Here is a 996,239-nt window from a genome sequence, read left to right as displayed (position 1 = left end):
TCGTGACAGCACAGCAAGCACAGATATAAATGCTCAAATTGTGTCCGCTATCAACCCTGCTAAAATTAACCACCCAAAAAAATTTTAGTTTTGTGTTTGTTGTGTCATGAGGATCTCTTCATGAACTGCTGTCAATGATTTTATTGCTGCCCTCGGGTGAAGAGTCTCTGAGGAGAGTTGAGATAACACTCTTTGATGCACATTTTGTTTAACAAAAGAAAAAAAAATAAGGCTTTGTTTGCCGCTTGTAACAAAAGGCAAAAGAAGGACTTGATTGGAAGTATTGATTGTTTAGTCAATTACTTTCAATCTTAGCACAGCAAAGTGAGTACAATAGGCTTACACATCATCCATCTTTTCTCCTTTTAGTTTGAGATAATGCTGGATTTTTATTAAATCGGACTATATTTTACTTTTTTTGTGGATAATCATTTGTTTCATTATTGCGTGAGCATGGCCTGGTAATTAGCACAATCCTGGTGTTAGCAACAAACCAGCCATCACAATGCCTCCCTTCTCTACTGAGTCCTATTATGGACTACCGCAGAGGATGTCAATTGTGGAATCGAAAATCTGCCATCTTGAAGTCTATGTAGATCCAGATGGACAGTCGGGGAATGAAACCACTCTACCGATGTCTCAAAACCGTGAGCAGAATTGTGCAAACAGACAGCCACTTAGCTCAACAATAAGTACAGAAGTGGACTGTGGAAACATTTACTGATTCACCAGCAGTTCCCCTTGGAATTTACAGGCCAAAAATATGGGACAATTAAAAAAGGCAGACACAACAGCACCAGGAGATTACCAAGGAACCTTCCTGGTCTGCGCTACAGGCCACCTCAACACCAAGTGAGCGGCTATGGACAGTCGTTACAGCGAAGAGCAAGAAAAAAGAATGTGAGTCAGTGCAAAATATTGACGTCAGAGTTACAAATAGGTTTGAGCCACTTTTACAAGACCCTGGCCAAGAATGCTCGTCCTCCACCACCACTGAAAGGTATGAAATTAAATCATCCAAGAAAAAATTGAGACCCCAAACATTAATAGATGGTGATGGAGCAATCAAGGATGTGAAACACTTTTGCAGTGAGAAGAACACCAAAGTACTGTGTTTTACTTATGACATCGTGTCTGATATCTCTCAAAAAATCCTGGAGATCCCTGGTCAGCACCCAACTGTGAAGTCTGTCATTATAGACAAAGGGGCCCTGGATGTTCTCAAGCAGCAATCAGAGGTACTGAAGCGAGATTTCATTAATCTCCGAACAAAAGTGCAAGGTTTGGATGCTAAGATTTTCATAAGCGGACCGGTCCCACTTGTACGATTTGAAGATGAACATTTGTTGAGGCTCCATCAAGTGAATAAGAAGTCAAACGAAATGTGTACTGCACTTATCTGTGAGTTTCATTGAAAATTTCTGCATTTTTGGGGCGCATAGACATTTTTACAAAGCAGATGGTTTTTGTCTAATTAGATAAGGACTTAAATTGTTGGCTGCCAACATTTTTTTTTACTGTGTACGTCATTCACCGTCCCAAAAATAAAAAAGTTGACAAAAACAAGGACATAAGAATGCAGTTATTCCCAAACAATTAGAAGAACAAGGGACAAGACAGACTAATTTGGTCAATCCAAATAATCGGAGGAGCACATGACAAATGGAATGTCCCTGAACTATAAATCTCCCACACCTCTTCCTGCCCCATTGGACCTCAGAATTTCCTCTCTCTGTGACTAAAACAACCAAATAATCTGCAATAGATGTTGGCTTCCCCTCTCCTAGCCTGAATGCAATGTGAGAACTGACGGATACGGTGATGACAATTCATCGTTGGAGTCCAGCCCATAACATGCCAAGATCTTCCTCCCATTCCCCCTCTCCTGAAACCACCATCCACTAAGATGTGAAAGGCCCCTCCTTCACCCATAAAGACTTATCTGTAAATCCTACTGATATTTGCCGGATCTTTTCCAGAATAACTCAGACTCGTATGGAGATCAGGCATTTTTCATCCCTCTAATTACAAGAGACAGAAAGTTGGTCGAAGATATATTCTTTTCTTTTCAGCTTGTCCCGTTTGGGGTTGCCACAGTGTGTCATCTTTTTTATCTAAGCCTATTTCCTGCATCTTTCTCTCTAACACCCAATGCCAAACCATCGAGGTCTGCTCTCTCCAAACTTGTCTCCAAAACATCCAACTTTGGCTGTCCTTCTAATGAGCTCATTTCTAATCCTATCCAACCTGCCCACTCCTCGTGAGAACCTCAACATCTTCATCTCTACCACCTCCAGCTCTGCTTCCTGTTGTATCTTCAGTGCCACCGTCTCTAATCCGTAGATCATGGACAGCCTCACTACTGTTTTGTAAACTTTGCCCTTCATCCTAGCAGAGACTCTTCTGTCACATAACACACCAGACACCTTTTGCCAGCTGTTCCAACCTGCTTGGACCCATTTCTTCATTTCCTTACCACACTCACCATTGCTCTAGATTGTTGACCTCAAGTATTTGAAGTCATCCACACTCACAATCTCTTCTCCCTGGAGCCTCACTCTTCCCCCTCCACTCCTCTCATTCACACACATATATTCTGTTTTACTTTGGGTAATCTTTATTCCTCTCCTTTCCAGTGCATGCTTCCATCTTTCTCATTGATCCTCCACCTGCTCCCTGTTTTCAGTGCATATCACAGTATCCTCTGCAAATATCATGGTACAAGCAGATTTCAGTCTAACCTCATCTGTCAGCCTATCCATTACCACAGCGTTTGTTCCTCCGCCTGCTCCCTGCTTTCACTGCATATCACAATATCATCTGCGAACATCATGGTCCAAGGGGATTCCAGTGTAATCTCAGTCTATCAATTACTACCGCAAACAGGAAGAGGCTCAAAGCTGATCCCTGGTGTAGTCCTACCTTCACCTTAAATTTTCCTGTCACACCTACGGCACACCTCACTAATGTTCTCCTGGCGTCATACATGTCCTGTACTATTTGAACATGTTTCTCCGCCACACCAGACTTACACAGGCAGGACCACAGTTCCTCTCTTGGTACACTGTCATAAGCTTTCTCTAGATCCACAAAGACACAATATAGGTCCTTCTGGCCTTCTCTGTACTTTTTAACTAGCATCCTCAAAGCAAATAATGCAGCCTATAGTACTCTTTCTAGTAATAAAACCATGCTGTTGCTCGCAGATACTTATTTCTGTCCTGAGTCTAGCCTTCTCTATTCTTTCCCATATCTTCATTGTGTTGCTCACTAACTTTATTCTTCTACTGTTCTCACAGCTCTGTGAATTGCCTTTATTCTTAAAAATGAGAACCAACCCTTTTCCACCATTCTTCTGCCATCTTCTCTCCCGCCAGTATTCTATTGGATAAGTTGGTCAAAAACTCCACAGCCACCTCTCCAATTTGCTTTTATACTGCCACTGGTATGTCATCAGGACCAACTGTCTTTCCATTTTTCATCCTTTGAAGTGCCTTTCTAACTTCTAACTAATCATTACCACTTCCTGGTCATTCACACTTGCCACTTGTACTCTAGCTTTTCTCCCATTTTCTTCATTCATTAACTTATCAAAGTACTCTTTCCATCTACTTAGCACCCTACTGGCACCAGTCAACATATTTCCATCGCGATCCTTTATCACCTTTACTTCCTGCACATCCTTCCAATCTCTATCCCTCTGTCTGGCCAACCTATAGAGATCCTTTTCTCCTGCTTTCGTGTTCAACCTGGTGTACATGTCATCATATGCCACTTGTTTAGCCTTCGCCACCTCTACCTTTGCCCTATGTCACATCTCAATGTATTCCTTCCGCCTCTCTTCAGTCCTCTCTGTGTCCCACTTCTTCACTAACTTTCTTTCCACCACCAAGTCTCCTTCTCCCCTTTCCTACCAAAACCCACACCAAGTACTCTCCTGCCTGTCTCTCTGATCACCTTGGCTGTACTAGTCCAGTCTTCCGGGAGCTCCTCCTATCCATCGAGAGCCTGTCTCACTTCTTTCCGAAAGTGCACAACATTCTTCCTTTTTCAACTTCCACCACATGGTTCTCTGCTCTGCCTTTGTCTTCTTAGTCTTCCCTACCCACCACCAGAATCCTCCTACATACTACCATCCTATGCTGTCAAGCTACACTCTCCCCTACCACTGCCTTACAGTCAGTACCTTCCTTCATGTTACATTGTCTGCACAAAATGTAATCCACCTGCGTGCTTCTACCTCCACTTTTGTAGGTCACTCTATGTTCCTGCCTCTTCTGGAAAAAAGTTCACTACTGCCATTTACATTCTTTTTGCAATGTCCACCACCATCTGTCCCTCAAAGTTCCTTTCCTGGATGTCGTGCTTACCCATCACTTGTTCATCGCCCATGTTTCCTTCACCAACATGTAACAGGAAAAACCTCAACAGTACTCACACTCTGTTTCTTGTGGTTGATGAGTTCACAACCCCACCGAATCAGATACCTCCAGAACTCGTAACAGCTGAAAAATGCAATGAGTTTGCCTGTTTTTTTAGTATTAAAAAAAAACATCCATCAGGTCAAATTTCAGCAGAAGTCAGCAAAATGATAAAATGATTCTACATCTTAAGCCACCCAGGGAAAATTCTGTTACCTTGTCAGAATTTCATAGTTGACCAAAAAAAACTATATACAAAACTGTTCAGTAGCTGAAACCATCAACGAGGTGACTCAATACCATCTGACTTTTTGAAAACTTGTGAAGTCAGTCCTGCCTGATTTGCAGCAAATAATCAATTGCTCACTTCAGTCTAGTGAATTTCCTAAAGTGCTTAAAGTAGCTGCTGTTAAGCCTCTTCTAAAAATAGAGCGCTGGACAATTCCATGTTAGCAACCTATAGACCCATCTCATATCTCCCTTTCATCGCCAAGATTGTTGAGAAAGTTTTGTTCATCAACTCAGCAATTTCTTGTATTTAAATGTACTTTTTGACAAATGTCAATCAGGGTTCTGAACTCATCACAGTACAGAATCTGGTCTTATCAAAGCGCCAAATGATACAAGGTTGAATACTGACTCAGGAAAGGTGTGAATTTTGGTCTTGTTGTAAACCAGGGTAGGTCCTTAAGTAGTTTAGGTCCTACCTGGAGGAAAAGACCTACTTTGTCACCATTGGATGTACTCAATCTCAACAAATGGCAATAACTATGGGGTCCCTCAAGCTTAAGTTATTGGACCCCTCCTATTCAGCCTGTATATACTACCCCTGTATATACTACCCTTGGATCAAATTCTTCAAAACTTATTTTTTTTCACAAGACACAATTTTAACTTGATGATTTAATTTCAAGTGCAATGGGAATGCATGGTGATTTGTCCATTGCAGCGTGAAAATGACAAATATTTGAAAATTATAATTGTTTCTAAGCAGTTGATGCTATGATTGGCGATTGTTTTGTTTTTGTCAACCAACATTCAGTTGGCAAAAATAAACACAAAACAAACTACAATCACAATAGAAAACATAACTTCACCAAGGCCCAACAGTGCATTTTCATTTAATCAATAAGCCACTTATACCTGATAAATGTAGTCCCTCCTGCTGCAGCTCTACAGGTGACAATGTGTGTGGAAAGTTAAAAATGCTGTTGTTGATTGTGAACCAGTTCATGTTCTAATTAAACATTTGACAATCAGGGCACACCATAGCTTATAACACACATTGAAACATGCATTTTATACTACTGTACACATCCCAAAGCTTCAATTGTTGATCTCCACTCATGTTTTTTCTTGTGTTTGTTTTCACTGTGCTGATATGCTCTTGTAGGTTCTCGGCACGTGCAGCATCTTTCTAAAATCTAAATGTTAGGTTGATATGTGATTTCAACTGGCTATATGTGTTATGGGAATGTTTGTGAGTTATTAGGTTATATCAAGGCATTTTCTATACGTACGTAACTGATGCAGAACCATACATTTCCTACTTACAGCTAACAGAATAGTACAAGCACTACAGTGGTGATTTAAGACTAGTGGTGCTTCTTGGGGAGGGAAGGCAGTCCACCCCACCTACACCCCACGTCCCTACCTAACCACCCAGCACTGGGGTTGCCCCCCCTGTGGCCACGGCAGATTGACACACCTCCTGTCTATGAAAATTCACAACAACACACTGTCACACACACACCACTACTGCTTTAGACACTAGTCACCTCACTTGAGTTTTTCAATAAATGAACTGTCATTCAGCCAAATATTGTGGTCTGACTTGCAAACCAAAAAATTTGAGGTATGAATGCTACTCTTTAACCTGCATGAAGAATGACTAAGATTACTGAGCTTTACTGAGAAGTTTTGAACAGCTATAAGTATTGCCATATGTCTGTATTACACCGCCTTCACGTGGCCAAAGGTATCCCCACCAGAAGGAGCAACACACTGTCTAGTGAATTTAAGCAACAACAAAAAAAGTGGCAAAAAAATCAATTCCATTTTGTGAAGATGCTTGAGATGGCACTAGTGGGGTTGGTTGTCCATCTGTCTCTCCGAAAATTGATTGTATGCTGTTTTATGTTGATTGATTGTTCAAATTACATTACACGGGAAGCCACATTGGAATGCAGGAGAACTGAGAATAAGTGGAAGAAAGATTAATTATGGGAGTCCTTTGAAATAGTGAGACAGTTGGAGTGTTTATCAGAGAACAGTGAGAGCTGCTAAAATTGAGCATTTTTCTGATATGTTTGTGACTAACTGTAACAAGTGTTTAGTTGAGCACAATGAATCATGTTCTTAATGTGCCACAACCAAATTCCCTGGGGGCTTCATAAGTCGTGTGTGAGTTTTTTTTTTAACTTTCTCCTTAGGAAGGTTGGGCCATTGAGTCCCTAATAAGCCCTCCTTTGTATGACCCATCATTTTTAATTGCACCCTATGCTGTTTTAGAATATAAACTGTGTGTGTGTGTACTGTGGAGTGAATGAGGAATGTGCCCAATTGTCAAGTGTCTTTCAGTGCCTCGAAGAGCGCTGTACAGTATAAATGCTATGCATCATTATTATCATTATTATTAGAATACTAAGAGGCCTTGAAGTTCTGAGCACTGCACTATACACATGATTCTGAGTTGAAGCTATGGTTCACATTCCTTGAGAATGAACAAGTCCTGTGAGGGCATATCTCCACAAGAACAATTTATTAAAAATAGTTGTTTTCTCAATGTTTTCCATAACCTTTGTGTAGAGCCGACCTTAACATCATTTGCATACTGTGCCCAGCCGAGCGAGCAAGAACTGTTTGACCTCCCCGTCTTATCCAAAAGCCTTTTTCATAAGTGTACTCAGTATGAGCATTTAAGTGATGTGACAAACTTGTCTCTGCAAATATACACTAGCAGAAACCGCAACACGCAACTGCCATGTGTTGAGTTGGTGTGACTTTTAATGAGGCCGGCTTGAAGCAGACTAATCAGGCTTGCATGTGGGCGATAGCCAACTCATCGCAACGTGCTGTATTTTTGGGCCAGCTGGGTCTTTTCTCTAGAACCTCAGCCAACAGTGGCCTATGGTTTTCTTGAGGCCTTAAACAGACATCCCGGGATCCTTTTCCTTGTATCTTTGCCTCTATGGGACCATTTGTGTCCTACCTTGACTGGATGCACCCAGCATTCCAACATCTATTGAGCTGGAAAAAAGTTGCTTCAACTGAATTCACAGCATCTTTCTGAAATGAAATCAGCCAAGAATTTGTACTTACTGTACATGTACAAATGAAAATTCAGAGGGAAAAAAGGAAGTATGAAAGCTTACCAGTGGAAAATGAAAGAGCTGTGTTGAGTTTTTGAAGGGTTTTGCATTTAGTGTAGAAAACCAGTGTCACCTCACAGGCTGTGTGATGCACTTAAATAAAGAGGTGGTTATTTTTGGTCATGACTGCAAATTTGCATCAATCCAAACAATTCTGCAAAAACACTTAAGGGAGTCACAATGTTCCAGGTGTCAAACAGTTATATGAGCTCCACTCTAAAGCCTAATGCTCATTCATCCAGTATAATTCCCCCTGCTGCTTCAGTGCTGTTAATAATCAATTCCCATAAACCATCTGACTTGTGTGGTGATGCCACATGAAGTTGAAGCAAAGAACAGCGGCACAGAGAGCATTGAAAACTCAGGATGAGGACAGTTGTAAACTTTGTCCTCTCTTAAAGGTGATTTAGAATGCGTGAGTTGAATTCAGCATTTGCAAAGCACTGCTACCGACGCAAAGTGTCACAACTGTAATAGAACGAGAATGTGTCATCATCAGTGCCTAAGCAAGAAGGTTTCAGGAAATCAATGAGGTAAAGTTCTGCATTTTTTTTTCCCCGCTGGAAATATATATAGTGATTCACGCCCCTATTTGTATATTGATAAATTCTGACTCATTTGTTTGAGGTGCATGTAGAAAACATTTATTAAAAAAAAACTAATAGGTGTACTGTATGATATGTCATTGATGGTGTAGTGGTACACACACCTACCTTTGATGCAGGCAGCATGGGATCGATTCCCGCTCAGTGATGGTTTCGATATCTACCCTGTGACTGACTGGTGACCAGTTCAGGATGTAGTCCACCTTTCGCCAAAAGCTAACTAGCTCCAGCTTTCCTGAAACCCTTGTGTGGATAAGTGGCTTGGTTAATGACATGACATAATTTTGTACTGTATGTGTAATGTAAATGCTGAACATACATGATTCAAATGCGCCACTAGTTTAGCTATCTGTACTTTATTGGAGGGTGTGTGGCTGATAAATGCAAATCCTAAATACAAAACTAAATGCAAATCAATCAATTATTTTTTTATACCATTTGGCTGGGACCTAACCTAGTTGACTTTGAGTGAGAGGCAGGGTCAACACCAGTGTTTGCCAGCCAATCGCAGCCAATCAATAAATGCAAATGGAACATATGAAATCAGTATGGGTGCAATCTAGAGAGATACATAACATAAATGAAATTATACAACGTTTTTGTAAGACGTTTTGGTTATACTGATATATATAGTGATGTTGACTGTTACTTAAAGGTGCTGTAATTTGCCAAACCAATTATTTGGGAGATAATACTGTCTCTCTGGTGTTTCACCAAACACGTCAATTATGAATTAAAATCTTCAACGCATTGGTGAGTTGCATATGTTTTTGTGCCACAAGCCGTGACATCAGGTCATTCCAATTTCTCGAGCTAATCTACGTCACAAGCGAAGATCTCCACCTACCTCTTCCTTCCCAAGCCAGCACTCGGAACATAACAGACACAAGTGGTCTCACAAGAGGGTCTTTTGTATGGAGGAAAACAACCGGAGGAATAGGGGCAGTCTTTGTCACATATAGGCAAGGCAGATGCAAAACTGGGTCAAACAGAGGTATCTGTCATGTGTCTTGTCAGGACACTCATATGACAAACCCAATCTTTTTTTAAAATGAAATATACACTTTTGTACAAAGTCGATGTTATAGAGTTGCTCTATGGAAGTCTAAATGTCAATATATGAGACGTGTAACGCTTCATAGCATACCAGAGGTGAGCGACCAAAGGGCATTGTGTGGTGGGAATTGAAGGAAGAAATAGAGGTGAGATTTGTGAGCAGTCAGACAAAATTCTGGGACAGGAAATCTTTCCACAAGCTCAACACCAGAGATCAGGAATAATGTAGAAGTGACAAGAGCCAAGTTCTGACTGACTGCTGTTATAACTCCTTTTGACAGCATTGAGCACCCGAGTGTACTTGAGTTTACACTTATAGACTGGTTGCTGTCAGTCCTCATCCTGATGCACAGGCTGACCTGTAAGATATTATTATAGGGAAGGTGAGCTAGTTCCTCTCTACCTCAGAAGCTTGTCCAGGGGTGCCACCTGTCATGAATCAGCAGCAAAATGCAGGACTCCCAGGCAAATGCATAATGTTCAAAGTGGTTTTATTCCTAACTAAGGTCATACACAGTTTAAACAGTCCAAGAAGGCAGAGGCACAAAACCGCTAGGTTAGGCACGATCCAAGAAATGTGAAACAAGGTCCGATGACGATGAGGAAAAACAAGAAACATGACAAAACGTGGTCAACCTAAAAGGGCAGAGAGTTGCTATGACAAAGGATTGCTCTACACTAAATTACGCACAGTAGCGGAGTATGTAGTGAAGCATCCCCAACGAAATGGCCCCTGCCGATGACACATTTACCACTTAAGTACTTGGTACTGAGCAGATCAGGAGGTCGGCCAGGACGGCAAGCCCCAGGGTTCCCACGGGGCGACTCGTGTGGACGTCCTCGAGGAGGAACCCTAAGGCATAGCAGGAACCAGACGGGAGCAGGTGACGGCTCCGGATGAAGACCTCCCAGGACGTGGTTGCGAGCCAGCGGCTGCCGCGGGTCAGTCAACGCTGAGACATGAATGTGAGACGGCCGTGGAGTGGTCACCGCCGGGGCGTGGTCATCAGGCAGCTGGGAATCAGTCACCACCAAAACAAGAGTGGAAGGGCGCCGAGGATCGGTCACCATTGAGACGTGGCAATTGGGCAGCCGAGGATCGGTCGCCATCGAGGAATGGTCATAAGGCGGCCGTGGATGGGTCGCTGCCGGAAAAGAAACGTGAGGCAGCAGTGGATGGGTCCCCATCTATCCATCCATTTTCTCAACATCTTATCCTCACACCGTGACGGTAACGATCCAACAAGTCGCCATCTAATAAAGATTATCTTAAATCCATTTCATTTGTTGGTTTTTGGTCCCTGTGTTATGTACTATTGCATTGGAGCATTATCGTGTATGTCAGTATTTTCCTCTATAGGGTCATTTTAATTTGCCCATTTTGCTCTTCAAATTTGGCTCATATCAAATATAACAGTTGCAGCCAGACCTACGTGACAAGTGCACTCTGCTACGCAATCACTTATTTTGGTATTTCGTGACTTTAGGTCATGATAAGTTAGTAATTGGCTTCTCTGCCGTCTGTCTCCCATCTTATCTCCCCTCCCCGTCGTTCAACATAACAATACTTGTCAAATATAATCCAAACCCAGACCGCTGCCATGGAGGCAATGGTTAGGAATTTACACTGCGATTACAATGGTTGTGAGGCATCTTTCACATCCGAAATTGAAAAGGCGCTCTTGGCTATATCAAGCCAAAAAATTGTGGCCACTGAAATTTCCGTGCATCACTAGTTGTAGCTACACCGTTACAGCAATAAGGCCACGCCTCGTACTGATGTCCAGATTTTCTCATTTATTCTCCTCCATCAAAGAAGTCAGAAAATCAAGGAACACCATGAAAACTATGGGTAAAAAAAAGTTCAAATGAGGCTCATGCTAACGCATTGAATAATAAATTCATTTACATAAAATGTCCATTATGCCCAATGCATATTGGAAACAAAAAAGAAACAATAATAAGTAAAGGTATAACTAATGTGTGCACCTCCCGAACACACTGTAAATGTCTCTTTTTTTTCTTGTCTCTTCTTAACATCTTCCTGCTTCTTCCCACAGTTCCACACGGCTTTTAACTAAATGAGAGTCATGTGACCATCCACCTTCATGATAAAATGCCTTCACACAGTTTTTATGCAACCAAACATTTTGTGTAGCATATTTCAGAATTTATAACAAACAAAGAACTTGTCAGGTGCGTCGTTGCCAGGTCACCGCCCTGCGCATGGCTGACTGTGGCAGCAGTTGCTCACCAGTGCTTCAATAACTCTAATTATGCCATGTATTTAACCCTTCTGTATTGTATTGCTAGTGGCCAGTTTGTTATTTGAAACTGCATGAGTCTCCGTGAGTATACAAGCTTTTTGTAGTGTATTTGCTTCATGGTCACGGTCAGGGTTCCTGTGCCACCACAGCCGAGTCTAGTTAAGCCTTGTTTTTGCCTTGTACTGTAGCTATCCACCCTCATTTTCTTGCTTTTGGACCTTGCCTTTTGCCATTTGTTTTTTGTGCCTTTGCCTATTTTGGACTGCTTACCTTTGTGTGACCTCTGCCTGGAATAAAACTACCCGTGACATCATGTCACTGCCTAGGGGTCCTGCATTTGGGTCCAAACCCTTGTCCAATGTTTGTGACAAACTGGCCCAACATGGAACCAGGAGACTCAGACAAGATAAACGCTGAACTTCAAGTGCAGCGGAATAAAGAAGCTTCTGCCCTTTAAGCACAGCGGGTTGAAGAATAACCTGCCTTCCACCTCCATGTCATCAATCTGATGCGGTGGAGTTTCACGATGAATCATTTGTCCTTGCTAGTTGTGGTTCTCATGGGAAGGGTTGCGTTAGGGGCATCCGGCGTAAAAATTGTGCCAAACATATATATGCGTTCATCCTAGATGATACGCTGTGGCGACTCCAAAAGGGACAAGCCGAAATTAAAACAACAACAGTAGTCGTTCTCATGGAAAGGGCTCAGGAGGGAGGATTAATCGATCAACCGCCGCCAATTGATTTTGTTCCTGAGACGTCTGGCCCATGACATTCACTCTCTTTCCTGTTTCAGCGCCACAAGAACCTTGGTGGCCAACCTTCGCTCATGCACCCAAATAGCGGTGTAGGAATAATTGTGATCATAATTATCATACATTTGCTTCCAATAAAGAAATGCTTTGCTCTGCCCTAGATAACGTGGCAGCCTCTTAGCAGGAGATAGCAAGAACAAAAACATCTAATCATCAGAACTGTTAGAACTGCTGCCTGTGAAAGAAATGATGACCACACATGTATTCAGCAATCTTCCACACATGCACATGCACATGAACAAACATGTACACCTTGTTTCAAACTGTTTTGCTCGTCGTCTCCTATTTCTGACATCCATGGAAATAAGGGGCGTCTCAAAACTAAATAAATAGAGGAGAGGATAATCAGAGAGTGCAGTGGTGAATTGTACGAGACAGTTCCTCTCCTCTCTCCTCGCGAGACTTGAACTGGTGTCTTTGCTTCCTTTTTTGTCCTGTTTAATGAATGTCTGATTGGTGAACCTGACAAGCCGGGTTCAACCCATGGCCATCTCCTGCTCATACTTCAGTGATGCCCTTCTCTCTGGCAGCGGCGCACAACATATGTCCGCCACCTCTCGCTTCTGTTTTGGCTCCCTTCTGGAGCCAGGCTTGCAGGTGGAGCTCGAAGACGATCGGCTAGTAACTGGGCCTGCACCCATTGGGCTCACCCAGGCACACCCCGAAAGTCAAACATGAGTCCCCCTTCCGATGGGCTTACCAATTGAGGGAGGGGCCATCAGGGACAGGACGCAGTGTGAGCTGGGCGCTGGCCGAAGGCAGGGACCTTGCGTTCCGATCCCCGGCTACATAAGCTGGCTTTAGGGATGTAGAATATCACCTCTCTGGCAGAAAGGATGCCCAAGCTAGTGTGTGAGGTCAAAAAAATCTGACTAGATATCGTCAGGCTCATCTTCACAGATCGCTTGGCTTCTGGTATCAGTCCTCTTGAGAGGGGTTAGACTCTCTTCAACGTCTGCCGTTGCCCATGGTGCGAGGCGCTGAGCAGGTGTGGGTATACTTATTGACCCCCAGCTCAGGGCCTGTTCGTTGCCATTTACCCCGGTGGATGAGAGGGTAGCCTCCCTCGGCCTTCAGGTAGGGGGACTGTATGTTGGGATTCACCTGAGTGCACAAGAGTGTAGCATTACTTTACCTTCGGATAGGGGGATGGGTCTTGACACCTGTTTGTGTCTATGCGCCAAACAACAGTTAAGAGTACCCCCTCTTTTTGGAGTCCTTTGAGGGAATGCTGGAGATTCTGCTGGGGAACTTCAATGCCCACATGGGCAATGACAATGAGATCTGGAAGGGTGTGATTGGGAAGAACATTCCAAAAACATGCAACATTAGTTGGGCACTCTAAATTGCCCCTAGGTGTGATTGTGAGTCCGACTGTTTGTCTCTATGTGCCCTGCAATTGACTGGCAACCAGTTCAGGGTGTACCCTGCCTCCTGCCCCTCGACAGCTGGGATAGGCTCCAGCACTCCCGGGCCCCTTGTGAGGAAAAGTGGCTAAGAAAATGAATTGATAGATGGATATAAGAACAAAAACGCCTGCAGCACGAAGGGCGCTACCTTAATCAATAGCAAAAGGCCAGGTTCTTGACCATCCCTGAGGTCTATATGTGCACAGCCCTGCTTCTTCGTATCTGGAGGGGTTTTAGATGTAGGGTCAGGTGATGTAGATAGCAAAGGATCAGGATGCATGAGTATTATTATCTTTGAAAAAGTACAATGTTTGGTAAAGCTTTGTATTGAATCTTGCCAGTGTGTGTCATGCTCCTGGCATCCTCCCCAGGCTGGGTGTGGTCAGCCAATTAGTCGGCACACACCTGCACCCTGGTTTGGGCTGAGTACACCCGGTACTTATAGGACACGGGGGACAACTAGTCTGCCGCCAGATTGTTGTCCCGTTCCAGCACTCTCGTATCCCTGATCGACAACCTGTGTGTACCGACCTTCGCCTGTTCTCAGACTCACACCGTAAGCCTGACTCCCTCGATACTTCTGCCTGCTTCGAACGTTCTCCTGTATACCTGACCTGCCGTGTACCGACCCTCGCCTGTCCCCGGACCATCCAAGTAAGCCTGCCTCTTCTACTACTGCTGCTCTTACGGACTGACTTGCTGATCATAGACCTTGGACTGAATAAAGGCTTTTGTACTCTACCTGCTTGCCTCCGGAGTCGTGCATTTGGGTCCGCCCTCGAGCCTCGTCGTGACAGTGTGCAGGGGTATTTTAAGAGTTCTAGTTTAAATTAAATGATTATGTTCCACCTAAATTTTATTTTTTTATTGCTGCAAGAACAAAAGTGGCAGGCATGCCTGATTCTTTGTCCTGTTTAAAAACTGATTAGGAAACCAGATTTTCCATTATATCATGATGATCTCCACCCTCTGGAATTGTCCCCACACAACTTGGGCCAAGGGACATACTCGGTCTGTACACACAATGCCAGTTCAGATTACAGGAGCATTGGACAACATTGGATGGATGGTAAATTTAAAAAAAAAAATGCACAAAAAGATGCTCAGTGTCCTAGTTGGATGTGGTAAATGGTTTGAGGAATGCACATATTATTCGGTGCTCTCTTTACATAAATGAGTGGAAGAAGCCTGAGGAAAGTAAGCTGGGAATTGTTTGCTGTTGCATGTAAAAAATTATTCAAGAAGTGAAAGTTGCTTAGTGTTTGGTTAACAACCATTCAAAATGTAAATGAAGTTCAAGTTGCATACATACATTAAATACTATAGAGGAAAACTCATTTAAATTTCATTGTTAATAATGTAATGATGAGAAAGTGAATCATACTAGTGTGCTCTTTGCTGCATGACGAATGAACATCGACGCTGCAGTGGGCTGAGTTATGAATGATTAAATCTCCTATCATGTCTTACACTTGTCATTGGTTTTAACAATGCAATAAAAACTTTTGGATTATAGAACCTGATGGGTTCTCACTTTCCCCCTGCATTGCTAACATCGCCATTAAGTCTGGCAGACAGCTCCTAATGAGGAATTCTTTTTGGAATGTAATATTCATGTTTCACTCACTTTTCTTAAGCGGTCGACTGAGGCTCCTGGGTGGAAAAAAAAAACCCATCTACTATCCATGAACTCAACACATATGTATTTGCTTTCCCAGCCCTGAAAGGTAAGCAAGATAAATGTTTAAAAAAAATAAGTAGATTAAAACGAAGATGTTCTCTGCTTGGGTGTTATAAGTCACTTACAGTATGACAAGATGGGAATCTTAAAAACACATGTATTTAGAGCATCACAGTATTTGCAGGTCTTATGCTCTATTCAGATGTTTAATTATTAATTTTATTCTTTATTAATGGTAATGTGTTGTACTGAAGTTGCTCAAAAAACACAAACGCAACATTTCCTCAAAAATGATTCAAAGGATCTTCACCGTTCCAAATTCTCAAAGACCCTGGTTTCCTCTTCTTCTCCTATGAATTAAATGTTGAAGTAGAAAGCTGGCTCCAATATTCAATGGACCTTTCCGACCTGTCAATCACTCGTACAATAATAGCCAATCAAATAGCAGCATTGTCTTAACCCCTGGCTTGACACACACTTCTCACCATATTGTCCCAAAAGGAATGCTGGTTGTCAGTAGCATGCACTTTAAAAAATAATGTTACGAAGAAAATGTTCCTCAGATGCTATTGGGCAATGTGAAATTCTGATTAGTTATCCGGCTAGGTTACAAGGGGCCCGGTTGATTCATTTTCCAAAGCCTAAAACACAGGTGACAAAGTGTCTGCGGTGGATTAACGCTCACGGAAGAGCTCACGTACAACTACATGTGGACAATATCAACAAACACAAGGCTGTATGTTCGAAGGTAAGTGAGGGAGAAGTATCTTCTGAGTTCGATTGCATTTTTATCAGTTCTTTATACATTGCAGGAGAATAACTTTCACTTTGTAAGTGTATCACTGACCTGCTGAATGAAGTGTGAAATGTTTTATGCCGAAGAGTCGGGTTAGGGATATGTAAATGCGAGATGTCTATTTGCCTTTTAAGACAGAGCACTGGGTTCGATTATGAGCCAAGTCAAATGAATACACCCACTCACTTATAAAAACTACAATGATATTAGTCGTAATGTTTCCAAGTAAAAAGTACTCACCCCACTTTACATGCGCAGTACGATTCCACTATTTTATCCTGTTGGATTTCAATATAAAGTTTGTGAGACGTCAAAGTTTTTGCATCAATCGCCAACATTTCGCTGTAACTCAGACATTGCGTTCTGCTCCGTCCAAAATCTTAATTCCGTGTACATATCCTTGTGTGAAATAGTAGAGACCACTCTGTAGAACTCTCTTCGACAAGTCTGATGCATTTGGCAAAAAACATACCCCAATATTATCTGGAATATGCGATAGAGAATCGACTTCAAACATATTCTGTTCAATCACCATTTTGAAAGTTTGTGGGACATGGCTAAGGGGATGGAGCTTAAGATTGCCATCAGAAAAGTCCATTGATGAGTGTATACATCCGAGAAAAATTTGGTTCCCAATCAAAAATTCCTTTCTCTATGATGATGACTGTCTACATTGTGCTCTATACCATATTTAATACCCTTGGAAATGCATTGGTATCGTTCTTCTGGCCGATACTGTTCAACAGTTGGTTGCTTCTAATGGTGTGGAAGCCTTGCAGACTATGGTTTGTGTTGGGAAACGCCAGGAAACGCCTTCTACAACATTCATCCATCCATTTTCTGAGCCGCTTATCCTCACAAGGGAGTGTTGGAGCCTATCCCAGTTGTCATCGGGCAGGAGTTGGGGTAGACCTTGTAGAACTGGTTGCCAGCCAATAGCAGGGCACATGGAGACAGACAACAATCGCACTCAAAATAACACCGAGAAGCAATTTAGAGTGTCCAATTAATGCATGTTTTCAGGATGTGGGAGGAAACCGGAGTGCCCGGAGAAGACCCACGCAGGTATGGGGAGAACATACTAACTCCACATAGGTGGGGCTGGGATTTGAACCCCAGTCCTCAGAACTGTGAGGTCAACGCTGGACAGCTGCGCCACCATGCCCGTTCTAGAACACCTCCACTTGATTTACATATAATCAGAGGCACATTAAATGGTGGTGGCAGGTGAATTCAGACTCTAGTGTAAGATGAATTTGAATGTGATTTTGTTATTCCTAAAAAGACCCTCTTTTTGTCTTTTCAAATTATTTTGCAAGTTATAAGTCACAATAATGGTGCATTAAAGTATTGGCATAATGTTGGTTTCGTTTTTTTTAATATACCATAAAAACCTGGCCTTTGAACAGGGGTGTGGAGACTTTTTATATCCATTGACGTGAATGACACATAAGGAAAGATACTGTGTTCACTTTGAAGTGTACGGGCCGCTTGGCCACGTGTGTAACTCATTTGATGCTGGCAACCTTAAAAACCATGCATAAATACCTTCCAGCAAAAGCCAATTTACAGAAAGCTAGATCGAGAAAAAAAGAGAGGAAAATTAATTATTTGGGTTGACTCTTTGCTGATAATTTCTCTCCATATTAATTTGCTGCAGCTTCATCCCTGCCTGAAGTGGTATTAGCTAAGAGTAGTCACTCAAACTGTGTGATAGCACATATATGACTTGTTTATTGGGGTATTTATAGTTTCTTTTGCATTGAAAATAGGGTAACCAGGCTACCTTCATTGTAAAATTATATTTGAAGAAGTAACTTCTTTTTCTTCTTTTTCTTTCGGCTTGTCCTGTTAGGGGTCGCCACAGCGTGTCATCTTTTTCCATCTAAGCCTACCTCATGCATCTTCCTCACTAACACCCACAGTCTTCATGTCTTCCCTCACCACATCCATAAACCTTCTCTTTGGTCTTCCTCTCGCTCTTTTGCCTGGCAGCTCCATCCTCAGCACCCTTCTACCAATATACTCGCTCTCTGGCCTCTGAACATGTCCAAACCATCGAAGTCTGCTCTCTCTAACCTTATCTCCAAAACATCCAACTTTTTCTGTCACTCTAATGAGCTCATTTCTAATCCTATCCAACCTGTTCACAACCAAGGAAGTACCTCAGTATCTTCATTTTTGCTACCTCCACTTCTACTTCATGTTGTTTCTTCAGTCCCACCATCTCTAATCCATACATCATGGCCGGCCTCACCACTGTTTTATAAACTTTGCCCTTCATCCTAGTAGATATTCTTCTGTCGCATAGAACAACAGACACGTTCCGCCAACTGTTCCATTCCGCTTGTAGCCGTTTCTTCACTTCCTTACCACACTCACCATTGCTCTGAATTGTTGGCCCTAAGTATTTGAAGTCGTCTACCCTCAATATCTCTTCTCCCTGGAGCTTCACTCTTCTACCTCCGCCCCTCACATTCATGCACATATATTCTGTTTTACTTCGGCTAATCTCCATTCCTCTCCTTTAAAATGTGTGCCTCCATCTTTCTAATTGTTCCTCCACCTGCTCCCTGCTTTTACTGCAGATCACAATATCATCTGCGAACATCATGGTCCAAGGGGAGTCCATTCTAACCTTGTCTGTCAGCCTATTAATTGCTACAGCAAACAGGAAGGGGCTCAGCGCAGAACCCTGATGCAGTCCCACCTCCACCTTAAATTCTTCAGACACACCTACGGCACATCTCACCGCTGTTCTGCTGCCCTCATCTCAATGTATTCCTTACGCCTCTCCTCAGTCCTCTCCATGCCCCACTTCTTCTTCGCTAATCTCTTTCCTTGGATGACAGCACGTAAGGTACAGAAATCTATACTACCTGTGTGAAAATATAAAGGATATGGCAATGTAAAAGTATATCGGGATGGAAGGGATTCCAACCACAACAGCTCTCACTAATAATTGAAGGTTGAGTCGACATTTGATGTTTGGTCCTCGTTTTATACTGTATGTAGGTAATGTTGTTAGCGCGGTAGGCTAACTTGGGCTGAGCAGGACGTGTAGATACTCGTGTTTGATGTTTTCCTCCTCAGTAAATATTGGAAAACAGACGCTTTCATTGTTAGCGGTCCCAGCTAGGCTAACTTAGGCCGAGCTGCTTCGACGCGAATGATACGACTCCAATACGGGTACTAAGATTACACAGATGGTGACTTTAGTCCACTCAAGTCGTCACTAGGAGAATCCCATGTTGTTTATTGACAACATTTGGTCCAAATTCAGCAGGATTTATTGAATTTCGATTGGGCTGGTCAGAGCCTTCTGTTTAAGCTGCTACCAGTTTGAAGACCGGAAGCAACCTGAGGAATTAACTGCGAGCTTGAAATGTGCTCACTCTGTCAAGGTTTAAAAACCAGTATGTTAAATTAGACCCAAAAGAAGACTGAGACAGAGGAAGCAGGTGGTTGGGGCCTGTTATTAAAGGAAAAATTCCAAAGCGCGATGGTGGTCCGGAGGAGCAGGGCACGTGCTGGAAACAGAAGGATGAGCAGATGAGGGAGCTTGGCAGCATGGTAGACACAGGTTGCAGAGTAGGAGACAGAGGGATGCGCACCATGGGGCACAAATACTCTGGCACAGGAAGACTAGGACTGCCAGGGTTAAGTGCAGGCTGTAATTAGTGCAGATAGCAGGCATGTGTGCAGGTGAGGAGGTGATCTGGGCTGGAGAAGGAGGGAGAAAGAAGAACAGGGTGCTGCCCACACTCTGCAGAGGGGATTCAAGGCACTGACTAAAACACACCACCACCTTTTCTGGTTTTATTTATGTGTTTCTGTGTTGAAATTGGTAGATGGCAAACTCGATATGGCAAAGGTAATTTTTCAAGAAATCTTCGTCATATATATGTTCAAATAAATGACCTCATGAGGCAAAGTATGAACATATTAAAATAAAAATGAGTTTTTTCAAAAGGTCGCTGACTGGAGTAATACAAGTAAGAATATAGGAAAGGAAATGCTGAAACTTTGTTTTTTTTTGTAGTTTTGTTCTTCCTGGACACTTTAAACACAATTAAACATACAGACATGCTCAGCTATATTGGCACCCTCGTAGTGACTCAACATTTGATATTCTAGGTCAATTAAAGGAAAACAAATCTATTCTATGGGGGTGGCACGGTGGAGAACCTTGGCCTCACAGTTCTAAGGACCGAGGTTCAAATTCCAGCCGCACATGTGTGGAGTTTGCATGGTCTCCCCGTGTACGCGTGGGTTTCCGATTTCCTCCCACATACCCAGAACATGAAACATTTGGACACTAAATTGCCCCAAGATGTGATTGTGAGTGCCTCTGTTGTCTGTCTCCATGTGCCATGCGATTGGCTGGCAACCAGTTCAGGGTCTACACCCTCCTGCCCGTTGACAGATGGAATCAGCTCCAGCACTCCGGTGACCCTTTTGAGGATAAGGGGTGTAGAAAATGAATGGATGGATTTCTATTGGCTAAATGCCAATAGTGTGAGAGGATTTTTTTTTTTTGACAAATGTACATAATAGACAATACATCCATCCATTGATCCATCAATTTTCTTAGCCGCTTATCCTCACGAGGGTCGCGGAAGTGCTGGAGCCTCGCTGTCAACGGGCAGCAGACAGGGTACACCCTAAACTGGTCTCCAGCCAATTGCAGGGCACATAGAGACAAACAGCCACAGTCACAATCATAGACAATGCAGTCATGCTCAAAAATACTCAGGGGTGTCAATATTTTTCAGCACAACTGTATTTAAACAGACTTTTGATGTATTTGAACATACAAACCAAAAGAATATCACAAGAAGAAAATGAATGGAAAATACTGCACAAAACGTAGTGATTGTGATGCAGGCATTTGCTTCCCGCGACGGGGCATGGTGGCGTGGGATGCGATGTCCTGCATGAGTGTACTCAATGTCTTTGTGTTTTATTGATCACTCCATTCAACAGCTGAAAAGGGCACCGGCAACAGTGGCTGCCCTTTTCACACATGTGAAAGCATTACAGTAAGTATTCTGTAAAAACACATTAAAAAGATTGACTTTTCAGAACTGGGATATACTGCACCAACAATACCAAAGAATGAGCCACACTGCAGTGGGGGAAATAGTGTACTCAACACAGATTCAAGAAACACTGTCACAAAGTCCCCCCCCTCCCAAAAAAAAAAAAAAAAATAGAGAGAGAGTGAGGAAAATAGGTATTTGAATACCCTGCTATATTCCAAGTTCTCCCACTTATAAATCATGGAGGGGTCTGAAATTTTCATCGTCGGTGCATGTCCACTGTGAGAGATATAATCTAAAAAAAAAAATCCAGAAATCCCAATGTATTATGATCTTTTTAACGATTTATTTGTGTGATACAGCTGCAAATAGGTAGTTGAACATCTGAGAAAACCAATGTTAATATTTGGTACAGTAGCCTTTTTTGGCAATTACAGAGGTCAAACTCCAGGAGGTATTTTAGCCAACTGCTCCACACAGATCCTCTCTAGATCAGACAGGTTCCTGGGCTGTCGCTGAGAAACATGAAGTTTCAGCTCCCTCCAAATATTTATTTTGGGTTTAGGTCTGCAGACTGGCTAAGCCACGCCAGAACCTTGATATGGTTCTTATGGAGCCACTCCTTGGTTTTCCTGGCTGTGTGCCTCAGGCCATTGTCATGTTGAAAGACCCAGCCATAACCCATCTTCAATGCTCTGACTGAGGGAAAGAGATTGTTGCCCAAAATCTCACAATACATAAGTGCGGTCATCCTCTCCTTAATACAGTGCAGTCATCCTGTCCCATGTGCAGAAAAACACCCACAAAGCATGATGGTACAACCCCTATGCTTCACAGTAGGGATGGTGTTCTTGGAATGGAACTCATCCTTCGTCTTCCTCCAAGCAGAGTTAGTAGAATTATGACCAAAAAGTTCCATTTTGGTCTCATCTGACCACAAAACTTTCTCCTATGACTCCTCTGTATCATCCAAATGGTCATTGGAAAACTTAAGACGGGCCTTGACCTTGTGCTGGTTTAAGCAGGGAACCTTTCTTGCCATGCATGATTTCAAACCATGACGTCTTGGTGTATTACAAACAGTCACCTTGGAAACGATGTTCCCAGCTATTTTCACGTCATTGACCAAGTCCTGTCGTGTAGTCTTGGGCTGATTCCTCACCTTTCTAAGGATCATTGAGACCCCACGAGATGATAGCTTGCATGGGGCTCCACTCCGACTGAGATTGACCATCATGTTTAGCTTCTTCCATGTTCTAATGATTGCTACAACAGTGGACCTTTTTTCACCAAGCTGCTTGGCAATTTCTCCATAGCCCTTTCCAGCCGTGTGGAGTACAATTTTGTCTGTGGTGTCTTTGGATAGCTCTTTAGTCTTGGCCATGTTACAAGTTTGAGTCTTACTGATTGTAGGGGTGGGCAGGTGTCTTTATGCAGCTAATGACCTCACACAGGTGCATCTTATTCAGGATAACACACGGAGTGGAGGTGGACTTTTAAAGGCAGACTAACAGGTCTTTGAGGGTCAGAATTCTCGCTTATAGACAGATGTTCAAATACTTATTTGCAGCTATATGACACAAATAAATCAATAAAAAATCATATATTGTGATTTCTGGATTTTTCTTTTTAGATTATTTCTCTCAGAGTGGACATCTATCTACGATGAAATTTTCAAACCCCTCCATTATTTCTAAGTGGGAGAACTTGCAATATGGCAGGGTGTTCAAATACTTATTTTCTTCACTGTGTAATAGAGTGGAGGACAGTGTCATTTTCTTGGCATGTTTTTTTTTTTTTTTTTGCATTTATAAACAATAAGCTAATATGATTTGCTTAAAGGATTTAATTTTGTCTCATCTGTGCAAAGGACATTCTCTCTGAAGCATTGTATCTTGCTTAAATGCCTTTTGGGATCCTAGTTTTAGTCCTGTTAGTTTCATGTTATTCAAAGATAAGAATGTTCGTTCCTTAAAAGAAGTCTACCAACAATATCACCTATTCATGCACTCGGCTTATGGACAGCCAAGAAGGGGAGGTGCCTGGAAGAATTAGTTTTTTTTTTTTTCAAGAATAAATTGTATGTGCACCCACTAGTCTAAACATTGTATTCTGATTGATGTTGTGTTTGTGGGCTAACAATTAAACAGATTACAGTATTTAAACCATTTTCATCACAAGTTAAGAACGAATGCGTTATACTCATGTTTTACGATTCCGGAGATTTTCTGTCACCTCAGAAACTTAAAAGCAAAATACCGAAAAACTGAAACCTACTAGTAACCGAGTCATTGGTCACGCGCCTATGACAACACTAAGGGTGGGTGAAAAGTGTTGACGCATTCCGTTTGTTCCTGGTACAGTCGGAAAAAAAAAAGAACAAGGATGCCTTCACAGTGTACTTGCATATAATTGCACACTAAACATACCGTCACAACAAAGGAATTCTGAACCAAGAATAAGCTTTCGTACATAGGGAAGAATATTTTGGAGCTCTTTTTCAAAAGTTCAAAAGTGCTTGCATCACATTAGATTTTTAGAAAGCACTCTTGTTGAAGTCAGTTTTGCTGGAAGTGAATAATGACATATTTGAGCATTAATATATAATTCTTCCAATAAGATTATTTATTGCCAAAACAAACACAAAAAGTGGAAAAAGCCATAATTTGCTTATTTTCGAATAGTGTTATTCAATACCCCCCCAAACCCTCCCCCTCTCATCTGGCAATGAACAAACGAATGTGTTTGTAACAAATCTGGCTTTTTATTTTTAACAATTTATGTTGTACTGTATACAACTATACTGTATTTCAATAGTACAAATAAATGCACAACTTCGTTTAAACCTACCTGTTTTAATTTTGTTTGTATTGTCTATTCTTGACCCCCAGAGAAATAATTGGAGGGATATAAAAATGTCACTATACATTTTGTTATTGCATTGAAAATGTAATTTACTTTTTACCTTTTTACTTGAGTAAATTTCCAAGTTTGTACATTTTACTTATACTTAGATCAGGGAGTGGCTTCATTACTTGATTTGTTTGAAGATTTGTTTTTCGGTTCAACAATCAGTACTTTTACTTATTGTAAGTACCGTACTGAATTCCAGTACTTTTTATATCTTTGCAGTTATTATTGATTTAGGTTGCATTGTCTTTTAATTAAACAGTGACCTCTTGGTCAATTCATCTACATTAGCCAGCATTTTAGGGTATGAGATGGACAAAATAAGGAGAGAATTGTTATGGCTTTGAAATGTATAATTTCTTGTAATAAAAATTACATCATGGCTCTTTCTTATTCCAGGTTCAAGTTGAGTTGTCTTGTAAAATTTTGTCATGTCGAGTCTAAATGCATAAAATTCATACTCCAATCTGGCTCGAGTTGAAGTCATGTGATTGGAGTCAGTCAGGCTAACAGTCTTTCAGAAAGTAGTTGGTTATTTCTCCTCCATGTGTTTTCAGTCACAATTCTTCAAACCTCCAGCTAACTGAATCTAGTTCCTATGGCACAGCAGTTTTTCTCTCCATTCCTTCTAAGCTTGAAGAAGTTGTCTTGTATCAGAGGCTCTCCAATTACTCACAACACTTAGAGTATCTAAAGAATAGATGGTATCAAATGTGACTTTCTGATGCTTGAACCGGGTCGTATGATGTCAGTTTGAATAATCACGACAGCCCTGTTTGCCCGGTATGTAGTCAAGAATATTTTCTCCTTCCCCAAAATCCACCCCCCACCCATTCAGGTCTTCTTAAGTTTTCTCAGTCCATTTCCCTCTGAGCCCACCAGCATCCGAAGCAATCCCTCACATTTTTCTTGTTCTGTCAAGAATTACCTATAAATGAAACATGGACGCCGGGCAGTGCTGGAACACATTTGTTGCTGTGGCAGAATCAATTGAAACTGGATCCAGAGTCAGCATCAGTGCAAGTGGGGTCATACATACACAGTACTGGGCCTTCATATATCTTTGATATTAGTTATCTATCAACAACTATGTGATTAATAATTTGTTTTGTACCAAAACGCGCAAAACAGTCTTTTGTTGACATAGAAAGTGGGCACATGGGAATATATCGCATTGCATTCCATTTCATTTCCTCACCCTCTCGCTCTCATTCTTACATTTCTCTCGGTCTCTTTGTCGATGGGCAATGTGTATGTATAACATACACATGTCTGAGCTTTAGAAGAGGTATAGCGGGTGAATGTAAGATGAAAAATATGCTTCCTTTCCCACTACCTCCAACTTGGGTTACACCCAACTCCAGATTGTCAGGTTTAGTTACGTTCACCCCCAGTGATATTACGCCCGACTAGGTTTGTCATCTGTAACTGCAATTTATTTGACAAATTCTTGACAGAAATCCACAGCAATTATGGTCAGTCACATATTCCCATCCCGTTTTCCCTGCGTTCTTTCCACAGCGGCCTCAAAGAGGGCTGCCATGGCTCCTGGGGACGTAGTACAAACTATAAATGAACCATCACGATTGGCAGTGGAGGTTTGATGGATGTGTGTGTCGCCAATAAACGGAATACAGTTGACAAATGTACTATTGATTATCTGTTGCCAAACATGACGCCGCCTTTAAAATTTAAAATTTAAATTTAAAATTTAAAATACATACAGTGTATTTAAGCTATGAGTGGTTTATTGATTAAATTAAAGCAGACTGTTGGGCCTTGGGAGGGGAATATGTTCTATCTACAGAGTTCCATTTTGATAGCGGTGTTGTTATTGGTTGTTCTGGGTGCTTATTGCATTGAGTGGGGGAAAAAAAATCACATTAAAAAAATTACCCCGAAGCTCTGTGTATTTAATCACCCCATAATACTGAGCAATTTTGAAATCTCAAACAGATGTTCAAATCTGTTGATTGAGACACGGCATTAATTTAATATTATTTTTGAAAAGCTCCAAGGACGAGCTATACTCAATATAGGACTGCTCCAACTATAACAGGTCCATGAGCAGAAATTCTTTCAGGTAATCTGTTTCTACAGTAGTAGTTTATATTATTCATGTTCCTTTTTTCTTTTTCAGTCCTTTTTTTTTACAGTTTTGCCAGAGATTTTATAAGATGGCAATGTCCTCACTGAAAACAAAGTGCCTCCTTTGTTGTGTTTAAGATCCTACTGATTCTTCATATGCTCAATAGTACCGTACTACTTTATTACAACACTTAATATTCTTGAATGTTCTCGAAAAAATATTTTTTACATTTTAAGACTAAATGATCTGAGAGAATAAGAGCAATATTCTCCCCTACTTACAATCACATACAATAGATGCACCTGCCTGACAAGCTAGTCCAATGCAAACAAAGGCGCTGCCAAAGTTACATCAATCCATCCATCCATTTTCTTAGCCAATTATCCCCATGAGGCTCGCGGGAGTGCTGAACCTATCCCAGTTGTCATTGGGCAGGAGGTAGGGTACACTCCTTGAACTGGTTTCCGGCCAATTGCAGTGCACATGGAGACAGACAACATTCGCACTCACAAACATACCTAAGGCCAATTTAGAGTGTCCAATTAATGTTGCATGTTTTTTAGATGTAGGAGGAAACCGGAGTGCCCGGGGAAAACCCACACAGGCACAGGAAGAACATGCAAACTCCAGACAGGCGGGGCCAGGATTGAACCCAGGTTCTCAGAACTGTGAGGCCAATGCTTTACAGATGCTCCATCCTGCCACCGTCTGTAGGGTTGCACCAGAGGTGTTGCGTATTTTTGTTTTGTTGAATTTTATTTATTAAAAATGTATCACTTATTAAAGGGATTTTTAATGTAGTTGTCTTGGTTTAGTTTTCCTTCACAATAAGCCCATTTTTAATTCTTTTGTTTTTGTGTGCAACCTGAGGATGGTACAGAGTGGAAGACAAAAAAATAAAACCAAATCAACAATGATTTAAAGATGTTTGTGATTATGGATATCCACAGATTCCGCAGTGTTTATTTCTTTTATTGTTGTTGTTGTTGAATCACTCGAGGTGCCTGGGGATGTTGTTGAATTTATTTCCTGAGTACACTCTGTCCTATAGCTAGGATGTCACATTATTTCCAGAGCCTATACAGCAATCAACGTTCTCCCTACAATCCCAGGATGGAAGCATTAACTCAATCAGTGTAGTTTACCTCTCTATGTTCATGCAAACTAAATTGGAACCCTTTTGTGAGAGCTAATAGTGTGTATTTTATGTCATGACAAAATAAGTGAAGCAATGATTTATATATATATATATATATATATATATATATATATATATATATATATACACTCTATACATCATACGGCATTTTCCTTTTATACGCGCAATCTTTCATATTCAACAATATTACACACACAGACAAACACACACACCAAACATTATTTTACAAGTTGAGGTTAACAATGCAGGAAACCAATGCAAAGGCTTCTTGACAAGAAAATTGTGGGCTTGGAACATGTGCTGCTGCAGCAGTCTGTGTGGGTTGGAAGTGAGCAACAACAAAGACAAAAAATAAACAGAAGACTGTTACAACAATGCAACCTTAGAGAAAAGTCTGCATCAACTTTTTTTTACGTCTGCTGGGAAGTGAAATAGTCAGGGTGGCAATATAATGTGCATGAAATAATGGAAGTACACAAACATCAAGAGACAATTCAAAGCAGAATAGAATCTATAATTACAACATTTACAACCAATAGGATTAATCTTTCCGATTAAGTGCAAGGTGACTTGTATTAGGTGTGTTTATTGTTAACTTTATTGAAATATTCTATTCAGCAGCAAAATGTTTTCATCCTTCTTTGATGCCGAAACTTGATCTGCTTTTCATTATGCAAGGTTTTAAACCAAGACAAGTTGACAAATGGGTGCCGCAGTGGCAGATAATGATTTACCAAATATTATCATTTTTGTTGTTCTGACACAATATCATTCAATCAAATTACCCTTGGCAGATACTTCCTTATCACAGCAGTGTAAATCCGTATTTAAATGTTTCTTCTCATCTTGCCCAGTGTTTCAGCACAAGATAGTCAAGTAATAAGTGCGCTGCCCCCCCCCAAAAAAAAAATCTAACCCTCCTCAAATTAAAGATGGCAAAAAGTGAGTGTGTGGATTTTCTTGTCAGCATGTCAACATTGTCAGTAATGCCTCTGAGCAGAATCCAGTGGGTACAAGACTCATCTACTACTTTTCTGCTCCTTTACGTTGAATAGACATCATCACATGCACTTTTTGCCTCTCCATCGGCTGTTCAGCACAGTGACACACACTACACTGAGAGCTGGCTAAGGATGGAAACCACATTCCCCCAAGTGTAATGCCCGTTGGCATGGATGCTTGGAGATTGGTGATTGTCGCGGAACTGCATACGGTGGATTGAGGCAGCCTACTATTTCATGTGCCCAGGCAAAATCTCAACTTGCTGGCAGAAGACATGTCCCTAATTTACACTCCAGGGAATTTCAAATATTTCTGTCAGTCTACCCCAAATAGTCATCAAACTACTGAACGTCTTTGAAGTGCTGCCCATCAAAATTGAAAGGGTTTTTTTTTAAAAATGTTCCCTGGATTTGGAAAGCTCCTCACTTCGATACAGAAAATTATAACTTGATGAGTTTTTGTTTCCTCATTTAAAACAGTCACAATTATTCAAAACCCAAAACAACACATTCAAAACATTGCTTGGGTTGCTAATCCTCACAAGGGTCAAAGAAGTGGTGTAGCCTATCCCAGCTATCTTCAGACGATACACTCTGAACTGGTTGCTAGCTAATCGCAGGGCACATGGAGACAGTCAACAGGAACACTCACAATCACACCTAAGGGCAATTAATAGTCTCCAATTAATGTTGGATGTTTTGGGATTTGGGAGGAAACCGGAATGCCCGGTGAAAACCCACACAGGCATAGGGAGAATATACAAACTCCATATAGGTGGGGCCAGCATTTGAACCCTGACCCTCAGAACTGTGAAGCAGATGATCTAACCAGTCTCCCACCGTGCCGCCCATTTGTCAACTTGTCTTGGCAAAAAACCTTGAATAATGAAAAGCAGATCAAGTTTCGGCATGAAAGGATTAAATTTCTTCCCAACGAGGCCGCGAAATAATTCAATTTCACTTAAAGCCCAAATGAAACCAAAGGATGATTTTTAGTATGTTGTTAATAAAATTTTAAAAAAGGCATCCATTTTTTCACCAGACAACAGGATTTTGATGTATATGGCTTTTTGCAACTCCCGCCATGAAAATCCTCTCGAGGGATTTGTATTGGAGAAGAAGCAGGAAGTGACGTTATTTGCAGACACCCACTCAGGCGGGTTTGTGTGTTTATACCAGTTTTACCTGCGGGAAGGTGGCTCTTTGTTCCTTCGTGTTAGCCAAAATGCTGGCTCGTTGTATTGCTGGATATTGCTTGAACACTCGGATTCTCTCTTCACACGTTTCCAGAAGACCCGGTTCGTCGTGAAAAATGGATTGCACAGGTGCAAAGGATGAGAGCTTTGTGAGTTCTAAATGACAGGTGTGTATAGAGCTACTCGAAAAAATAATAGTTGGAGGGTGGGGGGCGTCGGCTTTCTTCATCCGTCAGTGTTGTTCATCGCCGCCGCTTAGGTGGATCAGGCTGGGAGGTGGCTTTGCCGCGCATGGGTCCTCCTGAGTACGCCACTTACTGACATACATACTGTCAGGGAGTCTGTTGTTAGAAGTGATCTGCAATCTAAATATGCCTCGAAACGATAAGGTGCTATTGCCCCGGTCACTTCACTCGATTGTCAGATGTTACCTTCGCCGAAAAGAGCTTCCGTGTCAGAAGAGGCGTCGGAAAAATCCGAAAATCTGTTGTTCCTCTCCCATGGTAGGTGCCGCTATGTGTTTTCAAAGGTAACTGTCCCAGTGTGATATCTTCAGATGATGTTGCAGGCAATATGGCTGCTACTGGGATGTCGAGTGAGACTTCACCAACTTTGCGTATTGATGACACGCTCTCTGCTATTTTTTTTTCCATATAGACATTGAAGTGAAAAATGTAATGTGTATTTTTCATGACAATAGCTATTTTCGAATGTTTACAGACATGTCACCTGGGATTTAATTTGAAAGAAAATTTTCAGTTATTAATAAAAAAAATAATGTTGTTCATTTGGCTCTATAAGCAAAATAACAGGCAGCGCAATATATGGTCTTGCAAGAATATCAGCTTTGTGTTCGATTCAGCAGGTCAACATTTTACTTTGTCAATTTGTGAGTAAATGAGATGACATCACCACCATGTCAGTATTCATATTATTTGTCAGATTTTTGTCTTGTGGATTGCTGTGATGTTTTTCTCTTTTTTTTCTAATGTACATTAAAACAGATGCTTTGAATAAAAGGTTGGAAAACACTGCAGTCGAAAGTCATTGTGCAAAAAATGTTCTCTACCTGTATTTGTTAATGAACTGACAGGCAATTGCCTATTCCAGCAGTTCAGGTTTCTGACAATGCAGTTGTGTCCAAATAAAAGCTGAGCTACAGTGCTATTTGTGTGTAAGTTTCATAAACCTCACACTGAACATGCAAGTCAGCAGGATTGAACCCAAGTGATGCTATGGAAGCAATATTTGATGTTTAGGGTGACATTTTCCCCTCTTGCTGAAGGTTATGAAAAGCAATTCTGCACAAATGAAACCGCAACACATCCAGAACTTAACCACTTCCGATTACTGCGTGGACTACAAAATAGTTTAATCAGGAAACTACCAGAGAGCTGTCACGCATAGAATATAAAAATAAAATATTTAGTTGCAGGCCAACAAAATAATAAGGGCAGTTGTTTTCGGTGAATATTGTCAAACACATCAAACAGGCCTTTAGGTGTGCCTTTTGTCTGTACAAATCCATCAATCTAATGTAGATTGTGATTCAATTTGTATGAAGGTGTAATCTTGCTCAAAATAATGACAGGTTTATCTGGAAATAACAACAGATGATCGAGATCGCCTTTGTAGATCGTGTCTGCAGTTTGACTGTGTGGCAGGGGGGGAGAGCTGCACCAACTCCATCGAAATAATGTGAGAATTGGCCGGGAGCACAGTGACATTATGACCAGAGATTTCTTTATGTACAAAGTTAATAGATACTATGCCACATAAAATCATGTCAAACCATTGAAAGAGGGCAATTACAGAGCAGTTGGAAATCCACTTGACGTGACTAAAAAACAGCTGTTGATTACAAAAAGGAGGAATCTTGAGTGACATCAGCCTGGAGGTAATGTACAGATTTTCAAAAGTCGAGGTAGAATCAGCACACACTGGTTGACTGATGGCATGTGACACGTTTGTATATGGAAGAACTTGAAAAGGCCGCGTTGTCCGGTGATCTCACAAACATAGATAAAAAGAGACAGGGTTGAGTACCAGTGGAGCAGTCTCTGGATTATGTTATCTCTTAAAGTGAAACATTTACTTTGTTTTTATCAAGGTCAGCAAGACAACTGTGGTGTGGGGGGAAAAAAAAACAACAGCAGTGAACAAACTCAAGACATACAGAATTCAAGTGTGTGACGGTGTGAAACATGGACACTTACGTTTGGCTATTTGAAATCTCAAAGTAGCATGTGTGACAAATCTTTCATGCACACATCAAACAGACCATCAACATTTTCACAGGTAAAATCTATTTCCTCTTTCATCACCCCAGTTTAAACAAACATTTATCATGTTCTTTCATAAATGCAGTGATACAACCACTTTCATACTAGAACTTGGTGCAGGTTATACTTATGTGCATGGTAAATTATACAGGATTTGTTCAACAGAAGAACTTAGTATGCCTTGTTTTTAGATTCATTATTGATTTTTATATGCTACAGAAATTGATTAGCCTCCATTCTCTTTGAAAACCACAAAATTGTGTAATCCAAATTGTGCCCCACAACAATGAACCCACAAAAGCAGTGTCTACTTGAATCTTTCAAAAAGTTCGCTCTATGATTTTCTTTCCAAAAATAGCATAACTGAGTCTCGGTCGCTCGCTCTAACATACACACACACACACAGAAATGATGATGCTGTCTATCTGCCTTTGCAGTGGGACCAGAGAGCTACCAACAGTGACTCACATTCTGTCAGAATGTGTTTAATCTACAGGCCTCCTGCATACACGCAAGAATCCACGAGTTACGCGCGTACAAGCGCAGGGCAACACGTCTCAGCCTGTGAGTCAATGTCATCTGTGAAACGTCTTCAAACCTTGAGGGCTTCGTGCACCCCCACTGCCGACAGACGGCGGTTGATGTTCCGATACCTGCAGCGAAGAAGGTCACGGTAAGTAGAGCGCAGGTCTCGGTTGAAGAAGGCATAGATGAAGGGGTTCATTAGGGAGTTGGCGTAACCTAACCAGAGAAGTGTGCGCTCCAGCCAGATGGGCACACAGCTGCACACTACCCCACATATAAAGGGCCTCGCGGTGGACAGAATAAAGAATGGTAGCCAACACACAGTGAAAACTCCCACAATAACCCCCAGTGTCGTGGCCGCTTTCTGTTCTCGTTTGAAAATGGAGATGTTCCTCCGTTCACGGTTCAGTAGTCGGGACAGGGCAGCGCACTCCTCTGCCACACCAGGAGGCTTTAGGCCCTGCATTCGTAGCGCCTCATTAGCCACCGTTTCGAGGCGCTCACGGCGGGAAAGGTCAGTGAAGCGGTGTTTGGCACCACTCTTGCGGGCTGCCCGGAATATTTTGTAATACATGAACAGCATTACCAGCATAGGGATGTAGAAGGCTACTGCTGTGGAATAGATGGTGTAGCCCAAGTCTTGGCTGATGAGGCACACGCCGGCTGTGTGGACGTTTTTGGCCCAGCCACAGAAGGGAGGCAAAGTGATGGATGCCGACACCAACCACACGCCCAAGATCATCTTTGCCATCAGCTGACCGTTCTGTCGTGCAGGGTAGGTTAGGGGCCGTGTGATCCCAAGATACCTGTCAGAGGGACACAAAAACAGCATTATAAAGTGACTCTGCTGAGAAAAAAGGACCTTATGAAGTACAATGACTTGTCCTTGAGGTTGTGCCTTAAATATTTTGTACCAATGTACACCGTGTTTTAAAGTCCACATTCGAGACTAGTACTTGAGTTAATAATATTGAGTGGAGATTACAAAATGAATGCAGTGGATTTCAAACACACCAGATTTTTTTTCACATTATACGTTATAAAAAAAAAGTTGAGAAATTTACAATATAAACACATATGAAAGCACCGTGTACTGCCAATCAGAAAAGAAGTAGAATAAGTTAAACATGTTTAAATCCTACACTTTTCATCATTTTATAAATTATCCATCATGTAGTGCAATACAAAAATACAGTATCACTATATAATTCCTCACCCGTACTGTTCCACAGTTATATGCCACAAAATGACCCCCCCCCTCAAAAAAAAAAAAATCCTGGATGTGATCATTTTAATGTTTGAGGTTTGTGTTGATCTATCAAATGGCAATTCCTTTCCCAATTCTGAACCAGATTTTGCAAATTTTTCTGTTATTTTGGATGGCTTGAATAACATTTTGGGAATTTGAATCATCATCACAAGACATTAGCATATTTATTATGTGACCTGTCAGCACATCACAGTAGACTTGGGTTTTGGGTACTACTGTGAACTGTTATCTTCAAAAATACATGAATAGGTGAAGTTCATTCTGTCTACTGTTTTAATTAATCATCCATCCATCCATTTTCTTCACCGCTTATCCTCACAAGGGTCACGGGGAGTGCTGGAACCTTTGCCAGCTGTCAACGGGCAGGAGGCGGGGTACACCCTGAACTGGATGGCAGCCAATCGCAGGGCACATTGAGACAAACAACTACCCTCACAATCACACCTAGGGGCAATTTAGATTGCCCAACTAATGTTGCATGTTTTCGGAATGGAGGAGGAAACCGGAGTGCCTGGAGGAAATCCATGCAGGCACGGGGAGAACATCCAAACTACACACAGGCAGGTCTGGGATTAAACCCGGGACCTCAGAACTGTGAGGGCAACACTTTACCAGCTGATTCACCGTGTCGCCTTTATTGAATCATTTATTTTTTAATTTTTTTTAGTTTCTGGTGTTGATCACATTGATGAAAGAGAAAACAAAATCAAATCAAAATCCTTTAATGCCATTACATGCCGTGCATACAATGAAATGATGAGTGCTTCTCCACAAAGTGCAAGGTGCAAGAAAATAGAATAAAAATCGAACAGCATCTTTGGTAAAAACAATAGATAAAACATCAAGGCCAGGCACAGTTATTGTTAAAATAAATAAATAAACAAATAAATTCAAAAAAGTGCCATTGCATAATATTCCATTTCAGTACTGTTATGTTCAGTGGTTTTGAGTTCAAGGAGTTGATGGCTCTGGGGAAAAAGCTGTCCTTGAATCTGGTTGTCTGTGTTTTGTGGGACCTGTACCACCTGCCAGAGGACAGCAGGTTAAACAGGTGATGACCAGGATGTGAAGAGTCCTGTATAATATTAGTAGCTCTGCTGTGATAGCGGGAGTTGGCATTGTCCTCTAGGGAGGGCAGAGAGCAGCCAGTGATCTTCTGGGCACTGTTGACCACTCTTCACAAAGCTATCCTGCCCGCTGCTGTGCATCCAGCATACTAGCATAAAATGGAATTGGAAAAGTAAAAGTACATCAGACAATCAGCAAAGGTTCATTGTGATTTGATGAAACGATAAGCAAATAAACAGTACAGTGAACACAAATATTATCACAGAAAAACATACCTACAAGTAGTAATTTTTAAAAATGTCTTTTCAGAAACAATCTTTTGTTCATTCAATTTAAATGCATTTGTGGCTGGACTTAACAATTTCTTGTGAAGAGAAAGTTATATATAATTCAGACATTCTTAGCAAGTGTGTATTTACTTGCAGCTGAAAATGATATTACTATCCTGTTCCCGAGCCATGTTGATTTCAATTAGTTCCCCTAATCTCACAGAACACACGCTATTCATCTAATGCATATTATGTCTCCCTTGAAGAGTACATAACCCGAACATAGATTGTTGAGCAAATCCAAGAAAAAAAAAAGATGGCAGATCCCAAAATGGGAACATTTTGTGCTGTAGGAATTTTTGGTGATTCATAATATATTCCCAGTAATGCAACCCTTCTCGCTGAATGCATTTTTTATTATTGAGGGCCAGGGTTATTTGTGGTGGTTTTATGGTGACTCACCATTGGCCTGTTAGATGACAGCACTCTTTAATTTTGCCTAAAATGCTGCAATCACTTTTGCATTGAGACATTTTCAAAATTACTGTATTGTTTTTGGCACATGTGTCACGGACGAGACTCGGGGGTGGACCCAAATGCACGACTCAGGTGAGAGGTAAGCAGTGCGGAATAAGCCTTTATTCGTTCCAATGTCGGTTACCAGGGAGTCAGTCCAAACAAGCAGCAAGATCAGTAACGGCAGGCTTACGGGGTAGGTCGGGAGACAGGCGTTGGTCGGTACACGTCAGGAGTACGGTAGTGCGGGAACGAGGCATGAGAGGCAACGATCTAGCAGAGTCTCTGTCGTCCCCCAGGTCCTATATGTACTGGGTCTTAATCAAAGGTCATGAGGCGCAGGTGTGCACCTTCAGATTAGCTGGCCACGCCCAGCCCTTGCTGGAATCCAGGAGCATGACAACATGGACTTTACAATGCTAAATGCGCTGCCAAATAATGTAGTGTAATCAAAAGATACTGTCTTGTTTTCTTTTTTTATATATATTTCATTAAGGGAAATGTTTTTCACTTGTGAGTGATCAGTGAGCATGAACTAAAGGAAAAATTGGAAAATGGGGGCTGTCCTATTCTATCAAGTCTTTACCCTCAAGTCACAAGTCCTGCACTTTTGAGTTTCGAGTCATTAAAAAAAATAAACTAAGTAACAATATATATATATACATATATATATATAAATGGTAGTGTATGCCTGTTTAAATGTATATTTATATAAATTACTTGATAAACAATTACATTGAACCATTATAAGAAAATTGGTGGGCTGATGAAAATTCTTGCACATTCAAAAACGATCAGTTGTATCCATCCATCCATCCATCCATCCAACCATCCATCCATTTTCTTAGCCACTTATCATCACGAGGGTCACGGGAGTGCTGGACCCAAACCCAGCTGTCATTGGGCAGGAGGCAGGGTACACCCTGACCTTGTTGCCAGCCAGTCACAAGGCACATGAAGATTGACAACAGCCATGATACGTATTTACATCTTTTGGAAAGGGGCCTGTCAAAGCGCTGCTCCTCCGCAATGAGAGGGGCCAGATGAGGTGACTGGGGCATCTGATCCAGATGCATCCTGGGCGCATCCCTGGTGAGGTGTTCTGGACACATCCCACTGGAAAGAGACCCCGGGTATAGTCCAGGACACACTGGAAAGACTATGTCTCTCAGCTGGCCTGGGAACTGTATTCCCCTATAGTTGCCACAGCTCTGTAAGTTGCCTTTGTTCTTATAAATGGGAACTAGCACAGCCGCTAGTATTCTGTTGCATAATTTTGTCAAAAACTGCGCAGCCACCTCTCACAATTGCTTCCATACCTCCACAGGTATGTCATCAGGACCAACTGCCTTTCCATTTTTTATTCTCATTAGTGCCTTTCTAAATTCCCCCTTACTAATCATTGCCACTTTCTGGTCATTCACACTTGCCTCTTCTACACTTCATTCTCTCTCAACTTCTCAAAGTTGATGAATGGAAGTCAAACACATTCTCATCTCTATCCTTAATCACCCTTACCTGCTGCACATCCTTCCCATCTCTATCCCCATGTCTAGCCAACTTGGGGAGATCTTTTTATCCTTCTTTTATGTCCAACCTTGTGTACACGTGGTCATATGGCTCTTGTTTAGCCGTCGCTACTTTTACCTTTGCCCTATGTCGACTCTCGATCTATTCCTTTCATCCCTCCTCTTTCTCTCACAGAAAAACTACCAGTTTAACCAAGTTTTGTCTCGTATATCACTACTCATCTAATGCAATATTAACATACTCACGTGATTGGAAGTCTGAGTATAACTGTGAATCAGTCATGCTAATCTCTGATATTCTTTGTTCAACAGCGTGGTGGGACAGATACCATTTGATTAAGATTTTTGTTTTCAGGACACAAGATTCCAGCAACATCACTGAGCCATTTTTCATAAATTCCCCTTCATTGTACGGGTTAGGGCACGGTGATGCAGCTGTAAAGCATTGGCCTCACAGTTCAGAGAACTGGGATTCAATCCCGGCACCGCCTATGTGGAGTTTGCATGTTTTCTCTGTGCCTGTAAGGGTTTTCTCCAGGCACTCCGGTTTCCTCCCACAGCCCAAAAACACTCTTGGTGTGATTGTGACTGCAACTGTTCTGTCTCCATGTGCCCTGCGATTGGCTGGCAGCCTATTCAGGGTGGACCCTGCCTCCTACCCAATGACAGCTGGGATAGGCTCCAGCACTCCCGTGACCCGTGTGAGGATAAGCGGCTCAGAAAATGGATGGATGGATGGATGGATGGATGGATGGATGAATGGATGGACGGATGGATGGGTTAGTAGCCCTTGCAATGTTCCAAGTCAGTTGACATGATGCAAGCATTAGTCTCTGAATGCTTCATTATTATTTTTTTAAAACTGCATCTGCTGAAGTCACTGATGGTGTTGGGTTACTCACACCTGCCTTTGGTGCGGGCAGTGTGGGGTCGATTCCCGCTCAGTGATGGTGTCGATATCTGCCCTGCGACTGACTCATGACCAGTCCAGGGTGTAGTCTGCCTTTCGCCTGAAGCCAGCTGGGATAGGCTCCAGGTTTCCTACAACCCTGGCGAGGATAAGTGGCTTGGATAATGACATGACATGACTGCACCAGCTTTTCTGTCATATTTGACTAACTTGTGACTGTGAAGTTCAGTGCCATTTGGAAATTCCAGGTCGATGTTACCGTGGAGTGAGCTGAAATGAAGATTTGAATCTGTGAAATGCGATACAGATGTCTGACACAAAAGGCAGAGTAGGTGGCCTTTGCGCTCGACAACAAAAAGTATGAACACTCCTGCTCTGGTAAAAACGTCCTGTGTTAATCTACATATTTTATTTAAGAGTGCATTTTTCCCTTCAATTTTGAGAGCAAAATTGACAAATTATTTTCTCTAAATCTCATGATCCGACTGGGAAAACTTTGCGTTATATTCATTCAATGTGCATGCCTGTTTTGGGAAAATACCCTTTCCTGCTGATCAGGAGACGCAGAGGAGTCTTCTCTGGGATAGAGGTTGTCCCCGTCAGGCTAAACTCCCTTCTCTCATTGCACGGTTGAGCTGAATGGCAGGAACATTAAAGCCACTTTTTCCTGGTTGCCGTCGCACTCTTTTTTTTCCTTTTCACCCTCATTCACCCATGGATGCACACACACACTGAGATTATGGTCACAATCCCCAAAAAATCGTAATAAACCAAAGCAAATCGTGCACACAAATACCATAATAAATGCAACCATAATGCGCTCACAACTACAATAATGAACTCTCAAAGAAACTGTGCACGCACACACTTTTAAAAAAATAGAACTACGATATGCTTCCGTGCCTTCATGAAAGCCGCATAAAAAGAGGCAAGGAGCTGCATGTGTCTTGAGAGCCGCTGGTTGGCCACCCCTGGTCCACAGCATAAAAAAGGAATTCACCTGACTGCTCCAATATTTCGAGAGGGGAAATGATTTACAGAATATTTTCTCACTGCAGAAGAACTATTTACATATAGTGATGTAACATCGGGTAACTGAGGGTTCGGTATCTTATTCAAGAATACTTTGACAAAGCCACGGGAAATCAAACCTTCAACATGCAAGGTAAGTCGATTGAGAGATAACCATTCTTCATTCTCAGCCAAGCTGCCCCCAGAGTGACACATGATAGCAGCAGATTTTTTTTTTTTTTTTCTTTAGTCTCACAAAGATTTGGGGTATATTCATACAGAAGTCTCTGGGATTCTCCTGTAACAAAACAATAGTGTGGCCAAACTAACGGAGAATTTCATTACTTCCACTGGACGACAAGCGAGGGCAGAGTGAAATAAATTATTTTCTGTGCCATAACACTGTAATCGGCCATAGCGTGTTACAGCCTCCTGTCTCTAGAGGTATCTCTCAAACCTTTTATGTCTGAGAGGGAATACTCAGTGAAATATTTACAGAGATGTGGTTGGTTTGGGTGGCAGTGTGGTAAATTTAGAACAGCTAAAAGGGGATCAGGGCAGTGAGAAAATCCACTTACACAAAACCTTTCTATTAATATTTTCACCTTTAGACTTGCAATGGCAATGGGGACACCTAAAATTTACTTTTGAAAATGGGAAGCGGCCAACATTTTCCGGAGGGATCTCCTGATTGGTTTTTTGATTGATGTCATTGACACTTCTTGTTTTAGATTAAAAATCCCTATTGATATTTGTTCCACATAAAACCATAATGTTTCATTACCCAGACTACATTCTCGTATAAGATTACCATTTAGTGTTCTACAATCTTTGCATACTTTTTTTACACTGTGTATTTGCAATAAACTGTCCTCGACAGTGACAACATATTGCATATAGCTATTCTGTTCATTCTCAAAATGAGTAAAGTTACTTTGTTTTGCTTCAGTGATACCTTTTCTCAGCTGAAAGGAGGAAGAGTCTGTATTTGAGTCTTTGTCCTATAAACTCTCCAATCAGCCTTTCCATCTATTTACATGTAAAATGCACTTCTACTTACAAAAAGACACATTACAGAACTACTTGCGGACTGGATTTATTTCATAAGTAGAGGTACCACTGGATAACAGAAATACTTTTTCAACAAAGACCAGTCAAAGGATGTATGTCTAACTTGTTCAAACCCCATTAGACATAGAAAAAGAATCTTGTGGTTCCAATTTCACGACCGACCCTAAAAATTCCTGCCGACCCGAATATTTTTACACCACGTAATAAATTTGTCAGGGAGGTGGTTCTCCATGGCCACACACGCATTCGTGTAGGCACAGAGTTAAGTTTTAAGATTTTTGACAGCAGCTGTGGCGGGCAGCAGCGTGGCCGTGTGCTACCTCCTCGTTGGTGCTTTTGCACCCTTATTATGTTGCGTATTTGAGCTTTGTTGTTCATGCCATTTGTTGCCAGATTGTTGTGTGTATATGTATGTGCATGTGTATGTGTATTGCGTCATCCCATGTCATAGCATGACTGAGCCATATCAAATCAAGTTACAGTTTCATGTTTTGCCATGTCTGATATTTACATTGTTTCATGTTTTTGGACCAAGCCTTCATGAATTCTGATCTCATGCACATGAGAGCCAGAATTAACGAGAAATAACAAGAAAATGACAACAACATGTGCTGGAGACGGAGTAAAAATATTTTGTTAAAAAAAAAAAAAAAAAAAGAAGAAATTACAGACCGACCCTAGTTCTTAAATGCTGGAAATCGGAACCACAACATTTTTTTTTACGCCTTATGGTTTCAGAGGGCTATAAAAGTAGCCATCCCTTCCTTAAAATCAAGCTTGCAGGCTAAGCAAAACACCTTTATCTAACAAACTGCTATCCAAGATTCAGTCACCATGGGTAGTTTTTTTGCTGGGATTAAAACTAGCAAAGACCATCAAACCTCTTTCTCAAGGACAGTTTTTGAAAGAATGCATGGAAGAGACAGCATGTATCTTTTGTCCTGAAAGCAACAACACATTTGAGATCGGTGTAGCATGCAGGACAGTGACTCGCCATGTTGAGCAAATTAATGAAGATTTAGCTAACAAGCTAAACAAAAAAAGCACTCATTTACATTGTATTACTGGGAACTGGATGAAAACAATGACAAAGGACAGTGCTCAGCGTTTAGTTTTTATCAGAGGGATTGATCACAATTTTCGAGATAATGGAGGAGTTTTTGGCCATGAAATCCCTGAAAGGAAAAATGCAAGGAGAGGATTTGTATGACAGAGTGTCGGGAGTAATCAAGAGGCACAAATTACCTGAGCGTACACTGAGCAAAAATACCAAAGATGAATTGCCAAATCAGTCACTGATGGTGTAGTGGTCCACTCATCTACCTTTGGTGTGAGCACTGTGGATTCAGCTCACACTCAGTGACTGTTTCAATGAGAGTGCGAATAGTTGTTCATGTCTATATGTGCCCTGTGACTGATTGGCCACCATATTCTGAATTAGAAATGATAGCATGTGTATGTACAAAATCACTTTGGCTATTTCACCTTCCTGGTTGTCATAATCCTTTTTCACCTCATCCACACTTTCCCATTTTGACATTTAAAAGTCACACGTCACAGTCTGGGGATCGGGAAAACAGGCCAGTGTCAGATGGCGGCACGTCTTGGGATGGGGTGTAAGAATTGAGATCGATTATGTATGGTGGGGCAAAGCAAGGAGGGAATTTTATTTTCCTGATGTAGTGACAAAGCCCAAAGTCCGAGTAGACATTAGTCCTCAACTGGCGAAACTGTTGCATTCCTGCTTCCTGAACCTCAACTACCCACTTTGCTTCGACAAAAGACAAGAAACCTGGTTTGTATCATCTGGACCTATAAATGGCTCATCAATGACTGGCACAGATGTGGGAGGGAAAGGAAGTGATTAACACTGCCTGTAGACACTGAAATCCCGCCACATCTGGAACAAACCTCAAGGAATATTCTAAATGTATACCTTGATGTCCGTGTCATTATTGTGTCAGTCTTTCAGGTCCCGTTTTGAGACTTTGAGAACTGTTCCTTGAGATTTGAGGGCAAAATAGAAAATAAGTGTTGAACAATTAGTTGATTTGTCAAGATTAATATTTGGACAACCATTCTACATCAAGAAAATTTACAGACTCTCTTTGGGGGTGTTTTTCTGCACATGGGACACAATGACTGCACTGTATTAAGGATGACCACAGCCATGTATTGTGAGATTTTGGAGAACAACCTCTTTCCCTCAGTCAGAGCATTGAAGATGGGTCGTGGCTTGGTATTTTAACATGACAATGACCTGAAGCACACTGCCAGGAAAACCTGTCTCCGCAAGAAGCATTACAAGGTTCTGGCATGGCCTAGCCAGTCTCCAGACCTAAACCCAAAAGAAAATGTTTTGGAGGGAGCTGAAACTCCGTGTTTCTCAGCGACAGCCCAGAAACCTGTCTGATCAAGAGAAGATTTGTGTGGAGGAGTGAACCAGAATCCCTCCTGCAGTGTGTGCAAACCCGGTGAACAGCTGCAGGAAACATTTGACCTCTCTAATTGCAAAGAAAGGCTACTGTACCAAATATTAACATTGGTTTTCTCAGGTTTTCAAATACTTATTTGCAGCTGTATCACACAAATAAATCGTTAAAAAATCATGCATTGTGATTTCTGGATTTTTCTTTTTTTATTGTCTCTCTCACAGTGGACATGCACCTACGATGAAAATTTCAGACCCCTCATTGATTTCTAAGTGGGAGAACTTGCAATATAACAGGGTGTTCAAATACTAATTTTCTTCACTATATATGCTTGATCTCCAGTATGAGTGAGACAACAAAATTGGTAACGCTTGAATTGATATATAATTTTTAAACCCATTTTATGGGCCAAAATTTCAGCCTGAATTCAAGGTGATGGGTGTGGTCTTGTCCACTTCCTGACCTTTAGAAAGGCCCCCAGGGTATTTATCCCGAAACTTCTGCCTTCTCTCGCTCTTGTCCTCTTGGCTCTTCAACCAGGCTAACATCTCTCCAACTACACGGTGGCTTTGGCCTGCTTCTTCCCTTCCCCTTTGTCCATTGCCACCACGTATCCGAGCGTCTGCCGGACCAAGAGGACGGGGCTTTCTAGTTGAAGAATGTGACTTTGATCATTTTCCCAACTTTGATCTGTTGTTGCAGCCTCAGTAAGCAACTAATGGCATTCTGTATCGGTCACACGACCTGTTGAGAGCAAGAGCAGAGCCCGTAACAAGTTAAGAGCGTTGGTAAATTGAAAGCTCCACTTTTCAACTTAGTTCTCTTTATCACAACGGATTGATAAAAAGTCCTTATCACTGCAGATGCTGCACCAATTTGCCTGTCTATCTCCTGCTCCATTCTTCCCTCATTTGTGCACAAGACCCCAAAATACTCTTCCACATCGCCGACCAGGAGATGGCACGCTACCCTTTTACAACTGAGGACCATGATCTTGGATTTGGAGGTACTGATTCTCATCCCAGCTGCTTCACACTTGCCTGAAAACTGCTCAAGTCAGCATTGGAGATCATGGCTTGATGAACCCAACAGATCCACTTCATGTACAAAAAGCAGAGATGCAAAACTGAGGCGACCAAACCGGATCCCCTCTGCGCCTCAGCTGCGCCAAAATTCTGTCCATAAAAGTTATGATCAAAATTTTTGAAAAAGGGAAGCCTTGTTAGAGTCCAACTCTCACTGGAAACGAGTCTGACTTAGGCACAAACAACAGTCAGGACCAGTCCCCACACCCGAAAGCAGAGGGAGGCTACATTCCCATCCACCAGTCTCAACCCTGGTGTAGAGCCACCAAGCCGCAGGGCAATAAGTATACCCACACCTGCTTGGCACCTCTCATCATGGGCAACTCCACAGTTGAACAGAGTCCAACCTCTCTGGACTGGTACCAGAGACCAAGCGGAGTGTGGAGGTGAGTCCGACTATATCTAGTTGAAACTTATCAATCTCATACAGCAGCTCTGCCTCCTTCCCTACCAGAGAGGTGACATTCCATCTCCCTAGACCCAGTTTCGTAGCCGAGGATTAGACCGCTAAGGTCCCTGCCTTCACCTTCTGCCCAACTCACATTGCACCCAACCTTTGTGGCCCCTCTCACAGGTGGTGAGCCCAAGGGACATGAGACCCATGTTACCTTTTCGGCATGGGTGCATGCCCATCCACCAGACACTCACCGTCGAGCCCCACCAGTGGCCTGCATCCAGGCAAGGGAAACCTAAAAACCATCTAATCATCATAGGGGTTTATGGAGCCATGCTTTGTCTGGTTTCTCACCTAGGATTTGTTTGCCATGGATGACCCTGCCAGGGACATGAACCCCAGACAACTTAGCTCTTAGGATCATTGGGACACACACTTAGGGGCAATTCAGAGTTTCCAATTGTAATTATTGCATGTTTTTGAGATGTGGGAGGAGAAAACCCACGCAGGCACGGGGAAAACATGCAAACTCCACACAAGGGGCGGGATTTGAACCCCGGTCCTCAGAACTGTGAGGCCAACGTTTTACAGCCACGCCACTGTGCCGCACCATCATCTCCATCCATCCATCCACCCATCCATCCATCAATCCATTCTCTACCGCTACTCCGGGTCAGGTCACGGGGGAAGTAGCTTCAGCAGGGATACCCAGACTTCCCTTTCCCAGGCCACATCTTCAGAGGGATCCCGAGGCGTTCCCAAGCCAGTTGAGAGATGTAGTCTCTCCAGCGTGCCCTGAGTCATCCTCGGGGTCTCTTTCCAGTAGGACATGCCCGGAACACCTCACCAGGGAGGCTTCCAGGAGGCATCCGAATCAGATGCCCCAGCCACCTAATTGGCTCCTCTTAACACAGAGGAATAGTGGATCAACACTGAGACACTCCCATATGACTTCGCTTCACTTCCTATCTCTAAGGGAGAGCCCGGACACCCTGCGGAGGAAACGCATTTCGGCCGCTTGTATCCGGGATCTTGTTCTTTCGGTCATGACCCACAGCTCATGCCGATAGGTTAGAGTAGAAACGTAGATCGACTGGTAAATTCTAAGGTCCTTAGAACTGTGAGGCCAGTCCCCGACAGTTGCCCCTCCATGCCACACTTAACTTTCCTCTTTTTTTCTTTTTCAAAAGCAAAGATGATGTGATTTTGTTCTGGATGTTGATATCAGGGTATTTGTGCAATTTAGATCTGCCTTGGCTGTATTGGATATAATGATACACGAATCGATAGAATAATTGTTGAATGTGTTTGAGGATCATGTGGAATTGATGTAGTCTCTTTCTTTTGTTGTATAAGGTTTGTTCATCATGAAATAAAGTTTGAGTTCACGGACTACTGTACTAAAAGGATTAATTTTCTTAAACAAATATTCATATATATTTGTCATAGATATGATAAGGACTATTTTCTGTCCCGTTTCAATGAATGACGCTATTTTGGAGTTTTGTTCATTACTATCAAACATATTTGCAAACTGTCCATTTCAAAACAGATTTTTTTTTTTTTAATCAAAGTTCCACCAAACATTAAGCAAGTCTTATTTCATTCTATGCCACTGATAGTGGAGTGGTACAAAGAGCTGACTTTTGTGCCGCTCATGTAGAACTGATCACCACTCTCTGGCCGTATATTTTAATGTCCTGCTACAGAAACTGGGACGTGTGGAAGATTAATCCGATTTCGATTGATTGAAGTGTAACTTGCAAAAGTAATTTGATTTCCCATTGAATAGTCTTGATGTGTTAATCCATGTTCAAAGGATTGATCAAGGTCAATATAAAGTGTGGGTATCTTCAGTATTTTGAAATCTGCTTTCAATCAATGCAATGTAATTGTTTTTTCAAGTGCACAGCAAACACTGTGTTGAGTGTGTTTGTCTTTTCATCTTTTTGTCACCAAGACACATGACATGTGGAAACTTACTTCTCTCCTTGTCATTATGTTATTAATATGCAGCACAAACAGATGCCCAAAATCAGCTAAAAAAAAAAAAAGGCCTTCTGCTCATCTGTGACAATAATGAGATGGCACACCTTTTAGGAAATTGAAGGATAAAGTAAAGATCAATAATAATCCCTGTCACACACATTATTTAACATTTTGTTGTTTGTTTTGGGTTGCACTTCAGAATTTCTGTCCCAGTGGACTCTGACTACATCATCTGACAAGGGTACTTCACTGAGGTCTTGATCCTTTTGTTTTAATAATGGCAGGCTGAGAAAGATTCTCTGAACTCTTCGAAACCTCACAATATTTTAAAAGCAGTCAGACAAACTGCAAGCGAGCATTTATCTGAACTGCTTTATCTGCAGTAAGAACAGCTGCTTTGTATTAGCTTATATTTATCGTATTACAAGAGGATTTAGATATGAAATTCCACAACACAACTGGCGATCTTCTACTCCTGCGACCAGTTACTTTGTATGCACTACTTCATCCATGTATGATTTGTTGAACACTGTATCACACATATAGTGTGTGATATGCCCATTTTGGGTCTTTAGCAATCTCAGTTGAATCAGAGTGCTTTATTGCATTTGAAACACAAAAGAAAGTATGTTTCCTGCATCACTCATGTCTACAAAAAGAAAATAAAAACAATTTAAAGCTTTATATTTACTTTCACTTTTGGGACTATGTATTCAACCAAATACTTCCTTTCTTATTGGACATTAAAGGTTCTGTATCTTGGCTATTCACAATTGAAGCCAGATGTTTATATACACTGTGCAAAAACATGTTTCATTTTTCGTCTCACTGTCTGAAATCAAATCAGACGAAACCGCTTCTGTTTCAGGTCAGTCAGGATCACCAGAATTATTTAGTTTAAATGCCACGATAATGAGAGAATTCTTTCTTATCAAGGCTGTGATGTTGCAGTTATTTTAAGTCATTATTTCATTGTAATTTTGCCTTCTTCTTCTTTTCCTCTCGGATTGTCCCGTTAGGGGTCGCCAGAGCATGTCATCTTTTCCATCTAAGCCTATCTCGTGCATCTTCCTCTTTAACACCCACAGTCCTCATGCCCTCCCTCACAACATCCATCAACCTTTTCTTTGGTCTTGCTCTCTCTCTTTTGCCTGGCAGCTCCATCCTCAGTACCCTTCTACCAATATACTCACTCTCTCGCCTCTGAACATGTCCAAACCATCGAAGTCTGCTCTGTCGAACCTTGTCTCCAAAACATCCAACTTTGGTTGTACCTCTAATGAGCTCATTTCTAATCCTATCCAAAGTGTTCACTCCAAGCGAGACCCTCCAAACCTTAATTTCTGGTACCTCGAGTTTTGCTTCCTCTTGTTTCTTCAGTCCCACCATCTCTAATCCATACATCATGGCCGGCCTCACCACTGTTTTATAAACTTTGCCCTTCATCCCAGCCAAGACTCTTCCATCACATAGAACAACAGACACCTACCGCCAATTGTTCCACCCCGCTTGGACTCATTACTTCACTTCTTTACCACACTCTCCATTGCTCTGTATTGTTGACCCCAAGTATTTGACGTTGTCCATCCTCGCTATCTCTTCTCCTTGGAGCTTCACTCTTCCTCCTCCGCCCCTCACATTCATGCACATATATTCTGTTTTACTTTGGCTAATCTTGATTCCTCTCCTTTCCAGTATGTGACTTCATCTTTCTAAATGTTCCTCCGCCTGCTCCCTGCTTTCACTGCAGATCACAATATTATCTGCGTCATCATAGTCCAAGGAGATTCCATTCTAACCTCTTCTGTAAGCCTATCCATTACTACCGCAAACAGGAAGGGGCTCAGCGCGGATCCCGGATGCAGTCCCACCTCCACCTTAAATTCTTCTGTCACACCTACGGCACATCTCACCGCTGTTCTGCTACCCTCATACATGTCCTGTACTATTTAACATATTTCTCTGCCCTACCAGACTTGCGCATGCAGTACCATAGTTCCTCTCTTGGTACTCTGTCGTAGGCTTTCTCTAGGTCAACAAAGACACAATGTAGCTCCTTCTGACCTTCTCTGTACTTTTCCACGAGCATCGTCAAGGCAAATAATGCATCTGTGGTGCTCTTTCTAGGCATGAAACCATACTGTTGCTCGCAGGTACTTACTTCTGTTCTGAGTCTAGCCTCTTCTACTCGTTCCCATAACTACATTGTGTGCCTCATCATTTTTATTCCTTTATAGTTTCCACAGCTCTGCAAATCGCCTTTGTTCTTAAAAATGGGGACTACCACAGTTTTCCTCCATTCTTCTGGCACCTTCTCTCCCGCTAGTATTCTATTGGATAAGTCGGTCAAAAACTCCACAGCCACCTCTCCAATGCCAATGCGGCTTGCACCACGGAGTCGGCGGCCACAGATGGAAACAGAGAGGGAGGGTAACCATGAACGATGTGGAACGGAGCCATACCTGTGGAAGTGAAAGGCAGAGAGTTGTGGGCATATTCCACACATCGGAGGTGCTGGCTCCAAGTGCTGTGATCATGCGATGCCAGACAGCGTAGCGTCTCCAGATCCTGATTTCTGTTTGGCCATTGGACTCCGGGTGATGGCCTGAAGTGAGGATTACTTTTGCCCCAATGAGGGTGCAGGACTCCTTCCAGAATCAAGACACGAATTGCGGTCCTGTGTCCGACACTACATCCACTGGCAGGCCCTTATAGCGGACGACTTTGTCTGGCAGTAGCCACCCAGTCTGCTTGGCGGATGGAATCTTAGGAGGTGGTACACAGTGGACCATCTTGGAAAACCGATCGATGACTGAGAGTACCACTGTGTTCCCCTGGGAGCAGGGTAGACCCGTAACGAAGTCTAGAGAAATGTGTGACCAAGGGCGAGATGGAATTGGTAGCGGCCATAGCTCACCCATCGGTCACAGGCCAGAGCTCTTATTGGCCATACAAATCGGGCTCCCTCACGTCCCTTCCCAGGTTTGGCCACCAAAACCGTTGTTCCACTACTGAGTGGGTCTTCACCATGCCGGGGTGACAGACGGTCTTGTTCGTGTGGGCCCAATCGATGACGTCTCCTCGTAGCGAGGGTACCACAAACAGAGGGCTGGAAGGACATTCGGCTGGGCCCAGAGAGTCCCTTAGAGCCTCCTTTACCCATGTCTCGATCTCCCAGGTGAACCCGGACACGAAGCAGGCCTCTGAAAGTATAGGAACACTCACAGACTCCGTTCGCTCCCCTTCATGAATCCAGGATAGTGCATCCGGTTTGCCATTCTTTGAGCCTGGACGAAAGGACAGAGTGAACCGGAAGCGAGTGAAAAAGAGGTCCCACCTGGCTTGGCGACCATTCAATCTCTTGGCGGTCCTCAGGTACTCCAAGTTCTTATGGTCCGTAAGGACCAGAAATCGCACTTGTGATCCCTCCAGCCAGTACCTCCATTCCTCCAGCCGTTTTGACCACTAATAATTCTCGATCACCCACATCATAATTCCGCTCTGCCGGAATCAGTCTCTTAGACAAGAAAGCGCAGGGGTGAAGTCTTCCATCCCTTGCACACCTCTGTAAGAGTACTGCTCCCATCCCCGAGTCCAATGCATCCACCTCCACCACAAACTACCTCTCTGGATCTGGCATGAGGAGGACTGGAGCTGTGGTGACTCTTGACCTAAGTCTATAAAGGCATCCTGGCAGGTCACATCCCACTCGAATGAATTGCGGGGTGAAGTGAGTGCGTGCAAGGGGGCAGCTATGGAACTGAAGTTCCTGATGAGCTTGTGGAAGAAGTTGGCGAATCCGATGAGTCTCTGCACCTCCCTGCGATTGGTGGGAGTGGGCCACTGGAGAACAGAGTCGACCTTGCTGGGATCCATGTGAATCTGTCCCTCTGCAAAGATGAATCCCAGGAATGTGATGGAAGGTCGGTGAAACTCTCACTTTTCTATCTTGACATATAGGTTATGTGCTAGTAGCTTCTGCAGCACCTCCCTTGACGTGCTCGATGTGGGAAGCTTCGTCCGGAGAAAAGATCAGAATGTCGTTGAAGTAGACAAACACATTCTTGTTCAATCTTCCACTCGTCAGCTTCTCTGATGCATACCAGATGGTACGCATTTCGTAAATCCAACTTGGTGAATATCCGGACCCCTTGTAGCAGCTTGAATGCGATGGCAATTAGGGGAAGAGGGCATCTGTTCTTGATGGTGATGTCATTAAGTCCCCGGTAATCAATACAGGGTTGTAACGAGGTGTCGTTCTTTTTGACGAAGAAGAATCCTGCTCCAGGCGGAGACGATGATGGTCAGATGAGTCCTGCCGCCAGCAACTCCTCCATGTACTCTTTCATGGCTTGGTGTTCCAGTTCTGTTAATGAAAAGAGCCTCCTTCGAGGCAACAACTCGATAGCACAATCGTACGGGCAGTGCGGCGGAAGGGATTTGGCCTTTGCCTCTGAAAATACTTCCTTAAGGTCCCGATAACAGGACGGCACTGCTGATAGTTCCGGCACGGATTTCAATTCCTGTAAATCGACTGGCGCAATCTGTAAATTCCTTTCTTTTAGAGCCCCGAGACACACGTTACTGCATTCATCGCCCCATGCCCTGATTTGACCGGTGGTCCAGTCAATGTGTGGGTTGTGTCTTTTAAGCCATGGGCTGCCCAAGATGACATCGCTGCTCCGTGACTTAAATACATGGAAACTTATCTTCTCGGTGTGAGCGTCCAGAAATGTCATCCTTAGAGATTGCGTACGGTGAGTTACTCAGCATAGGAATTTACCATTGGCCTTGAATGCATTGCGGAACCGTTGCGTCCGAAAGGTCACTGCGCTCAAGGCCTCGACTACCCATGGATTAATCAGGTTAGCGTCCGATCCCGAGTCGATAAAGGCCGTAGCCGAATAAGTACAACCCCCCCCCCCCCACATGCTCAAGGAGACTTGAAGCAGTGCTTGACTCAATCCCGCCGCGGTGTAATTAGCACTCCCCGGAGTCGTGATCTTGAGGGCAGAGTTCTTGGGCCTGACCGGACAGTGGGCTATTAAGTGGCCCAGGTTTCCACAGTAGAAGCATCGGCCGTCTCGTCGACGTCACAGTCGTTCCTCTGCCGGACCATCGAGCCCTTCAACCTGCATCGGCTCCGTCGCAGTTATGGGCGTCGGGAGAAGGGAAACCTGCTCTCCTTCTAGTAGCGTGTCCACTTGTTGCTGGATTGCTAGCCTCTGGTTGATCTTGAGAGATAGGGCGATGAGTGAATCCAGGGAGGTTGGTAGATCCACTGCAATGAGGTGACTGTGGATCTGCGGTGAAAGCCTTTGGAAAAAGGCGTCGAGAAGCACACCCTCATTTCATCGACTTTCAGCTGCTCTGATGTGAAACTCGACAGCATAATCTGCCACACAACGCTGCCCCTGTCGTAGCGTAATCAACGCCACTGCTGCTTCGCGTTCCGGCAAGGCATAGTGGAAAACTTGCATCATGGCACATACGAAGGAGGTCCTAGAGTGCCACGTTTCAGAGTTACGACTCCATTCTGCTGTTGCCCACGCCTCTGCTCTTCCTGTCATGTGGGATATGACGAAGGCAATTCTTGCACGGTCCGTCGGGAAGGCGAAGCCTGTAGCTCGAAGTGGAGGTCGCACTGGGCAAGGAAGGGTTTGATGTTCCCCGTGTCGCTGGAAAAGCATTCAGGCCGGGAGAGAGGTGTGGGCCCGGACCGCTGGAACGCCGTGACTGGTGGGGTAGTCGGAGCGACCTGAATTGAGGTAGGAACTGTGGCGGGTACTGTCGACGTGGCGTTAGTGGCGCTAGCCTGAGAAGCTAGCCAAGGCTCTAATCGGGCACAGATCTCGAGAAGTCTCTGGTTGGTCACCTGAAGAGCAGTCTCCTGCTCGGCCAGGCGTCTGCTCTGGATCTGTAGAGAGCGGTGGATGGCTTCTGAGTCGGCTGGGACCATGTCGTGGCCAGATCGTTCTGTCATAACCAGAATGCTAGGGCAGACCCAAATCCACGACTCTGTAGACAGGGAGGCACTTAAAGGAAGCTCTTTATTCATTCCCAGGTCGTAAGCCGGAGAGTCAGTCAGAGTGAGCACCAGTATCAAGAGCGTCAAGCTTACGGGGTTGGTCGGAGGACAGGCGGAGGTCGGTACACAGGGGTTCAGGATCAGGAACGAGGCAGTGTGGGAACGAAGCATGGATGGCAACGATCTTGCAAAGCCAGACCATCCGCTGGGTCCTATATATACTGGGGTTAATTATCCCTGGTCAGGCGCAGGTGTGCAGGGGACCTCCACCGCCAGGGCTGAGCCCGGCAGGACCATGACACTCTTTTCACCTCCAAGACATTCTTAGCCAGCTCTTCCTTTAAAATAACCCTACTCCATTTCGCTACCCATCTACTCCATGGTAAAATAATTTAAAACCTGCTCCCAAACTTCTAGCCTTACTTACCTTACCTTACCTTACCTTACCTTTCCACTTGCTCTCTTGGATGCACAATATATCATCCTTTCACTTAATCATCATGTCAACTAACTCCTGAGCTTTTCCTATCATACTCCCAACATTCAAAGTCCCTCCATACAGTTGTAGGGTCTGTGCATGCCACCTCTTCTGCTGACTAAGCCGCTTTCCTCCTCTTTTTTGTCTTCAACCTACATTATCTGAATATCTACCTACACCTTGCAGATTAACAGTGCCGGGGTGGGCGTAGTTAGCTCGGGCATTGTTTGATGGACGCTCATATATGTTTGGCACAGTTTTACGCCAGATGCCCTTCCTGCCGTAATCCTCTGCATTTATCCGGGCTTGGGACTAACCTACAGGTTGCACAGGAATTTTGCCCCCCTTCAGGCTGCAGATAGTCAAAACAAGCAATCAAATAAAGAATGTCAGCACGTAAATACACAATTCCCATACCACCTAATCTATGTTAAAGTTAAATGCAAATTAAAGCAATCGAATAAACACAGTCATGTATTATCCTGAATCAGATGCACCTGTGTGAGGTCGTTAGCTGCTAAAGACACCTGTCCACCCCATATAATCAGTAAGACTCAAACTTGTAACATGGCTAAGACCAAAGAGCTGTCCAAAAAATACCAGAGAGAAAATTGTACAACTCCACACGGCTGGAAAGGGCTATGGAGAAATTGCCAAGCAGCTTGGTGAAAAAAAGGTCCACTGTTGGGGCAATCATTAGAAAATGGAAGAAGCTAAACATGACGGTCAGTCTCAATTGGAGTGTAGCCCCATGCAAAATATCACCTTGTGGGGTTTCAATGATCCTGAGAAAAGGTGACGAATCAGCGCAGGACCACACAACAGGACTTGGTCAATGACCTGAAAAGAACTGGGACCACCGTTTCCAAGGTGTCTGTTGTTTTCAAATTCATGTCAAGACCACTTGGATGATACAGAGGAGTCATAGGAGAAAGTTTTGTGGTCAGATGAGGCCAAAATGGAACTTTTTGGTCATAATTCTACAAACTGTTCTTGGAGGAAAATTCATGATGAGTTCCATCCCAAGAACACCATCGTTACTGTGCAGCCTGTGCCTGGTAGCGTCATGCTCTGGGGGTGTTTTTCTGCACATGGGACAGGACGACTACAATGTATTAAGGAGAGGATGATCGTGGCCATGTATTGTGAGATTTTGGGGAAAACTTCTTTCCCTCAGTCAGAGCAATTAACATGGGTCGTGGCTGGGTCTTTCAACATGACAATGACCCGAAGCACACAGCCAGGAAAACCAAGGAGTGGCTCCGTAAGAAGCATATCAAGGTTCTGGCGTGGCCTAGCCAGTTTCCAGACCTAAATCCAAAAGAAAATCTTTGGAGGGAGGCGAAACACCGTATTTCTCAGCAATAGCCAAGAAACCTGTCTGATCTAGAGAAAATCTGTGATACTTGTTTGCCGCTGTATCACACAAATAAATGGTTAAAAAAAAAGCATGCATTGTGATTTCTGGATTGCTCTTTTTCGATTAGCTCTCTCTCACAGTGGACATGCACCTATGATCAAAATATCAGACCCCTTCATGATTTCTAAGTGGGAGAACTTGCAATATAGCAGGGTGTTCAAATACTTATTTTCTTCACTGTACATTCAGGACAGCAGCATGGTGGTGACTGGCTCGCGCATCTGTGTCACTGTTTTGAGGGCAGGAGTTCAAATCCTGGCCCCACCTGTCTGGAATTTTCCTTTGTTACCAAGCCTGTGTGGGTTTTCTTCGGTTTCTTTTGCAAATAATTTTTTTCAAGTGAATCAGTAAATAAGTGGAGAGGAACTCTTCATGTCCATACAATTTACTGTTGACCTTTCAAGAAAAATATCCAGCAAGGGATAGGAGAGGCATCTAGCCAGACATAACTATGTTTGTAATCTTTGTGTAGCCTACATGTCAAAACACATTTACTGCTCAGCAAAATCGCACTGAGGATTGGAGTATAACTTCCACTGAGTCTGCTTTGAAAGATATTGACAAATATAGCGCTTTAGGTTTTGTATTCTGCCTTTTATTTTTATGACCTTTTTTTAACCAAAAGAAAATAAAATGTAAAATAAAATGGAAAAAAAAAACATATATACCCAGGGTGATCAGTTAGCATGTCCGCTTCACATCTGTGATCCCGGATTAAAATCCCGATCCTGTGTGGAGTTTGCATGTTCTCCCCGATCCATCCATCCACATCCTAGATAATTAGTGCAACAATAGCTGGCTCATTATTGTGGTCATATTTCGTCATGGTGAATTGATACACCACCACATCCTTTTTTAAGACAGTGGAAGGATGGAGCAACCGCTGAGAGCGTTGGCTACACAGTTCTGAGGACCAGGAATCAAATCACGGCCTTGCCTGAGTTGAGTTTGCATGTTCTCCACATTCCTGGATGTTTTCTCCAGGCACTCCGGTTTCCTCCTACATCCCACAAACCTACATTAATTGGTGACTCTTAATTGTCCTTAGGTGTGATTGTGAGTGCCACTGTTGTCTGTCTCCATGTGCCGTGCGATTGGCTGGCAAGCAGTTACGGCTGTACTCTGCCTCCTGCCTGATGATAGCTGGGATAGGCTCCAGTGCTCCTGTGACCCTTGTGAGAATAAGCAGCTCTGAAAATAAATGGATGGTTGGATGGATGGATGGATGGATGGATGGATGGATGGATTTTTTTTAAGGCAACCAGAAAACACAAGACAACTTCAATGGCATTAAAATCTAATTGTAAATGTATTTTTATAAAATTATTATAATTATTTATTAATTTATTAAGTTCTATAAATATAGGCATTAATTTTCTTTGCCGCTCATCCTCATGAGGGTTGTGGGGAGTGCTGGAGCCTATCCCAGCTGTCAATGGGCAGGAGACGGGGTACACCCTGAACTACAGTAGTTAGACAAATAGCCACACTCACAATCACACTTAGGGGCAATTTAGAGTGTCCAATTAATGTTGCATGTTTTTGGAATATGGGAGGAAACTGGAGTGGAATGTCGGAGGAAACCCACGCAGGCACGGGTAGAACATGTAAACTCCACACAGGCGGGTCTGGGATTGAACCCAGGAATACTGGAATTTGCCAACTGCTTGTTGTCAAGCCACAAAGCTTCTGGGAGAATGTCCTAAGGGCAGATGCGTTAAAATAAACTTTGGAAAGGAACATCAGCTCAATGAACATCAGCTCAATGGTCACAGATGCAAAAATGAAGCATCCAAAGAAAGCAACACCATGCAAAAGTGAAACATGCAGGAAGGTTTGTTGTTGCAACTGGGACTGATTTGCCACATCTGGTAAAGCGGGACTTGAATCTGTGCAGAGGACAATTAAATCTTAAGACGATTGAGGTATTATAATGACAAATTTGTTCCACAGTGTCAGAAAGCTTCGTCTCAGTCACTGGTTATGGGTCCCCCTCATGCACACACACGCACACACATGCACGCACACACACACACACGCACGCACACACATGCACGCACGCACACACACACAGACATACACATGCACCACACCCACACCCCACACAGACACACTTACAACTAAAAACATCCAAAAATGGCAATATATTGGACAATTCTAAAGTGGCTTTCTATATGATCCTAAAAGCTATTGAACATCTGTGGAAGAATCTGAAACATGACGCGTGGAGCAAACACCCTTCAAAACAGACAACTGGCGCAGCACTCATGAATAGTGGGCTAAAATACCTGAGAGTCGCAGAACTCTCATTAAATGTTGCAAAAACTATTTCTTCCTTTCCTTTCGGCTTGTCCCGTTAGGGGTCGCCACACCGTGTCATCTTTTGCCATCTTAGCCTATCTCCTGCATCTTCCTCTCTAACCCCAACTGCCCTCATGTCTTCCCTCACCACATCCATAAACCTTCTCTTTGGTCTTCCTCTCGCTCTTTTGCCTGGGAGCTCCATCCTCAGCATCCTTCTACCAATATACTCACTCTCTCGCCTCTGAACATGTCCAAACCATCGAAGTCTGCTCTCTCGAATCTTGTCTCCAAAACATCCAACTTTGGCTTTTTGACTTTGGCTGTCCCTCTAATGAGCTCATTTCTAATCCTATCCAACCTGCTCCAAATTGCTTTCATACCTCTACCGGTATGTCATCAGGACCAACTGCCTTTCCATTTTTCATCCTTTGGAGTGACTTTCTGACTTCCCCCTTAGTAATCATTTCCACTTCCTGATCCTTCACTCTTGCCTCTTCAACTCTTCCTTCTCTCTCATTTTCTTCATTCATCAACTACTCAAAGTATTCTTTCCATCTATTTAGCACACTACTGGCACATCAACACATTTCCATCTCTATCCTTAATCACCCTTACCTGCTGCACATCCTTCCCATCTCTATCTCTCTGTCTGGCCAACCTGTAGAGATCCTTTTCTCCTTTCGTGTCCAACCGGGTGTACATGTCTTCATATCCCTCTTGTTTAGCCTTTGCCACCTCTACCTTTGCCCTACGTCGCATCTCGATGTACTCCTTTCGCCTCTCCTCAGTCCTCTCAGTATCCCACTTCTTCTTCGCTAATCTCTTTCCTTGTATGACTCCCTGTATGTCTCCTTCTCCCCTTTCCTACCAAAAGACACACCAAGTACTCTACTGCCTGTCTATCTGATCACCTTGGCTGTACTAGTCCAGTCTTCCGGGAGCTCCCCCGTCCACCGAGAGCCTGTCTCACCTCTTTCCGAAGGCCGCACAACATTCTTCCTTTCTCATCTTCCACCAATGGTTCTCTGCTCTACCTTTGTCTTCTTAATCTTCCTACCCACCACCAGAGTCATCCTACACACTACCATCCTATGCTGTCGAGCTACACTCTCCCCTACCACTACTTTACAGTCAGTAACCTCCTTCAGATTACATCGTCTGCACAAAATATAATCCACCTGCGTGGTTCTACCTCCGCTCTTGTAGGTCACTATATGTTCCTCCCTCTTCTGGAAATAAGTGTTCACTAAGGCCATCTCCATCCTCTTTGCAAAGTCCACCACCATCTGTCCCTCAAAGTTCCTTTCCTGGATGCTGTACTTACCCATCACTTCTGCATCGCCCCTGTTTCCTTTATCAATATGTCCATTACAATCTGCACCAATCATAACTCTCTTGCTGTCTGGGATGCTCAGAACTACTTCATCTAGTTCCTTCCAGAATTTCTCTTTCAACTCTAGGTCACATCCTACCTGTGGGGCATAGCCGCTAACCACATTTTACATAACACCCTCAATTTCAAATTTTAGTCTCATCACTCGAGCTGATACTCTTTTCACCCCCAAGACATTCTTATCCAGCTCTTCCTTTAAAATAACCCCTACTCCATTTCTCTTCCCATCTACTCCGTGGTAGAATAATTTAAACCCTGCTCCTAAACTTCTAGCCTTACTACCTTTCCACCTGCTCTCTTGGATGCACAAAATATCAACCTTTCTCCTAATCATCTCCATCATGTCAACCAACTCCTGAGCTTTTCCTGTCATCGTCCCAACATTTAAAGTCCCTACACTCAGTTGTAGGCTCTGTGCATTTGTCTTTTTCTTCTGACGGTGGATCCGGTTTCCTCCTCTTCTTTGTCTTCGACCCACAGTAGCTGAATTTCCACCGACGCCCTGCAGGTTACCAGTGCCGTGGGCGGGCGTTGTTAACCCGGGCCACGACCGATCCGGTATGGGATTCTTTAGATGAACGCTCATATTTGTTTGGCACAGTTTTTACGCCGGATGCCCTTCCTGACGCAACCCTCTTCATTTATCCGGGCTTGGGACCGGCCTACAGATTGCATTGGTTTGTGCCCCCATCGGGCTGCATTTTGCAAAAACTATTTGATTGCAGTAATAGTCTCAAAAGGATGTGGAACAATATATTAAGGGTACAGTCATTTTTTGTCCAGACCTATTTCATGAGGGGTTTTTTTTAAGAATTGTTGACACACAATTCAAAACTAATGTCTACTTTCATGAGTTAATTTTCAATATATATTTGTTATTCATTTGGTAAAATTCAAGTGGGTTTTTCTTTCATTCACAGGGGTAAAGAAAAATTTCCACCCATGGAGCTGTCATCAGTGAATAATAATAATAACTATTTACTCATAACAATCTCCATTATCTTGGAATTTAACCCAGTGACTAATTTACTCGACTCTCACCCTGAAAGATGGTGGGCACATGGATTCAAGACTTGGGCATGATTGCGCAAGAAACTCAAGTCAAATATGTAGTGATGTCATAGGGTCTATCTGATGGGAGTGTCTCAGCCCCTCCTCAATGATTTTTTGGATGGATCATCACTCCACCCACATTGAACTGTATGAATCAGGACAGATGAGGAGAGAGTGTAACAAGAGAGTGAAATCTACTGGAACCGTATTTTACAGAATAAAGCCAATTGTGACATATACATATTTAATAATTATATGGAACTCAAAATGTATCTGAAATATGAAATGGAAGTGCACTAAACTTGAAATGGTAAATGAACCTGTCCGAGATAATCTCAAGACTAATACAGAGGTACCTCTACTTGCGAATTTAATTCATTCTGGAAATCGTTTTGTAACGTGAATTTTTCATAAGTAGAAGCGCCTTTTACATGTAAACAGCCTAATCTAAATAGAAATATGCCAGAATAGTACAGGACATGTATGAGGGCAGCAGAACAGTGGTGAGGTGTGCTCTCAGTGTGACAGAAGAATTTAAGGCGGATGTGGGACTGCATCAGGGATCAGCTCTGAGCCCCTTCCTGTTTGCTGTGGTAATGGATTGGCTGACAGATGAGGTTAGACTGGAAACCCCTTGGACCATGATATTCGCAGATGATATTGTGATATGCGGTGAAAGCAGTGAGGAGGTGGAAGAACAATTAGAAAGATGGAGGCATGCACTGAAAAGGAGAGCAATGAAGATTAGATGAAGTAAAACTGAATATATGTGTGTGAATGAGAGGGGTGGAGGGCGAAGAGTGCGGGTCAAGCCGAAAGGAAAAGAAGAGCATCCTGAATTTTCCCTCATAACTAGAGAGAATATTTTTTGAAGCATTTCTTAACCTGAATTGTTCGCTATTAGAGATGTTTGGGAGTAGAGATACCATTGTGTATCTTTTTTTTTTTTATTGAGTAGTACTTTTGTATAACCATTATATTCATGTATTCATTATATTCAGCCACTTATCAATAAAAGCTCTAGACGGCCCTGACGCAACCAATAGAGGACATCATCCTGTGACCTTTCAGTCTCTCAGTACCTCTGTTACAACCTGCAGAGGACATTAGCACTCTAAGCTCAGTGACCACTTCCTGCTCAGAACATCCTGTTTTGAGACAGACGTATTGTTGGTCAATTGTTGTCTTGGTCTCATTATTTCAAAATGTACACACACACACTAACCTCCACACACAGCTTGGACTCCGATACCAGTCCTCTTAAGAGGCGTTTTGACTCTTTTTTACTCTGTAGTTGCCCACGCTGAGAGGTGCCTCCTTCTGCTTTTGGATGGGAGAAGAGGTCCATACTGCTGTTGTGCCTCTAACTGCTCCTAAAGTTTTTCGTTCAGTCCAGAGAAAGCCACGCTCCAACTGATATTTTATTTGGTATTTATTGTCACAGCAATAGGAAAATCTTATATCGCTGGACATGACCCACTAGTCATTGTGAAAACTAAAGAAAAGACAAATATACAGTTACATCAGTCTTCTTCTTTATTTCCTTTCGACTTGTCCTGTTAGGGGTCGCCACAGGGTGTCATCTCAGATGAACGCACATCAGTGAAACAAATATGAAATCAAGACATACAATCAAATAAATAATTATCGTGTGCACCAGGAGAGGTTAGTCTCGGATCAAAATCAGAATCTCCATATCTGATGCTATGGTCCTCAATTGGAAAGGGCAGAGATCCAAACCAAAGTGAAATATAGCAAGTATCTCTAGGTCTTGTTCACAAGTGAGAAAAGAATGGAGCAAGAGATTGACAGGTGGATTAATGCGGTGTCAGCAGTGATGTGGACTCTTTTGTTTTTTGTTGTTTTTTTGTGATGATGGGGGAGCCGAGCAGAATGCGAAAGTTCTCAATTTACTGGTTGATCTACGTTTCTACCCTCACCTATGGTCATCAGTTGGAGGTCATCACCAAAAGTAGAAGACTGTCGATAGAAGCAGCCGAAATTAGTTTCCTCTGCAGGGCTCTCTTTTATAGAGAGCGTGAGAAAGCTGAGTTATATGGAAGGGGCTCGGCGTTCATCCGCTGCACCCCTGCATGGAGAGGAGGCATATGAAGTGGCTCGGGCAACTGATTTGGTAGGATGTCTCCCAGATGCACCCCTCGTCACGTGCTACGGGTACATCCCACCAGAAGGAGGCCCTGGGGATGACGCAGGACAAGCTGGAGAGACTACGTCTCTCAACTTGTCTGGGAACGTCTCGGGATGCCGCTGGACAAAGTGGGTGGGGAGAGGGAAGTCAGGGCTTCCCTGCTGAAGCCGCTGCCCCCGCAACCATAAAACACATAAGTGGAGGAAGATGGATGGATGGGGTATTATTATTTTTCTGACAGAAAAGACCAATACGTAACTATTCAATTCTAGAATGCATTTAATCATCACTTCAACTGTCTAATTAGATTAGATGTGTCCAAAGAAGTCTGTATTTACAAAAAATAAATGGTTAGTTTTAAATGGTGAGATTTTCAGCACGATTTTATTATTCTTGTTACACTTGTATGTATTGTGTATTATAAGCACACAGATACGGGAAAACTATTAAAAGAGAAATATGCGGTCCTAAAATTAAATATCAAGTAGTTGATTACATAAAACTAGATACTATAATTTAGACTTTACTTTGCAGAACAAAATAATATTTAACACACTTTGGTTTTGCATCAGGTGCCATAAATCAGCATATTAAATATGGCGATGGAATCTATGTTATTGTCCAAGCCCTGTGTACTCACACAAAAAAATGACTGATGAGATCATTTTCATCGCAAGCACATATTCTGATGTTTATCTGTGCCTTTTATAGCAAGAAAAAAAAAAGACTCATACTCAGCTTGCAAAGCAAATTTTCATACGATCACATTTGTTCATTCTCTAGATACATTTCCACATACACCAGTTAGAAAGATGGACTGGCAAATAGCACATCATTACAGACAAGTAAACACAGCTGTGACAAGAGTCGAATACCATTGATGATGAAGATACAATGAAGTAAAGGCGTAAGCAGTCAACATAATTTATTAGCAGCTAAGATTGCAATAATGCATTGAACTCACTATGCACCGTTCCATATATAGTACAGTAAATGGTATTATTTTCAGGCAGTGGTCGGGGAAGGAAGGAAGCAACTTGCATACCTCAGCCCAATTTTTGAAATGTGTCCTCTATGGCCCATGGATTTTTTGTGATGGCAAATAGAGTCAATCTTTCCTGCCTTTCTGAGGTCAAATTTGTTAAGCGACGCTAAACCAAATTTGAGGTGTTAATCTGAATCATTGTTTTTCCGAGTAAGTAACAATGTATATGTGCAAATTCTCACTAGTGTCGTGTAAGTCAGAGCAAAGCCAGGTTATATAAAAGGGCATCAAACAACAGCCGCACTCACAATCAGGGTAATTTAGAGTCTCCAATTTTGCATGTTTTTGGGATGTGGGAGGAAACTGGAGAAAACCCATGCAGGCATGGGGAGAACATGCAAACTCCATACAGGCGGGGCTGGGAATTGAACCTCGGTCCTCAGAACTGTGAGACCAACACTCATTCATTCTAAAAATTATCCCTTTGAACTTCTTTTTTCTTTCTTGGAAGTGTTCAAACTTTGCCATGATGAGACGTGTTCGGTTTCTTGGACAGGGGCTTCTTATTGATGAATACAGTGAAAGGTAATCCTATCGACTGTATCTGGTTTTATCTTGATGTAACCCGGTTAAACCTTGGTACAGGTAAAATTTCAGTATAATGGAGTAGCAATTAGGTTATAGGTTTTCTTTACGCAATGTGGTGGAATATCTGTTAAACTGTGGGCTGACTGTATTTTCTTTTGGAGGGATTTGTATTCAAATGTGTTTGATTCATTTGTGAAAAAGAAATACTTTTGTTTGCCATTTTATTGTTGAAACCATTGTTTAAGGACAGGAAGTGACGTATTGAGGAGACACGGAAAAAGAGAGAAAAAAAGGTGAGATGGAGTGGAAGGGACGAGTGGTGGTTGGAGCACAACGAAAGGACAAAGAAAGTGAACGGTGGACATTTATAAAAAGTTGATCGACGTGTTTGACAAGGACTGTTGACAGTTCAACTGGGGTAGTGTGTCGTTTGAGTCGACTACTCAAATCACGCCGTAACGTGGTGGAGTTTGCCGCTACCACAGGGGCTAAATGCATGCATGGGACTTGACTTGGGCGCTAGCAACCAGCTAACGCTAGCCAGCCAAGCCTGTGTACTGGACCACGAAGGAGAGGACAAGGATGCTAGCGGCTAGCTGTTTGGACTTCAAGGAAGAAAAAGGGACGAGGACCGTGAGGACGCCAGACAGAGGAAAAACCACCTTCACCTTTCTTCACTCCTGCTTTGGGAAGCACGGGAGTGACATTGGGGTTTGAATTTTGTTTGCTTGGTGGCTATATTCATATTTGTTTGGGCCCTGAGCATGTGTGCATTGTGTACCTGTTAAATTGACTTTGTTTATTTGAGTGTTGCGTATACATGTTTGATTTTTCCATCCTTTATTTTGTTATTAAATGTTCACACTTTTTGTTACATAACTAGGTTTATTATTTGACTATCTGCAAGACAGTTAAAATAGTAGCTTGATTATTTAAATTAGGATAATATTAACTCATAAGGGGAAATATTTCAGAGACTTTTGATAGAGAATTAAATGCACAAGTAAAGATTAAAATTGTAATAGACATTTACAGTAATGAACATTGTGAGTTAATTTATTAGTTTCATACTTTGGAGTAAGAAAAGAACTCGGGTGGCTACCTCGTCGAAGTATTTTATACTAGAGAGGCGTTACATTGAGCATGGACATCATGACATTTTTAACCTGCGCCTCAGGGTCTTCCAATGTGTTTTCTGGAATGCTCGAGAAAATGAGATTGTCTTGCATGTCGTGCGTGATTCAATGTCCAGAGTAGTTTTTATCATGGTTTTATATTCCACTCTGAGAATTTTTAAGTCCAATCACTGACATCAGAATCAGAATCTAATTTATTGGCCAAGCATGTAACAAGACAGAAGGAATTTCTGTCCGGTAGTAGTCATTTTTGTTCATTGTCATCAGTCATCATTTTTGATCGGAGTGCAGTATTATCCAATCTTAGCTCCTTGACCTCTAAGTGGACTCCATCGACCATTTTGAGAAAATAACCACAAATATTTCTGAGCAACATAACCCAAAGTTATGATTTGCATCTTCATCTGATTTATCAGTTTTCCAACTTATTCCTGCCTAAATTCCCTTCACACACACACGCACACGCATACGCACACACACATACACACACCTACAGACAGTTATATTCCATTCCAGCCAAAAACACATTGCTAGGTCATAAGTAGCTCCTCTTGAAGTTTAATGACAGAATTGCCGGGATGCCTGGATCAGACTACAAGACAAATTTGGCCTTTCACCCTTACACCATGCCAGACTAGTGCCATAAAATTATCTCTCAGTAAGAGAGTGGTGACACTACACAATGTTTATTCTGATTCCACTAAATGTAAATGACGGATGTTTTAATTTTAAATTGCTTCCTACGTTTTAACAGTCATAGCAATAACACAGCAAAAGCTTTTATTTAGTAGGTTTGGACAAATTGACGTGAATCAGAAACGACTGTCCAAAGTATACAGCAGAAAGACAACCAGTGTACGCGGAGAAGTGCTCCTTGGTCAAAAATGGAGATTGAGTTACTCATTTTCCGATTCTTATGGTCCTTTAGCACCTGGTTTATGAGCGAACAAGGTTAGTATTGTATTTTCACCATGTAAATGTAGTCTTTTTTGGGTTTATGAGATTTATAATGTGCTCAAGGTTTTGCCTTTGAGTGCTCTTTCACCTACTTGAGGGCGATGCCCCACTTTTGTAAAAGTCATACGTAGTTTGGAAGGCTCAATGGTACTATAAGCAGTCACTGTGATTTGCCAGGCGCACCATCGCACTGGCAAATCTGCACAGTCGACCACGAAAAATCATACACGGTTTCCAAAAAAAGAAATGAACGTAGGAGAAGAAAAATCCCCACGGGAGCGCAATCACTCCATGTTACTCCTGAACAGGAAATGGTAATTCATAGAAAATTATGAATCCAATGTATTCCCTTCTGCAATGGAAGTCAAATGTGATGTCATACGAGAGGACCTCTATATCCAAATACATCATATAAACTTAAATTGAAGCAACAAATTTGGTGGTGACGGGTTCAGTCTTTTGACCAGACACGTTGATGATGCAGTAACATGGTTAATGTTACAGATTGTGCACAATAACAAATTACAGGGTACATACACTTGTTGGTCAGTGATGTCCTCCTAACTAGTGGTGGACAGATCATTCCAAATGTCAATACCAAAGGTTGATTGGTATCGGACAGATACTAGCATGAAAATATAGTACAGTTTCAGTTTTTTATGCACTGCTTAGGTTTAATCAAACAGGTGACACAAGACTGGCCATGTCTGTGTCGGCGCAGAGCAGGTACACTTTGATCCTCCTCCCACCTCTTGTGTTTTAATGTTGTCCCATCACGACGGAGCAGCTCAAAGCAAAGAAGCATGCAAGCTGCCAGCTCGGGTCCACCAGTCCATTAGCAATTCATCCTCATAATCTTCATTTCCGTTCGGCTTGTCCCATTAGGGGTCGCCCAGTGTGTTATCTTTTTCCAACTAAGCCGATCTCCTGCATCTTCCTCTCGAGCCCCAACTGCCCTCATGTCTTCCCTCACAACATCCATCAACCTTCTCTTTGATCTTCCTCTCACTCTTTTGCCTAGCAGCTCCATCCTCAGCACCCTTCTACCAATATACTCACTCTCTCGCCTCTGGACCCGACCAAACCATCGAAGTCTGCTCTCTCTCACTTTGTCTCTAAAACATCCAACTTTGACCGTCCTTCTCATGAGCTCATTTCTAATCCTATCCAACCTGGTCACTCCGAGCGAGAACCTCAACATCTTAATTTCTGCCTCCTCCAGTTCTGCTTCCTGTTGTCTCTTCAATGCCACCATCTCTAATCCATACATCATGGCTGGTCTCACCACTGTATTATAAACTTTGCCCTTCATCCTAGGAGAGAGACTTCTGTCACATAAAACACCAGACACATCCCGTTAGCTGTTCCAACCTGCATGGACCCGTTTCTTCACTTCCGTACCACACTCACCATTGCTTTGGATTGTTGACCCTAAATATTTGAAGTCATCTACCCTCACTGTCTCTTCTCCCTGGAGCCTCACTCTTCCTCCTGCGCCCCTCACGTTCATGCACATATGTTCTATTTTACTTCAGCTAATCATCATTCCTCTCCTTTAAAATGTGTGCCTCCATCTTTCTAATTGTTCCTCCACCTGCTCCCTGCTTTCACTGCAGATCACAATATCATCTGCGAACATCATAGTCCAAGGGGATTCCATTCTAACCTCATCTGTCAGCCTATCCATTACTACCGCAAACAGGAAAGGGCTCAGTGCGGATCCCTGATGCAGTCCCACCTCCACCTGAAATTCATCTGTCACACCTGCGGCAAACCTCACAACTGTTCTGCTGCCATCATACATGTTCTGGACTATTCTGGCATATTTCTCCGCCACACCAGACTTACACATGCATACGACAGTTCCTCTCTTGGTACTCTGTCACAGGCTTTCTCTAGGTCTACAAAGACACAATGTAGCTCCTTCTGACCTTCTTCGTGCTTTTCCACTAGTATCCTCAAGGCAAATAATGCATCTGTGGTACTATTTCTAGGCATGAAACCATACCGTTTCTCACAGATACTTACTTCTGTCCTGAGCCTAGCCTCCACTACTCTTTCCCATAAGTTCATTGTGTGGCTCATCAACTTTATTCCTTTATAGTTCCCACAGCTCTGAACATTGCCTTTGTTCTTAAAAATGGGAACTAGAACATTTTTCTTCCATTCTTCTGGCATATTCTCACCTGCTAGTATTCTGTAGAATAAGTTGGTCAAAAACTCCACAGCCATCTCTCCAAATTCCTTCCATACCTCCACAGGTATGTCATCAGGACCAACGGCCTTTCCATTTTTCATCCTTTGTAGTGCCTTTCTAACTTCCCCCTTAATAATCATTGTCACTTCCTGGTCCTTCACAGTTGCCTCTTCTACTCTTCCGTCTCTCTCATGTTCTTCATTCATCAACTTCTCAAAGTATTCTTTCCATCTATTTAGCACACTACTGGAACCAGTTAACACATTTCCATCTCTATCCTTAATCACCCTTACGTGCTGCACATCCTGCCCGTCTGTATCCCTCTGTCTGGCCATCTTTCGTGTCCAACCTGGTGTACATGTTGTCATTTGCCTCTTGTTTAGCCTTTGCCACCTTTACCTTTGCCCTACGTTGCATCTCAACGTATTCCTTTTGCCTCTACTCAGTCCTCTCTGTGTCCCACCTCTTCACTAATCTCTTTCCTTGGATGACTTCCCGTATTTTGGGGATCCACCACCAAGTTTCCTTCTCCCCTTTCTTACCAGGAGACACACAAAGTAATCTCCTGCCTGTCTCTCTGATCACCTTGGTTGTAGTTGTTCAGTCTTCTGGGAGGTCCTCCTGTCTGAGTCTGTCTCACCTCTTTCCAAAAAGCCGCACAACATTCTTCCTTTGTCAGATTCCACCACATGGTTCTCTGTTCTCAATTTTTTCTTAATCTTCCTACCACCACCAGAGTCATCCTACACACCACCATCCTATGCTGTCGAGCTACACTCTCCCCTACCACTTCCTCACAGTCAGTAACCTCTTGATATCGTCTGCACAAAATATAATCCACCTGCGTGCTTCTACCTCCGCTCTTGTAGTGAAAGGAGTGTTAATTAGTGATGCTTCCCATAACCGTTGAATACCTGAATGTATTGTATCTCACTTGTTTTATCTGGTTCAAAGACAAAATTGTATTGTATCTCATTTGTTTTATCTGGTTCAAAGACAACATTGTTGTGGGATATCTTGACTGTCATCTCACTTGTTTTTCTAGTCAAGACGTCTAGACCGTTTCACACTCACTTGTTATCTGGTTCAAAGACGACCATTGTTGTGGGATATCTTCATTGTTATGTTTCTCAGAGCCCGAAGGACACACTTAGGTGTAAATTGGCTACAATTGTTGCGGCGCCCGATGGGACGGGTAGGCCACCCGTCCTTTCTCTCGCACGCAACTGAAAAGTATAATAGAGAGATGCAGAGCACAAACAGGTAGAGTCTGCTGCGGGTTTTGTACGAACGCCCAGCTGGTTGACAAAGCGGACCTCTACCTGGGTGACGGCTCTCCACCTTCTCAGCATAGGTAAGAGGCTCATATGATTGATTTCACGCAATGTCAACCGTGTTATGAGAACTTGCATTTGGTCGAAATAAATATGCCAGTTATTGAGGCTAAATAGCATTTGGGAACGTTGGTCTTTTGTTGAGTGTCATCTTTGTCTCCTGAGCGCCGACCAGCACCGATCCTTTCAATAAAACATTTTTGGCGTTGTCGGCAGGATCGTGCAGGCTACGCGCAGGAGATAAAAACAGGATGCGTTGTTTTAGAAGGAAAACTAAGGGTGCGCAAGAGGCACCAGAGGAGGAGGTGGCGCCCGGGTGGGAAGGCATCACTTTCCGAGAGAGAGAAGCTGTCTTACAGGAGCATGGGGGACGCCCCGGACCGTGGACAGGAGTGAATCCCGCTGCCACGCCGCTGGCATTATGTGATATGTTGAAGCGGGTGGATGTGAATGCTCATGCTCCGCTGGGAGGCACGCAGCAGATGTTGTGGATGTGTGCGGAAGCTTGGAAAAATTGCGTGTTGGAGTTGGATAAGGTTAGAAGCGCAGAAAATCAAAAGGGGCAAGAGGTTATCCAGCTAGAGGTTATAGTGAAAGAATTAAAGGAGCATTTGGCAAAAATGCAGAGTATAGCGGAAAGAGCTGTAATGCATATCTCCCGAGTGGCACGAAGAGGGCGAAAGAAGAAACCTCGTAAAATAGAACAAGCGCAAATCTGTTCATTCACCACTGGGCTGTCAGCGCAGTGGAATCCGGAGGAGTGGAACGGGGATATCTGGGGGGATGATGATGATGATAATGATGTTGATGATGAATATGATAGAGGTGTAAGACCGGACCCGCCACCACAGACCGGGTTGTATCCCTCGTTAAAGGGGCTGCAGATACACCCTATCACGCGACGAAAAGAGCAGAGACGCGTGATACCGGATCAAATCCAGGATCTGATGGGGGCGGATGGTCGACCGATTCTGGATGAAAATGGCGAGCGAATGCGGGGGCTGGTCCCACAAGCACAGCCAGAGCCAGAATTGTTTATGACTAGAGAAGATTATACACAGGAAGAGACTACTCATATTGTAACAAAGTATCGTCAGAAACCGGGCGAACCGATCGATGTTTGGCTCATTCGGTTGCTAGAGGAAGGAGCTGATGCCGTTATTATGGATGCTGGGGATTATCAGCGGTTCGCAGCGCTTTCCACCGATAGCCAGCTAAACGCGGAATTCCGGGGAATGTGCAGAGTCATGGGCGGTGATGTAGCAGCCACACAGCTGATATTTCCATCATATCAAGATTGGCCAGAACTGAGAGGGCAATGGTCAACCATCAGGGATGCAGTGATGAGATTGACACGGTTGTGTATGAGGCACTCAATTTCGAGTGATGGCTCTGTGGAAATAAGAGATGGGGAGGTCCCGAAAATGATCCGGGATGCGATAATACGTGATGCTCCCCCACATTATAGAGCGGCGGTATTAACTATTTTGTTGGGAGCCACTGACCTGACATTCTCGATGGTGAAAAGTAGGTTGGCGGAGTTAGCAACGCTCGGAGACTGGTCTAACGTGAGAGCGCCGCGTGATCGTGAACCACGTGAAAAACCGAGGGAAAATCGGAACAGTTTCACGAAAAATGGAAAACCTGAGGGAAGCAGAAGTGATATGGGGAGGGCACTAATCAAAGCAGGGGTTCCAGCTGAGGAAATTGACGGGGTTCCTACGTCAGCACTTGCTGAAAAATGCAGACAGAAGGGACTGCAGGTTAGATGTTTCTCTGGAGGAGGCTTTCCTCAAATGACGATGGGCGGAGTTAACCAGTATGCTCAAAAAGTTGATAAAGCCCCCTCCCATTGACCCTCTTACCATTCCTCCTATTGCACCTCCCACAGCACCTCCCTTAGCACGGGAGGAGGAGGAGACTTCGTCAAGCGAGGAGGAGGAGGAAGTGAGGCAAGTAGCAGCAGTGCAGCGACGGAAAAAGGGGAAGAAAGGCAAAAATAAACAACACCATCATAGTGATGAATAGGATGATGGCCAAGCCCTGGTAGCTCGTCAACAACCGGCTCAGCGATGGTCTACTAGTGATATTAGACCTCATGTGAGGATGGAAATTTATTGGGATAAATCAGTTCAAACAGTAACAGCGTTAGTAGATACCGGGGCGGAGGCCTCAATAATTTATGGAAATCCAGAGAAAATGAAAGGACCCCTAGTACCATTAACAGGACTAGGAGGAAAAGTGGTTTATGGAAAACATGTAAACTTACCTTTGAAAATCGGAAATGTGCCTGTAAAAACATATATGGTGATTGTAACCCCTCTCCCAGAGTGGATAGTGGGCATGGACATATTAGCCGGAATGACACTTTATTTGACAGCTGGGAGATTTGAATTCGGTGTAAATCCACTGAAAGTTCATGCAGTATTGGTGGGTAAAGTAAAAATGCCACCTTTTCCGATACCACAAGCTACACAAGTAGTTAGTCAAAAGCAATACCGGATACCTGGAGGACAGGAAGAAATTTCGGCGACCATTAAAGAATATTTAGAAGCTGGTGTATTGAAAACGGTGACGACAAACTGGAACAATCCGTTGTGGCCAGTCAGGAAATCAGATAACTCTTGGAGGATGACAGTATACTACAGAGGATTGAATAAACACACACCTGCATTGACTTCCGCGGTGCCCGACGCAGTGACAATTATAGAACGAGTGCAACATCATCCCGGAACGTGGTATGGGATCATAGATTTGGCTGACGCATTTTTCACTATTCCCATTCCTGAGGATAGGATGAATCAATTTGCGTTTACCACCGGGTGGTAGCAGAGCACCTGGAAAAGCTAAAAGTTCCTAAAGAAATAATGATATCACATTATGTCGATGACATACTAGTGCAAGGAACGAGCGGGGAAGAGGTGAAGGAAGTTCTAGGACAGCTAATACAGCACATGAAAGGGTTCGGATGGGAAATTAACCCCGAAAGGTCCAAGGACCTTCGCAAACGGTGAAATTTCTAGGAATCATCTGGAACAAAGGGGAAAGGGAAGTGGCAGAAAAATCTAAGGCTAAAATTGCTAACTTTCCAGTTCCACACACCAAGGCAGATGCTAGGAAATACATCGGGTTGTTTGGATTTTGGAGGAATCATATTCCTCATTTGGGACAGATACTTCAACCTCTCTACAAATGCACTAAGAAAAAGGAGGACTTTAGTTGGGGAGAAGAACAACAGCGATCATTTGATATGGCGAAGGAAGCGATACAGCAAGCAGTGTCATTGTGAAAAATGAAATCGGGACCGGTAGAATTACAGGTGTCAGCGTTAAATGAGTACGCTAACTGGAGTTTGTGGCAAAAGCAAGATACGATTCGTAAACCCTTGGGATTCTGGTCGAGAAAGCTCCCAGAAGCAGGCCTAAGGTACACACCTTTTGAAAAGCAGCTATTAGCATGCTATTGGGCATTGGTTGAAACTGAGGCTCAAACGGCGGGCCACGAGGTGTTAATGAGAACACATATACCGATTTTGACATCGGTTAAAGGTAACCCGACGACACATAGAATAGGAACCGCACAGGAAGCTAGTATTATCAAATGGAAATGGTATGTGTCTGAGCGAATTAAAATAGGGGAAAAAGGAGTCTCTATGTTGCATGAAAAAGTTGCAGATGCTCCGGAGGATGGAGAGACACCGTTCGAGGTACATCCTCTCGAAGAGTCTCCAGTAAAGGCGGGAAAACGATGGGATAACCTAGATAAGGAGGGAAAAAGAGCGTGCTTGGTTCACTGATGGGTCGTGCCAATACATTGCTGGTAAACGGCGATGGAAGGTCGGGGCGTTCAACCCACAACTCGGACAATCCCTAGAAGAATTAGGAGAAGGAAAGAGTAGTCAATGGGCTGAATTGAAGGCAGTACATATGGTAATTATGCAAGGAGGGCCGCAAGGACTCTGCATATTTACAGACTCGTGGTCAGTAGCCCAGGGGCTTCTTACGTGGATGCCCACATGGCATGCCACGGGGTGGAAAATTCATTCAAAAGAAGTTTGGGGAAAAGAGTTGTGGGCGGACATTTGGGAAAAAGCTAAAACTATTCCCATCACTGTGGTGCATGTGGATGCACACACTAACAGAGGAGAATCAGAAGCTCTCTATAACAAAGCTGCAGATCAGCTAGTAAAAATCATGACAGAAGTAAGAGAGTCTAGCCCAGGATTAGCTAGATGGGCTCATGTTAAAGCAGGACATTGGGGAGTACAAGGAACTCTCCAGTGGGCTCGAGACCAGCACCGATCCTTTCAATAAAACATGTAGGTTACAATGTTCCTGCCTCTTCTGGAAAAATGTGTTCACTACAGCCATTTCCATCCTTTTTACAAAGTCCACCACCATCTATCCCTCAAAGTTCCATTTCTGGACGCCGTTCTTACCCATCACTTCTTCATCGCCCCTATTTCCTTTACATTCTGCCCCAATCACAACTCTCTCTCTGTCTAAGGATGCTCAGAACTACTTCATCTAGTTCCTTCCAGAATTTCTCTGTCATCTCTAGGTCACATCCTTGCTGTGGGGCATAGCTGCTAATCACACTATACATAACACCCTCAATTTCATTTTCAAATTTCAGCCTCATCACTCTATCTGATACTCTTTTAATCTTAGCCAGCTCTTCCTTTAAAATGACCCCTACTCCATTTCTCTTGCTATCTACTCCATGGTAAAATAATGTAAACCCTGCTCCTAAACTTCTAGCCTTACTACCTTTCCACCTGCTGTCTTGCATGCCGAATAATTCAACCTTTCTTCTAATGATCATAATCAACCAATTCCTGAGCTATTCCTGTCATAGTCCCTACACTCAGTCGTAGGCTCTGTGCATTCCTCTTTCTTCTGACGATGAATCCGGTTTCCTCCTCTTCTTTGTTTTCGACCCACGGTAGCTGAATTTCCACCGACGCCCTGCAGGTTAGCGGTGCGGAGGGCAGGCGTTGTTAACCCTGGCCACAACAGATCCGGTATGAGATTCTTTAGATGAACGCTCATATTTGTTTGGCAACAGTTTTAAGCCGGATTCTCTTCCTGACGCAACCCTCTGCATTTATCCAGGCTTAGGATCGGCCTACAGATTGCACTGGATTGTGCCCTAATAGGGCTGCATTAATTCGTTTTCAAAATAAACTCTCCATATCTTAGTTTAGCCAGCTCAAAAAGTAGATTATGTTAAGACCTTGATGCAATGCATTAATCCTATTGAAATTTTATTGAAATGTACTGAAATTAAGAATAATAATTCCAGAAATGACAAAGAATTTTCAGTCAGTGATGGTGAAGTGGTACGGTTGCCTGAGTCTAATGTGGGCAACGTGGATTCAGTTCCCAGTCAGTGACACTGTGAATGTAAATCTGAATGTTTGTCTGTGTCTATATGAGCCCTATGACTGACTGGCGACCAGTTCAAGGTGTCATTTGTGTTTTGCCTGAAGTTATTTGGGATAGGCTCCAGTATCCTGCAATGCTGAAAAGGAAAAGTGACGTTGAGCAAATGTGAATGGATGATTTGTTCCTGTTCTACTGTTTCTGAAAAAAAAGGAAAAGTTCTAATATTTTATCTTCACCAATAAGCGTTGTCATAACTATGTCCTTGGTTTCAATTATTTCCTAAAAAAAAAAATCTAATTAATTGATATTTAGCAATATGAACTGCATCTCGATTAATTATTGTATTGTACCAAAATATGCAATATCACAACACTACTCCTAAGCATCTCTTTATTACTGCTTGGCTTTGTGTTCTTTTCATTCTCTGCAGAAAGTTGGGACCTTCTGAGCATATTGTGACATCACACCTTGCCATGAACAGGACTGGATCACTGCCAGGAGGGGCGTGGCTTGGTCACCGCTCTGGGCGGTGCCACCTCTACTACTCGTCACAGCTGTTGTGGATTCGACATGTTAATTAACCATGTATTTATGTTGAAGTTTACGTCATGGGCATTCACCAGTTCATTGATTGCACTGTGTTACCCCATGTGGAAATTCCTGCAATAAAACCCATTGGTAATTATGCCGTTGTCTCAGAGTCATGAATTTATGTCTTCCCATCACCGTTGGCACGTGACAGAATGAACTGGCCAGACACGGACCCAGTGGACTCAAAGCGGAATCATGTTCCTGTCTTGGTGGTGACCCTTCCACGGCCACCTGACGACCGTGTCTCAGCGACGATCCGTCCACAGCCGCTTGACGAGCACGTCTTAGCGGCGACTCGTCTACGGCCGCCTGACAACCGTGTCTCGGCAACGACCCGTCCATGGCCGCCTGACGACCGCGTCTCAGCGATGATCCGTCCACAACCGCCTGACGACCGCGTCTGGGCAGCGACAACCCCTCCACAGCCACCTCGCGCTTCTGTTTCAGTGGCTACGGCAACCGGTTCCCGGCCTCTTCACATTCCGGTTTTGGCGGCTACAGCGAACGGTTCCCAGCCGCTTTGTGACCAGGCCTCGGTGCTGACCGGCTGGGGAGGGGGGGTTTGCCTTCTACCGGCTCCACTTCCACCCTCCCTTGGTCATGTTTTTTTTTTTTGTTTGTTTTGTTTTGGCGCGTCTGGGATCTGCACCTTAGGGAGGGGTTTCTGTCATGAGCGGGACTGGATCACTGCAAGGAGGGACGTGGCTTGGTCACCACTCTGGGCAGTGCCACTTCTAGCACTCGTCACAGCTGTTGCGCCTCCAGCATGTTAATTAAACATGTATTTATGTTGGAGTTTACATCACAGGCATTCGCCAGTTCATCGAATTGCACTTTGTTACCATGTGTGGAAACTCCTTCTGGAATAAGTTGTCTCAGAGTCATGCATTTGGGTCCTTCCACTGATGGCATGTGACACACTCTAAGAAATGTGGAAAGTGTTTAGTGGTGCAAGAATGTTTCAATATCTGACAATCTCGACATGGTCTCAGTTAGTATGGCGCTACAACTGTCCTGATTTTTGAAACTCCTTGCTTGTCATCATTATTATAGAATAGAGTATGGAATAATTAACCTGCTTACCAGCGGCTGACAGACTGCATGTTGGACATTATTTGAGACCAGTGGGTTTATTATACTGTGCATCTCATTGGCTACTAGGTGCTACATATTGATGGTGCTGCATATTTATGGTGGGTCGGGACCCAAATGTCAGGAACCCATTTTGAGTGGGTCATGGAAACCTAGTAAAGATTTATATTGGTCATATTCTTTTTTTCTTTATTTTTTTAATTGGTCATATACATATTCTGACTTTTAACAAGTCCGTACGTTGAACATACTAGATTAGTGACAGGAAATGTTATTCACTAGTTTACGCTAGAAAAAAAAAATCGACTTGGCCCTGCCTATCAGGCGGTTTTGGTAGTATGTATATACTGTAAATTTTTTATGTTTTAAACAACAAACAACAAAACGTTTTATTGTTATTAACTTTTATGAAAGTGGGTCGTGACTTTGTTACAATAAGAAAATGTGGGTGCTAGGGTGACAACAGTTGACAACAGATTTACTCAGAGATCCGTTATGAGGTGCTTGTGTCTTCCACAAGTGCAGTTGGCCAATAATGTAAGCAGTATAACTCAATGCTGTATTTCACTAGCAGAATATCAACTGTTGAATGGCAAAATTAAAATCATCATCTTTTCAATTCCCAAGTAAAGACAGCATGCTGGCACTTTAGGGCAGGGGTTGGGAAAATTTCAGGCTAAGAGAACCATAAATGCCAAATATTTTAAAATGGAAGTCCAAAAAGCCATACTATATATATACAAATGTATTTGTCCATTTTATTTAAGACCAGCATTTTTAGAGTACAATAAGTCTCTGAATTGTTTTAAATAATGTTGTTATGCTGTTGCTAACGTTGAAAAAATACTTACTTAATTTACTTAATACTACTTACTATGCATCCGACTTCTGGTCCTGCATGGTTTGGCTGATGGCTTTGTAGTCTGTTTCATACTTAGTTAGATTAAGCTTCATGCAAGCATTGAGACTTCAATCCGTTAGTCATGAATGTAGGTTGGTCTTAATTTTTTTTTTTCAAATTTGAGAAAGTCTTCCCACAAGCATATGTAGAGCCAGTACAGTAATGCTAACACACTGCAGTGTGTGGTATCTGAATATGAATGTCATATCTGAAGTGTGTTCCATGTTTTCACAATCAGCTGGTCTGCAGGTTTAATTTTTTTCATTTCTCCCCACTAATGTTGGCTCACCCACAATGTTTGCCCACAGACTCGTGTCTTTTACGTGTTTGATTATCTTGTCTTTATGGGAAAAAGTTGTCAAAAAGTTAATTGGTAACATCAAGCATGACTGTTTTGGAAAACTCCCCATCTGTGAAAGGCTTTCTGTTTCTCACAATTGCTAAAGCACCAACAAAACGATCTGAATTCCAGTCACCTTATTGGCTCCAAACACAGAGTTGCTGCTGACTAGCTTGGACTCTGGACAGTAGCTCTTGACATGCTTTCTTCCTGCTGTTCCCAGGTAGTACGGCATGTGTCGATGTGTGTGTTTCTTTCGGCTTGTCCCTTTCGGGGTCGCCAGAGCATGTCATTTCAGATGAACGCATTTATATATACGGCATGTGTCGATGTGGCACTTTATATTTGAGCATTCCATTGTTGTAATTTTGTCATTACATATTAAACACACAGCAGAACCTACTTTCTCTAAAACAGCGAATTCCTTTGTCCATTCTTGCTGAAAACAGCAGTCCTCCAGATCTTTTTTTCTTTTAGTCATCTTTCTCAAAAGTGTTTGCACAATTAGTTTCTCCCCGATCCGCGTTCGACTTTTCTGCGCCTGCGTACATCGACTGCCATATAAGACACCAAACTACAGCAACCCCGGTAGGACAAACTCCCCCCCCCCCCATTTGCATTGCCTACGTGACAGAAATGACATGTACAGTATGTCGTTATGATGGCTCTCCGAGCCATATACAACCATCAAAAGGGCCAGATATGGCTCACGACCCCGACCGCTGCTTTTGGGTAACTCTTTTTTAAACATCTCTTTATATTCATAATTCCTTATAATAGCCATCCACCCATCCATTTTCTGAGCCGCTTTTCCTCACAAGCGTTGTGAGAGTGCTGGAGCCTATCCCAGCTGTCAAAGGGCAGGAGACTGTGTACACCCCAAACTGGTTGCCAGCTAATCGCAGGGCACATAGAGACAAACAGCCACACTCACAATTACACCTCGGGGCAATTTAGATCCATATTAATATCCAATGAATGCATGTTTATGGGTTGTCGGAGGAAACCGGAGTGCCCAGAGAAAACTTACGCAGGCACGGTAGAACATGCAAACCCCACACAGGAGGTGTTGGGATTGAACCCAGGTCCTCAGAACTTTGAGGCCAACGCTTTCCAGCTGCGTCACTGTGCCCCTTTCTTGTAATATAGAAAATTCAAATATTAATGAAACCAATTTTAGCACACCGAGTAGCATTCGAATATTTGTGACATGTTAAAAGTAAACAACCAACAAAGAATCAATTTTGTATGATGGTATTGTTTTTCTCAAGATAAGAACAAGAAGTCAACAGAAAACCTATTATCTCTCTGATTTGTCAATGTTTATTGGAATCTTGTTTTATCAACTTATAATGGATCCCATCATTGTAATGCCAATGGATCTTGATTTATGCAATACTGAAATCACTCAGCACTTCACCCTCTATATTCATCCTGTCCCCGGAGATTGTTGAATAAATAGAGTGGAAAGTAGACAATAGCAAAATAAAACTAAGATCACTATCACCTGGCCGGTTATTTATAATCCATCATCCTCAATGGAAGTTCTATGAAAAGAGTGAACATTTTAAGCCTGCTGCTGGTCGTTGTGTATCTGTCTTCATATGTTTTCTTTGTTAGAAATAAAGGGTTTCATCAAACATACAAATCCACTGATTAGTAGTTTGTGATTTCATACTCCCCGGGAACACTTATGTAGCCCCGCGCGCCACTGTGTATAACTAAAGTTGTTGGAGGTGTCCACAAATGGTTTAACGCAGAGAAATTTTAGAGCAAGTATATTCTCTTCTTGTTCTTAATTTCAAGAAAATGTATCTTTTTACCTGTAATATTTAGTCAGTTGGTAAAAATACTGCAAGGTTTGTGTCAGAATACGCAGATTATTATTTTTTTTTTTTGCTCTATTAAGGAAATGCTTGAATGCCAACCCAAGGACATACATTATATTGCCAAAATTATTAATTCACCCAGCTTGACTCAGATATGAATTTAAGTGACACCCCATTCCTAATCCAGAGAATTTAATATGACATCGGTCGACCCTCTGCTGTTGCAATAGCTTCACCTCTTCTGAAAAGGTTTCCCACGAGGTTTAGGAGTGCGTTTGTGGGAATTCATGACCATTTTTCCACAAGCACGTTTGTGAGATTACACACTGATGCAGGACAAGAAGGCCTGGCTCCTATTCTCCACTCTAACTCATCAAAAATTGTTCTATAGGGTTGAGGTCAGGATTGTGTAGAACAGTACAGATCATCCACATTGAAGTCTCTCATCCATGTCTTTATGAAACTTGATTTGTGCACTGATGCACTTGTTGGAACAGGAAGAGGCCATTTCCAAGCTGTTCCCACAAAGATGGAAACGTCCAAAATATTATCCTCTGAGCTCCAGTGGGGGAAAAAATATTGAATGTTTCAGTATACTCGGAAATTGTGGGCTGTTAAACAATTTAGAGACTCCCCCTTCCTCTTACAACATGTCTGTGTACCAATGCAAGGTCCATAAAGCCATGGATGAAATTATTTGGGTATGGATGGACTACACTGTGTAATGCTCCTGGCATCCTGCCCAAGATGGGCGTGGCCAGCCAATTAGTGGGCACACACCTGCACCTTGTTTCGGCTGATTACGCCCGGTACTTATAGGACCCGGTGACGACTGGTCCTCCACCAGATCGTTGAAGTTCATCTCCCGTTCCAGCACCCTCGTATCTCTGATCATATTCCTGTGTGTACCGACCTCTGCCTGTTCTCCGACCGACCCCGTAAGCCTGACTCCTTTGACACTTCTGCCTTCCTTGATCGAGCTCACATGTACCGATTCCTGCCTCCCTGCTGATCTGCTCTCTACGCCTGAAGTTATTTTCAAAACAGGACCAGCAGGAAAGACCCGCAAGGTAGACTGACTGCTGGAGGACCAAGCCTGTCCGATCTGGGTAGGCTCCATAATGTCCTCCGCTTCCTTGTGATACGCTCCACCGGCAAGCTATGAATACGTCCCAACCACGACCCGTCCAGCACCGCATATTCTTTTGGACTCGGATTTTTCGAACTATGAGGAGGACCTTGATTTGTATGACCGACTGCCTGACTATGACTCAGATTATTTCGATTACGAATCTCTTCGCCCGATCTTCAATACCGGGTCAGTTCGCTTCACCTCCCCGCGTTTCCAGCACCGGAGCGTCTTCGCCCGGTGGGTCCAAGTACTCCAATCCGTTTGTGGGAACCCGCTTGGCCATCTACCCGGGACCTCTGCGTGGCGGCCAGAGGAGACGCCCAGGCCGGACGCTCCCTTGTGCCTCCCGCAGTGCGGCAACTAAGACACTGTCTTCGTTCTCCCACTCCTCGGCGGCAACGGTGAAACCGGCAGACCCGCAGCTGGTGCCGAAGCTTCCAGCCCAGAGGGAGGAGGAGCCGCCAAATTACAAGGTGTTCTACCGCGAAATGCGGGCGGAGATAGAGCGGCAGAGCGCCGAACTGGCGGCTCTCACGGCCCAGGTCCGGCAAGGATTAGAGAACCAGCCGAGCTACGCTGACGGACTCGTCACAGACTTTTGCTCACGCGGCAGTGGCAACTGATCCGCAACCAAGCCAAGCGCACATTGCAGTGGGAACGGATCTGCCACCTCGACACGCCCACGTTGCAGTTTCGACGGACTCGTCACTAACTTTTGCTCACGCTGCAGTCGCTACGGATCCGCTACCAAGCAAGGCTCATGTCGCTGTCGCAACGGCTCTGCTGCCGAGACAAGTCCATGTTGCAGTTTCGACGGACTCGTTAATGACTTATGCCCACGCGGCTGTTTCAACTGACTCGTTTCTGACTCATGCTGACGCGGGAGTTGGAACTGACCCGCTCCCGAGACACGCCCACGTGGCAGTTTCAATTGACCCTCTGCCTACTCTCGTTCACGTCACTGTGGGAATGGATCCGCCACCGTGCCATGCCCACGTTGCTATATCAACGAATGCACTGCAAGCTCATGTGGCAGTGGAGACCGACTGGATGCCGCCTCACGTTGCTGTCCAGGAGGTGGCGACGTCTCGACAGCCGCTTCTCGTCCGTGTCAGGGATTACCGGTGGCGACCGGTCCGCGGCCGCTCCACGCTCCTGCTTCGTCGGTGACCGGTCCGCGGTCACCCCCCGTTCCTGCTCCGATGGCGACTGGCACGCCCATACGTTCCCATCCACGAGGAGGTGGCGATGGCACCGCTGCCTTCTCACGTTCCCGTCCAGGAGGAGGTGGTTATGGTGCCGCCTCCTTCTTACGTTCCCATCCAGCAGGAGGTGGTGATGGCGCCGCCGCCTTCTCATGTTCCCGTCCAGGAGGAGATGGCGATGGCGCCGCCACCTTCTCACGTTCCCGTCCAGGAGGAGGTGGCAATGGCGCCGCCACCTTCTTACGTTCCTGTCCAGGAGCAGGTGATGATGGCGCTGCCGCCTTCTCATGTTCCCATCCAGGAGGAGGTGGCGATGGCGCCGCCGCCTTCTCACATTGCTGTCCAGGAGGAGGAGGTGGTGATGCCGCCGCCTCACATTGCTGTCCAGGAGGAGGAGGTGGTGATGCCGCCGCCTCGCATTCCTGTCCAGGAGTACCGGCGGCAACCGGTCCGCGCCCGTCCCACGCCCCTGTCTCGATGGCGACAGAAGCTGGGGAGTTCTGATGAGCCACCCGGGACCTGGAGAGACTTCGGGATGGCTGTGATGGTGGCGGTCATGGGTTTGGTCATTCTCTCCGTCATCCTCTTTGCTCCAGTTGGCTTCCAGCCGCTTCATGACCTGGCCTCATTGGTGACCAATCCACGGCTGCCTCCTGACCAAGCCTCGGTGGTGACCAATCCCTGGTCATCTCGCAACCATAGCTTCGGGAGGTCCTTGTCCGGAGCAGTTGCCTGCCTTGGTCTGGTTCCTGTTTCACCGTTTGGTTCCTCACCGAGGTCTTCCACCCGAATCGCCCCGTGGGGATCCTGGTGCTTGGCGTCCAGGTCGTCCTCCTCACCTGTCCACCCGGATGCCTCGCGTTTGGTGGCCTGGATGGCCACCAGACTGGGGTTGGGGGGGGGGCCTTCTCCGGACCCCCTTCCACCCGCCCCTGGATTTGTTAATTTTTGTGTTTCTTTCGTTTGGGCACGTCTGGGAGCCCGTGCCTTAGAGGGGGGGGGGGGACTCTCATGCTCATGGCATCCTGCCCAGCCTGGGCGTGGCCAGCCAATTCGTCGGCACACACCTGCACCTTGTTTCAGCTGATTATGCCCGATACTTATAGGACTCGGTGACGACTGGTCCTCCGCCAGATCATTGAAATTCATGTCCCGTTCCAGCACCCCCGTATCTCTGATCGTATTCCTGTGTGTACCGACCTCCGCCTGTTCTCTGACTGACCCCGTAAGACTGACTCCTTTGACAATTTTTGCCTTCCTGGATTGAGCTCACGTGTACCGACTCCTGCCTCCCTGCTGATCTGCTCTCTACGCCTGACGTCCTGATTACCGCTGCTATACCTGACTGCCTGCCCGATCCCCGACCTTGGATTAATAAACGTTTTTCCCGAATTACCTCTGCACTCCCGTGTCCTCCTGCATTTGGGTCCACCCTCCGTTCCGATGGGTCGTAACACGCTGGTCTACCCTCAGCCCCCCTGAAGATATTTGGGTTGATTTCAAGTGGACACTCAGCCAGGCCTCATCGTCCAATTCAGTGTGTTTCCTCACAATATAGTATAGTGCCGTGAAAAAGTTTGTTCTCTCCTGATTTTTTTTTTTTTTTACAACATGTAGTTTTGAAACGTCAATTCAATGTATTAAGGCACAAAAAAAGTCAAAACCTTTCTGACTCTCTGTGAAAAGGTAACACCCCCCCCCCTCCCCCACTGTCAAATCACAAAGTCACGTTGACTAACCACAAATTTGGGAAAGGTGAGTCTGGAAAAGGTTACAGACCCATTTCCAAGGCGTTGGGGATTGGGGCTCCAGTGGACCACTGTCAGAGATATTGTCCCCAAGTGGAGAAAATTGGGAAAAGTGGCAAACATTCACAGAGTTGAAAAAAATTCTGTGGAATGGTATATAGTTGAATTCTTTGTTCCATCAACAACAGCATTGTCCTGGTCCTGAGGCACCAAAGCAACCCCAGACCATCACACTGCCACTGCCAAGCTTCACTTTTGGCATGATGTCTTTTTTTTTTTTTTTTATCAAATGCTGTGCCATTTTTACGCAAGATGTAATGGGTTAGGGTTACCTTCCAAAAAGTTCAATTTTTGACACGTGAGTCCAGAAAAGGTTTCTTCAAAGTCTAAAAAATTACACATTGTGATTTCTGGAATATTCTTTTTAGATTATCACTCTCACAGTGGACATGCACCTACGATGAAAATTTCAGACCCCTCCATGATTTCTAGGTGTGAGATTTTGCAATATAGCAGGGGGTTGAAATACTTATTTTCTTCACTGTACTTATTGTGGCTTCTGAGGGCACACGGTCTGTCCAAAGAGCTGCTCAGACAGTTCCACACAGCGGTGATCCAATCAGTATTGTGTACCTCCAACACAGTCTGGTTTGGGGCTGCCACAAAAAATGACACACTCCGAGTGCAACGGACAATCAAAACCACTGAACGGACTGTTGGCACCACCCTTGAAGACTTGCACACCACTCGAACTAGGTCCATAGTGGGCAGGATCCTTTCGGACCCTCCACATCCTGGCCACCAGGTCTTCCAGCTTCTTCCGTTGGGTAACCAATACTGATCAGTGCAAGTCAAAACTAGCAAGCATTCAAAAAATTTTCATTAAATTCTTGAAAAAAAACCCTACTATTTTCTGCCTTGCTATGTTGTTGGGACACAACCTTACATCCTGCTGGTCCAAGCAGTATTAGTAATTGTAATATATACTGTAGATTATCGCACAATTCGTGACTTTAAACTGCTCCCTTTGCACAATTGTCATTGCACTTGTCTATAACGGGAACAGCAAATGCGTAAGGGCTGTATAAGCTTAACATAATGTGGAGCATTGACGCACTCTTAACTGCTCTCAATGAAGAAGAGTGCATCTTGCACATCTTTGACTCTTATCAGGAATACTTCTTATTAACTGAATAGCTCTTGTTCTTTGTTCTTGTTAGTTTGTTTGTTCTTTGTTCTGAATGTCTTACCAGGGCGGCACTGACTCCCAGAGACAAATTCCTTGTGTGTTGTTACATATTTGGTCATTAAAGCTGATTCTGAACCGGAGTAATTGGGATATCATTCTCCGCAGTATCAAAGGCTGCATTCACATCTAAAAGTACTAGGACAACACTGACTAGAGTCAGCAGTTGCAGTGCAATGTTTCAAAACTAGATTGGAACATCTCAATAATATTTTATCTATTAATAAAACCATAAACTTGGATAGACAGTTTTTCCCACGATTTTAGAAAAGAAAGGCAATTTGGAGATAGACCTAAAAATCTTTCAAAAAAGTGACATCAATCCCAGCGTTTTTTTGTTGTTGTTGTTGTTGTTGTTGTTGCAAAGGTTGCATAATGGCATGTTTAAAATTTATGGGAACTACTCCTGGAGACAGACAACTATTAATATGTGCAATATATGACTGCCGAAGAGAAGCGAAAACCTCCTTGAAAAGTCAGGAAGGGAAAATATCTGTTGTGTAACCTGAGGGCTTTAAATGATTAACAATTTCCTGCACAAAGAGCGGGGTCACAGGGTCAAAATGGTCTAAAACAATTAAACAAATGGGGAAAAATTCCCAGAAATTTAGTCTTCAACCTTCTTCAAACCCTTCCCACAAGAGTTGCTGTTATGGCTTCAAAGGGTAGACCAACATCATATTAAATCATATGGATTTAGGATGGGATATCAATTAAAATCGTATATACAAAATAGCGTACGTTTATCATCTCCAGCCATGTTCACACATACGTAGTTGGGTGAGAATGAATTGAAAACGGCAACATCAACCAGGAAGAATGGAATGCCTGAAAACATCACTATGCGATGGGTAAATGTAAATACCGTATTGTGCTGTACTACGGGTGTTTAACGTATGGTCCACTGGCCAGAACCGGCCTCTCAGGGGTTCTGAGCCACCCTGTGAGAATAGAACGCATTAACTGCAATTTTTCAATAAGAAGAACTTTTGATCCTAATTTTGTCCATTTGATGGTGCACTGAGTACCACTTAAATATTCTGAAATTGCCCATTACTCAGGATTTGATGCCTAATATTGATAATACTTTTTGACGCCTGATATTGATAAACAAAACAATGTCATGTTTCAAGAGCAAAGTAAGACTACATCATAAAAAAGGCTGTGCCACCTTTGCAGAGTGAAAAATCCGGAGAAATAGTTTAAGACTAACTTATCAAACAGTATCAGTAACCGCTTCAGCTCAAACGGCTCCTTTGCTGGGAGACCCTTTTATGTTGTTTTTTTTTCCCTGCGGTACATCACTGTCATTTATAACTGTTCCTCCCTACTTTCCTTGAAAAGTTGAGGTTGTCAAGATTTCCAGATGGATGTGGAAATTCATGTCAATTTAAAAGGATTTCTACTGTAGACCATAAAAACTTGTTTTAAATGGGTTAATACAGTATGTAAACCCACTGTGATCTGTAGTCTTCCGTGATCAATAAATGAAAACCCTGAGGAATAATGTTAACATTGAAAAAGATTGCACATATCATTTAAAACGGATCAGTAACAAGATAATCATTTATCCGTACATCCATCCATTGATTTTCTGAGCCGGATATCCTCACAACGGTTGCGAGAGTGCTGGAGCCAATCCCAGCTGTCATCGGGCAGGAGGCAGGATACAGCATGGACCAGTTGCCAGCCAATCAGAGGGCACAAAGAGACATACAACAGTCGTACTTGGAATCACACCTAAGGGCAATTTGGAGACTCCAATTTTGGGATCTGTGACGAAACTGGATTGCCCAGAGAAAACCCATGCAGCCACACGGAGAAGATACAAGCGCCACACAGGCTGGGCGAGATTTGAACCCAGATCCTCAAAACTGTAAGGCACTAACAAGTACCCAGTTCAATATTTAATAAATTTGAATATTTTCCATTTTTGAAGCAAAATACAATGGGAACATTAAATTTCATTTAATTATTTAGAGTTTATCAAGCAACAAATACACTTGAGATCACATTGAGGAAAATGCAGCCCCTGAACTAAAATTAGGTTAATACTTGATATGAATGAACTGAAACCAGCTATCGCATTGAAATTGTGCGAAATTACTTACTCATCAGTACAAAGAGCGAGATTTATTTTGGAGAAATGATCATGTTTTAAGAGTAACATGATTTCTTTTTTTACATCTATTTCAGTGGTGCAGGTCATACCATCAAATTAATTATAATAATCATGATATCATAATAATCAATCAATCAAGGTGGCACGGTGGTTCAGCTCGTGAAGTGTTGGCCTCACAGTTCTGAGGTCCAGGGTTCAATCCTGGACCCGCCTGTGTGGAGTTTACATGCTCTCCCTGTGCCTGCGTGGGTTTTCTCCAGGCACTCCGGTTTCCTCCCACGTCACAAAAACATTCAACATTAATTGGACACTCTAAATTGCCCCTAGGTGTGATTGTGAGTGCAGCTGTTTGTTTCGATCTGCCCTGCGATTGACTGGCAACGAGTTCAGGGTGTACCCCGCCTCCTGCCTGTTGACAGCTGGGATAGGCTCCAGCACTCCTCGTGAGCCTCGTAAGGATAAGCGGCAAAGAAAATGATGGGTAATAATCAGTCAAATTAAAACGGAAAAATTACATACAAAGAATGAATCATTTGTATTATTCATACATTATTAAACAAAATTCCATCTGATCATACACAGAGACAACAAAATTAACAGTTTTTGTTTGACAAATACAAAAAAGAAGTCCTTCATCGACCCATATATTTACCATATAGCCTATCCTCAGTAGGTGGCTGGACAAGTCTCAGTAACAAAAAAAGAAGAAAAAAGAAGAAAATAGTTACTTACATTCAACTGAATTCAACATTGTGTCTAACCATCTATTCATTTTCAGTATTTACTTGCAATCAAATATAACATATATGCATCTAACTATATCATTAAAGTTAAGACTGTATTTCCTTCTGAAATCTTAAAATTAACTGACGTTGATTAATTAAAGTTAAGAATGTTACAATATGTTTGACCTTTGAAACTATTTTACATGCACAATTTTTTCCAAGTACATGTGCAATTTGTCTTTGACTTGAGGTTATTTTGGAATTAAAGTCAAACAGGTAGTCTAGCAAGACAGAAACTGCTGCAGTTGGCAGTGCAACGAGCACTTATTAATCATTGACCAGCCAAATGCCATTTTTATTAACTGGCATCTGAAATATTTTCATTGACGTAACTTTCCAAGTTATTCCCACAAGTGCCCAGGCACAAATGAAATTTTATTTAGTTCCCTTTTTGAAGATGAAAACTGTTTTTACGCAGCATGAAATAGTCATAACTGTTTGTTGCATTAACGATGCTTGTGATGGGATTGGGATTCAGGAATTCAAAGTCAATATTATATCACCTAACAAGAACACACACTTTTAGCACATTTTTCAAACATGAATTGCCTTGCTTGAAAATATCCAATCCTTCACAAGGTTGAAGTTGGAAGAGAAAACTGCCCGAGAGCAGAGCTTGGGCATCACATCATATGACCTGAGGATGTGTCAGCGATTTTAGGTTATGTGTCTCGGTGTTCTGGCGGGTGGATATTCCTCAGGTGCACTCTCTGCATGGACAAACTTACTTGCTTCACAATTTAAAAAAAAAAAGATGATTACAGCTTCTTGTTAACGCTGCATATATGCACAAAAGACTGGAAGGTTAAATTTTAAATCAAATATAATTTGGAGATCCTCCCTTGTTTCAATTACCATGCTGAGTGTGACCAAGAGTCAATCTACTTTTACAGTTAAGCGATATTTTTCACTTACTATGGCTTTTCTGAGACATCCAAGAAACTACAGAAAAGCACCATCTCATCCCAATGTTTTGAATAAATCATTCATCTTTGACTTTTAAATTATTGAATGTCTAACAGTACTCACAGGGTAGGTTTAAAAAAAAAAGTAAAGCCAAAACAGATATAAACTTTCTAAGGAGGTGGGTCTGAATACATCTCAATCTTTCCTAAAGTGTATGCAAAGCGCACATGGACACATTATGTTTCTGCTGTGGCTGAAAGAGTACTTTAAATTGCACTGTTTGAATCTAAACTCAAGCAATTGTGGTGATGAATGACTGCTCCTGCAGATCTGTGGGCTTCACAACGATCGATCAGAGTTCATACTTAAATATAAATACCATCAAAGTGTATTTTGGAATCGTTTAGACTGTCAATAACGTGCTAATATAGATGAAGAAGTTTTGGAAAATACAGTGAAGAAAATAAGTATTTGAAGACCCTACTATATTGCAAGTTCTCCCAATTAGAAATCATGGAGGGGTCTGAAATTTTCATCGTAGCTGCATCTCAACTGTGAGGGAGATAATCCAAAGAGAAAAATCCAGAAATCACAATGTATGATTTTTTAACGATTTATTTGTGTGGTACAGCTGCAAATAAGTATTTGAACACCTGTCTATCAGAATTCTGACCCTCAAAGACCTGTTAGTCTGCCTTTAAAAATCCGCCTTCACTCCATGTATTATCCTGAATCAGATGTACCTGTGTGAGGTCGTTAGCTGCAAAAAGACACATGCCCATCACATAGAATCAGTAAGACTCAAACTTGTCACATGGCCAAGACCAAAGAGCTGTCCAAAGACACCAGAGACAAAATTGTACAACTCCACACGGCTGAAAAGGTCACCAGCAAAATTGCCAAGCATCTTGGTGAAAAATCTGCTGTTGGCGCAATCATTAGAAAATGGAAGACGCTAAACATGACGGTCACTCTCAATCGGAGTGGAGCCCCATGCAATATATCACCTCGCGGGTTTTCAGTGATCCTTAGAAAGGTGAGGAATCAGCCCAGGACTACACGACAGGACATGTTCAATGACCTAAGAAGAACTGGAACCACCATTTCCAAGGTGACTGGTGGTAATACACTAAGACGTCATGGTTTGAAATCATGCATGGTACAGAAGGTTCCCCTGCTTAAACCAGCACATGTCAAGGCCCGTCTTAAGTTTGCCATTGACCATGTGGATGATACAGAGGAGTCATGGGAGAAGGTTTTGTGGTCAGATGAGACCAAAATGGAACCTTTTGGTCATAATTCCACTCACCGTGACTGGAGGTAGACGAATGATGAGTTCCATCCCAAGAACACCATACTTACTGTGAAGCATGAGGGTGGTAGCATCATGCTTTGGGGGTGTTTTTCTGCACATGGCACAGGACAACTGTACTGCACTGTATTAAGGAGAGGATGACTGTGGCCATGTATTGTGAAATTTAGGGGAAGAACCTCTTTCCCTCAGTCTGAGCATTGAAGATGTGGTGTGGCTGGGTCTTTCAACATGACAATGATCCGAAGCTGGGTGGTCCCAGCTCTTTTCAAATCATTGACCAAGACCTGTCGCGTAATCCTGGGCTGATTCCTCACCTTTCTAAGGATCATTGAGACCCCACAGGGTGATATCTTGCATGGAGCTCCACTCCGATTAAGATTGATCGTTATGTTTAGCTTCTTCCATTTCATAATGATTGCTCCAACAGTGGACCTTTTTTCACCAAGCTGCTTGGCAATCTCGCCGGTGACCTTTTCAGCCATGTGGAGTTGTACAATTTTGTCTCTGGTGTCTTTGGACAGCACTTTGGTCTTGGCCAAGTGACAAGTTTGAGTCTTACTGATTGTATGTGATGGGCAGGTGTCTTTATGCAGCTAACGACCTCACACAGGTACATCTGATTCAAGATAATACATGGAGTGAAGGTGGATTTTGCCAGTCAATCACAAGGCCCATATAAACAAATACCATTCACACACACATTCACAGCTACAGACAATCTAGAGATTTCATTTAACGTACCATGCATGTTTTGGGGATGTGGGAGGAAACCGGAGTGCCCAGAGAAAACCCATGTAGGGACAGGGAGAACATGCAAGCTCCACACAGTCGGTGCCGGGATTTGAAACACAGTCCTCAGAACTGTACTGGAATCTATCCCATCTGACTTGGGGAGAAAAAGGTGCTCTGGACTGATGATCAGTAAATTACAGGGTCCACAACCAGTCACACTCCCATTTACCACTATGGACAATTGAAAGTCCTCAGTTAACCTGTGTGTATTTTTGTGTATCTATTACAACCCGTTGTAATAGAAATTCATGTTCGCAGATCACCATTTTGTTTAATAATGCTGTATATGAACTATACGTTACGGCCCAACGTATTTTTCTGATTTCGACCAGAATAGCTGACAAGTGTTTCTGTATGAACAACTGTGCATGCTGATACTTGTCTGTGCTTAACTGTCTAATTGTTTGTACGAGGGAGGTCCCGATACTATTTTTTCCCTTGAAATCCAATTGTCATGTTCCTGCCGGTCCAGCCCTGGCTGTGCGGTTCCCCGCACAGCTGCTCTGATCAGGAGGCACACTCCTGCGCCTCCTCGGCAGTGATTACCCCAGTGTATATATGGAACCCAGTGGACGGTCGGGCTTTCGCCAGATCGTCGCAACTCATGCCACGTTCCTGCACTTCCGTATCTCTGATCATAAACCTGTGTACCGACCTCCGCCTGTTCTCCGACCGACCCCGTAAGCTTGACTCCTTTGACACCCCTGCCTGCCCGCGGATCTGCTCTCTACGCCCGACGTCCTGACTACCGCTGCTGCACTTGACTGTCTACCTGATTCCCAACCTTGGAACGAATAAACACTTTTCCCAAAATGCCTCTGCATCTCCGGACTCCTGCATTTGGGTCCTCCTCCGTCTCGATGGGTCGTGACACCAATACTAAATTTGCAACCTTGAGTTTGGGTTGAGACCAATATTGGGCCACATTGCCACTATCTGTAAGGAAGATTCATTTGCTTTTTCTTGCGACCCGGTTAATTGGATATGTTCAGTTGAATTTAGGATATGTCTTTCTTGAAGCTGTGGCTCATTAAGGTAGAGGAGGAGGTCATCCAGTGATCATTTGAATGCTGGTCACGATTGTCAAGCACGTGTCGTTGGGCAAGACACTGAATCCCGATTTGCTGCCCAGTGGGGCTGGCTGCGCCTTGCATAGCAGCAGCCATCCATTGGTATAAGAATGTAGGGGTGAGTGGTTGAATGTGAGGCTTTGTAAAGCTTTTTGAGCACTGTGATGGTGTCGATAAAGCGCTATACAGTATAAGTGCAGTTCATCCATCGTTTACCATTTAGAAGACCTGCTTAGTGTTAATAAAGCCGCAATCTCGCAACATATGAGACTAAATAGTTTATAGCCGACTTTGGAAGTGTTATAATACTCATCTAGCCGTTAATTTTTAAAAACTCTCTTTTCTGAGTTGAGTGATCTTTCCTTTTTGACACAGCGCCATTCATTCATCACCTCATTATGTCACCTGATCAGAACTACAGTACCATAATAATGAGTGTAGACTATAGACAGTAACAGTTGCATATGTTGGAAAATTATACCCGCATGTCGATGCCTGCCATTTGAAAATATCCATTTGATCGTAATTAAGGAACTTAAAGTGGGACTGACATCCCTATAAACATTCTAAAATAGATATTGTAATGAAAAATACATATAATAGTATTCACTTCAATGTCTATATGAAAAAAAAAAGTGACCGCAGAGCCCGTCATCCATGCACAAAGTTGCGCAATTGAGTGTCCCTCGACATCCAAGTGGTCGCCATACTAGTCGCGTCCTCTGTCCTCGTCATTTCCGCCGTTGACGTGCAGTGCCTGCTGCTATGGAAGCCGAACAACAGAGATATTCTGATTTTTCCGACGCCCCTTCTGATACCGAAGCTCTTTTCGAAAAGGACAACACCACACAATCGAGTGAAGTTACCGGGGCAAGATGACACTATTGTTTCGAGCCCTCAGGGCAATATTACACTATTGTTTCGAGCCATATTCAGATGATATCCGATCACAGCCAAACCGCATCCCATCCCATCCACTCCCACGGCGGGGATGAGCCATCGCGGCTCATCCCAGCCGTCCGCTTTGGCTTATGACAGAGCCGAGCGGTGCTGCTTTAGGGGGTGGTCGCAGTCGAGCTGGGGCGCTTATGTGCGCACGCGACTGAGTAACGCATCCTCGGCTGGCTTCTTCAGAGCAGCCCCCGTCGCAAAGACCGACTTGCAGCCTTCGCAGAAGCTGTGACCACCGAACACGGCCCTCAGTTTTGGGCCTGTGGTGGCATATAAGGGGGAGGTGGAGCCGAGCTATGTTGGTTTTAGGGGTATGTTCAAAGTCGCCGCAGTCCGCGATGAACACTACCGAGACATTGTTGGCTGGGCGACGCGCACATCGACACATTTCATACGCGGATCTTTTGCTACGTTATGAGAGAGACTAATTACGTGGTCCGCCCCAAACTATTTTTTTTTTTTGGAGCTGTATACACACCTACCTGTTATTTGGAACCCACGAAGCTCTCGTCCTCTGCACCCATGCAATCCATTTTTCACAACGAACAGGGTCTCTTTCAAACTTATGAAGGGTAATTCCATTCTCCTGAGTGTTCAAGCAATGTCCAGCAATGCAATGAGCCAGCATTTTGGCTAACACGAAGGAACAACGAGCTACCTTCCCGGAGGTAAAACTAATAGAATCAAACAAATCCATGAGGGGGCGCCGCTGTCCTTCCTGCTTCTTCTCGAAAACAAATCCCTGAGAAGATTTTCATGGTGGGAGTTACAAAAAGCTGTATACGTCAAAATCAGATTTTGTGGTGAAAAAACACATGGGATTGGACATTGGATGTGGGTTTTTCATTAATAATGTACCAAAAAAATCATCCGTTTGACAACACTTGACCTTTAAAAGACTTGGCTGAACAAGCCGGCTGTTTTACAAACCCGTCTTTTATGCCGTGTTGTCGCTAACCTTACAAGGTTGTAAAAGTAACAAGCTCAATTCTTAACTGTAAGAAGAAGGAGAAAGTACAGATATTTGTGTTAAAATTTACTAAAAGTAAAAAGGTCACTCAAAAAAAAAATACTTAAGTAAAGTACAGATATCTGAAAAATTTCCTTAAGTACACCTTAATTCTTGACACCTCTATCAGGGTCATAGGGAAAAGGAGGCTCGCATTGCTGACTTTTGGGTGAAAGGATTTAATTGGTTCCTGTAACCCTTGTGCGGATGAGCGGCTCTGAAAATGGATGGATGGATAGATTCAGGCAGTTTAGTGCTAGCAGTACATTGTACCAACTGGTTAGATTGTTGGCTTCACAGTTTTGAGGACCGGGGTTTAAATCCCAGCCCCACCGGTGTGGAGTTTCCATGTTCTCACTGTGTCTGTGTGTATTTTTCCCAGGCACTGCAGTTTCCTCACACATCCCAAAAAAATGCACTAAATGGAGACTCTAAATTGCCCCTAGGTGTGATTGTGAGTGCGACTGTTCTCTGTCTCCATGTGCCTTGCGATTGGCTGGCAACTAATTCGTGGTGTACCCCGCCTCCTGCCCAATGATAGCTGGGATAAGCTCCAGAAATCACGCAACCCTTGTGAGGATAAGCAGATAAGAAAATGGATGGATGGAGTTTAGTGATTATAATGCGTTTGCCCCCTGGTGGTAACCTAACTGTTAGACCTTCAAGTGGATATGCAGCACCGCCTGCTTATAATTGTAGAACTCATCACTGACCAGGCTAATTCCATTGAGTTTCTTTCGGCTTGTCCTGTTAGGACGCAGATGAACGCTCATATTTGTTTGGCATAGTTTTTACGCCGGATGCCTTTCCTGACACAACCCCTCTTGGGGAGCAGAGGCTCCAGTGAAATACAAAGTCGTGACCTCTAGTTTACCAAACCAATGCTCTAACCACTGAGTTTCGGCGCCTCCAGGCTAATTCCATTCCAACAGCGAAAATTGGGATCACGTTGTGGATCAGTTGGTTCAGTGGGTCACCCAGTGTCCGAAGGGTCACCAGTTTGAATCTTGGCTCTGTCTGTCTGTATGTTGAAGTGTCCTTCGGCAACACACTGAAACCTAACTTACCCGCACTGGACCTGACATCGCCTTGCATGGCATCAGTTGGCCATTGGTGTATGAATGTGTGTGTGAATGGTTGAATGTGAAACTTTGAAGTGTGCTCTGGGGAGTGTTATGGTGTAGATCAGTGATTCCCAAACAGTGTGCCTGGGTACATTAGTGTGTCGTGAGCGCTTTTCAGGTGTGCCATAGGAAGTTATCCAATTTTATGTAATTGCTAAAAAAAACATTTATTCCAAGAAATAATTTTTGGTGACACTTACTTTTGTTGGTGTGCCGTGGGATTTTTCAAAAATAGGTGCCTTGGCTCTATAAAGGTTGGAAATCACTGGTGTAGATAAAGTGCTATATGAGTGTAGTCTATTTAACATTTAATTATGCGGCCCTATTGTAGCAGTTCATTAATTCCATACATGCAACACACTGATTTTCAAGATAAAAGTAAATAAAAAGAAATATCTGCAGTGTTATCCTAACTTAATATGTCAAAACTGTTTTGTGGCTCCCCTTATTTATTTATCTGTTTGTTTGTTTGTTTGTTTGTTTGTTTGTTTGTTTGTTTGTTGTTTGTTTGTTTGTTTGTTTGTTTGTTTGTGTTTGGGGGTCACTCACAGTGGGTAGAGCAAATTCCACCATTACCCGTCATGGTTAAGGTTGCCGAACCTCGACATTAGTGACTCCAAATGTGAAATACATTGCCTAATTAAATGAGCACCCATGTTCATAGTTTCCTGTTGTTTTATTATTCAATGTTGGTTATTCATTCTCTTATGTCGAAGGGTCTTAATAGTACAAAATACGGCAAATATGATGTAAAAAAATTTTCAACAATAACACTTTAGGGTTTTTTGTTATTTGATGGTTTGGGCCCCATTTCCATGATACAGACAATTTAATCTGTAATCCCTTCCCTATATCCACAGCACTATCAGAAAGTAGAGTTTCAATTAAATATGTATGGAGTTGGTGGCACGGTGGTTAAGCTGGTAAAGTGCCGGCCTCATAGTTCTGAGGACCCGGGTTTGATCCCAGCCCTGCCTGTGTTTGCATGATCTCCTGCGTGGGTTTTCTCCAGGTACTCTGGTTTCCTCCCACATCCCAAAAACAGGCAACATTAATTGGACACTCTAAATTGCCCCTAGGCATAGGCTGTTTGTCTCCATGTACAATGTGATTGGCTGGAAACCAGTCCAGGGTGTACCCTGCCTCCTGCCCTTTAACAGCTGGGATAGGCTTCAGCACTCCCCACGACCCTCGTGAGGATAAGCGGCAAAGAAGATGGATGGATGGATGATGGATGGATGGATGGATGGATGGATGGATGGATGGATGGATGATGGATGGATGGATGGATGGATGGATGGATGGATGGATGGATGGATGGATGGATGTGCGTGGGGGAGTCATTATTATAGGAGATACAATTTCTCACCCACATTGAGATCTCAAGTATTTTACACACAAATTTCTCATCACAAACAAAGTATAGTATGCTTTATACATGGACCCATAGTACCATGCAAACTTCCCCCACTGGACAATAACCACTTCTCAGCTTTGATTTACAGATACTCTGTCTAATCATCACTTTTAACAGTTTTTTCTTTTAGTCATGGCCTTCTGGCACATATGTTACAACATACTGTGTATTTGAAAAGTCTGCAATACCATCATGACGCATTCCAGCTCAATAAAATCCATCCATCCATTTTCTCAACCACTTATCCTCACAAGGGTCGCGGGAGTGCTGGAGCCTATCCCAGCTGTCAACGGGCAGGATGCAGGGTACACCCTGAACTGGTTGCCAGCCAATCACAGGGCACATAGAGACAAACAGCAGCACTCACAATCACACCTAGGGACAATAAAGAGTGTCCAATTAATGCATGTTTTGGGGTTCTGGGAGGAAATCGGAGTGCCCGGAGAAAACTCACACGGGGAGAACATGCAAACTCCACACAGGCGGGTCTGGCTACCTGTAGCCCCTTGGGGAAAAGACATTATTGTTTCATTATTTATGTGGTGCAGCTTCATTGCTAATAATCCATCCATTCATCATTTTCTATACTGCTTTTTCTCACTAAGGTCATGGGTATACCCACGACAGTTAATTGTAGGCAAGAGGCAGGGTACACCTTGAACTGGTCGCCACCCAATTCCAGGGCAAATAAAAAGAACCATTAACACCAATGAGCACTTTTGAGGCTTCATTTAACCTATCATGCATGTTTTTGAAATGTGGGAGGAAACCGGAGTATTCGTAGAAACCCCACACAGCCATGGGACGAACATGCAAATTCCACACAGGCAAGGCCAGATTCAAACCCAGAACTGTTATGTGAGGTGGATGTGCTAATCAATCGACCACCATCCCACCTTTGGTAATATATGTACTTACTTTAAGGTTACCTGGTGCCGATTGCAAAGGCTTGCAGTGTGCCCTTGCCCATTCACGAGGCAGCATATTCACAGATTTTGCTCTCAAGGTTGTCTTTCATAATGTACTGTATTTTCTTGACCACAATCTGCATTTAGAAGTCTTATATTCTTTTCAAAATTGAAGGGGACCTTGTAATATGGCACTCCTTACGTGCATGCTGACTTACAAAGTTTACTAAGTGTTCATCTGTGCTTTGTGGAATGAAGAAGACCTCATTCCTACATTTACAATGTTAGTATGCATGCATTTTAGCATGTATGCAAGTTACCATATGACATCACACATGACATAATAAGGGGCAATGGCAATGGCAACTTTCCATTTGAATGAAAAAGTTCTTGGCCCAGACTCTTCCAGCGTAGGCAAGTCATTACTCAAGATGTTGTACACACTCAAGGTGTCAAGTTGAAACTAAAATGATCACACCCCAGCAACCAGAATAGCATAACTAGCAAATACTAAAACAAATACAAATATAATTGAAGAAATGATTGACACAATACATGCACTTTTAACACTACTTATATCCGCATGTTTTGTGGCAATAAGGAGGTATTTAGTGCAGTAAAGCAGGCTGGGAGCATGCTGAGAGAATCTAAATAGAGTTTAAAGGGTATGTTTTGTCTCAATTATTTCTTCAGCTATTATTTTACCATGCAAAAGCGCGCACGCATTCGCGCAATGCTGAGGAAGCACAGTGTTAATGGAAGACTCTCCCCAAAATGTATATGTACAAGAAACCCTCCAATGTGAAGTAATATTATTATTACATATATTTTTGACATTAAAACAAACTAAAGAACATTTTTGAAATCTAAGCAAAATCTGGATATGTGCCAGCTTTCACAGCCAGACCCGGAAGAAATGTCCTTGACCCCTTGAAGTCGCCGGTGCTCAGCATTACAGACCCTTCGTTCTAGCTAAGACAAGATGCCGACGTGTTGTGCACCAAACTGAAACAAAAGTGAGAAAACACATCCAAATTTGTCCTTCTTTAACCTCCCGTGGGGTTAACCTGACAGGATAAAGCTGTGGCTGTCATAGTTGAGGCTCGTTCATCAGCTGGGGAAATTTGCACGCATCTAATCATTACTGGTTATTAGCCGCTTAGATAGAGCCTCTCGTGCCGGTACTGTATAAGCAACAACATACAGTACTTTAGGAAGCGGCACAGTGGCGCAGCTGTGAAGTGTTGGCCTCACAGTTATGAGGACAATCAAGTTCAATCTCAGACCTCGGTGTGTGGAGTTTGCATGTTCTTCCCGTGTCTGCATGTGTGTAACCTGCCTCCTGCCCGTTGACAACTGGGATAGGCTCCAGCACTCCCGTGGCTCTCGTGTGGCTAAGCAGCTAAGAAAATCGATGGATGGATATATACGTGTATTCACTTTAGGGAAGTCCCTTTTTTTTTTTGCATTTTATATTCCAGATATAAATAAATCATTAGATGGTCCTATGCCATACTCAGAAAATAAGGTCGCATTTTTGATAAACCTTCAACATAGCCCATATCATTCATATAGCTCACCTAGCATTCACATAGGATTCCAAGACCGTTAAAAATGTGTACTCACTGATTTTGCACAAGATGTACAAATGGTCCTTTCATGGATCATAAATAAATTATGTAAAACTATCTATTCTCTAGTATCTATGATGTGTAGACATGTTGATCGTGATCCAAGTTCATTCCGATATGCTCCAGTTTCTGTTTGGAAGTTTTCAAACTCACGACAACAATGGCATTCCGCCACAGTTGCCATTAGGTCACAAAGAGACCATGAACACCAGTCTTTCGAAACAAGCCTGTCTGCAAGATCTCCGAGGTCCATGTTATGCTCTTCTGTCAGCGTAACGCCCCTCTCCAATATGTCAAGCTGTATGTATTCTGGCTCAAACGTTCGAACATTGTACGCTGTTATTTTTGTTTTGTTTGCTCAATGGGGGAGTAGTAATAGCACGGAGCATTGACTCACTGTTACGCTTGCTTTATTGGCTCTTAGCACACAACACTTCCCGGCTACTATTTACGGCAATGCGCGCATGCCAAATCATTTTTTTTTTTGTCATCTCTGCTAATATTCCCGTGTTTTGCAATGCAAGATACCATCATGAAGTTTGATCTCGTTATGTACAAGAGACTGTGAATTAACGAGGACTGAGAAGAAAATGGCGGCAACATGTGCTGGGGACGGAATAAAAATATTTTGGAAAGAAAAAAAACTACCGACCGACCCTACTTCTGAAATGTAGGAAATCAAAACCACGAAATTTTTTGGGCCTTACTAGGTTCGCCAGGCAATGACTTATTCACAGAGGATAAGAAAGTTTTTAATTTTTTTCTGTGGTTTAATAAATTGAATTCTCATTTGAAAACTGCATTTTGTATTTTCATGGGTTGTCTCTGAGTGATATTAAAATTAGTTTGATGAGTTGAAACTGTTGTGTGTGTGATAGAAAAAGATGAAGTCAAGAATGGGGAGAATACTTTTTCACAGCAATGTACATTTCTAGAATCTTTACCAACCCACTCATTCATTATATTTCCATGCAAGATCAAATTGACCATTGCTATTCTATCATGGATTAATTGGAGACTCTAAATTGCCCCTGTGTGATTGTGAGTGCGACTGTTGTCTGTCTCCATGTGCCCTGTGATTGGCTGGCAACCAGTTCAGGGTGTACCCTGCCTCCTCCCCATTGACAGCTGGGATAGGCTCCAGCACTCCTGCGACACTTGTGAGGATAAGTGGCTCAGAAAATGGATGGATGGATGGATGGATGGATGGATGGATGGATGGATGGATGGATGGATGGATGGATGGATGGATGGATGGATGGATGGATGGATGGATGGATGGATGGATGGATGGATGGATGGATGGATTGACTATCATGCCTTAGAATTTCCCCTGTGAGCCCTTCTGTGATTCATGTGAAATCTATTCTGATTTGTTTCTTTGTGTTTACTGCTTAACAGAAACAGTCTAAGATCGTTCATGACTGGTGTGCTGTCGGTGGTTTAGAAGCTTGGATTTTTCCTGTTATATTGGGCCTATCTGCTCAATCGTGTGTGTGTATTCTTTTAATGAGTATGAACAATTCTTATCCCATGCAATCGTATTCATTACTATTGAGCCCGATCACATAATTCCGGCCAAGTATTCTAGAACGTATACTGGATAATTCTTCCCAAGTTAATAGTAACTATATGCTGTTTTGGAGTATTAAAGACAAGAAAAATCTATCCTGGCGGCAAGATGGTTGGCCTCACAGTTCTGAGGACCCGGGTTTGATCCCAGCCCCGCCTGTGTGGAGTTTGCATGTTCTCCCCATACCTGCGTGGGTTTTTTTCCGGGAACTCTGGTTTCCTCCCACATCCCAAAAACATGCAACATTAATTGGATACTAAATTGCCCCTAGGTGTGATTGTGAGTGCAGCTGGTTCTCTCCACGTGCCCTGCGATTGGCTGGAAACCAGTTGAGGGTGTACGCCGCCTCCTGCCCTTTAACAGCGGGATAGGCTCCAGCACTCCCCGCGACCCTTGTGAGGATAATTCTTATTGAAAATGGATGGATGGATGGATGGATGGATGGATGGATGGATGGATGGATGGATGGATGGATGGATGGATGGATGATGGATGGATGGATGGATGGATGGATGGATGGATGGATGGATGGATGGATGGATGGATGGATGGAAAATCTATCCCACAAGCTAAAGTCTCCATTATGTTCAGTGGTTCCATTACATGACGAGTGGAGCTCACACTCTGACTGAAGAATGACTTTCCACAAATCCTGAACAAATCACACACAGTTCTGTGACCTTCTCAGACACGCAAGTACTGTACTTTTGTTCACATTCACATATTTGTCTGACAGTGTTACTAGATTTGATTTTAAATTTGTATTGGATAATCTTATGGCAGAACTGAATAAATACTAATATCTTGACTTTTTCACAGAGGGGAGAGTAGAATCAATTGTCAAAAGCAAACCAAATATAATTATACAGTTTCCCAATTATTACTGCTGATAGCAACTCCGTCATGCTGCACTTTCAGCCATTTTAATTCAATTGTTTTGTCAGTTAAAAAAAAAAAAAACTACATTGATGTATGCAGTAAGTGGGAAAAAAATATATAATTTGATGGCACTACATCAATTCAACAAAGTCATATAAGGCAATTGCAACCCATACATAAATTGGAAATGCAGGTGGGACCGGTGCCCTTTATATAAATGTAGGACAGTGGAAAATGATGTCTCAAAATCCTGGCAGTTGGTTCTAAATGCCTGATTAAACACTCCCCATGTTCTCGTCGAGCAGATTAATTAAGTGTGCCACAAATAATTCACAATCTGCGCGCGCAATTGCTGCTCCGTTGACTGTAACCAATAATAAATATCAGCTGATCAGGACTTTTGCATGAAAAAGGATGGATTAGACCCGACGGTTCAGTATTTGATATGGCAGATGAATTTAGAGCGTTAGCTGTTCATTGATGTCATCTAGTAACTCTCGAAAATATATGACTCTAAAAGAAAGAGGCGCGCAAATTAGATTGAACGCTATCCTACCTGTCCACGCTGATCACACACAGGGTCATAATGGAGGCAGTGCAGCACATGACATCCATGCCGATGAATATGTTGCAAAAGACCTCGCCAAAAAGCCACTTGCCCCCAGTGAGGTCGGTCACTATTACAAACGGCATCACCACGATGGCCACGGAGAGGTCGGCAACGGCTAGAGAAACCAGGAGGTAGTTTGAGGGTTGTCTTAATTTCTTCACCACGCATACCGCAATGACGACCAGCGTGTTCCCCATTACGGTGACCGCTGTGATGACTGCCAGCAGCACTCCGATGATAATCTTCTCCGGGCGCCGGAATACCAACAGCTGCTCCCCGCACGACTCATTCCGCGTGGTTGTGGGACCCATGTTATCCAAGACGTTGTAAAGAAGCTGAAAAGTGCCATTGATCACTTCACAAAGCTCCTCTTTCTTGTTCAAAGGGAGCTCAGTGCCTGAAGTGTTGAACATCACGACAACGCGACCACTGAATTAAATAAAGGGACGACTCGCAAGCGCACTCCAAGGCGCATATTTGGATGGCTGTGACCTGCTTTCCAGTCCGACTCGGTGCTTTCACTTCCAGCCAGTTGCACTTTCACTCCATCAGGACCGGAGTCTTCCAAGCCTGGGCTACCGGTGTCTTCATTTCGGTGTCAACATGGTCCGTCTAGCGGAGTGCATGACCTTGCTCCGCGCCTCCACAGGGTCACCTCAAGGCCAAAGTAACACAATGCGAAAGAAAAAGTGAAGAGCTGCTTTCATGTGCATCACGTGACCTACGTCACTTCGCTACACAAAATCATGGTCACAAAGCGCCTTAAAGTGTTGCTCTCCCTGCGTCTAGACGTCTCTCTGCCTGCCTGCCAACTCGCCTTGCTCTCTCTCTCTCGCTCGCTCTCGCTCTCTCTCTCAATCACGGCTTGATTCATGTGATAACAAAAGAGCGCGTTCATAGGGAAGTGAAAAAAATGTGGCAGCGAGTAAAGATACCTTCACATGCATGCATTCCAGCACCTCCAACCCCCCAAGCCCGATGCGGCACGGTGGCTCAGCTGCTGGAAAACGTTGGTCTCACAGTTCTGAGGTCCGGAGTTCAATCCTGGACCCGCCTGTGTGGAGTTTGCATGTTCTCCCCATGCCTGCGTGGGTTTCCTCCACGCACTCCGGTTTCCTCCCATATCCCAAAAACATGCAACATTAATCGGAGACACTCAATTGCCCCTCGGTGTGATTGTGAGTGTGGCTGTCTGTCTCTATGTGCCCTGCAATTGGCTGGCAACCAGTTCAAGGTGTATCCCACTTCCTGCCCATTGACAGCTTGGATAGGCTCCAGCAGTCCCGCAACCCTTGTGAGGATAAGCGGTTAAGAAAACGGATGGATGGATGGATGGATGGATGGATGGATGGATGGATGGAGATATATATACAATGAAAAAAATAAATATTTGAACACCCTGCTATATTGCCAGTTCTCCTACTTCGAAATCATGGAGGGGTCTGAAATTTTCATCGTAGGTGCATGTCCAATGTGAGAGAGATAATCTAAAAAGAAAAATCCAGAAATCACAATGTATGATTTTTTTAATGATTTATTTGTGTGATACAGCCACAAATAAGTATTTGGAGACCTGAGAAACCCGATGTTAATATTTGGTACAAGGTCAAACGTTTCCTGTAGTTGTTCACCAGGTTTGCACATACTGCAGGAGGGATTTTGGCCCACTCCTCCACACAGATCTTCTCTAGCTCAGACAGGTTTCTGGGCTGCTGCTGAGAAGCACAGAGTTTCATAGTGGAATGATGACCAAAAAGTTCCATTTTGGTTTCATCTGACCACAAAACCTTCTCCCATGACTCCTCTGTATCATCCAAATGGTCATTGGCAAACTTAAGACAGGCCTTGACATGTGCTGGTTTAAGCAGGGGAACCTTCCGTGCCATGCATGATTTCAAACCATGACGTCTTAGTGTATTACCACCAGTCACCTTGGAAATGGTGGTTCCAGTTCTTCTTAGGTCATTGAACATGTCCTGTCGTGTAGTCCTGGGCTGATTCCTCACCTTTCTAAGGATCATTGACACCCCACAGGGTGATATCTTGCATGGAGCTCCACTCCGATTAAGATTGATCGTTATGTTTAGCTTCTTCCATTTCATAATGATTGCTCCAACAGTGGACCTTTTTTCACCAAGCTGCTTGGCAATCTCGCCGGTGACCTTTTCAGCCATGTGGAGTTGTACAATATTTTCTCGGGTATCTTTGGACAGCTCTTTAGTCTTGGTCATGTTAGAAGTTTGAGTCTTACTGATTGTATGGGGTGGACAGGTGTCTTTATGCAGCTAATGACCTCACATAGGTGCATCTGATTCAGGATATTACATGGAGTGGAGGTGGACTTTTAAAGGTGGACTAACAGGTCTTTGAGGGTCAGAATTCTAGCTGACAAACAGGTGTTCAAATAAACTTATTTGCAGCTGTACCACACAAATAAATCGTTAAAAAATCTTACATCGTGATTTCTGGATTTTTCTTTTTAGATTATCTCTCCTCACAATGGACATGCGCCTACGATGAAAGTTTCAGAACCCTCCATGTTTTCAAAGTGGGAGAACTTGCAATATAGCAGTGTGTTCAAATACTTATTTTCTTCACTGTAAGTCCGTGTGGTCAGTGTCAGTTTTTTCAAGAAACTTAATAAACTGACGATGGTAAAGTTCCCTTGCTCGGATAAAGTTAACATGTTTCACAACTGGTTTAAAGGAAAGCTCTGGTCATTTACTGAAAAATGAAAAGCCTTAATCTGATAGGTCATGTCATATGTACTGTACCTTGAAAATTTGAGGTTAATCCAACATCATTTCATGGTGTTTTGAGAAGATGTTTAACGGCAATTATGAATTTTCATGGGCTAAAAAGAAAAATCCAGAATTGCAGGGCATATGGAGACAGACAAACAGCCCCATTCACAATCACACTTGGGCAAATTTAGAGTGTCCATTAATGTTGCATATTTTTGGGATATGGGGAGGAAACCGGAGTGCCCAGAGAAAACCCACGCAGGCACAGAGAGAACATGCAAATTCCACACACAGGCGGGTCCGAGATTAAACCCTGGACCTCAGAACTGTGAGGCCAACACGTTACAGCTGTGTCACCATGCTGTGAAAGTAAATATATAATAATAAATTAGAAAATCATGTTCCACAAGGGTGTACTCCCTCTTGTAACTCCCATGTGGCTGTGTTCCGAAGTAACAGTTAACATTTAAAATCATGTTCAATGGAAGTCAATACGCACAATTTCTATATTTAAGTGAAAATAAACCCTAACATGCATAGAGCTTTACAGAAACACTCTTTTATGCACTTAAATGACTTAATGACTGAATGAAGAACGTGTTTGCTAACCAGACATATTGATAGTAGTGTGTGCATGTGTGTGGGGGGTAGGGGGTGAGACAGAGTAAGAGAGAGCGAGCTCTATGATCTATCTATGATCTTGTTCTTTCAATCACACACCCGCAGCTTCTGGTGATAGGTGAGCATAGGAAGATAGAGCAATAAAACGAGAGCTTCGCCTTTTGGCTCAGCTCCTTCTTTACCACGACAGACAGAAAGAGAGTCCACCTCACTGCAGATGCTCTTTCAGTCTGCCTGTCAATCTCCAGCTCCATTCTTCCCTAACTTGTGAACAAGAACCCAAGATACTTGAACTCCTCCACTTGCAGCAGGATCTCTTCCTCAACCCGGAGAGGGCCCTCCTCCCTATTCTTACTGAGGACCATGGCTTCAGATTTTGAGGTGCTGATTTGCATCCCAGTCGCTTCCCTGTCAGGTTGCTTTTCTCTGAATTAATTTTAGCAAGTCGTAAAAGTCCTTCTCAAACTTTCTCACGTATTCTGCATACCTCTTTCAATGCCACATGCTATTGTTCAGAATAAGATGACTGGGATTTCAGTTGCAGATATACTACTTTCAAAGTGTGTGGAGGATAGCATAAATACTAAGGCTTGGCTTTGACTAGCTTCTTTTTATCAAGAATAGGTTCAACTGTTTAGCATTAATGTTAATGAGTGCTCAATACAATTTGTACATTATGGCTTACATTTGTAATTTTGCATGGAACACAGGGTAAGTCGGAGCATGACGTGCCCGCTAAAATTAAATCTGCACAGGCATCCCAGATCTGTCTCCTCGTGCCAGGTATCATGCTCACTGTTTTTTTTTTATAAACTGTCTGCAGGAAGACTCTAGAATTGGCTACAAAGTCATTGGTTGTTCAAGAAAATATGTCAATCTTTATCGTTCAAGTTGCTAAAAAATTGGTCAGTAATTTTATAGTCATTTGTATGTTGTTTGAGGGGTTTGATTGGTGCCTTGTGGCGAAGTGTCTGCTATCAGAAGTGGTGTAATTATGAGTTTCAAATTGATATCATAACCTGAAAGTACTATGTTGGTTGAATATTGCTATCTTATTTTGCTTGTTTGATTTGCTTTGTAAAGTGTAATTATTGAGCTGATGTTACAGGTATATCACAATGAATTAAGTAGAAACGTCTATTTATTTCAGCACTCATGCATTACATTGTCTTTAAATGTTCTGATTTTCTACGTTCCACCACGTTCACTGTTTCCTGATTGTTATGTAGTGTTTTAATTTCTTGAGATAGTGAATTGTGGGTTTGCATACTCCATACAGGTGGGGCCGGGATTGAAACTGGGTCCACAGAACTGTAAGGCGGTTTCCAGCTGAGGCAACATGCCACCCTCTATAACAATCTTTCACTATTTCAATTTTAAGCTTTGGACATTATTCTAGTTTATTAAGATGTACCTCTACGTGTGCTTTTCTATATGTACTCTTTTGTCCTTCTCTCTCACAAAAAAAGAGAAGAACTAAATTCAAGGGGATAAAATGGACTAAAGAAGTGCTACTACTATACTATTCTATTACATTTGGACACTAGAGTTATGGAGTTATCATTAATATATTTTTTATGTACTTGCAACAAAGCCAAAGTATCATCCTTGCTTTGAAGAGTCTTGTTCACAGGACGAGCTCCTACACACAGATGCAACAGTATCTTCCTAGAATTGGCCAAGGACAACCCCATCATAACCAAAGAATGTGCCACCTCATCACCAAGAACTGTACCTTTGTTCATTTCATCTGCTCACCCCTCCATTTGACCTTGTGTGTTTTCTAATAAAAAGAGTACTTGAGAGGCTGGTTCAGAATGTGTTTGGAGACTGTAACTGGCCTATCTCTCACGTCCTCCTGATTAGAAGAAAGACGACTTGTTGTCCGTTATTTGTGCAATTATTCCAGCAAGTCAGGTGATAAATGTAACAGATACCTTGAGCTTTTTTTTTTTTCATTTGTGTAGTAGGGTTATTTTAGCAGTCCGGTACATATGCATGGGTTGTAACGTCAAAGTGGTTGGAGGAGCGAAGATTGCGAAGTAGTTGGTAGAAGGTCGTGTAGTGTGTGTATACAAAATTCCACTGTACTGTATGTTTGTATGGCTATGTGCTTTAATGAAAAGTGAGTAGTGACATATAAGTAACAGTGCCCTGTTTGTTCACAAAAAGCCTTTCGCACTTTAGCCTTATTAAAGTGAAAATAATTTAGCAAAAGACACAGTGTAGAAATCACCTAAGTTAGCATCATAACAGATAAGTGAAAAATTATCAAGTCAAAGGTAAGGATTTCCATGCTGAACTCTAATCTGTTCTGTCCTGAGCTTCGTCTGATTTTTCACAATATGCAGATGTCTTTCTGTTGTCACAGTATGTCTCAACTGAAAGTGCAAATAGTATGTGCTGTATGTATCCTTTTGAAAAAGAATGGACAAGTGTATGTGGCCATTTGGCTAGTTACAATGTTATTATTATCTAGGGAGAAGTAGTTGTGGCATGGCCTACCATCCTGCCTGTCATCTCTGTTCCTCACCCGAATACGCAGGCCACAACAGTCTCAGATGGGGACTCCTAAATATCTACTGTGCTCTCCGACGGGTGTGTTTGTAAACACTGTCCCATCAGATAAATACCATTTTTTTCCCAGGACCCCTGCTGTCATGAACATTTGATCAATTTACACTAAAGTTATTAATCGTCTGTATATGTCATGGAAGATGGGTCAGACTTCCAGACCGAGGCTAATTCACACTACACAAAGCAACAATTCTGCATGTCAAGGTCTTTTGCTGTGTTTCTTTCTGTTTCATAATTGAAAGGCTGCAAATAAGCAGAATATAGAGATACAATTGAAAAAAGAGGTATTATATGAGACGACGACACAATTTACAGGACTTTTGTTTGAAGTAATCTTATTGATTCTAAAAACAGCTGTTGGTCAATTATATTTTTTACCCCAGAGCTGAAAATTGTGGGATGCCAAACTGATTTTCAATGTACCACAAGCAGAGAGAATAAAGTTCTGTTGTATTAATATTGCATTGTTTTGCATTGTGTTTTATTGTATTGTATTGTTGTAAGTTTTGATTGAAGGCGACTTTCATTTGACCAATTGTTTATTCATCCTCTGTGGCTGAGTTATCATACTGACAGTCAATCTGTTTGTTGCAGGATCAGGATCAGGGTGATTTGACAATAAGTGAATGAAATAAACTTTAATGGTTTGAAATCTCTCTCATCTAAATATAGCTTATATATAGATTATAGATATAGATATATATAAATTTCAAAGTAAATGTCTTAAAGCATCCATCCATTTTCTCAGCCGCTTATACTCACAAGGGTCACTATCCCAGCTTCCAACGGGCACAACACCCTGAACTGGTTGCCAGCCAATCACAGGGCACATGGAGACAGACAATAGTCGCACTCACGATCACACCTAGGGGCAATTTTGAGTCTCCAATGAATGCATGTTTTGGGGATGTGTTGGGAACCCGGAGTGCCCAGAGAAAACCCACCGACACATGGGGAGAACATACAAATTCCGCACAAGCGGGACGTAAAATTGAACCTCAGAACTGGTCAACAATCTACAGCTCCACAACAGTGCCACCTTCTTATTTAATTTTATTTTTTAATTTAATTCTTAAGTATTGGTGTTGACTGATGTTGAGAATAGTATTGTCATTAGAACCTTCATTTAGAATAAAAATACTTTGTGTGTATGCGCGTGTGTGTGTGTTTCATTACATTTATCAAAGTTCTTAGATTTTTTGAATATACTGTACAACATTGTAGATCATGAAAATGTACTAAACGCGCCATGTTTGCTTTGTTTGTTTTTCAATTTGGATTGATGTTGTAGTTACTTCTAAATAACAGTAGATGGCAACATATCCTCGGTAATTTGTAAAATATGTTTTTAATACTTCAATAGATAGTGATACAATTATGTGCAACGACAGCAACAAAAACAACAATGTCAGGTAATTTCACAAAATTTTAGCACTGAAAGTAGTGTCAGTGTGATTGATGTTTGGATTTTGAAAGAACCATTAATAAAACAAGTGTGTGTGTGTGTGTGTGTGTGTGTGCGTGTGTGTGTGTGTGTGTGTGTGTGTGTGTGTGTGGTGTGTGTGTGTGTGTGTGGTGTGTGTGTGTGTGTGTGTGTGTGTGTGTGTGTGTAAAAATGGAATCGAAAATAAAACACTAAGCATAGACCTAATATTTTCAGGGACATTAAAAATGTTGGAGAAGAGTCCTGATGGGTTACATGATCGCTAAATTTACATCAATTATTTTGGAATGAGGGCTTCATTACCATTTGAAGCACCTTTTCGCATGAGTACCGCTTTGGGTGAGATCTGATTACGATAAATAACCTCGTTATTCATTTGCTAGGTTTTGGACGGAAGTAACTGCTAACAATTCTCATCGGGTAACTTTACAAAGGAGGTCTACTGTGAGTGGAGGAAAATTTGACCGGTAAGGAGCGCCAAACACTGTATAAAGTTTGAAGTGATTTGTATCGACAATAAACGACTAGCAAGTAGCGTCAACCAATGACATAAGCCGTCTGATTTTTTTTTTTTTTTTTTTGGGGGGGGGGATTACTTCAGGTAGGTAAAGTAGATCAGTCTGCTTGGCCTGGTGAACTGTGACGTTTGTTTCGACAACCTCCAAACGTTTGCTGCCTACTTAATGTAAGTTTATTTACCTCTTTATACATTTTCGGGACTGTTTTATTTTACCAATGGACACAGAATTTTGCTTAGTAGTTAGTTCGGAGCATCGGGTCACGGTTAATAGCAGCAGCCACCTGTCTTAACGTTTTCGTTTTAGCTAATGCTAATAATGTCATAGCCCAGCTGTGGTAATTATTTGACAACGAATTTGTCGAAGACTGCGTCTACGCGCTTAATAAAATCGAAACGTACGGAAGGAATTGGGGAATTCTTGTAGCTTTTTCTTTTGTTTTTACTGTAAATTGAGGGTTATAGAGGCTCAAAGGCTAAGACGAAATGAGGCGCCATTAACATTGGACGCACGTTCAAGGTTTGTTACTAACGCTAGAAAAAGCTGCTTTCATTTACTTACCATTTTTTCTGCCTAATTTGGGGCACGTGGAATTCACCCATCAATCTCGTTTTCTTGTTGTTTCGTGTAATGTAATCGATGTGCTTCTCAAATTATATATATTGTCAGGAAATCCCTTTTACCGCCTTGCTTTAACATTTTTAATTTAGATTATTTTTTGTGGTCTTCATCAGGGTTATAATAGTTTGGGAATATTCATAAAAGTTAGTTTTTATTTCGTTTTGGCTTTTCTGTTTAAAGTTCAGATAGTTGTATTAGTTTTTAAAGCACTTTAGTTGTTTTTTTTTTTTTTTTTCAAAAACGCTTATTTTCATTTTCGTTAAAAAAAATTTATAAACTTCCAGATGAACAACCATTCACATATGAAAAACAATCATGATTTTTGAGAACAGTTTTTTAAAGGCAAACAAACACCTATGGAGTTTTTTTTCTTTAATTATTGTATTTTCATTAAAAATGACAAGCTGCGTTTGGACAATTGTTTATCACAAAACTTGATTTGTAATAAAGTAGTTTTCATAACATGTAGTACCGTGTATATAAAATTCCAACTTACTATATTGATGGGAAGTTTTTGAAAATGATTTTAATGAAGAATGTTAGTTTACAGTATGAGTTTGTGGCAGTGTGAAGTTAGGTTGAAACTTTGTCATCAAACTTTTTAGCCAATTTGGCTATGTCGTCGAGCTCCATGATTATGGCCAAAATAATTGAAAAAAAAATTTCATCAATATTGTAATCATGATTATGAATCATGGTTATTCCTCATGGTAAGCCTGGATCAGACAACAGGATTTTAGCCCTGATGGCGCGATTAGGTATTGCAGCTGATTTCCTAGATCGGCCCGACACATTTTTAACTAAATTTCTTTTTGTGACATAATCCTCAACCACGGCACGGTGGATCATCTGGTAAAAGCGTTAGCTTCAGAGTTCTGAGGTCCCGGGTTCAATCCCGGACCCCCCTGTGTGGAGTTTGCATCTTCTCCCCGTGCCTGCGTAGGTTTCTTCTGGGCACTCCGGTTTCCTCCTACATCATCATCATTGGAAACTCTAAATTGCCCCTAGGTGTGATTGTGAGTGCGGCTGTTTTCTGTCTCCATGTGCCCTGCGATTGGCTGGCAACCATTTCAGGGTGTACCCCGCCTCCTGCCCGTTGACAGCTTTGATAAGCTCCAGCACTCCCCGCGACTCTCGTGAGGATAAGCGGTGAAGAAAATGGATGGATAATCCTCAACCAATGATTTGACCTACAGATGCTAAAATGAAAACAACACAAGTTTTTATTTATTTATTTTTTTTTTATTGATGGGATATCTTCCATGTCATGTAGCACCACCGCCAACTCTCCAACAGTACAGCTTGACGTCGACCACTAGGATTGTGACGGATGCATCGCCTCCCCTATTTGCTGTTGTCAACATAATTGGTTGCCGTTATCAGCATTTCTTAACGCGTACAAACCAATGTTTACCACAGCTTTAGTGTGATTCAACAAATTGGCAGAATGTTATTTACAACTGTTAGTATGAGCACTAGGTTGCTCGACTTGGGTTTTTTGCGTTCTTAGGAGCTGTATTGTTTTAAAAGTAGGTGAACGTACCTCAAGCAACCCTTGAATCACCGTCCTCTCTTAAGCACCAGGTAATACCGCATACAGCTTTTTCCTTATTTTGTTCTTTTTTTCCCCCCAACACAATGCACTGGTATGATGCACTTCTGTCGTCAACATGGTAATGAGTGTATCCACTCCCGTGTTCGCTGATTCCACCTCTCACACACTGATTTGACACGATAAAGCCGAGTAATCGTAAAAGACAGAATACGGTGGTATCGGAATAGATGTTGTGAAGTTTTGCCACGGTCTGCCTGAGATACGGCAAGATTTGATTGTAGTAATGTGACATACTGCAATTGCAAAAGACAAAAATTGTCCTGTATTATGATTCAGGCATGAGGGAAAAATAGATTTATTTTTATTGCACTACTTTTTAATAAACTATGGACCTGTTTAGTGTTCAAAATGAATGTTTAAATAAGCCGTAAAAATTCTTTTTAAAAAAGCTTGTTTCCGATTTCCTGACCAAACCTAAAAATTCCCACTGACCGTAACATTTTTACACCACGTAATAGTAATTTTACACAGCAAGCTAGCGCACCCCTCACGCCACTTTTGCTGCGAAAGCAGTTAAGTCCAGTGTTTGACAGTGGCGGGCGTGGGCGTGTGCCACTTCCTCGTGCACACTGTTGCACCTCGTTGCACCGTGATTACATTGGACATTTAAAGTGCCACTGTCATGAAATGCATGATTTTTAGTATGTTATGAATGAAAAAACGGCAGTCGACATGGACCCATGCATTTTTTCACCACAAAACATGTTTTTGACGTACACAGCTTTTTGTAACTTCTGCCATAAAAATCCTCTCAAAGGATTTGTTTTCGAGAAGGAGCAGGAAGTGATGTCAAAGACAGACCCGCCCTCAAGTGGACTCGTTTATTTCCATTAGTTTTACCTCCGGGAAGGTAGCTCGTTGTTCCTTCGTGTTAGCCTAAATCCTGGCTCATTGCATTGCTGGACATTGCTTGAACACTCAGGAGAATGGATTTACCCGTCATAAGTTTGCGTTGTGAAAAATGGATTGCATGGGTACAGAGGACGAGAGCTACGTGGGTTCTGAAAGACAGGCAGATGTGTGTAGAGCTACTAAAAAAAATAATAGTTTAGGGCGGACCACGTAATCGGTCTCTCATAACATAACAAAAGATCCGCGTACGAAATATGTCGATGTGCGTGTCGGACTGCTGCGCGGACGACGGTGAATCTGAAGAACCCAGCCAAGAATGCCTCACTCAGCCGCGTGCGCGCAGTAAAGCGGCCCGGCTCGACAGTGTTTTCATCGCGTACTGCGGCGGCTATGAACAACCCCCGAGGGTTCGCACGCGACCCTAAAAGTCCCAAAAAAAAAAAAATTTTCAAAGGTGCATTTAGGGGCTCCTAAAAGTCCTTAAAAATCCGCAAAAACCGTTCAAGCCCCTAAAAAGGCCTTAAATTAAAAAAAAATCAAAGGGAGGACCTCTACCGCCAAAATTCTTCTTAAAAAAATATATATATTATCTTTTATTTTTTAAAAAATAGCGATCCATCTGGCGTCCAAAACAGCCGGAAATTGTCAACGGAAGTCACCGTGTTGACAACTAGTCGCCATCTTGTCGATATTCCATTGTTTGTTTCCGTGAATAGGCACTTCACTTTGTCTTCGTTACGACGTAGCGTATTTCTTTCATCAATCCAACTTTTTTCATGGGGAAGTGCATTTTTCAATATGCTTGGGTTGAAAGTAAGGAGTTTGGGAGCTGGATACGTCGAGATCCAAAAGATCGGCACATGTTTTACTCCCATCTGTGCAAGCAGAGTTTCCAGCTTGAAAAGATGGGCATCAAAGCGCTGGAGTCGCACCGGAAAAACAGGAGACACGCTGATTTGGCGAAGACTCTCTCGTCTTCTGTTGGTATGAATCTGTTTCTAAAATCAACTTCAGGCAGTGGTACTGGCAGTGCATGCGCACCTACAGTTGTCCAGTCATCGACATCAACCAGCCAGAAGTCAGGCTTTATGAACGTAGTTCAATACACGAAGATGGACTCGTTAAAGGCAGAGCTCGTGTGGACTTTAAAAGTGATCTGCAGCCAATACAGTTACAAATCTTGTGAAAATAATTCAAAAATGTTTCCAGTCATGTTCCCAGACAGTGACATTGCTAAAAACTACCACTGTGGGGAAAGAAAGACTTCGTACCTGGCTACATTTGGCATCGCTGCCCACTTTTCATCTCTACGGCCTCAAAGCCAAAAAAGCCAGAAAAGAGACTGGCATATCTACGCTTATTGAGAAGGCTGACAGGCTGTGTGAGGAGGCAGAAGAAAAGAGGGATCTGAGGTTTATCACCGAGGCCAATGCACTTAGAGGCAGAGCAAAGGACAAGAGAGCCACTTTGGCACCTCTGCAGCAACAAATAGAGGAGGCACTGGGTAGGCTCAAGGAGCTCGACTCGTAGGGGTGCTGAGACAGACATCAGTAGAAGACATTTGTGTATATAGTTGCAATTGTAGTTAGAATCTGTTTTTCTGTAGACTGTTATGTGAAGACATTGACAATGGTTATATCAATGAGAACTACCACAAGGGGCGACAGGTGATCATTGTCACAGGTACTGAGGTACTGGAACATTTGATGAACCAAGAATGGTTGATGGCACCATTGGGTGAGTCTTTTTTTCATTACTCTTGATTTCCCACGATGGCCCTAAATTTTTCGTGTCAGCCCTTAAATATTTTTGGTCAGACTGAGTATGAACCCTGCCCCCTGAAGCAGCATGGCTCGGCTCCGTGATAAGCCACGTCGGCGCTGAAAATGAGCCACACTGGCCGGCTGCGATGAGCCGCGATGGCTCATCTCCACCACCGAAGTCGATCGGACGGGAGGCGGTTTGTCCATGATCCCATCTGAATATGGCTCGAAACAATAGTGCAATATTGTCCCGGTAACTTCACTCGGTTGTGTGGTGTTCTCCTTTTCGAAAAGAGCTTCCGTATCAGAAGGGGCGTGTTCGTCTCCCATAGTTATGGTCCACCACGTTTTTTCATTAGCGAATGTCCGGGTGACGTCATGGACAGAGGAAGCAGCCAATATGGTGACCACTTGGATTTCGTAGAATGAGACTTCTGCAACTTTGTGCATGGATGACGCGCGCTCACATGTATTTTTTCATATAGATATTGAAGTGAATATTGTTATGTATTTTTCATTACAATATCTATTTTAGAGTGTTTATAGGGATGACACTTGACCTTTAAGCCTTGTTTTTCATTTCACTTGTTGCGAGATATTTGTGTGTATATGCATGTGTTCACAAGCGTCAGCTAGCGTAAATTAAACATAGCGTTACTGAGCTATATGAAGTAGTACTAGTAGTAGTAGTAGTTATGTTTTCTTCTTCTTTTTTCTTCTTTCTTCTTTTGCTGTGTCCGATTTTTGACATTGCTTCATGTTTTTTGGACCAAGCCTTTTGCCTTGTGAGTTTTGTACCGTCACCCTGTTGGACTGCTTTCCCGTGTATGAGCTCTGCCTGGCAATAAAAATCCATGCTTGCATCTGCATCTGGGTCCTATTCAGACAATTGTTCACTTCGATGACGTTTGCCTTGCACATTTCCGCATGATTGTTCAAATCAGTGAAAGGCAAACACCCTTAGATTGGTACTTCACGAAACATTGAAAGTTAATGTTAATAATTTATTAAAGGGTATGGAATGTCTTCAATGCACCTTTTTGCTAATATTATACAGTTTTTTTAATGCAGAATTCGAATCTGAAATCAGTTATGAAGGAAACATTTTTATTTTTAAGACTATTGGCAAAGAAATTATCATACATTGCTGGATTCACCAAAAAAAGACTCAAACGAAGCGGAAAAACCCGAGAAGGAACGTGACGTCAGACCGGGTGACAACAATGGCGAGCATTGGAATACATTGTAAGAACAACTATGAATTTTCCGATATTTGGGGCAATGACCACTATTCTGAAGGGTCCCACGAAGACGGTGATGAATACAAGCTTTATAAAGGCGTTAAATAAAGGTTATCAATTTCAGCCAATTAGACAGCACACGCGTTCGAATGCTGACGAAATAGCTGGTCATGAAGAAGGTGCCCAGCACGCAGGGAGCAGGGTATGCCTCGTGTTGGAAACAAGACTGGTAAGCATTTGTGAAGTTCTTGTTTGGTTTAGTTGGTCATAAACTGATAAATAGTAAAGGCTTCAATATCCTGAATGCATATATGAAGTTTTCGGTCTTATTTGTTCATTGTACAGCGCGATGATCTGCCTGTCCAGATTTGCGAGCACAGAGCCGCGCGGACGCGCTCGTCAAATGTGAGTGACTAGTTGAACATATGTTTTCATCTAGATAAGATAACTTGAAATAGAAATTAGACATACACCATACACTTTAACTTTAGTGGAATTCAGTTGTGCTTTTTTGCTCCCCATGCACTCAACGCTAAAGTTAAATGATCATAATTTTTTATTATGCTTTACCAGTCACTCACATTTGAAAAATATACACATGTGGTCAGTCATGCTCACTGATGTAAATTTACAGGTGGGGTCCACCAGTCATGCCCGGTGATAAAGTTGCGGGTGTGATTAGGGATAGAATCTCAAGACCTTAACTAAAATGGAAAAAAAAATTCAAACTCAGAAATGATAATTTCCAATTTCAACTATTAGTAGAACATGATATAAAACAGTATTTAAAAATTTTCATCAGTAAAAATTCTGGATCTGACAAACTTTATCTGAAAAAAAGTTAGATGATCTGGCCTGTCAAGGAATAAACATGGTCTATACCTGTAATGTTTTGAAAATGCTAAATGGATTTATTACAAAGGAACGTGCAGTACAGAAGTCCGGGTCTTATTTAGGTATCTGCTGCACACGAGACGTGTGTCTTCTGGCAGGATAGCCAAAGAAGAAGACAAAATCTGCCCAGTAACACAAGGTTTTTATATGTATGGGTCCATGGTAGAAGTGGCTCTTGTGAGAGGGGCCATAGGGGTCGGGTATGATGTGAGCTGGGCGGTGGCAAAAGGCGGGAACCTTGGCGATCTGATCCCCGGCTACAGAAACTAGCTCTAGAGACATGGAATGTCACCTCTTCGGCAGGGAAGGAGCCCGACTTGGTGCGTGAGGTCTCGAAGTTCCGACTAGATATAGTCTGACTCGCCTCTACACACTGCTTGGGGTCTGGAACCACTCTTCTTGAGAGGGGTTGGACTCTGTTCCACCCTGGAGTTGCCCACAGTGAAAGGCGCCAAGCGGGTGTGGGTATATTCATTGCCCCCCAGGCCGGGGCCTGTATATTGGGGTTTACCCTGGTGGATGAGAGGGTAGCCTCCCTCTGCCTTCAGGTAGGGTTACTGGTCCTGGCTGTTGTTTGTGTCTATGCAACTAAACAGCAGTTCAGAGTACCCATGTGGGCAATGACAGTGAGACCTGGAAGGGCTTGATTGGAAAGAAACACCCACGCCCCCCAATCACAACCAGAATGCTGTTCTGTTTCTGGACTTCCGACCACATGTCTTGGACACTGGGGTGAAAAGAGGGGCGGACCTGTCAACTGATCACCAGCCGGCGGTGAGTTGGCGCCGATGATGGGGTAAGAGGCCAGTCCGACGTGGCAGGCCCAAACGTATTGTGAGGGTCTGTTGGGAACTGCTGGCAGTTTCCCCTGTCAGAAGGTATTTCACCTCTTACCTCCGAAAGAACTGTGCTCACGATCCAGGGGAGGCGGAAACCCCCGAACACTTTGGTGGAGATCAAGAGTGAGGGATGCTGTCAAGCCGAAGAAAGAGTCCTATCGGGCATTTTTGGCCTGTGGGAATCCCCGGGGCAGCTGATAGGTACTGGCTGGCCAAGCAGAATGCAGCTTCGGTGGCAAAAACCTGGGTGTGGGAGGAGGTCGAAAAGACTGCTTAAGAAATTCTGGTCCACCGTCTAGCGTCTCAGAAGGGAAAGCACTGCAGCGTCAACACTGTATAGTGGGGATGGGGCATTGCGGACCTCAACTTGAGATGTTGTGAATCGGTGGGGGGAATACTTCAAAGACCTCCTCAAATCCACCATTAGTCTGGGTTCTCTGAGAGAGGTCACCAAGGTCGTTAAAAAGCTCCTTAGTGGCATGGGCCCGGGGGTGGATGAGATTCACCTGGAGTTCCTAAAGGCTCTGGATGTTGTGGGCTGTCCTGGTTGACACGCCTCTGCAACATCGCGTAAACATCGGGGAGTACCTCTAGATTGGCAGACTGGGGTTGTGGTCCCCCTTCTCTGTTCTTTGCAGATGTGGTTCTGTTGGCTTCATCAAGCCCTAATCTCCAACTCTCACTGGAGCGGTTCACAGCTGAGTGTGAAGCGGCTATGATGAGAATCAGCACCTCCAAATCTGTGACCATGGTCCTCAGTCGGAAAAGGGTGATTTGCCCTCTCCAGGTTGGGGATGAGTTCTTGCTCCAAGTGGAAGAGTTCAAGTATTTTTGGGTCTTGTTCACAAGCGAGGGAAGTATGGAGCGGGAGATCGACAGACTGATCGGTGCAGCATCTGCAGTGATGCAGACTTTGTATCGGTCCGTTATGGTAAAGAGGGAGCTATGTCGAAAGGCAAAGCTCTCAGTTCACCAGTCGATCTACATTCCTACCCTCACCTATGGGCATGAGCTTTGGGTCATGACCGAAAGAACAAGATCCTGGATACAAGCGGCCGAAATGAGTTTCCTCCGCAGGGTGTCTGAGCTCTCTCTTAGAGAGAGGGTGAGAAACTCGGTCATCCGGGAGGGGCTCAGTGTCATGCCGCTGCTCCTCCACATTGAGAGGAGCCAAATGCAGGCATGAGCATTTCACGGAAACGATCGTTCCGTTACCGTGTCGTTACCCAGCCTGAGAAAACACGGAACCGAAAGTCCGTTTCCCAGATCTCAGGGCTTACTTTTAATAAAATTCGCCCATGTGTGGAATGTAAAACAAGTTCTCAATGAAATACAACAATCTGTATAAAACGAACCTACATGAACCCCTTTATTTTTAATGATTAAAACGCCCAGCTTTGTCAGTGTGGTTTACAACCAGCACCGGTTTCTGCTTCTGCGTTACGCATGCGCAAGGTCGAGTTATTCATATCCGGGTCACTCAAACGCTAGTCAAACATGTCGGTTGCTAAGCGTAAAAGTCAAAATGCTCATGCCTGCTAAAGCTTTATTCTGAAGTACATGTAAAAAACGGTTCCCATGAGCATTATCAATGGGAACCGAAAAATCGTTTCCCAGGACAAAAATCAATGGAACCGAAAGATGGGTTACCATACTTGCCGATATCCTCATGCCTGAACCAGAACGTTAATCCTGTTCTCAATTCTCAATCCCCAACCGTTTTCTCAACTCTCAATCCCCAACCCCTACCTGAGAGTCAAGGGATATTTAACCAAATTGAAAACAGTCACTACAAAATCGAGATACGAACTTAAACGTTGATTTTGTGAGCCATTTCACACTTTCACACTCTAAAACAATGTACAAACCCCGTACAACATTAATTTCTTAATGGGAATTTTTCATCTTTGCAGTTGACTCGTACTATTTTGAGGGGACAAAATGGATCCAAGCAGGCCACCTGACATCAGTAATATGCCTGACGTTCCCTGGTGGGGACGCAGTCGAGGACGTGATATAGGACTAGCCAGAGGTTTTTCCACTCCTGCTAATATCACAGAAGGACAAGTACCCGGGGTAACGATTTGCGAGCCTTTAGCTGGACGAGCTCGAGGTCTTGGTCGAGCAAGAGTGGGGCTGTTTTCCACGACAGGACCAAAGCTTGGTATGTCAAGAGGCACAGTCCTGGCTAGCAGGGAGATTCGGAAAGATATTACAGAAGAAGTCCTGACCACAAAAGAGGTAATTGGAGCTCAGCATGTTTTGTCTTACTGTTTTTGAAAGTTACACTTGACTATGTTTTGTAGGTTGAATCCCTTCCACGTGCTCAAGGGTCTGTATTTGTCTCAATGTTCAGACAAATGGGTTTGGAACCCTTGGTGGCCTCACGGGGAAGAGGAACATTACCAGTAGGTATGTACCGTAATTTCCGGCTTACAAGCCACAACTTTTTTCACACACTTTCTACCCTGCGGTTTATGCGGTGATGCAGCTAATTTGTGCATTTTTTCTAACGCCCGCAAGGAGGTGAGCGGAAAAGGTAAGAATGACACCGGTGGAATATATGTTCCGAGTAAGTGACTTTTACCGGCCCTGTTAGAGCTGTGCTAGCGTTAACGCTGAACTAGTGTGTTGCTGCTGATTTACTGGCGTGTCTGAGTGATATTTACCGGTAAGTTTTATTTTAACCAGCCCTGTTAGTGTTAGCATTAGCACAGCACTAGTGTTAACTTTCTGTGTACCGTCTTTTTTTGTAAATATCTTGTTTCAATGTGGGCACTGGGCTTTTACACAGCTGCAGCATATGTATGTACCAAATGATATTTCCTTTACAAATGTCCTCTGTGAGGCTTGTAACCAGGTGCACTCTCGAGGATTACGGTATATAACTGCATTTTACACTTGAAACTTTGACTCCCAGGATGTACATATCAGGAAGGAATGAGTTGCAGCCTTTTGTACTGACTCCAATTACAAAACTAGTTATCAGTTTGTTACGTATATGTAGCAATACTAGATGAGCATAGGAGTTAAGAGATAGCCCACCCCTGTCCCCCTTGGGGGGCGTTACTACGATGTGGCTGATGGAAAAAAATGAGTTCAACTCAGTCTTACATTATAAACTGCATATAAACTCCTATGCAAGTATGGAATTTTATTTTTGTATAAATTTCCTGTTCTAGAGAAATATGGAAAATTGTAACTTTTGTAGAGAAAAATATTAATGTTCCCAAGACTGTTAAAGAGCTTTATTTTTGAAAACCCCACCAAAAATATCCCAAAAACATCTGGATTGTTTGCTTTTTAGGCGCTCTAAAGTGAAAATAAATTTCTGTTCGTGAACGCTGTAATTTACCATGGTTTTGGTGAATACTCATTTTTTAATTTAATGAAACGCACCATTTGCTGTCAGATTATAGAAGCAAATATACCAACTTGGAAAAAAAATCTGGTAAGTCCGCTGAGGACATGATTGAGTCAATTTAAAACCATAAAGGCAAACAAAAAAAATGTTGTGGTTCAGATTTCATACATTTCCGAACTAGGGTTCGCGGGTAGATTTTTTTTTTTTTTTTTAACCCCCCACACTCAAAATATTTTTACTTGGTGCACATGGTGCTGTCATTTTTTTGTCACGTCTCGTTAATTCTGGCTCTCTCGTGCATGAGATCAAAATTCATGAAGGCTTGGTCCAAAAAACATGAAAACGTAACATGACTTGATTTGCCTCAGTAATGTTGACATGGGACGAGGCAGTTACGCAAGCTGACGCTATTTAACACATGCATATACACAACGATCTGGCAAAACGTGGCATTAAAAACAAGACCTCAATACAGAAAGTAAACAGCGCCCATGAGGAATTGGCACTTTGCCACACCACCGCCCGCTGCGGCTGCTGTCAAACACCTGACTTAACCCTGTGCTTCACAGCAGCGTGCAGGGCCATGGAGAACCATGCCCCTGACATATTTACGTGGTGTAAAAAATGTTAGGGTTGGCAGGAATTTTTAGGGTCGGTCGGGGTCAAAATCATAAGCTTTGTTTTTTTTTTTTTTCGTTTTTTTTTTTTTACGCCTAATGAAATATTTGTAATCATTTTCTTTATTGGGTGATTACAACACCTTTGATTACTGGAATACTGCTGAGTAATACAGGGTTCCTTCGGCACTTCGCGCTTCACATTTTGCGGCTTCAGTGGTTAGCAGGTTTAAATCCATCCTTTTCCCCTAAATAAATCAAAATAAATGTGAAAAAAATGCAGCCATATCGGCATATTGCGGAAAGACTTGTTGATACTAGGCGCGTGATTGGTTCACGGCACAGCATCGACCAATGATATCACGGGTGGCTTCATCCCGTGAGCAGTTTGGCTGCGCATAATTGAAGCCTCATCCAGCAACTTCATTTGTTCATGTCTTACCTTCCCGTCTCGCCAGTCTCCTCCACACTGTTTACTTTCGTATATGTACTGTATCTTAGTTTTGTGTTCGCAATAACTTTTTTTGTTCAAACAATAACTTTTTTTAGGCATAACTTTTTTTATTACGTAGTTACAATATCACCTAAGCATTGTGCCACTGCGAAAGCTTCCTCTGTGGATCCCAAGAGGAAGATGACGATCACCAAAAATGTGTATGTGATTAAAGAGGGTAGAAGTTATGGATCTGTGGCACGCCATTATGGTGTAAATAAATTTGCAGTGCAGAACATCAAGAAAGACGAAGCAAACATCCGCTAAACCTCTGCAATACCCTTTTAATAGGGATGCCATAGGTGCTCCGCGGTTAAATGCATGGATTGCATAATGTATTGCAGGTTTTTTCGACAATGCAACCCCTTTGCGCTTCTCACTTTCCATTTTTCAGTCCTTGCTACAGTACTGGGTAGGGCTTGTCATTATTACAATATTCAAATGTCTTCCAAATTGTCAGAGCTTCAAACCCTTAATTGTTGGGGTCTTGATCGCCTAATTGTCAGACACGAGCCTAGGGACTCAAACCGGGTAACTTAATGGCCTGAGCCTTACCAAAGGAATGTGGGGAGAGAACTTACCCATACCACTTAACAGAAACGCAAAATTGTTTCAAATACAGTACACGACATGAAATGTTCTGATTTTCAATTAATTAAAAATTTCTTTACCATAGTTTTTTTTCTTGTAGCATTGGCCTCAAAGATCAGAGGACTGGGGTTCAAATCCCAGTCCCGCCTGTGTGGAGTTTTCATGTTCTCCCTGTGCCTGTGTAGGTTTTCCTCACTCACTCTGGTTTCCTCTGACATCCCAAAAACCTCCATTAATCGGAGACTATAAATTGCCCATAAGCGTGACTGTGAATTTGACTGTTGTCTGTGATTAGCGTGCAACCAGTTCAGGGTGTAACCTGCCAACTGCCCAAAGTTAACTGTGATGGGCTCCAGCACTCCCGCGACCCTTGAGGGGATAAGTGGCTCAGAAAATAGAGGGATGAATGGATAATTCTTTGTTTGGAGCAATACAATGTCCATTTGCTTTCTGAGGTGATAGTTGATAACCCCGGCTGTGTGTGTGTGTGTGTGTGTGTGTGTGTGTGTGTGTGTGTGGTGTGTGTGTGTGTGTGTGTGTGTGTGTGTGTGTGTGTGTGTGTGTGTGTGTGTGTGCGCGCGCGCGCGCGCGTGTGTGTGTGTGCGCGCGCGTGTGTGTGTGTGTGTGCGTAGCCCAGACATATGCTATAGATATATAGCTTTATTCACAAAGAATTTGTGGTGGAAAATGCATTGCCCATTTCCTTGCAATTTTGTAGTTTACCATTACCTTTTTTCCAATTTTAATGGATTTCTGTTTTCAATATTTTTTTGCAGAAAGAGAAGTAGTTGGGGAGATGGAAGAGTTGAAGCAGCCAAGCGCAGCTGTAGGAATGGTATCCAGTTGTCCACAGCCCAGTGACCTCCCACTAAAAGTGATCGGCAGAGGGCGAAGGTACTGTATGAATAACGAGATGACGTAGCCCCGAATTTACATACAACGGATTAATAATCCACAGTGCATTCCTCTTCACATTTAATTAGGCTGCAGCCTTATGACATTTTAAAATATCTTTTTGTCATAATTTGTCAAAGATATTATTTAGACACCTGGGAACATTTTTTACATGATCAGAAAAAATAATCATCCCCTTTTTAACATATTGAAAATTCTTGAAAAGAACCATTTGTGAGTATTGGGTCGACAGTGTTCTGATAAAACAAAAATTCCTTTCCTGCCAGACGTGTCTCAGATGTGCACACATGACTAAAGGTTACTTTTACACAGTTTAGTTATTTCACGACCATAATGTGCATCATATTAAAAAGCGCAGTCTTGATTGTGGGGGCAATTTCAGTAATTAAGGCACACAGTTTTATTGGGCGCAGGCATGGTGGCGCTCACAAGACTTCTTTTCCTTTCGGCTTGTCCCGTTAGGGGTCGCCACAGCGTGTCATCTTTTGCCATCTTAGCCTATCTCCTGCATCTTCCTCTCTAACCCCAACTGCCCTCATGTCTTCCCTCACCACATCCATAAACCTTCTCTTTGGTCTTCCTCTCGCTCTTTTGCCTGGGAGCTCCATCCTCAGCATCCTTCTACCAATATACTCACTCTCTCGCCTCTGAACATGTCCAAACCATCGAAGTCTGCTCTCTCGAATCTTGTCTCCAAAACATCCAGCTTTGGGTGTCCCTCTAATGAGCTCATTTCTAATCCTATCCAACCTGGTCACTCCGAGCGAGAACCTCAACATCTTCATTTCTGCCACCTCCAGTTCAGCTTCCTGTTGTTTCTTCAGTGCCACCGTCTCTAATCCGTACATCATGGCCGGCCTCACCACTGTTTTGTAAACTTTGCCCTTCATCCTAGCAGAGACTCTTCTGTCACATAACACACCAGACACCTTTCGCCAGCTGTTCCAACCTGCTTGGACCCGTTTCTTCACTTCCTGACCACACTCTCCATTGCTCTGTATTGTTGACCCCAAGTATTTGAAGTCGTCCACCCTCGGTATCTCTTCTCCCTGTAGCCTCACTCTTCCCCCTCTACTTTTCTCATTCACGCACATATATTCTGTTTTACTTCTGCTAATCTTCATTCCTCTCCTTTCCAGTGCATGTCTCCATCTTTCCAATTGTTCCTCTGCATGCTCCCTGCTTTCACTGCATATGACAATATCATCTGCGAACATCATGGTCCAAGGGGATTCCAGTCTAACCTCATCTGTCAGCCTATCCATTACCACTGCAAACAGGAAGGGGCTCAGAGCTGACCCCTGATGCAGTCCCACCTCCACCTTAAATTCCTCTGTCACACCTAAGGCACACCTCACCATTGTTCTGCTGCCATCATACATGTCCTGTACTATTTTAACATACTTCTCTGCCACACCAGACTTACGCATGCAGTACCACAGTTCCTCTCTTGGTACTCTGTCATAGGCTTTCTCTAGATCCACAAAGACACAATGTAGCTCCTTCTGACCTTCTCTGTACTTTTCCACGAGCATCCTCAAGGCAAATAATGCATCTGTGGTACTCTTTCTAGGCATGAAACCATACTGTTGCTCGCAGATACTTATTTCTGTCCTGAGTCTAGCCTCCACCACTCTTTCCCATAACTTCATTGTGTGGTTCATCAACTTTATTCCTCTATAGTTCCCACAGCTCTGAACATCCCCTTTGTTCTTAAAAATGGGAACTAGAACACTTTTCCTCCATTCTTCAGGCATCTTTTCGCCCGCTAGTATTCTGTTGAATAAGTTGGTCAAAAACTCCACAGCCATCTCTCCAAATTGCTTCCATACCTCTACCGGTATGTCATCAGGACCAACTGCCTTCCCATTTTTCATCCTTTGTAATGCCTTTCTGACTTCCCCTTAGTAATCATTTCCACTTCCTGGTCCTTCACTCTTGCCTCTTCAACTCTTCCTTCTCTGTTATTTTCTTCATTCATCAACTTCTCAAAGTATTCTTTCCATCTATTTAGCACACTACCGGCACCAGTCAACACATTTCCATCTCTATCCTTAATCACCCTAACCTTCTGCACATCCTTCCCATCTCTATCCCTCTGTCTGGCCAACCTGTAGAGATCCTTTTCTCCTTCTTTCGTGTCCAACCTGGTGTACATGTCTTCATATGCCTCTTGTTTAGCCTTTGCCACCTCTACCTTTGCCCTACGTCGCATCTCGATGTACTCCTTTCGCCTCGCCTCAGTCCTCTCAGTATCCCACTTCTTCTTCGCTAATCTCTTTCCTTGTATGACTCCCTGTATTTTGGGGTTCCACCACCAAGTCTCCTTCTCCCCTTTCCTACCAGATGACACACCAAGTACTCTCCTGCCTGTCTCTCTGATCACCTTGGCTGTCGTCGTCCAGTCTTCCGGGAGCTTCGGTTGTCCATCGAGAGCCTGTCTCACCTCTTTCCGGAAGGCCGCACAACATTCTTCCTTTCTCAGCTTCCACCACATGGTTCTCTGCTCTACCTTTGTCTTCTTAATCTTCCTACCCACCACCAGAATCATCCTACATACTACCGTCCTATGCTGTCGAGCTACACTCTCCCCTACCACTACTTTACAGTCAGTAACCTCCTTCAGATTACATCGTCTGCACAAACTATAATCTACCTGCGTGGTTCTACCTCCGCTCTTGTAGGTCACTATATGCTCCTCCCTCTTCTGGAAATAAGTGTTCACTACAGCCATCTCCATCCTTTTTGCAAAGTCCACCACCATCTGCCCTTCAAAGTTCCTTTCCTGGATGCCGTACTTACCCATCACTTCTTCATCGCCCCTGTTTCCTTTACCAATATGTCCATTACAATCTGCACCAATCACAACTCTCTCGCTGTCTGGGATGCTCAGAACTACTTCATCTAGTTCCTTCCAGAATTTCTCTTGCAACTCTAAGTCACATCCTACCTGTGGTGCATAGCCGCTAACCACATTGTACATAACACCCTCAATTTCAAATTTTAGTCTCATCACTCGATCTGATACTCTTTTCACCTCCAAGACATTCTTAGCCAGCTCTTCCTTTAAAATAACCCCTACTCCATTTCTCTTCCCATCTACTCCGTGGTAGAATAATTTAAACCCTGCTCCCAAACTTCTAGCCTTACTACCTTTCCACCTGCTCTCTTGGATGCACAGAATATCAACCTTTCTCCTAATCATCATGTCAACCAACTCCTGAGCTTTTCCTGTCATAGTCCCAACATTCAAAGTCCCTACACTCAGTTGTAGGCTCTGTGCATTCCTCTTTTTCTTCTGACGCTGGATCCGGTTTCCTCCTCTTCTTTGTCTTCGACCCACAGTAGCTGAATTTCCACCGACGCCCTGCAGGTTAGCAGTGCCGGGGGCGGGCGTTGTTAACCCGGGCCACGACCGATCCGGTATGGGATTCTTTAGATGAACGCTCATATTTGTTTGGCACAGTTTTTACGCCGGATGCCCTTCCTGACGCAACCCTCTGCATTTATCCGGGCTTGGGACCGGCCTACAGATTGCACTGGTTTGTGCCCCCCATAGGGCTGCATTGCGCTCACAAGACAATGAGGCATAATTATACCTTTATTTTTGTAAGCAGAATAGCAAGCTAATATTTTTTTTTTTTTCCTACTACGACCGGTGCAAGCAAGTCACGCGCCATCCTCACCTACGCTGTCACACTAAACTAAAATCATTACACCACAGCAAACAGACCAGCACAACCAGCAGACAAAACAACTAAAAGGATGAGCGAAAAAATAATTGGCACAAAACATGCACTTCAGATGCTGTTTACCTACGTGATTGACGCCGCAAAGAATATACCGTAATTTATTGTGTATAATGCACAAAATTTTCTAAAAATATTTTCGAAGTCAGTAGAGCATTTAGGTATATATATATAAAGAAAATCACATTGTATAGTCGGATACAGGTACATAGGGTGCTTAAAAAAAGTATCCATTTATATTTCAATATGATAATCAATGTCTTATGCTGCACATTTATATGTATTATGGTAATGTGCTCTGCCAACCTGAGCTTCCTGACCTGCTTGCGGGAGTTTGCCATTTTATTATTGTTAGCGTAGCATATTTGTTGCTACTGCACCAAACATCAGAAATGGGTGCCCATGGGTTTGTTTTTACCTAAACTAAGACAAAAAATGTTGAGTAGAATTGCTAAATATGTAGCCCCTTTTTAAAGAAAAAGTGTCATCATTCCTGCCGAATAAGTGGGCAACCCAAAGCAGCGTGGCAGCTCAAAACGAGAGCTCAAACTACGTAGAAACAAGCGTAATTGGCACATGAAAAAAATGGGAAGGCGCGCACAATGAAAATGTTTGGGGTTTTTTTTGTGCCCCGATTACACTCGTTTCTTTGTAGTTTGAGCTCTCGTTTTCATAGCGACCTGATGCTATAGACAGTCATGAAAGTCCTCCGGATTTTCCCGGAATTCCGGATTTTTAAATTTTCAAGAAAATTGCTCCGGAAAATTGAGGAAAAATTGCCTAAAATTAATCCGTATATTAGTTGACAACATTAGGCGAACATGTATTTGAGTTCGTTGTTTTGCTTTCACAAGCGTAGCCATGTTGAGGCACTAACACTACAAACAATAACGCCCCTCCTCTCGCATTCTCCCAAGACGTCGCTTATTTTGTGCGGTCTTGACATTAATTTATGTGTTTAGTTCATAAACGTTAACTAAACAAGCCTGCTCCAAAACAACCGGTATTCACCTGGAAACATCAAATGCAAGTTAACCGTACTGAGCATGTACGAAAGCGCATGTTCATAACTGCTTCACGTCATGAGAGCGCATTTACGTCGAAAGTCATCAACATTATGAGCCATTTCAAAGGAAATTCAGTTACACCAGGGGTGCTCATCGCGTCGATCGCGAGGCAGTGTGACGGCCTAAAAAAGCACTTATCCACCTCGTCGCTTGAATCAGGTGTGGCCAATACATTGAGCGCATGGACATAAAGGCGCGTTCTAGCAAGCCGGCCTCCGATTTACGGCAGTCCTCACCTCACCTAGCACACACCCACGCTACTCACCGTACATATTTTTTCATTTAACAAATCTGGGAACATAATGTCAAAGAACTTCTGGGGAGGCTGATGCGGGGTTGGGGTAGCTGTAGGTGTTGGACCAGGTTCCAGCACGTTAGTGCTGTTTCTTGGTCTGAGCGCCCTCCTCCTTGGCTCTGACTCCCCCCTGGGTTTAAATGCACAACACACATTCATCCCCCTTTTTCTTTTAATGCACCATATACACCCATCTTTGGAGGGCAGTGAATTGTGAGTGGTGTGGTGTGGCTGTTAGGCAATATTGCCTGGCAGCCCTGCCTTCCTTAAATGCACCACTGGACCAATGGAGAGTCAGACCACAGCTTCCTGCTACTTATCCCTTCATACATCCACCTCAGACTCAAATCCAGGCTCACCACTGCAACAACCTGGCAAGAGACTGCCATCAGTAAATTTCACGAGCACTTCCAGAAACAAACTAGGAACCTTTTATACATCAAGACCTGAACAGATACACAGGCACTAAACTGGACTATATCAAGTTATGTATGGAAACTGTGTAAACAAAAGCATCGGGGTTTTTCTAAATCAGAAACAACGGGTGGCCACCCCATTCATTCCTCAGGGGCCGCAAAATTGGCAACAGGCCAGGTGAAATAGCTCTTTACAGCACGGGTCGAGCTGAACTGAAAAAGGGATCAAAAATGGCAAAAAGGAAGCCACCCACCATGCTTTGCGGCACAAAGGATGTAAATAGTGTTTAAAGGAGAACACTTTGTCCAAAGTAATAGAAATGGGAGCACACATTAAAAGTTAGTAGATGAGGGTTCAGTGTTTCTTTAAATGCCAGAGTTATCCACAGATTTCAGTGGCCAGACACGGTGACCCACGACAAACTTTGTTGTGAATTCCCACGTTGCCGAAAAAAAACAGAAATGACATATTTCATGTGTGTGTTAGCTTGTTCTGCTCACATGTGTAAATTTGCAATTATTCCTCACTGTCTCATGAGTGTCATCATTTGGTAGCTTTCATGTGCGGTGAAACGGGCTTGCATACATATACTAACTAATCTGCATGTGTTCGGGTGTGCTTCATTGGCAAAGTCACGCAACAACATATATTGATTTTGGACTATGTCCACATACAGTGCGCATTATAAGGCTATTTAGGAGAAAATTTAGGTACACATTATGGTTGTGATAATATGGTACGTTAGAGGGAGGCCAAAAAAAATGGCGAAATGCGGTGTGCAAGGGCATACAATACTTATTAAGGCTTCAGAAGTGCAGATGTGGAAATGTGTTCAGGGAAATACGCCTTACATGGCCACACCTCAGGGTTACTCCACTCTGGGTGCGCAAATGGCCCGAATGTGCGTGAATTACTGAATTAAATCGGTGGCAGAATGAACCAGGGTTCGTACGAGTCAGGGGATTTCTGAAATATCATGGAAAGAAACTTTGGCTTTTCCAGGTCTTGGAAAGTTTGGTATATAAAATATATTTGGCTTGGGTCAGGGAATGTCATGGAATTTTCAGTCAAAGTCACTTTCAATCACTAACGGGATTGCACTCTCAAATCCGCACAATCGAGCACGAAAAATCACGCGCCTAAAATTTGTTAAGAGTAGAAATACATAGACATTCTCAGCGCACATGAAAACCAATCCAGCAGTGAACCCAGAGTTGTGATTGGTACAGATTGAAATGGACATGTTGGTGAAGGAAACAGGGACGATGAATAAGTGATGGGTAAGCAACTTTGCGGCACAGATGGTGGTGGACTTTGCAAAAAAGGATGGAAATTTCAGTAGTGAACACTTTTTTTTTCCCAGGAGAGGCAGAAACATATAGTGACCTACAAGACTGGAGGTAGAAGCACGCAGGTGGATTATATTATGTGAAGGAGATGTAATCTGAAGGAGGTTACTGACTGCTAAGTAGTGGTAGGGGAGCGTGTAGCTCGACAACACAGGATGGTGGTGTGTAGGACAACTCTGTTGGTGGGTAGGAAAATTAAGACAAAGGTAAAGCAGAGAACTAGGTGGCGGAAGGTGAGAAAGGAAAGATGCTGTCTGGCCTTCTGGAAAGAGGTGAGCCAGGCTCTCAATGGACAGGAGCTGCTCCCGGAAGACTGGACTACTACAACCAAGGTGATCACAGATACAGGCAGGAAAGTACTTGGTGGGTCTTCTGGTAGGAAAGGGGAGAAGGAAACCTGGTGGTGGAACCTCAAAATACAGGAAGTAGTACAAGAAAAGAGATTAGCGAAGAAGAGGTGGGACACTGAGATGACTGAGGATTGGCGAAAGGAATACATTGAGATGCGACGTAGGGCAAAGGTAAAGATGGTGAAGGCAAGAGGCATATGATGACATGTACACCAGGTTGGACACGAAAGAAGGAGAAAAGGATCTCGACAGGTTGGCCAGACAGAGATGGGAAAGATGTGTAGCAGGTAAGGGTTATTAAGGATAGAGATGGAAATGTGTTGACTGGTGCCAGTAGTGTGCTGAATAGATGGAAAAAATACTTTATGATGAATGAAGAAAATGAGAGAGAAGGAAGAGTAGAAGAGGCAAGTGTGAAGGACCAGGAAGTTGCAATGATTAAGTGGGAAGTTAGAAAGGCACTAAAGAGGATGAAAAATGTAAAGGCAGTTGGTCTTGATGACATACCGGTGGAGGTTTTGAACCGATTTGGAGAGGTGAAAGTGTAGTTTTTGACCATCTTGTTCAACTGAATACTAGCGCACAAGAAGATGCCTGAAGAATAGAGGAAAAGTGTGGTAGTTCCCTTTTTTAAGAGCAAAGGGGACTTTCAGAGCTGTGGCAACTATAGAGGAATAAAGTTGATGAGCCACACAATGAAGTTATGGGAAAGAGTGGTGGAGGGTAGACTCAGGTCAGAAGTCAGTATCTGCGAGCAACAGTATGATTTAATCCCTAGAAAGAGTACCACAGATGCATTATTTGCCTTGACAATGGTAATTGAAAAGTACATAGAAGGTCAGAAGGAGCTACACTGTGTCGTTGTGGATCTGTAGAAAGCCCATGACAGAGTACCAGAAAGGAACTGTGGTACTGCATGCCGAAGTCTTGTGTGGCAGAGAAATATGTTACAATTGTACAGGACATGTATGAGGGCAGCAGAACAGTGGTGAGGTGTGCCGTTGGCGTAACAGAAGAATTTAAGGTGAAGGTGGGATTGCATCAGGGATTAGCTCTGAGCCCCTTACTGTTCACTGTGGTTATGGATAGGCTGAGAGATGAGGTTAGACTGGAATCCCTTTGGACCATGAGGTTCGCAGATGATATTGTGATATGCAGTGAAACCAGGGAGAAGGTAGAGAAACAATTAGAAAGATGGAGGTATGCACTGGAAAGGAAAGGAATGAAGATGAGCCAAAGTAAAACAGAATATACAGTGAAGAAAATAAGTATTTGAACACCCTGCTGTATTGCAATTTCTCCAATTTAGAAATCATGGAGGGGTCTGAAATCTTTGTCGTAGGTGCATGTCCACTGTGAGAGAGATAATCTAAAAAGAAAAGTCCAGAAATCACAATGTATGATTTTCTTTAAATTTATTTGTGTTACAGCTATTTGAACACCTGAGAAAACCAATGTTAACATTTGGTACAGTAGCTTTTGTTTGCAATTACATTAGGTCAAACATTTCCTGTTGTTGTTCACCAGGTTTGCACACTCTGCAGGAGGGATTTTGGCCCACTCCTCCACACAGATCTTTTCTGGATCAGACAGGTTTCCGGGCTTTCGCTGAGAAACACGGAGTTTCAGCTTCCTCCAAACAGAGTTTGTGGAATTATGACCAAAATGTTCCCTTTTGGTCTCATCTGACCACAAAACCTTCTCCCGTGACTCCTCTGTATCATCCAAGTGGTCATTGGGGAACTCAAGACGGGCCTTGACGTGTGCTGCTTTAAGCATGGAACCCTATGTGCCAAGCATGATTTCAAACCATGACGTCTTAGTGTATTACCAACAGTCACCTTGGAAACAGTGGTCCCAGCTCTTTTCAAGTCATTGACCAAGTCCTGTCGTGTAGTCCTGGGCTGATTTGTCACCCCACGAGGTGATATCTTGCGTTGGGCTCCACTCCGATTGAGATTGACCGTCATGTTTTGCCTCTTCCATTTTCTAATGATTGCTCCAAGCCAAGCCGCTTGTGAATTTACAATTTTGTCTCTGGTGTCTTTGGACAGCTCTTTGGTCTTGGCCATGTTATAAGTTTGAGTCATACTGATGTCTGATGACAGATGTCTTTCTGCAGCTAACGACCTCACACAGGTGCATCTGATTTAGGATAATACATGTAGTAGAGGTGGACTTTTAAAGGCGGACTAACAGGTCTTTGAGAGTCAGAATTCTAGCTGAATGAAAGGTGTTCAAATACTTATTTGCAGCTGTACCACACAGATCGTGAAAACATCATACATTGTGATTTCTGGATTTTTCTTTTTAGATTATCTCTCTCCCAGGAGACATGCACCTATGATGAAAATTTCAGATGCCTCCATGATTTATAAGTGGGAGAACTTGCAATATAGCAGGGTGTTCAAACACTTAATTTTTTCACTGTATGTGACAGAGTCTCTGCTAAGATGAAGGGAAAAGCTTATAAAACAGTGGTGAGGCTGGCGATGATGTACAGATTAGATACGGTGGCACTAAAGGGACAACAGCAAGCAGAGCTGGAGGTGGCAGAAATTAAGATGTTGAGGTTCTCACTCAGAGTGAGCAGGTTGGATAGGATTAAAATGAGCTAATTAGCAGGAAAGCCAAAGTTGGATGTTTTTAAGACAAGGAGAGTGCATACTTCGATGGTTTGGACATGTCCAGAGTCGAGACAATGAGTACATTGGTAGAAGTGTGCTGAGGGTGGAGCTGCCAGGCAAATGAGCGAGAGGGAGACCAAAGAAAAGGTTGATGTATGTTGTGAGGGAAAACATGAGGACAGTGGGTGTTAGAGAGGAAGATGCACGAGATAGGTTGAGATGGAAAAAGATGACACGCAGTGGCAACCCCTAATGGGGCAAGCCGAAAGGAAAAGAAGAAGACATAACACGTTCCCAACAAAAACCTAAAAAAATGAACTGTCAAATTCCACTTTGTACAAGAGGTAAAACATTCTCAGATAATCTTGGTCAGTTAAGTGAGTTTCACAAAACGCAACCCCATAGAAGTAAAACGAGAGCGCTTAACTCCACTTCTAAAAGATCACTTAACAGTCATAAATCAAATCTCATTTCAGGGAAGGTCGGAATGTAGACCAACTTACCTTGAAATGAACAACAGACGTGTGTTTGACACAAAACGTTATATGTACATCCATTACAAATCACTGTTGCACTGTTGATTTACAAACTACTTCCCAACTGTCAACTTCCCTGTCCTGAGAGCTCAGCTTCAAACTTCAAACTATCAGCTAATTACAACTTATCAGCTAATTACAACTAGCCCACTAATAATGTTGCCTGCATATCCAAATTCAAAATTTATTTCAGATGCCACTTCTCTGTAACCAATTAACATTGAGGTGCGTTGAACAATTGTTTAGCTAATTGTACAGTATTCTGTCACAGTGTTTCGCCAAGGAGCGATGACTTCGAGCAGCGCTTATTTTTTGGTCACCAACTCACCACTACACCCCATTTTTTTTCGTCAGTCAACTCACCCTGTAACGTGGTACCCTTGTCTGGGTTCATTTCTGAACAAATAGGTGCGTTAAAAGCAGGTTTAACTTCTAGCTTCAATAGCTAACTAAATAATAAAGTATTTGTGTGGACTCCAAGCCCACGTGTTGGTGTGGATTGTTGGTTTTTTTCCCCCCCACCTCTTTTTTTTAATTCCACAAGAGCTAAAAACATAGACTGGTTCATATGGTCTTGGAAAACCTAGAAAGTCAACTGAAAATTCCTTACAGGAAAAAAAAAGTGGAAGAAAAGCAATAGAAATATTGCATGTATTACGTTCAAGATGCTTAAAACAAAGTAGTGTAACATGCAATTAAAATTTAAACTGAGACTGAAGGGCAGCGTCACGCTATCAGTAGTGTGGGTGTTCATAACAGTAGTGCCTTTAATGGTATTCTCAACCAATCTCTGCTCAAAATGGATTCTCAAATACAATGTTTTAAAGTTCGTTTTAAATATTTAGTTTAAAGTTTAGTAATGAAAGATCTTTATCACAAATGTGAAATGACTGAAAAGGCATTGTAAAGTACTGCTAAAAAGTGTATGATCCCATAGGAATGTTTGCCGACACAAAAATAATAGCTGCTTGGAATTCAAAAAGCATCTGACATATTTGAAGCACAGAAGAAAATCAGTTAGGATAATTTAAGAAATTCACTTCTCTTGAGTTTTAGGACCAACCTTGAACAGTTTGTAATACAGTGCCGCTTTATGTTGGTAACGTTTTAGAGCCGGAAGCATCCCAAATTTCAGTTGAGGCGGCACACTCCCAATTCTATTTCCAGAAAAAAAAAACTGCTGGTCTCTGTATTGTTTTAGTATTTTATGTTCAGATTTTTTTTACCATGCAAGATAAAGTTTTGAAGTACAGTTAGAAGGATTTTTGTCTACCAATTTCCTATTCACAAATGATTTTTACCATTACCTTCTAAATATAATTTTTCCTGTTATTGCTATGAATTGTACTAATGGCTGGCATGGCCTGTGATTTGTTGCAGTTCTCTTGGCCAAGAAAATTTGACCAGTGTGACGGTGGGAGTTGGAATAACACCAAAGCCTGCCCTTGGAATGGGACGAGGAAGCTCTTTATGTCTTCCTTTTCCTCTTGAAAGTGTTCAGACTGGTTCTCTTACCTCTGACGTGACTGCATGCGATCACTCAAAGATCTCTGACACAGGTAAAAAGCTCAACATTTTTTGGGGGTCCTGGGGAAGGACAAAACCAATTATATTAAACACATTCATTCTTAGATGGGACAACAGAAATGTCTCCTTCAATTCATCAGTAATAAGGCATCACAAATCTTTTTCTATTTTGATTATCCACACTAGAGCTGTATGAGGTGTAGCCTATCTGAGCTGACTTTGAGTGAGAGGTGGAAAGCAAGACTGCGGTCTATGTGATATGTCTTAAAAGTAAAATTACGGAATAAGTTCCCACTCTGTAACGATGTGAATGGTTGTCCGTCTCTATATGTGCCCTTAAACTCAATGCCGTACAGTTCAGGGTGTAGTCCTCCTTTCACCCAGTCAACTGGGATAGGCTCCAGCACTCCGTGACCCTAACCAGGATAAACCGTGTTGAAAAATGGATGGTATAAATGGAATCATGTCATTGAAACAGCGTATATAGTGAAATTAAGGTTCAACACGAGCGAACATGAGACATGGAGATGACACCCCACAGTTTGGCGCGTTTAGGCCATGTTCCCACAGGAACAGAAGGCCAAGGAGATGGCACATTTGTTTTGACACTCCTATGTGAAGTCAATTGCCAGCAAGAACATTATCTGGTGACTCTAAATTGCCCTTGGTTGTGATTGTGTGTGTGACTATTGTTCATCTCTATATTCCCTGCGATTGGCTGGCAATCAGTTCAGGGTGTACCCCGCCTCCTGCCCGAAGATAGCTGGGATAGGCTCCAGCATCCCTGCGACCCTTGTGAGAATAAGCATTAGCGTAACATATTTGTTGCTACTGCACCAAACATCAGAAAAGGTTGCCAGGTTGTTTTAACTTAAACTAAGACAAAAAAACATCGACGACAAGGGCGAGTTATGCAGCCGCTATAAAAAGAAGTCATCACTGCTGCCGAAAAAGTGGGCAACCACAAAGCAGCGCGGCAGTTTCAAGGTCCACTGTCATGAAATGCATTATTTTTAGTATGTTATTAATGAAAAAACGGCAGCCGGTATGGACCCAGCCGTTTTTTCACCACAAAACACGGTTTTGACGTATATGGCTTTTTGTAACTCCTGCCACGAAAATCCTCTCGAGAGATTTGTTTTCGAGAAGAAGCAGAAAGTGACGTACAGGGCAGTAGCGCACTCAAGCGGTCTCGTCTGTTTATACTAATTTTACCTGCTGGAAAGTAGCTCGTTGTTCCTTCATGTTAACCAAAATACCGGCTTGTTGTATTGCTGGATATTGCTCGAACACTTGGGAGGATAGATTTACTCTTCATATGTTTACAAAAGGCCCGGTTCGTTGTGAAAAATGGATTGCACAGGTGCAAAGGACGAGAGCTTCGTGGGTTTCAAATGACAGGTAGGTGTGTATACAGCTACTAAAAAAACAAAAAAAAAATAGTTGGGTTGGGGGGTGTAATCCATAAATCAGGGGTGCTAAATGTGTCAATGTGCGCATCGAAAGGCTTCCGTGCAGCAGCCGCTGAAGGACTGCCTCCGCGGGCCTTGTGGATCATCACCGGCCTTGTCGACAAGGCCGAGCTGGCCCCCAGCCTTGTCACGGCCATGGAAGTTGATCAGACGGAGAGGCGGTTTGGCCGAGGCATTGTCGTCGCTCATGGGCGGCGTAGTTTTTATCACCGCTGCGTGGAGTTGGATCGGGTGGGGAAGGTGCCGTGATCAGTCGCGGGCAGCGTTGTTTTTATCACCGCCGCGTGGAAGTGGATCGGACGGGGAGGCGGTTTGGCCGCGGCGTTGTCTTTGCTCGCGGGCGGCATTGTTTTTATCACCACCGCGCGGAGGTGGATCGGGCCGGGAGATAGTTTGGGCGTGATCCGCATATTATCCAAATATGGCTTGAAACAATAGGTTAATATCGCCCTGGTAACTTCACTCGGTTGTGAGTTGTTCTGTTCTTCGAAAAGAGCTTCCATGTCAGAAGGGGCGTGTTCGTCTCCCACAGAAGGGGCCACAGCGTGTTTTCAATGGCAAATGTCCGGGGTAACATCACGGCCAGAAGATGCAGCCAATAGGCGATCACTTGGATGTCGTAGAATGACACTTCTGCAACTTTGCGCATGGATGACGCGCTCTACTCATATTTATTTTTACGTATAGACACCGAAGTGAATAATGTTATGTATTTTTCATTACAATATTATAATATTTTAAAATGTTTATAGGGATGACACTTGGGCTTTAAAGTGGCTGAATCGAATGTGAGATAGTGGAGGAAGATGAAGAAGTAAAATAATCTATCAAAAAGCATCTGGAAGAGTTTTAAGATGTGGGAGAGTTGCACAGTTTCCAGAGATGGAGGAAGAGCTGCCACAGATGGTAGCCACAGGGATTGCAAGAGGCTGCACTATTAGCACTGTGGAGCTTCCCCTCAAAGCGCTCATAATAATCAGCAATAAAGGGAAACAAGACTCTTTGGATTCACAAAATGTTTCCTCACAAAAGCCATGGATGGCACAGAAGATGACATGGTGTGGGAGGAAGATATTCATGATACAATGCAGGAGGCAACAGAACTGGACCAAGTTATCAATGATGAGTTCCCCAGCAATGTACCAAAGGTTGCTACTATGGATCTTTTTCAGATTGGAGATGAGTCAGATGCTTCTTTTGAAGGCTTGGCTAAGGATGTGTTATGTTTGGTTGGTTAAGATTTTTGAGTTGCCTTAGTTAGTAAAGCTTGAGTAAAATTTGGGTGTGTAATTTGTGTACAGTACTTTTTCAGCTAAAAATTGTGAATTTATGGAATGTCTATTATTGAGAAATGATATCTACAATTGTGATCTCTCACTAATAAAAAGGAGATGTAACAGTTTATAATGGAAATTCTGTTTAGGAATTGTGTCCATTGTTCAAGAGGTGCAAGATCCCTCGGCTATTGTACCAGGAAAGGAGTTGAAAATGGAGCCAAAATGGTAAGTTTACTCTTTTCCCCTGTAACCCTTAGGAGTATAAAACAGATGCGTGTTAGTTACCTTGTGGAATGACTATGATAAAGTGAAAACATGTACCGTATTTTCCCGACTATACGTCGCTTTGTAGTACAACTCACACCAGCCATAAAAAATGAGGAAAAAAAACCCCAAGTCGTTCTGGAGTATGTTGCATTTTGGGGGGAAATTTATTTGATAAAATCCAACACCAAGAACAGACATGTCATTTAAAATTTAAAAGACGAACAATTTAAAATAAAAATAGAATAGAGGCAACAACAGGCTGAACGGTATGCTTACGTTACATGGCACAACTGAGAACGTGCCTGGTATGTTAACATGACATGTTAAGAGTTATTCCAATAACTATAGCATAAATAACATACTAAGAAGTTTACCAAAACCATCCGTGTCACTCCAAATACCTGGTAACTAAAATCAAATGAAAGCTTCATCCTCGGTGTCACTTCTAAACAAAAACAAGTCCGCCAACTCCAGAGGTAGACGATGCGCCGCTTCTTCTTCTACGTCGCTTACATCAGACTCATCGTCAGTTGCAGTTACAACTAGCCTCGCAGATGATATTGTGATATGCAGTGAAAACGGCAAACTGGTGAAGGAACAATTAAAAAGATGGATGCGAAAAAGAGCAAATAAACTCCTAGCGCACAAACACAGATAAGCAATATGCATTAGCTAGGCAGAAGCACGATGGTGCTGGAGCCATCATGGCGGACAAGACAGGGGTGTCGTGAAGTCGAAAGGTCTTAGGTCGAGACTGTCTTAAACCGAGAAATCCCTACATTAAAGTGTTGGTCTTAAATAAATACGCAAATACATCTGTATGTAGTTTTCAAAATATTGTATGTCTCTTTTGAAATGACATTTTAAAATATCTGTCATTTACAGCTTTCTCCGTCGACAAGTTTCCTGACCCCTGTGTTATTTCTTTGTATTAATACAATTGATTATATTTTTAAAGGATTTAAATTGATAAATTCTCGACCACAAAGCAAATTTACAGAGGACAGATTTACCCATTTGGATCATAGGCATTCTTTTCCTTTCGGGTTATCCTGTTTGAGGTCTCCACAGCGTGTCATCGTTTTCCATCTAAGCCTATTTCCTGCATCTTCCTCTCTAACACCAATTCCCCTCATGTATTCCCTCACAACAGCCATTAACCTTTCTTTGGTCTTGCTCTCGCTCTTTTGCCTGGCAGCCCCATCCTCAGCACCCTTCTACCAATGTACTCACTGTCTCACATCTGGACATTTCCAAACAATCAAAGTCTGCTCTCTCAAACGTTGTCTCCAGTGTTGTACCAGTGTGACGTCTGATGACGTTGCAGCCTATGGCTACCACTTGAATGTCGAGTGAGACTTCCATAACTTTGCGCATGGATGACACGCTCTCCGCTCGTATTTATTTTTTCGTTTAGACATGGAAGTGAATAATGTTATGTATTTTTCATTACAATATCTATTTTAGAATGTTGATAGGCATGTCAGTGGGCCTTTAAAAATAAGTAGCCATGCTGTTGTATTGTCCAAAAAAAAAACCAAAAACCTTAAAACAATTATGCCATTTTTTTTCTTTATGTATAAAATGTTTTTGTTGTATGTATTGAATGGAAATCCTAATACAAACTTTTAAAATGGGAATTTCATATACAGTTTACATCTTTTTCTTTCGGCTTGTCCCGTTAGGTGTCGCCACAGCATGTCATCTTTTTCCATCTAAGCCTATCTCGTGCATCCTCCTCTCTAACACCCACTGTCCTCATGTCCTCCCTCACAACATCCATCAACCTTTTCTTTGGTCTTCCTCTCATTTGCCTGGCACCCCCATCCTCAGCACCCTTTACCAATATACTCACTGTCTCACATCTGAACATGTCCAAACAATCAGTCTGCTCTCTCGAACGTTGTCTCCAAAACACCCAACTTTGGCTGTCCCTCAAATTAACTTATTTCTAATTCTATCCAACCTACTCACTTCTAGCAAGAACCTTAACATCTTAATTTCTGCCACTTCCTGTTGTCTCTTCAGTGCCACCATCTCTAATCCGCACATCATGGCTGGCCTCACCACTGTTTTGTAAACTTTACACTTCCTCCTAGCAGAGACTCTTCTGTCACATAACACACCAGACACCTTCTGCCAGCTGTTCCAACCTGCTTAGACCCATTTCTTCACTTCCTTACCACACTCACCATTGCTCTGGATTGTTGACCCCAAGTATTTGGAGTCGTCCACCCTCGCTATCTCTTCTCCCTGGAGCCTCACTCTTCCCCCTCTGCCCCTGTCATTCACATACACATATTCTGTTTTACTTAAGATAATCTTCATTCCTCTCCTTGCCAGTGCATCCCTCCACATCTTTCTAATTGTTTATCCACCTCCTCCCTGCTTTCACTGCAAATCACAATCTCATCTGTGAACATCATGGTCCAAGGGGATTCCAGTCTCACCTTATCAGTCAGCTTATCCATTTCCGAAGCAAACAGGAAGGGGCTCAGAGCTAATCCCTGATGCATTCCCACCTCCACCTTAAATTCTTCTGTCACACCTACAGCACATCTCACCACTGTTCTGCTCCCCTCATACATGTCCTGTTCTATTCTAACATATTTCTCCGCTGCACCAGACCTACGCATGCAGTACCACAGTTCCTCTCTTGGTACTCTGTCACAGGCTTTCTCTTGATCGACAAAGACACAAAGTAGCTCCTTCTGACCTTTTCTGTACTTTTCCACTCGTATCCTCAAGGCAAATAATGCATCTGTGGTACTCTTTCAATGCATGAAACCATACTGTTGCTTGCAGATACTTATGTCCTAAGTCTAGCCTCCACTACGCTTTCCCATAAGTTCTTTGTGTGGGTAATCAACTTTATTCCTCTGTCGTTCCCACAGTTCTGCAAATCGCCTTTTTTCTTACAAATGGGAACTAGCACACTTTTTTTCCTCCATTCTTCAGCCATCTTCTCTTCTATTCTGTTGAATAAGTTGGTCAAAAACTCCACAGCCACCTTTCCAAATTGCTTCCATACTCCCACACGTTTGTCATCAGGACTTTCTATTTTCATCCTCTTTCGTGCCTTTATAACTTCCCCCTTACTAATCATATCCGCTCCCTCATCCTTCACACTTTCCGCTTCTACTCTTCCTTCTCTCCCATTTTCTTCATTCATCAACTTCTCAAAGTATTCTTTCCATCTGTTTAACACACTACTGGCACCAGTCAACACATTTCCATCTCGAGACTAACCAAGTACTCTCCTGCCTGTCTCTCTGATCACCTTGGCTGAAGTACTCCAGTCTTCCAGGAGCTCCTCCTGTGGATCGAGAGCCTGTCTCACTTTTTCCAAAAGGCCGCACATCTTTCTTCCTTTCTCAGCTTCCACCACATGGTTCGCTGCTCTACCTTTGTCTTAATCTTCCTACCCACCACCAGAGTCATCCTACACACTACCATCCTATGCTGTCGAGCTACACTTGCCCCTATCACTACCTTACAGTCGTTAACCTCCTTCAGATTACATCGTCTGCACAAAATATAATCCTTCCTCCGCTCTTGCAAGTCACCTTATGTTCCTGGCTATTCTGAAAAAAAGTGTTCTTGCAAAGTCCACCACCATCTGTCTCTCAAAGTTCCTTTCCTAGAAGTCATACTTACCCATCACTTCTTCATCAGCTCCCTGTTTCCTTCACCAAGATGTCCATTACAATCTGCACCAATCACAACACTCTGTCTGTCTGGGATGCTCAGAAATTCAACAAGTTCCTTCCAGAATTTCTATTTTAACTCTAGGTTACATCATACCTGTGGGGCATCACATTATACATAACACCCTTGCTCTTTCCCACGTGGCGCTGCATTTAGGCATACAAATCACTAATTGATATAATAAATGACTCATTAAACCCTAAAATAATTTAAAAAATGAGAACAAAACATTCAAAAGCCTCATCCTCGAGGGGGGGAATCGCTCCATGCAGTTTGAAGTTGGTCAGGACTTTCTTCAGCCTCTTTATCATGGTCAACAGGTTGTTTTTCTGCAACCCACGATCCACAAAGTTAAGACCTTCTATTTGAACAATCATCTTATTTCTCACAGTCACCACGTTTCGGTTCCTTATTAAAAGTTATTTAAAGCATCTTTCCGGATATTTACCATATCTTCATTTATGTAGCACACAGTGGATTCATTCACGCTGTAATAGTGCGCCACATAACCGTAACTTTCACAGTCTTTGATCACAACCAAAAGTTTTACTTTTTCATTGATCGTAAACATCTTCCTCTTGGGCGCTTCGGAGGAAGCTTTTCCATCAGCACAGAACTTCGGCAGCATTGTGAACACAAGGTTATCTCGCAGACAGTCAACATTGGTCTATGTCGTGCTGGGGACCACTCACAATGTGTTGCCTTGTATCAATGCGTCTTCCCGCAATACACCAATGTGGCTGTATTTTTCCAAGGTTTATAGTGTTTCTGTTGGGTGGGGGTCAAAACACTGAAGCCACAAAAAGTAAAGCACAAAGTAGCGAGGGATAGGGTCTACCAACATTCTAGAGCGTAGAGAGCAAATAGTGACACTTCGATGGCTAAGAAAAATAAATCTCAAGTTTTCAAAGTAATTTCATGTACTAAATCAAATTTTTAAAAAAATATCAAATCTCATCATAGAATATATGGCTTTTGAAAAAAATTTACTATATCCATTGATTCATCAATTTTCTTAGCTGCTTATCCTCATAAGGTTCACGAGAGTGCAGGACATATCTCAGCTGTTAATGGACAGGAGGCAGGGTACACGCTGAACTGGATGCCAACCAATGGCAGGGCACGTAGAGACAGACAACTGTTCCACTCACGATCACACCGAAGGGCAATTTATGGTGTCCAATTAATATTGCATGTTTTTGGGATGTGGGAAGAAAAGTGTGTCCAGAGAAAAAAAACTCACAGGAATGGGGAGAACATGCAAACCCAACACAGGCAGGGAACGGGATTGAACCACAGACCTCAGAATTGCGAGGCCAACGCTTTCCAGCTGCTCCACTGTGCTGCCAGAACTAAAATATCAATTCCAAATGTACTTAGAGAGGAGCTCACCTTACTTCAGTGTACTAAATCTAGATTTCATTCCTTTGCCTGGGGATGGTGGCTACTAACAAGAAAAAGACTATTTCCTTAACTTTGAAAATAAATGTCTGTCTATATTTTGTTAATGGTTCTTTTTGTTGATGATCATTATTCTATTTACAGTGAAGAAAATAAGTATTTGAACACCCTGCTATATTGCAAGTTCTCCCACTTAAAAATCATGGAGGGGTCTGAAATTATCATAGGTGCATGTTTACTGTGAGAGAGATAATCTAAAGAAAAATCCAGAAATCACTATGAATGATTTTTTCAAAAATTTATTTGTGTGCTACGGCTGGAAATAAGTAATTGAAAACCTGTCTATCAGCGGGAATTCTAACCCTCAAAGACCCGTTAGACCACCTCCACTCCATGTATTATCTTGAATCAGATGCACCTGTGTGAGGTCGTGAGCTGCATAACGACACCTGTCCACCCCATACAGTCAGTAAGACTCAAACTTGTAACATGGCCAAGACCAAAGAGCTGTCCAAAGACACCAGAGACAAAATCGTACAACTCCACACGGCTGGAAAGGGCTACAGAGAAATTCCCAAGTAGCTTGGTGAAAAAAGGTCCACTGTTGGGGCAATCATTAAAAAATGGAAGAAGCTAAACATGATGGTCAATCTCAATCGGAGTGGAGCCCCATGCAAGATACCACCTCGTGGTATCTCAATGATCAGCCCAGGACGATACGACAGGACTTGGTTAATGACCTGAAAACAGCTGGACCACCATGTCCAAGGTCACTGTTGCTAATACACTAAGACGTCATGGTTTGAAATCATGCATGGCACGGAAGGTTCCCCTGGTTTAACCAACATATGTCAAGGCCCGTCTTAAGTTTGCCAATGACCATTTGGATGATAGAGAGGAGACAGGGGAGAAAGCTTTGTGGTCAGATGAGACCAAAATGGAACATTTTGGTCATAATTCCACTCACTGTGTTTGGAGGAAGACAAATGATGAGTTCCATCCCAAGACCACCATCCCTACTGTGAAGCATTGGGGTGGTAGCATCATGGTTTGTTGGTGTTTTTCTGCACATGGGACAAGACGACTGCAATATATTAAGGAGAGGATGACGGCGGCCATGTATTTTGAGATTTTGGGGAACAACCTCTTTCCCTCAGTCAGAGCATTGAACATGGGTCGTGGCTGGGTCTTTCAACATGACGATCTGAAGCTTACAGCCAGGATAACCGAATGACTTTGTAAGAAGCATATCAAGGTTCTGCTGTGGGTTAGCCAGTCTCCAGACCTAAACCCAATAGAAAATCTTTGGAGAGAGCTGAAACTCCGTGTTTCTCAGCAACAGCCCAGAAAACCTGCCTGATCCAGAGAAGATCCGTGTGGAGGAGTGGGCCAAAATCCCTCCTGCAGTATGTGCAAACCTCGTGAGCAACTACAGGAAACATTTGACCTCTGTTGCTAACAAAGGCTACTGTGCCAAATATTAACATTGGTTTTCTCAGGTGTTCAATTACTTATTTGCAGCTGTATCACACTAATAAATCGTAAAAAAAAATCCTACATTGTGATTTCTGGACTTTTCTTTTTAGATCATCTCTCAGAGTGGACATGCACCTACGATGAAAATTTCAGACCCCTCCATGATTTCTAGGTGGGAGAACTTGCAATCCTGCAGGGTGTTCAAATACTTGTTTTCTTCACTGTACTTAGTTACGTCCCCTCCTCTAGGTGTGAACTTATCGTGGTGGAGGGGTTTGTGTGTCCCAATGGTCCTAGTAGCCAAGTTGTCTGTTGCTTCACGCACCTGGTAGAGTCACCCATGGCAAATAGGTTCTCGGTGAGGGACCATACAAAGTACGGCTCCATAAAACCCAGAAAAAAAGCAAAGAATTAACTGGTTTTTATTTCCACCTAAAATTTGCATTCATTTGAGCGGTGTAATATTTTTTTTCTTGAGGAAAATTTATTTTGCCTTACTGTCATTCAGTAATTCAGGAATTAGGGTTTTTCCTTTTTTGTTTTTTCGTTTTGTTTTGTCAATTTTGCAGTGCGCATTGTATTCAAGAGCCTATATAATACATAAATTACAATAACTTGGCACTCCCTGCCCCAGGTTTCCATCTGTTTGGGGTCCATGGTCAAAAGAATCATTGAAGACCCCTGACATAAACCATGAAATCAACTGCAAGCAAAAAGTCAGTTATCAGTAACTAAAAACAGTTCTTATATTCAGTTTGTTTTTTTGTTTTTCTGGCACACAAGCTGTCATATAGTTAAGCCACTCCAGCAATTATCCATGCTGTTTGCTCTATTTTAACAGGAAAAACCATTATCATCACCAAAATAGGTTTTGTGCTTGCTTTCATGCTTTCGTATAATAAAGCACATAACCAAAAAAACAATTAAATTGTGAGATTTTAAAATTTTCAAATATTTTTAATGAAGGTTATCGAAAATACTGTGATGGGCAGTCAAATAAACACCATTGCTGTTGAATCAAAATTATATTTTTGTGTATTTTTTTTCTTCATCAGTGAGCCACTCAACAAGGCTGGATCAAAAGGAACTCCAATAACTATTGGGTCCAATCATATTCCAATTCAATGCAAGAATAAAGCCATTTATCAGTACCATGTGACATTTACGTAAGTAACACTGATTCCTGACCTTTATTTTCTTCAGCAGACCAACAAAATCACCATAGTACATGTGGGCATTTGTTCATCATACAATTATGTCCTATGAGCATTTACGTTCATTCCTGGGTGACTGATCTTTATTCTTTGTTCACAGAATTCTGTCAAAGTACAAATACAGTAGGAGTAACAAACATCCTGATAATCCATCCATCCATTTTATACTGCTTATCTGAGGTTGGGTCACGGGGACAGTAGCTTTGGTAGGAATGCTCAGACTTCTCTTTGCCCAGCCACTTCATCCAGCTCTTCTAGGGAATCCCAAGGTTTTTCCCACAATAGACGAGAGATTGATTCTCTCCAGCGTGTCCTGGCCTGTCCCAGGGGTCTCCTTCCGGTGCGACGTGCCCGCAACACCTCACCGGGTAGGCGTCCGGGAGGGATCGACACTGAACCCCTCCCAGGTGACCGACCTCACGCAATCTCTTAGGGAGAGTCCGGACACCCTGCAGAGGAAAGTCATTTCGCCCACTTGTATCCGGTATCTTGTTCTTTCAGTCACGACCCACAGCTCATGCCCATAGGTGAGGTTAGGAACGTAGATCGACCAGTAAATTGAGAGCTTCACCTTTCGACTTAGCTCCCTCTTTACCACGATGGACCGATACAAAGTCTGCAGACGCTGCACCGATCCGTCTGTCGATCTCCCGCTCCATTCTTTCATCACTCGTGAACAAGACCCCAAGATTCTTGAACTCCTCCACTTGGGGCAGGATCTCATCCTAGACCTGGTGAGGGCATGCCACCCTTTTCAGACTGAGGATAATGGTCTCAGATTTCGAGGTGCTGATTCTCTGCCTAGCCATTTCAGCCTGCTGTGAACTATTCCAGTTAGAGTTGGAGACCAAGGCTTAATGAAGCCAATAGAACCACATTATCTGGAAAAACGCACAGAGGCAATATTGAGGCCACCAAACCAGACAACCCTCTGTGTCTGCTACACCTAGAAATTCTGTCCATAAAAGATGTGAATAATAACAGTGATAAAGGGAAGCATTGGCAGAGTCCAACACTCACTGAAAATGACTTTGACTTACAGCCAGCAATGCAGACCAAGTTATAACACTGGTCGTACAGGGACTGAAAAGCCTGTTTTACGAGGTTCACCACCCCATACTCCCGAATCATCCTCCCATGACTCCCTGAGGGACACGGTCGAATGCCTTCTCCACAAAACACGTACACTGGTTGGGGGAACTCCCATGTACTCCCAAGGACTTTAGACCTGGTCCACTGTTCCAGAACAAGGACAAAACTACACTGCTCCTCCTGAGTACAAGATTTGACTTCCCGATAGTCCCTCTTCTTGAGCACCCCTGAATAGATCTGACCAGGGAGGCTGAGTAGTGTGATCCCCCTGTAGTTGGAACACACCCTCCAGTTCCCCTTCCTAAACAGGTTGTCATGACCCATCAGAACAAAGGTAGAACCCAAATGCAGGATTCGCGAGATGCAAGGTAGTTCGGGGAAAAACGTTTATTGTTAGAAGGTCGGGGATCGGGCAGCCAGTCAGGTGCAGCAGCGGTAGTTGGGACGTCGGGCATAGAGGGCAGGTCAGCGGGCGGGCAGGCAGGAGTCGGTACACGGGAGAATGAGCGAAGCAGGCAGGAGTATCAAGGGAGTCAGGCTTACGGGGTCGGTCGGAAAACAGGTGAAGGTCGGTACACACGTGTTGACGATCAGAGATACTAGAGTGCTGGAACGGGAAATAAACCAACGATCTGGCCGAGAACCAGTCGCCATCGGGGTCCTATATATACACAGGGGATAATCAGCCCGCATGAGGCTCAAGTGTGTACCTTCCAATTAGCGCGGCCGCACGGGCACCCGCACAGCCCGGGCTGGAGCAGCAGAATTCATGACACAGGTGACCTCTACCCGAGTCTTCCAATCCAGAGGCACTGTCCCCAATGTCCATGCAATGTTGCAGAAGCATGTCAACCAGCAATGTGAGAAGGCGGCAGCACCATCGCTACCTCCTGGACGGGAACGTATGGGCGTGCCCATCGCCGTCGGAGCAGGAACGGGGGGCGACCGCGGACTGGTCGCCGACGAAGCAGGAGCGTGAAGCGGCCGTGGGCCGGTCGCCACCGGTACTCCTGGGCACGGATGAGAAGCGGCTGCGGAGACGTCGCCACCTCCTGGACCGCAACGTGAGGCGGCATCACCACCTCCTCCTGGACGTGAGCTTGCAGTGCTTTCGTTGATACAGCAACGTGGGCGTGGCGCGGTGGTGGATCAGTTTCCATGGCGACGTGAACAAGAGTAGGCATAGAGTCAGTCGAAACTGACACGTGGGCGTGTCTCGGGAGCAGGTCAGTTCCAACTGCTACATGAGCCTGAGTCAGAAACGAGTCCGTTGAAACTGCAACGTGGGCGTGTCGAGGTGGCTGTCACGACCCATCGGAACGAAGGTAGGACCCAAATGCAGGATTCGGGAGATGCAAGGTAGTTCTGGGAATAACGTTTATTATTAGAAGGTCGGGGCAGGCAGTCAGGTGCAGCAGCGGTATTTGGGACTTCGGGCATAGAGGGCAAGTCAGCGGGCAGGCAGGAGTCGGTACACGGGAGAACGAGCAAAGCAGGCAGGAGTATCAAGGGACTCAGGCTTACGGGGTCGGTCGGAGAACAGGCGAAGGTCGGTACACACGGGTTGACGATCAGGGATACTCGAGTGCTAGAACGGGACATAAACCTCAACGATCTGGCCGAGAACCAGTCGCCATCGGGGTCCTATATATACACAGAGGATAATCAGCCCGCATGAGGCTCAAGTGTGTACCTTCCAATTAGCGCGGCCGCACGGGCACCCGCACAGCCCGGGCTGGAGCAGCAGAATTCATGACACAGGTGACCTCTACCCGAGTCTTCCAATCCAGAGGCACTGTCCCCAATGTCCATGCAATGTTGCAGAAGCATGTCAACCAGGACAGCCCCACAAAATCCTGAGACATTAGGAGCTCTGGGAAAATCTCATCCACCCCAGGGGCTCTGCCACCAAGGAGCTTTTTAACCACTTTGGTGACCTCAACCCCAGAGTTAGGAGAGCCCGCCTCAGAGACCCCAGACTATACTTCCACATGGGAAGACGTGTTGGTGGAATTGATAAGGGATATTCTCCCCTCTGAATCACAACATCTTGAGTTGAGATCAGCAGCGTCCCATCCCCACTATACACAGTGTTGGTGGTGCACTGTTTACTGTTCCCAAGATGACTGATGGTGGACCAGATGTCTGGAAGTCTTTCACCCGAACCCACTAATGGGTTTGGAGATTGCTACTGCGACATACACCGACCACCTTACAGCTGCAGCGCCAGTTAGCTGCCTGAGCAATGGATGCACAGAACATGATCAACTCCGACTCAATGCCCCCCCCTCAGAGGTGGGAGTTGAAATCACTTCAGAGAGATTTATGACAGACATTCCCACAAAACCCTAACAATATATTTCGGCCTGCTAGGTCTGACTAGTATCTTTCACCACCATCGGAGCCAACTCACCACCAGGTGATCACTTGACAGCTCTGCCCCTTTCTTCACCCATGTGTCCAAGACATACAACCGGAAGTCTGATGACATCCACAAAGTCAATCATTGAACTATGCCCTAAGGTGTCATGGTGCCAAGTGCACATGTGGACATCCTTATGCTTGACAATCCATGATGAGCACAGGAATCCAATACCAGAACACCACTCGGGTTTCAATCGGTGCAGCCATTCCTCCCAATCTATCTCATCCAGGACTCAGTCATTGCCCATATGAGCTTTGAAGTCCCACAGCAGAAGAATGGAGTCCCCAGCTTGATATTGTCTTTACTTTTTTGGATAGTAAATCTGTTTAATATGTGGTATGTTTGTATTAAATATTTTGAATAAATATTTTCCTATATAACGGAATGACAAGACAAAATGTGTATGCATGTGTCAGAGAAAATATTTTAAAAATTTTTATGTGCACTGTTTTTTCAGACCAAATGTTGAATCCATGTCAATGCGTTTTGCAATGATGAAAGATCAATGCTCGACCACAGGAGAAGTTATGGCTTTTGATGGTTCAATACTCTACCTTCCTCTCCAACTTAAGGATGTAGGTATCACAAACAATTCAGGTGGACATGCACAGAAAGTAGCTCTGTATCAGTATCAATATCAATAAAGGTGTCTGTTGTTTTCATTGTTTAGGTCTTAGCTCAACATGCATCCAATTCATTGACAGTTGTGTAATTACATTATATTTACAGTGTACTTATTTTGTACTTTTTTCTTCCTGTGTTCAATACAGCGCTACAAATGCAACAGTTTAAAACAAGATTACTTATCACAAAATACTTTGCAATTGCTTGTTCTAAAAATGTGTCGCACTAATATTTCGAATTTGTGCTATATTTTCGAATGTTTAAAATGTCTTGTAGACAGGTTTTGTCCTGACTGTTGGACATGTAGGCACATTAACTGTGTCCGTCTGGAAAGGCTGCAAGAGCGCTTTTTTTTTTTATGTTGCATTTCGATCCATTCATTTTCTGACCCACTTATCCTCACGAGGGACATGGGAGTGCTGAAGAATATCCCAACTGTCTTCAGGCAGGAGGTAGGGTACACCTTGAACTAGTTGCAAGCCAATTGCAGGGCACATGGATACAGACAACAGTCAGACTCACAATCACATCTAGGGGCAATTTTGTCACAAACAAGGCTCGAGGGCGGACCCAAATGCACGACTCCAGAGGTAAGCAAGTAGTGTACAGAAAGCCTTTATTCGGTCCGTGGTCAATGATCAGCGAGTCAGTCAGGAAAAGCAGCAGTATCGAAGAGGCAGGCTTACTAGGATGGTCAGGGAACAGGCGAGGGTCGGTACACAGTAGGTCAGATATACGGGAGTCCGGGAACGAGTCATGGGAATCGACGATCTGGCGGAGGACTAGTTGTCCCCGGTGTCCTATAAGTACCGGGTGTAATCAGCCGAAAAGGGGTGCAGGTGTGTGCCGACTAATTGGCTGACCACGCCCAGCCTGAGAAGGATGCCAGGGGCATGACAAATTTAGACTCTCCATTTAATGGAGTGCCTGGAGAAAACCCACGCAGGTACGAGGACAACATGCAAATTCCACACAAGCGACGCTGGAATTTGAAGCCTGGTCCTCAGAACGGTGAGGCCAACACAGTCTGCCTGAAAAATACAGGTAGATCACCACATTGTTGAAAGAGACATTTATACAAGACGCGTGATTGGTTCCCAACGCGACATCGACCAAAGAGAGCACGAGTGGCTTCTCATCATCATAGCCTCACCCAGCAACTTCCCTTGATTTCCTTGTTTTGCCTTTTGCCTCGTCCACGCTGTTGGCCGTCTCGCAACGTATTGTATCTTAGTGTTGTGTTCATGATCGCTTTTCTTTTTTTTAAGCAAAACATTTTTTGATTATGTAGTTATAATAGCACCTAAACGTTTTGCCCCTGCGAAAGCTTCCGCTGCAGCGCCCAAGAAGTGGTAACTCCACGGGCACTTATATCCTTTTAGAGATCCACCGGAAGGAATGGGCTCCTATTTGGGAGAATTTTCATCTTTTTTTGGGATTCGGCGGGATGACTCAACCACTTTGTGCAGCAAATGGCACAGGCACTGTGGTACCAACTGGGATGTCTTCCAGAGCTCCGGACCAGGGTACTTTTCTCCTTGTTGGACCCCAAGGCCTGTTCAAAAAATGTAAAAAATGATACAGCCTCAGAAAAGTGCCTCTGTTTGGTGCTCCTCGTCGTTACTTGGAGGAAGACTTTCCTAAGGTCATTAATGAAGGATGGTGGGGAGCAAGTTTTTTACATGGATGAAACAGACCTTTTTTTGGAAGAGGATATGGCATACGTACTTCAAGAACTGTGTTTAGGATCATAATATGACAATGCTTTACTTAAAACTTGAACTTAAAGCCTCTACGAGCTTCTTCTCCACGTGTGTGTGTGTGTGTGTGTGTGTGTGTGTGTGTGTGTGTGTGTGTGTGTGTGTGTGTGTGTGTGTGTGTGTGTGTGTGTGTGAGAAAGTCAGGGATGAGAGTTTTTCAACTAAAATTTTCATTTTTGTGAAACATGTAAATCCGTTGAAAATTTAGGGGTTGGGGGGAGCTTGATGCGGGAAGAGGCTGTGATCAAGACTGGGCGCAAACATCTATCGGCAACGTTCGTCGTAAAATTAAGTCACAGCTGTGATAGTGGAAAGCGGCATTGCTATCTGTTTGCATTAAATTTGGTGTTTATAATAACATTCTGATTTCCGGCAGCATTTTTGCGGTATTTTGCAGGTATTTTCAACCTGATGTTAACATATCATAGAGAAGCATTCTGTTTACTACGGCATAGTTATAACTTATAGACATACGCACACATATACCATACCACAATTGGTGGTCCCAGCTCTTTTCAGGTAATTGACCAAGTCCTTTCATGTAGTCCTGGGTCAATTCCTCAACTTTCTAAGGCTCATTAAGACCCAACAAGGTAATATCTTGCATGGGGCTCCACCCCGATTGAGATTGATTAATGACTGCTCCAACAGTAGACCATTATTCCACCAAGCTGCTTGGCAATTTCTCCGTAGCCCTTTCCAGCCGTGTGGAGTTGTACAATTTTGTCTCTGGTGTCTTTGAACAGCTCTTTGGTCTTCGCCTTCGCAATCACCTATGGTGAAAATTTGAGTTCTTTCATGATTTCTAAGTTGGAGAACTTGCAACATAGCAGGGTGTTCAAATACTCATTTTCTTCACTGTATATTTAAACAAATTACTTCTGTACTTATTTCTGAAGTATAACTTGTAAGTGCAGTACCCTATTTGATATAAATTTCAGTCTACATTTTTATGTCTGAAGTTTGACAAAATTATTTTGGTTGTTTGGACTCATATTTTAAGTTTTCAAAATATTATGATTGCCTTGTATTTACACTGTTAGAAGTAACCAGAGGTAACCATTTAACAGTGTGTTTTCTAATTGATTTTGAGTGCAGCTGTTTGTCTCAATGTGCCCTGCAATTGGCTGGCAACCAGTTCAGGGTGTACCCACAGCCTCCTGCCTGTTGACAGCTGGGATAGCCTCCAGCACTCCCACGACCCTTGTGAGGATAAGCGGCTCAGAAAATGGATGGATGGATTTGTAAGCAGAAGAACCTTAAATTGCCCAACACTGCCTGTGTAGACTGGTCATTACTGACGATGTTGTACACATGGCGTCATGTCAAAACTAAAATGATCACCCCACAGCAAAGAGAATGGCATAACTAGCAAATTATTAAACAAAATAATGACTCACAAAATAATTGACAAAAAACATATACTTTAAATGCTGTTCACCTCCTCCTAGCATACTGTGCAGCACTCAGGACCTCCATAGTGTCGCAAAACATCCACTATGGAGTTAAAACACACAAGAAGCCCGTGTACTCAAGCAGCGAACTGGCAACCAATGACGTCACAAACTCGGCTTCAATGCCTGACAATTAACAATTAGGTGCAGATGAGGAGGCTGCTGCCACGAGCAGACATGCGCAAGGCAGTGGCTGGACCATGCCCCGACACCTGCTAATGGCATAGTCCGCCTTTTGCCCAAAGTTTGCTGGGACCGGCTCCAGCACTCCCACAACCCTTCTGAAGACAAACGGCTTGAAAAATGAAATGGAATGGAAACTACTGTGAATGATAGCCACATTAAACATGAAAAGCTCATTTCAAATAACTTTTTTCTCAATGATTCAATTTAAAACCTCGTTTAAATTATCTGAACATTAGATTCTGCTCTGCCTGAAATCTGTCAATCTTTCCTGGATACTTATCATCTTAATCTCCTTATTATGACATGATGCTCCCAGCTGGCATTTTCCCATGTTTTTCCATGCCAGCTGGATCGTTCTCTTTCTGGTTATATATGTCACGGGGTCTGCAGTCCTCCATCAATAACTTTCTTTCAAATTAGCAGATGCCTCCTGTGTGTCTCCTGTAAATTACAGGGCCTGTGCTGAGGTGAACATGGTTTCCTGCCGAGTGAAGTGAAGTTAATTAATTTAGGGTTCGGGTGTGAAACCACATCTTTGTCTCCGCTTTGATGTTCCCCGGGCTGGTAACCCACTGAGTGTCTGTGTACAAAACCAGTAGTCTGTGTCTCCGCTTTCATGCTCCTATATTGTAATTCACTTCGTGTCTGTGTGCAACGATGAATCTGCCGTCTGTGTGGTCGTCTCCTGAGATGGTTAAGAATTGAAGATACTGAGGTTCTTGCTTGGTTGTGAACAGGTTGGATAGGATTAGAAATGAGCTCACTAGGAGGACAGCCAAAGTTGGATCTTTTGGAGACAACATTAGAGAGCAGACTTCAATGGTTTGGACATGTTCAGAGGCGAGAGAGTGAGTATGTTGGTAAAAGGGTGCTGAGGATGGAGCTGCCAGGCAAAAGAGCTAGAGGAAGACGAAAGAAAAGTTTGATGGATGTTGTGAGGAAGGACATGAGGACAGTGGGTATTGGAGAGGAGGATGCACGACATAGGCTTAGATGTAAAAAGATGAAACGCTGTGGCAGCCCCTAATGGGACAAGCTGAAAGGGAAAAAAAAAGATCGTCACATCATAGCACACTTTTTTACTTTGCTTCAGTCCATCTCAGATGTGCACGGGCCCAGAGAAGCTGGCAGCCTTTCTGGATTTTCTTGATATATATTTTCCTTTTGCTTGGTCATGTTTACTTATGCATTCATAGATGTTCATACAAACAGTATGAACCATGTATTTCTGAAGTGTTGCTGAGTCCACATTGCAATATACTCAGTTACATTTGATGAGTGCGACACGCAAATCTGCACAGTCGAGCATGAAAAATCACGTGCGTAAAATTTGTTACGGGTAGAAATACATAGACATTCTCAGTGCAAGCACACGTTCTCCTGCTCGTTTTTCTGACTCTGCCCTCCTTCGGCTCTTAAAGTGGTACACTCATAATTACATACACCGTACACCCACACAGTCTGGGCTACGTAGAGCATGCTGCTTGTGTTCACTCTCGATAATAATGGTAAAAGTAAAGAAAAAAAAAGTGCTGTTGCTTTAATGAATGTCGGGGTATGTGAATAATAGAAGAAAATGTGGTGAAACTGGACAAGATTTTCTCTCTTTTGAGTGAGAAAGGTCTGATTTAAAGCCAAAGTAGAAACTGCAGGATGGGATGGTGTATAATGTTAAAATTTCACCTTGGCACAGCCTGATTGAGGATGAAAGCACAGACGAAACATTGCCCAAAAAGCTAATTCTGTATTTTAAATATAGGAGGCAACATAACATTAACCCTAAAACTGTTTGGGAGCATCATTCCGCTTTCAACATGCATTGCTAAAGATATTCTGCAAACAATAATTCAGTTTTACACCAATAAAAACAGATGGGGATATCATTGTGGGTTAAAAAAAAAATGAAACAAAGTTGGATGCGACATTTAAAATTTATAGTTCATAGTTGGCTTGGTTTGGTTAGCAATGTAATTTTTTGTTTGTTGACATTTTCATTGTACGTTTTCAAAAAAATAATTGTTCTTTAAAATGTTCTGATGGGAATGTAAATGCTGTAATCTGAATCTTTGAATGATGTATGTAACTTCAGTGGATGACACTGATCTGACCACAATGCATACATCTGTTGCTTACGGTGGTCAAAGAGGGTGCTCACGCACTTAGTGTGTTTGCTCAAACACGTAAAAAATTAATTATTGCATAAAGCCTTCGTAACTGAAAAGTACTCTTACCTTGCAACACAGCAGATAAGAAAAGAACTTACGAGCGTGGTTTACTGCCATGTTGTAGTGATAGGATAAGCAAACTCAAAGCTTTGTAAAAGTATGCTCATGTCACTGCTGATTACATGCAAAGCAACAGTACTTTTATACACTTTTATTTATAGTTTATATTTTTAATGACTATACATTTCACAGTCATTATGATGGACCTAACTATTGTTAAAGCTTTGGCACTTATTATTGAAGTGGCAACACACGATCATATAGCTGAAATATTGCTGTCTGCCACAACCAGTCAATCCAATATTAGTCATGGAATTTTGTATTGAGTAGCTGGAAAGTCATGGAAAATTCATGGAATTTTTGATTCGCTGTAAGTGTAAGAACCCTGACAAAAACCTAATTCTGTATTTTAAATATAGGAGGCAACATAACAACCTTAAAACTGTTTAGAGGATAATTTAGCTTTCAACATGTATTGCTAAAGATATTCTGCAAGCAATAATTCAGTTTTACACCCAAAAAAATCTGACAGGGATATCATTGTGGGTTAAAAAAAAAAAAAATTAAACAAAGCTCCAAGTGACCTTTCAAATTTATAGTTCAGAGTTGTTTGGTTTAGTAAAAGTTACTTACATTTGACGAGCGCGACCGCACTCACGTGCGTTCATGCTCTCTCATCTGCACAGTCGAGCACGTAAAATCAAAAAATTTGTTAAGAGTACTAAAAATAGATATTGAAAGATGTCGCTTATTTTGTGTAGTCTTTGTGTAGTCACATCAATTTATGTGTTTATTTCATAAACGTTAACTTAACAAGCCTGCTCCTAAACAATCAGTCTTCACCTGTGTCAGGTTCACCAATCAGACATTCATTAAACAGGACAAAAAAGGAAGGAAAGACACCAGCTCAAGTCTCGCAAGGAGAGAGGAGAGGAACTGTGTCGTACAATTCACCACTGCACTCTCTGATTATCCTCTCCTTGGCACCTCTATTTATTTAGTTTTGAGACGCCCCTTATTTACATGGATGTTACAAAAAGGAGACGACAAGCAAAACAGTTTGAAACAAGGTGTAAATGTTTGTTCGTGTGCATGTGTGGAAGATTGCTGAATACATGTGTGGTCATCATTTCTTTAACAGGCAGCAGTTCTAACAGTTCTGATGATTAGATGTTTTTGTCTTGCTATCTCCTGCTAGGAGGCTGCCACGTTATCTAGGGCAGAGCAAAGCATTTCTTTATTGGAAGCAAATGTATGATAATTATGATCACAATTATTCCTACATTTCCGTCCTGTTTATCCTACATTTGCTACCACGTTTTCTAGAGCAGAGCAAAGCATTCTTCATTGCAGGCATAGACAGTAACTGAATTGGAGCAGAGCAAAGCATTTCTTCATTGCAGGCAGAAACAGTAACTGAATTGGAGCAGAGCAAAGCATTTCTTCATTGCAGGCAGAGACAGTAACTGAATTGGAGCAGAGCAAAGCATTTCATTTCAGGCAGAAACAGTAACTAAATTGGAGAAGAGCAAAGCATTTCTTCATTGCAGGCAGAAACAGTAACTGAATTGGAGCAGAGCAAAGCATTTCTTCATTGCAGGCAGAAACAGTAACTTAATACTATTTACAATTATTTCTACATTATCCTCCTGTTTATCCTACATTTGCTCAAATCCTTAAATCATCTTATAGATCACCCTTTTGGCTTACAGTCGGAGGAAAATATAGCACTAATTACTTGTAATCTTCTGGATCAGAGAACAGGTCTGGAAGAGAAGTCATAACCCACCCATGCATGTGATGTAACTATAGTTTACATTGTTAGCTGCATTCTACATTAATAACAACCAGTTTTGTTTCCTATTTGTAAAAAAAAAAAAAAAGATAATCATAAAAATGAAAAAATGTTCCTCAGGCTTTTTCGGTTAAAATACTCCCTATATAGTATACGTACTCTTTTATATGGCATTCGGGTTTAAGGTAGCATTAAATTGGCAAATGGTGAGAAGAAAGTGTGGGTTTCCTTTAGCATAAGCCCATAGATAGTATCCCCAGCAATTAGACTCTGCCAAGGAATTGAAAAAATGCTGAACTGATTCACTGGGAGGCACACATAGAGTCCTCCTCTCATGCCTCGGTGACTCCCGCATAGTTGTTTACCAATGTTATTTGAAATGAGGTTGCACTTCTTTGTTATGTGTGGTAAGCATAGTTGACTGAGTATAATTATTGGTTCTGTTGTTATGTATTTTTGTCAGCTTTACAGGTGTCCAAAAGTAGCATATGAACAAAAATATCATTCCGGCTGTCAATGTTGCAGCCCAACATGCTATCATATTATTTAGCCATTTTGAAGTCATGTCGACCAAGTCACCCCTAAATGAGTCAAGTGTCTTTTAAATCTTCACCAGCCTTCAGGTATTTTCAGATACTATAAATCTGCACCCACCGTATGCTGGTCTTTGCTCACCTTTCGCCTTGGGTGACTCACCTGAGATGACCTTTTACAGTGTGTAAGGTGTATCCACGTGTTTCTTTCTGCTATTTTGTCCATGTCATTCAGCTCTTGCTCAGTCTATGCCAGTGTTCGGATAAAACTGCATGTACAGTAGATGTTAATTCATAAACAGACATAGGATGAATAAACAAATGGCAGTAATAAGGTTATTAAAGCACAGTAACTTGTTACATTTTTTGTTTTTTTTTTGGTGTAGTGCAGGGATGTCGAACTCATTTCTCTTGAGGGCCACGTTGTAGTTCGGGTTTCCCTCAGAGGGACATTTCGAGTGAAGGCAGCGTGGGATCGATTCCCGCTCAATGATGGTGTTGACATCTGCACTGCGACTGGCTGGCGACCAGTTCGGCGTGTAGTCTGCTGTTGCCCGAAGTTAGCTGGGATTGGCTTCAGCTCTCTCTCCGAATAAATGCAGAAGGGTTGCGTCAGGAAAGGCATACGGCGTAAAAAAAATCTAAAAGACAGTTACTGCCGCACCACCATGACAGTGGCACAAAAATTGCTTCACACATCAATGCTAATAAAATTCCCAATTTGTTTCTAGTCCTATCAAGTTGATGCATGTGAAATTTCCTCGTGACACGCCATTAGAAAACATTTTTTTTGTTTTTCAAGAGAAGTTAATGGATACACAGAATCTCCCAACTTTTTTTTTTTTTGCATTCATTATCAATTAATAACATTGGTATTATCTCTGCATCTGCGCAAACCACACAATCTTTTGGACACGTTTTTTTGTTTGTAGTCATCCAGTTTGTTTTGATTTTATTTTATTTTATCTTTTTTTTTTTTGGGTGGGACCTCGAGTGGTTCCCACAGATACCACTCAAACAGAAAAATGAAACTAACGTTAGCGTTTTCATCCAACACCCAACAGTAAAATTTAACTGTTTAGTTGCCATTATGACAGCAGTCTCACTCCCATGTGTAACCGGACTACAGCAACCTTGGCAGTGGGAATGAGAACAGCTATCTTACAAGTGGCCAATAAAAACAAATTAGTTTTGTTTGTGTTAACAATGGTTTCAAAAGCAAAAACTTTCCTACAATGAACAAATGAACTCAAGTACCCCTTTTTGCAATTTTTTAAGATGTTTGGGGTTGTTAATAACTCCTGAAAGGGACCCACTTGTGTTTTTTTTCCTTCATCATTCGTCTATCACTCATTGTGTGGAAAATATTGGTAATTTGTATGGTCTCCCAAACAGTGTTTTGAATGGAATGAGACCCTTACGTGCTTGTAATGTATGTATAGTTAGACTAAATCTATCATTGTGTCCAAATTGCCCCTTTTTTATTACGTGATTGTAAGTGCGGCTGTTTGTCTCCATGTGACCTGCAATTGGCTGACAACCAGGTCACGGTGTACCTTGCCTCCTGCCCATTGACAGCTGGGATAGGCTCCAGCCCTTCCCGCCACCCTTGTGAGGATAAGCGGCTAAGAAAATGGATGGAGGGATGAATGGATGTGTAGCTTGAGGAAACTGACCACGTTTTGGATGCACATTCCCTTGTGGATTATGTCCCACGCAGATCAAACAGCCCTACAAAAAAGTTTTTTGCATACAAGTTAAATCCATGGATCATGTAATGCCTTTGTATCAGGGCTACCATTCCCCCTGTTGAGACCTGAGACTTCCCATGGGTCAAGATTGCCGCCCACTTAAAAAATGTTTTTGGTGGAATTTTTTTGTATCTGTGCTGACATTACCATTTTGTAATGTAGTACCTTATTTTTTCCACATTTTTAGTTCTGCTGGTCAGCTTTGTTGTTGCATTTTGTTTAACACATCATCTCAAAGTATGTCTTTATTTGTTACATGGTCAGCTAATCCCATAAAGGTTTTGCTGCTTCTTTTGCTGTTTTATCTGTAAATCCATTTCCTAATGATTCTTTGTCTGTATTTGATGTGTGTACTGCACATTTACATATGGCTATTTCTTTTGGTAATTGAACTGCTATGAGCAAATTTTGTAGTACCTCTGCATATGACATATGTGTTCCCTGTAGTTGTCGCTATTCCTCCATTTTTCCAGTATTGTCTGTGTAGATTGTGATACCACCGTGAATACAGCAGCATCTGGTCTCAGATTGTTTAAGACTGTCCAATAATATATTGTCTGTACAGTTCAGTCATCCCAATCCAAATCTGGTTCTTTTTCTGTCCAATCAGGGACATTTCGTACTACCAAAACAAATTGTCCCAAACTCTCCCACTCCTGTTGTAATGACGTGTGTGGTGGTGTCCATTCCTTGTGTAGTGCATTTAGTTTGTCATTCAGTCTTGTTCCTGTCACCACGACTGATATACCATCTGAGTACAGATAATCATGATTTTGTCTGGTGTGGGCTGTTATAAGTTTGTCTTATACTACATTGTCACATGCAATGAGTCACTTCCTACGTCATTTTGTGGTTGTTCAATCACGTCTTGAGCTGTTTGCAGCAAGAAATCTCCTGTTCTTGTGGGAGGTTTGTTTGGAATATATAAGGTGTAATTATAGAGCGCTGGATTCCTATTTTGTAAGATATTTAACTGTCCTCCCAGTAATTCCTTTTTTTTCTTTTTACTTCTATTTTTCCTGTCAGAGAGGGAATTAAGCCCAGTCCTAGTTTCAGCAAGCCATCTCTTCCCAAAAAACATACGGGGCAAATTAAAACGTTGCATTTTGGGAGCATTAGTTTTGACATTTTTGACGGGGAGATGGCTGCTCTCTTCTTCATCTGTGGCCACAATTATTAAATGTTTCGCATAAAGCTCCATAAATTTCTCCTTCCTCTGTCAGAAAGGTGTCAACTTTCTTTTTCTTATTTTGTAGCACTCTTTCTGCGTGTAGTGCTTGGTAAACGAAATGTTACAGGCTGCCAGTCGGTTTGTCAACCCAATGTTTTTCAATCCATTGTTTTGTAGGATTATTTGAGTTTGCATGAAGAGCATTTTTTTTAATTGCCCTTGATACACACTCCCTGGAGTGTGATCTTCAGGAATGCCTCTTTTTGCTTTAAAACATGCAGTCATTCCAATTATATATTCTTCAAATGGTTCATTATTTTATTTTGCTCTTCCAATGACAGAACAATTTTTTTTTTTTCTAAATCTAGCAGAGGTGCCAATATTAACCCTCAAACTCCCTGCTGCTGTGAGAAAGTACTTTGCTGTCATCCAAATTTATTGTACTTCCACACCATTTAAGTGGTAAGATTTGCGTTCCCTGGACGAATTATGTTACATCAACTTTATGAGATGTGATACCTTTTATGGCCGTTTTCACATCATCTTCAGTCCAGCCTTTTTTTTTTTTGTTATTGTTGTTTTTTGTGTGTGTGTGTGTGTGTGTGTGTGTGTGGTGTGTGTGTGTGTGTGTGTGTGTGTGTGTGTGTGTGTGTGTGTGTGTGTGTGTGTGTGTGTGTTTCTCTTATTTTATCCTGCAGGTTAACTATATATATTTTTTGTGTGTATGTTGAGCTGGCCAGCAAAGTCATATTGTGTTATCCACAAATTTAGATGTTTTGTTTTAGTAGGACATTTGCTTCGACAAACATCTAGTCCTTTATTATTATTTTTTTTTTCTCAGATGTTGTGTTTCAACTATTTTGCTATTTATCAACTATTTTGCTATTTGTTTTTCCCCTGTTGGAGTCAGTGGTTCACCTAGGGTGACTATACTGACTTCCCCCTGAACAGGGTGACAATTACGTTCCGTTTGAGGTCATTCTCAAGCTTCTACCACAAGTGGCGGAGAATTCTTACCTCTGCATCCTCAAACAGTTGTCACTCAATTTCCTGTTCAAATGAGGTAGCGAGCCTCCACTCACACTTTTCCACATGCACACGTTTCACAGAGCTCACGTACAGGACACACCTTGCCCTTTTCTCAGTTTTATAGACTAATTAGTCTACTCGATAGTGACTAGTATTCTCGAGGTTTGGTTCTGCCGCAGTCACCCAGACGCGCATTCAGTCATTCCTAGTGAGTGTGGGAGTTTCCTACTCATCAGAGATGTCTTAACTTCCTTCGGCTTCTCGTCAACCCTCAGCCTCCAGACGCAAAGTCGAGGCCCAGTCCCAGAAAGGGTCTCAAATGCCGTGGCCACGGTCTTTGCCTGGACGTCGACTCGGCCCCTGGAAACCTCAGGTATCTTGAGATCCGGCTCGAAGGACCAAGTAAATGTCTGGTTCACCAATCAGACATTCATTAAACAGGGCGAAAAAGGAAGGAAAGACACCAGTTCAAGTCTCGCGAGGAGAGAGGAGAGGAACTGTCTCGTACAATTCACCACTGCACTCTCTGATTATCCTCTCCTCGGCACCTCTCTTTATTTAGTTTTGAGACGCCCCTTATTTACATGGATGTTACAAAAAGGAGACGACAAGCAAAACAGTTTGAAACAAGGTGTAAATGTTTGTTCGTGTGCATGTGTGGAAGATTGCTGAATACATGTGTGGTCATCATTTCTTTAACAGGCAGCAGTTCTAACAGTTCTGATGATTAGATGTTTTTGTTCTTGCTATCTCCTGCTAGGAGGCTGCCACGTTATCTAGGGCAGAGCAAAGCATTTCTTTATTGGAAGCAAATGTATGATAATTATGATCACAATTATTCCTGCCAGTTAACATACTGAGCATGTCTGGAAGTGATGGCACAAGCGCATGTTCAGAACTTACTGACTTAGTACTCCGAGCGCATTTACGTTAAAAGTCATCAACATAATGAGCCATGTCAAAGGAAATTCAGTTACACCAGGGGTGCTCAATGCGTCGATCGTGAGGTAGTTTTGGTTGATCGTGCGACGGCGTGCCCAAAAAACAAAAAAAAAAAAGACGTTCGACTATCATCCACCTCATAGCTTGATTCAGCTGTGGCCAATACATTGGGGGCACATACATAAAGACGCGTTCTGGCAAGCCAGCCTCCTGTTCACGGCAGTTGCAGCATAGCGCACGTGCACCCCCACCCTACCCGCAAACTATAATACGTATAAGATTGTGATTTACTTTGATTTGATCTTAGTTCTAACGGTCATTTTCCCGGTGGTACGCGTTATCTTGAAGTTGAAAACTTTTCCCCTCTACATGCTTTCGAAAGATATAGATCTACTGCTAGCTTTCATTAATGGATTGACAATATCAATATTGCCGTAAATAAATTAGATTATAACAATACATCATGATTGCCGACAGGAATGTTTGTTCCAATGTATCGCTAGCTTGTTGCCACTAACGCCACTTGTGTTGAATTAACTTTCAGTATTTTCAAAACATTGCAGGTATAGACCGTTCATGTTCATTCCTTGACATCCCAGTGTCACATCAAGAATTTTTTTTTAACTATCTGCGAGCATGACTGACCACACCCGTACATTTTTCAAATGTGAGTGACTGCACAATGATGCTGTTTTTTAATGGAGTGCTGCCTGACGCATCGATAGTCAGTCATTCAATGGTAGTTGTTGGCCTTGCTGCTAACTTGCAGGGATTTCGCTAGATTCTCATAATTTTTTGATATTATGCCCCATAGAAAAGATACCATAAAATTTTTGCAATTTTAATTTGCGAGAGTTTCTTAAATTTGATTTGCTCACAGAGGTCACAAAATGGAACCTTGAACCATCCTTTCATTTTAAACTGAATTTCTTAAACTTCATTTATTCACTGATTTCACACTGTGGAACCTTGAACCATCCTTGCTCGTAAACAACAGATCATTTTAAACTGAATTAAGACACTCATCTGTTTCCAATTAACCTGTTCACCTGAATGTTCCAAACTGGTGTTTTTTGAAAATCTTATAATTTTTGTAATTTTTTGTTTCCCCTGTCCCAACATTTGGGGAATGTGTTGGAATGATTTGCTTTTAAAAAAATATTTTGATTCTATAGCTTGTTTGAAGTGTATTGCATTGAATGTAGGATGAGAAGGATTTGCAAACCATTGTATTCTGTTAGGCAACACGGTGGAGCAGCTGGAAAGCGTTGGCCTCACAGTTCTGAGGACCCAAGTTGATTCCCAGCCCCTCCTGTGTGGAGGTTGCATGTTTTCCCGTGCCTGCGTGGGTTTTCTCCAGGCACTCCGGTTTCCTTCCACATCCCAAAAACATGCAACATTCATTGGACACTCTAAATTGCCACTAGGTATGATTATGAGTGCGGCTGTTTGTTGCGATGTTCCCTGCAATTGGCTTGCAGCCAGTTCAGGGTGTACTCCGCCTCCTGCCCATTGAGAGCCGGGATACGCTCCAGCACTCCCGTGACCCTTGTGAGATTAGAAATGAGAATGAAAATGAGCTAAGTAAATGGATGGATGTATTCTATTTACATTTTAGAGTCCCCGTAGCTCAGTGGTTGGAGCACTGGTTTGGTAAACCAGGGGTTGTGGGTTTGTATCCCACTGGGGCCTCCACTCCCTGAGAAGGGTTGCGTCAGGAAGGGCATCCAGCGTAAAAATTGTGCCAAACATATGTGCGTTCATCTGAGATGACACACTGTAGCAACCCCGAAAGGGACAAGGTGAAAGAAACTTATTCTATTTACATTTTGCACAAGTGGTTTTGTCACATGCTTAGCAACTCCTCATCCACCTTGAAGTGATAACGATGCATGTGTACCTTATTCACTGGATTCGTTACCAATACTGATCGGCATTGCAGAACGATAATCTTTTTTTGCACCAACAGATGCTTTTGGCAACTCTAAGCAGCTTAGTGCACCATTTGTGAGCACCCGGGAAAGGAGGGAGATAGGACAATTTTTTTGTTTACCAGCTCGGAACCGATTGATTTAGATGGCCTGTTTATCCTTAGTATCCCACTTGTAATTGGTGATCTTATCAGGATTGCATGTTTGCAGTCTTACATTATGCTTTTGAACAACTATAAATTATTCAGCCCTACTGCTTCTATTTTTAAGGGTTGATGTGAGGTCTGTAGCTTGTAGCTGCTGCTTTTTTGCTTTATCTGTTCAAGTTCAGTTATTGAGGATTCCTTAATGTTACTTTTCTCTACCCTCCTAAGTGTCAGATCCCCACAGTCTGGGGATTTTTTTAATATTGTTAAACTGTAACTTTGTGGCAATCTGTTGAAGTATTATTTGGTTTATGCACAGGAAGTGGTTCTCAAGAGTTTGAGAAGAACAGACAATGAAGAAATCAAAATCCAAATACAGATGACAAAGATACTTCCTCCCAACTCTGATCTGTGTATCCCACTCTACAATGTCGTGCTCAGGAGGTAAACCTTTTTTTTTTTTGTTTCCAAATACATTGTTTCATGTTTTTTTTCCTTATTTTTCAAGGGCCATGAAAATACTTGGATTTAAATTGGTACGAAGAAATCATTATGATCCTGAAAGTGCAGTAGTTCTTGGCAAACATAGGTAAGTAGTACATTGATCTGTTGCCACAGAGCAGTTTTGTTCAAAACTGATCAACAAATTGTTTGTTTTGTAGACTGCAGGTGTGGCCTGGTTATTCAACATGTATCAAAAATACAGATGGAGGTCTGTACCTGTGTGTTGATATGTCTCACAAAGTCTTGCGGAATGACTCTGTGCTGGATCTCATGTGAGTTAATGCAGAATCAATTAAATAAATCAACTTTACGATTAATTTTTATAATTTAGAAGGTAAATTAAAATGTTTGATGAAATGGAAAAAGGGACAACAATACCTGTGTTCTATCCACACAAGCAGGTCTGGGATTGAACCCGGGACCTCAGAACTGTGAGGTCAAAGATTTACCAGCTGAACCACCATGTTGCTTACCTGTGTTCTACATCTTAAAAAAAAAAAAAAATGGACATTCATACTGGAAATCATTTGTGATTTGATGACATTAAATATCAGAAGTTAACATGACTTGTGAACCACCATGCAGTATTATTGGAGAAAATTTTCTAACAATGGTTGCTTGAGACCATTAAAGTCCAATTCAATCTGAAATGTTTAGGGTTTTTTTTAGCTTACCTTTTTCATGAATGAATGTAAATCATTTGTCCATTTTCATCTTTGGGTTGGCGCTCGTAGCCTTTTGAAAGGGTAACCAAAAAAGCAAATGAAAATTGAACAGTTAGATCACAGCTTCGTCCCATCTTGGTCATCATTTGTGTATATTTTTGATATTTGATATTTGTTTGAATGGTCTGATAGGAAATAATGGTATTTTAAATGAATTCTCTGTTGTTAGCCTTTAAAACTAATTTTGATGCTCTTTTGTATTTTAAAAATGGCATGTTTCTGAATTCCCAAGTAAATAGAACAAAAAATAGGCATGAAAATTAACCCTAACGTTTGAAATGTTTCCTTCTGCCAGGAGCATCCTATATCAACAAAGCAAAGAAAATTTTAAAGATGAATGTACCAAAGAATTTGTTGGTGGGATCATTATCACCCGCTACAACAACCGGACTTACCGCATCGACGCCATTGAGTGGGACAAATCACCCAAAGACACCTTCACTTTGATGGATGGCACAAAAACCACTTTTGTGGACTACTACAGGTACGGCAACTGACTTTGAGTTGATCAGAAATGTGCAGGAAAATTGGCCTGAAAATAAGATTGAAATTGAATATACAGTGGAACCAAGTTTTAACTAACAACAATTTAAAGTATATCGAAAGTAATAGTCTGTTGCCGTAAGCAAATCATGTGTAAATTAGCTCTGTGTTAGTGTCCTGGGCTAGCTGGGCTCTTAAAAATAGGCAACACATATTCAAATTGCAGCTGGGGGAGGTAAGTTTGGATAAACTTTAAAACTTTTCAAATATTTTAAGCTTTTTATTTTCAGTGTTGGCTTCTATTGTGGAAAAGAGGCCACACAAAAAGCGCTAGAGTGCTGTATGGCTTGGGGGTGGGAATAGAACACTGGGTCCAGTTAAGTGATTCCATTATAATTGTACACTTCTAACTTGGCCTCTACAATATTGAAAATAAGTGTCATGCTTTTTTTTTTTTTAAACTGCAGGATTTATTGCAATATGAAATTATATAGGATCAGTGTTTGGGAAAGTTTACTTTCATCACTATTTCAAAGTTCAGTTCACCACTCCAGAAATCAATTCATAACTCAAAATTTTGACACACTGTTCCAAAAACTACTTGTTTTTCCGTTTTTTTTTTTTTTCAATACTATGTTACGGATCGACTGTTCCAAAATGAACTAGTTCAGTTTTTTTTCTTATCTTCTGTTGTGATTTCCTTCAAAATACTCAGATTCCATTTCTCTCATTGTTGCTACCCATTAAATCCATAGCAAACTGCAATTTTCACACTGTAATCTCAAAACCATGAAAAAATTTTGCATAAAGGGTGGTTAATTTTTCAAAAAGAAAAATGACAACAAAAACGACACTGTTGTCTAGGGTTCAGCAAACTTTTTGAGCCTGAGGGCTACTTTGTGAGCACCGATTGTATGAAGGGCTACGTGACCTGTTTGCAGCAAATTTCAGACTCAGTTCATTACACGTACATAAAATATTTTTGTTTTAATTTATTTTAGTAAATGACATTACAGGTATTTTAAAATTTAAATTCACGTAAGCAAGTCAGATTCATAATTTATAGCACAAATAATAGTAACAATTTGTGGCCTATGGTATTTTTAGAACATACCTTGCGGGCGTCTAAGATGGTCTTCATGGGCTATCATTCGCCCGGGGGCACCGCGTTGGTGACTCCTGCTGTAGTCCTTAATGTGTAAACAAAACGCGACACAGTATGATATGAACAATGGTGAAGTCATATGGAACTATTTACATTCCGAGTAGCTCTGTCTGAGTATATTAACAAAATATTTTATCTCATTTACTCATTCACCCACTTTAATCATACTGTTTTAACAAGGAATATACTGATCCAACTTGTTCACTTTGGATGTGCTACTTGAATTGCAGTTTTGAATTTTGGCTGATACCAATACTATACTATACTCCGCTTATCCTCATATGGGTTACCGGAGGGCTGGAGCCTATCCCAGCTGTCAATGGGTAGAAGGCGGAGTGCACCCTGAACTGGTTGCCAGTCAATTGCAGGGCACATTGACACTCACAATCACACCTAGGGGCAATTTAGAGTGTCCAATTAATGTTGCATGTTTTTGGGATGTGGGAGGAAACCCACGCAGACACGGAGAGAACATGCAAACTCCACACAGGCAGCTCCGGTATTGAACCCGGGACCTCACAACTGTAAGGCCAACGCTTTACCAGCTGAGCCACCATGCCGCCCCAATTGTGAGTAACAACATAACAATAAAAATATAAGCGAACGTGAGTCAACGTAAGCATAGTAAAAGAGCATTCAAAGCAAAACAAGAGAGCAAATATGAGAACTTTATGTACAATTAATCCATTTAATCCAACACCCTGTACAAGGACATAACCCCATCAACACAATTGCTAAACTTGACAGCTCGTACCATATTTTCGCACGCTTTTGAAATTTTTCAAACCAACCTTTGCTTTCCGAAAAGCCTCGTCCTCGGGGTGTTGACTCCCTCATTGTAGCTTGAGGTAAATCCTCACACATTTCACTTCCTTCCTGGCACTGTTGGTGAAGGGGCATTTTAGCCTCACTCAAATTAATGGATTGTTCCTGATTAACCCTATATTTTTGCTGGTAGCCCAATGAGGTTTGACTTGGGAAAAGTCTGTGATGCGGAAAAGAACATTGCACATGAAGTTTGAATCGTAATAAAAACGTAACGTATGGATGTTGTGAAAATTTGTGTTCTTTAACAAAGTTAAACAAATGATTTACCCAATTAATCGAGCACCAACAGATACGCAAAGGCTTACATTCTTGTACTTGCGCTGAAGGCTTCAATGTCAGAGAAATGTAAATATAAGATACACAGCTGCGCATATACAGACACACTAAATTGCAAAAAATTAAGAAGTGCAAGGACTCGAGGAAGCTATGAGGGAGCTACTAAAGTCACAGGTTAAGTTGCAAGACAAAGTAATTAACCAAGAGGGAAGAGCAAGACGGGAAAATATAAGAATTCATGGCGTAGCGGAGCGGTTGGAGAACAATTCTGGATGAACAATGATGTTCATGGAGAATCTTTTGAAAGAACACTTCTATTTGCCACACCCCGATGATCTGAGAACCAGACGCACCACCGAGACCTAACCTCGTGAAATTCTCAAGCAGCAAAGTTAGAGTAAATCTTGAAACAAGTGTGGCGAAAGAGAAGACTTTTACATCAAGGTACAAAGTAGTGTTCGTGGACCATGATTATGCACCGTAGATACTCAAGAAACGCCGACAGTACATGGAGGTGAAGAGGGTGCTTAAGGAGAACAATATGTGGTTCCAAACTCCTTTCCCAGCAAGAATGAGGGTGTTCTATAAGGGAGAAACATGCACGTACAACTCAGCAGAGGAGGCTACAAAAGACATGGTGAAGAGAGGTGTGTCCGTGGCAATATATCAACCTCTGCTAAGCTGTGTTGACAGAGTCAACAACTTGATGTGGAACAGACCTCGAATCCTGAGAGAAATGGACGCCACAAGCCGAGATGCCACAGGAAGGCTTTAAAAAGCAACTGGACACCTTCAGACGGACAGACCGGGAAATTTTATTTTATTGGGATAAAGAATTGTTCATGGTAAAGAGGCAAGGTGATGGTGATTGGGGGTAAAATGTAAAATAGGGAAAAAAATCACCATCACTATAAGATTTGGGTTACTTCTATGACATTATCAACACATTATATAGGACTGGGGAAGATCTGAGTAAATATAAGTTATGGACTCTTAAAGGAGGGCCCTCTACAGTCAGTGACATGTAGAGTCTTCCCCTCTGAGCTGATAAAACATCACAGCTCCTATAGGGTCATAATCATGACCACAAAACATGAAGTTCAAGCTGAAAAACTGGTGAAATCTTTTCAATTTACAATGTTCAGGTTCCATTTATGTTTTGTCTATTTCTTTTTTTTGGGGGAGGGGGGGTTGGGGTTTCCTCTTTTTTTTTTCCTTTTTTATTTACTCATGCTGTTACTGTGTTTGAGTGGAGGGGTAATAACTTTATAACTGATATTTGAATCGTGATGGAAGACCAGATCTCCTCAATAAGGATAGCTTCCTATAATGTAAAGGGTGTACTTAATTCAATAAAAAGGAGCAAAATATTGGGCAAAATGAAAAAGGATAGGATCCATGGACTACTATTGCAGGAGACCCATTTAACTGATACAGAGCACCTTAAAAATAATAGACAGGGCTTTAATCAGGTCTATTCATCGTCATTATACAAAACAGAACTTAGACGCGGGGTCGCTACACTTGTCTCAAAGGGTGATTTTTGAAAAGAAATCAGAAATTATAGATAAATAAGGAAGATATAATGTGGTTGTGGGGAGGTTGAAAAGAGCAGAAATTGCTTTTATAAATGTTTATGCTCCCCCAGGTGCAACATGGGAATTTTACAGACAAATCTTTGCTTTGTTGATTACAGAAGACCAAGGAATTGTGATTTGTGGTGGGGACTTTAATTTGAGATTGAATCCAAAATGGGCTCTATCAAGATTAAGTTGGACACAAAACAATACCATATCCAAAAAAGTGGAAAAAATTACAACAGAGAGAGGCATTTGCGATGTATGGAAGGAGTTAAACCCCACGGCCAGAGATTATACCTTTTATTCTCCACCACGTGAAATATACTCGACAATTTATTTCTTTAGGTGTAGTAAAATATTGTTCGTGTAAAGTCCTGTAAAATTGGGTTATTCAGGGTTTGTACGCGTCAGGGAATTTCTGGAATACAGTATCATGGGAAGAAACGTCTTTTCCAGGTCTTGGAAGAAAAAATATTTGTTTTCGGTCAGGGAATGTCATGGGATTTTCAGTCACTGTGACTTGACAGGCGCGATCGCACTCGTAAATCTGCACCGTCAAGCACGAAAAATCACACGCATAAAATTTATGAGTAAAAATACATAAACTTTCTCAGAGCACATGAAAACCAATCCAGCGCAGTGAACCACAGCCTGACTTTTTTTTTTTGTTTTCTCAACACGGAAGCACACTCCTGATAGTTTACCTGACTCTGCCCCCCTTCGGCTCTTAATTCGGCTCTACACTCATAATTAAAACACCGTTAAACATGCTTGTGTTTACGCTCGATAATAATGATAAAAGTAAAATAAAGAAGTGCTGTTGCCTTAATGAATGACGGGGTATGTGAATAATTGAAGAAAAATTGGTGTAACTAGATGAGATTTTCTCTTTTTTTTTTTTTTTTGAGTAAAAAAAAAATTCTGGTCTGAAGCCAAAGTAGAAAGTTGTCACGACCCATCAGTGCGGGGGAGGACCCAAGTGCAAGACTCTGGAGGCGCAGAGGCATTTCGGGAAAAGTGTTTATTCGTTCCAAGGTTGGGCAGACAGTCAATGGGAGCAGCAGTAACCAGGACATCACGGTACATGGGGGATCAGGAACAGGATAGCGAGAATGGAGGAACGAGACATTAAGCAACGATCTGGCAAATGCCAGTGACGAAACTCCAACTTAAATACATCTAATTAGAGTCCCAATGTTAAACAGCTGAGAGCAGTGACAGGTGTCACCGGCCAGGGCAGTGGCCACGCCCCTCTTGGCCGTGGTCCTGCCTGGCACCTGACAGAACCCCCCCCCCCCCCCATTCAAGGCGCAGATTGCAGACTTGCTTAAACAAAAAAAACCACACGGGAAAAAAAAACATGTCCAGGGTCGGGTGGAAGAGTGTCCGGGGGAGGGTATCCCCCCCAACCCCAGTCTGTCTGTCTGGCCGTCCAGGCCACCAAAAGCGAGGCGTCCAGCTGGGCAGGTTAGTAGGTCGACCAAGACGCCAGGCTCCAGGGTCTCCACGGGGTGATTCGGGCGGACGTCCTGGAGGAGGAACCCAACAGCGAAGCAGGAACCAGACGGAAGCATGCGACTGCCTCCCAGGACGTGGTTGTGAGGTGGCCATGGGTCGGTCGCCGCCAAGGCTAGGTCATGAGGCGGCCGGGGATCAGCCACTGCCGAGGCTAGGTCATGAGGCAGTTGGGAATCAGTTGCTGCTGAAGCTAGGTTGGGGGGCGGCCGAAGATCGGTCGCCGTCGTGGCATGGCCCTCAGACGGGAGGCCGAGGCGCCAGCCATCAAGATAGGGGCGTGAGGCGGCCGCGGGCCGGTCGCCGTCAAAGCAGGAGCGGGGGGGAGCCGCGGGCCGGTTGTAGTCTATACAAGAATGTGAGACTTCCGAATACCTGTCGCCACTGGTACCAGAACGAAGGGGACCGTGATATCGTTGCCGCCTCCTGGACAGAAACATGAGGCGGCCGACAAGCTTTCACCGCTGCCTGGACAGAAACGTGAGGCAGCCGATGAGCTTTGACTGCCGCCTGGACAGGAAAGTGAGACGGCCGACGAGTCATCAGCACCTGCTGGACAAGCGCAGGACACGGCCGCCTGCTGGACAGGAGCAGGAGCCCTTTAAGACTTAAGCCCTCTGCGATTTGTTTCTGAGTTTTGTCTTTTGGAAAAACACACATTGGAGGTGCTCTGGCAATTCCAGCGTTTTACTTCGACGCTCGCCCGGAAGTCTGTCGCCACCGCGACATGGGTGTAATGCAGCAGCGGATCTGTTGCCACAGCAATGTGAACTTTGCTCGGTAGCGGGTCAGTTGCCACAGCAGCATGAGTGTGGGTCAGTCGTTGCCGGTGAGGAGTAGATGGACGATGGCGGTGTCTTTGTCGCAGCGCAGCGGGAGGCAAAAGGGATGGATGTTGTGAGGGAGGACATGTGGACAGTGGGTGTTAGAAAAGAAGATGATGAAGAAGATGGAAAAAGATGACACACTGTGGCGACCCCGAACGGGACAAGCTGAAAGGAAAAGAAGATATCCATAGATGAACCTCAAAAGGCAATCTCTCGATTAAAACCCAACAAGACCCCAGGTTCTGATGGGTTTACAGGAGAGTGGTATAAGACCTGAGTCTTGAGGAAAAGGAGAAATTCCTCCATCCTGGAGAGAAACAATTACAGTAATACCAGAAGAAGGGAAAGATACGACGGAATGCTCTAATTATTGGCCAATCAGGTTGTTGAACGTGGACTATAAACTTTTTACTTCAATTTTAGCAAAACTCCTTGAAATAATAATATTAAACCGTTGGATCAAACAGGTTTAATCAAACAAAGACAAACACAAGATAATGTCAGGAGGAAATTACATGTAATTAACCACATAAATGAGAACAGACTAGATCCTGTCCTATTAGGGCTTGACGCGGAGAAAGCGTTTGTTTCCGTTGATTGACTTTTTTTTATATAAGATACTAGAGAGATTCCATTTCCAGAAAGATTTTAGTAAGACCATACGAGCCTTATATCACAAAGCAATTGCTAAAATACGACTCAACGAAAGACTATCCGGTGGCTTTGAACTGGAGAGGGGTTGTCGCCAAGGTTGCCCTCTCTGACCACTGTTGTTTGCCTTTTTTATCGAGCCACTGAGTCAGTAAATCAAACAGAATGAAAAGATCAAGGTGACATATGAAGAACAAAAAATTGCTGTTTGCAGATGATATTGTGATATATTTGGGACAGCCCTCCCGATCCCTCCCAGAATTACTTATAACTCAAAGAGAATATGGCCTGGTATCAGGTTATAAATCGAATCGACACAAAAGTCAAATGTTGTTATTTAATTATTCCCCAAGCCAGCCCATCAAGGAAGAACTCAATGTAAATTGGAATTCAAAAACAATTAAATATCTAGGGGTGAATATTCCTATAAATCTGTAGACAATTATTATATCAGAGAACTACGACCCCTTAATTTCTTAAATTAAATCCGATTTAACCAGGTGGAATCTGCTTCCTTTTTTAGGATTGCGAGCGTGGGTGGAAACAATAAACATGAACCTGTTACCTAGATTACTCTATCTGTTCCAAAATATACCAGTAGAGCTCCCAAAAGTGACATTTCGAGAATTAGACAAATTAATACCAAGATTTATTTGGCAAAGCAAGAGACCAAGAATTAGTTATAAGACTCTCCAGTTATCAAAAGACAAGGGGGGCCTTGCTCTCCCAAATATTAAAAATTACTATCAAGCCGTGCAATAAAAACTTTGGTCGACATTTGTAATCTTTCCTACAAAGCAAAATGGAAAGATGTAGAATGTATGATATCAAGGGATATTCCATTACAAGCAATCATAAGGGACACAGGCCTGATTAAGTTTTTAAAACACACCAAACCATTAATTAAAGTGTCCAAGATTTGGCAGAGAACAATGAATGAAAACAAGCATAAGGAACCATACTGGATAATAAAATGGATCGGATATGATTCCGATTTTCCACCCAACGGATTTGACATAAGATTCAAACAATGGACAGAAAAGCGGCTCATCATACACTGATCTTTTTGAAGGGGGTGCACTTTGACAATTCCAAGAACTAAAGAATCACTTTAGATTAACCAATCAAAACATTGATAGATTTTTTTGTAATTGAAACATTAGCTACAGAAAATTGTGAAAAAAGAACAAACTAATCCATGTATGGTTAAAATATTCCTTCTTGCTTATAAGTCAGACCCAGGGGGTGGAAACATATCTAATATTTATAGAATATTACAGGAGTTAAGCGGTGATGATTCCATATATATATGAAAGAGAAATGGGAAAAGGAAAGTAACGTTAAACTCCAAGTGGAAACTTGGAAAAAGATAATCTCCAATCAGTGGAAAAGTACTTCTGCTGTATCCTGGAGAGAATTTGGGTGGAAAAATGTTGTTGAAAAATGATACCGAATGCTTGTATCTTTTCTGTATACTGTTGTTTATAATAACTGTCCAATTGTTGTGCAATATCTGATAAAACTGTCGCGTTAACGTCCAACGACAACAAGTTCGCAATGATAAGCAGGCACGACATGTACGTCCAAAATGGTAATTGTAAACAAAAACCACGTGGTCAGCGTGACGTCAGTGAAAAGTATCTATTCCCACATTTTATGATTGGGATATTGAGCCCATGAAAAAAGTACTTCATTTTAACTGACAACAAGATGTCCAGTCCATTAAATCCAGTTTCCACTGTATTTAAGATCAACTTAAATTTTAACTGTTTAAACATTACATTATCATTTGTTCTGAATTTCAGCAAGCATTATGGAATTATTATTAAAGATATGGACCAACCTCTTCTAATGCATCAACCAAAGGAGCGTTCAAAGCCAGGGGAAAAGGTAAAATTTGTACTCAATACTATTTGAAATGAATTACCTTCTAAGATCAGTGGAAGTAATTGTTTTTTGTTTGTTTTTTTTTTTTAACTTTGAGCCCACACCTGATTCTTTTACAGCAAGTGGCTAGGGTCCTTAAAGGTCTACTGATACCAAAAGCATGATTTTTAGTATGTTTTTAATAAAAACAAAAAAAAAGGCAGCCGGAATGGACCCATCATTTTTTTTCACCACAGATGATTTTGACATATATGGCTTTTTGTAACTCCCGCTATGAAAATTCTCTCGAGGGATTTGTTTTGGAGAAGAAGCAGGAAGTGACGTTATTTGCAGAACCCACTCAGCCAGGTTTGTGTGTTTATACCAGTTGTACCTGCGGGAAGGTAGCTCTTTGTTCCTTCGTGTTAGCCAAAATGCCATCTCGTTGTATTGCTGGATATTGCTCGAACACCTGGGAGGATGCATTCACGCTTCACATTTTCCAAATGGCCCTGTTTTTCATGAAAAAATGGATTGCAAAGGTGCAAAGGACGAGAGCTTTGTGGGTTCCAAATGACAGGTAGGTGTGTATAGAGCTATTTAAAAAATTGATTGTTGGGGTGTGGGGTATTTGTGTCACAGTTTATAGCATATGTTATGTGTGAATTTAGAATAAATCCCCGTGGTCAAACCGGCAAAACATAACAAAGCACTTGTATTGCATTTAAAACACTTCACACACAATATAATACAACACAAAACAAGAACAAAATAGAAGTAAAACTTTAGTAGCGTGTAACAAACTAGCCAAACTACGTATAGTCACCAAAGTCGAATCCAATGTTCCAAATGGGCGAATGTTATTTCCAGCGAATATTCTGGAAATGTCAAAAAGGCAGTGTGGCGTCCCATGTACAGTACATGCGTTGTCCATCGCTGATGCCGTTGTCATCTCTATTCATCTTTCATCGCCGACGCCATCAGCGCCGTTGTTCTTTGCCGACGCTGTCGGGGATGTTGATCTGTCGCCAATGTTCATGTGACTGAGAGATGTTCTCATCTTCGAAAAGAGCTTCCGTGTCAGAAGGGGCGCCGGAAAAATCTGAAAATGTCTTTTTTTTCCCCTCCCGTAGCAGGTGCCACCACATGTTTTCAATGGGGACTGTACCAGTGTGACGTCTAATGATGACGTTGTAGGCAATATGGCTACCACTTGGATGTCGAGTGAGACTTACACAACATTGCGCATGGATGACATGCTCTCTGCTCATATTTATTTTTTCGTTTAGACATGGAAGTGAATAATGTTATGTATTTTTCTTTGCAATATCTATTTTAGAATGTTGACATTGGGCATGTCAGTGGGCCTTTAAAAATAGGTAGCCATGCAGTCCCTGTTGTATTGTCCAAAATAAACAAAAACCTTAAAACAAATATTTTTCTTTATGTATAAAATGTTTTTGCTGTATGTATTGAATGGAAATCCTAATACAAACTTTTAAATTGGAATTTCATAAAGTTTACATCTTTTTCTTTCGGCTTGTCCCGTTAGGGGTCGCCACAGCATATCATCTTTTTCCATCTAAGCCTATCTCGTGCATCCTCCTTTCTACACCCACTGTCCTCATGTCCTCCCTCACAACATCCATCAACCTTTTCTTTGGTCTTCCTCTCATTTGCCTGGCAGCTCCATCTTCAGTACCCTTCGACCAATATACTCAGTCTCTCGTCTCTGAACATGTCCAAACCATCAAAGTCTTCTCTCTCACCTTGTCTTCAAAACATACAACTTTGACTATCCCTCTAATGAGCTCATTTCTAATCATATCCAACCTGTTCACACCAAGCAAGAACCTCAGCGTTTTAATTTCTGCTACCTCAAGTTCTTCTTCCTGTTGTTTCTTCAGACCCACCATCTCTAATGCGTACATCATGCCTCACCACTGTTTTATAAACTTTGCCCTTCATCCTAGCGGATACTCTTCTGTCACATAGAACACCAGACACCTTCCGCAAAATGTTCCACCCCGCTTGGACCCGTTTCTTCACTTCCTTACCACACTCTCCATTGCTCTGTATTGTTGACCCCAAGTATTTGAAGTCGTCTACCTTCGGTATCTCTTCTCCCTGGAGCTTCACTCTTCCTCCTCCGCCCCTCCCATTCACGCACATATCTGTTTTACTTTGGCTAATCTTCATTCCTCTCCTTTCCAGTGCGTACCTCCAGCTTTCTAACTGTTCCTCCGCCTGTTCCCTGCTTTCACTGCAGATCACAATATCATCTACGAACATTATGGTCCAAGGGGAATCCAGTCTGAGCTCGTCTGTCAGCCTATCTATTACTACCGCAAACAGGAAGAGCCTCAGCGCGGAACCCTGATGTAGTCCCACCTCCACCTTAAATTCTTCTGACACACCAACGGCACGTCTCACCGCTGTTCTGCTGCCCTCATACAGTGAAGAAAATAAGTATTTGAACACCCTGCTATATTGCAAGTTCTCCCACTTATAAATCATGGAGGGGTCTGAAATTGTCATCGTAGGTGCTTGTCCACTGTGAGAGAGATAATCTAAAAAGACAAATGCAGAAATCACAATGTATGATTTATTTTTTAACAATTTGTTTGTGATACAGCTGCAAATAAGTATTTGAACACCTGAGAAAACCAATGTTAATATTTGGTACAGTCCTGAGTGCAACCGTTGTCTGTCTCCATGTGCCTTGCGATTGGCTGGCAACCAGTTCAGGGTGTACCCTGCCTCCTGCCTGATGACTGCTGGGATTGGCTCCGGCACTCCTCGTGACCCTCATAAGGATAAGCGACAAAGAAAATGATCGGTAATAATCAGTCAAATTAAAACAGAAAAATTACACCACTCCCACGTCCCTTGTAAAGATAGGTGGCTCAGAAAATGGATGGATGGACTTCTCTCACTTCAGGCTTCTGCATGCAGTACACACAATTCCTCTATAGCAGGGTGGCTCTTTGCCTCCTTTCGTACGGCTCTCGTGAAGGCACAAAAGCATATCAAAGCTCTGTTTATGTCGGTGTTTGCGTCCTTTGCTTGAGTTCATTTCAGTGGTTGGAAGTGCTCATTGGTTGAGTTCATTTCGGTATTTGTGTGCACGGTTTCCTTGACTTTATTACGGTTGTAATGGGTATTGTAACAAGCTCAGTATGTATGGTCGATGTGCCAGTGAGACGGGACTATGCGGCCTGTTGAGGGGGAAGGTGAGAAGAAACCACAACAGGACTGGGGAAGAGTGGCTTTATTTTTCCAGCCACCCAGCTCAGCCGTGAAACGAGAGAAGGGACAACCTCAGCACCTGCGTCTCCTCACTACGGTCAGGTGACCTTCGTCGGAAAAGTTAGCACAGTATTTTCACAAAACTGTCTTAAACAGTATCAGACTTTCAACTGTTCCGCCACACTGTTGAACGGAGAATGTTGGACATTCGTATGGCTACTGATACACAGTTCTACTCAGATCTCAGATCATGAGTATTTTAGTGTTGCATTAGATGAGAGTTGTGACATACAAGACAAGACTTCGTTGAGGTGGTATTTTGTCTGTGAGAGACCACACAATTTTATGTTTTTTGTTCAAGAGTCGATTTTTCTTACGTTAGTGTGTGACATTTACAAGAAATCTGGCTAAACAAACTTATCTCTGTGAATAGGGAATGATGTTCATGTATGTGACATGGCTCTTGGATGTTACACAATAAAAAAAGGTGGTGTTTCATCTCTGACTTGTTGGCCAACTCTGCTGTATGGGTACTCTGTCTTCTGACATTCTCCATACTTTTCCATGAACCTTCCTCAAGGCAAATAATTCATCTTTGGTACACTTTCTAGGCATGAAACCATACTGTTGCTCACTAATAGTTCTGTCCTGAGTCTAGCACTCACAACTTTTTGCCATTAGTGTTTATTGTGTTTCATCAATATATCCTCTTTTGTTCCAATAGCTCTGTCCATTACTCTTATTCTTAAAACCGGCACACTTTTGCTTCAGTACTTAGGCATCTTCTCACCCGCTAGATTTCGGTTGAACAAGCTGGTCAAAAACTCCAGTCACCTCTCTTAGATTGCTTCCATGTCTTTGTAGGAAAGTTATCAGCACCAACAGCATTTCCATTTTTCATCCTTTTTAATGCCTTTCCAAGCATTCATTGTTACTTCCTGGTCCACCACTCTTGATTCCTCAACTCTTCCTTATCTCTCATTTTCCTAATTCATAAACCCCTCAAAGTATTCATTCCATCTATCTAGCACATTACTTGCACCACTCAACACATTTCCATCTCTATTCTTAATCACCTGAGCTTGCTGAAGATACTTCCCATTTCTATCCCTCTAGCTGGTGGAACTATATAGATCTTTTGTCTGAGTGTCCAACCTCGCATGCATATTATCAAATGCCTCGTTTGGCATTTTGCCACCTCTGCCAAGCCCAACATTGCATCTCAGTGTATTCCATTCTCCTCTCCTCGGTCCACTTGTCCCACTTGTTCTTGGTTACCATCTTTCCTTTTAAGGTTTCCTTTAAGTTTCTGCCACCAAGTCTCCGACTCTCCTTTCTTGACAGAAGATACACCAAGTACTCTCTTGCCTTTTTCTCTGACCACCTGGACTGTAGTAATCGTCTTATGGAAGCCTCTTCTGTCCACTGAGAGCTCGTCCCACCTACTCCCGAAAAGCCACACAACAAACACTCTTAATTTCTGAACTTCCACCAAATTTCTCTGCCTCTGTCTTCTTAATCTTCCTTCCCGCCACCAGAATCATCATACACATCACTATCCCATTCTGTCTACTCTAGTGCTTCTCAATTATTTTCTGTCACACCCCGCACCCGAATAGGAAAACATTTCATGCCCCCCCCGCCCCACCCTCACTGTAAATAGTGTTGTCTATATACTTGTTATAAGTAATGCTCTGCATGACACTGTATCCTTACCATTTATGGAATACAAAAAAGAAATACAGATCAGATAAAAAGAAAAATCCATAAATCACAATGTATGATTTTTTTTTTTAAATTCTTTATTTGTGTGATACATCTGCAAATAAGTATTTGAACACCTGTCCATCAGCTGGAATTCTGACCCTCATTCAACTGCAACATGTTGCCAATTTTCTACCTCGAGTTTGTTGTCACATCCAGCTGGGCTTTATGCAGCTAACGACCTCACACTGGTGCATCTTATTCAGGATAAGACATGGAGTGAAGGTGGACTTTGAAAAGCAGACTAACAGGTCATTGAGGGTCAGAATTCTAGTTGATAGGCAGGTCTTCAAATACCTTTTTGCAGCTGTATCACACAAATACATCATTAAAAAAATCATACACTGATTTCTGTTTTTTTTTTTTTTTTAGATTATCTCTCACACAGTGGACATGCACCTACGATGACAATTTCAGACCCCTCCATGATTTCTAAGTGGGAGAACTTGCAATATAGCACTGTGTTCATATACTTATTTTCTTCACTGTACGCTTCATCATACTTCCTAGACTTAGCTTTCTGGAGACTTTCTCTCACATTCTCCATCTCTCTCTGCTTCTTTTCGTCCCTGTTAAAAATATTCCATGGTGGGGTTAACTTTACTTCATTTTCTACCATTGTGCAATTCTCTCTGGGCACACTGAGAGTGAGGTAGCCACTGTTAGCTACGGTAGTGGATGTACAATTACACTTATTTTTCTAACCAAAAGAAAAAACGCTAGAGTGGAAATCCCCTTGGATCTCTACAGGTTGGTCATACAGAGGGATTGAGATGGGAAGGATGTGCAGCTTTTAAGGGTGATTAAGGATAGAGATGGAAATGTGTTGACTGGTGCCAGTGTAATGCTCATTAGATGGAAAGAATACTTTGAGAAGTTGATGAATGAAGAAAATGAGAGAGAAGGGAGAGTTGAAGAGGCAAGTGTGAATGACCAGGAAGTGGCAATGATCAGTAAGGGGGAAGCTAGAAAGGCACTACAAAGGATGAAAAATGAAAAGGCACTTGGTCCTGATGACGTACCTGTGGAGGTATGGAAGGAATTTGGAGAGATGGCTGTGGAGTTTTTGGACAACTTATTCAGTAGAATATTAGCCGGAGAGAAGATGCCTGCAGACTGGAGGAAAAGTGTGCTCGTCCCCATTTTTAAGATCAAAGGCGATGTTCAGAACTGGAAACTACAGTGGAATAAAGTTGATGAGCCACACAATGAAGTCATGGGAAAGATTAGTGGAGGCCAGACTCAGGACAGAAGTAAGCATCTGCGAGCAACGGTATGGTTTCATGCCTTATAAACCGTACCACAGTTGCACTATTTGCCTTGAAGATGCTCGTGGAAAAGTACAGAGAAGGTCAGAAGGAGCTACATTGTGTCTTTGTTGACCTAGAGAAAGCCTATGGCAGAGTACCTAGAAAGGGACTGTGGTACTGCATGCACAAGTCTGGTGTGGCCGAGAAATATGTTAGAATAATACAGGACATGTATGAAGGCAGCAGAACAGAGTGAGATGTGCCGTTGGCATGTCAGAAGAATTTAAGGTGGAGGTGGGACTGCATCAGGGTTCCGCACTGAGCCCCTTCCTGTTTACAGTAGTAATGGAGGTGGAGACAAGGTTAGACTGGATTCCCTTTGGACCATGATGTTCGCAGATGATATTGTGATCTGCAGGGAACAGGCGGAGGAAGAGTTAGAAAGATGGAGGTACACACTGGAAAGGAGAGGAATGAAGATTAGCCGAAGTAAAACAGAATATATGTGCGTGAATGAGAGGGGCGGAAGAGTGAAGCTCCAGGGAGAAGAGATAGCGAAGGTGGATGACTTCCAATACTTGGGGTCAACAATTCAGAGCAATGGAGAGTGTGGTAAGGAAGTGAACAAACAGGTCCAAGCGGGGTGGAACAGTTGGCGGAAGGTGTCTGGTGTTCTATGTGACAGAAGAGTATGTAAATTGATGTTGCAAGGAAAGACATGTTTGCAATGGGTGTTAGAGAGGAAGATGCACACATGGAAAAAGATGACACACTGTATTAACCCCTAACGGGACAAGCCGAAAGGAAAAAAGATGAAGGCGGCACCGACTGCCGGAGACAAATTCCTTGTTTGTTGTTACATATTTGGCCATTAAAGCTGATCCTGTTTCTAATAAGATGTAATCCACCCATGTACTTCTACCCCCACTAATTGAGGTCACTCCATGTTTGTGCCTCTTCTGTGTTCACTACAGCCATATTCATCATTTTTGAAAAATCTACTGTCCTTCCTAACTTTCCAACTGCTCTCTTGGATGCACAATATATCAACCTTTTTCCTAATCATCATGTCAACGAACTCTTGCACTTTCCTTGTCTTAGTCCCAAAATTTCAAGTCCTCATACTCAGTTGTTGGCTCTGTGCTTTCCTCTTCTCTTTCTTCTGAAGAAGCCGCTTTCTTCCTCTCCTTCGTTTTCAACCCACAATAGCTGATTTCCCACCAGCGTTAACCTGCAGGTTAATAGTGACGGGGTGATGTTCACTTGGGCCACAACTGATCTGGTTTGTAATTAGTTGAATCTTTGTTTTGCAAGGTTTAGGACAGATGCCTTTCATGACACAGCCCTCTGCATTTATGAGGGCTTGGGACTGGCCTATATTTTGCACTGGCTTCCCCCCCCAATAAGGCTGCATTTCTGGAAGTCATTCTATTTTCTGAGCAAAAACAGGTTGTCCTTAAGTATTTGCTTGAGAATCTTTTTTCAAACCCGATTCCAATGAAATTGGAACATTGAATTAAATAGAAAAGACTGATTTGGAAGTCATCTTCAACCTATATTTAATTGAATCCACTATAAAGAGAAGGTATTTCATGTTCAAACTGATAAACTTTGGCTGCAACATATTTGAAACAAGCTTTGACAGGTGGCAGAAAAGATTGGGAAAGTTGAGGAATGCTCATCAAACACATGTGTGAAACATCCCACAGGTGAACAGGCAGGGGGATGCCATGATTGTGTATAAAAGGAGTTTCCCTGTATTACTCAGTCATTCGCAAACAAAGATGGCGCTTCAAGGAAAGTAACATTCTCTCTTACACCTTGCTACCATGTTAGCAACTTGTGATCACATGGGAACTGTATGTTGTCTGGGAGCTGCTGGATAAAAATGCTAGAATGGACTTGTTGTATAAGAGTGGTCAAATTTTAGATTTTAAATCTTGTCTGATGTTTTTTTACATTGTATCGATTTCCAATTTCAAAGATTGAATCTGGACACCCCTAATTACAAGAGAAGTATGTTCTTTACTTTAGCAGTGTCTCTGAACACACCTCAGGCACTTACTGGCTATGATGTAAACATGAATGGTGGCAGCAACCGCTCTGAATCTGTTGCCCAATACGGCATTTGTGATAAACGAAGACGCCGAGTATGATGGTTGAACCCCGGCTTCGCCGTCATACGTAGTTTCGGCAGAGAGAAAAGTCTCTGTTATAACCTTACATGTCACAGGCGGTCGCCTGTCATTTCACTGTAAAATGTTACCATACTATGGCCATTTTCTGTCTTTTGCGCTTGCCTTTTTTTAAAAAAAAAATCTATTCACCTTCCCATGCCAATCACCAATCTTCACTTCACTTCTTTTTGGGAATTACTTCACTGTGTTGTCATATCCGTGCATTTCGAGTACAGTGGTGCCTTGGTTCTCGAACACAATTCGTTCCAGAAAGCTGATTGAAAACCAAAACGTTCAAAAACCAAAGGCCGTTTTCCCATTACAATTAATAGAAAATGAAATAATGCATTCCAAGCCTAAAAAAAATGTTTTTAAGCGATTTTTTTTTTTTAGCTTTTCCTGATAATAAACTGCATAGTAGAAATACATATATAGTTTAAATACATTGTAAAATTAAATCATTTAAGAAATATATTTATTTTTTGCTTAAAATGTATGCTTTAGCCTAGTAGAGTATGCTAGGCTGGGAGTGCATTGCCGTATCTGTAGCAACTCGGCCCCCAGCCTTGTGAAACTCTCTTTATTAACAAAAGTGCAGAATAACTAAACAAGCAATAATGAGGGGGTGAAAAATAACTTTGTTTGCAGAGAAAGTATGTAACGTAAAAAAATAATTAACTTGCAACTAGAGGTAGGGTTAATGGAACAAAAGAAAAAAGCAATATAAAACAACAGTTTCAAATGTCTTTGGTGGGGGTGACTTGCCCCTTTTTCACAAAGCACAAATCTAATGTTTGTTTCTGCCATCTTTTCTGAATTGGCTCATAACCTAATTAAAATTTTGCTGTGCTCTGCAACATTCAGCTTTATTCAGGTGATGAAGTTCTACAAAATTATGGATGTCGTTCCATTTAGCACACATAGCTTTAATATCGGCACTTGAGACATCCTTCCTGCCTTCAGCCTCGTCAGACAACATCTCCCTTCTTCGCCAACACTATCTCCAGCTAACTGCTGCTCATTCACGAAAATAAGAAGCAACTTTTCGCCTTCCTCCAAGATCTGCGGCCTCTGCTTGGTCAACACGGTTGCTCCTTTAGCAACATCACTTGCTTTGAGGCCATCCTTGTGTTTCAGGGTGGTGCTGATCATCGTTTTCGCCATGCCATACTTCGATAACTCAGAAACACTCACACCAGATTCATGCTCTGCTATCAAATCCTTCTTGAAGTCGACAGTTTTACGCACGACTTTTCCTTTTTCAGCACCAGCAGTTCCACTTGCCTTCTTTGGAGCCATGATCAGGGGTTAATGTTGCTCAATTTGAAGAAAAAAAGTCACTACAGTACTGGGAAACGTCCGCTAGCAGAGGAGTGTGTGAGTCAACTGGTTGCACCGCGCAGTCGCACGTGTTACGTCTTTTCCGGGGTTTTTTTTCAGGGGTGCGTTTGAAAGCACAATAACAAATCGTGGTGGGTCAGGTGGTCGGGGTGTTCGAATACCGATTTTCGTTTGAAAACTAAAGCAAAAAAATCTCTGGATTTTCATTCAAAAACCGATTGTACGAAAACCAAGACGTTCGAAAACCAAGGTACCACTGTATAGCGATCTGTGATTCGTAGTTTGCTATTCAATGTTTCGTAAAGTACAAAATATAAATTTTCACTCAAATAGCAATGAGAGAACGGTTACTTTGAGCCTTGGGGTGGTGTGAAGAAAATTTTCCTGTACATACGTATTATTTATCCGATACTGATTTTATGTATATGCTCAATTTATGGACAGAGTAAGAACATTTTTTTGCATTAGTGAAGTGTTTTGAAGGACCAATTAGGTTACTTCACAGTCTTAAATAGATGGATAAGTTGTACATTTTAGACCTAATAGAAGAATTTGCAATTGGATATAAAAAGACATCACATTCATATCCTCTGTCTAAATGATTACATTCCCATAATAATCCATAACATATTTTGAATGTAAAAGACTGACATTGTCACTATGTTGCCACATTCAATAATTGAACACTTACTGATTGCAGCAAGTCTTTACTGGTGAGATCCTAATAGTTCCTGAGCTAGCTTTTATGACTGGGATCCCGGAAAATATGAAGAAGGATTTCAGAGCAATGAAGGTACTTTTGATCATTCTGTCAACATTTTTTCATTCAAGTAAATGTTTTACTTTACATGTTTATGTTGTCCTTGGCTGGCAACATGATGAGTGACTGGTTAGCACACATCACAGTTTTTATGACCAGTGTTCAAATCTGGCCTCGGCTGTATGGAATTTGCATCTTTTCTCTGTCTGCGTGGGCTTTCACCGAGTACTCCGGTTTCCTCCCACATTCCAAAAACATGCATTGTAGGTCAACTGAAGACTAAAAATTATCCATGGTGTGAATGTGTAAATGAGTTGTCTAAACATAAGTGGCCTGCAAATTGCTGGTGATAAGTTCAGTGGTAACCCACCTCTGGCCTGAAAGATGGTGAGATAGACACCAGCATGCCCACGACGCTAGTGAGGATAAGTGGCTCAGGAAATGGATCGTCGTTTTCCTTGGTTATTTTTAGTACATTTAACTGAAAGTAGATTTAAAATCACAAACCTTTACCTCTGTGTGATTGGTCAAAAAATTGTTTGAATATTTTAAATTGACATTTGAATATTTTAGGACCTGACCATGCACATTAATGTGAATGCTGAGCAGCACACCCATTCAGTAAAGCAACTTCTGAAGAACATAAATACTAACCCTGACAGTCAGAAAGAGATCACCCAATGGGGTCTGCAACTTGACTCTGAAATCCTGCTGGTAAGGTGTACTAATGACAAAGAAAATATTTTTACTCAAATTCTATTTCAAAGAATGTGTTCAATAACCAATCCAGACCAGCTTTATGATGTTGAATTTCACGTTCACTGTTTCAGATAAAGGGTAGATCTCTTCCTCTTGAAACTATTTGTCTCCAAACTTCGTCATTTACCATTGGTGCTGATGGGTCTTGGTCCAGAGAGGTTGTCAGGCTGGCTTCAATCAGCTCAGTAAGTAATCAATCTGCCTCTTGAATAATGAATGACATCTCACTTAAGATTAAAGGAATAAATAATTTTATTATAGTGACCACCATAATTTATGCTTTTGTCCTCCTAGCTTGTCTTAGTGGCACTTGTATTTTAGTTTTTCTTCAGTTGGTGAATGCTCATAGTTGTATTTACCCCCCCCCCCTCTCTCTCTCTCTCTCTCTCTCTCTCTCTCTCTCTCTCTCATATATAGACAAACACTTGTCATTTACCTGTTCAAGACACAAAACATGTTTGTTTTTAGTCCAAAAAAATAGAACCTTATTGGAAAATAGTTTCTTAACCACAAACACACAGACACACCACTGTACAATCTTGTGACATGTGCCATTAAAGTGAAAAATTGACAAGGGGCAACCCTTTATTCAAACTTGGATGTGATGTGCTGTAAGTACACAGTTCAGAATCTTATCAATTAATCTGTAAATCTTTTAATCCCTAAATTTGGCCATAATACATATGAAATAATAATTATAACTGTATAACGTTATATAAGAGCCAATGTTACTGTTTTTTTGTTCTTGCCTGATTTTATTTGGATTATTTGTATTAATTGACAAAGTAATCTCTTAGGTTCCCCTGAAAACCTGGGCCATTTTCTACCCTCGACGCTGTGCAGAGCAAGCTGAAGAGTTCATTTCAACCTTTAGCAAGGTGGGTGGGCCTCTTGGGTTGCAAGTGGCTCGTCCTACTTGTGTAGAGCTGAGGGATGATCGCATAGAAACGTATGTCAAGAGCATCCACTCTCAGCTAACTTGTGAGGTAAGACATATTTAACAATAGACATACTGTATATTGTCCTTATTTCATTGCCAATAATATATAATAAAATATATACAGTAACATATCTTCAGCTCCATAAGATTCTTATCAAATTATACTTCAAGAACTAGTAAGGTATTAAGACGGCGCCCGTACAGTTCATAAAAGTACAGTGAAACTGCGATAGAATGGACTAAATGGGTTAGGACTGAATGGACTGTTCTGCGTCAAACGCTGACAGAGTCAGCTTACATGAATGGCCGAAACATGAACAGATAGGCAGGTGATGCACCAGGTTTGCGAAGACAATAATATGTTCCAAGCGGAGGACTGCTTTGAAAACCCGGTTCAGCGTTCACTTGGCTTTGGTTGCAAGTAAGTACATACGTGTTCAATTGTGGAGTGGCGACAAGTATCTACCTCATTTTAAATGTAAGTACAATACCGATACAGATATATATGTCCGATAATATCCATATCCATGTGATGTTTAGGAGGTGATGAAATTTGGCCACTGTATAAAGTTAGTGTACTGTTCACGCTGAGGTATGCTGAAATTCGACTACGCCGGTGTGTGCTGTCAAGTGTTAGGTGCATTATTTAAAATACGGGCTGAATCTTAAAACGCAGAGCGATACCGAAGGTTTAGATTTTTGTTTTACGCCCACTCAGTCGCTCGTACAACAACAAATGACTCACTGTTGTGTGCAAGCAGCATCAGACGTTTAAACGTGTTTGAATTGGACTATTTCGTCAACAAGGTGTACGTAAATTTCTTGAGGCACCTACCAGTCTGTGTTTTGGGTGCGAAGCTCCACGTTAACTTCGTCAGGTCTCACCGAATCCCGTCCTTGTGTTGTGTTCGACGCTCAGACATATATGGTTGAATTTTTTCAAACATGGGAAGAATAATAAAATTCTTCCCCTTCAGTTCCTATCTCTTGCACAGAGCATTCTCTAGATTATTGGTTGTTTGTCACTATGCCGAGTAGGGGCATACACTTCGCCGAGGTTTATGGGTTGGTTCCCTTATCTATGTTCTAGTTATTTACCTGTGGTAGTCTATGTGTAGCCGCTCACTGTGTTCAATGTCCTCGGAGTTCAGTAAACACTCATTGCTTCGAAAACCTGTGTGATCTCTTATGCACACACGAGAAGCCAGTAGCATTTACACATTCCATAAAAACTTCTTCATCACTGCTATCGTCTCGAGATCCCAGTCGCGTGTATGCTTGTCTGTGTAGGAAGCCATTGTTTCCTGGGGTTTTCTAGGTGTGACGTCACACGGAAGCAGCTTCAACAGACCCTCTGTTTGAAACAGACATGGGAGGCTTTCGGATTACAAAAAAAATGTTCACTTTGGCGGTAATTTATTTAATTTCTGTTGTGTTTTCAATTGTGTTGTGAATTTATTTATTTATTTATTTTTTAATTTTAGCTCCGTTTGCATGATAGACAAATAAAATACATTTCCTCTTGATTAGTTAGACCTTTAATGTGGTGGAGGGGTTTGTGTATCCCGATGATCCCAGGCACTAAGTTGTCTGGGGCTTAATGCCCCTTTAGAGTCACCCATGGCAAAAAGGTCCTAGGTGAGGGACCAGACAAAGTACAACTCCAAAACCCCTACGACAGGTGCAAAAAATGTGATCTCAGTTTCCCTTGCCCAGACACGGGTCACCGGGGCCCCCCTATGGAGCCAGGCCTGGAGGTGCGGTTCGAAGGTGAGCGCCTGTTGGTCGGGGCTGCACCTAGGGGTCAGCCCGAAAGGGTAATATGGGTACCCTTTCACATGGGCTCACCACCTGCGACAGGAGCCGTAGGGGTCGGGTGCGATGTGAGCTGGGCGGTGGCGAAAGGGGGGTACTTTGGCGATCCGATCCCCGTCTACAAAACTAGCTCTAGGGACATGGAATATAACCTCTTCGGCAGGGAAGGAGCCCGACTTGGTGCGTGAGGTCTAGAAGTTCCGACTAGATATAGTCTGACTCGCCTCTACACACTGCTTGGGGTCTGGAACCACTCTTCTTGAGAGGGGTTGGACTCTGTTCTACTATGGAGTTGCCCACAGTGAAAGATGCCAAGCAGGTGTAGGTATACTGATTGCCCCCCCGGCTCGGGGCCTATACGTTGAGGTTTACCCTGGTAGATGAGAGAGTAGCCTCCCTCAACCTTCAGGTAGGGGGACGGGTCTTGACTGTATGCACCAAACGGCAGTTCAGAGTACCCACCCTTTTTGGAGTCCTTAGAGGGAGTGCTGTAAAGTGCCCCCTCTGGGGACTCAATCATTATGCTGGGGGATTTCAAGGCCGTGATTGGGAAGAACGGCGCCCTTGATCAGAACTCGAGTGGTGTTTTGTTACTGGACCTCTGTGCTCATCACGGATTGTCCATAACGAACACCATGTTCAGGCATAAGGGTGTCCACATGTTCACCTGGCACTAGGACACCCTAAGTCACAGTTCGCTGATCGACTTTGTGGTCGTGTCATCTGACTTGAGACCGCATGTCTTGGACACTTTGGTGAAGAGAGAGGCAGAGCTGTCAACTGATCACCACCTGGTGATGAGTTGGCTCCGATGGTGGGGCAAGATGCCGGTCCAACTTGGCGGGCCCGAACGGATTGTTAGGGTCCACTGGGAATGCCTGGTAGATTCCCCTGTCAGAAGGAACTTCAACTCCCACCTCTGAAAGGACTTTGCTCACGTACCAGGGGTGGCGGGGGACATTGAGTCTGAGTGGACGATGTTCCACGCCTCCATTGCTGAGGCGGCCAACCGGAGCTGTAGCCGTAAGATGGGCGGTGCCTGTCGTGGCGGCTACCCCCGAACACGGTGAACACCAACAGAGCTGATAGGTACCGGCTGGCCAAGCGGAATGCAGCTTTGGTGGTCACTGGAGCAAAAACTCGGGGATGGGAGGAGTTCGGTGAGGCCATAGAGAACGACTTCACGACGTCCTAAAGGAAATTCTGGTCCACCGTCCGGCGTCTCAGAAGTAAAAAGAAGTGCACCGTCAACACCGTGTATAGTGGGGATGGGGCACTGCTGACCTCAGCTCGGGGTGTTGTGTGTCGTGAGGAGAATACTTCGAAGATCTCCTCAGTTCCTCCAACACACCTTCCCGTGAGGAAGCTGAGCTTGAGTGCTCTGAGGCGGAGTCTTCTATCTCTGGGGTTGAGGTCACCAAGGTGGTTAAAAAGCTCCTTGGTGGCAGGGCCCCGGGTGTGGATGAGATTCCCCCGGAGTTCCGAAAGACTCCGGATGTTGCAGGGTTGTCCTGGTTGACACACCTCTGCAACATCGTGTGGACATCGGGGATAGAGCCTCTGAATTGTCAGATTGGGGTGGTGGTCCCCCTTTTTAAGAAGGTGTGTTCCAACTGGGGGAGGATCACACTCCTCGGCCTCCCAGATAAGGTCTGTTCAACGGTGCTGGAGAGGAGGGTCTGTCAGGAAGTCCAATCTCAGATTCAGGAGGAGCAGTGTACTTTCCGTCATGGCCGTGGGACAGTGGACCAGCTATACGCCCTCGGCAGGATCTTCGAGGCTGCATAGGAATTCACCCAACCAGTCCTCATGGGTTTTGTGGACTTGGAGAAGGCATTCGACCCTGTCCCTTGGGGAGTCTTAATGGGGGTTCTTCATGAGTGTGGGGTACAAAACTCACTTAATATGAGCTGTTTGGTGCTTGTACGACCGCTGTCAGAGTTTGGTCCGCATTGCCGGCAATAAATCAGACTCGTTTCCGGTGGGAGTTGGACCCCGCCAGGTTGCCATTTGTCACAGATTTTGTTCATAACTTTTATGGACAGAATCTTTTGGCGCAGCCAAGGCGTAGAGGGAGTCCGGTTTGGTGGCCTCAGCATCGCATCTCTGCTCTTTGCAGATGATGTGGTTCTGTTGGTCTCATCAACTCGTGATCTCCAACTCTCACTGGAGCAGTTCACAGCAAAGTGTGAAATGGCTGGCATGAGAATCAGCACATCCAAATCTGAGACAATGGCCCTCAGTCGGAAAAGGCTCGCGTGCCCTCTCCGGGCCGGGGATGAGATCCTGTGGAGGTGTTTAACAGGGTTCGCAACGCGGCCCTAAAAGTCCCTAAAAAACCCTAAATTTTCGAAGGTGCATTTAGGGGCCCCTAAAAGTCCTAAAAAATCCGCGAAAACCAGTCAAGCCCCTAAAAAGGCCTTAAATTAAAAAAAATCAAAGGGAGGACCTCTACCGCCAAAATTCTCCCTAAAAAAAAAAAATAATCTATTTTTAAAAAAAATAGCGATCCGTCTGGCGTCCGAAACAGACGGAACTTGTCAACGGAAGTCACCGTGTTGACAACTAGTCGCCACCTTGTCGATATTCCATTGTTTGTTTCCGTGAGTAGGCATTTCACTTCGTCTTCGTTACGACGTAGCGTAGTTCTTTCATCGGTCCAACTTGTATCACGGGGAAGTGCATTTTTCCAAGAAGCTTGGGTTGAAAGTAAGGAGTTTGGGAGCTGGGTTCGTCGAGATCCAAAAGATCGGCACATGTTTTACTGCCATCTGTGCAAGCAAAGTTACCAGCTTGAAAAGATGGGTGTCAAAGCGCTGGAGTCGCATCAGAAAAACAGGAGACACGCTGATTTGGCGAAGACTCTCTCGTCTTCTGTTGGTATGAATCTGTTTCTAAAATCAACTTCAGGCAGTGGTACTGGCAGTGCATGCGCACCTACAGTTGTCCAGTCATCGACATCAACCAGCCAGAAGTCAGGCTTTATGAACGTAGTTCAATACACGAAGATGGACTCGTTAAAGGCAGAAATCGTGTGGACTTTAAAAGTGATCTGCAGCCATTACAGTTACAAATCTTGTGAAAATAATTTGAAAGTGTTTGCAGTCATGTTCCCAGACAGTGACATTGCTAAAAACTACCACTGTGGGGAAAGGAAGACTTCGTACCTGGCTACATTTGGCATCGCTGCCCACTTTTCATCTCTACTGCCTCAAAGCCAAAAAAGCCAGAATAGAGACTGACATATCTACGCTTATTGAGAAGGCTGACAGGCTGTGTGAGAAGGCAGAAGAAAAGAGGAATCTGAGGTTTATCACCGAGGCCAATGCACTCAGAGGCAGAGCAAAGGACAAGAGAGCCACTTTGGCACCTCTGCAGCAACAAATAGAGGAGGCACTGGGTAGGCTCAAGGAGCTAGAGTAGGGGTGCTGAGACAGACATCAGTAGAAGACATTTGCGTATATAGTCGCAATTGTAGTTAGAATCTGTTTTTCTGTAGACTGTTATGTGAAGATGTTGACAATGGTCATATCAATGAGAACTACCACAAGGGGCGACAGGTGATCCCTGTCACAGGTACTGAGGTACTGGAACATTTGATGAACCAAGAACGGTTGATGGCACCATTAGGTGAGTCTTTTTTTTTCCCTACTCTTGATTTCCCACGATGGCCCTAAATTTTTTCGTGTCGGCCCTAAATCTTTTCCGTGTCAGCCCCTAAAAAGCCCTTAATTTTTTTTGGTCAGACTGAGTATGAACCCTGGAACTTTAAGTATCTAGGGGTCTTGTTCACGAGTGAGGGAAGAATGGAGCGGGAGATTGACAGACGGATCGGTGCAGCATCTGCAGTGAGGCAGACTTTGTATCGGTCCATTAGCAGCCATACAAACCCTTATTGCCTGGTTCTTTTATTCTGGCTAAGGTAAAACTTCAATGATTAGGCCGGATGGAAAGTTTAACAACTTGGTTGTAAATATCAATAAGTCAAACAATTTTGTTAGGAAAAGACTGAGCTGAGCACTTGGCTCTCCTCCATTTTGTTCAGAACCACACCCATAGAGAAGGGACCCGTCTAAGCTTTGGCATGCTTGTTTTATGGCTGAAACTGTTTCCCATTGTGTCATAATGCTGTCTCGGTCCAATCCGATCCCCCAGACTGCTATAACCAGATGACTACAGTCCAATTTGGTTTTGTGCCATACAAACTCAGTAGAGCTCTGAGATCGACTGACTCAGGTCAAATAGTGGAGCGGAAAGTCCAAAGTAAACGGGGTGAAGCAGCATTTAGCTATTATGCTGCACACAAATGGAATATGTTTCCAACAGAGGTGAGGTCATCCGCAAGTGTGAATGTTTTTAATCCAGGTTAAAAACTTTTTTTTCTCATGCTTTTTACAGTATTCCCACTTTTTCATCATATTTCTTGCACTGTATGTTTTTTTCAAATGTTTTTTGTCATTTTTATTGTTTTTATCCCAAATTAAATGTATTATCTCTTTGTTTTCAAATACTTTTAATCATGGAAAGCACATTGAGTAACCCCGTGTATGAAAGGATACAAATGAATTTGCTTTGCTTTGCTCTGGTTTACCCAGAGACAGTGTGCGCTCCACTTTTTTTTTAACTTTACTAATGAAAGTGTTGGCTACTGCTAGGGATATCACAGTCCTTTTGCCATACTGAATGAGTTAATTTTGCTTGTATCGAGTGCCACACAAACAAAGCTCTGAGTTAACAAAGATTCTGCGGTGCGGAGAGCATGCCAGGTGTGAACGCACCCTAGCATCCTATTACAGTATGTTCTGCATTATTTGTATCGGTGCGACTCACTGTTATGCAATTATGTTCATCAGGCTATCTGAATGTGTATCAAAAGTGTATGCAATATTATATAAGTGTGCAGCCAGTCATTTCTTTCGGTACTCATCATAGGCAAGTTGCTTTCATGAGCTGGGGTAAATTAGCACGTTGCCAACCTTCAAACGGCTTGACCCCCACCTCCCACCAGAAAAAAAACCCTAAAACTAGCATGTTTTCGGACTTCCGGGATGTGTTTTGTATGCTGCATGATGTTCTCTGTCTGCTCTATGGACAAAACACAAATATACCATCGTTACTTGGCTATGACTGCCGACATACAACATGGCCGCCATGTAGGCATGTGTGGATCTAGTAATATTGTATATCTGTGACCCAGAAATACTCTCCTTCTCTGCCGACATTGCACCACAGCATCAGTAGCCAATAAATTGAACTAAGAGAAAAATATAAACAACTTTTGAATGCATTGTTCAGTCCTGATGGTCTATTTTATGGAATAGTTGTGAGATCCATTTTATTGAGGTGGTACATGATTGCCTATTTCGATGGCTTGCTGGCAGCTGAAAAAGCTTGCTTAGTGTATTTTAAATTACAATTAAAAATTTTCAGTTATAACCATTTTATCCGATATCCGTTATATCGGGATCCATTTTATCAAGGTTTCACCATATTATGACAGACAGTTTAACCCTGGACCTTATTCTTTATTTCCATTTGTTATGGGGATGAAAATTGTAATCCCCAAAATTCAGAGATTTATTCATGTTGTCTGTGAATTAACAAACACCTTAATGATTGTATTTGTGGGAAGGAAAAAAATCAGTTAAACTCATCTTGTGATTTTTTTTTTTTTGTTCACAGGCTAGTTTGCAGCTTGTGGTGTGCATCTTGGTAGGAAACAGAAATGATCTCTACTGTGCCATCAAGAAACTCTGCTGTGTCAAAAGTCCCATTCCATCCCAGGTATAATACAACAATATGAGAAAAAAAACTAAGATGACATAATTGAATCTGTGTTTTCAAGACTCATTATGCATTTGTTTCACACTATATATTGATTCCCAGGTGTATTCACTAAAGGTTTCTTGTTTCAAAATGCACAAAGGATAAAGAAGTATAGCCCCCTTTGTGGCGGCACGGTGGAGCAGCTGTAAAGCGTTGGCCTCACAGTTCTCAAGACCTGGGTTCAATCCCGGCCCTGCCTGTGTGGAGTTTGCATGTTCTCCCCATGCCTAAGTGGGTTTTCTCTGGGCACTCCAGTTTCCTCCCACATCCCAAAAACATGCAACATTAATTGGACACTCTAAATTGCTCTTAGATGTAATTGTAAGTGTGAATGTTGTCCGTCTCTATGTGGCCTGTGATTGGCTGGCAACCAGTTCACGGTGTACTCTGCATCCTGCCTGTTGATAGCTGGGATAGGCTCCAGCACACCTGCGACCTGTGTTAGGATAAGTGGCAAATAAAATGGATGGCCCACTTTGTAACCCCCCACCTGAAATTACTCGTTTTGTGGGGTGGGTATGTGTGTGGCATAGGACTCACTTTTCATTGTGTTCTATCCGGCCAATGAGCTTTTGTAACCGCAGCAACCAATCACCGTACTTTGGTGCATTACGACGAGGAAATTGCTCCTTGTTTTCGAACAGCCCAGTTTGGAGAAACAGATGACCAGGGATTAAACATAAGGATAAAACACAACATTTTTGCTCACAGAGCTAGCACTTCTTCACCCAGACTAGGAGTAAAGCTATGGGCATGGGAACTGGTGTGGAGTTGCCTCACGGGGCAAAATTCAGAGCGGTCACTCATACACTTAGTCTCACTCACTCACTTTTGCACTTATCCTCACTTGGGTTGCAGGGGTTCTGGAGTCTATCCCAGCTGACTCAGGGCAAGAGGCACCATACACCTTGGACTGGTCAGCAACTAATTGCAAGGGGAGATGGAAACATCCAACCATTAACACTAATTTTCACATCTCTGGGCAATTTAGAATTTTCGATCACTTGACCGTGCATGTTTTTGGAATGTGGGAGAAAGCCAGATTACCTTGAGTAAAAACATTCAGGCACGGGGCGAACATGCCAACTCCACACAGACAAGGTTGGAAGGTTTTGCTCTAGGGTCCTCAGAATTGTGAGGCAGATTTGCCCATAAGTCGTCCTCCGTGGTGCCTCATTTAGACTCATCTTGGGAAATTAGCAGCTTATAAAAGATTTACTTGGTTGCTTAATTTCACACTATGTGTGGACAGGCATTCTGTAAAACAAAATATTTGCATACAAACAAAGAACTTTTTAAGGACATCAGAGGAAGGAGTCTTGGCCAGCACAAGGATGGTACGGTCTACAAGATCTTGTGGCATATTAATGATCATGAGAAAGGCATTAACTTGGAATTTCATGGGAGGAGTTTGTTAATGATCTCCAGGTAACTCGGATCACAGTCACCCGAAAAAAACATTGGTACTACATTACACTGTAAGAAATTAAAATGGTGCAGCGCCTGTAATGTCCCCCTGCTCAAGAAGGGACATGTCCAGGCCTGTCTGAAGTTTGCCAGTGAACAACCTGAATGACTGGGAGGAGGGCAACTGGTCAGATCAGGGGAAAAAATCGAGCTGTTTGGAATGATTTTGATTCTTTCACAGAATACTGTGAAATCCTCGGCGTTAACTACCTCTGGTCAGCCAGAAAACCTCCGGGAATGGACATTTGCCCTTAAAGTGTATGTCTGCACTCAATGCACCTTTTTGGTAATATTATACAGTTTTTTATTCAGAATTCGAATCTGAAACCCGTTATGAAGGAAACTTCTTTTTTGATTATCGGCAACAAATGATTGCACAGTACTTGAGCCGCTGGAAAAAGATGACAGCACAGCGGAATTAGACGACTAGACGCAATACGTCAGTAAATGTGACAACATTGTAAGAACGAAGATGAATTTTCCTTTGAGCGATGAACACTATTCTGAAGGGTCCCACGAAGACGGTGAAGAATGCGAGCTTCATAAAAGCGTTAAATGTTAATTTGAGCAAGTTAAACAGCACACACGTTCGAATGGAGACGAAATGGCTGGCCAAGAAGGTGCCAAGGATGCAGGGAAAAAGATGTGCCTCGTGTTGGAAACAAAGACTGGTAAGAATTTGTGAAGTTCTTGTTTGGTTTAGTTAGTAATAAACTTATAAATGATAAAAGCTTTGATATACTGAATGTATATACGAAGTAATCGGTCTTGTTTTAAAAATCTGGAAATGCTGTATATTTAGCAAGTAGTGACGCGACATCCTATCTGTTAATTGTCCAGCGTGATGGATCTGCATGTGCTTGACTGAGAAACTATCAGCAGTACAATATGCGTCACTATTTTGCGTGTACAAGACAAAAGACAGATAGATAAGTGGGTATATTTTCACAAATAAGGATTTCAATGAATGAAATCCGTTTAAAATGATGCGACGTTAATTTGAGAGCAATAGCTGGTGATATCTTGCTTCAGTATAAATATAATTTCGTGTGATAAACTAATGCCAAAACCAGACAATACCCAGACCCATCCGAACCCATTTTTAGTCACAATTTTTCCAAGATGTCATGAGCAAAACCGCAAAACTTTTTCATGAAAATAGTAAACCGGTGTCTTGTGGTTTTGTTTGAGCACTAAATACTTAAAATACAAAGGCAAAAGGGCTTGATGGTTCTGTTTACTGGACTGATATGGCTGTTTGAGTATGTAGAGGTTTGTGAATGAGAACTGATTTTTATTTATTTATTAATTACATCTACAGGTGTGCATGTAAATGCTGCATTCCTATGCAAACAGCAGAAGAGAGTTTTATGTTGCCATGAGAGTCACAATATTCACCAGAAAATGGCAGATTATCCAGACCGACAACAGTGCTTGACAGAGCACCCACGATTTATTGCTAGCTGTCTGAACCCATGGGTACTGGAGGTTTTCTACTTACAATTCCAGGAACAGTATCGGCAGTGACTGGATTTTCCACAACACGAGTAAGAGCAATTTTTAGAAAACATTTCCTCTTAATCAGCCCAGCTTTTTGCCCTTTATATTCATCCATCCATTTTCTTCACCGCTTAACCTCACAAGGGTCACAGTAGTGCTGGAGCCTATCCCAGCTGTCATTAAGCAGAAGAAAGTGTAGGTCCCGACTGGACATCCCGGAGAAAACGCACACAGGCACGACGGGGAGAACATGGGATTGAACCCGGGTCCTCATAATTGTGAGGCCAAAACTTTACAGCTGCTCCTCTGTGTCGCCTTACTAAAAGCAGCATCTGTCCAATCAATGCTTGTTCAAAGTCTCATTCTGAAAATTTTTCACATTTTCTTATCTTCAGGTCAATGCAACACACTGCTTATAAACAGATTGTGAGATGGTGTTGGGAAATTTTTGGCAGAAATAACCGGGTCCCACTGTTGTCAAAAATTTGTGACACCTTTCCTGATCCAGAGGGCCAAGACTACATAGGATTTAAATGGTCTACATCCTTATTCCCCCCCCCCTTTGTTTAAATGTTGATGTTGATGTTGTATATGAAGTAAACATACACCACAGAACTAGAATCATAGCATTTTTTTATTGAAGTGTATGCTTATATTTTGTATAAATGCTACATAACATTAGCACAGAATTATTATTTGGTCTTTCAATAAGAGTACTTTGAGAACACCTGAGGTTGAATTACATGTTGCGGTGTTCTCTCTGCTCTCAGAAAGATGTGTTCCGTCATTAATAGGCAGTCTGGCAACTTTTGGAATGGACCAAAGATGAGATTCAGCATCTGCTGGTTCGATGTCAACCTCTTATGCAGAAGATGCTTCCTGCAACTTCTGCAATTAATAGTAAAATGAGGTTTAAAGTTTATAAAATGAGAAAAAATGCATTGATTAAACAGTGGCCTAGCTGGTAAAGCGCTGGCCTCACAGTTCTGAGGACCTGGGTTCGATCCCGGCCCCGCCTGTGTGTAGTGTACATGTTCTCCCCGTGCCTGCGTGGGTTTTCACAGAGCACTCCGGTGTCCTGACACATCCCACAAACATGCATTCAATGGTGACTCTAATTTGCCCCTAGGCGTGATTGTGTCTGCGGCTGTTTGTCTCCATGAGCCCTGTGATTGGCTGGCAACCAGTTCAGGGTGTACCCCGCCTCCTGCCCGTTGACAGCTGGGAAAGGCTCCAGCACTCCCCGCGACCCTGAGGATAAGCGGTAAAGAAAATGGATGGTGGGATGTATTGATAAAGCACAGATTTATTTAATTCTATTTCATGGTTCACATTTTTTTTATTAAAATAAAAAAACAACAATTAATAAATGAAAAAACAAAAGTTTTTTGTCTATTATCCATTTTCTTAGCCACTTATTCTCACAAGGGTTGCGGGAGTGCTGAAGCCTATCCCAGCTTTCAACGGGCAAGAGGCAGGGTACACCCGGAACTGGTTGCCAACCAATGGACCTTTCCGACCTGTCATCCACTCGTAAAATAACAGCCAATCAGATAGCTGCATTGTCGTAACCCCTGGCTTGACCCGCCGCTCCCGCAGTCATGTCCAAAAAACAATACTGTTTGTCAGTAGCGTGCACTTTGAATATTTAATGTTTGGAAGAAAATGGTCCTCAGATGCACTTGGGGAACGTGCAATTCTGACGGAAGATATCCTGTTAGGTTACAAGGGTGCCGGTTGATTCATTTTCAAAAGCCTAAAACACAGTTCGCAAAGTGTCTGCGATGGATTAAGGCTTGCGGAAGACTGCACGTAAAACTCAGTGTGAAAAATATCAACAAACACAAGGCTGGAAGGTAAGTGAGCGAGAAGTATCTTCTCTGAGTTTGATTGAATTATTATCAGTGCTTTATACATTGCACGAGAACAACTTTCACTTTCTTAATGTATCACTGACTTGCTGAATGAAGTGTTTGTTTTATGCCGAGGAGTAAGGTTAGTGATACTAATGCGTGATGTCATGCAAGAGAAATGTCTAATTGCCTATTTGTATCGCATCAGACTTTTAAGACAGACCACTGATTTCCATTCCGAGCCAAGTCAAATGAATACACTGTCATTTGCATAATGTACACATAGCATAGAGAGTGGGCTAAATTTCGTGTCCTCGTGCAAACTAGGTGTTTAGTGGAGTTTAGCCCCAAAAAAGGCTAATATAATGCAAACATTAAAGTACTGACATATTATGCATTGCAGCATTTTGTTGGGGGTAATGGACCGACAGATCAATATCCAGATCCAATACAGGCAGATGGGACCCCATGTAAACCGATGCGTCCACTGCCAAGAAAAAGACTTCCGCCTGATTCAGAAAACTGCTTTGCCTCCTCCCATCAAAGAAAGTTCCACCCCTGAGGAAAAGTCTGAGTTTTATATTGGGACAGTGAAATAATTTTGAGTATAATCTTGAACATATGATGAAAATATGTAATAATCAGAATCTTACAATATATACTGAGCACAAAATAGAAACTTTTTTTATTTTAGGCATGTTAGGTCCTGGAGTTATCTTGTAATTTCAGTTTACTCCAGTGTTCAGTAGTGAATTAAAGTTACTATGTTAACGCTGCTTATCAAACCACAACAAATGATGTAGGTAATAAGTAGATTTTATTATTAGTTAACTGTCACGACCCATCAAGACGGAGGTAGGACCCAGATGTAGGAGTCGGGAGACACAGGCGTAATTCGGGAAAAACATTTATTATTCCAAGGTCAGGGATCGGACAGGCAGTCAGGTGCAGCAGCGGTAGTCAGGACGTCGGGCGTGAAGAGCAGGTCCTCGGGCAGGCAGGAGTCGGTACACAGGAGATCGATCAAAGCAGGCAGGAATATCAAAGGAGTCAGGCTTATGGGGTCAGTCGGAGAACAGGCGGAGGTCGGTACACACGGGAAAACAATCAGAGATACGGGAGTGCTGGAACAGGGCATGAACCCCAAAGATCTGGCGCTGGACCAGTCGTTCCCATGGTCCTATATACACCGGGGCCAATCAGCCAGCATGAGGCGCATACAGCGCGGCAACCCGCACAGCCAGGGCTCGACCGGCAGGACCATGACATTAACAGGCAGTCATTCCAGTACAGAAATCTTTTTGAACATATCTTTTTTACAGGAAAATCAATGTGTCACAGGATGGCTACAACTTATCAGAGATCAGTCGTGCGCCTACTGGTACTCAGACTGATGCAGCTAAACAGACTGGAGCAGAATGTAAGAGTTTATTTAGTTTGCGCTGTGCTTAAGAAAGGGACTGACATATTATTTAAAAAAAAACACTGAAAGTTGGTGAATTAATCCTTCCATGAAAGGAAGGTCTGGTAATCTTTGAATAAAAATATCTTTCTGAATGAAAAGAATAAATTCACAGAACTGATATCCTGTCATCATTAGCTGTCCCTGGACTTGCACATATTATTCATGAGTCTTCCTCAGTGAAATGTTGCCTCCCTCTTTTTGTAAGCAAAAGTCTTTGAATTATTCACAAGCATCTATAATTGTAGAGTTTCTCTCTTTATAAGGGCATTTTACTTCAACGATGCCAGTCTGGCCATTGTCGCATTATTTGTCGCGGTATTTGGCTTGGGCTTTTTCCCCATTCCTTTTACCATATTCTATAGGTGGAGCAGAAATAGACCTCTGGGAAAATGGTGTCAAGGAATTTTGTATTTGGGGCAGTTTTTCTGTTCAGCACTTTTCCAAAGTTTGAAGCTGTCAACCGTGACCTCCTTTCTTTAAAACAATCAGCCAACATAGCCTGGCCCCGAGTACTTAGCTCTCGTGCAACTAGGTCTGTGTTCTTGTCCACAGTATTCAGATGTTCTAAGTGGTTGGTAACTTAACTGGAGCGGGATGGTGCAAAGATAAATTTCCACATCTGTGCTGGGAAATCAGTGTAGTTGTCTTGAGATCGGTTTTGTGTTAAAGGAAAGTAGAATGTTGTTATGAAGTGTTTGTTATGTGAAAAATCGCCTACTAATTTAACATTTCTCATTTCAGGGGTGTGTCCTTTAGATTTATTGGCCAGTACTGTGGAAGTTACACAACTGAAGTCAAAGCTCGAGAAGAAGGACTGAACTATATAAAGTGGCTGAGAGAGTAACTTATTAAAAAGGAAAAGATACAGACTCTCAAGAGGATTGTATGAAAAAGACATTGATCACTATAGAAACTGTGCTTGAAAAAGAAACAAAGATAAAGGGACTTTTTAAGTACTGTACTGGCATAACATATGCTAGGTTTGCTGCATTATTGTCTTTTTTTGTTCCAAGTGAGTGTAATACATCCTATCCAAAGGGTCGATGTATAGTCACTAGCAAAACAAAACGGTCTTTTTTGACACTATGTAGGTTACTACACAACTTTGGACTTCAGGATTTAACTATCAGATTTGGAGTATCATTATAGTCTTAAAGACTTATATTCAACGTATGGATAGAGTTTATGTATTATAAATATGGACAAATGAATATTTGGCCTCATAGAAATGCTATTAAGATGCCAGAAAAGTTCAAAAAGGAATTTTCTTCTACTTTAGTAATAATAGATGGTACTAAGTTCAAAACCCAAGTACCATCAGCACTTGCTTTACAGTCAACTTCATAGGGACTATAAATCCAGCACAACCCTTAAAGCATTGATAGGATGTGATCCAAATGGGTCTATTGTGTTTATATCAGAGTTATTCACTGATGCTGTATCAGACAAAGAAATTACTTAACGCAGTGTTTTTTATGAAACCATTAAAGCTCTCAAGGGTATTGGTTACATCAAAGATAGTGGTGCAGTCATGACCGACAAGGGTTTTACAATACGCCAGGAGTTGAAACAACTTGGGTTTTGTCTCAATATACCACCATTTGGTTCAAGTGCTTCTCAGATGTCTCCATCAGATGTGGAACTCACTAGCAAAATTGCTTAGCACAGGGTTCATGTCGAGCGGGTTATATCTAAAGTTGAGACATACAAAATCCTTGCACACCGCATACCAAACAACGCTTTCCAAAAAAATAAAACAGATATGGGCAGTTTGTTGTTACACGACCTTTCGGCAGGATGTGTTTGTAAGTGACAAAATAGAATAATAATTTAAAGACTTGCATTACCTGATAAGAAAGTAGAGAGCCAATCTGAACTTCTCCTACAGGTGTGCTCATTGTTGTTGGTACATTCATGCAAAGTACAACTGCAAAGGTGTACCAGTTAAATTTTGTGGATGCTTCAAATCCTCAGTGGTTAAGGTTGGTAGCCTGGAAAAAATACACATTATGTAAAACAAAGATTGGCATCCTCCTTGTATATAGGCCATATGTGATTATTGACAATAAAATGCAACAATGACAATGAGGGTGATGTTCATGTATGTATCAGTACTGTCCTATCTCATGGGACAAGCGTAATACCTGTAAGATGTATCCACATGGCATATAACAGGTTTCCTCTTTCTCGGAGGGTTTTGCCACCACTACATGGTTTATAGCCGCAGGCTGTATTTTGGCACCATTGGGGACATGCCACTGCTGAGGTATGCTTGTGCAACTTTGCTGCTCAGGTATATGGGTGAAATTGTGACGTTTCAACCCTTGAAGTGACTAGACAAGGCCAACAATATGTGAACAATGTCCATTTATCCTGAAAAAACAGGCAACTGTCATATAACTAATGTAAAATAATTGAAGCGTCAGTTCTTTTTCATCAAAACAAGCACTACAAAAAATAGGGATATATAAATCGACATATATCAAATTCTAATACTACAGATGTACACTAACATAGTTAGTGGGTGCTTTTTGTAGTGTAGCATTACAATAACCTATAAGAAAAACCTATGTCTCTATTTGATATTACTACATTAAACCAGGTATTGGTCTGGTAATAATCTGATGTGCTTTTATTCCTATGATGCTTTAAACTTAGAACATTCAACACAGGTAGGTTCCCTGTCATTAAGTAAACATATGGATTACACATTCTGACTAACTGCTGTGAGTATAATAACCCTTGGATAACATTTGCTAATTAACACCCACAGACGATTTATTATATTTCAACTTCTGCCCATGAATGACACTTTTATGACCATAAGAGGATTGTTTTCTATCAGCATTCAGATTCACACTGGTTAGGGTTACACACATGCAATGTTATATTTTTAAACATTTCAAACCTGCGTGATGAAACATTGTTAGCCATGACACCTGCTAACCAGAGGATGAGCATGACTATATTTGTTTATGGTATATAGTGAAGAAAATAAGTATTTGAACACCCTGCTATATTGCAAGTTCTCCAACTTGGAAATCATGGAGAGGTCTGAAATTTTCATCGTTTTTTTACACCTCATTGTATTTGCTCGCTAGGCTATCAATGTCCGGACAATTTCCCAGCAACAGAAGTTAAGGAGTGTGGCCCAAAAGATACTCCTACAAGTGAACAGTAAATTAGGAGGAGAACTTTGGACTGTCAATATCCCGCTGGTAGGTCTCTTGCTCAGCAGCAGCCCCACATTGTATGGTGCCTGGGAAGATATTAGTGGAAAATACCTTATTACCCTAGTAATATTAAAAAGAATTACACCAAGATAGTAGGGCTGAACAATTTGTTTTCTGAGTTTTAAAAAAATTATAATTTCAGACAACAATGTTGCGTGTGATCACCAAGGATGCTTTTTTTTCAGCACTCAAGAATACAGGGACACCTAGGCTGTTTTTGAACACAACAGTGAGACACATGACTGCAATGAACACTTCCCTTAAAATATTACGCAGGTTTAGCCAATTGATGGAGCCTTTTAAGTATCCAATCGTTCAGAAGCTCTTATCTTTTTCACTTTAAGGTCATTAAACAAAAATAAATATTAAGACATATTTATTTATTGAAGACAAAAAAAACTATTCAGTTACCTGGCCCTGTGTTGAAAAATTAATGGCCCCCTAAACCTAATAATTGGTTGGGTGATCCTCAGCAGCAACAACTGAAACAACAACAACTAAAGTGTTTTATTAAACTGGCAGTGTTTCAGCACTGTGTGAAGATATTTTGACCCATTTATCCTTGAAAAATTGCTTAAATCTAGCAAAAATTGAAGGTTAAAAATAATGAAAGACATTTTCGTGGTAATGTCACTGCATTTCAATCGGATTCAAGTCTGGACATGGCCACTTTACAACCTTAAATTTGTTTCTTGAGCAATTTGGAAGTTGACTTGCTGGTGTGTTTCTGATGCAGAATGCGATCGTGTCATTTTGTTGCAGCTTTTATAGATCTTTTTACAAACTTGATTTTGTCAGGACAGATTCAGTTTCAATGATTTCTTCATTGAACAGGTGTGGAGGTAGCTTGAGTATGAAAATTAAATTAAATAATGGTTGTTATAAGCTCCAGCTAATTAATCATTTAAAAGAAGGGAGAATTGGTTTTCACACAGGGCCAGGTAACGGATTCACACGTTTTTCATAAAATATATGACCTCACTGATTGAATTCCACACTGCTTTTTTTTTTAACATACCACTTTCAACAAACTTTTTAAATACCAGAAAGACCTGACATTTTAAAAAAAGGTTTTGAGACTTTATATTAGTTCTGTGGTGTACTGAGGGTCTGGGTGATTGAATGTATGCTAACGTTTTACTCGTAGAAAAGTTTGATGGTTGTAGGAGTTGATGTCCACCATAACACCAGCAAGACTCACCAATCAGTCATGGGCTTTGTTGCAAGCATCAACAGGTAGGTCTTTTTTTGCCTTTTATTGCTCATTCATGTGGAGCTTGTGCTTCGATTTTTCACCCATTAAATTTCTTGTATAATGAATATTATGTGGAAAAAAGTTTGAATTTTGCATGTTTTCCCTGTTCATGCATTTTCTTCAGGTGCTCTGTTTATCTCCTTTTCTTAACTGAAAAGTTGAATTGCCCATTGGTGTGAATGTGAATACAAATGGTTGGTTTGTTTGTGCCCTGCGATTGGATAGCAATCAGTTTAGTCAATGTACCCTGCCTCCCGGCCGGAAGCATTTGGGATAGGCGCCAGCTCGCCCCCTGTACCTAGTGAGGATAAGAGGTACAGAAAATGCATGAATGGATTGTGTCAAGTCTATTAAAAGGCAATGAACTTTTTTTTTTATAGCTCACTGACTCGCTGGTATTCCAGAGTAACATTTCAAAGACCCAGTGAAGAACTCATCAATGGTTTCACAGTTTGCTTGTTGGATGCGCTGCACAAGTATCATGAGGTAAATGCGCAGACACATCAGTGGTGGTAATTGAGGTAATTATGTATGTTATGGTTAATTGCATTTTTTTCAAGCTCATTGTCAATGATGTTAGTCATGTTTGTGTTGTTGTTTTACACAGTGCTGTGAAAAAGTAGGCACGATGACGCAGATGTTGGGCATTGGCCTCACAGTTCTGAGAACTAGGGTTCAGTCCGGGCAACGCCTGTGTGGAGTTTGCATGTTCTCCCCATGCCAGCGGGGCTTTTCTCCGGGAACTCTGGTTTCCTTCCACATCCCAATAACATGCATTAATTAAACACTCTAAATTGCCCCAGTCTGATTGTGAGTGCGACTGTTGTCTGTCGCCATGTGCCCAGCAATAGATACTTTTCATTGACGTCATGCCAACCACATGTTTTTGTTTACAATGCCATTTTGGACGCGTCTACATAATCATAGCTAGGAAGCGATAAGTGTGTACTGTAAGGTTTTAGCTATGGTTACCGTTTGATCTTTTATCTTGAAAGTCCTTTGACAAACGAACACTGTAACCAGAAGCAATTGAGGCACTTCTGCTGGAGTGAGGAATAAAGAAAGAAGCCACATGTGAAACTCGAGAGCAAATATCGTCTCGTTATTATTACATTGAGCTTTAGTACTTCTCGTATATAGCAAACATTGCGTGATTGTGACTGTCGACATCAGCGGGGTGCAACGAGACAGGACGATAAGTATGTGAGCTCGGGAGGTTGGGGGATGAGCAAAATAAATATCACCCACGTTAAAAAGTATAGTTGGACTCACGTCTACATTATTCAATAACACGACAGCAAGATCATAACATGGTGTCAGAGTGACAGTAGTATAACTACAGACTCAGGGGAGGGGGAAAAAAACAAACTCACCGAGAAAAAAAAAAAAAACAAAGACAACGAGGAGGCCTTCAGTGTTTCAACTCATCTGATTTAACGAGATGTGTGGTAGAGATTCAAGCAACAAGCCGAATTCATGTTCACGGGACCGCTTAAAAACAGACCTGAAGAGGAAAAGTGCAGTTTCTTCCTGCTGTGGATCGGCGATAAAGGACAGGATGTCAGCAATACGTGGACACTGACCAGAGACGAAGACAAGTTGCTAAAAACCTGTTACAAAAAATTCTCTGGTTACCTCAGTCTGAAAGCAAACCCCGTATTGGTAAATGCAAGTTTCACGAGAAGGCGCAAGGTAACTGGGAGTCATGTGAGCACTTTGTGACAGAACTCAAGCTGTTGGTTAAAGACTGTAACTACACAAACAGTGATGAGATGGTCAGAGACCACATACTTTTCACGACCAACTCACCGAGTGTGCGCGAAAAGTTACTCAGCCAGGGGCCAGAGCTCAGGCTCGAAAAAGTGATCAGCATACCCCGTTCCTACAAATTAGCAAAAGTGCAGCTAAAGGCTATGGCTTGCGACAGCCACGAGGGTCACATTATCCACCACAAACTTGGAAAGCAAAGTTTCACTGCAGGTGCTAGTAGGCATATTGATAGCTCAAAGACCTCAGTAAAAATATGTAAAAAGTGTGGAGGATACCACAGTAAATTAGCTGAATGCCCAGCAAAAGGTAAACAATACCTGAAGTGTCAGACCCCTTTTTCCGTCCGTTCTTACAACCATAAGCCACACCATGAAATACCATGATGAAAAGGCCATAAGATGCTTATAAGCAAGCGAATATTTACAAAAAGATGACTAAAAAACACGAGTTGTATTGTAGGTTTGCCATCCAGTAGGCGTCGTAAACAAAAGTCAAGTGACTCATGATGTCACGTGAAAAGTATCTATTGGCTGGCAACCAGTTCGTGGTGTACCCCACCTCCTTCCTAATGACAGGTGGGATAGGCTCCAGCACTCCCACAACCTTCTTGAAGAGAAGCGGCTAAGAAAATGGATGGATGTGAAAAAGTATTGCACCACTTCTCAAATTTTTATTTTTGCAATTTCAGCACGCTGATTAGGATCATCAAACTAAATATCAGAATATAACCCGAGTGAATTTAAATCTTGTTTCCCTTCAGCTTGTCCAGTTCACAGATGTGATTTTTTCCATTTATAGATGGAATTCCGTCTTTTTAAATTGCATACATTAAAAATATATATATTTTCCGTTTTTCTGCAATAGTTGAAGCGACGCTGAAGCGAGGCGGTAAATGTAATACGCGTCTGTTGATTGGTCGAATGTGGACAGGCAGGTAATGGGTCCATTTGCAACGCAATGGCGGTGCTCGAGAGGAAAGACGCTTCGCGAGTGAAAGAAATTGATAGTAATGTCAAAAATAAGTTTCGATGGGATTGGATGGATACCTTTGGAAAGAAGGAAGTTACCACTCTTTTAAGCAATTTCATTCTCAAAATCGATGGACCTGATAAAGCATTGTGCACGTGGTGTCAGGATACTATTGACTATGGATCAAGAGGTTTCAAAGCATTGGAAGTTCACGTGAAACGACAAAAATACTTAAATCAACTGGAAGCAAGGAAAACGAAGTTTTCCATAGCTGGTACATTCGGATGTCAACCCAAGGCCAAAAAACCTTACGGACTTCATGCCTTGTTTACTTCCACTACTCCTGGTATTGAGAGGCAAGATCCACCGAAACAACCAGCCCCAGTTGCAGACGGGGTGGTCAATAACGAGGTGACAGTTCAGAAGCAATTACTTGTAGAAATGTCTGTATTATTTACTGATAACGAAACATGACGTTAATAGTTGTCAAATTCATGTTTCAATCATTTACAAAAACAAGAAATTAAAACATTTTTGAATGAATTTTTGATATACATGTTATGAAAGCACACTTGCATGCCATGATACAAATCTGAATTCAATTTAGTTTCACTTCGAGTAGTTTACTTAGTTGAATTTGTATTTGAATTTGTAATTTTTGGGGATAAAGGTATCCACCGAAATAATGATCATATTGTGTACATTTTGAAAACGGAATAGCATGTATTTATAGATGCACTAGATACATTTCATTCATAATACTATTTATAAAACTTGCACATTAAAATTGGTGATCATCCTTTGATCATGCTTGCACCCCCCAGACCACTGGCTTTTTTTTTCATTCAGTCAAATCACATGCCTGAGTTAATTGTCGCTAGAGTGTGTCGTCTTTTTCCATGTAATTTTATCTCCTCTATAATTCTAAAATTATCTTCCTCTGTAATCCAACAGTCCTCAGGTTTTCCCTCTCAACATCCACCTCTTTGGTCTTTTACTCTTTTGCCTAGCAGTTCCATCCTCATCACCCTTCTACCAATATTCTCACTCTCTCTGTTCAAACCATCAAAGACTGCTCTTTCTCAATTTATCTCCAAAACCTTTTCCTTTGGCTGTCCCTATGAGTTCATTTCGAATACTATCTAGTCTTCCCAACCTGGTACAGATGTACAGTTTTGTTTGTAGTGTCCTATGGTAGCTCTTTGGTCTAGCCCATAGTGGAGCTTGGACAAATGTCTTTTATATTGATAAACGATTTCAAACATGGCGGCACGGTGGCTCAGCTGGTTGCTCGTTGGCCTCACAGTTCTATGGTCCCGGGTTCAATCCCAGACCCGACTTTGCATGTTCTCCTCGTTCCTGCGTGGGTTTTCTCCGGGCATTCTGGTTTCCTCCCACATTCCAAAAACATGCAACATTAATTGGACACTCTAAAGTGATCGCTGGATTAGGCTCCAGCCCTCCCTGCGACCCTCGTGAAAATAAGTGGTGAAGAAAATGGATGGATGGATGCATTTCAAACATGTCATTTTTGTAAGTAATGGGGCGGCAGAGGAGCGTCTTAAACTGGTTACAGGTCCGTAAGCACCTCCTGCTTCAAACGCTTCACCATGATCCCGGTTCCCAAGAAACCTCTAATATTTCCTGAATATTTTCTGAATGACCACAAACCTGTCGCCTTGACATCTGTGGTCATGAAGTCTATTGAATGCCTTGTGCTGAACCACCTTAAGAGCATCACAGGTCCCTTGCTGGACCCCCTACAGTTTGCTTAACAACAGGGTTCGTACGGGTCAGGGAATTTCTGGAATGTCATGGAAAGAAATGTTACCTTTTCCAGGTCTTGCAAAGTCCGGTAAATAAAAAACATTTTGCTTGGGTCAGGGCATGTCATGGAATTTTCAGTCACTGTGACTTGACTGGCGCGATCGCACTCTCAAATCTGTATAATCGAGCACGAAAAATCACGCGCGAAAAATTTGTCACGAGTAGAAATACATAGATTCTCAGCGCACATGAAAACCAATCCAGCAGTGAACCACAGCCTGACTTTTTTTTTTTCTTTTTAATACGGAAGCACACAGTCTCCTGATAGTTTACCTGACTCCGCCCACCTTCGGCTCTTAAAGGGGTAAACTCATAATTGCAAAACACCGTCCACCCACACAGTCTGGACAGCGTAGAGCAAAGAGTTCGACATGCTGCTTGTGTTTACACTCGATAATAATGGGAAAAGTAGAAGAAAAAATAAATTGCTGTTGCTTTAATGAATGTCGGGTTATGTGAATAATAGAAGAATAACTGGTGCAACTGGATGAGATTTTCTCTTTTTTTAACTAAAAGAGGTCTGGTCTGAAGCCAAAGTAGAAAGTACAGGATGAGATGGTGTATAATGGTAAAATTCCACCTTGGCACAGCCTGATCGAGGATGAAAGCTCAGACAATACAGTGCATAAATAGCTAATTCTGTATTTTAAATATAGGCCACATAACATTAACCTTAGATGTAAATATATGTTCAACATGTAATTATAGTTTATATTTTCAATACCCATAAATTTCTCCATCATTATGATGCACCTACTACATTGATAAGCTTTGCCACTTATTATTTAAGTGAAAACAATGCAGCCCTACAGGTGTCACGTCCCATCGGAAACGAGAGTAGGACCCAAATGCAGGAACTCGGAAGACGCAAGGTAGTTCAAGAAGAGACACGTTTATTGTATGGAGAGGTAGGGGATCGAGCAGGCAGTCCGGTGCCGCAGCGGTAGTTGTGACGTCGGGCGAAGAGAACAGATGAGCGGACAGGCAGGAGTTGGTACACGGGAGAACAATCAGCGCAGGCAGAAGTATCGAAGGAGTCAGGCTTACGGGGTTGGTCAGAGAACGGACGGAGGTCGGTACACACAGGTTCAGTCACGAATACGAGAGTGCTGGAACGGGACATAAACCTCAACGAACTGGCGGAGAACCAGTCGTCACCGGGTCCTATATATACAGGGGATGATCAGCCCGCATGAGGCGCAGGTGTGCGCCTCCTAATTAGCGCAGCCGCGCGGGCACCCGCACAGCTCGTGCTGAAGCGGCAGGATCATGACAATAGGGGCACAAACCAGTGCAATCTGTAGGCCGGTCCCAAGCCCGGATAAATGCAGAGGGTTGCGTCAGGAAGGGCATCCGGCGTAAAAACTGTGCCAAACAAATATGAGCGTTCATCTAAAGAATCCCATACCAGATCGGTCGTGGCCCGGGTTAACAACGCCCGCCCCTCGGCACTGCTAACCTGCAGGGCGTCGGTGAAAATTCAGCTACTGTGGGTCGAAGACAAAGAAGGGAAGGAAACCGGATCCATCGTCAGAAGAAGAAGAGGAATGCACAGAGCCTACAACTGAGTGTTGGGACTATGACTGGAAAAGCTCAGGAGTTGGTTGACATGATGATTAGGAGAAAGGTTGATATTCTGTCCATCCAAGAGAGCAGGTGGAAAGGTAGTAAGGCTAGAAGTTTAGGAGCAGGGTTTAAATTATTCTACCACGGAGTAGATGGGAAGAGAAATGGAGTAGGGGTTATTTTAAAGGAAGAGCTGGCTAAGAATGTCTTGGAGGTGAAAAGAGTATCAGATCGGGTGATGAGACTAAAATTTGAAATTGAGGGTGTTATGTATAATGTGGTTAGCGGCTATGCCCCACAGATAGGATGTGACCTAGAGTTGAAAGAGAAATTCTGGAAGGAACTAGATGAAGTAGTTCTGAGCATCCCAGACAGCGAGAGAGTTGTGATTGGTGCAGATTGTAATGGAGATATTGGTAAAGGAAACAGGGGTGATGAAGAAGTGATGGGTAAGTACGGCATCCAGGAAAGGAACTTTGTGGGACAGATGGTGGTGGACTTTGCAAAAAGGATGGAGATGGCTGTAGTGAACACTTATTTCCAGAAGAGGGAGGAACATATAGTGATTTACAAGAGCGGAGGTAGAAGCACGCAGGTGGATTATATTTTGTGCAGACGATGTAATCTGAAGGAGTTTACTGACTGTAAAGTAGTGGTAGGGGAGAATGTAGCTCGACAGCATAGGATGGCAGTGTGTAGGATGACTCTGGTGGCGGGTAGGAAGATTAAGAAGACAAAGATAGAGCAGAGAACCATGTGGTGGAAGATGAGAAAGGAAGAATGTTGTGCGGCCTTTCGGAAAGAGGTAAGACAGGCTCTCAATGGACAGCAGAAGCTCTTGGAAGACTGGACAACGACAGCCAAGGTAATCAGAGAGACAGGCAAGAGAGTACTTGGTGTGTCTTTTGGTAGGAAAGGGGAGAAGGAGACTTGGTGGTGGAACCCCAAAATACAGGGAGTCATACAAGGAAAGACATTAGCGAAGAAGAAGTGGGATACTGAGAGGACTGAGGAGAGGCGAAAGGAGTATATCCAGATGCGACGTAGGGCAAAGGTAGAGGTGGCAAAGGCTAAACAAGAGGCATATGAAGACATGTACACCAGGTTGGACACGAAAGAAGGAGAAAAGGATCTCTACAGGTTGGCCAGACAGAGGGATAGAGATGGGAAGGATGTGCAGCAGGTAAGGGTGATTAAGGATAGAGATGGAAATGTGTTGACTGGTGCCAGTAGTGTGCTAAATAGATGGAAAGAATACTTTCAGATGTTGATGAATGAAGAAAATGAGAGAGAAGGGAGAGTTGAAGAGGCAAGTGTGAAGGACCAGGAAGTGGCAATGATTACTCAGGGGGAAGTCAGTAAGGCACTACAAAGGATGAAAAATGGAAAGGCAGTTGGTCCTGATGACATACCGGTAGAGGTATGGAAGCAATTTGCAGATGTGACTGTGGAGTTTTTGACCAACTTATTCAACAGAATACGAGCGGGCGAAAAGATGCTTGAAGAATGGAGGAAAAGTGTTCTAGTTCCCATTTTTAAGAACAAAGGGGATGTTCAGAGCTGTGGGAACTATAGAGGAATAAAACTGATGAGCCACACAATGAAGTTATGGGAAAGATTAGTGGAGGCTAGACTCAGGACAGAAGTAAATATCTGCGAGCAACAGTATGGTTTAATGCCTAGAAAGAGTACCACAGATGCATTATTTGCCTTGAGGATGCTAGTGGAAAAGTACAGAGAAGATCAGAAGGAGCTGCATTGTGTCTTTGTGGATCTAGAGAAACCCTATGACAGAGTACCAAGAGAGAAACTGTGGTACTGCATGCGTAAGTCTGGTGTGGCAGAGAAGTATGTTAAAATAGTACAGGACATGTATGATGGCAGCAGAACAATGGTGAGGAGTGCCTTAGGTGTGACAGAGGAATTTAAGGTGGAGGGGGGACTGCATCAGGGATCAGCTCTGAGCCCCTTCCTGTTTGCAGTGGTAATGGATAGGCTGACAGATGAGGTTAGACTGGAATCCCCTTGGACCATGATGTTCACAGATGATATTGTGATATGCAGTGAAAGCACGCAGCATGCAGAGGAACAATTAGAAAGATGGAGACATGCACTGGAAAGGAGAGGAATGAAGATTAGCCGAAGTAAAACAGAGTATATGTGCGTGAATGAGAAAGGTGGAGGGGGAAGAGCGAGGCTACGGGGAGAAGACATAGCGAGGGTGGACGACTTCAAATATTTAAGGTCAACAATCCAGAGCAATGGTGAGTGTGGTAAGGAAGTGAAGAAACGGGTCCAAGCAGGTTGGAACGGCTGGCGAAAGGTGTCTGGTGTGTTATGTGACAGAAGAGTCTCTGCAACGATGAAGGGGAAAGTTTACAAAACAGTGGTGAGGCCGGCCATGATGTACGGATTAGAGACGGTGGCACTGAAGAAACAACAGGAAGCAGAACTGGAGGTGGCAGAAATTAAGATGTTGAGGTTCTCGCTCGGAGTTAGCAGGTTGGATCGGATTAGAAATGAGCTCATTAGAGGGACAGCCAAAGTTGGATGTTTTGCTGACAAGATTTGAGAGAGCAGACTTCGATGGTTTGGACATGTTCAGAGGCGAGAGAGTGAGTATATTGGTAGAAGGATGCTAAGGATGGAGCTCCCAGGCAAAAGAGCGAGAGGAAGACCAAAGAGAAGGTTTATGGATGTGGTGAGGGAAGACATGAGGGCAGTTGGGGTTAGAGAGGAAGATGCAGGAGATAGGCTAAGATGGCAAAAGATGACACGCTGTGGCAACCCCTAACGGGACAAGCCGAAAGGAAAAGAAGAAGATTTAAGTGAAAACACACGATCACATAGCTGAAATATTACTGTCTACCACAATCAGTCAATCCAATACTGGTCATTGAATTTTGCATTTAATACTTGGAAAGTCATGGAAAATTCATGGAATTTTGATTCTCTGGAAGTGTATGAAACCTGTAACAAGCAAACAGCTCTGTGGAAGATGCAGTCAACGTTGGACTCCACCTCATCCTGAAACACCTTGATAGCACGGGGACCTATGCAAGGATCTTATTCGAGGACTTCAGTTCTGCGTTCAACGCCATCATCCCCAAACTGTTCTCCAAGATTCTCCAGCTCATCTCGCTTTCCATCTGCCAATGGATTTACAGCTTTCCTGACAGGCAGAGCACAGCAGTTGAGGCTGGGGGACACCCCACATGCACCATCAGCACCGGGGCACCCCAAGGTTATGTCCTTTCCCCACAGCTCTTCCCTCTCTACATGAACAACTGCAGCTCAACACATTTGGCTGCCAAATTCCTGAACTGTATGAATGAGACTACAGCCATCTGCCACATAAAAGAAAGTGATGAGTCTGCATATCGACAGCAATTGGTGAGGCTGCAGATGTGGTGCAGCTGACACAAACTGGAGTTGAACGTACTAAAGACTGTAGAGATGATTATGGGTTTCAGGAGGGATCCCCTTTCACTTTTAAACTGTCAAACATCTAGACCTTCAAGTTCCTGGGTATTCCAGTCTTTCATGACCTGAAGTTGGGAAATCAACATCAATTCCATCTTCAAAAAAGCCCAGCATAAGATGCACTTCTGGGGCGTCTGAGGAAGGACAACTTGCCATGTGACCTGTTGAGACAGTTCTACATGGCGGTCATCCAAATTGATAGACAATTGACAGGGAAAATGTTCTTTTTAACTAATAGTTGTGCAAAGGATGCAAGGTTTTCCCGCATTTAGAACAATCAAAATACCCATTAGAGGGATTGTGCAGTGCATTGAGTATTGTGCAAACGGTGTCAAGACCTCAAGATGTGTATGCAGTTTAAAGTGCCAAATGTGAAGCGGCTGGGATGAGAATCAGCACCTCCAAATCTGAGACCATGGTCCTCAGTCGGAAAGCGTGGCATGGCCTCTTTAGGTCAGGGATGAGATCATGGCCCAAGTGGAGGACTTCAAGTATCTTGAGGTCTTGTTCATGAGTGAGTAAATAATGGAGTGGTAAATGGACATGTGGATCGGTGCAGCGTCTGCAGTGATGGACTGTGTATCAATCCGTTACGTTTAAGAGCGAGCTAAGTCGGAAGGTGAAGTTCTCGATTTACCGGTCGATCTACATTCCTAGCCTTACCTATGGTCACGAGCTGTGGAACATGACCGAAAGAACAAAATCCCGGATACAAGAAGCCGAAATGAGTTACCTATGAAGGGTGTCCAGGCTCTCTCTTAGAGATAGGGTGTTGTGCTCAGTCATCTGGGAGGGGCTCAGAGTCGAGCTGCACATTGAAGAGTGGAGCCAGTGGTCCTCCGCATTGAGAGACCAGCCAGATTTGGTGGCTGAGGCATCTGATTCAGAAGACTCCCGGCCGCCCTGCTGTTGAGTTGCTCAGGGCACTTCTTACCAGAAAGAGGCCCCGGAGACTACTCAGGCACCAAGTTGGGGAGCGGAAAGGGCACTGTCGGCTCCCCTCTGGCTCCAGAGTGTTATATCCCCATGTTGAAAAGTGAATGCATGTGTAGAGTTTTAGAAACAAATGTTTTTGGATCAGCATGGTTGAAATCCAAAGACACAAAAAGGAAAGCGTCAGGGTCGGCTGTCTTCTGCTCACTAATGTGATGTTTATAGTCCATGAAATCCCACCCTCCTGTTTTTGCGTCAAGATTCGTACTGCCTCAAAGGTTTACAGCATTTCTCTAAAGGATGGTTTTTCAACCTGTTTGCTACAGCTAGCTTTTTCAGCAAGTTAACTATTCGATCATGCACATATAGCCGCCACATTTATATTTCCATTGTTGGGCAAAGGGTTACATAATTGCAAGCAATCATTTTTTTCAGATCAGCAAAAAATAAAGACAAAAAAATAAGAAGAATTTCCTCCAGTTATTTTGTTAAACACTTTTGCACATTGGAAAAAATACATTCAACTTAAAATGTCAAATATGGGAATTAAAATAAAATCAATGTAAGGCATTATACCTTCTCCTTTTATACGCAGACCGCGAATGAAGAACAGCATTATGTAATTGAATGAACATCATCTTGTTACATGGATAGTGAATTAAACACTAGCATATGTCCACATCATTTAAAAAGAAATTTAAATCAGCAAAGCATATCATCTTGTAAATTTGCATTTGTGGTGACTGGGATATTAGTATTGGATGAATATTTGGTAGGTTAATAAATGTGTTCCATGTTAAGTTTGTTCTTTGCTATGTAATGATTCAATATACTGTATGTACTGAAAAAACGCCATAGCCAATATATGTATAACTTTCTATGCAGGTCAACCATTGCTTCCCAGAACGGATTGTGGTATATCGGGATGGCGTGTCAGATGGTCAGCTCAAGATGGTTGAGGATTATGAGATCCCTCAGTTGATCAAATGCTTCAAGACATTTCCCACCTATGAGCCAAAACTTGTCTTCATTGTGGTTCAAAAGAGAATCAGCACTACCCTCTATTCCTATGTTGGAAGCAGCTTTGGCTCGCCTTCACCTGGAACTGTTCTGGATCACACGCTCACTCAAAAATACTGGTCAGTGTATTTTTTTTTTAAATCCCACAATTTCTGGGGGTTCAATTTACTCGGGGAGTAAATGAGTCAGGTCCCCAACTATCACCGATCTCATAAAACTGCTTTTAAATCCAATATTATATACAGTAGGGCTGCCACTTATTATAATTTTGATAGACTGCGTGCCAATTATTTTTATTTTAGATCACTAATCGGATCATATGTAAATCGCAGCTTATTGCACAGGCAAGCTGCTGCTGACTATCTTAAACCTTGAAGTCATTAAGAAAAAGGCAGTTAAGATGGTAATACATTTAACTTCTGTAAAACCTATAGTGCTTACACCAGAGTTTTTGAGATGATTATTAATGATGGCACATTTAAATTGAAGGTGATACGTGGGCATTTGATAAAATTCCCATATTTTTTGTTCAGACCTCCATAGAATGACTGACAGACTTAGTATATCAATCCATTTTCTGATTGGCTTATCCTCACAAGGGTTGTGGGAGCGCTAGAGCCCATCTCAGCTATCAACAGGCACCCTGAACGGGTTCCCAGCCAATCACGGTGCACATAAAGACTAACAGTCGCACTCACAATCACACCAAGGGGCAATTTAGAATCTCCAATTAATGCATGTTTTTGGGATGTGGGAAGAATCCGGCGTGCCCGGAGAAAACCCACGCAGGCAAGGGGAGAACATGGAAACTCCACACAGGCAGGGCTGGGATTTGAATCCCGGTCCTCAGAACTGTGAGGCCAACACTCTAACTACTTGTGCCACCATGTCGCAGACTTAGTATAACAGTGTTTGTTTTGTTTAATAAAACCACAAATTATCATACTTTTTTCTTTTGGCTCATCCTGCCTTCATCCTCCTCTCTTAACACCACCTGCCCTCATGTCTTCCTTCACGACATTCGTCAACCTGTTCTTTGGTCCTCCTGTCACTCTCTTGTCTGGCAGCTCAATACTAATCACCCTTCTACAGGTATACTAATTATCTGTCCTCTGGACATGTCCAAACAATCGAAGTCTGCTCTCTATAACTTTGTCTCCCATACATCTAACCTTGAATGTCCCTCCTCAACATCTTAATTTCTGTCACCTCCAGCTCTGGTTCCTGTTGTCTCTTCATTGCAACTGTCTGTAATCCGTACATCATGATTGGACTCACCACTGTTTTATAAACTTAGCCTTGATTCCTAGCAAAGACTCTTCTGTCGCATAACACACCAGACACCTACCTCCAGCTGTTCTAACCTGCCTAGACCAGTTTGTTCACTTTCTTATCACACTCACCACTGCTCTGGATTGTTGACCCCAAGTATTTGAAGTCATCCACCCTCGCTATCTCTTCTCCCTGGAGCCTCGTATTTATTCAATCCAAGGCAAACAGGCAACAATGTCAGAATCACACGGCAAAGAAGCAAGGTCGTCAACAAGCCACGGTTCGGTACACAAAGGATCAAAGAGGTGAACATGGAATTGCGGGAACGTGACGTCAAGGTAGAATGATCTGGTGAAGGGCCAAACCACACACGTGGCAATATAAATTGACAGTAATCACTGCAAATAAGAATTAGGTGGGCGTCTGGTCACCGGAGCAGGTGTGCACCGGGTCAAGGAAAGACATGCCCTTGACTGGTACCAACCCCTCTAGCGCCCAGCCCCGGATGCCCCAGGAGACTCAGGATGCGAGGCATGAGGGGTCGACAATAAACTGGGAAGGAACCCAGGACCACTCCTCAGGGCTATACCCCTCACAATCGACCAGATACTGCACCCCCATCCCCGACGGAGCGAGGAAACTGCAGCCAGCGCACGGTGTAGACGTGCGTGCGTGCGTGCGTGCGTGTGCGTGCGTGCGTGCGTGCGTGCGTGCGTGCGTGCGTGCGTGCGTGCGTGCCAGTCCAGTGACCCACATTGTGTTAAGCTTGTGCAGAGTGCCTTTACTCATTCGCGGTTCCCGTTATAGGCCAGTGCAATGACAATTGTGCAAAGAGATCAGTTTAACGTGACTAATCGTGCATCACCACTGGCCAAACACAACGGTGTACTGTCTGTCTCCATCCAACCCAGACCAACTTGCTCTCGTCTTCACAAAGATTTTCAACAGGTCTCTAGAGCTGTGTGAAGTACCAACCTGCTTCAAACTCATCATACCGGTCTCAAACAAAAGCAGCAGTCTCAGGTTTTAATGACTACAGGCTTGTTGCCTTGACATTTGTGGTCATTAAGTTGTTTGAACGCCTTGTGCTGGACCACATCACAGGTCCCCAGCTGAACCCACTGCAGTTTGCCTATCAAGCTAACAGATCTGCGGATGATGCCGTCGACATGGGTCTGCACTTTATTCCTTTACATCTCGAAAGCAAGCCATCCAATTCGAGGATCCTGTTCGTGGACTTCAGCTCTTAGTTTAACACCATCATCCCTGAACTCTTCTCATCCAAGCTTCTCCAGCTCAGCGTCTCGCCTGCCATCTGCCAGTCGATCTACAACTTCCCCACAGGCAGGACACAACAGGTGAGGGACACCACCTCATTCACACGCACCGAGGCACCACAAGGTTGTGTCCTCTTGCTGCTGCTCTTCTCTCTCTACACAAACGACTGCATCTGAACGCACCGGTGTGGGGGACAAACCTGGAGCTTAAGACACTAAAGACTCATAGAGGTGATTGTGGACTTCAGGAGGCATCCTTCACCATGCTGTCCAACTGTCTTGTGTCAACCGTCAAGACCTTTGAGTTCCTGAGAACTACAATCTCACACGACCTGAAGTGGGAGAAAAATATCAACTTCATCCTCAAAAAAGCCAAGCAAAGGATGTACAATGCTGTGAAAAAGGATTCGCCCCTTCCTGATTTTTTTTTTTTTTTTGCCTTACACAAAGTTTTCAAATCTTCATGCCAATTTTAATATCAAACAGAGACAACCCAAGGAAATACAAAATACAGTTTTCATATGACAATTGAATTTCTCAAGGCACATTATAAACAAACCTTTCAGAACCTCTGTGAAAATGTAATTGCCCTGTGAATATAATAGGTTGTTCCACCCTTGGCAGCAATAACTGAAATCAAGCGTTTACAATAACTAGTGATTAGTCTTTCACATCGCTGTGGAGGAATTTTGTGTCAAACTACTTTGCAGAAATGTTTCAACTCCGTTAGATGGGACGGTTTTCTAGCATGAACTGTCTGTTTAAGGCCACCACAATATCTGAATTGGATTTAAATCCGGACTTTGACTTGGCCACTCCAAAACCTTAATTTTTTTTATCATTTTTGAGCCATTCAGACGTGGAGTTGCTGGTGTGTTTTGGGATTGTTGTCCTACTGCATGATCCAAGAGAGCTTGTGTTTGAAGGCATAAACTGATGGCCGGATGTTGTCCTTCAGGATTTTCTGGTACACTCTAGAATTCATTATTACAGCAAGTTGTCCTGGTCCAGAGGCTGCAAAGCTGTCCAAGACCATCACACTGCCACTGCCATGCTTCACTGTTGACATTTTTTGTTTTATCAAATGCTGTGTTAATTTTACACCAGATAAAACGGGGCGCAGACCTTCCAAAATGTTATATATTTGACTCGTCAGTTCACAGAATGTTTTTCCAAAAGTCATTACGATCATCAAGATGTTTTTGGGCAAATGTGAGATGAGACTTTGTATTCTTTGCCCACAGCAGGGGGTTTCGCCAGGGAACTCTCCCATGGATGCATTTTTGGCCAGTGTCTTTCAGAAACGTTTATTATTCCGTGGTCGGGGATCGGGCAGGCAGTCAGGTGCAGCATCGGTAGCCGGGACGTCGGGCGAAGAGAGCAGGTGAGCGGGCAGGCAGGAGTCGGTACACGGGAGATCAATCAAGGAAGGCAGAAGTGTCAAGGGAGTCAGGCTTACAGGGTCGGTCGGAGAACAGGCGGAGGTCGGTACACACGGGTTGACGATCAGGGATACGGAACTACTCGAACGGGGCATGAAGCTCAACGATCTGGCGCGGACCAGTCGTCATCGGCGTCATATAAATACACAGGATAATCATCCCGCATGAGGCGCTAGTGTGCGCCTCCCAATCAGCGCAACTGCGCGGGCACCCGCACAGCCCGGGCTGGAGCAGCAGGATCATGACAGCTACTTAATGTTCTCTGACATGTTCTAATGATTTCTTGATTCAACAAGTATGGTGGTAATGAGGTTTGGGAATTGAACTCACCTTTCCCAAATTTGTGGTTAGTCACGGTGACTTTGTGATTTAACAAGGGGGTACTTTTTCACAAAGCGTCAGAAAGGTTTGGAATTTTTTTGTGCCTTAATAAATTGAATTGTCATAAAAAAAAACTGCATTTTGTAGTTCCTTGTGTTGTCTCTACGTGATATTAAAATTGGTTAGATGTTTTGAAACCTTTGTGTGTGATAGATGTGAAAAAAAAAAACTGAAATCGAGAGGGGGGCCAATACTTCTTCACTGCACTGTACTTCCTGTGGCTTGTGAAGAAGCATGGCCTGGCATGAGAACTGCTGGGACTGATCTTAACAGCACTCATCAAATCAGTACAGTGTAACTCCTTTACAGTCTGGTTTGGGGCTGCCACAAAAAAGGACAAACTCTGACTGGAACAGACAATCAAAACTGCTGAACGGTTTGTTGGCACCACCCTAGCCACCCTTGAGGACTTGCATGCCACCTGAACTAGGACAAGAGCAGGCAGGATTCTATCACAGCTTCCACATCCTTGCCACAAACTCTTCTCACTCCTCCCCTCGGGTAGTAGGCACTAATGATCAATGCAAATCTAAAAAAACTAGCGATCATTCCAACAATTTCTTCCCTCTTACATTAAAATTTTTGAATCATTAACATACAATTAAACTGCAACATGCTGCTAATTTTCTACCTCAAATTTGTTTTTACATCCAGCTGGGCCAATTAGTATGATGTATTATAGACCAGGGGTGGTCAATTTGTCTAGGTAGTTTTGGTCAATTGCATGACGGCGTCCCAAAAGACAAAAAAGAGGACAACAGCCTATCATCCATATCGTCGCTTGATTTAGGTGTAGCAGATGTCAATCGCACACACATAGAGGCGCATTCTAACGAGCTAGCCTCCTATTTAAGCTCTCTCATGTTTTCTCCACGGCTGTGCGTGCCCCCCACACCCTGTCGGTAGATCGTGAGAGACTGGCTGCTTGAAAAGTAGATGTTGGGGTAAAAAAGTCTGTTGTAGACTATCACACAACTAGTCGCTTTAAACTGCATGCACTCCTTGAAGTCTTCACACCCATTCTACAATGGTTATTACACTAGACTTTCACTCTAATGGGCATTATAATTGCTCTAAATGCTAAAAAAAAAAAAAAAAAAAAAAAAATGCATCTTTTGCACAACTGTAAGTTTAAAAAAATAGTTCTGTGTCAAATGAGTGTCTGCTGTCATACTCAACATGTACAGTGAAGAAAATAAGCATTTAAACACCCTGCTATATTGCAAGTTCTCGCACTTAGAAATCATGAAGTGGTGTGAAATTTTCATCATATGTGCATGTCCTCTGTGACAGAGGTAATCTAAAAAGAAAAATCCAGAAATGACAATGTATGATTTTTTTTTTTTTTTTAGATTTGTCAAACAGCTGCAAATAAGTATTTGAATACCTGACACTTGAAGCTGTGACTTGCGGACGAGCACGGCTTCGGCCGAAATGGCTCACTGTCTGGGAGTCTGTTGTTATTTAAAAGGGATCTGCATATCATCTAAATATGGCTTGAAACAATAGGGTAATATTGCCCCAGACACTTCACTCGATTGTGAGATGTTCTCTTCTTCGAAAAAAGCTTCCATGTCTGAAGGGACGTGTCCCATAGTAGGGGCCACAGCGTGTTTTCAATGCCGAAAGTCTGGGGTGCAGTAGATGCAACCAATATGGCGATCACTTGGATGTCGAATGACACTTCCACAACTTTGCACATGGATGACGTGCTCTTCCCTCATATTTATTTTTTCGTATAGACATTGAAGTGAATAATGTTATATGTATTTTTAATTTCAACATCTATTTTAGAATGTTGGTAGGGATGACACTTGGGCTTTAAACTTCTAATGTGACTTTCTCTTTCCTGTATGGTAAAATAATGGATATTTTATTTTTGTCTGTGGTTTTAAGACCAAATAAATTCTAAAAACCATCAGGACAAGAGTGCATTTAGAGGCGATGAAGAGAGACCAAGGGTTCTTTCTGTGACCCCCCAAAAAATAATTATCGATAAAACACCCGGCGGCACGGTGGCGCACCTGGTAAAGCGTTGGCCTCACAGTTCTGAGGTCCCGAGTTCAATCCTGGACCCGCCTGTGTGGAGATTGCATGTTCTGCCTGCCTGGGTTTTCTCTGGCCACTCCGGTTTCCTCCCACACCCCAAAATCATGCAACATTAATTGGACACTCCAAATTGCCTCCAGGTGGGATTGTGCGATTGCCTAGCAACTAGTTCAGGGTGTACCCCGCCTCCTCCCCGTTGAGTTGGGATAGGTTCCGGCACTCCCTGTGACCCTTTTGAGGATAAGCGGCTAAGAAAATGGATGGATGGATAAAACACCCTGGCCAACTAGAAATAAAAAATAATAAAAACCTGTGGCGTCCGCAGGGAGGTGCGTGAACAGTTGTGATTAATGTGATCTCTCAGCAATGATTAAAAAAAAAAAAAAAAAGCTGTCACAGGTGGAACAATTTTAAAAGTCCGGTGTGGACCAAAAGGCTTTGTGCGATTATGCCCCAAGAATTATTTTCTGTCTGTCTTCAATCTCTTCTCTTTTCCTTACATAGGGTGGACTTCTACCTAATGGCACATCACGTTCGCCAGGGATGCGGACTTCCTACCCACTACATTACCCTGTACAATACAGCAAACCTAATGCCAGATCATCTACAAAGGTTATTTTTTTACCCATATATTATTTTAGATACTGATGGTGTACTTTTAAAATGTATTTGTTCACTCACTGAATGGGTACAATGAACTTAAATTGAAACAGCACAAAATGACAAGGTTAAAGCATTCAAAAGCATTTGCTATAAAATTCAAGCAAAAAAGTGTTTTGTTTGACATCATTATTTATAGTAGTTAAGTTTTTTGTTTGGACTTGTGATATGTAGTAAAATGGCATTGGCCATTCCCACTCCCTATACATTATGATCATTGAGTGATTGTACACTGCAATGAGAGAGATTCTAATTGGAATTGGGATTTCATTCAATTTATGACTGTGCTTATCCAATACAGAGTGACCAAACATTGTGCATCTCTCTACGGGTACCCTTTTACATATTTTGTCAACATACTGATTCAAAATCTTTTTTTACATTACATTACATTTTTTTACATTGACTTTTGTATCCAACAGGCTGACCTTCAAAATGTGCCATTTATATTGGAACTGGCCTGGAACAATTCGAGTTCCAGCACCATGCAAATATGCGCACAAACTGGCTTACCTTTCAGGCCAGTACCTACATTCAGAGCCATCCATCCATCTGGCTGACAAACTTTTTTTTCTTTGAAAGTTGTCTTGTTTTCCAGTTAAGTTCCTAAATATGTTGACATCGGAAAATTGCTTTGTTTTTCTGTTGGATTCAAATTAAAAAGAAATGACTGTTCAGTGCCCTATGATTGAATGTTGACCAGTCTAAGGTGTATCCTTCCTCTCTCCCTGATCACAGTTGGCAAAGGTTTTAACACACCTATGAGTCTAAGCAAGAAATGTTTTGGGGTGTTCAATTAAAATAGTTAAAAACAAAATGAGTATTTTCTTCATTTGATTTTACAGAATCATTCTTTGTTTTAATGTCAGCATTCGTTTGGGGATCATGTTAAAATATAAAAGGACTGCAGCATTGTAACTATTGCCACATGTTAGTAATTCGAATATCATATACTGTATTGAGAAACATGACCGGTGAGGGGAAAAAATATATACCTTAGTGGGTTAAAAGAGAGCAGATATCCGCACAAGAATAATGGAAGATAGCGCTTCTTTGATGGTTCTCAGTCTCAATGTTTCTTGATTAGCCGAGCAAGATGACCCAGGAAAACTTGGATAGGTCGGTCAAATTCTAAAAATGTTTCGGAAAGTTACTCGTACCAACATTTATGAAAGATATTACCCTCAATCCTTTAGGCCAGCAATATTTTAAAGTGACTACAAGGTTTTCAGACTATGTGACAACGTTGGTTTTTCATTCAAGGGACTTTAAATATAATTGCATGTAAAGCTGTGTGTGTGTGGGTGTGTACACAGTGTATAGTTGATAATAGTAATGAAATTGGCATTGGAATCACAACACCTATAGCCAGCCGTCCATGGGTTTATTAGTGTGGTTGCTGAATGACCACTTTTGAGAGTTATTCAGGTACTGATATGCACATATCTACATAAAGATGACTTCCGTAGCACTTTAATCACCACTATACATTTCATTAATACATTTTACTCGGCACAGGTACTATTGGCTCTCAATAGTATTGGAATTGATACACGGAGACAGAAGGAAGTCACTACAGGAGTAACATGGACAATGAAAGAGTGGAGCATTTGATCAGAAGAGGAAAGATGGCTTACTCCTGAGCAATTTACCACCACTCCTGAAATGGTGAATAAACACCCCTGCTTAAATCCACTACTATCTGTAGTGGTACTGTGCAACAGGAATTTCAGCTATGCTATGTGTGTGTGTGTCTCCACCTTTTACATGACACAAGAACGTGAGGTGAAGTGACGACCTTCCACACTCATTCAAATCACATTGGATGCACCATCTTTGGCCATGCATTTCTTTGTATGAAAAGAAGATTTCATCACAGTAAAATTAAAATTAGACTGATCCAATCTGGTTTTTGTGAGTTTGAATGTCATCCATGTCAGAGTAATCTGCAAGAGTTGCATTGAGGCAACTAGATTATAGCTATGATTATAAATATTACAACTTTTAATTTAAAAAAAAATGTTTTGATGTGGTGTTTTCTGATTCAAATCTCTAGTTTGGGGTGATAAGTGGGTTGTTGGTGTTGTTACCAGATGACATGACTGGTCCTGGCTGTTGGCAAAATAACCTATTCCTCTACCTGTAGTGTCAGGCCATCTTTGGGGCAGAGACTGTGAGCACTCTCCAATTGATAGTCTGATCAACATTGTAGGTCAAGTATAATTATTGTTTTACATTAATATTTCATTATAAAACATCTAACAAATCATCCCTCACATTCATTTTTTAGCTGTTGCAAAGCATGTTTCATTGAATTATGACCACCAAATCTGGGAGGTGACTACATTATTTCAAGACGTGCTGGCTAAATGGGAGTTGATAAAACAGCACAGGCTACAATAATGACTATCAATTTTTTTTTATTTGCAGCACATCGAAACCTGCGGACGGGAGACATCATGCTTCTGAAGGATAACCAACACCCTCGTAACGAGTGGCGGATGGGACTGGTCACCTCAACCTTCCCGAGCAGTGATGGGAAGGTTAGGAAGATAGAAGTCAGGAGAACCACTCTGGACACTGTCAAGACATTCCTCAGACCTCTGTCTGAGGCCATCCTACTTCCCAAAAAGAATTAAGGATCATGAGAAAATGACAATGTAAACAGAGGAGTGACATTTGCACAATGTCAGGCGGAGTGTTCTCCCCTGCAAGATGTTATAAGGGACTCTTCTGTTTTGCATATTTTATTATTTTTTGCAGTTAATCAGTTACATTTGTACACAGCCTTGTTAATTTAATGCTTTAGTGTGATTTCGCATCTAACCTTTGGGTGGCAGCACTCATTTGTTTGTGCCGAGTACGTTTGAAGAGATCGAACTTCCTTTGTGTCAGCAAGCAACAACCGTTAATGTTCAATAAAGGAAAGAAAAAAAAAAGCAAGCAACAACCGAACGCACTTGAAGTTCATCGTCGCGTTGTCCATCATTTCGTGTAAGCTATCCTTCAGAAAGCATTGGCTTTAAGTTTGTTGTGATGCACGAACACTAAAATACAGGAAGTCATCCAAGGAAAGAGAATTTTGGGAAGAAGAAGTGGGACACGGACAGAACTAAGGAAAAGCGAAAGGAATACATTGGGATGCGTCGTAGGGCGAAGGCGAAACAGAGGCATATGACATGTACACCAGGTTAGATACGAAAGTATGAGAAAAGGATCTCTACAGGTTGGCCAGACACAGGGATGGAGATGGGAAGGATGTGCAGCTAGTAAAGGTGATCAATGACAGCAATGGAGATATGTTGACTGATGCCAGTAGTGTGATAAGTAGATGGAAAGAGTACTTTGAGACGTTAATGAATGGAGAAAATGGGAGAGAAGGTAGAGTAGAAGAGGCAATCGTGAATGACCAGGAAGTGGCAATGATTAGTAAGGGGGGAAGTTTGAAAGGCACTGAACAGAATGAAAAATGGACAGTTGGTCCTGATTACATACCAGTGGAGGTATGGAAGCGTTTTGTAGAGGTGACTGGAGGTTTTTTTTTTTTACCAACTTGTTCAACAGAATACTAGGGAGGCCCCGTAGCTCAGTGGTGAGAGCACTGGTTTGGTAAACCAGGGGTTGTGGGTTTGTATCCCACTGGGGCCTCCACTCCCTGAGAAGGGAGAAGTTGCGTCAGGAAGGGCATCCAGCGTAAAAATTGTGCCAAACATATATGTGCGTTTATCAGAGATGACGCGCTGTGGCGACCCCGAAAGGGACAAGCCGAAAGAAACCGTTCAACAGAATACTAGCGGGCGAGAAGATGCCTGAAGAATGGAGGAAATGTGTGGTAGTTCCCATTTTTAAGAACAAAGACAATATTCAGAACTGTAGACACTATAGAGGAATAAAGATGATGGGCCACACAATGAAGTTATGGGAAAGATTAGTGGAGGCTAGACTCAGGACAGAAGTAAGTATGTGTGAGGAACAGTATGGTTTCATGCCTAGAAAGAGTACCACAGATGCATTAATTGCTTTGAGGATGGTCGTGGAAAAGTACCGTAAAGGTCAGAAGGAGCTACATTGTGTTTTCGTAGACCTGGAGAAAGCCTATGACAGAGTACCAAGAGAGGAACTGTGGTACTGCAGACACAAGTCTGGTGTGGCGGAGAAATATGTTAGAATAGTACAGGACGTATATGAGGGCAGCAGAACAGCGGTAAGATGTGCCATAGGTGTGACAGAAGAATTTGAGGTAGAGGTGGGACTGCATCAGAGATCCGCGCTGAACCCTTTCCTGTTTGCGGTAGTAATGGATAGGCTTTCAGACTAGGTTAGAGTGGAATCCCCTTGGACCATGATGTCCGCAGATTATATTGTAATCTGCTGTGAAAGCAGGGAGCAGGCGGAGGAACAATTAGAAAGATGGAGGTACGCACTGGAAAGGAGAGGAATGAAGATTAGCCAAAGTAAAACGGAATATATGTGTGTGAATGAGAGGGGCACAGGAGGAAGAGTGAAGCTCCAGGTAGAAGAGATAGCGAGGGTGGATGACTTAAAATACTTGGGATCAACAATACAGAGCAATCGTCAATCGAAGTGAAGAAACTGGTACAAGCAGGATGGAACAGTTGACGGATGGTGTCTGGTGTTCTATGTGACAGAGGAGTCTCCACTCTGAAGGGCAAAGTTTATAAAACATAGGAGGACATGAGGACAGTGGGTGTTAAAGAGGAGGATGCACGTGATAGGCTTGGATGGAAAAGAATGACATGCTGTGGCGACCTCTCACGGGACAAGCAGAAAGAAAAAGAAGAAGTTCATAAAAGGTACCAGGAATAAGGAAGTGATTTGAAGGGCTTGTGGGGGGGTCAGAGGCCACATGCGCACATCTCTCGCTGTGTGAGAGCAAGGAGGGGCTGAATACAAGTGATCTTAAAAAAAAAAACATTTGTTCACATTTGTTATTCATATCAAACACATTTAATTCTTCTTTCGGCTTGTCCTGTTTAGGGGTCACCACACCGTGTCATCTCTTTCCATCTAAGTCGAAATCCTGGATCTTCCTCTTTAACACCCACTGCCCTCATGTCTTCCCTCACAACATCCATCAACCTTCTCTTTGGTCTTCCTCTCGCTCTTTTGCCTGGGAACTCCATCTTCAGCACCCTTCTACCAATGTACTCACTCTCTCGCCTTTGGACATGTCCAAACCATCGAGGTCTGCTCTTTCAAACCTTGTCTCCAAAACATATAACTTTAGCTCTCCCTCTAATGAGCTCATTTCTAATCCTATCCAACCTGCTCACTCCTAGTGAAACCTCAACGTGTTCATTTCTGCCATCTCCAGCTCTGCTTCCTGTTGTCCCTTCAATGCCACTATCTCTAATCTGTACATCATCCTAAATCTGTAGAGATATCTGGGAGTCTACATCATGTTTTATAAACTTTACCCTTCATCCTAGCAGAGACACTTCTTTCACATAACACACCAGACACCTTCCGCCAGCTGTTCCAACCTGCTTGGACCCATTTCCACACTTCCTTACCACACTCACCATTGCTCTGGATTTTCAACCCCAAGTATTTAAAGTCGTCCACCCTTGTTATTTCTTCTCCCTGGAGCCTCACTCTTGAAGGGTGTAGAGGCACCCCTCTCATTCACGCACATATATTCAGTTTTACTTCAGTTAATCTTCATTCCTCTCCTTTCCAGTGCATGCCTCCATCGTTCTCATTGTTCCGTCACCTGCTCCCTGCTTGCACTCTAGATTACAATGTCATCGACGAACATCATGTTCCAAGGGAACATGTTTAACCTCATCTGTCAGCCTATCCATTACCACAGCAAACAGAAAGGGGCTCAAAGCTTATCCCTGATGCAATCCCACCTCCACCTTAAACTCTTCTGTCACACATACCGCACACCTCACCACTGTTCTGCTGCGCTCATACATGTCCTGTACAATTCAAACATTTTTTTCCTGCCACACCAGACTTACGTATGCAGTACCACAGTTCCTCTCTTGGTACTCTGTCATCGGCCTTCTCTAGATCCACAAAGACACAATGTAGCTCCTTCTGACCTTCTATATACTTTTCCACTAGCATACTCAAGGCAAATAATGCATCTGTGGTACTCTTTCTGGGCTTGAAATCATACTATTGCTCGCAGATACTTACTGCTGTCCTGAGTCTAGCCTCCACTACTCTTTCCAATAACTTCATTGTGTGGCTCATCAACTTTATTCCTCTCAGGGGTCCAAGCAGGTTGGAACAGCTAGCGGAAGGTGTCTTGTGTATTTTGTGACAGAAGAGTCACTGTTAGATGAAGGGCAAAGGTTATACAACAGTGGTGATACTGGCCATGAAGTACGAATTAGAGACGGTAGCACTGAAGAGACAAGAGGAACAGAACTCGAGGTGTCAGAAATGAACATGTTGAGGTTCTCGCTAGGAGTGAGCAGGTTGGATAGGATTAGAATTGAGCTCATTAGAAGGACAGCCAAAGTTGGATGTTTTGGAGACAAGGTTCGAGAGAGACTTCGATGGTTTAGACATGTCCAGAGGCAAGAGAGTGAGTATATTGGTAGAAGGGTGTTGAGGATGGAGCTGCCAGGTAAAAGAGCGAGAGGCAGACCAAAGAGAAGGTTGATGGATGTTGTCAGAAAAGATATGAGGGCAGTTGGTGTTAGAGAATACGATGCGGAAGATGGGTTTAGATGGAAAAAGATGAAACGCTGTGGGTCATTTTGGAACAACGATATTAACATAAAAAAACGTTTTGGCCATAAAAAATGTTCCTTGGAAAATATAAATTCACGTTTGCAACTGTGACAGGTAAATGAATACCGCATGCGTGCAGGGCTGACCCGACCGGAAGCTTGACCACTCTACACCGGAAAGGCGGAGCACTCGAAGATAAGTTGTTTTGTTGCTTGCAAGCTGCTGTCATGGCGGTGCCTCTGTCTCGTCGCTCAATAGCGCAGCAGCAACAGAATAGCTTACAGTCTCCGCCGAGGAACAGCTCACTTTCAGGTCCTACTCCGATGGCAGTGAACAACACTCCGCATGAAACTGAGCGGGAAAGCAGCGGCGGAATTGAAGGCGCTCTGGCTTCTCCAGACCTACCTACCCCGGTCCTAGCGAGCAGTGGGAGCTCAAGCACGACAACCTCTGGCGGCAGCGGAGTCTCGAGCCCCGGTTCTGGGGCCACAAGCCCCGCTGACGCTATCAGCGGGATCGTAGGAGCCTTCCGGGAGTTGTTCGAGGCATGTCGCAATGGAGATGTGTCGAGAGTGAAGCGGCTCGTCGACTCTGTGAACGTAAACGCAAAAGACATGGCTGGTCGAAAATCGACTCCTCTGCATTTCGCCGCGGGTATGTCTGGCTAAGAATTGCTAAGCTAACCAGCTAACTCTCGGTCACATCATCGTTCGTCAGATTACCGACGTCTATGTGTTCGGTGTCCTCTCGTCGTGTTTTCTTTTGTTTTAATTATTTAACCAGAATAGACGACATTGACACCGTGTTTACCAGGTAATCTTCAGCATCAGTCAACAAAATTACGTAGCTCCTGTATTGTACTATACTGCTAACAACAAACGAGCCAACAGGCTATCCTACGTCGTCTGGTTTATGTTTAACTATGCTAGTTATTCAGTTTCTACTCATGTCTCATTCGTATCTACTCAATTATGTGTTTCTGTGAATTGCAAACAATGAAAGTATCTTCCTTCAGGGTTTGGTAGGAAAGATGTGGTGGAGCATCTCCTACAGACAGGAGCCAATGTCCATGCCAGGGATGATGGAGGGCTCATTCCACTGCACAATGCCTGCTCCTTTGGCCATGCTGAGGTTGTTGGCCTCCTCCTGTGCCAGGGTGCAGACCCAAACGCCAGAGATAACTGGAATTACACTCCCCTGCATGAGGCAGCTATCAAAGGAAAGATAGATGTGTGCATAGGTAAATTTCAATCCATGGCTTTTTTACTTTATGCATAATCTTGGAAATTGTGAGTGTGAATTTCAAACTGCAAACTGACAATGGGTCAATTGGTGTTTAGGTCAAAACAACTGCAACAGTATATTTTTTATGGCGGGGGGGGGGTGGGGGGGGGCATATGAGAACCCAGAATTGTGTCAGGGAGCTGCACGATTGATAATTTGAATTTAATTCTTAACTGTGTCCCATTGTAAAATGCATAAAATGTTATATTTTGAATAGCTGGTACTGGTAATTAGAATGAAAATATCCTGTAAATATGTTAATGGACTATATCAAACTGTAGAGTGTTAAATAAGAAAGTAGTCATATAGAAGCAATAAACCAAAACAATCATCGCATCAGCGAAATTTATTTTGAACTTTTTAATCACCATAAACACTGAAACTGGTTTTCACTTCATTTTTACCTTTTCAGTGAGAATAATCCAGTCTGTTTTGGTTTTAAACAAGGGAGTTGAAATCTGGCTGAATGGTTTAGGTTGCTATGCGTAGGACACCTGAGAGGTGGTCATCAGTGATAGAGGATCGTTGTTTTGATTTCTTGAACTTCATCACTGGAAGTGTTTCTCCATATATGTAGTAAGTTGATCCAAAGATGACTCGAATCTTCTGAGCCTGCCTTTTCAGGTGTGGAAAGTTCTCTTTGAGGGAAGAGTAAAAATCCAGCTGTGAGACTGACCTAAAGTGCTCTGCCAGAAGTGTCAGACTGCAGTTCGGTGCATTCCAATCTGAACATCGCTTGGTGCATTTTAGACATTGTAGTTGAAGGGAGAAAAAAACATCTGCATTTCACTCTGAATGGTTTTAAAATCTTGAAAATGCTCCATGCAGACATCTATCATGGATGAGTACATGTGGAGGTTATCAGATGATCCTGTTGCTTCCTTTAGTGTTGGCAAGTGGGTGAGAATCTTGCTCTCCACTTGGCTTGAGAGAAGCTGCAACTTTTTCATGAAAGCCTCCACCAGCCACAAGAAATACATGGTCTGCCACCCAGTCGTCATTTAAATGCTGTGGGATTTCATGTCCTTTCTTCACTCAGAAACCCTTAATCTGGGTAACCCAGACACTCTTCAGTACTTTGCCCAGGCTGAGCCACCTAACGCCACAGTGATAGCTTATGTCTCCATGTTCTGTCTCATTTTACTCCAAAAGTACAAGAAACTGATTTAATGCTCTGGGCAGTGTCAGGTTTATCACAGCTCTTATCCAACATCAGAGAAAAATAGTCAGTTCGCCGCTCTGTTCTTCAGCGGAAGCTCTAAGTTCCCTGCGATGTCTTCAACCCACCTCATTGGGAGAGTGGCACGTTCTCAAATTCTCCCCTTTTCTCAGGGCATATCAGCGCAACAATAAGCACTCCTTAATAAACTCTCCGTCAGAAAACGCCCTACTTTTTTGGATGACTTTAAGAAATTAAATAACTTGTTCTGACGGCTGCATCTCTGGTGTGCAAACGTTTTGGGGGAAAAAAAAATCCATGTTGGCTTCGCAGTTTTGTTAGCAATGCACCATACTCCCTTGTGTGCTCTTCATCAAACAGATTTCTGTATTCATCCTCATGTTTGGTCATGTGGTGGTGATTCAAATTGTAGCCTTTTAGCACAGCGACCTGTGTACCACAAATTAAGCACAAGGTTTTACCTTTGACTTCTGTGAAGAAGTACTTGGCAGTCCTATTTCTTGTTGAAAACACAGCATTCGTTAATTTTTTAAGCAGACATCTTGAGGGTAACCCCGCTAGCGTCACTTGTTGGTGTTTACCTACACGGCTCACACTCGCATGTGCGTCCACACGGACATAAATAAGAATATAGCACTTCAAAATAAAAGCGACAGTTGTATTGCATACATATATTTTTTTTTTTATTTATTTCCAAATTAATGATTGCGTCGCACGGGCCGAACAAGGTCATCCATCGACCAAGATTGGGTCTGCGGGCCATAGTATTCTTAGGTGTGGTTTAGAGAATATTTTTCAAGACAGAATTTTCAAGCGTTTGTTTTGTTTCCCATGTAGTGTTACTCCAGCATGGAGCCGATCCCAACATCCGTAACACTGATGGAAAGTCAGCACTGGATCTGGCCGACCCTTCTGCAAAGGCAGTGCTTACCGGTCAGTTCTCGTTCAACTTTATTTTAAGATTGTTTTATGTAACATTGCTTTGCGTTATAAACTTGTTCATTGCAAAGCATTCATGACATTTGAAACAATAATAATTTTGATTGGTACTAATTGTTGATGTTCATGAGGGGATCCAGGGTTAGCACAGGGTCATCAAACCGTTTGGCCAATGTGGGTAAACTATAAAAACCTCCTAGCCCCCACATGTGTAATTAGTCAGAACATTATGTGTTTATGTGGCTAAACCTTTAGTCACACTTAGCCACTTCATGTTACTGAGAATCCCATCAGCGTTGAACAAAGTAGACCCAGTTAAAACCACCAAGGCGTCACAATGGACTGAGTGATTTGGGAAAACATTTGTTGTTTTTTTTTTTTTTGTTGTTTTTTTTTTAAATGCACAAATATTGTGATTGCCATTCTAGCCTTTATTGTTTGGATGAAAATGTAATTTATTGGTAAATAAATTTAGTTAAGTTAAGTTTAGTTGAACGCTTGTGGGCAGCATAATTTTTAAGCTACAGCATTAAAAATTAACTGTCTCAAAAAATGGCAACACCTTTTTTAAAAAATTGATAACATTTAGAAAATATGAACAAACCTTTTAATGAGTCTCAAAAATCGTGAAGGTTGCTACACTTTATATATGAGTTCCCTACATAGAGACGCTGTATTCAAGAACTCCCAACACACAGCATGACAGGCAGTGAAATTTTCTATGGAATTTATTGGAATCTACATCAAAACATAGGTACAACTACAAACTACAAGAAAAAAAAGCAACCTAATGATAAAAGAAATAAAGAAAATCAGGCTTACTAAGATGATAAAGAGGGTGTGCGTAGCTGCTGTGTTTGGATAAATGTGTATTGGTGCATTGTCAGCGCTAGAGGAACAATGTTGAAACTTTGTGTAGAGAGAGTAATTTCCCCAAATTGTTTGGCTCTGGTGTTGTCCTCGTTAGCAAGCATTGTGTTATGTGACTTACACCCGCAGATGCAGTGGTCTTCTTCTGTACCTTGGCCATCTGGCTGGGGCTCTGCCAGCAGGACAGGAGCAGAAAACAAACCATGTCCAAAAAGCAGAGAGCAATAGTTTAATTTTGGGCATAACAGATCAGTTGCTCCCTATTCAAAATCACATATGATGCTGTACTGAGTTAAAATCAAGCCACAATTTTCAAAATCTCAGTTCCATCCATCCATTTTTTTTTTTAGTTGCTTATCCTCACAAGGGTCGCAGCAGTGCTGGAGTCTATCCCAGCTATATTTGGGCAGGAGGCGAGGTACACCCTGAACTGGTTGCCAGCCAATCACAGGGCACATGGAAACAGACAACAGTCGCACTTAGGGGGAATTTAGAGACACCAATTAATGTTGGATGTTTTTGTGATGTGGGAGGAAACCGGAGTGCCTGGGAAAAAGAGTGCCAACGCAGGCACAGGATGAACATGCAAACTCCACACAGGCGAGGCCAAGATTGTACCCTGCTCGTCAGAACTGTGAGGCCAACAGTTATAGCTGCTTCACCCTGCGGCCAAAATTTATTATTCTGAAAAGTTGAAAAAGCTTATTGAGTTGACACAGAGATCAAGGCAAGCATTTACAATATTTCTAAAGTGTTAATGAAATATCAAAGCATTTTATCTTCAGTCGATACAGATCACCAGTGAGTTTGAAGTGCCAATGGGTGGTGGTGCCTTGCGTCCATGTTACAGGAGTCAAGATTTGACAGGAAGCTGCTAATTAAGTTAAGGTCCATTTCACGTCTCCTCTGCCTTTTGCTTGGTCCGGATTGGTGGCGCCTTTGTGAGTCTGGAGTTCGAGGAGAGATGTTTATTAGTTAAGGACTCACGCAGACAATCTCACAGCAGGACAGCATAGAAGAATGCAGTTTATGGAGTTCTGGGGATCGTTACCTCAGTTGCCTCAGTCCACTACAGCAATTTAGCATGCAATTATTGGGACAAAGTCTATTTTGGGCATTATTCAAGAAATTAATCATTTTATAGTACAGATTATTTTTTTGTTTTTTTTCTAACTTTTCAGGGCGAGCCCCACCACCCTTTTGGATGTGGGATTGAAAGATTGAAACAATCCACGGCCCCGGTTTTAAAACCACTGCTCTAGTATAACCAGTGCAGCATTGGATATACCCACATTGGAAAATTAACACCTCTTACTTGCAGGCTGATGATTTCATATGAATAACAAATAACGTACAATAATCATTTAGAGCAGGGGTCTCAAAATCAAATTTACCTTGGGCCACTGGAGGCAGAGTCTGGCTGAGGCTGAAGCCACAGCCTCGGCGCACATGACTTAAATTGGGGGGGGGGGGGGCATTTTTGTCAAATGTCTTTTTTTTATTAATAATAATAATAAAACTCCAATACAAACTGCTGTAACTTGTGTTGCCATGTCAGTCATTGTGAATTCCCTTTAAGACCAAAGCAACTGCTGCAGTGTGACTGGCTACCTGCTGCGACATGCTATTGTACCTCTAACTGCAAAGATTTCCTGCTTAATTTGTCTGTTTTCATTTCACTCATAATTACAAACATAGCAGTGTGCCAAAGTTTTAGGAACTTTAGGAAGCTACCAATGCTTAATGTCTCTATCTTGCCTATCTGTCAGTTTAAACCCTGTTGATAGCATGGACATATGAAGACACTGCCTGTGCAAAGTTTAAAAGCCCAGCCTCCTTTAAAGAGGATTGTATAAGAAAAAAAATTTAATTAAGTGAAAACTACATGTTTTCAGATGCAAGTACCCAGGTATAACCCGCACAGGCGAGAACTTGCAAACCCCACACCAGTGAAGCCGAAAATGAGCCAAGGTCCTCCTCAGAATTGTGAAGCAGATGTACTCAGCAGTTGGTTGGTCACTCTGTTGCTCTGTTTGGGCGAATGATTTTAAGTTGGTATGTTTTACTCGGAAATATTTAGCAAAATATTATGAATAATCATAAAAAATACATTAATAGAACTTGTCCACTTATGTCATAAAATCACGTGACATCACCATATTCCCGGTCTAACAAAGCATTGTTGATAGTTAATTCCGTTGAGACGAAACGAAAATGTCTTATAACACGACATCCAGAGTTCTGTCTGATACCGTTAAACATTTAGAAGGTGATGATAAATGAAGGGGCGTGGAAAAATTAGACACTTAGCATAGAGGACACATATTTAATAACGATGTCGATGTTTTCACCAATAAAAAATTGGACTGTTAATTTGCTTCCGCTTGTCTTGGACAACTGGATATACACGTTTGTATTTCTGTCTACGTCTGTTTTTTGTGTCGAAGTATAAGCAGTCCGAATTGTAACAAACACAGCAAACGTGATAAAGAAAGCAACCATGAGTTGATACAAAGCAACCGTGGCAAATAAAATATAAACATATCAAGTATAGCAAAAGACCATTAAAAGCAAAACAAGAGAGCAAATGTGAGAACTTTATGTACAATTAATCCATTTAATCCGACACCCTGTACCAGGACATAACCCCCGTCAACACAATTGCTAAATTCGACAGCTCGTACCATATTGTTACACTCTTGAGGGTGTAACACTTGCGCTTTTTCAAAGTAACCTTTTCTTATTAAACCAACCTTCGCTTCCCAAAAAGCCTTGTCCTCGAGGGGATGAATCCCTCATTGCAGTTTGTTTCTGTTTTGATCAAGAATTTTGATTTCCCTATTACCTTTGTCCATTCTTTCGTTCTGTCCTCTAAAACCCCATTGGACAGTTTTTTTCTACATCAGGATAATTTGAAAAATAAGCAGGAGTATTGCAAACACCTGTTTCACCACATAAGTTTTACAGGTCCGTCACTCTGGCCATGCAGCTGAACAGGACTGGTTGAACAAAGTATTAATTTCTTTGCATCACTTTTTTTTTTTAAAACACATAAGTGGCATTTGACTAGATGTATTTTATATTTTACAATCTTGGTTGCTATATTTTCATACCTTTGTTACAAAAATCCCTTTCAGGGTTTTTTTCCCCCTAAATTGTAGCTTTTAACATCCTGACTGAGTCGATATATTGTTGCATAACTGGTTTTAATCTAAAAAATATATATATATTTCCAAACAGGTGAATACAAAAAGGACGAACTTCTGGAGGCGGCAAGGTGACTGTTTTCTCCACCTTGTTTTCCTGGAAATATTTGATAGTCACACATAATCATGTAATCAGAGTTAAGATATACCAGCTGCGGATACATCATGATATTATTGCCTTTGAATTATTAAATGAAAGTTGGCTTGTTTTAAACTATATAATTATAATTCCAGGAGTGGAAATGAAGAAAAGCTGATGGCTCTCCTGACCCCATTAAATGTCAACTGTCATGCAAGTGATGGTCGAAAGGTAAATCTAATACGAGTACATCAACTAACTAAACTATTATGAAACCATTAATACAATATTCTGTACTCTGTTACTCTCTGTATAAACAGTTTAGCCCCTCTGAATGTATGCCCAGTAACTACATAAAGCAGTATTAACTTTTATTGTAAATGTTTGATGATTGTGCATGCACCGCTCACTTGTCATTTTGTCATATAGTAACCTTTGAGTTTTAATTTCCCCACCCTCATTCACCTTCTGTATTTTATATGGTCGTTTGGTCTGAAACTTTTATTTCACAGTTGTCTTTGAATGGTTCTCAGGTTAATTTCAACATACTGCAACTCAAAAAATACCATCACTGCTTTCTCCATATTTACCATTTGTAGGCACTTCCTGGCCGGTATTTTTTTTTTTTTTTTTTTTTTTTAAGCCTACTGTATGCATGATGTAACTTTTTGTGGAATTTTCTTTTTGTGTGGAAATATAAGCAAGATCAGTTTCCTTAAAACAAATCACAGTGGACTTTCCAGTTTGTCATTGTAAAGCTTTGGTAATGTTGACGCAAACTCTTTTTCACTTCATTGCTATTTCATAGAATACTAACACCCCCCCCCCACCCCGAAAGATGACGTTTTATTTTTGAACACAAAAATCTGCATTCATATGCTTTGTCAAAAATATCTAACAGTATACTGGTTCATCATCAGCTTGTTTCATTCATTACTTGCCATTTAGTTCTCTTTCTTTCCTGAAGTGTAACATTATACTTGCATGAAATTGTACACTTACATTTGATTTGTTCCAGATATAACCACCATATATCACTAAAACACTGAAAACCCTTAAGTTGTTTAGCCCAAATTTCCTGATGTTTTACAAATCAGAGATGCATACAGACCTTGTTTCCAGTATTAGAGGAGAGCATAAGGTATATCTGTGATCCAATGCTGCCGTTATGTAATTTTTTTTTCATTTTGTTTTCTGTGTGACACTGGCAACATTTGTCCATCAGTCAACATCTCAAAAAATGCTGGTAAGTTGACCTTGAAAACAGCCACTTCATTGATGCACTGTTGTGGTCTCTTTTCTCCTCTTTTTAATCCATCATTTTGTTTGACCAATAAGATGGCTGTCACTTGAGCAATTGCACATCATGGGTGTGTGGGTCACTTGTATCACACTTTGACGCTCCCCTGTGTGTGTGGTCGGGGGGTGGATGTGAGTGTGTTTGGATTGTGTTTACAATGTGTGACAATTCCATTTTTGGGGTTTTGGAAAGGAGGCCAGTTTGTCTCACTGCCTGCTTTTTCAGCATCTCTTTGTCCATTCACACACACTATCATTTACCCAGCCTTCACACAATATTTTAATCTGGCCTTTTTGTTTTTTTATTCTTGTTGGCGTGATATCTGATTATTCAACCATGCCCAAAGGCATGCCTCCCACTGCATTTTGTCAATCAATTATGTCTGGTGAAATGTCTATTTCTCACCCCTGGCAAATCAGTTGGTATGCAAAAATGACGTTTGCTTGTTCCTCAGACAGCATGCTTTCCTCCATGTCAGTGACTGCTTGTCCTGTCCTACTGAACAATGCCATTGGTCAACAGATTGTCACCTATGATTTGCAGTCTGTTTCCTTTTTCACTTCTTTCCCCCTAAATATTCCTGCTTGGAAATTGTATTGAGAAATTACTATTTGCAGAGCTGTCAAATGTTATGGAACATCCATGTATTTTTACACAAAATTGACAGGAATGTCTCTACCGAATCACGTGAACAAAAACCGAGATTGATCACGTGAATTTTCAACAGATTGAGATCATGTGAATAAGACATTTAAAATGTTAAAGGGTGACAAAACAATCCAAAGGTACAAAGATCTTACCGGGTGGAACAGTAATATCTTCATTTTTTATTTGAAACAATGTAACATTTCAGTGTATTTTTAGTACCAGTAACTATTTGTGACTGAAAGCGGTACAAAGGTATGTTGACTATGGCATTCATAGATGGCAATGCATTAGTCACAGTACACAATCCTATTGGTCGACGTCAATGTGCACTGGCAGCTATTTGTTACAGACTTATTCTAAAGATGATTTGAGTATGGTTTTTAAAATGTCAGATAAATTTATCAAAAAGGAAAACATTTCAAACATAATATGTACATAACTATTGACACCGTTTGCCATAGTCAAACAAATTCAGGTGAATCTGGTTTTCACTGATCATCCTTGGGATGCTTCCATAACTTGAATCGCGTCCCACTTATAGTAAATCCACTCGATTGAACATCATTTGGAATGTCATACATCTGTGTATCTAAGGTCTCATAGTTAGCAGTGCTAGTCAAACCACAAACTAACCAATCAAAGTCTCAGGGATTGTCTGCAGACCTCTGTTGGATTGTGTAAAGAGCTGTTTTTCTGCTACAGGAACTGGGCAACTAGTCCACATAGATGGTAAGATGACAGTTGGGAAATACAGACATTGTTTTGAGGGCTAGCTCTAGAGTGCTCAGGCATGGGTCGGCAACCTATGTGTCGTGAGGCATATCTGGCTCTTTTGATGGTTGCTAATGGCTTTCAGAGCCCTCATAACGACATACTGTAAGTCATTTCTGCCATGTAGACAACGCAAATGAGACAGACAGTTTGTCCTAGTCGGGTTGCCGGACTTTGCTGTCTAATATGGCAGTCAATGTGCCCAGGCACAGAACGGTCGAACCCAGATCGGGTAGAAACTAACTGCGGAAACACTTTTGACAAAGATAGATAAAAGAAAAAAAGATTAGTACCACCACATTTTTTTAGTAAGAATGGACAGAGGAATGAGGCTTTATGGACGAAGATGGTTCTGCTGTATGTCTAATATGTAATGACAAAATTGCAATGATGAAATGATCAAATATAAAGCGCCACTTTGACACGCGCCATACTGCTTTGCTAGTGCTTTAGCAATTGTGAGAAGCGGAAAGCCATTCACAGATCGGGAGTTTGCCAAAACAGTCATGCTTGATCTTCCAACTGACGTTTTTGACAACTTTTTGCATAAAGACAAGATAAAGGAATAAAACCAAGTTTCAACCACAAAATATTTTTTAGTATTTTTATTATAGTTAAATGATATCCACACAGATCACTGTGTCTGCACTTAAAATTAGTACTTCGCTACACATTCCACCTCAGAATGTGGCAGGTTAAATGTTAAGTACTTGTGATGTGAGATAACCTTTATTAGTACTGCTTTTTGGAAATTTGCATCATTTCAGCAGCAAATGTGGATACAAGAAATAAATATGTAAGATTAGCATTAAAGAATAAGTACATTTTACAAAATAGAATTCAAAACTATTGTTCATACAGTGCCATGAAATAATATTGGCCCCCTTCTCATATTCATGTTTTTGCATACTTTCGCACTTTAAGGTAATCAAATGAATGTAAATATCTGAAAAATAAAATCAGAGTAAGATATTTTTAAATGGTGGTTTCAGTTGGTAAGGAAAATACCAATTCAGAATACTGGCCATAGGTGAAAACGTACCGCTTTTTAAATAATTGTGGTTAATCACAGTTTTGTTAATTTTCATGGATGATGACCAAACCTGATTCCCTCCACACCTGTTTAATGAAGTTTTGAGAAAACCAAGTTCAACACAAGATCTAAAAAAAAAACCTGCAAAAGAATGACAAGACCCAAAGAGAACAGTTGAGAAATAAAGTAATTGACAACTATCAATTTGGACAGGGTAACAAAAGCCATTTAGGAAGCTTCAGGATTCCAGCAAATCATAGAGAGAGTCATTATCCTCAATTGGAGAAAACACTACAGTGGTGAACCTTCACAGAAACGGGCATCCTATAAAGATTACCTTAACAGAACAACAGTACCTCATCCAGGAGAACACAGAGAGCTCAGGAGAACTTGGGAACTTGGAATGGATCTGCAGGCCTCCCTTGCTTCAGTTTACTGTCGGTTAGTGTTTATGACAACAATGAGGGAAATATTGGGCAAAAATGTCATGAATTCCAAGGTGAAAACCACTGCAGACCAAAAAGAACGGAGAGGATAATCTTAAATGTATTTAAAATAAAAAATCTGAATGATTCCTAAGACTTTTAAAGTGTTTGTAATGTCTAATTTCAAACGCAAATAATCTTATCTAGACAAAAATATATGTTCAACTGTACCATAAAATGCATAACCTTTTCAATGTCTTTACCCAAAAATATAAGCATTTATGAATTGAAGTCTGCAAACTTTGACCCAGTTTCCGTGTCTGAAAAACAACTCATTTTTCTTGGGGCGTAGCCTGGTACGTCACTACAGGTGGATCTGTATTGTGCGACTGGTACTGTCTGCTTATGGCATTAGTTTACCACGTGAAATTATGTTTATGGTGAAGCAAGATATCACCATCTATTGCTCTCAAATTAACGTGGCAACATTTTAAACTCATTCATTAAAATCCTTATTTGTGAAATTATAACACCTTAGACTGTGGACTACGTGATCATCTTCTGTTTGTTTTGGTGCGATAATAAACGAGCCTTGTACATGCAAATTAGAGACACATCGTACTGCAAATAGTTTCTCATACAAGCACAGGCAGATTAGTCGCACTGTACATTGAACGGCTGGGTGGTCGCGTACATATGTAGGAATGTGACATCGCTGGTGTCAACAATGGTGAGCATTGGAATACATTGTAAGAACGCCGATGAATTTTCTGATATTTCAAGCGATGAACAGTATTCTGAAGGGTCCCATGAAGACTGTGAAGAATACGAGCTTTATAAAGTCGACAAAATGTCAGCGAACGGGAACATTCAAAATTGCCAATATGAGCAACCTTAAATGTTATCTGAAAATCTTTTTTTATAAAGTTACAGTACCAATGACATGATCGCTCTATAATGATACATTATTTTCAATGAGTAGCCTTCCCCTTTGAGTTGAGAGATTCCTGTAATGTTCAACATGGGTATTAGTTGTGAAAGACAAAATGACAGCGGGAAGAAATCCAGAGAATGTTTTTTTTTTTTTTTAAATAAATTATGATGGAAAAAGTATTTGCTCAATAATAATAATACATGTTCATCTCAGTATTTTTTTATATACCCATTGTTAGCAATGACATAGGTCAAACATTTTCTCTAAATATTTGCAAGGTTTTTATATATTTTTTGGTATTTGTCGCATTCCTCCATGCAGAGCTCCTCTGAAGAATTTAAGTCCCTTGACACCACATTGGTCCCAGGTCTCAGCAGGACTCCCCATGGAGTGAGATCTTGCATCAAGCCCCCATATTGAGGGAAATTATCAATGGGCTTGTATGTTTTCCATTTCTAATAATTGTTCCCATAGTTGATTTCATCACACCAAGCTGTTTACCTTTTTCAGATTCAGTCTTCACAGCCTGGTCTACAATTTTGTTTATGATGTCCTTTGACAGCTCTTTGGTTTTGTCCATAGTGGGATTTGGAGTGTGACTGAGGTTGTGGACTCGTGTCTTTTATACTGATCAATTCAAACTGGTGGCCTTAATGCAGATAACGAGGAGGACAGAGGAACTCCTTAAAAAAGTTATGGGTCTCAGAGAGTCAGAAATCATGTTTGTTTGTAGGTCACTACTTATTTTGCACCATATTTGTTAATTTCTAAATCAGTATGATTTTCTGGGTCTTTTTCTGATTTTGTCTCGTTAGATGAAGTACCGTAATTTCTCAAGTATAATGTGCAAAAATTTCCCAAAATATTTTTAAAAAGTTAATATAGTATATTATTTTTAGGTATAGATTAAAAATAAAAAGCCACATTGTACCATTGTATACAGGTACATAGGGTGGTTAAAAAAAGGTATACATTTAATATTTCAATATGATATTCAATGTCTTAACGTTATTTAGTTATATGTATTATGGTAATGTGCGCCGCCAAGCTGAGCTTCCTGACCTGCTAGCGGGAGTTTGCCATTTTATGATTGTTAGCATAGCAAATTTGTTGCTACTGCACCAAACATCAGAAATGGTTCCCACAGGTTTTCGATGGGGTTGAGTTCTGGGGACTGAGATGGCCATGGGAGGAGCTTGATTTTGTGTCTGGTGAACCATTTCTGTGTAGATTTGGCCATATGTTTAGATTCATTGTTTGCTGAAAGACCCAGTGACGACCCATCTTCAGCTTTCGGGCAGAGGGCAACAGATTTTGATTTAAAATGTCCTGGTTTTTCAAAGCATTCATGATTCCATGCACCCTAACAAGGTTCCCAGGGCCTTTGGATGCGAAACAGCCCCACAGGATTACTGACCCAACCCCATACTTCACAGTGGGTATGAGGTGCTTTTTAGCATGCGCATCTTTCGTGGCACGCCAGACCCACTTAGTGTTTGTTGCCAAAAAGCTCAATCTTGGTCTCATCTGACCACAGCACACGATCCCAGTTGAAGCCCCAATACCGCTTGGCGAACTCCAGACGTTTGCGTTTATGATTGTGAGTGAGGAAAGGTTTTCTCCGTACATGCCTCCCAAACAGCTTGTTGGTGTGTAGACAGTGCCTGATAATTGATTTGGAGACTTTGTGACCCCAGGATGCTACCATTTGTTGTAATTCTGTAGTGAGCTTTGGAGATCTTTTGATTTCTCTTACCATCCTCTTCACTGTGCATGGTGGCAAAATAAACATGGGTCCTTATCCAGGCTTGTTTACCACTGTTCCAGTTGTTTTGAACTTCTTAATTATTCCTCTTACAGTGGATATGGGCACCTGCAGTTAAGTAGCAATCTTCTTATAGCCTCTGCCTGACCTGTGAAGGTCGACGCACATCTGCCTCACTTGTATGCTGTGTTCCTGTCTTTCCCGTGTTTAAGAGTGGATAAGAGAAATGGCCTCTGTGTCATGTCATATTTATACCCCAGGGAAACAGGAAGTAATGAATTACTAATTAAATGCTCCTACATACTCTGGTTAACTTTGTAAAGTACTGTAGAAATGACAGAAATGCTTCAATTATATTTATTTCCTGGGAATTGTTAAGGGTGCCAATAATTGTGGAACAGGTCATTTAATGAAAAATTATTTTTTTAGTCAGGGATTTTTTTTATTTTCTAACAAATCATTTGATGTAAAGGTTACATTTTCCTAAAATTTTCAGTGCGGCAGTATTCTTCTGCAATAAACACTGAATTTATTTTAAGGCTTTTAACACATCTTAACCGGGGGTTACTATGCAGAAACGTTTTATGTACAAGTATTTAATGCAAAAAAAAAAAAAGGTTTCTCCACAAAGTGTAAGTTAGTGTTCATTTAAGGCTGTAGTACGTGTTATCAACAGCATTATTAAGATGTTATGCCATCATTTAGCATTTCTTTTAGTTGGTTGAATGATTCTGTTCTGAAAATTACAGGGACCAGGACAAACATGGCCTGTCCCTCTATCTATATATATATATATATATATATAAAACAATACAAACCTAACAAAATATAAATACAGATCATGTGGTGCGCATTGTACATTGCTACAAGGGTTTTCATGATTTTTTTTATGAATTTAGGTCAACTTTGGGGGTGCGCATTATAGTATTGGACGCATTATACTTGAGAAATTACGATAAGTCAAAACTTTGTGAGTCAGAATACTCGCCGTATCCACTTGATGTACTGTTACACTCGTAAATTTCCATACCAAGGCAGAATTTGTAAAAAAATATATATATATATCATATACTGGTACTTGGATTAAGGCAGCAACTATGTCCGCCATAACAAGGTTGAAGTAATAAAAACGTTAAAATAAAATGACAAATATTAGTCATTTATGATTATGATTTTGACTATTGACTACTGAAAATATGGTAGCTCAGACAAAATTGGACAAAGTGTTCTTGAAGTCAATTTTGATAGGTTGACAGCTCTGTAATTGGATTTTTTCACTTTCGTTCTCCCTACCCCCTGCCCACCACCAAATACCCCTGCATGGAAATTGGGCTGAGCGACTGATTGCAAGTTCAGCTTTGTAAGGCTTGGATTTACACCTTTTGCTTTCACTAACATTATTCTTTCTTGCTGAAAATACAATTTAGTCCAATACTTGAGCTTTAATGTGCTTCTCTAAATATTCTGCTTTAGTGGCCTCTTTGCATGCCCTTACAGTTATGATTTCATATTTTTGGAAATCCAAATTGGCCAATTGATAATCTATATTTAAGATGTCTAAATCAAGCAGGTATTGATGTCCTTAATCTATGCATTTTTTGTGTGTGTGGTTGTGGAGAGACCGGTTAAGGCTGCACGATACGGCCCAAAAAAACAATAAGTTGATATTTTTAGGTTTTACCTCAATTCGCAATATATATTGATATTCTGATTACTCTTGTAAATTGGTATATAATTGTTAAAATTAACATTTTTACTCCTAAAATAATACCAGTATAATGATTTGAGCAGATACTACAGTTGGATTTTGAACATTAAAATTAAATATTGTCAGTTTTAAGGTGATACTAAAACATACATGTGCAGAGGCGTTTTCTGTATGGGCAGAGGAGTGTGTAGCTGAGCGTTGCACGAAGAGAGAGAAAAAGAAGAAAACTTCATGAGGATTTGTACTTGTTCACGTTAGTCCTATATCTCGTGCAACCATCCGTGATATAGAGAGTAGATTCAATACATCCCCCTCGCTCAAGCCCAATGAAAGCTGCTGTTGTGGTCCAACCGTAATATCCTGAAGTCGAGTTTTATAATTTAAATTACAGGTGTCAAACTTAAAGTCTGGGGGCTAGATCTAGGCCACCACATTTTAAGTGAAGGCGTCGACTTTGTTACTTGCCAAAATAACATTTTTAATCACCTTCACTTTTTATTTTTAGATTTGCAAGCATTTTTTGTTACTAATTCTCCTTTCAAAATAAACTGAATAATAGTTGAACAAACAACTTTTTAGTGGGTTCCGATTTTAAACGGATTTTTGTGTGTCTTTGTGTATCTGGAATGATACAATGCAATCATAGACCTATCTGGATTTACAGTCATACTGGTCTTCCAAGCAAAACAATGACTACAATGTGGGATGCAACAAAAATGAGTCCATCCCTGAGTTCTTGTAGGTTTTATTAGTTCAATACTTGAAAAAAGGTATGGGTCACAATGCAGGACAGTTAACATAGATGTATTGAAAATAGCATCGCTCGTACTCATTTTTGACAAGAAACTGACTGCTCCTTAAATTGTACATTGGTATTGCACGTACCTCCAAGGAATTGGCACCATCATGTGCACTATTCCTCTGCAGCTCTCCTAGCACAGCCAGACGAATCACACTGGCTGTGGTCCTACTTAGCCACTTGCTAAAATGGTCATCAAAGCCAGTTACACAGTCAAGTAGCCAACCAGCAATGCTTCTTTGCAGTTGCGTTAATAAGATGGGTTTTTTTGTTGTTGTTTTTTTTTAATATTTAAACAGTCAACACCCCTCCACTTAGCTGCTGGCTACAACAGAGTCCGCATTGTTCAGCTCCTGCTTCAGCATGGAGCTGATGTACACGCCAAGGACAAGGGGTAAGAACTACAAAGGAGACATTCATAAATATTTGAAAAGTCATATTCACAGACTTTAATCTATGACATGTTTGCAGCGGCCTGGTTCCTCTTCACAATGCTTGTTCTTATGGTCACTTTGAGGTTACTGAGCTTCTGCTTAAAGTAAGTTGAAGTTCATTGACATTACATTGTTAGAAACTCTTTTATGAAAGACTTAACCTGGTGATTGTATTTGTCCGCATGCTTCCTTCTGCAGCATGGCGCCTGTGTCAACGCAATGGATTTATGGCAATTCACTCCTCTCCATGAAGCAGCATCCAAGAACCGTGTGGAAGTTTGCTCCTTGTTGCTTAGCCACGGGGCTGACCCGACCCTACTCAACTGTCACAGCAAGAGTGCTGTGGACATGGCCCCAACTCCAGAGTTGAAAGAGAGACTAACCTGTGAGTGAACCTCTTCGGCAGCAATGACTGGAATCCAGAAATGTGTTTTTAAACAGGGTGCCATCACCCAAAGGGATTTGTTTTTTGGTCTATTAATAATGTTTTTTCATTCCATGTATAGATGAGTTCAAAGGCCATTCACTGCTGCAGGCAGCTCGGGAGGCGGACATGGCCAAAGTGAAGAAGACCCTGGCTTTGGAAATCATCGGCTTCAAACATCCACAAACAAATGAGACAGCACTGGTCAGAATCATGCCAGCTCCATATTTAAATGTTATATTTCCAGTGACACATTTAGTTTTGGAACTTGTTTAACCATGTATACTCTAAATTTAAGCATAGTTATTTTGATGTTCTATTGAATAAATCATGAGGGGCTTTCCCACCACAGAAACCTCCTTAGATACACTGGTAGCTTGAGTTCCACGTCTCCCCACCAAAAAAATTAGTGTGCTACGTATTAGCATACTTATTAGTAGTATTCCACCTGGATTAATTCGTTCCTCCTGGTAGGTAGAGTCTTCCGAGGGCTGCCAGAAACTCTGTGATGGGATGGGCTGTGGTGACGAACGGCGATTGCTTGGCAGGCCTCTGTCAGCGTTAACATTTTCATTTTCAGAGCCACCATTACTGGAATGCAGCTTTGAAATAAGAGGAATAAAATACAATGGAAACCAAAACTTCAACTTTTTTTTTTTTTTTTTTTTTGGGTGGAAACATCGGAACTCTCGCGACCAGGGGGAGCTTGGGATGGTGCTGCGTCTCCTGAAGTGGCAAAGTCCCTAATTATCATTTAAAGTGGGCTCACACCTGCTTGTTTGTTTTTCAAAATTTATGGTCCTTTTACTTTTTTTTTTTAAAGCATTGTGCAGTGGCTTCTCCTCACCCCAAAAGGAAGCAAGTTTCTGAGTTGCTGCTGCGTAAAGGTGCAAACATTAATGAGAAGAACAAAGAGTAGGTCCAAGAATTTGTTTCAGCTCTTAACGTTTTGATGTTTTATGACAAATACTAAGTAGCCGACTCTCACTTTGACTTGAGAGAGATAACCTGTTCTGTGTTGTCACAGCTTTATGACACCTTTGCATGTTGCTGCTGAGAGAGCTCATAATGATATTCTGGAGGTGCTGCAGAAACACGCAGCAAAGGTTAGATTTTCTTTCTCCTCTGGAAACTTTTGTTGCAAGAGATGTTGGGATGTATTTTTTCACCTCCTACCTTATCTGTCCTCAGGTAAATGCTGTAGACACATTAGGACAGACAGCACTGCACAGGGCTGCTCTGGCTGGTCACATTCAAACCTGCAAGCTGCTGCTAAGCTATGGGGCCGACCCATCCATCGTGTCACTGCAGGGTTTTACTGCTGCCCAGATGGGAAACGAAGCTGTACAACAGATTCTCAATGGTAATGACATCTTTCTCTCCCTGGTGTATATTTGTCCTTTAAAGCGATTCGGGGAAAATCCAGTTTTAGTTTGGGACATTGAAAACTGCTCTTCATTCAATATCTTGTTTGTTTTTGTTTTTCAGAAAATGTTCCAACACGAAACTCCGATGTAGACTACAGATTTCTCGAGGCGGCCAAAGCAGGAGATCTGGAAACAGTGCAAGTGAGTTTGTGCCTTGATGTAATTTTTTTTCCTTTTTTTTTTAGGCTATTCTATCTACTTAACCACGTTTACAGTCCATGTGCAGTTCAGTAATTGGTTGTTGATTTCACATTTTACCTATAATCTTTGTGGAAAGACAATTGACTGTCATTTTCATTTTAAGATTTTTTTTTTCTTTTCCAATTAACACTCTCCTTCTATTAATTATGCTCAATTTCTCTCGTCAAACTATATTATCACTCATCACAGTATTTAATGTTGTATTGCTTTATTTTTGTGACAGCAACTTTGCACACCTCAAAATGTTAACTGTCGGGATTTGGAGGGTCGTCACTCAACTCCCCTCCATTTTGCTGCTGGTTATAACCGTGTGGCTGTTGTGGAATACCTACTTCACCATGGAGCTGATGTCCATGCTAAGGACAAAGGGTGTGTTTCTTCATACAATTTTCACTCATGATGATTGGCAGCAGGGGCCAAAATATGCTCCAAAGTGCATTTTCGGTTCTGGACCGAAAGACTTTAGTCACCAGAATAAAACCGTTGAAATACCATGTCGTTAATGCTGCTATCTCGTGGCTTTACTCTGGTTGATACAGAAGCAAATAGACATACATTCAACTGGTAACACACAGTAACAGCTAAAATTGAATGTCTTTGTTCCGGCAATAATTCAAAAGTACATCGCAGTAAATTGTGGGAACCGTTTGGTTTTATCATTGTTAGTGTGCGGCTCGTCCAGATTGCTGCGTCTCTCTTGTCTTCCAATCTACTTACTGTTCTCCACTGAAATGGAATGCTTGTTGCGTGCTCTGGATTTGCATCACCCTAGTTATCTACAAGCTACAGCTAATGCAGCCAAATATGCTGCTGAGGCACGGCGGTAAACGCAACTAAATGTGATTATAAGGTACAGAGGATGTGTGCATCATCTGGCTATGGATATTACATTTTGATGTTAAAAAACAGTCACTTAGCAGTAGACTTAGTTTGTTAAACTAACTGCACAGGAAGAGTATGCAAACTACCCAGGCGAGGCCGGATTTGAAACAGGGTCGTCAGAACTCTGAGGCTGACATGCTAACCAGCTGTCCACCCTGGTGCCATTGATAAATGCAGTAATATAAACAGTAATGATTGTTGTGTTTTTATCCTACTACAGTACATAACATGCTGCAATAACTCAATAACTGTCCCATTATTATGTTTCTGACATAATTTTATAAATGTAGCAATTCAGAAAAATTGCTCTAGAAATGAATTCCTATAGGGTGGCAGCTTTGTAGTCATAGTGATAGTTGTAGTTTTACTAATTGTTGGTTTATTTTATATTGTAATTAATGTGAAGTGCTTTGTGTTGCTTTTTTTGAATGAAAGTTGCTTACAAATGTAATTTGAATGATACATTTATTTCATATTTTCGGTTTTCAGGTTTGGGCTCCCCAGTTTTGGTCAAGAATTTTCATTTCAGTGCATCACTAGTTTTTACACTTGTTACAAATAAAAATATCAATCAGACCGTCTTTTGGGAGAGTGAATCTTTACTTCTTTCTCCTCCCGCCAGTGGCCTGGTTCCTCTTCACAACGCATGCTCGTACGGTCACTATGAGGTCGCTGAGCTACTGGTGAGACACGGCGCCTCAGTCAATGTCGCTGACCTATGGAAGTTCACCCCACTTCACGAGGCAGCAGCCAAGGGAAAATATGAGATTTGCAAACTGCTGCTCAAAGTAAGAACACTTTGTTCCTGAGGGATAAAATATAGCATGAAAAATCATCATAGTTGTTTTAGAACAACATTACAATTTAAAACATCTTTAGCATGGAGCAGACCCCTCCAAGAAGAACCGCGATGGCAACATGCCACTTGATATGGTGAAGGATGGAGACACTGACATTCAGGACCTACTAAGGGGGGATGCTGCCCTCCTGGATGCTGCAAAAAAAGGTTGCCTGGCTCGTGTCCAGAAACTTTGCTCCCCAGAGAATATCAACTGTAGAGATACTCAGGGCCGCAACTCTACACCACTCCACCTTGCAGGTAAGATGCACCAACTGCTTTTGTGGATTTATGGTTTTTCAATCAAAAATGTCTTTGTATTTACTTGGCTTTTAGAGAAAAGGCCTATCCCTTGTTTTGTATTGGTATATAAAATACTTTGAAGTTTTATGGAAATTACTGGAGGAGCTGCATTATAAATCAGTCACATTTTACTGTTTTGTCAAGGACAACAGACTTATTAAATGTGTCTAAAGCCTACTACGTGATGCAGTCAAAACCGACTGGACCTACAGTGTCTCTCAACAATAAGAGTTGCTGATGCATCTCTCCAGATGTATGGATGCTACACTTTAAGCCGATCTGACCGGTGTGATTGGGATTGACCGATAACTAGCATTTCATGCCGATCAGCTTTCATATCATAATTCACAAGTCCAATCTATGTCTTCGATCTGCTCCGCAAAAAACATTTAACTCAGCATCACCATCGCATATAAATCCCAAACTTCTTTTTTTTTTTTTAAACTTTTGGAGGTGAAATTATTTTTAACAGACAACAGTTGCACACACAATCATACATAGGGGCAATTTAGAGTCTCCAATTACTGTAATGCATGTTTCTGGGATGTGGGAGGAAGGCAGAGTTGTCAGAGAAAACCCACGCTGGCACGGGGAGAACATGCAAACTCCACAAAGGCGGGGCCGGGATTTGAATACTGGTACTCAGAACGCGCTACAGCTGTGCTACCGTGCACCCCTGTTCTAAACAATAAACAAACTTAAAATCAACATTCAAAAGCAAAGGCACCTAAGAATCTATCGAACCACTATCAAAATGTGAGTCACTTCTTTTGATTACATGAGAGTGGCTGATTATTGGAAACCTGTCTCTGTTATGGAACAGTACACTTTAAACGCTATTTACATGCTCCCAACATGCTTTGTGCCACTATGGAGGTCCTGGACACTGCAAAGCACACTGGGAGGAGGTAAATTGCATTTAAAGTGCATGTTTTATGTCAAGTATTTTATGAGTCATTCTTTTATTTCTCTTATTATTTGCAAGTTATGTTATTCTGTTTGCTGTGGTGAGATAATTTTAGTTTTGATGTGACACAGTCAGTGTGTACAACATAATCAGGAATGACCTGCCTACATAGGAAATGTGTAGGGTAATGTAAGATGCTTCTGCTTACGGATGTGAAATGCAATTGTTCCCGACTGCCTCATGAGTGCTATCATATGGTAACTTACATCCACGCTAAAGCACGTGTTGGCATGAATGCTGACAGGGTAACCAGTGTGCATTAATACTGCATCCATTCAGAGATTTTTATTATTCACAGGAATGTAAGGAACGGAACTCCTGCGAATAACGGGGCAATACTGTACCTTTATAATTTCCGGGGTTACGTCCTACCCCCCAAATTCTGACAATCCGCAAATTATTGATGCATTTTTAAAACGCCTATGTCTTATACAGTATCTGCCGTGTATATATAATATATTGGCCAGAGAAGAATCTACCTTAATTGTCCGAAGAAGAAGAAGAATGTACCTCAATTGACTGTAGAAGAAGACTGCGCTAGTTTTCGGTGTCCTGAATGGAGGATCCTGCACAACACTCATAAATGCAAAATCGATTTTTTTTACACAAAAAGTAGTCACACACGAAGCTCCTCCTGTGGATTTTAAACATGTGGCGCATGAAATAATATACTATCACTAAGCGATTAAAAAGATGTACTGCTACATGAAGACAAAAGCACAACTTCACCAGGAACTCGATGAAAATGACATGAGGAGCGACTGAGAGAGTAAAATATTTGAGATATTCTGAGACCGTTCAACCCCGATTTTGAGTGGTTTCAGTGAGCAGGAGGAGGATGGATAACAATACTTTTCTGTTATGCTTGACCTGTTTTACTGCTGTTACAGTCGCTGTTTGGAAACAAGGTATGTAAGTAAAAAAATTTACAATGTCTTTAGGTGTGAATATCTAATTTTTAAAATGTACCAAATGCGTACGGTATCCAGTATATCCGTGGCACATAGTCCGGCGCAGCTCGTGAATGGGAGGTTGGGCTTTTAAACCGTACACACTGTCGTCTGGAAAATGTAATACCTAAATCAACTACCACAAATTCAAATACATTATGGGGGGGACTAAGAGAAAAAAATCTGCAAATATGCAGGTGCGGGACTGCAAGGGGTGAACCGCAAATGGGCAAGAGAATACTGTACTGATGTTGTAGCTTGTCTCAGTTTGTGCAGGTGTCCCAAAGGTGAGTGTATAACTGGCTTGCTGTGTTTCTTCAGAATAAGTCACTAATTGCCCTTTTCCTCTTTAGCTGGCTACAACAACCTGGAAGTGGCTGAGTATCTGCTGGAACATGGGGCAGACGTCAATGCCCAAGACAAAGGGGGCCTTATCCCTCTCCATAATGCTGCGTCCTATGGCGTGAGTTTGAACTCCTCATCTCTAAATTCATTCAGTAGCCTTAGTGGCTCCTTTCAATTATTTAAAAATATTTTTTTAGATCAAAATAAAAGATATGACTTTTGTTCTGTTGTCTTCTCTCTCTGACAGCATGTTGACATTGCTGCGTTGCTTATCAAGTACAATACATGTGTGAATGCCACAGACAAATGGGCTTTCACCCCCTTGCATGAGGCAGCCCAGAAGGGTCGCACACAACTCTGCGCCCTGCTGCTGGCTCATGGTGCTGATCCAACCATGAAGAACCAAGAGGGCCAGACAGCCCTAGACCTGGCCACGGTAGCATCAACTAAAAAGCCCTAAATAATATAGCCTCTGAAGGATTATGAACGCGTCATATCGTATGGTCTTGTCTTTTTTTCTTACAAGTGCTCTGATTTTTGCTGTTCAAACTGCAACTCTTTCGGTTGCTGCACATTTAGGCTGACGACATCCGGGCCCTCCTTATGGACGCCATGCCTCCAGATGCTCTCCCAAATTGCTTTAAGCCACAAGCTACAGTTGTCAGCGCCTCTGTCATCTCCCCAGCCTCCACACCATCCTGCTTATCGGCTGCTAGCAGCATAGACAACCTGGCTGGGCCACTCAATGAGCTGGGTGGTGGTGCTGCTGCTGGGAGCTCAGGAGTGGCTGATGGAGCTGCAGGCACTGACCGCAAAGAAGGAGAATGTAAGGTTCTTAAATCTGCCTCTTAGGCCCTCACTAATTTGTTGGTTGTCATTTGTTCTTCTTTTGCTTCCTAGTGACGATGCTGGACATGAATATCAGTCAGTTTCTGAAGAGTTTGGGTCTAGAGCACTTGAGGGACATTTTTGAAAGAGAGCAGGTGGGAAATTATATTGTTAATCAAACATTAAATGTACAGTTGAAGCCAGAACTTTACATACACTACAAAAACACATTTCATTTTTAGTCTCACTGTCTGAAGTCAAATCAGACAAAACCTCTCCCGTTTCAGGTCAGTTAGGATTACTTTTGTTAAATGCCACAATAATGAGAGATAATTCCTTAGATAATTTTATATTTTCTTCAAGGTCAAAAATTTACATGCACAAACCTAACTATGCTTTTTAAAGAACATGCGGAAACCCAGACGATATCATGGCTTTGGAAGCTCTTGATAGGTTGACAACTGGAGTTAGTTAATGGCACACTTGGGTATGTATTTAAGGCTAGACCTCAAACACTCTGCTTCCTTGTTTGAAATCATGGGAAAATCAAAAGAAATCACCCAGGAAATCAGCAAAGAATTGTGGAGCTCCACAAATCTGGCTCATCGTCGAGTGCAATTTCCAGATGCTTGAAGGTGCCACGTTCATCTGTTAAAACCATTATTCGCAGGTTGAAACATCATGGGAATGTACAGCCATCACACGGCTCAGGAAGGAAACTGGGAGAGATTAATGTGTTTTGGTCTAAAATGTCAAAATCAACCCCAGAACAAATCCTAAAAACCTTGTGAAGATGCTTAACGAAGCTGGCAAGAAGTGTCATTCGCAAGGAAACAAGTCCTGTGCCAACATGGGCTGAAAGGCCCCTCACCGAAAATGAAGCCATTACACCTAAAGAAACATTAAAAATATATTACAGTTTGCAAAAAGACACCAAGCCAAAGATGTTAACTTATGGAGAAATGTCCTGTGGTCTGATGAAACTAAGGTGTAGCTGTTTGGCTATATTTACCAACGTTACATCTGGAGGAAATAGGGGAAGCTTGTAGACCTGAGAACACCATATAAACTACAAAGCATGTATCTGGCAAAATTATGGTGTTGGGCTTTCGCTGCAACAGGAACTGGAGCACTTCATGGAATAGACTGCATCAAGAAGAGACATTACATGGAGATACAGTGGTACCTCTACTTACAAAATTAGTCTGTTCCAGAAGTAATTTCGGAATGTGAATTTTTTTGTAAGGAGAAGCACACTTTACTTGTATATACAGTGATGAAAGTCCTCCGGATTTTCAAATTTTCATGAAAATTCTGCTGGAAATTTGAGGAAAAATAGCCTAGAATTAATCTGAATATTAGTTGACAACATTGAACAAAAATGCGTTTGACTTCCTTGTTTTGCTTTCACGAGCGTAGCCCTGTTGAGGCACTAACACTAGTAACAGTAACGCCCCTCCCCTCGCATTCTCTCAAGACGTCGCTTATTTTGTGTAGTCTTGACATTAATTTACATGTTTATTTCATGGACATTGTTAATTAAACAAACTTGCTCTAAAACAACCGGTATTCACCTGGAGACAGGAAATGCAAGTTAACCGGACTAAGCATGTATGGAAGTTAGGCCGAAAGCGCATGTTAAGAGCTGTTTCATGTACTGCGAGCGCATTTACGTCGAAAGTCATCAACATCATGAGCCATGTCAAAAGAAATTCAGTTACATCAGGGGTGCTCATTGCGTCGATCGCGAGGTCAGTGTGACTGGGTTAAAAAAAAAAAAAAGACTATCATCAACCTCGTCACTTGATTCAGGTGTGCCCAATACATTGAGCGCATGCACAATAAAGGCGTGTTCTAGCAAGCCAGCCTCCTATTAACGGTAATCGCGGCAATGCATGCGGGCATAGGCCGTTCGTGTTTATTCCTTGACAGGCCTGTGCATTTAACTTTTCTTCAGATAAAGTTTGTCAGATCAAGAATTATTAATGAAAAATTTTAAATAGCGTTTAATATCTTCTACTAATATTAGTTGAAATTGGAAATTATAATTTTGAAGTGAAGTTTCTTAGGGCCCATGGGTAAGAAAGATGAATAAACGTGCAAAAAACACAATTGAAAAAGTTCTACTTATCCAGTGTGCGTTAGATTGTGACAGCGCTAGCGTGATTAGGTGACAGTCTGCTGTCCAAAGGACTCAAAAAGCATCGTGGGTAAAGATTGACATCCTTCCTACCCAAAGGGATGCCAGGAAGATGCTTCAACGATAACCAATGGAAGAGCGGCTCTATCGAGCCACACAAACCAAGATACAAGGTGTTTACGTTCGGTGGAATTTAGGGAATTCAACGCCCATTTTTTCTTCTCGTATCCTGAATTTTCTTCATAACTAAGACATTTTTCCGAGGAAGCATTTTGTAACCTGAATTTTTTGTTACTAGAGACATTTGTACATAGAGATACGCCGTGTTCATCTCAAGACATCAGCCAAAAAACTAAAATTTGGGTGTAAAATTTGGTCTTCCAAATGGACAGTGGCCTTCCAAAGCATACCGGCAAAATTGTTTAAAGGTTGCTTGAGGTTACTGTTACAAATTAATAAAGTCAATGTCTTGGACTGGGCAACACACAGCCATGATCTGAATCCCATCGAGAATTTGTGGGCAGATCTGAAAAGGCATGTGCAACCAAGGCAACTGAGAAACCTGACTTTGGTTGCACCAGTTCTGTCAGGAGGAATTTGCCAGCACTCCAGCAGAGTACGCTCAAAAGCTTGTGGAAGGTTACCCAAAATGTTTGGCCCAAGTCATGCAGTTCAAAGGAAATACTACTCGATACTCAGGAAATGTGCGTAAACGTTTGACCTCAAAAAAGAAAATGTAAAATTCTCTCAGAAATTCCCCTCTCTCATTATTGTGGCATTTAACAAAATAAATTTTCGTGATCCTGACTGACCTGAAATTGGAAAGGTTTAGTCTGATTTCACTTCAGTGGGAGACAATAAATGAAATGTTTTTGCACAGTGTTTGTAAACTTCTTTATTCAACTGTTAATAGTTTACCCTAATGTATCATATCATTTGGAGATTCACAGTTCACTTTGTTGAATTGGTCGACAAAATCCCTCTAGGCACACTCAACCATTAAAACTAAGAGACAAAGCTGGTTTAAAGAATCAGTTCTAAACCTGTTTTTTTAACATTAGATCACCTTGGATGTCCTTGTTGACATGGGCCATGAGGAGTTGAAGGAAATTGGGATTAATGCATATGGGCACCGACACAAACTTATCAAGGGTGTAGAGAGGCTGCTGGGTGGTCAGCAAGGTGAGGTTGCATTTTTGACGTCATTGCCATTTCTGCTATTCTTACTTGAGCAATTTAACCTGTTTCTCTTTCTACTTACTTACCCCAGGAGCCAATCCATACCTGACATTCCATTGTGCCAACCAGGGCACCATCCTCATAGACCTAGCCCCAGATGACAAAGAGTATCAGTCAGTGGAGGAGGAGGTAAATTTAGGATCACTGGTTTTTCGGTTACATGGTTTTCTGAAGATACGTCTTCTTCCTCTTTAACTTTCGGCTTGTCCCTTTAGGGGTCGTCACAGCGTGTCATCTTTTGCCATCTTAGCCTATCTCCTGCATCTTCCTCTCTATCCCCAACTGCCCTCATGTCTTCCCTCACCACATCCATAAACCTTCTCTTTGGTCTTCTTCTCGCCCTTTTGCCTGGCAGCTCCATCCTCAGCACCCTACCACCAATATACTCACTCTCTCGCCTCTGAACATGTCCAAACCATCGAAGTCTGCTCTCTCGAACCTTGTCAGCAAAACATCCAACTTTGGCTGTCCCTTCTCCCTGTAGCCTCACTCTTCCCCCTCCACTTTTCTCATTCACGCACGTATATTCTGTTTTACTTCGGCTAATCTTCATTCCTCTCCTTTCCAGTGCATGTCTCCATCTTTCTAATTGTTCCTCTGCATGCTCCCTGCTTTCACTGCATATCACAATATCATCTGCGAACATCATGGTCCAAGGGAATTCCAGTCTAACCTCATCTGTCAGCCTATCCATTAACACCGCAAACAGGAAGAGGCTCAGAGCTGATCCGTGATGCAGTCCCACCTCGACCTTAAATTCCTCTGTCACACCTCAGGCACACCTCACCATTGTTCTGCTGCCATCATACATGTCCTGTACTATTTTAACATACTCCTCTGCCACACCAGACTTACGCATACAGTACCACAGTTCCTCTCTTGGTACTCTGTCATAGGCTTTCTCTAGATCCAAAAAGACACTGACCTTCTCTGTACTTTTCCACTAGCATCCTCAAGGCAAATAATGCATCTGTGGTACTCTTTTAAACCATACTGTTGCTCGCAGATACTTACTTCTGTCCTGAGTCTAGCCTCCACTACTCTTTCCCATAACTTCATTGTGTGTCTCATCAACTTTATTCCTCTATAGTTCCCACATCTCTGAACATCCCCTTTGTTCTTAAAAATGGGAACGAGAACACTTTTCCTCCATTCTTCAGGCATATTTACGCCCGGCAGTATTCTGTTGAATAAGTTGGTCAAAAACTCTACAGCCATCTCTCCAAATTGCTTCCATACCTCTACCAGTATGTCATCAGGACCAACTGCCTTTCCATTTTTCATCCTTTGTAGTGCCTTTCTGACTTCCCCCTTAGTAATCATTGCCACTTCCTGGTCCTTCTCTCTCATTTTCTTCATTCATCAACTTCTCAAAGTATTCTTTCCATCTATTTAGCACACTACTGGCACCAGTCAACACATTTCCATCTCTATCCTTAATCACCCTTACCTGCTGCACATCCTTCCCATCTCTATCCCTCTGTCTGGCCAACCTGTAGAGATCCTTTTCTCCTTCTTTCGTGTCCAACCTGGTGTACATGTCTTCATATGCCTCTTGTTTAGCCTTTGCCACCTCTACCTTTGCCCTACGTCGCATCTCGATGTACTCCTTTCGCCTCTCCTCAGTCCTCTCAGTATCCCACTTCTTCTTCGCTAATCTCTTTCCTTGTTGGACTCCTTGTATTTTGGGGTTCCACCACCAAGTCTCCTTCTCCTCTTTCCTACAAAAAGACACACCAAGTACTCTCCTGCCTGTCTCTCTGATTACCTTGGCCGTCGTTGTCCAGTCTTCCGGGAGCTTCTGCTGTCCATCGAGAGCCTGTCTTACCTCTTTCCGAAAGGCCGCACAACATTCTTCCTTTCTCAGCTTCCACCACATGGTTCTCTGCTCTTCCTTTGTCTTCTTAATCTTCCTACCCACCACCAGAGTCATCCTACACACTACCATCCTATGCTGTCGAGCTACACTCTCCCCTACCACTACTTTACAGTCAGTAACCTCCTTCAGATTACATCGTCTGCACAAAATATAATCCACCTGCGTGGTTCTACCTCCGCTCTTGTAGGTCACTATATGTTCCTCCCTCTTCTGGAAATAACTGTTCAATACAGCCATCTCCATCCTTTTTGCAAAATCCACCACCATCTGTCCCTCAAAGTTCCTTTCCTGGATGCCGTACTTACCCATCACTTCTTCATCGCCCCTGTTTCCTTTACCAATATGTCCATTACAATCTGCACCAATCATAACTCTCTCGCTGTCTGGGATGCTCAGAACTACTTCATCTAGTTCCTTCCAGAATTTCTCTTTCAACTCTAGGTCACATCCTACCTGTGGGGCATAGCGGCTAACCACATTATACATAACACCTTCAATTTCAAATTTTAGTCTCATCACTCGATCTGATACTCTTTTCACCTCCAAGACATTCTTAGCCAGCTCTTCCTTTATAATAACCCCTACTCCATTTCTCTTCCCATCTACTCTGTGGTAGAATTTAAACCCTGCTCCTAAACTTCTAGTCTTACTACATTTCCACCTGCTCTCTTTGATGCACAGAATATCAAACTCTTCTCCTAATCATCATGTCAACCAACTCCTGAGCTTTTCCTGTCATAGTCCCAACATTCAAAGTCCCTACACTCAGTTGTAGGCTCTGTGCATTCCTCTTTTTCTTCTGATGATGGATCCGGTTTCCTCCTCTTCTTTGTCTTCGACCCACAGTAGCTGAATTTCCACCGACGCCCTGCAGGTTTGCAGTGCCGGGGTCGGGCACGACCGATCCGGTATGGGATTCTTTAGATGAACGCTCATATTTGTTTGGCACAGTTTTTACGCCGGATGCCCTTCCTGGCGCAACCCTCTGCATTTATCCGGGCTTGGGACCGGCCTACAGATTGCACTGGTTTGTGCCCCCATAGGCCTCCATTTTTCTGAAGATGCCTAGACTGTACAAAGTACACAGACTTGACAGTTCATTCAGTACCCCTTCTCATTCTAATGGTAGAGTGCAGACATATTCCATGTTTGGCCGCAATGCAAGGTACAACTTACCTTTGTTAATTCTACAATATACATAGAGGATTAAGATTATGGTACACAAGGATCCACGATAATGGAAAAAAAAATTAAGAAAGTATAAATAATAAACTTTAGGATCAATACTCTAAATAAAGCTCTGGTATATACTGTATAAAAAGTAAAATCTGCAGGTGCAAATATCAGATTATGAGATGTGCAACATAGTCAAGTTCTGAGTACCAAGGTTTATCAGTATATTGACAAGTTAGAAGGCAGTGTGGGGAGGTGTGCCCATGTGTGCGAATGTTCAGAGGATAAAAGAGGGAGAGTTCAGCTTCCTGACAGCCTGATAACAAAACTGTTTTAAGTTGGCTGTTCCTGGGCCACACACTCCACAATCTCCTTCGTGATGGCAGGAGACTAAAGAGGCTGTGGAATAGATGTGTGACAACCTATGTGATGAAGTTGGGTTATCAGTGAGGCGGGTGTTATTAATATCATGCAAGGAGGGAAGAGAGGTTCCAATTATCTTGTCAGCTGTCCCAACCATCCGATGGAGAGTTTTGGGACAGGATACGGTGCAGGCTTCGTACCACACAGTGATCGTGTTGGTAAGGATGCTATCTATGGGCCCTCTGTAGAACGACCACTTCATGGGTGACGGGGGTCTGGCTCTTCTCAGCTTGTGCAAGAAGTCAAGACGGTGATGAGTTTTCTTGGGCAGTGATGAGATGTTGCTGGTCCAGGCGAAGCCTTCAGGAATTTTGGGGGCGGGGCATGACTAATTATTCGAAGAACTTTATCAGGATGGGTGTGAGTGCTACCAAATGGTATTCATTGTACCAGGAGGGAGACAACTTCTTCGGGGTTGGGATGATGATGGTGGCTTAGAAGCATGTCGGGACAGAAGCCTGATTTAAGGAGGTGTTGAAGATATCTATGCAGACATCTGTGAGTTCAGCTGCACAGTCCCCCAAGACATGGCCAAGTATGTTATCTTAACCTTTGGCTTTATGTACGTTGAGCTTGCCGAGGGATCTTCTCACTCTTTTTTGCATCAGTGACAGCACCTGGTTACCAGGAGGGGGTGAAGACCCTTGTGCAGGTGTGCTGTTGTGTGCCCCAAGGAAGTTGTTTTCCTCATTCAGGGAGGTGGAGCTCTCACAGGTCTTTGGTTACCATTTGTAGTCTGTCTGCTGCTCACTGGTGTGATGGTATAGTTCTCTCAGTGCATCGCTTCTGTTGTTGTTAATGGAGCTGGGAGAGGTGTAAACACCCATAAATAGTATGCCAGTAAATTCTTTGGAAAACAAAAAGTCCAGCACTTCAGAACTATGAACTCTTGTAGTAATGAGCAGTGTTGACAGACCAAGACAACATCCGGGCACAAGGCAACATCAATGTAAACACAAGTGTCCGCCGCCTTGGGTCTTAACTTTCTTCAACAAGAACTCTGTCTGCTTGGTAGCATGATGCCCAGTTGAGCTGATTAGGGCTGTCTGGAACGCTGTTGTTAAGCCATGTTTCCAAAAACACCACTCGCTGTCTTGCTGGTAGAGAAGAGTACTGGGATATAATCAATCTTGTTGTCCAAAGAGTACATTGGTTTACGCGATGGTGGGGACTGCCGGCTTTCTCGGGTACGTCCACACTTGCCCTTCTTCTGTTTCCTCCTTCGCTGTTCGTGGTGCCTCCAATGTGGGCATTATGTAGGATTACACATCAGAGTTGTTGTAGGCACCCTGAGGACAGCAGTTCTGTACTTCCTCAGTTAGATTAGGCTTTAACTCTGTAAAAGTTATGCCTTCATCGAGCAGAACCTACGACTGCATCTGCACCTTGGGACATGTACACTTGATGAAGACAATCTAAAACACTGGCATATATGATGAAAGGCACGAAAACAACATTCACTCAGGACAGACATAAGCTGCTGCGTGTGCACGTAGCGCCATTACAACAAAGAGAGACAGAGAGAGAAAATGGAGAGAGAACAGATGTATTCACATGGGCAATGACAGTGAGACCTGGAAGGGTGTGATTGGGAGGACCCCCCTCTCCCGACCAGAATCCAAATGGCGTTCTCTTACTAGACTTCACAGATTGTCCATAACGATCACCACGTTCAAGCATAAGTGCGTCCACACGTGCATTTGGCACCAGACACTCTAGGTTGCTGTTTGATTATCGACTTTGTGGTTGTGTCATCAGACTTGCTACTGCATGTCTTGGTCACTCAGGTGACGAGAGAGATACAACTTCCCATAAGGAAGTAGAGTCTGGGTTCTCCGAGGCTGTGGCATGTGAATGGTAGACAGTGATGAAATCGAACCGAAATGAGTTTCCTCTGCAAGGTGTCCAGGCATTCCCAGGCCACTTGAGAGACATAGTCCTTCCAGCGTGTCCTGGGTCGTCCACGGGACTTTTACTGGTCGGACATGCCGGGATCACCTCACCAGAGAGGTGTCCGGGAGGTATCCAGATCAGATGCGCCAGCCACCTCATCTGGGTCCTCTCAAAGCGGAGGAGCAGCGGCACGACATTCAGCCCCTCCCTGATGACCGAGCTTCTCACCCTATCTCAAAGGGAGAGCCTGGACACCCGGCAGAGGAAACTCATTTCGGCCGCTTGTATCCAGGATCTTGTTCTTTCAATCACGACCCACATCTCTTGGGCATAGGTGAGAGTAGGAAAGTGGATTGACTGGTAAATTGAGAGCTTCGCCTTCCGATTTAGCTTGCTCTTAAACGTAACGGATTGATACACAGTCCATCACTGCACACGCTGCACCGATCCGTCTGTCAATCTCCCGCTCCATTCTTCCCTCACTCATGAACAAGACTCCAAGATACTTGAACTTCTCCACTTGGGGCAGGATCTCATCCTCAACCCGGAGAGGGCACGCAATCCTTTTCCGACTGAGGACAATGGTCTCAGATTTGGAGGTGCTGATTCTCATCCCAGCCGCTTCACACTCTGCTGCGAACTGCTCCATTGAGCGTTGGACATATAGCTTGTTGAAGTCAACAGAACCACATCATCTCCAAAGAGCAGAGATGCAATGCTGTCACCAACGGAACATCCTCTACACCTCGTCTGTTCTGAAAGATTCTGTCCATAAAAGTTGTGAACAAAATTGGTCACAAATGGCAGCCTTGGCGGTGTCCAACTCTCACCGGAAACAAATCCAACTTATTGCCGGCAATGTGGACCAAACTCTTGACACCGGTCGTACGGAGACTAAACAGCCCGTATGAGGGGGTTCGGTACCCTATACTCCCGAAGAACCCCCCACAGAACTCCCCGAGGGACACGGTCAAACGCCTTCTCCAAATCCACAGAGCACATGTAGACTGGTTAGGCGAACTCCCACACACCTTCAAGGATCCTGCCGAGGGTGTAGAGCTGGGCCACTGTTCCACGGCCAGGACGAAAACCACATTTCTCCTCCTGCAGGGTTCGCACGTGGCCCTAAAAGTCCCTAAAAAAAAACGGAATTTTCAAAGGTGCATTTAGGGGCTCCTAAATTTTTCACCGAGGCCAATGCACTCAAGAGGCAGAGAGCCACTTTGGGACCTCTGCAGCAACAAATAGGGGAGGCACTGGGTAGGCTCAAGGAGCGAGAGTAGGGGTGCTGAGACAGACATCAGTAGAAGACACTTGTGTATATAGTTGCAATTGTAGTTAGAATCTGTTTTTCTGTATACTGTTATGTGAAGACGTTGACAATGGTCACATCAATGAGAACTACCACAAGGGGCGACAGGTGATCACTGTCACAGGTACTGAGGTACTGGAACATTTGATGAATCAAGAACAGTTGATGGCACCATTGGGTGAGTCTTTTTTCCTTACTCTTGATTTCCCACGATGGCCCTAAATTTTTCGCGTCGGCCTTAAATTATTTTCCGTGTCAGCCCTAATTTTTCGTGTCAGCCCCTAAGAATGCCCCTTAAAAGCCCTTAAATTTTTTTGGTCAGACTGAGTATGAACCCTGTCCTGAATCTGAGATTTGACTTCACGACAGACCTCCTCTCCAGCACCCCTGAATAGACATTACCAGGGATGCTGAGGAGTGTGATCCCCCCCCTATAGTTGGAACACACCTTCTGGTCCCCCTTATTAAAAAGGGGGACCACCACCCCAGTCTGGAAAGGCAGAGGCACTGACCCCGATGTCCCCACAATGTTGCAGAGGCGTGCCAACCAGGACAGCCCCACAACATCAAGAGCTTTAGGAACTCCGTGTATCATGCGTTGTTTAAATTTTCATACTCATCCACATGTGGTGTGGCGTAGACTACAGTACCACTTCAAACACATTTGTCCTTGCTGTAATATGGCTCATCTATGGTAGTCTGGACCGAATTGTCTGTCTCTGGTTGTTTTTTTATATTTGTCCTAAACAGCTTCGCATATCAGCATGGTCACCACTGGCAAAACTTGCTGAGCGCACAATGTTGCTTTGCGCTCCCTTCTAACAGGTGGACAATTCTTGTAAATAGAGCAATGAAGTAAACTCACCGCGAATGTGGCAGATAAGCCAACGTAGATCAACTAAACAAACCTGAACAATTTAATATTTTAGTCAAAAAAAAAAAATAAAAATTCTGAGCCAATAATTTAAACATGAAACAATATTCCTTCTCTTCTTTTTCTAACATTAAAAACAATAATACAGCACTTGTTTACTTTTTTATTCCAAATTGATCAAGGAAAAAACGAATACTACATGATCCAAAATTTGCTTTAGCAGCTCAACTGCATTCTCAATGTAATAAGCCTTCATCCCTATCAACCTTATGAGGAGGGACCTTGATACAGCGCTGTTGTATTGTCATGCTCAGTGTACCTAATAAAATGGTAAGTGAATGCGTGATGATAGGTACTTTTATATTCCTCATCATTAAACTTTTTTGTCTCAGATGCAGAGCACTATCAGAGAGCACAGGGATGGAGGCAACGCAGGCGGCGTGTTCAACAGATACAACATAATCAAGGTCTTGTCTTTTTTTGTCTTATTTTTAGTTGCATTTTAAACCCACAGTGAAAGGAGCCTCAGCTTTTACAGGTAGCTGTTACACATTCAATTTTTATTTTGGCCCACAGATACAAAAAGTGGTGAACAAGAAATTAAGGGAACGTTACACACACAGACAGAAGGAAATTGCAGACGAGAACCACAACCACCACAATGAGCGCATGCTGTTTCACGGTATGCACATCTATAATCGGTTGGATTTTCGCACTGGAACCAGGCTTCCCACGTTCAAGTGCTTCAATTTATTTACGCATTGCATTGTGAACACTGCATGACTAATCAAGAGTTGCATAAGTTATGATATTAAGCATATGCAAATAGGGTTGGCTATCATTTGAAGTTGACCAGTTCTTGTCCCGATTCTGATTTTAAACAATTCTTAATTCTTATTCTTTTAGGGGTCTGGCTATTAACACCCAGCATACAGTCTAGACTAAAACGATAATTTGACTTTCTTTTTACCAGTATAAATAGCAAACCTATGAACTAAATGACGTATGTAACTAACTCAGTTGACTTTAATATTCACTGTTTCAGCTAAAAGGAAAATATAACATTGCTAAAATAGTTGTTTGCAACCGTTTTATTACGTCAAATTTTTTTATGTTTTTAGTTGACCTACTGTTTTAAGTTTGTAGCCTTTATTTTGAAGGGTACTCTGCTTTTTGGTACAAAAAGTAACTTCTCACGACACTGAATTTTGAAAACGACAGTAAACCATTATGGCAAGAGAGAGTCACAAATTGAACAAAATACAATAAAACATTGTCCTACCTACTGATGGGGCACAAGGTGTTTGTGATACTGTGAAACGATTGTAAATGTCATCCAAATTCATTGCGATTTAAAGTTGTAGTTTGACCTTTCATTAAGTTTTTTAGCTTTGTTGAGCTTTTTTTCTGTCATCAGTTCTTAAATTTGTTTGAAAACAAAAATAAACACAAAACCATCGAGGATAAAAGCAACCCACCATTTAATTGTTTACCTGCCTTAATGTTGGCGTGAACTTATATGATTAATTCACTCACCCAATTGCCTTGGCTGAAGCTCCATGCAGTCTAGACTGAAGCTTAGAACGTGAAGGATCGGATCAGATGGTATACATCATGAAACCCTCCTTTGCACAATGTCATTTTCCAATTGTATGGTCATTTACTTTAACAAAGTTAAGACACACTTGCCATTTGGCACGAGCACATCTTCATTTGGCTTTTGTTGCTTCAAAACTGCGAACCAACATGTTTAAATTTCAACCATTCCAGGAGAACTAGAAGGTTGGTCCAGGTTGCAAATGATTCTTGATGCCCAACCTTATATGCAAATAGGTTTATAAATTCTGGAAACTTTCAAAGTTGTAAAGTATTCATGGTAATTGACTGGATTTTATGTGAATAAACTAAGAATTAACAATATTCAAGTTTGTCTCTGAATGAGGTATTTAAATTTTCGAAAATATATTTCTGCATAATGCTGACTAAAACAATCAGATTTCACAGTGGTGCTTTGACCTCTGAGCGCCTCACTGAGGTACGAGTGAACTTCAATTCAGCTTGGTTAAACTAAATTAGGACCCTCACATTTGGGCAAGGAGCGCTATTAATATTTTACTGAATATAATTGATGCTTGTGGAGGAAAAAAAGGTTAAATGTATGCCTTCATATGATGCATTACCTTAGTTCCTATTCTCAAAATTCCATGGAACGTTTCCAATCTGGGAAGTTTCCAAATTCCCCCAGAGATTCTCCCTCTTCAACCCTGTGGAAATGATTCCCACCAGTGTGCCATGTGCCATAAGCGATTTTCAGGTGTTACGTGGCAAATTATCAAATTTTACTTAACTGCTCGAAAAAATATTCGTTTAGAAATGTTTGTTCCCCAATGCCTGTGAGGCAATGACAACAATTAAATGTTCTTCTAGTAGATGGCAGGAAGCATATAAAGTAATTACTGTGTATCTACTTTTTGTGAAATTTGTTTGTTGGGTTGCCGTGAGATTTTCCAATTGCAAAGTATGTGCCTTTGCTTCATAAGATGGAAAGCTCCCCCCTACAGTATTTGCAAAAGAACTACAGTGCACCATCTTGAAACCTGTCTTCCCATAGGTTCACCATTTATCAATGCCATCATCCACAAAGGATTTGATGAACGTCACGCCTACATTGGAGGAATGTTTGGAGCAGGCATCTACTTCGCAGAGAACTCCTCCAAAAGCAACCAGTATGTTTACGGCATCGGCGGAGGCACAGGATGTCCGACACACAAAGACCGGTCCTGCTATCTGTGCCACAGGTGAACTAACCATCTAAAATAAGATCACAATGTTGTGGACCTGGCAGCACAGTGGACTGCTGCTGAGAGTGTCTGCCTCACAGTTCTGAGGACTGGGTTTTGCACATTCTCCCCGTGCCTGGGTGGCTTTTCTCCGGGCACTCCGATTTCCTCCCACATCCCCAAAAAAATGCATGAATTGGAGACTAAATTTCCCTGCGATTGCCTCGCAACCAGTTCAAAGTTCCTTCTGGAAGCTGTCACCTTATCGAGGTGGGGGTATGTCTGTCTCCAAATGATCTTAGGATCTAAGTTGCCTGGGGCTTCATGTCCCTGGAAGGGTCGCCCATGGCAAACAGGTCCTAGATGAGGGACCAGAAAAAGCGCAGCTAAAAGACCTCTATAATGGGACACACTAAGCTCTGAAATGATCACCACCTGGTGGTGAGTTGGTTCCGATGGTGAGGGAAGATCCTTGTCCCGAGATGGCAGTCCCAATGTATTGTGAGGGTCTGCTGGGAACGTCTGGCTGAATCCCCTGTGAAAAGAAGTTTCAACTCCCACCTCTGTCAGAACTTTGCTCATGTTCCGGAGAATGCGGGGAAACATCGAGTCTGGGTTGACCTTTTTCTGAGCCTCCATTGCTAAGACAGCAGACCAGAATTGTGACCATAAGGTGGTCGGTGCCTGTAATGGCAGCAATCCCCAAGCCCATAGGTTGACACCAACAGTGAGCAATGCCAGCAAGCTGAAGGATTCCTATTGGGCATTTTTGGCCTGTGGGACTCCTGAGGCACCTGATGGGTACGTTCTGACCAAGCAGAATACAGCTTTTGTGGTCGCTGAAGAAACACCTTTCGCATGGGATGAGTTCAGTGAGGCCATGGAGAAAGACTTCCAGATGGCTTCAAAGAAATTCTGGTCCACCATCTAGCATCTCAGGAGGGGGTAGCAGTGGACAATTAACACAGTCTATAGCGAGGATGGGTTGCTGCTCACCTCAACTCGGGACATTGTAAGTCAGTGAGGTGAACACTTCAAAGACCTCAATTCCATAGACATGCCTTCCTACGAGGAAGCAAAGTATGGGTTCTCTGAGGCGGAAGGCTCTGGATGTTGTGGGGCTGTCCTGGTTGACATGCCACTGCAACATTGGTTGGACATCGGGGAGATTGCCTCTGGAATGTGTTTGAAGTGCTACTGTAGTCTACTCCATACATTGTCTCACATAAAAGACAGGATTTCATCACTGTCTACCATTCCCATTGCATTATTTTCAGCTCAAACATGTCACCGGGAACACCACATGTAGATGAGTATGAAAATGGAAACAACGCATGATACGCAGAGTTCCCAAAGCTCTGGATGTTGTAGGTCTGTCCTGGTTGGCACGCCTTTGCAACATCACGTGGACATCGGGGTCAAGACCTCTGGATTACCAGACTTGGTCGGTGGTCCTCCTTTCTAAGAAAGGGGACCAGAGGTTGTGTTCCAACTACAGGAAGATCACATGCCTCAGCTTCCTTTGTAAAGTCTATTCAGGATTGCTTGAAAGGTGGGTCCGTCAGGAAGTCAAATCTCAGATTCGGGAGGAGCATTGTGGTTTTTGTCCTGGCCATGGACTGGTTGACCTGCTCTATACCCTCAGCAGAGTTGTCAAGAGGGCACGGGAGTTCGGACAGACTGTCTACATGTTTTGTGGATTTGGAGAAAATGTCCGACACCAACCCTCGGGGAGTCCTTTCGAAAGTACCTCGGGAGTATAGGGTACCGGTACCACTGATACCAGCTCTTTGGTCCCTGTATGACCGATGTGAAGAGATTGGTCCGCATTTCCCGCAGTAAGTCAGACTCGTTTCCGGTGAGGGTTGGACTCCGCCAAAGCATCCCTTTGTCACCAATTCTATGCATAAATTTTATAGGAAGAATTTCCAGGCGCAGCTGAAGTGTAGACTGTGTCCAGTTTGGTGGCCTCAGTATTGCATCTCTACTTTATCCAGATGATGTGGTTCTTTTGGCTTCATCAAGCCATGATCTCAAACCCTCACTGGAGCGTCTCGCAGCAGTGTGTGAAATGTTTGGGATGAGAATGGTCATCAGTTGTAAAAGGGTAGTGTGCCCTCTCTGTCAGTGATGAAATCCTTCCCCAAGTGGAGGAGTTCAAGTATCTTGGTGTCTTGTTCACATGTGAGGGAAGAATGGAACATGACATCGGCAGACAGATTGGTGCGGCATCTGCAGTGATCGGGACTTTGCATTTCTCCGTTGTGATTTAAAAAAAGAGCTAAGGCGAAGTTCTCAATTTACTGGTCGATCTACGTTCTTACCCTTAATTATGGTCACGAAATGTTGGCCATGACTGGAAGAACAAGATCCAGGATTCTAGCAGACGAAATTAGTTTCCTCCGCAGGGTGTCCGAGCTCTCCCTTTGCGATAAGGTGATAAACTCGGTCATCCAAGAGGAGCTCAGAGTAAAGCCACTACTCTACCACATTGAGAGGAGGCAGATGAGGTGGATTGGGCATCTGATTGGGATGCTTCCCTAATGCCTCCCTGGTGAGGTGTTCTGGACAGATTCCACAGGTAGGATACCCCGGACACTCCCCAGGACACGCTGGAAAGACCGCCTCTCTCGGCTTGCTTAGGAACACCTTGGGATCACTCCAGAAGAGATAGATTAATAGGCTGGCGAGACAGATATGTGGGCCTCCCTGCTCAAGCTACTGCCCCTGTAACCCAACCTCTGATAAGCGGTTGAAAATTGGACAATTCAAGGTGCACCCTGCTTCATGCCTGAAGATAGCTGCTACAAATAAGTATTTGAACACCTGCCAACCAGCAAAAATTCTGGCCCTCAAAGACCTGTTAGTCTGCCTCTAAAAAGTCAACCTACACTCCATTTATTACTTGAAATTGGAAGCACTCATTTGAGATTGTTAGCTGCATTAAGACACCTGTCCACCCCAAACAATCAGTATGACTCCAACTACTAACATGGCTAAGACCAAAGAGCTGTCCAAAGACACCAAAGACAAAATTGTAGACTTCCACAAGGCTGGAAAGTGCTATGTGGCAGTTGCCAAACTGATTGGTGAAAACCAATTAACTGTTGGAGCAATTGTCAGAAAATAGAAGCAGCTAAACATGACTGTCATTCTCTCTCGGACCGGGCTCCAAGGAAGATCTCAATGATCCTAAGAAAGGTGAGCAATCACCTCACAACTACACAGGAGGAGCTGATCAATGACCTGAAGAGAGCTGCCACCACTGTTTTCAAGGTTACTGTGGGTTAAATACTAAGACTGGGGTATCAGTCATTTTTGTCAGGAGCCATGTACTGTAGTTACGGTTTCCCTCAGAGGGCCATTATGAAACCATAATCTTTAATCACCTCACCATATTAACACGTGAAATTTATTAACTAGTTTTGGAATCCAAAATCTAGGGTAATGGGTTCTTCAACTATTGTTCTTGTTTGCTAACACAGTATCGAAACGTTAACATTTATGATTTGACAATTTGGAATTTTGGTACAGATTTTAACAAGAATCATGGACGTTAACACGTGATTTGTCTACGTGGGCCACGCAAAATCGGGCCGGATATGGCGCCTGGGTGCCTGAGTTTGACACCTGTACAGGAAGACATCATGATTTAAAATCATGCATGGCACGCAAGGTTCCCCTGCTTAAATAAGCAAACGTCTAGGGCCGTCTTAAGTTTGCCGATGACCATTTGGATGATCCAGAGGAGTCATGGGAGAAGTTATGTAGTTAGATGAGACCAAAATTTATTTTTTTGGTCATAATTCCACTAACTGTGTTTGGAGGAAGGTGAATGCTGAGTTCCATCCCAAGAACACCATCCCTACTGTGAAGCATGGGATTGGAACCACCATGGTTTGGGACTGTTTTTCTGCACATGGGACAGAATGACTGCAGAGTATTAAGGAGAGGATGACCGGAGCCATGTATTGCTAGATTTTGGGTAACAACTTCCTTTCCTTAGATTAGAGGACTGAAGATTGGGAGAGGCTAGGTCTCCCAACAAGATTATGACCCGAAGCACACAGCGAGGATAATCAAGGAGTGGCTCTGTAAGAAGCATATCAAAGTTGTGGAGTGGCCTACCCAATCTCCAGACCTAAACCCAATAAAAAATCTTTGGAGGGAGCTCAATCTCCGTTTCTCACAGACAGTCTGGAAACCTGTCTGATCTAGAGAAGGATCTATGTTGAGAAATCAGCCAAAATCCCTGCAGCAGTGTGTGCGAACCTGGTGAAAAACTACAGATGTTTGACCTCAGTAACTACAAAACAAAGGCTACTGTGCCAAATAGTAACATTATTTTCAAATGTTCAAATACCTATTTGTAGTAGTACATTTTTTTTAATCATACATTGTGATTTCTGATTTTTTTTTTTTTTTTTTTAATGAAAGTTTCAAACACCCCATGATTTCAAAGTGGGAGAACTTGCAAAATCGCAGGGTTTTGAAATATTTTTTTTAATTTTCCCTCACTATTGTGATTGTATCATATATCATATCATATCATATATCATTGTATTAACTGTTTCCCTTGCTGTGCTGATTCCAGGCAGATGTTGTTCTGTAGGGTGACTCTCGGGAAGTCTTTCCTACAGTTCAGTGCCATGAAAATGGCCCACGCTCCCCCAGGACACCACTCTGTGATTGGGCGGCCTAGTGTCAATGGCCTGGCCTATGCAGAGTATGTGATTTACAGAGGAGAGCAGGTATGTTTCTAATTCAAAAGCAGCATAAATAAAACGGAACATTTGAAGTAGCTCAATAAATTACCCCCTTCTTTGTGTTTCCCTTAGGCCTTCCCAGAGTACCTCATCACCTACCAGATCTTAAAACCTGAGAGTCCAGCCCAGTCAGCTGCAGGAGCTGAACAGAAATCATAGTTGGTCACAAACTTAACTCGGTTACTTTTTTTTTTATATTTGCAATGCATAAAATACATTCATGTGACACATTTCCAGTCTTCCCTCCAGTAGGATGCTAAGGTGACCATTACTTGCAGATATGATGTGTAATACTCTTCTCCTTGTCTCTCTCCACTTCTTGTGCATCACTCGCATGTTAACACAGAAGCATGTAAGGCCCAGTAGTGTGTGGGTTACTTCTCTTTGTAGTTTGTCAACTTTTAGCATCTTGCCTGAACACGGTGGAGAACCACCAACCCCCTCATATTTGTTGAGATGTCCAGTTTTTATTTTTTATTTATTTATTTTATTTGGGGGAGAATATAAGGCAAACGCTATTTAAACAACTCAATGGAAAATTGTTGTCATCCTGTAATGTTGACTGTGAACTGGAAGAACACTAATTACAATTGAGTGCTTTTAAGCCATGATGCACAAGCCATTGAGAAGGTTGACATTCTTTAAATCGGCAGTACAATATGCTGTAGTCCTGAGAGTACACTCAGTAACACAGCTTGATTGCAATATAAAACACCCTAACAATATGAGGGATATTCTACACATAAATGCTGTACATTTAAAGCATTATGTATCACAAAATAGCTTAGTATTGAAAAATGCTTGTGGTTTTTTAAAAACCTAATAGCCAGTGAATTCATCAAAGCATCCTTCTTGCCACCGCTCTTCTTTTCATGCATAAGGATTTGCACTTTTACATAGAAAGCTATTTAAGTTATTTTGAATTTAAATAGAAATTAAGGAAAAAAAACATTTGTACAGGGTGTATAAATGGTTGTTTATAACGGTTTCTGTCTAACTGTATCGTGTTCAATGTGAAAAGAAATGTTTTCCTTTATGCATTTTTTTAAATAAATGTCACATTAACATTTTGTGGTTTCATTTGCTGATATTCCATCTGCCTGCTTAGTAACAATTTAATAGGTTCTTAGTGAATAGTTACTATTCACTATTCTTTTCAGAATAATACCAGTTTATATTTAAAAATGAGCAAAGGTAATGGTGAGTGTGGTAAGGAAGTGAAGAAACGGGTCCAAGCAGGTTGGAACAGCTGGCGAAAGGTGTCTGGTGTGTTATGTGACAGAAGAGTCTCTGCTAGGACGAAGGGCAAAGTTTACAAAACAGTGGTGAGGCCGGCCATGATGTACGGATTAGAGACGGTGGCACTGAAGAAACAACAGGAAGCAGAACTTGGAGGTGGCAGAAATGAAGATGTTGAGGTTCTCGCTCGGAGTGAGCAGGTTGGATAGGGTTAGAAATGAGCTCATTAGAGGGACGGCCAAAGTTGGATGTTTTGGACACAAGGTTCGAGCGAGCAGACTTCGATGGTTTGGACATGTTCAGAGGCGAGAGAGTGAGTGTATTGGTGGTAGGGTGCTGAGGATGGAGCTGCCAGGCAAAAGGGTGAGAGGAAGACCAAAGAGAAGGTTTATGGATGTGGTGAGTGCAGTTGGAGTTAGAGAGAAAGATGCAGGAGATAGGCTAAGAAGGCAAAAGATGACACGCTGTGGCGACCCCTAACGGGACAAGCCGAAAGGAAAAGAAGAAGCAAAGGTAAATTCTTATTATAGCTTGTACATCCATACGCACAAATAAATGAATGAAGAAACCTTGTTACTCCTTAAGAGAAAGTGAAGAAAAGGGAAAAAGCTCTCTATCCATCTATTTGCGTTTTGCCGGACCAAGGGTCGCGGGGATTGCTGGAGCCTATCCCAGCTGTCAACGGGCAGGAGGCGGGGTACATCCTGAACTGGTTGCCAGCCAATCGCAGGGCACTTGGAGACAGACAACAGCCGCACTCACAATCACTCCTACGGGCAATTTAGGGTGTCCAATTAATGTTGCATGCTTTTGGGATTTGGGAGGAAACCCACGCAGGCACGGGTAGAACATGCAAACTCCACGCAGGCGGGTCTGTGCTGCCAAGTTGTCTTGCATGAAAATCATTTGAATGCCATATCAGCATTGTGATATCTGAGAAGTGCTTTTCATGTTGGATGCAATCAATGAACCCTTTGGCAACTTCTTGGTTGACTGCCTGACAGATTTTTGACACCTGCACGGCACATATATCTAGTGGATGAAAATGTAATTGTTCTACCTTTTTCACAACATACTCAGTGGTTTCTTGATAGACAAAGTCATTATTTGTTGTAAATAAAACATTTTAGGACGAAGTCAAATTCCACGTTGGGAATCAGTACACTGATATTCCATGTAGAAATATAATTCCAACCGGATAATCACACACTTCATTGGTGTCCAATGGGACGATATATACTCCATTTACATGTAATACCACCACAGGATGGGCTCCAGCACTCCAGCGACTAATTTGAGGATAAGCATCTTAGAAAACGGCTGAGTGGATGATAAACTTGGTGGGGGGGGGGGGGGGGGGGGGCTACAAACGTCGCACACAAATTGCTTCATCGCGGTCTGGTGACTCCAGCTTCCCCTATTTGTCTTTTTAAAGTCATCCACATGTTGAAACTTTGTTAGTGATTATTTCTTTGCGAACTTCGTCAGAAGGGAAAACTGAATTTTGAAATGATGAGTTCGTTTATTCTTAATCTGGGTGTTTCGAAGACAACAATTTCAAAATTATAGTGCGGTCAAGCCAGCCGGATCTGATTTTGCTCATACTACTTATTACGGTAATAGGTCGTCAACGAGCGTCGAGCCACCTTCAAAATAAAAGCTTTTACCGATAAAAGACGTCAATTAAGGGAAATTTGAATCATCTTGAGATGGAATAAAAATGTTTATTTGCGATCTTATCAGAAAAATAAAATGATAAATGGTCTGAATCGCAATTTATCTACACAATCGCTGGGGTTAAAGTGCCTCACGTTCAGACACACATTGATGCTGCCATGGTGGAAGGGGTTTGAGGCGAATTAGGGTTGGAGTGCCTTGCCTAATGACGTTTCAACATGCTGATAGTCGTACTAGGCATTGGAACCTGGTCTACTTACTGAGCCGCAGCCATGCAAAAATAATCCCATTAGTCTCCCAAAACCATTCCAGATTTGTGTGGCAGACCATGTAGGACTAGACGATTAACTAATCTGATATTGTATATCTAAATAAAAGTTCCTGAAAACTTCATAATTTGCTGTGGGCCCGTGTTTACCTAAAATTTGCATATTTCACTGTGATTAACATCATTAACATTTTTTTATGATTAACATCCATTTTCTGACCTGCTTATCCTCACAAGGGTCGCAGGAGTGCTGGAGCCTGTCCCAGTTATCTTCGGGGAGGAGACGGGGTACACCCTAAACTGGTTGCCAGCCAATCACTAGGCACATCTAAAAACTATCTTAAGATATTGGACTCGATTCCATTCTGGGGGACATTAGACCACTCCAGGTTTCCAACATAAGGAGCCCCATCCAAATCTGATGTGGCATTTTAAAAATAAAAGCCTACTGCATATTTCACTGTCATTAACACTAATTTCAAAAATTTATTTAGAAAATCTTAGATATCACAACACCAGTCTAGTTCTGGGGAACGCTAGACCAGCCCAAGTCTCCAATAAAAGAGGTCCACTCCAAATATAACCTTTTTTTGTTTGTTTGTTTAGAAGATGTCGAATAAACTTTTTTTTTTAACTTCCAAAATTATTCAAAATAACCTTGCTGGTTGCATTGACGTCAGTTTTATTGGTAAAATCTTTTATTTTGAAGGATCTCGACGCTCGTTGGCGATTTATTACCGTAATAACTAGTACGAATAAAATTAGTCCTGTCAGGCTTCTGAGTAGAGGTTGGCTTTACCGCAGTGACGTACTCACGCTCCCTTGCAGAAATGTTGAGGAAAACATTGTTTGGATTTGCAGTTATCGTGTGGATCACATCAGAAGTTTCTTGCGATTCTTTTGTCATCACTGTTGACCTTGGAAAACCACTCGGACCTCTGAACCACTTCTGGAGAAGCACTGGCTTTTGGTAAGGAAATCGCCCCAGAAGAACAATCAAGTCAACAGGAAGCATTAGGGGACGCAGTGTTGTTGTTTTTTTTTCTTTCTTGACAAGCTCTTTTGAATATTTGATCCAACTACATTAGCTAGACTTGCACCATTTAGTACGAAACTACTGTACGCTAATAAAGGAGCTTTTTTTTTTAATTAATGTGCCCTATTTTGAAGATTTGCCGTGGTATAGAAGTAGTCTGCATCAAATTGAGAGAGGTTTTTGTTTTATTCCCTGTATTTGAGTGCAAAATATTGAAAACAGTTGTTTAAAAAAAAATGTAAAATAAACCAAGACGATACTGCATGGTGGCTCACAGTTCTGAGGTCAAGGTTCAATCCCGGACCCGCCTATGTGGAGTTTGCGTGTTCTCCCTGTGGCTGGGGCTTTTTTTCCCAGCCACTCCGCTTTCTTCCCAAATCCCAAAAACATGCAACATTTATTGGACACTCTTAATTGCCCCGAGGTGTGATTGTGAGTGCGACTGTTGTCTGTTTCCAGGTGCCCTGCGATTGGCTGGCAACCAGTTCAGGGTTTACCCTGCCCCCTGCCTGTTGACAGCTGGGGTAGGCTCCAGCACTCCTGCGACCCTTGTCAGGATAAGATGCAAAGAAAATGGATGGATAGATGGATGCATTTTGCATTAAAGCACTTCATGATTCTGGATAGTTGTTCTACTACTTCTGACAGACAGTTGCTTCAATGCTTGTGTTCAGCACTTGTGTGTTGTTTGCAGTCCTCCTCTTCCTCACACTGAGGCGTCCCATTTTGACCTGAGTGTCGACCAGCAGCAAAACTTGGCTTATGTGGGCTCGGTCCCCCATGGAGGGATCCAGCAGGTCCGAATCCATTGGATGTTGGAGCTGGTCACTGTCCAGTAAGAGCAGCTTCTTGGTCTACGCTAAGCTCGTAATTATTGTCTGTTGTTGGTACCATATCTCCATGGAGTTGCCTGCTTTTGTTGTTTCAGAGATGTTGGAGGACAACCGCAGTACAACTTTACAAAACTGGACCAGCTAATGAATCTCTTATGGATTAATGGGCTGCAACCTGGTACTACAACTCCACGCTAGGAGAGTGAACATGCCACCGCAACTGTAATTCATTATCTGGTCGTTTGTTTCCACATTTCTCAGCCCAGTGAAACCATTCAGACAACAATTTTTATGCAAAATTTCAAATGACAAAATCTGTGTTGCAATGACTGGATTTTTTTTTTTTTTTTTTAACAAATTTGTCCCTTCCCCCTGCGATTGGCTGGCAACCAGTTTAGGGTGTAACCTGCCTCCTGCCCGTTGGCAGCTGGAATAGGCTCCAGCACTCCCGTGACCCTCGTGAGCATAAGCGGCTAAGAAAATGGATGGATGATGGATGGATGATGGATGGATGGATGGATGGAGAGATATTTCTCAACCATTCCAAAGTCAAAATGTTCAGCTCATTCAGGACATTCAGGATACAATTTCCAACACGACCTACTCTTTGGAGAATTACATGTTTTGTATTTCAAAATTCCCAAATGAATGGATACATCTTCATCAATCTGCTGTTTATATGTATTTGTTCTGAAACATTATTGGTAGGAAACTATCCAAGAACGAATTATGAAAGGGAACAATATTTTATCATAGGACTGTATTTGTTGTATTTTTATGTTTTCTTTTTATTACTTCTAATTAGGAGGTAGAGTTTTTATTAATTAGGCTTTGCGCTTTCTCTACCAAGTTAGCTAGCACGTTAGCATTTTGTCAAGTGAATGCAAGACCAACATCACATATTCACCTAAAAATAAATCTGATTCATTGTAATCTTGATCAATATAAACACCTTTTTTTTTCTATACATCACATTTAAGGATTTGAACTGATGGGCAGCGTCTCAAACTACTTCACCAACTTTGAGGAGAAATCCCAAGTTTTCAAATGGAGAAATTTGGTTCATCTGATAGCTAAGAAGTACATTGGTGAGTGTTCCACACGGCTGCTGTTGCCACCTCTGGATGCCAACCGTGGATGACACTGATTTGATCAAATACATTGTGACTCACTGTTGATTCTGTCTTACAGAAAAATACGGTCTTGGAAATGTTTCTCAGTGGAACTTTGAAACATGGAACGAGCCCAACAACCATGACTTTGATAACGTTAGCATGTCAATTCAAGGTACGGTCATTTTTCCATCATATCGAGTTCCCATCAATGACCTTTGTCCACAGTGTTTCTCCTGTCATTTTGTACTGTAGTTTAAAATACACCCCCAACGAACAAAGTTGTGACATCGTGTTAAACAAATAAAAACAGAATACAGTACTGTACAATCATTTTCAAATCACATTCAACTTATATTTAATTGAATATACCACAAAGTCAAGATATTCACTGTTAAAATGGATAAACTTTGTTTTTAGCAAATAATAATTAACTTTGAATTTTGTTGGTGCAACACATTTCAAAAAAGCTGGGACGGGTGGCAAAAAATACAAAGAAAGTTAGGAGATCCTCATCAAACACCTGTTAGAACTTCCCACAGGTGAACAGGAGAATTCGGAACAAGGTGGGTGCTATGATTGGAAGTAGGAGGAGCTTCTGTGAATTGTGCAGTCATTCAAAAGTAAAGATGAGGCAAGGATCACCTCTTTGTGAACAAGTGTGTGAGAAAATAGTCAAACAGTTTCAAGACAATGTTCCTCAACCTACAATTGCAAGGAGTTAAGGGATTTCATGGTCTATGGTCCACAACATCATCAAAAGGTTTGATGGAAGTGGCAAGGCTGAAAACCAACATTGAATCCCTGTGACCTTCGATCCCTTGAGCAGCACTGCATCAAAAAACTGACATCACTCTAAAAAAAGGACACCACCACATGGGCTCAAGAACACTTAAGACAACCAGTGTCAGAAAATACAGTTTGGCGCTACATCTGTAAGTGCAACTTAAAACTCTACTTTGCAAAGCCAAAGCCATTTATCAACAACAACCAGAAAAGCTGCTCACTTCTCTGGGCCTCAGCTCATCTAAGATGGAGTGACGCAAAGTAGAAAAATGTTCTGTGGTCCGCCAAGTCCTCATTTCAAATTGTTTTGGGGAAAGTCTGGACGGCATGTCGCCCGGGTTAAAGAGGAGAAGAACCGTCCGGACTGTAATGCCCGCAAAGTTCAAAAGTCAGCATCTGGGATGGTATGAGGCTGTTAGTGCCAATGACATGGGTAATGAAAGGTACATACAGGTTTTGGAGAAAAATGGGCTGCCAATCAAGCAACGTGCTTTTCATAGATCCTGCGCTTATTTCAGCAAGACATAACCAAACCACATTCTGCACGTGTTTCAACAGCGTGCGTTGGTAGTAAATGAGTGGGGGTACTAGACTGGCCTGCTTGCAGTTCAGATCTGTCTACCCAATGAAAATGTGTGGGGCATTATGAAGTCGAAAATACGCCAACGTACTGTAGATCACAGACTGGTGAAGAGCTGGAGCTGTAAATCAGGCAAGAATTGGAAAGAATTTTTTGTACAAAGCTTCAACACTTTGTGTCCTCAGTTCCCAAATGTTTATTGAATGTTGTTAAAAGAAAAGGTGATGTAACACAATGGTAAACATGACACCGGCCCAGATTTTTTCGAACGTGTTCCAGCCATAAAATTCTATGCTAATAATTATTTGCTAAAAACAAAGTTGCAGTTAGAACATTAAATATCTTGTCTTTGTGGTATATTCAATTAAATATAGGTTGAATGTGATTTGCAAATCATTGTATAGTACTGTATTCTGTTTTTGTTTGACACAATGTCCCAACTTTAATGGAAATGGGGTTATACTGTACATATACATGTATACTGTAGCTGTTGAACCATTTTGTAATGACATAAGTCTACAAAATACGTATTATGAATAGTTCACATGATGTTGGATTATACAAAATTACAACCAAAGTGATGAATAATTTTCACAGAAAAGACAGGGCCCACTGAATTTCGTTTTGAAAATCCATTATTTTTTGCTGAATTGAATGATTGGCAGTTGTTTTCAATCAAAAGTTTTGTTTTTGAGAAATAAATTTGTCCCAAAGTACTATTTTTCTGTTATACAAAATGTTTTTATTGTTAATCCGCAGAGTTTGAAGGGCAACATATGTAAGTCATGCAAGTCACAGTTTATATGATGCTTTGTCTTTACCATCACTCACTTTCGTCTTGACAGTTATAAAAAGAAGTATATTTCCTTGGGCCAGCACTATTTGCCATCTATAAGGATTTTCGTCACTGTGAATGTCTAAAATTTTTAATCATTAATAATTTTGTCAAAATGGTCCAGGTCCAGAATAAGAAAGCAGCCCAAGACCCTCACACTACCACCACATTTTACTCTTGGTATTGTTATGGTGATTGGTGATCAGCACAAGAGACATTTACCAATACTCATACCCATAAAAACAAGGCAACATTCAAAAATTGTTTTTACCTTTATCCATCCATCCATTATCTGAGCCGCTTATCCTCCCAAGGGTCACAAGAGTAGTGGAGCCTACAGTAGCTATCAGGCAGGAGGCGGGGTAAACCCTGAAATGGTTGCCAGGCAATCGCAGGATACGAAGAAAAAAAAAGACTATTCCCACTCAAAATCCCCAATTAAGGGCAATTTAGACTCTCCAATGAATGCTTGTTTTGGGGATTTGGGAGGAAATTGGAGTGCCTGGAGAAAACACACGCAGGCATGGGGAGAACATGCAAACTCCATGAGGCATGGGTCAGGATTTGAACTCCAGTCCTCACAACTATAGGGCCAATGCTCCAACCAGTTGCTCCATCGTGCCACCCTTTCTTTACCTTTATTGATTAAATAATATGAACATCTTCTTCTTTTCCTTTCGACTTGTCCCGTTTGGGGTCATCACAGCGTGTCATCTTTTTCCATCTAAGCCTATCTCGTGCATCTTCTTGTTTAAAACCCACTGTCCTCCCTCACAATATCGAGCAACCTTCTCTTTGGTCCTCCTCTCGCTCTTTTGCCTGGCAGCTCCATCCTCAGCACCCTTCTACCATTATACTCACTCTCTCGTCTCTGAACATGTCCAAACCATCTAAGTCTGTTATAAATTTTGCCCTTCATCCTAGCGGAGACTCTTACGTCGCATAGAACACCAAACACCTTTCGCCAACTGTTCCACCCCGCTTGGACCCTTTTCTTCACTTCTTTACCACACTCTTCATTGCTCTGGATTGTTGACCCCAAGTATTTGAAGTCATCCACTCTCCCTATCTCTTCTCTCTGGAGCCTCCTCCTCCGCCCCTCACATTCACAGATACTTACTGCTGTCCTGAGTCTAGCCTCCACTACTCTTTCCCATAACTTCATTGTGTGGCTCATCAACTTTATTCCTCTGTAGTTTCCATAGTTCTGAATATCGCCTTTGTTCTTAAAAATGGGGAAGAGCACACTTTTCCGCCATTCTTCTGGCATCTTCTCTCCTGCAAGTATTCTATTGAATAAGTTGGTCAAAAACTCCACAGCCATCTCTCCAAATTGCTTCCATACCTCCACCGCTATGTCATCAGGACCAACTGTCTTTCCATTGTTCATCCTATTCAGTGGCTTTCTAACTTCTCCCTTAGTAATCATTGCCACTTCCTGGTCATTCACGGTTGCCTCTTCAACTCTACCTTCTCTCCCATTCTCTTCATTCATTAACTTCTCAAAGTACTCTTTCCATCTACTTAGTACACTACTGGCACCAGTCAACACATTTCCATCTCTATCCTTAATCACCCTTACCTGCTGCACATCCTTCCCATCTCTATCCCTCTGTCTGGCCAACCTGTAAAGATCCTTTTCTCCTTTCGTGTCCAACCTGGTGTACATGTCTTCATATACCTCTTGTTTAGCCTTTGCCACCTCAACCTTTGCCCTACGTCGCATCTTGATGTACTCCTTTCGCCTCTCCTCAGTCCTCTCAGTGTCCCACTTCTTCTTCGCTAATCTCTTTCCTTGTGTGACTCCCTGTATGTCTCCTTCTCCCCTTTCCTACCAAAAGACACACCAAGTACTCTCCTGCCTGTCTCTCTGATTACCTTGGCTGTCGTTGTCCAGTCTTCCAGGAGCTTCTGCTGTCCACCGAGAGCCTGTCTCACCTCTTTCCGAAAGGCCGCACAACATTCTTCCTTTCTCAGCTTCCACCACATGGTTCTCTGCTGTATCTTTGTCTTCTTAATCTTCCTACCCACCACCAGAGTCATCCTCCACACCACCATTCTATGTTGTTGGGCTGCACTCTCCCCTACCACTACTTATACAGTCAGTAACTGATCCTTCCTTCAGATTACATCGTCTGAACAAAATATAATCTGTCTGCATGCTTCTACCTCTACTCTTGTAGGTGATTCTATGTTCCTGCCTCTTCTGGAAAAAAGTGTTCACCACTGCCAATTGCATCCTTTTTTGCAAAGTCCACCATCATCTGTCCCTCAAAGTTCCTTTGCTGAATGCAATCATAATAATAATAATATATAATAATAATAACAATAATTAAATATTGTGAAAATGATGGTGAAAATACCTTTGTGGGAATCTCTGTAGAATCTAGTGTGCAAAATATGACATTCTCTTCCCTCAGGGTTTCTTAATTATTACGATGCCTGTTCGGAGGGTCTGCGGGCTGCCAGCGACTTGCTTCGGTTTGGTGGTCCGGGAGACTCCTGTCACTCACCCCCACACTCTCCTTACTGCTGGGCCATGCTTCAACACTGCTACAATGGCACCAACTACTTCACCGGAGAGACGGGCGTTCGGCTTGACTACATTGCCCTGCACAAAAAGGTAGCCGGGAGTTCATTAACAAGAATGGACAATTTCATTTTCAAGAGCGTTCTGGGTTTCATAGGCAATCTAGACTTATTTCTGTAGAGATCAGAAGTACTCACACTCTGTATTTGAGGATAAGAACAGAAACTTTGTATTTGGTTATTTCCCACCCTTGTATTTCAGAGGGCTTTATCATTTTTTCCAAGCCTTTCAAAAGTCAAAATATGATATATATATATATATATATATATATATATATTATATATATATATATATTAGATAAATAGACAGTAGTTGTTGATAACTCTGCACTTCTGTCATATGGAAAAGAAAACCCAACGAGAGTGACAGTCATGGTGACGTTGTTTTGCATGTTTCTATCTTTTAGGGAGGAGGTTACTCTTTGCCAATCCTGCAGCAGGAGATGCAGACCGTGGGAGAGATCCAGGAGTATTTCCCCCGATTCCGGAATCGTCCTGTGTACAACGATGAGGCTGACCCGCTGGTGGGCTGGTCCCAGCCTCAGGAGTGGCGAGCAGATGTGACCTATGCTGCCATGGCTGTCAAGGTAAGGAGCAGGGGAGGACCAGGGGAACAAAGACCAAGAAGGTAGTAGTGAACTCTGGTGCCCGTATTGAATTTAAATCAGACTTTCTGCTCAACGCTTTCCTTTCATATCCATTTTTTTGAAAAGACTCCTATATACTCCTACAAACCCAAAAATAGAGAAACAAATTAACAGTAGCTAATTTAGAAGTATGAAATGGGGAGTTTTCCGTAAGCTTGCATTAATGCCATAATTCAAGTAAATATTTGTAAGCAAAAAGAATTCTAGGACGTGACTATAAAACAAAAGGGTAGAAAAATAGTTAATACAGTGGTAACCGATCATGTCTGTCTGCGCCGTGTGACCAAAATTACTTAGTTCCCTCGCTGTTAGTGTTCTTGAACTATTCTAATGTTCAGTTCTGTGAACAGGTCATCAGCCAGCATCAAGAAATGCTGTTGGCAAACACCAGCATCAACTACACCCTGCTGAGCAACGACAACGCCTTCCTCAGCTACCACCCTCACCCCTTCACCCAGCGCACTCTGACCGCTCGCTTCCAGGTCAACAACACCCAACCGCCTCACGTGCATCTCATCAGGAAGCCCATCCTCACTGTCATGGGCCTTCTAGCTCTGTTAGGTACTGACCTGCTGGGCTTCTGTTCATTTACAGTATACAGTACTTTGCGTAGCTCGGGTTCTTTAAACTTTAAATATTTTTCTTGTCAAATTTGACTGCACCCTAAATCTCGTTTTTTAACCATGAAACGTGATGACTTTTTCCAAAGTGACCCAACATATGCTAAGATGGAAATTTTTAAATGTCATTTGTTATTCAGGTGCCCCAAAGTATGCTGAGTGTACTCAGCATCAGGGCCAAATATTACCAGTGTCTACTAATCTGGATTTTAGATTTACCAGTGTGCAAAGGATGATGGTACAATGCAGCCCTATGGGGGCACAAACCAGTGCAATCTGTAGGCCGGTCCCAAGCCCGGATAAATGCAGAGGGTTGCGTCAGGAAGGGCATCAAGCGTAAAAACTGTGCCAAACAAATATGAGCATTCATCTAAAGAATCCCATACCGGATCGGTTGTGGCCCGGGTTAACAACGCCCGCCCCCGGCACTGCTAACCTGGAGGGCGTTGGTGGAAATTCAGCTACTGTGGGTTGAAGACAAAGAAGAGGAGGAAACCGGATCCATCGTCAGAAGAAAAAGAGCGCAGAGCCTACAACTGAGTGTAGGGACTTTGAATGTTGGGACTATGACAGGAAAAGCTCAGGAGTTGGTTGGCATGATGATTAGGAGAAAGGTTTGATATTCTGTGCATCCAAGAGAGCAGGTGGAAAGGTAGTAAGGCTAGACATTTAGGAGCAGGGTTTAAATTATTCTACCACGGAGGAGATGGGAAGAGAAATGGAGTAGGGGTTATTTTAAAGGAAGAGCTGGCTAAGAATGTCTTGGGGGTGAAAAGAGTATCAGATCGAGTGATGAGACTAAAATTTGAAATTGAAGGTGTTATGTATAATGTGGTTAGCAGCTATGCCCCACAGGTAGGATGTGACCTAGACTTGAAAGAGAAATTCTGAAGGAACTAGATGAAGTAGTTCTGAGCATCCCAGACAGCGAGAGAGTTATGATTGGTGCAGATTGTAATGGACATATTGGTAAAGGAAACAGGAGCGATGAAGAAGTGATGGGCAAGTACGGCATCCAGGAAAGGAACTTTGAGGGACAGATGGTGGTGGACTTTGCAAAAAGGATGGAGATGGCTGTAGTGAACACTTATTTCCAGAAGAGGGAGGAACATATAGTGACCTACAAGAGCGGAGGTAGAAGCACGCAGGTGGATTACATTTTGTGCAGACGATGTAATCTGAAGGAGGTTACTGACTGTAAAGTAGTGGTAGGGGAGAGTGTAGCTCGACAGCATAGGATGGTAGTGTGTAGGATGACTCTGGTGGTGGGTAGGAAGATTAAGAAGACAAAGGAAGAGCAGAGAACCATGTGGTGGAAGCTGAGAAAGGAAGAATGTTGTGCGGCCTTTCGGAAAGAGGTAAGACAGGCTCTCGATGGACAGCAGAAGCTCCCGGAAGACTGGACAACGACGGCCAAGGTAATCAGAGAGACAGGCAGGAGAGTACTTGGTGTGTCTTTTTGTAGGAAATGGGAGAAGGAGACTTGGTGGTGGAACCCCAAAATACAAGGAGTCGTACAAGGAAAGAGATTAGTGAAGAAGAAGTGGGATACTGAGAGGACTGAGGAGAGGCGAAAGGAGTACATCGAGATGCGACGTAGGGCAAAGGTAGAGTTGGCAAAGGCTAAACAAGAGGCATATGAAGACATGTACACCAGGTTGGACACGAAAGAAGGAGAAAAGGATCTCTACAGGTTGGCCAGACAGAGGGATAGAGATGGGAAGGATGTGCAGCAGGTAAGGGTGATTAAGGATAGAGATGGAAATGTGTTGACTGGTGCCAGTAGTGTGCTAAATAGATGGAAAGAATACTTTGAGAAGTTGATGAATGAAGAAAATGAGAGAGAAGGAAGAGTTCAAGAGGCAAGTGTGAAGGACCAGGAAGTGGCAATGATTACTAAGGGGGAAGTCAGAAAGGCACTACAAAGGATGAAAAATGGAAAGGCAGTTGGTCCTGATGACATACCGGTAGAGGTATGGAAGCAATTTGGAGAGATGGCTGTAGAGTTTTTGACCAACTTATTCAACAGAATACTGCCGGGCGTAAATATGCCTGAAGAATGGAGGAAAAGTGTTCTAGTTCCCATTTTTAAGAACAAAGGGGATGTTCAGAGCTGTGGGAACTATAGAGGAATAAAGTTGATGAGCCACACAATGAAGTTATGGGAAAGAGTAGTGGAGGCTAGACTCAGGACAGAAGTAAATATCTGCGAGCAACAGTATGGTTTAATGCCTAGAAAGAGTACCACAGATGCATTATTTGCCTTGAGGATGCTCGTGGAAAAGTACAGAGAAGGTCAGAAGGACCTACATTGTGTCTTTGTGGATCTAGAGAAAGCCTATGACAGAGTACCAAGAGAGGAACTGTGGTACTGCATGCGTAAGTCTGGTGTGGCAGAGAAGTATGTTAAAATAGTACAGGACATGTATGATGGCAGCAGAACAATGGTGAGGTGTGCCTTAGGTGTGACAGAGGAATTTAAGGTGGAGGTGGGACTGCATCAGGGATCAGCTCTGAGCCCCTTCCTGTTTGCAGTCGTAATGGATAAGCTGACAGATGAGGTTAGACTGGAATCCCCTTGGACCATGATGTTTGCAGATGATATTGTGATATGCAGAGGAACAATTAGAAAGATGGAGACATGCATTGGAAAGGAGAGGAATGAAGATTAGCCGAAGTAAAACAGAGTATATGTGCGTGAATGAGAAAAGTGGAGGGGGAAGAGTGAGGCTACAGGGAGAAGAGATAGCGAGGGTGGACGACTTGAAATATTTAGGGTCAACAATCCAGAGCAATGGTGAGTGTGGTAAGGAAGTGAAGAAACGGGTCCAAGCAGGTTGGAACAGCTGGCGAAAGGTGTCTGGTGTGTTATGTGACAGAGGAGTCTCTGCTAGGACGAAGGGCAAAGTTTACAAAACAGTGGTGAGGCCGCCCATGATGTACAGATTAGAGATGGTGGCAGTGAAGAAACAACAGGAAGCAGAACTGGAGGTGGCAGAAATGAAGATGTTGAGGTTCTCGCTCGGAGTGAGCAGGTTGGATAGAATTAGAAATGAGCTCATTAGAGGGACAGCCAAAGTTGGATGTTTTGCTGACAAGGTTCGAGCGAGCAGACTTCGATGGTTTGGACATGTTCAGAGGCGAGAGAGTGAGTGTATTGGTGGTAGGGTGCTGAGGATGGAGCTGCCAGGCAAAAGGGTGAGAGGAAGACCAAAGAGAAGGTTTATGGATGTGGTGAGTGCAGTTGGGGTTAGTTTGTAACTGAAACTAATAAGCTACATCTGTGCTTATAAAGGCTCGGGAGCGCCTGCACTCAAGTACCGATTACATATGTGGCTCCTGCACAATTATTACAAGGATATTTTTCACCTGAACGGCACAGTGGAGAAACTGGTTCGAGCGTTGGCCTCACAGTTCTGAGGTCCCAGGTTCAAATCCCAGTGTCTCCTGTGTGGGGTTTGCATATTCTCCCCATGCCTGCGTGGGTTTTCTCCAGGGACTCCGGTTTCCTCGCACATCCCAAAAACATGCAACATCAATTGGACACTCTAAATTACCCTGAGATGTGATTTTGGGTGTGACTGTTGTCTGTCTCCACTTGCCCTGCGATTGGCTGTTGACCAGTTCAGTGTTCTTTTGTTGATAGATGGGATAGGCTCCAGTACTCCCGTGACCCTCGTGAGGATAGGCGGCTCGGAAAATGAATGAATAAATATTTTTGTCCTCGGCCAAAACCGACATGCAAAATTGGCAATATACTTTGTGTCCTTGGAAAGTCAACAGTAATAAAATCTAACATTGTCTCTAATGGGCCTTTTGCACTTCCTCCACCAGGTGAGACCCAGATCCTGACACGAGTTTTGAACTCTTCAAGAACTGATGATACCCACAGCGGAAGCGTGGGAGTGCTTGCAAGTAGCCACCAGCAAGAAATCCCCAGCGTTTCAGACAGCTGGCAAGCCGCTCTGCTGGTCTACAGCAGTGACGACAACCGCACGTCGGCCAGGATTAATGTTGTTACCGTGTCACTAAAAGGACTGCAGCCATACACAGGTTGATGACATGCATATACTTCACTGTTTTTCATCCTATTCTGTAAAACTGTAAATTTCTGAATCCACTGTCACTTAGTTCTGCAAACACACAGTTCTTGAAAATCCCTAAGTCATCTTTATTTGGTTGTCAGGTCTTTTATATGTCACCTATCTCCTGGACAATAATGTGAGTAACCCATATCAACTATGGCAAAACATGGGAAGCCCCATCTACCCCACGACAGACCAGTTCACGAAGCTCAGGAACGTCCAGGTTTGAACACGGCCGTACAGTGGTTCCTTAAGATATGAGCAATCTCACTTGTGGGTTTGTTTGTTTTTTTTAGATTCATGGTCCATCCTTCATCTATGCAGTTCAAACTAAGCATAAACCAAAGTAAATTGTGCATGTTAAAAAAACAAATAACTTCCCCCAGATGCTTAATTGTAGTGGAACATACACCACGCCTACTTGGCATCAATAGCGGTGTTATTACCCATTTTGCAACTGATATTTTAACACAAATGGTGGGACAGTATGTGGACAGACAGTATCACAATACTAAAAGGAACATAATTTTTCTCCTCTCCAAAAAAGTGATCGCAGGAGCTTACAAAGTCGCAGTACTTGTGAAACTATTCCCCCGCATTTGTGGTTGTGGGATGCCAGAAGGAGCACCACAATGAATTGAATTGAAGTATTAAATAGTAATGCACACTTATATTTATTTATGGTATTATAACTCAGTTTTTACTAAATACAATATTGTGCTATATTCCTTTTTAATGCCCAAAATATAATGACATTTCCATTCATGTTATTGAGAAGAGAAGATTTGAAATACACATTTTTTTGTTACAAAGGTGGCCACAGAATTAATTAAACTTGTATCTCAAAGCACCACTGTGTTTTTCCTCTTCCTTATGTGAGATGACTGGGATGCATTGCCATTTATTCTCCTCCCCCTTGTAGTGCCAAACTCCTGAACTAGACTCCTTGTTAGGCATCACATAATGTGCTTCCTTGTTAGGACCCTCTTGTTGATGGACCGTGGCCGGTGCCTGCAGGTGAAACTCTGACTTTGAAGGCAAGACTCCGTGTTCCCTCTGTGCTGTTGATACATGTATGTGCCCAACCCAAGGCTGCTCCAAACCAGGTCAGTAGGACTGGAAACAAAGGTGCAGTTGAACAGTTCACTTGGCTTGACTCTTCCGAGTGATGGGGTAGATTTATGAAGCCTTTATGTACGCCAATATTTTTTTTATTTAAATTTAGCACCTCCTCAAGGTCAGTGAAGTTCCATTTTAAAGTTTCTTTGTCCTCACCAGTAAGACAATTCATCTCACCAGTAGAATGACTGTCTTACTAATACAGTAATCCTTTGTATCTCGTGAGCGTTACGTTCCAGACCAAGCCCATGATAGAGGCAATCCACGAAGTAATGATCAAGTATTTATGGTATTCTTCAGATTGTTTTTCAAGTTTCATGGATACTCTATCACCTATCAATAATACAGTGGCAATATTGTGAGGTGCAGTTATTATCCACTTGGTCTGATAGTGGTCTACACATTCTTCACTTTAGTACCATGGGTATGAATGTATGACTTTTAAAGGTGGTTGAGTGACGTTGAAGCAGACTTATGAGAACTTAATGTTGATCTGCTATTTCCTGACTGTAGAAGTAGCCACTGTGGCTTACGGTAACAGTGTCAGATGAGGCTACTGATAGGTGTGCTAAGAATGTGGTCTTGTTTTAACTTTTTTTTTTTCTTTTTACTTTTTTCTATTTCCAAGGGGCAGTGGTTGGCTATATTAATTTAGCTAACGATGGTTACTTTATCTGAGATGTGTATTTGCATATCTGTACTGTATTTTATGATAATTTTTGAACACTAACAGGACAGCTTTTGCCTACTAGTCAGACAACTTGTTCTTAGAGTACAAAAAAATAACGTGATTCTTTTGCTTGACACTTCCGTTCCATTTGCCTTTGAAGGTCAATGGTTTACGCTTCCTCAGGATCACCAGAGGCCAGGTACTCGTTATCTGGTCGGATGGCTGTGTTGATTCCAAGTGGGTGCATCAAATCAAAGAGAGTTTTTATATGGAATCAAGTGTTGCATATTTATTCCATTTCATTCCTGATTTCCAGATGCATTCTAACCTTTGAACTGGAGTATTCTGCAAGTCAGAGGGAGTTCAGCAGAATTAATCACCTCAACACCATTTTTACATCATTTGTTTATTCACCTGGTAAGATATATATATATGTATATATATTTTTTGGGGGGGTTATCTTTTAATGTACCGAGTGCATGTGCGATGTCTTATTTTATATAGGCCACTTTTAAGGGGTTACCTTTCAAAATGGACTCAAGTTTGCCGGTAAACTAATTTGACCTCTAAATTGTTAACTGGCCAAATTCACAATATGTGTTTGATCCATTAGTTCATTTAGAATTGCTGTCATCTTCATAATGTGGGATCCACATTTTTTGCATCATGTGACCCAAACTACGCGAAATAATTGATCAACTGAACTCCGGGTTTCAAAACGAATCTTCTCAGAGGGAAGCACCCACTGAGCAGTCTTCAACAGGTTTCAATGGAGACACTTTAAAATCACAGAAAGAAGGATCTCGGAAATTCAACTGTTAAGCTCAGTTGTAGGCTCTGTGCATTCCTCTTCTTCTTCTTCTGCCGACGAATCCGCTTTCCTCCTTCTTCGTTTTTGAACCACAGCTGAATTTCCACCGATGCTCTGCCGGTTAACAATTGCATGGTGGATGTTGTTAACCTGGGCCACAACCGATCCAGTATGGTATTCTTTAGATAAAGGCTCATATTTGTTTGGCACAGTTTTACGGCAGATGCCATTCCTGATACGACCCTCTGCATTTATCCGGGCTTGGGAGCGGCCTAAACATTGCACTTGCTTGTTCCCCCATAGGGCTGCATTACATAAATCCCAACTAAGATTTTATTAAAATGTCCCGTAGCAAATTTTCCCTCAATCATACACTTCTTTTTGTGGTTATCGACAAGACTCTGGCATAATTGTAAGTTGATATTTGACCAACACCAATGAAGCATCTTCCATACTTGAGTGTCAGCACTGCGATGTGAGCCATGGTAATGATACTGTCTGGCATATTGTATTCTTCAGTCCACCAGGAGGTGAGCGGCTGGTACAGAGTCCGAGCTGTGGACTACTGGGGCAGGCCTGGTATGTACTCACTGCCTGAGCAATATTTAGAGGAGCTTTATCTATCTGATCATATATAGAAGACATTCATTTGAAAATGTTATGTAAGTAATCTGGGGTGTTTCTTCAGCCCATCCATGCCGTTATTTACAGACGTGTATATTAAATATCAAATGAGATGGATACTTTGATACTGTTTTGTTACCATGGTATTTTATTTTTTAATAAAGTCATTTTTAAAAACAAGGACTTCTGTGATTGTTTTTGTATCATGTATTACAGTACGAGGAAGTGTTTAGCAATCAATGTGACCATGACAAACACGAAGAGGGGAGTTGCATTATCTGGCTCAATCAAAAAAAAAATGCCCCCCCCCCCCCCAATTTTATCTTGACCATTACATTACATTTAAATGGGATATTCTGTCATGACAAATAAAACAATTATGACAGTTTTCAGTGTGACAGGATTCATTTTGTATCAGCTTTAACAGAGTTCTCACTGACTTAATTCCTGGACCAATGACTAAGTTGTCTTCGGTTGCTGGTTGAGACACATTTAGCAAGCTCCTGATGAGAAGGAAAACACATCAACAAACTTAAATGATTCCAAACTTGTGTCATGTAAGAGTGACCACGTACCGGACTGCAGCACGGGCTGGAACTGTCCCGCCATGCAAATTTCCTCCTGTTTTTGGCGCACAATTCGTTGGATAGGAGGGGGCAGGCCACGGGGGTTGCGGGAGAAGACCAGGGCGTATCCGTCCTCACAACTTCCATCGTCCTTCAGGCTGCGGCAAGCGTAGGTGATGGCGTAGTTGTCATAGTCTGTGTCGATGACCCAGTAGTTGTCACCTGGAGGAGCACGAAGTACACATTTATTGATCCTGCACTACGCAATTACACTGTAATTCTCCATCATGCTGCCACAATTGAATTCAATAAAATAAAGTCCCAGCTAAGATCACAACACTGAATAAAGTATAATCCATTTACGGTATAACTTAAAATGGGGGCGGAGGGGTTTGAATACATTATAGTAGTTCATACAGTACAGTAAATACAGTTCATGTCAATTTGACAACAACGTATGGCGATGTTTTCAATTTGTAATAAAAAACTGTAAAATTCTATTTAAGAATGAGCAAACGTCTTGGGAGACACGTTTTTCCCCAACAAGACAAGAGTGATTTCAGCATACGGAAAGATGGAATGAAATAAGATGAAAATAAATAACATAGTCACAATAACTAATGGTCATCCTCGTACTTTTGCACATGAAGTAATCAATTGTACAGGAATTACAGACAACATGTGTGTAAATGTGTTTTGAGCATACCTCCACTGGACAGATAGCTGGCCAGTCCCTGGTAGTTCATGAACATTTTGCCTGGGCTCTCAGGGTTAGGCACCGAGTACTGAGCAGCCATGTCAGCACACACAACCCAAAACCTGGATATCACGTCGGGAGCAAGAAAAAGGTTGATACTCAATTACTTTGCTCAGTGCTTTGAATGAATGCATCCAGACTCAACAACCATTGCTCACCCGAACAAAGTGACTCTGCCCCTGGAGGAAGCCACCATGGCACCGTCATCTCCGACGGTGTATTCAGCTGAGATGTTGTCCTGAAGGAACAAACCCTCAGGGTCCTTCTTTTGCAGGGCGTACCACTTCCCGGCATACTGGTGGCGACAATGAAGAGGCTTTTTAGAGTCATTCATAATACTGGACACCTTTCCTACAACTGGAGTGAAGTTAGCGGTTGGAAATACAAAAAGTACAAATGCGTACAAAAATGTTGTAGTATACTTACATTGTTAAGGTATTTCTACTTTTTAGTTTTATTCCATACATTTGAAAATAGACCATATCTGCTTACTTGTCAAAATATGCTTGTTACATTTTAAAAAGACTTTAAATTTGCAACGATTCTGATTGATTGATTGGTTGACTCTCTTATAGAGCAGAAAAAATGAAGATGGCCTAAACACCACAAGCTTCCTATGTCCAAAAATTCTTCTGTTTTCATAAGACATACAGGTAAGCAAGGTTTTAGCTTTCAGCATTCAAATTTTTTTTTTTTTTTTTTTTTTTAAATGGGAATATGTTGTTTTGATGGCATAAAAAAAAATCCAAAACACTTGCTAGTTTCCTCTTTCCTGTAAAAGCACAGTTTGTAAAAGAAATAAAACGTTTGGTGGAAGTAAGATTTTGTTTCATGATCGGTTATTAAAACAGGTATCTACTGGATGGAAGCATACCAGAAAAAAAATGTCATTATCACGTTATTTGATAAAGTTCTCGTTTTGATGTTGGTTATAAACTTATGCCGTGATATGCTTCACTTTTGCATTTGAGAATTTAAACGAACCAATTCCTCTTGGTTCAGCCCACTGGAGGAGCCCGATGAAGGGATGTCTGCCTTCTTTTTCTGTTTTATGAATCAAAGTTACGAGCGCCATAGCTATGGATTCTATAACTAAAAAAAAATAATAATTATTTCAATCAATGCATGTTTTTGGGATGTGAGAAAACCCACACACGCACGGGGCGAACATACAAACTCCACAAAGGCGGAGCCAGGATTGAATCCAGGTCCTCAGAAATGTGAGGCCAATGCTTTAACCAGTTGCCTCTCCATTCAGAATGGAATGATGTCCTGCAAATCCTTTTCAACCTATATTCAATTCAATGCACTCACTATTCTTGGACCCCTCCTGTTCAGCCTGCATATGCTGCCCTTGGGTCAAATTTTCCTGAACTTTAGTTTTGACTACCGTAGCTATGTAGATGACACACAGTTATATTTAGCAGTGTCTCCAGATGACTATCGTCCAATTGAGGTGTTGTGTCAAAACCTGATAAATAACTGGATGAGCCAAAAATTTATTCAACTAAACCACAACAAAACAGAGATAATTGTTTTTGGCATTAACGAAAAAAAAAATGCTGTTGGTAAAAACCTGGACCCTCTATCTCTAAAAACCAAAGACCAAATCCAAAACCTTGGTGTTATGATTGATTACGACCTGACTTTCAACAATCATATCAAATCAATCACGAAAACTGCCTTCTACCATCTGAAAAACAGAGTGAAGTCTGATATGTGTCAAGCAGACCAGGAAAAGCTTGTCCATGCTTTTATCTCAAACAGACTTGACTATTGTAATGGTCTTCTGACTGGACTCCCCAAAAAGAGCATTAAACAATTGCAGCTCATTCAGAATGCTGCAGCTCAGGTTCTGACCAGAACAAAGAAGTCAGGACTCCAATACTAAACTCCTTGCACTGTCAACTTTACAATAGATTTTGAAGTTCTGCTATTGGTCTATAAATTACTAAAAATGTATCAGCTGAACATTAAATATCTTACCTTTGTGGTGTATTCAATTGAATATCAGTTTAAAAGAATTCAATATATGTTGTTTTTATTAACTTTTACGCAACATTCTAACGTCATTGGAATTAGGGGTTGTAAAAAAAAAAGTATTTAAAAAGATGACAAACTTTTTACTTTTTAAAATGATAGCTTGATAAAAGTGGGGGGAAATGCAAAATTCAGCAAATTAAAAAGTGTAATGCATCACGTTATAACGTGTAGTAGACAATGAAAAGTATCGAATCAGTTAGCTACATTTGAGCAAACTACATATCCTATATCTACTCGATTCTAAATGCGTTTTTAATAATGAAATAATGTACAGTAGACTCACTCTTTTGGGGTCAAAGTCCTGTTTGACCATGAAGCTATCCACCACACAGCTGGCCAGGCTCTGCTCCACACTTGCCAACACCAGCATGACCAAGGCTGACATTTGGAAGTCCATTCTAGACAAGACAAGTGAACAAGATTGGTTTGCTTCATGCAGCCAAATGGAGTCTCGTCAGCATCTGTTCATATTAATGGGCCCGTTTACCTTATAGGCGTAGCAGGAAGCTGAAGCAGGAAGGTCCAGTTGAGAGTTGTGAGGAGCTAGTCAGCATCGCAGCTTTTTATACCTCAAGACACCCTGGCTCCAAATGTATTTTCATGTCTGAAACCTAAATACAGAGTGTAAATCTACTGTTAAGCCATTTAACAAAATCCCTGGCCATAAGCTGCTGACCGCTTGCATTCAGCAGTGTATCGGCTTTATATAATTGTCTACAGAGCCGCATGATTACATACATAATGATCAGTGTGCCGGGGTGAGGAGTGGGGGAAGCCGTCCGTTCCTCCAGGCACGTGGCGGCACTGAAAGTGTTTTCATGGGATCTATTTTAAAACATTGAACACTGGTGCGCTTCTATTTAGCCCCAGACTACATATTTTCAATTTGGTTTGTTTCTTCAGGCAGCAGGACGGTCTCAGTGGTGAACACGTCTGCTTCGCAGTTATGAGGTTAAATGGGCAACGGTTTTCCTTAGTGGAGTTTGCACATTGTGTCAGCGCCTGTTTGGGTAACTGGAGACTAAAATCTCGTGTGAAATTAATTTTTGGTGCAGGTCACATCATAGTTGTGGTTTCCTTCAGAGGGCCGTCAATATAGACAATGGTGTATTATTGCTGCATTTGATTATTATTATTATTATTATTATTATTATTATTATGCACTGTAGGACAAACAAAATGAACATCGAATCAGAAGTTGGGGAGAATACCATCAAGCAAATATTTTGATTGAAGGTTCTCCAGCTTCAGCGTAAATGGGATGCTTACTCGACTGTGAAATGTCCGAGGCTGTTCTGAGACTGGATAAGTGAAATTAAAAACTGTTTTGATAAGGATCATCTTAAAATTAAATTCTTAGAAGCAGTTGTAACGTTATGTCAGCAGAAGCTCATGTCTGATCACTTGTTCAGTTAAGTAATGTCTATAAATACTGCGTACCCTGTTGTCCTTGTGAACACAATACTGCAGGTTAGGCAAGCTTTTTCTTTCATGGGCCAATGTGGTTATGCTTTTTTTTTGTAAAATTGTATTTAAACAATAAACAGCTAAAGGGTTTCCTCGTGTACTTGTTTTGCATTAAAACAAAGGGGAAAAACATTATTTTATTAACTCAATATTATTTTGATGATCTGGCTCCTTTGACATCAGATTAGGCTGTACTGTATGTTGTGACTGAAATAAAAGTTTGATGCCCCTGATAGTCGATGCAATATAATTTGTTTGTAGCGGGAGACATGAAATGATGTGGTCACCCTGGCCTTGAATTTGACACCTACTAACTGTTATAGTCAGACTTGCTTGTTAAACTTTGTAAAGCGGTAATTCCTGGTACTGCTCTTGTATTGAATTCCATCAAAAGGGACAGGTTTACCCCAAAACTGTATGTGGGAACTGCTTATATTACTGTACTTGGTTTCTTTGCTCTCCCATTTTATTATTTGTATTGGAAATTGGGTATTTGGATGAAATTTTTGGATTAGCCTCAAATGCACTTTACAGCTGAACTTAATTTGACCCATCCTGAAATATCACCCAAAACCCGTATATCCTACTGGTGTCATGCTATAAATTCCTGTGAGCCACTATTTTTGACTGCAGTAGGCGAGCACTAAGTAGCAGTGCGCACACCTATTGTTGCTAACCTGCACTGACAAGTTAGGTAAGTGTGAGTGCTAGCTCGGTAGTAGAGGAAGCTCACCTTCTTGATTTAACTTGACCTCAAGTCGTCTGGACTGGTCTCATCTCAGGTCACCGTCTTCATCTGTGACATTTGACCTCACAACTTTTGATATGTGTGTGTTTTTTCCCCTTAATTTTAGCGCCATGATGGATGCGTGGTGAGCATCACAAGCACATTTTGATCAATGTTTTATTTCCATTCAATACTTGAGGAATTGATGGCACAGTCCAATCTCATATAGAACTGTCCATAATTGCCACTCACAACAAGTTATCTGTCAAAACAAATGAGACTAATCAAACAATCACTTGGGTGCCATACAAAATATAAAAGAGCGGGTAGATGACAGACATTTTTAGGGGCAGGTGCTCAAGCTAAAAATAAGGCAGCCATTGCCTGAATTATTCATGCAATTAAAAACAAATCTGTTTACACGTACTTAAATTTACTTCTCCAAAAATATAACATATTCAGTATAACAATTATTGAAGGAGGTAAGTTGAGACTCCAGTGGCTATAAAAAGTCAACTTAAGGGCAGGTTTTTAGAAGAAAAAAGGGGGGGGGGTGTACTTGATGTTGCACTTTACTGAAAAAGGAAATATTTGAGATGTCCTTTCAAATTATTCAATGTATTTTCTAGACTTCAGACTATAAATTTGTGTGAAAAGTGAGACAAGAATCATTACAATATTTTTGTTTGGTGCTGTGCCAGCGTGTTGTGATCTAAAATGAGAGCCTTGGCTCGGTAAAAAGAGACACTGCTCGCTGCACCCATTCTGAAGTGCTAACCGAGATATGTACCAAATCGTCATTTCCTACACCTGAAGTGATGAAATATTTATGTATAATTTCTAATGCGCTCCTCTTGAGTGAACTCACAGCTACTAAGTGGACATGAAAACAAGACTGAACGAGACTACCTGGTCTAGCTGGTTCTCTCCGACTTGGGTGCAGGCAGCTTAATCCTACTCAGCGATATTGTGAATGGTTGCGTCACTCTCAATGTCTCCTTTAATTGATTGGCGACAAGTCCAGAGTTCAGGCTCAGGTTCACCAAGACTTGTCCAGGTCAGGCTCCTGCTGACCTTGCTCCTCAACAGGATAAAGCGGTAAAGAAAATGGATAGGAGGAGACTTATATTTTTAAATGTCTGGGCATCTTTTTGCAATTAACACATTTTATAGATATCTTTGGCGGCTCAAATAAAACATGGGAAATTAATCTGATCCCCATAATAAAATAACTCCAAATGAATGACACCACTTTGCATTTATTCAAGCAAATTCACCGGTAAAACAATGTGGACTCGTATATATAAAGGGAGGTGTGCATTCTTAGTTGAATAATGTCAAACATGCTGTAACAGTCAATAAGGAAACAACATGGAGGTGGGTGGGGTTTTAGACAATGCTACTTTTTTAACAAGCAATAGCTCAAGAGCAAATTATTGACATGATTACTTTACTAACAGGAGCAGAAGCATGCAATCCAGAAAAAATAAGTTATTCCTAAACAGCAGTGTAGATATCCACAACATGGGAGCGTTTAAACGGTGCAACACTGACGTTGCCCCGTGTTACCCCAGAATGACCAGAGAGAACAATTTGAGGGACTGTACAAGTGAAGGTTTACTTTAGAATGGTGTCTTCATTTGCTGTAAGCAGAAGGGAACAGACAATTAAGTACAGAACATTTAACACACTGAACAATTGTGTCAGCTCTTTATTCAGTTTACACTGCAGTATGCTCAAAAAGTGGCTGATATAAAGTAGGTACAAAGAGTATTCACACCCCTTTATTATATATTTTGCTCTTTGTTATATTTCAGCCATTTGCTAAAGTCATTTAAGTTCATTTTCCCCTTCATTAATGTTTACACACAACCCCATATTGACAGGAAAAAAAAAAAAGAATTTGTGTGTGTGTCTGTATATGCCTGTACATAGATGAAAGCATAGCAGACGTCAAGCCACAAGATGCTTAGAATGTATTATGCCATACAAAGTTGATTTACCATCCGTATTTTGTTCATCATTTTCAGATCTGTGTGTTTTTCCTCTTTTACCAATAGTTTGTAGAATATGTACTTTATCTACCAGTCAGATTCACGACTAACTTATGTTCCACTGTGTTTTTTATTAATTTGTGACTTTAGTTTGTATGTAGTATAATGCCAAATATCATACTGGCCAACACGTTGGTCCATCAATATAATGGACCCTTTTGAAATAAAGGGGAGACGTCAACAACCAAGATGAATCCAGTCCCGTCAATTCAACTTTTATGGATTACCATGAACTGAATGGCTGAGAATCTACAAAAGCATGTCAGACACATTTGTTTACCTTCTGCCAGCTGCTTGGCAATGCGCTCTTGCCCCTCACGGGCCTTCTTCTCTTCCTCCTCAATCCTTCTCTCCTCAGCTGCAATGGGCTTCAAGTTGTCTAAACAGATACATCTTTTAGTTTACAGACAAGCAAACGCCAGAGGCATGAAAAGGGTGACTTTAAAAAAAAAAAACACTGTAAGGGGGACTGGGGTACCTGCGCAGATACAGTATGTATATTTTTTGTTTTAACATAAATTAAGCAATCGGGAAGTTTCTGAATAGTACAATAACTTTAATAAAAAAAACTAAAAAACATTTGCTTCACACAGAAAAACATTTATTTACACTGCTCAAACAACCATCCACACACACAATCACACCTAGGGGCAATTTAGAGTGTCCAATTGATGTTTCATGTTTTTGGGATGTGGGAAGAAACTGGGGCGGCACGGAGAAAACCCACACAGTCACGGGGAGAACATGCAACCTCCACACAGGAGTGCCCAGGATTGAACTCAATTTCTCAATTTCAAAGTTAGTTCATTCCATGTTTTGACATAATCCCTAACATCACTCTGTTGCTTAATACATTTAATATTAACATCTGTAAACAAAATGGGAAATTGTAGGAGTGCTATCTCATTAATACAAGATCAGCTCTTGTCACCAATGTTATCTGTGCCTCACGGTTCCGCCAGGAATGTAACCAGCATCATATATTTGTTCGTCTAAATGTAAAAATGAATCGTGCACTGTTGCCTTTATGGCAGGGGGACCCAGACTTTTTTTTACCACAAGATCTACTTTTCAAGCAGCCAGCCTCTCGCGATGGGGGGGGCTGACGTCTTTTTTTTTTTTTTAGAACGACCAATAATGAAATAGAATGATCAAGCCACAAAGATCTAACCAACTACAAAAATGTAAAACATATTTATTTTGTAGTATATTGAGGATTCTTTATTTGTAAATGTACATTTGTGTGCCTTGCATAACCACATGAGCCAATATTGCACAACACAACATAGTGAACCATAAACATTTTTTGTAACTATCTGAGTTCACGTTGATCAGGGGTGCGCAATGCGTCGATCGCGAGGCAGTTTCGGTCGGAATGGGAGGCGGCCACCTTTTTAACGATGTCATTTTCGAAGTGCGTTTGCCTCATCTGCCAGTGTAGTGAAATGTGGCCATTGTATTTCATCTTTGGTCATTCTAAAAAAATAAAAAAGGTTTGTGGTAAAGCATGTTTTAGTGGGACAACTTACCATATCTCTTCTTGCCATAAAGGATGCCAGCGATCAAAGCTGAATACCTGGCAGTCTGAAATACAACATGAACAAACTGAATGGCATTCTCACACTTCAATCTGAAGCTATCATGAACTCGCCATTACCAAAAACTACTCATTTAATTGTGCATACATACAAGGGATTGGTAAACACGTTTTGACAGGTGTGTGCAGTGGGAATTTAATGGTTTGATCAAGAATCTTTCAGGCGATGGGAACTTTCGAAATTTCAAGATTACGAACGACGCGCCATTAACTAGTTTTCGCAGCTGCGAAAGAATGCGATTTTACATTAATTTGTTTTAGATTTCTGATTTGAAATTGCATTTCATACACGTTTAACTGTCGCTTTTATAACTGCGTTAGCGTAAGTGGGCTTTAAAACACGTTCCCGCAGCATATTAAGTTTACGTCGCCGCCAGAGGATTTGAACTTCGTCGTTTAACCGAGGAGCTAACTGTGTCATGTCTAAAAAGGTGGTTGTCAACATTTATTTTCTGTTCACTCCTATTTTTTCCTTTTAAAAACAACAATACTCATCTAAATAAGAGGAACGTTCCTCCGCCACGTTAGGATTATTTTAGGTAAATTAGCACCCTTACTTACTATCAATGTGCCTTTGGTTGTCATAGAGCGAGAAGCAACCCATTGGCTTCCCGACCCATTAGCTGAATGACAATGTGAAGTTGCTAACCGGCGAGATAATATGATAGTCTCGATGCCCCCCCCCAAAAAAATACCTTAATCAATGGAGACACTGCAACCGGGGGAGCCATGGTTGGGCACTTGTAAGTCGGCACTGTGGCACAGGATTGTAGGAGCATGAAGCGATTTCTTCTTTGATCACTTTGGCCACAACAGACGTCGTATGGTTTGAATGCTGCCATCTTCTGGACGTTGATAAAATCGTTTACATCGATGCCTTTTTATACAACTTTAATTTGTGAATAAATAAATTTATGGGCGGTGGACGGTTGGTGAGCCCATTTGCCTCACCTTTCTGAGGTTGTGGGCTCGAATTCTGGCTCCATCCTTAATGTGTTGATTATGATGTCCTCCCCAAGTTTACGTGGGTTTTCCCTGGCTACGCCAGCTTCGTAGGGACATATACAGTATTCCTATTGACAAGCGCCAAAATCTAATTTAAAGCATACTGAGCCTACAATAATCATATGTATGTAATTACACATTTCCAGTTCCCGTAGATGTTTTTTTTAAGTTTCTGTAGATATAAATGCCATATGTCTCAAAATTTGTGTCCATGTTGTGTACATATTGACAATATTTTGTCAGCAGAGCAGTGTTTCACAAGAAAGTAGTACCAAATTGCATTTATTTATGCAAACAATTTTACATTGTATGGAAAAGTCTGCTGGATGTGGTAAACACAAAAGGAAGCGCCAGCATTTCAGCTTGACTGCACCTTGCTTATCCATATTAAAAGCACTGTTGTTGTTGTTGTTATTGTTGTTGTTTTTCACCGCAATACCAACGTCAAGTAACATTTAACCCGCTGCTTGGGATTTTAAGATTCAAGAGGTGAAAAGAAATCATCAGTTTCCATTACACACCATGATGGGATTCATTCATGTTTGTTACATATTGATTGATTGAAGGAAAATAATATTTACATTGATATCAAATCTTGGGGACTCCAACAATAAAAATAACTGATCATTTCATTTAAGATGTCTGACTTATGCTGATTTCACCAGTAATGCAAGATTTGAGCGTCACTAATGACACTAGGTATCAAAGAAAAAAGCTAATTAATTGAAAAACGTTTTTACTTCCACAAGCAAAAGTTGATGGGAGTGGGAGTCAAGTTTTTAATCTTCATCCAACATGAGTGAATTATGCTGCCAAAGGGTTTTATCAATCTGTTATCTGCATCGTCCCCATTATTCAGATTTCTATAGCAGCAAAGTCGTGGATCTATGGAGTTCAATAGAAATTGTGTCACTGACACTTCAGAAATGTCTTAAAGTATATGATTAGCTCACAGGGCGGTGGACTTTTTCAAAGCAGTCATTTAGCTTCTGGGCGGTCCTCTTGGCGAACCTCACTTTCCCTCGATTCTTCAGGGAGGCTGTGTACTGATTGGACTTGAGTTTGGAGTAGTAATCTGAGAACTTGTTGAAGAGGATGGATATCGGCAGACCATTGAGTATGATTCCAAAGGCTATGCAGATGAAAGCAAAGAGACGACCGAGGATTGTCTCTGGGTAGACGTCGCCATAGCCCACTGTGGAGATGCTGACCTGCGGGGTTTACAGCGGAGAGCAGTCATAAACTTGCAGAAAATCCGATAATGTGATATAAAAGATAAAGATAATATCACAAGCGTAGGATATACACTCCCGTATTCTACTGCATGAGGATATATAATGTTTGATTAACTATTTGTACACTGGGAAACAAAGTCTGATTGTCGGACATGCATTCTACAAACTGTATAATCATAAATGGTTGCCAGAAAAGAGCTTAAGGCCATGCTACCCTGAGAATGCCCAATATCGTCAGATCTCAGAAGCTAAGCGGGTTTGGCCCTGGTTAGTACTTGGAAAGGAGACCGCAAAAGAAGAGGTCGCCAGAAAAGAATAAAGAATGCTTGCCACTAGTTGGTATCAGAGAAGCTAAAGTTCTTCCTCAGTACGGATTGCAACTCCATCAGCAGAAATGTTTGTGTCTGTTCGAAAAGTAATACTGGAAATGAGTGGGATTTATTTGAGCTGACCAGAGCGTCAACCGTTCTGGAAGTAGGGAAAACAGTGATGACTGACGATTCTAACTACCAAGAAAAAAAATGTGGCTTTCAATTTGGAGCACTGAAGTTCTGCAACTGACGCTAGACAAGCCATGGGTATCCACCACATCTTGCCAAACGTCTGCCGGGATGGGCTCTTGCTCACTGATGAGGACAAGCAGTCTCGAAAGTGGAAAAGCTACTAAAGAATTAATTGCCCCGGTGTTTAATGTTTTTGCATGATGAAAACTAAATAACATCAAAAAGTGATTTGTTAAAAAAGACTAAGTCATAATGGTGTGTATTACCACAGTCTACTTTCATAAGATACTTAATTATTTCTACTTAAGGTTTTGGCTTAAAACAAAACAGAGTGTTATCATATTCATGATCATTTTGTTATATATGGATTGGTTAATGTTTGCATGCAGACTGACAGAGACCAGCGAGCGACGGAAGGAACAGAGAATGAAAACGTGTCTGATGACAAATGTAAGCCACAAAGGAGAGACTGTATACATGCTAAATGAGGTCATCAAATCCCTTCCAATTTTGAAACCTCATGGAAAACCTATTTCCACAAAAAAAAAAAAAAAAAATTTGCTGAATCTTTCAGTTGACAAAGCCATACTTACAGATGCCCACCACCAGGCGTGAGGAATACTGGTGAAGTTTGTTTGAGGCATGTCGTGCTCCACAGTGTAAACCATGGCAGAGAAGCTAAAGATTCCCATGGCAATAAAGAGGAACAGGCAGCCGACTTGCTGGTAGCACTGGCGCAGAGTAAAGCCGAACGCTCTCAGGCCTGTGGAGTGTCGGGCCAGCTTCAAGATACGAAAAATCCGCATTAGTCTCATGATACGTAGGACTTGTCCAAGCTTCCCCACCTGGCCCACGGCCTGCATGTCGGCCTCGTGCTTCATGTAGTTTTCCTTGTTGTCAAAGAATTCCAGAATGGCCTGGAGGTAGAGAGGCAGGATGGCGATCAGGTCCACGGTGTTGAGCACACTCCTGCTGAATGCTTTGAGTTCAGGGGTGGACACAAGACGTAACAGATACTCCATAGTGAAGAAGGCAATGCACATTGACTCTACGTACTCCCAGTAAGTCTTTCCACTGAGCTGCCCCATATGAGCTCTGTACTGCATCTCTTCCACTGTGTTCAGTGTCATCGCCACCAGCGAGATCAAGACGAACAAACTGGAGGTGACTGCCATCAGCTTGGCCTTGACTGAAGAAAATGGCTTCTCCATCAAGTTCCATATTGCTCGCCGCTTGCGGCCCATGAACATATCTTGAAAGAGTGCTTCATTCTCCTCAATCTCCACCTCAGCTTCCAGCTCCCTCTGAATCTTCAACTGCTCATTCAGCTCGTCCTGTCTCTCCTCAAAGGAGATGCGGCAGCAGCGTTGGGTGTTCTTGATCCTCACCCCCCAGTAGTTGATCTCTTCCAGGAAATTGCGTGGGCACAGCTCGTCCTTGATCCACAGCACCCCAGTTCGGTAGAAATTAAAGATACTGTGAAAGATATCAGGGTCTCTGTCAAAGAAGAACTCGTTGTTGGTCATATTGTAGTCGTCACACAGGTCCAGTTTCATGTTGTGGTCGGTGTAAGTGGCCAGTCGTCCAATTCTGGTTTTGGGGTACCTGGCTGCCATCTTGTAGGCGATCTGGTAGGGCTTCCCACCTACATTGATGTTGATCATATAATTTTTGGATGGGGAAATCTGTCTGGAGAAGCCATCATCGTCTTCATCTTCATATTCAGCATAGATGTCGTAGATGTCTCTGCTCAGCTCTTGCATGGAGTTCCATGTCCTCACACAGCTCTCCTTTGCTGATGGATAAACGATCTCAGAAGATCTTCGACTGACGTCAGAACCTGTGACTTTGTAGTTGGGAAAGAGACTTTGTCTCCTGTTGAAGAACCGAAAGACTTTGTCGGTGCTCCCCATCTCAGTGCGCAAAGGCTGGCAACATTACTTCAGTCTAATACTCATTTACCTAAGCACGGAGGACATGAGCAGGATGCCTCACGCCCCATTAATGTTGCTGACTTAGAGGATCCATGTGCTTACAGGATATTTAAATACCATTATCCCCTTCTGATCTCCTGGGCTGAGACAATGTGGAGAGAGTGGCACATCACAACAAATGCCCCTCATCTATTTCCCCTTTAATAATAAACATTGTTTTTGGCATTGACTGGGAGTGTTCATTGATTCATTAATATAGGAGATTTGAAGACCTCCATGGTAGTGATGAATGTGGGTAGTGTGGTATAACTGAATCTTTTTTTAAGTCCTCTGAGACTAAAATAAATGAGTCATACATAAATATATATATCATATATCTCACAGTGGAGATGCACATACGATGAAAAATTCAAACTCCTCCATGATTTCTAAGTGGGAGAACTTGCAACATAGCAGGGTGTTCAAATACTTATTTTCTTCACTGTATTGAACCCTGGTCTGTAGGCACTAATTGGTCTGGGCCGGTGGGTGGGGGGCAGAGTACACCATGGACTGGTCAGATAGCACACAGTCATTCACACCTATAAGCAATAAGTGAGTGCTCAATTAAGAAAACATATATATTTGTGGAAAAGCCACAAAAGCATGGGGGAACATGTAAACACACAGATCACTCAAAGCCTAGATCCAAACCCCAAACCTCAGAACTCTGGCGCAGAACTGCATATTACTATGACTATGCATTCTCTGTACCAGTAATCCTCATGAGGGTTGTGGGCAGGCTGCTGCCAATCCCAGCTGACTATGGGCATGAGGTGGGGTACACCCGGAACTCGTCACCAGCCAATCACAGGGGACACAGAAATTATTTGCACTCACATTTACACCTATGGGAAATTTAGTGTCTCCACTTAACCTACCATACATGTTTTGAGGATATGGGAGGAAACCGGAGTGCCTGGACAAAAAGGACGCAGGAACGGGGTTAACACGCAAACACCACACAGGCAGGCCCGGAATTTGAATCCCGGTCCTCAGAACTGTGATGCAGATGTGCTAATCACTTATGTGCCGGCCCCTCCCCTTTTATTCTGGGATCTTGCAATGATTTGACAAATAGCTTTTAACAGAAACCATGTTCAAATTACAAAACTACTCCAGTTAGTATTATTACAAATGGTAGCAAATACTACTCTGTTCTTTCTTTGTTGGGCTAGTGGCAAATGTAATGATGTGACCTCAGAGAAAATGTCAAAATGACCAAAACTGTCCAGAATACAGAGAAGAAGCAAAAAAATGGCGTCAACTTGTTGCTACATTTGGTTTGTCCCATTAGGTGTTGCAACAGAAAGCTATTGGCATGATTTGCTTGGCACTGATTATCTGAAGTTAAGAAAATTAATTTTATCCTTCAAATTGTGTATCATGTTATGTAATGTAATGTGTTATGTAAATTTAAGGTAAGATCAAAAGCTATAGTTGTTCAACTTTTTGGTGCAAGTTACCCATGCATGCCATGGTCCCCAACACACCCTGTAGCATCACAGATGCGGACTTTTGAACTTTACGCTGTTTACATTTCAGATGGTCCTTTTCCTCTTTGACCAGGAGGACATCATGTCCGTGATTCCCCAAAAACATCGTAAAGTGTGGACTCATCAAAGCACTAATCAACAGCTTCCTCTCCCTATTTAGACAATTTGAAATGCTTGTATTTACTGTACATGACACTGAACATTGCAACATCTCCAATTCATCCTTTCTATTTAGAACTTGTATTTTATTTGTGTTGTATTATATTTTTCTGATCTTTTCAAACTGCTGCCATCATTGGAACAGACACATCATATGTCATGTCACTTGTGAAAATTTTTAAAATGTTTCCATTAATATTTTGGGATGAAAAATGTGTTTGTTTTTCCGTGCACTTTTTTGTATACACTATAGTGTTATTTATTTATTTATATTATTATTATTATTATTATCATTATTTGTTCCTGGATCATGCAGAGGTGGTCCTCCACAGTTTTGAGGGCCGGGCCCTGGGAGTCAAGTTATATGAGAACACTAGGCAGCATATATACAGTCCTATGAAGTAAAAGCTTAGGCAACTTTTTCCACATTCACTTCTTTTTTCCACAGATTGTGTGTGTATTATACGAAAAGATTACAGTATATGCTTCAGTATGTGAAACAATGCTTTTTGCTTCATCGATGTATACCATCTACCAAATAGAAACTCCGTTTAACTTTCCAAAGCATCCATCCATCCATTCATTTTCCATGCAAGCCGCTTGTCCTCACCAGTGCAGGGGCCTATAAGCCCCATGAACTGATCGCCAGTCAGGTGCAAGGATTTGGTTCTGAACGCCCATGTTGTCTGGATTTACATATAGTGTAATTACATATAGAGTTGTTGGGGATAGTGTGTGGTTTCAAGTGGGTTGGGTCAAGGGAGGGCATCCGGCGTAAAAACTGTGCCAAACAAACTAGCGTTCATCTGTGAGGCCACGCGATGGCAACCCCTAACGGGCCAAGTCGAAAGAAACTTACTTATTTACTTACTAGGGATAATGTGTGTTTTTTTTCCCCCCGAGATTGGTTAGTGAACGTAAACTCGTTCGACCCGCCTCAGTCTTATTTTGAAAATGAAGAAACGGAAATTAGTTTTGTGGCACACTTGACGAGAGCGATTTTATAAAGGGAAGCCAAGGTTGTTGGTGTTCGCTGAGGGTCTTGAAAGTAGGCGGTAGGTCCAAATTGCTGAATTTACGACTCTTTCCATCGTTGCATCAGCATGCTTGCCCTCTACTTTATTTGTTCATGAAAGGAGACCAAGATGCGGGCGAGCGTTAAAGCGCACCCGGTGAAGTGCACCCGAGAGCGAGCTGCGTCGAAGCTAACGCGGCTAACCATTTGAGCAGACGGGACAACAACAACATTGGTCCATTTGACGAAGATGACTAGTGACTCTTCTGTGAGAGCCCCCTAGTCGGCTCCGAGTTGGGCCGTTGTGTTTATGCTGACCCCCAACTCAACACAAAAAAGCACATCATGCACACTTTGTCCTGCATTGCATGGATGTTGTCCTTTTCTTTTCCAAAGAGTGACAAAATGACCATGATGCTTGTTCATCACTTTGTCACTTGAAGGGGCGGGAAAAGGAGAAGAAACAGACCAGGAGTTCTTTTTGTGGTCGTCAACTGTAAATACTGTAAGAAAACACGAAATCCCTACCTAAAGTAAACGCAATGATCATATATGAATTGTATTTTTTTTTAAGGCAGACCTTATATTTTTTAATTATCATAAGGTTTGACACAGTCAGCCGTTTTAGGGCCCATCACTGAGTTTAAAAGCAAAAACTATAACTGATCACCAATGTGATCACAAGCTAGAGCAACGCGTTTAATTATTATACTTGTTCATCTACTGTACTGTATCCTGAGTAACTTGAAAATATTCTCATCAGGTCATACCAACATGACAAAAATAATGGGTGGTAACTAATTCAATTACTTTGTTATTCACACACGCCAAAATTTTAGAGCATGATTTTACAGAATGGCAGCATGTTTATATTCAAACGTTCGTGCTTGCCCTTGCATGCTAGGCCACATCACGTTTTTTAGGCTGGTTGTGAGCCGGTTCGTATTAAAAATAACGTAAACACACCTCAAGCAATCATCGAAAAAAACATCTTCATCAGTGACCACCACCAAACATTTTTCCCCATTTTGTTCTGTTTTATTTTTTAACAAAATTAATGCATAACCTATTGTTGTTGTTATAGCCGCGATAATGAGTGTATCTGTCGCATTTGAGTAAACAAGATAAAAGACCAGTGATCGTAAAAGACGGGAAGAGATGGTTTTGGAATGCAACATTTTATTGCAGTAGTTGTATTATGTACAATATACAATGCTGTACAAAGTATTGGCTGGAAACCCGTTCAGGGTTTACCCCACCTCCTGCCCTGAGATAGCTAAGATAAACTCCAGCAGTCCCGCCACCTTTGTGAGGATAAGCAGCTCAGAAAATGGATAAATGGATAGTCTGACATAGTATAATTGTGAAAGACCTAATGTGTCTTTTAGTCTGATCCCGCCATTAAGTGTTGTCTGTCTCACGTGTTTTTTTTTTTTTTTAACATATTTAATTACGGCAGCACGGTGGTCAGCTTTTAAAGCATTGGCCTCACAGTTCTGAGGACCCGGGTTCAATCCCCGCCCCGCCTGTGTGGAGTTTGCGTGTTCTCCCTGTGCCTGCGTGGTTTTTCTCCGGGCACTCCGGTTTCCTCCCACATCCCAAAAAACATGCAAGATTAATTGGACACTCTAAATTACCCCTCGGAGTCATCGTGAGTGCGACTGTTGTGTGTCTCCATGTGGCCTGCGATTGGTTGGCAAAGAGTGCAGGGTGTACCCTGCCTCCTGCCTGTTGACAGCTGGAATAGGCTCCAGCACGCTCCACAACCCTCATGCGGATGAGCGGCAAAAGAAAATGGATAGAAATTTAATTACTTTATTGGTGGTCAGTTATTTACAGTACTTTGTCAAAAGTCACACCACAAGCCTAAACAATAGATTTTGGATTCAAATGAAATGTAAACAAGCAGGGTTTGCACGCGGCCCTAAAAGTCCATAAAACCCCCAAAATTTTCAAAGGTGCATTTAGGGGCTCCTGAAAGTCTTTAAAAATCCGCGAAAACCGGTCAAGCCCCTAAAAAGGCCTTAAATTAAAAAAAATCAAAGGGAGAACCTCTACCGCCAAAAAAATTATCTTTTATTTGAAAAAAAATAGCAATCCGTCTGGCGTCCAAAACAGCCGGAAATTGTCAACGGAAGTCACAGTGTTGACGACTTGTCGCCATCTTGTCGATATTCCATTGTTTGTTTCGGTGAGTAGGCATTTCACTTCATCTTCGTTACGACGTAGCGTAGTTCTTTCATCGATCCAACTTGTATCATGGGGAAGTGCATTTTTCAATATGCTTGGGTTGAAAGTAAGGAGTTCGGGAGCTGGGTTCGTCGAGATCCAAAAGATCGGCACGTTTTACTGCCATCTGTGCAAGCAGAGTTACCAGCTTGAAAAGATGGGCGTCAAAGCGCTGGAGTCGCACCGGAAAAACAGGAGACACGCTGATTTGGCGAAGACTCTCTCATCTTCCGTTGGTATGAATCTGTTTCTAAAATATCAAGATAGTGAAGAATCAACTTCAGGCAGTGGTACGAGCAGTGCATGCCCACCTACAGTTGTCCAGTCATTGACTTCAACCAGCCGAAAGTCAGGCTTTATGAACGTAGTTCAATACACGAAGACGGACTCGTTAAAGGCAGAGATCGTGTGGACTTTAAAAGTGATCTGCAGCCATTACAGTTACAAATCTTGTGAAAATAATTCGTAAGTGTTTGCAGTCATGTTCCCAGACAGTGACTTTGCTAAAAACTACCACTGTGAGTAAAGGAAGACTTCGTACCTGGCTCCATTTGGCATCGCTGCCCACTATTCATCTCTACTGCCTCAAAGCCAAAAAAGCCAGAATAGAGACTGACATATCTACGCTTATTGAGAAGGCAGAAGAAAAGAGGAATCTGAGGTTTATCACCGAGGCCAATGCACTCAGAGGCAGAGCAAAGGACAAGAAAGCCACTTTGGCACCTCTGCAGCAACAAATAGAGGAGGCAGTGGGTAGGCTCAAGGAGCGAGACTCGTCGGGGTGCTGAGACAGACATCGGTAGAAGACATTTTTGTATATAGTTGCAATTGTAGTTAGAATCTGTTTTTCTGTAGACTGTTATGTGAAGACGTTGACAATGGTCACATCAATGAGAACTACCACAAGGGGCGACAGGTGATCACTGTCACAGGTACTGAGGTACTGGAACATTTGATGAACCAAGAACGGTTGATGGCACCCATTGGGTGAGTCTTTTTTCCTTCATATCAATGAGAACTACCACAAGGGGCGATAGGTGATCACTGTCACAAGTACTGAGGTACTGGAACATTTAATGAACCAAGAACGGTTGATGGCACCCATTGGGTGAGTTTTTTTTCCTTACTCTTGATTTCCCACGATGGCCCTACATTTTTCCGTGTCGGCCCTAAATTTTTCGTGTCAGCCCCTAAGAATGCCCCTTAAAAGGCCTTTAATTTTTTTGGGTCAGACTGAGTATGAACCCCGACAGGAGCGACACAGTCTACATAGTATCTTTTGCGAACTTGATCGGACTGGCGAATTATAAAAGTCAATTTACTTTGTGAGTATTCTGTAAGTGTTAATTATTCACGTATCAATATTTGTATTATTGGGAAAGACTTGCAGGGAGGTTTCTGCATAAACACCCATTTTCTTTTGCCATTTACTAACTACAAAGGGAGAACATAAATGAAAGAATCTGGGTTGGCCACTAAAAGTTCTGACTTACTGTACCTACTATGGTGTTTGCTGTCATTGAATCCATCCATCCATTTTCCCTAAACCTTATCCTCACCAGGGTCGTAGGTATGCTGACTAATGCTGGCCGGTCTGTCTGGTTATTGTACTCTTTTACTACAAAGCTACGCTGTTATGACATATGCAGAATGTGGCTTGGCATTGTCTTTAGGAAATGAGCAGGGATATCCCTGAAACACAATGATTGGATGGCAGTTTATCGTACTCCAAAACCTGAACTGTATGAACCTTGCCATGCCATGGGCAGTAACATACTCTCAAACCATCACAGATACTGGCTTTTGAACTTTGTGCCGATAGAATTAGAATCAGAATCAGTTTTAATGGCCAAGTGTGTAAAACACACAAGGAATTTTTCTCCGCCATTTGGTGCTGCCCTGATACGACATTCAGAACAAAGAACAGGGAACAACAAAATAGCAACAGGAACAAAGAACAAGAGACATTTCTGTTTATTGGAACTATTATAAGACGTGCAAGATGTAAAAATATATATAGATAAGTGTGTTAACAATGTCAGTTGTGCAAAGGGAGCAGTTTAAAGTGACAAATCCTGCGGTCTACAAAATATATATATATAAAAAAAATATATATATGTATGTTTATATTTATATGCATCCATCCATTTTCTTAGCCGCTTATCCTCAAAAGGGTCGCAGGGAGTGCTGGAACCTATCCCAGCTGTCAACGGGCAGGAGGCGGGGTACATCCTGAACTGGTCACCAGCCAATCGCAGGGCGCATCGAGACAGATAACAGTCACACCCACAATCACATCTCAGGGTAATTTAGAGTGTCCAATTGATGTTGCATGTTTTTGGGATGTGGGAGGAAACAGGAGTGCCCGGAGAAAACCCACGCAGGCACGGGGAGAACATGCAAACTCCACACAGGCGGGTCCGGGATTGAACCTGGATCTCAGAACTGTGAGGCCAACGCTTTACGTAATGTTCATGATTTCCCCCAAAATTTCAGTGTGGACTAGTCACTTTTCCCCTTTGCGTCAGTCCATCTTAGATGATCACTGGTCCCAGAGAAGCAGCGGTCCTTTCTACGTGTTTTTAAAAAATGCGCAGTTACAGTTTGAGCTCAGGTTTTTTGAACTGTATTAACTAACAATGGTTTCATGAATTGTTCCTGAACCCATGTAGCAGTATCTTTTACATAATGTTACCTACCTGTTTTCAAAAGTCCTGTTTTTTGGTTATTGAGACTTCCATATAGGGAGACTCTAACATGGACTAAGTATAAAAGTGTCAATTTTATTTCAGAATAAACCTTGGTTGGTGTCACATAAAGGCCCCTCAAAGATGAGAATAGTCAATTTGGATTTTCAGAGCGATATTATTTTAATTGATGTTGATTATTGTGGTTGTAGTGCTAGTATTGGAAGGTATTGCACCGTAATGAGAACTGTGGGAATGTTTTGATGACATAAGTCAATGAGGGTGTAAAAGCACTTTCCCGTTTCTTGTGTCATGTTGAAGTGGGTTGCAGCTTTCCGGGAGCAGAACTGGCTCCTTTTGTCCTCTCGTATCCCCCTCCCCCCCTCCCTGTAGTCCCCTGTGTGTGAGTGACCCACGATCCCCCCCGACCCGACCTGATCGCCTGTGTGGGGCCACCGCTCCTTCTTGAATCCGCCCTGTCACCCCATGCTTGGGACAAAGCCAGCTCACTGCCAGCCCAATGACTGCCTGGATCATCCTGCCGGTCAGCCTGTCTGCCTTCTCCATCACAGGAATATGGATAGTGTGAGTGGTCCATGCAGGCCTCAAAACCTGAGCACGTGTCCTGTGACAACACTTGTGACTGTAATGCTGAAGTAGCCCTTATCATTGCCTTCACTGTTTTATGTTTGGAGTAACAATACCAGACAACGCAGGCCTTCATTGAACTGCTCTAAGAAATGTATTACATGCAGAGAATATATGGATTAAAGTGTTCAAAAGATACACATCTTCATAGACTTTCCCGGATAGGCATTTCTTTTAAGTGGTGTTGTAATGATGCATATTCATTGGTAAACTTAGTTATCAAAAATAATAATTGAGGCAAAATTCTTCTCTCTTCTCTAAGGTGGCGAATTAACCTGAATGAAAAGTAATAATTCCAACAGTAATTGAACATGTCTTCTTGTGATGGATGAAGACATGTTATTACAACACTGTACAAGCAAGTTCATTGTGCACCGTTTTTAAACCTCGAAATGTGATACCGTATGTCAGTACCCTATGGACTGATGACCCGCTGTAAATGATTACCAACGTAACTAATAGCAACAGCTGTAGGGTAAATCAGACCATCTCGTGATTGAGGCCAGCGCTGCACATTGTGTACAAAGAACATTACTAACCCAAATCATCATTTTAATTTACTACTCATTTCAAAAAGTTGAGAGCAGTTCTCTATTTCAACTTAAAATATTATGTGTCCCTTTACAACAATATTCCATATACACTTGTGACGATAGCTGACATTGTGTTGTTTACTTTCCAGGTATGCCATGGCTGTAATGAATCACCATGTTTGCCCCGTAGAGAACTGGTGAGTGATTTTTATTTCAATTGAAAAAAAGTGGCTTCAAAGTGGCTCATCACTGTCTATTAAACACAAAAAAAGGGTGATTCAGTATGAGCTGTCCTGATTTAGGTGTGTCATGCTGCAGGTCCTACAATGTAACGTGCATAGAAGAGCTGCTCCGACCAGGCTTTCCCAAAACCTGTTGCACCATCCAGGACATTCCCCTCATCAGGTATTCTTTTCTACCTTCCTTATTTTCTTGAATTCCTGCACAATGCGTGAGTATGATGACTGAGTGACATCATCAATTCACATTATGTATAACTTATTCTGGTCATCAGAAAAGTGTAAAAAGGCATCGCAAGCCTCAGGGGTTTATCGAGACAATTACAATATTCCATAAAATAACCAAAATCCCCTTTCACACTGCTCTTTTTTTTTCCCCCCTTTTTGTGGCCAGTTTTGCCTGATGGTCAAGCAGATCTTGATAGGTCAAAAATGGGTATGCCCTTTTATGCCAGAACAGTTTTACTGTGTCACAGTAGACATTTAATATGCTGCTGATCTTTCACTGTATTCTGATGGATATTTATTGAGAATTGCAGTCATTCAGTCAAACAGAACAAAGGGGGGTGACACAAGAAACATAAAGGAAAAGTTAACTAAAGAAAAAGTACGAGCTGTAAACAGGATCAATAAAGCATTTTATAAAGTACAGTACATTAACACAGTGGCTTCGAGTGTTGTATGGGTCAGTAGTGGCACACCCTGTGACGCAAGGACGGGACAATGTAGGTAGGACAGGACAGGGACAGGATAGAGGTCATGAACCTGCCTGTGCAACTGAAATGTGGTGGGAGTGGCTATGTCAATTATAAACATCTATAGGACCAGATTATAAGTGAGGTGGTACCCAAGAAATTGCCATCGTTCTAAATTTTTATTCACAATGACTGAGTGGCTCCACACCCAGCAAATAAGTTCCAGAGGTGTGTGTCTGCAGACACATGCAAGAGAATTGACACCATTTTGCATGAAAAATAACTGCCGGTAGTGTACTATTATTTCTGTGCCTGCACCATGGGGGCTGAGGACCCCACCTCACACAATCAAGAGGCGGGGTTGGGCCCTGGAGTCCAAGTCCAAGGCCGTGTGATCCAGTGGCGTCCTGAAAACTGGCCACCTGGAGCGGGCCGCAGGGACCCAAAGCAACACCCCCCCTCCCTCAGCCCCCAGGAGAGCAAGACACCTCTCACCGACACGCTAGGCTCACAATACTGCCAGTCTCCACCCAGTCTAAAGCTGAGACAGGAGGCCGGATAGGGGCGCCCGACAAGGGAACAATAATGGACCAACCGGGAGTGCAGCTACAGGGCATTGGGGGGCACAGCAAGTAGCCATCCAGCCAGAGGAACCTGGGCCCTTGGGGGACCGCCATGACCCTTGTGAAAACCAACCACCCCCCTATGACTGCTAGGTGTCCTGTCACTTCAGCGGTACTACTAGAGGTGTAAAAGACTTAGGAAGGCGGCTGTGTGAAATGCAGTCGTTATACAGGATGTAATTAAGTCTCATCACTCTATGAGGGCCCACACAGTCTCGGCAGTGTCCTACATCGGTGGGTTCTGTGTGTTAAGGTCAAACTTATAAACAGGGTTCGCACGCGACCCTAAAAGTCCCTAAAAACCTCTAAATTTTCGAAGGTGCATTTAGCGGCTCCTGAAAGTCCTTAAAAATATGCAAAAACAGGTCAAGCCCCTAAAAAGGCTTTAAATTAAAAAAAATCAAAGGGAGGACCTCTACCGCCAAAATTCTCCCTAAAAAATTATTTTATTTAAAAAAAAAAAAATAGCGATCCGTCTGGCGTCCAAAACAGCCGGAAATTGTCAACGGAAGTCACCGTGTTGAAAACTTGTTGCCATCTTGTCGATATTCCATTGTTTTAAAATATCAAGATAGTGAAGAATCAACTTCAGACAGTGGTACTAGCAGTGCATTCGCACTTACAGTTGTCCAGTCATCGACTTCAACCAGCCGGAAGTCAGGCTTTATGAACGTAGTTCAATACGCGAAGACGGACTCGTTAAAGGCAGAGATCGTGTGGACTTTAAAAGTGATCTGCAACCATTACAGTTACAAATCTTGTGAAAATAATTTGAAAGTGTTTGCAGTCATGTTCCCAGACAGTGACATTGCTAAAAACTACCACTGTGGGGAAAGGAAGACTTCGTACCTGGCTACATTTGGCATCGCTGCCCACTTTTGATCTCCACTGCCTCTAAGCCAAAAAAGCCAGAATATAGACTGACATATCTACGCTTATTGAGAAGGCAGAAGAAAAGAGGAATCTGAGGTTTATCACCGAGGCCAATGCACTCAGAGGCAGAGCAAAGGACAAGAAAGCCACTTTGGCACCTCTGCAGCAACAAATAGAGGAGGCAGTGGGTAGGCTCAAGGAGCGAGACTCGTCGGGGTGCTGAGACAGACATCGGTAGAAGACATTTTTGTATATAGTTGCAATTGTAGTTAGAATCTGTTTTTCTGTAGACTGTTATGTGAAGACGTTGACAATGGTCATATCAATGAGAACTACCACAAGGGGCGACAGGTGACCACTGTCACAGGTACTGAGGTACTGGAACATTTGATGAACCAAGAACGGTTGATGGCACCATTGCGTGAGTCTTTTTTCCTTACTCTTGATTTCCCACGGTGGCCCTAAATTTTTCGTGTCGGCTCTAAATTTTTCTTGTCAGCCCCTAAGAATGCCCCTAAAAAGCCCTTAAATTTTTTGGGTCAGACTGAGTATGAACCCTGTATAAATCCCGATGAATTCGATTTGCCAATTTTACCGAAAGCAATTTCATAGTCCGTGTTTGTGAAGTGTTGTTTTTAACCCCTGTTTTATCTCCATCTTTTGCAGTAAATGTGGTTCTTACCCCCCTGAAAGCTGCCTGTTTAGCCTCATTGGCAACGTTGGAGCCTTCATGGGTAAGACCACCACTGAAATGAAGCAATCAGTGTGGGAGGTTGTTTGCTGCGGGTATGCATTGTAAATATGAAACTAGTTCTAGCCATTGCTTTGCTTGGCAAAAAAAACCCATCAAAAAGTATTTCCTCTGGTGTGCCTTTGAACAAATTTACCCCATTGGAACACGATGATGTCACATTCCACTTTAGTGTACAGTGTAGTAGAAATTTGGTGGGACTACATCGACCAGCTGCAATGTAATGATATTCAGTTCAAGAGCTGGCGTAAACATTCAATTTTTTTTAAAGATAATCATGACGTCGTCAGTTTTGATCGACACTGTCGAAAAGTTGATAATAATATGCTCAATGTTGTGGTTGCCATGGACAGTGTAGAAATCTACTGAATGAAAGTAGTAAGCTCTTCTTGATATATTCAACTCGACAGAGGTAACCAAAATGTTCGACGATGATGATCCAGGTTAATTCTTCACTGCTGCAAAGTACCACCACAATTACACATTATTACCTTTCACAGTGTGTCAAGCTAGATTTTATGTTGTAGCCCAAATCCAAAATGGATTGAATTAATTTCCCCCAAAAAATTCTACATACAACACCCCATAATGAAGTAAAAATTCCAATTACTAACTCTGAGAGTTTCTGTTGTGTTGTGCTCCCATAATAGTAGGTCAGCACATCTGCAAACAAAAGCTACAATAGTTTGATTTAAGAGGATTTGTCCCATATACTTTGTAAAACAAGTGTTCAGCATTGCACTCATGACTGTTCTATTATTTCATTGCATGTCAATATCCGAAAACGTTTATGAATTTTTAAGAAAATCAGAATCTGTAGTACAAAAAGTTGACGTGATAGAGGAAAAACTGAGATGTTTTAGATTCTGCATCCAAAACTAGTACCCTATATATCCTATAAGTCGTGTTTTTTTTTCATGGTTTGGTGGGGGGTGCAACTTATACTCTGGAGCGACTTATGTGTGAAATTATTAACACATGAATTCTTCTTCTTCTTCTTTTCCTTTCGGCTTGTCCCGTCATCTTTTGCCATCTTAGCCTATCCCCTGCATCTTCCTCTCTAACCCCAACTGCCCTCATGTCTTCCCTCACCACATCCATAAACCTTCTCTTTGGTCTTCCTCTCGCTCTTTTGCCTGGGAGCTCCATCCTCAGCATCCTTCTACCAATATACTCACTCTCTCTCCTCTGAACATGTCCAAACCATCGAAGTCTGCTCTCTCGAATCTTGTCTCCAAAACATCCAAACTTGGCTGTCCCTCTAATGAGCTCATTTCTAATCCTATCCAACCTGGTCACTCCGAGCGAAAACCTCAACATCTTCATTTCTGCCACCTCCAGTTCTGCTTCCTGTTTTTTTCTACAGAGCCACCGTCTCTTATCCGTACATCATGGCCGGCCTCACCACTGTTTTGTAAACTTTCCCCTTCATCGTAGCAGAGACTCTTCTGTCACATAACACACCAGACACCTTTCGCCAGCTGTTCCAACCTGCTTGGACCCGTTTCTTCACTTCCTTACCACACTCACCATTGCTCTGGATTGTTGACCCTAAATATTTGAAGTCGTCCACCCTCGCTATCTCTTCTCCCTGTAGCCTTACTCTTCCCCCTCCACTTTTCTCATTCACGCACGTATATTCTGTTTTACTTCGGCTAATCTTCATTCCTCTCCTTTCCAATGCATGTCTCCATCTTTCCAATTGTTCCACTGCATGCTCCCTGCTTTCACTGCATATCACAATATCATCTGCGAACATCATGGTCCAAGGGGATTCCAGTCTAACCTCATCTGTCAGCCTATCCATTACCACTGCAAACAGGAAGGGGCTCAGAGCTGATCCCTGATGCAGTCCCACCTCCACCTTAAATTCCTCTGTCACACCTAAGGCACACCTCACCGCTGTTCTGCTCCCTTCGTATATGTCCTGTACTATTTTAACATACTTCTCTGCCACACCAGACTTACGCATACAGTACCACAGTTCCTCTCTTGGTACTCTGTCATAGGCTTTCTCTATATCCACAAAGACCCAATGTAGCTCCTTCTGACCTCTGTACTTTTCCACTAGCATCCTCAAGGCAAATAATGCATCTGTGGTACTCTTTCTAGGCATTAAACCATACTGTTGCTCGCAGATACTTACTTCTGTCCTGAGTCTAGCCTCCACTAATCTTTCCCATAACTTCATTGTGTGGCTCATCAACTTTATTCCTCTATAGTTCCCACAGCTCTGAACATCCCCTTTGTTCTTAAAAATGGGAACTAGAACACTTTTCCTCCATTCTTCAGGCATATTTACGCCCGGCAGTATTCTGTTGAATAAGTTGGTCAAAAACTCTACAGCCATCTCTCCAAATTGCTTCCATACCTCTACCGGTATGTCATCAGGACCAACTGCCTTTCCATTTTTCATCCTTTGTAGTGCCTTTCTGACTTCCCCCTTAGTAATCATTGCCACTTCCTGGTCCTTCACACTTGCCTCTTGAACTCTTCCTTCTCTCTCATTTTCTTCATTCATCAACTTCTCAAAGTATTCTTTCCATCTATTTAGCACACTACTGGCACCAGTCAACACATTTCCATCTCTATCCTTAATCACCCTTACCTGCTGCACATCCTTCCCATCTCTATCCCTCTGTCTGGCCAACCTGTAGAGATCCTTTTCTCCTTCTTTCGTGTCCAACCTGGTGTACATGTCTTCATATGCCTCTTGTTTAGCCTTTGCCACCTCAACCTTTGCCCTACGTCGCATCTTGATGTACTCCTTTCGCCTCTCCTCAGTCCTCTCAGTATCCCACTTCTTCTTCGCTAATCTCTTTCCTTGTACGACTCCTTGTATTTTGGGGTTCCACCACCAAGTCTCCTTCTCCCATTTCCTACAAAAAGACACACCAAGTACTCTCCTGCCTGTCTCTCTGATTACCTTGGCCGTCGTTGTCCAGTCTTCCGGGAGCTTCTGCTGTCCATCGAGAGCCTGTCTTACCTCTTTCCGAAAGGCCGCACAACATTCTTCCTTTCTCAGCTTCCACCACATGGTTCTCTGCTCTTCCTTTGTCTTCTTAATCTTCCTACCCACCACCAGAGTCATCCTACACACTACCATCCTATGCTGTCGAGCTACACTCTCCCCTACCACTACTTTACAGTCAGTAAACTCCTTCAGATTACATCGTCTGCACAAAATATAATCCACCTGCGTGCTTCTACCTCCGCTCTTGTAAATCACTATATGTTCCTCCCTCTTCTGGAAATAACTGTTCAATACAGCCATCTCCATCCTTTTTGCAAAGTCCACCACCATCTGTCCCTCAAAGTTCCTTTCCTGGATGCCGTACTTACCCATCACTTCTTCATCGCCCCTGTTTCCTTTACCAATATGTCCATTACAATCTGAACCAATCATAACTCTCTCGCTGTCTGGGATGCTCAGAACTACTTCATCTAGTTCCTTCCAGAATTTCTCTTTCAACTCTAAGTCACATCCTACCTGTGGGGCATAGCCGCTAACCACATTATACATAACACCTTCAATTTCAAATTTTAGTCTCATCACTCGATCTCATACTCTTTTCACCTCCAAGACATTCTTAGCCAGCTCTTCCTTTAAAATAACCCCTACTCCATTTCTGTTCCCATCTACTCCGTGGTAGAATTTAAACCCTGCTCCTAAACGTCTTGTCTTACTACCTTTCCACCTGCTCTCTTGGATGCACAGAATATCAAACCCTTCTCCTAATCATCATGTCAACCAACTCCTGAGCTTTTCCTGTCATAGTCCCAACATTCAAAGTCCCTACACTCAGTTGTAGGCTCTGTGCATTCCTCTTTTTCTTTTGACGATGGATCCGGTTTCCTCCTCTTCTTTGTCTTCGACCCACAGTAGCTGAATTTCCACCGACGCCCTGCAGGTTAGCAGTGCCGGGGTCGGGCGTTGTTAACCCGGGCCACGACCGATCCGGTATGGGATTCTTTAGATGAACGCTCATATTTGTTTGGCACAGTTTTTACGCCGGATTCCCTTCCTGACGCAACCCTCTGCATTTATCCGGGCTTGGGACCGGCCTACAGATTGCACTGGTTTGTGCCCCCATAGGGCTGCATTTATTAACACATGAATTACCGGTATATTTTTTCACATGTTATTTTCACACTAAACCGCAAAAGGGCGCCCTCGGCCTGTATTGATAATTTCAACATTGGTGGTAACTTTTAAAGTGTATGGAATGTCTATAGTTTCTAACGCAAATTATCTTACCTAGACGAAAATAAATGTTCAACTGTTCCATAAAATGCATATCCTGTTTGATGTTTTTACCGAAAAATATAAGTGTTTATGACTTAAAGTCCGCGAACTCTGACCTAGTTTCTCTTGCCTGCAAAACAACTCATTTCATAGGCGGACCGATGTCACAAAATCTGGGAGGAGCTGTTTTGGAACGACAATAACATGGGAGCGTTTTGTATTCATGCCAAAGAAAAACCGATCCGTTTCGGAAATTCCTCAGTGATTGTAAGCTAAAAGCAGTCCGTAAAAATGATTTATTATAATTTTTATTTTATTACTATTATTATTAAAACTGTGCCAAACAAATATGAGCGTTCATCTGAGATGACAGGCTGTGGCGACCCCTAACGGGACAAGCCGAAAGAAAGCAGCATTATATTATTATATTATTACATATTTATGAAAATGTACCAACTTAAGACTACATTATCGGCTTCTGTGTGTTTTGGTGCAATAATAAGCATTTTACGCAAAGTAGTTGCCGTGGTTGTCGTCTACCAAATCACTAAATACACGGCGTTTGCATAATTTCAGCGAAAACTTCATCTATACATTCAGAATATCGAAGCCTTTACTATTTATCAGTTTATGACTAACAAAACCAAAAAAGAACCTCACAAATGCTTCCCAATTGATATTTCCAACACTAGGCATATCCTCCATGATGGGTCTGACTGCTGTGTCGGCTTCTTCATCGTCAGCTACTTCGTCTGAATTTGAACGTGTGTGCTGTCTAACTTGCTCAAAGTGATAACCTTTAACGCCTTCATAAAGCTCGTATTCTTCACCATCTTTGTGGGACCCTTCAGAATAATGTTCATCGCTCAAATTATCGGAAAATTCATCGGCGTTCTTACAGTGTATTCCTACAGGATCCATGTTGCTGTCACAACATCCTACGTCACGCCCCTAATCGAGTGTTTCCGTTTCGTTTACGTCTTTTTCCGGTGAATCCAGCAATGTGTGATCATTTGTTGCAAATAATCAAAAAACAAAAATGTTTCCTTCATCACGGATTTAAGATTCGTATTTAGCATAGAAACTGTATAATATTAGCAAAAAGGTGCATTGCGGTCCTTCCATTCCCTTTATAAACAAGAAGGGCTTAACAAAAATGGTACCGAAAAGAAAATCATATTCTGCAGATTACAAGCTGCAAGCAGTAAAATATGCAGCCGAAAACAGTAATCGAGCAGCAGGAAGAAAGTTTGGAGTTAGCGAGAAACTTGTAAGGGCCTGGCAAAAAGCTGAGGTTACTCATACTGAAATGAAGATCACAAAAAAAAAAAAAAACAATTGTGGACTAAAAGCTAGGTGGCCACAGCTCGAGGAACGAGTTTGTACATGGGTGCTTGAACCACGTGCTGCCAGGAGAGGCTCCTCAATAGGGCAGTTGCGTCTCCAAGCCCAAGTATTTGCCAGGGAGATCAATATAAATGACTTTGAAGGAGGACCCTCTTGGTGTTATCGCTTCATGGAATGGAATCGCCTCTCTATCAAAGCAAGGACAACGATGTCCCAAAAACTGCCAGAAGACTTCCAAGTCGAGGCCGACACTTTCCGTGATTTCATTGAGGAGCATTTAAGTGAGCACAATGTGGCACCGGATCACATTATTAACATGGACAAGGTCCCCCTCACGTTTGACATTCCCATGGGCCGAAGTGTTGCCGAGAAAGGGCGAAAGATTGCGAATATAGTAAGACATAGAAAAGGAAGCTGCGCGTCGTCTACCGCTGGAGTTGGCAGGCTTGTTTAGAAGTAACACCAAGGATGAAGATTTCATTGGATTTTAGTTACCGGGTATTTGGAGTGACACGGATTGGTTTTGGTTAGGGTTAGACTTCATAGTATGTTATTTATGCTATAGTTATCGGAATAACTCTTATGTTATATTAACATACCAGGCACGTTCTCAGTTGTGTCATGTAACGTAAGCATACCGTTCAGCCTGTTGTTGCCTCTGTTCTGTTTTTATTTTAAATTGTTCATCATTTAAATTTTAAATGACATGTCTGTTCTTGGTGTTGGATTTTATCAAATATATTTCCTCCAAAAATGCGACTTATACTCCAGTGCGATTTATATTAATTTTTTTCCTTCTTTATTATGCATTTTATGGCTGGTGCGACTTGTACTCCGAGCAACTTATTGTCCGGAAAATACGGTAGTTAAAAACACAAATCAACAAAAATAGGGTTCCTGAATGTAATCATTCTGCTTTAGGTTCATACCAAGCTAGACACACTTGATATTCAAAAGAGGTACATCATTCCCAATCCACTTTGTTATATTGTGAAATTTAAATTTCTCTTATGCGCATGCAAAAATGTATGTGACTGTCATCCATTTTTATGTGTATGTGCTCTATGTGTGCTCCCATATCAGCGTCTAGAGCCGTAGAAGGGCTTGAAATAGCCAAAGCTCTCTAAATCAATAATGAATGCAGTTTCCTTTCACTACCCCTTGCCTGGTCCTTCACACACCCTCCATGGCTTTCCTCCATTACACCCGTCATGCTGGATCACTATTTTTTCCCTCCTCTGCTCTTCATTCTTGGAACACTGGTGCCCTTTTCCCTGAAACACATTCCTTCGTAAATTTAGATATTAAATGTTCAACAATGTGACATAAAAGAGCTGCCAAACTGCATGGCACCGCTGGTCTGTTGTGCTAAAAATAAAAAGGGGAATAATAAGAGAAACATGGAAACCAAAATACTGACCACTAATCAGCATGATGAGATATGGAAACTTGGGGTGATACAAGAGTACCTTTGACATTTGAGAATAAAAAGACAAGAACTGACAGAAACTAGGGAACTCAATACAAGGAGAGACAACAAGGACAAGACACGAGTGGCTGGAGGGAGTTCATTGGTCGACGCAAGGTAGAGGTTTTGCAAGTAGAAGTTGACATCACTAAATGAGCATACAAGACATGTAAAACATAGAACGCAGGAAAACATAAAAGAAAATAACCCAAACCAAAACACAGACCATGATAGGACCTCCCCACCTCCCCACAAAGTTCCTCAAAGGTTACAACTTTAAAAAAAAGAAAGCCGTCCGCGCACACATCAAAAAATGTTGCTGCACGGAAAAAGTCGCAGTTTATCATAAGAGATGAGCTCCACCATAGAGGGACCATAGAAAAGAAGTGTACTGTAAAATTAAATTAAACAACGTATATGGAAACAGTAAATTGTCCTCCCACACCATATACCATTTTGTCTAGTCTGCTATCTTATTGCTAACATTTAATGCAAAGTACCCTTGACAGACTAGCAGAAATTAGTGTGCATGTTAAAGTTATTATTAATGGTCAAACAACTGCCAGTTAAACACACGTGGAGCAGCAAGACATACAAAAAGAACGTAGAACAATACCCGCTGGCATATATTCTCTTTCTGTAAATTTGGGCTTGCCTGTAAATTGTCATGTACCCCCCAAAATATCGCAGGGGTGTGAACAAAGAACTATAATATGGTGAGGGAATACTGTTGTTGATAAAAAGCTTTCTTAGTCCTCCAATGTGTTTCACAGCATGGCTCAGGTAATGTAAGATGGTTAACCAGATGGTTGTGCATTCGATCTCCAGTTCCCATGCAGCCTTGCTGAAGTATACTTGAACAAGATACCTCCCGCCCACTCTTTGAATGAGCTGTTACTTTCCCATCACAATGCTGTATTCCATTAATTGTTGTGAGTGGTTGTTTGAGGAGTGCTTTGAGTGCCTTGCTGGAATTAATTGCCATGTATTAGTGTCAATTAAGGGTTGACTTCAGGTTTTTCGCAGTCGATACAAAGGTGGTGATAGTCAAGTCGACTGATAGACGACGTCCTTGTTTTTTTGCTCAACTCATTCACCACTGTCAATGTAATAAAAATCACTATGCACTCAAACCTTCTCCACTCCTAAATTGTATGGCTGCTTTGTTCAAGACACACTTCAACCTCATTCACATTCATCCTATCATATTCATTTGCAGTTCAGCTACTGTCAGAATTTATATACCCCAAACAACAATTACTGGAACACAACAGGATCACTACTTGTGACAGTATATAGGAATAGGATAAGGCTTTAAACAACAAAGAAGGAGGCAATGGTTTTCAACAATGTGTTTCAGCAAACCTTCATTTTGGTTTTTGTGGAAGAGCTACGTAAAATCAGACTTTCCTTGGCATTCCCTGAATGTATCAGCGGTTGGTCATAGCTGGCGCACAGAGCAGACACATGCAACCTGCAAGTGATTTAAAGGGGAAATCCACTGGCTTGCATTAACAATGTATCCAATAGGTCATGTAATATGTACTCTATTTTGACAATGTGATGTTGAATCCTATCTCATTTAATAGTGTTTTGAGAATATTTTTTGGGAATTGGGAATTTTCAGGGGGGCTGCCATTTTCGCGAGTCACATGACCTACGTGCGCAGATGTGACGTGTACCATGCCGCAACAAAGGCTTGATTAGATGGGACACCATTTATGCCCAGCACTGATTTCTCGGATTTATCCTCATCTGATAAAGAAATAGCAGTATCGGTTGATCGGGAAGACGGAGGAATACTTCCATACACAGCCGTGAGCGGCACAGCTGTGAGCGGTTCCGCTGCTAGGTTGATCGGAAAGACGGAGGAATTAAACACAGACAGCATGTCTCTGCTCTACGTTGCCCAGAATGTGTGGGTGGACGGTGTTTGTAATTATGAGTGTACCCATTTAAGAGCCAAAGGGGGGCGGAGTCACGTAAACTAGTAGGAGACCGTAGGCTTCCTGTTAAAAAAAAAAAAGGGTCAGCCTGTGGTTCACTGGTCTGGATTAGTTTTCATGTGTGCTGAGAATGTCTGTGTGTTTCTACTCGTAACAAATTTTACACGTGCCATTTTTCGTGCTCGACTGTGCAGATTTGCGAGTGCGATGGCGCGCGGGTGCTATCCCCCCCGTCAAATCACAGTGACTGCTATTAGAATATGCAAACCACTCATCGGCAAAATGGCCAGATTGGATTTTGCAAAGTGGTCCAAAGTCTCAAAACCTTTGGAACAAAGTTTTCTGGATCAATTAAACCAAGGTGAACTACTGTTGGAAAGGCTAAAATCTGGATAAAGAAATGATCTGATTACGATCTTAAACACACAAGGTCATCATATCTAAAACATACTGCCAACACAATTAAAGACTTCATTAGGGGAAAAAGTGGAAAGTAAAAGCCTGGCCAAGTCAATCGCCGGACCTTAGCCAGCACTTTACCAATGTAATGGAGGAAGAAAATGCATTTTTTGTCAATCTCAAGAAAATACTGTACAAAATTATTATTGTATTAGATTCATCTTTGAGAAATGATGCGTGCTTTTGTTTTAATGTAAATGTGTATTGTCTGCAGTGGTGATGGTGTGCCTTCTGCGCTACGCTCAGGTGATCGAGCACAGCCACAGATGTTGGGTCAACACCAGCGCTCTGGTGTCGGGCTGCACCAATGCAGTGGGTTTGGTCATGGTAGGCAACTTCCAGGTAAACTGACTGGTTGTTCACTTTTATTACGCTATACTTCCTCATTTGTGTGCTAAAGTGGAGCATGCACACTCTTCTGATTGTCTTCATCTGTCTGACAGGTCGACCATGCCAAGTCTCTTCACTATGTGGGCGCCGGCGTGGCCTTTCCAGCAGGCCTGCTCTTTGTGTGCTTGCAGTGCGTGCTCACCTATCGGGTGGCTGTCACCGCCCTTGACTACTGGATGGCCCACTTCCGTGTGGCTCTAGCACTCGGAGCCATGGTCTCCCTCGTACTCAGTATCCTTTTCTTGTACTGACCTCTTGGTGGTGTTGGCATGGCTGTAAAAGTATTTAAATAGACATACAAAGGTTTACATTTTGTGAATTGAGAGATGTTTACATTTTGTTGTCTATTCCTGGACTGAATCACAAGTTTTTATTGATTTTAAAATAACATGAAAAAATACATTACATACATTTTAAGTATTTATTGATCTTCCAAAACTCAACTTCAAAGGTAACTTAAAAGAACAACAAGAAAATACATTTATAAAAAGTAAACCAATTGTTAAACAAATTCAAGAAAAATACATAAATTTTCTGAGCGTCTTATCCTCAGTAGGATCAGTGGCGTTCTGGAGCCTGTCCCAGCTATCTTCGGGGAGGAGGTGGGATATAGAAACAAGAAACAAACAGTCATTTGCACTCACAATCACAGCTATGGCGAGTGCACATCTGTTTTTGACCAATACTAGCCTCTCTTACTTATCTGAGTGGCTTCCGCACTACTTGCACAATTGATATTGTTCCAGATTATTGCATGACTGGTCACTTTAAAGGTCAAGTGTCATGCCTATAAACATTCTAAAATAAATATTGTGATGAAAAATACATATAACATTATTCAATTTGATGTTTATACGAAAAAAATAATTATGAACGAAGAGTGCGTCATCCATGTGCAAAGTTGCGGAAGTCTTATTCGACATTAAAGTGGTCGACATGTTGGCTGCATCTTCTGCCCGTGACGTCACACTGGGACATTCACTATTGAAGTCACGCTGTGCCACCTACTATGGGAGACTAACAACAGAAATATTCGGATTTTTCCGACGCCCCTCTTGACACGGAAGCTCTTTTTGAAGAAGAGAACGTGAAGTGATCGGGGCGATATTATCTTATCGTTTCGAGCCATGTTTAGATGATATGCGGATCACGGCCAAACCGCAAGCGATGACGGCGTGGTCAAACTGCCTTCCCGTCTGATCATACTCCGCGGCAGTGATAAACAACACCGCCCGCGAGCAACGATGACGGTGCGGCCAAACCATCTCGCAGTCCGATCCACCCCCGCGGCGGTGATAAACAACGCCGCCTGCGAGCAACGACGACAGCGCGGCCAAACCGCCTCCCAGTCCGATCCACCTCCACGGCGGTGATAAACAACGCCGCCTGCGAGCAACGACGACAGTGCAGCCAAACCGCCTTCTTGTCCGATCCACCTCCGCGACAGTGATAAACAACACTGCCCGCAAGCAACGTTGACGGAGCGGCCAAACCATCTCGCAGTCCGATCCACCCCCGCGGCGTTGATAAACAACACCGCCTGGGAGTGACGGCGACAGCGCGGCCAAACCGCCTCCCCGTCCGATCCAACTCCACAGCGGTGATAAACAACACCGCCCGCGAGCGACGACGACGCAGCCATGCCACCTCCCAGTCCGATCCACCTCAATGGCGGTGATAAACAACGCCGCCTGCGAGCAACGACGACAGCGCGGTCAAACCGCCTCCCCGTCCGATCCACCTCCGCGGCGGTGATAAACGGTGCCACCCGCGATCAACGATGACGCCGCAGCCAAACTGCCTCCCAGTCCAATCCACCTCCGCGGCGGTGATAAACAACGCCACCCGCGAGGGACGATGACGCCGCGGCCAAACTGCATCCCTATGCGATCCACCTCCGCAGCTGAGATGAGCCACTGCGGCCCGGTGCCGTGACAAGCCACCTTGGCGGTGCTGGGTCCGCCAATCACGGCTTCGGCCGGGGTGGCACATCGACACATTAAGCACCCCTGGTGTACGGATTACGTCCCCCCAACTATTGTTTTTTTATAGCTCTATACACACCTACCTGTCATTTGGAACCCATGAAGCTCTCGTCCTTTGCACCTGTGGAATCCATTTTTCATGAAAAACCGGGTCTTTTGGAAAAATATAAAGATCGAATCCATCCTCCCGAGTGTTTAGAGCAATATCCAGCAATACAACATGGCGGTATTTTGGCTAACATGAAGAAACAAAGAGCTACCTTCCCGCAGGTAAAACTAATAGAAACATACAAGCCCAAATGAGTGCGCTACTTCCCTGTACATCACTTCCTGGTTCTTCTCGAAAACAAATCCCTCAAAAGGATTTTCATGGCGGGAGTTACAAAAAGCCACATACGTTAAAATCATGTTTTGAGTGAAAAAACGGATGGGTCCATACCGGCTGCTGTTTTTTCATTAATAACATACTAAAGATCATGCATTTCATGACAGTGGACCTTTAAAGGACATACATTCCTGAAAGTCTTGGCGCCCTTTGCACAATGGTCATTGCGCTGGACTTTTGCTCTATTAGGCACTCTGTTCTAAATGCCTAATACTATGCACAATCTCTTCTTTCTCTCTCCCCCCCCCCCCCCCCCCACACACACACACACAAAAGTTCCGTAATTGCCAGATTACAAGCAGGCATTATTGCTCCGTGACAGCTACAGGAATGTCTTTATGTCTCAATAGATTTGTCTTGTTTCTTGTTGTCATGTACAGTGAAGAAAATAAGTATTTGAACACCCTGCTATATTGCAGGTTCTGCCACTTACAAATCATGGAGTGGTCTGAAATTTTCATCATCGGTGCATGTCCACTGTGAGAGAGATAATCTAAAAAGAAAATTCCAGAAATCACAATGCATGATTTTTTTTTTTAAATTTATTTGTGAGGTACAGGTGCAAATAAGTCTTCAAACAGCTGTCTATCAGCTAGAATTGTGAACCTCAAAGACCCGTTAGTCCGCCTTTAAAAGTCCACCTCCACTCTATGTATTATCCTGAGTCAGATGCACCTTATTGAGGTGGTTAGCTGCAAAAAGACACCTGTTCACCCCATACAATCAATAAGACTCAAACTTGTAACATGTTCAAGATGGGCCTTGACATGTTCCGGTTAAGAGAATGGATGGATAGTTTTGAAATCAAAATCCCGTAAAAAATGTTTGTTCAACTACATTCTGAATCAATTTTATTTTAAAAGGGGGGGGTGATAACAACTAATGCTTGCAATATCTCTATTTTTAAAAGCAAAGACAATTTTTAATTTTTGTATTTTAGCAAGAAACAAAGTTGATACATGTCATGGGTGACATAAATGATTCGGTGGGCCAGATCTGGCCCCGGCCCACCAGTTTGAGAACTGGGCCCTCTTGTGTGAATGTAGCCAAAGAGACATTCAGCTCCTGGGAAGAAATTGCCCAAGAATTCGTCCCACTCCATCAAGGACTGTGGTCCACTTGTATGTTTGCAACATATAATTGTTTGTTCCTCAGGACATGATTGACTGCGCCTATCACAGGTACACTTTTGTTTTCGGAACAGCATAGAAACTCAAGCTCCTTGCTCCTTAACATCCTTCTCTCAGGCGGCATCTTCTTTGTGCACGAGAGCTTCACGCTGCAGCACGCCGCAGCCATCTGCGAGTGGGTCTTCACCGTAGACATCCTAGTTTTCTACGGCACCTTCACCTACGAGTTTGGCACGGTCACTGGCGAGACCATGATGGCCGGATTGCAGCAGTGTCTCCAGCATGGCTCGGGGGTGATCTTGGGCCCCAGGGGGTGTGATTCGGCACTCAGCGGGGCCACAAAGGGTCTCAAGTCGCCTGGGGGAAGCAGCACGTCCACGCATCTCAACTGTACTCCTGAGAGTATAGCCATGTTGTAGCCTTGCACGGAGGACCTCCGTGGACTCCTCACACATCGAAAGATGACAAGCATGCCGAGAGAGACTAGTTTGGTTTTTATGGCCGAAAGAACCCCAACCCTCCAACAAGGTGCAAGTTAGCTTGAGCGGTGAGCAGTGTCAGTCTGCTGTCCTCAAGTGATGTTCTTACAAGAATTTAAGGAAATCATATGAAAAGTCAAGCACAAAACGGTGGTACTCTGACTTACAAATGATTGAAATACATTAACCCCTCATTTATCAAGGGGGTAAGGTTCTGGACCGCCCCCACAGTAGGTGAAATCTGCAAAGTAGTGACCACATATATGTATTTTTTATTATTTAGATTTTAAACCTAGCACACACACACACACACATTAATGTTCTCCACACTCCTAATAACTTCCAGCATACTATTATAAACACTTTCTGCACTCACAAAAAAGATTTCAACTCACCTAACAACTCTTACAGTAGTACTGTACACTATGTACTACTAATACCTTGTGATGTGTCCGTTTGTTTTTCCTGTTTTAGGTAAGCAAGTGTTTTATTTTACCAAAAAAAGCATACACTCAAAACCTGCCATATAGCGAAGTACATGCTGTGAATATGGAAAGAAAAATCCACAAACGACTGAATATGCAAGAGGTCAACCTATTTATATACTGTAGAAGACAGTAAAATGTACTATGAGCTGGGTACCACTTTACTAGGTTAGACCACGACTATTAGGACTAACACAAGTCCTGTATGGAATACAAAATCCGGAATCATGCAGTACAGCCGAAGCCACAAATTGGTTTTGGTTTAATTTATTCAACAAAGTAACACAACATGTTCTTTATCAAATTTGTACCTTTACTACCAATTCAGTGCATGACTTTTTGTATGGCGTCTTGCTAAATTCTGCAAAAAGGCTTTTGTAGTGATGCTATAAAAATGTGTCAGCGTTGTTTGATCACTGAATGTTTCCAATATAGTTTCTGATTTGATTTTTGGTTATGTTTTTCTTTGTTTTATAGTTGTTATAGTCTATTTTGTGGACCCTTTTGGATGAACTATACCTTTCGGTATATACAGTAGATCGTTAAGGTAGAGAGTTGGGCTGCCTTGATTTTTTTTTTTCCTTTTTTTTGGCTGCTGTGGCCTTGTTTTAAATTATCCCATACATTGGATTTCAGCACGACTGGCACCTTTAAAATAAGAGAATATGAATTGTGTAGTATACAAAGAGAATTCTGAATGTCGACAATAGGAAACAACCTTCTTATCCCATCTATCTTAAATTACACCGAATTGCAGCAAGTCAAGAGTCAAGTTGGCTTTCATTTTCTGAGCTGAAATTATTTCCGGGGGGGACGACGAACCATTGAATTACCCTTTGTAAACAGCCTTATATGGTGCAACTAATAGAGAATCCGTTGAGAGACAATTCAAGATCTACAGTTAGAGCAAATAACCTCTTTGGACTGTTTATGGCCACCAATGAATCAAAGAGGACTTTTTAAACCAGTAACATATCAGAAGAAGTTAGTCTTGATTACTGCACACGTCAACATCCTTATTTAGTTTGAAAATATTGAATATTTCCAGGCGGCACAGTGGCCGTCTGCCTCACGGTTCTGAGGACCAAGGTTGAAATCCCGACCCTGCTTGTGTGGAGTTTACATGTTCTCCCCGTGCTTGTGTAGGTTTTCCTCCGGGCACTCCTGTTTCCTCCCACATTCCAAAAACATGCAACATTAATTGGACACTCTATATTGTCCCTATGTGTTAATGTGAGTGAAACTGTTGTCTGTCTCCATGTGCCCTGCTCTTGGTTGGCAACCAGTTCCAAGTGTACCCCGCCTCCTGCTCGATGACAGCTGGGATTGGCTCCAGTGCTTTTGTGACCCTTATGAGGATAAGCGGCTCCCAAAACGTATGTTTGATTATTTCCATCCAGGGTTGCTTTCATTAGTATTGTATTGATGACAGATAATGGTCACCGTTGAACCACTTTTACCACTTAGAGGTAATAAGTGTCGTTTTCAAGTATGTTATCTCGTCGAGGAAGGACAGATACATTCATGGAGAATATTCAGGTAGTTGCCCGACATCATTTTTTGACTTCCCCAAGGTTCAAACAGGAATCAGGAGGTAGGGGAATGATTAACGTCTTGGTTGATCTTTTGAGTGCCCATCTCTCTGGGGCAATTTAAATAAGGTCCGAGTTCAATCTTATGTTGATCGTCTTTAACTTTTTGTGCGATTCTCAGTCCCAATATGCTAATTACGCTGTTGATTTCTTTAATAATGCCAAAAAAAGGAACTTATATCAGTGTCCATATAGGCCAACAAAAGGAGCCTTGAACTAAAAGACTTTTACCATCTGAAATGTATTATCTATTGCGGTAATTCTCCAGTTTGCTGCAAGTATGAGCCTTTTTCTCCCCAGTTTTTGCTAGGTTGTGCCTCGTTGCTGCTAGTTAGTTTGAGTCCAATGTGACTGAGTGATCGTCTCAGGACCCCGCAGTATTTCCTGCAAAGCCATCAGATGTCCAGTTAATTGAACACTAGGATTAAGATAAAGGTGCTTGTTTCAATTGTATCTCGCACCTCTGACCAATTTGGATGGTTTTCCGTTTGTTTTCAAAACGTGTACAGATTTGCAAGTAAACTGATTTAGCCTTAGCCATCATTATGTGCCAGGAAAACACGTTTCCTTTATTTGGGTCTTTGTGCTCGCCATGTTCATCACTTTCAGTTCAACCAAAGTCACGGGTGTGACTTCTACTGGCAGCTTGTTTGAGCCATCACATCAGCGGTGTATTTCTGGTTCTGCAACACTACAGTCTGCTGCATTGAACACTGGACTTTTTTGTAAAAAAATATATATATATATATTTGAAACAAAAAAAAAACAATCCCAAAAATTTTTTACAAAAAACACCAGGTATTTTTACATTGCTTGAACTCCCCTGACATTGGCTGGCGACCAATTCAGGGAGTGGCCCGCCTCTTGCCCAGTCATACCTTGTGTGTGTGTAAATTATATATATATATATATATATATATATAATATATATATATATATAATATATATATATATATATATATATCTTGTATGCACAAAATGGATGCATATAAGTGATTCATAATTGTCAAATGAGATCTCCAAGTACACACTTTTGTTGTCTTTATGTAAATATGTATGCTTTGTCTATCATTTAGGTATTTAAATTTAACAAGAGATTTATATTCAAATATGAAATAAAATCTTAAATTGTGATTGTGTTTTTTTATTTTGAAGACATCCTGGCAAATGCGCACCTGTGTTCACACACACAACTGTGCAACGCCACCAAAAGGTATTTTTCACCCTTTCACTTTTTTTTTTAATTCCAAAAGTGATTGGACTACAGTTTAAAAATCATCATAAAATATTTTCAAAGACAAATTGATTGAAAATGTAAAGATTTATATAGGTACATAAGTATGCACACCTTTGGCTTCTGATATTGTTGTAGCACCTTGGCAGCAATCAGTCTCAAGACTTCTTAGGTAGCTCTCTAAGCTTGGCACACCTGTTAGAGGGGATTTTCTCCCATTTTTTTCTGCAGATCCTTTCAAGGTCAGTTTGGAAGGATAGGCATGTTGCTGAACAGCGATTTCTAGGTCTTTCCAGAGGTGTTGAATTGGGTTCAAGTCTGGGCCACCCAAGGATGTTCACAGACTGCTCCTGAAGCCACTCCATTATTTTGGCTGTGTGCTTTGGGTTGGCATTGTGTTGGAAGATGAATCAACGATTTAGTCTGAATTCCAGAGCACTCTGGAGCAATTTCTCTTGAATAATTTCTCTGCACTCCACAAAAAGAGCATTAAATAGCTGCTGCTGCTCTTCGTTCAGCTCTTTGAGACTAAACAGAACAAAGATGATACAGCAACTCCAACTCCAAGTCTTTACACTGGCTTCCAATCAGCTTTAGAATAGTTTTTAAAGTTCTACCTCTGTTCTGTAAATCACTAAATGGTTTAAGCCCTGAATACATGAAAGAAATCCTCATGGAATAAAAACCCAGTAGGGCTCTTAGGTCAACTGACTCAGGTCAAATAATGGAGCTCAGAGTCCAAGGCAAACATGATGAAGCGGCATTTAGCTATTATGCTGCACAAAAAATGGAATAACAGAATATATGTCAGCCCCAAGTGTCAATGTTTCTAAATCCATGTTGAAAACGTATTTTTTCCTCCAGCTTTTTACAGTATTTCCAATTTTAATTTGATTTTTTTTTTGCACTGTATGCTGCTTTAAGTGTACCTTTATTTCCAAATGTTTTTATTTTCTTACTTAGTTTTTAATCATGTAAACTACATTGAGTTACCTTTTATATGAAATGCACTGTACAAATACATTTGCTTTGCTTTGCTTTACATTTGGCAGCTGTCATCTTACCCTCTACGCAGACTTGTCGCCCAGTTCCTGTGGTAGAAAAGTAGCCCCACAACATGATGCTGACACCACCATTCTTCACTGCAGAGATGGTGTTCAGTAGTTGATGAGCAGTGCCTCTTCTTCTCTAGATATGACACTAGCTATTCAGGTTAAAAACTTCTATTTTGGTTTAATCAGACCAGAGAATTTTGTTTCTGGAGGTTTGAAAATCCTTAAGGTAACTTGGTAAACTCCAAGTGGGCTGCCATGTGTAGTGAGCAGTGGCTTCCATCTGGCCACTCTACCATAAAGGCCTGAGTGCTGGTGTGCGTTAGGAATCATTGACCTTGCGGATGGTTCTCCACAAGTAACAAGCCTTCTACCCCGGTTACTCAGCTTGGTCGTATGGCCAGACTTGGGAAGAGTCCCGATGGTTCCAAACTGCTACCATTTCCGAATAATCAAGACCACGGTGCTTTTCGGAACCTTCAATGCTGCTGAAATTCTTTTATAGCTTTTCCTAGATTTATGCCTCGACAAAAAACGGTTTCAGAGGTCTGCAGGCAATTCCTTGGACTTCAGTGCTTGGTTTCTGCTTTGATGTGTACTGCGAACTATGAGACCTTGTACAGACAGGCGTGTGCCATTCCAAATGATGTTCAATTAAATGAATGTACCACACGTGGACTCCATTCAAGTTATGGAAGCATCTGAAGAATCATCAGTGAAAATCCGTTGCACCAGAGCTTAAGTTTGAGGGTCATACCACAGGAAGGGCATCCGGCGTAAAAATTGTGCCAAACATATATATGCGTTCATCTGAGATGACACGCTGTGGCGACCCCGAAAGGGACAAGCCGAAAGAAACACACACACCAAAGGATGTGAATAGTTACAGTTATAAATTGACATCTGAAAATGTTTTTTTTTTCCATTCTGGGATATTTTTTGTCATTTTAAATAAAAAAAAAAAACCTGCTAAAATTGAGACGGCACGGTGGAACAGCTGGGAAGTATTCGCAGTTCTGAGGACCAGGGTTCAATCCCAGCCTCACCTGTGTGGAGTTTGCATGTTCTCCCTGTGCCTCTGTGGGTATTGTCCTGTCACTCCGGTTTCCTCCCATATCCCAAAAACATCCATTCATTGGAGACTCTAAATTGCCGCTAGGTGTGATTGTGAGTGCGACTTTTGTCTGTCTATGGGCCCTGCGATTGGCTGGCAACCAGTTCAGGCTGTACCCTGCCTCCTGCCTCTTGACAGATGGGACAAGATGCAGCACTCCAGCACCCATGCGAGGATAAGCGGCTTAGAAAATGGATGGATGGATAGAGCTTTAGAATATGTCTAACAGCAAATTGCGGAAAACGTGGTGTGAGTATTTTCTTGTAGCACTGTACATTATGGAATTGCTCGATTGACAATATAACTTGCACTAAGAAAGTCAAATACACTCAAATTTGTCTCATACAAGTGATTTCATTTAAAAGTCTCGAAAAAAAAAAAACAACTCAAAACTAATCTGTTCAGTATGTGCTCTAAAACACCTGCATGCATACAGTATGTTGCAAATTTATTTGAGTTAGCACAGTACATCATCCGTGGTGTAAACCATTACTAAGCTTAATTATGGAGTCATACAACTAGACAAAACATGTCGCAAGAGACTTCAATAGCAGAAAAAAATTACACTACATTTCAACCCTTGTAAAGATAGGGTCTAATGTAGAGATGCATTAGGTCCCAGCTGCGAAGACAGTACCTGAGTCCGGAATTTGACTCTTACTGTTTCTCCTCAACTACTTACATTTCTTATCTTCATTTCACTTTTGAGTCGATTTTGAATTTTTGAGAGGGGCAGCTTTGTTTTCGAGGCTTCGTGGGGGTCCTGGAACTGACCTTATGATTTATGCGTGGAGACGTTTGTCTACGCTAATCGATTGCTAAATATAGCATTTATCTTCTGACATATGAATGTTTGTGTATCCTTGTGTACTTTTTGGACTGTTTATTGTACTAGTTCAATTTCACTATGTTTTTTGGGATTGTGAAATGAACGGCAGAACACGGGAGGTTTTGGTGAGCTCACCGGTCCTTAACCCAGTTTATGTTGACCAAATATAGCATTTGTCCACCTACATAGCAAAGTTTGTGTATCTTTGAGGACGTTTTGGACAGTTTCTTGTGCTCGTTCAACTAAACGTTTTTTTTGAAGTACGCGACAGGACTCAGGACACTTTCGGTGCCGAAGGAGCAAACTAGCAAAGGTTGTTGTCAGATTTCAATATTTTCTGATACCGCCTTCCCACCATTACGAGAGAGCTTCACGCTAATAAACACAAGCCTGGTGTTAGCAACAAGATTACCTGTCAAGATCCCTCCCTTTTCAATTAACGATTAAAACGGACTTGCAGACGGTGTCGATTCTAGAAAAGAAGATCCACATTCTTGAAGTATATGTGGATATGAATGGACACTCGGGAAATGAAAATGTCTCAAAAGGTTGAGCAGGGGTGTGCTAACGGCCATTGAGCTCAACAACAAGGACGAGACGAGATCTTTTTAATATCAGGCCAATGGGTAACAAATCAATGTTGATTAATCGCATCTTTGCAACCAATGATCTGGACTTTTTCTTATTGAATGACAGAAATAAACATTTGGTAAACAACAACAACAAAAAAAAAACATAACAGAAAGTAGATGTAGTGCCACTTTAAATGAGGCAACACCAAAAATCTTTTCTTTTATGAACAAGTGTTGAAGACGGTGGTGGTATAGCTGTTATTTTTAAGTCATTATTTAAGTGTAAAGAAATTATACTGGGTGATTTTAGCTCCTTTGAATATCTGTAATTTTTAGTTAGAGGTGACCCAAAGATTGTTGTTATAATTTGTAGATCTCCAAGATATAAAAGAAAATTTATGGAAGATTTTTCCGAACTGCTGTCAATTATTTTTACTGTACTGACTACAACTATTTTGTCATAACAGGAGACTAACATTCATGGAGGCACCAACATGGAAATAAAATCCAAACAACTCTTTCCCATACTTGACACATTTGACCTCTCTCAACATATTAAGGGTCCAATTCCAATCAAAGTCGGATCTTAGACCTGGTCATCGTCTAAGGATGTTGAAATTCTATCAATTGACATTAAGGATATAGCTTTTTCTGACCATTTTTGTGATTTTTTTTGAACTACAGATTATTCCAAACGTTCAGACAACTTCAACGTCTACAACGAAAAGGTACATAAATGAGTACTGCCACTAAATTTATGGAGACTGGAGCTGTGCCACAGATTGTGAATACAGGGAGTCCTTGAGTTAAGACATCTCGACCTAAGACGCTTCGACTTTACAGGGGCCGTCTCCAGGCCCCGATTTTGTCTGGCTAATGCTTGTTCGTCTTTGTGCGCCGGGAGTATCTTAGCATTTTTCACCCTCCTTTTTCAACATTATGGCCCCAAAGAAGAAAGCTGTGTCTTTTAGCAATGCTTCTGCAGCCAAATCCATTAACATGGAAACGCAGCTCAACATCATAAAAAGATTGGAGAAAGGAGAGACACCAACACCACCAAGGCTTCAGTCAGATGACCGTGGTGACAATGATTAAAGACAAAGGCCATATTTGAACGGGTTCCGTTCCTATGTAGGATACAATGATTATCACAAAACAAGGTTCTTTGATACTTGTCGAGATGGAGAGGATTGAGGACCAGGTTCCTTCGCAATAGCTAAGCATAGCTTCCCCTTCTTCCTCTCCATCCACCTCTCAGCAGTAATGCTAAGTACATGTGTTTGTTTTTCATACAAAGTATTTTGATGTAAATTCTGACTTTTATGGTGGAATCCAACTTAAGTCGAAATTTGAGTTAAGTCGCTACTGTAGGAACGGATCTTAGTCGTAGACTGAAGACTCCCTGTACTGAGAATATTGATGAACTTTTGGACAATTTCACCTTGAAAATGTCAAATTCCATGAATGCTGTCACTCCTGTTAAAACCAAAACCATTTTGAGGCGACCTAAAACACATGGAGGAGCACAAAGATGTTTAAGAGCTCTAAATCAAAGTGTAAGAAAGCAGAACGCAAGTGGAGAAAAACTAAACTCCAAATTAACTGTGACCTTTACAGCGTCCTTGTAATAAGGGCTAGACAGCAACACTTTTCTGAAATTATCAGAAAGAACCACATTAATACTCACACTCTGTTTGCTGTGGTTCACAAACTCACAATCCCCCCGAATCACACCATACCATTACATGTTAGCAAGCTATAGACGCATCTCTAACAACAGGAAGCAGAACTTGGGGTAGCAGAAATGAAGATGTTGAGGTTCTTGCTCGGAGTGAGAGACGAGGTTCGAGAGAGCAGACTTCGATGATTTGGACATGTTCAGAGGCAAGAGCGTCAGTATATTGGTAGAAGGGTGCTGTGGATGGAGCTGCCAGGCAAACGAGCAAGAGGAAGACCAAAGAAAAGTTTGATGGATGTTGTGAGGGAGGACATGAGGGCATTTGGTGTTAGAGAGGAAGATACAGGAGATGGGCTATGATGGAAAAAGATGACGTGCTGTGGCGACCCCCAACAGGACAAGCCGAAAGGAAAAGAAGAAGGGGACGCATTTCTAATGCTCCATAGCAAAGATTGTTAAGAAAGTTATTTTTAATCAACTCATCAATTTCTTGAATTTAAATGGACTTTTTGACAAATTTCAATCAGGTTTCTGAACTCTTCACAGTAGAGAATCTGATCTTATCAAACCGTTAAATGATATTAGGGTGAATACAGACTCAGGAAAGCTGTCATTTTGGTCTTGTTGGATCTTAGTGTGGCTTTTGATACCGTATATCACAACATACTGCTCAACAGGTTGGAAATGTGAGTAGGAGGAAATGGAATGTTCCTTAAATCCTACATGGAAGAAAGGAGATATTTTGTAAACATTGGAAGTGCTCAATCTCAACAAATTGAAATAAATGTTAGGTCCCTCAAGGGTCAGTTCTCAGACCCCTTCTTGTTCAGCCTGTATATACTACCTGTGAGTCAAATTTTCCAGAACTTGGGTTTTGACAAACATAGCTATGCAGATGGCACATATGTAGCAGTGTCTCCAGATGATTACAGTTCAATTGAGGTGTTGTGCCACTGTCTAAAGCAGATAACTGTATGAGCCAAAATGTCTTTCAACTAAACCACGACAAAACAGGGATAATTGTTTTTGACGATAAAGAAAAAATTATTGCTGTTTGTAAATACCTGGACTCACTATCTTTAAAAAGCAAAGACAAGTCTGAAATTTTGGTGCTCTGATAGATTCTGACCTGACCTTCAGCAGTCATATGAAATCAGTTACTAAAACTGCCATTTACCATCTGAAGAACAAACCTAGAGTGAAGGCTTCCATGTGTCAACCAGACCAGGAGAAGCTCATCCATGTTTTTATCTCAAGTAGACTTGACTATTGAAATGGTCTTCTGACTGGGCTCCCCAAAAAGAGCATTAAACAGCTGCAGCTCGTTCAGAATCCTGCAGCTCGGGTCGTGACGAGAACAAAGCGGTCAGAGTATCCATTCATTTTCTGACCCCCTTATCATCATGAGGGTAGCGGGAGTGCTGAAGCCAATCCTAGTTGTCATTGGGCAGGAGGCAGGGTACACCCGGAACTGGTTGCCAGCCAATCGCAGGGCACATGGATACAAACAATAGTCGCACTCCCAATCACACCTAGGGGCAATTTAGAGTCTGAAATTAATACGTAACTTTGGAATGTGGGAGGAAACTGGAGTGCCCGGAAAAAACCCACGCAGGCACAGGGAGAACATGTAAACTCCACACACGGCAGGCTGGGATTCGAACCCCCATCCTCAGAACTGTGAGGTCAACGCTCTACAGCTGCGCTACCTACTGTAGCTGGCTGGTGAGAGCATATACCGCCAATTCTAAAGTCTTTGCACTGGCTTCTAGTCAGTTTTAGAATAAATTTTAAAGATCTGCTACTGGCCTATAAAATCACTGAATGTTTAGGTCCTAAATACATGAAAGAAATGCTCATGAGATACAAACCCAGTAGGGCTATGACATCAACTGACTGACTGAGGTCTAATAATGGAGTCAAGTCCAAACCAAACATTATGAAGTAGCATTTAGCTATTATGCTGCAACAAATTGAATAAATTGCCAAATGAGTTGACGTCAGCCCCAAGTGTGAGTATTGTTAAATCCAGGTTAAAAACTTTTTTTTTGCATGATTTTATGAATGAGTATTTCAGTATTACTTTTCAGTGATATGTCTTGCTCTAAAAGCTGTTTTAATTGTACCGTTTCAAATGTTTTTATGTATTTGAATGCTTTTAATCATGTCAAGCACATTGACTTCAATGCGCTATACAAATAAATCTGGTTTCCTTAGTAAAATATCTATTCAATATATAGTAAATCCTTACTAGTGTAAACTTACATATAATATGCAAAATATATAGAATCAATGAAAACAGGACATGGAACAATCATAAAGATATCGTAATTTATAAAATAAAATATATTTTTGAGGAGATGGTAAGAAGTCACTACTGCATAGTGAAGGCTGAATGTGTGTACTTTCACTCTGACAGTTAAGAACTTCCTGAATACTGCGTGATATGAAAGGTCACTGTCATGTGTACATTGCGCCATGGAGGTCCTCCAGTCTGTACTCTCTTTGTTTTCTTCTCTCCTACATGACACACAGTAAAGCAAACTCATAAGCTCATACGCACCAGGTGTTCAGTTCACACTCACCTTATCTTTCTTAAACTCTTCATAGTCCGGATTATCAGTTGGTAGTTCAAGTCGACACAGCGGGCAGGAGTTAGTCTTATGTTGAAGATAAATATTGATAGATGACAAAGATATTTAGCGAGACACTGAAGCAAAAACATGGGTGGGCTCTTACGTATGTACCTTGCCCAGCCATGGCAGGATACATCCCGAGTGGAAAAGATGTTTGCAGGGCATTTCTCGAACCGTCTCCTGCTCTTCAAACTCCAGCAAACAAACGGGACACTTCAAGCCTTTGTCTGCAAAAGCAAAAAGTCAACATTGCTAAAAGACCTTTTCATATCATCTGATCAAAATGTAAGCACATGGTCCAGTGAATTTCCTTTCAAATTTTCAATGTTGGCGGGAATTTCTTGGCAGTTGTTATCCATCAAAAGGTCATCATTGTTTCCAAGAAACACATATTCTATATTAATATTTGTCAAACTTAAATGCCAAAATGCCTTAACTGTTAGATGTCCCAAATGAAGTTTAATGATCTTCAACATGTTTTCTAAATATGTAAATAATATTTTGGAGATAAATTATATTTCTCCAATATCTTAAGCCTCTCCCATGACAACTAACAAAAAATACTCTCGGTGGCTTCAAAGTTGCTTTTTTTTGTCTCATTTTACAAACAGCCCTATTTTGTCTTTTTACTGTTAATGCCACTGGACAGAGACTCATTTTTTGGTGCAATACAGCAGCGGGATCGATGATCTGAAATATCAGGATGAGGCAGCCATTTTCCATTCTCAGAATAGCAGACAGCAAAATAAATTATTTCTGAGATATGAATAAATATGGATGCATTTTTGAATATTTCAGAACTATTGCATGGGTTTATCGTTATTACGTATTAAGGTTTAATGGGTACATTTACGAGCTTGTATCCAGAGTTTCAACTGCAACATATATTGTCCAACTCTATTTTAGTGAAACTTGTCTTTACCATAATCCACTTTTGTCTTTCCTGTTATGAAAAGTTATTTCCAGAGACCACCACCATTTCCTCTGTCAGTAAGGATTGCTTTTACTGTGAATGATTTCATTTGAAATCAATCAGAATCAGAATCAGCTTTAATGACCAAGTGTGTAAAGCACACAAGGAATTTTTCTCCGGCAATCGGTGCTGCCCTGGTACGACATTCAGAACAAAGAACAACAACATACCACCAAGAGCAAAGAACAAGAGATATTTCTGTTTAAAAGGAACTATTCCTGATAAGACGTGCAAGATGAAAAATCTATATAGATAAGTGTGTTAATGTCAATTGTGCAAAGGGAGCGGTTTTAAGTGAAGAATCGTGCAGTCTACAAAATATAATAAAATCAATAACTTTAATGTTCCCTCACCTTTATTGATCAAATTATTTGAGAAAGGCCACAAAGTGACCAACAGTGCTGTTATAACCACTGTAAATACAACCACAATAATGAATAACCTTTTAAATGACTACCTCTCTGGCAGTGTCAATGAACTTGTGCATGATATTGCATTTGTAAAGGTGGTCTGTAGACATGTCTTTGTAAAGCATAATTTTTCATACAGTTCTTCTTCTTCTTCTTTTCCTTTAAGCTTGTCCCATTAGGGGTCGCCACAGCGTGTCATCTTTTTCCATCAATTCCTGCCACGTGCATCTTCCTGTCTAACACCCACTGCCCTCACGTCTTCCCTGACAACATCCATCAACCTTCTCTTTGGTCTTCCTCTCACTCTTTTGCCTTCCAGCTCCATCCTCAGCAACCTTCTACCAATATACTCACTCTCTTGCCTCTGAACATGTCCAAACCATTGAAGTCTGTTCTCTCAAACCTTGTCAGCAAAACATCCAACTTTGGCTGTCCCTCTAATGAGCTCATTTCTAATCCCATCCAACCTGCTCACTCCGAGCGAGAACCTCAACATCTTCATTTCTGCCACCTCCAGTGCTGTTCCTGTTGTCTCTTCAGTGCCACCGTCTCTAATACGTACTTCATGACCAGCATCACCACTGTTTTTATAAACTTTACCCTTCATCCTAGCGGATACTCTTCTGTCACATAGAACATCAGGGTTAACCCTTCACATGTGCACCTGGCACCAGGACACCCTAGGTTGCAGTTTGATGATTGACTTTGTGGTAATGTCATCAGAGTTGCGGGCGCATGCCTTGGACACTCAGGTGAAGAGAGGGGTTGAGCTGTTAACTGATCACCACCTGGTGGTGAGTTGTCAGTCTGACGTGGCAGGCCCAAACGTAATATGAGGGCCTGGTGCCAGAATCCCCTGTCAGAAGGAGTTTCAACTCCCACCTCCGACAGAACTTGGCTCATATTCCACGGGTGGGGACGGTGAGTCTCAGTGGACAATGCGCCGCGCCTCCATTGCTAAGGTGGCTGACTGGAGCTGTGACTGTAAGGTGGTTGGTGTCTGTCGTGGTGGCAATCACTGAAAATGTTGGAGGACACCAACAGTGAGGGATGCAGTCAAGTTGAAAATGGGGTCTTTTTGGCCTGTGGGACTCCTGAGGAACCTGATGGGTACTTTTTGGCCAAGCAGAATGCAGCTTTTGTGGTTGCTGAGGAAAAAACCCGGGCGTGGGAGGAAATGGTGAGGCCATGGAAAAGGACTTCAAGACAGCTTTGAGGAAATTCTGATCCACTATCCAGGGTCTCAGGAGGGGGAAGCACTGCATCATCGACACTGTGCATAGTGAGGATGGGGCGCTGCTGTCCCCGACTCGGGATGTTGTGAGTCGATAGGGAGACTACTTCGAAGATATCCTCAATTTCATTGACACACCTTCCCATGAGGAAGCAGTCTGGGTTCTCTGAGGGGGGCTCTCCTATCTCTGGTGTTGAGATCACCTAAGTGGTTAAAAAGCTACTCGGTGGCAAGGCCCCAGGGGTGGATGAGATTTAGCCAGGGTTCCTAAAGGCTCTGGATGTTGTGGGACACTCCTTCAACATTGCATGGACATCGGGGACAGTCCCTATGGATTGGCAGATTAGTGCGGCGGTCCCCTTTTCTGAAGGACGACTGGAGGGTGTTCCAACTACTGGGGGTTCACACTACTCAGCCTCCCTGGTAAGGTCTGTTCATGGGTGCTGGAGAAGAGAGTCCGTTGGGAAGTCAAATTTCGGATTCAGAAGGAGCAATGTGGTTTTAATCTTGGCCGTGGAACAGTGGAAAATCTGTACACTCTCGGAAGAGTACTCGAGGGTGTGTGAGAGTTCTTCCATGTGTTTTGTGGACTTGGAGAAGGCATTTGACCATGTCCCTGGGTACTGGACCCACTGATACGGGCTGTTCAGTCTCTGTACAACCGATGTCAAAGTTTGGTCAGCATTGCCAGCAGTAAGTCAGACTCATTTCCGCTGAGATTTGGCTGGCCTTTGTCGCCGATTCCGTTCATAAGTTTCTCTCAGTGTAGCCGAGGCGCAGAGGGTGTCCTGGTTGGTGGCCTCAGCATCGCATCTCTGCTCTTTGAAGATGATGTAGTTCTGTTGGCTTCATCAAGCCGTGATCGCCAACTCTCACTGGAGCGGTATGCAGACGAATGTGAAACGGCTGGGATGAGACTCACCGCTTCCAAATCTGAGACCATGGTTCTCAGTCGGAAAAGTATGGCAGGCCCTCTCCAGGTCGGAGATGAGATCCTGCTCCAAGTGGAGGAGTTCTAATATCTTTTTTCTAGCCTTGTTCACGAGTGAGGAAAGAATGGACAAGGAGATTGACAAGCGGATTGGTGCAGTGCTGCATTGATGAGGACTTTGTTTTGGTCTGTTGTGGTTAAAAAAAAAAAAAAAAAAAAAAAAAAAAAAAAAAAAGGAACTAAGTCAAAAGGTCAGTATTGATCTGTTGTGGTTAAAAAAAAGAAAAGAAAAAGGAAAAAAAAAAAGGAACTTAGTCAAAAGGCTCAATTTACCGATCGATCTATGTTCCTACCCTCATGTATGGTCATGAGCTTTGGGTCACGACTGAAAAAACAATATCCCAGATACAAGGAGCTGAAATGAGTTTCCTCCACAGGATGTCTGGGCTTTCCCTTTGAGACAGGTGAAAAGCTCGGTCATCCGGGAGGGTCTCAAGAGTGGAGTCGCTGCTCCTTTGCAATGAGAAAGGCCAAATGAGGTGGCTGAGGCATCTGATTTGGACGCCTCCCTGGTGAGGTGTTCCAGGCATGTCTCACCGGAAAGAGAACCTGAGGATGATCAAAGACACTAAGTCTCTCAGATGGCCTGAGAATGCCTCGGGATTCCCCCTATAATGGCTGTCGAAAGAGAAATCTGGGCATCCCTGCTAAAGCTACTGTCCCCGTGACCCAACGCGGCTAAGCAGTAGAAGATGGATTGATGGACGGATGGACCGATAGACAGATGGATGTATGGCTGCTCAGTTGTTCACTTGCGTGAGACAGGCCTAACCTCACAAATGGACTCATACTTTGGAACGCCATAAGTCTTTATACTCTGATGCTTTATCAATCAACCATCACGGCAATAACAAATACATTTTTGCTGCTGAATATCATTATAGAATAAAAACTATTCACGTAAAGTGCATATCCATGTATCACCTGTTTGTTCGGGAGAAATAACAACTACATTGAGTGTCTGCACGGCTACTTTTGCAGCAGGGGGGGGGAGACGCTGGTTCCAGTCTGAAGAATCCCCCGAGTCCATCAAGTCCAAGCCCTGCATCAGAGACCTTCACACAAGCAAACACAAACCAGGACACAAGCTCAAATGATGTCATGAATTAAGTCTCGATTGTGATGGTAAACTCTGCCATGACTATGGAAACCCCCCTGGGGATTTGTTCAATAGTATTGTAAAGCATCTTTGAGTGCCCAGAAAAGTGCTAACTGTCAAGTATTCTCCTTCTTTTTATTTAGTCTTTGATAACCAGCTAAAGGTCCATGCGGTCCAGTGCAGTCAGACGATAACTTCACTCACTGTGCACTCGCTCAGTGATTCCCAAAGTGTAGTTTATGGGCTCCCATAGTGATATCCAAAAGAATCACTAACAGAGTACAGTTTCAGTCACTCACATTTGTAAAATGTACAGGTGTGGTCAGTCATGCTCGCAGATAAAGTTAAATTAATATAACTGTAAATTAAGAATAAAATAAACAAATACAAAACTAAAATAAAAAACTAAAATTTCAAACTCAGAAATGATCATTTGCAATTTCAACTGATATTAGTAGAACATGATACAAAACGGTATTTAAAATTGTTCATTAATAAAAATTCTTCATCTGACAAACTTTATCTGAAGAAAAGTTAAAGGCACTGGCCTGTCAAGGAATAAACATGAACGGACTATACCCGCAATGTTTTAAAGATGCTGAAAGTTTAGTTCAACATAATTGCCGTTAGTGGCAACAAGCTAGCGATACATTGGAACAAACATTCCTGTCGGCAATCGTGATGTATTGTTGTTGGGGGGGGGGGGGGGGCACGCATCGCAGGACTGCCGGAAATAGGAGGCCGGCTTGCTAGAACACGCCTTTATGCGCATGCGCTCGACGTATTGGCCACACCTGAATCAAGATGCTCAGTACGGATAACTTGCATTTCCTGTTTCAGGTGAATACTGGTTGTTTTTGAGCAGGCTTGTTTAGTTAACAACGTTTATGAAATAAAACACGTAAATTAATGTCAAGACTACACAAAATAAGCGCCGTCTTTCAATATCTATTTTTTTCTACCCGTAACAAATTTTACGCAGTGATTTTTCGTGCTCGACTGTGCAGATCTGCGAGCACAGAGGCGCGCGAGCACAGTCGAGCTTGTCAAATGTGAGTGACTGGAGTTCTATTGTATTACATACTTTTAGTTCATTTACATTTTAATATTCAACAAAAGTTCATTTTATTTTTCTAATATAGGTTGTTTTATTCCAAATGTACATTTTAATTTAATTACATAGTTATTTTTTTCAATTTTCTTATATTCTAGTGCACAGTTAATATTCAAATTGTAATATTAAAATGTTTAATCTTTTTTGGAGGCTTTTTTTTTTAATGAATACTTAGACCTATTACGCTACTGTATTTGAATGCTGGTTATGATAGTGGTACTTTTCGAGCTAAGTATTTCTTTTTGCCTTTGTGAAAAACCTATGACAATCACTAATCCTAGGTGACATAAAATTCTACTAGTCAACATCTAACACTTCACTAGTGTTACTCGTAGCACTAGTGAGGACAAAGAGAGGACGAGGACACGGACCTTAAGATGGAGATCAAGGATATGGAACAAATGCTCCAATCTCTTCCAATAGGTGGATCATCACCTGGCCAGTTCAAGTAGGGCATTCTGGCGGTACTGTTCCTCGGGGTTGGTGGGCTCACAGTCGTGCTCGTCGAAGTAGGAGGCCATGTTGGTTGCTCTTTGGTTTAAGCGCAGCTCCAAAGAGTGGAAGTTTGCCGGGTGATGACAACGTGGAAAATGAAACAGCACAAAAACTAAGATTTGGGATAGAAGAGTGAAACCAGTCACTGGTCAAAACGATGATCAGTGTATGTAATCAAACAAAATGGCAGTTTGGTAGCACTGTTGGATAACTACACTTGTTTTTCAAGAAAAGAAATTCCACTTCTTCGAACCAAAACTCGAGATCGCTTGCAACAATTAACATTTGTCATTCTTCCGGGTTGCACCAACCAGACACGTGGTACTGATTTTGTCCAATCGGCGGAGTTCTTGTTGCAAGCAACACTATTCTTGTCACGTGGTTTGCCTTTTCGAACCAGATGTTATTTTTTGGTCGTGTTGAAAAACGTGAAAACCGTGTTCAAGAAAATTGCAGGAAAGTATTTAAAGTACAGTGAAAAACACAAATATACATTGTATGTAATATAAAAATGCTAAACTAACAAATTTGTATTTGTACTTCTTAAATGTTATCCATGTTGCTCAATTTAAAGTAAATTCTCATTAAAAATCTAGTTTTTGATGACACCATTTCACCACGGGTGTTATTGCGAATCTTCTTTTAATTTCGGCTTGTCCTGTTAGGGGTCGCCTCAGCGCGTCATCTTTTTCCGTCTGAGACTATCTCCTGTATCTTCCTCTCTTAACACCAAATGCCCTCATGTCTTCCCTGACAACAGCCATCAACCTTCTCTTTGGTCTTCCTCTCGCTCTCTTGCCTGGCAGCTCCATCCTCAGCACCCTTCTACCAGCATAGTCAGTCTCTCGCCTCTGGACACGTCCAAACCATCCAAGTATGCTCATTCAAACCTTGTCTCCAAAATATCCAACTTTAGCTGTCCCTCTAATGAGCTCATTTCTAATCTTATCCAACCTGCTCACTCCGAGCGAGAACCTCAACATCTTCATTTCTGCCACCTCCAGTTCTGCTTCCTGTTGTCTCTTCAGTGCCAGCATCTCTAATTCGTACATCATGGGTGGCCTCACCACTGTTTTGGAAACTTTGCCCTTCATCCTAGCAGAGACTCTTCTGTCACATAACACACCAGACACCTTCCGCCAGCTGTTCCAACCTGCTAGGACACGTTTCTTCACTTTCTTACCACACTCACTATTGCTCTGTATTGTTGACCCCAAGTATTTGGAGTCGTCCACCCTTGCCAACTCTTCTCCCTGGAGCTTCACTCCCCCACCGCCCCTCTCATTCATACACATATATTCTGTTTTACTTTGGCTAATCTTCATTCCTCTCCTTTCCAGTGCGTGCCTCCATCTTTCTAATTGTTCCTCCACCTTCTCCTTGCTTTCACTGCAGATCACAAAATCATCTGCGAACGTCATGGTGCAAGGGGATTTCAGTCCAATGTCATTTGTCAGCTTATCCATTACTACTGCAAACAGGAAGGGGCTCAGAGCTGATCCCTGATGCAGTCCCACCTCCACCTTAAATTCCTCTGTCACACCTAAGGCACACCTCACCATTGTTCTTCTGCCATCATACATGTCCTGTACTATTTTAACATACTTCTCTGCCACACCAGACTTGCGCATGCAGTACCACAGTTCATCTCTTGGTACGCTGTTATAGGCTTTCTCTAGGTCTATAAAGCCACAATGTAGCTCCATCTGACCTTCTCTGTACTTTTCCATGAGCATCCCTAGGGAAAATAATGCATCTGTGGTACTCTTTCTAGGCATGAAACCATACTGTTTCTCCCATATACTTACTTCCACGACTCTTTCCCATAACGTCATTGTATGGCTCATCATCTTTAGTCCTCTGTAGTTTCCACAGTTCTGAACATCGCCTTTGTTCTTAAAAATGGGAACTAGTACACTTTTCCTCCGTTCTTCTGGCATCTTCTCTCTCGCTAGTATTCTATTGAATAAGTTGGTCAAAAACTCCACAGCCACCTCACCAAATTGCTTCCATACCTCCACTGGTATGTCATCAGGACCAACTGTCTTTACATTTTTCATCCTCCTTCGTGCCTTTCTAACTTCCCCGTACTAATCATTGCCACTTCCTGGTCATTTACGCTTGCCTCTTCTACTCTTCCTTCTCTCCCATTTTCTTCATTCATTAACTTCTCAAAGTACTTTTTCCATCTACGGATCACACTCCTGGCATCAGTCAAAATATTTCCATCGCTATCCTTAATCACCTTTACTTGCTGCAAATCCTTCCCATCTCTATCCCTCTGTCTGGCCAACCTGTACAGATCCTTTTCCCCTTCTTTCATATCCAACCTGGTGTACATGTCGTCATATGCCTCTCGTTTAGCCATCGCCACCTCTACCTTTTCACTACGTTGCATCTCAACGTACTCGTTTCTGTCACATCCCATCGGTACGGAGGAGGACCCAAATGCAGGACTCCAGAGACGCAGAGGCAGTTTGGGAAAAGTGTTTATTTGTTCCAAGGTTGGGGATCAGGCAGACAGTCAAGTAGAGCAGCGGTAACTAAGACGTCAGGCGTAGAGAGCAGGATCGATCAGAGATCGCAGGAGTATCAAAGACGTCAAGCTTACGGGGTCGGTCGGAGGACAGGTTGGGGGTCGGTACTCCAGGGTTCACGATCAAGAATACGGGAGTGCAGGAATGGGGCATGGGTGCCGACGATCTAGCAAAGCCTATATATACAGGGGTTAATCACTGCGGATGATGCGCAGGTGTGCGCCTCCTAATCAGTGCAGCTGTGCAGGGACCCGCACAGCCAGGGCTGGAGCGGCAGGACCATGACAGTACCCCTCCTCTAAGGCGCGGATCCCAGACATGCCTAAACAGAAGAAACACACACACAAAAATTAACATGTCCAGGGGCGGGTGGAAGGGGGCCTGGACGCCCACCAAAAGCGAGGCGTCTGGCTGGACAGGTCAGGAGGACGACCCGGACGCCAAAGCGCAGGGTCCCCAAGGGGTGATTCGGGTGGACGTCCTCGAGGAGGAACCCATCAGCGAAGCAGGAACCAGACAAAAGCATGCAACTGCTCCGGGCCAAGGCCTCCCAAAAGGCGGGTGCGAGACGACCGGGTATTGGTCGGCGCCGAGGTTTCGTCGGAAGGTGGCCAGGAACCGGTCACCACCGAGGCTTCATCATGAGGTGGCCGGGGATCAGTCGCTGCTGAGGCTAGGTCATGAAGCGGTTGGGAATCATCAGGAGTGAGGAGGACAACGGAGAGAATGACCAAAGCCATGACCGCCATGATCACAATCACAGCAATCCCAATGCCCTTCCAATTCCTGGGTGGCCCATCTGAACTCCTGAGCTCCTGTCGCCGTCGAGACAGGTGCGTGGGACGGCTGCGGACCTGTCGCCGCTGGTACTGGAACGAGGGGGACTGTGATGCCGTCCCACCTCCTGGACTGCAACGTTAGGCGACTGCGCAGCCATCGCCACCTCCTGGCCAGCAACGTGAGGCAGCTGCGGAGCCATCACCACCCCCTGGACAGCAACGTGAGGCGGCTGTGGCACCATCGCCACCTTCTGGACAACAACGTGAGGCACTCTGGCAGGCCTATCTTCGATCGCCAATTCCATCCTTTTCCTACGACGGTCGCCCGGAAGCCTGTCGCCACTGCGACGTAGGTGTGACGCGGCAGTTAATCTGTTGCGACCAGCGACGTGAGCTCGGTTCGGAAAGGAGTTGATGGATACCGTGGCGTGAGAATCGGTCAGCAGCGCGTCTGTCGAAACCACGACATGAGCATGGCGAGGCGGCGGATCTGTTTCCACTACAACGTGAGCTTGGCTCGGTAACGGATCTGTGGCTACCGCAACGTGAGTGTAGGAATAATTGTGATCATAATTATCATACATCTGCTTCCAATAAAGAAGTGTTTTGCTCTGCTCTTGATAACGTGGCAGCCTCCGAGCAGGAGATAGCAAGAACAAAAACATCTAATCATCAGAACTGTTAGAACTGCTGCCTGTTAAAGAAATGATGACCACACATGTATTCACCAATCTCTCTCACACACACACACACACACACACACACACACACACACACACACACACACACCACACACACACACACACACACACACACACACACGCACACGCACATGAACAAACATGTACACTTTGTTTCAAACTGTTTTGCTTGTCGTCTCCTTTTTGTAACAACCATGTAAATAAGGGGTGTCTTAAAACTAAATAGAGGCGCTGAGGAGAGGATAATCAGAGAGTGCAGTGGTGAATTGTACGAGACAGTTCCTCTCCTCCCTCCTCGCGAGACTTGAACTGGTGTCTTTGCTTCCTTTTTTGTCCTGTTTAATGAATGTATGATTGGTGAACCTGACAGTGAGCTTGCAGTGAATCTGTTGCAACCGCGACGTGGGAATGGTGCGGCGGTGGATCCGTTGCCACAGAAGCATGAACTTTGCTCAGTAGCGGGTCCGTTGCCACCGCAGCATGGACGTGAGTCAGCAGCAAGTCTGTTGCAACCGCGACGTGGGCGTAGCTCGGCTGGTTATCTAATCCCCGCCGAACCTTGGCAGTGAGGACCGCCAGTTTGGCGCTCTGCCGCTCTATTTCCGCCCGCATTTTGCAGTAGAAAACCTCGTGATCCTCGTGGACCTCAGGATTTAGTGACCCCTCCTCCCTCTTGGGTGGAAGTTTCGCCACCTGCTCCGAGTCTGCTAGTTTGGTCGTTGCCGGTGAGGAGTGGACGGATGAGGACGGTGTTCTTTGTCGCCGCGCACCGGGAGGTACAAGCAGGGACCTTGCTTGGGCGTCTCCTCTGGTCGCCACACGGAGGACCCGGTAAATGGCCAAGCAGGTTCCCAAAAAAGGATTGGAGGACGAGGACTTGGACTTACCAGGCGAAGACACTCAGGAGCTGGAAACACGGGGAGATGAAACAAACTGACTGGGACCAAAGATAGGGAGAGGAAATTCACAGTCAAAATCTGAATGGTAGTCAGGCACCCGGTCATATAAATCAAGGTCTTCCTCAAAGTCCGAAAAATCAGTCCGAAAGAAGATAAGGTGGTAAGCGCGTCGTGGTTGGGGCGTAATCATGACACACAGGCCGTGCATGTGACACGGAAGAAGAGGACGACATGATGGAGCCTACCCGGATAGGACAGGTTTGGTCCTTCGGCAGTCGGTTTACCTCGCGTCGGTCCCGGCAACGCCGGGTCTTTCCTGCTGGGTCCTGTGTTGGCCAGATCGTTCTGTCATGACCCATTGGTACGGAGGAGGACCCAAATGCAGGACTCCGGAGACTCAGAGGCAGTTTGGGAAAAGTGTTTATTCGTTCCAAGGTCGGAGATCAGGCAGACAGTCAAGTAGAGCAGCGGTAACTAAGACGTCAGGCGTAGAGAGCAGGTCGGTACACGGGAGATCGATCAGAGATGGCAGGAGTATCAAAGATGTCAATGTTACGGGGTCAGTCGGAGGACAGGCGGAGGTCGGTACACCAGGGTTCACGATCAAGAATACGGGAGTGCAGGAACGGGGCATGGGTGGCGACGATCTGGCAAAGCCAGACCGTCCACTGGGTCCTATATATACAGGGGTTAATCAATGCCGATGATGGGCACGTGTGCGGCTCCGAATCAGTGCAGCTGTGTGGGGACCCCGCACAGCCAGGGCTGGACCGGCAGGACCATGACAGTTTCGCCTCTCCTCAGTCCTCTCCGTGTCCCAATTCTTCACTAATCTCTTTCCTTGAATGACTTCCTGTATTTTGGGGTTCCACCACCAAGTTTCCTTCTCCCCTTTCCTACCAGAAGACACCCCAAGTACTCTCCTGCCTGCCTCTCTGAAAACTTTGGCAGTAGTATTCCAGTCTTCTGGGAGCTCTTCCTGTCCGTCTAGAGTCTGTCTCACCTTTTTCCGAAAGGCCACGCAACATTCTTCATTTCTCAACTTCCACCACCTGATTCTCTGCACCTCTTTTGCCTTCTTAATCTTCCTACCCACTACCGGAGTCATCCACACCACCATCCTATGCTGTCGAGCTACACTCTTCCCCCACCACTACCTTACAGTCAGTAACCTCCTTCAAATTACTTCGTCTGCACAAAATATAATCCACCTGCGAGGTTCTACCTGCGTTCTTGTAGGTCATTCTGTGTTCCTGTCTCTTCTGGAAATAAGTGTTAACCACTGCCAATTCCATCTATTTTGCGAAGTCCACCACCATCTGCCCCTCAAAGTTCCTTTGCTCAATGCTGCACTTAACCATCATTTCCTCATCGCCCCTGTTTCCTCCGCCAACATGTCCATTGAAATCTGCACCAATCACAACTCTCTCTCTGACTGGGATGTCTAGTTCCTTCCAGAATTACTCTTTTAACTTGAGGTCACATCCAACCTGTGGGAATAGCCGCTAATCACATGATACATAATACCCTCAATTTCAAATTTCATTCTCATCATTCGATCTGATGCTTTTCACCTCCAGTACATTCTTACCCAGCTCTTTAGAATAACCCCTACTCCATTTCTCTTCCCATCTACTCCTTGGTACAGTAATTCAAACCCTGCTTCTAAACTTCTAGCCGTACTCCCTTTCCAGTTGCTCTCCTGGATGCACAATATATCATCTCTTCTCATAATCATTATGTCAACGAACTCCTGAGCGTTTCCTGTCAAAGTCCCAACATTCAAAGTCCCTACACACAGTTCTAATGTCTGTGCGTGCCTCTTCTTCTTCTGCCAACCAAGCCGCTTTCCTCCTCTTTTTTTGATACGACCTACATTATGTGAATTTCTCCCTACACCTTGCAGATTAACTGTGCCGGGGGCGGGCGTATTTAGCCCGTGCCACGACCTATCCATCATGGAATTCATTTGATGAACGCTCATGTATATTTGGCACGGTTTTATGGCGGATGCCCTTTCTGACGCAACCCTCTGCATTTATCCGGGCTTGGGACCGGCCTACTGGTCGCACAATATTGTGTTCCCCAACGGGCTACAGATAGTCAAAAAAGCAATAAAATAAACAAAGTCAACAAAGAAGGTACACAGTTCACATACAACCTAATCTATGTTAAAGTTAAAGTCCAAATAAAAGCAGTCAAATAAACAAAGTCAGCACATAAGTAACACAATTCACATACTACCTAGTCTATGTTAAAGTTAAAAGGGTATATGCGTAAGAATGTTCGAGTATGAAATTGTTAAGGATATGTAGATTTAAAGGATATGGGGATGAAAGAGATTCAAACCAATGGCTCTCACTCCAGTAGTTGCAGGTTGAGTCGTCCTCATGATCCTCGTTGTTCAACTTGTGTAGGTTGCACAAGATTATGCAGTTACTCACGTTCAATGCTTCTTCAACAGCAATGGTTTGATCACAAATGCGTCTCCTTGTTAGCCAGCTAAGCAAAGGTAGTCTTGGCCGAGGGGCAAATTTTAAATCTGCTAATGCTGCTACCAAATCATGATGATGTCATGTTGCATTTCAAAGCAAAACAATATAACTGTTAAGAATCTTACTACAAAAATTTAATTTTGGAAAATTCAAAGTTGAAAAATTAAAAATGGAAGCATTATTTTGGTTAAATAACTATGAAATAACGTTGACCAAAAATTGAATTATTGGGAAATGTACTGTAGGCTGCACGGTGCCGCAACTGGTTAGCGCGTTGGGCTCACAGTTCTGTGGTCTGGGGTTCAAATCCCAGCCCTGCCTGTGTGGAGTTTGTGTGTTCTCCCCGTACCTGCGTGTTTTTTCTTCAGGCACTACTGTTTCCTCCCACATCCCAAAAACATGCATTAATCGGAGACTCCAAATTGCCCCTGGGTGTGATTGTGAGTGCAACTGTTGTCCATTTCTGTGTGGCCTGCGATTGGCTGGCACCCAGTTCACGGTGTATCCCGCCTCCTGCCCGATGATAGCTAGGATAGGGTCTGGCACTCCCGCGACCCTTGTGAGGATAAGCGGCTCAAAAAATGGATAATGTACTGTACTGTCGACCCACACTTGTGGTCTTACAGAAGATTCTGAGCAGAGAAGCCATTGCCAACAATACCTCATACTGACAAGGTGAGAAAAAACAGTGCATACAAGTTTGGTTTGATAATACAATGCCACAAATTTTCCTTTATTGATCAGAGATGCCGATCTAGAAACCACAATAATAATATCCATGTTTGTCGGGAGTGGTTATCAAACATGTTTTTGGCAAGCATCCCAGTAACTTGCCTAGAGTTGCATGTTCCCAAAACACATGTTTGAATAATTGTTGTGGAGACAGCAGGATTCACTACAAATTCCCAATCTGTGAAAAGTTTCACTTTGATGACATGAATGATGGAACTGAGTGTTTCTTTTCATCAGTAAAAACAAGGAATGATTTGGCGGTGAAACATTTAGAAATTCAGGCTGCATTAAGTTTATGCTTTCACATTCTACTATCTCACAACTGCACCTACTGTTGCACAATTACACTGAAATGGAATTATTCAGTGACAAAAGATATTCACAGATAAATCGACTCATAGACATCAAATTAATTTTTACAACATGCTGGTATAAACAAATCGAAGCTAAACTGTCTGGTTGAAGAAATCCGCAATGAGTGAAAGACAAAACATTCACACACCACAAAATAACTAATTGCTCACTCTGCCAACTTCCAGTTGGCGTTTCATTGACATGAATGCCTCTGCCTTATTAAACATGATACAATAAACACTAAAATATCTACATTATCAACTGGCTCCAAATCAATTATGCTCCCTGCTATTATTGTCACATTGAACTCTTTTGTCACATTGAACTTTTTTTTATTCCTAAAAAGGACATACTCAACCAGTGAGAATGTTAAAAATGCATATATATATTTTTTATCATTTCTTCAGTCTTCTGTCTTTCACCAACACACATCAAAATTTAAAGGAAAGAAAATAACATACAAATTAGGAAAGCTGAAGTCCTAAGTCAAAACATGCAATTGTTATTTCAATGTTGATTTCCATTGTTATTAATTGTTAGGGTACATCTACAATGGTTAATAGACTCATTCCCAAACAGGATGAATGTACTTTAGTTTATGCATGGTATGGAAACCATACACACTTTCAGAAGGTTACAACCTTAGAATTAGACCGTACTTGTGCCCTTTGATGCTATGGACACTACTGTCCAGTACTCACAAGTAGAGTGCCACCCTCCTTAACTGAAAAGCTTCACAAAACAGCCATGACAGTAGGGTTTGTCGTTTTGTTCTTTAAAGGTGCCTTTGTTGAGTTGCTTGAGGCAGAAGGCACAGACAAAGTGTTCCGGGTGGAACTTCTTGGACATGGCAGTGATACAGCGACCTGTGATTGGCTTCTGGCAGCCAGAGCACAGAGAACCGCGGCGCTCATGATAGTGGACTTCACAGTAGGGCTGGCCGTCATGCTCAAAGAAACTTCCATTGACAAATGGGGTGAAACAGTCCTGCAGAGAAAGAGTGGACAATAGATAAAGATGAATTGCATGCTCTCACATTTCACGTGGGTCCATAAAACACTGTCCGATACACACCCTGCAAACAAAACACTCGGGGTGCCAAAGCGAGTTGAGCGCCGAGATATAGTTCTCCACAATGGCTCGAGCACAGCCACCACACTTTGGTGCAAACATATCAAAGTAATCCTTCCTACAGTAAGCCTTGCCGTCCTTTTCGTGGAACCCTTAAAGAAACAAGAAAACCAGAAATCAGAGAATTAAATTCATGTGGCAATGAGACATATTATTATCAAGTCCACACTACCATCTGGGTCAAAGAAGCATCCACACTGAGCACAGAAGAAGTGTTCAGGGTGCCATGTTTGATCCAGCGCTGTTACAACTTGCTGTAAACACATGAACGCATTGTGAAGGTTGATGGCAAGATAGAGCACATGTTAAACCCCCCCCCCAAAAAAAAAAAAAAAAAACAAGGCCTCACATTTAGTATGGGCCCATTGCAGTAGTGGCATCGAGGGGAGAACAAGGTATGGTAGTCCCTCTCACAGTACGGCTGTCCTTCCCGCTCAAAGAAGTTTCTGGAGCCTATCTCCTCTTGACAGTGTGTGCAAACAAAGTGTTCGGGATGCCATGTCCGGCCCATAGCAGTCACCAACTATACAAACAAATTAATAAAAGAGGCGTTGCTCACAAGGTATCACTTTAGCTTTCAGATCACAGCATATAACAGAGCATCTCACCTGGCCCACAATTGGTTTGAAGCAGGCACCACAAACTCCTTTAGCTACGGTTTGCACACCCAGTTTGTTGAGGTCAGACTGCAGGCTCCCAAGCATGTTGTCTAGCTTATTGACCTGCGTCTGCGGACCGCCAATTAGACTCCCTTTCCCTTGAGCCATCTGAGGAGGTTGAAATGTGGAAAGGGTTGAAAATACACATAGTAGGTTATCATGCTGACACCAAGCATTTAAAGGGTGCAACAGACAGAAAGGGGAAAAGGGGATGAGGGTTCATGCCTGCACTGAGGAGAAGAGTGGGTCATACTCAGTTTGGCAGCCTATCGATACCAGGACTTTGGGTGCAACTGTTGGAACACTGTCCACACGTGAAGGCTTGGTTGGAGTTGTATGAATATCCAGAGGGGACTCTAGTTTTGGGGAAGGTGGTTCCTGAAAGGGTAGTGGTGATTGTTGTGCTGGTGAAGCTGTTATTACATACTGAGGTGATGCTGTGACTTGCCCTTGGCTGTGAGGAGGCTGAGGATGGGGAGAGGGAGGCAGAGGGAGTGGTGGTATAGAAGCAGGAGGCTGCTGTACTGGAAGTATTTGCTGGGGTTCTTCAATGATAGGAAGATGATGAGGAGAGGGAGGTGACTGAGGTGGGAGAACCCTTCTCACGGGAGCAGGTGAACCGGGCGCAATTACAATCTAAAGTGGAAGGAGACACACAAAAGGAAGCATACAAAGAGAAACAGTATAGACACTGAAGGTCAATCAACTGAGGGAACGTTGAGAACACTGCAGCCAACCTTGTCCACCTCACCAGCCACTCCATCAGGACGGAAGCGTTGAGACTTGGACGTGACAATAACCCCGTCCGTCAGCCACTCATCTGACTGTTTACGCTGGTGCTCAGAGCGGCTGATGCCAAACTTGCCCTGAAGCTCCTCAATGAGGCGGTCCTGGGAGGAATTTTTGTTTACAATGACAGGGCCCATTTTCTTGCGTGGGTGACCATCTCGATACATAGGGTGCACATTGGGGATCTCCTTAGTGCGCCTTATCACTGACTTGATCTAGACAGGAATGGTGAGCAGTTCATCATCAATCCATAATAACCACGGCTCAGTTGGGACCAGTATCAACAAAGTGAGCAGACGAGTCACATGATGACCTTTCCAATCACCCACAGGCAAGGATGCAGTAGTTGGGGAAGGGGCGAAATAGTCACACTCCTCCATGCGGTTGCAAACCATTGCATTCTTCTCACACCCTCTAGAAGCCCAAACAACTTACAGTTAAGCTTTTCTGGTAACATATAGTAAGTAGAACAGCAAAACAATCTATGTTAACAGCCTAATGTCAACACTGAGGCATTTATAAATGTGGGAAAATGTGCTCAATGGGATGTTTCATTCTTTTCAAGTGACAAACGTAGGATGCAGCAGCAGGCCCCAACTGATAGTGACGCATCACTCCAATAAGCAAACAAAGTTACATGGGAGAAACACAACGATGTCCTGCATTGAGCAAGAGAGATGCCTACGTGTCCGGAGGTAGACATTCTGTCCATATTGGGCGGCTGCAGCAAAGGCAGGTCCAGGGTAACATCGGGTGTCCCGGGACATGTGGATGGCGTTATGGATTCGTCCATCCAGCTCGCTTCTGTCAGAGGAGTCACGCTACCATCCGTGTACAGCCTCTCAGTATAAGGCGTCAGGGTGCCATCCAGTCCGTCGTGGAAGGACATGGACAGCTCCTCATCAGTCCAGTCCAGATATCCATTTGTGTCAGTGCCTCCGTCCACTGATTCATCCGTGATGGTGTTGGTGGTGCAGGTGAACATGTCAGGCTGTACATTGTTTCTGTCCATGGGCAAGATGATCTCCTGCGCCTCAGGGGCTCCTCTGTCGAGACCGTGCGCCTCTGTATGCAACTGCAGAGCTTTCATCTGGGTCGCTGATTGACTCTGTGAAAAACTCATTTCTAGCAGCTTGTCCAGCACTTCCTGTAGGGAGGGTTCTTCGACAGGGAGTAGATGCAAAATGGGGGGGCTGGCACACTTGGCTGTGGCTACTGGCTGCAACAGAGCTCCATTGGGAATCAAAGAGCTTGGGACAGCCATTGGTGAAGGAATGTTGGCCAGAGAGACCAGGGAGGAGGTTTTGAGGGAGTTACTGGTATGGGGTGATGATATTACAGAAGTAGAAGGGAGAGGTGACGGAGTCTTTGACACAGAGAGATTCGAACTAGGATCTTGGATGGAAAAAGAGTCAGTGATCATAGTGTCAGGTGAACATGATACTTTACAAGCAGGTGCTGAGGATGAAAGACGCTCCACAGATGGACTAGGTGAATTGGAGGTCTTGTGATCCAAGACAGTGTTTACTGAAGTCATTGATGGAGTACTGGATGGGCTTGAACTATTTCTCTTCTGGTTGCTCCTTACGGAAGCATTGAGGATAAGCAGGGAATTGTTAGGGGATGGTGGAACAGTGGCAAATACATCTGCGATGGAGTCGAGATCACTGGCTCCAGAAACGGGCGATAGAGGACTATGGCAAGCAAGATGATTCCGAAAGGCAGTTGACAAGCTTCTATCCATTCCGTCTTCATCTATGTGCAGTTCTAGACCAGGAGGCAAAGAGAACATAGGAGAGGCACAGGTAGATGGGGGGGACAGACTGAGGAAAGGAGAAGTCACTGGGGGGGTGAATGTAGAGACTGGAGGATGAGGAGAGGTGGAAGAAGAGCCAGGCTAGAAACACAGAAATGAGAGTAAGACAGATTGCGGGAACAGAGAAACATCACAAATATGACAGGAATTTTTTTTTTACTGTTGTTTTATACCTTGAAGTCAGACAAAGAGGCCATCAACTCATCTAACTCTCTTGTGGCACATGAAGCTGAAATCCGTGCTTGCTGTTGAGAGGGGCTGTCCAAATCACTGAGGTGAGGGGAAGGACTAGAAAATACAATACGTAGTGTTGGATTACCTTTAAAAATGGAAACTATTGGTGAAACTTATAATAGTTGTTCTCCTAAATTCTAATTTGCATTTAAAATTTAACTGAGTTGTGGTTTAGTTTGTCTTAACCTGGTTGAAGGTACTGAACCCTCCAGCTCGTCTAAAAGACTCTCCACCGTGGGGCGGACCTCATCCTGCCTTGTTCCATTATGCTTGGGCTCCTCCTGAGGGGAAGGGCTAACCCTGATCCCATTCTCATAGTGAGTGGTGCTGGTGGATGGTAGGGGTGGAGGCCTCTCTTCTGTTAAAAAAATGAACCACTTTTTAACCTTCTCAGCATTAACTAAACCCGTTGAAGTTGAAGGCCTCGAATGTACCGGTAGTTGGGAATGAAGGGGAACTTTGTTGAACAGCATTAAGCTCCAGCAGCAGTCTATCAAGCTCCGACAAGTTGGTGCCTAGGGCAGAGGTCATGGGTGCTGTTGACGTGTCAGATGATTTTTGTTTGTCTGGAAAGCTGAGGACGAGACACAAGCGTTAACAGAAGCAACAAGGAACAACAACGTAGGTGTGTAGATTCAGAGAAAGCAGCATGCTCACCTGTAGACGTGGTCCTCTTCAATGTGAGATGGAGAGCTGCTACTGTCCCTCGACCAGGAGCTCTTCTGGGCCGAACCTAAAGACTGCAGCCATTTTAAAACTATTTATATGAACAAGACTCAAAAACAATGACTTGGGTATCTTTAAGACTTCTCTCATGAGAAGCCATGGTAACATCATGCAGGGATTAAAACAAATTAAGTGAGAGATTCGATTCCATTGTTTGAATATATAAAATGATTTCTTCAGTCACTGTGATTTGACGGGTGCGTATGCGTCCGCGCCATCGCACTCCCAAATCTGCACAGTTGAGCACAAAAAAATCACAAGAGTAAAATTAGTTACGAGTAGAAATACATAGACTTGTCGCACACTCTCAGCGCACATGAAAACCGATCCATCACAGTGAACCACAGCCTGATGTCTTTTTTTTCCCTTTTTTTTTTAAGCACGGAAGCACAAGGTCTCTGCTCAGCCTACTTCTACTTCCTGGTTTACCTGACACCACCCCCCTCCACTCTTAAAAGGGTACACTCATAATTACAAACAGAACACACACCTGCAACTTTATATCTGCGGGCATGACTGGTGGACCACACCCATAACCTTATATCTGAGGGGATGACTGACCCCACCAAAACATTTTTCATATGTGAGGAACTGTTTCTTTGTGTTTGAGAAATGTTGTGTACCTGATGTGAGGAGTGATGGGAGTGGTCTTGCAGCGAACCATTCAGGGCCTCAGCTGTAGGCGGAGGAGGGAGTGGAGGTGGAAGTGATTGATCCTGGAAATAATTCCCAGTGGTGGGAATGGAGTAAGGGGTCTCGTCTGGCAGAAACACGGGTCGCTTTGAAATGTGGGAAGTGGTTGACTCCAGGTCAGCCAATAATGCATCTGGAAGAAAATGTTTGCATCACCATTTTTCACAAGCATTCCCAAACAAATACAGTCATGAGAAATCAAAGCAGAAACATCTTTGTGTCTGCTGGGTATTTACTAGGCCATAAAAAGACAATAACATGTAATTAATCTGTCTCTCAATCCAACTTGTCACCAAAAACGTGATTCACCATCGAATACCACTATCATGAGGAATCATGCTGCCCTTTCAAATACATCTCCAACATTGTGTCTCCATCAGTTCTTCACTATAAATGCAAACCTCCTGTAAATCAGTTGCTATGTGTCCTCTAGTTAGCTACCAAATTTAAGAAGAAGAAGAAAAGATCTGAATCCATTTGATTATTCTGAACAAAGGAGCTGAGTTGTTTCTGAACTCTGCCCAGAGCAGGGATTCTGTCACACTGCGTAGTGCCCACTGGAATTCAAGAATAAAATAGACACTTACATCACACAATGTGTCCATCGTCAGCCTATCAAGAATAGGTCACAATCACTGGCTGCATACTTTGACACCAAAAGCACTTGAAACACTTATACTCGGTGTTTTTGAATCACAGGGAATGGAAGACATAGCGAGAGAAAGAAAATTGATTATTACAGTAACTGCATACAAAAAATACCATCTTTGATGTGTTTATCCACGGAAGCATTTTCTCATATATATTATAAAAATTATTCATTGTGAATGAGTAAGTATTCCAGCTAAGGATGCCTCAGTTCCTACGAAAAGACATAAAGCATGTTTCACTATAACAGAAACTAAACTGAGGTGCAGTCTTTGTTAGGTTAAAAACTTAAATTACAGATACCTTACCAATGTCAATCCCAATAAATTATTGAAAAACACGAACAAATACAAAAAACTCAAACTAATTAAATAGGCTCAATAAAAAAAAGGTCACTATAGTGTACTCACATTCTTGCTCCCCCTCTTGTAGGTGCCGACAGCAATGCGTACTCGTGAAGTAGACAAAGATAGTTAGGGAAAAAGAGTGATGAAATACTGCCCGAGGGGGAGTGGTCTCGTCCCCAAACTTGCCTGACAGTATCCCTTAAGTGCCCCAAACAGTTATCAAAATCATGAGATTGTTTTTTTTTCACAGCCTTCTCGTCCCCAGATACTAAATGATTGTGGCAAATGTAACAGTGATCTTGTATTTCACCGAAATGCAATAGATTCAATCTCCAGCAAAGTCTTAGATGAATTTAGCATGGCCACACATGTTCTGACCTATAATGCATCTTGGCATCTTGTCCATAAGGTTACATGTTGAATTTGGCTGGTTTACCAGAAACCACATGGGACCTCCAGCCTATTTAAAGCACTAAACCCAGTGAGTCGCTCATGTCTGTGCAAATGAGCTGAAATATCACGGCCCTCTCAAAATAATCTGCACCTGGCACTGACATGCTGAACAAGCTTTCACTGATGTTGACCATCACTGTAAAGACAAAGCCTTGTGGAAGGAAAATATCAATGTTGGCTGTGACTGTACAAGTTACACAAACTCTTGCTCCACACCTTAAAATCAAAAATGAAATCCATCTCCATACAATTAGTTTTAGTAACTTGTTCCTCAAAAGTTTTTTTTCGTATGCAGGCAAAGAAACCCCGCAGCCTGAGGCCTTAAAATACTTGGAGACTGCCACTTTCTTGACCTGGTCCTCAACTTGGACCATGGTGTCTCAACCTCAACCACCAAAAAAAAAAAAAAATGTATACAATTCCACAAGGGTGGTTCTGCATTATTACATGAAAAAGTTAAACTGCATCTCAATTCTAATTCATTGTTTTACGTGAGACACTATTGAATAACAACTGCATTGTAAATTATCCATCCATCCATTTGCCAAGCCACTTATCCTCACAAGGGTCAAAGGAGTGCTGAAACCTATCCCGGTTAACTTCGGGTGAAAGGTAGTCTACACCATGAACTGGTTGCCAATCACTCGCAGGGGACATACTGACACCATCACTGAGTGGGAATCAATCCCATGCTGCTTGCACTAAAGTCAGGCGCATGTGCCACTACACCATCAGTGACTCTTCAAATTGTAAATTAGTTTGTATTTTAATACTGACCTTGTAATCTTTGTATTAATGAACACATGCTCAATGTAACACGGATTCTTGTGTTAAAGGGAAGGGAGATTTTTGCCCCTGTAGAGGGCAGCATTGAGTGTTGCATGAAGATGACATTTGTTTGCGTGCCTTTGTCAGTAAGTGTGGTTTGCAAAGTGTTAGAGCAGTCAGATTGCAAACATGTACTGTAAGCCAAGCAACAGACTAATCTTTTCCATTCAAAATAGGAGCTTTGAGCCAGAGGACAAAGTCCAATTGTGCTCCAACGGCATAGTGATTCAACAGTTCATTGTGCAGTCTCTGGAGAAAACGTGTCATCCGGAGGTTTAGACTAGTGTTGATCATTTTGCTTGAATCCATCAGTCAACCATCCACCAGAGTCTCGGGCCCACTGTAATATGACATCTGTGTCTCATTGGGCTAACCAAAAGTCAGTCTGTCGATACAGTTCACATTCTTGTGGTAGTGGGTCTTGTCCAGTCTTGTCTGTGCACCCACACGATGCTCTGCCATGCCACAGTCCTGCAGGGTTTATCAGATGGATGTGAAGGTTGATACAGCATTCCACACATTCTCTGTCCAATGTGCCGAAAGAAAGCAATCAGGCTTGGAAGGCAATGTATAATTATCCCTTTCCAGTTATTTAATACCCACACCTGTCTTGAAAGGAAAACTGAGGGGAAACCTTATCCAATCAAGCTTATTCAATCTTACTACAGATGAAAATAATGACAAGAATGTCGACAACTCCAGGGCAGAGTCCGCTAACTAGTGCATGCTTAGAATTCCAGAATAATGGAGATGATATTGTCAGTGCTACAAGAGTGTATTTACTATTTACTGCAGAAAGGAACACGAGTATAGTGCAAGCAGAGCTGTTTAATCCTTTCTATTAACACGTTGGGTATGGGGACGGGTCACCAGGGTGCATAGCTCACCTGTTTACAGAGCTACAATGTAACTCTAAACCAACAGGCATCATGACATTTATATAAAACAAGACTGGCAGCGAGTGTTAACATGCCATGGGGCAAAAAAGCCATAGTGGAGTACTTCTTTCAAAGAAAAACAGACAGCCGTGCCACATTTGTCGGTGCAATTAAACAAAGTCAGACAATGGATAATCAGTAGCTAAACTCTCTCAGTGAGTTGGATGCTTAATGGCACAAGTGGTGGATTACATCATTATATTGTAAATAAATACACCCAATAATACAGTGCAAACCAATTCCATATCCGAAAGATGACACCCACTGTGAGGAGGTGGACCTTAAAATGTAATCCCTTCTCTGCATCGCACTGAAACAAATGAGGGTGTAGTCTAGAGATTGATGGAACAACTCCCATTCACACAGTCCACATTCATGGTCAATTCAGGAATGCATGGGGAATAAGTAGTTTAGATCAAACTGTAAAGTTTGATTTAAGAGATTAGAAATGTGTAAGGTGTGGAGGGCCCTCAAAGAAAGACCACTTCGTTACGTGTGCTAAAAGCAGAGAATATCTGGTCAATATTTACAGATTTTCACTTTGTTGCCCATGTGGAGGATGGATACAAACATTTATATTAAATATTGTCATGTCTCAGAGCAGTTTGAACAAGGCACAACAGAAACGTTCTTGAGTAGTGTATCGCCAATGGGTTTTTGTGTATGTAAAAGAAGGGTGCCAGAAATGTTGTCCATGTGTGGACATTATAGACCTACAGTATATTTGCCTACACACCCCAAGGTGGAAACACAATCTTTGCAAAATCATTTGAAATTTATGTAGCACGCACACAGAATTTGTAAAATAGTTTGTAATTACTGCTCAACCATCCATTTTTTTTTCTTGTTTGAAACATTCTGCCATCATTCGCTGGCTTTGGCTTGCATGGTGAACAGTCAGCTTTTTTTTTGCTTTAGCTGTAGTGATTTAAGACCTCTTCTTTCCTACTAAAACACTATAAAGCCCAGAAACAGTCATGCCCCCCTGCTCCCATAAACCCAAGTTCTTATCAGCCTGCTGCAGAAGGTTACGAAATTAAACAGAGGGTGACCTTGTTTTTAGAAAGTTTGGAAATAATTGTGATTTGATATAGTGATTGCCAGTTTTAAATCCTCTTGAATACAACACCACTGCTCAACCATACTTAAATTCCATTTAACCAAAACGTTTAAAGTCCCACTGACATCCCTAAATACATTGTAAAATAGATATTGTTATGAAAATGTCATATACAATAATATTATTCCCTTCAATGTAAGTAAGTTTCTTTCGGCTTGTCCCTTTTGGGGTTGCCACAGCATGTCATCTCAGATGAATGCGCATATATGTTTGGCACAATTTTTACACCGGATGCCCTTCCTGACGCAACCCTTCTCAGAGAGTGGAGGCCCCAATGGGATACAAACCCACAACCCCTAGTTTACAAAACCAGTGCTCTAACCACTGAGCTACGGGGCCTCCTTCATTCCCTTCAATGTCTATACGAAAAAATAAATATGAGTGGAGAACGTGTCATACATGCACAAAGTTGCAGAAGTCTCACTCGACATCCAAGTGGTAGCCATATTGCCTGCTACATCATTTACAGTTGTCACATTGGTATAGTCGCCATTGAGAAGACGTTGTGCCACCTGCTATGGAGACAAACAGAAATTTTAGGATTTTTCCAACGCCCCTGCTGACACTGAAGCTCTTTTTGAAGAAGAGAACATCTCACAATCGAGTGAAGTGACTGGTGCAATATTACTCTATCGTTTCGAGCCATATTTAGATGATATGCGGATCACTTCTAACTAACAACAGACTCTCCGACAGTATGTACCGTACTCAGCCGTGAGCAACGACAAAACCGTAAAGCAGCCCAGTGCCGCGATGAGCCACCGTGGCCCGGCGCCGCAAGCATTGTCGTCGGCCCCAACTATTTTTTTAGTAGCTATAGACACACCTCCCTGTCATTTGGAACCCACAAAGCTCTCGTCCTTTGCACCTGTCCAATCCATTTTTCAAGATGATCCGGGTCTTTTGGAAAAGTATGAAGAGTGACTCCATCCTCCCGAGTGTTCTAACAATATCCAGCAATACAACAAGGCGGCATTCTGGCTAACAGGAAGGAACAAAGAGCTACCTTCCCGGAGGTATAACTGGTATAAATACACAAGGCCACCTGAGTGGGCGTCTGCTAATAATGTCACTTCCTGCTTCTTTTCCAAAACAAATCCCTCGAGAGGTTTTTCATAGCGGGAGTTACAAAAAGCCATATATGTCAAAATCATGCTTTGTGGTGAAAAATGGATGGGTCCATTCTGGCTGCCTTTTTTTAAAAAATTAAAAACATAGAAAAAAAATCATGCTTTTGATGTCAGTTGGACTTTAAAGGTAAGAGGACAAAGATCTTATAAGGTAAGCTAAAATTCACATTTGTATTGTTTATATATTATGTAATACATGCAAATCCTTTCCAGCAAGTTTATGATAGTTTAGCTAAAAAAATTGGGTTTGTATTAACAACACCGAGGTGTGGTTATGCTATCCACCACAAGGGTGACCAGAAGTGACTTTGCAATTGCCAAACACAGAGCGCGATACGCAATGGCGAGCAAAGTGTTGGAATATAAGGAGGAGAAGGATTTTGACGTACAGTTAACACCCAACTGAACTTGGCATCATCAAACCGTACATATTTGAGCTGATCAGAAGAATGGAACTTGACAGTGATGACGATGAGCAGCCAAGTACACTGTACAAAAGAAAAAGAGAACGGCCACTGGGTCGATGTATGACGCATAAAACCAAAATGGAGTTGTACATATGTACTGTACAAGCAAATCCTCACCTCTTGTCTGCACCGCTTTTCCCCTGCACCATGGAGATTGAATTCTCTTGAGGTTCTGACGGCTATAGCAAAAATAGATGGCACCACAGCTGGTTTCAGCCTCTGCCTAAGTACACCTATGTGTCCAATGCTTTCTGCTTGATGTTTTTCATCTGCATGGTAGGTTAAATGAAGATTCTAAATTGATCATGGGTGTGAATGTCAGTGTGAATAATTGTTTATATGTGCCCTGCGATTATGTACGCCGCCTCTTGCCCAAAATCAGCTGCTATAAGCCTCAGCACCCTCACAACTTTGTGAGGATAAGCGGTTCAGACAATGGATGGATAAATAGGAACTCATCCCCCCAAATTTTAAAGCAAGAATACATTCTGTGGCAGCACGAGTCAAAACACGATTCTATGATTAATATTGAGTTTACATAATAATAATAAACAGAATTATTCACCAACGTTTGAGGGCCGCCATGTTTGGTGAAGTCACCTTCAGCTGCAGACTGAAAGTGACGTCACAGCTGGAGTTGCACCTTGCCTGCTGTCCCGCTTCGTGTCGGCTGACAGATTTTGAGAGCAATGGATTTAATTATTTGATCCCGTGTACACCACGGCGGAGGTGGATAATATATTGTGACCATTAGAGGAAGTGCAGCAAAGGGAGGGAAAATAATCATCCCTATTGTATTTTAAACCAATAAAGCACCGACATGTGAACACCTGTAGCGGTCGGGCACCAAATCTCAGGTACTGAATATACTCTACATGCATTACAAAATCATCAATGGACCATTGGAAAAAGTAGGAAGATGAGCAAGAGAAGAGAATACATGAATATAGAGGGAAAAACTTGTTGGATTTGCTGTCGCTTCCACACTGGCCTTCAGCGCTGACTCTGCTCATTGTTTTTCTCCTCTTTCCTCAGGATGTGGGGCAGGGTCTGTTGCCTAAACGATGAGGTCAGCTATGCTGCTTTCGCTTCCCCAGATCCAGAACAGGATGGGTGGGGAGTTCGGGAACGAAAGTGATTTACAGCCAGGAGCTTCATTCTTGCCAAGGCGGGCCCAGTGGTTTGGACCAGTGTACAGCCATCATAGGGTGATGATACCCAGTCATATTACACTAACTGTGCTGCTGAATAACTGGGACAGAGAAACCACTGAACGACATTTGGTCGGCTGTTTGAGCACACATTTAAGTGCATGTCAGCTCAACCTCAAGCAGTCTTTCAACAAGATCTCGTCTGACACTTCAGCAGCTGATACGCTGCAATACTGCCGGAGGTAGCACGGGGCAGTTGTTTCTCTATTTGCGATCAAATTAATAGTAGAATTCATTGTTAACTACTTGAGAAATTTTAACATCATGAAAGCTTGCGTAGAGAATGAAGTAAGTGGTGGGGTGGGGGAGGTTCAGCTGAAATGACAGTCATGGTTGGTGATTGTGATGAGCTGCTTTTGTTGTGTTAAAAAAAAACTCCAGAATTTAATTTAGATCCATTTTTGTGTTTATTTGTGCTATTATGTTTGCTTGTCACTTGCTGGTTTGTAAAGCAAACCTACTTCCAATTTACAATACATTCTTTTGACCAATAGAGTAGGAGAGCGATGTCACATTTTTTTCGCACACGTGGGAAAATTAATCATGGATTTTGTTTTCAATTTCTAATGGATAAAAATGCAAACAGTTGCTAATTTGTTTTGTGGATTCAAAATAAAACCTTTTGCAATGGTTGAGGTTTATATATTAATTTCTCTTAGCAATATCTTGATTGGCGACACGGTGAAGCAGCTGGAAACCATTGGCCTCACAGTTCTGAGGAACCGGGTTCGATCCCAGCCCTTCCTGTGTGGACTTTGCATGTTCTCCCTGTGCCTGCGTGGGTTTTCTCCGGGCACTCTGGTATCCTCCCACATCCCAAAAATGTGCAACATTAATTGGAGACTCTAAATTGCCCCGAGGAGTGATTGTGAGTGTGGCTGTTTGTCTCTATGTGCCCTGTGATTGGCTGGCAAACAGTTCAGGGTGTACCCTTCCTCCTGTCCGTTGACATTTGAGATAGGCTCCAGCACTCCCTCGACCCTTGTGAGGATAAGAGGCAAAGAAAATGGATGGATGGATGGATGGATGGATATCATGATCGATAACTAAAATAATTTCGTTCATGATATTTGATCTTAAGTCCGTTGATTAATAAAAAATGACATTTGTTAATAGAGATTAAATGGTATGAAAATTTAAGATTCAAAACATTCCGAGTGTGGTGGTTCACATTGCTCACATTCGAGAAGTAGGTGTGCAATGAATTCCTACTCACAGCTCAAGTCACAATCGCCGTGTGATTGACTGCCGTCCTATATCAGAGTTAGGACGCGTTCCGGAAGCGGAGTAACGAGTAATTGTTGGTTTCAGTCTGCCTGCTACATGATCTGCACTCCGAAGTACTGAGAAGAGAAATACTGGAGTGCCAATTCTGGAAGGAATGACCTTCATTGGGGGCTGGAATGAGAATCGTCATGTTTGGAAATACAGTGAGGAAAATAAACATTTGAACACCCTTCCATATCTATGGTGTGCCGCTGAGAAAAGTGATGGGCCATACAGTTTGAGCAGTGAGAAACCAAGATCAGAGATTCTACCAGACCTTATGGCAAGTCCATCCATCCATTTTTTTGACCCGCCCATCCTCATGAGGGTTGCGGGAGTGCTGGAGCCTATCCCAGCTATCATCGGTCAGGAGACGGGGTAGATCCTGAACTGGTTGCCAGTCAATCTCAGGGCACATGGAGACAGACAACAGTCGCACTCACAATCAGACCTAAGGGCAATTTAGAGTCTCCGATTAGTGCATGTTTTTGGGATGTAGGAGGAAACCTGAGGGCCTGGAGAGAAACCACCCAGCCATGAGAGAACATGCAAACTCCATACAGGTGGGGCAAGGATTTTGACCCCGGTCCTCAGAACTGTGAGGCCAATGCTCTATCGCGGCGCCAGAGTGCCATCTTATAGCAAGTACACAGTTAAAACATTTTAAACAATTGCAAAGCATTTGCAATTAGCAGGGACACATGTTTGATGACAGCTCTTCCTCTCAGGGGCAACATACAATCAGGCCAAGGGCAGTGATAGGTCACAACCCAGAGAATATTTGGCCTTGGAGCCTACATCAGACCAATGTTTGACATTCTTCTGCAGCCTCGCCTCCCCCTTGAAACTGAGGCTTCTTCTGCAAGACTGCAGGGTACTTTTAAACCAACAATCAGTCCTTTCATTGGTTGAGGCAGCTACGACTTCAAATGTATTCTAGCGGTGTTCACACAACAAAGCAAAACAATAAAAAAAGTCTCACTACTTGAACCATTAAAACAGCATTTGACAGCTCTTCTTCTATACCAAATCAACAGCGTGGAAAAAGCCCTTTATATGACGAGTGAAAGACGTTTATTCGAATATAGCAGACAGATCACTCGTGAAGATAAAAATCACAACAAAATTTGAAATTCAGTGTCAAAATTCTGAATTACAGATTGAGGTGACTGCTGATTGCTGCTCATAAAATAAAAACTACTCAACAAGTCCCAAGGGATAGGGACTGAGCGTAAGTGCACATTGCGAGTAATTGAGTCCTCCCCCAAAAGAGTATCCCATTGCTGATAGAGCCTACAAAATGGTGGCTACTTTTGTCTAAATTATGTAGCTGAACAAATTACTTTCTTCATACCATGATGCAACAGGGTGGGGCCAAAACAATACTGTCAATGCTTTGCTCTCAGCACAAAAACAGCAAATAATTAAGCTTCCCCCCACCCACACACCCCAAAAAGTCTAAAAATCCAACATTCCAGGCTACACTCATTGACCATCACTCATTCATACAGTTACATTACAATGTACAATGTATTAATTGCAATCACAGGATTATTTCATGGATGACTGGTTGACTGATAACTCAAACAACTACTAAATAAATGTCCATTTAAGTCCCGAGGTTCCCTTGAAGTCATTGCTATTTTGAACATTAATCTATCATGAATACAGTAGCAACGCCACAAAATCAGCATTATTTCAGAATCCACTATTACAAGAACTGTATGGAATGAACACATGTCGCATTATTTTTCAATCGTGCTAATTTGCCTTATTATTATTTCCGTTATTACATATTAGTATGATTGCAATGTCAATGCTGTGTAAGCATTTGTCAACCACGGCAAAAAGGCTCACTGACTCGATGTGCAACTTGACAATTGTGCTAATAGAATTTGGAAAGTATGTCGAAACTATCCAGGCAGATGCGCCTTATTTATTTTCTTTGTTATGATAGCCTTGCCAATTGAATTAAACAGATTGGGCCACCTAATTTAAGTGAAGCAAAAGTTAACGAGCTGTTATTCAAATGTATGTCAAATATCCACTGAGTAATATTGTATTCTACTGAAAATTCGGTGGAGAAAAAAAAGGGAAAAACGAAACTTAAACTGGAAAAGTTATGACGTGCTAACGTGAGGGAGTTTTAAAAGGTAAATGCTAGCGATGATCAGCCGCTAGAGTAACACTTTCAGGACTGCCAAAGAAACAGCTACAATATGAAATAAAAAGCCAAATGTTATCTTCGCCGCGGAAAAAGAAGTAAAGTTGAGTGCAACGTTTTCGCTTCAACGTAGGAAGGCGGCTCCGAATGAAGGGTGAAACTTTTCCTTGTCACGTTGCTGCTTTGGCTTCTCCAACAACGACCCTTTCGAATGCATTATTTCCAGTCCCGACTCACCCAGGTCGTCCATGGCGAGGGCCTGCTGCTTCTACCGGTGCCACTCAATGCTCCACAACCCCACAAGCACTAACAACGGAGTCTGGGGTTTCTTCTCAAAACTTCTCCACCGCTCTTGCTGGTTCACCTCCGGACTGAAGACTGGAATTCGGTCTCCCTCGCGTGAACGCGCCACATTGTGCGCGCTGTACGTGTACTTCGCACGAGCTTGGCGCTCGACAAGCGTGGATGTTATAGCGACATCTAGTGGTTAAAAGACTGGCTTCACAGCGCAAGAGGGACAATTACGCGATCGTTCATTTTACAGGTATCTGTACTTGGTGTATTTTTACTTTTTTTCCCCTCTTGGAAGAAGGTGAAAGAGCAGCATCAGCCACGACGGCATTAGTGTTGTTTTGTGCTAGCCTAAAAAATAAATTCATCTGTAAAAAGTGTTTGTTATGGCTAATTTAGCATTTGCTTTTGCAAAGAAAGCAAAGCCGTTTTTCTTTTTTTTTTTTACAAGGTATAAATTCTCGTTTTTTAAAGATTACCCTTGAGCAAAGGTAAAAAAAAAAAGTCGTTAGTCTATTTTTCAGTAGTCTTAAGTGTGAGTACTTTTGCCACAGATTTGACATTAGAAAGAGCTCACCTTGTGCAACAAGGGCTGTCATCCCAATTAACATGTGCTCAAATCCAGTATTTTTTTTTTTTAAATAAATCTCAACGTAAACATTCATACTTTCTCAGTTTAGCAAGTCTGGGTTTAACAGAACTTAATGAACGGGAAATGCCAATCTTTATCCAATGTCAGTGGTTAGAAATTCAGCAAACCAAATGATTATTGATGAGTAAATTGTTGCAGGTATGACAGGTTTACAGACAGATCTGAGATTTTAATAGGTCCAAAGTTAAGGTAGGGAAGGGTAATTGAGTTGGCAAGTTTATTTTATAGACACATACGTACACACTTATTGTCAATGCTGTATGACAATGGATAGGTTTCCAATTACACCATCTTGTGTGTCATAGAGGTCAGAGAACACAGGTGATAGGTGAAGCGTGAATTTTTTTTTCTATCCGATTGGTCTAAGGGTGGTGGTGACATAATTTGAAACCTATCTATAGTAAACTACATCATTGGGAACCTAGAGGAAGGGGGAAAAAAATACAAGGAACAATTATCCACTGTTATTTCAGATTCAACAGCAACCCCAAGCAAAAATGTTATAAATCTCAATACAAGTATAAGTACTGCAGTTAAATAGTCAGTTACAGCACAACCTGAACAGAACAAAGCTAATAATGAAACGGCAGCAAACTTGAACGATCCATGCAATTATTGAAGATAAAACCAGCGCTTGAGTTCATTATCTATGTTAACAGTTGAGATAAAAAGAACCTTCATTTAATCTATTTGTCAAATGTCTAACACTTTCAACTTGCTCTTCTCCTTCTCAGTAAGTGGCTCATTGTTGACAATTTTATGATGCAAGCGATGGTGTTTTCCTATGCCCAGTTTGGGCAAGCCTCGATTCAGACCTTCCAGCAGCACACAGGACTTACACAGAGTCTGACTGGAGATATAGCCACACTTGGTGCAGGTGCCCTGTACGGGCATCTTCACATCATCCCGTATTGAAAGAGTCTCTCCCGAATGGATGATATCAATGATGGTGCTGGAACGGATGCTCTCCAGATCTTTTAAAAAGGTCCTTGCATAACCACGATACGCATTGGGAGAGTAGATGCATTCAGTGGAGAAGTAGTCCAACTTTTTGAAATAAGCGTACAAAACTATTTCTTTCTCATAGGCGTATTTGAGGGGCTTGCAGCGTGGTACGACCCCTTCGCCCTCGCTGTTGGTGGAGATGGCGGTACAACGCCGCAGACGGGCTATGTCCCCTCGCAAGACATTCATCAGCACTGTTTCGGCTATGTCATCGGCATTGTGACCTGCGCAAATGCACACAACACAAATAAAATTGGATATTGGATTGCACTAGAATATGCAGACCCACCTTGTGGAAATTATTTATTTCAGTGGTTCAATTTAAAAAGTGATCCTCACGAGGATGACCTTATTTTTTGACGATTATGAATTTTAGGGCTAACACAAAGCTCTCATTCACGATCTCATGAAATTAAAATACACATTATTTCTGTTTGAGGAGCCAAATGAACTACTGAAATAAATTAACGCTTATGATATTCTAATTTATCGAGACACCTGTTACAATATACTCATTTGACACTTGCATGGTAAAATTCAATAAAACAATTAGCGTATCCCATTTGTCTCAAAAAGGGATACTATTACACAGCATAATGTTTTTTTGTGCTTGTAGTGCTGTAAAAGTTAACTGTGGACCGAACCATTAAAGTAGCAAAATGAGGTAACCAAAATATTTCAAACTGCCCCGATTATGATGTAGCGGACTTTGACATCACTTCAAACTACAAGTGCAATCATAAAATGACCTACTGGATCTTGGACAAGGGTGCCAGTGCACCAGTATCAGTGGTCATTGAACAAGCACAATTTAGTGAATCATGGAATATTTCATTCTAAGTATGTGTGTGATTTAGCTCTGTAATGGCTTTGCCTTTTTTGACTTGAACGACCCAACTAAATGAGGCTTTTGACACCATCTGAACATATTGAGATGCACATGTAAAATTTACCTGTGCAGATCTTGTCCACTTTGAGCATGACAGCTCCTCTATCCAGGGCCTGTCGCCGAAAGACGCCACAAAAGGTGCAGTTATTTTTCATTCCCACTTGCTTCACTATAGCATCCATGCTCCAGCCATACAGCTCCTCGTATGACACTATCTTCAGTGGAAGCTCATACTGTTGCTGGTTCCTCTTCACAGTCTCCAAAGAGTCATCTCTATAACCAGTGATGCCTTCATCGACAGAGAGCAGCATGAGCTCCAGGCCGTACGAGTATCTCTTGTTCAGGAGCTTCATTACGTGTGCGAGAACCGTGGAATCTTTGCCACCAGATGCGGCAATCCCAACGGTCTCGCCAGGTTTGAACAATTTCGCTGACACTATGGTTTGATGCACCTCCTCCTCAAAGGCCCAGAAGAAGCACTCCTTACACAGCGAGTGGCCCGTTTTTGGACGTTTCAGCGTGGCACGCTTCTCCCCACAGCTACTGCACTGGACAGGCATCTTTACTGTTGGGACATTAAAATGCCAATGAACATGCAACTTTCCCCCCGATGAAGTCCTTTGCTGTTTTGGCATTTGGGGTATTTGTCTGGTTACATGACGAAGCTTCTCCTGATTAATTTTAATGCATTTCTATGTAAATTGCAGAAGCAGCCATGCAAGCCAAAGCCATGACATTTCGTCCACATGCTTCACAGATGAGGTTGTTTTTTGCAGTTCGTCTCTGGACCTCTTTGAATAAGCAAAATCAGTGTGATATCTGTAGGCCAGTCCCAAGACAAGATCAATGCAGAGGGTTGCATCAGGACGGGCTTCTGGCTTAAAACAAATATGAGCATTATTCAAAAGTATCCCATACAGGATCAGTTTTAGCCTAAGTAAACAACATCCACCATGCAACCGTTAACCTTCAGGTCACCAGAGGAAATTCAACTTTGGTTTGAAAATGAAGAAGAGGAGGAAAGCAGATTCTTAAGCAGAAAGAGAAGAGGAAAGCAGCAAGTCTACTACTGAGTGTAAAGATTTTGAATGTTGGGATTATGATGGGAAAAGCTCAGGAGTTGGTTGACATGATGATTAGGAGAAAGGTTGATATATTATGCATCCAAGAGAGTAGGTGGAAAGGTAGTAAGGCTCGAAGTTTAGGAGCAAGGTTTAAATTATTTTACCATGGAGTAGATGGGAAGGGCAATGGAGTAAGGGTTATTTTAAAAGGAAGAGCAGGCTGAGAAAGTCTTGGAGGTGAAAAGTATCAGATCGAGTGATGAGACTAAAATTTCAAATTGAGGGTGTTACGTATAATGTGGTTAGCGGCTATGTCCCACAGGTAGGACGTGACCTAGAGTTGAAAGAGAAATTCTGGAAGGAACTAGATGAAGTAGTTCTGGGCATCCCAGACAGAGAGAGAGAGTTGTGATTGGTGCAGATTTTAATGGACATGTTGGTGAAGGCAACAGCCGCGATGGAGAAGTTCTGAGTAATTACGGCATCCAGGAAAGGATCTTTGACGGACAGATGGTGGTGGACTTTGCAAAAAGGACGGAAATGGCAGGAGGAGTGAATACTTTTTCTTTTTCAACCAAAGGTTGCAGGAACATAGAGTAGTGACCTACAAGACTGGAGATAGAACCGTGCAGGTGGATTATATATTGTGCAGACGATGCAATCTGAAGGAGGTTACTGAGTGGAAGGTAGTGGTAGGGGAGAGTGTAGCTCGACAGCATAGGATGGATGAGTGTAGGAGGTGGGTAGGAAGATTAAGAAGACAAAAAGGTAGAACTGAGAACCATGGGGTGGAACCTGAGAAAGGTCGCACAACATTCTTCCTTTCAGAAAGAGGTGAGAAAAGCTCTCGATGGAAAGGAGGAACTCCTGGAAGACTGGACAACTACAGCCAAGGATCAAAGAGAAAGGCAGGAGAGTACTGGCTGTGTCTTCTGGTAGGAAAGGGGAGTAGGAGACTTGGTGGTGGAACACCAAAATACAGGAAGTCATACAAGGAAAGAGAATAGTGAAGAAGTGGGACACTGAGAGGACTGAGGAGACCCGAAAGGAATAATGAGATGCAATGGAGGACAAAAGGTAAAGGTGGTGAAGGCTAAAGAAGAGGCATAGGACGACGTACACCAGGTCAAGCACGAAAGAAGGAGAAAAGGATCTCAACAGGTTGGCCAGACAGAGGGATAGAGATGGGAAGGATGTGGAGCAGGTAAGGGTGATTAAGGAAAGAGATGGAAGTGTGTTGACTGGTGCCAGTAGTGTGCTGATGAAAGGATGAAAAATGGAAAGACAGTTGGTCTTGATGACTTACCAGTGGAAGTATGGAAACACTTTGGAGAGGTGGCTGTGGAGTTTTTGACCAACTTATTTCAAAAAGGATAATAGCGGGAGAGAAGATGCCAAAAGAATGGAGGAAAAGTGTGCTAGTCCCCATTTTTAAGAACAACGGCGATGTTGAGAGCTGTAGAACCTATAGAGGAATAAAGATGAGCCACACAATGAAGTTAGTGAAGAAGAAGTGGGACACTGAGAGGACTGAGGAGAGGCGAAAGGGATACATTGAGAGGCGACATAGGGCAAAAATAGAGGTGGTGAAGGCTAAACAAGAGGCATATGATGAAATGTACACCAGGTTGGACACGAAAGAAGGAGAAAAGGATCTCTGCAGGTTGGCCAGACAGAGGGATAGAGATGGGAAGGATGTGCAGCAGGTCAGGGTCATTAAGGATAGAGTTGGAAATGTGTTGACTGGTACCAGTAGTGTGCTAAATAGATGGAAAGAACACTTTGAGAAGTTGATGAATGAAGACCATGAGAGAGAAGGAAGAGAGGAAGAGGCAAGAGTGAAAGGACCAGGAAGTGGCAATGATTAGTAAGTGGGAAGTTAGAAAGACACGAAAGGATGAAAAATGGAAACGCAGCTGGTCCTGACGACAGACCTGTGGAGGTATGGAAGCAATTTGGAGAGATGGCTGTGGAGTTTTTGACCAATTTGTTCAACAGAATACAAGCATATGAAAAGATGCCTGAAGAATGGAGGAAAAGTGTGCTGGTTCCCATTTTTTAGTTTAAAAAACAGTGATAAGACCAGCCATGACGTACAAATTAGAGATAGTGGCACTAAAGAGACAGGAAGCAGAGCTGTAGGAGGTGGAAATGAAGATGTTGAGCTCTTTAGGATTGAGCTGGTTGGATAGGATAAGAAATGAGCTCATTAGAGGGACAGCCAAAGTTGGATGTTTTGGCAACAAACCATGGCAGAGCAGACTTCAATGGCTTGGACAGGCCCAGAGAAGAGAGAGAGTATATTTGTAGAAAGGTGCTGAGGATGGAGCTGCCAGGCAAAAGAGTGAGAGGAAAACCAAAGAGGTTGATGGATGTTGTGAGGGAAGACATGAGGGCTGTTGGCGTTAGAGAGGAAGACGCAGAAGAGGCTTACATGGAAAAATATGAAGCCCTGTGGTAACCCCTAAAGGGGACAAGCTGAAAGGAAAAGAAGATCTCTATACTTCTTTGCAAAAATCCAAACTAGCCTTCCAGTTCTTTTTGCTGATGAGTGATTTGCATCTTGTGGTATGGCCTGTATAGTTCTTTTCTCAAAATATTCTTTGAATAGCAGACTGTGATACAAACCATGTATTGGTTGGCAAACCATTTCGTCTAAAAATTTACAGAAAAATGCATCCAAACTCCTTTAAAAAACATCATCATGTAACAGGACAATGACATAAAACACACTGCCAATACCAACACGGTGGACAATTGCCTGACAGTTCTGAGGGCCAGGGTTCAAATCCGACCTCATCTGTGTGCACAGTACTCCGGTTTTCCTTTCACACCCCCAAAACATGCATGGTGGATTGATTGAAGATTCTATATTGCCCATAGGTCTGAATGTGATTGCAAAAAGCTGATTCTGAATGGTTGTTTTAATGTAAACTGCGACTGGCTGGCGACCAGTTCAGGGTGTACCCCACCTCATGCCTGAAGATAGCTAGCTGGGATATACTCCAGCACATCCGCGACCCTAGTGAGGATAAGTAGTACAGGCAATGGATGGATGGACACTGCCATTACAACAAATTACTTCATAGGAGGGAAAAAGTGGAAGGTTTTAGACTGGCCAAATCAATCACCAGACCTTAAACCAATCGAGATACCTCCTGAAGAGGAGAGTAAAAGGAGAACTCCCTGGAAACATACAAGAACTGAAAGAGATCGCAGAAAAGGTGTAAATACCATGAAATAAAAGCTGGAATTCTAAACTTTTTTCCTCATATTTATCTTTTGATCTGAAACCCCAAATTCTTCAGAATACAACCAAAACAAAGTAATTTACCTTGCTGTTCCAATACTTGTGGACCGGACTGTAGATCTTTAGTACAACATTTAGTGAGGTTGTATGAGTAAAATATATAGAGCTAAAACATTATTGACCTATTTTTTGTTGCCTCATTCAATTGTATTTTTTTCTTTTGGGGTATTCGTATAGCCAAAGATTAAAGTATATTAAAAGAAAACATTTCCAACATGTAAAGCAAGAGACAACTTTGCTTAAGTGTAGAGACAAGAACCACATTAAATATATTTTATACTGGCGTGTAACACTTAATCACGTCTCCAGTTCGAGTGTATCGTAGACAATTGCTCCGTTAAAGTTAGCAAAAGATTCAACGTGTAATAGCAGTACAGCCCAATCAGGTAATTTAATCGTAGAAAACGTTTCATACCGTTGAAGCAGATTCCGAGTTGAGGATGAATGGAAAGACTAGCAAAAGAAAAACCGTGGTAATGGGAATTTCTGGAGATAAACTGACGAGTACAAGAAAAAACTAGCAGATTTGTGAGTCCATGCAATCTAGGTGAATTTGTCTTCCATCGACTCTTCTTCGCTGAATAAAGGTTATTAACGCCCAGCAGCGCCCCCTGTTGTTGGCGCCAGAAGCGTGCTTCTCGAACGTTTGACACTAAGTTAGTGCACCAAAAAAACTCAACTCCTGTATTACCATAATGAGAAACATATTTTCCATCCATCCATTTTATTATCCGCTTATCCTCGCTGGAGCCAAATCCCTGCTGTCATCGGGCAGGAGGCAGGGTACACCCTGAACTGGTTGCCAGGCAATGGACCTTTCCGTTGACGATGTTAAGGTCCGCCGCTTTTGCCATGTCCCACAAGCTTCAAAATGGCAATTGAACAGAACATGTTTGAAGTCGTTTCTCTATTGCGTATTCCAAATAATATTGTGGTGTGTTTTTTTCCAAATGCATCAGACTTGTCCAAGAGAGTTCTACAGAGAGGTCTCAACTATTTCATGCAAGGATATGTACACGGAATTAAGATTTTGGACAAATCCAGGACGCAATGTCAGAGTTACAGCAAAACATTGGCGATCAATGCAAAAAAAAGTTTGACGCCTCACAAACTTCATATTGAAATCCAACAGGATAAAATAGTGGAATCATACTGCAGATGTAAAGCAGGGTGAGCACTTTTTACTTGGAAACTAGTAATATCATTGGAGCCTTTGTAAGTGAGTGGGTGTAATCATTTGACTTGGCTCCTAATCGAACCCAGTGCTCTGTCTTAAAAGTATGATGTGCAAATAGACATTTCTCTTGCATGACATTGCGTATTTACGTATCACTAAGCCGACTCTTCGCCATAAAACATTACACACTTCATTCAGCAAGTCAGTGATACACTAACAAAGTGAAAGTTGTTCTCCTGCAATGTATCGATAGGTTTCCAATGACATCACCACCACACTTTGACCAATCGGATAAATTAACGGTAGAAAAAAACTTCACGCTTCACCTATCACCTGTGTTCTCTGACCTCTATGACACACAAGATGGCGTAATTGGAAAAGCACTAATAATAATTCCATCATCAACTCAGAAAAAATACTTCTCCCTCACTTACCCTTGAACATACACCCTTGTGTTTGTTGATAATGTTCACATTTAGTTGTACATGCGGTCTTCTGCTTGGCTTTATCCATCATAGACATTTCGTCAACTTTGTTTTAGGCTTTGGAAAATGAATCAACTGGGCCCTTTGTAACGTAGCAGGATATCTTTCAGCAGAATTGCACGATCCCCAAGCGCATCTGAGGACCATTTTCTTCGAAACATTAACTTTTCCAAGCGCACGCTACTGACAACCAGCATTGCTTGTGGGACATGACGACAAGAGATCAAACCAGAGGTTAAGATAATGCAGCTATCTGATTGGCTATTTTTGTACGAGTGATTGACAGGTTGGAAAGGTCCATCGCAGGGCACATCGAGACAGACAAAGGTCGCACTCAAAATCACACTTCGGGGCAATTTGAAGTGTCCAACTAATGCTACATGTTTTGGGGATGTGGGAGGAAACTGGAGTGAAAACCTAGGCAGGCACGGGGGAGAACATGCAAACTCCAAACAGGCGGGGTCGGCATCGAACCCGGGTCCTCAGAACTGTGAGGCCAACGTTTTACCAGCTACCCACCGTGCCGCCAATATAATATAACATACAGTGAAGAAAATAAGTATTTGAACAACCTGCTATATTGCAAGTTCTCCCACTTAGAAATCATGGAGGGGTCTGAAATTGTCATCGTAGGTGCATGTCCACTGTGAGAGAGATAATCTCTAAAGACATATCCAGAAATCACAATGTATGATTTTTCAATGACATATTTGTGTGATACAGCTGAAAATAAGGATTTGAACAACTGTCTCTCAGCGAGAATTCTGACTCTCAAAGACCTGCTAGTCCACCTTTAAAAGTCCACCACCACTCCATGTATTATCCTGAATCAGATCCACCTGTGTGAGGTCAGTAGCTGCATAACGACACCTGTCCACTGCGTCCACCGCATAAATCAGTAAGACTCAAACTTGTAACATGGCCAAGACCAAAGAGCCGTCCAAAGACACCAGAGACAAAATTGTACAACTCCCTATGGCTGTAAAGGGCTACGGAGAAATTGCCAAGCATCGTGATGAAAAAATGTCCACTGTTGGAGCAATCATTAGAAAATGGAAGAAGCTAAACATGACGGTCAATCTCAATCGGAGTGGAGCGCCATGCAAGCTATCACCTCGTGGGGTCTCAATGATCCTTAGAAAGGTGAGGAATCAGCCCAGGGCTACAAGACAGGACTTTGTCAATGACGCGAAATGAGCTAGGATCACCGTTTCCAAGGTGACTGTTGGTAATACACTAAGATGTCATGGTTTGAAATCATGCCTGGTACGGAAGGTTCCCCTGCTTAAACTAGCACATGTCAAGGCCCGTCTTAAGTTTGCCAATGACCATTTGGATGATACAGAGGAGTCATGGGACAAAGTTTTGTGGTCAGGTGAGACCAAAATGGAACTTTTTGGTCATAATTCCACTGTGTTTGGAGGAAGATGAATGATGAGTTCCATCCCAAGAACACCCTCCCTACTGTGAAGAATGGGGTGGTAGCATAATACTTTGGGGGTGTTTTTCTGCACATGGGACAGGACGACTGCACTGTATTAAGTAGAGGATGACCGCAGCTATGTATTGTGAGATTTTGGGGAACAACCTCTTTCCCTCAGTCAGGGAATTGAAGATGGGTCGTGTCTGGATCTTTCAACATGACAATGACCCGAAGCACACAGCCAGGAAAACCAAGGAGTGGGTCCGTAAAAAGCACATCAAGGTTATGGCGTGGCCTAGCCAGTCTCCAGACCTAAACCCAATAGAAAACCTTCGGAGGGAGCTGAAACTCTATGTTTCTCAGCGATAGTCCAGGAACCTCTCTGATCTAGAGAAGATCTGTGTGGAGGAGTGGGCCAAAATCTCTCCTACAGTGTGTGCAAACCTGGTGAATAACTACAGGAAACGTTTGACCTCTGTAATTCCAAACAAAGGCTACTGTACCAAATATTAACATTGGTTTTATTAGGTGTTCAAATACTTATTTGCAGCTGTATCACACAAATCGTTAAAAAAATCATACATTGTAATTTCTGGATCTTTCTTTTTAGATTATCTCTCTCACAGTGGACATGCACCTACGATGAAAATTTCAGACCCCTCCATGATTTCTAAGTGGGAGAACTTGCAATATAGCAGGGTGTTCAAATACTCGTTTTCTTCCCTCTAACATAATTTAATGGTGTGAAATGGGTTTTGAGATGCAATGGCTTCATGTATGTATGCAACTTCGCCACATAGCACACTGCAGCTTTTTTTTTCTCGTTCAAAATCAAAAAATTCAGTTGGTGTCAGCTGCGTCACTTGTCCTGAATTATAAAACAACACAGTGTATGTAATTCAGAGATTATTTTGCATATTACTAGATTAAGTCTGTTATTGTGTGAACCCCTCTGCAAATCACTGGTCTATAGGATATGGTCATTTCACATCAAGATAAACCAGTAAATCTTTAGTTCTTAACTCTCAAGAATATCCTCATAATAATTATCAATAACAAATTAGGGGCAGTAGCTCTTTTCAAAAATGTTTAATGGCCTGGCTGATATTAATAAATTAATGTTTAATCCATAACCAATGTGTCTAAGAAAAGGAAGCGTCTATTTTTGCAAGTGCTGTGCTCGTTTTGGCTTGAATGCTTCAAGGCACTTTCTAACCTTCCATGATTTTGTTGTTTATGTTTCGCATGTATGATCACTCTTTTGGTGTTTTACTCTTCCAATGTTTTGAAATTTCCCCTCGAAAGACCAATAGATGTGTGTTTCTGCTGGAAACTGTGGAAATACTGTGGCAAGACGGACTGTTCTTTGTTTCTAAAGACCCTCTTGAACGCTGCTAACATTGTCTCGCTGAATATACTGAATACACATTTGAATATACACACATTCATGTCCACTTTCCCCCCCTTACCCTTGATTTAACACTCGTTGGTATTCTTTCACATGTTCCTTCACTTGATCCAAGTTCCGTATTGGCTGTCATTCTGAATGTATTGGGCAATTTACACAGAAATTGGGGTTACTGAGGACCGCTCCGTAGAGTCCATGCCTACATCCCAATCACCTGAGATGGTGACCTCAAATCTGATCATTTTCACAGGACAAACTCAAATGACATGGAGAAACGTCAGCAAGAAGGAATTTATTCAGGTGATTTAAATGATTCACTTCTGCAACAGTCGCAATAGGTTGGCCTATCGGTGCAGTTTGCAACTAATGAGCGAAATACTGTAGTCATTGCCGGATGGGGGTAAGCTCGCAGAGGTCGACATTCATGCTAGGTATTACTCAGAAGCTTAGTTGACAGGGTGAAAAGCACCCCTCTGATGCCACTGCATGTCTCTGATGCGCCGAACTGACTGGATCTGTGGGATCTGAGCGCCAAACTCCATGTTGTCCTTATACTCGCCCTTCTCAAACAAGTACTGGTAGCCTCTGTAGCCCGGATACTGGTAGCCCACCCAGCTGGTGTGGCAGGAGGACAGGAGAAAACAGATAATGACTAAGTTCGAAGCCGTAGGGGCCAGTGACAGAAGGACAGACTCACGTGCCGCTCTGGACCCGAACAGAGGAGACCTTTTCCTGGTAGCCATGTGCATGAAAGCTGGGGACATCATCATCGATGATTTCTATCTTCTTCCCCGCAAAGCTGGGGTTTTCGTAAAGGACAATCTTGTGCTCCTGGCTATCCTGAGGACCAAAGCCACTGAGCATTAGCGCAGCAGTTTATGTTGTGATTTTCTTCCAAAGATTTTTAAGAAGCATATTTCTTTTCTTTCTTACCACTTTAATTGGCCGTAATGCAACAATGGTGTCACTGCGCCTGCTGTTGGTCCAGGAATCCCAGCGAGGATACTCCCCCTTCTCAAACACATATTGCTCGCCCTTGCAGTCGGCCTGCTCATATCCCACCCATCTGAGAGGATTTAGGAGAAAGAGATGCAGGATTGTGTGAAAGGGTAAAACCACAACAGAGTCTTCCTCTCAGATTAGATTCTCTCTCTCTCTCTCTCTCTCTCTCTCTCTCTCTCTCTCTCTCTCTCCCTCGCTCTCTCTCTCTCTCTCTCTCTCTCTCTCTGGAAAGCCACACTCACGGGCCACACAGCACCAGAATGGAGCCCACTTTCTCCACGCCTGCTTCCTGGAGGTTGTTACAGGCGCCAGTCAGCTCATGGCACCGTCCCTGGAAGTTTTCCTGCTCATAGATGACCAGCTATGTGGCAGTAGCACAATTGGAGGAATGATAAGTATAATATAGAGATAGTAAATGAAAACGCAAGTTGTTGTTTTTTTTTGTGTGTGTTAAATGTCACCTTGAGCGCACTTGAGCCTGCCTGCTGCTGCTTGGATGCAGGGTTTTGGTGGTCTGTAGCCATGATAAATGGATAGGCAAAGATGAAACTGAAAGAAAAACATACCAAAACTGCTTTGATCACTCTTACAAAATAAATTGGCGCATATAAAATGTGACGTAGATTCACGGTGGATATCATCAAGTTCATTTTCAAATCTGATCTGCGGAAGGATGCCTATATTTAAAGCACCAAAATATTCCATTTCTGGTGATTTTCAACATTACGATTACCCGCGTTTACACTTGTTCAGCAATTTTACAATACAAAATAAATTTTGAAAACACACCTTTTAAATAGCTTTATTAATAGTTTCATTCTAATAATTACATGTGCATCGATCATTTCGATCATTACACTATTAAGGAACTCATGTGTAGTGTTGACATATACAAAAAGGGAAATTAAATGTCCAAATTTCACAAAATAAAACGGATTTGATTTATTTCTTTGCTTGTCAAAATCTTTTTTTTCAGAATAAAAATATAACATGGGATGCACATATTTGCTGTCCATGAAAGAATAAAAATGAAAAAAAAAAAGATTTCTGCACGTGAATCAAATGCGGTAAATAGTATTAATTGTTTCCTCTTCTCCTTTAAAATAATAGAATCATATGTTAATCAAGCATGTGTTTGAATTAAATTACTTGAAGTATTTATTTCATTGATTCATCATTTTTGGACATAGAAACAGCTACTTCCTACTAATTTCTGGTGGCAATTGCAACTTAAAAATACCATTCACCAAATAAAAGTTAAATTTAACATCAAATTTGACCATCAGCTGTGACTTAAACGAGAGAGAAAGCAGTTTGTGCGTCAAAGCAGAACTAGAGCAATTCACTACTCTAATATTCAAAACCAAGAGAAGCTGCCCCCCCAAAAAAAAAAAAAAAAATAGAAATGGCTATTAAAATAGAAAATAATAGAGATGAGTTCTTACCAGTGCCAGTCTGTATCAGTGTGCTTGCTCTGGTGCACTGCGCTTAATATATACTGGAAACGCAGGCGTGGAAACTGCCAACGTTACCCACCGAGAGCGTGCCAGCCCGCAAAGAGGCTTGCCATAGGCCAGACGCGCTGAGTTGAGGGGTCACTGTGTAAACTCCCACCTTCCACAAAGTAATTTCATTAGTTGTCACTTTTGTCCAGCCAGTCATTGTTCGATATCCCCACGATTCAGCACAAACAGTGCCAAGCAGTCCCCACCCACAATGAGCCAGAGAGTAGAGTGAGCACTCCTGTTATGGGCTTGTGGAAGATATTGCATGAAAAGTTATTTTTTATGATTAAATATAAATAAAGCAAATATATATGCAAATTGGGCTTTGCAGGTGAGTGACAAAATCAAGTGAAATAAAGTCTATTTTTTGATTTTATAAAGGTCCTTTTTTAACGATATACAAAAGTAAATTTTGCCACATGTACTTACTTATTAGCCTCTAAATAACGATAAAATGTTAGATGCCAGTGTGTGTGTTTTTTTTTAAATTGAATTTAAGAATATGCCAAATCAAATTAATTCTGTATTCTTGATCAATTATTTCACTGCAATAAAACATCAAAAAGTCATCTATGGTCATGGCTTCAGAAACTTAAAATTCTATTTTATGCTATTCAATTAATTGGTTCGTGTGTGTCTCGTTCACAGTTAAGTACTTACACTACTAAGATTTAGCATAGAACTGGTGATAAACACAATACTCCATCACTACATTTACTGTCCCTGAAAACTGCAATGAGTAGCTTGCGGTGATGTGATTGCACATGTCTCATGTAGTTTGTGTCATGGTATACAAGTATGTTTACAAACTGAGCTTCCCCTCAAAGGATCACAAGGGGGTCGCATGGAACCCGACTGGTTGAGCATGACTGCCTCACAGTTCTGAGGACTCGGGTTTCAAAGCCAGTCAAGGCCTCGCCGTTTGTGTGGAGTTTGCATGTTCTCTCCGTCCCTGTGTCGGTTTTCTCTGCGTTCTTCGGTTTCCTTTCACATCCCCAAAACAAGCACGTGCAAACTCTTATTTAGCCGTAGGTCCAAATGATTGTTTGTTTATATGTGCCCTGCAAATGGTTGCCAAGTAGTCAGTGTACCCTACCAGAGTCAGCTGAGATAGGCTCGCTAGTGCGGTTCCAAAGATGGATGCATGGATGGCCCACAAAGGATTACCGTATCCTTAATATCTGGTGTGCCAATGGTGTGGTAGAAATAAAAAAAATTAAAATCCCCCATTCTCTCAGATTTTAACAGATTATATTTTACAATTATAATTTCCCCTAAATAATCCCCGTTCTTAAATGCTGAACTTGTTTTACAACTTAGAGACTGACGTCACGGTGGTTGATTGGAGTTTGCAGGTTCTCCCTGTGCCTCCGTGGGGTTTCTCTGGGCATTCCGGTTTCCTCCCACATCCCAAAAACATGCACGTTATCTTAATTGAAGAGTCTAAATTGCCCATACGTGTGAATGTGAGTGTGAACGGTTGTTTTTTTGTTAATGTGTGCCCTGCGATTGGCTGGCAGCCAGTTCAGGGTGTACCCCGCCACCTACCCGAAGATAGCTGGGATAGGCTCTGGCAAGCCCGCAATCCTTGTGAGGATAGGCAGCTCAGATAATGGATGGATATAGAAACTGTTAACGAGGGTTAATCCTCTGCACTTGTTCTTATTATGAAGACAGATGATTGAAACTAGTAAAAAAAGTCCACAAGCCCATCAGCCCAAAAAAAAAGGATGCCCTTGCCAAAATTATTCATGCAGCTGAGAAAAAAAAATGTTTAAACTTATGTGCAGTAATTTGTTTTTAACAAAATTTTGGGAAATAAGTAATTGTTTAAGGGTCTGGAGATCAGTTCTAGGGGAGAAAAGGACAATGAACTTTTCCCATTAATAGTTATGTATTACCATTTTCTTTTTGGGGGGGGTGAGGGAGGGGCTTGGGAAGTTTAACCCTAACCTTAAGATGAAGACAAGCCTTGCGATATCACTGGGCTCCAGCAGAAAGGGCCAAAGGATACATGCTTGAGCATTACTTGGGGTATATGTGTGTACGTGCCTGTTTAGAGGTGTCATGTTGTCATCTCATATCAAGATGACATCATCAAATGTTCTGAGTTTCCATATGAGCTGTGAGTTATATTTTCAAATTGGAATTTTGATGAATGGCTTACAAAAGGTTTTTACAATGTTAGTGACCGATCAATTGGCTAATGAGGACCAGAGGCGAATGTAGCGGACCAGGTTTTAATAGCGAGCTTACATTCTCTTCCCATGCTGTTGACAATGCTAATCACATATTAACAGAATACTGTACATTGTGGCCTCTTTATGCTACAATGTTTACATCATCTACACTTAAATTAATTACAAGAACATTGAACAACCACCAATTCCAAGTCAAATAACTTTTTATTGGGCCCTGAAACACATATGGCACTCCTGCGTGGGGGTAAGCAGCATTTGGCATAGTTAGTGATGGCACAGGATAGGCTGTAAGTGGAGCTTGGGAGAGTCTGGGTGGAAAGCTGATTAGGATCCCGCTCAGCTGGCCCCACCTTTTGCAGATGGAGCAAGTGGTGTTGGAGCAGGGGGTGTCGGAGCAGGAGCTGGGTCTGGAGCAGAGAAACAGCCCCTTTTATGCCACTGCATGTCTCGCACACGTCGGACAGATTGGATCTGAGGTTCAGGGGCCTCCCAGTCATTCCAGTGCTTGAATTCCCCTAGTTCAAAGATAAACTGGCGCCCCCTGTAGCCTGGATACATGTAGCCCACCCATCTGGAGAAGTGGAACATAGGCAGAACGTGAACTGTAAAAATAACAACACTATCAAGAGAATTTAAAGAAAGGGAAGGAGAGGTCTTACGTTCCATTGAGAGCTTTGACGCTTGCTACGCGATCTTGAAAACCGTGGCCCCACAAACTGGGGACGTCATCATCAATAATCTCCATCTTTCTCCCCGTAAATCCAGGGTTCTCAAAAAAGTGTAGCTTGTGGTCAGGACCATCCTGTAGATGGGTGACAGAAACAGATACTGACTGTTGAAGATTCACTTAGCTACGTATTGAGACTTAGACCCACCACTTTCAGTGGCCTTATAGACAAGAGGGAGTAGCTATTCTGACTATTGGTCCATGTGTCCCAGCGAGGGTACTGGCCTTTCTCCAGAATAAACTGCTCCCCGGTGAAGCCATGCCGATCATAACCCACCCATCTGTGGCAGGGAAAATGGAGAACAAAGACCGTACAAACAAATCGACACACTTCATACGAAAGTGAATTTGAAATTTTAAGCACATCTGAAGATTACTTACGGTCCAGATTCAACTATCACTGAGCTGACCTTCTGGAGGCCCTTCTCTAGTACATCCTTACACTCTGCTGAAAACTCAGCCTTGCTTCCCTGGAAGTTTTCATATTCAAACAGCACCACCTGTGCCACAGAGAAAGGGGCCGGGGCTTTAAAGCATTCATAAAGTGTGAGTTCAGCCGTTTAGAAAAAGGATGCTTCCAAGTATGAATACTATAGATGTATGTTATCCTTGCCATAAACCTGCCCTTCTACTACCTTGTATGTGGCTGCTGCTCCACCCTGACTCTTCCCTGCAGCCAGCTGCTCTGGGGCACTCTGCTGTTCTGACATTCTTCCAATCGCTCCTCCACTTTTTCATTACCACACACATCAAGAAATACCAGTTGCTGTTATGCATATATTGGTAAAGAGAAGCATACAGTTTGACGTTCTCATGTCACGATCACCATTCAAAAGTGTTCAAGTATATATGAGTTGTGTGAACAAAATTTGAAACAGGTCTTTACGTTTAACTTGATTTAACATAAGAATTGTACATCACAACTAAAGATTACACACACACATGGGAATGTTTCTATCAAATCAATTTCAGTATCAAGTATGTTTGACTCAATCAGACTAAATATGATGTAAGAATACGCCATTAATGTTTACTGATGCACTATCCAACACCCATTTTTTTTTTTTTTTAGAACTACTACTCTATTACTATTGATCACTGGATCCAGATGGAGACTTTACCTGGGTATGCGTGCTAAGAAGTGGTGATGTCCCTCTTATTCAATGCCACTTGGTGTTTGGTGGGGTTGAGGCATTGGAAGGTATTTATGGTTTATTTCTGGCCACAGCAGCAGAAAAGAGGGAGCTGTTGATACAGCAAGTCTGTCGCTCACATTGTGTCCATAGCGGTGCCTCTCAATAGGCAGCTGTGTTGGCACACACCGCACTGCCTGTTTGCCTGCCTGCCAACTGACTAACCAACACTGTGCACAAGCACAAGGAGAGAGAGCCAAGAGGATTGCTCAAACAGCTTCACTCAGCATTAACACACAAGGACACAATCAGGCTTGGCTGTGCCATAGCTCCTCAAAAAATCTCAACGGTGTTATCAAGACCAAATTAAAGAGACTTGTACAGCATTTTTCATAACTAAACAATATTACAAAACATTTTCGGGCGGTTGGGGTTAGATTAAAAATTAAGATGAGACAGTAGTGCAAGACAAGTAGATTTTTTTTTTTTTATTATGGATTGATTTACTTGAGGACACTGGCCAGAACAACACAGTGTATTATCCATCGGTACTTTAAAAAAAAATAATAATAAAAGATCAAATGACATGTAAAATAAACCACAAATTTATGTTTAACAAGTACATACCAAAAAATAAAAACAGACAAAAGACTTGATCCACATGACCAATGAGGTCAGTGGTGCTGTGCATCAAGTGACGAAGTGCTTTTGAGATGTCAATGAGTCAGTGGCAACAACACATGGAAAATTACAGCTAACTGTATGGAGTCATAAATGTTTTGCCCAGAAAGAAATGGAGCAGACAAAGTATCCCACCGCTTGAGTTGTGTGATCTAACTTCTTGTCTCTCCAAGCTGGTCGCTTTGAGCAAAGCCTGATAGCAAAGATTGTGCAAACACATGATTGAAGGAACACATTATCAGAGCGTCATTGTGGAGTGTGTGACAATAGTTAGGTGTCCAATGGTTTTTGAGGGATGCTTGCAAGTGATGTAGTGGGAAGGAACATGATTAGTGTTATCCTATAAAACTGAAAAAAGTATTTTCGCTGTTAAGGAGTGTTCATGAAGCCTCCCATCCCTCTCCCACAAAGAAAAAACATTTAAACAAAAGCGTGATCCTAATATTGAGGACCATATCAAAGCAAGTCAATGGAGCCTCTAATGTAATGAAACAATATTATACTCTTCTAGAAACTGCTAAAAATCTCTGTCACAGTAAAACATACAAATATAACATCTTGCGGATACTTACAGGATATACATTCCATCTAACAATCTGGGAAGCAGCTTTTAAAGTTCAATAAAGAAATATCTGAAATACTATCACATCTGAAATATTGTGCCATGGCAATGCTTGTGTGACATCCGATCAATGATTGTTAACATAAAGGCAACATATGCACAACCATTGATTTGGACGTATTAGACAAGTATAGGACCCAAATGTATATCTTGTATTATTCCACTTGGCTGAATTGTGCAGTGGTCCCTCAAGTTAACCATTTCCTGACATGCAACCTGGCAGGTAAATATTCTTCTCTCTCTCTCCCAATACTACCCTGGTACATACTGAAAATTTCACAAAGTTTAAATCTCTGAGTAGAGGAGGCCACACATTTAAAGGAAAGGGATATGTACGCATAGCAACTGGGTGTATTTTTTTTTTCATGTGCCCCAGTCTTGTTTATATTTTTGCAAATATTCTCTACAAAAGGCACCATGCAGGATGATCAACCCAGACAGACAACCAAAAGAAGAAAAACATCCTCAGCAGCAGACATCTGCAGCGACCCATCTCGCCAAGTTGAACGTTAAGGCATCTGTTTCTTATAGATCCATTTCCCAAGGCAACCTTGGGGAGAGAGACACGTGTTCAAAATTAATACCATGATAAACTGCGTTGTCAAAGGTCCGATATTTTGTCTATTTAGACATCCACAGTGACTCTCTTACATGGACTTAGTATAAATGTGTCAACTTAATTTAAAAGAATACCATGGTTTTGTCATACCAGTGTCTACAAAAGGACCGTCTGACAGCAACCGCTGTTTGAGCCACTTTTGTATCTGATTTTTCCATATTTGGCAAAGACTTTCTTTTCATCGGTTGCCTCCATGTAGAAGACCCACGTATGAGACCACGTCTTTGTTATGTTGACAGTGCTGACTAGGGAGCAGAGATGTAGGTGGACATCTATAGTGACATCGATATACTTGAGAAATTTAAATGACCTGATTTCAGGGCACTCGGCGGAAAAATGTCTGCAACTCATGAATCCATCCATCCATCCATCCATCCATCCATCCATCCATCCATCCATCCATCCATCCATCCATCCATTTTCTTCCACTTATCTGAGGTTGGGCCACCGGGGCAGTATCTTAAACAGGGAAATGCAGACTTCCCTCTCCCCAGTAACCTCCCCCCAGCTCTTCTGAGAGGATCCCAAGGTCAGCTGGAAGAAAGTCTCTTCAGCGTGTCTTGGGTCTCCCCCCGGTGAGACGTGGCTGGAACATGTTCCAGGGAGGCGTGCAGGAGCCATCCTAATCAGATGGCTCAGCAATCTCATCTGGCTCCTCTCAATGAGCAGCAGCTCTAATCTGAGCTCCTCCGGGATGATTAAGATTCTCACCCTATCTCTAAGAGAGAGCCCGGACACCCTGTGGAGGCCACATGTATCAGAGATCTTGTTCTTTTGGTAAAATCCACAGCTTGGGACCAAAGGTGAGCGTAGGACATAGACCAGTAAATTGAGAGTTTCACTTAGCTTCCTCTTTACCACCATGGCCCAATACAAAGTCTGCATCACTGCAGACATAACACCAAGCCACCTGTCGATCTCCAGGTCAATTGTTCCTTCACTCGTGAAAAAGACATCAAGTTAAGATACTTGCACTCTGCGACTTGTGGGAGGATCTCATCCATGATCTGGATAGGGGACCTCAACCTTTTATGGCTGAGGACCATGGTCTCAGATTTGGAGGTACTGATTTTCATCCTAGCCACGTCACACTCTGCTGTGAACCGCTCCAGTGAGAGTTTGAGATCATGGTTTGAAAAAGACAACAGACTCACATCACCTACAAAAAGCAGAGAGGCAATAATGAGGCCACCCAACCACACCCCATTTACTACTTGGCCCCGCCTAGAAATCCTGTCTTTAAAGTAATGAACAGAATCGGTGACAAAGGCCAGAAACTCTGACACTGGTCATACAGGGACTGAACCACCCATGTCAAGGGGTTCCGTACCTCATACTGCCGAAACATCCCCCACAGTACTCAATGAGGGACACGATCAAACACCTTCTCCAAGTTTACAAAACACATGAAAGACTGGTTGGGCGAACTCTCATGCATTCTCGTGGACCCTGCTGAGGGTGAAGATCTGGTACAGTGTTCCACGGCTTGGATGAAAACCACACTGCTACTCCTCAATTTTGACTTCCCGAGGTACTCTCCTTCCCAGCACACCTGAATAGAGTTTACCAACCAGGCTGAGGAGTGTGATCCCCTCTTGTTGGATCACATCCTCTGATCGCCCTTCTTAAAAAGGGGGACCACCACCCCAGTCTGCCAAATCAGAGGCACTGTCCCCGATGTCCATACAATGCTGCAGGGGCGTGCCAACCAGGACAACCCCACAACGTCCAGCGCCTGTAGGAACTCCGGGCAAATCTCATCCACACCTGGGGCCTTGCCACCGAGGATCTTTTTAACCACCTTGGAGACCTCAGCCCCAGAGATAGGAAAGGCTGGAACTCAGGAACGTGTGGGCAAAATTATAAAACCCCAATTGAAATTATGTTGGGATGTTGTTTTAAACCATAACCGAATACAATGATTTGCATTATGTTCAACCTATATTTAATCGAATACACTACATAGACAAGATATTTAATGTTCAAACTGATAAACTTTGTTTCTAGCAAATATTCATTAACTTAGAATTTTACAGCTGCAAAACATTCTAAAAAGCTGGGACAGGGTGCTGTCGTATTTTAAGCTTCATAACTAAACATAACAGTGCTGTAATATTATGCAACTGCACTTTTGTTTGCTTTCCTTGATTTTAATATTCTACCAAAGTATGGACAGGGAGCATAAGACTTAAAAAATACACTATGTGCATTTATTTATTAATTTATTTTAGCAATAACTGTGCCTTGATGTCAGTATTTTATCTGTTGTTTTTACCCAAGATGTTCTGCTATTTTTATTCTATTTTATTCACACATCCACCTTGTGGAGAAGCGCTCATCACTTTCGTAGTATGGACAGCATATAATGACATTAAAGGCTTTTGATTTGATTGATTGATTTGATAATGCATCACAAATTTTCAATGACAGACAGGTCTGGACTGCAGGCAGACCAGTCTAGTACCCGCACTCTTTTACTAGGAAGCAACGCTGTTGTAACACATGCAGAATGTGGTTTGGCATTGTCTTGCTGAAATATGCAGCGTCATGCATGAAAAATATGTTGCATGGATGGCACCCCATTTTTCTGCAAAACCTGTATGTACCTTTCAGTATTACCCAGGCTATTGGCACTAACACAGCCTCATACCATCACACATGCTGGCTTCTGAACCTTGCGTCCTTAACAGTTCAGATGGTCTTTTTCCTCTTTAGCCCGGAGGACACGAAGTCCAAAATTTCCCCAAAACAATTTGAAATGTGGACTCTGTGTACCACAAAACACTTCCACTTTTCACAATTACATCTTAGATGAGCTCAGGCCTAGAGAAGCCAGCGGCGTTTGAGTGTTGTTGATGAATGGGTTTTGCTTTGCAAAGTTGAGTTTTAAGTTGCACTTATGGATGTAGAGCTGAACAGTATTTACTGACATTGGTTTTCTGAGGTGTTCCTCAGCCCATGTGGTGATATTCTCTACACATTGAAGTTGGGTTTTGATGCAGTGCCGGCCGAGGGATTGAAGGTCACAGGGATTCAATGTTGGTTTTCAGCCTTGCTGCTTACATGCAGGGATTTCTCCAGATTCTCTGAACCTTTTGACGATATTATGGACTGTAGATAATGAAATCCCTAAATTCCTTGCAAATGTACATTGAAGAACATTGTCCCGAAACTGTTCAACTGTTTTGTCACGCACTTGTTCACAAGGAGGTGAACCTCGCCCCATCTTTTCATGTGAATGACTGAGCAATTCAGGGAAGCTCGTTTTATACACAATCATGGCACCCACCTGTTCCAAATTAGCCTGCTCATCTGTGCGATGCTCCAAACAGGTGTTTGATGAGCAACTTTCTCAGTCTTTTTTGCCACCTTTCCCATCTTTTTTGGAATATGTTGCAGATGTAAAATTCGAAGTCAATGAATATTTGCTAAAAACAGAGTGTCCGTTTGAACATTAAATATCTTGTCGTTGTAGTGTAAGGAATTAAATATAGGTTGAACATGATTTTAAAACAATTGTATTCTGTTTTTATTGAAGTTTAAAACATCCCAAATTCATGGCAATTGAGGTTGTTTACTGAGGCACCGTAGAGACACTATTATGCCCAAACACTAGAAAAAGTTGGTTTGGTAAAGTATGTAGCCTTTAAATTATTAAAAAGAGAAAAAGAACACATTCTCTCTCCTTTTCTTACTTAGCTTTCATTTTCATATTGACTCAAGCGTTTCTTGGACTTGAGCTCTTTCAACCACTGGGGTGATTCCTCCTCACTGATAAGAAAAACATACAAAATCCTATAAGTGAAAATAACTCCATGGAAAAAGAATGTTTCTCAAAGCTGGGATTGCTGACCTGATTTCTTTCCCACCAGCTGGGAGAAGTACGTGAGGAGCCCGAGCCAGGAAGGGCGATTTGGGAGAGCGAGAGGCAAGGGAAGAAGGCGGCGCATCAGTTTGATTGTCAGAGTCGCTCCTCTTCTTCAACTGGACCTAGCAGTGGAAATTCAATACATTTAGATAGAACCAAAGTCCTGACTGTGTCCTTTTAGTAAATTTCCTTCACTTAATATTTGCCTTTAAAGCTTGAGAGTCCACCCCTGGGAACAGGGGAATCCTTTGTGGCTGAGAAACAAAAGTAGCAGCAGCATCTGCTCCTCTGGCCTGCTCCTCAGAGTCGACTGCATCCATCTTATGCTCAACCTTATCCTCTGTTAGGGAAACACAACATAAGTAAATTTAAAAGTAGAATGCTATTTACATTAGGACTAGAGGTGGATGATATGGGTCAAAACCATTATCTAGATAATTTTAGGCTATTTCGGGGTACATGATATAGTATACTGTATATCTTGATATTCTGATTTCCCAGTAAATCACAAAGTGTTCAAATCAACCCTTTGCCAATATGCCAACCATCACCACATTTTAGGTACATTCCGAATATTTTTTCAAGAATATTTTGATTTTGTCAGGAACATTGGTGTCTCAGACAAAACCAACACAAGACAGCAATGATGCTTCTTTTCCTTTCGGCTTGGCCCGTTAGGGGTCGCCACAGCATGTCATCTTTTTCCATCTAAGCCTGCATTTTCCTCTCGAACACCAACTGTCCTCAAGTCATCCATCACAACACCCATCAAACTTCTCTCTGGTCTTCCTCTCACTCTTTTACCTGACAGCTCAAACATCAGCACCCTTCTACCAATAAACTCCCTCTCTCGTCTCTGGACATGTCCAAACCATCAAAGCCTGCTCTCTCGAACCATGTCTCTAAAACATCCAACTCTGGCTGTCCCTCTAATTAGCTCCTTTCTAATCCTATCCAACCTGCTCACTCCGAGCGAGAACCTCAACATGTCCATTTCTGCCACCTCCAGTTCTGGTTTCTGTTGTCTCTTCAGTGCCACCGTCTCTAATCCGTACATCATGGCCAGCCTCACCACCGTTTTATAAACTTTGCCTTTCATCCTAGTCCTAATCCCACTTTGACTTGAAAATCTTCTCTCATGCCTACGGCACACCTCACCACTGTTCTTCTGCCCTCATACACGTCCTGTACTATTCTATCATATTTCTCCGCCACACCAGACTTCCGCATGCAGTACCACAGTTCCTCTCTTGGTACTCTGTCATAAGCTTTCTCCAGGTCCACAAAGACACAATGTAGGTCCTTCTGATCTCTCTGTACTTTTCAATTAGCATCCTCAAGGCAAATAATGCATCTGTGGTAGTCTTTCTAGGCATGAAACCATAATGTTGCTCGCAGACCAGAGTCTATCCTCCACTACTCTTTCCCATAACTTCATTGTGTGGCTCATCAACTGTATTCCTCTATAGTTGCTAATATATTATATTATATTATCATTATATTGCATATATATTATTAAGGACGGCACAGAAGATGCTGGTGTTGTTTGGCTCGACCTACGTGTGTGAGCAACCTTTCAGCGTTATGAACATCAACAAAGCCCAACACATATCCAGGTGAACTGACAAACACGTCAGACCAACCTGAGAATTGCCACAACAAAACTAACTCCAGACTTTGATGCACTGGCGAAAAAAGGAAACCAGCCACATTGTTCCCTCTAAAATGGGTGAATTCTACTGTGTTGTGAAAAAAAATGCTTATGCAATGGGATGTTTGAAAGTGTGTCTTTCAATTTAGTGCGTATTTACACACAGCAGTAAAACAGAAAATGAGGGGAGCAGAGATGAACGACAGTATTTTGTTGAATAATAACTTTTGAATGATGGCAGTTACATGTTTTTTCAATAAATGATTTCTTTAACTTTGACTCTTCAATTGAAACGTATTGTGTGCTATTTTAATCTATTTACATTTTCTCTTCCCAGTATTGTGCCAAATGTGTGTAAATGCCACGTCTTGCATATTCACTAAGACAAAAATACTACCTGTATGAGGGCTATTTTGCACATTTGAAATACACATTCTTCACTGCGCACTGTTAGTAAATCGGGTTGTGCATTTATTTGTGTGTGCATACTGTGCCATGAGGTCCTGGCCCAGCCCCTCTGTCAAATTTTAGAACCCGATATGGCCTGTGAGTAAAAAAAAACCTTGCCCACCGCTGGTCTATATACATAGGGAAAATAAAAGTTTCTTGACATAAACCATTTTTATTTATATAATAAGTTCTATTGCAGGGTTGGCCATCCAGTTAGAGATCAAGAGACACATTTATTTTTACTGTTACAGCAAAGAGCCACATCATATACCTGTACATGAACATCATTCTCACACATACCTTTACTCAGCCAGATTTATTGTAAATGTCCCACACCAACATGATAAGAAAAATCAACTCCTACAGAGCACCAATACCACAGGCCAGTAATTAAAAAAAATAAAATTGTGTGGACTTCCTTACACAGGCAAACTCCCAGTTCAACCAAGTTTTATCTTTTATGTCACAACTCTCTTGGAGGTCTGAATGCAACTGTGAATCATTAGCCATGCTAATGCCTGATAGTCTCTGTTCAACAGTGTGGCAGGACAATTGAAGGTCCGATCCCATTTGTTTAAGATTTTGGTTTTGTAGGACAATATTTCATTGACGTCACCGAGGCATTTTTTTTTTAAGAAATTCCCCTTCATTGTATGGGTTAGTGGCCCTTCCAATGTTCTAAGTAAGCTGACATGATGCAAGTATTAGTCTCTGGATGCTTTTTTTTTTTTTTTAAACTGCATCTGCTTTTCCAGCTATTAATGGGCAGTCAACAGAGTACAACCTGAACTGGTTGCCAGCCAATCGCAGGCCACATAGATACAAACAACCATTCGTACTCATAATCACACCCTAGGGCAATTTAGAGTCTCCAATTAATGCATGCTTTTAGGATGTGGCAGGAAACCGGAGTCCTCGGAGAAAACCCACGAAGACACGGGGAGAAAATGCAAATTACACGTGCGGGTCTGGGATTTGAACCCTAGTCCTCAGAACTGTGAGGCCAACGCTCAAACCAGTTGTCCCACCGATCGATATTTTGGATTGAACCACCCAACACTACCTGCCATGCTACTTACATGCCAAACTCATGATAGCCACTCGCTCGCTTTCATGTTCACTACTTAGTTTCATGTAATTTACTTGACTGGAGGTCGTCTAGTCCTCTCTCCCCTTCAGAGTAAGGTCAAAACACACAACAACAGACTGGGACAATATACAGCCGAACCATAACAGATCACTGTGACAACAATGTAATGAATGAATGTAATGAAGCAGACACTAATGTTGGATTCTGAACATGAAAATGAAACATTTTCGGCTTTAAAATGATTCGAAAGCATGCTTCTGAGCAGGAGTTTGTCGTATAGGAGGAGGAATGTGCGACCTACTATGAGAGGTGCACCAGCAGAGTGTGAAAAAATAACATTTGCTTTGTACCCAATAGTTGCGATTCAGTCCCTTTATAGAGCTTGTGCCACAACCTGCGATACTGTACATCGAGTATTTTCAATATACGCCCAACTCCTAATTAGGACCCACAGCAGCAAGAAAACCACTGCCGCAATTAACATTATCCTCAACATTTACTGTACATACCATTAGCAAATGTAAACATACTGTGGATTCCTTGTGCAGTCTCACCATGACAGCTTTTTTTTGCTGGGAGAGAGGAAGCTAAAACGTTGACACTTTTTGGGTGTCAGAGAGAATAAATCTGAGTGCACCTGAGGTCATAAACTTGGAAATCTAAAGAAACTAATTAAAAAAATACCATGCTTTACATGCAAAGCATTATGACAACCATTTTTTTTACACTTGTGTAACAAGTTAGGATGTTTAGTAGTGATGTGTGTGACATAGATACCCAGGTGTATTATAACAACTAAAAATGCCTCCATGGTTTTAACATTTTATGATGGTAACAGTTTGAATACGAAATTAATAATTTCCTTTTCTCTTCTAAATTTACTGGTTATCCCCTTTGAGGAAAAAATAGTTGGCTGTGCTCATGTGAAAACGCAATCTTTAATTTTTGGCAGTTAATATTTAATATGTTCTATCTAACTCTTTAGCAACCTGTTGAGTCTCGGTAGAGCCAGTCATCAAAGCTGTCCCCTTCTGTCTCAGCTTGGGTACTGTTTTGACGGGCAGCTCTAGAGGGCCGTGTCCTGGGAGCGCGCTTCTTTCCCAGCTGGACTCTGGACCGGAGGACACCAGTGTCTAACAGTGTGGTTGGGGCCTTGCACAAGCAAACACAAGGAACAGAGATGGTGCACACACATCAATGCAATGCCAAGTAACATTTTAGGGACCTTGGTACATTTAACCACAACACTCACATCTGGGAACAACAGTGGCAGGTTTTCAGATTTAGAGGGTGGATTTGAGCCATCAAAGATATCGTGCTCTCCTTGAGAGTGTGAAGGAAGTTTGTTCCTTGGCGAAGGGCTGAGGTTGCTTTCTGAGCTGGGAGTGGCAGGGGTTAAGCTAGAAAGGGAGAGAAAACGCAATAAATTTAAGCCTCATGTGGGAGATTGAATGCCTAGCTCCACATTTAATAGATATGTTTCACAAAATAATTATTTCACCATTTCATCAAAGTTCATCTTTTTTCAATAAAAATATTGTGGATGTCGTCATAATCTTTATTGACCACAGGAGGTCAGCAATGGCCATTATTTAGACGGCAACTGGAAGCAAGCATTACTGGATTAATTTGATGAGGATTTCCCCCAGTGTCCACGAATACCAAAATCTTTCATTTTTCATCTTTTAACGCCTTCTCAATATTTCTCAAAACCAACTTGACATCGATTAGCAACTGTTTAAATCTGCAACTTTTGTTTCACTAATTTTGAGATTTTTATGAAAAATGTTCTTGGCCAATAACAAAATTATCTGACACGCTTGAAAACAAAATAAGGGATTATTTTTTTTTCTTAGAGTGAAACAGATGTGAATTATTGCTCTCCAATATATCCTGAAGCAGTCTCACTGTTAATGAATAATGTTATGCCATACAAAATATCTGATGGTAAATATTAACAGTAGACCTATCACACCATTAGGTATGTAGTACATTTAATGTGATTGCTGCACATTTATCAAAACAACATGTCTACTCTTGCTTAACATGCTGCCTTGTAAGCAGTGGATTGTTGATGAAAGCAACAACACCTCCTCTACCCACATACAAACATCCCTTGCTTGCCTAATAGAGTCAAGTCTAGCTTTATCGGAAGTTAAGTCAAAGGTTAGGTTTGACAAATCACCCTAAACGACTGATGTTTTGGACAGCGATGTGACAGATATTTTACTGACATTTCCGAGGGTATCATTAATTATATATTTTTTTAAAGTCCCGCACTTGTGCACGTTAGTTTATTACGACATTATTTGACAGACCTACCGCACAGGGAATGAATACGGAAACACCATAGATGTGATTCAGTGAAAACTGAGACTGCATAGAAATCCTGGAATAAGTATGAACGCCATTTAAAACTGTGAAAAGGTAAAAATACATTACACCGGAGGATTGCTCGTCAGCCAGTCAGAACATGTGTCCAGGCTGGCAGTTACACTTACACATTGTTGGTGCAGATATTTTTTTGTTCTGTATAAAATAAATCCAATAAAAGTAATTTATTCAGAATAATTGATTGTGAGTTAATGAATGTGCGTATAGATTTCCATCGATTTAAAAAAAAAGGGGGGGGGGTGTGCCTACTACTGTACTCTAGCTAGATCAGTGGTCCCCAACATTTCTGGCGGTACGGAGATGCTTCACTTAGACATGTTTTGATGGAAATAAAAACAAACATAACTCAATATTACTCCATTATGATGAATAGAATTGTTGTAATTAATGGGTGCCCTACGCCTTTTCTCCACAACAAGCCAGTCACCATCAAACAACAACAAAAAAATCCAAAAGATTGACTTTTTATCCCGGCTAAGGACATGTTTGATGTGGAACCGCTCCTCCCAGTTGTAGGTGAGCATTTTATTGTTTTTTTAATATGAGAGGAAACTGGAGTAACGAAGAGAAAGCCCAACAAACCACGGAGAGAACGTGCAAACTCCACAGGCGTCCTCAGAATTGTGAGGCAGATGTGCTAACAAGTCATCCACAGTTCCACCCTCTTTGATCAATTTAACCATAGAATCATAAGCTTCTGTAAGGGAGTAATTTGACAAGGAACACCTAACCTACATTTTAATGTTGCTCCAACCAGAATTCATACCCAGCAAGAAGGCACATGAATGACAGAATTAAGTGAACAGAACAATATGCCTTTTCCCTCTTATGCACATGGTAAGATATGGGCCTAAATATTTATATTGGGAATTTTCTGTGCATTGATTCTTATTTTTGGCTTTTGCACTTTCACTGCATTTTGATGTTTCAAAACGTTACGATTACATGCGCCAAACAAACAACTTTATAGTTTTTTTAAAAGGCCGCCAAAAAATCAAATCATCTATACAGCTGCAAAAAAGTATTTGAACTCCTGTCTATGAGCTAGATTTCTGACCCTCAAAGACCTGTTAGTCCGCCTTTAAAAGTCCACCTCCACTCCATGTATTATCCTGAATCAAATGCACCTGTGTGAGGTTGTTAGCTGCATAAAGACACCTGTCCACCCCATACAAACAGTAAGACTCAAACTTGTAACATGGTCAAGACCAAAGAGCTGTCCAAAACACCACAGACAAAATTGTACAACTCCACATGGCTGGGAAGGGCTACGGAGAAATTGCCAAGCAGCTTGGTGAAAAAAGGTCCACTGTTGGAGCAATCATTAAAAAATAGAAGAAGCTAAACATGACGGTCAATCTCAATCGGAGTGGAGCCCTATGCAAGATATCACCTCGTGGGGTGTCAATGATCCTTAGAAAAGAGAGGAATCAGCCCAGGACTACACGACAGGACTTGGTCAATGACCTAAAAAGAGCTGGCACCACCGTTTCCAAGGTGACTGTTGGTAATACACTATGACGTCATGGTTTGAAATCATGCATGGCACGGAAGGTTCCCCTGCTTCAACCAGCACATGTCAAGGCCCGTCTTAAGTTTGCCAATGACCATTTGGATGATCCAGAGGAGTCATGGGAGAATGTTTTGTGGTCAGATGAGACCAAAAGGGAACATTTTGGTCATAATTTCACGTAGGAAGACGAATGATGAGTTCCGTCCCAAGAACACCAACCCTACTGTGAAGCATGGGGGTGGTAGCATCTTACTTTGGTGGTGTTTTCTGCACATGGGACAGAACGACTGCACTGTATTAAGGAGAGGATGACCGCAGGCATGTATTGTGAGATTTTGGGGAACAACCTCTTTCCCTCAGTCAGGGCTTTCAAGATGGGTCGTGTCTGGGTCTTTCAACATGACAATGACCCGAAACACACAGCTAGGAAAACCAAGGAGTGGCTCCGTAAGAAGGAAGAACGTATCAAGGTTCTGGCGTGGCCTAGCCAGTCTCCAGACCTAAACTCAATAGAAAATCTTTGGATGAAGCTGAAACTCTGTGTTTCTCAGCAACAGCCCAGAAACCCATTTGTGTTAAATACTGTAGTTTATTTATTTAAGACTGTAATATGTGTTATCAACAGTATTAATAAAATGTCATACCATCGTTGAGCATTTATTTTAACTGGTTTAGGAATTGCGTTCTGACAATTGCAGGGACCAGGACAAGCGTCTCCTGTGGTCTGTCCCGAGATATATATATTACCGCTGCATCAGTACATGCACAAAGATTATTTTTAATGATGACTATGTAAAAGAATACAAGTACAAACATTAAAAATACAAAATAGAAATAGAAAATTCCTAATATTTTGAGCATACGGATAGCAACAAATTAGTGTTGCGCATTGAAGGCTTTTCCTGATTTTTATAGGTCAACTTTGGGTGTGCGCATTATACTTCAGGACACATTATACTTGAGAAATTACGGTATTTGTATGCATTCAGACTTTTCTACGCTTTCAAACTCTTCCGAGTGAATCTCAACGGCTTACTCACCAGATACATGTGTAGTTCCAGTTGTCCAAGACAAGCGGAAACTGGTTAAGTCCAATTTCTTATCGGCGAAAACATTGACTTCGGCATTAAATATGGGTCCTCTATGCCAAGTGTCTCTCATTTTTCCACGTACCTTCGTTTATTATAACCTTCGAAATGTTTAACATTATAGGACAAAACTCTGGGCGTCGTGCTAGAAGACGTATTTTCACGTCGTCTACAACTGACTTAGCATTGAAGAATGGTTTGTTTCGACACTTCCGGCCAGTGACGTGATTTGATGACGTAGATGCACAAACTCTATACATGCAAAATTACAGTACCTTATTAAATTAACAGAATAGGCTATTTACATGTAAAATGTGTTTCTACTTACAAAAGTTTCACGTTTTGAAAGGACTTCCGGAACTGATTAATTTCGTAAATCGAGGCAACACTGTAATTTAATCTATTACCACTTACCCCCTCATAGTCACATCATTACAAGTTTGACAACATGATGTTCATGATTTAATAAGATGCTATGTGTATTACCTATCATCAGTGCGTAGTCCAGTCTCCCAAGTCCCATACTGACTATCTGTCTCACCCACTGGTGTTGCAAAGTCCTTCCTCTCATCCTCACCACTGACACTTTGGTTCTGTTGTTCCTTGGGGGAAAGAGCGAATGCAAATCAAGAGAAAACCTCCAGATATTTTAAACTAGTCAGTTTATGTTAAAACAAAAAAAAATTGCAATGACTTTAAAAAAAAAAAAAAAATCCTGTTTGACTGTTGGATCAAGCAGAATAGAGAATCTGCAATAACGTTATTACATCACCTTTATTAAATCTAGCTCTAATCATCTTTAAACTTTCGTGCTGACTGGTGGTACTTTCTGTATGTCAGATGTACATCAAAATGACATAGCTACTAAAGAGCTCACAATGTAAATTTAAAAAAGTAATCTGCATTAGAAAGATAATGAAAGGCAAGGAGTCTGATTTGTAGCTACCAAAGAGGGGACAATGATAACGATGGGTGGGTGACAGTGCTTTTGCAGTCTAGTGAACCATGGTTCTTTTAATGAGGCTTGTACAGAGGACATACTGTCTCAAAACCACACAGAGCCAACAGAGGCGTGTCTGTGCATGAACTGATAAACCTGCCCTATATAGGAAAACACAAGAGGAAATCTTTCTGTCCTCATATGTTGCCTGAGGCCTCAAGAGGGAAACATGATACACCTGCCTCTGTAATTACCACCCTGAACGCTCTGCAGAGAACAGAGCGGTAAAACTGAACAAAACTTTCAAAAAGGTCACAAATGAGACATAGGCAATTAAGTTTGTAAATAGACAAAGTAAGATATTGAAAGGAAAAGAGTAATACAAATATAAACGTTCCTATATGAACCCTTTTGAAAAAATGTCAAATTCTAACTTTGTTGAGGCAAAACATTTTCTCATTCCACGGTTTCATACTTAACTATCTGCACAATTAATAGATCTGTTTTACCAAACATTATTTTTAAAAAAATCTTGTGAAAAATCAGAGGTCAGCAGTTTAGGGAATCTTGTGAAAGAGGCAGATCAATTCCAATGAACAGTTATGTAAAGTTGTGAAAATTGGTACATTAATAACTTCTCAAAAGCTTCCTGAAGTGGGTCCTCACTGTAAATGATCTTTAACGCATTTTGGAGGGCAGAAACCTCTTCAGTCACACATGGTTAAAAAACAAATTTTACATTCAAAGTACTGTAAGACTTCAGGAGTGAATCAAGAGGCCCAGTATAGGTCATCATTGCAATTGTACCATGTAATTGCTATCCACAGTTCCAGATGGAGACTTTGCCATTAAGTCATCACCCTCTTGCCTTTTGTACACTGCTATCACTGCTGACAAAATGCCAAAAAACATCTTGCCTCCAGGCCTTCTTGATTATAAAAAAATTCCCCATCCTACACGTATGTCTGAGTCACTGTATTAAAACACACCCAGAAAACAGTATGTACAAAAGGCTTGTTGCTTTTACTGAAAATTTTTGATACTATTTTACTGCATCACTGCATCTTGAGGAAAAAAAGTAAAAAACTAAATTGTCAGGGCTAGAGAAATATCTTAGTATTCATTATTTAGTTCAAATCCAAAAAGTTTAAAGACTGCATTAAGATGACTAGGTCATTTTGTTTCATTTAAAAGGTTTTATAGCTCCTACGCGCTCTCGGGTCACAGTTGAGAAGATTACATTTGTCTGTTCAGAATAGTTGTACAAAATGTTTAATTGTATATCACTGGCTTATTCAATTAAATTGTATTCTCTTCTATTCAGGGTACTCTGTAGACGTTGGAAGTATTTTTAAAAAACCCAGCCGCTTCTTTCCATAATAGACAGAGCTAACATGTCCAACATTACACACTGCTAAACAAGCATGGAAACATGCTTACTAAGTACAGCAGGTCCACAGGTCTACTAGTAATGATTTATAGCTGTCAGAGGGTAGGCTTTTTCTTAATAACATTAGCAATCACCAGCTTCCGCTTCAGGAAAAAAAAACAAAAACAGCAGATAAATGAAACAATGAATGAGAGAGCTGATCATTGAATAGGCTTAACTGATAGTTTGCAGAGGCAATGGTTGGAATTACACCTTGGAAATTTTAACTAGATAATGCACTGATTAATGTGTACTATGCATGTACCGTGACAGCAATTGGTCCAGTATGAAACTCAACTAGACAGCTTTACAGTAGCAAACAGTACATAATTGTTAATCAAATATAAAACTTAATTAAGTCCTTTGATATGAATGAGTGCCATATCTTAAAATCAGTCCTTGAAAACACCTGGGAAAATACAAGTTAATGTCAGCAAAGATATGCTGTGAGTATTATTGCTCACATGTATAGTTTAACAATTTGGTTTCTAAAAATGGGTACCTTAAAATAAACCCATATGATGAGGACAATAACAAACTTTCAATCGTATAATCATCATCCCAGATCTACCAACGGGCTTTACACGTCAAAGAGGCTTTTCATAGTGTTAACATAGATTCCAAGACACAAACACAAAGGGGATCAAAGGTGAACAAAACAACAAAAAAATATGACTTATCTAAAGAATTTAGCGTAGAAAGAGACGGATTTGATATCATCTTATCGTAATTCTGGTGTGACCCGGGAAAGAAAAGAGACTTATAGGATTAGTCACGTTACATGCAGTCTGGAGTTTAATTTTTTGTTTTTCCAAATTTTACTCATGTTACCTATACTACTACACTGTAACAGCACACATTTTAAATGTTACTGAATTAAATATATGCAATAAGTGTATTTATTGGGCTTTGTGCTCAGCAAAGCAACCAATTCTGACAGCTCAGAATTGCATGCATGCTCTGCCCTCATACATGACTAGGAAAGATATTGTAACAACAAAATTGTAAAAAATGAATAAGTATATACATATGATACACATAACTAACAAATCTGATTGAACAAAATGTCGATTTCTGAACACAATGATTCCAGGAAAAGAAAACTCGCATGGCACTCACTAGAGTGTATATCACTACCTCCCCTCTGTCTGGTTCATTACATTTAAAAATAATAACATGATGGGTGAATCCGTAGGTGGGATCCTGTAGATGATAATAATGTACAATTAAAAGTGTATGTCAGCTCCCACACAGAAAGAGCGCAATCAGCAGGTGGCCAGGGGTGACCCCCCCCCAGCAGAAAATAATGTATTCTTTTTCAAAGTTTTACAGAAATTCTACATTTGATTTTTACACAAGCTACCTACCAAAAGACACGACGCAATAAGAACATGATCTCTCATCATTCTAAATCTTTCGGTGGAGTTAACAAGGATATCTAAATTTAACAAGGATATCTAAATGCAAACAGGGAGAATCAAGCAGTCGCGAGTTCTGGTACTACTCGAGGTTGGGTGGACAAGACAAGACTGTCCGTGGGGGGGGATCAAGTGTGGGGTGTGGTGAGTAGTTTATCGAGTTCACCACACACTATAAAAAGCAGAACGCACATGGAGCATCTGTCATGTTTGTTCTGTGAGGACAATGTTTCACAATTCTGCACTATACACAGGGGCCGGTTCTAGGCATGCACACTTGAGGGGGCAGGCAGAAATGTTAATGTGGCATCATGTGACAGTATAATTTTCTTTTTTTGAATTACTTATCTATTACAACACTACATGTACTATTGCTAGACTATTCTTTCATGAAGCTACTTTCACTCTCATAACACTCGTGTACAGTAAGTAATGGCCACTTTTTATAGGGCTCTGTTACTTTTGTCACTATTCGAGTTTCATTACAACCCATAGCCAAACATATCTTGTACAAACACGCACACGCACACACACAAAATCTGCAGCAATTGTGACATTATCACAGTTGCATGTAAATTGGCCCAATTGAATAGCAGTAATATGTAAACCAAAACAAAATGGAAAAAAAATGTTTCAGGTACCCAAATGTAATACACTTAATCTCTATGGCACTCATGAAAATTGTAAATTTTTTTAGCCTCTCTCTCCTTTGTTTTTTTTCCCTTGAATTAATGTACAGTGAAGAAAATAAGTATTTGAACACCCTGCTATATTGCAAGTTCTCACACTTAGAAATCATGGAGGGGTCTGAAATTTTCATCATAGGTGCATGTCCACTGTGAGAGAGATAATCTAAAAAGAATGATCCAGAAATCACAATGTATGATTTTTTTTAAACGATTTATTTGTGTGATAGAGCTGCAAATAAGTATTTGAACAACTATCAGCTAGAATTCTTATCCTCAAAGACCTGTTAGCCCGCCTTTAAAAGTCCACCTCCACTCCATGTATTATCCTGAATCAATTGCACCTGTGTGAGGTATTATGAGATTTTGGGGAACAACCTCTTTCCCTCAGTCAGAGCATTGAAGATGGGTCGTTGCTGGTCTTTCAACATGACAATGAGCCGAAACACACAGCTAGGAAAAGCAAGGAGTGGCTCCGTAAGAAGGAAGAACGTATCAAGGTTCTGGCGTGGCCTAGCCAGTCTCCAGACCTAAACTCAATAGAAAATCTTTGGAGGAAGCTGAAACTCTGTTTCTCAGCGAAAGCCCAGAAACCTGTTTGATCGAGAGAAGATCTATGTGGAGGAGTGGGCCAAAATTCCTCCTGCAGTGTGTGCAACCTAGTGAACAACTACAGGAAACGTTTGACCTCTGTAATTGCAAACAATGGCTACTGTACCAAATATTAACATTATTTTTCTCAGGTGCTCAAATACTTATTTGCAGCTGTATCACACAAATAATTTGTTAAAAAAAAAAAAATCATACATTGTGATTTCTGGATTTTTCTTTTTAGATTATCTCTCTCACAGTTGACATGCATCTACAATGAAAATTTCAGAGCCATCCATGATTTCTAAATAGGAGAACTTGCAATATAGCAGGGTGTTTAAATACTTATTTTCTTCACTGTAGCTCAATGGGAGACCAAGCCAGTGATAAATGGTTCCAGGCCCAAATAAATGCAGAAGGTTGCATCAAGAATGTGAGTAGTTCTGACTTTGGTAAACATATATGAGCGTTTATCTAAATATCGGTTGTGGCCCGGGAAATGTCTGCCCCCTGGCACTGTTAACCTGCAGAGCGCCGGTGGAATTTCACCTACAGTGGGTCAATGATGGAATGGTGGAAAGCGGGTTCTTAGGCAGAAAAAGAAGAGGAAAACACAGAGTATAGAATTGAATGTGTGGACTTTACATTTTGAGACTATGACAGGAACATATCAGGAGTTGCCTGAGACGATGATTAGGAGAAAGGTTCATACATTGTGTGTCCAGGGGACCAGGTAGAATGGCAGTAAGGCTAGAAGTTTAGGGGCAGGGCTTAAATTTATTATAATTACTAATGTGATGTAGATTGGACAATAAATGGAGTAGGGGTTATTTTACAGGAAGAGTTAATGGATAATATCTTGGAGGTGACCCACCGGTAGGATGTGACCTAAAGGTGAAAGAGAAATTCTGGAAGGCTCTAGACAAAGTAGTTATGAGCTTCAAAGACAGAGTGAGAGTCGTGATTGGTACAGATTGTAATGGACATGTTGATGAAGGAAACGGGGAAGATGAAGAAGTCATGGGTAAGTACGGCAACCATAAAAAATCTTGGAGGGACAAATGGTGGTAGACTTTGCAAAAAGGATGGAAATGGCTGTAATGAACACTTTTTTCCCCCCAGAAGAGGCAGGAACATAGGATGACTGACAAGAGCAGAGGTATAAGCACGCAGGTGGATTACATCTTGTGCAGCTGAAGGACATTACTGACATCAAGGTAGTGCTAGGGGAGACTGTGGCTAGAGCGTATAGGTTGACGGTGTGTTAGGATGACTTCCAAAAGACTAGACCACAACAGCCAAGGTAATCAGATAGACAGATAGGAGAGTACTTGGGAGATCTTCTGACAGGAAAAGAGAGAACGAAACCTGGTGGTGGAACATCAAAGTACAGGAACTCATAAAAGGAAAGAGGTTAGATAAGAAGAAGCGGCACACAGAGGACTGAGGAGAGGAGAAAATAATACATTGAGATGAGCGAGAGGGCAAAGGTACGGGTGGCAAATACAAAACAAGACGCATATGTATGCCAGGTTGGATACTAAAGAAGGAGAAAAGGATCTGTACAGGTTGACCAGAGAGAGGGATAGAGATGGGAATGATCTTCAGTACATTAGGGTGATTGAGGATAGAGATGAAATGTTGACTGAGTCCAGTAGTTTCCTGGATAGATGGAAAGAATACATTGAGGGGTTGATGAATGAAGAAAATCAGAGAAAAGAAGCATAGAGGAGCCAAGTGTGGTAGAACCATGAGGTGGGAATGATTAGTCAGGGGGAAGTTAGAAAGCCATTAAAGAGGATGAAAAATTAAGGCAGTTAGTCCTGATGACACTCCTGTGGAGGTATGAAAGCATGTAGGCGAGGGGCTGGAACGTTTTGGATCAGCTTGTTCAAGAGAATTCCACAGGGTAAGAAGATATGTGAGTAATGGACACAAAGTGTGCTAGTGCCCATTTTCAAGAACAAGGGTAATGTGCACTGCAGTGGATCTAGGGAAAGGGCATGACAGAATACCAAGAGAGGAACTGTGGTACTGCATGCGGACGTCTGGAGTGATAGAGAACTATGTTAGAAAAATACAGTCCATGTATGGGGACAGCTGAAAAGTGGTGAGATGTGTTGTAGGTGTGACACAGTATTTTAAGGTGGAGGTGGGAGTGCATCCTGTTTGCAGTGGTGATGGATAGACTGACAGATGAGGTTAGACTGGAATACCCATGGATCATGCGTTTCTAGATGACATTGTGATCTGGATCGAAAGCAGGAAGGAGGTGGAGGAACAATTAGAAAAATGGAATTATGCACCGGAAAGAAGATGAATGAAAATTAACCGAAATAAGACAATAGATGTGCATGAATGATATTGGTAGAAGGGGAAGAGGGAGGCTGCAGGCCTTCAAAAACTTAGGGTAAACACTACAGAGCAATGGTAAAGAAGTGAAGAAATGGGTCAAAGCAGGTTGGCACAGGTGGAGGAAGGTGTCAAGTGTGTTATGTGACAGAAGGGCCTCTGCTAGGATGAAGGACACAGTTTATAAAACACTGGTGAGGCTGCCCATGATGTAGGGATCAGAGACAGTTGCACTAAAGGGACAACAGGAAGCAGAGCTGCAGGTGGCGGAAATGAAGATATTGAGGTTCGCTCTTACAGTAACCAGGTTGGACAGGATTAGAAAACAGCTCATCCGAGGGATGGACAAGGTTAGACGTTATGGAGACAAAGATAGAGATTGCTGATTTTGATGATTTGGACACACCTACAGGCGAGAGAATGAGTATATTGGTACAAGGGTGATGAGTCTGGAGATGTCACGCAAGAGAGCTAAATGAAGACCAAAGACAAGGTTGATGGATGTCGTGAAGGAATACATGAGGGCAATTGGTGTTGCAAAGGAGGATGCAGGCAATAGGCTTAGATGGAAAAGGATGACACGCTGTGCCAACCCCTAATTGGACAAGCCAAAAGGAAAACAAGTAGAAGTATTAGTTTCCCCTGAGTTCACCTCTTTTTGTGCTTATGTGTAGTTCTGTGGGAGATAAGAAGAGGTTTTCTTAGGAGAATGACAAAAATGCACAAATAGGCAAGTCCCCATACAGGTACGTCTCAATAAATAAGAATTATGTCAAAACCTTAATTTACTTAGATGGTTCAATTAGAATAGTAAAACTCATTATAGCGATGAACTACACACTGAATTAGGTTGACTTATGAAAGAATATATATCCAATTTTGATTATATCTTAAAGTAAAATCAAACCTCTCTAGAATATGATAGTAATTTCCAATGTATAATGTGCGCCCATGTATAATACACCCCCACAAATTTGACCGAAAAATTCTGGAAAACCTTTGTGTAATCAATTTTTAGAATATATGATTTTGCATCTATACACATGATCAAAAAGTATTTGAATTTTGTAAATTTTTTTCCAAAGAATTATTCTGAAGCTAAGCACTTTATTTGAACACATTTACTTGCGCTTATTTTGAAATTCACAGTCCTATCTTTATTTAATAAATTATAAAACACACAGTTCTGCTCATATGTTTGATTACCCAGGATGAATTTGTAAGATGGGTACAATTCCTAAAGGAAACATGAAGGGCAAGGCAAAACATTTTACTCTTAATGGGATTCAAATTAAATGGTCAAGAATTTCAGGAAACCATTATCATTAAAACATAACCATAAAGAAATTAATGATGGTTGTTGTTCAGTCATCATCATCTTTTACTTTCAGCTTGTAAAAAAAAAAACAAATAAAATAAAATGACAAATTATGCCAGGGTATATAAACTTATCAGCAGAAGTGTACATTTATGGAGTTATACGTACCCCATTCATTTCGGAATAAAAGTGTGGCGTGAATCTCTTTCCAACCACTAGGTGACAGTGGCATATTAGGATCAAAAGTGTTCACCTCATAACCGTTAGGTGGTGGTGGGATTTTTGGAAGCAAGTGTGCAGGTTTTTTTTTTTAATAACCTCTAGATGGCGGCATACATTTATAAAATGTGAAAGTTTTTTTTCACCTATTTGCCTCTGTACATTTGTATAATGGACATGATTAGTTTTTTACAATTTTGTGGGTAAAAAATGCACATTATACACAAGAAATTACAGTAGTGTTCGCTCATTATTTGGAGGGTTTACGTTTCTCCCTTCCCTACAAATTCCAAAAAGCTGCAAATAATTTATGCTATTTTAAAAAGAGCGTACTGTACATAAAAAAACAAAGTATCAAAAATAAGTTTTTTTTCAGTAGAAATTGGAAATTTTTCCTCTGAAAAGTATCCTCCAAAGTATAAAATGAATATATGTAATGGATGAGTACTGAAATAAATTAACTTTTCTACCATATTCTAATTTACTGAGCTGTACCTTTGATGTCGGATGAATAAGTACACTTTACAAAGCAAAACTAACAACACAAAACTAACAATAGTCAAGTAACATATCACTTTCAGTTTATGCTAATTTTGAAACACAAAATTACACTACTTTCACGACTCAAACAATATACAAATACTGTACAGAGAAATTAAGTCATTGTTTAAGGTACCGTAATTTCCGGCCTACAAGCCGGGACTTTTTTCACATGCTTTCAACCCTGCAGTTTATGCGGTGATGCAGCTACTTTGTGCATTTTTTTCGAACGGCTGCAAGGTGCACTCGAGCGGAAAAGGAAAGAATGAGACCGGTGGAGTATATGTGCCGAGGAAGTGACTTTTACTGGCCCTGTTAGTGCTGCGCTAGCGTGTTGCTGCTGTGTTACAGTGATATTTACCAGTAAGTTTTATTTTAACCAGCCCTGTTAGCATTAGCGCTAGTGCGGCACTAGCTTTAAACTCTCTCTGTCTACCGTCTTTGTAAATATATTGTGTTTCAATGTGCATTTCAATGTGGGCACTTGCGACTTTTACACAGCTGCGGCGTATGTGTGTACCAAATGGTATTTCCTTTATAAATGTACCTAGTGAGGCTTGTAAGCAAGTGTGCTCTGTAGCCCGGGAATTACAGTACTTATATTCAAATGTTTGACATTCCTTTAAATGAATTACCCGTGTTTGTTTCAGGGAACGATGCCCTCTGTTGTGTATAGCCAGTCCCACTATACACCGACGTCAATCTCTTTACATTCATATTAAAAAAAATAAATTAAAAAACAAAACAGCAAACCCTATTGTCCCCAGACAAAACAACTACTATACCTCTATAAGACTAAAAGATGCATTTGACCTAAAGGGAACCAGAAATAATTAAAACATTGCTGATGTTCAATACTTATGACTCATCAAGGATTGTACAGCAAACAGGTGTTACCTAAAGATAGGAGTGGGTCGACTGCAATACTGTATCCATATATGGCTTTCCAAATCTGTCTTATCCATGAAGCATAGACTAAAGCATACAGACAATTGCCAATGTTTGACAAAATTCTAGAATCGATGTAATTACGTACACTATATGGACGAAAAGTATTGGAGTACATGGTCGTCACACCTACATGAATGGAAATGTTGAGGCATCGTAATAACAGTATCCACTCTTGTGGAAAATTTACTGTAATGTTGTAGACATGCTTGAAAAAAAAGGGGTCTTCCCCAAACTATTTATACAATGAATTGTCCAGATAACTTTAGAACGCACAAAACTAAGATACAGAGGGAACAAACGAGTTAGCCACTCATGATTGATTAAGAGCTTATGAAAAGAGCTGAATACTTTTTAAGATGAACTACATAAAACGAAGGTTATATTTTGGAGAGACATCTTGGGATTGTTTTTTTGAATCAGCATAAGAAAAACAGTAAACAGTAAGAATAAGGAAAAAATGCTTTAAAGCAGTAGGAGCTGTTCATTGGGTAAACTCTACTACTACATGCAAATTTCTGCAATATAATCAGACTTCAGGATGTGATCTTACAGCAGTGGGGGTGTTGGGTGTGGTGCGCCTGCGTGACGACAGACGTTGCTGGCTGCGCAGGGAGAATCTGCGAATTGACTCCCTGCTGCGGGAAGCTAGCGAGCGCAAGGAGCTTGTTCTGTTGAAGTGGCCGGTCCTGACCTCTCCTTGTTCTCTCTCCACCGAACTGGAAAAAAAGCTGAGTGCCCCATGAAAGGAGCGACGGACATTTCCTACCCATCCTGACACTTGGGAATGCGCCACTGACAGCTTGTCCCCTAGATACTCCATCACAGTCTAAGCAAGGCACACAAAACCAGCTGTGTCACGATGGTCTGTGAGCTAAGCTGTTATCCAAGTAACAAGGAATCATTAAGAGTGCAGGTGCGCAGGAACTTTGTCCTTTTCACTTGTGTGGGCTACAGTTCAATACTGCAGCAGTGCAGAAAGTGACAAAGCAAAACTACCCATGTGGTCTCATGTAGTACTGATGCGTATAGTTTTTGAAATACGTACAATATCAGCTAGTCTGACTGTAACAGGAGCAAGCTTCTCTTGGTTTCACTTGCTAATGTTTTCTCCGCAGTGCAGTCCCAGAGGAGCCACACAGGCTTTGTTTCAACTCATCACTGTCAAGCCTTCAGTCACTCACCCAGTGAATTGTTATATTTCTGTCTATTTTGATACACACTAGATATGCTTGATATGATATTTCTATAAGAGTAATCCCTAGACATGTAAACGTAAAATACTGCTCTTTAGCTAGTGTTTACTTAAACCTAGTGCGCCACTAGAATACTGTGCTGTTTACTAACATGGTTTGCCATGTTTCTTTGCTTCCAAGTGAAGAAAGTAACAACTACTCATGGACTTCTACGAACAAAAGTTTCCTCATGGTAAAGGGACTCAGTGAGAAACATTGAGTAATAGAATTTTCAAAACTCTCGCCAAATCAGCAGGTAGATGTCATCTGTCCAGATTCCAGCGTCTATTGGAGCCACAGAGACTTCTCCCAGGCTTTCTTCCTGAATCAAACAATGGTTAAAAAGGTTGAAAAATCCATCAGCGTTAAACCTCCCATGGCAGCTGGGTTGCTATCCTGGCAAAAACGAGAAAAGGTACAATGGTTTCAAAAGGAAACCTGCTGTGCTTTTTTGTATTCCCAAAGTAACTCAGAGAGCAACCACTGGCAGGACCAAGAGACATGGTAGGAAAGTCAAATCCAGAGTGTGTGTGTGGGGGGGAAACTGTTCTCTCCTTGTTTTAATCTGCAGGTATAGACAGGTAGGAGAAAATGCGTCAGCAGAGCTCCTTTCTGTATTCAGGCCATGAGGGCTCACTCTCAAGGAGAAACTGGGTGGAAAGAGGGAGTGTGGCGTCAGAGAGAGCAAGAGCAAGAATGGGAGGTCCCTGATTCCAAACAAGAGGGAAAGGGGAGGGTAACATATGTTCTTCTGCTTTTGCTAAGGCTTGTTTATATTTTCACAGCCACAAAAGAAAGGTCGCCGAAGCAAACAGCGTTAAAGAGATTCTAACACAACAAAACACAGATTTCAAAACCTTGGCATGATGATATCAAAAATAACCAGATTGATCAGTGAAAAAGCAGGATAAACAATACAGAAAAAAAACAGTCAACAGTGTTGACAGAGTATCACAACAGTTTTTAACCTTTAATCTTAATTTATCTGCAAGAAACTCCAAAATAACCATACTCCAAGAACACTTCACACAGTTCAGATTAAACTCAGAGGCACTAAAATGCTGCGTCACTGTATAACTATGCCCTCTACTGGTAATCTTGTAACATACTCGGAAGCAGCTTTTACGAAGCAGCTGAGTAATTTGTCTCACTTCTGAACAACCTTAAACCCTCTTAATGTATACATTTGTAGGGCGTACGTAGGTATTTAATTGTTAAATTTACTTTGTAAAATATGTTGAAGATACTGTAATAATGCTATTTGCTTTAATTATAAAAGGTACAATATGTATAGTTGTCTTCTATAAATGATAATGGGACGGAAATCTTCTATATCCTTTTTCTAAATGTAAAATGTGGAGAAGAAAGGTATCAGTGTTGGCACTAATAGTGTATTCCATTATACAACAAACAGAAGAAAACAACTTATCACAAATATTTCTCTATTCTTGATTTAAATTTGAAATAACCAAATGTATGTACAGGAAACAAGAACAAACTACTCTGCATTGTCTATACCAACCATCTGACCAGTTATGACTCACAGCTACTCATCAGTGCCCCACTTGTGATGATATCATTCAGTGCACAGCAGCAGCCAAGCAGAAACCCAACCAGAGACCACATACAAAGGACATGAGAAGTACCCTAAAGACATATTGCACACTTCAGTTATATTTCTGGACATGCGGAGAATGGCCTCTTAGTAAAATCAATAATTGCTCTATTACTTACCAAGGGATAGTGTGGACTCAAGCAACATGACCACAAGTACAAGTTGTACAACAACGCTCTCAGCTCTGTGCCCATCTCTACTCTACTCAGCCTCACTCACAAGCTTCCCTAGGACTAAGACTATGATGTCATCACACAACCATCACCTCATTTGTGTGACTCTGAGGACCCTCCCTCCAGTAAAAGGTATTTTTTTGGGGGAAAAAAATATTTTGATTGCCCATTTATCTATTTAACAGAGGAGTAGGGGAGACCAGGGATAGATGTGTCAGTTTCTGCTTTCATAAATGTCTACACATACATCACATATAAACAAAATGTATACCAGATGTAAGACTAAAGTCTTGGGTATATATTTTATATGCATGTCATTTTCATATTTTGTCAGTGCAGTGTTACGCATAAGAAATCTGTGTAAGAACATGTGACAGGTTGCCCTACCAACAGCTAAGTTGTCTCACTATATATGGGGTAAAATGTCACAAATTGATTTTACAACAAACAAGGACAAAATTGTTGACGTTCTTTTTTTAATTGAAAGGGATCATTGAAATCAGACAAAATGTTCATCATTAAACTTAAAAAGGTAATTGAACATAACTATTGAAAAAACAACAAAATATTATGCAAAATACACAGAATTAAAGTCCGAAGGAATTGCTGGCACACAGGCCATGGCTCTCAGTCTCAAATGCTTGTTTCACCTTTCTCAAACTGAAAAATCAAAATTAAACTGAATTGCAAAATATAAACCTTTGTTTCATTCTGAAAATGCATTTTACAACTAATCCCAAAATGATTGAGACATTTTGTCCCAAACTACCATATTTGCCAATGCTAGCTATAGCTTAAAAGGTAGCTTGAAACATCACAATGACAACAACAACGCTATGGCTAGATGCCTTAAACGCTCGTCGAATAAGTCCACGTGTATCACTACTATTTTTTGGAAGAACCTTATTTTAAAATATATGAAATGATACATTATTATGCTGCATATAAAATTAACTTAACAGTTGTGCAAAAATGACACTCATCTCGGGTCACAATGTATGATTCTCTTCTCAAACAGGACATGACCCCTGACCATGTTAAGGAAGAAAACTACAATTCTACTTTTCAGTTGCGATCTCCTGTGGAGAAGATATTTGCAACGTAACAAAAAGCCCTGGTCTCCACTAATATCTGCCCAAAACATCTAGAGCATGGGTGCTCAATGCGTCGATCAAGCGTGAGGCAGTTTCGGTCAATTGCGACGGCGTGTCGAGAAAGAAAAAAAAAAAAAAAAAGACAGCCGTAGTTTTATTTATTTATTTTACATTAGCTCACCGTGCATGTGCAAACAATGACAGCACAGGAAATCACGCTGTCAGTGAGTTCCCCCTATTTTAAGATCTCGCTTAAGAAATATTAAACATGACTATGGATGCTGTAGTAAAGAAGACAAAAACGTATCACTTTCATACGGAATGGGAGGCGGAACACTTTTTAATTATGTCATTTTCGAAGTGCGTTTGCCTCATCAGCCAGCGTGGTGAAATGTGGAGCGGCATTTTTGAACTGTTTATGGAAAATACGACACCGACAGTCCGCCGAAAACCAAGCTGAGAATAAGAAAAGTGAGTGAACTAAAATCCCAACTGGCCGCACTGCAGTCACTTTTCACACAATATAGTTCAACAGAGAAAGCCGCCACTGAAACATCGCTTCCGGGTACATCACATTATTGTTAATAACAAGAAGTCCTTCCAAGACAATCTTTTAAAAATAAGGTGGAAATACAGTATTATCTTCAATAAAGTTTCTGCAGCTGTAAAGGCACTGTGAAGCCAGGGTTGATGTGTGGGAGGACATCGGAGATTGTGAGTGTTTCTCACTGCAGTTGGACGAATCCACTGATGTGAGCGACACAGCCCAGGTGTGCATTTTCATGCGTTTAGTGATCATCAACATGAAATCAGATATTTACAAAAAATGTTTAAAGTTAATTATGTTGTGTAATATTTGCTCACAAGGTTATGCAAGGCACACAAACATACATTTACACATGGAGAATCCTTAATATACTTTAAAATAAATGTGTTTTGCATTTTTGTAGTGCGTAGATCTTTGTGACTTGGTCATTCTATTTCATCATTGGTCATTCTAAACCCCCCGCACCTCCTCCCGTAATTATACTTGCCATGTTTGGGGAGAAAGAAAGAATGAGGAATACGATCCCAAAAACACCATCCCTCCTGTGAAGCATGAGGGTGGAAGCATCATGGTTTGGGGGTGTTTTTCTGCACATGGGACAGGACAACTGCACTGTATTAAGGAGAACGTGACCGACACCATGTATTACGGGATTTTGAGAACAAACTCCTTCCCTCAGTGAGAGGATTGAAGATCAGGCATGGCTGGGTCTTCCAACATGACAATAATCTAAAGCACACATCCAGAATAATCATATAAAGGTTCTGGAGTGGCAGGCAGTCTCTAACCCTAGCCATATCCTGCATAACCCTAACGCCTAACCCTGTATTTATGCCAATGGAGCATAATGACACAATAATACAATGACAATTAATGCAGAACAAATTAATGGTCTTCTATTAGATGGCAAGAGATACATGCACTAATTAATGAATCTACTTTATGGGACATTTTTGTTTGTGTGCTGTGAGATTTTTCAATTGTAAAACACAAACCCAATTCAAATGAAGATGGGACATTGTGTTAAAAACAGAATATAATGATTTGCAAACCATGTTCAACTTATATTTAATTGAACACACTACAAAGATATTTAATGTTCAAACTGAAAAAACTACTGTTTTTAGCAAAACAATTAACCTAGAATTTTATGGCTGCAGCACATTCCCAAGAAGCTGGGATAGAGTCATCTTTAACAGTGTCACATCACCTGTTTTTTTTAACAACATTCAATAAACTAATTGTTGAAGCTTTGCAGGTGGAATTCTTTCTGATTCTTGCCTGATGTACAGTTTAAGCCTTTCAAAGGCCCCGGTCTCCGTTGTGATATTTTAAGCTTCATAATGCCCCACAAATTTTTTAGCCTTGATGCTTACATACAGTCTCCAGACTCTCTGAACCTTTTGATGATATTCTGGATCGTAGATGATGATATCGCTAAACTCCTTGAAATTATATGTTGAGGAACATTGCCCTTAAACTGTTCGAATACCGTAATCTCTCGTGTAAAATGTGTCCTGAAGTATAATGTGCACCACCAATATGCTGCTACCCATATGCTCAAAATATTAGTAATTATCTGTATTTCTATTTTGCTAGGTTTGTACTTGTATTGTTTTCCAAAAATATTTCTGCATAAAATGTTTGGGGCGTCACGGTGGGGTAGCTGGAGAGCGTTGGCCTCTCACAGTTCTGAGGACCCGGGTTCAACCCCAGCCTTTCCTGTGTGGAGTTTGCATGTTCTCCCTATGGCTACGTGGATTTCCTCCGGGCACACCGGTTTCCTTCCACATCACAAAAACATGCAATGTTTATTGGACACTCTAAATTGCCCCTACGTGTGATTGTGAGTGCAGCTGTTTGTCTCTGGGTGCCTTGTGATTGACTGGCAACCAGTTCAGGGTGTACCCTGCTTCCTGGCCGTTTACAGTTGGAGATAGGCTCCAGCACTCCCGCGACCCTTGTGAGGATAAGTGGCTAAGAAAATGGATGGATGGATAAAACGTTTCCGTATAGTGCAGATTATCCACGACATTAAGACACATCCTTGGCCAAGCCTTCAAAAGAAGCATCTGACTCGCGACAATTTGAAAAAGATCCATATTAGCCAAGATGGGTGGTGTTAACAGTTAAGCTACTCTTCCCCGGTGCCCATCCCGCTTTTTTTCCCCTTCTAACTCTCCCGCTGAACAGTTCTTACATATTACACGGCGACGCACAAGAGCGCATCGACACAATACCTGTAACAACCGTAATAAACTCAAGCAAAGCACACACACAAATACCATAATAAATGCAAGTAACGCTCGCTCAGAACTACCATAATGAACAAGCAAAACACGTGCACATAAACAGAACTTCAATATGCTTTTGTGCTTTCATGAGAGCCGCACGAAAGGAGGCAAAGAGCTGCATGAGGCTCGAGACCCGGTGGTTGGCTACCCCTCATCTAGCATTAAGAGCAGATAGAGTGCCTAACAGACCAATATTTAAGTGGATATAACATTCAGTAACCGATGTGCAAAGGGGATCAGGACTTCTAGGAATGTATGCAGTTTAAAGTGACTAGTCATACGATAATCTGTGACAATGTTGTTTGCGCAAGTGCTGCAGATGAATTTTAAGTTCGCTGTTTAAGAAGTTAATTGCGAGGAGGAAGAAGCTGTTGGAATGCCTGTTAGTTTTAGTTAGCATTTTTCAGTTGGTCCTACCCGAAGGAAGAAATTGGAAGAGCTGGTGACCAGGATGTGGAGGGTCTGAGAGGATTTTGTGTTCTCTTGTCTTAGTTCAGGTAGCGTGCAAGTCCTCAAAAGTGGGTAAGGGTGTACAGACAATACTTTCACCCGTTTTGATTGTCTGTTGCAGTTGTAGTTTGTCTTTTTCTATGGCAGCACCAAACCAGATTCTGACGGAGGTACACTGCACTGATTCAATTACTGCTGTGTAGAACTGTATAGCTCTCGCTGGAGGCCATACTTCCTTAGGAGCCCTGCTTCTCCTGCTGCGTCCTGCCCATTAGGAAGTTGCAAATCCACTGTCAGATGGCAGTCAAAAAGCTAAGCTGGAGAAGCTTGGAGGAGAGGAAGATGATGATGAAGCCCACGAATAGGATCCTCGCGTAAGTCTCCACGCTGTCGACATGTTATAGAACAGGGGTGCCCAGACATTTCTACCCTAAGATCTACTTTTCAAGCAGCCAGCCTCTCGCGAGCTACTGAGGGGGGCGGGGTGCTGAGTAATGCTCTCAAACAGTTTTGAGTTTAATGCCTCTTATATTTAAAATACATGGCTGAAGTCTTTTTTTTTTTTTTTGGCACGCTGTTCCACGATCACCAAAACTGCCTCGCGATAGATCTACGCATTGAGAACCCCTGTTCTAGAATGAAGTGCAGTACCATGTTCACTCCATTATCTGCTGACCTGTTAACTTTGTAGGCAAACTGCAATGGGTCCAGCCACGGACCTGTGACACTCTTGAGGTGGTCCTGCACAAGGCGTTCAAGTAACTTTATGAACACAGACGTCAAGGCGCGACAGACCTGTAGTCTTTCAGACCCGAGATTGCAGATTTCCCGGGACCGGGATGATAATGGAGCCTTTCAAGCAGCATGGTACTTCACAGTTTCCTGAGATCTGTTGAAGATCTTTTCTTAGATTGGAGCAAGTTGTTCTGTGCAGACTTTGAGGCAGGATGTGGAAACAAGGTCTGGGCATCTTGCTTTATTAATCTTTTGTTGTTTGAAGATACGTCTCACATCCCGTCTCTTTTTCTTGGTGTAAAACTGAATTATTGCTTGTAGAATATCTTTAGCAATGCATATTGAAACCTGAATGATCCTCCCAAACAGTTTTAAGGTTAATTTTATGTTCCCTATATTTAAAATACAGAATTATCTATTTATGCACTGTATTGTCTGTGCTTTCATCCTCGATCAGGGTGTGCCAAGGTGGAATTTTAACATTATACACCATCTCATCCTGTACTTTCTACTTTGGCTTCAAACCAGACCTTTTTTACTCAAAAAAGTAAAACTCTCATCCAGTTTCACCAATTTTTCTCCCATTATTCACATACCCCGACATTGAAGCAACGGCACTTTATTTATTTATTTATTATTTTTACCATTATTCTCAAGAGTAAACACAAGCAGCATGTCTAACTCTTTGCTCTATGTTGCCCGGACTGTGTGGGTGGACTGTGTTTATAATTATGAGTGTACCCCTATAAGTACACGGAGTCAGGTAAACAAGCAGGAGACAGTGTGCTTCCATGTTAAAAAAAAAAAAAAAAAAAAAAAAAGTCAGGCTGTGGTTCACTGCGATGGATTGGTTTTCATGTGCACTGAGAATGTCTCTGTATTTCTACTCGTAACAAATTTTACGTGCATGATTTTTCCTGCTTGACTGTTTTGATTTGAGAGTGCTGTGGCGCGCGATCGCGCCCGTCAAATCACAGTGACTGGAAGTGTACAGGAGAGTAGGTAGGCAATATACACCATAATTATGTAACAGATGGGGCTGCATTTTATCTCTGGGAGTCAAGGCAATCAATGTTGTAAATACTAAACATTTTTTTAAAATCTAAACTAAGGTTATGATCAAACTGTGGCAGGTGAATAAGAAAATGATAGCATTTTAATATGAATTACAGTATTTAGAATTTAACATCACAGGGACTACACATAACCACAAGAAGGCAGTAGTTACCTTGGACTGAGTTCAACATTTTTAGATGCCAAAAATAGAACATTATTTTACTATATTCTGAATGTAATGTAGTCCAATAATATCACAACATTCGCAATCGTATTTAGACATTTAACCAGGGCACACTTAATGCAGGTACTCATGTCACAGCTTTCCCTGAGCCATACAAACAGGCTTCTGACGACATGCCAGAAATTTTCTTAATCCAATCTTGAATTGCAGGCAGGAGAAAGCATTTACCACCACTTACAGAACATCATGTAACATGTGGAGGTCAGCCTTTGATTTCATGCCTTAATCATTGGCCGTAATTATTCCAAGCACATTCAGTTACCAATATGCTATCCATGTACCCCATGCCCAAATATCCATTTTGATTGAACAAGATCTTCCTACACATTACTTTAGTGTCTGTATAGAGCTTGGAAAGCAGCAGCCCGAAACACTTTTCATAGGTTTGTGATAAATGTTTTCATTATGCATTTACTTTCCTAAAAAATGAAATAAAAATGTCTTTCACCTGCTGAAGCCAAACTTACCCAGCCTTTGAGGTCTTGTTCTCTGTGAGCGCTGCGACTCCTTATTCTAAAAATACTTTTCTCAACAGGAACACCAGATGGGGCTGATCTACGTGACATACTTCGGGACCGCATCCTGTTCAGTTCCTTGCAACAGACAGAGACCAAACAGAATATTCTCCTCAGAGATTTTTTTGAATATACATTACCTGGTTGAACTCAAAATTTTTACGTACTGCGTTACTGTAGACTCGAGCACACGTGACAACAAAGTCACAATGTGGAAGAAACTAGAACGGCCAGTATACCCACACAGCTACTTTCTATTTTTTCCGAACACAAGTCAAACACCCTTTAGGAGATAAAACAAGCCAATTAACAGGACATGTATATTATTGCTGTATTATTGTGTACTGGGCAGTCCGGGGGCGCAGCTGGTTAGATCATTGGCCTCACAGTTGAGGACCGAGACTCAAATCCAAGAACTGTAAGTGTGAAGTTTGCATGCTTTCCCCGTGTATCCATGGGTTTGCTCTGGGCACTCAGGTTTCCTCCTCTTCTTCTTCTTGCCCCGTTATGGTTCAAAACGAGTCAACAACGTGCCATCTTTTTCTTTTTAAGCCTATTTTCTTCATCTTCCTCTCTAACACCAACTGCCCTCGTGTCTTCCCTCACAACATCCATCAACCTTCTCTTTGGTCTTCCTCTCGCTCTTTTGCCTGGCAGTTACATCCTCAGCACCCTTCTATCAAAATACTCACTCTCTTGTCTCTTGATGTCCAAACCATCCAAGTCTGCTCTCTTGAACTTGGTCTCCAAAACATCAAACTTTGGCTGTCTCTCTAATGAGCTCAATTCTAATCTTATTCAACCTACTCACTCCTAGCGGGAACCTCAACATCTTCATTTCTGCCACCTCCAGTTCTGCTTCCTGTTTTCTCTTCAGTGCCACAGTCTTTAATCCGTACATCATGGCCAGGCTCACCACTGATTTATCAACTTTCCCCTTCATCGTAGCAGAGACTCTTCTGTCACATAACACACCAGACACCTTTCGCCAGCTGTTCCAACCTGCTTGGACCCGTTTCTTCAATTCCTGACCACACTCTCCATTGCTCTGTATTGTTGACCCCAAGTATTTGAAGTCATCCACTCTCGCTATCTCTTCTCCCTGTAGCCTCACTCTTCCCCCTCCAATTTTCTCATTCACGCACATATATTGTTTTACTTCAGGTAATCTTAATTCCTCTCCTTTACAGTACGTGCCTCCATCTTTCTAATTGTTCCTCTGCATGCTCCCTGCTTTCACTGCATATCACAATATCATCTGCAAACATCATGGTCCAAGGGGATTCCAGTCGAACCTCATCTGTCAGCCTATCCATTACCACTGCAAACAGGAAGGGGCTCAGAGCTGATCCCTGGTGCAGTCCCACCTCCACCTTAAATTATTCTGTCACACCTAAGGCACACCTCACCATTGTTCTGCTGCCATCATACATGTCCTGTACTATTTTAACATACTTCTCTGCCACACCAGACTTACGCATACAGTACCACAGTTCCTCTCTTGGTACTCTGTCATAGGCTTTCTCTAGATCCACAAAGACACAATGTAGCTCCTTCTGACCTTCTCTGTACTTTTCCACTAGCATCCTCAAGGCAAATAATGTATCTGTGGTACTCTTTCTTGGGATGAAACCATACTGTTGCTCGCAGATACTTACTTCTGTCCTGAGTCTAGCCTCCACTACTTTTTCCCATAACTTCATTGTGTGGCTCATCAACTTTATTCCTCTGTAATTCCCACAGCTCGGAACATCGCCTTTGTTCTTAAAAATGGGAACTAGAACACTTTTCCTCCATTTTTCAGGCATCTTTTCGCCCGCTAGTAATCTGTTGAATAAGTTGGTCAAAAACTCCACAGCCATCTCTCCAAATTGCTTCCATACCTCTACCGGTATGTCATCAGGACCAACTGGCTTTCCATTTTTCATCCTTTGTAGTGCCTGTCTGACTTCCCCTTTACTAATCATTGCCACTTCCTGGTCATTCACACTTGCCTCTTCAACTCTTCCTTCTCTCTCATTTTTTTCATTCATCAACACAGTCAACACATTTCCGTCTCTATCTTACCTGCTGCACATCCTTCCCATCTCTATCCCTCTGTCTGGCCAACCTGTAGAGATCCTTTTGTCCTTCTTTCGTGTCCAACCTGGTGTACATGTCTTCATATGCCTCTTGTTTAGCCTTTGCCACCTCTACCTTAGCCCTACGTCGCATCTCGATGTACTCCTTTCGCCTCTCCTCAGTCCTCTCAGTGTCCCACTTCTTCTTAGCTAATCTCTTTCTTTGTATGACTCCCTGTATTTTGGGGTTCCACCACCAAGTCTCCTTCTCCCCTTTCCTTTCAGATGACACACCAAGTACTCTCCTGCCTGTCTCTCTGATCACCTTGGCTGTCGTAGTCCAGTCTTCCGGGAGCTTCTGCTGTCCATCAAGAGCCTGTCTCACCTCTTTCCGAAAGGCCGCACAACATTCTTCCTTTCTCAACTTACACCACATGGTTCTCTGCTCTACCATTGTCTTCTTAATCTTCCTAGCCACCATCAGAGTCATCCTACACACCACCATCCTATGCTGTGGAGCTACACTCTCCCCTACCACTACTTTACAGTCAGTAATCTCCTTCAGATTACATCGTCTGCACAAAATATAATCCACCTGTGTGCTTCTACCTCCGCTCTTGTAGGTCACTTTATGTTCCTCCCTCTTCTGGAAATAACTGTTCACTCCAGCCATCTCCATCTTTTTTGCAAAGTCCACCACCATCTGTCCCTCAAAGTTCCTTTCCTGGATGCCGTACTTACCCATCACTTCTTCATCGCCCCTGTTTCCTTTACAAATATGTCCATTACAATCTGCATCAATCACAACTCTCTCGCTGTCTGGGATGCTCAGAACTACTTCATCTGGTTCCTTCCAGAATTTGTCTTTCAACTCTAGGTCACATCCTACCTGTGGGGCATAGCCACTAATCACATTATAAATAACACCCTTAATTTCAAATTTCAGCCTCATCACTCGATCTGATACTCTTTTCACCTCCAAGACATTCTTAGTCAACTCTTCCCTTAAAATAATCCAAACTCCATTTCTCTTCTCATCTACTCTGTGGTAGAATAATTTAAACGCTGCTCCTAAACGTCGAGCCTTACTACTTTTCCAGCTGCTCTCTTGGATACACAATATATAAACCTTTCTCCTAATCATCATGTCAACCAACTCCTGACCGTTTCCTGTCATAGTCTCAACATTCAAAGTCCCTGAACTCAGTTGTAGACTCTGTGCATTCCTCTTCTTCTTCTGCCAACAAATCTGGTTTCTTCCTTTTCTTTATCTTTGACCCTCAAACTCCGGTTTCCTCTCACATCCCAAAACCATCAATTAATTGGAGACTCGATATTCCCCCTAGGTGTGATTTTTAGTGGAGCTGTTGTATGTCTCTATGTGTCTTGCAATTGGCTGGCAACCTGTTCAGGGTGTACCACGCCTCTTGGCCGATGATAGCTGGGATAGGCTCCAACACTCCTGCGACCCTTGTGAGGCTCGGCGGTTCAGAAAAAGGATGGATGGATATTGTGGTTTGAAAAATATTTTTACAAAATTTATATTTACCCAATCAAGAATAACAATCATATTTCAGTATACCTAATCTCCATGAATTGTTTTACTGAAGGAATTACATCAAGAGGTTGTGCAAACAATATTAGGTTATGTTTTTTTTTTTATGTATAATTCTGTTGGACAACAGATAAAATTATGTTGTTTTCAATACGTACAGCATTATTCAGTAAATTTCTATTTACTCCACAATATTATCACTTTTATCATATTCAGGTTATTTCAGTGACCATTATGGGTTTCTTTCCTTAATGGAAGAGTACCAACAATTTCGGCTGTGTGTACAGCATAGTCAATTTTAAACATATTCAATGATATATTCATGCAAATGTACCCTGCTTGAGCCATCACCTTATCGTGGTAGAAGGATTTGTGTGGCCCAAGGATCCTCGGAGTTAGGTTAGGAGTTAAGGTGTCTGAGGCTCCAAGCCCTTGGTTGAGTCACTCACTGCAAAAAGGTCTTACGTGAGGGAACAAATAAATACTGCTCTAGAAACCACCGCTCGAAAGGGTAATATGGGTCCCCCTTCCCATGGGCTCACCACTGGTGGGAGGGGCTATAGGAGACAGTTTCAATCGTGAGGTGGCTGGTGACCACAGGCAGGGACCTTGGCGATCTGATCACCAGCTACAGCTTTGCAGTTGACCATGGTGAGAGGCGCCGAGCAACTGTGGGTATTCTTAGTTCCGCCTGGCTCAGCACCTGTACATTGGGGTTTTACCCCTGGTGGATGAGAGGGTAACCTCCATTGTTCTGCTGGGAGACTTCAATGGTCATGTGGGAAATGACAGTGAGACCTGGATGGGTGTGATCGGGAGGAACAGCAACCCCGACCAAAACCAAAGCAGTGTTCTCTTACTGGAATCCTGTGCTCATCTCACACTGGGGACCATAGTCCTCTGTCCGAAAAGGGTGGCGTGCCATCTCCAAGTCGGGGATAAGATCCTCCCCTAAGTGGAGGTGTTCAAGTATCTCGGGGTCTTGTTCACGAGTGAGGGAAGAATGGGACACAGGATCAACGGGCTGATCAGTGCAGCGTCTGCAGTTGTGCAGCCATTGTATCGGTCCTTTGTGGTAAAAAAAAAAACGAGTTAAGCAGAAAGGCGAAGCTCTCTATTAATTGCTCAAGCTATGTTCCTACCCTCACCTATGGTAACGAGGAGTAGGTCTTGACCAAAAGAACAAGATCCCGGATACAAGCGGGCGAAATGAGTTTCCTCTGCAGTTTCTTCCTTAGAAATAGGGTGAGAAGCTTGGTCATCAGGGAGGGGCTTACAATAGAGCCACTGCTCCTCAGCATTGAGAGGAGCCAGGTAACGTGACTGGGGGATCTAATACGATGCTTCCTGGACGAAAGGGATGTCTGGGAGTCCCTGCTAAGGCTTCTGTCCCTGCAACCTGGAAGAAAGGGAAGTCTGGGAGTCCCTGCTAAGGCTTCTGTCCCTGCAACCTGACCTCAGATAAGTGGTAAAAGATGGATGGATGGATGGATGCACATCTATGCAAATGTAAATTAAAAGCAACAAAAGACAAAAACAGCATTTTCTCCATTAAATTGAATTCCAATTTACCTGGAATCCCTGGGATCTCCTGCGGTTCCAGATTTCCTCCTGGTTGTCCTGGAATTTTAGTTCTCTGGGTAACCAGACCTGATCGACAGGAGCATTGCTGGAGATCGCAGCTGTTGTCTCTTTTTGAACATATGGGTCTACGTCAGGTGGCTTCCCTTGCCTACAGCGCCACCGATGTGAGGCATGGGATTGTGTGTCGTGGCCACAAAGTAGTTGGTCTGGGCTGACTTTGGTTGTGTGTTTTCTGGGCTCATGAAGGGATTTCTTGTAAGCCACTTCACTTGGCTGTCGCTCCTGTGGGTCACGGGTGGATAGCGTCCACACTGGACTTGTGAAGTCAACTGAAGTCCGTGGGGGTATCTTCCATGTAATATCGCTTTCAGGTGGGGTGCGTAATAGAGTACAAAAGTTAGGGTCTCCTTCTTGAATACTGGCAATAGACAGTAGATATTGATTTGAGTATGGCTGAGATTGTGATTTAAAAGAGTCCACATCAAGAATGGAAGGTTTGTAAGGCTCTTCAGCTCTGGAATAGGGCTCCTTCCATCTTAATGAAGGGTCAATGTGTTGAGAGGTGGCAGCTCTGAGCAAAGAGTCGACATCTACCACTTTGGGCCTCAGAGTGGACTGGTCCGGCCTCATTCTCTCATGTTCCTCTTTGCTGTGTTTCTCCTTTAGTCTGTGCCTCTCTGCTTCTTGAAGTCTGGCAACCTGTCTCATTTTCTCCGCCTCAGCCTTTTCCATCTTCTCTCTCTCTGCCTCCCATGTAGACCTTTCATTCTGCAGGGCCTGTTGTAATAGCCTTTGTTTCTGTTTCTCAGCATGGAGTTGTTTTTCCCTTTGCAAGTCTCTAAGTCTGTCCAGCTCTTTAAACCTTTCCCTTTCAAGTTGTTCCACACGGTCCCTCTCCATTTGTCTCTGTTTTTCCCATTCTTCATCAATCCGTTTCAGTCTGAGGATTTCCTGCTCTAATGCCATTTGTCTTGTTTTCTCAGCATTCTCTCTGAACCAGTGCTTTTCAACCTCATAAAAATGATACTTCTGATTTTCTTTCCGCTTCAAGTTTTGGAGGGAGAGTTTTCCTTCCTTTCTTTCTTTACCTCTCTCCAATTCCTCTATTTGCTTATTCTTTTGCATTTCCAAAAGCATCTCCATATCTAACTCTGTCTGCTTCTCTTCTCTCTGTCTTTGTCTATCCCATTCACGCTGCTGTTCTTTTTTGAGTTCTTGCTGCATATGAACTCCCAACTGTTGCTCGTTTAACTGCTCCTTCAGCCGAGCCTGTTCTTCTTGTTGCTCAAGTTCTTGCATTCTCTCCATTTCTTGTTCTTTTTGCCTAAGTTGTTCTTGTTGCCTTGAAAATGCTCGCTGACTCTCCATTTCTTGCCCCGACAAAATCAACTGTTCTTGCAGTTCTTGCTCTCTCTCTATTTCTTGCTCTGTTTGCTTCAGTAATTCTTGCTGCCTCTTATGTTCTCGCCATTTCTCCATTTCTTGCTCCCTCAGTCTACCGTTTTCTTTCCGTCTCTCAAATTCTCCTCGTCTCTCCAGTTCTTCTTCCCTTAACCTCACCTGTTCTTGCTTCCTCTCTTTTTCTTGCTGCCTCAGCTTCATCTGTGTTTTCTGTCTTTCAACTTCTCGTTGTCTCTCAATTTCTTGGTCTTTTTGCTTCTGCTGTTCTCCATACCTCTCATGTTCCCGTCGTCTCTCCTTTTCATGTTCTGTCTGCCGCACAAGTTCTCGCGCCTTGTCCATTTCATGCTCCTTCACTCTCATCTGTTCTTGCTCTTGATCCTCTTCCTTGTTCCACAGCCTTGTTAGTTCTTGGTGCCTCTCAAATTGTTTCCGTTCCTCCTTCTCCTGGTCCCTCAACCTCCTTAATTCTTGCTGTCTTTCATTTTCCTGCTCCTTCAGCCTCACCTGTTCTCGCTGAGTCTCAGTTTCCTGCTCCCTCAGCCTCATCAGTTCTTTCTGGCTTTGAAGTTCTTGTAGTTGCCCTTTTTCCTGCTCCCTTATCCTCATCTGCTGTAGCTGTCTTTCAATTTCCTGCTCTTTTAGCCGCATTAGTTCTTGTTGCCTCTCCAGTTCCTGCTCTCTCTGCCTTTGCAGTTTTTGTTGTTTCTCCTTTTCTTGTTCCATCTGCCTGTGCATTTCTTTCTGTCTCTGCTTTTCTAACTCTCTATGCCTCTCTACATCCTGCCCCCTCTGCATCTCTTGTTCTAGCCGATTTGCATTTTCTTGCTTGAAATACAACTGCCTTTGTTTTTCCATGTCTTTGAGCAGTCCAAACTCCAATTCTTGCAGATTGTGGCTTTGAAGTGCTCTCTGTTTTTGTTTCTCCATTTCAAATGATTTACGTCTTTCAAATTCTCTTTGCATCTCCCTTTCCTTCATCTGTGAATACTGTAAAAGGGCTTGTTTCTCAATTTCCATTTGTCGCTCTTTGTCCCTATCAATATTTATTTTGCCATTTTGCCTTTCATCCTTTGTTTGCACTATTTTTACTAGTTCTGTCTTTTTATCTGGCGTTAAGTCATCAAGCCTGGGTGAAACGTGGCTCATTTCCATGATGTCATCATATTTAGCTTGTTTTTTGTCTCCAGATGTTTGATTTATTGACATATTCCTCTTAATTTCAGCTATCTTACCTTGAGTGTCTATCTGTCCAGAACCCATTGCAAAATCATCAGAAGGCACTGGTGAATCTATGATGTCAGATCCAGTGTCTAAAGACACCGACGCCTGTATTTGCCCGGTTAAGGCAAAATAGATTGCCTTGGGTTTTGGCTTTTCATCCATCGGCAGCGTTTTCATTCGTTTAGGAGCTCCAGGTGTTTCCTCATGATCTGCTTCTTTCTGTCTGTCTTTGTCTTTATTCAAATCAATTTCTTTTGACCTTTGCAAATGCTTTAGCATGGCATTCTTGATACCGGGTTCTTGAGCCACATCTGTTGTAGGCCATTTCTGCAAGGATCCTATTCGCAAGTATCGAGGTTGTTGCTCTGCTGGCATTGCTGAAGCTGGTTCTCCTTCAATTAAAGTACTTGTTTCCATCATTTTCCTGTTCCCTTCTGAGTGTCTGGAGCTTAAGTTCTCTCCCATTCCTTGGAATGTGTCCACGGTGTGGTTCACTCGCAGGAGTTTTGGAGAAACAGAGTCTTTATACATGGCTGTCACCAAAGTTCCTTCATCCTCTTTGCTTCCTACTTGTAAAGGTGGGTTACTGAGTAAGTCAGCACCATTGGTCACACTGGCTTTTCCCACAGTATTATTAAATAATGACCCTTGTACTGTCTGCATTTCAAAACGAGGACCACTGTGATTGCTGGTAGTACTTGACACTTGTTCTGCCGCTGTACTTTCTGTCATTGAGTTAGTCTTGTTGAGGTGATCTTGGAAATCCACACCGATCTGGGAACAGGAGTTGACTGGGTAAAGCTTTAGAAAAAAAAAAAAAAAAGGATCAGAGGTGTATAGTAACACACACACACACACAACACACACACACACACCACACACACACACACACACACACACACACACACAGACTATATGATAATACTTTATTCGATATTACAAACTATAGCCTTCACACATAATGGTGGACAATTTCACCTCAAAAATCACAAATACCATGAAGGCTGTTGCTCCTGTTCAAACTAAGACCATCTTGAGGCAACATAGAACTCACAGAGGACCACATTGATGGTCAAGAGCTCTGAATCAAAGTGTAGGAAAGCAGAACATAAGTGGAGAGAAACTAAACTCCAAATTGACAATGAACTCTACAGACACGGTCTTAGTCATTTTAACCAAGAGTTACTCAGGGCTAGACAGCAACACTTTTCGGAAATCATCAAAAAAAACTTTAACAATACTCACACTGTTTTCTGTGGTTGACGAGCTTACAACCCCACCCGGCCAACCCCCCGAATCAGATAATCATCTGATAAATGCAATGAGTTTGCCCATTTTAGTGAAAAAAATGCAATCCACCAGGTCAATTATCAGCACAAATGAGCAAAAGGATGAAATGATTAATCATCTGAAGCCACACAGGGAAAACTCTATTACTATGTCAGAATTTGATAAAGTTGACCAAAAAACTGTAGAGAAAATGGTTCAGCAGTTCAAACCATCAACAAGCTGTCTTGACTCAATACCATCTGACTTTTTCAAAACTCTTGTGAAGTCAGTGCTAGCTGACTTGCAGCAAATAATCAATTGCTCACTTCAGTCTGGTTAGTTTCCTAAAGCTCTTAAAGCCCCACTGACACGAAAAGCATGATTTTTAGTAGGTTTTTAATTTAAAAAAAAAAAAAGCAGCCAGAATGGACCCATCCGTTTTTTCACCACACATCATGATTTTGATGTATATGGCTTTTTGTAACTCCCGCCATGAAAATCCTCTTGTGGGATTTGTTTTGGAGAAGAAGCAGGAAGTGATGTTATCAGCAGGAGCACACTCAGGCGGCCTCGTGTGTTTATACCAGTATTACATGTGGGAAGGTAGCTCTTTCTTTTCTTTGTGTTAGCCAAAATGCTGGCTCGTTGTATGGCTGGATTGCACGTGATGTCACGCTTGTTCATCCAGGTACTTGACCGCCATTGTTGCAGACAACCATTCAGCAGTCCATTGTCATCATGCCAGATTTTTGTTGCGTCTACGGATGTGGAAATCGCAGAAACAGACACACTGGGAAGCGATTTTCTGTGTTCCAAAGATTGGATTGCATAAAGGAGAGGATACAATGGGGTTATCAAAAAAACGGCAACAAAAGTGGCTTGCAAATATACGACGTGCAGATCTGAACGAAGCTCGAGTACACAAGGCAAATGGTTATTTGAAAGTCTGTTCTGATCATTTTGTAAGCGGTAAGCCTTTGCATTTCTAATGTTCGGATATTCTACTTCAGGGAAGTCTTTCAGATCCTTTGAAAGTCCGTCGTTGTGGAGAGTATACGAATCAATATCTTCAGAGTTTGATGTTCTGTACCCCCGGTAACTTCACTCGATTGTGACATGTTCTCTTCTTCGAAAAGATCTTCCATGTCCCATAGCAGGTGCCACTATGTGTTTTCAATGGCGAGAATGTCCCAGTGTGAGGTCTGCTGATGACGTTGCAGGCAATATGGCTACCACTTGGATGTCGAATGAGAATTCCACAACTTTGCGCATGAATGACACGCTCTCCACTCATATTTATTTTTTTGTATAGACAATGAAGTGAATAATGTTATATGTATTTTTCATTAGAATATCTATTTTACAATGTATATACGGACGTCAGTGGGGCTTTAAAGTAGCTGATGTTCAGCCTCTTCTTAAAAATAAATAAATAAATTAATTAATAATTACAAATAGGGCGCTGGACGATTCTGATAGCAAGCTATAGACCCATATTAAACTTAGCTTTCATAACCAAGATTGTTGAGAAAGTTATTTTTAATTGACAGCAATTTCTTGAAAAGTTTCTATCAGGTTTTCAAACTCATCACTACAGAATCTGCTATTCCCAAACTGCTAAATGATATAATGTTGAATACTGACTCAGAAAAGGTGTCAATTTTGGTCTTGTTGGATCTCAGTGAAGTTTTTGATACAGCAGATCATAATATAGTGGTACCTCTACTTAGGAAAGTTTCTACTAATGAAAGTTTCAAGTGGCGAAAAGCCTCCTCAGAAAATTTTTCTCTGCAGTTACAAAAGAAATTCAGGATACAAAAGGAAAAAAATGGCACTGGATTCCACCGAACGTAAACATCCTGTACTGTATCTTGGTTTGTGTGGCGCGATATAGCAGCTCCCCCATTGACTATCACATGGCATCTTCCTGGCATCACATCCCTCCATTGGCTAGGAGCGACATCAATTTTATTTATTTATTTTTTTCCCCCAGAGGTCTTTACCCGTGATGAACTTCCTGAATCTTTGTCACTGAATCCATTGTCATACATTCGTACTGTACAAGTCCGCAGATATATTCATCTTTTTTCACCATGGGCCCTAAGAAATTGATGGCAAGTGCCAGTGAGAAGACGCAGAGTTTTGTCCGTCAAAACAAAACAAGAAATGGCTAAGAAATATGAAAAAGACGTGTGCATTTGGCTTCATACTGCTGCTGCTCCATGAGATTTTGAGAGGTTTGAAGTGGAGGTAGATCCTGAAGTTGAGGAAATTCTTTTGCTGGGAAAGGCTGACGACAGACGAGTTGGTTCAGGAGCACCATGAGGATCTTTCGACGTTCAGGAGCACCATGAGGCTCTTTCGACAGATGCGCTAAAGGAGGCAATACCACACACAGCAATGCAGGAGCAGTTTGCGGTGTAGAGAAGGAGGCAGCCACTATTCCGTCAGCCAGAATAAAATTAGTGTTCACGAAATTCAATTACATTTCCGAATTTATTCACAAGAACCATCCATAAAATCTGTTACCTACTCAGGCTATCACTCATTTCAATGACGCTTGAATTGCAGATTTCCGCAAGATGATGAAAAGCCGTCTTAGGCAAACATTCTTGGATTGGTACTTCACAAAACATTGAAAATTAATGTTAACGTTTGTGGAATTTATTACTTTTAGTGGAATTAAGTTGTGTGCATGCCTCCACCGTCCCCGACGATGCCTTGTCACGCACCCTTCTCTTCACATCGTTGCTCAACGCCAAAGGCAAATGAACATTTTTTTATTATTCTTTACTTTATGTACACTTCGAATGCTTATTTGTTAATCTTCCTGGCTGCAATTTCAGCACAGTCTTCTCTCTCTCACTGGTGGACTCGTGGCCATATAACAGAGTTTGTATGTTGTTTCATTATTTTAAATCCAAACAATTGATCATTACTTTTTTTGTCAGGTTTTTATTTTGAAGTTGGCTCAAGCACCTCATTGGCGCCACGTTACTGTAATCCCTAGTACAAACAACATTTGGGGCAGCTACCTTAACTTCATCTTTCCAACTGGGGGCTGGCCTGTCTGCTGTGCTTTCCTGGGTATTCCAGCAGGGTTGGACCATAGATGCAATTCCATACAAATGACTTACAGTAAAGTGATCAACAGAGAGAGCAAAACCTGCTGCCTAGCAGATGGAAGGACAGGCCTTCCCACATGTGAATATTCTCAACTTTTGTGTGTGTGTGTGTGTGTGTGTGTGCACGCGCATGAGTGTGAATAACTTGAAGACTGTAACGTTTGACTAAAAAAATAAATGCGCGTGCCCAGTGATTCACAAACCCACCTTTGACAGTTCACATGCAGAATTAAATTTTTACAAATGATAAATCATGATAAATGCACGCACAAGATTAAAAAAAAACATGTAATCTTCTGAAATATTTGTGTATCTGAAAAAACAAAGATAAATCAGGAATATAAATGTGGATTTGAAAAAGATGTGTAAATCGTGGATATATTTGTAGAAATCATTTGGAGACAACCCATCTGGTTGCCCATATCTCCTGATATCCTGATATTTTTTTCTGTTTTTATTATCTAATTTAACATATAATTATTGACAAAGAGCAAGACAAACTTTATGAACAAAAATCTGTCCATCTCTTACCCTCCTTTGAGGATCTTGCCTGATCTTATGATATTCTGTAGCCTCACTGAGTGAAACATTGCCAAAGTCAGACAATTTCTCGGATGAAAAGCTGCCAAATAGAAATCAGACAACAAACAACATGCATGAAAATAGAACTCAGGGACATAAAATTTGTATCGACAGTAAACTAATGCATTGACGGCAGACTTGAGTCAGCTTACCTTTTAGTGAACTCAGCAAGCAGGTGGCAGTGCTTCATTGCAGGTTTCATCACGGGACTCTGTGTTGGAGCTGTAGCCTCTGAAAGATACTTCATGAGCTGTTTAACTGTCACTTGTGGTTCACTTTCAGTGAGTGTCTGCTCTGTAGAGAGAATATCTGATATCTGGCTAGAAGACACCATCTCAGGAGCAGAGGAGGAATCAAGCAGGAGATTAATTCGTGACTTGATGCTGGCCCCTCGCTGATCCCCCATCTCTTTAACGATAATTTTTTCTGCAATGTTGTTAGTCTGCTCGTTTGAGACCAACTGTTTAACTTCACCATCAGTACTTCGTCTCACGGTACTGATTTTCTCCTTCTGGGTCTTTTGTGGAAGTGATTTATCTTTTGCAGTGCATTCCTTAATGTTGGGTTTGGTCGCTCTACGGTGCAATGACAGACCAATAGATTCAAACTTGGATGTAAGATCAGATGAAAGAGAGTTTCCCCCAAACACGCGTGGAGCGGGAACTGGTATCTCTGGATTGTTAAGAAAAATAGCAGATACAGGTCTGGGCTTGGAACCTCGGGGTTTGGGTTGAGGTGGGACAACTGTCACAGATTTACTTTGTTCATCCTCTTTTTCACTCTGATTAAGAAACCCTAATGACTTGGCTCTGGCAATGGATGCCCCTTCCTGCATGGGTCTCATCTGGATCTTAGGTTTCTGTCTCTCTGCTGGCAAAGGAGGCGTTGATATGTTGGCATCTACGGAGTCAAAAGGAGGGGGTGGTTTAAATGGATGGACAGGCTTAGCTGTTTGCTCAGGATTCACCTCAGTAGATGTTCTAAAGGAAGTGGAGCCAGGACGACTGGAGCTGACTGACACAGGCCTTGGCTTAACAATGGAAACTGGTTGCTGTGGTTTTGAATTGTTGGGAATCTCTGGTTTATATACAGTGGTGTTAGTGGATTCCGGTCTGGGTTTGGTTTGCGGCTTTGGGGCAAGTATAGGCTTAATAGTGTTTTTATTCTCCACAGGAAACGGTTTTGGAGTCAACCGTGGCTTGGGGCCAGGAACAGGCTTTTTAGGCTCAGGAGTGATGATATCCGACTGAGTGGTTGATGGACTTGTGTTGCTTGAGTTGGTCAAGGGACTCAAGTGAAGTCGTCCTCCTGTCATTGTCCTTCCAGCCTCCCCACTGTGTACCTCCACCTGTGCAGCCATCCTCTTCAACAGCACCTATTAACACAAACATTGTTCTCAATGGCCTAGTGAAATTGTAATAGAAAAGCCTCAATGTAATTATTTGAGCTGGCCATGACGGTGGACTTTGTATAGGGAGTGTATTGAGTGGCAGCAGAGAAATACATTATTTACTCTAGATAATAAATGATGATCAAGCAATAAAGCACAGGTGCACACACGTGTAAGAGACAAAGGACTTGAGCTTATCATCCATCATGGATTGTGACTTTCTCCATACAATTATTTTTCATTCCAAGAAAACCTTTTATGAATTGTGAATAACTGTGCCTTTTCAGTGATGACTTTATATTGGCATTTCATTACTATCCGGTTATTTTCCACAGCAAGAAAAGCTTTCATCAAAAGCTGTGAATAACTGTGCCTTTTCAAGAATAACATCATACAGGGATTTTATTATTATTATTATTAAATTATATAAAATACAGAAAATAAAGTAAATATTATAAAATATGAGGCAGCATGGTAGCGCAGCTATAAAGCATTGGCCTCACAGTTCTGAGGTCTAGGGTTGAATCCAAGCCCCGGCTGTGTGGAGTTTGCATGTGCCGTGTGGGTTTTCTTCGGACACTCCAGTTTCTTCACATCCCAAAAACATGCAACATTAATTGGACACTCTAAATCAGGGGTGCCCAGACTTTTTTAACCCAAGATCTACTTTTAGAGCAGCCATCCTCTTGCGAACTACCAACGGGAGTAACATTACACACCATCTCAACCTGCATTTTCAACTTTGGCTTTCTCACTCGAAAAAGAGAAAATGTCACCCAGTTTCACCATTTTTTTTCTCCGATTATTCACATTTTCCAAAAGTCATTGCATCTTAAAACAACAGCAATTATTTTTTATCCATCCATCCATCTGCTTACCTGCTTATCCTCACAAGATCCGCAGGAAGTGCTGGAGCCTATCACAGCTGTCAATGGGTAGGAGGTGGGGTACGCCCAGAGCTGGATGTAGCCAATCGCAGGGCACAGTGACAAACAGCCATACTCACAATCACACCTAGGGGCAAATTAGAGTGTCCAATTAATGTTGCATGTTTTTGGGATGTAGGAGGAAACGGAGTGCCCGGAGAAAACCCACGCAGGGAAGGGGAGAACATGCAAACTCCACACAGGGAGGGGTGGGATTGAACCAGGGTCATCAGATCTGTCAAGCCAACGCTTTCCAGTTGATCCACCGTGTCGCCATTTGTTTCACCATGTCTAGCTCGTCTTTGCTCCATGTTGCCCAGACTATGTTGCTAACTAAAACACCGGTGGTGGGCGGCCAATCAGGACGCTGTCATTATTAACCACACTGATGGGCTGTGTAACTACTGTAGCATTTGTTATTATGAGTGTACCCCTTTAAGAGGGGGCCGGTGTTAGGTAAACTAGGGAAGAAAAAAAAAAAAAAAAGACTGCATGGAGCAGCAAGTCCTTCCGTGTGCTGTCTAAAAGAAACCAGTGGGTTCTCTTTTTCATTTTCTACAGTGCATATGTGAATTGAGCCATTGGATGTAACAACGAGTCATCCCTCACTCATTGAATCACATTGCAAAATGCCACAAACTGAATAGCTGTATGTTATACTTTCAATTTGCATTGTATTTTATTTCTTTTTGCGCGGAACACAATATCTGTGCAAAGAGACATCAGTGGTGTGCAATTACGCACGTGTGTATTTTAGAGGGAACGTTGGCTGATGTCTTTTTTTTTTTGGCACGCTGTTCCGCGATCGACCAAAACTACCTCACCATCGATTGGTCTCCATGTGCCCTGCGAATGGGGACGAGGTAGGGTACACACTGAACTGGTTGCCAGCCAATCGCAGGGCACATAGAGACAAACAGCCACACTCACAATCACTCCTCGGGGCAATTTAGGGTGTCCAATTAATGTTGCATGTTTTTGGGATGCGGGAGAAAGCAGAGGGCCCAGAGAAAACCCACACAGGTGCAGGGAGAACATGCAAACTCCACATAGGCGGGACCGGGCTTAAACCAGGGACTTCAGAATTGTGAGGCCAACGTTCTCCAGCTGATCCATCGTGCCACCATTTCTTTTTTAACTGCTGCCCTCTTTGTGAACATATACATACAAATTATAAATATAGGTTAAAAAAAATAAATTACACCACACCCACCCCCCCCCCCCACACACACACACACACACACACACACACACACACACACACCTTCACGATGGAGGACAAACTTAGGAGGGTCCTGCAAAAGTGAATTTTGTTGTGAAAAATCACATGATATAACCTGGTAACTTAATTGCCTTTCAACATCTTTGCTGCTGCTATACTGTTCACTTACTATTCAACATTTTGGAATTGCAACAATACTAGTTGTAGATGGTCAGCAACTCATGAGATACAGTTGAAGAACCACAAACACTGCATGGCACGACTGAATAGTTAGTTTTCTCTCATATCAATCAGTGTCTGACCAGCTTGTATTCTTATTAATTATTCTTGTCAGTGTCAGTCTACCAATGGTAAGGCAGGAATTTCAAACCTCTGACAAGGTACAATGGAACAACCTTTACGTTATCAAGATGCAGTCCCCTGATCAATGGCAGTAACGCATGGAAGAACACACTAAATGACGGGGGGAAAAAAACACTCTTTAGATCGATGCTAGTTTCTGCTCTACCTCCACCCATCCCAGGAAGACTTGGGTCACTGCCTTCCTCTCTCAGGGCCCTCACCCATCATTGCTGCTCACGACGGGTACTTAACATATGGTCGCATTTGGTGGGCTGTGACTTTATTCAGGTTGCAGCTGGCTTCTCATTTGGGCCCTGTTGGTTCTTGGGGCCCCCATGCTCTCCAGAGGTTGCGGGGGCAGCGGTGGTGGTGAGGCACGCTAGGTGGGGAATTTAGCATGGGAAACAGTGGTCTGGTACCTGTGCCCTTTCCTCTGGGACTAGTTGGGGTGCTTCGGTTGGCCTGGGAGACTGACCCGGGTCCTGGGTAGTGGATGGAGTCCCCATGGCTGGGTCCCCCGCAGATGGGTTTGGTGGCTTTGTCCACCCCACCCTTTTACAATAGGGCTTGGCCCACCCGGGCCCACCCTTCCTCAATGTGTCAGTTCAGCAACTCCACACACCAGTGAACTAACATGCATGTGATATGGTTTTCATTCACTAATAAGTTCCATAGACATGCTATTTAGGCTTTGATTGTTTGTACTGGGATCACTAATGGCACAGGTCATATTAAGAAATCAACTCACAGGTTCTTAGGGGTGTTTGGACACTATAAAAAGCATCCCACCGCACCCATCGTCAAAAGCAGTTCCTTCCTTATTTCTGACATTCTGTCCTCCTCATTTCTGTCCTCTCTCATCCTTTTCTATGGTTTAGTTGTTGCATATCCTCACTGGTGTCTCCCAGTCCCTCATCCACAAATAAGAACATGATTTGACTTGCAACGTTACTTGTGCTCAAATATCTAGACTGTCTCACTATTGTTCAACTGTAGTCCACAACTCTATTCCCCTTGTCCGTCCTGTCCCTTAAACCCCTTTTCTGTCCAGGTGAACTTTCAATAAACATCAGAATAATTAAACAATAAATAAACAAGCAGAAGGAGTATTACAAACTCCTCTGTCGCACAGCAAAACTGTTCCAGCTTAAGGCCCCCCTGACATGAAAAGCATGATTTTTAGTATGTTTTTAATTTAAAAAAAAAAAAAAAAAAGGCAGCCAGAATGGACCTATCCATTTTTTTCCACCACACATGATTTTGACATATGGCTTTTTGTAACTCCTGCCATAAAAATCCTCTCGAGGGATTTGTTTTGGAGAAGAAGCAGAAAGTGACGTGATCAGCAGGAGCGCAGTTAGGCGGCCTTGTGTGTTTATACCAGTTTTACCTGCAGGAAGGTAGCTCTTTGTTCCTTCCTTTTAGCCAGAATGCCGGCTCGTTGTATTGCTGGATATTGTTCGAACACTCGGGAGGATGGATTTACTCTTCATACTCTTTCCAAAAGACCCGGTTTGTCGTGAAAAATGGATTGCACCAGTGCAAAGGACGAGAGCTTTGCGGGTTCAAAATGACAGGTAGGTGTTTACAGAGCTATTGAAAAAAATAATAGTTGGGGAGTGGGACTTAATCCTTCTTTCAGGCTGCAAGCGAGCTCCGGCGCAGAGTGACCAGCCACGGGTGAGCTCCAGCAGCGAGTGACCGGCTGCAAGTGAGGTCTGGCAGCGGGCGACCAACCGCGGCTGAGTACGCTACATACTGTCGTACATATTGTTGGGGAGTCTGTTGTCTGTTAGAAGTGATCCGCATATGATCTAAATATGGCTCAAAACGATAGGGTAATGTTGCCCCGGTCACATCACTCCATTGTGAGATGTTCTTTCCTTTGAAAAGAGCTTCAGTGTCTCATAGCAGGTGCCACTACGTGTCTTCAATGACGAATGTCCCAGTGTGAGGTCTGCTGATGACGTTGCAGTCAATATTGCCACCACTTGGATGTTGAATGAGACTTCTTCAACTTTCCCCATGGATGACGCGCTCTCCGCTCATATTTATTTTTTCGTATAGACATTGAAGTGAATAATGTTGAATGTATTTTTCATTACAATATCTATTTTACAATGTACATAGGGATGTCAGTGAGGGTTTAAAAGGCATACTGATCCACCATTCTCTATCGCCATGCGGCTGAACAGACCATCTTTAAAATATAAAAATAATGAAAATGCAGTGAATAAATACAAAAAATATTTTACCAGATGTCACGCTACGCTTTAGAACTCTGGCTTTTGCCGTAAGCTGGGAGTGATGTGATATCTCACAGGAGGAAGATGTTGAAGCAGCCTCAGAGTGAGGAACCCCATGATTTTAACTGAAACTTTATCGGACACTGCGCTTCAGGCTACTGTATATAAATCACAGCAGAACCACTAGTCCATCATAAATGTTCAATACACTAAGTTACAAACCAATGAGAGTCACTAATACAGTATATCTTAGCAAGCCGTGTTCTTTGCTGGAAACCATTAAGCATTCAGCGTTAAAGTGTAACAATTCGAAGCCATACGTTCTCTTTGTTTTGCCGGCCAGGAATTGCAACAGCTCAAGCCTGTCGAATTCCACAACACATTACATGAGTCAACAAAAACAGTCCTGTAATTTATTTCACGACTGTCAGTGGGACAGCTGTAACCTACTGTGATTCAGAAATGAGTCTATCAGCAGAAAGTCCAAAGCATTTATTGGACACCTGTACGAATTCCCTTTCGTGAACCCCTCAAACAAAGCTCACAAATCCACATACCATCGCACAAAGTCCAGTTTTAGCAATCTGTATTCCAAGTTGACACTTTCAGTTTTAGAATTTGAAAAAGTGCATCAAGTGCTAAACCTCCCTGTTTAACTGTGCTTGTCGCGCCTCAACAAGACACTCGGTGAAGATTAGCCAAAGTCTGTGGTGGCCTGCTTAAGTGAAGACCATTTAATTTCATGCAGATATCGACACATGTTTAAAAAGTACTAAACGACAACAGTAAAATAAATAAATAAAGTTTAGAGCATGCGGTCAAGGAACCTGAGCATGCGAAAGCTAACACAAGACAAGCCAAACTAATCAAAATGGAAACACTGACTGAACCTGTCTTTTGCTGTTTGATGCGAACACACGGAACTTACCTAACAAAGTCCGTTCTTCATCTTTCCTCGTCGAAATATTTTTACGACTAAGCTACATTGTTGTAGAAGTTAGTAAGATAAATTCAAACCGCAAAAAAAATCATTTTTTTTTCTTTTTTGTACCTACTTAGCAGGTTCACTTTGCTAACTGGGAGGTTGCTATCCAGTCTCAGGTTGCAGTGTTGTTGACAGGCAGGTCCACATAGCGATCCATAAGTAGACTGGCTGGGGAGCGAAATTACGTTACAAAGTGTTTCCGGTCATTTTTTTCCCAAAATAAAAGCAACACGATAACAGTGAGTGAGGAGTGTTGTTCCAGTAATGTATTTTTTTAAATTACGTCCTTCAAGTAACATCTTGATTATTTCTTACTCATTTTGAATGAATAAATCAACAGGAACTTTGGATGTTTCCTCTCAAAATGTGGATTTAAACCTTAATAGTATTTTGAAAGTAAATAATTGTTCTTTACACAAATAAACTTGATAAAATGGAACGTAAATACAGTTTGTTGCATAATGTGTACAAATCGTGTGAAAAACATGACACAGTGGAGACCTCATGACAATTAAACACACATTCACACAATATATTCTTATTAGTCTTATTTATATCAAAACACAGACAGGTTAACGTTCCATAAAAAAAAAAACCTATCAAGATAAATCTGTTCAAGTCAATGCTCTTTTCCCATTTTAAGTGGAACTCAAGTTGGTGATTCAAGGTCATACACTATTAGGAAAAATGTCTGAAAATTATGTTTGAAATTATGACAGAATGGCACATGACCAGAGAGAGTCCTAGCCTAGTACAAGCATCAGCTTTAGTGCGTGGGAAAAAAAATCCAAGCTGTTGCAAATATTTTTCATCCATCCATTCCATGAACTGTTTATTCTCACTAGGGTTGCAGCTCTGCTGGTGTCAGTCCCAACTAAGTGCGGCCAATTGATGGTGTACAACTTGAATAAGTCGCCAGTCAATCGCTGGGCACATTTAATAATCATTCACACTCACATTCTCACATTAGAGTCGAGTTAGTCCTCAACCTTAACCTACCATGCATCTTTTTGGAATGTGGGAGGAAAACTGAATACAGCGTTCATGCAGGCACGGGGAGAGCATGCGAACGCCACACAGATCTATGACCATATTTTAACCCAGGACACCAGATCTGTGAGGCAGATGTGCTTTCATTACAACCAGCTCTGGAAATTTCTAAAAGCAACTCATTTTGTTTCTACTTTTCCTTTTTCCATTTTTCCAAGCTGCTTATCCCCACAAGAGTCACAGAAGTCCGACAGCCTATCCCAGCTGGCGAGATGCAGACTACACTCTGAACTGGTCACACGCACATATCAACACGATCACTTAGCAGGAATCGATACCACACTGCCTAGATCACAGTCAGGTGTGTGTACCACTATACTATTAGTGACTTCAATTTTTATCCCATTAATAGAATGGACTATAATTACATGTTCTAATTAAATTACATAACCAGGTGGAACAGTGGATCAGCTGGTAAGTCGTTAGCCTCAGTTCTGATGACCTGGGTTTGATCTCGCCCCGCCTGCGTTGAGTTTGCACGTTCTGCCCGTGCCTGCGTGGGTTTTTCCCGGGCACTCGGTTTCCTCCCACATCCCAAAAACATGCAACATTAATTGGACACTCTACATTGCCCCAAGTGATTGTGAGTGCAACTGTTTGTCTCGATGTGCCCCGCGATTGGCTGGCAACCAGTTCGGGGCGTACCCTGCCTCCTGCCCATCGACAGCTGAGATAGGCTCCAGCACTCCCGCAACCCTCGTGAGGAAAAAGCGACAAAGAAAATGGATGGTTGGATGGATGGATTACACAACCTAATTACATTTAATGGAGTAAAATTAGGTACATTTTGTCATTACAAACCTTAGTTAGTTACTCCATAACATTGAGTATATAGTAACTGGTGGTAAATCACACCAACTTCTACTCCATATCACGTTGAATCTGTTTATCGGACCAACTTCAACTCAAAATCGAGTTGAATCCGCGTAAAATATAACAGTACTGATAGCAAACATTTACAGAGCAGTATTCAGGTACATGCTCAAAGTAGTTTCTTTTTAACTCTTGATAAATAATGGAGCTTTCCGGGGGAGCTCATTTTTTGTCTTTATTTACTTGAAAATAGCTTACAGTACTCGGACGAACTGGGACGTTGACACACTTATGTCTTTACCCGTTCTAAATGAATATTTTACATCTTGCACGACTCTAATAGGGAATAGTTCCTATAAATATATATATAAATCTCTTTCTTGCTGTTGTTTTTGTTCTGTATGCCGTACCAGGGCAGCACTGACTGCTGGAGAAAAATTCCTTGAGTTTTTACACACTTGGCCAATAAAGCTGATTCTGATATTCAGTTACTTATTCTGCCTGATCACAAATGACCCATTTATCACTGTTGACTGAACTAATATGTGCTGCTGTTTTATTTCCCCTTTAAGCTTCAGCCACTGTCGATTATTTTTTTAAGCATGGAGGACTGGTCAAGCTGGATAAAATCCAGCGCCAGTAAACCCAAATTCAGGTTAAGGCATGTAAGCAAAAAAGCTAACTTTATAGACAAAATCTTTGAAAATTCAACAGTTGGCCAATCTTGGCAATTTTATAGGCGATGAAATCTTTATAAATACTGTACACAAGTAATCCGAGGAAAAATCATACACCCCACAAGCCTCAGTTGTAGGCATATAAGCATCCATCCAATTTCCAAACCGCTTTAGCCTCACAAGGGTCACAGGAGTGGCAGAGCCTATCTCAGTTAACTTTGGGGGAAATGTGGACTCCACAGTCAAATGGAGGGCACACAGACACTGTGCCGGAGCAAGAATTGAACCCACACTAGCTGCACCAAAGACTGGCATTCACACCATCAGACTCAGTGTGTAAGATGACAAGGGCAAATTTTATAGCTGATAAAATGTATTACAAATTCAATGTAAATGATGACTGGCGTTGCTTACTTGAAACTGACACCAGTTGAACTAGACATTGTCATGCATGTTGATTCTTTATGGCATTCCCTTGATGCTGAACAAAACATTAACTCTTTTGATTGTGCATACTTGTTTATTCATTTCATACGACTATGCATTTGCTCAAAATAAAGGTGAATCCAGGACTGTTCAAATCAGCATTCTCCAGCTTCACACAATTGCAACATTGAAACCTAAATCAATATTCTGAACAAAAGTCAACAAACAGGAAAGAAATAAGAGTTATGTGCATTAATTATGGTTTACTGCAAAATTATGATGGAGCTTTGCTGAACTATAAGAAATAATCTCATTATTCCAAAACTATTACCACTCCACACACTGGGCGTGTTTACAAATGGTCACAAAATACTTGACCAATAGTCTAAACCCAAATGTACTTCAAGGGAAAATCTTGCTTGTTTGATGAGTGTACTAGCTCTGGTACATCTGAGGACTGAGAATCCTGGAAAGATTTCAAGGTGCAATGTACCTGCAGCTGGCTGACTGCAATTCATATCATAAAGCACCCCAAATTTATCTCATCCAATGTTAGTAACACAACCTCATTTCCACACAGCACCCAAAGGAATTTGCACAAAATGTAAATAAAAGAACTGGGAAAACACAATCTTGGTGACTACAATAACCAACACAGTATAACATTTGGGTGTACTTAAATTTTTTCCCAAAATTTAGAACTTCCAGAGAGGTTTGCAGGAAAATTAAAGAAGTTATCCGAGAAACCAAACTACATTAATTTAGCGTCTACTTTGTGTGAACCATGGATGTGCTGAAGAGAAGTTTCTGTTTCTTCTTTTTCTTCTTTCCTCCCCTCTCATCTATAAAAGAAAAGAAATGCATTGTGTTGCCCAGTTAACTTGAAAATGCTTTGATGCGTTCAAAAACGTAATTCAGGTGGCCAACCTGAGACAACCACGGGTTGTGGAGAACATTCTGGATAGTCCAACTCCAGAAGTGCCTTCTCAAATGCTTGGCTGAAAGAGTTCTGAAAATTAGGCACCGGAACACGGTCTGACCCATCACTCTCTCCGTCACTGTCTGGTGCTGGCGGCGGTAACAGGGTACCTGTATGAAAATGTCAACTATTGAGTGCAGCTCCGGAAGTCACTCGTCAATTGTCACAAAACCGGATTTACAGGAAGTGAAATACAAAACAACTGTTATTCCCACCCACAAACACACCCATGAGTACGACTTATATCTCATTAACCAAGTACACTAACACTGACAAAGCAATCTGTGATTGCAGAAATCATTGATTTATAGCTCTTAATCATATCAGCAAATGACAACCTGCATTTGACAAGCTGCTTTTTGAGACCAACCTGTTAAGGCTGTACTTAAAGGTCAAGTGTCACCCCTATAAACATTCTAAAATAGATATTGTAATGAAAAATACTTTAACATTATTCACTTCAGTGTCTATACGAAAAAATATGAGCAGAGAGTGTGTCATCCATGCGCAAAGTTGCTTAAGTGTCATTATACGACATTCAAGTGGTCACCATATTGGCTGCATCCCGTCAGTGACGTCACCAGGATATTCGCAAATGAAAACATGCGGTGGACCCTACTATGGGAGATGAACACGCCCCTTTTGACAGGGAAGCTCTTTTCGAAGAAGAGAACATCACACAACCGAGTGAAGTTACCAGGGCAATATTACCCTATGTAATATGGCATCATGGCCAAACCGCCTTCGCGTCCGATCCACTTCCGCGGCGGAAATGAGCCATCATGGCTCATCGCAGCCGGCCGAGGTGACTTATCACAGAGCCGAGCCAGGCTGCTTTAGGGCATTGTTCATAGCCGCCGCAGTACGCTATGAACAACACCGTCAAGCCGGGGCGCTTCACTGCTTGGTCGTCGCACACGGCTGAGTGAGGCATTGTCGGCACCGTTCTTCAGAGCCACCGCCGTCCGCAAGCCCGACGCGCAGCCTTTGCCGACGCCGTGACCGACGGACGCGGCGCCTCAGCCGGTGTGGCTCATTTTAATTTGTGGCTTATTACGGAGCCAAGCTGGGCTGCTTTAGGGCGTTGTTCATAGCTGCCGCTATCCGTGATAAACAACACCGTCGACCCTGGGTGCATTACGGCGTTGTCGGTGCACGTGGCTGAGTGCGCCATTGTCGGCAGCGTTCTTCAGAGCCGCCGCCGTCCGCGAGCCCGACGCCGTCTGACGCGCACATCGACATCTTTATCATGCCTGTCATATGTACACAGATCTTTTGTTATGTTATGAGACCGATTACCTGTTCCGCCGCAAACTATTGTTTTTTTAGTAGCTGTGTACACAACTACCTGTCATTTGGAACCCACGAACCACCCGTGCAATCCATTTTTCAAGACGGACCACGGGTCTCTTGAAAACTAAATTATGAAAGCTAAATCCATCCTCCCGCGTGTTCAAACAATGTCCAGCAATACAACGAGCTGGCATTTTGGCTAACACGAAGGAACAACGAGCTACCTTTCCGGAGGTAAAACTAATAGAAACAAACGAGTCCCCTTAAGGGCGGTCCTGCAACGTACGTCACGTCCTGCCTCTTCTTGAAAACAAATCCCTCGAGAGGATTTTCATGGCGGCATTTACAAAAAGCTGTATACGTCAAAATTATGTTTTGTGGTGAACAAAAAAGCATGGGTCTATGTTGGCTACAGTTTTTTTAATTAATAACATACTAAAACTCATCCATTTCATGACACTGGGCCTTTAAAGGGCCACTGACACCTAAAACATAAAATTGAATATGTTTTTAACCAAAAATAATTATCCAGAATGGACTGTGATGTCACGTGATTTTATGACGTAGGTGCACAAGTTGTACCATTACCATTTTTTTTCAGCGTGTTAGCCATAATGCTGGCTCGTCGTATTGCTGGATTTTGCTCGAACACTAGGGAGGATGGACTCACTCTTCACACTTTTCCAAAACACCCGGTTCGTCGTGAAAAATTTATTGCACAGGTGCAAAGGACGAGAGCTTTGTGGGTTGAAAATGATAGGTAGGTGTGCATAGAGTTATTAAAAAAAATAATAGGTGGGTGGGCCCAATTTGTGTCACAGTTTATACTATATGTTACGTGATAATTTAGAATAAATCCCCTTGGTCAAACCGGCAAAATATACAAACCAATAACAAAATAGAAATACAAAGACAGAACAAAACCTCCGTCTGCACCAGACAACGTAATCCTTCTCTGAACATGATAGATCTGTGTCATAACTTCATAAAGTACGTAAGTAAGGGGCGCTAAATGTGTCGATGTGCGCGGGCCAGCGCTGTTGTCGTTTGCCGGCAGCCGGCGTTACCCCCGACGCGCAGGTGGATCGGCCGGGGAGGTAGTTTGGCCGCGTGCGGGGAGGAGAAAGGAGCTCTCCCCCCACGCAGCCACATGTGTCTGGGTACCCCTGAAGTAGTTACTTCTTCCTGAGTACACTACATACAGAAGACTTAGAGAGTTAGGAAATCAAACAATTGTAGGCCCGTCATTTTTAATATTTCATCGGGTTCGTCGTCAGTTTGTTGGGGAGTCTGTTAGAAGTGATCCGCATATAATCTAAATATGGCTCGAAGCGATAGGGTAATATTGCCTGGGTCACTTCACTCGATTGTGAGATGTTCTCTTCTTTGAGATGAGCTTCAGTCTCAGAAGGGGCGTCAGAAAAATCTGAAAATCTCTTGTTCAACTCCAATAGCAGGTGGCACAGCTTGTTTTCAATGGAGACTGTCGCAGTGTGACATCTGCAAATGACGTTGCAGGCAATATGGGCGCCACTGGAATGTCAAGTGAGACTTCAGCAACTTTTTGCATTAATGACACGCTCTGCTCATCTTTTCCCCGTATAGACATTGAAGTGAACAATATGATATGTCCTTTTCATAATATCTATTTTAAAATGTATATTTAGCTGTTAGTGCCACTTTAACTCTTACGTCAAACCATCCATCCATTTCCCAAGCCGCTTATCCTCACACTACACTCATGATATTAACACTTCATTTAACAACAACAACAGGGAACGTACCATTGCATTTTGCTTCACATGGTATATACTTTGTTTTAAACTGAGTACCTTTCTGTGTGGTGATTCGAGGCCCATCAGCTCGAGCTTTCCCATCTCTCAACATCTATATGGAAATACAGTAAGGGTCAAAATGTAAAATTTGTGTGATTGGATGAGGATGAAACTATTTAAAAATGTAATTATCATTTCACAGTGTTTTTCAGGAAGTCATGGTTGTATTTCTAGCTTACTCTATTTGGTGTAGCAATACACAGGTGAAAGATGTGAAGCATAGATGGCGGCATTATAAGGTGTTTTTAACCCCCAGCCTCCCCAAAAAAAAAAAAAAAAAACAAAACAAAAAAAAAAACTATGGCAGAGGTCTAAGCTACACAGGATGCAGAGGCTGCAGGAGGGGAAATGGTGGGAAATACTTCAAATTTCAGTTATCGTCTTTAAATTGCATGGTGTTTTAAATGCATGATATCTTACGTTTGTTGCTCTTTTCAGTTTCTGATGTGCAAAAACTGCATCAGGTTGCTGACATTTTTCATATTTTGAAAACAATTTGCAATCTCACAGTTATCAAATCAAGGCCCGCAAAAGCTAATCAAATGCGTCCGCTTCATGTTTCTGGTTGAAATAACAACATTGCAAATGGTCTTCTCTTTAAAAAAATGATTAGAAACATTTTTGTCAGCAATCATTTCTAAATCAATTAAATCAACTTTTTCTGGCTTCTGATTTCAAATAGTTATCAAGTTTTTGTGTCTATGTATTAATTGTTTGCAGTCATGACGGCTCTCCGAGGGAAATCATAACTACAATCTAGCCTGCTGCAAAAATAAGTTTCACACCCCTGCTTTATGTGATTGTACCTTTAAAAAATATAGATGACTATTAACATTATTGGGATCATACTGAAGAGTGAGATTATTTTGCTAAATATGACAATTTTTAAACCATATCTTTATAAGAATAAAAACATGGGATTCAAATAAGCATTCTTCACATACCTGTGCAAAAGACATGCCGTGAGAGTCCTCCTCAACACTTCCCACACTAGGAGAGCTTTGTCCATTCAGACTTGGGAATGTCATTCCAACTGAAATATTAAAAGATAAGTTATGCTACATAGGAATTACTGATTATTTGAGAGGTGAGTGAATAGGATAGTATGGTAGACTCCCATAGTGAGGTGTACTTGGTTTTGAAATAGGGATTAAATAGTTATTTCATATTTGAATTATTGTTTTGATTATGTGAGATCTGAAAGCGCTTAGAAAATAAAATGAACTGTTGAGGATGATGTCACAGACAGCAAGTGTTGTTAAAAGAAAAGGTGATGAAATACAGTGGTAAACATGACCCTGTCCAAGCTTTTTTCGAATGTTTTCCAGCCATAAAATTATATGCTCATGCTTATTTGATTATAAAAACAAAGTTTCAGTTAGAACATTAAATATCTTGTCTTTGTGAAGTATTCAATGAACTATAGCTTGGACGTGATTTGCAAATGATTGTGTTCTGTTTTTAGTTAACACCATCCCAACTTCATTGGAATTGGGTTTGTACATGTACAGTTGACGCCAGAAGTTTACATAAATTGTCCAAAAATCATTTCATTTTTTTCTCTCTCTCTCGCTGTCTGTCAAATCAGACAAAACCGCTCCTGTTTCGGGTGAGGCAGGATGACCCAAATTATTTAATTTTGTTAAATAGCACAATAATGAGAGAATGTTACCTTATTTTCTTCTTAGTAAAAAAATTAACAAATTTCCTTTGATATGCATGACTTGGGTCACACGTTTTGGGAATGTTCCACAAGCTTCTGGCAGTACTCTGGTGGAAACCTGGCCCATTCCTCCTGACAGAACTGGTCTAAGTAAGTCAGGTTTGTCGGTTGGCATGCTCACAAACGCCTTTTCAGATCTGCCCACAAATTTTGGGATTAATTCATGTGATTCAGATCAGGGCTTTGTGATAGCCACTCCAAGACATTGGCTTTGTTATCCTCAAGCCACTTTTTAACCATTTTGGCAGTATGCTTAGGGTCACTGTACATTTGGAAGATCCATTTGCGCCAGAGATTCAGCTTCCAGCCTTATGTATGTCTTGAAATGTTGCCTTAATATCTCCATATAATGTTCTTCTTCATGATGCCGTTTATTTTCTGAAGAGCTCCAGTTCCTGCTGCAGCAAAACATCACCACAACATGTTGCTGCCACCTCCATGCGTCACAGTTGGTATATCTTGGGTATATAAGCTTTCCCGTTTTTGCTCCAAATGTAACTTTGGTCAAACAGCTCCACTTTAGTTTCAACAGACCACATGATGGTTTTTTTTTTTTTGAGAAGATCGTTTTCTTGCGTCTTTTTCAAATTATAATCTGTCTTTTTTATGTTTCTTTAGGAGTAATGGCTTCATTCTCGGTGAGTGGCCTTTCAGCCGATGTCGGTGCTGGACTTGTTTCACCGTGGATGACGACACTTTACCAGAATCATCCAGCGTCTTCACAAGGTCTTTAGCTTTTGTTTTGGGGTTGATTCGTACATTTCAGACATTTCAGACCAAAACACATTCATCTCTAGGACACAGTGCCTGTCTCCTTCCTGAGTGGTGTGATGGCTGGACATTCCCATGATGGTTATACTTGCGTATGATTGTTTAAACAGATGAACATGGGACTTTCAAGCATCTGGAAATTGCACCTAAGGATGAGATGCTTTGTATGTGCTTTAGTTTAATAGCAAAACTGCTGAAATTGAGTACTCTTATTTCATTTTTGTAGCAACCTTTGGATTATGTGGTTTTCCATCACTTCCCCAAAATTTACAGATATAAAGAGATGTGATGACCCTTTACGAGACAAAGAGTGTGACATTACAAATCAAGGATCGTAAGCGCCATTATGTTGTAGCTTTCATGCATGCTGTAACAAACTTGCAGGCTAAAAATTTAATTTGTATGTGTTGGGATGTATTTCGTTGGAGTGGTCACGTTTACAGATTTGTAACTTGGTCTCCACATAAGGCGCCCCGACTATTTAGGAGAAAATTCAAGACTTTAAGGTGCATCTTTTGATTATGAAAATGTTGTACAATATGGGAACACCAAATGGGCAAGGGCATAATGTACTACAATGTCGTGAAACTGTCATTCGCAGTTTTGCATTTCAGTGTCTTTTTTGGAAGAAAATGCTAATTTTAACTCACAAACTGGGATGCAACACTGCTTAATTTAAGCCTTGAATTCATGAAAAATTTGAGTTTTTACAATTTGTGACGTGTGAAAAGTACAGAGGGTTGCTAATTTTATATAGTTTTGGTATTAAACAAAACATGTTACAATGCTGTCTTTGTATACATTGTTTTACTTTTTTAATAATACACAACTTTGGCCACAATAATGATATAAAATACCATTTTCTCTCAAGTTTGAAAAAAGTAGTTAGGGTACAATGTTCATTATACTAACCAACGAGTGAGTGCAGATGGTATAATATGACAGAACTTACCAGAGGAAGGACTGCTGCTAAGGGGAGACAGAGGAACTGAAGTCAAATCAGAATGGACCAGGGGATTGCTGCTGAGAGGAGGGGAACCGAAGGCCGGGAAATGTTGAAGGTTCTCTAGTCCAATGTGCACCTCGGGATCTTACAGGAAAAACAGGAGCGTATATACATTTTCTTACATTTACATCCCAGGGCCTCCATTAAAAGATTTTTAAAGCAGCTGGTATACTTACATTTACCCTGCTTCTTGTTCTCTTCAATTTCAATGCGTTTCTCTCTACGCTTCTCATCTCTTGCTTTCTTCTGTCTCAGGCGCTTTCTTTTCTCCAATTCATCTTAAAATTTGTTGGAAAATTCATCAGTCAAAAGTTAAATACATATAATACAGTAATCCCTCTCTACTTCGCGGATCACTTATAGCAGATTCATTGCATTGGATTACTGTACCCCCCCCTCAAAAAAGCATTGGCTTACTGCGACCCCCCCCCCCCCCTAAAAAAAGGCGGATTGCTACGTACTAATGTGCCATTCCCGGCCCGACGACATACACCAATGAAACAAAAAACGTCATCATACATTAGAAAAGTACTGCACCGGGAAGCCGCATTGACAGGGGATAATGCACCATCCCCAGCAACACGACAAGGACCTATGAAGGAAAAAAAATAAAAATAAAATAAAATAAAATACACCTTTTATGCCTACTTCGCAGTTTTTCCACTTTTCACGAGGGTCTCGGGACCAATTAACCACGAAAAACGAGGGATTATTGTAACTTAATTCCTGTGCAACAAGTTCTCAATTTCGATTCAGTGAAAAATGGCCATTAAGTGTTGCATATCTGATACTACTATTTACATTCACTGAAATAATGAAACAATCCCTATCCAGTAGTCCAAAATGCATATGAACAACAATGGCAAAATCGACCAGCAGTAAACATGAATACAGGTCAATAAAAGAAATCTGAAACATAATGTAATGTTTAGCAGGACAGGAATCAATTTTTGAAGTCTACACACCGCTGACCTGGTTTATGATGGGTACAAAAAAGGGCGCAAGATAATTTGAACACTCTTCCCACCTTTCTAACCCACACCTGTACAACTCCACTGAAAAACAAACTGCAATCTTTTCAAAGGAAAAATGAAGACAACCTGTTTACATAAATATGAACTCATACTTTGTTGAAACAACTTAGAGTTTTATTACTGCACCCAAGACTTTTTGGGTAGGAACTGTGTGTGTGGCACATCTTGATGTGGCAATATTTAGGCACTCTTATTTGAAAAAACACTCAAATTCTGTCATATCGCGATGAAATCCCCAATGCTCAAACTCAGACTCAGGTCTGTACCATTCCAATGTTGTTGTAATGGTGCTTTGGTTCTGATTCTGCTGAAAAGTTCATAATTTCTTTTCACAGAATTATAAGTTTTTTGCTCATGGAGGCCCTGTAGCTCAGTGGTTTGAGCACTGGTTTGGTAAACCAGAGCTTGTGGGTTCGTATCCCACTGGGGCCTCCACTCCGTGACAAGGGTTGCGTCAGGAAGGGCATCCGGCGTAAAAATTGTGCCAAACATATATGTGCATTCATCTGAGATGACATGCTGTGGCGACCCCGAAAGGGACAAGCTGAAAGAAATAAGTTTTTTGCTCATACTGACTAGTATGCTATTGACCTTACGGCAGCCTCTGTCTGTTACTTCGCCCCCAAAATGGGTTGCACACGTGATCGGTCATAATGTTGCAAAGAATTTTTGAAATTATTTCTCGGTCTCATTCATCATCACAATAAGATGGCATTTGAAAGGGGTGTATAGACCTATATCCACTGTACAGTTGATGTGTCTAATGACTATGAAGATAGTGTTTGGAAGACATTTATTAAAGAATCAGAAAAGGGTCAAAAGGGTCTGATCTAACAATATCTATCAATTATTTTTTCAACCTTCTATGAGAAAACAATTGTGCTAGTTGGGAGCAATAAAAAATAAATCAGAATTGTGTGTCTTCAATGGTGAAGTTTAAAATCCAAAAACAAACCTTCAAATGTGTCCATGGTTTCCTTGGACAGAATTGGTGGCTGCAAAGATAACTCACAGATACTGAACTCACAGGTGAGTGGCAGATGAGACAGATAACGATGGCGACGGCGGATCTCCTATTAAAAAAAAAAAGAAGTAAAAAGACAGTACTTTTACCATTTCCTTTTCCAAAACTGATTTTCATTTCCAAGACTGATGGTACTGGCTCCTCAAAAAGGCAATGTACAATGTTTTGCTGTTCTTTTAAAGTGGACAGGAAGTTGACTTTGGTATTGGGCTATTCCTTCAAATTCATGAAATTCCTTCATTCTTCACCTTTCGGCTTGAATGGGCAGATCAGTCATGTCATCCCTTTAAGAACTTCAGAACCTTGCTTAAGGTCATTTGAAGCCATGACCTCGTGGTCATCCTTACAGACTACTGAGCACCTCCCGCAATCAAACAATCAAAAGATTATATGAGTAAAAATAAAATTTAAAGTTTTTTTTTTAAACAACTTAATGGTTTTGTTATCGTCACTTTTTCCACTCAAACTCTTATGGAAAGTAAAGTCTATGAAATAAAATTCAAAGATGTAAAGTCAGACAACTCAACCTGATCAGGTTTTCCATTCTCATTTCATCTAAAGTGAATTGATGAAATTGGATTTATAGCTGTGTAGTAGTAAGAAATTATACTTGATCACTTTAAACTAACTAGCTAACGGCCTACGCCCACTTCATTAGCCCCGGACGCCCAAACTAGGCTAAAGGCCTCCGCCACCACCGAAGGCAGGCCACAAGCTCCAGCGGCGGCTGCGAGCGAGCTTCCAGGCGCGCAGGGGACGTCACTTCCTGTTTTTTACGATTGTGTGACCCGCCAAAATGGCAGCAGCCATGAAAATTTGTAATTACCGATGAAAACACCATTAAATGATATTGCATTAACCTCAAATTTTAAAGGTACAGTACATGTGACATGACCTATTGGTTTAAGGCTTTTTATTGTTCAGCCAACTATTCCTTTAATACATGGCCACGGAACACCATCTTTTCCCGCCAACTAGCCACAAGGTGGTGATCACTTGAGAGCGCTACACCTCTCTTCACCAGAGTATACAAGTCCAATGACACGACCACAAAGTTGATCATAGAACTTCTGCCGAGGGTGACCTGGTGCCAGCTGAGGTAAAGGTGAGATTAAGTTTTCCCATTTATTTTTACTTTATATTTCTGATCATAAAATGCATGAATAACCCTAACAAGCATTGTACAAAATGTGGTTTAGTTTTGCTGACCTCTGTGACTGTGTGTCCCTCAATCTCCACCACTGTGGCAGTGATGGAGTCTGGGCTGGCCTCCAAGCTCCCATATTCCCTCAACAAACAACGTACATTCACAGGATGCAAGAACATCTGCTGGCAGTCCTCAGCTAGAGGAAGAGAAACATCAGAATTATTACAAAAAGCAGAAGGTATGTTAGTGATTAGCAATTTGATTTTCGTGCCAAGTGATCTTTTTCTTTGTTCTTGTGAAAAGAAAAAAAATGCAGTTTTCTCTGTACTAACCGAGAAATGCGACCTGTAACAATTGATAAATACAACAATTATAGCTGTGTCAGAAGCACTGGAAAATACTAACCTTGGTAGAAATAATAGAAGGGTCCGTGCACCTGGCTAGTTTGAGTGTGACCTGGCTCTGCCTCTTTAGTAGTTTTTTCCTCATCAGAAAGGGGTTGCGGTGCTGAATTTAACACAGCATCAGGAGGCTCCTCAATCACACTTTCCAAAGCATCTTTAGGACATGCCGTAAACTCTTCAGTGGAAACTTCTTCCACTTCATCAAACGCAGATGAGTACTGTAGCACAGACTAAAAAGAGAGCAAATTGAGGTGCATCTCAAATTTATATTACAAAACATGTACTACTTGTTCATTTACCCAGATTCACAAGCTATTTTATGATTTTTAAAATATATATATACTTTAACTGATAACTAATGGAAAAATGCAGCATTTTACCATCTCCAATATATTTGAATGTTACATAAGAAAACAGTCAAAGATATTAACATGAAAATAAGGTTTGAATTAGTCTTTTGAAAAGGATTTTCTTTTGTCTGATGGATTTGTATGAGATTCACTTTTGGAATTGCAATGTTGAAATAGAATTAACTCTCCAACAGCGTTTTTATTATTGAGATGCACCTGTATTAATGCAGACTACAGCAGTGGCTAAGCCAAGTTAAATTGGGAAGTTGATTCTCCTTGACTTGTACCTTGGAAAAGCTGTTACTGGCCATCACTCCATCTACAGGAGAAGCAGGTTTCTTAAGAGCGAAAGAAGACAACTCAAGGCGGTTGTCTGCATTTGGCGGCTGCTGCTGCTTTATCATTTCCTCCAGCTCCTAAACCACAAAGAAACAATGTAGCCATTTTTTTAATATTATACTCTCAGAAATAACTAGGGATGGTCATAAATTATGATTGATCGCGACAGTATTACTGATGAAATGTCTCACAACTTTGCAACCTGCTTTTAACACCAGTTAGCTAAGTCAGTAGACAATCAGTCTTTATTTCATTAACTGATCATCAGTGCCATCGATCATCCATCAAAGAAATGTAGTCAAATGTCAATCCCTACATATCAGACTCAACTATTTCTTGCAAAAATGGTATTCTATTGGTTTTACAAAAACACTGGGTAAACATGCAGAACTTTACCTGCAAATGGCAAAGAGCACTCTGAATAAAGCAGCCTTGACCATCCTCTTCCTGGCTTAGCTGAGCCTGAAGAACTGCCTTCTCCTCTGCCACCAGGCTAAGGACTTGGGTGGAGGAGGTTAGCAGCAGCTTGGAATAAGGACTCAAAGAAACGTCTATAAAAAAAAAAAAAAAAGAGAGACACTTGTGGAATGGCATCTTGTTTCTCAATTTGGCTTTCCTCCCTGCAGTTGCAAACAAGTTAAGCGCCATATCTCCTGTATTTGTCTGAAGTTGGTGATTTTTTGAGTAAACTAAACAGCACGCACATACTGAATCACAGCACAAAATGGCGTAGAGATAGAGGAAGTGAAATAGTCATTATAATAAGAGACAGAAGATAAATGTATACTTACATTATCAAACAGTGGATACAGGAAGTATTCAGACTCCTTCAAATGTTTTTATATTATACCCATTTGCCAAAATATTTTTCCCCCTCAGCAATGTACACACAGCACCCAAAATTGACAGGATATAAGGAATTGTTGAAATAGTTAAATACTCATATGAAGAAAAATAAATTAGCACACAATCCAAGGATTCTGGTAATCCCAATTATATTTGATTTAATTATTATGGAGGCCACTGTGCTCTCAGGAACCTTAAAACTCTACTGACATGAAATGCATTATTTTTAGTATCTTTTTAAGAAAAAAAAAGGCAGCTGGAATGGACCCATGTGTTTTTTTCACCACAAAACATGGTTTTGATGTATATTGCTTTTTGTCATTCCTGCCATGAAAATCCTCTCGAGGGATTTGTTTTGGAGAGGAAGCAGGACGTGACATTATCAGCAGGAGCACACTAAGGCAGTCTTGTGTCTTTATACTAGCTTTACCTGCTGGAAGGTAGCTCTTTGCTCCTCCGTGTTCAACATCAGATGTATGCACTGTGGCAAGATCAGTGTCATCCATTGAAGCTACATGGCTCCTTCAAAAATTGCTTTTGCAAACTTACAATGAAAATGTCAACAAACAAAAAAATACATTGCTAACCAAACCAAGGCAACTATGAACTATAATTAAAGATGAAAGTGGACTTTCATGAAAATTCCTAATAATACAAATGCGAGCACTAGGGAGGTCCGGGGGCATGCCCACCCAGGAAATGTTTGAAAAATGGATGGGTGTGGTACATTCTGGCGTCATCTTTTAACAAAATTCAGACAAAAATTGGAAGTAAAATTTCTAAATCGTGACCCCCCCCCCCAAAAAACAAAAAAAATTGAGCAGAAGTTCCCCAAGGGCGAAACCCAGATTTTTTTGCCCCCATCCTCCTATCACTGGATAGCACAAAAACACATTTAATTAAAATATGCTTAAAATATACTATATTATTTCAGGACAAATTAATTAAGTGAACTATTCAGTGAAAAGACATCTAAAATTGCCCTTTCCCCCACATTATACATATAGATATAGAATATACACGAAAATATATCCTAGAATTTCTACACCATACAGCAAAACATGTTAAAGAAGTTGATTTGCAGTAATTGCTATTAACGTTTAAGTCTTAAACTTGTTACGTCGCGTTGTACTGATACACTCGACCACATTTCTCACGATCTTAGATATAGATCTAGTAATACTAATCGTATAATCGGTTGCCTTTAATATTTTGATATACACACACACAAACACACACTTGAAAATGTACGGGTAACCCTGGATATTTTTTGCTCCTATCGGAACACAGAGTGCACAGCACTTTGCTGGGAATGTCCACTTTTTGTATGTGTTCAGTTAGACATGATACCGTTTTCGGTCCTATATGCACGGTTACATTTTTTCAAGCCATGCCCGTCTGAAACAGTTTTTGATTCCAGCATTCTTGTCAATTGCCCTCACTCGATCTTCATCCTTTCGCCATCGTATAACTTTGAACACATCGTCGCTCAGTTCGCGCCATCTAAGTCCCACGCACCATTACTTGGCTAACTAACAAGTTACACTGGGATTTCTGAGAACCAAAAACACATACATGGCAATGGTGAAACTCGATTAACCGCTAACACGACTAGATCGTTATACTGTATAACTCTGTTGTCCAATCGAGTAATATGCCGCAAACAAGTTTTAATGTTTATGTCGCAAAATGCAAATATTTACAATACCGAGCAAGTTAGAACGGCATATGATAGTCGTGTTTGTGCTAGCACTAAGCTGAACTTGCAGCTCGGAGCACACCACCAAGAGGCAGGCGCACAATATCTCTTCACCCCCCGTAATTTTCTCAATGGATTTGCGCTAATCTCGAGAATGGTCATTTTGGTCTGAAAAAGTCGGAAATCCACCGATCGGTGGGAAATTCTCATCCCTGTAAGGCGGAATTTTAACATTATACACCATATCTACTTTGGCTTCGGACCAGACCTTTTTTACTCAAAAAAAGAGAAAATCTCATCCTGTATGAGTGTACCCCTTTAAGAGCGTGGGGTGTCAGCTAAACTAGGAAGTAGAAGTAGGCTGAGCAGCAGACCATGTGCTTCCGTGGGGTGGGGGGGGGGGAGACGTCAGGCTGTGGTTCGCTGCGCTGGATCGGTTTTCAAGTGCAAAGAGAATCTGCGACAAGTGCGCAATTGCATGGGTCAAGACTACACAAAATAAGCGACGTCTTTCAATATCCATGTGTTTCTACTCATAAAATTTTTTACGTGCATTATTTTTCGTGTTCGACTGTGCATATTTGCGAGTGGGATGGTGCGCGGGCTCGCCTGTCAAATCACAGTGACTGCAAATGTCCCCATAAACAACAAGCGTTTTCATTGGTTGAATGTGGAACAGACGCGTATCAGATTTTCCGCATTTTTTGCAAAAGTCGGATCGGAAAATGAACGAGCTGATGATGAACAGGTTACGGTTGGACTTTCACAGAAAAACTGATTTTTTTTAAATCCATGCAATTAAAAATGACAGAATTCCACCTAAAAATGGAAAAATCGCATCTGAACATAAGTGTGTGTATATAAATATTTATGACTTGTATATTGTTATTGTACTACAGGCACAGATGTTAATTTGATTTCTTCCGACTCCTTTTGTAGTGTATGATTTGAATTTTTACTTTTTGTTCAACTTGTTTGGTCATCTATGTTACTTTCTTGCATGTTCAAAATAAAGAAGTAACTCCAAATTAAAGTCTATGATTATTCACCTCCAAATCGTACAGGCTCCTCTACTTTCACCCACTGAGAGCTTGGCATGGCCACCACAACTCCCTTTTCTCTCCGCATGAGGCGCATGGTTATTATGTCACCAACCAAATACTGCCTGGTCTCCATAGCAACCACACTGCAAAAAGAATTATAATTTTGTTTTACAATCATAAATATATCACTCATACGCAGTAATAATTTCTGACCTGATATTGTATATTAACTCAGCAGAAAAATAATATTTAAACTGTAGATAATTACTTTTTTATTACCTCTTCAAGTCCACTGTGTGAACAGCCTCATAGCATATTGGGCACTTTGACCAAGTCTTGTCACTTAAAGACTGGTAGTGCAGAATGCAAGGCCAGCAGAAGATGTGCCCACAGCGTGTAATGCGAGCTGCCACAGGTGGGTAGAGGCAGATGGGGCAAGACGGAACCTCATGACTGTAGATTCGCTGCATGGAAAAATATGGGGGATTATTTTCAATGCTTGATGTTCAGGCAAAGTAAATATCCCACACTAGATTGTAAGGCACAAACCACTTGCTGCACACAGTCCCAGTTGACCAGAGTATCTGGATCAGTGAAGTGAGCCTTGTAGTCCTGGTCATCAGTCACCACAAACTGGCAACTAAAATACAGAGTAATCAACTAACTTGATTGAAAACAGATTATCTTTCCTCCTAAATCATGTTACTTTTTTTATTTGCTTACTTGGCCTGCAGGAAAAGCTCCTTGTTAAAGGGCTTGTGTTTATGACCCCATTTATTTCGGCGTCCCCAACATGAGTAACCTCCATCTCCGACAGCCCCACTACCTCCACGAGGTTCAAAGGTGAAGTTCAACAGGTGGTTCAGGCTTATTTTTTTCGGTCCAGCAAACTGAGCCGGGCTAAACTCTGCCCGGCGCGTCTCTGCTACCTGAGAAGGCAGAGGTGAATGAAAAAGTGGGTATGACTAAATAAGTTTAGAAATTTAGAATATATTAGAAATCTGCTGACATAGTACTGTACACACGCAAAGTAGTACGGAAAGTACGGAAACGTGGAATTGAAATGCTGACCTCCTCACGTCGTCCTCCACCTGCAATACCATATTGGCGTCCTCCACCTCTCTGGGGGGGTCTCTTGTCAAAATTCTTGTTTTTCTGTGGATTGGTGCGACGCAGGCCAGAAAAGTTTTCTGCTTTGGGAAAGGAGGGCTCCCGCTTGCGGCTATACCGCTTAGCACCTCCATTATTCTTACCTTCTGAAAAGAATAAAACGAAAGATGTATGAGGTGCAAGAATACATTATCACCACTGTAGGTGTGCCTATTGGACTGTAGAATTCGTTATACAGTAGAATCAATTTTAGTATCCATAAATATATATTGGTACGATACAAATTATCCAAATGTATGCAAATGTATTATCCATATTATAGTTTTACTGATATCTGGCCATATCATGGAGCAAATTAGTGTACTCTACAAACGAAGTGTACTAACTAAGATTTGTTAGTTAATTTACCATGATGAGTGTACTTCCAACAGCAAAAGTGTAGCTCGAATAAAATTTTAGACAGAGACCAAGTCATAAGAGCGTAACTCGGGTCTTAAAATGACTTTCTACAAATAAAATACGTAACAACTAAATTGCATTAACCAGTATAATCTGACGTGTGCGCGCAACGTGATAGTGCAAGCAGTATATCGGTGTAACTTCGTAGAGGGCGGTCAAATGTTTTGACAGCGATGTCAGCCATCAGCCATGATAGATAAAGCTAGGCACTACGACTAGGCCTTCATAGCTACGCGTGCAGTAAGTGAGATACTTCGTGTTTTCAAACTCACGAGCAAGAATTAAATGTCGTTTTTACCTGCTTTGGGTTTAGACTCCCCCGAGCTTGGACCAGAGGAGTTGGAACGAGGTGGAACCTTGGTATTGCTGCTGCTGTTGTTGTTGTTGTTCGGATTCTTCTCCATGTTTGTTTCCGTGCAGTGAACGAGGCCAAGCTTCGAGCTGAGAGCTGCGGAGCCCTCGAGCATAAAACGAAAAAACTAAGGAAGAAAGTGGGCTGTAATGAGTGCGAGTCAGGCGGCAAAGGCCCTGATTCATATCGCTCAAACGCGGACAACCCATCACGGCGACATCTTTACGACAAAATAATCCAGAGGGGAAAAAAAACAAGAGACACGATTTCGGCGTCTCAAGTTAGAAAGGCTTTGAGGAAAGAGGACGAGAATTCGCCACGCGGGGCCAAGACCCCCAAGATGAAGCTCCTTCTCGATCAGGCCAAGACTTAGCCAAGCCGATGATGAAATTATCCCTGACAGTGTGACTGTATCAATGTAATTTGTTCCAAAAATATAGTTTTACGCGCTTGCACTAATGGCGACGGGTCGCCACAGAATTTTCCCGAGAGACCCGGATGTTTCTTGTCGATGGCTGCAGCAAATGTTTTCAGTGCATCTTGGGAAATGTAGTTTTACTTGCCAGAATGACCTCGACTCGAAAATACGTAACAAAGAATTACGAATTTGCTTCTCTTTCTTCGTAATTTGATTGGAAAAATATAGGTCACAGTCTTTGATTGCTGTGTTCTGACAAGGAATTTTCAACGGCGGAGTGCTTAACTTCGTGCGAAGGAGGTTGAATGCGTTTCAAAGTTGAAAACTCAAAACGTAATATGATCGATAATTAAGACGTTGAAATTGCTTTACAATTGGCAATTCGTTTATTACCTTTAGTACGTGGAAGAACCTTCCTGACAATTAAAAGACGATATTCTTTTGAACATCACGACCTACTCTAAACTATCACCTATCAAACTAGTTAAAGCCTTTAATCAGGCTCATCAAAGAACTTCGAAATGAATTGGAACAGTGGTTCAAAACTTTTCGTAAAGAGCAGCACCTAAAAATTATATTTATCTCCAGAAGTACCACCACAATCCTGCACTTTAAAAAGTATACTTCTTTTTCTTTCGGCTTGTCCTGGCGTCGCCACAGCGTGTCATCTTAGATGGACGCATACTTGCTTGGCACAGTTTTATGCCGGATGCCTGGGGAGAGAAGTTTACAGTATTTGGTATTTCCATGCGGTCTCCCATCCAAGTGCTAACGGGGCGAAGCCCGCTTAGCTTCCGAGATCTGATGAGATCGGCGTTTTCAGGGTAGCGTGGCCGTAAGCTTTAAAAGTACATTTGATTCTGTATTGTAAATAACTAAAGTTCGGGACAGCTTTGAACATTAAAATTGTAACTACTTCAAGTATTAAAAAAGTGTTATAAAACTGAAACATGTTGCACCTCAGTTAAATAGGACTGCTTTAGACATTCTGGATTTTGTCGTCTTTCTTGTTGATGCCACTACATTGTGTTGTGTTTGAACAATGTTGTTAACAATTTTGTTGTTGTTTGTTGATAAATTTGTGTCTTTCAACTTCATCTTAAATCGGTTAACCAAATGTATCTGAAACTTCTAAACTTAATTAAGGTTAAATTGGTAAACGTGTTCTTTGGAAGTTTCTTTCATTCAATTTGGCAGTTGATTTGCATGTCCATTGTGAAATTTGTTAAGAGTTGTGCAATCTGTAAATACTACTTTGTTGTAGTTGTTGAAGTACCTCAGAGCTGATCCCTGATTCAGTTCCATATCCACCTTAAATTCTTCTGTCACACCTATGGCACACCTCGCTACTGATCTGCTGCCCTTATACATCTCCTGTAATCTGATGTATTTCTCCACCACAACAGACTTATGCATGCAATACCATAGTTCCTCTTTTGGTAATCTTTCATAGGCTTTCTCTATAGACACACAAAGACACAATATAGCTCCTTCTGACCTGTACTTTTCCACTAGCATGCTTAAGGCAAATAATGCATCTGTGGTACTCTTTGTAGGCATGAAACCATACTGTTGCTCGCAGATACTTTTGTCCGAAGTCTTGTCTCCACTACTCTTTCCCATAGCTTCATTGTGTGGCTTATCAACTTTATTCCTCTATTGTTCCCGCAGCTATGAAAATTGCCTTTGTTCTTAAAAATGGGAACCAGCACACTTTTAATCCATTCTTCAGGCATCTTCTTGCCCGCTAGTATTCTGTTGAACAAGTTGGTCAAAAATTCCACAGCCACCTCTCCAAATTGCTTCCATACCTCCATAGGTATATCATCAGGACCAACTGCCTTTCCATTTTCATCCTCTTTAGTGCCTTTCTAAATTCTCCCTTACTAAACACTGCCACATCCAGGTCCATCACACTTGCCTCTTCTGCTCTTCCTTCATTCATCAACTTCTCAAAGTATTCTTTCCATCTATTTAGCATACGACTGGCACCAGTCAACACATTTCCATCTCTATCCTTAATCACCTGTACCTGCTGCCCATCCTTCCCATCTCTATCACTCTGTCTGGCCAACCTGTAGAGATACTTTTCTCCTTCTTTCGTGTCCAATCTTGTGTACATGTCATTCTGTGCCTCTTGTTTAACCTTCGCCACCTCTACCTTTGCCCTACATCACATCTCAATATATTCCTTTTGCCTCTCCTCAGTCCTCTCAGTGTCCCACTTCTTCACTAACCTCTTCCCTTGGATGACTTCCTGTATTTTGGGGTTCCACTACCAAGTCTCCTCCTCCCCTTTCCTACCAGAAAACACACCACATACTCTCCTGCCTCTCTCTCGCTCTCTGATCACGTTGGCTGTAGTAGTCCAGTCTTCCGGGAGCTCCCCCTGTCCATCAAGACCCTGTCTCACCTCTTTCCGAAAGGCCACACAACATTCTTCCTTTCTCAGTTTCAACCACATGGTTCTCTGCTCTACCTTTGTCCTCCTAATCTTGCTCCCCACTACCAGAGTTATTCTACTCTCATCCTATGCTGTCGAGCTACACTCTCCCCTACCACTACTTTACAGTCAGTAACCTTCTGATTGCATCATCTGCACAAAATATAATCCACCTGAGTGCTTCTAGCTCTGCTCTTGAAGCTCACCCTATCTTCCTGCTTCTTCTGGAAAAAAAAAATGTCCACTACTGCCATTTCCATCCTTTTTGCAAAGTCAACCATCATCTGTCTCTCAAAGTTCCTTTCCAGGATGCTATACATACAGTTGGAATTTTTGTTTTATCATGCATTTGTTTCTATTATTCTTGCCCGAATCATTTTCTTTTCGAGTGGCTGTGTGACCCAGCGACACCTGGAAAGGTGATGCCCCCCTGCTGACTTCAAGCAGATACTCCTGAACACCATAAACATGCTTTAAATCGGATGTCCTTCTAATCTCTAGCAGGTTTATCAGGACACCGCTGAAGTTTTGAAGAAATGTTTACTTTAGTGTTTGTGTTGATGTTGGTGTTGCCATCTGTTTCACCATTTGTGGTTAGTGAATTTCTTCTTCTGCTTCTTTTCCTTTCTGCTTGTCCCGTTAGGGGTCGCCACAGCGTGTCATCTTTTGCCATCTTAGCCTATCTCCTGCATCTTCCTCTCTAACCCCAACTGCCCTCATGTCTTCCCTCACCACATCCATAAACCTTCTCTTTGGTCTTCCTCTCGCTCTTTTGCCTGGGAGCTCCATCCTCAGCATCCTTCTACCAATATACTCACTCTCTCGCCTCTGAACATGTCCAAACCATCGAAGTCTGCTCTCTCGAATCTTGTCTCCAAAACATCCAGCTTTGGCTGTCCCTCGAATGAGCTCATTTCTAATCCTATCCAACCTGGTCACTCCGAGCGAGAACCTCAACATCTTCATTTCTGCCACCTCCAGTTCAGCTTCCTGTTGTTTCTTCAGTGCCACCGTCTCTAATCCGTACATCATGGCCGGCCTCACCACTGTTTTGTAAACTTTGCCCTTCATCCTAGCAGACACTCTTCTGTCACATAACACACCAGACACCTTTCGCCAGCTGTTCCAACCTGCTTGGACCCGTTTCTTCAATTCCTGACCACACTCTCCATTGCTCTGTATTGTTGACCCCAAGTATTTGAAGTCATCCACTCTCGCTATCTCTTCTCCCTGTAGCCTCACTCTTCCCCCTCTACTTTTCTCATTCACGCACATATATTCTGTTTTACTTAGGCTAATCTTCATTCCTCTCTTTTCCAGTGCATGTCTCCATCTTTCCAATTGTTCCTCTGCATGCTCCCTGCTTTCACTGCATATCACAATATCATCTGCGAACATCATGGTCCAAGGGGATTCCAGTCTAACCTCATCTGTCAGCCTATCCATTACCACTGCAAACAGGAAGGGGCTCAGAGCTGATCCCTGATGCAGTCCCACCTCCACCTTAAATTCCTCTGTCACACCTAAGGCACACCTCACCATTGTTCTGCTGCCATCATACATGTCCTGTACTATTTTAACATACTTCTCTGCCACACCAGACTTACGCATGCAGTACCACAGTTCCTCTCTTGGTACTCTGTCATAGGCTTTCTCTAGATCCACAAAGACACAATGTAGCTCCTTCTGACCTTCTCTGTACTTTTCCACAAGCATCCTCAAGGCAAATAATGCATCTGTGGTACTCTTTCTAGGCATGAAACCATACTGTTGCTCGTCGATACTTACTTCTGTCCTGAGTCTAGCCTCCACTACTCTTTCCCATAACTTCATTGTGTGGCTCATCAACTTTATTCCTCTATAGTTCCCACAGCTCTGAACATCCCCTTTGTTCTTAAAAATGGGAACTAGAACACTTTTTCTCCATTCTTCAGGCATCTTTTCGCCCGCTAGTATTCTGTTGAATAAGTTGGTCAAAAACTCCACAGCCATCTCTCCAAATTGCTTCCATACCTCTACCGGTATGTCATCAGGACCAACTGCCTTCCCATTTTTCATCCTTTGTAGTGCCTTTCTGACTTCCCCCTTAGTAATCATTTCCACTTCCTGGTCCTTCACTCTTGCCTCTTCAACTCTTCCTTCTCTCTCATTTTCTTCATTCATCAACTTCTCAAAGTATTCTTTCCATCTATTTAGTACACTACCGGCACCAGTCAACACATTTCCATCTCTATCCTTAATCACCCTGACCTGCTGCACATCCTTCCCATCTCTATCCCTCTGTCTGGCCAACCTGTAGAGATCCTTTTCTCCTTCTTTCGTGTCCAACCTGGTGTACATGTCTTCATATGCCTCTTGTTTAGCCTTTGCCACCTCTACCTTTGCCCTACGTCGCATCTCGATGTACTCCTTTCGCCTCTCCTCAGTCCTCTCAGTATCCCACTTCTTCTTCGCTAATCTCTTTCCTTGTATGACTCCCTGTATTTTGGGGTTCCACCACCAAGTCTCCTTCTCCCCTTTCCTACCAGATGACACACCAAGTACTCTCCTGCCTGTCTCTCTGATCACCTTGGCTGTCGTCGTCCAGTCTTCCGGGAGCTTCGGTTGTCCATCGAGAGCCTGTCTCACCTCTTTCCGAAAGGCCGCACAACATTCTTCCTTTCTCAGCTTCCACCACATGGTTCTCTGCTCTACCTTTGTCTTCTTAATCTTCCTACCCACCACCAGAATCATCTTACATACTACCATCCTATGCTGTCGAGCTACACTCTCCCCTACCACTACTTTACAGTCAGTAACCTCCTTCAGATTACATCGTCTGCACAAAATATAATCTACCTGCGTGGTTCTACCTCCGCTCTTGTAGGTCACTATATGTTCCTCCCTCTTCTGGAAATAAGTGTTCACTACAGCCATCTCCATCCTTTTTGCAAAGTCCACCACCATCTGCCCTTCAAAGTTCCTTTCCTGGATGCCGTACTTACCCATCACTTCTTCATCGCCCCTGTTTCCTTTACCAATATGTCCATTACAATCTGCACCAATCACAACTCTCTCGCTGTCTGGGATGCTCAGAACTACTTCATCTAGTTCCTTCCAGAATTTCTCTTTCAACTCTAGGTCACATCCTACCTGTGGTGCATAGCCGCTAACCACATTATACATAACACCCTCAATTTCAAATTTTAGTCTCATCACTCATTCTGATACTCTTTTCACCTCCAAGACATTCTTAGCCAGCTCTTCCTTTAAAATAACCCCTACTCCATTTCTCTTCCCATCTACTCCGTGGTAGAATAATTTAAACCCTGCTCCCAAACTTCTAGCCTTACTACCTTTCCACCTGCTCTCTTGGATGCACAGAATATCAACCTTTCTCCTAATCATCATGTCAACCAACTCCTGAGCTTTTCCTGTCATAGTCCCAACATTCAAAGTCCCTACACTCAGTTGTAGGCTCTGTGCATTCCTCTTTTTCTTCTGACGCTGGATCCGGTTTCCTCCTCTTCTTTGTCTTCGACCCACAGTAGCTGAATTTCCACCGACGCCCTGCAGGTTAGCAGTGCCGGGGGCGGGCGTTGTTACCCCGGGCCACAACCGATCCGGTATGGGATTCTTTAGATGAACGCTCATATTTGTTTGGCACAGTTTTTATGCCGGATGCCCTTCCTGACGCAACCGTCTGCATTTATCCGGGCTTGGGACCGGCCTACAGATTGCACTGGTTTGTGCCCCCATAGGGCTGCATTTGTAGTTAGTAGTAGTAGTAGTAGTTGTAGTTAGTGAATTTAATTCTCTTAAATCTAATTCTGATTCAGATGTTCAAAAGTCCAGGGTCTCAGTTGTTGTATTTTATTATTCATAATGCCCAACATATTTTCAGTGGGAGATAGATTGGAACTGCAGGCAGGCCAATCTAGTTCCTGCACTCTTTTCCTACCAAGCCACACTATTGTAACACATGCAGAACGTGATTTGGTAATGTCGTGCTGAAATAAGCTGGGGATTCGTGTAAAAGACATTGGTTGATTGGCACCACATGTTTCTCCAAAACCTGCATGTACCTTTCAGCAATAATCGGACCTTCACAGATGTGTAAGTTACCTATGCCATTGGCACTAACACAACCCCATTCCATCACAGATGCCATTTTTTTAAAACTTTGGATCCATAAGAGCCCAGATGGTTCTTTCCCTCTTTGGTCGTCCACAATTTCCAAGAACAATTTAATATGTGGAGTTGTCGGGCCACAGAACACTTTATCCACTTTGGATCACTCCATCTTAGATGAGGTTTAGCCCAGAGAAGCTGGTGTTGTTGATAAATGGCTTTTGCTTTGGATAGTAAGGTTTTAAAATTGCATTTACGGATTTAACGACAAACTGTATTGACTGACATTGGTTTTTGGAACAGTGGATGACTGGTTAGGGCCAGTGCCTCAATAGTTCAGAGGGCTGGGGTTCAAAACCCGGTCCCCCCCTTTGTGGAGTTTGCTTTTTCTCCCCTACGTGAGTTTTCTCCAGCCACTCCAGTTTCCTCCCACATCCCCAAAAAACATGCATTGTACGTCAAATGGAGACCCTAAATTGTCTGTAGGTGTGAATGTGAGTGGGAGTGGTTGTTTGTTAATATGTGCCTTGCAATTGGCTTACAAACAGTCCAAGATGTACCTCCTGCCCAAAGATAGCTAGAATAGGCTCCAGCACTCGCACAACGCCTGTGAGGACGTGGCTTGGAAAATAGTTGTTTGCTTTTTAAGCATTCTTGAGCCCATGTGGTGATATCCTTACAAATTGAGGATTTTTTTTGATACAGTGCTGACTGAGGGGTCGAAGGTCACAGGCATTCATGTTGGCTCGCGCCCTTGCTGCTTACATGCAGGGATTTCTCCAGATTCTCTGAAGCTTTTATTAGAGACCGTAGGTGATGATGTTCCTAAATTCCTTACAATTGTACATTGATGAACTTCTTTTCTTTTCAACTTTTCCCATAAGGGGTCACCACAGCGTGTCATCTTTTTCCATCTAAGCCCATCTCGTGTATCTTCTCTCTCACACCCACTTTCCTCATGTCTTCCCTCACAACATCAATCAACCTTTACTTTGGTCTTCCTCTCGCTGGTTTGCCTGGCAGCTCCATCTTCAGCACCCTTCTACCAATACCCTCAGTCTTTCGCCTCTGGAGATTTTCAAACCATCGAAGTCTACACTCTCAAACCCCGTCTCCAAAACATCCAACTTGAGCTGTCCCTCTAATGAGCTCATTTCTAATCCTATCCAACCTGCTCACTCCAAGCGAGAACCTCAACATCTTCATTTCTGCCACCTCCAGTTCTGCTTCCTGTTGGTTGTCTCTTCAGTGCCACCGTCTCTAATCCGTACATGATGGCCGGGCTCTCCACTGTTTTATAAACTTTGCCCTTCATCCTAGCAGAGACTCTTCTGTCACATAACACACCAGACAGCTTCCGCCAGCTGTTCCAACCTGCTTGGACCCGTTTCTTCACTTCCTTACCACACTCACTATTGCTCTGGATTGTTGACCCCAAGTATTTGAAGTCATCCACCCTCGCTATCTTTTCTCCCTGTAGCCTCACTCTTTCCCATCCACGCGCATATTCTGTTTTACAGTTTTTCAGCTAATCTTCATTCCTCTCTGTTCCAGTGGATGCCTCCATCTTTCTCATTGTTCCTCCACCTGCTCCCTGCTTACACTGTAGATCACAATGTCATCTACAAACATCATGTTCCAAGGGGATTCCAGTCTAACCTCATCTGTCACACTATCCATTACCACAGCGAACAGGAAGGGGCTCAGAGCTGATCCCTGATGCAATCTCACCTTCACCTTAAATTCTTCTGTTACGCCTACGGCACACCTCACCACTGTTCTGCTGCCCTCATCCATGTCCTGCACTATTCTGACAGTTCTCCACCACACCAGACTTCCACATGCAGTACCACAGTTCCTCTCTTGGTACTTTGTCATAGGTTTTCTCTCGATCCACAAAGACAACAATGTAGCTCCTTCTGAGGAACATTGAAAACTGTTCAACACTTTTCTTATGCACTTTTTCCACTATGAGGTGAAATTTGCCTCATCTTTGCTTGTGAATGACTGAACAATTCACAGAAGTTCCTTTTATCCCAATCATGGCACCCACCTGTTCCCAAATATCCTGTTCACCTGTGGGAAGTTCTAAGCAGGTGTTTGACGAGCATTCCCCAACTTTCTCAGTATTTTATGCCACCTATCACAGCTTTTTTTAAATGTGTTGCAGCCATAAAATTCGAAGATGATTATATGCTAAAAACAATAAATTTATCAGTTTGAACATTAAATGTCTTTGTAGTGTGTTCAATTAATTATAGTTTCAACATTATATGCAAATCATTGTATTTTGTTGAACACAATGCCCCAACTTTATTGGAATATTGTTTGTACATACACACAAATTCCTTTTCGTCTGTGTAGCATTAGTGCCATGGATAACACACTTTGAGACTCACTAAATGGGTATAAAATGTGAGCCAAAGGTCTTCTCATTCAAGATGATTGACCACTCAAATGTCAAATCTGGATGGAGAAAAATGGCATTGTACAGAAACAAAACTATTACAGAATATTCTCCCACAAAAACCGGCACAGTAAGAATCTGTAAACAAAAGACCGCATTTTTATTTCCTTGTCTTTATTTGTTGCTGTGTGTTGACCACATTCACCTGATTTGTAGTGTAGCTTTATAAAAATATACTCTCAAAATATAAAAAAAACAACATCCAGCAAATAACATTTTTCATTTTATTTGACAAAAAAATGCAGCACAAGACATGATAAAAATGAACAAAAGTCATTAAAGTGTGATCAGTGTTCCTCAGATTACACTTCGTCTTCATCATCATCATTCTCTGGTTCATCTTCAAATGCCCCTTGTATTATGGAGCAACTTAGGATAGCTCTGCGAATCTGTTTTTCTTCTTCTGCAATTGAGAAAAAAAACCTCAATTTTCTTTTAACAATGTTTAAACCACAGGTGCTTCTTTCTAAAAACATTTCAGGGGTTGTAAACACTTGGGTTTAAATATTTTTTAATTCAGGGTTTTGTAAAACTACAAATAGGGTCAAGAACTTGTGCTGCAAACAATATCATTGCAATTGATATAAAATTCTGAATAACAGTGGATGGTATAAATGCACTTGTTGTCTGATATCATACAGTCAAATTACTAATACGTTGCATAGGAATGTACAATCCTATAATTCCTTCTATTTTTGTTTCTCCACTTTGTTTAATATCATCAAACATATGTAAATTCATATAGATAACCCAAATAAACTGAAAATGCTGTTTTGAAATGGTGTTTTAGATTATGAAGGGGCCCTGTGTGAAAGTAATGGCACCCTAAACCTGGTTCATTCTCAGCAACAACTGAAATCACAAATGATAGGGAAAAAGTGTTGAACAAAAGCCTTTGTTTTGAATTAAAACTTGATGATGGCACCTGGAAGGAGAAACTACTCACATGCATTGCGCTTGTGTGATTTTCGATTTCCTCCACACGAGCCGTCCGAGCTTCCTGTATGGACCTTGAGTTCCCGTTCGGTCCATAGATTTTAAATTGGATTCCAGTCATGTATTGGCAGAACCATTATTATTTTTATTATTATTAAACCTGTCCTATTCTGCTGTGTTACCTTGCAGAATGGTGGATCTCTCTGCTTTTGTGCTGAAATAGTTTAGCTGTGCAAAGACGGAAACAAACATGGAGAATAAAGAGCTTGAAATAGTGCCTCTGGTTGTTTTTTTCCCCTACAATACCACTGCCACCTTGTGGTTATTTAAAAAAAAAAAGACCTGTAGCCTACACTTTTTATTCCTAATTGTGTTTCTAAGTTTACATACCCTGGCAGAATTTGTGAAGTATTGATTTTTTTTATTTTTATTTTTTACTTATGAGTGAACAACAACCATCATTAATTTCTTTATGGTTATGTTTTGTTTGATGATAATGCTGGACTGTTTAGTATCAGTCTTATTAAAATAAATGTTTTGTTTTTTTCCCCTGTTCTTGTGTTGAATTGTACACACCTGACAAATTCTGTCTGGGTAAATCAAACCTATAGCCCAACTGTGTTTTCGCATCTACTCAATAAAAGTGGGGCTATGAATTTCAAAATAAGAGCTAATAATTAAAAAGAAATACGCATTCAAATAAGGTGCTCAACTTCAGAATAATTTATTGTAAAAAAAAAAACCTAAAGATAATATTTTAGGTTTTGATCATATGGGTAGACACAAAATTACGGTACTTTTTCCACATGGGACCAGTTTTTTTTTTTTTTTTTTGGTACTCAAACATTAAAAACAAGCATTTCAAACTTTTTTTGGAAGCGGGGGGTCTCTAAATAAATGCAATCACTGGCCATCACTGATTAATAAATTAAAAGTTTTATTTCTTAGATATTTACATTGGTTTGATGATCTTGGACATTAAAGAGGGTAATCCATGCAAAAATACATATAAGAATTTGAGAAGAGGGCCAACAATACTTTTTCACAGAAATGTATTTAGCAGATGTATCACAAGTGATAGGATCTTAGTCTCGAATGTTGTGACTCAAACATTAAAAACAAATATTCCAAATGATAAAATTAACTTCATTTACAAACTATTATCATGCTTATCTTAGCCAAGCCTTAAATGACAATACTTACCCTCATTTTTACAATCGGGGAGCATTCGATAGAGTTGCCGTGTGTTGTATCGTACCAGAAACTTCTGACAAGTTCTGATTGTTCCTTATAAAATATCAAATGGAGTTAATGAATAGAGTGAAAGGGCTCCAAATTTAAATGATTTAGCATATACAGTACTTCAAGTCTAAAAGGAATGAACATTTATGGAAAATATGTTTATTAAACAAATCTGAAATACAAGATGACGCTGTTCTTACCTCCTACATGCAGACAGTTGAGAAAACATTGTATTTTCTGGTAGCGGGTTTCAATACTGGTGATGAATGGCAACGCTGACCACAGCAGTTTGTAGCTTCTTTTAGGGAAACGCAGGAATACCATTCCTGTTTGGGTATTCAGGTATTTCACTGAAAAGAAAATAGTACATAATCATCTGGTTACCAAAATTACAAAATGGAAAGAAATGTACAGAAAAGGTGAAACAAACTCTGAACCAAATTTACTACCAATGAAATGTATGTACAGTAAGTGAAACACAGCCGGGGAAATAAATAATGAAAGTAGGTTTTATCACACCATGCATCTCTACTGGTCACCAGAAGCGGTTTCAGTACTTCCATGTGTTCGACCAGCACGAGAGCTTCGCGTTTGAACACCCATTCGCTTTCACACTAGTGGGCCGAGCAACCTTTTAAGGAGTTTAGCAGATTAAGTTGGGTGAATGGTGACAAAACTACTATATGGACTGCAGACACTGGCTGAATGGCTATTTTGTCTTTCCAAAAGCAGCTTCTTTAAAAGCCAAGGAACGAACCGTGATGCCGAGTTGTTCATGGCAGCAATGGGCAATTAATTTTTGCAAGGGCCCACACGAGAATCCAGAATTATGTCAGAGGGATGCACCATTGATAACTAGAAGTTAATTCTCAAGTTTGTCCCATTGTAAAATACAGTAACTTCTATATTTTGAATAGCTGGTATTGGTAATTGGAATAAAAGTGTCAATTTTTATACAACTAGCCTATGTGAAATTGTGGTGTACTTGTCAAATAAAAACTAACTAACTTTCTTTCAGTTTATCCCATTAGGGGTCGCCACAGCGTGTAATCTCAGATGAACACTCATTTGTTTGGCACAGTTTTTACGCTAGATGCCCTTCCTGACGGAACCCCTCTTGGGGAGTGGAGGCCCAGTGAGAAACGAACTCATGAGCCCTGGTTTACCAAACCAATGCTCTAATCACTGAGCTATGGGGCCCAATGGGTTTGAACTGAACAAGGGCGTTGAAATCGGGCTGAATGTCTGAGGTGCCTATGCAAAGGACAGCTGAGAGGTGGTAATCAGTGAAAGAGGACCTTTGTTTGGATTTCTTGAACTTCATCCTCGAGAATGTCTGTTCACTTACGCAATTTGATCCAAAGAGGAATAGAATCTTCTGAGCATCCCTTCTCAGGTGTGGAAAGTTCTTCTCTTTGAGGGAAGTGTCAAAATCCACCAGTGAGACTGATCTCCGGGAATATCAGTGCCACAGAGTCCAACAAGCACCCGTTAACAAACTTCGTTTAAAAAAAAAAAAAAAAAAAAAAACACCTTATTTTTTGGGCTACTTTGTTAGAAATGACACAACTTGTCCTGAGAGCAGCATTTCTGGGGGTGTGAACTCATTTCCGTCACTTGTATCTGGGATCTTGTTCTTTCGGTCACGACCCACACCTCATGCCCATAGGTGAGGGTAGGAACGTAGATCGACTGGTAAATTGAGAGCTTCGCCTATCGACTTAGCTCCCTCTTTACAACGGACCGATACAAAGATGCGGACTTTGCAGACACTGCATTGATCAGTCTGTCAATCTCCCGCTCTGTTCTTCCCTCACTCGTGAACAAGACCCCAAGATACTTGAACTCCTCCGCTTGGGGAAGGATCTCATCCCCAACCTGGAGAGGGTACATCAACTTTTCTAACTGAGGACCATAGTCTCGGATTTGGAGGTACTGATTCGCATCGCAGCAGAGTGTGAACTCGGTCCAACTCTCACCGGAAACAAGTCCGACTTATTGCCGGCAATGCGGACCAAACTCTGACAGAAGTCGTACAGGGACCGAACAGCTCGTATCAGGGGGTTCTGTACCCCATACTCCCGAAGAACCCGCCATAGGATTCCCCGAGGGCCAAGGTCGAATGCCTTCTCCAAGGCCACAAAACACATATAGACTGGTTGGGCGAACTCGCATGCACCCTCGAGGACCCTGCCGAGGGTGTAGAGCTGGTCCACAGCCAGGACGAAAACCACATTGCTCCTCCTGAATCAGAGACTCGACTTACCGACGGACCCTTCTCTCCTGTACCCCTGAGTAGACCTTACAAGGGAGGCTGAGGAGTGTGATCCCTCTATAGTTGGAACACACCCTCTGGTCACCCTTTTTGAAAAGGGGACCGCCACCCCAGTCTGCCAATCCAGAGGCACTGTCCCCGATGTCCGCGCGATGTTGCAGAGGCGTGTCAACCAGGGCAGCCCCACAACATCCAGAGCCTTTAGAAACTCCAGGCGAATCTCATACACCCCCTGGGGCCATGCCACGAGCTTTTTAACCACCTCGGTGACATCAAACCCAGAGATGGAAGAGCCCCGCCTCAGAGCACCCAGACTCAGCTCCCTCGTGAGAAGGCATGTTGGTGGAATTCAGGAGGTCTTCGAAGTATTCTCCGCACTGACTCACAACATCCCGAGTTGAGTTTAGCAGCGCCCCGTCCCCATTATACTCAGTCTGTCGAACTCCCCCTCCATTCTTCCCTCACTCACGAACAAGACCCCAAAATACTTAAACTCCTCCACTTGGGGCAGCATCCCATCCCCGACCGGAGAGGGCACGCTACCCTTTTCCGACTAAGGACCATGGTCTCAAATTTGGAGGTGCTGATTCTCACAGCAACCTATGTACTACAAATTAAGCCCAAGGATTTAAGTTTGATTTCTGTAAAGAAGTACTTGGCAGTTCACGTCTTGTTGAAAACACACCATTCATTAACCTTTCTTTTCTTGCCGTGAACTGACGGGTTGAGGGTAACCTAGCAACTACCACTTGCTGGTGCTTACCTGCCCTCACTGCTCTCACATCCGTCCCCACGTAAGTAAATGGGAACGTACAGCTTTTCAAAATAAAATCAACACAGATTTATTGCACGCACGGCATTCAGATTTTTTCCCCAAATGTACAGTATTTTCTCATTTATGATCTGGCCGGATGTGGCGCGCAGGCTGTAAAATGCCTAGGAGTCCACATCGTAATTTTAAGTCCACATTTCATTATAAACATCCCGGAACAAATCAATCAACGCTTTTCTATTTATCAAAACACTAAATGGTACGGAAAGTGAACGGATGGATTAAAATACCAGTTGCTAAACCTGTCACTGTGAATAAAACTATGTGTATGCGTTTGACGTAACCAAGGTGCATTTTAAGGTGATCCTGAAATTTCAACGAAATTATGTTCATTTTCCTCGAGTAGTTTAAATGCTGGCTGGGAAACACTGATCGGATACAGAATGCTTGACCTTGATCTGCCTTGCTCTTTGTCTATATTAAATTTAATATTGGTTTTAATACAAGTCGTTTTCTAACAAAGTAAATCGAAGAAAGTTTACCACAGAATCTAATGCTGCACATCGCCGCCCCGTAGTCACCGTGTATGCGGGACACCGCTTCTTTCACCGCCGCGGCGATAGCTCCGTCATTCAGGAACAAGAGCCTACTCCTGTCAGACACGTTGATCTCACATAGCAAATACCTGTCAAACAAACAGTTTCAGAAACGGACAACGAAGACAAACTTTTGCAGAATACATAAGTGACTTTACGCAGTTCACCTCGATTTAACTCTCACCATCCTTGCTCATTTCTTCTTCGATGAACGCCAGATTCTGTCAACAAAAGCAAATCTAAGCTAGCATCGCGAGTTTCGTTAGCGCCGCGTGCTGGCCATGTATGATACTGATAAACAGTAGCTGACTTCATTTTGTTATTTATGAGCTTTTCTTTCTTGGGAGGAATACAATTTCGCTGAGACTAGTGTTGAAGATTCAATAAAGAGTATTCGCTGGCATAGTAAACGCCGATGTAATACAACCAATTGAAGGAAGTAATGACCCACCCGGTTAAAATAAAACGGGCGGTCCTGGGCCACAAATCACTCATGCCCATTTGGTAACTATGACAACGCACATCTAGCCAACCACAGTTCTACTTTTCCGTCACCCATACACGCTTTACGCCATCTTGAAATTCCAGCCGCAATTTGTCCAAGGCGCTCTCAAATAAAAAGCACATTATCTCTTCCCCCCCCCCCCCCATACGCTCCCTTCTAGCTCCATTTATCCACGGTGCCTGACATGCACGGTTCTCGGAACAAAACGGCGCCGACAGTCGGAAAGGGACACACTGACGCAGATACCGGCACAGAGTCAAACCGGAGAGAAAGAAAAGCTGGAGGAGGTATGTTAAAGAACCTGAAGTCAAGGCGCAGTCAAACGGATAAGTGGCCCGTGGTAACAGAAGATGAACTTCGGGCGCTCGGAGAGGATATTTCACCGGATCATGTCCTGGGACTGCGGGCTGTCACGGAGGGTACGTGAACGGTAGCTTGAATGGCCTAAATAAATCGAGAGAAGTCAAAGGCCACTTGTTTGTTGTTTGTGGTGTATGCTAAGCGATGGGTATGCTAGGGGACGAGTGTCTTGGTTTGCTCTCTCCCTCGCAGGTGCACAATGGGAACGAGGGACTTTTATTCAGTAGATTCTTAGTTTGCACTGTCTTGGCCTTTTTGGGTAAAATAATTACCTCGAAATAGCTCTTAAATTTTAATATGGTGTTGGGATTTGATAGTTGCCAATATATTGGGTAATCCTTTCATGATTAAACGTTGGTTGTTATTGATTTTAAACGTGTAAATATTTTAATCGACGAACTCTTACACAGTGGGCACCTGGAACTGTGCATATTTCTCCCCTTAGTGACACTACCTGACTCACTATGACTCCAACCACGGGGTCTGTCATCGGAGCCTCAGCCAATGTTAAATGCCTTTCATTGTTTTGGCCGTTTCCTGCACTAGACAACAATGGTGTTACTTCCCTCCTCAATAGGGGTGCTTGGTTCAAGAGCTGTTTGTCTGTACTTTGTAATTGTGTTTCTTAATCCAGTGCCCAAAGAAGGAGAAAACCGTTGTGAGTGACAGCACGGGACAAATTTACTGTGTTTATTCATAGTATATATGTTATATGAAGTCTTCATATAACAATTTAAGTAGAATTTTAAAAAATATGTACAATTACAAATATATGTGCTCAAAGACCTTTTGTAAAGTCACACATACCTTCTCTTGTTTTGACTAATATCCTGTTTGTGATTACAGACTATCTTTGCAAACCTGAAGACAATATCTACAACATTGACTTCACTCGTTTCAAGATCAGAGATCTTGAGACTGGGACAGTACTGTTTGAGATCGCCAAGCCTCCAAACAGCGGTAATTCACCGATTAACATGAGTTGTGTGGATCAGTTTGTGTACGGTCCCTTCCAAAAGCACTGGACCGGCAAGGTCACTTCCTTTGTTTTTGTTGTATACTGAAGACCTTTAGGTTTCATCAGAAGTATATGAAGTTTAGAGTTCCAGCTTTTACTTCATTTCACTTTTTGTTTGAATCCACCCTCTTTACAAGGGAGCAAAACCATTGGAACCAATGTTCCCTCTAAGCTGTGCACTTGTCGCACACTCTCAGCGCAGAGGAAAACAGATCCAGCGCAGTGAACTACAGGCTGATGTCTTTTTTTTTTTTAATTATAAAAACACAGCACCACATGCCGCTCACAAAGAGCTGCTGCTCGGCCACACCGGGCCACACTCTACTTCCTCTTTTACATGACCCTCCCACCCTCTATTTTAAAGGGGTACACTCATAATTACAAACATGTATGTGAATAATCGAAGAAAAAGTGGTGAGATTGGATGAGATTTTCTCTTTTTTTTTGAGTAAAAAAGGTTTGTTCTGAAGCCAAAGTAGAAAGTGCGGGATGGTGTGCAATGTGAAAATTCCACCTTGGCACTGCTTGATTGAGGTTGAATGCACAGACGATACATTGTCCAAAAAGCTAATTCTGTATTTTAAATATAGGAGGCAACATAACATTAACCCTTAAACTGTTTTGAAGCATCATTCAGCTTTCAACGTGCATTGCGAAAGATATTCTTCAAGCAATAATTCAGTTTTACACAAAGAAAAACACGGGGATATCATCGGGTGTTTAAAAAAAAGAATGAAACAAAGTTGGAAGCGACCTTTCAAATTTATAGTTCATAGTTGGCTTGGTATGTATTTGTATTGTAATGTATTTTTTTGTTTGTTGATATTTTCAGTGTAAATTTGCAAAAACACAAAATTGTTCTTAAAAATGTTCTGATGGGAATGTAATCTGAACCTTTGAATGAGCCATGTAACGTCAATAGATGACACTGATTAACCACAGTGTATATGTCTGATGTGGCTCACAGTGGTCAAAAGGAGTGCTGACAGCCTTAGTGTGTTTGCTCAGACACGTAAAAAATTAGAAGGAACATTGATGGGAACAAACATTAAATTAACTTAAAAGTGAATAACATGTCGGTTGTATGGTGGACCGATTGGTTGGAGTGATTGCCTCAGAATTCAGAGGACCAGGGTTCGAATCCCGGCCCCCCATGTGTAAAGTTTGCAAGTTCTCTCGATGCTTGTGTGGGCTTTCTCCGCGTACTCCGGTTTCCTCAACACACGTTGAAAAAACATGCATTAATTGGTTGTTAGTTTCTATGTGTCCTGTGATTGGTTGGAAACTGGTATATGGTTACCCCGCCTCCTGCCCGAAGAAAGCTGGGATAGGTTCTAGTGCTCCCGTAACTCTTCTGAAAGCGGCATAGAAAATGGATTGAGGGATGAAAAAAAAACGTAATATTTGGTGAAATATCTTGTTCGAAGATAGCTGGTATAGGCTCCAGCACTCCAGAAGCAGCCATGCAAGGAAGGCCAAGGCCAAGACATTACCGCCACACTGCTTCTTAGATGACCTTGCATGTTTTGGATCATTAGCGGAGCCTTTCTTTCTCCATACTTTGACCTACCTTTACATCACTTTGGTAGAGGTTAATCTCTGTTCCTTTAGTCCATAAAAGTTTGTTCCAAACCTTTTGTGCCTCATCTCTGTAGTTCTTCAAAATCCTAAATCCAATCTGGCCTTCTGATTCCCCCCGCCCCTCCTGATGAATGGTTTGCATCTTGTGGTATGGCCTGTACATTTTTTTTCTTCTCAAAGTTTTCTTTGCACAGTGGATTGTGATACCTTCACCCTTTGCCTGTGGTGGTTGGCTGTGATGTCACTGACTGTTGTCTTTTGGTGTTTCTTCACAGCTCTCACAATGTTTCTATCAACTGCTGTTGATACCCTTAGCTTACCTGTTCGCTGTTTGTTGCTTAGTACACCTGTAGTTTCTTTTTTTTTCAGGACATTACAAAGTGTTACATTGGCTATGGCCAATGTTTGTGCAGTAGTTCCTGATTTTCCCTCTTCTCCAAGCTGCAGATTGCTTCGCTTTTCTCCAATAGACAGCTCTCTGGTCTTCATGTTTGTTTATCAGCAAATGCATTTTTCAAAGGTGAAATCCAAAGCCCAAAACAAGCAATGTTGAAGCAGTCAATCTAAAAGGCACCTCAGCTATAAGAAACACCCATCAGTCACACGTTCCAATACTTTTGCTCACTTGAAAAGTGGGTGTGTTCAAACTAAAGTTGCTCTGTCTTGAATTTAAAACATCGAGGTGTAAATACAATGAAATATAAGCTTGAATTCTGAATTTTTATCTCATTTTTTTATGTTTTGATCTTGAACCTAAGTATACAACAAAAACAAAGGAATTGACCTTCCCGGTCTAATAACTTTGGAGGGGACTGTATGTACATATGTGGGATTGTCCAGGTCACGAACGGTCATGGCCTTTGCCTCACTTTTTGGGACACAGTATGTGTTTTGTGCATAAAGAGCTTTTTTTTCCCCCTCAAAGTAATTTCTTGTCAATAAGAATAGCTGTTTGTACTTTAGTGAATAATGTAACTTGTTTCAAGTTAACCATTATTTAAACATAGCTGTTTCAAATGGTAAGCTCCCTCTTATTCTCAGAGTAATTGTTAATTGAATATTATAAATTGCCTGTAGGTGTGCATGTGTGTGTAAGTAGATGTTTGTTTAGATGTGCCCGGCGATTGGCTGGCATCCATTGCATGATTCAGTTTTTGTGGCTATTTTCACAAATTGACCGTCATGATCTGTACAATTTTATTTCCTAGCAGCTAAACTCTTTTTGTCTGTCAGGTCCTGTAGAGGCTGAAGAGGGGAGCGGAGATTTTGACGTCAGTGCCGGGCGCTTTGTGAGATATCAGTTTACACCAGCGTTCTTGAAACTACAGACTGTAGGTGCAACGTAAGTACTTTGATCAAAACTTTGTTTCACAAAACTAAGATCACAGCTGAAGTTTGAACTTTTTTCTGTTTGCATGCAGTGTGGAGTTCACCGTTGGCGACCGTCCCATCAACAACTTTCGTATGATTGAAAGACATTACTTTCAAGGACGCCTTCTCAAGAACTTTGACTTTGACTTTGGCTTTTGCATTCCCAACAGCCGTAACACGTGTGAACACATTTATGAGTTTCCACAACTTCCAGATGACCTCAGTAAATCCTATTCTGTATTTGCATGGTACCTAAATAATACCTAATGTTGATTTGACATGTGCATGTTTTAACAGTCCTGTCATTTCTTTCTTCTTTTTCCAGTTCGACAAATGGTGGAGCACCCTTATGAGACCAGATCAGATAGTTTTTACTTTGTGGACAACAAGCTCATCATGCACAACAAGGCAGATTATGCCTACAATGGTGGTCAGTAAAACCTTAAAAAGGACAAACGAGCAACACACCTGAGGGAAGGGATTTGTTGTGTATGAATCCTGTTAATTAGATGTTTTTCTCAAGACAGAAGAATTTTACCTCCATCAGCAGAATCAACAGCCCACATCTGCCATCTGAAGCATTCATGAATTTACAGGGATTTGGGACACTGAGGAAAATTCTGTTAAAGTTTGTTGTATAAGTATCTTGTTTAGGTTTGGGCACTGTTTGCCTTTAGTTTGCGTCTCTGCTGGAAAGGGACAAGCACAGACCGCGAGTGACACAGGTTCTGTTACGACACTATTTGCTTCAGCATTATAGGTTTATTTCACAAGTGACAATTGCTCCTCTTAAGAATAGGAACACTGATTAGAAGATGTAGAGTATTGATTGTGATAGGTCCTTTTCATTCACTCTTAAATATTAGTACAGTGGTACCACTAAATACGAACGTCTCCAGTCACGGAAAATTCAGGTTACGAAACGCCTCCTCCGAAAAATGTCTATAGTTACGAAGGAAATTCAGGATACAAAAGGAGGACAAAAATGGTGCTGGATTCCCCATATTCCACTGAACATAAACATCCTGTATATTGATTTGTGTGGCGTGATAGAGATGCCCTTCCATTGGCTAGCGCCGTAGCATCTTCCTGGCATCCCATTGGCTCGGAGGGATGTCAATCCGTACCTATGATGCTTTTTGATTCCGTTGGACAATCGACTATCACCGAATCACGCTCGCGCTGTCACACACTAACGCACATTGGAAAAGTACAACTTTTTCCTTGTGTTTTTTGCAAGTTTATTCATCTTTCTTCACCATGGCCCCCAAGAAACTTTAGTGGAATTAAGTTGTGTACACGCTCAAGTTTTGTCTCGGCTGTCAAAAGTTTGCCTCCTCCTCCGTCCTCCACGATGCCTTTTGCTTGTCACTCAGCCTTCTCTTTGCATAGTTGCCCAACGCCAAAGGTAAATGAACATATTTTTAAAAATTATTCTCTACATTATGTATTTTTGAATGCTGATTTTTAGCGTGTGTGTGTGTGTGTGTGTGTGTGTGTGTGTGTGTGTGTGTGTGGTGTGTGTGTGTGTGTGTGTGTCTCTTGGGACAGATTACGCTATTTACATGTAAAAGGCATTTCTACCTTACGAAACAACTTTCGGAACGGATTAATTTCGCAAGTAGAGGTACCACAGTATCAGTTTTTCATTGTTGGGATTTTAGTGTGAAATATTTAAAGTGAATGTCCTTGATATATGCTTGATTAATTTATATCCTGGTAGCATAACCATCTTTAAAATAAAAATTATTTGATGACGTCAGGCATTATGTTCATCCATTGCCTGAGTTTTTTTTTTGGGCGGGGGGGTCGAACTGGAATCAAAGTCTGATCATGGTGCATGCCTGAGAGAGTCATGTCTCTTTGTTCGAATGATTTCACTACTATTTGCAAAATTTGAATTTGTTTTCCTATTCTGGCTATACAAAAGTCAGTGTCTATTTTGAACCCAACACTAACTATTCTTGAAATTATTGGTATTGCTTTAAGTTAATAAGAAGATGACAGTTGTGGAAATCCTTCCCTCAGCACAGAATTTTGACTTTTTTTTGTATTGATTGAAACAACTTTTGCCTTTCATCCTGATGGTTTGTGAAAAAAAACTTCTGAATTGTCATTCCCATCTGACAAGATTACAGAGAGTGGTCTTTCATCCAATTTGATGACGGGAATATATTTTATATGCTTTCATGCAGGAATTTGTGTGAAACTGAAAAATGAATCACATTTCATAAACTCACTGAATGATCTAAAATTGTGCAACTATGGTGAAGTGTTAAGCCTTGTTTAGCTCAGTAAAATAGATTGGGATTATGTTTAATTTTGAAACCTGTAGTATTTGTTTAAAAAAAAAACATTACCCCTAATCAAAATCAGAATGTATTATGTTTGGTGATTGTGGTTGAATTACTTTCTAACAGCTCTTGTATTGTAGATGGCAATTAATTGTCAATAAATTAACATGATTAAGTAATTAATTTTTGTATATTAGTCGTAATGTTAAAACTGCTGTAAAAAAATATGGATCCAATTTGTACCACTCTCTTTAAAGTTACAGATAATAAAGGAATTTTGCAATTATGATTCACTTCTTTAAAATGTATTGACTTTAAAATGCCTTTACAAAGTATACTGTCAGGAGTTTTCAACTTTTTAGAGCATCCACTTTGCATTTTAATATGTATCACCATTTCATGAGTATCTACTTCTTGCTCCATTGAAAAGAAGCATATTTATATTTGGTGTATTGTAGAATGGATAAACAAAATCAGCTACAAAAATCTTTTAACGTGACCTTTTTTGTATAATTGTATTAAAATTATAATTTCATCTGTCATACTTTTTTTTTTTTTTTTTTAACCTCTCTTCAGGAGGTAAAAAGTTTGCTCTTTTCGGTTAAGGGCTGGTGAGTTTCTCTTGCACTTTTTCCCTCCTGATGAAGACCTTCGTTGTCCCCTTGCCAGTAGATCCGCGACAAAAATCTTTAACCTGACATTTTTTGTATCATTGTATTAAAATTATAAATAATCATTTCATTTGTCTTTTTTTTTTTTTTTTACGCTGCATGATGTATGGCTGGTTAAAACAGTTTCCTCACAGTTCAAACTTCAAATCCAGCCTTCCTGTCTGGAGTTCTCTGAGTAGATTTTCTGTGGACCTCAGGTTTTCTCACGTTCCAAAAACATGGATGATGCATTAATCGAATACCCTAAATTGTCCTTAAGCGTGAGTGTGAAGTTGTTATAATGTATTATAATATTCAGATGCCTCACCCAAAGTCTGCTGGGATGGGTGTAGGTACACCTCCAACCTTGCTGGGGATAAGTGCTTAAGAGAATAGATGGATGTAAAGATACTTTGTTGAGCCCTGTAAATCGAAGCCATACGTACAGTCCCCTCCAAAAGTATCTGCATTACAAGGGCAATTCATTTATATTTGTTATACTATACTGAAGACATCTGAGATTCAGATCTTAAGATGGCTATGAGAAAAGTTCGGAATTCCAGCTTTTATTTCTTGGTATTTGGATCTATGGATGTTAACTCAATATAGGGCACATTTTGTTTGATTTTAACCCACCCACTTTTAAACTAAGCGAAGGTACTGGAACAAGCGTGATTAACTTAAAGTGAATAACATTTAATATTTGGTGGCATAACCCTTGCAGTGATTGCATCAAGCCTGCGACCCATTGACTTCACCAGACCATTGCATTCTTAATCTGTAATTCTTTTACAGGCCTTTACTGTAGCCTCTTTCAGTTCTTGTTTGTTTCTATGGCTTTATCCTCTCAGGGCAGTTTTACCTCTCCTCTACTCATCTCTATGCATACTCTATTAGGTTACGGGCCGGTGATTTCTACTTCCCCCCCAATGAAGTCCTTTGTTGTCCCCTTGACTGTGGAGGTTGCTTCTGTCATCAACTGCTGTTGATACCCTTGGCCGACCTGTTCAATCTGTTCCTCAGTAAACAAGTACTTTATTTCTTTTTCAGGACATTCTAAATTGTATTGGCTATGCCAGCTGTTAGTGCAACACCTTTGATCCCTCCCCCCTTCTCTGATCTTAAAAACAGCCTGCTTTTCTAAAATAGACCGCTCTCTGGTCTTCATGTTTGCTTTAACAGAAAATTCACAGTTTTCACAGGTGAAACCCAAAGTAAAAATATAAATAACATTTAAAAAAAAAGATAATTTAATTTTAAGCAATTAATATAAAATGCAACATCTGAGCAACAAGTGAGATATTCCTATTCTTTTACTCACATAAGTGGGTGGGTTAAAAGAAAATGTGCTCTCTCCCGAGTTGTTTAACACATCTAGATTGTAAACACCTCGAATAAAAGCTGGAATTCTGTACTTTTGTGTCATAGTCATATTTTGACCTGAAACCCAAATGTTTTAGTATCCTAATTCAGCGACCAGTTCTTGGGTGTAGTCTGTCTTTCGCCGAAGTTTGCTGGGATAGGCTCCAGAACTCCTGCAACCCTTGTGAGGATAGGTGGCTTGGAAAATGGATGGATAATCATGTAAAGCACATCACACATTACGTTGTGTATGAAATTCGCTATACAAATAATTTCCTTAATTTTGCTTTACTGCTTGAAAATGCCACAATTGGTTAAAGTCAATTACGTACTATACACTCGTCAGATTTATTTGGACTATTTTAAAATTGAATAATCCATTGAAAGAAACGGAAATGAGAACATTTTCCGATTTGGATACCAACTACGCTACCCACAATCCTCAGCTGCAACGAGGAAACAGAAAACTGCGTGTGTTGTCATGGCGGCTAATACAGCAAAGATGTATGGTACCGCGAAAGATTCCAGCAGCAGTGAGGACGAAGAGCTGAAAAGATGTCAAGAAGCGCTTTGGGATCCACGACTAAGTGAAGCTAGTGGTACATTAAAAAAAAATACTATTTCTTTACACTATCCTCATATAAATGTTTTATAGATCGCAGTGCGACAGAAACATAACTTGGCTACCTGAAAGTAACGTCAAACTTTGAAATGCACATTGAATTAATCGCTTTTTCATCTCTTCCCCCACTCTCAGGAATTGGTAACACAAGCGAATCAAAACGGTAAAGTAATAATTAAACTACTGTGACCTTAAAACTAATCTCATTTTCTCCTAGATGATGTCTAATGACAAGCTTCCCTCAATCGTTAAACATTACAAAGACCAATGAAAAATATGCCCTCGACCATTTTTTTAAAAACCGTTTATGAGTCAAGGTATACAATATTTAAAAAGAAAACCACAGCACACCACCTAGCAACAATACTACGAAAAGTGTATACAATGACGATCTCATTAAATTCGTACTAATGTACAATTTGGCCCTGTTTAGTTCACCACAAAGCTTATTTTGAGGGAGAAGAAACATACTTGCATTGCAGATAATTTTTGGGATAAATAAGTGAAATTGCCAGTAGTTCTCACAACACAGGAAAGAAAGACTCAAGTGTGAACATTATTGACGCACATCTCTTATTGGAGCATATTAGCTTTACCAAATGTTGCAGTTTGAGTGTAGTGACTGTTGTATTTCTATCGTGTGAAAAAAAGCCTTCAAGTTGTTAACCATGAACATGATGGAAACAAGCTCCAGGTCACCCAGGGATTTCAAACTCATGTTGCCAAAAAGTTAGGACAATTTCTTGACAGGTAATCTGGAGTATAAATTTATTTATTTCAAATCAGTACGGTATATTCAACATTTTAATTGACATGTATTTGACACAGTTGCTTCACAGAAATTCAGGCGGACATTTCACTGTGTAAGAATCCGTCAAAATGTGAAGATGAAGACGGTAAACTTCTTCTCCCCGTAATGTTCTTCCATGTTTCCTTGTAATTTTGGTATCTGTTTGAATTATTTAATTTATTTTATAGGGTTTCTCTTGTTCTCTACGTCACTCCCAAGACAGACAGCAGATGATCCCCCAGCTGCGGTACGACGCCAACATCTTCCCAGCTCAAGGTTTGTATTGTTACATTGTTTTTGAAAGGGCACTCATTTGCACCAAGATATTTTCTTACCAGTAGAGCCAAGTAATAAGCAGACATGATCTTAGAGTGGAACCTCTAATCATAAGGCCATTAGATATGGATATGGACAACATTTTGGGGAGCAACATTCCTGTAAATTTTCACAACTACACAGGGTTCATGCGCATAACGAGAGACTTGAGCATGTATCACGTTCTCTTATTTTTTTTAATTTAAAAGTATTAACTCTTCATGTATTTTGCTTGTCAAATGCATGAGGCGTATCTCAATGAGCCTTTTTAAGTGTGGAATATTGAGCCAAAAAGAAGTAGACTTTTCACTGCAACCTCGGTGAACATAAAGCAGTTTGACTCTTTTGTCCTCATATGCAACTTCACTTATTGTCAAAGTTAAGATGATGTGTTATTGTTCGACTACTAATTGTTAAAATTTTTTAGACGTGTTACAGTTACAGTATGTTAAGTGGAATGAATTTGGCACCTCGGACGTGGCTCACTTTTCCATGATTCATCTTTACGTTTGATAGATTTTTCATTTTAAATTGTGGTAAATTACTGTATTTTCAAACTTTTATGACTCAGAGTATTCCAATGTTATTTACTTTTTTCAAATTGATTACCAATATGTGCATTTTGACCCTGTAACATTTTTTTTAATCTAAGTTTTTTCCTATGGGAAAATTTGATAAAGAATCTGATAAATCTTTGGCCGATCAGGAGTTTAAAGGTGTTTAGAGGCATTTGATGTGCTCGTTTCATGGTTTTTATTTATTTATTAGAAAATTCCACAAAGATCGTGGACAGCAGTCACTTCTCACGTTGCTAATAGGAAAAGGAACACTGCAAAATGTTTAAGTCTTGAGTAATTTTTCACTAGTTGTCATCAGTGATTGTTGATAGCAAAATTTTTATTTCCAGTACATCACATCTTTTCACACTTATGTAACATTACTGACTAATTAGATTTACATATTTTCAGTGGGAAAGATTAATTCTTAATTTGAACAAATTAGAGTGCAAACAGTGCTATGAAATGGATTGTTTGAAATGAAAGGAGCAGTGTGAACAAGGACCAATTAGGGACCCGCTCTGCAAGAATATACAGTGTTAGAATTTGAACGTCTCAGCGGTTGTACAAATCGGAGTTCGACCAAAACATCTGCTTAAAATATCCCATTGTTTTCGACACAATTCTCAGTATCTGAACACGTGGGCATGTTGACCAGTTAGCCGAACTCAAGGCGAGCAATGCCAAACGCACACGAAGCAATGATTGGAAAAGCCGCTGCTTACTTCGAGTCAAGCAGTCACTCATATTCGAGCCAGTTCGTGCTCATCATTTTGTTATTTTTCCAGTATTTTCTTTGCCACTGGCCCATAGAAAGACAGCGGTGTTACCAGCAGAAAATGAAAAGTAAAGTTGAGTGAACCACTGTTGATCAAAGGAAGGAGATAATCGCTAGGAACGAAAATGGGGTGCGTGTTTGTTATGGACCTTACCAACTAGTATCGTATGGCTAACTCGACTCTTTCGACTATCCTAAAGAATAGAAATGTAATAAAAGGCAGTTAGTGTTGCCAAATGAGTAACTAGTATTACAAAGCAAAGGCCATAGATAATGGAATAAATGGAGAAGCTACTTATACATTCAAATCATGGAGGGTGACTTTGTCATAACACTTGCTCCTTTCCTCTTGAGTCCCCCCGATATCATTGCACCACCACTAAAATATGAACGATACACATTTAAGTAGCTTCAAGTTTCTGCATTTTAATTGTTTGAATTTAGGGTGTACATTTTTTTTAAATGAATAAGAATTAAACGAGGAATTTACTATTTGGAGGTTGGGAACGAATTAAACTCATTTGCATTATTTCCTATGTTAAAAAAAAGTTTCAATGAGGTTGAACAAATCTGACATTGAACAGCTCACAAGAAGGAATTATGTTAAAATTCCGAGGTTCCACTATAGTTCAAAAAGTTGAGATCAATTGCCAACGATGAAAGAGCACTTGCTGAATCTGGGGAGAAAAGACAAGCTAAGGAAGGTAAAGTATTTTGGGGATGTCTTCTGAGATAGAAGTAGCTGCGAGGAAAGTATGCTTTACCGGCACAATAACAAAAGGCAACACCTTACATGAATGAGATTTATATTCCTTAATACAGCAATATGCTCTGTTTGCTCCAGTGACAGCGACAGTGAAATGGAAAGGAGGCTGAAAGAGGCAGCTGTGCCGTTGAAAGATCTCTTGCCATCATCGTCCCTTGTTTCCTCACCAACAGCAGCAGCACTTCCCCACTTGGAAAAGAAAAAAAAAAAATCATCTGATACTGAAGCTGTGACCACGCAGGTTCAAAGGGGAAACTCCACAAAGTCAAACGGAAAACGAAAGTGTCAGAAAATGACTAATGGGACTAAAATGTAAAGGGTTCTTTGTACATTGTCTAAAGCATTAAAAGATTGGACGAAAACACATTTAAGAAACAGGTCCCATGTTTACATATAGTTCAACATTTGCAGACAGTTTGTCCCAAAAGATGTTCGTGTTTATAAAATGCTTACAACATTGAGTTAACATGTTTTAAGTGAACGTATATTTTCTCAAGATTCTAAAAAAGTATTTAAGTAAAATACATTTTGTTATCAAATTTGATTTTATATTTTGGTCTAAAAAGTAAATCAACACTGTTCCTTGTTCATATTAGAGCTATGTTGTCTCTGAATTTCTAACATCTGAACAACTTGTGGCTGTCATCTCAGAACTTTGTTAAATGAGATGCAACATTCCTTTCTGAGCAGCTCCTTGGTCACCTTGGTGTTGGGGAGGCATTTCTGGAGCACAGCACTACTGTGCTGTAGAGACCATTTGTGTAGGAATGTAAGTGCTAATGTCTGTTGGTGAAGGTGACAGAAGGTGAGCCTGGTGGCTGTCTGTTGTTTGGGAGGCAGGATACATCTCTGGGCTCTGGCTGGATGCTGTTGGCAAAATAGGACATTTGTTATTTTTCTGGGCAGCAAGTGATATTAAGACTGGTACTAAAGTGACAATAAAACAACTGATTAGAATGTGAGTTTTAGACAGTCTTCTACTACCTCATTCATACTTGTTTTACCACAGATGTGAAATTAGCCTGATTGATGAATGGAAAAAATGGTGACACACAAGTAATAACCCTCTCCAGCTTTATGTAATGTTGATTTCAAGTTGTCATAGCAAATCATGTATACACCTCTTTTACAGTAGCATTCCTAGGCCAGAGGTTCCGTGCCACCATGCAATCTACACTCAGAGATACCTACCTGGTCCAGGTGTGTGTGGCTGTAGGTGTAAAGAATTTTCCTGCAGTGAAGGGTCTGTCTGCTCCTCTGGATCAGCTGTTAAAATCTATCCAAAAAGATCAGAGTGGAATTCAAGAAATTCCACTACGCAGAGCTCATTCATGTTCTGAGGACCTGTGTACTCAATTGAAGTTACCTGTCTGACAGATGCAAGGCTGGTTAGTGTGCCCAGGCTACTGCTGTCAGTGATGACCATGGCCTGAGACAGAAGACTAGATGAGGGGTACTGTGGTGAATCAGTCTTGTTGTACACTAAAATCAAAAGCAGAATACAGAGCCACTCTCAACAAATTATACTGAATCATGCATGCTGCTGCACCCTTACTGTGACTTGGAAGCTGTGCCATGGTCGCCATAAATGGACTGGAACCCATTTGACTTTGGAGCTGCTGTGGCATTGGCTGCTGTGCATGAAGCTGCTGCTGCTGCTGGAATGAGATTGGCTGCAGAGTCGTGAAACCACCTCCCATGTTGTTTATGACTGGGACTGTTTGAGATTGTGTTGAAGCTAGACCTGAGAATGGTCAGATGTGTGTAAAAGAAAAAAAAAGATGGAACCATCTAAAAGATTTCATTTAAAATGTAGTGTTTACCAATGAGAAGTGAAGACTCTGCTAGGCTCATGACACTGGGCAGAGAAGCCATAATGAGGCCTTGTGAGGATGCAGGGGACGAGGACAAACTGTGCAGTGACGTCAGAGTGCTTACAGGGGGAAGTGGGCCTCCACTGGAAACCTAACACCAGATGGCAACATGATCATGATGGCTTCCGATTGTCATGCCATATCAGGGGGGCATAGGACACTCCCTCACCAATTTGGGATGGTGGTTGTCGAGGAGTGTGTGGCTTGGCTCTAGATGGACAGGACTGACCACAAGGCGTCCCACATTGTCTCCTCCAGTAACTCTGGCTGACCTCAGGGTATCGCATTGGATTTGATGGCTGTATTTGGAAGCTGGGAAATAACAAAAAATCCTCAAATGAACACTACTGTAAGAAAGATGCCACCTCCATATTAATGAGACAATTACGTAGTTAAATTAAAGCTAAAATGTATTTCAAACTATTACTGAGCTCTGGACTTGAAGAAAGGTTGGGGTTGGAAGAAGAACCCGTGTGGCTGGTGAAAGGCCCGTCAAGAGCTAGTTTGTGCCGGAAGGCTTCCTCTTTTCTCCGGTTTGCAAACCAATTATACACCCTGACCTCAGTGACCAGGTTGGAGCCCAGGCCAGCAAGCTGTGAAGGGGACACTCCCCTCTGGAGACACTCTGCCCTGGGGAAGGAAGAACCACACTGAGTTTTTTTTTTTTTTTAATGCCATCTCAGTGATAACCTCCATTCATGATCCCGCAGCTGAGATAAATATTTAACACATCACCAGTTTTCTCATTAAATATATTTTCAAACGTGCAATGAACATTAATTTTACGCCAGATGTTGCAAACAACTCAAGTAATCCATACCCACAAAGAAAGCTGGACAAAAAGACATAACATTGTCTGGAATAGCATGAAATAAATAATAATAATAACGTAAAGAACATGCCAGCTAGCATTTATTGAATACTGTGGGGGAAAAAAGCCTTTATTTGAAATGACAGCTTCAAAATATGGAGAAACTACTCGCATTCATTGCTCCGGTATGATTTTAGCCCATTCTTTGACAGAGGCAGTCTTCAAATCTTGAAGGTTCCATGGCCTTCTGTGAACCTTGAGTTTCAGTTCTTTCCATGGATAGGTGATTGACTGAGCCATTCTCGCAGCTTTATTTTTTTTCTTTAAAACAAATTGAGATTTTCCTTGATAGTATGTTTTGGATCATTATCCTGATGAAATGTCCACCCTCATTTCATTCATCCTTGTAGATGGCAGCAGGTATTTGTCAAGAACGTCTCTGTAGATTTGCTCATTCATTCTTCTCTCAGTAGTGTGATGTTTACCAGTACCATTTGGTAAAAAGCAGCCCCACACCATCATGTTCCTGTCTCCGAACTTCACTGTCAGTATGGTGTTTTTAGGGTGATGTGCAGTGCCATTTCTCTTCAAAACATGCTGTGCATTTTGCCATCCAAACTCCCAGTATCTCATTGGTTTGTCCAAATTGTTATTCAGCAAACATCTAAAAGAGCTTTGACACACTTTTTTCAGCAATGTGGTCTTGCCTGGTAAGTGTATATACAGGCAATGGCAGCGGAGTACATTACTCATTGTTTTCCTTGTGACAAGAGTACCTGCTAATTCTAGGTCTTTTTGATGCTCTCCTCAGGTAATCCTTGGCTCTCGGACAAATCTTCTGATTATTCTTTGCACTCCTCTGTCAGAAATCTTGCGAGGGACACCTGATGGAGGCACATTTATGGTGGCATGATTGGCTTTCCGCTTACGTTATGTTGGCCCCAACTGTGCTTACTGGAATGTTCAGAAGCTTAGCTATGCACCTGTAACTAATTCCATTGTTATGTTTTGTAGTAATTAGCTTGCGATGGTCTTGAGACAGCTCTCTGTTACTCCCCAACTTGAGAAATGTCTTGACTCAATTGGCAATGAGACCTTTATGGAGGCCATCTATTAGGACTGAACTAGCTGATATTAATTTGCATTGACAAGGGACTGGATTGATCATTAATAGATTTTAGGTGTTGTATTGACTTTCCATGGCTTTTTGCACATCCCTTTCTTCATGTGTTTAATACCTTTTCCCTGTCATTTCACATTTTTGCACACAACTTCATTTCTGATCTTAATTGTTTACTCTCTTTGTATGTATCCATTTGATATTGGACATTGATATTTAGTGAGAAAAATGGTGATGTGTTAACTATTTCCGGAGCTATATTGTTCAAAGTATTCGCCCACTCGTGTGTTTCCCACATGAACTTAAGTAATAGCTGAACTTTAAGGGATTAAGAATGGTATGTTACGGTTAGTTACGGTATGTTATGAGTGAGGCAACAAAGGTGAGCAAATGCTTTTGGCAATATAGTGTATGTCAGTGATTCTGAACTGGTGGGTCTCTGGACCCAAATGTGCATCGCAGACCGGAACAAAAGGAAAGCAAACTAATGTTACTTCCTTGTGCTCTTGCCTCGAGTGTTACTTAGTCTCTGGCTAGCAGACGTCATGCAGCAATATGCTCATGTGGTACGGTATACTCATTTGAAACAGTATTTAAAAGTCAATTTTTGTACACGTCTCTTCATTTTTCTTAATTTCTACAAAAATGGGTCACGACTTTGCACCAATACGAAAATCTAGTTCCAAGGGGGGCAAAGTTGAGAACCTCTAACGTATGTCATAGTTTCACCCGGGAATAGCTAGAGCACACCATTTTAAAATATAAATCAAAAGTGAAGTGACACACTATCAATAGACAGTTTAGGAAAGCGCTATCTGCTCATTTAACATCATTTTTTTTATATTAATCAATTCAGTAATTTAATTAATTTTTAAATATTAGAAACACCTCTTAATATGATGCAGTCTCATTCCAAGCCTCTTTACAATCATTGTAGCTCATCTGTGAGGACTTGAGCTTTCAACAATAAGTGGGAAAGTTTGGGTCCTACTGTGGGCAAATGTGAAATATCCATCCATCCATTTTCCGAGCAGCTTATCCTCAAAAGGGTCGCGGGAGTGATGGAGCCTATCCCAGCTGTCAACGGGCAGAAGGCGGTGTATACCCTGAACTGGTTGCAAGCCAATCGCAGGACACATTGAGACAAAATGCCGCACTCTCAAGAACACCTAGGGCCAACTTAGAGTGTCCACTTAATGTTGCATGTTTTTGGGATCTGAGAGGAAACCGGAGCACCTGGAGAAAACCCACGCAGGCACGGGGAGAACATGCAAACGTCACACAAGCAGGGCCGGATCGAACCAGGACCTTGCAGCAAATCGCAGGAAATAACATCTAGTTGTTGGAAAGTTTCTAATCTTTTTTTCCTAATTACTGTCAAGTATCCATGAGCAGGGCACTGCTCTTTATTTTATGCAAAACAAATATTCAAAAGATTGTGAGTTTAACTTTGCCTTGGTTACCATGAACACAATAAACATTATTTGAATCAATACATTTCAATTGAAAATTAATTGAAAAATATCACAGTTAAAGCAGTTGTTTTGATACAACTTGTATTTTGTGTTGAATTTAATTAGATTGGACAGCCATAGACACATTAATAGCCACAATAAGATTCTCGATTGATTTTCCAGGATTGTTTTTGACTCTTGAGTTTTTTCCCCCCTGGGTTTGAAGAGCATGTGTCAAGACAGTTTGTGAAGATTTGCACATTTATGTAATGTTGAATGGATTCAAGAGTAAATTAACTGACACGATGTAAATCTATGATGTATGAAAATGTTACTTTGTCTTCCACCTGTTACACTCCTCCACTAAGCGTTCTCTCTCCTCCTTGCTTGGGTTCTTCTGGCGTTCATAGGCATGGAAAAGGATCTGCAGGGAAGCTGGACCCCATTTGAATCGGTTTCTCCGACCCTTCCTGGAGTCCTCACCCTGCTCCTCCATGGAGGTGAGGCCATGTTTGGCATTGGTGAATTCTAGCACGGAGTGGTCACATACTTTTAGTTTTTGAATTCACACATCATGGCTCATACGGCCCTCCAGCTGCTTGTACTCACGCTGGCTGATTTCACACTGCTTCTTGACGTACCAGCTGTACAGTGCAGCTCTTTTCTGGTTCTTCATCGGCGTGCCCTTGTTGAGGTGCTGGGAGAGATGCGATTGATTGAGTCCTGTGGACTCTACCACTTCTCTTTGAGGGAGATTATGTTGCTGCATGTAGCTTTTGACCATTTTTGCAACATGCCACGGGTCCTCCCTGTTGGAACCAGACATACAAAACAAACTGTCAGGTTCACCAATCAGACATTCATTGAACAGGACAAAAAAGGAAGCAAAAACACCAGTTCAAGTCTCGCGAGGAGAGAGGAGAGGAACTGTCTCGTACAATTCACCACTGCACTCTCTCTGATTATCCTCTCCTCACCACCTCTATTTATTTAGTTTTGAGACGCTCCTTATTTACATGGATGTTACAAAAAGGAGAGACGACAAGCAAAACAGTTTGAAACAAAGTGTACTTGTTTGTTCATGTGCGTGTGTGTGGGTGTGTGGTGTGTGTGTGTGTGTGTGTGTGTGTGTGTGTGTGTGTGTGTGTGTGTGTGTGTGAGATTGGTGAATACATGTGTGGTCATAATTTCTCTAACAGGCAGCAGTTCTAACAGTTCTGATGATTAGATGTTTTTGTTTTTGCTATCTCCTGCTAGGAGACTGCCACGTTATCTAGGGCAGAGCAAAGCATTTCTTTATTGAAAGCAAATGTATGATAATTATGATCACAATTATTCCTACATTTCCCCCTGTTTATCCTACATTTGCTACCATGTTTTCTAGAGCAGAGCAAAGCATTCTTCATTGCAGGCAGACACAGTAACTGAATTGGAGCAGAGCAAAGCATTTCTTCATTGCAGGCAGAAACTAACTGAATTGGAGCAGAGCAAAGCATTTCTTCATTGCAGGCAGAAACAGTGACTGAATTGGAGCAGAGCTAAGCATTTCTTCATTGCAGTCAGAAGCAGTTACTTAATACTATTTACAATTATTTCCACATTATCCTCCTGTTTATCCTACATTTGCTCAAATCCTTAAATCATCTAATAGATCACCCTTTCGGCTTACACTCGGAGGAAAATATAGCACTAATTACTTGTAATTTTCTGGATCAGAGAACAGGTCTGGAAGAGAAGTCATAACGTCATCATCGTGGTCAACAATATCACTGTCATTACTCTGTTGTGCCAATAGTGGATATATTTCTGCCAATTTTGAATTTGTCGGGGCAATAGCAGTGATTATAAGTTGGTTAAGTGATGCCTTTATGCAGGGAATACAACAACATTCACACAATGCAAGAATAGCTGCAAACAGCGATAGAAACAAAGACAGAGAACACCAAATTTTTAGATTTGCCAAACCTCCCCCCCCCACTCAGACCTGACTGATGTGTTTACACCAGACAGAGTGCTCCTTCATCTTGTGGTTCTGGGTGCGGAGGCCTTAAATGGCCCTTGTGCGTGACCCATCAGGTGCTGTGATATTTGGAATAAACAACACTGGTCCCCGAACATTGAGCAGTCGCCACCCTTCTCGGCCAGGAGCATGTCGACCGCTAAGCGGTTCTGGAACGTCATGAGTGAGGTTGCAGCTGGTTATTCCCTTATGGCAATAAATCCTGCTTCCGTATAATTTCTTAGTTTCTGTACATTGTAATGTGTGTAGTTGATTCTGTCAACGTTTTTATTCAGAGTTATCCATCACAAGATGGATTCCCGTCCTGCAGCAATCTCATTACCCAACTTATATTCATCTGGTATGCAGTTGGGATTCCATTTGCATCAACGTATGTCAGATATCCATCTTTCCAAGAGGACCTTCACCTTCGAGAGAACACAAGGGGAGGTCCAAAGATGGATGCGGCCAATTGTATATCCTCTGCTTTGGATGGAAACACAGTCACAGATAAGAGCAGTGATACCAGTGTACACGTTCCTGCTGCATTTATCAGTGTGTCATACAACTTTTGACCAACACACCACCACAACAAATCGTTGCATTGGAGCAGTGGGACAGTTTGCAGATGGATATCATGACACCATGTTTTGTTGAGACTTTCCACCTTAAAATCTGTCCCTGTAAAGCTAACACAGGAGAAATTAGCCAATGCAACAGTAGAAAATATCAGTTTAACATTGACTGCCTTAGTTGTTGGATAAACACTTTTCCATTTCTGACAAGTGGTGTTAGGAGTTGTTTTAGTCATTATCTCGAGGGTACATTGTGTTGGGATTTCTGTTAGAATGACACGCATTCGTGGCCCAGGGCCCATGTATGTGATGTAACTATAGTTTACCTTGTTAGCTGCATTCTACATTAATAACAACCAGTTTTGTTTCCTATTTGTTGTTGGCAAATTTATTTGTCCTGTTTAGGCTCACCTAAGGCCTAAACCTATTAGGCTGTAAGGTCTGTTTCATCTGACTTTGGACAATAGGTGGGGTACAGTAATGACTGGTTGCAAGCCACTTAAAGGTCACATATAGACTAACCCTTATACACACACCCCTATGGGCAATTTTAGCGTTAGAGTATATAACAGTTAAATTTCACTCAAAATGTAACGAATGGGTATCTTATCTGGGTACCCTGGCCCATGTGAGTGCTATGTAAAAGTGTAATTAAAGTGAGAATATAATTGGTACCCCGAGATTTTTTGCATTAGACCTGATTTATACGGGATACATACCAAGAGGTCCTGCTTCAAATAAATATTATGGCCCACCATATGTTGCAATGTCGTTTTTCAACAATGTAAACAATAACCATCACAATAAGTACGATAACATAACTCTAAACTTTGACAGTGACATCTGTTTTAAATGTTTTACTGTCTTTGTAACGCAACATTTCTGATAAAAATTCTTCGTTCCACACCCTGAGATTGTGACCAGTGAGTGTAACATTTTACCTAATTTTTTGTTTATAAAATGCTGAAGTTTATTGTTCTAAAGTATGTGCTACATTGTCATTCATAATAATAATACTAATGGTTGTTGTTTATATTTTAGAAGGAATACTGAAGATCTTTTGATTTAAAGAGAGAATCAAAATCTTAGAAAACAGATGTCAGATGTGATCACTTGGAAAGAAGTGTCCCAGCAGCATTATTGACAGAGAGAGATAAGAGAAAGTACACAAGGCCAAAGTCCAACTCCTTTAAATAAGCAGTAAAAACATAAAAAAAAAATACTGAGTGTGGAAAGCCTAATTTAAGTTTCTAAAAGTAAGACAATAATAGATGAAAAACATACAAGTAACAACAACAAAATTGTCATTAGTTCTGTTATGGTGTCCAATTTAAAGTTAAATATTGTTTTGTCTTAAAATAGTCTTTTCGCAAACTTTTATCATTTCACTTTTAAGTGATTAGAAAATGCAGTATTTCAAGCAGATAGTGGAAAAGAAATGTCTAATTCAGGTTTTAAGATACCTTACGTGTGGCTATGCAAACATTGACTCAGGACCAGCCCTTCTCCATTAATCTTCACCTACATATGCATGTAGCTTATTTATTAAGAATTGGCCACAGAATAATGATGGGAGTGGGTAATTAGTAACTAGCAAAGGAGGAAGCCTCTTTAAATTGGCTTGGGACGCCAGAGTGAGGCAGACGAGCCGGAGAAGGAGGGAGGAATTGGGAAGAGAGAGAACGCGAGCTTGTCCCGCAACGAACATTTGCAGGTGATGTTCTCGGGTAAAAATTAAGTGGGTGTAAAATGGAAGATGTGTTCCTATTCCACGCATTGGGAGGAAACAAGTGTGTGCAGGCTTCTGTGCTGGGATCTACTTACTGCAGGAGCTGTTCCACTTCAGCCCTCAGTTTGGCGGCCTCCTCTGGGGGAAGTTTCTCCAAATCTCGGAATATCGGCGGTGGGTAATCCATTTCTCCCTCCTCGGAGCTCTCCCCATCCCCCCTCTCTCCCTTGTCTGTTGTGTTCGCCCTTTCTCGTTCCAGTTCCCCCATTGCGTGGATCAAGACCTCACGGGACAGGCCTGATTCTAGCAAGGCCCAGACCAGCTGTTCCTGGAGGGCCGTCAGACGGTTGGATCTCGCCATGGCAGCCCCGGTCCTCTCCTCACCCTCCATTACGCTGATGTCTTACCTGCTCCCGCTTTGCAAACAAACTCTCTGCTCTCATGTGTTGGTTACACACTCAAAGCTTGGCCAGATGGGGAAAGCAGGGTGCCATTATATTTGTAATCCCTTTCACTGGCGAAAAAAAAAAACCCCAACACTTTTCTTTTTCTTGATGTTTACTTTCCTCTCGATGAATCGTGAGTTGGCTGGTTTTTGGTCTCCACTTGCTTTTTAGCTTTCAAAGGTCAATTTTCTTTTATTTGAACCTTCTTCCTCTTCACCCCCTCCCTGCCTCCTTGAACTTTGTCCCCTCTCCCTCATTCCTCAACAGTGACCAAAGTACACTTTCACAATTAGTTGAAAGAAAATAAAAGTGACAACAATACAGTCTCCAACATAGTTTAAGAGGCAAAAGCCCCCTCTCAATGTAACAGTAACAGCAATCCATTCCTATATTATTACAAATAAAGACCAACTTGTGCAACATACAAGATCCATTATCTTATCTTTTTTTTTTTTTTTTTTTTTTTTAACAGAGGAATATGTCAAACTATGGTCATTGTGGAATAATATTCCATGTTTCAGCCTTAAAACCAAGTTTGTCAAATGAACTCCGGAGCTTTGATCTGTATCGGTCGTCAGAAGAGGGCTCTCTTGAGCCATGAATATTCAGTGTGTCTGCGTGTCTTTATTTCACCACTCAGGTGGAATGTTTATCAATAGATGCCAAAAATAGTCCCTTACTTGCCTTGTGTCATACAGTCAAGAATCTGAAGTGACACCCTCTTCTTGATGAATCGGGTTTAATATGATGTCACCCTTTACCACTAGAACAGTTTTAATTCTTCTGAAAAGGATTTCCACAAAGTTTCGGAGTGTGTATATGTTTTTGTTTTTAAAGTTGGTCCAGAAATTTATTTGTGGGGTCACACAATGATGTTGCATGGAAAGGCCTGGCTCTTAATCTCTGCTCTCATTCATCTCAAAAGTGTTCTTCTCAATGTCAGGCCAGTCAAGTTCATTTACACCGAACTCTCTCATCCATGTCTTTATGGACTTTGCTTCGTGCATATATCTTGTAAATTAACATCATCAGGATCTTTTAATTGGAGGTCCAGAATATTTTAGCAAAGAATTTTTTTTTTAACTTAGATATTGTATTTTCAAATGGTGAAAAAAGGAAAATGAGACGTGTCCCAATATTAGCACCCCTCTTTAATGTTTGCTTGCACACCCTTTGAGAGTGATGACAGCCTCCAAATGTTTCTAGTATCCATCTGCAGTGCCCTGAAAACGCATTTGCCACCTTCCTGATTTCTGCCTGTTTCAAATGATCAAATCAGTTTAAATCTCAGTTAGAGACAACACAAAAGAAAAACAAAATGCAGTTGTCCAATGACAATTGAATTTATCAATGCACAAATTTTTTTCTTAAAAAAATCCAAGCCTTTCTGACACTCTGTGAAAAAGTAATTGGGCCCGAACCTAATGACAGGTTGTTGCACCTTTAGAAGCAATAACTGAAATCAATCACTTGCGATAATGGACCTTTCCAACATGTCAATCACTCGTACAATAATAGTCAATCAGATAGCCGCATTGTCTTAACCCCTGGCCTGACACAAGCAATGCTGGTTGTCAGTAGCGTGCGCTTTGAAAAGTTAATATTACGAAGAAAATGGTCCTCATTATGCGCTTGGGGAACATGCAATTCTGATGAAAGATACCCTACTACGTTTCAAGGGGCCCGGGTGATTCCTTTTTCAAAGCCTAAAACACAGTTGACGAAGTGTCTACGATGGAGTAAAGCTCACGGAAGAGCGCGCGTACAACTAAGTGTGGACAATATCACCAAACACAAGGCTGTTGGTTTGAAGGTAAGTGAGGGAGAAGTATCTTCTCTGAGTTTGATTGAATTATTATCAGTGCTTTGTACATTCCAGGAGAACAGCTTTCACTTTGTTACTGTATCACTGACCTGCTGAATGAAGTGTGTAATATTTTATGCCAAAGACTCGGGTTAGTGATACGTAAATGCGTGATGCCATGCAAAAGAAATGTCTATTTGCCCATTTGTATTGCATCGGACTTTTATGACAGAGCACTGGGTTCGATTAGGAACCAAGTGTAAAATTTATAAAGACTACAATTATATTACTCATGATCTTTCCAAGTAAAAAGTACTCACCCTGCTTTACATGCGCAGTAAGATTCCACTATTTTATCGTGTTGGATTTCAATATGAAGTTTGTGAGGTGTCAAACTTTTTTTGCATTGATCGCCAATGTTTCGCTGTAACTCTGACATTGCGTCCTGCTTTGTCCAAAATCTTAATTCCGTGTACATATCCTTGCATGAAATAGTTGAGACCTCTCTGTAGAACTCTCTTGGACAAGTCTGACACATTTGGCAAAAAACATACCGCAATATTATCTGGAATACGCGATAGAGAATCGACTTCAAATACGTTCTGTTCAATCGCCATTTTGAAAGCTTGTGGGACATGGCTAAGGGGGCGGAGCTTAAGGTTGCCATCGGAAAGGTCCATTGGTAATGAGTCTTTCACATCGCACTAGAGGAATTTTTCACACTCTTCTTTGCACAGTTGTTTCAACTCCGCTGTATTGGCGGCTTTTCTAGCATGAACTGCTCGTTTAAGGTCACACCACAGCATCTCAATTGGATTTAAATCTGGACTTTGATTTTGCCACTCTGTATAAAGTGTTTATAACATACACTAAGTGCCAACATAGGCAGTTTGAGGATAGAGGTTCACCCATCATAAATGACAATAAAATTAATTTTAGTGGTAAAAAAGGGTATATTTATTTTTGGGTGGTGGGGAGGTGGGTGGGTGGTGGCTAGTAGTTGAGTACTGTACAAAATATCTATAGGATAAGCAATTGTAAAAAGAGTGACTATCTATCTATCTATCTATCTATCTATCTATCTATCTATCTATCTATCTATCTATCTATCTATCTATCTATCTATCTATCTATCTATCTATCTATCTATCTATCTATCTATCTATCTATCTATCTATCTATCTATCTATCTATCTATCTATCTATCTATGTCTTGTTCTCCTCATGCCTGCGCGGGTTTTCTCCGGGCACTCTGGTTTCCTCCCACATCCCAAAAACATGCAACATTAATTGGACACTCTAAATTGCCCCTAGGTGTTATTGTGAGTGTGGCTGTTTGTCTCGATGTGCCCTGCTATTGGCTGGCAACCAGTTCAGGGTGTACCCCACCTCCTGCTCGAGCACTACCCGCGTCCCTTATGAGGATAAGCAGCTAAGAAAAGGGATGGCTGGATATATATACCGAGACAGAGGGAGGGGGAGAGAGAGAGAGAGAGAGAGAGAAAGAGAGAGAGAGAGAGAGAGAGAGATCGTTTCAAGACCATCCATACATTTTCTGAGCCACTTATCCTTGTGAGGGTTGTGGGAGAGCTGGAGCCAATCTCAGCTGTCATTGGGCAGGAGGTAGGGTACACCCTGAACTGGTTGCCAGCCAATCCCAGGACACATGGAGACAAACAGTCGCACTCAAGATCACACCTCAGGGCAATTCTAGAGTCTCCTATTAATGCATGTTTTTGGAATGTGGGACGAAACCGGAGTGCCTGGAAAAAACCTGTTTACAATCCATTGTAAAATAATTGTTGCAAAACATAAAAATGATATTGGTTCGAGGTGCACACCGAAGCTTCTGAACGTTACAGTGAGCACTGTTAGGGCTCTAATACACAAGTGGAAATCCAATCATACTTCCATAAATTTGCTCTTATCAAGGGCTCCTTGCATGATTGCTGACAGAGGAGTGCAAAGAATAATCACAAGAGTTGTCTAAGAATCAAAGACCACCTGAGGAGAGCTTCAAAAGACCTAGAATTAGCAGGTACTCTTTTCACAAGGAAAACAGTGACTAATGTATTCTGCCGCAATGGGTTGTAGGCTTGCTCACCTCGTAAGACCCCGTTGCTGAAAAATAAAACATGTCAAAGCTTGTTTAAGGTTTGCTGAACAACATTTGGATAAGCCAGTTAAATACTGGGAGAAAGTAGTGTGGTGAGATGACAACAAAACTGAACCCTTTGGATGGCATATTGGACACCACGTTCAGAGGAGAATTGGCACTGCAAATCACCCTAAAAACACCATAACAACAGTGAAGTTCGTAGGTAGGAACATGATGGTGTGGAGCTACTTTTTAGCAAATGGTAATGGTAAACTTGTACTATAAAAGGATGAATAGAAAAATGTATTGAGACTTTCTTGACAAAAAATCTGCTGCCGTCTTTGACGATGATGAAATGAAATGAGGGTTGACAGTTCAACAGGATAATGATCCAAAACATACTGGCGAGGAAACTCCCAATTTGTTTCAAAGAAAAAAATTAAAGCTGCTAGAATGGCCCAGCCAATCAACTGACTTCAATCCAATCAAAAATCTAGAAAAAAGGTCTGTAAAAGAAACCCACAGAATTTTCCAGAATTGAAGACTGATTGTGTGGAGGAATGGACGTAAAATCACACCAAAACAATTCATACAATTCAGAGGCATCTTGAACCTGTTATTACAAACAAAAACCAGTTGGTATGTTCAATAATTTTTAATTGGTGGTATAAGGTAGTGCTTTTTCACTGCTTTTAGTTACAGTTGTGCCCCTAATTTTACAAGCCCTGTTAAATTGGAAAGTTTCGAGAAAATGTGAGTGATCAGGCAAGACTTTTTTAAAATTATCCATTAATTTTCAGAGCCGCTTATCCTCCCAAGGGTCGTGGGACTGTTGGAGCCAATCCCAGCTATTGTCAGGAGGAGGCCAGGTAGACCCTGAATTGGTTGCCAGCCAATAGTTGGGCACATGGAGACAGACAACAGTCACACTCACGATCACATCTCAGGCAATTTAGAGTGTCCAATTTATGTTGCGTGTTTTTGGGATGTGGGAGGAAACTGGAGTGCCCAAAGAAAACCTACGCAAGTACGGAGAGAACATAAAAACTCCACACTGGTGGTGCCGGAATTTGAATCCCAGTCCTCAGAACTTGGAGGCCAACACTCTAACCAGTTGCCCCACCATGTTGTCTCAGTCATCAATCATATTTTCCCTTAAACTGCTTGGCAATGGGATTCCTCCTTAAGATGTACACTTTCTCGATTTCCCACCAAATCTGATGACGATGTGTTTTACAAACTCTAGATTTAATCATTTTTGGGCTTGTCAGCCTGTCAAAGAAGGTTTACATGTCAAAAGCAATGTGGAAATGAAAGAGGGCAAATGGTAAAAGAGAATGCCCTTAAAAGAGTTAGCAAATCTTTTTTGTTCTATCAGTTTGAAAGACTCACTTGCGGTGGCTGGATCATCTTGTATCATTTTTAGGTTCCAGCTATTGCACCTTTTTGTGTGAAGCTCTCGTTACTCCACCCCACCCTTGGGAAGATGGCATTATACTGTATTTGGACGGGTAACAGAGCTCTTTCTATCTCTCGGAGGCATGCCACTGACCTGTAATTAAGTCCCATTGTTGCTTTTCAGAGGCGACTCCACGCCAAAGCGGACAGTGGGAAGTGTGTGTGGATTCATGACAGTTCAGGGAACTGCTGTTACAAATTCTCTAGCGCGTTTATCAAGATTGACCACATGCAGCATGTATGTACAGTATGTGCTTTCATTTTCCCTCCCTGGAGATACACAAACATGGTGATGAGATTACAATCCACACTGTCCATCTTTAATTAGTGAGACTTTACAGGCTGCTTCTGTGTAGTCACTACTAGCTCTGTGGCTCTGCATCTTCTTAGCCCCCCCCCCCCCACTATTCAACCCCATTGATCATGCATGCAGAAATGTAACCACCCCTTCATTCATGTCCAAATAACCCTTGTCCCATTTCCAGAACTTCATCTGCTGTGAAGGGCAAGCAAGCTAACAGACTGGACACTGCACTATAGCAGGACCATAAAAGAAATTATCTGCTTGCACATACTTACATGTAATGACGATAAAAGCAGAATACTGTATATGTTGTCTATCTACATTCACAATTAGTTGTATGCAAATGTGCTCCAAAGGCTCAGTTTCTTTATAGAACTGCATGTACCTTAGACACAGCACACGTCAAAGCTGCCATTGTCTTTTTGTGAATTACCATGGCTGTTGATTTGTCTTAACATTGGTTACCAGCTCACATGGTGAAGCAGGGTTGAGAAGATTAGCTGGAGCGGGCTTTGGCACTAATTAAATACTTGAAGTCCAGCAGTGAATGAGCACCGCACACAATCCTCCTGTTAAAGAACACTGCATCAGCTGGTTGGCAGCATTGGGGGAGAATTAAAACTTAGGCTTGAGGCTGACTAAAACCTTTAAAAACCTGCTGACCAGAAGGATACTTAAAAAGCAGCCTCTCGCTGCACACAAACAGAACTACTGTGGGATTCTGAGTGAGTCCAGTAAGTCTAAACTGTCAACACTCAAACTCAAAGCACTTTTTGACTTTTTTTTCATGTTGACACTATGACTACATTTGATGTACCCCCTTGTCAATTTATTTTTTTCATAGTTTCCCCACTTTAATCATTTTAAAAGCCTTAAAGAAATGTAGTAGAGAAAGTTAACCTAAGAAAATATAAAATGTAATTTTTAAGTGGTGATTTTTATTTATTAAGGAAAAAATATTCAATGTTACCTGGCACCACACGAAAAGGTAATTGCTCTTTAAACCTAAAAACTGTCCAGACTTTCACCACAGCACTCAAAAACATTACTTTTTTTTTTTGTGTCCATCCAGAAGCTGACATGCTTGTGTGTTTTGGATCCTTGTCCTGGTTCAGAATCAAAGTCCGCTGCATCTTGAGGTCACAAACTGATGGCTTCAGTATTTTCAGTTAAAGAGCAGTTCCATCAGTCACAGCAGGTTGTCCAGGTCCTGAACTAGCTGTACAGCCCAAGACAAACACACCACCATGTTTGACTGTTGTTATGATGTTCTTTTGCTGAAGTTCTTGTTATGACCAGAATTCGAGGTTGAAGCCAAGGAGAAGGACTCTGGAGACCAGATGCCATCTAAGCAGGAAGTTTATTCAGTTCGGGCTTGGTGCACAGGAAGGCAGTCCAAAAGAGCAACAGTAACAGAATCAGCAGGCTAGGATGCAAGGTCGAACACGAAGCAGGGTCTATCATCAAGTTAGTTACATGAGACAAGGTAATGCTAGCCTTGAGTTACCGGAAGACCGCCTGACACGCTGGCTTCCAGTCGAAGGAACTGTGTGGTGAGATTAATTTATGTAATGGGGCTGCGACCACACTAAAGTTTTGTATGAATTTTCGGTAGAAGTTGACGAATCCTGAGTCTCTGCAGTTCCTTGTAAGTAGTAGGAGTGACCCAATTTAAAACGGCCTCAACCTTGCTTCTGCCAAGACGAATCTCAAGAATGATATGGATGACTGATAGAACTCATACTTTTCCGCCTTTACGTATAGATCATGAAGCAGCAACCGCTGTAGTGCTGCTTGAAAGTGCCGCTTGATCGTGCTGACATGGGATTTTTCGTCCGGGGAGAAAATCTGAATATCCTCTAGGTATCCAAAGACACTTATATTGAGAATATTGCGTAAAACATCATTGGCAAACCTCTGAAAGAATGCAGGGCATTCTTGAGTCCAAAAGCCATCACCAAATATTCATGATGACCAGTGGGCGTCTTGAATGCTGTTTTCCACTCATCCGCCTCTTGTATCCTCACTAAGTGGTATGCACTCCTCAAGTCCAGCTTGGTAAAAACCTTGCCCCCCTTCAGGAATTCAAAGACTGTGACAATGACAGGGAGAGGGTACCTGCTCTTTATTGTAATGCTGTTCAATCCTTGATCATCGATACAGGGCTGCAGGGTCTTATCCTTCTTTTCCACGAAGAAACATGCCCCTGCTGGTGATGACAGGGGCCGGATAAGTCCTGCAGCCAGTGACTCCTCCACGTATTGTTTCATGGCTTAGAAAGAGGAAAAAGGTCTCCCACGAGAGGGTTAGGAGCCGGGCAGTTAGTCAATTGCTCAGTCATATGATCTGTGTGGAGGAAGCGATTTGTCCTTGCATTTAGAGAATACTACCTTCTGGTCAGGGTCACAGGAGGGCACTAAAGACAAGTCTGGATCATCAATGAACCTTAATTTGTGGACTAATGCACAGTCATGTTGGAACACGAAGGACCGTCTCCAAATTGTGACCACAAAGTTGGAAACAAAATATTAGCCTCTGAGCTCCAGTAAAAATAACTGAATGCTTCAGCATACCAAGAGATTTTGGACAGTCAAACACTTTAGAGATTACCCCTTTCTGTTCCAACATGTCTGTGCACCAGTGCACAAAGCAAGGTCCATTAAGACATGGATGAGATAATTTGGTATAGATGAACTTAACAGACCTCCACAGATTCCTACCCTCAATCCTATAGAATGCCTTTCGGTTGATTACAAGTGGACAGTAACCCAGGCCTTCTTGTCCAACATCAGTGTGTAACCTCATAAATATGCTCCTGCAAAAATTCCAATAAAGTCACTCCTTAACCTTGTCGAAAGCCTTGTCTCAAGAGTTGAAGCTGTTACAGCTGCAAAGTGTAGACCAACATCTTTAGAATGGGACAGCCCTGAAAATCCCGTGAGTCAAGGCAGGTGAGCAAATACTTTTGACAATATAATGTAGCTGTCCCCTAAGAAGTGGAAACTCCGAATTTGAAATCTAATTGGTTGAGGTTCCATTGCTACACTACTTTACGCTACATCGGCCAACATTGGAGAGTCTCAATGCCTTGGATAGATTTTGGGTACATTCTGAACTTTAATCCGACGCTTTCACTGCACACCGAGACTGCAGTATTTAGAGGCAAAGCGAGGTCTATTTCCTATTAATTTAGAAATGAGTGTGTTGGCCACTGGCAGGAATATGTCAGTGGGTCTGCTGTATTGAATGTATCATTCTGCATGCAAACATCTGATCCTGCCTGACGCTCCAGCAATCCCAGAAGTGTGGTATTCTAATTTTCCAAACATTCTGGATTATAGAGAACGTGATTGGAGTGAATTTGTGGACATATCTTATATTTCGTGACAGCAAATAAAGGCTGAATACAGATTGGACAAAAAAAAAAAAAAGATGCACACATACAAACAAACTAACAACAAAAACAACAACATCAACCATATACTGTACACGATTAAAAGGAGTGGAAATAAATAGTAAAGACACCCGATTGTTGGTAAGAAATTAATGCCATTCTATGGAACAAATATTACAATTTAGGTTGCAAATGTGGGTGAGGAGCCGGGTGGTGCTGCAACTCTGATAGTTTTTAGGCGAACATAGAAGGCCTTGCTGGTCCTGATGACTCCTCACTGATATTGCTGCAACTCAAGTTAGAGCCATCCATCCATCCATTTTCTTAGCTGCTTATACTCACAAGGGTGGCGGGAGTAATGGAGCATATCCCAGCTGTCAACGGCCAGGAGGGAGGGTACACCCTGCACTCTTTGCCAGCCAATCGCAGGGCAAATGGAGACAGACAACAGTCGCACTCAAAATCACACTTAGGGGTAATTTAGAGTGTCCACTTAATGTTGCATTATTTTTGGGATTTGCTAGGAAACTGGAGTACCCAGAGAAAACCTTCACAGGCATGGGGAGAACATGCAAAATACACACAGGTGGGCCGGCATTTAACCCTGGACCTCCGAACTGTGAGGCCAACCCTTTGAAGCTGCACCCACCGTCCTGCCCTTATTATTATTATTATTATTTATTTTATTACTGCAATGTGTTTAAAACAATACACAGTATTTCCGTGTTTCATACGGTATGGACTTGCTCTTATTTTTGAAGTTCAGACCGGAAGTTGCCTCCTCGCTCACTGCTTGGGTTTTGCCCCGCGGTGGCGCCGCGTCCCTTGGCGGAGGGATGAGGGAGCAACAGCAGCGTGGACTGGGTCGAGGACGAGGACGACGAGGAGGTGGAGTCTGTCCCAGCCCGCATCTGGGCCGCTCCCCTCCGACACCAAAGGCCAAAGCCGCCCTGACCGTCTCACTCACACACACGAGTAGGACACGGAATGGACACGGAAGGGAGCCAGAGCAGCCTGTCCGCCACAGACTCCCCCCACGACCCCTGGTAAGTCAAAAAACTTTTTTTTGTCCCCCCGCCCCACATGTTGGCTGAAACAAGCTTTGCATTCTGCGTGCAAGATGAGGCGCGCACACCGTCACACTGGAGTCTTCATGACATCTTTACAGATCAACCACACAGCTCCAGTTTAATCAACAACTTTGTTTGTTTGTGGAGTGTGAGCACGCAAATATTCAACTCGCCACTTCGTGCAAATGTAAATATTCCCTTTCTTTCCACAGCAAAATGTTCATTGGTGGACTCAGCTGGCAAACAACACAAGGTACATCTAAAATGTGTTCATCACTGTGCATGGAATGAGAATGAAGAAGCATGAACTCGAACATCTACCTTTCTTGATATTTCCACTTGCTGATGCTCAATTTGTTGTTCGTTTTTTTTTTCCCTTGGGCTCGAATGAATGCACCCATTCAGAACTGGTGTCGAAAAAAATAGTGATATATGTTGCTTTGAAGAAGGATGTAATTCCTAATTTAATCTTGTTGCGATTAAAAAAAAATGTGACAAGAATCTTTGTAGTGAGTCTAAGCCTTTATTATCCTTGGTTCCATTTGTTTGGCAAAAAATACAAATACTACGTCTCATATTTCCTTCTACTCTGCAGCACTATTGTCCTCTAATGTGTCCCGTTATTGTTGCTTTGTGTCCCAGAGGGTCTGAAGGAGTACTTCTGCAAGTATGGCGAGGTGAAGGAGTGTATGGTGATGCGAGATCCAGTTACGAAGCGGTCGAGGTGAGCTTGGCGTCTACTCTGAAAGTTTATCTGTCTTATGTGATTCCCTTCTGCTCATAACATATCATTACGCATCAACATAGTTTTCACTGTCATTAATACTTTCGTACCCCCCCCCCTCCTCACCACTACCAAATCTCCACAGAGGCTTCGGATTTGTCACCTTCGTGGATCAGGCTGGTGTGGATAAAGTTTTGGCCCAAACCAGGCATGAGTTGGACTCTAAAACAGTGAGTTCTATGTCTTTACTTCCACCCCCTGGCTAATTTCCTTGCCCGCTGTTTGATTAGTACATTTTCAGATAATATCCAGTCAAGGCTGATGCAGTTCATTAAATTTACTAAAATCTCCTCTGTGCTGACGTTCTCAAACAACATTGTTTATGAAAGCCTGCCGCCGTAGCTCAGATCTGGATATTTTTGCATGATAAAGCGACAGCGGAGACACTTGGGACAATATCTTTGCTTTCCGCCAAACATTCAGCAAAATGTCACCCGGTGTCAATTTCCATAGAAACAAGGGGAACCAAGCAGGGTGACTTCCCCCTTTGCCAATCTTGGATTTGGCTTCCAGGGAGAGGGAAACAAAACTTTTATTCTCCGCCTGCCTTTTCTTTTCTGTCCCAAGGGGTGGAAATGACCTACAGAATAAAGCTTTCCCAGCAGAACGGGCGAATGCAACCTAAGACCAGCGAGGTGTCACGGCTGCACCAAATAAACTTCTTGTGACACTTCCAAAGTGATAAAGTGCATGGCAGGTTATTCCACCTTTACAAACGTAAACTGGGATGTTTTGAACGATCCTGACATTGTACAGTATGTGTGTGTCAGTGATGAATATGGGCCAGTTTTGGGAACAATGTAGCTCCGTTGGTCACCATAGGGACAACTGCTGCCGACTCTCATTTGTCGGTGGCAGTCACGATGGCGGTGGGTTAGTGAAATAATGAAATCGGGAGCGCGTACTTCTTTTTCCTCTTTTGTACGCAGAACGATGCTCCAACTCAAAGTGGCGATAAAATTCAAGAGAAAAGGTTGCACCAGAAACAAAAAAATCTGAAGAAATCACATTGGCATGACAACTGTAATATGTTGGGAATTATAAATGAATGAATTTCTAATTGTTTATCCATTCAGCTTAGGGACAAGGCCTCTGACACTTTGTGCCACCATGGTTGGACGCCACTAAATCGCCATGGGGTTGGTTTCCATAGCGACCCCCCCCCCCACACACACACACCCCGCTTCCCCACAGTTGAAGAATAGCTCTGTCACAAAAGAAAAAGAGGATGATAACAATGCACATCATTTACAATTATTTCTTGGCCACTAAAAGACAGTAAATACAGGCAGTCAAGGAGAGTGAAGGTCATTAAATCCTGCTGTCTCACGATAAGCACATTGACGGTGATTTCAGGTTTATTTTCAGTTTTCTTTTTCATCTGTAACTTCCCACTGTTCATGCTGCGTAGCCTCGTGGGCCCTGGCAGTGGATGGGAGTAGGTTGGACACCGAGAGACTATCCAAAGGGGTGGTATGGTGACAGGAGGAAGACTTTTTTTTTTTTGGGAGGCCGGTCATCCAACCTCCACTCCCTCCCTTCTACAGACAGGTTATCCTGTTAGGGAGGGGAGAGAAAAGGTTCTCCAGTGGCAACACAAAGAATGTGCCATGCTGTGACCGAATGAATCGCTCGGGCGCTGCTGGAATGAGCGGACCTTTGCACAGCAGTCAGACTACCGAGCGAATACACAATTTATTGCTCCTCTTAGTGTGGAGGCACATATAGTGGCAAGTGTATTACTGAGATCGTATAACCGTTACCCTTTGAGTTGGCCCTCAGCTTCCTGCCATCTCTAAACTGGGTTCGTCCCATACTAACTGCGCATTTGTTGCGCACAGTTGACAGTTTGCGCTCTCGTTAACTACTTCAGCATCAGCAGAAACACGATGGGGGGAGCAATCACTGTCTGCGATTAGTGTGGCTCTCCTAATTAATAGGATTGGAGTCAACCGGCCTATGCCGGTCCTGCGGAGATGCTGCTCAACTGGCATGCTACGTGGAGCGTTTTGAATCGTCAGGTCAACTGTTGCATACTGTATCTGGGATCTGGGTTTTTATGACGTAACAAAATGAGACCAAGATAAATACATAATTTGTAAGTGTTTACTGGCACATTTGTGTCCTATAATCTGTACAACTGAATTGGGAAAAGAAAATTGTAAAGTTAAGTGAAATAAACAACTGTGATGATATACGACAAATATTCACACCCTCTCATTACTTGACATGGGACTATGTTCATAATTAACCAATCATATGCAAACTCATGATATAAGGGAGTCGGCATTGACCTGGCACCATTTCAAATATCCCAATAAACTGCACCCCAAATAAAGTTTAAATCTCCTGGTACAGCAGGAACCGTTTTCTGACATTTTTGCAGTCACAAGCAGAGAATGTCCACATTATCAGCGACATCACATTGTTCAAAGGTATCAGTTAGGAGAAGGGTAAAATAATTTCCATGCCATTAAATATACAAGCTAACAAAGTGATAGCAAGTGAAAAAAATGTCGCAACAGTGACAATACCAGGAAGTGAACATTTCTCCTAAACATGTAAAAAGTACTACCTTGAAATATGGCTGTTTAGTCAATGTGAGAGCAATCAGCGGCTAGTGGGTACGGAGACAAGATGAAAACTTGATTGAACTTTCAACGAAAAAGCAAAACACTTAATATCTTTCGAAGGCCTGTGGGAAAATCTGTCCGCTAAAAACAAGGTTGAACTTTTTGGCCATAAATCCAAAAGATTTTTTGGGCTCATACACATCATAGCTACAATGAAGCGTGATAGTGTCTTACGGCAGGTTATCTTCATCTTAAACAGGCGTCTGAGTCAAGCTGAAAGAAATTATGAACAATTTCCAAAAACAGTCAAAAACCTTTAGGCTCATGGTAGAAGGCCAAAACGCAGTTTGGAAAAGCTTGCTAGGACATCAGAATTTTATTTGGGTTAAATTCGAGGCACTTCAGTCGTAATAGTGACTCCAGGGTACGCTGACTTAATATCGGTACAAACAATGTTTGAATGTGACAATTTTGAACACATCCCCAGTTGTAAAAGGCAGTAAAAACTTGTGCAAGCGCATTATCTCTCTTGTTTATTTTTACTTACCCTCTCTAAAATAATGTTTTTTTTCAATTGAGTGGTACACGTGGTATACGTACCGCATGTTATGTCGCATGAATAATGGAAACCATTTGAAAATTGATCTTGGTTTCATTTCTGAACATTACACCTGTTCCAACACACGCTTAAGTCGTGGTTAATGTGGCTGGCAAAAGGTGATTGCTCTAATTTCCTAAATCTCTTTTGCAATTACGTCCAGTTTCACCTCTCTTACCTTCCAGCAAGGTTACGTCTTTGCATGCATGAGGCTTCAAGCTGCATGCCCGCATTTTACAAGATGAAAATGTGATAGTGTCAACTTTTTAAAACAATTTTTATTGTTGCATTCATCTCTCAACGCTTTTCTCAACCGCACGAGTCATTTTCATTCATACAGTCATTGTTTAACGTCCACTATTTCCTTCCCACTCATGTGCTGTGTGCTGCCCTGTTTGATTTTGGTTGTTTGTGTGTGTCTGTTTGTTTTTGAATGTGCACAGGAGTGTTGGCCATCAGGAGGGTTGGTGACCGGAGGTGACTATCAGAGTAGTCTAGCCACAATAGAAACTAAACAGTAGACTCTGCATCTGATCCTCCAGTCTTAGCCTTTTAGTCTTCTCACTCTTTAGAAGAGAAACAAAAACCTGTGGCAATCTCGAGTCATATTCAAGTAGAAACATGCTGTCGTCCTCATTCTGGTAAACGCATGTGATTTACCATAGAGGCTCTAGCTTTCTACTGTACTGTAGTTTAACTTTACCCTCTCATGGTCACAAACTAATCTTAGCTCTGTACCTCCTCATCATCTGTTAGTGTAATGGTGGTACAAGTGGGGAGTCGTGTAGTTGATCTCTACCTGTATTAAATCAGTGTAGACTGACAGTAAATGCAACATGTCTCTATTGAGATTCTTATGGAATGGTGTGATGCTCTCTCTAACATCGGTATGAAAAAAAAAATCAAAAATAAATAAATGGACACAGGAACTGCAAAGGGGGAACCATCCGGAATCTCCAACGCTCACAAGAAAGCGCACATGGCCCAGTAGATGAGCTCGTTGCCGTGCGCCATTGTCGTCACAAGCTGAAGGAGGCAAAAACAAACTAACACAAACAAACAAAGTGTGGTGGCTCTCCTGTCGCTGTGGTGTGATTGACGGCTCCTTCTCCTCTATCCTGTCTTCCTCAAGCTGGCCACCTCTCGCTCTCGCTCTCGTTCTCGCTCTCGCTCTTTCTGACTCGCTTCCGCTGACTCCTCTCGGGCTCTCCTCACAGAGGTGAGGTGGGTTTGTGATTGTGGTAGCCATGTGAGATTCCAAGAGCTCACATGTCACATGGTGGTGACGAGAGAGGCGGTGGTTCACTGAACATTCCCAGGCATTCCACCTGAGTGCCGAAACACACACACACACACACACACACACACCACACACACACACACACACACACACACCACACACACACACACACACACACACACACACACATCACAGAGGAATAAAAAGCACAATCAAATAGAAATTAGGCTTGCATATGCTATTGTAACAGGTTTTAGCATGATGTCCGTCACTATACCTAATTATTTAATCACAAATTACTTAGGGATTTCAAAGTGCTCTATTGGGAAATTAGGTATGCATTTTTTTTTAGGATAAAATTTCTTAAATATTAAACTGCACTCAATACAATTTCCCACAAGGCCTTATCCCTTATTTAAAGCAACGACAGCATGGGGATTGTAAATTGTGAAAAAAATCAGTGTAGTTTTTTTGCCAAAGTTAGGAAGAGTCTTAATCTTTTCATTTCTTATTAGTCTGTGGTTAGAAACAGGACTCAAATCGTCTGATTACATTAGAGATTATTAGTGTATGTTATTGATGTGTTGCTTACTGTTCCATATCAGTGACATTGTATTCTGTTCAAAAAATGAAACGAGGCAGGATTATAGAACGTGACATTGCTCTCTCTCAGTATTTTTTTCCACAGGCTAAATTTTTTTAATTGTCATATCAATGCTATGCTGTATTCTTCCTATAAAACCCACTTAGTCTACTTAGCACACTGTTTACACTCCAGTACTGTATATTCAAGAACAACTTGTATCTGAGCGCGATAAGCAAAATCATTAGTGCTATCAAGTCAATCTAATTGATTTCCATTACCAAAGGTTATCGTTCGTATAAAAGATTGAAAATGGGGAAAATCACTTATAAACGGGAATTTATAAGATACTATTCAGTATATTTGAAGGATAAGGTATGATTACGACACATCACATTATTTTAACACACTTCTTTGTCTCTGTATTATCTTATATAGATTGATCCTAAGGTCGCATTCCCTCGGAGGGCTCAGCCTAAGGTGAGTTAAATCTAATGTCAATTTTATGTAACTGTCAGACACCATTACCAGTAATACCTAAACGTACAGTACGCCTCGTCGTGGTCCAAGTTTGACAGCATTTTGCCAAACGCAAAAACTTGCACCAGTGGAGGAATATGTCTAATACAAATACACATAAAAGAAATGAAAAGCTGTATTATGCTTATTTGGGACAAATGATTTTAAATACAATAATAAATTAGCCAAATATAAAGATGAAATGTTGGTTCCAAGCAGAAGCACCAATTTTTTTGTGTGACTTTATACGAGCAGGATCTTGTAATGGAGCTCGGAGGTTAGAACATGTTGTCCGGTGTCATAGCTGTAAATCCGGCTGATCTCTTTGCCTCCTGAGTACAAACAGAAATGCATCCACGCAACCAACTTCTCTTCAGGTGTTTTTTTTTTTTTAATGCCATAGCAATTTCTATCTCATCTTATTTATAAGATAATAAAATGAAAACGGATGATTTGATGACATGCTGCTTGCCCTGCTGCTGTGTGACCAATCCTATTAGAAAACCCCAAAATAATTACAGGTTTTAAGGGCAGGTTGTATTCAAGCAGGCCTTTGTGTCTTGTACTTACTAAGTGGCTTCCAAATTAAATCACCTCACACACAAAACTGATGGATCAGATGAGTATTTGAGATGTTTTCAGGTACAAATATGTAATATTATCAATAATGGGGGATTGATGTCTTCTATTTATGCTGTCTTTGAATATGTCTTTTTTGTTTGAGGAGGTTTATATTTAAAGGCCAAGTATTGTAAGAACGTTTTTGTTCATAGAATATTTGACTTTTTTGAGGAGTGACAAACAACGGTGCGGTTAACGTCATTTCTCTGAAATACATTTTTAAATGGAATGTATAAAGTCGTTTGCCACTTTGCTATTTCATATTCATTAATGCAATACAAATGAGTGAAAACTAATTATTTTGCTATTGATTAACAGTTAGTGACTCGCACCAAGAAGATCTTTGTGGGAGGCCTGTCCGTAAACACCACCATTGAAGATGTCAAGCAATACTTTGACCAATTTGGGAAGGTGAGTGAGGTTTTGACTTCAACTTTGACTGACATCCTGAGGTGCACAAATTAATCCGAATACACCTATTTTGAAGTCATAATGTCATAATGGCCAGTTATCACAAAATGAAATAGGGATGATACGCTAGAGAAAGTGGATGGACGTGTTCTTGTAAACGAAGGAGTTGCTGTGAAGAAAGAGGAAGGTGAGAACACAAGGGCAGAAAAGGCTTGTTGGAGAGGCTAGCGGGGAAAACTAAAGAGGCTCAGAGGCTCCTCGGGGCCCGAGCAGCAGGCAAAGTTGGGGGATCCTGGAAGAGTGCAGAGGGGAGGAGTGGGGGGCAGGGGTAGGTTGAAAAAGTTTTGTGCTGTGTGTATGGTGATGGTGAGGAAGGAGGAGGGATTATCAGAATCTGAATTAATCTGATGTAACAGCTGCTCCTACCCACAACCCCCTCCTGACCCGTTACCGTGGTGACCTGGCTTGCCCATTGTCCCCAAGTAATTCTGTGGGTAAGGGGGTTTTGTTCCGAAGGAGGAGGGACAAGGTGGTGTTCAGGGGTGTTCGCATGTGCGTGTGTTTGGTGGGGGTCAACTTGAGTTTAGAAACAATTTAAAAAAAAAAAGTTGATTCGTACGCCTAACATGTCCCCTAAATGTATTTCTTCAAAGAACTGTTTTGTCGCCTTTTTATAGATTTCAACATCAAGTGGTGTGTTTTCAGAGCCACAGTGCAAAGAATGGATGATGGCTCCACAAAGGCTCCAGCCAGAGAGGGAGGAGGGCTTGATTGAGAGGGGTTTGTGGAGGCGTAAGAGAGGGAAGTGGGGCAAAGATAGGGTGTGAGGGAGATTTACAATAGCTCCTATGCCTCTCTACAAAGACAGGCAAATATTTTGCTCATTTGGCCTGTAGTGTTCCCAGCAGATGGTTCATATCTGTTTCAAACTTTGCTCGATTGTGAGTTTGAACAAACCTTTCAATCAAGTAACAGGTGGACATAAACTTTTTCAAAGTCAAACCTGTGCAATCTGCCATCCGTCGTATTTCCAACGGGGTGGCACATTATTTTGGGTGCCAAAGGTATGGCCTCCCGGCTTCCTGGGCTCCCATCTCAATCATAGCAGCTAGATGAATTTTGCCGAGAGAGATATCGAGGGATGGCCGGTGAAATGTGGGCTCCAGCCATCCATGGAAGTTCCTGATTAGACTGCCTCACTGGACCTTTTGTGTCCCGTCATGGCGAGGACAAAGCAGTGCGGGGAGGGATGTGCAGGGAATAACAGGGAAGATGAGAGGGGGCTGAGGATAAGAGGGAATATTGTCCAGCGGCACACCATTAAAGTCCTCACACTTTGAAATATTGAGCAATGATATGCAAGTGATCGCACTTTGCCGCGTTAAAACGAAGTTCCTGGTTGTTGCTTGTCATTTCTACCCCCTCTTTTGTTTATTGTGGGATCGCAACTCTTTGACAAAGTGTGTCCGGGATGTCTTGACACAGATGTGAGGCGCCTACTGTTTGGCCTCTTGGACAAACTTGTTCTAGCCGATAAAACAAGCACAGCACACGCTCTGTTTGATATGCCAACATTTGAGTGGATGGAAGCCATGATTTGAGGTCCGCTTTCATACTGACACTTCTCACTCACCTTTGACCTTTCTGGAGGCAAACTGCCCTTGGGGTCTACACTCCTCTCTCTCTCTCTCTCTCTCTCTCTCTCTCTCTCTCTCTCCCTCCCTCTTTTGCTTTCACCCCTCACTCAGCATTTTGGCATACACATATAATACTCGTCAGTATGGATCACATCCACTGCAACATCCAGTAGACCTATTATAGATGGAGAGCACACTGATTCATTTTTCAAATGTTCATTCATTTGCAGACTCAAGAGCCCATAATTAGAGAAAACGCAAACGGAGAGAAAAAAGCAGGTCGACTTTGACATGAGAAAGTGCGTGTGTGTGTGTGTGTGTGTGTGTGTGTGTGTGTTAATAGAATAGACACCTGTGTCTGTGTTGTATAAAGTGAAGCCGGACTGGTGAGAGAGGTCAAAGGGAGAAGAGAAGGAGGTATTATGGCTGAGTCTGCCAACAAACAAAACCTCTAGGCCCCTTTGTTCTCTCACTCTTTGTCTTTTCTTTCTCCTCCCTCCCACTTTGACCCAATCTTTTTTTTCTTTCCTCCGACTCTCTTACAGCTCTCTGTACTCTTTTTTTTTTTTTTTTAACCATACCTCCACCTGTCGCTATTTCACTCACTATTACACCCCCCCCCCCCCGCCCCCTTCTCTCATCGAGGTGCCACCTGCCTGCAAGATTCACCTTTCGGCGCAACCGTGTTTCTCTCTTTGTGCCCCTCTTTGTCTCATTGATGCTCTTCCGCTACTGCAGGGGTGTCCAAACTTTTTGCAAAGAGGGCCAGATTTGGTAAGGTGAAAATGTGTGGGGGCCGACTATTTAGCCTGACATTCTTTGAACCATTAACATTAAATACAAATTAACTTTTTGGGATTTTTTTAATTTAATTACAAATGGCATACTTTTACTTTTACATTTTTTTTTACATTTAGGTTTTTACCGAAATCACAAACCACAAAAAATTAAGAAAACTATAAAGGATATCTAAGTTCATGTGAAACATTACATATTATTCACTATTATATGCTCACTGTAGGAAAAGTGCTGAAAACAAAACAATGATCACTGCATATTCAAACTGTGATTTTGACCATCACAAAAAAATTAATTAACTGAGATTTAAGAATTTATTCAACTCAGAGGACTTAACAAAGGTCTTGCCTGCACAAATGTGAAGGGTGATACTGGGATCTTGACTGCAGTATGTAGTCCATGTCTGGCTCAAGAGCAGTGGTTTTGATGCGCAAGACGTCACGCAGGTGAGAGTCACTCAGTCTCGTCCTCATGCGGCTCTTGTTAATGTTCATAACGGAGAATGTCTTCTCGCACATGTATGTGGAGCCAAACAAGCTCAGCATTTTCTTAGCAAATGTCCGAATTGCTTGGAACCTGCCTTCATCCAGCTGGCGGTAGAAGTTGACAAGAGGGAGCTGTTGGTGCCGACTGTGATGCTCGGCGTCACACTGCAGCTCAATGAGCTCCAGTTGCAGGTGGTCTGGAGCGTCATCAGGGTCCACGGAGAAAGGAGAGGAAAAAAGCGTGATCTCCTTTTCAATAGCTGCAAAGTCCCGAAAGCGCTGCTGAAACTCCTCAACCAGAGATGAGATGTCTGCTGCATACTTTGTCATTTGCGCACTGATATTGATCTGTGGGAAACTGGTCACAATTTCCTGCAGCGACGGGAAATGTGCGGTATTGGGCTGCGCCTGTGACAGGTGTCTTTGGAAAAGTAGCAGCTTGGTCCGAAAGGCTTTGATGTGTGAATACAGTTGGCTTACCACTGCATTTTGCCCTTGAAGGCTTGTGTTCAGCGCATTCAGATGTCGCGTTATGTCAACTAAAAATCCCAAATCAGCCAGCCAAACAGGATCATTTAATTGTGGCATGGGTTGTCCCTTTTTAGTCAAGAATTGTCCAATTTCCTCCCTGAGAGAGAAGAAGCGCTGCAGCGCAGACCCCCGACTGAGCCACCTTACGTCGGTGTGATACAAAACATCTCCGTATTCAGCCTGGATGTCGAGAAGAAACTGTTGAAACTGGCGGTGGCACAGCGCTTTGGAGCGAATATAATTAATAGTCTTTATCACCGGTTTCATAACATTATCATATTTCATATATTTGGCACAGAGAACTTCTTGATGAATAATACAGTGGAGTTTAATAGCACTGCCTCCTTCTTCGCTGACTTTGTTACAGACAAGGCTTGATAATCCACTCCGCTCGCCAGCCATGGCAGGTGCGCCGTCCGTAATAATCCCGGTGATTTTATTCCACTGTAGTTTCATGTCATCTACGGTGGAACAAACAGAAACAAATAAATCCGTTCCTCTTGTTTGGCCCTTCAGACTCTGGAGGTCCAGAAGCTCTTCACTCACGTTCATGTCATTGTCCACTCCTCTTAAAAAGATCAGTAACTGAGCGGTGTCGGACGCATCCGTGCTTTCATCGCACGCTAACGAGAAAAAGTCAAACTCAGTTCCTTTTGCCTCTAACTGTCTCTTAATATCTAATGAAACGTCTTCAATTCTCCGTACCACAGTATTACGAGCCAGGCAAATATTGGCAAACTCTTGCTTCTTCGCGGGACAAATTTTCTCAACCATTTTCATTACACAGTCTTTAATAAATTCACCCTCAGTGAAAGGTTTGCAGTGCTTTGCAATCAGCGTTGCCACTTCGTAGCTTGCCTTTGTGGCATTTTCATTTGACTCACGGACTCTTGTGAAAACAGCTTCCAGTTGCTTCACTTTTTCACCGCGTTTGTTCCCAGTTAGCTTGTCGTAGCTAGCATGTTTCGTCTGGTAGTGCCTCTTGATGTTGAATTCCTTGAAAACAGCCACAGTCTCTTGGCAAATTAGGCAGACACAGTTGTTTCGTATTTCAGTGAAAAAATACTCAAATTTCCACTTGTCCTGGGAGCGGCGGCCCTCGCGGTCAACTTTCCTTTTTTTGTTTAGAGACGCCATGTTAGAAATGGGTTGGGCTGAAACGATCACGCAAGGTCAAGGGTCACAGCGGCCAGAGTGCGGCCACAGGGCTACTGCCATCTTCTGGTGAAATGAAAAATATGAAAAATAGCTTTTTGTACACATGTATTTTATACTGTGATCAACAGTGCTGGCGGGCCGCATATTATTGATTTCATGATAGAGGCCGCGGGCCGGTAAAAATTTGTCCACGGGCCGCAATTGGCCCGGGGGCCGGACTTTGGACATGTCTGCGCTACTGTATTCACGAACCATATTTGATGTTGGCCTGGGCCATTTCATGAGCACTTTTTGTACAGTTTCCATGGGAATGTCAAACTTTGGATGGTAGAAAGGGGGCAGATTATGGGCTCTTTGAGGAGGATTGTAAGCAGACATTTTCACAGTGACTTCCAGCTTTGCATGCCACCCAGTATTATGTGCATTGTGCACATACCCAGCAAGACCTTGTGCTGGAGTAGTTCTTCATATTGCCTTGTCTTTCATAACCTGGTGCTTGCCTCCTCCTCCCACTACTGTTGCTCCTCCTCTTTGCATCTGTCCATCTGTTGCCGAGTCTCCCTGTAGAACTTGAGAAGGCCTGAGGTCAGGCAATATGGCATGTGGCGAAAGAGAGAGCCAGAGAGAGAGAGAGAGAGAGAGCGAGCGAGAGAGAGAGACCGCGAGCGTGGTGTAACACTGGCTTTTTTTTGTCCCTCCAGGTCGATGATGCCATGCTCATGTTCGACAAGACCACCAACAGACACAGAGGTGAGACAGGCTGACCTCCTCACTCTCCTCACTCCCCACAACTCCTACCATTCCTCTCAACCTCTTCAAGTTGCTACTCTTCCTCCGGTCCTTCCTGGATATCTATTGATTCCCCCACCTCCCACCCCCCCGCAAAGCTCCTTCCTGTGGGCTGAGCTCAAGGAGACAAACGGGGCTAGTCTAATTAGCCAGTGCGTTAATCAGGATCAGGATAAAGCCTCCTTAAGCACCACCTCCCCACCCTGGGACTGATCGATTATGACAGTCTACCGGCTTTGCCCCAGCCTTCTGGCCATGAAGGGAGGGAGGACTGGATGAGTGTGTATATGTGTGTTTAGGTGTGTGTGTACGCATGTCTGTGAGATTGAGGGGGGTTAAGCAGCTATTACAGACTATTAGCAGTCTGCATAAAGGCATATTGTCTGAATCTTACCATGTTGTGTGAAACGTTCACTTCATGCACTTGCCTCGTACCTCATCAGGCTTTGGCTTTGTGACGTTTGAGAACGAGGATGTGGTGGAGAAAGTTTGTGAGATTCATTTCCACGAGATCAACAACAAAATGGTGAGCAACTCGACTTTAAATTTCAAGTCAACACGTTGCTTGAATTTGTTTTCCATCGAAACAGGTGGAGTGCAAGAAAGCGCAACCCAAGGAGGTGATGTCCCCTACCGGGTCAGCCAGGGGACGCTCTCGGGTGATGCCTTATGGAATGGACGCCTTCATGCTGGGGATTGGTATGCTGGGTAAGTTCCTATTGATCAGCACATGATGGATGGAGTAGCTGCTTTTTTCATCTGAGCTTCAAAAACTCTTCCAACACACGTGGCCTTAGCTCGTTTAAAAGTCGCGTGACAAATCATGAAAAGGAGGCTGAACCGTCAAAGGGGTTGCTTAACTTCTGCTTCAACACCATGTAGCTTAGATCGTCAAGATCTAAACTTCAGAAGTCACCCAGTGAGCATGCAAGAGTACCAAAATACCCTCTTTAATGGGAAGACTTTGGGCTTCATTTGGTGTTCCCTGAGTGCTGTCTATATTTAAAAGATTTTACAGGGTGAAAAATATTATTCTAATGCCACATAGCACCTAATCATTATTTGTTGCACTGTCAACATATAACCTCAAAGGAATGGCCAAGTCAGAGTCAGGACATAGTAAGGCCAATGTGGTCAGTGTCACATTTTAAATGGCACACATTTACCATAACTCTTGTCACAAACATATTTCACTGTCTAAACGTGAGACGACCCTTTAGCATTTCTGCTCTTCAAACTAGCTAGAACATAAGTCTTGGGTAGTTGTCAAAGTATTGTACAGTACTCATCTTCAAGGATTCACAGAAGTTGGGTTTTCAAGACACGCTAATGCTCCCACCTACAGTTCAGTCGAACAACTGCAGCTTTTTCAACAGTACGGTATGAAATCGTTCAATGGAGAAAACTAAAATCTTTTTAGTGATTGAACTCATGTGCTGTGTACAAAGCCTTAGCTTTATGACTTTGCATGAGATGCATGGTCCTGTGAAGAAACAAGTGCCAGGCATAGAATATCACCCTGCAGGGCGGAGGCAGGCCAACAAGTAACCGTCTTTTTTTTCCTTTTAAGTACTTTCGAATTTCCATCACACTTGGTCATCACACTTACTGAACAAGAAAGAATCTGTTATATTTGTGGTGTGTACATCCAAATAACGTGCAATGAACAGCATTTTGTTTATTTGGATGTGGCCAGGAAGGGAGGGAGGACTGGATGAGTGTGTTTCTGTGTGTTTGTGTGTGTGTGTTTGCACCAAATTAGAGTGACAGGATAAGCGGCTCAGGCGATGGATGGGTGAATGGTTTGGGAAAGCCGAGTGGTCACCATATCCACCTCGCAGTTTTTATTTAGGGGTTTGACTCTTGAAATTGAGTTTTTCTCCCTGTGCTCACGTGGGTTTTCTCTTGGTACTCTGACTTGGGAAGCCATGCCCAAGTCGCATGAGACTTGGACATATTTTTTTCCCCGAGACATCCGTACAATAGCAATCGCCCCCACAGCCGCCCTACGATTTGTTGTTGTTGTGTTGCTCATATGTCTGATTGTGTAAAACAATCTCATAATGTGAATGTCACTGCATCTAAACTCCATTCATGATCTTGTCTCTGCAGGTTATCCGAGCTTCCAGACTGCCACCTACACCAGTCGAAGCTACGCAGGCATCACCCCCGGATATACCTACCAGTTCCCAGGTAAACAAAGCACCCACTCACATTATGATGCATGATGGCTCATTGAGTTTACACTACTGTTAGGCAAGAAGCAGGATTGAATTAAAAAGAGCTTGATTCAGCACATACAAATACATTCAGGTTCACATCATGAGTGCCAACATAAAACAAAACGGATACAGTGGTACCTCTACTTTCAAACAATTCAGGTTACAAAACGCCTCTTCGGGAAAAATATTGTCTGCAATGTTGTTATAATATTGTTACGAAGGAAAATTCGAGTCACAAAAGGAAAAGATAGGTGGTTGATTCTCAGCCCCCAAATTACACTGAACGTAAACATCCTGTATCTTGGTTTGTGTGGCGCAGTAGAGCTGCTCTCCCATTGGCTATCACCGTAGGCTCTTCCTGACCTCCCATTCGCTAGGAGGAACGTCAATCTTTACCTATGATGCTTTTCGTTTCCATTGGACACTCGACAATCACAGAGTCACGCTAGCGCTGTCACACGCTAGCATACATTGGTAAAATACAACTTTTTCGTGAGTTTTTCCATTTGCTTTTTGCAAGTTTATTCATCTTGATTCACAATGTGCCCCTAGAAACTTGAGTGGAATTATGTGGTGTGTGTGCATACATTCGTACATGTGTTTTATCTCGGCTCTCAGTTTGCCTCCTCCTCTGTCCCCTACGATGCCTTATGCAGTCACTCACATTTGACAACAGCGATCACACTCGCGCACCTCTGTGCTCGAAAATCTGGACAGTTGAGCATGAAAAATCCCGTTCATAAAATTTGTTACGAGTAGAAAAAATAGATTGAAAGACGTCACTTATTTTGTGTAGTCTTGACATTAATTTACGTGTTTATTTCATAAATGTTTTTAACTAAACAAGGCTGCTCCAAAACAATTAGTATTCACCTGGAAACAGGAAATGCAACTTAAACGTACTGAGCATATGGACGTTTGGCGCATGTTCAGAGCTTCTTCACGTACTGCTATGTCAGAGGAAATTCAGTTACACCAGGGGTGCTCAATGCTTCGATCGCGAGGCAGTATGGCGTGGCCCCCACCCCTCCCAAAAAAAGACGCAAAGACACCTCGTCGCTTGATTCAAATGTGGCCAATACGTCGAGCTCACACACAAAGGCGCGTTCCAGCAAGCCGGCCTCCTATTTACGGCAGTCCCGCGATGCGTGCCCCCCCCCCCACACACACACACAACAATACATCACGATTGTTGACAGGAATGTTTGTTACAATGTATCGCTAGCTTGTTGCCACTAATGGCGATTATGTTGAACTAAACTTTCAGCATTTTCAAAACATTGCGGGTACAGACCGTTTATTCCTTGACAGGCCAGTGCCTTTAACTTTTCTTCAGATAAAGTCTGTCAGATCGAAAAGTTTTATTGATGATAAATTTGAAATACCGTTTTATATCATGTTCTAATAATATCAGTTGTAATTGTAAATGATCATTTCTGAATTTGAAATTTTTGTTTTCTATGTATTATGTATTTTTTGGTTTTATTTTTAATTTACATTTATGGTATATTAATCCAGTAAGTTATTTTAAGGTCTTGCGATTCCATCCCTAATCACACCCTCAACTTTATGTGAGCATGACTGGTGGACCACACGCATACATTTTTCAAACATGAGTGACAGCTTTTGCACGTCACTCAGCCTTCTCTTCGCATAGTCGCCCAATGCCAAAGGTAAATTAACATAATTTGAATGGTGGAGTGGTGTAAAGCGTTGGCTTCACAGTTCTGAGGACCCAGATTCAAACCTGGCCCTCCCTATGTGGAGTTTGCATGTTCTCCCCATGCCTGAGTGGGTTTCCTCTGGGCACTCCTGTTTCCTCCCACATCCCAAAAAACATGCAACATTAACTGGACACTCTAAATTACCCCTAGGAGTCATCGTGAGTGCGACTGTTGTGTGTCTCCATGTGGCCTGCGATTGGTTGGCAAAGAGTGCAGGGTGTACCCTGCCTCCTGCCTGTTGACAGCTGGGATAGGCTCTAGCACTCCCCGCAACACTTTTGAGAATGAGCAGCTAAGAAAATAGATGGATGGATGGATGGATGGATGATTCTTTAGACAGCAAACTAATTTAGCCTGTAAAAACAGTGCACTTTTTTAATAACTCTTGTATTATAACTGTTGTGTGTAAATGTGTAACCAATCTACTGTCAGAGACACAGAGCATGTATTAACTGAGAGTGTAAATTGGTGCTTGTACTGTAAATATCAGGGAGTGAATTTGGATCTGCTTCACTCACGTTTATTTATCTAAATGTGTGTGTTATCAGTGTTTCTGAAAGTGTTTAGGCGTATGCAGTGTTCCCCCGCTATATTGCAGTTCATCGTTCACACCCCGACTATATTATGTTTTTTTAAGTGATCATTTAAGGATTTTCACAGGAGCCCATTTTTTTATACAGTGCCCATACATGTGGGAAAAAAGACTCACAGGTGCTGATGCACTTTTCAGTCGTTTATGGAATGTTGTGACTAGGGCTGTATAATATATCGTATAAGCACTGTCATTGTAATGACTGTATGTTCTCTCAATAGTAACGCACAGGGCAAAGTTGGAATGATAAGCAGTTGATCAACTGTAATGCTATTGAGTGGCCAGCAGAGGGACTCGGATGAACATGCTAATTGGATTAGCAACAGTGATGCAGTAAAATTTACTGCTTCCTATCAAACAACACACACACACTGACATCCTGAAAATGAAAAAAAAAAAAAAAACTAAATAAGCTTTTTTATGGTAATTGTTAACGAAGACACAGGAAACAACTACATGCCTCCATTTTCTATACATGTATCTCTTAAGAATATGAAGAATAAATGCATTTTGCAACAGATGAGTGTGAGAGTGAGTGCAAGTGAGCCATAGTACTTTTGAACTTAAAAGCTTCAGCTGTACACAACAACGTGTTTTGTTTCAACTAATGCACTCAAATATAGAAATACTAATGCACATGTTAAAACAGGTCTAAAATAACATTGATTAAAAGCACAAAAAGCACAGTGGGTGCAGCTGTAGAGTTGGTCTCACAGTTCAGGTCCAATCCCGGCCCTACTTGTGTGGAGTTTGCATGTTCTCCCCGTGCCTGTGTGGCTTTTCTCCGGTTTCCTCTCACATCCCAAAACATGCAACATTAATTTGATTGTGAGTGCGACAGTTGTGTCTCTCCATGTGCCCCGCGATTGGCTGGCAACCAGTTCAAGGTGTACCCTGAACCCTTCTGCCCGATGACAGCTAGGATGGGCTCCAGCACTCTTGTGACCCTCAGAAAATGTATGGATTGATTATTTTTTATGAAAAACTGAACATGACGTGCAACATTATACAAACTCTGTCAGACAAGTAAAAGTTACAAATTTATAAACATGTATAATCTGATCATGCAAAAGCTTTCAAATTTTCCATTTCCAATTTAGGACCATGGAATTGGTAACTAGGGTTCATGACTTTAATCATCCACTTGAATCCCTCATTTTCACCCGTGTTCACTGGTAATCTGTCTTCTGCAATGTACTTTGCTGTTTTCGTTGGCGCTACTAAGTGACTATTTGAGATAATGTCACACTGCCCAATTTTTGAACATTTGTTGTCAACGATGCCATTTGTTGAGGCTTGGGCTCTGTCTCCCATTTTGTTTTTTTCCATTTCTCTCCCACAGCAGTGACAGTTGGCCACATGCATGAGCATCCTGTGTCTTGTTGCTCTTTTGCTGTGTGATTACTGAACAGAGGCAATCATTGCTTTCTTTATGGCTTTCTTTTGTATATTCATTGTGTTATTTCAAACTACCTCATCATTTAATTTAAATTTCCTGACAACCTGAATTTATCAGCACAACTATATTTCTGTTTTAGAGTTCCACTTAGAGAGGACTCCACTTCTGACTTCACCCCACCCCCCTGAACTCACAGGTCAGTCAATCCATCCTTGGAACTTTACAAGAAGCACCTCGTCAGTCTGCTTCACAATCTACGAGTTAACACACTCCTTTGGTTGTTAGACTGAAATGGGCACTTTTCTTCTTCCTACGAAACTCAATATGTGTGGACCTTCTCTTCCTTTAGCCATTCCCCTCACAGCATATGGCCCAATGGCAGCAGCGGCGGCAGCAGCAGCTGTAGTCAGAGGTATGAATCTTCAAAAACTTCCTCTTTTTGACCATTGTCCCTTAATAACACTGTGCTGTGTTTAATTTACCTGTGTGATTAATGATGATTTTTTTCAAAAATCAAAAGACCTGGTTCAGAAGCCTTGGATGAAGCTCGCCAGTAGGCGATATTGATGATGTTGAGATATTATGAGTACCTTACTGTCACCAGATATCTCAGAGAAAACTCACATAACCCTATAAATTGATGTCATGATAAATTATAAAATATGCATCAGAGTATGAGTTACAAAGTTCCACTTTGTTGCAAAAGTAATGTACAATTAAGCTAGTGTCGCCTGTTCAATGTTCTGTTGGCCATGTTTTTCTTGACTTAGGGCAGGGGTGCCCAGACTTTTTTACCCCAAGATCTACTTTTCAAGCAGCCAGCCTCTCGTGATCGAGGGGTGATGGGGGGGGGGGGGGGGTTAGATTATATTTATATTTAGTATATATTGGGATTCTTTATGTGTAAATGTATGTTTGTGTGCCTTGCTTAACTGTATGAGCCAATATTGCACAACACAAGATAATTAACTATAAAAAATGTTTGTAACTATCTGAGTTCACGTTGATGATCACTAAACACCATACAAATGAAAATGCACACATGAGCTAGGTCACTCACGTCAGTGGATTCGTCCAACTGCAGTGAGAAGCACTCACAATCTCCGATGTCCTTCCACACATCAGCCATGGCTTCACCGCACCATGGAACAACTCCTTTAAGATGGTGGCTTTTGTGTGAAAAGTGACTGCTGTGCGGCCACTAGTTGGGATTTTAGTTCATTCACATTTCTCATTCTCAGCTTGCTTTTTGGCAGAACGTCGGCGTCGTATTTTCCATAAAAAGTTTGAAAATGCCGCTCCACATTTCCCTTCTTTGGTATTATAATACCGCACTATGGAACAACTCCTTTACGCTGGTGGCTTTTGTGTGGAAAGTGACTGCTGTGTGGCCGCCAGTTGGGATTTTAGTTCATTCACATTTCTCATTCTCAGCTTGCTTTTTGGCAGAACGTCGGCGTCGTATTTTCCATAAACAGTTCGAAAATGCCGCTCCACATTTCCCTTCTTTAGTATTACAATAGTACACTGGCAGATGAGGCAAACTCATTTCGAAAATGACATTGTGAAAAATAAGTCCGCCTCCTATTCTGTATGAAAGTGATGTGTTTTTGTCTTCTTCTTTACTCCAGCATCCATACTTACAAACATGTTTGATAAGATTTCTTAAGCGAGGGGTTAAAATAGGGGGGAACCCGCTGACTGGCGTGTTGTCCTGTTCTGTGTCGTTGTTTGCACATGTACGGTGAGCTAAAGGTCAGAAATATACGGCTGTCTTTTTTTTCGGCACGCCGTCGCAATCGACCAGTTGAGTACCCCTGACTTAGGGAGACTCAATAAGTCCAGTAAAGCATTTTATTCTGATTCTCCTTAAAAAGTCAGTTGCAACCTGACTGTGGTGTTGTCATGCTACCCTCAGGTTCTACCCCATCTCGCACAGCTGGATTTTTGGGAACCAGCAGCCCGGGCCCGATGGCGGACCTTTACGGGACAGCTGGTCAGGAGTCGGCGGTCAGCAGTTATCTCAGTGCTGCAAGTCCTGCTCCGACCGCTGGATTCAGCCATGGTCTTGGGGTAAGATGAGTTTACAACCGCAGATAGATAGATAGATAATTTTATTTTACCCCCATATGCTTTAAAAACTTTAAAGGTCCTGCATTTTACCAAACCAAGTTCTTCTAGAATTTCAGTTTTAATATTGACTCTATGTGCCACAGTAAGCATGTGAAACATGACTTGAAACCATCCTCACATTCCTGAGTTCGAGACCTTTTTCTGCTGAGAAGCTTGAAATCAGGTCATTGGAATTTTTCATGCTTATCTAAATCACTAGCGAAGATCTCCGGCTACCTCTCCACTCCCTAGCCAGCATTTTCAACAAAACAAACACAAGTAGTGAGGGTTGAGTCTTCTATACGGTGTCACAACCCATCGAGACGGAGGTAGTATCCAAATGCAGGAGTACACGGGAGACGGAGAGGTAATTCGGGAAAAATGTTCATTGTTCCACGGTCGGGGATCAGGCAGGCAGTCAGGTGCAGCAGCGGTCGTCAGGACGTCGGGCGTAGAGAGCAGGTCACCGGGCAGGCAGGAGTCGGTACACGGGAGATCGATCAAAGCAGGCATGAGTATCAAAAGAGTCAGGCTTACGGGGTTGGTCGGAGAACGGGCAGAGGTCGGTACACACGGGAATACGATCAGAGATACGTGAGTGCTGGAACAGAGCATGAACCGCAACGATCTGGCGCTGGACCAGTTGTCCCTATGGTCCTATATACACCGGGGCCAATCAGCCAGCATGAGGCGCAGGTGTGCGCCTCCCAATCAGTGCGACCGCGCAGGCACCCGCACAGCCAGGGATGGACCGGCAGGATCATGACATACGCAGGCAACCAATTAGAGAAAAGGGGGTGCTCTTAGCCAATTATCGGCTACATGGATACAAAACTGGGTCTAACAGAAGTAGCTGTCAGGAGGGCCTTTTCTGGACACGCGCATGACTAAACCAAGGTGTTTTTTTTAAAGGTCTAATCCAGAGGAAATGTGTTTTATTTGTCTATCATGCAATTGTAGGTAAAATTTCATTTAAAACGAGGTAGATACTTGTCAATAGTAAACAATTGAACACGTATGTACTTACTTGCTACCAAAGCCAAGTGAAGGCTCTACTGGGTTTTCAAAGCAGTCCTCCTCTGTGAAATGCTTGGAACATATTACTGTCCACTTTGATTTGTAAGTCCAATGCGCCTGTTTTTTATTCACAAACCTGGTCCATAACCTGCCTATCTCTTCATCTTTCGGACATTCATGTAAGCTGACTCCGTCAGCGTTTGTCGCAGAACAGCTGTATACAACACACTTCCTCACCATCTTTGCTTGGGTTTTCATTCTCTGGCTAAATGTTGCCTTGACATGACGTCAGATTCCGGGGAGCTATGGAACTTGCTGAATCTAAATGACATTTTGAACAAAATCTTGAGACTGACTTTGATGCTAATTTATTTCATTTCTGTTGAGAATTTTTGAAATATTTTCTTGTGAAATTTTAGCTACATTTGTATGATAGACAAATAAAATACCTTTCCTCTGGATTAGACCTTTTAATGAAAAGGATACTTTTATAATAAGCCCATGTTAATCACTCTATGGAGGTCTATCCATCCATCCATCCATCCATTTTCATAGCTGCTTATCCTCACAAGGGTCACGGGAGTGCTGGAGCCTATCCCAGCTGTCAATGAACAGGAGGCGTTGTGCACCCTGAACTGGTTGCAAGCCAATCACAGGACACATTGAGACAAACTGCCGCACTCTCAATTACTCTTAGGGCCAATTTAGAGTGTCCACTTAATGTTGCATGTTTTTTGGGATGTGAGAAGAAACCAGAGCACCTGGAGAAAACCCACGCAGGCACGGGGAGAACATGCAAACGCCACACAAGCAGGGCCGGGATCGAACCCGGGACCTCGGAACTGTGAGGTCAACGCTTTCCACCTGTGCTCACCGTACCGCTCAATGGAGGTCAAATTAGCCAAAATATGTGCCTTTTAAAACTCAAGACTTTTTTTCCCTTGGTGCCTGTTCTCACGCCTACATAGTTATCCATATTAGAACCCAAGCGTGCTTGCTTAAAGCGCTTTATTTGAAGTTCACTACAGAAGTGACACATAAAACAAAACTGAATTAAAGATTTTATGAATATTTAAAGACAAAAATAAAAATGTTCAACCAAACCATACAATTTTGTGTAACAAGTCTGCTAACTTAATGTTAGCATATAATGCAAAAGAGAGCAAATGGAGCAAATTATGAAATTTCAAACAACTGCTACTTTATCATGCATGAATACACAGCGCATGCTAAAAGCATAGAAATCTGACTGAACACTGAAGGGGCATCTTTTGACTGTGTTAGTAAAATGTCACAAGTGCATCCTAGTTGAAGAAATCAAGTGCTCAAGTCAAGTACTGCAGCTGTGAAAGAAGTCAATGTTTTGTCAACCTTTCATGCTTCCTCCTCCAGGGCCCTTTGATCGCTACGGCCTTCACTAACGGATATCACTAAAAATGGGAGTTGTTACACACACGTACGTATGAGGCAGCACATCTAACGATTGCATGTGACTTGCGACTAATGGCGCTCGTTTGCATTTCAGCCAAGAGTTGTTGACGGACATGAGCTAGAGGGAGTTGACGCCGCTTTGGAGCTGATCTGGCCTGGCTCTGTCCATGTCGCTTCTCGTGGCAGAGGCAGCTGAATCCTCATCTCTCATGCTCACTCACTCACTCACAAACGCGCACACACACACACCGCAAACTTCAACCTCGACCCAGTCAACCTTCAGCAAAATCTTTCTTTGAACATTTTCGAAAGCCAGCAGACAGAGCCCACCATAGCAAACACATATCATAGATGCTGTATTTTTAGCGTGACTTTTTCAGGGCTGTTTTACTTTGCCATTTTGAGCAATGTCTCCAATTTGTCTTAACGGTCGTTTGACCTCTGAACCTGAATTGTCACAATCTGTACTACAGAAATTGTAATGAGTTCAAAATGAGTAGTGACTACTAATTTGTGATCAAATCTATTTCTTGAAAATGTGTAACAAAGTATATATCTCGGTAGGTTTTAACAAAATTTGTTACACATAAAGCAAAGAAACAGGTCGTTGGTCACAGTTACATGAACGGCCCACTTGAGCTGTACAATGTTGTAAAATACTGTAAATATGACTTTTTGTTTTGGGGACTCAAAGGGTGGGTGGGGGGCAGCTACTTTTAAGGTTTGGGAAGGATTTTGGGGGAAGTGTCAACTTTGGTTCTTCTTGTCAATTCTTGGATGTTGGCAACATTGACAGTTACATAGGTTCATAAACATCTTGGTATGTGTCTGTCAGTGTTAGAACAGCCATAGACCATATTTGCTTAGATATTTCTTTTTCTGTCACTTGAGTCTGTTATTTCATTGAAAAGCTGCTGTGAGTTCCGCAGAGGGAGGTTGTCCTTTTGTTTGTTTTTTTTTGTTTTGTTTTTTTTGGAGGAGATGGGGACACATGCACGTAACTATGCTCCTTACCTGGGAGAGGAAAAACATAGTTTTTGTATTTTGTCATATTGTTTAACTGTGAGTTTTAAGATGTGAATATTTTTTTGTGGAAGAACATGAAGGACTAATGTGTTGGGCAGCAGTGCACACACACATAAACAAACAAACAAAAAACAACACACTGTTCATACATGCTGATGGCCCCTTTCTGTGCCGGTTGTGTGTTCAATGCAGTTTCCTAAACATTGGCCTCCCCTGTACAATTTGCACCCTATGCTGTTTTTGGTGGGGCGTTGGGGGGGACACCTCTTTTGCAAATGTGACATTTTAATCCGACTTTTTAATGATACATCAACATGGTTTTCTTCTTTTTGAAAGGTGTCTTTTCCTAGTCACCTTTCCATCCCTTGCACGTACCGACTGGAGGTCACACAGCTCCGGCAAATTGACGGCTATTTTTAGACCAAAACAGTTGTGAAGGATCTTGGCCAATGTAAAAGGGCAGGAGAACAAAGCACTCCATATCTAAAAAAGCTTTTCATATTTTCATCTACGCTCACTCAAACTGCTGCAGGTGACCATAGTAGTTTTGATGCTGTCTTCGGTGAAAAAAACAAACTTGTCAACACTGTAACTTTTTCAGAATGTCATTATCCTGTCATGTTATTTCTTTGGAGAAAATAAAAACCTTTTTAAATTTCCTAATAAATTATTTTAAAACATTCCACTTTTGTTTTATTGTTGGCTATTTTTTTCTTCTTTAACATGTGGGAACTTGAGAGGAAGTCAGAGAAAGCTGATTCAAGCACAGGGAGACAGACCACAGTTAGAATCCCGACCCCGAAATTCACAACTGTGATCCAGACGTGCTATACGCTTGCCCACTTTGATGCTGAAATATATCATATTGGCGTTACTCAACACCTGTCTTGTGTCTGGATTGTTCTCAGGGTTTCAGCATCCCATAATAGAAGCATTGTATAGCATGAAAGGAATTATCCTAAATGACATTTAGACGTGTTTCTTCTCAAATGAGAGGATGCAAAGTGAGAAATTTTATTTTCAGTAGGTAGAACGTCGACCTTGATCCGAACTGCATACTGATGACATGGCATCTTCACGATGAGAGTCAGTGAACAGGCTCGACTGGCAGGAGACTTGATAGTCGTGGGAACACAAAAATCAGATATGCCACAAGAAAATACACCAAAAGCGTGAATGTGTTTATTAATATTCATGTTCATTCAACTATTCCAGGGTGTACCCTGCTTTTTGCCCAAAGTGATCTGGAACAGACTCCAGATCACTTTAATAATGGCAGGCACCATAGAAAATAGCTGGATGGATGACAACACCATTTAGCGTGAACATTTTAATCCTCACTACAGTCATGTTTATACATAGAACCATTGAAGTGCCTTGCTCGCTGGCACCAGACAACTGATCAACGAATGTCAACCATCCAACTTGCTCAAGACTGAGACCCAGAGCACATTCGGAAGACGTCACCAGCCATTCGCTGGGCCCATACAGTGCAAATAAAAAGTATGCAGACCCTTTGGAATTTCTTATATTTATTTATAAATTGCGAATAAAAGGTAGTTCAATAAATCATAGGAAGTATGAATAAACTAATTATACACAAGCAGTTAACCATTTTTCAGGTGCTGGCACATATCGCAGCTGACTTTTCTTCATCTTGTTGGATATTTTATTTCTAAATCATCAGAAACTTAAGTTAGTAATCTGACTCCAATTTGTGACCTTACCCAACTGCCACTCATCCAACAATATGCGCGCTCGTTCTGCAATACAAAGGTATCAGGAAGCCGGCATTTTGACACACGAGTGGATTTATTCCTTCAACACAAACCTGGGTGCCGGGTCCCTCTCATTACAACCCTGTACGTCGCTGTTACCACCAGCACACGTACTCTACCTCCGAGTTGCCCAGAACAATTTTTAAAGTACAATCTACTGATTCACTATTGGTTCTGTGTCTCCTTCAGGTATCCTTGGCGCTCTCTCATTGGTCTCCTTTGGTCCGCCGGATGTTGGCCCGACTCCTCCCCTGCAGAATCGCGTGCTGGCTCCTCCTGGTGGTGGTTTCCTGAAAGTAGTTTTTCCACCAACTGCCTCTGAGTCCTGTCGTCTCCGCATCCTCCTTGCAGTTAGCACCGTCTGTTCTAAAACATTCCATTCTTGCACCACATACCCTGTTTCGTTCCACCAGTCACACGCTCATCACTTTACAGTCTCACACTTTCATACACAGGATGCAGCGACATCTAATGAACTACTAAAACTCTTATATTCCTTTAATCTGAAGCCATTCTGTTGGTTATTTTCTTCTGTGTTTTGGATTATTGTCCTGTTGCAATACCCTACTTTGTTTGAGCTTCAATTGACCCCTCCGTACAGGGCACTTAACCGAGCCTCCTGAAGCTACGTCACCCCACGTGTGCTAACCTCAGACAAGCAATTAGCAAAAATGGCGGCGCAGGAAGAAAAGACTAGAGCGAAATTGTCCGATTTACCATCTGATTTTTCACTCGCATTCTTACCAAATAGTGAAATATCGTTGAAGAGCAGACAGCAGGGCTTCAAGTATTTCAGCGAGGGGTATTTCAATGGTATTTACATGCATATCGACGGAGAAACCATTGATATTAGCGCTTTCCGGAGTCAGAGGAAGACCGAGAAGCCACATAATATATTATAACCCAAAGACGAATTCGTCATTGACAGTTTCCTATTTTCGTCTTACCTATCACACTTGTGTGCAGAATCTGTATGTGTATCTGTATAGCCGTTTGTGAACCGCTGTGTGAAGGAAAAGAAGAAGGCGAAGCTTGATTTACGAGTTGTTTCTCTCGTTTTCTTTGTGTAACGTCACGCACTCCCCTCAATAATTATTCTTGAATTAGTGCCGAACCTACGTAAGTCCCGACCGAGTACGACAATATCTACTTTAGTGTCCTCAAACATCCTTCCTTCAGTCTTGGTGTCTCGGTGCACGTCGAAGGCTCTTAGGACCACTAGTCCGGTTTAGCTTAGCTCACCGCCGAACAGAGACACGTTTGTGCAGTCATATCATCGCAAAATATCGCTCAACACAGATCAAGTGTGTCAATCATTCACACGTAGCTATGTTATGCAAGCGAAGAACTGCTAATTCATTTATATGAGACATGTATTGAAAATCAAAAATAGGGCTTACCTTCGTGCAAAGATATCTGTTCCGGTTGATTTTAGATGGATTCAGTTGATGATGCGGCATTCCACAAAGTTTGATCCATCGAAGACATTTTTCGTACTGGGTCTTCGGTTTTGGAAAGGGTACGAATTGAACTCCACCAACTAGCCTTTCAGGATACCTGTCGTCACTATTACAAAGTCCGTGACTACACCTCTTAACCATATCTATTGTTAAAGAACCCAAATACGCGATAAAACGCTAACAAAAGCTATACTGGACCATGCAACGTTGTCTGAGGGAAAGAGCGTGGTTTATGCAGATATCTGGCCTCTGATTGGTCAGCGACGCGGATGACGCAATTTCTACAGAGGGGTCAAATACAGATGGCATCAAGTTCTTCTGAAAAATATCTTGATAAAGTGAATTCATTTTTCACATTTGTGATATCAGGCTGTCAAAGCCCCAAGGAAGAAAGCACCCCCATATCATATTTATGTAAGCCTTGATCTTACTTTTCAGGTATTTTTCCCCCTGCCTGTCCTGTGACTCTTTACATAATATAAAAGATACAAATATACAAATGTATGCATTCAAAAATATGAAAACACTTATTATTTTAAGCATTTATTTTTGTTTGTTTGTTTCTTCTTGTAAGTTAGATGATGATCAGACCACATTTTATGATTAATTATATAGAAGCGTTCACATACTTATTCCTCCTACCTATTCACTTGCATACACTTAAGGAGAATTTGCAGCTTCCATGATTTTACAATAGTGAATAACATGGAATGGCGTGAAATTTATTGGATGATTTTAAATGAACAGTTTCAAATTGGAACGATTTTCAACGTGTGGAACCTACTGGTAAAGACAAAAAAAATCTCAATTTGGAATTAGGAATGAGTTGAAGAGTTTAATTGTACTTAACTCCTGGTTGATTTTGGAGCAATTGCTGTTCATTTTGGGGTATTTCCTGTTTAATTGTACAGGTATGGTTCACTTCCTGTTAATTTTGAAGTACTTTTCAATATTGAGGCACATTTATTCTACGACATTGAACCCTGCTGAAAAACTTGCCTACGTGGCGGCCATGTTGGGGAGGTCAGCATTCCCATCAAAGTCACTGCAAGGAGATTCATAACTGATTTTCCCAAGGTTCCCTCTTTTTTTTTTAAATTGGTAATGCCAAAACATGTCCTATCCATACAAAACTTTTTTTTAAAAGCCTATTTAAGGTTATTCGCAGTTTCCTTGTGTTGGTTGTACATCTTTGCACATCATAACGCTGACTCTCAGTACAAGTGTTGATGTGCTTAACTTCACTCACTATGCTTGTATCTAATCAAAAGACCCCCCTCCCCTCCCCAAAAAAAGAGGATCACAATGGCAATGAAGGTGAATTTTGGGCAGTCATCACAATAAACACATAATTGCCAATCCCATTAACATTCTAAAAAGTGACAATCCGCATTATTTGATACCAGGAATATATCCAAAATTGTAGGTAGCTCAAAAATAAGGACTTACCTGAGCCATTTAAATTGTGATTTTCATCATTACAAAATTATTTGTAGCAAGTCCAATAATTTCTTCCTCAAATAACTGGCAAAAATGAAGATTTCAGTGTGCACTAACAAGATACTTGTACCAATACAACCCTAAAATGTATATTTATGACTTCAGTAAATAATAATCAGTACATTGTAGCTTTTATTTCAATCCCACTCATTCTGTCACAAAATAATTTGATGTTGCTGTACAAACTAAGGATCTTTGGCAAAAATCGGGTTAAAGTTAAAGTAGGCGGAAGAGGTGTGTTTTGTCTCGTCTGCAAACCCACAGACACAAGTCAAGTCCCGAAAGAAGCCACTCCGCACTCGATTCTTGCAATCACGGGCCGTTTATAAATATCATCGCGGTAGAGGAACGGCTAAAAATAAAAGGCGCAGGTCGCTTTTTGATGGAACTGGATCTCCACGTTCGGTCCCGCTTTGTCCGAAACCCGAGAAAACCGACGGAAACTACAGTGGAAAAGAAGAAGACGTGCCATCCCCATTCACGCCCGTAGAGGACCGCATGGTCTGATTTAGCCAAGACTATAGACACACACGAGCCATCTCATAATTTGCAGGTGGGTAGCAACTAGCTAGATTGTATAGAGTGGCATACAAAGTTCACTATACATTTCAGTACTGAAGTACTGGAGTCTTTGCATTGGGTCACGACGAGCGCCTCATAGCGCCCCCTTTGCGGCCAGTCCACGAACAGGCGCCTTGGTTTCCTCACCTTGATGGAGCCAAGGGGCATCGTTTCACGAAAAACAATCTCACGTCACGCCTCCAAACAAACATGCTACAAAATGTGGATGGACTGGTTCATTATGTCATGTCAAGATGTATATATAGAGATAGAATGGACAGATATATAATATTCATAATGATAATATTTGCATAAATAATCATATTTGCACTGGTTTTATACTGCACTGCATGACACATCTTTCTTGTTTTTCCCTCTCATAGAGTTAAGGTAACGAACAAAAAATACTAATGATTGAATGCCCACAGGTGGTATCTGTCAGTCAAAACTGAGTATTAATACATTTAGTGAAGGGACAGTTTGTTTTGTTTTGACATAGCGCTTATATTGAATGTTATTGGCTTGTGCAAACATACCTAATAAAGTAGCCAGTGAGTGCGAGTCATGAATGTGTTTTTGTCCTCAAGTGTTCGATGCTGTCACAATGGGGAATAGCAGCAGCGACAGAGCCGGCGGGAGTCAGAGTGAAAGAGGGAAGGAGGCGCGTCCCAACATCCTGATAGACAGCACAGACGACACTGATATTTTCCAGAGGGAAGATGCAAAGGTAACAGTCTTGAACTGACCACATGGAAGTATCAGCAGGACATAAAAGAGTGTGCATCCTCGAAACAACGTGAGACCATCCCCAAATGTCAAACACAATGCGAACATGCAAACGAACATCAACTGTACACCCTCCACAAAATCAATCAACACAACAAATCTCTTGCACGGTTATGGACACATTTACATGCACTGCGGGGTAACTGAAGACTTTAAACTTGACCAAGGTGTGAATGTGAGTATGAATGGTTATTTGTTCATACATGCCCTGCAACCAGTTCAGGTTTTATTGCACTTTTCACTTGGGGTCAGATGGGAAAGACACCGGCAACCCAAATCAGGGGAACAGTATAGAAAATGGATGGATATATGACAATCTGCGATTGTGTGGTCAATGGCCACATTTGAGTTTTGAGTTTGAGTCATCATGGTAGTAAGAATTCATTCACATTATTCTATCTATCTATCTATCTATCTATCTATCTATCTATCTATCTATCTATCTATCTATCTATCTATCTATCTATCTATCTATCTATCTATCTATCTATCTATCTATCTATCTATCTATCTATCTATCTATCTATCTATCTATCTATCTATTCATCCATCCATTTTTTCTTAGCAACTTACTTAAGGGTCGTGGGAGTGATGGAGCCTATCCCGGGTGTCAACGGGCAGGAGGTGGGGTACACCCTGAACTGATTGCCAGCCAATCACAGGGCACACGGAGACAGACAACAGTTGCACTCACAATTTAGAGTTTACAATTAATATTGCATGCTTTTGGGATGTGGGAGGAAACCGGAGTACCCGGAGAAAACCGACGCAGGCACGGGGAGAACATGCAAACTCCACAAAGGCAGGCCGGGATTGAACCCGGGTCCTCAGAACTGTGAGGGCAACGCTTTACAGCTGCGTTACATGCCAGCTTTTAATTACATATGATTATTAATATGAATATAAATGATAAGCTAAAAATACTGGATTTTTTATTTTCCCATGTATTTTATTTTGATATTTCAAAATAAATCCAATAACCAATTATTTAATGGATACATTCATAAAAAAAAAACATTCACCAATTTTATGGGAAAAAGAAGCGCAAAGTTTGTCCAACAAATGTTACAGGGTTCATAATGCAAAGTGCCATGTGGCCTGGGTGAAAAAATGTAGCGGGCTGTACAGTATGTGGTCCACAGGCTGCAGTTTGCCCACCAGTGATGTAGAGTAGCTCGCGTGGTTGTGGGATTTCAGTGCCTTGCGCAATTGTTCTACAGCCAGTTTTTCACTTGTAAAAGGTCTTGAACCCAAAGAGCCCAAACTACTGTGCTGATTCTCATGCAAACAACATTGTGTGCAGTCGCCACAGGAGGAACAGGAGTTTCTGGCCTGGCAGCAGGACCTGGAGAGCGAGAGTAAATGTCCAACCCTTGCCAGGCCGACGGTGTTCCGCTGGGCCGGAAGCGCCAAAGAAGTCTTTGTGTCCGGCTCTTTCAACAACTGGACCACCAAGATCCCCCTCAACAAAAGGTAATGTGTGAACCTTGCAGCTTCTTCATGAGACTGAGTTGAATGACTTTGTTGAGCGAACTCAAAGGTGATGTTTTACTTCTTATCCAGTAAGAACAACTTTGTGGCAATCATGGATCTACCTGAGGGAGAACACCAGTACAAGTTTTGTGTGGACGGGCAATGGACTTTAGATCCGACAGGGGTGAGGAACTGAGCCAGATTAAAAAAAAAAATGTTTATAGACACTACCAGTTGTTTTGTCAAATCTTTTAGTTGTTAAATGTATTTAAGGAATTAAAAAGAATAAAAGCATGAAAACAAATTTTGAATAAGAAGGGAGCAGAGGAAAGAATAAATCAGATTTTCTTCCACTTTTAGAGGATATATTAACATTTAACCACTTCCCAGTAGCCTATTTATTGAAATAAATGTATCCTAATCTTATAAAATGAATTTGAACCTTTGTCACAAGGTAACCATTTCATAATTTTTTTTTGATTCGCTTGGTTTGATGAGATTGTATCATGTGTATTTATTAAGCTTGACTCTTGTTTCTTTGTTGTACTTGTTCCATAATTTCACTTCATTCTTACTGTCATCCTTTCCATCACTTTGTTTCGAAATTGTAGCGGTTGAAACAATCCACTTCAAACAGTAGTTACTTACTCTATTTTCAAAGTTTAAAAAAAAAAAGTAATTAATTGGTATGATATAATTATGGGCTGGATGCGGCCCCCGCTCTTAAGTTAACCCTAGGTGTTGATTGAAGTCTAAAAAGCAGTCCAGCCATTTTTTTGTAAAGAGCATTTCCGTACTTTCTTGCACGCTCTCTCGCAGGCTGTCATCACGACCAAAACGGGGACTGTGAATAATGTTATCCAGGTAAAGACGACCGACTTTGAAGTCTTTGATGCCCTCCGAATTGACTCCCAAGATTCTGCAGATATCTCAGGTACTACTCGAATGACTTTTTGTTTTGTTTTGAGCCACTCTTAGCACGGTATTTTTTTAATTTTGGGGGGGGGGGGGATTCCCAGACTTGTCCAGTTCTCCTCCTGGTCCCTACCAGCAGGAAGCATATGTCGTCAAGTCAGAAGACAAGCTCAAACATCCTCCTATCTTACCTCCACACCTGCTCCAAGTGCTGCTCAACAAAGACACGGGAATCTCCGTAGGTCGCATCGTCGTCATCTGTTATGTCAACCTTTGCACGACTTATTTGAGCTCAAATTGTTTTCGTTTGGCCTTGCCCAGTGTGACCCAACCCTGCTTCCTGAGCCCAACCACGTGATGCTCAACCACCTCTACGCCCTCTCCATCAAGGTAAATACAGCATGCCGAATAATGTGGTTGTTCTATGCAGTGGTGTGGAACTGCACTTTCCAATATTTGTTTTCCCATTTTCTGCCTAATGAGCTACTTCCACTGCAAACTACAGCCACAAAAATAAAACATCTGGTTAAATTACGGTAATAATATTGGGGTGTTGAGCAATACTGCGTGTTATCTTTCTTTACGTTGATTTTGATTGGATCTTATTTACAATGAGAAGCTGGGAAGATGTTCTTATGTTACACTTCCTTTCATTTAAGTTCCTCAAAGTTTTAATGCTGTAGTCCACCTTTATGTTTGTCCTTTCCTAAATATAATACTTTTTGTTTTGTCCCAGGATGGGGTAATGGTTCTGAGTGCAACACACAGATACAAAAAGAAGTATGTGACCACTCTTCTGTACAAGCCAGTATAGTCTACCTGAACTCACTGTCGTGGTGACGCCGTGGTTGCTGGAAGTCCTCTTAAATCCCCATCTGATGTTCTTTTAAATGCACCATTTGAATTATGATCACATTGTGTTTGAGTTAAGTACAACTTGCTGTTGACGTAGATGTGCTTTTCATCCCAATTTCACTTGATTCCAATTTGTTTGAGCGACGTGTGGTTGACACATTTTGCTGCTGGGTGAAACATTCGCTTGCATTCCCTTTCAGTGTGTTCAAATCTGTGTGTAATTGTATGAGAACTTTCGCACAAAAGTTTCTTCTCAGTGAACCAAATTTAGTCCAACTTGCCTTCTCAAACCAAAGTTCTAAACTTGTAGTGCCTCGTGAGCCCAAGCAGCAAACAGAAAAAAACGGAAAGCAATAATATGATTGAAATGTAATCTCTCCTGATTATTTTCTTAAAGTTTGTTTTGCTTCATCTTGTGTGTGTGTGAAAACAATAAATAAGTGTGCATTTTGATTACAAAAAAATGTGTGGCCAAAAGTTTTTATTCTTTATTGTTTGCGTTGCTCAGTTAACACAGTGGACTTTCGGATCCAAGTTTTTGTTTTCAGGGTTGAACTTGGCCTGTTCGAAGCAGTGAGCTGCCACACGATCGCAGTCACACACAGCAGCCTGGCACTTGTTATTCGTGGCTACGGAGAGACATCAGATCCAGGATTTTTTTTCTTTTTTTTTTTTAAACCTACAAGAATATCACAACCCATTCAATCATGACTTTGGTCACAAACTCACCTGAGCATGTGACTTGTTTCTCTGAGCAGGTGAAATCGTAAACCAGAACATACGGAAGATCAGCGATGGCCTGGCATCCGTGAATCTTTCTGCTTCTTTCGTAGCATTTGTCATGGACGTAACAGCACCTAAAAGAAGTAGGTTTTCGTTTTTTTGATGCAGTATTATTAAAATGTGTTTAGTGGTTATGATGTGAATGCAGCATTTGGTGTTTCCTCCTCACATGTCCAGCTCATCCCGTGGGCTTCCCGTGCCCCCGAACCCACACCAGCAGCCATAATCGTTGTACTTCAGAGGGTTTGCTCCTGGCTGGGCACACTTGATCATGTTCCCAAACTGCCATAAGGCTTTGGGCAGTCGAGTGCCACTGACCGCACAAGCTGCAAAACGGCACATATGAATCGAATAAAAGCAAGGTGTGGTCTGTATAAGTGGTGCTGGATTTTACAAGATCTCACCCGTGGCAAGCAGTACGAGAGGAACAGTCAGGTTCATGGTTGTCTGCAGGAAAAGGGCAAGATTGTGACCGTTATTTGTACTTATAGCCTAGGAAGTGAGATAAGCAGTGCAGGGGGAGGAGCGGAATTCTTTTTGATGTGGGAAGTCTACAGTGTTCTGAAAATGTATGCGGCCCCTTCTTGATTTCTGTTTTTTTTTTGTTTGTTTTTTGCAATCCAGCACCTACAAAGGTTCAAACTCATTCAACCAATTTTAATATCCCTCAGAGACAACCCAAGCAAATACAAAATGCACTCTTTAAATGACAAGCCAATTTATTAAGGCACAAAAAATCCAAACCTTTCTTACCCACTGTAAAAAAGGAATTGCCCTCCCCGCATTTTTTAAATCACAAAGTCACTATGACTGACCATAAATTGGGCAAAGGTGAGTTCAATTTCAAAAGCCACACCAAAACCTGATTACCACCATACTTGTTGAATCAAGAAATCACTTAAATAGAAAATGTCAGAGAATGTATTGTAGGCTACAAGATCTCAAGAACCAATGCATCATGCCACCATGCAAAGAAAATGATGAAGAAATGAGGGAAAAGTCTGGAAAAGGTTAAAAAGCAATTTCCAAGGCTTTGGGGCTCATGCAAACCACTGTCAGAGCCATTAACCACAAATGGAGAAATCTGGGAACAGTGGCAAACCTTCCCAGGATTGGATGAGCAACTTAAATTACTTCAAGAGTGCAACAGCAAATCCAGGAGGTGACAAAAGAATCATGAACAACATCTAAAGAACTGCAGGCCTCAGTGGCTTCACTTAAGGTCAGTATTCATGACTTTACCTTAAGAAAGACACTGGCCAAAAATGGCATCCATGGGAGAGTTCCCAGGCGAAAACCGCTGCTGTCCTGAAAGAAAAGAAAAGCTTGTCTCACATTTGCCAAAAAACATCTTGATGATCTTCAAGACTTCTGGAGAAACTGATGAGTCAAAAAGTGAACTTTTTAGAAGGTGTGTGAATTGTTACATTTGGGGTATAAATGGCACAGCCTTTGATAAAATTGCCAAGAGTGAAGAATGGTGGTTGCAGTGTGATGGTCTGGGGCTGCTTCCCTGCCTCAGGACTTGTACAACTTGTTGTGATTGACAACAATCAATTCTGCTGTGTACCAGAAAACCCTGAAGGAGAATATCCAGCTATCAGTTTGTGCACTCAAACTCAAGCGCTCTTGGGTCATTCAGCAAGACAATAATCCGAAACACACAAGCAAGTCCAGCGCTGAATGGCTCAAAAAAAAAAAAAAAAAAAAGGTTTTAGAATGGCCAAATCAATGTCTGTATTTAAATCCAATTGAGATGCTATAGTGTGACCTTAAATGGGTTCTTCATGCTAGAAAATCCTCCAATGAGGTGGAGTTGAAAGAATTCTGCAAAAAAGAGTGGGACAGAATTTCTCCAGAGCGATGTGAAAGACTGATCACCAATCATCGCAAACGCATGATTTCAGTTATTACTGCCAATCTGGCACAATCCATTATCAGGTTTGGGGGGCAATGGAACTTTTGACTGGCGATCTTCAGCTCCGCCCTCCTTAGCTACATTTGCCATGCCCCACAATCTTCCAAAATGGTGACTAAACATAATAGGTTTGAACTGGGTCCTCTATCGCGTATTCCATATAATATCGGGGTATGTTTTTTGCCAAATGGGTCAGACGTGTCCAAGAGAGTTCTACAGGAAAGTCTCAACTATTTCATGCAGGGATATGTACACGGAATTAAGATTTTGGATGGAGCAGGGCCCAATGTCAGAGTTAAAGTGAAACGTTGGCGATCGATGCAAAAAAGTTTGACGCCTCACAAACTTCATATTGAAATCCAAAAGGATAAAATAGTGGAATCGTACTGTGCATGTAAAGCAGGGTGAATACTTTTTCCTTGGAAAGATCACGACAACCCAGGGGTTAAGACAATTCGGCTATCTGATTGGCTGTTATTGTACAAGTGATTGAAATGTCGGAAAGGTCCATTACTTTTTCACAGAGGGTCAGAAACGTTTTGATTTTTTTTTTTTTTTTTGGATGTGTGTGTGCCTTAATAAATTGAATTGTCAATTGAAAACTGCATTTTGTATTTTCTTGTGTTGTCTCTGAGTGACATCAAAATTGGTTTGATGATTTGAAACCTTTGTGTGTGATATGAAAAACAAATCAGGAATGGGGTGAATACTTTTTCAAGGCACTGTATACAGCTACTTTTCAACTTTCAAATCAAGGTGTCCTCTGCTTTAGTGAAGCGTGTTTGCATTTGAAATTTTCACGTCTGCAGCCATCACTTATGAATTGTACTAGTCTACTAAATTGTCATCGGGTATTGAATAAATATGTTCTTATTATGTGAGTCATGTCCTTTGGTTGTACGTAGATAGTAACTACCTGAGACACATAAGAACCATGGCTCCTGTGAATTTTCAAACATCTCAATCCAACATTCCTTGGATTCTTTTCATCTTTTTCTTTTAAACCACTTTGCCAGTCGACTGCACATTTGCATTTTGGTCATGCTTGGCGCGCAGCTGTGTAAACGCCAAACACTTGCTAGAATTCCCAGAACATTCCAACAAACATGGAACACTGATAATGGTCATCCTAGCTAGCTTTGCAGAAAGGGAAATTTAGTACAATGCATCTTAAAACATATGATTAAGGTACTTATTATGTACGTTGTGTGTATGTGTTTCAATCCCAAAATCCTGCAGAAAGCCGATATGCAGTAACCGGAAACGGGGGAATCCACTCCATATTTTTCTTCCTGTTTTCTGTTCTTGTATAGGTGTAAAGGTGTACTTCATACCACCAAATGCGACTCAATGGATCAGTCAAAAAAGGTTCACCACAGTCGGCTGTTTGGTAAATTGTCATCAACTGACCGTTAAATTTCCTGGATCCACATGCTTTCATGTCATTACTACATAGTTGCTAGCATGTATTGCAACTGATGGAGCAGCACTCATCAAACTTGATGATGGTGGATGAGGCTAGATAATCCAGTGGTTTGGTTTTGTTACACAACTCAGCAGTTTGTTGGCTCTGTATGAGAGTTTTATTCTTATGTAATACAAAGATGCCTTTGCGATCTCATAAAATTGACGGTTCATCCGAGACACGACATAAAATATGCTTTATTGAAAAAAAGAGATGAAATTGTTTGAAAAGCTCTACAGATAAAATATATCCTTCTTGGGGCTGTCATGCTGTGAGGCGCCTCATGTCCTCATTTCACATATATAGTTGTACGCCACGTTGCAGTCAGCGTCGTTCCACCGCCGACGTATTCGTGCATCCGTAGCATGGAGCTGCCCGCAGTCCTCACCATTTTTTCTGAAGGCCCAATTGTCAGGCTGATCTGTGTCCCAGAACCTATATGCAAGAAAAAAAAAAATAATTGCGTACATACTTGTGCTTTTGATGGCCTCCACAACATCCTCTTACTTTGGCGTTATACTGTAGTCAGTTCCATCCACCCAACTCCACTCTCCCTCTCGTGTTCGCTCCACGAGTCCAATCCAGTATTTATAAGTGATTTCTGAGATTTCTGAGATATAGTCCTAAAGTAAAGAATATTAGGTTCAATTGATCATTTGTATATATTATTTACACAATAGATGATGGCTGGAGCTGAGCATGAATCTCACCAGCTCCTCCACACCATTGACAACCACCAGATGTCCACCACGTGAAAGGCAGTGCTGCTCAGCTTTGTTCCAGGTGGCGGTGCTGCTAGACAGAAAGTAGCAGCTGCTTTGGAAAGACACCCATCCCTCCTTACATGCTCCTGATTTAAAGCAGTCAAAAGGTCAAACACTGTGACTGGGAAATGACCATGGTGAGAATATGGCAACTTTTGCCGGGTGTGATGTTCGGATTTAGCGTATTTTTTGAGGCCTTCATTTTGAAAAATCAAACTCAACCCATAACAATCTGTTGACATCGTAAATAATGGAGAAATATTAATATCAAAGACAGCTATGAGAAAGTCACGGACGGTGTAATGGTTCACTCAGTGGCTGTATATTTAATACCTTATGCCGACAGTTGGGACTTAGCTCATTTGGTCCACATCTTAATGCTACCACTATCATATCACAATTATAGCGCACATCAATACTGTCCAAAAACAATACAACAGCACTTAAGACCCCTATCTCGCTCAAAAAGAAAAAAAAAACATGCATTAAATGCATCATACTAACCAGAGATGCGGCTAATGAAAGGTATTACAGTATTGTGTTTGGATCATTACTGATGTATTTTGCTTGTTGAATTTGGATGTCACAAGTTTTTCTCTGAAAAAAGGATTCTATGACTGTTGAAGCCAACCTGACAGCTGGGTCCACTCGCCTGACTTTGATGCAGGCAATGTGGGCTCAATACAGCGAAGAAAATAAGTATTTGAACACCCTGCTATATTGCAAGTTCTCCCACTTAGAAATCATGGAGGGGTCTGAAATTATCATCGTAGGTGCATGTCCACTGTGAGAGAGATACTCTAAAAAGAAAAATCCAGAAATGACAATGTATGATTTTTTTAACAATTTATTTGTGTGATACAGCTCCAAATTAGTATTTGAACATCTCTCTATCAGCTAGAATTCTGACCCTCAAAGACCTGTTAGTCCGCCTTTAAAAGTCCACTTCAACTCCATGTATTATCCTGAATCAGAGGCACCTGTGTGAGATTGTTAGCAGCAAAAAGACACCTGTCCACCCCATATAATCAGTAAGATTCAAACTTGTAACATGGCCAAGACCAAAGAGCTGTCCAAAGACACCAGAGACAAAATTGTACAACTCCACAGCGCTGGAAAGGGCTACGGACAAATTGCCAAGCAGCTCGGTGAAAAAAGGTCCACTGTTGGAGCAATCATTAGAAAATGGAAGAAGCAAAACATGACGGTCAGTCTCAATCGGAGTGGAGCCCCATGCAAGATATTACCTCATGGGGTCTGAATGATCCTTAGAAAGGTGAGGATTCAGCCCGGGACTACACGACAGGACTTGGTCAATGACCTGAAAAGAGCTGGGACCACCGTTTCCAAGGTGACTGTTGGTAATACACTAAGATGTCATGGTTTGAAATCATACATGGCACGGAAGGTTCCCCTGCTTAAACCAGCACGTTAAGGCCCGTCTTAAGTTTGTCAATGACCATTTAGATGATACAGAGGAGTCACGGGAGAAAGTTTTATGGTCAGATGAGACCAAAATGAAACTTTTTGTTTGTATGAGTTTTTCATATTTCCACTAAGTGTGTTTGGAGGAAGACAACTGATGAGTTCCAACCCAAGAACACCATCCCTACTCTGAAGCATGGGTTGGTAGCATCATGCTTTGGGGGTGTTTTTCTGCACATGGGACAGGACAACTGCACTGTATTAAGGAGATGATGACCATGTATTGTGAGATTTTGGGGAACAACCTCTTTCGCCTCAGTCAGAGCATTGACAATGGGTCATGGCTGGGTCTTTCAACATGACAATGACCTGAAGTACACAGCCAGGAAAACCAAGGAGTGGCTCCGAAAGAAGCATATAAAGGATGTGGCATGGCCTAGGCAGCCTCCAGACCTCGACCCAATAGAAAATCTTTGGAGGGAGCTGAAACTCTGAGTTTCTCGGCAACAGCCCAGAAACATCTCTGATCCACTCCATGTATTATCCTGAATCAAATGCACCTGTGTGAGGTCGTTAGAATCATAAAGACACCTGTCCACCCCATACAATCAGTAAAACTCAAAACTTTTAACATGGCCAAGACCAAAGAGCTGTCCAAAGACACCAGAGACAAAAATTGTCCAACTCCACACGGCTGGAAATGGCTGTAGAGAAATTGTCAAGCAGCTTGGTGAAAAAAGATCCACTGTTGGAGCAATCATTGGAACATGGAAGAAGCTAAACATGACGGTCAATCTAAATCGGAGTGGAACCCCATGCAAGATATCACCTCGTGGGGTCTCAATGATCCTTGGAAAGGTGAGGAATCAGCGAAGGGCTACAAGACAGGACTTGGTCAATGACGCGAAATGAGCTCGGATCACCGTTTCCAAGGTGACTGTTGGTAATACACTAAGACGTCATGGTTTCAAATCATGCATGGCATGGAAGGTTCCCCTGCTTAAACCAGCACGTCAAGGCCCATCTTAAGTTTTCCAATGACCATTTGGATGATACAGAGGAGTCATGGGAAAAGGTTTTGTGGTCAGATGAGACCAAAATGGAATGTTTTTGGTCATAATTCCACTAACCGTGTTTGGAGGAAGACAATTGCTGAGTTCCATTCCAAGAACATCATCCCTACTGTGAAGCATGGCTGTGGTAGCATCATGCTTTGGGGGTGTTCTTCTGCACATGGGACAGGATGACTGCACTGTATTAAGGAGAGGATGACTGCACCTATGTATTGTGAGATTTTGGGCAACAATCTCTTTCCCTCAGTCAGAGCATTGAAGATGGGTCGTGGCTGGGTCTTTCAACATAACAATGACCTAAAGCATACAGCCAAGAAAACCAAGGAGTGGCTCCGTAAGAAGCATAGCAAGGTTCTGGTGTGGCCTACCCAGTCTCCAGACCTAAACCCAATAGAAAATCTATGGAGGGAGCTGAAACTCCGTGTTTCTAAGCGACAGCCCAGAAACCTGTCTGATCTAGAGAAGATTTGTGTGGAGGAATGGGCCAAAATCCCTCCTGCAGTGTATGCAAACCTGTTGAACAACTATAGGAAACGTTTGACCTCTGTAATTGCAAACAAAGGCTACTGTACCAAATATTAACATTGTTTTTCTCAGGTATTCAAATACTTATTTGCAGCTGTATTTGTCATCTGTCTTTCGACATTAGTCAACTTGCCTATGTTTCAACTCCATCCTCTGGGACCTTGAACAGGATAAGTGGTACAGAAAATGGATAGATGTGATTGACAAATCTCAATGTTTACCTCTAACAGGGACACGTTTTTCTAAATGAACACCTTCTGTGGTTGTCCCCCCACCTTCAATTGGGAAGTGACAAAGAAGCACAAGTTATTCATTTTTTACATCACATCTAAAGACAGTCTTTTCTTTCCTTACCCGAGACTTGATGGCTGAGTCTTTGAAGGTGAATTTTTATGTCAGCAATTTTGATGTTTAACTGTGTGACTTTCAGCAGAGGAAACCATAATAAGACATATATTTCCTACTGAATGGGAATGAATTTAGAGACATACATTTGATCCCAGTTACCATCATCTGAATTACAAGCAGGGAAACAAGGATGCCATAGAGGAGATATACCAATATCCTCTTTGTACCTATGAATGAATTATTACATATTCATGGTACAGATCAACATCTTGAACAGTTAAAAACTATTATGTTATTATTACATTGTACCTTTCTGTAAAGGCACATTCTGATCTATGAGGTCAAATCTCTCGGCGGATGACTCAAACTGGTTGTACCGTGGTTCCGTCACTTGAAAAACATGTTCATTTTCATTTTCACTGACATAATCACATTATGTATGCTATTAAAAAAAAAAAACTTGTTTGCAAAAAAAAATAAAAAATCAATTGAAACACATCATGGAAACAGCAACTTTCTAAGTAGCATATACAGTGGTTCATATTTTGGAATATCACATTTTATATTTAGTTCATTAAAAAAGGATCCTTCTCTCATTCTTTTCCGTTCATTTATGAAAAAAAAAATTCCAACACAAATTTACTTACTCACGAATGTCTTTTCCCTCCCCCCCCGAAACTTGTTCAAACAGGAACTGTGCTATTGCACGGTATTGCAAGTTTGGACTCTGACCACGAACTCACAGAAAGTCCTCTCTTTTAAATAAAGTCAGCTAATATCGATCTGCTTTTGTGTCTGGGGCAAAGTACAAACAGACATGCTGTTCGAGAAACATTATGGATCTCTTGCTTACTTATTTTAACAATATTTTTATTTATTTATTTTTAAATTGCAGTACATATCTTCTTTTTCTTTTGGCTTCTCCCGTTAGGGGTCGCCACAGCGTGTAATCTTTTTCCATCTAAGCCTATCTCGTGCATATTCCTCTCTAACACCAAATGCCCCCATGTCTTCCCTTACAACACCCATCAACCTTCTCTTTGGTCTTCCTCTCGCTCTTTTGCCTGGCAGCTCCTTCCTCAGGACCCTTCTACCAATATACTCACTCTCTCGCCTCTGAACATGTCTAAACCGTCAAAGTCTGCTCTCTCGAACCTTGTCTTCAAAACATCCAACTTTGGCTGTCCCTCAAATGAGCTCATTTCTAATCCTCTCACGACCCATCGAAACGGAGGGTGGACCCAAATGCAGGAGTACACGGGAGACGCAGAGGTAATTCGGGAAAAACGTTTATTGTTCCACGGTTGGATATCGGGCAGGCAGTCAGGTGCAGCAGTGGTAGTGAGGACGTCGACGTAGAGAGCAGGTAAGCGGGCTGGCAGGAATCGGTACACGGGAGATTGATCAAGGAAGGCAGAAGTATCAAAGGAGTCAGGCTTACGGGGTTGGTCGGAGGACAGGCGGAGGTTGGTACACACGGGAATATGATCAGAGATACGAGGGAGCTGGAACGCCCCCCTCTCCCCCAACCCCAGTCTGATCGCCATCCAGGCCACCAAACGCGAGGTGTCCGGGTGGACAGGTCAGGAGGACAACCCGGACACCAAGCACCAGGATCCCCACGGGGCGATTCGGGTGGACGACCTCGGTGAGGAACTAAACTGCGAAGCAGGAACCAGACCAAGGCAGGCAACTGCTCCGGACGAGAACTTCCCACGCCGTGGTTGAGAGACGACCAGGGATTGGCTTGGTTGCGAGGCAGCCATGGATTGGTCACCAACAAGGCCAGGTCATGAAGCGGCAGGGAGCCATCAGGAACAAAGACGATGATGGAGAGAAGGACCAGAGCCAAGACCGCCATAATCACAGTCACAACCATCCCGAGGACCCTCCAGCTCCGGGGTGGCTTATCAGAACTCCCCAGCTCCTGTCGCCGTTGAGACAGGGGCGTGGGACGGCTGCAGACCGGTCGCCGCCGGTACTCCTGGACAGGAACGTGAGGCAGCATCCCCACCTCCTCCTGGACGGAAATGTGAGGCGCCTGGGGAACCGGCGCCACCTCCTGGACAGCAACATGAGAAGGCGGTGGCGCCATCGCCACCTCCTGGACGGCAACGTGAGAAGGCGGCGGCGTCATCGCCATCTCCTCGTGGATGGGAACGTACGGGCGTGCCAGTCGCCGTCGGAGCAGGAACGCGGGGCGGCAGTCAGTAGCAATCGCGACGTCAGCGTGGCTTGGCTGGTTCTTCAATCCTTGCCTGACCTGGACCGTGCGAGCTGCCAATTCGGCGCTTTGCCGCTCTATCTCCGCCCGCATTTCGCGGAAGAACACCTCGTGATTTGGCGGCTCCTCCTCCCCCTGGGCTGGAAGCTTCACCACCAGTTGCGGGTCTGCCGGTTTCACCGTTGCCGGCCAGGAGTAGGAGGACGAAGACGGTGTCTTAGTTGTCGCGCAGCGGGAGGCACAAGGGAGCGCCCGGCCTGGGCGTCTCCTCTGGCTGCCACGCGGAGATCCCGGGTAGATGGCCAAGCGGGTTTCCACAAATGGAATGGGGAACTCGCACTACTGGGCGAAGACACTTGGGAGCTGGAGACGCGGGGAGGTGAAACAAACTGGCTGGGATTAATGATCGGGCGAAGAGATTCGTAATCGAAGCGGAGCATATGACACGGAAGCGGAGGACGTCATGGAGCCTACCCGGATCGGACAGGCTTGGTCCTCCGGCAGTTGGTCCACCTTGCGTCGGTCCCCCCGGGTCTTTCCTGCTGGGTCCTGTTTTGGTCAGATCGTTCTGTCATGTCTTATGTCACACCTATGACACACCTCACCATTGTTCTGCTCCTGTCATACATGTCCTGTACTATTCTAACATATTTCTCTGCCACACCAGACTTTCGCATGCAGTAGCACAGTTCCTCTCTTGGTACTCTGTTATTCGCTTTCTCTAGATCCACAAAGACACAGTTCCTTTTGACCTTCTCTGTACTTTTCAATTAGCAGCTTCAAGGCAAATAATGCATCTGTGGTAGTCTTTCTAGGCATGAAACCATACTGTTGCTCGCAGATACTTACTTCTGACCTGATTCTAGCCTCCACTACTCTTTCCCATAACTTCATCGTGTGGATCATCATCTTTATTCCTCTGTATTTTCCACAGTTCTGAACATCGCATTTGTTCTTAAAAATGGGGACGAGCACACTTTTCCTCTATTCTTCTAGCATTTTCTCTCCCGCTAGTATTCTGTTGAATAATTTGGTCAAAAACTCCACAGCCACCTCACCAAATTGCTTCCATACCGCCACTGGTATATCATCGGGTCCAACTGACTTTCCATTTTTTATTCTGTTCAGTGTCTTTTTAACTTCCCCTTTGCTAATCATTGGCACTTCCAGGTCATACATGCTTACCTCTTCTACTCCACCTTCAGTATGCAGTATTTATTTAATTTGTAAAGTACAGTAGTTGACAATATTGTTTCACAAGTGCCTCTTGCACTGCATTTCAGTTCAGTAGATGCCGGAAGCTAGTTTCCCAAAAGTCAATGAGACCAAAGAAGAAAAATTAAAAACGCAGTTATGGTGATTAAACGTTTCTATAATCAGCCCTTGCATGTATTTAAACGGTTTTAAACAGTATATGATAAAACTAAAAAGTAGATATGTTTTATTAATTTAAACGTGGACACCAAATGGGGTCTTCCTGGTACGTAACTGTTGTATTGAACGTATTTCCGGTCTCGAGTGGAGCTCAACAAAAGAAGATGGCGGCCCTCGGACGAGTGACTCGAGCTTTCCTGAGGTCTTCTTTGACCCAGACCGGTCGCCAGCTTTCTGCAGCTGCAGCTCATGGCGAGCAGGCCGGTGAGTCTGACAATCAATTAAATACTACACGTTGATTCAGTGTCATTTAACCGCGAGGAAGGGCTACGTTTTGACAGTGACCTTGTTGCTTTAGTTAGCTCTAGCATTTCACCTATCCTTGAGAACACGCAGGACAAGTTGCCCAAAACACGTTTTATTTTTTATTTTTTTGGATGGATGGTAGCTACTAACTAGTTGAAATGACCAACAAATGAGTTCATGTATGAATTTAAAATGGTACAGCTAGTTAAGCGTGCTACGTCCAAGAACATTTTCATTCCAAGTGGGTATGTATTCCACATAAACATTCAAATAATATCTAAGGTAGCAATCCACTTGTGGTTAGTGATTGAAATAAATCTATAAAGGGATGTGTGACGACACTCCGTGTCAGCTTCTAGAGATTAGACTTAAAATATTGTGACATAAATCGGTCATTACTCCTGATGGTGGAATTTCAAAGAACTGTACAATTTAGCGCACTAAGGTCTCTAACATTCTTAAACTTTGCTTTTACAACTCTGCAGATAGGCTACAATTTATGATGAACTGTTGTGAAATGATGCATTTTTTTAAAAATGAAGCTATAAATTGGGTTTTAGGGGTTTCAGGTGTGATTAATCAGCAACTATTTTGATTTATAATTCTCGAGAGACCTTGGTTAGCCTCATTTTAGCCTCTAAACTGTGAATGTTCTCCATTTTCTGTAGTCCATTTTTTTCCACTCATCCATTTTCAGTGAATCAGAATAAGAGATTTAAAAACATCTGCTTTTACTATGCAAAGCAATGAACATTTTTTGCTGATTTTCTGACGTTTTCAAACCAAGATAATAATTGATTATAATCAATTTATGGTTTGCATTTTCTGCACGGCCAATTTGAAATGTCTTGTTTTTGAATAAAAGAATGGAAAGCCATTTAATCAATCCATTCTTTTAATCCATTTCATCACTAATTTAAATTGACCTAGTAATGAATTTTTAAAAGTGACTAAGTTGCAGTTCAAGTTTTTAGCAATTTCAATGTTTAGATTGGTTATAAAACTATTTGATAGGAATCTTTCTACGTGCTGTCCATTATAATGGATCAAATAATGTAAACCTCATTCTTCACAACAGTATTGATTCTTATTATGCGAGTCTTTTGTATTTTTTTAGGTTAAGTTTTTAAAAAACATATGTTTGTATTATATTTTCAGCATACCTCTGTTGTATGTAAAATTCCCCTCGTCTGATCCTGATTTTTCACCTCTCCAGCTAGGACATGGAAGATACTTACCTTTGTGGTCGCCCTGCCTGGTGTTGCAGTGTGCATGCTAAACATGTACTTAAAGGAGCAGCAACACAGCCATGAGCAGCCAGAGTTCGTCCCTTACTCGCATCTCCGCATTCGGAGCAAGGTTGGACTCAAAAAGCTTAATTTAATCAGTTTCACTCCACGTGTCATTCGTGTCTCTGAATGTTTTATTTTATGTTTAAACAGCGGTTCCCCTGGGGAGATGGCAATAAAACTCTCTTCCACAACCCCCATGTGAATGCTCTTCCTGACGGCTATGAAGGTCACGAGGAATAAATCCTCCTTTTAGACCTCATAACTGGTGCAGGGACCAGTTTTCTTTCAGTAGGTTTTTCTTTCCAGGACCATTCACACATTTGCAGTTTACGCCTCTTTAACTTCTGAACATGAAGGACCTGAGCCGGGAGTTCTTTGAGCAAAATGTCAACTTAAATAACTGAAATAAATTCCCTTAATTACCTCCATTTGTGTATTGTTTCCATGTGTAACGACATGCAATTTAAATTTTAATTTGTTTAAAAGCAGTCGCAACTCTGTAAATCAAATGAATACCTGCATTGGCATTTCAATCTGAATGCATAAATGGACAAATCTTATTCCTTCATCTTTAGGTGTATTTGCACTCCTGTGGCACCATTGTAATCTCTGGATATATTTTGGCCAATGTAAGTGCAGGATAATGAGACCGATTTGTACTATCAATATGAGCTTGAATGTCTGCTCTGTGCTTTATACACAAGTGCATCTACCTCCACAAAACAAATGAAAGTATATAGACCGTCGAAACAGGTCAAAATATGATACATGAAAGGTAATTGCAGACCTCAGCCAGTGGAGGTTACACTGTTCTTAAATAAATACTAGGTAAAGTTAAGTTAGGCTACCAAAATTGCAGGTAACATTCAATTCATGTATTATTGGTTGCAACCAGTCAAGGGTGTAACGTCTCACTTACCCAATGTCAATTGAAAGTCAGTGCTTACATGCAGTATGGCCACCTCTGTATGGTGGTTGCCATATTGAGTACGTACCACTAAAAATGCACGTCAAGACCACATAAATGTCATTAATTCAGAATTGATCTCTTGGACCTGCGGTGTAAATCAAGCAAACAACGTGATGACTATTTGTCCAAACATATAGGTCATTCAATCATCTTCCATCCCACTTATCCTCACAAGTGTGAGAGCTGCAGCCCATCCCAGCTGTCTTCGTGTAGGATGCAGGGTATACTGAACTGGTTACCAGCCAATAGTTTTCGACCACGTGACATCATCCAGGCACGCGTCCATATTGGATGGGTTCACTCGACTGCGGCGCCGTTCACTCGCTTTTGCATACAGACTGGAGTAACACAAATGTTCGTACGACTGTTAAATGTGACGCATGATGGCTAAAAAGACTGGAAAGTTATCGGGGCTCATTTGCTGTAGTTTCAAGAAACAGTTACGACAAGAAGTGCGCTTTGATAATTGACAATATCGACCAGTATGCCTATGAGAAACACAAATAGAGCAAATATTTTGAACTGTGGGTGTCGTTAACCTATCCAGACATCGTCAACTATCTCCTTTTCTCGACAAGCGCTTATCCCATGGACCAACTAAAGAATTACAAAGGCCTGGAGGCCTACAACCAGTTCATCAATTGCTGGGTTCGTCATGCAGCGGTATCCATTTGTAAGCTACTGTGCCTCCACACTGCTAAGGTTGGTGTGCCGCACAATGCAATTTCAATATGTAGGCTGAGGCTACTTAATTTTCTGAGAGTATGCTGTCGAAAGTATTCATTCGCATGATTACAGTCAGACATGGATTGCATTCGCACACAAGTATTATTTAGCCCCATGGCCCTAAAGAATACTTATCCTTCGCAGAACTTAGTTATTGCTAAGTAGGTGTGAAATACTAAAAGGTATCCAATACCGACCAAGAACAAAATGCTCCGCGCAAATTCTGAAAGAAGGGAATGATTTGGCTGTTAGATCGGCTCTACTGATACGAGACAGCCACAGTTGTCGCCGTTTGGTTGATAACTGCTCAGTTTTCTTGCACTGGTTCTTGATCACAGCTGGCACTCGAAAGAAAGACGATTTACAACGCCCACTTTTGTTTGAGCGACTAATAACATAGCAGTGCACCCCCATTCATATGCCTTTTTGAACTGATTTCTACTTGGTTACGGTTTTTTGACTCAAATTCACCCATTCAAAATGGCGCCCGTTCTCTAAAGTGGAAGGTGTGTGACGTGAGTCAAAAACTATCGATTGCAGGGCACATAGAGACAGACAACAGTCACACTCACAATCACACCTACGGATGGGTGATTTAGAGTGTCCAATTAATGTTGCATGTTTTTGGGATGTGGGAGGAAATTGGAGTTCCCCGAGAAAACTCACGCAGGCACAGGGAGAACGTGCAAACTCCACGCAGGTGGGGCCGGGATTTGAACACTTGTCCTCAGAACTGTGAGGCCAATGCTTTATATGTGGGCGGCATGGTGGTCCAGCTGGTAAAGTGTTAGCCTCACAGTTCTGAGGCCCCAGGTTCGATCCCGGACCCACCTGAGTGAAGTTTGGATGTTCTCCCCGTGACTGCGTGGGTTTTTTCCGGGCACTCCGGTTTCCTCCCACGTCCCAAAAACATGCAACATAAATTGGACACTCTAAATTGCCCCGAGGTGTGATTGTGAGTGAGGCTGTTTGTCTCGATGTGCACTGCGATTGGCTGGCGACCAGTTTAGGGTATACCCCGTCTCCTGCCCGTTGACACTTGGGATAGGCTCCAGCACTCTCCGCGACCCACGTGAGAATAAGTGGCTAAGAAAATGGATGGATGGATATATTTATATATATTGTTGTGGGTTTCGTGTAGGTGGGCGTGTGTGTTGTGTGGGTGAGATGGACTGCGCAAGCGTTTTTGGTGAGAAGTGAGTGTGAGAGGAAAAAGAAAGTTGATTATCGGTGACCGGGAACTTTTGTGTGTCAAAAAAAGAAAAAGTGACTATACAGCAAGTCGATGCTCTGTGAATTTACGAATCCCGCCATTGAGCTTTGGAGTTGCGACGCGAGAAGGGAGTTAACCCTAAGGAGAGCAACCTCGGCCCCTGAGAAGATGTCTCCCATGTGTCTCCCGACGATAGTTGGACGACCGGAGCAGGAACGGTTAACAACGGTTATTTTTTTTATTATTGCAGTGATACTGATCCCAAACCACTGTGCTGTGAAAGATCATCACGTGGTGTGTGGAATGATCCAATTTCACCTAATTAGTCTAAAAATGATCTATGAAGAACAACGTCTTTGTCCAACTGAGGGTCACATTGTGACAGGCTGAGCAATGAAATGCTCTTTCACTAGACAGCAGAGGGTCCCAGTAACCTGTTGCCTTCATGTAACAAAGATAACTTTGTGTTCAACTAAACACGCTTAAATTTCTTGCTAAGTCAATTTGTAAGTAGATGAGTGTGATTTTAATTAATCATAATTTCAGTGTACACTATCTACTTTGTAAGGTATTTTTGCTTGGTTAACCCATGAGTTATTTTTCTTTCAAATTTAAAATATGTACATTGGCCCAGTAAAGGTGGAGAAACACTACATTCATGGGATGATTGGGATTTTTTTCTTTTAAATAGGAATAAAGTTATGCCCGTTAGTAATTATTCGTTTCCAACCATAAAAAATAGTGTTGATAACTATGGAGACATTGTCTTCACATAGATGAAAGGGTTTTAAAAAAACTAGATGTAGGGTGTGTTTTTAGAAAACGTCACTTTTCCGAGTACTGTACTGTGTATGTCTTCATGAGCTCCCCTCCCCCCACCCATGTCAACTTCATTACAGTAAGGGCAGAGTTAGTTTGTCCGTTCCCGCACGCCGTCCTTTCACATGACCGGGTTCGCCTGTGTCAGTCCTGCATTCCTCCCTGCAGTAGACGTTGTTCTCTTCAAGCAAAACCTCAAATTACTGCCGTGGCCGGAATAAAATTGACATTAAAAAAAGTAATTAGAATCGGTCGCGTCACATTTTTAACAGGGGACTTCAAGGACAGTTTGCCGCGAGCTGCGACAAAGTCGCCGTTTTGTGTTTTGGTGCCGGACTCTTGAAGAGCCCTGAGAACTGATGACAACAGAAGACATAATTTTGGACCATGGCGGAACTTAGTCCGTCTGACTCCAGAGGGTAAGACCCTCTTGTTCGTTTTACATTGACCACTGAGACTATTTTACGAATGGATATATCCACTTTTTCACCCCCGCAATTTATTTAGTAAAACATCAAATCCATTTGTGTGTAGCATCTCAGCTTTGTTCCACTCATTAAATTTGAATCCGAATTCGTCTAATTAGCTTGGCATGACAAGTACAGTTGAGGACATAAGAGTTTGGGTACCATTTTACTGCACGAAGAGCATTTAACAATCCTGTATACACTTGTAGAATATTTATACTTGTTTAAAAGGGTTCAAAAGGGCATGGATATTAGAACTGTACATGACATTTAACTAACACAGCATGGGAAACAAAAATGTCAAAGCATAGAATTTCTACATTTTCATTCATTTCTCTTTAGTTTGAAATTGAGCTACTATACATGCATATAAAATACACATTATCCATATCAAAAGCTGTTTCATACACTTGTATTATTATTCGTCAGTATGTAATTACACTGGCGGTAAAGAACTTTTCACTTTGCACCATATGTACAAATCCAATTACTGAAAACAATTTGACTACATTGATTACTTACCATATACTTGACCAGGAGTGGCCAACCAGTCAGCAAGGAAGAACCACATTTTTTTTTTACTGTGTTTTGGCAAAGAGCCACATCATCCACATCTAAGAGCCAGAGAGCCACATCATACACAAGAACATCATTTCTTCCTCAAATACATACCTTTTCTCAGCCAGATTTATTGTAAATGTCACACATCAACATGATAACAAGAAAAATCGACTCCTAAAGAGTACCAAGACCAGACGCCCAAAATAAAAAAAGGAACTGTGCGCTCTATCTATCTATCTCTATCTATCTATCTATCTATCTATCTATCTATCTATCTATCTATCTATATCTATCTATCTATATCTATCTATCTATCTATCTATCTATCTATCTATCTATCTATCTATCTATCTATCTATCTATCTATCTATCTATCTATCTATCTATCTATCTATCTATCTATCTATCTATCTATCTATCAATAATCCAAAGAGACATATCATTCCTTATCATAGTATTATCTATCGAAAGTCCGCATTAAAAAAGAAAATTACAAAAGTTTTACTGTCTTTACATGACACATTTCACCACACTTGTCTTTCGCAGGTGTAATTTTTTTTTCCTTTATGATGGCTCCAAGGTGAAGGGAGAGGGTGATCCGACTAGCAAGGGGATCTGCTACTTCTATCCCGAAGAGGTCTGAATCCCGCAAACTGTTGCCTACTGCGGTCGAGTTTGTTGATTATAATGACACGTCTGTCTTTGCGGCAGACCCCCATAGATAAGCAGGAGCTACTTTGTGGGCAACTTGCCGGAGTAGTTCGTTGCATTTCGGAGCTTTCGTCCTCCCCTGTGCGCCTTGTGATGCTGCGTCGGCACAAGTTTGCAATCCAGATGAAAGAGGACTTTTTTTGGGTGAGTGTGTGATATCTCAAGACCTAGTTATCTGTTTGTGATAGAAAGCCTCTTTCTTGTTTTTTCTCTTTCAGGCTCTGGGCTCCTCCATGGAAACTCCCACCGTCAGTGTCTGTGAGCTACTAGATAAGATAATAAACCTCTTTTGTTTCTACAATGGCTCTGTATGCCAGAGCTACCAGGTACTACCCTTTTATTTACATAGACTAATGCATACTCAAACTAAAGCAAGAAAATTATGGTGATGCTTTGACGTGGCTCAAAAGTGTTTCATGAATAGTCGACGACCACTTTGAAGTTAAAAAAAGGCAGCACCAGTGGCTCCAGGGGCCTTCAGTGGGATTTTCCTGCCCTGATCCATCTCTGATTAGCACCACAATGACGTCAAAATTATTGAACTCAGTCAAGAATATTCAAAATCATGATAAATCAGGATTGCCAGATGAACTTGACTTGCTCAAAAATCCCAATGTTTTTATGGACCTCTTTGCTGGGCTTGTGAGGGGAATTTAAAATCTGATTGCTCAAAGAAGTGGTCCCACTGCTAATATAGTTTGAGTTCCATCTGCCAGCACGATTCGTGTGACATGGCAGCACATGGAGGTTGAACTCTCATTTCACAAAAAGTCCCAACACACACATACTGGAAGCAGTGTGGGCAAGAGCCGTGCTATGGAATGAAGACAATAGACTGTTGGGAGTAAATTAATACGATTTCACGGTACAAACATAACCATTCAGTATTAAGGTTGTAAATGTCGAGCAGCAGAGAAGGCCTTCCTGGCCCTGGTAATGAACTACTGAAACAGATGGTTATTTTTATGATTATTATTTTTATTCCTTAGCTTCAGAGTCGGGAAACCTTGGCCTCTCGGTGGTCAAAGTACCTGTCACACCTGCTAGCCGGACCGTCAGAGCTTCATCGTGTCTTCAGCTCCTTGACCACAATTGACTCGACAAATGTACGTCAAGATCTTTCCTTCCATGCATTTTCTTTCTGGCTGCGGGTGAACTGGAGCCAATCGCATCTAACACTAGGTGAGAGGCGATATTCACCATGGACTGGTCGCCAGCCACTTGCAGGGCACCTATAGGCAAACAATTACTCAAATTTACACCTGCAAACAATTTAGTTTTCAATGAATGTTAACGTGCATGTTTTTGGAATTTGACATGAGAGAACCAGAGTACCCTGAAAACAACAACAACAACACGCAAGCATAGGGAAAAACAAATTCTACACTTGTGTGAATGTGTAAGTGCTGATGCACTCCAACTGTATTGCTGCCAATCATGTTATTGAGTCGAAACAGGATATGACTGTCACAATGTCCAGTGTTATTGAGCAATGCCAAGGCACACTTCTGCAATTACTATTAGGTTTTATTAATTTAAAAGCTTTTGCAAAACAGACGGGTCACATGATATACCTGATACAAGGCTCAAAATATCTTTGTTTTCTTCCAAGATCATTTTGTGAATATTTTTTTTTCAGTTGAGGAGCAACATTCTAATTTTGAGGGGCTTTTTTTTTTTTTTTTTTTTTTTTTTTTTTAAACAGATTTATCACACAGGTACCAGTAGAAGGAGTTTTATTAAACAAGTAGAATATGACAATACAGAGGGGTATTGAATGTAAGGCTGCAGCTATTGAATATTTTAGGATTCAGATATCCTCCAAAACATGCTTTTGTTTTACTAATTTGACCATCTTTGCCATGTTTTTCACCCATATGACTCAAAGTGTACCGCCTATAGATCAGGTGGTAGTATAGTGGCCATATGTCACACATTGACTACACAGAGGAAAGCTTTCAGGTACCTGTTATATAAGTAATATCAGTGTTGGGAAAGGTCTTTTTTTTCAGTGAACTGCTTAAAAAAAGTTTACTTTACTGTTCCAAAAATGAACTAGTTCAGTTTCTCTCGATATCTTGCTGATGGGTTATTACCTTAAAAATACTGTCATTGCATTTCCTTTTGGTGCGATGGATTCAGTCCATGCCCGTAGCCAGCTGCAGCTTTCATCCTATAACAGTGGTGCTCAATGTGTCAATCGCAAAGCTAGTTTTGTTCCATCGCATGACTGCGTGACAAAAAAAAAGACTTCAGCCCATCATTCATCCCGTCGCTTGATACAGGTGGACCTAATATTTCGATTGCGTTGCGTCGATAGACTGAAAGTCGGTTTGACCAATCCTGCTTCTTTCTGACGTGTCACTGCTCATGTTCACATAAAGGCGCGTTCTAGCAAGCTAGCAAGTTGGCTTCTTATTTATGTCTCTTGCTCTTTTCTTGGCTGTCGTGGTGACCATACGCTCTTGTGTAAGCGTTCTTTGCATCCCCCCCCACTAGAAATGTAGATCTTGGGGTAAAATTATCTGGGCACCCCTGTCCTACAATTTCAAAAACAGGAGGATAAAGTTTTTGCTTGAATAATCAGTTTTTTTTTAAACTGATGAATTAAAACAAAAATGGGTATTTTGTCCTTACAGTACAAACGAAAAAACATGCAGCAATCTAACAGGAACAATGTTGAAAGCACATTGATTACTTTACATTCACTGCAGGTTCAACTGATAAACTAATAAAATAATACTAATAAAATATTTGATCTGGTCTTAGTTACGTAACAAAATGAATCCAGTTTAGCGTCAGCATTATCATACAGGAAGAATATATTTATGTGAGTATTGTCTGTATTTGTTACCATGGAGTTTCTGTATAAATATTGGTTATTTGACGTCATAGACCAGCGGCACGGGGGCTGATCCAAATGCAAAACTTCCAGGCAAAGGCATAATGTTCAGAGTGGTTTTATTTCCAAAAACAGGGCAATACCAAAAGGCAGTCCAAAAGAAGGCAGAGGCACCAAAACACTAGACTAGGCAAGATCCAAAAAATGTGAAACAAGGTCTGACAACCATGAGGCAAACCAAGAAGCATACATAACAAGACGTGATCAAACTAAAGTGGCACAGACTCACTGTGACAGAGGACTGCTCTACACTAAGTTACGCACAGTAGCGGAGTAACCCAAGATGCGGTGAAGCATACGCAACGAACTGGCAAATGCCAATGACACATTTGCCATTTAAGTACTTAGTTCATTAGTGTCCCAAATGTGACACAGCTGTGACAGCTGTCCGAGGTGGAACCGCCCAGAGCAGTGGCCTGGCCACGCCCCTTACAAGAAGCACTGCCCATGGCAGTGGCGAGACCATGCCCATGACATTTTAAGGTAAATCCCACCTTTAATCGAATGCTAATTCTAGCTAGCCCATCAATGGCGGGTTCTATTGACCGCCGGCAATAAGATGGGGACTTCTAAAATGATCATGTGTGTAATGTAATGTAATTGTTTTTGTTGCATGTTTAGTTTAACAGTAAACTACACCTGGGGGTGTCATGCAACAGTTTAAAGTATGCTCAGTGAGGGCAGACTTTGTGTGTGTCACACAAGCACAAACACAAAAGTATTCATGTGTCATTTTTAGTATATTATACTGGTAGAAAACATAGCCTGAAAAGCTAGACTGTTTAATATAAAACAAAGTTATTACTGTTCCATTTGGCAAGATCTTCATACCATTGGACTATTTTGTCACGATGACTTTTAAATTGTCATAAAGTGAATAAAAACGATCTCGATCAGTTGAAAATCACGCAATTGACCCCAATTTTTGGTCATGTGATCCGATTGGCGCTTCCCTACCTTTTCACAACAGATTTTGTGAGGTGCAAAATGTGAATTTTTACTCCGAAATAATGCAGCATAACTTAATTAGAGCCTTGTGATGGTAAAAACAAACAAACAAAAAAAAACTCCACCTGTACAGCTGTTATTCTTGCAGTTGTATTGTTCTGTCACTTGAGGTTTTGTACATGTATCTGGTGACACGCAGTATTTTGGTCCTCAGGTTGACCCTCTTCTGCTGCTCAAAGCTGCCCTCATACTGCAGGCCTGCCAGCGATGCCCCCTGGTGTTAGCAGGCTGTATTCTTTTCAGAGGACGGTAGGCTGACTCAATTTTAATGTCACTATTTAAAAAAATGTTGGCTTTTGCTTGAAAATTCTGCATGGGAATTTTTTTTTCCGCCTTTATAGGTGAACTTTTGAATGCACTTGTCCAAGTGTTTAATGTTTCAGTATATTCTTTCTCTTCTCTAGCAATAAGCTGAACGGTAACAAGTGTTTGATCCATAAATTGAACAGTGTATTTCCTTGGACATCCACTTCTGTGCCTTTTTGTTACTCTTCCACTCTTTCCGTTTTTGTGTTGCAACCCCCTGATGACACTGTAAGCGTAGTTGCCACTTCCCTCTCAGAGCATCCTGTTTGAAAACTTGAAGTGGCAAAACACTGTTGATCAATCGGTAGGTTTGCTCTTGGTCTTGTTTTCAAAAAATGAACATTATGACAAAGAGGTCTGTTTAAATACTAGGTAATCTATTTGTCAATTCATGGATCGAACCTTGTGACTTTTGCTGTTCAACTTGAGAACAGCAAATTTTGTATCAGAACACTGAATAGTTGAGCGTGCATTCAAAAGTTTAGAAAAGGTTCAATACCGTTCACTTGTTATGATTCTTGTTATGATTCCCATTCTTGAAATTTCACCCAAAAGCCCAATATTATATATGAGTGACTTATTCGTGAGATATGCTGTCCATTTGATATTTTTAGCAAGAGCATCTTCTGGCACCTCTCCCCCACAGAGTGGTGAGCACACAGATGCCCCCAGATGTTACCATTAAGGTTATGCTTCATGAGAGTGAAACCTACAAGGTGAATGAATCATCATTTTATCAATCCACATTCCCCATGGGGGGGTTAGTAAGTAGTACAGTGGAAAAAGAGCTTCACACGCTTGCACAAGTTGGAATGTGTGCTGGGTTTGTATGTTCTCACCATGATTGTGTGACACATCTTAAGCTTTACAGCTGTGACAGTCAAGTCATTTAATCCGATTCACTCATAAATTAGCGATGATAACCAAGTAATCATCTAATGTGAAATTAATCAAAATGATCAAGCTATAATGGCATTACTCACAATGTGTTTTTTTCCCCCATGTACTAGTACACTAACGGCAGATTTTATATGTCCAGTACTTGGTTTTGGTTGTGACATTTAGCTTGTCCCATTAGGGTTCATAACACTAGTCAACAGCAATTACTTGATCTGATTTATGACAAAAAAAAATTGTGCTAAATCTAGTCCTGTCACGATACGTAATTACTTTACCAACTTGATCTTGGGCTGCAGATATAGAATATTTTAGTTTCGCTACACTTTTCTCTTGGTACTTTACAAGTCCATTGACAGTGACTGCACATTTTTAGTTATGTACATGTGCACATCCATTTACCCATTTTGAGCCGGTTGAACTGTAATATATCATACTGAGACCTGCTCCAGATATTTTTACATGTACTGTAGTCTATTTACTAAATATCTGTTAATATGTTCCAACACCATTCTACATCATTGTTTACTAAAATCTCAATTTTGAAACTGTTAAAATGTTTTCCTCTGTAATCACATCCAAAGGAGATCATTTTCAAAAATGATTGTGTACATGTTTAAAATACATATATGAATTTGGGCCTTTTTTAACCAAGCAATTCTGTCCAAATACATTTTAATATATCCACCATCACCATCTTTTAGAATTTAAATCCCAAGATTAAGTGTATACGTGAAGTCAAGCTTTCTAACAAAAAGGGATGCTTTTGTGGTTGAAATTTCTATTTAGGCGCAGTCGCCCAAAGACCTGAGCCCATCAACCTTATTCTGTGATGTTGTCAGCTCCACGTCCGTGTTCCTCACCATGTCTGAACTTCAGTCCCTGCAATCTGTTCCTGTTGACAGAGAATCGTGGTACTGTAATATAAAACTCATTTCACTTATATGTGATGAAGACGATGAGGTTCTCTATAGGAGTGAGCAGGTTGGATAGGATTAAAAATGAGCTGACTAGAGGGATAGGCAAAGTTGGATGTTTTGGGGACAACGTTCGAGAGAGCAGACTTCGATGGTTTGGACATGTTCAGAGGCGAGAGAGTGAGTATATTGGTGGTAGGGTGCTGAGGATGGAGCTGCCAGGCAAAAGAGCGAGAGGAAGACCAAAGAAAAGGTTGATGGATGTTGTGAGGGAGGACATGAGGACAGTGAGTGTTAGAGAGGAAGATGTACGAGATAGGCTTAGGTGGAAAAAGATGAGATGCTGTGGCGACCCCTAACGGGACAAGCCGAAAAGAAAAGAAGAAAATTTTCATTTCATGTTGACACTTGTAGCTTGGCACACAAGTCAGGACCAAACAATGGATAGGTTTCCAATGACGTCACCACCACCCTTAGACCAATCGGATAAATTAACGATATAAAAAAATGCATGCTTCACCTATCACCTGTGTTCTCTGACCTCTATGACACACAAGATGGCATAACTTGAAACCTATCCATTATTTGAAATTGCTCGTTAGGTACTAATAATTGGATGTAATTTCAGCATTTCTGTCCCTACCGATCAAAGTCAGCAAAGGCCCGATAGTCCTGCGGTGTCGGGTGTGTTAGGAATGACTTTTCCCTCAGAGGCAACAATTGTAATATTAAATCCGTTCAATATTTATTCTTTCAAATATTTGTGTGTACTCAGTACAGAGTTTAGGTAAGCCACAACTTTTGTGACTGTGATGTGAAACAGGATTGATAGCCAATAAGGAAGTGACATAAGCTTGCATTGCTTCCGGACACAAATAGGAGGAGCAACTGTTTGTGATGAGTGTTAGTGTAACATGTCTCGAGTCCACCCAATAAAGATGACCAAAGTAAGAGTCTGTTTGAGGTGGTGAACAAGTGTCTTTTATCCAGATAAGCAGTCAAAACAGGTGCCATCAATACAGGTAACGTGTGGAGGATTAGGCTTCTTCAAGGTGATGTAAAATGTCTGAGACGAGAGGTGGGTTAGGAACGAGCTACTTTTACTCCCTGACATTTACTCAAGTAACACTTGGGATACATCGTCCTTGTGAGAGTAACTTGAAATGAACACTTTCACTATTACTGAAGTATATGTTGAGAAGAAACTTTACTTTTACTCTGTCACAATGACCTACACACAACTCACCACTTTTATGAATCAGCTTTTGTGCATTTCAGTGTTGGGTACTCTTTCTGCCGATCCGAACATAACCACCAGTGTCGTTTGACTCCATTTCAGTAGTCAAATAGCACAAAGCCCACACATGACCGCACACTAAGTTGTTGCGGGCCAATCAAAGCTATCACTGCGACCAAATTCAGTGGCGTGACTCGAGTTTACATTTTAGAAAAAAACAAAGACTGACAAACAAAGAAGTGACTGTCAATGAAAACAATGTACATAGAAAATGTAGATAGAAAAGATTGAATATGATCCAGAGTCAGTGTCCCTTTCTTGGGTTTTAAACAAATCACTTTAGAGAAGGCTGCACGGCTCTTCAGGCAGTGCCCTTCATGGCTGCAATCCATTTAGCTATAAGGTGACTATATACCCACTTGTTGCTCTGCTAAATTCCTGAAAAGGTTACTCGACCCACAAGCATGAACGCGAGCAGATGCTCAAATCAACAACAGGTATTTCTACATTGAAAATGTAAGCCTGCAAAGTAATCCAAACTTTTAATGAAGCAGCATCTACCTCTATACTATTAGAACTACCCCATTACTACTTACTTACATACTTTTAACAGACCCAAAGATGACAAGTGTGAACACAGTCTTAATTCATGAGAGTCCAGAAAATACTCTTTTGTTTTTCCCAGGTCTCATTCTACTCCAATTAAAGACTCTTCCAAACATAAGAGCCTGACAAGGATGCCATCAGATAGAATCTCTTCTGAATCTCTTTCTTCAGATCCACCTTCCTTCCAAAATGGAACCTTGAACCCTTGCTTGCCTGCATTAGACAACTTCGTTTTTAGCACCGTTACATCACAGAACACCACTGATCTACTCCACCCCGGACCAAATGTAGAAGATGAGGAAGAAGTTCAGCAAAGTTCAAACTGTGATAGTTTTCACAGCAGTGGAGGACAAAGAGGCAGCTCAGAGCGCAACACGAGCTCCCACCTTAACAGAGGGGCTGGGGGTGCATGCTGTCGGGCACAATGTGACTCTGGGGAGACAGAGCTTTGCAATGAATCACATCATCACATATTTGAAGGGCCCATTCATGGTGTCACGGGGAACAAGACTCCCCCCGTTCACCCGGATGACACCACCCTGGTCCCCATGACACTGTACCTTCACAGGGTCAAGGGCCTGGTGCTGGCCTTGCTGGTGGAACCTCACTTCTTATGTGATCAAGCCGCTATGGAGGAAGTGGTAAGATTTCATCCTCTTTGAAAGAGTGGAGGTAGCACGCTGAATAACTGTTGAACACATCTGCCTCACAGTTCTGATCCCGGCCCCGCTTGTGTGGAGTTTGCATGTGCTCTTTGTTACAGTGAAGAAAATAAGTAGTTGAACACCCTGCTCTATTGCAAGTCCTCCCACTTGGAAATCATGGAGGGGTCTGAAATTTTCATCATAGGTGCATGTGCACTGTGAGAGAGATAATCTAAAAAGAAAAATCCAGAAATGGTAATGTATAATTTTTTTTAACAATTTATTTTGTGTGATACAGCTGCAAATAAGTATTTGAACACCCAAGAAAACCAATGTTAATATTTGGTACAGTAGCCTTTCTTTGCAATTATAGAGGTCAAACGTTTCCTGTAGTTGTTCACCAGGTTTGCACACACTGCAGGAGGGATTTTGGCTCACTCCTCCACACAAATCTTCTCTAGATCAGAGATGTTTCTGGGCTGTTGCCGAGAAACTCAGAGTTTCAGCTCCCTCCAAAGCTCTTTGGTCTTGGCCATGTTAAAAGTTTTGAGTTTTACTGATTGTATGGGGTGGACAGGTGTCTTTATGATTCTAACGACCTCACACAGGTGCATTTGATTCAGGATAATACATGGAGTGGATCAGAGATGTTTCTGGGCTGTTGCCGAGAAACTCAGAGTTTCAGCTCCCTCCAAAGATTTTCTATTGGGTCGAGGTCTGGAGGCTGCCTAGGCCATGCCACAACCTTAATATGCTTCTTTCGGAGCCACTCCTTGGTTTTCCTGGCTGTGTACTTCAGGTCATTGTCATGTTGAAAGACCCAGCCATGACCCATTGTCAATGCTCTGACTGAGGCAAAAGAGGTTGTTCCCCAAAATCTCACAATACATGGTCATCATCTCCTTAATACAGTGCAGTTGTCCTGTCCCATGTGCAGAAAAACACCCCCAAAGCATGATGCTACCAACCCATGCTTCAGAGTAGGGATGGTGTTCTTGGGTTGGAACTCATCAGTTGTCTTCCTCCAAACACACTTAGTGGAAATATGAAAAACTCATACAAACAAAAAGTTTCATTTTGGTCTCATCTGACCATAAAACTTTCTCCCGTGACTCCTCTGTATCATCTAAATAGTCATTGGCAAACTTAAGACGGGCCTTAACGTGCTGGTTTAAGCAGGGGAACCTTCCGTGCCATGTATGATTTCAAACCATGACATCTTAGTGTATTACCAACAGTCACCTTGGAAACGGTGGTCCCAGCTCTTTTCAGGTCATTGACCAAGTCCTGTCGTGTAGTCCCGGGCTGAATCCTCACCTTTCTAAGGATCATTCAGACCCCATGAGGTAATATCTTGCATGGGGCTCCACTCCGATTGAGACTGACCGTCATGTTTTGCTTCTTCCATTTTCTAATGATTGCTCCAACAGTGGACCTTTTTTCACCGAGCTGCTTGGCAATTTGTCCGTAGCCCTTTCCAGCGCTGTGGAGTTGTACAATTTTGTCTCTGGTGTCTTTGGACAGCTCTTTGGTCTTGGCCATGTTACAAGTTTGAATCTTACTGATTATATGGGGTGGACAGGTGTCTTTTTGCTGCTAACAATCTCACACAGGTGCCTCTGATTCAGGATAATACATGGAGTTGAAGTGGACTTTTAAAGGCGGACTAACAGGTCTTTGAGGGTCAGAATTCTAGGTGATAGAGAGGTGTTCAAATATACTTATTTGCAGCTGTATCACACAAATAAATTGTTAAAAAAATGCTACATTGTGATCTCTGGATTTTTCTTTTTCGATTATCTCTGTCACAGTGGACACGCACCTACGATGAAAATTTCATCAGCCTTGATCCCAGTGTGAGCTGAGCAAGAGGCTCCAGCACCCCTCAACCCTTATGAGGATAAGCGCCTAAGAAAATCGATGGATGGATGGATGGATGGATGGATGATTGAAAGCTTAATGATGCTGCTGATATTTTACATACCAGAAAATATTTATAATCATCAAGTTCAAGTAACTTTATTGTCAGTTGTGTTATGCATACATGACGTACAATATACCAGAAATAGCATTACCGTCAGACCTCGGATGTTATAATAGACTAAAGAGTTAAAATGAAATGAAAAAAAAATAGAAATAAACTGCTATGTCTAAACTATGTACATTGTGCCTTGTACTATAAACAATATAACCAATATGGTCAGACTGGCTAATTTAACGAGAACTGCAAATAATGTATACAGTATACATAGATCTGTGGTGTTGAAATTATGAGCAGCAATCTACATGGTGGAGTATTTTGGACATTGTCATACATTATAGACATTTCTCAACAGTATAACAGAATAATTAGTTGGGTAATTGACAAAGTACTGCAAGGGCAAGTGTGAATACTAGTACTGTGCTTTATGTGTGATTTGTGCATGACCTTTATTTCTGGTTGAGGGTCATTGGTGGTAGGTGCAAGGGAGGGACAATTATGAAGAGGGCAACGCAGAGAGCATATACTTCAACCTCATACCTTGAAATTTGAATTTCAATAAAGCCGCTGGTGGTTTTGAAAAGTGCATGAGTGCACTAACTTTCCTTTGTGATGCTAATCTATGGGCTTTGTCAACCAGTCAGCTCTGCTTTAACGGTTTGTATCCAGTATCACAGCTGCTTAGCGTCGCTGAACGGACTTGAAGCCCATCTCAGAAGCATCTCTCCAGGGGTGGCGGGCCCTGCGGGACCCTACGTCTTCGCCCACTTTGACTGCGCTCAGAGCACGCTCACAAGTGAGGCCTCATCGTTTTCCTTTGCAAATGCCTTGTTCTCATGCCAGTATGCATAAGAGAGCTTGTGCCGGTCCACTTCTACCTAGCGGGGCTGTTATCAGCATTCCTTTGTGCAGCATGAAAGCCTGTCCAGGTTAATGTGCCACTGACACCATTATTGTGTATCTCTGTAGCCAACCTGTCTGGTCGAGCAGGAGGAGCCCCCGAGCGTCCTTTTGTCAGAGCCGCATCACTTCTTCACTCGCATTTCTGTAACACTGAAACTCTGCAGGAGGCTATTATCAGGTCAGTATGCCAGTGACTGGTGACGGTGGTGGTTTGGAGTGGCGGGGGTGGGGGCTTTTCATGACTTCTCTCTCAAGGGGTGGGGGACAGGGAGGAATCTGTCATCTTCATCGCAACACAGCATTCCCAAACTGACGCTCATCTCTCGTATGTCTTTTATGCCCACTGCAGGAATGCCAACACTGCTGTGTACGGCACCCGCTGTGTGGCCCACGAGACCTATTTCCTGCAGCACGGTGTCGCGCTGAGGAACTCGGGCATCCCCAACCACCAGGACAGCGCGTTCTCCCTGCCCAGCAAGGCTCGCCACAGACTGCTCAAGCATGGCGTTAACCTGCTCTAATGTGACAGAGCCACTACAGTTGAGATCAGGGGCCCTATTTTCGTGACTGGCGAAAATCGCAACTGGGCGTCAGGGGCGGGTGGGACCATTGTTGTTAAATTCATAGCCCAGTGGAACCCAGCAGATTAGATAGTGGACCTCCGTCGCTGCTTTTACAACTGACTTCATTCCTTTTACAGTAAATGTGAGCGGGTACCCTTATTTAATACAGAGTGAGTCGGTGATAACCACTGGCGACTTCAATATGTCCGCTGACCTTGGTATTTGCCTGCCTGTGCTCCAATCACATTCATCCAAAACGTGTTTTAGAACATGCAATTGTATTTGTAAAGACAATTAAATTAGTTGCATGCATTGAGAAAGTGTTTCGTTAATCAATTACAGTGGTTCCATAAATGTATTCACTGTACTTCAGAAGTACATCCATCCATTTTCTTTGCCACTTATGCTCATGAGGGTCGCCGGGAGTGCTGGAGCCTATCCCAGCTGTCAACGAGCAGGAGGCGGGGTATCTCCTGAACTGGTTGCCAGCCAATCACAGGACACATAGAGACAGTCACACTCACAATCACACCTAGGGGCAATCAAGAGTGCCCAATTAATGTTGCATGTTTTTGGGATGTGGGAGGAAACCGGAGTGCCCGGAGAAAACCCACGCAAGCACGGGGAGAAAATGCAAACTCCACACAGACGGTACCGGGATTGAAACCCGGTCCTCAGAACTGTGAGGGCAACGCTTTACAGTGAGGCCATGAATGGGAAATATCTTGCTTCTCCGAAACCAATCTCACCTCACGTACTGTCCCTTCTTTTCTGATTTATAAGCCCCTAAAATCTGTGAACGTCTTTAATCCTTTATGTCGTCTTCAGCTATACTTAAAAAACAAGCATCTGTTTTGTAATGTAGGGAGTGGTTGGAAAAGTGTAATCCTTGGGTAGAGTGCAGCTCTATGATACATCTACCTTTGTCATTTCCCACCACTGACTTCTATTTTTTGTGTCGTAGCCTTTATCCGGATGAATGGAAATTGCTAATTGGTGAGGCTCCGTAATTCGTAGAAGGTGAAAGAAGCGGTACATGCGCAACAAGGTGGTCAACGTGGGCTCTCCGTTGTTCACAGCCTTCTCACAAATTTGTACTCTTGTCTAAGATCGCTGCCACTGCTTCGGTCCGACTGAATATGGAGTCATTAGAGTCATTAGCTAAGTGGCTGAATATGAATGGACGGGCTCGGCGCTCGTCGGGGCGCCTCATTATGCAAGCGCATTTAAAGAAAGCAACAGGCGGGGGGGCAGGGATTCAAATTCCAAGTGGAAAGTTGCTCCCGCGGTGAGCGCCGAGTGGGGTTATAAAGGAGGCGCCGAGCACGGCCGATGAGAGCACAAACCCCACCATGGCCACTGCGCACCGCCATCCGCGGATTGCTTTAGTTCTTCTCGCGATGATGACCAGCGAGATCGGAGTCGGGGCCAGTGAATTTGGAGCACAGTCACCCCGGAGCTCGGCGAGGTCACAGGGAGAGTCTTTTCGTGCGGACCTCCCGAGGCGGTGGATGCGAGTAGCGGCGGATGATCGCCGGGGACGCTGCGCGGAGCTCACAGCGTCCTGGCAGGAAAATTCACAACAACGCGACCCTCAGGATCATTCGACCGTGGTGCGCCTCAGGGTCAGGCCTCTGTCTGCTGGAGTTGCCCGGGGCAGCGTGTTCCCGGAGAAGCCGCTCTTCAGTTTCGTGCGACGGATCTATCGGTGCTGTCAAGACGGACTTGACTGCAGGAGCGTCAAAGGAATCCAGGGCCGTTTGAGGGGTGAGACGGGCGTAATCCATTAGAAAGTTTAGAGGATGATGGGAAGAGGGTCCAATGCAAAGAAAAAGAAAAACTTGCGTGGCTGGGGCATGGGTCAATGTGGAACGAGGGTCGGCAAATATTTGCTCGAGGGCAAGAAGTTGAAACGTACACTGAAAAAAAGTTTTTTTCGGTTGCGCATGGTTAAAATGTGGCACACTGACGTAATCACCCTCCCCCCGTCCTTTCCCCAAGAAAAAATATGAATGTACCAATGCACAACGCAGTCATGTGCAACCGATGTACGTTACAATGCCCATGTACATGTACGTTTTTTTCAGTGTATAGAAAAATAGTTTAGACTAATAAGCCACGCATGCTTTTTATAAGTTGGCACTTAATGAGGCATTACTTCATTTTTAGAAGAGGCACATGCAAAGTTGATTTTTTTTATACACAGTATATTTTTAATGAAACGTTTTGATCATTTTAGTGCTCAGTTCCATTTCCATTTTGCTGGAGATCCAGTATTTCTTTCTCTCTGAATGATCCACTTTTGATAGTTCAGAAAACAATGCTACTCAACCCCAGTAGTTTGCCCACACATGCGCTTTCAGACATTTTATGTCCAAGTAGAAGGAGAACTGTACTTAAAATGATGCAAGCAAAATTAACCCACCCAAGCAGCTGTTTGAAAAAGTTGCTGTAGAGTTGAAGAGAATTTCTTGAAAATGCACTTGAATGGCCTGATGAATTCATTTGTGCATTTGTGATAAGTACATCCAATTTGACAAAACCCATTGACAGATTAATGATGCATAGGAGTGAAACCATCAACCCATTCCGATCCCATGGATCCAGAGTCGTGCTTTACAGGCTAGACGAGTCCGCAGAACCAATGAGAATTTGCTCCTCGTCCTCAGGTTCGGATGTCGAGTTGCTTCTCACCAGGGAGATTTTATCTTTGAGAATAAAGCGAGCTGAGCTTCACCTTCAACTGACAAATCCACAACAGGCGGACATCCGTCCTGTGCTTCTCTCCATGGCAAAAAGCAACCTACCCACAAGGTAACACCACCTTCAACTTTCCTATATGTTCTAGGTCCTGCACTGCAGAGGCCGTAATTAATCCCCCAATGTTTGTTTTGTCTTCCAGGTTTCTTTCAAGGTCCCATGGTAACACAGTGGAGCTGCGAGTGGATCTGCTGTTCTATTTCCAAAGTCTACAGGAGGCGGCAGGTGGTCCCGGACTAGGTCGCCTCTTGGTGGACATGCGCAAGCTCACACTTTCCACACCACATAAAAAGCTCGCTCGGCTTAATATCCAGCCCAATGGTGGCGATGTGTGGGGGGGGCTGGGCTTGGCCTTCGGTTGCAGTCAGGCCGGGTTCACCGTCCTCTGTGAAAGCAGCGGCGTTGGCCTCCTGCACTCACCTTTCGTGACTTTGTACTACTTATGAGATCCAAACGACTGACATTGGACTCAACTTCGCTGAGCCGTTCCCTTTCGAACTCTTTAAGTTTACAGTGATTTGACTTGGAGCCGAGAAAGAAATCATGCACTTCCAAATCAAATATATTAACTTATAAATGTTATGCTTTGTAGAAAGAATATAAATATATACATTTTGACATTTTTGTTGTTTAATTTAAGCGTTTCCAAACTTTTTGGAGCTAAGGATGAAGTTGCTCCAAAGATCTCAAAAAGCTGAAATAATTTTGGCAAAATTTTCTATGGACTAATGAGACAACATTTGGAAGGTGTGGGTTGCGTTACATCTGGCGTGAATGTAGCACAGGATGTCAAAAAGAACATCATACTAAAAGTCAAACACGGTGGTGGGAATGTCGTGGTCTGGGGCTGCGTTTTCTGCTTTAGACCTGGACAACCTGCTGCGATTGATGGAACCATGATTCTGCTGTTTACCAGAAAATCATCAAGGAAAATGTTCTGACATCAGTTTGTGACTTCCAGCTGAAACGCAGACGGGTTTCTGCAGCCAGACAATGATCCAAAAGCACATGCACAACTCAACTTTGGAATTACACAATCAAAAGAAAATATTTTGGAGTGGCTTAGACAAAGTCTGGACTCAAATCCATGTAGTTTTCCTTGTCACTATCTATTGCTGACAAAAATAGAGAACAGAAATACACAATATTACGAGTAAATCATTTTCAGACCAACCAGGTGAAACTGGTTCATTTGCTGTGGGACGGTGCATGTGAATCACTGATTTAAATGACCTGAAACTAAAAGAGTTGGTCTAGTAAATTGGGGCTTCAGTTATCCAGTTGTTCATTCTTACATGGACTTTTCTACATGTGGCTTAAGAGGCATTTTTACAGTTGGGGGAACACATCTGGACAAAGAAAAGCAGGCTGAACTTAGCAGCGACCTGCTCCTCATCCTACAGCTTTAAAAACAGACAAAAGATTCATGGAATTTAAAACAAATAAGGAATTTCATTTTAGAAAACCAACATTGTCCAAATACAGGGATCTACTTTTTAAACTTGATGCCTGAGTGAAAACATAACCCCAGCAAGTTTGATAAAATAGCACATTTATTAAAAAGAGACAGCATTTATCAGCATTTTGTCACTGCAGATATGGGACACACGTAGAAGAGTAGAAGGATTGGAGCACTTTTCTCATGGCGCATACCGCTGCCTTCAGACCTCAGCGGAGCGTTTATTTATCCATGTACATGGCATACAGTAGGATCATACTGGTGAGGTTGGCGACAGCCTTTTATGTGCGCTGGCTGGACGGAGGAGAGGATGGCTTGAGGTTTTGCCGTGTAAATTTGTCTCCATTTAAATTCAACTCACATATTACTGTACAGTTGGAAAATAACAGACGGGGAGGGGCTGGGCATTTCGAGAAACGGGGTACAGTGTATCACAAAATACAGAAAAACAATGTCTCCTTAATTACAGACCTGTTAAAAAAAAAACTGACTTGAGGAGTGATTAGATTTGTCTCAAGGTTTACTTTCCAGATTTATCAAACTCTTAATAAGGATGCCATGTTTAATTATGAGTGCAGATGGAGTGACGACAAGTCTTTGGTTCTCGTGAAAATGAGGACAGAGCAGATCTTCATTCCACTGCTGCGCTTATACGATTGAGATGAATAAACAATACTGGGAGCTAAAAAAGAAAAAAAAAATCTAAAAATAAACATGGCAATGGCTATACGTTTCACACAAGTCTCCCAACTTTCCACCAACTTGCTTGCAGAACAAAATGAGCAAGTATAAATTAAATTCCGCTGACACATGAAGATGACTTCACTCCAGCAAGAGCTGCTCATGTGGAATGATCACTCATTACAAGAGGGAAAAGAAAGCTAAAGATAGTAAAGCACAATGTCATCAATAATTCAAGGCAATAACAATGACATGAGGCAGTGCAAAATGTCACACCAACAAAATATATTTCACTATTCCAAACAAAAACAAAAGATCCTGAGGCAACAATCTAAATGCATTATAACATATTTTCCGATAAGCCAGACACTTATTTAAATTACACATAAATGGAAGAGCCCATATTTTCTGAAAGAAGCTAATTTATTTGATTTTGTGACAGCCATTACATTTGTCTGTCCATCTTTGTTGTTCACACTGTGTACCAAAAGCTGTTCCTCTCCTACAGAAAGGCCACAAATTTCTAAGAGAAAACTTAAAAAAAAAAAAACAAAACAAAACAAAAAAAAAAACAATCAGTTCCGACAAAAAAGAAGAAAACCGTTGAATGAAAATGTGTGATCCTGTACCATACACACAAACACGTGGATACACACGACTGGAGATCAGCAAACATGGTGACCTTGGTGCTGAAATAAATGATGTCTTTGCACCCTTTCTCATGGGGACAGAGGGTGCTTAAGTCACATCTTTAAAAATTGGTGACAAAACGCAAGAAAATGGCACTACAGTATATGAACAACTTCTTGTTCTACTATCAGTCGAAAGATGAGGAGGAGCAAGGCAGGATCCACAGGACTTGAATTTCTAAGGCCAAGACGAAACCACAAAGAGGACTCAGATAAGGAGGCCCTTGGGCAGGATAGATGTAGCAAAAGAAATAAAATAAAATAAAAAGTTTGCTCGAGAACCGCAAAAACACATCTGATCTAAACCTAAAAGTCCAGGTTGACAACATTTGGGGAAGATTAAGACAAAGAGGTTTTTAAAAGGCTTCTGGGAATTCAAAAGACGTGGAGTAAACATTTGTTTTTAATCGACTGTGATGTGCTTTCTTCATGTTATTGTAAAACCCACTGGAACCATTTTAGGGATGAGCGGCACAGCCTCTCCCTGCCAGCAGAAGGCCATCGGCCAACCGAACCCAACTACTAGTGAAAGAAATAAGTGCAAGGGAATACAGGCTCCCTCTTCTTTTGCCTGCCACTCACGTACAAAGTTAAAGTGAGCGCTTCATGACCAAAGCGGGAAGAAACAAAACGAGTTGTCAAATACTCATGGAAATTGTAGTTTTAAAATGACACGAGGGTGAACCAAAAGGGTGGCAAACTAAGATAATAGATCACAATGGGGACAGGCGTTTGGGATTTTGTACCGTTTGGATTTTCAAACGGATCCATGCTTATTACTGTTGAGGACACTCACAAGGTCTCCAGGTATGACAAGCTGAACATTTCTGTGTATTCCTTTCCTTGATATCCAACATAATCATCATGTACGTGTATTAGATAATTCAGAGTACTAGCAAAATGATGAGAGCTCATTAGTAGAAAAGGTCTTATGAGTAAATTTATTTTTCCCCCACCACTGGTGTAACTTTTGGTGTAGTAGTAGCCAGTCAAACCTTACTGGTAAACTAGCAATACCATTTGGCCCAACTAGTAGGCATGTGTCTCACACACTTATAAGCACCCAAATGCTCATTTTGTTTTGCTGCACTAGTAACTAGCAATTTCCTACTAGTACACCCAAGTTGTCCTAGTAATGCGCTTTAGTGGAAAAAACATCAGTTGTTCTACTAGTGCACTGAATTGTCTTACTCATGGGGAGAAAGAGTGTAGTAGTACATGCATCTTCTAGTGGATATGAGGGATGAATGTTTCCCATAAAAAGCTTTGCATAGCAGGTGAGGTAATAGAACATTTACGATGGGCACACGAAGAGAAAAAGAAGATGGTGGCTGTATTCCCATAGTCACTCTTGGGGTTTATTCTGTATGGATCGTGTTCCTAAACCCATGTCGGGCAAGATGTTGAGGAGTGGGTTTCTTTAGCCACACTATTGGCACAACAGCCCCTGATGAAGGACGCCGAGTGTTGACTGAGCAGACTTTTGAAGACTTCGCCTTGGAAATGACAGATGAAGAATGTCGTTCAAAGTGGTGAGCGGAAGGTGGAAGGCAAACATCGCTCCGCTTGCAGTCCCTCGCCTCCTCCTGCACTCGTTTTCTTGTCCTCCATGGTTCATATATTTCTTCCAAGTCGTGTGTACGCTTTAGCTCCTCAAGGTCGCCATCCCTCAAATGTCGGTCTCACGTAAGTCCAGTTCTCTCACAGCCGACAGAGGCAGAACAAAGTGGGGATGAAGACGCCGAAGGCCACCAGGATGGGGAACATGAGGCTGCTGTTGTCGGCAGCGTACGGATTCGGCGTTCGGGGTCCCGACTGGACCCTGGGCTTGGAATCTGGCGGGATCTTCTTCTTGCCAACGTCGTCCCCTCCCTCTCCGTCTTCCTCTTCTTCTTCCTCTTCCTCATGCTTCTCCAAGCCAGGGTGAGGCTGGAGTTTGGGCACATCTTTTCACAACAAAACAGAGGGTGCGAGGAAAGTGAGCTTTTTTCCATGTCAACTTCAGAATAGAAAATGACATGAATCTCAAGAAACCTACCTTCTGGAGTTCCCTTCATCACATACAGAGCGCACACCTTCGGGTTATCGTAATAGCCCTAAAATACAGAAACGGTCAGTCACCACACAAGGCAACGCTTGTTTTGTGTCAGAGAAATCAGTTCTTGACCTGCTAATTCAAAGATGGTAACATATGGACTTCAAAGAACTCCTCCAGCTATAGTAAAGGCGAATAAATATTGGGACAAGAACACAAATATCTTTTTTTTTTTTTTGCCTCTAAACACCAGCGCAACAGATTTGAAGTGAAATGAACAAAGGTGTGCTTTAATTGCTGACTTTCAGCTTTAATTCCAGGGTCTTTACACCCAAATCAGATCAACGATGGAGGAATAACAACGGCTAGTATTAACGACCTCGCCAAGATGTATTTTTTTGTACCCAAATAAAGATATTTGAAAGAAAAAAATTCCAATAACTGATTAAACAGCTGATTAATTTGAGCAAAGCAAATTTACTACCATAGCCCATTTCGTACACAAGTTAACTCAATGCGCTTTACATCATTAAAAGCATCTGTATGAAAAGAAATAAAACATTTAAAAATGAGAAAAAACAACAAAAAATGTGAAGTGAAAAAATATAAAATACATGAAAAAAATAATTAAAAAGAGTGTAGAGCGTAAGAAACAATTGAAATTGGAAACACAAAAAGCAAAAGAGGGACAGAGGAGAAGGCAAACATTTGACAGCTGAGCGAAAACATACTGTTATGTACGAATGGACGCATGCATACCACTTAATTCCAGTAGTTTATTGGGGCCCATGGAGAAGAAAGATGAATAAACTTGCAAAAACATAACAAAAATGAAAAAAATGGTACTTTACTTGTGTCCTAGCGTGTGACAGCACTAGCATTATTCAGTGACCCTCAACTGTGCAAGAGTAACTAAAAGCATCATGGGTAAAGATTGACATCCCTCCTACCCAATGGGAGAGCACCTCTGTTGCACCACACACACCAAGATACAGCATGTGCATCATGGGTAAAGATTGACGTCCCTCCTAGCCAATGATATGCCAGGAAGTTGCTACGATGGTAGCCAATGGGAGAGCCGCTCTATCGTGCCACACAAACCAGGATACAAGATGTTTGCATTTGGTTTAATTTGGGGGCTGCAAATCCAGCACCTATGTTTTTTTCCTTTCGTATCCTGAATTTTTTCCAAGGAGGCGTTTCATAACCTGAATTTTTTTTTATTTTTTTTCCCCACTAGAGACATTTGTAAGTAGAGGTACCAGAGCCGCTAATCCTCACAAGGACCACCGGAGTGTTGGAGCCCATCCCAGTTTATCTTTGGGCTGGAGAAGTATGATCAGCGAAATTATACATATGAAATAACAAAATTAAATGTTTCACTACAGGTAGTGCATCTCAATCTGTTTGACTTTCAATGGAGCTATCTACAGCTTTTGACAATTTGTTGAGCAGTATCGTCATTTCTCGAAAATAATGTGTAATATTTTCCAAAAATATTTTCAAAAAGTCAAGAGAGAAAAATAAAGAAATAAAATGACATTGGATATTCGTCTACAGGTACATAGCGTGGGGAAAAAAATGGTATACATATACATTTCAATATGATATTTGATGTCTTATGTTACACAATTATATAAATTACCATAATGTGCGCCACCAACCTTAACTGTAACCTCCCCGGGGGATGGGGGGGTTGCATTTTACGATCGTTAGCTTAACATATTTGTTGCTACTGCACCAAACATCAGAAATGACAGCCCATGAGTTTGCTTTAACTTAAATGAAGACAAAAAAATGTCGACTACAAGGGCTAGATGTGTAGCCACTTTTAAAATAAATGTGACCTCACTCTAGCCGATGACATGGCCAAACCGGAAGCAAAACAATGTGAGCTAACCGCTAACAGCAAACTAACAGAACTACGTAGTACGATTGATAGCGCACACCATTGAAATGCTCTTTTTTTTTTTAAGTGCCCATTACGCTCATTTCGACGTAGTTTGAGTTCTCGTTTTGATTGGGGCCTGATGCAATGAAGAGCTGCGACAGAATGTAGCCGAACGGGAGCAAGAGGCTGCGCTGGTAGCACGGTGGACCTTCTCCTCAAAGTCCTGGCAATAATGAGGAATAAAGGGAATCAAGACTCTTAGGATTCAAAAAAATGTTTCCTCAAAAACGCCACGGATGGCACAGAGGATGACATGCTGTGGAAGCAAGATGGGATCACTGTTCATGAATGCAGGAGGGACCAGAATTGGACCAAGTCATCAATGATTAGTTTGACAGTGATGCACCAGAGGGAGCTACGATGAATATTTTTCAGATTGGAGATGAGTCAGATGCTTCCTTTGAAGTCTTGCCCAAGGATGTGTATTGTCGTGGATAAAATGAACTATGCACAAACATTTTAATATTTAATGCAAAAAATCCTCGTGTTAAATCCTGAAGTTTATTTATTTAAGACTATAATATGTGTTATCAACAGTATTAATAAACCGATGGCATAACATCGTTGAGCATTTATTTTAGTTGGTTTAGGGATTCTGTTCTGACAATTGCAGGGACCAGGACAACCGTATCCTGTGGCCTGTCCCGAGATATACAGTAAAGTCTCGGTTCTCGAACGTCCCCATTTTCGAACAAATCGGTTTTCGCACGAACAATTTGAGATTTTTTTCGAACGAAAATCGGTACTCGAACGCCCCCAACAAAACCGGAAATAACATATTGAGCGCGGCCAGACCAGCTGACCCATGTTGCGCTTTGTTGTGAATTCCCACACCACCGAAAAAACCCGGAAATATCATAATGCGCACGGCGCAAGCAGTTGACCCACCCATGGCGCCCTTTATTATTGTCAATTCAAACGCCCCCCAAAAAAACCCGGAAATAACATCACGCGCGGCACAAGCAGTTGACCCACCCATGACGCGTTTTGTTATTGTCAATTAGAATGCCCCCCCAAAAAACATAGCGCGCGGCGCAAGCAGTTGTCCCACCCACAATGCGTTTTGTTATTGTCAATTTGAACACCCCCCGAAAAAAAAACCCCAAAAAAACAAAAACTGAATTGACATAACTCGCTCGGCGCAGTCACCGGACTTTTGTTATTCTTTATTCCGCAGCCTCCGTACACAGACGTGTCCCGGTAGTGAATGTTGTTGTTGTCTTATCGAGAACTACCGTATTAACCCCCAATAATGGCTCCAAAGAAGGCAAGTTGCTTGTTTAAAGTTATTCTGCACTTTTGTAAATAAAAAACGTTTACAAGGCTGGGGGCCGAGTCGCTACAGATATGGCAATGCATTCCCAGCCTAGCGTACTCTACTACTAAAGCATACATTTTAAGCAAAAAATACATATATTTCTTCAGTGATTTTATTATATAAAGTATTTAAATTATACATGTGTTTCTACTATGCAGTTTATTATCAGGAAAGCTAAAAAAAAAAATGCTTTAAAAAGCCTAATTTTTGAGATTTGGTACACATTATTTCTTTTTTCATTCAGTGTAATGAGAAACATTGATTCGGTTTCCGAACAAATCACTTTTCGAACAGTTTTCTGGAACGGATTGTGGTCGAGAACCGAGGCATCACTGTATATTACCTCAGCATTAGTATATGCACAAAGATTATTATTAATGATGACTTTTTGAAAAACAGTACAAGTACAAACATTAAAAATACAAACCTAGCAAAATAGAAATAGATAATTCCTAACATTTTGAGCATACGGATAGCAGCAAAATAGTGGTGTGCGTTGTACATTGGTAGAAGGGTTTTCCTTATTTTTTAGGTCAACTTTGGGGGTGCGCATTATACTCGAGAAATTACGGTATCTGTACACCGTTGCTTGAGTGATGTGAAGAAAAAAAAAATGGAGATTGAAGTGTGACGACCTTGCATATGGGCAAGGAGTGCCAATGTCCTCAGTGTACTTTCAGCCATTTTTTGAATGGGGAAAAAACAGCCATACATAAAACTACACAATGAGAACACGCACAAAGAGTGACTCCAAATCCAGGTCCTGATGTCACTCAAAACCCGCTGCCTGCTACTTAAAAGTTAGACATTCATCACACAGTCTTAAATAAAGGAATTACACTTTCTAAAATATATTTCTTTACATTGTCTCAATGCCTTTTATTTTAATACAAAAATGTTATCTTCCCTCATAAAAATAGCCAACATTGTTTTGTGGAGTGCAGGTATGGATTAATACGTTTTCAACTCATTTTGATGGGGAAAAATTTAATTCACATTTGAGATGATTGAGTTCAGAACTTGGTCACGGAACTAATTAAACTTGGAATTCAAGCTACCTAAAAGTTCTTTTCCAACCGTTTCTGGTAATGGTGAACTCACCTTTACAAAGTCCACCGTGAGCTTGCCGTTAAAAGTGGACACCTCTCCTTGTACACTCAGCTTTCCACGTCGAATGGAGAAGGCCACGATTTCATCGTGCGCTGTACTGTGACCCACTCGATCAAAGATATCCAGGTCTTTCACTACTACGTGGCCGTTTAGTCGAACGTCAAAAACCTATTCAACCACAATGTTTGTTTAGCTACATATTTACATTGACTAACGAAATTGTTAATCTCGTACCTTTTGCTGTGACTGGGCAAAGTAAACTTCTGCATACTTCATTACGAGTATATAGTCGCCTTCCTCTCGTATAGGGATGTCATATCCAAAAGTGTCTTCATTGTAGCGCTCTGTCTGGTAGAGTACTTGATCCTCAGGGCTGGAGCGAAGGATCGGCAGACGCATCCCATAATCAGATGCTTCGAAAACAAATCAAACCACATTCATACTCAAAAATCATCATACATAGCTGCAGTCTATGCTGACAGTTTGAATCTATTGAAACGTGACATTGCACTTGTGCAACCTCTGACCGTGCTGTGAACTTGCTGAGAAAGAACCCCTCTGTCCCAAATGGAGAGATGTCGGTTGGAAAGCAGCTTGTTGTGACCAAACATTGGCTGAGAATTGTCTCCTGGGTAGTTTGATTTAAGATGCTTTTCTTCCCGTTCAAGAGTCTGGGGGAGCCTCTAACATGCTTATGAACTGCTGAGTCTTGAGTTGTTATTCCATCAGTTATTATTTGTACTTGTTACACCGTGTGGATGGCTGTAGATAGACATAAATGAGGGAGTTTAAACCTAACGAGTCTTTTGGACAGACAGGGGCCTTTCTCCAGTTTATACTAAGCCATGTTGAATGAACTAATGATGGCTGCTGAGAAGAGGTGAAACGTCCACTAAGATAACCAGAACAGTCTCGTTGTGATCGATTCAATGCCCTGAGAACACCATGTCGATATTTCTTCTTCTATCACACTGAATAACAGATTTCATGCTTGTGTCACACTTGAGGAAACTCAAATGAAATACTCACAACAAACTGACAAAAAATAAGCTTTGATTTATATAGCGCCAAGGGACACCAATGACCCATGGGGTACCTCAAGGGTCAGTTCTTGGACCCTGCCTATTCAGCCTGACTGTGCTACCCTTGAGTCAAATTCTTCAGATCTTTAACTCGTTTTTTTTTTAACCAATGACGTAGTTCTATGTCAATCATGCTTTATTTTGACATAGACATCAAAAGGCTTTAATGTAACTCCTCACACCAAAGGATTTGGCCTGAGAGTAGTTTAAATGCACATAAAAACAGACACTAAATGGCAAAAGTGCATTTGAGAATACCCAAGGAGGAAGTCAGGAAGAAGGTGTGGTTTTGGGGGGAGGTGAATGGGGGTGAGGAAGGAATAGGAAGTACCTTCTCATCACCGTTGCAAAAAAACAGTGAAGTCATGAACATGGAAAAACAATAATTGACAATCCATGAGTGCTTTTGGAAGAAATTGACAAAAGTTAGACATGTCAACAACTAAAAAGACTAACACTTCGGCACACGGCCAGAAGAAAGAAATTCATGCATTGAGTCTTAGCAAGCCTTGAGTCCGCTCGGACAGCGTGTGTCACGAGGCTCGCTCTTCGTTTCGCATTTCCGAGGATGACAAGAATGACACAAATAAGTCGAAGCTCAATCCAGATTCATCAGATTTTCGGATAGTGTTATATTCTATAGACAAAACAGAGAACAAAATATTTGAAGAAGCTCGACAAATCTTAGTGCTACGTCATAAACCTCAATCGCCGAATAATCATATGAGTTGAAAAGGTGGTTGTGCCTGTGTGTGTGTATGAGAGACAGGCAACATCCAAACTGTAACATTCTAAAAAAATATTTTGTGGTGATAGTGTATTTCTATAAATTACAGATGGTGCAAACGAGTAAGAGTTGACGGGGTGGCTCTCAGCATGATGCGGAAGAAACGATCAGTTTACAAAGATGCCCCATCAAGTGGGCTTGATGGGAAACTAAACTAAAATATTTGCAACCTAACAACAAAAAGTGGAGGCCACAAAGAAAATGCTGGGTCTGCCTGCACCAACGGAAGAATAGCATATGAGCACCCTTCCACAAAGGAACCCGTTTTATTGCATACCACGGGTTAAAAAAAAAAAAAAAAAAAAAAAAAAAAAAAAAAAAAAAAATGGCGACACACACATAGTTCCAATGCACGTAGTTTAGTTCCCTTTCCAGAGTTCAGGTCCAAATGTGAAAATTATAGTTTGTGGTGTTGTATTTGTCAAACTATTGTTTTGACGTAAAAACAATTATGTCACGGTAAAGTTGTTTAGATATTTGTGCTGTCACAAAAACTAAAACTACAGTAGTGTTCAAAATAATAGCAGTTCAATGTGTCTAACCAGATAAAACCATGTTTTCAGGATATTTTTTGTTGCTATATGGCAAACAAGTTACCAGTAGGTGCAGTAGATTGTCAGAAAACCAATAAGACCAAGCATTCATGATATACACAGTCTTAATTATTGAAAAGGGTGTGGAAGTACCAATCCTTTGAATCACTAGACTAATATTTAGTTGTATGACGATTTTTTTTGTTTTTTTTAATAACAGCTTCACATCTGTGTGGCATGAGTCAACCAACTTGTGGCACCTTTCAGCCGTTATTCCACTCAAAGATTCGTTAACGCGATTTTAACAATTGATTTACATTTCTTGGTTTTGCTTCAGAAACAACATTTTTGATGTCACCCGACAAGTTCCCGATTGGATAAAAGTCCGGGGATCACTTGCTTTGAGGGAATTTTTGTGTTTCAGAATGTTGCTGTCCGTCGGTTTCGCCATGCCATACTTCTTCGATAACTCAGAAACACGCACACCAGATTCGTGGTCGGCTATCAAATCCTTCTTGAAGTTGACAGTTTTACGCACCACTTTCCTTTTTTCAGCACCAGCAGTTCCACTTTCCTTCTTTGGCGTCACAATCGGGGGTTAATGTTGCTCAATTGTAGTGTGTGGGTCAACTTGTTGCGTTGCGCGCGTTACGTTGTTTTCCTTTTTTTTGGGGGTGCGTTCGAAAGCACAATAACTAATCGTCGTGGGTCAGCTGGTCAGGGTGTTCGAATACCGATTATCGTTTGAAAACCAAAGCAAAAAAAAAAAAAAAAACATCTAACTTTTCATTCGAAAACCAAGACGGCTACAGAAACTAGCTCTAGTGACATGGAATGTCACCTCTTTGTTAGGGAAGGAGCATTGAGAGGAGCCAGATGAGGTGGTTAGGGCATATGATTCGGATGCCTCCTGGACGCCTCCCTCGTGAGGTGTCCCGGGCATGTCCCACCGGAAAGAGACCCGGAGGACGACCCAGGACACGCTGGAGAGACAAATGTATGTCTCCCGGCAGTCCTTGGGACCGCCTCGGGATCCCTCCGAAAGAGCTGGAAGAAGTGGCTGGGGAAAGGGAAGTCTGTGTATCCTTGCTGAAGCTACTTCCCCCACGACCAGATCCGGAAAAGCAGTAGATAATGCCTGGATGGAAGTCTCAACGCCTGCATGACGTATGAGGCAGAATAAGTTGCATTAATAGTAATAAGTAGTTTTGTCATCATTGGTTAACGACAGCATAACAATGTTACATTGAAGAAAAAAAGTATTTGAACACCGTGCTCTATTGCAAGTTCTCCCACTTCGAAATCATGGAGGGGTCTGAAATGTTCATCGTAGGTGCATGTCCACTGTGAGAGAGATAATCTAAAAAGAAAATTCCAAAAATCAAAGTGTATGATTTTTTTAATTTATTTGTGTGATACAGCTGCACACAAGTATTTGTACACCAGCTGGAATTCTGACCCTCAAAGACCCGTTAGTCCGCCTTTAAAAGTCCACCTCCACTCCATGTATTATCCTGAATCAGATGCAGCTGTGTGAGGTCGTTAGAATCATAAAGACATCTGTCCACCCCATACAATCAGTAAGACTCAAACTTGTAACATGGCCAAGACCAAAGCGCTGTCCAAAGAAATCAGAGACAAAATTGTACAACTCCACACGGCTGGAAAGGGCTACGGAGAAATTGCCAAGCAGCTTGGTGAAAAAAGGTCCACTGTTGGATCAATCATTAGAAAATTGAAGAAGCTAAACATGACAGTCACTCTCAATCGGAATGGAGCCCTATGCAAGATATCACCTTGTGGGGTCTCAATGATCCTTCGAAAGGTGATGAATCAGTTCAGGACTACTCAACAGGACTTAGTCAATGACCTGAAAAGAGCTGGAATAGCTACAGAGGAGTCATGGGAGAAAGTTTTGTGGTCAGATGAGACCAAAATGGAACTTGTTGGTCATAATTCCACTCACCGTGTTTGGAGGAACACGAATAACGAGTTCCATCCCAAGTACACCATCCCTAATGTGAAACATGGGGGTGGTAGCAACATGCTTTGGGGTGTTTTTCTGCACATGGGACAGGTCGACTGCGCTGTATTAAGGAGAAAATGACCGCTGCCATGTATTTTCAGATTTTGGGGAACAACCTCTCTCTTCCGTGATTATAAGAGCGGCTGTTTGTCTCAATGTGCCCAGCGATTGGCTGGCAACCAGTCCAAGGTGTACCTCGCTTCCTGCCCGTTGACAGCTGGGACAGCTCCAGCACTCCCCGCGACCCTGGTGAGGATAAGCGGTGAAGAAAATGGATGTTTAGTCCTGAAAAAACTTTGGTTGGATGGGACATCGACCGCACGGTGGTGTAGCTGTAGAGTGTTGGCCTCATAGTTCTGAGGACCAGAGTTCGAATCCCACCCCCAATTGCCGTTTTCATTTTGTTTAATTGTATACACCCTATTGTGGTCTTCTAAGAAATGTTTAGCTAGCCCACGTTGCTTCCACAGTGAGCATTAAAGAAGGACTTTGTTCAAAATTTTTATGTACAATAAACCCTCCAATCTGAAGTAATATTATTATTACATATATTTTGGACGTTAATTGGAAAAAAAGGTGGGGAATTGAAAAAGAACAGATTTGAAATCCACACAATATCTGGATATCTGCCAGCTTTCACAGCCAGACTTGGAAGAAACGTCCTTGACCTTGCCCTGTGACGTCAATGGTGCTTAGCATTCCTGACAATTCCTTCTAGCCGGTTTCTACCTGAAAACCGGATTACAGATCAGACAGGGAAATCTGGATGCATCTCCAGTGATCACTGCGAAGAACGGTTTCTCAAACAGGATCCTAAATTTTCCATCGCACCACATCTTCAGACCAAACAGAAGAAAACACTAACAGTGGACGCCCATCCTACTATTTTCAAACATAAAAAACAGTGAGCCGCAAGAGAACTATTGAGCAACAGATAAAAGAAATGCCAAACAAGAGAGGTAAGTTGTTTTTGTGCATTTTTTATATGGGCCATTATAGAAGCTAACATCACCATTACTGGTTATTAGTCGCCAAGCTATACCCCCAAGTGCCGGTATAAGCAACAAGATACTTTATGATCGGTGTTGTTATGTAGTGATATATAACACGTCTTCGTCCAAACAACACAATCGATCTGAGGAAGTGATGCTGACATGTTGATCGGGATCTAAGTTAATTCCAATGTGCTCCATTTTTTGTTTGACCTTTTCGCATTCTCCCACATTTGGTATTAGGTCACAAAGAGAACGCAAACACCAGTCTTTCGAAACAAGCCTGTCTGGAAAATCTCCGAGTGTTGTTGTGCAGTGTCACTTCCCCTATCCAACACGTCAAGTTCGACTGTGTGTATTCTGGCTCAAACGCATAAGCTTGAACATTGTACATTCTAATTTTTTCGTTTTGTTTGATGTGTTTTACAGAAATTGGCCACAAAAGGCCAGATAGTGGATGTTGTCTGTTCCGTGAAACCGTATCCATCAGGAATAGGGTCAGATCAGCAAGCACTGCTGACGTGGCAAACTCTGATTGGCTGTCAGTTTTGCAGCCGGGACATTCTGAATCTCTGAGCGAGAGAAGAATTGTGCAGCATTTTTGAAAATACTTTACAATTTACAGATGTTTTGATGTGAAATCTGTGGCTAATTTCTGCATAAAAAAACACTGAACCCTCATCTACTAACTTAATGTGTGCTCCCATTGCCCATTTTTTTCGACAAAGTCATCCTTTAAACTTCAATGTCACTCATCTGCCGATATACCAGTATCAGTCACTGGAACAATTTTGGGCCTGTTGTGGTGGAGCAACTCATTTTGCGTAATATAGGAGAAAAATGCATAACGTTGCTTGCTCATTTCCATATACAACATTTTTTGAACAGATTGGATCACAAGTCAGCTATTAAAACCCGGGCAGTCTGCTGGGCTGTAAAAAAAAATGTTTAGATACAGGAGAGGAAACCTACTATAATTTGTCTGATTAAATAGCTTTGGAGTAGTACAATCCATTTCTACATTTCTGTCATTTTAATTAAATGTTACATCACCATGTAATCTTGTTGCAGAAAAAACAAATTGAAAAGAAGAAGGCTGCAGCTAAAAAGAGGCTGGCAAAGTTGAGGTAAATTCTTGAAATGACATATATTGAGTTGTTCCCCTTCTCCGGGTATCGAAAACATAAGTTGATAAACAAAAAAAAAAAAACAAAAGGATCTGTCAAATAGAAAGCATAAAAAGAAAAAAAAAAAACAATGAGGAAGAATTTAGTCATGTATTACAAAAAGAAAAAGCAAGACCAGTTACCTCTGGATTTTAACACCAGAATCTTGTGTAAATGAAATACAATTGTGAGAACGAAGAAATAGACAGATGGAATCTGGATAGAAATCTGACCAAAACACCAGCTCGAACTCCAGAAGATAGCTTCAAAGAAAGTTTGGAAAGAACCAGGCCAATGGAGACTTCCACCCCCCAAAGATCAGTGTGATAAAAACATGGAGAGCAATCATGGCTTTGATGACTGTGTTCTTTTTTTAATTTCCATCCTAACAGTTGATGTCAACAAAACCAGGACTCGTAACAACATGAGAGGTGTCTTGGTTTTGAGGGGAAAACTGCAAGTTGCTTTCCTTTAGTGTGCCATGTGCTCTCTCTCTGAGGGAGAAGATGAACCCAATAGCACCAAAGAGGTTAGACAATGGGTCGTGGTCAAGTACGATGGTGACCTGTTCCGCATTACAGTCACGTAGGTGAATTACATGTCACGATTTCTGTGAAAGTCTCTCTAGTTACATTATCATGTGCTGTTCAGACAAAATATTTCTTAAAAATGATCCTACAAAGGGTACAAACGCAGAAATTCTCTTCTGCCATTTTCTTGCGGAGCACAATATCCCGTTTTTGGCTGCTGACCACTTCTCTGACTTAGTGAAATCTATGTTCCAGGATTCACAGACAGCTAAGGTAAAGGTTTTCATACGTATCCTAATTTCTTACTGACATTCATGGCATAAAGTCAGTGATGATCTGATCGCCATAAAATAATTTGAATTATTTTATTATTCAATTTTTTCCCATTATTTTATTAGAATTATTTTGTTTTCATTTAACGTAAATATTTGCTCTTACTAATATGATATATATGTTTGATTTCAAGTCCTGGACATTGCAGTCCGTTTAATTGCAAAAAAAACAAAGAAAAGGGAAAAAATAGAATTGTTAACTGTGGTTTTATATATATATATATATATATATATATATATATATATATGCATTTCATAGACAAAATAACATATGACTATGCCGGTATTTATAATGTGGTTAAACTTATTCTTATCATAACAGTATGGTCTGTATTTTTCAGGAGTTTGATTGTCGTAGGACGAAAGCAGCGATGATCATTAAAAAGAGCCGAGCACACGACCACACACACCATGTCATTGAACACTGCAGAACTCAGTCCTCTACCCTCATGAGTGACAAAAGCAATGTCCGTAGCACCTAAAAGAGACTGGTTATATTGGCTCACTTTTTTGATGGGGATAACACGAAAACCCGACTTCTTGATCTACCAGAGTCGGCATCAGGTAAAGCGTCAGCAATCTTTGCCGTTATTGATGAACTGTTCCAAGAAAAAGACCGTGGACAGGTCCGTGGACAAATGTCGTAGGATTTGTTAGTGACAATTGTAATACTATGGTTAGAAAGAAAAACTCTGTTCTCTCAAGAATCATAGAAAATAATGAGGCTGTGTTTAGCATTGGATGCATTTGCCACCTTGGCAATCTGTTTGTAAAAAGTAGACTGAAGGCACTGCCAGTGAATGTGAATGACTTGCTGGTAGATATCTTATTTTTTTAAGAACAGCTCAAAACAAATGGAGGATTTTATGGAGTTTCAGGACTTTACAAACACTGAGCATGAACAAATCCTCAAGCATTGCCCAACAAGATGGCTATCCCTGCAAAAAGTGGTAGAAAGAACTCTTGACACAATTTGAGGATCGCAAAAGCTACTTTGCCAGTCACGCAAATGTTGAAAGACCAGGGAAAGTCAAATCAATCAATGATAGGCTACAGGACCCTCTCACTCTCCTCACACTCCACTTCCTCAGCTTCACCTTAACTCACATGAATTTATTCAACGTACTCTTCCAAACAGAAGAATGCATGATTGGAGATGTAATGCCAGAAATCGAATGGCTGCTAAAGAAATTGTTGGTAAAATTTGTACACATGGAACATGTGAAATCTGCTGACAGCTTGACAGAAGTGGACTTTACCAACAGATGTCTACAGCATGAAGATAGCAGACTTGCAGTTGGATTGAGTACTAGGGCTCTCTTTAAAGACGATGCTGATGAAAGCAACCTAAGCATCACACTAGCAAAGGAACCAATCTTTTTTTCTTCCGTGCGTTCTTTCTATGAGGCTGTTGTGACCAAAATGATCAGCAAATTCCCCTTTCAAAATGCTGTTCCCAGTGATTAAGTGGTGTTACTTCATTTAGCAGGTCAGTGATACGATAAAGTGAAAGTTGTTCTCCTGCAATGTATAAAGTAATGATAATAATGAAATCAAACTCAGAGAAGTTACTTCTCCCTCACTTACCTTTGAACATATAGCCTTGTGTTTGTTGATATTTTTCATACTGAGTTGTACGTGAGGTCTTCCGTGAGTCTTAATCCATCGTAGACACTTTGTCAACTGTGTTTTAGGCTTTGGAAAATGCATCAACCGGGCCCCTTGTAACCTAGCCAGATATCTTACATCAGAATTGCACGTTCCCCAAGTGCATCTGAGGACCATTTTGTTTGTAACATTAAGTTTTCAAAGCACACGCGACCGATAACCAGCATTGCTTGTTGGACATGGCGACAAGAGGGGCGAGTCAAGCCAGGGGTTAAGACAATGCGGCTATCTGATTGGCTATTATTGTACAAGTGATTGACAGGTCGGAAAGGTCCATTGCAATTGTTTCTCACTGCTTTGTGAGTGCCACCATATGGTAGCTTACATACATGCTGAAACACATGCTAGCATGCATGCTAACAAAATAACCAGCATGTTTAAGTGTACTTCGTCAAACAAGTCACAGAACATCATTTAATGATTTTGATACTCATAACGTACGCCACATTATACGGCCCCTCGTCTATTTAGGAGAAAATGTAAGATTTCTAAATACACCTTATGGTCGTGAAAACAGTATATTATGGGGCGGGGGAAAAAAAAAAGCGAAATCCGCGAATATGCAGGCCGCGAATGGGCAAGGGCACACTTCTCACAGTTAACCTGCATTCCACCATTGTCACTAAAACAATTTATATCTTGTATTTTATTTACACTAGTAATTTAGTTTCACTAATGAAATTATGTGTGTATGTCCATGCAGATGCATACGTAATGCTTACATACCTTTACCGAGTTTGCCTTCCAAAGGGTCCTTTTTGAAGTGAATACCGTGGACGTCAACGTGCGATTCCCCTCCAGCATTGACAGCCCAGATAACCCTTTCAGCGAGGCTGGGGCCGCCACCGGCGTCCGCCCAACACTGCACTAGCAGCACGGACAGCACCACTGCAACCAGTCCGGCGAAGAGCTGTGCCGTGAGCGGCTGCATCGCCACGGAGACAGGCACTGCATGAAGACACGACCGCTATTTATAGCCGTACGACATTTGCAGCACTCGAAACTGAGCTAGCGAGCCTGAAGCCATACAAATGGGAGTGAGTTAGCCAGGATGCTAGTAGTGCCACTACCCGGTACCAGGAAATAACAGAATATAACAGCAACGATATTACTCGTCATTTCAGTTCAAGATGAACCCATTCATTTATAATACATACTTTGTATATGGGCCAATAATATAACTAAAATAGTCATTACTGTCGGTCACCATATGCTAGCTAGCTAACGTACCTGTCTAACCGGAAAGACGTAGTTTTGCGGAGTGCGGCGGCGGCTAAACGTGTCTTACCTTCTCCTCGGTATTTGTTTCAAAGTGAAGCCCTAGCACGATTTATACAGTCTCACTAGATACATACGCTGAAGAATAATTTCACTGTTGGCACTTATCATATATTGCCAGATGGTGGAGGTCTCAGTGTGGAGCACTTGACGACTTTCATTCAAAATGTGTGTGTACACTGGCTACTAGCTGCAGTGCAACGTAACGCAGTGGATGAATGACATATATTTGCACCAATCGCTCCATCGTTCTCCCTTTCACAGTATGGCCCGGCCCAACGACCTCCTTTGCGACTACTGTGCTCTCTGCTCCCCGCACCTCTTAAGATTCAATGTTTTCTCTTTTTTCCCCATGACCATGGAAGAAGACTATTTCACACATTCGTGCTGTTTCCCGAAAAAGAATTTCAGCGCTTGACCTGTTATATGAATTTGCTATGTGTACAGTACATCCATAATGTGAATAGCTATAATAATAATTCATTAAAACATAGTCACAGATATACATGGGTAGGCACAAACCGCCCCCCTTTGAGCGGCATGACTACGAAAAAAAAACAGAGCAAGAATGCTGTTTACCTTTGACAGGTAAAGATATGCTCTATATACTGCCTTTGAAAGCAACGTCGACCTCTCCAACACGTCTACCACTGAGGCACGTCAATCACTGGGGTGCCACAGGGCACGAGTGGATCTAGTCATCACATTTACGGCACCATACCGCGTGGCCCTGACGTATTCACCACGCCACCTTTTCCGGGACAGTACCATCGTTCCCGTGTATGGTTGAGCTCTTATCCAATCAGGAGAGTCCAACGCAGCTCGCTCCCACCGCACGAGAGGGTTGGCCAAAGTGGACTGACCAAACAGGTTACTATGGGAACATGAAATCAGCTCTGCAGATGCCGGATTCCTCACCTTAGATTTTTATTAAACACACAGTTGGCCAGGATATGTGGTAATAATACCCTTTCACCTAACAATGAAGCAAAGACAGGGCAACGTAATAAAAGATAACATTTATAGCCAGTTAGCACACAGTGATACTGTTTCAACAATATTAATACTTCATGTAAACATTTTCTACTCTTTCTGTAGACATATTTCTCCAGGGGACATCTTAAAATCAATCTATTTTTTTTCTATGGAATGTGTTTGTGTTCAGACAACAATGCAGATATTTTTTACTTGCTATTTCTAAAATGTGTGGTGATGTTTATGATGAATTAAAAAAAATATTTTCTCTCAAATTTTGCTGGACATCAGACTGTCATTACAAATCCACCGATAAAGTAGGACTGCAAGGCCAATTTTTTGTGTACACTGTACTTTGCAAAATATTTTTATTCTGTGATACCAAAATCCCAATATGCATATTGAATGGAAGTCTCTCTTTGCCATGCATACAATTTGCTTCAACGACAGATATTTGAGAGACTACCACAACTACAATCACATTGACACTGACATTCACTATAAAATACTGTTCACACGTCATTCCAACATTTTGTGTGACTAAAGCTAGACTGGCAATTCTAGTATTTTGAACCTGTGAGTAAGGAACTACTACTGTGAGACATGAAACTTCTCTAAACCCATTGTGGCATGTGCTGAAAACCACAACAGGATGGAGACCGCTAGAACTTTGGTTGTCTAGATTTCAGCTTCAACAGGAAACCAATCTAAAAGTCTGATATCACGAGACAAGACATATGTTATATCAACTGCTTGTGGTCTGATTGCAGGAATAACATTAACGATAGGATTTCACAGTTCAGATTGTGTACATTTCATGTGGCTGTCTGAATGTTGCTTAATAGCAATAGCACAGTGACTAATAGGAGCTGATCACACAGAGGTCTAATACAGATGCAGTATTGCTACCAGGGCTCCCAAATGGGGCACCAATGTCACAGACAGGACATCCTAAATACATATTTTTCATCAAACAATTGTCAACATGTCAATTGTGAAAACATTTAACAGTGCACTCTTTAAGTCACATCTACAAGCAGTTAATTTCTTTTCCTGACTTTGTCTAACGCACAGTAAATAGAAGGCAATAGTTTGCAAGACAACAATGTGACCATGTAAAAGACGAGACGTAACACCGACAATCAATGGACACAGGACATTATTACGTGAGAGGTAAAGTGCAAAAACAAATGTACAATCAAAAGCTAGGCTACAGCAAGGTCTGCCCCTGTTGGACTGGAGACTTTTCAGGAAGAACACTTATTGATCAAAAGTTTGAGGTGACTCTTCACTCTAGAACAGGGGTCACTAACCTTTCTGAGGATGAGAGCTACTTTGTGAGCACTGATCGTACGAAGGCCTACATGACCTGTTTGCAGCAAACTTCAGATTAAGAGTTCATTATATGTACATAAAGTATTTTTGTTTTAATTTTGAGGCTTATATGACATTACAGGTATTTTCAAAATGTAATTAATGAAAGCAAGTCAGATTCAAATTTGAAAGCACAAATAATGAAAATTTGTGGCCAGTGGTATTTTTAGAACATGCCTCGCGGGTAACCTAAATGGTCCTCGCGGGCTATCATTCACCTGCGGGCACCGTGTTGGTGACCCCCGCTCTAGAACATTCAAGAAGTTGAAATTCCAGTGTCAGCCAAAATTTGAATGGCTCAGAAATATTAACGCATCCGCTCTTCTCCTCGATCAAGTATTGCGAGGGGTGAGCATCATTTGATGATATTAACGAGACATCATTCGTACAAACTCTGTGCAGAGGAGAGAAAGCACATGTTGTCAGCTGCGGTGCATCAGTAAGCATCATCTATAAATATTTCAACAGTGTTTTTACCTTCAAAGTCAACAAGCCCATCCCCATTCAAATCAACCTCCCGCAGAATATCCTCCACTTCATTTAGACCCACCTGGAAAAGTAGGCAAAATAGCACGGTGGATTTCTCTTAAACAAGACTCCATGTTATTGTAGCTGTCATGCAAATCTTACCTGATGGCCCAGAAGCTTACGCATTGCATCTCGGAGCTCAGACGTACTTATGGCACCGTCTCCATTTGCGTCAAACTAACAGAGTAGAGAATGAATACAAAGGAACATGTACAGTGCCATGAAAAAGTATTGGCCCCATTCTAAAATGTGTATATTTTCGCATAGATTCCCCACTTTAATGTTTAATAACATCAAAAAATGTAAAAAGGCAAATACAGCCCAAGTGAATTTCAAATTCTGTTTTTAAATGATAATAGTAATTGAAGTCCTCCAGCAGAACAATGGAGTTTCCAGAGGGAGCGCTCTCCAGCATTCCCTCTAAGGACTCCAAAAAGGGTGGGTACTCTGACTGGTGTTTGGTGCATAGGCACAAACAACAGTCAGGACCTGTTCCCCAACCAGAAGGGGGAGGGAGGCTACCCTCTCATCCAAACGGGGTGAACTCCCAATGTACAGGCGTCGAGCCGGGGGGCATTAAGTATACCCACACCTGCTTGGCGCCTCTCATGAAGGGCAACTCCATGGTGGAGGAAAGTCCAACCCCTCTCAAGAGGACTGGTACCAGGTCCCAAACAATGTGTAGAGGCGAATCCGACTATGTCTAGTCGGAACTTCTCGACCTCACGCAGCAGCTCAGGGTCCTACCCTGTCAGAGAGCTGACATTCCACACCTCTAAGGCCAGTTTCTGTAACCGGGGATCGGATCAAGGTCCCTGCCTTCGGCTACAGCCCAGGTCACACTGGACCCAACAACTCCTCTTGATTTCAGTTGCTATTGAGGATGGCCCAACCAGTTGTTAGGTTTACAGAGCAATAGTTTTTCACAGTCTCATGTAACTTTGAACAGTTTTTTCGTCATCAATAAATTAAATCACCATTCAAAAATATCATTTTAACTTCACGTGGGTTACATTTATCTCATATTTACACTTGTTTGCTGTGAAACTATGCAAAAATATAAAGATTTGAGGTGATAATACCTTTTCAGGGCATTGTTTATGAGCAGAAAAATATAAAACAATTTTTTTTACATTCTTACCTCTCTGAAGGCATCTTTTAATTCTTTTATTCCTATCATGTCTGCAGTTTCGGCAAGGAGTTTTGGACCCATTAACTCTACAAAATCCTCAAAATCAACATGACCACCCACTAAAGAAAAATACCATAATAAAATCATTACCACCATAACTTTACAGCAACAAATAAATAGTACAAGACAATTCTTACGGTTCATATTTATCTGCTGGCTCAATTCGATAAGCTCCATTTCAGTCGGCATGTATCCCATAGTTCTCATGCAGTTTCCAAGGTCTTTACAGCTGATAAAACCATCTTTGTCTTTGTCAAACTCTTTAAACGCATCCCGCAACTCTGTTAAGTAAAGACAAAGTGCTGAAATGCCTCAGAGAAATTAGTGACCCATTTCATCCCATGCTTTTATTTCATTCCTGAGGTTTGTAGCTCATTGAGGAAAAATGAACTTACCATCCATTTCCTCTGGACGGAGCTCTCTGTCCTAGTGATAAAAAACAGAATAAATCATTTGTCAGTAGGGTGGGGGGGGCTAATGCAAAACATGACTGATGCCCAAACAAAGATGAACAACAATCTCCATAAACCTACTGGTATAAACATAAAACAGAAGAAGGCATTTCATGTTTGAATAGGCTCTTTTACCCCATCCTCCCACACCGTCATATAGTGTTCCTAAAAGTATGTGTACGTGTGGTTCTATTTTTTCCCCCCAACACTCGCTTACAATGAACGCAACCTTTAAAGGGCAGAGACGCCGGCAGACATAACACAGAACCTTAAAGGGTTAACAGTTGGAGGAGAGGTGTATAAACACAACATTGTGTCTTGACGTCAGATCCAAAGATCTGATGACTGAAGGAGCTGGAAACTGCTACGATGCAAGGACACGAAGAACACAAGCAGACAATTGAACATGTATAATCAGCACTTCCTGTCACTATGAGTGTCAGGTCATCAAACAACTGCACATTCAGTGACAGCAAATTGTTCTCTACTTCTTTGCACATGCCATGCATTGCAAGCTCTTTTCAGATCGTCATATATACTGTAGTATATGTGCATATAAAGCATACGGTATGTGAATATGAAAGAATCTATCAGTTGTACATAACATCAGAGTATCACGAACAGTCACTTCATGCTTTGTATGGATGGTATTTGCCGTATTTGAGAATTATTCAGTGTTTAGATGCAGTTTTAAGGCACTGCACAATAAATAGAGTAGAAAACTACACAAGGTACATACATTCTCCAGAATCATTAAGTCCACCTACATTTAATGGTTATGAAATCCAAATAAAGAGCTGTAGCAAGAATTCAGTATTCACAAACTTGTCCATGCTGTTTTAATTGACTCCATCAGAGGAATGTTAATTTAACGTGTTTATCATTGTAGTTGTAGTTTATAGTCTCGTAAAACTACATTTAATTATACTTACAGTAGGTGTCCCTAAAAATGTCACCTTTCATGTAGCTAAATAAGTGAAACAAATTGTTAGAAATCTTATGTTAATGTGGAATCCTACACTGCTGCCAAGTTTATCTATGAGTAAAAATAAAATACTGTGGTTAAGTAAATTATTATTGGTTGGAGACAGTGTCAAGTAAACACAGAAGCATGGGGAAAACTCAAAATTGTGCACGTTCTTTTGGTTAACATTTAATATGCTGATGTTTCTAATGTTTTTTTTGGTCATTGTTGCTTTTCCTTTGTCATAGGTAGGATGTAGGATAGGTAGGATAAGTGAACCAGCTAAAGTAATATTGTTGATTTCATCCAACAAATCAGTACGTAAAGCTTTTCAGACTCAAGCTTGCTTCAATCCTATACAGTATTTCTTGCAGATAGTTTTCGGCATGTTACCAAATAGCAAGATAAGTGGAAATATAAAGATGCAATGTGTAAAACTAGGTCGTAGTAAACTAGCGTTGCTGTGAAAGCAGCTTATTTGACAATGTCTCAGACATAAATTTGATCCATGGTTGAATGACCTTTATTTAGAGTCTGCCTGAACTTGGCAGATCTGAACTGATGAAGACAAAACTTTATCTAAATGATCTTTTTACAAGAACATTTTTGATATTCTATAGGATGTAATCCACAATGGACTCCTAATTAGTCTCAAGATATCCTGAATGGCTCGTCTCCTTAGGAGAGAATTCTTTTACAGCCCCACTTGTTATGATGTTGGGACATTGTGTAATAGAGAACACAATGATTTGCACATTTTTTGATTGATGAGGAATTATTTCAAACCTATGATCAGAATCATTATCAGCTTTATTGGCCAAGCCTGTAACAATAAACCAGGAATTTGTCTCCAGTAGTAGGTGCCGTCCTAGTACGACAAACATGAGTGCAAAGAACAGAACAAACAAAGTAAAAGGAATGAAGGACAATAGACCTAGAACTTAATAGAACTTTTTTTCCTTATAATAACTCACAGTTGTGCAAACTTCTGCAAGGATGCAATCTTCTAGCGTGCTCATTAGAGTGATAATCCAGTGCAATGACAATTGTGCAAAGGGTGTCAAGGTTTAAGGAGTGTATACATTTTAAAGTGAAGAAATGGGTCCAAGTGGGATGGAACAGTTGGCGGAAGGTTCTATGTGTCATGCTCCTGGATTCCAGCCAGGGCTGGGCGTGGCCAGCTAATCTGAAGGTGCACACCTGCGCCTCATGACCTTTGATTAAGACCCAGTACATATAGGACCCGGGGGACGACTATTACTCTGCTAGATCATTGCCTCTCATGCCTCGTTCCCGCACTACCGTACTCCTGACGTCTACCTCCCGTGTACCGACCAACGCCTGTCTCCCGACCTACCCCGTAAGCCTGCCGTTACTGATCTTGCTGCTTGTTTGGACTGACTCCCTGGTAACCGACATTGGAACGAATAAAGGCTTATTCCGCACTGCTTACCTCTCACCTGAGTCGTGCATTTGGGTCCACCCCCGAGTCTCGTCCGTGACAGAACGATCTAGCCAAGAACATGGACCCAGCCGACTCTGAAGCCATTCGCCGTGCGCTGCAAGTGCAGGGCAAACGCCTGGGTGAGCAAGAGGCTGCTCTCCAGGGTATGACTCACCAGATCCAGGAGCTCTGCACCCAGCTGCAACCGTGGCTAGCCTCCCAAGCTAGCGCGGCCGCTCCTGTGCCTCCCCGTGCCACCATCACTCCGCTCTCTCGACCAGAGCGGTTCTCAGGCGACTCCGGTAACGTCAAGCCCTTCCTGGCGCAGTGCGATCTCCACTTTGAGCTGCAAGCTTCCGCTTTTCCCACGTACCGCTCCCGGATCGCCTTCGTCATTTCCCACATGACAGGGAGGGCGGAGGCATGGGCCACCGCCGAGTGGAGCCGTAACTCGGAGACCTGCCGCTCATGGGCGAGCTTCGTCTGCGCGCTCACCCAGGTGTTCCAGTATGCGGCTCCGGAACGCCAGGCGGCGTCGTCACTCATGACAATTCGCCAGGGGCGTCGCCGCGTGTCCGACTACGCCATCGAGTTCCGGATTCGGGCTGCCGAGAGCCGCTGGAATGAGGAAGCCCTCCATGACGCGTTTTACGAGGGACTGTCCCCACAGATCCGTGGTCACCTCGTGGCCATGGATCTTCCGCCTTCGCTTAACTCCCTCATCGCATTGGCCCTCAAGGTGGACCAGCGCCTCACCGTGCAGAGACAGATGGAGGGCCTGAGGGTGGAGGAGAGGGAGAGTCGCAGTCCGGTTGTTTCCGCTTCCCGGCCACCCGTGTTGTCAGCTTCACCGGAAGCCATGCAAGTGGAGGGGCTTGGCAGCTCAGCGGAGGAGCGCTTACGTCGGCGACGAGAGTGACGCTGTTTTTACTGCGGGCGTTTGGGACACTTGATCGCCCGTTGCCCGACTCGACCAGGGCATTCTGACATCAGGATCGCTACTCCGGTGAGTGTGCGGTACACAGCGACGGGGTCAGGGAGGTCCCTTCTTCACCTCACCTTGGGAACGGACTCCCGTTCATGCTCTGTGACGGCTTTCATTGATTCTGGGTCGGAAGCAAATCTGATAAATCCCCGCGTGGTCGAGGAGCTGGGGGCAGCAACCTTTCCCACGCAACGTTTTCGTCACGCCTATGCCGCCAACGGCAAGTTCCTTTGTCGGGTTACACATCGCACTCAGATGCTACGTATGAGCTTTCCGGACGCTCACTCGGAGCGTATTAGCTTTCATGTCTTCGACGCACGTAGTAGCGACATCATCTTGGGCAGCCCGTGGCTCAAAGAACATAATCCGCACATAGATTGGGCCACGGATGCATCGAATTCAGGAATCTGAGCAGTCTTGTCGCAGAGGAGTCCCAGGGATGGAAGGATCCACCCGTGCGCGTTCCTGTCTAGAAAGTTGACCCCGGCAGAGAGGAACTACGACGTGGGAGATAGGGAACTGCTGGCGGTCAAGAGCGCGTTGGAGGAGTGGCGGCACTGGCTGGAGGGCTCGCAAGTACCGTTCGTTGTCTTCATGGACCATAAGAACCTTGAATACCTGAAGTCGGCGAAGAGGTTGAACGCCCGTCAGGCCAGGTGGGCCCTATTTTTCACCCGCTTCCACTTTAAGGTGTGTTTCCGCCCAGGCTCCAAAAACGGCAAGCCGGATGCACTCTCGCGGATCCACGAGGGAGGGCGCACGGATTCAGACGCCGCTACTATCCTGCCAGCGGGGTGCTTCGTGGCCGGTTTCACCTGGGCGATCGAGTCGCGGGTGAAGGAGGCTCTGGGAGAGACACCGTCACCCGCGGATTGTCCGTCGGGCCCCCTGTTCGTCATCCCATCTCTGCGGGGAGACGTCATCAACTGGGCCCATACCAACAAGACGGTCTGCTATGGCGAAGACACGTTCAGTGGTCGAACAAAGGTTCTGGTGGCCTAACCTCAGCAAGGACGTAAGGGAGTTCGTCAACGCCTGCCCGGTGTGTGCTGCCAATAAGACTTCCCGCCTACGGCCTGTTGGTGAGTTGCAACCCCTCTCCATCCCCTTTCGTCCGTGGTCACACATCGCGCTGGACTTCGTCACCGGCCTGCCGCCTTCTCAAGGGAACACAGTGGTGCTGTCCATAGTGGACCGTTTTTCCAAAATGGTCCACTTCGTGCCGCTTCCGAAGATCCCGTCGGCCAAGCAGACAGCCCAGTTGGTATTAGACGAGGTCGTCCGTTACCACGGCCTACCCCAGGACATCGTTTCGGACAGGGGTCCGCAATTCAGCGCCCGTTTCTGGAAGGAGTTCTGCAACCTCATCGGCGCTTCAGCAAGTCGGACATCGGGTCATCACCCAGAGTCTAACGGCCAGACTGAGAGGATTAACCAGGAATTAGAGACCGGTCTTCGATGTCTGGCATCCAGGGACCAGAGCACGTGGAGCCAGCACATCAAGTGGGTGGAGTATGCCCACAATTCTCTACCCTCCGCTTCAACAGGTATGGCTCCACTCCATGTCGTGCATGGGTATCCTCCGTCCCTGTTTCCTCCACTGGTCACAGAATCCACACTTCCGTCGGCCCTGGCCGTGGTGCGACGCTGCAAACGGACCTGGGAAGCAGCTCGGAGGACACTGCTGCGCATGAGCAGCGCCTACAAGGCCGCAGCAGACCGCAAGAGGAGGGCCGCACCAGAGCTCAGAGTGGGACAGCGAGTGTGGCTCTCCACCAAAGATCTCCCGCTGCGGACGGAATCCCGCAAACTTGCTCCCAGGTTTGTTGGCCCGTTCCCGGTTTCCAAAGTTATTAACCCGGTCGCCGTCTCGTTGAAACTGCCCAGGTCGATGAGGGTGCACCCTACGTTCCACGTCAGCAGACTTCGCCCGAATCGCACATCGTCGCTGGCTCCTCCGCTCAAATCCCCCCCGCCCCCCCGCATGGTCGACGGTGGGTTGGTGTACACTGTGCGCCGGTTGCTGTCTTCCCGTCGCAGAGGAAGGGGGGTCCAGTACCTGGTGGACTGGGAGGGATATGGCCCGGAGGAGCGCTCTTGGATCCCCTCCCGCTTCGTCGTGGACCGCTCCCTCATCAGGGACTTTCACGCGGCTCACCCTGATGCTCCTGGGCCGTCCAGAGCCGGCCGTTGAGGGGGGGGTTCTGTCATGCTCCTGGATTCCAGCCAGGGCTGGGCGTGGCCAGCTAATCTGAAGGTGCACACCTGCGCCTCATGACCTTTGATTAAGACCCAGTACATATTGGACCCGGGGGACGACTATTACTCTGCTAGATCGTTGCCTCTCATGCCTCGTTCCCGCACTACCGTACTCCTGACGTCTACCTCCCGTGTACCGACCAACGCCTGTCTCCCGACCTACCCTGTAAGCCTGCCGTTACTGATCTTGCTGCTTGTTTGGACTGACTCCCTGGTAACCGACATTGGAACGAATAAAGGCTTATTCCGCACTGCTTACCTCTCACCTGAGTCGTGCATTTGGGTCCACCCCCGAGTCTCGTCCGTGACACTATGTGACAGAAGAGTATCCGCCAGGACAAAGGGCAAAGTTTATAAAACAGTGGTGAGGCCGGCCATGATGTACAAACTAGAGACGATGGCCCTGATGAAACAACAGGAAGTAGAACTTGAGGTAGCAGAAATGAAGATGCTCAGGTTCTCGCTTGGTGTGAACAGGTTGGATAGGATTAGAAATGAGCTCATTAGAGTGACAGCTAAAGTTGGATGTTTTGGAGACAAGGTTAGAGAGAGCAGGCTTCGATGGTTTGGACATGTGCAGAGGTGAGACAGTAACTATGTTGGTAGAAGTGTGCTGAGGATGGAGCTCCCAGGCAAAAGAGCGAGAGGAAGACCAAAGAGAAGGTTTATGGATGTGGTGAGGGAAGACATGAGGGCAGTTGGGGTTAGAGAGGAAGATGCAGGAGATAGGCTAAGATGGCAAAAGATGACACGCTGTGGCGACCCCTAACGGGACAAGCCGAAAGGAAAAGAAGAAGAAACAAATTAACACATAGTTATCCATGCATCCATCGATTCTTTTAGCCACTTATCCTCATGAGGATCAGGGAGTGCTGGAGCATTTCCCAGCTGTCAAAGGGCAGGAGGCAGGGTACACCTTGAATTGGTTGCCAGCCAATCGCAGCTGCCAGGCAAAAGAGCAAGAGGAAGACCAAAGAAAGGGTTGATGGATGTTGTGAGGGAGGACTTGAGGACAGTGAGTGTTAGAGAGGAGGATACACGAGATAGGCTTGGATGGAAAAAGATGACACGCTGTGGCAACCCTTAAACGGGACAAGCTGAAAGAAAAAGGATACATTTTAAAGTGACGAGTTGTGGGATAGTCTGTATATAATATTTATACTGATTGTCCCAGCATGGTGTGACAACAACTGAAAGCGAAAAACTGCCAGGATGTTAGAGTGGAATTGTAGGTTATCTGTTCAATGATTGAATAAATTAATTGCAAGACGGAAGAAACTGTTGGAATACCAGCTAGTTTTCATAGGCATTGATCGGTAGCGCCTACCTGATGGAATGAGCTGGAAAAGCTGGTGCCCAGGATGTGGAGGATTAATTGTAAAGACAAGACATTTAATGTTCAACTGATTGTTTTTCTTATTTCGCAAATATGCTCTCATTTTGAATTTAATCCCAGCAAAAATGATGGAACAGTGGTACATCACCTTTCCTTAAAACACTCAATCATTTGGGAGCTGTCACGAACCCATCGGTACGGAGGAGGGCCCAAATGCAGGACTACGGAGATGCAGAGGCAGCTTGGGAAAAGTGTTTATTTGTTCCAAGGTTGGGGATCAGGCAGACAGTCAAGTAGAGCAGCGGTAACTAAGACGTCAGGCGTAGAGAGCAGGTCCACGGGCAAGCAGGGGTTGGTACACAGGAGATCGATCAGAGATAGCAGGAGTATCAAAGACGTCAAGCTTACAGAGTTGGTCGGAGAACAGGCGGAGGTCGGTACACCAGGGTTCACGATCAAGAATACGGGAGTGCAGGAACAGGGCATGGGTGGCGACAATCTGGCAAAGCCAGACCGTCCACTGGGTCCTATAGATACAGGGGTTAATCACTGCCGATGAAGTGCAGGTGTGTGCCTCCTAATCAGTGCAGCTTTGCGGGGACCCGCACAGCCAGGGCTGGACCGGCAGGACCATGACAGGACCTGAGACATTCTTTCCCATTTAAGCTCGATGTACAACTTCACTTGTCAGCAGTCTAGGGTGCAGTCTAGTTGTATTTTGCACTTCATAATTCCACACACATTTTCAATGGGAGATGGGTCTGGACTACTAGCAGGCCAGACTATTATTCCCACTCTTTAACTTCAAAGCCACATTGTTGTAACACATGCAGAGGGCAGCTTGGCATTGTCTTGCTGAAATAAGAAGGGACATCCCTGAAAAAGAAATTACTTGGATGGCGGCACATGTTACTCTAAAAGCTGTATCTACCTTTCAGCATTCATAGTACCTTCACAGATGAGCAAGTTACCCATGTCATGGGCAATAACACACACTCACACAGATGCTGGCTTTTGAACTTTGAGATTGTAGCAATCTGGACGGTTTCTTTCTTTCCATGAATTCCAAAAACAATTTAGAATGTAGACACGTAAGACCACACCACAGGACTCCACTTTTCATCAGTCCATCTCAGATGAGCTTGTCCTCAGAAAATCCGGCGGTGTTTTTGGATATTGTTGATATGTGGCTTTTGCTTTTCAATGTAGCGTTTTAACATGTACTATAGCTGTAGCGGTGAACTTTGTTAACTGACAATGATTTTCTAATGTCTTTCAGTGCCCACATGGCAATATCTTTTACACAATCTTCTTCTTCTTTTCCTTTCAGCTTCTCCCATTAGGGGTCACCTTTAATGCAGTGCTACCTAAAGGATTAAAGGTCAAGGGCACTCAATCTTAGTTTGTAGTCTTGCCGCTTATGTGCAGGGATTTCTCTAGATTTTATGAATCTTTTGACATTATTGGCTATAGATGAGTGAATCCCTAAATTCTTTGCCATCTCATGTTGAGAAACGTTATTCTTCACCTATTTTTGTTGGACTATTTGCTCACTCAGTTGTTCACATAGTGGTCACCACTATGTGAACCTCGCCCCATCTTTGCTTGTGAACAAGTGAGCCTTTCTGGGATGCTCTTGTTACACCCAAACATGACACTCATCTGTTTCCAATTAACCTGTTTTCCTGTGGAATCTTCCAAATGTATCTTTTAAGCAAACCTCTCGTCTTTTGCTACCCCTGCCCTGACTTTTTTAGAATGTGTTGCAGGCCCCAAAGTCAAAATGAGAGAATATTTGCAAAGCTAAAACATATGTTCATCATTTTGAACATTAAATATCGTATCTTTGTAGTTTATTCAAAATGATATATGTTGAAAATGATTGTATTCTTTTTTATTTAATCAATATTTTACATCTCTTGACTTTACTGGAATTGGCTTTTGAAAAAGAATTCTTTCCTGTAAGAGATGAGCCAGGCAGGCTATCTGGAGTCTAATTCATAGTGCATAGTTGATTACATCCTGCAGGCGAGGTACAATGTTCTCATGAAAAACATACTCTTTTTGGACAAAGGTTTCTCCACTTCAGTTAAGGTGTGGCAAAGTGCAGGCAGACCGTAAAAAAGGTCTGAACAAATAAACACATCTGTTTTAAAGCAAACATGGACATTATCCATGTATGAGACAATCTGTCAAACTGACTTCATTGTATTGCTTTTATTTCAATTTAACACCATGTCCCAACATCATTGAAACTGGGGTTTGCGCATCACATGTAAGGATTCTCAAGCATCATTCAGGAGTTGGACCACAATGGTACGTATTGTGATGCAAGTTGAAAACATTTATTGGACTCTCTTGTTGTAATTGTGAGTGAGTTGTGCAAGACTGCGTGACGTGGAGAATGTAGCGTATGAAAACAAGTTCAAAGCATCGATAAAAAGGCATGCTGCCAAGTTTCCATTTGTCACGCAGAAAAGTTTACTCGACACATTTTACAGATGGGCACCTTACAACTGCACACTGTCACATGAACAGTAAGGGTCTTCGGGAAAGGAGAAAGTCAATATATCTGCACAAGTATGTAAAGACAACATGATGAGAACAGTGCTTTTGAAAACAAAAACATTAGAGAAACACAAAGGTTTGTCATCCATTTGAAAGTAGCACTAGACAAACAGTCTTTAGGTCATGCACATCCACCATTACATAAATAGTCTTCAGTTCAATAATAAAGAGACAGCACCTTTTAATTTAATTTCATGTGTTTGTTGTTGTTGTTCTTTTGTTCAGATCTACCTATAGATGAAACCAACAATGATCATAAAGGCAGAAGGTAGGATAGCATGCAAAAGTATGGCATTCTTACCAACGTGAGCGGCGAAACTAAACATTTGCCCATACCAAAGGAGAAAAATAGCATTAAAAACGACCAGGACCTTTTCTCCGTAGCAGTTGCAGCCTGACTTTTGAGAGGAGCATAAACTCTGGTTTCAACAAGACCCATGTGGACTGATGTTATGCTATCAACTACTTTTTTCTGTGAGTAAAAATCATAACTGTAGGCTTCCATTCTCGTATGTGGTAAGAGAGAGAGAGAAAGATAAAATGCACTAAGTACGAAAGGCGAGTAAGCCTATAAAAGGGGTGGCGTTGACCAAACTATACAAGTCAGTGCAGATACACAATAATTCATGGCCATAGTAAGCAGAACACCACACGGGCTTAAAGAGTTCTGTTTCCCCAATAATGCTTCAAAATATTCAGCCAAGTAAGGTGTTACACCTTACAAGTCTCTGGCAATCCCATTTTGGAGTGATTTCTTCTCTTTCCAAGCTGAATTTGCCCTTCAAAATGATCCATTTTATTCACGCCATGGATCATGTTAGTTGCAGAATACATATGTCATCCTCTGCCCTCTGATGGGAGAGACAAGGTCACTGTGACCTACAACAGACACACTCCCCTCAAAGACTGTGTGGGACAGCACATGTATTGTATCTACAGTGAATGCTACACATGACAGTGCTGGATGTAACAATGCTCTGCCAGAGGGGTAACATTTATTCATAATGAATGTAATCATTACAAAGAACATGTATGTCTGTTTTCCAGGTTACACTGATGTCTTCGTTGTGAATTGGGCTTTTATTGGTTGAAATATTTCTCCTTATAAATACACCCATTGCCAGAATCTCAAAGGGATAATATCAGTACTCTATTTACAAATGTACTTTATTTTTTTTTTGAGGAATCTCTTTACAGTTTGGCAGCCTAATAAATTTTATTGACTGCACTTTGCCTCTAACTTAGATGAAAAAAATATATTGTCACTGCATTGGGAATAACTTATTCGATAAATATCTTTCTTCTGAAACTTATGCAGGAAGGTGATAATACTCAGGAGTGCAACAATACACAAAATTCATGGTTCTTTTCAGTTCGATACTTAAATGTCATGGTTCTTTATTTTTTTTAATATGAAAAAGAGAAATGTGCATGCCTTTTTAAATTCATTTACTCCAATTAGCAACATGTAAAAATAAAAAAAAGAAACTGTATCTGACAGAAAAATCGGCCATCTTCTTTGGTGCATTTTAACAACATGGTATATTTTATAAAAGTCAGAAAACAAAAATGATGGCATATCAATCCCAGCAACCTTAATTGGCATTAGCTACCTTCCAGGCATTGCCAGTAGTCAGAGGTAAAGTAACAGGTACGTATAAATAAATTAGAAGAGTTCAAAAAGCCCAATTTAGTGAGGTAGTCTAATTCAGAAAGGGAAACTCATAGACATCCACTACACATAAACAGAATGAAATATTTCATGATCCATCCATCCATTTTCTTTGTTGCTTATCCGCACAAGCGTTGCGGAAGTCCTGGAGCCTATACCAACTGTCAACGGGCAGGATGCAGGGTGGACCCTGAACTCATTGCCAGCCAATCGCAGGTCACATGGAGATGGACAACAGTCGCACCCACAATCACACCGAGGGGCAATTTATATACCATTGTTGTTAAATTCATAGCCCAGCGGACCCGAGCAGATCAGATAGTGGGCCTCCGTCGCTGCGTTTACAACTGACTTCATTCTTTTTACAGTAAATGTGAGCGGCTACCCTTATTTAATACAGAATGAGTCGGTGATAACCACTGGTGACTTCAATATGTCCGCTGACCTTGGTATTTGCCTGCCTGTGCTCCATTCATCCAAAACATGTTAGACAAGTGGTCAAATGTTTTACACATGGTCTGAGCAGGTGTAAAATTGCCAGTGATTTTCAGCAACTGAATTGTCAACTCTGCCTGGCGCGTCAAAAAAGAAATTGAACCCTGGACCCCAGAACTGTGAGGCCAACGCTTTACAGCTGCACCAACGTGATATTTGTCATATATTTAACCCATTCGTGGCCAGCGTCCCATTTTTGGGACATCATGATTTTCATGCAATATATCCTTCAGTCTATCAAAAATATTGAAGTGTTTTAATCTGAAGCCATAACTTGGTATCAGGAGAGGATAACTCATCGCTCAAAGTTAAGACAGAGTTATTTCCCTTTCCTTCCTGACCCAACATGGCTCCCTCAAGTACACATGGAGCGTTTTCCACGAGAAGAAAGGGAGAAAGGTCAGTATGCAACCAAGTTTGTCTTTAAAATGTAATCCATCAGTATTATTAATGCATAATTGTCATTCTAGAATAAGAACTAATTAATAAACATATTTCTAGTATGTAACACTTCACAGAACTGATAACATACCTGTCACAGTTTTGGGACGATGCCCGCGAGAGGGTACATATTTTTTGCCCTGTGTTTTATGCGTTCAACGAAAAAGAAGTGTTATGTCCTTGATTGTGGCCTGTTAGGAGACTTTTATCTCAATAAGGCAAAAAATTGCCACCCTGCCCAAGAATGGGTTACATGATAACTGGTTTCAAGCATGCTGGCGACCCTAGTATAGATATATATATGTGTGTCTGTGGGTAATTTTGATGACTAGTGCTTACAGTAAACAAAAAAACCCCACATTTTTAATGTAAAAATCTGGCAGAAATTTGCCTTGGAATGTATTTTCCCCAAGTGTTTCGTGCATAATGTATAAAAAATAATGTATGAGTACTGAAATAAATGGGCTTTTGTACGACATTCTAATTTATTGCGGAGTAACTGCACATTTGGTCGCTATTAATCTCCACATCTTTATCAGACCTTTGGTTAATTCATCAGTAGTGTGACAACCAAATAGGCATGTCTGTAATTGTTGTTTCTCGTCTCCCATTCTACAGTCATATTATGCTGTAAGTCAAGTAGCTTTGCGTTGTTTCCAACATACAGCCGTCTGAGGTCAGACCACCAGTGAGACTCCGCGACATCTCATCAAACGCGGCGTTGTCCCCATGTTAGATAAAGCTCTCATGTTGACAGCAATTAAAGTAGTGATAGGAGGGTCAATTTATTTTGCCGTTTTAATTATGCTGTCCAAACACGTTGGTTAAAGTTTATAGAACTCCTGCTCCTTGTGTTTGTCTGGCACCCATTTTTGCAGTATTATGTGTCAGTTAGTTAGTTAAAGACCAAATTTGAAGGATGGCGCGTGATTGTCAATATCAGGACTATCTATGGAACTCGCTATGCCGTGAAGGTGTATTAGCTTCTGTTTCAGCAGATTGGAGTGCGTTCCGAAATATTACACACTCAGGACCACACTCTCTGAGAATAGAGTTAGGACTTTACAGTGTAATTCTGAACCTTCACCCTTCCTTAGTTGGAATGAATACGAGAAGAACACCAACATAAGGCATCAGGCGGAATAATTTAGGGCAGCTCCTCATTGTCATAGGTTGATAGAGTATAAAATGCTGTATCGTCAGGTAGTGTGTACCAAAACATGACCACTGTATTGAACAATTAAATACACATATGTATATTGTTGGACCACCGATAAAAAAGTAGTGACACTTTCTGAGTTCAAATAACAAAAATTACCACAGCTAGAAATTATGCTAAAAATGGAGCCAACGGTATTTTAAAATCAGTTCTCTGCAAACACAGTTCCCAATAAATGTTAACATAAAAGTTACATTTGGCTATGTACAAAGTTATACCTTATCTGGAACATTTCCTCTGCCACAGCACAATCCACTTCAATAAGGAAGGACTATAATTGAAAAGCGCTGTAGGAGGATACATTACATAAGAAATGAATTTGCAGAAGAAGGATTGCCTGGAGTCTGTCTAAAAATGGTAGTATTCAGACTATATAACGCACATTTGCATATTGACAAAAGTGAAATGTGCGTGAAGTTTAAAGTCACAGTTCTACACTTGACATCTACTGTCAATGTTGTGCCTAATATTTAAGGAGAGTAGCACCTTGAATTGAAAAAAAATAATCTCCAGAATTCTTCAGGCATTGCGTCAGTCAACCGTCATTTAACCCTGTATTCTGTACTGTCCTTAAGGATCTTTTGCTCCATAGGAGCAATTCTTGGAGTCCAGTGTACCTTGGGGCCAAATGGGAAAGGGAACGCCCCCTTAAAAGCCCACCTATTTATTTTCCTTTCTGTTTTTCCCATTCAGGGACATGGGAGACCAGGTATTATTCATCCATTATCTAAACTGCTTATCCTCACAAGGGTCACGAGAGAGCAGGAGCCTATCCCAGCTAGCTTTTGGACAAAAGGCAGACTACACCTTGAACTGGTCGCCAGTCAGTCACAGGGAGGATATTGACGCCATCACTGAGCGGGAATCAATCCCACGGTGCCTGCACCAAAGTCAGTATACCACGACACCATCACTAACTTTCCAGGTACTATCTGTGCTGATTTGAGGCAAAAAGCAGACTACATCCTGAAGTAATCACCAGTCTGTTAGGGCTCAAATACAAACAAACAACCTATCACACTCAAATCACTATCAGTGATCGCAACTCAACCCATGTAAGTGAACCGCTTCACTTTCAGTGACCCTGGTGTACAAGTCATTTATTAATTCATTCAAGTAATAAAATAAAGCTCAATAGAGGTACAAAATAGTACTGCTGAGGTCACTGGCCCACTGTCACTGTACTAAATACTCTATATACTGAAGGGTTAGATAACAGAAGCAACCCTACTCTCTTCAGTCAGTTTCTTCATATGTCATTTTTCGAACCATAAACAAAAAAAAAAAATGGATTTAAGAGTTTGTGACTCTGGGCGAGAAGCGGGACACACCCGTAAATGGCCAACCGCAGGGCACATACAAACAACCACTTGCACTCACATTCGCACCCAATAGCAATTCAGAGTTGTCAATCAACCCACCATGGATGTTTTTGGAAGGTGAACAGAAAAAGTCATGTTCTAGTAAATTACAGATACAAAGCAAACGTGTTGACAGTGACGAAGTATATGTGCTGCGTTACTTCCCACCAATGGATTTTTCAAAATGTAAAATAGGTGCTTTGGATCAAAATGAGGGGGAAACACTGCTCGAGCATTTTCAAGGTGGTCTTACCTGACCAAAGAGTGAATTGAGGACAGTCCGTAGGTTGACATCCGACGCAGACGAAGCAGCGCTGGACCTCCGGGAGCGACGAGAGGAGGTGCTGGACAGCGGCACAAGAGAGCCTGCGGACGGCGGGGAGCGAGTGGCCTGGCCCCCGCTTTTACTCAAACCTGCCCTCTTCTGTTCCCGCGGCTCGCAGAGGGGAGTCCTGTCATCGTGACTGTCCAAAATCGAGGGCATCCTTGGGAGATGCCGTGCGCGGCAACGACGGCGATGCTCTGGCTCTGGCTCGGGCGCTCCGCTGGCCGGCGGTCGGTCCTCGGTGTTGTGCTTCCTGCGGCGGTGGTGTCGGTGAGTGCCGCGTTCCCTCACCACACGGCCGGCCTCAGCTTGAGGCTCAGCGGGATCCAGACCGTTACCTTCAAGTGCGTGGGGGCGACATTTGACCCGCGTGGATTCACCTCCATTCCGAGTGCCAAGGAGCGAAGGGTGGCACAGCGGTCTCTGGGCGCTGACCTCATTGTCGGCCGAAAACAGCGCCTCCTCAGCGGTTCCATTGCTGTGGAGCCCGGCGACGGCAGGACGGTGGTGGCGGTGCTGTTGATGACTTCTCCGGCTGTCCGCCGTGCGCTCATGGACGTGCGTGGACCTTCTTGATGATGTTTTAAGCAATGAGGTTGCCGAGTCACATTTCGGAAAGGAGGAGCTCATTGCTGCGGACCTGCTCGGGCGCGTGACGGTGGCTTATTCCTCGTCCTTTCCTTTCCATTCTCGGGTAGTTTTTTCTCAGTAGCAGCACCTGCTCGTGTGTGCGTGTGTGTGTGCTACACGTGTATGGCAAGCAAAAAGAATAGCAATGCAAAAATATCCACCGCACAACCTCATACGATCCTTTATTTCAGTCTTGTCACGTAAAACACGGACTGATTATTTTTTTTTGTTCCTACAATAGGGATTGGCAAACTAGCTCGTCTGCAGATACAAGATATAGATTCCTGAAATATTTTCTACATTCATTGAGCAGTTTATTCATTTACCATGGTAATTTTTCTTTTTTATTGATTTTTGGTAAAACAGCATAAGTAAAATACACATTTTAGATATATTGTTATAAATAAAAAAACAACAATCAGGCATTATTTCTTCTTCTTTTCCTTTTGGCTTGTCCTGTTAGGGGTCGCCACAGCACGTCATCTTTTTCCATCTTAGCGTATCTCCTGTATCTTCCTCTCTAAGACCAAATGCCCTCATGTATTCCCTTACAACACCCATCAACCTTCTCTTTGGTCTTCCTCTCTCTCTTTTGCCTGGCAGCTCTATCCTCAGCACCCTTCAACCAATATACTCACTCCCTCGCCTCCGGAGATATCCAAGCCATCAACGTCTGCTCTCTGGAATCTTGTCTCCAAAACATCCAACTTCGGCTGTCCCTCTAATAAGGTAATTTCTAATCCTATCCATCCTGCTCACTCCAAGCGAGAACCTCAGCATCTTCATTTCTGCTACTTCCAGTTCTGCATCCTGTTGTCTCTTTGTACATCATGGCCGGCCTCACCACTGTTTTGTAAACTTTGCCCTTCATCCTAGCAGAGACTCTTCTGTCACATAACACACCAGACACCTTTCGCCAGCTGTTCCAACCTGCTTGGACCCATTTCTTCACTTCCTTACCACACTCACCATTGCTCTGGATTGTTAACCCCAAGTATTTGAAGTTGTCCACTCTCGTTATCTCTTCTCCCTGTAGCCTCACTCTTCCCCCTCCACCCCTCTCATTCATGAACATATATTGTGTTTTACTTTGGCTAATCTTCGTTCCTCTCCTTTCCAGTGCATGCCTCCATCTTTCTAATCATGGATTAATTTTTTAAAATAACTAATTGAAATAAAATACTAAATATGCACGACAATGTTAAATGTTCATTTTATCAAATTGACAAACGTATCACAGTACAGTAATTCGAAACTACATTAAACATTGTGGCGGAGCTGTAGAGCGTTGGCCTCAGAGTTCTGAAGATGGAGGTTCAAATCCCAGCCTCCCCCTGTGTGGAGTTTGCATGTTCTCTCCGTGCCTGCATGGGTTTTCTCTGGGCACTCCGGTTTCCTCCCACATCCCAAAAACATGCATTAATTGGAGCCTCTAAATTGCCCTTAGTTGTGATTGTGAGTGCGACTGTTCTCTGTCTCCATATGCCCTGTGATTGGCTGGGAACCAATTCATGGTGTACCCCACCTCCTGCCCGATGACAGCTGGGATAGGCTCCAGCACTCCCATGACGCTCATGAGGATAAGCGGCACAGAAAATGGATAGCTATGTTACTATAGCAATTTTTCTCCTTCTTGGAAAAACTACACAGAATTTGCATTGTTTTTTGTTTCCTTTCCAGAGGATCATTCTCTATCAGCTCAGTTCCTCCACACAGTCTTCAAGGGGACTTTGCTCTTAATCACTGTTAATAATATTCTTACTCCTGTGAATTGAGTAAACCTTTTTGTTTGCTGGCACTATGCAGTATATGTTACATTTGTATTGTTGAAAAAAGTGGGGTGGCACGGTGGATCACCTGGTAAAGCGTTGGCCACACAGTTCTGAGGACCCGGGTTCGATCCAGACCCCCCTGTGTGGAGTTTGCATCTCTTCCCCGTGCCTGCATGGGTTTTCTCCGGGCACTCCGGTTTCCTCCCACATCCCAGAAACATGCAACATTAATTGAACAGTCGAAATTGCGCCTAGGTGTGATTGTGAGTGCGAATGTCTTTATGTGCCCTGTGACTAGCTGGCGACCGGTTCAGAGTGTACCCCGTCTCCTGCCCATTGACAGCTGGGATAGGCTCCGGCACTCCCCACGACCCTCGTGAAGATAAGCGGCAAAGAAACTGAATGGATGGATGAATATGGGTAGAACATCATTGACATAGTGTAATAATTTTAAAGGGAGTTTTAGGGAAAGATTGACAACACCTCTTTGAATACAGTAATGATCTTGACAGTTTATTAAATGTACAGAAATACTGTTGAAAATCCACACAACGAAGCAACATAATGGGAATATTTTCAATAGAACGGCATAAAAAGAACCACATTAATGGATGGTTGATATTACCACCAAACTGTTGTTGGCTAAAACCCACCACACATTAACATCATACGACATATTAGATTTCAAAAGTTGTTTTTAAAGACTTTTGAAGGCACTGTCAATGACCTATCTGTCTCTGCTCCCATATGCATTATTCAAAAACAACTGCTAAGTCAGAAAGCTGCACTTTAACGTTATAAATAAAAAAAAAAAAAAAAAAAAAAAAATCAAAATCAATATTTGGGTCTTTTAAGTCGTTTCTATCAGTTCTTTGCCACGTGGATGGCAACAGCATTAGGCACTAGTGTCCTGTATTTATCAATTTAGACAGAAGAAGTCACTGTCAACGTCTTTACAAGCGACTTCAAGATTGTGATCGATTCCAATCCAAAAAATGTAAACACAATGTTGTCACTCCAAAATGAAGCCTAAAGAATGAGCTTTGATAATTATGCTTTTCTTCCACTGCCATTGATAAAAAAAAGACAGCTCAATGTGAGTGCCATTGTTTTCAGACATTGTAAACATTAGTGTTATATTGCAAACACGTAAAGCTGTTTGAGATTATTAGTTCTGATGTCCCAACCCAAAAAAAATAGGCCCTCTTAAACATCACACATACTGTATAATGTATGTACCGATTAGTATGGATTCAAGTTACATAAATGCATTATGGATATTTGCAGGTCATGCATAACACAAATCAAATAGAACAGTAGGGAAGTCAACTTCACACGTATTTTTCAGAATCTCTTAATTTCAATCAACAAACTGTTTAGGACGGCAAATTGAACAACTCAAGATAACACGATAGTTTGCAACAAAGACCATTCTTCCTAAACACGTCAGGCACCGGTTTTAACTTCAACCCAAGGTATTTACAAGAATACAAATGTAATATCAAATAGAACCAAATTACCATAATTTAGCAAATGTAACAAACACATTCATCTCCATTGTATCTGCACATTTTTACTTATACAAGTGAACAAAAAAAAATGTGCTTATTCAACCACCTCTTTTACAAGCAGGTGGGGACTGAGCACAGGAGGCGAGCACAGTTGCAAGAGTCACGACCTCAGCCACATTAGCTCTGTAAACATTCGTGTAGTGACTGATGTTATTGACCTTATATGGATGAGACCAGCGGTACAAACCTCTAGTTTAGACAGTAGCGCTATCAGTTAAATATCAAATGTAATAATCTGCACTTGTGCATTTCATAGGTGTCGTGTATCAATGCTTGACAGAATTAGTGCAAAATTGACTTTTTTGACAAGCTTCTAAAAAAAGCCAAAATGTAATTAGATGTTTCAAAATAAGCAAACATTCCCTGCATTGCATGACCAGCGATGCAGATCGATAAATGTTTGGATAACAGATTTGAGGTACAGTATTTTGTGTGAACACAGTCACCACAATGGATTTGAAATAAAACAATGGGATAGATGTCAAGAAGACTTCCAGAATTTTTGAGGGTTCACTTTGTAGTCAAGAACTGTCTGAAATGTGGAGTCCATGGACATTTCCAAAGGTTTCTTCCCTGGAAATTCTTTGCCAGGCCTTCACGTTCTGTTTGTTTGCAGGTCTGCCTTTAGTTTTATAAGTACGTGAAGTACAAGCACAATTGAGACTAGCCCACTTATCAGTTCATTACAGATGACTGTATACAGTGCATAAAAATTATGTATTAGACCTTCAGCCAATTTAAGGATCAGTTGCCTTCAATTAACACCACATATCAAAAACAACCATGTCTTTCCATAATGGATAATACAACAGGATGTACACTTTTTCATCAAAACAACACTTTTGATAATATAAAAAAAGTCATCCGTGTATTTTCAAATTCACTCAACATAGAAGAAAAATAGGAAAGAACATGAGTATTCCCTGATTTAGACAAACTATCATAGTTTACTTGTACCTAGCCCTGAAACCTGTACAGAAAAATCTTGATTCATGTCTAACTTCTCAGAGGAGCCCATTGAGTCATCTGTAATTATGGTTAAAAAAAATAATTCATCTAATATTCCCCATTCTTGTTTAAAAAGGTAAATAGAGGTTACTAATTCAAAGTTTGTATGGTGTCTTCTCGTTCTTATTACAGGTGATCTAATACATTTTCAATCCGCTGTATACAGTACAGTGACCAACTGTACACTGTGACACATTCTCAGGACGCAGGTTCAAATCTGGCCACACATGTGTAGAGTTTGCATGTTCTCCCTGTGCCTGTGTAGCCTTTCTTCTGTTACTCCGGTTAGGTCCTACATCCCAAAAACATGAACAGTAGGTTGATTGAAGACTCGAAATTGCGCGTAGATATGAACGTGAGTGAGAATGGTTGTTTGTATGTGGCCCGCGATTGGCTGGCAACCACTTCAAGGTGTTCTCGGCTGACCTTTCGCCCAAGGATAGCTGAGACAGGCTGAAGCATGCCTGCTACACTTGTGAGGGTAAGTGGTACGGATGATGAATTATTGTATACTGTATATGCATTTTTTTTTTGCCTTCAAAAGCCCAAGTTTCTTTCACAGTATGTTTCTGATCATTATGCAGTGCCATCTGATCACTTTTGCAGCATGTGTCTGAATGTAAGCAGTCATTTATAGTTTTATAAGCCGCATTATTTTAATTCTATTACCGGCACATAAGTAATAAACACCAATTCTGTTCTGCTCATTACCATGTTATATACTGTTGTAACATTGCTCCACCATGTTTTACATTCACTTTGAACAATGTCCCTTTCTTTTTCTGCACATTTCTCTTCCTATCATGTTGATCTAAGTACTTATGAGTCCCTGGAAATGTGTAAAATTGTCAGGATGTATGTGCAAAAAATTATAGCAAATGCCATATTTTTGTGAAACCTCTCAAAATAAAGCTGAAAGCATGACATTTTATTTCAAATCCTTTGTAGTGGTGTATAAAGGCAAATCTCCTAAAACGCTGTCAAAACACTTTTGGCATTTACTGTAAATATATCAAAATCTGCTGTTTAAAGTGGTTGTGTTTAATTCAGACATAGGGACAATAGTTGTCTAGCTTCTCAGTTAAGATCTGAGGGACAGGAAAAACAAAATGAAGCACGGAGTAAATATGAGAGCTGGTCTTGAAAGCAGAGAGAAACATTTCTACTCCAGTACACACTCACATCCTCTACCTTCTGCTTAAACACGATTCCTCACATACCGTATGTCCACCTATTTGCCTTCCTTCTCCTCTAAGCGAGCTGGAGTGAAAATGTAGTCTAAGGCCTGTCTCTCGGCGGCGGCCACATTTGGGTGCCAGAGGTCCACCATGAAGACCACTCTAAGGCCGTCCTCTGCAACCCCTACAAACATAATCCCACAAAGTCATCCTGAAACATTTTACCATTCCTTTACATGTATAGTTGATTCCACATTCTATTTTTAGTTTCACTCAAAATTCCAGTTGAAAAGATTGAATTCTAAGCCCTTCTTACCATCGTGGAAGGCCCTGTGAAGGAAAGAGTCATCAAAAAGCAGACAGCTGCCCTCAGACCAGCACTGTGGCTCTCCACCAACTACAAGCTCACAGGAAGGGGGCACTCGGAGACCTGCCAGCAAAACAACACAATCAAATTCATCACTTTTAAAGGAGGCTAGGACCTCTCTGGTGTTTTAATTTCTTTCCCAAATACATTTTATACCCAATACAGTGTAGTTATTCAAATATGAACATTCATATGGGGAACTTTATATTGAAGCTTGCAGCTAGACGACTGCGATTACATTTTTTAATGAGAAAGAAAACACTTCAAAGTGTGAGTGATAACACTGAAGTTTGAAGTGATACTGGAATAAAAAAAACGAAACCCTGCAGATCTGACTAAATGTTTTAGAGTCACCTGACGTGCACGCTTACCCAGGTGGCAGCGCAGCCTCACGTTTGTTGGACCATAGTGTTCAGTGATGAGAGCTCCTGGTGAGAGCACAGAGAAGCAGGCATTTCCGAACACGTTGTTGGTAATGAAGGTGCGCAACTGGCCTAGGACCCTCCATGCCCGTGGACACCTCCTGACATTAAGGACCAGAGGGGTGCCTTGGTTGACCAAGTAGTAGGTCCACCATTGGCCACGGGGTGTGTTGTTGGCTTTCCATCCCGGTGGCAGTGGGGAGTCGTTGCAGGCTGGGGGTTGATTGTAAATGCTCTCAAATTCAGCCAGAAGGGCGGGGAAGCTCTGCTCGAGGAGTTCCACATCATGTCTTTGAATTTCCCGAGAGAAGAAAGGAGCCGACGGAAGGTCAGGGAGGAAAAAGACTTCAGGCCGCTGGATGGTTGGTCGGCTATTAAGGTATCGGCCTTGGTCACGAACTCCTTTGTGCACTCTCCCCATACCTGACCAGGTGTAGCGTTTGGCATATTCCTGCAAGCTGTGATAGAGCCTCTGGTTCAGACTTTCACCAGCACTGGTGCAGCGGAAACAGTCGGACGACTGGCAGAAAGCGAAGCCATTCTGCTCCTCTAACATTGACCCAGGTTTCCCTTTGCTCCTATTACGGCAGTCTGAGCCAATGAAGCCCCCCACCACCCCTCTGATCCTGCCGGGCCCAGTCAGATACCTTCCCCGCAATGGAGTAGAGCTATGATCACGGCCAACCCTGTAGCAGTACCACAAAAACAACAGCAGGAGACACACCACTGTAGTACAAGCACAAACCTCACACTCTCTTACAGACTGAATCCCACCAGCAACCATCTCCCTCACACTCTCTAGTGACCACTCCATCTGGGCTTGACTCTAAATAGGCTGAATCTCACTGAAAAGGGGAGATGCTTGGAAAATTTAAGTCTTTTTCTGAACTGAGTTTTGAACTAGTATCAAACCACGCAAAGAATCTTGTGTCAACCACACCTTACTACCCCTGCCATGAACGTAACTAGTCCGCTGATTTAAGATGACACCCTTGGTCTTCAACCCTAACATTTCAGCTTTTGTCAAAGAGGGATGGTCACTCCATGCATGCTTTCAGGCTCCCCTTCTTTCACACAAATGAAGACAGACGCCGTGCCTCTGGGTTATCGACTCTGTAAAAACAAGAACAGAAGAACACACAGTGCAATGAGTAAGAGGCTGTATCTGACATTAGGAGATGTCTACCCATCCATCTATCTATCTGCTTGTCAATCCATTCAACATCTCAAGCATAAACCTCTTGTTATGTTTTCATCTTGGATCAAAATATGGAAATTGTGACTATTTGCAGAGTGCAACATCCCCCCCCACCCCTACAAAAAAGTGTCTGAAGCTCTTTTGCAAATTCAAGTGTTATTTGAAATCCTGCACTTCCATTGTTAGAGAGACGAGATTTTCATTAACTTTGTTGTCTATTTGTGTGTGTGTGCCTGTACATGTATTTGCATCATTGCGTCTATGTGGATAGAGAAGAATCATGCCAGGAGCAATGTAAGATAAGCACAGCTTTTGCAGTTTGTGCTAGGAGGGGGTGAATCTCAAGGCTTTGTCTTTGTCAAAGATGTCTGTCAAAGCTGACTTGTCATGTGATGTCATCTCATTTTTTCTGCAGGTTTTGGAGATGCAGTATTCCATTGTTAGTGTTACAGTATATGTTCAGTGTTCCTTCATTGTTTCATTTGTTGTTGAGTTTGTTTTCTTCATAAATTCTCATTTTATAAAAATCAATGTTATGAGTTATTGACTTACTCAAGGGTCTAATCACCTCCTATCAAATATTCCAGACTGTTTTTTTCTTTTAATATGGCATATCTAGAGATATGATTGTAGCACAATACCGCTTTCATTGTCCAAAGAGGACTACAAACAAAAAATACAAATACACATTATATTTTTTTGATCGGTCTCGGCCCGTTGAACATTTTGAGGGGTTTAAAGTCATACAAAATTCAGACACAGTTACAACACTCACTTTTGAGAGCCTGAACTGTGTTTTGGCTCAAATGACTGCAGTTTTTTTTTAGACTGCCATTTTTCCAAAAATGACAATGCCTACAAATCTATGTTGTTATGCCTTAGTGACTTATTCAGGGCTGTAATTATCTCAAAATTTACCACCAACTATTCATTTTCTTCCACTTATCGGAGGTTGACTTGCATGGTAGCCGTAGCTTTACCAGAGACCCCAGACTTCTCTCTCCTCAGCCACTTCATCCAGCTCTTCTGAGAGGATCCCAGGATGTTCCCAGGCCAGCTGAGAGGCAAGCATGTCCTGGGTTGACCCCGGGGGTCTACTCCTGGTGGGACATACTCAGGACCCCTCACGAGTAAGGAGGCATCTTATTCAGATGCCCGAGCCACTTCATGTGGCTCCTCTTAATCTGGAGGATCAGCCGCTCAATTCTGAGCTCTCTTGAATGGCCGAGCTTCCCACCCTCTCCATACAGGAGAGGCTGGACACCCTGCGGAGGAAACTCATTAAAGCCAATTGCATCTGGGATCTTTTCTTTTGATTACAACCCACAGCTCTTGACCATAAGTGACATCAAGAACGTAGACTGACCAGTAAATTGAAAGCTTTGGCTTTGCTCCTTCTTCACCCCAACAGACACTGCATCGAGCTGCCTATTCATCTCACGTTAGATTCATCTCTGACTTGGAGAAGGCATGCCACCATTTTCAGACTGAGGACCATGATCACAGGTGCTGATTTTCATCCCAGCTGTTCTCACTCAGCTGCAAACCACTCCAGCGAAAATTAGAGATCACAGATTGATGATGCCAACAGAACCACATTATCTGCAAAGAGCAGAGATGCGATACTGAGGCCACCAAAACGGACCCTCAAACAAGTAGTGCCTCAAAACAAAACAAAACAAAACAAAATCAATGACAAAGGGCAGCCTTGGTAGAGTCCAACACTCACTGGAAACGAGTCCGACTTACTGCCAGCTATGTAGACCTAACTGTAACACTGGTCAAACAAGGCCCAAACTGCCAGTATCAGGGGGTTTGTTACCTTAAACTCCTGAAGAACCCCCACACGACTCTACGACGAACACGGTCAAAGTGACTTCAACCACAGAGATTGGAGAGCCCACCTCAGGGATCCCAGACCCTGCTTCCTCAGGGCAAGGGAAGTCGGTGGGATTGAGGAGGTCTTCAAAGTATCCTACCCTCCAACTCACAATGTCCATCGTCAAGGTCGGCAGTGTTTCATCCCGACCATACACAGTTTTGATAGCGCACTGCTCGCCCATCCTAAGACTTTAGATTGTCGAACGAAATTTCTTGCAACCATCTAAGTGTTGTTTTGCATGGCCTCACAGAACTCCTCCCATGGAGAAATTTTTGCTTCACTGACCACCTACTCCGCAGCCATAGTCTGTTGGCAAGCTCACCAGACAAGACCACATTGGGCTAAAATCACAACAGAGCAATACTTGCAAATCGTTTCTCCGTACAGATGTACTGAAGGTGGCATCACAAACAAAGACTTGGAAAAAAAAGTATTAAATAAATAGCAGTTTTGTATTCAATACATTTCCCCTGTGTCATTATACACAACTAAATCAATAGCACTTTTGGAAGTATATTTAGTGAGAAAAATGGAGACATGTTCAATACTTATTTCAGACGCTGTGTTGTATAAGTTAAGAAGTGTCGTGTTTCCTGCAATGTCCTGCATCCTGAATAATCTATCTTGTCACTGATGTCACTGTAACTGGGGATGCTTTTCTTATCAGTAATAGTGTAATCAATGTAAAGTAAATGAAAAAATAAAATACATTTATCTGTAATATATGTTGATTTATAATCGTGATAATTCACTGCTATGAGAGCATTTACTTAATCCATCCATCCATCCATTTTTTGATCCGCTTATCCTCACAAGGGTCGTGGGAGTTCTGGAGCCTATCCCAGCTATCATCGGGCAGGAGGCAGGGTACATTCTAAATTGGTTGTTAGGCAACTGCAGCACACATCGGTACAGACAACAGTCGTAGTCAAAATCACATCTAGAGGCAATTTGGACTATCCAATTAATGTTTGTTTTAGGGATGTGGGAGGAAACCGGAGTGCCCAGATAAAATCCAAGCAGGCACGGGGAAAACATCTAAACTCTCCTCAGATGGGGCTGGGAATTTGAACCCTGGTCCTCATAACTGTGAGGCCAGTCGTTGCACCGCGTTGCCTATATCAACATGATAACTCAAATTTGATTCATTTTGTAAAAGTCATGCCTTTTACTTTTTCCTCAAATGATCATCCATGGAGATGATAACACTTAACATCCATGAAATCTAATATATTGGGCTGACTCTTTTCATCCACACGCAGTGAACATCATATCCAGCAAATAAACTCATAAATAGGCCTGTCAAAATAATTTCTGTCCTGTATTGACTTCTCGTTCGATAAATAAAATGGACAAGATAGCATTTCCAGAGTCAATAAAGTCATTGTTGTTGTGAGCCGGCACGCAGATCACACACTGAAGCGACAGTGTTGGACGCCTGTCGTTCGCAGCTCCTGATTCACCTTGGTGGACCAATATGCTTTTGCCGGTGTTGGCTCCGCAGCCTTAAAGGCTTCTTTATACTTGCGCGGGCGGTGACCGCACTGAAGTTACTGCGGCTATCCTATGTACCGTTTAGTTGGATACTCGAGCGCAACCAACGTGCGCTGTTTTGAAAATGTGCTGAAGTTCTCCTGAAAGCGACAGCTGGTATTGGCTAGGACAAGACAGGGTGGAGTTTCCTCTGCAATTTTTGGTCATTTCATTTTTACTTTCCGGAACAAGGCACAAAGCGGCAACAATCGTGAGCGTTGAACAGTGTCTGCCAGAACAAATGGACCTTATTGACCAGATGGTACGTTTACCGTAATTTCTTGAGTATAATGTGTCCTGAAGTATAATGCGCACCACCAAAGTTGACCTAAAAAAAAAAAAAAAAATCTGGAAAACCCTTCTACCAATATACAATGCGCACCACCAATTTGCTGCTACCCATATGCTCAAAATATTGGGAATTATCTGTATTTATATTTTGTCAGGTTTGTTCTTGTATTGTTTAAAAAAAACTGTCTGTACAACAATCATTAATAATAATCATTGCATACGTGCTGATGTAGCTGTAATATAATCTTGGGACAGGCAACAGGACAAGCTTGTCTTGGTCCCTATAATTGCAGAACAGAATCCCTCAACCAACTAAAATAAATGCTCAATGATGCCTTAACATTTTACTTATGCTGTTGATAACACATATTAGAGCACTCACTCACATTTGAAAAATGTAAGGGTGTGGTTAGTCATGCTCACAGGTAAAGTTGCGGGTTTGATTAGGGATGGGTTTAAAATAACTTACTGGATTAATATAACTGTAAATTAAAAATAAAATAAACAAATACATAACTAAAATAGAAAACTAAAATTTCAAACTCAGAAATGATAATTTCAACTGATATTAGTATCACAGCATTTTACAAATATGCACCGATTACGAGAGATGATCTGTGAGGCATTCTACGCATGGCAACGATTTGCGCTGTGTGCGCATCAAGCATCCCATACAGGCCACCTGAGCCAATGTGTCGGTGACGTGATGCAATACAGACATTGTTGGGGAGGGCAATATAAAGTAGCCTTTACTCCATAGGCAGTGCATAGATTCACAAAACAGAACCACTTCAGGGAAAGCTGTTTATTTGCACGCTAACGAGCTAGCGAATTATGGGGCTGAACAGGAGGAAAAACTGGAAAGAAAACCTATTTAACTGAGAAACAAGAAATGAAATTATAATGACAACAAAAATAAGGATTTTGAAGAAAAAAATTAATTAATTAAAAATGAATAAATAGTTGTCGATATGTTCCTTTCGACTGACTGGCAACTGGTTCAGTGTGTAGCCCGCCTTTCGCACAATGTTAGCTGGGATAGGCTTTAGCACTCCTGCAACCCTTGTGAGGATAAGCAGCTTGGAATCTGGACATGAACTTTCTGTGATTGGCTGTCAACAAGTTCAGGATGTACCCTGCCCCCAGCCCAACTGTAGCTGGGATAGGCTCCTGCACTCCCGCGACCCTTGTGAGGATAAGCGGCTCAGAAAACAGGTGGATAAAAATAATAAAGGTGGGCCTTATTTTTCCTGATTTCAGAGGCATTCAAAGAACAACAATATTGTCGTTAATCGTTTTGGGGAAAATATATCGTCTTGAAAAAATGATTGTGCTTAACCGCAAACCATGTGACATGTATTATTGTGACATGCCTAAACACAAGTATTTAATATTAATTTTGCTTCATTTATCCCAAATCCCTCCCTGAGTATTTTCTATCTTGGCATGCACAGAACAACATTTTATCGGCAGAGTATATACCCACACACATTCAAAATTTGAATTCAGTAGGAGCTGCATAAAGAGATCCACTTGGGAAACTGGGGGGGATATAAAATTCATTTTAGTTTGAAACAGAACAACGTGATTGCATAACAATCAACCAAAAGCCAAACCAGAAGGAGTGCTTCTCTTCAGCTGTGATCAAAGCTCCACCAAGATGCCTCACCAAAAATGGTTGGGTAAGCTCAGTGATAACCCCCCCCCCCCCCATCCTGTTTGACAGCTTCAAGACGCCCCCACAGCCCGCCCTCGTGCGCGTGCACACACACGCACACGCGCACACACGCGATCGTGCAAGAATACCTGCTCAACACTCCGAATGGGAGCACAGGAGAATAGAAGAGAAGGCACACAGGTGTTCCCTCCTGGCCTGTGCGCACCACTGCAGTGCACACGGACGGATGTCACTCAAAAGAAAAACACATTCCTTTGAAACATACAATATAAGTCGAAACGGGAAAAACACACCACTTATATTTTACAAAAAATAAAAAATAAACCAATAAACGCCCCATACCGACCATCAGACACTCTGACTTTCTGTCTGTAGTGGCGACGAACGGCTGGCAGGATAATTTTGTCATAAATTTCTGGAGCTTCACGGGGAAAGACACCCAGCCTAAAGATAACAACAAAGAAATGTTCGCAACTACATCCGGTTTTACATTTCAAAATAAAACAAGGAGTGCCCTGATACTGGATTGCTACAATGTCAGACTGCTTGATATTGGGACAAGTTCATGTAAGGCTTTTATTAACTCTCATATGATCAAGGGTTTCAACGAGTATAACTTTTATTATTGGTCCATTTGAAAGAAATAACGGGCCACAAATAATATGGTAATGTAGTCTGCATATTCCAGGTACTATCTTTACTTGTGTATTCATTAAAAAAAAAAAAAAAAAAAATTGCACCCCATTTTTGAACACAGGTATTTATTAAACAGAATTGTTAGACGTTGTCAGCTGCCAAAATACAATAATAACATTTTATGACAAATGCATTATTTGGAATCAGCCAAAAATAATCACTTGCCATTATGGATATCAAATTCGGGGAAACAAAAAGACATAGACATCCATTTGAGTTGAGGTAAGGAGCATTTTTTCTGTATTTATGATAAACTAATTTTAAAAAGGTTGTTACTCAAATAATAAAAAATGTATTATCATGTAGTCATAGTAATTATTCTATGTATGATCATTAAAAGTTAATTATTTTGTGTCTGCGTGCAGTGATGTTTTCTTGTTGTCTTGCAAAGTCATCAAGGTAAGTACATTTAGATTTCAGTCGATGTTGTTCTTTTTTTTTTTCTTTTTCTGTTATTTATTTATTTACTTTTACCTAAGTAAATACGTTTGCTTCATCACCACTATCTGTACATCTAATTTGAGTACGGAGGGCAAATAATTTTGACACCTCTAATTAGAATCAAATCATTGATCCATGATTGTGAAAGGAAGACTTTGGCACGGCCAAAACAACTGTTGTAAACTTCATTACCCATGATGCATTTGGACAATTGCAGTCGGACGATGGACACGTCATGATCCTGTTGAGTCCACTGATCTAAAAAAAAACAAAAACAAAATTGAAGTCGCCATTCGCCATCTTGATACTCCCAAAACAACAATGCCGACATGTGCAGCGACAGCGATTAACTGTGTTAATCGCCGGTTTCGTGGCTGTGAGAAAACATTCCACATGTAAATTAGAATAATTAACTATGACACTGTTTAAGGTTGTTTGTAAAGGTTTTTTTTTTTAATTTTCTGATGCTCTTAATTCAATTGAACAAAGTTGTGTTTATGATTGTTGTTGTTCACTGTTCACTCTCTCCTTCAGCATCATAAGCCGACGTTTTTTTGCGAAAAAGCGAAGTAAATGCTTTCCCAAACTTTATCAGTGGATAAGCAAGAAAACGCATTTTCTGTGAAATTTTTGATGAATTTCATAATACAGAACTCTGCAAATTGAATGTGAATGCAAATGTGAGGAAACATGTTTAAATTTTCTGTCTGAAATAGGACATCGCAGAGACAAAAAATAAACAATGCATTTAGCATTTATTTTCCCATTGCGAGTCCTTATTTCCTAAATATATCTAACTGATTTACTTAAAATTTATGACAAAAAATGGTTAATTTTTTGCTATGTTATGATGATAGTGTTTCACACCGTATTTTGGGAAAAGTTAACATGTCACGGAAATCGGGCCCTGGGTAATATGCAACGTTTCTTGGTAGTCACGGTGTTACGTCTTTCCTTTGCACTGAGCCTTTTTTTGGCTTACCAAGTCAAATTAAAAATCCTTCCTGTTACCAGAACTGAAAAAATGCCAGGCTCACACGACCAGTTTTAATTCTACACGCCAAACTTTGAGAAAATTCCCACCATAATCCAACAAGTAAACAGTGTCCTCCAGACGTTTTGGGAGTACCAAGATGGCGGCCAGTGACTTCAATCAATCGACATACCACTCGATGTGTATCAATTTTTTTTTTTGTTAGATCAGTGGTTGTGTCCCACTGGAGTTCATCGATCCCGAAGAATTTCTCAAAGCAAAATGTCGTCAAATTTTAGGGCCGCACAAAGTCAACAATGGCGCCACATAATTGCTCCTCTTGGTCATTTTTAGACTTATATCAGCAGGACATCACAAAACAGGAAGTGATTCCAATCTGAGGCTCGTCAATCAAGATGTTTCTTGTCATGTAATTACGTGTGTTTCACTCTGGTATGTGAGTGACTAAAATGAATAACAAACTTGGGTCCAATTTAGTGCTGCCTGAAGCAATGACAATGCTATTTGAGTTAATACTGTGCCTCAGTAATCTTGTAATTATGATAATTACTGTATGAGGTCATATCTTTTGGACCGCGGCACACGTTTTCTTTTTGAGCCACTTTAGGATTTGTCTTCAGATCCACGGTTGACACAATTAGGTTTAGGGCCACCTTAAAATCTGACATAAAAAGTTTGTGACCATAAATCCTAATCGCTGATGAAGCAAACGTCCAACAAATGTTTGTTTTTCATTTCCATTAACGCTTGACTCAAAGGGATCAATAAAGTTGCAAAGGGAAATACAAACCATTTAAAATTCAAGGGATTCATTCAGAATATGCAACTGTGAAAGAAAGAAAGAAAGAAAGAAAGAAAGAAAGAAAGAAAGGAAGATAGAAAGAAAGAAAGGAAGAAAGAAAGAAAGAAAGAAAGAAAGAAAGAAAGGAAGAAAGAAAGAAAGAAAGAAAGAAGAAAGAAAGAAAGACAGAACTTTATTTGCTGGTCTCCTTGACATATTTGTTCACCACCACACTTTTATTTGCGTCTTCCTTGGTTGTCCATCTTCTGGCAAGGTCAAAGGGCCATTATGACAAGTAGCAAGGAATTGCCGAGTCCCGGTTCCGGCCTTATTTCAAGGTATCGGGTACGCCGATACCAGGCAGCCAAAGAAATCTGATACCAAGTGAGTAGTTTCTGCTCCAGTATCCGTTTACATTAGCGTATCCGCATGTGCAGCAGCAAGAAAGAAAGGTCTTTCATCACAATCACTGTATCTTGTTAACTGAAATCTTGTGTGTCAAAAGTACAAGTTGTATTGGTGACTACCTAAGGGTAAAAATGTATCAATCTAAAAAGGTGAATTATCTAAATTGCATTGGTGAAGAAGTAGCTTTGAAATAAGAATCCAGTTAAAAAAAAAAGTAAAAAAACATTTTTTCAAATAATTTTAAAAGGGGGGATTGGTAACAAAGAAATGCTTGTGATATCTCAATGTTAGTAAAAGTGAAGACAATGTGTGGTTTTGGTATTTTAGCAAGTGACAAAGTTGATGCACATGATTTGCTTTCGCAAGCCAAATAAAATTATGTGACGGACTGAATCTGGATCCCAGGTCATGAGTTTTACAATTTCAGGAGGACTCGGTTAGACAAAAGTCCTTGTAATTTCTGTTAAAAAAAAAAAAAAAAAAAAAAATGGAAGAAAGATTAGGATTTTTAAAATCAAAATAACTCATCAATTTCATGAGAAATATGAAATACACGCTTTTGTTTGCTCTTGTGTAGCCTAAAATATGGTGCTGTGGCCCCAATCTGGCACCCAGGCCCTGAGTTTCACACTTGTGATTTTGAGAGTTCAATGCCGTACGTTTTTGAGAAATATGCCAACTCCACTCCAGAAGAAAACTATGTGGTTTGACCTTTGCAATATGTGTTGCTGTATAAGTAGGAAATAATCTATTGAAGAAATAAGAAGAACACAAAAATAATAGTACCACTAGAGGGACTTGGTGCACCACGAGAGGTGCTCGTACTACACTTTGAAGACATCGGCCCTAAAGTACAGTATATCCATTCAGCTATCATGGCTTCAATCCTGTAGGTATACTGTATGTCCATCAATATTTTTATATTGTATATAACAAATGGTCATATCTTTGTGCAAATGTGCATCGTGTATTAAGAGTACTGTACAGACCGATACCGATACTGCTTATGGAGACATTTCTGCCTGATGCAATTTCGAGGTCTCATTGGTTCAACTCCAAAGTGACACATTTGGATTTCACTTAAATTTACATTTCTGACATTTATAGTTTGGTTGTGTGGGTCATTCCAGATTTGGACCACAATTTAGACACCAAAATCTTTTTTTCAAACTCTAATAACTCAGCAGATCATTTGTTTTGTGCAGTGCAGGCAGCCAATGTCTTTAATGATATCTGAGATAACTTCATTTGGCTGACTCATCAGAATTTACAACTTTTGCCCCCCCTTCTTGCGCTCCAGGCAGAGGTGGAACCCGACTTGCCAGCTCAGCCCACTTTCTGAAGCTTTATTGACTTCCCACCTCTCTTACACAATCACACACAACGACACAGATATTCAAATGCTGTCTTTATAAATCGATAAATCACGTTCCAGAAGAAACCTGAACCATTGGGGAGAGGAGAAGCAGCCATGGCCAGGTCCAAAGGGTGGCTGTATGCATGTTGCGCACTGATGCTGCTGCTATGCGTCGTTGTGGTGTCCGTGTGCATCAGTCAGCTAGGGAGGCACAAGTGCCCACAAGATTCTTTCTCTCACGCGGCGGTGGCTGCAGACACTGGGACGTGTTCACAAATTGGACGGTAAGTAGAATTTCTCATTTTGTCTGATCATCTGTTTGATGACACTAACTGCGACATGTATTGAATTCTTTATTTAACTAGGTAAGGCAATTGGGAACAAGTTCTCATTTACAATGGCGGATTTATGAAGGGCCGAACAAAGCTGTCATTTCAAAAGTTGGCGGCAGAAATATTTTCACGAGTAAAGGAAATTTGAGGATGAAATGATCAAAGAACTCAACCAAACTGTCAAACTTGGGCTGAAAAATACAATAAGAGCTAACGAGAAAATAACCATACACGAACATATTGCTGTTAATATATTGTGAGTTACAGTATTTCATAATTGTAAAATACAGTTTAACTAACATGAACTAATTTAATCGCATTCATTTAAGTGAGAATTATAAACAACTCAACTTTCTAATAGAAATGAATCGAAACGGATGTATAAGTGACCAGTATCGCCAGAAACCTCTTTTCAATAACTGGTAGACCTTCCATCCAAATATTCTGTCAGTTTCTAGATTTGTAATTGATCAACATTCTGTGTGGCAGAAACTAGAGCCTCCCACAGCCGCGTACTGTTTTCCTTCACTCAACTTAAGACCTTTCGACTTTATAACACCCGTCCCCTGTCCACTATTTTGTCTGGCTAATGCTTGTCCGTGTTTGTGCGGCGGGAGTATCTTTGGATTTTTTGCCCTCCTTTTTCGACATTATCGCCTCAAAGAAGAAAGCTGTATCTTTAAGCAATGCTTCTGCGTCCATTTCAAAATCCATTACCATGGAAATGAAGCTCAAGATCGTAAAAAGATTGGAGAATGGAGAGACACCAACACCACCAAGGCTTACGTCAGTTGACCGTGGTGACAATGATTAAAGACAAAGCCCATATTTGAGCGCATGTAAAGGGTTCCGGTCCTATGTCGGATAGAATGATCATCACAAAACAAGATTCTTTGATACTCGTAGAGATGGAGAGGATTGAGGACCAGGTTCCTTCGCAATAGCTAAGCATAGCTTCCCCTTCTTCCTCTCAATCCACCTCTCAGCAGTAATGCTAAGTACATGTATTTGTTTTTCATACAAAGTATTTATGTAAATTCTGACTTTAATGGTGGAATTCAACTTAAGTTGAAATTCAAGTTATGTCGCTATTGTAGGAACGGATCTCAGTCGTAGGCCGAGGACTCTCTGCACTCCCACAATGGAACAGCTCAAAAGTTCTCTCATGTCATCAGTTTTTTATCTTTCAAGTCTTAACTGATGAGTTATGCAGAAGAGTACTTGGATCCATGCGATGAAGCATTCTGCTGCAGAAAATTCAGCTTTTTTGGAATGTTTAACTTCTCCCAGTGCCGCTGCCTGAGGAAAGTGACTTCTAAAAGCTGTCAAAATGTTTGAGTGTTCATTTTGAACGCATCTTCAACCTGAAAAGGTCCAAAACACTAATTTTTGATAATACAAGCCCATAGCAGTATCGCACCTCCACTTGGAGCGCTGTGCCCATTAGTGATTCAGCCATCTGCTCACTCTCATTTCATCAGACTATAAAACCTTTGAGAAATCTCTCTTGAGATATTTCTTGGCCTGGTCTCGACACTTCAACTTACAAGCCCACTTCAGTGGTGGTCTTTATTCAGCTTTTCTTACTATGGGCATGTCTCTGAACATCTTGTACGGAGTAGTACAATATGATGGATGGGTTCCATCACCATCTGTCCCTCAAAGTTCCTTTCGTGTCTGCCTTACTCAGCCATCACTTCTTCATTGCTCCTGTTTCCTTCACCAACATGTCCATGACATTATTCACCAATCACAACTCTGGGATGCTCAGAACTGCATCTAGTTCCTAATTCTCTCTTTCAACTCTCGGTCACATCCTACCCGTGGGACATAGCCGCTAATCACATTATACATAACACCTCAATTTCAAGTTTCAGCCACATCACTTGATCTGATACGCTTTTCACCTCCAAGACATTCTCAGCCAGCTCTTCCTTTAAAATAACCCGTACTCCATTTCCCTTCCCATGTAATCTGTAGTAAAATAATTTAAACCATGCTCCTACACTTCTAGTCTACCTACCTTTCCACCTGCTGTCTTGGATGCACAATATATCAACCTTTCTCCTAATCATCATGTCAACCAACTCCTGAGCTTTTTCTGTCATAGTCCCAACATTCAAAGTGCCAACCTTCAGTTGTAGGCTCTGTGCATTCCTCTTCTTCTTCTGCCTACAAATCCGCTTTCCTCCTCTTCGTCTTCGATCCAAAGTAGCTGAATTTCCACCGACGCCCTGTAGGTTAAAGGCGCCGGGGCGGGCATTATTAACCTTGACTCACTGATTCGGTATGGTATTCTTTAGATTAACATTCTTTTTTTTTTTTTTTTTTTTTTTTAAGCCAGATGCCCTTCCTAACACAATCCTCTGCATTGGGACCGGCCTACAGATTGCAATGCCTTGTGCCTCCATAGGGCTGCATTAGTAAAATAAAAATATCTCAGAAAAATTGTCATGGGACGGCACGGTGGAGCAGCTGGTAAACCATTGGCCTCACAGTTCTGAGGTCCTGGTTCAACCCCGGACCCGCCTGTGTTGAGTTTGCATGTTCTCCCCGTGCCTGCGTGGGTTTCCTCTGGGCACTCCGGTTCCCTCGCACATCCCAAAAACATGCAACAATAATTGGACACTCTAAATTGCCCCAAGGTGTGATTGTGAGTGTGTGGTTATTTGTCTCCATGTGGGCTGCGATTGGCTGGCAACCAGTTCAGGGTGTCCCCCGCACGACCCTCGTGACGATAAGCAGCAAAGAAAATAGATGGATGGAAATTATCATGGGCATGGCCTGGCCACTGCCGTGAGGGGCGTGGCTGGGCCACTGCTCTGTGTGGCACCACCTCTGACAGCTGTCATACAGCTGCTGTTCATTTGACTGTAATTAGACAAGGCATTTAAAGGGCCACTGTCATGAAATGGATGATTTTTAGTATGTTATTAATGAAAAAAACTCCTGCCATGAAAATCCTGTGGCGTTATTTGTTTTGGAGAAGAAGCAGGAAGTGAGGTAAAGGAGAGAAGTGCCCCCAAGTGGACTCGTTCATTTCCGTTAGTTTTACCTCCAGGAAGGTAGCTCCTTGTTCCTTCGTGATAGCCAAAATGCCGGCTCGTTGCATTGCTGGACATTACTTGAACACTCGGGAGAATGGATTTACCCTTCATAAGTTTGCAAGAGACCCGGTACGTCGTGAGAAATGGATTGCACGGGTGCAGAGGACGAGAGCCTTGTGGTTTCCAAATGACAGGTAGGTGTGTATACAGCTACTAAAAAAAATAATAGTTTGGGGCGGACCATGTAATCGGTCTCTCATAACGTAACAAAAGATCCGCGTACGAAATTTGTTGATGTGCATGTCGGACGGCGCTTTTTGTTTGATAAAAACAGCACATAAAACATCAAGGCAGAGTTATTGCTAAAATAAATAAATAAATAAATGCACAGAAGTGCAGTTGCAAATTATTCCATGACACAACAGTTATGTTCAGTGGTTTTAAGTTCAAGGAGTTAGTGGCTCTGGGGAAAAAGTTGTCCTTGAATCTGGTTGTCCATGTTTTGTGGGACCTGTACCACCTGCCAGAGGGCAGCAGGTTAAACAGGTGATGACCAGGATGTTAAGAGTCCTCTATAATATTAGTAGCTCTGCTGTGATAGCGGGAGTTGGCATTGTCCTCTAGGGAGGGCAGAGAGCAATCAGTGATCTTCAGATTCACGAGTTTGGCAACAGTGTTGCTGTTAACAAATATGATTTGAAAATCAAGTCAATAAAATCAGCTATGGTGTGGTATTATCTTTCAGGGACATGCTTGAAAAAGGGGGCTCAGCGGTAGATGGCGCCATTGCTGCCCTGCTCTGTACATCTCTCTTGAACCCTCAGAGTTCGGGCCTTGGGGGTGGATCCATATTCACAGTGATGGACAGCACTGGTACAGGAGTCACATTCACTCTTGCAGCCTTGGTTCTTAATGCGAACCGAGAGCTAAAACAGCAACAACAACAATAACAACAACTCGTCTTCTCTTTCTCATGCAAGGCAAAGTACAAATCATCAACTCCAGAGAGCGTGTCCCTGCGAAGTATAAGGCAGACACATTGAAGTACTGTCCTGATCCCTCTCGCTTCTTGTCAGGTATACACGCATGGTAATCAAACACTTGCTTCAACTGGTCAGACGCAGTTTTACTGATTCTCACGTAGGCAACACATAGCTTTCAATATCTTAATGGAACTACGCCTACGTCTCAAAATTATTTGCATGTCTTTCACATTCACAAATATATACAGGATTTACATGTTTTTTTTAAAGATTTTGTGTGCATTTACCATGAATGATCATTTCTAGATATTCAAATATGCCTGTGAATTATTTCTTATTTTTGAGACAAACATAACACACACTAGAATCACACATATAGGAAGGCCCACACACACAGACACACACTCTATATTCATCCATTTTCTGAGCCATTTATTCTCACAAGGGTCGTCTCCTGTATGCTGCAGCAGCCTGAACCTAGAACCACATAAATCCTTTCATAAATTGAATGTGTCCTCATCCTTCAACATTTCTCAACAGCCAGTGGAATATCAGCACTTTCACAGGATAATAATATCCTATACAAGAGTTGTATGAAATATTGTGTCTTTACAAAGGTAATAATGCAGTGTTGATTTCAGAGATGTATGGTTTTTATAATATACGTACAGTATTTCCTGTATGTTGATTTTTGTTGTTTTAGTTTGTAGTGGTGTAGCAATGTACTGCATAATACTGAAAAGTGTTGCCAAAAGTGCCAGGTTGTCTGCTGATTGTTGTGTGCACTCTATCTCAGTCACTCCCTATCCAGGTAGCTTGTGGATTGGAATCCCAGGAGAACTCCGTGGTTATGAACAAGCACACAGGCTTTATGGCAAGTTGCCATGGGCAACCCTCTTTCAGCCAAGTATCCAGCTGGCCAGACAGGGGTTTCCTATTTCACAAATCCTTGGTCAATATCTGTCTTACAGTGATGCCAATGACTCTCAGTCACTGCGGTAGGAAACACCCCTGACACAAACATGCAATTAATGTACTACAAGCATTTGACAATTGGATGTGAGCATCACAAAATCTTCCATCAGTTTTGCTTTTACATTGATGTTTAGTTTTTCCGCCAAGACAGGCTTTATTTAAATCTTTCTCATTGCGCCTGGTAGTATTACTCATGTTACTACTCCAGTTTCCCAAAAGGTAAAGCGGTATCAGAATGTGGGTTATTCTAGTGCTTTGTCCATTTGATTTAGCTAATTAAGGTGTCAAAGTATTAGCTGATGTTGCATTAGATTGTGTACTAGCATTCACAAGTCATACAGTCTGCATGATATCTGTCTGACGTTTACCATTGTATTTTTTCTCTCTAGTGAGCTTTTCTCGGATAAAAATGGAAACCTGATGCAAATGGGAGATATTTTGAAATTTGAGACACTAGCTGACACATTAGAGACAATTGCAAATTTTGGAGCCGATGCTTTCTACAGTGGAAAAATAGCAGAGAATTTAATACGGGACATACAGGAGGCAGGTATTGTCAGATGCATTCAATCAGAATTAGTTTTCCAACCATATCATATCTACTGTATGCCAGACACAATAATGTCATTCAAAATGAGCAAATATATTTGAAGAGTTCAAAAGCAAAAGCTGACAAGCAGCATTTTTGGGAGAGTGGTGTTAGTGATCCAGTGCAAACCCTTTTACAAGGAAACCGAAGTGGTATCTAGTGGGTCAGCAGGATTTTGAGCATAGGAGTGAAGAAGTGCAAGCGATATTTTGTCTTTGTCTTTGAAGATTTAGGATTAAGGATATATTTGGGGTTAGTCCAAGAGACTCACTCTCATACTCACCCGTTGTTGTTTTTTTTTTATTCCTAAACTATAATTGTATTAAAAAATAATTTAAGGGTGGGTTAAACACTTTGTTGGGGGGCAGAGGTCCCTAAAATAGGCCCAACGATGCCACTGCAGTGTACATCACAGGCTCTCAATATATTTCATGTGAAAATGCATGAAGTAAAGAGCCACTGTTCCACAACAAAGAGGTTGAAGAAATCAAAAAATAACCACATACTGAGATTTTTTTTTTTCCCAGTGCAAAGAGCTCTCTTACAGTACATAAAAATAACCATCCAAAGATAGCCCCAAACTGCTCAACTTCAAGCCAATATAGAACGCAAGAAAAAAATTTGCATTTTCCCCTCAAAAATCCATTTCTTTGAAGTTTAATCTCACATTATATTCGACCTTCATTCAAACCCCCAAATTATTAGGGCAGTTGACTTTGATTTGCCGTGGTACATATTTCATGTCTTGCCAATTGTCCAAGTCACCATAATCGTCTGCGACACTATTAGACGTTAAATATGACAATGGTTTTGGAGGACAAAAATTTTCGTAATTCTTCATGCACATTAAATAAACTGTCAGTGGTACTTGTGAAGGAAAAAAAAAACAGTTTATGTACTTTTAATTTGAGCAGGCCTATACTCTCTTCCATTATCTTTGGTTCCCAGCACAAATTGCAGCATTCAATGCTGAATTATTGTAGTAATGCGAACATTAATTATTGCATGTGTGTATGTTACCCATAGTTCATGAATGTGTCTTAATTAAAGCCCAAGTGTCATCCCTATAAACATTCTAAAATAGATATTGTAATGAAAAATACATATAACATTGTTTACTTCAATGTCTATACGAAAAAAAATAAATGTGAGCCCGGACATTCACCAATGAAAACACGCGGTGCACCCTAACTATGGGAGACAAACACGCACCTTCTGACACGGAAAAGGAGAACACCACACAACCAAGTGAAGCGACTGGGGCAATATTACACTATTGTTTCGAGCCTTCGGGGCAATATTACACTCTTGTTTCGAGCCATATTCAGATGATATACGATCACGGCCAAACCGCATCCCCATCTGATCCACTTCCGCGGCGGAGATGACCCATTGCGGCTCATCGCAGCCGGCCGGTGTGGCTTATGACGGAGCCGAGCTGTGCTGCTTTAGGGGGTTGTTCATAGACGCTGCAGTCTGCGATGAACAACACAGTCGAGCCAGGGCGGTTTACTGCGCGCACATGGCTGAGTGAGGCATTCTCGGCTGGGTTCTTACGATTCGGCGCCGTCCGACGCACACATCGACATATTTTGTACGCGGATCTTTTGTTACATTATGAGAGACCGATTACGTGGGCCGCCCCAAACTATTATTTTTTTAGTAGCTGTATACACACCTGTTATTTGGAACCCACGAAGCTCTTGTCCTCTGCACCCATGCAACACATTTTTCACGACGAACCGGGTCTCTTGCAAACTTATGAAGGGTAAATCCATTCTCCTGAGTGTTCAAGCAATGTCCAGCAATGCAATGAGCCGGCATTTTGGCTAACACGAAGGAACAGCGAGCTACCTTCACGGTGGTAAAACTAGTGGAAACAAAAGAGTCCACTTGGGGGCGCCTCTGTCCTGTACGTCACTTCCTGCTTCTTCTCGAAAACAAATCCCTCGAGAGGATTTTCATGGCGGGAGTTGCAAAAAGCTGTATACGTCAAAATCATCTTTTGTGGTGAAAAAACACATGGGCCCATATTGGCAGCCGTATTTTCATTAATAACATACTAAAAATCATCCATTTAATGACAGTAGCTCTTTAATGTCCAACCAAGAGGAGAAAAAAAAATCTTTTTGTAACATTACACTGAAGAGTCTTGTTAACAAACTGGACAATGAAAGAATGAATAAAAATGGTAAACTACAGTGAAGAAAATAAGTATTTGAACACCTTGGTATTTTGCAAGTTCTCCCACTTGGAAATCATGGAGGGGTCTGAAATTTTCATTGTTTCATGTCCACTGTGAGAGAGAGAATCTAAAAAGAAAATCCAGAAATCACCATGTATGATCTTTTTAAAGATTTATTTGTGTGCTACAGCTGCAAATAAGTATTTGAACATCTGAGAAAACCAATGTTAATATTTGGTACAGTTGCTTTTGTTTGCAATGGAGAGGTCAAACGTTTCCTGTAGTTGTTCACCAGGTTTGCACACATTGAAGGAGGGATTTTGGGCCACTCCTCCACACTGATCTTCTCTAGATCAAACAGATTTGTGGGCTGTCGCTAAGAAACACGAAGTTTCAGCCCCCTCCAAAGATTTTCTATTGGGTTTATGTCTGGAGACTGGCTAGGCCACGCCAGAACCTTGATATACTTCTTACGGAGCCACTCCTTGGTTTTCCTGGCTGTGTGCTTCGTGTCATTGTCATGTTGAAAGACGCAGTCACAACAACTTCAATGCTCTGACTGAGGGAAAGCGGTTGTTCCCCAAAATCTCACAATACATGGCCGTGGTCATCCTCTCCTTAATACAGTGCAGTCGCCCTGTCCCATGTACATAAAAACACCCCCAAAGCATGATGCTGCCACACCCATGTTTCACAGTAGGGATGGTGTTCTTGGGAGGTAACTCATCATTTGTCTTCCTCCAAACACAGTGGAATTGACTCCTCTGTATCATCCAAATGGTCATTGGCAAACTTAAGACAGGCCTTGACATGTGCTGGTTTAAGGAGGGGAACCTTCCGTGCCATCCATGATTTCAAACCATGACGTCATCGTGTATTACCAACAGTCACCTTGGAAACGGGGGTCCCAGCTCTTTTCAGGTCATTGACCAAGTCCTGTTGTGTAGTCTTGGACTGATTCCTCACCTTTCTAAGGATCATTGAGACCCAACGAGGTGATATCTTACATGGGGCTCCACTCCGACTGAGATTCACTGTCATGTTTAGCTTCTTCCATTTTCTAATGAATGCTGCAACAGTGGACCTTTTTTCACCAAGCTGATTGGCAATTTGCCCGTAGCCCTTTCCAGCCCTGTGGAGTTGTACAATTTTGTCTCTGGTGTCTTTGGACAGCTCTTTGGCCTTGGCCATGTTACAAGTTTGAGTCTTACTGATTCTATGGGGTGGACAGGTGTCTTTGATTCTAACGACCTCACACAATACTTATATACTACTACTTATTTGCAGCTGTATCACACAGATAAATCATTAAAAAAATGATCCATTGTGATTTTTGGATTTTTCTTTTTAGATTATCTCTCTCACAGCGGACATGCACCTACGATGAAAATTTCAGACCCATCCATGATTTCTAAGTGGGAGAACTTGCAATATAGCAGGGTGTTCAAATACTTATTTTCTTCACTGTATATAAAATCAGGCCTCAAAATTATGAAAAATAAGGGGCATCTCTCAGGTGTCAGACGTGGATGTGTGGCTGAGAGCTCTAAAAATCCCGCCTCTCCTCTCAATCCTCTCACAGCTCTTTTCCAACAATAGCGATATCGCATGCTGCCAAGGGCTGCAGAGAAGCAACCTCTGAGCTGCCATAATGACCATAAATCGCATCGCTGGGACAATTTTCCTTGTTTGAAATTCATTGTGCTTTTGTGGCTTCCAAATGGCGCTCCAAAATCCCTGGTATAACCCCCCACCCCCCCATGAACATTTTCCTCCTCGCCTCCACCTCACCCCACTAATGGCCCTGTCACACCATGACCTTCTGGCCAGCGTCCTATAGCGTTTGAGGAAACGTTGGTAGTCGCCCATGGTCGCCGGGATAGCCCCAGAGTAGCGTTGTTTCCATGCTAGTGAACGTCAATGATCGCTGGGAATCGGTGGAGAACGCCGGTCTGGAAAAAAAGTTTTGAACATGCACAAAAGTTCTCAGTGAGACCAGCGTTCATCAACATTTAATTTTAAACGCTGCAGAACATTCAAGAACATCCGTGGAACGTTTTACTAAGGTTCGCCGAGCGTTGCACGCGTTTGCCTATCGTTAGTCAGTCGTTACTCTAGCTTTACTTGGTTGTTACTTAATAGTTTGCTTTGCAGTGAACGACTCACTGGCAACCTGTCAACGCCCACTGAACAATCCCCTAGCCCACACAGCGTTAACCAAAGCGAAACGAACGTCGTTTGGTGTCCATTGAGCGTCATTCGAGCGTTTCCCGAACTTCCATGCATATGGGTATATAAACCGATGCTTTGTAAAAGCAAGGTCCATTTAATATTAAGCTACAGTAGAGAGCACCTACTATGGAAGATCCAGAAAGCAGCAGTTCGTTTTCGCGGAAAAACTCCACCAGACTATCCACAACAGCCCAGTCCAGGATCCTGCAATCCTTTCTCTGCTTCTTTTGCCTCTTTGTCGGACCGTCCTCACTGGGGTTCGCAAGGTGTTTAGGGTCCCCAGCGGTGTCACATGGTGCGTGACTTCGCGGACGTGCTCTTCCTCCTGCTGTTGTTTTTCCTCCAAACACATTGCTCATGATAAAAGAGGCTTAGCTTTCTTACTAGCAGCGCTAGTTGCTGAAGTCCGCGCCCTAACTTTTTTTCTTCTCGGCGGCATGATGCTCACTGTTCTAACTCACGACAACAGCTGAAATGACTATGAACTTTCCAACGTTTTAGTGCCGGTTCCACTGTAAAAATTCCACACCATCAAAATTCTTTTCTGTCATTATTCACCCATTGGTCAGACGCTCAACACACTCGTCTTACGTTGATAAATCGCTCGTCGCGCCCCAATGACTCGTTTGCACACGCTAATGGTTTTTCGGGGTATGTTATTTGGTCGCTGTTACACGCTTTTCGTGCGTTAGACACACTGTCATGCGTTAGACACACGTTAATCACACGTCACGTGTCATCCGGTTTTGAGAAAGCTGAAAAATAGAACGATTGAAATGTTCAGAGGACGTTGACCAGAACGTCATGGTGTGACGGAGCCATAAGTGCACTACTGCTGTTGTGCTGGACCTCAAGCAGCTTCTCAAACTGCTAGAAATAGGCTGCGGGATGCAAGGTGGGGGTACTCATCCATTCGTTTGGCCATTGCCTCACAACATAATGTGCTGCCCAAATTATACAAAACAGGAACACTTTCAGGAAGATCATTTTTTTACCAGTTGTAAGCATAGTTTCATGAACTTCTGGTCGAAGTGGGTGAAGGTAGTCATGAATAAGTGGCTATTCCTATGAATGGCCACTGCATGGACTAAGGGCACTTGGTGTTCACATTGTGGGATTTTCACCCTAGCCCCGTGATACCTACTTTTTAGTCATGGCTAGTTTTTAGCTCTGCACACAAAATCAAGAAAATTTAGAAGGTCAAAAATAGTTGTACGCCATATCAACAACACCCGCCCACAATTCAGGACTAGATTTTTCTCAGTCTTTGAACATCCATCCATCCATCCATCCATTTTCTGAGCTGCTTATCCTCACGAGGGTTATGAGAGTGCTGCGCCCTACCCTATGTATCTTTGGGCGAGAGGTGGAGTCCAGCCTGAACTGCTCACCACCCAACCGCAGCCCAGAAATACGTTCTAAAACTCTAATTTGACTCAATTCACAATAACATGGTGACGTTTGCTTTTGCGTTTGAACTCTTCATTTGCTTGGACAGCAAAACAGCGATACCTCCCAAATGGAAATGTGTGCCATGATCCATTTGAAGTCTTGTTTATGTTGAGCCTGATTTGTCCAACCATTTGTTCCCATGTTTTTTCTCAGGAGGGTCACTGACTTTGCAGGACTTGGCATCTTACAAAGCAACTGTGAGCGATGCATGGAGCATTCCTCTTGGAGAGTATCAGATGTATTTTGCACCACCCCCTGCAGGAGGATACATCCTTAGCCTCATCCTCAACATCATGAAAGGTTGCTTCGGCACACGGGCCAAGTCTGCATCTTACTTTGACTGACATAGTTGCACTGTGCAACGTATGCATGTTATTTGAAGGCTTTATGCACCATGACAGTTGGAATTGAACTGAATACATGTGTGTAAGGACACATTTTGTTTTATCTTTTTTTTTTTTTCCCATGTAGGATATGACCTGAATCCAGCATCCCTGAGAGGTGAACAAAAAGCATTGTTTTATCACCGCTATGTTGAAGCTCTCAAGTTTGCTAACGGATTAAAGAAATTTGCGTTCAGTTCAGAGGTAAGTTTGTACCTTGAATTGTTCGTAAGTAATATTTATTCATCAGATTTCATTGAATCAGAGTTAAATTGACAAGTGTAAATTTGCAAAATAATAATACAGTACTGGCGGCACGGTGACTCAGCTGGAAAGCGTTGGCCTCAAAGTTCTGAGATCCTGGGTTCAATCCTGGACGCGCCTGTGTGGAGTTTGCATGTTCTCCCCGTGGCTGCGTGGGTTTTCTTCGGGCAATCCGGTTTTCTCCCACATCCCAAAAACCTGCAACATTAATTGGACACTCAAAATTGCCTTTAGGTGTGATTGTGACTGTGGCAGTTTGTCTCTATGTGCCCTGCGATTGGCTTGCAACCAGTTCAGGGTGTACCCCGCCTCCTACCTGTTGACCGCTGGGATAGGCTCTAGCACTCCCCGTGACCCTTGTGAGGATAAGCGGCAAAGAAAATGGATGGATATTACAGTACTACTAATAATGATACTTCTATGACTAAAAAATAATCCACTAATCCATGAACATAATAATAATCCTAACTCTAATGTTTTGATGTGTCACTTTACCAGGAAGGCAGTATCCCAAAGCATTTTCACACAACCAGCCTTTAGTTATTTTTTTTAAGTAGTTCATTCCCTTTTTTGGTATGCTTCAGTTGGAAATGTGAACACAACAAATAAACTCTCGTCTAAATCATGGGGTCCGAGATCTTCTGAAAAAGGTGGTCATCATATGGTTCCAGACAAACTCTAGCACTGTTCGCATTTAATAGAAAAGCATCTGACCTCGGTCCACTGTACACACTCCATGGGACTGCATTCAGTTTTACCTGAAAAGGATCTTTCATTGGCTACTTTTTTTTGTATTCTGTGTTAGGAGTAGAATTGGCAGTGAACAGGATGAAGTAAAAGTGAAGTACGTTATTGTCATGTCCCATCGGAACGAGAGTAGGACCCAAATGCAGGACTCAGAAGATGCAAGGTAGTTAAAGGAGAAACGTTTATTATATGCAGAGGTAGGGGATCGAGCAGGCAGTCCGGTACAGCAGTGGTAGTTGGGACGTCGGGCGAAGAGAGCAGGTGAGCGGACAGGCAGGAGTCGGTACACAGGAGAACAATCAAAGCAGGCAGAAGTAACGAAGGAGTCAGACTTACAAGGTTGGTCGGAGAACAGGCGAAGGTCGGTACACACAGATTCGATCAGGGATACCGGGACATGAAGATTAACAAACTGGCGGGGACCAATCGTCATCGGGGTGATATAAATACACAGACTAATCAGCCCGCATGAGACGCAGGTGTGCGCCCCAATCAGCACACCCGCGCAGGCACCCGCACAGCTCGTGCTGGAGCGGCAGGATCATGACAGTTATTAATATGCTCTCACCATGCTGAAAAGTTATTACAGTACAAGGGATGTAACCACAGATGGTGAGTAAACATGTTGCACTGTTAAATGACATCTCTTTGGTTAGTTTCTAAATCAAGTGGCTCTCAATAAGCGGCTCTTGGGCCAAGACTGGCCCACCTGGTCAAACTGTTGATACCTTTTCAAACTGCACATAGCACAGTGCCATGTGTGGGCGATTAGGGTTAGGGTTGGGGTAAACTCTCACGCTCATCTTTGGAGCAGTGCAAAAATTGTTGACATTTTCCCAGCTGTAATATTATTCTGTGATGGCGTGTTCCAAGTGTGGTGCTAAAAAAGAACAGTACAAATCCTCAATTAAAAGAAAAATGGACTGAAGTATTTGCAATATTTTACTCTTCAAGCATGTGCTGAATATGTCTTTGAAGGATTAGAATTAAGGGTTAGTTCAAGAGTCACTCACAGAGTCACCACTGTCACAAGAATGCATAATTGTGTCACGACTCATCGGAATGGAGGTAGGACCCAAATGCAGGAGTACACGGGAGACGCAGAGGTAATTCGGGAAAAACATTTATTGTTCCACGGTCGGGGATCGGGCAGGCAGTCAGGTGCAGCAGCGGTAGTCAGGGCGTCGGGCGTAGAGAGCAGGTCAGCGGGCAGGCAGGAGTCGGTACACGGGAGATCGATCAAAGCAGACAGGAGTATTTAAAGGAGACAGGCTCACGGGATTGGTCGGAGGACAGGCGGAGGTCGTACACACGGGAATACGATCAGAGATACGGGAGTGCTGGAACGGGGCATGAACCGCAATGACCTGGCGCCGGACCAGTCGTCCTCATGGTCCTATATACACCAGGGCCAATCAGCCAGCATGAGGCGCAAGGCTGGACCGGCAGGATCATGACAAATTCTTTCTTTTTAAACAACCTCCTCATGTCATGGACTGAATCTTTATTTCATTGAAAAAATAATGTTTAAGATTTGTATTTGAGTGTCCCTGGCTGACATAATTATTGATGTTATCAACAGACAGCAGTTATGTACATGTTGGCTTGGTACTCACTAATTTAGTAATTGGTATAGAAACAATTCATTGTATTTACATTCTTAGACGGATAAGAGAAGAGACTTGACACCTAGTTTGTTGTGACGCGATTTGGTCTGCTTGGCATTTCTGCTGTGTGAACACAAACACACACAGCCCAAACCAAGAGGACCGTGGACAATGGTTACAAAGAAACAAAATAGTTCAGGACACAGAAAAATAACCACATGTATGGAATCTTAATAGTTTTTTTCTATGGTTGCATGACTACAAGCCACAGAGAGCAGTGGCTAATAAAAATTCACAAGTTCTGATGTAAAGCCCTAACAAAGGCGGTCTAACAATGAAGGACAAAATAGGGCGGATAAAAGAACATGCACAGCTTCAAGATTGACCTTTCCAAGTTCGGTTCTTGTGACATGCACAATGTTCCATGTGTTTTACAGCTGACAAAGAAATTCACAGAGGATAGCTTTGCCGATCACATCCGCAGTTTAATCAGCGACGAAATGTCACATGAGCCGCAGTATTACAATGTGACTCCATACCTCGACAGTATGGGCACCACGCATGTCTCAGTGCTGGCCCAGGATGGATCTGCTGTGTCTGTCACCAGCAGCCTCAACCACCTGTCAGTATTACCAAGGAGGTTTCACGTGTTATGTATCCATTCTTCATGTGACACAGTACTTCATTTTTCTCGCAGATTTGGCTCCAGAGTCTTATCTCCAAGCACTGGAGTTATCCTCAACAATCATCTGTCTGACTTCTGTGGAAGAGTTGATACCTTATTCGCAGGTAGGCCCAACTGGATCGATGTAAAGTGCCAATGACTACTCCTCAGTTAACCAGCCGTGAGGATTGCATCAATGTCTGCATTTAGTTTCCACCCAGTGATGGGGTCAATGTGAGCATGAATGGTCGTTCTTCATTGGTGCCTTGTGAATAACTGGCGACCACTCCAGGGTGTAGTCCGGCAGAAAGGATAAGCTGATTAAAATAATTGTTGGATGCTTAGTCAGGACAATACATCGCAGTTTGCTTTTCTGTACACAAACGTAAACGAAGGTTTTCTATTTTGGGGCATTACTTCTTGATCCCAAGTACTAGTTTCATTTTATGCAATTAGAAAAACCAACCTTGAATAAAATAGGATTTGAAAGTCACGCGACTGGAGATCTTGACCTCATTTGGGTTTGCATCTAAAGCAGGAGAATTTAAACTTTTTCTTCTAAGGGCCACGCACAGAAATATCAAACAATGCACATGCTACTTTGACTTTCTTTATCTTTAATTTATTTACCATGTCAAAACAAATTGATCGTTGTAAGTAAAGATAATATCCATCATCCATCCATCCATTTTCTTTGCCGCTTATCCTCACGAGGGTCGCGGAAGTGCTGGAGCCACTCCCAGCTGTCAACGGGCAAGAGGTAGGGCAGACCCTGAACTGGTTGCCAGCCAATCGCAGGGCACATAGAGACGGACAACAGTTATACTCACAATCACACCAATTTAGAGCGTCCAATTAATGTTGCATGTTTTTGGGCTGCCGGAGGAAACCGGAGTGGGCAGAGAAAACCCACGGAGGAACGGGGAAAACATGCAAACTCGAAACAGGCGGCCCAGGTTTGAACCCGGGTACTCAGAACTGTAAGGGCAACGCTTTATGCTCCGCCACCGTGCTGCCAAGTAATTCTATAATGACAACAAATATTATCTTTATTTGAAAAAATGCTAATAAAGCAAATTTGCAAAAAGACTTTTTGGAAATTTTTGGGTGACCAGCAGTCCTTCATTCCCTTAGTAGTGAAAATTTCTGGTGTGAACAATATGTGCAGCTGTGAATGGCGGCATTTCCAGCGGGGCTGTCTAAGGGAGGTTCAGGGTGCTATTCAAGCAAGGAATGTTCAGAACCAAAAAATAAACAAACTGTACAAAAGTGACCTTGACACATAGCAGAAAGTGGAGCAGATAAATCCAATTTCAAAGGTTGTCTTAGTGAATGATAGAAACCAAGGATGGGAGGAATAAAACAAATTTCTTCTCATATCCTGCCTTGCCACCTAGTGCAGGAAGTAAGACAAGACAAGGCAAGGCAAATGTATTTATGAAGGTACATAAGTGAGACTACTGACACTAAGTTTATGAAGACTGTAGCTTTGGCACAGACTGTGAATGCTAAGACAGTTGACGACTTTTGGACAAGAATGCCATGAATACTGTTGGTCCTCTGAAAAATAAGATCTTCCTGAAGCGATCGAGAACACTGTGGAGTACAATGACGGTCATGAGCTCTACATAAAAGTGTAGGAAAGCAGAAAGCATGTGGAGAAAAGTTAATCTCCAAATTGACTATGACCTCTACAGACAGTGTCTGTAATTTTTAAGGGGAAATCCACTGGTTTGCATTAACAATATATCCAATAGGTCATGTAATACGTACCCAATTTTGACAATGTGATGTTAAATCATCTCTCATTTAATGGTGTTTGGAGAAGATTTTTATCGACAATTACGCCATTATTAATAATTAATTATTACTGCCATTTTCGCGAGTTACATGACCTACGTGCGTGGATGTTATGTGTACTGTGCCGCAACAAAGGCTCGATTACATGGGACACCATTTATGCCCACCGCTGATTTCTCGGATTTATCCTCGTCTGATGAAGAAATGGCAGTATCGGTTGATCGGGAAGATGGGGAATAGAGCGGCTGTGCCGCTCGGTTGACCGGGAAGACGGAGATACTGCTCATGGCTGTACTGGAGGCAAGTCGGTTTGGGGGTGTCTGTCCCCCGCATAACACGCGTCACTCACGCCTTTTTCCTCCACATTGTGGAGGAAGAGCTGACATCAAAGAATCAAAAAGTGACATCGCTATGAACGCTTGGCTGCCACAAGCCAGTTATCCCTGTGGTAACCTTTCTGACACCTCCCACTTGAAACCCACACGCGCACGTCCTCCGTCCCGTGTGCGCGTGGGCTCGGGACCAGGCTGCCAGTGGAGAGCTCAATCGTGCAGCGCGCCGTACCGCAGCCGCTGCGGCGCCAGGTTCTGGTTAATTCCAATAATGAACGAGACTCTGGCATGCAAACTAGTTACGCGGCCCGCAGCAGCTTGAGTGGTACCGCTCACGGCTGTGTAGGGAAGTATTCCTCCGTCTTCCCGATCAACCGAGCGTCTTAGCCGCTTACGGCTCTGTATGGAAGTATTCCTTCATCTTCCCGATCAATCGAGCAGCCGACCGGCGGAGCCACTCATGGCTGTGCATGGAAGTATTCCTCCTGCACGGTACACGTCATATCCACGCACGTAGGTCACGTGACTTGCGAAAATGGCAGCGCGCCTGAAAATTCGTAATTGTCGATAAAAATCTTCTCAAAATACTATTAAATGAGAGAGGATTTAACATCACATTGTGAAAATAGAGTACATATTACATGTGACCTATTGGATATATCGTTAATCCAAACCAGTGGATTTCCCCTTTAACCAAGAGTTAGTCAGTGCTAGACAGCAACACTTTTCTGAAATCATCAGTAAAAACCTGAACAATACTCGCACTCTGTTTGCTGTGGTTGAAAAGCTCACAACCCTTCCCCTGAATCAAATTGCTCCAGAACTCGAAACCGCTGATAAATGCATTTTAGTGAAAAAAATACAATTCATCCGGCCAAAATGATTAAATAATTCTACATCTGAAGCAACCCAGAGAGAACTCTTATTTCCCTGTCAGAATTTGATGCAGTTGACCAAAAAACTGTAGAGAAAACTGTCCAGCACCTGAAACCATCAACAAGCTTTTTCAGCTCAGTACCATCAGACTTTTTCAAAAATATTGTGAAGTCAGTGCTATCTGATTTGCAGCAAATAATCAATTGCTCACTTCAGTCTGGTGAGTTTCTTAAACCTCTTTAAGTTGAGCCTCTTCTAAAAATAAAGCCTTGGATGCTTCCATTGTAGCAAGCTATAGACAATCTCCCTTTCAAACCCAAGATTGTTAAGAGAGTTATTTCTAATCAACTCAGCAATTTCTTGAATTTAAATGGACTTTTGATCAAATTTCAGTCAGGTTTCCGAACTCATCGCAGTACAGAATCTGGTCTTTTATCAAAGCGCTAAAGGTATTAGGCTGAATACTGACTCAGGAAAAGTGTCAATTTTTGTCTTGTTGAATCTCATGTCGGCTTTTAATTCCGTAGTTTACAATATACTGCTAAACAGGTTGGAAACGTGGGTAGGATAAAATGGAACAGTCCTTAAATGGTTTAGGTCCTACCTGGAGGAAAGGAGCAACTTTGTAACCATTGGAAGTGCTCAATCTCAACAAATGGCAATAACCTATGGGGTCCCTTTCGGGTCAGTTTTTTACCCCTCCTGTTCAGTCTGTATATGCTACCCTTTGGTCAAATTCTTCAAAGCTTTAATTTTGACTATCATCCCTATGCAGATGACACACAATTACATTTAGCAGTGTCTCCAGATAACTACCGTCCAATTGGGGTGTTGTGTCACTGTCTAAAGCAGATGAATAACTGGATGAGCCAAAATTTTGTTCAACCAAACCACAACACAACTAAGACAATTGTTTTTGGTAATAAAGAAAAGAGAATTGCTGTTAGTAAACACACTCTCACACTCTCTTTAAAAACCAAAGACCAAGTCTGAATTCTTGTAGATTCCGAACTGACTTTCAACAGTCATATAAAATCAATCACAAAAACTGCTTTTTACCATCTGAAGACCAAATGTAGATTGAAGGTTTGTATGTGTCAACCAGACCAGGAGACGCTAACCCATGCTTTTATCTCAAATAGACTTGACTATTGTAATGGTCTTCTCGACCCCCCAAAAAAGAGCATTAAACAATTACAGCTCATTCAGAATGCTGCAGCTCGCGTCGTGACCAGAACAAAGAGGTCAGAGCATATAACTCCAATTGTAAAGTCTTTAAACTAGCTTCTAGAATAGATGTTAAAGTTCTGCTACTGATCCATAATTCACTAAATGGTTTAGGTCCTGAATACATGAAAGAAATGCTTATGGAAAACAAATCCCGTGGATCTCTGAGCTTGACACACTGAAGTAAAATACTGCAGAGTAACAAGCGCAGAGTCCAATGCAAACATGGCGAAGCAGCATTTAACTATTATGCTGTACATGAATGGAATAAGTTGCCAACAGAGGTGACATCAGCCCCAAGGGTTAATGTTTTTAAATCCAGTTTGAAAACTCTTGTTTTTTTCTCGTGATTTTTCTTGGAGTGTATGCTGTTTTTAATGGTACTTTTATTTTAAAATTTTTTTAATGTACATATTTTGTTGGTGGCACAGTGGTGAAGCTGTAGAGCATTGGCCTCACAGTTCTGAGGACCGAAGTTCAAATCCCAGCACCACCTATGTGGAGTTCGCATGTTGTCCCCGTGCCTGCGTGGGTTTTGTCCAGAAACTCCGGTTTCCTCCCACATCCCAAAAACATGCATTAGTTAGACTCTAAATTAGCCATAGGTGTGATTGTGAGTGCGACTTGTCTGTCTCTATGTGCCCTGTGATTGGCTGGCAACGAGTTGAGGATGTTTCATTTAAGAAATGGAAAAAACTCTAAAATACTCAATTGCAACAACTGAATACTGCTTCACAATCTTCCCTTTGGAGTCTGTCCTCCACTATCTGACTGAGTTTGGATTTCATTAACGTTTCTTTAATATATTCAGGAGCTAAACCACATGCTGAATTTGAATTTACCAAAGTGCTCAAATGGCTCAGCCTAACAAATATGATCAATATCACAATTTACACCTGAAAAGTGGAGAAATCTCCCTCTTCATGTTCCGCACTGTGTCCGCCTCATCAAAGTTAATGTTGAGTATACTTTGTATTGTTTTCAGTGTTAATATCAGTTAACTTAATTTTTTTTACCTCCAAACCTTGTCTAAAAGGAAATGGGATGATGATATTTTCTCAATTCTACCCGACGAAGACAAAAACATGAACTATTGCTGCATTGCTGCGGTTACGATAAAAACACATGCTGTCAAGTTTCCGCCTATGATATCCTTTGGCAATTTGACAGAGGTTATAAATATCCTTCTGGACAGATGTTCTCTTGAGTAGCTGGGATTCAGATGATTGCATTTGTAATTGCAGTAGTTGTCTATTTTCGCATTGATGAGCCTGAATACTGACTGCTGAGGCTTTTGTCCTCATTACAGGGGAGCAGCCTCCTTCATCCATGTCTCCTAGTGTGTTCAAGTCTAAATCAAAGGTGCTGGTGATTGGATCAACCGGTGGCAGTATGATCACCACTGGAATGGCGTCAGTGCGTGTCCATGCTAAGTGTCATAACTGCAAACAATTGCAACCCTCACTGTTCATAGCATGCTTCCATCAACTGGCGCATGCATGATTCTGTTTTCCTTTCCAGGCAATTATGAACCACCTTTGGCTTGGAAAAAAACTTAAGGAGGCAATTGCCACTCCAGTTGTTTTTGTCGATTCTCAAAATGTACTCAAGTTTGAAGGCAACTTTGACAAAGTAATGAACTAACCATGATTCCAGCCACACGTGCTTTGCGTGTATTGCATCTACATGTCTTTGCATTATCTTTCAGGATGTAATTGAGGCTCTGAAAGCTCTGGGACACACTCACAAACCTGCCAAGAAGTTTTTCAATGTGGTGAATGCTGTAGAGAAGGAAGATGGATGTATCAATGCAGTGTCTGATGCAAGGAAACTGGGCAAAGCAGCTGGTTACTGATGCTATGTATCAGGGAACACGGATATAGCACCAAGATTCATGGCGCTAAACACACATCCATTCCATCCGTTTACTATAACACTTATCCTCACTAGGGTCGTGGGTGTGCTGGAGCCTATCCTAGCTATTTTTGCACACATATAAACAAATCTTTCACACTCATATTCACATCTACAGGCAATTTAGAATCTTCAATCATCTTACCATGCATGTTTTGGGGATGAGGAAGGAAACCGACGTATTAGAGTAAAACCACGCAGGTGCGGTGATCACATGCAAAAAAATATATATATATACCAACACAGAATGTTGATTGTTCCTACACATTTAGCGACAATAACAGCAAGCTTCCCTATTTCATCCACAGTGATGTTATGAATTACAATATTGTCAAGTATTGGTGCAAAACATAATCTATGCATGCTTTTTATCTACTGCATTTGTGTGACTTGGTGGTGAGAGGCTTGATCGCTTAAAACTGTGCACTTTCGTCATGTGTAAAAAGCTTGTAGTTACAGTTATTAAATGCCACCAAACGAGCCCAAACACAGCACAGTTCTGGTTCTGAAATGTTTAGGAATTCCTCAAAAGATAAATTGAACCCATTTATTCCTCAAAACCTTGTGGGTTGTCAGGTCATGAAAAGCTTTTATACAGGACACTTTTGTTATTCCTCAGGTTTTTTTTCCCCGAGATATGTGGGTGTGTGCCAACCACTAAGTGGGCAGGTACTTGAATAATTAATAACTAATCTACATCACAGACACACAAAAATTTGATCTCGTCGTTCTGTAATTCTTTTACTTTTATAGGCTATTGCATTCAATAGACATCCTGCATAGTTTTCATACTTAAACCAGGTCACAGACTGGGTAAGAAAAAAAATATTTTGATGGCATGGGACTGTGAAAAATGGGAATCATATAATTTTGCAGGGAATTTTGCCTCCTTTTTTTTTTACCATGGCGCTTAACAAATATTCAGCTGTGTGCAACGCTAAAGGTCAGGTATTCCGGACATACAACTCTACGACAGATATTTATCCTTTGACTTTTACTTTTATTCCCATTTGTTACATATGCACCCAAAATATGTCTGCAACGTCAAAGGTGTCTGGGAGCAAAGGGTTATTTTATTATGAGCCAAAGTCACTAGCCTCTATTTTGATGAGTTCGATCTCTATGCATCTTGAAAGGGATGATTTACGTCTTACACTATTGTTCATATCGATAAACACACTTCAGCATCTGAGGCAGAAGAGAGTGACAGGCAGATTTCCCAGCCATAAAAACCAACAGTGCTTCCACCCACCAAACAGTAGTTAATTTGATTTTCTGTAATTTTTTTGCTTGGCTGACTTTGTGGCAACTCAGTGACCCTTTTTTAGGCATACAGATTTGCATACATTGGAACAATGTGTACTGTACATGCTTTTTCATTTTTGTGGTTGATGCTGTAAAGATACTTGGTGTGCTTGTGTACAGTAAAAAAAAAAAAAAGACTGAAATAACTACAACTCTAATAGTGACTTTGAACTTTTACTCCATATATTGCTTTAAAATTTGTCCAAATACATTAAAAAACAATTTGAGTCTTCATTGGCTGTTTGAGTAATTTTGTGTTTGTAACCTATTCACTTGCACTCTTTGCATCTCTTGCAAACTACCCCCTCCCCCATCATAAAACCTAATGACACCTCTAGTTTAGCCCTAAAAACCCAAAGTTTGGGTTTAAAATACATCTTTCGTGACACCAGTGCTTGAATTTCCAAGATACCTCATATTGTATGTTTTGCTATTTTCTACTGAAATATTGCAATTAATGACATGAGAATCATTCCACTTTTGGGCTTGGTTCTATTGCTGTACCACATGGTTTTGGACCTCAGGGTCACAGTATCTTGTCTGGCAACAAGATTTCCCTAGGATGATCATTCAGAAGACCTCATCTAATGACAAAATTGCTTTTCCCAGTGGCACAACAGCAGCCGACACAACGATGCAAAAAGAACACAGATGAGCACAGCCACTGGCTCGGAAACGTGTTTTGTTACGACCAACCTTTCCAGAGCAGCAGCCCTCAGTAGTAACTGGCCCATTTTCAAGAGCTTCTCAAATGAATCCTCTGGGTTGAAACTAGAAAAAGGATCAGGACATCACTTGCTCAGTTTGACTCAATTCTTTAATTGGTAGCTTGGTTTTGGAAAATATAATCAACAACAAGGAAGAGTTGTTTGCAGACATGAAACAAGACATTGCAAACTAATGCTCAACATAAAAGGTGACTGGTCTCAATCTAATCACATTACATGATCTGCAAGTTAGCCTTTTGCTACATCCACTTGGTTTTCACTCAAATTGTTTCAGTATACGGTACATGAACCCACTGTGCTCAGTGTTAATTAGCAACGTGACAAAAGTTTCCAAAAAAACAATCTCTCAAGATGCTCAGTCTGGTTGGAATGACCACTTCAACTTGAGTAAAATGCACCTCGAATTTGGAACATTGGGGAAATTAGTACAATGGATCAAGAATTTTGAAGTGGATGATGCCTTTGGGGATTTTTTATTTTATTTTATTTTTTTAAACGGGGCATAAGTGCTTTTGTGTGATTGTGTGAATGTGGTCCAAAATGGTTTTAAATTTGAGTAAAGCTGTGCAACTTCATTATTAATCACCATGTCTACTTGTTTTACTCAGGAATCCCATCTCTAATTGGCTAACAAGTTCCGGTTAAAAATATCCACAAATAAGCTTGTGTTGGTCAGAATTCTGAGGGGTTTTCCAAATCATTAAAAATGTTTCAAATGGTGTCACTTGCTCTAAAATCTACACTTAAAAAGGAGATCAAATTGAATGGCATTTTTTTTTTGTAAGAAGAGCACTTTTAGAGGTGTTTGGAAGTGATCATTCCATCTATTTTAGAAGATTCCACAAAGACGGCACCCACCTATCACATTGATAATTTGATGTAATTGGGAGTCATATAGTCACTGAATTGGACAAAAGACATCAAAAAACAAAAAATTACAACAATAACCAGGCATTTTAGTGCAACAAACATTAAACATTTAGTATATATTCTCATGGAGCAGCATTTTTGGGGTAACTTTGTAACAATCATGAGCCATTTGGATCAGCGTTGTAAAGGTGACAACTTCTACATTAATTAATGTCAAACAATTACCAACAGAGATGAAGCTATATAGAGAAATACACACAGAAAGGTGCATTGACATGCATTGCAATGTTTTGATCTGTCTGACTATGATGTGCTACTGCAAAGGACATGACCCTGAAAGTCAGTCTAATCATGAAATAACAGTCATGGCATTCTAAAAACAGAAATAGTCAATAAAAGAGTTTAGCAATACATACATGTAAATAACTACAAATGATGACCAAAAGAAAGAAACGAATAACAGTCAACAGGTGTTTGGGCTGTTTGTCTTTTAAATCCTCAACCCATATTAAAAGTTGCTTCTATAGAAACACTGGTAATGACTACATTGCAGAAGTGAGATATTTAAGCAAGTTTACAAATACTCACAGCTACCATTGTTTAGTCCTACCTGCTGTCTTCTAAGATTGCTTTGCTCACCAAAAGTATAAAAAAAAATTGAGTGGTAACACAACAGAGCCACGTTTTGTCTCCTCATATACATACATACACACGAGGGCAGCATCGGTGTTCACAAGTAGACATTAGGAAAGAGGGGGGAAAAAGTCTTGACCTAGCAGTTTTGCCAACGTCACGTGACAGTCCGTCGTCTGTGTAGTCTGTTGAACTTATGTCATAGCTTTTGTTGAGAGATTAACAGAGAACACACAATGTGGAGTGAGGCACTGCCTGCCAGAGATCATCTCTATTCTGGTGGAGAAGTCAGGGGGTCCCACTGCTTCCAAACTGACTCGCCTTACTGCCGAAATGCTACTCCTCCAGCCAAAAAGCTGACCGAAATCTCTGTGGGATTGGCTTCTTCGCTACCACAGTCAGACAGTTATATGGTAAAAGGGAGTGAGAAGACAAGGAGACATTTCTCCAATTAATCCAGTCCTACGGCTCTTGTTCCCAAGACCACCATCCACCAACACAGTAAGTCTACCGCCTGACCCTTCCTCCACTGTCAACTAGTGCAGGTTCATTCTGAGTCGTCTTGGTATACTTGGTGTCTAGTTGAGAGTTTCACAATGTGGTTTCCCTCGTGCCTCAAATAGTGAATTGGGCCAGAAGGATTGAGGGTGGTCAATTGAAGGAAGTTAACAGATCGCTGCGTGATAACATTTCAGCCACACTTGAAAGCCAGCGAGAGAAACTCCTGATCACCTCTCACAATAGTGAAGGGTGAAGTCTTTGGAGAGCTGCTTCTCACCTAAACCCCATGGCTCCAGCTCCAATTTATTACCCATGCCATCTATGTCATCCTCTGGATCTTCCCCTTCTTCTTCTTCCTCATAGTGGCTGGGTTCCTCGATAGAGGTCTCCAGGTGGTAGCAGTAAGGTTGACCCTCCGTGTACTCGTAGATGGTGGGTAGACTGCTCTTGAGGCTACAGCGTCGGCGTAAAGCTACCAGCAGCGGCTGAGGCATAGTAAATATATCAACATTGTTGCCGAGGTCTATCCAGGCCAGGCTGGCAAATTTCTTGGGGTCTTTCAGCATCTCGGTCAGGTCTTTGAGTACAGTCAGGGTGAGACGGTTCCCGTTGAGGGCAAGGGTGTTGAGTTTGGGTAGTGATGCGAGAAGAGGAAGTAGAAGCTTCAAGTTTTCATCTTGGAGCTGTGTAAAGCTGATATCCACAGCCATCACACTGTCTCTGTTGTTCTGGAGGTAGAAGGCCACTTGACGAACATCCCGGGTGGACAGAGGAATGCCTGACAAGTCCACAGTGTCATTGGACAGCTTCTTCTGGAGGGTTGTCTTGAGACTGCAGCATGAAAGGAACAGATAAAAACACATTTACAATAATGGCCGATCCTACCTTAAAAACACAAACTAAATGAGGTGTTAGTTGGGTCACTGATGTGGAAACATGGAGATTAGCTTCTATTGTGTTTTCTGTGTTGTGTAACAGAGGGAGTAAATGGATAGGCTTGGGGCAAAAACCTGACTAAGACTGCAGCATGGGAGCTGACTGAACACAGGAGCCAAAACATCTGTGCTAGCCAAGAGTGCAGAGATCTTTGGAACAGAGATGTAAAACAAAGCTAATTGAAGATAAATTACACCATACAAATATGGGCAAAAGTACTGAAATCTAATGCAAAAACAATCATTCAGATAGCGTCTCCAGCCACTGGACTAATGTTGGCTGCACATTTTTATTTTTTTTTAAAACTAACTGGTTCTTTAGTACACAATTTTATCTTGAGAAATGGCCACTTCCATTTGTAACCTGGCAATGTGTCAACATTGTGTTATTTTTTAACTGTTACTGGCTCAGCTTGTTGCTTACGTTTTGAATGACAAAAACTGCAGGAACCTTTATGAATCACTTATACGCCCGCAGCTGCAACACCCATCACTTCCGATATGCTCCAGTGTTGTATGATCACAATGACAAGGGAACACTTTGGTAAATATGTGCCATGTGCTTCACTCATGTTCAAAGCTAGCAAAGGCCAGTGTGAAACAACTATAAAATAATGTTGTTGAGTCAGTTCAACATGAGTTCAATATGTTTTCAAGCACAAAATATAGTATTCAGCATCATAAGCCCTTCCACGTAAGCACACCAGTCGTCATTTTTGTTGGCTGCTACAGGCTTTTCTGCATATGTGAATCGGCAGCTCACTTTTCGTCTCACCACCAATGTCTTCATTTTGAGCTCCGCTATCAAAAACAAAAGAGTTTAAAAGCCATTTTTATCCTTTCAGATCAATCTGCAAAAGACAATTGTGTCATAAAAATACCACGATAGAGGTTTTAAAAGTGTTTTAAAAGGGGGAGTAGTAATAGAAAATGGTAGCAATATCTTCTTAATACTATTGATGCACATGATTTGCTTTCGTGGGCCACAAACACCACACCACAAAAAGGTTATTTAAGATGATTAAAACCTAAAAATATAACAACTATGTAACAATACACCACAAAACTCAAGATCTCACAGATATAACAGGAATAATCACAAAATTGAAGTGTGATTAATGATGACATAATGCCTATCAGGAAATTACTGACGCTCAGCAAAGTACATGTTAAGTCAAGTCATTTATTTAACATCCATTACATAACCATGCTTTTATTTCAATTTATTTGGAACAAAAAAGAGCTTATGGGCTTAAATATATGTCTTGTAGCAATGTGAGGATCAACAGTCAAAAGTGCAGTGATAACTTAATGTGAGGTGACATTGGATTTGTTGGTGATCAATCACATCATTTGGGAACTGTCAGAAAAATGCACTGGAACCTCTAAGCTTGAACATCTTTCATTCCGTTTAGTTGGTTGAACTAAGTTCAGATTTGTAAAATGAAATAAGCAACGACAAATTCCAAGTCAAAAAGCACCGTAAAACATTGTGACAGTTAAACAACCTTGGCTTGCTTTTATAACAAGTGACAACGTGCAATATCCGAGCCGTTTGTGATTGGCAAACTGATGTCTCATCAATTAATGCAGGCTTTTCATGGACATCCAATTCATTAGACTTGAGATCAGAAATGTATCACTATCATGGTATACTGTACATTGACCTTTGATTGGATTGGAATCATGATCCTCACACCTCTATCCTGCATTTTCCATCACAGTACACGAAATCTATCCCTGAAATCCATAGCAATACAATCACAAAAAAAGAAGCTTTTCAACTTTGAAGTTCTCTGTTCCAATCTGAGACAAAATATTCTGCTTGTAATAAGGAGAGGACATACCGCTGACACGGGAAATGTTCAATGAATTCGAAGATGATGGGGTGACATTGCTGAGAACAAGATCCCACATTTGTCGCCTACCATGAAAGCCTACCAGTCTGTGTGCTGATCAGCACTTCCGTCAAACTTAAGGTCAATTTCATTCAATAAATGTACAAGAAAAGGAGAATTATTAGCAGAATAAGATCAAGACATTTATATTGAGTGACAGTGATTCTGTCCAGCATTTGTGAGAATTAGATTAATTTTCTGTGGCTGATTGAGAATGCAGTAATGGGTAAGGTAAAGCATCCTCCAATATTAAGTTAGGAAAATATAGTTGGAAGCATATTGCAACTGTTTCCTTGCTAATTGTCCAGGATTAAAGTTATTCTGTCTTGTTCTTACTGTCAGGTGGCAAAGGACACCAGAGGTTGCCACAATTTGGCATATTGTCACATTTAGAACTGTTTATTGCAGGCCACATCGTATTTAAGTTTTTCCCTAAGAGAGCCATTACAACTCTGAAACTATATACCAACGGTTACATGATCATTTCGAATGATCACAAGCACACAACAAATGATGTCATTGCCATTTTGAAATCAGAAGCCAATGAAGAATGTTTGTTCAACAACTATCCAATATGTTTTAAAAGGGGGACAAGTAACATAAAATGGTAGCAATATCTTCTTAACACTATTGATGCACATGATTTGTTTTCATGGGCCACATAAAATACTGTGGATCGCCAGATCAGGCCCCCACGCCTGGAGTTTGACACCTGTGATTTATACAAACTAAACTGGCAGTTTTTCAAGTTTTCAACCATTTTCAAAGTATCATCGAGACTATGGATAGAGTTGGATAAACTGCCATCATCTTCTTTTTCTTTCGGCTTGTCCCGTTAGGGGTCGCCACTAATGTCCCTCTAATGACCTCATTTCTAATCCTATCCAACCTGCTCACTCAGAGCAAGAACCTCAACATCTTCATTTCTGCTACCTCTAGTTCTGCTTCCTGTTTTTTTCTACAGAGCCACCGTCTCTTATCCGTACATCATGGGCGGCCTCACCATTGTTTTATAAACTTCGCCCTTCATCCTAGCGGAGACTCTTCCGTCACATAGAACAGCAGACAGCTTCCGCCAACTGTTCCATCCTGCTTGTACCGGTTTCTTCAATTCCTTACGACACTCACCATTGCTCTGTATTGTTGATCCCAAGTATTTGAAGTCATCCACCCTCGCTATCTCTTCTACCTGGAGCTTCACTCATCCTCCTCCGCCCCTCTCATTCACATATATTCCGTTTTACTTCAACTAATCTTCATTCCTCTCCTTTCCAGTACTTACCTGGATCTTTCCCTCCGCCTGCTCCCTGCTCTCGATGGAGATCACAATATCATCTGTGAACATCATGGTCCAAAGGGATTCCAGTTTAACCTCGTCTGTCAGCCCATCCATTACTACCGCAAACAGGAAGGGGCTCAGCACAGATCCCTGATGCAGTCCCACCTCCACCTTAAATTCTTCTGACACACCTACGGCACATCTCACTACTGTTCTACTCCCTCATACATGTCCTGTACTATGCTAACATTTCTCCGCCACACCAGACTTGTGCATGCAGTACCACAGTTCCTCTCTTGGTACTCTCTCATTGGCTTTCTCTAGGTCTACAAAAACAGAATGTAGCTCCTTGTGACCTTCCCTGTACTTTTCCACGAGCATCCTCAAGGCAAATAATGCATCTGTGGTACTCTTTCTAGGCATGAAACCATACAGTTTCTCACAGATACTTCTGTCCCGAGTCTAGCCTCCGCTATTCTTTCCCATGACTTTATTGTGTGGCTCATCAACTTTGTTCCTTCATAGTTCCCACAGCTCTGAACATTGCGCCTTTGTTCTTAAAAATGGGAACTAGCACACTTTTCCTCCATTCTTCTGGCATCTTCTCGCCCGCTAGTATTCTGTTGAATAAGTTGGTCAAAAACTCCACAGTCACATCTCCAAATTGCTTCCATACCACCACAGGTATGTCATCGGGACCAACTGTCTTTCCATTTTTCATTCTGTTCAATGACTTTCTAACTTCCCCCTTACCAATCATTGGCACTTCCAGGTCATTCATGCTTGCCTCTTCAACTGTACCTTCTCTCCCATTCTCTTTATTCATTAACTTTTCAAAGTACTCTTTCCATCTACTTAGCACACTACTGGCACCAGTCAACATATTTCCATTGTTGTCTTTAATCACCTTTACTTGCGACACATCCTTCCCATCTCTATCCCTTTGTCTGGCCAACCTGTAGAGGTCCTTTTCTCCTTCTTTCATGTCTTACCAGATGTACATGTTGTCACATGCATCTTGTTTAGCTTTCGCCAACTCTACCTTTGCCCTACAACACATCTCAATGTATTCCTTTCGCCTCTCCTCAGTCCTCTCCGTGTTACACTCTCTCGCACCACTACTTTACAATTGGTAACCTCCTTCAGATTACATCATCTGCACAAAATATAATCAATCAGTGTGCTTCTACCTCCGCTCTTGTAGGTCACTCTATGTTCCTGTCTCTTCTGGAAATAATTGTTCACCAATGCCAATTCCATCCTTTCTGCAAAGTCCACCACCATCTGCCCCTCAAAGTTCCTTTGCTGAATGCCATCACTTCTTCATCGTCCCTGTTTCCTTCGCCAACATGTCCATTGAAATCTGCACCAATCACAACGCTCTCTTGGTCTGGGATGCTCAGGATTACTTTGTCTAGTTCCTTCCAGAATCTCTCTTTTAACTCGAGGTCACATCCTACCTGTGGGGCATAGCCGCTAATCTTATTATACATAATACCCTCAATTTCAAATTTCATCTTCATTACTCGACGTGATACTCTTTTGACCTCCAAGACATTCTTAGCCAGCTCTTCTTTTAAAATAACCCCTACTGTATTTCTCTTCCCATCTACTACATGATAAATTAAGTTAAACCCTGCACCTAAATGTCTAGCCTTACTACCTTTCCACCTGCTCTCTTGGATGCACAGAATATCAAACCTTTCTCCTAATCATCATGCCAACCAACTCCTGAGCTTTTCCTGTCATAGTCCCAACATTCAAAGTCCCTACACTCAGCTGAAGGGTTTGTTCATTCCTCTTCTTCTTCTGACTAAGCTGCTTTCCTCCTCTTTTTAGTCTTCGATCTACATTATCTGAATTTCTACCTATGCCTTGCAGATTAACAGTTCCGGGGGCGGGCATAGGAAGCCCAGGCCACGAACTAACTGTTATGGAATTGGTGTGATTAACGCTCATATATGTTTGGCACAGTTTTATGCAGGATACCCTTCCTAACGCAACCCTCTGCATTTATCCGGGCTTGGGACCGTCGACAGCTTGCACAATATTGTGCTGCCCAACGGGCTGCAGATAGTGGGGGGGAGAGAGCAATCAAATAAAGTCAGCACATAAGATATACAAATCACATACTGCCTAATCTATGTTAAGGTTAAGGTCAAATGAAAGCAATGACATAAACACAGTCAGCACATATGGTACACAAATCACATACTACCTGTGTGAAAGTATTAATGGTTATGGCGATCTAATGGATATGTGGATGGGAGGGATTCAAATCACAATGGTCCTCACTCTAGTAGTTGAAGGTTGAGTCCAAGTTCAATGTTTGGTCTTCGTTGTATACTCTACGTAGGTAATGTTGCTAGCGCGCTAAGCTGGGCTAACTTGGGCAGAGCAGCTTCAACGCGAACGATATGGCTCTAATTTGGGTACGAAGAAGCAGAAACAGCCCTCGTCGTACAAGTTACGATGTTTCTTCAACAGTATGGTTTTATCACAAACATGTCTCGTAGTTAGCCAGCTAAGCTAAGGTGCCCTGGGCCTAAAGGCAAGTTTAAGTTGGCATTACGATTTGCCGAACTTCCTACTAAGATACCTGATGCGCACGTGCACAAAGAAAGCTTAGCTATTTTGTATTAATCATTTGCAAATGAAAGTGTTGGACCCTTGTAGTAAAGATTTTTTTTCCTCCATTAGACATGCAAAATGCATTACAGTGCCACTTTTTAAGAGAGAGGGAAAAGCCAGTGGCAATAGATAAGCAATGCATGTACTCAAGCACTTAAAAGCGGAGATGACTGACAGTTATGGTTACCATGGTGTTCCCATCTGGTTGGCCCATGGCCAGCTCTGTCCTCATTCAAAGTCAGCTACAGAGACGGAAATCTTGACAGCACGACATGGAGCCATGCCCTGCTCAGCGTTGTACTGGGCTGCAGATTTATGACTATCGTTAGTGGACGTGTGGACAAAAGGGCTTACCATGCCTGGGATTTCCGTCTGGACATGCTCTGCCTCAGCCACTTTGAATGCGGGGTCAGGTGGTAGATCAGCTGTCTGCAAATTTTATCTGACGACTTTATAGTGTCTGAATCCTGTGGACCAAAGTCAGAGACATCGCACAAAAAGAAGTTATCGTTGCATACATGAAGCAGTTTCTATTTAGCCGATACACCAAATCTCCAGCACTAACAGTTCACTATTTTATTCACAATTTGACTCATCTAATGGGCAAAAGTACATCTGACAGACTGCATAACAGCAAATTTGTAGTATAAAATGTTATTTACAGCTAAATAAAAACCTTAGTTACTGGCAGGGACAAATGAGAATAAAGCGTGCACTTTCCATATAAACCCACGTGCTTCTCTTCCACCTCCTTTTTTATGTTAATGTGCATCGATTGGCAAGCCTATTTAGTGCTCCATCTTGGCCGTCAAATGATCACACAACCACCACCACTCCATATTGGAAAATGAGCCAATCAGAAGCAATTAGAACAAAAAGGATTTCCTGGCACGTTGTGCACTCCTTGGATCTCTGGACAGTCATTTCTTCAGATCTCTTACAGTGTATTTATTTATCTATCCATGAGTCCCAAATATTAACAATTGGAAACCAGTATGGAATCATATCAACACTATTTAACTACAAGAACATTTTGCATTGGGTAAATAGCTTTATAGTACCAAAAAATAAATTAAAAAAAGAGAACCTTCTTAGGATTCTGCATCTCTCTGGCCAAGCTCAGCAGCAGCTCGTGTGAAATTGGATCCACCAGATTGAGGAAAGCAGCATTTTTGTATAATATGTCATTGAGTGAGGTACCCTCCAGTCCCAGATCCTAGAGGAAAACACAAAAACAACAAAAGAGAAATCAGTCAAAAAGGTTTCTATAATGGTTAAAAAAAAACACAGACAATGAGAATTTTTTTGTGTGTCAAAAACCATCTAAAAGCCAGTCACATTAATTACACCCATAAAAATTAATAAAGAGGCATCTAATCTTTTTAATAGATTTGTATTAAATTACTTGTATTAATTCTCAGATTGTGCATGGTATGTACTTCGTGTTGTGGTCATTGAAGCCTTCAAAAGGTAATTGGAAGTATCAATGGAATGCAGGATTTCAAATCTGTAATGAGAACGGCAAAAGTCTGTCAGTGATAGAGCCATGCAACTGCCCTCGTCAACAAGTCCACCATTGCAGCCCTAATGAGGCAAAGTACAATGGCAAGCACTTGGGCAAGCCATGCAACTTTAATAAGCAACCAAGCCTTAGAGAAAAGATACACGCACATTTGTTTTGCCCACAGAGCAATAGGCATTGATTGCAAGACAGTTTGAGTAGGAGGGCGCCAGCTCAACATTAATGGCTCTCCTTTGAGCAAGGGCAGCAGTAAACAAACAGGACTAAAGTGAGAGATTGCAGATAATTCAAACATCCATCCATCCATCCATCCATCCATCCATCCATCCATCCATCCATCCATTTTCTACAGTTTATCTGGTTTGGGTAATGGGAGAATTAGCTTCACCAGGGATACCCAGACTTCCCTTTCCCCAGTCACTTCATCCGGTTCTTCCGGAGGGATCCTGAGGCGTTCCCAGGCCAGCTGAGAGACATAGTCTCTCCTGCGTGTCCTAGGTTTCCCCCGGGGTCTGTTTCCGGTGGGACATGCCGGCACCTCACCAGGGAGGCGTCCAGAAGACATCCAGATCAGATGCACCAGCCACCTCATATGGCTCCTCTCAATTCGGACAAGCAGCGGCTCAACACAGAGCCCGTCCCAGATGACTGAACCTCTCACTCTGTCTCTAAGGGAGAGCCTAGACACCTTGCAGAGGAAACTCATTTTGTCCGCTGTCAGTAATTTTATTTTTTAAACAGCCAAAGATTGGACCCTGCAGTTTATTTGAATAAACACCTGATATTAACTACATCAATAAAGAGCCACTCCTCTCCACTCATTCACTCGACCAGTTGGCTAAAACGCAAGATTGTTACCATGCTCTTGATCTATGACAGACAATAGAAGCTCCAATTTGCCTTAATCAAGGACGGCTGATTCTCTTAAATGAAAGTAGGGTGCATTTATTAATCTTTTGACTTATTGCTTTCAGTAACATGTAAGAGATGCTATGATTTCATCAAAGCTTTGCATAAACACTGTCTAAAAAGAGGAAATCTTCTTTTCCTTTCGGCTTGTCCCGTTAGGAGTCGCCACAGCACGTCATCTTTTTCCATCTTAGCGTATCTCCTGTATCTTCCTCTCTAACACCAAATGCCCTCATGTCTTCCCTTACAACACCCATCAACCTTGTCTTTGGTCTTCCTCTCGCTCTTTTCCCTGGCAGCTCCATCCTCAGCACCCTTCTACCAATATACTCACTCTCTCGCTTCTGAACATGTTCAAACCATCAAAGTCTGCTCTCTCTGACCTTGTCTCCAAAACATCCAACTTTGGCTGTCCCTCTAATGAGCTCATTTCAAATCCTATCCAACTTGTTCACACCAAGCGAGAACCTCAGTATCTTCATTTCTGCTCCCTCAAGTTCTGCTTCCTGTTTCTTCAGGGCCACTGTCGGCAATCCATACATCATGGCTGGCCTCACCACTGTTTTATAAATTTTGCCCTTCATCCTGGCGGATACTCTTCTGTCACATAGAACACCAGACACCTTCCGCCAGCTGTTCCAACCTGCTTGGACACGTTTCTTCACTTCCTTACCACACTCACCATTGCTCTGGATTGTTGACCCTAAATATTTGAAGTCCTCCACCCTCGCTATCTCTTCTCCTTGTAGCCTCACTCTTCCCCCTCCACCTTTCTCATTACAACTAGGCCTTTGGTTTGAATACTACACTGAGGAGCGAGAACTGTGAAATGACAGATTTGCATTTGTCTCGCCAAATATGGACAAACATTTTTCTATTCAGTACAAAAGAAACACTTTGCTTCTGCTTCGATACATACTGTACATTTAGATGTCGATACATACTGTACATTTAGATGTCGTAAATTCTTATAGATGCTGAATAGATGTTATGAAACAGCACATAATGCAAACAACTCTATAAAAGCGAATGTTTTCAAACACTGCAGCCTACATCAGCAGTGATCAGGAAGTAGCAGTGCGGTGGTGGTGTTGAGCGATGGTGCTGATCACACCACCGTTGATGAATGTTCTTATTCACTCTATTCAAATACAGTAATTATGTGATGATCTGATTTACTGTCTACTTAATGTATGAAAAAAATTGAAGGTTACTACCATGGATATGTTATTATGACCAACGTTTTTCATCGTAAGTCCAAGTGTAGATAAAACTCAGCTATTGCATCAAAGACTCCATATAATTTGGAAGTAATAAATAATGGAAGTTTAACGTGAGCCATTTTGGAGCGATTGCAAATATATCTCAGATGGCTGAACTATTTGGCTGGGATCCCAGATGATTGTCAGCCAAATAGGCCAGCCAAAAGAAAGAAGAAGAAAGGTGGAATGGAACCTCTGGCAGCCATTTTCCGATCTGAAGCTGTAACCCACCAATTACAGCCGTGACTGTTTTGACATAAAATCAGACTAAACCTTTTTGTTTTATGTCCGTTAGGAAGATTGAAATTGTTTTGATTTTTGAAGTGGCAGAATGACAAAGGAATAATTATTTTTTTGTACTGTTCGGCTGTGAGATTGAGGCGAACAGAAAATCTGCATCTGTTTCATGCCACTGTCTCAGAGTGAAGTTTTTAAGCTTCCCTTGTGGTTTGTTTTATAATGTGTTGTAATTGAAGTTGATTGAGAATGAGTCATTTCAGTTGAACAGGACTAGAACATTCTAGAGGGAGGACAGAGACAAAGACTAAATGGTACTTGTAAACATGAACATTAAACTCCACACAGTTGGGGCCAGGAATTGAACCCCCGTCCTCAGAACTGTAAGGCCAACGCTCTAAATAGTTGCTCCACCATCCCGCCCTGTCCTAAATCAATTCTATTCCAAGCCGCTTATCCACACAAGGGTCCCGGGAGTGCTGCAGCCTGTCCCAGCTAACTTCACAATCTCTTGGTATATTGAAGCATTCAGAGTTCCTTTCACACATGTTCTGAGGGTCCATAATGACACAGATGAGACAATTTGATGTGAATAAACCTGACTGGCCACCTGCTGGCATCTGGCCACCTCTTCTTCGGCCCAGTCGCTGTGGCCGGCTGCTAGCTTAGACAGGATATACTGGCGGAAACAGAGCCCAGGGTGTTGGAACAACAACTATCTTCTTGCATCCATTAAGGATGTTTTGATGTCTAAAGTGTCAAGACTTTAGCATTACTAACAGAGGATTCTTTGACAACTAAAAGACAGAAAGCAGAGACTGCGTGGAAGTAACCTATGAGATGCGTTGCTCATCCATATACTCAAACAATAGCTTTGTATATGCAGAACAGTCCTTTCTTAGTCTGGTTTCTTTTCAAATAAATAAGAAATGTAGTCATACTACTGTATTGTTATACAGCTATGGAGTAACATTATGGCCATTTACAGTAGGACGTGTCTTGAGCCACACAAGGATTATTTCTTTTTGCATGACATCAACACAAACACGCTAAAACCCATAATGCAGTGTGAATTTCAAGTGAAAAAAAATAGAATTGAAAAAAAAAAAAGAATTTATTTTCCCCTATGAATCTAGAAACTCACATTTTCATCAAGCAATAGGTTTTTGGTGTTAATATTGAGTAAAGCAAACATAAACTTAAGTCACTGAAAATTCTCAAGTCATTCTGGTTATGTTAAACAATGACAAATTTAACCATGCTCGAAGAGGCTGCAGCATGTTGACAAAAACCTCGCTTGTTGAGTTACTATTTACAAAAAAGGGTGACGTTTGTGTGCTTGTTACTTTGAGGGATTACAAAGTCTATTCATTCCATTTAGAGAACTGGTTGAAGAAAGGGAATCCAGAACTTTTTGAAATTTGGAATCCATTTGGGTGAACATGGCAAGACATGTTGTCATTCCTTTTTTACATTTTCTCAGTAAGTAATGGGCATCAGTAGCTCTTTTAACACAGCGCTTGTGATTCAAATCCTGCAGCAAATTAGAATATTGAAATTGAATGGGCACTATAAAAAGCACCAAAAACAAAATTGAAAGGAATAAATTAAACGTGGTGGCACGGTGGCGCAGCTGTGAAGAGTTGGCTTCAAAGTTCTCAGGACCTGGGTTCAATCCTGGCCCTCCCTGTGTGGAGTTTGCATGTTCTCCCCATACGTGCGTGGGTTTTCTCCGGGCACTCCGGTTTCCTTCCACATCCCAAAAACATGCAACATTAATTGGAGACTCCAAATTGCCCCGAGGTGTGATTGTGAGTGTGGCTGTTTGTCTCTATGTGCTCTGCGATTGGTTGGCAACCAGTCCAGGGTGTATCTTGCGTCCTGCCCGTTGACAGCTAAGGAGATGGATGATTTAAACATGGAAGTACAGTAAATGCCTCAATCATTAATTCTTGCCTTGTTCTAGTTCGATCAAGATTTGCAATTGTATGTCACCATCAGTGACAATGATTTCACATCCCTACGTGCGGAAAAAGTTACTAAAAAGGCAGGGGCAGCTCCCCATTTCCTTGTCAGTGACCTTTTCAAAGAGAGCAGGCCATTATGGAGAGCATGTGGTGCTGAAGTCTGTGCTAATGGGCATGTTGAAAGAGCCCAACATGGGTGGAACGGCAGCGACTCTGTAAAGTGAAAGAAAGCAAGACACAGAGGGAGAGCACGGGGGGGAATGATGATGGTGTGGGAAAACCATGTCCTTGTTTGAAGAAATTAGTCTGGCCAAAGAACAATATGCATGTCTTCATTAAGAGTGCAATTTTCCCTTTCAAAAATCAACACTGCACATTTGACCGAGAACAACAGTGACCGCTGTGTTGAGTCACAAGCCGTGTCTGCTCCTTTTGACCGTGTTGTGTCTATCCCACATTCTGTCAGTGGCCTACTTTCACTGACAATAAAGCCACCAGTTTGTTACTGCATGAGCACGTTGCCACATCAGAGGTCGTAAATATAGTAGGGTTTCACATTTTTCGTCTCAAATCAGAAATTTGCTTTGTCACAAAAGTCCAAATTACAAAGTCACGCTGTCCCATATATTGCCATTATACAAAAACCATCCATCTATTTTCTATTCCTTGTCATGAGTGGGTGAGCTAAGCCAACAACCAATCACATTTAACCCTGCGGGAAAATTTATAGACTTCTATTAAAGACGCCAATTTATGAAATACATTAATGATGGACACAAGTTCAGACATTAATTGACACAAAACACAAAATCAGATTGTATTCCAGGCGCATTTGATCAAAGAATTAACGGTGCTGCTTTTGACTGTTATGTACATTTACATGCAATTTCGTTCCCACATTTGTGAACGAGAAGTGGCACTTTTGTGAAAACTGACTAAATCAAAAGCGAATAAATGTGATACTGTGTAAATGTTGAGCCACAACAAAATAGGAATGAATAGAATTTTATAAAACAAACATTGCAATCTGACTAATTTTGGAGGGAAGACAATTGATTATGATACATCAGCACCTCCATACGTAATACTATTATTATGCTTCAACAAATGACTATATGATTGTACACTTTCCCAGCTTGCTTGAAGCAGACATACAGTAAAAACGAAACTAAAAAAAAAATCTCAAATTTGAGGGGTGCTGGGATTGACTTGACCACCCTCAAAGGGGCGAGAAGCGCCAATGTTGTATGACAATCACGGAATAATTATATGGTCATCATATGGTGATATGCAAAAAAAAAAAAAAACACCACCACCAACAATACATGACGGAACACTCCCTTCTGCAGGGGGACCCTCCTATCTGGTGGCCATCTGTTGCATTTGGATTGCATCAGTTACCAAAAAAAAAAAAAAAAAAAAAAAAACAAACAAGAGTCTGCGATATATCTCAGCTCACCTTCCGCAGCAACCTGAGCAGGTCTGTCGCCTGCTCCATCCTGCGATCGCGAAGCAGCTTCTGGATGTCCCTGATCCACGCCACCCGCCTCACATAGGGGCTGTGATTGCTCCGACGCAGCATCCCGGGCAGCTTGTCCGTCTTGAGCATCACGGTGAACAGGAGGTCCCCTCCGCCAGCCCGGGCGCTCCGATTGTCGCCCTCAGTCGCGCCGTGCCCAAGCCTGCGACGCTTTTTGGAGAAATTCTCATCGTTCAAGCTGTTCTGTCTGCTCAGCCTGGAGCCCATGCCGAGACGTGGCGCAAGTGCAGACGGCGTCGTCGTTGTTGTTGTTTCGAGTCAGACGGACGAGCAGCAGCAGGGTTGACCCATGATCCGGCGTCGCGCTGATCGCCTCCAGCCGGTCACGACTGAAGGGTCCGAAATATGCACCGCAACCACGACATCAACACTTTCTCAGTGTCTCATTCAAAGTCGTTTTGTCTTTCATCTCGACTGTGATGTGTCCCACCTCCCTCTGAGCTCACGTGACGACGACGAGGACACGATGCACCGGCTGTGTACCGTTCAGCTTTGTGCAACGTGCAACGTCTGGCCAATCGCAGACTGTCGCTCAACCGTCGGTGCTTCCCCCACCGCGCCCCTCCGACCGTCAAAGGCAATTTCCAAGCAGAACACAATAAAAGATGAACAGCGTTATTCGGTGAAAGCTTGTGTGATCATTTCCAATAATGTACAGTACACCTGGCACAACGGTAGTTGGGTCACGAACGTTTTAGCAAAAGATGACTTCTTTCATATTCTTTTGGGGGGAGGAGTGTTTTCAAGATGAAAAACAGGCAATACACCATCATATCATATGATTCATGCAGCTCAACCGTCAACTGTTTTGTTTTTCAAATATTCTGCTTTGTTAGGCTGACCCCTTTTCAATACTCTACGAAATAAAATTAAGTTCGATTTAATAGTAGTAATTTCAGTGTTACTTCAGCTACAGTCACAGCATTTCAAATGCAATATTCTTGTTCTTTTCCTTTTGGCTTGTCCCATTTGGGGTCGCCACAGTGGATCATTCTTTTCCATTCATCTCCTGCATCTTCGTCTCTAACACCAACTGCCCTCATTCGTCTCAATCTTCCCTTCCCTCACGACATTCATCAACCTTCTCTTTGGTCTTCCCCTCAGTTTTTTTTGACTGGCAGCTCATTTCCCATCACCTTTCTTCCCAAATACTCTCTCTCCCTCCAGACCATCGAAGTCTGCTCTCTCTCAGCTTGTCTCCAAAACATCCAGCTTTGGCTGTCCCTCTAATAAGCTCATTTCTAAGCCTATCCAACCTGCTCACTCCGAACAAGAACCTCAACATCTTCATTTCTGCCACCTCCAGCTCTGCTTCCTGTTGTTTCTTCAGTGCCACCGTCTCTAATCCGTACATCATGGCCGGCCTCACCACTGTTTTGTAAACTTTGCCCTTCATCCTCGCAGAGACTCTTCTGTCACATAACACACCAGACACCTTCCGCCAGCTGTTCCAAACTGCTTGGACCCATTTCTTCACTTCCTTACCACACTCTCCATTGCTCTGGATTGTTAACCCTAAATATTTGAAGTCCTCCACCCTCGCTATCTCTTCTCCCTGTAGCCTCACTCTTCCCCCTCCACCCCTCTCATTCACAAACATATATCCCGTTGTACTTGGGCTAATCTACATTCCTCTCCTTTCCCGTGCATGTCTCCATCTTTCCAATTGTTCCTCTGCCTGCTCCCTGCTTTCACTGCAGATCACAATATCATCTGCGAACATCATGTTCCAAGGGGATTCCAGTTTAACCTCATCTGTCAGCCTATCCATTACCACTGCAAACAGGAAGGGGCTCAGCGCCGATCCCTGATGCAGTCCCACCTCCACCTTAAATTCTTCTGACACACCAACGGCACACCTCACTGCTGTTCTGCTGCCCTCATACATGTCCTGTACTATTCTAACATTTCTCTGCCACACCAGACTTGCGCATGCAGTACCACAGTTCCTCTCTTGGTACTCTCTCATAGGCTTTCTCTAGGTCTACAAAAACAGAATGTAGCTCCTTGTGACCTTCTCTGTACTTTTCCACTAGCATCCTTAAGGCAAATAATGCATCTGTGGTACTCTTTCTCGGCATGAAACCATATTGTTGCTCGCAGATACTTCTGTCCTGAGTCTAGCCTCCACTACTCTTTCCAATAACTTCGTGCAGTTCAGCAACGTTATTCCTCGACAGTTCCCACAGCTTTGCACTGTAGCAGCATTGACCATCAATACAACTTCAGATTTTTTTTCTCAAGCGTATGTATAAAAAATGTCTTTTTTTCTGATCCCATATTGCAGAAAATAACTTACATACCCATTGACAGAGCAAATTAGCCTGATGATGTGACATTTTCACTGAGACATCTATCTCATTTTTTTTTAATCTCCTATTGCTATCTAAAAAGGTCTTACTAACAATTGCATGTATGTTGAGAGGCAACTTTTTGTATTAAAACTATGACTGTGACAGACACACAACAGTCGCACTCACAATCACACCCAGGGGCAATTTAAAGTGTCAAATTAATGTTGCATTTTTGTGGGATATGGAGGAAAGTAGAGCGCTCAGAGAAAACCCACAAAGGCATGAGGAGAATATGCAAACTCCATTTAGGAGGAGCCCAGGATTTGAACCCCAGTCCTCAGAACTGTGAGCCCATTGCTCTAACCTGTTGCTCCAATGTGCCACCTTTATTATTAGATCATAGTTGTATTTCATTTGATTTTTTTAAATGAAACACTAAATTCTCTTTCATCATCCCCCAAGCTGCAACTCCACTTGGCTTGGTGAGTTCAGTGTATCCTTCAAGTCAAAATTAAAACTCAGCATTATGTCATGCAAAACTACGAAATGGAACAAAACTCAGTACTCCCGTAATTTCTTGAGTATAGTGCACCATGAAGTATAATGCGCATCCCCAAAGTTGACCTAAAAAAATAATAATAATAATAACGTGCATGTGCTGATGTAGTGGTAATATAATTTCGGGACAGGCCATAGGACATGCTTCTCCCGGTCCCTGTAATTGTCAGAACAGAATCGCTCAACCAACCAAAATAAATGCTCAATGATGGCACAACATGTTATCAATACTGTTAACACATATTTATATCTTAAAAATATAAACTCTTTAACATTGTTCATTTAACACTGCATTAAATATTTGTGCATAAAACGTTTGTGCATAGTGCAGTTTACCCGCTACATTACACATCCTTGGCCTAGCCTTCAAAGGAAACATTATGACACATTTCCAATCCGAAAAAGATCCATAGTAGCTTTATTTGGTGCATCGCTTTGGAACTCATCATTGATGACTTGAAATATTTTTTAATCCCAAGAGTTTGGGTTGTGCAGCCCAACCTCTCCCCTCCATTTGGCTCCAATCCGTAGCATCTTTCACTATAGCGTCAAGTGGGTATCAAAACAACTTGAGCTCAAACTACGTAGAAACGAGTGAAATGGGCATATTTTTAAAAAAGTGAGCATTTCAATTTTGTGCACTCTCCTGTTTTTTTTCCCATGTCCCCATGACGCTTGTATGACAGTTTGAGCTCACGTTGTTTTGATACCCACCTGAAGCCATTGAGGCGAGCTATCGTTGTTTCCGCCTGCAATGCTACATATGGGTTGCCAGCATCATCGGCACGAGTGATGACATTTCTTTTAAAAGCAGATGCACAACTAACTGTTTTAGTCGCCATTTTTTTTTTGTCTCAGTTTAAGTTTAAACAAACTCATGGGCAGTCGTTTCTGATCTTTGGTGCAATAGCAACAAACATGCTACACTAACAATCATAAAATGCTAGCTCCCGGAGGAAGTCTGAGAGCTCAGGTTGGGTGCGCACATTACCGTAATATATATAAATGTGTCAGTCTCATTTCGTTCATTCTGTTCTCATGCTCAAAACCGGCTGAGAAATCTGTGAGAATGCACTGCCGCTGTTTGTGATGCAATCTTCTCAACTGCATTCTCCTTGTGGGTTACCTTGTACACATGTATCTAACCCATTTGCTGCTGCTGCTGCTGCTCTTGCTGTTGCTCCTTTGATTGCATTGCAATCGAATTACAAAAGATCCTCTTCTGAATCAACCAGGTTCAGAGTTTGCCTCGGAAAGGCTGGCAATCATTCACAGCAGATGAGCACAGTTCTACAATTGTTACAAATGACAAAAATGTGTCTTTTTTGCAAGCACCACTGTTACAGGTTACATCAATATACCATAATTTTTCTCGAAAATAATGGTATATTGGTAACTTTTTCCAAAAATATTTGCAAAAAATTAAGAGCACATTATATTTAGGTATGGATGAAAAGTAAAAAATACAATCACATTGTATAGTCATATACAGGTACATAGCGTGGTAAAAAGAACTTGTAGATAGACATTTCGATATGATATTCGATGTCTTATGTTACACATTTTTATTTTGCAAATATTTTTGGAAAAAGTTGCCCATTATTTTCGAGAAAAATTATGGTATATTGATGTAACCTGTAACAGTGGTGTTTGCAACACAAGTAAATGTCACCAAAAATGGATAGATTAATTATGTCATAGTCCTGCCAGTCCAGCCCTGGCTGGGCGGGTCCCAGCACTGATTAGGAGGCGCACACCTGCACCTCATCCTCGTTGATTAACCCCTGTATTTATAGGACCCAGGGGACGACTGGTCTTCGCCAGATCATTCGCAACTCATGCCCCGTTCCTGCACTCCTGTATCGCTGATCGTAAACCCTTGTGTACCGACCTCCGCCTGTTCTCCGACAGACCCCGTAAGCCTGACGCCTCTGACACTCCTGCTATCTCAGATCGATCTCACGTGTACCGACCCCTGCCTGCCCGCGGACCTGCTCTCTACGCCCCACGTCCTGACTACTGCTGCTACGCTTGACTGTCTGCCTGATCCCTGACCTTGGAATGAATAAACACTTTTCCCAAACTGCCTCTGCTTCTCCGGAGTCCTGCATTTGGGTCCTCCTTCCTCTCGGTGGATCGTGACAGAACGATCTGGCCAAGACAGGACCCAGCAGGAAAGACCTGGCGTCGCCGGGACCGACGTGAGATAAATCGGCTGCCGAAGGACCAAGCCTGTCCTATCCGGGTAGGCTCCATGATGTTGACCGCTTCTTCCAAGTCACACACACCACCTGTGTGCCATGAATACGTCCCGACCACGACGCGCTCAGCACCTTATATTCTTTTGGACTCCGATTTTTTGGAGTATGAGGAGGATCTTGATTTATATGACCGGCTGCCTGACTACGACTCAGATTTTGACTATAAATTTCCTCTATCTTTAAGCCCAGTCAGTTTGTTTCACCTCCCCGTGTTTCCAGCCCCCAAGTGTCTTCGCCCTGTAGGTCCAAGTCCTCCAATCCATTTGTGGGAACCCGCTTGGCCATCTACCCGGGTCCTCCGCGTGTCAGCCAGAGGAGACGCCCAGGCCGAGCACTCCCTTGTGCCTACCGCTGCGCGGCAACAAAGACACTGTCCTCGTCCACCCACTCCTCACCAGCAATGGTCAAACCAGCAGACCCGCAGCTGGTGGCGAAGCCTCAAGCCCAGGGGGAGGAGGGGTCGCCAAATCACGAGGTGTTCTACCGCAAAATGCGGGCGGAGATAGAGCGGCAGAGCGCCGAACTGGCGGTCCTCACGGCCCAGGTTGACCTCATGGGGCGGGGTCAAAGACGTTTCTTCCGGGTCTGGCTGTGAAAGCTGGCACATATCCAGATTTTGCTTGGATTTAAAAAATGTTCTGTATTTAAATTTTTTTTCAATTAATTTCCAAATTATATGTAATAATATTATTACTTCAGATTGGAGGGTTTATTGTACATAGAAATTTTGGACAAAGCCTTCCTTTAAAACCAGGTATTTACTGATTAGCATAATATATTAGAAGCAAGATTTCAAGCAAGTACACAGTACTAAAAAAGATTGAGGCACTGAGCTATTTATAGCTGTACTAACAAGCCACAATTTGTGACATGCAAGTCCATCTTCAAATTTCAAGCATGTCCCAAGTAACTGGAGCAAAAATTCAGCGATTTGATCCTGAACTCAATAAATCAGTCACAAAATTGCTCAGTCATAACAAACCCTACAGTGAAGAAAATAAAGAAAATGCTATATTGCAAGTTCTCCCACTTAGAAATCATGGAGGGGTCTGAAATTTTCACCGTAGGTGCATGTCCACTGTGAGAGAGATAATCTAAAAAGAAAAATCCAGAAATCACAATGTATGATTTTTTAACAATTTATTTGTGTGATATAGCTGCAAATAAGTATTTGAACACTTATCAGCTAGAATTCAGACGCTCAAAGACCTGTTAGTCCGTACCGTACTGTAAGTACTGTGTGAGGTCGTTAGAATCAAAGACACCTGTCCACCCCATACAATCAGTAAGACTCAAACTTGTAAACGGCCAAGACCAAAGAGGTGTCCAAAGAAACCAGAGACAAAATTGTACAACTCCACACGGCTGGAAAGGGCTACGGACAAATTGCCAAGCAGCTCGGTGAACAAAGGTCCACTGTTGGAGCAATCATTAGAAAATCGAAGAAGCTAAACATGATAGGCAATCTCAATCAAAGTGGAGCCCCATGCAAGATATCACCTCATGCGGTCTCAATGATCCTTAGAAAGGTGAGGAATCAGCCCAAGACTACACAACAGGACTTGGTCAATGACCTAAAAAGAGCTGGGACCACCATTTCTAAGGTGACTGTTGGTAATACACTAAGACGTCATGGTTTGAAATCATGCATGGCACAGAAGGTTCCCCTACTTCAATGAGCACATGTCATGGCCCGTCTTAAGTTTGCCAATGACCATTTGGATTTGGATTTCAGAGGAGTCATGGGAGAAAGTTTTGTCGTCAGATGAGACCAAAATGGAACTTTTTGGTCACAATTCCACTAAGTGTGTTTGGAGGAAGACAACTGATGAGTTCCAACCCAAGAACACCATCCCTACTCTGAAGCATGGGTTGGTAGCATCATGCTTTGGGGGTGTTTTTTTGCACATGGGACAGGACGACTCCAATGTATTAAGGAACATAGCACATAACTTAGTACACTTTGTTCAATGCCCATTTATGAAGCTCATTCCATCATGACCTTGCTTTAGTCTTTAGACCAATTGGTCACGTGAAATATTGTGGACTTGCTGATCTCCCAAAGCAATGAGGTAAAGCCACTCAAGATGGCATTTCCAGTATTTATACATGTTAAAGATAACATGTTTACAGTCGTTTTTTTAATGGCATTGTTTTCTGTTTTATTCCAAATCATGACTACCATTTTAGTCTTATTAATTCAGTTCATTATGAACATCAAGCTTAGTTAATGTTTGACGAGATATTGGTGAGCTGCTCTCACCTGGATGCGTCGATAGTTTCATGGTGATCCATGAAGTTACCGGTTGGCCTGGATGATGGCTTGGTGTGGGGGCTCCCCTCTCATCGCCCGTGGCTGCTCCCTGGGACGCCCCTCCCTTTTCATTCTCCTGTTTTGTGTGCCCCTATCTGCCCTCCTTTCAAACAAGTTGGGGATGTTTTCCTGTCCTTGGGCTAGGCGAGGACTGGAGGCGCTGTGGGCCCTACGGGTCATGGGGACTGAGGGGCAGTGGGGTTCTGGCTCATCTTGGGATGGGGGAGGGGGATCCGGTGGCATTGGGGTTGCACCCCCCGCCAGGTAGCTGTTTGGGATAACAGACGTACTGACCCTGGGTGTGGGGTGCGTTCTGTCCACTGGGTGACTCTAGTGTGGGGCCCTTGGTCCAATCCCACCCTCGATTGATTGGGTTGGGTCCTAAGCTTCCATGAGTTAGGCACAGCAGTTACAGAAAGTAGTTGTCAGTCTGTGCATGTAAAATGGCGTCAACTCACTTGCATGTGTCCATAGGCACATACACTTGGGACTCTTTCATTGGGTGAGAGCCACTCACTTGTTGCGACAACTAACTTCTGAATATGCAAATTGTTTGTGTATTCACCCCACTTAATACTTTTGTTCTATAGAGTTCTATAATTTACTTAGTTAATCGAAACACATTTCAGTTGTAAAGACTGATTCATAACCCTTGCCCTTCATGCTTCTTTTATTGTCCGTGTCCTGTTCTATCCTATCTGGTCCTGTCCTTACTTCACAGTGTGGGCCGCTAGCTGAAGCCCAAGGCAATATCTATATTTAATTTTGATTTGTTGCAGAAGTGTCATGATTTGTTTATTTTTATTATTTTTTCTTTCACATTCTGTCTATAACTGTGTATCTTCTCCCTCTAGAAACCTTGTTCTCTTTGACTGATTGCCCCTCAACAAAGATCAATTATGATATTTTCTTAAAAAAAAAAAAAAAAAATCACATAAGCCTTGAACCTCCAATGTAACACAATAAAACTTCTGGCAGAAAAGAGATACAGATCCTCCAGTATCTAAGTGAAACAAATGTTCCGCTATCATTTCTTGAGAAGATCACAGTAAATGAATGTGCTATAAATGACAGCTAACTTGTCTAGGCCTATCTGAGTCACCAAATCCTGAGTGAAAATGGTCTCTGTTGAATTCATGTGCCAGAAAAATGGTTGCAAAACCTCTGGCTGCTGGTCTGGTGGTCCTTCTCGTGCTTGTCATGGGCCTGTTCCTGTTCATAGCCATGGGGAAGAAAAACATGGCTACTCCCTCAGGACACTTGTTCTCAAGGGCTGCTGTTGCGACTGACGCTGGGAAGTGTTCAGAAGTTGGAAGGTGAAGAGCTGTTTGTTTCACAAATGTGCTGTTTATATTTGTAGTGCTTGTATGTGTGTCTACATAACTACAAACCTCTCTAATGTCCTTAGGGAAATTTTAAAGAAAAACGGTTCAGCAGTGGATGCTTCCATTGCTGCCTTGCTCTGTGTTGGCCTTGTCAATGCACACAGCATGGGCATTGGTGGAGGGGTCTTCTTTGTCATCTACAATGCTGCTTCTGGTGAGTTTGCGTCATTATTCAATTTGAGTGATATTTAATGAGAAAAATAGACCCTTGCTCTCTTCTTTCTACTGAACAGGTAGAGTAGAAACCATTGACGCAAGGGAAACCGCACCCAAGAACGCCACTGAGGACATGTTTGGCAACAACACACAACTTTCTCGTACAGGTACAATCACATCCACCTGGGATAGACGAGTCTTACTGTGGCTACATTTCCACGAGGCGGGACAGTCCAGTTTGCCCTGATTTTCTATTGAATAGTAATATATGGATAGCTCAGAATGCTACTAACTCCAAATCAGTCTGGCACAGATTACAATCACACACTAAATACAAGCGACGCTCCCGCCCAGTAGAAAACTATAGAGGGTTAGCTTTCACTCCACACATCCACCAAGCCGCACCACCATCCACTCCACCATTTAACATCCATGAAAGGGATGCAAGGCAGATCTTTAAACAAAAAAAGATCGACAATGTGCCGGACCCAGACCTTGTGTCACCATCCTGCCTCAAAGTCTGCGCAGACCAACTTCTTATCAGGTCTCTTTGACTGTGTGAAGTACCAACCTGCTTCAAACGCTCCATCATACTCGTCCCCCCAAAAAGGAGTAGTCTCAGATCTTAATAACTACAGGCCTGTTGCATTGACATCTATTGTCATGAAGTCCTTTGAACACCTTATGCTGGAACACCTCACGAGTGTGACAGGTCCCCAGCTGTACCCAATGCAGTTTGCTTATCGAGATACCAAGCCTGCAGAGGATGCTGTTAACATGGGTCTGCACTTCATCCTTGAACATCTCAACAGCAAGGGAACCTATGTGAGGATCCTATTTGTGGACTTCAACTTGTTTAACACCATCATCCTTCAACTCCTCTCCTCCAAACGTCTTCACTTCAAACTTCAGTTGAGCGTCTTGCCTGCCATTTTAGAGTTGGATGTACAACTTCCCGAGGAGCAGGACACAGCAGATGAGGCTGGGGGACACCGCCCCATCCATGCACACTATCGGGACCGGGGCACTCCAAGGTTGTGTCCTCTCCCCTCTGCTCTTCTCACTCTACACAAACGACTGCACCTCAAGGCACCTGGCTGTCAAACTCCAGAAGTTTGCAGATGACACCACAGTCATCAGCCTCATCACAGACGGCGCCGGGTCTGCGTTTTGACAGGAAGTGGTGAGACTGGAGCTTTGGTGTGGTCAACACAACCTGGCGATGAACACTCCAAAGACTGTACAGATGATTGTGGATTTCAGGAGGCATCCTTCACCACAGCTGCCCCTATCCAACTGTCATGTGTCAACCGTCAAGATCTTCAAGTTCTTGGGAATTACAGACTCAGAGGACCTGAAGTGGGAGACGAACATCTATTCCGTCGTCAAAAAAAAAAAAAAAAAAAAACAGTAAAGGATGTACTTCTTGTGGCTTCTGAGGAACCAGGGCCTGTCACAAGAGCTGCTGAGACAGTTCAACACAGCGGTCATCCAATCAGTACTGTGTACCTCCATCACATTCTGGTTTGGGGCTGCCACAAAAAAGGACAAAGTCAGACTCCAAAGGACAATGAAACCTGCTGAACGGATTGTCGGCACCACCCTACCCACCCTTGAAGACTTGCACGCCACTCGAACTAGGTCCATATTGGGCAGGATTCTATCGGACCCTACAGAGCCTGGCCTCTAGCTCTTTCAGCTCCTTCTGTAGGGTAAGCGCTACCGATCAATGCAAGTCAAAACTAGCAGCCATTCAAAATAAATTTTTTTCCCCCACTGGCAATTAAGTCATTAAATTCTTGATCAGCCAACGTACTATTTTCTGCCTTGTGCTGTTGTCGGGACACACCCTCCCAACCCTGAATAAATGCAGAGTGTTGTGTCAGAAAGGGCACCTGGCTTAAATGTTTGCCAAACAAATATGAGCGTTCAACTAAAGAATTCCATACCAGAACAGTTGTGGCCCGGGTTAAAAACATCCACCCCAGCACCGTAAACCTGCAGGGTGTTGGTGGAAATTCATCTACTGTGGGTTGAAGACAAAGAAGAGGAGGAAAGCGGTTTCGTCGGCAGAAAAAGAAGAGGGATGCCTACAACTGAGGGTAGGGACTTTGTCAGTCGAGTACTGACAATCTTTTACTACGAGGCCAAGTTGTTGTAACGTACAGAATGTGGTTTGGCTACGCCTTGCTGAAATAAGCGGGCCGTCCATTAAAAAGATTTTGCTTGGATGGCAGTGTATGTTTTTCCAGAACCTGTATGTACCCTTTATCATTAATGGTGCCTTCACCGATGTGTATGTTACCCATGCCATTGGCAATAACACAGCCCCATACCATTACAGATGACGTTTTTTAAAAACTTTGCGTCCATGACAGTCCAGATGGTTCTTTTCCTCTTTGGCTCGGAGGATACGATGTCCAAATTTTCCCAAAAACAATTTGAAATGTGGACTCATCGGACCACAGAACACTTCCACTTTTCATGAGTCCATCTTAGATGAGCTCAGAACCAGAGAAGCTTGCGGCGTTTCTGGGTGTTGTGAGTAAATGGCTTTTGCCTTGCATAGCGGGGTTTAAGTTGCACTTACAATATGTATGTCGCGCCAAACTATATTTACTGACATTTGTTTTCTGAAGTGTTCCTGAGCTCATGTGATAATATCCTATACTCACTGATGTCGGTTTTTGATGCAGTGCGCCTGAGGGATCGAAGGTCACAGGCATTCCATGGTAGATTTCAGACTTCCTACTTACATGCAGTGATTTCTCCAGATTCTCTGACACTATTCACAATCAGAATAAGCTTTATTGGCCAAGTGTGTAAAAAATGATGATATAATGGACTGTAGATGATGAAATCCCTAAATTCCTTGCAACTGTTGAAATATTTTCTCGTGCACTTGTTCACAAAGAGGTGAAACACGTCCCATACTTTCTTATCAATTCAGGGATGCTCATTTTATACCCAATCATCGGCTCCACTTGTTCCCAATTATCCTGTTTACGTGTGGGATGTTCCAAACAGGTGTTGGTGGATGAGTATTCCTCAACTATCACAGTCTTTTTGCCACCTGTCCCAGCCATTTTGGACTGTGTTCCAGCCATAAAATTCTAAGTTAAAGGAAGACTCTCCCAAAGTTATAAGGAATGGGAGCACACATTAAAAGGCGCACATCGCCATAAATAGTAACCGTGAAGTGTTGTGTGCCAAGAGCCAATAAAGCATAACAGCGAGTCGATGCTCCTTGTTATTACTACTCCCGCCATTGATAAAACAAAACAATAACAATGTACAATGTTCAAGCGTTTGAGCCAGAATACACAAGGCGGAACTTGACGTGTTAGAGAGTGGGCGTGCCACTAACGACAAACAATAATCCCATTATGTGGACCACGGAGATTTGTTTAATGCTTTTCTGAGTAGTTAGTTTAGATGTAGAGAATATACCGCACACGTGGCCAGACTTTTTTTTTTTTTACCCCAAGTTGTACTTTTCAAGCAGCCAGCTTCTCGGATGAACCGGCGGCGGGGATTGCGGGAGGGGGAGAAGGGGGGTTTGCATGCGCACATCGCCATAAATAGTAACCAAGAAAAGTTGTGTGCTTATGTGTATATGTATTTGTGTATCTGTATCTTGCACATATCCAGATTTTGCTTGGTTTTAAAAAATGAATTTTTTTTCAATTTTTTTCCCCCAATTAATTTCCAAAATATATGGGCAATAATATTACTACACATTGGAGGGTTTATTGTACATGTGAGTTTTGGGGAGTCTTCCTTTAATGATTATTTGCGAAAAACAAACTATCAATTTGAACATTAACTATCCTGTCTTTGTAGTGTATTCAAGTAAATAGAGGTTGAAAATGATTTGCTGATCATTGCATTCTCTTCTTATTCATGCTTAACACAACATCCCACCTTTATCAGAATTGGGGTTGTAATTAAGAACAAAGAACAGGCCTCTGATATTCGAACCACTAACAATGTTTGCACATGACAGGTGGACTGTCCATAGCCATTCCCGGGGAGATTCGTGGCTATGATTTGGCACATAAGAGACATGGCCGGCTGCCTTGGAAAGATCTGTTTGAGCCAAGCATTGCCTTGGCTCGTGAAGGCTTTCCGGTTGGGAAAGCCTTGGCTTATGCAATCTTTCAAAGCAAGGATTCCATTGAAGGAAACGCAAATCTTTGGTGAGGAGCGAGCATCACCAACATAAATGGTGACAGCATTAATCCTGCAATATTCTTTGTGCTGTTTTTAAACACGCTGCAGAGAAAATACCATATAATCTTATGTGATTTAAACATATTTCACTCCTCATCATACACTCCCTTGTTGTGATATTATATTCATTCAAGTCACTCTGCATTTATTGTGTTGCAGCAACCATTTAAAATAAGAAACCACACACACTTTTAGCGAATTGCAGTGTTATTTGAGTTTTACTTCACTTCTACATACTAAAGAGATTTTCTTCTCTTCTCATCATTCAGTGAAGTGTTTTGTGATTCACAAAAAAACATTCTCAGGGAAAATGACATTATAAGATTCCCAAAGCTGGCGGACACATACCAGAGAATAGCAGAAGATGGTCCCAACATGTTCTATAATGGCTCAATGGCACAGAGACTCGTGGAAGATATCCAGGCTGCAGGTCTTTTTTTAAATTATCTATTAGAAATTTAAAAGAACAATGTATGTAAAGAATACAATGACAAATTAAAAAACTAGCAAACCAAAGGAAGAATAATTAAATCAATTGAAACCTCAATCAATGTTCTAGGTGGGATTATCACCTTGAATGATTTATTGGAGTACCAGCCAGTACTGAATGAAAATCCCCTGAAGATTAGTGTTGGGGAATACACCATGCATGTTCCGGATGCCCCCTCCAGTGGCCCAGTGTTGGCGCTCATTCTCAACATAGTGAATGGTGAGCAAACTGGCCAAGCTCTGATGTAGTCATGCACAAGGGAAGATGCCAGTGATCACAGAAAACAAAGCTACAGCTCAAGTCTGCCTGTGAATAAGAAAAACATTTAAACCATTAAGTCGGTGTTGAATTGAATGGAAGCTGTTTTTACCGATGATATAGGAAGAGAACGTTTACATTTGTCCATTTGTTCCTGTTGCTTTTGGACGGGAGTGAACACTTTCATGACCCGACGATGTGGAAACACATCTGAAATGGATTTTTGATACATTGATGGAGAAACATTATTAACTCTTTCGGCCAAGCAAATGTGGTGGCTCGTTCGTTGCAGACTTTTGTCCTTCTGGATACTTTGTAGGGTACAACTTCACCGACACAAGCGTTTCTACAGCTGAGGAGAAGACCCTAACGTATCATCGCATCCTAGAGGCTTTTCGTTTTGCTTACGCAAAAAGGAGCAGACTTGGGGACCCCCATTTTCTTAATATTACAGATGTAAGCTTCTGCATTATCGCTGTCTTTCACAAACTGATAATTCAATGAATTTACAGTTGTCATTGTCTTTTTCTCAATTGTTTTCACTTTTCCACCAACCACATGTCATACAAATACTGTGTTTACTATAAACATGACTGAATTGTGGGATTAATATTAACAAATTGGAACCCTCCATAGTCTACTTCTAACCTGGTGGTAGTCTATGGAGTGTTCCAATTTACGAAGGATTTTGGGTTATGTCGCCACTGTAGGAATAGACGGTTTCATAAAACGCTGCTTCTTAATCTTTTGGTCAGTACTGTATCACCAAAATGGCACCATGCAGGTTCCCAACTTCATAATGGGTCTTTCAGGTGTCTTAAAATGATGCATAGTTTTATTTTATTTTAGGATAAAATTATTAACTTTTATTCCATTTAAAAATCAAAGGATTATTTTCACCTTTCCACCTACTAGATAGCAATATTGAAAAAAATATTTTTTTATATATTTCCAGTGCTCATGGTCTTTTCCTGCAAATTCTTTTGCTATTCTCAGCTTATCCAAAACATGACATCGGCTTACTTTGCCGAAGGCCTAAGGAAAAAAATTACAGATGACACCACTCATCCAGACATTTACTATGAGCCGGATTATTTTGTCCCAGACAACCACGGAACAGCTCATCTGTCTCTCATTGCTGAAGACGGAAGCGCCGTGGCAGCCACCAGCACCATTAATCTATAGTAAGATTCTCATCAGCCTTGTCAGAATAAATACAAACGTTCACTTCCATTTGACCTACATAGTCAATCTCAAAATTGCTGCATCCATATATTTGCAAAACAGCACAGTTAAGAGCAACAGTATTATTGTATACCCTGGCCAAATTTTGAGTAAAAAGTATCTTTGAACTAAAGGCCCAAGGAAGTGGAAAAACACTCATAATTGGAGTTATATATATCCAAAATATTCATCCTTCCATCCATTTTCTTAGCCACTTATCCTCACAAGGGTCGCAGGAGTGCTGGAGCCTATCCCAGCTGTCAACGGGCAGGAGGTGGGGTACACCCTAAACTGGTTGCCAGCCAGTCACAGGGCACACTGAGACGGCAGCAGTCATACTCACACCGATGGGCAATTTAGAGTACCCATTTAGCGCATGTTTTTGGGGATGTGGGAGTAAACCGGAGTACCCAGAGAAAACGCATGCAGGGACGGGAAGAACATGCAAACTTCACACAGGTGATGCCGGGATTTGAACCCCAGTTATCAGAACTGTGGGGTCAACGCTCTAACACCTGCGCCATTGAACCAGTAGAATATTCTAATCAGCAGTAAATTTAGAGCAGGGGTCATCAACCTATTTGAGGCTCAGGGCTACTTCGTGAGAACTGATTGTACGAACGTGAACGTGACTTGTTTGCAGCAAACTAGTCACAGTTCATTATACATGAATATACATAATACATTAATTTTTTGTATGATGTGACAATACAGGTATTTAAAAATTTTAAATAACATAAGCAAGTCAGATTCAAAATTTAAAGCTGTGGTATTTTTAAAACATGCCTTGCGGGCACCTTAAATTGTCCTCGCGGGCTCCCAAGCGCCCGCGGGCACCGCGTTAGTGATCCCTGATTTGGAGTATAGATATGTATTTATTGAGATATGAATAATTTAGATTTTTTGGGGGGAGGGCGGGGGTGAAAATGTTAATAGATGAAAATAGGCAATTTAAATATTTATATCTGTTCTAACTTTAAGCTAACATAACCATTAAACAAACAAAAAATGATCTCAATTTGCCCACAATATGAATAATTTGGTGCCTTGCTATACATCTTTGTTTAACTTATACGCTTGTTTTTTGCAACCAGCTTTGGCTCCAAAGTCATGTCCCGATCAACTGGAATCATCTTTAATGATGAAATGGATGACTTCAGCTCTCCATACATAACCAATGGGTTTGGAATCCCTCCCTCCCCTAACAACTTCATCCAACCAGGTGAGACCCTTCCATCTAAGGTCATGACCATTGGAGTGGATGCGTGAATGTTTTTTTTTTTTTTAAACAAATAAATTATGAGCCTCAGTATTCACAATGACAGTTCTTAAAGGCCTATTTGCATTTGCCATCTTAAGAAAGCTCAGCTCGGAGTTGTTAAAGAAAGCATTCACTATAGGTGCATTGTGTTCCAGGCAAGAGGCCTCTGTCCTCCATGTCTCCCACAATCATCTTTGATAAAGACAAAAGAGTTAAAATGGTTGTCGGAGCATCCGGGGGCACAAAAATCACCACAGCTACTGCTTTGGTAAGACCACTCACACGCAACTGAGATGCAGTCTCATTCACTTACTTGCCCGTTCCTTTTGCCCCGTGGACAGATCATCCTGAACTCCTTGTTCTTCAAGTATGACCTAAGGAAAGCGGTGATGGAACCACGAGTGCACAATCAACTCAACCCAAACATGACAGTAGTGGAGCAAGATTTTGAAAAAGTAAGTGAAGGTACTATGTGCTGCCCAAGCACCTTCCCCTTTACCCTTTTTGCTGCGCCCCCATTTTCAACCCTCAGTCATGTATTTTAAATACTGTATTAATAAAAATGACCCTGTCTTTCATCAATCGCACGCAGTGTTCTGATATTTCAAAGGAATTTCTTGGAGTCCTCAAGAGAATTACACATTTGGTGCTACCTTTGTTTATTTGGGGTTATTCAAGGCACTTGAAATGGTGGCATGTGTGTACTGGTCTGTTTGTTTCCGAACACAATACTTTCTATATTACTGTTCTTTTTTTGGCGATGGGTAACCCTTTTTTGGCTTGAGCACTTGCCACCCAAAAAAATTCTGTGAAAGTGCCGAGCTGGGAGGGAAAGTGGGGATCGGCGCGATCGCTTTGTATGCTCCAGCAAACACTTGCTCAACCATGCATCTTAAGATTGGTGTGTGTGTGTGGAACAGAGAGTCCTAGAAGGCCTGATCTGGAAGAACCACATAACACAGCTGCAGAGGACTCCAGATTCTGTGGTTCAAGTGGTGATGCGACAAGGAGGGCATCTTCTCGCAGAATCAGACCCCAGGAAAGGAGGATACCCTGCCGGATACTGAATAGGGTTCCAGACCCCCTCCAAAAACAACCCCAAAAAACAAACAAACAACAACAAATGCACAGCAAAGAACGACACGATCTTAACACTGCCGCAAAACAAACACATTCTATATATTCAGCATTTCTGCCTTTAGATTTTATTCATGAAGTAATAAGCTGCATTTGTTCTGAAATGTCTTTTAGATATTCCCACTGATGATATTCAGTACTTCTAAGGCAGTGAATGTTGATGGTTTACACATTTAGAAAGATGTTGCAAAAGTTAGATTTGGACAGTAGCCATCTCATTTTCAAAATATTTAACGCAATTCATGATAATTTAAAATACAGTTGTGCAAAATGTTTGAATAGCAAATTTAGACATTGTAAACTGTCAACAGTTGGTGTTAAAAATTCTTCGCTTTCATGCCATTTAAGAATGCAAGTGGTTATAAAACCAGACTTGGAAGCAGCTGCTCTCATGTTGTTTGCCTATTAAATGTCTCCCAATATCTTACTTCTGATCATCAATATGATCCTGTTTGTATGACAATAAATAATAATGTTCCCCTACAATAAGCAGACGCATCACCTTATTATTTTACAAAAACTGTACATTTTATATAAAGTAGCTCTTGAGTTCATGTATTGTTGATTCTGAAAACATTTGCAAATATATTTTTCTAAAACTGTGTTATGACAAAACAGTCCTTGTTCTTTTATCATATTATCCCATATTTTCGGTGTGATTTGTATTCAACAGTTGTGGTCTGACTTTTTAAAATGTACCCGCAGTATCTTAATTGTGTTTTTCTTCCCTTCTCAGTGGTTCTATAGCCTCTGTTTTCTCTCAAGAACAAGATAACTATGTGAAGAGGTCTCTCTTTCTTGATGCCCTCCCATTTCCTTTAATTGTGCTTAGTTTTTCCTCATTCCTTAGTGTCAGACAGAGGAGCGAAGCAACTGTAAGTTTTCTGTCTCTCTCTCATTGCAAAGAATTCAATAAACTGACAAACAACAACATTTTCCTGATTTAATTCCAAAACACACTTGGTGTCGGAAGTGGGATCTAAGGATCGACTGTAACACCAGGGACTGGAGGAGACTGATCATCTAAAACAAGTCGCTGTCTTGCCCCTTACCTGAGAAATTTGAGCGGGAGAATTCGCTGGCCCTTGGACAATTCACTGTCGGACTTGTATTGTCCTCCAAATAAATAATTATGGTAAAGAAACATGTAATTCCTTGAAAATTTGATCATTTCATATGGTATACTGAATTTGAAACCATTTGTCTTTGGATTAAGTGGTTTTGGTAATTGCTCTCGCCCAAATTCCATTGGTAAGGGTCAAGCCCTTAACGTCCAGGTTATAAAGGTCAGGTTAAAGTCATAGATAAATTTCCCCTAGTTTGAGTCTGGGGGGCAGGGGTTTGTATACCTGACAAAAAGATATGTAAGACATTGAAACTTGCTCTTCTGATACAGACAGTGCACAAGCTCTTGCTTGCTTTGATGTATGCTCATTAAAAAGACCCAACAGGAGAATAATCTGGATTTCATCAAAAGCGGAAGTAGAAACACTACGGAATTGGATACTGGATCTGCAATGTCAGTCACCTCTAAGAAGGATTCCCAGGCACACTTCTCACATCTGGACTTGCAGTTTACTGGTGCAATGCTAAAAATGTACATAGCGGCGTTGTGGGGGGGGGGGGGGGGATTTGGGGGGAAAATCAAGGTAAAAATATACTATGGCGATCAACAGCGCACGCTGTCCCTTTATGTTGTTGAGAGAGGAGGTGCTCCCCTGTTTGGCCGTGAATGACTTTGTGAAAAACAATTGGATTGGCAGTCAAAGAAGTGCAAGATACAGTAAAGCACCGCCCCCACCAAAAAAAGAGAGCAACGGTTCTACAAATGAAAAAATTGACAAAAATACTGTCCAATGCAGGAGAAGTATTTCAAGATGGGATAGACAAGCGAAAGTACCTGAAAGCCCAGATTGCTCTGGATGATGACGCTGTGCCCACAAGGCATGCCCAGTTCCATACAATTCCCGCCCCAAAGTAGAAAATAAACTCCAAAGGCTGGAAAATGAGGGAATCCTATCGAAATTGAACTGGTCTGAATGGGCGAACCCAATAGTGCCAATGGTAAAGGGGGATGACTCAGTACGCATCTGCAGAGATTTTAATGTGACAGTCAGTCCAATCATGAAGGCTGAACAGTACCCCCTAATGCATATTGATCGCACTGCTGGGCCAGGGCAAGCGATTTTACAAGATTTACCTAGTGTAGCCGTACTTACAGATTGAGATGAAGGAGACGTCTTAAAAGTGCTTGACTATAAACACCTCCAAGGGTCTCCATCAGTACAATGCCTGGTCTTCGGCATTGCTTTAGCACCAGCAATTTGGCAGAAGGCAATGGAACAAGTCCTACAAGGCATACCAAATACACAGTGATATTAGGATGACAGTAGTTTGGGGAGGTAACTACGATGAACATCATGACATCTGGAAAAAGTGCTCAAAAGATTTAATAATTTGGATTACGTGGTAACAAATCAAAATGTGAATTCTTCCAGGGTGAAATTAATACCGTGGCCATAAAATTGACACAAACGGGCTACACAAATCCAAAGACAAAATCGATGCTGTTTTGAAGGCCCTGCCACTACAAAACTTCTGTCAACTGAGATCTTTCTTAGGCCTGATAAATTATTACTGGAAATTCTTCCCCCAACCTGTCCTCAGTACTACACCCGTTGAATTGCATTTTCCAACAGGGCAATAAGTGGCACTGGTCCCAGGACTGTAAAAAGGCCTTCAAACCGGCAAAGGATCTGGTGACGTCAGACAATGTCTTGACACACTATGACCCCCAAGTGCCTTGTGTGGGATGCTTGCCCTTATGGAACCGGAGCAGTGCTATCGCATCGGACCACTGGTGGAACAGATCGACCAATAGCATTTGTCTCCCAATCACTGAATGCAGCTGAGCACAAAACTTCTTGCAAATTGACAGTCTGGTCTGGGGAGTGAACAAGTTCAACCAATATCTGTATGGAAAGTACTTTACCCTCCTCAAAGATCACAAGTTAGTTTTCATTTTTAACACAGCTAATGGAATCCCAACCAAGGCCTCTGCTCGACTGCAACACTGGGCCTTGTTCCTGAGTGCTCACACCTACAGCATTGAGTACAAGAGCACACACCATCGTGGGAACACTTTCGGGTTTTGACATTTCCCACTACAAGTTGCACTGTTAATAAAGACCGAGGAAGCAGTGAACATGTTCCAGATGACACAGGTGGATCCCCAACAAGTCACAAGTGAGGAGATGGCACAAGAGACAGGCCGCAACCATGTCTTGTCCAGGTTGTACGACTTGACACTGAAAGACTGGGTACGCCAGGGTGGCTAATCCTTACCGGGTTATTCCAGTCACTGTGAACAGTTCACAGTGGATTAAGGATGCAATTTGTGCATCTCCCACCAATTCATATACCGGGTGAATAGATAAACAGAGGATGTCATCGGTATAGCTCTGCACACTGTATTGAGTCACCTAGGACAACCACAGAGCTACGATTGGATCCTCTTTGTGGATTTGAGCTTGACAGTTAACCCAATTATTCAACACAGTATGATGATTAAACTGTACATCTTGGGCATCCCTCCTCTCACATGCCCCTGGATGAAGGATTTTTTAACTCACAGACCCAGACTGTGAGAATCACCTCACATTTTTCCTCCACCCCTACATTGAGCAGCGGCTCACCTCAGGGCTGCGTGCTAAGCCCCCTTCTGTAAAGTCTCGACACCTTCAACTGCAGCCCAGTCCACAAAAATAATATCAAATTCCCTGACGATAAAGCAGTGGACTGTCTGATCTCAAGGAAGTGGGGCACCCTACAGGGAAGAGGTCCAGAACCTCACAAACTGGTGCATAGACAACAATCTGGCACTGAACACTATAAAAACAAAGGAGATCATTGTGGACTTCAGGAGGAACAGACTTAAACCAGCTCCACTCTTCGTCAACGACAAGTATGTGGTGAGAGTCTGAACTTTTAGGTTCCTGGCAGTCCTGATTTCTGAAGACATTTCCTAGACAGAGACCATCTCAGCGGTCATCAAAAAGGATCAACAGTGTCTTCCCTTCAAGGGAGAATTCATTCATTCATAAAAGACACACACTAACCTCATTCCTAACCCTACACAGGGGAAAAGGATCTTAAAGAAAATGGCTTCTCCCTTCTACCAATGAACAATATAACCCACAATTATGAAACAGTGACTGGGCTGGTTGGAAATGGAAAAACAGGACACCATGCTGTACTAGATGCCTCTGTTGGTTAAACTTTGGACCTTGGGACCATCCTCTGACCAATCACGTTAATGTAGCAAATCAGCAGGCATGATCATAACGCCACACACACCAACATGTTTGAACAAGTCTCTCAAGGAAGGCATGTGCAGATGCCACAGCCAAAGCTGCATGGCTTCAAGCCCCTCTGTCTTTCCACCTCTCCTCTGTCACTTCCACCCTTGCATGTGCTTCTTCTCACTGACTTTAACTCAATGTCTACTCCTACTGAATACACTTTATGTGGACAGTCTTTTATGAATGGTGTTTGGACAGGCCCAAATGGCAAGCCTTGCCTCACTCGTCATCTGTTTTTACAGCAAAACATGCATCTGCGTGTAGAGTGGTAAAAGCAGTATTGACTGCAATTATTCCCAAATGGGGAATCCCTGAAAAGCTTGTCTCTCATAATGGCACCCACTTCAATAAATGAAGTGATGACCCAGCTTTTAATTCATTCAGCATTTCCAGTTACACCCAGGTTTTTAGTTACATTTTGACCTCAGAACACATTATAGTTAGCACCCCATATTAACCCGGGTTGTAAAGCTGAAAAGCGACCAGAAAGGAGCAGCTTTTGCTGGTTAAGTTCAATGAGGCTGAATAGTTTCGAAAGACGGACATTTGTGAAAGACGTCAAGGTCAAAATGCCACAAGTTCCTTACTTTCCAAGAAAAAAAACAACAGGACATTCTCTGAAAACCTGAAAGCATCAGTCAAAAGTGTAAGTTTTGAGTTGCTGCCTGATTATTTGGCCTCAAATGACTTATAGAAAGTCAGGTTCAACACGATCACTCACCGTGACATTAGTTGACTTCAGAACACAAATCTCTAATGCTTATTGCTCAGCAACAACATTTTCTTGCTCATCAAAGCTCTGAATAAACAAGCAATATTTTCCTTTCTATGAATACGTACATCACAAACCGAAATGTCAGCCTGCGTCTTTAATTACATTTCAGACCAATGCAACTCTATTCATAGTAACATTTTAGCTAAGAATTACCGCTGATAGAATTTTTATTTTCACTCGGCGACACTAAAACAGCAAGACACAAACAAAAACCCTGGTTACGCGTTGCTTTATTTTTGTTCCACACAAGGAAAACTAATGCTAAACACAAAGGCAGCAGGTTTCCAAAAATATTCTCGTTTAGGAAAATACTCATGAGGCATGTTTTAACTCGTTCATGTTCAATGATGAGCACTACCAGCTGAACTAGGTTTCTCAGTAACATCTGTACAGAAATTGCAAATTCAGATATATAACAAGCATTTTTTGGTCGGCAGAGCCTTTTTTTAAAATAACCTTGACTTCTGATTTCTTGATTTCAAATCTCGTGATTTGTTAATTTGTTGTGTATTATGTAATAATATGACAAGGCCTACATTTATATAGTCCCACAGTCATTATAGCCTTCTGATGGGAACTCTAACTACAATGTTGCTTGTGACAAAAATAAATTTGGCATCCGACATAAATGGTCTTAATTAGAAATGAAGAAAGAGTACTGTAATTTCTGTTTATGCTTAGTTTATGACGTTTCTGAATTCAATCCTTTTAATCCTAGTACATTTTGTTTTGATTCATAATTCTGAAATTTATGCTTAGTGTAGGCCTTCTGAATGATGCTAAGTGATTCATTTAAGTTTATTTTTCTGAAGCATAAAATCATGTCTTGTTCAGTGGGGACATGAATCTAAAAGGTATCTTGCCCAGTTTTAAGGTATTGCAAAAACCGATATTTTTGGGGGTTGAGAAGGACAAAACGTAGAAGAAGGTCATTATTTGTATTTTCTGAAAAATATACAAATTAAATAGGGTTTCTAGAATAAAGTACAGGTGTCAAACTCATTGTAGTTCAGGGGCCACATGAAGCCCAACCTGATGTCAAAAGGGCAGGACCACTAAAATCTTACCATACCAAACATATACGTTTTTTTTCCTTGGTTTGAATGCAAAACAAATCAAATACAATACATTGGAAAATTATTTACATTTAATGATAAAAAAAACATTTTACAAAACAACCCCAGATTTCTTGAGAATATTTTGCTTGAGTTTGTCATCTACAGCAATGATTCCCAACCAGTGTGCCATAGAAAATAATCAAAATTCACTTAATTGGTCAGAAACTAGTATTGGTGAAACATAATTGATCTTTCTTCATCAATTCATGCAAGCGATGTAGCGTAACAAACAGAACAAATAAATGCTCTTCTAGTAGATGACAAAGTACATAATTCACAGCTGTATACATTTTTTGTCGCATTTTAGTTTCTTGGTGTGCTGTGAAAATTTTCAAATATAAAATGTGCCTCGGTCCAATAAAGGTTGAAAATCACGGTTCTATTGTATAATCTATGCATAACTGTACACTGATTGCATTGTAAGGCACAAAACTTTAAGTCACAGGTATTTGGAACGGTAAAACATATGGTAGTATTGCACTTTAAAATAGCATCAATTTATGGAAGCGTAGAAGTTATTAATATTATTATATTATTCCATTTCTTACAAGGGCATAATCCAGCCATCCATTTTCTGAGGCACTTATCCTCACGAGGGTCGCCAGAGTGCTGGAGCCAATCCCAGCTGTCATTGGACAGAAGATGGGGTACACCCTAAACTGGCTCCCAGCCAATCGCAGGGCACATGGGGACAGACAAAAGTCACACTCTCAATCATAGTTAAGGGACAATTTAGAGTCAACAATGAATGCATGTTTTTGGGATTTGGGAGGAAACCGGAGTGCACAGAGAAAACCCATGCAGGTACGGGGAGAACATGCAGACTCTGCACAAGCGGGGCCAGGATTTGAACACCAGTCCTCAGAACTCTATAGCTGTGCAACAGTGGCGACCAAGGGCATAATGTATCTCCAAATTATCTTTAGTCCCCACCACTACAATGTTTTGTATTTTCTTTCCTCACTGTGGGTGATACCAGTGTTATTTCCATGTACTGGGTTCTGGTGAAGACTGCTGATATCATCCACGATACTTAAAATAAAAAAAATTAAAACTGACATGGAAAAAGTCCTCCTGCCAGTAGTTGGCTCAGGAGCTGAGAAAAAAAAAAAAAATCAGCTAACTTGACTACAAAAAAGGGTCCATGGTAAAAATGTCTGCCCCGAGGTTATAATAAATAAATAAAAAATTGACAAAAGCATATTTGAGCCGCCTGTAAATGCATGGACATTGGTTGTGAACGTGCACGCCTTTGAACAAGTGAAAAACTGCCAAAAACAGCAGAGAAGTATCTCTTAGTGATTTTTAAGACACTATTAGATGTGTAATATACATGCATGATTTATGAGTGATCTGAATGGTTGTTAGCGTAGTTCTTCTTATTTATGTTAACTAAAAAGGTAATCACTAGTGCATTAATGCTTTTGTTGTCAAAAAGGGCAGTGGGGACGTTGGGGGTGATGACAACGAAATATCGATATATTAAAAAAGATTTGATTGTAATAGCCGTACTTGGGACCAAACAATATAAGGGTCTTTCCTTAAAATGATCAGCCAACATGTTTTACTACATATTTTATGTCTTAAAAGTACTTAGGATATCATTAGTGAGTAATGAAGTTTAAATACTTGTACTGGTATCGAATCTTTACATTTTTCAGGCAAAATTTTTGGCAAATAGAAAGATAATGCTTAAACTCTATCCTAAGTCAATCTTAAATTTCGACCGATTCTTAATGTTTTGAATTATTGTCTTTATCCAACAGAGAATTGATAGATCTTCTTAACACTTCAAATTTCATCAATATCTCAACTAATAAGAACAGTATGGACATTTTTCTGCGAAAGAGTCAAAATATCCGTCACCAGTTTTTGAATGATGTCAAGAAAATTTAGTCAAATTTTTGACAAAATCTTTAATCGTTACCAGATTCTTACAAACTATGGCTCATTCTATTTGTGTAACACTACTTCATCTAATGATAGTCTTTATATTTTGAACATTTTAGTAACACTTGGCAAATCCCATCCTTCCATCGATCCATCTTCAACCATTTTTTCGGGTCGGGTCATGGGAGGAGTAGTTTTAGCAGGGATGGCCAGATTTCCCTTTCCTCAGCCACTTCATCCAGCTCTTCTGGGGGATCCCAAGGCGTTCCCAGGCCACCTGAGATACATAATCCCTCCAGTGTGTCCTGGATTGTCGCAGGGGTCTCTTTCCGTTGGGAGGTGTCCTGGAGGCATCCAAATCAGATGCCACAGCCACCTCATTTGGCTCCTCTCAATGCTGAAGAGCAGCGGCTCAACATTGAGTCGCTTCTGGATGACCGAGCCTCTCTAAAGGAGACCCTGGACACCCTCCTGGAAACTCATTTCGTCCACGACCCACAGCTTGTGACCATAGGTGAGGGTAGGAACGTAGATTGACTGGTAAATTGAGGGCTTCTCCTTTCGACTTCCCTCCGTTTTTACCACAACAGACCGATACAAACGCCGCATCACTGCAGACGCTGCACCGATCTGCCTGTTGATCTCTTGCTCCATTTTTCTCTCACTTGTAAACAAGAACCCAAGATTCTTGAACTCCTACACTTGGGGCGGGATCTCATCCCGACCTGGAGAGAACACTTCACCCTTTTCCGACTGAGAACCATGGTTTCAAATTTGGAGGTGCTGATTCCCATTCCAGCCGCTTCACACTTAGCTGCGGTTCAGTATGCAATACTGAGGCCACCAAACTGGACCCCCTCTAGGCCTTGACTGCGCGTAGAGATTCTGTGCATAAAAGTTACACAATATCTGGGACAAAGGGCAGCTTTGGCAGTGTCCAACTCTCACCGGAAACGAGTCCAAATTACTGTCGCCGATGCGGACCAAACTCTGACACCAGTCGTACAGGGATCGAACACCCCATATCAGGGGGTACAGTATCCTATGCTCCCGAAGAACTCCCCCCACAGTGGACACGGTTGAACGCCTTTTCCAAGTCTAGAAAACACATGTAGACTGGTTGGGTGAACTCTCATGCCCCACGAGGATCCTGTCAAGGGTGTAGACCTAGTCCAGTGTTCCATGACCAGGACGAAAACCACATTGATCCTCCAGAATGTGATTCGATTTCCCAACGGACCTTCCTCTCCAGTGCCCCTGAATGGATCTTACCAGGGAGGCTGAGTGTGATCCCCCTGTAGTTAAAACAATCCCACTTCTTAAAAAGTCTTCAATGTCAAAGTGATGTTGCAGACCGGGTCAACCAGGACAGCCCTACAACATCCAGTGCCTTTAGAAACTCTCAGCGAATCCATCCACCCACGGGGCTCTGCCAACGAGAAGCTTTTTAACCACCTCGGTGACCTCAACCACGGAAACAGGAGAGCCCGCCTCAGAGAACCCCGACTCTGCTTCCTCATGATAAGGGATGTCAGTGGAATTGAGGTCTTAGAAGCATTCTCCCCACCTACTCATGATGTCCCGAGTTGGTCAACAAGTATAACCATACCTACTTGGCACCTCTCACAGCCAGAGTGGAAGTCAAACAACTCTCAAGAGGACTGGTTTCAGAGCCCATTGTGAGAGAAACGCCCTTTCATGAAACGGTTGACGATAAAACGTGCATACAGCTTTTGCCATTCACAGAACAGAGTGTCAAGGGTTTTTACCAGTGTATTAGCTTTATGCTCATCTAACACTGTTAGATCTGTTTATGAGGAAAAAGATAATCATTTCAGTATAGCTACTTTTTATGGTTTTGTTTTGCAGTGACCTGTGAGATTTTCTATTGGAAAATGTATCTAATCCCAGAACAGGTTGGGAAATACTGATCTTCTTTATCCCCAAGGTGTTTGATGGTCTCAAGGTAAGGGCTCATGACTAGTAGTTCTAGTACTTCAAACTCAACCAGGCATCCCTTGATGTTGTATCTCAAGGGAGTTATCCCATGTAAATAATGAATTTGCAACTTTATGGACCTTCATTTGTGCAGTGCCGCACATGTAGAAAAAAATGGGACAAGCCCCTAATTGCTTCAACATTGGAAGAATTTTTAAAATTCTGAAGGTGAGATAATTAAGGTGAATGTTAGTAATACTAATTATCTAATTATGATGCTAAATAACAGTAATACTAATTGTAGACAGCAGTGTCTGACAAATCCGGTGTGCTGCTGTGGCAAAAGGAATGAAATCAAGTTATGTTCCACCATGTACTGTTGTTGGATAATATAGAACAACACAGGTTTCAGAAGGTGAGGTAGAGTTTGGTTCTGCAGAAATTTAAAGAGTGCTGATTTTATTTGATTTATGGCCTAAACATAATACAGGAGCACAAAATTGTGATTTACATTCACCTCAACAATCAGTATGACTGTACAAAAGGATGAGGCTGAGAGCAGAACCTGACAGAACAGGTCTTTACCGCCATCTAGCGGCCACCGCAGGCTTCCTCTCAAAAGTCCAAATGTCGAAGCGTTTAGAGGCGCATAGAAAGTGGTGGCGCTGGTGATTGGAGCTCCTGGTCCAAAAGGCGAAAAAGCATGGCGCTTTTGTTTCGTTGTTGTGTTTGTCCCAAGGAATGGTAGAGATGAGCCTGCAGGTAGTAGACCTCTCGGAGGTGTTCCTTGGAATTAAGCTTGGTGAAATAACCTGCAGCCTCTTGTAACATGTCCACTGTCAAAACCGCAACATGTAAATCTGCTGGAGGAAAGTCAGTTGTTTATGGATGGCGACTTGAGCAGTGATTTGATGTCATGCTTAACGTCCATATACTACTACGGCCTTTATCCTCACTAATGAGACAACTCAGCACAGTTGTCGAATAATTTTTTTATTTTTACGAAAGATTTTTTTCCGTTTACTTCTGAAACTTATGGCTTACAAGTAGGCAATAAAATCTTAATAGTAACCTACTGTGCAGCATTAATAATATGAGTGGGCATGTATCACACTTTATAATCCTTGATGTAGAAGCTTAATGTCCATGTACTAGGATACCCCCCCCTCCTCACTAGTAAAATAATTTAGGCATACTTGTAGGACGATTTTAATGCTTCTAAAGAGGCAAAACTGTGCACTAGTAATTATTTGTGCAGTACTAGTACTGTCACTGAAGTGCTAGATTTGAACATGTAAAATGTTAACATGTCAATAGTAGTACTCGTGTCACGTAATTGTCAATTACTGCACTGCTTTGTCACACTTGTAACACTTACTTTGACCATAAGATGAATATCAAGGATTGTTAAAAAAAAAACACATTTCAATAGCCCCTGTGTGTGAGACTGAACAGCTACTCTGACGTAGGAATGTTTAGGATGCAAAGTGTTACCTGGTTGTCCTTGTCTATTTGGCCTAAATCCAGCAACAGCCATCTGACAACGGGCTGCAAGCAGCAGGGCACGCCCTTTGTCCACCAGCGCTCCATGAGCCAGAACAGGCTCGATGGCTTCATGCAAGACAAGAAGAGCCTGCTCAGGTACACCCAACATCAACTGTGAAGAGGAAAAAAAAATCTGTAGGCTGCCATAACTCCAATTCATGGCAAATGGGTTTGGGCTGACCTGCGTGAAGGTCAGGTGAAGGAGGGACTCTGAGGCCAGCGACTGTAGGTGGTGCTGTCGGGCCAGGGCCAAGGCTTGGAAGAGGAGTGGCAGGGCTGTGGAGAAGCCAGAAGACTCCCAGTGAAGCTCAGCCGTGGAAAGCAGAACTCTATGTAAAACAAAACACCTGCTGACTCTTCCAACAAAATTATCTCAAACTTTGTCATGTAAAGAAATGTTAGCCACATTTAGATTGATTCTGCATGGGGTTAGGGTGAGCGACACTCTGTACATGACATTAACAGGATTGAGGATGACAAAAAATACAGCTGTGTCCATCCAACCTGATGATTGCCTCTGTACATTTTGTCTTCTCACAGTGCACCTGGAGTCGCTGCAAAATGGTGTACGCCTCAGTGGTTTGATTGAGAACTTTTAAAACTTGGACTTTCCTGGCAACAACAAATAGAGTCTCAGCTACAATCTGGAGGATTAACTTTGTGTGTGTGCTTTCATATTACCTGTAGAGACCCTCTATTTTGTTTAAAGCAGAAATGGAAGTGACCAGCTTCTCTGCCATATTGTATTTTCCCTCAATCATGTGCCTCTCAAACTGGATTTTTAGATCACACAGCATCCAGAGCTGCATTAGAAAAATAAAACAAGATGAGAATATGGACATGATATATGGGGAAATCATTTGCGGATGAGGGGACACACCTTGGCATGTTGTGTGTGAGCAGGAAACTGATCTTTTAGATGCCGGAGAATGTCTGAAACTGTACCGTACAGACCCTGGACCAAGAGAAGCGCTGCGTCTATTACCGTCAGATATGAAACAGCAGGGCATAAATCACATGTGTACAAGACGTACCTGTTTAGCATGCAACTCAGCCAGATGGCAAAGAGCCACAGCGAAGGCCTCCGTGTTGTTCTGCTGGACCCCATAATTGACCGGTTCCAAGCTGCTCATGTGGAGAAGCAGTTGGGCCTGCTGCAGAGCCATGGTGCTGCACATACCAAAATGATGGACCTCATTCAGTAACCATGTGCACACAAGGATTTGTGCTGAATTTGTGCATACACACACTTGATGCATAAACCTGTGACTCGTCAATGCGTCTTTTTGGTTAATGTTTGTACTCTGCTAACAAGTTTAGCATTAAATATTTCCTCTGATCATTTGTACACACAAATAATACAGCATCAGTCATTTTAAATACATTAAATTTAACATTTAAATTACAAATGTAATTTAGGTGGCATGGTGGAGCAGCTGTAAAGTGTTGGCCTCACAGTCCTGAGGTCAAGGGTTCAATCCTGGCTCCGCCTATGTGGAGATTGTATGTTCTGCGTGGGTTTTCTCCAGGCACTCCGGTTTCCTCCCATATCCATAAAAAATGCTACATTAACTGGACACTCTAAAATGCCTCTAGGTTTGAATGTGAGTTGTGACTGTTGTCTGTCTTCATGTGACCCACGATTGGCTGGCAATCAGTTCAGGTTGTACCCCACCTCTTACCTGATGACAGCTGGGATAGGCTCCAGCACTCCTATGACCCTTGTAAGGATAAACGGTTAAGAAAATGGAAGAGTGTAATTTATAAATCAATGATCAATCAATCAATCAACTGTCAATAATAAACAAATCAGAAATCTGCACAAGGGTCGACTGTCCTAAATCAGAGACTCTCAACTGGTGGGTCAGGAATCAAAAGAGGGTTGTGGAACCATTTTGGGTGTGTAGCGGATCACTAGAAAAAAAAAAAAAAAAATTCTAGGAATCTATTCAAATTTTTCCACTAAAGTACAGAAGCGTACCAAGTTCCAACACGGAACATAGCGACGAAAGTTCTTTGTTGTCTAGCCGCTAATTTACTGTAAACATACTGTGCAACTCACCTTTTGATTGGCGTACGTGATGTCAAGCAAAACGCCTTTGGTGGTACAGCAACTAATTTTAAACTCCATTTAAAAGTATAATTACTGTATATGTGCGCTCAAAGACTATTTTTAAATAAAAAAAACTTAACTGTTCTTAATTTGGTGGCATGGAGGGGCAGCTGGTGAAGCGTTGGCCTAAAAGTTCTGAGGACCTGGGTTCGATCCTGGCCTTGCCTATGTGGAGTCTGCATGTTCTCCCCGTGCCTGTGTGGGTTTTCTCCAGGCACTCCGCTTTCCTCCCACATCCCAAAAAATACACAACATTAATTGGACACTCTAAATTGCTCCTAGGTGTGCTTGTGACTGCGTCTGTTTGTCTCTATGTGCCCTGCGATAGGCTGGCAACCAGTTAAAGGTGAACCCTGCCTCCTGCCCGTTGACAGTTGGGATAGGCTCCAGCACTCCCCGTGACCTTTGAGAGGCAAAGAAAATGGATGGATGGATGAATGAATGTTCTCAATTTCTATTAAAGTGGGTCCTGACTTGGCAACATGGGAAAATGTGAAAGGTGAAAATGTGAGCCACAGAGCCACAAGAGGTGAGAACCACCGCCCGAAACAACATTTTCATCACTTTTACCCTTGTGTTCAAGCACAAGCGCAGCAGCCACATTCTCTAACTGAACTTTGGAATTAATTAAAAATGATGAACATGACTATATATATCATATCATTGGTTTCTGTGTTTAGCAAGCTTTCAGATGATAATGTTTCACATATAGGATAAGGATCAGGAAAGTTAATGTTGTGGATCAGCCATTTCTTGAAAAAAATAAAAAAAACAAAAACCCTCTGCATCTTGGCTAAGAAACATCACATGAATATTGTTTTGTAGAGCAAAAGTATGAATTCTGATTCATTAAAATATGTACAGAAGTGCAAAGAAATACACGTGGTACACGTGTCATGAATCTGATGGTGTGTATATGATGAACCTGCACGCAGAGCGAGAACATTTCTATGCTTTAATAGCAAATGAGGCCCCATGGGAGTAAAATATTTCATCTTTACAAAGATTGTACTGTAGTGCAGATAAATCAGAATTTTTGGGCAATGCAAACATACATTATGTTTACACATAGCACAATGAAGCGTTGTAGAAATTGAACACCATGACACCAAGTCAAGCATGGTGGTGGATTGATAATGCTGTGGAGCTGCTTGGTTACATTTGGTACTGGAAGTCTTGACTGTATCACAACTATCATGAATTCAGAGATTTAAGTGCAAAATATTCTCTCCAGTATAAGAAAACCTGGTTTAAGGCTTAGATGATCATGGATCCTGCAGCAAGACAAAGACCCAAAGATCACACCCAAAAGCACACAGGAATCATTGAAAAGGGGGAAAAAAAGCATACTGTTTTAAAATGGAGAGCTGATTGACACCTGATCTCAATTCAGTTGAAAAGCATCGGGGTGCTGAAATCTCCCACTTGGGAAAAGAACCCTAGATGTGTTTAAGAGCTTGATCAAACTGCAAAGGAAGAGTGACGGATAATACCACCTGAGAAATGGAAAAAGCTTATAGATGGATACAAGAAACGTTTGGCGGCTGTTATCAAGGGTATGTAACCAAATATTAAGGTGAGGTGCCAATATGACGTCACATGCCAGCTTCTGTTTTTTTTCCTTTGAAATGACAAGTTGAACAAAAAAGGTTCTTTTTGTTAAAATACTTTGGACCTCCAATTAAAAGATCATGGTGATGTACATTTTGGTATATTTTCATTAATTTCTGAAGATGTACAGGTTATGGGAAATAAAATCCAGGGTTACCAAAAATGGTGAGTGCGACTATACCCAACCAGTAACAATTATGGTCTCATAGACCTGCCACTTCATCTTTAAGATCTTCTATTCTCCATGTATTCTGCATTAATGGCACATGTTTTAACTTAGAGATGAAAGTGGACTTTCGTAAAAATTCCTGAAAATACAAATGCGATCACTAGGGGGGTCCGGGGTAAATTTTTGAAAAAATGGATGGCTGTGGTACATTCTGGCGATATCTGTTAACAAAATTCAGACAAAAATTGACAGTAAAATTTCAAAGTCCTAACCAAAAAAAATTGGGCAGAAGTTCCCCAAGGGCCAAGCCCAGATTTTTTTGCCCCCCATCCCCCGATCACTGGATAGCACAAAATCACATTTGTCATTAAAATATGCTTAAAATATGGCATCTTATCACGAGACAAATAAATTAAGTGAACTATTCAGTAAAAAGACATCTAAAATTGTCCTTTTCCCCACAATATACATATTATAGTATAGATATAGAATATACACGAAAATATATCCTAGAATTTCTACACCGTACAGCAAAACATGTTAAAGAAGTTGATCTGTAGTAATTACTATTAACATCTAAGTCTCAAACTTGTTACGTCGCGTTGTACTGATACACTCGGCCACATTGCTCACTATCTTAGATATAGATCTAGTAATACGAATAGTATAATCAGTTGCCTTTAATATTTTACATGTGTATATATACACACACACACACACACACACACACACACACACACACACACACACACACACACACACACACACACACACACACACACACAGTCAGTCACATTAGAAAAATCTACATGATTAGATGGCCTTAAAATAATTTACTAGATTAATATAACATAACTGTAAATTAAAAATAAAATAAACAAATACATAACTAAAATAGAAAACTAAAACTTCAAACTCAGAAATGATCATTTCCAATTTCAACTGATATTAGTAGAATATGATATAAAACGGTATTTTAAATTTTTCATCAATAAAAATTCTTGATCTGACAAACTTTATCTGAAGTTAAATGCACTGGCCTGTCAAGGAATAAACATGAAGGGTCTGTACTCGTAATGTTTTGAAATTTTAATTTTAAAGTTTAGTTCAACATTATTGGCGTTCGTGGCAACAAGCTAGCGATACATTGGAACAAACATTCCTGTCGGCAATCCTGACATATTGTTGTGGGGAGGGGGCCACGCATCACGGGACTGCCGTAAATAGGAGGCCGTCTTGCTCGAACGCGCCTTTATGTGCCTGCGCTCGACGTATTGGCCACACCTGAATCAAGCGACGAGGTGGATGATAGTCGAACGTCTTTTTTTTTTCTTTTTCCGGGCAGGGGGGCACGCAGTCACACTGCCTCGTGATTGACGCAATGAACACCCCTGGTGTAACTGAATTTCCTTTGACATGGCTCATGATGTTGATGACTTTCAACGTAAATGCGCTTGCATTTTGTGAAGTAGTTCTGAACATGCGCTTTCCTACATGCTCTGTACATGCTCAGTACGGTTAACTTGCATTTCCTGTTTCCGGGTGAATACCGGTTGTTTTGGAGCAGGCTTGTTTAGTGAACAAGGTTTATGAAATAAACACGTAAATTAATGTCAAGACCACACAAAATAAGCGACATATTGAGAGAATGCGAGGGGAGGGGCATTACTGCTACTAGTGTTAGTGCATCAACATGGCTACGCTCATGAAAGCAAAACAACAAACTCAAACGCATGTTCGTTCAATGTTGTCAACTAATATCCGGATTAATTTTAGGCAATTTTTCCTCAATTTTCCAGAGCAATTTTCATGAAAATTTAAAAATCCGAAATTCCGGGAAAATCTGGAGGACTTTCAACACTGTTTAACTCCATGTCTGTAGAAAAGAAAAACATCTTTCCACACCCTCAGTCAGACTCCAACCTCTCCACTACGGCCAAAACCAGAGTTATTGAAGGACACCAGGGACAAAATTGTAGACCTGCACAAAGCCTGGATGAGCTCCTCGACAGGAAGCAAGCAACTTGGTGAAAAGAGATCAACCACTGGCGCAATTATTCAAAGATGGAGGAAATACAAGATGACTGCCAATCTCTCTTCACCTGGGACTCAATGCAGGATCTCACCTTGTGGGGTATAAACGAGCTTAAGAACGGTGAGGGATCAACCCAAAATCACACAGAGGACATGGTCAATGAGCTGAAGAGAGCTGGGACTATCATTAAAAATGACCACTGGTAACACACTGCGTTGCCAGGGATTCAAATCCTGCAGTGTGCAAAAGTTCCCCCTGCTTAAGACAGCACATTTAAACCCATCCAAAGCTTGCCAGTGACTCTCAGGATGATCCATGCATGGCATGTGGTCAGATGAGAGCCAAATATAACTTTTGGGTGTAAACTCAATTTGCTGTGTTTGGAAGAAGAGCAATGATATGTGGCATCCCAAGAACACAATATCCACTGTGAAGCTGAGGCTTTGGGGCTGCTTTTCTTCAAGTAAAGGGTGACTGATTCATAGAGGATGATTTGGGCCATTATTGTGAGATTTTGAACGTAGCTGCGTCTTCCAGCACGACAATGATTCAAAAAGCTCAGCTGGGGGAACTAAGGAGTGGCCCTGTAAGAAGCATTTGAAGATCCTCAAGTGGCCAACCACATTTACAGACCTCTATTTTCTACAGCCTGAAAGCCTGGTGAAGAACTACAGCAAATATTTTAACTTGGTAATTGCAAACAAAGCTTTCATTAAAAACTATAGGATTACACTTTTTGATTATCTAAATGTGTACTTTATAAATAATGTAAAAATCCTACGTTATGTCCTGGACCCCCCCCCACCCACACACACGCGCACCCACCCACACACGCACGCACACACACACACATACATATAATTGGTGAGTGTCCAAATACCCCCCCATGTATTTTTATGTGCATATTTTTTTTAAAACTTTCAAACGTGTGTTAGATTTGAAGTTGTGTTGAGGAAAGGTGGAGACATTTTACCAGCCTTACAAGGTAAAGAAGTCTTACCTTTTGCCATACATCCTCCATATGGATGTAGTCTGAGCCAAGCTGATCTCGATCAGCTCTGAGAGGCTGTGCTTCCAGTGCAAGATGTCTGTGTCCTTCAGTGCATCCATCAGCTTGTGCGCCGTTTTACCCTGTGTTGTGCCCTGCTGGACCAAAGACTGGATGCCGAGCGATGCCAGGTACTGTAGTGGAGAGCGGAGTTAATCAATATTTTAGTCTGAACAGTGTACAGCCCTGTGGCAGCTTTAAAACTCAAAAACCTCATAGTTCAGACAATAAGCCACACATTTTTTCCTGAAACTGTAACCCTTTGGTCTTAATGATGCAATTTATCTAAAGATTTTCCCAAGTTCTTCTATTATTATTTTTATGAAAAAAAAAAATGGCAGTTATTGTTTTGTCCTACAGAGTATTTGTACGAGTAAGAAAAGGTTGTCATTTTTAATTCACTGGACAGTTTGTAGGCCGATAACCTCAGATTTTCATGGTACTTGTTTGACAATAAAATATCAACCCAATTCCAATGAAGTTAGGACATTGTGTTAAATAAAAACAGAAGACATTGGTTTGCAAATCATCTTCAAACTATATTTAACTGAATACACTACAAAGACGAGACAATGTTCAAACTGTTGTTTTTACCAAATAGTAATTCCAGTCATGCCTCTACTTACGAACCTCTCAACTAATGAAAAATTCAGGTTTTAATCAGACTCCCGGGGAAAAATTTTGTCTCTAGTTACGAAGGAAATTGAGGATATGGAAAGAAAAAAATTGCGCTGGATTCCATCCAATGTAATTATCCTGTACTGTTTCTTGGTTTGAAAGCAGCACGATTGAGCTACTCTCCCATTGGCTATCGCTGGAGCATCTTCCTGGCATCACATTGTGTAGGAGGGACGTCAGTCACTACCCACGATGAACTTCCTGTATCTTGGTTTGTGTGGCGTGATAGAGCTGCTCTACCATTGTCTACGATTGAGCTACTTTCCCATTGGCTATCGCTGGAGCATCTTCCTGGCATCACATTGTGTAGGAGGGACGTCAGTCACTACCCACGATGAACTTCCTGTATCTTGGTTTGTGTGGCGTGATAGAGCTGCTCTACCATTGTCTATCATGTAGCATCTTCCTGGCAACACATCCCTACATTGGCTAGAGCGGTCGTCAATCTTTACCCGTGATTAACTTCCTTTGTCTTCATTAGCAATCCATTGTCATACGCTAGCGCACACTTGTATTGTATAGCTTAATTGTGGAGTTATTCATCCTTTTTCACCATGAGCCCCAATAAATTGATGGCTAGTGCCAGTGAGAAGAAGACAAGAGTTGTTTTGGAGCAATGTGGCTCAGTGTCTCCTCTGCATTGAGAGGAGCCAGATGAGGTGGCTGGGGCCTCTGATCTGGATGCCTCCTGGACACCTCCCTGGTGAGGTGTTCCAGGGACGTCCCAATGGAACGCGACTTCGGGGACGACTTAGAACAAGCTGGAGAGATTATGTCTCTTGGCTTGCCTGGGAACGCCTTGGGATCACCTCCGGAAGAGCTACATGAAGTGGCTGGCAAAAGGGAAGTCTGGAAAGCAACTGCCCCACGACCTGACCCTGAAGAGCAGTAGAAGGTGGATGGATGGATGGATTATTTTGAGTACAGGTTAGTGTGAGAATTGTCAGACGTTTTCCTCAGTATTTAGTGGAAGCACTCAGTTTTCAAATGATGCAACAAGTTTTTCACACCTGGATCCAAATCCATTGCCATTGCAGATCCTCTCCAGTTCTGTCAGGTTTGATGGTGAACATTGGTGGACAGCCATTTTCAGGTCTCTCCGAAGTTGCTCAATTGAGTTTAAGTCAGGGGCCTGGCTGGGCCATTCAAGAAGAGTCACAATTGTTTTGAATCTAGTCCTTCAGTATTTTAGCTGTGTACTTAGGGTCATTGTCTTGTTGGAAGGTGAACTATCAGCACAGTTCGAGGTCCTGAGCACTCTGGAGATTTTCTGTCCAGGAAAGCCCTATACTTGACCACATTCCTCTTTCCTTCGATTGCAACCAGTTGTCCTGATGATGTTGCCACCACCATGCTTCAATGTTGAGACTGTATTGGACAGGTGATGAGTTGTGCCTGGTTTTCCCCAGACATACTAATGAGAATTAAGGCCAAAAAAATTGTATCTTGGTCTCATTAGACTAGAAAATCTAATTTCTCACCAGCTTGGTGTCCTTTGAGTGTTTTTTTTTTTTTTTTAGCAGACTACATGTGGGCTTTTGTGTGCCTTGAGGAGAGGCTACAGTCGAGCTGTGAGCTGAGTGAGTGGAAGGCTGCAGTGATGGCTGACTTTCTAGAACTTTCTCCCATCTCCCGACTGCATCTCTTGAGGTCACTCACAGTGATCTTTGGGTTCTTCTCACCAGGACTCTTTTTTTGCCTGATTGCTCTGTTTGGCCAGACAGCCAGGTCTAGGAAGAGTTCTGATGGTCCCAAATGGATTTAAGGGTTATCGAGCCCACTGTGCTCTTAGGAACTTTGAGTGCAGCAGAAATGATTTTGTTACCTTGGCCAGATCTGTGTCTTGACACAGGTCTGTCTTTAGGCAGTTCTTTTGACTTTATAATTCTCATTTGCTCTGACATGCACTGGTCAGACAGGTGTGTGGCTTTCCTATTCAAGTCCAACCAGTATAATCAAATACAGCCGGACTCGAATAAAGGTGTAGAACCATCTCAAGGATGATCAGAAGAAAGAGAAGTTTTCAAACGACAATTCTATGTATTAAGGAAAAAAAAAATCCTAAACTTTACGACCCTCTGTGAAAAAGTAATCACCACTAAACCCACACTTGGCAAGAATAACTGAAAGCAAACGTTTGCGATAATTGGTGACGTCTTTCACATTGCTCTGGAGGAATTTTGTTCCACTCTTCTTTGCAGAATTCTTTCAACTCTGCTAAATTGGAGAGTTTTCTAGCATTGAACTGCCCATTTAAGGTCATATCATACTATCTCGATTGGATTTGAATGTGGACTTTGACTTCACCACTACAAAAGCTTAATTACTTTTTTTGAGCCACTCCAAGGTGGACTTGTTACTGTGTTTCGGATTGTTGTTCTGCCGCATGATCCAACAGAGCTTAAGTTTGAGGACACGAACTAATGCCTGGACATCCTCCTTCAGGATTTTTTTCCTACACAGCTGAATTCATTGTTCCATCAATCACAGCAAATTGTCCTGGTCCTGGAGCGGCAAAGCAGCCCCAGACCATCATACTGCCAGCCCCATGCTTCACTGTTGGCATAATGTTCTTTTTTTCACATCCTCTGCCATATTTACGCCAAACGTAATGGGCTGCACACCTTCCAAAAAGTTAACATTTTTGACTTGTCAGTCCACAGAATGTTTTTCCAAAAGTCTTGAGAATCCTCAAAATGTTTTTTTTTGGCAAATGTGAGATGAGTCTTTGTATTCTTTGCTGACAGCAGGGGCTTTGCCTGGGAAATCTCCCAATGTTTGGCCAGATGTTGTTCGAGGTTCTTTTGTGACCTACTGGATGAGTCGTCATCACACTCTTGGAGTAATTTTAGTTTTAGTTGGTCGTCCACCACTCCCGGGAAGGTTTGCCACTGTTCTCAGTTTTCTCCATTTGTGGATAATGACGCTGACAGTGGTTTGTTGGAGCTCTGACTCCTTGCAAATGGCTTTAGAACATTTTCCAGGATTTCACTCACTTTTTCTCATTTCTTCTTGAATTTATTTGGATCGTGGCATGATAGATTGGTTCTTGAGATCTTGTAGCCTACTTTACATTCTCTGACAGATTCTTTTTAAGTGATTTCTTGATTCAACAAGTATGGTTGTAAGAGCCTAAATATAATTTCTGTTCCTCAAATATTTTCAGTCAGAATAATTAGTGAAATAATTTCAGCTAAGTTTTAATGATGTGATATTGTTTATTGATAATTGTTTATTATATATATATTATATGCTGTGGACGATGAGTATATTGCATTCTGTGATATTTAAAATGAGGATTTGAGGTTTGCTACATAGTTGATACGTTGTGATGACGAAATGATCCGGAAGAAGAACGAAGGTGAGACGAAAAAAAATATGGACAGTGGAAATATGGTCGAAATAGTTTTTTGACCATCATCATCATTATTAGTATCATTAACATCCATCATTATCCGCAATCCTCATCATTTTCTTTGTATTTTTGTTCATTGACCTGGATTTCCTGTGCCCATGCGATGTGGAAACAATTTTATTTACTTTATTTTTACAGTTTAAATTCGAGTAAACAGTTTTCTTTAACCAAACCAACCGCGCCATGGATTACTTTTGTTTCTTCTATTTTGGTCCAAGTAAAGAAGGAAGATGCGTCAAGATTAGCCCGTTTTGGAAACTACAATGGTGGTAATCAGGTTTGGGTGTGGGGGGCACAATTACTTTTTCACAGATGGTCAGAAAGGTTTTGATATTTTTTTGTGCCTTAATGAGTTGTCATTTGAAAAGTTTGGATTTCCTTGGGTTGTCTCTGAGTTATATTAAAATTGCTTTGATGGTTTGAAATGCGTGTGTGATATGAAAAAAAAAAAAGAGAAAAGTTTTGTTTTTTCACCCCCATATAGAGGGTGGCTGCTCTACTGGCCAAACACAATGGCATAGTAGCTTGTCTGTGGCTTGCATATGTGCTCAGCATGAATGCAAAGGTGCTGTTGCTAATACCAGTCAGTCAATTATGTTACAGAAGTCAGCCAATCATATTGCTGCAGGTTGCTTTTACCTTAAAAGGAACTCATACTGGTTGGCGTGGTGTCACAGCACTCATTAGCTAATGTTCTCTCTGTCTCTCCGAGTGTGTAGGAGGAGAAGACTTCGGTGTAAAATAAAGCGACTTACAACTATTAAAACATGGCTTTGCACAAATATGACTATCATGAGGAGTTTTTTTCTTTTAATCGGACAAGCTGAAAAACAAGTTTGCCGCCTTCTTTTTCTTTCGGCTTGTCCCGTTATGGGTCGCCACAGCGTGTCATCTTTTTCCATTTAAGCCTATCTCGTGCATCCTCCTCTCTAACATCCACTGTCCTCCCTCCCAACATCCATCAACCTTTTCTTTGGTCTTCCTCTCGCTCTTTTGCCTGGCAGCTCCATCCTCAGCACCCTTCTACCAATATGGTCACTCTCTCCTCTGAACATGTCCAAACCATCGAAGTCTGCTCTCTCCAACCTTGTCTCCAAAACATCCAACTTTGGCTATCTAATGAGCTCATTTCTAATCCTATCCAACCTGTTTACACCAACCGAAAACCTCAGTATCTTCTTTTCTGCTACCTCAAGTTCTATTTCCTGTTGTTTCTTCAGGGCCACCGTCAAAAAAAAAGGTTTGCCTATGCGATCAATACGGTCGCAGTCTCGAGCCTTGCTATCTGTTCTCAATTGCCTTGGCTGGTAAGATAAAGCGTAGATAAATAATTATTATTCTACGGTCTGATTATTAATAAGCAGTTGTATTTTCAAAGTACCTTTTACAGTATTGCTGAACAGAAAGCGGATTTATTTTTGTCAAGGCTGTTTAAAACAAATATTCAAAGCTCATCTGCTGGAAACAGCTAAATTAAAAAAATAACTAAAATAAGTCCCCATGACTTCATTATAGCATTTTTATTTCAGGTCATATTGTACTCACAGGCAGGCAGAAATGAGCAGCCATTTTGACAGAATCTTCTGTTAAAACAGTGCTGTCGCATCCCTTCATCTGTTCCAGTGTATAGAGCCAACTCTGATGGTACAAGGAAACGAAAGGCTAAGGTGACCATGATCAATAATCGCACCCCAAAAATAAATAAATTAAATAAACAAACAGACAAAAAAGAACTGGAAATGTGAGAAAATTAAGTTTATTTTACCAAACAGTGCTGCAAGCAAACGTGATCATTGGACTCCTGGGCGATGCGGATTGCCTCCTGCAGAACTAGACCAGCCTGCAGGCTGGAGGACAGAAAAGGAAAAGGTAGTTTTACGACCTGTCTGATCGAGTTCAACTCCTCTTGTACTTACTAGTGCCCAAAGCGACAGTGAAGGCTAGCCAAGTTTAGAGTGGCGTAGCGAAGGTTTCTGCCGTAGCCTTCTTCTCCATTGCTTTTTCCTTCATTCCCGGACAAGATGAGGCGGTCGAAATAATGTAAGAGACTGTGGGCTGACAGGAAGATGTCCTGCACTCTGATGCTGTTGAGATAGTTCAAGTAGTGCTGAGGAAAGAGAAAATAATGCATTTAAAACACCAACGGTTATAATGTAAATCAGAATTAGAATCAGCTTTATTGGCCGAGTGTGTAACAACACACAAGGAATTTGTCTTGGGAAGTCGGTGCTACCCTGTTACAACATTAAGATCAAAGAACAAACAAACAAGAACAAGACACATTTAGTTAATAGGAACGATTCCTTAGAAGAGTCACAGATGTGCAAGATGCAGTCTTCTTCATTTAGAACAGTTCAGAGTGCGTCAACGCCCCAAATTATGATAAGGCTGTACAGAGTGCCCTTACCCATGAGTGGTTCCCGTTATAGACCAATGCAATGACAATTGTGCAAAGGGAGCAGTTTAAAGTGATGAATCGTGTGATAGTCTACAGAATATATTACTAATACTGATTGGGTCAGCAGGATATGAGGGTGTGTCCCACCGACGGCACAGCGCAGAAAATAGTTGTTTCGTTGATCAAGAATTTAATGACTTCATTGCCAGAGGGAAAAAAATTTTCAATACCTGCTAGTTTTGACTTGTATCGGTACGCTTAAAGTTGAAGAAGAGGTGTCTCACCGCCTCAGCGAAGTCTGGGTTAAACCTCAACATGTTGTTAAGTTCCTCCTGCAGCAATGCTGGCTTCAGAGCTTTGTTCTCATCGTTCTTTAGAAGGTACGCCTGATGACACACAGATACACTAAATGTGCAACAGATACACTAAATGTGCATCACAAAAATGCGAGTTGATATGAAACAAAATGATCACGTTAGAACTTGCCTGTCTTGCAAGAAAGTACTCTGCTTGCTTTTGTGACAAGGGACCTCTGCTTGGAGTGTTTTCATGCCTAAAATAAAAGTACAAGTGAGTAATCATCTGGATCATAAAACAGACAGGTAACTAAAAAAAAAAACAGAATTTCTGACTCGTCCAAAGAGTTATCGTCCTTCTCTTTGTCGAGGCGGTCCCTGACTGTATTCTCAGTGTTGGTGTGATCCATATCAGATTCATCAACAGCCAGTGCCGTTAATCCCACTTGGCCTTCAGTTGGCTTGGAATAGTTGCTGTGGTAGTAGTGCTGCAGGGACTTGTACAACTTGTACACTTGACTGAAAGAAAGTTTGTTGTAGGCCAGGAGCATATGTCTTGTGAAAAGACCTAAAAGATGGGAAAAGCAGAGAGGGTTAGCTTTATTGTAACAATATTATTATTTAAATCATTGCCCTGCTACCCACCTACAACACTAGTTTTATATGCCTCCGAATCAAATGCCGTGAATGGAATGGGTAGGGTGGAAAAGAAATATTCCATGTCTCTCAGCTCTCCATCTACCATTTCATGAAGCCTTTGAATGCAAAAACAATACAGCAAAAATATAAGATATTCATAGATATATATCTATTATGTTTTGTTAAAACGCAAAAATATTTGCAGATACAATAATTAAGTCCATATGGTTAGTACATCTGGTTAACCAATGGAGAGATTGTGGGTTTGAATCGCTAGCACGCCCGTGTGGTGTTTGCATGTTTATGCTGCGCTTTCTTTGGGTTACTTAAAGGAAGACTTTGTCGAAACTAATAGGAATGGGAGCACACATTAAAAGTTAGTAGATGAGGGTTCAGTGTTTCTTTTAATGCCAGTTAAACACAGATTTTACCGAGAAACATCTCTAAATTGGAAAAGTATTATTGAAATTCGTCTCTTGCTCAGACAATGAGCCCGGCTGCAAAACTGACAGCCAATCAGCGTTTGCCACGCCTGCTGTGCTTCCTGTTCTGACGCCCCATTGCTCACGGATGCGTTTCACTGAACAGAGAACGTCCACGATCTGGCATTTTGTGGACGATTTTTGTGAAAAATAATTACAAACAAACAAAACAAATATAGCACTATGTACAATGTCCAAGCCTGTGCGCTTGAGCCCGAATACACACATCCAGCACTTGACGTGTTATAGAGGGGGAGTGGCACTAACGACGAACAATAACAGTCGCATTATAGGACTGTGGAGACTTGATGTTTTTCTGAGGAGATGGTTAAAATGTAGAGATTACACAGCAAGCGTGGCCTGAGTTTTTTTTTTCTTTTTTTTTTTAACCCCAAGCAGCAAGCCTCTCTCAAGCGACTGGCAGCAGCGGCGGTGGGGGTGGGCACGCACGGATCGCTGTAAATAGTAACCGGGAACTGTTGTGTTCTGAGAGCTGGCAAAGCTTATTGATGCTTCGTGTTATTACGTTACCGACTATTGAGCAAACAAAATAAAAATAATGTACAATGTTAAAGCGTTTGAGCCAGAACACACACAAGGGGAATTTGATGTGTTGGGAGGGACGTGGCGCTGACGACGAACAGTAACAATCCCATGAAATGGAATCCGGAGATTTGATGCCTTTCTGAAGAGTTGGTTTGCATGTATAGAATATATAGCAGGTGGCCAGACTTTTTTTTTTTTAAACACCAAGTTGTACTTTTCAAGCAGCAAAGCTTCTCGCAATCCAGCGGCGATTTGGTGGGCGCACTCGCGGATCGCCGTAAATAGTAACCAGGAAGTGTTGTAGAGCCAGCAAAGCGAGTTGATGCTCCGTGTTATTACTATACCGACCTTTGAGCAAGCAAAATAAAAACAACAATGTACAATGTTCAAGCGTTTGAGCCAGAACACACACAAGTGGAATTCGACGTGTTGGGAGGGATGTGGCACTGACGACTAACAATAGCAGTCCTATAAAATGGACCACGGTGATTTGATACTTTTCTTTCCCCGGTGGCGGGGGTGGTCTGTTGCACGCGCGGTTCGCAGTAAATAGTAACCGGGAAGTGATGCACGTATTCATCCATCCATCAATTTTCTTGGACGCACGATGGTCGAAGGTGTGTTGGAGCCTATCCCAGATGTCAATGGGCAGGAGGCAATTTTACACACACGCAGACACGGGGAGAACATGCAAACTTCACACACGGAAGACCGGGATTGAACAGCTGCGCATCATAACGTATGTTGTTGCTTTACCGTACCAGCATGAGAGGCTATAATTTAGCGGCAAATAACCAGTAATGATTAATTGCGTTCAAATTTCCCCACTGATGAATAAGCCTTGACTGTGACAGCCACAGCTTTATCCTGTCAGGTTTACCTCACGGACAAATTTGGGTGCGTTTTCTCAGTTTTGGTGCAGAACAAGTCCGCATCTTGGCTTAGCTAGAACGAATGGTGTGTAATGCTAAGCACCAGCGACGTCAGGGGCGAGGTCAAGGATGTTTCTTCCGCATTTGGTTCTGAAAGCTGGGACATGTCCAGATTTTGCTTGGATTTCAAATATGTTCTTTATTTTCAATTAATGTCCAAAATATATGTAATAATAATAATACTTTACATTAGAGGGTTTATTGTACATATGAATGTTGGGGAGAGTCTTCCTTTAAGTTAAATAAAGACTACAAACTCCATAGGAGTGAATGTAAGTGTGAATGGTTGGTTGTCAATATGTCTCCCGTGACTTTTTGGTGGCCAGTCCAGGGTGTACCCTGCATCTCTTCCAAAGTCAGCTGGGAGTGTTCAACTCACCTGTGACATGACCATAATGAAGACAATCCTTATAGAGTAAAAAATAGTTGGAATTTCAAAAGTTGAAAAGTCTCTTACCTAAACAATGTGGCTCCCATGTAAGTCAATTTTATACACAACACAATGATATACCTTCATTCTGCAGTAACTTTTGTTTCAACAGCAATGACAGTCCAACAAAAAAGTAAAAGTGTAAACATGCAAAACCTGTATGTACGGTTACACTGTACAAAATCATTTCATTTTTTGTCTCATTGTCTGAAGTAAAATCAGAATAAACATCTCCTGTTTCAGGTCAATCATGATCACCAAAATTATTTAATTTTGTCAAGTGCTACATAATGGGGGTCCAGTTTGGTGGCCTCAGCATTGGATAGTTTCTTACTGCAGAAGATGTGGTTCTATTAGCTTCATCAAGCCATGATCTCCAACTCTCTCAGGAACAGTTCGCAGCAGAGTGTGAAAAGCATGGGATGAGAATCGGCACCTCCAAATCGAAGACCATGGTCCTCATTTGGAAAACAGGGGCGTGCCGTCTACAGGTCGGGGATGACATCCTGCGCCAAGCGGAAGAGCTCAAATACCTTGGGTTCTTGTTCACAAGTGAGGGAAGAATGGAGTGGGAGATTGACAGGCAGATGGGTGCAGTGTCTGCAGTTTGTACCGGTCCATTGTGGTAAAAAAAAGGGTCGAAAGGAGAAGCTCTCAATTTACCAGTCCATTTACGTTCCTACCCTCACCTATGGGCTGTGGGTCATGACAGAAAGAACAAGATAACGGATAAAATAAGACGAAATGAGTTTCCTCCGCAGGGTGTCTGGGCTCTTCCTTAGAGAGAGCGTGAAAAGCTTGGTCATCTGGGAAGGGGTCAGTGTTGAGACGCTGCTCTTCCACATTGACAGGAGCCAGATAAGGTGAGGTGTTCCAGGCATGTCCCACCGGAAAGAGACCCCGGGAACGACCCAGGACATGCTGGAGAGACTATGTCTCTCGGCTGGCCTGGGAACGCCTGGGGATCCCTCCGAAAGAGCTGGAAGAAGTGGCTGGGGAAAGGGAAGTCTGGGTATCCGCGCTGAAGCTACTTGCCCCGTCACCCAACCCAGCGAAGCAGCAGAAGATGGATGGATGGATTATTTGAAGTTACAGGTTCGTGTGAGAACTCTTGCTTGCGTGCAAGTGGCCAAATACACATTTTCCATCATAATTTGTACTCATACCTTTAATGGTACCAGGCATTTAAGTGTTTTCTGATAACTTTTTCCATAATTGTCGATGCCACATAATTTATGATAAGACAGTGCAGGCTTTTTATTGATTGATTATAGCTATAATGAGTTAATGTGGTCCAATACAAGAACTGTATTTTAAATTATGCCTTTAGCAAGTTAATAATGCTTAATTATAACTGTTACTTTCAGAACATATATTTTTCTTTTCCAAAAACTATTAGTGTATATGTTACATATTTTGAGGGGGGCAAACCTGATTTTGACGGAATATGCAGTCTCTGGGCAACACTCTCCCACAGTCTTGAGGAACTGACCAAGAGACAGGTCCGAGCTCTGAAACACAGCATGTAACAAGAGTGATGAGACACTCCCTCTGGTGCAAAATGTGTCAATTTTCTGAGAGACTACCTGCTGCAGAGGTAAAATGAGCTTGTTCAGGCGTCTTCTTTCCGGCAGCGTGATCTTAGACGAAGTCATCTCGTACAGTAACGTCAATACAGATATTTTATACGGAGTCACCCAGTCTTTAATGCCGAATACGTTAACGTGGACCACCCCGTTCGTCATCATCGGGTTGAAATACAAACTTTCATGAACACTCGCCATACTTCTTCAGACCGGTGTCTTCGTGAAAAACAACGAGCACCCACGAGTCTCCAAACAAATAACTGTGGTGGCTAGCTTGCTAACAAACTAGCAAGGAACTTCAACGTTAGCTCGTTTGCAAGGCATTACACCCCCGCAACTAATAACTTTAAAATGACTGCATCTTTATTTATTTTTAATTTAATCATTCACTTCTAACTCGTCATTTCTCCTGTTGAATATTTTTCTTCTTTTTGGTTTCCGGAAGATGACTGGGCACGTTGAGTGCGCTGCTGACCCCGAATGGTTTTGCGCTAAACATTCCAAACAGAGCCAAACCGGGCTTTGTGCGCATGCGTTTGAAATTGACATAAACCAGTAATTTTTTTTTTTTTTTTTTTAATCGCTGATACCGACACCGAAATTGATACCTTTTATTTGTAATACTGTAATATAATTTTGTGATTTTGCGTTCACTTTTTTTTTCATTATGATTGTGATTATGGTCAAGTAGCGCACAGATCTTGGGCATTTTTTGTTTGTAACTACAACAGAAAAACAGTAATAGTAATAACGTAAGTTACAGTAATAATTCTTCGTCTTTTCCTTTCGGCGTGTCCCGTTAGTGGTCACCACAACGTATCATCTCAGATGAACACGTATTTGTTTGGCACAGTTTTACAGTTTCCTGATGCAACCCCTCTGCATTTTAGCATAAAAACATTGATTCTTTCACCATCGCTATTTTCTGGGGAAAAAAAAGTCACTAACGCAAAAACCAAAACAAAAAAGCAGCAATATAAAGAAAAGTATATACCGTATATCGCAACATCACAACAACAGAATACCTTCCATTGGAGGACATTGTGAAAAAAAAATAGTTATTACTGCAAAGTAAGTGTAAACTACAATTGGCTCTGCTTCTAAACCTTGCCCTCCAATACCCTCCAAGGAAGAATCCCTTGAGGCGCCCTTTACTCTCTGTTCCGATATTGACAACTGGTAGGTTTTTGTTTAGGAACACTAATGAGTTTACATTCTTCCTTTTTTTGCTCTTCTCTGAGTTACTCACGGTCCCACCTCATGGGAAATACTTTCTGCAAGTACAAATGCTGCCATTAGTCCCTGCTCTTTGTCATCTTGTTCAAACAGGGAAATGTTAATTTCATTCAATTTCTAGTGTAAATTTGAGTAAATTGCTGGACGACAAAGGAGAAACTGTAGTAATGATCTCATTATACTGGTATCCATCTGATACCTATATTCATCTTAATATCGATATTTAGATTGATATGCCCACACCTACAAACCCAATTCGGTATGCCAGCATGGGTGTCTTTTGATGACGAAATGACAACAAGCCGTGATTGAGCAGCAATGTTTTTACTAAGCAAATGAACTGTTAATGTGGGCCATAACTGTGGCTAAAACAAAACATTCAGCTTGTGTTTCACTCTAGCATAGGTCCCGCAGACACATGGTGGCACATTCCTTTTCCTTTTTCCAGTCACCTAACATCCGAACTCTCTCATTAAAATCATTTTTGTCTTGGGGTGGATTATATTTATTTCCACCAGAGGGCTGTTAGAACAGTGAAATCATATAAATGTTAAATCACCAAATCATAGAGTTACCATTACACACCAAACTGAGGGTTGGCTAATCTTGAAAACAAAAGACAACAATAATACTTTGGTCAAGTATTGTTTAGGTTACTGTAGAAGGCTAGGGTTTGATAATGGTAAATTGCATTATCTCAACATTATTGTTTTTATGATAATCTGGAAAACAACCATCCATTTTCTGAGCCTCTGATCCTCACAAGGATCACAGGTATGCCGGAGCCATTTCTTAGCTATGTTTGGGCAGCAGGCAGGCAACACCCTGAAGTGGGTTCCAGCCAATTACAGAGCACATAGAAGCAAACAATCATTCCTGCTCACATTCACACCTACGGGGAACTTTGAGACTCCATTAATGCATGTTTTTGGGATGTGGGAAGAAACTGCATTGTCAGGGAAAAACCCACTCTCACCAGTTGCACCACCGTACCTCCCAGAAATTGATATGGTGGGCGGCATCTGGCCCCTAGGCCTTGAGTTTGACACCTATCTGGTATGGTAACCTTAAACCAGAAAGCGGGCCACAACGCAACAGAAGTTATTTGCTTTCAAAACAGCTTCCTTCTGTCATAAGAATATTCCACTGTGACGCTGCACTGATACACATTATTCGACTATAATGTAAAATACCATGTCATAATACTTCATTGACACATTACCACAATGAATTATATTTATTACATTTTATATCCCAATATATATGGATACATTCTGTGTATTCAATCTTTTTTTTTGTCCGACAGTAATTACAGATTGCGCAATACATGAACAATGTACACTGTTCATACTGTATAGTTAACATAATGAAAGTTGCGATCACACTGGTCCCAAATTGTAACAACCTTGTTGTTCCTCTGGTCCCATCAGTGTCCTGGAGAGGAGGAACTTGCTGCATGGGCAACAACTTATCCTCCATTATACACTGCCCAGGTTGACATCCCACAACATCACACACCACACCGCGCTCACCTGAAAAGGACACTCCAGCTTCACCTCAAGACAAAAACATCCTTGGTATCTTGTTTGAATATTCTAAATTGCTGTAGGTGTGAATGTGAGTTTGAATGGACATTTGTTTACATGTGCCCTCTGACGAGCTGGCGACCAGTTCAGGGTGTACCCCCTCTTACAACCAGAGTCAGCAAGGATACACTCCATCACAATCCATACCCTAGTGAAGATAACCGATACATAAAACGGATTGATGGATGGATAACACACACACGCACACGCACGCACACACACAAGCACACACACACACACACACACACACACACACACACATGCACACCCACACCCACACCCACACCATCACAGATGCAATCTTTTGCAAATTTGTGCTTGTAAGAATTTCCGATAGTTCTTTTCCTCTTTGTTCCACAAGCGGGTCCAGCCTGAGCCAATCTAGCACCCTACATGAGATTTTATTTGGCGCCTCCTCGATCAAAGATATGCTGTACTTACAATTCAATAAAAAGCATTCCATTCTCCAAGCCACTTATCCTCACAAGGGTTGCAGGGATGCTAGAGCTTATCCCTGCTAACTTCGGGCAAAAGGCAGACGACACCCTGAACTGATCGCCAGTCAGTTGAAGGGCACATATTGACACCGTCACTGAGCGGGAATTGATACCATGCCACCCCCACCAAAGTCAGGCATGTTTACCGCTACAGCATCAGTGACTAATAAGCTTAATAACAATAGTTTTTAATGTTGCCTTTAATTTACAAGATAACATACCATGCAATTAAATTTAAAATAGAACATTTTCTTCATATCATTACTGCACATGCATCCATCCATCCATTTTCTGACCCGCCTATCCTCACAAGGCTCACGGGACTGGACATGTCAATACTGTCGAACAATTCATACATGTAACTTGCTGTTGCAGCACCTAATGGGACAAATCTAAAATAGCCACAACTTCCCTTTCTTGCTTCCACGTTCGCTGTTTTGTTTCTTCTTCCCTGTGTTCTGGACTATTTTGGTCATTTTGCCATGTTTCCAGAGTTCTCTCTGCTCACATCGCTAAGTTTGCCACTAGCCCAAAAGAGACCGAGCAGTATAACAATCAGCCAGTGGAGGGAGTATTTTCTATTATCATTTGTAAAGAACTATTCATTGGAAATGTATTGAAATTTCAATCAATGTTATGGTGTAGCGGAGCAGCAGTCATTGTTAGAGAAAGTTCCGTGTGCTGCCTAAAAGAAACCAGTGGGTTCTTTTCATTTTTTACAGTACGGATGTGAATTGTGCCATTGGATGTTACAACCAGTCATCCCTTACTCATTGAATCACATCGCGAAATGCCAAAAACTGAATCTACTTTCAATTTGCATTGGATTTTTTTCTTTGCGTGCAATGCAGAATATCTGCGAAGAGACTGCATCAGCGGTGCACAATTGCGCACGCGCGTAGTTTAGAGGGAACATTGGCTGACATTTTTTTTTTGGCACCCAGTCCGCAATCAACCAAGACTGCCTCGCAATCGACGCATTTAGCACCCCTGGCTTAAGGGATCAAAGGTCACAGGGTTGTTTTATTTGGCAATGACACTTACGTGGAGGGATTTGATCAGAGTCTCTGAATCTTTTGAGGTTATTATGGATCGAAGACCATGAAATCTCTAATTTCCTTGCAATTTGCTGTTGTGAAACGTTGCTCGAAGTCTGTCAAAGGGGATGATCCTTTTATATTCTGTCATGACATTCACGTGTGGAATGTTCCAAATTCCTGAACTTTTCCAGGCTTTTGATGCCCCTGTCCCAGTTCATTTGGAATATGTTGCAATGCTATTCAAAATGAGAGAATATTTGGGAAAAAAGAACACTCATCAGTCTGAACCTTCAACATCTTGTCTTTGTAGTGTATTCTTAATAAGGATTTGCAAATCATTGCATTTTGCTTTTATTTACATTTTCTTCAACATTCCAACTTCATTGGAATTGGGGTTTATGGATGAAGAAAAGCCAAATTAAACATAGACAGATTAGGAAATATCAACAATCTCCATGTTCAACTAAAAAGGTACAGCACAAAAAAAAAGAAGGAAGATACATCATTTGTGGCAAATAAGTATTTTTTTTTCCTGAACATCCATCCATTTTCCAAGTCCCGAGTGAAATTGGATCATTTCCTGTTGCCCAGTTGGATCTCTAAGTGCGTCGGCACCGTGGTTGAGAATCGCTGTCTTAGAATATTAGATACAGAGGTTCGAAAAGCAGAATTAAAGATTATGAACAGTAATCTAATCAACAGTCAGATAAACACTCTCCATATTCAACTCGAAAGGTACAGCAAAAATAAATAAATAAATAAACAAATAACTACTTCAAATGACCTGAAGCTACTTACTTACCAGACAAACCATAATTTACCTACGTTTACACATAATTATTAGAACAATATAACCACGCAATGTACAATATCTATGTGTTCATAAATGTTACTCTCTGTTAAAATAATACACATCAGTTTTCAATTAATAAGCAGTCGACACCTGTGAGGATAATCGGCTAGAATAGATAGATAGATAGATAGATAGATAGATAGATAGATAGATAGATAGATAGATAGATAGATAGATAGATAGATAGATAGATAGATAGATAGATAGATAGATAGATAGATAGATAGCAGGAGTTTTACAAAATCTAAACGTTCTAATAATGGCTGTATGGTAGGTTTGGCGACATGACAGGACAGTAATGATCCAGGAGGTGGCAGTATGGTACTACTAACTTCCTATCTTTATTTTAATTTGGTTTAATGAGATTTTGCGCGTGTGGGTCTGTTTGCGACACAACTACATAGATGCACACTCACTCACTCACACGCACACACACACACACACACACACACACCACACACACACACACACACACACACCACACACACACACCACACACACACACACACACACACACACACACACACACACACACACACACACACAGAGGCATTTATCCTTTCATTTCTCTGTGGCTGTGGAGCACACAGTTGACTAGGCTGACACCTGTCAGAGTTGACATTTTTTTGCAAAACCTAAACTGTCTGCAAACGCTTCTGTCAATATATGAGTCACAGTCAGCTAACAGGAGCACCTGCAACCGCTAGAGTTTTAGTATATTCAGGATTTTACCACATTGTCTCACCCCTCAACCAGAAAAGAATAACAACATTGTACTGTACCCCACAACACCACATAATTTGCAATTTACTCTCCAAAACTATAAACATAATTCTAAAATATATAGTTCACAATCATCGTTAAATTATCTCATGGTATATAATAAACTGTGAATAAAACTATTCAATAACCTATCAAGAGGCATGTATGTATTGTATACTGCAATTTCTATCTTTATATGATAGCTTGAGTCATATATCTATTGAATTCTATTTTTGGTGCATTTGGATGGAATCAGATTATTGATTATTGTTTAAGTGAAATAAATGAATGAATGTTTATCGATAAATAGTTTTTGACAACACAAGTAAATAAGCACAATATACCATCATAAATAAGTGGTGTTTTCATAGTAGCTATGCATCAAGCAGTTCAGCAAAATCCAATTTACTAAGACATCATTTAGTAGAAGTAATATCAAAACGCTTTCACTTTCAAGTGACAGATTAAAGAGATGCAAGTGCTTTTCTACATGTCTGGCATCCCACTTGGCAGTTGAGTCATTGTTTAGAAGTCATCTTACTTTTCCCTCTTTATCAACAGACACAAATGTTCATGTCTATGTTATGGAAACATCAAAACTCAATTCCAAAATGTATTTCAAATGTCACTTTCCATTCTCCCGGCCAGCCATGGTAATAAGACCGCTGTGCCCTGAACTGACATTTCGCCTGGTTGGAACATGGTCCTTTTAATTAACATATTGAAGTGCTCCTTTTTTTAAAGGCCATCTTATCTACCTTACCCACTTGACGCATTTTGGCTAATAATATCATTCACACTTTTAGCGCTGCATCATTCCTGTTGTTTGAAAATGGGCAAAATATACCCAATTCTTTCCGAGCACCTCTTGTGTGACCGCCATCTGTTTGAGTTTTTTAATCATCATAATATCAACAGGATGATCGCATTCTCCTGCTGCCTTTCTGTCTCACGTGTGTTTTATAGATTAACAGAGATACTGTAAATTTATTGTGCTTCATGTGAGAAATGCCAGACCTCTGTGCACACTAACCCTGACTCAGCTTGCTGCTGCTTACTCAGAGACTCTAAATGGATTAAGTTGTCAGTTGGACAGCCCATGTGAGGTTTTTAATATCCAGCCTGAGGTGTATCAAACCAATGTCTGCCAAGCGGTATCAGAGGAATTTACTTTCCTTTTATTGCATCTTTCTTTCTCCGTTTTCTGATTGAAGACATGGTCATGCCCTCGCTGATTCCTTAAGGTGTTGCACTTGTGCATTGAAGAGCGTGAGTAAAAATAGATTGTATTGACTTCAATGTGTAAATTACATTTTAGAGGTAGGAAGGTAGGCCAATTAATACTGCGAGAGGCCCAGTGTTATGCTTTGGCAGGTTTCCATTATCTACAGTATACACACCCCACTTTACCCCCCACCCCAAAAGGCTGATAAGAAGAATGAAGAATGAAAAACAAACACTTGTGAATCTAGAGGACTTAATGGATTTGAAAACGACGGGGAAAAAGACCTCAAGCTTAGTGAGTTAAAGCAAGAGGAAGCATGTGAGTGACAGCTCGTGATCTCCCTACGTTTAACAATGGCGAAGATCCGTATCTCTTTGAATTGACCTTGAGCTCCATCACCTCTCACAGTGTTGTTGCACAGTCCTTCTTTCTGAAGTCACCTTAGGCTGAAGGAAGATAGAGAAGTCTGACTGTTTAAAAATAAAAAATGTCAGTTGTTTTCTTGTTTGCTGACTTTCTTCTCTGGGAAGAGTGTTAGTTTGTTGAACCTGTGTGTGTGTGGATGCGTGTGTGTAGCCTGAGTGATGAGGAGTGGCTGTCATACAATAAGGATACTGTTGTGACAGAAAATATAGCAAGAAGAAAAAAAAACTGATACAGACAACAACGAAAGTAGACTAATATTTTGTTTTTTAATCTGGATGTAACAAGTAAAAGGTGGTGTACATTTCTATGACATGTGGCTTATTAGGTTCTTCCTAGACTTCAATACATACTGTACTGTGTGAAAATGTTTTTTTTTTTTTTTTACAAACTAAAATGATTATTCTCAGGTTATCTTGACTATCCATTCCTCCTTTTCTAATATTTGTCCTGTTGAGCGTCATGGGTGAGATGCAGTTTATGGGACTCGCTAGCAGTTAATCACAAGCGAACATTTGCATTCACATTCTCACCTAAACGGAATGAATCTTCAATTAACCTAATGCATTTTTTTTTAAATGTGCATGGAAGCTGTAGTGTTTCCAGAGAAATCTCATGAAAGCAGACAACTTTTAATGTCACAGTTTGGACTGGGAGGCAAATGCACTTCAAATGGGCACATCCCTTCTAATGAGACATTCAAACATAATTTGGAGGAAAATGAGTAATAGATTAACACATCGATTGTTGAAAATAGAGTGCTGATTGCAGTTGAGGCAAAAATTGAGTTTACTCCTTGTATACAACCAGCAGAAGCGCTTTTGAATCCATCACAATTAGTTAGTGGGCTGAAAAGGAAGAACATTACATCACGGATGGAGGGTTGAGCTACGACCATTTGCTGAAATTTCTCAAGGCCAGGGGCAATTCTAGGATCAGATTTTAGGGATGATGAGATCCTGGCCAGACAGACAGGGTTTTGTACATTCTACTGCATTTCTTTCCCACATTTACAATCGAGGAGCACAGCACTTTTGGGGAAAGAAATCTTCAAATCTGGTACAGGTTATTTAAATGTTGGGCCCCTGCGAAATTGGAATGATTTGGCTTTATAAGACAAACATTGTAACAAACATTATCCATCCATTTTTTTAGCTGCTTATCGGCACAAGGGTCGCGGGGAGTATTGGAGCCTATCCCAGCCCTCGTTGGGCAGGAGGCAGGGTCCACCCTGAACCGGTTGCCACCCAATCGCAGGGCACATGGAGGGAGACAACAGTTGCACTCACAATCACACATAGGGGAAATTTAGAGTGTCCAATTGATGCATGTTTTGGGATGTGGGAGGAAACCGGAGTGCTTGGAGAAAACCAACACAAGCACAGGGAGACCATACAAACTCCACATAGGCGGGGTCGGGATTTGAATCCCCATTCTCAGAACTGGCAGCCCAACCCTCTACAGCTGCTCCACTGTGTCGTCTGGATGGATGGATATATAGATACTCTATGTAATATATTTTATTTCTTTTTCCTGGAGTAAACCAGTCCTAGTGAGTACTTAAAGTCCCACTGACATCCCTATATACATTGTAAAATAGATATTGTAATGAATAATACATATAACATTCACTTCAATGTTTATCCGAAAAAATTATTATGAGCGGAGAGCATGTCATCCATGCTCAAAGATGCGAAAGTCTCACTCAACATCGAAGTGGTAGCCATATTGCCTGCAACGTCATCAGCAGATGTCACACTGGGACATTCACCACTGAAAAAACGAATTGGCACCTGCTATGGGAGAGGAACAACAGAGATTTTTGAATTTTTCCAACGCCCCTTTTGACATGGAAGCTCTTTTCGAAGAAGAGAACATCTCACAATAGAGTGACGTGACCGGGGCAATATTACCCTATCGTTTCGAGCCATATTTAGATGAAATGCGGATCACTTCTAACTAACAACAGACTCCCTGACGGTGTGTATGACAGTATATAGCGTACTCAGCTGCAAGCAACGACAACGCCGTGGCCGGGCCGCGGTGGCTCGTTGCTGACAGCAGCGGTATTGGCCACGATGAACAACGCCGCTTCGGCCGGGATGGCTCATTGCCTACGGCAGCGGCGTTGACGGCGATCGCCAACGGCGGTGCACTCATCTGCAAGCGACAACAACACCACAAAGTGGCCTGGCTTGGTGCCGCGATGAGCCACCCCAGCTTGGTGCGAAGTCGTGACCAGTGGACTTGCCGCCGACTCACAGATTGACACATTTAGCACCCCTGACTTGTATGCGGATCTTTTGTTACATTCTGAGAGGATTGCACCCCCCGCCCCCTCCAACTAGTAGCTCTATACACACCTACCTGTCATTTGGAACCGACAAAGCTCCCGTCCGTTGCACCTCTGCATGACGGACCGAGTCTCTTGGAAACATATGAAGAGTAACTCCATCCTCCCGAGACATCGAACAATATCCAGCAATACATCGAGCCGGCATTTTAGCTAACACGAAGGAACAAAGAGCTACCTTCCAGCAGGTAAAACTAGTATAAACACATGAAGCCGCCAGAGTGCGCTCCTGCTGATAATGTCACCTCCTGCTTCTTCTCCAAAACAAATCCCTCGAGAGGATTTTCATGGCGGGAGTTACAAAAAGCCATATACGTCAAAATCATGTTTTATGGTGAAAAAAGCGGATGGGTCCATTCCGGCGGCCTTTTTTTTTTAACATTAAAAACACTAAAAATCATGCATTTCATGTCAGTGGGGCTTTAAAAGAACAAATATGGAACCTGGACTTTTTGGGGGACTTTTATATGAAATGCATGAAAAACACAATTACAAGATTTTTGTGACTACATTAAAAAAAATAATATCCGCAACCATCTCCCTGCTGCACCCACTCTCAGTGTCTTCGAGTGCTAATGTTAATGGACAACCACTCAGTTAGCTTGCTAGTAGGACCTTTGATTGATCTTAACACATGCACATGACACAACAGCTGGCATCTGTAATTCCATTTCAAATAGAGGACAGTAAGGCTGTTTCTCACCAGTAAAACATTTCCTTGCAAGAAAAAAAATAGATAACTGCTACTTTATAACATAAATATCAAGTTATGGTTAAATGTTACAAAATTGAGCAATGCTAATGATAACTGTGTGTTCAACAGTATTATCACATTGTGTTCTGACTGAGTGGTAGAAGTTAAGAAAGGTTTTATTTAGGTGAATATATCACGACTGTAATGTAACTGTATGGCAGTGTATTGCTCTGCGCAATTCAGAGATGGGACCAAGTCATTATGGAACTTTGCAAGTCACAGGTAAGTCTTAAGGCTTTGCCCTCAAGTCCCGAGTCAATTCCCAAGTCGAGACAACTAAATCTGGCATATTGAGTTTCTCGTCCATTTGAGTCATCTTAACAATAAAGTCATAATGTACATGTATTTTAATCCATGTAATTTTTAAGGCTTTGCCCTCAAGTCCCGAGTCAAGTCCCAAGTCGAGACAAGTAAATCTCGTATTTTGAGTTTCTCGTCCATTTGATCTTTCATCTTAACAATAAAGTCATAATGTACATGTATTTTAATCCATGTAATTTTTGTATGTTTAATATTTTGAAATCCATATTCATTTGTAAAAACAAATTTGATAAACAAGTGCCCTGATCCTTTTTAAGAAAAGTAGGGAGTGATCAAAATTTTTGCCTGTTCAAAACCGTTAAGTAATAGTCACTTATTCAATGAAAATGCTATACTGTGACTTAACAAAACGGACCACAGATATGTCTTGTCAATTTGACACACCGCAAAAATGAATGATTTTAACAACCCGGAGAATGACTGGATTAAAAAAAAAAAAGCACATCGTGATTTTACGAGACGAGGCTTCTGAGCGTGTCTCCAGAAATGGATCCAGGTTCTATTCCAGTCGTGCCTTTAGGGAATTTGTATGTTCTTCTTGTGCCTGTTTAGGGTTTCTCCGGGTACTCCGGTTTGCATGCCTGCATTCCAAAAACATGTGTGGTAGATTAAGTGAAGACTCAAAATTCCCTGTAGTTGTGAATGTGAGTGCAAATGGTTGTTTGTATGCTAACTATGTGCTTATTGATAAAAGTGAATGAAAAAGGAAACCCAAGAGTGATTCCTTGAGAAAGTTTCACTGACTAAACCAAAATCTAATAAATTGGTATCTGAGTCAGAACAACCCCTCCTCGAGCCGTCCCCTTTTCGTGGTGGAGGGGTTTGTGTATCTCGATGATCCTTGGAGGTAAGTTGTCTGGGGCTTCATGCCCCTGGTAGGGTCACCCATGGCAAACAGGTCCTAGGTGAGGGACCAGACAAAGTACATCTCCAAAACCCCTATGATGACTACAAAAATTGGATTTTGGTTTCCCTTTCCCGAACATGGGTCACCGGGGCCCCCCCCTCTGGAGCCAGGTCTGGAGGTGGGGCTCGAAGGCGAGCGCCTGGTGGCCAGGCCTGCGCCCATGGGGCTCACCTGGACACAGCCCGCAAGGGTAACATGGGTCCCCCTTCCCATGGGGCTCACCACCTGTGAGACTGCCCATAGGGGTCGGGTGCAATGTGAGCTGGGCGGTGGCCATAGGCAGGGGGATCTTGGCGATCCAATCCCCGGCTACAGATACAAGCTCTAGGGACATGGAATGTCACCTCTTTGGCAGGGAAGGAGCCTGAGTTGGTGCGTGAGGTTGAGAAGTTCCGACTAGTTATAGTCGGACTCGCCTCTACACACCACTTGGGTCTGCCACCACTCCTCTTGAGAGGGGTTGGACTCTGTTCCACTCTGGAGTTGCCCACAGGGAGAGACGCCGAGCAGGTGTGGGTATACTTATTGCCCCCCGGCTTGAGGCGTGTACGTTGGGGTTCACCCCAGTGGATGAGAGGGTACCCTCCCTCCGCCTGCATGTAGGCGGACGGGTCCTGACTGTTGTTTGTGCTTATGCACCAAACAGCAATGCAGAGTATCCACCCTTTTTGGAGTCCTGAGAAGGAGTGCTGGAGAGCGCCTCCTCTGGCGACTCCAGCGGTAGATAATGAATGGAGGGATGGATGCATGGATGGATGGATGGATGGATGGATGGATGAGTCAAAACAAGTGTGGCCTGCTGTGTAACTATTTGTGTGATGAATCAAACAAATATACCGTAATTTCGTGAAAATAATGCGCACCCCCAAAGTTGACCTAAAAAACAAATCAGGAAAACCCTTCTACCAATGTACAATGCGCACCACCAATTTGCTGCTATCCATATGCTCAAAATATTGGGAATGATCTGTATTTATATTTTGTTAGGTTTGTATTTGTATTGTTTTTCAAAAACTGTCTGTACAACAATCATCAATAATAATCATTGTGCATGTGCTGATGTAGCGGTAATATATAACACGGGACAAGCCACAGGACACGCTTGTCCTGGTCCCTGTAATTGTCAGAACAGAATCCCTCAACTGTCATTAGAAATCAGGTTGGTGGTGCACATTACCAAAATATATATTAATGTGTAACATAAGACATCGAATGTCATATCGAAATGTATATGTATACATTTTTTTACCGCTCTATGTACCTGTATACAACTATACAATGTGATTTTATTTTTTATTTTTCATCCATACCTAAATATAATGTGCTTTATTAACTTCTTAAAAACATTTTTGTGAAAAATTGTACTGTAGCGCTGAAGAAAAGGAGTGGGAGGCGGAGTGTCGAACACAGGAGCAAACATAATTTTAAAGCAGACATCAACAGAGAGAACCCATTACGGCGGGAACACTCTACACTCAGGGGAGAAGCGCTGGGTGGCCAAGAAGAAATGGTCGGCCTCCTCAGCCAGGGCACGGGGCTCAGTGATAGAAGTGTTAGCGAGCGCTGTCTGAATATGCGGCGGCATATGTCTGAGAAACACTTCCATGAAAAGGAAGTTGGGCTCCTCCGCGCCCAGCAGGTTTAGCATCATTTCCATGAGTTCCGAAGTTTTGCTGTCCCCCAGTCCATTAAGAACCAAAAGACGTCGGGCACGCTCTGGTTGTGAAAGCTCGAAAACCTTGAGGAGGTGAGCCTTGAGCCCAGTATATTTATCTCAGGTCGGAGGAGATGTAATGAAACTCACTGCTCTGGCTGCCGTTGAGCTCCCAAGGGCTGAGACAACGTGCTAATAGTATGCGGTATCATCCGAGATCCCGTGGAGGGCGGATTGAGCCTCCGTCTGCGTGAACCACGCTGCCGCGGATGTCTCCCAAAACTCCGGCAATTTGAGGATGGCAGTTGCCATGTTCGGTTCAGTCTTGGAAACGCCGGGACTGAACGTCGGGGGTTCCAGTGTTGCGCCGAAGAAAAGGAGTCGGAGGCGGAGTGTCAAACACAGGCGCAAACCTTGTTTTAAAGCAGACATCAACAGAGGATTTCCCCTTCAAGTGGAAGCTCACGACCGAAGAGCTCCTGCACCTTCATGAAGAGAAGACGACGTTGGAGAAGGAGACGTCGTCTGATGAGGCTGGGGGCAAGAACATACCTGTCAACTTTTCTGAGCGCCAACCTGTATAACCCCCCCCCCCCAAAAAAAATCCTCATAGAGAGCAAAAATCCTGATAACATACTGTATCAAATTATATGTCAAGATAACGGAGAGAAAAAACACAAAGTTTTTCAATGATTTTTATTGTAGATCTCCATAATGATAATATCTGAAGTTAATGTCTCATTCTACTACGTGGAATGATTAAAAAGATTCTTGCTTGGACCCGATTCTTCACTTCTTTACCACACTCTCCATTGCTCTGTATTGTTGGCCCCAAGTATTTGAAGTCATCCACCCCAGCTCTCTCTTCTGACTGGAGCTTCACTCCTCCTCCTCCGCCCTCACATTCATGCATATATATTCTGTTTCACTTGGGCTAATTTTCATTCCTTTCCTTTCCCGTGCGTGCCTCCATCTTTCTAATTCTTCCTCCGCCTGCTCCCTGCTTTCATTGGAGATCATAGTATCATCTGCAAACATCAAAATCCAAGGGGATTCCAATCTAGCCTCATCTGTCAGTCTATCCATGACTACCGCAAACAGGAAGGGGCTCAGTGTGGATCCCTGTTGCACTCCCATCTTAAATTATTCTGACACACCAACGGCACACCTCACCGCTGTTCTGCTGCCCTCATACATGTCCTGTACTATTCTCACATATTTCTCTGCCACACCAGACTTGCGCACGCAGTAACACAGTTCCTCTCATGGTACTCTGTCATAGGCTTTCTCTCGGTCTACAAAGACATATTGTAGCTCCTTCTGTCCTTCTCTGTACTTTTCCACAAGCATCCTCAAGGCAAATAATGCATCTATGGTACTCTTTCTATGCTTGAAACCATAATGTTGCTTGCAGATAATTCTCTCCTGAGTCTAGGCTCCACTACTCTTTCCTATATCTTCCTAGTGTAGCTCATTATCTTTATTCCTCTATAATTTCCACAGCTCTGAACATCACCTTTGTTCTTAGAAATGGGGACTAACACACTTTTCTGCCATTCATCTGGCATCTTCTCTCCTGCTAGTTTTCTATTGAATAAGTTGGTCAAAAGCTCACTGCCACCTCTCCAAATTGCTTCCATACCTTCACTGGTATGTCATTAGGACCAACTTCTTTCCAGTTTTCATTCTGTTCAGCGCCTTTCTAATTTCCCCCTTACTAATCATTGGGACTTCCTGGTCATTAACGCTTGCCTCTTCAACTCTACCTTCTCTCCCATTCTCTTCATTCATTAACTTCTCAAAGTATTCTTTTCATCCACTTAGGACACTACAGGGACCAGTCAACATATTTCCATCGTTATCCTTAATCACTTTTACTTGCTGCACATCATTCCCATCTCTATCCCTCTGTCTGGCCAACATGTAGAGACCCTTTTCTCCCTGTTTCGTATCCAACCTGGTGTACATGTCGTCATATGCCTCTTGTTTAGCCTTCACCACCTCTATCTTTGCCCTACGTTGCATCTCAATGTACTCATTTTGCCTCTCCTCAGTCCTCTCCATATCCCACTTCTTCGCTAATCTCTTTCCTTGAATGACTTCCTGTACTTTGGGGTTCCACCACCAAGTTTCCTTCTCCCCTTTCCTACCAGAAGGCACCCCAATTACTCTCCTGCCTGCCTCTCTGAGTACCTTAGCAGTAGTATTCCAGTCTTACGGGAGCTCTTCCTGTCCATATAGAGACTGTCTCACGTCTTTCCGAAAGGCCACATGCCATTCTTCCTTCCTCAACTTCCACCACCTGATTCTCTGCTCTACCTTTGTCTTCTTAGTCTTCCTACCCCCTACCAGAGTCATCCTACTCACCACCATCCTATGCTGTCGAGCTACACTCGGGCATAGTTGGCCCATGACATGACCTATCTGTTATGGAAGTCATTTGATGAAAGCAAATATTTTGACACACATATCCCAGCTGTCAATGGGCAGGAGGCAGGGTACACCCTGAACTGGTTTCCAGCCAATCGCAGGGCACATAGAGACAAACAGCCGCACTCACAATCACACTTCAGGGCAATTTAGAGGAAATCCACACAGGCACGGGGAGAACATCCAAACTCCACACAGGCGGCCCCGGGTTTGAACCTGGGACCTCAGAACTGCTTTACCAGCTGATCCACCGTCTCCCACTTATAAATCATGGAACGGTCTGAAATTTTCATTGTAGGTTAATTAACGATTAATTTGTGTGATACAGCTGCAAATAAGTATTTGAGCACCTGAGAAAACCAATGTTAATATTTGGTTCCAGTAGCCTTTGTTTACAATTACAGAGATCAAACGTTTCCTGTAATTGTTCACCAGGTTTGCACACACTGCAGGAGGGACTTTGGCCCACTCCTCCACACAGATGATCTCTACATTAGACGGGTTTCTGGGCTGTCACTGAGAAACATGGAGTTTCAGCTCCCTCCAAAGATTTTCTATTGGGTTTAGGTCTGGAGACTGGCTAGGCCACTCCTTGGTTTTTCAGCCCCTCGATGGAGGCTCTTCTTATTTACAGGACCAGAACACCAAGCCATGAAGGAGTACATGGAGGAGTCTCTAGCAGCAGGACTCATCCAACCATCATCATCACCGGCTGGAGCAAGATTCTTCTTTGTAAAGAAAAAGGACACCTCGTTATGGCCCTGTATTGATTACAGGGGACTCAATGACATCACCATCAAGAACAGGTACCCTCTTCCCCTAATTGCCACTGCATTCGAACTGCTTCAAGGGGCCCGGACATCACAAGAGGTCCTAAAACAGAACATCTTGATCAAAAGCTTCTCTGCAGGAATGTTTATAATTAATGTTTGAGCAGCTCAACCTAAATTTAGTTTCAGAATGATTTCATATTTCATACTTTCAATAAAAGGGGAGCACAAGGACTGGAAAATTAGTTCAGCATTCCTTGCACAGTCTATGCCATGTATACATAATGGCTTTTCAGGTAAATTGCGATGCCACGGTAGGGGAGTTGTAAAGCGTTGGACTCACATTTCTGAGGACCCGGGTGCAATCCCTTCCCCGTCTGTGTGGAATTTGCATGTTCTCCCCGTGCCTGTGTGGGTTTTCTCCGGGCACTCATTTTCCTTCCCACATTCCAAAAACATGCAACATTGGTTGGACACTCTAAATTGCCACTAGGTGTGATTGTGAGTGAGACTGTTGTCTGTTTCTATGTGTCCTGCGATATGTTGCCAACCAGTTCAGGGTGTACCCCTCCCCACTGACAACTGGGATTGGCTCTGGCACACCTGCGACCCTTGTGAGCATAAGTGGCTCAGAAAATAGATGGAAGGTAAATTGCACACGCAATCCAAGTTATAAATATCTTATGGTTTAAAATGTCATCCTCCTGATAGGAGGTGTTTTTCCTGCTGTGCCTGAGTCTTGCTATTAAACAGAGCTAGGGCATTAGAAATTATCAATGGCTTGAGATGAACTAATTGTACTCGTATACAGTAATAACATAATTAAAATGTAATATGCTTGGGACATTACAAGAGCCAAAACCCCCTACAATGAAGGGGAATTTACTTTTTAAAAAAAATGCATTGGTGACATTCCTGAAATCTTGTGTCCTGAAAACAAAAATCTTAAACAAATGGTATCAAACTTTAACCGTCCCACCACACTGCTGAGCAAAGAATATTGGTCATTATCATGGCTACTGATTCACAGCTCCACCCAGACCCATGTTAGTATTTTAGTGTTGCCTTAGAGTTGTGACATTTGTAAACAAATATACTGTACTTCAGGTTTAGTTTTAGTTGAAAATTTGCTTTTATACCTAAAATTCCCACCCTTGCCTTGAACACATCTTCCACATCTTCTTTTTCTTCTAATCTCTATATTGTCTTGGTTCTGCCGGTCCCAGCCCTGGCGGTGGAGGTCCGCTGCACACCTGCGTCTCATCAGTGATAATGAACCCCAGTATATATAGGACCCAGCGGACGGGTTGGACCAAGCCATGAAGGAGTATGTGGAGGAGTCGCTAGCGGCAGAACTCCTCCGACCATCATCGTCACCGGCTGGAGCAGGATTCTTCTTTGTCAAAAAGAAGGACAGCTTGTTACGGCCCTGTATTGATTACAGGGGACTTAATGACATCACCATCAAGAACAGGTACCCTCTTCCCCTAATTGCCACCGCATTCGAATGGCTTCAAGGGGCCCGGATCTTCACCAAGTTGGATTTACGAAATGAGTACCATCTGGTTCGCGTCAGAGAAGGGGACGAGTGGAAGACTACCTTGAATACACCAAAAGGCCACTCCGAGTACCTGGTGATTCCATTTGCCCTGACTAACGCACCAGCGGTGTTTCAGAATTTTATTAATGATGTGCTACGGGAGAGACTGAACAAGAACGTGTTTGTCTTCCTCGACGACATTCTGATCTTTTCTCCGGATGAAGCTTCCCACATTGAGCACATCAGGGAGGTGCTGCAGCAGCTGCTACGACACAACCTATATGTCAAGATGGAAAAGTGTGAGTTTCACTGCCCTTCCGTCACATCCCTGGGATTTATCTTGGCCGAGGGACAGATTCGCATGGATCCCAGTAAGGTCGACTCGGTTCTCTAATGGCCCACTCCCACCAATCGCAGGGAGGTGCAGAGGTTCATCGGATTCACCAACTTCTACCGCAAGTTCATCTGGAAGTTCAGTTGCATTGCTGCTCCCTTGCACGCCCTCACTTCACCCTGCAAGTCATTCGAGTGGGATGTGCCCTGCCAGGAGGCCTTTGATAGACTTAGGTCGAGTTTCACCACAGCTCCTGTCCTCATCATGCCAGATCAAGAGAGGCAGTTTGTGGTGGAGGTGGATGCATCAGACTCGGGAATGGGAGCAGTACTCTCCTAGAGGTGTGCAAGGGATGGAAGAGTTCACACGTGGGTCTTCTTGTCTAAGACACTGACTCCGGCAGAGCGGAATTATGATGTGGGCGATTGCGAATTATTGGCGATCAAAACAGCATTGGAGGAATGGAGACACTGGCTGGAGGGATCACAAGTGCCATTTCTGGTCCCTACTGACCATAAGAACCTGCAGTACCTGAGGACCGCCAAGAGACTGAATGTTTGCCAGGCCAGGTGGGTACTCTTTTTCACTCGCTTCCGGTTCACTCTGTCCTTTCGTCCAGGGTCAAAGAATGGCAAACCGGATGTGTTCCAATACTTCCGGAGGCCTGCTTCACGTCCGGGTTCACTTGGGAGATCGAGGGACGGGTCAAGGAGGCTTTAAGGGACTCTCCGGGTCCAGCTGAATGTCCTCCCGGCCGTCTGTTCGTGGTACCCCCGCTACGAGGAGACGTCATCGATTGGGCCCACACAAACAAGACCGTCTGCCACCCCGGCGTGGTGAAGACCCGCTCAGTAGTCAAACAACGATTTTGGTGGCCTAACCTGGGAAAGGACGTGAGGAAGTATGTCAACGCGTGCCTGATCTGTATGGCCAATAAGACCTCTTGCCTGTGACCTATGAGTGAGCTACGGCCGCTACCAATTCCCTCTCGCCCCTGGTCGCACATTTCTCTAGACTTTGGTACAGGTCTACCTTGCTCCCAGGGAAACACAGTGGTACTCCCTGTCATCGATCGGTTTTCCAAGATGGTCCACTTCGTACAAAGCTCCTAAGATTCCGTCCGCCAAGCAGACTGCGCAACTGCTACTACTAGACAAAGTCGTCCACTATCATGGCCTGCCAGTGGATGTAGCGTCGGAAAGAGGACCGCAATTCGTGTCCCGGTTCTGGACGGAGTTCTGCACCCTAATCGGGGCAAAAGTAAGCCTCACTTCAGGTCACCACCTGGAGTCCAATGGCCAAACAGAAAGAATAAATCGGGACCTGGAGACCGGTCTAGGCTGTCTGGCATAGCATGATCACAGCAATTGGAGCCAGCACCTCAGTTGGGTGGATTATGCCCACAACTGTCTGCCTTCCACTTCCACAGGTATGACTCCGTTCCACATCGTTCATGGTTACCCTCCCTTCCTGTTTCCCTCTGTGGCCACCGACTCCGTGGTGCCATCCCCATTGGCATTGAAAGACACTAATATGCATGGGCAGATCCTACAAATCCGCGGCGGACCTCAAGAGAAGAAGGGCACCGGCGTTCAAGGTGGGACAACGCCTATGGCTGTCCACAAAGGATCTTCCGCTGTGAACGAGGTCACGCAAATTAGCTCCCAGTTTCGTGGGTCCCTTTCCATCGCCATTAGTCCCCCAAGTCAAACCCCCCTCCACCTCACCCACATGATCGATGGAGGTCAGATGTACTCGGTACGCCGGCTTTTAACATCCCGTCATAGAGGGAGGGGGGTTCAATACCTGGTGGATTCGGAGGAGTATGGCCCAGAAGAACGTTCCTGGATTCCGTCCGTGGATTTTATTGTTGACCCTAGCCTTATCAGGGACTTCCACGCATCTCATCCTGAGGCTCCTGGGCTGTCTGGAGCTGGCCATTGGGGGAGGGGTGGGGGTACTGTAATGGTCCTGCCAGTCCCAGCCCTGGCGGTGCAGGTCCCCTGCACACCTGCGTCTCATCAATGATAATGAACCCCAGTATATATAGGACCCAGCGGACGGTTTGGCTTTGCCAGATCGTTGGCATTCATGCCTCGTTCCGGCACTTCCTCATTCCTGATCCTGAACCCTTGTGTACCGACCTCTGTCTGTCATCTGACCAACCCCGTAAGCTTGACACTCTAGATACTGCTGGTCTCTCTGACTGACTCTCCAGCATCCAACCTTGGAACGAATAAAGATCTTCCTTTAACTGCCTCCCTGTCTACCCAGTCGTGCATTTGGGTCCGGCCTAGCATTCTGGTTATTACATATATAGATACAGTATTTGCCCCCCCCTGATGTTTAATTTTTTTTTTGCGTATCTATCAAATGCAAAGGTTTCAAATCAGATTTAATATTGCTCAGAGACAAACCAAGAAAATACAAAATGGAGTTTTCAAATAACAATTCCATTTATATATCCATCCATCTATTTAAAAAATAAAAAAGACACATCCAGAGACTAACGCTTGCATCGGACATTGCAAAGGCCCAAAAGCCATACAATGTAATTTATTTAAAAAAAATCCTTCAGTGATGTCGCTGAAATCTTGTATCCTGAAAACCAAAATCTTAAACAAATGGTATCAGACCTTCGAGTGTCTCACCACACTGTTGAACAAAGAATATCGTACATTAGCATGGCTACTGAATCACAGTTACACTTTAGACATCCAATTATGTGACTATGGTAGATTTGCATTAGATGAGAGTAGTGGCTTACAAGACAAGACTTGGTTGAACAGCTAGTTTGTCTGTGTGAGAAAGTGGACATATTTTTTTCTTTAATTCCTGGCATGTGGTCTTGGTACTCTGTAGGAGTCGATTTTTCTTGTTATGTTTGTCTGTGACATTTATAATAAATCTGGCTGAGCAAAGGTATGTGTATGAGGAGGGAATGATATCCATGTGTATGATGTGGCTCTTTGCTGTAACACAGTCAAAAATGTGGCTCTTCATCTCTGACTGGTTGGCCACCCCAGAGTACACGAATGTGTTTAGTCCCCTATTGTGGATTTTTTCCAAATCTATGTTTATACTAAATGATCAGATAAAAGAGTGAAACACAAGCCTGCAGATGAGCATTCATTTGAGGTTGATGCAGAAAAAGACTCATCCAACTGCAAGAAGTGAATGACAGTATTGTCATTTCACACCATTTGATGAAAGCGCGTCTATTTCTAGGCCATTAATTTGAATCATAATGTTCTCATTCAAATTAAGTTTAGTGAAATGAAAAAAATTTTTTTTTCCAAAGATAAATAAACACTGACTCATCCCCCCAATATGAGCACACAGACATGGACACAAAAGATTTCAGAAGCTTTAACCATAGAAATGTAAACCTCATTGTTTGCAAGGAAATTTCTATCCTTTTATGGTACAGGTGAGACGAAGGGTCCGTGCCAAACTTAATTAATTCAAATGTGAAATGACTCTGGTTTTCACTTTTACATAATTAGACTAGATGCAATAACATAGTGTCCTTGGAGTAGCACACCTGGATAACAAGGCATCAAACAGCACCATCCATCCCCACTTAGAGAGCGTCTGCCACTGCTGCTCCCTGCTCAAAAAGGCTGCTACCTTGAAGCTCATTAAGTCTTCCAGACATTACTGTATGTACTCCCTCTTTGATAGGTGGCAAGTGTGTGCGTGTGTTTGTAGAAAGCTACATGAACATCTTAACAGCAACTCATCAATTTTGTTCACTTATTGATAATTCAAAGAATGTGTCTGGAATGTGTGTCATTATCCATCGATCCATCCATCGATCCATCCATCCATCGATCCATCCATCCATCATCCATCCATCCATCCATCCATCCATCCATCCATCATCCATCCATCCATCCATCCATCCATCCATCCATCCATCCGTTTTCTTGGGCGGTTATCCTCACGAGGGTCGTGGGAGTGCTGGAGCCTATCGAACCTGTCAATGAGCAGGAGGCAGGGTTCACCCTGAACTGGTTGCCAGCCAATCACAGGGCACTTGGAGACAGACAACAGTATCACTCACAATCACACCTAAGGGCAATTTTTTGTCTCCAACATGCAAACTCCACACAGGATTGAATCTGGGTCCTCATAACTGTGAGGCCACCGCTTTACAGCTGCACCACCATGCCCCCTCTGCTCAGTCATTCTTATAATTATTATTTATTTTGATTCAGGGTTCTGTGCTGAGCCCCTTCCTGTTTGCGGTAGTAATGAATAAGCAGATGATATTGTGATCTGCAGTGAAAGCAGGGAACCGGCGGAGGAACAGTTAGAAAGATGGAGGCATGCACTTGAAAGGAGAGGAATGAAGATTAGCCGTAGTAAAACAGAATATATGTGCGTGAATGAGAGGGGCGGAGGAGGAAGTGTTAAGCTCCACGGAGAAGAGATAGCGAAGGTGGATGACTTTAAATACTTGGGGTCAACAATACAGAGCATTGGAGAGTGTGATAAGAAAGAGAAGAAACAGGTCCAAGCGGGGTGGGACAGTTGGCAGAAGGTGTCTGGTGTTCTATGTGACAGAAGAGTATCCGCCAGGATGAAGGGAAAAATTTATAAAACAGTGGTGAGGCCAGCCATGATGTATGGATTGCCGACAGTGGCCCTGAAGAAACAGGAAGCAGAACTTGAGGGAGCAGAAATGAAGATACTGAGGTTCTCGCTTGGTGTGAACAAGTTGGATAGGATTTGAAATGAGCTCATTAGAGGGACAGCCAAAGTTGGATGTTTTGGAGACAAGGTCAGAGAGAGCAGACTTTGATGGTTTGAACATGTTCAGAAGCGAGAGAGTGAGTATATTGGTAGAAGGGTGCTGAGGATGGAGCTGCCAGGCAAAACAGCGAGAGGAAGACCAAAGAAAAGGTTGATGGATGTTGTGAGGGAGGACATGAGGACAGTGAGTGTTAGAGACAGGACAAGCCGAAAGGAAAAGAAGAAGATATAGTACAGCCTCGGCTCTTGACCACAATCCATTCCAGAAGGCGGTTTGACAAGTGAACCGAATCAATATTTCCCATTACAATGAATGGAAAAAGAAATAATGTGTTCCAGGCCTAAAAAATTGGCCTTTTTAAAGCCTTTTTTTTCAATAGCTTTCCCTGATAGTCCACTGCATAGTCGAAATGCATGTATAGTTTAAATACTTAATATAATAAAATAATTTAAGAAATATATTTATTTTTTGCTTAAAATCTGCGCTTTAGTCGATCTATCTATCTATCTATCTATCTATCTATCTATCTATCTATCTATCTATCTATCTATCTATCTATCTATCTATCTATCTATCTATCTATCTATCTATCTATCTATCTCTCTATCTATCTATCTATCAGCAGTGTAAACTTTTATATAGTATTTGTATATCTTCTTAAGGTGATCATTGATCGATTGATATTCAATTCAAATGTTACATCTATACATGGTAAAACAGCATGTACTCTTTAAAAAGATTGTAAAGAATACATTGTGAATAAAATGAACCTCTCCTGTTCACTCGGATAGGGACAGAGTCAGACCGTAAGTAATGAGTTCATGCTTCTAATTGACGTTTGCCTAAATGTAATTTCAAATTATGATATTAAGATTTTAAAACACAGCAAACCAAAAATAAAGGTCTATCGGAAATTTCACGCAACTAATATCAAGGGCTTTTTTCCACTTGTTTGAGGCCGGATCAAAGGGGCAGTAGCTGTAGCAGGGAACCCTAGACTTTCCACTTCACAGCCACTTCCTCTACCTCTTCTGATGGGATCCCAAGGTGTTTCCAGGCCAGCTGGGAGATAGTCTCTCCACAGTGTATTGGCTCTCCTCCCAATGGGACATGCCTGGAGCACCTCATCAGGGAGTAATAAGATGCACTGTCGGGTTTCAGGCTAGAAGAAGGACTTTAGACAGTAAGACAGTGAAAGGAGGTTGTGAATGGATATTTATTGTGGCGAAAGTGAACAAAGGGACTTAAACTGCAAGACTTGTGATTCAGGGTTCCAGTGTGGAGCAGACTGGTGGAGTGGGAGGGGACGTTGTCGGTGGGCCCCAGGAGATGCGAGCTGGGTTGCAGGAATTCACAGCAGATGGCAAACTGAAGACAAATAAAATTAGAATGAGGCTGAGAAAATATCTCAGAGCAAGTCAAAAAGATATAGTGGCTAGGCTACGAACATGACGAGGTACATTGATAGTCTGGGGACGAGTTAGAGTCCCATAGCGTCTTAAAAGCAGTCCCATGTAATTGGGGGGAGACAAGTTGCAGCTGGTGGACTACCACATGTCATACCTGCAAAAAACAGTCACGATGCACTCACAAACACACAAGAAGGTGCTCAAGCAGCAGCCCTGACATGCCCAAGCCCACACCCAGTGAAAGAGTCCCAGGGGTGTGTCCCCAAGGAAACGTGCAAGTGAACTGACACTGTTTTACATGTACAAAGACAGTCTGACAGAAATGTCCTATAATTGATATGCCTGCACCACGGAGCCTGAGGACCCCAACCAATCAATTGAGGACAAGATCGGGCCCAGCGGTTTCCCTGAAAGCAGGACACATCACACATCGAGTGATCAAGGGTGGTCTGCCGGCACCCCCGAGGCACACTGGCAATTGGCCACACACTGGGGGCCACAGGGATGTAACAAAGTGAAAACCCACCTCCCTGCTGTTCGTGTGACTGCCAGGTCCCCTGGGAAACAGCACAGATGTGCTGAAACCCGGTCGAATACCCACACCCTCCCAAGCCTGTGCTAGCCTCTTTTTGATATGGATATGTGCCCAAATGTGATTAGTGAGAACCAATGCACAGTCAGCGGTGTGAGTGTGTGCTAAGTGAGTGATTAAGAGGCATGGCTCCTTCAAATCAGGCCCATCGGGCCAGGACGACCCCCCCCCCCCCCCACACACACACACACACCGCCAACACCCACTACCCATCCCCAATTGTGGGAGTTGGACACCCCCTATCCCGAAACCAGGCAGTAACAAAAACAAAAAAGGAGCCAAACTGGGGTAAAGGTGACCATTCATTTCAGAAAATATAGCGCTACAAGAAAGTATTTCCCCCTCCTGATTTTTTGTTTTTTAATCTGTCACACAAAAGTTTAAAATCATCAAACCAATTTTAATATCACTCAGAGACAAGCCAAGGGAAAACAAATTCGAATTAATAAGGCACAAAAAAAAAAAAATCCAAACCTTTCTGACCCTCTGCGAAAATGTAATTGCAGTCCACCCCCCCTTGTTAAATCACAAAGTCACTGTGACTAACCACAAATTTGGAAAAGGTGAGTTTAATTTCATAAGCCACACCCAAACCTGATTACCACCATTCTTCTTGAATCAAGAAATCCGTTGACTAGAGTCTATCAGAGAACGTGAAGTAGGCTGCAAGATCTCAAGAACCAATGCATAAAGCCACCATCCAAAAAAATTCAAGAAATGAGAAAAAAAGTGATTGAAATCCATCAGTCGATAAAAGGTAACAAAGCCCTTTTTTGAAATTGACATTTAAGCAGTTCTATTTTACTGCATTTTACTCTATCCAACCTACAAAATTATTCATTGAATCAATCTACAAATAAAAATGTATTCTAAACCTTTGACTCATTAAAATACCCCCTTTGGGCAGATGTAACAGCTGAACACACTTGTGGCATTCTGTAAATTTAAATATAAATATGTGAAAGTTCCCATAACTGTGTGGCACTTGTAGATTGTATTGCTTTCACTATTTTCGATCAGTTTCAGGTTCAAGTCTGGCGACTACGCATTTTTCTATAACACTGAAATGGACTGCACATTATTTTGCAGGCCGGCACAGTAGAGCAGCTGGTAAAGCGTTGTCCTCACAGTTCTGAGGACCTGGGTTCGATCCCGGTCCCGCCTGTGTGGAGTTTGTATGTTCCCCCTGTGCCTGTGTGTTTTTTCTCTGGCCACTCCGATTTCCTCCCACATCCCAAAAACATGTAACAGTAATTCAACACTCTAAATTGCCCCTAGGTGTTGATTGTAAGTGCGGGTGTTTGCCCTGCGATTGGCTGGCAACCAGTTCAGGGTGTAGCCTGCCTCCTGTCCGTTGAAAGCTGGGATAGGGTCAAGCACGCACCGCGACCCTCGTGAGGATAAGCGGCAAAGAAAATGGATGGATGGATCAGCTGTGGGGAAACTTTTGAGAGCTCTAAAAGTTCACTATTTATCGTATTGTGCACCATTTCAAACTATTTATTGGCCTAAAAAGACTTGGATTTTAAAAAGGTAAACCAATTGGTGTGTTCTTGTTTTCACAGGTCAAAACTCTTCATTATCCAAGTTACAAAGCATACAAGTATGTACATGAATATGGCTGAAATGATTTCAGTTTCAATACATTTTATTTTAAAGCACTTTATCAGTTAAATTATCCTGGTTTCTGCTCAGAGAGACCAGGTGCGATCACCCAAAGGAGGTGGAGTAAATTTGTTATGTAATTTATTTCTGTTAACTTGGCAACCTGCCAGATGAAGCAGATGATTTCATTTATTAGCACAGACTGCCTGATTTAACACGATTACAGTCTAAAATTATTTGTGAAACTCAGCATTTCTGTTGGCTTGAGCGCTTTTGTTAAACCCAATTTTTTTCCTTATCCTTATCAACATATACAGTGAAGAAAATAAGTATTTGAACACCCTGCTATATTGCAAGTTCTCCCACTTAGAAATCATGGATGGGTCTGAAATTTTCATCGTAGGTGCATGTCCGCTGTGAGAGAGATAATCTAAGAAGAAAAATCCAGAAATCACAATGTATGATTATTTTAATGATTTATTTGTGTGATACAGCTGCTAATAAATATTTGAACACCTGAGAAAACCAATGTTAATATTTCATACAGTAGCCTTTGTTTGCAATTACAGAAGTCAAACGTTTCCTGTAGTTGTTGAACAAGTTTGCGCACACAGCAAGAGGGATTTTGGCCCACTCCTCCACGCAGATCTTCTCTAGATCAGACAGGTTTCTGGGCTGTCGCTGAGAAACACGAAGTTTCAGCTCTCTCCAAAGATTTTCTATTGGGTTTATGTCTGGAGACTGGCTAGGCCACGCCAGAACCTTGATATACTTCTTACGGAGCCACTCCTTGGTTTTCCTGGCTGTGTGCTTTGGGTCATTGTCATGTTGAAAGACCCAGCCACGATCCATCTTCAATGGTCTGACTGAGGGAAAGCGGTTGTTCCCCAAAATCTCACAATACATGGCCGTGGTCATCCTCTCCTTTATACAGTGCAGTTGTCCTGACCCATGTGCAGAAAAACAAACCTAAATCATGATGCTACCACCCCCATGCTTCACAGTAGGGATGGTGTACTTGGGATGGAACTCATCATTCGTCTTCCTCCAAACACGGTGGAAGTATGACCAAAAAGTTCCATTTTGGTCTGATCTGACAACAAAACCTTCCCTCATGACTCCTCTGTATCATCCAAATGGTCATTGGCAAACTTAAGACGGGCCTTGACATGTGCTGGTTTAAGCAGGGGAACCTTCCGTGCTATGCATGATTTTAAACCATGACGTGTTAGTGTATTACCAACAGTCACCTTGGAAACAATGGTCCCAGCCCGTTTCAGGTCATTGACCAAGTCCTGTCATGTAGTCCTGGGCTGATTCCTCACCTTTCTTAGGATCATTGAGACCCCACGAGGTGATATCTTGCATGGGGCTCCACTCCGATTGAGATGGACTGTCATGTTTAGCTTCTTCCATTTTCTAATGTTTGCTCCAACAGTGGACCTTTTTTCACCAAGCTGCTTGGCAATTTCTCCATAGCCCTTTCCAGCCATGTGGAGTTGTACAATTTTGTCTCTGATTTATTTGGACAGCGCTTTGGTCTTGGCCATGTTACAAGTTTGAGTCTTACTGACTGTATGAAGTGAACAGGTGTCTTTATGCAGCTAACGACCTCACACAGGTGCATCTGATTCAGGATAATAGTAGAGTAGAGGTGGACTTTTAAAGGTATATGAACAGGTCTTTGAGGGTCAGAATTATAGCTGTTAGACAGGTGTTCAAATACTTATTTGCAGCTTTATCACAAAAATAAATCGTTAAAAAAATCCTACATTGTGATTACTGTAATTTTCTTTTCAGATTATCTCTCTCACATTGGACATGCAGCTATGATGAAAATTTCAGACCCCTCCATAATTTCTAAGTGGGAGAACTTGCAATATAGCAGGTGTCATGATCCTGCCGCTCCAGCCCAGGCTGTGCGGGTCCCAGTGCGGTTGCGCTGATTGGGAGGCGCACACCTGCGCCTCATGCGGGCTGATTATCCGGCATATTTATATGACCTGATAACGACTGGTCCCGTTCGAGTGCTCCGGTATCCCTGATCGACAACCCGTGTGTACCGACCTTCACCTGTTCTCCGACCGACCTTGTAAGCCTGACTCCTTTGATACTTCTGCCTTCCTTGATCGATCTCCCGTGTACCGACTCCTGCCTGCCTGCTCACCTGCTCTCTTCGCCCGACGTCCCAACTACCGCTGCTACATCTGACTGCCTGCCCGATCCCCCACCATGATATAATAAACGTTTCTCCCTGAACTACCTTGCATCGTCCGAGTCCTGCATTTGGGTCCTACTCCTGTTTCGATGGGACGTGACAGAAGTACTCATACTCATTTTCTTCACTGTATACTGTATATACAAACCAGTGGTGAGAATCCAATGACCTGTTGCTATTGATCAAGAATAAATGTATTCTCTCCCCTCAAAAATCAGCCTTCTATCCATTTTCAATTGCACTTGCCCTCATTTGGGCTGATCAGCAGCCACTCACAAGGCACATAGAAATAAACAAGCATTCACACTCATTTATGGCCATTCACAACTATGGCCAATTTAGTGCCCTCAATGAACCTAACGTGCATGGTTTTGGAACGTAGCGGGAAGGAGGACTACTTGGAGAAAACCCATGTGGGCACCGGGAGAAGAAACAAACAGGAAGGCCTGAAAAGAGATTCAAACCTGGGACCTGGGCACTAACGTGGACATGATAACCATAGTTTATATGATAGTAATTTGTTATAACTATTTAGGAAATACTAATAATATATTTTTGTTCCGTTTTCTTTCTTTACAGAGCTATAATTTGAATTTGAATTTGTCCACCAGCTTGTTTAGTCATTTCCAGCTGTTTTTTATTCATTTTTTTTTTTTAGTGGAAGTATTGATTTCAATTTTTATTCTTTGAAAATAAATTTGCTGCAAAACATGTTGATAGGAGCACTGGGAATGTATAAACCATAACAATAATAAACGGCATGAAGATGAGACACTGCCACTATTTCTTTCTTTTTTTCTTTCTTTCCTTCTTTCTTTCTTTCTTAGTCGCATAAACTTTCTGAATGTAGCTTTCAAAACGCATAAAGAATTTTATTGTGTAATAGTGATACTGCAGCCGAGTGGTTCAAAAACTTTTTTTTTTTAGCAGTGCCCCACTTTTGGAAATTAAATTACTTTGAAACCCCACCCCAGGCTTAGGTTGCAATAATCAATAATCACTGCAATTGTCACTTTTACAGGTGAAAAAGCACACTAGCGAGTTTATCAAGCTACCAAGAATAAACAAAAATCAAACATTTTTTTCTGCTAAAATTTAACATCTTTTGTTATTTCAGTATCTGTTTTGGGCTTGTTTGCTTGATAGTAAAAATTAGCTCCATCTGATCGGTGTAACTTAATAATGAAAAGTGTTCATGGTAGCCCCTCGCTAGAGTGAATCTGGTCCCCCGACATCTTTCAAAATCAACAAACTTTTTTCTGGAGGTGAGGTTCATCATGTAAGAGCTGTGTTTCAAATTTGAACGAAATCCAATCGTGTTTAGGGGATCCTCATGGAGATTGAATTTTTCAAAATTAGTCGAATTTTGGTAAAGAATAGTCAATCAGCAATGCGGCCATTTTCGGAAAAATAAAATTCTAAGCTATCGTCGAGCGGAGTCGAGAACGTCAGGACATTCCCCGGAATGCTCAGAAGCACTCATGAAATCCTTGAGCAGGTTGACCTCTCAGCCCTAGTTGGTGTTTACCTTTCAGTTAACATGAAGTCATTAAACTGTCAACATGGCTGCTGCAAAACAAAACGACCCGCGGTACTTTTTGCTTGGGACCGTCCCAACTGCGGATGATAAATTCATCAAAGGAGCCAAACTTCCTTCCAGAAAACAGATTCTTCTGTCATTCATTGCTGCAAAAGAGGGATTCCAAAGACAAGACGTCACCAAGCCTATCAGGGAAGCCGCAAAATCTGTTGTTCAGGAAGTCGTGATTTTTTTTTTTTTTTTACCAGAAAGCGAGGATACCAACAGTTGCGGATGTTGGAGAAGGTTGAATCGTTATACGCTGATATGCAAGAGCTGATGAAAATTCCGAAAGATCGCCGATTGTCTTAAACGCATCGAAGATTTCAAATCTCGGTTGGAGGAGACGTTTCCATTCTGGCCACGTGATGTCTTCGATCGTATTTCGAATGAAGAAGACCGCCTGTTCCTGAAAAACATGATGGAGACCAGGACGAACGTGATGAGAGGCATTGATTCAAACTTGGCCACAACCGAGAAGAAAGTCGCGGATCGTATCAAACAAAACACCATGCGCATTGAGAGAGAACGGCAACGACAGCTTGAGACGGAAGTAAATAAGGAACTGGTCGAAGACCCGGACGAGTCATCCGAAACAGATGATTCAGACGAATTCGCTCCATCAACATCGACTAGACTTCCCCATAGAAGACTGAAGAAGACTGGGTCAGATATACACGTCCCATTTGATGTACTGAAATCACCGAAATTAGTTTCAACGGCAATGAGGATCAATATTTCTCCTACTGCGGTAGCGGCAACCGTAGAATCTCTCATCAGCTCATGTAATGGCACTACATCTACAGTAAACTTGAACCCGGTGCAGTCCTACCGGTACCGGAAGGACGCGGCCGCCAACATTGCTGAGAGAATCCAGACGGACTGGTTTCCTCCCCGACCAGCAGCAATTCACTGGGATGGGAAACTAATGGAGACGTTACCTGATGAATACGCAAAGGATGATCGTCTTCCCGTGTTGATTTCGAGCGTGGGTGTGATCAAATTGCTCGGTGTTCCTGCCCTTCCTGTAAAGTCTTAGGAAAGAGCTGGAGATCTTCTTTCTAAAGCTACGCTCGATCTAACGGAGACATGGAACTGTAGTGGCAATATTTCAGCTATGGTATTTGATACCACCAGTGCTAATACAGGACATCTCACAGCTGGCTGCATTTGCATCCAGGAAAACCTTGAGAAAGCTCTGTTGTGGTGCGGCTGTCGAAGAGTGAAATCTTACTCACAAAGGCTTGGCATGCTCTGGGTGTGGAAGTATCGAGAAGCAAAGACATGTCAGTGTTTACGAAATTCAGGGACAGGTACTCCGAACTGGATTTGACTGCTGAGCTGACGAGAGACAGCAGTTCGGATCCTTTTATGCTGGAACCGCGACATCATGTAATTGAACTTCTGACAACCATCAAGACAGGCACCGGTGACCCCAACTCGGCTGCTGTGAACTTGTTACCGTGACGCGACTACCGAGAACTGCTAGACTTGGTTTTAGTTTACCTAGGAGAGGACAATACATCCAACTTTCAGAAACCCGGTGCGACACACGAAGCTCGCTGTGTGGCAAAACATTTGTATGCAATCAAAATGATTCTTTCTTTTTGTTCTTTTTTTCTCTTTGCCGATTTGAAGGATAGACTCTTATCAAAGTCTGTCATGGATAAAGTAGCAAGATTTGTGACTTTTGTGATGCACATTTATGTGCCGTGGTGGTTCATGTGTCCAATTAGCTTGGAAGCGCCGATCAATGATTTACATTTGGCTAAAAATTTGACAAAATTTGTGAATATTGATCCAGTGATAGCTTAAGCCGTGTTGAAGTTGTTCATGAATCACGACTGGTACTTGGTGCCAGAAATGATTCCGCTCATTTTCGTCAGTGACAGTCTCGACAAGACAGAGAAACATGAAATAGTGGAAACAATTATCTCATAACCAAATAAACCACATGACGAGAGTCGGAAAGGGACTGGTTACGAGAAACCAATTTTGCCCCGTTTTGACCGTGAACATACAAAGTTGAAAGATTTGTGTTCATGCGATTCGTGGTAATTCTTTGAATTACTTGATATAGACTGATTTTCTTCATGAAGATCCTGAACAATGGCAATCAATGGAAAACTACCGAAAACATCAATCTATCGTCCGAAACAGAGGGTGACTAACGACAGCGCCGAGAGAGGTGTAAAACTAGCTGCCGAATTTCTAAAATCTGCTACAATAGAAAAAAACTACAAAAATATTTTGCAAGTTGTGGAAAAAGACAGGACACCTGTACCAAACCAACGGAAGAAAACGAAAACCAAAATTGAAAATTGGTATTTGCCTTTGTAGACTGTAGACAAACTGAGAAAAATGTAACATTTTACTATTGCAGCATTCTGTAGGTACATTTCAGGATGTATGTTTTGAATGATGGATGTTCATTTGAATGAATATTTTATGAATACATTTTAATCTTTCCTTTTGGGTATTTTTTTATGAAATTACGGATATTTTATTGCCCGCAGTCCACTGATGTGAGTAGAAATGTAGGCTTTAATGTGTCAATTTGACTGATGCAATGTTGCGATTTCCATCACGATGAGGAACCCCTAAACATTGAAATATTTCATCCGAATTTCACCATTTTACTTTTAATATCAAGTCTCACACTAGAAAAAAAGTTAAGTTCATAAGACTCAAGTTTTCAAAAACAAGGGGACCAGATTCACGCTACCCCTCGCCCGCCCTGTCATAACATCCGCTCAGGGGTGTGTCCCCCAGTTTGAAAACCATTGCTGTAGCCCCAATGAAGCAATCAATGGATGAGCTCGTATTGTTTCAAATACAACCCAGCGAAAAACCCCTAAGGATTCAGATATCAATTTATTTTCGTTAAATTCTTCAGCATCAAAAAGAGTCTCTAGGTGTGACGTCTTTGTTTTGTTTCTTTTTTTTTTAATAACATATTGAGCTATGAACATTTCAACAAATTCTCAAGTCAGCGATTAACTAACCAAAGGGTTTTGGCATATTCCTTTATGTTAAATATAAGCGTAGTTGGCCCCCTACGAGTCCCTGCACAGATCCTCCCGTGGATGAGTGCACAGAATAATTTAGGAGACAAGAATCGGCATTTTATTCCCTATGCTACTTGAATCACTAGTCCAGATGCTCAAGAAGGACGAGAACTGAGGAGAAAGTTGTAAAATATCTCAGAGGAACATGACATACCGTGATAGATATCTCACAAACAGATGTATGCAAATAGAATCACAATCTCTTTTCTGTTCCAAATACTTTATTCCAACGTCAACTCCGATCAGTTCAGTGTTACCTTGCGCTGTAAACTGCCATACAAGTACAAATGGTGCACTCTTGATAAGATGTTGCAACAATAATAAAAATACTTACCCATTTCTATATGTCTTAAAGCAGGGGTGTCAAACTCATTTTTCTTGCTGGCCACATTGTACTTCAGTTTCCCCTCAGAGGACTTTTATGACTGTGAAACAAGAATGTTTAATATTCTCATCATATATATATCCTCAATTTATGAACTTGTTTTGGAATCAGAGATAAAGGGTAATGTGTTTTTCAACTATTCATGTTTTGTACCACAAAAATGGTTTTAATATCTTAACATTATCATTTATGACATGCTAATTTTAAATTTTGGTAACAGATTTTTACAAGAGTAATGGAAATTGACACTCTAGATTTGGCTTCGCAGACCACATAAAATCACGTGGCGGGCTCGATCTGGCCCCCAGGCCTAGTGTTTGACACCTGTGCCTTAAAATGAAGCATACAGAGGGAGGAAAGATGCAAGTCCCCTCAAATACTGTGAATGAAGTTTAAAATCTGTACATGTCAGTGGTATGGAGGCTTGGAGGCATCCATACGGTACCTATTAATGACACTATTGAATAGCCACTCTGTATCTTCTTCTTTTCCTTTCGGCTTGTCCCATTAGGGGTCGCCACAGCATGTCATCTTTTGCCATCTTAGCCTATCTCCTGCATCTTCCTCTCTAACCCCAACTGCCCTCATGTCTTCCCTCACCACATCCATAAACCTTCTCTTTGGTCTCGCTCTGTATAATGTATAAATGTATAATGTATAAAATACATATCGGAAAGGAAAAGAGCATGCCACTTTTTGCCTCAAGTGCAGAATCGTTCTAGCTCGGTGAGCAATTGACAGAAATACAGTTGTATCACCAATATTTTGGTACACTATACTATGTCACACATGATGACACAAACTCCCATTGTGTTAGGAATCACCATTATTTCCCCCTCTTGCATATCTTGAAGAGTGGGGCAATGAGCAGCAACGATATTTTTTTTTTACAATGCTATCTTAAAAGTTTCCTGTTGGTATGCTATGGTCCAGTTTGATGGCCCCAAACCACACTGATGAACTTGCACCAGAAGGATTCGCTGGACGAGATTTAGCTGCCTCAAAATCCCCTGTGGCTAAACATACTGTTGTTGACATAGAAAGAGTAGAAGTAGCTCTTTTCCTTGAGGTCCTGGAATTAGTGGTTCACAAATCTCTTACATTGGGCTATCCAGTATTGTGTAGGGGGAAATAGTTGACTGCTTTTTTTTCTAGACCACGCTGGAGCATTGAATAACATCTTTTTACACCAAACTGAAGTTTCATTACAACTGTTTAAAACAGCCAATTTCAATTTTGTCTTTTCTACATTAAGTCCCATTAAATTTTAGTTATAAATAAAAGAATAAATTGGTTACCACTCAACATCATGTATGCAGAACAAACTAATATACATTTGTAGAGTCACCCAATGAAGTAAACATCCATTTTCGTTGCCTATTTGGAAAAGCCTTATCGATGCTTTTATACTATGCCCTCAACTGAATAGTTTTAAAACGATGCCAAAATGTGTTAAAAAACATTTTCCTGCAGCATACCAACAGCATGGCAGTTTTGAAAATGTTTTCTGCAGGTCTTTTCATTTTGTGTATGCAAATCTATCCTGCAACAATGATGCTTATGGTGACACTTCAGCTATGCACTTCCGCTTTCCAATACGTGAAAACAGAGTATTTTAGTGTGTTAGTATCTCAGCTGTAGTACTTAATGTGGAGTCAATATTTTGGTGATATGTTATAATAGTTGAATTTGTAGGCTGCTCTAAATTAGTGTTTTTAGGCTTTTTGTTTACTTGTCTTGAAGACACCTCTTCCTCCAACTTCACTGGTATTAAAGCTAATGCTCTGCCTTTTTGCAATAACATCATTAGAGTCACTCAGTGAAGATGAAAGCACAGCAGATGTAAAATATGGAGGCAAGTTTCAGGTAAACACCGAAGGGCAGGAAGTGTAAAGTCTTTGTTTTAGCTCAGTGACGCCATGCTTCTCATTTATTTTGTAGATGAGGGGGAGTGATGAGAGAGAATAGAGGCCCCGTAGCTCAGTGGTTAGAGCAGTGTTTTGGTAAACCAGTGGTTGTGGGTTCGTATCCCACTGGGGCCTCCACTCTCTGAGAACGGTTGCATCAGGAAGGCCATCTGGTGTAAAAATAGTACCAAACATATATGTGCGTTCATCTGAGATGACATGCTGTGGCGACCACGAAAGAGAAAAGCTGAAAGATGGGAGGGAATCTTAAAGTGTCTCATCTTCTGCAGCTTCTCCATTTTGTTTTCCTGCATTTCCTTCTTACTAACAAGGAACACAAACAGTGGTTCACTAGTCAGTATGTTTTATTTATATATATATATATATATCCATCCATCCATTTTCTTAGCTGCTTATCCTCACAAGGGCCGCAGTAATGGTGGAGCCTATCCCAGCTGTCAAGAAGGGAGGGTACACCCTTATCTGGTTGCCAGCCAATTGCAGGGCACATCGAGACAAAAAGCCACACTCAGAATCACACCTCTCACCAATTTCCCCACCGTGCTGCCATATATTGTACAGTATATGTACACGAGAATAGATACATACACTGTCTGCCTCTATGTGCCCTGCAACTAGCCTGGCAACCAGTTCAGGATGTACCCCATATCCTGCCCGATGATAGCTGGGATAGGCTAACTTTTTCTATTGTCACCTCCTGTTGATTGTCACATTCAAACTAACTTACAGTTAGCTGGAGTGTTGGTCGGTATCCCGCAACCTTTTTTGCTGCTCGATTTGCTGATTAATTTCCTGCTGATACAAACCATTAGTTTGAGAGTGCATTTTAGGACTGCAACCGCTGTCGGGAGCATTAATGCATCTCGCAATTCGAGAATGTCGTCCTGATGTTTAATAGGTGTACCGGTTGCAATTTGGAGATCGTTTCACTGCCATTCTTTTAATGCAACATGAACTGTCAAGTGTGCATACGCCAAATCTGTGTAAACGTTAACTGACTGATTTTTTTTGCCTACCTGAGAGCTGCTGTTAATCCCAAAATTTCTGCTCTTTGTGCTAACTGGGAGCCTGGAATTCTTTCTGCTTGCACTTCTTCAAAACCTGTTTCTGTGGGTTGGGTTACTGCAAATCCGTCTGTGAAAAGAATCAAGTCCGGGTTGTCAAGATGGTTTCGCCTAAAGTTCAGTGCGGAGTAAGTTTTCTTCCGTAGTTTTTGTACACAACAATGTGGTTCTCCTCCGAGCAGACCTTCAGCCATGTTTACTCCTTCATGAGTAAAGAGAATGTGGTTGTGTTAAAATTGCTTAAATTTTCTTCTGTCTTCCTTCGGTCATGGTGAAAGCTTGACTCGTGACGTACTGGACTGTACTGTGTGATGTTCGCACAGTCAGTGGGTGATCACTCTGGCTAGAACAGATGCGAAAGAAGCGCAAATTGAATGTCTTTGCTCATATTTTTCCAATGGAGTTAATGCATACAGACAAACTTGTCGAATTCCTCTTTCCCCTTTCTGATAAAGAGCAGCAGAAACACGGCTAATCTTTTCAGACATGTCAAGATAGAACATGCGACTGTAATCAGGAATCGCAACACCTGCGGCAGTGGAAAGATGTTGTTTCAAGAAGATGAAGGAAGTCTGCTTCTGTGGTCCAACAAAGAGTGTTAGAAAGATTGCACATACCTTGTTGATTGACCATCCATCGGAGTGGGTGAGTGAGTTCAGCAATGTTTGGAACATGATGCCTGGAGTAGTTGCAATATGGAGTTTGGACTTGGAACACTTCAGTCCAACAGAGGCCAAAGGAGCAAGCAAAGACCTTGTGGCTTCGAGACAAGAAGTTTCAGATGAAGTCACCAGCAAGAGGTCATCCACATACTGCACCAGCAGAACCCCATGAGGCAATTGTGGCGGATACAGCAACTGACGAAGACAGTCATTGAAGAGTCCTGGTGAAAGCACAAAGCCTTGAGGCAGGCGATTGTAGGAAGAGCAAACATGATTCCAAGTGAAAGCAAAAAAAATCTTCATGGAAGGATGAAGTGGAATGCAAAAGAAAGCATTAGCCAATTCAATGCAAGTGAAATGACTGTGGGCCGATTTAATAATTGGGAATTGATAATTTGTGACAGCGCCGAGTGCGGGTTCGGGACGGGCAAAATGAGGGTTAACACGGTCGTATTAATTGCTCGCAGGTCATGGACTATGCAGAACTTTCCAGTATTTTTCTTTTCAAAGGCAAGATGGGGTGTTAAAATCAAAGCGAGGAATTTCACACAGCACCCCTACTTTGAGCAAGCCATCAATTGCTTCCAAAATGCCAATCATCCCAGCCTCTTTTAGAGAGTATTGGGGAACATATATTTGTCCTGGTTTCATCTGAAACACAACAGGTGATACATTGTAGAGACCAACGTCAACGGGTTCCATGGACCATAGTGATGTGGGAAGGAAATCAAGAAGTTGACCATCAAAATCGCTGTCTGAAGTTTCACGACTGAATCCAATAAGCATCAAATGACGGGGAATAGAGCAATACAGAGTAAAATGAATTTTGCCAATCTGTGGCCTGTGTGCATGCCAGGACAAACGGACCGAGATCATTCGCTGTGTGCTGAGGCGAGACCATCAAGGAGTCATGTGGGTGACAAGGAGACATAGAAGGATCTGGGGAATTCGCCATCATGTACCATTTGAGTTGTTCAAGAGTCAGGAACCCCAAAAAGGCGACACCTGGTTTGCCTGCAAACAAATCACCCATATTCAATTTCCATATGTTGTTTTCAATTTCCTGAAATGCCTCACTATACATCTCATCCCCTGATCTGTCATAGCACAGAGTGCAATACATACAATCAGTTACCATATCATAAGATCTGAGGTTGTGAACCCAAGGTGACCAGAGAGTCCAAAAGTGTTTTGAGTCAACCACTGGAGTCAATATCCACTCTTGCTAAGTAGATGTCAGCAGTGGCGCATGCCATAGGGTGTTGTTCAACAAGCGGGAACTGGGAGGTGGCACCGGAGGCAGAGCAGCAGTAAGTGTTACCATCTGGAAATTCCAGGATGAGTCCATCAGGGCTGCATTTAATGAGAGGGCATGTGGCGATGAAGAGATCTCTGCCCAAAAGATTGACTGGACAGTTAGGTGCAAACACAAAAGAAGGCAAAAGACTCTGTGACTGTTGGTTTGACTCTCTTGAGGTTGAGGTTGGTTGTAACCTCCTTGATTGTAGCCAAATGCTCCATTCAGATGCTTGAGGTCGCTGTTTGCACTCGTGGGCCCAGTGACCAGGCTGTCCACAATTAAAGCACACGTTACGGCCACCAGGGGCGCACCTCGACCCATGAATGAATCTGCTTGATACATCATGCACTCGGAACTGACAAAGGGAGATGAGATCAAAGCAAGACTGGCTTCTGCTTTTTAGATTTTGCAACTGCAACATGGTAAGTTGTGTTTCTGTAGTTTTTGTTTGTCTACCTTATACTCTTTTTCTTTAGCATGTCTCCTCAGCTGATGTTTACCACCAGTCAATCTCTGCACCAGGAAGGTCTGGATTGGCCTCCATGGCTTGCGCCACACACTTGGGAACGCCCTTCAAAATGGCTGCTCGGAACACTTGCGAATGCAAAGCGGAGGCTGAAGGGGCCTGTCCTGTTTTCAGAGTGTAATCAGTCAGGGCTCGGTCAAGAAAAGCTGCGGCCTACTCATCTGCTTTGGGAGCAACCAAATCTGGAATGACACGGAAAAAAGTATCTAACGCTATAGACAAGGTCAAATAATTTTCTCGTGTAAGAGCCTGATGATCAGGGAGAGAGGAAAACACAGAATTTTGCATCAGAGTATTGAACTGTGAAAGCGGACATGATTGTGTAAGGAGAACACAGATGTCACCTGCTGTTTACATTTGTCCCGTAACCGCTCTTTGCACTGCTTGAAGACAATTGGCACCACCAGATTGGGTGGAAGTTTCTGCAGCAACACACGCAAATCAGTGGGAGAGAAAGATTGGTAAAACATTGCAGAGTTACCAGTAGCCGGGTCAACTTTGGCTAACATGCGTGCCTGCAAGATTTGGGAACGAGTCACACGCCGATGAGGAGGAAAAGCTTGACTTTTGTAAGATTCATCTGGGTCAGCAGGACCTCTGGTTCGATCCAAAACGGAGTCAGGGTGGGCACCTGAAAGATTCTTGACATGAGACTTTAATTCTGCTACTGATTGTAACTGAGCAACATACAACCTGTTTTCTGCTTCCCCATTTGAAGAGCCTCGAGCTGCGTGTTCCGCAGCATAGACAGCAACTCCCTGTTACTCCTTTCAGTCGGGCTGCTTCTTGTTTAGCGTGAAGTGCAAGTTCTTGCTTTTCCGCTTGAGCGTTCGCTCTATCTTCATGTTCAGTAGCGGTTCTCTGAAGTTGATTTCTGATGTTTTATGGAACCTCTTGGTGTCTATTTAATTCTGTCTTGTACAGTCGTAGCTGAGTCTAATGTGTGAATGAGTCAGCTCTCAAGTTGGCCACTTTTTCCAATCTGCCTTCTGATTCTCTAATGGCGGTGGTCACTCCAGCAGCCAAAGTTTCTGCAACTGTTTTCATGTTCGATGTCTGTTGTGCATGAGTGAGAGATGTTTTGATTGTCTACGTCTACTTCGAGCCGGCCCGCAATTACATTCAATACTGGAGGCTGAAATTAATTTAAAGCTTTCCTGGTTTATGGTAAGGTGACGGTACAAATGGATTAGTTAGAGACAACGCCCAAGGCCGTTTCTCCTCCAAGTAAGGAGGCGGCGTGGAGGGCAATTTGGGTGTTGACGGTACCAGAGGCCATTATTGTTGCTTTCGCTTTCATTTGCACAACTTTCTTAGTATGCTCCCTCACGTTTCTACCTTTTGAAGACAACCTGTTAATTTTTTCCACTTCCAACATTAGAGCCACCCCTCTTTTAACACAAGCTTATTCTGTTTCGTTCATTAATGTCACCAAACACGCAGTCGAAGACAATGGAGGGAACCATTCTCACAACATTTCATCCATTCTTTCAACTGTTCTTTCTCACTATCTCGTTCTTTTTCAGGCAACCCTCCAACACACACATCACATGCATTTCTCATTTGTACATTTAGCAACAATTGTTCAGAATGGTTTGGTATTTGACGCAAATCGAACCATTCACTTTCCCTATCAAACTGTCCCTGCATTTTGTTTTAAATCGAACCCCCCTCTCTCTTTTTTTGTACTCAACAGGTCTTTCTATTACTAACAGAGGCAGATAAGTGAATAAGCAACAATAATGCGGGGGGTGGGCCTCCTTGCAGACTCACGCAACCAACAACTCAAAGAACTCAACCTTAAAAATGCAAATATATGAAAACAAGAACGAGAACAGCAAACGTACAAGCAGTGTTGCCTCCGTTGATCTTGCACACACACACACTTGCCCCACCACGCTACAATCATGTGTGTGTGTGCGCGAGCCAGCAGATGTCGAAGGACGCTCTTTTTTTTTTCAACAACCACTGGGTATCGTCATACCCTTCTTAGGCCATTTTATTAAGGTCACTTTAATTTCTACAATTTGTGATCTCTCAGATGAATTATTATTATTATATGTTGTCCCTCTTATCTAGTTACTCATCTATATATATATATTTATTTATTTATTTTTTTTTTTTTTATGCTCGAGCCCCTTTATTTTAACGAAACAGTCCTTTGATTTCGAATGAGGAATTCCAGTCTCTAGGATTCTCCGAAAAGAACTAGAAAGCCTCGCGGTCCAGAAAGTTTTGGGCTGGCCCCAACCTTATTGGTGTGTTCTGCCAGCCCTGGGATTTACAACCTTTTTGTGTCGGCACAACCTCCGAACACAGGGCACTTCTAAACCCTTTTTAGAGTAGTACGCCCATACACTCTATGGCTTTTCAACCATTTAGGTGGGACACGACGGTTACCAACCAGGGCCTCGAACCCAGGACTTATCGCTGTTTGTCCTTTGATTTCGAATGAGGAATTCTAGTCTCTAGGATTCTCCGAAAAGAACTAGAAAACCTTGTGGTCCAGAAAGTTTCGGGCTGGCCTCAAAGTTATCGGTATGTTCTGCCAGCCCCAGGATTTACAACCTTTTTGTGTCGGCACAACCTCCGAACACAGGGCACTTCTAAACCCTTTTTAGAGTGGTACGCCCACACACTCTATGGCTTTTCAACAATTTAGGTGGGACGCGACGGTTACCCACCAGGGCCTCGAACTCAGGACTTATTCATGTTCAATTTCCCCTACTGTTCATCCAGCCAAAAACTAAAATTTCACAATGTAACAAATTCAAACGTGACACGGACCTCAACCCCAGTTAACAGACAGAAGATCATTTTGGAGGATAAATGTCCTCTTACCTTATCAATTGTTGGCCGGTCGATGTTCTGTCTGTCAACCAACACCTCAGTCCGAAATCACGTCAGGGTCACGGATTGTTGGAGGATGCATTTTTCCTTCGCGTGTTCGTTTAATTTCGGGTAGTGAGAATGTTTGTTATCCAAATAAAGGCTGGAGATGATGAACAGTTTCTTTGAAGAATTTACTTACAGAATATTCCGGGCATTTATGAGTTACAGACAATGGCTCTCGAGAGCAGATCATAAATGCGAAGATACAGAGAAAGCACACATCCTTTATCTTGTCAGAAGGGTGGACAATGGGTGGTATCAAACCTGTGGCATGAGATCGGGGGTTTCCACTTAGACAAAGCGTTTCTGTCTCAACCGGTTCTAGCTGGCAATGGATTATTACAAAGTGTCCGGTATGCAGTTCATCAAGGTTAGCCTATGTGCAGAGATGCGATCAAGGACACATCTGGCTACAGAACAAAGCTCCACTGAGGACATGAGGAAATTTTGTAGTCATGACTAAATATGGGCATAAGACATACTTCAAGGCCAACGCTTTACGAGCTGCTTCACTGTGCCCCCTAGTGCCAAAATGTTAAAAAAAAGACGTCATGGTGACGTCTTTTTTTTTTTTTTTTGGCCACACAGTCATGCGATCGGCCAGAACTGCCATTGAGCACCGCTGCTGTATTTTGTATGTCGTTATGAGGGCTTTGCGAGCCATACGCAACCACCAAAAGACCCAGGTGTGGCTCGCGAGCCATAGGTTCCCGACCCCTGGTCTAGGAGAAATGAAAATGGTTGATCTTGTCGAGCATCTCTCCCACTGACACCTCTGCCTCTCTGCACATTTGTGTCCATTGCACATGGAAGCACGAGTGCCACATTTCTATTGTGACCACTTGTTCTGGTATGTGTTAAATTCTGAGTTGTTGTGTGTGAAAGATCCAAATCAGAATCAGGATGTTTACTTTGGACTAGTCCAACAGGTGGATCACCTCATCATTGTAAGCCAGTTTAATGTTGTTCTTAATGAGTCCCACAACAGTTGTGTCATCTGAGTACTTTGAGAATGGTTAGAGTTCTATTGAGAAAGACAGTCATAATTTATCAAGGGGAACAGCAGATGCCTAATGACATCTTTGTGGGAAAGAAATGTTTAGAGAGATGACGCTGGAGATGTTATTATTCACACGTTCTGTTGATGAGAAAATCATAGTTGATGTTGTCCTTGACAGGAGAATGGGGCAACCATGGAGTCTGTGAAGGACTGGATACCCTGCCATGTCTGATTTTACCTTGGTCTGAGAAAAAAAAGGAAACATGGATCAGGTGATCTTGGGTGTGCTCTTATTGTGGGGTTCATGTTGCTTTTCTGATATCCTTAGGTACTCTGTGTGTGTGCGTGTGCATGTCTGTGTTTGTTTGCAGGCAAAAATATGTAGGTTTTGAACACATCACCATTTTTCTCACTAAATATATTCCCAAAACTGCTATTAACATAAAGACATTCCATCAGATTTCGGGAACAGCCCAAGTAATATTTATATACAAAGTAAGTGGAACAAATGAGATCAGAATTAAGTTATGTGTAAATATTTACTTTTTACTCTTTTGCTTACAATGTCAGCTTCAAAACACCTTCGGTATGGAGAAACTAGTGGCAAGCATTGCTCTGGTTTATTGTGGCCCATTCCTCCACACAAGCAGTCTTCAAATCTCAAAGGTTCAGTGGGCTTCTTTTATGGACCTTGAGTTTCATTTTTTCCATAGGTTTTCATTTTGATTCAAGTCAGGTGAATGGCTGAGCCATTTTAGCACCTTTATACTTTTCTTTGAAATGAATTGTGAGTTTCCTTGGCTGTATGTTTTGGATCATTATCCTGTTGAAATGTCCACGCTCATTTCATTTTCATCAACCTCATGGATGGCTCAGCTCGTGGCCCGCTGCCTGAGCTCGCCCGTCAGACTCCGCGTCATTCCTGTCCGGAGAACCATCCGCGGCTACCGGCCTGGAGCTCTGGGGGCCTTTGTTTATGCACTTATATCGCATGTAGGCCTCCGAGTAGTCAGACTACACGTCATTCCACCCGAAGAACCATCCGAATATTCAACATTAATTACAGCCACAGGTTCAAATCTGTATGGAAGTATTTCTCCGTCTTCCTCATCAACCGATACTGCTATTTTTTCATCAGTTGAGGATAAATCAGAGAAATTAGTGCTGGGCATTCATAGTGTCCCATGTAATTGAGCGTTTGGAATGGCACGTAACACGTCACATCCGTCCACATAGGTCATATGACTCGTGAAAATGGAAAAGCCCCTGAAAATTTGTAATTGTCGATAAAAATCACTAAAACAAAACACTATTATGGCCCCGTCACATCATGACGTTCCGGTCAGTGTTCTATAGCGTTTGAGGAAACGTTGGTAGTCGCCCACGGTCGCTGGGATAGCGCCAGAAGAGCGTTGTTTGAACACTAGTGAACATCAATGATTGCTGTGAATCGGCGGAGAACGCTGGTCCGGAAAAAAAGTTTTGAACATGCACAAAGGTTCTCACCGAGACCAGCGTTCATCAACGTTTATTTTAAACACTGCAGAACGTTCAAGAACGTTCGTGGAACGTTTTACTAAGGTTCGCCGAGCGTTGCACGCTTTTGGCTATCGTTAGTCAGTCGTAACTCGAACTTTACTTGGTTGTTACTTAATCGTTTGCTTTGCAGTGAACGACTCACTGGCGACCTGTCAACGACCACTGAACAATCCCCTAGCGCACACAGCGTGTAAAGTCAAAGGAACGTCCTTTGCCGTCCATTAAGCGTCATTCGTGTGTTTCCCGAGCGTCCATGCATATGGGTATATAAACCGATGCTTTGCACTCTTACTTGCGGCGCTAGTTGCTGAAGTCCGCACCCGACCTTTTTTTCGTCTAGGCGGCATGATGCTGACTGTTCAAACTCACGAGAACAACTGAAGTGAGTATGAAATTTCCAATGTTTTCGTTCACGTTCCACTGTAAAAATTACATGCCAGCAAAATGCTATTCTGTCGTTATTCAACACGCTCGTCTAACATTGACAAATCGCTCGTCGCGTGCCAGTGACACATTAGTACACGCTAATGGTTTTTAGGGGTATCTTATTTAGTCGCTGTAACATGCTTCTCGTGCGTTAGACACATTAGTCATGCGATAGACACACATTAATCACACGCCAGATGTGTCATCCTCATTTGAGAACGCTGAAAAATAGAACGATTGAAATGTTCAGAGAACATTGACCAGAACGTCATGGTGTGACGGGGCCATTAAATGAGAGAAGATTTAACATCATATTGTCAAAATTGGGTACATATTAATTGGCCTTTTGGATACACTGTTCATGCAAAGCACTGGATTTCCCCTTTAAGAATGTCTTAGTACATTTGCTCATTCATCCTTCCTTCTATGAAGTGAAGTTTCATTTGGTGAAAATCACCCCCACACCATCATGTTCCCACCTCCAAACTTCACTATTGGTATTGTGTTTTTAGGGTGATGTGGAATACCATTTCCTCTCCAAACGTGCTCTGAATTCTGTCATCTCAACAGTTCAATTTTGCTCTCAACTGACGAGACTTTATTCTCCCGGATTAAACGGGCTAGTCCAAATGTTATTCAACAATCTTAAATGAGATTTGAAATGCTTTTTTTTCCCCAACAATGGTGTCTTGCATGGTGAGCGTTGATACAGGTCATGGCTGCGGAGTGCATTACCAGCAAAAAACAAGTCTTTTTGAAGCTCTCCACAGGTGGCCCTTGGTTCTTGGACAACTCTACTATTATTCTTTGCATTCCTCAGTGTCAAGTAAACCAGGAAGTAGAAGTATGCTGAGCAGCAGCTCATGTGCTTCCGTGTTTATAAAAAAGAAAAAAAACATCAGGCCGTGGTTCACTGCGCTGGATCGGTTTTCGTGTCCGCTGAGTGTGCGACGTGCGCAATTGCGCAGTGGCGGAGCTTAGAGGGAACATTGGTCAAGACTACACAAAATAAGCAACGTCTTTCAATATCTATGTATTTCTGCTTGTAACAAATTTTACGTGTGTCATTTTTCATGCTTGCCTGTGCAGATTTGTGAGTGTGATGGGGCGCAGGTGCACACACGCCCATCAAATCACAATGACTGCAATGCCATTTTTATGTTTTGCAATAATTACTTTGCAATGATCTTAAGAAAGCTCTCTGCTTTTAACCATCATGAAATTTGTCCTGACTCACACTTTGGCAATCTAAACTTTTCGTAGCCCATCAAGAAGAACTGAATGATGCTGTTGGGGACTTCAGCTCTGTGTTGAACACCATCATCCCCGAACTCCTCTCCTCCAAGCTTCTTCAGCTCAGCATCTCACCTCCTCTCTTCCTGACAGGCAGGACACACCAAGTGAGGCTGCGGGACACCTATCAGCACTGCGGTCCCCCAAGAATGTACCCTCTCTCCACTACTCTTCGCTCTACACCAGGGGTTGGGAACCTATGGGTAGCGAGCCATATCTGTCTCTTTTAATGTTGTATTTTGATGTGTTTTAATGGCTCACAGAGCCCTCATTACTACATACTGTACAATGTCATTTCTGTCATGAAGGCAACGTAAATTAGCAGAGACAGTTTGTCCTAGTGGGGTTGCCGTAGTTCACTGTAGCAGTCGATGTGCGCAGGCGCGGAAGGGTCCAACGCAGAGCAGGCAGCAACAATTAATTCTGCAAATGATGAAAAAAAGATGGGAAGTTCTACAGTTTTTGGCAAGAATGGACAGCCATTCACAGATGGAGGTGTATGCCAAAGCATACATGCCTGATGTTGTCAATGAACTTTTTGACAACTTTTCTCATAAAGACAAGATAATCAAACGAATAAAAGACATGCTAATGTTGGCAGAACTGCTCACCATCGTACCAGCATGATGGCAAATCAAATTTAATTACGTTCACGATTAACGGATGAATGTCTCAACGCCTGCATGAAGCTTAATCTAACGACGCATGAAAGACTATAAAACCATCAGCAAAAGCATGCGGCACCAGACGTCACATTAATGGTAAGAAGTGCTTTTGTCATCATCGATCAGCAACATCATAGAAATGTTATTTAAAAGAATTCAGAAACTTATTGTACTCTAAATGTGTTGGTTCTACTTAAATGCTAAAATACTTGCATCGTACTGTATTTAGTTTTTAAAATATTGTATGGCTCTTTTGAAAATACATTTTGGCATTTATGGCACTCTCATCCTAAAAGGTTCCTGACCCCTGCTCTACACTGTCACACACACCTTTGTCCACACTTCAATTCACTGGGCTGTCAAACTCATAAAGTTTGCAAATGACACCACAGTCAATGGCCTCATCAAATATTGTGACGAGCCTGCACATCGACAGGAAGTGGAGCAGCAACAGGAGCTCGGCATTCTACTGTCACAGCCCTGGCCCCTGATACCTCTATGACCAGAAAAAGCATCTCACTTGTTGGATTCAAGGGTGAAAACTGCCCTGCAATTGACAACTCTAGTGACTGTTCAATCTTTTTCACAGACTTTTTTGCATTCTTTTGTGTTTGCACCTAACTGTCCAGTCAATCTTTTGGGCAGAGATCTCTTCATTGCCACGTGCCCTCTCATCAAAGGCAGCACTGGTGGACTTATCCTGAACAACGCCCTGTGGCATGCGCCACTGCCGACATCTATTGGGCACGAATGGATATTGACTCCAGTGGTTGGCTCGAAGGTGACCACTTTTGGACTCTCTTGTCACCTTGGGTCCGTAACCTCAGATCTTATGATATGGTAACTGATTGTATGCATTGCACTCTGTACTATGGCAGATCAGGGGAAGAGATCTGTAGTGAGGCATTTCAGGAAATCGATAACATATGGGAATTGGACATGGGTGATTTGTTTGCAAGCAAACTAGGTGTCGCCTTTTCGGTGTTCCTGAGTCCCGAACAACTCAAGTGGTATATGATGGCGGATCCTTCTGTGCTTCCTTGTCACCCACATGTCTCATTGATGGTTCCGCTTCAGTACACAGCGAAAGATCTTGGCAAGTTTGTCCTGGCATGCACACAGGCCACAGATTGGCAAAATTCATTTCACTCTCGATTGCTCTATTCCTTGTCACTTGATGCTTATTGGATTCAGTCAACCACATTTTTACCCACTTCTGTTTTGGAGCACCAGCTTCTAGATGGACACCATGGATGTGAAACAACTGACACGTTGCGTTTGACTGTATAAATCTCTCATGCCCTCAGTTAAACACTGTATTGTAATCAGATGTTTGAAGCATGCCAACTCAGTTAACATTGCTGAAATGTTTAGTAGAGACCAGGACATAGGAATGTGCCTGTTATTACCAGCTAGAATTGGTTTTGTCATTATGATGCAGATATTTTGTGATGCTCTTTATTTTATGATGCAATTCTCTTGTGATGCTTTTTATTTTCCTTTCATACTTTTGTGATAGTATAGGAATGCTGCAAGTCCTCTGTATCTTCACACTTGTGATCTGCTACAACCATTGTCTGTAACTCATTTGGGCCCGTAATATTCTGTAAGTAAAAGCTTCGAAGAAACTTCATCGTCTCCAGCCTGTATTTGGATAACCAACATTCTCACCCCCCAAAATTAAATTAAATTAATTAAACGAACACGCGGAGTAAAAAGCGTCCTCCAACACTCCAAACACGGTGAGTGGAATTATGACCAAAACATTCGATTTTGGTCTCATCTGACCACAAAACTTTCTCCCATGACTCCTCTGTATCATCCAAATGGTCCATGTTACAGGTTTGAGTCTTACTGATTGTATAGGGTGGACAGGTGTCTTTATGCAGCTAAAGACCTCACGCAGATGCATCTGATTCAGGATAATACATGAAGTGGAGGTGGACTTTTAAAGGTGAACTAACAGGTCTTTGAGGGTCAGAATTGTAGCTCATAAACCGGTGTTCAAATACTTATTTGCAGCTGTATCACACAAATAAATCATTAAAAAAATCATAAAGTGTGATTTCTGGATTTTTCTTTTTAGATTATCTCTCTCACAGTGGACATGCACCTACGATGAATACACATACGATGAAAATTTCAGACCCCTCCATGATTTCTAAGTGGGAGAACTTGCAATATAGCATGGTGTTCAAATACTTATTTTCTTCGCTGTAAATTCCTCCACCTGGGACCGGATTTCATCCCTGATCTGAGGAACATTCTGCTACTCTTTCATCATTTCGGCCCTGAATGTGTGTGGTGAGCAGAATGAAGATTTCACGTCACCCCACACAATTCCTCTTTCATTATAATTGCTATGTTCTTCCACAGTCTTCAGCCAAAATAGGCAAATGTTGTCTGTAAAATTGAAGCTGCATAATCCTTCAACAGCATCTAAGACTGGTCTTCAAGACTTTCAGTCTGAGCCGGATTAGATTGCACGAAGAGGATTTCATGAGGGAAAAATGTCTATGCTGACTTGAAGTACTAAATTGTTATTTCATGGATGGGAAGTAATTCAATAAAATGTGAGAGACTCTTCATGGACATCAGTTCCACATGTTTGGAATTCATGCTGACATTTTATGCATGTGATACTGTCTGTATGAGGACATTAGTGTGCCATTTAGTGAGAATTATCGAGGAGCGCATCTGAGCAAAAACCAACAACAGGTCTGAGGTTATCATTCCCTGTAATTTTTAGGTGAGTAGATTTATGGCTTTTAAAGGATTACTTGATCCAAAGACTGTTCTTTCCACATCAGTGTTGCTGACACTTTAAACGTGCCAGTGCTTAACCCACCATCATGGAGCTTAGACCAGTGTTTCCAAGTTTTTATTGAGTCAAGACCTCCATGTTACTCACTAAGAAAAAACTGATGACACACAACCAAATAAAAAAGTTCACAAAAAGTATGAGGACTGAAATAATGATGATCGTGCCTCAATTGACTCAAAAATTGATTTATTGTCAAATCTGGGCCCGTTCGATGGAACACAAAGCAGATATTCTTGGGAAAACCATGACTTTCTGACATGACACATTGGCATAAGAATGGGAACACCTGCCATCAGTAGTATTTAGAACTGAATAAAAGCAAACCAAAGCAAATTTATTTAAAATAGCACATTTCAGGAGGAACGGTGATGCAGCTGAAAATTGTTGGCCTCACAGTTAAGAGGACCGAGGTTCAAATCCTGGCCCCACCTGTGTGGAATTAGCATGTTCTCCCAATGCCTGTGTGGGTTTTCTCCGGGCACTCTGGTTTCCTCCCACATCCCAAAAACATGCATACATTGGAGAGACTAAATTTCCCTTAGATGTGATTGTGAGCACGACTGTTGTCTGTCCTCATGTGCCCTGTGATTGGGTGGCAACCAGTTCAGGGTGTACCCCGCGTCCTGCCTGATGATAGCTGGGATTGGCTCCAGCACTCCTGCGACAGACATGAGGATAAGCGGCTCAGAAAAAGGATAGATGGATGCTCAAATGTGACATAATTTCCTGTCATTATCTGTGGTGTTCACCTATGTGTGTATATACGGTGCCCCCAAGCCTCCAACCGGAGGAAGGATCCTCATTTTTAAAATACAAGAAGAACAAAGTACAAATGTTCATTTTAAAATTTAAGGAGCAAAAGTAAAAAGTTGCCCCCCCTCCACAAAAAACAAAACAATTCAAGTAGAGGTACCACAAAAATCTATTTAAAAAGAGTAACCAAGTACATTTAATTTACTTTATTACTTGACACGTCACAATTTCAGTATTATATTTTCAGTGATAGATATTTCAGCCGCGGCATGGTGGAGCAGCTGGAAAGTGCTGGCCTCACAGTTATGAGGTCCTGGGTTCAATCCTAGACCCGCCTGTGTGGAGTTTGCATGTTCTCCCTGTGCCTGTGTGGGATTTCTCATTGAACTTCAGGTTCCTCCCACATCCCGAAAACATGCAACATTAATTGGAGACCCTAAATTGCCCCTAGGTGTGATTGTCTCTATGTGCCCTGCGATTGGCTGGCAACCACTTCAGGGTTTACCCTGCCCCCTGCCTGTTGATGGCTGGGATAGCACTCCCGTGACCCTCGTGAGGATAAACGGATGGATGGATGGATGGATATTTGAGTAGGTGGAATGGTGGGGCAGCTGTAGAGTGTTGGCTTGACAGTTCTGAGGACCAGGGTTCAAATCTCACCCCCTTCCTGTGAGGAGTTTGCGTGTTCTCCCCATGCCTGCGTGGGTTTTCTCCAGGCACTCCGGTTTCCACCCACATCCCCAAAACATGCATTCATTGGAGACTTTAAATTGCCCCTAGGTGTGATTGCGACTGTTGTCTGTCTCCACGTGACCTGCGATTGGCTGGCAACCAGATCAGGGGGTACCCTGCATCTTGCCCGATGACTTCTGGGATAGGCTCCAGCACTTGAAATTGAGAGTTTGTGTGAATGGTAAATATAAAACAGAATACAATGATTGGAAATTATTTTTAATCAACATTCAATTATATAGAAGGTATTTAATACTCAAATGTACATTTTTTTTGTTTTGAATTTGATGCCTGCAAAACATTTCTAAAATATGTGATGGGGAATGAACAATCAAATAAATGAACAAATAAACAAACATAAAATAACTAAATAGATAAACAGAAAAGCAAGCAAATAAATAAAAAAATAATTAAATAAATACTGTCATGAATATTCAAAAGCACCATTTAGAATCATCTAGGGTTGAACAAGTTCCAGGAAATGGAAACAGGTCAGTGTCATGATTAGGTATTAAAGGAACATCTCTGAAAGAACAGTTTGCCTTCACAGTGAACGAGTACGAATACTAGAATGGCCTGCCAGCAGTCCAGGCCTGTCTCTCACTGAATTTGTTGGCGCATTATGAAGCACAAAATACAACAATGGAGACCTCAGAGTGTTGAGCAACTGAAGTTGTACATCAACCAAGAATGGAAAATAATTCTTCCTACAAAGCTTCAACAATGAGTGTCCTCAGTTCCCAAACACTTCTTGAGTGTTGTTAAAAAGGAAAGGTGATGTAATACAGTGGTAAACATGATCCTGTCCTGGCTTTTTTTGAATGTGTATCAGCCATCACATTCAAAACAAGTCAATATTTTCCCAAAATAGTTGATTATGCCACCTTTGTTGTTATACAACATTGAAAACGATTTGTAAATGATTGTATTTTGTTTTCATTTACCATCTACACAATTTCCCAACTTTATTGACATTGCCATGTGTTCAACAATATTTCATTATGTGTACAATTTAGAATAGAACTACAGATGAAATAGTGGTGGCGGCTTGCACGGATGCAGCGGCTTATGGCTCAGTGCTTTTTTCGTATTTTGTCTTTGTGACGATTGTGATGAGTCTGTGCATCGACAGGAAGTGGAGCAGCTGGTGCCTTGTTGCAGGCAACACAACCTGGAGCTGAACACCCTCAAGAATGGAGAGATTATCGTGGACTTCAGGGAGCCACCTTCTCCACAGCGCCCCTGACGCCAACCAGCTGCCCAATGTCAATCGTCAAAACCTTCAAGTTCCTGTTAACTACAGGCACTCATGACCTGAAATGGGAGACCAAATGTTAAAGAAATCACATCACAACTTAGCTTGTACCTTTGAACGCATTGTCTTGAAAACATGTCATCAATCAGACAGATGTAATTGATCAGATGTAGTCAATCAAACAGGTGAAAGAACAAGCCACACAGACCACCTTGTCCAATCCTGTACCTCTCCAATGCCAGATTCATTCCCAACAAAATGGACGAGCGGGAATTAATACTTGCAGATAATCGCTGTGACATTTACACAGGGGTTGTACTGGACTATATCAAGTTCTCTATGGAAACTGTGTGTGGGAAGAAAAGCATCAGGGTTTTACCAAACCAGTAACCCTGTATGACGAGTCAGGTCCACTCACTCTATAAAGCTCGTGCACGTGACGTCATCATTTTCACGGCGCCATATTGCCGGTCAAAAAGAGCTGTTCGACAGTGTGGGGGACATTGAACCGGAGAAGAATATTTACAATACCAGAGACTGCTGTTGGTTGTCACAACAGACGAGACAGATATTCAAAGAGGTAATTCTGTAGAATACCAGCTGAAAAGATGAGAAAAGATTGAATTTTGGCAATTCAACGTGATGGATGGTGCCCAACCAAATACACACAACAATGTAGCAATCACTTCATTTTAGGCAGGAATTATTCTTCTCAATCTCAAATTCTCAAGAACTATTTATAATGCCAAGTTGGCTTATTTGAGAACAATGCATTAAAAAAAAATTTAAAAAAAGCAACAGGGAGTCCTCCCCAACTTACATGGAACCGCGTTGCAGCTACACGTTAAACTTCAGTAAACCTCTTCCCGACAGACGTTATTATTTTTTTTTTAATATGCATTGTTCTCAAATTAGTCCAATGCGTATTTAAAAAAAAAAAAACATCAGTCACAGAGAGGTTTACGTAGGTTAATGTCTGGCCGCAACACGTTTCCGTGTACGGGGGCTGAAGCCTATCCCAGGGGTTTATTTTCTTTTTTAAAATATGCATTGGACTAATTTGAGAACAATGCCTATTTAAAAAAAACGTCTACCAAAGTTAAACACTGACAGAGTACCAGCCAAGGTGTTCACAGCATGTGCCCATCAGTTATCCCACATCGTTTGCAAGATCTTCAACCTCTCACTAGCCCTGTCATCCCCACTTGCTTAAAATCTTCAACAATCATTCTCATCCCTCTCAAAAACCCTTAATCAGCCTTAACAACTACTGCCCTAATGTTTACTACTGTTCCCATGAAAGGCTTTGAGATACTGGTTCCCAAGCACATCAAAGACTGTCTGACCCCAACTTCGACCCCCACCAGTTCGCATACCAAGCGAATAAATCGACTGAGGATGCTATCGCCATAGCTCTGTATGCTGTGTTAATCCACATTTGCAGTGTTATACGAGGATGTTATTTGTGGATTACAGTTCACCCTTTAACACAATCATTCCAGACAGTGTGATGAATACATTAGACAACCTGGGCTTCCCTCCTTTTTCATGCTCCTGGATCAAAGACTTTTTGACCAACAAACTGCAGACTGTGAGATTCGGCTGCAACCTTTCCTCCACTTTCACACTGAGCACCGAGTTACCACTGGACTGCATGCTGGGCCCCCCGGTACTGTCTCTACACCTTTGACTGTAGCTCAGTCTAAAACAATAACATTATCGTCAAGTTTACTGATGACACATCAGTGGTCGGGCTGATCTTTAAGGGAAACGAGGCAGCCTACAGAGGTCTAGAAGCTCACAACATTGCGCTCAGACAACAACTTGACAGTGAACACTAAAAAAACAAAGGTGATTGTGATTGTGGACTTTAGGAGGAAGAGACCTGAACCGGCTCCACTGTTTATTCATGATGAGTGTATAGAGTGTGCACATTCAGGTTCCTGGGAGTCCTGTTTTCTGAGGACTATTCTTGGACAGACAAAATCTCAGCAATAATCAAGAAATTTCAGCAGCATCTCAACTTCCTGAGACTCCTCAGGAAAAGCAACCTGTATACAAAGTTAACGCTGGCCTTCTACCGCTCATACATTGAGAGCTTGCTGATGTACGGTGTCTCCATTCGGGTATGTGAGCTGCATGGAGGAAGACAGAGCAAGAATTCAGAGGACAATTAAAGCGGCACAGAGGATCATTGGCCTCCCTCTCACCTTCTTGGTAGACATTTGCTCCTCTTGGTGCCTCAGCAGAGCTTGGAACCTAATTAAGGACACTACACACCCCGGTTTCCAACTGTTTGAGGTCCTGCCATCTTGAAGGTGGTACAGATGCGCAAAAGAAAGAACCAAACAGACTGAGGAATATCTATTTTCCAAGAGCCATCACCACCATGAGTTCTCATTTTTCTTCTAGACGTGCTATTAATCTGAAGCCACACTTGTGCAATACAGTTTGTGCATTCTCTTATACATGTCTATTTTTATTTATTTTTACTCATTTTTTATACTCATTTCTCATTTAATTTTGCTTTGCTTTTATGTATGCACTTATAAGGAGAAGTTCTCCTATCTCATTGTACAGTTGTATAATGACAATAAATGGCATTCATTCATTTGAAGCGTGCAGTCATAATTGACAATATGTGCCATGGTTTTTATGTCCAAATGAAGGGAGCAAAGAACAAGCCAAAACTCAAAATATCCCCCTCCTTTTTTGATTTTCACCCACCTTCCTTTTCAGCGGGCTAACAATCCAAAGTTTGGTGAATTCTGTCTCAAGACTACTGGATGACTCCTGAGAGCGTCTATCTCACGAAGGAGGTAACCGGATTGCCTGGAGAAAACCCAAATAGGCACAGGGAGAACAAGCAAACTCCACACAACTTCAGTCATCACAACTATGAGGCCAATGCCCTAACCAGACGCACAACCATGCCGCCTGAAAAAGATGCATGATAGGTAAATTGAAGACTCCAAATTGCTTGTAGGTATGAATGTGAGTGTAAATGGTTATTTGTTTATATGTGCCTGGCAACTAGTTCAGAGTATACCCCGCCTCCTGTCCAAAGAAAGCACCAGGATATTGGCAAGTACAAATCAGAACATAGCTGTTTTTTTTTTATATACATAAATGAAGAATAACATCCAATCAGAGCAAGGAGTATTGAAAAATGTCTGTTTCCAATGAAAAGACCAAATACAATAGCTTGAAAAGAGAATTTGGTGGATATTTAACCTAAATTAGTTTGCAAACATGATATTGTAACAGCACATAGAAGACTATATAAAAAAAATATGACACGGGACATTTCATAATAATTTCCAGACAAAGTAAGTGAAAGTGGATAATTTCCCACATCACCACTACCACGGATGGCGTCTCATGGCACACTACCATGCCACACTACCGTGGTTATGAATTACTCGCTCATATCTTATTTCAGTATGCATTTGATTTAACATTGACCCCGATGGAATTTAAAAGCCTTTATTCGCATAATGTACTGTACTTATTTGCACTTATTATTCTTTATAGGTTGTCTCTACAGTCATTATGCTAGTGAGATATTAGCAGTTGTAAGACTGATGTATAACGATGAGACATCTGGAGTAGCTACTAAAAATGATGAGGGCCCAGATGAATGGCATTCATGTGTAAATTATGTGCCGAGTTCCTTTTCTTCTTTTTTCAGTTTATTGGACCATTTTAATTGTTTATCTAGGGAAAATCTGCGCTTTAGTCAATCTATCTATCTATCTATCTATCTATCTATCTATCTATCTATCTATCTATCTATCTATCTATCTATCTATCTATCTATCTATCTATATCTATCTATCTATCTATCTATCTATCTATCTATCTATCTATCTATCTATCTATCTATCTATCTATCTATCTATCTATCTATCTATCTATCTATCTATCTATCTATCTATCTATACATTGCTGATTGCTGGTCACGAAGAGTACTGGATAATGTTGTCTGTTTTCTAAAATTAAAAATAGACCATTCTTAAAAAGAAAGGTTCTTAAAAAAATCATTTTAAGAAGGCACTTTTCTTTGGATGAAAAATGTTCCTTATGTCCCAAATCAGAAAAGAGCTTGAGTTGTCATTTTGCTAAATTGGCAGTTGTTGGGTTTCATGTTACACTAGAAGAAGTGTGTACCTGTTGTAAAATGCTCATATTGGATTTTAGTTAGTATAAAGTACAGTTTAATGTAACAACAGCGGTATCTGGTGGGTTTTGTTTTTGTGTGGCTTTTTGGTGATACAATTCCAGAATGGTATAATCTATGACCATAAAGTGTAATGATAACCGTAGAACAATAAATGGGAATTCATGTGATAAGTAAATGTGTCTGGTGGGTGACTCTGTAAGAGGCGGTGTCAACTCTGGTAAACTCTTGCCAGTAAATGGCAGTTGAGCAGTACAATTTGATAATTAAAATACTTTCAATTACTTCAACAAATTTTCTCAAGCAGATTTTTGCATGAATGGAAGGCAAAATAATGGCCTCATTAATTAACAGACTAATGTGAAAACGTCAACAAACAGCACATTATTACATTTTTATTTTTAAGTATTATTACATTTTTCACAACAATGTTGAATTTTGAGTATTATTTCAGGATTCAAAATAAGTTGTTTGGAGAATCATCTTATCCACCACAATGCTGTAAGGCACTGACGCACTTATTGACATCCCTAGTCATAAGTGACACACTACTGACTGCAGTCCAGAAAATTTCACTTGGGAGGAAATGATGGATCCAATTTATTGTTGCAAGAACAGGACCCAATTATCCATTTCTGAAAAAAAGCAATTTGTTGTGCAATGTGTCTTGTCGTTTTTGTAGTTGCTGACAGAGTGTAATCCTAATTGGGGACCATAACAGACTTAGAATTTTAGGAGTTTGGAAATCATAGTCATTATTTAAGTTACAATCAACACATAACACACCATCCATCCATCGATTTTCTGAGCTGCTTATCCTCACGAGGGTCACGGGAGTCATCGGGCAGGAGGCGGGATACACCATGAACTGGTTGCCAGCCAATCGTGGGGCACACGGAGACAGACAACAGTCGCAATCACAATCACACCTAGGGAAAATTTTGAGTCTCCAATGAATGGTTTTGTCGGGTTTGTGGGAGGAAACCTGAGTACCCGGAGAAAACCCACACAGGCATGGGGAGAACTTGCAAATGCCACACAGGTGGAGGGCTGTTGTTCGAACCCGGGTCCTCAGAACTGTGAGGCCAACGCTTTACAGCTGTTCCACCGTGCCGCCCAAATAACAGACATCGCCTCTATTTTCAATTTCTATTTTGAACATGAATTTATACTAATTTCAACTCACTCTATTTGGGTCTTAGTGTGCCCCATTATAAATAAACTGCCAATAATGCCACTGAAGTCGATCTCATGGATGAGTGTTTGTTGTGTGTTCTGTATGAATCTACTCAAACAATTCATTAAATTCAAAGCTGTGTTTGTGCTCTATTTCTTTGTTTTTGTGAGAAAATGTTGGAAAGAATGTCAATAATTACCAGTACATAGCAAATGACTCAACTTTGTATGTGTCCGTGTTTGTGTGTGCTCACGGAATCACACAAGTAATCTATATGTGCGAAGCGATAAAATAGGAGGATATTGGGGACAGGAGTGTGACATTTTACAAAGTATTCTTCCCCTAAAATCGCAGACAGGTCACATCCAGCAATGAGGGAAATGAAAGGGAGTCTTGGCTGCAGATACAGCAAGAAAACAAGAATAAAACCGATGGACAAGCAATCTGTCTTGTCTTTTGCAATAGAAAAACAACAACACAGAGTTTCACTTGAGACTTCAGAAACAGTTAATATATAGTGGAGAAAACGGACAATACTGTACCTGGTGTAAACTGTAAGGCATTCTATCGACAGCACTTTAATCCAACCTTCCTATTATCTCACGACAAGATGGCTCACCCTTCTAAAGCTCGATGGAACCTTGAAAGTAGCCTCATCCTCCTTTCAGTGCCCTGTACTTCCACCCTTTCAGTTGAAATATTTTGAAAGTGATTGATTCCCAACTTCCTCCAACTCTCTCCACCTGTAGTCAACCGCCTCCATCAAGTTGGCAGAAATCCTGCCAAAGAGATTGATTGTCCGTGCCCTGAAATCGCTCAGAAGAGTACGTAGTCTTTGCTCTCAATGTACCAAATATAATTCCATCACACAAAAATGGTTTCCTGTATTTTCAATTTCACAAGGCCATTCAATTCAAGGAGGAAATTGAACATGGACTAGCTTTGCCCAAGTGAATGATACACTGTGCTTACATTCACCATGTGTGATACAGAGCAATCCCTTTAAAAATACAACTGCTGACTTATGAAGATGCATTGAATAAACAAAATACATGATGGATGACCCTGAAGAAATGCAATCAACAAATATGATGTTGGGAAAAGGAGCCAGACAATAGGGAATTACTGCCCTTTAATTTTGTTCAAGTATTTAGGTATCGGCAGGACTAGAATTGTGTTATTTCTAAAATATTTATTTATTCTCTCTATAAGAAACCATTGGGACCAAGTGTGATTAATAGTATAGTGGAATTATAATTAAATGATAAATAATAGCCTCATGTTCTTGTTAAAAGACTGTGAACAGGCGAGAGAGCCAAAGAGTAGACAAAACATTTGACATAATGTTCGCAATGGTTTGTGACTGATACACTAATGTTTACCTTGACTTTAATCTGTGATCCATCGATCCATCCATCCATGCATCCATCCATTTTCTTTGCTGGTTATCCTCACAAGGGTCGTGGGAGTGCTGGAGTCTATCCCAGCTCTCATCGGGTAGGAGGCGGGGTACACCCTGAACTGGTTGCCAGCCAAGCGCAGGACATGTTTTTGCGATCTGGAAGGAAACTGGAGTACCCGGAGAAAACCCACACAGGTATGGGAGAACATGCAAACTCCACACAGGCAGGGCCGGGATTTAACTCTGGTCCTCAGAACTGTGAGGCCAATGCTTTACAGCTACGCCAATGTGTTGCCCTTCAATCTGTTATTTAACCACTAATTATTATATATATTTCTAAACATGAGAATAACATTTCCTGAAATTACTACAAATAGATAATATTACTACAATATCCTTGAACCAAAATTGGACTATTCACTTCAGATGATGGAAAGACAGTAAGCGAATACAAGAATACATGTGAATTGTGTGTATTAAGAAAAAAATCACTTTATTCACGGGCACCTTTGTCACAGAAATAAATCAACCATTACAATAAAAATAACAGAAGATGAAATTTAAAATAGCAAATGATATGGGAAACGTTAAAGGGAATGAGCAGTTCAGAATAGATATGCAGTCATCTTCAATTTGAAGAGAGTTAACAAGTCTTTTTCAGAGATCAGGCCTTAGTAAGTTCCAAAGATGGGTGGGGTGGCAGTTGGGGGGCAGTAGAGCGTTTGCAGACTCTGTTCCCCACGGTGGACAGATTGGACAGTGAAGGCGTTTTGAGGATGAAGTTCTGAAAGAGCAGGAGGGTATGGGAACCTGAAGGAGGTGACAAATAGAATGGGGACCAAGACAAAAAGAAGCATGTCTTCTTCATCATCACTGACACTCATGAGTATGCTCACTGCGTAGTACGTCGTTTGTGTGGCAAACGAAAGCGAATCAGAAACAAATGACTCACTCTGGAGTTCCTCAGTACACCAGTTCAGTGACAGAATCACTCAGTTTGCTTAAGCGCCTGCCCAGAGTGAATCGCTCTTCAGTTCCTCAGTCCACCATTTCGGGAACTCAGTTCACTGAAGTCTCTCCTATTTTCTGACCCGCTTATCCTCACGAGGGTCGCGGGAGTGCTGGAGCCAATTCCAGCTGTCATTGAGGCGAGGGAGGGTTATACCCTGAACTTGTTGCCAGCCAATCACAGGGCACATATAGACAGAGAACAGTCACACTCACAATCACACCTAGAGGCAATTTAGCGCCTCCAATGAATGGACTTGGTATCAAAGTGTAAATTTGATTTAAAAAAAACACCTTGGTTTTGTCATAACATTGTCCAGAAAAGGCCTGTCTGACAGCTACTTCTGTTTTACCCAGGTTTGTACCCGATTTGTCTATATTTGGGAAAGACTGTCACCTTACCTCTGATTGATTGCCTCTGAGTCGAATATCAGCTTGTGAAAGTGTACATTTGTTACGTTGGCACTGCTGGCTTGGGAGCGGAGATTTAGGCAGAGATCTTCGCTAATGATTGTATACAAACTGGAGCAATTTGAATTAGCTGATTTCAGACTTCTTGGCAGACAAACATCTGGAGCTCAGTAATGCATGGACTATTTTAATTCATATTTCACATTTACTCTTTAAGATCAAAATAAAACTTTGGGTTGGTAAAATATTGCACCTTAAATAAATAGTTGAAGACCAATGTTATTGAGACAGGATGAAAACTCACTGGAAATTGTTATTGATGATGCTTATGAGATTTTCAAAATCGAGAGGCAGTATAGTGTCATGCTCCTGGCATCCTCCCCAGGCTGGGTGTGGTCAGCCAATTAGTCGGCACACACCTGCACCCTGGTTTGGGCTGAGAACACCCGTTACTTATAGGACACGGGGGACAACTAGTCCGCCGCCAGATCGTTGAGCTTCATGTCCCGTTACAGAGCTGTCGTATCCCTGATCGACAACCTGTGTGTACCGACCTTCGCCTGTTCTCCGACTCACCCCGTAAGTCTTACTCCCTCGATACTTCTGCCTGCTTTCAACGTTCTCCTGTCTACCTGACCTGCCGTGTACCGACCCTCACCTGCCCCCGCATCATCCAAGTAAGCCTGCCTCTTCTGCTACTGCTGCTCTTATGGACTGACTTGCTGATCATAGACCTCGGACTGAATAAAGGCTTTTGTACTGTACCTGCTTGCCTCTGGAGTCGTGCATTTGGGTCCGCCCTCGAGCCTCGTCGTGACAGAACGATCTGATCAAAACATGGACCCAGCCGACTCTGAGGCCATCTGCCGCTCGCTGCAATTCCAGGGCAGACGCCTGGTCGAGCAGGAGGCTGCTCTCCAAGTAACTAATCAACGTCTCCATGAGATCTGTGCCCGGCTGGAACCGTGGCTAGCGTCCCAAGCTAGCGCAGCTGCTACACCGACGATGGTCACTCCGCCTGTTGCTCCGAGTCCACCCGTTCCGCCTGTTACAGAGCCCTCCCGTGCCGGCATAACTCCGCTCTCCCGACCAGAACGTTTCTCAGGTGACTCCGGCAACGTTAAGCCCTTCCTGGCGCAGGCTTCCGCTTTCCCCACGGACCGTTCCCGAATCGCCTTCGTCATTTCCCACATGACAGGGAGGGCGGAGGCGTGGGCCACTGCAGAGTGTAGTCGCAACTCTGAGATCTACCGTTCATGGAGGACGTTCGTCTGCGCGCTCACCCAAGTATTAGTACGCGGCTCCGGAACGTCAGGCGGCGGCCTCTCTCATGACAATTCGCCAAGGCCGTCGCCGCGTGTCGGACTACGCCATTGAATTCCGGATCCGGGCCGCCGAGAGCCGGTGGAACGAGGAGGCCCTCCATGACGCCTTTTACCAGGGACTTTCCCCACAGATCCGTAGCCACCTCGTTGCCATGGATCTTCCGCCTTCGCTGGACGCCCTCATCGCACTGGCCCTCAAGGTGGATCCGCGCGTGACTGTGCAGAGGCAGATGGACGGCATGATGGAGAAGGAGACGGAAAGGGGCAGCCCGGTTGCTTCCCGGCCATCCACGTTGCCTTCTACGTCGGAACCCATGCAAGTGGAGGGGCTCGGCAGCTCAGCGGAGGAACGCTTACGCCGGCGACGAGAAGGCCGCTGTTTCTATTGTAGTCGTCTTAGACACTTAATCGCCCGCTGTCCGGCTCGGCTGAAGCGCACCGACCTGGGGATCTCGACGAAGGTGAGTGTGCGGTATACAGTCGCTAAGTCGGGGCGGTCCCTTTTGCACCTCACCGTAGGGAGAGACTCTCACTCCTGCTTAGTGACCGCGTTCTTATAAATCCTTGGATGATCGAAGCGTTGCGTGCTGCGACCTTCCCCACATAGCGTCCTCGTATTGCTTACGCCGCCAACGGCAAGTTCCTCTGCCGGGTTACACACCGCACACAAATCTTACGCATCGACTTTCCGGACACGCACACGGAGTGCATTAGTTTCCACGTATTTAACTCTAGCAGCAGTGATATAATCCCGGGGAGCCCGTGGCTCAAGAGACTCAACCCCAACATTGATTGGGTCACGGGTCGGATAATGGCATAGAGTGAAGACTGTCACAAGCAGTGTCTTGCCGCCGGGGAGGACAGAGGGATTCAAGTTGCTGAACTTAGTACCGCCTCAGAATTAGCCACGGTGCCCTCTTGCGACCAGGATTTAAATGAGGTTTGTTCTGAGTCCAAGGCAAAATCTCTGCTGGCGCATCGGCCTTATGACTGTGCTATCGAACTCCTCCCAGGGTACCTCACCCCCCAGAGGGAAACTGTTCTCTTTGACAGGACCAGAGCACCAGGCAATGAGGGAGTACGTCGAGAAGTCCCTGGCAACCGGACTCATTCGCCCGTTGTCCTCGCCAGCCGGTGCAGGGTTTTTTTTTCATTAAGAAAAAGGATTCCACTTTGCGACCCTGCATTGACTACCGAGGACTGAATGACATCACGGTCAAGAACAGGTACCCCTTGCCCCTGACTGCTACGGCTTTTGAACTCCTCCAAGGAGCCCGGATCTTCACCAAACTGGACTTGCGCAGCGCGTATCTCTGGTGCGGATTCGGGAGGGCGATGAATGGAAGACGGCTTTCAACACTCCCACGGGGGATTACGAGTATCTCGTGATGCCCTTCGGACTGACCAATGCCCGGCCGTCTTTCAAAACTTCATTAATGATGTGCTTCGCGAGTCCTGAATAAGACTGTATTCTTATACCTTGATGACATTCTTATCTTTTCAGCAGGCCTGACCTCTCACATCCAACAGGTCAGAGAGGTTCTCCGGCATCTGCTGCAGCACCAGCTGTTCATAAATATAGAAAAGTGTGAGTTCCACCGAGCATCCGTGTCCTTCCTGGGCTTCGTCCTGGCGGAGGGAGAGATACTTATGGACCCCGGGAAGGTCGACGCGGTGCTGCGGTGGCCTACCCCCGCCAGCAGGAAGGACGTACAGAGGTTCTTAGGATTTGCTAATTTCTAAGTTCATAAGGAACTTCAGCTCCGTGGCCGCTCCTCTGCATGTGGTCACCTCGCCACAGACAGTCTTCGCGTGGTCCAGGACCTGCCAGGAGGCCTTCATCAGGCTTCAGGCAAGTTTCACTGCCGCATCCATTCTCATTGTTCCGGACCCAGATAACCAGTTTAGGGTGGTGGTTGACGCATCTAAGTCAGGAATCGGAGCCATCTTGTCTCAGAGGAGTCCCCAGGATGGAAGGATCCACTGTGCCCGTTCCTGTCTAGGAAACTGACCCCGGCAGAAAAGAACTACGACGTGTGAGATCGGGAACTTCTGGCGGTCAAGACTGCGTTGGAGGAGTGGCTGGAGGGCTCGCAAGTGCCGTTCGTGGTCTTCACTGACCACAAGAACCTCGAGTACCTGAAGTCCACGAAGCGGTTGAACGGCCGCCAGGCCAGGTGGCCCCTGGTCTTCACCCGCTTCCACTTTACTCTGTCCTTCCGCCCAGGCTCCAAGAACGGCACGCCGGACCCACTCTCACGGATCCACGAGGGAGGGCGCACGGAATCAGACGCCACTCCTATTCTGCCAGAGGCGTGGTTCGTGTCCAGCTTCACCTGGGCGGTCGAGTCGCGGGTGAAGGAGGCCCTGGGAGAGACTCCGCCACCCGCGGATTGTCCGTCGGACCGCCTTTTCGTCATTCAGTCGCTACGGGGAGAGGTCGTCAACTGGGCCCACACCAACAAGATGGTCTGCCACCCGGGTATGGCAAAAACGCGTTCAGTGGTCGAACAGAGGTTCTGGTGGAACAACCTCAGCAAGGACGTGAAGGACATCGTCAATGCCTGTCCGGTATGTGCGGCCAATAAGTCATCCCATTTATGACCGGTAGGAGAGTTGCGGCCTCTGTCCATCCCTTTCCGCCCGTGGTCACAAATCGCGTTGGACTTCGTCACCGGCCTGCCGCTCTCTCAGGGTAACACTGTTGTGCTGTCTGTGGTGGACCGATTCTCCAAGATGGTTCACTTTGTGCCACTTCTGAAGATCCCGTCAGCCAAGCAGACAGCCCAGCTGGTATTGGACGAGGTCGTCCGCTATCACGGGTTCCCCCAGGACATCGTCTCGGACAGAGGCCCGCAATTCATCGCCGGCTTCTGGAAGGAATTCTGCACCCTCATCGGGGCTTCGGCCGGTCTAACTTCGGGCCATCATCCGGAGTCTAACGGCCAAATAGAGAGGGTAAATCAGGAATTAGAGATCGGGCTTCGATGCTGGGCGTCCAGGGACCAGAGCACGTGGAGCCAGCACCTCAAATGGGTAGAGTACGCCCACAACTCTCTGCCCTCCGCTTCAACAGGTATAGCTCCACTCCACGTTGTGCACGGCTATCCCCCCTCTCTGTCCCCCCCCCCCCTTGGCCACAGACTCCGCGGTGCCGTCGGCCCTGGCAGTGGTGCGGCGCTGCAAACGGACCTGGGAGGTGGCCCGGAGGATGCTGCTGCGCATGGGCAACATCTACAAGTCAGCAGCAGACCGCAAGAGGAGAGCTGCACCAGAACTCAGGGTGGGGCACTAAGGATCTTCCGCTGTGGATGGAATCCCGGAAACTTGCTCCCAGGTTCGTTGGTCCGTTCCCGATCACCAAAATCATTAACCCGGTCGCTGTATCACTTAGACTACCTAGGTCGATGAGGGTGCACCCTACATTCCACATCAACAGAACAGGGGCGTGGAACGACTGCGTGCCAGTCGTCGACGAAGCAGGAACGGGTGCCGACCGTGGACTGGTCGTCGCCGAAGAAGGAGCGTGGGGTGGCCGTGGACTGGTCGGCGACGAAGCAGGAGCGTGGGGCAAACTCGGGCCGGTCGCCGACGAAGCAGGAGCGTGGGGCGGCCTTGGGTCGGTCGCTGACAAAGCAGGAGCGTTGAACGGCCACGGGCCGATCGTCGCTGGTACTTCTGGACAGGAATGTGAGGCAGCTGGGGAACCGTCGCCACCTCCTGGACAGCAACGTGAGGCGGCGGTGCTCTATCTCCGCCCGCATTTCGTGGCAGAACATCTTGTGATTTGGCGACCCCTCCTCCCTCAGGACTGGAAGCTTTGCCACCGGCTGCGGGTCTGCTGGTTTGACTGCTGCCGGTGAGGAGTGGGTGCACGAGGACGGTGTCTTTGTTGACACGCAGCGGGAGGCACAAGGGAGCGCCTGGCCCGGGCGTCTCCTCTGGCTGCCATGCAGAGGTCCCGGGTAGATGGCCAAGCGGGTTCCCACAAACGGATTGGAGGTCTCGGAAGACACTCGGGAGCTGGAAACGTGGGGAGGTGAAACAAACTGACTGGGATAAACGACCGGACGAAGAGATTCATTGTCGAAATAATTTGAGTCGTAGTCAGGCAAATCATGGTCCTCCTTGTAGTCCGAAATATCAGAGTCCAAAAGAATATGAGGTGCTGGACGGGTCGTGGTCGGGACGTATTCATAACTCATAACATGTGACACGGAAGGGGAGGACATCATGGAGCCTCCCCGGATCGGGCAGGCTTGGTCCTCCGGCAGTCGGTCTACCTTGCGTCGGTCCCGGCGACGCCGGGTCTTTCCTGCTGGGTCCTGTTTTGGCCAGATCGTTCAGTCACGACCCATCGAGACGGAGGTAGGACCCAGAGGTAATTCGGGAAAAACATTTATTGTTCCAAGGTCGTGGATCGGACAGTCAGGTGCAGCAGCAGTAGTCAGGACGTCGGTTGTCGAGAGCAGGTCTGTGGGCAGGCAGGAGTCAGTAGACGGGGGATCGATCAAAGCAGGCAGCAGTATCAAAGGAGTCAGGCTTATGGCGTCGGTCGGAGAACAGGCGGAGGTCGGTACACACGGGTTGATGATCAGAGATACGGGAGTGCAGGAACGGGGCATGAGTTGCAATGATCTGGCGAAGAACCAGTCGTCCCCAGGGACCTATATATACCGGGGTTCATCAGATTGTATGAGGCGCAAGAGTGCGCCTCCCAATCAGCTGGCCACGCCCATCCAGGACTGGACGGCAGGGACTTGACACACACACGCACTCTTATAGTATTTACGGTAAGATAAAAATACCCAAAACAAAATAAAACTTTTGGCTTGTCCCTTTTGGGGTCACCACAGCGTGTCATCTCAGACGAACGCACATATGTTTGGCACTATTTTTACGCCGGATCCCCTTCCTGACGCAACTCTTCTCAGGGAGTGGAGGCCCCAGTGGGATATGAACCCACAACCCCTGGTTTACAAAACTAGTGCTCTAACCACTGAGCTACGGGGCCTCCCAAAACCAGATAAAACAAAACCAACAAATGACCCTTGTGAGGAAGAAGAGACTATCGCCCAATTCGTCACTTTAAACTGCACCTTTTGCCCAATTTTTCACTTTAAACTGCACCTTTTGCATAATTGTGAACAGGTAAGGGCACTCTGAATAAGCTTGACATAATGTGTTAGGTTGACGCACTCTAACTGTTCTAAATGCTAAAAGACTGCATCTTTGCACAACTGTGACTCATATGGAATAGTTTGTACTAATTGAATATCTATTGTTGTTTGTTTGTTCTTCTTCTCAGAACTCAACATGAATGTCGTACCAAGTCGGCACAAACTGCTGGAGAAAAATTCCTTGTGTGTTCTTACATACTGTACTTTGCCATTAAGATGATTCTGATTATGAATTATTTCAGATTCAAATTGATATAACAATTGTTATTTTAGTCAATTCCATAAAGCACGGCATTATGAAAAAATGCAATTGGAATTTGAACTAATAGGGATTTCCCATGCCAACACGGTGGATGTCCGGTGAGGAGGTCCAGGGTTAAAATACAGCTAAGAGTGGAATTTACATTCTCTCCGTGCCTACGTGGATTTTCGCAAGGTACTTGGGTTTCCTCCCACATCCCATAATAGTCAACTGAAAAATCTGAACTTTCCATATGTGTGAATGTTAATATGAACGGTTGGTTGTTTACAAGTACTTGTGAGCCCTGTGAGGATAAGTGGTTAAGAGAATGAATGGATGGATGGAATTTCACATATCAAAAGGTTACATTTACACATATGTTATAAATATTATATACTCTATTGAGGATATATAGACTGAAACAGATGCTCTTGCAGTGTTCAGTGGTCCTCTATTAAAAAAATCAATCAATCAATCAATAAAATTGTTTAGAAGAGGAGCCAATGACAGTGTAGTGGTACGGATGCCTGACTATGGTGTGTGCAGCGTGAGATTGATTACCTCTCGGTGATGGTGTTGATTGATGCCCTGCGACTGAATGGCGATCAGTTCAGGGTGTAGTCCGCTTTTTGCCTGACGCTAGATGGGATAGGCTCCAGCTCTTCTGTGACCCTTTTGAGGATAAGTGGCTTGGATAATGGATGGATGGATGTTTTATAATAATATTTCTAAATATTTATATGTTCCACATTGCAATATGCACATAATGAAATCAATGAGCCAATAAAGCATTCTTATAACAAAAGCCTTTCTATTTTTATAATGACACAAAAAGTATTTTAGACCCATACTAACTCAAAAGGCCAACCAAAATAACAGTTTTGGATGATTCTCTCTCATGTGTTTTCTTGCTAAGGAGGTGAAAAAGCCACACTCTCGCATGACAGGGTGTCACATATTTACTTTTAGTATCAAAGTCACCTTTAGTGTCGCTCCTTCACGGAAAGCTGGCCAATGATGAGCCTTCCAGGTATTAAGCATTTTTAATCTCACGTAATCTCCCCCGAGTTTCATTCACCATACCTCTATACCTCTTCCAAGGAGTTAAAACTTTATGATTTATGGTATGATTTTCCTCTTTTTTTTCCGTTATGTTTCTGTCAATGTCAGAAAGCAGCCTCAAGGTACGGCACGGTAGCTCAACTGGAAAGCGTTGGTCTCACAGTTCTGAGGTCTCAGGTTCGATTCCGGACCCACCTGTGTGCATATTCTCCCCCGTGCCTGCGTGGGTTTTCTCCGGGCACTATGGTTTCCTCCCACATTCCAAAAACATGCAACATTGATTGGACACTCCATATTTCCCCTAGGTGTGATTGTGAGTGCGGCTGTTTGTCTCGATGTGCACTGCGATTGGCTGGCAACCAGTTCAGGGTGACAGCTGGGATAGGGTTCAGCACTCCTGCAACCCTTGTGAGGATAAGCAGCTCAGAAAATGGATGGATGGATTCTTTACATACTTATGAAATGCATAGCATGTTCAAAGTCATCCAACCCAGATACTGTAACATAAACTCTACTCCATAAGTACTGGAACAGGCCAAGAACAGCCAAATACCTTTGTCGTTGCATTACATTCACTAAAAACATTTGGGTTTGCCATCAAAGGATGAATATCAATCAATACTTCACATTTGTGTTGAGATTTTTACATCTTGATCTGAAACACAACTTAAAAAATTCCCACGTTTTATTTGGGCAAACAATTTAGGAAAAGTGACAGCTGGATAGGTTATGTTGCTTGCTACTTTGGGGACCCCAGTTCAACTCACCAACAGGTAGAAGAATGAAAATCCTGTCATTTTGAGAGGATTTAGTCATGGCATCCACCTCTGACATTCACAACACCCAAACCTGTGGTGTCCTTGAACAAGACACAGATACCTTCCAGTGTATTAACTGTATGTTTCCTATGTCCACAACTGTGATTTGTTGAATGCAGAGGAGGAATTTCCTGTGCGTTTGTTCATGACACTAAACTATGAGTCTTCATTTATTACTCTGGGAAGAAACAGTAATACTGTATACTGGCATATACCATAAAATTACCATCACTTACTCTTGTGTCTTGTAATTCAAAATACAGTAATATACCCCATCCATCCTTTTTCTGCGCCACTTACCCCGCTAGGGTTGCATGAGCGCTGTAGCCTATCCCAGCTATCTTCAGGCAGGAGGTTGGGTACATTCTTAACTGGTTGTCAGCCAATCGTAGGGCACATATAAACAAACAACCATTTGCATTCACACCTACAGGTAATTTAGAGTCTTCAATTAACCTACGTATGCATGCTTTTGGGTTGTTGATGGAAACTGGAGTACCCTGTGAAAACCCACGTAGACACGGGGAAAACAAACTCTACACTATGCTGCACATTGTGCTTCCCAGTAATATACCCTCTAGGTTAACAATCTGTAATCCATAATATGGTGATATGCAGTCAAAAGAAATTCTTGCTTCTTTGCTTTCCTTCTTTGTTGGACCATGATGTTCGCAGATGATATTGTGATCTTCAGTGAAAGCAGGGCGCAGGTGGAGGAACAATTGGAAAGATGGAGGTACGCACTGGAAAGGAGAGGAATGAAGATTAGCCCGAGTAAAACAGAATATGTGTGTGTAAATGAGAGGGGCGGAGGAGGATGAGTGAAGCTCCAGTGAGAAGAGAGAGCGAGGATGGACGACTTCAACTTCTACTTGGGGTGCACAATACAGTGCAATGGAGAGTGTGCGATGGAAATGAAGAAATGGGTCCAAGTGGGGTGGAACAGTTGGCGGAAGGTGTCTGGTGTTCTATGTGACAGAAGAATCTCTGCTAGGATGAAGGCCAAAGTTTATAAAACTGTGGTGAGGCCGGCCATGAAGTACGCATTAGAGACGGTGGCTCTGAAGAAACAACTGGAATCAGAACTAGGGGTAGCCGAAATGAAGATTTTGAGGTTTTCGCTTGGAGTGAGCAGGTTGGATAGGACTAGAAATGAGCTCATTAGAGGGACAGCCAAAGTTGGATGTTTTGGAGACAAGGTTAGAGAAAGCAGACTTAGATGGTTTGGACATGTCCAGAGGCAAGAGAGTGACTATATTGGTAGAAGGGTGCTGAAGATGGAGCTGCCAGGCAAAAGAGCGAGAGGAAGACCAAAGAAAAGGTTGATGGATGTTGTGAGGGAGGAGATGAGAACAGTGGATGATAGAGAAGAGGATGGATGAGTTAGGCTTGGATGGAAAAAGATGACAAGAAGAGGACAAGAAGAGGAAGAACAGTTAAAAGAAATTATTGTAGGCATACTGTTAAATTTCAGTATTATACAGCAACCCATAATGTGGTTGTATACTGTTAAATCACACTAGATGCACTGTAAAATATTGGTGACAATGATGCCATCATAGTAAAACCACTATTATGTTAAAATCAAATTTGAGTAATTCCCAATATCAAACATCTGCTGCTTTGTGGCCACATCTGGCTATGATAAAGGGTTCCAGAGTACGCACTCTGGAAAAATCTGGAGTACCTACCGAGCCAGTTCGCAGCTGTATTCTGCTCCGTTCTGGCAGTTCCTGCGATGACACTGGTCCCAAATTGTAGCGACCTAGTCGTTCCTCTGTTCCCATCAGTGTCGTGGAGAGGAGAAACTTTCTTCATGGGCAACAGGTCAACCTCCATACTACACTGCCCAGGCAGATACCCGACAACAACACACACCACACCGCGTTCACCTGGAGAGGACACTCCAGCTTCGAGTGTTTAAAAGGATGAATGTGGACATCGCTGCACTCCAGGAAACGCGGCTATCAGACTCAGGCTTGTTAAGGGAGAAAGACTATACCTTCTATTGGCAGGGGAAGACTTTCAATGAGGCATGGATGCATAGAGCGAGCTGACCACCAAGACATTGCTGAACACGATAGAACCAGGGAGCAAAGGCTCAGAGCGACTACTCACTCTCCTCTTGAACACCACCACAGGCCCCATCACCCTCATCAGCTCGTATGCCCCAATGTATTCCTCCTCATCTGATGCCAAAGAAAAGTTCGACTAGGCTCTTAAAGCCACCATCAGTAGTATTCCCAGCAAGGAACAGATGGTCCTACTGGGTGACTTCGATCCCAGAGTTGGTGCAGATCACATCTACTGGCACTCCTGCATTGGACATTTCAGTGTGGGAAGGAAGAACGAGAATAGCCAATGACTACTTAAGCTGTGTGCATACCAAGACCTGTGCATCGCCAATTCCTTCTTTAAGACCAAACCCCAGCACAAAGTCTTCTGGAGACACCCGCACTCAAAGACTGGCACACGCTGGACGTCGTCCTTGTCAGACCCTCTGTCATTAACTTCACCCACGGTCTTACCACAATGTGGACTGCGACACAGGCCACTCACTGGTGTGCTGCAAAATCAAGATGCAGCAAAAGAGGTTCCATTGCAGTAAGAAGCAAGGTAATCGCCACATGGATGTCATCAAGATCCATCAGCCAGACCTTGTGGAGCTGTTCACACAGAGCCTTGGGAATAAATTGGCAGCCCCAGAAACTACAGACTCTTCCGCGGAGAGGTGGGAGATCCTACGAGACCTCATACACTGCCTATGCCACCTTCAGGAAGAAGACTTCAAAATCTCACGACGGCTTTGAGGCAAAGGCTGCTGTAATGACTACTGTCATTACATACAAGCATTCACCCAGTGAGCAGAACTTATAGGTTCTAAGGGCCACCAGAAGTGAAGTCTGACAGACTGCCAGATGTTATGCCAACAAGTACTGAGTGAAGCCATACAGACAGCAGCATGACCAAGATGGTGGTGTACAATCCCTGCGTCATGAGCACGCTGCCTTTGGGCAGCGAAACATGGATCATGTACACCTCCAATGCATCCTGGGAATCTCCTGGCATGACAAAGAGACCAATGCTGAGGTGTCTTGTAGCGGTCTACACTGCATGTAGACTCTACTTCGATACTGCTCACTCAGATAGATGGGCCATGTCCGACGAATGCAAGATCGCTTTATCCCCAAAGACATCCTGTATGGCGAGCTGGTTGCTGGGGCGAGAGATAAATGATGACCATAGCTGCGCTAACGCAACGTCATCAAGAGGGACCTGAAGGCCAAGAACATGAACCCAGAGACCTGAGAGAGCCTGCCAGCCGTTCAAAATGGAGAGAGGCCCTGACTCGACACCTCAAAACGTGTGAAGCAAAGTTGATGGAGTTTGCTGCAGAGAAGCAAGCTCGTAGAAATGAGCGCATCAACTCCAGCAAACCAGGGCCATCCTTCAGGAGTGACCTATGCCAAAGAAACTGTCACTCACTCATAGGTCTTCACAGCCACAGTGGATGCTTCTCCATTAATAATTAGGATGTCACCCCATGATCAACCCTGATCGACGGAGGCCTATTCTACCGTGCCGTCCAGGCCACCAAACGCGAGGCGTCCAGCTGGACAGGTCAGGAGGACGACCGGGAGGCCAAACACCAGGATCCCCACGCGGCGATTCAGGTGGACGGCCTTGGGGAGGAACCCAACGGCGAAGCAAGATTCAGACCAAGGTATGCAACTGCTCTGGACGAAGGCGTCCCCAGATGCGGTTGTGAGACGACCGAGTACTGGTCGCCACCGAGGCTTGTTTGGCCATGGATCGGTCCCTAGTGAAACTAGGTCATGTGGTGGGACACGAGAGGCGGCTGCGGAGACCACGCCGCCATCTGCTGGACATGATCGTGAGGCGGCTGTGGCGCCATGGCCGCCGTCTGCTGGACAGGAACGTGAGGTGGCTGCAGCGCCATCGCCACCTCCTGGACAGGAACGCGAGGTTTGGAGATTGGCTTCCGACACCCCACAGGCGGCAGTACGCTGCGTTGTTGCTCGTTCGGCGTTAGCCTTGGTACTCCTGAACTGGCCGCTCGTTCCTGAATTAGAGTGGGCTCCTTCAGATAGAGACCGACTGGCTCATAGTCATGGGTCCTGGAGGAGAACTGGCAGACACTAGGGGGTGTGAATGGATCACTCCTGGGCACAGCACGGAGCGACGGGAATGATAAAGTCCTCCTCCTCTTCACTGGAGGAAAATAGTTCGCCTCGCCTTAATCAGAATTCGCTCCAGCCTCTGAATTTAAGCCCTCTGCAAGTCGCTTCTGGGTCTTGTTCCTTGGGAACATCATGTTGAAGGAGCTCTGGCAGGCTCATCATCGATTGCCAATTCCACCTGTTTCCTACGGCGGTCACCCGGACACCAGTCACAACCGCGACGTAGGGGTGACGCGGCAGTGAATTTGCTGTCAGCCACGACGTGGGCTCGGCTGGGGAAGGAGTCGATGGGCGCTGTGATGTGAGAATCGGTCAGCAGTGCGCCTGTCGAAACTGCGACGTGAGCATGGCGAGGCGGCGGATCTATTTCCACTGTCACGTGAGCTTGTAGTATAATTAGTTGATACAGCGACATGGGAATGGCGGTGGATCCGTTGCCACAGCGACGTGAAACTTGCTCGTTAGTGGATCCGTTGCCACTGCAGCGTGAACGAGAGTAAGCAGAGAGTCATTTGAAACCGCAACCTGGGAGTGTCTCGGGAGCGGGTCAGTTGCCCCTGCCGCGTGAGCATAAGTCGGCAATGACTCCGTTGAAACTGTGACGTGGGCGTGTCTCGGGCACGGATCCGTTGCAACAGAGACATGAGCCTTGCTTGGTAGCGGGTCCGTTGCTACTGCGGTGTGCGCGAGACTTGTCCAGGAGTCCGTTGCCACAGTGGCATGGACCTTGCTCGGTAGCGGCTCCATAGCCACTGCAGCGTGAACTTGAGTCAGCAGCGAGTCTGTAGCAACCGCGACGTCAGCGTAGCTTGGCTGGTTCTCTAATCCTTGCCGGACCTGGGCCGTGAGGACCGCCAGTTCGGCGCTCTGCCGCTCTATCTCCGCCCGCATTTCACGATAGAAAACCTTGTGATTTAGCGACCCCTCCTCTCTCTGGACTGGAAGCTTCGCCACCAGCTGCGGGTCTGCTGGTTTAACTCTTGCCGGTGAGGAGTGGGTGGACGAGGACGGCGTCTTGGTTGCCGTGCAGCGGGAGGCAGAAGAGAGTGCCTGGCCTGGGCATCTCCTCTGGCCACCACGCAGTGGACCCGGGTAGATGGCCAAGCGGGTTCCCACAAACGAATTGGAGGACTCGGACCTACCGGGTGAAAACACTCGGGAGCTGGAAACGCAGGTCGGTGAAACAAAGTGACTGGGATTAACGATCGGGAAAAGAGATTCATAGTTGAAATAATCTGAGTCGTAGTCAGGCAGCCAGTCATATAAATCAAGGTCCTCCTCATAGTCCGAAAAATCAGAGTCCAAAAGAATATGAGGTGCTGGACGGGTAGTGGTCGGAACGTATTCATAGCTCGCAGGTGGTGCGTGTGAGACGGAAGGGGAGGACATCATGGAGCCTATTTGGATCGGACAGGCTTGGTCTTCCGGCAGTTGGTCTACCTTGCGTTGGTCACGGCGACGCCGGGTCTTTCCTGCTGGGTCTTGTTTTGGCCAAATCGTTCTGTCATGACCCATCGATACGGAGGGAGGACCCAAATGCAGTACTCGGGGGACGCAGAGGTAATTCGGGAAAAACGTTTATTGTACCTAGGTCGGGGATCTTTGATCGATCAAAGAAGCCAGGAGTGTCAAAGGAGTCAGGCTTACAGGGTCGGTCGGAGAACAGGCGGAGGTCGGTACACACGGGTTGATGATCAGAGATACGGGAGTGCAGGAAAGGGGCATGAGCCGCAACGATCTGGCAAAGGACCAGTCGTCCCCGGGGTCCTATATATACTGGGTTCAATCAGTTGTGATGAGGCGCAGGTGTGCGCCTCCTGATTAGCTGGCCACGCCCAGCCCGGGCTGGAAGGCAGGGGCATGACAAGCATGAGGCGCAGGTGTGGGCCTCCCAATCAGCGGGTCACGCGGGAACCCGCACAGCCAGGGCTGGAACGGCAGGACCATGACATTAGTTGGTTGAGGGATTCTGTTCTGACAATAACTGGGACCAGGACAAGCATGCCCGAAATATAGATTACCGCTACATAAGCACATGCACAAAGATTATTATTAATGATTGTTGTACTTTTTTTTTTTTAAACAAGCACTCCTCGTGACCTTTGTGAGGATAAGTGGCTAAGAAAATGGATGAATACAAGTACAAACAATAAAAGTACAAACCTAGTGAAATAGAAATACAGACAATTCCTAATCTTTTGAGCATATGGATAGCAGCAAATTGGTGGTGCGCATTGCACATTGGTAGAAGGGTTTTAATGATTTTATGGGTCAACTTTGGAGGTGGCATTATATTTGCAGTGAGTTAAGACACCCAGTGGATGATTTTGCAATGCAATCCATGAAAATAACCAGAGGCAGACTTTTCTTCTTGATCTTTCATTATTTGCATTAACTTAGGGCTGATGTGACTTGGGACAAAACTTCAGTTGTGTCGTCTGTCCTAAGCACATACTCTAAGGTTCGTGGCTTGTCAATAATAAGTTATTCCAGAGATGATTTTTTTAATTATTTAATTGAAGGGTAATATTTTTCTCTATGTGTTTTCACTCAATGAGCCCCTTCTGTGTTGCTATAAGATTTATATGCGCAGGCTGCTTGTAGGTTAACTGAGTCACAGATGGAATTGAGAAACTGGATATGATGCTGGCAGGGAAGCCCAGCTTGAAATCCCTGTGAAGATGAGCAAAAATGTCAGAAGAAAGGTGACCTCTCCAGCGCAGGTAACAAGGAAAACATATTTGAAAAAGATGGGTTTTGTACATCCAAGAAGCATTCCAAATATTCTGTGTTGCAACTATAGAATATTATTTTGGTAATGGTGCAATATTCCTCTCAAAGAATGAAGAGCTACTATTTCAGTCGTTGCAGTACATAATTATGATGGATGTGCATAGGTCTCGGTTGCCGTGGAGGAAGAGCCACAGCCTGCCACGAAGCTGTTGAGCTGTTAGTCAGGGCAGACAGACAATTGCACATATTGTGTAGGCGATCTCTGAAGCGGGCAGGTGTGAGAGCGCAGCTTGTATGGGAACATCTTAATAGATTATACAATGTAACAGACGCAGGATTTTCTTCCTCCGGCTGAGCAGAGGGTTTTTCAGTTTATTCTCCCCTCTTTTCAGAATGGACTTGCTTTACAAGTGAAATAGATTTTGGGAGCAACTTCACTTTTGACGAGGCATTCTTAGAACATGAACCTCTTCCATGTTTTATTTAAAGGCTTGTATTGGCAACATTTCGCAAAATCCCTCAAATGAAGTACAGCGGACCCCTCAAATAAAGATCAAAATCGACAATAGTGTTCATTTGGTTGATTTAGTCTTTCCAATTAATGATCCCAGTCTTCAAGTGATACACTTCTAGTTCTCCCACCTTATTTTATACACTCTTATTTGGATTTTTAAGTCAGTTACATTGCAGATATTGACAAAAGAAAAAAAAACTTTTACACTCACATTTACACATATGAGCAATGTAGTGTTAAATTAACATAACATGAATGTTGATGGAAAATGAAAGGGAGCCAGAGTAGCCAGAGTTTCCCCACACAATCTGAGCACAGGGACATCAAGATCAACACAAAAAGGCCTGAAGGCAGGATCAAGCCCACACTCTAAAGAATTTTACCGTCATTTTTCCCCCAATTACTCAAAGCAGAAATGCCAGTAATTTACTGTTATTTTAGAGTGCATTTACTCTAATTTCATTTTAACAGTCCAGTATGGTATTTTTTGATTGTAGCACTGTCACTATAAATGAACACGACATCTACAGCACGATATCATAGAAGTATATTACTATTCCATGCTGTGTGTCACCACTATTCAAAAGTACATCTATGGTAGTTTATTTTAACAGTACCCTCTATTATGAATAAAAGTATGCTTCCCCAATTTAACGGTGATTTGTTTTGCCTGTACAGTGAAGAAAATAAGTATTTGAACACCCTGCTATATTGCAAGTTCTCCCACTTAGAAATCATGGAGGGGTCTGAAATTTTCATCGTAGGTGCATGTCCAATATGGGAGAGATAATCTAAAAAGAAAAATCCGGAAATCACAATGTTTGATATTTTAATCATTTATTTGTGTGATACAGGTTTATGGGCATACTACCCCGAGATCGTCCGATCTCATCAGATCTCAGAAGCTAAGCAGGTTTGGGTATGGTTAGTACTAGGATGGGAGATACCAGGCCCTGTAAGCTTCTTTTCTGCATCAGGAAAGGCTTCTTCTTCTTCTTTTTGTTTTTCTTTCGGTTTGTCCCGTTAGGGGTCGCCATAGTGTGTCATCTTTTTCCATCTAAGCCTATCTCGTGCATCCTCCTCTCTTACACCCACTGTCCCCATGTACTCCCTCACAACATCCATCAACCTTTTCTATGGTCTTCCTCTCGCTCTTTTGCCTGGCAGCTCCATCCTCAGCACCCTTCTACCAACATACTCACTCTCTCGCCTCTGAACATGTCCAAACCATCGAAGTCTGCTCTCTCTAACCTTGTCTCAAAAACATCCAACTTTGGCTGTCCCTCTAATGAGCTCATTTCTAATCCCATTAAACCTGTTCACACCAAGCGAGAACCTCAGCATCTTCATTTCTGCTACCTCAGGTTCTGCTTCCTGTTGTTTCTTCAGAGCCACCGTCTCTAATCCGTACATCATGGCTGGCCTCACCACTGTTTTATAAACTTTGTCCTGGCGGATACTCTTCTGTCACATAGAACACCAGACACCTTTCGCCATCTGTTCCACCCCACTTGGACCCATTTCTTCACTTCCTTAACACACTCTCCATTGCTCTGTATTGTTGACCCCAAGTATTTGAAGTCATTCACCTTCCCTATCTCTTCTCCCTGGAGCTTCACTGTTCCTTCTCCGCCACTCTCATTCACGTGTTACATGTCATCATTTCGGTTTGATAACAAATGAAGGAATGGCAATGGCAAAAACATGCACCCAAAATTCTTCTTCTGCAGTGAACCCATCACATTTGTGGACATCCCCAAACACATGCTGTTAATGGTGGCACAAAAGGTGCTTAAGAACCCAGTGTGTCTTGCACAAGGACACCACAGGTGTGGGTCCGGGTAATATACGTCACTGACTTGCAATGGGGTCACCACAACAGCAGGCACTGCCCATCCATAAAAGCTGCTGCTCATTCATTCATTTATACAGCTTCCATACCGCTTATCCTCATTAGGCATGCTGAAGCTGATCCTAACTGACTCTGGGTGAACTGGTCGCCAAGGCACATATATGCAAATCACCATTTGCACTGACTTTCACACATACGGGAGAGTTAGAGTCTTCAAGAAACCGACCATGAATGTTTTTGGAATGTTGAAGTTAACAGGAGTGACCATGGGGAAAACATGCCCACTCCACATAGCCGAATTTTAAGCCAGGTCTTCAGGACTGAGAGACAAATGCAACCATCCGATGGCTGGCAGATTTTGCTTTAAATTCCTACAAATCCCACAAAATAAAATAACACAACAGGGCTTCTTTCACGTTAATCATGACAGCTAGTTGATATCAAAAGTCCTGTTAGAGTTCTTCTGGTTGGAATGAGGAGGAGGCTGTGCTGTTCAAGTCAAGATAGTAAGGTCTTTGCAATCAAAAATGAGTACTGTGAGAAGTAAGGGTGGGTTGGCCATTGGAAGTCCTCTGAGACTGATTGCAGTGCTGTTTTTGTTGACCTATTTTCTGAGACTGGCTCACAGTTTAGAGGGGATGTCCATTGCTACATCATTTAATACAGACCCTGGATTGAACCAATCAACCATAGTATGAATCTGGCCCTGCCTCTTGAAAAATCTAAAGGAGCAGTCTATTTTGAATATCGATGGTGGGGTGAACCAGTTGGGGTAAACAGTAGGACGAAAGTGTCCATTTCTTTGAGAAATGTAGACTGAATCAATCAAGATATAGGAAGAAAGTGGCCCACGCCACTGGTAGTCAGGCAATTTGACACAGGCTGCTTGTTTCACAGTAGTGTAGATTGAAGCACGTGTTGTTGACAGAACATTTTTTTTAAACTCACAGTTGTGCAAACGATGCAGTCTTCTAGCATTTAGAATGGCCTTGAGAGTCATAGTCCAGTGCAATGACTATTACGCAAAGGGTGTCAAGACTTAGACTTCAAGAAGTCCGTGCAGTTTAAAGTGACCAGTTGTCCAATAATCTGGGACCGTGTCGATTAAACAAATGTTGCAGAACTCCTCTGTCAATTGTGCAAGTAGTGCAGATGCTTATTAGGTATGAGAGGCTAGTATTGGTCAACACCAGATGTGCAAATGGGAGTGTGAGTGAGATGAGAGTGAGACAATGAGAGTGGTCGGACTATCACAGTGAGTGCAAGAATAATCGATAATATATAATTCTAAGTGTCCCAGCAGAATGTGACCACAAACTCAAGACAGAAAGTTTAATTGTACCTTAGCTGTTCAAGAATTTAACTGCAAGAGAGAATAAGATGTTGGAATGCTGGTTAGTTTTGGTTTGCATTGTTTGGAAGCGCCTAACCAAGGGAAAGAGCTGGAAGAGCTCATGGCCAGGTGTGGGGGGGTCCGATTGGATCCTGCCTGCTCTTGTCCTAGTTGATATGAAATAAAAACAAAGTGGATTTTTCAGGGTTAGGTATCAGGCCCGGGTTGGGGCTAAGGATTAGTTAATATTAGGATTAGGCTGAATTTGCATTAGTCAAATTCATTTTAATGCCGCCGCACGTGAATCCCCTTTTCCGTTCTGGGAGCAGAAGGGTGTGTTTTTAACAGCATTCAGCAGCCAATCATAGCGCACCGGTGTGTGTCCTAGAACCGGGAACATTGGATCAGGGCATGTTATGCCAGGAACGTGTGTGGGATTCCGAATTACTGTACGTGTCTGGGACGCCAATCAACAACAGGTTGAACAGGGACTGGGCAGGCAGGTGATTGCAGCGAAAAAAGAAGACTTTTCAGTGAGTGACAAAGTTGAACTGCCAGTTACCAAATCTGAATATAAAAACTGACTTTGAGATGTATTTATTACATCTTGAGCAATGCCAATTGATTAATATTTCCCAATTAACATTCATACAAAAACATTTTCCATCACATGACATTATAATTTTGCATAGTCTCCCAAAAATCTGGGAGCAATGGAACATTATGCTGATAAATTAGTTAATGGTCAACACTAATAACCGAGATGTACTGGATAAAGAGCAAATGCTCATTTGAGGCTTTTGTTTTAGATATTTGGGTAAGAGGTATGTTTAAAGGCTGCAAAAAAAATTGATTAGTAACAACTCTTTAAGATGCAATTAAACATTTTTAATACCACTTCAATAAGTGAAATAAATGACAAGTAAATTTGCAATTTAAATTTGACAAAAGTGTAAAAAAATAACCCTATAAAACTGTGAGCAAAACGTATACCCACATTGAAAAAGAGTAAGACAGTGTCAAATGCTTTTAAGAGATTAGAGAGTTTGCATGAGTTCATAAAGCAGCCCTGTTTGACCTGATAATAATGCATGTTTTTAACCTGAAAATTAAACATTGTTTTGAAACACAAACATAACATGTTCAATAAATTCCCTTATTTGGTTTCCACAGTGGTTATTTGATAGAAATCTTCTGAAATAACGGTGAACTAAAATTGTAACCAGCCATAATGCACAAACTTGTATGTGTGTCTTTTGTTTATTTATTTATTTTTTTAATATGTTGCTGTTAATTATGGATTTTGGTTATAAGCATGCCTGAGGCCAATGGACCCCTTTATTTTTTCCATCGATGGTGTCAAACATGACTATGAGCCTTGAATAAAAACTTAACTTGAACATACTGAAGATTCAAGTCAAAGAGTGGGAAGCAAATGGCAATATTTCTTCCTCCATCCTTCCATCTTCTGTACTGCTTATTTTCACTAGGGTTACGGGTGTGCCGAAAGCTATCCCGGCTGTCTTCTGGCGAGAGGCAGGGTCCAACCCGGGACATATAGTAAATAATTATTTACACTCACATTCACACCTTTGGGAAATTTAGCACTTTCAGTTAACCTACCATGCATATTTTGAGGATGTACCCCCGAGTACGTGGAGAAAATCCATGCATGCATGGGGAGTACATATGAAGTCCACACAAGTGGGGCTTGATTTGAACCTGAGCGCTCCGAACTCAAAAACTAAAACCTTAAAGCTGTGTGGTAGAAGTGCTCACCACTCTCCACTGTACCACTATACATTACTATCCATCCATCCATCCATTTTCTTTTGCCGCTTATCCGCATGAAAGGTCGTGGGGAGTGCTGGAGCCTATCTGAGCTGTCAACAGGCAGGAGGCAGGGTACACCCTGAACTGGATTCCAGCCAATCACAGCGCACATGGAGACAGACACAGTCGCACTCACAATCACACTTAGGGGCAATTCAGAGTGTCCAATTAATGTTGCATGTTTTTGGGATGTGGGAGGAAACCGGAGTCCCCGGAAAAATACCCACGCAGGCACGGGGAGAACATGCAAATTCCACACAGGCGGGGCCCGGATTGAACCCGGGTCCTCAGAACTGTGAGGTCAACGCTTTACCAGGTTCTCCACCATGCTGCATACATTACTATAATAATTGAACTAATTGGTGATTGTTAATGAAGTGCTACTTGTGTGTTTACCACCTACCCCTCGCAGGAGAAAAATTTTTGTTGGCATTTCGGCTCCAACTGATTTATTTAGTTTGCATGCTCTCGCTGTACTTGGAGAAAAGCTTAAAGTGCCACTGTCATGAAATGCATGACTTTTAGTATGTTATTAATGAAAAAAACGGCAGCCGACATGGACCCATGCGTTTTTTCACCATAAAACATGATTTTGACGTATACAGCTTTTTATAACTCCAGCCATGAAAATCCTCTCGAGGGATTTGTTTTCGAGAAGAAGCAGGAAGTGACGTACATGGGAGGACCGCCCTGAAGTGGACTCGTTTATTTGTATTAGTTTTACCTCCGGGAAGGTAGCTCGTTGTTCCTTCGTGTTAGCCAAAATGCCGACTCGTTGCATTGCTGGACATTGATTGAACACTCAAGAGGATGGATTTACTCTTCATAAGTTTGCAAGAGACCTGGTTCGTCGTGAAAAAAGGATTGCACGGGTGCAATGGACGAGAGCTTCGTGGGTTCCAAATGACAGGTAGGTGTGCATACAGCTACTAAAAAAAAAATGATAGTTTGGGGGGCAGCGGGAACGTAATCCTGTCAGAATGTGAAAGATCCGTGCACCTAAGTCAGGGGTGCTAAATGTGTTGATGTACCCATCAGCAATGAGCACGGCTTTGGATGAGCCACCGCCGAAGTTATGCCTTGTCCGGCGCAATCACGGCTTCGGCCAGGAGGCTCATTCCGGAGCCAAGCTCGGGTGGTTCATCGCGGCACCGAGCCAGACCGGGGTGCCTTGTCACGGCGTGGAGGTGGCTCGGACAGGCAGGTGGTTTTGCCGTGGCGTCGATTTCGTTGCTCGCAGGCGGGATTGTTTTTATCCCCGCCGCACGGAGGTGCATCAGACGGAGAGGCGGTTTGGCCGCGGCGTTGTTATCGCTGGCGGGCGGGCTTGTTTTTAGCACCGCCGCATGGAGGTGGATCAGGCTGGGAGTTAATTTCATCTAATCATCAAATCATCTAAATATGTCTCGTAATGACAGGCTAATATTGCCCCGGTCACTTCACTCGGTTGTGAGATATTCTCTTCTTTGAAAAGAGCTTCTGTGTCTGTGTCGTGTATAGCGTATTTTCATTGGCGAATATCCCAGTGTGACGTCATGAAGATGCAGCCAATATGGCGACCACTTGCATGTCGAATGACACTTCCGCAACTTTGCACATGGATGACGCGTTCTCCGCTCATATTTATTTTTTCATGTAGACATTGAAGTGAATAATGTTATATGTATTTTTCATTACAATATCTATTTTAGAATGTTTATAGGATGAAACTTAACCTTTAAGAATCTGAGAGAAAAATGTCATGAAGAACAGGCATAACTGAATCAGATGGAATATGTTTTTTTGCGCAAAAAATTCTTGTCTTTGTCAGATCAAATTCATCATGATGTGACAGTTTGCGCCATCCAACAAACATTTACTAGTAGTGTTGACAGCATTGCATTGGATATTTGTGGTTGTTGTGATTAAAGTAATTTAATAAATCACTTTTTGAAGTCATTCAAACACACACTTTCCTTGGGCCTTTACAAACAAGCAACACAAGAGCAAAGTTGAGAAAACAAACGTTTAGCACTCTTAAAGGTGAAGAAATATTTGCACAGTGCTTTGCAACAATTTTGGGCTTGGGATAGCGCTGATTAAGTGACACTTAAAAGAACAGTCTTTTAAAATAAATTAATCGTGTAACTCATGTCAACACAGCAAAGACATAATTTAGCAACAGATTAAGTAAGTGAACAAATAATGAAAAGGTATAATAGACACACAATGAGGTGACACACTATCTGAAATGCAATTACTGAAGAGGAAATACTTTTTATTCGTTGGGGAAAAATTGTAAAAGCCTTACTATGTTCATGCAAACAGATTTTTCCATGATATGGCAACATTTTATTTGCTCTATCTATAGGCACGCACGGGTTACACAACAGTAAAACAAATTCACCCAAAGAATAATTCCAGTACTCAATTTTGAATTAACTACGACTTATTGTTGCGAGAGTAATGTTGCTAAATGGACCCAGTTGAAACGGATAGAAGGATGGAAATGGTTTCAAGCAACAGTGATCAAAGAGGCATTAGTGGTTGTGCATCTAACACCCATGTCTCTAATGGATTTACATTGGCACAGCTCTACTGTATAACAAAATAAAATGGGGGAAAAAAGCATACACAAAAAGAACTCATCATCATTAAATTCTGTTCTAATGGTGATGACCGTTTTTAATCCTTCTGCTTTTTAATCCATTCTTGATTGAATGTACACTAACTGAATAAACTTGATCAACAGGAGACTTCTATTTAGCCATGAGGTTCTTCATTAGTTCTCACATGATGGATTCCCCAACACATGTAAAAATTATAATTTTCTTGGGGAGAAATTTTACTCAACCCACACACACACCCCGTTGGCCCTTCCAGACCTCATAGAACATGAATGCTGTATGACATATGCACACTATAGATGACAAAAAAGAAATGCATTCAACATTAAAGTTATTACTCACATTGAGGTTTAGTCTGTTGCTATATAGCGTTACTATAGGCACTGCTTAATAAAAGGCCTATATCACTTCTGATGTCCATTATTGGTGCTTATGTTGACTTAATTGAGCTCATCTCCGGGGATACGAAACAAGAGGCTGTAACATTAGCCATCGCTTGCATGCAGCTCATTGGGATGCAAGGGCAGTGCTGTCAGCATAAACTGCGCCTTGGCAGAGATGCGGTGGGGCTGCCGCTGCAGGGACATGACGGCGAGTCTCAGCCCCTCCCGCCCCTCAAATCACACATGCTCCTCAGGGCACACAACTACACCTGTGTATTCAGTGTTCCGCTGAAAGATGGCTAAATTCACTCTTTCCCACTGTGCCGTGTCAGTGGGAGTCTGTGGTCAAGTGTGAGGCATTTGTGCTGTTCCATCAACATTCATCATTCAATGGGATGCTTAATTGAGGGGAAGAGGGGGGTGCATGTTGAAGCCAGTCATACCATCTCCGTCACATCCTGGACAGAATTGGAATATCTTCCGTGGAATGTGTTGTCTTTCAAGATTTCCAGTCCAAATTTGGATAAAACATTCAATCGCTGACTAATATATAGTTCGGGATGGAATGCAGGATTAAATGTCACCTGCTCGCTGTTGACAATAACTCGCAGCTTCATATGATGACAGATTGGAGAGAGCTTTACTCAGCCTCTCTCATTCTGCTTCTCAGCTCAGCGTGATAAGGCTTTGATTGTCAACTTGCAATTCGCCCAGCAACTGCCGGCGCTCTGTCTTTGCCCTGTCTCTTGCAGACCTTTTCTTAGCTCTCTAAGGATTGCCTAGCAACCTTTTTCTTCAGTCCCAATACCTACGTGAGCTCTGAGAAGCACGGGGTGCTTAGTTCAATTATTTTTATTTTTTAACTTAGGTCCGACAAGGGCATGAAAAAATTAATTTTCAAAGAATCCTACATGTAAAGACTACAGTGATAGTGAAGAAAATACAAGCTTTAAAAAACTTCATCAATGTTACAAGAAGACAGAATGTGAATTACTAAAGTAAAACACTGGAGGAGGGTAAAAATAATATACAAGAGGCATGGAATATGATAAATCATGTTATTCAAAATTGATGTTGCATATCTGAACATCCATGTTATTTCATAAATAGTATTGATACTACAATAAGGAATATTGTGAATGAATTTAATAACTTCTTTCAGGAGGTTGCTTCATAATTGACTCGGGAGGATTATTGTTTCTGATGACAAAAAAGAAGAGTTTAATAACTTAATCAATAGTAATGGGTGTAGCCTATCCGAAGATAGAAAGCAACTTGGAAAATAGGCTGCCTGACTGTAAATATGGTCGACTACTATTGGGTTGTTCCCTATTTATCCTGCTGTGTAGAGTTGTGGGGATCAACTCACAAAACAATAATAAATGAAATTGTGGATCTGTAAAAAAAAATCTATCCAGTTTTTATCCATCCATCCATCCATCCATCCATCCATCCATCCATCAAGCTGTTTATCCTCACAAGAGTCACAGGAGTGCTGGAGCCCATCTAGGCTAACTTCTGGCAAAAGGCAGACTAAACCCTGAACTGGTCACCAGTCAGTCGCAGCTCACATATTCACACCATTGCTGAGTGGGAACTGAACCCACGCTGCCTGCGATAAAAGTGAGGCGAGTATACCACTACACCATCTGTGACTATATTGTTATCAAGGCTGACTGTATTATTACACAAGTGATACAAAATCCTCTTTCCACACTCCATATAAAATTCAGGATTCTCTACAGTGTTTGGCAGTACGGTGGTCAACTGTTGAGCACATCTACCTCACAGTTCTGAGGAATGGCGTTCAAATCCAGCCCGACCTGTGCAGAGTTTGTATGTTTTTCACGTGCATGTGTGGGTTTTCTCTGAGTATTCTGGTTTCCTTCCTCATTCTAAAAGTATGCATGGTAGGTTAATTGAAGATTCTAAATTGGTGTAAATGTGACTGTGACTGGTTGTTTGTTTGTACGTGCGATCCGATTGGCTGGCGACCAGTTCAGGTTTTCTTGCCTGAACATAGCTGGGGTTCGCAACACTAAGCAAAAACACAGCAAAGCAAAGCAAATGTATTTGTATAGCTCATTTTATATACAAAGAAACACAATGTGCTTTACATGATTAAAAGCATTTAAATACAAAGAAATAAAAACATTTGAAAAAAAGTAACATTAAAAAAGCATACAGTGCAAGAAGAGTTGAGAAGTGGAAGCACTCTAAAACCATCGATCCATCCATCCATCCATCCATCCATCCATCCATTTTCTCAACAGCTTATCCTCACAAGGCATGCTAGAGCCTTTCCTAGCTGTCAACAGGCAGGAGCCAATTGCAGGGCACATGAGCTGTACTCACAGTCACACCCAGGGGCAATTTAGAGTGTCCAATTAATGTTCTATGTTTTTGGGATGGGGGAGGAAACCGGAGTGCCCGGAGAAAACCCACGAGAACATGCAAGTTCCACACAGGCGGGTCCTGGATCAAACCCTCGACCTCAGAACTATGCTTTCCAGCTGCATCACCGTGCCGCCATACTTTAAATCGCATGAGAAAAAAAGAAAAGTTTTTCACCTGTATTTGAAAACATTCTCGCTTGGGGCTGACATTGTAGTGAAATGAGTGTTTCTTTGTGTTAAAAGTTTTTTTTCTCTTTTCATCTTTTCTGTGAAGCTTCAGTATTGCAAAGTACCTTTTCCTTTTCCCAATCTTTTTTATTTTCTGATATGCGAAAGAAGTGGTTAGGAATGTTGGTTCTCTTTGATCGGGGAATCAGTAGTCGATTGGTGTGACCGAGTGCTCGACAATTGATTGTTGCTGTCTCAGTCCTTAACAGAGAGAAAGGCTTCACGTTGTGAATTCACTTCTCTTCCCTTTGCTCCTCCTGCAAAGGAGCGCTACATCACCTCTGTTGGCAACTTTATTTTTTTTTTTGCATCACAATAGCCTAATAATAATCCTCAGTCAGTATATAACCTTCTATCATTTAGCACTTTGATCAGAGCAGATTCTGTACTGCGATGAGTTCAGAACCCTGATTGGAATTTGTAAAAAAATTCAAGATATTGTAGGGTTGATTAAAAATAACTCAACAATCTTTGCTATGAAAGAGAGATTTGTGTGAATAAAAGTGGTACGGAAAAAGGATGGCTGGCTGGATCTCAATTCTGACTTAAGAGCTATTGTAAGTATCATTTGCAAAAAAGCTCAAGGAGCTTTCTGTTGTTGGGAGTCAAATTTTGCAAATTTGAGAAGTTGGGATTCATTTTTCATCATCCATTTTCTTAGTTGCTCATCCTCACAAGGGTCAAAGTTCTGACGTACAGGGTTCAATCCTGGCACCCCCGTGTAGAGTTTGCATGTTCTCCCCATGCCTGCGTGGGTTTTCTCCACGCACTCCGGTTTCCTCCCACATCACAAAAACATGCAGCAGTGCGGCTGTTTGTCCCGATGTGCCCTGCAATCGGTTTCTGCCCATTGACAGCTGGGATAGGCTCCAGCACACCCTGTGAGCCTTGCGAGAATAAGTGATTAAGAAAATGGATTGATGGATGGATGGATGGATGGATGGATGGATGGATGAAATTGCCCCAAGGTGAGACTGTGAATGCGACGGTTGTCTGTCTCCATCTGTCCTGCTATTGGCTGGCAACCGGTTCAGGGTGTACCCTGCCTCCTGCCTGCAGACAGCTAGGATAGGCTCAAGCACTCCCCGTGACTCTCGTGAGGATAAGCGGCAAAGAAAATAAATGGATGGATGAATGGATGGATTTTCGAAGCTGGTACCTTAATTAGATATGTTTAATATGACTAGGTTTTACCAAACATTTAGCTTATGCCTCCGCCAGCTCCGTCACCACTGAGTATATGACTGTCAAGTGTCTGTATTACGAAACACTGTAAATTGTTAAATGTTGACTGAATAAAATATGACCAATGCTACTAATTTCAATACAAGCTGAATCACCACAACATTAACAAAGCTAAAAACAGTATTTTTTTCAAGAGATGTTAAAAATAGATGACTACATTCATGAAACCCTTAAGGTGGATTGGCATAGGTATGTTAACATCATTTAGCATTTAATATGGACGAAATACTGATTTGGGTGCTTGTCTATTCATGTAGTTGCAATATTGTAAAGCAAAGCAAATTTATTTGTATAGCACATTTCATACACAAGGTAATTCAATGTGCTTTACATGATTAAAAGCATTGAAATACAGCAGCCCTATGGGGGCACAAACCAGTGTAATATGTAGGCCTGTCACAAGCCCGGATGAATGCAGAGGGTTGCGTCAGGAAGGGCATTCGGCTAAAAACTTTGCCAAACAAAGATAACCATTTATCTAAAGAATCCCATACTGGATCGGTCGTGGCCTGGGTTAACAACGTCCACCCCCGGCACCTTTAACCTAAAGGCGTCGGTGGAAATTCAGCTACTGTGGGTGGAAGACAAAGAAGAGGAGGAAGGTGAGTTGTTGGCAGACGAAGAAGAGGAATGCAGAGCCTACAACTGTGTGTAGGGACTATGATAGGAAAAGCTCAGGGGTTAGTTGACATGATGATTAGAAGAAAGGTTGATATATTGTGCATCCAAGAGAGCAGGTGGAAAGGTGGTAAGGCTAGAAGTTTAGAAGCAGGGTTTTAAATTATTCTACCATGGAGAAGATGGGAAGAGAAATGGAGTAGGGGTTATTTTAAAGGAAGCGCCGACTAAGAATGTCTTGGAGGTGAAAAGCGCATCAGATTGAGTGATGAGGCTGAAACTCAAAATTGAGGGTATTGAGGATGTGACCTCGAGTTGAAAGACAAATTCTGGAAGGATCTAGATCAGGGGTGCTCAATTCATCAATCATGCAAGTCAGTGAGTTCCTCCCTATTTTAAGCCCTCGTTGAAGAAATCCTATGAAACATGAATGTGGATGCTGGAGGACAAAAATGTGTAAAAGTGAACGAACTAAAATCCCAACCGGTCGCACAGCAGTCACTTTTCACACAATATAGTTGAACAGCGAAAGCCACCACCAGGAGTACAGTTACACGGCACTGTGAACCCATGGCTGATGTGTGGAAGGACATTGGAGATGTTGAATATTTCTCACTGCAGTTGGAGGAATCCAATGACGAGACTGACACAGCCCAGGTATGCATTTTCATTCGTGTGGTGTTTAGTGACCATGAACGTGAACTCAGATAGTTACCAAACTGTTTAAAGTTAATTATGTTGTATAATATTGGCTCATACAGTAATGCAAGGCACACAAACATACATTTACACATAAAGAAACCTCAATATACTTTAAATATGTTTTGCATTTTTGTAGTGGATAGATCTTTGTGGCTTGGTCATTTCATTATTTCATTTCATTATTGGTCATTTTAAAAAAAAAAAAAAGACGTCAGGCCCCTCTTCCACCCCCAACCCCCCGGGTCGATCGCGAGAGGCTGGCTGCTTGAAAAGTAGATCTTGTGTGTGTGTTGAACATCCCAGGAACAGAGAGAGTTGTGATTAGTGCAGATTGTAGTGGACATGTAAACCCAAAAACATGCAACATTAATTGGACACTCTAAATTGCCCCTATGTGTGATTGTGAGTGTGACTGTTGTCTGTCTCTGTGCCCTGCAATTGACCCCTCCGTGGATATTGCGCAATCCGCGTCACTGACCAATCAGAGGCCAGAGATCTGCATAAACCAAAGCCCGTTTTTGCTCCCGCCATTTTCTCAGACAACATTGCATGGTCCAGTATAGGTTTAGTTAGCGTTTTATCGCATATTTGGGTTATTTAACAAAAAATATGGTTAAGAGGTGTAGTCACGGACTTTGTAATAGTGACGACAGGTATCCTGAAAGGCTAGTTGGTGGAGTTCGATTCGTACCCTTTCCAAAACCGAAGACCCAGTACGAAAAATGCCTTCAATGGATCAAACTTTGTGGAAGACCGCATCATCAACTAAATCCATCTAATATCAACCGGAACACATTTGTTTGCACGAAGGTATGCCCTATATTTGATTTTCAATACATGTCTCGTATAAATTAATTCGAAGTTCTTCGCTAGCATGACACTGCTGCATGTGAACGATTGACACACTTATTCTTTGTTGAGCGATATTTAGCGATGATCGGACTGCACAAACATGTCGCTTTCTTGCTGGCTCGCGGCCGAAGCTTAACCAGACTGTGTTTGCACAAAGATATGCCCTAAATTTGATTTTTAATACACGTCTCGTATAAATGAATGAGACGTTCTTTGCTAGCATAACACCGCTACGTGTAAACGATTGACACACTCATTCTTTGTTGAGCGATATTTAGCGATGATTGGACTGCACAAACGTGTCACTTTCTTGCCGGCTCGCGGCCGAAGCTTAACCAGACAGTGTTTGCACGAAGATATGCCCGAAATTTGATTTTTAATACACGTCTCGTATAAATGAATGAGACGTCCTTCACTAGCATAACATTGCTACGTGAATGAGTGAATGAAATCAGAAGCATGGCGTCTCTCTCAGTTAAGAATGCATTGTATTTAGAATCTATAATATATCGTTGATTTGAATGAAATCAGAAACATGGCGTCTGTCTCAGTTAAGAATGTATTGTATTGTATTTCGCCATTTTTACGAATTGTTTGTCTTACGTCAGCGCACGTGGCGTGACGTCACTTCAGGAGGCGTGGTTAAGTGCCCTGTACGGAGGGGTCAATTGGCTGCCAGCCAGTTGAGGGTGTACCCTGCCTCCTGTCTGATGACAGCTGGCATAGGCTCCAGTACTCCCGTGACCCTTGTGAGGTTAACCGACAAGGAAAATGGATGGATGAATGGATATCTCTGACGAACGTTCTCTCACTTGAGGTTAGGGATGAGAAATGCCTGATCTCCATAAAGGTCTGAGTTATTCTGGAAAAGACTGCATATGTCAGTCATATTCACAGATAAGATTATTTACGGTTGGAGGGGCCTTTCGCATCTCAGTGGTTGGTGGTTTCAAGAGAGGTGGGATGGGAGGAGGATCTTGGCGTGCTGTCGCCTGGAGTCCTATATTGACAATAGACTTCACCCTAACATTACATTTAGGCTAGTAGAGAGTGAGTTTTGGGTTGGGCTTGGCTCCACTGGGGCAGCGAGAGGTGTGTAAAATTTTAAGTGCTGGCTCATCTCATTTGTCATTTGCTCCTGCGATTGTTTGCTAATCAACTTTTTTCTTGCTCTACACCGTAGCGACCGTACATGTCCGCTCACTCGGGGTTGAGGTAGTCCACAGCGCAGGCCAGCCGGATTCCACGGTTATCCACTGCTTTTGTGACCTCCCTTTTAAATGTCCCATATCTTTGGACTTTGCACCCAATGAATTCCCGGGATGCTTGTTGTAGAATACATTATTGATTCTACAGTCTACATCTGTCCTTGATGTTGAGCTAAGGGACCGTTTGTTAGCACACCTCTGATCACCATTTTGCGACATTGGTTGAGTGGTTTCATTTCCCGACTATCCATTCACATCTGCATACGTTTCAAGATGGTGCATCTTTGTTTCTAGAATTGACATCCTTCACAGTGGTCCACGATAATCCTCAATTGGAAAGAGAGGCATCTTGTCAGGTAATCAAACAGGCTTGTGTTATTTAGCAATTTTACTGCCGGTTCAACAGAAACTGGTTTAAGGACCGGTGACCTCACAAAAACCTGTTCCAGCGGCCGTTACACAATCCAAAAAAACGTGGTAATATTGAACTAGGACAAGAAACAGTCCACAAAGTGCACAAGGACACATAAACATTCATATGTTGGAAGATAAATGTCGTATTTAGCCATCGATTTAGTGTAGTCAGGCACGTCGCCGCGCATAAAACGTGAGGTCTGTTCAAGGACCCCACAAAGACTCGAAAACAAAACTAATCCCCTCTCAAAAATTTTAAATTGACTCAAAAACTGAAATGAAGATAAGAGATGTAAGTGGAGAAGGAAAAACATTAAGTTATCTTCCAGACTCACGCAGTGTCTTCGCGATTAGAAGGACGTCTTACGTTACTTCCTCTTTATCACTTCCCAGTCAGAAGAACTCTGTAAACAATATAGAGTGCTATATGTGAAGAAATCTGGATGCATCATATTAAATATTTCAACAAGGAATGACTTCTTCATGAAAATGCTCTATTACCCTTACTTCCTTGCTATGAGAGCCCAGACAGTAGGCGGACACTGCCTTGGGTATGACCAACAGATTCTAATGACATTTCCCTAACATTCATGAAAAGGAAACAATGCTTGCACTTGTTGCACTGTTACAAAATGTGCATCATTAATCCTGCTTTTAGTGGTTTGACATGCTTTTTCTCTTCTATAATCTCTTTTATATACAGGAAATCTTTGAATTCAAGGACAATATTTGAGTATTAACCCGTCATCTGTTAGTACCGTAATACTGATGCTGAACATGTCTTTTATTGGAATTTAGATTCTGCAGAAGTCACTGATAGTGGAGTGGTACAATCCCCTGACTTGCAAGTGCATGTAAAGCAAAGCAAAGTGAATTTATTTGAAAAGCGCATTTCATACACGAGGTAACTCAATGTGCTTTACATGACTAAAGGCATTTGAAGAACAAAGAGATAAAACATTTAAAATGGGATAAGAACAATAAAATGACAAACTAAATGTTAAAAAAAAGACAAACAGCATACAGTGCAAGTAATATGATCAAAAAGTGGATATATTCTAAAAAGCATGAGAAAAAAGAAAAGTTTTCAACCTGGATCTAACATTCACACTTGGGGCTGACCTCAGCTCTGTTGGCAGCTTATTCCATTTGTGTGCAGCATGATAGCGAAATACTGCTTCACCATGTTTGCTTTGGACTCTGCGCTCCACTATTTCACCTGAGTCAGTCGATCTCAGAGCTCTACTGGGTTTCTATTCCATAAGCATTTCTTTCATGTATTCAGGACCTAAATCATTTATTGATTTATAGACCAGTAGCAGAACTATAAAATATATTCTAAAGCTGACTGGAAGCCAGTGCAAGGACTTAAGGATTGGCGTTGAATGCTTTGACCGCTTTGTTTTGGTCAGAACACAAGCTGCAGCATTCTGAATGAGCTGCAGCTGTTTAATACTCTTTTTGGGGAGTCCAGTCAGAAGACCATTACAGTAGTCAAGTCTACTTGAGATAAAAGCATGGATGAGCTTTTCCTGGTCTACTTGACACATACAAGACTTCACTTTAGATGTCACGACCAGGGCTCGAGGGCGGACTCAAATGCACGACTCCAGAGGCAAGCAGGAAGAGTACAGAAAGCCTTTATTCGATCCGTGGTCAATGATCAGCGAGTCAGTCAGGAAAAGCAGCAGTATCAGAAGTGGCAGGCTTACTAGGATGGTCAGGGAACAGGCGAGGGTCGGTACATGGTAGGTCAGGTATACGGGAGTGCGAGAACGAGGCATGGGAATCAACGATCTGGCGGAGGACTAGTTGTCCCCTGTGTCCTATAAGTACTGAGTGTAATCAGCCGAAACAGAGTCCTGCACCCTGTGTGTGTGTCGACTAATTGGCTGACCAGACCCTGCCTGGGGAGGATACCAGGAGGAATCAGCGGCGAAGGACGATCCGGGCGTAGTCTTCCAACGTGGAACGTAGGGTGCACCCTCATTGACCTGGGTAGTCTAAGTGATACAGCGACCAGGTTTAAAATTTTGATTTTTGTGATCGGGAATGGACCAACAAACCTGGGAGCAAGTTTGCGGGATTCCATCCGCAGCGGAAGATCCGAAGTGGAAAGCCACACTCGCTGCCCCACCCTGGGTTCCGGTGCAGCTCTCTTCTTGCGGTCTGCTGCGGACTTGTAAATATTGCCCATGCGCGGCAGCATCCTCTGGGCTGCCTCCCAGGTCCGTTTGCAGCGCCGTACCACCGCCAGGGCCGACGGTACTGCGGAGTCTGCGGCCAATGAGGGAAACAGAGACTATCCTCCCAGCCGTGCACAACGTGGAGTGGAGCCATACCTGTTGAGGCGGAGGGTAGGGAGTTGTGGGCGTACTCAACCCATTTGAGATGCTGGCTCCACGTGCTCTGGTGCCTAGATGCTAAGCATCGAAGTCCGGTCTCTAATTCCTGATTTACCCTTTCTGTTTGGCCGTTAGACTCTGGATGATGGCCCGAAGTTAGACTGGACGAAGCGCCGATGAGTTCGAAATGGAGGCCGCACTGCGCAAGGAAGGGCTTGACGTTGCCTGAGTCACCTGAGAAACGTTCCGGTCGGGACAGCGGAGTTATGCCGGCACGGGAGGGCTCCGTAACAGGCAAAACGGGTGGACTCGAAGTGACAGGCGGAATGACCATCGTCGGCGTAACAGCCGCACTAGCTTGGGATGCTAGCCACGGCTCCAGCCGGGCACAGATCTCATGGAGACGTTGATTCGTAACCTGGAAAGCAGCCTCCTGCTCGACCAGGCGTCTGCCCTGGACTTGCAGCGAACGGCGGATGGCCTCAGAGTCGGCTGGCCTCAGAGTCGGCTGGGTCCATGTTTTGACCAGATCATTTTGTCATGACTGGGGCTCGAGGGCGGACCCAAATGCACGACACCAGAGGCAAGCAGAGTGCAGAAAGCCTTTATTCGGTCTGTGGTCAATGATCAGCGAGTCAGTCAGGAAAAGCAGCAGTATCAGAAGTGGCAGGCTTATTAGGATGGTCAGGGAACAGGCGAGGGTCGGTACACAGTAGGTCAGGTATACGGGAGTGCAGGAACGAGGCATGGGAATCAACGATCTGGCGGAGGACAAGTTGTCCCCCGTGTTATATAAGTACTGGGTGTAATCAGCCGAAACAGGGTGCAGGTGTGTGTCGACTAATTGGCTGACCACACCCAGCCTGGGGAGGATGCCAGGAGCATGACACTAGATATGTTTTTCAGATGGTAGAAGCCAGTTTTGGTGATTGATTTGATAGGATTATTGAAAGTCAGGTCAGAAGCAATCAGAACACCAAGGTTTCGGACTTGGTCTTTAGTTTTTAAAGATAGAGTGTCCAGGTGTTTCCTAACAGCAATTCTCTTTTCTTTATTGCCAGAAAAAAAATTGTCTCAGTTTTGTTGTGTTTTAGTTAAAGAAAATGTTGGCTCATCCAGTTATTTATCTGATTTAGACAGTGGCACAATACCTCAATTGAACTGTAGTCATCTGGAGACACTGCTAAATATAACTGTGTGCCATCTGCATAGGTATGGTAGTCAAAGTTAAAGTTTTGAAGAATTTGACCTTGAATTTGAATTTGAGGGTAGGATATACAGGCTGAGCAGCAGAAGTCCAAGAACTGACCCTTGAGGGACCCCATAGGTCATTGCCATTTGCTGAGACCGAGCACCTCCAATGGTCACAAAGTAGCTCATTTCCTCCAGGTAGGACCTAAACCATTTAAGGACCGTTCCATTTAGTCTTACCCATGCTTCCAACCTGTTTAGCAGTATATTGTGATCTGCCATATCAACAACAAACAAGACCAAAATTGACACCTTTCCTGTGTCACTATTCAACCTGATATCGTTTAGCACTTGGAGAAGAGCAGATCCTGTACTGTGATGAGTTCAGAAACCTGATTGAAAGTTGTCAAAAAAGGCCATTTAAATTCAAGAAATTTCTGAGTTGATTAAAAATAACTTTCTCAAGAATCTTGGCTATGAATGGGAGATTTCAGATGGCTCTATCGCTTGCTAACGTGAAATTGTCCAGTGCTCTCTTTTTTAGAAGTGACTAAACAGCAGCTACTTTAAGAGCTTTGGGAAACTCGCCAGACTGAAGTGAGCAATCGATTAATGGTCTGCAAATCAGGTAGCACTGACTTCACAATAGTTTTGAAAAGTCAGATGGTACTGAGTCGAGACAGCTCGTTGATGGTTTCAACTGCTGAACAGTTTTCTCTACAGTTTTTTGGTCAACTGTATCAAATTCTGACAAGTTAATAGAGTTTTCTCTGGGTGGCTTCAGATGTGAGATCATTCTATCTTTTTGCTGATTTGTGCTGACATTTGACCTGATGGATTATATTTTTTTCACGAAAATAACAGGCAAACTCATTGCATTTGTCAGCTGTTCTGGATGTCTCTGATTCGGGGAGTGGGGTTGTAAGCTTGTCAACCACAGCAAATAGAGCACGAGTATTGTTGAGGTTCTTACTGATGATTTTAGAAAAGTGTTGCTGTCTAGCTCAAACTAACTCTTGGTTAAAATTACAGACACTGTCTGTAGGGGTCATCGTCAATTTGGAGTTTAGTTTTACTCCACTTGCGTTCCGCTTTTCTACACTCCAATTTAGATCTCTTGACCATCATTGTGCTCCTCCACGGTGTTTTAGGTCGCCTCTAAACTTAGTGGCAGTACTCTCATTTATGTATTTTTTCCCTAATAGAGATAGAGGTTGTCTGAACTTTTGGAAGAATCTGTAATTCGAAAAATTACATAAAAATGGTCAGAAATAGCTATATCCCTAATGTCAATCGATTTAGAATTTCAACATCCTTAGAGATGACAAGGTCCTTGAGTGTGAGTTGGACTCCTAATCGGTTGAGAGAGATCAAACGTGTCTAGTATTGCAGAAAGTTCTTTTGATGGTTTTTTTCATGTTATTGTCAACATGAATCCCCTGTTATGTCCCAAGTCCAACAAATCCCGTGTTATGACAAAATAGTTGTACTCAACACAAATAACTGACAGCAGTTCTGAAAAAATCCTCCATAAATTTTCCATTGTATCTTGGAGGTCTATAAATTATTAAAATGATACCCTTTGGGTCATCCTTAACTAAAAAACACTGATATTCAAAAGAGCTAAAATCACCCATTTTAATGTCTTTACATTGAAATAATAATTTAAAAATAACAGCAATACCACCACCTTTTTTCCCTGTTCGACACTTCATAACATTAAAATCTGTTGGTGTTGCCTCATTTAAAATGGTAGTACAGCTACTTTCAGTTAACCATGTTTCATTTAGTAAAGTCCAGACCATAGATTGTAATGATGTCATTGATCAACATTGATTTGTTTACCCAATGAGCTGATATTAAAAAGAGCTCGTCTCGCAGAGATGGCTGGAGAGAATGGTTCGATAGACTCACATTTTACCCTCACTAAGTTGGAAGTTCTACTTTTTTGGTGCCATATCTTTTTGAACAAATTTCTGTCCCTTGTAATTACAGGGATGAAAAATGTCTGATCTCCATAGGGTCTGAGTTATTCTGGAAAAGACCTGGTAAATATCAATCAGATTAACAGGTAGTCTTCATGGGTGGAGGATGGGCCTTTCGCTTCTTAGTGGACGGTGGTTTCAGGCGAGGGGGGATGGGAGGAAGATCTTGGCATGGTATGGGCTGGACTCCATCTTGACAATAGTCTTCATCCTATCACTCAGACCCAACATTGCATTCAGGCTGGGAGAGAGGGAGCCAAGATCTACTCCGGATTCTATGGTTGGTATAGTCATAGAGGGGCGATTCTGAGCTATGGATGGCTCGAATGGGGCAGGAAGAAGTGTGGGAGATTTAAACTGCCATTTGTCATTTGCTCATCAGATTGTTTGGATGACACAAATGAATCTGTGTGCACCTTGTCTCGCGTTATCTCTTGTTCCTCCGATTGTTTGGGAACAACTTTTGTCCTTGGTTTTTGTAAACATTTTCTTTACAGGGCGGTGAATGACGCACACAGTAGAAAATGTTGGCAGCTAATAACTTAACCCCTTGTCTATTTAGACAGAAACCGTCTGCTTTGTAAAGATTTTTATGCTCCCAAAAAAGGCAGAAATTGTCAATGAAACTCACGAATGGTGCAGTGCACATCTTGCCTAACCACCTATTCAATTGACGGAGCCTCGAGAAACATTCATCTCCAGTTCATACAAGTGGGAGAGTTCCGCTTATAAAAACCTCAGCATCCATCCATTGGACTTTTGTTAGGAGATCAATGAAATCTCGCTTCAGTACCTCTGATTACTGCTTGACAACATCCAGGGCCCCTGTGTATATAATGACAGATTTCACAGTTGGGTGCTGTTCAGTGATCTCCAATATTTTTTGAGCAATATCAGACACCGTAGCCATCCATCCAACCATCCATCCATCCATCCATCCATCAATCGCAGGTTACATGGAGACAGGATAACAGTCCCACTCAAAATCACACCTAGGAGCAATTTAGAGTCTCCAATTAATTCACGTTTTGGGGATATGGGAGGAAACTGGAGGGCCCGGAAAAAAACCACACAGGCATGAGGAGAACAAACGAACTCCACACAGGGCGAGGCTGGGATTTGAACCCCAGTCCTCAGAACTGTGAGGCCAACGCTCTACTGCTACTCCACCTTTCCACCGTACCTCATCATATTCTTTCATATACATAAATTTAGGGATAACTAGTTTTAAAAAGTAGTATATTCAGTCAATCACATTTGAAAAATGTACGGGTGTGGTCAGTCATGTTCGCAGATACAATTACGGGTGTGGTCCACTAGTCATCCCTGCAGATAAAGTTGCGGGTGTGATTAGGGATGGAGTCTAAAGACCTTAAAATAACTTACTGGATTAATATAACATAACTGTCAATTTCAAATAAAATAAACAAATACATAAGAAAAATAGAAAAATTCAAACTCAGAAATGTTGATTTCCAATTTCAACAGATATTTGTAGAACATGATATAAAACTGTGTTTAACATTTTTTGTCAATAAAAAGTATTGATCTGACAAACTTTATCTGAAGAAAATTTAAATGCACCGGCCTGTCATGGAATAAACACGAACGGTCTATACCCGGAATGTTTTGAAAATCCTGAAAGTTTACCTCAACATAATCGGCATTAGTGGCAACAAGCTAGCAATACATTGGAACAAACATTCCTGTCGGCAATCGTGATGTATTATAATCTAGCGTAATTTACGGCAGTATCTATTGTCAATCCATTGATGAAAGCCAGCAGTAGATGATCTATGTCTTCCTAAAGCATGTAGAGGGGAAAACTTTTCAACTTCAAAATAACGCATACCACGTGGAAAATGACTGTTTGCATTTTTATATATGGACAGACTAGTCTCATGTTAGAACTTAGATCAAGTTAAAGTAAATTTCATACTTAATATAATTAGATACTGAAACTGTGTTATATCCCAGAAATGTTTTCAGTATAACTGAATTTCCTTTGACATGGCTCATGGTGTTGATGACTTTCAATGTAAATGCGCTCGCCGTACGTGCAGAACCTATGAACATGCACTTTTGGCAAAACTCAGGGCCCTGGCTAGGCTTTTTTCTTCATTAGCCACTTTTTTTTTGCCAAAATAAATTTTCACTTTGGGCTTTTCTATAATCATAGCCAAAAATAGCCAATCACATGCCGGTCAAATTGCGGTCTACTAACATGACTAATACTCTTTGTTGTTCTTCAGGTTACGTGCTTACAAATAACTTTCAGACGTAAATGCAATACAAGGAATTTATTTTTTTTTTGGTAACTGCATCTAATAAACATCAAGAATGACAGATGTGTCATAAAAAGTTTCTAACCCCTCTCCTATACTCCTGGCTGTAGAAAATAACATTTTTGCATGACACCTGCCATATAGATTCAACTCTTTTTACTGCTCACCCATTTACAGAAACTGGTATCAAAATAAAAAAAAAAAATCTTCAGGGCCTTCAATTTTAATGATTAACTGTTCATTTGCACTTTCTGTTTTGAGACAGTTCCAATGTGCCACCGCGACTGTCCTTGTTGTCCTAGTGGACCGGGAAGGCTAGGGCCCCGAGGAGTTGTCTTGGATCCCTTCCCGGTTCCTGGTCAACTCCTCCCTCATTAGGGACTTCCATGCATCATATCCTGAAGCTCCTGGGCTGTCCAGGGCCAGCCATTGGGGCAGTGGGGTTTGGGGGTTGGTACTGTCATGGATGTGTCTGTCCCCGATGCGGCACGCACCTGCGTCTCATCTTAGTGATTACAGCTCACGTATATATATATATTGTCACGCGTGCGGTCTGGTCTTTGCCAGATCGTTAGACTCATGTCACGTTCCCGCAACTCTTTGTCTACGTCCTTGCTATACTGTGTATTGAACCCTGCCTCATTCTCAACCTTCCTCTTAGGCCCGCTGATTCTGTTACTGCTGCCTAGTTGGACTGCCTGCCCGTGTACTGACTGTGGATTGAATAAAGACATCTCCCGAACTGTACCTGGTCTTGTGAGTCATGCATTTTGGGTTCAGCCTCGTGCTCTGGCCATGACATTGGTCGATTCATGTATCAAAGATCTGTTGTGAATTATTAATATTAAAGAGCATAATTCAATGTTCTATCAATCACTGCAAGTTGTCTGGCTCCTGAATGACAAAAACAGTGCAAGACCATCACATTGCTGCACCCATATTTGAATGTTGGTATGACGTCCTTTTTCTGAAGTCCTCTGCTACATTTATGCCAGCTGTAGCAAGACACACACCCTTCATAAAGCCAAAGCTTTTCTCTTGTTAGTCCATATCATATCTTTCCTAAAGACTTGGGAATCATTCAAACGTTTTTCTGCAAATGTAAGCCAAGCCTCCATCCATCCATGCATCCATTCGTTTTCTAGCACTGATCCGAGGTCAGGTCGCTGAGGCAGTAGCGTAAGCAGGGATGCACAGAGTTCCCTCTCCCTAGCCACTTCATCCTGCTCTTCAGGGGTAATTCCAAGGCGTTAGCAGGCTAGCCGAGAGCCGTAGTCTCTCCACCATGTCTTGGGTTATCCCTAGGGTCTCCTTCCGGTGGGTCATGGCCAGAACCTCACCAGGGAGGTGTCCTGGAAGCATCCGAATAAAATCCCTCGGCCACCTCCTCTGGTTCCTTTCAATGCGGAGGAGAAGAGCCTCGAGTCTGAGCCCCTCCCGGATGACCAAGCTTCTTACCCTATCTCTATGGGAGAGCCAAAACACCCTGCAGAGAAAAACTGTTTTTGGCCACTTGTATCCGTGATCGTTAATTATTATTTGACTGAGTGTGAGTGTTGTCTATCTCCATGTGCCCTCCGATTTGCTAGAAACCAGTACAGGGTGTACCGCCTCCCTCCTGCCCGATGACAGCTGGGTTTGGCTCAAGCATTCCCACGACCCTTGTGAGGATAAGTGTCTAAGAAAATTGATCGATGGCTCACATTTCTTAAACCATAAAAAGACAGATTAAGAGTTAAAGTAGAAGTAGGTTGCTGAAGAGAAAGAATGCTAGCAAGAATTAAGGAAAAGTGTGGATATTTGCAAGGAAGCTGTCGGCTCCATTCATGCATCTGTATTCACCCAATTGTGTTCTTCTCTATCTCCAGAGTTCCTGCCGTGGCTTCCAGTTTCCCTGAAAGCTCCACCCACACGGCCAAGCTTCCCATTAACTTACGTTCCCGCTTCCTCCTCACTCCTTGTCCAGACGGTGCACCACCGTGCCTTTGATGTCATTACCCTGAGCCAACCTACAATAAATCATTCTAAATCTTCTCTCTCAACCTCAGTCTGCTCTTGGGTGATGATCCAATTCATGATGATCCAATAGAAAAAAAATACAAAAACTATAGGCGCGATCATTCTACCCAATATTTTTTTTAAATTGGGAGATTTTCCATCACTGACATTTTTTATGTATTCATTTTCATTTCACTTATATTTTTGCATGTGTCAGAACTTCATGTTCATTTTTGCAATCCATTCATTTTTTTTAAATGGCAGTAATGTACTTTCATAAATATGGCAATCTCAATCATATGTAAGATATGGGAGTCCACAGTCTACTACATACAATTTGTTGCTGATTAAATTTTTTATTTTCTGGGCTTGGTGCCAGTATGCACTCTACTGGATGCAAATATATGCTCTTATGAGTCTTAGAATTGCAGAGTGCTCTCTTGATAATGTCCTAAATTCCATTGAAATTAATTCATTAGATGAAATGAATGGGACACAATGAGAAAACTTTCCCCAATATTTTGGGGTATATACAATGTCTGGCTCAGTTTGACGGCTTTGCTGAAGGAGAAAATAGTTCGCCTGCTTATCTGGAATATGCCAACCTGGAGAGTAAGAAGGACCCATATATATATATATATATATAAAGTGTCAAGTGAATAACAAACACAGACAAAAATAAAATATATTGTGCTTCATTTTCTAAAATTTAAGGTTCTGAAAGAAGTGGACAGAGACAATAGTCCCTCAAACTTCTTCAGGGAGCAGAACGCCTTTATTTTAAAAAGTAAGTTCCGACCAACGGCAACTCTTGATTACCCATAAAATAATTTCTCAATATCAACTGGTTTAGGCAAACTCCAGAAGGAAAAGATCATATCTGTGAGTCACACATCTGATTCGAGATGAGCTGTGGGAGATGATTATGGCTCATTTTGTGGTTAAAGTCAGAAGTGCTGATTGACTGAAGTATCATGAGTCACCAGGCATTCTGCATAAATGCATTTAAACACATAAGTCTCAATGCAGCATCTGCTGCTTCTCCCTACCCTCAATTTCTCAGCCAGCACTATTCTGAACACTCCACGTGAATGCAACGTGCAATTTATCAGTGTCGTTAAACTGTTCAAACTGGTGTGTATGGGTATAGCCCTGGCCTTTTAGCACTAAATCGTCAAGCAGCATGATTCTGTCATGTATCAAATCACTTTAGCTATGAGCACGAACTGTTCGGTGTCTCATTTATTGGTTTAAAGCAGCAAGACACGAGCTAGCAACTGAACGTGATGAGTGCATGCACAGAAATTTATTTTATGTGAAAGCATGAGAGAAGAAAAAGAGATTATGTTATTAGGAGAAGGATACTAGCGACTACACGAAAAGTAATTAATGCAGGTCTGGGGAACACAGATCATCAAAAATAGAACATTTATTGAAACATACATTATCAAACATTGGAAATTTGAATTCAGAAAATATGACACTAATCACTGATGGTGTGGTGGTAAACACACTTGACTTTGGTGCAGGCAGAGTTGGATTAATTCCTGCTGTAATGGTGTTGAATTGTGCCCTATGACTGATTGGCAACCTGTTCAGGGCGTTGTCTGGCCTTTGCCTGAAGTTCGCTGGGATAGACTCCAGCACTCCTAAAATCCTTGTGAGGATAAGCAGCTTGGAAAATGGATGTAAAAAAAAAGGAAATAAGGTGCCATCAACCACTATTGAATGACATGCCATAAAACATTTTATATAAGTATTATTACTTTTTAGAAAAACGTCTAAATAACATCAAGAATCTAAAGTCATTCTTACGGCAATGAAAACAATGTATTGATTAGCCAATGAGGTGCAGCATGCTAACTAGACTGGTGAAGCCTCTGCCACTGCAGTAAATCCCCTTCTGTACAATCCGATTTCTTGATCTTGTGTTTGTCGAAAGACTAAATAAAATTAGATGATGCTCCTGCTTCCTTAAATGTAGAATATCAATCTCAAACACATACTACCTACACAAAGAAATGCCCATTGGTTGGCATGCTCATTGTGCCGTCTTACTGTTAACTGTTTTTTTTTTTTTATTGTATCACAATTAGGTGTTAAATAAGCTTCACTATTTACTAATGGTGCAACTTGTGTTGTACATTAGATTCATGCCTGCTTCTACGCCAGAAATATGGTATTTTGTGTGCAGCACAGTTCTTGTAATTCTCAAAGGGACCCTGTGTGAGAATGACACCCATGCATAGAGCTTGTGCACTTACGTAATAAAATCACGTGACTTTTGTTTACCTCACCATATTGCCGGTCAAGCTAAGCATTCCTCAATGGTAAGTCAGTTGGAGATGACACGGATATATGTCTTGTAGCCCGACGCCCAGAGTCTTGTCCAATACCGCCAGACATTTAGAAGGTGAAAATAAACGACGGTACGTGGAAAAATTAGATAAACTCAGCATAAAGGACCCGTATTTATTGCTGAAATCAATGTTTTCGCCGATAAGAAATTGGACTGTTAATCCGCTTCTGCTTGTTTTGGACAACTGGATATACATATGGATCTGGTGAATAAGTCGTTGAGATTTACACGGAAAAGTTTGAAAGCGTATAAAAGTCTGGACGCATACGAATGCTTTGTTGCTGGATCTGTTCTCATCAGGAAGAAATCCCACATAGTGACGGTTTTGACGGCTCGTGAACACAGAAGTGTTTTCGGCAACACGTTAACCGTTGCCGGAATCCATTGATCCTTTCAGCTAGTATCTAATACGAATACCAATATTTAAATAAATGACCCCTGGTTTCACACAAACTCGTATTCATTAACTATATTGAAAAAAAAGGACATGGTCGTCTCCATGGAACGTACATGGAAGTGATTGAGGTCAGACCTTACCTCCGTAAACCTCTGCGACAGACAATTTTATTTTTCATACGCATTGTTCTCATATGAGCCAACTTGGCATTATAAATATTTTTGGGTAATTTGAGAATGAGAAGAATAAATCCTACCTGAAATGAAGCAATCGCTACACAGGCGTGTGTGTATTTTGGTTGGCCACCATCCATCATGTTTAATTACTGAAATCCATCGATATTTTCCGGTCTTTTCAGCTGGTATTCCATAGAATGATCTCTTTGAATATCTGTCTGGTCTGTTGTGACAACCAACAGCACAACAGGTCTTGGGTATTGTAAATATTCTCCTCTGGTTCACTGTCTCCCACAATGTCGAGCAGCTCTGTTTGGCCGGCAATATGGCGCTGTGAAAATGGTGACGTCACTTCCACGAGCTCTATCGGTGAAGTTATGTATTGCATGCAAAGGAATGGCCAGCTTTTTTGCGTCTCCGTTTTCACACGTATTGGAACAATGGCAGTCTGTAGAGATCAAAAACACTTGAAGATTTGAAAATTTGTTGCAAGACCAGCTAATACATGACAGTTGACCCTACTATATTATGATGCCTATGCTAAACAACACTGTCTAACAAAACCGAACAAAACCACTTTGAATTGTGGGTTGAAGCGGCCGCAATCACTCACTCAGCAATGTGTACAAATGCGGTGTATTTTCCACGAATGGAAAACATTAACATGCAAAGAAACAGATGGGATTTTACAGAGATTACCTTGACTGTGAAGCCAGAGATTGATACCTAACAAAAAATACACAGAATAAATGGTTGGGATCCAAAGGAAAGCCTGAACACAGAGTGGAGCAGCGACCTGGACTCGTGTCAGTGGTGTGCAGTGGATTTGCTTACCTTTGTGGCTTGCCTCCACTTCAGAGCAGTTTAAGAAGTATATACAGTATTGTTACCATCTTGTGTACTTTAACGATGTGTGGATGCACGTCCTCGACATGATCAAGCCGAGGTTTCATTTATTTATTTATTTTTCATTTTGTAGTTGATAGCAAAGCCATCAGCACAATCTGAAACTGCTAGGAAGTCCCTCTTTCTTGCTGCCCTTAAGTAGGAAAGTTCCCAAAATTAGCCTGCTGATTTTTTTCCCCCTTTATGATCATGTGACTATGTGATCATGTGTTATTCTAAGTAATACAGCAACATTTCACCAAGCCTCAATTCGAACGATGAAATATAAAGTCAACAGTAACATAACCAACTGAAAATTTGACATTATCCCTTTACCAAGATGGCATTTTTTTTTTTCGTTTGAAAGTTAAAAAGTTTTTCTCTTCAAGGTTTGATGTCATACAAAAAAATATTTTTGTTGAGTTAACTGATCGTTAAATGTCCAACTAGGTACTGAAAACACTTTAACCCAATTAAGTCGCATACTGATGATGCTGTAACTCAAGGGTTCAATATCTTACTGAAGGGCACTTTGGCTTGGTCATAGGAGCTCAGGAATAAACCCACAACCTTTGGGCTGGGAAACCAGGACTCTACCACCTGTGCCAGGGGCATCTAGGTTCCCGAAAGAATAACATTGCATTAAAAGGATAACACAGCATTTGCAGCTATATCTGGAAAGGAAGGACATGGAGGTCATGTCAATTCATATGTTAAAGAATCCAGCCATCCCTTTCTAGGCCTCTTATCCTCACGAGGGTCGTGGGAGTGCTGGAGCCTACTCCAGCTGTGAACGGGCAGGAGGCAGAGTACACCCTGAACTGGTTGCCAGTCAATCGCAGGGCACATGTAGGCAGTCAACAGTTGCACTCACAATCCCACCTAGGGGCAATTTAGAGTGTCCAATTAATGTTGCATGTTTTGTGGATGTAAGAGGAAACCACTGTGCCTGGAGAAAACACACGCAGGCACAGGGAGAACATGCAAACCCCACATAGGGGCCAGGATTTGAACCACAGTCTTTCAGAACTGTGAGGCCAACACTCTACAGGTGTGTCACTGTGCTGCCCTATCAAAGAATGATTATTCAAACTAGTCGAAAACGCTCAAATTACTCTGAAGTCTTTACGTGTACTCACTTTTATGACAACATGAGGAACACTTGCATTTACCTGTTGATACATTAACTGTCTGACAGTAAATATAAATAAAAACTGAGCATCATTATTGTTGTTGAGTCAGAATATTTGAAACAGGTCTTGAATTTCATATTTTCAGTTCATGTAGGTGTGCCTAATGTTGTAGCCAACAAGGCTGGCTTTACCTCAGTTAAACCTTAGAAGCAGATGAGGTGCCTTTTAAATAACAGCGCTCCTCTTTGGTCTCAGTCACTTCCCCATCAGTCCAAATAGTCCTGTCATGGGTCACTCATGAGGAATCACACTAAAACAGGTGATTTAGCACAGTTTATTTTCAATATACTATGTAACATCTTGTAGAAAGTTCACACATGTAGATATGTGCAAACACGATAAATAAACATTTCATACAGGAACGCCTGAATTGGACCATGAAAAGCTGGCTCAATATATGACTGTTCAAATGAGACAACATATGTACTTTTACTGTTTATTTTTTTATTATTTTTTTTTAATCTGACTACATCTTTAAGCGGTTAATTATAATAAATGGACTTCACAAATCATTAAGAAAATCAAAGTTCTCTTTGTATGGTGTGTGGCTGTACATGTATCACTTTTGCATCTGCTCTTTTTCTTCAATATTCATTTGAGAGGTTAGTTCAGTGCAAATGAAAATTGAAACAGACATCTGACTGTCACCATAATACTGTTGAATATGAATATCCCACCCCACCCCGAACCTCCACACACAAAAAAGTAGCAGAAAACTTTGAATCACAGTTTTCCTGCTAAGTTTATAGCCTCTCCCAGTTGATCATTTTACCTGCCACAGCAGAGTACCCAGATGGGGAGAAGGGACAAAAATACAGATTGTTTAATAGGATTAACAAATCTTTCAAGTATTACCTCTCATGCTCCTCAACAAGCAGAGCGGAACATTGAAAGTCAAGCTGCTGTTCAGCCTCCTTGGCTAATTGAGGATATTAAGAGTTTGATGGCTAAGAAGCTCATCCATCCATACCAGTGATACCTACTCAGGTCAGGCCTACAATACCTACTCTTGTACAGTATTTCCATTGAGAAATATTTCATCCTCATTAGACCGGCCGGGTCCTTGATGCTCTGCAGAAGATTAACTGTTTCTGTTGCTTCCTGACCAGGACTGCTTGCCATCAATATGGTCTGTGTTTCATTTGAAACATCTGCTGACTATTTAATAGTGTGTGCTGCTCACTGGGCGAGGGAAGTGGTGAGGGGGAAGGACGGTCACCGTGCCCTGTTGGTACCTGCTCGGCTTCAGGCCATCCATCTCCTGAAAGGGGGGCTCCGTGTTGACGTGCAGGTGAGCGTGGCAGTAGTCCAGCACTGATGGCTCACAACTGCACGTCAGGGCTCTCAACTGCAGCGGAATCTAGCAGAGGAGAGAAAGCGCAAAAAGGGAGACAGGCACAAACATGAGCGAAAAGCCTCCATTTCAACATTTTATCTGCTCCAAGAATGTTTGAAATGGGCTTTGTTTGCTCATGGCACTGTGATGTCATTAATGCAGTCTTGGCTTGTGATACAAAGCACGCCCCAAGACCTGAAATATGTGCTGCTCAATCGCCAACTTTCAATGACAATGATTTATATTGAAGCCTTGAGCGAGAGAGCACACGTAATTTTTGTTCTCTTTTAAATGGAATCAAGGCTCCGTTTAGAAGATAGGGCTTATTATATCTCCATTTAACTGATTCCTGTACAGGATTTGCAATTGAATGGCACAGAGGCCTAATGTACAACATCTGTAGATATGAAGCCGGAAATGAATGAATGAATATACTCACCTCCACTTTGTGACATACAGTATATATAGAATGGTATAGAATACTCTGGAAAAGTCAGTTTTGAGTGCCCTCAAAATCACATGACTGTCAACTTTGTGGGTCAATTGTTTTCCCAGATAAAACTCACATTTATGCATGAGATGCAATCCAAACTTGGCCTTTCATTATATTATTTTGTTTTAGCCTGAAAAATAATTATTTGATCATTATCTACTTGCTGCAACAACTCATCTAACGATGTCCAAGACCTTTCTTGCAGTAAAGCATTTCCAAAATTTAATTGAAAGCAGTGTACAGTACTGTATATTTAGCACATCATATACTATACAATACATAGGACAGAACAAAATGATGGACATTATTCATCAGAATGAGAGCAATCACAGCTTCACTCATATCATTTTGAATATAATGCATCATTTGAGTCCGCCATTCAATTATTAAATTATGGTGTTTCTTTTAATGGCGAATGATGAATGACTAGATCCATGATATTGTTTTTCTTTGTTCCAATTTTATACTAGTACAATTCTCGAGAGGCCTTTCAAAGCCCCGTCATGGAAAAAAATGACTGCTCACTATAACTATTGTATTGTGAGGGAAATATTCTGTCTTGGTTTATTTGCTCAAACCACAAAGGGATTGACTTTAAACTAATTTGATTCCCCATTCTGTATGTATCCAGCCTTGGTCATGATTCACAATGCCAACAGAAGTCCAATCTGGCTTTGTTTATTTTCTGCTTAAATTGGAAGATTAGTAGGAGACACCTTTTTGACTACGTCTGAACTTTGCACAATTCTTCCGAAGTAGTAATGAAAAGTAAATACAGTGATGTAAAATAAGGGAAATCTCTGTGGAGAGACAAGAGGATATTGTGGGCTTGTTTTCACCAATTAAAGGAACCGTAAAAGTCGAGGCTGTAAGTGATGAATTTGATGTAAATGTTTGGTTGAAGCAATCACCCTTTACCGCTTGCTCTACAGCTGTAGTTGTCAATGTACTTTGAACCTTTATCCCCTCAACATTTCTTTTTAGCTTCTACATTGCTAGCCAGTCCCGCCTGTAATCCAAAGGAGACGTAAAATAACCCGAGCTATTGTTATTGAGACAATAAACTTTTTTTTTTGTCAATCACTGTTAAACTCAGTGTGGCCTCTCCACAACAGTAAATACATGAATAAATACAACCCTTGGGAAGGTAAAGTCATTCTATTTTGCAGTTCTCTTCGTAGAAGACAGCAAAACAAAAATATGTTTAGCACAAAGGCTCTCGTGTACTTTAAAACTGAAAATCAAACCTGTGCAGTTTAGCACACCAACACCCACTAGTGAGGATAAGCAGTGTAGAAAATTAAAATTAGAATGAATGTGAATACATCTAAAAACATTTTTCAAGATATTGCTGTAGGCTACATCTATTAATAACACAGTGCTGTAATTAACAGTAATAAATCATTGACTCACATTCACTATTGTCTGTGAGGTCAGTGAGTAAGGCAAAAAAATATGGACCAAGCAACAACATCTGGTGCTCAATTCGAGACCAGACCAATATTTTTATCTGCGTCCCTGCACATACAGTGAAGAAAATAAGTATTTGAACACCCTGCTATATTGCAAGTTCTCCCACTTAAAAATCATGGAGGGGTCTGAAATTTTCATCGTAGGTGCATGTCCACTGTGAGTGAGACAATCTAAAAAGAAAAAGTGTGGGGTTGTTAGCTGCATAAAGACACCTGTCCACCTCATACAATTGGTAAGACTCAAACTTGTAACATGGCCAAGACCAAAGAGCTGTCCAAAGATACCAGAGACAAAATTGTACAACTCCACATGGCTGGAAAGGGCTATGGAGAAATTGACAAGCAGCTTGATGAAAAAAAGGTCCACTGTTGGAGCAATCATAAGAAAATGGAAGAAGCTAAACATGATGGTCAATCTCAATCGGAGAGTAGCCCCATGCAAGATATCACCTCATTGGGTCTCAATGATTCTTAGAAAGGGGAGGAATCAGCCCAGGACTACACGACAGGACTTGGTCAATGACCTGAAAAGAGCTGGGACCACCGTTTTCAATGTGACTGTTGGTAATACACTAAGACGTCATGGTTTGAAATCATGCATGGCACAGAAGGTTCCCCTGCTTAAACCAGCACATGTCAAGGCCTGTCTTAAGTTTGCCAATGACCATTTGGATGATACAGAGGAGTCATGGGAGAAAGTTTTGTGGTCAGATAAGACAAAAATTGAACTTTTTGGTCACAATTCCACTAACGATATTTGGAGGAAGACGAATGATGAGTTCCATCCCAAGAACACCATCCCTACTGTGAAGCATGGGGGTGGTAGGATCATGCTTTGGGGGTGTTTTTCTGCATATGGAAAAGGATGAGTATACTATTTTAAGGAGAGGATGACCACGGCCATGTATTGTGTCACGAGCTATCGGTGCAGGGGAGGACCCAAAATCAGGACTCTGAGACAAAGGCATAATGTCCAGTGGGTTTCATTGCAGAAATAGTTTCCACACACGGTAACACAGTGCAAACTCAATGAACTGGAAAATGCCTGTGATGTAAACTCCAACCTAAATACATGGTCAATTAACATGCCGAATGCGCAACAGCTGTGACAAGTGCCAGAGGTGGCACCGCTCAGAGAGGTGACCAGGCCATGCCCCTCCTGGCAGTGCGCCAGCCTTGCTCATGACATTTTGTGAGATTTTGGGGAACAACCTCTTCCCCTCAGTCAGAGCATTGAACATTTCAACATGACACTGTCCCGAAGCACACAGTCAGGAAAACCAAGGAGTGGCTCTGAAAGAAGCATATCAAGGTGCTGGCGTGGCAGAGCTAGTCTCCAAACCTAAACCCAATTGAAAATCTTTGGAGGGAGCTGAAACTCCGAGTTTCTCGGCAACAGCCCAGAAACCTGTCTTGTCTAGAGAATATCTGTGTGGAGGAGTGGGCCAAAATCCCTCCTGCAGTGTGTGCAAACCTTGTGAACAACTGCAGGAAACGTTTGAGCTCAGTAATTGCAAACAAAGGCTACTGTACCAAATATTGACATTGGTTTTCTCAGGTGTTCAAATGCTTATTTGCAGCTGTATCACACAAATAAATTGTTAAAAAATTTAATATTGTAATTTCTGGATTATTCTTTTTAGATTATCTCTCTTTTTTTGTTTTTGTTTTTTGCTTCCAGTCCCCAAACTGGTCGCATCTTAAACAGGAGACTCTGGCCAGGCCGATCGTAATTCAATAAATGCTGCTGAATTTGGGCCGAATGTTGGGAATACGCGACGTGGGACGCTCTTGGTGACAACTCCAGTGGACGAAAATCATCATCTGTGCAATCTTCGTACCCAAATTGGAGCCATATCGTTCTCGTTGAAGCTGCTTGCCCTAAATTACCCTGGACTATATCACTAACAACAAAACGCGTCTATATTCTAATATTTAACTAAGTTTAATATTTACCATCAAACATTAGCACTTACACGACCGGCAAAAGCTACATTTTGTTTATAACGTGGACCGTGAGTAATTAGTTGGAAGTTGGGCAAGTAATAATGTTAACTTAAACTTGCTTATAGGCCCAGAACACCTTAGCTTAGCTGGCTAACAACGAGACGCGTTTGTGATCAAACCATGCTGTTGAAGAAACATCGAACGTGAGTAACTTCATGACTTGTATGACAAGGGCCGTGAGGACTTATAGGAAAATTAACAAGTCTTAACTTAATACATCTTAATACCCAAATTGGTGCCGTATCTTTCATGTTGAACCTACTGGGCCCAAGTTAGCCTAATGCTCTAACAACATTACCTACGTAGCGTATACAACGAGGACCAAACATCAAACATGGACTCAACCTTCAACTTCTAGAGTGAGGGCCATTGTGGTTTGAATCCCTTCCATCCACATATCTTTTATATCGGCATATCCTGAATATTTTCACACAGGTGGTATGTGATTTGTGTACCTTCATCAAGCGAATTCCATAACTGATAGGTCATGGCCTAGGCTAACTATGCCTGCCCCAGGCACTGTTAATCTGCAAGGCGTAAGTAGAAATTCAAATAATGTAGGTGGTAGACAAAAAAGAGGAGGAAAGCGGCTTAATTGGCAGAAGAAGAAGAGGGATGCACAGACCCTACCCTGTGTGTAAGGACTATGACAGGAAAAGCTCAGGAGTTAGTTGACATGATGATTAGGAGAAAGGTTGATGTATTGTGCAACCAAGAGAGCAAGTGAAAAGAGAGTAAGATTAGAAGCTTAGGAGCAGGGTTTAAATTATTTTACCATGGAGTAGATGGGAAGAAAAATGGTGTAGGGGTTATTTTAAAGGAAGCGCTGGCTAAGAATGTCTTGGAGGTAAAAAGAATATCAGATTGAATTATGAGGCTGAAATTTGAAATTGAGGGTATTGTGTATAATGTGGTTAGTGGCTATGCCCCACAGGGAGGATGTCACCTTACCTTGAAAGAGCAATTCTGGAAGGAACTAGACGAAGTAGTCCTGAGTGTCCCAGAGAGAGGGAGAGTTGTGATTGGTGCAGATTTCAATGGACATGTTGGCAACGGAAACGGGCGATGAAGAAGTGATGGGTAAGTAAGTACGGCATTCAGCAAAGGAACTTTGAGGATCAGATGGTGGTGGACTTCACAAATAGGAGGGAGTTGGCAGTGGTGAACACTTATTTCCAGAAGAGACAGGCACATAGAGTGACCTACAAGAGTGGAGGTAGAAGCACGCAGGTGGATTATATTTTGTGCAGACGATGTAATCTGAAGGAGGTTACTGATTGTAAGGCAGTGGTGGGGGAGAGTGTATCTCGAAAGCATAGGATGGTGGTGTGTAGGATGACTCTGGTAGCAGATAGGAAGATTAAGAAGACAAAGGTGGAGCAGAGAATCACATGGTGGAAGTTGGCTTGAATCTCATATTCAGGAGGAGCAATGTAATTTTTGTCCTGGCTATGGAACAGTGGACCAGCTCTACACCCAGAGGTCCCAGAGGGTGCATGGGAGTTCGCCCAACCAGTCTACAGTATATGTGCTTTGTGAACTTGGAGAAGGCGTTCAACTGTGTCCCTTGGGGAGTCCTGCTGAGGGTCATTTGGGAGTATGGGGTGGCGAACCCTCTGATAAGAGGTGTTTGGTCCCTGTATGACTGGTGTCAGTGTTTGGTGACACCAGTTGATCCAAATTGATTGGAGTAAGTCAAACTCATTACTGGTCAGAATTTGACTTTGCCAAGTCTGCCCTTTTTCACCATTTCTGTTCATAAATTTTATGGACAGAATCTCTAGGCACAGCTGAAGCATAGAGAGGGTCCGGTTTTGTGGCCTTAGTATTGAATCTTTGCTTTGTGGTTCTGTTAGCTTCATCTAGCCATAATCTCCAACTCTCACTGGAGCAGTTCACAGACAAGTGTGAAGCGGCTGGGATGACAATCAGCACCTCCAAATCTGAGAACACGGTCTTCAGTCGGGCAAGGGTGGTATGCCCTCTCCAGGTTTGGGATGAGATCCTGCCCCAAGTGGAGCAGTTCAAGTATCTTGGGGTCTTGTTCACAAGTGAGGGAGAATTGAGTGGGAGATCGACAAGTGGATCTCTGTAGCGTCTGCAGTCTTACGGACTTTGTATCAGTCTGTTGTGGTAAAGAGGGATGTAAGTCAAAAGGCGAAGCTCTCAATTTACCAGTTGATCTACGTTCCTACCCTCACCTATGGTCATGAGGATACAAGCAGCCGAAATGAGTTTCCTCCATGGGGTGTCCGAGCTCTCCCTTAGAGATAGGGTGAGAAGCTCAGTCATCTGGGAGGGGCTCAGTGTTGAGCCACTACTCCTCTGCATTGAGAGGAGCCAGATGAGGTGGCTGGGGGATTTGAGCTTGATTCCTCCCAGACGCCTCCTTGGTGAGGTGTTCTGGGCACATCCCATCAGAAAGAGACCCTGGGGATGACCCAGGACACACCGGAGAAACTATGTTTCTCATTTGCTCGGGAACGCCTCAAGATTCCCCCCGGAAGAACTGATGAATGTGCTGGGGAAAGGGAAGTCTGGGCTCCCCTTCTAAATCTACTGCCCCGACGACCTGACAGGAAGAAATGGTAGACAATGGATGGATGGATGGATGGATGGATGGACAGACGGATGGATGGATGGATGGATGGATGGATGGATGGATCTATTAATGGCGAGGCTAGACATGTTTTTTTCAAGGTCTACAAAGTTCCAGCAAATTTCAGATGGGGATTTTCCAGAGTTAGGTCATGTGCTCAGCCCACCCAATGTACTCACCCTAGACATGCCCCCGACGTCAACAGTTTTTCCACAGTTGTTTTGGTCTAAGTGAGGGCCTTGAAGAGGGAGCCTTCACTCATAAGTAATTCCAACTATCTCTGGGATATAATCTAATTAGGCCAAAGATCAAATAAAATTAGGCGCTATTCTTAACTATGTGCACTCACGTTTCAAAGTAATATTATTTTGCTTTTCCTAGAAGACCTTTTGAAGAAGTCTACATATCTGCAACACTTCTGCACATCCCCGTGCTTGCACAATAAAAGCTTTTTTGGCCAAGCCGGCACAGTGTGCATTTAGGTTTTAATTAGGAATATAGGAGAATGTTGGCTGTTATGGGAGGAGCTTTCAAAGAGGTGAGTCATTTGCGCTCATGTTGGACGACTGCCAACAGCCGCATGGGGCTTAAAGATGCATACATTTAACTTCGCCTGAGGTGTAGTAGTCCTCATTTCCACAGCTCTAATGGCTGAAGAGGTCCCACGTAATATAGGTGTAAAGTCCACCCACATATAGAATGAAATAACATTTCTTGAATGCAATATCTATCTAACAACACTCTTCATTCCTCTTGACAATAAGTCATTGTAATGTGACTCCCTGGCTACTTGCCAAGACAATAAAGCAGACATCTGGCATGAGAACTATCTTTTCTTTATGGGAACTACAGCCAAAAATCCTTTTCAGGTACCGCTTTATACTGTACATTCAGACCGTAAAATACCATTATATCCCATTAAAACTTTATGATGCGTGTCTGTTTTAATTCACACCAAATTCGCTTCTGCATGTAACCCACTGCGAAAATGACTCATTGTGTATTGCTGGAATTCAATTCTCTAGAGGTGAAACGCACTCAGAAATCTCAATTAGACTGTATTTTTTTTAAAGCACCTAACAACTTGTAGACATTATGTTGCTCCATTTTATTGTTCTTAAAATCTATGTATGCATTGATGGTGGAAGTAAATAGTTTCACACAGCCAGTATCAACATCACTTCTCCTCATTTGCAATCGCAACTCACCCCCGCAAAACTCCACTGCCACTCCCGAGTTCTGAATATGAATGTGTATCATCAGCTCAAAAGTATGAATTTGAAAAAAAACCCTCATATTTTATGAGCGAGATATTGTCTTGTTAGACTGTTTCTTGGGGGTTACTATCAAATAAGTGGATCATATCTGTTCTTTTACTGTAGAAGAGAGCAAGAGAACATGAATAAACTTTAATATAGTTTACCGTTTCTCCTGCTTTGCTACCAGCCAATTGCTAGTGTTTGCCCAATGGTGAGACCCCCACTGCAACTCATCCATCACACCTGTTCCAGATTGCACCAACACACACAGCAGCGCCACATAGGACTGGCAAGAATGAGGCGGCAGAGAAAAAAAATTCCCTCTTATAAACACTTTTGAGAACCCATCGAAAATGATCAAAACATCAAAATGTCTATTGAAGAATGCAAAGTTAGACTTTCTGAAATATTTAAGGGAGAAGCGACAAGAAAGAGTCATGCCATATCATCTGACAAAACTCCTTTCAAAACAATTTTCGATTCTTCTGGGTGCTTTCAGAACTCTGCAATTATTGGTCCTGGGCCTGCTGGCCTCTTCCAGAGTTTTTTATGAATGCTGTCCCAAGTTTTGAATGCAATGTTTTGCAGGATAAGCAGATACAGGTACAAGACATGCATTCCACACAAGAAGGCCAGATCAGCCAAAATTTGAAGAACAGTGATCAAGACATCATAGATTCCATCAGGTGTACATATTCCACTGTGTATACATCTGTGTACAACCAATGCAACTTATTTTGATCACTCTCACCACTTTCTTGCAAATTATTGCATTATTGCTATTCCCAGGTTCATCAAGAAAGCTCCAAATACTGGCAATCTGGTAAGAGAACATTGTCAGCATTTCACCCAAAATTGACTGGGATAACCTCCAGTTTTTGCAGTCATAATGAGGACAAATGGTAGACTAAATTGGTGGATGGGTGGAAGGACATAAAAATCGCACAATTACTGCTATTTAATCACTAAAGAGAACCTCTGTATTTCTCTTTATATAATTACTCACTTTATCTTTTGTGCTCTACTCTCAAAATTCAGAGTTTATAATGAAAGAAAAAATACTCCTGTATATATATACAAACTAAATGTCATGTTTATCAGGAAAGAAGTCCATGCTCATTGGGTTTTGTTTGTGTATTTATGTACATCTCCCTCCTTTGCACGGATTTCTTTGAACATTCTCAAGAAAACAACATCCTCAACCCTTGTATCCTGTCACACAGCAAGTCCTGAACCGAGAGTAAATATCAGCCATGGAGTTCCCTGGACACCTGGTTAGTTTCAGACATTACAAGTACCAAAATTCACAGGATAATTAGAGTGAACTTGCTCTACCAAGTTGGCAATTCAGTAAATTACAGTTTCATCATCATCTTTCAAATTCAAAGCCAATAACATTTTTAGCCCATGTTAAGATCTCAATTATGACAAGCAATACGGTAGAAGAAGAGGATTACGTGAGCAGAAACCAACAGGTTGCTATGATTGTTGGTGCATTTTGGAGAGCAAAATATCTCCTTAGCACACATCCATTCATCCATCCCAGATTATCACAACTAGTAATCTCGTAGGCAGAGGTGAGTATAGTAACCATATGGTGTACTCAAGTAAGAGTACTGTTACTTGAGAATACTGTAATATAATTTAACTCCAAACCCCGATTATCACAACTAATAATCTACTAGACAGAGCTGAGTAGAGTAGCCATATAGTGTACTCAAGTAGGTACTTGAGAATATTGTAATATAATTTAAGTCAAAGTAATAAGTACCCCTAGAAAGAATTGCTTGAGTTAGAATAAGAAAGTCTGAGTAAGTGAAAAAAACTACTCACATACGGAGGAACTCATAACTTTTTATTTTTTAAACCAAATAAAATAAAAATAACTAAATGAAATATGAATGTGCAAATTCAGATATTGCTGAATAATATAACTTATAAACAAACTCTAAAAAATAAAATCTTTTTAAAATAACAAATTAAGGCAAATTCAAAGGGTTGCTCACTTTATTGTTGTCTTTTGTGAAATACTGTAGGCTCATAACGGAAATTACAAAAACAGGAACATGGCTGCATGGTCACTATTCAAATGTCAGGTGAGAGAGAGAGGAGAAGACAGCGAGTGAAAGCAACAAAGCAAGAAAGAGAGAGAGTGATAACTAGAGGCATGTTGTACAGTTACTTGTGACCATATAATTGGGGAAATGTATCTGTATACATTGCCAAATCAACAGCCAAAACCAAGCTTGGATGAATGCAGAGGGTTGTGCCAGGAAGGGCATCTGGCTTAAAGCTTTGCCAAACAAATATGAGCATTTATCCAAAGAATTCCATAGTGCACTGGGTGTAGACTATCTTAACAACGTCCGCCAGAAGTTCCATCAACCTGCAGGGCACTGGTGGAAATTCAGCTACTGTGGGTGGAAGACGAAGAAGACATGGAAATTGAGTTCTTTGGTGGAAAGACAAGAGGAAAACACAGATCCTAGATTCAGTGTGGGGACTTTGAACATTTGGACTATGACAGGAAAATGTCGGGAGTTGGTTGACATGATGATGATGGGAAATGTTGAGAAATTGTGTGTCCAGGAGACCAGGTAGAAATTAGGCTAGATGTTTTGTGGCAGGGTTTAAATATTTTTACCACGGTGCAGAAGGGAAGAAAAATGGAGTAGGGGTTATTTTAATGGAATCGTTCGCTAAGAATGTCTGGGAGCTGAAGAGTGTTAGATTGAATAATGAGGGCGATACTTGAAATTGAAGGTGTTCTGTATAATTGGATTAGCAGTTATGCACCACAGGTAGAATGTGACCTAGAGGTGAAAGACAATTTTTGGAACGAGATGAAGTAGCTCTCAGAATCCCTGAAACAAAGGGAATTGTGATTGATGCACATTGTAATGGAAATGTTGGTGAAAGACACAGGGGAGATCTAAGGAGTTATGCATAAGTACGGTATCATTGAAAGGAACTTTGATGGACAGATGGTGGTAGACTTTGCAAATAGGGTGGGAATGGCTGAAGTGGACACTTTATTTCCAGAAAAGGAAGAAAGTTAGGGTGACTTACAAGAGTGGTGGGAGATACATGGAGGTGGATAACATTTTGTGGCCAGATGATGTAATTTGAAGGAAGTTAGTGGCTGTAAGGTAGTGTTTGGGGAGAATGTGGCTAGACAGCATAGGATGGTGTTGTGTAGGATGACTCTGGTGGTGAGGAGGAAGATTAGAAACACAGGGTCAGTGCAGAGAACCATGTGGTGGAAGCTGAGACAGGAAGACCATTGTGTGGCTTTTCAGGACCGGGTGAGACAAGCTCTTGGTAGACAGAGTAACTTCTAGAAGACTGGACCACTACAGCCAAGTTGAACAGAGAGACATCCAGGAGAGTATCTGGTGTGTCTTCTGAGAGGAAAGGAGAGAAGGACACTTGATGGTGGGACCTCACACTACAGGAAGTGATATAAGAAAAGAGCTTAGCTAAGAAGAAGTGGGACACAAAGAGAACTGAAGAGAGGCGAAAGAAATAATGATAATGGTAATGATTAGTAACAGTGAAGTTAAAAATGCATTAAAGAGGATGAAAAATCAAAAGGCAGTTGATCCTGATGACATTTATGTGGAAGTATGGAAGCAAATTGTTAGATATGTACTCGCCTCTACACATGGTTTGGGCTGTGGTACCAGTCCTATTGAGAGGGGTTGGACTCTCTTCCAGTCTGGAGTTGCTCACAGTGAGAGACGCCAAGCATATGTGGGTGTACTTATCGCCCCCCGGCTCGACCCCTGTACATTGGGGTTCACCCTGGTGGACGGGAGGGTCGCCTCCCTCCGGCTGGGGGGACAGGCCCTGAGTGTTTGTGCCTATGCACCAAACAAAAGTTCAGAGTACCCACACTTTTTGCAATCCTCAGAAGGAGTGCTGGAGGGCACTCCTGCTGGGGACTCCATCGTTCTGCTGGGGGACTTAAATGCTCACGTGTGAAATGACAGAGTGACCAGAAAGGGTGTGATCAGGAAGAACAGCTCCCTTATCACAACCTGAGTTGTGTTCTGTTATTGGACTTCTGTACTCATCACAATCACCATGTTGAAGCATAAGGGTGATCACATGTGCGCTTGGCACCAGGACACCCGAGGTCACGGTTCGATGATTGACTTTGTGGTTGTGTCATTGGACTTGCGACCACATGTTTTGGGTACTCGGCTGAAGAGAGCTGCGGAGCTGTCAACTGATCACCACCTGGCGGTGAGTTGGCTCCAATGATGCAGGTCCGATGTGGCAAGCCAAAATGTATTGTGAGGTTCTGCTGGGAACATCTGGAAGAAGCACTTGTCAGATACAGGGGACATTCAGTATGAGTGGACCATGTTCCTTTGCTGAGGTGCCAGACTGGAGCTGTGGGCATAAAGTGGCCTGTATCTGTCGTGGCAACAATCCCCAATCCCGGCGGTGAACACCAACAGTGAGGAATGCCTTCGAGATGATGAAAGACTCCAGTTTTGGTCTGTCTAGCAAGGTAGAATGCCGCTTTGGTGGTTACTGAAGCAAAATCCCAGGCATGGTAGGAGGAGTTCGGTGAGGCCATGGAGAAAAATTTCTAGAATGCTTCGAGGAACTTTTAGTCCACCATCTGGCTTCTCAGGAGGTGGAAGCAGTGCATTGTGAATAGTCTGTATAGTGAGGATGGGACGCTGCTGACTACAACTTGAGAATTTGTGAATCGGTGGGGAGAATACTTCGAAGAACTCCTCAATTCAACTGACACCCTTTCCCATGAGGAGCTAGAGTCTCGGTTCTCTGAGGCAGACTCTCTATCTGAGGTCACTGAGGTGGTTAAAAAACTCCTCAGTGGAAAGGCCCTTGGGGGGTATGAGATTCACCCAGAGTTCAAAAGCGACAGTGCCTCTGGATTAGCAGACTGGTTCAGAGGGTGTGTTCCAACTACAAGGGAAATCATACTCTTCAGCCTCCCTGTACAGGTGTGTCTAGTGGGGCTGGAAAGGTTGGTCCCTCAGGAAGTTAAATCTCAGATTCAGGAGGAACAATCTGTTTTTTGTCCTTGCCCAGCTCCACTCCTCAGCAGCCTCCTCAAGCGTGTACTGGATTTCGCTCAACCAATCTAAATGTGTTTTGTTGGCTTGGAGAAGGAGTTCGACCATGTTCCTCTGGGAGTTCTGTGGGTGGTCCTTTGGGAGTAAGGCGTACTTAATGCCCTTAATGGGGCTGTTCGGTCTCCATACAACCAATGCCAGAGTTTGGTCTGCATTGCTGGCAGTAAGTTGGACTTGTTTCTGCTGAGAGTTCGATCTGCCAAGGCTGTCCTTTGTGGACATAATTTCTATGCACAGCCAAGGCATCAAGGGTTTTCAGGTTTAGTTGCCTCAGTATTGCACCTCTGCTTTTTGCAGATGATGTGGTTCTGTTGGCTTCATCATGCTGTAATGTCCAACTCTCAATGGAGTGGTTCGCAGCCGACTGTGAAGCCATTGGAATGATAATGATCACCTCTAAATATGAGACCATGGTCCTTTGTCGGGAAAGGGTGGCATGCCCCCTCCAAGTCAAGGATGAGATCCTACCCGAAGTGGAGGAGATCATGTATCTTGGGGTCTTGTTCATAAGTCATAGAAGAATGGAACCTGAGATTGGCAGGCGACAGTGTCTGCATTGATGTAGACTTTGTATCCATTGTGGTAATAACAGAGCTAAATCAAAAGGTGAAGCTCTCGATTTACTGGTTAATTTACGTTCTTTCCCTCACTTATGGTCATGAATTCTATGTCATGACCGAAAGAAAAAGATCCTGGATACAAGCAACCGAAATGTGCCTCCTCCACAAGGTGTACTTGCTCTCCCTGAGATATAGTGTGAGAAGGTCAGTCATCCAGGAGGGTCTCAAAAAAGAGCCATTTCTACTCCACATTGAGAGACTCTAGATGAGGTGGATGGGGCATCTGATTCCAATGCCTCCCTGGTGAGAATTCTGGGCACATCCCACCGGGAGGAGGCCCTGGGGACAAGCCAGGACACGCTGGAGGGATTATGCATCTCGGCTGGCCTGAGATTGCATCGGGATTGCTTGGAAAAGCTGAATGAAGTGGCTGGGGTGAGTGAAGTCGGGTCTTCCTGGCTAAAGCTACTGCCACCACGCCCTGACCTCAGATAAGTGGTAGAATACAGATGGGTGGATGGATGGATGGATTAGTGGAAAGGAATAGAGGATGGATGGAAACCAGTAAATAAAAACAAATCTCAGCATGCATTGCTAACCATTGATGAGTAGAAAATGGGATGAGCAACATTAGGAGATGGCAAATCCCCACATCTGTGGGATTATGGTTATCTTGACAAATGCTTTAGAAAGAAAATGTAATTACATAGTATTAGAGTCACGGTGCAGTGGGTGACTGGTTAGCATGTATGCTTCACAGTTCTGAGGGCCCAGGTTCAAATACGGTCTCGCCTGTGTGGCTTTTGCATGTTTTCCTCGTTGCCTGCGTGCATTTTGTCATGGTAATATATACATCCTCCTACATCTAAAAACACTCATGGCAAGTTAACTGAAGCCTCTAAATTGCCCAGAGGTTGTTTATATGTGCCCTACGATTTATTGGTGACCAGTTCAGTGTGCACCCCGCCTCTTGTCCACTGCTGGCTGGAATAGCCTCCGGCATAACCATGACACTAGTGAGGATAAGTAGAACAGACTATGAATGAATGAATATTACACTTAGTTGAAATATATTTTTAACAATATATGCTTATTACATGGGCAACATTTTGGCTTATTTTAGATTGGGGGCAGTCATCCCACTGTTTATTTCTACAAAGACCACATGAATTTCTTACAATGTGTTGCTCTCTTGATTGAATCACAACTTCTTTTATCATTAGCCCATCCATCCATCAATTAACTGAGCTGCCAGGCAGGAGACAGGGTACACCCTGAACTGGTTGCCAGCCAATTGCAGGCCACACAGAGACAAACAAGTCACACTCACAATTACAACTAGTGTAAATCTAGAGACTCCAATTAACATATGTCTTTGGGATCTGGGAGGAGACCGGAGTGCCTGGAGAAAACCCACGCAGCCACGCGAACAACATGCAAATTCCACACAGGCGGGGACATGATTTGAACCCCGGCCCCCAGAACTGTGAGGCCAACGCTGTAACCAGTTGCGTCACCATGCTGCTGGGTCTATCTACACTGAAATATGATTTTGCATTGCATTGATTGGAGACTCTAAATTCCCTCTAGGTGTGATTCTGTGATCTCAACCATGTTCAACCAATGTACATTAGAATTAAATAAGATACTCTATCGACCAACACACCTGCCTGCCCATGAAAGAGAGAAATCAGAACAACGAGAATTCACTGCAATATGATGGTAATGCACTTGTGGTTATTTTGTCTGTGTGATACGCTAGCTGGGATACTCATGCACAGTGAGTCTGGATGCCCAGTTGATTAATCTGTTTTTCTGTGGGGTGGCACGGTGCTGCAGCTGTAGAGGGTTGGCCTCCCAGTTCTGAGGACCAGGGTTCAAATCCCGTTCCTGCCTGTGTCAAGTTTGCATGTTCTCTCCATGCCTGTGTGGGTTTTCTCTGGGCACTCCATTTTTCTCCCACATCCCCCAAACATGCATTCATTGGACACGCTAAAATTGCCCCTAAGTATGATTGTGAGTGCAACTGTTGTCTATCTCCATCTGCCCTATGATTGGGTGGCAACCAATTCAGGGAGTACCCTGCCTCCTGCCCTTTGACAGCTGGGCTAGGCTCCAGCACCCCCGCGATGAGTGGCGAACAAAATGGATGGATGGATGTTTTTCTGTGTCCATGTGAATGCTGCATATGCATATAGGCGAGAACATTTCTGGTTTAAATACCTGAATATGGTGTCTGTAGAATGACCGACTCGGAATGGTGCATTGTGTGGTATTTCAAAATCAAATTTGACATTTTTTTTGGCCATTTATTTGGTTTATATATTTTGTAAGCTGAATTCTGTGTTTTCCATTTGGATGGGAACCTAGAGTAATCCAATTTGATCATATGCCAGATGCAGTTATCACATAAATAAATGTATAAAACCAATGTCCATAAAATGGGTAAATGATGTTTCCCAATGCAAGAAATATCACAACCATATTCCATTTGAATTAGAAGGAAAGTGTTTGATTTCTGTGGCACCATACTTGTTATGTTTTAATTCACATCAAAGAAGTAAAAATAATTATGAAACATGTTACTCGGCTTTTTTAAAGTGACTATAATGTACATTTAAAGGTCACACTATGCACACTTGTAACATCCAATATATGAGCTTAAGTTTTATTAAATGAATACCCATTTGATAGATAGACAATTTGTAAACGTAATCAATTAATCCATTAGATAACATAGACAACATTAGATAGATGAGCTTCTCACACTATGTTTAATCCTGTTCATTTATGGGATGGCATGGCTGGTTAGCATGTCTGCCTCACGGTACAGAGGACTCAGGTTCAAATCTGGCCTCGCCTGTGTGGAGTTTGCATGCTCTTCTTCCTGTGCCTGAGTGGCTTTTCTCTGGGTACTCCGGTTTTCCTCCCAAGTTCCAAAAATCTGGTTGTTAACATATATGGTATGTACCCTGCGAGTGGTTGGCCGCCATCTTAGATTGTACCGGTCCTCTTGCTTAAAGATAGCAAGGATAGTTTTCCACAAGTCTTTTTTTGTTTATAAAGACTGCAAATGGCATTCTGAAAGGTGATCTTTTCAACAGTTTTGTCATCATGTTTTGTTGGTGTATTAAATATTGCCTTGACAAATGTAATAATTTATAACGTTTATTGATATTGTCAGAAAAGGATTAACTATTTGATAAGCATTGTGGTTTTAGTTTGCAGTGATGTAGACCTGCACAGCAAACTCATGAGAGCTGTATTTAATATTTTAGTGATCTGAAAAATGGTGATGATTTGTTGTTTTTGCCATAAAAATGAAGTCTCAGCCAATGTTGGTCAGTTTAGAAGTAATTTGAACATTACGTAGAGGGATAATCCTAATTCACATCATTATGGAAAAACAGATCTTATTCAGAAGACACTGTCTTCACCCTACCCCCACCCGATCACCCACCTTCGCATTTATTTTTGTCTATAATGCTCAAAAGCTTGACAGAGTTAACCCGACTGCCTTTCGGCAAGATATAAATCTGCACATTATGGAAACAATAATTTGACATTTTCAAAATGTTCCCAAGTTCCTTATAAATGTAAAATTTCAAACAAAAGCACATATAGGTACAATTAATTGTACAGGCCTTTTTGTAAGATTGTTCACAGGAAAATATCAAAATAAGTTCAGTGTATTTTATAATAAAATGTAAAATTTATAAACAGAGATGGGGACTTGAGTCAGTGTGAATGGAGCCAATGGCGAAGGGTGACACGGCGACCGGGTTAATGATCTTGGTAATTGGGAACGGGCCAACGAACCTGGGAGCAAGTTTGCGGGATTCTGTCTGCAGCGGGAGATCTTTGGTGGAGAGCCACACTTGCTGTCCCACCCTGAGTTCTGGTGCGGCCCTTCTCTTGCGGTCCGCTGCAGACTTGTAGGCGCTGCTCATGCGCAGCAGTGTACTCCGAGCTGCTTCCCAGGTTTGTTTGCAGCGTTGTACCACGGCCAGGGCCGACGGGACCGCAGAGTCTGTGGCCAGTGGAGGAAACAGAGACGGACGATAGCCATGCATGACGTGGAGTGGAGCCATACCTGTTGAGGTGGAGGGTAGAGAATTGTGGGCATACTCTACCCACTTGATGTGCTGGCTCCACATGCTCTGGTCCCTGGATGCCAGGCATCGAAGTTCGGTCTCCAACTCCTGATTTACCCTCTCCGTCTGGCCATTAGACTCCGGGTGATGACCCGATGTCAGACTAGCTGAAGCGCCGATGAGGTAGCAGAATTCCTTCCAGAAGCGGGTGCTGAATTGCGGACCCCTGTCCGAAACGATGTCCTGGGGTAGCCCGTGGTAACGGACGACCTCGTCTAACACCAGCTGGGCTGCCGGCTTGGCCGATGGGATCTTCGGAAGCGGCACAAAGTGGACCATCTTGGAGAAACGGTCCACTACAGACAGCACCACTGTGTTCCCTTGAGAGGTCGGAAGGCCGGTGATGAAGTCCAGCGCGATGTGTGACCACAGACGGAAGGGGGTGGACAGGGGTCGCAACTCACCAACAGGCCGTAGGCGGGAAGTCTTATTGGCCGCACACACCAAACAGGCGTTGACGAACTCCCTTACGTCCTTGCTGAGGTTGGGGCACCAGAACCTTTGTTCGACCACTGAATGCGTTTTTGCCATACCCGGGTGGCAGACCGTTTTGTTGGTATGGGCCCAGTTGACGATGTCTCCCCGCAGAGATGGAACGACGAAAAGGCGACCCGATGGACAATCCGCGGGCGGCGGTGTCACTCCCAGGGCCTCCTTCACCCGCGTCTGAGTGCGATGTGAAACCCGACAAAGGAACTTGCTGTTGGCGGCATAGGCGTTCCGAAACCGTTGCGTGGGGAAAGTGTCCCAGACGCCCGCAGTAAAAACAGCGACCCTCCCGTCGCCGGCGCAGATGCTCCTCCGCTGGCCCGTCGAGACCCTCCACCTGAATGGGTTCAGCCGTGGAGGGCGGCGTGGACGACCGGGCGGCGGCCGGACTGGACCACTCCCTCTCTCCCTCAGACATCGCGGCTAGTTGACCCTGCATTACAAGTCGCTGGTCAACCTTGAGGGCGAACGAGATGAGTGCGTCCAGCAAAGGAGGGAGATCCACAGCGATGAGGAGACCCCGGATTTGGGAGGAAAGCCCCTGGAAAAAGGGGTCGTGCAGGGCGTCCTCATTCCATCGACTCTCGGCGGCGCAGATCCAGAACTCGATCACGTAGTCCGAGACACGATGACGGCCCTGGCGAAGCGTCAAGAGGGAGGCCGCCGCTTTACGCTCCGGCGCCGCATACTGGAACACTTGGGTGAGTGCGCAGATGTATGACATCCAAGAACGACAAGTTACTGAGTTCCGACTCCATTCAGCCGTAGCCCATGCCTCCGCCCTTCCCGTCATGTGGGAAATGACAAACGCGATCCTGGAGCGGTCTGTGGGAAAGGCGGACGCCTGCAGTTCAAAATGGAGATCGCACTGAGCGAGGAACGGCTTGACGTTCCCCGAGTCGCCTGAGAATCGTTCCGGTCGGGAGAGCGGGGTAACACTGCTACAGGGGAGCTCCGTGGCGAGCGGTGCGGGCGGAACCGGTGGAGTGGCCACCGTTGGCGTGGCAACCACGCTAGCCTGGGAGGCTAGCCACGGCTCCAGCCGGGTGCAGATCTCATGGAGCCTCTTGTTGGTTACCTGGAGAGCAGCCTCCTGCTCCACCAGGCGTCTGCCCTGGACAGGCAGGGAGCGACGGATAGCCTCTGAGTCGGCTGGGTCCATGTTTTGGCCAGATCGTTCTGTCATGAACGGGGCTCGAGGGTAGACCCAAATGCACGACTCCAGAGACAAGCAGACAGTACAGAGGAAACCTTTATTCGGTCCAAGGTCAGGGATCATGCAGACAGTCCAAACAAGCAGAAGTAATAGTACGGCAGGGTTATGAGGGTGGTCAGTGGACAGGCGTGGGTCGGTACACGGAGAGCAGAAGTCAGGCAAACGGGAGTGCGGGAACAAGGCATCAAGGACGACGATCTGGCGGACGACAAGTCGTCCCCCGGGTCCTATATATACTGGGAGGCATCAGCTGGGACAAGGTGCAGGTGTGCGCTGGCTAATTGGCTGGCCACGCCCAGCCTGGGCAAGAAGCCAGGAGCATGACAGAAGTGGGGTACACTCTGAACTACTTCGCGGCCAATCACAGGGCGTACAGAAAGAAATAACCATTCACACTCACAATCACACCTAAGGACAATTTAGAGGCTGCAATTAACACGTGTTTTTGGGATGTGGGAGGAACCCTGTGGGCCTGGAAAAAAACGGGTCAGGGTTTGAATCCTAGTCCTCAGAACTGTGAGGCAGATGCTCTAACCAGTCATTCCACCATGCTGTTGACTTGTGACTTGACATGACGAAAACTAAGATTTGAGACTTGATTTGGACTTCAAGAAGATTTCAAGACTCCTGTCTTCACTTGACTTGAGGCATGAGTTTGAATATTGAACTGCTGTTGGTTTTATACAACCCCAATTTCAATGAAGTTGGGACATTGTGTTAAACAAATAAAATCAGAACTCAATGATTTGCAAATCAAGTTCTCGTTGAATACACTACAAAAACAAGATACTTAAGGTTCAAAAATTGTTTCTAGAAAATAATCATGAGCTTGGAATTTTAAAAAGTTGTGTAATGCTCATCAAAACACCGGTTTGGAACAACACGAATTGGGAACAGGCGGGTCCCATGATTGGGTATAAAAGGAGCTTCCCCAAATTACTCAGTCATTCACAAGCAAAGATGAGGGGAAGTTCACCTCTTGTACAAGTGCATGAAAAAATAGTTCAACAGTTTAAGGACAATGTTCCTCAATGTACAGTTGCAAAGAATTTAGGGATTTCACCATCTACAGTCCAGAACATCATCAAAAGGTTCAGAGAATCTGGATAAATCACTGCATGTAACCAGCAAGGCCGAAAACCAACATTGAATGTCCATGACCTGTGATCCCTCACGGGGCACTGCATCAAAAACCGACATCAATATGTAAAGGATATTATCACATGGGCTCAGGAACACTTTAGAAAACCAATCTCAGAAAATACATTTTGGTCCTACATCCGTAAGTACAACTTAAAACTCTGCTATACAAAGCAAAAGCCATTTATAAACATCCATCCATCCATTTTCTTAGCTGCTTATCCTCACTCCTGAACTTGTCGCCAACCAATCGCAGGACACAGCGAGACAGACAACAGTCGCACTCACAATCACACCTAGGGGCAATTTAGAGTGTCCAATTAATGTTGCATGTTTTTTGGAATGTAGGAGGAAACCGGAGTGCCTGGAGAAAACGCTCGCAGGCACAGGGAGAACATGCAAACTCCACACAGGCAAGTCCGGGACTGAACCCCGGATCTAAGAACTACAATGCTTTCCAGCTGCGTCAACGTGCCGCCCCATTTATAAACAACACTCAGCAATGCCACTGGCCTCTCTGGGTCCAAGCTCATCCAAGATGGACTGATGCTACATGAAAAAGTGTTCTGTTGTCTGACGAGTCCATGTCTTCGATTGTTTTGCGAAATTGTGGATGTCATCTCATGCAGGCCAAAGAGGAAAAGAACCATCCAGACTGTTATAGAAGTTTAAAATGCCATCATCTATGATTGCATGGTGCTGTATTAGTGCCAATGACATGGGTAACTTACAGATCTGTGAAGATTTGCGATTTGGAGGTATGGAACTCATTTCCATTATTTTTAAATGAAAATTTTTAATGTGAAAATATGACAAATATGTTTCAGACTTGGATTTTGAACACTTCACAAGAATGAATTATGTTCAAACTCTGAGTTCCGTTGTACACTGAAGGGTGCATGGCAGACTGCTTCATGTTTATGAGGATAGGCGTTCAAATCTGTTTGTGTAGAGTTTGCATGTTCTCTCCGTAGCAGCATGGGTTTTCTCCTGGGTACTCCAGTTTCCCCCCGGCATCCCCAAAAGATGCATGGTAGGTTGATGGAATGAACACTCTAAATTGCCCCTAGGTACAGTGAAGAAAATGATTATTTGAACACCTTGCTATATTGCAAGTTCTCCCACTTAGAAATCATGGAGGGGTCTGAAATTTTCATCGTAGGTGCATGTCCACTGTGAGAGAGATAATCTAAAAAGAAATCTAAAATTCAGGAAATATCAATGTATGATTTATTTTAACGATTTATATGTGTGACACGGCTGCAAAATAGTATTTGAACATCCGTCTATCAGATAGAATTGTGACCCTCTAAGACCTGTTAGTCCACCTTTAAAAGTCCACCTCCACTCCATGGATTATCCTGAATCAGATGCACCTGTGTGAGGTCATTAGCTGCATAAAGACACCTGTCCACCCCATACAATCAGTAAGACACAAACTTGAAACGTGGCCAAGACCAAAGAGCTGTCCAAAGACACCAGAGACAAAATTGTACAACTCCACACGGCTGAAAAGGGCTATGGCGAAATTGCCGAGCAGCTTGGTGAAAAAAGGTTCACTGTTGAGCAATTATTAGAAAATGGAAGAAGCTAAACATGATGGTCAATCTCAATCGGAGTGGAGCCCCATCCAAGATATAACCTCATGGGGTCTCAATGATCCTTAGAAAGGTGAGGAATCATCCCAGGACTACACAACAGGACTTGGTCATTGACCTGAAAAAAGCTGGGACCACCGTTTCCAAGATGACTTTTGGTAATACACTAAGACGTCATGGTTTGAAATCATGCATGGCACGGAAGGTTCCCTTGCTTAAACCACCACATGTCGACGCCTGTCTTAAGTTTGCCAATGACGATTTGGATGATACAGAGGAGTCATGGGACAAAGTTTTCTGGTCAGATGAGACCAAAATGGAACTTTTTGGTCATAATTCCACTTACCCTGTTTGGAGGAAAACGAATGATGAGCTCCATCCCAAAAACACCATCCCTACTGTGAGCATTGGGGTGGTAGCATCATGATTTGGGGGTGTTTTTCTGCACACGGGACAGGATGACTGCACTGTATTAAGGAGAGGTGCATTGTGTATGTATTATGAGATTTTGTGGAACAACCTCTTTTCCTCAGTCAGAGCATTGAAGATGGGTCGTGGCTGGGTCTTTCAACATGACAATGACATAGCCAGGAAAACCAAGGAGTGGCTCCGTAAGAAGCATATCAAGGTTTTGGAGTGGACTAGCCAGTCTCCAGACCTAAACCCAATAGAAACTCTTTGGAAGGAGCTGCAAGTCAGTGTTTCTCAGTGACAGCCTATAAGCCTGTCTGATCTAGAGAAGATCTGTGTGGGGAGTGGACCAAAATCCTTCCTGCGATGTGTGCAAACCTGGTGAACAACTACAGGAAACGCTTGACCTCTTTAATTGCAAACAAAGGCTATTGTACCAAATATAAACATTTGTTTTCTCAAGTGTTCAAATACTTATTTGTAGCTGTATCAGACAATAAATCGTTAAATAAATCATTAAAAATCATAAATTGTGATTTCTGGATTTTCTTTTTAGATTATCTCTCTCAGAGTGGACATACACCTACGATGAAAATTTCGGACCCCTCCATGATTTCTACGTTGGAGAACTTGCAATATAGTAGGGTGTTCAAATACTTATTTTCTTCACTGTATTATTCTGAGTACAAGTGGTAGTTTGTTTGTATGTGCCCTGGGAATGCCTGGCAAACAGTTCAGACCCCGCCTCCTGCCCGATGATAGCTGGGATTGGCTCCAGCACTCCCGTGACCCATGTAGGATAACCGGCTCAGATAAAGGATGGATAAATGGATAGTAAATTGAATTTGATTTCCAAATAAATTACACGTAGGTGAAATACATAGGATTAACATACAGGAATCTTGTTTGATGTGCATCCCACATCTGAGACCCACCAAAATTAGTATCAATGCATGAAGCATATCCAATCTGCAGCCATAGACGTGTGGTGTAATACCCCCCTTTACATATGTGTGTGTATGTTGGTAAAGAGCTTTCACCCACAGTGAGTAAAAAGCACAAATCCTTTTCTTGGTGCTAGGGAATCAGAGGTTGAGTAGGGTGGATTATCGTTCCATAAATAGAGTGGACAGGAGAGAATTGTTTTTAATTATACAAATTGTCATTATTGTGGTAACACCCACTGTGCCATTCACAATGCACTAAACTGCTGGTAAAACGGGATTTGCACACAACTAGGACAAAGGAAAAGTTAATTGTTTGTTACATTTACTAGCCTGCGAGCTAATAAACTAGCAAGTTAAGAGCTAAATAGCTCATTCGGCTGTGGCAACATTGTTAAAATATCAAGACTCAGAGTTATGAGTGTGTTCCCCATATAATGCACACAAACACAAAGACACACACATAAATTTAGTTTATAAACCATAACTACAGCTGCACACCTTATCAATATTCAGGTGGTAGTTGACTTAAGTGAACTAATTTTCAGCATCATTTGATTGACAGGTTTAGGTCTCACATGACAGTCCAGTTGCTCAAGGGCTAGCCTCATTTTATTTTTATAAATAAAAAATAGTTTTATATTTATTTATTTTCAACCACATAAAATCTTATTGAGAGATAAAATTTCTTTTTCAAAAGTCAAGAGGCATAAATTACAAAACACATTCATACAATAAATTGAACTAAAAACTAACATTTGATAATAAAATGTATGAAATCTGAGCGGTGTTTTGTTTTAATTTATTAAAATTTGGCAGGCTTTAAGATGTTTTTTTGTCCCTTTTCAGTGGCTTCATGACTCCATATCTATGTGCCAAATTTTTAAAAGTTGGTTTGGTGCATTTTCTGCAAAAACAGCCCGTGTCCGATTTATTTATATATTTTTTAATTTATCAAATATATTTTATTCATTGTCATCTATGTTCTTTAGAATTCAAAGATTATCGTTCTTAAAAAAGATAAACATGAGTTATTATGCTCCATAATATCATTATATATTTGACATCAACAACATAACATCAATGATATTATCATTTATCTTGACTTTTTGGGAAAATATATTGTCCTCAAAATTTGGGATCGTGAAAGGCCGAAACATAGTATTTATTGAGACAGCAAGAGCAATGGTAACACAAAAATATTGTACAAATCATACAAACAAAACTGTAATATCATATGAGCCCAAACCAACAGTCGTCTATATCGGAGGATTATTGTATCTGTACTCTGTGATGACAAAATTGCAGGGATTAATTTTTCCACCACTGGGACTCATTGTTTCCAGACACGTGCATCCTGGGACTCACATTGTTTCAAGTGTAAAATGATCTGTGAATAGCCATCCATTTTCTGAGCCACTCATCCTCATGAGGGTTGCGGGATTGCTGGAGCCTATCCCTGCTGTCATCAGGTAGGAGGCGGGGTACACCCTGAACTGGGCAGCCATTCGCAGGGCACACAGAGACAGACAACAGTCACACTCACTATCACACCTAAGGGCCATTTAGAGTCCCCAATTAATGTTGCATGTTTTGGGATGTAGGTGGAAACCGGAGTGCCTGGAGAAAACCCACGCAGGCATGGGGAGAACATGCAAACTCCACACAGGCGGGGCCGGGATTTGAACCCCGGTCCTCAGAACTGTGAGGTACATGCTCTAACCAGTTTCCACCGTATGGCCAAAAAGTTTTTCACTTCAAGTTCATTTAATCATGCCTTGTCCAGTATTTTTGGGTGGCTTCAAACATAAGGTTGCTTAATGCATTTTGATGTAAATACCATGAAATGAAAGGCGTCATGGGGAAGCAGCTGGGAACCGTTTGCCTCACAGTTCTGAGGACCCGGGTTCAATACCATCCCTCCCTGTGTGGAGTTTGTATGCTCTCCCCGTGCCTGCGTGGGTTTCCTCCGGGCACTCTAATTCCCATCCCAACATCCCCAAAACTTGCAACATTATTTGGAGACTGGTTAATGTAATAAATAAACGGACGTCTTGCCCTCCACAAGAACACGACGAAAACAGTCTTCTACAACAGCACACAAAACCTCAAAACGACAGCCCCAGTGCCAAACTGGTCATGGTCATCTCTGGTCCAAACATTGTATTTTTTTTTCTATTTCATATGAATGTTTGATATATTTTCATTTGTGACATGTATTTTACATTTTTAAGGAAAAATCTGTATTACCTGAATGTAAATAATCACATTACGACTACATAATAAAGTGGAAATACTCCCAATGTCAATAACTTAATGTTACTTAAATTACGTGTATTTTCTTTAAATAATAGTCGCCTTTCGAAGCAGGAAGAACAGCCAAACAAATTGAGATAAAAAAAGGGTATTTCTTAGAGTAATATTCATTTGACACAAGATGGCATCTTGGAAATGTAAACGCTTGTCACGTCTGCATTCAGTTGGGTGCCAGCAGTGAGTGTCCCAATTCTTTTTTTATCTTATCCGTTCATCTTGGCCATCCAGAGGGCTATGGGGGAAGGGGTAGACTGGGGATTGGCCCTAATTGTGGGGTGCAGGGATGTGGTCCTAAACAGGCGATGTTACGCTGTTCCTATGTCAAGCTTACTTAACACAGTTTGTGCTCGCCTCTATGCGCCCCAAGAGACTATGAATTTGGGAATAAGGATAGACGCCAGTTCACTCATGACCCTAATGATGACAAGTGCTACAGAAAATGTCAAGATGGAAGACACCATGAAGCATCATGCATGCTGCATTATGGTCCTATCTGGAGGTGATTACAGCATAGCATCTGAAGCTGATGGCCACAATATACAGTTACTGATTAGTTGCGAATCTTCAGCTGTGATGAAGAGTCTTGGTATTTTCCTCTCAAGTGTTTGTATTTGTTTTCCTTTTCTCTTTGTATTCAAATCCTTTTAATCATGTAAAGCATATTGAGTTACCCTACATATGAAATGCCCTGTACAAATAAATTTGCTTTTGCTTTGCTTAAAAAAGCTCATGATATACATAGTCCTTTTAATTTTGTATTTAGGTTGTGATCTTACCGGCAGAGTTGGAGTAACCAAATATTGTAATTAAAAAAAGAGTACTGCTACTTGAAAATAATATGACTCAAGTAAAAATAAACGAGCCTTGTTGCGGCACGGTACACATCACATCCGCGCACTCATATTTGTTTGGCACAGTTTTTCCTCCGGATGCCTTTCCTGATGCAACCCTCTGCATTTATCCGGGCTTGGGACCGGCCTACAGATTGCACTGTCTTGTGCCCCCGTAGGGCTGCATTTGTCCCCATAGGACTGCATTTGGATTGGACTTTGGATATGGTATTCAACATGCTCCAAAAATAATAAATTTTAAAATGAATAATTTTATAACCAGTCCTTTAAAAATTGAAACATATGACATCAGGTGTTAGAGGCCTACAGTGTGTTAGCATTAAAGAACTTGCAGCTGCTAGGGAATGAAAAGGTATTCATGCAGTGACTTAATCTTTCCCCTGCACAAAAAAAAAAAAAAAAACAACAACGAAACATCTTGAATCTGAATTAATCCATTGGTAATCCCTAATAATCCTGAAAAAGTTTGAAAAATAATGCTTGAAAAGGGGGCAGAGATGAGTAATGACATGTACTGATGTCCATCTTGTGTTGAGTTTTACGGATTAAAAGAATATATTGGAAGAAGGCTAGTGTTAACTCTCATCTCATGATAGAAACAGTGGGCCTGAAAAATTATTTTTTCTGTACTGGTGTGGCAGAGAAAAATGTTAGAATAGTACAGGACATGTATGAGGGTAGCAGAACAGCAGTGAAATGTGCTGTTGGTGTGTCAGAAGAATTTAAAGTTTAGGTGGGACTGCATCGGGGTTCCGCGCTGAGCCCCTTCCTGTTTGCGGTAGTAATGGATAGGCTGACGGACGAGGTTAGACAGGACTCCCCTTGGACTATGATGTTCTGCAGGAATAATTGTAATCAAATTTATCATACATCTGCTTCCAATAAAGAAACGCTTTGCTCTGCTCTAGATAACGTGGCAGCCTCCTAGCAGGAGATAGCAAGAACAAAAATGTATAATCATCAGAACTGTTAGAACTGCTGCCTGTTAAAGAAATGATGACCACACATGTCTTCAGCAATCTTCCATACATGCACACCCACATGAACAATCATGTACACTTTGTTTCCAACTGTTTTGCTTGGCGTCTCCTTTTTGTAACATCCATGTAAATAAGGGGCGTCTTAAAACTAAATAAATAGAGGTGCTGAAGAGAAGATAATCAGAGAGTGCAGTGGTGAATTGTACGAGACAGTTCCTCTCCTCTCTCCTCGTGAGACTTGAACTGCTGTCTTTGCTTCCTTTTTTGTCCTGTTTAATGAGTGTCTGATTGGTGAACCTGACATGTTCGCAGATGTTATTGTGATCTGCAGTGCAAGCAGGGAACAGGCGGAGGAACAGTTAGAAAGATGGAGGTACGGACCAGAAAGGAGAGGAATGAAGATTAGCCATAGTAAAACAGAATATATGTGCGTGGATGAGAGGAGCGGAGGAGGAAGAGTGAAGCTCCTGTGAGAGGAGATAGCGAAGATGGACGACTTCAAATACTTGGGGTCAACAATACAAAGCAATGGAGAGTGTGGTAAGGAAGTGAAGAAGCAGGTCCAAGTGGGTTGGAACAGTTGGCGGAGGGTGTCTGGTGTTCTATGTGACAGAAGAGTATCCGCCAGGATGAAGGGCAAAGTTTATAAAACAGTGGTGAGGCTGGCCATGATGTACAGATTAGAGACGGTGGCACTGAAGAAACAACAGGAAGCAGAGCTGGAGGTAGCAGAAATGAAGATGCTGAAGTTCTCGCTTGGTGTGATGAGGTTGGATAGGATTAGAAATGAGCTCATTAGAGGGGCAGCCAAAGTTGGATGTTTTGGAGACACGGTGAGAGAGAGCAGACTTCGATGGTTTGGACATGTTCAGAGGCGAGAGAGTGAGTATATTGGTAGAAGGGTGATGAGAATGGAGCTGCCAGGCAAAACAGCGAGAGGAAGACCAAAGAAAAGGTTGATAGATGTTGTGAGGGAGGACATGACGACAGTGGGTGTTAGAGAGGAGGATGCATGACATGGGGTTAAATGGAAAAAGATGACACGCTGTGGCAACCCCTAATGGGACAAGCTGAAAGAAAAAGTACAGTATGACTCTATTAAAGTAGCTTTTCCAGATGTCTGTACTTTACAAGAATATTTTCTGATCGTATTTTACAACTATCCCCTCCCTTTGAAAATAGAATCAGCTTTATTGGCCAAGTGTTAAAACACAAAAGGAATGTGTCTCTGGCAGTCAGTGACGCCTTAGTACGACATTCAGAACAAAGAATAAACAAAGTGACAAGTACAAACAACAAGAGACATTCTGTTAATTGGAACTGTTCCTTATATTCATAGATTCTGTACTTTCTACTCTTTTTTGTTAAAAGGATCATAACTTTTTTTAATTTCCACAGATGACAATCAGACATAAAATAGACTAGAGAGGTAAAAGTCAACCACAGTTGAGATCTTAATTGACTGAGATCTTGGGCTCATCTAAGGTTTTGTGAGAACATAGAGAAGAGAGGACGGATCCTACAAGATAACCAGATCATTCTGGTTCATTCAGATGTTTTCTGAATGTTCTCCAGTGTACTGAAATCTCTGGTGTATGACTGTTATTTGCTTAATAGAAAATTGATCTTATGTCTGGGTCTAGAGAGGATCCAAATGAGGTGCTTCAGGCATCTGGTTAGGATGCTCCCCTAGACACATCTCTGGTCATGTGTTCCAGGCACGTCCCACTGGGAGGAGGCCCCAGGGAAGAACCAGGACAGGCACCATATATCCTGGATGGCCTGTGAACTCTGTTCATATTCTGGATGAACAGGCTGCGGCGATGGAAGTCTGGGCTTCCCTTCTTATAGATGCTGCCTCCGCGACCCGTTTTTGTTCATGCAGAAGAAAATGGGTAGATGGTTGTCGGGCTCTTATTCTGAGCATTGAGTCGCTTCACCAATTTGTCACCAAAAGAACCGGAAAAATGATAAAAATTGAAAAAAACAATGAGCCAACACTAGCTTACTTTTAAACATCCATCCATTTTCTTAGCCCCTTATCCTCACGAGGGTTGCGGGAGTTCTGGAGCCTATCCCAGCTGTCAGCGTGCAGGAGGCAGGGTACACCCTGAACTGGTTTCCGCCCAATTGCAGGGCACATGGAGACAGACAACAGTCGCACTCACACATACACCTTGGGGCAATTTAGAGTGTCCAATTTTTGTTGCGTGTTTTTTTGGAATGTGGGAGGAAACCAGAGTTCCCGGAGAAAACCCATGGAGGCACGGGGAGTACATGCAAACTCCAAACAGGCCAGTCCGGGATTGAACCCGAGACTTCAGAAATGTGAGGCCAATGCTTTCCAGCTCCGACACTGTGGCGCGTTTTAAACATCATATGCCATATTATCCCTTTTTTAGTATGGGCACTCTGTGTGAATAAAGAGGGAGGACGTTTGCTGATAGATTGTTTTGAACCTTGTGTCAAGGTATTAAAATAGTTATTGTATACAATTGTAAAAAAGAATATTATTGTTTTTTATTTTTGCACATGATTTTTTCAGTTTCTACATTTGAACTTTTACCTAAGTATAAGATCAAGCACTGCTTTTTTTTTTTAACAAAAGCATTTGCACTTCTACTTAAAGGGCCACTGTCATGCCATGTCACATTCTAAATGGGTCCATCCGGAATGACACCTGCTTTTTTTTTTTTTTTTATTAAAAACATTAAAAATCATGCTTTTCCTGGCACTTTAATTACAAATTGTGCATACTGGTACACTTGCCACCTTTGCAATCAAGCTGTACTAGAATCCTATTATTTCAGGAGGAATACAATTGATTGTATAACATGAACAATACATATTAATCTGATACATTCATATTTAAATTTCTAGTATAAAAATGCAGTAGTTTAATTGAGTGAAAATACTGTAATGCCTTGATTACCTATGGGATGATTTTGTATTTTATGAAACTGCATCTAAGTATGAGTTTAGATGTCGCATTGCACGTACAGTAAATGAAATTCAGACATTATTCTAAATATTTTCCAATATGCTGAAATTTGAAGTGTGCTTTAATGTTAAGTCGGTGCATTCGATAGCAATGCATTGCAACTTCCATATTCACTCATAGCAGTGTCACTTGTTTTTTTTTTTTTTTTTGTTCGTTTGTTTGTTTGTTTGGTGAGGTCCCATAGCTCAGTGGTTAGCGCACTGGTTTGGTAAACCAGGGGTTGTGGGTTCATATCCCACCGGGGCCTCCACTCCCTGAGAAGGGTTGCGTCAGGAAGGGCATCTGGTGTAAAAATTGTGCCAAATGTATATGTGTGTTTGTTCATCTGAGATGACACTCTGTGGTGACCCCAAAAGGGACAAGCTGAAAGAAACTTCCTTGTTTATTTGTTTGGTGTGGTGCTGGATCACATCACTAAGCACCTGCATCAGCACCTGAAATTCCAAGGGGGGTGTTATGATGTATTTTGGACTTTGCCGTTTGGGATTCTCACTCAGTGTGAGCAATGGGCAAACTTATTCTTGATGAAATTCACTCAGCATTTGTGGATGCTGAATGAGCCAAATTTTTGAGTTCAGGGGAGCTCAAGTCAGAACTCAGGTTTAGATGAAGAACATTTTGAACCTACTTGCTGGAATACCTCGAGTAGGTTAAAATTAGTAGGCTACATATTGCTCCTGCCATGTCAAACCACCTTTACCCTCTTCTGCTACTTGTTCACTTCAGCTATACAGCTCAAAAGCAATAGCAAACGATCAAGGTGATTTGTTGTGAAACAGCTGCACTGGAATTGCTAACAAGAAAACCACTTTGCGCCCACTTATGGGAGTATTTTCTACTACATTGTCAGACCCGTCTTAGATATTAAAGAGGAAGCAGATGGTAGGATGAAGAGCCACAGGTAACACCCTGCACATCTTTTGTTGCCATGCATCACTCATCACTCGCTCAGTATTTTAATCATTGTGGCTTTCAGCCAGACATTGTCATCCCTGTAGTGATTTTGCATGCCACTTGCAGGAGATTAGTTGTCAACTGTTTTTTTCCCCTTGGATTTCCTCATCGCAATGAATTGTTAGACTCAGTGGGCAATGCTATTGTCATTGCTTGTTCACTGGCTGTTCCAAATACTGTACATGGTTTTTATTATAAACAAACTGCTGGCACCTTGAAATCCATCATTGCCATGGCAGATGATTGTATCGTAATGGCATTTCCTAAAGTACCGTATGTCACATTATGATGAAGGACGTGTAATAAATCATGAAGAAAAATGTAGTCATTGTTCGGCACAAAATTTGGATAAAACTGAGTGTGTGCTTTGCAGCTTTTCTGTCAATGAGTTGCTAACAGATAGACATGCTGTGTTCCAATCAGAGGACAGATTATCACTTTGTTTTCAGCTCAAATCCTTTTCAATGGCTCCGAGTGCTCTTTCTCCGAGCATGACTTCCTCTCCTTAACTAGTTACTCCGCAGCCACATCAGTTTGATGGTCCACTTTATTAAGATAAATGACTCTCATCCAGCCTGTGTCCTTGTCATAGGGTCTACTGTTGGTCCGTGCATTAGGGATCACCCTGAGCCTGACAGCATGCCTGTAGCGGTCACCTTGGAGAACACGTTCCCAGTCCCTGTGCAAATATTTGCTTAATCTTAAAAAGCAGAGTGTCTCCGTGTCTTTTTCAGACAGACCTCACATGTAGTATATGCTCTTGAAGCTTGTAGGATTAAGACATTACAACATCGGGCGTGGTGTTTGATAATGCAACAATGCTCACAATTAGAGCACAGATAACAAGCAGATTAAGGTTTGACTATTAATCTACTACATTCACCAATCACATTAACGCCAAAAGAGGTCCTGCCTGAAAGCCCCTGCTTTATTTTAATCCTGGACAGTGGCGAGACCATAAAAAGAACTGGTGTCGTTGTAAGACAAAGCTGATTAAAGTTCCTGCACTAATCGTATTACATTGTTTGTTTTGTACGATTTTATTTCACTCTGGCCACTTGCATTCTGGTAGCTTCCTACAGGTCACCATTCTTCACTTGTTACATCAACTATTTGCTAAATGCAATTGCAAGCAATGATGGACAGTACTGTATAATACAGTATATGTAAAGAACTGTATACAAGATATAATTTTACAAACAGTTGAAATGGCCGAAAGTACTGCACAGCAACATTTTTAGATGGTCTCTTGCTTTATATAGTAATCATAGCTTGTTGTTTTTTCTTTATCTCGCCCCTGGAGTTGTAAAATTCGCTTGACTTGCTAAAGCCAATTTTTATTCCACTTTGCTTTAAGTCTCACTGGTTAGTACAAATCAGCAGCCATCAAAGATATACATGAAAATGAGGTCAGACATCTACTAGACAAAAGCAAAGCTCAACTAGACTTGGTTGTGGTGGCACAGGAACACTGGCTGTGAGAACGAGGCAAATACACAAAAAAAATCTCGTATGATCACGCAGACTAATGCAGTCTCAAACAACAAACTAGCAACTAGCAATTCAACACAAGGCTTAAATACATGGCATAGTTAGAGGTGAGGAGTTAGAGGCATTCGCGCACGGGGCAGTGGCCTGCCCATGCCCCTGACATCCTCAAAAAGTAAACATTAAAAAGCATTAACACTTGATGTATGATCATTCAGACTTGTTTTTGTACAATCGCTGCACAGAACACACAACACTGAGGTGCACTGAAAGGCCGTACTAGACTATTACCACTGACACCACCGCTATTATTAGTAGGCGCTAGGTCATAGGTGATCAGGGTCACTGAAGAAGGGACAAAGAGCTTTTTTTTTTCATTTACAAATAAAAAGAAACCGAAATACTGTAAACCTACGTTACAAGAAAATATTCACTTTTTGTCTCACACTTAACACACTTAACACAAATGCTATTCCCATTTTTACACTTCCTCCATTGTACAGTGTTCCGTGGATACAACCTAATTCATCATTTATTTTTGGACAACTAGAATATGTGAACCTTCATACCACTGAATGTCATCTGCTTAGTGACACTTGTGTCTTCATGCAGGAGGCATGGCGCTGCAGAACCTTGGTTCAAATAAGGCCACCGATCTCATTTCATGGGGCAATGAGATGATTATGGACGCAGGCCACAGGGACCGCTGAGATATTAAATGGCTTCCTCAGAACTCCAGTAAAGACCAACTGGGCTTCAGATGAATAGGGGAAGTGGGTGGTATGAATAGTTTAGAAAATGATGCAGTGATGACGGGGAAAAAGAAAGATTAGAGGACTGTGAAATTGGAGAAAATCATACCCTCATTTACGCTCACAGACCAGTGGCTAGGCAGAAATGAATGGAATGTAGAAATTAATATCTTGTAAAAATCTTGGTCTTTGGTCTAAATACTGTCCATGAATTAACATTATTTCAATTCAGATTATCAACATTAAGGAAAATTGTAAATACTGTTAATGGCATGGGGAAGAAAAACTGCAAGTTATTATTTAGACCTTCTTCTTCTTCTTTTCCTTTCAGCTTGTCACATTCGGGGTAGCCATGGTTATTTAGAGACCAAAGCATTACAATTCTTGTTCCGCTTTCTCTATTCACTTTTCACAATATTCATGTTCTCACTCATCCTGGGAAATCAGGTCATGTGTGAAAATAAACACCTCAGATGTAAAAGCATTATTGATGTGAAAACAAAGCAGAAATGAATTTTTTTTTTAAATTATTGCACAAGGGGATGAACCACATTCCTGACAAATGTTATATGGTAAACCATATTAATGTCAGTGTTTTTCGAATGTACAGATAGTGATGAGCTTCGGCGGTTCAAGTTCACTGTATGGACAAAACATTGGAGTTACTGGTCATCAATACTTCACAAGGTTCACTGATGGTGTAGTGGTACACAAATCTGACCTTTATGTGGGCAATGTGGGTTCTATTCCTGCTCAGATATGTTGTTGATATGTGCCCTCTTGACTGACTGGTGACTAGTTCAGGTTGTTGTCCACTTTTTACCCAATGTCAGCTAGGATATACTCCAGCACTTCCATGACCTTTGTGTGGTGGTAAATCAATGAGTGAATATAGATGTAAAGACATATTGGTCAACTTTTACAACAAGGTATCATGTGTCTATGGAATGACCAACACAATATGATGGATGGGGAGTGTGCCAAAAAAGTGCCAAAATTGCATTTAATATTTTCTTATTGGTAGAGTCACTTTTACTTTGGATTATATGGTAGATTAGATGCACTCTTCCAATTCTTCAGATCTGTCACTCATGTAAGAACAATTAAAATTATCCTGTGGTCTTGGCTCGAATGACTGAAAATGACTAAAATATGAGCTATGATCGGTCGGGTCTTACAATTCATTCAGAGCCCCTTTATAGATGAGGCAGAAACCGAGTCATTTCCTTCTGGTTCGAGTCCTTCACTGCAAACACCAAAAACCCTCTGCGGAGCACAGCCAAAATTTGCACTCTCATTTAATCTCATCACCAGTCTGAGCTCTTTCCACCAAGTATGAGCAGCATACCTTTATGTGAGGATGCAGGATCCTGCAGGACCCCACACATGCCTGATTCTCATCAAGTGGCTTCCCTCAGGACACTTCACTGCCCATGCTGCAGGACTCAAAAATCAACCTTTGTAACAAGAGCTGTTCAGCTCCTCAACTCCCAACCTTCACTGCTGCCCTGCTCTTACACTAGACCCCCATCCACTGCTCATCCTGAACTTCTGACGAACCAACTTCCCGGTGAGACCTTTAAAACGGCAAGACCATCAATCCATTTTCATCCATCCATCCATCCAACCAGTTTCTTAGCCACTTATCCTCACCGGGCCACCCATCCACAACGAGTTACTGTAAAAAAAGTTTAAAAAGGTCAAATTAAGATTAAGTATGCTTTTTTTTTTTTTTTGGTCTGCTTCGATGTATCCTTGGTATTCAATTGTCTTAAGTATTTTTTATTAAGCTATAATGAATGTACTTGGGATTACTGATGAGGAGTACATTTATCTTAATATAATAAATACCAAATGCCTGTAGGTGTCAGTTGTATAATTACACTAGTTTGATTAACTTAAGACCACATTTTCTGCAGTGCAAGTCAATGGGGCAGCAGTCCTTCTCGAGTTATACTGAGGCATTCCCTGGCCATCTGTGTGCCCTAGGAACAGGGAGGCATCAAAATGATACATGGGCAATTTCAACATGGTCTTTTGATGTGGACCACCTGTAGCCACGCTGAATTAAAAGCTCATTTCAGCCAGTAGTATCAGCCATCTTGATCTTTTGCTCAAAGCTCATGACCAAAGGAGAGAGTGGGAATTAGGATGGACCGACATGCCCTCAGCTCGCACTTGAACACAACAGTCCAGTGTCTCACATCAATCAATCAATCAATCAATCAATCAATCAATCAATCAATCAATCAATCTATCTATCTATCTATCTATCTATCTATCTATCTATCTATCTATCTATCTATCTATCTATCTATCTATCTATCTTTTCAAAAATAGGAAGAGTTACGTAAAGGGAGATAAAGGAAACATTTTTCCTGGTTTCTTCATTTTATTTTAAACAAATTGAACACATCCAAAACTTGTAGTAGACAAATAAGAGTAAGAAGAAATAATATTTGTCTTATTCCTTGTCAATTGGCCCAAGTTCAAAAACACAGCCATGAACCCAATATATTAAAATGTCACAAAATGCTAGCTGTTTAACTGAAGATGACAAAGGCTTTAAGAGAGAAGTTCCCACACAGAGCTCTTATGAAAAGTGCATATAATATGTGGAATGATATTCCAAACCAAAACAAAGGTTTTGAACAAACATAACTTCTAAATCAGCTCAGTTATGATTGATTAAACTAACATGTAAAACTCTTTGAGACTTCCCTGTTGTCTCAGGGTGCCAAACAGAAAAGTGGTTAACTCAAACTGTATGTTTCTGAAAATGTAGTACTTTATCTGAAGATGTATTACTTACAGTTTTTATTTACTGGCTCTTCTTGTGAAATACAGCCCTACGTTTTGTGTTTATTAAATCTGAAAAGTTGTGCTCATGTTTAATTACCAGGGCAAAATTTCTCCTATGTGTCCAAGTCTTTATGATGCTCTAGTATCATGATATCAGTGGCATAAAGAAAACATCAATACTATTTTTTATCTCAAAAACTATCTTCTATCATGGCAGGGCCAAACACACAACATATTGATAGAAAACAAGATAAATGGATAACACAAAGATATTGTACAAACAGTACAAAGATTAAAGGTTAAAGAGTAGCAAATGTAGTTGCAATATAACTGGACTGCGAAGCAAGAACTACTGTATAATCAAGCAGAGGTTTACCTCATCTGAATTCCATGATAATAAGCCGCAAGTACTCATTGTTCCAGGCCGGGACTCATTGGTTCCATGACATGTGCTTCCCGGAAGTCACACATCAAGTCTAAAACGATCTCCATCCATTTTCTGAGCCACTTACAGCCACAAGGGTCCCAGAAGTGCTGGAGCTTTCCCGAGATATGTTCTGGAAGGAAGACAGGTACACCCTGAACTGGTTGTTAAAAACAATTTATAAGATCCATCCATCCATCCATCCAAGGGTTGCAGGAGTGCTGGAGCAAATCCCAGCTTCAACAGGCGGGAGGCGGGGTACACCCTGAACTGGTTGTTTAAAACAATCTATATTATCCATTCATCCATCAGAAGGTTACGGGAGTCCTGGAGCCTATCCCAGCTATAATGGGCAGGAGGCGGGGTACGCCTTGAACTGGTTGCCAGCCAATCACAGGGCACATGGAGACAGACAACAGTCAGAATCAGAATCAGAATCAGAATCAAAATCAGCTTTATTGGCCAAGTGTGTAAAAACACACAAGGAATTTTTTCTCCAGCAGTCGGTGCCGCCCTGGTACGACATTCATTCAGAACAAAGAACAAGAGACATTTCTGTTTATAAGAACTATTCCTTATAAAAGTCACGCAAGACGTAAAAGCTTCTCCATTGAGAACAGGTAAGAGCTAAGTGTGTTAACGTCCCACATTGTGTCAAGCTTGTACAGAGCACCCTTATACCAGAACAGTGCAATGTCAATTGTGCAAAGGTAGCAGTTTAAAGTGACCAATCGTGCAATAGTCTACAAAATATATTACTAATACTGATTGGACCAGCAGGATATGAGTGAGTGTCCTAACATGGCAGGTTGGTACTTCACACAGTTGTGGAGACCTGTTGAAGATCTTTGTAAAGACAGGAGCAAGTTGGTCTACACAGACTGTGTGGCAGGATGGGGACACAAGGTCTTGTTGTTTGAAGATCTGTCTAACGTCGCTTTCATGGATGTTAAACGGTGCAGCGCAAGGTGGTGCGGCTTGCGATGCAGGTTGGTGGGTGCGTGGTGTGGAAGTGTCTATTTCAAATCTCCAGTAAAAGCTATTTAGGTCGGTGGCTACCCCTTTCTTGTTTTCTACCGGGGTAGAACGTCAGCTCTCTGGCCTTTTGTGGCCGATTTTTGTGACAAATAATTACAAACAAACAAAACAAAAATAGCATAATGTTCAAACTTCAAGCCTGTGCGCTTGAGCCAGAATACAGACAGGCAGAACTTGACGTGTTGGAAAGTGGCCATGGCACTAATGACGAGGAGATTTGTTTGATGCTTTTGGTTTAGATGTAAGGAATGTACAGCAGGTGTGGCCAGACTTTTTTTTACCCTAAGTTCTACTTTTCAAGCAGACAGCCTATCATGATCGACTGGCAGCGAGGTGGGGTTGGGTGGCAGGATTGCATGCGCGCATCACCGTAAATAGTAACCGGGAAGTGTTGTGTGCTAAGAGCCAATAAAGCGAGTATAACAGCGAGTCGATAGTCTGTATTATTACTCCTTCCGCCATTGAACAAACAACAAAAAAAATAACAATGTACAAAAGTTCAAGCATTTGATCCAGAATACACACAGTCGACTCAACTTGACATGTTGGAGAGGGGCGTGACGCTGACGACGAACAATAACAGTTCCATTATATGGACCGCGGAGATTTGTTTGATGCTTTTCTGAGGAGTTGGTTTCGATGTAGAGAATATACAGCAGGCGTGGTCAGACTTTTTTACCCCAAGTTGTACTTTTCAAGCAGCCAGCTTCTCATGATCGACCGGCGCCGGCGCCAGGGATGGTGGTGGTGGTGGTGGGGGCTGTAGTGGCTTTTGCACGCGTGCATCACCATAAATAGTAACTGGGAAGTGTTGTGTGCATGTATATATCCATCCCTTTTCTTAGCCGCATGATGGTCGCAGGAGTGCTGGAGCCTATCCCAGCTGACAACAGGTAGGAAGCAGATTACACACATGCAGACATCGGGAGAACATGCAAACTCCACACACGGAGGTCTGGGATGGAACAGCTGCACCACGGTGCCGCCTCATAAAGTATGTTGTAACTCATACAGTAACAGCAGAAGAGGCTATAACTAAGCGGCTTATAACCAGTAATGATTAGATGCGTGCAAATTTCCCTGGCTTATGAACGTGCCTCAACTGTGACAGCCACAGCTTTATCCTGTCATGGTGACCCCACGGGAGGTTAAAGAAGGACAAATTTGGATGCCTTTTCTCAGTTTTTTTGCAGTTTGGTGCAGAACACATTGGAATCTTGGCTTAGCTAGAACGAATGGTCTGTAATGCTAAGCACTTGTGACGTCAGGTGAGGGGTCAAGGATCTTTCTTCGGGGTCTGACTGTAAAAGCTGGCACATATCCAGTTTTGCTTGGATTTCAAAAATGTTCTTTATTTTTAATTTTTTTTCAATGTCCAAAATATATATAATAATAATATTAATTCACATTGGAGGGTTTATTCTACATGTGAATTTTGGGGAGAGTCTTCCTTTAACTGCCTAGTCCCTCTTTGCGCTCCTCTTTTCTTTAGTCAGCTGTTTTCTAGTGCGATTGTAGAGGGCCCCATCCTCACTACGATATGCAATCTATTTAGAGTGGCGGAGTTGTCAAAGTCTGGCTGAAAACCACGGCTTGTTGCTATTAAACGTGAGAAAAGTTTTTATTGGAACACACAACTCCTCACAGAAACTCACACACGCGGTAACAAGATCCATGAACTCATCTAGGCTGCACGCCGAATTTTCAAAGACACTCCAGTCTGTGCAATCAAAGCAGCTTTGAAGTTCTAATTTTGCCTTGTTGGTCCACTTTTTAATGGATTTTACTAAAAGCTTCGCACATTTAAGTGCTTGCCTGTATGGATTTGTTAAGTACAGCAAGCAGTGATCAGAGGAGGCAATGGGTGCTCGGGGATTGCACGATATGAGTTTTTGATGGATGTAAAACAATGGCCTAGAGCAGGGGTCACCAATGCGGTCCCCGTGGACGAATGGTAGCCTGCGAGAACCATATAAGGCACTTACAAGGTATGTTCTAAAAATACCATAGGCTACAAATTGTTACTATTATTTGTGCTTTAAATTCTGAATCTGAGTTGCTTACGTGAATTCAAATTTTAAAATACCTGCAATGTAATTTACTACAATAAATCAAAATATTTTATGTACGTGTAATGAACTGAGTCTGAAATTTGCCGCAAACAGGTCACGTAGCCCTTCATACGATCGGTTCCTACGAAGTAGCCCTCAGCCTCAAAGCCATGGTCTAGAGTGTTATTTGCCATCGTTGGACATTTCACATCCTGCTTATATTGAGTGGTTACGTTTAGCTGTGTTAAAATCTAGGATAATGAGCGGTGGATCTGGGTTTTTTTTTCCTCAGTCTTGTTTATCTACGTTAGGCGGAATTTAAACACTGACTAGGATAAAAGATGTGAACTCGTGGCGAATAAAATGGCTTACAGTTCAAAAACAGGGACTAAAAAAACGGCCTGCAGTGTGTGGTTATCCGTGCACCATTTCTCGTCGATATAAAAGCATATTCCACTGCGTTTTGATTTTCATGTTAGCTCAGCCGCATGGTTCACGCGATTGAGGAGGAAGCCGGGGAGCGTGATGGCGGCGTCAGGCACTCATCCACAAAGCCAAGTCTCCGTGAAGCACAGAGCCGCGGAATGTCCAATGTCTTTGCAGGTCTGTCTCAGGTGCTGACGTTTTATTCTATTTTGTTGGGTAGGGAGCCTAGGTTTGCAAGATGGATCGTCGGAAGCATTAGTCGTTGTCCCCTCTTTCACAGGCGAAACTTGTGTACCGGCTCGCATCCCTCTTCGTTGCGAGGCTTTAAAGAACGCACCGACAAACAACTACAGAAAAAGATTCAGAGATAAAGTGGGAGTTGATGAAAAAAAATCTGGAGAAGACTCTGTGATAGTTGACAAGTCCTCCCTTGTGTATATGAGTCCCTTGACGTACAAAAAACACACAAACATACACGATGCCAGGGAGAACATGCCGAAGGCTGATGGACTGGTAGGCGCCAATTATATTATATTATATTATTATATTATATTATATTATATTATTATATTATATTATATTATGCAGGCAGCATGGTGGCGCAGCTGATAAAGTGTTGGCCTCACAGTTCTGAGGTCCCGGGTTCAATCCCGAACCCACCTGTGTGGAGTTTGCATGTTCTCCCCGTGCCTGCGTGGGTTTTCTCCAGGCACTCCGGTTTCCTCCCACATCCCAAAAACATGCAACATTAATTGGAGACCCTAAATTGCCCCTAGGTGTGATTGTGAGTGCGGCTGTTTGTCTCTATGTGCCCTGCGATTGGCTGGCAACCACTTCAGGGTGTACCCTGATAACAGCTGGGATAGGCTCTAGCACTCCCGCGACCCTCGTTTTGTCTTCAAGGACAGTGATGTGATGACCACAGTGAGTGTTGGGCTGGCGCCCTGCCGGCGTCTCTTGACAGGTGGCCCCTGATGACACTGTTCACGTATGCAATATAACTACTAGTGACATTTGACTTCATTTGATGAATCAGACACTCAGATGACTGCAGTCTCTGTGTGAAACATAGCAGGAATCTATATCTACCATACTGATAGGCTCCTTTGGAACTTGAGAAACTTACAAGAGGATCTCCCAGTCTGCGTTCCCAAATGTCATTTCTCTGTGGAATAAAACCAGCAGGCCAACCACAGTATCATTTAGGAGTGAAAGCTGTGCAGTGAGAGTCAACAATGAACACACTTGCCACATCACGTTAGATGGTGCCTAATTGTTTGAGGTTTTAGGGATTAATTTTAGCGGCCTGTAGGGCTATAGACAGTGGGTCTAATGGTGAAAGTCTCAAGTTGCTTGGGTTTTCTCAACTATTGCAGTAACCTTTGGTCTGCTATTTTTTTCGTGTCAGAATGACATTGCTCTTTAAAAAGTCTGCCATTTGTACATTTTTTTTGCATATTGCCAACCATTTTGATGTAATGCAACAAATTTAATCTTGTTCAATCAGATCTCAGATTGCAAAATCGCTGTTACAATATGTTTCTGTAGATTTGACATTGTGGTTTTGCATGGGTTTGAGCGATTTCTTGTCCTTCACCGAATAACAAGCAAACACATTTGTCTTGTCTTGTATCCCACCATGACAATAAATGTCTGCTGTCATTGTCCTGCATTCTAAATCAAATCCATGTCCAATGGCTGGAGCCAATCCCAGTGTGCATTGAGTGGAAAGCAGGGAATCACTATGGACAGGCATTCAGCATGCTCATACAACACACAAACTCACAAAGTAGGCAATTTGGAATGATCACTACACGTGTGGGTGTGACGCTTATTCTTTATTCATCCCGTGTTTAATATCAACCAGGTATTTAGTGTATGGGTGGGTGTAAAAGTTCAGAAAAACAAGAGGTGCCATATGTTATATGCCCTTTGTGAAATGCATTTCTATAAGGACGTACAATTGGATTTTCAAGCAGCTACAATAAAATGAAAACAATGTGAACTTGAAAACATGTCCAACTTAGACTTATCAGGAAAAAAGGTTCAAGTTCGTAATCTTAAAAAATAAGACTGCAAAGGCTCCTGTATTTTAATTCTTATACCTCCACAATGCATGAATCAAAAAGGTGCTCTCGCTCCTGTGGGTTCTTCATTCATTAAAAGTGTTGTTGGGGAAAAAAGGTAACTGATATTTGTTTTTTGTTTTTTTAAACCTATCCATCTGAATGTTATGTAGAGATGACTCAAATGCATACTTGTTCAGTGTATGTGTGGGCAGCCGTTAGCTGCAACAACCTCTTGTCAACACCAAACAACGTGGGCTGTCTGTGATGTGTCACAGTTTTTAAATGAAATAAAACAAAACAAAAAAAAAGTCAAATGATGATATTGATTTTTTTTCCTGTTGTTTATGTGTGTGAAGAATCACAAGTTACTCTATGTACATTCAATAATGTACATTCATGTACATGTTACTTTACTGAATGATTTAAGACTAAAATTCAACGCGATGGAAGTCCCTTCATGAATCTACTATGGAACAACTATAGCCAAAAATGATAGCACAATGCTAAAATGAAAAAAACTTTCCCCTGGTAAATTTTAACGAAAAGGGCCAATATAACCTAGACTGGTCACCAGTCAATCATTGGCCACAATGAGATGATGAACCATTCACAGTCACATCTACGGATAGTATTTCCATACTCAACTAACGAATGCTTGTTTGTTGGAGGATGCTGCAGTACCTCCGTGAGAACATGCAAACTCTACAAAGGAGCTGAAATCCGAACCCAGAACCACTCAACTGTGCGGGATACGTACAACCATTACTATCCCAGTAGAGTGTGCAAAGCCAGATTTAAACAATAGACACGTCGTCAGTCAATCACAGGGCACATATGCAGCCAGGCAACCTTTCAAACTCCCATGAACACTGTCACCCCTGCAACTACTACTTCGAATGATTACAAGAATACTAATAATAAGTGACAGTATCAATTAAAACTGATAAAGTATTTATGATAAAGCTCCTGAATTAGATATCCCAAGAATGTGCAGGTGGACCTAGTGACATGTTGAGTAGCTCTATGTACCTACTCTTTAAGTTGCTTGTCTTGGGGCAGGGTCTTCAAGGAACATTAAGTTAATGAGCTCAAGATCAAAGCAGTAGATTTAGGAATTGATCCTCCGTGTAATCTGTAGCGATAAAGGTTTAAATTAGTACCGTTACTGACACATGTAGCCAAATATTTTCAGTTCATATTGCATAATCCGGTGGAAACTCAAAGAGGAAATCGGAGTAGTCGGAGAAATCCCAAGCAGGTACGGGAAGAATCTCCAAGCAGGCATGGGGAACGTGTGAAAACTCTACACAGACGATTCTTCAGGTGGTTGCTTTAACCTGTTTGCCACCATTATGTGTATATATATATATATGAATATACAATTACAGAGGTCAAATGTTTCCTGTAGTTGTTCACCAGGTTTGCACACACTCCATGGGGAATTCTGGCCAACTCCTCCACACAGATCTCTAGATCAGACAGGTTTCTGGGCTGTCGCTGAGAAACACAAAGTTTCAACTCCCTCCAAAGATTATCTGTTGGGTTTAGGTCTGGAGACTAGCTAGGCCACGCCAGAACCTTGACATGCTTCCTCCAGAGCCACTCCTTGGTTTTCCTGGCTGTGTGCTTCAGGCCATTGTCATGTTGAAAGACCTAGCCATGACCCATCTTCAATGCTCTGACTGAGTGAAAGAAATCGTTCCCCAAAATCTCACAATACATGACCACTTTCATGCTCTCCTTAATACAGTGCAGTCATCCTGTCCCATGTGCAGAAAAACACCCCCAAAGCATGATGCTACCACTCCCATGCTTCACAGTAGGGATGGTGTTCTTGAAATGGAACTCATCATTCGTCTTCCTCCAAACACGGTGAGTGGAACTATGACCAAAAAGTTCAATTTTGGTCTTATCTGACCACAAAACCTTCTCCCATGACGCCTCTGTATTATCCAAATGGTCATTGGCAAACTTAAGACAGGCCTTGACATGTGCTGGTTTAAACAGGGAACCTTCCATGCCATGCATGATTTCAAACCATGACATCTTAGTGTATAACCAACAGTCACCTTAGAAATGGTGGTCCCAGCTCTTTTCAGGTCATTGACCAAGTCCTGTCGTGAAGTCCTGGGCTGATTCCTCACCTTTCTAAGCATCACTGAAAACCCGCGAGGTGATATATTGCATGGGGCTCCACTCCGATTGAGAGTGACCGTCATCTTTAGCTTCTTCCATTTTTTAATGATTGCTCCAACAGTGGACCTTTTTTCACATGGCTGGAAAGGGCAATGTCTCCATTGCCCTTTCCAGCCATGTGGACTTGTACAATTTTGTTCCTGGTGTCTTTGGACAGCTCTTTGGTCTTTGCCATGTTACAAGTTTGAGTCTTACTGATTGTATGGGGTGGACAGGTGTCTTTAAGCAGCTGGCGACCTCACACAGGTGCATCTGATTTAAGATAATACATGGAGTGGAGGTAAACTTTTAAAGGCGGACTAACGGATCTTTGAGGGTCAGAATTCTAGCTGATAGACGGGTTTTCTAATACTTATTTGCAGCTGCATCACACAAATAAATCGGTATAAAATCATACATTGTGATTGTAGGATTTTTCTTTTTAGATTGTCTCTCTCACAGTGGACATGCACCTACGATGAAAATTTCACCCCCTATGTGATTTCTAAGTGGGAGAACTTGCAATATAGCAGGGTGTTCAAATACTTATTTTCTTCACTGTATTTTCAGGCAGGAGGCGGGGTACACCCTGATGGTGTTCAAATCCTCGCCCCGCCTGTGTGGAGTTTGCATCTTCTCCCCATGCGTGAGTGGGTTTCCTCTGGGGACTCTGGTTTCCTCCCACATCCCAAAAACCTCCATTAAGTCGAGACTCTAAATTGTGAGTGTGACTGTTATCTGTCTCCGGAGGCCCACAGCCAGTTCAGGGTGTACCCTGACTACTTCCTGATGACAGCTGGGATTGGCTCCAGCACTCCGGCGATCCTTGTGAGGATAAGCAGCTCAGAAAATGGATGGATGGATATATATGTATACACACACAGACCTCATGGTGAGAGTTGCCGGGCACCTGTACATTGGGGTTCACCCCATTGGGGAAAGGCAGTGTGAAAGATGGCAACGTGTGCAGACGCTGTGGCTTTGGGGTCCCACCATCGTTTTATTATTTATTTAGTGTGTTCTGCTTGTTCAAACTGCTTCTTGTCAAGCTAAAGTAACCTACAGAATCAGAATTACAATCAGATCAGAATCTGAATCAGAATCATCTTTATTGGCCAAGTATTTAAAAGTACATGGAATTTTTCTCCGGCAGTTGGTGCTGCCCTGGTACGACATTCAGAACAACGTACAACAAAGCAACAACAACAAAGAACAAGAGACATTTCTATTTATAGGAACTACAGAAACAAGTATCTATAAGCAACAGTATGGTTTCATGCCCAGAAAGAGTACCACAGATGCATTATTTGCCTTGAGGATGCTCATGGAAAAGTACAGAGAAGGTCAGATGGAGCTACATTGTGTCTTTATAGACCTAGAGAAAGCCTATGACAGAGTACCAAGAGAGGAACTGTGGTACTGCATGTGCAAGTCTGGTGTGGCAGAGGAATATGTTAGAATAGTACAGGGCATGTATGAGCGCAGCAGAACAGTGGTTAGATGTGTCATAGGTGTGTCAGAAGAATTTAAGGTGGAGGTGGGACTGCATTAGGGATCCCCGCTGAGCACCTTCCTGTTTGTGGTAGTAATAGATAGGCTGACATACGAGGTTAGACTGGAATCCCCTTGGACCATGATGTTCGCAGATGATATTGTGATCTGCAGTAAAATCAGGCAGCAGGCAAAGGAAAGGAAAGGAATGAAGATTAGCCAAAGTAAAACACAATAGATGTGGGTGAATGAGAGGGGCGGAGGAGGAAGAGTGAAGCTCCAGGGAGAAGAGATAGTGAAGGTGGATGACTTCAAATACTTGGGCTCAACAATACAGAGCAATGGTAAGTGTGGTAAGGAAGTGAAGAAATGGGTACAAGCTGGTTGGAACAGTTGGCAGAAGGTGTCTGGTGTTTTATGTGACAGGAGAGTATCTGCAAGGATGAAGGGCAAAGTTTATAAAACAGTGGTGAGGCCGGCCATGATGTTCGGATTAGAGATGGGGACTCTGAAGAAACAACAGGAAGCAGAACTTGAGGTAGCAGAAATGAAGATGTTGAGGTTCTCGCTTGGAATGAAAGATGACATGCTGAGGCGATACCGAATGGGAGAAACCGAAAGAAAAAGAACTTTCCTTATAAGATGTGCAAGATGTACAATCTTCTTCATTTCGAACAGGTAAGTGATAAGTGTCTTACTGTGTCACATTGTGTTAATCTTCTACAGAGTGCCTTTTGCCGTTCGCGGTTCCTGTTATTGACCAGTGCAATGTCAATTGTGCAAAGGGATCAGTTTAACGTAATGAATCGAGTGGTCTACAAAATATAAACAAATAAATATAAAAAATATGTATTACTAATATTGATAGGACCAGCAGGATGTGAGTGAGTGTCCTAACAACGCACAACGCAGAAAAATAGTAGGTTCGCTGTTCAAGAATTTAATGAATTAATTGCCAGAGGGAAAAAAAAATGTTCAAATGCCTGTACTTTTGACTTTCGTTGATCTGTCGCACTTTACCGACTGAAGGAGCTGGAAGAGCTGGTGCCCAGGATGTGGAGAATGTGAAAGGATCCTGCCTGCTCTGGACCTAGTTCGCGTTGCGTGCAAGTCCTCACTAGTGGGTAGCATGGTGCCAACAATCCGTTCAGCAGTTTTGATTTTCCGTTGCAGTCTGAGTTTTTTCTCTTTTGTGGCGGCCCCAAACCAGACTGTGATGGAGGTACACAGTACTGATTGGATAACCACTGTGTAGAACTGTCTCAGCAGCTCTTGTGACAGGCCGTGCTTTCTCAGAAGCTGCAAGAAGTACATCCGGTCCTCTGAGACTGTAATTCCCAAGAATTTGAAGGTCTCGACACGAGACACTTGGACAGCGTCAGGGGCAGCTGTGGTGAAGGATGCCTCCTTAAGTCCAAAACCATCTCCACAATCTTTAGAGTGTTCAGCTCCAGGTTGTGTTGACCACACCAAAGCTCCTGTCTCGCCACTTCCTGTCAATAAGCAGACTCGTCACCGTCCTTGAAAAGGCCGATGACCGTGGTGTCATCTGCGAACTTCAGGACTTTGACAGTCAGATGCCATGAGGTGCAGTCGTTCGTGTAGAACAAGAAGAGGCTACCTGCTGAGCCCCCTGGTTTTCACCCTCTACACTTGAGACTGCTCCCCCATCCACACTAGCAACACCTTCATATAAACATGCAGATGATACCACAGTGGTTGGGTGCATCACAGGAGGTGATTAGTCCATTTACTGAGATCAGCTGCAGCAGGTGACTGTGTGTTGTAGAGACAATAACCTGTTCCTGAACACATCCAAAACAAAGGAGTTCATCATGGACCCATAAGAACAGTTATAAAGGTCGAGGCATTGAATGGAAAGGAGAGGAATGCAAAAGAGAAGAAGAAGAGAGCGAGGGTGGATGACTTTAAATATTTGGGGTCAACAATCCAGAGCAATAGTTAATGTGGTAAGGAAGTGGAGAAATGGGTCCAAGCAGGTTGGAACAGCTGGCGGAAGGTGTCTTGTGAGTTATGTGACAGAAAAGTCTCGGCTAGGATGAAAGGCAAAGTTTATAAAACAGTGATGAGGCTGGCCATGATGCACAGATTGGAGACAGTCGCATTGAAGAGACAACAAGAAACAGAATTGGAGGTGACAGAAATGAAGACGTTGAGGTTCTCTCTAGGAGTGAGCAGATTGGATAGGAACAGAAATGAGCTCATCAGAGGGACTTGATGTTTTGGGGACAAAGTTAGACTTCGATGGTTTGGACAGAGGAGAGATAGTGAGCATATTGGTAAAAGAATGTTGAGGATGAGAGCTCTAGGAAGACCAAATAGAAAGTTGATGTATGTCGTGAAGGAAGACACGGGGGGAAGTTGGTGTTAGAGAGGAGGATGGAGGTGATGGGAAAACACAAAAAAGGATTACACACTGTGGCAACCACAAACGGGACAAGCCCAAAGGAAAAGAAGAAGATTGTGGGTGAACAAATGGACTGCAGGAAAAAACATCCACCTTCAAGCCAGACTATCTCTAGTATGACATTAGAATACACATACGATGAACTACAATTATGAGCTTCGTTAACTGTATGAAATTGCTCCTGATCAATCAGAACTCAAGAAAAGGATGAATGAAGAAAAAAGAAAAACAAAGGAATACTACATTTATAGCAATGCAATCACATAACCAGTCTGCCCTTCTGCAGAGGAAAACTCACACCTGTGAACTCTATGGAAATTGGGATTGAGTGGGTTCCACAAAAGAACTGAGAGCTCACTCTTGTCAAACATGCTCTGAGAGAATCTTCCTCACTTATTTAGCCCTAAAAAGAATGCTTTATTCGATCTCTGCATATTTGTTCAGACTTGTCACTGTTCTTTGCATTGTAGATTTCATTTTTCTTTATTTTTCTTTTTGGTGATGTCAACTAACCGTCGCTGTGACCATACATACCCAACCTCGATTAAGCAGCCAGTTGAGATAGGTGTACCACTTTCCCATGTTTTCTAAGTTCTGTGTCATGATCCTGCCGCTCCAGCCCGGGCTGTGCGGGTGTCAGCGCGGTTGCGCTGATTGGGAGGCACACACCTGCGCCTCATGCGGGCTGATTATCCGGCGTATTTATATGACCCCGATGACGACTGGTCCGCGCCAGTTCGTTGAGCTTCATGTCCCGTTCCAGCACTCTCGTATCCCTGATCGACAACCTGTGTGTACCGAATCGTCGCTCCCTGCAAGTCCAGGGCAGACACCTGGTGGAGCAGGAGGCTGCTCTCCAGGTAACCAACAAGAGGCTCCATGAGATCTGCACCCGGCTGGAGCCGTGGCTAGCCTCCCAGGCTAGCGTGGTTACCACGCCAACGGTGGCCACTCCACCAATACCACCGGTTCCGCCCGCACCACTCGCCACGGAGCTCCCCTGTAGCAGTGTTACCCCGCTCTCCCGACCGGAACGATTCTCAGGCGACTCGGGGAACGTCAAGCCTTTCCTCGCTCAGTGTGAGCTCCATTTTGAACTGCAGGCCACTGCAGGCTCCAGGATCGCGTCTGTCATTTCCCACATGACGGGAAGGGCGGAGGCATGGGCAACGGCTGAATGCAGTCGCAACTCAGTAACTTGTCGTTCTTGGACGTCATTCATCTGCGCACTCACCCAGGTGTTCCAGTATGCGGCGACGGAGCGTAAACCTGCGGCCTGCCTCTTGACGCTTCGCCAGGGTCGTCGTCGCATCTCGGACTACGTACGTATTTGTGTATCTCGACAATATTCTAATCTTTTCATCAGACCTGAACTCTCACATCCAACAGGTCAGGGAAGTGCTCCGGCGTCTGTTGCAGCACCAGCTGTTCGTAAATATGGACAAGTGTGAGTTCCACCGAGCGTCCGTGTCCTTCCTGGGTTTTGTCCTGGCAGAGGAGGAGATACGTATGGATCCTGGGAAGGTCGACGCGGTGCTGCGTCGGCCTACCCCCGCCAGAAGGAAGGACGTACAGAGGTCGTCCTCCTGAATCGCCCCGTGGGGACCCTGGTGCTTGGCGTCTGGGTCGTCCTCCTGACCTGCCCACCCGGACGCCCTGCGTTTGGTAGCCTGGATGGCCACCAGACTGGGGTTTGGGGGTGGGGGCGCCCACCCCTGCCTGTTAATTATTGTCTGTTTCTTTCGTTTAGGCACGTCTGAGAGCCGTGCCTTTGAGGGGGGGTACTATCATGATCCTGCCGCTCCAGCCCGGGCTGTGCGGGTGCCAGCGCGGTTGCGCTGATTGGGAGGCGCAACCTGTGTGTACCGACCTTCGCCTGTTCTCCGACCAACCCCGTAAGCCTGACTCCTATGACACTTCTGTCTGCTTTGATCGTTCTCCTGTGTACCGACTCCTGCCTGCCCGCTCACTTGCTCTCTTCGCCCGATGTCCCAACTACGGCTGCTGCATCTGACGGCCTGCCCAATCCCCAACCATGAAATAATAAACGTTTCTCCCCGAACTACCTTGCATCGTCCGAGTCCTGCATTTGGGTCCTACTCCCGTTCCGATGGGTCGTGACATTCTGTTTCTGATTATGTCCAGTCTGATATAATTTTGAACTGGAAATTGTTCAACTCAAGTGGGTTTCAATTTTGAAATGTTTATTTATTTATTTATTTTTATATATTTACATATTTAAAAATTTAATAAAACCAAATTACAATGGGTTAATATCTTGAGTAAAATACGCAAGTTTGTAAACTGTAGTTTGATGATAATGTATTATACACTCAATTGTTGTAATTTTATCCATCCATCCATCCATTTTCTCAGCTGCTTATCCTCACAAGGGTCGTGGGAGTGTTGGAGCCTATCCCAACAGTCAACGGACAGGAGGCGGGGTACACCCTGACCTGGTTGCCAGCAGGGCACATCGTGACAAACAGCCGCACTGACAATCACACCTAGGGACAATTTAGAGTGTTGCACGTTTTTGGGAAATGGGAGGAAACTGGAGTGCTTGGAGAAACCCCACGCAGGCACGGGGAGAACATGGAAACTCCACACAGGGAGGGTTGGAATTGAACCCGGGTCCTCAGAACTGAGAGGTCAACGCTGCGGTCATTTGTTCAAGTATTTTTTTGTGATTTTGTCCTTTAACAGTAATTGTGTTGATAGCCAAAACAAGACAAACAGCAGTTTTCCGACCCCTTGTCCATCTACTGTATGTAACATGATTTTTTTTTGTTGCTTTGCTTATGTTTCTACTCTGGGAAAAATGCTTAGAAATGACTGTGATTGGACAGCAAAAAAAAAAGCACTGGGCACTCAAACATCGAGTGGGTGTATGAAGGGAATGGAGAGTTGAAGAGACGAAAGCCTGAAATCTGAGGTCTGTTTAAATTCCGCTCTGTCATAGCACGTCTAATTCTGCCTGGATGCGCAGCCTCACATTCTGTAAACACTATTGTTTTTCTTCTGTGATAGTCCAATTTTATTTTCATTTCTTTGCCAGCACCGAGCTCAGGCTTCTTATTTGCTTGATGTCTACTCACTCCAATATGGTACATCCTACATGTTTATTGCGGAAACACTTCAATGATCAGAGTGTATTACACAGCTCTCAGATAGGCTTGCAAAAGAAAAATTGTCTCTGAACAAAGGCGTGATGCATTTGTTTGGGTTGAAAAGGCTGCTGAGGCATCCCGAGAGAAAACAGACTTATTAGTTAAACAGATTAATTGTTCCTCCACCTGTGCACAATGTGTGTCACACCAAATTACACCGGAATGAATCATTCGACATCTCTTCCCTCTTAATTCTCATTTTGTACATTGAAATGATCTGTGTTGTTGGCAATCCTTCAAGGAATGATTCGACAATGGATCTGCACGCGCTGGAAATGTGACTCAAAGACAATGGTGTTTGTTATCAATATTGTAAGATTTCGAGATGCCTCGACAGTAAAGCAAATATTATTTCATATTCTCCTCATGCTTGCACAGTCCAACATTCCCAAAACAGGCAACTTAGGTTAATTGAAGACTTTTTTTTTTAATTGAATGGTTGTTTTTCTGTATGTGGCGTGTGATTGACTGGAGAAAGGCCCGAAGGCTCCAGCTTACCTCTCACCCAATGAGGAGTGGGGTAGCAAAAATCAATCTATGTATCTCAGCAAACTCCATTGCCTTTTTTTTTTTTGTTTTGTTGTGTTTTTTTTGTAATATCAATTTGGAAATTTTACAATACTAGGTAGGAGGCAGGGTGGGCAGTTCTGAGGACTGGGATTCAGATCCCTGCCCCAGCTATGTGGAGTTACAATGTTCTCTCTGTGCCTGTGTGGGTTTTCTCAGGGCACTCCAGTTTCCTCCCACATACCAAAAATATGCATTAATTGGACACTCTAAATTGCCCTTAGGTGTGATCGTGAGTGCAAATGCTCATTTGTGTCTATGTGCCCAGTTCAGGGTGTACCCCACCTCCTGCTTAAATATAGCTGGGATAAGCTGCGGCACTCCCACGACCCTTGGGAGGATAAGCAGCTCAGATAATGGATGGATGGATACAATGCTAGGTAGGATTTCCCTACACTAATCTTATCAGCAATAAATACCACTAAATGATTATTTAAAAGAAAAGAAAGTGTATCGAAGTGATCATCCTTCAGTTGTTATTGAATATTTTTGTGGTTTTATTTTTTTTTTTTTTGCCAATGGTAGTGTAGTTTCATGTTGCAGCATGTCCCTGCATTTTTCCAGGGGCAATCACAACCCTGGAAAAATAGGTTTGCATCGGAGAGGGCATTTGGCATAAAAACTGTGCCAAATAAATCATGCGATAGACTTGCTGTGGCGAGGAGGTGTTGAGAGCCAGCTACAGTGTGGCTGTAATTTGTTTGACCAACTCCAAACTCCACTGTATCATACAGAGAGCTCTCACTTATAATTTTACTCACCCAATTCTGACCTGAAACCATTTTTTTGAGAGAAAAAAAAGCACAATTGAAAACTGAAGAGGTAACATTTTATCAAAGTTGAGACTTCTTGTACTTTGCATATGATTATGAACATAATCCTTATACAACTGTGATTTGTGTTATGTGCAAAACGCAGTGGACAGACAACAATGAATCGAATGGTTTCACTCAAAAGTCCATTTTGCATGCAAAGTGAAGAGGTTCTTATGGCACTGAAAGCTTCATCTGATTCATGCTTTGGGCTCTATGTTTAATGATGTTGCAGCTGCGCTCAAGCTTAAAGGCTATCATATCTTTTTTTCCATGCCAGCGCAACACTCGTGTGTGTTTGGCAATAGATACTTTTCACGTGACGTCATGAGTCATATGACTTTTGTTTACGACGCCTACTGGGCGGCAAAACTACAATACAACTCGCATTTTTTTTGTGATCTTTTTGTGAATATTGGGTTGCTTATAAGCATCTTATGGCCTTTTTCATTATGGTATTTCATTGTGTGATATATGGTTGTAAGAACGGACAGAAAAAGGGGTCTCTTCAGGTATTGTTTACCTTTTGCTGGACATTCAGCTAATTTACTGTGGTATCCTCCACTCCTCTCGAGCTCACTTCCTTATCATACTGTATTGTCACGCCCCGCTGACATCAACATAATCACAATCACACCACACTTGCTATATACGAGAAGTACTATAGCTCAATCTAAGAATAACGAGACGATACTTGCTCTCGAGTTTCACATGTGGCTTCATTCTTTATTCCTCACTCCAGCACAAATGCCTCAATCGCCTCTGGTAACAGTGTTCGTTTGTCAAAGGATTTCCAAGATAAAATATCAAACGATAACTGTAGCTAAAACATTACAGTATACACTTAGCGCTTCCAAGCCATGATATGTAGACACGATTTTGCCGTCCAAAATGGCATTGTAAATAAAACACGTGGTCGGCGTGATGTCAATGAAAAGTATCTATTTGGGAACCCAATCTAAGCCAAGATGGACCTGTCAGCATGGCGAGGGTCTGCCCTTGGAGATTCATTTGTTGGCGTTAGAATTTGGTATCAGTAAATTTGTGTAAACTTTGCACATGAACAATCATTGGAGGGGATATCCATACATGAGGTCTGCGGTCATACAGGCATTTAAGGGTATACAATAACCATGCCCTCGACCTTAGTGAGGATAAGTGGAATGGAAAATGAATGAATGACCAATGGTGTTAAGCCGGGCCCTACAACACAAGGCCTTCTCAGCTGGCCTAAACATTATCAAAAGAACTAACCTATGTACATTTAAAACCTACATGAAATGCTATTAGAATCAGCATTAATGGCCAAGTACAGTATGTAACAACACACTGTCTACGGCAGTCAGTGCCGCTCTGGTGTGACATTCATGTTCAGTACTGAGAACTATTTCTTATAAGAATCACAGTTGTTCAAGTATATAGCATTTAGAACTGTTAGAACGTCAATGCCTCACATTATGCCAAGCTTATACAATGTGCCCTTCCCTGTTCGCGGTTCTGGTGTAGACCAGTGCAATAAGAATTGTGAAAAGGGCATAGTTTAAAGTGACGAATCATATGATAGTCTACAGTCTCGATTACTAATACTAATACTTATACTGATTGGACGAGCAAGGATGTGAGGGTATGTCCCAACAATGTTGCATAGCCAAATATAGTAGGTTCATTAGTCAAGAATTTAATTACTTAATTGCAAGAGGGAAAAAAACTGTTTAAATGCCTACTAATTTTGATTTGTATTGCTGCCTACTCAACAGAAGGAGGTGGAAGAGCTGGTGGCCGGGATGTGGAGGGTTCGAAAGGATCCTGCCCGCTCCGGTCCTAGTTCAAGTGGCGTGCAAGTCTTCAAGGGTGAGTAGGGTGGTGCCGACAATCTGTTCAGTGGTTTTGAATGTCTGTTGCAGTCGGTGTTTGTCCGTTTTTGTGGCAGCCCCAAACCAGACTGTGATGGAGGTACACAGTACTGATTGGATGACAGCTGTGTAGAACTGTCTCAGCAGCAATTGTGACAGACCGTGCATCCTCAGTTTATTTCTAACAGTTTATTAACTTCATTTGATGGTCTGGGTCTTGGGTGACCAGATTTCTGTATTGCATGGGTTAATAATTTTTGTCCAACCCAATTTCAGCTTGAATGTGTTGCCAACTTTATGCTAGACGAAGTGCTGGATTTAACATAGCCCTTAGAATGCGACCGCAATTTGAATTGAACACGGGAAATCCCATTTGATATTTTCAGATAAATATCTAGGATCTACTTTACTATACATTTACAGTAATAGTTTGGCATGGATAAAATGTTTCTTTATTTTACTGTAGCTATTATAATCATAGTTGCTGACTCACCAGCGTTGATGATGATCTCTTCCCCTGTTCTCTGTGGTTTTCAGCTTGTCCACACATTTAACTTAACACAGTACAGTTTTAGCAATTACTGACACTGGCATGCTCATAATAACGAGGAGAAAGTACCGGAGAGCCACGGTAATGATTCATGCACTTACATGGCCATAACTGGGAAGGATTTATAGACCTTTTGGACTAACCTTTACGTTCACTCAGTTCTATTTTTTTCGAGGTGAAACATAACAGCATTTCTTTTCTGACACTTTTCATATAGAGAAGCTTCAAAATACCCCCTTAATAAATTTTCACAGTTTCAATTCCTTTATGAACAAGTGCTTTGTTAGCAAAAATGATTTGGATTGCTTCATTTCTTATATACTGATGTAGCGTATTAGGGTTTTGTGCTGTAAAAAAATACTTAACCCCAATGAAAATGATGCATTAGGATTATACACTATATATTTTAAAGTATCCTGAGTTGAAATGAATGCGAGTAGGAAAGCGTTGGTGTGGTGTACCCCGTCACGAAAGACAGCTGCATGAAAGGATGCAACTTTTTGAAGATATGTATGCTATGTCATCTCTTTACACAAGGAATCTTGTCAAGTAGGCTCAAAAGTTTTCTCCCCATACTTCAAAATTATTCTTAACGGACAAGTTTTAAAGTGCTTTCAGACATGGGCCAGCATCTAAAAGAAATTTAGTAAGGTACATTGGTACCATCTTGTTACATTTGTCGCATTTCTGTGCTTCACAGTTCTGAGGGTCAGGGTTTGAATCTCAGCTGTGGTCTTCCTTCGTGGCCTTCTCATGGGGTGTATCTGCAATTTCAACAGCAAAGTTAAAGGTGGGATTAAGCATTAAGGAGTTTACTTTCAAATCTTCATGATAATTTTTTGGGAATTAGTAAAATCCCGCTTAATTCTTCTCAGTTTTCACAAAAGCATTGCGTATCATGGAATTCATGAACTCCTAAAGTAAAATTTACGGGCACAAAGGTACAAACAACATCTCGTACTCCTCCAAACCTTTTATTAGAGTCTTTATAGGTATAGTTGTCGGGGTCGGGGCTAGTGAATGTGAGTTCAGTGGCTTCCCAGGCCACCCAAAGTCAGGTGCTTGGCTGCGCAGTTCAGGAGGTCAGCTAGGACTCTACAGAGCCACTCAAGCAGACATCTATGGTGACAGAGTCAATGGCAAAGCAGGAGCTAGGCAACCGGGCCAGGAGGCAGCTGCTGCTCGAGTGCCACCAGAGCAGAGGAAGGTGGCGGCCACTGGTCAAGCGCCGCCGGAACAGGAACAGGAGGCCACAGGTTGTGTGACACCGGAACAGGAGTTGGTGGCCGCAGGCCGTGCGCCACTGGAACAGAAGCAGGCACAGGAGCCTGGCGCAGCTGGCGGGGAGCACACATGGGGACTGCAGTTGCCTCCTCAGCCTGCCACCATTGAGGCTTTGTCGAAGCGGATACAAGAGTACTGTGTACAGAGACTCGAGAAGGTGAACTAGGAGACACGGGTGGTACAGAACAAGGTGACTCGGGAATTGGCTTGGCTTGATGTAACATTGGACAAATGGAACGGGAGGACAAAAAATGAGCTCTACTTGGATGCCCCTGGTGGCCACCATGTGGGCATCCTGGATAAACAGCCAAATGGGTGCCCCAAAAAAGGTCACAAGGAAAGGACTTGAGATTGGACTCATGGGGGCTAGAGATGGGGAGATTTGACGAAAACTGATGTGGACTTGTAAAACGAGGGAAAGAACCAGAAAAAACAAAATATGTGTTGGAGTCAGAATCGGACAGGTGGCTAACTAAATCATGTTCATCTTCATAATCTGAAAAATTAGAATCTACAAAAACATGTGGAGGTAAAACGGTCGAGCATGGTTAATAACTATGAAAATTGGGAGACAGAGGTGAAAGGTATGGAGAGGATGAAATGACAGCGCTTACTCAAGGAGGGTAGTTTGGCTGATAGGCTGAAAGACCTGGGAGGCAGAGTTTGGGCATGACTGATGACACTATTCTTCCTGCTGGGTCCTGTCTTGGTTGGTTCATTCTGTCACAGTTGGGCCTAGTGAAGGGCAAGGAAGGTATGGCAAGGTGTGGAGGACTCCAATGCAGAGAAGCAAGGAAGGAAGGTAAGAGTAGAGGAATCTCAAATTTCTTTCATTCTAAAAACAACCGTAAGTAAGAACCAAAAAGTAACAAAGTATGATTTCAACCTTAAGTAGAAACCTTACTTGACTTTCAAAAACGCAATGAGCAATGAAGCAACAAGCAACAAGCAACCCATGACAAGGACAATGGACCAACAAGAACTGAATGAAAACATGGAATTTAATACACAGAGATTTACAAGACAACAATAAACACCAGAACAGGTTAAAGGAGCTGATTGGTCAACACAAGGGAGGAGGGCAAACGCGAACAGGTGGACACAACCAACAAAATCAGCACAAAAGACATGGAACACAGGCAAAACAAAACCAAACCAACCAAAACTGGGAAGACGACAATAATTTTGGAATGTGAGTGTTAGCTGGAATACCCAAACAAAATCTACAACATGCACAGGGAGTACATGCACTCCACACAGTAACTCCAGAAATGTAATTTAATTCTGAATCTCAGAACTGTCTGACAAACATGCAAACCACTGCTCCACAGTGCAAAAAAAAAAAAAAAAATGTCAAACATCTGTTTGTCCTTCACATGAACACCTGCACGATGTAAAAATCTGCCTGACACATCGTTATGGTTTGCCTCAGAGGTGGTTTTTGACATTTTTTTCCCCAAAAATCTATCCCAACTTTTGTACAACTGCTTACTGTTCATACAGATTCAAATGGTCCAAATGCATCCACCTGCGTACTCACTATTACTTACTTATTTTAAAATGGTTTTAATTTCTCAACATTATTAAAAGTGAACATCATTGGAAACTTCCGTCCAGAAGAACATGAAATAGACACCCATGATTTTGGCTTATGTGCGCCACATGAAATGATATGGAGGGCCAAATATGGTTCCGGGGCCTGGACTTTGAGACCTGTCTTCTACCATTTTACCTTTCACTGGTAATGTAACCATCTGTCTGACCATTCACTTAGACAAAATGAAAACCTTTTTCTGAACACCGTAGATGAAGTAGACTGCAACACAACATAAATAGAATTCAGCGTGGGAAAAGACTGAATTACATACAACTGAACTGTCGTAGTCTTAAAACGATGGGAGAAATATTTGCAGTCACCCTCTTAGAATCCAGTGTAAGATGTCAACACGTAATTTTTCTGCTTTTGTGAATGGGCCTCAAGAGGCAGAACAACAGCAGCTTAGCAATATTCACATAATAATCCTAATTAAATCAATCATATGGATATGAAGTAATAAGGAGGAAACAGCAGGAAGTGCTTCAAACTGAGTTGAAAAATAAATGTCTCCTGTGAACAAAACAATTTATGCAGAATATTTTTAGGTTCCATCATTAATTCTATCTGGGAAGCCAAACTTTTTGATAGGTGGCAGATCAAGTGTCAAGTCTCATTAAAGGGGAAAAATCAGTGACTGAGTGAGCAGGAACAATGTCGGGGGAATCTCTGTGATACCCCAAAACTTGATTGTAAGATCTAGATTTTTTGAATGTGATTCATTTTCACGTCATTTGATAAAAATGATAATCTTTTCGTTTTATTGATGTCAGTAAGTATTTGAATTATTGGCACTTTGGATCCATGAAAAGATCATTATTTTTTGACATATCTGATTTTTTTTTTTAATCATTCTTTATCGAGCCTACTCCATGAAAACTAACGCAAATATATTAAGGTCTTCAAGGTTCCATGTTTTGGTTCTTTTACAAACAGTCCTTCTTGCTGTTTTTTTTTTTTTTAAACCTGTTTTTACCTTTAATGCACGTGGGAATCTCTGAGTTGAAGTGCCAGGATGAGGCAGCCATTTTCCATTCACACAATTGCAGACAACAGAAAACACGTGTTGGTGTTATTTATGAGATATGATGGAATCTGTATTAATTTGTAGACGTGTCAGAGCTAATGCATGTCTTTATTACGATGATCATTTTATGCAAATTTTATTTAGAGTAAGAGCTGATGGTGTAGTGGTACACACCCCTAACTTTGGTGCAGGCAGCGTGGGATCGATTCCCCCTCAGTGATGGTATCGATATCTTCTTCTTTTCCTTTCGGCTTGTCCCGTTAGGGGTCGCCACAGCATGTCATCTTTTGCCATCTAAGCTTATCTCTTGCATCTTCCTCTCTAACCCCAACTGCCCTCATGTCTTCCCTCACCACATCCATAAACCTTCTCTTTGGTCTTCCTCTCGCTCTTTTGCCTGGGAGCTCCATCCTCAGCATCCTTCTACCAATATACTCACTCTCTCGCCTCTGAACATGTCCAAACCATCGAAGTCTGCTCTCTCGAACCTTGTCAGCAAAACATCCAACTTTGGCTGTCCCTCTAATGAGCTCATTTCTAATCCTATCCAACCTGATCACTCCAAGCGAGAACCTCAGCATCTTCATTTCTGCCACCTCCAGTTCAGCTTCCTGTTGTTTCTTCAGTGCCACCGTCTCTAATCCGTACATCATGGCCGGCCTCACCACTGTTTTGTAAACTTTGCCCTTCATCCTAGCAGAGACTCTTCTGTCACACAACACACCAGACACCTTTCGCCAGCTGTTCCAACCTGCTTGGACCCGTTTCTTCACTTCCTTACCACACTCACCATTGCTCTGGATTGTTGACACTAAATATTTGAAGTCGTCCACCCTCGCTATCTCTTCTCTCTGTAGCCTCACTCTTCCCCCTCCACCTTTCTCATTCACGCACATATATTCTGTTTTACTTCGGCTAGTCTTCATTCCTTTCCTTTCCAGTGCATGTCTCCATCTTTCCAATTGTTCCTCTGCATGCTCCCTGCTTTCACTGCATATCACAATATCATCTGCGAACATCATGGTCCAAGGGGATTCCAGTCTAACCTCATCTGTCAGCCTATCCATTACCACTGCAAACAGCAAGGGGCTCAGAGCTGATCCCTGATGCAGTCCCACCTCCACCTTAAATTCCTCTGTCACACCTAAGGCACACCTCACCATTGTTCTGCTGCCATCATACATGTCCTGTACTATTTTAACATACTTCTCTGCCACACCAGACTTTCACAGTTCTGAGGACTTGGGTACGATCCCGGCTGCGCCTGTGTGGAGTTTGCATGTTCTCCCCGTGCCTGTGTGGGTTTCTCCGGGCACTCCAGTTTCCTCCCACATCCCAATACATGCGACATTAATTGGACACAAATTGCCCCTAGGTGTGATTGTGAGTGTGGCTGTTTGTCTCTAATGCGCCCTGCGATTGGCTGGTGACCAGTTCAGGGTGTACCCTGCCTCCTGCCCGTTGACAGCTGGGATTAGGCTCCAGCACTCCCCGTGACCCTCATGAGGATAAGCTGCAAAAAAATAAATAATGGATGGATGTTTGTGTCTTTAATGTTAGGGACTTTTGTCAATACGATACAAGAATTCAATTTGTGGCCCACCACCATTTGTTCTGTCTATAACGACTGCTTTTACTGTCCACCCATCCATTTTCTTAGCTGCTTATCCTCACAAAAGTCGGAGGAGTGCTGGAGCCTTATCCCAGCTGTCATCGGCGCAGGAAGCGGGGTACACCCTGAACTGGTTGTCAGCCAGTCGCAGGGCACATGAAGACGGACAACAGTCGCTCTCACAATCACAACCTAGGGGCAATTTAGAGTCTCCAACTAATGGCCTTTACTATCAATGCCAAAAGTTTTCACTCATCAATAACTTGTCTCTTTCAGCATTGGAATCATTTTACACGAATGATGTCTTGACTGGTATTTATTAAATGATATGAAATTGACCCATAGCCCTAGACAGACTTCACTATTTAATTGGAAAAATATTGTAGCTCTTTTACCTCAACTCACTGGGAAGGAGGTAACCTTTCCTCTTACTCAGTGCATGCCAGGTGTAATTTCCCAACATGACCACATGTGCTTGGAATGCAGTGAATGATTTCAGCTGTTTGCCTGAATGCATTTCAACAGCTGTCACAAGTCAGGTCATTGCATTCTGTTCTGCATACCAGCAGAGCCAAAGCGAAGGCAACAGCAGTGTGTGAGCGTACCAGCCACACGCGGCCTCGCTCACTTTCACCACGTATTGAGGCGGGGAATTGCATTACAGTCGATCGAGGCCCCTGTCAGTGGACACATTGGTTCCACTGCCTTTTCTTTAGTGCATTTCTCTTTTAGGATGTATTGTTGAATTTGCATTGTAAATATCCAAGCCAATCTTTCAGTGTGCCTGACACCAAAACTAGATGTGCTCCCTCAAGTTATTGCACGCTGGAAATGGTTCAGTGGATGAGACATCGGAACTTCAAAGAGCAAAGTCACAAAGTTTAAGATGTACTTTCATTTTTTTCTCGCTTGTTTATAACCGGTGCCGTTGAGGAGCATCTGGGACAACATTTTCTGATATTTACTGTAACTTTTTTTTTTTTTAATCCAGTCAAAGCAATGCTGTAATTGAAGTCTTTAGTGTCTTTCTACCACTGATCCTAGGTTACATACTGTATCCTGAACATTTTTAGGACTTTTGTTATGACAAATAGAAGAAAAACCCTTTTTAGACATCCTCTGTTAGAAATTGTGAACAAGTTTGACCTTATCTCTCGCCTATTTTGGATTGGATTGTCTTCACCATTAATTAATTCACTCCAACTATCCTGTAAGATGGCTGCAGTACCATCTGGGCTTTGGGTCAAGGTTGGAGTTCTGTTGCAGTCAAAATTAAAAATGACAACTTGTTGCCGGAGAGATGCTAGCCTGATTCCTGGCTACAACTGAGGTGCCATTGAGCAAGCCACCATCCTGAACCCCAGCTCAAGTGGTGGAGCATTTTTTGTGCATCTTTTTCACTATGTTATCCCCTCTGACTGATATGGTTCTCCATGTACTGTTCAGTGCAGAATACACAATAACGAGGGTTAAATTTACCCTTAGGAGGTTATAAAGTAAACATGCAGTGTGTGAGTGTGTACGCGTGTGTGTGTGTGTGGTGTGTGTGTGTGTGTGTGTGTGTGTGTGGTGTGTGTGTGTGTGTTGATAGATAGATAGATAGATAGATAGATAGATAGATAGATAGATAGATAGATAGATAGATAGATAGATAGATAGATAGATAGATAGATAGATAGATAGATAGATAGATAGATAGATAGATAGATAGATAGATAGATAGATAGATAGATAGATAGATAGATAGATGTGAGTGCAACTGTTGTCTGTCTCTTTGTGGCCTGTAATTGGCCGGCAACCAGTTGACGATGTATCCTGCCTCCTGCCCGATGACAGCTGGGATAGGCTCCAGCACCCCCGTGATCCTCATGAGGGTAAGCAGCTCAGAAAATTAATGGATGAATATATATTATTAAAAATAACACCTTGAGTTTCCTTAACTTGATAGCCTCCATCTCAGGGTTGTGACCCTCATAAGGCCAAGCAGTAGATGCAATGGATGTTGCTTATATTTCTGAACACTGCTTTATTCAAATTGGTATTGTACCTTGCTATTAGGAACCTTTGCACACTCACATTAACAACAACCCAAAATCGATAATCTCACAAAAAAAAAATCACAATTTTACTACAGTGTCTGATTGAAACGGTATGAACACAAAGGTTGCCAGCCCTGTCCATCAAAGTCTTAGAGCCATGACCAATGCAATAAATACAACAATTTTCAACAATTTAACAAAATGAGCCTACTCAAATCTATCAAACCTATTTTCACTGGTTATTGTCTAAACAAAAACAGGAGGACTTTCAATATAGGAAACAATGATGTTGTAGGCTTTCATTGGACAAGGGAATAGTAGGATAATAGTTTTACAACACTTCTCAGACACTTTTGAGTGTTTAGAGAGCTGATCTCAAGCTATTTTAACTGCTTAACTTTAGTTATTATTACAATGACAGACCAATCGTATCAATTTGTGAACCATCCCAGACAACAAACAAGTATGAGGAAATATGTTAACCTTCTTCTTCTGACATGAGGAGGCTCACTAAAGTTTATTAGATGGCAATAGTTTCCTGGAAGTTTAAAATGTGGTGAGGATCAAAAAGGCTGTGAATAGTGTGCATTCCTGTTCCACTGGACTACAGGATACAAATTTAAACAGGTTTTGTTTTTAATTGTAATTTAACCAAACTGCAAGCCTCGGTAATGTAAATCTGATTTGCTTGATTTCTTTTTTTTCAGTTGCAGATAATTATAGAGTTTTCCACAGATAAGAGCAGATCAGCAAACATTGTTGTTCTGGGGCCAAACAACAACTTGAGCTTTTTTTCCACATCATCCAGCTGATGATTGAAATCCTCTCTTTTCACTGCCTGGAGTGTCAGATTTTCATTATCAGAAAATTGGTGTCATCTGACTCACCATAGCCTTCGCAACGTGGCCTTGAAAACTTTGCACCAACACTGACGACAGACTTTTATGATTTGTTTAGAAGGACAGCTTAATTTGATCTTGGCTTTAAGTGAAGGACTAGGTAATCATCTAATATCAATTGCTTTGAGGAGTTAATGATGTTGTCAATCAGTGCTGACCTCAATTTCAAACGGAGGTTTGGAGGTCAACAAAGCAATGACTTTCATTTCTTTTTCCTTAGCAACAAAATGCGTCCTCGGTGAGCCACCTGTGACAATCAGGAGGCTGCTTGAGTGGGGAATGATCCGTCAGAGAAAGTACTGGGATCATGTTGTATGTATAGTGTAAACACTTTATGATCTGAAGCATGGAGGAACTTCACTCCGAGTCATTTTCGTGTAATTTTGATTAATAATGGTAAATATTTCATCCATCCATTAATCTACCATCCATCCATTTTCCATACCACTTATCCTGAAGTCAATCCCTGCTATCTTCGGGCGAGAGGGAGGTTACACACTGAATTGGTCACCAAGTAGTTGCAGAGCATGTACAAACATCCGTCCATTTTCTTAGCTGTTTATCCTCACAAGGGTCAGAGGAGTTCTGGAGCATATCCCAGCTGTCAACGGGCAGGAGGTAAGGTACACCCTGAACTGGTTGGCACCCAATTTGAGGGCACATGGAGACAGACAACAGTTGCATTCACAATCACACCCAGGGACAATTTAGAGTGTCCAATCAATGCGTGTTTTGGGGATGTGGGAGAAAACCGGAGTAGCTGGAGAAAACCTACGCACCCTTGTAACCCTTGTGAGGATAAGTGGCTCAGAAAATGGATGGATGGATTTTCAAATTCAAAGTGCATAAATGACCCTGACTGGTTGAACCCATTACATGTCTTGATACAATTTCAGCTTCTTGCCCGAAAATAGCTGAGATCCGCTCAAGTATGCCTGCGAAGCAAGTGAGGATAAGGGGCCCAGAAAATGGACGCAGGGACATGGAATAGTTCTTACACTTTCATAGATATTAATTAATAGCTGCAAATAACACTTTTTTTTTGCAGTCTACTGTTGTGTTAATGGAAAATATCTGCTTCACTGTGGCTCTTCTGCTCAACGACCCCTCCGGTGTATTACAACTTAATGAGATTCCCTCCTGTGGTATTAACACTAAGGACAGCTTAAGTGACACAGGAATGTTTGTAAAACAACAACAAAAAAAAGGTATTCTGAAGACACTAAGTTGCATTTTTGTTAGTTTTGATGGAAAAAGCATATTAAGCAAACTATATCGAAAAATATTATCAACGGCGGTGCGGTGAATGACTGATTAGAGTGTCTGCCTCACAGTTCTGAGGACTGAGCTGCAAATCCCACCCCCGCCTGTGTGGAGTTTGCATGTTATCCCCGTGCTTGCGAGCATTTTCTCCGGGCATTCTGGTTTTCTTTTCACGTCCAGATAACATACATTCATTGGAGACTCAAGTGTTATTGTGAGTGCAAATAGTTGTTTGTTTCTTTGGATCCTGCGATTTGCTGGCAATCAATTCAGATAGCTGGGATAGCCTCTAGCACAACCGCGACCCTTGTGGGGATAAGCAACTCAGAAAATGGATGGATGGAATGTTGTCAACATCTGCAAAAAATATATCACAGTAACTGCCCATTGTTCACGTACTCATGAGTAAAATTAATTTTTAGTTTTTAAAAGGAAATTCAGTGGGCCATGACGTTACCATTATTGATCAAATTATATAAAAATAACCGATATTTTGTTCCTGGTTGGAGATGTAGTTAGAAATGTTGATTAATACGAGCAGAAATCTTGAGATGCTTCAGAGAAACTTGTTGTTATGAAACAGTCCCACATTCATGAAATCAGCTCGCGATACTTCTACTGTCGCTTGCAGACTCTCAGTGCAGAGATCCTAGCAACCAACTTTGCTAAACATATTCCACCTCCTCAGAAAAGCAGATAACAAACCTCCAAACGAAACGTCTGACGTTAGTCTGAATCATACACATTACAAGAGGAGGTTTGTTTTGGGGGCGAGCTCAGTTCACACACAGGCGTATGCTACTTATGGCATGTGGGGTGGTGAGGTCTGATTGCCTCTAATGACATCAGTCAAACTCTATGCATCTATTGCAGTCAGATGTCTGACGCCTTGTATGTGCATTGAAGATATTTATTTATGGTGTATGGTGATAGAAAAACAACTTTTGAGACATTCAACGTTCGATGAGACTTTAAAGCGGTCAAAAATGGCAAAGTTGCTCAATGTAGCTTTTCATAACACTGGACATGCTGCCACAAGGATCTGAAAGCTATTTGTCATGCTAATTTATTCAAAACTGCTCTGAGGAAAGAAAACACACTTCTATGGTTTTATGCATTTCTTTCCTTGAGTAACAGCCCTCATGGAGCAAAACATCTTTTACACTTTTTACATTTTTTAGAGGTGTCTTTTTTAATACTATCACTTATGACAAAAGATACATTATGGGTGGAAAAATATGCAACTTCAATATCAAGAATTCAGACGATAATTAAGCATCAAAGAGTTCACTTTTTTCTGCAGTGAGCAGAATCCTGTTTCGCTAAATCAATGCAAAACATAGACTGGAAATACATTTACACTTTCAAGGTCTAACTGAATTTGTTCATTGAACTTTGTCAGGTTTTGTCCATCCATCCATTTTCTATATTGTATGACATGTTTAGGGTCACGTCTAAGTTGGAGACCATCCCAGCTGACTTTTGGGAGAGAGGCTTGAAACATCCTGGACTGTTTGCCAAGCAATTGCAAAAGACTTTCACATCATTCTAATTTTAAAAAAAATGAGAAAAGTTTTCACATAGAAATTATTGTAAAGGTAATAGTTTTTGTTTCAGGCTCAAATCATTGCTGTCAGTAAGTCTTGATTAACCCCATCAATCCATCCATCAATTTTCTTAGCCGCTTATCCTCACTAGGGTCACGGGAGTGCCTATCACAGCTCTTTATGGGCAGGAGGCAGGGTACGCCCTCAACTAGTTGCCAGCCAATCGCTAGGCACATAGAGACAGACAACAGTTGCACTCACAATCACACCTCGGGCCTATTTAGAGTGTCCAATTTTTGTTGCATGTTTTGGGATGTGCGAGGAAACCGCAGTGCCCGGAGAAAACCCATGGAGGCACAGGGAGAACGTGCAAACTCCACACAGGCAGGGCCGGGATTGAACCCTGGACTGCAAACTGTGAGGCCAATGCTTTACGAGCTGAGCCACTGTGCTGCTCTTGATTAACTCAACAGGCAATATTTTGAATACCATTTGAGCAGTCCTAAGCAAGTGTATTGGGTTAAAGTTGACCACAGAGTCAAGAACCCAAAGGGTTTTTTTTCTTGATATTTATTTTACAGTTAACATTTTTGTTCATCTTTAAAGGCTGTTCAATAATTCAGGCTGTAATAAGATAGCTAAAGATCCAATTAAGTAATCTCTCATTGATTCTGATGGTTTGCATTCCAGAACCCCCCACACCAGCCCGTCCCCCATAGAAGAAATCCGCAAAATAGTAATCCATTGTTTCAATTCGATGTCAATACGTAATACTTACTATGTGTGCAGGTCTATTTGTTTATTTGAGGTCGCCATCCACACACTACATAAGTTAAATGGCCAGACTCTAAAAGGCAAGGGTGTCCATGCACACATGGTGCAAATGGTGATTTCACATGGTTTTAATTCTAGGCTGTGTCAAAAATCTCATTACCTTTACTCAAGGAAGTGTACTTACAAGGATAACGGGAAAAATCAAATTAAATTCTCCAAGTCATGGAGGATGCTTCTCTGCAATTTTGCAGCAACGAAGTACAAAATACAAGCTGCTGTCTTAGCAAGTCAAAGCAGAATATTCTGAATGCTGATCTTTCTTTCTTATTTCTGACATTTTAAAACACCACCAGCTCGGCTCTAGTGTTTCAAAAACAAACAAAAAGCGACTATTTGGCCAATATAATGTGCTCACTGCTGCAGAATGTGTTATGGGCAAACAAAACATAAATTCATAAGAGACATTAATTTTTTATATACCCAGAAGAAGAAAGACTCACATTGCCGCAGTTTTGTTCAAGTTTTGTGGGAGATCCCTAAAATGCCCAAATTCTGAGGTAGGGATAAAATAAAGCATTAAAATGTTGTCATATTATATAGTTTGCGGCCTGCTTGTTATGAGTTCACATAAAATTCGCCGCATATACGCACACACAAAGTAATGCTTGAGATGTCTCCAAAATTGCAATGTCAAACAGTAAGTTTCATTTACATACGTTGATGTAGTGCAAGGATGAAATGACTAACTGGGAAATGGCTACATTTGACAAATAGCACCAACCATTGTTCTGAAACCACAACCCACACATGCAACACTTTAATGATAGAAGCAAAACATAGCCCTACAAACATTATTCTATATTCTATTTTGGTGATTAAAATAATGTTTTTAGTATCGTATTGTAAGTGCACTTTACAACTGGAATTTAGACCTCTTGAAATATTTCAAATCTTACCAATGTGAGAGAAAGCGTAGAGTTAGGCTTGTTTTGACATAAATGTTTATTTTGACACAGCTTTGACATTTACCTGCACATTGCCCTACAATCTTGATGGAGTAAATGTAAGTTCAAGTGAATCTATGTTGTAAAGTCATACAGACTTCATTCAATTATTTTGATATACAATACATGGCATCCTTGAGTAAAAGTCAAGGAGGTTTAGAGAAGTTTGTTTTATTTGGCAGTGGTCAAGGGAATGATCATGCAGATTATGCATTATACCGAGTGACATCTACTGTCAAAAAAGATAAAATTGTTTAATATCCTGACAATATGTAATGTAAATGTAAACTTTTGCACTGAACTTAAAATACTGGATTGGTGAAAAAAAATTTGCGTGACAGCACCCAAAGCAGAAGTTTCTTTGACGAACCAAAACAAATAGATTGTGCAAGCAATGAATAAAACTAGTGCAGTTAATGTCGCCAAACACAGCGTAAAAGTAGTTTAGAATAATAAACGTTTAAAAAAAACACAATAGTAAAAGTAAAAACTCTGTTGCATATAAACCACTACTATTTTTTCCCAAACGTTGCTAAAGTTTATGTCATGGCTTAATTGTTGTGTGCTGCTACTACGCACCTCTTATAATGGTCAGAAAAGTGGCCAGGTTCAAAAAAGACTATTCAAATTGTCAAGCATGTTTTCTTTCAAAAGAATAGTGCAAGCTGTTGTGGCGCAAACAGGGGGGCCAACTCTTTTTTCCTTCCATATTCTGGTCCTTTTTATTTTAATGGCTTGACTTCCCAATAGTTTTGTTCACAACAGCAATATTACTTTCTTGTCCTCTCACATGAATTATCGTTGAGCAGGCTGTGCTCAATTTGTTAATGCCTGCTATGTATTCCCAAGTCTAAAAACACCTCCCTGGCTCAGAACTAAGGCATTTTTCGCAGTAATATTATCTGTGCTACCTTAGCAGGGGTTGATCTGTGGGTGGATGTTAAGTAGACCGCGGCTACTGTGTGATCGCGGGAGTGGATGTGCCACAGGAAGACTGTGGATCCCCACAGTTAAAAGTATTGATCAGCTAGACATTGTTCAGCTTGAGTTTTTTGTGTACGGGCAAGCCTGCTGGTGGAAATCCATGGCAACCCATTAATGAGACTGCCAGTATGACAATGGCAAAAAGGTAACAGGCTTCAATTATAAAGTGTACTTTCTCCTTCATTCTCCACAATCTTTGCTATGTGAAGCAAAAAATACTATTACTGACTTGGATGCACACTCCCTTTCCGTTACCTTCATCGTGACACTATCTTCTGCCATTCAGTTCCTATAAAAATCCTCTTGAGAATTTATTGTGACACAGTTCTTAATTGTACTTTGCATGCTGTCATACAACAATCTTCTGATGCAAGTCACAAAGGCCATCCATCCATTTTCTGAGGCTCTTATCCTCAGTAGTGTCGTGGGTGTCCTGGAGCCTATCCCACTTAGCTATCCTGAACTGGTTGTCAGGTTATCACAGAACACATACAATATAAACAAACAACCATTTGAGCACACATTCACGCCTACGGGCAGTTTAAAAATCTTCAATTAACTTACCGAGCACCCAGAGAGAACATGAAAACCCCACACAGGCGGGGCTGAGATTTGAACCCCGGTACGCAGAACTGTCAGGCAGATGCTCTAACTGGTCGTCCAGCCTGCCGCCATTGAGTAAAAGTGTAATTCCACACAAAACCCAACCATGTTTAGACAGTCGCTTTCTCTTTTGTGTGTGCTGCGTTTCCTATGCCACACATGACACTGGGAGGGTGAAAAAAAAATCCCATTACATCTTTAACAGCTTGGGTTGCTCCCTTGAGCTGTGGAGGGTTAGGAATAACAAAGCTGAGGGAATTCTCGGCTCCTTACCTCTGATGGGCTATTAGTTATTCTAGTGAGCAGGAGCCCCATTAGGTCTGCCATTTAATGCTCCCATGCCACAGTCACACATGAAAGCTGCGATATTGAAAAGCTGGCCATTTTACCTCGGTCCTTCCTTGTATTTGAGAAATGCTTTGCCACAAGGAGCTGATTCAGTTGCTTGTGGACCTATGTCTCATCTTTCATATCAGAACTTTAAAGCCCGGGTGTCATCCCTATAAACATTCGAAAAAGGATATTGTAATGAAAAATACATGTAACATTGTTCACTTCAATGTCTATACGAAAAAATAAATGTGAGCGGAGAGCGCGTCATCCATGCACAAAGTTGCAGAAATGTCATTCTACGATATCCAAGTGGTCGCCATATTGGCTGTGTCCTCCGTCCGTGACGTCACCTGGAGATTCGCAAATGAAAACACGCGTTGCACCCTAACTATGGGAGACAAACGCGCCCCGTCTGACACGGAAGCTCTTTTTGAAAAGGAGAACGCCACACAACCGAGTGAAGTTACAGGGCAATGCTACTATTGTTTCGAGCCCTCGGGGCCATATTACACTATTTTTTCGAGCCATATTCAGATGATATGCAATCACGGCCAAAACTCATCCCTGTCCGATCTACTTCCGCGGCGGAGATGAGCCATCGCTGCGACGTGCAGCTTTCGCAGAAGGACGCGGCACCTCAGCCGGTCTGGCTGATTTTCTGCGCCAGTGGTGCCATATAAGGAGGAGGTGGAGCCGAACCATGCTGATTTAAGGGGTATGTTCAAAGCCGCCAGTACTTGTTAAACACCGTCAAGCCGGGGCGCATTACTGTCTACCTGTTATTTGGAACCCACAAAGCTCTTGTCCTCTGCACCCGTTCAATCCATTTTTCACAACGAACCGGGTCTCTTGCAAACTTATGAAGGCTAAATCCATTCTACTGAGTGTTCAAGCAATGTCCAGCAATGCAATGAGCCAGCATTTTGGCTAACACGAAGGAACAACGAGCTACCTTCCCGGAGGTAAAACTAATGGAAACAAACGAGTCCACTAGGGGGCGCCTCTGTCCTGTATGTCACTTCCTGCTTCTTCTCGAAAACAAATCCCTCGAGAGGATTTTCATGGCGGGAGTTACAAAAAGCTGTATATGTCAAAATCATGTTTTGTGGTGAAACAATACATGGGACCATATTGGCGGTGGGTTTTTCATTGATAATATACCCAAAAGGCAGAGAATCAAATAAACAGCGGTATAGAAGTTTGATTGAAGCCATTAATCCAGCAATGCGCAAACATGTGGAACCTCCGGAGACTAGCGCATTCCTAAATCATAGTTGATCACCACTTTGTTCAAATTTGAAATCTATTTTTCACATCCACTTTCCATACTAGTGAAAACAATGTATCCATATATCTTCATCACTTTTTTAAACAGTGTAAAAAGGAAGTTAAACTTTGTCCATAATGTATGACATGCATCATCACACTGGATTAAAAAAAAGTGTAAACACGCTCTTGTTAGAGTCTTACTCCCTTAAAACACTTCTTTCAAAATGAGGGTTCGAAAAGCCAAAGAAAAATCAAAATGCACAGAGCGATGTTTGTTGGACTCTGGTCGCTTAAGGTACAACGAAGTCTCAAAAGATATTCTCACATATTGTGCTATATTACACATGATGATCGCAGTCTATCTTTTGCAATAAAAATACAAAAAGCCACCCCCCCCCCAAAAAAAAAGTACACAGTACATTCCCAGAGTTAAGCGTTTGGTACATGCTAAGCTAATGTCTCATTTGATCAGTTCGAAGTGCAAAGTTTCACAAGACTTTGGTAGAATTTTTTTCCTGAACATGGTGGTTTTCAAAAGATCAAAAGATTCTAAATTAAGATGCATTCCATTTAAAATTCTCCAATGCATAAAAACCAAGTGTTTGTTCCCCTAGTCAGCTCCAATGGCAGGTAATCTCGAACTTACTCCACAAACTGCCTGTGGCCATTGTTTTCATTATTTAATGGAAACAATGGCCCAACGGTTCTGTGTGCTGTACTTTATTTATTTACTGTGAGTGTTTGTATGGCCATATGTAGCTTTTGTGTACATATTTGGCTAATATCGATATGATCAATCTGCTGTTTTCACGTAAGATTGGGCCTGATTTGGATCTGACTGTACCTTCCGTTATCTTGGAATTGGACATGAAAGCAGACTGCACATCTTAAACTAACTTATCATAGTTTCATAGTATCATAGTTTATAGGCTTCAGTATATACAGCTACTCGTTACTGAATACAGTATACTGTGAACACATTTGAGATGAGGTTGACGAGAAGACTAGTCCAGCCAATGCTCAGTCAAGATTCTAGTGACACTAAATCATCCTCGGCACAGTAGCTCTAAATCACAGTCAAGCCCATGATGATAAGCAAGAGGACAAAAGAAGACAGATGTGTTGTACATGCAGAAAAAGGCTTCACATGAAAAAAAAAAAAAAAGTGCCTAATTACGCCTGAGCAAATTGATCTGTGCTTCCCGCCAAGATTTCCAGTCTCAATCTCTTGCAGCCAGACAGTGTTTTAAAGTCACTCACATAAAAAGAGACCACCTTCAGTATACACACCACTCTTTGAGAATAAAGTTTTAGTTTGTGCAGGCTATAGGAAGGCAAATATCATTGACTTGATCAAGGAAAGAGGTTTTGCAATAGGACACAAGGACAAATATCGAGCCCAAAATGCAGATGGCTCTTTATCATTCGGCAGCAACCTGTATACGGTGTAGCCTGCACCGACTGGACTTAGAGAATCACACAAATTAGCAATGTAATAAGTACAGTACATGATCGCAGTATGCATTACTGGAGAATGGAATCTATGCTGCTAATAAATCTGATTATATTAGCGATGGATGTTCTTACTTACAAATTCAGCACGACAGAAAACATACCAGGATTTACATGATGGGTGTGTTTGCCATCGCGGCAGCAAACACACTGGATAGCAGAGGACCACCTGCACAGTGACTTGATCTCATGCATTTTTATTATTCTATTGCACGTCAGCAGCCATTTGTGGATAAATAACCCACTAGTCGACAAGATCCAAATACATCAACAGCTTCTTTTATGTCAATGAATGAAAGATTAAGCTCCTTTGTGGATAATTTATTTTGCGTGTGGCCCAGGAAGTGAAGCTGCCATTTGGATTGCAACTAATGGGAATTACATTCTAGAAACAGCAGTGTATGACTCAGAACAACAGCTCTGAAGAACGTAAAGCATTGCAAACCAAATCACAGTGCACTGACCTTTACTTCCTTATCCTAAAACAGACAAGGGCAGTGAGGGGGGTGTGTGTGTGTGTGTGGTGTGTGTGTGTGTGTGTGTGTGTGTGTGTGTGTGTGTGTGTGTACTGGTGGGGGGGGGGTGTCTACACAGATTGTTAGAAAATTTACCTCTCATGCCTCGCAGAGGAAATGGATTTTTGGAGGGCAACGGTCATACCTCGCATTCCCTGGAGCCTGAGATGCTGTATGTGTAAGGTCCTGTCCCATTAACCAGAACATCCATTGTCTCAGAGTGTGAAGGCTTGTAGTCCATGTAATACTCTTGCAAAGGGGAATTAAAAGAGCGCTCAGTCTCCCGAGCCTTTTTCTGCCGCTTTTTAACCGCGGAGCGTTGCTGAAGCTGCTTGATGCTGCTGGGATAGTGCTTCCATGAAACATAGATAACAAGTAGGATTATAGCTACTGACAAGAGGAGGGCCACACTACCAGCAATGATCTTATGGAAGAACACATATTCTAAGTCAGGTAAAGGGACCGTAGGCGAGGCTTTGGAAGGAGTCGGAGAGGCTGTCCTGTTCTCTTCCTGTGTCTTGTCCACCTCAGGCCGTATGGGTAAGGGCAGCTGTTCTGTTTGAAATGCAGAGGTGAAAGGCGGCCTTGTTGAAGTAATGGGACTTGGCGTGACTGTACAAATGTTGTAGGTCTCGACCACGTCTGTGACTTTCTCTCCTTGTGCCTCTTTAGGGCCAGTGCAGATCATGGTGGACTCCTTGTTTCCCTTGAACGACTTGAGCCAGTCCACAAGGGGGCATATGTTGGGGTTACAGTGCCACAGATTACCAGCCAGACTGATGGTAGTGAGTGAGATCCATGTCTCGACCGTCTGCTGAGACACATTGTTTAGTTTGTTGGAGTCCAAGTTGAGGGTCTGGAGGTTGGGCAGGCACTGAAATGTGCTTGGATCCAACATCTGAAGCTCGTTTCCAGACAGGTCTAGCTTTTGCAGGGAGGTCCACATCCATGACAGGCCCTGTGTCAGCAGTTTGATCCGGTTCCATTGCAAATAGAGAGCCCTCAGATTAGTCAGCCGGGGGAAATGAGCAAAGTTTATCTTGGCAAACTGGTTGTGTTCCAAATGCAGCTCGATGAGCTTAAAGAGTCCGGCGAAGGCGTTACGTGTGAGGCTCCGGAGCCTGTTGTAGCCAATATCTAGAAATTCCAAGTTGCGACACTCAAGGAAAACCCGCATTGGAACAGTTTTCAAAGAATTTGACCTCAAGTGTAAACTAAGTAACTTCCGTAGGCCCACAAACTGATTTGCTTGGAGTATCTGCAGTTTATTGTAGGAAAGGTCAAGATTTCGCAAGTTTGGAACATCATGGAAAGTGTTGTTCTTGAGCAGGGTGATCTTATTGGAGCTGAGAATGAGTTCTTTAAGTCTCCGTATCCCGTGGAACGCCTGGCCGTCCACGGAGCCGATGTAATTGTGATCGAGGTACAGCCAAACCAATTGACTGAGGCCCGCAAACTGGTGGGCTCTCAGGTTCATCAGGCTGTTGTAACGGAGTGAGAGGCCCTGTGTTCCCACTGACACGTTGCTTGGCACATCACGGAAAGCATTGGATTCGCAGTAGATGATTTTGCCGTCACATCTACAGCTCTGTGGGCAGGGACGCTCACGCGTGGGGTTCGGAGCAGCCAGCAGCCAGACAGGCACCACCGCTATGAATACAAGGCATCTGCAAAGCACAAGAAGTCCTGCACACACACACGCACACACGCACACACACACACACACCAGCTGATTAAGGAGGAAGCACACATCAAAAAGGGCAAGGGCATATAAAATAAATGGAAAATATACATGTATTAACCAATCCTATTTGTCACAATAGTGACTGTAAAAAATGCTTCATTTCTAAGGCTATAAAAAGGAGGTATTGAAATAATAACTGATCTCAATGAAATATGTGCCGTGTGTCATGTTTCCTGTAAATTGTCACATGACCAGAGCTGTTTAATTTCTGTTTGGATCAAGAGAAGAGGACAGTAGCAAGAAAGCTCCCAAAGAATGTATGTTCACACACAGATCAGACAAAGATTGATGTTTAAGGTCATGTTTAAGGTGTCTAATACTGATACCTGTATGCATTTGCAATTACTCAACTTTGTTTATTGTATAGACAATAGGCTACCTGATCTGCCTTACTTTCTGCTGCTACCAACTATTTACCTAATTTTACACACAAACACACACGCAAGTGGTTGTATACAGTTATAAATAAACAGCTCTCTGAGTGTCAGAAGACAAGCTGAAAAAAGTGTACTAATTGTTCCGGGAAAATGTTTTGAGGTCTTTTTTTAGTCATTGAAGAAATTGTTCTACTCTTTGTTCTACTACGCATTTTATTTTATCATTCAGTTAGTCAGTGTAGGCCGACATTTAAAACATCTTCACCCGGATTCCGTTATCCTAAATATTTACTGTCAACTTCAGAGTGATCAAGATATGCTTGCACTAAAATGAATGTTCAAATGAATGTTGCAATAAAAATGAACGTTTTCAAATTAATGTTGCATGAAAATAAGTTGCACTGAAGTTACAATTTTGGAAAAACAAATTCATGATTGTTGTTTTTTTTTTATCTTAACCTCAATATTCAGATTGGTGCTCTATGTATTCACATTGCCGGCCGATAGTATAAGGTGCATATGTAAAATGTTCACACTACAATAAAAAAGCACTTAGACGCAATGCTGCCCTTGACAAGGATTTTATACACTCATGCACGTACTCTCTCTTTCTCTCTCTCTCTCTCTCTCTCTCTCTCTCTCTCTCTCTCTCTCTCTCTCTCTCTCCCCTCTCTCATGCACACACACATTCTCTCTCTCTCTAGAGAGAGAAAGAGAGAGAGAGAGCTATATAGCTGTATACATACAGTATGTATATATATATATATATGTATATATATATATATATACATATATATATATATAATTTTTTTTATATATATATTTTTTATGCTCTCTCGAACACACACACCCGCACACACACTGCACAGGTCAAACAGACAATATTCAGTCTGTGTAATGGTTGATACAACACAGTAACCTATCAGTCGCAGCAACCTTTCTATACAAATGTCTAAAATTTATGAATGTTTGTTTCAAAGGGATATTTATGACACCTGATTTGGATAATTTTGTGTCTGGGAAAAAGTATTAATATATTTCACATGAAAGTGTTTGTGAGTTTCTGTTAACGCCTGGTGGATTGGTTTACTTGTGCAGAACAAATCGGTTTTCTCGAGCAATGAAAACGATTGGTGATCAAATACATCAGGTAATCTGTCAAAAGGCTGATGAGGGGCAACCCTCAGGATCCCCCCCATCTTCAGTTATCTTTCAGAAGCCTCCGGGATGCAAAGCAAAGAAGACCCCGGCATCACTCGCTGATAAAAAATAAAAAGATGACAAGTCAGTGAACGAACAGCGCACGTACCCATACTTGCGCGGTGTCGGCTCCTCCTCATGTTCCAGCTTTGTGTTGCATCCGTCCTAGCTCCACATGTTCCACGAAGCCGGCCAAACAGTGGAGCACGTACCCAGAACGATTGTTTTGTAGTGGGGAGAGAAGTCGCACTTTTGCTTGGATCGACACACCTGTCAGAGAGCAGCGGCTCCCGAAGAACAAGTGAATCTGGACTCTGCTGCTTTACTGCAAAATCTACAAATCTGGCTGTTGCCCACTTGTAACGGCCACCTTCCAGAGCCCTTGGCGCGATAAAGCTCCAAACGCTCCGAGGAAAATGTGGCTCGACATCCGGCGGGCAATTGTTGAATCTGGCTTAATTGGGTGGGACAAAATCGATTGATGACTGAGCGCGTGAGAGGAAATGGACTGGAATAAAGTATGGTCCGAGACCGACTAATGGCATGAACGGATCCGCATCCAGTATCAAGACGCAGCTGGCGTAGATAAGAGCCGATGAGTGTGTCATCAAGAATGAAGCAGTTGAGTAGCAACAGGAATTATGTCGGCGGAGGTCCCCGCGGAGCCCGCTCGTGCACCTTTTTTGGCGCTGAAGTGTCCCCTGCTGGTTATTTCTGCTCACTGCTGTTCACTGTTCATCTTCCACACATAGCTGATGATCACTGGCTGCTTGAGCCTGTTGTTGGATACTTTTGATAATTCATTATTTCACCCATTCATTCATTCGTTCGCTCATGCACCTCTGCATTCATGCGTTCATTCATTTTCCATTCTGCTTCTCCTCACAAGGGTCGCGTGTGTGCTGGAGCCTATCCCAGCTGACTCTGCACACTTATATTTGGAATACCTTTCTTCATTTTGATGAATGCATCCACAGGAAATCTTGGATGTTTTGAATGAAGGGTCTTTGGTCCGTATTCCCTCCTGAGTACATGTTGTCATTATGTCCCAGAGCAAGAAACTTTCACCTACAATGCCCAATAAAATAATGAAATGCAAATCCTTAAAAGTAGGAACTTGTTTGTATGCATTATGCACACACGTGTATAAAATTTCTGGTACAACTGTTAATGAAAGAAAAACGGTCAGAAATAACTTCAATCAGACAAAAGTAATACAAATTTAAGGATAATTCATAAAAAAAATATACATTACTTTTTAACTGCTCTTCAACAGAATTTTTGTAAAAACTTCCATTCTTGTGTGTTTCTAGGTGTGTGTTTTGAGTCATTATCTTTGTTGTTCCCCCTCAGCAGAGTTCTTCAGCGAGCACGGGAGTTGGCCTAACTAAGTCTACATGTATTTAGTAGACTTGAAGTCTTTTGTCTGTGTCCCTCTGAGACCAAGCTTTCTGTAACTGGGCAGCACATTTCTCCCAAGAATACCTTGAAAATCTCAAGATTTCATAGTACCCTGCAGAGATTCTACACACCTGGTGCCAGATGAAACAAAGCAGTTTTGAGAGGATGACTTCCCGTAAGTAGTTGTGGCTCAATAGGTAGAGCTGATTGTCCAGTGACCGAAGGGTCATGAGTTCAAATTGCAACACGGTGGAGAAGCTGATTAGAACGTTGGCCTCACAGTTCTGTGAACCGGGGTTCAAATCCCAGCCCTGCCTGTGTGGACTTAACATATACTGCTCGTGCCTGTGTGGGTTTTCTCCGGGCACTCTGGTTTCCTCCCACATCCCAAAAACATGCATTAATTGGACACTCTAAATTGCCCCTAGGTGAGATTGCGAGTGCGGTTGTTTGACTCTATGTGCCCTGTGATTGGCTGGCAACCAGTTCGGTGTGTCCCCTGCCTCCTGCCCGATGAGAGCTGGGATAGAGTCCAGCACTCTCGCGACCCTTTTGAGGATAAGCGGGTCAGAAAATTGATGGATGGATGGATAGATGGATAGAAAAAAATCCCCTGTAGAATACAACAATTTTCTATGCTCGGCATGGAAAGACCTTATGACTCTTCATTGGAAACATGACTAACACGCTCCTAACTCTACTGCAGGTGTATGCTCTGTCTGCATGTTGCTATGTAGGAAGACGACAGCATCACTGCAATAGGTCAAGACTGAACATATGGGGTGCTGTTTGTAAAGCGACTCGGTCTGAAAATAGCAACATTTTGTCACATTCAGCTCCAAACACTGTTTTAACAAACTGGTGTGAATGGTTGGATCATCCATTCACCCGGTTTCTGGGCTGCATATGATCACAAGGGTCGTGCGACTGCTGGAGCCTATCTCAGCTATCATCAGGCAGGAGGCGGGGTACACTGGGTACTGGTTGCCAGACAATCGCAGGTCACATAGAGACAGACATCATTTGCACTCAAAATCACACCTTGGGGCAATTTAGTCTCCAATGAATGCATGTTGTGGGGATGTTGGTGGAAACCAGATTGCCCTGTGAAAACCCATGCAGGCATGGGGAGAATATGGAAACTCCACACAGGCGGGAGCAGGATTTGAACACCAGTCCTCAGAAGTGCAAGGGCATCACTCTCAACAGTTTCTCCATTGTTCTGCCTGTTTGGATCAGTTTTCTGAAATTTAGAATGATATTTGTCAAGTTTATTGTAAAACCTTAACCTACTAAATTAAGTTAATAAAAGATATTAACTATGCACCCATCCATCCATTTCTGAACCACTTATCCTCACAAGTGTCATGGGAGTGTGAGAACCTATCCCAGCTGTCAAAAGGCAGCAGAAGGGGTACACCCTAAACTGGTTGCCAGCCAATTGCAGGGCACATGGAGACAGACAACAGTCGTGCTCACAGTCACACCAAAGGGCAATTCAGAGTTTTCAATTAATGCATGTTTTTGGGATGCGGGAGGAAATCGGAATGTCCGGAGTAAACCCACGCAGGGACTGGTAGAACATGTAAAGTCCACATTGGCTGGGACAGGATTTGAACCCCGGTCCTCAGAACCATCAGGCCAACGCTCTAACTAGACGTCCACCATGCTGCCTAACTGTTGCAGCTAAATCATGAATATAAATGTAAAATATACATCTAAATATAAATCTTACATCAATATGTGTCATAATGTTAAATATGTAGCAGATACAGTGATGTCCCAGTTGTCACGGCAAACCAATAAATGATCAACTGTTGCATTGCCTACTGAACCTCAACCAGCCTGATTGTTTTCCGAAGACACAGGAAACCTGGTTTATATCATCTGACACCATGAAACTGATTGCAAGTCTTCTTCTAACTGCCACCACTTGGTTGAGGTGGGGGAAGGAAGTGATAGATGACTGTTGAATGATAGAACATGATTTGTAAAAGCTTTTGGACATTTGCTCTCTGCCTTACATGGACAGTTGGTTACCATTTCCCACATTGTAGTTTTAAGTATAGAAAATACACTGTGAAACAAATGTTTTTATTATTTTTCTTAGGCAAGAAACAGTTATGGAACCTTTTTTTGTTTTTTCATGACATGACTTCAATTTTTAAAAAACTCAATTAAAAAATACAATGTTTTTACTTCACCACAGGACAGATACAAGGTGCAGATTTTTGTTCCGGATTGTAGAGTGTACTGTTATACATTCTGTACATGTGTCTCAGAAAAAAATGCAGCCCTATGGGGGCACAAACCAGTGCAATCTGTAGGCCGGTCTCAAGCCCGGATAAATCCAGAGGGTTGCGTCAGGAAGGGCATTCGGCGTAAAAACTGTGCCAAAGAAATATGAGCGTTCATCTAAAGAATACCGGATCGGTCGTGGCAACAACGCCTGCCCCCAGCATTGCTAACCTGCAGGGTGTCGGTGGAAATTCAGCTACTGTGGGTCGAAGACAAAGAAGAGGAAGAAACCGGATTCATTGTCAAAAGAAAAAGCGGAATGCACAAATCCTATAACTGAGTGTAGGGACTTTTAATGTTGGAACTATGACAGGAAAAGCTCAGGAGTTGGTTGACATGGTGATTAGGAGAAAGGTTGATATATTGTGCATCAAAGAGAGCAGGTGGAAAGGTAATAAGGCTAGAAGTTTAGGAGCAGGGTTTAAATTATTCTACCACGGAGTGGATGGGAAGAGAAATGCAGTACGAGTTATTTTAAAGGAAGAGCTGGCTAAGAATGTCTTGGAGGTGAAAAGAGTATCAGATCGAGTGATGAGACGAGAATTTGAAATTGAGGGTGTTATGTATAATGTGGTTAGCGGCTATGCCCCACAGGTAGGATGTGACCTAGCGTAGAAAGAAATTCTGGAAGGAACTAGATGAAGTAGTTCTGAGCATCCCAGACAGAGAGAGAGTTGTGATTGGTACAGATCGTAATGGACATATTGGTGAGGGAAACAGGGGCGATGAAGAAGTGAGGGATAAGTACGGCATCCAGGAAAGGAACTTTGAGGGACAGATGGTGGTGGACTTTGCAAAAAAGATGGAGATGGCTGTAGTGAACACTTATTTCCAGATGACGAAGGAACATATTGTGACCTACAAGAGCGGAGGTAGAAGCACACAGGTGGATTATATTTTGTGCAGACGATGTAATCTGAAGGAGGTTACTGACTGTAAAGTAGTGGTAGGGGAGAGTGTAGCTTGACAGCATAGGATGGTGGTGTGTAGGATGACTCTGGTGGTGGGTAAGAAGATTAAGAAGACAAAGGTAGAGCAGAGAACCATGTGGTGGAAGCTGAGAAAGGAAGAATGTTGTGCGGCCTTTCGGAAAGAGGTGAGACAGGCTCTTGATGGACAGCAGAAGCTCCCAGAAGACTGGACAACGACAGCCAAGGTAATCAGAGAGACAGGCAGGAGAGTACTTGGTGTGTCTTCTGGTAGGAAAGGGGAGAAGGAGACATACAGGGAGTCAGACAAGGAAAGAGATTAGCGAAGAAGAAGTGGGACACTGAGAGGACTGAGGAGAGGTGAAAGGAGTACATCGAGATGCGACGTAGGGAAAAGGTAGAGGTGGCAAAGGCTAAACAAGAGGCATGTGAAGACATGTACACCAGGTTGGACACAAAAGAAGGAGAAAAGGATCTCTACAGGTTGGCCAGACAGAGGGATAGAGATGCAAAGGCTGAGCAGCAGGTAAGGGTGATTAAGGATAGATATGGAAATGTGCTGACTGGTCCCAGTAGTGTGCTAAGTAGATGGAAAGAGTACTTTGAGAAGTGAATGAATGAAGAAAATGGGAGACTGTATTCCCCTTGGACCATGATGTTTGCAGATGATATTGTGATCCGCAGTGAAAGCAGGGAACAGGCGGAGGAACAGTTAGAAAGATGGAGGTACACACTGGAAAGGAGAGGAATGAAGATTAGTCGAAGTAAAACGGGATGTATGTGCATGAATGAGAGGGACAGAGGAGGAAGAGTGAAGCTCCTGGGGAAGAGATAGTGAGGGTGGATGACTTCAAATACTCAACAATACAGAGCAATGGAGAGTGTGGTAAGGAAGTGAAGAAACGGGTCCAAGCGGGGTGGAACAGTTGGCGGAAGGTGTCTAGTGTTCCATGTGACAGAAGTGTATCTGACAGGATGATGGAAAAAGTTTATAAAATAGTGGTGAGGCCGGCCATGATGCACGGATTAGAGACAATGGCCCTGAAGAAACAACAGGAAGCAGAACTTGAAGTAGCAGAAATGAAGATGCTGAGGTTCTCACTTGGTGTGAACAGGTTGGATAGGATTAGAAATGAGCTCATTAGAGGGACAGCCAAAGTTGGATGTTTTGGAGACAAGGTGAGAGAGAGCTGACTTCGAAGGTTTGGACATGTTCAGAGGCGAGAGAATGAGTATGTTGGTAGAAGGGTGCTAAGGATGGAGCTACCAGGTCAAAGAGCAAGAGGAAGACAAAAGAAAAGGTTAATGGATGTTGTGAGGGAGGGCATGAGGACAGTGGATGTTAGAGAGGAGGATGCACGAGATAGGCTGAGATGGAAAAAGATGACACACAATGGCGACCCCTAACGAGACAAACCGAAAGAAAAAGAAGAAGAAGAAGAAGCCCTTCCTGATGCAACCCCTCTGCATTTAGCCAGGGAGAGAAGCTAACAGGACCTGGTATTCCCAGGCAGTCTCCCATCCTAGTACTAACCATGCCCAAACCTGCTTAGCTTCTGAGATCTGACGAGATCGGGCGATCTCGGGGGATCTCGGAGTAGTATGCACATAAGCCTGTATCACACAAATAAATTATTAAAAAAATCATACATTGTGATTTCCGGATTTTTCGTTTTAGATTATCTCTCCCATATTGGACATGCACCTACGATGAAAATTTCAGACCCCTCCATGATTTCTAAGTGGGAGAATTTGCAATATAGCAGGGTGTTCTAATACTTATTTTCTTCACTGTACCATATACTATAACGGTACAGTATTTTGGTGAAAAATTAATTTTCTTCTTGCAATCAAATAAACTATACTCATTTGTGGTCCATGAAGATTAGAGGGTCGAAGCTTCATTAATTATTATGTATAAAACTGGTTAATTTCCCAAATGTGTAATATATTGAATAGGAATACTGTAACACTTTCAAATTTAGTCACCATCAACTCCTCAAAGGTCTTTTGTTGCTCTCGAGTACGGAGCACCTTGTTTTGACAACACTGTCAGGTTCACCAATCAGACATTCATTAAACAGGACAAAAAAGGAAGCAAAGACAGCAGTTCAAGTCTCGCGAGGAGAGAGGAGAGGAACTGTCTCGTACAATTCACCACTGCACTCTCTGATTATCTTCTCCTCAGCACCTCTATTTATTTAGTTTTAAGACACCCCTTATTTACATGGATGTTACAAAAAGGAGACGACGAGCAAAACAGTTTGAAACAAGGTGTACATGTTTGTTCATGTACGTGTGCATGTGTGGAAGATTGCTGAATATTTGTGTGGTCATCATTTCTTTAACAGGCAGCAGTTCTAACAGGTCTGATGATTAGATGTTTTTGTTCTTGCTACATCCTGCTAGGAGGTTCCCACGTTATCTACAGCAGAGCAAAGCATTTCTTTATTGGAAGCAGATGTATGATAATTATGATCACAATTATTTCTACAATATCATCGGCTCGACCTTTGTCCTCTCCTGGCATATTAAGAAGCCCATGCAAGCTTAGGGTCTCAGGAATGATAAAATCTGGAGGGAAACTCATCCACCCATCCATTTTCTGAGTCGCGTATCCTCACAAGGATTGCGGGAGTACTGGATCTTGTCCCAGCTACCAGCGGGCGGGAGGCAGGGCACATACTGAACTTGATGCCAGCCAATCGCAGGCCACATGGACAAAGATAACAGCCACACTCGTAATCACACCTAGGGGCAATTTAGAGTGTCCAATTAACGCATGTTTTAAAAGATGTGGGAGGAAATCGGAGTGCCGGGAGAAAACCCACGCACGCATGCCATCAATGAGTTTATCCAGAGAACTCTGTCGTTTCACAACCGTGTGGTAAAGTAATACATTTTCACAAAAACATCTCTGTTGGCCACTCTAATTACAAGTGGACATCCCTCATCTTGATATCATCATGAGCCACAGTACCACTTACTGCTTTCTCTAAATCATCTTGCATTGTTTCATGTTGAACCTAAATACTACAGATAAAATCTTTAAAATCCATCCATCCATTTTCTTAGCCCCTTATCCTCATGAGGGTCACGGGCGTGCTGGAGCCTATCCCATCTGTGAATGGGTAGGAGATGGGGTACACCCTGAACTGGTTGCCAGCCAATCGCAGGGCACATAGAGACAAACAGTCGCACTCACAATCACACCTAGGGGCAATTTAAAGTGCCCAATTAATGTTGGATGTTTTTGGGATGTGAAAGGAAACCAAGGTGTCCGGAGAAAACCCACACAGACACAAGGAGAACATCCAAACGCCACACAGGCAGGTCTGGGATTGAACCCAGGACCTCAGAACTGTGAGGCCAATGATCTCCATCTGAGACGCCAATCTTTAAAATATCTTCTCAAATTATTACACCTTGTGGGCACAGTGGCACAACTGGTTAGAGGGTTAGACCAGTGAAATCAGAGTTCTGATGGCTGGGGTTCAAATCCCAGCCTGGCCTATGTGGAGTTTGTATCCTCTCTCCATGCCTGTCTGGATCCTATCTGGTTGGTGTCAGGAAGGGCATCCGGCTGTAAAACCTCTGCTCCAATCACTCAATGTGACTAGTTCAATACTTATACCTGTGACAACACATGTTTGAAGTGTGGTTTATTTATTTGCTAATATTTTCCCTAACTTATGTTGATCGTGTTTTCCACCAAAAGGATATTTAAAAAAAGCAAAGGATCACTATCACAGTATTCAGATCACAATATTGTACGTTACCTTATTGTTATCTCCCTTAAAACAAGGTCACTGATATCAACAGGTGTCACGTGAACTTGACTTGGCCATTAATTCATTTCTCCACTTAAGTTACAATTTACAGTGCAAACTACAGTTACCTTCAAAGGTTCCACTATCCTGGAATACATGTAAAGCCTTCATCAGTAAGCCCAAAAATTATCTGTCTGGGGGCTCCAATGTTTGCAGTACCATGGTCATCACTTGCAAATGTGTCACACTGTTCTGCAAAACTGAGTCTCAAACTGATGCAAAGCTGTGATCAAAATACTGGCTAGACTTTTGTACGTCTGTTTTGTTCCCAATGTCATAACACACTCACTGTTCGACTTGTAGAAGCCTTGCAATTTCTTTGCTCAGCATTTCAGATCTATATATTTGAAAAAAGGAAATGTCAAAGATTACTAGATTTTCTGATATCTGTGCATTTACTAAATTATCATCTTCAGTGAGTGATTTAAGTGTTCAATGTTATTTGCATGCTTACCATAGATAGATAGATAGATAGATAGATAGATAGATAGATAGATAGATAGATGATAGATAGATAGATAGATAGATAGATAGATAGATAGATAGATAGATAGATAGATAGATATAGATAGATAGATAGATAGATAGATAGATAGATAGATAGATAGATAGATAGATAGATAGATAGATAGCCTCATCTTCCACCAGATAAACAGGGCTGAGACATTGAGCAGGATTTTTTTTTTTGTCAACTCTAAACCATTTGAATCGCTATAGACAGACAGACTAACAGACAGACATACAATACAGTAAAGAGGTTCAATATAAAAACACATTGACATCTACTTAACTGTACTTCTATGAAAGCTAATAAATATCAAAAATATCAAAAATTCAAAGGAAACAATTGCCCCATTTGCTCAGTCTGGCCCTGAATTTCATTCACGTGATGGCTGCTCTTTGTCTCCTGACAACTGGCCTCAATTTCTCTCGATAGTGAAAGCACTGCACCACCGCACAGCAAAATAAGAGGAGGTCAAAGTGGAATGTAATGATGTTACTTTTACTTCTATTACGATGTTAATCCTATTTCAGCTAAATTGAATTTAATCTTGATCCCATGTTTTAAGTGTGTTTTGTTTAAACAATTTCCTGCTTAAATTCTGTCTGGTTGCCATTTTGTACGAAACTTTAGTACTACTCTTGATACCCAGCCACAGGCACACATGGAGAGCAGCAGAATCCCTGTGCCAAAAAAAGTGAATACATCTGTTTTACATGATGATTTATCGTTGATACGCTATAATTGGTACAATTATTCAGCCCACTGATTTATCAGTCAGACTCCAGTCCGGTTCACGTTACATCAGTCTATTGGGTACTCAGGAGTGTTGATATTTGCACACTTCATGAATGTTGATGGAGTTACATGATCATTTCAACAACAATACTTTTGCTCGTACTGGCTAAAAATGTGAAAATGTACACCTGCCTGTATTTTCAAACACTGATAAACCACTTAATCCGTCTCTCATAATGTAACAAAAGATCTGCGTACGTATGAAATGCGTGTCGGACGGCTCGCCAGCGAAGGCTGCTGTGTCAGGCTCGCGGACGGGGGCGGCTATGAACAATGCTGCCGGTAATGGTGCACTCAGCCACGCGCTTTGACAACGACGTAAAGCAGCCCAGCTCGGCGCCGTGATAAGCCACCTTGGCGGCGAAAATGAGCCACCCCGGCCGACAAGGGCCGAGCCGGCTGGCTGGATGCGGACCTTCTTGGCTGAAGAAACACACACACACACACACAGGGCTGGCTACTAAAGCTACTTATGCCATTAAATCATGATTATGGATGATTATACAATCAGATTTTCTTTTCACTCCCATTACTGATGAGCTCACTTTCACTTGTGGAAGGTGACACCGTATGAATGAAATGAATGAAACAACTTTTTGCAGTAATTGGAGACAAAGTAATATGTCTAATTGTCCACTTATATTTATTTATTTATATATTAGAAATAATAAATAACTAAATGTTAAAGTGGCGGCACGGTGGTTCAGCTGGTGAAGCGTTGGCTTCCCAGTTCTGAGGTACGGGGTTCAATCACCTGCCTGGAAAGAAGACACATTTTCAAATACTGATAAATATGTTTGTAGGCCGGCACGGTGAATCAGCTGTACAGCGGTGGCCTCACAGTTCTGAGGACCAAGGTTCAATCCCCGCCCCACCTGTATGGAGTTTGCATGTTCTCCCCGTGCCTGCGTTGGTTCCCTCCAGGCACTCCACTTTCCTCCCACATTCCAAAAACATGCAACATTAATTGGACATTCTAAACTGCCGTAGGTGTGATTGTGGGTGCGGCTGTTTGTCTCCATGTGCCCTGCGATTAGCTGGCAACCTATTCAGGGTGTATCTTGGCTTCTGCCCATGGACAGCTGGGATAGGCCCCAGCACTCCCGGCAACCCTCGTGAGGATAAGCGGCGAAGAAAATGGATGGATGGATGATGGATGGATGGATGGATGGATGGATGGATGGATGGATGGATGGATGGATAAATGGTAAAGTCATTGCCATGAGAAAATGACAGTTGATTGTGACAAAGACCTGTTGCGAGACAATTCTCTCAGACCTACCTAACCTTCCCCAACACAAAGGACTTTCAAAGTCACTATCAGAGGGTTCCTCTGGTTCCACTTGCAAAAGAAGAGCAAAAGAAAGTATATTTGTGATCGAGTCAGTTGCAATAAAGACGTTAGTTAAAAAAAGGCTATTTCTATAAAGTAGCTATAGTACGGATATATTTTTCTTCAATACATTTAATATCATCACATAACTCAAACTGTTTACTGTAATTTTATTACCCATTCAGGTTTGTGTATCAATGCCTTTATATAGAGTCAAGCGGCTGAACAAATTGTGGCAACTTGTTCTCCAACCCACAAAAAACTGCTTGAGATGTTTGGTTTCATTCCTTGATTTCCTTAAATATTGAAATGGGAATGACTGTCCCACAGATAATGCAGACATCCTTCTGAAAATGGCTGTGATGTCTTCTGAATGTGTTGCTTCAGACCAGTCGGATGTAAAGTTGATTTCCCCAAAAAGGCCACTTTGTGGCAATTTGCTCTTGCTTCGCTCAACATTTAGTGCAAACATCCTTTTGAGCTAAAACAGCCATGAGTTTTTTGCTGGGGTAAAGATATAGTTTTTCTGATGTGGATTTGAAGATCCTCTGCATTTCCTCCTTGCAGATTGTCCCCTCTTCTGTCAGGGTGGATGGTGAACCTTGGTGGACAGCCATTTTATGGTCTCTCCAGAGATGATCAATTGGGTTTAAGTCATGGCTCTGGCTAGGCCATTGAAGAACGGTCACAGAATTTTTTTTTAAGTCACTCCCTCATCATTTTAGTGTGTGCTTAGAGCAGGGGTGTCAAACTCATTTTTCTTGCGGGCCACATTGTTGTTCCAGTATCCCTCACCGGGCCATTATGACTGTGAAACAAAAGTATTCAGTCAAATCATCATAATTACATCATCAATTTATGAGCTAGTTTTGGAATCACAAATCAAAACACAAAAATGCTTGCGATATCTCAACTTTATTATTTATGGTATATGACAATTTGAAATTTTGGTACAGATTTTTATAAGAATCATGCAAATTGAAACTCCAGATTTGGCTTTGCGGGTCACATAAAAATCATGTAGCGGGCTGGATCTGGCCCACAGGCCTTGAGTTTGACACCTGTGGCTTCGAGTCGTCGTTTTGGTGGAAGGTGAACCTTCGGCCCTGTCTGAGGTCCTGAGCATTCTAAAGAAGGTTTTTGTCCAGGATACTTCTGTCTGTTACCACATTCATCTTTCCTTCAATTGCAACCAGTCTTCCTATCCCTGCAGCTAGAAGCACCAGATTTTCATGCGGCTTGCACTGAGAAGAGACTTCCTTGAGGCTACTCTGCCCCAACTGGTGGAGGTAGGGCTCCAGTGATGGTTGACTTTCTAGAGCTTTCTACCATCTCCCGAGCGAATCTCTTGACCTCAGCAACAATGATTTTTGGTTGTTCTTTACCGCTGTCACTAAGGCTCTTCTCTACCAATTTTTTAAAAAAAAATCATTTTTCTGTCAATATGGGGTGCTGTGTGTAAATTAATGAGGGGAAAAAAATGAAAATGGCTGCAATTTAGCAAAGTAAAACATTTAAGGGGGTATCAATACTTTTGGTACCCCCTGTATGTGTTCAAATGAAGTGCTTAACTTCAGAATAATTTGAAAAAAATATATATACTGATAATACTTCATGTTTTGGTCATATGAGTTGAAGTAAAATCACAGGTAAAAATATATACACATAAATAAATATATACATGGGCAGAAGGGTTTTACAGAATTTTGAGGTCATTTGGGGGCTGGATGTTATACATGGGTACAGATTGTACACAAGAAATTATTGTAGATCTATTCATCCCTCCAGACCACCCAGAGAAAACCCACGCAGGCACGGTGCAAACATGCAAACTCCACATATAGATGGGGCTGGGATTCGAACACTGGACCTGACAACTGTGAGGCAGACGCTCTAAACTGTCACGCCGCCATTACGGTAAATCACTCGATAATTTATAAAGTGCTTGATAATTGTATTATAGTTGTGGAAGCGGAAACCCAGACATCCAGGTTACATCACAAGAGCATGAAAAAAGTATACAGAGTGGTATGATACCAGAAAAGGTGAAAAAATTAGCTGGCTCAGGTAGGCTGGTGGAGCCAGAAAGACCCTGAAGAGACGATTACAAAATATTAGCCACATTTCTTTCATGCATTTATAGAGACAGCAGGGAAAAACAAGAGATGTCATTGGCAAAGGACTAAAAGCAGAATCCTGTGGAAACAGAGCAAGAGAGATCTGTGCTTTTTTTTTAAAACTGCAACGTGATACCTTATTAATATTTAAATTAGTCTGTCCTTATGACTGTCTTTGTTCATCCTCCATCAACATTTCAGTAGTGTGTGCTACACTTGTTTAAGTGCATTGATGTTAGAGGTTGTCATGGTCATGGCCTGGCCACTGCCGTGGGTGGTGCTTCCTGTTAGGGGCGTGGCCAGGCCACTGCTCCGCGGACGGGCCACCTCTGACAGCTGTCACAGCTGTGTTGCATTCGGGACTCTAATTGACCAAGTACTTAAGTGGTAAATGTGTCATCAGCATTTGCCAGTTCGTTCCGCATGCTTCACTGCATCCTGGGATACTCCGTTGCTGTGTGTAAGTTTAGTGCAGAGTGATCCCTTGTCACAGCGAGGCTGTGCCTCTTTACTTTGGCCAAATCTTATGTTTCTTAGTTGGCCTCATAGTCATCGGACCTCATTTACGTTTCTGGACCTTGCCACTAGCCTAGCGTTTTTGTGCTTCCACTTGTTTTGGACTGCCTTTTAGTATTGACGTGTCTTTGGGAATAAAACCATTCTGAACATTATGCCTATGCCTGGGAGTTCTGTTTTTGGGTCAGTCCCCGTGCCGCTGGCTTATGACAGAACGAACTGGCCAGAACAGGACACAGCAGGGAAGACACAGAATTGCTGGCCACGGCGTCGGGCATGCCACTCGTTTGCCTCCCAGCGCTCCCAGCCTGAGGACCAAACCTCTCCTGTCCTCACTTACCGCACCATATGTAACCACCCGGGTGTCCTGATTATGTTCGACCACAACCCCCTCACCCAGACATATTTTCCTAGACTCACATTTTACAAAGAAGAGCTGAATTTATACTACCAGCTGCCTGATTTTGACTCAGACAATAAATGATTTTTCTCCCCGGGTGATCAATCCCAGTCAGTTTCGTTTGCCACCCCATGCTTCCAGCCCCCGAGTCCCTTCGCCCTATGCGTCCAAGTCCTCTTTCTCCAATCCTTTCTGGGTCCTCCGGTTGGCGGCCAGAGGGGAGGCCCAAGTAGGGTGCCCCCTTCTACCTCACGCTGCTCGACGTCCAAGCCACAGCCGACGCACGTCCACGTCACGGCGGCAACCGAACTGCTGCTGAGGCATGGCCATGACTTGGTGGCGACTGACCCACGACCAAGACACACACACGTTGCGGTGGTAACCAACCCGCTGCCAATCCACATGCACTCCTCGATCCTCGGCCGCCTGACCTCCGATAAGCGGTAGAAAATGGATGGATGGATGGATGGATGGAAAATGTAATTTGTTTTCTGGTTTATATTTTGCAACTTAATTCAGTTTCTCATTGCATGGATAACAGCTGATAACAACACAAATAGCTCCAAATAATACATGAGTGCCCATGTGTCTTTTTACACAGTTGGTGAATAAAGCTGATTCTGATTACAGGGTATTTACACTGGGATGTACAATCATATAACATACTATCTGTACAGTTCAAGTGTGTCAAACACATATTTGCCTGTCCCGCCTGTTTTATATTCACAAGTCAAAGCAAGCAATTTTTGGTGTTGATATTGTTCATCTTTGAACAACATCAGCGAGGAGTCCGAGATTTTCATCCGTTGCTCTAATCGCATGCTCAGAATAGTAGCATGCTTTCGTCCCATTAAGTTCCTTTTAATTCCCTCTTCTCGCTGCATAACCTCTTATTTATTTTGTGGAACAAATCTGCCATGACCCACTTTCACATCAGAGGTTCAGATGTGGACTAGGCACGAGTCCATATAATAATCATCATGTTTCATTGTAAAGTTGTAACATTGAAAAAAATGAAAATGATCATGCTCACTAGGACTTATCTCAAAGATAATTTGCTTCAAATTCTTATTTGGGGGATTTTGCTTGTATGACATGAGCTTAATCCAAGCTCATTGCTCTCGTCTTAGATGATTCGCCTTCAGGGCCAATCAGGGAGAAGTTCACCCTGTCATCTCTCAGCGTGGGAAAAACACAAGCTCCTAGCACAACAAACAAAGGTGTAGTGTCACCACATGCACTCACCTCACTTTGCAAATAACACAGCCATCAAATTGCTTCCCATGAAACTTTAATGACTGTCTGTGTGACTGACTGAGCCCTGAATAATAGAGGAAGCAGAGGACCTCCTTTTTTACAGAATAATGACTCCCGTAGAAACAGTCTGTGCCAGCGTGTAAATAGTCTAATAATTAGAGCAAAAACAGATTTCAAGCACTGTTACAGTGGATCATATTTACTCTTGACCTGATTACTAAATATATAAACTAATTATCCGCTGAATTACACTTACAAAATGTGTGAGCAGCAGGTAAGCATTTCTGAGCCGGAGGGTCGCACCAAAACATCTGTCCCTTAATCCTCGAGAGAGAATGAGAGGGGAAAACTGTGCTGCACTCACTTCCTTTTTGACTTTGGTTGCAAAAAACATGCATCTTGCCTTAACTCTCAGCTTGATGCCTTCAACTTGATCCCAATCTGACCAAATCTCTTTGATCAAGTTCTTAACGCTTTTTATTGCATCTTCAAACATCAGTTTGACTAAGATCAAACATCTGATGAGGACGATTTTTTAGGTTTTTTTTTTAATGAATAAAAGGTAAGAAGAAAAAAACTAAATTACCCTGTCCTAGATTTGAATTCCACTTTTTTTTCAGTAGCCTATGATTAGCATTTAATCTTTTTAGAAAAAGCCACATTGCGTAGGCATTGGAAGCAGAGGCGACTGAACGTTTATTAAACTAATGAGCGAAATCTCATCTAAACAATGTTATAAACCTTTGTCAAAGGAATCTTTATTACTTTCCATACTGAATAAAGAATGATCACACACTTTTTCTCTGCTTTAAACTAAATACTGTATCACTCCATTTTACCGACAGGAAAACACAATTCCACCTGAGAAGGAGATGGTATAAATGATGATAAATGACCTTGACATTTCAATCTAGAGTACCATTATACTCCGAAATAAACACTTCCTTATGCCCTCAAAATGTACCGGCATATATATATATATATATATATATATATATATATATATAAAACTTTTTTTTTTGGGGGGGGGGGTACCAGTACCAGTACAAGAAAATGCAGTTTGTCTTATTCCCTCTTGTGTATTCATATTTGCTCTTTAACAAAGCAAAATATAGATTTTATCCTCATATTTAACAATTCCGATAGAATTGTCTGTGGAATACTCGATTTCTAAATGCTGGAGGACTGGATGTAAGTTCTTTTTCGTGATAGCTCTGTTTTAAGGTCAAGGTTCATCCCTATAAACACAGATATTGTAATGAAAAATACATATAGCATTATTCACATCAATGTCTATACGAAAAAATAAATATGAGCAGAGAGCGCGTCATCCATGCGCAAAGTTGTGGAAGTGTCATTTGACGACAAGTGGTTGCCATATTGGCTGCATCCCCTGTCCGTGACGTCACCCCGGACATTCGCCATTGAAAACACGCGGTACACCCTACTATGGGAGACGAACATGCCCCTTCGGACACGGGAGCTCTTTTCGAAGAAGAGAACATCACACACCCGAGTGCAGTTACTGGGGCAATACTACACTATTGTTTTGAGCCCTCGGGGCAATATTACAGTATTGTTTCGAGCCATATTGAGATGATATGCGATCACGGCCAAACCGCATCCTCATCCGATCCACTTCCGCGGCAGAGATGAGCCATTGTGGTCTGAACAACGCTGCCGATAATGCCGCACTCAGCCGCGTGCGACGACAACGCCGTAATGCACCCCAGCTCGGCGGTGTTGTTCATTGCGGACAGCGGCTATGAACAACGCCGTAAAGCTCCCCGTCTCAGCGGTGTTGTTCATTGCGGACGGCGGCAGCTATGAAAAATGCCGTAAAGCGGCCCGGCTCGGCGCCATGATTAGCCACGTCAGCGCCAAAAATGAGCCACCCCAGCCAGCTGCGACGAGCCAGCAGCCGGCCGCTATGAACAACACAGCCGTGCCATGGCGCTTTACGGCTTTGTCGTTGCACGGGACGTTGCATTGTCGGCAGTGTTCTTCAGAGCTGCAGCCATCCGCGAGCCCGACACGCAGACTCGTCAGCGACCCCGACAATGTCTGACGCACACATCGACGCATTGAGCACTCCTGTCATACGTACACGGATCTTTTGTTACGTTATAAAAGAGCGATTACGTGGTCTGCCCAAAAACTATTATTTATTATATGAAAAGTGGATCACTTCTAACTAACAACAGACTCACGAAAGTATGTATGACAGTATGAAGCGTACTCAGGAGGACCCATGGGGGGGGAGAACTCCTTTCTCCTCCTGCATGCGGCAAAACCACCTACCCGCCCAATCCACCTCCGCGGCGGCAATGAACAACGCCGATGGATGAACAACACCGACGCCATCGTCCCCCCCCAACTATTGTTTTTATTAGTAGCTGTATACACACCTACCTCTCATTTGGAACCCACAAAGCTCTTCTGCACCCATGCAATCCATTCTTTATGAAGAACCGGGTCTCTTGCAAATTTATGAAAGTTAAATCCATCCTCCTGAGTGTACAAGCAATGTCCAGAAATGCAATGAGCCGGCATTTTGGCTAACACGAAGGAACAACGAGCTACCTTCCCGGAGGTAAAACTAATAGAAACAAATGAGTCCACTTTTATTGCAGTCCTGCCATGTACATCACTTCCTGCTTCTTCTCGAAAACAAATTCTTCGAGAGGATTTTCTTGGCGGGAGTTACAAAAAGCTGTGCGTGTCGAAATCATGCCATGTCAAGTCATAGCATCGCATTTTATAGAAAACTGAAAATGTCGGGGGTGGCACTTTGGATCAGCTGGTAAAGCATTGACCTCACAGGTCCGAAGATCCGGGTTCAATCCCGGCCCCACCTGTGTGGTGTTTACATGTTCTCCCAGTCCGGCACTCCGGTTTCCTCCCACATCCCAAAACCATGCAACATTAATTGGACACTTTAAAGCCCAAGTCTTATCCCTATAAACATTCTAAAATAGATATTGTAATGAAAAATACATACAACATTATTCACTTCAATGTCTATACGAAAAATATGAGTGGAGAGCAGGTTATCCATGCTCAAAGTTGCAGAAGTGTCATTCTACAACATCCAAGTGGTCGCCAGATTGGAGCCGGGGCGCTTTACTGCGTGCACGCGACTAAGTGAGGGATTCTCTGCTGGGTTCTTCAGAGCTGCCGTCGTCCGCAAAGCCTGATGCACAGCCCTCGTAGAAGCCGTGACCACCGAACGCGGCACCTCAGCCAGTGTGGCTCATTTTCGGCGCCGTGGTAGCTTATAATGGAGCCGAGCCGTGCTGCTTTTAGGGGGTTGTTCATAGCTGCTGCAGTATGATCTGAACAACACCGTCGAGCCGGGCGGTTTACAGCGGGCATGCGGCTGAGTGAGGCATTCTTGGCTGGGTTCTTCAGGTCCCAAAGCGCAGCCTTTGCTGGCGAAGTGACGCAGCAGCCCGACGCCGTCCGATGCGCACATCGACAAATTTTGTCCGGGGATCCTTTGTTACGTTATGAGAGACCAATTACGTGGTCCGTATACACACCTACCTGTTATTTGGACCGTGCAATCCATTTTTCACGATGAACCGGGTCTCTTGTAAACTTACGAAGGGTAAAGCCATTCTCCCGAGTGTTCAAGCAATGCCCACCAATGCAACGAGCCGGCATTTTGGCGAACACGAAGGAACAACGAGCTACCTTCTCAGAGGTGAAACTAGTGGAAACAAACGAGTCCACTTGGGGGCACCTCTATCCTTTACATCACTTCCTGCTCCTTCTCGAAAACAAATCCCTCGAGAGCATCTTCATGGCTGGAGTTACAAAAAGCTGTATTTGTCAAAACCATGTTTTGTGGTGAAAAAATGCATGGGCCCATATTGGCAGCCATTTTTTCATTAATGATATACTAAAAATCATCCATTTCATGACAGTAGCCCTTTAAATTGCCCTAGGTGTCACAACCCATCGGAACGGAGGTAGGACCCAAATGCAGGAGGACACCGAAGATGCAAGGTAGTTTGGGGAAAAACGTTTATTATTAAATGGTTGGGGATTGGGCAGGCAGTCAGGTGCAGCAGCGGTAGTTGGGACGTCGAGCGAAGAGAACAGGTGAGCGGGCAGGCAGGAGTCGGTACACGGGAGATCGATCAAGGCAGGCAGAAGTCTCAAAGGAGTCAGGCTTACGGGGTCGGTCGGAGAACAGGCAAAGGTCGGTACACAGGGGTCGACGATCAGGGATACGAGAGTGCTAGAACGGGAGATGAACGTCAACGATCTGGCGGAGCACCAGTCGTCATCGGGGTCCTATATATATACACGGGATAATCAGCTCGCATGAGGCGCAGGTGTGTGCCTCCCAATTGGCGCAAGCGCGCGGGCACCCGCACAGCCCGGGCTGGAGCGGCAGGATCATGACACTAAGTGTGATTGTGACTGCGGCTGTTGTCTGTCTCCATGTGCCCTGCAATTGGGTGGCAAACAGTTCAGGATGAAAATGTAGGATCGATGGGTTTTGACAGGGCAATAAACTTGCCAGGTTTAAAAAGCTTGACTCTCTATTAAAAGAAGGCGAACAGCAAGGCTTCAAGTTTTACTTGCTGCAAGGGGAGCGACAGGACTTCTCCCTGCTTCCAACCAACTCCAACTTGTGTCACCTTGCAGCTTCTTTTTATTGAGTGAATCACATGATGAGTGTGTGTGTGACTGTTTGATTGTTTACATCTGTTAGATTGATTACATCAAGTTAGATTGATTACATCAAGACAGTGAGTTCAAAGGTACAAGCTTGGTGGTGATGTGTAATCAAGTCCAGTATGAATAAAATGAGAACATATGGATGATTATTTTAACATTTCCCTCCCGTTTATCATTTTGGAAATACGAGTGGGGACATCAGAAGCTTCCCTCTTGCTGTTGCATTTTCAGAAAGTTCATCATTTACACTCGAGCGTATAAAAGGCATCAAAAGTTTCCTTTTGGCTGTAGCTGCATATAATCACGGTCTACTTGTTGTAGAAGGGCATAGTTCATAAAAAACATTTGACCTTGCTCGAACCATCATAGATTTAAAATGTGCGATTATCTTCTTCTTTTCCTTTCGGCTTGTCCCGTTAGGGGTCGCCACAGCGTGTCATCTTTTGCCATCTTAGCCTATCTCCTGCATCTTCCTCTCGAACCCCAACTGCCCTCATGTCTTCCCTCACCACATCCATAAACCTTCTCTTTGGTCTTGCTCTCGCCCTTTTGCCTGGGAGCTCCATCCTCAGCATCCTTCTACCAATATACTCACTCTCTCGCCTCTGAACATGTCCAAACCATCGAAGTCTGCTCTCTCGAATCTTGTCTCCAAAACATCCAGCTTTGGCTGTCCCTCTAATGAGCTCATTTCTAATCCTATCCAACCTGGTCACTCCGAGCGAGAACCTCAACATCTTCATTTCTGCCACCTCCAGTTCAGCTTCCTGTTGTTTCTTCAGTGCCACCGTCTCTAATCCGTACATCATGGCCGGCCTCACCACTGTTTTGTAAACTTTGCCCTTCATCCTAGCAGACACTCTTCTGTCACATAACACACCAGACACCTTTCGCCAGCTGTTCCAACCTGCTTGGACCCGTTTCTTCACTTCCTGACCACACTCTCCATTGCTCTGTATTGTTGACCCCAAGTATTTGAAGTCGTCCACCCTCGCTATCTCTTCTCCCTGTAGCCTCACTCTTCCCCCTCTACTTTTCTCATTCACGCACATATATTCTGTTTTACTTCGGCTAATCTTCATTCCTCTCCTTTCCAGTGCATGTCTCCATCTTTCCAATTGTTCCTCTGCGTGCTCCCTGCTTTCACTGCATATGACAATATCATCTGCGAACATCATGGTCCAAGGGGATTCCAGTCTAACCTCATCTGTCAGCCTATCCATTACCACTGCAAACAGGAAGGGGCTCAGAGCTGATCCCTGATGCAGTCCCACCTCCACCTTAAATTCCTCTGTCACACCTAAGGCACACCTCACCATTGTTCTGCTGCCATCATACATGTCCTGTACTATTTTAACATACTTCTCTGCCACACCAGACTTACGCATGCAGTACCACAGTTCCTCTCTTGGTACTCTGTCATAGGCTTTCTCTAGATCCACAAAGACACAATGTAGCTCCTTCTGACCTTCTCTGTACTTTTCCACGAGCATCCTCAAGGCAAATAATGCATCTGTGGTACTCTTTCTAGGCATGAAACCATACTGTTGCTCGCAGATACTTACTTCTGTCCTGAGTCTAGCCTCCACTACTCTTTCCCATAACTTCATTGTGTGGCTCGTCAACTTTATTCCTCTATAGTTCCCACAGCTCTGAACATCCCCTTTGTTCTTAAAAATGGGAACTAGAACACTTTTCCTCCATTCTTCAGGCATCTTTTCGCCCGCTAGTATTCTGTTGAATAAGTTGGTCAAAAACTCCACAGCCATCTCTCCAAATTGCTTCCATACCTCTACCGGTATGTCATCAGGACCAACTGCCTTTCCAGTTTTCATCCTTTGTAGTGCCTTTCTGACTTCCCCCTTAGTAATCATTTCCACTTCCTGGTCCTTCACTCTTGCCTCTTCAACTCTTCCTTCTCTCTCATTTTCTTCATTCATCAACTTCTCAAAGTATTCTTTCCATCTATTTAGTACACTACCGGCACCAGTCAACACATTTCCATCTCTATCCTTAATCACCCTTACCTGGTGCACATCCTTCCCATCTCTATCCCTCTGTCTGGCCAACCTGTAGAGATCCTTTTCTCCTTCTTTCGTGTCCAACCTGGTGTACATGTCTTCATATGCCTCTTGTTTAGCCTTTGCCACCTCTACCTTTGCCCTACGTCGCATCTCGATGTACTCCTTTCGCCTCTCCTCAGTCCTCTCAGTATCCCACTTCTTCTTCGCTAATCTCTTTCCTTGTATGACTCCCTGTATTTTGGGGTTCCACCACCAAGTCTCCTTCTCCCCTTTCCTACCAGATGACACACCAAGTACTCTCCTGCCTGTCTCTCTGATCACCTTGGCTATCGTCGTCCAGTCTTCCGGGAGCTTCGGTTGTCCATCGAGAGCCTGTCTCACCTCTTTCCGGAAGGCCGCACAACATTCTTCCTTTCTCAGCTTCCACCACATGGTTCTCTGCTCTACCTTTGTCTTCTTAATCTTCCTACCCACCACCAGAATCATCTTACATACTACCATCCTATGCTGTCGAGCTACACTCTCCCCTACCACTACTTTACAGTCAGTAACCTCCTTCAGATTACATCGTCTGCACAAAATATAATCTACCTGCGTGGTTCTACCTCCGCTCTTGTAGGTCACTATATGTTCCTCCCTCTTCTGGAAATAAGTGTTCACTACAGCCATCTCCATCCTTTTTGTAAAGTCCACCACCATCTGCCCTTCAAAGTTCCTTTCCTGGATGCCGTACTTACCCATCACTTCTTCATCGCCCCTGTTTCCTTTACCAATATGTCCATTACAATCTGCACCAATCACAACTCTCTCGCTGTCTGGGATGCTCAGAACTACTTCATCTAGTTCCTTCCAGAATTTCTCTTTCAACTCTAGGTCACATCCTACCTGTGGTGCATAGCCGCTAACCACATTATACATAACACCCTCAATTTCAAATTTTAGTCTCATCACTCGATCTGATACTCTTTTTACCTCCAAGACATTCTTAGCCAGCTCTTCCTTTAAAATAACCCCTACTCCATTTCTCTTCCCATCTACTCCGTGGTAGAATAATTTAAACCCTGCTCCCAACTTCTAGCCTTACTACCTTTCCACCTGCTCTCTTGGATGCACAGAATATCAACCTTTCTCCTAATCATCATGTCAACCAACTCCTGTGCTTTTCCTGTCATAGTCCCAACATTCAAAGTCCCTACACTCAGTTGTAGGCTCTGTGCATTCCTCTTTTTCTTCTGACGCTGGATCCGTTTTCCTCCTCTTCTTTGTCTTCGACCCACAGTAGCTGAATTTCCACCGACGCCCTGTAGGTTAGCAGTGCCGGGGGCGGGCGTTGTTAACCCGGGCCACGACCGATCCGGTATGGGATTCTTTAGATGAACGCTCATATTTGTTTGGCACAGTTTTTACGCCGGATGCCCTTCCTGACGCAACCCTCTGCATTTATCCGGGCTTGGGACCGGCCTACAGATTGCACTGGTTTGTGCCCCCATAGGGCTGCATTTAAAAAAATGTGCGATTATACACATCATGAAAAGGCAGAACAAACCCAGAACAGTAATTACAGATAAGGAACTTCATCATAACATACCAAGATCCGGAGGTGAACCAGGACGAATAGTAATAATAAAACTAATAATACTAATACTAATACTAATTCTACTACTACTACTAATAATAATAATAATAATAAATAAATAAACAGTGGGTGAACATTGGTGCTAATTTCTGAAACCATCAAGTGCGGGTACACAGCAGCCCAAGCAAGTCTAGTGTAGATATTCTTGGGACTGGAGTCGTGAAACATGTAGGAGAAAGGGAACGGTTGATGTCGAGGTAAGGACACAGCCTCCACTGAAAGTGGAAGCCGTGACTAGAGATGTAACTCTCGCTGATGATTGTGACAGTCATGTAGACTTTTGCACCCCATGGCATATAAGGGCAAACACAGAAGAGATTCTTCAGCTCTGCTGGTGACAGTGGCGAGTCCTTGTCCATTCAAAGTCAGGCCATTGTCCTGCACTCCATCGCTCATATTTTTCCAAACAACAGTCTTTACATCTTCATCACCATGCAAGTCAGGTTGCACACCCTCCCCAGGTCTTGGCAGAGGTGCGTGAATAGCTGCAGTCATCTCAGCAACACCTCGTGTTCACGTCTGGCCAGGGTGTCCTCCTCGTCCTTCTTAGGCATGAGCAGCAGCTGGTTGAAGTTAGCTTTGTGCTTCAGCTTCTAGTACTGGTACAGGAAGTCATCTGTCTTGGGTGTCATCTTGAGGTGACGGCCCACTTTCTCGGTATCCGCAAACTGGTAGAAGACCTCCTCCATCTCTTGCATTTTCATCTTGCGGACATTGACACGCTTTTCCTGCGGGTCACATTTACAAACATGACACAAGGACGACGAGGCGAAAGGGATGAGGCCGAGGGCGGCCATGTCCTCTTTATTGTCCCCTCCAACCTTTCCTCTCAATTTGCCCTTCTTGCTCCCGACGCTTTCCTAATTTTCAACTTCAGTGGTGGAGTCCTGCTCTTCAGTGTCACTGCCTTTAAGGCCCACTGTGCTTGGGCCAGTCGTACTTGACCTTGACATTGTCGTTCTGAGTGATGATGGTCATCTCCAGGCCAGAGTGGAGGCTGTTGCTGGGAATGTGCGGCACATTGGTGACGTGCTCCATCTTCTCCAGGTTCCCATTGCTCATCTTTGGGATCCACAAGGCACAGCTGACATGGACCCACTTGGTTCCACTGCGGGTGGGCTTCATAGCATCGCCCGTTTTCAGGCACAACTGGCACTTTGGCAGGATATCTGGTGGACGCAGATATTGCACTTGTTGCGGAACACCATCTCGTTGTTGTCCTCTTCGTTGGGGAACTGGCATGTCGCACATCACATTCTCGTTGTACTCGATACCAAAGCCCTTCTGTGTCTCGGTAGTGTGTGTCATGTTGTTATGACAATGGTGCTCAGCACTCTATGGCAAATTCATCCAGTGGCAGAAGGGCCAACCTTGCAAACTCCTCGTTGATTACCTGCAGCCAGGTGACGACTTCCTCGTTGAGATTGTAGTGACACATGCCCTCCGCCAAAGTCCTGATGTCCACATAACTGAGGACCAGGGTGGCAGATGTGCGGATCAGCTTCTTGGGCCTGATGAACATGACATCCTTGCTTTTGTCAGTTAGCACCCAGTCCACGGGCTCCGGGATGGACTGCGGGCTAATGGGCACATGGATGCCCTTTTTCTCGCTTATGCTTCTATGGATCGGCCAGGAAGTAGTAATCCTCTGCGTTGAGCTGGTACGAGTCATGCACCTTCATGGTGGTGATCAGGTCCGTCCTGAAAACCTCAGATGGTTTCTGTCTGCGTCCTCTCCTGGCCTGGCATGAAGCCTGGGACCAGCAGGTGGAATTTCCGGCATTGTCGGACTCGTCGCTGCTGCAGACTTCTTTTCATGGCGGGGAATCTGAGTAGTTCCAGCTTCACCACACTTGTTGATCTGTCATTGGTTGTCCACGGAGGGACACCATATTCACATAAGAGTACCAGGCGTTGGCTTCCATTGGAGAGGTGGGATTGTCCTTGCTCCATGATGATTCATGTCCATAGATCCAGTGATAAACACGTACAGTCCCAGACTGGCCGGAGCGGAGGAGCCATGGTCCGAACAACACGAAGGCCAGCAGTCTCAAAAGTGGCTCTCCTTTACCTAACATGCTCAAGCGCGGATCAGATGAATTCTTCACCGGTTTGAGACCAGTGCAGCCTATTGCTACCCCACCATTTGTAGCCGGACTTCCACCGCGACTCGTCGTTGAATGAAAAGGGAGCCACAGGCTTGCAGTGGGACAAGTGTATCCATGTGGGACGTTCTACTATCTACTATCTTTATCACCATGGGAGTGGAGCATCCCAGGGAGGCGAGGACCAACACTTCCTCTTGATGACTTTTCTCAGAACACAATCACCAATGGACACCAACAGCACCTGTGAAGAAGGCACAGTAGGCGGCAGATCATTTGCTTCTTTCCCAGTTTTATTTAGCAGCATCTCTTTCACCCAATCACTTAAAGTATTTTCTTCTGACTGCTGCACTGGCCGCTCTACCATGGGCAGTCTAATCTAATCTAATCTAATCTAATCTAATCTAATCTAATCTAATCTAATCTAATCTAATCTAATCTAATCTAATCTACTAGATACTATTTCAAATGGGAACAGTCCTTTAGTTGTTGGGGTTATTTTCATATACAGTTTTACTAAATGTAGTTTTCCTTAATCAAGACTTCACTGTCCCATTGCTTGGTTCCACTAATTCTGCACAATGGTTTTTTTTTTTAGTTATTTCTAGATTTGCAGATGCTTGAGTATTTTTTTTTTCATTAACAAAATGTGGCACATTGTTGCCATACAATTTTTCTGGGATGCCATGAGAAGTAATAATATATTTACACAAGAACTTTGCCACAGTAATAGCATCAGCACTTGTACATGGAAAAATCTCCACCCATTATATAAGGGCCAGATCAATACTAAACAACATTTGTAATGCTGTTTAACTCAAATAAAATTAATGTGTAAAAACTGGAAAGGCTGACTACCTTGGGGAAACTGCCCTCTGGTAGGTCTGCAGTTCCCTTGAGTATTGTGTTTGTAGCAATTAAGACATGATCTACAAAAACTTTTTGAGTAAGAATTGAATCCAAAGGTGCGAAAATGTCTGTATAATATCTACCATTACCATCCCTCCTGTTGAGACATGGCAAGGTTCGTGACTCAAAATTGTCAGTGTTTTAAGCAGTTTTTTTTGGGGGGGGCAATACAGGTTTTCCCCTGATTATGTATATCAGTGATCTCAAAAGTCCATTGACCTTAGGGCCGCTGGAGGCACATTCTGACTCAGCGCACATGCACACAACTTGTCATAACATGTCATTATCCAAGCCACTTATCCTCACAAGAGTTGCAGGAAAGCTGAAGCCGATTCCAGCTAACTTCTGGCGAAAGGTGGACTACACCCTGAATTTGTCGCCAGTCAGTCACAGGGCAGATATCGACACCATCACTCAGCGGGAATCGATCCCACACTGCCCACACCAAAGGCAGACATGTGTATCACTACCCCCTCAGTGATTCTAGTTGCACACTATTTAAAAGTCTTTTTTTTTAAAGCACAAAATAAGATAAGCAAGAAATCTGGTGTAAACAGGTTGTGCGCAAAACTAATAAAACTCTCCATGGCAAACTTTCACTCAATGAAAAATGTTTCTCAGCTTGCATCAGGACTTTTCACTGTCACACCCCGAAAGCCACAACCCCACCGTGATTGGTAGGTTCACCAGCTCTGCACACAACACCATAAAATGCCATTCATATAAAACTTCAGGGCCACACCATCATTTGACTTTCATCGTAAAGAAGGTGGGGGCCGCAAAACATCATCTTGGGGGCCACAAATGGCCCGTGGACTGCCAGTTTGATACCGCCAATTTATATTATCTTCTAATTCAGTTTTTTCTGTAAGCCATCACTGAGTTTCACTTTCAGGAGCATGTTTTGCACATCTTTTAGAACTGTTAAATCAATAGGAGGGTCGGGGGCTTGTGATTGTGTCAATATGTGTGTGCCATATTTTCCTGTTGCTGGCTCCTTGGCGCTTTTATTAGCGAATATATTTCCCAGGGAGACAGCATTTTTTTTCTTTTTCATTTTTTTTTTCAAGATTTTCTTACAGCTCTCTTTCTGCCTCACTTTCTTTAGCCTGTTTTAAACTGTTGTAGCTGGTTTTAATATTGCCACTGCTTGCATAACTTCAGCTGACTCTCCTGCCTTTCTCTTCTTGCCTATGCTAACCAACCTCTCGCCATCCTAAAATGTAAGTCTTAATCTTGGCTTTTCCTTACTTCCCTGTAACACTTGCCATCAATCTTTCTACCAACCTGCTACATCCTTCAACTGTTAACTTGCCATTTAAGCCATGCTATTTTTCTCTTTTTTTTTTCCATTTCTTTAAGAAACATCATGCTGCCCGGTAAACATTATTTCGTAAAGTTTACATCCCCTCTAGGGCAGACTTACTATTCCCGCTCTCCATTATCCTTTTCTGCGTTTGTCCCTGAGAGACTACTTGTCCTTTTTACAACCTAACTCCTAATCCACTGCCTTGTGTACTTCACCGGAACACAGACTTCTGTTAGCATCATTAGGTTTCCATCCATGACCCATGATTCCACAAGTACGCAATGGCATTCACACTCGCATTCACCCACTCACATATTTATGGATCCTTATAAATACCCTCTTTAAAGGTGGAGTAACCTTAAAACCTCCTTCTGGCGGAGTAGCCTTGAAACCTCCTTCTGGCGGAGTAGCCTTGAAACCTCCTTCTGGCAGAGTAGCCTTCAAGCCTCCTTCTGGCGGAGTAGCCTTAAACCTCCTTCTGGCGGAGTAGCCTTCAACCTCCTTCTGGCGGAGTAGCCTTAACTTACCGGTTCACGCGTTGTCTGGACGCCAGCTGTTCGTGATCCTGTCAACCTTCGTCCACCGAGGGGAGATTGGACTCTGGCACTCTCTCCCTGCTCGATTGGCGGTGGTGTGTTGGGATCCGGCTCGAAGGACCAAATGTCAGGTTTAAAAAGCTTGACTCTCTATTAAAAGAAGGCGAACAGACAAGGCTTCAAGTTTTACTTGCTGCAAGGGGAGCGACAGGACTTCTCCCTGATTGATTACATAGAGTTAGAGTGATTACATCAAGACAGTGAGTTGAAAGGTACAAGCTTAGTGGTGATGTGTCACCAACTACAGTATGAACAAAATGAGAACATATGGATGATTATTTTAACAAAACTCAGCCCCTGAAGGCATTAATTGGATATATTATTGGAGATCAAACATTTACGGTAATGTGAACTATAATCTGAACTATAAAACGCACCTGATTATCACCTCACCCAGTTTTAAAGGAAAAACCATTTTGTACTTACATCAGGTGTGCGTGTCTATAAGCCGCATATGCCCGCATTGAAACACGACATATTTACAAACACGGTGCACAGAAAGAGTTTTCAAAATTTTAATGATATACCTTATCTTTTCTTTCCAAACAGTGTCTGTGACATGGCAGTAACACAACAGCAATACAGTAGTAACAGGAGTTTCTTTCAGCTTGTCCCTTTCAGGGTCACCACAGCATGTCATCTCAGATAAACGCACATATACGTTTGGCAGAATTTTTTACTCGGGATGCCCTTCCTGACGGAACCCTTCTCAGGGAGTGAAGGCCCCAGTGGAATACGAACCCACAGCCACTGGTTTAACAAACCAGTGCTCTAAGCAATGAGCTATGGGGCCTCTCTAACACAGCACTAACAGGGCTGGGTAAAAAAAAAACCTACTGGTAAAAGTCACCGGGACGCGGCAGTAACACAACAGCAACACGGTTGAAGGTACCTGCTTTTATTACCTCTGAAAGCTTTATACTTCTTTTTACATTGCTCCACTTCTTCCCGCTGCCGTTTCCAGTCTCTCACCATCGATTCATTTATGCCAAGTTCACGTGCAGCAGCTTTGTTTCCTTCTTTATCGGCCAGGTCAATTCCTTTTAACTTCAAAGCTGCGTCATATGCATTTTTTCTTGCATTTTCCATGGTGAGGGTCTGTTCATGCTAATTTTATTCATGCACAAAGTGCGAAGTTACATTAAATTTTCGTCTTCCTCAACACTTATATTCCACCTGTGTCACTCTTACCTCTACTTCTCGAGTGGCCCTGGTCGCCGTTAGAAAAAAATCCATAAATTAGACGCATCATTGGATAAACTGCAGGGTTGAAAGCGTGTGACTGTTATAACCAGAACACGGAGTTGGACCCAAATTCAGTACTCAGTTTGGAAAATGGATGTATTGTAGGGATTTGCAAGTTTGGACCCGACGCGTGTTCACTGATCGAGGAAGAGATGACCAATGATTAGACAAAGTTAACCGCAAATGGATTTATTACAAAGGAATGAGCAATACAGACGTCCGAGTCTTATCTAGGCATCTGCTGCACACGAGACATGTGTCTTTTGACAAGATGGCCTAAGAGAAAGGCAAAAGGTGCCCGGTAACACAAGGTTTTTATATGTATGGGTCCATGGTAATGGCTGGCTCCAGACGGCCCAGGCGCCTCGGGGTGAGAGGCGTGAAAGTCTCTGATGAGGGAGGGATCAACCATGCACCGGTACGGGATCCATGATCGTTCTTCGGGACCGTAGCACACCCAGTCCACCAGGTACTGGAAACCCCTTCCCCGACGGCGAGACGACAGGAGTCGGCATACAGTGCAGACCGGACTCCCATCAACCATGAGGGGGAGTGGAGGGGGCTCGGCAGGCGGGACGACCAAGCTGAATTGACCAGACTTGATCAGATCAGAGGTTCAATTATACTGCAACTGGGTTGATCACATTACTGACAGCTTGCGAGATTCCATTCATTGTGGGAGGCCTCTCACCGACAGCCAGACTTGCTGTCCAACTTTATAGTCCGCTGCGGCCTTGTAGGTGCGCCCCATACGTAGGAGCATTTGTCTGGCTCGCTGCCAGGTCGGCATACAGTACCTTACCATGGCCAATGCTGACGGAACCAGTGAGTCAATGTCTAGAGACCGGAAGAGAGAGAGAGAGTGCCATGCACCACATGGAACCCCAACATACCTGTCGAAGTCGAGGGAAGGGAGTTGTGTAAGTATTCACCCAGCCAAGGTGCCAACTCCATGAGGCGGAGTCGCGGGAGGCCAGGCAACGGAGACCGGTTTCCATGTCCTGACCAACCCGTTCGGTCTGGCCATCGGACTCTGGGGCTGACCCGAGGACAGACTCGCCGTGGCTCCTATCAGCGAGCAAAATTCCATCCAAAATCATGAAATGAATTGGGGTCCTTTGTCCGACACCATGTCGGTAGGAAAGCCGTGGTACTGGAACACTTTGTCCAACAGAAGCTCGGCGGTCAGCTTGGCGGAGGGGATTTTCAGCAGCGGGAGGAAGTGAAGCATTTTTGAGAAACGATCCACTATTGAAAGCACAGCGGTGTGACCTTGTAAAGATTGAAGACCAGTCACGAAATCTAGGGAGATGTGGGACAACGGATGTCAAGAAAGCTCTCCCGCGGGCCGTTGCAGGGAGGGTTTGTTGGCAGTGGAACCTGGGCATGCATTGACATAGTCTCGTACGTCTTTTTCGATGTTCGGCCACCAAAAGCGCTGTTAAACCACTGACCACGTCTTGGCCATGCCCGGGTGACACACGGTGCGGTTCATGTGGACCCAGTAAATCACCTTCCCCCTCAGAGGAGGCACGACATACTGTCTGTTGGCTGGGCAACCTGCCGGACTGGGTGAGTCTTTAATTGCTTCTTTCACTTGGACCTCGATCTCCGAATTGAAGGTTGACACGAAGCAAGTGTCCGGATGAATCAGGCCATGATCGGGTTTGCGTCTCTCCCCCTCGTATATGCATGACATTGCATCGGGTTTCCGGTTTTTAGACCCAGGCCAGTAGGACATAGTGAAACGGAACCTAGTGAAAAAGAGGGCCCACCTAGCTTGCCAGGCGTTCAGCCTCATGGCGGTTTTTAGATATTCTAGGTTTTTATAGTCCGTCAGCACTAGGAACAGGACCTGAGTCCCTTCCAACCAATGACTCCACTCCACCATGGCCGTCTTGACGGCGAACAACTCCCGGTTTCCAATATCATAGTTCTGTTCCGCAGGAGTCAGCCTCTTGGAGAGGAAAGCACAGGGGTCTCCCATCCCTTGAACTCTTCTGAGAGAGGACCACCCTTATCCCAGTATCTGATGCATCCACTTCGACAATAAACTGCCTATCATGGTCAGGCAGGATGAGGACCGGGGGGGATGTGAAGCCAGCTTTGAGCTTGCTGAAAGCCGCCTGCGGGGAGAGGTGAGTACATGCAAGGGGGCAGCTATGGTGCTAAAATATGAAATAAACTTGCGATAACAGTTGTCAAACCCAATGAATCTTTATACCTCTTTGCAATTTGTGGGAGTGAGCCACTGAAGGATGGCCGTGACCTTGCCGGGATCCATGCGGATTTCCCCCTCCACAAGGATAAAACCCAGGAACGTGACAGAGGGTCGGTTGAATTCGCACTTCCCTGCCTTCACGAACATATCGTCACAGTAGCTGCTGCGGTACGGACCGGACGTGCCTAATACAGGAGTCTTCGTCCAGGGAAAAACCAATATGTCGTCAAGATACACAAAAACATGCCTCTTGAGCATCGCATGCCGGACGTCATTGACGAAGTTCTGGAACACCGCTAGTGCATTTGTTAATCCAAAAGGCATCACCAGGTACTCATAATGCCCCATTGGGGGTGTTAAAGGCAGTTTTCCATTCAGCTCCCTCCCTAATGCGCACCAGGTGGTACGCATTCCTCAGGTCCATCTTAGTAAATATCCTGGCTCCCTTCAGCAGCTCGAAGGCCGTGGCTATTAGGGGAAGAGTGTCCCTGTTTTTTATGGTGATGTCATTCAGCCCGTGGTAGTCAATGCAGGGAGGCAGGGATTTATGCTTTTTCTTTATGAAGAAGCCTGCTCCGGCGGGTGATGATGAGGGTCTGATGAGACCCGCCACCAGCGACTCCTCCACATAGTCCATCATGGCTTGGTGTTCAGGGTCTGTAAGAGAGAAGAGTCTCCCCCACGGGGGTGAAGTGCTGGGCAGTAAATTAATATCACAGTCATAGTAAGGCGGAAGGGACTTAGCCTTAGCTTAAGAAAACACCTCCTTCAGATCCAAGTAGCAGTAAGGGACCATGATTAAATCTGGCTCCCGCGGAGAGTCCCGCGGAGGTTCCGAAGCGACCTGAGAGCCCTCCTTATCAGGGGATGAGAAGGACGCGCCTCCGCATTTCGAACTTGATTTGTCCGAATGGCCAGTCAATGAGAGGGTTATGTTGCCTGAGCCAGGGACTCTCCAAGATGATGTCACTGCTTTGTGAATCGAATACATGAAAAGTCAAGCATTCAGTGTGTGCGTCTGAGAAAGTCATGATTAAGTCTGAGTGCGGTGAGTAATCTGGCTCAAAAACTTGCCATTGGCTGCATAAGCGTGTCAGAGACGCTGCATTCCAAAAGTTTCTAAGCCCAATAAGTCAATTACTCGCAAAGCTCCATTGGACGTCCCACTGTAGCACGTCAATCCTCCCCTGTATTACGAGCCTCCGGTTGACCCTCAGGGCAAGGGCGATGAGAGAGTCCAGGTGTGTGGGCAGTTCCACTGCAACGAGGTAATTTTGAATCCCGGGCGAGAGCCTCTGAAAGTACGCGTCGAGGGTTATTTCCATCCACTCCCCGCCGCTCGAATGTGGAAATTGGTGGCATAATCCCCAATGCTGCAGTGCCCCTGCCGGAGCGAAATCAATCCAGCCACTGCCTAACATTCTGGGGACACCTACGTCATTGCACACACAAAGGAGGTCCAGGTGCGTCAGGTATCGGAACCACGGCTCCATTTGGCTGTGGCCCAAGCCTCTGCTCTGCCCGTCAGGTGGGATATCACAAAGGCTATCCGGGAGCGGTCAGTGGGGAAGGCGAAGCCCTGCAATTCAAAATGGAGATCACATTGGACAAGGAAGGGTTAAATATTACCCGTGTCTCTGGAGAACCGCTAAGGTCAGGAGAGTGGCGTGCACACGGTCCGCTGGGCGTCCGTGACTGTTTAAGAATCCTTCATTCTAGATATCTTCTTCAGATGGTAGAAGGCAGTTTTTGTGATTGATTTGATATGATTGTTGAAAGTCAGGTTGGAATCAATCATAACACCAAGGTTTCGGATTTGGTCTTTGGTTTTTAAAGATAGAGAGTCCATGGGGTTTACTCACAGCAATTCTCTTTTCTTTACTGCCAAAAACAATTGTCTCAGTTTTGTTGTGGTTTCATTGAAGAAAATTTTGTCTCATCCAGTTATTTATCTGCTGCAGACAGTGGTAAAGCATCTCAATCTGACTGTAGTCATCTGGAGACACTGCTAAATATAACTGTGTCTCATCTGCATAGCTGTGATAGTCAAAATTAAAGTTTTGAAGAATTTGACCCAAGGGTAGCATATACAGGGTGAACAGGATGGGTCCAAGACCTGACCCTTGCGGGACCCCATAGGTCAGGGGTGTTCAATGCGTCAATCGCGATCGACCGATTGATCACAGTCTTGGTCGATCACAGGATGGCGTGCCAAAAAAAAAAAAAAAAACCTCAGCCAATGTCCCTCTAAACTGCGCACGTGTGCAATTGTGCACCGCGTGTGCATTGCATTGCACACAAAAAAATCCAATAGAAATGGAAAGTATATTATAGTATATTCAGTTTGTGGCATTTTGCAATGTGATTCAGTGAGTGACAGATGACTGGTTGTTACTTCCAATGGCAGAATTCACATACAGTATGTACTGTAAAAAATAATAATAATAACTTTCTCCAACAACGACCGCTGCTCCGCCACACTTTCTTTTTCCTTGTTTACGTCACCCCCCCCCACACACACACAGATACCCGCTCTTAAAGATGTACACTCATAATTACAAATCTTACAGTACTTACGCTGCCCATCAATGTGTTTTATAATGACAGCGTCCACCACTGCTACTTTAGTTTAGTCCTACAGATGTTTCCAACCTGTTCAGCAGTATATTATGATCTACTGTATCAAAAGCCACACACAGATCCAACAAGACCAAAATTGACCTTTCCTGAGTCAGTATTCAACCTTACATAATTTAGCACTTTGACAAGAGCAGATTCTGTATTGTGATGATTTTGGAAACTGATTGAAATCTGTCAAAAGTCCATTTAAATTCAAATTAGTGGCAGTACTCTCATTTATGTACTATACCTAGTAGAGATAGAGGTTGTCTGAACTTTTGAAAGAATCTCTAATTAAAAAAATTAAAATGGTTAAAATAACCATATCCTTAATGTCAGTCGATGGAATTTCAACATCTTTAGAGATGACCAGATCTAAGATGTGACCTTGATTGTGAGTTGGACTCTTAATATGTTGAGAGATGTCAAATGTGTCTAGTATTGCACAAAGTTTTTTGAATGTTTTTTTCCATGATATGTGTATTCTATGAATGTTAAAGTCCCCTATTATGACAAAATAGTCGTAGTCAGTACAAATAATTGACAGCAGTTCTGAAAAATCCTCCATAAATTTTCCATTGTATCTTGGGGTCTATAAATGATTATCACAATAATATTTGAATCATCTTTAACTAAAAAGCAGAGATATTCAAAAGAGCTAAAATTACCCAGTATAATTTCTTTACATTGCAATAATGATTTCAAAATCACAGCAATATCATCATCTTTTCTACCAACTCAACAATTGTTCATGAAATGAAATTTTGCTGCTATCTATCTATCTATCTATCTATCTCTATCTATCTATCTATCTATCTATCTATCTATCTATCTATCTCTATCTATCTATCTATCTATCTATCTATCTATCTATCTATCTATCTGTCTATCTATCTATCTATCTATCTCTATCTATCTATCTCTATCTATCTATCTATCTATCTATCTATCTATCTATCTATCTATCTATCTATCTATCAGTTAAGAGTTTTTAGAGAAGTTTACTGGGACTAGGGTGCTTGTTTATGATTTAAGTACATACTGTACTGTGTTGTCATGTAAATTCTGCACAGTTGCTGATTGAACACGGACATTTCAGTTATTGGTTCATGTTTATGTAACTGTAACTTGTGTGGCATGCATTAACAAGTTGTGAGAACAGTTAATAGCTAATATTTTTTTCTTTTTCTTTTTGTAGTGGGTAAGTGATAGTTCTGCCACTCGGCAGGTGCTGTTCTGAGAATTGCCATAAGAAAACAAACAGCAGTCGTCGATGCACTGAAAAAAAAAGTGATCAACAAAACACAGTTCCCATTATAAAATCTAAGTGTTAACACTACAGCGCATTTTTGTTGTTTATTTTTCATATGTTAATATCTGCTTGTGACTTGACTCCCCTGTCAAATTTTATAGGTTAATGTTACCCCTGAGCCAAAAGGTTTGCCCACCCCTGAGCTGACCAGGTGTCCACTGTGCCTCCAGTTAGTTAGTATGAAACATGGTATCATATGGTATTGTGACAGGAAAGCACATCAGAATAAAATACATGCACAAGGACATTCAAAATTAACTTTTTGAGCGCTTCCACTATCCATCCACTCTTTGACATTGGACGATCTACATTAACATCATTTAGCAAAGGTGAATTCACCTCCTGATCTCACTTAATGGGGTTGAAACAGGTTAATTGTGCTACATATCAAAAAAGTGTGATGTGGCATGCGTTTCTTTGCTCTCTTAGCCCTCTGTTATTGGCAGTTATAGATAGCGATTATCACCTCTATGAAGATGATTGCATTGTAAATTCCCAGCATCAGTCTCTAATGTGCACGCAGTCAGTTAATTTGGGACGTTTTCACACAAAAGATGAAATACCATTGATGAAAAAAAAAGATCATGAAAGCGCATTTTTTGAAGTGATACAGTAGTGTCCTTCTGCCTGGACATGCACAAAGGAACACCTTCTTGCAGCATCAAAGGGGAACGAGATTGGTCTTGGATTGGCTCCCATTGACGTTTTCATGAAGGACTGCTCATAGATGGACTTGTACACAACTGAACACAGTTATTGGGGCTCAGGACACCTACACGAAGCAAAAATGCTGACCATTTTTATACATTCAAGGGACATGCTACAGGTCAGACTGCTCACCATTTTGTTGTAGTTTAGGTTGAGGTCGGTGTTCTCAAGTTTTTTTTCCAACCAAACGGATTCAACCATAACAGAAAGGCCCTTGCTTTGGGCACACGGGACACAGTCGTGCTGGAGCAGAAAATGGCCATCTCCAAAGTAGCCACAAAGAAAGCATTGTTCCAACTGCATTGGCAAGTTGAGGATATTAACATCCATACGTACATAGATACATTTGCTTTATTGTTTGTTCTCGTTTAACTCAAGGGTAAGCTGGAGCCTATGTCCACTGGACAATATGTGGGTTCCCCACGAGAGTGGTTGCCAGCAAATTTCTGCGTTAACATTTATTCCAGGGGGTAGCCTGGGGTGACCACAACCAGCCGGGATTGGACCCTAACCATTGCCTTGGCCTCATTCATTCTCTGTATGCCTTTTATTCCCATATTTTTTTAAACTTTCATTTCTGAAGGTCCACCACGCACCAAGCAAGCATTTCATCTGCAAATAATTCCACCTGCAAAGCTTTAACATCTTCTGTTCCCAAACGCTTATTGAGTGATTAATAGAAAGTTGATGGAGCATTGTGATAAACATGCCCCATCTTTTTTTGGAACATAGGCATCCAGTTCAAAATGAGTGAATATTTGCAAAACAACAGTGTTTATCACTTTTGATCTTAAATATATTGTCCCTGTAATGTATTGACTATAGATTGAAAGGGATTTGAAAAACATTGGAATTGAGATTTGTGTAATGTAGTTCAAAAGTCAAGTTTTTGTGAAATAAAAATAAAACCAAGGTAAACCATGTCAAAGCCTTTTCTAATACTAATATGGCCTATAACCTCAATTTTAAAAAGTGAAACATTTTCAAGATAGGACGTAATAATGATTACATTAGCTAAATTGTGTAATTTTAATTCCTGTCTCAAAATGCTTCTTTTTTTAAATTAATTGTAGAGATTATAGGTCACAGTGGTAGAAAAAGGTTTTAAATGTATCATCTTGGTCTTTTTTTACATTACGAAACCTGACATTGGAACAGGGTGTGTAAAGAAATTCTGTCAAGTGTGTATTGATACTGCCATCGATCCATCCATCCATTGATTTTCTGATCCTCACAAGGGTCGCAAGAGTGCTGAAGCCAATTCCAGCTGTCATCGGGCAGGAGGCAGGGTACACCCTGAACTGGTTGCTAGCCAATCGCAGGACACAAGGAGACAGACAACATTTGCATTCACAACCACACTTAGGGGAAATTTAGAGTGTCCAATTAATGTTCCATGTTTTTCGGATGTGGGAGGAAACTGGAGTGCACAGAGGGAAACCATGCAGGCACGGAGAGAATATGCAAACTCCATACATGCGTCGCCGGGATTTGTACCTCGGTCCTCAGAACTGTGAGGTCAATGCTATACAGTTGCTCCACCATGCCGCCTTTCATGAGCATGCTTCAAGGTGTAGGAACCAAATGCAGGACTCCGGGGCAGGGACATGATTTTCAAGGGTACCTTTATTCTGACAGGGGTCATACACAATTAAGGAAAAAGGAAAAAAAAAAAGGCAGAAGCCAAAAAATACGGGGCATAATGCAAAGCCCAAAAATCCTGAAAAGAGGTCAGATAACTACGAGGAAAAACTTGGAACATGAACAAAACTATAATAGCACAGAAACACTGTAACAAGGGGGATACTCTAGCAAGATGCTTGCGTACTCATACACAATGATGCAGTCTCAAACACAACGAACTGGCAATTGCCAATGTAACACTCAAGTGTTATAGTAATCCCTTGTTTTTCATGTTTAGTTGGGACCAGAACCTCCCACAAAAAGTGAAAAAACGAAAAGTAGCGGGTGATGCATGTTTGGTCCAGCAATGCTGAGGCATGGGCGAGAGGCGGCTCAGGGTGTTGCGCTGCCGAGGCGTGGGCTAGAGGCGGCTGGGGCTTGGGACCCGCCGAGGCATGGGCGAGAGGCAGTTGGGGGTCTGGCGCCGCCACGACACGAGCAAGAGGCAGCTGGGGGTCATCAGGTTCCTCCTCCCAGGTGGCAAGGTTTGAGGATGGGACATATTTTGTCTTTAATTTTTTTTGAATGATCTTACAGGCCGGGTCTCACAAAACTCATTTGTTCAGCAAAGTAAGGCTCCATACTGAAATCCCTAATAAACTTGCGGAAGAAGTGAGTAAACCCAAGGAAGATTTGCACTTCCTTCCGTGATATAGGAGTGGGCCACTGTGCTCCATCTTCTATTTTACTGGGGTCCATTCTAATCTCACCCTCAGCTAACATGAACCCCAGGAACGCCATGGACGAACAGTGAAATTCCCATTTCTCTGCCTTTATGTAAAGGCCATTACACCACAGCATATGCAGGACTGAGCCGACATGTCCCAAGTGAGTCTTTTCATCAATATGTCATCAAGATAAGTGAAAGAACAGATATTGAGCAGATCGCACAACACGTCATTGATAAATCTCTGGAATATAGCCGGGGCATTCGTGAGGCCGAAAGGCATCACCAAGTACTCACAATGTCCAGTAGGTGTGTTGAACGTGGTTTTGCATTTGTTCCCCTTCAGAATCCGGACGAAGTGCTAAGCGCTCCTTAAGTCCAACATGGTAAATATTTTGGCCCCCACCAAAAGTTTGAAGGCAGTGAAAATGAGGGGGAGGATTTTCTGTTTTTTTTACAGTTATGCTGTTGTGTCCCTGACAATCAATGCAGGGCCAAAAAACTCCACTCCTGCCGGAAATGACGAGTGTCGGGTGCGCCCAGCACCCAGCGACTCCTCCACATAGTGTTTCATGGCTAGGTGTTCCAGGCATGAAAGAGAACAGTCGCTCACGAGGGGATAAAGTTCCGGGCAATAAGACAATGGCACACTCATACGGTCTGTAAGGAGGAAGAGACTTGGCCCTGGTCTTGGAAAAAAGCCTCCTTGAGGTCATGACAACAGGAAAGCACCTGAGACAGGTCCAAGTCTCTATCAAGGATTCCCTCCGACGTCTCTATGGGTCCTGTGTTACGCGCCTTAAATCAAGCTTTGGTGCAATTAGAGTCCCAAGACTCAATTCGCCCTGAAGACCAGTCTATATGGGGGTTGTGTAGCCTTAACCTCAGGCCACTCAAGATGAGGTAATGATCAATGGTGTCAAATAGATGGAAGCTAATTAGTCCAGAATGAGAGTTTGGGAATGTCATGATGAGAGTGTGGGTTCCATGTGTTATCTTCCCGAGGAAGGTTCCGTATGCCACGTACGCATTGTGAGAGCCTTGATTCTCAATAGTTCAGAAGCCCGTGCGCTTGACTAAGAGTGTGTTCAAAAGGTTGGCGTCTGAGCCAGAGTCTTTTCGAAAAAGACAACACCACACAACCAATGTGAAGTTACCGGGACAATATTACACTATTGTTTCGAGCCCTCGGGGCAATATTACACTATTGTTTCGAGCCATATTCAGATGATATGCCATCACGGCCAAACCGCATCCCGTCCGATCCACTTCTGCAGCGGAGATGAGCCATCGTGGCTCATCGCAGCCGGCCGGTGTGGCTTATGACGGAGCCGAGCGGTGCTGCTTTGTGTTCACAGTAGAGCCGGCACGCTTCATCCTCGCACGGACTGAGTAACGCATTCTCGGCTGGGTTCTTCAGAGCCGCCCCCGTCGCAAAGCCCGACGCGCAGCCTTCACGGAAGATGTGACCGCCGAACGCGGCGCCTCAGCCGGTGTGGCTGAGTTTCAGCCCGCCATGCTATATAAGGAGGGGGTGGAGCTGAGCTATGTTGCAGGCTGAGTGAGACATTCTTGGCTGGGCACATCGACACATTTCATACGCGGATCTTTTGTTACGTTATGAAAGAGACCGATTACGTGGTCCGCCCCAAACTATTATTTTTTTTTTGTAGCTGTATACGCACATCAACACATTTCATACGCGGATCTTTTGCTACGTTATGAGAGAGACCGATTACGTGGTCCACCCCAAACATTTTTTTTTTTAGTAGCTGTATACACACCTACCTGTTATTTGGAACCCATGAAGCTCTCGTCCTTTGCACCTGTGCAATCCATTTTTCACAACGAACAGGGTCTATTTCAAACTTATGAAGGGTAATTCCATTCTCCCGAGTGTTCAAGCAATGTCCAGCAATGCAATGAGCCGGCATTTTGGCTAACCCGAAGGAACAACGAGCTACCTTCGCGGAGGTAAAACTAATGGAAACAAACGAGATCCAAGAGGGGGCGCCACTGTCCTTTAGGTCACTTCCTGCTTCTTCTCGACAACAAATTCCTGAGAGGATTTTCATGGCAGGAGTTACAAAAAGCCGTATATGTCAAAATCATGTTTTGTGGTGAAAAAACACATGGGACCATATTGGCTGTGGATTTTTCATTAATAATATAACAAAAATCATCCGTTTGACGACACTTGAGCTTTAAATACATAGACTGGAGGCAGCCGCACTCGGGGCAGTGGCATTAACACGCCCCTGACAAAACCAAAATAATCGCAGAATGAAATATGTTTCACTAGAGCATAATAAGTAATAAGTATGTTAATTATTAATTAATTATTATTAATTATTCCCTCATTTGATATATTATTCCTGATAAGTGTTATGTGACACCCCAAAATGTCCTATGGCGTCATCAAAGCCACCAGGAAATATTCTCCCGCAATTCTCTGATTTTTTTTTGTCCACACAAGGTGTCGCTGTTACCACATAATACGCAACGCTGCCTGTTTACGGTTGCGTTTAACAGTAGCTTCAACCAAACTGAGTCAAGTATGGAAAAATAAAAATTTGCTTCGAATAAATTCACTCTCACTTTCCTCTTGAAATTGATTCCATTCCCAGTTTTCCACCTCTTCAGACTTAAATAAATGTTTATTTATGCTTTCTCCTGAGGCCAGCATGCCATTGGATGGATGTGTCGTCAGCATCAAATGTACAGTCATTCCTGCCAGCCTTAACATGCATATTTGACTTCTCAAGCCGTCAACGCCAGGGATATTAAGTGCATGCAATAATCAGGATATTCAAAACTAACCCACTCAACTTTATTATTAATAATGCATGAGTGAACCAGATAATTAGTAGACGTGTCCTCCTTAGCGTTCAACTGGATTGTGAAAAAACGTTGAAATTAAATAAAAACAACGCATTTGAGAAAACAAATCAAACATATTATGCTCGTCTATCCAGTAATCTAATTTTTTATGTATTCTTTTATATCTTGTGTGCAGAAACACAACATCCAAGAAGCGGGGAACCATGGGGGCACTTGGGCATGAACCCGCCCCCGTTCCACCACCACCACCACCACACACACATATAGACACACACACGCACCTTTCAGCCTGCCTTCAGTTTGCCCCTTTGCTCCTTTTATCTGTATGTTTTCACACCTCTTAATCAGTGCACTGCGTGGTGCCTATCTGAGCATGTGTTGCGAATCAGTAGCATAATGATGCATTATTTGGGGAAATGTAAGTGTTTTTTTTTTTTTAATCCATCTTTCCATTTCCTTAGCCGCTTATTCTCACAAGGGGGAGTGCTGGAGCCTTTCCCAGCCGTCAACGGGCAGGAGGCGCGGTACACCCTGCACTGGTTGCCAGCCAATCGCAGTGTTTTTTTTTATTATTTTTTATAACAGAACTTTACCCATGAGTACCATTTTCTTTTGTCGTTCCATATTTTCTGCTCATGAAATTTTCATGACATGTTTACCTGGATAATATAGGCTACAATTGTACAATATGATGAAAGTCGTCCATTTTTGTTGGTACTTTATATGATGGGATTTGTTACATTTATGTATGTATGTATTTATTTATTTATTTATTTATTTATTTATTGTATTTATGTATTTATTAAGATGTCCTAAATAATTGAAATCATTGTTCTGTCTGAAAATACACACGCACACACACGCAAACACACACTGCGCAAGTTATTTTGCAGCCACTGCACAGCTCAAAAAGTGACTCACTTTTTCTCGTTCGATTGGTTTAATATTTTGGGACTAGAAGTGTTTTAGCACATTTTCATTTAACACAAAACTTTTACACAGAATTCACATAGAGTAGCGATAAAATACATACAAATTACGACGCAGCAATGGGTTAGACCCTTATGATAATTATTTTTGATTCACAGAGCACACCTGCTACTTTTAAGCGTGCGTGCAGAGAGAGCGAGACCGAGAAAGTGGAGATGGGGGTGGGGGGTCGATAAAGAGAACGAGAGAAAGATGGGTTAGAGTGAGAGAGGGCACGAGAGCGTAAGAGAGAGGGATGGGAATCGAGAGAGAGCGAGAGAGAGAGAGAGAGAGTTGATCCCCTTCAATCCATCTGCTCATGACGATCGTGCCACTTCTCGAGGGTCGAACGAGCAGCTACCAACCACGCAGCAGGAGCAAGGCATCCCTTTTCTTTTGGCTTTTTTCCCTCCGACAGTGGAGAATTGGAACTTCTCGCAATTTTTCCCCGGTGTGAGTGAAGAAAGAAACAAGTGGTGCTTCTAGTGTGGTGATTATCGACTCCCACCCTGCACGAGCTGCGTTTTCTCCACATGTGCGCACAGACTAATATGCCCTTCATTCATTTATTTCACAGTGATACTTTTTCTCTCGGAAAGCATGGGTAAGTGAATAGCTTTTGCATTTGTTGCATTTTTCATATATATATAATATATAAGCACGATTCTTTAGAATACTTTTATCTAGATATTGCTTCGTAAAATTCTCCTATGGTATATCAACCATGACTGGGATTTTTAATAACATTCTCCAATAGGGAGTTACCTCAAGCTAGTTAATGTCAGGCTGTCATAAATGCTTCATGAAGCAGGTCTGCACATTACACATTTTCTCACTTGAATATCCAGCATTTAACGAATAAAGGAGTTCTTGTGTTTACTTATTTAACTGTCTTTGAGCAGCAGTTCTCTAAAAGCAAGGCGCTGTTTTGATTGCTTGTGCCCTACTTTATTTCTCCAACAGGTTCTGTGATGCTAGACCGGAGGTTTTCATGTGTTCTGGTGCAGACAGCTCTCTGGCTGCTGCTCAGCAAGGGGGAGAGGATGTGTCCTGCGAATTGTCGCTGCGAAGGCAAGCTCGTCTACTGCGAGTCGGGCATATTCCGAGACATTCCAGAGAATATCACAACAGGATGCCAAGGTCTATCACTGCGCTATAACAACCTGCTGGTGCTGATGCCCTACCAGTTTGCGCATCTCAATCAGCTTGTCTGGCTCTATTTGGACCACAATTCCATCAGTGCTGTCGATGTTTTAGCCTTCCATGGTGTGAGGAGACTCAAAGAACTCATCATCAGCTCCAATGAGATAAATCACCTGCGCAACAACACATTCAGCCCCATCCCAAACTTGCGGAATTTGGATCTATCCTACAACAAACTTCAGTCCCTGCAGCCGGGACATCTGTTTGGCCTGCGCAAGCTGCAGAATCTACACCTTCGATCCAACGGACTAAAACAGATTATAGTCCGTACCTTTCTGGAATGCCGCAGCCTTGAATTCCTGGATTTAGGTTACAATCGACTACGGAGCCTGACCCGCACCACCTTTTTGGGACTGTTTCGGCTCAAAGACCTTCATTTAGAGCACAATCAATTTTCACGGATTAATTTCTACATTTTTCCACGCCTCATCAACCTTCAGGCTCTTTATTTGCAATGGAACCGCATACGAGCTGTCAGTCAAGGTGTACCTTGGACCTGGCTTAAATTGCAGAAACTGGACCTTTCAGGAAATGAGATCCAAACATTGGACCCCTTGGTTTTCCAGTCAATGCCAAATTTACAAACGCTCAATCTGGAATCCAACAAGCTCAGGAGTGTGCCGGTGGAAGCCGTGGCAGCGTGGATTTCAGTGACCAACATTGGACTGGCCGGTAACGCCTGGGATTGCAGACCAACCATCTGCCCGCTCATGGCATGGCTCAGAACCTTGAGAGACCCCAAGGACATCAGCATGATCTGTAGCAGTCCTAAGTCTGCACAGGGAGAGAGAGTTGTGGACATTGTGGGGAACCATTCCTCCTGTGTGGACATAATGTCTAATGTGTTTACTACTGCCGCTCCAACTGGATTGACTTCAGGCTCCTTTGTGAACACCACATCTTACCATCTCTTTCCTGGTGGCACGCAGCCTGCTCAAACTGAGTCTTCGGTGCAGACGTTAACACCTTCAGCTAGCCCGCCTAATGAGACAGACAGACAGAGAGAAAAACCCACAGCTGTGATCTCCTCATCACATCCTTCGCCTGACCCTTCTACCTCACCCTTCCCAGAGTTACCATTTGAACATATGGCTTTCCATAAAATCATTGCGGGCACGGTAGCCCTGTTTTTGTCAGTGTCACTGATCCTCCTCGTTATTTATGTCTCATGGAGGCACTATCCCAACACCGTGAGGCAACTACACCAACACTCAGTCAAACATAACCGCAGGAAAAAAGCCCGAAAGCAGGAGCAGGACCTTAACTCTCAGTTGCAAGAGTACTACTTGAGCTACCATTCAAACTCTGAGACCATGGATTCGCTGGTAAACGAGGCAAGACCATGCACGTGCACTATTTCAGGATCAATAGAATGTGAAGTGTAGAGTTTCACTCGTCTTTATGAGACTAAATGTGACATTTCTAATAATTGGTTTTATAATAAATGGCGTCAAGAGGTGTTCCTCTCCACAGCATTGAAGGAAATGTTAGGGACGTGAGTCAACTAGATCTGTGTGGACAAAGAAAAGATATTTTTGGAAAGAGCTCATTATCGCCATTACTGAAACAGGATTTGTGGCACGGGAGCATCGACCAGTTTACCTGTGAATGGCCCAATCTACAAACTGACCACAAGTCAGCTCGGGCGACCTTTTGGCCCTTTCCTTAAACACACTGTGTCAATATACCATGTGCAAACCAACGAGACTTTTTTTTTTACATGCCTGTTTATAGTCTGATAATCATGTGTTTGTTATATACCTGTGAAATATGACATTGTAGGAGGAAAGTGTTAGAATGTGTATAGAGTGTGTGCCAAAAGCAGGCGCCTTCTCAGAAATTATTGATGGCAGGTGGTCAAGCAAAAAAAGGGAAAAAATGAGCAACCATCAGCAAAATTATCGCTACAGGAAAAAAAGTAGTATATATGTTTAATAATGTATTTATTTCTGTTAATACATTCAACACAGTGAATGATACATCTATTAACAAAGGAGGTGACTAAAAACAAACATCGTTTTTTGTGATAAGCAAAAATGAGGATGATGACTTTTCTTTAAATCCACTATTAACTTGTACAAATCAAATGAAAAAAAAGAGAACACAAATAAATGTAAAGGACTGACAGAGTGTTGTTGTACGAGTGGACACATTAAAATGGGAACGTGGCAGTGTTGAGAATTTGAGCAATCACATTCAAACTTGTGTCAAATGGGAGTTACAAAACACCTGTAATGATGATAAAAGTGCCTCTGATTAACCCCAAATGAATCAATTTGGGAGCAGCATATATACAATTCTCCTAAGGACTCAAATATATTTTCATTTTCATTTTCAGTCGCACTTATCCTCATTAGGGTTGCAGGTGTGCTGGCACCTAGCTTAGCTACGTGAAGAAAATAAGTATTCGAACACCCTGCTATATTGCAAGTTCTCCCACTTAGAAATCATGGAGGGGTCTGAAATTTTTATCGTAGGTGCATGTCCACTGTGAAAGAGATAATGTAGAGAGAAAAACCCAGAAATCACAATGTATGATTTTTGAACGATTTATTTGTGATACAGCTGTAAATAAGTATTTGAACACCTGTATATTAGCTAGAATGCTGACCCTCAAAGACCTGTTATTCTGCCTCCACCACCTCCACTCCATGTATTATCGTGAATCAGATGCACCTGTGTGGGGTCGTTAGCTGCATAAAGACACTTGTCCACCCCATACAATCAGTAAGACTCAAACTTGTGACACGTCCAAGACCAAAGAGCTGTCCAAAGACACCAGCGACAAAATTGTACAGCTCCACATGACTGGAAAGGGCTACGGAGAAATTGCCAAGCAGCTTGGTGAAAAAAGGTCCACTGTTGGAGCAATCATTAGAGAATGAAAGTTTGCCAATGACCATTTGGATGATACAGAGGAGTCACCGGAGAAAGCTTTGTGGTCAGATGAGACCAAAATGGAAGTTTTTGGTCATAACTCCTCTCACTGTGTTTGGAGGAAGACGAATGATGAGTTCTTTCCTAAGAACACCATCCCTACTGTGAAGCATGGTGGTGGTAGCATCATGCTTTGGGGGTATTTTTCTGCACATGGGACAAGACGACTGCACTGTATTCAGGAGAGGATGACCACAGCCATGTATTGTGAGATTTTAGGGAACAACCTCTTTCCCTCAGTCAGAGCAGAGCACAAAGCCAGGAAAACCAAGGAGTGACTCCGAAAGAAGCATATTAAGGTTGTGGCATGGCCTAGGCAGCCTCCAGACCTCGACCCAATAGAAAATCTTTGGAGGGATCTGAAACTCCGAGTTTCTCGGCAACAGCCTAGAAACCTGACTGATCTCGAGAAGATCTGTGTGGAGGAGTGGGCCAAAATCTCTCATGCAGTGTGTGCAAACGTGGTGAACAACTACAGGAAACGTTTGACCTCTGTAATTGCAAACAAAGGCGACTGTACCAAATATTAACATTGGTTTTCTCAGGTATTCAAATACTTATTTGCACCTGTATCACACAAATAAATCGTTAAAAAATCATACATTGTGATTTCTGGATTTTTCTTTTTAGATGATCGATGAAAATTTCAGACTCCTCCATGATTTCTAAATGGGAGAACATGCACTATAGCAGGGTGTTCAAATACTTATTTTCTTCACTGTAAATCTGGGTGAGAGGCGGGGTACACCCTGAAATGGTCACCACACAATCACAGCACATAAATGTCCATCAAATATCAAAACACTTGGGGTGGATTAATGGACTTGTTTTTATTTATTTTTTTTAATATGGATGAATGAAGAAAAAAGGCTGCAGTAAAAAGGCCCCCTTTTTCATCCTGGGCAAAAGGGCATGTACTTGAGCACCACTTGTTGTCTATGTGTGCACATACCTAGCCAAGAAGACTTTATCATCCTGATTACATTCCAGTCAGTTAACTCTTGTCTGTTTCAAAGCTCAGCTATTTTAGTCATTGTCATATCAATTCGCCAGTTACAAATATGACTGCAACGTCAATTTGGAAAGCATACTTACACTCATCTCAACCTCTGTATGGATGATGCTCATTCAGTCCAAAAGTATTATAAGTTTAACTTTTGCTGTGTTTTGACTCACGCTGTGTTTATAAACAAAACTGTTACAAGTTCATGTAAAAAAATCTTATTTCGGCTTGTTCTGTTAGGGGTCACCACAGCGTGTCATCTTAGATGATCGCATATTTGTTTGGCACAGTTTTACGACGGATGCACTTCCTGACACAACCCCTCTACATTTAGCTGGGGGGAGAAGCTTACACGACCTGGTATTCCCAGGCGGTCTGCCATCCAAGTACTAACCAGTGCCAAACCCACTTAGCTTCCAAGATCTGATGTTCTCAGGGTAGCATGGCCGTAAGCACACGGTCATGTAAAAACAAACATTAAATCTGAATAGCTTTCATCCACCAGACATAACATTCCAGCTTCACTACTACTCAAATGTTATTCGTTTGGAGTGGTAGTATCACTTTCTTATATTTTGGTTGCCTCAGTTTGAGAATACCAAAATATTAAAAACAGCTCTTAGAGTTATCCTACAGTATGCTGTGCAACATCATCATCTTAAACTCTAATAGTACACATTTATATGACAACTTTGCTGGCAGTGCCTTTACAACAGAATCCGAACATTATAAACTCTAGCTCCTGTATTGGTGTTCATTAAGCTCATTGATCTTGAACTTGTTGTGTATTTGTGATGAGAAATGTTATATTGATTCCTGTTTATTTGTGAAAAGTGTGAACAAATGTGGTTACTAGGCATTGCAGAGTAAATGACTGTGATTAAAAGATGATGGTGAAAATGTGACCTGATGAAGAAAAGTAAAGGACATATCCTCTATTTGTACACTTGCAAAGATACCCACGCCACAGGATGTGAAGGTGCAAACAAAATTTATGGCATATTTTGTCCTTTTCTGTCCTCATTTGTAACTCTTCTTTTGGCTTTAATGATATGGATAGCAGCGTTTACTAAATGTGGGTCATTGGTGTTGAAACAAATGGGTTTATAAAGCCAGGAGTCCACAAGTGAAAAAAAGGAAAAAAGGACACCAAAAATAATAACTAAGAAATGGAAAAGGAGAAATGAGGCAGGCTGCATGGGGATTGTGGTTGCTATGGGTGAAGTCTGGTATGCTGTTAGGAGGACATTATCCACCTTCATCTCTCGTCTTCCCCTGCTTTGCTTCTACTTCTGTCTTTCTGTGTTTCGTTGAGCACTGAAGATAACCTCCACCTGGGGACACGTAAGGCATGCGTTGAGTCAGCCAGGATTAACTGATGCTCTAGCATGTGAAATCTATAAAAAGGTTAGATTTCGTCGCCGTGTGAAGCGCATCCTGTACACTTAATTAGTGAACTAAAAATATCATTTTGATCCAACCGTTCATGCATGTCATCCATCGTTTTTTTTCCCTGTAGTTTTTGTCAGCCATTTTTTTCGTTGAAGAAGGTGCCACATTTCTGAGTAGTCCAAATGTTTGTTTTGATTAATGGTACTTGGGTAATTGACTCATGCTTGCATTTATGATGATGAATTTCTGTCAAGGACCAACGGTAACATTTCCAAATGCAACAACCAAAAGAAAATACCATGCATACTATAAAAGATTTGTTGATCCAAGTTTGACCGATATTGTAATTACTGTTTGATTTGTCACAGAATGACTGATGAAAGGCAATTTTTCCCTGTTTTTCTCCTGTGTGAAGCCAAGAAAGGAATGGTGATTAGAGAGTTGTGGACTGCATCTTGCACACCCTTTTCGGGATTATTTCTTTGGGTGAAATATTGCAGCAGTGCACAGTATTGACTGAGCAACAACAAGGTGCAAATACAACCACACTCTGTGTGCAAAATCAGGTGGGAAAGTACGCATGCTGTCAGTTTCCAAAAAATGGAGAATGGCTTTGAGTTGACGGAGGCATCTTAGAGCAGACAGCAAAAACAAGCAGATGACGAGGAAAAACAGAATTGCAAAAATCCTGCCGGCAAACGTCCAGAAATATGATTGGGTTTCTCTATGTTCCTGTAATGTCAGACTGTGAGGGCCCAGTGCTCACTTGGCAGGCGTGAAATTTTGATTTACATCTGTCACTGCACATTCCTTTTCGAGCACAGTATCCGTGCAATGTTATCCTTGTGTTTGCCAAAGTTTAGAGTCCAATTTACAAGGTAAAACGAAGCCAATAGGGCAGTGATGACAACCCATTAAAAGACGTAGCTTAAGGTTTTGTTCTTATTGCTTTATTTTCCATGATATGAGGTTAAAAAAAATCAATAACCATTTATAACTTTTAATGAACTTCTTTAGTCTTGTGGAAGGTATAATCAATGTCTTTTTATGGTGATGTGATATCCAGTATGTTGCAACCGCCTCCTGTAAATTGTCTCCATTGAAATGGAATTGTATTTTCAACTTTGTGAAATCTAATGTTGTAGAAATCCATTGGATGTGTCCAAAATTATTCAACACAGAAGAGGACCACATAATAACCCAATGAACGTCCTGAATTTGTTTGTTAATATGTAAATATAAAAAGACAATTTTCATCAAGTTTCTACAATAAAATTACTACAGTCACCCAATGCTTTTTTTAACTTTCTTTTGTCCAGTTATCTTTTGAAGACTATTCTCCACGTAATAAATACTAAATTGGAAATTGAAAAAAGTCCTTAAATTACACACTTGTCTGTGAGTATTATAACACATACCAATAAAGAAGACACAGAAGACGGGAAGCCATTGCAACTGCATCTGTATCACTCTTCACCGTACAACCATTTAATGACGTCATCACATATACTGTGAGACCCAGTGGTCATTGCATTAGTTGCCAAGGGACAACATATGTAATCGATACACAACATGTCCTTTCCCCCTTAATTTTGAGGTTATTTTAGTGGTGAAGCATTTTAATTACAAGATAATGGCATGTAACATTGCTGCATCAATAAACAAACAATAGTCAGCCTTTATTAAATGTCATGACAAAGGAACCTTTCCCTTAACTGCGGAGACAGGGTAGACAGCCTTAATTTGGACTGAATCCTGGGGATTATTATGCCCCAAATGTAATGGCTTTGTTACTGTACTACATTGTAAATGTGTCAGGATTTCTGGTGGGGTAAGTAAGACCTAGTCACAATGTCTTTTGGAGGGGTTTTAATTAATCCTCATTTGCTAGTGGTAACTGGCATAGGCCAACCCCTGAGAAGGCGTAAGTGTGCTTAGAAGCTTTCTGTAGGTTGCGCCTGGAGTTCCTCTGGGTTGGATGTTGCTGTTGATGGATCTCCAGCTCTGGAATGAGAGATGTTAGTTAAAGCCAAAAAGAACAGAGAAAGGTCATGGCCCCAGTTTAGTGTGGTGGCCGTTGGAGCCTCTAATAGCCTTTTTTTTAATTCTGGACAAGGTGATTCTTCAATTATCAGGAAAAGTTGAACAACTTTACATGAAAATACAGAATCAAACAAGAAGGATGGTGAATGTTTAGTGCTAAGATTATCCACACACAGCTCGATTAGCTTTGGGCGGAAAAGATGCCGAAATCTTTGGGAGCAAGGACTGCATTCTTGTTATGATGTCATGCTGTCGCAGAAGAATCCTAGTTTCACCTAGGTGTCCAGGTTCATTTACAAATTCAGTCCGACAGTCTCAGGGTATTCAGAGACAGAGTGCACTCCATTGTCTATGAATATATGAACAACCGTGTTGGCCATTGGCAGGCATGCATCAGTGGGTCCGCCATATTCAATGCATAAGTTCTTCCTGTACCGAAGGGCACACGGCTTCAATACCCCGAATTTCCAATCGTTCCTTGGCACAGAGTTGGGTGTGTATCCACAATGGGATCTATCAAACAAAACGTGTATGCAGTGTTGTGTCAGCTATTACTTTCAATCATTTTAGAAGGTGAGTCCTCATAGGTCCTGAGTTGATTGGCATGTCCAGATGAGACGATCAAAGGTTTCCACGGTGTATGACACAAGACTTGTATTTGCAATAACTGTTGTGGGTGTCTACCTAGAACCATTAGTCCTGTCCTTGACAAGCAACTCTTCCCCAGGTCTGAATGACCGTAACTTGGCTCTCCCCCATTGTTCCACTTGATCTTTCTGTTGAAGGTGAACACTGTCTTCAAAGATCAAGTAAAGAGAAGAGCATTTTCTACAATATCACTGAAGCAGAAGACACCTTTGTTATGAGATACTGTATATTTCTATATGACAACAGACAACTACAGAGGCGCCATTTGAGGGACTCTCTGATTGGTGAGGACTTGAGTGTTTGTAAAGTCATGCTTGATATGCTGAATACCATTCACTTTGATCAGGGGTGCTCAACGCATCGATCGCTATCGACCAGTCGATCGCCAGGCAGTCTTGGTCGATCGCGGGACGGCGTGCCCAAAAAAAAAAAAGTCAGCCAATGTTCCCTCTAAACTGGATGTGTGCGCAATTTTGCTCCACTGATGCAGTCTCTTCGCAGATATTCTGCGTTGCGCGCAAAAAAAAATCCAATGCAAATTTAAAGTATAATATACAGTTTGTGACATTTTGTAATGTGATTCAATGAGTGAGGGATGACCGGTCGTTACATCCAATGGCACAATTCACATACGTACGGTAAAAAATGAAAAGAAGCCACTGGTTTATTTTAGGCAGCACACGGAACTTTCTCTAACAACGACCGCTCCTTCGCCACACTTTCTTTTTCCTAGTTTACCTTACATCCGCCCTCCATCCCTGCTCTCAAAGACGTACAATCATTATTAAAAATGTTACAGTACTTACAGAGCCCATCAATGTGTTTTATAATGTCCACCACCGCTGCTTTAGTTTGCAACACAGTCTGGTCAATGAAGAGCAAAGACGAGCTCGCCATGCTGCTCATGTTTACTTTCGATATCAATGGAAAAGGTAAGTTTCTTTCGGCTTGTCCCTTTCGGGGTCGCCACAGCGTGTCATCTCAGATGAATGCACATATGTTTGGCACAATTTTTACGCCGGATGCCCTTCCTGACGCAACCCTTCTCAGGGAGTGGAGGCCCCAGAGGGATACGAACCCACAACCCCTGGTTTATCAAACCAGTGCTCTAACCACTGAGCTACAGGGCCTCAGTAAGTTTCTTTCGGCTTGTCCCTTTCGGGGTCGCCACAGCGTGTCATCTCAGATGAACGCACATATGTTTGGCACAATTTTTACACCGGATGCCCTTCCTGACGCAACCCTTCTCAGGGAGTGGAGGCCCCAGTGGGATACGAACCCACAACCCCTGGTTTATCAAACCAGTGCTCTAACCACTGAGCTACAGGGCCTCCTTTTGATATCAATGGAGAACGTTAAAAAAAATAAATGCTGTTGTTTTAAGATGCAATGACGGAGTATGTGAATAATCGAAGAAAAAGTGGTTAAACTGGATGATATTTTCTTTTTTTTGAGTGGGAAACGTCTGGTCTGAAGCCAAAGTAGAAAGTGCAGGATTAGATGGTGTGTCATTTTCAAATTCCACCTTGGTATGGCCTGATCCAGGATGAAAGCACAGACAATACAGTGCACAAAAAGCTAATTCTGTACTTTAAATACACACACATATATATATCATATAGAATTAATAACATAACATTGGGAGCATCATCATCATCCCCCTCCCCCGCCGTCATTGGTAGCGTAGATTTTGGGGTAAAAAAGTCTGGGCACCCCTGACTTAGATGATTATAATGAACTCCCCAACACTAACTGTGGGCCATAATAACTGATGAGTTTAGAGGCAGACCAAATCAGGTGAAGATATCACAGACGTTAGCTCTTCAATGGTTCTCTCTGAAGGTGTGCTCTTCATAATGGCTACTTTTGGCCATAGCTGACAATCAACAACAACTAAGTACTTGGTTCTTCAGTGGTCCTGCAAAGTTGACATAACTTTTTGCCATTGTTCCTCAGGCCAGTGCCACAGCGGTCTTGGTGTGGGAGGTTTCTGAATTTCTGGCAAGCAGGGCATGACCCAGCTCTTTCTTCTCTAGCTGCCTCCAGCTCTGGCCATCAGAAATAACAGCATGCATTTTTTTTACTTCCACCACACCAGTGTCTAGCATGGAGCTCACGAAGCACTTTCTCTCTTAGGGCTGTTGGAATAATGCTGTGATAGCCCCACAGCAAGTGTCACCAGACAGAAACAGAAGTATACACCGTATTACTTATCTCACTTTGATGATCCCTGGGGCTTGCAAAAGATGAAAAACAATTACATGATGCCAGGTAGAATGAGGTGGGAGGTTTCTCCAGCAAGGCAATGTTCTTCTCAGCCAGGAACTCTCAGATGCTCATGACTATGCAAAAGTTAGAAAATGAAAGAGCTAAGCATGACGGTCAATCTCAATCGGAGTGGAGCGCTATGCAAGGCATTACCTCGTGGGGTCTCAATGATCCTTAGAAAGGTGAGGAATCAGCCCAGGACTACACGACAGGACTTGGTCAATGACCTGAAAAGAGCTGGGACCACCGTTTCCAAGATGACTGTTGGTAATACACTCATTGTTTGAAATCATGCATGGCACGGAAGGTTCCCCTGCTTAAACCAGCATGTAAAGGCTCGTCTTAAGTTTGCCAATGACCATTTGGATGATACAGAGGAGTCATGGGAGAAAGTTTTGTGGTCAGATGAGACCAAAATGGAACTTTTTGGTCATAATTCCACTAACCGTGTTTGGAGGAAGACGAATGATGAGTTCCATCTCAAGAACACCATCCCTACTGTGAAGCCTGGAGGTGGTAGCATCGTAATTTGGGGGGGGGGGGGGGTTCTGCACATGGGACACAATGACTGCACTGTTTTAAGGAGAGGATGACCACAGCCATGTATTGTGAGATTTTGGAGAACAACCTCTTTCTCTCTGTCAGACCATTGAATTTGGGTCATGGCTGGGCCTTTCAACATGACAATGACCCGAAGCACACAGCCAGGAAAACCAAGGAGTGGCTCCGTAAGAAGCATATCAAGGTTCTGGCGTGGTCTAGCCAGTCTCCAGACCTAAACCCAATAGAAAATCTTTGGAGGGAGCTGAAACTCTGCATTTCTTAGCGATAGCCCAAAAACCTGTCTGATATAAAGAAGATCTGTGTGGAGGAGTGGGCCAAAATCCCTCCTGCAGTGTGTGTAAACCTGGTGAACAATGACAGGAAAGATTTGAACTCTGTAATTGTAAACAAAGGCTACTGTACCCAATATTAACATTGGTTTTCTCAGGTATTCAAATACTTATTTGCAGCTGTATCACACAAATAAATTGTTTAAAATATTATACATAGTGATTTCTGGGTTTTTCTTTTGAGACTATCTCTCTCACAGTGGACATGCACCTATGATGAAAATTTCAGACCTTGATTTCTAAGTGGGAGAACTTGCTATATAGCAGGGTGTTCAAATACTTTTTTTCTTCATTGTAGTAGGAGCACCCTTTTGAGCTAATACAGCCATTTGTCTTTTTGGGAATGATGCAGCAACTTTTTTCACACTGGGATTTGTGGATTCTCTGCCATTCCTACTTCCAGATCCACTCCATTTCTGTCAGGTTGGATGGTGAACATTTGTGGACATCCATTTTCAGGTCTCTCCAGAGATGCTCCATTGGGTTTGAGTCAGGGCTCTGGCTGGGCAGTTCAAGAACAGTTTTGGAGTCGTTCTGAAGCCAATCCTTTTTTATTTTAGTTGTGTGGTTAGGGTCATTGTCTTGTTGGAAGGTGAACCTTCGGCTAAGTCTGAGGTTCTGAGCACTCTAAAAAAGATTTTCATCCAGGACATCCGTGTACACTGTCACACTCATCTTTCCATCAATTACAACCTGTCATTCTGTCAGTGCAGCTGAAAAACACCCCCAGAGCATGATGCTGCCACTGTCATGCTTCATTGTTGGGACTGTATTGAACAGGTGATAAGCAGTATCATGTTTTCTCCACACATACTGCTTAGAATAAAGGCCAAAAAGTTCTTTTTTGGTTCCATCAGACAAGATATTGTTATTTCTCATCATGTTGTAGTCCTTCGGGTGTTTTTTAGCAAACTCCATGGGCGCTTTCATGTCTCTTGCACTGAGGAGAGGCGTCTGTCGGGGCACTCTGCCATAAAGCCCCAATCAGTGCAGGTCTGTAGTGATGGTTGACTTTCTAGAACTGTCTCCCATCACCCGACTGCATCTCTGGAGCTCAACCACAGTCATCTTTCAATTCTTCTTTACCTCTCTCACCAGGGTTCTTCTCCCACAATTGGTCAGTTTGGCCAGACAGCCAGTTTTGAAAAGTCTTCTGGTTGTCCCAGATGTCTTCAATTAAGGACTGTGGAGGCTACTGTGCTCTTGGGGAACTTAGGTGCAAAAAAAAACGCATCTTCGGAAGATCTGTGCCTTGCCACAACTCTGTCTCATAGCTCTCCAGAATTGTATCTTTGTCCTTGTGATTCTCATTTGCTCTGTCCTGCACTGTGGGCGGTAAATTATCATATAGGCAGGTGTGTGTCTTTCCTAATTAAGTCCATTCAGTATAATTAAACACAGCTTGAATGAAAGTGTAGAGCTGTCCCAAGAATGATCAGAAGAAATGGACAACATCTGAGTTAAATATAGGTCACAGGAGTCTGAATAATTGTGGCTGCGAGATTTCAATTTTTCATTTTGAATAAATCTGAAAAGATTTTGACAATTCTGTTTTTTTCTGTCAATATGGGATGCCTTTTGTACATTACTGCAGAAAAAATATTGCAATATAACAAAGAGTGAAAATTTTAAGGGGTCTGAATGCTTTCGGTACCCACTGTAGTTTTCAGTTTACCATGCGACATCACATTCGAACAGGCTGAGCCTTTTAGGGTGGGTGTGGAGTCTATCTGGTTTGCAGTAGTAAACACTATCACCAAGCAGGAAAAACAAGGTGTCAGGCTAGACTGACGTTATTCATTGTCTTCCCTGTGACATGGTGTTCCTTCTTTAAACATAGTACCCATACAGGCCCGACCTGCACATAGGGTGAGATTAGCAAATCCGCTGCAACCATATTGGCACTATAAATCAGATGGAAATGAAAAAATAAATAAATAGTTTAAGGGGGAAATATTCAACTTTAATAGAGTAATCATAACTGCTAACACTGGCGCTCTAGTAAGAAGTCAGAAGATAGCGTGTGCAGGGTGCTCAGTGTCCATCATTGATATCAAGGCAATATGAATATAATTCAAGTGCATACAAACTCTTCACTCTTATTTGCCATGTTTTTGTCGGTTCATTTTTTTTACCTTCCATTATGAAACTGATGTTAATTGCACATTAAGATATACTACAATACCTAACATTTCAGTTACAATATTAAAGGGTAATAAGAACACATACAACCCTAATTTCAATGAAGTTGAGACGTTGTGTTAAAGATACATAAAACAGAATCCATCCATCCATCCATCCATGTATCCATCAATGCATCCATTTTCTTAGCCGCTTATCTTCACTAGGATCGCAGGTGTGTTGGAGCCTATCCCAGCTGTCATTGGGCAGGAGGCAGGGTACACCTTGAACTGACTGCCATCCAATCACAGGGCACATAAAGACAAATAGCCACACTCACAATCACACCTCGGGGAAATTTAGTGTATCTAATTAATGTTACATGTTTTTGAGATTTGGGAGGAAACCGGAGTGTCCGGAGAAAACCCATACAGACACTGGGAGAACATGCAAACTCCACACAGGTTGGTCCGGGATTACCTGGGACCTCAGAACTTTGAGGCCAATGCTTTCCAGATGAGCCACCGTGCCATCAAAACAGAATACAATTATTTGCAAATCATGTTCAACCTATATTTAATTGAATACCCGACAAAGACACTACATTTCAAATGTTGAACCCGTTAAACTTTGTTGTTTTTAGCAAATAATGATCACATCTGAATATTATGACTGCAAACATTCCAAAAAACTGAAGCAAGGTCATGTTTACCACTGTGTTACATCACCTTTTCTTTTAACAACATCCAACAAACATTTGAGAGGTGAGGATACTAATTGTTGAAGCTTTTGTAGGTGGAATTCTTTCCCATTTTGTTTAAAGGACAACCTCCACTGTTAAATACTCCAGGGTCTCCGTTATTATTCACTCTTCATAATGCACAATGCATTTTCAATGGGTGATAGCTCTGTACTTCAAAGAGGCCAATCTAGTACCTACACTTTTTTTACTGTGAAGCCACGCTATTGTAATATGTGCAGAATGTCGTTTGGTATTGTCTTGCTGAAATAAGCAGGTGCGTCCATGACATTGCTTGGATGGCAACATATGCCTCTCCAAAACCTGAATGTACCCTTCAGCATTAATGGTGTCTTCACACATGAAAAGGTTACCCATGTCATTGGCACTAACACAGCCCCTTACCATCACAGATGCTGGTGTCCCTATCTGTTTCTTTCGGCTTGTCCCTTTCAGGAGCTATATGTTTGGCACATTTTTTTTTTTTACGCCGGATGCCCTTCCTGACAAAACCTTTCTCAGGGAGTCGAGGCCCTGAGAGTTGGATACAAACCTACAAACTCTGGTTTACCAAACCAGTGCTCTAACCACTGCGCTATGCTACGGGGCCTCATCACAGATGCTGGTGTAACCCTGTTAAAAGTTTGTACAGGTAAAAGTTTCAGTATAATAGAGTAGCAATTAGGTTATAGGTTTTCTTTATGCAATATGGTGGATGATCTGTTAAAATGTGTGTGCTGACTTTTTTTTCTTTTGGAGGGATTTGCATTTAAATGTGTTTGATTCATTTGTGAAAAAGAAATACTTTTGTTTGTGATTTTATTGTTGTAACCATTGTTTAAGAAGGACAGGAAGTGACGTGTTGAGGAGCAGTGGGAAAAAGAGAGAGAGAAAAAAGGCTACACAGAGTGGAAGGTAAGAGTGGTTGTTGGAGGGCAACGAAAGGACAAAGAAAGTGAACGGTGGACATTTATCAAAAGTTGATCGACGTGTTCGACGAGGAGTATTGAAAGTTCAACTGGGATAGTATGTCGTTTGAGTGAACTACTCAAATCACGCCATAACGTGGTGGAGTTCGCCGCTACCACAGGGGCTAAGTGCATGCATGGGACTTGGCTTGGGCGCTACCAACCAGCTAATGCTAGCTAGCCAGGCCTGTGTATTTGACCACAAAGGAGAGGACAAGGGCACTAGCGTCGAGCTAACGCGGCTAGCGAAGCTGTGTTTGGACTTCAAGGAAGAAAAAGGGAAGAGAATTAAATGCACATCTAAAGAGTAATATTGTAATGGACATTTAGAGTAATTAACGTTGAGTTAATTTATTAGTTTCGTACTTTGGAGTAAGAAAAGAACTCAGGTGGCTACCTCGTTGAAGTATTTTATACTAGAGAGGTGCTACACTGGCTCTTGAACTTTGTGTCCATAACAGTCCAGAAATGCAGCCCTATGGGGGCACAAACCAGTGCAATCTGTAGGCCGGTCCCAAGCCCGGATAAATGCAGAGGGTTGCGTCAGGAAGGGCATCCGGCGTAAAAACTGTGCCAAACAAATATGAGCGTTCATCTAAAGAATCCCATACCGGATCGGTCGTGGCCCGGGTTAACAACGCCCGCCCCCGGTACTGCTAACCTGCAGGGCGTCGGTGGAAATTCAGCTACTGTGGGTCGAAGACAAAGAAGAGGAGGAAACCGGATCCAGCGTCAGAAGAAAAAGAGGAATGCACAGAGCCTACAACTGAGTGTAGGGACTTTGAATGTTGGGACTATGACAGGAAAAGCACAGGAGTTGGTTGACATGATGATTAGGAGAAAGGTTGATATTCTGTGCATCCAAGAGAGCAGGTGGAAAGGTAGTAAGGCTAGAAGTTTGGGAGCAGGGTTTAAATTATTCTACCACGGAGTAGATGGGAAGAGAAATGGAGTAGGGGTTATTTTAAAGGAAGAGCTGGCTAAGAATGTCTTGGAGGTGAAAAGAGTATCAGATCGAGTGATGAGACTAAAATTTGAAATTGAGGGTGTTATGTATAATGTGGTTAGCGGCTATGCACCACAGGTAGGATGTGACCTAGAGTTGAAAGAGAAATTCTGGAAGGAACTAGATGAAGTAGTTCTGAGCATCCCAGACAGCGAGAGAGTTGTGATTGGTGCAGATTGTAATGGACATATTGGTAAAGGAAACAGGGGCGATGAAGAAGTGATGGGTAAGTACGGCATCCAGGAAAGGAACTTTGAAGGGCAGATGGTGGTGGACTTTGCAAAAAGGATGGAGATGGCTGTAGTGAACACTTATTTCCAGAAGAGGGAGGAACATATAGTGACCTACAAGAGCGGAGGTAGAACCACGCAGGTAGATTATATTTTGTGCAGACGATGTAATCTGAAGGAGGTTACTGACTGTAAAGTAGTGGTAGCGGAGAGTGTAGCTCGACAGCATAGGATGGTAGTATGTAGGATGATTCTGGTGGTGGGTAGGAAGATTAAGAAGACAAAGGTAGAGCAGAGAACCATGTGGTGGAAGCTGAAAAAGGAAGAATGTTGTGCAGCCTTCCGGAAAGAGGTGAGACAGGCTCTCGATGGACAACCGAAGCTCCCGGAAGACTGGACGACGACAGCCAAGGTGATCAGAGAGACAGGCAGGAGAGTACTTGGTGTGTCATCTGGTAGGAAAGGGGAGAAGGAGACTTGGTGGTGGAACCCCAAAATACAGGGAGTCATACAAGGAAAGAGATTAGCGAAGAAGAAGTGGGATACTGAGAGGACTGAGGAGAGCCAAAAGGAGTACATCGAGATGCGACGTAGGGCAAAGGTAGAGGTGGCAAAGGCTAAACAAGAGGCATATGAAGACATGTACACCAGGTTGGACACGAAAGAAGGAGAAAAGGATCTCTACAGGTTGGCCAGACAGAGGGATAGAGATGGGAAGGATGTGCAGCAGGTCAGGGTGATTAAGGATAGAGATGGAAATGTGTTGACTGGTGCCGGTAGTGTACTAAATAGATGGAAAGAATACTTTGAGAAGTTGATGAATGAAGAAAATGAGAGAGAAGGAAGAGTTGAAGAGGCAAGAGTGAAGGACCAGGAAGTGGAAATGATTACTAAGGGGGAAGTCAGAAAGGCACTACAAAGGATGAAAACTGGAAAGGCAGTTGGTCCTGATGACATACCGGTAGAGGTATGGAAGCAATTTGGAGAGATGGCTGTGGAGTTTTTGACCAACTTATTCAACAGAATACTAGCGGGCGAAAAGATGCCTGAAGAATGGAGGAAAAGTGTTCTAGTTCCCATTTTTTAAGAACAAAGGGGATGTTCAGAGCTGTGGGAACTATAGAGGAATAAAGTTGATGAGCCACACAATGAAGTTATGGGAAAGAGTAGTGGAGGCTAGACTCAGGACAGAAGTAAGTATCTGCGAGCAACAGTATGGTTTCATGCCTAGAAAGAGTACCACAGATGCATTATTTGCCTTGAGGATGCTCGTGGAAAAGTACAGAGAAGGTCAGAAGGAGCTACATTGCGTCTTTGTGGATCTAGAGAAAGCCTATGACAGAGTACCAAGAGAGGAACCGTGGTACTGCATGCGTAAGTCTGGTGTGGCAGAGAAGTATGTTAAAATAGTACAGGACATGTATGATGGCAGCAGAACAATGGTGAGGTGTGCCTTAGGTGTGACAGAGGAATTTAAGGTGGAGGTGGGACTGCATCAGGGATCAGCTCTGAGCCCCTTCCTGTTTGCAGTGGTAATGGATAGGCTGACAGATGAGGTTAGACTGGAATCCCCTTGGACCATGATGTTCGCAGATGATATTGTCATATGCAGTGAAAGCAGGAAGCATGCAGAGGAACAATTGGAAAGATGGAGACATGCACTGGAAAGGAGAGGAATGAAGATTAGCCGAAGTAAAACACAATAGATGTGGGTGAATGAGAGGGGCGGAGGAGGAAGAGTGAAGCTCCAGGGAGAAGAGATAGCGAGGGTGGACGACTTCAAATATTTAGTGTCAACAATCCAGAGCAATGGTGAGTGTGGTAAGGAAGTGAAGAAACGGGTCCAAGCAGGTTGGAACAGCTGGCGAAAGGTGTCTGGTGTGTTGTGTGACAGAAGAGTCTCTGCTAGGATGAAGGGCAAAGTTTACAAAACAGTGGTGAGGCCGGCCATGATGTACGGATTAGAGACGGTGGCACTGAAGAAACAACAGGAAGCTGAACTGGAGGTGGCAGAAATGAAGATGTTGAGGTTCTCGCTCGGAGTGACCAGGTTGGATAGGATTAGAAATGAGCTCATTAGAGGGACAGCCAAAGCTGGATGTTTTGGAGACAAGATTCAAGAGAGCAGACTTCGATGGTTTGGACATGTTCAGAGGCGAGAGAGTGAGTATATTGGTAGAAGGATGCTGAGGATGGAGCTCCCAGGCAAAAGAGCGAGAGGAAGACCAAAGAGAAGGTTTATGGATGTGGTGAGGGAAGACATGAGGGCAGTTGGGGTTAGAGAGGAAGATGCAGGAGATAGGCTAAGATGGCAAAAGATGACACGCTGTGGCGACCCCTAACGAGACAAGCCGAAAGGAAAAGAAGAAGAACAGTCCAGATGGTTATTTTCTTCTTAGATAGCTCGGGCTCAAGAGAAGGCTGCAGCCTCTCTGGGATTTTTGATTAATGCCTTTTACTTTGCATGATACAGCTTTAAGTTGTGCTTATGGATGTAGCTCCAAACTGTATTTACTGACATGTACCTGAGCCCTTGTGGTGATATCCTTTGCACACTGATGTCGGTTTTGACTCTAAATTGCCGCTTTTTACAATGCTTGTTTTTGCAATGAGAGAGGAAACCGGAGTGCCCAGAGACAATCCATGCAAGAACAGAGAACATGAAAACATGAAAAACAACAAAAACATGAAAACACATGTGCCGCAAGGATTTGAATCTCGGTCTACAGAACTGTGAGTCAGACACTCGAACCAGCCATGCACCACACCACCATGTGTGTGAGACAATTAACATAATGTTATCTTTTCTTGCAAGCAGCTCTGCGTGGTAGAGTTGGATCCACACACAATGCAAGGAGATAATGACGTTTCTCGTTAGAATTACAAAATGTACTTGTTGGAACATGAAACCTTCTCATCTTCATGAGAAACACCTAATTAATTTATTATTTCCTCATCTCCCTTCAGGGGCTCTGTGAAATCACAATAGCATAACACCACCCACATTTCCAATTAAAAAATGAAAAATAATCACATTTACTTTTCCACAAATGGAACTTAATAACAATTTCAGTGGATGAAAGTCCAATTGAGAATGTAATTTAAGAAAAAAACAATATGATAAATCAAAGTTGACTCACTAAAAGGCCGACATGTGGCGAGCAAACGGAGTTGCATGCACCTTTATCACCTCTAATAAAGTGGCCTCCTCAAGGGCCAGGAGCGTCATTTCGAGACCAACTCAGCAGGGGAGCGAGTCAAGGGAGCTGGCCTTACTGAATAAAGATATTTACCGAACTGTCTTCACGTACCCGAGTCATGCATTTGGGTCCAACTCCACGTTCTGGTTATGACAATTATATTTTTATATCCAGGTCAGATCATGCTATTTTTGTTATCAAACCCTGGTACAACCTATCAAATGGAAATAATCAACATTACAGTAACAGCATTTATTCTGTTTTTCCACACATGAAAAATCTATGTTCTGTAGTACTAGTCTGTGATAATCACAACCAGTCTGTCGAATGACCTTCAATACGTGTGTAAAGTTGGTAGCTAGGATATGAGCACTCGGTTTGTTACACAACTTCATTACCTGTGGCAAGCGGTAACAATGTAATTTTCTGACAATATAATTGAAATGATAACCTATATGAAAAACGCTGACGGCACACTGCATGCTGGTACTTTGCTCAATACAGCTGTGAACATTTAGTGCAGCCGGGACCGCTGTCTATTGAGGGGTTCTGCAGATGAGGGTTCGTCTGGAAGTCGATTCTCAGGAGGAGCAGTGTGCTTTTTGTTCTGGCTGTGATCAGTGGACCCCCTTGACAATCTCAGACTTTTCCTCAAGGGATCATGGGAATTCATGCAACTAGTCTACATGTTTTGTGAACTTGGAGAAAGTCTTCCACCATGTCCCTCGGGGAGTACTGTGGATGGTGCCCCTGAAATATGCGGGAAAGGATCCTCTAATAAGGGCTGGTCAGTCCTTGTACAACAAGTGTCAAAGTTTGGTCCACATTGCCGGCAATAAGGAGGTAAATATGTATGTTATCATAAAGATGGACTGCGCCAAGGACGCACTTTGTTACTGATTCTGTTCATTACTTTTATAGACAGAATTTCTAGGCACAGGCAAGGTGTTCAGCATTGCGGCTTTTAGCAGACGATGTGGTTCACATGGCTTCAGCCCAAGCTGTGACCTTTGACTGTCACTGGAAAAGTTTGCAGATGAGTGTGAAGTGGATAGGATGAAAATCGGAACCCTTCAAATCTGGGGCCATGGTCCTCAGGCAGAAAAGGGTGGAGTGCCCTCTCCAAGTCGAGAGAAGTGATCCTGCCCCAAGTGCAAGAGTTCAAATATCTCGGGTCTTGTTCATGAGCGAGGGAAGAATGGAGTGGGAACTCCACAGTCGGATCAGTGCAGTTACTGCAGTAATGCAAATTCTGTATCAGTCTGTCATGGCGAAGAAAGAGCTGAGCCAAAAGGAAAAGCTTTCAATTTGCCGGCGCTACCCTTTGCTGTGGTCACAAGATGTGGGCTGTGAGAGACAAGCACCCAAAATAGTGTCTGAGACCTACCTTAGAGATAGAGTGAGAAGCTTGGTCACCGGAGAGGAGCTCAGAGTTGGGCCACTGCTCCTCTGCAACAAGAGGAGCCAGATGAGGCACCTTGGGGACCTTGCTTGGATGCCATCCGAATCCAGATTCCTCCCTGCCGGGCACATTTGTCCGCGGGGAGGTCCCAGGGACGACGTACAACATGTTCGAGAGACTCACGCATGTCTACAGGCTGGTCTATAATCCCTCTGGAAGAATCTGAATCAGCTTTATTGGCCAAGTGTGTAAAACAGGGGTGATCAATGTGTCGATCGTAGTTTCAGTCAATCGCGCCGGTGTGCCGAGGAAAAAAAGAAACATTAGGCATATTTTTTTTTTTTTTACTTTAGTTCGCTGCGCATGTGCAAACAACGACTACAGGAAAACACGTTGTCAGTGAGTTCCCCCATATTTTGAAGGTCAAGTGTCATGAAATGAATGATATTTAGTATGTTATCAATGAAAAAACGGCAACCGGTATGGACCTATCAGTTTTTTCACCGCAAAACATGATTTTGTCACATATGGCTTTTTGTATCTCCCACCATGAAAATTCTCACGAGGGATTTGTTTTCAACAAGAAGCAGGAAGTGACATTAGAGGCAGTAGTGCACTCAAGCAGACTCGTTTCTTTCTATTAGTTTTACCTGCGCGAAGATAGCTCGTTGTTCCTTTGTGTTAGCCAAAATGCCGGCTTGTTGCATTGCTGGATATTGCTCAAACACTCAGGAGGATGGATTGGTCTTCATACTTTTCCAAAAGATCAGGTTCGTTGTGAAAAATGGATTGCATGGGTGGAAAGGATGAGAGCCTCGTGGGTTCCAAATGACAGGTAGGTGTGTATACAGCTACAACAAAAAAATAATAGTTTGGGGGGACCACGCAATCCGTCTCTCATAACGCAACAAAAGATCCGCATACGTATGACAGGGGTGCTAAATCTGTCAATGTGCGCATCAGACGGCTTCTATGTCATCCTCCCCGGTGAAGGCTTCTGCTTCGGGCTCGCTGGCGAAGGCTTCTGCGTTGGGCTCCCCAGCGAAAGGCTTCCACGTCGGGCTCGCCGGCGAAGGCTTCTACGTCGTCCCTCACGGACGAGCACGACTTCGGCCGGGCTGGCTCATACATCCTGTCTGGGAGTCTGTTGTTCGTTAGAAGTCATCTGCATATCATCTAAATATGGCTCGAAACAATAGGGTAATATTGCCCCAGACACTTCACTCGATTGGGTAATATTGCCCCGGACACTTCACTCGATTGTGAGATGTTCTCTTCTTTGAAAAGAGCTTCCGTGTCTCAAAGTAGATGGGCGGGCGAGCCGCTGGCCAAGCCGTGCCTTGCGGACGAGCCAGCAGCCAAGCCGAGCCTCGCGGATGACCTGCCGGCCAAGCCGTACCTCGCGGACGAGCACGACTTCGGCGTTGCTGGCTCATACATACTGACGGGGAGTCTGTTGTTAGTTAGAAGTCATCCGCATATCATCTAAATATGGCTCAAAACAATAGGGTAATATTGCCCGGGACACTTCACTCAATTGTGAGATGTTCTGTTAAAAATTTATGACTAATACTGATACTGATTGGAACAGCAGGATATGAGTGAATGTCCTAACTGTCACGGAAAAATAGAAGGTTCCCCCATCAAGAATTTAATGACTTAATTGCCAGAGGGAAAAATAATGGTTAGAATGCCTGCTACTCTTAGCTTTCATTGATCTGTAGTGCCTTCCCAACAGAAGCAGCTGGAAGAGCCAGTGGCCAGGATGTAGAGGATCCGAAAAGATCCTGCCTGCTCTAGACCTAGTTCGCTTTGCGTGCATGTCCTCAATAGTGGGTAGCATGGTGCCGACGATCCATTCAGCGGTTTTGATTGTCTATTGCAGTGTGAGGTTGTCCTTTTTTGTGGCAGCCCCAAACCAGACTTTAATGGAGGTACAAAGTACTGATTTGATAACTACTGTGTAGAACTGTCTTAGCAGCTCTTGTAACAGTCTGTACTTCCTAAGAAGCATCCTTTGCTGGGCTTTTTTGAGGATGGTTTTGATGTTCCCCCACTTCAGGTCCTCTGAGACTGTAATTCCCAAGAATTTGAAGGTCTCGATGATTGACACAAGACAGTTGGACAGCGTGAGGGGCAGCTGTGGTGAAGGAAGCCTTCTGAAGTCCACAATCTCCACAATCTTTAGAGTGTTCTACACTAGGTTGTGTTGACCACACCTAAGCTCCAGTCTCGCCACTTCCTGTCGATATCGATATCGTAGACCCGTCGCTATCTTTGATGAGGCTGATGACTGTGGTGTCATCTGCGAACTTCAGGAGTTTGACAGTCGGATGCCACGAGGTGCAGTCATTCATGTAGAGCGAGAAGAGCAGAGGGGAGAGGACACAACCTTGTGGTGCCCCAGTGCTGATAGTACACATGGATGAAGTGGTGTCCCCCAGCCTCACCTGCTGTGTCCTGCCAGTCAGGAAGTTGTAGATCCACCGGGAGATGGCAGGCGAGACGTTGAGCTGGAGAGGTTTGGAGGAAAGGAGAGGAAAGGAAAGGTGAAGACAAAGTGGCTGGGGAGCAGGAAGGCTTCCCACATTTAGATATTCTCCCCATGACCCAGCCTTGTACGAGCATAAGAAAATGGATGAAAGCATGGGTTTTACTCAATTTTGTCTCTTCAACTGAATTAGAACCAACCATTTTTTAAACTTTCATCTATTCCTGAAATATAACCTCTTTTATCCATAAGTGTGATAGATGCCATTATTCATTTGTAAAATCAGCTGGTATGCCCTGAGGGTCTTCACAGGCTAAACCCTTAGGTACATTTCAATACTGATGCCTCAGTGCCACTATTACAACTGCAAGAAAACGCTCAAAGCAGAAGCACTGACCTATAATTAGAAGTCAATACAATCATCATATATATATATTTATAAAACGTAAATTTTCTGAACCGCTTATCCGGGGGTCGGGGTAAAGCTGGAGGTGATCCAAGCTGTCATCAGGCAGGAGGCAGAGTACTCCTTGAAATGGGTGCGAGCCAATCGCAGGGCACACAGAGACAGACAACACTCGCACTCACAATTACACGTAGGAGCAATTTAGAGTCTCCATTAAATGAATGTTTTTGGTGAGAGGAAACCGGAGTGCACACAACCCACACAGGAACATGGAAACTCTACACAGGCAGGGCTGGGATTTGAACCCCGGTCCTCAGGACTGTGAGGCCAATGCTCAACAGCTGCCCCACCATGCAACCAGTTCAAGATGTACCCTGCCTCCTGCATCATCATTCCTGCAACCCTTGTGAAAATAAGCAGCGCAGGAAATGTGTGGTTTGCTCTCTCTCTCTCTCTCTCTCTCTCTCTCTCTCTCTCTCTCTCTCTCTCTCTCTCTCTCTCTCTCTCTCTCTCTCTCTCTCTCACTCTCTCTTTTCTCACTGACATGCAATTTATTCTCAATTGTGAGGGTTGCCATTTTATCACCGAACTCCATATCTCAAGACGGCATGTGTGATATAAACTGTGACGAATTCGAAACAACAAAATCAGATTTTGGTGAAGAGTTAGCAATCGGCATTAGCATTAGCAGCGTAGCTAGTCAACTTTTATTTTTTTTATTTTTTATTTTAGCAGTAATAATAGTTTTCAAGTGTGCTGGAGAAAAAATTAAACATTTTTTCTGTTTGTGCAGTAGAAACTAGGCATAACTCATGCGCAAAGCTACAAGCAAGTGAATAACTTAACCAATGTTTTATATCACCAAGCAGCAATGTGAATTATTTTTTAAATTTATTATGGTTTTAGGTTGTAGCGCTGTAAAACCAAACTACATCATAATTAGAGGTGTATCTTATTATTCTGTTTACCTAAATTAGTTAAATCACAGTCAAAAATATCATACACAGCTCTCAGTATGCTATATCGTTCCACACAACCACACAAAATATATTTTCAACACAACCATCCAAAATATATTTTGAAATCGGAGCTTTTTGAGTGTCTATTAAATTTCAACATTAGTTTCTTTGTTACGGTATACTGCTCTTTTTTTTGGAAATCATTACACAATGCAAGTGGTCACTCTGTTGTATGTCTATGTCCATTTTCTTAGCCACGTATCCTCACAAGGGTCACGGGAGTGCTGGAACCTATCCCAGCTAACATTGGGGAAAAGGTAGACTACACCCAGAACTGGTCACCGGTCAGTCGCAAGGCACGTCTTCACCATCACTGAGCAGGAATCAATCATATGCTGCCCCCACCAAAGTCAGGCGTGTGCATCACTACACCATCAGTGACCTTTAGTTGTATCTACAGGTTGAATTATGCTATTTGTGTCATCTGCACATACTGTAAATTAATATTTGGATGTCTGCAAAAGGTTATGAGTGGAACTGTTTCTTAATCTGATGATGAGTGACTGCTTTTATCATTGCTGCTTTTATACTTGACATCCACCGGAGGGGATTTCTTCAAAGATGACTGACTCTTAAATTCAACAAATTTAGTTGAAAAGACAGACCAGATGTCTTTTTTCTTCATCGCAGTAGTGGAATCGCAGCCACTTGCGTATTAATTCTAACATTCTAAAATGTACTTCCTCCAAGCTACCTGTTCGAAATAATGGGTTCCCAGCTGTGAAATTAAAATGATTAAAGTTGGGCAAAAATAGAGTTACTGCAGTATGAAAGTTTCCTATGTCGTGCTTTTGTGAAACAGGATTTCTTTGTTATGCCACCTTTTGTGTGGCCCATGTCACCTGTAAAACTTCTTTGAATACTGATGTTTCACTGCCATTGTTACAAGTGCCAGTAAACCCCAAAAGTAGGAGACTTTGCTTCTTTATGGTGTTCTGTATAGGCCAGCTATTCTTCCATTAAGCATGTTCAAAGAGTACAGTGGAACCTCCAAGTCGAATGCCCTAACAGTTGTAACGTTTGAAATTCAATTGAGAGATGGTTGGGCATGTCCACCCCACAGAACTGAGGTTCTGGATTTGAATTTTTTTGCATTACTGTATGGACGACATGATGGGTGAGCAATGTCTTAAAATGTGATAAGTGAAGGTTTCTGCCCTATCACAAGAAGTGGTCTGTCCATGCAGGCTGTGTGATGTAACAGTAACACATTGCTTTTATGATCATGCTTTCATCTTCATGTAATTTATTTCGCATGATTCTCCTGGAGTTATGCTCCCAAAACCTGAAAAATCAAACAGCCTCAGTAATTAAATGCTGGTGATTTCAAAGCTATTTATTTTAGTGGCCACTCCCCATTAAATCATTGCTTTTAATCAAATACAGAGACATTTTTACAGATGATACACTGTACAGGGAAGAAAATATATAAAATATTCAATATTCAACACTTGTGTCATGTAGTCTTTTGATTTGAACTTGCTAAAATGGTTACACAAGACTGCAAAAATAAATAAATAAAACATACAGCAGATCAGTACATGCATCCTTGCTCGATAATCCCATTTGTCCTTTTATTTAGTTATGCCACACACAAATCAGACACATAAAACAACCAAAAGACCTGATGCGGAATTTAGCACTACCATTGATTCATACAAATGTCTAAATTAAAAAGCAAAAACAAAAAAAAAAAAAAAACAACTACCAGATATTATGAGGACTCATAAAAATACACAAATAATGTCAGCCCTGCTAAACACATCCATCTGAGCCGCTTATCCTCATAAAGGTTGTGGAAGTGTTGGAGCCTATCCCGGCCTTCATCGGAGAGAAGGCAGAGTACACCATGAACTGGTTGCCAGCCAATCGCAGGGGACACAGAAACAATTATTTGGACTCAGGATCACGTAGTCACACCTACAGGCAATTGAAAGTTTCCTATTAATGTTTTTGGAATGTGGGATGTGGGAAAACCAAACTCCATACAGGCGGCGTAGGGATTTAAAAAAATGTGTAATTACCTACAGTGAAACAAATACTGTACTGATATGGGCTGAAATGGCATTCTGCCACAAAAAATACACTACTCCAAAAGAAACATCATATAGCCAGATTATTTTTTGCAAATGCTAACACAAACACCTAAACCTTGTGAGACTGTCACGAACGAGACTCGAGGGCGGACCAAAATGAACGACTCGGGTGACAGGCAAGCAGTAAAGAGAAAGTCTTTATTTGTACCAGAGTCGGTAACCGGGGAGTTAGTCCACACAAGCAGCAGGATCAGTAGCGACAGGTTTACAGGTTGGGTCGAGAGACAGGCGTTGGTCAGTACACGGCAGGTTGGAATCAGGACTTCGGATGTGCGGGAACGAGGCATGCGAGGTGACGATGTGGCGAAGACCAGTTGTCCCCTAGGTCCTATAAGTACAAGGGTTAATCAGCGGAGATGAGGCGCAGGTGTGCGCCTCCTAATCATCGTGGGTCAGCTGGGACACACCCAGCCAGGACTGGAACAGCAGGGCCATGACAGAAACACATCCTCCTCTTGAGATTTGCTGTGGATTTGTAGGAGCTGCCCATGCGCGCCAGTGTCTTGCGAGCTGCATTCCAAGTCCGCTTGCAGCGTCTCACCACCGCCAGAGCGGACAGCCCCGCGGAGTCTGTGGCCACCGATGGAAACAGAGAGGGAGGGTAATCCTGCACTACGTGGAAAGGAGCCATACCTGTGGAGGAAGAGGGCAGGGAGTTGTGAGCATACTCCACCCATATGAGATGGTGGCTCCATGTGCTGTGGTCCCGAGACGCCAAGCAGCGCAGACTGGTCTCCAATTCTTGCTCAATCCTCTCTGTCTGGCCGTTGGACTCCGGGTGTTGGCCTGACGTCAGGCTCGCCGAAGACCCGATGAGGGTGCAGAACTCCTTCCAAAACTGGGAAATGAACTGTGGTCCCCTGTCCGAGACGATATCCACCAGCAGCCCGTGGTAGCAGACGACCTCGTCCAGCAGCAGCTGGGCCATCTGCTTGGCGGACGGGATCTTCAGGGCCGGCACGAAATGGACCATCATGGAGAACCGGTCAACGATGGAAAGCACCACCATGTACCCCTGGGAAGGACACAGCGATATGCAACCAGGGGGTTCTCTATCAGGACCAGGATGACTTGCTGTGATGGCTTGAACCATGAATTCTGTTCTTCACCAAAAAATCCTGAATGAGAATGTTCAGTCAACAACTTGTTCCCTTAAGGTGAAGCACACTTGGGTTCTGCAGCAGGTTAGAGTATATAAATGTCATCAATACATTTTCCAAGCCACTTATCCTATCCTGAACTGGTCACCAGTCAGTTGCAGTGAACACATTAACACTCTCACTGAGGGGCAACTGAACTCACAAAAAATTCAGACGACTATACCTCTACACCATCAGTATCTCTGCTTTAAAAGGGTCCTACATGCTTGAAAACCCTCCAGTGTTGCTGAATTAAAACTTCTATAGAGCTCGTCCACGTGACGTCACAGTTTGCACGGCGCCATATTGCCAGTCAAATCTATCTGTTCTGCACTGCGGGAGCCATTGAACCACATCAGATTGTTCAAATTGCCCGAGACCTGTTGTGCCGTAGGTTGTCACAACAGACGAAACAGATATTCGAAGAGATCATTCTATGGAATACCAGCTGAAAAGACCAGAAAATATCAATGGATTTTTGCAATTAAACATGATGGATGGTGCCCAAGAAAAATACATGCACGCCTGTGTAGCGATCGCTTCATTTCAGATAGGAATTATTCTTCTCAATCTCAAATTAACAAGAAGTATTTATAATGCCAAGTTTGGATCATTTGAGAACATTCTGTATTTAAAAAAGCTGTGTGGCCGCAATCTCCGTAATTAGGCAGTATGTGATACCTTTGTTTATTTGATTGCTTCTTTTTTTTTTTTTTTTTTTTTTTTAATACCTGCTGCCTGTTGGGCAGCAGAATATTGTGCAAGATGTCGGCCAGTCCCAAGCCTGGATAAATGCAGAGGATTGTGTCAGGAAGGGCATCCGGGATAAAAGTGTCCCAAACATTTATGAGCATTGATCCCACAAATTCCATAATGGTTAGGTCGCGGCCCGGGCTTCCTACGCCTGGCCCCGGAACTGTTAATCTGCAAGGCGCAGGTAGAAATTCAGATAATGTAGGTCGAAGACAAAAAAAAGAGGAGGAAAGGGGCTTTGTCGGAAGAAGACGAGGAGTACACAAACCGTTACAGCTGTGTGTCAGGACTTTGATTGTTGAGATTATGACAGGAAAAGCTCAGGAGTTAGTTGACATGATGATTAGGAGAAAGGTTGCTATATTGTGCATCCAAGAGAACAAATGGAAAGGGAGTAAGGCTAGAAGTTTAGGTGCAGGGTTTGAATTATTTTATCATGGAGTAGTTGGGAAGAGAAATGGAGTAGGCGTTATTTTAAAAGAAGAGCTAGCTAAGAATGTCTTGGAGGTGAAGGGTATCAGTGAGAGTAGCAAGTGATGAAGATGAAATTTGAAATTGAAGGTATTATGTATAATGTGATTAGCGGCTATGCCCCACAGGTAGGATGTGACTGAGAGTTGAAAGAGACATTCTGGAAGGAACTAGATGAAGTAGTCCTGAGCATCCCAGACCGAGAGAGCGCTATGATTGGTGCAGATTTCAATGGACATGTTGGCGAAGGAAACAGGGACGATGAAGAAGTGATGGCATTCAGCAAAGGAACTTTGAGGGGCAGATGGTGGTGGACTTCACAAAAAGGATGGAATTGGCAGTGGTGAACACTTATTTCCAGAAGAGACAGGAACATAGAGTGACCAACAAGAGCGGAGGTAGAAATACGCAGGTGGATTATATTTTGTGCAGATGGTGTAATCTGAAGGAGGTTACCGATTGTAAGGTAGTGGTGGGGGAGAGTGTAGCTCGACAGCATAGGATGGTGGTGTGTAGGATGACTCTGGTAGCGCATAGGAAGATTAAGAAGACATCAATCAGGTGGTAGAAGTCGAAAAAGGAAGAATGTTGTGTGGCCTTTTGGAAAGAGGTGAGAGAGACTCTAGATGGACAGAAAGAGTTCCCAGAAGACTGGAATACTACTGGCAAGGTATTCAGAGAGGCAGGCAGAAGAGTACTTGGTGTGTCTTCTGGTTGGAAAGAGGAAAAGGAGGTGGTGGAAGTCCAAAATTCAGGAAGTCATCCAAGGAAAGAGATTAGCGAACAAGGGGACACAGAGAGGACTGACAAGAGGCGAAGGGAATACATTGAGATGCGTCGTAGGGAAAAGGTAGAGGTGGCGAAGGCTAAACAAGAGGCATATGACGACATGTACACCGGGTTGGATACGAAAGGAGAAAAGTATCTATAGAGGTTGGCCGGACAGAGGGATAAAGATGGGAAGAATGTGCAGCAAGTAAAGGTGATTAAGGATAGCGATGGAAATATGTTGACTGGTGCCAGTAGTGTGCTCAGTAGATGGAAAGAGTACTTTCAGAAGCTAATGAATGAAGAAATTGGGAGAGAAGGTAAAGTAGAAGAGCCAAGCGTGAATGACCAGGAAGTGGCATTGATCAGTAAGGAAGAAGTTAGAAAGGCACTGAACAGAATGAAAAATGGAAAGACAGTTGGTCCTGATGACAATTCAGTGGAGGTATGGAAGCAATTAAGTGAGTTGGCTGTGGAGTTTTTGACCAACTTATTCAATAGAATACTAGCGTGACAGACGATGCCAGAAGAATGGAGGAAAAGGGTGCAAGTCCACATTTTTATGAACAAAGGATATTCAGAACTGCAGAAACTACAGAGGAATAAAGATGGGCCACACAATGAAGTCATGGGGAAGAGTACTGGAGGCTGGACTCAGGACAGAAGTAAGTATCTGCGAGCAACAGTATGCTTTCATGCCTAAAAAGAGTAACACAGATGACCTTGAGAAAGCCTATGACAGAGTACCTGTGGTACTGCACGGAAGAACTGTGGTACTGCAAGTCTGGTGTGGCAGAGAAATATGTTAGAATACTACAGGGGATGCATGAAGGCAGCAGAACAGCGGTGAGATGTGCCGAATGTGTGTCAGAAGAACTTAAGGTGGGGGTGGGACTGCATTAGGGATCCGCGCTGAGCCCGTTCCTGTTTGCAGTAGTAATAGATAGATGAGGTTAGACTGTCATCCCCTTGGACCATGATGTTCGCAATGATATTGTGATCTGCAGTGAAAGCAGGGAGCAGGCGGAGGAACAATTAGAAAGATGGAGGTACGCACTAGAGGAGAGGAATGAAAATTAGCCGAAGTAAAACAGAATATATGTGTGTGAATGAGAGGGGCAGAGGAGGAAAAGTGAAGCTCCAGGGAGAACAGATAGCAAGGGTGGATGACTTCAAATACTTGGGGTCAGCAATACAGAGCAATGGAGAGTGTGGTAAGGAAGTGAAGAAAACTGGTCCAAGTGGGGTGGAACAGCTGGTGGAAGGTGCCTGGTGTTCTGTGTGACAGAAGAGTCTCTGCTAGGATGAAGGGCAAAGTTTATAAAACAGTGGTGAGGCTGGCCATGATGTATAGATTAGAGATGGTGGCACTGAAGAAACAACAGGAAGCAGAACTGGAGGTAGCAGAAATGAAGATGCTGAGGTTCTCGCTTGGTGTGAACAGGTTGGATAGGATTAGAAATTAGCTCATTAGAGGGACAGCCAAAGTTGGATGTTTTGGAGACAAGGTTAGAGAGAGCAGACTTGGATGCTTTGGACATGTTCAGAGGCGAGAGAGTGAGTATATTGGTAGAAGGGTGCAGAGGATGGAGCTGCCAGGCAAAAGTGCGAGAGGAAGACCAAAGAAAAGGTTGATGGATGTTGTGAGGGAGGACACGAGGACAGTGGCGGTTAGAGAAAAGTATGCACGAGATAGGCTTAGATGGAAAAAGATGACACGCTGTGGCAACCCCTAACTGGACAAGCCGAAAGAAAAAGAAGTGTGGCCGCAATTGCTTCTGTGTACGTTCCCTGGAGATGATTGTCTTTTTTTTTTCAATCATAGTTAATGAATGCAAGTTTGTGTAAAACCAGGGATCATTTATTTAAATATTGGTATTTGTATTGAATACTAGCTGAAAAGATCGATATTGCTCCAGCAACGAAGTATTTGTATGCGTCCAGAATTTCAAACTTTTCCATGTAAATCTCGGGGATTTACTCACCAGATCCATGTGTACATCCAGTTGTCCAAAACAAGCGGAAGCAAATTAACAGTCCAATTTCTTATTGGCAAAAACATCGACTTCGCCATTAAATACGGGTCCTCTATGCCGAGTTTATAAAATTTTTCCATGTACCTTAGTTTATTTTCACCTTCTTAATCTCTAACGGTAACGGACAAGACTGGGTGTTGTGCTATAAGACATATTTTTGTGTTTTCTCCAACCGACTTAGTATTAAATAATGCTTTGTTAGACCAGCAATATGGCGACATAAACAAAGGTCACGTGATTTTATGACGTAGGTCCATAAGCTCTATAAGGGCCAAAATATCTTCACAGCAAGGTAAAAAAAAGAATTGCTATCTGTAGAAAGCACTCATTTCTATGACCCTAAAACAACATGGGTTTATAAAATTGACTTATGAGTGGATTTGCATAGGATTTCAAATTTTTTAAGATTTTTTTTTTTTAAGTAACTAAAAAGCATGTCTCTTTAATCATATTGCTGTGCATTACTTTTGTACAACACCGGACATTCTATTCATTCAGTTTTCAGAGGAACTATAAAAGATTGCTTGGTGACAGACATTCCCAAAGGTCATTCCTGGGGGCTTTGTTGTTTCCATGTGAATTATGGCAGCATAAGAAGAACAAATGTGGCATACAACAAGAAAAGACAGCGCAGGCCAAAAGAAGACCAAAAGTACCCATTTCATCTATACTGCAACACCATAGCTTGTCAAAGACAAACAAAAAACTAATATTTAGTGGGTGTTGAGCTGCTAGGTCACTATTGTTCGAACATATTTAACTAAACGAAACAGCTGCTGGGATTTCCTTTTGCTGACCTTTGCAAAATCTGTGTTAAAATCTTTCTTGAAATAAAATATTCACTGATTGTAATGCCTGTCATGGACGAGACTCGGGGGTGGACCCAAATGCACGACTCAGGTGAGAGGTAAGCAGTGCGGAATAAGCCTTTATTCGTTCCAATGTCGGTTACCAGGGAGTCAGTCCAAACAAGCAGCAAGATCAGTAACGGCAGGCTTACGGGGTAGGTCGGGAGACAGGCGTTGGTCGGTACACGGGAGGTAGACGTCAGGAGTACGGTAGTGCGGGAATGAGGCATGAGAGGCAACGATCTAGCAGAGTCTCTGTCGTCCCCCAGGTCCTATATGTACTGGGTCTTAATCAAAGGTCATGAGGCGCAGGTGTGCACCTTCAGATTAGACGGCCACGCCCAGCCCTGGCTGGAATCCAGGATCATGACAATGCCGACTCAAAACAAAAGTCAACATTGGTGTGTTTTGCTGGTATTGCAAACAAGAAATAATAAAATCCTCTCCATTCAACATAATTGTGCTCTCATGTTTGGCAGTAAAATGACTTTGCATTTGTATAACTGAATTCAGTGCAGTGTGTTACATGTGAATTTAGACTAAAATCCCCTTTGCTCAAACCACCAAAATGTGACAAAGCAGTTGTATTGTATTTAAGACAATTTAATCACACACACAACAATACAACACAGGCACAATAAAACAACTAAAATAAAATGGAACTTCAAAGACCGAGAAGTTGAGCCAAATGGCGAATAGCCACCAACGTTGAACGAATGTTCTCAAACAAACAAATGTTCTTTCCAGCGAATATTCCAAGTGAGCAAATTTCCAGAAAAACAGAAGGCGTCTGTGTAATTTCCCCAAGCAGCAATGCGGTGTGAAGAAGCCCCAATGACGGTCTTGGATGGATGGATGGTTACCACTCCAGGGACTGCTTTTCCCCTTGCCCACTACAACTTTAGTTCTAGCTTAACTTGACTTTAATCATGTCAAGCAGTATAGAAAAAGCAAGGCTGCAGGATGATATAAATCAAAGTATTTTGACATTGTCCATAAGATTTATATCTTAATTAGTATGCCAAGGAGAGGAAAAACACATTAACATGAGCATTATTGGGTTTCGGTTAATTGTTCTTTAAACTCCTTCTTCAATGTCTATCCCGAGCAAGAAGAAGCGTCATCATTTTGTAATCCAATAATAAATGACCTTCAATTTAACATGAAAATGCATGGCATGCGCCGAGGCAGCACTTTGGTCATAAGTTGAGTAATTAATGTCACATATATAACATGCTTAATTGACAATTACTACATTAAACCACATGTCGAAAACAGCCTTGAGGTGTTACAACCCCGTTGGTTCTCCCAACTGAAACTGAAGTCATTCACATATGGATTAGAAGCCCAAATCATAAATAATTTACTCAAAACCTAATTGACTACCAAAACTAACATTCAAACCAAATCCTGAATTGTGATTATACCAATATTGCCACATAATTTTTTTTAACAGTAATTCATGAGGGCGGCATGGTGGATCAGGTGGTAAAGCGTTGGCCTCACAGTTCTGAGGTCCCAGGTTGAATTCCGGACCTGCCTGTGTGGAGTTTGCATATTCTCCCCATGCCTGCGTGGGTTTCCTCCGGGCACTTGGCTTTCCTCCCACATTCCAAAAACATGCATCATTAATTGGACACTCTAAATTGCCCTAAGGTGTGTTTGTGGGTGCAGCTGTTTGTCTCTATGTGCGCTGCGATTGGCTGGCAACCAGTTCAGGGTGTACCCCATCTCCTGCCCTTTGACAGCTGGGATAGGCTCCAGCACTCCCCATGACCCTCGTGAGGGTAAGCAGTGAATAAAATGGATGGATGGACTAATTCATGAGTAAATATATTGTGTTTTCAAGCGAGATCCCATTCTACATTTCCCATTCCTACCTTAATTCTTCAGACAATGACTGCTGTAGATATTAAAAACTTTGGTCCCCTGTTGTCTAAGCTTTTGCACTCAAAGACGAAAATGCTCAATAGTTGTCCAAAAACCTTTGCAACAACCAACCAATCTTTGTCACGACCAGAACACGGGGTTGAACCCAAATGCACAACTGAGGAGGCGCTGAGGGAGTTTGGGAAGCGTTTCTATTTGGTCCGGTGTCGAGAACCCAATGGGCAGTCCACGGAAGTAGCACTAATGGAATCGGCAGGCATAAGAGGCAGGTCAGTAGGCAGGCACGAGTCGGTACATGAGAGAGCAAGAAAAGGATCAGGAAATTGCGCGAACGAGGCATAAGGCAGCAATCTGGCAAAGGCCACACCATACATATGATCCTATATGTATCAGACATGATTGCTTGAGACAAGGCACAGGTGTGCGCCTCCGCTGATTGCGGGAGGTGCGTGCCACAACGCGAACCATGCACCCCAGGGAAAGGCGACATACCTGTGGATGCGGAGGGAAGGGAGTTATGTGAGTATTCCACCCAGCGGAGCTGCCGACTCCACGAGGTGGGGTTGCGAGAGGCCTGGCATCGGAGACCGGTTTCCATGTCCTGAAGTCTTGAAGGGCTCCTTTCACTTGGATCTCGATCTTCGAAGTGAAGGTCGAGATGAAGCAGGTGTTAGGAAGAATTGGGGCGTGATCTGGCTCGGTTCTCGCTCCCTCATATATACGCGACAGCGCAACGGGCTTCCCGTTCTTGGTCCCCAGCCAGTAGGACATAAACAACCGGTACCAAGTGAAAAAGAGTGCCCACGTAGCTTGCCGGGCATTAAGCCTCTTGGCGGATTTTAGGTACTCTAGGTTTTTATGGTCCGTCAGTACTAGGAACGGGACCTGAGTCTCCTCCAACCAGTGCCTCCACTCGGACATGGCAGTCTTAACGGCGAGCAACTCATGGTCTCTGATGTCATAGTTAAGTTCCGCCGGCATCAGCCTTTAGGAGAGGAATGCACAGGGGTGTAGTCTCCCATTCCTGGAACTCTTCTGAGAGAGGACTACCCCTATTCCTGAATCCGATGCGTCCACCTCAACAATAAACTGACTCTCGGGGTCAGGCAAGATGTGAACCGGTGCTGACATGAAACCGGCCTTGAGCTTGTTGAAAGCCCCCTGGCAGGCTGGATTCCAGTCGAAGGCACTGCAGGCTGAGTGCATGCAAAGGGGCAGCTATGGTGCTAAAATTCTGAATAAACTTGCGATAAAAGTTGGCAAACCCAATGAATCTCTGTACCTCTTTGTGATTCGTACGAGTGGGCCACTGAAGGACGGCCTCAATCATGTGGATCTCCCCCTCCGCTAGGACAAAACCCAGGAACAAGAATTGGAATTCGCATTTCTCTGCCTTCCCGTACAGGTTGTACCACAACAGCTGCTACAGCACAGCCCAGACGTGCCCGATATGGGAATCTTTGTCCAGGGAAAAAATCACTATGTCGTCAAGATATATGAAAACCTCCCTATTGAGCATCTTCCATAGAACGCCATTGACAAAGTTCTGGAACATCATTGGTGCATTCGTCAGTCCAAAAGGCTTTACCAGGTACTCATAATGCTCCATGGGCGTGTTAAAGGGAGTTTTCCTTCCGTCCCCCTCCCTAATGCGCACCAGGTGGTACGCGTTCCTCAGGTCCAGCTAAGTAAATATCCTGGCTCCTGTCAGCAGTTTAAAGGCCGTGGCGATTAGGGGAAGAGGGTACCTGTTCTTTACGGTGATAGACAGAGTCATCCGGCACAAAAACTTGCCATTGGCTGCATAGGTGTGTCTCAGACGCTGCGTTATAAAGGTCTCTAGGCCAAATAAGTCAATCACTCGCGGTTTCAGGAGATTGGCGTCAGACCCGGAGTCAATGAACG

General features: G+C 42.3%; 34 protein-coding genes, 3 long non-coding RNA genes, 2 other non-coding genes and 1 pseudogene across 98 annotated transcripts; 14 read left to right on the top strand and 26 right to left on the bottom strand.

Moving 5' to 3' along the window:
• Positions 1–31,205: 31,205 nt before the first annotated feature.
• On the bottom strand, positions 31,206–101,921 carry htr7c (5-hydroxytryptamine (serotonin) receptor 7c). 2 transcript variants are annotated; one of them, XM_061818302.1, is made up of 3 exons: positions 101,689–101,921; positions 100,700–101,408; positions 31,206–33,430 (listed from the first exon to the last, which is right to left on the bottom strand). In XM_061818302.1, exons 2-3 carry the CDS (start codon positions 101,164–101,166, stop codon positions 32,692–32,694), a joined length of 1,206 nt encoding a protein of 401 aa, XP_061674286.1. In that variant the 5' UTR covers positions 101,167–101,408; positions 101,689–101,921; the 3' UTR covers positions 31,206–32,691. The 2 variants fall into 2 exon arrangements, with proteins under 2 accessions (XP_061674286.1, XP_061674285.1); XM_061818301.1 differs by lacking the exon at positions 101,689–101,921 and having other exon boundaries at positions 100,700–101,621.
• A 6,531-nt stretch (positions 101,922–108,452) lies between these two features.
• Positions 108,453–226,779, top strand: piwil2 (piwi-like RNA-mediated gene silencing 2). 7 transcript variants are annotated; one of them, XR_009794699.1, is made up of 27 exons: positions 108,453–108,606; positions 108,741–108,824; positions 118,396–118,723; positions 118,789–118,894; positions 122,324–122,441; positions 134,233–134,411; positions 137,275–137,353; positions 145,036–145,146; positions 149,169–149,286; positions 164,578–164,702; positions 164,767–164,847; positions 164,921–165,034; positions 165,783–165,971; positions 174,618–174,702; positions 185,160–185,252; positions 185,793–185,933; positions 186,050–186,163; positions 186,776–186,964; positions 194,416–194,517; positions 203,946–204,062; positions 205,225–205,313; positions 205,713–205,818; positions 216,766–217,019; positions 223,826–223,933; positions 224,404–224,578; positions 225,500–225,649; positions 226,412–226,779. XR_009794699.1 is itself a non-coding variant. In XM_061817782.1 (27 exons), exons 5-27 carry the CDS (start codon positions 118,424–118,426, stop codon positions 224,558–224,560), a joined length of 3,075 nt encoding a protein of 1,024 aa, XP_061673766.1. In that variant the 5' UTR covers positions 108,453–108,606; positions 108,741–108,824; positions 114,874–114,978; positions 115,095–115,154; positions 118,396–118,423; the 3' UTR covers positions 224,561–224,781. The 7 variants fall into 7 exon arrangements, 5 of the variants coding, with proteins under 5 accessions (XP_061673766.1, XP_061673767.1, XP_061673765.1 ...); XM_061817782.1 differs by lacking the exons at positions 225,500–225,649; positions 226,412–226,779 and adding exons at positions 114,874–114,978; positions 115,095–115,154 and having other exon boundaries at positions 224,404–224,781; XR_009794700.1 differs by lacking the exon at positions 216,766–217,019.
• A 121-nt stretch (positions 226,780–226,900) lies between these two features.
• Positions 226,901–274,781, top strand: LOC133499592 (poly [ADP-ribose] polymerase tankyrase-1). Of its 4 annotated transcripts, none has more exons than XM_061817776.1 (29): positions 226,901–226,975; positions 230,832–231,346; positions 231,708–231,932; positions 233,994–234,089; positions 238,206–238,242; positions 238,406–238,481; positions 239,476–239,496; positions 247,933–248,027; positions 248,105–248,171; positions 248,266–248,452; positions 248,574–248,695; positions 249,315–249,406; positions 249,519–249,597; positions 249,683–249,854; positions 249,980–250,059; positions 250,343–250,488; positions 251,624–251,789; positions 251,881–252,100; positions 254,413–254,522; positions 254,652–254,840; positions 254,984–255,230; positions 255,305–255,387; positions 258,434–258,554; positions 258,643–258,740; positions 266,558–266,632; positions 266,742–266,847; positions 268,777–268,963; positions 273,540–273,696; positions 273,784–274,781. In XM_061817776.1, exons 2-29 carry the CDS (start codon positions 230,920–230,922, stop codon positions 273,868–273,870), a joined length of 3,768 nt encoding a protein of 1,255 aa, XP_061673760.1. In that variant the 5' UTR covers positions 226,901–226,975; positions 230,832–230,919; the 3' UTR covers positions 273,871–274,781. The 4 variants fall into 4 exon arrangements, with proteins under 4 accessions (XP_061673760.1, XP_061673761.1, XP_061673762.1 ...); XM_061817778.1 differs by lacking the exon at positions 226,901–226,975 and adding an exon at positions 227,146–227,171; XM_061817777.1 differs by lacking the exon at positions 239,476–239,496.
• Positions 274,782–277,648: 2,867 nt separating this feature from the next.
• Positions 277,649–293,492, top strand: idua (alpha-L-iduronidase). 4 transcript variants are annotated; one of them, XM_061817787.1, is made up of 15 exons: positions 277,733–277,865; positions 278,391–278,455; positions 278,626–278,766; positions 278,860–278,942; positions 279,745–279,852; positions 279,956–280,051; positions 284,498–284,700; positions 285,074–285,253; positions 285,664–285,874; positions 289,768–289,986; positions 290,120–290,241; positions 290,999–291,124; positions 291,968–292,044; positions 292,124–292,224; positions 293,138–293,492. In XM_061817787.1, exons 3-15 carry the CDS (start codon positions 278,744–278,746, stop codon positions 293,254–293,256), a joined length of 1,668 nt encoding a protein of 555 aa, XP_061673771.1. In that variant the 5' UTR covers positions 277,733–277,865; positions 278,391–278,455; positions 278,626–278,743; the 3' UTR covers positions 293,257–293,492. The 4 variants fall into 4 exon arrangements, 3 of the variants coding, with proteins under 3 accessions (XP_061673770.1, XP_061673771.1, XP_061673772.1); XM_061817788.1 differs by having other exon boundaries at positions 278,860–278,986; XM_061817786.1 differs by lacking the exon at positions 278,391–278,455 and having other exon boundaries at positions 277,649–277,865.
• Positions 293,493–293,526: 34 nt separating this feature from the next.
• LOC133499596 (purpurin-like) lies at positions 293,527–299,845 on the bottom strand. 4 transcript variants are annotated; one of them, XM_061817792.1, is made up of 8 exons: positions 298,809–298,876; positions 297,347–297,412; positions 297,096–297,219; positions 296,892–297,006; positions 294,724–294,860; positions 294,515–294,627; positions 293,818–294,030; positions 293,527–293,745 (listed from the first exon to the last, which is right to left on the bottom strand). In XM_061817792.1, the coding sequence occupies exons 4-8, from the start codon at positions 297,003–297,005 to the stop codon at positions 293,735–293,737; spliced, it is 588 nt and encodes a 195-aa protein (XP_061673776.1). In that variant the 5' UTR covers position 297,006; positions 297,096–297,219; positions 297,347–297,412; positions 298,809–298,876; the 3' UTR covers positions 293,527–293,734. The 4 variants fall into 4 exon arrangements, with proteins under 4 accessions (XP_061673776.1, XP_061673774.1, XP_061673775.1 ...); XM_061817790.1 differs by lacking the exons at positions 297,347–297,412; positions 298,809–298,876 and adding an exon at positions 299,712–299,845; XM_061817791.1 differs by lacking the exon at positions 298,809–298,876 and having other exon boundaries at positions 297,347–297,787.
• A 196-nt stretch (positions 299,846–300,041) lies between these two features.
• atp5meb (ATP synthase membrane subunit eb) lies at positions 300,042–303,293 on the bottom strand. The gene is made up of 4 exons (XM_061817794.1): positions 303,149–303,293; positions 302,386–302,440; positions 301,137–301,235; positions 300,042–300,445 (listed from the first exon to the last, which is right to left on the bottom strand). Exons 1-4 carry the CDS (start codon positions 303,230–303,232, stop codon positions 300,420–300,422), a joined length of 264 nt encoding a protein of 87 aa, XP_061673778.1. The 5' UTR covers positions 303,233–303,293; the 3' UTR covers positions 300,042–300,419.
• Positions 303,294–304,313: 1,020 nt separating this feature from the next.
• LOC133499696 (potassium voltage-gated channel subfamily V member 2-like) lies at positions 304,314–309,461 on the bottom strand. Of its 2 annotated transcripts, XM_061817981.1 has the most exons (3): positions 309,435–309,461; positions 305,790–307,071; positions 304,314–304,669 (listed from the first exon to the last, which is right to left on the bottom strand). In XM_061817981.1, the coding sequence occupies exons 2-3, from the start codon at positions 306,957–306,959 to the stop codon at positions 304,403–304,405; spliced, it is 1,437 nt and encodes a 478-aa protein (XP_061673965.1). In that variant the 5' UTR covers positions 306,960–307,071; positions 309,435–309,461; the 3' UTR covers positions 304,314–304,402. The 2 variants fall into 2 exon arrangements, with proteins under 2 accessions (XP_061673965.1, XP_061673963.1); XM_061817979.1 differs by lacking the exon at positions 309,435–309,461 and having other exon boundaries at positions 305,790–307,109.
• Positions 309,462–309,664: 203 nt separating this feature from the next.
• tmem150aa (transmembrane protein 150Aa) lies at positions 309,665–333,884 on the top strand. 5 transcript variants are annotated; one of them, XM_061817573.1, is made up of 9 exons: positions 309,665–309,879; positions 309,961–310,344; positions 315,149–315,340; positions 316,086–316,133; positions 316,255–316,341; positions 319,033–319,100; positions 328,798–328,925; positions 329,027–329,204; positions 332,591–333,884. In XM_061817573.1, exons 3-9 carry the CDS (start codon positions 315,276–315,278, stop codon positions 332,890–332,892), a joined length of 876 nt encoding a protein of 291 aa, XP_061673557.1. In that variant the 5' UTR covers positions 309,665–309,879; positions 309,961–310,344; positions 315,149–315,275; the 3' UTR covers positions 332,893–333,884. The 5 variants fall into 5 exon arrangements, with proteins under 5 accessions (XP_061673557.1, XP_061673556.1, XP_061673560.1 ...); XM_061817572.1 differs by having other exon boundaries at positions 315,077–315,340; XM_061817576.1 differs by lacking the exon at positions 309,961–310,344.
• Positions 333,885–343,822: 9,938 nt separating this feature from the next.
• rnf181 (ring finger protein 181) lies at positions 343,823–350,799 on the bottom strand. 2 transcript variants are annotated; one of them, XM_061818476.1, is made up of 5 exons: positions 350,337–350,799; positions 348,677–348,807; positions 344,256–344,371; positions 344,094–344,168; positions 343,823–344,028 (listed from the first exon to the last, which is right to left on the bottom strand). In XM_061818476.1, the coding sequence occupies exons 1-5, from the start codon at positions 350,420–350,422 to the stop codon at positions 343,969–343,971; spliced, it is 468 nt and encodes a 155-aa protein (XP_061674460.1). In that variant the 5' UTR covers positions 350,423–350,799; the 3' UTR covers positions 343,823–343,968. The 2 variants fall into 2 exon arrangements, with proteins under 2 accessions (XP_061674460.1, XP_061674459.1); XM_061818475.1 differs by having other exon boundaries at positions 350,401–350,796.
• A 3,308-nt stretch (positions 350,800–354,107) lies between these two features.
• LOC133499008 (uncharacterized) lies at positions 354,108–372,779 on the top strand. Its single transcript, XR_009794516.1, has 2 exons — positions 354,108–354,321; positions 371,972–372,779. It is a non-coding gene; the product is annotated as an uncharacterized LOC133499008 (long non-coding RNA).
• Positions 358,581–376,048, bottom strand: LOC133499006 (paxillin-like). 6 transcript variants are annotated; one of them, XM_061816442.1, is made up of 11 exons: positions 375,815–376,004; positions 364,936–365,138; positions 364,244–364,326; positions 364,021–364,160; positions 363,773–363,944; positions 363,526–363,640; positions 360,697–360,855; positions 360,438–360,611; positions 360,261–360,342; positions 360,032–360,180; positions 358,581–359,944 (listed from the first exon to the last, which is right to left on the bottom strand). In XM_061816442.1, exons 1-11 carry the CDS (start codon positions 375,825–375,827, stop codon positions 359,678–359,680), a joined length of 1,557 nt encoding a protein of 518 aa, XP_061672426.1. In that variant the 5' UTR covers positions 375,828–376,004; the 3' UTR covers positions 358,581–359,677. The 6 variants fall into 6 exon arrangements, 3 of the variants coding, with proteins under 3 accessions (XP_061672426.1, XP_061672427.1, XP_061672428.1); XR_009794514.1 differs by lacking the exons at positions 358,581–359,944; positions 360,032–360,180; positions 360,261–360,342; positions 360,438–360,611; positions 360,697–360,855 and adding exons at positions 360,973–361,103; positions 361,175–361,950; positions 362,222–363,433 and having other exon boundaries at positions 375,815–376,047; XR_009794513.1 differs by lacking the exons at positions 358,581–359,944; positions 360,032–360,180; positions 360,261–360,342; positions 360,438–360,611; positions 360,697–360,855 and adding exons at positions 360,973–361,103; positions 361,175–363,433 and having other exon boundaries at positions 375,815–376,048.
• On the bottom strand, positions 369,606–369,678 carry trnat-ugu (transfer RNA threonine (anticodon UGU)). Its single transcript has one exon. It is a non-coding gene; the product is annotated as a tRNA-Thr (tRNA).
• Positions 376,049–376,723: 675 nt separating the features above from the next.
• ctu1 (cytosolic thiouridylase subunit 1 homolog (S. pombe)) lies at positions 376,724–383,394 on the bottom strand. Of its 4 annotated transcripts, none has more exons than XM_061816448.1 (4): positions 383,204–383,394; positions 382,634–382,681; positions 378,479–378,979; positions 376,724–377,749 (listed from the first exon to the last, which is right to left on the bottom strand). In XM_061816448.1, the coding sequence occupies exons 3-4, from the start codon at positions 378,972–378,974 to the stop codon at positions 377,214–377,216; spliced, it is 1,032 nt and encodes a 343-aa protein (XP_061672432.1). In that variant the 5' UTR covers positions 378,975–378,979; positions 382,634–382,681; positions 383,204–383,394; the 3' UTR covers positions 376,724–377,213. The 4 variants fall into 4 exon arrangements, with proteins under 4 accessions (XP_061672432.1, XP_061672431.1, XP_061672433.1 ...); XM_061816447.1 differs by having other exon boundaries at positions 382,615–382,681; positions 383,204–383,393; XM_061816449.1 differs by lacking the exon at positions 382,634–382,681 and having other exon boundaries at positions 378,479–378,974.
• A 4,164-nt stretch (positions 383,395–387,558) lies between these two features.
• crybb2 (crystallin, beta B2) lies at positions 387,559–391,366 on the bottom strand. 2 transcript variants are annotated; one of them, XM_061816261.1, is made up of 7 exons: positions 391,337–391,366; positions 389,729–389,897; positions 388,745–388,832; positions 388,526–388,644; positions 388,215–388,347; positions 387,979–388,121; positions 387,559–387,896 (listed from the first exon to the last, which is right to left on the bottom strand). In XM_061816261.1, the coding sequence occupies exons 3-7, from the start codon at positions 388,805–388,807 to the stop codon at positions 387,728–387,730; spliced, it is 627 nt and encodes a 208-aa protein (XP_061672245.1). In that variant the 5' UTR covers positions 388,808–388,832; positions 389,729–389,897; positions 391,337–391,366; the 3' UTR covers positions 387,559–387,727. The 2 variants fall into 2 exon arrangements, with proteins under 2 accessions (XP_061672245.1, XP_061672244.1); XM_061816260.1 differs by lacking the exon at positions 391,337–391,366 and adding an exon at positions 390,885–390,980.
• A 661-nt stretch (positions 391,367–392,027) lies between these two features.
• On the bottom strand, positions 392,028–394,185 carry LOC133498935 (beta-crystallin B3-like). 2 transcript variants are annotated; one of them, XM_061816259.1, is made up of 6 exons: positions 393,838–394,185; positions 393,352–393,445; positions 393,098–393,216; positions 392,865–392,997; positions 392,649–392,791; positions 392,028–392,560 (listed from the first exon to the last, which is right to left on the bottom strand). In XM_061816259.1, the coding sequence occupies exons 2-6, from the start codon at positions 393,424–393,426 to the stop codon at positions 392,326–392,328; spliced, it is 705 nt and encodes a 234-aa protein (XP_061672243.1). In that variant the 5' UTR covers positions 393,427–393,445; positions 393,838–394,185; the 3' UTR covers positions 392,028–392,325. The 2 variants fall into 2 exon arrangements, with proteins under 2 accessions (XP_061672243.1, XP_061672242.1); XM_061816258.1 differs by having other exon boundaries at positions 393,352–394,185.
• Positions 394,186–394,311: 126 nt separating this feature from the next.
• si:ch73-138n13.1 (calponin homology domain-containing protein DDB_G0272472) lies at positions 394,312–448,307 on the bottom strand. 6 transcript variants are annotated; one of them, XM_061816253.1, is made up of 13 exons: positions 448,206–448,294; positions 448,079–448,130; positions 441,177–442,399; positions 440,974–441,064; positions 433,412–436,849; positions 428,177–428,302; positions 408,312–408,427; positions 404,083–404,230; positions 403,820–403,982; positions 399,846–399,979; positions 399,625–399,761; positions 399,467–399,542; positions 394,312–395,702 (listed from the first exon to the last, which is right to left on the bottom strand). In XM_061816253.1, exons 3-12 carry the CDS (start codon positions 442,382–442,384, stop codon positions 399,467–399,469), a joined length of 5,637 nt encoding a protein of 1,878 aa, XP_061672237.1. In that variant the 5' UTR covers positions 442,385–442,399; positions 448,079–448,130; positions 448,206–448,294; the 3' UTR covers positions 394,312–395,702. The 6 variants fall into 6 exon arrangements, with proteins under 6 accessions (XP_061672237.1, XP_061672236.1, XP_061672239.1 ...); XM_061816252.1 differs by adding an exon at positions 443,293–443,428 and having other exon boundaries at positions 448,079–448,279; XM_061816255.1 differs by lacking the exon at positions 448,079–448,130 and having other exon boundaries at positions 448,206–448,307.
• Positions 448,308–451,175: 2,868 nt separating this feature from the next.
• On the bottom strand, positions 451,176–469,010 carry rnf10 (ring finger protein 10). The gene is made up of 17 exons (XM_061816462.1): positions 468,462–469,010; positions 467,666–467,850; positions 467,318–467,523; positions 467,144–467,234; positions 466,874–467,058; positions 466,601–466,737; positions 463,403–463,557; positions 462,955–463,083; positions 462,319–462,547; positions 461,976–462,109; positions 460,698–460,815; positions 458,885–458,986; positions 458,655–458,792; positions 456,153–456,241; positions 455,206–455,260; positions 452,029–452,190; positions 451,176–451,943 (listed from the first exon to the last, which is right to left on the bottom strand). The coding sequence occupies exons 1-17, from the start codon at positions 468,628–468,630 to the stop codon at positions 451,870–451,872; spliced, it is 2,358 nt and encodes a 785-aa protein (XP_061672446.1). The 5' UTR covers positions 468,631–469,010; the 3' UTR covers positions 451,176–451,869.
• A 302-nt stretch (positions 469,011–469,312) lies between these two features.
• On the bottom strand, positions 469,313–484,682 carry pop5 (POP5 homolog, ribonuclease P/MRP subunit). 4 transcript variants are annotated; one of them, XM_061816469.1, is made up of 6 exons: positions 484,581–484,649; positions 483,942–483,995; positions 483,721–483,863; positions 480,332–480,481; positions 480,093–480,176; positions 469,313–469,646 (listed from the first exon to the last, which is right to left on the bottom strand). In XM_061816469.1, the coding sequence occupies exons 2-6, from the start codon at positions 483,959–483,961 to the stop codon at positions 469,603–469,605; spliced, it is 441 nt and encodes a 146-aa protein (XP_061672453.1). In that variant the 5' UTR covers positions 483,962–483,995; positions 484,581–484,649; the 3' UTR covers positions 469,313–469,602. The 4 variants fall into 4 exon arrangements, with proteins under 4 accessions (XP_061672453.1, XP_061672451.1, XP_061672450.1 ...); XM_061816467.1 differs by lacking the exon at positions 469,313–469,646 and adding an exon at positions 474,282–478,356 and having other exon boundaries at positions 483,760–483,863; positions 484,581–484,682; XM_061816466.1 differs by lacking the exon at positions 469,313–469,646 and adding an exon at positions 478,146–478,356 and having other exon boundaries at positions 484,581–484,650.
• On the top strand, positions 484,338–491,192 carry unc119.1 (unc-119 homolog 1). 2 transcript variants are annotated; one of them, XM_061816465.1, is made up of 6 exons: positions 484,338–484,698; positions 485,486–485,599; positions 488,472–488,580; positions 488,660–488,700; positions 488,780–488,832; positions 488,935–491,192. In XM_061816465.1, the coding sequence occupies exons 1-6, from the start codon at positions 484,464–484,466 to the stop codon at positions 489,079–489,081; spliced, it is 699 nt and encodes a 232-aa protein (XP_061672449.1). In that variant the 5' UTR covers positions 484,338–484,463; the 3' UTR covers positions 489,082–491,192. The 2 variants fall into 2 exon arrangements, with proteins under 2 accessions (XP_061672449.1, XP_061672447.1); XM_061816463.1 differs by having other exon boundaries at positions 484,355–484,698; positions 488,660–488,832.
• A 2,158-nt stretch (positions 491,193–493,350) lies between these two features.
• c4h12orf43 (chromosome 4 C12orf43 homolog) lies at positions 493,351–497,109 on the top strand. Its single transcript, XM_061818015.1, has 6 exons — positions 493,351–493,514; positions 493,673–493,700; positions 494,189–494,287; positions 494,366–494,433; positions 494,516–494,603; positions 496,822–497,109. The coding sequence occupies exons 1-6, from the start codon at positions 493,397–493,399 to the stop codon at positions 497,057–497,059; spliced, it is 639 nt and encodes a 212-aa protein (XP_061673999.1). The 5' UTR covers positions 493,351–493,396; the 3' UTR covers positions 497,060–497,109.
• A 137-nt stretch (positions 497,110–497,246) lies between these two features.
• hnf1a (HNF1 homeobox a) lies at positions 497,247–507,205 on the bottom strand. 2 transcript variants are annotated; one of them, XM_061818013.1, is made up of 10 exons: positions 506,401–507,205; positions 502,612–502,811; positions 502,338–502,530; positions 499,045–499,247; positions 498,787–498,929; positions 498,567–498,708; positions 498,299–498,487; positions 498,110–498,225; positions 497,935–498,019; positions 497,247–497,610 (listed from the first exon to the last, which is right to left on the bottom strand). In XM_061818013.1, exons 1-10 carry the CDS (start codon positions 506,694–506,696, stop codon positions 497,480–497,482), a joined length of 1,698 nt encoding a protein of 565 aa, XP_061673997.1. In that variant the 5' UTR covers positions 506,697–507,205; the 3' UTR covers positions 497,247–497,479. The 2 variants fall into 2 exon arrangements, with proteins under 2 accessions (XP_061673997.1, XP_061673998.1); XM_061818014.1 differs by having other exon boundaries at positions 502,350–502,530.
• Positions 507,206–508,540: 1,335 nt separating this feature from the next.
• msi1b (musashi RNA binding protein 1b) lies at positions 508,541–541,737 on the top strand. The gene is made up of 16 exons (XM_061817136.1): positions 508,541–508,564; positions 516,571–516,855; positions 517,092–517,132; positions 517,522–517,603; positions 517,749–517,833; positions 523,096–523,137; positions 524,116–524,208; positions 529,519–529,567; positions 530,050–530,132; positions 530,197–530,314; positions 531,719–531,799; positions 535,683–535,739; positions 535,893–535,955; positions 537,462–537,616; positions 540,065–540,128; positions 540,198–541,737. Exons 2-15 carry the CDS (start codon positions 516,797–516,799, stop codon positions 540,104–540,106), a joined length of 1,050 nt encoding a protein of 349 aa, XP_061673120.1. The 5' UTR covers positions 508,541–508,564; positions 516,571–516,796; the 3' UTR covers positions 540,107–540,128; positions 540,198–541,737.
• Positions 541,738–546,102: 4,365 nt separating this feature from the next.
• prkab1b (protein kinase, AMP-activated, beta 1 non-catalytic subunit, b) lies at positions 546,103–550,918 on the top strand. The gene is made up of 8 exons (XM_061817742.1): positions 546,103–546,420; positions 547,016–547,155; positions 548,518–548,687; positions 548,778–548,871; positions 549,507–549,621; positions 549,707–549,840; positions 549,924–549,992; positions 550,339–550,918. The coding sequence occupies exons 2-8, from the start codon at positions 547,033–547,035 to the stop codon at positions 550,414–550,416; spliced, it is 783 nt and encodes a 260-aa protein (XP_061673726.1). The 5' UTR covers positions 546,103–546,420; positions 547,016–547,032; the 3' UTR covers positions 550,417–550,918.
• A 12-nt stretch (positions 550,919–550,930) lies between these two features.
• On the bottom strand, positions 550,931–551,709 carry pla2g1b (phospholipase A2, group IB (pancreas)). The gene is made up of 4 exons (XM_061817743.1): positions 551,645–551,709; positions 551,410–551,566; positions 551,187–551,314; positions 550,931–551,086 (listed from the first exon to the last, which is right to left on the bottom strand). Exons 1-4 carry the CDS (start codon positions 551,679–551,681, stop codon positions 550,962–550,964), a joined length of 447 nt encoding a protein of 148 aa, XP_061673727.1. The 5' UTR covers positions 551,682–551,709; the 3' UTR covers positions 550,931–550,961.
• Positions 551,710–554,829: 3,120 nt separating this feature from the next.
• LOC133498784 (C-type lectin domain family 10 member A-like) lies at positions 554,830–564,003 on the bottom strand. The gene is made up of 10 exons (XM_061815875.1): positions 563,998–564,003; positions 563,826–563,937; positions 561,457–561,531; positions 559,068–559,148; positions 558,902–558,985; positions 558,765–558,833; positions 558,632–558,685; positions 555,334–555,473; positions 555,131–555,246; positions 554,830–555,058 (listed from the first exon to the last, which is right to left on the bottom strand). Exons 1-10 carry the CDS (start codon positions 564,001–564,003, stop codon positions 554,905–554,907), a joined length of 891 nt encoding a protein of 296 aa, XP_061671859.1. The 3' UTR covers positions 554,830–554,904.
• A 3,792-nt stretch (positions 564,004–567,795) lies between these two features.
• On the top strand, positions 567,796–581,743 carry hps4 (HPS4 biogenesis of lysosomal organelles complex 3 subunit 2). Of its 2 annotated transcripts, none has more exons than XM_061817710.1 (12): positions 567,796–568,101; positions 569,257–569,347; positions 569,422–569,565; positions 569,640–569,747; positions 570,411–570,527; positions 573,486–573,580; positions 574,284–574,353; positions 575,324–575,448; positions 577,374–577,935; positions 580,589–580,715; positions 580,889–581,000; positions 581,172–581,743. In XM_061817710.1, exons 1-12 carry the CDS (start codon positions 568,070–568,072, stop codon positions 581,341–581,343), a joined length of 1,755 nt encoding a protein of 584 aa, XP_061673694.1. In that variant the 5' UTR covers positions 567,796–568,069; the 3' UTR covers positions 581,344–581,743. The 2 variants fall into 2 exon arrangements, with proteins under 2 accessions (XP_061673694.1, XP_061673695.1); XM_061817711.1 differs by having other exon boundaries at positions 569,291–569,347; positions 581,172–581,715.
• Positions 581,744–582,100: 357 nt separating this feature from the next.
• si:ch211-170d8.2 (uncharacterized protein LOC571755 homolog) lies at positions 582,101–584,719 on the top strand. Its single transcript, XM_061817996.1, has 3 exons — positions 582,101–583,152; positions 584,055–584,199; positions 584,288–584,719. Exons 1-3 carry the CDS (start codon positions 582,738–582,740, stop codon positions 584,589–584,591), a joined length of 864 nt encoding a protein of 287 aa, XP_061673980.1. The 5' UTR covers positions 582,101–582,737; the 3' UTR covers positions 584,592–584,719.
• A 1,819-nt stretch (positions 584,720–586,538) lies between these two features.
• Positions 586,539–604,517, bottom strand: mlec (malectin). Of its 2 annotated transcripts, none has more exons than XM_061816314.1 (6): positions 604,362–604,517; positions 603,231–603,452; positions 593,623–593,801; positions 593,380–593,556; positions 589,013–589,070; positions 586,539–588,920 (listed from the first exon to the last, which is right to left on the bottom strand). In XM_061816314.1, the coding sequence occupies exons 2-6, from the start codon at positions 603,433–603,435 to the stop codon at positions 588,676–588,678; spliced, it is 864 nt and encodes a 287-aa protein (XP_061672298.1). In that variant the 5' UTR covers positions 603,436–603,452; positions 604,362–604,517; the 3' UTR covers positions 586,539–588,675. The 2 variants fall into 2 exon arrangements, with proteins under 2 accessions (XP_061672298.1, XP_061672299.1); XM_061816315.1 differs by lacking the exon at positions 604,362–604,517 and adding an exon at positions 603,793–604,114.
• A 166-nt stretch (positions 604,518–604,683) lies between these two features.
• On the bottom strand, positions 604,684–624,002 carry cabp1a (calcium binding protein 1a). Of its 4 annotated transcripts, XM_061816302.1 has the most exons (8): positions 615,440–615,778; positions 615,283–615,304; positions 608,247–608,277; positions 607,989–608,132; positions 607,801–607,910; positions 606,762–606,836; positions 606,609–606,681; positions 604,684–606,525 (listed from the first exon to the last, which is right to left on the bottom strand). In XM_061816302.1, the coding sequence occupies exons 1-8, from the start codon at positions 615,460–615,462 to the stop codon at positions 606,500–606,502; spliced, it is 504 nt and encodes a 167-aa protein (XP_061672286.1). In that variant the 5' UTR covers positions 615,463–615,778; the 3' UTR covers positions 604,684–606,499. The 4 variants fall into 4 exon arrangements, with proteins under 4 accessions (XP_061672286.1, XP_061672284.1, XP_061672285.1 ...); XM_061816300.1 differs by lacking the exons at positions 615,283–615,304; positions 615,440–615,778 and adding an exon at positions 623,301–624,002; XM_061816301.1 differs by lacking the exon at positions 615,283–615,304 and having other exon boundaries at positions 615,700–615,778.
• Positions 608,261–637,352, bottom strand: asphd2 (aspartate beta-hydroxylase domain containing 2). 9 transcript variants are annotated; one of them, XM_061816312.1, is made up of 5 exons: positions 637,031–637,346; positions 630,270–631,433; positions 629,848–629,961; positions 629,574–629,715; positions 608,261–608,277 (listed from the first exon to the last, which is right to left on the bottom strand). In XM_061816312.1, exons 2-4 carry the CDS (start codon positions 631,132–631,134, stop codon positions 629,585–629,587), a joined length of 1,110 nt encoding a protein of 369 aa, XP_061672296.1. In that variant the 5' UTR covers positions 631,135–631,433; positions 637,031–637,346; the 3' UTR covers positions 608,261–608,277; positions 629,574–629,584. The 9 variants fall into 9 exon arrangements, with proteins under 9 accessions (XP_061672296.1, XP_061672289.1, XP_061672293.1 ...); XM_061816305.1 differs by lacking the exon at positions 608,261–608,277 and having other exon boundaries at positions 626,260–629,715; positions 637,031–637,154; positions 637,249–637,352; XM_061816309.1 differs by lacking the exon at positions 608,261–608,277 and having other exon boundaries at positions 626,260–629,715; positions 637,031–637,134; positions 637,249–637,352.
• Positions 637,353–637,371: 19 nt separating this feature from the next.
• Positions 637,372–664,727, top strand: ggt5a (gamma-glutamyltransferase 5a). 3 transcript variants are annotated; one of them, XM_061816296.1, is made up of 13 exons: positions 637,379–637,469; positions 641,658–641,863; positions 645,704–645,831; positions 645,939–646,034; positions 646,738–646,939; positions 647,306–647,466; positions 653,528–653,674; positions 653,846–653,961; positions 656,813–656,997; positions 657,073–657,164; positions 662,584–662,690; positions 662,796–662,906; positions 662,983–664,727. In XM_061816296.1, the coding sequence occupies exons 1-13, from the start codon at positions 637,437–637,439 to the stop codon at positions 663,127–663,129; spliced, it is 1,731 nt and encodes a 576-aa protein (XP_061672280.1). In that variant the 5' UTR covers positions 637,379–637,436; the 3' UTR covers positions 663,130–664,727. The 3 variants fall into 3 exon arrangements, with proteins under 3 accessions (XP_061672283.1, XP_061672280.1, XP_061672281.1); XM_061816297.1 differs by lacking the exons at positions 637,379–637,469; positions 641,658–641,863 and adding an exon at positions 644,874–645,152; XM_061816299.1 differs by lacking the exons at positions 662,584–662,690; positions 662,796–662,906 and having other exon boundaries at positions 637,372–637,469; positions 662,983–663,122.
• A 565-nt stretch (positions 664,728–665,292) lies between these two features.
• On the bottom strand, positions 665,293–681,938 carry lrrc75ba (leucine rich repeat containing 75Ba). Its single transcript, XM_061818058.1, has 4 exons — positions 681,325–681,938; positions 675,056–675,184; positions 674,323–674,435; positions 665,293–668,056 (listed from the first exon to the last, which is right to left on the bottom strand). Exons 1-4 carry the CDS (start codon positions 681,610–681,612, stop codon positions 667,453–667,455), a joined length of 1,134 nt encoding a protein of 377 aa, XP_061674042.1. The 5' UTR covers positions 681,613–681,938; the 3' UTR covers positions 665,293–667,452.
• Positions 681,939–689,981: 8,043 nt separating this feature from the next.
• On the top strand, positions 689,982–699,509 carry ggt1a (gamma-glutamyltransferase 1a). The gene is made up of 12 exons (XM_061818057.1): positions 689,982–690,148; positions 690,241–690,371; positions 690,451–690,540; positions 694,380–694,572; positions 694,876–695,036; positions 695,166–695,315; positions 695,674–695,810; positions 696,351–696,538; positions 697,673–697,800; positions 697,995–698,107; positions 698,181–698,294; positions 698,760–699,509. Exons 1-12 carry the CDS (start codon positions 689,982–689,984, stop codon positions 698,904–698,906), a joined length of 1,719 nt encoding a protein of 572 aa, XP_061674041.1. The 3' UTR covers positions 698,907–699,509.
• A 9,957-nt stretch (positions 699,510–709,466) lies between these two features.
• Positions 709,467–729,484, bottom strand: anapc5 (anaphase promoting complex subunit 5). 2 transcript variants are annotated; one of them, XM_061818107.1, is made up of 17 exons: positions 728,982–729,484; positions 728,827–728,906; positions 725,012–725,121; positions 724,703–724,934; positions 724,557–724,623; positions 724,355–724,456; positions 723,589–723,779; positions 723,438–723,519; positions 723,218–723,310; positions 717,532–717,713; positions 711,638–711,773; positions 711,484–711,558; positions 711,285–711,406; positions 711,108–711,215; positions 710,785–710,932; positions 710,553–710,715; positions 709,467–709,921 (listed from the first exon to the last, which is right to left on the bottom strand). In XM_061818107.1, the coding sequence occupies exons 1-17, from the start codon at positions 729,177–729,179 to the stop codon at positions 709,698–709,700; spliced, it is 2,313 nt and encodes a 770-aa protein (XP_061674091.1). In that variant the 5' UTR covers positions 729,180–729,484; the 3' UTR covers positions 709,467–709,697. The 2 variants fall into 2 exon arrangements, with proteins under 2 accessions (XP_061674091.1, XP_061674092.1); XM_061818108.1 differs by having other exon boundaries at positions 709,467–709,918.
• A 51,725-nt stretch (positions 729,485–781,209) lies between these two features.
• On the bottom strand, positions 781,210–790,832 carry LOC133499990 (uncharacterized). Its single transcript, XR_009794805.1, has 4 exons — positions 788,880–790,832; positions 788,117–788,276; positions 784,868–784,972; positions 781,210–782,199 (listed from the first exon to the last, which is right to left on the bottom strand). It is a non-coding gene; the product is annotated as an uncharacterized LOC133499990 (long non-coding RNA).
• A 5,752-nt stretch (positions 790,833–796,584) lies between these two features.
• trnat-ugu (transfer RNA threonine (anticodon UGU)) lies at positions 796,585–796,657 on the bottom strand. The gene has a single exon. It is a non-coding gene; the product is annotated as a tRNA-Thr (tRNA).
• A 37,056-nt stretch (positions 796,658–833,713) lies between these two features.
• LOC133499989 (uncharacterized) lies at positions 833,714–835,846 on the bottom strand. Its single transcript, XR_009794804.1, has 3 exons — positions 835,634–835,846; positions 835,499–835,525; positions 833,714–835,247 (listed from the first exon to the last, which is right to left on the bottom strand). It is a non-coding gene; the product is annotated as an uncharacterized LOC133499989 (long non-coding RNA).
• A 2,053-nt stretch (positions 835,847–837,899) lies between these two features.
• Positions 837,900–916,004, bottom strand: LOC133500002 (leucine-rich repeat transmembrane neuronal protein 4). Of its 2 annotated transcripts, none has more exons than XM_061818535.1 (3): positions 915,557–916,004; positions 912,272–913,812; positions 837,900–838,237 (listed from the first exon to the last, which is right to left on the bottom strand). In XM_061818535.1, the coding sequence occupies exons 1-3, from the start codon at positions 915,585–915,587 to the stop codon at positions 838,040–838,042; spliced, it is 1,770 nt and encodes a 589-aa protein (XP_061674519.1). In that variant the 5' UTR covers positions 915,588–916,004; the 3' UTR covers positions 837,900–838,039. The 2 variants fall into 2 exon arrangements, with proteins under 2 accessions (XP_061674519.1, XP_061674520.1); XM_061818536.1 differs by having other exon boundaries at positions 838,152–838,237; positions 912,223–913,812.
• A 23,592-nt stretch (positions 916,005–939,596) lies between these two features.
• Positions 939,597–946,575, bottom strand: LOC133500059 (protein Jade-1-like; annotated as a pseudogene).
• A 12,389-nt stretch (positions 946,576–958,964) lies between these two features.
• On the top strand, positions 958,965–960,952 carry lrrtm4l2 (leucine rich repeat transmembrane neuronal 4 like 2). Its single transcript, XM_061818628.1, has 3 exons — positions 958,965–958,968; positions 959,328–960,409; positions 960,497–960,952. The coding sequence occupies exons 1-3, from the start codon at positions 958,965–958,967 to the stop codon at positions 960,950–960,952; spliced, it is 1,542 nt and encodes a 513-aa protein (XP_061674612.1).
• Positions 960,953–996,239: the final 35,287 nt, after the last annotated feature.

Source organism: Syngnathoides biaculeatus, chromosome 4 (assembly GCF_019802595.1).
Source record: "Syngnathoides biaculeatus isolate LvHL_M chromosome 4, ASM1980259v1, whole genome shotgun sequence".
Lineage (NCBI taxonomy): Eukaryota > Metazoa > Chordata > Actinopteri > Syngnathiformes > Syngnathidae > Syngnathoides > Syngnathoides biaculeatus.
This window is presented reverse-complemented; position numbering and strand designations above follow the sequence as displayed.

What these genes read in the sequence shown, in the direction of transcription:
- LOC133499596 (XM_061817790.1), bottom strand. Translation starts at nt 297,005, where the DNA reads ATGGACTTCCAAATGTCAGCCTTGGTCATGCTGGTGTTGGCAAGTGTG. An exon ending in GGCAGAGTCACTTTGTTCGG is followed by an intron (nt 294,628 to 294,723) that starts GTGAGCAATGGT and finishes CGTGATATCCAG; the next exon opens with GTTTTGGGTTGTGTGTGCTG. An exon ending in CAGCTATCTGTCCAGTGGAG is followed by an intron (nt 294,031 to 294,514) that starts GTATGCTCAAAA and finishes GTGCTCCTCCAG; the next exon opens with GTGACAACTACTGGGTCATC.
- rnf10 (XM_061816462.1), bottom strand. Translation starts at nt 468,630, where the DNA reads ATGCTCGAGGGCTCCGCAGCTCTCAGCTCGAAGCTTGGCCTCGTTCAC. An exon ending in AGGGACACACAGTCACAGAG is followed by an intron (nt 460,816 to 461,975) that starts GTCAGCAAAACT and finishes TTTTTTTAATAG; the next exon opens with GAGATCCGCCGTCGCCATCG. An exon ending in TCGAATCACCACACAGAAAG is followed by an intron (nt 452,191 to 455,205) that starts GTACTCAGTTTA and finishes ATTTTCATACAG; the next exon opens with GTACCCTGTTACCGCCGCCA.
- unc119.1 (XM_061816463.1), top strand. Translation starts at nt 484,464, where the DNA reads ATGCACGGTTCTCGGAACAAAACGGCGCCGACAGTCGGAAAGGGACAC. An exon ending in ACTGCGGGCTGTCACGGAGG is followed by an intron (nt 484,699 to 485,485) that starts GTACGTGAACGG and finishes TTGTGATTACAG; the next exon opens with ACTATCTTTGCAAACCTGAA. An exon ending in ACAACTTCCAGATGACCTCA is followed by an intron (nt 488,833 to 488,934) that starts GTAAATCCTATT and finishes TTCTTTTTCCAG; the next exon opens with TTCGACAAATGGTGGAGCAC.
- prkab1b (XM_061817742.1), top strand. Translation starts at nt 547,033, where the DNA reads ATGGGGAATAGCAGCAGCGACAGAGCCGGCGGGAGTCAGAGTGAAAGA. An exon ending in AAGATCCCCCTCAACAAAAG is followed by an intron (nt 548,688 to 548,777) that starts GTAATGTGTGAA and finishes CTTCTTATCCAG; the next exon opens with TAAGAACAACTTTGTGGCAA. An exon ending in GGACTTTAGATCCGACAGGG is followed by an intron (nt 548,872 to 549,506) that starts GTGAGGAACTGA and finishes GCTCTCTCGCAG; the next exon opens with GCTGTCATCACGACCAAAAC.
- LOC133499696 (XM_061817979.1), bottom strand. Translation starts at nt 307,109, where the DNA reads ATGGGGAGCACCGACAAAGTCTTTCGGTTCTTCAACAGGAGACAAAGT. An exon ending in ACGCCTGGTGGTGGGCATCT is followed by an intron (nt 304,670 to 305,789) that starts GTAAGTATGGCT and finishes TAAACCCCGCAG; the next exon opens with GTCAGCATCTCCACAGTGGG.
- tmem150aa (XM_061817576.1), top strand. Translation starts at nt 315,276, where the DNA reads ATGACTGCCTGGATCATCCTGCCGGTCAGCCTGTCTGCCTTCTCCATC. An exon ending in GTTTGCCCCGTAGAGAACTG is followed by an intron (nt 316,134 to 316,254) that starts GTGAGTGATTTT and finishes GTCATGCTGCAG; the next exon opens with GTCCTACAATGTAACGTGCA. An exon ending in TCATGGTAGGCAACTTCCAG is followed by an intron (nt 328,926 to 329,026) that starts GTAAACTGACTG and finishes TCTGTCTGACAG; the next exon opens with GTCGACCATGCCAAGTCTCT.
- LOC133499006 (XM_061816442.1), bottom strand. An exon ending in GGTTCAGTACCTTCAACCAG is followed by an intron (nt 363,641 to 363,772) that starts GTTAAGACAAAC and finishes TGTATTTTCTAG; the next exon opens with TCCTTCCCCTCACCTCAGTG. An exon ending in TCAAACCAATTGTGGGCCAG is followed by an intron (nt 360,612 to 360,696) that starts GTGAGATGCTCT and finishes TTGTTTGTATAG; the next exon opens with TTGGTGACTGCTATGGGCCG.
- c4h12orf43 (XM_061818015.1), top strand. Translation starts at nt 493,397, where the DNA reads ATGGCGGCTAATACAGCAAAGATGTATGGTACCGCGAAAGATTCCAGC. An exon ending in AACACAAGCGAATCAAAACG is followed by an intron (nt 493,701 to 494,188) that starts GTAAAGTAATAA and finishes TGTGAAAAAAAG; the next exon opens with CCTTCAAGTTGTTAACCATG. An exon ending in CAACATCTTCCCAGCTCAAG is followed by an intron (nt 494,604 to 496,821) that starts GTTTGTATTGTT and finishes TGTTTGCTCCAG; the next exon opens with TGACAGCGACAGTGAAATGG.
- hps4 (XM_061817710.1), top strand. Translation starts at nt 568,070, where the DNA reads ATGGCGGAACTTAGTCCGTCTGACTCCAGAGG. An exon ending in TGTATTCTTTTCAGAGGACG is followed by an intron (nt 573,581 to 574,283) that starts GTAGGCTGACTC and finishes TCTCCCCCACAG; the next exon opens with AGTGGTGAGCACACAGATGC. An exon ending in AAGCCGCTATGGAGGAAGTG is followed by an intron (nt 577,936 to 580,588) that starts GTAAGATTTCAT and finishes GTTTGTATCCAG; the next exon opens with TATCACAGCTGCTTAGCGTC.
- si:ch73-138n13.1 (XM_061816255.1), bottom strand. Translation starts at nt 442,384, where the DNA reads ATGGCTGCACAGGTGGAGGTACACAGTGGGGAGGCTGGAAGGACAATG. An exon ending in GCTCTACCGAGACTCAACAG is followed by an intron (nt 399,980 to 403,819) that starts GTTGCTAAAGAG and finishes TTTCCCTAACAG; the next exon opens with AGGATAAGGTTGAGCATAAG. An exon ending in GCTGGTGGGAAAGAAATCAG is followed by an intron (nt 399,543 to 399,624) that starts GTCAGCAATCCC and finishes TTTTCTTATCAG; the next exon opens with TGAGGAGGAATCACCCCAGT.
- piwil2 (XM_061817783.1), top strand. Translation starts at nt 118,424, where the DNA reads ATGGATCCAAGCAGGCCACCTGACATCAGTAATATGCCTGACGTTCCC. An exon ending in GACTCTGTGCTGGATCTCAT is followed by an intron (nt 165,035 to 165,782) that starts GTGAGTTAATGC and finishes TCCTTCTGCCAG; the next exon opens with GAGCATCCTATATCAACAAA. An exon ending in AAAGTCCCATTCCATCCCAG is followed by an intron (nt 194,518 to 203,945) that starts GTATAATACAAC and finishes TTTGCTCGCTAG; the next exon opens with GCTATCAATGTCCGGACAAT.
- ctu1 (XM_061816448.1), bottom strand. Translation starts at nt 378,974, where the DNA reads ATGCCTGTCCAGTGCAGTAGCTGTGGGGAGAAGCGTGCCACGCTGAAA. An exon ending in AGTGGACAAGATCTGCACAG is followed by an intron (nt 377,750 to 378,478) that starts GTAAATTTTACA and finishes GCATTTGCGCAG; the next exon opens with GTCACAATGCCGATGACATA.
- idua (XM_061817786.1), top strand. Translation starts at nt 277,726, where the DNA reads ATGTTGAGGAAAACATTGTTTGGATTTGCAGTTATCGTGTGGATCACA. An exon ending in AGGACTGCAGCCATACACAG is followed by an intron (nt 289,987 to 290,119) that starts GTTGATGACATG and finishes TTTGGTTGTCAG; the next exon opens with GTCTTTTATATGTCACCTAT. An exon ending in GATGGCTGTGTTGATTCCAA is followed by an intron (nt 292,045 to 292,123) that starts GTGGGTGCATCA and finishes CCTGATTTCCAG; the next exon opens with ATGCATTCTAACCTTTGAAC.
- pla2g1b (XM_061817743.1), bottom strand. Translation starts at nt 551,681, where the DNA reads ATGAACCTGACTGTTCCTCTCGTACTGCTTGCCACGG. An exon ending in TCTCGTACTGCTTGCCACGG is followed by an intron (nt 551,567 to 551,644) that starts GTGAGATCTTGT and finishes GCCGTTTTGCAG; the next exon opens with CTTGTGCGGTCAGTGGCACT. An exon ending in CCACGGGATGAGCTGGACAT is followed by an intron (nt 551,315 to 551,409) that starts GTGAGGAGGAAA and finishes TACTTCTTTTAG; the next exon opens with GTGCTGTTACGTCCATGACA.
- ggt5a (XM_061816296.1), top strand. Translation starts at nt 637,437, where the DNA reads ATGTCAGACTGCTTGATATTGGGACAAGTTCAT. An exon ending in AATTTGCGTTCAGTTCAGAG is followed by an intron (nt 653,962 to 656,812) that starts GTAAGTTTGTAC and finishes TGTGTTTTACAG; the next exon opens with CTGACAAAGAAATTCACAGA. An exon ending in TCACCACTGGAATGGCGTCA is followed by an intron (nt 662,691 to 662,795) that starts GTGCGTGTCCAT and finishes TTTCCTTTCCAG; the next exon opens with GCAATTATGAACCACCTTTG.
- mlec (XM_061816314.1), bottom strand. Translation starts at nt 603,435, where the DNA reads ATGCAGCCGCTCACGGCACAGCTCTTCGCCGGACTGGTTGCAGTGGTG. An exon ending in TTGCCCAGTCACAGCAAAAG is followed by an intron (nt 593,557 to 593,622) that starts GTACGAGATTAA and finishes GTGGTTGAATAG; the next exon opens with GTTTTTGACGTTCGACTAAA. An exon ending in GATGAAGGGAACTCCAGAAG is followed by an intron (nt 588,921 to 589,012) that starts GTAGGTTTCTTG and finishes TGTTGTGAAAAG; the next exon opens with ATGTGCCCAAACTCCAGCCT.
- htr7c (XM_061818302.1), bottom strand. Translation starts at nt 101,166, where the DNA reads ATGTTCAACACTTCAGGCACTGAGCTCCCTTTGAACAAGAAAGAGGAG. An exon ending in TGTGTGATCAGCGTGGACAG is followed by an intron (nt 33,431 to 100,699) that starts GTAGGATAGCGT and finishes TCCCTCTGACAG; the next exon opens with GTATCTTGGGATCACACGGC.
- LOC133498935 (XM_061816258.1), bottom strand. Translation starts at nt 393,426, where the DNA reads ATGTCAGAACAGCAGAGTGCCCCAGAGCAGCTGGCTGCAGGGAAGAGT. An exon ending in GAGCAGCAGCCACATACAAG is followed by an intron (nt 393,217 to 393,351) that starts GTAGTAGAAGGG and finishes TCTGTGGCACAG; the next exon opens with GTGGTGCTGTTTGAATATGA. An exon ending in CTATAAGGCCACTGAAAGTG is followed by an intron (nt 392,792 to 392,864) that starts GTGGGTCTAAGT and finishes ACCCATCTACAG; the next exon opens with GATGGTCCTGACCACAAGCT.
- LOC133498784 (XM_061815875.1), bottom strand. An exon ending in ACCAAGCCTGTCCGATCCGG is followed by an intron (nt 559,149 to 561,456) that starts GTAGGCTCCATG and finishes ATGTTTTTCAAG; the next exon opens with TGACGGAACCACGGTACAAC. An exon ending in TCAATGGTGTGGAGGAGCTG is followed by an intron (nt 555,247 to 555,333) that starts GTGAGATTCATG and finishes TCTTTACTTTAG; the next exon opens with GACTATATCTCAGAAATCTC.
- asphd2 (XM_061816305.1), bottom strand. Translation starts at nt 631,134, where the DNA reads ATGGAGTGGTCACTAGAGAGTGTGAGGGAGATGGTTGCTGGTGGGATT. An exon ending in GAGGCTGCGCTGCCACCTGG is followed by an intron (nt 629,962 to 630,269) that starts GTAAGCGTGCAC and finishes TTTTGCTGGCAG; the next exon opens with GTCTCCGAGTGCCCCCTTCC. An exon ending in TCACAGGGCCTTCCACGATG is followed by an intron (nt 629,716 to 629,847) that starts GTAAGAAGGGCT and finishes TTATGTTTGTAG; the next exon opens with GGGTTGCAGAGGACGGCCTT.
- LOC133500002 (XM_061818535.1), bottom strand. Translation starts at nt 915,587, where the DNA reads ATGAGGAGGAGCCGACACCGCGCAAGTATGG. An exon ending in CCGACACCGCGCAAGTATGG is followed by an intron (nt 913,813 to 915,556) that starts GTACGTGCGCTG and finishes GTGTGTGTGCAG; the next exon opens with GACTTCTTGTGCTTTGCAGA. An exon ending in CAGGCTCCAGGGAATGCGAG is followed by an intron (nt 838,238 to 912,271) that starts GTATGACCGTTG and finishes CTCCTCTGCTAG; the next exon opens with ATTCCGCTGCAGTTGAGAGC.
- cabp1a (XM_061816300.1), bottom strand. Translation starts at nt 624,002, where the DNA reads ATGAGCTCCTCCTTTCCGAAATGTGACTCGGCAACCTCATTGCTTAAA. An exon ending in TAAAAGATGCCTTCAGAGAG is followed by an intron (nt 606,837 to 607,800) that starts GTAAGAATGTAA and finishes CTACTCTGTTAG; the next exon opens with TTTGACGCAAATGGAGACGG. An exon ending in GTAAGCTTCTGGGCCATCAG is followed by an intron (nt 606,682 to 606,761) that starts GTAAGATTTGCA and finishes CTACTTTTCCAG; the next exon opens with GTGGGTCTAAATGAAGTGGA.
- pop5 (XM_061816466.1), bottom strand. Translation starts at nt 483,961, where the DNA reads ATGGTGAGAGTTAAATCGAG. An exon ending in ATGGTGAGAGTTAAATCGAG is followed by an intron (nt 483,864 to 483,941) that starts GTGAACTGCGTA and finishes TTTGTTTGACAG; the next exon opens with GTATTTGCTATGTGAGATCA. An exon ending in CCCCGATTGTAAAAATGAGG is followed by an intron (nt 478,357 to 480,092) that starts GTAAGTATTGTC and finishes TCTCAATTGCAG; the next exon opens with AAGAAGAAAAACAGATTCGC.
- msi1b (XM_061817136.1), top strand. Translation starts at nt 516,797, where the DNA reads ATGGACACGGAAGGGAGCCAGAGCAGCCTGTCCGCCACAGACTCCCCC. An exon ending in CCAGTTACGAAGCGGTCGAG is followed by an intron (nt 517,604 to 517,748) that starts GTGAGCTTGGCG and finishes AAATCTCCACAG; the next exon opens with AGGCTTCGGATTTGTCACCT. An exon ending in ACTTTGACCAATTTGGGAAG is followed by an intron (nt 524,209 to 529,518) that starts GTGAGTGAGGTT and finishes TTGTCCCTCCAG; the next exon opens with GTCGATGATGCCATGCTCAT.
- crybb2 (XM_061816261.1), bottom strand. Translation starts at nt 388,807, where the DNA reads ATGGCTACAGACCACCAAAACCCTGCATCCAAGCAGCAGCAGGCAGGC. An exon ending in CAGGCTCAAGTGCGCTCAAG is followed by an intron (nt 388,645 to 388,744) that starts GTGACATTTAAC and finishes ACTGCCACATAG; the next exon opens with CTGGTCATCTATGAGCAGGA. An exon ending in ATTCTGGTGCTGTGTGGCCC is followed by an intron (nt 388,348 to 388,525) that starts GTGAGTGTGGCT and finishes AAATCCTCTCAG; the next exon opens with ATGGGTGGGATATGAGCAGG.
- LOC133499592 (XM_061817778.1), top strand. An exon ending in ATGCAAGTGATGGTCGAAAG is followed by an intron (nt 238,482 to 239,475) that starts GTAAATCTAATA and finishes TTTGTCCATCAG; the next exon opens with TCAACATCTCAAAAAATGCT. An exon ending in CAGCCCTAGACCTGGCCACG is followed by an intron (nt 254,841 to 254,983) that starts GTAGCATCAACT and finishes CTGCACATTTAG; the next exon opens with GCTGACGACATCCGGGCCCT.
- ggt1a (XM_061818057.1), top strand. Translation starts at nt 689,982, where the DNA reads ATGGTTGCAAAACCTCTGGCTGCTGGTCTGGTGGTCCTTCTCGTGCTT. An exon ending in ATTTTCTTAATATTACAGAT is followed by an intron (nt 695,811 to 696,350) that starts GTAAGCTTCTGC and finishes TGCTATTCTCAG; the next exon opens with CTTATCCAAAACATGACATC. An exon ending in ACCAGCACCATTAATCTATA is followed by an intron (nt 696,539 to 697,672) that starts GTAAGATTCTCA and finishes TTTTGCAACCAG; the next exon opens with CTTTGGCTCCAAAGTCATGT.
- lrrc75ba (XM_061818058.1), bottom strand. Translation starts at nt 681,612, where the DNA reads ATGGGCTCCAGGCTGAGCAGACAGAACAGCTTGAACGATGAGAATTTC. An exon ending in AGATGCAGAATCCTAAGAAG is followed by an intron (nt 674,436 to 675,055) that starts GTTCTCTTTTTT and finishes TTTGGTCCACAG; the next exon opens with GATTCAGACACTATAAAGTC. An exon ending in AGACGGAAATCCCAGGCATG is followed by an intron (nt 668,057 to 674,322) that starts GTAAGCCCTTTT and finishes TTCATGCTGCAG; the next exon opens with TCTCAAGACAACCCTCCAGA.
- rnf181 (XM_061818476.1), bottom strand. Translation starts at nt 350,422, where the DNA reads ATGCCCTACTTGAACTGGCCAGGTGATGATCCACCTATTGGAAGAGAT. An exon ending in TCCTTGATCTCCATCTTAAG is followed by an intron (nt 348,808 to 350,336) that starts GTCCGTGTCCTC and finishes GCTTGTGTGAAG; the next exon opens with GTCTCTGATGCAGGGCTTGG. An exon ending in TATTTCTCCCGAACAAACAG is followed by an intron (nt 344,372 to 348,676) that starts GTGATACATGGA and finishes TTGCTTTTGCAG; the next exon opens with ACAAAGGCTTGAAGTGTCCC.
- lrrtm4l2 (XM_061818628.1), top strand. An exon ending in GTGTGGACATAATGTCTAAT is followed by an intron (nt 960,410 to 960,496) that starts GTGTTTACTACT and finishes GGTGGCACGCAG; the next exon opens with CCTGCTCAAACTGAGTCTTC.
- si:ch211-170d8.2 (XM_061817996.1), top strand. Translation starts at nt 582,738, where the DNA reads ATGGCCACTGCGCACCGCCATCCGCGGATTGCTTTAGTTCTTCTCGCG. An exon ending in AATCCAGGGCCGTTTGAGGG is followed by an intron (nt 583,153 to 584,054) that starts GTGAGACGGGCG and finishes CCTCGTCCTCAG; the next exon opens with GTTCGGATGTCGAGTTGCTT. An exon ending in AAAAGCAACCTACCCACAAG is followed by an intron (nt 584,200 to 584,287) that starts GTAACACCACCT and finishes TTTGTCTTCCAG; the next exon opens with GTTTCTTTCAAGGTCCCATG.
- anapc5 (XM_061818107.1), bottom strand. Translation starts at nt 729,179, where the DNA reads ATGGCGAGTGTTCATGAAAGTTTGTATTTCAACCCGATGATGACGAAC. An exon ending in GCATATTCCGTCAAAATCAG is followed by an intron (nt 725,122 to 728,826) that starts GTTTGCCCCCCT and finishes TTGCATTCAAAG; the next exon opens with GCTTCATGAAATGGTAGATG. An exon ending in AGTACTTTCTTGCAAGACAG is followed by an intron (nt 724,457 to 724,556) that starts GCAAGTTCTAAC and finishes GTGTGTCATCAG; the next exon opens with GCGTACCTTCTAAAGAACGA.
- hnf1a (XM_061818013.1), bottom strand. Translation starts at nt 506,696, where the DNA reads ATGGAGGGTGAGGAGAGGACCGGGGCTGCCATGGCGAGATCCAACCGT. An exon ending in GAAGTGGAACAGCTCCTGCA is followed by an intron (nt 502,812 to 506,400) that starts GTAAGTAGATCC and finishes TGGTTCCAACAG; the next exon opens with GGAGGACCCGTGGCATGTTG. An exon ending in TTCTTCAAGTCCAGAGCTCA is followed by an intron (nt 498,930 to 499,044) that starts GTAATAGTTTGA and finishes GTTATTTCCCAG; the next exon opens with CTTCCAAATACAGCCATCAA.
- atp5meb (XM_061817794.1), bottom strand. Translation starts at nt 303,232, where the DNA reads ATGCTCCTACAATCCTGTGCCACAGTGCCGACTTACAAGTGCCCAACC. An exon ending in TTATGGCAAGAAGAGATATG is followed by an intron (nt 301,236 to 302,385) that starts GTAAGTTGTCCC and finishes GTATCTGTTTAG; the next exon opens with ACAACTTGAAGCCCATTGCA. An exon ending in TGCCAAGCAGCTGGCAGAAG is followed by an intron (nt 300,446 to 301,136) that starts GTAAACAAATGT and finishes TTCTGCTTACAG; the next exon opens with CAAATGAAGACACCATTCTA.